Source organism: Microcaecilia unicolor, chromosome 9, assembly GCF_901765095.1.
Source record: "Microcaecilia unicolor chromosome 9, aMicUni1.1, whole genome shotgun sequence".
Classification (NCBI taxonomy): Eukaryota; Metazoa; Chordata; class Amphibia; order Gymnophiona; family Siphonopidae; genus Microcaecilia; species Microcaecilia unicolor.
Genome location: NC_044039.1, coordinates 44,263,219 through 45,408,976, shown reverse-complemented (window position 1 = coordinate 45,408,976; position 1,145,758 = coordinate 44,263,219). Strand labels below are relative to the sequence as shown.

The 1,145,758-nt window shown below is 44.7% G+C and overlaps 4 protein-coding genes and 2 long non-coding RNA genes across 9 annotated transcripts in view; 2 read left to right on the top strand and 4 right to left on the bottom strand.

The window, feature by feature from the left end:
• Positions 1–19,983: 19,983 nt before the first annotated feature.
• Positions 19,984–194,481, bottom strand: NINJ2 (ninjurin 2). The gene is made up of 4 exons (XM_030215398.1): positions 194,329–194,481; positions 33,559–33,790; positions 27,589–27,777; positions 19,984–20,095 (listed from the first exon to the last, which is right to left on the bottom strand). The coding sequence occupies exons 1-3, from the start codon at positions 194,362–194,364 to the stop codon at positions 27,611–27,613; spliced, it is 435 nt and encodes a 144-aa protein (XP_030071258.1). The 5' UTR covers positions 194,365–194,481; the 3' UTR covers positions 19,984–20,095; positions 27,589–27,610.
• LOC115478148 lies at positions 130,051–146,565 on the bottom strand. The gene is made up of 3 exons (XR_003943449.1): positions 146,556–146,565; positions 142,330–142,334; positions 130,051–130,185 (listed from the first exon to the last, which is right to left on the bottom strand). It is a non-coding gene; the product is annotated as an uncharacterized LOC115478148 (long non-coding RNA).
• Positions 194,482–316,522: 122,041 nt separating the features above from the next.
• On the top strand, positions 316,523–832,411 carry WNK1 (WNK lysine deficient protein kinase 1). The gene is given in 32 exon segments (XM_030214920.1): positions 316,523–318,359; positions 423,902–424,074; positions 468,770–468,990; positions 470,880–471,037; positions 535,914–536,002; positions 558,202–558,421; positions 566,656–566,998; positions 592,317–592,510; positions 597,955–599,157; positions 610,898–610,975; positions 611,329–611,466; positions 634,239–634,337; positions 634,340–634,606; positions 657,854–657,927; positions 660,228–660,390; positions 664,815–664,931; positions 671,678–671,851; positions 672,367–672,421; positions 693,081–693,221; positions 693,450–694,924; positions 697,894–697,977; positions 736,398–736,467; positions 740,544–740,569; positions 740,602–740,616; positions 747,103–747,740; positions 761,863–761,912; positions 761,915–762,064; positions 788,231–788,428; positions 800,823–800,912; positions 819,261–819,302; positions 822,528–822,718; positions 829,249–832,411. Coding segments are annotated over 32 exon segments (8,016 nt in total). The 5' UTR covers positions 316,523–317,597; the 3' UTR covers positions 829,567–832,411.
• On the bottom strand, positions 579,282–587,454 carry LOC115477399. The gene is made up of 3 exons (XR_003943323.1): positions 587,424–587,454; positions 580,402–580,409; positions 579,282–579,440 (listed from the first exon to the last, which is right to left on the bottom strand). It is a non-coding gene; the product is annotated as an uncharacterized LOC115477399 (long non-coding RNA).
• A 48,819-nt stretch (positions 832,412–881,230) lies between the features above and the next one.
• RAD52 (RAD52 homolog, DNA repair protein) lies at positions 881,231–994,466 on the bottom strand. 4 transcript variants are annotated; one of them, XM_030215122.1, is made up of 12 exons: positions 994,376–994,466; positions 993,885–994,032; positions 983,598–983,699; positions 973,085–973,178; positions 972,499–972,566; positions 952,131–952,249; positions 951,913–951,988; positions 950,741–950,958; positions 937,769–937,935; positions 897,517–897,594; positions 896,845–897,054; positions 881,231–882,196 (listed from the first exon to the last, which is right to left on the bottom strand). In XM_030215122.1, the coding sequence occupies exons 2-12, from the start codon at positions 993,972–993,974 to the stop codon at positions 882,129–882,131; spliced, it is 1,290 nt and encodes a 429-aa protein (XP_030070982.1). In that variant the 5' UTR covers positions 993,975–994,032; positions 994,376–994,466; the 3' UTR covers positions 881,231–882,128. The 4 variants fall into 4 exon arrangements, with proteins under 4 accessions (XP_030070982.1, XP_030070981.1, XP_030070983.1 ...); XM_030215121.1 differs by lacking the exon at positions 994,376–994,466 and having other exon boundaries at positions 993,885–994,348; XM_030215123.1 differs by lacking the exon at positions 994,376–994,466 and having other exon boundaries at positions 881,231–882,193; positions 993,885–994,348.
• A 15,275-nt stretch (positions 994,467–1,009,741) lies between these two features.
• The window catches only part of ERC1 (ELKS/RAB6-interacting/CAST family member 1), a 503,932-nt gene continuing 367,915 nt past the window's right edge, over positions 1,009,742–1,145,758 (top strand). The window contains 4 exon segments of the mRNA XM_030214918.1: positions 1,009,742–1,009,816; positions 1,040,782–1,041,609; positions 1,114,244–1,114,618; positions 1,114,620–1,114,661. Coding sequence (XP_030070778.1) covers positions 1,040,941–1,041,609; positions 1,114,244–1,114,618; positions 1,114,620–1,114,661 — 1,086 coding nt within the window. The 5' untranslated portion in view covers positions 1,009,742–1,009,816; positions 1,040,782–1,040,940.

The following is a 1,145,758-nucleotide window of genomic DNA, read 5'->3' as shown; positions in this document are numbered from 1 at the left end:
AAACCATCAGTAAGACGCTGGGCGAGAAGGAGACAACTGTTGGTGCCATAGTAAGAAAATGGAAGAAGTACAAAATGACTGTCAATCGACAAAGATCTGGGGCTCCACGCAAAATCTCACCTCGTGGGGTATCCTTGATCATGAGGAAGGTTAGAAATCAGCCTACAACTACAAGGGGGGAACTTGTCAATGATCTCAAGGCAGCTGGGACCACTGTCACCACGAAAACCATTGGTAACACATTACGACATAACGGATTGCAATCCTGCAGTGCCCGCAAGGTCCCCCTGCTCCGGAAGGCACATGTGACGGCCCGTCTGAAGTTTGCCAGTGAACACCTGGATGATGCCGAGAGTGATTGGGAGAAGGTGCTGTGGTCAGATGAGACAAAAATTGAGCTCTTTGGCATGAACTCAACTCGCCGTGTTTGGAGGAAGAGAAATGCTGCCTATGACCCAAAGAACACCGTCCCCACTGTCAAGCATGGAGGTGGAAATGTTATGTTTTGGGGGTGTTTCTCTGCTAAGGGCACAGGACTACTTCACCGCATCAATGGGAGAATGGATGGGGCCATGTACCGTACAATTCTGAGTGACAACCTCCTTCCCTCCGCCAGGGCCTTAAAAATGGGTCGTGGCTGGGTCTTCCAGCACGACAATGACCCAAAACATACAGCCAAGGCAACAAAGGAGTGGCTCAGGAAGAAGCACATTAGGGTCATGGAGTGGCCTAGCCAGTCACCAGACCTTAATCCCATTGAAAACTTATGGAGGGAGCTGAAGCTGCGAGTTGCCAAGCGACAGCCCAGAACTCTTAATGATTTAGAGATGATCTGCAAAGAGGAGTGGACCAAAATTCCTCCTGACATGTGTGCAAACCTCATCATCAACTACAGAAGACGTCTGACCGCTGTGCTTGCCAACAAGGGTTTTGCCACCAAGTATTAGGTCTTGTTTGCCAGAGGGATCAAATACTTATTTCCCTCTGCAGAATGCAAATAAATTCATATACTTTCCACAATGTGATTTTCCGGATTTAATTTGTGATGTGCTATCTCTCACTGTTACCAATAACCTACCCTTCAATTATGGGCTGCTCATGTCTTTGTCAGTGGGCAAACTTACAAAATCAGCAAGGGATCAAATACTTATTTCCCCCACTGTATGTGGAGAAAGAAAGAGAGTGAAAGAAATATTGGATGCCTCATGAGAAAGTCATTTAAGTAGTCTTTTAAGATTCTTTCATCAGGACTACGTGTGTATGTGAAGATGCAGCCTACGAAAAGAAACAAAATGGCGTGTGAAAAAACCTTTTGTTAGGTTTTCTGTCCAAAATCTGTCATCGTTCCAGAACTTGGATGATTTCTCATGCATTTTCTGCACATCTGACTGTTCCTAGGTGAAAATCTGTGTGCTCTAATCTGCTGGCCTGCTACTGCAAAGAATTGGTGCCAGAAGACCTTAGGCCGGTGTGGGTGACTGTAGTTTTAGTGCAAACAAGAAACTGGGAAACCCAGTGGACATAAGGAAAATAGGCTGAAAAGTGCTAGATCTGAGTGGAATACCTGCAAACACATGCCATACTGCAGAGAGAAGATAAAATGTTGAGTTTCATCATAGAGGGCTCTTGTAGATAACCTACATGTATCTCTGTCTAGCTGAGATGTAAATTATTTGTCTATGAGCAGGACATTCAGGTCTTTGACTATACTGCCTTTGTGCAGTATGTCTAAGCACCAAAGAAAGTGAAGGAGGATGTTGAGCACTTTAGGATGGTAATGCTAGTGGAGTTCCTGTAGTTTAAGGATATTAAAGGAAAACGGGGATCAAGTCTTTATATTTTTTGTTTCTTAATGCAGTGTTTTAGTTCTGAGATGCTTTAATTTATTCAAGTAAAATAAAAACACATGCATTCTGGGACCATTTAAATACAACAGTAGGCCCAGTGCCTTATTTCTTCAAGAATATGTAAGATAATACTTAGAAAAGAATACCCAACAAATCCCTTTCATTGACAAGGTTTGATGAGTATTCAATATGTAAGTGAAGTGAGGGTATTTTTGCCATTAGAGCTGGATACTGTATATTCCAAATTTAACCCTAGTTTCATTTTTGTTTTACCTTGCATAGACACGTCTGTCATCATTTCTAGACTGGATCATTCCTTCCCCTGCTTATTGCAAAAACATAATTTGATGGAATTATATCAATAATAGATAATGACATATGTGAATTAGTCAGATTAGTTGTTGAGTTCCATAAGGTCTGATTGTTTCCTGACTCTTTCTCCGCACTTCTTGGAGTTCCTGGGGAGAATCTAGGTACTGTTAGGCACACAGGAGGCAGGGCACCAGCATTTAGGTGCCATATTTGCACAGGTAATGAGCCTATTCTATACGAACACTTACATGTGTCAGCATGCTTAATTGTAGGTGTGTACATTTGGTATAAGTGTACACTCCGAAATATAGCATTTATATGTGTAACTTACAGTATTCTGTAAGTAGAATGCGTAAAAGTTGTCTCCCCCTATTATTTGCCCAATCTCCCCCCATGTGAACCACCCCTCCAACAATTATACGCTAAGCCAGTTTAACAGTTTAGCAGTTAGGGGCATACTGCCATTTATGTGCATACATGTATACTTCCTGTGTGAGTGGCAGTATTCTATCAATTTAAGCACACAAATTGTGCTTAGATTTAGGTGACCTGTTATAGAATGAGTGGAATATTTAAACAATCTATTGAGTATGTCTTTAGTTTGCTCCTTTAGTCATCTAAACCTTATGGTGTGTTTCCCACCATTCTCTGTGCTCTATTAACTCTGTACATAGGTGTCATCTCTGTTGGTGCTTGAGCACCCCCAATATTGAGCAAATGCTTTTGGTTGGTTCAAGGAGGTGTAATTTGTGATGGGTTTAGCAACCCCAATGATTTTGAAAAGTTGGCTCCAATCTCTGTATAGTTAAACTGGCCACAGAACTGTCTTGCATGAATTACAGTACACAACCAGGTCTCACCACTGAGCTGCCAAATACTGTCACAAAAGCAATAGAGTACTGTATGCCCCAGGTGCATTGTTTGCTGTATACTTTAAAACATGACAGGTTCTACAGCATCTCATTGAACGATCTGAAAACTCAAGTCAACAGGCAGGGGAAGGTTTACTTTGAGAGTGGAAATAATCAAGTTTGCATTTCCTTTCTTTTACTGAAACATATACCAGCCTGTGAGCTCTAAAGAGTAATTATCTTGATGAGATAGTCCAGTGTTCCAAGAAATTTCTGTACATTTCTGAATTCCTCTCTGTCTTTGGTTTTAAGTGGTCACAGAAAATGACACCTTATATATAGCTGAAACCACATAATTGAACTTCAACATTTAGCTCTCATGTTTCATAAGACTCTAGAACATTCCTTTGGTTTGGTTGCCATTGTCTGGTGGCATCATGAACTTGTACAGCGTATAGTTTGTTTCAGTTTAAATGGATTGCCTTCTCATGCCTCTTAAGGACAAAACAAAAGCAGAAAAAGCACCAAGGGCCGTCAAGTATGGGACAAACAAGAGTCCTTTATTTGTAGACCTGACATGGTCTGTATTTCGGTGTCAGTACGCCTGTGTCAGGGATCAGAGTAAACAGGACTCCTGAGGGATAGAAAAAGTAAAACCATGGCACACTTGCCAGCAACTAGTGTTGTAAGGCAATCTAAAGTGTGAGAAACACCAGTAAACGGCTTGTTCAACAGAGTTTTTGGCATGAATGTAGAGACGCTGTCGAGCAGGCCGTTTACTGGTTTTTCTCGCACTTTAGATTGTCTTACAACACTGATTACTGGTTTAAGTGTGCCATAGTAACATAGTAGATGACGGCAGAAAAAGACCTGCATGGTCCATCCAGTCTGCCCAACAAGATAAACTCATATGTGCTACTTTTTGTGTATACCTTACCTTGATTTGTACCTGTCCTTTTCAGGGCACAGACCGTGTAAGTCTGCCCAGCACTATCCCCGCCTCCCAACCACCAGCCCCGCCTCCCACCACCGGCTCTGGCACAGACCGTATAAGTCTGCCCAGCACTATCCCCCCCTCCCGCCACCGGCTGTGCCACCCAATCTCGGCTAAGCTCCTTAGGATCTATTCCTTCTGAACAGGATTCCTTTATGTTTATCCCACGCGTGCTTGAATTCTGTTACCATTTTCATTTCCACCACCTCCCGCGGGAGGGCATTCCAAGCATCCACTACTCTCTCCGTGAAAAAATACTTCCTGACATTTTTCTTGAGTCTAACCAGACATTTTCAGCCATGGTTTTACTTTTTCGTATCCCTCAAGAGTCCTGTTCACTCCAGCTCATGATGCAGGCGTACTGATGCCAAAACACAGCCCCTGTCGAGTCTACAAATATCCCACACTTGACGGCCCTTGGTGCTTTTTCTGCTTGGTTTTATGTGTATAAGTCAGTCCTAGGGAATTGCCAGCCAGTTTTTCAGGATATCCACAATGAATATGAGTGAGAAAATTTGCATACAATGGAGGCAGTATCTCATGCCATGTGGATATCCTGAAAACGTGACTGGCTGGGAGTCCCCCAGGGCAGGTTTGGGAGCCACTGGTATAGAATATGGACATCAAGGGATTGATATTCAGCCAGCGGTGCTCAGCATTATGCTGACCGCTGCCAGCAACATGCCCGGAAATTGAATGCCAGGCCATGTCCGGGCTTCAGCATTGAATTTCCGAATTTGCAGAGCCGGCTAGAGCATAGCACTTAACCGGCTATGGGGGCATCACATAAAGATAGAACTGACTTTTATTCATCTCTATTTATGCAGTTACCTTGGCCAGTTAAGTGCTGAATATCGGTATTTAACCTGCCAATTCTAACTCCACCCCCGGAACTCCCCCAAAATAGCCAGTTTTGAGTTTGATGCTAACCAGACATTTTCAGCAGCATTAACCAGTTAAGTGTCATTGAAAATGACCAGTTAGCTCCGAACAAGCAACTTAACCAGTCAGGAGCCATTTCTGACCAGTTTATTTATTTATTAGAATTTATTTACTGCCTTTTTGAAGGAATTTACTCAAGGCGTTGTACAGTAAGAATAAATCAAACATGAGCAATAGACAATTACAGCAGTAAAAATATTCAAATAACAATACAAAGTATGGCATTGTATAATCCTTACAATGCAAACACAATATGTAATATGACATTTTAATTGACGGTGTAGGGTATAAGCAAAGATGGAATATATAGATAGGTAAGAGAGTTAGAGGAGTTAGAAAGTAAGGTAACTAATTTTAAAGAAAGGTCAGAGAGATGGTCAATAAATAGAAAGGTAAGGGAGCAAGAGGAGTTAGAAAATAAGGTGACTATCGGGCTCATTTTCGAAAGAGATGGACGTCCAAAAAGCAGGGCTTTTTTTGAGGGGGTACTTGGGGGTACTGAGTCCTGGCACCTTTTCCATTGTCTGTTAAAATTGATCCATGGACCCCCAAGTTTTAATGATAGAGCTTAGGCTCTACTCACCAATTCTGTCTTGTCATAGATTCTGTGACTGGTTGCAGGGGACCTGGCTATTATGGGGTGGGTCCCTCAGAGATCACCCCAATCCTGAAGGGTGGCCTAGCATTTGAGTACCGGCACCTTTTTTGCTAGAAAGAACACACTGCCAAAAAGTGACATAAATCAGCATTTGGACGTCCATCTCACAGAAACGTCCAAATCGGTATAATCGAAACCTCATTTTGGACATCTTTGTCGGAAGGACGTCCAAATCTCAAGGGGGCATATTAGGGGGCGTGTTCAAGGCGGGACCTGGACATCTTTGAGCCTTAATGGAACAAAGCAAAAATGTCCAGCACTAAAACTCAGATGTTTTGAGCTAGACCTGTTTTTATTACGAATAAAGCACAAAAAGGTGCCCCAAATGACCAGATGACCACTGGAGGGAATCAGAGATGACCTCCCCTTACTCCCCCAGTGGTCACTAACCCACTCCCACCCCCACCCCCAAAATTGTGTTAAAGAACATTACTTGCCAGCCTCTATGCCAGCCTCAAATATCATACTCAGGTCCATGACAGCAACATGCAGGTCCCTGGAGTAGTTTAGTGGACTTCAGACAGGTGGACCCACTACCTATTACACTAGTGTAGGAAATTGTGAGCCTTCCAAAATCCACCAGAAATCCACTGTGCCCACATATAGCTGCCCCCTTCACCCGTAAGGGCTATGGTAGTGGTGTACAGTTGGGGGTAGTGGGTTTTGGGGGGGGGGGCTCAGCACACAAGGTAAGGGAGCTGTGTACCTGGGAGCATTTTATGAAGTCCACTGCGGTGCCCCCTAGGGTGCCCAATTATTGTCCTGGCATGTCAGGGGGACCAGTCTACTAAAAATGCTGGCTCCTCCTACATCCCAATGGCTTGACTTTGGCCGTTTTTTGTTTTTTTTTTTTCGAAAATGGCCGAAAATCAAAGACGTCCAAATCATAAAATGTCCAAATCATAGGACGTCCATGGCAATTTCAAACACAAAAGATGGACGTCCATCTTTTTCGAAAATGACCTCCCCATTTCAGAATTTGGACGTCTTTATGAAACGTCCAAATTCTGACTTAGACCTTTCTTTCGAAAATGCCCCTATAAATCACTTCGAATATTTATGAAGCTACTTTTAAATAAGCCACTGACAATAAAAATAGGCAGTATCAAATTCTGAGCAATGCACTGTATCCTATTATTGATGTTGTTTTTAATACCTATTTAAAATGCAGGATTTGTCATTTTCTCAGTAGATAAATAGAACAGGATCCTCAAACCTGTCCTGGTGACCCACATCCTAATCAGGATTTCAGAGTAATCAGTATGAATTGGTGCAAGAGAAATGTAGATTCTTTTTGATTAAAGCTGCATTGTGGTTAACAAATTAAGCTAATTTGTGATGGTAAACCCATGCTATAACACCCAGATTTGAAAAAATAACATACTAATCTTTGTCAAACCAAATTATTCCTATAAAGTTCAGTTTTAGAGATTCAAGATGATGCTTTTCTTAAACATTACCATATTGCTCAGGTTAGCCACTGTGCTTTTTGTCTAGTGTCTTTGCAGTGTATCCCTGTCTGTTGCAATAAGTTGAACCTGACAAGTCTTAATGCGATGTTAGTACACATATCAGCTGAGCTGAAAGATCCTTAGTAGCAGCTCTAACATAACGGGTAACAACTGCCATGTAGGTCAAATTCACTATATTTTCAGGTATTGTGTTTGTGTGTTTTGAACCATATTTACAGCTTAATGTGGCCCCCATATGAAGCTGAAGGATTGTGCCTCCATAAGAAAGATTCTTGTACCTGGTTTCATGAAAACAAAATGGCCAGAGGACTAATTTTGAAATGTGTAGACATGGCAGCTATAGGCTATCTGATGCTCTATGCAGAAACTGAAATCGGTGGCCCCAGTACAGTGCTCCATTTGTTCATAATGATTGTGTTTCTAGAACGGCATCCCCTATCCTATCTTTCTCTCCACTCAGGTATCTCACTTTTTATTTCTCCCACCATCTCTGCCCAGGACCATTATTCCCCCCCACCAAAACACACCACCTCTCGTCACTTACATAGGCCCTCTTTTACTAAGGTACACTTTCGTTTTTAGCGCACACTAATATTTAGGGCATGCTAAACGTTAGAGATGTCCATAGGAATATACGGATGACTCTAATGTTTAGCGCGCACTAAAAATGCTAGCGCACCTTAGTAAAAGACCTCCTTAGTGTTTAAGGGCATGGAATGGAGGATGGTGGCAACCTCTTATGTCTAACACCATATGGGACTGCAGAAGTCTCATACCCCAAAATAGGGTCTTGTCTTATAGAATGATATACCTCCACTCTGTCAGAGGTGGTGCACACACACACCAAGCAATCTACAAAAACAATGCTGTGAAAAATCATGCAATCCTAAAAGTGTAATTTTGTTTTCTTCCTCTTTTAAAATGTTTCAGCTTTTATAAATGACTGGATGTGCCTTTTAGTAGAACACTGTATCTGGAAACACAAAGCCTTAAAGTGGAGGAAATGCCTTTCACTCTGTTGTGATAAATAAAATATTGTCATAAAAATGTTCGTGTTTGTGTGTTCTGATTGTCCATAGTTAATCAAAAGATTGGGTCTGGATACACAGGTAGTAGCTGTGGAGGCAAATACACTGAGAAGATTCTCTAAACCAGTTGTAGATATGTTGTATCGCTGTGTATCATATGCCCAGAATGGAACAGATTAAAGTTTGTGTTTATTCCACACTTGATAATACCGCCTTTCTGTGCCTATGGAAACTGGGCTCCAGAAAATGCATACCCTTTTGCACCAGTATAGATGGCCATTAACTTGGCATGAAATCCACACAAACACCAGATCTGCTCTTTTAAACAGTTTATATGTATTTTTTAAAAATTATAATAACACAGGATGAAAGAAACTTTGTGAGTTTAAGCCTGTTACATGTTTTATTAAACAGGCAAGGAGGGATGCTTGGGAAAAGAATGGCAGTCGGATGTACCTAGTTCATGGGAATGTGTCTGATAATAAATACAGCAACAGCCAGTTATGTGGTATTGGCTATTCCAAAGCAAACCAAAAAGTGGTAGAAGGAAGCAGGCTGAACAGAAAATGGGATAAGCACTCACGTTTTTTTACTGTAGAATGTGAGAGTCGACACGGCACCGTGTTTTGGCACAGAAGTGCCTGCTTCAGGAGTCTTGTATTAAAGCTCCTTGTGGAACGAACGACCTTTGCAATTGAGCAGACAAATGTAAAGTGGTCTTTAAAAAGACTGTGTTTTCAAAAAAAAGTGCACTCCTCAAAAGGGATAGTGGTTCTGGGTTTGGAAATGTCACACAAGCATGTCAGGTGCTGTGTTTGGCTCTCCACTTTACATTTGTCTGCTCAATTGCAAAGGTCGTTCGTTCCACAAGGAACTTTAATACAAGACTCCTGAGGCAGGCACTTCCATACTGAAACATGGTGCCGTGTCGAGTCTCACGTACTACAGTAATAAAGTTGAGTATTTATCCCATTGTCTGTTCAGCTTGCTTCCTTCTACCACTTTTTGATTTGCTTTGCTCATCCCATGGGTTTTCTCTGTTCAGTTACCCTTTGGTTCCTTTAATGGCCATTCCAAAGGCACTTTCGCTATTTGAACAAACAATTTCAATAAAGCTTTTTAAAAACAATGTAAAAGATTCAGTAGGTGCCTATTTCCATCAGTGTGTGCTGAATGGTTGATGACATTTTATTTAGCATCCTATAGTTCTCTGTTGTAACATTAACAAACTCTTTTTATATGATATCACATTGGTATAATCTAAAAGCCATTTTTAAAATTTCTAACCAGGGGGTGCAAATACCATCAGATTTAAAAAGTTTGTATGAAGTGAATGTAAGCTTGGGGGACCTTGCCTATATCACTGTTTGGAAAAATAGAGCTGTATAACATGATTATTATACCTAAGTGGTTATATGTCTTTCAAACAGTGCCACTGTACCTAACCAAATCGGATGAAAAACAACTGAATAAACTGTTGCGGACATTCCTGTGGAGGGGCAAGAGAGCTCGCCTTCCTTTGCAGACGTTGTGCACTCCGGTGGAATATGATGGATTAGGTTTACTTAATATGCGGTATGTTACAGTTGCATGTGGTATGCGACACATTAATGACTGGCACAGATTAACATGAGACTACTCTAATACCACGCTGGAGCTTCAGCTGTCCCCAAATGTGAGTCTTAGCAGCCTCATACACACAGCGGGTGGAGTGATTCCTAAGGCGTTACAAGCCTCAAACATTGTGCCGGCAGCAAAGGCAACTTGGCATTGGATTTGCCATCTGCAAAGATTCTCACCACAAGTGACCCCATTTTTACAAATATGCGGCAACCTGGCATTTCATATACTCAGCTTTTGGACAGTGGAAGAAACGGGGCATCACGCACTTAATGCATGTGGTAACAGAGGAAGGAAAAATAAAATCTTTGGGAAAATTACAAACGGAATAGGCAATTCCTGCTACAGATCGTTGGCACTGAAGACCAACAAATGTAAACCTCTCCACAAGTATCCAGAAAAGACTTAGCATATCTGCTTGTTAGACTACTGTCTTGTCTTATCAAAATCATGTCACCCAAGATCTGTCTGTAATACTACATAAGTACATAAGTAATGCCACACTGGGAAAAGACCAAGGGTCCATCGAGCCCAGCATCCTGTCCATGACAGCGGCCAATCCAGGCCAAGGGCACCTGGCAAGCTTCCCAAACGTACAAACATTCTATACATGTTATTCCCGGAATTGTGGATTTTTCCCAAGTCCATTTAGTAGCGGTTTATGGACTTGTCCTTTAGGAAACCGTCTAACCCGCTTTTAAACTCTGCCAAGCTAACCGCCTTCACCACGTTCTCCGGCAACGAATTCCAGAGTTTAATTACGCGTTGGGTGAAGAAACATTTTCTCTGATTTGTTTTAAATTTACTACACTGTAGTTTCATCGCATGCCCCCTAGTCCTAGTATTTTTGGAAAGCGTGAACAGACGCTTCACATCCACCTGTTCCACTCCACTCATTATTTTATATACCTCTATCATGTCTCCCCTCAGCAGTCTCTTCTCCAAGCTGAAAAGCCCTAGCCTCCTTAGCCTTTCTTCATAGGGAAGTCGTCCCATCCCCGCTATCATTTTAGTCACCCTTCGCTGCACCTTTTCCAATTCCATTATATCTTTCTTGAGATGCAGCGACCAGAATTGAACACAATACTCAAGGTGCGGTCGCACCATGGAGCGATATAACAATATACTAAATATCTATCTTATCATGTATTTCCATTATTCATGATGTATTGTAAGCCACATTGAGCCTGCAAAGAGGTGGGAAAATGTGGGATACAAATGCAATAAATAAATAAATTGGACCACTATATCAGAGATAGCTTTGAATGACAATATCATAACTAAACTAGGTAAGCCACGTTGAGCCTGCAAATAGGTGGGAAAATGTGGGATACAAATGCAATAAATAAATAAAGCCTTCCATGGGCATCCTTGACTGAGGATGTAAGGGAAGAAATCTCTGCAGTGTTTTCTTTAGAATCACAGCAGAGAGTGCCTTTGACCTTTCATCACAGACCCATAAGAGACACTGTTCCAGAGTTGGATTATAAGAACCTGTTTGAGCGATGGGCAGAAGACCTCAATATTTTACTTTCAGATTCTCAACTAAAGACATTTGTACTGGGAATCCGTAAACGTTCAAGATTTGTGGCACATTGGGAACTCTGGTATAAATTTGCACTTCGCATGTACATCTCTTCCTGCAGGGCGTTCCATATGGGAATATCCCCATGGGGAAACTGCCCTAAATGTGGACAAGAGGGAATGTTACTGGGACATATGTTCTGGAAGTGCACAAAGATCACGAAGTTTTGGAAAACTGTACTGTTGCAAGCCTCCACATGGTGGAGGGCACGATGGTACTATGATGCACTGCTTTTGTTTGGGCAGCCCCGTCTTGACTCACCGGCACCGAAGGGATACAAAAGCTTTACGAATAAAGCGACGCAGCGTTACAAGTGCTGCTCACTGGATGGACAACTAATATAAGCCCGACAATACAACAATGGAGAACAAGGATGATAGTCTTGATGTGGCTGGAGCGAATGGACATACGAGACATGGCCTCTGAACGGGGCATAGATTTTCAAGCTTGTTGGAGTCCTTTCTGGAACACAATGTCCCCTAGTATAAGAAACAGACTGCTAAACATATGACTTACTATTGATATGGAAGGGTGGGAGGGGAAAGGGGAGGGCGGGTGGGAGGGGAAAGGGGAGGGAAGAGGGAGGGTAGTTAAGATAATTAATAATGTTAGGAGAGAAAGGAAAAAAAAAAAGTAAAATCTCACGGTTAATGTGAATCATTGTATATTGAGGAATGTTATGAATAAAAATGATTTAAACATAAAATTTCTAACCAAACTGTTAAAACAAAAGTGCTTAATGGTTGTAAAAACTAACAAAACCAGTAAGCAAAATTTAAAGTGTGTGATATATAACAGAGGTGGGCAACCACAGTTCATGAGACCCATGACCCAGCCAGGTTTTAAGATTTCCACAATGAATATGCATGAGATTGATTTATATGTACTGCTTCCATTGTATGCAAATCAATCTTGTGCATATTCATTATGGAAATCTTGAAAACTCAACTGGATTGTGGCCCTCAAGGACCATGACTGCCCACTCCTGATATATAACAGAAGCTGCTGCTCTTCTACTTAACGAAAATCAACATTTTGCCTTTGGTGTACAATGGGAGAAAATATATCTTCAGTGAGTCATCTACTATCTCATGCATTTAAAGGGTAATTTCAAAAAGCATTTATGTACATAAAACAGTGTAGTTATGCTCAGAAATAATCTCTCTATATAAAAGGCAACACCAACGTTCTATGAAGCCTCCAGCCGGAAGTGTGAAGGGGAGAGATATCCGGTTTCCCCATGAGTGTCTGCCCCGCCCTCTCTGTGACACAAACAGTCAGTGAAGGAAAACAGCAGAGCACGAAATCAAATCGCTGCCTCTGTAACACTGAAGGACTCAGAGGGGGGAGGGGAGAGAGGCCAGAGGGCAGGGACACACATACTCCCACATGCACACAGAACAAAACCTTGCTAGCCCCCGTTTCATTTGCATCAGAAACGGGGCTTTTTTACTAGTCTTTTATCAAATTGCCCAATGTGTATGTGTGTAAACGTGTGCACATATGATTTGTATGACATGAATTTATCCAGTTTGAGCAGAGAGATCCCCAGCGGCAAGGTTGTGGATGGAATGACATTTACAGGCATACTTTCTAGTATATTTGCATACAGCGGCATGCTGGTAAATGTTTAACAACAGGCTCTCCTTAAAAAACAAAAACAAAACTGGCACACCCAGAATGTCACTGCCATTCACTTCTCTTCCCTTGATTAGCAGGAGGGAAACCCCACATGACACACTCACCCCTTTTCTCTGCCTCCAAAACCCCATGGTACACTCACCCTTTTACTCTGCCCCCAATACCCCCTCCCCATGGTGCACACACACCCTTTTACTCTGCCCCCAACATTGCCTCCCCATGGCACACTTACCCCTTTTGTCTGCCCCCAACATCCCCTCTCCATGGCACACTCACCCATTTTTCTGCCCCTATCCCTCCCCTTCATGGTACACTCATCCTTTTACTCTGCCCCCAACACCACTTCCCCATGGCACCCACCATTTTACTTTGCCCCCAACACTCCTCCCCATAGCACACTCTCCTCTTTTGTCTGCCCCAATACCCCCTCCCCATGGCACACTCGCCCCTTCTTTCTGCCCCCAACCCTCCCCCCTCAAGGCACTCACATCCTTTTACTCTGCCCCCATTCCCCACTTCCTGCACATGATTCATCCTTTTACTCTGCCCTCAATCCCCCATTGCACACTCACATTTTTCTGACCCCTTCTCATTTAGCTCTGCCCACTCTCTTCCCTTCGAGCTTGTGCGAGCCAGCTCCAGCACACCACTGCTGGCATATATGTGCAAAATAAACCAGGACAGTTATGGTTTATACTAAATAGCAGACTTTTTAAAAAATTATCTTTATTAACCAAGCATGAACAATTACATAAAGTCAGAATCAGCCACAGTACAACAGACCAGCAGTGCACAAAAAGAAAAAGAACTTCCCATCCCTACCCTGACTCCTCCCCCTCCCCCCCCCTTCAACTCCAACCCCAGACCTGGTGGTGTCTTATCCAGATTTGCATGGTAGTAGCAACTCAGAAGAAGAATGGTACTCTTTAACAATTCAAAATCCAACTGCGAGCTCGATGAGGCTTCCCATTGCAGACTGGTTCCCAAATTAATTGAAAAAAAAAAATGTTTTCCATCGTGCAGGATGGGTCTAGCCAACCTTATAGCATTCCATAACCATAGTGGCATATACAAGATTTTGCCATTACATAACATGAGGTGGTAATACAACATAATAACTTGGCATGCCAAGAGAAAAAAAATAATACAATAGAGTACGCTGCAATTTAGACTGTTTGATAGGGGAAGACGAGTAATCATCAAACATAATTTGAGGGCGCAAAGGAAGATGTAGTGTGTGATTTTAGTTGCCACCTCAGTCCAAAATTGTTGAACTATTACATGTCCAAAACATGTGCCCAAGAGTAGTATCAGTTATACCGCATTTGAAACAAGCAGTTGATGATGTCATTTCTATCAAAAAAGCATGGCTGGGAGAAATGTAGGCTTGATGAAGAAATTTATATTGTTGTTCTCTATAAGGAATAAAAGTTAATTTTACCAGAGGTTTACATACTAGTCCCCTGGAAAAGATCTTCTGAAAGATCCACCCCCAAATCCCTAGACCAAGCCATTGCCCACCATTGGTAATCTAAAGGAGGTAAATCTGCATGAAAAAGTTCATAATAAAATGAAATTTGCAGAGTCCATTCACTACAAAGCAAAAACAGTTCCTCCACCTCTTCCGTCACATCAGCCATAAGAGCTTCTTTAGATAATGAGGATATATAATGCTGAATTTGTAAATAAGCAAATGAATTGGTATGAGAAAGTTGACATTGTTCCTGAAGGTGGGCAAACAACACAACCCTTCCATCAGCAACAGCACAATGTTTAAAAAGCAGCAGCACCCCTTGAAATATTTTACTTGAGTTACCCTTTGGAAAATAATGGTTGCTTTGTATCATCAACCATGCTGGAACATGTTTAATAAGATGCTTCCTGTGAAAAACCACTGCTATACTGTATGAAGAGGCAACACCAAATGACTGACCTTAATATAGCAGGGTAAGTGTTTGGCAGCGGCATGCAAAACATAAGCAGGAGCTAAGGGAGCCACAAAAGCCTGTTTATGCTCCAACGGAGTGTAATAAGCCGTACCACTCAATCAATCAGTCAATTGATGGTCATGACAAGTTGTACAACAGAAATCTAAGGGGCCCTTTTACTAAGCCACGTAGGCACCTATGCGCACCCAATGTGCGTCAATTTGGAGTTACCGCGTGGCCCATGTAATTTCATTTTTGATGCGTGCTGGAAAATAACTTTTATTTTCTGGTGTGCGGCAGAAACCGGGCAGTAATCGTCATTCTACGTGCATAGACGATTACCGCACAGTTAATGTGCGAGAACGTACCGCTAAGTCAATGGCTGGCGGTAAGGTCTCAGACCCAAAATGGACGCGCGCCAATTTTTATTTAGCTACACGCCCATTTTCGGAAAAAATTAAAAAGGCCTTTTTTACAGGTGCACTGAAAAATGGATCTGTAAGCGCCCAAAACAGCGCCTACACTAGTGCAGCCCATTTTCAGCGCACCTTAGTAAAAGGACCCCTAAATCTGGTAAACATAGACCCCTGCATCTTGGTGGATAGATAAGCATAATATATTTAAAGTGCAGTTTACCACCTTGCTATAAAAAAAAGCCCCATAGCTCATGCTGTAACAAAAAATGGTCTTTTCTACAAAGTAGTAAGGGCACCGTCTGAAAAACATATAACCACTTTGGTAAAATGACCATCTGAAATAAAGTAAGGTGACCCATCACATTTAAAGGCAAATGCACCCAATTCTATGTTAACATACTAGGAAATTGGATTTCAAGATATCTAGAAGAGGGTGTGTGTGTCCCCCTTGCTGGAAAGGTACATTCAGTCTGATCTATCGTTCAGGGGGCATATTAATAGGAATGATGATCATTTTCTCAAAGTTCAATTTAAAGCCTGCCAATCTCAGGGTGGGTCAACATTAAAAAGATATCGTCAATGAATGCCATGTTTATCGGGATGTAAGCGCATGTTTTGCAAAAGAGGTTCTAAAAACAGAAAACGGCAGACGTGAATATGGAGTAATTTTTAAATGGAAATATGTTTATACTTTCCCCTTTGAAAATTGGTGTAACTTTTGCACATACTAGCCACACAAGTTAGGCAGCCTGTTATAAAATTATCTTCCACTTGGTTCAAGTAAACTTATGTGCATACTTTTACCCACATATAACGCCTGGGAAATTTAAAATAAGCTATTTCTGCACATAAACCTCTGTCTTATGCAGGTAAGTGAGTTTTAAAATCACCCCCATATTGGTGAATAAGATTCAAGGTAATCATTCATGTAACAATCACCTCTGCAGTTCAAGAAAGTTATTGCTATTTGTGTGGTTTTCAGTTGTTTGAATGCCAATAAGCTGACAAACCGGTAAATTCAGTGATTGTGATTGTATTGCTTTTCTATCCAGCAATAATACTACAGAATGAGCAGATGATTTCCTCTAATTTCTGATCACCTAAGTTAATTTAAAAATAATATGGTTGCTGAATCTATAAAATACACAATGACCAAGAGCATCAATAAAAAATAAGAGGACATTGGCAGTGGGCATCTATCTGTAGACAGCAATGACATTTTCAAAAGAAAAAAAAATGTAATTCCACTCTCTGGCAGGCCGATGCTCAGAACCAAAAGTGGGTGCTAGAAGCAATTAGCTTCAAACTAGTGCCCACAATTAGTGAGCGCAGAATGCTTAGGGGCTCTAGCATGGGAGACAATGAGCACACCAAAGATTAGCACAAATAGTATGCTAATGCAGTCAAACAGAAGTTAATGAGGTCATTTCCTATTCCCTCCCAGTGCTTAGGGAACAGCGCACAAAACAAAGCCGCATTACTGCTGAAAAATTAATGGCAGCTCAGAGCAGGCATTAGGGCAGTGGTTCCCAAATGTTTTCAGTTCATGGTGACCTTAGTATCCGAGCAGTTTTTCATGATGGCCCCCCTCTAAAAAAAAAGGGGGGGACGTTTATAGCCAAGTTCATAAAAATCTCTGGTGACGCTATCAGGGGCATTTTCGAAAGAAAAGGGCGCCCATCTTCCGACACAAATCGGGAGATGGGCGTCCTTCTCTCAGGGTCGCCCAAATTGGCATAATCGAAAGCCGATTTTGGGCATCCTTAACTGCTTCCCATCGCGGGGACGACCAAACTTCATGGGGGCGTGTTGGCACCGTAGCGAAGGTGGGACTGGGGCATGATTAGGAGATGGGCGTCCTCGGCCGATAATGGAAAAAAGAAGGGCGTCCCTGATGAGCACTTGGCTGACTTTACTTGGTCCATTTTTTCTTGCGACCAAGCTGTGAAAAGGTGCCCAAACTGACCAGATGGCCACCAGAGGGAATCGGGGATGACCTCCCCTTACTCCCCCATTGCTCACCAACCCCCTCCCACCCAAAAAAAAACTTTAAAAACATTTTTCCAGCCTCTATGCCAGCCTCAAATGTCATACCCAGCTCCATCACAGCAGTATGCAGGTCCCTGGAGCAGTTTTTAGTGGGTGAAGTGCACTTCAGGCACGTGGACCCAGGCCCATCCCCCCTACCTGTTTACACTTGTGGTGGTAAATGTGAGCCCTCCAAAACCCACCCGAAACCCACTGTACCCACATCTAGGTGCCCCCCCTTCATCCCTAAGGGCTATGGTAGTGGTGTACAGTTGTGGGGAGTGGGTTTTGGGGGGCTCAGCACCCAAGGTATGAGCTATGCACCTGGGAGCAATTTGTGAAGTCCACTGCAGTGCCCCCTAGGGTACCCGGCTGGTGTCCTGGCATGTAAGGGGGACCAGTGCACTACGAATGCTGGCTCTCTCACGACCAAGACCTTAGAATTTGGTCGTTTTTGAGATGGGCATCCTCGGTTCCATTATCAGTGAAAACCGAGGTCGCCCATCTCTAAGATCAACCATCTCAACATTTAGGTCGACCTAAATGTTGAGATTTGGGCGTCCCCGACCGTATTATCGAAATGAAAGATGGATGCCCATCTTGTTTCGATAATACGGGATGCCCCACTCCTTCGTGGGATTTCTCAGAGATGGGCGCCCTTAGAGATGGTCGTCCCCGTTCGATTATCCCCCTCTATGTGAAATGATGTGAAATGCTGGCCACTGTCAGATGGGACCCAATTTATATAATTGAGAATATGTTATCAAGTTTATCAAGTTTCAAGTTTATTAAGGGGTTTATTATCCCGCCTATCAAAATTTGTGTCTAGGCAGCTTACATACTAAACATATAGCCAGCAGGATTAGGGTATGAATGTAATAACAACACATGGCACATAATGGGGAAAAGGGGAAGAACTACAATGTGATAGGATAGATTGAGGGGAAAGAGAAAAGGTAGGTGATGTGGGGCATTGGATTCATTCATGCACTATTCAGGCTCTATTCCCTTCGACTCCTGAGAGAACATTAGGAGAAAGCATCAGTGAATAAAAATGTCTTGAGTTCTGCTTTGAAGCCTGGAAGGGAAGTCTGATTTTGGAGGGAATGTGGTAGTTTATTCCAGTGCTCTAGACCCTGTACTGAAAATATGGCTTTCCTAATATGTTCATGAAAATGTTGGTATCACTAGTAAATTCTGGGAGAAAGATCAAAGCAGTCTTTGAATAGTGTATGGAATCAGTAATCGAGATAAATGTGGTGGCTCTTGGGCTTGGTGAATCTTGTACACCAGTTCCAAAATTTTTGAAAATAATATGATGGGGCAGTGGGAAGGAAGACAGTGAGAAGAAGAAGGAGCCAACCTGACCTGTGGCCAGCGGCAGAGCAGAGTTACACTTAACACGCAATAACCCGGGTCCCAGCTCACAGGAGCAGGAGACCAGTCAGTGTGCACCTATTATGCCTCCCTTTCCGTGGCACCCCTGTGAATTTGCCACAGCACACAATTTAGGAAATGCTGCATTAGGGTGTTTGAAGAGAGAATTTCTTATGATTCTTTCTTTAAAATCTGCCGGGTTTTATATAATTTGGAAGCAGAAGGAAGCCCATTCAAGCCTCTAAGTGCTGGTAGTGAGAAACGAATGTATGTGAGTCAGAGCAAACCCAAAAGTGAAAGCATATATTGGCGCCTGTTTCCTGCGTTTAAATATAAGCCTTTCAAGTTTTAAAAAATTGAAACGCTTACATTTAAAGGTGCAGAAAACAGATGCCAATGTGTGCTTCACTTTTGGTTTGATAGGTGCACGCGCACAAGAGCTGAGCTTACCACGAAACTCTTCTGCACATGCACCAAGCACGTTCCCCCCCCTTGCTTTCACTTTTACAGTGCGCATATAATTTGAATATCATTTCCTTTGAACATTGGCAAGCTAGGCTCCTACACTGTTCCGGCAATATGGTTTCTGTGCTGTTGGTTTACCATGGCAGTTCTGAGCATCGGCCTGCCAAGTTGTGAAAGCCTCAGGCCATTTGCTTATGTTGTTTGGCTTGGTATCACCATCTGGTTTAAAATCTGCATTAATGGGTTTAGTCCCGAGAATTCTTATCTAGTCTTGTTTAGTGGTAAGGGTGGGGTAGCATACTGATTAAGTACTCACAACTGTCAAGTCATAAGTCATACAGCTTCTATCTTCAGACCCTGGTTACAGTGACAGATGACAGCTGCCCACTGCAGGCGGCAATCTTTGCTGTACTCAAAAGCATTGTGGAGCTAAGCCTTCAAGCACACTTTTCTTGCAACTTCCAGCTAGCAAAGGGAACTGAATTGCCAAGAACAGGTGTGAGAAGAAGCCAGGATTCAATTTATAAAATATGCAGGAAAACTAATTAGACCTTAAATTAGTTAATATTAGAATACAAAAACTGAATTCTATATTTGAGAACTCAGAATGTGGCTTGATTTTTCTGACCTTGGAACATATTTACATATATTTCTAGAAAGCTCATCTTGATGAAAACATAGCAAGAAATGAAAAATTGGATAAGAAAGGAACTTCACAACCCTTCTGCCTTTCTAATGTACCAATCAGATTAATATGTTTAATGCAACAATGTTCAGATATAAGAGACCTCAGCTTTATTGGAATATTAGAAGCAAAGAATTAAATTATGGAAGAGTGTTCACAAAGAAGGAAGTCATTCAAATTGGAAAAGGTCTCAGAACCAGACCCTGTAGCACAAAGGTGTCAATGTCGTTCATAAAGGCAGGTAGTCTGGAAAGAGAATAAAACAGAGAAATTAATAAATCCATGTTCAGTGCACATGTCTCACCTCCACCCTGTCTTTTTTCTGCATGCTCACCTCAGTGATCACAGTAACAATCAGTCCAGTATTCAAAAGAACATGTGTGCATTGGTGGTCGTGAATGTATAACATCTCAATCCATGTGTTTATTTAAATCATACAGATGGTATTGGGACAAAAATCTGTGGTTGGCATGATGGCAAATTGTCAGCCAGTGTTTGATTATAACCAGTACAGAGAAGTGGGTACAGCTCTGGCTGCCTTCTTGGGCAGATTGGATAAACCATGCCAGTCTAACTGCCATCATTTACTGTGTTACTGTATATAGCCTAATTCTATTTGCATAATATGAAATCAGGTTTGGGATGGAGTGAGAGCAAACTTTAAAATTATCTGGTGATATTCAGCCACAATCTGAATGACATGATATATTTAGCTTTTATTAAACAGAGAGTGCCAGTACAATGCCCACATAATCTATATACTGAGTGTTGTTAACTCTACTGAAAGCTGTGCCAAATATATTAACTTACTTTGAATGGTCTAAACAAAAAGTGCAGGGGTAATGAATCAATGCAGACACTGTAAATCCAATGCTAATAACTCATTAGTGTGAGTACACGGTTTTTTAATAGACCTCAGAGGTGACTTTTTTTCACATGGGCAACTCACCTCCCATGGCTCATCTCTAGACACAATAGCCCCTAAAGGCTCGAATCAAGAGCTCAATTGGTTGTCTTTAATGTGACATCAAGTAACCCATTGGTCTGCTGAGCCAACGAGATTATTTATAGCATATAGTGCAATCACACAGTAAGTTCATTTGAAAAGGGAGCGGTGAAGAGTGTACAAATGTGATGTTTGAGCAGGTAAACACATGTAATACTACTTTTTTTTTATATAATACATGGTTTGAGCATGTTTTTGTAAAGTGTGTCTGGTTTTATATCTGCAGTGGAAGTGGACCACACCCCGAAGCAGCGATAAGTGAAACATGGTGCATGTCTGTGTTTGGCATTAAGAAAATACACAAAAGTATTTTTTTCTTTCAAATTATTTTGAATACAACGTTATGAAAAGATTCAGAGAAATTGATTTGCTGCCCATGTCAAAAGTGTCGCCACTGAGGTCTATAAAAAACAAACCATCTACTAACACTAATGAGTTATTAGCATTGGGTTTAAAGTGTCTATGTGAATATACTAATTTAAGCATCAGCAGTGGTGCTTAAATTAATGTGGTTGCCACACAAGCTCAAACAAGTCTACCCTCTTAGCTATTTTTTTTCTAGATAATGATGCCTGCCCTGATATGTGTCTTTTGAGTTGGATTTGGTCATGGTTTCTTTAAACCTTATGATATCTCTCCATGCTGAAGTCTAAACACTGATATGAAACAGACCTCAAACCCGTCCTGGTGAGCACAAGCCACTCAGGCTTTCAGGCTATCCACAACGAATATATATGAAAAAGATTTTCATAAATTGTCTCCATTGTATGCACATTTATCTCATGAATATTAATTGTGGGTAGCTTGAATGCCTGAGTGGCTGGCACTCCCCCTAAGACAAATTTGAGAACAGCCCATATATATTTCCATTTATTGTGGTACTTCTTTTATAAACTGTAGTGTTCTCTAGAATTTCCATATGTAGCCACTGCTAGTCACTTAGTAAAATAACACTGAAGAGAGCAAAATAAACATTAAAATAAGAAAAGGGTGCAATTCTGATTTCAGATTTATTGTGGAACTAATTGCCTGTGAACATCAGAATTATGACATCAGTAAAACAGTTTAAACGGGAGTTAAAAACTGTATTGTTTCGAGAAGCATTTGGTGACTGATGTGCCTTTGGATGGAGATAAACTGAATTATCCTGGAGAATATAGAGACAATTTACATGACTGAAGGTGATACTAAGATTAACATGAAACTAGAGAATTCAATGTGATTATTGTTTATTTTGTGTTAGTTATGTTACTTATAATATTGTGAATGTATCCATTGTAAGCTGCCTATAACACTTTAGATTGAGTGGGTTATCAATATTTTAAATAAATTAAATATCACTATCATTGATGGTGGCTCTCAGCTTGAATTTTAGCAGTCATCCTGGACCAAAACAAGCTTGACTCGAGACTACAAGACACTCCACATTTTTATTTTTTAGCTCTGTTTATGTGGAACAACTTGCTTCTGAATCTGTGGCATTTCTTCACTAAAGGAGTTCAAAATAGCATTCAAAACCTGGCTGTTTGGTCAGGCGTTTGATACCTGATGTATATTTGGGGTGAGGATCGTCCTTTCTAGTACTGCATCCTCTATAAGATAGTTACTCTCTGAATTTTATTTAATTTGTACGTTTTAGTTTAGATGATTGACTGAATTCTATCATCTTGTATGTATGTAGGCTTGGATGTTGACTGACTTCTACCCCTCTGTGTGTATGCTTTCTGTCCTATATATAATTGTAGTTCCTTACTGTTTCTAAATTTTTGTATTGTACGTCGCCCAGTTATGCGCATCAGTTTGGACAGTATAACAAGTCTAAATAAACCATGAAAGAGAATGTATATTTACAGAGCCAAATTTGAACCCTAATCAATTGCAAGTTCATGTGTACCTAGCTAATAATGTAAAGAATGTTGTTGAACTGTTGTTGAGTGGAGGAGTGGCCTAGTGGTTAGGGTGGTGGACTTTGGTCCTGAGGAGCTGAGTTCGATTCCCACTTCAGGCACAGGCAGCTCCTTGTGACTCTGGGCAAGTCACTTAACTCTCTATTGCCCCATATAAGCCACATTGAGCCTGCCATGAGTGGGAAAGCGCAGGGTACAAATGTAAAAAAAAAAAATCTCAGGCAGGTGCATTGGCCTGCAGGCTTATATGTAGGATGCCCTTCCCACAAAAATAGGGCTACTTCTCCATTACACATAGGAAGTAATGTAAATCTATAAGGAGTTGTTTAGTTTCAGGTGGCAGGAAGGTATGTAAATGTCTTCTTATACTAGCAGAAAAGTATGCACGTGATTTGATGACACATACTTTTCGAGTAAGCATGAGCACGGATGGATTTGGGCAGAGCTACTAAAATGGTCAGCGGCCTTTGTCATAAAGTGTATGGAGACAGACTTAAAGATCTCAATATATATACTTTGGAAGAAAGGCGGGAGAAGGGATATAATGCAGAGACATTTAAATACCTATGTGGCATAAATTCTTAGGAGGTGATTCTCTTTCAATTGAAAGGAAGCTCTGGAATGAGGGGGCATAGGATGAAGGTGAAAGGGGATAGACTCAGAAGTAACCTGAGGAAAACTTTCTTCATGGAAAGGGTGATGACTTTATGGAATGGCCTCCTGTCGGAAGTGGAGGAGACAAAAACAATATCTGAATTCAAGAAACTTGGGAGAAGTACATAAGATCTCTAAGGAAGTGACAGAGAGAGTAGATGGCAAGAATGGGCAGACTGAATAGGCCATATGATCTTTATCTGCCTACATTTTGCTATGTTTCTATGTGTATAAATTATAATATTCTCACATTTACACACATGCTAACCTCTAGGTGTAGGTATTTACATCAGCTATAGGACAGGTATAACTGAACTTACCTTAGTATATGCATATTTCTGCCATCCATTCCTGATGCCTTCAAACATGCTGTGATCACACCGCTCCTGAAGAAGCCTTCACTTGACCCTACCTGTCCTTCCAACTATCGGCCCATCTCCCTCCTCCCCTTCCTTTCCAAGTTACTTGAATGCGCCGTTCACCGCCGCTGTCTTGACTTTCTCTCATCTCAAGCTGTTCTTGACTCATTCCTATCTGGCTTTCGCCCTTTTCATTCAACTGAAACTGCACTTTAAAAAGTTTCCAACGACCTATTCCTGGCCAGATCCAAAGGTCTCTATTCTATCCTCATCCTTCTCGATCTATCCGCCACTTTTGACACTGTTGATCACAGCCTAATCCTTGATACGCTGTCTTCATTTGGATTCCAGGGCTCTGTTCTTTCCTGGTTCTCCTTCTACCTCTCGTTTTGCACCTTTAGTGTACACTCTGGTGGATCCTCTTCCACTTCTATCCCTCTATCAATCGGTGTACCTCAGGGTTCTGTTCTCGGTCCTCTCCTGTTCTCCATCTACACTTCTTCCCTTGGCTCTCTGATATCATCCAATGGCTTTCAATACCATCTCTATGCTGATGACTCCCAAATCTACCTCTCTGCCCCCAAAATCTCAACCAGCATCCAGACCAATGTGTCAGCCTGCCTATCTGATATCGCTGCCTGGATGTCTCAACGTCATCTGAAACTTAACATGGCCAAAACCATCTTTCCCCCTAAACCTACCTCTCCTCTCCCTCCTTTCTCTATTTCTGTGGATGGCACTCTCATTCTCCCTGTCTCATCTGCCCGTAACCTTGGGGTTATCTTTGACTCCACTCTCTCCTTCTCTGCTCACATTCAGCAGATTGCCAAAACCTGTCATTTCTTTCTCTATAACATCAGCAAAATCCGTCCCTTCACCTCTGAGCACGCTACCAGAACCCTTATCCACACTCTTATCACCTCTCGTCTTGATTATTGTAACCTGCTTCTCACCGGCCTTCCTCTTAGCCATCTCTCTCTTCTTCAATCAGTCCAAAACTCTGCTGTGCGACTCTTTTTCCGCCAAAGTCGCTATGCTCACATTAGCCCTCTCCTTAAGTCACTTCACTGGCTCCCTATCCATTTCTGCATTCAATTCAAACTTCTCTTATTGACCTATAAGTGCATTCACTCTGCCGCTCCCCAGTACCTCTCCACTCTTGTCTCTTCCTACGGCCCCCCCTCGGGTACTCCGTTCTGTCGATAAATCTCTCTTATCTGCCCCCTTCTCCTGCTAATTCCAGACTCTGTTCCTTTTATCTTGCTGCACTTCACGCCTGGAATAGACTTCCCAAGCCTGTACGTCTTTGGCCGTTTTCAAGTCCGAACTTAAAGCCCACCTCTTTAATACTGCTTTTGACTCCTAACCCTCACTTGCCCTGTCCTTTTATCCTCACCACTTTATTCCCTTACCCTTAATTGTTCTGTCTGTCTGCCTGTCTTATCTAGATGTAAGCTTTTTGAGCAGGAACTGTCTTTTTTGTGTATGGTGTACAGTGCTGTGTATGTCTTATAGTGCTATAGAAATGATAAGTAGTAGTAGTAGTATTCCATAAAAAAATGTAGGTGTCTTTTTTTTCATAGAATAGGCTTAAAATAGGCACCACAATGAGCGCCTATAATGGGCCATTTATCTGGTCAGCAGTAAGTAGCTTTTTAAAAAATACTACAGCCTGGGGAATGGATAATCTTTAGCTAACTTGTAACTCTTTAGCAACTTTATCTGTTTTGGTGGACATGAGGTTAGGGGTGTTTCGGGGCTGGCCAAAAGAATATCTGTCGAAGTCTGACCACATCAATAGCAGACATAACCTTAAACACATAAGTTGTCCACTTAATATATGTTCAATCAATGGTGGCACTTATACATAAGTTCAGATTTAACATGTAGATGCCTGTAGGCAGGACTAGAGACCAGTGAGGAGAGAAAGTTTCTCCCCCAGAGATCAAAGATCATAGTCCTAAACCAAGTGGAATCAGGCTCCCAAGTAGCATAGATATTTAATACCTTCACAGTTTCATCCCCTAGGTAGTTGTCTACACCTAAATCCAAACCTGATTTTACATTTCAAAGGCAGTTCTATACCTGCACACATCAGGGGCCATAGAAGCTTTGAAGTACTATCTCCAGGGGAACCCATTTGTCCTAGTTACTGACCACGCTCCCTTGAAATGGCTCCAACAAATGCAGGGGCAGAATGCCAGGCTTACCCGGTGGTATTTGGCTTTACAAGCTTTTTCATTTGAAATTCAACATCAGGCGGAAAAACTACACAGGATGCTCTGTCCTGAATTGCGAACTCCCCCCATAGAAGTACTAGATGGAGCAGGGAGTCGCAATTATTTGAGGAAGGGGGTATGTGATGAGGCCCGGTAAAATAAGGTGTGGGGCCGAACCACACGTCCCAGAAGGTATTAGGAAGGGGAAGCAGGAAGGTGCACTCAAAAACCTGCCAGGGACTGTACATTGGGGAGGTGGAAGGGAAGAGAGGAGGGAGCAGCCGCTATGGCAATCAATGTCCAGAAGGGGGAGCAGAGATGAGAAGACTCAATTTCTGTGGCTCAGAAATCAATACAAGATACCTTCCACCTGCAAGGGGGTGGGGCGAACTAACCGGCAGGCTGTGAGGGAGCCAGAGTTAATGGAGATTTTGGAGGAAGGAGAAGGAGAGAGTACAGGATTGCCAAGTTTGGAGGAGCAGTTGGATATGGACTGTGATTGTACTCTGGTGGAGGGTTGCAGAGGTTTGAGGGCAGTGGGTGGTCACAGGAGTCATATAGCTGTGTAGAGGGAGGTGTACTGCCATCCTGCAACCACTCAAAAGCATAGGAGCCAACTTTTCAAAATTATTGGGGGTGCTAAGCCCAATAGAAATAACCTCTCTCTGGACACATACAAGGAATTTTCTCAATATTGGGGGTGCTCAAGCACCCACAGCACCCACAGAGTCGGCTCCAATGCTCAAAAGAATAGACTTTAAAAAACCGAAACCAGGAGGACTGAACTCTGGACTGGGATTTATAGAGGGGGGGGGGGGGGTTGCTTTTGCTGTGGTTTCTTTTCCTTTTTGAAACTGCCTAGGATATTGCCTAAGTGAATGGGGCTGTGATAGGGAAGGAGAAGAGAAGAATAAACAAACTTGAACTAAAAACTGTGTTGCCCGGAAAGACTGGATGCATGGACTACTGAAGGGAGGATTGGGATTGCTGAAAATCCTGGAGTTTTGGAAACTCAGAAAGGAGGATTACTGGCGAGCCAGCCACCACCCCAGAGGGATTGTGACCAGGCTATTACAGTATATTTATTTGAATGAGTTTAGTAATATAATTGTATCAGCAATAGATATATGGCACTGAATTCAATGGAGATGACCTGAATACCCTGACTAGCTAGGCGTGCCCTCAGGACTGGGTTGTGCTATTCTACAAAGTAGCGCAGAAGTGCATTAGTGCATGCCTGCAAGGGGTGTGCATGTGGGCGGGGCATGGGCAGGACATGGGCATGTTTCCCACTTATAACTATTATAGAAGGGTTGGTCAGCAGGTGCCATCGGGGCACCTAACTCATTGCACCCAATTATAGATTTGCTCCCTTATATAATTGCATTCCTGCTAAAAATTTACTGCACTGTGCTTAACCAGACCCAACACTGGGAAAATGACAGTGTTGGGTCTGGTTAAGCACAATGCAGTAAATTTTCAGCAGGAATGCAATTATAGAATTTTTTTCAGTTAAATGATGTATATATGCTGTATATATATTCAATGGCACTAAGGGTGCAAAGCTTATAACAGCTACAGATCAGCTCCTTACCTGGGTCCTTGTGTTGCGTTCGCTAGGGTCTGTGAGCCTTATATCCTGTAGGGTATAACCCTGTTTTCTGCACCCCAAATGCTGTGATGAAGATGTTGATAACAACAGTGATGAACACCAGGGCTGTGGCAATATTATTGAGTATGTTGAGACGTGGTTGATTCGAAACTTCATTTAGATTTATTCGAGCTGTAAAGACATAAGTTGAAAGAATTTAGAATCCCATCTGCGTCTGGGTGGGTCAGGTTGCCCAGAGGGCAATGTGTCACCATAAGAGACACAGAAAGAATTCAAACCCTCTCTGAGATCCAGACAAGTGAGATTGTTAGCCTCACATAATGCTGAGGGCACTGCACTTGCCAGATAGAAGGCAAGAATTTAGAGACTATGGAATTTAAGACAGCCTGGAACAAGCACAGAGGGTCTTTGTCAGAGGAGAAGGAAGGGCAGAGACAGGGACCAAGCAGGATCTGAGATAGTACAGTAAAGAGGGGGAAAGGTCAGACAAGATGGATCTTGTCATCTTTGAATGTAGTTCCAAAAACCACAGAAAGGCGGTATATCAAGTCCCATTCCCTTTCCCTTTGTCATCATATTCTATTACCAGTATCAGTCTGGTCCTACGGAAAAGACTGTCAGACTATATTAATCTTTAGTATACAATTATGCAGCTCTTCTATTCATCCTCTTCCTCATGTTAATTTGTTTAATGTTTCGTGTAGTCACTCATGTATGTTATACTGTAATTCAAAGTATTGAGTAAACTTAGACTATTGTAATATTGTATTTGTCTGCTGTTCAAAGAAGTTGGTAAAAAGAGTGCAGTTATTGCAGAATACTGCTGCACGTTTGATATTTATGGTTTCCAGGTTTGAATCAGTCACTCCCCTCTTAAGAAAGTTGCACTGGCTTCCAGCTGAGGCAAGGGCTTTGTAGTTTGTTTGTTTTTTATTATTATTTAAGATACTGAATGGGTTAGCCCTTTTTTATTTGGTTAATTGGGCAAATTTCCTTCATTCACCCTGTTCTATTTGGAAAATATTAGCTCTATATTACTGGAATCAAGTGTATAACTTGTAAATGTTTAAATTCAATAAAAAGAAAAGAAAAAAGAAAATAACTCTATTAACATACTGGGTCAGAGCAATGGTCCATCAAGTCCAGTATCCTGTTTCCATCAGTGGTCAAGCCAGATCACAAGTACCTGGCAGAAACCCAAATCATGGTAGCACTCCATGCTACCAATCCCAGGGCAAGCAGTTGCTTCCCCATGTCTGTCTCAATAGCAGACTATGGACTTTTCCTGCAGGAACTTGTCCAAACCTTTTTTAAAACCAGATACACTAACCGCTGTTACTACATCCTCCGGCAAAGAGTTCCAGAGCTTAACTATTTGATGAGTGAATAAATATGTCCTCCTATTTATTTTAAAAGCATTTCCATGTAACTTCCTTGAGTGTCCCCTAGTCTTTGTACTTTTGCAATGAGTACAAAATCAATTTACTTCTACTAGTTCTATACCAGCTGCAATTAAGGAGTCTGCAATTAAAGTTTTCGGCCATATACTACTACTACTACTACTTACTACTACTACTTATCATTTCTAAAGCGCTACTAGTGCTGCGTACGTCTAGTAGCGCTTTAGAAATGATAAGTAGTAGTAGTAGTATACGGCCAAAAACTTGTATAAGAAAGTGGATTTTCAACTTAAACTCCTTAAAGGAGACTTCTAACCTAATATTAGGGGGTAGATCATTCCACAGTTTGCGGGACAAGAAGAAGAAGAAGGCAGAGTTATATGTAGATTCATAGAGCACTTTCATTGGAGGTACAAGGCAGTGAGCATCAATGGATTTTAGTTGTCAATATGGTGTATATGGTATACGCCAAGGGACAAGAGGTAGGTTGGACAAACAATGAAATGAACCTTATGTGTAAGGCAGAGGATTTTGAAAATGAAATGTAGGTGGACTGGTAATCAGTGAATAGTAGCTAAGAGTGGAGTTACCCGATCATATTTCCAGGCCCTGAATGAATTTTGCAGGGTTTGAAGTCTGGTAGTTTGGCTCTTTGAAATATCTGCATAGACCAAATTACAATAATCAAATGTCGAAATTATGAGTGCGTGAATAAGGGTGTGTAATGAGGAAAAGTCTAGGCAATTACAGATGGAACGGAATTTGCGCAGTGACACAAACCCGAATTTAACAATTTGCGAGACTTGCTAAGGGAAAGTAAGTCCTGCATCAAAAACTGCGTCCAGGTAACGAAAAGAATCAACAGTAGGCAGAGACATATTAAAGAGATGTGAAATAATCAAAGGTTTTGGATGGAAACCTGTGACCCAACAGGTGCTTGTTTTAGATGGGTTCAAAACAAGTCTATGTGTATGTAGCCAGGAAGTGAGAACATCTAAGCAGTTTTGCAATCCACGGAGTTTGGGATTTATAGGAGAGGAGGGAAAAATAAGCAGAATATAAACAAAGCATAGAAACAAAACTTTATATTGTGATCCTGAATTAATGCAGCAAGAGGAGAGGTGAAAGAATGAAGACTTGAGGGACTCTGCAACAAACGGAATGTTCAAGGGAGGTAGAGGAGGAGGTCGAAACTAGGAAAGATTGGTCAGTGAGATAAGAGGCAAACCAAGTTAACACAGTACTGCTCAATCTAATTTCTGGTAAATGGGAAATCAGAAGGGAATGGTTAAGTAGGTCAAAAGTGGCCGAGAGATCTAAAGAGACAAAACTATACCTCCCCTGTCCAAAGAGGAATGTAGTTAGCTCAGAAATACTGTAATGGTAGTTTCTGTGCTATGATGATTCCTAAAGCCTGTTTGTCATGGGTGAAATAGGGCTGAATGTTCACAATGGAAGAGCAGTTGATCAAAGACAACCTTTTTGGCTATTTTGGCAATAAAATGAAGATTAGAAACTGGACTATAGTTGGCCAGACATAAAGGATCTGAGGTTGATTTTTTTTTTTAACTATTGGAGTGATAGCAGTTCATTTCTAGGGAGTAGGGACATGACCTAAAGTTAGACTGAGAGACCACTTGGAGACCACTTGGAGACATAGTGATAAGAGACCATGGGATCCATTTGGAGGGTAAAGGGTCTAGTAAACAGGTGGTTATATGCATGGAATGTACTATGTTAGAGAGCTGATGAACTGTAGGGGCTGAAAAAGTGCCCCATTCCATTGATAGCCTAGGCCTCTCAGCATGATGAAGCAGTGGTGAGATCGGAACATGCAATGCACTATTTACATTTATTTTATTGCATTTGTATCCCACGTTTTCCCACCTATTTGCAGGCTCAATGTGGCTTACATAGTTTTTTATGGCATAGTCATTACATGATATCAGTTACACTTAGTATTGTATAGAGATTAAGTAAGGGAAGAGAGAACACAAAGGTGTTAGACAGGATAGTGTGGAAGGTGGACTTTAATAATTGGAAATATTGGTGTGGTAATGTTGTATAGGGTATGGGTTCTCTTAATATGCCTTGTTGAAGAGATGTATCTTCAAAGATTTGCGGAAGTTAGTTATCTCATCAATAGCTTTCAGGGCTGTAGGCAGTGCGTTCCACAGCTGCGTGCTCATGTAAGAGAAGGTGGTGGCATGTAACAGCTTGTATTTTAGTCCTTTACAGCTGGGGAAGTGCAGGTTGAGAAATTTGCGGGATGATCTTATGGCATTCCTGGGAGGGAGGTCCACGAGGTTTAGCATGTAGATTGGGGCATCTGCGTGGATGATTTTGTGTACAATTGTACAGATTTTGAATGCAATGCGTTCCTTAAGTGGGAGCCAGTGAAGTTTCTCTCTTAAGGGTTTTGCATTTTCGTATTTGGGTTTTCCAAATATGAGTCTGGCGGCAGTATTCTGAGCTGTTTGGAGTTTTTTGATAGTCTGTTCTTTGCAGCCAGCGTACAGTGCGTTGCAGTAGTCCAGATGACTTATTACCATTGATTGTACTAAGGTACGGAATATGTATCTCGGGAAGAAAGGTTTTACTCTTTTGAGTTTCCACATGGAGTGGAACATCTTTTTCGTTGTGTTCTTCACATGAGCATCAAGTGTGAGGTTTCGGTCAATGGTAACTCCAAGAATTGTCAGGTTTTGTGCAATGGGGAGAGAGCAGTAAGGTGTGGTTATAGTGAAGTAGTTATTTTTGTTGTGTTGTGAGGTGAGTACAAGACATTGTGTTTTTTCTGCGTTGAGTTTTAGCTGGAATGCATCCGCCCAGGAGTGCATTATTTGTAGGCTTTGGTTGATCTCGTTGGTGATTTCATTTAGATCGTGTTTGAACGGGATGTAAATCGTGACATTGTCTGCATATATGTAGGGATTAAGGTTTTGATTGGCTAGAAGTTTGGCGAAAGGTATCATCATTAGGTTGAAGAGAGTTGGTGATAAGGGGGAACCTTGGGGAACTCCACATTCCGGTATCCATAGGGGTGATATGTCCGCATTCGTTGTTACTTGGTATGATCTTGTAGTGAGGAATCCTTTGAATCATCTGAGAACTGTACCTCCTACTCCGAAGTATTCTAGTATGTGTAGTAGTATTTCATGGTTAACCATATCGAAGGCACTGGACATGTCGAATTGTAGGAGGAGTATGTTGTTACCAGTTGCAATTGCTTGTTTGAATGAGTTCATTGCAGATACTAGTACAGTTTCGTTGCTGTGATTTGACCAAAATCCTGATTGAGATTCATGTAAAATTGAGTGTTTATTTAGGTAATCAGAGAGTTGTTTAGTCACTATATCCTCCATTAGTTTGGTTATGAGCGGGATAGATGCTACTGGGCGATAATTGGTTAGGTCCATTGTACCTTTCTTAGCATCTTTTGGCAGCGGAGTAAGTAGGATGTTTCCTTTCTCCGTGGGAAAGAGACCATTTTGAAGTCTATGGTTTACATGGTTCGTGAGGTCTTTTTTGAATTGTTTGGGGACAGATCTTAGTAGGCTAATGGGGCAAATATCTAATTTGCATTGTGAGTTGGCATATTAGGCTGAAAAGAGGTGCATAGAGAGCTAATTTTAGTAATGAAATAGGAGGCCAAGTCATTAGCTGAGGGCATAGTAGGGGATTTCGTGGACGAACCCATGGTAAGATACGAGACAATGGAAAACAGTGATTTTGAAGACTTTGATGAATTTATACTCTGTGTCTGCACTGAATTATAGATATTGCCTATGTCTTTTATATTTTATATTTTATATTGTAATATTTGTTTTATTTTGTGTGGATATATATAGTTAAGCACCTTGAAGAGCCATTCATCAGAAGGGTGGTTGCAAATAAATAATAAAAGTTCCAAGCAGAAGGTCATAACAGAGTTGGGAGTCACCCTGAAAGCCATCAAGGTTTCTAGCATAGAGGCCCAGGAGTAATCTACTTTTGAATAAGGCCTTGCTAAGTATCCATCTGGACTATGTTCACAGTTTTCATTATCAGAGAACAGAAAGAAATATTAATGACAGTATTAAAGTTCAAAGAAGAATGACACAGTTTGCAAGGTTACTGGCGTATCAATGAAATCAGGAAAGAATTGATACATAAGGGATGTTCACTACTGACACATTAATGTTACGGAGACATATGAATATGTTGGTGCATGTAAAAAGAAACGAAAAGGTAAGAAATACAAAATACAAATTGAAGAATTACAAATTAAGCAATGTAAAACAGCATGCAGAATAGCTATAAACACCCTTACAGTTTTCACAACCTACTTCAGAAAAGCAAGCCTATTTGAAAACATATTTTGGATCGCAATACCCCTGCCTCTTCAGTACTATTTTGAACCAGAGCACCAATAGGGTATTAGACCATCTTGCATCATGAAGCTAACAGGTCCCTTCTAAATCGAAGGGATTTGGATTTGAATTAACTTGCACCTTTTCAGTAGCAGTTCAAAGCAATTTACATGTGTGTACAGTCCCTGAAGGATACTTACCAATGACAATCAGCAGGATCCCGATGACCAGCTGAAAGAAGAGGGAGATGCTGATTAGAGCGATAAGGGTCGCATAATACTGGAACGAGGGCCCCTGCTCAAGCACAGCCTTTAGCTGTGTAGCATTGGCCATAAAGAGGGCCACATCCAGCATGCTCTCTGCTACGCTCTTCTTTGTTGCATAATGGTTGATATTGATCGGAAGGTTCGTTCTTGATCCAGGGTTTCCTGTCTGTGGATGTGAAAAGGAAGGAAATATGAGCAAGAATTTCTTTAGTTCCAAAATGACCTTTCTGGGAAATTTTCATTTCTAATAAGATCAGATGACCAGCTACAACACAAGAACTTCAAAAGGTAGATCAAAAGGCATTATATAAATTTTCAAAGCTTTACTGGAGTAAATGTGATGGTGTGAGTTAAAAATAATTTATTTATTTATTTATTTCATTAAGTACAAAAGATACCATCTTTGATAAGATACAGCCATAGGATATAATTACAAAAGAAAATCTTTCCAAATAATAATAATAACACCTTAATTGCTTTTAGTCCACAAAACCAATTAGGGATTCAAGATAGTTTAAAGAAAATCCATGGAAGTTGGGATTTAAGCAATCATAAACCTTAGGATCGGCAGGAGGTTACTCCTTAATTATACAACCTTTCTTTATATGTACTTAACCCTTATCGCCTTGTGCATCAAGGAACGTACGTAATTGATCAGGCTCAAAGAAAATGTATCTTTTTTCATTCATAGTCAACATACATTTACACGGGAAATGCAATTGGAACTTTGCCTTTATAGCCAGAGATTCTTGTTTCATCTCTAGAAATTTCTTTCTCCTCTGTTGAGACCAACGAGATATATCTGGAAAGATTGAAATTTTAGCACCCTTAAATTCTGGATGTATATTCTTAAAGTATAGTCTCAACAGAGTTTCTTTGTCTTGTAAGAAAACAAATGAAACAATTAAAGTAACTCTGGCCTCAATGTTTTCATTCGATTGTTCCAGAATATTTGTTAAGTCCAATGATTCAAGAGTCCTATCTAAAGTTTTAGGAACATTCTTACTCAATTTTGGCAAAGTTTTTAGGTAATATATTCTCTGAGTAGGTGGAAGGGCTTGATCAGAATACTTGTACACCTCCTTCAGAAATTTCACAAACATATCTCTAGGCGTAGCAAATTGGTCTTTTGGAAAATTTAAAAGATGCAGATTTAAATTTCTTGAAAGGTTTTCCAAGTTTTCAATCTTGTGGTGTAGTACTAGTCTAGCAAGTTAAAAATAATTTTTCAGCTTCTGCCTTACACTTTGGCTTTGTAATTCAGACATTGAATGACCATAATGAGTTTCTTTCTCGTTCCTCCCTTACAAGTTTTACAGGACTCATTAAAAGCTCAGGATCAGGAGTGTGCAAACATTTTTTTTTTCAAATGCCACATTAGTGACTCTTGCCTGCACCAGTAGCTGGGAAATACCCTTATAGCTCCAGTTGAGGAACATGGCGATCCTCTTCAGTGCAACAAAAGCCTCCTCCATCTCTCTACACATTCCTTCTCCTCCCGTATCCCCTTAAAATGCTCCCTACAAGCCCCACCCCAAGTAGCCTGGCCTACCAGAGGTTGTTTTTTTCTTTAGTTACATCAATGGCCAGGTTTATTCAGCAGCCTCTATGGCTACAAGCATCAGCACCTGTTTTTTGGGGTTTGGGCAGCACTGTGGATAGAATGGTCCAGGCCTTAGCTGAGGCCATTGTTTATTTTTAGGCCATGGTGGTGAAGTAGCAGAGAAAATATAGTGGTTCTTTGTATTAGGTCATTTTCCAGGATTTTGTTGATATGGGCAGTACAAGAATGAAGCTGACCCTAGGTTATGGCCACTTCTTCCACCTGCCAGCCAGCCTGAACAAGAAGGAAAGAAGAGAAGCTCAGTAATGCAGTGATTATTGCTGTCCTCAAGCCTCCTTCCTGCTGACCATAATTAGGGTTACCATCTTCCGACACAAATCGGGAGATGGCTGGCCTTCTCCTAACGCCGGCCAAATCGGTATAATCGAAAGACGATTTTGGCCGGCTTCAACTGCTTTCCGTCACAGGGCTGGCCAAAGTTCACGGGGGCGTGTTGGCAGTGTACCGAAGGTGGGACAGGGGCGTGGTTAAGAGATGGCCTGCCTCGGCCGATAATGGAAAAAAGAAGGCCGGCCCTGACGAGCATTTGGCCGACTTTACTCGGCCCCTTTTTGTTCACGACCAAGCCTTGAAAAGGTGCCCGAACTGACCAGATGACCACCGGAGGGAATCGGGGATCACATCCCCTTACTCCCCCAGTGGTCATCAACCCCCTCCCACCCAAAAAAAAATTAAAAAAACATTTTTTTTGTCAGCCTCTATGCCAGCCTCAAATGTCATACCCAGCTCCATCACAGCAATATGCAGGTCCCTGGAGCAGTTTTTAGTGGGTACTGCAGTGCACTTCAGGCAGGTGGACCCAGGCCCATCCCTCCCTACCTTTTACACTTGTGGTGGTAAATGGGAGCCCTCCAAAACCCAACCGAAACCCACTGTACCCACATCTAGGTGCCCCCCGTTACCCTTTAAGGGCTATGGTAGTGTTGTACAGTTGAGGGTAGTGGGTTTGGGGGGGGTTGGGGGGCTCAGCACCCAAGGTAAGGGAGCTATGCACCTGGGATCAATTTGTGAAGTCCACTGCAGTGCCCCCTAGGATGCCCGGTTGGTGTCCTGGCATGTGAGGGGGACCAGTGCACTACAAATGCTGGCTCCTCCCATGACCAAAGGGCTTGGATTTGGCCGGGTTTGAGATGGCCACCATTAGTTTCCATTATTGGCGAAAACCAATGGCGGCCATCTTTAATGCCGGCGATCTCTAAGGGCGGGCCAAATGTTGAGAGTTGACTGGCCCCGACCATATTATCGAAATGAAAGATGGCCGTACATCTTGTTTCAATAATGCAGTCAGGTATGCCGCTTGACGGGGCCGTCATTAGAGGGGGCCGCCCTTATAGATGGCCGACCCCGTTCGATTATGCCCCTCCATATGGCTCCAGTAAAAGGAGGGCAGATTGAGACAGTCCTGGCTTCCATTGCTTTCAATGAAAGTAAAATCTGGACTGGCTCAATCTGTCCTCTTTATAATTATGTGTTCCTATGTTTGTCATTATAACCCTGACTTCTACACTGATAGCCATAAAAAAGTAAGATCAGCTGTTCACAGGAACAGTGGATTGCAACCAGCAGACAGAAGATACAACGTGGAATGGGGGGTAAGGGGAGAAGTATAATGGGTGAAAAGATGGCATTACCAAACCCAATTAATAGACATTCCAAGGCCAGCTTATGGTCCCAAGGGTCACATAGTTTGCCCACTTCTCTGGACCCACAGCACAAGAATCCTATGCCTTAGAAATTCACTGGCTAAAAATACATATTGCCACCAACTTAGGAATATAATAAAGTAACATAATAATTCTGAACCTCCTCAGCCTCACAGAGAAATACAGCTACAACTTATCTATTCCTTCCCTGTAAGGGTGTTGGCTGAACAGAGATGAAAAAGATCAGTGGGAAACATACTATTGTATCAGAAAAATGGGCAAACCCCAGGACAGAAGAATGACAAAACTGAAGGACCCCTATGTCTTCTCCCATAACCATCTTGCTTTGAGTGACTGGATAACAAGAACAGATGATGAAGCTAGGAATTGGCCATAGAAGAGCTAGCAAGCATCCAAGCTGCACTTTCCCTACTGGTTTACTTGGTCCAAGCCATCCACAAGGGGGCACCAGAAGCACAAGTTACAGACTAATTTAACATTCTGTGGGTATCACAAGCCCTGTGTAGTTCTTGATGAGGTAACACAGAACTACTAACAAAATTAAATTGAGGCAATTCAGTTAATAGTTAAAATGCACAAAATCATTAGTATTCTATTTTTAAATTCTGACATGTTTGATTCCTGAAGTCATATTAGTGTTTGAGGTATTTAAAAAATCTCCACCTGCTAACTGCTTCCCTGCTCCCTCCTTCATTCACAAATGAAAGAAAATTAGGGTTATGCCAAATGGACAGTATACAGGCATCATGCTGACACAGGAGAAGCAAGAATGTCAGACATTTAACAAATGGACTTAGATATTTTTCCAAACAGCTGATGTGGCTATCAAAAAAGAATTGTCACATCCTTTTCTTGTTTGACATGTGTTACTATATGAAATAAAATATTAGGAAAACCAGGAATAAGACCCAAAGAAAAATTTTAAATAGATTCAACAACTGTGCAAGTGAATAATCTGAGACCTCTAATTGGCAACCCTGCCTTAGCTAGAAACCAGGAAAATTCTGTCTCATGGCCCCAATCAGCAGGAGTAGTACATTAATGTATAATGAGAATTATACAGTGAGGTGCCAGTTTCTATACTGGGAAGGTCATCACATTTGTCTTGCATGCAAAAAGTCCCATATTTGAATCTAGACAGAAACTTGTGCATGTGAGAACAAATTAATGGTTGGAGTCAGGGGCCAGCATTCCAATCCTGCTTCTGCTAATAGCACTTACTGTGACCTTAGCCAAATAGCTTTTATCTCTTGCTTTCTCAAGTACAAGACTGTAACTCTTCTGGGTAAGAATTCACTGTTACATGTAGGTAATTTCCTGTGCATCTCAGCTGAGGGTGCAATATAAGTGCCAAATAGAAACTAAAAGCGAGTGGAGAGAAAAAGAGACTCAGGCCCAGAACAGAATGTTCTCACTTCCCAGGTAATACACTTTGAGGGAAATTTTTGCAAGGATTTCCACTGATAGGCAGGGGTTTACCCCTTGGAAAAAGTCCCTTCCAAGACTGCCTTGAGCACTCTGTGGGAAGAAGAAGTGGAACAAAGGGTGGGGGCAGACTGGACCCAGAAAAGCAAGCATGGGGATTTCATTTTCAGATCTACTTGTCTGTTTTTCATGGATTTAACCAACATACTTTGCATCTGCAAACTATGCAGGGCAAATACTGCCTGTGGCACAGATCTGCTGGTGAATTTTCACAGGGAATAGTATATTTAGAATTAGCTCAAGGTGAAGTTCATGATTCAAATATAGTAGGTATTTCTCTGTCCCCAGAGGGTTTCAAATCTAAGTTTGAGTCTGAGGTCCTGGCAGTCATTTTGCGATGATAACCAGCATGGGCAGGAGACTCGCTCCTGTCCATTCTGGTTCCAATCGCAAAATGGCTGCTGGGACCTCCTGAGGCAGTCTTGCAAGACTGCCACAGGAAATCTCAGTAACCATTGCGTTGGGAGCAGAGGCATAGGGCAGAAATGAGTGGGCTTCATTCTTGCCTCCAAAGAGACCGCTAGACCACCAGGGTTTCTTAAGGTAGGCCCAGAGAGGGCCTACGGATGGTCAGGTGGGATGGGCAGGGGGACAGAGAGTGATCACAGGGGGGCAGAGAGAGAGAGAGGCCGCTGTTGGGGGAATGTCCTTTGGAGGGGGTGTATGTTGTTTAGGTGTGGGGAGGGTGTGGTGGGCAGTTTTGTGTACAATTTTGGTTTCTACTGAAACCGAGCAGCCAGTTTTGGTCAGGCTCTAAATTAATTGCTTTTCTTTTACTGAAGGGTTCTCCAGTCTAAAATTAATTGCAATCTAAGATTTTCTTGGAGTAGCCTAGTGGTTAGTGCAATGGACTTTGATCCTGGGGAACTGAGTTTGCTTCCTACTGCAGCTCCTTGTGACTCTGGGCAAGTCACTTAACCTTCCAGTGCCCCAGGTGCAAAATAAGTAACTGTATATACTATGTAAACCGCTTTGAATGTAGTTGCAAAAAACCACAGAAAGGCGGTATATCAAGTTTCATTCCCTTTCCCCTCTTATACTGTGGGGTGTAGTTATCAATGTGGTTTACTGTTAAGATATGTTAATTTACTAACAGGTTCATTTTCGAAAGAGATGGGCGTCCATCTTTCAACATAAATTGGAACATGGACGTCCATCTCCCAGAGACGTCCAAATCGGTATAATCGAAACCCATTTTTGGACGTCTCCAACTGCAGTCTGTCGCAAGGACATCCAAATTTCATGGGGGTGTGTTGGAGGCGTGGTGAAGGTGGGACGTGAGCATGCCTAACACTTGGAAGTCTTTAAACCATAATCAAAAAAAAAGCAGGGATGTCCTAAAGTAAAACTTGGACGTTTTCACCCGGATGTGTTTTTTTTTTACAAATAAGGCACAAAAAAGTGCCCTAAATGACCAGATGACCACTGGAGGGATTCAAGGATGACCTCCTGTTACTCCCCCAGTGGTCACTAACCCCCTCCCACCCTCAAAAAACCTCTTTAAAAATATTTTGTGCCAGCCTCCATGCCAGCCTCAGATGTCATACTCAGGTCCATGACAACGCACGCAGATCCCTGGAGCAGTTTTAGTGGGTGCAGTGCACTTCAGACAGGTGAACCCAGGCCCATACCCCCCTTACCTGTTATGTTTGTGGAGGGAACAGCGAGCCCTCCAAAACCCACCACAAATCCACTGTACCCACATCTCGGTGCCCCCCTTCACCCGTAAGGGCTATGGTAGTGGTGTACAGTTGTGGGTAGTGGGTTTGGGGGGGTTGGGGGGCTCAGCACACATGGTAAGGGAGCTATGTATCTGGGAGCAATTTATGAAGTCCACTGCAGTGCCCCCTAAGGTGCCTGGTTGGTGTCCTGGCATTTCAGGGAGACCAGTGAACTACAAATGCTAGCTCCTCCTACGTACAAATGGCTGCATTTGGACGTTTTTGGTTTTGAAAATCACCAAAAGTTAAAGACGTCCATCTCTAAGGACGTCCAAATCCAAGGACATCCTTGGTATTTTCGAAACGAAAGATGGACGTCCATCTTTTTTTGAAAACATGGTTTTCCCTGCCCCCAGATTTGGACATTTTACAAAGACGTCCAAATCCCATCTTGGACGTTTCTTTCGAAAATGCCCCCCTATCTCACACTATTTCAGTATACATCTCATTTTATGCAATGAGACTTAGATATCAATAAATAAAGTGAATAGTAAAATAACACTTCTTAACGGTGACCCATGTTGATAATGTTCCTCCTTTTGTAGCCGGAACATTCAAATACCTAGACCAACGTTATAAAGAATTCTATAAACAACTATAAGAAATGACGTGAAAACATTGCCAAAGATCTTAGCCAATAGACTGCAGGGATATGTGCCCCAACTGGGTTTGTTACAGGAAGGCATATTAATGATAATGTCTGTAGAGCTGTGAATATGATCCATGCCATAATAAAAAGAAAAGACAAGCAATGTGTATTGCCCTGGAAGTAGAAAAAGCATTTAACAAGATAGAATGGGACTTTTTGTTTATAAATTGGAACATCTTAATATGAGGAATCATTTCCTTTTAATGGGTACAATTACTGTATTATAAACCCAGAATGGTACACTGTTTGAGGGATTTAGACTTTTCAGAAGTACTAGATAGGGATGCCTACTCTCTCCACTGTCTTTTGCCTTAGCCATTGAGTCTTAGCAGCTTATGTCAGGATGAATGAAAAGATTCAAATAATAAAGATGGGGGCAGAGGAACATAAAAATTCTGCTCTGTGCAGATGGCACTTGTGTTTTTGTGATCCTAAAGCCTCTCTTCCCTGACTGATGCAGGAATTTTAGCGCTATTTTAAGCTCTCAGGGTTCAAGATTAATGTGGGAAAGACCAAGACGCTAATATTTAGATGTTTATTTTAGAAGTCCTAAACATGTTTTACATAGAACGTATATTACAAGGGTAAAAGACCTACAGATGAAACTGTGAGAAGATGAAAGCTGTCTTAGCTGCAGAAGTCGAAGGTACTGGAAGCAACTGAAAGAACATAGTAACTTGGTAAATGACAGCAGATAAAGACCTGTACAGTCCATCCAGTCTACCCAACAAGATATACTCATTTTACATGGTATGCAATACTTTATATGTATATCCGAGTTTGATTTGTCCTGCCCAGCACTCTTCTTGTACTAAAAGTTCTGAAGCTAACGTCGAAGCCCCTTAAAATTTACAATCTAGCCCATCCATATCTATTCAGTCTAGATCAGGGCATAAACAGTAGACGTCTACCCAGTCTGCCCAGCACTGGTTTTGCTTCCCAATTACTGGTGTTGCCATCCAATCTCTGCTAAGATTCCATGGATCCATTCCTTCTAAACAGGATTCATTTGTGTTTATCACACGCATGTTTGAATTCCATTACCGTTTTCATTTCCACCACCTCCCGTGGGAGGGCATTCCACGTATCCACCATCCTTTCCGTGAACATATACTTCTGACATTACTTCTGAGACTGCCCCCCTTCAACCTCAATTCGTGTCCTCTTGTACTACAGCCTTCCAGTCTCCGGAAAAGGTTTGTTTGCAGATTAATACCTTTCAAATATTTGAACGTCTGTATCATGTTACCCCTGTTTCTCCTTTCCTCCAAAGTATACATGTTCAGGTCGGCAAGTCTCTCCTCATACGGTTTGCAATGCAAATTCCATACCATTTTTGTAACTTTTCTTTGCATCGCTTCCAGTCTTTTTACATCTTTAGCAAGATACAACCTCCAAAACCGAGCACAATACTCCAAGTGGGGCTCACCAATGACTTGTAGAGGGGCATCAACACCTCCTTTCTTCTGCTGGTTATACCCCTCTCTATGCAGCCTAGCATCCTTCTGGCCACAGCCGTTGCCTTGTCACATTGTTTCTTCACCTTCAGATTCTTGAACAGTAACACCCCAAGGTCTCTCTCCTGAGTCAAGCTTACTACCCTGTTTCCCCAAAAATAAGTCATCCCCTGAAAATAAGACCTAGTAGAGGTTTTGCTGAATTGCTAAATATAAGGCCTCCCCTGAAAGTAAGACCTAGCAACGTTTTTGTTTGGCCCCGATGGGACATGGACACAAAAACCTTAATTTTTTTTCGCTGCAACCCAAAGACGAAATAACATTAAAGAAACAAGACTGAGGTGGAAAATCTATTGTCCAGCGGACTCCTACCATCCTCCTTCACGCTTTTGTGAAGATCAACTACCGGTAAGTGAGCCCGGAAAGAAAAGAAACATCCCCCCCTTGCAGAAATAATAAAAGAAAAGAACATGAGTAACCGAGCCCTTTCGGCGCTGCTCCATTGCCCAAGGGCTAAGTCAGATTTGAAGGATAGAAAGTGTTGCGAATGTACATGAGGAGCGCATAAAGCGCTACCAACGGGGAACCGAGCTACCGTAGAATTTTTTTTCCCGTAGGGATGATCCTGTGCCCTAAGCCCTCTCACAACCTCCAGAGACCCCCAGCCAGAGCAGCCCGGCCCCACATTCCATTACCTTCCCTAGTGCATACCCCTCCTCCATTCCCAGCCTGGCCAGGGCGGCTCTGCTCCGCTCGAGTCCTGCAGTCACTGTGGGCAGATAGGCGAGCCACGGCCTACTCCTGCAGGATACCGCCCCCCACTTCAATACTGTTTCCGACCACCATAGTCCCCCAACTACTCCCGAATAAGCCATCCCCTGAAAATAAGACCTAGTGCATCTTTGGGAGCAAAAATTAATATAAGACACTGTCTTATTTTCGGGGAAACACGGTAATCTCTCCCCTCCTAGTGCATCATTCTGAACTTCTTGGCATTAAATTTTAACTAACAAACAACACTAACCTGGGAAGCATACAACTTAGCAATTGACTGAGCCCCTCTATAATTATTAACAATTACAGCTCAGTATTATCCCTAATTCATATTTAGTTAAATTAAACTAAAAGAAACAGAATGTGCTCAGTTCAAACAAATTCACACCATTACATCCCCAGGAGAATATTTGGTAGAATAATAGGAACCATCATTGCACATCAAGGCGTTCAAATGTTCAAATAAAAGTATGTACATGCTCTTGCTATTTCCTGCAGCTCAGCTGAAGGCAAAGAGATTATATCTTATGTTCATCCACCTATTTTCATATCATAAATGAAAACCAATTACCTAAACCCTCCCAATTTTCCATGCTCTTCTCTGTTGTTAATTTTCAAATGAGCTTACATAGCAAACCTGCCTTTCCACATATATTATTTCTAGTGGTATTAATATACATCACAAATCATAACTCATATTCATTACTTCTAATAACATCATCACTAGTCTACACATATAATCAGGTTCTATATATAAACTTAGATGTGTATATATAAGTGGAGAAGGAAGTATCTGGATATTACATCTAATTGAATACTACAGCTGATTAACAAGCCATGAAATGTGCTCCGTTTCCTAATTGAAGTGGCTTAACATTTTTTTTGCTATTTACTCTCACCACGTCATAAATACCCTATTGTTGCAACTGAATCCACCTTCCCCTCCCCCATGGTGCTCCATGCCCTGTGATATTGTAAAAAAATCCCACCACTCATGCTCCTAATCATGCCCCCTTGATTCTGGCCGAGTTTCGCAATATTCTCCTGGGGATGTAATGGTGTGAATTTGTTTGAACTGAACACATTCTGTTTCTTTTAATTTAACTAAATATGAATTAGGGATAATACTGAGCTGTAATTATTAATAATTAAATTTTAACTGCCAGACCCTTGACCATTCTTCTAACATTTGAAAATCCCTTTTCATTGTTTCTACTCCCTCCAGGGTATCCACTCTATTGGCTATGTTTGTGTCATCCACAAAAAGGCAAACCTTTCCTTCCAATCCTTCAGCAATATCTCTCACAAATATATTAGAATCGGCCCCAGCACCGACCCCTGAGAAACTCCACTGCTCTCCTTCCTTTCCTCCGAATGGATTCTATTTACCACCACCCTCTGCCACCTGTCGGTCAACCAGTTTCCTATCCAGTTCACTACTTTTGGTCCTAAGTTCAGCCCTTTCAGCTTACTCACAAGTCTTCTGTGGGGACCACATCAAAGGCTTTGCTGAAATCCAAGTAGATTACATCTAGCGCGTGTCCTTCATCCAGTTCTTTGGTCACTCAGTCAAAGAAGTCAATAAGATTCGTTTGGCAGGATTTTCCTTTGGTAAAGCCATGTTGCCTTGGGTCCTGTAGCCCGTTGGCTTCTAGAAAGTTAACTATCCTTTCTTTCAGCAGCGACTCCATTATTTTTCCTACTACTGATGTGAGACTTACCGGTCTGTAGTTTCCCGCTGTTTCCCTGTCTCCACTTTTGTGAAGAGGGACCACATCCACTCGTCTCCAATCTCGCAGAACCTCTCCCCTCTCTAGAGATCTATTAAATAAATCTTTAAGAGGTCCCACCAGGACCTCTCTGAGCTCCCTCAGTATCCTGGGATGTATCCCATCCGGCCTCATAGCTTTGTCCACCTTCAGGTTCTCAAGCTGTTTATAAACTCTTTCTTCCGTAAACGGCACAGTATCCACTCCATTCCCAGATGTTCCCTCAGCAGCTGACTGCGGTTCTTCTCCAGGATTTTCCTCCATGAACATTGAAGAGAAGTAATTGTTTAGCATGTTTGCTTTATCCACATCACTCTCTACATAGCCATTCTCATTAACTTTCAGTCTTGCAATTTCATTCCTATCTTTTCTCCTCTCTCCAATATATCCGAAAAAGGTCTTGTCACCTCTCTTTACATCTTTAGCCATTTTTTTTCCACTTACGCTTTCGCTAGCTGTATTTCCCTCTTTGCTTCTTTGAGTTTAATCTGATAATCTTTTCCGTGATCCTCTTTTGTATTTCTTGAACAAAGTCTCTTTTGCTCTTATCTTTTCAGCTACTTGTTTGGAGAACCATATAGGCTTCCTGTTTCACTTGTTTTTGTTTACATTCCTTGCATAAAGATCAGTTGCTATATTTATAGCAGCCTTTAGCTTTGATCGCTGATTTTCCACTTCTCCTACACCTTCCCATGCCAACAGCTCCTTCTTCAGGTATTCCCTCATTTTATCAAAATCAGTACATCTGAAATCCAGTACTTTGAATTTTGTGCTTCCACACTCCGCCTTTGCCCTTATATCAAACCATATGGTGTGATGATCACTATTACTTAGGTGGACACCCACTCGGATATTGGAAACACTTCCTCCATTCGTGAGCACTAGATCCAGCATCAACCCTTCCCTCATGGGTTCCGTCACCATTTGTCTGAGCAAGGCACTTTGACAGGCATCCAAAATCTCCCTACTTCTTTCCGATCCACAATCTCCCTACTTCTTTCCGATTCTGCAGATGGGATGTTCCAATCCACATCAGACAAGTTGAAATCTCCCAACAGTAGCACCTCCCCTTTCATCCCAATCTTTTGAATATCTACTAGAAGCTAGATCCTTGTCTAGCTTCTCCGTTTGTGCTGGAGGTCTGTAGATAACCCCTGTGTGGATGCAGGTTCCATCTTCTCTTTCCAGGATGATCCATAAAGCTTATTCTTTTCCCCAGGTTCTCCACATTTCAGCCACTCTGATATTGTCTCTCACATACAGCGCCACTCCTCCACCTCTTTGGCCCTCTCTAGCGTTCCTAAAAAGATTATAGCCTAGTATGGTCACATCCCATTCATGAGAATCATTGAACCACATCTCTGTCATAGCAACAATATCCAAGTTTTCCTCAAACATCAGGGCTCGCAAGTCTTGAACCTTTTTAGTTAGACTACGAGCATTTGTACTCATTGCTTTCCATGTGCTTAGTGAGTTTACGTGTTTTTCTATATATAGTTGACCTTTCCCTCTGCCATCATGTTTATTCTGGGGGTGACTTTCTGAATTCCCTTGTTTCCTTTTGTCACCCCCACCCTCTAGTTTAAATGTCTAGAAATATACTGTCTGAATTTCTCCCCAAAGATCCTTTTTCCCATCACAGAAAGATAAGGACCATAGGAGGAGTGGTGGAATGAACATATCTTCTACTGATTTGGGGGAGCAGGGGGGGTATGTGTGAGTCATGGCCTAGGGCAAAAAAGAAATTTGTATTATCTACAGTTGTACTGCTTAAGAAAGCAATAATGTATCAGTGGATTGCAGAGGAGGCCCCAACCTATCAGTACTAGCTACACTTAATAGCAAATGACAGTGTTTGAGGTTTAAGCTTATATAATTTAAAATAAGGTGAAAGCGGTTATACTACAAACAGCTTTGGCACAGGTTCTCTCAAAAATATGGCTGTCAATGGAGAGGAGGAGCCCCAGTGAAAGCAACCTTGGCTATCCGAACTGAAATGGAGAAGGGAAGGGGTCTGTGTGAGGGCGACTAGATGCATGGAAGGCAAGAGTATTGTAGTCTGAGGGTAGAGGTGATTGAATATTGGGTTTTAAAAAAAAAGATCAGTGGGGGATACAGCTATGACCTAAATTCAGGAAACAGTCAAACCAAGGAGATGGAACAAGGAAGCAGTCTCAGGAAGGAGAAAATGCAGTTAAAAATTGAGCCTTTTATATAAAAGGATGTTTATAATATTTTGATTGTATTTCTGAGAAGGAATGTAAAGCAAACTTTTGAATGTGTGCTTATTTTCGCTTGCTTTCCTAGCTATAAAATAAATAAAAATGTATTTTTTTTTAATGCTGGTTATTTAGATGGTACACATGAGAGGAAAAACAAGAAGACCAAACCCAAAATATATAGAGAAGTAGGAGCTAGAGGAAAGAGATGGTGGCTGGATAAGGTGCAAAAGAGAAGATGAGGCAGAGCACATAGGTCATTGCATTATTTGCAGATGGTGATACCATTATTGGACCATCAGTGGAGTTATCCAAACTTAAATGATGCACATGAAATAGCCAGACCACATAGCTCTCTTCCTCAGATGTGACATATATCCTGATGATATATCTAAAGGAAGACTGCTATTATGTTCTTGGCAGGTTACTGATCAATAGACTCATGCTGGATTATCTTAGCTTCTGTGGTTTTCAGTGACATTTTGCACTTGGTGAATATGCAGATTTTATAACTTTGATGCTTTTGAGTTGACCACATATGAGTCATCCTTTCTGAGTGTAATTGCATATGGTGTAAGGGGCTTCAATGCTCCTTCCACTTCTCATTTAGTGGGAAATAATTCAGGTGAGTTGACAATATGCTAGATTGATATGTAGTGAAATATGATTTTCTCTGAAACAGAGACTCTAACAAAAGATAGACTGCTGTGTGAAAGACTTGGCCAGCCATATTGCTAGATACAGTAGGTATCTGCTTAGGGCAGCACAATTTTAGGGGTGGTGCTGGCGCTGCCGAAAAAAATAGCACTAGCAAAGATCCTGGAAATGGCTCTAAGACAATCAGCACAAGTCCTACTACCACTACTACTGTTTATCATATCTACAGCATGACCAGTCATTCACAGCATCATAAGCAAAAATGTAAGACACAAGCCCTGCTCAACAGAACTTTCATTCTAGTCAAAACAAACAGGCCATATAAGAGATTAGGAAGTTTCATTTAATATGAGAATACATAAGTACATAAGTAATGCCACACTGGGAAAAGACCAAGGGTCCATCGAGCCCAGCATCCTGTCCACGACAGCGGCCAACAATGTGTATTAAGCAGGCAAATAAGGGGTTAAGAGGTCTTTAAGGAAATGCATGGGCTCAGGGCCAGCTGTATCCTGTCCTGGCTAAAATAAGTGAGAGGTGAGACAAACAGGTCTTGGGCATATATATGTGCTCAAAGGCCCCAACTTGACTATCCTGCTTATAATCGAAAGAGAAAAATGCCTATATTGCGACCGAAATCGGGAGATGGGCGTCTTTCTCCTGTGGGCGCCCAAATCGGTATAATCAAAAGCCGATTTTGGGCGTTTCCAACTGCAATCTGTCGCGGAAACGGGTAAAGTTGATGGGGGCGTGTCGGAGGCATGGTGAAGGCGGAACTGGGGCGTGGTTATCGCCCGAGGAGAGATGGACGTCTTTAGCTGATAATCGAAAAAAAAGGCGTTTTTACTGCGATTTTGGGTCACTTTTTGGACCCTTTTTTTTCATGAACAAGTCCCAAAAAAGTGCCCCAACTGCCCAGATGACCACTGGAGGGAATTGGGGATGACCTCCCCAGACTCCCCCAGTGGTCACTAACCCCCTCCCACCAAAAAAAACCCACTTTAAAAACTTTTTTCCAGCCTCTATGCAGCCTCAAATGCCGTACCCACCTCCATGACAGCAGAATGTGTTCTATCCTGTGACAGCCTTTCCCTGGTTCTGATGTGGCTCTCGGGTGAGTGTGACACCTTTTCTGTTATGTGGGTGTAGGGTATTGGGCTCCGTGATTCCACTAGCTTGTGGCAAATGCTCACGATGTTGGTAGGCTCTACTCCATTGTGCTTTTCCGCCTGCTTACTGGGTTAGAGTGTGCCCTGTTTTGTTTCCGGTAGTCCATGAGGTAGTGGCCATTTTTGTAAGCCAGTTTTAGATCCCTTTCACGTGTTAGCCACGTTACAGAACTTAGTTCTTACCTTGAATGTGGCTGAAAGAGGGCATTGTACAGCATTCTGCAAGCTCTGACCTACTGCTCATCTCAGTACCAGGGAGACTCGTTGCCAGTGGGGCACAACCTCTGATCTGCAGTTAACTGTGAGTAAGCGTGCTTATTCCAATAAAGGACGTTTTCGGAGAGATTAGTCTTCAGGTGTCAACGGGTGTGCCAATGTTATATAGCAGCAACAAGTCCTACCTGCATGTATGCAGGTCCCTGGAGCACTTTTAGTGGGTACTGCAGTGCACTTCAGCCAGGTGGACCCAGGCCCATCCCCCCCACCTGTAACACTTGTGCTGGTAAATGGGAGGTCTCCAAAACCCACTGTAACCACATGTAGGTGCCCCCTTCACCCCTAAGAGCTATGGTAGTGTTGTACATTTGTGGGTAGTGGGTTTTGGGGAAGGGGGGTTGGGTGCTCAGCACCCGTGGTAAGGGAGCTATGCATGTGGGAGTGTTGTCTAAAGTCCACCGCACTGACCTCTAGGGTGCCCAGTTGGTGTCCTAGCATGTCAGGGGGGTGAGTGTACTACGAATCCTGGCCCCTCCTATGACCAAATGGCTCGGATTAGGACGTTTTTGAGCTGGGCATTTTTAGTTTCCATTATCGCTAAAAAAAACAAACGCCCAGCTCAGAAATGTCCATTTTTTCAAAAATACGGTCTGTCCCGCCTCTTCACGTACCTGTTTTCGGACATAGACGCCCATGGAGATAGGCGTTCGCGTTCGATTATGCCCCTCCACGTCTTTTAATGCTGCGGCAGGTTCAAGTGAGTGTAATGGCGCAGTGGCAGCAATGAGGGGAAAGAGGAGATGCTAGACAAAAGGAATAGGGAAAAGAAGGGGAGATACTGAACATGCGAACAGAACAAGAGGAGGGTGAAATTTAAGTGACTAGAGTAGCTGAAAAATGAATGGAAGAAAGAAGAAAGTGAAATGTCAGAGATGGAGGAAGCAGAGACGGGCGAAGAGAAAAGAAATGACAAATGGACAGGAGACCTTGGAAAGAGAGTTAATAGAAGGCAAATAGACAAAAGCATAAACCAGAGACTGGGAATGAAATGATTGAAAAAATAAAATGGAGGAGATGCCGTTTGCCTGCTGCCACTCTGGGCAGATGCTAAGTCTGCCTAGTGGCAGGGCCAGTCCTGGGTATATCAAGCAAAAATTATGACAGTGAACATAGAGATCTCTTTGGGATATATTCTTGTACAAATCACTGATTGGCTATGGTCTAATAAACTGATCCTGACTCCTAAGAAATGCACTCATCTTCTGTTTACAGAAGGTAGTAAGACTCCCCTTGGTTCTCCTCTATTTCTTTGTCATGCCCCTGTTCCTCTGGCCTCTGGTACCAGAATTCTCGGTATTATCCTTGATGACAAACTCACCTACCAAACTCACCTACCGTCAGCATCTGTCATTTGTCATATGTCAGATGTTTTTCAAATTGAGGTTAATTTGGTCTATCTGGTCACTCTTTGCCTGCCCTAAATGTCTTTATTCACTCCATCATTGTTCAACAACTTGATTATTGTAATTCACTCTATAAATCTCTTACTGTAAAAGACCTTCATCGCTTGCAGCTTGTCCAGAATACAGCTATTGAACTTATACACATGCACAGAAATATAATCATGTTACACCCTTATTACAGTCCTCTCACTGGTTCCAACTCCCTTACCCTATTAGATACAAAATTTTACTTCTCGTTTTCAAAATGTGTTCTACTGGGAACCCCACATTTCTGGCTTGTTTACTATTTCAATATGTCCCAGCCCATTCTCTCCGATCTACCATGCAACATCATTTGATTGTTCCTACATTTAGAGAAGTTACTCGTGCTAGGATTAGACGTTCCATTTTTTTTCTGCACAAGGCCCAGAGCTCTGGAACCAACTTCTGGAGCATTTTAGATCTCAGTCTTCATTGGAATGGTTTAAGGCACATCTTAAAACCTATCTTTTTGAAGAGGCTTTCCACTCCTCTTTGCCACATCACTCCTAGGCTCTTACTAGATTACTCCATTTCCCAGTGCATTTCCCCTCCCCTGCTTTCCTATCTTGATTATTGTAGTTCTCTCCCCTTCCCCTTCTTATCTATTTTGTCCTTTCTTCTTCTTCTATTCTTTTCATTTATTAGTTTGTAAGTGGCTTAGTTGGCACTGCTGATAGTTTAGGTGGGGTAGTAAGTTCTCAATAAATTTGAAACTTGACATAGACATAGCATACCAACTTAAGGCATCTATCCAACTTTTTTACTTGTTGCATCCTTTGGTCCAGATATGTTTGAAGCATAGAAAAATGAAGGCAGATAAAGACCATATGGCCCATGCACTCAATACCATCTACAATCTTTTCCTCTCCCTTGGAGATCCTATGCACCTTTCCCAATCTTTCTTGAATTCAGATACAGTTTGCACCGCCCTTTCCGTGAAGTAGTATTTTCTCAGGTTACTTCTGAGCCTATCCCTTTTCACATTCATCCTATGCCCCCTCATTCCAGAGCTTCCTTTCAATTGAAAGAGACTTACCTCCTGTGCATTATGCCACGTAGGTTTATAAATGTCTCTATCATATCTCACCTTTCCCCCCCCTTTCTTCTAAAGTATACATATTGAGAACTCAGAGGGGAATTTTTGATATGACATCTAAATCTGATTTTGAACATTTTGCTGGAAACACCCAAAAATCAAGTGTCAAACATAGCAATTTTTGAACTAGAGAAACATCTATCTTTTTGTTTTGAAAATGGCCATTTCCTAGATGTTTTCAAGCCATTGAGATGTATGGGGGGGGGGGGGGGGGCAGCATTCTTAAAAGACTGGTAACACAGACATCCCAGCAGAGCAGTGGTACACCCTAGGGGGCATTGCAGTGGACTTCACATAAAAGGTCCCAGGCACACATCTCACCATTACCCCCATATATTGTATGGTGAGCCCTCCAAAACCCACCAAAAACCTACTGTACCCAACTGTACACCACTATAATAGCCCTTATAGCTGTATGTGTCACCTATGTGTGGCTTTTGAATTACTTTTGCTGAGCTGGCGCTAATAAGATCATGGGGTAAGTTTCTTTGGTTTTTTTGATCTAAATAAATATGCGCTCTAGACATAGGTTGACTGCTGATGCATGGGGTGTAGATACTAATAAAATATTTTCTATATTGTAGGGGATGTCCTTGAGACAGCTCATTTCGGAGCAAAACGTGCATGTCGGGCAGCCTAACCCCCGGGTCTGATAAATAAATAAAAGAAAGAGAAGATAAGTTCAATTTAAATTATGGGCTTTAATAATTTGAAAGGAAATTATAAAATTGTAAAATTATTTGACTAAACCGATGAAGAGGTTGATATGTGTGAGTATCGTCAGTTTCAATAATTGCTGGTGATCGCACATTACTGAGGTTTATGGGAAAATTATACTGATATATTGAAAGTTATTGCATTGCATTGAAGATCTGAGGAATATGGGATTTTGAACATAACATCTACACTAAGTTTGGACTGGTTGGGAAGATTTTCTATTTATGTTAATTTTTACCCGGTCCTATTGAGAATTAGTTGTGCCTGGTTAGTGAGTGAAGTAAAATATCAGCATAGTATTAATAGTCTAGCTGAAGCACAAACTTGACCAAGAAAGCAGATGTTCCTGTGATAGGGTCCATAGAACTCTCCAGGAATGCTATTAAATTCAGAGACCTCCTCTTGGACACGTGCTGCCTCAGAAACCCCACTGTAAGTCAGAGTCAAGTAACACATGCAATAGGTGGCAAATTATCCAATGCTGAACCCCAAACTTTCCTAAGATATTTACGCACTGTGTCCACAAGAGGTCATGGCATGGGCTGCTTTTTTAATATTTTGGAAAGTTTGCAGCAGCAGTAGCATCTCTCTGTCTGTCTGTCTCTCTGTCTCTCTCTTTTCTCCCCTGTCCTTCCCCCCTTCCTTCTGCCCCTCCCTTCCCTAGCACGGCACAGGGAGGAAATGCATCTCTTTCTATTTCTGTGGTTTTGTGCTATATATAAGGCTGACTTCTTGAGGTTTCAGCTTAATTTCTGTGTACATATTTCTGTTTCTAGTTTGTGATAATTTATTCTGTGTTTGGCATTTGTGTTCTGTTTGTTTAACTAGGACCAGGTATTCAGTTAGCAAGAATTTAACCAATGGAGCTGGGACCACCTCATCTCAGATGCCCATACTCCCACCCCTTTAAAAGACATTCCAGTCCCATAATTAACATTGCACAAATATAACACCACCACCACACCAAATGGAAGTAAACCAGGCTGCAGCTTTGTTTATTAGCAACACAATCATTAATTTTGACAACAAAACAAGTTCTGCATCCGAGCTACGTTTAAACAATTATTACTTAGACCCGGATGCTCATCTTGACAACTGAGCAGCAGACTCCACCAAATTAATTTCACTACTGATAATCTCCATTCCCCCACCCCAGCATAAATAGCTAGGGTGTATGGAGCAGGCATGGACTTCCATGCCGTTAGCCAGGTCTCATGACCCCAATTTGAAACCTGATATTTGAGCTATACTTTATGTTCAACACTCATCCACCATGAGACAGATCCCCAGTAGCTTGGGTGTCCACCACAGGGGACATGCCTAATTTCACTGCCCCCCCACAAAAAAATAAGAAAACAAAATACCAATGAGACTTTGACCTAAGAAAAGGCATTAATAAAACATTCAACAAGTTCTTGCAAATCATTAAGAAAGAGATCCATCCCAACAGCAGACAGATGAACCCCATCCAAACCAAACAAACCCGCACATCAGGGGTCAACTTAGTCATGCTGTATCTGAAAACCCCCTCTAACTGCCAACCAAAGCCCAATCTGCCTATTGACCTTTGCTAGACTGCGTGCCCATTTTTGTCCCCCAAGTGTCTAGGCCTAGGAATAATGTTCAACCACACCACCCAAGTATAAGAATACCAACTCAAAATAAGTCTCAGATCATCTTTAATAGTGTCAATAAGTCTTTTTCTAGTCCAAGAGTTCACATCTTGGCCATCAAGGTAGATAATCAGCACTCTCAGGTTCCAGGGTCTAGATCGCAAATTGTAGAGGAGTAGCAATAACTGACACCAATACATACCACACTCCCCAAGCCAGGAAATTTGTACTCCCAGATGCACCATGCCCAAATGTAGTCTGCCAGGATGATGCACTGTCCTGTAGCCAGCCTAATGAACATATGATTGGCCAACAATCCAAACAGAGTCAGCCAACTGCATCTGCATTAAATGAATATATCAAGGGGAGGAGCACAGTGATGAAAAAAACAGGAAAGGGAGGAACAGGAACCAAAGCCCAAAAGACCACCAAACATAGAAAGTGAGCAACAGGCTTTCGTGAAAATGACAAGCAGAACCTTAGTCAATAAATCCTGGGCCCTCATCACCTACAAAATTCCCTTTTCCTCGCTTCTTTTTTTTATATAACTGAACAAATATAATCCTGAAATGCCTGAGACCAACGGCCAATGTGCTTAATCACCTCTTCCCCCAGGCCCACCACATTTGCACTAGTTGCCGCACCTATGCAGAATGAAGGCATGCCAAAACGAGATGCATCCTCCCTAATTATTCCAATGCATTCCTCAAAACTGCTGCAAACTGGTATCTAGTTAAAACTTTCCTGTCAACATGCACCAAAAAGACCTGCCTCCAGATAGGTAGCCACATGTAATGTTGGACAAGTGTCAACCTCTATCACCCTTTTCAAAACAATATTCTGACCTCTGTCAGTCTGATCTGTCTTTGATTGAACAATATGGATGCATAAGGTGTTCCCTTGTAGCACCACATGCTCCAGTTGCAAACCATCAGACCCATGGGCCATCCTTGCTCAGAGCCACCAACTCACCAACCCGAAATGCAAAGTATTTGTCACAATTGTGACTTTTTCTTGGTTTGTGCTCCTCTCGCCCTCTGGTGGCCAGAACCGGTGGCTGCCATAGACTTTCCAGACTCTCTTTTCGGTCTGGCCCAGATATTTTAGCCCTCCAGTCTTGCTTGGAAGTTTGGCAGCTAGCCTCACCCTTAGCTGCCTTGAGATTGCTGCAGCTGAGCCTCAGCTGCTGATGGGCTTATTAGCCACCTGGAAACTTTCTGCTTTGCCTTTGCAACGCCAAAGGTCCAGGTTGGTGTTTGTGCTTAGTGCACTTCTGCCTTGTCTTGTTTAGCCTTGTTTCTTAGTTAGTGTCCTTAGTCTGTTTTCCTTGCCTGTTTGAGACCCTGTACCTTGTACCCTGTTCTAGCCAAGCTTGTGTTTCTTTCCTGCCTGTTTGAGACCCTGTATCCTGTACCCTGTCTAGTCAAGGTTGTCTTGATCCACTCCGTCCAGTAAGTCCTGCCGGCTGCCTGCTCCTAGGGGCTCAACCCCTAGGGAACGGCGGTCAAGCGCAGGTGAAGTATTGTTCTAGTCACGCTAGTTCCTGTATCCTGCTTGAGAATCCTGTATCCTGTCCAGTCCTAGTTGGTGGGGGTTTTGCCTGCTGCTGCCGCTCCCCATCAGCAGCCCAAGGGCTCACGATTCCAGATTCCTCTGTGAGAACCTGACAGTATTATAGCAATAAGATGACAGTAGATTTTAGATTAGTAATTTAAAGGATTTTATGTTGTATTGCTTAATATATCCTAATTTTGATTATGTAGGTTAATTCTGTAACCCAATGAGAATGTTAAGATCATGCAAGCAAGAAATCTTTTAATTAATTAATTAGGAAAGGCAGCCTTAAACAACAGGGCCTCAAACAGAGTCAAGAACAGAAGGCAAAGCCCGAAGTAATGACAACAAGGTGTCATGCATAATCGGGCACCTGGAATCAAGGAGAGTCGATATCACACACTCCCACACAGTGAACATTCTACACACAAGAAAATCAAAAGTGGGGTCCTCCAACCAAAGGCCTTACTAAAAAAGGCAAAACCAGTATTCTGCCATACCACCGCTCCTTTAGAGAACCCCAACCCTTTGGCATACAAAACATATTCTGCCATTCTGCTATCAGATACCGATCCTTCTTTCCATCCACTCTGTCGAAGGAATGAAACCACCGTGGTATAACCAGCCACATAGGAAGACCACATCGAAGGTCTCACAGAATTCTTCAAAATCGCCCAGACCGAGCCTGGCCTAAGTTCCATAGATGTGCTGGCATTGCAGCTCCTGCCTCATCCACAGTGGATGCAAGAGTCTGAAACAGGTTGAACTAAAAGCAGGACTAAGCATCAGCAAGTCTGTTATTGGACCCCAGAACATACTTATCTCTGAAATGAAGCAACACAGTACCAGCTCCCTAACCAATCAATTCACCATGAAGCATCTGGCCAACTGCTTGTTAGCACCTCAACACCCTTTTGTTGTTGCACCAGAAAAGTACTTTTCTGTCTTGCAACCTGTCTGACACAAACAGAAGAAAAAAACTCTACTGAAGGAAAACACCGGGCATCAAACAGTAGAGGAAAAACCTCTCGTAGATGGTGTCCAGGAATGAGCTTTATTAAAAACAGTCTTCAATAATAATAAAGGGGACCCAACACGACTCATGTTTCAGCCCTACCAGTAGGGCCAAAACGCAGACCGGTAGGGCCAAAACACGAGTAGTGTTGGGTCCCCTTTATTATTATTGAAGACTGTTGTTAATAAAGATCTTTCCTGGACACCATCTGTGAGAGGTTATTCCCCCTTTTTTTGCAACCTGTCTGGTCACATCTCACAGGCCACCACAATGGGGAAAAGTTCTAGGAAAGTGATGTTCAGACCCAACTCAGTCCAAGTCTCAGGTCATGCAGCAGTGCACCATGCTTTCGGTTTCTTCTCTCTTCAGCAGTTCTATCTTTTCAGTCAGGCTTCTACAGCATAGTTCAAGTCACTAATGCATAAACCCAGGCCTGGCTCTAGTTAGAACACTCAAGGCTGAGTCTTAACAATTAAAGACATGCATTCTTTACCCTTCCATTCATCTGATCTGTGCAGCTTGCAAATCCTGTGCCTGAGACTGGCTGGTCAACTAAATAGAACCTTCTTCATATTTATTAGAAAATTGAACAGATATTACCTGTAGACAATTAGCCATGGATCTGAATGCTTCCCACAAGGAGTCCAGTCTAGTGTTATTACTGCTGATCTTTCTCTTAATACTAGCAACACACTTGAAAAACTTCCTTCTCTCTCACTGGATAATTTCTCTCCCACTGGGGAAGAAGCCACCAAGTGTCCCTTCTTCAGAAAAATTTCCTCTATAGCATTTTGGCATTGTGAGTCTTCTGATGCCACTGGCTGAGTCAGTTCTAGAAGCACAGTTCAAGTTATGCAATGCCCCTTCCTAAGTAAACCCTGGGGAGCCTCTGGAACTGCCTGATGCCGCTGAATCCTCCATTAACAGCCAGACCCCACATGCCTTTAGAGCTGCCTGCACAAGACAGGGAGACGCCCCCCCCCCCCTCTCCAGGCTCAGAACAGTAAGTTCTGGGTCTGGCCTTCTGTTTCCTCATGTCTTCCTACCAGCAAACTGAGGAGCAAACAGGAGCTCAGCACCACACATCCTTCCTAGATGCCATTTTGATCCCAGTTTGAAGAAGCCACAGTAAATATGGCTTTAAAAAATGATCTGTAAAGTAAAAACAGGCTTTGAGTACAGCAAAACATATGGTTTTATCCTGGTTTTGCAATGGACAGCAGTAATGCAGTGTCTTCAGAGCTATTAAGGTACACAGAACTGAACAGTATCCTATATAATAAAGCTCACCTCCAACGTTCTGAGGTTGCCTGGGACTGTGGCTTCCGGTGGTGGTCTGGATCATGTAGTAGATAATCGTGACGTCAGGGAGAGGGGAGGAGCTGCGAGTGTCCAATGTGGAGGTGGAGTAGGGAAACGTCAGGGAGAGGGGAGGAGCCGCGAGTGTCCAATGTGGAGGGGGAGGAGTAGGGAAACATGAGGTGCGTGTTTCCCTACTCCTCCCCCTGCCCAGGAATCCCAACAGAGCACCAGCAAGGGCCAATGGTCTGCGTCCTCCTCTCCTGCAGCCAATAACATGGAACATTGTCAGGCAGGCGAGAAGCTCTACTGGGCTGATTATGGCAAGAGCGGCCAAGGTTCCTACAACAAATGCGGGCACACCATAGCGAAGGACTTGCTGCAACTGGCCATCATGGTGCAGGTAGGCGCGCGCGCTGCAGCACGTGGGGGCGGGGAGCAGGTCTCGGATACTGGAACTGAATGCTCCCAGGGGGGGAGCGGAGGAGGTGAGAGGGGACGTGAGGACCCTGGAACTGGGTCGGAGGGGAGATGGGGACCCTGAAACTGGGTGGGAGGGGGGTGAGGACCCTGGAACTTGGTGGGAGGGAGGGAGGGAAAACCCTCGAACTGGGACCCCAAACCCTCAAACTGGGAGGGAGGGAGAGGACCCTGGAACTGGGAGGGAGGAAGGGTGAGGGAAAACACTCGAACTGGGGGGGAGGGAGGGGAGGGGAGACCCTGGCACACACTCTCATTCTCACACACACACACTCTTGCACCCAGTCTCACAATCTCTGTCACACACACTCACACATTCACTCTCTTTCTATCACACACTCACTCTCACACACACTCTGTAAAACACACACACTCAGAGGAAAACCTTGCTAGCGCCCGTTTCATTGCTTTCTGAAACAGGCCTTTTTTACTAGTTATAACATAATACTGTATATTCACTGAAGTTGCTGTAAGCATCAGAAGACTTTAGTTTATTTTTTATGTCTCTCTTACCGTCTGACTGAGATAGTGCATCACAAATTAAGTCACAGATGCACATTCACTCCATAACCAGGAAAAACTCAAGGGTCCAAGCAAGGTGAAAAATCAATGTGGCAAAATATTTTGAGAAGGGGAATAGGGTAACACAATAATCTGAGAGACTATTCTTATTGTTCACAGAAGAGACAACCGCTATGATTCACTAATAAAACAAAAAAGAATGCTTTATGTCCTGATAAGTAAGAAGTGAAGGGAACATTCCCGAGGTAGACTGAGAGAAAACATTTTTGTGGTTTGCTGTAAGACATTTAAATCCTGACAGAATGTTCTTATGCTTGGGAAGAGATAAAGAACATTCTCGTGCTCGACAAAAAGAGAAAAGAGAGCATTTTTGTGGTTCAATGAAAGACACTGCATTGCTGTGATATTAAGAGGCAAAGATCATTCTTTTCTTGAGAGATAAAGAGAAATTATTCTCCTACTTGGAGAGAGAGTAAGATAAATAGGAAGTATAATCTTGGGCTAATGAAAGAAATATGGAGAAGGGAGAAATATGGTAAAGGGATTTGGAATTAGGCCATGCCTTTCTCAGTAGTTCAGTACACTTTACTATTCAGGCACACTAGATATTCTGTCCCTAGAGGATTTACCAGTCAATATTCAGCCAACAGTGGTCATGGTTTGTTTTAAATACTGACCATCGCTGACTAAATTTGTACATTGGGAGAGCAGTTTCCAGCACTCAGAACAGGGAGAAAGCGGCCTCTGTAAAGCAGATACCATATATCTGACAGTGCTGGGGTATATATCTGGTTTACGGACAACTGACTGCTCCCGATTAAGAAAGCAATGTATATATGAAGCCAACAGATGTGAAAATATCTTGAATGCATTTGAAGACTCCTGTAATATTACAGTGTTCCAGTAAAGTTGAGTCTGCATTTCATATAGAAAGAGGAGAGGAGCCCCCATCATCCTAACGAAGGTAGCAAAGTGAAATCATAGTGGGACAGGCCTCAGAAGTGGTGCAGAAAAAGATACAAGCTGCTAATCAAATGTAGCACATCTCCCCAACCGAATCGGAAAGCAGGCCAGACAAAGAAACTACTATACTGCAAAGGGTAGAAAAAGTGCCAAATCAGAGGATAGGATCCTTACTCCTTGCGGGACAGGTCTCTACCAAGGTCATAGAGGAAATGGAAGGGAAGACCTGAAAATAGAAGGTCTGACAATTGCAGGATTGCCCAAGTTGCAATTGGAGCCTATGACCTTGGACCCACGAGTAAAGTCCACGACTGACTGTCCTCGAACCACATCAACACTCCAACATACACTCACCTTCATACATTCACACACTAAATGGCACAATTACCAGTTGATTGGATACACCCTTGAGAAAAAGAAGCAGAGCATAACTGGGTACCATATCATAAACACCCACAAATTCATATACCCTCTTCCTTCATCATTCTCATACTTTTACACGCACACTCCTTCTTTACTTCACAAATTTAGTCCAGATAAATCTCACGTCATAAAAAACATTACCCCTAACAACACTCCACTCTCCCCCACGAATTCATTCTTAGAAGTCATTTAACACGCAACAGATCACTTAGGATCCCCTGAGAAAGTGCAAAACCAAAAGCACTTGCTATTACACAAAGGAGCCAGAATGAACGTAATGAAATTACCTAGGAATCTACTCCTTAACATTGGTCCAAATACTGTTAGCCACACCTCTCAATGATTATAACACCATACCAATACTACACAGCCGATTCAGGATTACCAGACACACCAACCTCAACCAAACCGGCAACAGAACTTACAATAGCAAAACATTATCCCACAAACAAACTGCACAACCAACACAAAAAAAGCTCTAATAAATCCAAATCAACATACAAACGACAACTAATAAAGGTTCCCACTTTCACCATTACGGAAGATCCATACCTTACAATTCAAATAGGTTACATCAATGCCAGATCAACAGTAAACAAAACAGAAATTATAAAAAAATTGGATCACATCAGAAACCTTATATTTACTCTTCATCAGCAAAACCTGATCCATGACCAAAAAGATCCCATAATACTGGACCTTTGCCCTCCGGGATACAACATTACACACTGGACTAGAATAGGTAAAAGAGGCGGAGGCATTGCCATAATCTACAGATCCCATCTCACTTTAGAAACCACTGCTGAATCAATCACTCCTCAACTAGAAATTGCCTCAATCAGACTGCAACATAAAAGTGTAGCCGGCAATCTAAATTGCATCCTATTCTACAGACCGCCAGGCACTTGGAGCGAAGCATATATAACTCCAATCGATTTCATATCGACCACTTGCACATCTAACTCAAACATACTAGTCATTGAGGACATAAACCTTCATTTAGAAGACCCAAACTCAATTGGTGTCCAAGATTGTAAGGAATTCTTCCAACTATGGGATTTCGAATGGCCACATCCGAATGCCACCCACAGAAAAGGCCACACACTTGACCTGCTAACCCATAATTTCACATCAGACCATATCATTAAAGTCATTGACCACAAATGGATGGAAATTCCATGGTCAGATCACTTCAAATTAAATCTGACCCTACATTGGCTGAAGAATGGGCATCTCAAAGCTGATGAAAAAAATCTTACCAAACTAGAGGTAAAGTGGACTCAACTGCATTTTGGCAATCAATTTTCGACAACAATTGGTTTATTCCATCTGATTCCATCAACTATCTTGCAGATTGGGAATCAAGATGTATCATCGTTCTAAATGAATTAGCTCCTTTACGAAAAAAAACCCATTCATAAACCAAACAGGACCCCATGGTTCAACGAAAATGTGAAAGAATTAAAATCTAGAACCAGACAACTCAAACGAGCCTGGAGAAAAAAAAAAAACGATCAAAATCTAAACGCTTGGAAAGAATCACATAGAAAATACAAATATGAAATCAAAAAATCCAAATGGAACTACTATAATGAACTACTACGTTAAAGACATGAAGAAGTTATACAAGCCACTGGATAAATTACTAGACACAAAACCAGTGTCCTCAACAAAATCAGGAATCCCAACAACAGATGATCTTGCTAACTACTTTAAAGGCAAAATTATCGATCTACGCAAATATATGCCACAGGACTACACCAACCTTGATACCTTCCTTAATGAGCTAGACCCATGCTCAGAAGAATACCCAGCTGACCGAACTTGGACAAATTTCACCCAGATCACACAAGAAACAATAGCACTAGTGACCAATAAGATCTCTACAGCCTACTGTCAATTGGACACCTGCCCCAATTATCTAATGAAACCCCCCCTCCCGCTCGATTCATCACTGAACTTACCTCCCACCTCAACTTCTTGTTCCAGCATGGCATTTTCCCCAAAGACAAAGTAATATATTACTCACACCATTACCAAAAGACACCAAAAAGAAAACTAATGATATCACCAACTACTGACCTGTAGCATCCATTCCACTTACAACCAAACTGATGGAAAGTATTGTAGCTAAACAACTTACTGAATACATCGACAATTTCTCAATCCTTCATGAATCACAGTCGGGCTTCAGATCTCTCCACAGTACGGAAACCGTCCTGGTAACTCTCCTAGCCTAGTTCAAAAAGGAAATTGCATTAGGTAAAAACATACTCCTCTTGCAATTCGACTTGTCAAGCGCATTCGATATGGTTGACCACTACATACTATTAGGAATACTCGACAAGATAGGCATAGGAGGGAATATACTCAAATGGATCAAGGGTTTCCTAACCACGAGATCTTATCAAGTAAAAGCAAACAAACATATCACCATCATGGAGTACCGATTGCAGAGTACCCCAGGGTTCACCTCTTTCACCCATATTATTTAATCTGATGATGATCCCCCTTGCTCATGCTCTATACAAGCATAATCTTAATCCTTTTCTCTATGCAGATGATGTCACCATTTACATACCGTTCAACTCTAATCCAACAGAAATCACTGTTGCAATAAAGACTAGTTTAAGCTTAATGGATGCCTGGGCATCGGCATTCAAACTCAAACTCAACAAGGAAAAAACTCACTGCCTTATTCTCTCTTCTTACCACAAATCAAACCTCCCTTCATCCATAAAAACCCCGGAACATACTCTCCCAATATCGGACAAACTGAAGATCCTTGGAATTACTATTGACACCAACCTAACCCTGGAGTGCTAAGCTTCTGCCACCACGAAGAAAATGTTCCATACAATGTGGAAACTCAAACGGATCAAACAATTCTTCCCAAGGGAAACTTTCCATAACATAATTCAAACAATGGTACTATCACATGTTGACTACTGTAACGCTGTATATGCGGGATGCAAAGAACAGATCTTAAGGAAACTCCAGATTGCGCAGAACACGGCAGCTAGACTAATTTTCAGAAAGACAAGATTCGAAAGTTCTAAACCCCTACGTGAAATACTGCACTGGCTACCAGTCAAGGAACGAATAGCCTTCAAAATTTGCACTCTGGTCCACAAAATAATCCATGGTCTGGCCCCAACCTACAGGACCGAACTTATCGACTTACCAACTAGAAACATCATTGAATCATCAAGAACGTTTCTAAACCTGCATTACCCAGACTGCAAAGGACTAAAATACAAATCAACATATGCATCCTGCTTTTCCTACATTTGCACCCAGTTCTGGAAAGCTTTACCTAGAAACATTAGAACTGTGAACACCCATCTAAAATTTCGAAAATACCTCAATACTCACCTCTTCTGGAAAGCCTACCCAGCAGACCCGAACTAATCCATGAACAATCCATCACATCTTTCGATCTAAGAAATGAACAATACCCCTTCCAAATAATCCTATTACTTCAAACTGTATGAATTTTACCACTCCAGTTATAATTAAGTGTACTTCTACCCTTATCCTACTCTGTATTGCCCACTAGAAGCTGTAGTCCCATCCCTGGAGACTTATCAGCCTCATTGGGATTACTTCTCTCTATATGCCACTATATATTCGTCCTAGAGTTGTATTCTCTTTTCCGGAACCTTATCAGCTTCCTTGCACCTACTGTTACTCTATTTTCCACTCTGTATATATTCAAGGAGTTGGTACTCTCCTCTCCAGAACCTGTAAGCCACATTAAGCCTACTGCTATGCGGGAAAATGTGGGATACAAATGTAATAAATTAATAAATAAATAAATTAGCCCCAGATATTCAGTGTTTGGGACATATCCAGCACATATGTGGGCCCTAGCTGAATATCAGCTGGGACTCACATATGAGGCATCCACATGTACTCTCTCCAGGAGGTTCCCCAGGCCTATCTGGAGAGACCTGTTGCTCTAGTGGTCATCAGGACAAGAACGAACCCCACTTGCTCCTGCCCCTGGAATCTCAGAAAATGACCACCGGGACCTCTAGCAGACTAACCACAAGAAAACTTGTAAAGGTTGCTGCGAACATGTTCTAGCAGAAGCCATGAGAGGCAGGAACAAATGTTAGCTCCTGCCCTGATGACCACCAGACCTCTTCAGGTAGGCCCAGAGGCCTGCTATGACTTGTGTAAGGGGTGGGAGGGGATAGGGGATAAGAGTGATATCAGGGAAGGTGGCGAGGTCAGCTTCAGGCCACTACCCAGTATTTATGTGTGAGCCAGTCAACATTCCGTGCCAGCACCCACATAGTTAAGCAACCATGGTTAGGCCTGTTATTTAGTCGTCTAGCTATGTGGGCACCGGCATTAAATATGGTTGGCACCAACAGAGCTGCCAGCTTCTCCCTGACTCTGCCCTTGGAAGGCCCCTCTCCTGCCCATTTTCAAAATGGCCGGTTAGCGGCACTGCCCAGTTAAGGGCCGCTGAATATCGATGGCCAGCCCACAGAGCATGTTTTAAGAGGGCAGGATCCTTTCCTGCCCATGCCCACTTAAATCACTTTGAATATTGGACTCTTACAGTCTGTTTGCATATGAGGCAATGGAAGGATAAATGACTTTCTCTAAATCACAAGGAGCCATGGTGAGATTTGAATCCTAGCTTCCCTGGATCTCAGCCTGCTGCTCTCAGTATTAAGCTATTAAAAAATATTCTTGTGAGAGGGACAGGAAGTGCAAATGTCCTGTAGGACTTTCAATGAGAGGAGATGGGAAATGGATAAGAACTTCCATCTTTGGTCTATATCAATTTCAGCCATAAATCCCAGCTTCCCTAATTCTATTACCTACAATATCTGCCTTTTAAAACCCAGGCATAACATCCTAAAACAGACTTTTACCACTCCAGCAGAGAAAGCACTGCATTTTTGGGTGGGGCTGAGAGTGCTGACACTCAGTTGGCATAGTTCTTAGATACTTGTAGCAGCATAGTGCCTGGATCAGACAAAAACAGCTAGTGGGTGGAGTGGACTAAAGAAATTCCAAAAATACAGAGACTAGGGAAAGAAATATGTTTTATCCTCTCTAACAAAGAGAGACTTGGAGGGGAAGTCTATCCCAAAAGAGGAAAAATGTGTTTCATAGCCCTACTGGAGCCTACTATAGCTGTGAAACTGAGGTAGCCAGTATCTAATCATCACACATCACATAAGCAGGGTCGCAAAGACGGGGGCAAGATTCCTTAGGCCTGGCCTCCAAAGAGGGCCTGGCGCCAGCGATCAAAAGAGACTGCTCTGCCAGCCACAGGTCTTCCTACCTGCCACGTCCTGCCTATGCAGAAATAGGAAGTTACTTCACAGGAGGCGGGACACGGCAGGAAGAAGGACCTATAGCCGGCAGAACTCTCTCTCTCTCTCGTTTGCTGCTGTGGAAGTGGGGCAGCAGTGGGGCCCTAAAGATTGTTTGCCCTGGGCCCAGCTTTGTCTCTCAGCAGCCCTGCACATAAGGCAAGGAAAATCTACTCAAAACAAACACCTTTAACAGAATTAACTTCACAAAGCGCAGCATTTTATATGGATGGCATCCACACATACCTAGTCTTTCAAAACATATACAGTGTTGACCAGAGGTAACCCCACCAAGCTATATCCTGATAACTTTTCAGCACTGATGCTTTTGCTGCAGAAACATATGCTGGGAAGATATTATGAGCCTGTGCGGTGTCCCCTCCCCCACTTTAGCATCCCAGATTGGCTGTTTTTCAGTATGACAACCTATACAGGAACTTTTTCTGTCACACTCCTCCACAAATACCCCAGTATCACAATATTCTTACTGTGACTTGAGTCTCACACTGCCAGCTCTGTCCACCCCCTTGCTAGGAAGAAGGGTGGTGGGGGTGATGCATTTTTTGGAGGGGTGTGATGCACCTTGGGAGTGGAGGTGTGACATGCCTCAGGTGCGATGGGGGTGTGATGCGACTCAGTAGGGGTGGGGTGTGACGCGCCTCAGGGGGGGCACAGTGGCGACCCACCCCAAGTGGCAAGCAAGCTAGGCATGCCACTGACTCCAGTCCATAGTGGGTAAATAATGTACAGAGTTACATTATTTTCTAGGCAATCTTGTCTACCACTCTGTACACTATGTTTGTGTTTCACGGTCTGCTCAGGGTTCCGTCTCCTTCTACAGATTTTTTCATTTTTGCACCATAATTATACTGGTAATCACGTCTTTGGTTTTCCCTGGCACTCACTTTCTCATCCCGTCCTACTATTTTCCCTTTCACTCTTTTTCATACATAGAGATACACCTCTGCTCATTCACATATTGTTTCCATATATCTTTCCAGACCAGCACTTCACTTACCAACAACTCTATTCAGTAAGCCTTGTTTGCCTACTTTTCCATACATAACATTCAGGTCAGTATTATTTCAAGGATTCACTTTATGTTTTGCACACAGTATTTTCATTGCTGACCGTATCCTCAAGTTCAAGTAGAATCATAATACGCTCCTAATATATGACACTTTCTATTATATCTCTACTGTTACTTGATCTACAGACAATATGTTCCTAGCTTTTGCTTTATATCTCTCCATCTCATAGTATCACAATCATTCATTTAGGTTTCATTGCACGTTTGTCATATGATCTCCACATTACACACAATTGTGTTTCACGAGGTCGTAATTAATTTATCTATAGTCCGATGTTATTCTTGTTATAAGATTTTAGTTATATTGCTATTTCTTTACAATATAGAAAATATATCTGCAATACCATGTTTGCCAATCCGCTTTATTCTCAGTTAATTTTGTTGGTGTCTAGCTAGCCCATAATTGCCTCTATTTTATATATTGCAAATATATTTATAATTACATTTGTCCTTCGCCAACCTACATTATCCAAGAATTTATTGACCAGTTTACCAATTTCTTATCAAAACATGTTTTATATGTCTAACATATTTATGATTGTATTTTATGTCTAACATATTTATTATTATATTTGCCCTTTGCCAATCTGCATTATCCAATTATTTAATAATGTATATTTTTATAGTTCATTTTATAATTAAATCACCAGTTTATTGATTTGTTATCAAAAATTCCTTTATACATCTTGCATATGTTTTTATATGTTTTTTATATTTCTATTTTCCTTTTATAGTTCATTTTATAATTAATTGACTAGTTTATCGATTTGTTATTAAAAATTCTTTTATATGTCTTGCATATGTCTTCACACGTATTTTATTTATTTATTGCATTTGTATCCCACATTTCCCCACCTTTTTGCAGGCTCAATGTGGCTTACAATGTATCGTTATTGGTAGACAGTAGGTTGGGATAAACAGTTATTGTTACATAAAGGATATTATAATTGAGATGTAGGCATTAGATATAAGTAGAATACAATACTGAAAGTAGGTAATGTGGGGATGTCATAGAAAATTTTATATTTCTATAATCTGTTTATTAAAAAATTGTTCATATATGTCTTATACATGTTCTCCTTGTTTATGCAGTGCCGAAACAGGGTACCTTGTAGAGTCTCTATTCATTAAAATATATTTTCAACTTTGAACATCTCCGGTTTGTTCCTTGAAGAGCCTGGTTCCGTTCCCACTCCTTTTTTGCTCCTGGTTTTTAAGATCATACATGGCCTTTGTCCTGGCTATCTTTCTTTGCTAATCTCATTACAACCCCTGAAAAATACAACTAGATTAATTCACGTTCATAAGTTGAAGTTACCTTTCTTCTTTAAACCTAGGTCAGTTTCATCCGCTAAGAAACTTTTTACTTCTGCTGTAGTTCCTATCTGGAATGCTTTGCCTGTTGAAATTTGTATTGAACCTAATTATTTGAAGTTTCATAAGTTGCTTAAGTTTTGGTTACTTACTAAATGTTTTTCTTACATTTTTTAGTATTCTCTGGTTTTGGCATTGGTTTTGTTGTTTACTGATGTACTTTTTTTATTTCTACTGTATTTTAATTGCAATTTTAATTTGGCATTGTCTTTTGTTAATTATTTTATTATGTTGTAAATTGTTCTGCATGCGGTATATATGATTTGGCATGTTTTATGTTATAATGTGTGCATATGTGTGTTTTCATGTAGATCTGACATTTCTGCCTGCTTCGGCACCTTGCATCTATTAGAATGCTTCCAACTAGTGCCTAATGTTAGGCACCATATGTATTTCTTTCTGCACGACACCCTGGAATTTACCCATTCATTGGTGTTCCAGGAACATTCACAGGCTATGAAAGTTACCATTTACACTCCAAATATTCGGTTATATTATGTGTTTCAGGTTTCCAGTGCCTGCATTTAAGCTTCGGAGTCCCTGAGCCCGTATGCAGTGGCAACCAAGAACTGTAAGTGGAATCTCTACTGAACTGCACTAGACTTCTGCTACAAACACTAGTAGTAGACATTTACTTAAAGAGGAGAGCTGGACTTTCTCTGGGATACTGGAGTGAGAGTACCTAACCTTGGATACATTGTAAATGTGATCTGCTGCGCGAAAACGTACCAAAAGATACAGAGGTACAAAAGTACAGAGATAAAGGCTATAAACGTTTGGAGGGCAACTTTTATTTTTGAAAGTTTTGTGTTCTATAGGGTTGGTAGAATGGGACTATGCAATTTTTTTTCACAATTTTGATGTTTTTCATGTTCTACAGCCTAAAATCTGCAGGTACCTAAAGTAGGGTATGTGATTTCTGGGGTAACTACTTTTTTATTGATAAATGTTTCTCATTTTTTTAAGTCAGGGAAGTAGTAGTAGCATGATCAACAGAACTTTTCCAAAAAGACCAGGGAGACAAAGAAAGGGTTATATACTTTATTACAAGTTGACACAATACAAGTTGAGTGGTGTTCCTATGTTGGCTGCGCTGCGCACCCTCCCTGGTGCATTACCCCCCCCCCCCCCCGGTGCATCACCTCTATCCTCTCTGGCACATCACCTCCTAGGGGTGCAGGGAGAAGTCGCGTGGCTGTTGGCTCTACCGGTTCCCTGCCCTGGAACAGGAAGTAATGTCAGAGGGAGCAGGGAACTGGTGGAGTTGACATTGCAGGGAGCACCCAGGGCGGTCCACCCCCACCACCCCACCCTTGGTACACCAATAAGCTCAAGTTGACTCGACACAGCACCGTGTTTCAGCAATAGTGCCTGCCTCAGGAGTCTGTATGGTTGTTATAGTACCCAAAGGTAGTAATAGATGTTTGGAATGACACAAAACATGTGTCGTCTTTTAATAGACTGTGACTTTCGTGGGTAGGAACTGTTTGCTCTAATGGTGAATGACTTAAAGACACTTGCAGAAAACACTATACCTGAGGCTGAAATTTTACAGGATAATGTAGTTGATGTCCCTCTATATTGTGGCATAAATAAGTCACACACCCTATTTTTGTACCTTTTCGCTCTGTGAGACTTATTGTCTCTTGCATTGATACTGCCTCTGCCACATTAGTAGTATATTTTACCGGAATTTGTCAAACTAATTGATTTTGACAGGTGATTTGATTTGTGCCTCTAATCTTCAGCTTCTATGTCTCACAGATACCTGGCTTAACATAGTTTAGAAATCATGTCTTTTGAGCTGTCTTCCCCAGGTTATTTAGCTCTCTTCTTTTCTTGAACCTCTAGGAGGGGCAATGGAGTTCCTTTAATTTTTTCTGATAGATTAGTTTATTTATTATTGAGCTTCAGCTGGTTCTTTTCAGTTTCCTGATGTACTAGTAATCCATTTTGCTGCTTAGCCTTCATTTCAACTGTTACTCTTCAACTGCCCACCCACCCTCATTGACTTCTCTCATTTTGTAGGGCTTCCTTCCTCTCATTTTTATCTGATCTTTACCTTGTCTATTATGTCCTCTATCCAACCCACCAAGGTGGCTACACCTCAGATGTGGTTATTTCTCAATGCCTCTCTTCTCTTCTGTGGCTAATTTATCTACATCACCCGTGTCTTGGTCTGATCACGATGCTCTCTTTATATTATCCTTGATGAAAATACCCTTTTCTTCCAGTCAGGGGGCTACTGGACTAGGTATATTCACTGTCTTAACCTATCCTCTGTTCTTCTTTTTTTAACTAGATTCCCCAAGTATTTTTCTTCATGTTCTCTAGATGCACAGGTTCATTGTTGGAACTCTGATTTGGGTGAGATTCTGGATTGGCTTGCCCCTTCAAGTTATTCTCACTGCTCCACAGTTTGCCATCAGCCCTGGTTACATAAAGGGCTACAGTTTTTAAAGCAACAAAATCATAGGGCAGAACACCTGTGGAGAAAGCACAGGACCGAAGATGCACTCCTCTGTAGACAACATCATTGGTTTTATGTCTTCCATGTAAAGGCTTCCAAAAAGGTACATTTCTCTACTCTGATTAATTCATTAATTCTGCTCTTTCTACTCTTGCTCAGTTTTTTTGCTCTTAGGTTGATTCTTTGCAAGCATCTTTTCTCTCAGCCATACTGAGTGACATCCGCAATATAGGCTTTGTTTCTCTCTCTGCTAGGCCAGCTGTCTAGGCCATTACAGTATGATGTTCAATTAAATGCATTTTTACAGGATTGCATTGAGGTGCAATACTATTAGAGTGATTGTGACTGTTGAGTTTAATTATCAAAATCTCAAATTGGAGGGAGTGGGATTAGTAGCTTGTAAATTAAATGAAGAGGCACGGCATAAGGCTGAAAGTTCATCTGAGGTTTTTAATACCTTTGCACAAGCTCTGCTTGTTTTACATTATTGGTTGTGGCACTGCAGCCCATGGCAATTCTTACTGCACTCGATCTGCAGCCCCTCCTTACCTCTCTACCCTCATCTCCCCTTATGTTCCTACCCGTAACCTCCGCTCTCAAGACAAATCCCTCCTTTCAGTACCCTTCTCCACCACCGCCAACTCCAGGCTCTGCCCATTCTACCTCGCCTCACTCCATGCCTGGAATAAACTCCCTGAGCCCATACGCCAGGCCCCCTCCTTGCCCATCTTCAAATCCTTGCTCAAAGCCCACCTCTTCAATGTCGCCTTCGGCACCTAACCACTATACCTCTATTCATGAAATCTAGACTGCCCAACTTGACATTTCGTCCTTTAGATTGTAAGCTCCTTTCAGCAGGGACTGTCCCTCTTTGTTAAACTGTACAGCTCTGCGTAACCCTAGTAGCGCTCTAGAAATGTTAAGTAGTAGTAGTAGTACTTATCATTCTCTTAGACAGTACATATAAACTGGTGCTCATTTTCAAAGCACATAGACTTACAAAGTTACATGTAGGCATATTTTCAAAGCATTTAGACTTACAAGTTCCATATGGAACTTTGTAAGTCTAAGTGCTTTGAAATGAGCACCATAGTAACTTTGTAGGTCTATGTGCTTTGAAAATGAGCCTCAAAATTTGTGGAGCTGGGATACAGAGAAAGGCAGCTGCTTATCTATACACTTAAGCGCATTCGTGGATTTTAATCTGCAGCAGCCCTGAATTAACCATTAAGCAAAATAAGCATGTGCTTAGGGCACCCTGGGCACCCCAGAGTTTTTTCCCCTAGCTATCATGTCCTTAATTCTTTCACTGCCGTCTGCCACACCCATTATCCAACATGAATTTCAGTGTTTTTCTAATCATTATAAATATGATGTTTTGTTTATACAATAATGATATTTCCCAGCACTTATTGAGCCTTAATGTCTTTTCAGTTAAGCAAGGGAAGAGCCGAGGGGCACCATTGTTGGGCTGTCTTTAGGGTATCAGTTGGACTTAATCCGGCCCTGATCTGTAGCTGCAAGTTGTTCTTCCCATACAAGTTTCTTAGTCACTCTCAGGCTTATGATTGTTGTTCCACATTAGCTAGCACAAGGAATCCGACAGCTTTCCATCTGTTTGCTTATCCTACATATTCTACTTATGCTTGCTGTCTGACTTTCAAATAGAAAGCAGCAAAAAAGAGGAGGGCAGGCCAGGGCTAACCCAATCCTAATGAGTCATAGTCTGAGCACAGAGAGCAACTGGCAAAGCACCAACAGCTGTGAAAAATAGATACACAAATCTCTTTCTTTCAAAGCCTTGTCTTCAAATAACCTTCCTATTCTGCAGGAGAGAGATCCTATAGCCTGTTCCCGCCTCCATGGTGACAACCAATAAGAGCTGGCGTGGGAAGGCAGAGCTGTGGAGGGAGTGACAATGTGCAGCCCTGAAATTTTCCACCAGCTCTGCCAGTCAATTCTTAAAGATGTAGTGTTCAATTAAAAAAAAAAAAAAAACAAAAACCAACAACTGAATTCTCCCAGTCTTTAATAAGAGAAAGGGAAATGGGACTTGATATACCGCCTTTCTGAGGTTTTTTGTAACTACATTTAAAGCGGTTTACATATATTCAGGTTCTTAAGAGATACTGGTTGCATGTTTTTGGCCAGAGAATGGGGACATCAATCTTAGTTTGAGAACTGATTTGTGATTGAAAACTGGGTGGCTCATTTTCCATGATGTATGAGTCAATATTTATTATCCATCGGAAGGTGGGAGCACTCTCCCTCAGAAAAGTCTATCTCTGTAAACTTCCATCTCTGGGGTGAACATTTATGTTTCTGTTTATCCAGTACATAGCCTGGACCTACAACCAACTGCAGAGCAGCAGTACAGAAAATGCTCTGTCTGTGGGGATTTAGAGAAGCATCTATTCCATTCTTTCAGAAGTGCCTGGAGGAATGAGCGCTGGCAGCATTTAAGCACAGTGCCAACCAGCTGCAGGATGGCATCAGGCTAGACTCTGAATGGAGGAATCAGCTGCTGCAAGTCAACATAATGTAAACAGTAGCACAAGGCAATAACAAAGAGTATATTAATACTAAGCTACAGGAGGAGATGGAATGCATGCAGCAAACAAAGAAAAGGGCTCAACTGCACACGGTGGGGGGGGGGGGGGGGGGGGAAGCAATGCTTACATCTTGGTACATAGCATTTAAAACCAAAAAAAGCGGTAAATTTACTAATTATGCAGGACTTACTGAATACTGCCTTCTTTCCTAGAATGAGTGAGTACTCTGAGGTATAGAAAGATGCCAAATGCTTGTGCCCCGCAAACGGTACCTTTTTTCTTCCCAAAATGTATAATCCAGTGTAGCTTATTTTGTGGTTTAATTTTTAAGCTCTTTTCCCAATTCAGTTTTTCTCTTAATTGCTCCTTTATGGTGAATTAGAAATATGTGGTGTTATATAGTTCGCTTTGCAAATTCAGTAAAGGAGGAGAGAGTAACAGGTTTTCAGAATCAGGCTGAATCAGTGGCTATGTACAAGTATGATTACTTGGTTGTTATAATAATTTATTTAAAAGAAAAAATAATAAGGGAAAGGATAGAATTTAGCTCATACTTTTTCCAGGTGAGTAACATTCAGCTATAATAGGTATTGTTTGTCGTCATAAGGCTTACAATCTAAGGGCCTCTTTTACCAAATGCGCTAGTAATTCCCGAATGGCAATGCTGATGAAGCCCTTTCAAAGTGAATGGGCTTTGTCGGTATTGCTGTACTAGGAATCAATAGCACAGTTTAGTAAAAAGGGCCCTATGTTTCTACCTGGAGGATATGAAACTGAGGCACAGGAGCAATGTTGGACTTTGAACGCTGGCTTCCCTGGTACTAGGCTCATTGCTCTAACCATTAGAGTACACCTTCATGCCCCTTTGCCTTACTAAGGTCACACCTAATCCCAAACTTGATTAGTCTAGTCCTGTGCACCCTTCTGGATGCAAGCTATTTGAGTTTCATTAGAAAGGGTATGCAGGAGGATCCCTGGAGGGAATTCATTAGACTTCTTCGGGATGGTGATGTGACCAGAACTAAGGATCTGTCCTGTTCCTTAGGATGGTGAAGTGACATCCAAGATGGCCGTGGACACTGAAGTACTGCCATACTGGGACAGACCAAAGGTCCATCAAGCCCAGCATCCTGTTTCCAACAGTGGCCAATCCAGGTCACAAATACCTGGCAAGATCCCAAAAAAGTATAAAACATTTTATGCTGCTTATCCCAGAAATAAGCAGTGGATTTTCCCCAAGTCCATTTTAATAATGGTCTATGGACTTTTCTATTAAGAAGCCAAACCTTTTTTAAATCCCGCTAAGCTAACCGCATTTACCACATTCTCTGGCAACAAATGTCAGAGTTTAATTACATGTTGAGTGAAGAAACATTTTCTCTGATTCATTTTAAATTTACTACTTTATAGCTTCATTGAATGCCCCCTAGCCTAGTCCTAGTATTGTCATGATGCTCCGTGAATTTCTATTCCTGAAACAGTTTCCTCTGTTGTTTTGGTGCTGGATAAGATGCCTAAGAGATGAGGAAGAGTAAGGAATCTCCCTCCAACCTCAGTGTTGACTCCATTGACCATGGGGCAACGATCCATGAAGCAGTTTGTTATAGCTCTCCAATCAGTTCCGGGTGTTCCCGCTGCAGCGGATGGAGCAGAAACTGCCACGCCACTGGGCAGCGATATGTCACTGAGTCCGCTATCTCCATCCCTGCCACTGGCTCTTCATGTTCAGATGGGGAGTCAAGTACAGGAGAAGCCTGGTATGGCAGCCCCGATGACTGCTGTTCCTCCTGAATCAGGAGTTGGAGGTATTGGTGAGACCTTTTGTCATCATTTGCTGTTCCAACTGTGGTTACTCTAGAAAATCTTTGGAAAGCAGTGGAATCTATGCACAAGCTCTGTGAAATATTTACACAGACTGAGTCTCAGTCTTTGGCTAAATCACAGTTGACTGAGTGAAATTAATAGTTTGAAAAGAAATGTTGCTTATCTGGATCAAGAGGTAAAATCTATTAAGAGCACTCAGTCCTCTCTGGTGGTGGACAAGATGGCTATTCATCGAAGGCTGGAATTTATGGAGAACAGAGCTAGGTTTTTAAACTTACATACTTTGAATGTTCATCGTATAATCTCAATAGCACCTAGAGAGGTTTTCTATAAGTACTTAAAAGATATTTTGAAGTCTCCGGAAAATACTATGCCCCCTTTAAATAATATATATTATGTCTTACTTGTTGGGAAAGATCATGGAGGGTCTATACAAGCTGAACCATCTGAACTAAATGTTATTGGCCTGTTGAAAGCTTCTGGAGAATTTGTGACTGGGACTGCTACTTTAATTGTTTCCTTCGTATTTGCTCAGGACAGAGACTCAGTGATGCATTTGCATTTTTGTTTTCAAAATGTAGAGTTTCTTGGATATAAGATTAGAATTTTTCTGGATGTTTGTAAAAAAAAACCCCAGGAGCATAGGAAATATTTCATGCTATGAAGCAGGAAATCCTGACTCTTGGGTTTAAATTTTTTGTACGTTTTCCATGTAAATGTAAGATTCAACTGTGTGAGGCATCATATGTATTTTATGATCCAACACAGCTGCAAACTTTCATTCAGAGCAAGAAAGGTGTAGAAGCGATCACAGTGAAAGTCTGAGCTAAAGCAGTATTATAAGTATGTGGATTGTGGTTTTCAGTGCCTGATTGTTAGATTTAATTATTGTTATTTTCCTTATTAAGAGTTCTCTGTTGGAGGTCACGTGATGCGGAGGGAGCAGTAGCCACGTTTTAGCACTGCTCCGGGGTCCCCGCCCGATTCCCGCCCGCTACTGATTGCAACAAGCCCCGAAAAAGACTGACCCGACTTCCTGTAGCTGGCGGAGAGTGTATGGACCAATATTGAGTGTCCATGTCGCCGGGAACAACGCGGAAGAGCGCGAAACCGGAGAAGGAAAAGCCGGTTAGCGCTAGCGGTGAATCCAAGATGGCGCCCGGAACGCTGGGGAATGAAGCGGAGTTTACGACCCGCCAACTGACTCAATTAGTGGCGGCGGTGGGAGCCACGCTAGAGCCCCGGTTTGCATCGCTGGAAGACCGGCTGGGAAAGCTGGATGGGCTGATGACAGCGCTGGTGAGCCGTACAACGGAGGTAGAAACGCGAGTGTCTGCTTTGGAGGACTCCTGGCAGCAGTCTGAACCGGAGATAAAAAGCCTTAAAGAAAAACTGACACAGCAGACAGAGAAGCTGGATGAGCTTGAAAATCGAGCCCGAAGGAGCAATCTCAGGTTAGTGGGGTTGCCAGAAACCATTCCAGATAAAAACTTGAGTACTATCTTAGAGGAGTGGCTTGTGAAAGAATTTGCATTATCAGATAGCCGTGGACCGCTCTGCTTAGAAAGAGCACACAGGCTCGGGCGACAGCAGCAGAACCAGCGCCCCAGAGTTGTTATTATCAAGGTGCTTAATTATCTTCATAAAGAAGAGATTCTCAGGGGCTACCGGCTGAAAAGGGAGTCATTAACGTATGCAGGAGCGCAAGTGCGAATTTTCCAGGATTATTCTGCCAGCTTACAAGAGAAGAGACGGAAGTTTCACCCGGTCTGCTCCTCGCTGGAGGAAAGAAACCAGCGCTTCATGTTATTGTACCCAGCTACTCTGAAAATTCAGCATGAAGGGAAATGGATCCCGTTTGTATCAGCTCAGGCAGCTATGCAGTTCATAAACCGGGAACTGAAAGCACCTGAGACCCCGACTTGAAATAAGGACACTGGACTGTTGGGTCAGTCTGGCATGGGAGACACCACGTAACTGTGGGAAGCAGGGGCAATTATGCATTGGTTTGTATGTTCAAGTTTTAAAAAGGTTTGTGCGGTTACTGTACGGTTGAGCGATGGGTGGGGGGTGGGGTGGGGACCAAAGCACGTTGTGACTTAGTTACCATGGGGGTAGTTCAGTTGTGGGTTATTGGAGGGGGAGGAGGGAGGGAGGTGGGTGGTTGGGTTGGGAGGGAGGGTTTTGTTGGGGAGTTATGGGGGATGGGAATGTTACAGGGAAGTATGCACTTAGAGGTAGAGGCAACTGCGCGCTGTGTGGAGTGGCAGAGAGGGGATGGGCCTGGGGTGGAGGCTGGGCACCCTGGGACCTTCACAAAATTATTGGAATTGAAGGACACTGAGATGGAGCTTTGGGATCCGGGCTAGATGCACCTGCCTAGATTAATCTCGTGGAATGTGGCTGGGATTGGATCGCCAATAAAAATAACAAAACTTTTAACAGCCTTGCAACGTCACAAAGCCTCCAAAGCATGCCTACAAGAGACAAAATTGACCGAGGAGGAAAGCCAAAAGCTCAGGCAAAGGTGGGTGGGGGAATGCTTTTTCTCGCCAGCGCTGGGGCGTAAGGGGGGTGTGGCAATCCTTATCCATAAAACTTTACAATGTAAAGCCCGTGTGGTGGCCCAAGATACACAGGGGAGATATATCCTGTTGCATTTGAATATACTAGGCCAGGAGATATTTCTACTTAATATTTATGGGCCGAATGTATATGACCATACATTTTTCCAACATATAGTACGTTTGGGTCTCCAGTATACAACTGCCCCCTGGCTCCTGGTGGGGGACTTTAATCAGGTATTAGACGGGCAATTAGACCGATCGGCCCCCTCGGCGGGGTCTGCGCTGGGTAAGGGTAAGGGTATACAACACCTGTGCAGGGCGCTGAATTTAGTCGATCCATGGCGCTTGGTTAATCCTACTGTACGCGACTATACCCACCTCTCCCGAGCGCACGGCACGTGGTCCAGGTTGGACTACATTTTAACAGAGGGTACCCTTTTCCCACGAATTGTGAATGCTGAGATAGGGCCAATGGAGATCTCGGACCACTCTATGATATGGGTGGATATGGACCTGGGAATAGGAAGGCCTAGAGGGAGCCGATGGAAATTTCCATCACATATGGTGGGGGATGCACATTTCCAAGAACATCTTAGGCAGAAATGGCTATTGTTTGCCGACACCAACGCACAACACGAGGAGGATGCCCTTCTATATTGGGAAACTTCAAAGGCAGTTATGAGGGGGGAGGTAATCTCCTATATGTGTGCCCGGGCAAAAAGGCTAGCACAGGGTATAGTACAGTTGGAGCACAAATTTAAGGCAGCAAAACGTAAATACTTGGCAGCCCCCTCCCTGGTGAGTAGGGAAGAGATGGTGTCGACACTGGCGGCATTAAACTCTCTCATTCATGAACGTACTAAAAAGCAGTTTTTTCATCGTTCATTCACTTTCCATAAATTTGGTAACAAATCAGGGAAATTGCTGGCAAAAGTAGTAAAGAGCTGGGGGGGTAATAGGTTCATACCTTCGTTGGTAAGGCCAGACGGCACGCGCGAGGTTAAGCCTGAGGGGATAGTACAGGTTCTCCATTATTTCTATGCGTCCCTTTATAACAAGCCAGATGAACAGAGTGGGCCCTCATTGGTAGACTACCTAGAGGACTCGGGTATCCCAAGATTAACATCAGAGGTGATAGACCAGTTGAACTCCCCTTTGAGAGCTAAGGAAATCCAGAAAGTGGTCAAAGCGTTGAAAAGAGGTACAGCCCCGGGTCCGGATGGGTATACAACAGAATATTATCAGTGTATGTTGCCACAAATTTGTGGCGCCCTGGTTTCCTTCTTTGACACCTCGGTGGGGGAAGGTGGGTTCCCACGGGGCTCCAATGAGGCGTGGATCACACTCATACCAAAGCCGGGGAAGAATTTGGAACGTCCGGAGTCGTACAGACCAATCTCTCTCCTTAATGTGGACTTAAAGATCTTAGCCAGGGTGTTAGCAGAGAGATTGAGCCCGCACATGGCCTCGTTAGTAGGGGAGGGGCAGGTGGGGTTCGTCCGGGGTAGGCATTCTTCCATCAATGTTCGCAAAGTTTGCATGGCCATGGCTTATAGTCGACTGGCGGAGGAACCCCTGCTCTTGGTGAGCCTAGACGCCGAAAAGGCGTTTGATAAGGTGCGCTGGGATTACCTGTTTGGGGTCCTAGACTATGTGGGCCTAAGGGGCTGGTTTGCACAGGCGATTGCAGCTCTGTATTTTTGTCCTCGGGCCGCCTTACTAGTTAACGGAACTTGTTCAGCCACGTTCCCGATAGAGAGAGGAACACGACAGGGGTGTCCAATCTCGCCGTTGTTGTTTTTGCTTTATCTGGAACCCTTGTTGCGCACTATCCAAAAAGACCCTGAAATTGCGGGAGTTGAGATGCCCATGCTTGCGGTAAAAGCCTTGGCATTTGCAGACGATATTCTGTTGACCCTGACACGCCCTCGTCAGTCCTTGCCGTACCTCCTGGATACCATAGGAGAATTCGGTTATTTCTCGGGGTTTACCCTCAATTTGCAGAAGTCGGTAGCATTCCCAGTGCAGAGCTCGATTAGGGAGACTTGGGAGGGAAAGTTCCCTCTTACGTGGGCTGAGGGGCCCTTAAAATATTTGGGAGTGCTAATCCCTGCTGACTTATCTGACTTGTATGAGGTGAATATTGATCCGTTAAGACAACGTACACGGCACACTTTGCAGAGTTGGCACTCGCTTCTGCTATCCCTCTTGGGCAAAATAGCCCTTTATAACATGATATTGGTGCCTAAGTGGACCTATGTGTTACAAATGGTACCTCTGTGTCTGATGCAAAAAGATGATCATTGGGTGACAAGGTTAGTAGCACGATTCATATGGCAGGGTAGGAAATCCCGTATACGGGCGTCCCAGCTCTTTTTGCCGCGTTCTAGGGGGGGGCTGGGGCTGCTGAGTGTCCGGCTCCTTTCAATAGCCAGCAACATGCGTCACCTTACAGATTGGTTCCGAGGGTCGTCCCATTTTTCGTGTACCAAAGCAGAGACGGGATTGTTTGCCCCAGCTCATTTTAGCGCCTGGCTACATGCAGCACCAGGGAAGTTGTGTACACCCCGGGTTTATGCTCCGGTTCTTATGCCAGTGAGGAAAACATGGAGGTGGGTTTGTCGGTTTTACGGCTTGTCTGCAGAATCCTCTCCATTACTACCCATACAGGGCAATAGAGACTTTATGCCTGGTTCCAGCTCGGCGGACTTTGCTAACTGGGGTACGAAAAACTTGCAGTACTTATACCAGCTATACAAGGAGGATGGCACACTAAAGTCTCAGGTTGAATTGAGGGCAGAATTTGGGGTTAGGGGAGCCAACTTCTTTTCCATGTTCCAATTGCGTCATTATTTAAGGTCCCTGCCGGCCCCCACTATGACAGCACAGGTGTGTGACCTATTAATCACTATCTTGGGGTTGGACGCACAATTACGGGTCCCGCTTAAATATTACCATGCCTCCCTACGGGAACAACTGGGCGAGGTGGAGTATGACAAACTAACTAGTGTTTGGAACAAAGAGCTGGCGACTAGCCTCCAGACGGAAACGGTGAAGGTCTGTCTCTTGGGCATCCAACGACAGGTGGAAAGTGTGACGTTGCAAGAAACACACTATAAATTTTTGATGCGGATGTATATTTCCCCACACAGAGGATATAGGGCGTCTATGGGGATGGAGGATAGGTGTAGGAAGTGCACCCACTCCCCGGCTGACCTGGGACACATGTTCTGGACCTGCTCACAGATTCTTGACTTCTGGTGTCGGGTTTGCCAGCATGTGTCTGGGCTCTGGGGGGTCGTTTGGAGACCAACTCCATCTCAGTTATTTGAGGTATTTAGGGTGTCCCCGTTTCTGCCCCGGGGCCTAAAATGCTTTTTGAAAAAAACAATCTTGGTTGGAAAGAAGTCGATTCTTCAACAGTGGATAACTACAGATCCGCCTACACTGCAACATTGGCGATCCAACATGATTCACCTCTGCGCATTGGAGCGCAGGGGAGTGGATGACCTGTCGTCGCCACGAGGAGTTCGACTTTGCCAAGTATGGTCTCCATTCTGGGATTCATTGACTGCAGTAGCGCGTAGTAGAATTTTGAACTCTTAAGTGTGAAACGGTGGTAGGGGGGGTTGAGGTTTGGAGGGTGGGTGGAGGGAGGGGGACTATGATAGGAGTTCAATCAAGGTATAAACTAGGGTGTTATCACGTTATATAAATGCTTTATTTAGGCAATGGAGGTGGGCCTTTAACTACAGTGGTTAAATTGTGGAGCGAGATGTGGCTCATGGACATGACAGTCTCAAGAAGAGTCCCAGGCTTCAGCAGATGGAGCTGGTTGAACCTAGTTTTATATTCAACAGCATGAGGGGGTTGGGGAGGGGTAAAGGAAGGGAGGGGAAAAACCAAAATGTATGTATGGTGCGTTGTATTATAGTAATGTGACTTTACATTGATCAGGGGAGTGCTATTGCAGTACCAGTATTATGTCTGTTGACTTTTTGCACAAATAAAAATATCTAAACATAAGAGTTCTCTGTTATTTTCTTTCTATTCTTGGAATCCCCATAATTGTGGTCTGTAATTTTCATTTTATATTCAATCTGCCATTTTTTTCTTGTATTAATCTATAAGAATTGCTTTTCAATATGAAACATTTTTATTCAAGATTGTTTTCTTGATGTATAATTTTAAATTTAATAAATAAATATTATTTTTTTTAAAAGGATGGTGATGTGACCAGAACTAAGGAGCTATTCTGTAGTCTTAGACAAGCGGAGGCTGGGTGTCCTGACCACTGTCTTGTGGAACAGTGGCATAGCCAAGGATGGGCCCAGGTGGGCTCAGGCCCACCTAGTAGCAGCATACCTATGATGTGGTTGGCATGGATCCCCAAGCCCCATCAGCCAAAAACTCCCAACAACTGCCTCTCCTGCATACCTTGTAAATAGCAGATCTTCACCTGCAGTGAGCAGCGACTGATACATACTGCTCACACCGGCCCCACAGCCTTCCTTCTGATATATTCCCAGAAACAGGAAGTTGCATCAAAGGGAAGGTTGTGAGGCCAACATGAGCAGTGTGTATTAGTTGCTGCTTGCTGCCGGTGAAAATCTAATATTTAAAAGGTATGCAGGGGAAGGGGGATGTTTGAGAGACCATATGGCATGCAGGCGAGAGAGGGAGACACCAAATCACTTGTGGGACAAGGCAGAGTTCTTCTGCCCACCCATCTTGGGCCCAGGCCCACCCAAAATTGGGTGTCTGGCTACACCCCTGTTGTGGAGTGAGTTTACCAAAAGCGTAGATCACAAAGATCTGATATCTATGGCTACCTTCTGCCTTTGATCAAACATTCCTACTCTGCCTGTCTTGGGAGAAAAGAGAAAAACTACAAATACTTTCTTGGAGATCATGTAATGATCAACTACTTAATCTCAAATTGAGCTGGAAATAAAGTGTATTCTGTAAGACAGTTTTCCAAAACCAGGTGAGCTGGTTAATGTAGTGTATCTAGATATTCAGAAAGCTTTTGACAAAGTTCCTCATGAGAGATTCCTGAGAAGATTAAAAAGTCATGGGATAGGAAGCAATGTCCTTCTGTGGATTAGGAATTCATTATTGGACAGAAAGCAGAGGGTAGATTTAAATGGCCATTTTTCTCATGGAGGAGGGTGAATAGTGGAGTGCCGCAGGAATCTGTACTGGGACTTGTGCTATTTAACATATTTATAAATGATCTGGAAATCAGAACATTGAGTGAGGCGATTAAAGTTGCAGATGACACAAAACTATTCAAAGTTGTGAAAACACATGCGGATTCTGAAAAATTGCAGAAAGACCTAAGGAAACTGGAAGACTGGGCATACAAATGGCAGATGAAATTTAATGTGGACAAATGCAAAGTGATGAACATTGGGAAGAATAAACCAATGCTATGGTCCACCTTAGGAGTCAGCATCCAAGAAAAAGATCTAGGTGTTGTTGTAGGTAATATGCTGAAATCTTCTGCCCAGAGTGCGGCGGCGACCAAAAAAGCAAACAAGATGCTAGGAATTATTAGGAAAGGGATGCAAAATACGAACAAGAATATTATAATTCCTCTGTATTGCTCCATGGTGCGACCTCACCTTGAGTTTTGCATTCACTTATGGTCTTCATATCTCAAAAAAGATATAGCAGAATTGGAAAAGGGTCAAAGTAGAGTGACCAAAATGTAAGGTGATGGAACTCCCTTATGAGAAAAGGCTACAGAGGCTAGGGCTCTTCAGCTTGGAAAAGAAACAGCTGAGGGGGGATGTGATTGAGGTCTATAAAATCCTGAGTGGTGTAGAATGGGTAAAAGTGAATCGATTTTTCACTGTTTCAAAAGTTCAAAACCCAGGGGACACTCAATGAAATTACATGGAAATACTTTTAAAACAAATAGGAGGAAATATTTTTTCATTCAAAGAGTAGTTAAGTTCTAGAACTCACTGCCAGAGAATGTAGTAATAGCAGTTAGCGTGTCCAGGTTTTACAAAAGGTTTGGACACACCAGTATCCTGGTGTAAAAGCAGGATTCTGGGCTAGATGGACCATTAGACTGAGCCAGTATGGCTATTCTTATGTTCTTATGTAACCTGTGAGGAACTAGAAGTGCAAACCATGAGTAAGACTAAGATGTGTTTGGCCCTGTAATGTAAAGTGCCATGTTACCCAATTCCAGGAAGGAGACCTTTTTATCCATCCCTGGTTTTGAGATCTTTCGTCCCAAAGCAGTGTAATATCTGAAGTGTTGCAGGTTCCATAATTTATCATGATGGGGTTGTCAGAAATTCAAGACTGGCCTGAACTCTTTCTCCAGAAACTGGGCAGCTTGGTAGCTCTGCTACTGCAGAGGTGCAGGAGGAAAGGATAAAAATGTGTTGATATGTTTCAACCAACTTCTATGGATGAATGACTATTCTTCTTTAAACAAGATTACATGTCCCCCTTCCCCAAGGCTGGTATAAAATGGGTGCTCTAAATGAACCTTCAGTCTTAAGCCCCCTTCCCATTTAGTCACTTAGCCATCTATTGCCCCAGGTACAATATACTACTTAGATTGTGAGCCCATTAGAGACAAGACACGATTCAGTCTGAGAGTTAAACTTTTAGCTCTCTAGGTGCCACTGAGATTATATGATGAAAATTCAATTGTATGTAAACCACCCCTAGCCTGTTTCCCCCTCCCACCAAGATCTTGATAGTTAAATTCAACTGTCATGATCATCCATAACAATCCTATAAGAACACATAATTGGATACAATAACAAGGATTATTTCTAAAAGTCATTAACACAGGTAAATTGGCTATTTGAAAACTGCCAACCCTATGAGGACCTATTGTTTTGCTTTGATTACAGATGTTTTTTGCTGTCATTGAGAAGTTGTGCCCTGCCCTTCCTCTCATGCCAAAAGCTCCTATGCTAGCCATATGCTTAGAATAAACCTGTGCTACGTGTTTTCCAAGAGTTTCCAAATCCTGATAACCTCTCCCCAAGCATACAAATTTAAGTGCATATTAGGCTAAGGGGATCTCAGATTTAATCCCTTACTACATTAATTCTGGCTTCAGGGGTCTTACTTCCTGTTGACCAAGAATCATACTAGAGATTAGTCCAGTATCTGATTCAGAGTTCTTGTATTTTTCTCGGTTCTAGGTCAGTTCCCACCTGGACAGTTCCCACCCATCAATTCCCATCTGGACAATTCCCACCATACCAGGGAGGACAATCCCCACCCATAACCCAAAAAATACAAAACACACTAGGACAAGTAATCTCCTTCCCTTTTTTCTTCCAGATCATTTGGGGGGCCAGTACCCTCTCACCCCCCCCCCCAACATTATCTTGTACACTTCCTTTTCCCCTTTTAGACATGCAGTTTGTATATAACTACTATAAATCACTTCTATAGCGCTACCAGTTGTACGCAGCACTTTACATATGTATATGGGGGGGGGGGCAATGACCTCACACACCCCCAAACTAGGTTTTAACCTAATTCATGTTTAATCCAGGATCTAAATATAATAAATAAATAAATAAATAAATACAAACTGCAGTTCATGTTGGGGGGGGGGGGGCAATCCCCCCTACACCTCCCAAACTAGGTTTCAACCTAATTCAGCCCCTATGAAAAGTTATTCCGTTATTCTACATGCTCTGTGTACATCCATATGCTGCTCTAACTTCCTTGCTCCAGATGCTGTAAAAACAACAAAAAAAGCACCGCCAGGACTTATGAGACCTGATACAAGAAAGAATCTATGGTCGGTAAAAAACAAAAAACAAAAAGGCTACAGAGGGTGGGGAATGACCAGGGGGGAAAAGTCCTTGGTGGGAATTGTCCCCCTTAAGTGGGAATTGTCCCAGGAGAATTGTCCTAAGTGGGAATTATCTTGGGGGGAATTGGTGGGTGGGTGGGAACTGTCTAGTTGGAAACTTGCCTGATACCATTTTTCTCAGGTGCATTAAGTGTATGCACACCTGGATTATAAATTGCTCCCAGTGAACTGTTTTTCTGGTTGTTGCAGGCCAATATTGACCTGGCGGTGGTTTCCAGACCATGCAGCGGTGGAGATTACTTTGCACTTGACAGATATGCCAGGCTCTAGAACCTGGAAACTTAATCCCTTGTTACATCATAAACCTAAATTTGTATCCTATTTGTGGATGGAGTGGCAGGATTTTTTTAGAGCTTAATGATACTGGCCAAGTTAATCCTGTTACATTGTGGGAGACAGCCAACGTTGTGTTGCATGGCCATATAATTTCATTTGTCAGTCATGAGCAAAAGAATGCGATAGGCAGCTGTTGACTTTGCTTGAACAACTACGGGCGGCTCAACGCCAATATCAGCTTACTCTGGTGCGGGTGAATCATGATATGTATATTGCCATTCGTGCCCAGGTGGATCAGCTTCTCATGCAATGAGCACAGTCTAATATTTTGTTCTATAAGTATAAACTCCATAAATGGGGGGATAAATCAGGGAAGTTGTTGGCAAATTTGGTATGTCCAAGTAAGAGCAGGCAGTTTATTGCCAAAGTGCAGTTGGGGACTCAGGTCCTCCTAAGCCCCTGGGAGGTTACATAAGACTTTGTGGATTAATATAAACAGTTATATATGCATGCACCACAAGATACAGGTACAAGAGACACCTTTTATCATGGTTTGCATTTGCCCAGGCTTTCAGAGGCAGACCGGAGAGTGTTGGATGCTCCTATTAGGGTCAGTGATATTCGGGAAGCAATTGCTTTGTTGCAGCTGAGGAAGGCTCCCGGACCCAATAGGTACGGGGCGGAATTCTATAAAATGATGGAAGACCTAGTAGCGCTGGCTTTGCAGGCCCAACTGGGGGCGGGGGGGGGGGGGGGGGCTTGCGTGCCTACCAAAATCTGTCTCATGTTTTGTTGTTTCCAAAGCCTGGGAAAGATCTGGAAGAGGTGCAGTCCTATCGTCCTATCTCTCTGATTAATCATGACATGAAATTCTTGGCTACAATTTTAGCTCTCAGATTGAATCGTGTCCTCCCTAAATTGATACATGAGGATCAAATGGGTTTTGTACCCCGCCGATATGCATCTGTGAATATTTTGCAAGCAATCGTGACTTTGCATTGTATGGGAGCTGGACCATCGGCTCTGTTGAGCCTGGATGCTGAAAAGGCCTTTGATCATGTGGATTGAATGTATACGCATTGGATTTTAGAGAGATATGGGATAGGCTCCTCCTTCTGTTCATGGGTGCTTCTTTTGTATGATAAGCACGAGGCGCAGTTGCTTGTTAATCAGGTGTTAACTGAGCCTTTTTTGTTGGTTAGGGGTATGTGGCAGGGGTGTCCACTGTCCCCCCTGTTATTTATTTTGACCTTGGAACCCATGGCCCAGAGTATCCGCTTAGCTCTGGATATCTGTGGCATTCCACTTGGGGCCCATTAGCAGAGGATCCATCTTCTTGCTGATGACACGTTGATTTTCTTGGTTCGACTGGCTGAGGATTTGGGGCCTCTCTTTGAGCTGATTTCCTCTTTTGGACAACTTTCTGGGCATTGGTGTTTGCTGACTGATTAGCACGGGAGTCCCTACTTCCTATAAAATGTGCTAATTGGGAAATTAGTGCATGGCCATTATTGGAAAAAACATTGTGGCCATTTTACAGTCATGCTAAAAGTGGCCTCTGTGTGCTGGAAACCCACATGCTAAAAATAGTGCAGGCTACTTTTTAGCACAGCTTAGTAAAAGGACCCCTGAATGTGAGTTAGCAATTTTGATTATCTTACTGTGTCTGGTTAACCTGCCACATCATTCCAGGGTGGGTCCCTTGCAAATTCCTGGCCCAAGAGAAGTTACAGGCTACCATCAGGAGAACTGTTTTTACCTAGTTCACTCCATTTGCCTGGAACATAATCCCTCCAGAACTGTGTTTTGAAACAAACTCTTTGATATTCTGCCAGAAAAGTGAAGGCTTGGCTTCAGACATGTTTTTAAGTAATTTATTATTTGTTTTGGAATGGGATGAATTCTAGGGATGTTTTATGAATTATGCTATATTTATTTTATTGTTATTATAATGCATGTATATCTATTTTTATTGTAACTAGCCCTGAGTTGTCCTTGTTGAGCAAGTATATCCAGCTTTAATTAAAAACATTTAATTTTAGAATTAAATGCAGCACATTGTGGAAATCCAATAGTATAACCAGGTTTGACAGATAAATTTCTGATAAATAGGTCAGAGTCTCTGTGACACAAGATGTTACCCTAACGAAGTCTGATTGCGATCAAGCCCCTTACCAAGAGGCAATAACACCTACTGCCCCACCACCCTATGATGCTACCGCTACAGGTACTACCAAGCTCCTACCATGTGCAGTGGGATATACACCAATACCCCCAGGATATTGTGATAAACCTCAGCTACAGATTTCTCAGGGATCTCAGACACAGATCCCCTTACCTCAAGGATCCCAGACAGCGATACCCTCGCTGCCTGCGATATCTCCCGCGCCTATAAAATTTGACCTACCTACTACCGTACACATTGCCGGTGTAGTTGATCTATCTCTTCCCTCATCACAAAAAGACTCAATTTCTATATCTCATGGGTCGGTACAAACTCAGACGCCTTTAACCCCTTCAACAATCCCGGTGGCCCAACCAGTAGCCCTGACTTCGGCCCAATTACCCACTGTTACCTCTGCTCCAACGATGCAAGCAACAACCCAGACGCTAACCCCACCACCGCCTCATGTATATCGTTCTATTGGAGGCTATGAGATTGAGATACCCCCACCCATTATTGAGCAATATCCTTGTGTCCCGAACCCATCGGTTCCGGTCACCGTCGAGCACCCTGCCATCAATCAAATTGATGTGGCTGCCCAGACCTCCATTTATCCGGGGCTAGGATCAGGATTGACCTCACACATGACCACCCAAACTTCTACCTACCCATATATGGAGCACACAACTCAGACATCACCTCCACCACTACATTTGGACTCTTCTGTCCAAACTGGTCCCTTGCCCGCTGAATCCCTACAGTCTATTCTGTCCCAATTACGACAGATGGGTTTCATTCCATGTAGTCCTGCCACACAGACACGGACTATTTGTCAGGAACTCTATGATCGGGGTTTCATTAAAACTCCCCCAGCTCCGAAAGACTCTTCCATACCCACTCTAGAACCTGAGTGTTCTACTCCTCCTGGATGGGATCAATTGGGTGCACGCCCCAAGGGCAAAATTCCCCAATTAGCAGAGGATCTGGCTCTTCTCCGCCGTCCTCTCATACTTCCAGCCAAACCAGGTACCGGGGGTCTACCAAAAGTAATATCTTCTCCATTAGAAGAAGCCTGGGAAGTACTAAAACAACAACTTCCAAGTAAATCTGATTTGCAGGATATTCGAAACGAACCTCCCCCAGTACTAAGTTTCTCCTCCTCGATGGAAGGAGATTCTTCTCACCTTGACCTACCCAAGCCCCTTCCCCTTGACACGCCAGTCCCTTCAGGTGCAGGCCGTCCACCGTCACCCGGCCTCACCTTAGCCACTATAGGAGATGATCTCGTATACGTTTCAGAAGGACTTCGTTCCCTACGTAAGTCCATGTCGGCACCCCCTGACACTATTGCATCCGCTACATCAAAATCCGAAATACCCCAGATACCCCAACAACATGATGTTATTTCTCATCATACTAGACAGCGCGATCCTCACGGTTATCTTACTGATGAAGGATCTAGCCGCTGCCTTGCAGTTATTGACAGTTCCCCACACCCTACAAGTCTGAATATCAGTACAGTACCCATCATATCTGGTCCGCCTAGCACACCTGCCCAATATGTGGCATTACATGAGAATTCATTGCATTATGTTCACCCATGGGTTGATGACCTTGCAGGATGGTCTGAGGCGCTCCAGCCCCAGTCCGCCCTCTTCCCGCGTGAAGGATCCTTACGGTCTGACAAGCTTTCACTTGTAAGAGATCTTATTTATGACCACCCCGACCCCCATTGGGATCAGAAAACAACTCTCTATCTAATCCAAGGTCTTCAGGTTTGGAAAAAGTATGAGAATCAGTTTCCCCCAACCACCTCGATTGATCTCCTTAAATCAGTGAAACTTTTTCCCCTGCTGAATAAAATGTCAGGTGGTGTCCCTCATACGGAGTACACCCCCCTTTCTGCTGTTGAATTGAATAGCCTCATACTACAGCTCCCGGATATTACACAGGGAGGCAACCGATGGTTAAAGAAATTACAGGACATAACCCTGGGGACTACTCTATCAGTCGGCGATATAAAAGCGCTCCTGGGCAGAACCCCACACGCTAGTGTCACTGACATATTTACTCAATCGGGCTATGCAAAATTTGCCACCGATACTCAGTATGATGGCAACCCTTTGACAGAAATTCAGACCAAAGTATTTCAGGAAATCCGGACCATGTATCCGACCCTTAAAGACTTTTCAGTCATCACTTCCCAAAGATGGGAAATGGATTCAGAGCCTATTGAAGCTTATTTACTCAGACTCCAAGACCTATATAAAGAACAGACAGAGGAAAAATTTGACTCTGATAATGCCCTCCCAGTATTCTACCATTTACTGAAGGGAACCTTACCCTCAGAAATTAAATTAAAATTGGAGAATACAGTGGGTCTCCAATTAGAAAAATGGCCTAAAATTCGTGAACACATCCTTCATCATTGCAGACGGCTTATTAAAAGCAAGCAAGATGAAGCCCAACATCGTAAGACAGTGCACACCAACTTGGAAATGCTACAAACTAAAGATCTGAAAGAGAAAAGAGCCTCTAAGAGCGCTGACCCTGATACCAATACTCCTGACACTTCTCCCCCTGTTATTGTTATGTATGCTGACCAACGTTATGACAATAACGGTCAAAACCAGGGCCCACGGCCCTACCGCCCAGACCGTAGACCTGATTACCCACAAGAAAGAGGTCGGCGCGGGCAACCGCAGCGGGGTCCCCTACGGGGCCCTCCTGATAATAACAGACGGTTCCGAAACGATTATTCCCGGCCTAGTCCAGATCGTTATATAGATGTTCTGTGTTATCGTTGTCAGCGATACGGTCATTATGCAAGGGAATGCCCACTACCACCACAAAATACCCTTATGAATCAAATCCGCCGTCAAAACCGTCAAATCCGCCAAAATCCTCCAGAACGCCAATCCTTCCCCTTATGGAACCCAGACCAACGTCGCCCACAGTGACTAGGCGTAGTCCGCACTGCTGCAGGATTGGATGATCCTATGATCACCCTGCTTATCGGTGATGTTCCTGTCCCCTTCTTAGTTGACACAGGCGCTTCTCGCTCTGTGCTAGCCCACGTCCCACACAAACTACAGAAACTTCTTAAAGTTTCCCCAGACAATGTTACCACCACAGGATTTGATGGTATTTCTACAGACACACCACTGCTTGAGCCCCTGCCAATTAAATATGCGGATCAACAACTATCTGCTCCCTTTTTATATGCTCCGCTATGCCCTGTCAATTTACTTGGAAGAGATCTATTGACACTGTTCCATTTTGAAATTCATTTTGATCCTTCCCCTAGTGAAACCACTTCACTTTTGATGGCTGTCACCTCTATGGTTGAAAAACAAATAGAGGTAGCATTGAATGACCTACCGGGTTTTCTTTGGGCCACACCTGAGAAACCCTATGGTAAGGTTACCGGTCCTCCCCATCGTATTCAGTTGTTACCTGGTTGTAAAGGTCCTAAAATTGCCCAGTACCCTTTGAAACCTGAAGTCATTGCTGGAGCTCAAGAACAAATTGATTCCCTATTACAGCAAGGTATTATTGAAAAATGTAATTCACCATACAATACTCCATTATTCCCAGTTCCAAAAAAGGAACCTGGCGCCTTCCGTATAGTACAGGACTTACGCGCGCTAAATGACCTCACTTACGCGGTATTCCCGAACGTGGAAAACCCAACCACACTCCTCAATAGTATCTCCTTGCAGACATATCATTCCACCATTGATTTGTCCAATGCCTTCTTTTCCATTACCCTTGACCCCGTAAGCCGCCCGCTAACGGCTTTCCAATTCAATAACACAACATATCAGTGGACTCGTCTCCCTCAGGGATTTACTGACAGTCCTACAGTCTTTTCCCAGACCTTAGCAGCACATATACAAGAATTCAAACAGTACAGATATAGCCTCCCACCACAAACTTCCATTGTTCAGTATGTAGACGACATGCTCATCACCTGCCCCGATTTTGACACATGTGTTCAGGTCACCTGTGACTTTCTTGGCTTTCTTGCTACAAAAGGTTACAAGGTTAACAGAAAGAAATTAAAAGTTGCTCAGACACATGTTACCTTCCTTGGCCATCACATTGGCCCCCGTCAGAAGGGCCTAGGTCCCGACACTTTGCAACATGTCTCCTCCTTGCGTTTGCCCACCACCATTTCTGATCTCAGAGGTGTCCTTGGCATGTTAAATTTTTGTCGCCTGTGGATACCAAATTATTCAGCCCGGACTCAGCCCTTTTATATGAAACTACAAGGCAAACAGAAAGCAAAACATGAACCCGTTCTTTTTACACCTCAAGAAACAGCTAATCTTATGGCCCTTGTAAAGGATGTTATGCTTTCCTCACCATTGGCAACCATTGATGTCTCTCAGGATGTGCACCTTTGGGTCGTGCATACTGAGAATACCTGGTCTTGCCTGATCACTCAAGAACATGATGACCTTGCTTGTGGTTATCTCTCGGGTACTTTTTCACCTGTCGAAAGAGCTTTTGCTACTTGTGAGAAAGGCCTTGTTGCCGCCAGCACGGCTGTTACAAAATTATACAGCTACATTCCTCACCTTCCGGTGATTCTTCACACGTCCCATGATGTTAAATATCTGTTGGATAAACAGATCAGTCACATGACTGTCTGCCGGTTACAAAAGTATCAAGTGCTTTTGTTCAGTGTAGTGCACTCTATTCACCCATTAACTTTAACTGATCTTCAACGCCTGGATCCATTACTCACTGTAACAGAGACAGCACAGAATGCTATTTTTCCCCATGAGTGCACGACCCGATTATCTGTTCCTGAATCACTCCATCTGTATTCAGAAATCTTGCAAAGTGGCGAGGTTTGGTTTACAGACGGTTCTCAGCAAAACGGAGTTGCCGGTTTTGCCGCCCTCCGTTATACACCAGAAGAAGATATTCTGGATCCTATACAATTCAGGTTACCTGATTCATTCACAGCCCAAACCGCAGAACTTGCAGCAGTTCTGTATGTCTTACTGTTTAAAGCACTACACTCAGATTTGAGCATTGTCACCGACTCAGACTATGTATTCACTTCCTTGCATTCCCATGTTCGCAAATGGAACCAGAGGGGTATGATCTCCTCTACCGGGCAACCCCTAAGTCACTTACCTTTGTGGACTGCACTTTTTGAAGCACTGGAGAAGCGCCATCAAAAAGGCCTTCGCACCAGTATCTCCTGGATTAAAGCACATCAAGAGACAGTTTTCTCTTTTGCCATTAATGGTAACCATGCTGCAGATGAACTAGCCCGTGAAGTCACTTCCTTTTCCAATCTTCCTACTATATCCACTTGCGATGTTACACTTCCTGTACTCGCGTCCGAAGCGCCTCTATTTGAAACACCCCCTTCTACTCCCTCGGGTTCAACACCCTCTGAATCCTCCTCCCCTGACATCCCACCTGCTTTCAACACCCCTCCTGTCATCACCTCCCTGCTGTCTCCTGAATCTGAGCCCCCTGTAACGTCCCCTCCCTCAGAATCCTTAATCTCAGACTTCTCCACTACCCTCACTTCTTCCCTTTCACAAGCAGAACTCACTTTGTGGAAGCAGGCAGGATGTTTTCTAAATCCGAATGGAATTTGGACCCATCCCAATGGGCAATTATGTATTTCACAGCATGTTTTATCTCTTCTTTTGCATGCCCTCCACTACCCCTTACATTTAAATGCTACTACACTGTATGATCAATTGTCTTCCAGATTATGGGCTCCCCAAATGATGCCCATGTGTCACACCGTAGTTCATAATTGTTACAAATGTTTTCTGTACACACCTAAACGAGGACCTGTTATTCCTTCAGGTCATTTACCTGTTGTCCAGGGACCTGGCCAACATTGGTATATCGATTTCACAGATATGCAGACGCCCGTTCGTGGTAAACGGTATCTGCTTGTCTGCGTGGACGCTTTCTCGAAGTGGGTGGAAGCTTTCCCTTGCTCTAGAGAAACCGCCCAAACGATGGCACAATCACTATGCACTGAAATTATTCCTCGATTTGGGATTCCTGGCAAAATTACCACAGATAATGGTACCCACTTTGTAAATGAACTGTTGCAGAACCTTCTTCCTGCACTCGGCATTACTCACAGAACTGTGTGTGTTTACAAACCCACCAGTAATGGTCTGGTTGAACGATACAATGGATTGCTCAAAACAAAAATGCGTCAGCTTATGGCAAATGGAATAAAGAATTGGCTTGATGCCCTCCCTTTGGCACTATTATCTCTCCGTGCCACTCCATCCTCTTCCCTTAAACTGACGCCGTTCCAATTATGTACAGGTCGCCAGATGCGACTCATACCTGGCAATCCAGACACTCAAGTACCCGATCAATACTCAGTATATTGGGATATCTTACAGACTATTGTAAGTTCTCTGTCCTCAATTCCACAGGCCATTTCGGACAGAAGAGGGGATTGTGATGCCGATAGATCCCCCCCTTATAAAGTGGGCGATCTGGTGCACCGGCGTTATTACACGCACAAGACCTGGCGAGATCCGATCTACGTTGGGCCCTTCAAGATAGAAGCCCTGTCAGCCACAGCTGCAAAGCTGGAGGACCACACATCCTGGGTCCATCTGAAAGATATACGAGCTTATCCAAATACCCCATCAGGTCTCCTGGATGTTTCCATTGATGTTCCCAGCACAGCAGTCACTGGAGAGACCAGTCCCACCACGAACCCCATCACCACCGCCACTGAGCCCGAGACCACCGACCCCGCATCTTGATCAACTTGACCAAAGACTTAACCACCTTACCCCCTCTCCTGAATCACACCTCCTTGATCTGGCTGACATTATTATCCAAGCCTTCGCAGAATCTCCAGAGTCACCATCTGAACAACCACCTGTATCTGAACCAGTATTTGAGTTGCCTTCTTCACCTCCACCTCCCACAGTTCCTGTTCTTCCACTTCCCTACGTGGATCTTCGCATCCGCCTCATCAGAATCCGCAATCTGGCAGACGATCTCCTCCAAGTCCGCAACCTAGCAGGACAGTTGACCCCGGAAGAACGAGAGTCCATTGTGTTTTCAACAGTAAACATTTTGCACAGCAACACCTGTGAGTTGCTCGACATTCTACATCGGTACTTCCCAAATCAAGCCAGATAAATGCCACAGCAAGTTCCGCCGCTGTGCACTTCAGAAGTATTTATCCCCTTACAGACTGTTTCTCTACATAAGTGTGACTCTGAACAGGTATCTGATACAAATTCCCATTGGTCCAAAGACTTGGATGACAATTATCTGGAAGCCGACACCGGAACCAGCGCTCGTCCAAGTGTTGCCTCTGCTGTAACGGTGTTACATCAGTACACCCTCTTCTTCTGCTTCCCATCTGCCAGACTGTTTGCTGTTGGACTCGTGTGCATGATCATACTGTGTATAGGTTTGGTTTTGTTTCTCACTACCTTGTTTCCCTATACTGCTGACAGCAACCTCTTTGATCTTTGGATCACACTTATAGCCTTTCCCACTGGCAACGTTACCTTGCCAGCCGGAAACGCTACGGTACTTGCAACTACTTCAGTACTTGCGACTACCCCAGCAATACTTGCAACTACTTCTGTATTTGCATCCACACCTACTACAGCATCTTACACAAAACTCCAACAGTACACCACAATCACACGCCCGTTTGGATATAGCCCCCCCCAGACGATCTCAAAGATCAGCCCCGCTGCCACCAGTCAACCCACCCCCTGGGCAGACACATCTGCCACGACAGACTTTTCAGCTGGCAATCCTCCAGATCCTATTGAAACCTCTGCAACTACTCCTTTCCTCACTGATCCTCCTGTTTTGTATTCTACAACTGTTCCCAATCCTATCAGTAGCTCGGTCCATATTGTCCCCAATCGTACAACTACTTTTGAGGATAATATTGCCTTGCTTGAATTACGACCCACCCCTCCTCTTTATTCTTTGGTTCCTGCTAGTGACGCTCCTCCTCCCACACATACTACTTTAGCCACGTCAAACATCACCGTCCCAGCCACTCGTCCTCCCAGATAGCTCAACACGCCTAAGTGACCATCAATATATGTCCCAGAATTTACCAGACACTCCGCCTTCTCCACCTGATTCTCCCCCACCGTCGCCTTTAAATTTAGGTGCACACTTGATCCCTGAACCCCCACAATATCTAAGACAATTAATTCATCCTCATTGGGACCCTGCTCCAGAAGACGATACAAATTGGGACCCCTTCACCCGATACCACACACTGTGTGAACCTTTGTTTGACAGTTGGACATTAGGTCCTAGCCGTACGGTTACACACACTCAGTTACTGTTTGGAGGAACCTTAGGCTTACAAATTGAACAAACAGACGACCTCCTAATCAGGCCACAAACTGGTGACATTGTAGATTTTTGGGTAATTACATACGCTGTACTGGGCACTGACTGGATTCCCTTCCTGTTTATCAGAGAGGTTGGATTGAGACCTTTGGAAGTATATGGTATTTTCCAAATCCCAGATCCTACTGAAATAGGGGCTATTAGAATTTACCCCCCCCCATACCCAAATACCTGTTGCTAAAACCCTTGGGATAAATTTGTCGCTCTCCTTAATCAGTAGCCGTTACTTACCTTTCGTACAATTGTGATACCGTGCCTCATTATGAAAACTACCAACATGAAGTGCTTAGCCCTCCTGTTGTGTGTGCTCACCACACCCATGATACATGGAACACAGTACCTAGCAAATTTTCAAGAACAATTTACAACCACTTATGAAATAACATTACCCCCTACCAAGGACACAACCACTATCACCCTTGATGTGTGTGCTTACACAATGTGTGGGGAACATCCTGTGCAGCAATATTTGTCAGCTTTTGAAGTATACCTGTGTCCCTTCCCCAATTGTGGAAGTTGGGCACAAGTATGGTGGTATACAGGTTCATGGGTTCCCTACTCAGGTACTGAGATTCCAGATCTAAAAAGGAGCATTTCCATCATGAAATTGCGAGTCACTGGCCTCTGCCAAATGACCAAATGTAATCCAGTGGCTATCACTTTTAGAGGAGTAACGGATGTTACATACAGAACTTATTCCATAGGAATTGATGCCACAGGTAGAGACCCCATTGGAAAATTCAAGATTGTTCCACCCCCAGCCCAACCTACAGCGACCAATCCTTTAGTGCCGACAAAGATCCCAGAAATAAAAATTCCTTACCAGATTGTACCAATTAATAATTCTAAAGATTTAGTGGCACTGGAAACAGGATTTGGAGAGACAAACCTATGGCTCGAATGGGCACATTATACTACAGAGAGTTTGAATGTCTCTAATTGTTATTTTTGTTCCCATGCAAGAGCTGAACCAACAGTTGTTCCTTTCCCCTTAGATCTCCAAAATGATCCAGATGGATTTTGGTGTATGTTGCAGTTATTGCAGGCTAAAGACGACATTAATCAGTCTTGTCAGCACCTTGACGAGCACCACCCCTACTTACCCCCTCGAATGAGGATTCCACCTGCATTCAGGATTCCAAATCCTGCTACCAAATATCATACATGTCTGGAACGATATGGGGTGAAACAGACACGGTTTTTAGGAAACTTAACCAATTGTAACACAACCTTAGGAAATGGGACTCTGAAAAATCTGAACCTAACACGGTTCTCACAAGCTAGAGCAGACATATGGTGGTACTGTGGAGCCCGCACTATCCGCCATACACTTCCTAACAATTGGACAGGCAGATGTGCCTTAGTCAAATTGGTCATTCCCATCATTATAGCATCCTTGCCTCCTCCTCATAGCAGCTCTTCCTCACGAGTGAAGAGAAATGCAATGCCTGGATCTTTCGATGATCGGGTCTATATAGATGCTATTGGAGTTCCAAGAGGGGTTCCTGATGAGTTTAAAGCCAGAAACCAGATAGCTGCAGGATTTGAATCAGTTTTCTTTTGGTGGGCGACTATCAATAAGAATCTTGACTGGATCAACTATATATATTACAATCAGCAGAGATTTGTGAACTACACTAGGGATGCAGTTCAAGGAATTGCAACACAATTAGACGCCACTAGCCGGATGACGTTGGAAAATAGATTAGTTCTTGACCAACTTCTAGCAGCGGATGGAGGGGTGTGTCAAAAGATATGCACCCAGTGTTGCACCTTTATCCCCAACAATACAGCTCCAGATGGATCAATTACCAGAGCTTTAGAAGGCTTAACCTCACTGTCGCAAGAATTGGCAGAGAACTCTGGCGTTGATACATCCTGGACAGGTTGGATGGATAGAGCTTTTGGTAAATGGAAAACATTTATCATTTCAGCTGCCACGACTATAATCATAGTGGTAGCAATTTTTGTTTTAGTAGGATGTTGCATAATCCCTTGTGCTAGAGGCTTAGTAGAACGCTTAATTGAAACCGCAATAATGAAAAAGACAGTAGCGGGACAGTATACCCTGCACGAAAACCTCCTTCCCAACACCACAGGAGATAACCCATTGGACTATCTCCCTTTAGGAAGGACCAATCGCTATGCAACTGTTAGAGACACTGGAGAGATGTCTGCAACTGTATAATCAGATAATAGCGCACAGGGATATAATGTAACCATATAAAGCTGTATAAGATGATGTGATCAATTGTGCAAATCTATGCAAATGTATAATTAAGATATAATCAGTATATAACCAATGATTTTGTGATTTATAACAATATAAATATATTGACATACATAAGATTAAGATAGAACCTGCATATTAAAAGGTTGAAGAAAAATTATATTGTAGTAACCATAAGTGTTAGTAGGATTGACATAATTGAAGTACTGCCAAGATGATACTTTCAAACCGAAAACGAAACAAATTGTACCAGTTGATCTTAAGACTCAGATAATTTTATGGCCTCATAGAATACCTTCTGGAATGGATGGTACCAAGGTACGTTAACCCTGGTGTCACCCTATGGGATAGGGTGAAGAGGGGAATGTTAATATATGGCCTAGCTTTAAGGCTACCACTGGAATAGTGATGGCCAAAGCTATGCAGCCTAGAACAACTGAAAAAAATACTGACTAGGCCGAACAGCAAGCAAGTGAATTAATATTTGAGAATCTGAAAAAAGCAGGTCTGAACAATGAGTCCTGATACAAACTGGTACAACTTTTAAATCAAATATAGCACCTGTAATGAAAGATCAGATGAATAAAATGGAGCTTATTAGTTTTGGTATACAATGATACAGAGGTAAGACAGAGTTCATGAAATGGTATGAAAGGTATGAAAAGTATGAAAAGTATTGCAGCCGGAAGATGTGAAACTGTTATCTCAACGCTTCCCAAAACATGTTGATAATTAGCAGTAGCTGAGAACGGAAGGAGGTGGGCACATCAGATAGCAGATCGCGTGGGAAAGTATGATCTCAGAAAGTGAGAAAGATTAGGAGCAAGGTATCTCACCATTCACTTCTATGGAGAGGATAGAGTATAAAAGATGGGAGATTTTGGCTTAGTTTGAGAGTCTTCTCCGAAGCTTCTGTCAGACGGCGAAGCCCTGTGCGGCTGAAACCAGAATCTGATGTCTGTATTTGTATCAACTTGAAGACCTGTGTTTGGGTAAGAAATAAAATGTATCTATCTATCTAAACCTATCTCTGTCTTTATTTTTATTGATTCTATCTTCTCTTTACCTTACATTTAGCCTACAAGGTAGATCATATACAAGTGACACTCAGTCTTTGCAGAAACTTAGACAGATGTTTAATAAGATTTATGTGGGAACATAAATGGCCCAGAGTATATCTAGATCCAGAAAACAAACAGAAAGCAGTAGTTATGGGAATTAGTTTTCAATTACGGCTCCTAATGCCACCCCCTGGTGATTGGGTGACAATGGAGGTCAGAGAAACTATACAGAACCTGATATATGAAATAAGTACCTTTAGTCCCCCGTGTGACGGAGTCAGAAAGAGGTCTATAAGAAGGGGTAATTAAAAACACCAGGTTTGACAGATAAATTTCTGATAAATAGGTCAGAGTCTCTGTGACACAAGATGTTACCCTGGTTTCAGGGCTGCCCTACCCATGACTACTGGAATTAGGACTGGAGAGAAGTTGAAGAGGAGGCATGGGAAACTGGCTAGAGGATAAGAAGCAGCCTAGATGTCAGAAAGGGTTGAGTTACAAGAAGGGGCTGGGGCTGGTGAGAGAAGGGTAGATGAGGGCTTGGGAAGGGGTGAGTACAGAGGATGAAAATAGGAGACTAGGAAGTTAATAAAAGACAAAGGAAAGAGAGAGATAGAGACAGTAGACAATGGGAAGACAGGAAGAGAGAGAAGAAATGGAAAGGAGATGATGAAAAAACTACTTAGGAGAAGGCTCACACAAGGAAAGTGGAAAGGAGATACTGGAACCAACCCAGGTAGAAAAATAAGATGCCAAGACAACAAAAGTGGAAAAGAAAAACTATTTAACATTTTTAGGAATGGGAATGCATCAGCTCTGGGTAAAGTACATCTTTCTCTTTCTGCATTTTATAGTGCACAGAAGGAAATACATTTCGCTTTCTCATTTACCAGTACTGGCTTATAGAGTCTGGATTCCTTAGATGTGTCCATTTCATATTTGTCTGTCTGTCCCCCCCCCCCCCTCCCTAATTTAAGGTCTCTTATTCTGTATGTTCTGCATGTGTGAATGAGGTGAAGGATTCCTGTGTAGGGATCTGTAGCAGTCTGGCTTGTTCTAATTTCCCAGTAGTAGCTATATTGATGCTCTAGGGCTTGGTGTAGTATCTACAGTGTTGTTCTACAACCTAAGAAAAGGAAAGTGACTGATAGAGAAGTTAAAAGAAGAGCCATGAAAAAAAGTGATAACAGGACAAATAGAGGAAATGGTTATCTGTAGTTTCCATCCATTTCTGTTGTCACTAGTGTAAATAAGGTACTTTGTAGAATGACTGTGGAGCTGAGGTGGAGTTAGGGGTAAAATGTGAGGTGGGGAGTGCCTGCCCCTACCCAACTAGAGGCCCTTGATTCTACCAAGAATGCACCCTAGGGTTATATTTAGAAATGTTAGTGACTAGAGGAACATCAAAAGAGACCTTTGATAAGGTAAAAGCAGAATTACTTAACAAATATTTTGTTCAGTGTTCACTGAGGAGGACTGGGAGTAGAACCACAGAAACTGATACAAATTAGAATGGAAGTAAGATAGACGTCAAATAATTTTCAGACTGTGTTCATGAGAAGCCAGTTAAACTAAAAGTAGACAAAGTGATAGGCCTGGATGGGATACATCTGAGGAGTCCAATAGGCTTGATGTATTATGAAGAAAGAAGATTGAGATATTGCCGCTGATTTTGTAGGACCCAAGGTTTTAGTCAAAAAAATAGTCCAGTCAAAGTCAGATGAGGTAAAACACAGGTCTTGCTCAAATTTTATTGGAGCTACAGAGTCAATATTGAATTCTTGAAGTTTTTTGTATAATAAGGAGGCTTTCTTATGACCTGTGATAATACTTTGGCACAGGGAGATAAGCTCAGAGGAAGATACTGAGAGAGAATTGGAGATTTGTAGTGAAGAAATATATTTAGAAATAACTTTCCATGAAGGTAAATCTATTAAAGATATACAACTGAGATAAAGACCATATACCCTTCTTTTTCTATTCAGGCTCTTGACAAGTTAACAAACTGGAGTCAAATCTAGGATTGTACCAAAGAGGAATGTCTTCTAAAGATACATTTTTGAGACTGAGACCAGATTTAAATTCACAAATGGAAGAGGCAGAGGCTTTTAATAATCTAAGATGTTTTACATAGGGAAATGAATCCATGTATGGGAGAAAATATAGAGGGCAGGGTTGAGCCAGTGCTGTTTCAAATATATGCCATTTAGGTGTGTGTTGAGATAAATCACTGTGAAACCATGTTAGAGATTGTGCAAGTCTAAAAGCCATGTGATATTTTCTAAAATCAGGGATGTTAAGACCACCTTTATCTTTAGGTAATTTAAATTTTTTGAGAGCTATACGAGGAGGTTTCTGTTTCCAAAGGAATTTATTTAATAGAGAGTCTATCTTTTTATATAATGAGTTTGGGAAAGGAAGGGGAGTCATACTTAGTATATAATTTAATGTAGGAGCCAAAACAATCTTGATGGCTTCTGTCCTGCCCCACCGTGTGAGGTAGAGTGGGGACCATGAATTTAAGATTGAAGAAGTTAAGGATACTACATGATCCTTAATAAGAGACATGGAGGGGCATTTTCGAAAGAAACATCAGAGTTGGGATTTGGACGTCTTTGTAAAACGTCCAAATCTGAGGGCGGGGAAAAACGTATTTTTGAAAAAATTTGGACGTCCATCTTTCGTTTCGAAAATACCATGTATGTTCTTGGATTTGGACATCCCTAGACATGGACATCTTTGACTTTTGATGATTTTCAAAACCAAAGACATCCATGTGAAAAACGTCCAAATGCAAGCCATTTGAACGTGGGAGGAGCCAGCATTTGTAGTGCACTGGTCCCCCTGACATGCCAGGTCCCCAACCGGGCACCCTAGGGACCACTGCAGTGGACTTCATAAAATGCTCCCAGGTACATAGCTCCCTTACCTTGTTTGCTGAGCCCCCCCCAAAACCCACTACCCACAACTGTACACCACTACCATAGCCCTTACGGGTGAAGGGGGCACCTATATGTGGGTACAGTGGGTTTGTGGTGGGTTTTGGAGGGCTCGCTGTTTCCTCTACAAATGTAACAGGTAGAGGGGGTATGGACCTGGGTCCACCTGTCTGAAGTGCACTTCAGTACCCACTAAAACTGCTCCAGGGACCTGCATGCACTGTCATGGACCTGAGTATGACATCTGAGGCTGGCATAGAGGCTGGCACGAAATATTAAAATCCTTGGTGTTACATTCGATTCTCAATTAACTGTTAAACCACATATTGATTCAGTACTCCGTTCCTCCTTTTTCGTCCTTCATCATATCCGTCCACTGCATTCTCTTCTGAAACCTTCTTTGGTACACTTCTCTCTTTGGTTATCTCCCATATAGATTATTGTAATTCTTTGTTTGCCAGGCTTCCCTCCTCATCCATCAAACGTCTTCAGCTTGTTCAGTCCACCACTGTTAAGTTACTTCACTCTGCACGACGCTTTGATCATGTCATACTCCTTCATTCTGAACACTGATTTCCAGTTTCTGCCCTTATCAAGTTTAAGCTTCTTTCTCTTGTCTTTAAATCTCATCTTCCTTCGGCTTCAGCCTACCTTTCCTCTCTTCTAACCCCTTATGTTCCTCCTCGCGCCCTCTGATCTGCCTCTGGCAACTTACTCACAATTCCTTCCCTCCTTTCCTTCCTTTCGTCTTTCAATATCTTGTGAGATCAGTTTCAATTTTCTAGGACCCTCTCTCTGGAATTCTCTCCCACCATGCATCCATTCAGAACCCTCCTACCCAGAATTTAAAGTTTTACTCAAGGCGCACCTGTTTAATGAATCTTTTGGTTCCTCTTCAGAATTGCCCCCCCCCCCCCCCGTATTTTTACCCTAATTGCTTTTATATTGTAAACCGCATAGTTGCTGTATGGACAATTTGCGCTGGAAATAAATAAATAAATAAATACACACTCCCAGATCTGTCAAGATACCTAGTTCAAGGAGGGGAACTTTTTGGCCAGTCCTAGTTTTCAACTTATATCTCAAAGCAGTGTGGTATTCATAGTTCCTAATTTTATGCACTGAAACCAGTGCTGCAGGTTCCATAATGCATCAAGATGGGGTTGTCAGAAATTCAGGGCTGGCCTAAAATTTCCCTCCTGGAGCCAGGGAGCTTAGCACTCTGCGGAGGTCTAGCACTCCCAAGGAGGAATGAAAGGACAGAAATACCCCCATACTTTGAATCACTAACCCCCTCTTTGAACAGGTTATTTGAAATAGAGTAGACCCCACCACCACTTACTGCAAGCAGAGACTGAGTTAGTTTCTGAAACCAGTAAAGCCATTTAAATATCTTGGAATTACCATTGATTCAGCCCTTTCCTTTAGTCCTTACATCTCAGATGGAGTAAAGAAGTCTTTTTATTTCCTTTGACAACTATGATCAGTCAGAAATATGCTGGACTTGGATTCGTTGTGTATTTTATCATCTATATTAATAAATCCCACCTTGAACGTTCTGAAGCTCACTCCAAGGCAGAGAAGCTCACTCATAGGCAGAGAAGCACAAAAATCCTGTAGTCTTCATAGGCTAGGACCAGTCACCTTCACTCATAGACCCGCCCTCAGCCACGCCCCATCTCTCTATATAAAACGCACCTCCAACATTCTAATGAAGCCTCACTTTCCCAACGTTCTAAAGTGAGGCGGCAGAGACCACTTTTTGAACATCAGTGTTTGCCCCGCCCACGCGCTGCTGATTGGCTGTGCCTCAGGTGATGCACACAAAGTACGGTTCCACCTCCCAAACACTCACATGGACTTAGAAACCACCAAGCCTTTGAATGGGACCGGTGCTGCAGAGGAGCAGGAGTGGGACAGCGAAGAAAATGCAGTGGCGTTCAGGAAAAAACACGAGTCCCGCCCCTTCCTGAGGAGGGGGTAGCTACCAGCACGGGGACCAACCGCAAGGAAAGCGCGGATGAAGAACGCCACTAAACAACCACTACATCACGGACCTTACTCTGCAAGCTGTTCATGCGGTGAGTCTCCAAGCCGGCGTTCAGTGCCTACAACAGAGACTTCCAAACACATGTGCCCTCAGCCCCGCCCCCCCTACAGAACGCCACCCACATTCCACACTAAAACCAAACCAACCCCCCCCCCAAAAAAAACCACCCAAACGGAAACCTCCGGCGCCCAACCCCCCCTAAAAAAAACGGATCACAGCCCACCTGAGTGCCCAGCTGAAATCAGTGCCTACAAGGAGACCTCCAGACACATGCGCCCTCAGCCCCGTCCCCCCCTACAGAACACCACCCACATTTCACACTCGAAAAAACCCCATATCTACTCCTACTGCCTGCCTGCAACGGATCCCTCTGGTTTCAACAAAAATACAAGTGCCTACAAATACCACATCAGAGTGCCCTGCTGAATTAAGATTACTGTATCACACGCACACGCAGAGAATCACCCCCTACCAGCCACAAAAAAACCCCACATCTAATATGGACAATCAGCATCACTCACTAACACACATACATACAACCAAACTGCCCACCACCCAAAATGCCACACACTGCCATGGACAGACAACATCTTGCTTTCACACTCATACACACACACTCCCTCCCCCAACCCCTTAATACAAAAACTGAAACAGTAAAAACCTACATCTCTCTCTTACAAACACCCACAGACTCCCATAATCCCCCCCCAAAACACAAACACTCATACAGAACAACCCTACCCCACAAACACCCCCCTACAAACACCCCCCCCACAAAATGGCACACACACCCACAGACACCCACAATCCCCCTCAAAACCACAAACACTCATACAGAACAACGCTACCCTACCCCACAAACACCCCTCCCCCCCCAAAAAAATAGCATACACCCATAGACCCCCACAACCCCCCCTCAAAACCACAAACACTCATACAGACTTTACAACTTAAAATAAAAAACTCTTTTCCTTTTAAAAAAAAAATATATATATCCCTTAATATCAAACAGAAAAAGAAAACAAAAAAACCCCCCACATGTTAGCGCCCGTTTCATTTGTTTTGGAAACGGGCCTTTTTTACTAGTATGTATATATTACTACACGTTACGATTACTGTAACATTATTTATGCACCTACAATGGATCCCTGGATCCCCACTGAATTCAGGATTAAATCTTAACCTTGACACATAAGGCACTCCATACTCTAACACCGTCTTATCTTACGGCTTTAACCATTCCTTATACACCTGCTCGCACTCTGCACTCACTTGTTGATAATAGACTGATATTACCATCATCTTCTAGAACGAGATGGGAATCTACACAAGCTTCGGCGTTCTATTTTCTGTCACCGGCATTATGGAACTCATTGCCGCAACCAATAAGACTGGAAAAGTCTTACCCTCTTTTCCGTACTACTTTAAAGACACATTTTTTTTCAATTAGCATTTGGTTCCTAATGAGAACTCATTTTTCTGGCACTAAACCTTGCAACTGGAATTGCAGCTGCATTACCCGTCTGATTTGGTGTGTTTGATATATATGAATGAATGATATATATGAATGAATGAAGATTTGGGTGGGATACCGGTGTCGGAAATGGTATTTCAAGCGGACGAGTCGGAGAAACTTACTGACTTCACGGTAAACCTGGAGGACGTAATAGGGCAGTTCGGCAAACTGAAGAGTAGCAAATCTCCTGGACCAGATGGTATTCATCCTAGAGTACTGATAGAACTGAAAAACGAGCTTGCGGAGCTACTGCTAGTGATATGCAACTTATCCTTAAAATCGAGCGTGGTACCGGAAGATTGGAGGGTGGCCAATGTAACGCCCATTTTTAAAAAAGGCTCCAGGGGAGATCCGGGAAATTATAGACCGGTGAGTCTGACGTCGGTGCCGGGGAAAATGGTAGAGGCTATTATCAAAAACGAAATTACGGAGGACATCCGAGGACATGGATTACTGAGACCAAGTCAGCATGGCTTTTGTGTGGGGAAATGCCTGACCAATTTACTTCAATTCTTTGAAGGAGTGAACAAACATGTGGACAAAGGGGAGTCGGTTGATATTGTGTATCTGGATTTTCAAAAGGCGTTTGACAAGGTACCTCATGAAAGGCTACAGAGGAAATTGGAGGGTCATGGGATAGGAGGAAATGTCCTATTGTGGATTAAAAACTGGTTGAAGGATAGGAAACAGAGAGTGGGGTTAAATGGGCAGTATTCACAATGGAGAAGGGTAGTTAGTGGGGTTCCTCAGGGGTCCGTGCTAGGACCGCTGCTTTTTAATATATTTATAAATGATTTAGAGATGGGAGTAACTAGCGAGGTAATTAAATTTGCTGATGACACAAAGTTATTCAAAGTCGTTAAATCGCGACAGGATTGTGAAAAATTACAAGAGGACCTTACGAGACTGGGAGACTGGGCGGCTAAATGGCAGATGATGTTTAATGTGAGCAAGTGCAAGGTGATGCATGTGGGAAAAAAGAACCCGAATTATAGCTACGTCATGCAAGGTTCCACATTAGGAGTTACAGACCAAGAAAGGGATCTGGGTGTCGTCGTCGATAACACACTGAAACCTTCTGCTCAGTGTGCTGCTGCGGCTAAGAAAGCGAATAGAATGTTGGGTATTATTAGGAAAGGTATGGAAAACAGGTGAGGATGTTATAATGCCGTTGTATCGCTCCATGTGTTCAATTCTGGTCGCCACATCTCAAGAAAGATATAGTAGAATTGGAAAAGGTGCAGCGAAGGGCGACTAAAATGATAGCGGGGATGGGACGACTTCCCTATGAAGAAAGACTAAGGAGGCTAGGGCTATACAGCTTGGAGAAGAGACGGCTGAGGGGAGACATGATAGAGGTATATAAAATAATGAGTGGAGTGGAACAGGTGGATGTGAAGCATCTGTTCACGCTTTCCAAAAATACTAGGACTAGGGGGCATGCGATGAAACTACAGTGTAGTAAATTTAAAACAAATCGGAGAAAATGTTTCTTCACCCAATGTGTAATTAAACTCTGGAATTCGTTGCCGGAGAAAGTGGTGAAGGCGGTTAGCTTAGCAGAGTTTAAAAAGGGGTTGGACGGTTTCCTAAAGGACAAGTCCATAAACCGCTACTAAACGGACTTGGAAAACTCCAAAATTCCAGGAATAACATGTATAGAATGTTTGTACGTTTGGGAAGCTTGCCAGGTGCCCTTGGCCTGGATTGGCCGCTGTCGTGGACAGGATGCTGGGCTCGATGGACCCTTGGTCTTTTCCCAGTATAGCATTACTTATGTACTTATGTACTTATGAATATATGTTTAAATGTTTCTCTTATATGAAAGGTATGTTAGCTTTTCCTATCTTAAATGGAGTTCTTTTAGCAACTGTTTTTATTAAATATTGTATTTTGTGAACCGTTCTGATTTGCAGTGCAATATGCTAAGGTATAGTAAAATAACACATGATAAACGATAATTGACAATAGAGCCAGCAATAACTAGAGCTTCCAAGTTATGTAGTTCCTTGAGAGAGATTTTAGGCCAGTCCTGGATTTCTCACAGCCTCATCTGATGTATTATGGGACCATAGCACTGATTTCAATGGGTAGAATCAAGAAGTACAAATCCTGTACTAAATTGGGATGTAAGCTTTAAAGCCAGGACTGGCCAAAAGGTCTCCCTCCTGAAAGTAGGTAACTTGGCAGTTCTTGATACCTATGGGCCACTCAAGTTAAAGGGAAATTTAGAGGCCAGTTCTCAAAGCTGGGCACTAAATCCCACAACTCAGAAACTCACAAAGGGCACTAAATCCCACAACTCAGAAACTCACAATGCAGCAACATTACCAAAAAAATAGCTCAGGAATGCTTGAAGGAATCAGTGTGCAAATAATATGCATGCTTAATTTGCACTAGAAAACCAAAAGTAGGGGGAGAACATGCCTGGCATATGCACACAAAGGTTTTGTGGTAAACACGGCCCTTGTGCGCATACCCAGGCAAGCATACATCGGTGCTGTTCTTCTGTGCCTTTAAATATGAGCCTTTCAAAAATTGTTTGCACTTAAAATTTTGAAAAGCTCAGTAGTAGTAGAACACAAGGCACAGATGACTGCTTTCACTTTCAGCTTTGCTCGGACTCCCACACATGCTTGTTTCTCATTTTCAGCGCTTAAAACCTGCATGAGCTTCTTTCCGCTTGCGAAAGAGTACAAAACCCACAGTTTAATGTGACAAATTGACAAGAAATCTCTTGAAAACCTTCAATGCTACCTTTGAGCTGGTGGTAAGTTTTCAGCCTTAAAGACCATCATTTGCTTCTGCACATTATAGCACTGCCGTCTGAGCATTGGGAAGGAATACTGAATGACTTAATTTGCATTCATTTAAATGCTTTTCAATATGATTTGCGGCAATGTTTAATGCACATATTAACACCCATGCTCCAGTCCCTTGAGCATTCTGTGTACAAAAAACATATGCACAAATCACAGAGATGCCAGGTTATCCAGTTCAAGGCTGAGAGATATTGGGCCAGTCCTGGATTTTTAACCACCCCATCCTAGTGCGTTATGGAACTTGCAGGATCTGGCACCACAAATCCCACACTGTTTTGGAATGGAAGTTCAAAAGCAGGACTGGCCCAAAATCTCCAGCCTGGAACTGGGTAACTTGGCATCTCTGAAATCAGGCGCTAACCTCTTTTACCGCTGGTGTTAGGCTTTGAGCATCAGCCCCTTACAGGGAGATTCTATACATGGCGCCTGGAAAATCCATGCCTCTATAAGATTTAGGTGTGGTTTGTAGAATATGCTTAGTTGATATCCCAGTGCCTAAATCTATGTGCATCCATTTACATAAACGAGTGGGTCAAATGCTATAACAACACACGTATGTTTGAGAATACCCATTTCCCCGGCCATACCTATGCCCCTTTTGAATTGTGCACTTTAAAATTTAGGTGCAGTTCATTACAGCATACGCCAGGGGCCAACAGGCCAACAGGCAGCAGGCAGCGTGTGGGAATTGCTGCGAGCCGAGCCTGCAACTGGAATCGCTGTGCAGAAAGGAACACTGGTGCTGGGTGGGCCCGACCCCAAATTGGGTGGGCCTGGGCCCACCCAATTTGGGGTCGGGCCCACCCAGCACCAGTGTTCCTTTCTGCACAGCGATTCCAGTTGCAGGCTCGGCTCGCAGCAATTCCCACACGCTGCCTGCTGCCTGTTGGCTGCCGCTCAACAATCTCCTTGCAGCTACTAAAGCACTAACCCGGAAGTCTCTCTTCTTTGTATTGTGTTCTGCAGAAAAGGAAATGCATCTCTGTTTTATGTCTCCAGTGTTGCAGTAATGCTGTGTTTAACTTCTTGGGGTTCCTTTTCAATTTTTGTCTAAATATTTTTATTTCTAATTTGTGATCCCTTGTTCTGTATTTGGTGAGGGTCTTGGTGTGATAGTAATGGCAGGTGGGAAATTGGAAGGGAGGCAAAGAGGAGAGAGAATTGGGGAGGGAAGCCCTCCTTTATTTTCTGACCTGGGCCCAAGCAGGTCTAACACCAGTCCTAACCCTTGCTGTATAGCTGGTGAGGATTGCCAGACATCCCCAGCTAAGGACCTCCTCCAAAGGCGGCCAGAACTCCCTTCTACCAAGCTCTGGCAATAGCATCCTTGAGCCATCGACAGCTAAGCATGTGTGGGGTGCTGGCATCAGTGGCTTAGGGTCATTGCTGCTGCCTACCAAGCTTGGTAAAAGAGAGTTCTGGCCACCTTCAGAGAAAGTCTTCTGCTGACTGAGCTTGAGGATCTTCATTAGCTAATGTATTTATATTTTGAGGTGGAGGTAGGGCGGAGCAGAGAAAATTTTGTGCCCACCCACTTTGGGCTCAGGCCCACCCAAAACTGGCTGTCTGGCTACGCCACTGGCAGAGGCGTAGCTACGGGTGGGCCTGGGTGGGCCCAGGCCCACCCAATTTCACCTCTGGCCCGCCCACCCAATCGCACACACACGCCCGCCCACTTTTCTTCCAGGCCCACGCCAGCCCCAGCTCCCATTGCCGGCCACTGCTGCTTTTCCAGTTGAGCAGAAGGGCCGGCGCTACAAAAAGAAGAAGCGCTCAGCTGATTGAGCTGAGCGCCAACGCTAACGAGAAAAAATGTTTTTAAAAAAAAGCGCGGCACCAGGTCCGCAGGCAGCCTTGAGGCATTGGCTGCTGGCTCTGCAGGCTCCTCCCGTCTCCCTACATCACTGCCCTGTTTCGCTCCAGGGGCAGTGACGTAAGAGAAGGGAGGAGCCTGCAGAGCCAGCAGCCAATGCCTCAAGGCTGCCTGCAGACCTGGTGCTGCGCTTTTTTTTTTAAACATTTTTTCTCGTTAGCGTTGGCGCTCAGCTCAATCAGCTGAGCGCTTCTTCTTTTTGTAGCGCCGGCCCTGCTGCTCAACTGGAAAAGCAGCAGTGGCCGGCAATGGGAGCTGGGGCTGGCGGGCCTGAATCAGGAGAGGGGAAAACAGATGGAAGGATGGGGAGAGAGAGGGAAAACGGATGGAAGGATGGGGAGAGAGAGGGAAAACGGATGGAAGGATTGGGAGAGAGAGGGAAACAGATGGAAGGATGGCAGAGAGAGGGAAAACAGATGGAAGGATGGGGAGAAAGAGGGAAACAGATGGAAGGATGGGGAGAGAAAGAGGGAAAACAGATGGAAGGATGGGGAGAGAGAGGGAAAACAGATGGAAGGATGGCAGAGAGAGGGAAAACAGATGGAAGGATGGGGAGAAAGAGGGAAAACAGATGGAAGGATGGCAGAGAAAGGGAAAACAGATGGAAGGATGGGGAGAAAGAGGGAAATGGATGGAAGGATGGGGAGAGAAAGAGGGAAAACACATGGAAGGATGGGGAGAGAGAGGGAAAACAGATGGAAGGATGGCAGAGAGAGGGAAAACAGATGGAAGGATGGGGAGAAAGAGGGAAATGGATGGAAGGAGGGGAGAGAAAGAGGGAAAACAAATGGAATGATGGCAGAGAAAGAGGGAAAACAGATGGAAGAATGGGGAGAAAGAGGGGAGATGGATGAAAGGATGCAGAGAGAAAGGGGAGAGACTGGAAGGATGTGGAGAGAGAAGGGACACTGAACAGAAAAGGGTAGAGAGATAGAGAGACACTGGTTAGAAGGAGGGAGAGAGAGACATTAGATGGAAGGATCAGGAGAGAGGGTAGATGGGTGGAAGGATGGAGAGAGAAAGAGGGAAGACGCTGGATGGAAGGGTAGGGAGAAAGAGGTGACAATGGATGGAAGGATGCAGAAAGAAAGAGGGGAGACTATTGGAAGGATGGGGAGAGAGAGGGGAGACACTGGAAGGATGGGGAGAGAAAGAGGAGAGCTGCTGCATGGAAAGGGGGAGTAGTGAAAGATTGGAGAATAAGAGGAAGGGGCATGGGGAGAACAAGGGTGATAAAAAGATGAAAAGCCATAAGTAGATGAAGGAAATTAAAGAATGGATAGTAAGAATGAATTAAATCAGGACAGAGAGAGAGGCAGAAAAATATTGAAGAAAGCTAAGAAAAAGGAGAGAAAAATGAGAAATGGCCAGGAAACCGTGGCAGAAGAGTTAAGCGAAAACGAAGGAAAGCAGAATCTAGAGACTGGGAGCAACACAATGAGAAAAAGTAAATGGCCATACAACAAAGGTAAAGAAAATAATTTTATTTTTAATTTAGGATAAAGTAATATGGTACCTGTGTTAATAAAGTTTCAGAGACCAATACTTCCTTCCTTAGGTCAGGAGAGGATACCATAACAGCATTATACTGACCTGAGGCAGGAGGTTTTGGCCTCTGAAAGCTCACTGAAAATGTGACTAAATTTTGCTGGGGGAGGGGAGGTAGAGAGAAAATTTTATACCCACCCACTTTGGGTTCAGGCCCACCCAAAATCAGCAGTCTGGCTACGCCACTGGTATGAAAGATCCAATCTCTGACAAATCGCATATTACAAGCAACATTGTGCATTTGGATGTCTGGTAAGCCCATTCCACCCTCCTGTCTCAATAGCAGAAGTTGTTTCAGAGAGGCCCGGGGGAGGGCATTTACCACCCCACAGGAAGCAATGGATCATCTAATTCCAGCATCTCCTATCCTGTACCCGCAAGATAATAGATAAATTTTGCAGTATGTAGAGCCACTTTGGTAACATAATCATCTTTACTAAATGTACATGGAAACACTTAAAACAAATAGGAGGAAATATTTTTTCACTCAACGAATAGTTAAGCTCTGGAACTCTTTGCTGGAGGATTTAGTAACAGCACTTAACATATCTGGGTTTTAAAAAGGTTTGGCAAGTTCCTAGAGGAAAAGACTATAGTCTGTTATTGAGGCAGACATGGGGAAAAGCCACTGCTTGCCCTGGGATTGGTAGCATGGAATGTTGCTATTATTTAGGTTTCTGCCAGGTACTTGTGACCTGGATTGGTGTCTTTCCGTGACCCCCTGCACCACCATGTCCCTGCAAGCCGCTCATTGCTGACTTCATGGTCCATTGCAGATTGAGTAGTGTCTTGCTCCTGTGGGGCATTGGGCATGTCCCGGCTGCTGCTTATAGGGAAGGTGGGGAGGTCCTTGGAAGATGCTGCAGACTGACATCACGGTCTCAGTCGCATAATAGTGCTCACCGAGGCCTGTCTCATTACTTTCCCTTCACCAGCACCTGTCCCAAGGTTGCTCCTGAGATGCTCATAGAGCCTGTTCCTGAGGCACTCCCTGAGTCTGTTCCTGAGACACTGCCTGAGTCTGTTCCTGAGATGCTGCCTGAGTTTGTTCCTGAGACACTCACAAACCTGAGACGCTGAGTCTGTTCCCGAGGTGCTGCCTGAGTTTGTTCCTGAGACACTCACAGACTTGAAGCTCTACCTGAGTCTGTTCCTAAGGCGCTGCTTGAGTCTATTTCTGAGACGCTGCCTGAGTCTGTTCCTGAGATGTTCACAGACCTGAGATGCTGCCTGTGTTTGTTCCTGAGTTGCTGCCTGAGTCTGTTCCCGAGACTCTGCCCGAGTCTATTCCTGAGGCCCTGCCTGAGTCCATTCCTGAGACACTTCTTGAGTCTGATCCTGAGATGCTCATGGGACTTGTTCTTCAGAAGCTTACTGAGAGTGTTCCTGTTCCTGAGGAGCTCCTGTAGCTGAGAGTGTTCCTTTGCCTTAATATGCTTCTGTGACACTTCCGCTGCTGTTTCTGTAGGACTTCTTCTGTCCCTGTCCAGGCGGTGACTCGTCAGCCACAATCTACTTTCCCACTGTGGTCCAAGAGCTCACTACGACAGTCATAACAATTGGCCACTGTTGAAAACAGGATACTGGGCTAGATGGACCACTGGTCTGACCCAGTATGGCTATTCTTATGTTCTTATGTAAGTTGTAGAGGTACTAGTACAGAAAAGACCCAGGATAGGTTCCTCTCCAAAGAATGCCTTTGCTAGGGAATGATGAGTGGATGTAGGAGGTCCTGGGCATCTCCATGTTTCCCCAGGCCTTCCTGGCAGCTGGATGCACCATTCCTGAAGCTGGAAGGGACCCCAAGCCCTACCAGCTCAAAAAATCCAGAGCCTGACTCTGAAAAGTGAGACAGCAACAGTACTTCAAGCAACTGATGCTGGTAACATGAGGATGTTCAGTCCTCATGGGAACATTTCCTGTTTATTTATTTAGATTTTGCTCACACCTTTTTTTCAGTAGTAGCTCAAGGTGAGTTACATTCAGGTACTCCGGATATTTCTGTGTCCCAGGAGGGCTCACAATCTAAGTTTGTGCCTGAGGCAATGGAGGGCTAAGTGACTTGCCCAAGATCACAAGGAGCAGCAGTGGGATTTGAACTGGCCACCTCTGGATGGCAAGACCAGTGCTCTAACCACTAGGCCACTCCTCCACTCACAAGATCAGCATTAGGCAGTGCTCACCTGACAGTACTCAATGTGCCAGTGACAGCGGCTCAAAGTGCTGCCATTGACTGCCTTGCTTCTTCACTTCTCAGCTGACTCAGGCTTTGAAATTCTTGAGCTGGCACTGGTGGGGCTTGAGAATCCCCACCAATAATTTAATTATTTAGTTGAATTTGGAGGGAGAGAGGGAGAAGAAAGGGAAAGCAAGTGACAGGTGCTGAGACCAGGCAAGGAAATGGGTTTTCTCAGTGCCTAGTGTCCACCAATGTTAACCTTTGTACCCCTCAAAAAATAAAATTAGGGCCTCTTATACCAAACTGCGCTAGTGATTCCTGCACGGTAATGCCAAAGTGAATGGGCTTTGTTGGCATTGCTGTGATGAGAATCACTAGCACAGTTTAGTTAAAAAGGTCCTCAGTTAATAATAACAACATTTATTTATAATCTGCATTATCTATAAATTCTAAGCAGATAACGATTCACATACACAATAAAATGAACTAAATTTTCAAAACTGACAAATAATGGTGATACCATCACAATACATAGCACCAAAACTTCAAATATCAATATTATCTTGTTATTACCTGGCTACACCACTGGTATTGACTTTTTGTACTCATTTTTAGCTTACTTTAGCTATTGAAACAAAACATTTTTCATTTTTAAATATTTTATTTAATAAGGTAGACTTTTGACACGGTTCCCCACAGGAGGCTCTTAAATAAACTGGATGGGCTGAAGATAGGACCCAAAGTGGTGAACTGGATTAGGAACTGGTTGACGGACAGAAGCCAGAGGGTGGTGGTGAATGGAATTCGCTCGGAGGAGGGAAAGGTGAGTAGTGGTGTGCCTCAAGGATCGGTGCTGGGACCGATTCTGTTCAATACATTTGTGAGTGACATTGCCAAAGGGTTAGAAGGTAAAGTTTGCCTATTTGCGGATGATACTAAGATCTGTAACAGAGTGGACACCCGGGAGGGAGTGGAAAACATGAAAAAGGATCTGAGGAAGCTAGAAGAATGGTCTAAGGTTTGGCAATTAAAATTCAATGCGAAGAAATGCAAAGTGATGCACTTAGGGAATAGAAATCCTCGGGAGACGTATGTGTTAGGCGGGGAGAATCTGATAGGTACGGACGGGGAGAGGGATCTTGGGGTGATAGTATCTGAGGATCTGAAGGCGATGAAACAGTGTGACAAGGCGGTGGCCGTAGCTAGAAGGTTGTTAGGCTGTATGGAGAGAGGTATGACCAGCAGAAGAAAGGAGGTGTTGATGCCCCTGTATAAGTCGTTGGTGAGGCCCCACCTAGAGTATTGTGTTTAGTTTTGGAGGCCGTACCTTGCGAAGGATGTAAAAAGAATTGAAGCGGTGCAAAGAAAAGCTACGAGAATGGTAAGGGATTTGCGTTACAAGGCATATGAGGAGAGACTTGATGACCTGAACATGTATACTCTGGAAGAAAGGAGAAACAGGGGTGATATGATACAGACGTTCAAATATTTGAAAAGTATTAATCCGCAAACGAACCTTTTCCGGAGGTGCGAAGGTGGTAGAACGAGAGGACATGAAATGAGATTGAAGGGGGGCAGACTCAAGAAAAATGTCAGGAAGTATTTTTTCACGGAGAGAGTAGTGGATGCTTGGAATGCCCTCCCGTGGGAAGTGGTGGAAATGAAAACGGTAACAGAATTCAAACACGCGTGGGATAAACATAAAAGAATCCTCCTCAGAAGGAATGGATCCTAAGGAGCTTAGCCGAGAGTGGGTGGCAGAGCCGGTGGCAGGAGGCGGGGATAGTGCTGGGCAGACTTACACGGTCTGTGCCCTGAAAAGGACAGGTACAAATCAAGGTAAGGTATACACAAAAAGTAGCACATATGAGTTTATCTTGTTGGCCAGACTGGATGGACCATGCAGGCCTTTTTCTGCCGTCATTTACTATGTTACTATGGTTCCATTGTATCAGCTGATGCAAGGGCTCCTCAGGAAGTTCAAGTACTATAAAATGCATTTTACTCTCAGGGCTTTTGCTGAAAGGGGGAAATACTTCCCAATAAAACAAAAAGAAAACATACTATCGCACTGGATGGGGTTGTCCCACAATTAAAGAGTTTACTGGGACCCTTAAGGTAGATTATTTTATATTTGATGTAATTCATACAGAAAATCATACTTTTAGACGAGGGTTTAAAACTTGGCTTTTTATAAGATACTGTAACTTGTGTTTTTATCATTTTCCAAGTACTATAGTAGTTTGTCTTTTAGTGCCTCTTTTACTAAACTGCGCTAGCGATTCCTGGTGTAGAAAATGCACCACAACCCTATTCAATTTGAATGGACTGTGTCGCATTTGCTGCGTGGGAAACGCTAGCTTGGTTTACAAAAAGAGGCCCTTAGTGTCTGTGGATTGTTGTACGAAATATGTTGTAATCTGCTGGGCATATTTTTAACGTTAAGTGGAACAGATGTGCCAATATTAAATTAAAGGTATAACCCTGCATTTTAATATATCGTGTGTTACAGGATTCATTCATCAGAGTTATTCATTATTTAGCCTTGTATATTATAAGGGCTCATAGTTTTTCTTCTGTGTTTTAGGAGCTTTTCCTAAATAAGCAAATGCACATGTTAGTTTCATCATGTTTTCTCATCTGTCCTTCCATATTATGTATGCATGTTAATATTTATGTTTATGTTTTTGTATCATATACTATTCAATCTCTGTTACTGCTGATTCAAGTTGGTTACTCTTTGGCTGCAAGCAGTTTATTTCATTGCAATGCATATATGTGCATGCACCATTTCAATACATTCATTTCAAGTATTTTAAAGTTTTAGTATTGTTATGTTTATTTACCCCTTTTTTGAGTTTTCCTGTTAGATTTAGCCATTTTGAAAGACACTGAACTTCAGTTGCAATCTCTCTTCAACTCTTTGTGATACTGGGGTTCCTGAGGAAGATTTCAAAACGGAGCTCTGGGTCAGCGATTGGAGAATTTCACTACCAATTATTTGGGCTTCAGATAAGTACTATTTCAGAGTGACTGTGACTTTTTCTTTGATTATAGTGATACATTTTGTGCTTCGAGTCATTTAATTTGTTTGGGGCACCATTTGCTATTGAGTATTGGATGTACATTTTCTCATTATTGAATTGCACTTTTCACATATTCACAATAATGGTTTACTCAAGGATGTATCTGGGCATCAAATGAGAGCCTTAAATGGATGGCTCTTAGTTCTTGATGCCTTAGGAAGCTATAGACACGAGAGCATCACGGCTTAGATAACTGAGAGCAACCATTTATTCACATTAATTTGATTTAATGTCATGCATTTTTTGGACATTATGCACTGTTTCAAGGTATATTCCTAAATGCAGATCCCACTTGCTTTTGCTTTTTGTGTTTTTAACATTTATGGACTAATATTTGATTTGATTTTATTCTGTATGTTCGTTATTTATCTTTTTATTTATTGATTGATTTAATATTAGTGTAAGGATTAAACTTATTTGCATGTTTTTCATGTTATTAGTGTTATGCAAACTGGTTTATGTATATTTATGTTTTTAATATTTAGACCTCTGACGCAGGCAGTTTTGCCGAAACACGGACCATGTCGGGTCTGTCCGATAAATTTGAGTGCATGCCCCCTATCTTGAAGGCTCCTTGTGTTTTTGTTCTCTGCTTATGTTTGTGTATCAAGCACACAGACATCTCATTTCTGCTACATAACCATAACCATACTACAGTTCTGTACTTCATTTTTCTATCTTTAAACTTTCATTACAAAATCATATTTCTAAACGTGACCACGTGTTTTGCCTTCCTTGAGTTGTTATTTGGTGATCTCTGAGTCCGGTTGCTACAGCAGCACAAACAGTTTAAAGATTTTATCCATACACAAAACAGCTGTTGTAAAAATGCAATCATGACATGGACTGTGTTTCAGCGACAAAAGCGTGCATCAGGGTCAGTGAAATCAATCTAGTTAAAATGGTTAAAATAATGAGTTAAAAGCTCATATACTCAGCAAACCGAAACCAATTAAGAGTAAATCAACAGTGAGGAGCAAAAAGTGCATTGCCGCACACGGCGTCCCCAAATTGGCGATCTGCTAATAAAGGACTTTTGATTATCCTATGCTTGAATGGCCTTTAGTGCTGTTTGCATTTTTACTGCTGTGTGTATTTTGACCCTCTCTTTTGCTGCTGTAAAAATGCAATCAGCAGTTTCTGGGTATGCAGAAAAAGCAATTTAAACCATGTTTCCCACAGGGTGTACAGTAAAACCTGTTTGACAGCTTATCTAGCCATAGCTCATAACGTGCGTATCTAAACTCTTATCATCTAGTCCGATAATGACTAGTTTGTGGGAAAGTGGAGATCCAACAGGACTGAGAGGATTGATAAGTCCAGTAGCTAAGGCTTTGTGAAAGTTGAAAAGGGCAGGCAATGTTACATTTTGATCTCTCATATGTAAAAAGCAAGCAAACATATAAATATATATCATATGTAGAGATAGTGATGGGGATGTCTACATTAACCTTACATTCAACAATGAAAAAAGTACTCTTTCAGATCAGCTTGACTTCTACATGTGAACAGTTATGTGGCTTCAGGCTCCCAAGGCTGTAATTGAAACCTCCAATACCTCAGCTTTTCCTTTTTAGGGATGAATTTTTCCCCTATTTGGAATGTTCTCAATCTGACCATAGAATACTTTACTGTATTTTGTTTCATTTCCTTCTCTCTGACTCTACCCTCCCCCCCCCCCCCCCCCCCCCCCCATCAACCCTGCCTCTCCATCTATTGCCCAACCACCCACCCATCTCATCATTCATTACCACTGAGGAGGAATGGATTGACTCTTCAGGGTCCTCCTGGGCCTGTCTCAATATAAGATCCAAGTACCCTCCAATCTATCAATACTCAATCCCCCCACCCCACCCAACAGGATGCCTTGTTTAAGAGGACAAGAAGGTGCCTACTTAGACATTATTTTATAAAGATCAATAGAAACCAGCATAAGTGGCAAACATTACGGATTAGATCCGCAAGGAAAACAGTACTGACTAAGCGTATTCTATAAGCAGCACCTAGATTTAGGTGCAGTATATAAAATACACGTACTTGATATCCCAGCACCTGAAACTATGCACCTTCATTTATAACAATGAAAACACGGCGTAAATGCCGGTACATAGATTTATGTGCACTGGGCCATATTCTATAACTACGCACGTAAATTTCGGAATGCCCATGAAACGCCAATTTCCCCACCCACAACCATGCCCCTTTTTGCCTGCATGCTTTAGAAGTTAGGCGCACTGCGTTACAGAATATGCTTAGTGAGTTGTGTGCATAAATTCTAATTATTGCCAATTAGTGCTTATTATTGCTTGTTAGGTGCTGTTATGCTGATTAGCTTGTTACGTCAATTAAGTTATGTGTGTTGTTATAGAATACACTTGGATTTTGGCGCGGATCTCTAGGTGCACTATATAGAATTCAGGGGTATATGTGTATCTTATATAATAATTCTCACCTCCAATGTTCTGACTTGCCTGGGACCGTGGCTCATTCTGAGTTGGTCTGCTAGGCTCCGTAGATCAGGCTGACATCACCGTAGCCATTATGATGTCAACTTCAGAACCCGGGGGGGGGGGGGGAACATGCCTCACAGCTGATCCATGTCCAGAGGAGGGTCGCTGGACATGGGTGGCTGGAAGGGGGCAGGGGAGAGAGGATGGTCACTGGACATGGGTGGCTACGGGGGGGGGGCAGGGGAGAGAGGAGGGTCGCTGGACATGGGTGGCAGGAGTGGGGGCAGGGGAGAGAGGAGGTTCACTGGACATGGGTGGCTGCTGTGGGCACAGGGGGAGAGGAGGGTCGCTGGACATGGGTGACTGCAGGGGAGCCGAGGAAAACCTTGCTAGCGCCCATTTCATTTGTGTCAGAAACGGGCCTTTTTTACTAGTCTTATATATTTGGCTCAGATAAAGAAAAAACAGGTATAAATAAGGACACCCACCCCCTCAATCAGTAGCAGCATTAACCCAGCCCCCTCCCACCCCACTGACCTCTAGCAGTATTAGCCCCATCCCCCTGCCAACATCCCCAATCCTCCAGTATTTACTGGGGATTTCATTGATAGTCTAGCGGCAGGGCAGGAGTGATCCCTGGATGCTCCTGCCCCATTGCCATCCCCAGATTAAAATAGAAGCTCTGACCCCTAGTGGTAATCTCGTCTGCTAGGGTTCAGATTGGAACTGATGGGATTGGGGCTGATGCAGCTTAAAATATAGGGTGGGGGGTTGGGAAAGAGGGTGGGAAAGGTTTCTGGTACTGCTTGGGGGGATTGGAGGGTTGGAGTGATGGTCAGGGATCTGGATCATTTAATGCATGAGGCCGCACTAAATGCATTGGCAGAGAACATAGATGCATCCATACTATCTGCTGATGCATTTAAAATGGGCCTGTATGGGGTGTGCCTTGTGTGCTAACTGTAAGACATTTGTTGACCATGCCCTCAATAGCATAGGCTTTGTACTTACCATGCATTCATTTTTGTACTTAACAGTAAATGCAAAAACTGAGTGCACAAAATCCTGCAAATGGGCAATCAGATTTTTACTATACCATACTATACCAGCACCAAGTCCCTGCATTCAAAGTGTGCTAACTCTACCTATGAGGAGTCAGCACTGCAAATATCCTAGCACATACACCTCCAGTTGGGAAAACAGAGCAAGTTGGACAGTTACAGATTCAGATTCCTATGTAGAACCTACATACAGAATCCCTCCCCTCGGTTACACATAGAAACACAGACCATCATTTACTAAAGAATAAGAACCTACAAATTAGAAATAAATATGTAGATGAAAAATGAAATGATCCCCCCCACTAAAAAAAAAATTCAGATTCTGTGAGCAGCAGAACACTGAAAAAATAAAAACAGAGAACAGCAATGCATTTCCCCCTGCACTGAACAAAATACAAAGAAAGCTCTAAATGCTTTGTGCCTTTGTTGTCCAATCATTTTACTTTCCTGCTGAGTTAGGCCTAGTCTCTCTTTGCCACTTCTACTTGTTGGTTTTCCTCTTTTTTCCAGGATATCCTTTTCCCTTCCTTCCCTATATCTGTCTCTGACATTTATTTTTCTATTTCATCTTTTCTCTCAACTGATTTTTTTTATCGGCTATAGCTAATTTCTTTCCGCCTTCTCTCCCTCCAGTCTCCCTCTTTTCACCTTACATCCACTTATCAGCTTTCCATTTCTTACTCTTACATCCCTAGTCTTCCTACTCCCACTCCTTCATTTTCACTACTTTCTAGTCTACCATTTCCACCCTACTTACTCATCCCTTCACCAGTCCCAGCTCCTTCCTTGTCATTCATCCCCTCTTTATCCTTTCCCTTTCTCATGTCTATTCCCCCCCCCCTTAATCCAGACTCCCACGCCCTTTTTATACCTTCAAACACTGTTCCCCTTCCTTTGTTCTTACCCTTTCCGTATCCTCTTTCCCTTTCAAGTGCCTCACAAACTCTCCAGAACTTCAAAGCCTCTGCTGTTCTTATGCTTCTGCATTCAGTCTGATTCCTTCACCTAGCTGCCTTGTCCCCATTGCTCTCCTAATCCCTGCCCAACTTCAACCCTTTCAAATCATTGAGTCCTCACTCACAATTCCAACCAAACCCTGAGTCCCTACTTCCAAAACCCACCCATTCTTAAAGTCTGTCTTCTTCTGGTGTCCCACCCAATTCTAGAGTTTCCGCCTAAGTCTGCAATCCTATACTTCTGTATCACCATGTCCTCAGTATCTATCTTCTTGCCTCTATCTCCACCTTTTCTAGCTCCCTCTTCCTCTGCTGCTTCCCCATACAGCCTTTCCTTTTCCCCAGCATCCACCTATCTACGTATTTCTCCAATATTCATTTACTCTGCCTTTCCTTCTCCTACCTCAACATCCAACCATCTGCTCCTCCATTTCAACCTTCCCCTGCATATGCCCCTCTTCTCCCAGCATCAGCATCTGCCCCCTCATAATCCCAAATGTCAACAAATAACTGACCAAGCGTTACAACCAGTTAGCTATATAAATCAAATCCAATTGAATGGGATAGAGTCTCATACAAATGGCACAACTGTTATCAGTTCACCCTAAGGTGAATCACTCACTGGTGCTCATAAATTAATCATAGACTCTCCTCCAGCCTCCTGCTAATAATCTTGATGGTATATTGTAAGTTCACATCTTAACTTAACTTATCTATGCACACTACACTTATCTCAGGCAGGTTGGTGAGTTCTTATACCCCGACAGGTCCCCGTTTTGTTTGACTTTATCAAGGGGGAGTATCACCAAATCGAATTATCGAATTATCAGTGTCCATGTACATTGCCTGAGATAAGTGTAGTATGCATAGATAAGTTAAGTTAAGATGTGAACTTACAATATACCATCAATACATCAAGATTATTAGTAGGAGGCAGGAGGAGAGTCTATGATTAATTTATGAGCACCAGTGAGTGATTCACCTTAGGGTGAACTGATAATAGTTGTGCCATTTGTATGAGACTCTATCCCATTCAATTGGATTTGATTTATATAGCTAACTGGTTGTAACACTTGGTCAGTTATTTGTTGACATTTGAAGATTAGAGGACCAAGAGAGGCCGTGTGTGTTTGACAGTTGACCCTCCTAATCCCAAGCATTAATATCAACATCAGACCCCTTCTTCTAGCCCCAACATTAGCATCAGGCCCCTCCTAGCTCCCAGCATTAGTATCATCCCCCTCCGAGCCCCCCAAATTAGTATCAGCATTAGCCCCCTCTCTGAGAATCAATTTTTCAGCATTAGCATCAGCATCAACCCTCTCTCAGCCCCCAACATCATTGTCAACCCCCTTTCTCCCAGACCTTAGTATCTGTGCCCCCTTCTTTCATCCCCCTCCCTATGTGTTGTGGCAGAACATCCTCGGCACAGCAGTGGGAGCTTGGGCTTTTGCTCCCGCTGCTCTGTGCATCTTCATTTGGTACTGCTGCCAGCAGCATGAGATGATTTGAAACATGAGAACAGGTACTTCCTGTTTCTCACAAGAAACAGGAAATGCCTGCTCTCATCTGTTAAACTCTCCCATGATGGCTGCACAGATAGAAGAAGATGCACAGAACTGTGGGAGTAAAATCAGAAGCTTCCATTGCTGAAAATGACTGTACTGGTGAAACAAGCTTTCAGCACCTTTAAGCTTGGCCGCCCTGAGCTCACTGGCTCATTCCTTAAGCTGGCCCAGGCCTGTATACAAAAAGGAACAATAAGGTAGCATGACTCATACACTGGAAACCACATAAACACTGATATCACCATCCTGCTAAAGTTTCAGAGATTAAAGAAATTGTAGTCACATGGAATATCATTATTTCAGTCGGCTTGATGCTAGAAAACTGGACATAATGGTAAAGGAGAAAAATGCAAAAATGGCATTATTAAAAATCTCAATTGACTGTTCTGTCTTCATATGGAGAAATAGAAAATGCTCAGGTATCATAAATGCATTCAGAGACCAAGAACATTTAGCAAAAAGATACAGAAGTATTCCCGATCCCCTTGCATGCCAGTGGTCTGATTAAAGTACTTTGATATGTTAATTGTATATATTTCACCATATAAGCTCTATAAGTAAGGTTACCATATGTCTGGGTTTCCCCAGACATGTCCTTTTAAGGGGACTGTCGGGAGTCCAGACGGGTTTTTCCAGCCTGCCCGTTTATCTGGGTTTCTTGGCTAGCTGGCTAGCCTCCCCAACTGCCTGAGCCTCAATATGCCCTCCACAAACATACCTTTAATGCTCCCTAGTGGTCTAGTGGTAAGAAAGAACCCCACTCTTTCCTGCCCGCTGCTGTTGACATGTACGTTGCTGAGACTTCAAGGGGCAGCCTCACAAGACTTCCACGGAAGTCTTGCGAGGCCCCTGTGTGAAGTCTCAGCTGCCATTTTGAAGAAGCAGCTGCAGCGAGCAGGTCAGCAGCAGTGAGCAGGAAAAAGTGGAGTTCTTTCCTGCCCTGAAGAGACCACTAGATCACAGGGCACATTAAGGTACGCTCGGAGAGGGCATCCTGACTTAGGGCTGGAGGGGGGGAGGGATGGGGAGGTGAATGGATGGAGTCATGTGGGTGGAGGGAGGGAGCTGTAAAAAAGGTGGTGTGTGAATGGAGGGAGGGGGGCTGGAAAAATATATTGGTGAGGGGGATATACATGGGGGGAGGGAAAAGGGGGAAATACAGCACACGGATAGAAGGGGATGGAGAGGAGAGGAGAGAGGGACATGCTGCTCATGGATGGGAGGGAAAGGAAAGAGGGACATGCTGCTTATGGATGTTTGCTTTTTTGGAAATATACATCTTTTCTAAATTTGTATTTAGCAGAATATGGAAGAAAATGCATTTCTGTTACTTTTACCAGTATTTTCACTGCTTATAGAATCTGGCTTTCATGAGGGGTCAAGGCGACTGTGCGGCACGGTGCAGCAGGGGTTGTGCTGGGAGTGGGGCAGCATTTTATTTTTCTGCATCCTCTGTTGTGTCTCTGCAAATATGGTAACCCTATCCATAAGGGAGCTCTCTCTGGCACAATGCAAGTACTGAAAAGTTTTAGCAGTGAACCTGAAAGATTGTACCCATCACAGTCTGGCTTAACCTGCTTGAAGTTACCAGCAAGGGCAGCAAAATACCTTTTTGTTTGCAGCAAAACTAACCCAGAGGATACCAGCAGTCATATGCCACTTCCTGTTAAAGCACTGAGAAGCAATTCTATAAGGCAAAAGCAAAGCATATACCAGAAGTCTAGAGAGCAGGGCAATGCTTTCCCTAACTTTCTTTATCAGTTGAGAGTTAAAAAACCCCTGCCACTGGAGAATGGAGGGACTCATACTGTTTGTCAAAAATCATTGTATAATCATTGTTTTCAGATGAATAATGAAATGTCCCTTTAAACTGAATCAGACTGGTTAGTCAGCATGGGTGTTAACTGGGGTTGGAAGGAAACAATTAAGAAAGCTACATATCTGGTGTGGTCATTGCCAGTGTAACCAGCATCAAACATCTGGGTATTACGCATATCCCGGAGAATGCAAAGATCATTTTGCCCTTACAAACTAAAGGGCACTAAGCTCTGCTTATTCTCGGTGAAGCAGGTCAACAGGAATTGATTGTTAACTTTATATTCAGCTCATAATTAGTGTATGTGTAAAATGCACACAGAATCTGGGTAGATTAGGCTCTTCAGTCAGCTGAGCAACAAGAAGGCTTGAATTGCTTTCTCAGGAGTTCTCTTTTCCAAAGCTAGAAAAGCATGGGAATAACTAGTGAGGTAATTAAATTCGCCGATGACACAAAATTATTCAGGGTCGTCAAGTCGCAGGAGGAATGTGAACGATTACAGGAGGACCTTGCGAGACTGGGAGAATGGGCGTGCAAGTGGCAGATGAAGTTCAATGTTGACAAGTGCAAAGTGATGCATGTGGGTAAGAGGAACCCGAATTATAGCTACGTCTTGCAAGGTTCCGCGTTAGGAGTTACGGATCAAGAAAGGGATCTGGGTGTCGTCGTCGATGATACGCTGAAACCTTCTGCTCAGTGTGCTGCTGCGGCTAGGAAAGCGAATAGAATGTTGGGTGTTATTAGGAAGGGTATGGAGTCCAGGTGTGCGGATGTTATAATGCCATTGTATCGCTCCATGGTGCGACCGCACCTGGAGTATTGTGTTCAGTACTGGTCTCCGTATCTCAAAAAAGATATAGTAGAATTGGAAAAGGTACAGCGAAGGGCGACGAAAATGATAGTGGGGATGGGACGACTTTCCTATGAAGAGAGGCTGAGAAGGCTAGGGCTTTTCAGCTTGGAGAAGAGACGGCTGAGGGGAGATATGATAGAAGTGTATAAAATAATGAGTGGAATGGATCGGGTGGATGTGAAGCGACTGTTCACGCTATCCAAAAATACTAGGACTAGAGGGCATGAGTTGAAGCTACAGTGTGGTAAATTTAAAACGAATCGGAGAAAATGTTTCTTCACCCAACGTGTAATTAGACTCTGGAATTCGTTTCCGGAGAACGTGGTACGGGCGGTTAGCTTGATGGAGTTTAAAAAGGGGTTAGATAGATTCCTAAAGGACAAGTCCATAGACCGCTATTAAATGGACTTGGAAAAATTCCGCATTTTTAGGTATAACTTGTCTGGAATGTTTTTACGTTTGGGGAGCGTGCCAGGTGCCCTTGACCTGGATTGGCCACTGTCGGTGACAGGATGCTGGGCTAGATGGACCTTTGGTCTTTCCCAGTGTGGCACTACTTATGTACTTATGTACTTATGTACTTATATCCTGCTCCTGTAAGGACTACAGCTGACTTCCTCACACCAAACAATGCATAATTGAATTCAATAGCAACTACTACTACTACTTAACATTTCTAAAGCGCTACTAGGGTTACGCAGCGCTGTACAATTTACATAAAGGGACAGTCCCTGCTCAAAGAGCTTCCAATGGTACGACTTATTTACTATTTTAACCAATAACACTGGCACCAACAGCACTAGTAGAATATAAATCAATAAGGGGGCAACTATATAATTGGGCACCACATGCTAGACGCCAGGATGGTGCACTGAGTGCAAATTCTATAATGGCATCTGTGCACATAGATGCCGTTCAATAATACAGGCATCTCATGTGGTCAATTAGTTCTAAAGGGTCCCACAAAATCAAAATATCTCAAATCTAGAAAAGGTCCCAGAAGAATCACTTGTTAACTCTTTTTAGGGCCATCAGAAGGTGGGCTTTTTCAATTTCTCCTATGTATGTAAATGCACCATTTGTCCTCATCAGTCCATATTTTTTAACTTTTTTTTTTTAATTTTTACTTTACTAATACTTCTCAAGTTCAATATCCATAGTGTTCATAATGTTCGTAAACTTCAAAATTCAACCAAACAAGTATTTACCTGAAGCATGTAGAATCTTCAAATAGCTATACATCGGGTAGCTGTACTTCATGGAAACTAATCCATAATACAGGCATAAGCCCAAAGATGTGCATTCATGCCAGGTCAATGGCAGGTGTTAGTGAGTGTGCCTAAGCACTACCTAGAACGGGTGTAACTTACAGTTTTCTGTAAGTTATGTGCCTAACGTCCCATCCATGCACCACCCATGTATATGTCCCCTTGCATTTACACACTAATGGTACATGTGTATATGTCCACTAAGCATGCATACATGTTAGATGCTGCATTCTGATGGAACACAGTATGTATGATATCAAAATTTGAATTAAAATCTGCTGAAAAAACAAATTAACCTACTGGTCATTCTTCAGACATAGAAACCTTTGGATACATATTTAAAACAAGATTTGTTATCACATTGACATTCTATAAAGGCTCACGGCAACCAGTCTTATATCTACTCAAACCCTTTGATATTCACAGAAAACTACCAGTTTATTATGTCTCTATATAGACTCTCCCTTTTATTTTAATTATTTTATATTGTTTTTTTCCATAATTGTTTTTATAGTTCTATTTATTTATTTATTTATTTGTTACATTTGTTTCCCACATTTTCCCACCTATTTGCAGGCTCAATGTGGCTTACATAGTATTGGAGAGGTGTTCGCCGACTCCGGTATGAACAAATACAAAGTGATGTTGTGATAGGATAAGGTTCGTGTGGAATAGACATATTGGGGAATCATAGAGCAGAGGAGTTTGTTGTGTCCATTACGTGTTGTGGTTTTGTTGTGTTGCATTTAAGTTGGATCGGTAGGGTATGCCTTGTTGAACAGGTTAGTTTTTAATGCATGTAATATATTTCTCTAATGAAACATCATTTTGTATACATGTTTTTGTTACTTTAATTTTTTTTTTTTTAATTCTTTATTTATAATTTTAAATTATATACATTCAAGGATACACCTTGTACAGAAATTCAGGTAGAAATCAAAAACGTATTATCCCAAAGGATTCACATAAACTAATTTTCAATGAAAATTATTTGAAGAATGGAATAATTAAAGAAAATAATACACTTAAGATAATTACAACCTTTCTTAGACCCCAATTATAGGCAAAGAGGGAGAAAAGAGTTAGAGAAGATTGTATACAAGCAATTTTTAAGATAGTAATTCAGGCTACGTTTTCCTCCAGTAACTTTACTTCACTTGTTTCATCTCTACAAACGATTTTAGTTGTTCCGGTGTGAAAAAGATGTACTTAGTTTGACCCAGTCTCACCACACACTTGCATGGGTAAGCAAGGAAAAAAGAAGCCCCTATATCTATAGTCTTTTGTTTTAATGTCAGGAATAATTTCCTTTTTTGTTGTGTAGCCTTGGTGATGTCTGGATAAATCCATATTTTAGAACCATAGAATTGAGCATTCATATTTCTGAAGTAAAGCTTTAAAATAGCGTTATAGTCTTGCTCAAATACCAAAGATATAATCATTGTGACTCTGTTAGTTATAATGTCTGAAGATTGTTCCAATATATCAGAAATATTTTGTAAGTTTAGGTTATCTTCTTCAGGGCCTTGCATTCCTTCTCTATTCTTAGGAATATAATATATTTTGTTTAGCGGGGGTACACCCTCTGAAGGAAAATGAAGAGTCTCTATCAGGTATTTTTTAAAGGTATCAACCAGAGATACCCCCGCTATCAATGGAAAATTTAAAAGACGGAGATTAAGGCGCCGATTAAAATTTTCAATTTGCTCAATTTTTTGCCTCATGTTTGTAGAGTCCTTCACTATCGTAATTTTAAAGGCATTCAGGGCTTCAACCTCCTTCTGTACCGATTTAACTTGTGTAGTTATATCATCTTTAACAGAGTCTACTGTCTTTTTTAAGTCCTCGAACTTAGTATTCAATGTTAGTACATCACCTAAAGTCTTCTGGAGTGTAGTGATGATCTGGTCTAACATCACCTTTAGCGTTTGCAGCGTCACCTCCGAAGTCTGTGCCATAAGGGAAGAATTCCCCCTGGCTCCCCGAGTCGTTGCCTGTGCCTCTGGGTCCTCACTAGAAACTCCTTTCGGCACGCCTTCCGGGTCATTGGGGTTTCCCACCAGGGCCGCTTTCGACATCGGGCTGGGAGGGATCAGTGAAAGCGATGGTGGCGATAGGGAGATTTCCTCTCCCAGTGAGGCTTCCGCTTCTCTGGACCTCCCCACAGCGGGATCCTCTCCCCGAATCCTGGGAGCACCGGGGAAGAAACGCTCCAGCGATGTTTGACCCGAAGAGGGAGTTGAGGTAGGTGGAGGCACTACCCTCAAAACTCCCTTACGTTTATGGGGCATTTCAACGGAGGAAAAAGGAACTGTTCAGCTCAAGTCTCACAGAGCGTTTTCATGTCCACCCGGTGCGGCAGCCATCTTGGTTTTCTCCCCCATGCAGGTCTGCTTGTTACTTTAATTTTAAAAATTAATAAAAAGATTTGAACTAAAAGAAATTGGTGCACTATGCACTATTCTATAAAATAGCACATAAGTGTAATTGTCCTTTATTTATTAGGATTTATTTACTGCCTTTTTGAAAGAATTCATTCAAGGCAGTGTACAGTAAGAATAGATCAAACATGAGCAATAGGCAATTATAGCAGAAAAATATTCAAATAACAATACAAAGTATGGCATAGTATTCTACTTACATTGTCAATACAATACGTAATAGAACGTTTTAATTGATAGTGAAGGGTATAAGCAAAGATGGAACATATAGATAGGTAGGAGAGTATGAAGAGTTAGAATTAAAGTGACTAATTTAAAGATAGTTGCACATGAGGTCAGCTAGGGGATAAACATGTCCTGCTGCAGTATGTGCAGTATCTTAGCACTTATGCACACAATTATAAAATTGCCTTTTGTTTTTCATTGATATCACAAACAAGGTATTTTTTCCCTTCACTAATATACACCGCTAAGTAACATATCAGTATAGCCAGCATTGAATCAGCATATCTGAAGTGTCTCTTTAAAACCATGATAAGGATACTTTGAGATAGAAATCAGTGCTATGCACTCTCTCCCTCTATCCAAACCAGGGCTTTTCAACCCAGTCCTCAATCAGTCTGGTTTTCAACATATGCACAAAGAATATGCATGAGACAAATTTGCATGCAATGCCTCCATTATATGCAAATCTATCTTATGCATATTCATTGTGCATGTCCTGAAAATCTGACTGACTTGGTGTGTCCTGAGGATTGGGTTGAGAACTCCTGGTCTAAACTATTTCCTTCTCATGAAGATTACATTATGCTATCAGAACTAAGAGATATACAATCAACCTGGGAAATTCCCAAGGGGAATCTACATAGCATACGCAGAGGGATAAAAAGGGAACTAATACCACAGTCCTAGAAGGGACTGTAGAAAATATTTATGGCACAGCAATCTATCAATATAGTTTGTCAACATAAAGACCAGCAGATTATGGTTTTTCTGGGGAATTTTACAGCTTTCACAGGTTGTCAAGCCATTGATTTTTCTCTATGTTCTGTCCTAAATTCAGGACTCTTGAGATGGCCAAGGGTGGTCGCAGCCACCATTTTGAGATTGGAAATGGCATGAGCAGGAGTGACTGAGGATTGCTCCTGACCATGCCGGTTCCAATCCTAAAATGGCAGTTGTGAGCTCCCGTGCAGTCTTGCGAGGCTGCTGCAGGAAGTCATGGTCACCATTTTTACAACCCGGCCAGCAGGGTTAGGAGCAACTCAAGATGCTCCTGCTCAGAAGAGATCTCTAGACCACCATGTCTTTTAGAAAGTGGGCCCAAGGAGGGCCCATGAGTGGGGGGAGGGCGTAGCTGGTGGGAGGTCTAAGTCAGGGGAGGCTGGCTTAGTCTGGGACACGCTTGCGTCAGCAGCAGGGGACAGGACTGTGGTTTCAGTTTCTGCCAAAAATGCACAGGTCAGTTTTGGTGCCAAAACCGAAACCGAAATTCAATCAGCCTCTAGATGGGGGTTTCCACTAGACTACCATGGAATTTTTTTTGGTGGGGAGGGAGTGAGGCCACTAGACTTCCTGGGATTTTTTTGATAGGAGGGAGGGAGGGGGGCCATTAGACTATCAGCGATTTTTTTCAGGGGTCAGGGTGGAGACAGGATTGGTCATGTCAGGGGGTTCCTAGACACCGTTTTTATCAGAGGAGGGGCAGGAACAGGCGTCATGTTGGGAGGCAATGCAAATGCCATGGCATGCTTGTGTGTGTGTCTTTTTAATGTCACCCTTCTTGTCACTGCCTGAGCCAATCACCGCTCAGGCACTGACAGGAAAGGTAATAAGCTGCGAATTACTGTCATGATTTTAACACACCAGTAATTTGCAGTGTGTGTGTGTGTGTGTGTGTGTGTGTGTGTGTGTGTGTGTAAAGTGTACGCTCTACCCTGAGGCTTTCTGCATGAACCCCTAAGAAAGGGAAAAAGGGAAAGTGAGGTGCTAGAAGAAGAACAAAGAGATTAGGAAGGGGTGACAGGAAATGAAAGGGATTACTGGCTGGAAAAGTGAATGCTGCTGTGAAGAACTGGAAGAGTCAGAAAGGAGTTGTAAGAAGGAAAAAAGAGGCTGGGAGGGTGAGAGAATCTAAGAGAGTGACTATGGGTTGTGATGGGGGAATGGAACCTGGAGAATGAAACATGATCTGGGAAGGAGAAAGAAGAGTAGACAGATTGGCAAGGAAAGGACAAGCTACAGAGTGTAGAGGGAGGGGGCTGAGAGAAAACTTGCAAAATGAAAGTGGAGGAGTAGCCTAATTGTTAGTGCAGCAGGTTTTGATCCTGAAGACCTGGGTTCAATTCCCACTGCAGCTCCTTGTGACCTTGGGCAAGTTGCTTAACCCTCCATTGCCCCAGGAGCCCTCTAGGGACAGAGAAAGTACTTCCATATAATTTGTATAGTGCTACATACATCTAGTAGTGCTATAGAAATGATTAATAGTAGTAGTAAGGGGGTCAAAAGAGACATGTGGAATAAAACTTTCACCTGGCTGAGTTCAAGCAGTCTACAGTCATCTGCTCTTTGAAACATTTTCTCTAGTCCTGCTCTAGTATACATTGGGAGTGTGGTGTCTTCCACTCTTTTGTTGCTTCCTGGAGGCACCCCAGCTAATCAGGTTTTCAGGATAAGAACAATGAATAATCATGAGAGAGATTTGCACGTAGTGGATGCAGTGCATGCACATCTTTCTCATGAATATTCATTGTACATATCCTGAAAACCCTCCAGGACCAGGTTTAGGACCCACTGACCTACTACTATCTTGTTTGCTTTTGTCATCTGGTTCAGCTTAAACTCAATGCCCAATCTCTCTTTCTGCCCATTTCTGTTATACCTGTATATGTATGTTGTGGGTGTTGTCCCTTTCTGTGCTTTAGGAAAGGGGAAAGGCCAAGGGGAAAGCACTGGTTCCCAAACCTGGTCCTGGAGGCACCCCAGCAAGTCACATTTTCAGGACACCCATAATGAATATTCATGAGAGAGATTTGCATGCAGTAGAGAGGCAGGTTTGGGAACTAGTGCAATAGCTACCACATCTGTATTCCTAACAAAGATCAATGCTACATGAAACACACTTGCAACAAGGTTCAGAATCATCTGAAAAACATCCAGAAACATGAAGGCATTCTTTAGATACAGCATCCAACAAGTATAAATACATGGATTAATCTAAAGCAGGGGTTCTCAAGCCAGTCCTCAGGACACATCCAGCCAGTCAGGTTTTCAAGATACCCATAATAACTTGGCATGAGACAAATTTGCATACAGCGAAGGCAATGCATGCACATTCTTTGTGGGTTTCCGGAAAACCTGACTGGCTGGGTGTGGCCCGAGGGCTGGCCTAAGAACATCTGGTTTAAAGAAAAGGCTTGCCTCTCATTCTAGCAGAACACATCAGACCCATCAATAATGAGTGCAAACCTTACCCTTTTGATCCTAAAAGACAGGAAACAAGCCATGCCAGACTTACCAGACTTGGTAGAAGGACCTACCAATTATAGTGCTCCTAATCCCAATTCCAGTATATCAGTAAAGCAAGTGTCAGCTGTGTGTGATGCCTTAGGGGTGCTGGCCGTGGTAGGCTCTTGGTCAGGCAAAGAACCTGAGCACATGATGCCTGCATTTTTGTATTGTATCCTGTGCCACTGCTAAGCTGGCATACTACCACCACTTCAAGGACCAAAATCAGTGCTGTCTAGTCACAGCTAACAGATTGTGAGCCTATTTGAATAGAAAAATAATTCATGTACTTGAATGTAACACACCCTAGGCTTGGATTTGGAAAAAGTGAATAATACATCTAAAATCCAAAGCCATCCTGTGCAAGACTGCCAACTCATTTTCAATGCCATGTCTAGGAAGCAGTCTTTTTAGTCAATACATACACACGAGAAACTAATTTGAAACATATTTAGTTTTACATCATTCAAAAGTTGCAGAGGTTGTATTCTTTGCATGTAACCCAAGCTACTCAATATAGCATATCTGATCTGAAGGTATTGATAAAATAGCACTTTCAAAATCAGTTTTTTTCCTTACATTTCTTCTAAGTTGATAATCTCTATTGTGTTTTATTTTTTAAATCATCTGCTAGAACAAGGACCTCAAACTCCATTCTTCCAGGGCCATAAACCAGTTGGGTTTTCAGGATATCCCTAATGAATATGCAAGAAAGAGATTTGCAAACAATGGAGGCAGTGAGCATGCAAATTCATATCATACATATTCATTAGGGATATCCTGAAAAAATGGTTAGCAGCCCTCAAGGATTGGAGTTTGAGAGCCCTAGCTTAGATTGGGTTTGCTCTGTCTAAGTATCTTGTGAATGGCATAAGCCTTAGGACAAGAGTGGGCAACCTTGGTCCTTGAGGGCCGCAACCCAGTCAGGTTTTCAGGATTTTCCCAATGAATATGCATGGATCTATTTATATGCACTTCCTCCATTGTACGCAAATAGACTTCATGCATATTCATTGGGAAAATTCTGAAAACCTGCCTGGTTTGCATTCCTTGAGGACAGAGGTTGCCAGTGGTGTGCTGGTAAATTTTTAACAACAAGCTCTCTCCCCGGTCCACCTCGGCGCCCCCCCCCTGTCCACCATTGTGCCCCCCCATCCACAACTGCGCCCCCCTGTCCACCTCTGCGCCCCCCCCCCGTCCAACTCTGCGCCCCCCAAAATTGCAGAGCTGGCTATAGCCAGTGGGTGGGGGGGGGGGGGGGGGGCAATGCATTACTCTCTCCAGGAAAAAAAAATTAAATGATCCCAGGTTCCAATCTAATTCATGTTTAATGTGGGATAAAATGCCATAAATAAGTAAATAAATATAACCTTTTAATGTTGAGCACCTGATTCTCAAAGTGAACATATTCCAAACACTATAATGAAAATAAAATGATTTTTTCTACCTTTGTTGTCTGGTGACTGTTTTTCTGATCATGCTGGCCCAGTATCCAATTCTGCTGCTATCTGTCCTCCTAACTCCGTTTCCAGGGCTTCCTTTCCATTTATTTCTTTTACTTTCCTCCTTTCTTCTTCATTTCTGGTCTTCAGCTTCTGCCTATTTTCTTCATCCATGTGCAGTTTTTCTCCTTTCTTCCTTTTCCCTTATCTTATCTCCTTCCTCACTCTTCCCTCCCCTCCATCTATGTCCAGCATTTATTCTCTCTCCCCTCCTCTCCCCTGCCCTCCATTCACCCATGGCCAGCGACCCTTCTCTCCCCTGCCCTCCATCCACCCATGGCCAACGACCCTTCTCTCCCCTGCCCTCCATCCACCCATGGCCAGCAGCTCCCTTCTCTCCCCTGCCCTCCATCCACCAAGGCCAGCAGCTCCCTTCTCTCCCCTGCCCTCCATCCACCCATGGCCAGCAGCTCCCTTCTCTCCCCTGTCCTCCATCCACCAAGGCCAGCAGCTCCCTTCTCTCCCCTGCCCTCCATCCACCCATGGCCAGCAGCTCCCTTCTCTCCCCTGCCCTCCATCCACCATGGCTAGCAGCTCCCTTCTCTCCCCTGCCCTCCATCCACCCATGGCCAGCAGCTCCCTTCTCTCCCCTGCCCTCCATCCACCATGGCCAGCAGCTCCCTTCTCTCCCCTGCCCTCCATCCACCCATGGCCAGCAGCTCCCTTCTCTCCTCTGCCACCCCCTCCCGACTTGTTCCGCAAATTCTCCTGCTTCCTCCCTCCCTCCCTCCCTCCCTCCCTCCCTCCCGATCAGGTCCCTCACCAACCCTACCTTGGCCATCAAATTCTTCAGGGCAGGCAGTGTTGCCTGCCCGCTGCCATCGCTGACTTTCCTCCGCCGCCCGATCGCGCTTCAAAATGGCCGCCGAGACTTACAGAAGTCTCGCGAGGCCGCCTCTGGAAGTCTCGGCGGCCATTTTTAAAGCACAAACAGGCGGCGGAGGAAAGTCAGCGATAGCAGCGGGCAGGCAACACTGCCTGCCCCGAAGAATTCGATAGTCAAGGTAGGATTGGTGAGGGACCGGATCCGGAGGGCGGAGGGAGGGAGAGCCGGCTCGCCCTTTCCAACAACCGGCTCGCAAGTCCGGCCAAAATTTAACAACCGGATCTTGCGAGCCGGCTCCAGCACACCACTGGAGGTTGCCCACCCCTGCCTTAGGACATTAACAATTGTACAGCAGTGGTTCCCAAATCTATCCTGAGGGATCCCCCAGCCAGCCAGATTTTCAGGATATTCACAATGAATATTCATGAGAGAGATTTGCATGCACTGCTTCCACTGCATGCAAATTTATCTCATGCATATTTCTTGTGGATATCCTGAAAACTCGACTGGCTGGAAGGTTCCCCAGGACAGATTTGGGAACGACTGTTCTACAGTATCTGCATTGCCCAACAGTGTCTACAAAGGGAACTTTAGTTGTTCCACAGGTTACACTCAAACACATTTTTTTTTAATTATCTTTGTCCAATAACTTTAGTGGATCTTTTTCCAACTAATGTTATTGATGGTGGGCTAACACATTATTTACTTTCTTGATGCCTACAATATAAAACAGTTTGATATATTTTAAATTGTTCATAAAATACAAACATCCCATAGTTTGAAATACAAACTATAGGACAGAGGGTTAGTAATTTTTAGAAGCATTTTCAAAGATAAAACAGTACTTTACTCTTGGAAATTGGATTTTATAAGCTTGTGCATCTAATATATTGGTAAGCATGCATACTTTCACTTTGCAAATGACCATGGGGAATTTCCATCTCTTCTTTAGCATGTACAAAGTTTCTGGGTTAGTTTATGCACATACAGGCAAATTTTCAAAAGTTCATTCAGTCTCCTCCCCACTCCTGTCCCCAGAATTGCCTCCACTCAGGTAATACAGATTTAACTGCATATTTGTCATGCAATTTAATAAAAGCCTACTTCCACAGGTATAGTACTATTTTACACATGACATTGCTTCATGGGGATAATTTTATGAAACAGCTTTTGCTTGCAAAAGATGTATTACACACATTAAATGGTTGCTATGAAATGATGCAGGCACATTTGTGCATACAAGTATACACACAGAAAAGTAGTGAAGTGGTTCATAGATGAGACTCAGGCAGAGATCAGTATCCAAGAAAGCAAAATTTATTCAAAAGACCCAGCACAGCCTGTGTTTTGCTGTAATGCCTGTGCCAAGGGTCAATGACACTCTCAGGTGTACAAGGCTTTCTGTATTGGTTCAACAAAAATATTATACACAAAACAGCAGACTGATGCGTCCGTCTCTTCCCCAAAACAGCTACACAATCTTACTAATCATGCATACTTTACATGTATTTGGTCATACAATTCTATGACTCATTTTCCACACATAAAGTGATGTTGCTTACCTGTAATAGGTGTTTTCCATAGATAGCAGGATTGATAAGGCACACAAGTATGTGATGTCATCCAATGGCACCAGGACAGAACTGCTCTCCCAGAGCTCAGAACTTAAGTGTAAAGATCTTAGTATGTGCAGCCCTTGACATGCGCAGAGGTTTTCTCAGCTCCTCAGTTATTTCTAAAACTTAAACATTCAGGCATCTCTCGGGTAGGTGAGAGGGTTTGTGTGCCTTATCAATCCTGCAGTCTATGGAGAACATCTGTAACAGGCAGTGGTGTAGCCAAGGGGGGAGGGGGTCATGGGGGCTTGGGCTTCTCAACCTTGGTTTGGGCCCTCCCAAAATTGAGATGCTGACTTGTGCTTTAGCTGGTGGGAATCCTCGAGCCCCACCGGCGGAGTCCCTCCTCCAACTGAAGCCTATTGTGTTTCCTGGGCCACTGCCATGCCAACCCCCCCCCCCCCCCCCCCCGCACTTGCTTTTTTTTTGTGAAACTGAGCATGCACAAGGAAGGCCCGCCCTCCGCACATGCATGAAAACTGAGCATGTGCAGGAGGCAGACCTCTCCTGTGCATGCTCTTGTTTGTGAACACTGAGCATGCACACAGGTGAGGGGCTTTGCACAGTAGCAGTGGTGGCCCAGGAAAAGCACCATGCCTCAGCTGGAGGAGGGCTTCTCCTGGCTAGGCTTGGGGCCCCTGCCAGCTCAGATATATGGGGTTGACAGGAGGAGGCAAACTTTAATGCCTCCACCCCCCAATTTGGGCTCAGGTCCCCCTACCAAAACCTGAGGTCTGTTACTGGTAAGCAGCATTGCTTTTTCACTCAACAAGTAGGAGTGAGTCAGGCACTTCTAGTTTAGGGCTGCCCCGTGTTAACTTGTATTAGCACTTTCAAGCAGACTGCACAATCCAACATGAGAGTTGAAAGTTCTTAAGGATAAATAGGCCAGCCAGTATTTGAACAAAGTCTGAAAATAAAGTAGAAAGCACAATTCATTCATTTTGTTTAAGAAGGTGTGACAGCTATAAGCAAGAACTCAAGATGTTGCAGAATAAATCTGCAATGACGGAATTGGATATAAGGTTTAAATGTTATTAATGCTTGGACTTCACATGGAGGGGCATTTTCAAAAGGATGTCTATGTCAGAATAGAGTCGTCCAGCTCATAATGTCCAAAACAGTCATCCATCTCACATGTATTTTCCAACAGGGAAATATGTGAGATGGATGTCCATGTACTGAGGATGTCCAGCATGTACAACCATTTTACAAACTGAAAAGTCTAACATATGAAGGGCAAAAAAGCAGTAACAAGGATGTCTGTCTGGCAGCATTCTTAGAAGAAGAATGGCCACACAGACATCCCTGCAGAATAGAGGGGCAACATAGTGGTTAGTGCTGTGAACTTTAAACCAAAGGACCCAGATTCAAATCCCACTTTAACTCTTTTGCAGTGGTGTTCCTAGGGGGGGGGGCGGTGGGTGCGGTCTGCCCCGGGTGCACGCCGCTGGGGGGGTGCCACGCGCCTGTCGGCGCCGCTCGTTCTGTGCTCCCTCTGCCCCGGAACAGGTTGCTTCCTGTTCTGGGGCAGAGGGAGCATGGAACGAGCGAAGCAGACAGGCGCGCGGCACCCCCCAGCAGGTAAAGATGCAACCGGGGGGGGGTCGTTTCGCTTGGGGGGGGCGCATCGGCGATCCGCCCCGGGTGTCAGCCGCCCTAGGAATGCCACTGCTCTTTTGTAATTGTGAACCCTCCGGGAACAGAAAAATACATATTGTACCTGAATGTGTACCACTTCAATAGCCTTCAGGCTTCCAGGTGGCTTATATATTTAAGTAAAGTAGGTATATTTCTATTTCTGGAAGGCTCACAATAAGAAAAAAAAAAAAGAGTTAAAGTGGAATTTGAACCTGGGTTTCTTGGCTTACAGTTTTCCGCACTAACCACTAGGCCACTCCTCAGATCAGAGCACTGTTCTGTTCAGAATGCTCTTAATACCTGAAGCTGTCACAGAGCCTGGTATTCCTTTCCAGTTTCACTTTCAGGGGAGAGGGAGAAGGACAGCAATCACTGGGGGATTAAGGAGGTGTCATACCTTAATCCCTCCAATAGCCAGCTGCTCAATCAGGGCATCTTTTTGAACCCTAGATGTGATTGAAATAGGTCTAACTAAGAACATCCTATCTTTTTAGACTTGGACGTTTCTACCCATTCAGTTATCACAGTTGGACGTCCTGATTTTGGGCCCTCCCTAGTCCCACTCAAAACACACACACAACATGCCCCCTTATTATTAGGGTGTACTGCAGTGTTGGACGTCGTTTTTCTGCCTTTGCAAAATCAGGATTTGGACATTTCAAGCGCAAGGACATCTATTTGGGCATTTTGAGACATCAATATGCTGTGAAAATAAGTGCCTTAGGGGCTCATTTTCAAAGCACTTAGACATACAAAGTTCCTTGGGTTACTATGGGGCTCATTTTCGAAAGAGAAAAACATCCAAAAAGTTTCATAAAGCACCATTTGGTTAGATTTCTTCTCAAAATGTCCAAATCGGTATTTTCGAAACCTGTTTTGCAGAATGTTTATCTATGCATTTTGTCTGGTTGAGACATAACTAGGAGGGACACAAGGGGAGCAACCACTCTCTCTAAATGGAACGAAAATGGCAACTATACGGATTTTAGCAGACTAGCAGAAGTGAAGTCAAGGAAAAATTTGGAAATCACTGGCACCTATTTTACAAAAAGTCCACTCCTGACATCAAAACTTGGCTATGCCCCTGCCTGCTGGCCAAGGCAACCAGAAACTGAACTCATTTTCCTTTTTGCTGCCTGTGTGAATCAGGACAGAGAAACTGCAAAGGGTGTGAAGGCATCTCCCATTGGAATCACGAAACACATCAGTGAACATTAAAGAAGAGGTGCAATTTGAGTCAGGAGTGCTAATATACTAATAGGAGGAGTTCTTATATAGAGCAGAGGTATTAATATGTGACTAACAGAGACAGCAGGAGCAACAGGACAACGGAGTAATGGAAGAAAAAACTTTATTAATAATGCCCGACACGGCACCGTGTTTCGACCAAGTGCCTGCCTCAGGGGCCTTTGTGTAGAGAAAGTATCTAATATGAATAAATGGACTTGAGTCTGTCGAACACTTGCTGTCTTGAAAAAGACGTTCGGTGCTGTGCAGAATAAAAGGACGATAGAAATTCATGATCGCTGCTGAACAGGATACAGTGTTCTTCCATTACTCTGTCATCCTGAAGTTGCTGGTCACACTACTCCTTTGTTTGGCTTCCTGTTACGTAGTGGATCACAGTCTTCCGCTTCTGCAGCTTTTTCACTTGTTTAACAGAGACAACAGCAAGAAACCAAGCTCACAGGAAGCTGTCATGAGCATACATAGAGAAAGGGGATGGGATTTGATATGCAAGTTTCAAATTTCGAGTTTATTATTCGTTTACTATCCCGCCTTTTGGAGTGCCTTCAGGGTGGCTTACAATCTAAGATATAGGTAGAAAGAAACAAAGTAAACAAAGAAGAAATTCAGACATGACTATTACTACTACTACTACTTAGCATTAGGGTAAGGGGAGAACTACAATAATTGATAGGACATAAAAAAGAGGAAAAAAGAAGAGGGAGAGCTAAAGGTATCTTCCAGGGTACCCCCACCCCCCACCCTGGCTCAATTGCTGCAAAAAAGGGACTCGTATGCATCTTTGAAAAGGTGTGTTTTAAGGTCTGTTTTAAGTTGATCCAACGATGCCTGGTGGCAAAAAGAGACTGGGAGTGAATTCCAAAGATATGGCTTTTGCACATTAAAAATAACATGCCTAGTGTGCTCATGGGTTATTTTACGATGACTAGGTATTACTAATTGATTCTATTGTGCTGAACGAAGTGCGTGCACAGGGCTATAAGGAATGGGGTGCCGGAAAAGACAAATAGGTTATTCAGCCTGTAGTGTTTTGAAAACAAGTAATGCAAGTTTGTAGGTGATACTGTGAGTATTAGGGAGCCAATGAGCTTCTTTGAAATACAGAGTAAAATGGTCGTATTTATGTGAATTAGTGATGACACAAATAGCAGTATTCTGAATGATCTGTAAGCGGTGTATATCTTTGACCTGAAGACCTTTATACAAGGAGTTACAATAATCTAGTTGTGAAATAACCAAGGAGTGAACTAATATGTTAAGTGCTGCTGGCGAAAGTAAAGAGCGAACTGAACGTATAAGTCGTAATCTGTAAAATGAACATTTGACTACCTGAGAAATTTGTGGAAGAAATGAGAGGTTAGAGTCTATAAGTATTCCAAGAATTCTGGCAGTCTCCACCTCGGGGACTGGTGAATTAGCAAGTGAAATCGGTATAGGTAGAGGAGTGCTCATTCTAGGTTGAAAAAAATACTACTTTAGATTTTTTAGGATTTAGAACCAGTTTGTTATCCCTGAGCCAGTCTGTAAGCTTAGAGAGTTTTTGATTAACTGCAGTAATCTCAAGGGATGTACAAGTGTCTAAGGGAATAAGTACTTGGATATCATCAGCATACACATATGCAGTAAGGCCTAGTGATTGCACTAAGGCTAACAGAGGAGCCAAACATATGTTGAACAATATTGGGGACAAAATTGATCCCCGTGGGACTCCACAGTCTAGACTGTATGGTGGAAAGGTGAGTATCCTGAAATACTGAATATAGACAATTATCTAGATAGGAGGCAAACCAGTTTAGAACTGTACCTGAAGTGCCAATAGACTGAAGGTGGCACAGAAAGATGTGATGATCAACTAAATAAAAAACAGCAGACAGATCCAGGGATAGCAGAAGTACAGATCTGGTCTGATCAAGAAAGTGGTAAATGAAAGAGTGCTGTGATGTTGAAGAAAAGCAGTCTGATTTGTGTGTAAAACGTCTGTCTTAGTAATGAAGTCAACTAAGTGTATATGTACTATGAATTCCAGAATTTTAGCAGTAAAAGGGAGGTTGGCAGTAGGACAGTAATTATTCAAATCAAGGCTTGAGGCTGTTGGATCTTTTACTCGAGGCCTCAAGATGGCAGTCTTCCAGTAGTCTGGTACAGAGCCTAGAAAAAGGCTAAGAGACATCATAGATTGACTCAAGGGGAGTAGTGAATTCATAGAGCGTTTAAGAATGTTTGATGGAATTGGGTCGTCCTGTGAGGTTGTGGTGTTTAGCTGAGTCATAGCACTACATACATTTAGAAGCTAAGCAGTGGGAAAGTGATCCTGATGAGTCTAGAGGATGTAAGGACATGGAGACGGCTGAAAAACTGTTACTAGATCCATGTTGGCTTTGTCTCATTAATCTATGCTTTTGAATATGCTCTGTAATATTTTTCTTTGTAATAGCCACTCTACCATTTTAGTAGTAGACTCCATGTAATGCTTCCCTGCATCCAGGCTTCTGTGTACCCCTTCTGATGTTGGTGATACATCACTTCCTCTTGTCCTCCTTAACATCATTTAGCTGCTCTTCAACCCTTTGGCTCTGAGACACAGTAACTCAGCACTGGCTGCTTCCAGAAATGCCTTGCATGTGATGAGCCAGCTTCTTCTGGTATGCTCCATCTCTGGTTCTCCTCTACTGCCTGGATGTGGCATCACCTGCAGGTTTGAAAACAGTAAGGGATGCTTCTAAACAGCCTTGTCGTGTTGACACACCTATGGCATGGAAATGCACATGGATCCGCTGAGCAGGAAGACTGGACTTCAGCAAAGTAGCAGCCCATGCAGACTGGTCCAAACTGTTTGGTGGCCCCTGAAAGGCCTATGGACTCCCTGTAAGGTTGTTTTCAGCAATCTGTCAGTACTGATTCTCCACTTTGTACAACATTCCTTCAAGAGTGGGATAACAGGTCTGCCCTAAAACTGTACTTTTCCAGCCAAGTGTGAAGACGCTCTTAGGACAGCTGTCTTTCACACCTTTAACAGTGCTATTCTGGAGGGCCAGCCCTTACTTGTATCTTCTGAGACATCACCTTCACACACATGTGGATGAAATTGTGCATAGGGCATGACTGCAAGAACTGCTAGACAATGTTGACAGTTTAAAGGAGTAGAGGAGTAGCATCTCAATTGTCTCAGGTACAAACATAAAAAGTGAGCCCTCCAGGGACAGAAAAATAGCCACTCTATCTGAATGTTCATCACTTCAATAGCTTTCAAGCCTACAGGTGGTATATAAAAAATTGTATTTGTCATAGTAGACTTTCTTATGATGTGCATTTACCATGTGGAAATGTGATTATCCATTTTAGAGAAGGTTCATACATTGAATTTGATATTTACTTATGATTCATGTTATAAGGGCTTTGATGGTATCCTGAAAGAAAGAATTAAAAGGAATTTGCAGGAGAATGCAGCTACCTGAGTAACATGTAGACAAATTATTAACATTCTGTGTCAGTTGAATGTCAGGTGTCCAGCTGTCTGGCCCCAACTATTGCCACATTATTGACAGACCTGTTCTTCAATCTGGGAGAAAGGAACCTACTAGATGGTGCTAGATGGAACAAGTGGGGGGGGGGGGGCACACGATGAAGTTAAGAGGGAATAGGCTTAGGAGTAATCTAAGAAAGTATTATTTCACAGAAAGAGTGGTGGAAGCATGGAATGGCCTCCCAGTGGAGGTTGTGGAGTTGAGGACTGTGTCAGAATTTAAAAAGGCATAGTATAAGCATGTGGGATTGCTTAGGAAAAGGAAGAGTTAGGGGTTACAGAGGATGGGCAGGCTGGATGGGCCATTTGGCCTTTATCTGCCATCATGTTTCTATGTTTCTCTAACAGATTGTATTTAACTTCTTACAGTTACAGATGACCCTCCAGACCTCCTTCTTCCTGTAGGAGTTGAACGTGGCATATATAGGACCACATAGTATTTTGTAATACTATATAAACTCCTTAACAAGGAGCTGTACCTCCCCAGTTGGCAAATTTAGTTTTGCATAGTAGGACTCTGTGCTTGGCATTCTGTGCTAGAAAGTATGTGCTCAATTATAAAATAAAAGTGAGTATTCACATAATTTGGACCAAAGTAACCCCAAAGGCACACATATTTTGGGTGCTCAAATTTTTAAAATATCTAAATTTAGGGGGCAGAAAGGCTGCCTGCACCTATCTTCAAACAATTGTGGGCACATATGTGCCTCCCCTGGCTCCTCCGTTCCTAATTGTACTTGCCGTCCTCTCTGATAACTTCAGCCATCTCTACCTGCTAGAAAGTTGCTCTTCTGAAATATAGCTCAGATGTTGTGTATGTGTGTGGGGGGGAGGGGTTGTTTTTGTTTTTATTTGTATTTTTTTGAGTGATCTTCTACATAAAAGAATAGCTTCATAATCAACTCTCTCAGTGGCATACCATGAGTCACCAGAGTTTGGAGACCAAGTTTTACATGTCATCTCCTCCTCCTTTGCCTCCTCCCCCCCAACACAATATCACAAAGGCCCTCCCCTTTTTAAAACAAATTGGTATATATAAACAATTTACAAGTCATAACACTTGATCAAGAAATTCAGAAAAGAAAATAAAGGCCCTGCCCTTTTATTATCTTCCAACTGCACCCCCCCAAACTGTGGCATAGCTATGGGTGGGCCCAGGTCCACCCAGTCCTTCTGACTCTATAATTGGTGTTGGTTAGGCTGCAGTGCTGCACAGCCTTTCACTTCAGCAGCAGCCAGCAGTGACCACCAACAGCCCTATGCTCTCCTACCTGCCTAATTTTTCTTGTCTGCAGTGTGCAGTCTGCTCAAGAGCGGGAACTTGGAACTTGAGTTGGGACCTGCTCTGATATGTGGCAATACCTCTCTGCCTCTCAGTCTCTGGTGGCGGCTGCTGCTCTAGTGCCCTGCACCTGCAGACAGTGCTCTCTCAGTGCTATGAAGTGCCTGCCTTGCCTCCCTATGTCTCCGTGGCATCGTACACAACAGAATCTGCCATGACTTTGCTGCAGATCTCCTCTACAGTACCATACACATGTGGTTGCGGTAACCATATCACTCACTATGCCTGTGCTAGCACTGAGCTTCAAAACCTGTTGGACTGGAATTGGACCCTCAGTAATCAGTCTTTCCAGATCGCAGCACTCCCCCCACGGCCACAACAGGCACAAACTGCAAGGAGCCAGTACAGTCAGTGCTCTGCACCACGTGCACACTCACTGACTGCATTAGTGTGCATATCCATAGCATTTTTGGGGGGAAACTCAAGCCGCGGTAAACAAATATTTTAATATGCATAATGCTGGTGGCCTTCTGGGTGGAGATGGGCTCTTCACTGCCTGGGGAAAAAAAGGAATATTTAATATTGGTGGGTTTCTGGGCGGGAATGGGCTCAGTGCCTAGGTTAAAATAAAAAAAGGTTGTATATTTATGTTGGTGGGTTTCTGGGTGGGAGTGGGCTCTGCAGTGCCCAGGACATGACAAAAAAGGTTTTATATTTAATGCTGGTGTGCTTTGGGGGGAGGAAGATTGAGAAGGGCGGGGGAGATGCCACAATATGGGGGAGTGTAGGAGGTAGGGCAGGGCTGGCAATAGGCTACAGGGACGGATGAGAGGGTAAGGAAGATTCTGGGCTACGGGGATGGATGGGGGCAGTAGGAAGGGAAGGGCTGATGCCGAGCTACAGGAATGGATGGGAGGGTAGGGAATAGTAGGGTTGATACTGAGCTATAGGGATGGATGGAGGGTAGGGAAAGGTAGGGCAGATGCTGAGCTACAGGGATGAATGGGGGGTAGGAAGGGAAAGGTAGAGCTGATGCCAGGCTACAGGGATGGATGGGGGGGGGGGGTAGGGAAGAGTAGGGCTGATTCCAGGCTATAGGGATGGATTGAGAGAAGAAAAGGGCAAGGCTGATGCTGGGCTACAGGACAATTTCAAATTTTTTGTCCTTTATTCTGTAATTGATGAGGGTTTGTCTGTGTTCTGCATGTGACTGAGGTGAAAGATTCTGCTGGCATGTGGTTTCTGTGGGGATCTATAATCAGTCTGACTTGTCTGGCTTTTCCAATGGGACATATATTGCTGTTGCATATTTACTGCTGCCTTTTTAAAGGTACTGTTATTGGTATTTGTGTGTTCAGAATTGGTGGTGTTAAGGTTTACAACATAGGCTCTGAGTATGTATGTGGTTTATGTTGATGCAAGACAGCTGTTGGGCAGCATGTTTATTAGAAATCCTTCATCAAGTGCACTCTAAGGTATTATTTAAGAGTATTCCAAGAAACACTACCTATATACATACTGCCCGATATTTAGAGCTATTTAACTGGTCAGAACGGATGCTGACTGGTTAAATAGCACTCAACCGGCTATCTGCCGATATTCAGCAGGAGATAACTGGCTATCTTCCACTGAATATCTGTGGTTAGTGGCTGGCAGATAACTGGTTATAGGTCATGTGATATAACTGGCTATCTGCTGATTTTTTATTTATTTATTATTTATAATTTCACATTATACATCTTATCAAAGAAGCATACAGAAATAGCAAATTCTCAAAACAAAATCATTATTTCTCTTGAGGCAAATACTTGTCTCAATTAAAGGAAATAACATTAATCATTATCGTCCTCCATGTAGGAAATACTTAATTAGAACCAAAATACAAATTTTCATATATTAGAAATTAATCATTAGACCGTTACACACTCCGGTTACATTCTCAATCTATCATACAGTGTCCATATGAGCACCTAAACTTTCACATTTACATTCTCAGCTTCCTTAGAACTTAAAAAGTCCTCGAGTTGTTTTGGGTCTAAAAATTGGTAACTATGCTGTTGGTAGAGAAAACGACAAATACAAGGAAATTTAAGGGTGAATGTTGCTCCCAAATTTAAAGCTCTTTGATGCAGTGCCAGAAAGGCCTTACGTCTATATTGGGTCTCTCTTGCGAGATCCGGAAAAATTCTAACTTTAGAACCAAAAAACATCGAGTCTAAATGTTTAAAGAATAACTTTAATACCATTTCCCTATCTATCTCAAGTGCAAATGTTACCACTGCTATTGTCCTTTGAGTAACCACCTCCAAGGAAGACTCTAAAAAGGACGTCAAGTTCATTCCTCCCTCCATAACTCCGTGGTCATTTCCAGATTTAGATGATATTAAAGTCTGGAGATATATTACCCTTGTTATGGGTGGCAGGGTCTCACTCGGCATCCCTAGAATGTCCTTCAAGTATTTTTTAAACATGTCAATAGCGGAAATAATTGGAGACCTGGGGAAATTGATAAGCCGCAAATTAAGTCTTCTTGGACCCTCCCTTCTTTGCTGGTTCTCAAGATGTTCCATCTTCCGTTTAACAAAATTACTGTCCTTAATTTTGGCTTTATTCAAATTCTCCAACTTCTGAATTTTATCCTCAAGCAATTGTTTATCAAACAAATGTCGGGCATTAATCTGCTCCTGAGCCAATAAGGCTTCTGATAGAATTTTAATTTCACCAACATTTTTTATCAACACTGAATGTAGTGAAGAATGCATCGAAAAAGTTAGGTCTCATAGTGAGTCCATAGTCACTACGGCTGGTTTTACAACTCCAACATTCAATTCAGGAAGAGGGGCGTTGGAGATCTGTTTTAAACCAACGCTCACAACTGAAGAAAAATTTTTTAAACTTTGTCCTACCAGACCTCCCTCTTTACCACTACGGTCGGCTGGGCTCCCTTCCTTGGGGGGTCGTCACCATTGCAGGAATAGGGCCCTCCAAGTCACAAACTGGTCGTTCACTTTCTGGTTGTGGAGGTGCCACACGGGCGTCAGGGCTAAGGGAAGCCCCGTCCACACTGCTGACCGAGTTGATGGAAGCCGGTCTGATAGCTGGTGAAGATGTTGCCCGGGGTCCCAGAGTTACTCCGAAGTTTTTGAGTGTCGTCTGCCTCGAGAGGGGGAGTTCGGTTGAGGTAACAGGAGCCTCCCTCACCTTTCCTCTCTGTTTCCCCATAACAAGGGAGTTCGGAGTCCTCTCTTGGTTCCGTAGATGAAAATCTCTAAACGTGTCTGGGATAGCGTCTCATTTTGGCGCCATCTTGGTTCAGGCCCACAGCCTATCTGCTGATTTTTAAACCACGTTTGGTGGTCATATTTGGCCGCATCAAACCCTCAGGGCCGGTCTTAGCAAGTGCGGGGCCCTGTGCAGACCAATTTGATGGGGCCCCATCCTATCTCCACCCCCACCCTAGCTCTACCCCTCTGAGCTCCAGGGCCGGCCACCTCTCCCTCTGAGCTCCAGGGCCGGCCACCCCTCCCTCTGAACTCCAGGGCCGCCACCCCTCCCTCTGAGCTCCCTCTGAGCTCCAGGACCATCCCCCCTCCCTCTGAGCTCCCTCCCTCTGAGCTCCAGGACCATCCCCCTCCCTCCCTCTGAGCTCCAGGGCCCCCTCCCTCCCGCCGAGCTCCAAGGGCCCCCCTCCCTCCGAGCTTCAAGGGCCCCTCCCTCTCTCCCAGCTCCAAGGCCCCCCTCCCTCCCTCCAAGCTCCAAGGCTCCCCTCCCTCCAAGGCCTCCCTCCAAGCTCCAGGGGCCTCCCGCCCTCCCTCCGAATTTTAAAAATCATCTTACCTCATCGGGTTACAGCAGCAGTGAAAAGCGTGCGAGCTCAGCGCTTCAGGAGCCTTCCTTTCTCTCTCTCAGCTCAGCTCAGACTCCCGCCCTCATTTCCTGTTTCTACAAGGGCAGGAGGGCGGGACCAGAGCTGAGAGAGGGAAGGGAAGGCTCCTGAAGCGCCGAGCAGCTTGCACGCTTTTCATTGCTGTTGCCTGTCGCCATAACCCCGACGAGGTAACTTAGATGACTTTTAAAATTCAGAGGGAGGGGGACTGGAAATCGGGCGGTTGGGGCGGAGTTCAGGCACGCCGCGTGGGGCCCCCTTGAGCGCGAGGCCCTATGTGGTCTCTTCGGTCGCCTTGCCCTAAGATCGGCCCTGCAAACCCTGGTATATATTTGGCCATTTTAAAGATAACCGGCTATGTTGACATAGCCAGATATCTTCAAACTGGCTGAAAAAAACTTGGATATTCAATGCCAGTCACCAGAAACAGCCCGGCATTGAATATCCAGGTTCAGCGTGGACCGCAGGAGACAGCTCAGCTATCTCCAGTGGTCTGAATATTGGGGCCATAGAGCCCACCCATATTAGCTCTGGACCCACCCAAAATGTCAGGTGTGGCTATACCACTACACCACTGTTTCTAAAGCTAACACCCATGGCCTCTTTCCCCCCCCCCCCCCCCCCCCCCCAGACCCCTGTTAATAACCCTCTACATTTACAAAGGAGCTTGTGATGGATAAAAACTTTCAGTTTCTTGGGTTTGGAGCTCTGCCTTGCACATTCCTCCATACCCAATTTCTACGTCAAGCTACAGTGGTAGAGAATGCTTGTAGGTTAACTGGAATGCCTCTTTTAAAAAAGCTGCATAACTAGCCAAATGATGTGACTCACAGGATACCAGATTCCCATAAAGGATCCAAATGTCTGATGATCTAACATCACTGCCAAACTGCCATTCCTCCAGGCTAAGCACTTGGCTCCTCTTTCTAATGTATACCTTTCTGATGTTTTCAACAGAGCAGTAGAAACCCACAAGCAACAAAGGTGGCTAAAACTTAAATTGGAAAGTACCAGTAAGCTGGGATTTTTGCTTCTCACAACTTCAGTGTTATGGGTATATAATGCTAACTGTTAATTTACCAGGCACACTTGAATCCCTTCAGCCTCTTGGATTGTATCTATAGGGCTATTAAATAGTTCCCGCCAGGGAAACTGCCAGCATTAGAAGGATATATTAAAAAGTTTTCTATGATGTTTGGGAAATATCTCTCAGAACCTCTAACCTACCTCTTTAATGCTTTAGAATATGTAAGGAAACTACCCTATTCCATATGTACAGCAGGGATTACTGTGATACTTAAACTGGAAAAGGATGGAAAGAGCAGTGGTTCTTGTTAGGGATGGATTAAAATATTTATACCAAGATATTGGCCACCTGCCTACAGAAATACATGCCACAGTTAGTGCAAGAAGACCAAGTGGGCTTTATTACAGGGTAACAAACTGTAGATAACATTAGGCATATTGTAAATAACAATTGGTGTGCAAAAAAAAAGATAAAATTCCAGTGCTATCTATTGGTGTACAAAAGACCTTTGATAGAGTCTTCTTGCCCTTTATGCTAGCGATTCTCACAAAAGGTAGGAATGGAAAGAAGGTTCCAAAGTTGCATACAAGCAATATATAGCAAGCTTTTAGTGAGCCTAAATATTAATGGAGCATACTCTGAGCAAGTGATCTGGCCAGGGGAACCCAAGAGGGATGCTCTGTCCCCCTTAATTTTCACATTGGTAATAGAATGCCTTGCATACATAAAAAGGGCACAAGAGAGGAAGGAGAACACCATAAAATACTGCTGTTGACAATGTGCTTTTTGCTGTCACTGAACTGGGGCAGTCATTGCCAGAGATACCTAGATTTATAAGTATCTCTGGCTTTAAAATTAACAAGAATAAATCCAACATTTTAAATGTGAGGACGCCTAAAACTAACCTAAACGTTTTTTTTTAAAGCAACAGTACTGCTTCCATTGGGCATCTTCTTATATTCAATATTTAAGTTTTAGTATAACAGCCAATAAAAAGGGCCTGGTGGTCTAATGGCCCTGCCCCCTGAGCATTGGCCCACCCTCCCCCAATTAGCATGCACTAAATGCTGGCTTCTTAGCATTTAGTACATACTAAATCTGATAGCGCACCGTAGTAAACGAATCTCAAAGTGTTTTACAGGCACATCAAATTTCATAAAAACAAGAACGGGGAAATAATATTATTAAAAATGAAAAATAAAAATTAGTATAATTCAGGAATAGATCAATCAAACCAGTGAGTGGAGATAATATAGAACATAAAATGGAGAATGAAAACTAAAAAAACTAATAAACCAGGGGTTCTCAACCCAGTCTTTGGGACACACCTAGCCAGTCAGGCTTTCAGGATACCCCACCATGAATATGCCCCTTTTAGTGCAGCTTAGTAAAAGGACCCCTTTATATGTTCTATTAGTTCATGATGATATTTTTGAGATTTACTATGTGAAATTTTAGGCATTTCACCAAAACATGGGTCATGTTAGGTCTTCAGTAAAGTTTGCTTCCTCTGCCTCTTCTTGTGGCTGATTATGCTTTTTTTTATTTATATAACTCAGATACAGTGTTATATTTCTATATCACTAGAGGGCTCACAGTCTGAGTTTGTACCTGAGAAAATGGAGGGTTAGGTGACATGTCCAAGGTCACAAGCAGACTTATTTTCGAAAGTGATCTCTCAAAAGCGGCGAAATCCATATAATCGAAAGCTGCTTTTTTGACAGCATCGCCACTTTCCTGTCACCGAGCCAGCGAAAGTTCAAGGGGGCGTGTCGGCAGTGTAGCGAAGGCGGGGCATGGGCGGGCATGGGCGTGGCTACCAGATGGCTGGCTTTCGCGGATAATGGAATAAAAAAGCGGCGTTCAGCAGTATTTCGCTGGGTTTACTTGGTCCTTTTATTTTCATGACCACGCCTCAAAAAGGTGCCCCAACTCACCAGATGACCACTGGAGGGAATGGGGAATGACCTCCCCATACTCCCCCAGTGGTCACCAACCCGTCCCACACTAAAAAAATAAAAATAAAAACCTTTTTTGCCAGCCTCAAATGTCATACCCAGCTCCCTGACAGCAGTATGCAAGTCCCTGGCGCAATTTTTAATGGGTGCAGTGCACTTCAGGCAGGCAGACCCAGGCCCATCCCCCCTACCTGTTACACATGTGGTGGTAAGTGTTGAGCCCTCCAAACCCTCCTAAAACCCACTGTACCCACATGTAGGTGCCCCCCTTCACCCATAAGGACTATGGTAGTGGTGTAGCGTTGTGGGGAGTGGGTTTGGGGGGGATTTGGGGGGCTTGGCACCCAAGGTAAGGGAGCTATGCACCTGGGAAGTATTTGTATATATATATTTTTTAATTTTTAGAAGTGCCTCCTAGGGTGCCCGTTTGGTGTCCTGGCATATCATGGGGACCAGTGCACTACAAATGCTGGCTCCTCCCACGACCAAATGCCTTGGATTTCGCCGGGTTTGAGATCGCCGGCATTTTTTTCCATTATCGCTGAAAAACAAAACCAGCCATCTCAAACCCGGCGAACTCTGGCATTTGGCTGGGCTAAACCGTCTTATTGAAAAAAAAGATGGCTGGCCATCTTTTTCAATAATATGGTTCCGGCCAGATGTTGCGCCGCCACCAAAATAGATCGCCGGCGATCTATTTCGCCAGCGACGTTCGATTATGCCCCTCAAGGAGATGTAATGAAATTCAAACCAGGCTCCTCTGTTCTCAGCCTGCTGCGCTAACCATTAGGCTACTGTTCACTCTTCCATACAACGGAGCAGTACATGCAAATTGATTTCATTCCTATTCATTTTGGATATCCTGAAAACATATTGGGTAGATTACAAAGTGCTCGAGGATTTCAATTGAAAACAACTGCACTATTGAACCCAATTAGAAAGACACATCGCAACTTAAGTGTTTCATTAGATTTATGATGAGTGCGAAGGCTGGTGGTTTATTTTATCTTATCATTATTTACTTTGACATTCTTAGAAAAATAAAATTAGTTGTTCCATCCAGATGAATTTTGAATGTACTGTCTCTAATTTACACACTCATAGTATCAATTACTCATTGGCCAATTTCCTTGTCTCCCATGTCTATTTTATAGTTTATGTTTATAGCTGAGCTTTATTTAGGGAGTCATTTGCTAACAACATGCTCTAATGCCCTTAACTTGGGTTATTTGCTACAAGGCCCATTTTATTGAATAGCATGCAAATAATGGACTTATTTTACAAAGCCGCATGGCAAATGAGAGGAAGCCCATAGGAATTGAATGGGCTTCCTCTCATTTGCCGCACCAAGAATTGGCAGCACAGCTTTGTAAAAGAAGCCCAATGTGCGTTAAAAGTATTAGGGCAAAAAAGTGTTGGACAAAAAAAGAAAAGTTTTAGGGTGCACTGTTAATAAATGGTCCCCTTAATGAGAAATATACTTAGGAACCTGTTTACTGAGCCGCGCTTGAGACACATTAGCATTTTTAGCACACGCTAAGTATTAGCATGCACTAATCGTGTAGATGCTCATAATATTCCTATGAGTGTCTACCCAGCGCATGCTAATTTTTAGCATGTGCTAAAAACGCTAGCACATTTTAGTAAACAGGGCCCTTAGTGCTTTAATAAACTGGCATTGTAATAGATGCCAAAATACTTTTTTTAAATAGTAAATACAGTAATAATGTCATTTTGGATACAGTTCAAAAGAAAATTTGAATGGTAGTTAAGTCTTTAATGACTGGCCAACCCAGTTATTGTGCAACCTAAACACAGTCAATGAAGATTACTAACACCCTATGTGACTGATAAATGAAGTAATGAATGCATTGTGCTGGCTAAGGGAAGCTTCCCAGTAGGCTAAAATAACAGCTAAGACAAACCCAGGGCCTATTTTAGCTGTCAAGAAATTCATTTTTCAAGAGCTTATTTTCTAGACAAGAATGACAAGCCAATAAGCATTAAGGTATAACCAGTCATGAGCAAGAATGCATACGTGTGAATAGAGAGCATGCCTCTGTGGGGCCAGCCTCACCTAAGGAGACCTTCCCTTTGAAAATTTGAGCTGGAAATGTGGAATACAAATGTAACAAATAATAATAATTAAAGGGACGTTTTCAGCCTGGAGATTTTGCTCAGCTACCTCTTAGCTAACTATTAAATTTACTGGGCAGTCCCAATACTGCCTTCACTCTATCTACATCCTTCCACAAGCACCAAAGAAAACTAACTGTCTTTCTTTTGCTTCTTCCATTTATTGTTTCACATATAAAGGGCCAGATTCTAAAAAATGGAGCCAAAAATTTGGAATGGATAAAATTCGGCACTCAATGCTATTCTATAAAGGGCAATTTGGGATAAGCACTCTTTATAGAATCCTTTATAAAATCCTCCAAATTAGGTCCAAACTATCTAAGGCTACTCCAACAGAGGAAAATAGCCAAACCCGTAGTTCAGCCTTAATCGCTAGAGATCCTACAACCCAAGGACTCAAAACTGACAAAAACTGGGAATCTTTTCAAACACTAACAGCTGAGGATGTAAGATCAATACTGTTGAAATGCTCCCGAGCCAACTGCTCCCTGGATCAATGCCGAAAGCACCTACTCAAATCCATCCCTATAGAAGCAATAAACTGGTTACTTGATGATCTCAATGAGCTGTTAAAAACTGACTCTCTCCCTCCTGATATGGGCAAAATTGTTCTCACTCCACTACTGAAGGGATCTGGGCTGGACATATCATCGCCTGAAAATTACCATCCAGTGGAAAGCATACCCCTTTTTACTAATAAACAAGTCTCTTTTTATCTGGAAAAATTTTCTGTTTTACACTGGTCACAATTTGGCTTCAGATCATCACATAGTGTGGAAACATTATTGCTAGTTCTAACTACATATGTCAAACAACACCTATGCAAAGGCGACCAAGTAATTCTTCTCCAATTCGATATATCGAAAGCCTGGATCAGATAGGAATAACAGGGACTGTGCTCAAATGGTTCAGTGAATTCCTTTCAAATTGAAACTATTCTGTCAAGCAAAATAACCAACTTTCCAACTTCTGGTCTCCTAACCCTGCAGGGTCCCACAGGGATCTCCCCTTTCACCAATCCTTTTCAATCTCTTTATGTCATCCCTTGCCTCAATACACCTGGGACTTAATGAACTACTATTATCCTATGTGGATGACATCCTGCTTCTCTTACCAGTAACATCATCAAACAGAGATCCAACTCAGTCTGTAGCGAATGGTATGACTACTGTTGGCACCTAGGCCCTGACCAATAAACTGAAACTGAATGCACAGAAAACCAAGGTCCCGTGGTTCCGAAATCAGTGAGTTTAGTCCCATCATCAATATCTTTGTCCAATGGTCAAAGCTTTACAGTCAGATCTGAAATCAGAGTATTAAGGGTCTTGCTTGATTGTTCACTCACCTTCTCTTCCCATATTAATCAGCTATGGAAGAAAACACTATTCAAAATGATACAGCTACGTCTAGTCGGGCCATTCTTCGACCAAAAAGCCTTTGCACTACTAGTCCAAATGTTAGCCCTACCTCACTTGGATTACTGTAACGTTCTATTTCTTGGTATTAAGTGTCAATATCAGAAAAAACTGCAAATCATACAGAAAACAGCTGCAAGACTAATATACAGATTGAATAGATATACTAGTGTTTCAACTCATCTAAACAAACTGCACTGGCTTCCCATAGCAGAAAGACTCAGGTTCAAAGCTGCTTGTTTAGTTTTTCAAATCTTACAAGGCTTCACCTCTGAACTGCTAAGACCACTTCCCTATATCTGGTCCAGTTTAACAGACAGAAGCAACAACTAATGCTAGCATCACCATTTCAAAACACAATTTGAAATCAGAAGAACTTCAGCTCTCTATTCCCCATACTTGGAGTCAAAATATGGAACTCTCTACCTATTCCCATCAGAACAGAAAACAGCTACCTCAACTTAGGGAAGAGGCAGCTACCTCAACTTAGGGAAGAGGCTATAAACCTTTCTCTTCCCAAAAACTGCTTCATAACAATCCATCATGACTTCTACTTCCTAGTATCATCCATTATCCTTTCCTTTAATGTTTTTAGTCTCATGAATGACACAAATGGTCTCTAATGTTTCTCATACCTCACACTAAAACTATCTGCTTCTGTCTCACCTAGAATGTAAACCGCACTGAACCTGGAAAGGGGATATTAGTGGTATACAATAACTGAATTGAATAGCATTAAGCGCCAAAGTTCTCAACTTTGGGTGTGAGAACTTATGCTAGCTGAAACCTGGTGTAAATCCTGGCTGGTGGTGGACTTCTGGGTGGGGGTGGGCTCTTCACTACCTAGGGCAAAAAAAGGTATATTTAATCATTAAATATACCTTTTTTGCCCTAGACAATGAAGTGCTTACCCCACCCAGACGTCCTCCACCACCAGCCAGCATTTTGATTACAATTACATGACACGTTAAAAATGTTTTAAAATGTATGTATTACCTGCTGGGCAGGTACTTGCAGTTGCACGTGGTGCAGAGCACCCTGGCTCCTGTACCTGTGTTGTATGGGGCCACGGGGTGTGCTACTGCTGCTGTGATGATGTGTGATCGATTTGAGAACTGACTCATCTAGACCTGGCTGGCAAACACTGTGTGGACTGTGGAGGTGCCGTGCCTGTGACACAGCCAGCAGCCTTTCCCATGCAGCACTGCATGTGGCGCCATCGTGCTGTGCACACTGACAAGTTTTCTCATTGTTTTTCTGCATCTCCCTCTGTACCAGCTAGCAAATATTTTTTTATTATTTATTTATTTGTTTATTTATTTATTTATTTATTAACCACCTTTATGAAGAGATTCACCCAAGGTGGTGTACAGTAGGTACAGTTGAACATAAAACATATAATTTTGTTAACAGCATAAGAATAGTAAAATAGCCAAGAATAAATATAAATACAGTAAATGAGGTAAACTAGAAAACAGTAAATTGAAACCTAATAATAGAACTACTATAAAACAGTATCAAAAATATACAAATCTAACAGCACTGGAATTCAAATACCAGAGATATAATACAATGTTAGCATAATACTAATGATACACCTAATAAGCATGATGTGTATTTGCTGGCATCCTTATGTGTATTTTAGAAATACCCTTTTACAAAATGCTGGGAGAATCGTGAACATTCCAACTTGGCCCTCTCGAATCCTATCTCAAAGTCCTATGTAAAATGTGGTTTATGATTAAGTTCCCTTCAAACCTTGGCTTTGGCAAGTTCACTCCCAAATACATGGTAATTAATTTTATTGCACACCGTTTAAATATCCTGTTTGCCATTGAACTATGCCATTGTGTTTTGTTTGCTGGAGGATGTTTTTCAGTATGGGGGTTTGCTTATTTTTAGAACACCTGTGACACCTCCCTTGAGAAAGCCGGTGGGTGAAATGGGTCCCCATTGGGAGTTATGGTATCGGGTGTTCAGCAGCCTGACCAGTAAAAGAAGCTTTGAAGTATTAAAAGTTTGAGATCTTTTCCTCCTCTTGGTGATTTTTAATATCATGCCATAGCTATAGGTGTACAGTTTCTACAGTATATTGTTGGAAGTATTTCTTGAGATTCTATAGAAGAGTTTTATATACGTAGTATTAATTTTATTTGACTAAAGACACTCCGGCCAATATTCAGCACTATATAACCAGCCAGGAACAGCTCCTGGCCAGTTTAATAGCATTTAGCCAACTAATGGCTAATTTTCAGTGGGAGATAGCCAGTTACCTGCTGAATATTCAATGTTAGCTTACTGGCCTTATCACATGATATAGCCGGCTATCCACGAATATTCAAGCGCTGGCAAAATAAGTTTAGCGGACAAATTGGACTGTCTAAATAGCAGTCCTCTTTTGGGCCGCTATAAACTTAACCGGCCAGTGCTGAATATTCACTTAGGGGTCCTTTTACTAAGGTGCACCGAAAAGTAGCCTACGCTGGTGTAGAAGTGTGTATTGGACAAGAGCAGGTTCATTTTTCAGCGCACCCAAGGTCTAAATATCGGGCCAACTATGTTGGCAAATGTTTATGATCCCTAAGTGAACAGAACCAGACTCAACCTTTACATGAAACAAAGATAAGTATGGCATCTTTCTGCACATTTTAATGGTCAATTACTATTTATTTGCATAGTTACTCAAAGATTCAAAATTTTTAAAACAGGTTTAGTACAAAATTTTGAACACCCTTTCCATCAGTGCTTTGTAACACCACCTTTGAAATAATTGCTTCTAAATGTTCCCCGTAGTCAGCAAAGAGTCTTTCTGTTCTTGTTTTTAGATATTTTTTTTCCTACTCTAACACCGAAATATTCTTAGGTCTCATTGAGGGGCCTTTTTACTAAGCTGTAGTGAAAGGGGCCCTGCACTAGCTGTGGCAGCCGTTTTTGCCACGCACAGAGGCCATTTTTACCACAGCGGGTAAAAAGGCTGAAAAAAGAAATGGCCATGCTCTAAGATTGCACTTATCAGATGGCCATGCTGAGGGGAGCACTTACCACCACCCATTGAGTTGGCGGCGAGGGCTCCCACGCTAACCCAGCAGTAGCCAGTCAGCGTGCAGCACTGCCCGATTACCGCCAGGTAACCCCCTGCATAAATATTTTTCAATATTTCTGCTAGCACTGGAAATGGCATGCACTCAGGGTGGAACTACTGCCGTCGCCCATGTTCGGTCAGCGATAGTTCCGGATTGCCATGCGGTAAGCCTGTAAGCTTACCACTGCTTAGTAAAAGGGCCCCAGAATGCACTGCATTTGAGATCTCCCTACATATTTAACTCCTTCATCTTTCTTTCCTGGTAGCATTCATAGACAAGTTATAGAGCTTTACCATTTCAATTTATTGCAATTATCTCAGAATTTATGGACTCCTGATGCAGGCAGCAGTGCTGAAACATGGTATTGAGTTCTTGTGTACTTGATGTTCTGAGGATTGTATTAATAAAGGGCATCTTTATCTACCAGATTCCCTTGTTTACATTCACTTGGTCATCCTCACGGTGTTTGTCTTGTCTTTACAAATTTGTCTCATGCATATTCAGTGTCGGTATCCTGAAAATCTAACTGGCTTGGTGCAACCCATGAACTGGATTGAGAATGCCTGCTTTAGATGATGACTTTGTGGTGAGATTGTAGAAAGGGTTTCCTTCTGACAACTCTCTGCCCCGCGGATCATTTGTGTAAACCTGTAGACAACTACTCTAGTGTCAACTAAAATTTTCAACAGATCATTGGCAGTGATCCATGGGTTCTGTTTTGCAGATCTGATCAGCGTTCTGGCAGTTCTTTTCTTGGGCTTCCAAATCCTGCCTTGATGTCAACAATTCCATATAGCCTCCATTTCTTAACAATGTTTCTGATCATTGAAGTTGCCAGCTGAAAGCATTTATAGATTTTTTAGAGCCTTCCCCTGCTTTGTACAAGTGAATAATTGTCATTTTCCAGTGTTTGGACAGCATTGTTGAAAGAAGACAGAACAACAATCACAAGCTGAGAGGTGAGAAAGGTCAGAGTAATGTTCAACCATAAAATTCTCTTCACCTAACCAACTGGAAGCCTAACAAGTCACTAAGCCGCACTAGCGGCTGCCATGCGGCAATGCTGACACAGCCCATTCAAAGTGAATGGCCCGTGTTGACATTAGCGCACAGCAGCCACTAGCACTGCTTAGTAAACAGGGCGGTTACAGTTTTGCACCTTATTAACATATTTTAGAAAAAAATGTAGTAATGAATTATCAGGAAGGGTATGTAAACTCTTGGACCTGCCATTTTCACAGTGTTCTTACTTTTAATCTGTAAAGTAATATAAGTAAATAGTAATTATACATTAATGTTTTCAGAAAGACATCATGTTTACTTTGTACCATGTCGAGTTGTGTCAGCTTCTGTTCACTTTGGGATTCATTGAAACATTCAGATTAACCAGGGGTACCTAAACTTTTGCACACAACTGTATCTGACTTCCTTGCTCTATAAAGCTTTATCATTATTATTATTTTCGGCACTTGATATACCGCAAGTGATCCCTGAGGCGACCATGCGGTTTACAATTTCTGTTACAGGTACTTTGCATTGTCCCTAATGGGCTCACAATCTAAATTTAATATTGTACACAGTTCTTCCAAAGGGACTTTTAAGAATTCTCTTTAGGGGGTTCTCCAGAGAGGGGCAATCGGTACTAAAAATTAATATTCCTCTTTCTTGCAAAATAGTAAGACTTAAATCAGAGTTGTTTCTCAAGGAGCCACTGCAGGGGCTGCTCCACACACACCATGACACCCTGTGGTCTTGTTCTTCATGTCTCCACATTCTTCAGTAGTACCCTCCTTTTAAAACCAAGGGGAGGAACATTGATATACAGTATGCAGCTGCCTGCAAGGCAGACTGAAGTCCCAAGTCCTGGACCAGTTGAGACAAGGTGGGTGACACACCCAAGATTCTCTCTCATAGTCACAGGGGAGTTACCTGTACTAGTTATACCATTGTTTTCGGTTGCTTTGTTTTTACTGGCGGATGTCCAAATTGCCAGTGACTTCACAAATAAATATGTAAGTATTAAGAGAGAAAAATATAACAGATAAAAATAATTCTAAAAGTTAAGAATCAGTTTTAGAATGGGCAATCTTCAAAAGCCAATTATCTATGAAAGTGGTTATTTACACATATAAAAAAAAGGCTAATAGAAAACTACCCACCAGGTACCAGTGGCGTACCTAGGGTAGTTGACACCCGGGGCCGGTCATTTTTTAACCCCCCCCCCCTCCAAAATCTAGTACTAGGCATGCCGAGAATACAAAACACTCAGGACCTATAGAGCAATTCTAGCATACCATAAGCAGTAATTTCTACAAGTCACACAAGGAAAAGGAAAGCATCTTAAACACCACAGTGAGCACTAGAACATCAATTCACCTACTGTAAAATGAAACCAGGCAGAATAACACAGATCGTTCATCTTGCACAGTCAATGCCAACCGAAAGCCATGTCTTTTTCACAAACACAGATACACCCTAATCCACTATAGAATAAGCAATAATAAACTTTCTATTTAGACAAAAATTAAACTGAACCCCCAAGATGCCAGACTCTGCATACAATGCAACACCACAGAAACAGAAAATGTCCCCTAGTACTATGCAAAACATAAAGACAGCAGATGTAAATTTGAAAAAACTAACAAGTACCAATCACCACTTTACAAATTAACAAATAGAAATAAAACAAATATAGAAAATAAAATAATACCATTTTATTGGACTAATACATTTAGCTTTCAAAGGCCAAAACATCCTTCCTCAGGTCAATACAGTATAGTGTTGTTACAATATCCTATCCGGACCTGAGGAAGGGGGTTTTGTTCTCCGAAAGTTAGCCAAAATGTATTAAAATTAGTCCAATAAAAAGATTACCTTGTTTACATGTTCTATTATAAACATTAACACAGCTACAATACTACTTTATCCTAAAGCAAAACAAATAAAAATATATATTTTATTTACAGTTTGTTGTCTCTGGTTTCTGCTTTCCTCATTTTCTTTTCACTGTCTTCCTTCCATCCAGCATCTGTCTTTCTTCTCTCTCTGGCATCCAGTGTCTGCCCTCTCTCCCTGCCTCTTCAATCTACATCTGCCCTCTATCTCTGCTCCTTCCATCCACCATCTGCCCTCTCTCTCTCCCCCTTCCATTCACTCTCAGCCCTTTCTATCGCTTCCATCCACTGTCTGCCCTTTCTCTCTGTCCGCTCAATCCACCATTTGCCCTCCCTCTCCCATCCATCTAGGGTCTGCCCTCCCTCTCACTCCCCCTTCCATCCAGGTTGTCCCCTCTCTGCCCCTTTTTTTCAGCCCCCAGTTCCAGCCCCACTATCCCACCAGTCCCCAGTTTCAGCCCCAGTCCTTTTCTCCCACCAGTCCTGAGCTTTAGCCCCCAGCCACTTCTCCCTGTCCCCTTTTTAGCCCCCAGTTTCAACCCCAGCCCTTTTCTGTCACCAGTCCTGAGCTTCAGCCCCAGCCACTTCTCCCTGTCTCCTTTTCAGCCCCCAGTCCCCACAATTTCAGCCCCTGCCGCCTTTCAGCCCCCAGTCCCAGTACTAGCCCCCTTATCCCACCTACCCTCCTTCAGCCCCCAGTTTCAGCCCCCTTCATCCACATGCCTTGCCCCCCTTTTCAGCCCGACTCATTCTCCCACCTGACCCAGGCATGCCCCATTTTCCATCATGACCCCTTCTCAGACCCCAGTTCCAGCCCCCTTCTCCCATTTGAGAGCCCCTCCCCACCCCTTCTCCCATCTGAGAACCCCAAGAACACCCCTCTCCTCTCCCATCTGAGAACCTCCTCCCCACCCCAGTCCCCTTCTCCCATCTGGAAACCCCCTCCCCACCCCTTCTCCCATCTGAGAACCCCCAGAACACCCCTCTCCTCTCCCATCTGAGAACCTCCTCCCCACCCCAGTCCCCTTCTCCCATCTGAGAACCCCCTCCCCACCCCTTCTCCCATCTGAGAACCCCTAGAACACCCCTCTCCTCTCCCATCTGAGAACCCCTCCCCTCCCCAGTCCCCTTCTCCCATCTGAGAACCCCCTCCCCACCCCTTCTCCCATCTGAGAACCCCCAGAACACCCCTCTCCTCTCCCATCTGAGAACCTCCTCCCCACCCCAGTCCCCTTCTCCCATCTGGAAACCCCCTCCCCACTCCAGTCCCCTTCTCCCATCTGAAAACCCCCTCCCCATCTAAGAACCCCCAGAACACCCCTCTCCCATCTGAGAACCCCCTCCCCACCCCAGTCCCATTCTCCCATATGAAAACCCCCTCCCCTCCCCATGTGAGAACCCCCACAATACCCCTCTCCCATCTGAGAACCCCCTCCCCACTCAGTCCCCTTCTCCCATATGAAAACCCCCTCCCCTCCCCATGTGAGAACCCCCACAATACCCCTCTCCCATCTGAGGACCCCCCCACCCCGACCTGACTCTCCTGCTCCCACCCTACCTTTAAAAAAAATTTTTGAAGCGTCGTTGCAGGCAGCGCCTCGCGTCTGCCCTGCTGGTAAAAGAAGTAAATCTCTTCACTTCGAAGTTCGTCGTCGTCGGGCCTCACTATGTCCCGCCCTCCTCTGAGGTAACTTCCTATTTCCGCGAGGGCGGGACATAGTGAGGCCCGACGACGACGAACTTCGAAGCGAAGAGATTTACTTCTTTTACCAGCAGGGCAGACGCGAGGCGCTGCCTGCAACGACGCTTCAAAAATTTTTTTTTAAAGGTAGGGTGGGAGCAGCGGGAGCGAAACAGATCACCCCCCCAACCACTGACACCCGGGGCGGACCGCCCCCACCGCCCCCCCCCCTTGGTACGCCACTGCCAGGTACACACTTTGTACCCACATTCAGCAGAGGTGTTCCCAGAGACAGGATTAGAGTGGCAAGTGCTACAATTAATATAACTGTGTATTTTCAAAAACGACACACATGGTTTTTACTTGGAAAAAGTACCTGCAGAAAAAAAGAGGTGTGTCTATGGGTATTTTTTTCCTCAAGACAAACTCATACAACTGTGGGCACAAAAGTCCATTTTTTTTCAAGCAGGATTCAAAATGAGATCCCTACAAATTAGGGGCTTGCAGCCATCCTCCTCCAGATGCACTTTAATAACATGAGGTTTAGTCAATTTCCCAGTGCCTAAAACTACGTGCCTCCATTTACACCAACAAAAACGTGGCGTAAATCCCAGCATGTAGATTAGGTGCAGAGGGTCACATTCTATAACTACGCATGTAAATTTCAGAACGCCCACAAAATGCCCATTTCCCCGCCCATAACCATGCCCCTTTTGCCTGTGCATTAAAAATTAGATGCACTGCATTACAGAATATGCTTAGTGAGTTGTGTGCGTAAATTCTAATTATTGTTCATTATTGCTTTTTAAGTGCTGTTTTCAATGCTAATTAGCTTGTTAAGCCAATTAAGTTATGCATGTTGTTATAGAATATGCCTGGATGTTGGCACAGATCTCTAGGCATGCTATATAGAATCCAGGGGTATGTTCACAAAATTTTCTTTTGTTCAGCTTTCTATACACTGAGCTAAAATTTGTGCACTCCATGCCAAGTGTACTGAAATATTAAGATTTCAAAAGTGCTAAGTAATTGTTTTCATGAAAGCAATTCTGCATTAAGGGCTCCTTTTACAACGCCAAACCCATGCGCCAAATTCAACAAAGCCCATAGGAACTGAATGAGCTTTATCGCATTAGGAACGCTGCTAATTACTACCACAGCTTTGTAAAAGAAGCCCTAAGTTATTTAGCATAGCATTTGTTTTAAATAAGTTTTAAAAACCATCAAATAGTTGTTTCTCTGTCCTGCTTTATAACACCTAATTAAAATTTGACCTACTGCACCTAAATATATAAGACACCCGAAGGCTATTGGAGTGGTGTATATTCAAGACCAGTAAGTATTTTTCTGATCCTGAAGAGCCCACATTAAAAAAAAAAAAAAAAAGAGTTGAAGTGGGATTTGAACTTGGGTCCCCCTGATTCTCAGTCCATTGCTCTATTAGGCTATTCCTCTGCTCTGTATGGACATCTATGTGGCTATTTTGTAAGATGGACATTCCTATGTGGCCACTCAGGCATCCAAGTTTCCCCCATTCATAATTTGGACATTTCAGATTTTAAAATGGCTGTTCATGCTGGACATTTCCAGAACATGGATGTCCATCTCAGAAGTATTTTAGAACAGACTGTATTCTGTTCTAAAATACATGTGAGATGGATGTCTATTTGTGACATACTGACTTGGACATCCATATTCTGAGTTGGTGTTAGGACATGAGTAGTGAGCCCTTGTGCCACGACTGAGCATGGTGGATGAAGAGCAGCACCGCACTCGGTCAGGCAGCTGGACAACCCCTAGCTTCACCTGGGAAACGACCATCATTCCCCAGGAGTTGAGCCCCCAGGTGCAGGTGGCCACCAGGACTTTGGGATCCAGACGGGGTTGGGCAGCCAATGACCTGGCTAGTGATAAAAGCGGGCGTAACTCAGCGGGTAATCAGGTACAATCCAAAGATCAAGGCAGGCAGCAAAACAGTGGATAATCAGGTCCGGTCCAAAGGTCAAGGCAGGCAGCAACACAGCGGGTAGTCAGGTCCTGTCCAAAGGTCAAGGCAGGCAGCAACACAGCGGGTAATCAGGTCCAGTCCAAGTAGTCAGGTATCAGCAGACAAGTAAGCAGTAAAACACACGATGCGCGCACCAAACCTTTATAATCATAGAAGCTGAAGCAAAGATGGTGGCTCAGGCCAGCTCTTAAATAGGCCTCCAATCAGAGGGTCCTGGTCTCAGCTGTGAGGCAAGAGCTCCCATAGGGCATGCCCAAAAGAAAAGATGGCTGCCTCCTAGTGAGCTACCTAAGATGGCTGCTCCTCAAATGATCCTTCCAAGATGGCTGCCCTTCAGATGATCTTCCCAAGATGGTTGCTGCTCAGATGATCCTTCCAATTTGGTCGCTGCCAGAAGAACAAGGTAGGGTTGCAACAGTTGGACATCCTTTCTAAAATGCTGCTCAATAAGGCTGGATGGGATTAGCCTTGCCCCAGTTACCTGGCAGAAGGATAGGACTATAGGAAGAAGAATAGACCTTCCCTCCATGCCTTGTCACCTCTAGGTGAGAAAAGCACAATTCCATCTTTCTCCAAAAGCACCCCCCAAACACTGTGCAGGAGCGAAGATACTCTTACTTGCCTGCAATGAACAGGTCACAGCAATAAACCTCCTAAAATATTTGCCACAATGGGAAAAACCTCATACAGTCATAAGTTCTTGGTGTATGGGGCAGTAGGTTCCAGTGTTTTAACGAGGGGAGGAGTTAAGATGGCGGCACGTAGAGATCGTGCTTGAGCTCTCTCGAGTTCACTTTTGAAAAGACTAACTATTCCCCGGACATTATGCCTCATACAAAAAGAAAAGGCTTGGTCAAAGCTGGGGCCTCGGTGACCAGAACCTCTTCTCCTTCACAGTCGACTATCGAGAGGTTCGCCGTGAAAACGCCCAACCTAAAAACTGGGAGGTGCCCCGCTGATCCTGGAGGAGGAGAACCCTGTGACTTGGGGCTTGATACCACCCTTTCTCCTCCGGATCTCAATCTACCACCTCCGCCCGAAGGCCTTCTCACCCTACTGCGGTCGTCTGAATCAGAAGTCGGAGCAGTACGGCCACAGACAAGAGGCCCAGAGGCAAGAACAGTCAATGGATGTTTGGGGTCTTTGAGTTCTCAAACGGCGAGTAAAGCTTTGTCATCTAAACCGGAGATGGTAACATTAGAGAGCATTTGGGAAGCTCTCCAGAAACTGGATGCCAAACTGACCAATACGACGGAAGAAATTACTGTCTTAGTAAGTACTGTTGACGCACTTTCTAAATTCCTTGAAAATATTAAGACAGATTCTAAAAATCAAATGACTGAGTTAAATAAAGAAGTAAAAAAGCTACAAGATTTTTCAATTATGACGATTAAAGATAATACTTTGATCCACAAGAAAATTGAACAGATTGAAAATTATAATCATAGACTCAACCTTCGTTTCCTGAATTTTCCTCAAACCCTGGGGGTTACTCCCCTAGAAGCCTTTCAAAAATACTTAATAGAAATTTTACATTGTTCCTCAGATCTTATACCTCCAATTAATTGTATTTACTATATTCCTAATAACAAGAAAGGATCCGAAGGAGTTTTGGATATAGATCCTCAACAGTTTCAACAAAAAGAACAAGAAAAATTGAATTTGAACTTAACTGATATATTAGAAGCATCCATATCAGAAAACTCTGAAAGAATGACATTATTAGTGTCTTTTGTATTTGAACAAGATGTGGAAGCAGTAAAGTGTTTGTTCTTTAGAAAATCTCAATCCTTGTTCTATGGTAAAAAGATATGGATGTATCCCGATGTTACTAAAATGACTCAGGAAAGGAGAAGAGCGTTTTTGGAACTTAGGAAAGAGGCTCTAGCTATTGGAGCCTCTTTCTATTTAAATTATCCTTGTAAATGTGTAATATATCATATACTACTATGAGATCTCCCTTATTCCAATTCAGGCACAATCTTAATGCCTATCAATAATGTGACTGCCACTCATTTAATTATGCTATTTAAACCACTTTATTTATAAACTGCATATATTTATTCTAATGTACTAATAACTGGTATACATGTATCATCCTATACTCGTATTTCATTCATTCATTCATTCATCCTCACACACTCTTATAGTATCTCTATTACATATTACCTGGGTTAGAACAGAGAACTTGGCTAGACAAAATAACCCTGTAATAAATACTTTACAAATACATGAACATTGATTTAGTAAAGGACATCACCAATATCTCCAATAGTCCTTCACTTCTATCACATGTCTTATTCAAGTTGAAGTTCAAAGTTCAATGTTCAGTATACAAACTGATCCTCTGAGCAATCCTTCTGGATATCTGCTGAAAACTTCCTTTAAATTGAACCAACAAATGTTCACCCTGCGGGTCTTCAGAAAGTATAACTCAAACTGCTGGCCCGTTCGTCTGTCCTTCCTTGGGTAACTGCAATCCTTCATTCAAACATCGATCCCCACTGTTGTTGATGTGGTGGATCTAGAACTGTACTCAGCACCTTACTGTTAAAAGCATTTCAACCCAACGCTAACGTAGCGTTTCTCCCTTTGGCTTCTTCAGGGGTTGAGCTACAATAAAATAGATACAACAACCAGCTAAAATCATCAACTACCTGTAGTTCTTCCTCTATATAAACATAAATGATTACTAAAATTCATACCTTATAACTTTTAATTGGCTGCTTGCACAGGACCGACCTCACTGGTGTCCTGGAAAATGGCGCTGCTGCTGATGACACCAGTGCATGTGCCCTCCATATATATATGGCAGGGGAGAACAGATGTAGCCAACCAGAGAGCCAAACTAATAGCCCAGCCCACTCCCCTATTGAGACCCTTGGGATAAATCTCTGCTCTTTGTTTAACATTTTGTGTAATATATTACCCATCTGAACCCTGTCAAACTGATAAAGAACCACAAATCGCAATGAGGAGATGGGGTGTTTTTCTGCAAACCAGTGCTCTACTAGCGGAGCCTCTATTTTACCCAACCTGATATTACTAAGGTGTTGCGCCAATCGGTGTTTCATTTTTTTCAGTCTGGCCCAGGGGCGTAGCCAGACAACAGATTTTGGGTGGGCCTAGGCAAGAATTGGGTGGGCACCAAGTGTTCTCACCCCCCCCCCCCCCCCCCAAAAAAAAATGATTTCAGCTGGTGGGAAAACGCTTCTTTCCACCTTGGTAGCAGGCATGCACTGAAAACTGAGCATGCGCAGGTGCCGGTGTCATGCAGAGTAGCGTTTTTGTTACCATCAGGGGAAAATCTTCAGCTGGCGGAGCTTGGGATTTCCACCAGTTAGCACTAAACATGTGCTACTGTTGGGTGGGCCTGAGCCATAAATGGGTGGGCCCTGGCCCACCCAAGCCCACCTGTGGCTACACCACTGGTCTGGCCAATGTACCACTTGCCACAAGGGCAAGTGATACCATATATAATCACCTCTGAGTCACAATCCGTCCTGCTTTGAAGATATTTTTTATTATTAGGATGATGCGGAATAGGTACCCATGTAGTTTCCCACACATGCACACAATATACACAGCCCTTACATTTAAAGTGACCCCTCTCCTGACCATCTATTGTGTCACATGTTTTAAACGTTCTCCTACATTACGACCACGTGAAAACGCAAATCTGGGTTTGTCCTCGAACCCGGGTATTATCCCTAACATTGGCCAATATTTGTTGATATTTTTAATTTGAAAAATACCTGGTTCATTTGGTAAAATGCATGTTATATTATTTTGATTATCATGCGCTGTACTATCAGCCTCTAACAGCCATTCTCTTTGAGCATTATAAGCTCTTTTGAATGCTCTCCTGACTATTTTTCTGGGATAACCCCTATGTAGAAATCGTTCCTGCATGTCAATGGCTTGATCTATGAACACTTGTTTGTTAGAGCATAACCTACGGATTCTGAGGAATTGCCCCACAGGTATATTATTTTTCAGCGCTCTGGGATGATGACTCTCATAATGCAGCAGCGTATTCCGATCTGTGTGTTTTCTATAACCCCTTGTTTCAAACCTTCCTGCTGCATAGCTAATATGAATATCCAAAAAATCCACCTCTGTCCCTTTACCTTGACATGAAAACTCAATATTCCTATCTGCCTGATTCAGATATTCTAAAAAATCTTGCAACTCTTACTGACTGCCTTTCCAAATCACCAGCACATCGTCTATGTACCTCCACCAGGAGATCACGGACGATCTAAATGGACTTCTATCAATAAACTTTTCTTCAAACGAGGCCATATATAAGCAGGCGACCGTGGTGTCCTTTACTAAATCAATGTTCATGTATTTGTAAAGTATTTATTACAGGGTTATTTTGTATAGCCAAGTTCTCTGTTCTAACCCAGGTAATATGTAATAGAGATACTATACTCTAAGAGTGTGTGAGAATGAATGAATGAATGAAATACGAGTATAGGATGATACATGTATACCAGTTATTAGTACTTGAGAATAAATATATGCAGTTTATAAATAAAGTGGTTTAAATAGCGTCATTAAGTGAGTGGCAGTCACGTTATTGATAGTTGTAAATGTGTAATAAATATCTTGGGCTCAAATACATCTTTCTCCAACCTGAACAATTAAGAGTTTTTGTTAATCAAAAAAAGTTGGGTCAGCCTGATTCCAGTTTCAAGTAACATTGAGTTTAGATTAAGGTTAGGCTTATATGTGTTATGCTATATACATATTGGGTCCTGTAGCGATTTGTTGAAAAGACTTTATACAAAGTACAGAAGAGATGATTCCTGGATTTGATTGTGAATAATATAGACGTGTGCAGCTACCTCACTTACAGTTTGAAGGGTGTATCTCGTTGAATTCATCCATATTCAATTATACAAACTGATGACGCCCCCGTAAGAACCTATGAATTGAACCATTTTTGGAAGTTCTACTATCAAGGAATTTGTTGGACATTTATGATCAATTATCATCTGGGAGAATATTCTCCCCTGCATGCTCCCCACTGGAGGGTAGACTCCGTGATATAGAAGGCATTTGACATTTAAAAGCAGATCTATTTAGCGAGGAAAAGGCTATAGCACTCCATATATGTTAAGCTATGCGATTTTTTATACAATGTGATGTGTGAATGAGAGGGAATGATTGTGTTAATGTTCTATTTATGACTATGTAAAGAGCATTTAAATATAGAGAAAATATTTAATAAACATAGAAAGTGTTTTGTATACAAGTTAACGGTTGTGTTATATTTTGCATTACATACTGTACAACTATTATATTTGAGTGAACCTTACTTGGAATTATGCTTTATTCCTTAAATTCTCTTCCGAATTTGTCACTCCTCTCTCCAATTTTGTGGTCTAAAGAAGGCATTAATAGTTTTTCTTTTAATTTATTTATGGTCTGAATTGGATGGAAATTGTATAAGCCTGTATTGCCTGAATAAGTATTATTACTTGTTGAAAATATGTAATAAATAAATAATTTTTTTTAAAAAAGAGAATTTCCCTCTAACAAGCTATTTCCAAAATACTGATGTAGTATGAGTTGGGCAACTGCTCCTAGCCCTCCTGGCCCAGCATACCAGTCTCACCTGAATGCTGGCAACACATACAACCTCAAGCTCATGGGCCAACTGTGTTAATCATGCAAAGCACAGGCAAACCTCAAGGTTTGAAATTGCTCAAGGTGCAGGTATTTAAGCAAATAGGTATATAATGAGAAAGCAGGTTTAAGAATGGGACAGTAACATCATTATGACTGATGCTGCCTTTTTAGGAAAATTTGACTCAAAAAGTTGCTCATCTATGATGTACTAGCTACAACCCAGAAATGTAGACTTGGAGATCCAAGTTGAAATCCTGCCTTCTATATGCTGTGATGGTGACCTTTAAGCAAGGCATCTAAATTTGTCCTTTACATTGGGAGAGACAGAAAAAAAATGCATTAACAAAAGACATCAAAACATGTTTTACGCAGTTAGTGCCAAAAAGATTTAGAAAAAAAAGTCTTGAGAAATGATTACAGATCTTGAAGGAATAGCAAAATGAAGGCACAAGAAAATTATTGGAACAACTAAGATTCGCTGTCAACAGGATAATCCCCCAGGTCCTTAAACATATGTCTCCTTCAGAGGGCACATATGACAGAGGTGAGAGGAGGAGTATGGTATAATACAAACACATCCCACTAAAATAGTGCTTGAGTTTTGAAGGAGTAATAAAAGTAGTTCAGAAGGTTCTGGTTTCTCTTTGTAAGTGGATACAGGCCTCAATGTCAGAGCATCTGGGGTCTCAAGGAGAGAGTACTTGGAATCGTCTATGAGGGGCTTCAGGAAGAAATCTGAAAAGGGTTCCCAAAGAGAAGGAATAAGGTAAACTCTTTGCTCTACTGCAAATTACTCTTTCTAGTGTTATATGAACTGCTTAGAGAACAAGGCATAAGAGCGCAAGGAGAATCCATCATGTCTACAGTCATGGAAGCTCTATGACTCAGAGAAGAGTGCAGCTGGAACTTCTCCAGTGGTATTAACTATCACTGAAAGGAAGCAGAAAACAGAATGACTGAAGAAGTGATCATTCTGTCCAGGGCATCCAACTCTGCTCATTCTAAAGGATGTGGGACAGTTACAAAGAGAAATCAAGTACAAAGTAGAGTCCAACAGAGAATGAAGGATTGTTCTTTGGAGTAATTTGACAGGGTATCTAAGGTCAAGGGAGGCTTCTGGATGTTGTGAATTGTTTAGATGACTGTTTAAATTTATGAATACCAGTCAAAGAAAATGCCTTTTGTGAACAAACTATTCAGAACTCTTTTCATTTTGGAACAGCACAGTCTGATCTTTGAGTTGTCTTTATACCACAGCCACAGGAGTGCATCCATAGCCTTCAGCATCCTGAAATAAGATTTCTACCTGGTAAAAGAACTCCAAGGCATAGAAGCGAACTCTGTGAGTGCCAGTGGGTGTTGACACCTCCAGTATTGAGCAAGCTTCTTCAAAGAGGTAATTTGCATTGTGTTTGTTATCCTCAGTCATTTAAAAATGTTGGCATCTGTGCTTCAAGGAACATAATGGTTCAGCAGCTCCTCAATATACCTTTATGTCATATGTAGTATTAGAAGGGAGGGCTATAGCAGCTTAGAAAAATTATTGCAAAGAAGGTTTTGGAACATGGATGAAGATTACAAACCCTTCATTAAAATGCATTAATCTGGGTGAATTCATTTTTTAGAGCAGAGCACAAAATGGTTAGTTATTAATCAGTACAAAAGATCTATCGCTGTATTAATACATCAAAACAACTTTCATTGTATAAAAGTTGTTTTGATTTATTAATACAGCAATAGATCTTTTATATGAGCTTACGTAGTAGTTCTTGCTGTTGAAAGATATATATTATATTGTGGGCATTTATTGGTTAGCTATTAATCAGTACCATGGAGTCACTCCTCTAGAAGCAGGATAATTGACTACCTCTGTATTTTACCTTGGAGTTACTCTTCAAATAGACTAAACCAGACATGGTCTCTCACCCAACTATCCTTTACCTGAGTGTTCTTTATCAATTCACAGTCACTCAATCTTACACAAATATTTACTCTGTTTGGATCAGCCTCTGGTAACAATGGCCAAAGGACAATATGATGTGCTGTTATGCAACAGCAGTGCATTTTATTCTAGTGAAAAAGGTGCCGGTATTCAAATGCCAAACCACCCTGCAGGGGTGGGGTGATCACTGAGGAGCCCATCCCACAATAGCTGGGCCCCCTACAACCAGTCACAGAATTTAAAGGCAGAATTTGTGTGTAGAGCCTGAGCTCTTTCATTAAAACTTCGGGACTATGGGTCAATTTTAGCTGACAATGGAAAAGGTGCCGGTACTCAGTACCCCCCAAGTACCCCCTCAAAAAAAGCCCTGTGCAAGAGACTTGTGGGCTCATTTTCGAAAGAGATAGATGTCCAAAAAGTGACATAAGTCAGCATTTGAATTTTTATCTCACTGAAACGTCCAAATCAGTATTATCGAAACCTCTTTTTGGACGTCTTTCTCTGAAGTCCATCAGAAGGACATCCAAATCTCAAGGGGGCGTGCCAGGGGCGTGTTCAAGGTGGGACTTGGGCATTCCTAAGACTTGGACGTCTTTCAAAGCAAAAACGTCCAGGACTAAAACTTAGACGTTTTGAGCTAGACCTGTTTTTATTACAAATAAGGCACAAAAAGGTGCCCCAAATGACCAGATGACCACTGGAGGGAGTCAGGGATGACCTCCCCTTACTCCCCCAGTGCTCAATAACCTCCCCTACCACCCCCAAAAGGTGTGTTGAAGAACATTACTTGCCAGCCTCTATGTCAGCCTCAGATGTCATACTCAGGTCCATGACAGCAGCATGCAGGTCCCTGGAGTAGTTTAGTAGTAGGTGCAGTGCACTTCAGACAGGTGGACCCAGGCCCATACCCCCACTACCTGTTCACTTGTGGAGGAAACTGTGAGGCCTCCAAAACTCACCAGAAACCCACTGTACCCACATATAGGTGCCCCCATCAACCGTAAGGGCTATGGTAGTGGTGTACATTTGGGGGTAGTGGGTTTTGGGGGGCTCAGCACACAGGGTAAGGGAGCAATGGTCAGATATGCACCTGGGAGCATTTTATGAAGTCCACTGCAGTGCCCCCTAGGGTGACCTATTGCTGTCCTGGGATGTCAGGGGGACCAGTCTACTAAAACTTATGGCTCCTCCTACATCCCAATGGCTTGATTTTGGACGTTTTACATTTGGATGTTTTTTTTTTCCGAAAGTGGCCTCAGCATGCGAGAAGCCCACATGCTAGTCATAACGCAGGCCACTTTTATTGCAACTTAGCAAAAGGGCCCCTTAGAGACTTTAAGAAACAGTTGAAGAATTTTTTTTTTTTGATGGTGCATGAAATAGTGCATTGCTCCAGATACACTGGCCTGGCAGATAGTATGTAGAAGTTTGATGATGATTTAGATTTAACATCTGTTATTTAACTTATTGTGTGTTTTGTCTTTGGTTTTGTTTTTATTTTTCTATCGTGTGTGTATATTGTACCCCGCTGAGAACTGTAGATCAAGAGGGTTGTAAATTCTTTTAGGGTCCTTTTACAGAGACGTGCTAGCATTTTTAACATGTGCATTAAATATGCATACACTAAACACTAGAGACGCCCATATATTCAGAGCTTAGCACACGCAAAAAACGCTAGCACACCTTTGTAAAAGACCCCCTTAATATAAAAATTAATAAATGTACAACTTCCAGCTTCCCCCTTGACCCCAAATATTAAGTACAAAAAAAACAGAACCAAAAACAGAAAACTTCTCAAATCCCCCTATAGCAAACCTCCCTTGACCTCTAATGTCCCTGATACCCTCCGACAGACTTCTCCTCTGCATTTAATCAACTATCATTACCACAGCAAATGCCTCTCTCACTGAATTCAACCATCCCCCAAGCCCCTAACAAACATATTGTTCTGACCACAGTCACTTCCTACTTCACAGCCATCACTCTCCACACCTCATTTTCATTACCGGTTTCTTACTGCGTGTCCAGGCCTACTTTCTATGTCTTGGTGAGCAGAGCCTAGGGAATGCCACAGCCTACCTTCAGCACCATGGCTCTAGACTCTCTTGTGCATTCTGCCACTCCCATTCCAGTTCTTTGGCCTTGGAGCATGGTGAACCCTGCAGTAAGCCCTCAGAACTCCTTCTTGCATTCTGCTGCTTCTATGCCAATTCTTTAGCCACACTACTACTACTTATCATTTCTATAGAGCTACTAAATGTACGCAGCACTGTACACTTGAACATGAAGAGACAGTCCCTGCTCGACAGAGCTTACAATCTAACCCTCTGCCTCTGGCCTCCTGAAAGAATGAGTACAGGGGGTTTTGTGCATACGTGAGATCCCCTTCAATTACATGCATCACATGCATAGTGCATGTGACCTAGGGGGACTTACTTCCTGTAGTAACATTACTTGGGTCCTTCCCTTTTTAATCACCACACCCCATTGCCTCTACACTGGTGTTGCTCCTAGGCTACAGAGTTCTTCAAGGAACAGCAAGAGAAATCAGCCTGGGACTTGTAAGCTGGCACATGCTTACAGGCCCTGCAATGGCTTTTCCTCCTTCTGCATATGTTTCCTACTACTAATTAAGTTGTGCAAAACATAAACCAGTGTAGGGCCTGTGCGTGTCTGCTGGCCCAGAAAGCTCCATAGTAGATTTTAAGCATCTTTTACAATATAGGATGGTAGAACAGTAGAGATGCCAAGATTGGACCATCCCAAAGAGTGAGAATTCTTCAGATGGTAGGGTATAGATTTAGAAACATTTAAGTGCTGTGTTGCTTTCAAATGAAAAATATTTGCTATTCTTTGGTGGCTCTGAAAGAACATAGACAGACAGGAGGCAATATGATACAATTTTGAAAGGAATTTGCCTTGGTAATTAAATAGTTACATCCATAAATTTTCTGGACTGAAAAGTGTCCTCCATTCAATGGCTAAAATGGCATAGGTTTCAGAGTACAGGTACTTGTAAAAGGGCCCCCAAATGTTTATGTTATCTTTCTATAATGTTTGTTTGCAGCATGGTGTGATTCCTGAAGCAGGCGCCTTTAATGCCGAAACACAGGACTGTGTTGAGTCATACATTTACTGTATATTTTAATAAACATTTGTCCCTGTGTTGGCAATAGGTTGGTTGTCCCCACCCCCACCCCCTTTTTCTTATCCTTTTGTTTTTTGTTTCCTCTTTTGGTAGCTCTTCTTCTGTTTCCTAAGTTTATGCATGGTATATGGATGTCCATGTCTCATCCATTTTAGAACATACTTATAACAACAACCGTTGAACATGCCAAAAAACTCTTTAATCTTTATTTAGAAAAATCTTAACTCATAGTCATTAACATTTCCTGCTTACACCCATACTCTATCATTCTCTCTCATCCACACTGTTATGAGATAAAGCCATAAGGCAGAGCATTTTTTAGTAGTTGCAGACTGTATTACTAACCTGGCAGGGTTGAATCCAGTTACGTGTGGAGACAATCATCTATTAAAAGCTGATAATTTAAAGCACATTCAACTTCACCAACTTTAAGAGACAATATCTGTGTTAAACTCCCACAAGAACGGGAGTGTTGACAGATACGGATTAGATTTTTTTATGGTGGAAAAGATTTATATATTTAGATGATCAACAGCCACGATAAGTATACAACAAAATCCTTGAAGATTGGTGAAGATTGGTGAAGTTATAAAGGAATGGAAGCGATGATATAGACTTGGACTAGATGTTCATTGAGAAAAAGATCCATGTACTAGGACAAGTAATCAACGGTGGTGTAAGCCCATTGTGAATCACTAGTCCTTGTTTAGTAACAGTCAGATCTTAATTGTATTAGGTAGTAAATGGTTGTAGTAAATGGTGTGTAAATGTTAAGTGTGGATGAGAGAGAATGACAGAGTATGGGTGTAAGTAGGAAATGTTAATGACTATGAGTTAAGATTTTTCTAAATAAAGATTAAAGAGTTCTTATTTCTCTGGGCCTCCTTAATCCCACTCTAGCCCTGCCTTTTATACTTCCTGGCTCTGACTCCACCCCTCCCATCTCACATTCTCCCTGGGCAGGACTAGTAGTTTTAAAGTGGCTCAGGCTATCTGAGGTGAGGGGCAGTGCTCTGTACCAGTGGCGTAGCCAAGGGTGGGCTTGGGTGGGCCCAGGCCCACCCACTTTGGGCTCAGGCCCAGCCAGTACCAGCATAGCTATAATGTGGCTGGCAGGGATCCCCAAGCCCCACCAGCCGAAAACTCCCAACAACTGTCCCTCCTGCATACCTTGTAAATAGCAGATCTTCGCCTGTAGTGAGCAGTGACTGATGCATACTGCTCACACCGGCCTCATACCCTTCGCTCTGTTGTATTCTTGCCTAGGTGGAAACAGGAAGTTGCATCAGAGGGAAGGGTATGGAGCCAACATCAGCTGTGTGTATTAGGTGCTGCCTGTTGCCGGTGAAAATCTGCTATTTAAAAGGTATGCAGGAGAGGGAGGATATTTGAGAGACCATATGTATGGCATGCAGGTGAGAGGAGAGACCACATCATCTGTGGGATGAGGCGGGGGGGTTCTTCTGCCCACCCATCTTGGGCCCAGGCCCACCCAAAATTGGGTGTCTGGCTATGCTCCTGCTCTGTACACTCTTCACAAGCATTTTGAGGGCTATTTTGAGATATATAAGGAGAATGATGCCACTGCTAGCTCCACTATCCATAGGAGAAATATAATACCATTGAAATACATTGCATTAAGTGCAATATTTTGCAGAACACAGTAAACAAACTAGTAATTATTAAACCCAAATGAGGATTTTGTGCCCTCTCCAATGCAAGGCAGCCACCCACAGTAGATTAGTACATCTATCTGCTGATATTGTTTACTAAGCCATTAATTCTGTTTCCAATATTAGAGGCCAATACCACAGTGTGTTCTTTATTTTCTGATGATTGAAAGCCTGTTTGATAATTTGATCCCAGTATAATTAATTGAATTGTATTGAATTGTCTGAAATGACTATCCAAAGGGAATGTGTGAGGGTCTAGAACTCTCCTGACACTAAGAGAAAGATACTGTCTCTCACAGCCCATAATCACAGTCTATTCTGAATCCAAGAGACTTGCTGTCAAAGTCTTTGTTTTGAGACCACTAAAGCAATGCAGAGCCTGATGCAATGAGTTTTATTTTCTTATACTGTAGCTTTTTGGCAGGGAAGAGTGCCAGTGTCATAATACAGACTGGCACCAAATGTGCTCCAACCAGCTGCTCACACAGATGACTAGGGGATGGTACTGGTAGGCTCTTTCACTAACTTTAGGAAGGGTTGGAGTGTAGGGATGATGTGCACTAAGCAAGAATTCTATAATGGCTTAGCGCACATCATCCCTACACCTGACTTTTTGAGAAATACCCTTTTAGTGTATGGAAGTGACCTCTATCAAACAAAGCTGATACAGTGGGGCAGAATTAAGTTCACAGAGACTCCCACTGTGAATTGAGCCCATTTCCCACCTGTACACAATACAGACCTCCTTGAAAAAGAAAAATGAAGTACTAGCTTCAAGGGACTGTGAAAATGGATATTTGTCCACTGGTTATATTTTTCTCTGAGCTAGACATTGTTGATGCCCCTGGTGCAGCTTTGCTGACGTACTGCCTCTTTCTGCAAAAAACTGGTGGCATGCCTAGACCCTCTTCTCCATAGTCTTTTTCCTGCCTCTCGTGTCTCTCTCACTACACTCAGTTCACATTTTTATGTTTTTCTCTTTAAATCACATAGGAAGATTTTCTATCATACAATGTTTTCTATTATTACTATTCCTTAAAAATTCATATTCTGCTCCTTGTGATCTTGGGCAAGTCACTTAACTCTCCATTGCCTCAGGCACAAACTTAGATTGTGAGCCCTCCAGGGACAAAGAAATACCCAGTGTACCTGAATGTAACTCACCTTGAACTACTACTGGAAAAGGTGTGTGCAAAATCCAAATAAATAATGCCACACCAGCATAACATCCACTACCGCTCATAAACAACAAGGATGATGTTAGTCTTTGATATTCTCCAAATACAGACACCTAGGGCCTGTACTACCTAATACTTGGGTCTTCTAACCAATTGAAGAAATCAATTTAGACATAGCAGGATACCACAATGTGCCTTCCTATGCAGTAACAGGAGAAGCATTCTAGATCCCTGCTCCAGAATAATGCCACTCAAAGTAATAAAGGAATGGTATAGTCATAGTTTATATTCCTTAAAAAGTTGAGCTAAGTATAGGAACTGTGCAAGGTGTGCCTGGGGTAGGTGGAAGGGTAGTTGGTTCTCCCAACTAGGGGCCCTTAAGGACTTTGGCTGTCTTAATACAGAAACCAAAGAACAGTGGAGGAGAGGGGAAAAGCCAAGAGTGGGGCTTGTTTCACAGATGCAGCAGTGGAGAGAAGGGGTGTAAGCCTGAGCCACAGATAAATCTCAGGCACAATGTGCCTTCAAGGAGAACTAAGAGGTCATCAGGGAAGATCCCATCTCTGAGAGAAATAAGGAGAATGATGCCACTGCTAACTCCACTATCCATACGAGAAGCAGGATTGGAAGTCAGGAGTGGTGCAAGTACCAGTGCTAAGGGCCTGTGAGATAAGAGGTAGTGCAGAGAAGTTAGGCATGTAGGCATGTAATGAGTGAAAGGTAAAGATGATCCCAGAGAAGCTAGGGTAGAAATATTGTATTAAGGAGGGAAAAAAGGTCAGGGCATCTCTCTGGCCATCTACATCAAAACTCAATGAGTACCAGAAGTAAGAGGAAGAGAGAAGGAGCTGTAACCAGTTCCAAAAACAAAGAGAAAATATTTCTCGTTTTTTTTCTATTTATTTATTAACCACCGTTATGAAGAAATTCACCCTCTAAGACAGTGTACAGCAGGTACAGCTTGACATAAAATTTACAATTAACAAGAAGCAACATACTTGGAAAGTTGTGAATGAAGGCTTATGGTGCTTTAGCTCAAAAGAGGCTGGTTCCCATTGAGCTGGAACTCCAAAGGATCAGGAGGAAAATGTGGGGCAAAAAATAAACCCCTCGTTTAGCCATGCTAGTGGCTGCCATGCGCTAATGCTAACACAGCTCATTCACTTCCAATGGGCTGTGTCGGCATTGCCACGTAGCTTAGTAAACAGGGGGGCAAGTTAGTCCAATAAAAAAAGATTTATCTGCAATACTGACCTTTATTTTTAAATATTCAAGTGGACTAATATAGCAATCGCCCTACCTTATTGGAAATTTGTAGTCAAAATAAACATTCAGGGTACAATTACTAATATAACAATTAAAAAAAAGTTGTTTTTATAACACTGAACAAACCATATTGACCAAATATTTACACCCTAATTCTATATAAGGCACTCAAAATTATGCAGGAAAATTTGGCGCATACCAATTTGCATATGCAGTTTAATTGATAAATGAGCCAATTAGCACAGATAATTGGGCACTAATTGACATTAATTAAAATTTGCATATAGATCTTTAGGTGCCAGGATTCACAGATCTGAAAAGGGGGATGGCCATGGGAGGGGCATGGGCAAATCAAGAGAATCCCTGGAATTTACACGCACTGTTATAGAATTTTGGGTATCCAATCCTAATTTAAGTGTGAGAATTTACACCAGGTTTCAGTTGGTGTAAATTCTCACACTCCAAATTGGGCATAGATCCCGGTGCTAAATGCTATTCTATAAATGACACCCAACTCTGAGAAGTCAAAAAATACCCACAATTTAATATATATTTTCAAATAGCAATAGAATAATACTAAAACATACACTAAAAATCAATTGCTGCTATACTGAATCAAAGAAACATTCAGAAATGAAGGTACCTTATGACCAGCAGAGGTGGTACTCCGCTACTTAAACAGTGGTGCAGTAGTAACAATTTCAGGAATTTATGAAGTGCTTTCAAGTAGATTTCTTTTTTTTTTTTAATGGACCGATGAAAAAAGGTGGAAATTACTACTGCTTCACTGTATACGTAGTAGAGTACTGCCTCTGATGGTCCGAATATACCTTCATATGTGAATGATTCTTTGACTCAGTATAGAAACAATTGATTTTTAGTGCGCCCAACTCCGAGTGCCATTTACAGACTGGAATCCATAATACTACTAAAAAATATTCTGAAAACATTTGAAGCCTAAAGTGGCAAACTGGCTTCAGCAAATCCCACATGTTATTAATAAATGGTCATTTATTATTGTCCCTGTTAAAGTCCTATGAAGCTTCTTCCATTAATTCTACCCCCACTCACATATTCCGAATTACTTACTTATTACTTCTAATTTACCTGTTTTTCTTTGTACCTTATTTGCAACAATATTTTGTATTCTGTTAATGATGTCCGCCTTTGCGACATAATGTAAGCCACATTGAGCCTGCAAATAGGTGGGAAAATGTGGGATACAAATGCAGCAAATAAATAAATCTCCATATCCAAATAAAACACACCTCATATGTGCTCTAACAATTGACCAGTGCTGACATTTTCCTCTGGCTCTGATAAATCTCAGTGAGTCATTCAGGTATCGCTCATGTTTTTCTCCTTCAAATGTCAATCTTTTAAAAACCCTATAAATGTGGATGCTCTACAAACAGAAGACTCCTAAGGAACCAGACCTGCTGTGCATTAATTAAGAAGAAATACATTTTTCTCCTGCACTTTTCCAACAGAGAACCACTGCATTTAACTGAGCACTGGTAGGACAGCAGTACTCACAGGAAGGGGAGAAATACCACAGTATTGTTAAGAGTGTGGTAAACCAATTAGTGTAGACTGAAAATAAATTGTCATTCCTTAAGATGTGCTAACTCAATGTTCCCTGGGTTTTTATCACAGGTATGGAGGACCTGGTGTGAAAATGACAAGTTCAGCTTGTACTAAGTTGAACATTCTGTGCTCTGCAGTGACAGTCCTGTCCTTTCCTGTCCCATCCCCCATATCTACTATTTTGTTTTGTTTTGTTTTGACAACCTAGTCAGTAGATGGATGCATTTTCATTTTCATTTTCTTTGCTTTATTTTCTTCCTTCTTTACTTGTAGCCACTATCTTCTCATGTCTATCTTATTTCCTTTGGTATTTTTGTTAATCTCTGTTTTATTTATGTTTTTGCTTCTGTTTGTCTTTTTTTTTTTTATAAATTATATAATTCTATTGCATATTGTGTTGATTGTGATTTATACTGTAAACCACTTAAGGACCCTTTTACTAAGTTGTTAAACAGCTAATGTGGCATTTATCAGTATAGTAGACACTAGCACAGACTCACACTACTGTTAACTGTGTTAAAACAGAGGTCTTTGTGGTAAAAATGCCATGTTAGCTGTCTAACGTGGAAGTGGGCTGGGTCTGGATGGGACAGGGGCAGGAGAAGGTGTGGCCAACTGTGTCATACTTCCATATAAGGAGTAAATCTCCTTATACGGAAGGAGGAACTGCAGCACTAGTACCACAAAATTGCTGCTAGCAGTGATCAGCACCATTTTGCATGACAGTACTAACTCAGACAGCAGCAAAGGGGATCACTGCCACCTCCCCCCCCCACACACACACACCAATGCTGACTCCCCCCTCCCTGAGTAAGACCAAGGGGGGTTGGGTTGGTAGGAGGAGGGTATGGCTCGGGTGGGCAAGTTTTGCTGGAAGAGGGTGGGGTTGTATGGAAAGGGGTGAGGTATGTGTGTCTGTGGTTGGGGTATAATTGCAGGGATGGACTTGTGATGTTATCAAAGGTGTGCAGGGGACATGCAGATTTACTTGGGGGATGCAGGGGGATATGGAGATTTATTCAAGGGCTACAGAGAGGAATGCTATTGGGGATGCGGGAGCCTACTATATTGAACTGGGCAGTGCCAGGATCGTGTGCTCTTGGGGTGGGGATTTGCCTGTGTGACTGGGAGATCAGAGGGAGAGAGGGATGCAGAAGGGGAGGGAGAGCACTGCCACAACAGAACCTTTGCAGCTGGCCCTGCACCACATTACACACAGGGGCAAGTATTGCAGTTGCTCCCATGCAATCTGCACCTGTATGTAATCAGGTGCCATGCAGTGTGGTAAGCATCTACCTTGTGTGGTGAATGCAGGGAAGATTCTGGTCCCTCCCACTGCATTTATTGCACAGGTTCTGCAGTTACCGCACATTACATTTTGCTCCTTCAAGATCTGTTTGTTTGTCTGTGCCTGATTTCAGGTTCATCAGTAGCATTAATAAACATTTCTCCTGTACATAAACAAATGTCAGCATATATGAACAACAATGGGGACCTTTCAAAACTCAGGTGCCATAAAAGGGGGCAATTTGATAACAGGGAACCCCTATAAAAATTCTCAAAAATGTGCCTATTTTACACAGGCAACGTAAGTGCCTCTTTGCCTTTATAAAATAGGTTCTTACAATACTCCCTAATAGTATACAAATTAAGAACATAAGAATAGCCATATTGGGTCAGACCAATGGTCCATCTAGCCCAATATCCTGCTTCCAACAGTGGCCAATCAAGATCACAAGTATCTGGCAGAACCCCAAATAGTAGCAACATTCAATGCTACCAATCCCAAGGAAAGCAATGGCTTCCTCATGTCTATCTCAATAGCAGATTATGAACTTTTCCTCCAGGAACTTGTCCAAACCTTTAAATTCTCTCATACAAATTTACATCTGTTATGAGGCAGGTGTAAGTCTGTGTGTGTAATCTATGTTTGTACATGTATATTTCATAAAATCTGTGCATACATTGCAATTTCACCTCTGTTCCAACCAAACTATAAGCCCAAGTATGCCTATATATTTATTACAGAAAATTAGACATTAGATCTTATGCAATTTTATAAGAACTATCTTCCATGCATAAATCATGCTTTACACAGAAAGGGTGAGAGTCAGTAAACGGCACCGAAAAGTAGGCTAAGCGCCAAAGAAGAAGAGGAATGACACAAAGATCCAACTTGTGAAGAGAACAAAGAGTTTATTCCAAACCACCAAAAGAAAGACCCCAATATGGGTCCGTGTTTCTGCAGGAACACTGCCTGCATCACGACGCTAATAAAATCGCTCTCTTTAAAAGCAATCCTCTATGTTTGATGCTAAAGAAAATGAAAATCTACAGTAGATTTCATTTTCTTTAGCACCATACAATGAGAAGAAAGTGACATGTGGCCCCCTGTATTGTGCAAAATTAAAAAAAAAAATAGGTGTAAGATTTCAAAAAGTGGAGGGGCCTCTGCTAGCATGCAGATGCGTGCCGGACAGGGCTCCCCATTCCTCCCCAATGTTTTGTAAACACGAGATCGCATAGGGTTTACAGCGGTAGCAGCTCCCTTGTTTGGCACGCTGCCCGCTGAGCATTGGGGAGGAATACAAATGTCCCTGTTTAACATGCATTTGCATGCTATTAGTATTCAGTGCTGGCAAGAACGTTGTTACACATGCTCGCCGGCTCTGATCCTGGGGCACAAGCAAATGCAGGCGCTAGTCTGGTGCAAATGGCCTCTAGCACCCGTGTTTGCTTTTTATCATCTGGGCCCGAGAGCAGGAGCAGTTTGCAAGCTGGGAAGGGTGGGAGCAGACCCAGTGCAATTGTGCCCCTACACAACTGCACCGCTCAGATAGCACTTGGGACAGCACTGAAATGTATCAAAACACGCTCATTAGTATTAAAACGAGCATTCTGCACAACGCACAGAAGGGAGCGCCTACCTGTAATGTTCAAAAGTTTCCAGCAGGTCCAAAGTGGCTTTGCATGTGAAAGGGCAGCTTCTCAGTGGTCTGCATGTTTAATACTATCTGTCCTTTTCATGTGCATGTACAGAAAAAAAAGTTGAAAAACAAATAAAAAACAAAAGCCTATGGAATACCAGTGCAGACTGCAAGGAGGTTCCGTCCTCCACGTGGACTAAAGAATCCCAGTACACTGGCACAAAAGCTAAGACAGCTGATGTGAACAGCAAAGAGGCTGATATAAAATCACAATTGCCACTTATGTTGCACATCTTTACAGCAGGGTCCACAGCGCAGTTGTAGCCTTTTTTCAAGTCAGGTTCAGTTTTTATTTTGTCTTGTTCTGTATATTTCTGCTTTTTTCCTCTGTAATGTTGCACATCTGTTGCACTCATTTGCCCCCCTCTGCGAGACCATTCTTTTCCTACCGAACTCTTTTCCTACCAAACTGCACATAGACTTTTCATACACTTCAATTGCATGCGATTTCCTTTGAGCATTGATCGCTATTTCTCGTTCGGTAAGTTCAGCTGCAGTTATTAATGACAACTTTTGAGCATTAGCCCCTTACTAGTTTGTTTTCACCTCAGCTGCTTTTTGCTGTGCCCTAGAAGCTACTACCCTATGGAACCAGGGCCACCGAGAGACAAAGCCAGGCCCCCCCACACATGCCCCCACCTCGCATGGGCCCCCGCCCACCTACCTTGTCTCCAGCTCCAGTATGCTGGGACCGCATTAATTCTGCTCTGCCGCAAAATTCCCCAGGTCTGGCCTCCAAGGGAGGGTCGGGGTCAGGCCCGTAGCCAGCAAACTTCTTCCTGCCTGCTTCCGAGTCTATCCTCTTCTGCTCCTGCAGCCCAGGACCCTGATGATTGCATTAATGCAATATTGCGTTAATACAATCATCCGCGTCCCGACTCCTGGCACGGACAGGAACAGCGCAGGAGAGGATAGAGCAAGGGAGCACACAGAAAGGTGTGGGGGTGGTGGCCCAAGTGTGATGGAACAGGGGTGCAATGCAGCAGCAGACCACGTGGGGGGAGGGTGCGGAGGTCCAGTCCTGCTCCAGGCCTGGCTGTGTTTTTCAGCAGCCCTGCCGCACAGGTCCTTCTTCCTGTCAGGTCCCCTCCTGTGTTTGTAGAAACAGGAAGTACTTCACACAGAAGGCAGGATGAGGCAGGAAGAAGGACCTGTGGCTGGCAGAGAAGAGTTAATACAATAACGTGATAACCCAGCACTGCAGCACACAGGATCAGGAGACCAATCAGCCAAGCTGGCACCAGGCAGACCCCCCCCCCCCCCCCCTTAGAGGCCAGGCCTTGGGGAATTTTGCACCCCCCCTCCCCCTCAGCTGCCCTGTAGCAACCATCTAGTCTTGCCTAATGGTTGGGCCGGCCCTGCTGGAAGAATGTCCTAAAGTTAACCAAATATCTTTATTTGGTTAACATTAACTGGATTTTGTTCACTATCTACTAATTAACTTTTCTGCTTGCTGCAGCACTGAATATTGGCCCTGTTGCATTTACAAGTGCTTTGAAAATACATCTCCCTGTTGTTCACCATTGCTTTCTCTCCCCTGCCTATCCTATTTCACCTTGACATAACATAGCAGAGGAAAGGCATCTGCGTTAGTTGCAAGTAGCATGTGGGAATTGTTGCCGGAGACCCTTTAAAAAGCCAGATAAATGTTAAGTGTTGAAAAAAATTTGAAAAGCTTGTGCAGGATAATTTGCCATGCTGAGCATTTGTTCAGGTGAACGTTAAAATATTGAAAAGCATGTGCCCAAAATGCATTCTATGATTAAACACAATTAATCATGCAATTAAATGTTTAATTGCATGATTAATTATGATTAAAATTCTTAATCGTTGTCCACCTCTAGTACTTAACTGATGAAATACATGAAACTTTAACTACTGCCTACACTTTTGGTTCTCAACAACACTTGCCACTTCGCTTTCATCATGTGACCCTGTGTGAGGAGACAGATGAAGTGGACTATGGACTAAGGAACTGCACAAGGACATATCAGCAGATCAGACTCATGTGTGCTTGCTTGGTGGCAGAAAACTTACAGATAATGTTACTTTGTGGGATTTACAATATAAGTTTCTATTACAGCTTTATGTTTCACCACACCGAGCATTTAAACTTTAGGAGCCCTTTTACAAAAAGACACAGAAGGGCATAATTGAACGAAAACGCCTATCTCCATGGGCGTTTATCTCCAAGAACGGGTCCGTGAAGGGGCGGACCGAACCGTATTTTGGGAAAAAATAGACGCCAATGTTTTATTCAACAATGTGTGAGCTGGGCGTTTTTGTTTTTCAGCGATAATGGAAAATGAAAGCGCCCAGCTCAAAAACGAATAAATCCAAGGCATTTGTTCGTGGGAGGGGCCAGGATTCGTAGTGCACTGGTCCCCCTCACATGCCAGGACATCAACCGGGCACCCTAGGGGGCACTTTTACAAAACCAAACAAAAAGGTAAAAGAGCTCCCAGGTGCATAGCACCCTTCCCTTGTGTGTTGAGCCCCCCAAATCCGCTCAAAACCCACTGCCCACAAGTCTACACCATTACTATAGCCCTAAGGGGTGAAGGGGGGCACCTACATGTGGGTACAGTGGGTTTGGGGGGGTTGGACGACTAATAAGCATTAAGCAGCACAATTGTAACAGGTAGGGGGGATGGGCCTGGGTCCACCTGCCTGAAGTCCACTGCACCCCCTAACAACTGCTCCAGTGACCTGCATACTGCTGTCAGGGAGCTGGGTATGACATTTGAGGGTGAAAATAAAAAGTTGAGAAACTTCATTTTTTGTGGTGGGAGGGGGTTAGTGACCACTGGGGGAGTCAGGGGAGGTCATCCCCGATTCGCTCCAGTGGTCATCTGGTCATTTAGGGCACTTTTTCGGGCCTTATTCGTGAAAAAACAGGGTCCAGGAAAAGTGTCCTAAATTCTAGCTAAAAACGCATACTTTTTTCCCATTATCAGTGAAATGCGCCCATCTATGTTCGGCAGATAACCACACCCCAGTTCCGCCTTCGCCACACCTCTGACACGCCCCCATCAACTTTGTCCGCATCCGCGACGGATTGCAGTTGAAAACGTCCAAAAATCGGCTTTCGATTATACCGCTTTATTCGTTTTTGTGAGATAAACGTCCATCTCCCGATTTAGGTCGGAACTTGGGCGTTTTTCTCATTCGATTATAAGCAGGACAGTAGAAAATATTTTCTATATTCTACTGCGTGGTGCTTACCCGGCAGTAGATGACAGTGTGAGCGTGCTCTATGCCTATCACCCGGGTAGCATTTGAGATCTTACCGCTAAGTCAATGGGTGGTAGTAAGGTCTCAGGCCAAAAATGGACACGCACTGGTTTTTATTTTGCCGCAATCCATTTTCCAGTCACTTTAAAAAGGTCCTTTTTTCCAGGCCTGGCGCACGCACAAAAGAGGCACTTGTACTGCAACAGGTCACTTTTTGCTGCAGCTTAGTAAAAGGGCCCCTTGTTGCAGCCTCAAGGTTGTTGCCCAAAATGCAAGAAGATAAGGCCACTTTGGGCCATATGTTCTGCTTCTGCCCCCTGGTGTTGCAATTTTGCGCAAATTTTCTAACCTTTGTCTCCAGAGGCAGCGTAAGGTTGAAATACTACCTAAAGTGTTGTTAGATCAGTATCGTATAGCTCGCTTTGTTCCGAGGGGACTACAGTCATTTCTAAAGAGAGCTGTACTGATGCCTCAAAAAATATTTTACTGGTGTAGATTACAGCTGATCATCCTACAATGGCATTATATTGTATACAAATGCTACAACTGATATTTCGGATATGGATTCCTCAAGGGGTGTTCGACTGTGTCAGATTTGGGAAACTTTTTGGATTATTTTAAGGACAGTGGTGCATGGTAGAATTTTGAACTTCATTTAATTTGTTGATATCTGATTGTACTCCTTAGTATTCCTTTGAAAACTGTACTGTTAAAGTATCTCTATATGAGCAACTGGGATGGGATGGGGGAAAGGGGGAAGTGGGAAGGTAGGTTGGAGAAGGGAGAAAGGGAAGATGGTACTTAAACTCTATTGTTAATTTCTACTTAGTTTTACCTGTGTTCTTGGTTAACTTCTTGAAATCAATTAAAATTATTTAAACATACATTGATATTGTTACACTCTCTGACCTTCATGCATCGTGATAAGGTGGGAGCACAGCAGTCCTTTATTAAGTGCATCTGCTAATCATGGGCTTTTAAAGTGCTGCTCTTCACCTCTAAATTCTTATAAATTTAGAAGGTAGAGAACTGGGTAAAAGTAGGATCTGGGAAGAATATGGGGGTCCAATTTTTAAAAATAGCATTCACAGTTGTAGCAGCAGTGAAGTTGGGAGAAGACATCGGGCATGTACAATTTGTGGGCTGAGGATTATAGATGAATTATAGATTGGAGACTGGTGATTATGGGATGAGGTTGGCAGTGTTTAATATATGTCCATGTATTTTGCCTTTTATGTTGTATTGATGGCTATTTGAAATATGTTTTTAGCACTAAAGTGGGTATGTGGTTTGTTGTGTATACAAACTAATTTTATGCATGTTTAATACTGTACACCACTGAGTGTAAAATAACTTTTGGATCAACAGTATATAAACATGCAAAATAAATAAATCGATGAATCACATGTAGGTACACACCACCGCAGGCACATAAACAGGCTGAAGATTGTAACCTCCTCTGTTCTAGCACATTCCCCTCTTTTATCTCTCTGCTCTGCATCTGTGCTATCTCATACCTCTCAATTACCTGTCTCTTTCCTTCTGCATCTGTCTGAATGCCCACCCCCAGTTGCTACCACTGCCACTAGGCATATACACGCTTTTGCCTTAGGCTATTTTCCTATGTAGTCGTTTCAGCTGTTTGTTAGGATTTTCTCATGCAAAGAACATTATTATATACATGGGCGTAGTTCGGGAGGGGCGAGGGAGCAGTGCACCCCCCCCCCCAATGGCTTGCCAAATCCTGACCTGAGTGGTGCGTTGTCTCCCTCTCTCCTTCCACTCCCTTCCCTGCCCAGAACCTAATAGCGCTCCCTCTCCCATCCTCTCCTCTTCTCCTCTCCCCTACCCCTCCTCCGGTCTGCAGTCTTCAAGGTGTCTAGACCAGTTCAGGGCCGCTGGCAGCATTAGCAAGGTAAGCATGCTGCCTTCAGCCTGCCCTGGAAGCCTTCTCTCTGTAGCATCCCACCTACTCGGTAACGGAAGTTGCTACAGAGAGAAAGCTTCTGGGCATGCTGAAGGCAGCATGCTTACCTTGCTAATGCTGCCAGCGGCCCTGAACCGATCCAGACACCTTGAAGACTGCAGACCGGAGGAGGGGTAGGGGAGAGGAGAAGAGGACGGGAGAGCGACATTGGATCGTACTGGGAGGAGGGAGGAGAGGGGTAGGGGAACACTGGAGATGGATGAGGGTAGGATGTGGGGGGGGGGGGAGAAGCAGGAGATGGATGGGACTGGTGGGTATGGGTAGAGGGGAGGTGTCGCGTCCCGCGCCCCTACCTGCTCTTCCGCCGCGGGGGGCGGGAGCCAGCATCCTCCGCAGCGAGGGGTAGAGCCCCGAAGGCCTCAGCGTGGAGTCGGGCTCCGCCGCAGTGGTGGCGGTTCCGGCCGGGACTGGAGGCCGGCGACTGCGGCCGCCGGTCTCTCGGTCGCCGGTTGTGGAGGCGATGTTCATGCTGCCGAAGGAGGCAGCGCCAGAACGCGAGGGTCGGCGTCTTCCTCCCTCCTGGGCAGGAGGGCCTGGAGCTCCGCCTCTGAGGCACCGGATTGGGAGGCCAAGTTGGTGGTCCCGCCTGGGAAATCGGACAGAGCCAATCAGAGGGGCTCTGCCGATACCCAGGGCCGGATTGGTGGGCTACTCCTATGGGGGCGGGGCGGCTGATGTGGTACTGTATTTAAAGAAGGGAACTGAGCTAGCACTTTGCTTCAGGTTCTGTTCCCGAAGCCTATCTCTGTGGTTCCTGTGTTTGGTTGTCTTCCTGGTTTTGCGGATTTTGGAATTTGGACTGTTTCCTGGTTTCTCTGCCTAGCTGCCTGCCTCGACCTCCAGCCTGACTTTGTCTTCTCTACTAGCTGCCGGCCTTGACCTCTTGCCTGACCCCGACTACGCTTTTGCTGCCGGTCCTGATCTGCTGCCAGTCTTTGGACTCTTCTTTCCATCTGCCCGCCTCTCTCCCGGTTCCAGCCCTAGCCAGTCCGGTAACCCCGCAGTTCCTGAAGTCCCGTTGACCGCCTGCAGCTGGGGGCTCAACCCTTGGTGAACGGCGGTCGCCGCGGGTGAAGACTTGGGGTTGCGCGGCTGTCCTTTGAGGTCCTTTTGGGCCTTGCGAGACCTAAGGGCTCACCCTCCTTGTAGACAAGACAGGAGGGGAACAGAGCAGAAGGATGGGGCTAGGAGGTGTGAATGGAGGGGAGAGGAAGAGGAACAGAGCAAGAAATTATGGATCAGAGAGATGGAGTGGGAATTTGAGGGGCTAGTGAATACTTGGCAATTTTAGATATGTGGGGGTATATTGATGGGCTGGGATAATGAATGAGGACATGGAATGAGGGAGAATAGGAGAAGAAAAGGGGATGATGTGAGGAAAGGTTGAGACATAATGTTAATGACCTGGAAGACTGGAGAGAGGATGAGAAACATTGAAAGGGATTGGGATACTGGGGAAGGGGTATGGCAGAAGGGAATGAGGTAGATGAGAAGTGAAACGGAGTATAAGGACTATAAGATGAAAGAAAAGTGTGAAAAAAGCATTGAATGAAAGATATGTAGAGAAGGAAAGGAAGAAGACGAGAAAGAAGAAATGGAAAAACCAACCTGGAAAAGAATTTAGATGGCTGACACATGGAAAGTGGAAAAGAGACTGGAGCCAACCCAATTAGAAAAATAAAATGCTTGGACTACAAAGGTAGAAAAGAAAACATTTTTAGTTAATGCTTTTTAAGGACAAAGATGTGCCTGCTTTGTGAAATGTACATTTTTTTCTATTTTTGTATTTTGTAGAGTGCAGGAAAAATACATTTTTTCTCTTTTACCAGTATTTGTACCGCTTAAAGAGTCTGGCTTTCTTGAAGGAATCGCTATTTTAGTTTTTTTGGGCCCCTATTTTGTATCATGTGAGGGTCTGTCTATGTTAGTCTAATGCGTGTGTGTGTTGTATTTTAAATAACCATAATGAATATTTATGAGATGTATGTGTGCAAATGAATATGCTAATGTACCAGGCCACACCCTTTGCCCCCCCCCCAAATGAAACGGTCAAACTACACCCATGATTATCTATAGGCATGGTTTGTGGGGGGGGGGGGGGGGGTGCATGGTAGATGGTGCCTCTCCAAATGCTTCAGGTGCTGGTGCTCAGTTGGCTCCTCTCCCCCACCAATATAGAAATGGCACATTTTTGCACTGAAAGACATATGAGAAGAGATTGGAAGACCTGAATATGTACACCCTAGAGGAAAAAAGAGGCAGGGGAGATATGATACAGATGTTTAAATACTTGAAAGGTATTAATATAGAAACAAATCTTTTCCAGAGAAGGGGAAAAGATAAAACTAGAGGTTTTGGGGTGGTAGACTTAGGAGTAATGTCAGGAAATTGTTTTTCACAAAGAGGGTTGTCGAAGCCTAGAGTGCCCTCCCAAGTGATGTAGTAGACACAAAAATGGAGACTGAATTCAAAATGGTGTGGAATGAACACAGAGTTTAAATAGCTGCATGTGTGTGGATGTGTCGAGTGGCGATTAGATGGCGACTCCTGCTGTGATGAACTAGGGCCAGTACCAAGCAGACTTGTACGGTCTGTGTCCCGTATATGGCAACCGGTTTACGATGGGCTGGAAAGGACTTCGAGAGCTACTTCAGTGACTGCAACCTGAGGACAGTGCAGGGCAGACTTTTACAGTCTGTGTCCCACAAATGACAAGACAGATAGGCTGGAGTGGGCTTTGAAAGCAACTCCAGTAGCTGGAATGTAAGGACAGGGCCAGGTGGACTTCTATGGCAAAGAAAGACCATGGTCAAACATTTTACAACATATTCATTGTTGATTCAATCATGAATTGATAATGAGTGTGACAGTTATGCAGACTGGATGGACCATTCAGGTCCTTATCTGCTGTCACTTGCTATGTTACCATGCAGTGGCATACCAAGGGGGGGCGGTGGGGGCGGTCTGCCCCAGGTGCACGCCGCTGGGGGGTGCCGCGCGCCGGTCAGCTTCCTTCATTTCCATGCTCCCTGTTCCTGTTCCGGGGCAGAGGGAGCATGGAAACGAATGACGCTGACCGGCGCGAGGCACCCCCCCCCAGCGGCGTGCACCCGAGGGGGTGTCCTTCCTCGGGGGGGCGGGGCGCATCGGCAATCCGCCCCGGGTGTCAGCCCCCATAGGAACGCCACTGTTACCATGTTACCCAGTTCCAGGAAGGAGACTTTTTGGCCAATCCTGGTTTTGAACTTACACCCCAAAACAGTATGGAATTTATAGTCTATGATACTACCCAGTGAAATCCATGCTACAGGTGCCATAATACATCATTATAGGCTTGTCAGAAAGCCAGGACTGGTCTAAAATCTCCCTCTTAGAGCTGGATAACTTGGCAATTCTTCTATTTATTGGGATTAATTAATCACTTTTATGAAGAGATACACCCAAGATGGTTTACAGCAGATATAAAACATATATAAAACTTATAATTTTGTTAACAGCATAAAAACAGTAAAATGATCAAACACACAATGTAAGAGGTAAACTTGGAAATGGAAACTGAATCCTAGAAATGGGAGTAATATTTATTTGGTTCACTTGTATCCCACATTTTCCCAGCTTATGTGGGCACAATGTGGCTAACAAAGTTACTAGAAAATTACATAATACAACAGGATAAAATTGTTCCAGTAAAAAAAAAAAATACAGAGGATCCTTAATATGATACAGTATCAGAAATATACACATTAAACAACACAATAGAACAATCATATAATAGAAATATGGCCTCCATGTACCTTGTGCCTTACCACCCCCCCAAACCAAGCAGGGAAACTATACTGATGTTACTATCCAATAATCAGTCACTCTGGGGAATAGTGACAATCTATTTGCATGCCTAACAAACACAGAATCTTACATACTGTACCTTCAAATGAAGATTTGTTTTATTTAAACATTGTAACCCACATGGATCTCATGATATGACAAATATTTAAAAAAAAAACACAGACATCTATTTCTACCTCTAAATTTAATTCCATAAACAAAATCTGTGTTAATGTCTTACTGATCTTAGATTTTTCCTCCTTTCTTGAGCAGAAGATGAACATTTTCTGCAGAGCACACAAAGAGTGTAAAGACTTACAGGCAGATTTGCCAAGTTAGTTGCATGTTGTATCTATGACAAAATTCCTAGTAAATCTGATCCTCCCAGCCTCATTTACAAAGGATTTTTGCCAAGCTGCAATGACGTTTTTCGTAAATATGTTTCTTAAGCTTTCTTGTTGTGCTTAACCAAAGCTGTTTAACCCCAGAGCAAGGACCTCTGGTTAAAGATTAGAGTATTTTATTTTATCAAGGCAGCGAAATCAATTTCAAGGCCCGTTAAGGCAAATCCTTTGCCTCTTTCATCCTCTCCCTTTTATAAGAAAGGGATTAGCCCAATCAGTGTTTGAAATGTAAACATGCTGGAATTTACTCCTCTCCTCTACTGAACAAGAGGAGAAAATTCAACAGAGATTTAAAATATGAAAAAAGGAACAGGAATAGATGCATCTGGAGCAATCTTTTCGAATGCACCACTGCGTTCCTTTCCAAAGCATACTCACTTGGAGATCAATGGTATCCCTTGCTGATCCCATCATTCTGCTCCAAGCTTCTTCTAGCTCCGGTTTTCTAACAGTCTGCAGGAGCTGCAGCAGCACCAGCCTCCCCAGCTGTGAAGTTTAAGGCACTCCAGTGTTTTAACTGGGTGGGAGCACAGCTGCAGAAACAGACATGCTATTCATGGATTTAGAGTGGGATGCAGTCCCAACCATGACTAGAGGTAGCATGCAAATTCTTTATTTTATTTAGGACTGTCTGCCAATGGGACAAAACATCTCTCCAAAACATATAATTTGACAGTGACACAGTTCCTGTTGTTATCAGCCATCTACTATTTCTATGGCCTGAACTAAACTTTGTGAAAGGGCAAGATGAGCAAAACCCGTTTAAAAATATACCAACCATGTCACACTGAAAGATGTTGGTCATATTTCTCTGTTGTCTTGTTTTCCTCAAAATTTGCAATAAAAAGAATATAATGAACATATACCAACCAAGGAACCTTTCAAACACTGGGAGTCCTGTAAGAGAATTCCATCTAAGAAAGTCTGAGCACACACAAGCCAGGCAATCTCAGAGATGTAAGAATATAGGATTCAGGAACTTGGTACAAATATTCAAGTCAAGGAACCTTTTGAGAACATACTAGCCAGTATAGTGACTCCTCAAAAAACACACCAGTATAGGAGCCTTCAGGGTACATCCAGCCAGGAAGGTTTCTGTCCTCGTGCCAGTTAAAGAACCTACGGAGAACAGGTTAGTAGTGAAACAAATCTGAGAGTGCACCAGGCAAGCACCTCAAAACAGACAGTGTGGGAATATGCTTTGAACATGCCCTTCAGGGAAGAAAGTGAGAATATCAATTTTTTAAAAAAGCAGAAAAAAATTGTATACACCGTCACTATGAGGGTCCTTTTACTAAAGCACACTAACAGATTCAGTATGCGCTACATGATAAGATGCCCATTATACTCCTATGGACGTCTTATCATTTAGCATGCTGAATTTTAAAAGATTCTACTGTTCTAAAACTTCTCATTCTCTCAATTCCGAAAGTATCCCATTAAGTTTCAGCCTGATGTGTATAAATGACTCTACAGAATGGAATAGGACTAGGCTTCTGAATCCAGCTATAAGTACATTGTTTCCTGTTTGCAGCTTTCTCCAGCAGTGGTTCATCTACAAAAAATGCATGCATTCCAGAACAAAACCTGAAAGTTAAAAACAGTTTGCCTTCTTCATGAAACATGTGGCTACACAAGATGACTGAAGACAGAATTTGGAAAGTTCATACATACAGCATGCCACAATAGTGAATTTCCCTTTCTTTTTGTGGCAGATTCAAACTTGTCTGTGTAAAGACTTGGTAGAAGGAGGTGCGTTGAAGTGATCTTGGTAGCAGTGGCATAGCTAGGGGGGCGCAGGGGGAGCAGTCGTTCCCTCAAATAGATTTTTAGAAAAAATGGCGCCTGTGTGCCACATGCCAATATCTTTCTCTGCCTCCTCCCCCCTCTCCCTCACGTGAGACTCTTGCAACTTCTCCTGTCTCTTCTGCCTGCTCTCTCCCATCCGCGTGGTCATTTTTATAGCCCTGAAGTCTTCTTCCTCCGGCACAAGGTTTCTTTTTTACCGGTATTGCAGTGTTTATAGAGTCTGGCTTCCTTGGGCAGAGAGGAGGGGGTCTCTATTTCAATTTTTGTTGCTGTTGGGTTTTTATTGTGGCTCCCTATTCTGCATTAGATTGGTAGCATAGAATGTTGTCACAATTCGGGTTTCTGCCAGGTGCTTGTGACCTGGGTTGGCCACTGTTGGAAACAAGATACTGGGCTAGATGGACCATTGGTCTGACCCAGTATGGCTACTTTTATGTTATATAGATGATGATCTATCCATGTTCTGCGTCTGTGACTGAGGTGAAGGATTCTGCTAGCATGTAGTGTCTGTGTAGGAATATGTAACAGTGCAGCTTGTTCCAGTTTACCAATAATAGGCATATTGGTGCTCCAGAGTCCAGTGTAATATATATAGCACTTTCATAGGTGGGTTAGGGCTGTTATGGTGTGGTAAGTTTTGCGTTCTAGGGCAGTGTTTCCCAAGTTGGTCCTGGAGTACCCCCTTGTCGGTCTGGTTTTCAGGCTATCCACAATAAATATGCATGACATTGATTTGCATATACTGCCTCCAATACATGCAAATCATTTTCATGCAGATTCATTATGGATAGCCTGAAAACCTGAATTTCAAGAGGGTACTCCAGGACCACCTAGGGAAACACTTCTCTTGGAAACAATGTAATATTTATAGCACCATCTTTTCATACATAGGTTACGGCTGTTATGGTGTGGTAAGTTTTCAGTATAGGTTTTGGATGTCATTTTGCAGGGGTTTGTGTTATGTCACAAAGTGTCTAGCCCTATTTGAAAGTAGGCTGTATGACAAGGGCAACCTTTGGTGACCTTTTGTGCTCATTTTCGAAAGAGAAGGGCGTCCATCTTTTGACATAAATCAGAAGATGGACATCCTTTTCCCAGGGACGTCCAAATCGATATAATCAAAGCTCGATTTAGGACGTCTTCAACTGCAGTCCATCACAAGGACGTCCAAAGTTCAAGGGGGCATGTCGGAGGTGTAGCAAAGGTGGGACTTGGGCGTGCCTAACACTTGGACGTCTTTGACCCATAATCGAAAAAAACAAGGACGTCCCTGACGAACACTTGGACATTTTCACCCAGACCTGCTTTTCTTACGGCTAAGGCACAAAAAGGTGCCCAAAATGACCAGATGACCACAGGAGAGAATCGGGGATGACCTCCCGCTACTCCTCCAGTGGTCACTAACTCCCTCCCACCCTCAAAAAACATCTGTAAAAATATGTCGTGCCAGCCTGTATGCCAGCCTCAACTGTCATACTCAGGTCCATGACAGCACATGCAGGTCCCTGGAGCAGTTTTAGTGGGTACTGCAGTGCACTTCAGACAGGCAGACCCAGGTCCATATCCCCCCTACCTGTTATATTTGTGGAGGAAACAGCGAGCTCTCCAAAACCCACCACAAACCCACTGTACCCACATCTAGGTGCCCCCCTTCACCCGTAAGGTCTATGGTAGTGTTGTACAGTTGGGGGCAGTCGGCTTTATGGGGGTTGGGGGGGCTCAGCACACAAGGTAAGGAGCAATTTATGAAGTCCACTGCAGTGCCCCCTAGGGTGACCAGTTGGTTTCCTGGCATGTCAGGGGGACCAGTGCACTACAAATGCTGGCTCCTCCCATGACCAAATGGCTTGCATTTGGCCGTGTTTGACATGGAAGTCTTTGGTTTCGAAAATCGCCGAAAATCAGAAACGTCCATGTCTAGGGACGTCCAAATCTAGGGATGGTGAAATTTAAGGATTTGGACGTCCCTGACAGTATTTTCAAAAAGAAAGATGGACGTCCATCTTGTTTTGAAAATACGGGTTTCCCCACCCCTAGATTTCGCCGTTTTGCAAGGATGTCCAAATCACAACTTGGATGTCCCTTTTGAAAATGTCCCTCTCGTCAACCAAAATAAAAATGCTCAAGACTAGTGTTCTTTACATCCTGTAGTCACCACACAAACAAAAGCCCATTTGATTTAAACAAGGTGTCTAGCAGTGGAAGGAATGTGTGTACTATTCCTGAGGTGATGGTCATGACTGAATATTTTTACTTTAAAGTTAAGACAGGTTGCCTGTTCTGGCCAGTCCAGGGACCTCTTCTGCATCCTGCCTCCTGATGTAGCAGGACGCAACAGAGACAGCCTGTATTAATCAGTGCCCACTACAGCCCCTGAGCAACAACACAGACACTGCTGTCTAACTGACACCTACCTGTGCCTATTTTATAAAAGTCTGCTCCCCCTGAGATCAAAACCTGGCTACGCCTCTGTTTGGTAGGGTGGTGGAAGGGTTTGTGGGTACGTGAATGCATGTTTGTGGTTAATGATGAGTGGCAGTATATGTAAGGCATGAACATATTTGTGTTGTGCAATATATATAGGTTAATGTCTATGATGAGAGGTTAGGTATGTTTATGTGGTGATGTCTGTGGTACATATGTGTCTTGGAGGATGTATGAAGAGAGAGGGCTGTGTGTGCGAGTGAGTGTGTGCATGAGGAGCACACTGTTCCTCATCCCTCTCCCATGCTATGTTCTCTCCCCTTCTCCTCCATCCCACTCAATCCTATGTCTCTCCTGTAATTCATCTCTTCCTACAGTCATCCCTCCAACTCTTCACATGTTTTCTTCTCATTTTCCGCAAAAACAAATGGGGTTCACAATTTCCACAAAAAACCAACAACACAAAAAAAAGTGGAAAAGAAACCAACTTCAAGAGATCAGTCCAAACACCAGGGTAAGATGCTCCGAAATCAAACTTTATTTGGACCATACATGGTCCATGTTTCAGCTTTTAAAAAAGCCTTCATCAGGGGTCTACAAAATAACATATATATATAATAATTAAATGTAATACATAAAATTTAAAATCAAACCAGACAAAATATATATAAAAACATGTATAAAAACACACCAAAAAACCAAAAATTTTTAATTAGTTGATAGAGTAAATATAATTCAATTAATGAAAAACTGAAACAATTGATAAAAAATATATAACTATTATAATAATAATTCTATTGATACATCATTATTGGTTAAACAGACGAACATCATTGATAATGGGAGATAAAACATAATAATAATAAATATGAAAGACTCTATAAAAACATACCTCAAAAAATATATCTCTATACGTACATCCATAGCATAAATATATTATATTAATCAGCTTTAATATTTGTTTATATAAAGTTATAAATTAATAAAGTGTGCAGTAGAGCCATGATATTAAATGAGATAAAAATTAATATAATAAAATGATCCATAAAATTAATATGACATTCCTAAATATGAGGAGCTATTATAAATAAAAAATACAATCATATAAGGATCAAATTATTTCATTTGTCAATACATATAAACAGTGCATTTTGTCTAGCAAAAAAGGTGCCGGTACTCAAATGCCAGGCCACCCTTCAGGGGTGGAGTGATCATTGAGGGACTCACCCCACAATAGCCAGGACCCCTGCAACCAGTCACAGAATCTATGACAAAGCAGAATTTGTATGTAGAACCTGAGCTCTTTCATTAAAATACAAGAACCATGGGTCAAGTTTAGCAGACAGTGGAAAAGGTGCCGGTACTCAGTACCCCCAAGTACCCCCTCAAAAAAAGCCCTGCATATAAACCACATAGAGCTGTAGTATAAAATGGCAGACATATGAAAAATGAACATACCAATCTGTGAGTGCACAATTGTATGCAGATTGACAGTGGAGCACATGAACTGATGTCTCTGTGAAGGAACATCAAAAATATAAATAGATGAAATTTTTATGTAACAAAAAAAAATTTTTTAATAAAAAGAAAAGAAAAAGAAAAACAATGATGAAAAGAAAAAATAGTAAATCTAATCCAAAAAACATATATCGACCAGTATCATGGAATTGAAGTAGAATGAAACTAAGGTTAGGTATGTTTATGTGGTGATGTCTGTGGGACATATGTGTCTTGGAGGATGTATGAAGAGACAGGGCTGTGTGTGCGAGTGAGTGTGTGTTCCTCATCCCTCCCCCTTGCTATGTTCTCTCCCCTTCTCCTCCATCCTATGTCTCTCCTGTAATCCATCTCTTCCTACAGTCATCCCTCCAACTCTTCACATGTTTTCTTTCCATTTTCTCCTTCTTCCCTATCTCTCTATTCTCCATTCCCACCTCATGTTGTCTCCCTCTCCCTTGCACTCTTCAGTTCCTGCTTTCCCTTTTACTCCCTTCCCCTCTCAACTTCCTATCTACTGCTCTGCCAGCAACTCCATTCTAAAGGTGGTAGACCCTGGCCTCCCTGGTGCCATTCTGCTACTTGCTGCTGTGGCACTCCGTTTCTGTGTCCCCGCATATGTAAGAACATAAGTGTTGCCATACTGGGACAGACCAAAGATCCATCAAGCCCAGCAGCCAATCCGGGTCACAAGTACCTGGCAAGATCCCAGAAGAGTAAAGCAGATTTTATACTGCTTAAAATAAGCAGTGGATTTTCCCATCTTAATAATGGCTTATGGACTTTTCTTTTAGGAAATTAGCCAAACCTTTTTTAAACCCTGGTAAGTAAACTGCTTTTACCACATTATCTGGCAATGAATTCCAAGTGCAGGCAGTGCATGCCAACCTCTCTCATGCAAATTCATTGTGGGTATCCTGAAAACCTGACAAGCTGGGTCTATCCTGGTTTGAGAACTACTGTTGTGGAGGAAATGGAAGACACTTCTATATCAGGACTAATTTCTCACTGCAAGAGTCCATAGAGTAGGAACAGCAGTCCTCAGCTTTCCCTGTCAAGGCAATGGCCTTCTAAATAAGTCTTACAAGTCCAGCTCTAGTGGAATGGCTTGAGAGCATGTAGCATGTAATTGTACTATATTAGCATCCAGTATTTTGGCATTTGTTTCTAACAATACAAAATGCCCCCGCAAATGCAGACAGGGGTCGGAAGCTGCAGTAGTAGTGGTGGCAAAGGCAGCATTTCCTCTCTTCTCCTTCTCTCCTGTGCCCAGGGGCAGAAAATATCATTCCAATTAGCTTAATCCCACCCAGTCTACATCAATAAATATTTTCCCACCTCATTGGTTAGATGAGATGTGCTGAAGTCAGCAGGTCCAAATACAGAAAGACACAATAAGGTTGCACAGCTCATGCACTGTACCAGAAAAACACTAGGGTCATAAGCCCGACAGGAATGCAGAGAATGAAGAACTAGATGCTTCCCCTTATAATGCAACATAAAAAGTATTCAAATTCTGGTGTCATCTCAGTAGCAGGGCAAAACAGAGTGAGAGGATCCAGAAAACAAATATGACAAACATCCTGCTTTTGAGACACCAGAGGAAAACATATTTAAAAGGTTCAATGTCAAAGCAAAAATAGAAACTCTCTACTGTGTCACCAAACAGTTTTCTGTGGAATAGATGTGGAAGTGTTCCCTCACTCTTCTAGGCAGAGGCTTAGCCAGACCTCGATTTTTTGGGGTGGGGGCCTGAACCCAAAGTGGGGGGGGGGCACATTTTGCCCAGCCTTCCTGCCGCTCTCCTCTTGCCACAACCCCACATACCTGGGCTGGCGGGGGTCCCCAAACCCCGCCAGCAGAATCCTTCCTGCAGTAATATTCAATGCCGCGCTGCCTGTCCTGTTTTCCTACCCCAACACCATGCTCAGTTTTAGTGAAATTGAGCATGTGTGACACTCACACATGCTCAATGTCACTAAAACTGAGCATGTGCACCAGGGGCGTAGCCAGACCTTACGGTGGGAGGGGGCCAGAGCCCGAGGTTGGGGGCACATTTTGAGTGCCGCCCCGCCCGTCTCGCCTCCTCGCCCGTCTCCGCGTTCGCTACCCTGCGTGCTCTTCTTTCTTCTTCTTGCTCCTCCTGTGCACGCTGATGCTCCTTTACGTGGAACTGAGAAAGAGCATCAGCATGCACAAGAGCAAGAAGAGCAGGGCAGCGAACGCGGCTGCGCCGGAGACCGGCGCTGAAGAAGGCTTCGGCTGGTGGGGATTGGGGACCCCTGCCAGCCAAACCAGGGGCTTGTATAAAACATGTGGGGACCCAGGCCCCCGCGGCCCCCCGTAGCTACACCCCTGATGTGTGCAGGGGAGGGGGAAAGCAGGACAGGCAGCGCGGCACTGAATATCGCTGCAGGAAAGTTTTTGCTGGAGTGGATTGGGCCCCCCCCCCCACCGGCCAAACCAGCAGAACTTGGGGGCCCAAGCCCAAAATTGTGGGGAGGCCCCCTGTAGCTGCACTATTGCTTCTAGGTACCTAACTGGCACTGTGGTTAACTAGCCACTGTAAATAAAAAGGCTATACATAAAGTGTTTCCCTAGTTAATGTTATGATGACAGGCAGAGAAATTACCTGGCACCTTTCCACTCTCACAATTGCTCTGGGAATCATGTGGAGAGCCAGATCCTCAAGTACCATGAAATGCAGTCCAAAACCAAGAAAATGTGGCAGAAAGATACAGAAATATTTCCTTGCATTTTGGGTGTCACAGGCTTGATTGAAAAAGACTTTTTAAACACACTTGGGTAGGTTGCCAATACATGTTACATCTTACAAATTCCACAGGGAAGCTGTCTTTGACACAATGCAAGCACTTCAGCGACCATTAGCGGTACGTTTGAGACTGAGATCATACTCTACATACCCTGGTTTAGGACTCAGTTTCATTACTGTCATGACATCCACAAAACGAACCCATCTGGAAACATTACCCCCAAGAGAAACAGAAACCCTCTCAAAAGCCAGAAAGCATTTTTCACAAAAGCTTAAAATTGTAAAATCACTCAGAAAAACATAGTCAAAATTCTTCTTACTTAGGTGGGGGGGGGGGGGGGGAATTTATCAACCTGGGCTACCATTAAGACGTGTTGTTTTACTGTTATCCACAGTTAGTAGTAACTAGGTCTCATTGCATAAAATGGGACCTGTGTTAAAGTAGCACAAGTTAATGTAAAATAGCATTTTTAGCATGCGCTAAAATTAGCGTGCACTAAAAATGCTAGCACATCCATAGCACGGCTTAGTAAACAGGGCCCTTAGTGTCTTTGTTTCAGATTCTCATATGCACTTGAAGAACCAAGGAGAATTTATTTAAGCCAGTGCCATTGGCACATACAAAAAGATCCGACACAGAGTCACAAAAAAGTGCCTTGGCAGGGGTCAAGATGGCATAAGGAACAGATGCATGAATGTGTTGCATTTTCCTTACCTTTGAAGTTGGTAGGCGCTTTTATCGGACCTAACTGATTTTCAGTATAGGAAAGCGGAAAGGAGCTCTGAGGGCTCTCCCTCCAGTCTCGGTAGCTCCATGGCGTCTAATCCATACTACTTTGGCTGGACCAGTGACGCACCAAGTTGACATAGCGGCTCCTGCTACGGGAGGACCGCCAAGAGACTTGGTGGACCTTAGCTTGGATTGGGTTTCATTGAGCCTGGAACAGAGGCCGACACCCCCCACCCCGCAACCCAGAAGTGAGCTTGTGGTACCTTTGGGAACGAGTTCCCTTTCCCAAGTGGTTTTTGGGAAAGTTTCCCAAGGAGGGACTGCCAAGTTGGAACCTGATGGAGCTTGTTCGGCAAAGGAGAGACCTGGTCTGTGAGAAGTTGGAGTGGAGGAGGTTCTTTCTGGGGGTAACATACTGGAACTGGGGGAGATTAAGAAACCGGCTGTAGCGACTTTGGACACTCTTTAGCAGGCTATCAAAGTAATAGACACCAACCTGAAACAAGCAATGTCAGTGATTAAGTTGGATTGTGTTACTATCGCTTCTAAGGTGGAGAAACAAGGAGATTTGTTAACCTCACATGGAGAACCACTAAAAAAGCAGGCAGAACAATTGGCATAAGTGAACTATCGTTATTAAAGGAAATATCTTTGATGGCCTAGAAGTTAAAACATATGGAAAATCAATCAAGGAAAAACAACCTGAGGTTTTTAAATTTTCCTAGATCTTCAGTTATCTCACCCATGGAAATGGTGCAGAAATACTTTTGAGAGGTTCTGCTAATACCATCTAAAAATATACCTCCACTAGTAGGAACTCAATATTTGATTTTGGGAGGAAAACCTAGTAATTCGACTCCAGCTGGGACAAGGGGCAAGAGGCCAGAAGAATTAGATTTAACAGCTTTTCTGGAAAGCTCCTTGGAAGTTACAGCAGCTAGAACAACTCTCCTAGTGATATTTGTCTTGGAACATGATAGAGATTAACTTTTGAAGATGTATTTTGACATTAAATGAACAGTTTTTGGGTTCAATTATTCATATATTTCCTGATTTGTCACAAGTTACGCAGAGGTGTAGGAAAGATTTTTTGGCCCTGAGGCCAAGAGTATTGGCCTTGGGAGCCATATTTATTTTGAATTTCCATTTTTCCTGGTCTTCTCTGCAGGGACCTCATCCTTCTCCAGTATTTCATCAGATTCTCATACACCAGAACATTTTCTGCCACTTCTCCTTTTTAGTGGGCTCAGGGATTTTACCTGTAACTAAGATCCTGCTTTATTTAAACGTTCCTAAGGAAAGGGATGGTGTTTAGAAAGGTACATACAAATCGGAATTGAGTCATCTAGGTTGGGACGTCTCAGGGTCCCCTAGCAGTTTAGAACGGAATCTACTGACATAGAGCCTTTTCTAAATTATATTGAGGAAACGACATTTATGCACCAGTTATGTGTGGCAGGAGCATCCATTCTAGAACCATAAATAACTAAAATATCAATAGAAACAAAAAGAGCACATAAATGTTTATGTCCCAAAATATATGTACAGTGTAATCCGCTAAAGTGCAAGGGTCTGGGACCAAAGAAATACATGCAGTTAACCGGAGCGTGCACTTAACCGTTGTGACCCAAAGAAGCTTGACATCTGATAAACATATGTACAGTACTGTTTATTATACGTACAGTATACAGTCTCCGTTAACTGACGTTATACAATCTCCATTAACCGGCGTTAGGCTTACTTGAAGTAATCAGTCATAGTCCTCTGTACACTCTTGTGTCTGTGAGTTCCATAGACTTCGTCTGCCAGACGGTAAAAACTGTCATAGCACTGACATCCAGTGCCCTCCAGATAGGCCCGCACGGTGTTGAGACTCTCCAGCACTCTTGCAAAAGTGACAGGAGGTTGTTGAATTTCGTCAGCATGTGCCTCGCTGCTCATTTCATCATCTGTTTCATCATCAGCCGTTGCCTGTGTGTAGGCGCATATCTGGACATCAGTGCTGTCGTCAGCTGTTTGTAGATCGTAATCAACAGCTACGTAGTGATGAAACTCCTCTTCAGTAACACCGGCTGGGATGTCAATAGCCTGTTCATCTGACTCGTTTGCAACAGCTGCATCTGTTTCGTCCCTCTCCACATCCTTAACAAAGCTTGCCCGCTTGTAGCAGTTCACAATGGATGCCTGTGTAACATGATTCCAGGCTTCTTTCTGCGTTTATAGGGAATCCAACAGTGATAGATTACGAGCCAGTTCAACATCACGTTTATCCTTGCCAGTCTGGTCATCCATAACGCTCATCAGACGACGTAGCACAAGAGCCCGATAATGTTGTTTGAAATTGGCTATTATGCCCTGATCCATAGGTTGGATCAGAGAGGTAGTGTTTGGTGGCAGGAAGACCACCTTGACATTAGACAGCCTGACATCATCACTGTGTGCAACATAATTATCACAAAGCCACAAAATCTGATGCCTGCATTCTAGTGTCTAACTTCTTTAGTCACTGCTTCCAAATTTCCCCAGTCATCCATGAATTTGCATTAGCCTCATATGACACAGGAAGTCACTTAACATTCTTGAAGCAACGGAGCTCTTTGCTCTTTCCAGTGATGAATGGTTCCAACTTCTCACTCCCATCCATATTGCAGGAAAGGAGGATCGTCAGTCGGTCCTTCAGTGTTTTACTTCCTGTAGTTTTGGCTTGTTTGAATGCAAGTGTTCCATCAGGAATTGCTCACCAGTAGAGACCGGTTCCGTCAGCATTGAAAATGTCATGAGGTGCAAACTCGTTCAAGATGGTAGGAAGAACTGAAACAACTCAATTTTCAGCATCAAAAAAATCAGTGTCTTGTTTTTCACCATGCTGTTTCTTGAATTTTATGTTGTTCCTCTCCTTCCATCTTTCCAACCATCCAACAGTGGCTTTGAATTCAGTTAGTCCAAGACTTTCAGCTAGCTGATTAGCTTTCTCCATAAGCAGTGGACCACTGACAGGAAACTGTCTGCTCCTGACTCGAGAAAACCACCGAAGAAGAAGAGCATCTTCTACCTCCTCAGCTTTTCCCACCCGTTTTCGTTTCTGGCATGGATTTGTATTGTTTTGCCTGTCTTCCAGAAGCTGGTCTTTCTGCTTCAAGATACGTGAAATTTGACTGGGATTGACACCATATTCTTTAGCAATAGATGCTTGACTTTGTTTGTTTTCTAATTTTTTAAGAACTTCTATTCATTCAGCCAGTGTTAAAGTCTTACAGTTATGACTCCAATGTACACTCTAACGACATTCTTTCGCTTCTTCTGCCTGTGGCAGTTAACCAACGAGAGTTCAAATTTACCGTCCCTTTGTCACGCGCTAATCGGCTTCCATATTCAGTGCATGCGCTTATGCAGAATCTTTCCTGCAGACGCACAGCAAGTCACCTGAGAGGAGGGAGTGGGCCACAACTTGGTATGTCTCCATCGGTGGCACCGGGAATAATAGCGGCAGGCTGGCAGTGGCTGCTAGCTCACCAGGGCGGTTATAGTGTGTGGCGGCAGTGGGCAACAGCAACCGGGCAAAGCCTCTAGGCCTCCTAGAGCCTCTAGGCCCTCGGGCACTGCCCGGTTGCCCAAATGGTCAGTCCGCCCCTGGTTGTAGGCATAGAAGACTGGAAGCTGCCATGGAGAAATATCCCAGCTCATCAAATACTTGCCGAAAGCATGTGAGGAAGCCCGTCAGGTTGGACATAAGCAGGTCATCCTGCTTCCACAGGGGAGATACCCATGCCAGCGCTTGCCCAGAAAAGAGAGAGACAATGAAGGTGATCTTGGCCCAACTAGATAGAAAGCTGGAGGGCTATAGTTCAAAGTTCATTAGTCAATACTTACGTAGGCACTGGTTAAGAAATCCTCAGCATGCCTTGGGGTTCCCATCAAAGCATGGCAGTGCCAACAATTGAGGATGAGACACTGGGTGAGCCAGAGGTGAGACCACTGAAGAGGGTCCCGGAAGCAGATTTGGGACCAAAGGGACCGCGGTTTCCATCACCACAAGCCAGTGGCATAGCCAGATAGATAATTTTGGGTGGGCCTGAGCCCAAAGTGGGTGGGCACAACATTTTCTCTGCTCCACCCTACCCCTACCTCAAAATATAAATGACATTTTTTCTGAAGTTGGCCAGAATTCCCTTTTGCCAAGTTTGGCAGGCAGCAGCAACGCCCCTAAGACACTGATGACGGTGGCTCAAGGATGCTGTTGTCAACTGCAGAGCTTGGGAGAAGGGAATTCTGGCCGTATTGGATGAATTCTACAGCTGGGGATGCTTGGGATTCCCACCAGCTATACAGCAAGGGTCAGGACCAATGTTAGCCGTGCTAGAGCTCAGGTCAGAAAATAAAGGATGCCCCCCCCCTCCTTGAACCCTTCTCCTCTCTGCCTTCTCTTCAATTTTCCCTCCTGCCATTACTATCACACCACAAAGGAAACAGGAGTGCACACTATGTGGTAACAATACCAAAATGCTTACTAACCAAACACACTATGAATCAATTTATTGCATCGTGGCCTACCAAGGGGGGGGGGGGCAGTGGGGGCGGTCCACCCCGGGTGCACCTCGCTGGGGGGGGGGGGTGCTGCGCGCCAGTCAGCTCTGTTCCAGGGCAGAGGGAGCATGGAAACGAATGACGCTGACCGGCGCATGGCACCCCCCCCAGCGGCGTGCACCTGGGGGGGTGGGGCGCATTGGCGATCCGCCCGGAGTGTCAGCGCCCCTAGGAACGCCACTGCATCAACATATGTAATTTTTGTTTGATTTTTAAAGACATTGAGGCATCATAAATGGCTCTAACATGAACTCTTCGATCTCCTATAGCACACAGCTATTCTATTGATCAACACACCAACAGACCCTCACCAAACACAGAACAAGGGATCACAAATTAGAAATAAAAGTATTTAGACAAAAATTGAGCTAGGAACCCCGAGAAGTTAAACTTAGCATGTATTGCAACACTGGAGAAAGGAAAACAGAGATTTGTTTCCTTTTCTACTGAATACAATACAAAGACATTTACTATGACCATTTCCCAAAACTAACATATCCATTTAAAGCATTCAAAATCTTTTTTCTACCTTTGTACTCTAGACATTTTATTTTTCCATCATGTTGGTTCTGGTTTTTCTTTTCTGCTTTCCTGTCTGTTGTCTGCTAATTCTCCTTCAAGCGGCTGCTGTCCATGTCTTTTCTCCTCTCTTCTGTCTATTCCCTTACTACACCTCCTCTGACACATTGATCGTTCCTTTTTAGCTCTTTCCTCTTTTTTTTTCTTTTCTGCTCTCTGTCAATTCAAATTTCATCCTCTATCATCCTTCTCCTCCTTTTTACTTTTCAGCCATCTATCAAATTTCCATCTTCTCTTACCTACTAGCTTTCCCATTAGCCATCTCAAACCTTTCCCAGCCCTCCATTCTCTTTCATCTTTAATCTAATCCCCATTACCATATTTCTCCTCTCTATAATCTCATTCATTTCCTTGCCATCTCCTCCTGGCCTCTCCTACATGGTTTTACCATCCCCTCCACCCTTCTAGCCCAGCAGCTGCTCCCTCTTTCTCCCCTCTCGTAGCCTGACATCTCTCTGTCCTTTCTCTCTTCCCTTGTTACGTCCCTCACCTGTTCGACGCTCCTCCCGGCTAAGTCATTCCGCAGCTCCATCCTAAAGGGACAAAGTTCAGTCTTAGGAGGATCTGTTTCAGTTTCCTGGCAGCCGTCATCCAGCTTGAAGCAAGAGCAGCAACCATCTTGGCTAGCTCAGGAGGGGGCAGCCATCTTGTCTAAACGAGAACAGGAAGGAACTCCATATCTGGTCTTGGGAGGATCTCCTATGGGGGCTGCCATGTTGGATTCACCTGAGTTTGGTTTGCTCTGATTGCTTCACTATTTAAAGCACTGCCTCCAGGCCTTCTTTAATTTGGCCTCAATTGTTCTGAGGAGTTGCTGTCGGAGTGCTGTTCGCCAGCTAGCTTCTGTTCCTGATTTCCTGTGTACTGGACTTTGGCTAGTTTCTTGGATTTCTCTTGTTTGCTGCCTGCCTTGACCCTGGACTGATTTTTGACTATTCTTGCCTATTCGGAGTTCTGGTGCTGGACTGTGTCTGTTTCCTGCCATCCTGGTCAGCGGCTGTGCAACCCCGCCGGTTCCAGAAGCCCTGGTGGCCACCTGCAGCTGAGAGCTCAACTCTCGGTGAACGGTGGTCGCTTCCCAGGTGAAGCTAGGGGTTGTCTGGCTGCCTGACCGAGTACGGCATCACTCCATCTCAGCCGTGCTCAGTCGGGGCACAGGGGCTCACTACTACTGGGTCATAACATCCCTCCTGCTCGCTCCCCCATTTCCCCAGCATTTCTCCCTCTCTCTTCCCTCACTTCCACTGTACGGCATCTCTCAGTCATTCCCTTCTGCTCCTGGATCCAACATCTCCCTCTTTCTCCCTTCTCCATCTCCTTTGTATCTCTCCCTCCATCTTATCTACCCCATGTCCAAAATCTCTTCCTTTCTCATACTGTCAACCATCTTTCTCTCTTTCCCTGCCTTGTGCCCAAAATATCTCTTCCCCCTCCCCCATGCAGCATTTTCTCCCTTCCTCCTGTCCACTACCTTGTCCAACATTTCTGCCTCTCTCCCCATGTACCATCTCCCCCTCCACCCTTATGTCCAACATTTCTCCCTCTCTCACCCCCTCACCCTCCAGGCAGCATCTCTCCCTCCCCTCCACCCCTATTCCATTTCTCCCTCTCACCCTCCATGTAGCATCTCTCCCTCCCCTCTCATCCTTATGTCTAACATTTCTCCATCTCACATCCCTCTCACTGTCCATGCAGCATCTCTCCCTCCCCTCCACCCTTATGTCCAACTCTTCTCCCCTCCCTTCCCCTCCCCATCCTGTCCCAACAATTTTCTATCACATTCTCTCCTCCCCCCTCCCCCCATGCAGCATCTCTCCTTCCCTACCCCACCTCACAACTCTCTTTCTGTGAATGGGTCCCCAGCAGTGGCAGCTTGGAGGGGAGCTGGCTAGGCTCCCACAGTCCTGCAGCTCCCTCCCTTAAGCATTGCTCTTGCTTGAACAAGTCCCTGGCAGTGGCAGCAATTCCCGCATGCTGCCTGACACTAAGTCGGGAGCCTCCTTTCTGCTGCACCCTACTGGCGCCTAGTCAGAACACAGTAACATGTAGATGTAGATGATGGCAGATAATGACCTGTACGGTCCATCCAGTCTACCCAACAAGAGCAACTGAGGGGATGGGATGCAGAAGAAAAAAGGCTTCCAGCTTGGCAGCACATGGGAATCACTGCCATTGCCGGGAAACCCATTTATGCAAGAGTGCCATTTAAGGGAGGGAGATGCAGGACCGTGTGCGCCTAGCCTGTTCACCTCCATGCCAGCAATGTTAAAGGTGCACCACTGCTGGGTGGGCTTAAGCCCAAACTGGTTGGGCCAGGCCCATCCGTGGCTATGCCCCTGCTGTGAGCTGAGCATAGACCCCCTTAAGAGTTCCCATAATTTGTTGAAGTTGAGTCCGTTGTTGCTGGACATGGTCCTGGAGAAGCTGGAGAGGGGGCTGGTCAGTCGAGTTCATGGCCTCAGCAAACTCTCATGGTTTGAGGAATGTGAGCCCTTGGGCCGAAGCAAGGTTGGTACCACCTGTACTATGCAAGTGCAGCACAGGCATTTGCTGACAATGTCTCTAGGCAAATCCAGGGCAGGTTGCAGGCAGACACAAACTGTCAGGATCAGGGTCTAGACAGGCAAGGTCAAGAGCAGGCCAGAGGTCCAAGCAGGCAGCAGGCAGGGGAAGTCAGTAACAGGCCAGAGAGTGGTTCTTAAAAGAACTTTTGGATGGAGCAGCAATCAGGAAAACAGGAACAAAGCAAGAACTCAGGAACAGACAAACAAGGACTCTGTAATAGGGCAAGGCAGGAACAGACAGACAGGAACTCTGGAACAGGGCAAGGCAGGAACTCTGGAACAGGGTGAGGCAGGAAGGCATACAGGTACAGGGCAACACCACTGGAGACAGCAGGACACCAGAAAGCCTGTTTGCTGAGGAACTGGCTGAGAATGGAGAAATTCCTTAAATACTCCTAGGCAGGATGTGATGTCATCAGTCAGTGCCCTCTTGCAGGGCCATAAAAAGAAAGTGAAAAGTTCCAGGAAGTAAAACAGAATTTTCAGGCATGGAAGGCTGTTAGAGCCCATTAGGAGCTCCTGGAAACAGGTGAGGGGGCATGACAATTGTATTGTTTTGCCACCTTTTGATTATCCATCCACCTCTCCCTTGTTGCTCCTTCCCCCCACCCCTACCTTTCCATGCTTTTCATGTTTCACTAAACAGTATATATTTTGATATTGTCATCTTTTGCTCATAACCAACCTGAAGAAGAAGGTTCTGCCTTTGAAATCTTTTTTAAAAATGTATTAATTTAGTCCATCACAAAAAGGTATCACCTTGTTTTCCTTACTGTATTTGCTATTTTTTTTCTTCTATTCTTGCAAGAATGTCATTCTTGATGACTGTTGCGTTGGCACATAGGATTTCTGATCTTTAGGCTCTCTCTTTTTGGGATCCCTTTCTTTGCTTTTCAGAGGCAAGGGTTTCCCTTTGTATGGTTCCTTCTTTTCTTTTGAAAGTGGTATCAGAATTTCATCTCAATCAATTTATGGAGCTTCCATCCTTTGGCAGAGAGGATATAGAGGCTTAGTATTCTTCCTTGAAGCTTCTCAATGTGTGTAGAGTCCTCATGGGAGGCGAGGCTAGTGTTTGGGAGGTGGGTCTAGTACTAGGCAGACTTCTACAGTCTGTGCCCTGAAAATGGTAGATATAAATCAAGGTCAGGTATACATATAAGTAGCACATATGAGTTTATCTTGTTGGGCAGACTGGATGGACCGTACAGGTCTTTTTCTGCCGTCACCTACTATGTTCACGTTACTATGTTGTTGTTTTTTTGTTTTATCTCTATTTATTACTTCTAAAAAGGACTAACAGAGCAGCCACACTCCTCAATCCCTGCTAGGAAAGTATCACAACCATCATATAACAGCTGCACCCAGGTTTGAAGAGGACCATGATTTGTACGCCCCCCCCCCCCCCCCCCGAGATCATAAGCTGAATGGTTGGTTTATAGAAAGAGGAGTGTGAAGGATTAAAGATGGTTGAAAAATCTTGGGTAGCTGTAATGAAGGCTTACAGTACTATGCTCCCAGATAATATAGGTTCCAAATAAACTGGAAGCCCAAAGAAGCAAAAGAAAATTGTCAAGTCAAAAAGAATATGAGGGAACCTTGGAACTCTAAACATATCAGTTCTTGGGGGTGGCTGGAATGTAACACAGTCCTGATAAGTTACATTGCATATCTTAGTTCTTCTAATAAACATTCTCCTGTCTTTTTCTTTCATTTTTTTTTTTAAATTTATACTTGGTAGTTTCCTCCTGTTCCTTTGGGTTTCCAGTTCAATTGGCTGGGATGGCATCTAGCACCATGAGCTTTCATTTGCACCTACTTGGGGATTTTTCCTCTGTTTCATATCCCCTCCCAACTTACTTGGCTGAGGACCATTCACCAGGGCTCCTTCCAGAGCTGTTCTTTCTAAACCTCCATCCCCAGTTAGGAAAGAACAGCAGATAGGATCCAGTGGAGTATTTCTTAACATGACCATTCCTTTTTACACCTGCCAAAATTATACCATGTAATTAATTTCCTTCTTCCCCCGAAGCCTGTGTAGTACAGTGACTTTCATTAATAAGAACTCTTATTTTTATAAAAGAATCTGTACAAAGACCCAATGTGTGCTTCTTCTTTTATAAATAATTCATATGAGAAGACACATTGAACAACGATATTCTAAAGAAAATTATTAAGGTCCATCCTATTCAAAAAGGTCTACTCTCCAGATGCAACTTAATCTGATCAATTTCTTTGGTTTCAAATAATCCAGTGACTCTTAAACCTATTTTCTTTACTATTCTGTTGTTTAATATAATGCCAATCTTTAATTTACTGTTTGTACTGTTTAAATTTACTATTAGTACTGTAGTCCTGATATTTTTTTTGTAAGCCACATTGAGCCTACAACCAGTGGGAAAATGTGGGATATAAATGCTTTAAATAAATAAATAAATAAAGCAATGGGTACCAACCACAAACAGTGTTTTCTTTTTTTTTCTAATAACTGCTGGCATTTATATGCATTTATTCAGATTGTATAAGCTGTTATATGGTCAAAATGAATATGATCAAAATAGTTGGAAATCAGGGCAGACTGTGAGCTGGGCAAAATGTTATACAGATAGCAGTGCTATTCAGCTACAATCCATATAACTTATGTGTTCAGCTCTGGGCATAGAAATAGCAGGACCAATTTTATATGGGTAGATCCTCTGTATAAAATTCTGACACGATTTTCAGTATTCAGGTTTGGACACATGGAGGGGCATAATCGAACGGGGATGACCATCTCTAAGGGCGCCCATCTCTGAGGACGTCCCCACGAAGGGGCGGGGCATCCCGTATTATCGAAACAGGATGGGCGTCCATCTTTCATTTCGATAATATGGTCGTGGATGCCCAAATCTCAACATTTAGGTCAACCTTAGAGATGGGCGACCTCGGTTTTCGCCGATAATGGAAACCAAGGACGCCCATCTCAAAAATGACCAAATCCAAACCATTTGGTCGTGGGAGGAGCCAGCATTTGTAGTGCACTGGTCCCCTTGACATGCCAAGACACCAACCGGGCACCCTAGGGGGCACTGTAGTGGACTTCACAAATTGCTCCCAGGTGCATAGCTCCCTTACTTTCGGTGCTGAGCCCCCCAAACCCCCCAAACATCCACTCCCCACAACTGTACAACACTTCCATAGCCCTTATGGGTGAAGGGGGGCACCTAGATGTGGGTACAGTTGGTTTCGGGTGGGTTTTGGAGGGCTCACATTTACCACCACAAGTGTAACAGGTAGGGAAAGGGGAAGGGAAATGGGACTTGATATACCGCCTTTCTGAGGTTTTTGCAACTACATTCAAAGCGGTTTACATATATTCAGGTACTTATTTTGTACCAGAGGAAATGGAGGGTTAAGTGACTTGCCCAGAGTCACAAGGAGCTGCAGTGGGAATCAAACTTAGTTCCCCAGGATCAAAGTCCACTGCACTAACCACTAGGCTACTCCTGGGATGGGCCTGGGTCCGCCTGCCTGAAGTGCACTGCACCCACTAAAAACTGCTCCAGGGACCTGCATACTGCTGTGATGGAGCTGGGTATGACATTTGAGGCTGGCATAGAGGCTGGAAAAAAAATGTTTTTTTAAGTATTTTGTTTTGAGTGGGAGGGGGTTGGTGACCACTGGGGGAGTAAGGGGAGGTCATCTGGTCAGTTTGGGCACCTTTTCCAGGCTTGGTCGTGAAAAAAAAGGGACCAAGTAAAGTCGGCCAAATGCACGTCAGGGACGCCCTTCTTTTTTCCATTATCGGCCAAGGATGCCCATCTCTTAACCACGCCCCCATCCCGCCTTCGGTACACTGCCGACACGCCCCCGGGAACTTTAGTCATCCCCACGACGGAAAGCAGTTATGCCGATTTGGGCGACCCTGAGAGAAGGATGCCCGTCTCCCGATCTGTGTCGAAAGATGGGCACCCTTCTCTTTCGAAAATGCCCCTAATAGACTGGCTGAATTTACACATAGGCCCAAATTCTATATATGGGACCGAAAAAATGAGCGCTAAGTGCTATTCTATAAATAGTGCTCCAAGTTGGGTGCCATTTATAGAATAGCGCCTAGTGCTAGTTCCACACCAAACTTTAAGGTGCAAGGATTTACACCAACTGAAACCTGGTATAAATCCCCGGGTCTATATTTTATGCATATCTGCCGTATTCTGTAACACTGTGAGCAAATTCTTAGAACGCCCATGAACCGCCTAGTCCCCTCCCATGGCCATGCCCCTTTTCGGATCTGAACACAAGAACTTACGCACGCTTCTGTATAGAATAGCGTGTCTGTGCTAATCAAGTAGCATGGGCACATTACCACGTGCTACCCAATTAGCGCAGGAGTAGCATGGGAGCCCTTACCGCCTCCTAAAGAGGTGAGAGTAAGGGCTCCCACAGCAATGGCCACGCATTAATATGGAAATTAGTGCGTGGCCATTGTTTAAAAATATGGCGAGGTGGCCATTTTACTGCCATGCTAAAAGTTGCCATAGTGCGTGGAAAACCCATGTGCTGACACCAGCGCTGGCCACTTTTTAGCTTGCCTTGGTAAAAGGAATACTTAAGTTTCCATTGCCTCAGATAGAAACTTAGAACTAAATTTACTAAAGTGTGCTAGCGCGTACTACTGTTGTTAACATGACATCTAAATCCGACTTTGGATGTTTTGCAGAAAAAGTCCAGAAGTGCAGTAGTGAACATAGCCATTTTCAAACCTGAAAAAGGTCTATCTTTTTTTTTTAATTAGATGCTGTTGTGCTCGGTGCATCTATCTTTTTGGACCATTTTTAAAATTAAAAAAAAAAAGCATCCAAGTGAAAAACGCACAAAATCAAGCCATTGGGATGTAGAAGGAGCCAGCATTCTTAGTAGACTGGCCACACAGACATCCCAGCAGAGCAGTGGGGCATCATGAGGGGCACTGCAGTGGGCTTCACCTAAAAGCTCCCAGGTACACATCTCACCGTTGCTCCCTGATATTGTATGGGGTTTCCTCCAAAACCCAAAAACCAACTGTACCCAACTGTACATCACTACAATAGCCCTTATGCCGGCAAGTGTCACCTATATGTAGGTACAGTAGGTTTTTTGTGGGTTTTGAAGAGCTCACACTTTCCACAAGTGTAGGGACCTGAATGCTGCTCTAATAGGACTGACCATAACATCCAAAATTGTCATTGTATATACTGTTTCTTTGGGGGTGGGGGTGGGGGTGGGAGGGGATCAGTGACCACTGGAGGAGTAAGAGGGGGGTAATTCCTTAATCTTTCCAGTGGTCATTTGCTCATTTGGGGCTCCTTTTTGTGACTTAGTAATTATTAAAACAGGTCTACGCCAAAATATTTAGGTTTTAGCCCTAAACGTTTTTGCTTTGTTCCATTATGGCAGTAAAACATCCAAGTGTTAGGAATGCACAAATCCCAACACTCCAACACTCCTCTGGACACACCTCATGATTTGGACGCACTTCAGAGGAACTGCATAGAAAAAAATCTTAAAAAGGGTTTTGAAAATAGTGATTTGGACGTTTTGGGGGAAAAAATGTTCAAATGCTGCTTTGTGCTGTGTTTTGGATGTTTTTCTGTTTTGAAAATGAGCCTTATATTGTATTAGGAAATAGTATAAAATGGGGCCTCTAGTAGTACCTTTTTGTAAATCTAGCCCTCAGGCTGTAGGTCAGAGCCTTCCAAACTGTGGGGTCACAAAACACACATTTGGGGTGATGACATGGGTGATCTTGCCATAGGTACTTCATTATTCTGCATCTCTTTGGCGACTTTCATGGGATCATAGCCACAACCAACTATAAGACTGTTCCAGCTCTATTCTTTTACAACCCCTTGCCATTCAAGTGCTCTTTATAGGTGTCTGAAGGAAAGCATACTCTTATCAGATCACAGATCTAGTGTGCGTAACAGGAACAGAGCTGTAGACTTCCACATATCAGGTTAATAATGAGTGACTGAAAAATTAATAATTGTAATAGAAAAAATAGATAAGCCATACTAGGAAAAGTGATAGTGTAGTCCTGTTAATTGCATTAATTGTACTACTTTGTTAGGGTGTTAACCACTCTATTTCCTTGTTGAGTCCTCCTGGTTGTATCGTGTCCCATCGATGAATGAATTTTTGTTCTAGCTGGATTAATGATGCAGTTATATCTCCCCCGCCCATCGCAGCTGCACTTGGGCCAAAATGACATATTTTAAGTCTGATTCTAGATGACCTTGGGAAGTCCAGTGTGCTACTAATGGTGCTTCCAGTTTTTTCAAGCATAAGTTACTAAGATGTTCTCCCATACATTGTTTAACTTTACGTTTGGTTTGCCCTATGCACCATTTCTGGCAAGGGCATTGGATGGCATACAGGACTACTGTCAGCTGAGTCTCTATATATAAAGAGCTGTCTTCAGAGCATGCGCTAGGCTCCTGAAAGCAGGGAGGAACTTGACACGGTTTCGCTCCCGGTATGACCGTAAAAGATATAATTTAAACAAACATGATTCAAAAAAAGTTTGGACACATTGTAGTTTGGAATGTATTTTGAGCAAGTTGTACTAGGAGAAAAGAGAGAAATTACATGCCATTTTTCTGTGTTCTGCAGTTTTGTAGATACGTTCCCTTGAAGACGCCGTCATGGTGAAACGTGGCCCCACATCGGGAATAACAATGGGAAATTGATTTTAAACATGTTGAGCACCAACACATGGGTGTGTATTGATCAGCAACAGCACAACAAGACCCTGCACTGGACAGAATACACCTATAAGGTAAGTGCTACTCCTACTTACAATATTCTAAGGACTGTGATTTTCATCTATGTGCTCTTTTAAAAGAGGTAGGCAGGCAGGCTAGAACAGTGCTGTGATGGTTTAGGGTTCTTGTGCTGCATGCTGTTACCGTACATCACAGTAATTTGGCACAATAGCAAACACTGAGCACTGCATATTAAAAAAACAAAAAATAGCAAATACTTGAAGAGTAGAAGGTGTGGCATTATATACTGGTGTGATAATTATAACTACATTAGAACTTTTAGCACCAGTTAGCATTTAATTGATCCCTAAGTGGAGTTGTGATTAAATTTTAACTGTCAGACCCTTGACCATTCTTCTAACTTTTAGAGATCCCTTCTCATCATTTCTACTCCCTCCAGGGTATCCACTCTACTGGCTATCTTCGTGACATCCACAAAAAGGCAAACCTTTCCTTCCAACACTTCAGCAATATCTCTCACAAATATATTAAACAAAATGAGCCCCAGCACCGACCCCTGAGGAACCCCACTGCTCACCATCCTTTCCTCCGAGTGGATTCAATTTACCACCACCCTCTGCCACCTGTCGGTCAACCAGTTTTCTATCCAGTTCACCACTTTCGGACCTAAGTTCAGCCCTTTCAGCCCTTTCAGCTTATTCACGAGTCCTCTGTGGGGGACTGTATCAAAGGCTTTGCTGAAATCCAAGTAGATTACATCTAGCGCATGACCTTCATCCATTTCTTTTGTCAGCCAGTCAAAGAAGTCAATGAGATTCGTTTGGCAGGATTTTCCTTTGGTAAAGCCGTGTTGCCAAGGGTCCTGTAAACCGTCGGCTTCTAGAAAGTTAACTATCCTTTCTTTCAGCAACTGCTCCATTATTTTTCCTACCACCAACATGAGACTTACCGGTCTGTAGTTTCCCACTTCTTCCCTGTCTCCACTTTTGTGAAGAGGGACCACATCCGCTCATCTCCAATCTTGCGGAACCTCTCCTGTCTCTAAAGATCTATTAAATCTTTAAGAGGTCCCTCCAGTACCTCTCTAAGCTCCCTCAGTATCCTGGGATGTATCCCATCTGGCCCCATAGCTTTCTCCACCTTCAGATTCTCAAACTGTTTATAAACTCTTTCTTCCATAAACGGCGCAGTATCCATTCCATTCCCAGATATTCCTTCAGCAGCCAACCGCGGTCCTTCACCAGGATTTTTCTCCGTGAACACCAAAGGGAAGTAATTGTGTAGCACATTTGCTTTATTTATTTATTTGCATTTGTATCCCACATTTTCCCACCTATTTGCAGGCTCAATGTGGCTTACAGAGTTTGTTATGACATAGTCAATACAGGATATCAGATAAAATTAGTAGTGTATAAAGATTAAGTAAGGGAAGAAAGAAGGAAGGTGTTAGGCAGGTTAGTATAGAAGGTGGACTTTCATAACTGGGTGGATTGGTGATGTAGTTCTGTAAGGCTATGGATTCTCTTTGTAGGCCTTGTTGAAGAGATGTGTCTTCAGAGATTTGCGAAAGTTAGTGATTTCGTCAATAGTTTTCAGGGCTGTAGGTAATGCATTCCACAACTGCGTGCTCATGTAAGAGAAGGTAGTGGCATGTATCAGCTTGTATTTTAGTCCTTTACAGCTGGGGAAGTGCAGATTAAGAAATTTGTGGGCTGATCTTAAGACATTTCTGGGAGGCAGGTCCACGAGGTTTAGCATGTAGATTGGGGCGTCTGCATGAATGATTTTGTGTACAATCGTGCAAATCTTGAACGCAATGCATTCCTTGAGTGGGAGCCAGTGAAGTTTCTCTCTTATCCTCCTCACTCTCCACATAACCATTCTCATTATCTTTCAGTCTCGCAATTCCATTCCTATCTTTTCTCCTATCTCCAATATAACTGAAAAAGGTCTTGTCACCTCTCTTTACATCTTTAGCCATTTTTTCTTCCGCTCGCGCTTTTGCTAGCTGTATTTCCCTCTTCGCTTCTTTGAGTTTAATCCGATAATCTTTTCCGTGATCCTCTTGTTCTTTTGTATTTCTTGTATCTCTTTTGCTCTTATTTCTTCAGCTACTTGTTTGGAGAACCATATAGGCTTCCTGTTTCTCTTGTTTTTGGTTTCTTTCCTCACATAAAGATCAGTCGCCATATTTATAGCAGCCTTCAGCTTTGACAACTGATTTCCCACTTCTCCTATGCCTTCCCACTCCAACAGCTCCTTCTTCAGGTATTCCCTCATTTTATCAAAATCAGTACATCTGAATTCCAATACTTTGAGTTTTGTGCGCCCAAACTCCACCTTTGCCCTTATATCAAACCATATTGTGTGATGATCACTATTTCATAGGTGAGCACCCACCTGGATATTGGATCTAGTGCTCCATTCATGAGCACTAGATCCAGCATCAATCCTTCCCTCGTGGGTTCCGACATCATTTGTCTGAGCAAGGCACTTTGGCAGGCGTCCACAATCTCCCTACTTCTTTCCGATTCCGCAGATGGGACGTTCCAATCCACATCAGACAAGTTGAAATCTCCCTACAATAGCACCTCCACTTTCATACCAATCTTTTGAATATCCTCTATGAGATCCTTATCTAGCTTTTCCGTTTGTGCTGGAGGTCTGTAGATAATCCCCGTGTGGATAGAGGTTCCATCTTCTCTTTCCAGGATGATCCTTAAAGCTTCTTCCTTTCCCCAGGTCCCCTGCATTTCAGCTACTCTGATATTGTCTCTCACATATAGCGCCACTCCTCTACCCGTTCGGCCCTCTCTATCCTTCCTAAAAAGATTATAGCCCAGTATAGTCACATCCCATTCATGGGAATTGAACCACGTCTCTGTAATAGCAACAATATCCAAGTTTTCTTCAAACATTAGGGCTTGCAAGTCTTGAACATTTTTACCTAGACTACAAGCATTTGTGCTCATTGCTTTCCATCTGCATAGTGAGTTTAGGTGGATTTCTATATTTAGATGACCTTTCCCTCTGCCATCAAGTTTATTCTGGGGGTGACTTTCCGAATTCCCTTATTTCCTTTTGTCACCCCCGCCTTCTAGTTTAAATGTCTAGAAACATACTGCCTGAATTTCTCCCCAAGGATCCTTTTTCCCGTCACAGATAGATGTAGCCAGTGGTGTGCTGGAGCCGGCTCGCACCAGCTCGCAAGAGCGGTTGTTAAATTTTCTTCCGGCTTGCGAGCCGGTTGTTGAAAATTGCGAGCCGGCTCTGGCTCTCCTCCCTCCCTCCTCCCTCCCTCCGGATCCGCCTCACCGCTCGCTTGTTTTTTTAATTCCTCGGGGCAGGCAGTCTTGCCTGCCCGCTTCCAGCGCTGACTGTCCTCCCCTGCCGGTTCGCGCTTTAAAAATGGCCGCCGAGACTTCCAGAGGCGGCCTCGCGAGACTTCTGCTGAAGTCTCGGTGGCCATTTTGAAGCGCGAATCGGCAGCGCTGACAGTCAGCGCTGGAAGCGGGCAGCCTGCCCCGAAGAATTAAAAAAACAAGCGGGCGGTGAGGCGGTCCTGAAGGTATGGTGCCAAGATATTCCAATAAATAAAAATAATTAGACTCACTGAAAATGGGATCCTGTGCCGTCACTGGCAAGGTAATTGCAGAGCTGAGCTGAAAATTCTCCTTAGAGATTTTTACAAGCCAGGTTGCATAGATAAAGGACAGAGCCAGAGAAACAGTTACGTTGCTGCCAGAAAAAGTGCCAAGATTTGATGCTGTGAGATGCTATTAAAGCTCCCAGGTTTCAGATCTGTGCTAATTAAAACTTATTTATGGGATGTAATTACTCTATGATTCCAATATATGAGGTGAACTTTCTGTTGGACGTATTGAAGTAAGATCAGAGAAAAGCTCCGTAGAGACTGAAAACAAGAAAGGAAAAAGGAGTTTGATGTTATCCCCACCTAATAGGTGTATTTCACAAGTAACATACATAATGAAATCAACTCAATTTAGTTGTCAAACTTTGGGGCTCATTTTCAAAAGAGAAAAACGTCCAAAAAAAGTGGCATAAATCTGCGTTTGGACGTTTTTCTCACAAAAACCTCCAAATAGGTATTTTTCCAACCAAATTTTAGGTGTTTTTCTATGCATAAGTACATAAGTAATGCCACACTGGGAAAAGACCAAGGGTCCATCGAGCCCAGCATCCTGTCCACGACAGCGGCCAATCCAGGCCAAGGGCACCTGGCAAGCTTCACAAACGTACAAACATTCTATACATGTTATTCCTGGAATTGTGGATTTTTCACAAATCCATTTAGGTTTAGGGACTTGTCCTTTAGGAAACCGTCTAACCCCTTTTTAAACTCTGCCAAGCTAACCACCTTCACCACATTCTCTGGCAACGAATTCCAGAGTTTAATTACACGTTGGGTGAAGAAAAATTTTCTCCGGTTTTAAATTTACTACACTGTAGTTTCATCGCATGCCCCCTAGTCCTAGTATTTTTGGAAAGAGTGAACAGACGCTTCACATCCACCTGTTCCACTCCACTCATTATTTTATATACCTCTATCATGTCTCCCCTCAGCCGTCTCTTCTCCAAGCTGAAAAGCCTAGCCTCCTTAGTCTTTCTTCATAAGGAAGTCATCCCATCCCCGCTATCATTTTAGACACCCTTCGCTGCACCTATTCCAATTCCACTATATCTTTCTTGAGATGCGGCGACCAGAATTGGACACAATACTCAAGGTGCGGTTGCACCATGGAGCGATATAACGGCATTATACCATCCTCACACCTCACATCAGATGTGTGTTCAAATCACAAGGGGTGTGTGTCAGGGGAGTGTTATAACAGCTCTTAACAAGCAATAATGAGCACTAATTAGTAATAATTAGAATTTACACACATAACTCGCTAAGTGCATTTTGTAATGAATTGCGCCTAAATTCTAATGCAAGCAGTTCAAAAGGGGCATGGCTATGGATGGGGAAATGGGCGTTTCATGGGCATTCCAACATTTATGCGCATAATTATAGAATATGGCCCAGAACACGTAAATCTATGTGCAGGGATTTATGCCCCGTTTTCATTGGTGTAAATAGAGGCACTGAGGTATCAGTGGTCTAGTGGTTAGAGCACCAGTCTTGCAATCCAGAGGTGGCCGGTTCAAATCCCACTGCTGCTTCTTGTGATCTTGGGCAAGTCACTTAACCCTCCATTTCCTCAGGTGGGACAGAGAAATAGCCAGTGTATCTGAATGTAACTCACCTTGAGCTACTACTGAAAAAGGTGTGAGCAAAATCTAAATAAATAATAAATAAACTCTGTGTATTGTGCCTAAATCTAAGCACCACTTATAGAATACACTTAGGTGGAAATGTTTACTGTGCAGATTTTTTGGCACCCTTTGTAGAATCTGACCCTCTGCACCTAATTTAGGTGCTGGGATTTACGCCAAGTAAAACTACTTTTTGGTCATGTGGAGAGGCGATCGACATTATTCTATATACCGCGCAGAAATTTAAGCCTATTCTATAAAATTTAAGCATACCTTACAGAATATGCCTAGGCGTATTTTTTTTCCATAGTAAAGGGGTTCACTTCCTCCACTCTGGGTTGGGGTCAGCAGCCCAGTTAGGCTCACAGGTTTCCAGCAAAGAACTAGACTGCCATAAGGACTTAGGACCAAAGTGCTTTATTCCCAATTCAGTTCCACTCTCAAAATTGAAATGCAAGACTGCCTGCCCCGAAGAATTCAAAGAACAAACGGGCGGTGAGGGACCAGATTGGGAGGGAGGGAGGGAGGAGAAGAATTCGACAAACAACTCGGGAGGGGGTGGCAGGGGGAAAAAGGGAGTTGCTGCTGGGCATGGGTGGATGGAGGGGGTCACTGCTGGACATGGGGGCAGGGCAGGGGAGAGGAGGGTCACTGCTGGACATGGGTGCATGCAGGGCAGGGGAGAGGAGGGGAGAGAGAAGAAATGCTGGACATGGATGGAGGGGAGGGAAGAGTGAGGAAGGAGATGAGATGAGGGAAAAGGAGGAGAGGAGAAAAACTGCACATGGATGAAGAAAATAGGCAGAAGCCAAATGAAGAAGAAAGGAGGAAAGTAAAAGAAATAAATGGAAAGGAAGCCCTGGAAACGGAGTTAAGAGGACAGATAGCAGCAGAATCGGATACTGGGCCAGCATGATCAGAAAAACAGTCACCAGACAACAAAGGTAGAAAAAAATCATTTTATTTTCATTATAGTGTTTGGAATATGTTCACTTTGAGAATCAGGTGCTCAACATTAAAAGTTTATATTTATTTACTTATTTATGGCATTTTATCCCACATTAAACATGAATTAGATTGCAACCTGGGCTCATTTAATTTTTTTTTTCTGGAGAGAGTAATGCATTCCCCCCCCCCCCCAGCTATAGCCAGCTCTGCAATTTTGGGGGGCGCACAGGTGGACCGGGGAGAGAGCCTGTTAAAAATTTACTAGCACACCACTGGATGTAGCCCATCATTACAGTACAGCCTGTTATTTTTCCATGTATTACCCCACGCTCCTATGTAACTAAAACCTTCTTCTTTACACCAAGACTCAAGCCACTTATTGAACTCCACTGTTTTGCGTAGTCTTTCCTCTCCCTTCCCCCATGTGGGAATTACTTCAGAAAAAACCACAGTCCAAACCAAAGATTTCAGTCCCTCCTCAAGCTTCTGGAATGCTCTCTGTGCTGTGCTGTGGCCTACTGGTTAGGGTGGTGGACTTTGGTCCTGAGGAACTGAGTTCAATTCCCCCTTCATGAGTGGGAAAGTGCAGGGTACAAATGTAACAAAACAAAAAAAAAACTTGCTATTGTTTGCAAGGTCATTTCTCCCCAGGTGAATTATGACATCAGTATTCAAAGCCTTGCTCTCTTCTCGGATCACTTTCAGTATTTGGTTGGTACATCTGGTAGCTGAAGATCCTGGAAGGCATTTCACTAGGTTGGAACCCTTGAACTGTGTTCCTAAGTTAATGCCTCTGATAATGGAGTCTCTGAGCAATAAGAGTTTTCTGCTTTTCACCAATCTGTCATTGTTTGGGGGATGTTTCTTGGGTTGTGCTACTTTCATAGCCTCTGGTTCCACCACAGTGCTTCTTTTTTTCAGCATCATAATGATGCAGCGCAGCAAAAGAATTTGACAGGGGCAAAGGTTGGGAAGGTGAGAACTTCTGTGTCACAGATCTTAGTCTACCTCAGCCTACTGTGACCCATGTATTCCTCTGTTGTTGCATTCTCTATGTCAGTGGTGGTGGTAAATTGGCAAGGAATTGAGTAATCCTGGATGCTTTTTCTAGTTGTAGCTAATTCTTTCTTGAGTTTGTTGATCACATCTTTCAAAGCTGATAATTGGAGACAGATGGGACAAGCTCTAAGGCCATCAGATAGTTTGCCTTAAGATTTAAGCATAACATGTATTGCACTGAATAAAGGACATATTGATGTGATTCACAAGTGTGAAAAAGGTTAACTATGACAGGGGATAACAAGGAATAAAATTGACCAATTATGGTGTAATGAAGACACTTGTCCCTTGCTTGCCCTATATAAAGGGAGTTCACCTAGGGGTGGGTGGGACTAGGACACAAGTAACCTCAGTTAACAATCAAACCAATTCCGAAAATGCTCAGCGTAGCTCACAGCTCATAAGGTAAACTTAAGTTCTGTGTTTTTCTTTTACCACATAGCTGTATACAAATTGCCCCTCCTTCCAAGACATGAGTCACTAGGTGCTATGTAACCAAATTGATTGAATTAAGTCTCTGGCACTGAACCTAATTCTAATAAACAAACCTTTAAGACAGACACCAGAACCAGAGTCACCAAATTCTGTTTAACCAAGTTGATTGGATTAAGTCACTTGGCACAGGTTCAAAACACAGCTCTAGAGAGCACTTTTAAGACAATTGTAGCATAAAAATATGAAATCACTGGCACAGAAGTTCAACACAGTTCAATTAATTAATTAAAATTTATTTATTTGTTGCGTTTATACCCCACATTTTCCCACCTATTTGCAGGCTCAATGTGGCTTACATAGTACCGTCAAAGGTGTTTGCCCAGTCGGTGGATAAGAAATACAAAGTTGTATACTGATCATATGAGGTATAAGTGGAGGGTTGGAATGGATGAAGTTTGCCTGATGTCCTGTTCAATTATAGTCATGCTTTGTTGGTAGGTGAAGAGGGTTACGTGGGGTCGTTGGGGTAGGCCTTTTTGAAGAGGTAGGTTTTTAGTGATTTCCTGAAGTTCAAGTTAAGAAACTACCAGCATACAATTATGAAATCACAATGCAACAACAATTGTAAGCTATAGGCAATAGGATAGAGAGTTTGAGAGGACAGACCCTCTGCAAGTGAAAGGACAGGTTTTGTTTTGTTTTTTTAATGAGATATAATAGAGTCCACAGTTTTACCAGAAAGATTTTAGGACACAGGTAACCTCAATTAACAATCAAACCAATTCTGAAAATGCCCAGAAATGTTTCTGTATAAAGGAAAAGAGAAAGGGGTGGGATTTGATATACCTCCTTTCTGTGTTTAACAATCAAAGTGGTTTATATACTATATACAGGTACTTATTTTGTACCTGGAACAATAGAAGGTTAAGGGCCAGATGCACTAAACAATCGTTAAAGCCCTTCCCTTACCGATTCCCTTAGCGAATCGGTAAGGAACGGGCATGCATTAAGGAAAGGGAATGCAAATGAGCTGCTCGTTGTAGCTCACTTGCATTCTCTATTCCATCGTTAAACAGTCGGCCAATCGGCCGGTCGAGCATGCGCAGAGTAGCCAAGCGTTATGCTGCTCACGCCGTGCTGCTCACTCCGATGCGGCTCGATCCAGAGGACAGTGCAGTTGAGGATGGCCATCCAAAAAAAACGTCCATTTTATTATTGTGGGGGGGGGGGGGCATGATGGCCAAAATGGACGCTTTTTTGGATGGGCGTCCATTTTGTCCGTTATCCACCCCCCCCCCCCCCCGCAATAATAAAAACGTCTTTTTTGGCAGTGCTTCACTCAGCTGAGAGACCTGGAAGTCTCTGAGCCAATCACAGCGCGTTTAACTCAGCTAAACGCGTTGTGATTAGCTTAGGGACTTCCAGATCTCTCAGCTGAGTGAAGCACTGCCAAAAAAGACGTTTTTATTATTGCGGGGGGGGGGGGGGGGGGGGGAATAACGGCCAAAATGGACGTTGTGGTTTTTTTTTTTTTTTTGAATGGGTGTCCTCAACTGCACTGTCGAGCCGCATCAGAGGGGGGTGAGCGGCGTGGCGTCTTGGGGGGGGGGGGGGGGATGACGGCCAAAATAGATGTCTTTTTTTTAAAGCAGAGCTATTTATTATTTTTTTTTAACTTTTGTAGCAGTTTTTCAATCCCGCGCAGCCCCAACGAGAGGTACAGACCTCTCGTTAGATTTTCCAGCGTTAAGGCAATCGGAAAAGGTTAATGCATCTCATTACAATAGGGTTTCCACACAATTTGCTCATCTGCATTCCATTTTCGTTAGCTGCTACCATCATAGGAAAAAAGTCTTTAGTGCATGCCAGGGTTTACTACTTGCTTGTTAATGGCTCGTTAATGACTCGTTAAGTTTAGAGCATCTGGCCCTAAGTGACTTGATAACTTATGGAACTTGGGCCCAGATGCACTAAACGTTTTTCATCGTTAAATGAGCCCTTTAGGAAGAATTTCCGATCCTTTCCATGCACTAAAGCCTATTTTTCGACGGTAGTAGCAGCTAACGAAAACGGAATGGAGATGAGCAATTAGTGTGAAAACCCCATTGAAACGACATGCACTAACCTTTTCCGATTGCCTTTACGCAGGAAAAAGGCAGGAAAACTAACGAGAGGTCTGGACCTCTCGTTAGGACAGCTCTGTGCCAGGAAAAAGTGTTAAGTGAAAAAATAAACAAACTTTGAGCCAATCCCAGCGCATTAGCAGAGCTAAAAGCGCTGTGATTGGTCCAAAGGACCTCAGAAAACACATAAAAAAATAAAAATAAAAAAAGGATCGGGAGGGGGCAAGGGCGCTCATCAGGAGCGTCCTGTACGGACGGCCTTGCCCCCCTCCCGCTGCTCCCCACTTTCCGCCGCTCCCCCCACCCCGAAAAAGCAAACTTCTAGAAGCCCCTGCCCCCCTCCCTTCCTCACTACTCTCTCACCTCAGCTCCGCCTCCCGACATCCTCCGTCCGTGCCCCGTCCCCTTTTGGGGTCGCCGCCGCCATTCCCCTCCTCCATCGGGCCCCCCTTCCTCTTACCGGGCCCGTGCAGCGCCTCTCTCCTCTGTCCGAAGGCGCTGCACGGGCAAGAAGAAAGCTGAATCAGCTGATGCCTGCCTTCGCCTAGCTTCGATAGAGCGTCTTTCGCCTCCTGGGCCCGCCCCTGTCTGACGTCAGTAACCTACGTAGGTTACTGACGTCAGACAGGGGCGGGCGCAGCAGGAGAAAGACGCGCCATCGCGAAGGCAGGCATCAGCTGATTCAGCTTTCTTCTTGCCCGTGCAGCGCCTTCGGACAGAGGAGAGAGGCGCTGCACGGGCCCGGTAAGAGGAAGGGGGGCCCGATGGAGGAGGGGAATGGCGGCAACGACACCAAAAGGGGGCGATTTGACTGTGTTTTGAACGTTTCTGGCATGCGCAGAGCAGCCAGCATAACGCTTGGCTGCTTTGCGCATGCTTTACGAGCCGATTACCGACGGGGATTGGTGCATCGTTCTTTCCAATACCGCACCAAACTTTTTGGGGCTGTGTTTTTGGAGCATGCTTCGTTATTTGAAATTCGGTAAAGGTTTTAACGTTTCTGATTTTTTTACGTTTGCTTGATGCATCTACCCCTTGAAGAATAGGATGAAAGGAACAAAGGAGAAGAAGCAACAATCATCCTGCTAGTGGAAGATAATCAATCTATATCAGAAGAGAAAACAGTGGAAAGTATGTTGAACAAACTACAGAGGCTACATGAAAGAGCTAATTGAAACAGTAAATGGTGCCTGCTATGCAAAATGTATGCGATAAGACTACAGGGGGTTCAAGAGCATAGAAACTCAGGGCCCCTTTTATAAAGCCCAATGCAAGCTTATCGCTCGCTACAAAGGAAGTACCGCCGGGCTACTGCAGCAGCACAGTGGTAGTTCCCACCCCCAGTGCGCCGTCATATCCAGCACTACAAAAATGTGTGTACCCAGAGGTAATCACTGCCCGATTATTGCCGGGTTAGCACAGGAGCCCTTACCACCACCTCAATGGATGATGGTAATGAAAAAAAGAGGCCTACCTATTATCTGCTGTAGAAAAAAGGGGGCCTTGGCACGTGTCACGAACACGCGCCAACATCAGTGCAGGCCCCCTTTTGCTGCAGCTTGGTAAAAGGGGCTCCAAGTGCTAGAAACTGCAGACCTGTTATAAGGAATTGAAGACCAGTTGAGTGGGGGAGCAGCCTAATGGTTACAGCAGCAGGCTGAGAACCACCAGAGCTGGGTTAAATCCCACCATCACAGCTACTGATGATCTTTGGCAGGTCACTTAACCCCCAATGGTCTCAATTACAAACTTAGGGGCCCTTTTTCTAAACCACATTAAATGGGGAGAAAAGGCTTACAGCAAAACACATTAAAATATTTTGAGGTAATTTGCCTTTCAGAGCGCACTAATCACACATTATTTTTTTTTCTAATTTTTTTTTGGGGGGTGGGGGGTGCCAAGGGTGGGGAATGGATGTGGAACGTGGAAGCGTTATCCAGCTAGTGCATTCTGATTAACAAGTGCTAACTGGATAACGCAGACTTAATGCAGGAGCACTTTGTGCCTCCTAAATAAGGGTGGTAACTTCTTATGTTGGTTTTTTTTTGGGGGGGGGGGGTTTGCAAGACCCATGCGCTAATAGAAAAATTAGCACGGGACCTGCAAAAGAAATGAAAACTCCTTAATATAATATGAGCTTAATGAGCGGGAAAGTTCTGTGCTACAACACGCTATGCCCATATTTTAGCACGTTTTAGTAATAGGGCCCCTTCGATTGTGATCATTCTAGGCCAAGGATTCTCAACCCAGTCCTCGGGATACACCTAGACAGTCGGGTTTTCTGGATACCCACAATGAATATGCATGAGATAGATTTACATGTCCTAACTCCATTGCATGCAAATTAATCTCATGCATATTCATTGTGGGTATCCTGAAAACCCGACTGGCAATACATAGCAGGCTTTTAGTGAGCCTAAAATTAATGGAGTATACTCTGAGCAATTGATCTGGCCAGGCCAGGTGAACCCAAGAGGAATGTTTCTCTCTCTCCCCCCCCCCCCCCCCCCCCCCCCCTAATTTACACACTGGTAATGGAATGCCTTGCATACATAAAAAAAAAGGGCAAAGAGAGGAAGGAACACACCATAAAATCCTGCTATTTGCAGACAATGTGCTTTTTACTGTCACTGAACTGGGACAGTCACTGCCAGAGATATTTAGAATTCTGACTGATTATAGTCAAGTCTCTGGCTTTAAAATTAACTTGACCAAATCCAAAATTTTAAATGTGACCACACCTAAAACTAGCCTAGACATTTAAAGCAACAGTACTGTTTCCATTGGGCATCTTCCTCTATTCACTATTTAGGGATTAGTATAACAGCCAATAGAAAAGGCCTGGTGGTCTAATGACCCTCCCCCCAATTAGCATGCATTAAATGCTGAGAAGCCCATTTTATACCTGTGGGCTTCTTAGCATTTAGCGCGTACTAAATCCAATAGCACACCTTAGTAAAAAAAACTCCAAAGTGTTTTTACAGGCTCTTCAAATTTCATAAAAAGAAGAACAGAGAAATAATATTATTAAAAATAAAAATTAATATAAGTGAGTGAAACTAATATCGAACATGAACACACCTAGCCAGTCAGGTTTTCAGGATACCCACAATGAATATGCATGAGATTAATTTACATACAATGGAGGTAGGGCATGCAAATCTATCTCATGCATATCCATTGTGGGTATCCTGAAAACCTGACTGGCTAGGTGTGTCCTTAGGACTGGGTTGAGAACCCCTGCTCTAGGGGCAAAAAAATATCTGCTGTACCTGAATGTACATTGCTTTGATAACTTTCAGGCTTGCAGATGATAGATAAGAAAACAAATAAAAGGAAAATACATGACAGCCACACTGTAGCCCTGACCTGAACTTTATTGTGCTTTAATTAATGCTCAGACAGACCAGAAACTGAACTCACACTAGCATTTGTAAAAGAGAGTGAAGCTAACTGATGAGCATAATTGCAGAAGAGAAACAAAGGTGGGCAGAGAGGCAGGAACTGAAAACAGCCTTCACAACTGGAAAAGAAATAAAGGGAAAAGCAGGAATCAGAGTCTGCTTTTCAGGCAAAAAGTCAAAACACCTACAGGCAGATGATCAAAAGCAAACGCAGGCGCTAGAAGCTGTTAGCGCCATACTAGCACCGGCGTTTGCTACCGCCCCATGAATAGAGCCTTCAAGCGCGTGAAACAATGTGCTCTAGGGCTCTTTGTGCAAGTAGCATGCAAATGCATGCTAAACAGGGCTTAGCGCATTCATCGCCAATGATCAGCGGCCAGAGCACCAACATTTGGGTTGCTGGCCGAGGCAAACCCTACACCAGCTCCGAGCTGGCGTTAGGGTTTGCAGATCATTGGGGAGGAATGGTGAGCCTTGTCCAGCATGCAGTTGCATGCTGGCAGGCCCCTGTTCTTCCCCATAGCAAACCTGCCAACAGGGGGCTGGAGGTCCAGCGGACCTCCGGTCCCCCCTGACGACCCACCGCCGACGAGCCCCCCCCCCCCCCAGGTTCAGGGAGGGCTGGAGATCCAGTGGGTCTCCAGCCCCCCCAAACCCCCAGAAAATGGTCCCTGGTGGTCCAGTGGCCGTCGGTCAAACCTCCCTCCCTCCCACCCAGTGAGCGACAGGGGGGGCTAGAAGTCCGGCGGACCTCCAGCCCACCCTAACTCCCCCCCCCCAGTGTTCTCTGTAGAATCCTTGGTGGTCCAGCGTAAAAAAGAACCCCTTCCCAGCCCCCCTACCTTTTAGTTGGAGGAGGGAGGTAGCCTGCCTTCCTCCTCTTCCTTGGGTTGACGACGCACAAAATGGCGGCGCCTAGCCCCGCCTCGTGTGTCCTGGGATGCTCTGGGCAGGGCTACAGACCAACTGAAAGGTAGGGGGCTGGGAGGGGTTTTTTTTTTACACTGGACCACCAGGGATTCTACAGAAGACGCTGGGGGGGGGGAGTTGGGGTGGGCTGGAGGTCACTCGCTGGGTGGGAGGGAGGGAGGTTTAACCAGTGGCCACTGGACCACCGGGGACCATTTTCTGGGGGTTTGGGGGGGCTGGAGACCCACCAGATCTCCAGCCCTCCCTGAACCTGGGTTGATGGGAGCGTTGGGGGGACTAGAGGACCGGACCTCCAGCCCCCATTGCTCAGGGTAGGGGTAGTCAGGGCCTGGTGGTCCCATGGACCTTCAGCCCCTGTGTTTGACAGGTTTGGGCTTTTAACAGCTATTAGTTGACAGCCCAGACCTATCAAACAAGTGCGGGAGGATTGTACGGAGCGCCTGCTCGGCACAATTCGCCCGCACTTCTACCCCATGATCAGAGATAATTGCGCTGCTTAAATTTGCATGCATTATCTCTGATCATAGGTCTAATAGTGCCCCGCGCTGTTCCAGTGCTAGTTTAGAGCGCTGTTTAGAACAGCACGGGGCTTTTGATCATCTGCCTGCTAAAGAGAGAATGCTCAGTTTGGAAAGCTGATCAATGCAAAAAGGTGGTAGGGACAATAAAAACAGCCAAGGCAGCCAATAGCAAAATCAGGCAAAGCACAAGGGAGTAGAGAGTTGCACGGGGACAGAAATCTTACCCATCCCCGCCCGTCCCTGCTAGAATCTCACCCATCCCCACCCGTCCCCGCAAGAATTTAACCCATCCCCACCCATCCCCGCAAGAATTTAATGGCACATAAAAGAAAATTCTGGTCAGCTCCCTCAGTCTCTCTCTGGATTTGAGCCACATCACTGTAGGCAAGGAAGGAATGGAATTTGAAACTTAGAACACTCTGGTGTGCACATGTAAGATTTGTCTCTGATTTCTGGCACTGTGTGCTGAGAGGTCACCACATGCACGCGCCAGAAGGTCAGGTGTCAGACCTGAGGTCTGCGCATCAGCCCGGGAGCAAAGAGGATTAATTGTAACATAGTAAGTGACAGCAAATAAAGACCTGAACGGTCTGCCCAATAGTCACACTCATTATCAATTCATTATTAAATCAACGAGTGTGATATTATGTACTTTCTTTCGCATTTCTGGAACATAGACCATAGAAGTCTATCTGGCCCTATACTTATGTTCCAACTGCTGGAGTTCTCATTGAAGCCCACTCCAGTCTATTCGTCTTCTCATTTGTGGGATACAGACCGTAAAAATCTGACCAGCACTGTCCTTATGTTCCAGCCACTGAAGTTGCTGTTTAAGCCCTTTCTAGCCCATCCTAAATCAGACTGCCATATATTAGACACAGACCATACAAGATCCTCTGTTAAAGCAAGGAGGAAGAGGAGGAGGAGACAGCACTCAAGGTACTCGGTAGATGAGGCTGATGCAGTGCAGCTTACACTTCCACAGGAACCCCGCAGAACTGCTTCCATCCCCGCGGGAACCCTGCAGGACCTGCTTCCGTCCCTGCGGGAACCCTGCAGAACTGCTTCCGTCCCCACAGGAACCTCGCAAAACTGCTTCCGCGGGATTCCCGCAAACCCCGTTCCCGTGCAGCTCTCTACTAGGGAGCTGCAGATTTAAAGCTGCACAGAAAGATAGTTGATTGAGCTGGGAGCCAAATAAAGAGTTATAAAGGATTTTTCACTGAAATTAGCTGTAGCCCAAAAGACAAAGGGAGCTCTTTTACCAAAGTATGTTAAGTAGTTACCACATAAATTAGTACACAATGGCTGTCACTGTATGGCCACAGTAATCATTACTGGGCTGGCATGACAGTGCAGGCTAAATCACGCACTAACTCTATAGCCTGTTATGGGGTGGGAAACAGGCAAGGGAATTGGCATGGACTGTGCATTCCAGTTACCGCTTGCACCTACCATTCACTGTTACTGATGCAGAAAGCACAGGTTCATTTACCACCTACTACAGTCAATAGCAGTACGTTGATTACCCAGTAAGGAGTCTTCTGTGTGGTTACTGTAGGGAACATGTTGGGAATGCTCTCGGTAGTTAGCACACAGCATTTTCACTTACTGTATGATAAACTCAAACTGTACTTCACTTTAGGAAAAAGGCCCCAAAGGTTTCCTTGCAGACAGGAAAGGCATTGCTGAAGAGTGGATAGGACTGAGAAGGATGACCTGGATAACAACAGCTGGAAACAAGCACTGTTACCAATGAAAAATATACTGCATGTGCCATACCTAGACAGAAACCTGTTCTCAAGGAAGCGTGTGACCAGAAATGGCTTTACTCAGTATTTCCATGATGTGTGTGCACAGTTCAGTAGTGGGCAGAAATCCTAGCAGAAAGAATTGCAGATAACCTATTCAGGCTCTTCAGTGGAGCTGACAGTTAAAGCAGCGACTTCCCACTCTCACCAGAACTGTAGCCAAATGTGTGTTATGAGTGGTGACATGGAGAGGAGGTAATAATAGACCAGCAAGAGGAACAAAGAACAATTTTTGAATTCAATACTGTACACAGATTGATCTGAATGTATTTCTAGGAAAATCCAGGGCGACACTACAGCTTGTCACACACACACTTTTATGTGGATATAGAAAAAGAGAAAAATGTAGGCAGATAAAGATCATATGTCCTATCTAGTCTGCCCATCCATGCCATCTACTCTCCCTCTCATTCCCTTAGAGATCCTATGTACTTGTCCCAAGCTCTCTTGAATTCAGATACTGTTTTCATACCCACCATTTCACCAGGAGGCTGTTCCATGAATTCACCACCCTTTCCGTGGAGAAGTATTTCCTCTTGTTACTTTTGAGTCTAACCCCTTTCACCTTCATCCTATGCCCCTTTGAGGGGGTTTACAAAACACTGCCCATTACCCTTAAGAATAGTCCCTCAGATAGCCTGAGCCACCTTAACAACACTAGTCCAGCCATGGGAGGTAGTGAGCCGGGAAGAGTGGAGTCGGAGCCAGGAAGTATAAAGAATGGGGCCAGACTGAGGTTAAAGATGCCCCGGGAAGGAAGAATCAAGCCCCATGCATAGGGTTACCATATTTCGACCTCTCAAAAAGAGGACACATGTCCCGCCCCCCTGTCCCGCCCATGCCCTGCCCCTTTTGCATCTTCGCCCCACCCCCTGTCACGTATTCCCCTCCTCTCGGGTCACATATTCCCCTCCCTTGCCCCCCCGTCACCTCCCCTCCCCTTACTTACTATCTACTGCCCTGGTGGTCTAGTGATCTCTTCGGGGCAGGAAAGAGCCCCTTCTTTCCTGCCCAGAGCTCTGTCCTTGCCCTGCATCCTGTTGCTGTGACGGTCTCGGGATTCAAAATGGCCACCGAGAGTTGACGTCCACCAGGGCAGTAGATAGTAAGTAAGGGAAGGGGAGGCTAGGATAGGCCCGCCACCCGCCCGCCCGTTTGTCCAGAAATCCAGACAAACGGGCGTACTGGCAAAACCCGTCCGGACATGTCCTCAAAAAGAGGACATGTCCGGGTAAATCCGGACATATGGTAACCCTACCCATGCATATGCCACTACAACTCACATTTAATGATTGTGACCTGGCTGAGGTAAGCCACTTTCGTTCATTGTTTGAGATTTGCAAGCCTTGCTCTGAGGACTAGCTAGAGCCTGTCCCTAGCACTCGGAGAGCAATCAAGAAGAACTTAAAGGCTGTGTTTGGGGCATGGCAGCCCCATCAGCTACAGACTGTTCTGGGCCTGTCAGCCAGAGGCCTGCTTAAGACTGTGCTTCTTGAATTATAGAGGTGTTTTACCTTGTGTTCCTGGCCTGTGACGTAACAGGCCTCAGGATTCAATTTAATAAACACTTATTTTGATTTATATCCCTTTGTCTGGCTGTGTTATTTCTGTGACCTCATTCTCAAGAGTTTAAACTCACCCTACTGTACCAAATAAAATTACCTCAGATGAGTTTAAACTAAAACGGGAAATAAGATACACAAGTATTACACTAACCCTGTACCTCTATTTCTAATAAATAGGGTAGGAAATGTTCTTTAAAAATTTAAACTCGGAGGTGAAAATAAGTAAAACAGTAAAATTTAACATTTATTATCCTTTGCATATTTCAATTAGCAGTGAAACAAGATAATTATAACGGATTTTTCATAAAGAAAATTTTTATCAGATAAGTATGAAAACATACTACATAAAACTTTTTCAATTAATGATGTTTAAATTAAAATTAGATCTTAAGAATGATACTTTGTGTATATTTTATTTTTTATATATAGGTAGTCCAGTTACTTCAGCTGAAGCAGGTAAGTATATCAACCTTTTATTGTATCTATCTCCATTCCACTTTTCCTTTACTTTTGTAAAATTATTTTTAAAGTCTTTGGTTTCTCTATTCTTCTACCACTCTCAAATTATGAAGGCAACTTAGCTAAGGTTTTCTAGCTTTCTTGTACTGATCTTCTTTCTTGGCATTTCTTTTCGTTGGGTACCGTCTCTTCTCGTATGTATAGACTTGATAGTGTAGTAGGTGTTTGAACCCAACCTACTATCTCAAATAACACAAAGGGAGAGAACCTATTCCCTATTTATGAACTTAAATTAAACTTTTTCATTCACTAGCTACCCCAGAAAAATAAATATATAATTAAGGATCCCTACGCATTAACCCACCCTCAATTAATACTTTCAAAAGGAATTCTTAAAACAAAATTGGTATCTTTAATTAAATAATGAAACCAGCTTTTAATCCAGAGTTTATTAATTTTTTTTAATTATTTTATTTGTGTGCCTGATACCAACATTTATTAGATTTCAGGCTTCCAAAATATGATTCAGAGGACTTTAAATTCTCTCTGAAATTTTAATAGCACAGTATTACTGGACGTGCTATTATTTATTCACTCTTCAAATAATTTTTAATTTGTATTTCTCTTCAGAGAATATCAGCAGACTTCAGTAATAATAAACAGTCAGCTGTCACAATAAAACTTCTAAAAAAAATTTGTGTTACTTAGAAGTTGTGAGGAGATTACTAATCTCACCAATTCCAAATAATAATTATTTTATTTTATTTTATATCTGAGTCCTTTAAAACTGAGTTTTACTAATTTAGAAATACTTTAAACTCAGTAAAACTTCTCAGACACTCTCCCACACACTCACCCTATAGAAATAATCAACCATGAGGCTCTTTAAGATTAACTAGCACTAGTTTTCATTCAGACACCATTTCACATTATAAATTACAATTTTTCTTACATTTTAAAACAATTTTTAACTTTTCTGGACGGACGCTGTTACATACGTCCTTCCAGTAGCTTAATACCCACCCAACTGACAACATTAACTGTTTAGAACACTTCATGTGTCACAGCTACCTCGAGCTCACTCACGAGCTCCTGCACTAAAACAACCCCAACAATAACACAAAAACACAGTTTTAAAATCATTTTAAACATTTTACCATATAAATTAAAATAAAAATATTTTTCATACCTTTGATTTTTTTTTAAACGTGAAAATATTTAAATCCTCAGCACGAGAGCTTGTTGCACGGCTCTGCCGCAAGCCGGCATCTGGCTCGTGCTGCTTCTTCACCCTCCGCTGCTGCTTCGGGTGCGGGCACAGCACCCACATTTTATAAACCCATCAGGCACTAAATAAAACAAAAAAAAAAAAACACAGGAGCGTGCACCGGAGCACTACTCCTCTCTCCCTTACTCTCTTCGCCATCTCTTCTTGTTTCAGAACTGGCTCTTATGCGCAGAAGCAGGGAATTCCGGGTCTGAAGGAACCAGCTCATTTTAATCATGTGTGGCCATCCCCTACATCAACAATGACGTCAGACGCCCACACACATGCAGGATAGGCTTCCCCAGGCTTCCCTGTCCTCTTGCCAGCACTGCAGAAGAAAACAAACAAAAGCGTCCCCTCCACAACAGCGGCACCCCAATGCCGCCTCTGACACTGACGCCAATGCCACCCTCCAGCTCCACTCTGGCCCAGCCGCTGTAATGCCGCCAGCGCCACAATCTCTGCTGAAACAGCAGCCAACTCGTCCTCCTCTCCACTCCCGAAGCCACCGATGCCACAGCCTGAACTCACTGCTCAGCCCCGTATCACCGCCCCAGCAGCGCCCTAGGTAAAAAAAAATTTTAACCCTTTGGGGTTACATTTCACAGGCCCACCCTCAACCCTTGCTCGGTGAATCATAGCCCCCTTGTTCTGGAGTTCCTTTCAATTGAAAGAGACTTGCCTCCAGTGGCTTAGCCAGTCAATTTTAGGTGGCCTGAGCCCAAATTGGGTGGGCATAGCATTTTTTCTGCCCCTGCCCTACTCTCAATTTCACCCCTCTCCCAGCACCTCACAACTTAAAATATAAATACTAATGAGGATCCCCCAAGCTTTGTCAGCGGAGGACTTTCTCTGAAGGTGGCCAGAACTCCATTTCTCCAAGTTTGGCGGGCAGCAGCAACATCCCTGAGCCACTGATGTTGGCACCCTATACATGTATAGTTGTCGGTGACTCAAGGATGGTGCTGCACACTGCAAAGCATGGTAGAAGGGAGTTCTGGCTGCCCCAAGAAGTTAAATGTGGCATGTACTGCAACACTAGAGAAATAACAACAGATATGTATTTCTTCTACTACTCAACAATACAAAGACATCTACTATGCACATTTTCCAAAGCTAACATATTCCATTTAATACATTCAAAATAAAATGCTTTTGTTTATACCTTTGTTGTCTGGACATTTTATTTTTCCATTATGTTGGTTCCAGTTTCTCTTTTCTGCTTTCCTGTCTTCTACTAATTCTCCTTCTAGCAGCTGCTATCCATTTATCTGTTCTCCTCTTTCCTGTATTGTTCTGTTCCCTCACTACACCTACCTTTGACATTGATATTTTCATTTTAGCTCTGTCCTCTCTTTTTTCTTTACTGCCTTTCTGTTCACTCAAAGTTCACCCTCTTTCTCAACTATCTTTTTTTTTTTTTTTTTTACTTTTCAGCTACCTATCAAATTCCATCTCCTTCTCTCACCCACAGCTGTCCCATTCCTCTTCTCACTCCTTCCCCCAGCCTTCCATTCCCTTTCATCTTTAATTAACTCCCCATTACCATATTTCTAACAACCCCTTCCCCCATAATCACTATCCCCTCTCATTTGTTTCCCTGCCACTGCCCCTTTAGCCTCTCCCAAATAGTTCCACCATTTGCAGCATCTTCCTTTTTCCAGCCTTCTAGCGTATCATCTGCTCCCTCTTTCTTGCCTCCCCACCATTGTAGTCTTATAGCTCCATGTCCCTTCCATTCCCCCCAGCACCTTCCTGCCCCCTTCCCCTGTAGTTCAGCATTTCTCCCTCTCTCTTCCCTCCCTCCAATTGTCCAGCATCTCTCCCTCACTCCCTTCTGTCTCTGGATCCAACATCTCCCTCTTTTTCCCTTCCCCCTCCTGTGCATATCTCTCCCTCTCCTCCACCCCCATGTCCAACCCCTCTTTCTTTCTCCCTCTCTCCCATTGTCCACATCACTGTCTCCTCTCTCTCTCTCTCTCTCTCTCAACCTTCCTTGCACCCTGGGTCCAAATTCTCTGTCTTTCTTCCTCCCCCTTCACCATATAGCATCTCTCCCTCCCTCCCACTTCCATATCCAAAATTTCTCCCTCTCTTTCCCCATGCATCTCTCATTCTCTCCCTCCCTCCATGGCCAACATCTCTCCCTCCCCTTCCACCTCCATCCCCGTATCCAACATTTCTCCTTCTCTCGCCTCTATCTCTCCCTGTGCATCATCTCTCCCTCCTCTCCCATCCCATGTCTAACATCGCACCCTACTCTCCTGTACAGCATCTCTTCTTCCCACCCCACCTCCAATAATTCTCCCTCTCCCTCCAACCCATATAGCATCTCTCCCTCCCATCCCATATTCAGCAATTCTCTCTTCCCCTACACCCCATGCAGTATGTCTCCCTCCCTCCCCTCCAAAAATTAGCCCTCTCTCTTCCCTCTCCCATGTGCAGCACCTTTTTCCTTCCCTCCCCTCCAACTCCCCATGCATTTCTTTGCCTGTGCGATCCTCAGTCTGAATCAGTGGTGAACCTAGGTTGGCTGCCACCCAGGGCAGATCGCTGCTGTGCACCCCCCCCCCCCCCCGGGTGCAGCACAACACCCCCCATGGCACAATGACACCCCCTCTCCGGCGCATCAACCCCCTCCGGGTGCATTCTTGGCTGCTGGAGGGTGCAGAGAGCAGCCGCGTGCCTGTCGACTCCACTGTTTCCCTGCTCCCTCTGCCCCAGAACAGGAAATAACCTGTTCCTGGGCACAGGGAGCAGGGAACCAGCGGAGCCGACAGGCGCGCGACTGCTCTCTGCACCCTCCAGCAGCATGCACCCTGGGCGGACCGCCCCCACTGCCCCGCCCTTGCTACACCACTGGTCTGAATCTCCCCTCTCCTTTCACAAACATGTTTCACATCAAGGGGTTGCCGGCAGCGGTAGCAATTCCCACACAGAAGCTTCCCCTCTGGCACATACCACCGAGCGAAAAACGAAGTTGCATTGAGTGGAGATGGTACGCGGCAGAGGGGAGGCTTCCAGGTTAATGGCAGGCAGCGTGTAGGAATCACTGCCTCTGCTAGCAACCCTATGATGTGAGAAACATTTGTGAAGGGAAGGAGATGCAGGATCGCGGGACACTCTGAAGCCAACTTGCTTCCTCACATGCCGACGCATTCAAAGCTTCAGAGCTTCTAAGTGGGCCTGAGCCCAAATTGGGTGGGCCCACCTCCTGTGCATTTATGCCGCATAGGTATTTACATGCCTCTATCATTATCTCCTCTCTCCCACCTTTCTTCCAAAGTATACATATTGAAATCTTGAAGTCTGTCCCCATACGCTTTATGATGAAGACCACTGACCATTTCAGTAGTGGCCCTCTGGATCAATTCCATCCTGTTTATATCTTTTTGAAGGTGCGGTCTGTAGAATTATACACAATATTCTAAATTAGGTCTCACCAGAGTCTTATACATGGGCATCATCACATCCTTTTTCCTATTGGTCATTCCTCTCCCTATGCACCCAAGCATCCTTCTAGCTTTCACTGTTGCTTTTCTACCTGTTTGGCCTCCTTAAGATCATCACATACAATCACACCTAAGTCCTGCTTCTCTTTCGTGCACAAAGGTTCTTCACACCCTAAACTGTACCGTTCCCTCAGGTTTTTGCAGCCCAAATGCATGACCCTTCATTTTCTTAGCATTAAATCTAAGCTGCCAAATTCAAGACCATTCCTCTAGCTTCGCTAAGTCCTTCCTCATGTTATCTAAACCATCAGGGGAGGGGTGCCTACCCTATTGCAGATTTGGTATTATCCTCTTCATTTATTTTTTTATTTTATTTATTTATGTTAATTTATATACCGTATCTTATTGCATCTGCAAAACAGAACGGTTTACATATATATAAAAAAATTGGTATATACAAATAAACAGACATAGGAATTCCATTCATGACAGGAAAGCACAGCAATCAAGATAAACTACATAATAAATCAATACAAGTTAAAAATCTAATATCCAGTTAAGCTATCCCATTTTTCTTTGTCTTTTTGACCTTATCTCATTATGCTAAGTTCTGTTCTACGTAGCTTATAAAGAGAAAGGTTTTCAGAAGTTTTCGGTAATGGAGATAAGATTTCTCTAATCTGATCTCCTTTGGAAGGCTATTCCAAAGGGAGGGTGACAGGTAGAAAAAAGCCGATCTCCGTGTAGATTCCCACCTAGCTTTAGTAAGAGGGGGAATGACTAACCTGTTATCTGTTAGGGATCTGAGAGTTCGCATAGCGGTGTAGGGGATTGTTAAATTCGACAAGTAGCTAGGGTTTAATGTGTGAAAGGCTTTGTGTGTCAGGACAAGAGCCTTAAACTTTATTCTTGCTTCGACCGGGAGCCAGTGCAGATGATGCAATAAAGGTGTTATTTCTATTTACTCTTTTGATCACTTTTAATATCTAAGTTTCTTTATGTAATTTTTATGTAGTTTTTTTTTACAAAGTCCCACATGAAAGACTCCTGAGGAAATTAAAAAGTCATTGGGTAGGAGGCAATGTCCTATTGTGGATTAAGAACTGGTCAAAAGTTAGAAAACAGAGAGTAAAGTTTCATTGTCAATATTCTCAATGAAGAAGGAGAAGGGTAAATAGTGGGACTCCACAGGGAGCTGAAAACAAAGAATAATGAGTGATCAAATTTGCTGGGGACACAAAGGAGCCTTTTTACCAAAGGGATGTAGGGTTACCACTGACTTGATGCACAGCAAATCGGCCCTACCGCCAGGCTTGCCCAGGAGCCCGGCGGTAGTTCTGGTTCCATGTGCCATTTCTGATGCTAGAAAATACGTTTGTATTTTCTAGCACCAGGGGGTGTGCATGGCAGTAATGTGGCCTGATTACTGCCGGATTACCTCCAGAGCCTCACCGCTTCCTAAATAGAAGGTGTTAAGAGGTCAAGCAGTAAATAGCTGCTTGGCAATTTTTTAATTACTGCATAGCCATTTATTGGCCTTTAAAAAAAAGACCTTTATACCGGTGACAGTAAAAGGTGGCCTCGCTGCACAGCAAACTCATGTGCCGACGCCACCGTGGGCCACCTTTTACCACCATTTGGTTAAAGGGCCCAAAAGGTATTCAAAACTATTACATCACAAGAATATTGTGAGAAATTGCAAGAGGACCTTATGAGACTGGGCATTCAAATGGGATATGTAACGTGAGCAAATGCAAAGTGATGCACATAAGGAAGCACAAACCAAATTGTAGCTATATGCTGCAAGGTTCCACATTAGGAGTCACACCCAGGTAAGGAAGGGATCTAGGTATCATCAATCATATGTTGAAATCCTCTGCTCAGTGTGCAGTGGCAGCCAAGTAGGCAAATAGAATGTTATCAATCATTAAGAAAGGAATGGAGACTACAACAGAGAATATTTTAATGCCTTTGTATCGCTCTATGGTGCAACCATATTGTGTCCAATTCCTGTCACTGCATCTCAAAAAACATAGAGCAGAATTAGAAAAGAAACAAAGAAGGGAGATCAAAATGATAAAAGGAATGGAACTCGTCCTATTGGAGGAGAGGCTAAAAAAATAGGGCTCTTCAGCTTGGAGATGTGATATGATAGAAGTCTAAGTGAAAGAAGTAGATGTACTTTTGGAAAGAGTAAACAAATGATTTGCAAGGACTAGGAGACCCACAATGAAGTTACTAAGTGATACATTTAGAGCAAACCAGAGAAAATATTTCTTCACTCGGGGCCCCTTTTACTAAGCTGCGGCAAAAGGGGGGCCTGCACTGGTATCGGCACATGCTTTTCATGCACACTGAAGCTCCCTTTTACCACAGCAGATTAAAGGGAAGTCTCTCCACTTCAAGGGGAACCCTTTCCACCACCCATTGAGGTGGCGGTAAGGGCTCCCATGCTAACCTGGTGGTAACTGGGCAGCACATGGCACTACCCTATACCACCATGTACACTCCGGTGCTACAAAACTAAATATACTTTTGTAGCGCCGGATATGACTGCGTACTATGGGTGGGAAGTATCACTGGGCAAGACCAGTGGTACTTCCTGTTTAGCAAGTGATAAACCCGCGTTGGGCTTACTGACGCTTAGTAAAAGGGGCTCTCAATGTATAATTAAACTCTGGAATTTGTTGCCAGAGAATATGGAAAATATTTGGATAAGTTCCTGGAAGAGAAGTCCATAAACCATTATTAAGGAGAACTTGGGAAACATCTATTTATTCTTGGGATAAGCAACATGAAATCTATTTTACTCTTCTAGGATCCTGCCAGGTACTTGTGTCCTGGATTGGCCACTGTTGGAAACAGGATACTGGGCTTGATGGACCTTCAATCTTTCCCAGTATGGCAATTGTTATATGCTTATTTCAGTTTGATATATAGCATGTTTTTTATGCTTTATAATTATTTATTTAATAAATGACATTTAATATTTATAAGGCCTTTTTGCTAAAACTTACCCCCCTGTTACTAAGCCGCGCTAGCACACTCTAATGCCTACACAGCCCATTCAAAGTAAATGGGCTGTGCCAGCATTGCCACACGGCAGCCTCTAGTATGGCTTAGTAAACAGTGGTGTTAGTGTGCACTAACACACATTAGCACGTGCTAAGTACCATGGGGCCCAGAGGTATAAAACGGGATGCACAGAATTCAGTGCATGCTAATTCTGTTAGCACATGCTAAGGGCCCCTATGGTTATTGCTATTATTCATTGTATTTTTTTGTTGATTTCTGGTGTTTTCTTTTTTTTGTGGTGTCCATGACCAATGATTTATGTTTTGGGGATTTTTTTTCATTTTCCGGCTTGTCTTATTAATTTTCTATATGGACTTATAGGTCCTTTTACTAAGGGGCTCTAATGGATTTAGAGCGCGCCAAAGATTAGTGTGTGCTACATAATAAGACGCCCATTATATTCCTATGGGCATCTTAACATTTAGCATGCACTAATCATTAGCATGCGCTAAATCTGTTAACACACCTTAGTAAAAGTAGTTCTTGGTCTTATTTTTCATATGGATGTGTCAGCTAGATCTCTTTTATCCCCTCCCTTCCTTTCCCTGTCCCCTATCTTTGGAGCAGCAAATGTTGGTTCAGCAGATTTCCATATTTTACGATTTTTATTTTAATGTCTATTTTTAAGATGTTGTATGAATCTCATAATTCATTTAAGATATTAATTATTTATTAGGATATTTATGACTATAAAAACAGTACTCTCCTATTTCTTTTTTATATCCAGCTGTTTAAGTCATATTATGGGACCCTTTTACTAAGCAGTGCTAAAAAAAAAAAGAGGCCTGAGCTATCCCCAGTACGAGTCTTTCCCACATGCTAAGGCCACTTTTAGCGCTGCTGGGAAATGGCTGATTTTTCTATTTAGGCAATAATGGCCATGTGCTAATTATCCCATTAGTGCATAGCCATTAGCGTGTGAACACTTACCATCACCTATTCTGTAGGCAGTAAGTAACCATATGCTAATCGATTAGTGTGTGACAATGTAGCTGCGCTAACCAATCAGTGCAGAACATGCCTACTCTCCGCCTCCCAGACCCGTCCCTACATAAAAAACTAAACATTTTTAGAGCATGGGCAGCATGCGCACATGCAAAAAGTATTACGGGATGCCTGAGTGTGTAGTTTTGTTAGATTCTGAATGTGATTGTACTTAGCTTTTAACACTATGTTCCTGGGGACTATCCAGCCTCTTGAAAAGTGTAATCCGAGAGAGCTTAACTGTGGAATATAAATCAAGCTGTAATATAATCTATGGCTCACATCTTAATTATGTGGAAAGGCTCTAGGAAATAACACAGTTTTCAAAGCTTTCTTAAAATCAAACTTCTCTTAACTCTCAACTCAGGGAGTAAAGAGCTTTGGCCCAGTGATATAGAAAATAGAATTCTTAAATTCATCTAGATAAATCAACTTGAAAGAAGGCCCATCCAACAAGTTTCTAGAAGTAGATCTCAGTGTTCTGACAGGTTGATGTAAATGTAAGCTAGAAGCAATGACTGATGAAATCTTATTAATCATCAATTTAAAAACTAATAGTAAAATCTTATACTGAATCCTAAAATTCACTGGTAACCAATGCAAAGAAATTAAAGCAGGGGTAGTATGCTCATATTGTTTTAATCCTAACAAAATGCGTATAGCATTCTGAGCCACTTGCAATTAATGCAAGACATTTTTAGATAAGCCAATATACAGGGTGTTAGAACCATCAAAATGCAGCATCACCATACTTTGGACGACCGTTCAAAATTTTTTTTAAGAAAGATATTCTTTTAGCCTTCTAATAAGCTTCAATTTAAACACTGTACTGATAACCTTAGAAATCTGAGCTTTCATACTTAATGCTGGATTCAAAATTACAGCTAACGATCGAATTGTTTTACTAAACAAAGGGGGTCTTTTACAAAGTCATGCTAGCAATTTTAGGGGCCCTTTTACAAAGGTGCACCAAAAATGGCCTGCAATAGTGTAGACACTTGTTTTGGGTGCGCGCAAAATCATTTTTCAGTGCACTTGTAAAAAATGCCTTTTTAAAATTTTTGCTGAAAATGGATGTGCGGCAAAATGAAAATTGCCGCGCATTCATTTTGGGTCTGAGACTTTACCACCAGCCATTGACCTAGTGGTAAAGTCTCATGCGGTAACCGGGCAGTAATGACCTACGCGCATCAAATGCCACTTGGCGCAAGTCCAATAGACATACCCGAAAATAAAAATGATTTTTCGGATGCACATATTGGATATACGCCAAAAATGGAAATTACTGCAAGAGCCACGCAGTAGCCGGGCAGTAACTCCATTTTGGCATGCATCGTGTTTGCTCTCATCCATTGCTTAATTGTTTGTAAATAAAGAGATAACAACTGAATACTCTCCATCACAGAATTCGTAGTTTTAAGGAGGAATTGTATATCTTCAGCATAAATTCTATAAAAAAAGACTCAACCCCTTCAACAGAGATAACATAATGGCAAAAGAAAGTTGTTATATCATTGGTTTTACTGTAATTTACTTAGGGCTCCGCTTATCAAGCTGCGGCAAAAGGAAGCCTGAGCTGGTGTCAGTGCTTGTTTTTGACGAGTGCCGAGGGCCCCCTTTTTAACCGCAGCAGGTAAAAGGTAGGTCTTTTTTTTTTTCTTGAGGAAACGGCTGTGCGGCAAGAGAAGCACTTGCCATGCAGCCATTTAAGGGAGATCCCTTATTGCCATCCAATTTGTATTTATCAATTTATTTACTTATTTGAATTAGGTTGAAATCTGGTTTGGGGGTGGGAGGCATTATCCCCCCCCACCACATGAAGTGTAGTTTGTATTTATTTATTTACTAATTCATGACATTTAGATCCCAGATTTAAAATGAATTAGGTTGAAACCTAGTTTTGGGGAAGGGGGCATTACAGTGCCATAGCGAGGGCGGCTGACACCCGGGGCGGGTCGCCGCTACGCACCCCCCCCCCCCCTGGGTGCAGCACAGCGCACCCTCCCTCCTTCGGCGCGCACCCTCCCCCCCCACCAGAGCGCATTTTTACTTACATTGAGAAGCGAGGGACGGGCAGGCAGGCCGATCCGCCCCCGAGTGCACGTTGCTGGGAGCTGCGTCGGCTCCGCTGGTTCCCTGCTCTCTCTGCCCCGGAAGAGGAAGTAACCTGTTCCGGGGCAGAGGGAGCAGGGAACCAGTGGAGCCGACACCTCCCCAGCGGCGTGTACCCGGGACGGACCGCCCCACTGCCCCCCTTCATGAACTGCAGTTTGTATTTATTTATTTATTTATGGCATTTATTAAAATGAATTAGGTTGAAACCTAGTTTGGGGGGTGTGGAGGGCATGGGGGGCATTGCTCCCCTCAACTCACAAACTGCACGTCTGGAAGGGAAAAGAGATGTGTAAAAAATAATGTTGTGGAGGAGGGGTGTGAGGGGTACTGGCCCTCTCAAACAACCTGGAAGAGGAAAGGGAGAGACCTACTGTGTATTTTATTTTGGGGGTTATGGGTGGGAATTGTCCTCCCTAGTGTGGTGGGAACTGTCCAGATGGGAATTGTCCTCCCTAGTGTAGTGGGAATTGTCCAGGTGGGAACTGACCTAGAACTGTTTTGGAGGGTCTCACCATACGATATAAGGGGGTAAGGGTAAGATGGACTTATTATGTGAAGTCCACTGCAGTGCCCCCTAGGGTGCTAGTCTACTAAGAATGCTGGCTTCTCCTCCATCCCAATGGCTTGTTTTTGTGTGTTTTTCACTTGGATGAGGGCTTTTTCGAAAATGCTCCAAAAATATAGATGCGCTAAGCACAAAACGTCTAGGAAAGGTCTAAGAGATGGCCATTTTCAAAACAAAAAAATAGATGTTTGTCAGGTTCAAAAGTGGCTTTGTTCACCACTTGATTTTTGAACATTTTTAGCAAAATGTCCAAAGTCGGCTTTAGACATCATATCAAAAACACCCCTCCATGTAACTTTGTAAGTCTATGTGCTTTGAAAATGAGCGCCTTTCCTCATTACACATAGCAAAGCAGTTTATTACACAGTTTTTCTTTCTCCCCACAAACATATAAAAGTATAAAATGGTATGCTGCCAATTTGGGGGTCCCATAGATAAAGCAAGAAAAAATTGATAGCTGAAAGTCCTAAATAAAGAACAGAGGGAAAGACAAGAAATATGTTACTATACATCAAAGAACATGCTGCAAGTGCAACAGCATGACTCAGGGGCGTAGCTACGGGTGGGCCTGGGTGGGCCCAGGCCCACTCAATTTCAGCCCAGGCCCGCCCAGCGCCAGCCCCAGCTCCCATTGCCAGCCACTGCTGCTTTTCCTGATGAGCAGCAGGGCTGGCGCTACAAAAAGAAGAAGCGCTCAGCTGACTGAGCTGAGCGCCAATGCTAACGACGACTCGACGAGAAAAAATGTTTTTTAAAAAACGTGGCACCGCAGGCAGCCTCAAAGCATTGGCTGCTGGCTCTGCAGGCTCCGCCCTTCTCTTACGTCACTGCCCCTGGAACGAAGCAGGGGCAGTGACGTAAGAGATGGGAGGAGCCTGCAGAGCCAGCAGCCAATGCTTTGAGGCTGCCTGCGGTGCCGTGTTTTTTTTAAAACATTTTTTCTCATCGAGTGAGTCGTAGTTTGCGTTGGCGCTCAGCTCAGTCAGCTGAGCGCTTCTTTTTGTAGCGCCAGCCCTGCTGCTCATCAGGAAAAGCAGCAGTGGCCGGCAATGGGAGCTGGGGCTGGTGGGCCTGAATCGGGAGAGGGAAAATGGATGGCAGGATGGGAAGAAAAAGGGAAAATGGAAGGATGGGGAGAGAAAGAGGGAAAACAGATGGGAGGATGGCACAGAAAAAGGGAAAACAGAAGGATGGGGAGAGAAAGAGGGAAAACAGATGGGAGGATGGCAGAGAAAGAGGGAAAACGGAAGGATGGGGAGAGAAAGAGGGAAAACAGATGGGAGGATGGCAGAGAAAGTGGGGAGATGGATGAAAGGATGCAGAGAAAAAGGGGAGAGACTGGAAGGATGTGGAGAGAGAAGGGACACTGAACAGAAAAGGGTAGAGAGATAGAGAGACACTGGTTAGAAGGAGGGAGAGAGAGACATTAGATGGAAGGATCAGGAGAGAGGGTAGATGGGTGGAAGGATGGGGAGAGAAAGAGGGAAGACGCTGGATGGAAGGGTAGGGAGAAAGAGGTGACACGATGGAAGGATGCGGAAAGAAAGAGGGGAGACTATTGGAAGGATGGGGAGAGAAAGAGGAGAGCTGCTGCATGGAAAGGGGGAGTAGTGAAAGATTGGAGAATAAGAGGAAGGGGCATGGGGAGAACAAGGGTGAGAAAAAGATGAAAAGCCATAAGTAGATGAAGGAAATTAAAGAATGGATAATAAGAATGAATTAAATCTGGACACAGAGAGAGGCAGAAAAATATTGAAGAAAGCAAAGAAAAAGGAGAGAAAAATGACAAATGGCCAGGAAACCCTGGCAGAAGAGTTAAGCGAAAACAAAGGAAAGCAGAATCTAGAGACTGGGAGCAACACAATGAGAAAAAGTAAATGGCCATACAAGAAAGGTAAAGAAAATAATTTTATTTTTAATTTAGGATAAAGTAATATGGTGTTAATAAAGTTTCAGAGACCAATACTTCCTTCCTTAGGTCAGGAGAGGATACCGTAACAGCATTATACTGACCTGAGGCAGGAGGTTTTGGCCTCTGAAAGCTCACTGAAAAGGATTAGGCTATTAAATAAATTGTCTGAAATCTGATGCACTGAAAAGCAGCACTTTACCCTGTGTGACAAATGCATCTGAGTGTGACTAAATTTTGCTGAGGGGGGGGGGGGGGGTAGAGAGAAAAATTTGTGCCCACCCACTTTGGATTCAGGCCCACCCAAAATTGGCAGTCTGGCTACGCCACTGGCATGACTTGAGGTAAGTAATACGGTTGGACCAATTCATCCAAATTATTTTGATAATGGATTTGGAAACATCCATATGCAACATGACAATGACATGCACAAGCTGCATCAAAGCCAAAGCCGCATGTGCTATCAAAGCCAGCCAAAACAGAAAAGAAATCATCCACTAGATTAAATCCACAGTGAGGTCTGCAGACCAAAAAAGACCATGAACACTGCTGGAAACCAGCTTTTTATAACCTTCCCTGATGATTACTTCAAATGTATCTGGACTTACTTCATGAGACACAAAAATGAAACACTGGAGAAAAGGAGCAGGGAGAAAAGGCAACAAGTTCTAGCACAAACTTCAGACCATTCATACAGACCATGGAGTAGTATATGGACCAGTCGCACGGAAGCACAAGTGTACTCTAAACGACAGGTCATTGAACATCAGACCACTTATATTACAGAAAGGAAATATAAAAGGAAAGGAAGAACCACACCTCGGAGAAAATGACAATGAATATCACCAGCTGCCAACCTTCATAATAAACTCTGAGGAGAGTTGAACTGCCTGCAGAACCTGCTACGGTACTAGAAAAAGTGACTGAGGCAATATTGAACAAGGTGTGGCATAGTATGAAGCCTAATGTAAGTCACCTGCACATATTTGGATATAAGACCTAACTACATATCTCAAACAAGTGCTCGGACCTGGAGGACAGAGCCATAGAGGATGTACTGGCGAAATACAGCAAGCACAGTAATAATCATTTAAAAGATAGATTTTTATATCATGCCTCACCACTGCTGGTACTCAAAGCATATGTGTTACAGTGCATAGAAACAGCATAAAAGCAAATAACTCAAATAGAAATCAACAAAAGAATTATGGCAATCCTTAATCCCAGAACTGGGTTGTAGCCAAGTAAATCTTTGACATCCAAATATCCTGGTGGGGCCTAAGGCAAGGAACTAAAATACACTATGTCATAAAAATAGACCAGATGAATGGCAATAATTAGTGAACAATATTCTGCAGTAATAAAATATCAAAATATTAGTAATTATTTCCCAGTCTTCCAGAGATTGCCCCATTCTGATATTAGTGAACAGGTGAAAAATTAAGCAGAAAGGTTTGACCTCTTTTCTGTTTGACTTTATTGAGTGCAATGCCCTCTACTAGCAGCTATGTGGTTGCAGGAATTCTGCCAAAAATAGACGTAATTTATTTAACAAATGACATCTCCTCTGAGTCAGCATCTCCTTTAATCTCATCTCAGTTCTTTTTCATGCAAGCGATAAAGCACAGCACCAGCCTGCTAAATTTCTCTGTTTGCCAAAGAAGGAAATTGAAAAGAGATTTTGCCCTTTTCCCCTTAGAGTTTTCTCTTAATGAGTGTATTCAGGCTCTTTTTTCCAAGGCCTTAGGTTGAGATTGTAAAGAGTCCTTAATTTTGATATAGCACAGAGCAGACTGCAAATTCTGCAGGACTGAACAGAGAAAATAAGTGAGAACTGAAGGAGAGAGAGATTTTTTTTCTCCACCTAATTCATCCATATTCAGCATTTTATTGTGTCATTCCAGCACACATTTATGCTATGATCTCTGCTGCACAAGCTGCTTAAGGTGCCCTTTTACTAAGCTGCACTAATAAATTACTTTAGCATGCCCTAATACTGTCTGTCCTACGTGCTAAGGCCATTTTTAGCATGGCTGTAAAATAGGCATTTTTCTATTTGTTGAATTTCTGACCATGCGCTAATGTAAGCATTAGTGTGTGACCATTTCAAAAAACCTTAACGCAGGAGCGCTTACCTCCTCCCGTGTATGAGGCGCTATGACTCCCATAATATGGACGCACTAACCAATTAGCATGCTGGTAATGTCAGCGCAATAGGGGGTCCTTTTATAAAGGAACGCTAGTGTTTTTAGTGTGCGCTAAAAATAAGCATGCGCTAAACGTTAGAGATGCCCATATATTCCTATCAGCGTCTCTAGTGTTTAGCGCGAACTAAAAACACTAGCGTGCCTTTGTAAAAGACCCCCCCCCAGCTGAACAGCGCTTCCACACCCATTCTGTAGTCCAGACATGCCCCCTCCCAAAAATTGTTTTTAATACATTCTATGCATTTACCCCCTGATTCTATAAAGGTTGCTGAAAATTGCGTGTGCAAATTTAGGCATGGTCCTGATTTGCACGCGCAATTTAATAGACTAACGAGCCATTTAGTGCCAATTGGCTTAACAAGCAATTATCAGCACTAATTAGAGTTAAATGGGTGTTACACACGTAAAGCTAGGCATGCGATCTGAACCTAAACTTTACACAGGCTCTGAAAAAGGGGGCATGGAAAAGGGGCGGTCATGGGAGTTTCGGGGCAGAATGGGGGCGTGGTTTTGAGTTACATATGCAATTACAGACTAACAGTGCTCCGCATGTAAATTTAGGTGTGGACATTTGCACCATGTTTTCATTGGTGCAAATGGTCACGTAAATTTAGGCATGACTAGAATGCTTATGCATTATTCTACAAACTGAGCTGAACTTTAGGTACAGCTTATAGAATAACGCTTAAATGGGTTTTTTGGCGGCAAATTTTTTAGGCGCCATTTCCTGAATCTAGCCCTTAGTGCACACAAAAGGCAAAACTAATGCAGAATACTTTAGTGTGTCCTGCATTAGGCCATTTTTCCTGCATTAAGTACGTGTTAGTGCTAAATGCAGCTTAGTAAAAGGGTTCCTAAATTCCTTAAAATTAAGTTAATTCTGCTTCTAATTTCTAACTTTTAAATAGTGATCATTTGTGCCCATTCCACTGAAGATGTGATTTGAAAGATCAGACCACTAGTTTCTGGAAGAACCCTTGAAACTCCTTAGACCAAAGTGATTGATAAATATCTTTATGTAGCTGTGATCTAAGAGAAGCTGAAAGGACAACATGATATTAACTCCTTGATCACTACCAGACAACTGTACAACTTACAAGAGTTTCCAGAGCTAGAGATTCAGAAATTCAGCTGGAGAATCAAATATATCAGGAAGATTTTAGGTGTCAAAAAATTATAGAATTACCAGCTAAGGTGCCCTTGTACTAAATTGCATTAAGGGCCCTTTTATAACACCATAGTAAAGCTACGCATGCCAATCTGGCATACTGCCGGCCTACCACAAAAGCAAGCGGTAGTGCAGCCCCCACTGTGTGCCATTTCCGCGTGTCAGAAATGTTTGTAATTTTTTAGTGCTGGGGGCTTACCCAGTGGTAATTTGGAAGTGCCGCGTGCTGCCTGGTTTCCACCGGGTTAGCATGAGAGCCCATACCGCCTCCTAAAAGGACTCCCCAGGAAATTGTAAAAGTGCCTTTTAGGGGCCTCAGCGTGCGGCAAATCTACAGCCAAAGCCACCGTAGGGCCCCTTTTACCACAGCTTAGTAATAGGAGCCCTAAGTGTTAATGTGTGGGAAAAAAGGCTTACAGAAAACACGTTAAAGCATTTTGTGGTAATTTGCCTGTCAGAGCATGCTAATTGTGTGTTACTTAATTTTTTACTAATTTATTCAGGGAGAAGGCAAACAATGAGCATGGAAGTGGTATCCAGTTAGTGCATTTACATTAGCATGCGTTAACTCCTAAATAGGAGGTGGAAGGGCTCCTGCACTAATATTTTTGCAGGCACTAAAGAAAAAGTTAGCATGGGACCTGCAAAAGAAAAAAAAGGGACATGTTAGAAATGGGCTTAACCCCAAATTCTATATATTGCGCCTTAAGCTGTAAGTGCTAATTTGGCTGCACAGACAAATTGTGCGCACAACTTAATTAACAAGCCAATCAGCGCTGATAATTGGAACTTAACTTCTTTAGCCTTTCTTCATACGAAAGGAATTCCATCCCCTTTATCATTTTGGTCTCTCTTCTTTGAACCTTTTCTAATTCCACTATATCTTTTTTGAGATACGGTGACCAGAACTGAACTCAAGGTGCGGACGCACCATGAAGCGATACATAGATATTATAGTATTTTCAGTCTTATTCACCATCCCTTTCCTAATAATTCCTAGCATCCTGTTTGCTTTTCTGGCCACTGCTGCACACTAAGGAGAAGATTTCAGTGCATTATCTACAACACCACTTAGCGTGAATTCTGTGAAGACAATTGCACGTGCAATTGCCATTATAGAATACTAGTATAAGTCTGCAATTTAGACACGTGCAATTATGCCAGCTCAATGGCTGATGTAAATGTTTGTTCCTAATAATAGGCAGTTAGATGCATAAATGCTGGTATTCTTTAAATAGCATGTGCTACTGCCAGACACCCCATGACCCCCCCCCCCCCCCCAATGCCGCTCTCGGGTCCACACCTCTCTTGCAGTTGCACATAATAGATTTTGCACATACAATTTATAGAATACTAGGAAAAAAGGCCCATTTCTGACACAAATGAAACGGGCGCTAGCAAGGTTTTCCTCGGAGTGTGTGTGTTCTACAGAGTGTGTGTGTGAGTGAGTGTGTGTGAGAGAGAGTGAGACTTTGTGCGAGAGTGTGTGTGTGTGTGTGTGTGAGAATGAGAGTGTGTGCCAGTTTCAGGATCCGGCCGCTCCCCCTCCAAGTTCCAGGGTCGTTGCCCCCCCCCTTTCTCCCTCCCTCCCAGTTCCAGGGTAGTTGCCCCCTCTCTTTCCCCCCTTCCCCTCCAGCGACCCACCTGCAACATTGTGAAGCTGACTCCGTGGCTTCATTGAAGTGAAGGGTTCGTAAGGTTCGTCAGATTCGTCAGTCTGATACCATCTCTCGGCCCCACCATCGCGCCTCTGATAGGTCCGTCGCCCTCGACGTCAAAAGGAGCAAGAAAGCATATAAATTCGAAATGCCAGGGCACATAATCAGGAACCAGAAAAAATTGTTTATACAAAGATTGCATGTGTTACTGAAACACATGAGCTATTGAGCAGGCAGCCGGGATCTCTTTAAGAAACAGAATTAAACATTAAGACTAAGTCGAGAGAAAAGTTGAAAGAGGGCTTATGTCAGGTTAATCAAACACTTCCATTATTTTTTCATCATCAGAAGGCACATATATAAAAAGCAATTCTATATGTCACTCCTAAAGTAAGGCGGCAATTTACGCATCACGTTTATATAGCTGCACTTATGTAGGTGGTTGGCACCGTTGCTATGCTATAAACTTGGCATATATGGGGGCCCTTTTACTAAAGGGTTGGCACACACCAATCTGGAACTACAGCAGGAGCCCAGCGGTAGTTTCCACCCTCAGCACATGCAATTTCCGTCACTACAAAAATATTTTCTATTTTTGTAGTGCCGGTGCTTACCTGGCACCTCACCGGGTGGCGGTAAGTGCTCCCCCCCAAAAATGGACAGGCAGCAAGTGGTGCCACTTTTTGCCTCCTTACAGAAAGCCAGTGTTTTAGATGGTAGTTTGCAAGATTGTCCAGTTATCAAAGTACGGTCATGCTGAGGGTCCCCCCGTTTGCCCCTGAAGAAGCCCTGTGGTGGTGAAACGGGTCCGTTGGGCAGGGAAGCCCAATGGCGACCGCTTTGCAGCTAAGTGATGTTTAACATTATGGGCAATGTAGCTTTTGATATTTAATATTTGATATTTAATATTTTATTTGTTTGTTACAAAATTTGAGCACATAGGAGGATGGTGAGAAAGTGACCAGTGATTGATTTGTAGTGACACTCATGTAGAGCACAACTTGTTCAGCATTATTGCTGTATGTCACTTATCTGAGGTCCTTTCCACTTTTCCTTATCACTGTTTATGAACAGGGTTCTCATTCATATAAACCCGCTCTTTTCTTGTTTGATATTTTGGATTTTTTGAGCGGTAGTTCCCCTACTGAGTATTGTCACTTACCACACAGCCATTTCTTTTTGAGAAAAAAAAGTCTTTTACCCACGGTGGTAACAGGGGGCCTCAGCGCGTGCTGATGCTAGCGCAGGCCCCCTTTTACCACAGCTTAGTAAAAGGATCCCATGAAGTATAGGGGCATGAGTGTATCATGGGTATTCCACCTAGCATTGCACACAATTTATACAATATAATCAGCTGTGTGCATTGCAAGGTGCACACAAGTGCACCAACTTGCACCAGCCATTGATCTGGCATAAGCAGTCGTGCCTACATTTCAGTGCACCAAACTGTATTTGAACTAGTCCTATATAATAATTCTCACCTCCAACGTTCTATTCGTCTTGCTGGCTGTTACCGTGGCTCCTTCGGAGTTGGTCTGCTAGGCTCCGTAGCTCAGGCTGACATCATGTAGAACGCCAGTGCCGGAGGGGTGAAAGGGGCAGGGCACAGGGGCGGAGGCGGAGCTTCAAAAAGAAACAGAACTGTTGAGGGGCCTGGAACTGGAAGAAGAAAGGGAGGGACGATGATCCTGGAACGGGGAGGGAGGGACGAGACAAAGTGCGACCGAGGCCGGTACCGGGACAGCGGGAGGGCGCAGAGAAGCCAAATGCGCAGATGGCAGAGGCCGCTGTGGACATCGACCCGGATTTTGAGCCGCAGAGTCGGCCCCGCTCCTGTACTTGGCCTCTGCAGCGGCCAGAGGCAGAGGGGCGCGGGACAGACGGGCAGGAGGAAGTGGGAGGATCCCAGCCGGAGTTGGAGGGCAGAGCCCCAGCCCCCACGCACAAGCCACTGCCACCCTGAACAAGCTGGCCCTAGCCACGGGAGGCACAGAGAAGTCCTGGCACTGCTGCATCAGAGAGAACAAAAAATAACACGAGCACCACACACACGTCCACGGAGGCAGAGGCAACGGACGAATAGTGCAGCCAACAGCAACTCCCGATGCCCAACACGCGGTGAGTGGCCTAGGTCCCTGAGCCCAACTACCCTGAAACTCAGAGAGAGGGAAGGAGGGGGGCCCCTGGCACACACTCTCATTCTCACACACAGTCTCTATCACAGACACACTCGCACCCAGTCTCATTCTCTCTGTGTCACACACACACACTCGCACATTCACTCTCTCTCACACAGTCACTCTCACACACACTCTCTCAAACATACACACTCCAAGGAAAACCTTGCTAGCGCCCGTTTCATTTGTGTCAGAAACGGGCCTTTTTTTACTAGTGTTCTATAATAGGTTAGGCATGCTTTAACGCCATTATAGAATTGATGCTATTTTAATTTAGGCAATGATGTCAATGCAATATTTTATTGGAGAAGGACACGACGTGGCCAAGTTTTGAGAACAGCCTTCATCAGGGGTCATCAGGTTCTTCAATAGCAAACACAATGAACACACAGTGGAATACAATCATCAGTGCAGTGGCGTACCAAGGGGGGGCGGTGGGGGCGGTCCACCCCGGGTACACGCCGCTGGAGGGGTGCTGCGCACCTGTTGGCCGAGTCCGCTCGTTCCCTCCCTGCTGCTCCCTCTGCGCGGAACTGTGTGTTTATTGTGTTTGCTATTGAAGAACCTTTGACACCTGATGAAGGCTCTTGTCAAAACTTGGCCAAGTTGGGTCCTTCTCCAATAAAATATAGCATTTCCATCATTGGTTGTTCCTTCTTCCTGGACCACCTTTGCTGTTTTTGTGCCTTTTGCTGGTTCTGCAGAGGTCACATTCCTGCTTTGCCTATTTTTAATTTAGGCACCATCTTATAGAATTGTCACCATAGGAAGTAATTTCGTAACAAGGCATCTATGTAGAATGTCTACAAAAGGCACCTATTTAAACTTATTTTATAAAGACTACATAGATGCTTAAAATAGGCCCCCAGAGCCATCTCTAATAGCACACAAATTCACACCTATAAACGTGTAAATGTGTGCAAGCATTCTATGCACATGTATGCATTTTTTCTAAAATACATGCATATATCACAGCTCCATCCAAACTACTCATTTGAGAATGCCTATGGGCAAATCATATAACAGTAGGTGCAATTTAAAGACATCTCCAAGTGTAAAATATGCTTTAAATTTAGAAAAGGCTATATAAAATTACCCCTGTAATGTGGTTTATTATATGCAGGACTTAGAAATGTGGAGGGGCATTTTCAAAAAACCAATGTTCAAAATATCCAGAAAAAAACGTCCATCTCACAGCCATAATCAAACAGGAAAAAAAGACCTAGATTTTCTGTTCATTTATGGCTGTGAGATGGATGCTTTTTTACTGAAAACATCAAAATGATAGCCATTTTCCAAAGTGAAATGTCTAACTTTTGAATGACAAAAAAAACCCAGGGACATGAACATCTGTCTCTCATCATTTTCAAAAATATGGCCACAGAGATGTCTCTGCATAACAGAGGAGCAGCCTAGTGGTTAGTGCAGTGGACTGTAAACCAAGGGGCACTGTTCAAACCCCGCTATAACTGTTTATTGTAAATGTGATCCCTCCAGGACCTGACAAACAACTTGAAGTGTCCCTTGGTTCACAGCCCATAATACCTGCAGCTGACATAGGGGCCCTTTTACTAAGCTGCAGTAAAAAGTGGCCTATGCTAGTTATGCGCGTGCTAGGCCATTTTACTGCAGCAGGTAAAAGGCCTCTTTTTAATGGGGTAGTAAATGGCCATGCACTAATATTAAAAGTAGCATTGGCTATCTACTGCCTAATCCCTTATCTTGCTGGTAAGGGCTCATGCAGTACTTATGTGGTAATCGGTACGTGGCAATGTGGTCACGATGCCGATTACCGCCAGGAACGCTCTCCACAGTAGAAAACAGGAAATTATTTTCTACCACGGGAAACAGCCTGTGCTAACTTCGGAATTACTACCGGGCACCCGCACTATCCCAGCGGTACTGTTGATTTAGTACACGCAACCCGCGCGTTAGCCCTACCACAGCTTAGTAAAAGGGCCCCATAGAGCCTGATTTTCCTTTTCCGTTTCAATTTCAGGAGAAAGCAAGGGGGATAGCAACCACTGAGAGATTAAGGGGGGGGTCATGCTAGTGGCTAGCTGCACAATTGGAGCAACTTTTTGTAACTTGGACGAGACTGAAACAAGCCTAGATAAAAATGTCCTTTTTAGACATGGACGTTTCTTCCCATTTGAAAGTCCTTGTTGGACGTCCCACCCACAACATGCCCCCTTGCAATTTGGACGAACTGCGGTGTGAAATGTCCAAAGTCTGACTTTCCAAAATCAGGATTTGGACATTTTTAGCAAATAGATGTTTTTTTAAGTCATTTTAAGATGACTATCTGCTTTGAAAATGAGAACTGTAGTAGATATATTCCAGTTGATATTCAGCCAGCAGCAGTCAGACTTTTTTGGGGGGGACAAGCAGCACCCTGCTTTATTCCATGATATTCAATGCAGGGCCATGTCTGGGCACTGGCATTGAATATCCAGGCATTTGTGGCTGGAAAACACTTATGTGATTCAGTGCAATATTCAGCACTTAACTGCATAAAGATAGGACAGCTTTTCATGTGGCCCAATTAAGCACTGAACTTCATAAGTGCTGACTCTGCCCCTGGACAGCCCACAAGGTAGCTGGTTTTGGCTTAGCTGCTAATTAAGGGGTATTTTTACTAAGGTGCACTGAAAAATGGCCTGTGGTAGTGTAGGCGCATGTTTTAGATGCGCGCAGATCCATTTTTCAGCGCACCTGTAAAAATGCCTTTTTAAAATTTTGACCGAAAATGGAACGTGTGGCAAAATGATAATTGATGTGTGTCCATTTTGGTCTGAGACCTTACCACCACCCAGCCATTGACTTAGCGGTAAAGTTTCATGCATTAACCGGGCGGTAATGGTCTACACGCATGAAATGCCTTTTACTGCCCAGTAGCGCTACGCGCCAGAAAATAAAAATTATTTTCTGGCGCGCATAGTGGACGCACATCAAAAATGAAATTACTGTCCGGGCTACACAGTAGCCAGGCGGTAACTTGGAATTGGCATGCATTGGGCACGCGTAGGTGCTTAGGCAGTTTAATAAAAGGGCCCCTGCGTGCCACTGAATATTCAGTGTTAGCCCCAGACAAGGGAATTAATTGGCCTGGAACCTCTCCTGGCCATTTAAATTGCTTTGCATATTGGGTGAATTGTCTTCTTTAACAGTTATATACTGTAATTGGAAATACAGAGATTTTTCAGTTTTTGAAATGGATATTTTACCTGGCTGTTTTTTGTTCATATTTCTTCCAGCTGTATTGAAGCCATGTGCCTTCATTCCCACTGTTGGTTTTATAACTCCTTCCCTTACAAGCATGTACTTGTTCCCTTTGGGGTCACTACCTGCAACTGCAGCAAAGGCTGTGAAGACTGCCTTTTCAAACCCCCTAGTTCTAGCTAACCCAGAGAGTGCAAATGCCAGTGGAGGAACTGAGAACCTTCTGCGTGGACATACAAAGCACCAACTACCTGAGCCACCAGGCTGGCCCTGAAAGGAATTTTGGATTTAACTCATGCCTTTTTCAGTAGTAGCTCACGGTGTTACACTCCTTGTTCTCAAGGGCTTACAATCTAAAGGGATCTATTACTAAGCTGTGCTAAGAAATGGGATTAGCATGTCCTAATGTGGGGTCTTTCCTGTGCGCTGCCCATTTCTTGCATGGCTGTGAAAAAGCCCTTTTTGTATTTGTTTCATTTATGGGTGTGTACTGATGTTACCATTAGCACACAGCCATTTAAAAATATTAATATGGGAGCTGCTACCGCCTCCTATTTAGGAGACACTAAGGGCACCTACAGTAATTAGTTAGTATGCACTAGTGTACATATGCTAACTGGTCACCGCTTCCATGCTCACTCTCTGCACTTTCTCCATTCCTGACACGCTCCCTCAAAAAATATTACAAAGAAATATATACTACAGAGTTAACACGTGCATTTTTCTTGCATGTTTGTGCCTAATGAAGCTTAGTAAAAAAAAAGTCCCTATGTTTGTACCTGAGAGAATGTAGGGTTAAGTAACATGCCTAAGGTCACAAGAAGCAGCAGTAGGATTTGAACCCTGGCTTCTCTGGTTCTCAGCCTATCGTTCTAAATCATTAGGCAACTCCCTCATACATGCTACGTAGTCTTGGTTCATGCCTCAATGCATTTCTTTCGAAAAACAGTACAAATTTGTTACCCTCCCTTCCTCCCCCCAGGCAGCAGTCCCTAAAACCTCATTGCTCCCCACCCCCAACAACTTAGCTCTCTACCAACTTTGGTTAAGCTAGGTGCAGCTATTCAAAAATTATGAGGGAATGCACACTCAAAGACAGAAATTGCAATAGTCACAGACATTAGTATGATCTAATAAGTTTCTTTGCTTTCTATCTTTGTACTAAACCAAGAATATAAATGTATTAAACCATTCTTACCCCCTTTTACAAAGCTGTGCAGTAAAGCCAACACAGCTCATTTATTTTGAATGGGCTGTGTCAGCGTTACCGCACCAGCAGCCGCTAGTGCAGGTTTGTAAAAGGGGGAGTAAATTATTATAATTAGTATCTAAAATCCCATGGCAGATACAGATTTCTACAAGTCGTGACTGGAATACCAATGATAATTATTTTTTTAAACTTCTAGCTAATTCAATTGGCATTTGCATATGCAAGGTACCAGTAGTCAGAAAATGCCTCGACTAAAGTGATTTCAGTAGTTTCACAAGCCCAACAGCAACATATACAAGGTAGGGAGTATATGTTTGATGTCACCATCCTAAATGGAGGTATCAAGGAAGGAGTTTATTGATAGCAAAGCCCAGAAGGATTGGGTTTTAGGAGACATTTGTTTTCCTTTCTGCCATTCCTGCAGAATGCCAGGATTGGGGGGGGGGGGGGCTCTGGGGAGAGGGTCCTGAGGGCCATGGATGCACAAGGCATTATGAGGATATCCCACCCAGAAAAGTGTGTAATTCAATATTATCATTCATTGCCTTACAACAAGTCTTGGAGAAGTGGTTCAGAAATGTTCCCATAGGAGAGGCATTGTAACTGTAGGAGGAGCATTTGAGGCTAGGTTTACGAAAAGGAGTTACTGGAGGAGTGGCCTAGTGGTTAGGGTGGTGGACTTTGGTCCTGAGGAACTGAGTTCAATTCCCACTTCAGGCACAGGCAACTCCTTGTGACTCTGGGCAAGTCACTTAACCCTCCATTGCCCCATGTAAGCCGCATTGAGCCTGCCATGAGTGGAAAAGTGCAGGGTAAAAATGTAACAAAAATAAATAAATAAGCACTGGGATCTATTCAGTAATAATGCATGGTAATGGTTGTAATATATGGTAATGCAGTAGTGCACTTCAGTAAACCTAGCCCTTAGAAGGTCATTGACTGAGGGCCAAGGAAGAAGCTTGCAAACTTATAGGAATGTTGAGGTTTGCTGCCACTGGTCACTGTTGCATAGGCATTCCCCTCACAGAAGTGCTGAAGGACCTAGGAGTCTAATATCTTTGAGTTATCTGGATCAGTTGACTTTTCAGTAGAAATGAGATTTAAAAGATGTCATTGGTAAAACCTACTTTGATTTTAACAGCCATACCAGACTGGACATTTGTTTTATGTTGGATCAATATTCACAGGGGTTTATACTTTAAGGGAATCAATAGAAATAAAACAAAATAAAACATGAAAAAGAAAATAAGATGATACCTTTTTTTTTGGACATAACTTAGTACATTTCTTGATTAGCTTTCGAAGGTTGCCCTTCTTTGTCAGATCTGACAAAGAAGGGCAACCTTCGAAAGCTTAATTGTGTTTGCCCTTCTTCATACATTTACTAATTCTGCTATATCTTTTTCAAGATGTAGCAACAAGAATTGCACACAATACGCAAGGTGAGGTTGCACCATGGAGCCATACAGAGGCATTATAATATTTTTGGTTTTATTTTCTATTTCTTTCCTAGCATTCTGTTTGCATTTTTGGCTGCTGCGAAAGTGTTTCTATTCTGTACATTTACACATTGAAGTGGTACATTTATTTATTTATTTTTGTTATATTTGTACTCCGCGCTTTCCCACTCATGGCAGACTCAATGCGGCTTACATGGGGCAATGGAGAGTTAAGTGACTTGCCCAGAGTCACAAGGAGCTGCCTGTGCCTAAAGAGGGAATTGAACTCAGTTCCTCAGGACCAAAGTCCACCACCCTAACCACTAGGCCACTCCTCCATAAATGTAGGCACCCAGTTATAAAATTGCCCTTCACATTGTTGGAATAATGTATTGTATTTTACATGCATTGTCTGTCAGCTATTATTTCTCTGTGATTACTCTGTGACCTCTGATGTGAATTTCCTAGAGAGGTCACACCCATGCAACTTCCTGTGGGGGTTTAGGCACAGCACATGGAGCTCATGGTCTCTCCTAAGCTGAGGATCTATGGTGTGAGCATCCATTACCATCTAAACACATGGAAAGAGCTGATAATCCAAATGTATAGTATTATGTATATATAAGCCTGTCTGAATATAATCTAACTACAAACTGTGAGTAAACAGATGTTTTGTTACTTCAACTTTAAAGTGACTCAGCAGTGAATTATTCTGGGGTGTATGTGAGAGAGATGAAGAAAAGAAATTAACATTTCTAAAGCTGAAGCTGTGTGTATAAAAATCTGCTAATTATTTACTACAAATAATCCAACAAAAGGGTTATGGGCCCAGCCCAGGAATTGAAAAAGGAAGAAGAGAAATATTACCAGGCAGTGAAAAAGCCAAATTTTTCTCTTAAGTTTTAAAAGAAAGATTCAGTCTGTCTCTCTCTCTCCCCCCCACACACCAAACAAGGCTAAGCAATGGCTGAGGGAGGAAATTCACCATTTTTCCACTCTCTCAAGGTGCCTAAATTAACTGAATATAATTATCTGCAATGGGAGTTAAGATTCAGATGTCTCCTTCAAGCAAAGAAATTAAGTATATGTTTAGACCAAAACAGAACAGCTGAAAATATGGCTGAATGGGACAATGCAAACTATTATGTGAAGTGCATGTTTTTTGAAGCTCTCTCAGAGAAACAAGCCATATTGTTGGAAGCAAAGGATACAGCAAGTGAAATTTTATATAAACTGAGAACTATGTATGCAACTACATATGCAAAACAGCAACCAATTTGGTTAGCAGAGTTGAATGAAACCAAATTAAGGGATAAAAGTAAATGTAATGATCACATTATGCATCTTATGTCTTCATTTCAAAAGTTAGAACTTTCTGGAATTCCCATGTGTGATGCATTGAAAAGAGCATTTCTTTTTACCTCACTATCAAAGAAGTTTGATGTTTTTAGGTCTGTAAATGAAGCCATTGAAGGGCAATCTTTTGAACAGGCAGCATCAAAACTGAGGCAGGAATGCATAATTAATGATTCTGAGGAGATGTGTTCTCAAAGCAAGTCAGAGAGAAATGAAACAAATTTCTTGGCAAAGAATAGAGGAAGGCGGAGCTATGGGAAAACTCCACCCAAGGGCAAGCTGATTTGCTATTCATGTGGAAAGGAGGGACATGTATCTAAATGGTGTAAGGAAACACAAAACACTCCCTCTAGCTCACCTAAGCCAATGGAACAAAAGAATTTTCCAAGCAGGACATGTACAAAAGACAATGATAAACATAAGAGCTTTCTAATGGCAGAAAAATCTTTGACTATGGTAAATAATAATTCAAATGAAAGTACTTGGATTTTGGATTCAGGGAGCACATGCCATTTAACCAATTCTAAGGATTTCTTTCAGGAAATGTGTCCAGAAGAAGGAATTCTTCAAACTGCAAACGCAGGGACTACTCAGATCCAAGCAAAAGGCATTGGATTCTTAAAATGCAAAGTGTCTAATGAAGTTAAAGAAATTCCTGTAAGTGATGTCTTGTATATTCCCCAAGCAGTTTGCAATATGCTTAGTGTATCTACATTAGATAAGAAGGGATTTGTGATTCATTTTGAAAACAGTAAGTGCACAATCTCTAAAAATGATGAAGTGTATGCTGAAGCTTTTATGCATAATGATGTTTATAAACTGAGCATTTCAGGTGAAGCCTCACATATGGCGCAAGTAAGGAAGAATGATGGTAAATGTAGTCTGGAAATCTGGCACCGCCGCCTGGGACATCGTGATTTTAAGGTGATCCAGGATCTTTACAATAAGCAACTTGCTACAGGCATTGAAATAAGTGAAGATACTGGTAAAATGGAGAAATGCATAGACTGTGTTACTCAAAAAGGTGTGAGACCCTCATTTCCTGCATACACAGGAAATAGGAGTAATAAAGTACTGGACTTAATACACAGTGACTTATGTGGACCGTTTAATATCCCATCATTGGGAAATAACAGATTTGTGCTAATATTCTTGGATGATTTCTCTAGATACTGTGTGGCCTATTTGCTGAAAGAAAAAAGTCAAGTCACAGACATGCTGAAGAAATACGTAGCCATGGTGAGCAATAAATTTGAAAGAAAACCAAAGGTTCTTCAGACCGACAATGGTGGTGAGTTCACTTCACAAAGCATGCGCACATTTCTAGAACAAGAAGGCATTCAGCATATCACAACAGTAGCTTATACACCAGAGCAAAATTCTGTTGCAGAGAGAAAATTTAGGTCACTTGTGGAAATGACCAGATGTATACTGTCAGATAGCAATCTCCCTAAAAGACTATGGGGGGAAGCCATTCTCACAGCAGTGTACCTACAAAACAGAATGCCAACTAAAGGCGCTGAGCGCACACCACATGAGACATGGCATGGTAGGAAGCCAAACCTGTCACACATAAGAACATTTGGAAGTACAGCATATGCTCATGTACCAAAGCAAAGAAGGCATAAGCTGGATTCCACAACAGAAAGGGGCATTTTAGTTGGCTATGCTCCAGGACACAAAGGATATAGAATTTTGAATCTGAAAACTGGCATTGTTGGCATAAGACATGTTACATATTTTGATGAAAACAAAAGGGTTGATAAAGGCTGGATTATCCCAGATGAGCCTTATCATCCAGAATATGAAACTAGAACCATAATAGACATGCCAGTGTATATAAATGCCATACCAAGGCAGATGTCTGAAAGCAACTCATCTGTATCTAACGAGGAACAGGCAGAGGAAGCAGACACAGAAAGGATCATTGCAGAAGACAGTACAGTTGGAGAAGGGGAATCAATTGGAGAAGGACTCTCAGATTTAGAGGATGCGGAAAGATCAGACCAACCTGTTGTCAGACGCTCATCCAGGGAAAACAAAGGTGTTCCACCCCCAAGACTGTCTTACCTAACAAAGTCAGCAGAAGCTCAAGAGCCCTAAACATGGGATGAGATTGAGAAAATGCCAGCAGAAGAAGCTGCTGAATGGCGTAAAGCTGCACAAGAAGAAATTGATTCATTGCATAAAAATAATACTTGGATTCTTACAAAATTACCTCCTGGCAAGAAAGCTATAGGATGCAAATGGGTATTCAAGTTAAAAAGGAATGCACAAGGAAAAGTGGAAAGGTATAAAGCCAGATTAGTCGCAAAGGGATATCTTCAAAAATATGGAGAAGATTTTGATGAAGTGTTTGCACCTGTAGTGAAACACACAACAATTAGAACACTTCTGAGCATTGCAGTCTCAAAAGGCATGCAAGTCAACCACATTGATGTGAAAACAGCATTTCTTCATGGAGATATAACTGAAGACTTGTACATGGAACAACCAACAGGTTTCATAAATACAAAACAAAGACAGCTAGTGTGTAAATTAAACAAAGGTCTTTATGGATTAAAGCAAAGTGCAAAATGTTGGAATGACAAATTGCATGAAATATTGACAAATTTAGGATTTAAGCAAGGTGAAGCAGATAAATGCTTGTACACTAGGTGCAGAAATGGACAATATGCATACATTTTAGCTTTTGTTGATGATCTGCTCATTGCAAGCGAAAGTGAGCAAGAGTACAAGGACATTGTAAAATATTTAAACCAGAATGTTGAGATAAAAGAACTTGGTAATGTGTCATACTATCTTGGTATAGAAATTGAGAAACAAAATGATGGTTCTTATCTTCTAAGCCAGAAGCAGAAAATAAATGAGCTTATTGAAAGTTTAGGTATGCAAGATGCCCAAGTTGTAAGCACTCCCATGATCACTGATTTTCTGAAGGATGAAACAGTAAGAGAACCTTTACCAGATAACATCCAATATAGATCAGCCATAGGTAAGCTTTTATATCTAACTACCACATACAGGGCTGATATAGCAAATGCAGTAGGAATTTTGAGCAGAAGGGTCAGCTCACCTACCAAATCAGATTGGACTGCAGTTAAAAGGATGGTAAGGTATTTAAAAGGTACCATTGATTGTAAATTAAAGATTTCAGCCAATAGTAATCCAAAACTAATATGTTACTGTGATTCAGATTGGGCAGGGGATCATTCTGATTATAAATCCACAAGTGGATATGTGTTTATGTATGGAAATGTACAAATTTCTTGGGCCAGTCATAAACAAAGTATTGTGAGTCTGTCTTCTACAGAAGCTGAATATGTGGCTGTATCAGAAGCATGCAGAGAACTGATGTGGATTGAAAAACTTTTGCTGGATTTTGGAATAGATGAACAGAGACCAATCCAGATAATGGAAGATAATCAGAGCTGCATCAGACTGTCACAGAATGACAAGGTTCAGCCACGCACCAAGCACATCGCAACGAAATATCACAACGTGCGAGAGCTGGCGAAAGAAGGGGTCATCAGTCTAGACTATTGTCACACCAGTGAGATGACAGCTGACATCATGACCAAACCGTTACCCAGAGAACGTTTTGAGAATCTGCGAATAAAGCTTGGACTTTGTATGAATTAATAATTGCATGACAGTTATGCATGAGAAGGGGTTTGTTGGAATAATGTATTGTATTTTACATGCATTGTCTGTCAGCTATTATTTCTCTGTGATTACTCTGTGACCTCTGATGTGAATTTCCTAGAGAGGTCACACCCATGCAACTTCCTGTGGGGGTTTAGGCACAGCACATGGAGCTCATGGTCTCTCCTAAGCTGAGGATCTATGGTGTGAGCATCCATTACCATCTAAACACATGGAAAGAGCTGATAATCCAAATGTATAGTATTATGTATATATAAGCCTGTCTGAATATAATCTAACTACAAACTGTGAGTAAACAGATGTTTTGTTACTTCAACTTTAAAGTGACTCAGCAGTGAATTATTCTGGGGTGTATGTGAGAGAGATGAAGAAAAGAAATTAACATTTCTAAAGCTGAAGCTGTGTGTATAAAAATCTGCTAATTATTTACTACAAATAATCCAACACACATGACCATCACTAAATGTATAAATCTCCTATCTGTGGATTTTCATAAGCACAATCTGGAAAGTGCTGCTGAAAACCTAACTGCTACAGTACGATTCAGAGAATGCCAGGGCAGATATAGAGCAGAACACCCAGCAATATGGATAGCAGCGATATTGCAGTACATATAGGAAATCTATATATACTGTATGTCTGTCAACAGTGGTGGTATATAAGAGAAGGAAAAGAATCCCCATGCAAAGTAGAACAGAATGCAACAGTGAGGCAAAAACCACAATACTGAGAAATCTAATGCAGAACCAAAGAAACTTTAATGCACAATAGTGTCAACCTGCGTCCATGGCAGAACAGTTAATGACTCAATATGGCTTTGTTTCGGCAAACAGTGCCTGCATCAGGGTCATATGATTCCAAGGAGAGTCACTAACAAGACATGAGGCAGAAACATCGACCAAACATGAGAAACCTTGGTCAACTCATATGACGAGAATTACCATAATTTTGGCAATGTTCCACTACAAAAACAATTGCAAATGAGTCCAAATGAACAAAGTGACATTTATTCTTGGCTTATTAGATTGGATGACACCCTTTGAGGCTTAGCAGATTTTGCCCTTTCAATAAGCTGTTTACATATTGGGCGATAATGTCTTTGAGATTCTATTCAGTTGGTTGATACAACTCTGTTTATAATGATTCTTATTGTTATGGTGGGGGGTCGAGGGCCCGATTGCATCAAATGTGAGAATTTGGACGTTTGGATGTTTTACAAAAACGTCCAAATTCTGAACAGGAAAGAAGGTCATTGTCGAAAAAGATAGATGTCTACCTTTTGTGTTCAAAAATGCTATAGACATCTTGTGATTTGGACGTACTTTTTTTGGTCCATTTTCAAGCAAAAAACGTCCAAATGCAAACCATCCAAAACAGAGGGGGAGTGGCTTAATGGTTAGTGCAGTGGGCTTTGATCCTGACAACATTGATTCAATTCCCACTGCTGCTCCTTGTGACTTTGGGTAAGTCAAATGCAGAAGGGGCATTTTTGGATATGACATCTAAGTCTGAATTTGGACATTTTTGTAAAACGTCCAAAATCAGAACAGGAAAAGTCATTTTCTACAAAATAAAGTCTCTTTTCCTTTTGAAAATGCTGTTTGGAAAAATGTTTTGTGATTTGGATGTTTTATTTTTTGGTCCATTTTCAAACAAATACATCCAAATGCAAAACATACAAAATACACAAGAAAATTCACAAGAAAGTGAAACCATTCACTTGTTCTAAGTGTGGTAAAATCTTTGGTTGTAATGTAAATCTCAAAGTGCATCAGAAAGTCCACATGGGAGAGAAACCATTTGTATGTATAGAGACTGGTAAAAGCTTTGGTCAGAACGTAAACCTCACAATGCACCAGAGAATACACACAAGAGTGAAACCATTTACACGTCCTGAGTGTGGTAAAAGCTTTGGTTGGAAAGAAAGCCTCACATGGCATCAGAAAAGCCACACAGGGATGAAACCATTTACATGCACTGAGGAGGTAAAAGCTTCAGTTGCATTGGGACAGGTAATTAGGGAATGTACACTCTTGCTATGAAGTATGGAAAATAGCACTCTGGTATTTAGATATATGTAATGAGACCTCCTTGTCTTCTATAGATCTGAATTCAAAGCCCAAATCTAATGATAAATAGACACAAGGTTCAGATGTTATAAAATAGAAAGCTTGGCATCAGGTAGAATAGTGGAAAAGTGACATCCCAGGAAAGCAATAGGGCATCCTTGGGGGCACTGCAGTGGACTCTATAAAATGCTCCCAGGTATACATCTCACCATTGCTCCCTTACCTTGTCTGCTGAGCCCCCCAAAACCCACCACTACCATAGCCCTTACAGGTGAAGGGCGCACCAATATGTGTGTACAGTGAGTTTCTGGTGGGTTTGGGAGGGCTCACAGTTTCCTCCACAAGTGTAACATGTAGGGGGAGGTAGAAGCCTGGGTCCACTGTTCTGCAGTGCACTGCACCACTGAGACTACTCCAGGGACCTGCATGCTATTCTAATGGACCTGAGTATAACATCTGAGGTTGACTTAGAGGCTGGCAAGTAATATTTTTAATCATATTTTATGGGGTGGGAGGGGGATAGTGACCACTGGGGGAGTAAGGGGAAGGGATCCCTGATTCCTTCCAGTGGTTATCCTGTCATTTGGGGCAACTCAGGTGACAAGTAGCCTAGTGGTTAGTACAGCAGACTTTGATCCTGGGGAAGTGGGTTCAATTCCCACTGCAGCTATTTTTTTTATATATATAAAAAACAGGTCTAGCTTAAAACATCTAAGTTTTAGTCTTGGACGTTTTTGTTTTGTTCCATTTTGGCTGAAAGACGTCTAAGTCTTAGGAACACCCAAGTCCCGCCTTGAACATGCCCCTGGCATGCCTCCTTCAGATAGCCTTCAAAGAAAAAAGTCTTAAAAGGTTTAGAAAATACTGATCTGGACGTTTTTGTGAGATAAACATCCAAATGCAGACTTATGTCACTTTTGGACATTTTTCTCTTTTGAAAATGAGCCTGTTAGTCATTTTAATTGCAATTACTGTGGGGGGGAGGCTTTTGTTATTGCCAATGCTATGGGACTACAATGCCTTTTTTGTATATTCTTTTCTACTTTTGGCTGTCTCCTTTACAATTACTCTTTTGTTACTACAAACATGCCTAGGATAATATCGTGGAATGTGGTGGGAATTACTTCTCAGTACAACACAGGAAAATTCTTAGTTTCCTCTACAGGCATCATGCTGATATAGTGTATCTTCAGGAGACCAGATTGTCTGATAAAGAACAAGAAAAATTATTCATGCCATGGGTGGGAGAAATCTGTTTTCCTCTTCAGGGAATAGAAAGGGAGAGAGTGGCAATTTTGATCAGAAAGACATTGTAGACCTTGTGGCCAAAGATGAGGAGGGTAGATTTTTACTGGTTAAGATATCTATACATGGTCAAGTATGGCATCTTTTAAATGTCTATGGTCTCAACCATTATGATTCTAGTTTTCTTAGATTATTGATAAATTTATTTCATCACCATGTTCAAGGCCTTTTGCTAGTTGCGGGAGACTTCAGTTTGATCCTATATTCTCAAATGGACAAAACAGCAGTGAGACCCACCTCAAATGTTCCACCTCACTCTTGTTTACTATACTTTTGTAAGTCATTGCCCCTAGTGGATCCTTGGCATCTTTTACAACCGGATGAGAGAGATTATACCCATGTATCCAGAGCCCATCTGACCTGTTCTTGGCAGTGTTTAATATATGTCCATGTATTTTGCCTTTTATGTTGTATTGATGGCTGTTTAAAATGTGTTTTTGGCACATGTGGTTTGTTGTATATACAAACTAATTTTATGCATGTTTAATACTGTACACCACTGAGTGTAACATAACCTTTAGATCGGCAGTATATAAACAGGCAAAATAAATAAATGGATGAATTTTGAACTTTCCTTAATTTGTTTCTTTTGAGTTGATTGATATGGGGGGGGGGGTATGAATATGTATGAGATATATTTGCATATCATGGATATGTGCATGCAAATATATCTCGTGTATATTCATTGTAGATAGCTTGAAAACCAGACTGGCTTGCAGTTCCCTAAGGACTGGGTTGAGAAACCCTGCCTTCCACAGTCTAAGTTTACATTGTTGATTTCAGGGAGATGGAGGAAAAAACTCACATTTTACTTAGCACTCAACTTCCTCCTCACATTACTAATGTTCACCACTTGTTTTTGTCTCACTTACCTTCCCCAGATACTCTCATCTGCCAATATTAACCATCTCTTGCAAGCATTCACCCTTTTTCACTTCCTTGCCCTCCCCATTAATCACTTACAGCTCCCTGACTAGTAGTGCTCCAGGGTATCTCCTTCCTCCTCTCCCACTCAACCCTTAGCTGAATCACAGGTTAAGGCTGTTTGTCTACTCCAGCCCTTCTTTCCTGTTCTCTCTCTGAAACAAAGGGACAGAAGGGAAAAGGGTGGTGCTGAAGCAAACATAGAGAGAACAGGGCTGTACGTGCAGCAAGTATGATTAGTATTAAACCTTCTCCTGCCCTAATAAGCAAGGCTGCTACTCAGCTAGACACACCTATTTCTCAAATTCCTTAACCACTCTCTCCAGCTGTGGAGACAACAAAAGTTGAAATCCAAGAACTGGTGAGTACTAGGGAAAATGCGCTTTAAACAGAGTAGGGAAATGAAAGGGATTTTGTTCACACTTTTTTTTTTAGCTGCAACTTAAGTTAGATTCAAATACAATAGGTAGGTTCTTGTCCCTGAGACAACAGCGAGTTAAGTGACTTGCTGGGATTTGAACCAGGCTTAGTTCCTTTGTACTTAGCGCACTGCTGTAATTATTAGACCACTCCTCCATACTCTGCAACTACAGGCCCTCCCCTCCTGTTCACTACAGGTTGCCTGAAGGGAAGGGCTGTAGTAAAAACAGCAGTGTTCAACCCCCTGAGGCAGGGGCTTGAAGAAAGCTAGTGCAGGAAGAAATATGCAGTTAGCAAGACATCTGTGCACAATACAAAAAATTAACCCTGCACAGAACCTCATATTAGACACCAGCACAGAGCATATTAAAAAGAATGGTAATGAGGCTATTAGCTATTCATCTCCAACATAGTGAGATATACAGAAGAATTTAAGGTGGGGACAGTACTAGAACTTAAATGCCAGGTCTGAGGAGGCATAAATGGGTTTGTGAGGATTTTAATGGCAGTTTATTTTGCTGTGACCATAATTTTTTAAAGACAGAATGGGAAATGATGGTTCTGTATAAAAGTCCAAGCAGAAAAAAAAATTGTTTCCCCATATGTACTGGAATGTTCTGTGCATAAATATCAGCATTGCGATAATCTATATGTGCAAGAAAAGTTTGTGAAGCTGATATTTTTCCATAGAATAAGGGAAAGGGACTTGGTACACTGCTTTTTTTGTGGTTACAATCAAAGTGGTTTACATATTATGTAGCTGGGGCAATGAAGGGTAAAGACTTAGGAGCTGTAGTGAGAAGCAGGTTGCTGCACTAACCATTAGGCTATTCCTCCATTCCAATCTAGCAGATACACAGATATGTGCTGACACTTTTGTTTTGTTCGGACATGTGCAAAGTACAAGCAGCCTTCGGTGCAGAATCTTGTGTGCATGCATCCAGTATGCTTGCCTTGATTAGTGCACAAGTTCTGCATGCTTCAAATTTGCATTTATTTAGTTTAACTGCTAGAGAATGACACAGGGACAAAGTTTGTCCCTGTCCCCTCCCTGTCCCTTTGGGTCCCTGTTCCATCCCTGTGGGCTCTGTCTCTATCCCCAACCTGTCCCCGCAGGCCCTGTCTCCGTCCCCATCCCGGTCCCATCCTGCAGGTTCTGTCTCCATCCCTACCTCCGCCCCATCCCCACGGGCTCTGTGCTCATCTGCAGAAGCCTCAAATACTTGTGATTTTATATTTAAATCTTTTTATTAAAGTATAAAAGGAACAATATGCTGTGCAACTGTTTATAAATCACAAACAGAAAACAATAATAACAGCAAGCAACTATAATAACCCCCCCTCCCCACCACCACCCTCTATCCTTCCAACCCTAACAATAGCTGACTTCTACTACCCCTAGGAATCCTAATCCACCCTGTTAAAATGTCCCGCTTTGTATGCCCTAGAGGGGGAGAAATATGCCCTATGAAGCACTGTTATGATTTTTTAATTTATGGATTAATAAGTCATCAATCATCTCAGGATTCGGTCTAGCTCTCCTATCTTCCACAGTCCTTCCTGCAATAGAAAATGTCTTCTCAGAAGATGTGCTGGTAGCAGGAATGAACAGGATTCCCCATGCAAATTTTTCCAGTTGTGGCCAGCTTGTTTTTCCAAAAAATCAAAACATCGTTGTCTACCTCACTCAAACATAAATAATGGTCCAGTTCATTAACAGGCTTCAAAGTAGAGAATGACATGGAGACAAAGTTTGTCCCCATCCCTATCTGCTGTGTCCTCATCCCCACCCCGCCCCTGCAAGCTCTGTCCCCGTACCCGTCCCTATCACCGTGTCATTCTCTACTTATTACATCTGCAGATGAAACTTTGTTACATTCACATTAGAAGCCATGTACTCAGCCATTGGTACATGGCTCTAATGTGCAGTTTTCTGCATTGGCCTTTGAGATTGGGGCACTGGACAATAGATTCAGTACATAAGTCCTGTATGCCCATGACTAAGTTATAGGCTCCCTTTATTACTACTACTAGTACATAAGTAATGCCATACTGGGAAAAGACCAAGGGTCCATCAAGCCCAGCATCCTGTCCACGACAGCGGCCAATCCAGGCCAAGGGCACCTGGCAAGCTTCCCAAAGTACAAACATTCTATACATGTTATTCCCGGAATTGTGGATGTTTTCCAAGTCCATTTAGTAGCGGTTTATGGACTTGTCCTTTAAGAAACCGTCCAACCCCTTTTTAAACTCTGCTAAGCTAACTGCCTTCCCAACTTTCTCCGGCAACGAATTCCAGAGTTTAATTACGCGTTGGGTGAAGAAAAATTTCTCCGATTTATTTTAAATTTACTACACTGTAGTTTCATCGCATGCCCCCTAGTCCTAGTATTTTTGGAAAGCGTGAACAGACGCTTCACATCCACCTGTTCCACTCCACTCATTATTTTATATACCTCTATCATGTCTCCCCTCAGCCGTCTCTTCTCCAAGCTGAATAGCCCTAACCTCCTTAATCTTTCTTCATAGGGAAGTCATCCCATCCCCGCTATCATTTTAGTCACCCTTCGCTGCACCTTTTCCAATTCTACTATATCTTTCTTGAGATGCGGCGACCAGAATTGAACACAATACTATTTGACATTTATAAAGCACTACTAGGGTTGCGCAGCGCTGTACAATTCAACATAGCAGTGGCGTAGCCAAGAGTGGGCTTTGGGTTCAGGCCTACCCAGTAGCAGCATACCTATGATGTGGCTGGCAGGGATCCCCAAGCCCCACCAGTTGAAAACTCCCAACAACTATCCCTCCTGCATACCTTGTAAGTAGCAGATCTTCGCCTGCAGTGAGCAGTGACATACATACTGCTCGCACCGGCCCCACAGCCCTCCCTCTGATGCATTTCTGCCTAGGCGGAAACAGGAAGCTGCATCAGAGAGAAGGATGTGGGGCCAACATGAGCAGTTTGTATTAGATGCTGCTCGCTGTTGGTGAAAATCTGCTATTTAAAAGGTATACAGGAGAGGGGGGATAATTGAGAGACCATATGTCATGCAGGCGAGAGAAGGAGAGACCAAATCACCTGTGAGACGGGGCGAGGTTCTTCTGCCCACCCATCTTAGGCCCAGGCCCACCCAAAATTGGGTGTCTGGCTACGCCCCTGCAACATAGAAGGACAGTCCCTGCTCAAAGAGCTTACAATCTAAAGGACAAATGTACAGTCAGTCAAGTAGGGGTAGTCAAATTGGGGCATTCTAGATTTCGTGAAAGGTATAAAGGTTAGGTGCCGAAAGCAACATTGAAGATGGGTAGGGAGGGGGCTTGGCGTAAGGGCTCAGGAAGTTTATTCCAAGCATAGGGAGAGGCGAGGCAGAATGGGCGGAGCCTGGAGTTGGCGGTGGTGGAGAAGGGTACTGAGAGGAGGGATTTGTCCTGTGAGCGGAGGTTTCGGGAGGGAACGTAAGGGGAGATGAGGGTGGAGAGGTAATGAGGGGCTGCAGACTGAGTGCATTTGTAGGCACTCGAATACAAACTGATGAATCCCCTTTTCTAATGAGTACAATGCAGAACAGTTTTCCTACAAAAAAGAGTGAGATCTTTCACTCCTGTGGTTTTTCCTCTGCTACTTCACTGCTGTCAGGGCCAGTGCAAGAATATTAGGCACTCTAAGTGAACCTTAATTCTTGCACTCTCCCCCCCCCCTTGCCCCCACCATTCTACTCCAATCCCCTGCCCGTGCTGTTACCATAACTGGCACATTTTTCTTGGAGCCCTGGCAGTAGCAATGGTCATAAATTAGAACAGAAGTACAGCATCGGGTCGTCAAACCCATGCATGCTCTGCAGGTGTTTTCAGAGGTGGCGGGAGCCGATGATGAGAGCCCATTAAGGTGTTATCCAAACATTTGGTACCCTGGGCTTATGAGGCTCTATTTATTTAAGATATATTAATTGATACATTGCAACATTATTCCTAGAGCTGTATGGCCAATATTGTAAGTTCTGGACAACAGATTCTATATATCCCAACTTGGGAGCCTGGATTACACTACATTTGAGCAGGCATAAGTGGTACCGTACCGACAGTTGGGCATGGGAATTGGCACTAAGCGCTATTGTATAAAGTGTGCATGCCCTTTAAAGAACAGTGTTTGTTGCCTATCTTTTCTGGTGCCCATTTTTGAGCAGCATTTATAGAATTCCCCTTTAGTATACAGGGCTGCCGAGAGACTGAGCTGCCCCTGGGCCCCCCTGCCACCCCCCCTGGGGCCGCCCCCCAATCGCTACCACTGTCGCCTCCCTCTCCTGCTTTCAGGCCACCGGCGCTGCAGTCCCCAGTCTCCACCCGCCCACCCCCATTGACAGTCCCCCTCCATCCACCACCAGACCCCCTGCATTCAAATCGGCAGCGCCTCACCTCCGCGTGAAAGTGGCAGATCGCCTCCCTTCGGGCCCTCCCTCACTGTGCCCCACCCTTGCGGAAACATAAAGTTACATCAGACGAGGGCGGGACACAGTGAGGGAAGGCCTGAAGGGAGGTGATCTGCCGCTTTCACATGGAGGTGAGGCACTGCCGATTTGAATGGAGGGGGCCCAGTGGCGGATGGAGGGGGCTCTCAACAGAGCCGAGGGCGGGCAGGTGAGACCGGGGACTGCAGTGCCGGTGGCCTGGGAGCAGGAGAAGGAGAGAGACCCCGGTGGCGGGTCCCCCCTTGGAGGCCTGGGCCCAGGGAATTTTGTCCCCCTGCCCCCCCGCTCTCGGCCGCCCTGTTAGTATATAAGCTTTACTCCTAGTGGTCTTCTTCTGCAAAGACCTCCTCTTTTTCTCAACAAAGCTTGAATCGTTGCCTACCCGCTGTCATTTCTTGATTATACTTACTGTCTTTGCTCTGATGGATTAACCAGGGTATGACCTCCCTCTCCAATCAAGGACTGCCCTCGATGACCTCCTCTGTGACCTGGTCTCAGGCTGTGTTCTTATTGGTCCCTTTGCATCATTCTCTGAACTTGTGGGTATTCTTTCTGCTTCCCCTGACCCTGCATGGCATATGCTTCCATCTTGTTTCAGGAGCATGTGCTCCTCATCTGATCCCGTAAAGTGAACTTACTTTACCTACTTGCACAACTCAACATTTCACCTCTGAACCTACTTCAATTTATCTACAAGCTCTTCCCCCTCTGCCAATGCCATAATGCCTTTCTCTCCAAACTCCACCTTCTCCTTCAGCTGCAGCATTCAAAACTTCAAGGTCTCTTGCCTTAGGACAGCAAGCTTCTATAAATGTACTACAACTGTAAACAAATTAGCTACATTTATTACAATAAAGTAAATTTCAGAAATGTACAGAGTCCTTGTATGAGCACTAATGTGTGAGGTTAGACTGCCTGGATATTAGAGCATGTGTACATTCTAAGACAGCCAGGAACATCATCTATAGATACCTTTGGTGCCCACTTCTATTTTTGAGAGAGAGTATTTTTTATGGTCTATTTTATTTAATATACTGCCTTTTGTAAGCATACATCAAAGCAGTTTACATAAAATCTATAAATGAATATTAAAATTAAGAAACGCTATTAATCACTTCAACTTAAACCCATGGGATTTGCCTCTCTTGCTCCCTGAGTGCCAGTACTCTCTCTTTTATGTAGTGTTTTCAGGGCTACCCTCACCTCTTTAGCAAGAGGTACTCTGCTGAAACCGAGAGGAGACAGTCCAGAAAAGCTAGTTTCCTCTAAATCCAGGAGAGGAATTCCTTGCATTATGAGCTGCAGTGAGGACATGAAAATTATCTTAGCCAAACACAGGGCAGATATGGAGAGTCCAAAAGTGCATATACAACCTACTGTCAGGGTTGGCCCAGCCACTAGGTGGACTAGGAGACTGCCTAGGGCAGCAGAATTTAGGGGGCAATGACGTGGCTCTGACACATGCCAGAGCCTTCCCCTCTTTCCCTTCTCGCTGTCAGGCCTGCTCCCTAGCTGTTCTCAGGCCAGCTGGAAGATTAAAGAAGCATTGGCGATCCGCTGAAGCACCACTTTGTCCCACCTCCCTCTGAAAGGAAGCCTACCTCAGAAGGAGTGGAACAAAGCTACTGCCTCCGACTTTTAAAAAAAACAGCAACAAAAAAAAGGTAGGCTTGGGGTGGGGGGGGGGGGAAGGATGCTAGACTGTGGCTGGGGGGGCAGGAAGGAGTTGGCAGGGAGTGCATGATGCTGGGGGGCATTTCATCTCTGCCTCAGGTGATAGATTGCCTTGGGCCACATCTGCTCCAAGGGCACGTGGTATGAGCCTATTCTATAAAGGAAACTAGGTACCTAGGTTTTGTTATAGAATACTAGTGTAGCCTAACACTAATACATAACATTTAGGCACTTGCACTTATGCCAGCCATAGAGCTTGTGTAAGTGCTAACACCTAAATACAGCAGGAACACGTATAACTTATAGTAATCTGTGTGTTGTGGCCAATCAAGCATCCATGAAGCATTTCAGAGTGGAGAGATCACAGGGGGATAGCTGCTAGGTGAGATCCACAGTATAACCTACTACTTTCAAAGCATTTAATAATTCTCTCTGTTTCCTCCTACAGGTACATGGCCACCTCTGCCCCTGAGGTCTAGAGGATGCCAACAACGCTCTGTGGCTATGCTGACACACACAATAGAGGTGTGTGTAAATTCTCTAAAATCTTCTCTCCTCACTTCCATGCAGATGACCGTGTCTATCTATTCAAACCATGACTGATGACGCCCATTGTGCACCCACAGGAACCAGTAGAGGAGAGGTAGAATGATGCCTACCACCAGACCCAGGCTGTTATGGAGAGGACATTTGGATTACTGAAGACAAGGTTCCGGCGCTTGGATTGGTCTGGGGGAGGAGCTGCTGTACCGGCCCTCAAAGTACGTGACATTTTTATGCTGCATAACCTATCACTGAGCTGCCACATGCCAGAGCCAGAGGAAGGGGCCAGAGAGGACAGTGATAATGAAGATGATAGAGAATGTGCCACCTCGGGATCAGCAACACCCCCAGGCCCAAGAGAGAAGATGGGATGTTAGAAATGACCTGATCCAGACACATTTTCTGTGATAAGGTGAGCAATTTATTTGAACAGTGCATAACAAAAGTGAAAACACAAACCACCAGCTATTCAGGGGTGGCCAGTTCAAATCCCACCAGTGGTAGCTATCATCTTTAGCTGTTCATTTCATTCCCTATTATTACAGGTATGTGATGAAAATGCAAACAGTTCTTTGTTGTGCTTCAATCAGGAGTTGTACTGAGCACTGTACCCTACTTGCATTTTGTACTCACCTCCCTAGGGAGGGAGGCATGCTCATTATAGCATGCAGTCAGCCTCTGCCATGCCCCCTATAGGAGCTGGAGCTCCTTTTCCTGTGTCCTGAAATGATGAGGAATCTCTTCTCATTCACCATAAACAGGCTGGCCAGGAGGAGAGTCTCATTCACTAAAACTGGCTGCCTCCTGCCAGTTGCCATATTTCTCAGTTCCCACGCAGATGGTGTGATCATGCATTACGTGCTGACATCAGCACCATGATGTAATTCGTGCTTAACAATCAGCGTGGATTTTGGTGTGACAGATAATCGGCGTGGAATGTTCTAAGACAGCGGATCGGCGTGGAATCTTCGTGTCTGCTAAAGTTGGATGTAGATATTTATGTCTTCATTCAATAAAGGGCGCAAAATAAATGGTGTCTTTTGCTGAATGACGTTGTAAATATCTGCACCCATAGTTGAGAACACTTCTACTAACTTAGACTTCATTTCAAGAATGTAGTTCTATGTGTATAAATGGGAGTCCTGCCTATGTATTGCCCATGCCCTGCCCCTGTGAATGCCGCCATTTCAAATGCGCACTATGGAAGTTATGGGGGTATTTGCAGAATAACACTTAGGTGATATAAGATGTCCATCAGAAGTTATCCGGGTACCACCAATATTCAGCAAAGTAACTATCTGGATAAGTTAGGACAGCTATCTAGATACAGGTACTGAACATCGGCCATACTAGATAACATGTAGTGGCCACTTATAGCCAGATATTTGGCATTGGTATCTGGGTACAGTCCAGTATGAATATCCAGGTATAAAGTTAAACTGATAACTTCTAGTTCTGTCTTGGCTCCACCCCTGGACCACCCCAAATCTATCTGGAAGTTGCTAGAATGGGTCAGAAAAGATTCTTAGCGGCATCATCCAGATAATGGCATTAAATATCCGTGGTTGGCACTGCAGCAGACCTGCCAAGTCTCACACTCCCGCTTTTGCGGGTCATCTCCCACAATCCTACTGAGGAGCTGAGATCTCCTGCTGAGCAACTTCCCCATCCAGTGACAGCGGGAGATGCCTTAATAAAATGCCATTTCCTGCTGCCGCAGAACCAGTCTTGCGATAAGAGCTGTGGGACTGGTCCCACGGCAGCAGGAGAAGATGTTTTATTAAGTTGTCTCCTGCTGCCACAGGAAGGGGAGGCAACTGCTGGTGCTGCAGGCCACAAATCAGGGTGTGCCAGGGGTGGATCTGGGGGCAGAGCTGTAGGCGAAGTGGGGCAGGCTGGGAGCATGCCCTAAATCTCCTGCTGAAAAGGTTGCCCCCCTTGGCAGCTCTTCACTAGTGAGGGACACTTATTCAGGTAGGAGATGCTTCTACCCAGATAAGTGCTACTGAGTAACAAGCCTCATGCTCTTCTTTGCCAGATTTAATAATAACACTTGCCAAGTATCATTATCAGGAATAGTGCTAGTTTCATTGAAATGAGTTAGCATTCAGTCTATATTTTAAAAATATGATTTGAATAAAGATGATCCAACTAAGTATAGACCCATATCATCTCTTCCTTTTCTGTCTAAGGTACTAGATTTCTCTGGATTAAGTTTAAGCTTATTTTCATTGAGCCATGTTACTTGTAAAAAATTCTCATTAAGGGAGCAGATTTCCTGTGAATTGACTGGGTTCAATGGTGTTGGTATTTGTATGTCATCTGTGTAAACAAAACCAGTAAGATCAAGAGACTGTAATAGCGTTAAGAGAGGTGCCATAAATATGTTAAATATTTTCCTTTATTTCTGTTGCTCTATCTTATCTATCTATATGTTCCACCTCTGCTTACACCTTATTCTGTCTATTAAGATATTTTAGTATGTATTGTGTTGACATTGTATGTAGCAAACTGTGCCATAATATATGTTTGAATTGTTTACAGTTGTAATTTTCTGTTGCCTATGTCCATCTTATTCTTCTGTACACCGCCTTGGTGAATTTCTTCAAAAGGCAGTGAATAAATCCTAAAACAAAAATAACATTGAGAAAAATTGTTTATAGCCAGTTTCAAAAATTTGTGGCAAATTAGAATTTGCTAGAGAAATTTCAGTTTGGATTTCAGCCACATCACAATATTGAAACACTTTTCCTGGTTAAGTGTGATGACACAAAGCAATCTACAGAAATACCTCTTTACGGAAAGGGTGGTGGATGCATGAAACGACCTCCCAGTGGAGATGGCAGAGACGAGTTCTGTATCTGAATTCAAAAAAGCATGGGACAGGCATGCGGGATTTCTTAGAGGGAAGAAGAGATAGTGGATGATATGGATGGGCCATATGGCCTTTATCTGCCATCATTTTCTTTGTTTCTACTTTGTGGCTTTGAATGTGATGCAAATTATATATTTGTTATGCTGGACATTTCAGCAACATTCGATACAATTTATCATAACATCTTGATGCAAAGATTAGCAGCTTTAGAAATAGGGAGTATTCTCTTTAACTTTTTACATCAGTTTTTTGTTGTTGGTTGTTGTTTTTTTTAAGATTATCAGCATGATTTTTTGAGAATGATGAGATGTTGTCTTGGATGCCATTATCTACAGGAGTTTCTCAGGGATCTTCCCTATCAGATTTATTATTTAATGTTTACCTTCAACCCATATGTTAGTTATTGGCGACCCTGGGATTCTCTTACAAAATCTATACTGATGATATTCAATTTGTTGTTCCAATTTATGTATCAGTTAATCAGATTTTGGATTTGGTTGCATTATATCTTTGAACCATTGAGAAAAGGATGATGGCAAAGAAACTATGCTTGAATGTGGAAAAGACAAATTATGTTTGTCTGGTTATTGGTTTCTCACCCCCAGATTAAGTTTTTCTAAATCATTACAATTCCCAAATATTTGAAAAATCTAAACCTTATCTGGCACAATCTAAACCTTATGGCTGATTTGTGTCTATCTTTGAAGGATCATATAAGGTCGAATCCAGCAATACCCCCAAAACGTTTCCACTTTAAGAGATACTCCATTATCTATAGGTATGCAGTTTGGAATGGCCTCCATAGCTCTGATAAACCACAAAAGTTTAGTTTTATCAGTATTCAGTAAGATGATACACAGAGGACTTGATCTTATTGAAATTAGAATTTATGAGAGAAATAGCATTAGCCCCATAAGAGCTCATAGGGACCAGCAGGAAGATATCATCAGCATAAGTGTATATTAACTCACCAAGTTCCAAAGTAATGGAGCCCAGCATACGCATAAACAAATTATACAGAGGGAAAATACATCTTGCCTTTAGGTCTTGCTGACATTATAGCCTCAGTATACTCAGTGTGGTTTGCCTGCATTTTTCTCTAGGGCACCAGTCTGCCCAACATCCCTCTATGCCCTGTTCAGAGTGAAGGGTAGGCCTGAGATGTCTTTAAAAGTCTCCAGTTTTACCCCATGTACCCCTCTTTGGTTTCCCATGCATCTTCTGCTCCAGCTTTGAATAACAGAAATTTGTAGTCAATAGTCTGTCTGAACAGCTATTCATCTCAGTTTTCTGTCCAGATACAAACTGGGTAAATTGACTATTTTCCAGAACTAGCCAGGGCAGAATTTAAGGTATTTCACTGCCGTTCATACTTGGCAGTCTGAATGAACAATGCAGAGAGTGTGTGGGGAGGGGAGGGGAAGTCTTAGACTGCAGTGGAAGGATGTCCTTCTCAACTATCATCTAAAGGTTAGATTAAGTGGACAACATATATTACTGTTGTTCTTGCTTGCTACATCCTATGATCTTATGATAAGATGCTGATATTTTTATCTAGTGGCTTACCAAGCAATGAGGAACCCTCGTTTGTTACTGACTGCACAGAAACCCATTTCCTGGGGCACTGAATAACAGGGCCATATGCCACAGATTACAGGAACTATGTGGCTTCAGCATGTTGCAGTCAGCTGCCTCTGCATCAACTCTCAACATTTCCTTTTCTGCCACTACTGCTGTTGAGCTTCTGTCTGTCCATCCTTGCAGGCAGTGCTGCACACACTCAAGGTAAATAATGGAACTGGCATATAATGATCTTCTCTTACATTATGTCACCGGGTTTGTATGTGCACAGTCTAACTTTTCAGTGCCTTTTGATTTCAATGTTTTATTCCCCGCCATTGAGCCCAGAAAATATCTGATTGCACTGCAGTATACTGATTAAAAATGTTTGTTTTTTGACCAGCTAATCAGTCAAGATTAGGAGAGTCCTTGTCCAGAAGTCATAATGATTTAATTATTCATATTTACACAGCTTCTTTTGAAGAAATAAGCTGATAATATTGCAGTGACATCAGCAACTATAATGTTATGAAGTGTTAACACTTAACTGTGCATATACAGCATTAAGCAGTACAGTATTTTCATGCCAACTATAAACCAAATAAAGTGAAGATTGTTTACCATTTAGTGTTAGCACATAAGAACTTCCTCTGTACTAGGGTTGTTTAAAGTCAGAGATCAAGTGCAGCCTTAGGTAATGCAAAGGAAATGAAACTGGGCTGTTAGCCTGGGATTTGTATTTCTTACCTATAATCATATTTTATATTTCTGTGTTTGGAACATAAAAGATGTGCCATGGTGGATCAGACCAGAGGTCCAATGAGTCCATAATCCTGTCAGATCACAAGGACCTTGTAGGATGCCAAAGGGTAGATCTATTCACTGTTGCTCATTCTCAAGAAAGGGCTTTTGGAATCCATTTATGCTATTTGCCTTAAACAGTAGGCTCTGACGAACCAAAATATAGAGCTCACTGACTAAAAGTTTGAAACAGTGGTATACCACGCATTCAGTTTACAGCTTGTTCAGTGTGCAGGCAAAAATTTGCATTGAGGGACCAATTCTACATCTGGATGTCTATAATTAGGTAGCTGAAAAGCATGTTTTTTCTTTCGTTGGAGATGAATTAAGGGCACTTTTAATTGATGCTTTCATACTTAGATCTATGTTTATTAATGTCATTATCTATTTTATTTTTCACAAGAGCGAATTTTTATGGTGATAAGTTACTGTATTGAGAGCAATTACACAAATAAATACTAAGTGGTGCTTGACCTGGTAAACCACTGTTTTCCATCCGTTTTATTTATTTGAATTTATTAAACGCCTATATGAAAATATTCACCCAAGGTAGTGTACAGTAGGTACAGTTTAACATCAAACTTACAATTTTAACAGCATAACAATAGTAAAATATACAAGTATAAACATAAATACAACAAATTGAAATGGATTACCATGAAACAGGATCAAAAATATACATATTTAACAGCACTGAAATTCAAATAACAGATATAATACGATGTAAGTATAATACTAATGAAATATCTAATAAGCACACAATTAGAACATTCAAAATTCTTGTTTCTATGTCCACTCAAGGGTGTTTGACATCGTTTTCACTTTTATCACTATATATAAAGGAGGAAGGAAGCCCAAACGACAGACAGCATGGTTAAAAAGTGAGGTGAACGAAGCTATTAGAGCTAAAAGAAAATCCTTCAGAAAATGGAAGAAGAAACTGACTGAAAATAATAAGCAGCAGCATAAGGAATGTCAAGTCAATTACAAAGCGCCGATAAGGAAGGTAAAGAGGGACTTTGAAAAAAAGATTGCGCTGGAGGCAAAAACACATGGAGGGGCATAATCGAACGGGGACGACCATCTCTAAGGGCGCCCATCTCTAAGGACGTCCCCGCGAAGGGGCGGGGAAACCCGTACTATCGAAACAAGTTGGACGTCCATCTTTCGTTTCAATAATACGGTCGGGGCACCCAAATCTCAACATTTAGGTCGACCTTAGAGATGGTCATCCCCGGTTTTCGACGATCATGGAAACCGAGGACGCCCATCTCAAAAACGACCAAATCCAACTTATTTGGTCCTGGGATGAGCCAGCATTCATAGTGCACTGATCCCCCTCACATGATAGGATACCAACCGGGCAACCTAGGGGGCACTGCAGTGGACTTCACAAATTGTTCCCAGGAGCATAACTCCCTTACCTTGGGTGCTGAGCCCCCCAACCCCCCCTCCCACACACAAAACCCACTCCCCACAACTGTACACCACTACCATAGCCCTAAAGGGTGAAGGGGGCACCTACATGTGGGTACAGTGGGTTTTGGGTGGGTTTTGAAGGGCTCACATTTACCAGCACAAGTGTAAGGGGGGATGGGCCTGGGTCCGCCTGCCTGAAGTGCACTGCAGTACCCACTAAAACTGCTCCAGGGACATGCATACTGCTGTCATGGAGCTGGGTATGACATTTGAGGCTAGCATAGAGGCTGGCAAAAAAAATAAAAAAAATTTTTTTAGGGTGGGAGGGGGTTGGTGACCAATGGGGGAGTAAGGGGAGGTCATCCCCGATTCCCTCCTGTGGTCATCTGGTCAGTTTGGGCACCTTTGTGAGGCTTGGTCGTGAAAAAAATGGACCAAGTAAAGTTGACTAAATGCTCATCAGGGACGCCCTTCTTTTTTCCATTATCAGCCCAGGACGCCCATCTCTTAAACAAGCCCCAGTCCCGCCTTCGCTACGCCTCTGACACGCCCCCGTGAACTTTGGTCATCCCCGCAACGGACTGCAGTTGAGGAAGCCCAAAATCGGCTTTCAATTATGCTGATTTGGGCGACCCTGAGAGAAAGATACCCATCTCACGATTTGTGTCAGAAGATGGGCGCCCTTCTCTTTCGAAAATGCCCCTGATAGTAAAAAGTTTTTTTAGGTATATTAAAAGCAAGAAGCCAGCAAAAGAATCGGTTGGACTGCTAGATGACCGAGGGGTAAAAGGGGCAATTAGGGAAGACAAAGCCATAGCACAGAGATTTAATGAACTCTTTGCTTCGGTCTTCACCAAGGAAGATTTGGGAGAGATACCAGTGCCAGAAATGGTATTCAAAACTGACGAGTCAGAGAAACTGAATGAAATCTCTATAAACCTGGAGGATGTAATGGGACAATTTGACAAATTGAAAAGTAGCAAATCTCCTGGATCATAAGAACATAAACACTGCCATACTGGGAAAAGACCAATGGTCCATCAAGCCCAGCATCTTGTCTCCGACAACGGCCAATCCAGGCTTCAAGAACCCGGCAACCCCCCCCCCCCCCCAAAAGAAAATGTAATATGTTCAATGGACTTTTCCCTCAGGAATCTGTCCAAACCCCCTTTAAACTCTGTAAGGCCCGCTGCTGTCACTACGTTCTCCGGCAACGAGGTCCAGAGTCCAACTACACGCTGAGTAAAGAAAAACTTTCTCCTATTTGTTTTAAATCTACCATATTCTAGCTTCATCTTGTGTCCCCTGGTTCTATTGTTTGAAAGTGTAAACAAACGCTTCACATCTGTTCGCTCTACTCCGCTCATTCATCCCAGAGTACTGATAGAATTGAAAAATAAACTTGCGGAACTATTGTTAGTAATATGTAATTTATCTTTAAAATCGAACATGATACTGGAAGATTGGAGGGTGACCAATGTAATACTGATTTTTAAAAAAGGTTCCAGAGGAGATCCGGGGAATTATAGACCAGTGAGCCTGATATTGGTGCTGGGCAAAATGGTAGAGACTATTATAAAAAACAAAATTACAGAGCATATTCAAAAGCAGGGATTAATGAGACAAAGCCAACATGGATTTAGTGAAGGGAAATCTTGCCTCACTAATCTATTGCATTTCTTTGAAGTGGTGAACAAACATGTGGATAAAGGTGAGCTGGTTGATATTGTGTATCTGGATTTTCAAAAGGGGTTTGACAAAGTACCTCATGAAAGACTCCAGAGAAAATTGGAGAGTCATGGGATAGGAGGTAGTGTCCTATTGTGGATTAAAACCTGGTTAAAATATAGAAAACAGAGAGTAGGATTGAATGGTCAGTATTCTCAATGGAGAAGGGTAGATAGTGGGGTTCCCCAGGGGTCTGCACTGGGACTGCTGCTTTTTAACATATTTTTAAGTGATCTAAAGATGGGAGTAACTATTTAGGTAATTAAATTTGCTGATGACACAAAGTTATTCAAAGTTGTTAAATCACAAGAGGATTGTGAAAAATTACAAGAGGACCTTACGAGACTGGGAGACTGGCTTTCTAAATGGCAGATGATGTTTAATGTGAGCAAGTGCAAAGTGATGCATGTGGGAAAGAGGAACCCAAATTATAGATACGTAATGCAATGTTCCACGTTAGGAGTCACCAACCAAGAAAGGGATCTAGACGTCGTAGTTGATGATACGTTGAAACCCTCTGCTCAGTGTGCAGAGGCGGCTAAAAAAGCAAATAGAATGTTAGGTATTATTAGGAAAGGAATGGAAAACAAAAATGAGGATGTTATAATGCCTTTGTATCATTCCATGGCGACCGCACCTTGAATATTGTGTTCCATTCTGGTCGCCGCATCTCAAAAAAGATATAGTGGAATTAGAAAAGGTGCAGAAAAGGGCAATAAAAATGATAAAGGGGATGGGACGACTTCCCTATGAGGAAAGGCTAAAGCGGCTAGGGCTTCTCAGCTTGGAGAAAAGACAGCTGAGGGGAGATATGATAGAGGTCTATAAAATAATGAGTGAAGTGGAACGGGTAGACGCGAGTCATTTGTTTACTCTTTCCAAAAATACTAGGACTAGTGGGCATGCAATGAAGCTACAAAGCAGTAGTTTAAAACAAATCAGAGAAAGTTTTTCTTCACTGTGGTAAAGGCGGTTAGCTTAGCGGGATTTAAAAATGGTTTGGACTGTATACAGATACAGAGAGAGCATAAGGCATACCAGGAAGTTGAAACTGATTATCCCATGACAAAGCAGTCCAGCGAAACAGGTCCTGTCGGGATAATAAAGGTTCCTGGATGCTCCTCAATACATGCACAAGATAAGTGATTGTGATTGTTAAACAGTGGTGGTTTAAATTGATGCCTTCCTACTGTTTTTTTAAGTGTGTGCCTCAAGTATTCTTCACATTAATATATATTTTTTGCACATAAAATACTCATAAAATTTGGATGGAGGGGGTCGTCAATGATTAAAGACTGCCATGGCTGGTAGACAAGAGTATTCTGTCGTATATACAGCCAAATGAGATTATATGAGACGTCCCTGAGATTCAATTAGAATAGTACTTGGTGGCACTCACTTTTCTACTTTTGTACATTATTTCTGGGATAAGCAGCATAAAATGTATTGTACTTTTTTGGGATCTTGCCAGGTATTTGTGACCTGGATTGGCCATTGTTGGAAGCAGGATGCCGAGCTTGATGGACCTTTGGTCTGTCCCAGTACCGCAATATTTATGTACTTACATTTTTATTTCAATAATTCACATCCACTTTTTAATCTACACATTTACTTTTGTTAGTGTGAGTGTCACAACACTAGGGTAATGTATTGTTCTTATATGGTTTTGAATGCATGTACATCACATTTTATTGGAGTCCAATAATAGTTGGTTTGGTCAGTGTACAGTTTTTGGTTCATAATATTTTCATTTCATTTTAGTGCTTAATTATATAATGTAATGTGTTATGTTATCTTTGTTTATATTTTAGAACTGACCTCTGAGGCAGGTGTTAGTATACTCCGAAGCACAGCCCGTGTTGGGTCATCAATAAAGGGTACTTATTCCATTCTTAAGATCCCTCTGTGTTTCTTTTTGGACTATTTGTGCTGTGTACTTTGACCCTCTCCATTGCATGTAGGAGCCTATTCTATAACAGAAAGTATGCATCTACTTTCCTTCAAAGAATACTGGCATAACCAGGTATTAAATGTTAAGCATGAGCACTTACAACAGCCATAGATATGGTATAAATTCTCATGCCTAGATTGAAGAGATAGAACATAAATGATAGTATTCCATAATTTTTATGTTTCAATGTATTTTATTGATGACATCACAGTACAAACAAAAAAGTAAACTCTACAAATGTTTAAGAGTCACCAAGCAGGTTTACTTCCCCACCCCCACCTCCCTCAATCTTCTAACCCACCCCCAACTTCCCCCCTCTACCCAACCCCCTTATAAGGTAACGCCCCAGAACATGAGGCTGAACCCGTGAAACCCCCACCCTCCCCACCTAACATAGCTGACCCAAAGATACCTTACAACCACATTCGAAACCCCATATCCTGAACAATGGTAATTAGACTTATACAAAAAACGAAAGAAAGGCATACTAAAGCATTCCACTATGCACTGGCAAATTACATAACACAGAAAAAGACACGATCTAACACAGGAGCAGCATCTTAAATGACCTTTCTGGCTGGGATAGTTTGTAGAAAAAAGTTTGTGCTGCCTCCATTGTAGTAAAAAAAGAAAGTCCTTTCTTGCCATTTTGCTTAACTTTGGAAAAAGCAAAGTACATGAATTCTTTCGGAGATAAAGCTCGGAACACAGAGGAGCAAAAGCTTTCCGAGCAGCATGCACTGTAGCACTATAGTCCTGAAAACATAAGACTGTTTTATTTTCAAATTCCAAACTCTGTCCACCTCGAAGAGCTTGATAGTTTGCTTATGTGCAAAGTGTACCACATGAAAGATAACCACTCTAGGCTTCACAGACATACCAGACCCCATGTCCAGCCAATGAGCCCATGCTATTTTAAATGGAACTTCCAAGGAAACCAAGTGTAAAGATTTTGGAATCCAAGTCTCAAGAGTCTGCACCAAAACATCAGGCATCACCGTCACAGAAAGTCCCACCAAACGCAAGTTTTTGCGCCAGGCTCTACCCTCTTAACTCATCCACCTTGTGTTCCATCTGTTGAAAACTAAGACTAAACTTATCCACATCTTGGCTCATGTTCTGCACTTTGACTTCCAGCCCTCTCACGAGATGTTGCGCATCAGATTCTAAATCCGTGCTATCTAGATGCTCATGTGCAGCTTCAATTCTATCTTGCAACTTCTGCAGCTTAGCATCCAATGCTGCTTCTACCACTGCCCGCACTCCCAACATGATTTCCTTGAGCTAAAGGGAGCTTATCAATGAACCCGGTGGGGCAGAAGGCGACGCCATCTTAACTTCTTCTCCCCACTTCTCCAAGGCTTTGTGAGTCAATCTCGACATCATAAAAATTAAAAATACTTCAAAACTGTCCCTTCTTCAAGCCTGCCAGCACAGCAGAGAATTCTGAAATGTTAATAGTTGTTCCTTGCAAAATGTAAATCAGGATAAAGAACAAATTTGGTGGGGAGATAGAAGAGCCGAACAGGCAGCCTCCACTCCTGCTCTAGGCATCATGTGATCTTGAGTGTTCTATGTGTGTGCAAGTGTGCATCTTCCATTCATGCTCTGCCCATATGAATACCAATCTGTAAATCATGCACCATTGCAGAAAAGGCATGTACTTACAGAACAGCACTTAGCTCCATATAGAATGACCCCCAAAATGTCTCTATGACGAAAAACTAGTTTCAGGAACCAGTCTGATTCCAAGGAAATAGTCACAAATCTTTTCTTTCCAAGTTACTGATTGGATTGTAAACTACTCTGATATTCCGTGAAGGGTATAGAAAGTGTCTAATAAACATAACATTATATGAGATGCAATGCTAACTTTGGCTCAGATTTTTCAAGCAGGGCCAGGTGAGGTCTCTGATTATTTTTGCCTTAGAACTGACCCAGTTCCTTGAGATTCTCCTCAAAACTGCAACAGCAAGCTTGCAAGTCAACCCAGGGAGCTACTTCCATTCCTACCATCTCTGATTGCTGTCCCCACCACCTGGCTCCTGATAGTGCTCCAAAGCACCATGTTTTCAGCTCTCCCCTCTTCTCAAGCTAAGGTGCCAACCTCTAAGGCTGAATTCAGAACTAACTGAAGCTAATCTTAGCTGCTAATATAGCAATTTTATCCCCCCCCCCCTTTATTTCATAAAGTAGTGCTGCAGGGGGGGAGAGGCAGAGGGAAAATGGGGATAGAAAGAGGGGAGTGCTTTTATGTGGGAAGAAGAGATGCTGCTGAGCCCCTCTTCTTTTATGAATTTGCTCTTTGTAGTTTGGCTTTGTACATGGGAGGAAAATGACAACTATCACTCTGGGACAGGAGGGGAAAAGAAATGGTGGTGAGGGACCTTCCCACTCTACCTTACCTCCATGATCAGAGCGCTAAGCAAGGGACTTCCTGGTATCTCATTCCTCACCTTAGGTAGCAGGTTTCTAGGGCTGGTTAGGTGATTAGCTGGTAAACTAATTAGCTAATTCTTACTCTGGTTAGAGTTTGTGGCATGTCTGTTTGGAATATGATTATGCTCTAAACTGGTCCCAAAACAAAGAAAAGGATACTCACAAAGGTTTTGCTGGCAATATGAGAGAAGAATGCCACATTTTGGAAATGTATTACAATTTATTGATTATATATATATATTTTATAGGAATACTATTATGGCAAGGCAATTACAAAACTTAGCAGCAAAACTTATCAGTACTTGTCAGAACAATGAGGTAGCAATAGCATTGCAACTAATACTTATTTCTGATACAAAACAGAAATAATAAAGACCTAATGAACCACATGCCGAAGGTCCTGACTCATGCTTAGAGCTTAGCAATGCTCTCCATCTTGCCCACTAGACCATAGGAAGTGTGACACTGTCCTCACCCCTTGGATGCACTTGGATAAGTTCATTGCTTCTCAGGTGTGGCAGGTCTCACCTCTCCCTCTTTCTTGTACTCCAGGCTGATATTTCACAGCTGGCTCCTGGATAAGGTCATGTTGATAGGATGCCTTTTTTCCACTGTGTCTTCAGTCTGTGTTGGTGTGGAAGGCTGTCTCAGCAATTATGCTGGAATGCACATAGCCCTTCTCTGGAACTAGATCTTAGCTGCAGCTGCTACCTAGTACTGGTTCTTACTCAGTACGGCACATATTTGTAGTACAGCTTATTATGAGCTCTGAGATAGGCAAGCCCTTCCCTGGAACTACATGTTGGCTAGTGAAATAAAATCCATCAGAGAAAGGTTTCTCACTCTCTCTCCTTTCTGAGAGTCTCTCCTTCTCTCTCCCTTTCCTGTCCAGTAAGAATGCATGACACACAGAACACTATCATGCGTAGAACAGTTCTCTGATAGGATGAGCTGGGCACACAAAGACTTGCTTGCATGAGGTGTGCACTTGGATAGTAGATGAGGCAAGACCTTGGCTAATTAGGACCACTGAGCTGGCTAGACAGTAATTATCATTAGCTTGGTAGAGGATGGCTGCCTGCAGAGGATATACAGCCTCTCATAAGGAGATTTAAGGCCTTGTAGATGGTACTCATCACAGCTGGTAGGCTGGCGCCTTAAGAGATGGTCAGCAAAGATTACCACATACTAGTGTTGGTGTAAATCTGACTCTGTAGGTTTCATACCAGAAAGACATCGCAGATGATCCTTGGAATGTCGTGGAGATTAAGTGCACCTCCACACTCTGTATGGTACTCCCACACCTAGTGCGGTTTTTTTTGGATTGCCTTGGAATGTCAGACCATTGCACAAAGGAAGTCTTGTAGTAGCCATAACAGGATGGTAATGTTGCAGTCAGAGTTTGGTTCATAGACCTCAGTTAGGCAAATGCAGGCCTTATTCATACAAATAGGCATGGGCAGTATATACTCTTACAGACTGCCTTGAGCCACCCCTGAGAACTGATACATGTAAACTATCAAAATAATACTGTTAATTTCCCTGCCATCTAATATCTTCCCCTGTATTCTCTCTCACTAGTGACAGACAGTAAATCCTGGTGGATGGGTCAGAAGGTACTTCGAAGATCTCAACAACATTTTTTTTTTCTTTTTTATCAAGACACCAGTCTTAAAGGGTTCATGCTCCTAATTTTGAGTGTTAGTTTCATAAATTGGGCTTTTTGAGATTTCAATAGGGCTGAGCTCCTAGATTTATGCTCCTAATTCTGCTAGGCTCAAACTTAAAAGCATAAAAAGTGGGTGGCAACAGGAGCTAATTCAGGGTGAAGAAAAAACATTTGGATCTTAGCACTGATTTTCAGCACTAGGCCCTAAATTAGGATCCTAAATCTAAGCAAATGAATGTCAGTTCCTACATTTAAGTGAATTATTAACCTAAAGCTTAAGTTCCTAAGTTTGGCTGAAAATAGGTGTTTAAATTTATTCCTTAACTTAGGTGCTGCTACAACTGGATAGGGCTCCCTAGTGGTAGGCTCATGTAGAAAGAATATTGCACAGTTACAGACATCTTGGTTTCAAGGATACTTCAGCTTTCTCCAACATAAGAAACAAAAACAGGAGGGGAAATAAACCCCACCTTGGAGCCTAGTCCAGATTTTCAGAATATGCATTCTATCTTAGTCGGAGCATGAGAAACCAACATTGATGTGTGTTCCCAGGGCAGCTAGTTCCTGCAATGCTGCTCTAATACAAACTGTCCTCAAACACAGTCAACAATTACAGGGGAAAAACCCATAATAATTCAAAAGAAAAATATTCCTTCCTGAAAGGTTTTAACTGCTGATATGTTTTTAAATTCCAATTAATCCGTAAAGCTTCCTGCTACAGCACCTCTAGCAGTTTAAACAACCAACCACAAGGAAAGGGAAAAAATGTCTCTTTAACTGAGGTTTGGCTGCTTTTAAATCCTAGAAACAGTGCACAGCTGCCGAAGCCTCCAATCCACTAAGGGTAGCAGTGGTGTAGCCACAGGTGGACCTGGGTGGGCGAGGGCCCACCCATTTAGGGCTCAGGCCCACCCAACAGTAGCACACGTGTAGTGGTAGCTGGTGGGATCCCAAGCTCAGCCAGCTGAAGACTGCAAATGTTCAGTTTTCAGTGCATTGCCTGCTGCAGACTGCCAAGGTGGAAAGAAGCATTTTCCCACCAGCTGAGATATTTTTTAGGTGGTGGTTGGGGGGGGGGGGGGGGGGAGAACAATTGGTGCCCACCCACTTCTTCCCTAGGCCCACCCAAAATCTGATGTCTGGCTACGCCCCTGGGGGTAGATTTAGAAAAGAGCACCAAAATATAGGAACCAGGATCATGCACACCATGTGTGAATTCTATAACAGCAATTCCGCATGGAATTGCCTTTATACAATACTACATAAGCCTGCTGTTTTGGGCCTAACTTTAGGTGTGAGAATTTACACCATGTCAAAGGCTGGTGTAAGTGCTCACACCTAACTGTTGGCAGTTAGGCACATACTCCTAGTATTCTATAACCTGTTGTGATTGTATGAACCGAGTTGGAGCAGGAGGCCCTCATAAAAATATAGCCAAACAAAGGGGAAAGAGAAACAAATCTCCTTTATTAACCAGGCATTAAGTCCTGTTTCTTCACAGCGCAGCAAAATCAAGAATAAAGTCTTTCTTGGGTTCACAGTCAACCTTTACACAAGCTTGTAAACTACTGGCTTTAATCCCACAGTACATACACGTATACACTGTCCACTTGCCAGGTTTTACCACACAGGTCTGCCTCCCACCAAACCCCAAGAACAGTGTCCTTAGGACGCTTAAAGTTTAGCTTACCTTATATCAGATAGGGTAGCTTCTACTCACTATGCTATTGAGACCCATACTCAAGGGCAGTTTCTCTCCTCCTAGGGTCTCCCTGATGGAAACCTCTGTATTGGGGCCTCCCTGACAGTTTCAGGGCTTTTAGCAAGGAGGCTGAACTGCTTCATCTGTGATGGAGTGCTCTTTATTATACTACCCACTCCTTCACACCTGTGCACCTAACTTCTAGGTATGCCCCTGCCTCACCCATGCCCCTCCCACATTCATGCCTCCCTAGAAGTTGCACACAATGGAATCAGCATGAACAACTTCTAGAATAGCAACTAAGGACAGTTGCACATGCAAATGCAAATTGGTGTCAATTAGCACCAATTTAAGCCAATAATTGGTTAACTGCAATTAACAGTCAATTATTAAATGAAGTTGTGAGCACAACTGCCCTTATTCTATACCTTACACTTGCAAATTTGCATGCTAGGTATAAATTTAGGTGCACAAGTTTGTTGAATCTGTGAGTGAGTCTGCTGTTTGGTTTCTCAACTGGGATCAAGCGCACAGTCTCTGACATGGACTCCCAGCTCTTCTAATCACACATAACCCAACCCATAAGGGTTGATTTTTAACCTCTCTACTGGATGTTAGTAGAGTACAAGTAAGGTGATATCCACCCACTGTAACATTCAATACACAAGAAAAAAAAACTGTGGCGGAATTCAAAAAAATGTGGAATGAACACAGAGGATCTTTAATTAGAAAATAAATGATATAAAAAACAAAACTTAAAGTATTGCATATGTGTTTGCATGTCAAATGGTGCTTAGATGGCAACTCTGGCTGCCTCAACTAAGGCCGGTGCTGGCTGACTTGTATGGTCTGAGTCCCGCATATAGCAATCCGGTTTAGGATGGGCTGGAGAGAGCTTTGACGGAAACTCCAGTAATTTGAAATACGAGGACAATGCCAGGCAGACTTTTACAGTCTTTGTCCCACAAATGACAAGACAAATTTGGATAGGCTGAAGTGGGCTTTGACGGCAACTCCACTAGTTGGAATATAAGTACAGAGCCAGGCAGACTTCTATAGTCTATGTTCCAGAAACACCAAAGAAAGACCATGATCAAGTATTTATTTAGGTAGGGTCATTGTGGTATGCCTTTTTGAACAAGTTGGTTTTTAGTGATTTTCGGAAGTTTGTTAGGCTGTGTATTGTTTTTATTGCATTGGTAGTGTATTTTCAAATAGCTATATAGTGTAGACTTTATTTTTAAAAGACTTTTGCCATTGAGAAGGTGGTAGAAAGAAAATGTTTTGAAAATAGGATGCTGTGAGCATCTGGGAGTTTTTATACCTTAACAAGAGGGAAAGGAGATAACTGGCGAGAAAAGATAACTAAAAGGAGAAGGCAAAAGTTGAATTCTGCATTAAATGGAGAGTCTGCAAAATAATTTTACAGAATTTGGCTCAAAAATTAAAGAAAATTTCTATAGTTTCTAATTAACCTTCTGGAAAGAGGCATGTTTTGAATCTTCCTTTATCACACTGGGACTCAAGTGGTAGCAGGAGACCTTGCTGTACAGTGCAGAGGCCTTTAATATCCTTGAGTAACTGCTGTATTGTTCAAGTTTCCCTTATAAAAGTAATCACTGAAGTGGCTACATTACAGTTACTCAAAAAAAAAAAAAGGATACCACAATTACAGGTGGAGGGGCATTTTCGATATGACGTCTAAATCTGAATTTGGATGTTTTACACAAAACATCCAAATGCTGAACAGGAAAGAAGATCATTTTCGAAAAAAGAAAAACGTCTATCTTTTTGTTTGAAAATACTATAGACGTTTTGTGATTTGCACATTTTGTTTTTGGTTCCATTTTAAAAAAAAGCGTCCAAGTGCAAAACGTACAAAATCAAGCCATTGGGATGTAGGAGGAGCCAGCATTTTTAGTAGACTGGTCCCCCTGACATCCCAGGACAGCAGTAGGGCACTCTAGGGGGCACTGCAGTGGACTTCATAAAATGCTCCCAGGTCCACATCTCACCATTGCTCCCTTATCTTGTTTGCTGACCCCCCAAAACCCACTACCCCCAACTGTACACCACTACCATAGCCCTATGGAGCACCTATATGTTGGTACAGTGGGTTTCTGGTGAGTTTTGGAGGGCTTGCAGTTTCCTCCACAATTGTAACAGGTAGGGAGAGGTAGGGTTCACCTGTCTGCAGTGCACTGCACCCACTACTAGACTACTCCAGGGACCTGCATGCTATTCTGATGGACCTGAGCATAACATCTGAGGGTCGCACAGAGGCTGGCAAGTAATTTTTTCATCACATTTTTTGGGGGTGGGAGGGGGTTAGTGACTACTGGGGGAATAAGGGGAGGTCAATCCTGATTCCCTCCAGTGGTCATCTGGTCATTTAGGTCACCTTTTTGTGCCTTATTCATAGTAAAAACAGGTCTAGCTCAAAACGTCTAAGTTTTAGTCCTGGATGTTTCTGTTTTGTTCCATTATGGCTAAGTCTTAGGAACGTCCAAGTCCCGCTCTGAACACGCCCCCTTGAGATTTAGATGTACTTCTGATGGACTTCAGAGAAACACGTCTAAAAAGAGGTTTCGAAAATACTGATTTCGACGTTTTTGTGAGAAAAACATCCAAATGCAGCCTTATGTCACTTTTTAGATGTTTTTCTCTTTTGAAAATGAGCCTGTTAGCCTTTTAATCACTTGCAAACAAGATATAGCAATTAAATAATAAGAAAAACAAAAAATGATGTCTTGTCAAGAACTAATGGGTCTATTGAAGGAGCTATCACTTTGAGATACATTCATTCTCAAATATTCTAAATCCTGAGAGTGAAAAGTGGAGCAACTGTGCAGTGATAACAGGAATACAACAGCCATTCACATGTATGAATATGTGGATGTATATAGCTTGCGGCATTTATTCTCTTCCTGTAAAAATATTTGAACTAACTCTTGTGATACTCAGCTCTGTAGCATGGATATTTACTGTTGTGAGTCATCTTATGCATATGCCTGAATTTCACAGAATAAAGGTCATAGTGTTTGTTAAAAACCAGCCACCAGAGACTTCTGAAGATCCTGGGCGACAGTTGGCTACCACTGCCCTTAACAATAGTAAAGATGCTTTGGCCATTTAGAATGTTCTAGGCGGCTGATATGTGGCCATGTACAAGGCCATTATTTGGTGGAAAAATATCTTCATTGTGCATTTATGTTAGTTAATAGAGGCCAATGTAAAATAAATCCTGAATTTGGGCCTCAACTGTCCATGAATCTGTGGGCCTTATTCCGTAAAGATATTTTCCAAGGGCCTTTCAAGTAAGGTCCTATGAGCTCTGTCAAATGATTTGCTAGGATCACATGGGTTTTCCTGAACTTGCAGTCACTGTTGAAGGATTTGGCTATTGTTTGGATGCAGCCTTGAAGAAGTTTCCTGAATATGAAATCTGAGCACATGGATGCATGATTTGGATTGTTCAAATACATAGCATTCTTCCTTTTGACTGAGCAAAGAATGATTGTCATATTCCAACTCACACAAGTGCTTTTCTAAGCTGAATTATTTTGCTGCTTTTGACCTGCTCGGTGTTTTCTTCTCTTATTTCTTGCAGAACTGGATATATTTTTTACCCTGACCATTCTTCTCATGGGGTTTGAGTTTGTAAAACAGCATTGATTGATAGCTACGAAACATAGGCCACATGCAGCTTTTGCACCTACTATGCATTAATAGCCAAAACTAACACACAGTAACTGCAAAATCTCTGCATTAACTGTTGGGGTGTACAAAGATAATGCACTTACAGTGGTGGAAATAAGTATTTGATCCCTTGCTGATTTTGTAAGTTTGCCCACTGACAAAGACATGAGCAGCCCATAATTGAAGGGTAGGTTATTGGTAACAGTGAGAGATAGCACATAAGTACATAAGTACATAAGTAGTGCCATACTGGGAAAGACCAAAGGTCCATCTAGCCCAGCATCCTGTCACCGACAGTGGCCAATCCAGGTCAAGGGCACCTGGCACGCTCCCCAAACGTAAAAACATTCCAGACAAGTTATACCTAAAAATGCGGAATTTTTCCAAGTCCATTTAATAGCGGTCTATGGACTTGTCCTTTAGGAATCTATCTAACCCCTTTTTAAACTCCGTCAAGCTAACCGCCCGTACCACGTTCTCCGGCAACGAATTCCAGAGTCTAATTACACGTTGGGTGAAGAAAACTTTTCTCCGATTCGTTTTAAATTTACCACACTGTAGCTTCAACTCATGCCCTCTAGTCCTAGTATTTTTGGATAGCGTGAACAGTCGCTTCACATCCACCCGATCCATTCCACTCATTATTTTATACACTTCTATCATATCTCCCCTCAGCCGTCTCTTCTCCAAGCTGAAAAGCCCTAGCCTTCTCAGCCTCTCTTCATAGGAAAGTCGTCCCATCCCCACTATCATTTTCGTCGCCCTTCGCTGTACCTTTTCCAATTCTACTATATCTTTTTTGAGATACGGAGACCAGTACTGAACACAATACTGGACTCCATACCCTTCCTAATAACACCCAACATTCTATTCACTTTCCTAGCCGCAGCAGCACACTGAGCAGAAGGTTTCAGCGTATCATCGACGACGACACCCAGATCCCTTTCTTGATCCGTAACTCCTAACGCGGAACCTTGCAAGACGTAGCTATAATTCGGGTTCCTCTTACCCACATGCATCACTTTGCACTTGTCAACATTGAATTTCATCTGCCACTTGCACGCCCATTCTCCTAGTCTCGCAAGGTCCTCCTGTAATCGTTCACATTCCTCCTGCGACTTGACGACCCTGAATAATTTTGTGTCATCGGCGAATTTAATTACCTCACTAGTTATTCCCATCTCTAGGTCATTTATAAATACATTAAAAAGCAACGGACCCAGCACAGACCCCTGCGGGACCCCACTAACTACCCTCCTCCACTGAGAATACTGGCCACGCAATCCTACTCTCTGCTTCCTATCTTTCAACCAGTTCTTAATCCATAATAATACCCTACCTCCGATTCCATGACTCTGCAATTTCTTCAGGAGTCTTTCGTGCGGCACTTTGTCAAACGCCTTCTGAAAATCCAGATATACAATATCAACCGGCTCCCCATTGTCCACATGTTTGCTTACCCCCTCAAAAAAATGCATTAGATTGGTGAGGCAAGACTTCCCTTCACTAAATCCGTGCTGACTTTGTCTCATCAGTCCATGTTTTTGTATATGCTCTGCAATTTTATTCTTAATAATAGCCTCCACCATCTTGCCCGGCACCGACGTCAGACTCACCGGTCTATAATTTCCCGGATCTCCTCTGGAACCCTTCTTAAAAATCGGAGTAACATTGGCTACCCTCCAGTCTTCCGGTACTACACTCGATTTTAGGGACAGATTGCATATTTCTAACAGTAGCTCCGCAAGTTCATTTTTTAGTTCTATTAATACTCTGGGATGAATACCATCAGGTCCCGGTGATTTACTACTCTTCAGCTTGCTGAACTGACCCATTACATCCTCCAAGGTTACAGAGAATTTGTTTAGTTTCTCCGACTCCACATCACAAATTAAATCCGGAAAATCACATTGTGGAAAGTATATGAATTTATTTGCATTCTGCAGAGGGAAATAAGTATTTAATCCCTCTGGCAAACAAGACCTAATACTTGGTGGCAAAACCCTTGTTGGCAAGCACAGCGGTCAGACGTCTTCTGTAGTTGATGATGAGCTTTGCACACATGTCAGGAGGAATTTTGGTCCACTCCTCTTTGCAGATCATCTCTAAATCATTAAGAGTTCTGGGCTGTCGCTTGGCAACTCGCATCTTCAGCTCCCTCCATAAGTTTTCAATGGGATTAAGGTCTGGTGACTGGCTAGGCCACTCCATGACCCTAATGTGCTTCTTCCTGAGCCACTCCTTTGTTGCCTTGGCTGTATGTTTTGGGTCATTGTCGTGCTGGAAGACCCAGCCACGACCCATTTTTAAGGCCCTGGCGGAGGGAAGGAGGTTGTCACTCAGAATTGTACGGTACATGGCCCCATCCATTCTCCCATTGATGCGGTGAAGTAGTCCTGTGCCCTTAGCAGAGAAACACCCCCAAAACATAACATTTCCACCTCCATGCTTGACAGTGGGGACGGTGTTCTTTGGGTCATAGGCAGCATTTCTCTTCCTCCAAACACGGCGAGTTGAGTTCATGCCAAAGAGCTCAATTTTTGTCTCATCTGACCACAGCACCTTCTCCCAATCACTCTCGGCATCATCCAGGTGTTCACTGGCAAACTTCAGACGGGCCGTCACATGTGCCTTCCGGAGCAGGGGGACCTTGCGGGCACTGCAGGATTGCAATCCGTTATGTCGTAATGTGTTACCAATGGTTTTCGTGGTGACAGTGGTCCCAGCTGCCTTGAGATCATTGACAAGTTCCCCCCTTGTAGTTGTAGGCTGATTTCTAACCTTCCTCATGATCAAGGATACCCCACGAGGTGAGATTTTGCATGGAGCCCCAGATCTTTGTCGATTGACAGTCATTTTGTACTTCTTCCATTTTCTTACTATGGCACCAACAGTTGTCTCCTTCTCGCCCAGCGTCTTACTGATGGTTTTGTAGCCCATTCCAGCCTTGTGCAGGTGTATGATCTTGTCCCTGACATCCTTAGACAGCTCCTTGCTCTTGGCCATTTTGTAGAGGTTAGAGTCTGACTGATTCACTGAGTCTGTGGACAGGTGTCTTTCATACAGGTGACCATTGCCGACAGCTGTCTGTCATGCAGGTAACGAGTTGATTTGGAGCATCTACCTGGTCTGTAGGGGCCAGATCTCTTACTGGTTGGTGGGGGATCAAATACTTATTTCCCTCTGCAGAATGCAAATACATTCATATACTTTCCACAATGTGATTTTCCGGATTTAATTTGTGATGTGTTATCTCTCACTGTTACCAATAACCTACCCTTCAATTATGGGCTGCTCATGTCTTTGTCAGTGGGCAAACTTACAAAATCAGCAAGGGATCAAATACTTATTTCCACCACTGTATTGCATGTAGGGCTGGATTTAGTAAATGCAGGTGTGTGTGTGTGTGTGTGTGTGTGTGTGTGTGTGTGTTGGGGGGGGGGGGGGGTTGTGCTGATACAGTGTACCGGCACCTTTTTTACCTGCTCCCTGTCAATCAAGTTTCCGTGGACTGTCATGCAAACTCTGTAACAACCAATAGCAAGACCTGATTAACAGTCCAACGGTGGTGACCAATCAAAGCACCCTTTTAGGCGCCATGTTCAGCTGTGAGACCAATCACAGCTGCACATTGTGTCCCTCTCCAGCTGGCTCCACGTGCCATGCATCTCTGAGCCTTGGCTTCAGCTGCCCCCCAATTTCCCGGCACTGCAAGCATCAGGGCATCAGGTCTCCATTTTGAAGCCTCCTTGTGCTCTGCCCAGAACAGCACCGGAATAGGACAGCATTCAGGCCTGCCCTCGTGGCTCCTATACTGGAGACCCAAACCCAGCACCGCCAGCATTGAAAAGCTGCTGGAGCAGGACTGGCCCTTTGTAAGCCTGGTGCAGCTCTGTCCTTGGTCTGCCTGCCTTGCTCTTTGAAGTCTATTGTCTCTTCTACAGCCCAGGTAAGAAAAAAAGAAACTTAAAATGGGCCATGTGGTAAAAATGTTAATGTATTTCTTAATTGAAAACATACATTTTTATAATATTGTTCATGTAGAAAAGCAAAGTATATAGGTCATGTAATAGTCACACTGCTGCCTAGGTATAGCTGCTGCTGTTAAATACTGTTTTTTTTATGTTTCCCTAGTAAGAGATGTGTGGGAGCGGAGCCTTAGATAGTAGTTAGTGCAGTGGACTTTGATCCTGGGGAACTGGGTTCAATTCCCACTGCAGTTCCTTGTGACTCTGGGCAAGTCACTTAAACCTCCATTGCCCCTGGTACAAAATAAGTACCTGAATATATGTAAACTGCTTTGAATGTAGTTGCAAAAACCTCAGAAAGGTGGTATATCAAGTCCCATTTCCCTTTCCCCTAAGGTTGACCTGTATGAGTACTGATACCTTTTTCATACAAACAAAACACTGAGTATATTTATCTGATGTGTCAAGTAATGTTTTATCTTGTATATGGGGAAGATTAATCTATATCATAATTGCCTGATGCTATAGTTCATATTTGGGAGTCAGCACTCAAGAAAAAGATCTAGGTGTCATTTGTACACACACTGAAATCTTTTGCCCAGTGTGCGGCAGGGGCCAAAAAAGCAAACAGGATGCAGGAATTATTAGGAAAGGGATGCAAAATAAGATCAAGAATATTATTTAATTTTATTTTACTAAATTTTATATTATACAACTCTTTGAGTGATAATACAAGAAATTGGAACATAGTAACGTAGTAGATGACGGCAGAAAAAGACCTGTACGATCCATCCAGTCTGCCCAACAAGACAACTCATATGTGCTACTTTTTGTGTATACCCTACTTTGATTTGTACCTGTGCTCTTCAGGGCACAGACCGTATAAGTCTGCCCAGTACTATCCCCGCCTCCCAACCACCAGCCCCGCCTCCCAACCACCGGCTCTGGCACAGACCGTATAAGTCTGCCCAGCACTATCCCCGCCTCCCAACCACCAGCCCCGCCTCCCACCACCAGCTCTGGCACAAACCGTATAAGTCTGCCCAGCACTATCCCTGCCTCCCACCACCGGCTCTGGCACAGACCGTATAAGTCTGCCCAGCACTATCCCCGCCTCCCAACCACCAGCCCCGCCTCCCAATCTCGACATGGAAACATTTTGGGAAGAATGACGTCTAAATCCTGAGTTTAGATGCCATTTTCGAACCTCATTGTTGCCTTAACTTTCCTAAGGGGGAGGTAGCTTCTCATCTGCCTGGAATTTCCACACCTGGCTGGAAACTAACTCATTTGCTCTCCATTCTGTCTCTGCAGTATTAGGCAGCTGAACCCTGGAAGCCATGAGCCAGCTGGAGTCCCCTTTTGCCACTATCCCCAGGTATGCACAGACCTCTGATCCTACCCTTCTCCTTCTGCTAGGAAGATGACCTGAGACTTGGTATGCCTTATGAAATAACCTTAAGGAAATATTCAAAACAAGATGATTGAAATTATTCAATAATTATCGTCCACTATACTTTTAAGTAATTTAGTTCCAAGAAAGGAAAAAAAAGAAGACATATATCTTGTAATTAACTAAATTAAGCTAATGCTACCCAGGTTGCTTACCCCAAACTATCATAAAGTGTATCATCTATGACTGGACAGTTACATTAACCTCTTCTTTGCTTAACAAAAATTCTTCTAATTGGGATCAAAAAATTGAAATTGCTTAGACTGAAATAATATACGACAGATACAGTGAAATTTAAGTACAAAATTTGCACCTAACGCCAAAGTCCTCTGGTGTAAAGCTAAAAAAGCTTTACGCCTTTTCTATGTTTCTCTGGACAGGTCAGGATAAATTCTTATTTTAGATCCCAAAAATAAAGAGTCCAAATGACAAAAGGAAAGTTTTAATACTGCATCTCGATCCACTTCCAGAGCAAAGGAAGCCAACATAGTTGTTCTCTGAGTTATGACCTCTAATGAGGATTCCAAAAAAGATGTGAGGTTCATTACTCCCCCTCCTTGGGGTTGTAAAGTTCCTGGTACCATCTTAACATTACTTTGTAAATACTGAACCCGGGTTATGTGTGGTAATGAATCTTCTGACATACCTAAAATTTCAACCAGGTATTTTTTAACCATTTGTATCAGTGTAATTAAAGGTGATCTAGGAAAGTTAATCAACCTCAAATTGAGCCTCTTAGATTGATTTTCTAAATATTCCAAGCATCTAGAAGTAAAATTTTTCTCCCTTAATGAGACTTGTCCCCCAAGTTCCAACTTCTGAATTCTTTCATCTAATAATTTCACTTCAGAAACTTGTTGAGTAGTAACCTGTGCCTGGATGAGAGCAGCTTCGGATAAAGTCCTAATTTCACTGGAATTTTTAATTATCAATGATTGCAAAGAAGACTGCATTGTCACTACGGCTGGTTTTTCCATTTTCCCCAAAGAAAAAACAGGAAGAGGGGCATTAGCAGACTATTCCAATGTACTCACTATCTGTGAAGACAGTACAGGTACTACTGTTCGTTCCTCTAGCCTGTTAGTGCTTGATGTTCCTCTCAGTGTGGGCAGGTTCCCTCCCTGTTTGCATAGGTCTCGACTTGGAGCCTGGGCTGTAGGACTTGATTCCACACTGCCTCATCCTGGCTGGGGAGGAGCCACACGTTGGACGGGGCTCAAGGAGACCCTGTCTACACTGCTGGCAAGCGCCAATGCACTTGCACCGACAGCGGGGGTAGAAGCTTGCCTGGGACCCAGCATCACTCCGAATTGTTCCAAAGTCATCTACTGGAGAAGGTGAGTCCCGGTAGGGGTGGAGGGATTCTCCAGAACCTTGCCTCTCCTTTTCCCCATTTCACGGCGAAAAGAAAAGAGCCCTCTTCAGCAGTGTTTAGGTCACAAATCTGAGCGCGTCTAGAGCAGTTACTCACAACTCCGCCATCTTGGATCTCCGAAGCAGAGCACTTTAGAACAAGAATATTATAATGCTTCTGTATTGCTCCATGGTGTTAGTGTTCACTGTTGCATTCAGTTCTCATCGCCGTATCTCAAAAAAGATGTAGCAGAATTAGAAAAGGTTAAAAAAAGAGCAAACAAAATGATAAAGGGGATGGAACTCCTCCCATATGAGGAAAGGATAAAGGGGAATATGTCTGAGGTGTAGAGTGGGTAAAAGTGAATCAATTTTTCACTCTTTCAGACAGTACAAAGACCAGGAGACACTTGAAGAAATTATATAGAAATACTTTTAAAACAAATAAGAGGAAATATTTTTTCACTCAAAGAATAGTTAAGCTCTGGAACTCTTTGCCGGAGGATGTGGTAACAGTGGTCAGCATATCTAGGTTTAAAAAAGGTTTGGACAAGTTCTGGAGGAAAAGTCCATAGTCTGTTATTGAGATGGGCATGGGGGAAGCCACTGCTTGCCCCAGGATTGGTAGTATGGAATGTTGCTCTAATTAGATTACTGCCAGGTACCTGTGACCTGGATTTGCCACTGTTGAAAGCAGGATACTAGGCTAGATGGACCATTGGTCTGACCCAGTATGGCTATTCTAAATGGAATCTGCGTGGAGGAAAGGAAGGTGAGTAGTGGAGTGCCTCAGGGGTTGGTGCTGGGGACGATTCTGTTTAATAAAGGGTCACCGAGAGGGGTGGGCAGGGGGGACAAAATTGCCCGGGCCTCCAAGGGGGGGCCTGGCACCGGGGTCTCTCTCCATCTCCTGCTCCCAGGCTGCTGGCGCTGCAATCCCCAGTCTCACCTGCCCGCCCTTGGCTCCATCGACAGCCCCCCTCCGTCCGCCACCAGGCCCCCTGCATTCAAATCAGCAGTGCCTCACCTCCATGTGAAAGCAGTAGATCGCCTCTCTTCGGGCCTTCCCTCCCTGTGTCCCACCCTCATCTGATGTAACTTCCTGTTTCTGCGAGGGCGGGACACAGGGGCGGCGGGACACAGGGAGGGAGGGCCCGAAGGGAGGCGATCTGCCGCTTTCACATGGAGGTGAGGCGCTGCCAATTTGAATGCAGGGGTCCCGGTGGCGGACGGAGGGGGTCTGTCGATGGGGGTGGGCGGGTGGAGACTAGGGACTGTGGTGCTGGCGGCCTGATTGAGAGACATTGCTGAAGGATTAGAAGGAAAAGTTTGCCTTTTTGTGGATGACACAAAGATAGCCAATAGAGTGGACACCCTGGAGGGAATAGAAACCATGAGAAAGGATCTCCAAATGTTGGAAGAATGGTCAATAGTCTGGCAGTTAAAATTTAATCAACACGTCATCTCAGGGGTATCACCATTTCCAGGTTCTCTATTTAACGAGACAGGTGGTGAATTGATTTGCACTTTTCTGACCACTGACAAGTCAGTTATGACCCATGAACTGCATAGCTAAAAGGCTCAAACTTAAAATGTCTGAGAATATTTTAACACCCAACAGAAAGGACTTAACAAGGATCTGGGGTTCCTAGCCCATTATAAACCATAAAGCTGTATTTCTCTGTTGATCATCCCACCCCTCACCTATCCACACCCATCCTGTTAGAATATCAATGATATGCTTTGATGTCCCCATGCATACCTCCGACCCACCCCCATCCTCCCACCCTCTCAGACTGTCATAGTAATGCTTGAATGTTTTCACTTATATACACTGTCAGCTAGCACATTTGCTTATTTCCGATCTGACGAAGAAGGGCACCCTTTGAAAGCTAATCAAGAAATGTATTAAGTTATGTCCAATAAAAAAAGGTATCATCTTATTTTCTTTTCCATGTTTTATTTTGTTTGATTTCTATTGATAACCTTAAGAGTGGACTAACACGGCTACCACACTCCTCTGCTGAGAACTGTAAATTCGAGGTCATGCTGACTTTACAACAAGGAGCACTCTTCCCCTCCCTGACAGAGCTGGTGCTGCTGACTCTACAAGGACACTAAGAATATATACAGTTTGAAAGTGAAGATGTGTTGAGGTTACTAGACAAAACAATGATAAGACCTGGGTCCAGGATGGATTCCTGTAGCAAAATAGCACTACAATCTCCTGTGAAAGAAACCTTGGACTTGTTATAAGATGCTGTGTTCCATAAACATTTAGATATTGCGTTCTGTATTCCATAACATTCAGCTAGTGTTTTCCATTTTATGTAAACAATAAAGTAAGACAGAAATTAGCTGAAGTTGCAAGGCTGTATGATTTGGGGGGGGAGGGGGGATGATGCCCAATCCACTGTATATAAGGCACTATTGTATTGTATTTAGACAGAGGCTGAGATGATCGACAGTGAGTAATTCTTTGTCTCTCTCACTCCCTCTCATAACAAATTGTTATGTGAGATACAAATGCAGTAAATAAATAAATAAATACATTTGTTATTGCCTTATTGCTTTATTATTATCTAAATTGGTGAGGAATAAAGACTTTCCCTTCCAAAGGAACATAGTCTCTGTCTTTTCTGTCACCCCATATCTTGGGGGTGGCTGATCCACTGTACCTTGGGGTGGGTGTAAGGAGGCAGAAACCTTATTGGTATATTTCTTATGGTAAGTAGAAGGATCAGAGAAAGAATTACCACCTATTATAGCCTTCTCTGGGACTAGGTGATTATCAGAGGGGATCATATAACCACAGACTCCACTATAAACAGTGGAGATAGAGAGAACCTCCAAGTTTTGCTATATGTGGACCTGTGCAGCCAACTGAACCTCAGTATCCTCTCTATCTAGCAGGTGGAGGGACATCTCTGTGCAGCTCTGGTTTGATCTGGCTACTGGTGTCCTTTGGGCCTAGTTTAGTACAGACAGGGGTTGAGTGGCTGTTTGCAGCTTGTGGTGTACACCTTGGTAGTGCCAGGTCCCTCCCGGTCTCCCCTTACCTTTCCTCCATCACCCGGGGCTGTTGGCCTGATCGGGTGTTTCCTTTCTCTCCTGACTAAAAAAAAAAAAGTTAAGAGACTTTGTTTTTGTTTAATCATACGGAGGAGCTAGACGTCCTGCCGAGTCAGTTTTGGGGCAGGCGTTTGTGGAGCATGTCAGTGCCTTCTGAGGCAGCTAAGCGCTGCTGCCGGTGTGGGTGCCGGAGAGCAGCATCAGGGGAGTGTGAGTCCTGCCGTCAGCCCACAGCTGGTGTTCAGCGCAACGGGGGGTTTCCTTCAGGCGTCCGGTGAGTCAGAAGCGCAGGGGATAGTTTCAGCGGTTTCCTCGGGGCAGTTAGTGCAGTGTGCATTGGCGAGCACCATTTTTTCCTCTCAGGTGCGACCCGCTCCGCACATGGCGGTTGATAGACAAGAGGCGCAGCGCGATTCTGTGACACAGGCTCCGATGGAGGGAAGCAATGTACAGGGAGCAGGGGAGTCCCTTGCAGTTCCTTTTTCCCCGGATTTTGTTTTATTAATGCACAATGCCTTTCTTTTGAAGAAGTCAGGAGCTTCTCTTCAGGCAGCCCCGTCTCTTCCTCAGCAAACTTTGGTTGCTGCAGCCTCTCAGTCTTTCCTGCCAAAACGTCCCCGGGTGACACAGATGGCCCAGTTTTGTCTCCGGGCTCTCCCTCAGAATCTTTGGATTTGGCAGATGAGGTCACCCTGCCCTCTGAGGAGGGGGATGATCCAACGGCTGCCTGCCTTTTTTCACAGGGAAGAGCTTCCCTCCCTGATTGTTAGGGCTTTTGAGGTTTTGGCCACTTTCCCCCTGAATCGTCAGGAGGAACAGGTCCAGTGCCCTCTATTATGTCTGGCACCAAATGCCCACCTCGTTCCTTTCATGTGCATGAGGCCACGAAGATCCTTATTTTGGCGCAGTGGGTTATGCCGGACAGTGGGCTTAAGGTTGCTTAGAGCTATGTCGTGTCTTTCCGCGCTACCTGCTCCTGACTTAGACTTAAAAATGTCCAAATCCAAGACCTTTGGTTGTGGAAGGAGCCAGCATTTGTAGTGCACTGGTCCCCCTCACATGCCAGGACACCAACCGGGCACCCTAGGGGGCACTGCAGTGGACTTCACAAACCGCCCCCAGGAACATAGCTCCCTTACCTTGGCTGCTGAGCCCCCAACCCCCCCCCCCCGGTCCGCCAGCCTGAAGTACACTGCACCCACTACAACTGCTCCAGGGACCTGTATACTGCTGCGATGGACCTGAGTATGACATTTGAGGCAGGCATAAAGGCTGGCAAAGTATTTTTAAACTTGTTTTTTTATGGTGGGAGGAGGTTAGTGACCACTGGGAGAGTAAGGGGAGGTCATCTGGTCAGTTTGGGCACCATTTTGAGGCTTGGTCATGAAAAAAAAAATGGACCAAGTAAAGTCGGCCAAGTGCTCGTCAGTGACACCCTTCTTTTTTCTATTATCGGCTGAGGACGACCATCTCCTAATCATGCCCCAGTCCCGCCTTCACTACCCTGCCGACACGCCCCCATGAACTTTGGTCATCCCCGCGACGGAAAGCACTAATCGGCTACATTTCTTTGAACGAGTGAATAAATATGTGGATAAAGGTGAGCCAGTTGAGCCACCCAACCATCCAAAGAATCCCCTAAAAATTCTGTAACATTCTGTAAACTGCTGTGAATCCAACCTTGGAACAATGGTCAGTATGTAAGAACCTGATAGAATATAATAGAATGTGACAAAGTACCTGAGGGAATGGGATAGGAGGCGGTGTCCTACTGTGGATTAAGAAAACAGAAAACAGAGAGTAGGATTAAATAATCAGTATTCTCAATGGAGAAGGGTAGATAATGGAGTTCCCCAGGGGTCTGTGCTGGGACCGCTGCTTTTTAACATATTTATAAATGATCTAGAGATGGGAGTAATTAGTGAGGTAAATAAATTTGCTGACTACACAGAGTTATTCAAAGTTGTTAAATCGCAAGAGGATTGAAAATAATTGAGACTGGGTATCCAAATGGAAGATGGCATTTTTAATGTGAACAAGTGCAAAGTGAAGCACGTAGGAACAGTGCCGTAGCGAGGGCGGCTGACACCCAGGGCGGGTCACCGCTGCGCACCCCCCTGGGTGCAGCACGGCGCACCTCCCCCCGGAGCGCATTCTTACTAGCATAGGAAAGTGGGGAGCGGGAGGGAGGGCTGATCCGCCCCGACTGCACATCGCTGGGAGCTGCGTCGGCTCTGCTGGTTCCCTGCTCTCTCTGCCCCGGAACAGGAAGTAACCTGTTCCGAGACAGAGGGAGCAGGGAACCAGCGGAGCCGACACCCCCCCCCCAGCGGCGTGCACCCAGGGCAGACTGCCCCACCGCCCCCCTTCCTACACCACTGTGTAGGAAAGAGGAACCCTGTCTATAGCTATGTGATGCAAGGTTCCACATTAGGAGTCATTGCCCAGGAGAAGGATCTAGGTGTCATCACTGATGATACATTGAAACCCTCTGCTCAGTGTGTAACGGTGGCTAAGAATTAGAGAAGGTACACAGAAGGGTGAGGAAAGGTTAAAAAGGCTAGGGCTGTTCAGCTTGGAGAAGAGATGGTTGTTGGGAGATATGATAGAAGTCTATAAAGTACTGAGTGGAGTGGAACAGGTAGACAGGAATCTCTTGTTTACTCTTTCCAAAAATAAAAGGTCTAGGGGGCACACAATTAAACTACTAAGTAGCAAATTTAGAACAAATCTGAGAAGATATTTCTTCATTCAGGGGCCCTTTTACTAAGCCATGCTCAAAAGTGTTAGGCGCTGTTTGTAGGACATGGGTTTTTCACATGCGGCGGCCACTTTGAGTGCAGCAGTAAAATGGCTACATTTGTTTAATTTCCTGTAATAGCCATGTGCTAATTTCCCAATTACCACGTGGCCATTACTATGGGCCACCCCCATGCTAATTGAGCAGCACGTAGCAACGTATCTGCGCTACCCAGTTAGTGCTGGGCATGCCTAGTCTCTACCCATAGTCTCACCTCCCTCGCAAAAACAGAAAACTATTTTTTTAACACGGGATTAGCATGCACTGCTCGACACACTGCTGTGGGATACCTCAGTGCTAGTGCCTACCGCGGCTTAATAAAAGAACCCCTTAGTGTGTAATTAAACTCAGGAATTTGTTGCCAGAGAATGTGGTAAAAGCAGTTAGCTTAGCGGGATTTTAAGAAGGTTTGGACAATTTCCTAAAAGAAAAGTCCGTAAGCCATATTAAGATGAACTTGGGGAAAATTCACTTTTTTTTTTTCTAGAATAAGTGGCATAAAATCTGTTTTACTATTTTGGTATATAGCCATGTACTTGTGATCATTGGCCACTGTTGGAAACATGATACTGGGCTTGATGGAACTTTGGCCAATCCCAGGATGGCAAGGCTTATGTTATGTTATAGTGAGTCATCAGCAACAGATTACAGACCTGCCAAGTCTCCCACTTTTCGGGTCATTTCCCACATGCCTGCTGGGGAGCTGGGATCTCCTGCTGAGCAGCTTCCCCTTCCAGCAGCATCAGGAGACGCCTTAATAAAATGTCAATGCCTGCTGCCATGGAACCAGTCTCTTGATCAGAGCTGTGGGACTTATCCCAATGCAGCAGGAGATGATGTTTTATGAAGGCGTGTCCTGAGCCGCTGAAAGGGGAAGCGACTGCTGCTGCCTTGGGCCACCATCAGGGTGTGCCAGGGGGTGGAGCTGTGGCTGGGCATGCCTTAAATCTCCCACTGAAAAGCTGACCACCTTGGAAGCTCAGAGATTATGGGTGACGTTATCAAGGTGGGCTACCATTAAGATGAGTTATTTAACTGCCATGCTAGTTTAGCACAGGGTGTCATTGTATAAAATGACACCCTGTGCTAAAATAGCATGACTTGTAGTAAAATAATCTAGCTTTAAAGGCAGCCCTGTTGATAACTTCCCCCCTAAATAAGACACAGGATGGAACATTTATTGTGTTTTGTGATACACAAATATGACTGTGATATACAGTGGGGGAAATAAGTATTTGATCCCTTGCTGATTTTGTAAGTTTGCCCACTGACAAAGACATGAGCAGCCCATAATTGAAGGGTAGGTTATTGGTAACAGTGAGAGATAGCACATCACAAATTAAATCCGGAAAATCACATTGTGGAAAGTATATGAATTTATTTGCATTCTGCAGAGGGAAATAAGTATTTAATCCCTCTGGCAAACAAGACCTAATACTTGGTGGCAAAACCCTTGTTGGCAAGCACAGCGGTCAGACGTCTTCTGTAGTTGATGATGAGCTTTGCACACATGTCAGGAGGAATTTTGGTCCACTCCTCTTTGCAGATCATCTCTAAATCATTAAGAGTTCTGGGCTGTCGCTTGGCAACTCGCATCTTCAGCTCCCTCCATAAGTTTTCAATGGGATTAAGGTCTGGTGACTGGCTAGGCCACTCCATGACCCTAATGTGCTTCTTCCTGAGCCACTCCTTTGTTGCCTTGGCTGTATGTTTTGGGTCATTGTCGTGCTGGAAGACCCAGCCACGACCCATTTTTAAGGCCCTGGCGGAGGGAAGGAGGTTGTCACTCAGAATTGTACGGTACATGGCCCCATCCATTCTCCCATTGATGCGGTGAAGTAGTCCTGTTGCCCTTAGCAGAGAAACACCCCCAAAACATAACATTTCCACCTCCATGCTTGACAGTGGGGACGGTGTTCTTTGGGTCATAGGCAGCATTTCTCTTCCTCCAAACACGGCGAGTTGAGTTCATGCCAAAGAGCTCAATTTTTGTCTCATCTGACCACAGCACCTTCTCCCAATCACTCTCGGCATCATCCAGGTGTTCACTGGCAAACTTCAGACGGGCCGTCACATGTGCCTTCCGGAGCAGGGGGACCTTGCGGGCACTGCAGGATTGCAATCCGTTATGTCGTAATGTGTTACCAATGGTTTTCGTGGTGACAGTGGTCCCAGCTGCCTTGAGATCATTGACAAGTTCCCCCCTTGTAGTTGTAGGCTGATTTCTAACCTTCCTCATGATCAAGGATACCCCACGAGGTGAGATTTTGCATGGAGCCCCAGATCTTTGTCGATTGACAGTCATTTTGTACTTCTTCCATTTTCTTACTATGGCACCAACAGTTGTCTCCTTCTCGCCCAGCGTCTTACTGATGGTTTTGTAGCCCATTCCAGCCTTGTGCAGGTGTATGATCTTGTCCCTGACATCCTTAGACAGCTCCTTGCTCTTGGCCATTTTGTAGAGGTTAGAGTCTGACTGATTCACTGAGTCTGTGGACAGGTGTCTTTCATACAGGTGACCATTGCCGACAGCTGTCTGTCATGCAGGTAACGAGTTGATTTGGAGCATCTACCTGGTCTGTAGGGGCCAGATCTCTTACTGGTTGGTGGGGGATCAAATACTTATTTCCCTCTGCAGAATGCAAATACATTCATATACTTTCCACAATGTGATTTTCCGGATTTAATTTGTGATGTGCTATCTCTCACTGTTACCAATAACCTACCCTTCAATTATGGGCTGCTCATGTCTTTGTCAGTGGGCAAACTTACAAAATCAGCAAGGGATCAAATACTTATTTCCACCACTGTACTATAGTCTAAATAAAACTGAAGTGGCTATGATAATTTACCAGTTATCATTAACTCTCCTCTTTTTCCCCATCCCTACTAAAGAAGAGTTCTGAAAGCCAGGGCCGTGCCGATGCGGTAAGCGAGGTAAGCGCCGCAGGGGGGCGCCCACCTTTGGAGGGCGCCGCCGCGGTGCTTACCCTCGCCCCGCCGAGGACTTTAAATCTTTTGGCACCAGAGAGGGGGGTGCCGCCGCTCCCGCTGCTCTTCATGATCCTGGCACCCCCCCCTCCCGCACCAGCCCTTTAAATTTATTTGCCGAGCGAGCGCAGCACCTCGTGTGCAAGTAAAAGAAGCGGATCCGATCATCTCATTGGGCCTTCCCTCACTGTCCCGCCCTCCTCTGACGCAACTTCCTATTTCCTCTAGGGCGGGACAGTGAAGGAAGGCCCAATGAGATGATCGGATTCGCTTCTTTTACTTGCACACGAGGTGCTGCGCTCGCTATCGCGTCGGCATTGGCAATTTATTTTTAAAGACGGGTGGCAGGGAGAAGACGAGGCAGGGTGAGGGTGGGGGACAGATGGGGTGACCGTGAAGGTGGGGGGGGGACTCGGATAGCAGAAGGGACTGGGTGGGAGACAGATGGGGTGAGGGGGGCTCGGATGGGCAGAAGGGACTGGGTGGGAGACAGATGGGGTGAGGGTGGGGGGCACTTGGATAGCAGAAGGGACTGGGTGGGAGACAGATGGGGTGAGGGGGACTCGGATGGGCAGAAAGGACTGGGTGGGAGACAGATGGGAGAAGGGGCATGGAGCTGGAACTGGGGTCTGAAAAGTGAGCAGGAGGGAGAATGGGGTCAAGCCTGGGGCAGGGGTGGATGGGAGAATCAATGGATCTGGAACTAGGGGCAGCCGCAGGTGGGAACTGGGGGCAGTGAGAGAGGGGGGATAGATCCTGGATGGAATGGGGAGTGAGAGGGAGGGCAGACCCTGAATGGATGGGAGGGCAAAGAGGCATGGATGGGAGGGCAGGGCCCAGGGAGAGGACAAATTGCTGGAAGGGGAGGGGAGAGAGGATTGCTGGCTATGGATGGAGGAGGGAAGGGCAGAGAGGGACAAGGATGGACATGGGGGCCCAGGGAGAGGACAAATTGCTGGAAGGGGAGAGAGTATTGCTGGCTATGGATGGAGGAGGGAAGGGCAGAGGAGGGACAAGGATGGATATGGGGGCCCAGGGAGAGGACAAATTGCTGGAAATGGAGGGGAGGGGAGAGAGGAGGATTGCTGGCTATGGATGGAGGAGGGAAGGGCAGAGAGGGACAAGAATGGACATGGATGGGAGGGCAGGACCCAGGGAGAGAGGAGAAATTGCTGGGAATGGATATAGAGCAAGAAATGAAGAAGAAAGGAGAAAAGTAAAGAAATAAATGGAAAGGAAGCCCTGGAAACGGAGTTAAGAGGACAGATAGCAGCAGAATCAGATACTGGGCCAGCATGATCAGAAAAAGAAAGTCACCAGACAACAAAGGTAGAAAAAAATCATTTTATTTTCATTTTAGTGTTTGGAATATGTCCACTTTGAGAATTTACATCTGCTATCTTATTTTGCAATGTATAGCAATTTGTTTCTAAGAATATTGCTGACAATTCCTTTCAGTGTGGCAAGTGGTGAGCGATCATTTTCATGGGGGGGGGGGGGGGGGCGCCAACTGATAGTCTGCAGGGGGGCGCCAGAGACCCTAGGCACGGCCCTGCTGAAAGCAATATGTGGCAACACAAGTTCCCCTGTGTTATGGGCTAAAACTGGAGTCAGTGGAAATTGAGAATTCTAAATCGGGGTAAAAGCAAGACTGGGATTTACATGGAGATGTAGTACAACTCCTAAATTTTAATTTCCTCATAAACGATTTTAACTGTGCTAACGTAAGAAATGAATGCCAAAAACCCCAAACAGAACAACCCCCCCCCCCCCCCCCCAAACTATACAGTGAGAGGCATGGGAGCTCAGTTGTAGGCCATCTGTGGTCTAGGCAGTCGAACTAAACTATAATTCCCAGAAAACTTACGAACTGTATACGACAGAATTCAAGACCTGCGCAGAAGCGGACCCCGGCGCGAGGCAGCCTGGCAGGCGTGAACGCGCGCAAGGAAGAGGAAGGGGGCGGGGCCTGGGTTGTGTCGGTTTTCGCTTTCGGCCAGTCGCCATAGCGTGAGAGGAGAGAAAGAGAGCGTTGTTGGCCATCATCGGATACGAATTTCGCTGCTCACTGTTCTGGAACTGGATTACTCGGATTTCTTCAGAACCAGCGTGTCGGCAACACTGGGCGGGAAAGCGGCCTTGCCTGCGGCATCACTATCAGCACCCGGAGGTAGCCGGACTCCGGGTAGCTGCTGCCGAAAGCAAGCGCGAGGCCCGCAACCGAGCTTCCGGAACCGGTGAAACCCTAGGTCTGTGGAATTGTTACAGTGACCGTCGGCGAAGGTTGTGAGTGACAACGGGGAGATGTGGACCATGTGACTCCCCTGCACCTCATATTTTACTGATTTCAGCTGGATTGTTGCGAGTCCCCCCTCCCCTTAACTGTGGATTAAATAGACTCTGACAACATTCACATTAGGCCCTTCCCCCTAGTCCTCTAAGGTCCGGAGCAACGTCTGGGCGACGGAAGTAGAATAAGGACCGCGCGGCTGTCTGTTATCAACATCATCCTCCTCCTCTTTCTGCAGGCCTGGACAGAGGCCTCCTACAAACAGCTGGAGCCCCATAGTGACACCACCCGAACCTCCGGCGCCTGACAGCCACAGCGTTCTGTCCTGGGAGACGGGACTTTTCCAACCTACCACGAGAAGGGGAGAGGAAGGGAAGCTTCCATTCCTTGGCTCCGCCGCCTACTTTAGTCTCTCTGAACTGGGATTTTGCTACAGCGTCGTGGAGGCCTGACAGATTTCGATTCCTTGGGCCCTGGTTCTTCTGGGGTCACTTCTTCCTTTTCTAGTAAGCTGGCTTCCCGCGTCGCTCCATGACGGTATTGCCAGATCTCACGCTCAAGTATGGGTGGTGAGTGGAGGACTTCGCAGGCAAATCCTAAGCAGACCCCCCATTCCCTCCCCATGCAGGGCTCCTCCGACCCACTCTTGCACTCCACGAACTCTCGTAAGTGTTGAACAGAACAGCAGCTCTGCTTCTCCGGACTCGTCTTTCATACGAGCCTCGAGTGCTGTACCGGCCCTCCGCCTAGACATTTCCTGTTTCCAGTGTCATGTCTACAAATTCAAACGCTCCTAGCTCCAGTCCTTTTCTGGCTCCTCCTAGGCCTGTCAATGGCTCCAGCTCCGATACCTCGGTGGGGGAGAGGCTGGGAGCCGAGAGCCCGGGTCCGGATGGCGGTAAGGCAGAGGAGTTCCGGCGCAGACGGCACACGATGGATAAGGACAGCCGGACTGCCGAACATCGCTTTTTCCGTCGTAGCGTTATCTGCGATTCCAACGCTACGGCCTTGGAGTTGCCCAGCAAGGAGTGTATCCTCGCCTCCCCTCCGGAATCGGAGACTACTTTGTCCGTACACCTCATTCCGCTTGTGCCGGACCCATCCTTCATCCTGCCTGCCCAGATTACTTTGGAAGAGAAACCAGGTGCTCTTAGTCAGGGGGAGTCGCAGTGCGATGTCTCCTCTGTTCCCCTCATAGAAAAGAGTCTCGTTTACCCTGGAGTGATTGGTGCTCCTAGGGGTCAGGAAAGGACAGAAGAGAGAGGGCAGGGTGGCTTGAAGGCGGACACGGGGGATAAGAAAGAAGAAATAGCCCCCAAAATTGGCGACGATGACATCCAAGAGCCTGAGGAGAGAAGCCAACCGGAAAAGTCCGCGGATGATAACGAGGAACTGGAGACCAAGGCAGTGGGTTTCTCGCCAGACGGCCGATTTCTTAAATTTGATATCGAGATCGGGAGAGGCTCCTTCAAGACGGTGTATAGAGGGCTGGATACCGAAACCACCGTGGAAGTGGCGTGGTGTGAGTTACAGGTAAGCTGGGTATACCTTTTGGTGCTGTCATAAATCAGTCCATGGGTCGTTCTTTCCACATTCTGACCAAAAATAAATGAACATCAGTTTTTCAAACGGGGGAATTCTGTATTCAAGAAGGTTTCTGGATTATTGGGTATTTTAGATTTGTTAATCCTCTGGCAATACTGCCAATATGTTGGCCTTAGTAGGTAATAGTCTGGCATGCAGAGAGCATTGCAATAGATTGCCGGCATAGACAGAGCTAATTTTTGTTTTTCTTTTTTTAATAGGGACGTTTCGTATTTATAAACAATTGTCAAACGGAAAATACGATTTGCAGAACTTACATCTCAAATCAAGGCCCCAAACTCATTGCTATGAGGAAATGCAGTAGCTTCTGTTCTGCATGATTTGAATGGAATAAATGTATACACTTTGAGCCTGAAGCCCTGTTTTAAGATATGAGCACTGAAAACTGTTCTGCAGCAATTGTTTATTATTACATTTTGGTATTTACTTAACAGTATCAATTTAAATCATTGGTATACATATTGTACTCATTTAATGTAAATGTCCTAGCATCGGTAAGGTGCAAGTGCCTATGTTTCAGCCATCTCCTCTGGTCATCAACCTTTATTATCTTTAAATGAATTACAACATTTGTTCTGTACCTATGTAGCTTTCATTTTTTAAATCCTTTTTCTTTCCGTTTTATAAAATTCTTTATTCTACCTGTGAGTGAATTCAGCACTTTTTTTTAAACATTTCTATAATCTGAGCATGTACCAGTTGGTGTTGCCCTTAAGGTAGAAAAATAAGTAAAACATTTTCAATTGGTTTAGTTTTGAACACTGAATAGTAGCAGTGGATTGGTTCTGCCCACACCTGCAGGTGACTGTTCAGTTGTAAATTGCACAGAGAGCTCACATACAAACCAATTATTTTATGCTACTGAACAGGACATAAAACATAACTTGCATCCTTGAGGAGTCATCTTGGATGCAAAAGCTTTGACTTCTAGATTACTAAATTACTAGTACATGTGGCCCTATAAATAATCATAGCTAGACCAAGTATAGTTTCCATGGTTGAAATGAGCAGTTGGCCTATCGTCATTAAGATCCATGAATAAGCTTCGCCATTTCCCATCAGAACAGTTAGCACTCCTGTAAAGATATCCTAAATTATTGGGCTGATTGGATGGACCTGCAGGGCTCTATCTGCCGACATTTATTATGTTACTTTGTATAACCATAGCAACCAAATTGCTCTCTGACTGCTAGAAAGATATGTTCTAAAACAAGTTTGAAGCACTTTGTGGTGGGAAGGTACATATAGATCAGTTACTACATTGTTGCTCACTGAAATGCCTGTTTTAGTGCTGTTAATCTTGCATTTTGTTGTATGTAGCAAATCCATTTTTTGCAAGAATGGAAGTTGACAGGCAGATTTATTAATTTTTTGATTTATCACAATAAATATGATTGAGGAAGGATGCCATTACTTCACCTACATTCATGTAGGCAGCAAGAAGAAGCAGGACTACAAGAACAAGATTCAAGTAATGTTAGCGACTGAACTATTTGGAAAATAAATTAAGGGCCCTTTTATAAAACTGTGTTAGGCACTAATGTGCGCCTAATGCTGGAAAAATGGTGTTAACATGGGATGTGCTAAAGCATCAGTTTTACCATCTGCATGTACTGTGTGCAGTATTTACGTTTTGTATTGGGGAGGAGAATGGGCGTGGATGCGATCAGCTAGTTTGCTGATGTTAGCATTGCACTAACTGGTTAGCATGTCCATAACGTTGGAGCCCTTAGTGCCTCCTAAATACGAGGCGGTAAGCACTCCTGTGTTTATTTTTTTTTTAAATAGTCGCACACTAATGCTAAAATTAGTTCACTGCCAGAAAAGGATTTAATAGAAAAGGACTGAATTTACGGGTGCTGTAGAAATGGGCATAGCGTATGAGAAAGGCCTGTGCAAAGACTCATTAAGCCCATTTCTTAGCACAGCTTAATAAAAGGGCTCCTAAGTAATTCATTGAATACATCGTTACAAGTATGGGTGTGCTTGCAGTTTAGGGGAGTTGGCAGATTACAGCACTAACCCATTTAAGATACACAAGTGTTTGAAAATATTTAAAACAACTTAACACTAGTAATAATTCCCTCTTTATCATTCACTTCAGAAATGCCAATTTAAACTATAAATGACTTTTAGATGTACACATAAATTGGGTTTATCACTTTTTAAAAGCTTTTCTTAAACTTGGTGCATATTTGCACTTGATAGTTGCAAGGGAGCATGTACTGAGAATCTGAGGGAGAGGAATGAGTAGTTAGTTTTAGTGCAGGTTTGATAGGCCATATAGTCTTTCTATAATATTCTGTGTCTGATACTACTTGGGTCATTTGTATTCTCCATGGACATACAGGATGAATCAGCTACATGCTGGTGATGTCATCCCATGGTGCCTTGGACCAGATTAGCTCTCCTGTAGCTCAGAAAAGCCTGGAAAAGAGCATGTGGAGGTCATTTTCCCCCTCCCCTCCCTGTGCCTCTAGCCATCTAGCTAGACAGATGGATCTTCCTGATCTCTTTTCCTTCAGTTTGTTTCTTTTTGGTTTAACTCTCCCCTCTCACCAAAAAAAGAATTCTTAACATAAAGAAGTAATTATAAACTATTGCATATACTAACAAGAGGAACATAAGGAGCCACACCTTTACCCCTCAAGGTCATACTGAGGCTTATTTTCAAAGCACTTAGCCTCCCAAAGTTCCATAGAAACCTATGGAACTTAGCCTCCCAAAGTGCTTTGAAAATATGCCTCACTGTGAACTCCATACGGGCCAAACTCTCCCTCTGTCTCCCTTGTCAGGTGTTGACCTCACTGGGTTCTTAGGTTCTTTTGTGTGTCATAGGGTCACTTATAATCTTGAGGAAAAGGAATTCTGTGAGCTGCGGGGAGAATAGGTTATGGTTAAAGCTAAAGTAACCTTAGTAACTGTATTTTAAGCTAATGGTTTCCAAACCTATTCCATTTGGGATCTACTGGAGATGTAAATCATAACTGACTACAGTGTAACAACATGTCTTATACATTTCTGTTTTAATGCTGTGCATGTTATAAAACTGCTGTGCATTGGTTTAATTACATCAAAATGGTCAACTACCATTAAAGTGTTAAAATTTTTCACAGATTTTTCTTTCTGAAAGGTCTGTAATTAAGATTAATTGATTGAGGCTTTCAGATCATTTTCTTTTGTGGACATGGTGTTGGACTTGATACATTATTTAAGAATGCTTAAACAAGGCAAATCAATTGCAAGGTCTTGTCTCCAAATAGCTTCCAGTCTAATTTGAACACAGGTGGTTTACACAATCTACTCAGGGTCATAACAGTGACTAGTAGAATGAGGATCTGAACAGATCTTAGTGACATCATCTTATTGGTGCACACTGACAAGCTTGGTACCTTAATGTGGAAGCACTGTGATTTGTGGAGGGGTTAGTCATTTTTTTTTTTAGCTTTTCTATTAAAAAAAAAGGCAAACCAAATTGAGCATATATAATTAATTTGAAGTGAATGACAATTTAAGACACAAAAAGATGATTATTGCTAGAAGAGTAACATCCTTGATATAGCTATTGTTCAACTATCGCCCAGTAGCATCCATCCCTTTAGTAATCAAACTAATGGAATATGGTAACTAAGCAACTTACCGATTACTTAAATAAGTTCTCAATATTACATGAATCACAATTAGGATTTCGATCCAACCACAGTACAGAAACAGTACTAATCACTCTCTTAACCAAATTTAAGCAAGCAATCGCAACTGGAGACAGCATACTTCTCCTGCAATTCGACATGTCCAGTGCATTTGATATGGTTAACCACAAAATACTACTAAACGTCTTAGAATACTTCGGAATTGCAGGAAACATACTTAACTGGATCAAAGGCTTCTTATCAGCAAGAACATACCAAGTAATATCAAATTCGATTATATCTCTACCTTGGAAACCAGAATGTGGCGTTCCTCAAGGATCACCACTCTCTCTGACCCTTTTCAATCTAATGATGACACCATTAGCCAAAACGCTATCCAGCCAAGGCCTTAATCCTTTTATTTATGCAGATGACGTTACAATCTATATCCCATTCAAACATGACCTAACAGAAATCACTAAAGGAATCAACTACAGCTTCCATATTATGAACTCATGGGCGGATGCTTTTCAACTGAAACTCAATGCAGATAAAACACAATGTCATCCTCTCATCACAATATAACAAGTACAAACCCTCTACTTTAAATACCCCAAATTTTACCCTTCCTGTCTCAGAAAGTCTGAAAATTCTAGGAGTTACAATCGATCGAAACCTTACCCTAGAAAACCATGTGAGAAACACAACAAAGAAAATGTTTCATTCAATGTGGAAACTCAAAAGAATAAAACCGTTCTTCCCAAGAGAAACATTCTGCAGACTGGTACAATCATTGGTACTATGCCAACTAGACTATTGCAATGCTATCTATGCCAGTTGCAAAGAACAAATAATTAAAAAAACTTCAAACTGCACAAAACACGGCAGCTAGACTCATATTTGGCAAAATGAAATATGAAAACGCCAGACCTTTAAGAGAAAAAATTACATTGACTTCTATTAAGAGAACGCATTGCATTCAAGGTCTGCACCCTGGTTCATAAGATTATACACGGTGAAGCTCCGGGGTATATGTCAGGCCTCATAGACTACCAACCATGAACTCTACTAGCTCATCACGTACGTTCCTGAATCTCCACTATCCCAACTGTAAAGGACTAAAATATAAATTAACATATGCATCTAGTTTCTCCTATATAAGCACGCAAATCTGGAATGAATTACCAAAATCCATAAAAACAATCCACGACATAATTAATTTCCTTAAATTATTGAAAACCAATTTATTCAAGAAAGCATACCACAATAACTCATCCTAAATGCCAGTTAACAAAATGTACACTGGATCAACACAAAACGTAATTCTTTATTTCCTAATTGTTCATACTAATTTTATCATGATTTGAAATTTAATATTCCTGATTGTTCAAGCTAATTTATCACAAATGGAGTTTAATTCAATACCTTTCATTTCTTATTATAAAATGAACTTTCCTTACCTGAATACCTAATCAATTCTGTCTCCTCTACCTTAATTATGTATTTCTTTTTTCCGGAACTGGTAATCACCATTACGGAACTATGTAAGCCACATTGAGTCTGCAAATAGGTGGGAAAATGTTACAAATAAACTCCTTTTCTCCAGAGCATTTTCATAAAAAAACACTGATTTCTGCATGGTGTCCTTTTCTAAATAATAATTTAATAAATAGAATAGTAAAAACAGAAAGTGAGTTCCATATTTTATTTGGTCAGCAAGAGATCATTGAATGCTAAAACTGGACTAACCATAGAGTTTAGCTGTATTAAATTGGAACTCTCTGTAATCTTGATAGTCCTTTTCCATAAGTAGTGTGAAACACTTTCTGAATGTGTCTGCAATAATTTTGAGATTTCTGAAACAAAAGTTCATTATACCTCTGAACTGATGTCTATACCTGAAGTATCTTTTCATAAGTATTTTGATACTTCCTATAGTTATTCCAGCAGATTTAAGTACATATAAAATTACAGGTTTAACAATTCATATAGTTTGAGGGAGTGTAACTCACTTTTCAAGACAGGTAAAAAGGTATTATGTAGAAAGCTCCCTTTCATCAATCTAGTTATTTTGAAGAAGTTGGAAATGATTGAAAAACTTGACATTTCTTAAAAGTTCAAGTTGTAGTTCAAGTGAAATTCTCACTAAGCTCTGATCATTTTCCTAAGTAATATTTTCCCTGTGTGTTATATAAGTTTTTGAAAGATAGAATTTGGAAGTTTGTGTGTGTTTCTTGGGGTTTTTTTTTTTTTGTATCTGGCTGTGCAAATATGTATGGATGAGCAGAAGGAGAAGGAAAATTCATGAAATCTACCAGAATACAGAAAGGGAGGGAAAAATACCAAAAAGGCAAAAACCAACCAACCTTATTGACTTGAAGAACCTTTAATGATAAGTCCAACAAAGGATATTGCAGAACATTAAGCAACCATAAAATTGAATGACACACAGAACCTCACTCAATATGGCCATGTTTTGATGATATTGCCTGTGTCAGGAGTTGTACATCCACAAAGTGCTGTTGCTCAGGTGCAGTCTTTGATTAGAACTGCTTCTGCGAGGCTGTATGCTAATGCTTTGCTATACTGTCTTTTGCGCTTTAGAGACACTTGAGATAGAAGCCTGTCACCGCACCTGAGCGATGCCACTTGTGGGTTGTACGATTCCTGATGCAGGCGATACTGCTGAAACATGGCTGTGTCAGATCATGTGTGCCATTCAGTTTTATAGTTTAAATATTTTGCAGTATCCTTTGTTGGACTTATCATTAATGGTTCTTCAAGCCAACAAAGTTGGTTGGTTGTTTCTTTACCTTTTTTAGCATTTTCCCTCACTTTTCAGCCTTCTATTCAAATATTTATGCGACATTCCTTAGCGTCCCTCTGGACTGGCCCAGGGTTGGACTGATGGGTTGTGCACGCCTTCCAGCAGGTGGAGACTGAGAAACTTCTGACTCTAGAGCACCAATAACAGCCCTGGCCATGTGACCCTAGCCTCAGTATTTTCTCAGTCCAGCAGGCGGTAGAAGATGAGCCCATTAGTCTCTCTCTCTCTTTCTCTACTTGGAAAAAAAAAATCACCCATCTGGACCTGGGGAATCCTGTATAGAGGCTAGGAAGAGAGCAATTTTTCCTCTCCAGCCTCTGGAGTTCTAAACTCGGGGGTCCCTCCCCCACTTCCTCCCCATCTCCCTTTGGTGCAGGGAAGAGCTAGGAAATGTGTTTAGCCTTTGGGAGAGGCAGCCACTTTCTTTTTTGATGAAAAAAAAAAAAAGGAGCAGCACCATTTGTTATCTTTCCTCTCCCCCAGGCACAAACAAGTAAGCAGCTCCCTCCTGCTGCACTGATTTATGAGCCTGTTTTAGTTCCTCTCATCTCTCGGCTCCTGTTTTGAACCCCCCCCCCCCCCAAAAAAAAACCCGTGGCACGAACGAGCAGGCAGCTCTGTCAAGATTACTGGTTTCTTTTCAGCTGTCTCTCTTCCTCGCGTTCAGCATCGGCTGTATTTTGTAAAAAGGGAAAAAAAAAAACCTCCACGGGCATAGAGCGAATGACGCTATGGCAGAGAAGTTAAAGCATTGTGCTGTGCGCCAGCGCAGGAGAGTAGGTTCGCTCGGGGGCGTGTAAATTTGCACAGTGATTGCTGTACCAGAGCCGCCCCTTCCCCCGAACGCTTCGCAGGCTGCGCCTGTCTCAGCGTCCTCGCGTTCATCCGCGGAGCTGGCTGGCCTGTCAGGTGTGGCAGGGAAGGCTGCCATCTTGCCTGGAAAGTCAGCTCTGCAGCACGTGAGCTCCCATCTGCTGCACAGCCTTCAGTTCAGCCTGAGGCAGTGTCTGGAGGACCTCAGGGGGAGGGGTTTTCTCCCTGAGTTTGTGTTGAGCCACAAGATTGAAGGGTGAATTGTTACGTAATTAAATTTTCAAGGTGTACTTTGATGGCTGGGCAATTATTTCCTTTTGTGATTTTTTTTTTTTCTTTTTTTTCAAAATAGAAGCGTAGTTCTTATGGGCCATCATATTTTGTAATGCCCATTTTATTCTCCCAAATTAGTATGTGGTGTTCACAGAAATCTTTGCCAGCCAGGTGACATGAAGGAGTGTACAGCGCTGTGTATGTCTAGTAGCGCTTTAGAAATGATTTGAAGTAGTAGTAGTAGTAGCTGGGTGGGGTCAGGGGAGTACTGCACAGTATATGTATTATAACATTTTCTGTTAAGCTAGTTGGGTGGTCAGTAAAAGCAGCTGGGTAGTAACTCCATTTAAAAGGTCCTGGGGAGAACACTGGTTTTATATTGAGAGTTTTCATAAATCCTAGTTGATCTAACTTTCTATTTCTCTTTATAACTGCCTATGCTATGCTTTCTTGAATCCTATTAGTCTTTTGCCACCGCCACTGGAAGACTGCATCATTCATATTTAAAGAAACAATCATCCTTTCTATAATCTTGAATCGACTCCCTTGGAGCCTTATTACCTCTTGAACTTTTTTCCCCACTAAATTGTTTGCTACTTGTACATTATTTGTACTTTTGAAATGTTTGAAATGTGTTGAATTACCCAAATTCTTATTTTTTAACTTGGATATTGTACTGGACTTCATTCAGGTACTTCTTGCCGGGTTTATTGCAGGGTTTGAAAAAATCCTGTGCTCCAGGCTGCCACGCTTAGAAATTATGCCTTGATATGTAGGATTTTCCATATCATCTGCAACAGCTGCAGTTTCCAGAATAGTTTTGCATTCTGTTAGGTACCACTCGTCTCTCAGTGAATTTTGACTGTAGTTCTTGAATTCCTGCTCTGGTCACAGTCATGTGAGACTTGAAAACTGAGAGACCAAAGCAGACATTTGGGTGCCTGCATGTCCTGATCAAAAAGCTGGGAGGGAGGACTGGCTGAAGAAAATGACTTGGGGAGGTGATTCTGACATTAAGTACACAGAATAAGATTCATTATAATATCTCACAGAATTATTCACAAGCTGAAGTTGATAGATCAAAAATTATGATTAGGGCATTGAACTAACTGATCGGTCCTCAGAACTGGATTGGCCCAATTTCTGCAGTTTAAGTACCTTTGTCACATTGTTCTCAAACTCCATGACAGGAAGTTACCATGTTCTGACTCCATATCCCAAGAGAATGGAACCTACATTTGGCAGTGCTTTCATGAATGAGATTGTGTAAACTGATGTAATATCTGTTTATAGCTGGGGGGGGGGGGGGGGGGGGCTGCTGAATAGACTGAGGGGTTTGTTTACTTGTTTGTAGTGGTGTGGGGAGATAAGATTGCTGAACCAAGGATGGTATGAGGAGGAGGAGTACAGAAAGAAAGGGAGACTAGTGGGAATGAGATAGATTGGAGAAGACTGGTGGGGATTTGGTCAGTGGTGATAAGTGAAGCAATAGTGCATTAAGGGTCTGATTTAACTTTTTTAATAAACAGCCTTGGTAAATCAGGTCCTAAAACAACTGCAGCAGACTTAGGGAGTGGGGGTGATACCCAGTGTTGGAAGGAAGGCACAAAGGCCCCTCCCTCCCTCTGCTTTTTAGTAGGGATGAGTGGTCATATATGAGAGCTTTTAGTTGCTGGCTCCTAGAGCCAAGAAATTTAAGGGTTGGTTTATTGAATTATGAGTTTCTGAAATTAGAGTTGCAAAGTGTAACATGAATGAGGAGGAAATGGAACATTTGAAACTTTCACACTCTACCAAAAGATATAGATCAAATGGGGAAGGACAGGAAATATATAAACTGTAAGTTTATTTTTTCTAGTGTTCTTATTTTTATGCATGAAGTAAAAATATCTTATGTGATTTTGTTTTTTGTCATTTTAAAGTCAGTCTGGTTTTCTGGTTAGAATTTTACCATCCGAAGTGGCTCAATCAATAAACAGTTGCTCATTCAACTTGTTGCTTCAACTATTTGACTTTTTTAACTTTTTTTAATTATTATTTCAACTGCTTTATATATATATTAAACCATGTGTGTAAAGAAGGAAAAAAGCCTCTGTATTCCCGTTTTCAGTACGTATTCGTGCCTGTTAACTGGGATAGATAAGTGTTGTCATAACAATTTGGTTTTGTTGATTAAAAAATAATAGAAGGTTTTTTGAGCCTATGAAGATTCTATCCCAGTTAACAGGCACGAATACGTACTGAAAACGGGAATACAGAGGCTTTTTTCCTTCTTTACACACATGGTTTAATATATATATAAAGCAGTTGAAATAATAATTAAAAAAAGTTAAAAAAGTCAAATAGTTGAAGCAACAAGTTGAATGAGCAACTGTTTATTGATTGAGCCACTTCGGATGGTAAAATTTTATTTGTTTCAAAGATAGTGGTATCGTCCCAATTGTTAATTTCTGGTTAGAATGCCATTTTTATCATCAGTTGACAGTGATTTTAATTTGTGCCATTCTTCCTATGACATCAGATGATATGCTATTGTATAATCAAGGTAGATATAGATTAGTTTTAACTGCATCTATACAAAGTATACACACACTTTTTCCTTGAGCATATTTCAGTGGGCTTTGAAAGCGTATACTGTATATACTTCTACTTGGAAAAGTTGTCCTATGTATGCTCTTTAGATGTATTTTACTTACAAGTGTTCATCTTTTCAAGCGTGCATAAAGTGCTGCCTGCTGCTCAGTCTTGCTCCAGGGAATGTGCACACTCAGTCATAGAAAACATATATGCATAGAAGCTATGAGGGGCATTTTCGATAAAACATCTAAACCTGATTTGGGATGTTTTGCTAAAAACGTCCAAAAATCAAGTGGCGAATGTAGGTATTTTGGAACCTGAAAAAATCTCTTTGGTTCAAAAATTGTTTTTTTTCTAGACATTTTGTGCTTTGTGCGTTTATCTTTTGGGACTATTTTGGAAAAAAAAAAGTCCAAAAACCTCCACTGGGATGTCTAGGGGGCCATCGTTCTTAGTAGACTGGCCACAGAGACATCCCAGCAGAGCAGTGGGGCAGTTTAGGGAGCACTGCAGTGGATGTCACATAAAAGGTCCCAGGTACACATCTCATCATAACTCTTTATATTTTTATTTATTTGTTGCATTTGTATCCAGGGGTGTGCTGGTAAATTTTTAATAGGCTCTTTCTCCGGGCGTAGCCAGCTCTGCATTTGGAAGGGCCAGGGGTGGGAGGGGGGAGCAACACTTGCCTCTCTCTCCTCCCTCCCTTCGTGCGGGCACGCTAGGCATACCTTTGCTGGCAGCCAATAAATGGATTGCCACCACTTCCAACGTCTTGCTCTGAGCAGCATGCTGGAACTTCTCTCACATGCTCGAGAAGTCTCAGCCTGCTGCCCAGAGCTAGAAACAAGGAGCGGGGAGCAGCAGTAGTCTATTTACTTGGCTGGCAGGGCTCAGCATCCCCACCAGCAAAGTAAAAGAGAATTCAGCAGGGGGCCTAAGCCCATATTTTGGGAGCCAGTTGTTAAAGTAGCCATGGAGGGCCTTACTTTAACAATAGGCTCCCAAAATTCTTAAAAACTTAACAACCGGCTCTTGCGGCACACCACTGTTTGTATCCCACATTTTCCCACCTATTTGTAGGCTCAATGTGGCTTACATAGTACCATGATGGCAGCCAATTCTGGTAAGAGAAATACAGAGTGGTCTAGTGTTGATGTTCATAGATGACAGAGTATTTTAAGTGATCAAGGAGAGAGAGTTAGATTTTGTCCAGTTCTGGTAAGAGTTTCGATTGTGTTGCAGAGTTCAGGAGTTTAGGTTGGTTCTTTCTGGTATGCCTTTGTGAACAGGTTGGTTTTTAGCGATTTCTGGAAGTTTGGTCGTGCATTCTTTTCATGACATTTGGAAGTGCATTCCATAGTTGCGTGCTTATATAAGAGAAGCTGGATGCATATGTTGCTTTATATTTTAGTCCTTTGCAACTTGGGAAGTGGAGATTCAGGTAAGAGCGTGCTGATCTTTTTGTGTTCCTGGTTGGGAGGTCTATAATGTCTGCCATGTAGGCTGGGGCCTCGCCATGAATAATTTTATGAACTAGGGTGCAGACCCTCAACGAGATTCACTCTCTGATTGGGAGCCAATGTAGTTTTTATCGTAAGGGCTTAACACTTTCGTATTTCGTTCTTCCAAATACGAGTCTAGATGGTGAGCCCTCTAGGAACAAGAGAAAAACCTACTGTACCTCACTGTATACTACTACAATAGCCTTCAAGCATGCAGGTGTCACCTATATATAAGTACAGTAGGTATTTAGTTTGTTTTTGGAGGGCTCATATGTTCCTGTTCCACCACAAGTGTATCAGTTAGAGTGCGATATGGGTCTGGGTTCCTTTCTGTACAGTGCACTGCACCGACCACTAGGCTACTCCTGGGACCTGCCTACTGCTCTAACAAGAAGGGCCATCATATCTGAAGCTGCCATAGAGCCTGGTATGCCCCGTCACTGTCCTATCTTAGGTGGGTGTGAGGGGGTCTGTGACCACTGGGGGAATAGGGCACCTTTTTGTCAATTATTCATGATTGAAACGGGTCTAGCCAAAAAGTCTTAATTTTGGCCCTAGATGTTTTTATTTTGTTAATTTTTTAATTGCAGAAAAACATCTATCTTTTGGTGCCGCCCATGTCCTGCCCAAAATACATCCCCAACACGCCCCTTTGAAATTAGAACAAACTGTGGAGAGAAATGTTGAAAATTGCAGCTTGGACATTTTCTGGATTTTGTTTTTTTTTGTTTTGAAAATAAGCCCCTATATGTGCAAAAAAAATGTTATTGGGAGGCCCTTATAAGCTTGTATGTAAAAACTTTTTTTTTTAACCTGCAGACATCTTTTAACATTACATTATATTTTTACCAATGAGTAATTGTGTAGAAAGTAAAACTAATTCCTTGTTGTCCCTACCAGACTAGTCCTCAACCAGCAGATGGGAGACAGCCAATCAAATTTGAGCTCTACCCCACATAGGGCACTGTGCAGGTAGCATCCTTCAGTATGTCCTCCTCCAGCAGATGGTTGACAGACATCCCATGCAGGCATTCTGATTTGTTTTCCTCCTAGCCCAGTTGGAAAGCTGGGTTACCAGTTGAGGTAGGAGACTTTTTTTTAAGGAGTTTTGGGGTTCTCCTTGAATTTGGCTAGAAGGGATACCTAGAGGACTCTGTATTTTTTTTCTCTCTTCCTCACCTCCTTCGTGGGTTTAATTGTCAGGCTCCCTCCTCACTCTAACCCCCCTCCCCCCAACACCCCCCCCCACCAAAAAAAACCAGAGAGCAGGTATGATAGTTTTCAAAAAGTTGAGGAAATTTTAAAAATGAAGGAAGCTGTGTGTGTGTGGGGGGGGGTTGAGCTCAAAGCAGCTTTCTTTGGGAGCAGTAAGATGTTACTCTTTGTTTGCTGCTTTCTTATATGGTACTTGGAATGGTTCTGAGCTGTTGGCTGCCATTTCTTCAGGACATGTCAGCTTCTGTAGTGTTGGTGCTTCAGGACCTGTTGGCTTGTGTTTGGTTTTGAAGCCTATTGTGCTGGGGACACTTTAGCGCATGAACATGGCTGTAAGTGGCAGAGTTTTTTTGTTTGTTTTTTTTTTCTCTCAGCATACTGTTGGCTTCAGAGAAGGCTAAAAGATGTTCTCGCTGTTGAACTGAAGAAAACCTTTTGGTTAATGTGCCTCTTGCGGCAGGCTGTCAAAAAAGCCTTTTGAAGAAGATTCAGACTATCCAAAATACGACTGCACGATTAATTTTTTCCGTTCATAAATATGATTAGTGTTTCCCATTGCTGCAGGACAGTGGAGGTTTGAATCTAATTTATTTGCATTATGGTTCATAAGATTTATGCACTAACTCCAATATATTTGCTTGTTTGGGTTCAAATGGCTAATAAAGACAGAGGCCTTCGAGGTAATTTTCTACATTATCCCAGTCGTTTTAAATTGGAAAAACAAGACCATTTACTCTGCAAGCCTTATGTATCAGGCCCCTTTGTTATGGAATTAAATCCCTATACAGTTGACAAAAATAGAGATCTATTTTTAGGAAAGCTCAACTTTTTTCTTTCTAAGAAGTTTTATAATTAGAATATGTTAACTTTTTATTTTAGTGTGTATTGAGTGGCTGTTAATTCGCAGGGTTTGCCTGTTGCTTCTTGTTGTGGTCTACACTGAACTCTTTGGGTAGTTGTGGAATATAAGAAGTAAAGTAAAGGTCTGTTTAGTGGTAGAACAACTTTTGCAGTCTTTCATTTTGGATGGTAAATTTCCAGAAAACCAAACTTGTCCCTTCTCAGTGAAGGTACAGTGTTGGGCAGTCACCATTCAGCCTCAGAATCATCCTTTTCTTCACAAATCTGCATTCCTTTATCTGAGAGCATGGCAGTGATAGCCATTTTAAATCCTGCTGCATCTCCTCTTGCCCTAGTGGAGGCTCGGGCAGATTTAGGAGAATATATTTGGCACAGCTCAACTGTTACTTCAGGGTCCCTCTGGGGATATGGTGGAGGAGGTTCAGCGTGCTTCAGAGAAAGATTTGACACTGAAGGCCGTCTTTTTAGTGGCCATTACCTCGGCGAGACGGGTGTCAGAGCCCCAGGCGCTGTCCTGTAGAGACCCTTTTCTGCAATTCTCAGAGTCAGGGGTCACGGTTCGGACCGTGTCTTCCTTCATGCCTAAGGTGGTTTCAGCGTTTCACCTAAACCAGCCTGTTTTTCTTCCCTCCTTTGTTGAGGAGGAGTTTCCAGGTTCATTTGGGCAGTTGCACCTTTTGGATGTGCGCAGGACTGTGTTGCAGTATCTGCGAATTACAAATTCTTTCAGGATCTCTGATCATCTTTTTGTGCTGTTTGCAGGTCCTCGCAGAGGGTCTTCAACGTCTAAAGCCACTATTGCCCGTTGGCTCAAGAAGCTATCTTTCAGCATATCTGCTGTCTGGCTGGGCTCCGCCTGAAGCCTTTAAGGCACATTCCACAAGAGCGATTTCCTCTTCCTGGGCGGAAACTGGAGCACTATCTCTTCATGAGATTTGCAGTGCTGCAACATGGGCTTCTAAGCTCTTTCGCCCGACATTACAGGCTGGATGTGGCTGCCAGGAGGGATGCGCGTTTTGGAGCACAGGTGCTAGCGCGTGGTGTGGCTTGTTCCCACCTATTTAGGGATTGCTTTGTTACATCCCATACATAATGGCTTCATCTGCTTGATGACAAGGAAGGGAAAATTAGGTTCTTACCATGATAATTTTCTTTCCTTTAGTCATAGCAGATGAAGCCATGAGCCCTCCCTGTATGATTGTCTGTACTACAGTGATTCTGATTTTAGGTGCTGTTCTTGTTTCCTGAAGTTATATTCCTTCCTTGGGGAGTCAGATAAGTCTTCAGGATTCTTGTTACAGTTATAGGAGGATGAGTTCATTCCCTCCAGGAGGATGCAAGTATTCCCTCCATTTATACAAAGTGGAGGACGAGTTTATTCCCTCCAGGAGGATGAGTTCATTCCCTCCTTTTTTGGAGTTTATGCCCTTGTTAAGGGGCCATCGTTCGCTGTGAGGAAAGTTCATGTTATTCCCATTGCGGTTTGCCATACTGCTTTGGAAGCTTCAAATACTGAAGAGGCAGTGGAGCTAGCTGGCCATGAGGCACTGTAAAAAATTGAGTGCTCTCTATCTCCCCCTGCTGGTTGATGGACACAACCCATACGTAATGGCTTTATCTGCTATGAGTAAAGGAAAGAAAATTATCAGGGTAAGAACCTAATTTTCCCTTACCCCAGCCTGGGTCTTCAGGTAACTCTATTTTGGAAGGAATTAGGAAGCCTCCTAGGGCTCTTCCCATCAGGCATTTTAGGTTATCTGCAGAGTAGAAATCTCTGGAGGCTATGCTTAGGGTTGGGATAGCTATGGGTAGGCTCTATAGCAGCGATTTTCAACCTTTCATCTCGCAGCACACTTACAGTGCCCTAAAATTGTCAAGACACACCCCCACACATGGTCCAGCATTCTACCTTCTCCCCAACTACACATGGTCCAGCATTTTACCTTCTTCCCCTCTCACCCCACCTGCAACCCCATGCATAGTCTAGCATTTACCCTCTCTCCCTCCCATCACAAATAATCCAGTGTTTCCTTGTCATCAGCAGCAGGTGAATCCATTAACTGATGGGTTGTATCTGCCTACCAGCAGGTGAAGATAGAGAACACTGAAAAACCACAGTGACCCTTGGACGGCTAGCCCTAACTGCCTTCAGTATTTCTCTATCTCCCAGCAGGTGTGGACGTAGCTTGATCAGCTCCTGGATTTCTGCCTGGGGTGGCTCCTGTGCTTTGCCAGTTGAGCAGGGGTGTTGTGGCTGGTGGTGCCCACTTTAAAGGCATATAGGTTCGCCCTTTCCCTGCCTTACCCATTCCCCCTCCTCCCGGAGTCCCTCTGTGCTGCCTACCTTCCTCACAGCGTTTAAAAAAAAAAAAAAAAAGCGTGCTTATACTGCGTGGCTGTACTGAGGCTTTTTCCAGAGATTCTGTTTCAGTGCAGCTTGACCGGAGCTCGTTGACTCGGTCTTCTGAGGTGAGAGTGGTGCCCAGCTCCTCCGGGGAGGTCCCGCGGATGCTGTTCCGAACGGGGTAAGTTTTGTTGCAAAGCCGCCATTTTATTGCTATATTTCCGTCCTCTCGGGCGATGGCTGCTGAGGGAGTTAAGCGGTACTCCCGTTGTGGTAAGTGCAGTTCCTTGTCATCAGCAGCAGATGAATCCATTACGAATGGGTTGTGTCCACCTACCAGCAGGGGGAGATAGAGAACATTTAAAACCATAGTGCCTCTAGGACGGCTAGCTCCATCTGCCTCTCAATATTTCTCTATCTCCCAGCAGGGTTGGACGCAGCTTATTCAGCTCCTTCAAGATTCTGCCTGGGGTGGCTCCTGTGCTTTTGCCATTTGTAGCAGGGGTGTTTTGGTTTAGTGGAGCCCACTTTAAAGGCACATAGGTTTGCCCTTTCCCTGCCTTACCCTCCCCCCCGTGTGGATGCAGGCATATAGGTTTGCCCTTTCCCTGCCTTTCCCACCCTCTTCTGCCTCCGGAGTGCCTCTGTAGCTGTTTGTCTCCAACTTTCCTCACAGTGTTAAAAAAACAAAACAAAAAAAAAACGTGCTTTTCAGCGCTGCTATTTCTGAGGCTTTTCCTGACTGTGCAGCATGACCGGAGCTTGTGGACTCGGTCCTTGGCGGTAAGAGCGGTACTCAGCTCCTCCGGGTAGGGCCCGCGGGTGGCGTCCCGATCGGGGTGATTTTGGCGCAAAGCCACCATTTTGAATTTTATTCCGCCGTTTTTCGGCGATGGTTGCTGAGGGAGTTAAGTGCTATTCCCGTTGCGGCAAGCGCAGATCAGCAGCGGGGCTCCATAAAACGTGCTGTTTAGACGGTAGAGCCAGTACGAGCATGGCGAGCAATGATTCTTCCTGCACGATGGAGCAGGCAGCGGGTGCCATCTTGGAAGCGCCGCATGGCTCGACCCCCGTGGTTGTGGAGTAGTCTGAGTGCAGAGGGGCGCCTCGAGCCGAGGCTACCAGAGGGGCTTCATTCCCCGTGGCTCCTAATTCAGAGACGGGAGGTCAGGGTGAGTTTTTCTCCCCCGAGTTTGTGCTTATTTTACATAAAGCCTTCATGCTGAAAAGAGCTGTGCCGCAGGTGTCTGACACTGCGTTGCTACCTGGTTCCCCTCCGACGGATGATGGCCCGGGGCTGATATCAGAAGTGGATGTCCCTGAGCGTTGGATGCATGCTAGGCATAGATGGGTAACTTCCCCGTCAGAGAGTGGGCCCCCCCCCCCCCCCGGTTGGGCTGTGGGGACTCTGAGGGATCTGGCAGGCCTTCATGGTCTGAAGAGCCAGAGGAAGGTGCCAGTTTGCCACTGGATCTGGATGATCCCACTGCGGTCCAGATTTTCCACCGCGATGAGCTGCCAACACTTATCTCTGATGCCTTACAGGCCCTCTCTATTGATGACCCTGTTCAAGGCGAGGCCTCCTCTGGTAATCCGAGGATGGCGAGTACTAAGAAGCCTGCTCGTGCCTTTCCTTTGCATGACTCCATCCAAGAGCTTATTTCTGATTAATGGGCTGACCCCGAGGGGCCCTTGAAAGTGGCCAGGGCGATGGGGCATCTTTATTCTCTGAGTGAGGAGCACTTGGTCCGTTTTGGGATGCCTAAAGTGGATGCCTTAGTCACGGCGGTGACAAAAAAGACCACTCTCCCAGTCGAGGATATTCAGGACCGGCGGCTGGAATCAGCGTTAAAACGGTCCTTTGAGGGGGTCACGTGATGCTGTAGGCGACGGTGGACGTGGGTCTCATCGTTGGCTCCGGAACCCGCTCCTAACCCGAGTTTGATGTCGGATTGCGATCCCCCAAGAACCAAAATATAAAGCGGTAGGGGTGCAGGAGCGCATGGACAAATTTCTGAGACAAACAGATGTCGGCAGCCGCAAAAACAACTAAGAGAAAAGACGACAGACTCCGTGGAGCGGAAAACAAAATGGCGCCGACATCGCCGTCTGCCTCGCCGCCCCAGACACCCGCAGATTCTCTGGTGTTAGAGCTCACAGACGCAGTGGTGCAAGCGCTGGACTCGCGCTTCACCAAATTATTTGAGCAAATCGCTGGGATTACCGCACTCACCTCTGAGTTGACACGCCGCACAGGTGAATTGGAAACGCGGGTATCGGGGGTGGAAGATGTCCAGAATGAGCACGCAGAAAGCATTGCGAAACTGGAGCAGGCGACCAGGGAGTACCAAGAAAAATTGGATGATTTGGAAAACCGTGCAAGAAGGGAAAGCCTGCGGTTTGTAGGGTTCCCGGAAACATTGGCTGATGGAGATATAAAAGCTACACTAGAAACATGGCTACAAGCACGGTTCCCAGAGGCTAACGAGGGCAGCGGAATCCATCTGGACAGAGCGCATAGAATAGGCCAGAAACAAGCGAGGGACACTAGGCCAAGAGTGATCATCGCAAAATTCCATCGGTATGAGCAGAAAGCAGCAGTACTTCGATCATACAAAAACAACAAGGAAGATGCAAAGTTTGAAGGCGGTGCCATAAAAATATTTCAAGACTACTCAGCAACCCTGGCAACACGGCGCCGAGCCTTCACGCAGGCCTGCACTCGCTTAGTGGAAAAGAAACAAAGATTTATACTTCAATATCCAGCAACTTTGAGGATTCAAACGAGTAATGGATGGAAATCTTTCACAACAGCAGAGGCAGCCCTGGGTTGGATAAATTCTGCAGAAGGAGGATCGTGACTTGTTTGATCGAAACCTAGAGGTGGCTAAAAGCACAAGGGGAATGCAGCCGGCAGAAGACAATACCTTGGACTGTGGCAGTTGCAAAGGACAAAACTCTGTTAAGTTCCAACTGTCAGATAAGTAAAAATAGAATGTTAAGAGGTTTATTAATGTTAACGGGAACAAGGGAGAATCAATGTAAAGATTTTGGGGGAGGGGGCGGGGTACCGGGAGCATCAAACGGACCTGCGTGTGAGATGTCAAACACGCTAGAAAAGGTAAAGCAAGAAGGAAGGGATATTAGGACGGGGGTGGTTAGAGAGAGGGGAGGGAAGGGAGGGACAATCTATGCCAGGTTTCATTGGGTATCATATAGCAGCTAAGGGATACAGAGTCAAACACAAAGTGGACACCAAGCTAGAAGGTGAAGGGTCTAGGCTGGGAGACCCAGAGCCTTGGAAGTGGTTAAGGGTTTGCCCTCGCCCCTATGTTTATAAAGGCAATGGCTTGACCAACAAAGGTACGCCTGGTATCCTGGAATGTGTGGGGGATAACCTCCCCAGTAAAAAGATCTAAAATATTGGCCCATCTAAAGAAACCTAGTGCGACAATAGCATGCTTGCAAGAAACCAAGCTTACAGATATAGAACATCAAAAATTAAAGCAACAATGGGTGGGAGATTGTTACTACTCATCAGCAGGAGGCCGCAGAGGGTGAGTGGCAATACTTATAAAACGAGGCATCCCCGGCATATCCAGGCTAGTAGAAAAAGATAAAGAGGGAAGATACGTATTGGTACACTTAAATTCCTTAGGGCAAGAGTACTACATATGTGGAATTTATGGGCCAAACACAAGGGATCCAAAATTCTTACACACTTTGGTACAATTAGGACTCAAATATGACACAGCCCCATCGATATTAATGGGTGACTTTAATCAGGTCCTGGATCCCAGTATGGATCGATCAGTGGCGATAGCCTGGGGAGCGATGCGAAGGGGCAAGGGAATGGACTACCTATGTAAAATGTTAGAACTAGTGGACCCCTGGCGCCTTCTGCACCCAACACAACGAGATTACACACATCTCTCCAAAGTGCACCGATCCTGGTCACGGTTAGACTATATACTGGTAGCTACCAAACTATTCCCAACAGTGCTTGAAGCAGAGGTGGGCTCGATGGCAATATCTGATCACACGTTAATTTGGGTGGAGCTAACAATGGGCTCACCGGTAGAACAATATAGACGCTGGAGATTCCCAGCTTATCTGTCAAACAACCCGGAATCTTGTGCGTTCTTAGAGAAGAAATGGGAAATGTATACAGATACAAATAAACAACACCAAGATACGCCGGGGCTGTTTTTGGAAGCTTCAAAGGCAGTTATCTGGGGGGATATCATTGGCTATGTAGCAGGCAGAAACAAAAAAATAGCACAGGGAATCATACAGCTAGAACGTCAATATACACATTCAAAAAGAAAACACCAACAAAACCCAACTAGGGCCCACTACGAGCAAATGATGGCAGACCTGGCAGGCCTAAACTCCTTAATCCATGAAAGAACGCAAAAGTACCTGACACATAGACGATTTCAGTATTACAAATTTGGGAACTGGAGCGGGAAATTGTTAGCAAGAATGGCACGGGTAGGGCTGGGCAGACCTTCATTCACACATTAAAGGCCACAGATCGTACTAGAAAGCATAAGCCAGTAGAAATATTACAGCTGTTCCAGGACTATTTCACTGGGATATACAAAGCAGAACCAGAGGCGGAGGGCACAGTGATCCGAGATTATTTGGAGGACTCAGGGATGCCACAGCTCCTGCCGGAAATGAGAACCCAACTGAACGCCCCGCTAAGTCTGCAGGAAGTGAAAAAGGTAATCGTAGCCCTTTCAGGGGGAACAAGCCCAGGGATAGACGGGTTCTCAACAGAATACTACAAAATGATGGCCCATGGAGTACTGATACCCCTAACAGAATATTTTGAAGAGGCCATAGAACAAGGAAGACTATTCCCCAAAACAAATGAAGCGCTTATAACCCTGCTGCCTAAACCAGGGAAATCCCAGGAAGATCTGGAAGCATATAGACCAATTTCCCTACTAAATGTAGATCTTAAAATACTAGCTAGAGTACTTGCAGACCGTTTGGCACTACACCTCCCACATGTCATAGCAGATCACCAAGTGGGCTTCGTGAGGGGACGACACCCAGGCCTCAATGTCCGTAGAGCATTGTTGTCATTGGCGCACAGCCAGGCTGTTGGAGACTCATTATTACTGGCAAGTTTAGATGCAGCCAAAGCCTTTGACAAAGTGAGATGGGGATACTTGTTTGAAGTGCTAAAATATATGGGCATGGAAGGATGGTACCTCAGAGCAGTGTCTGCCCTTTATGCAGAACCAACAGCATATATAGTGGTAAATGGCATGGCATCTGCAGCGTTTCCAGTACAAAGGGGCACAAGGCAGGGATGTCCCCTGTCACCTCTACTTTTTTTTTTTACTATATATAGAACCTTTCCTACGTACGGAGGGGGAGAATGCTGAGATTGCAGGGGTGGCAATTCCTGGGTTACCAACTGAAATATTAGCCTTCGCTGATGACATACTGCTCACACTGACAGACCCACAAAACTCTCTACCTAATTTATTAGAAGCAGTGGAGGAATTTAGTTACCTTTCAGGCTTTGTATTAAACAAAAAAATCGGTAGCACTACCGAATAAACGAGAAATAAAAGCACAATGGGCGGGGCCATTCCCACTACAATGGAGCACAGATAAAATCAAATATTTGGGAGTATACCTTTCCCCGCACCTACATCAAATACATAAAATCAACTTAGAGCCTTTGCGAGAGATGACAAAAATAACTCTATTAATGTGGCAAAAGCTGGCCTTATTGCTCTTCGGTAGAATTGCAATCTACAATATGATTATAGTGCCAAAGTGGACGTATGTAGTGCAAGTGTTGTCACTATTCTTAACACGTAAAGATGAGCTAGGTCTTTATAAACTGCTCAAACAGTTTCTATGGAACGGGAAACGAGCTCGAGTCAATATGCAACAAACATATCTGACAAGAGCCAAGGGAGGGTTGGGAGCTCTGTGTTAAATGGATATCGGTGGCAGGATGCATGTGGCACATAGCAGATTGGTTTAGAGGGACAAAACATTTTACATACCCAGAAGCAGAGTGTAGGATGCTAGGAGAGGTGCATTTTAGCTATTGGCTACACGCGGGACCCAATAAAGTAACACCACCAACACATATCAAACCATTGCTCCTTCCCCTTCAGAGGGCATGGGTATGGCTAGGTAAACTCCTGGGCCTCGATGGGAAAGTCTCACCTTTTCTGCCGATTGGTGGCAACATGGATTTCCCAGTGGGACGCTCCTCGCTAACATTTTGTAAATAGAGGGCAGGGCGGCAGGCATTTTCTTCTTATTTCAGGTCTTGCGGAAGGATGGAATGTTGAGGTCTTAGGCGGAAATGCGAGACTGTCAGGGGATGGGGATAAGAGATTTTTTGGCATATGAGCAACTGAAACATTATATAAAGTCCCTCCCCGGGCCATCGCTACAGTCTAAAGTGTGAGAACAAATGACAGAGGTTTATGATTTAGAGGCCCAGAAATCAGTACCATTGAAGTATTATCACTTACGGATAAGAGAAGCTATGCCTACAGCATACTATCAAAAACTGACACAGAATTGGGAAAGGGAACTGGGTTGTAGCCTAGGGAATAATGTGATACAGGCCTGTTTGCAGTCATGTTACAAGAAATTTGAGGCTAGTGGAATACGGGAAACGCAATATAAATTCCTGATGCGACTCTATATATCACCACACAGGGCATTTAAGGCAACATTGAGGCCACAAGATGACTGCTCAAAGTGTAAGGGGCGAGGAGCACACTTAGGCCATATGTTTTGGCACTGCCCACCAGTATTGAAATTTTGGTCCCAAATGTGTATACATGTATCAAAGATGTGGACGCTTCAATGGAAAAGCCATCCAAGGCTATTATTTGAGGAATTTATAAATCAAGGGCCCAGCAGGGCTGGCCTTCGACATTTCCAGAGGCGAACAGTGATGATGGGGAAAAAGACAATACTTAAACTGTGGTTGCAAGAGGGAAGAGCCTTCTGTCCAACTTTGGAGAGCATATATGATCTCACTCAGTGCAATGGAAAGAAAGGAGGCGCCAGACTTAGCGACGCCAAAAGGCGAATTGTATCTACAATGCTGGATGCCCTTTTTGAACACGTTAACACCACGAGCACGCAGTAGAGTACTCAATGGATAATAAATAACGAGTAGAAACCTGGTGTAGAAAAAGGGGAAGGGATGGGGGGGGGGGGGGGGAACTTTCAAAAATGTATGATGATGGCTATAAAGCGAAGAGAATCAATATTATGGTTTGTGGAATTGGATACTACAATGTAAATTTGTATTATGTTGGTTGGTGTTATACTTTTGTCATCAATAAAAATATTAAAAAAAAAAATGGTCCTTTGAGATTTCGGGCCTAGCCTTAAGGGTGTCTGTTTGCAGTTCTTATGCTGCTCGAGCCTGCCTCTTTTGGTTACAACAGGCAGTGGAACAGCCTGCGGATGGTGCAGAGTCCCTCGCTGAGGTTGCACCGTGAATGGAGTCGGCCTTGTCATTTTTAGCTGACACCCTCTATGATCTAGTCAGAGCTTCGGCTAAACAGATGTCTGTGGTGGTGTCTGCCCGCCGCCTTCTATGGCTAAGGCATTGGGCGGCTGACATGGCCTCTAAGCAAAGGCTGGTGAAGTTGCCCTTTCGGGGGCCTTCTGTTATTTGGAGAGGAGTTGGAGAAGATTGTTAAAGACCTGGGGGATGCTAAACCCCAGCGGTTACCTGAGGATAGGCCGCGGCCTTCTTCCAAGGGTCAAGTGGTGCCCTCCTCCTCCAGACCTCGCTTCCGTGAAGCTAGAAGGTATCGCCCGGGGCGCTCTGCTGGGTTTACTCAACGTGCCCGCTTTCAGCAGAGGAACTCCTTTCGCTCGGACAAACGCTCCGCAGCGGCAGGCTCAAGGCCAGGAGTTCGGGGCCGTCCTCCACAATGATGGGACGCCGGCCCACTCCTCCTTTACAGCTGTAGGAGGACGCCTTTCCCTCTTTCTCGAGGAGTAGAGCAAGATTACCTTAGATCAGTGGCTACTGAACCTGATCAGAGAAGGTTACCGATTGGAATTTGGTGCCCCGGTGAGAGACGTGTTTGTGGAGTCCCGATGCGGCACTGCCGTCAAACGGGTGGCGGTAGAAGAGACCTTACAAGTCTTGTTGCACCTTGGAGCGGTGATCCCCGTGCCTCCCGCCGATCACGGCTGCGGTCGTTACTCCATTTATTTTGTGGTGCCGCGAAAAGGCGGGTCTTTTCGGCCCATTCTCGACTTAAAGAAAGTCAACGAGTCACTAAGAGTGCGACATTTTCACATGAAAACCCTTTGCTCCGTCATTGCGGCAGTACAGCCAGGAGAATTCCTCACGTCTCTGGACCTAAAAGAAGCTTACTTGCACATTCCTATATGGCCCCTGCATCAACTGTTCCTCCGGTTTGCTTTGTTGGGAAAACATTTCCAGTTTCGGGCCTTGCCTTTTGGCCTTCGCCACAGCTCCCCGAACCTTTTCCAAGGTAATGGTGGTAGTAGCTGCTTTTCTCAGGCGAGAGGGTATCCAGGTTCACCCGTACCTAGATGACTGGCTCATTAGAGTGGACTCGGAAGAAGAGAGTCGTCATGTAACAGCCAGAGTGGCCTCAGTACTGCAATCTCTGGGCTGGGTCATCAATATACCCAAAAGTCACCTGACCCCCCTCTCAATCTCTAGAATATTTGGGGGTCTGGTTTGACACGGCCTCGGGGTTTGTCTTTCTACCCGACCAAAGGCAGTGCAAGCTTCAGAATCGGGTCAGTCTGCTCCTGAGGATGCCTCGCCTGCGAGCTTGGGACTTTGACCAACTGTTGGGGTCGATGACAGCCACCTTGGAAGTGGTGCCATGGGCGAGAGCGCACATGAGACCTCTGCAGATTGCCCTGCTTCAACGATGGTCTCCTATGTCCCAGGATTATCAACGCAGACTCACGTGGCTCCCTGCGGCCCGGCTCAGTATGGAGTGGTGGCTTTCAGACAGCATGCTGCGGCGAGGAATGCTGCTAGCGCTTCCCGATTGGTGCCTGGTGGTAACGGATACCAGCCTGAAGGGCTGGGGAGCACATTGCCAGGGAAGCTATACCCAGGGTCTGTGGACACCTGAGGAAACGGGGTGGTCCATCAATCGCTTGGAACTGAGAGCGATATTTCAGCTCTTCTGCCCCTCATTACCTCTCTACCCTCATCTCCCCTTACGCTCCTACCCGTAACCTCCGCTTACAGGACAAATCCCTCCTCTCAGTACCCTTCTCCACCACCGCCAACTCCAGGCTCCACCCTTTCTACCTCGCCTGAGCCCATACGCCAAGCCCCCTCCCTGCCCATCTTCAGATCCTTGCTCAAAACCCACCTCTTCAATGTTGCTTTCGGCACCTAACCATTGCACGTCTGTCCAGGAAATCTAGACTGCCCTAATTTGATTGACTGCTCTTTTTGTCCTTTAGATTGTAAGCTCCTTTGAGCAGGGACTGTCCTTCTTTGTTAAACTGTACAGCGCTGTGTAACCCTGTTAGCACTTTAGAAATGTTAAATAGCAGTAGTAGTTCTGGCCTTCCACAAGACTCTGGAGGGACTGGCTGTCAGAGTTCTGTCGGACAACACGACAGCAGTGGCCTACATAAATCGACAAGGTGGCACTCAGTGTCGGGCACTGGCTGCAGAGGCCGCTCAGATATGCCACTGGGCCGAGCTACATCTGCAGCTTCTGTCAGCAGCTCACATAGCAGGTCAGAGCAACGTGCAAGCCGATTTTCTAATCAGGTATCAAATCGACCCTTCGGAGTGGGGAACTGGCAGACGAAGTGTTCCTTCAGATCTGTGCCAAATGAGGAACGCCTGTAGCAGATCTTATGGCCTCCAGCACAAATACCAAAATCCCGTCCTTTTTCAGCAGACGGAGAGATCCGCGCTCGGCGGGGTTGGATGCCTTGGTGCAGCCCTGGCCGCCGGGCCTTCTGTATGTGTTCCCTCCTTGGCCCTTAATAGGGCGGCGACTCTTGCGAATTCGGCTGCATCAAGGAGTGGTGATCCTCGTGGCCGTGGTATGCGGAGGCTGGTGGAGGCTCCCCTTCTTTTGCCTCTGGTACCGAACCTGTTGACGCAGGGCCCGGTGACCGTGGAGGATCCATGCTGCTTTGGTCTTAAGGCATGACTATTGAGAGGGCGCAATTGAGGGACAAGGGCTATTCTAACAAGGTCATCTCCACTCTTTTGCAGGCCCACAAGCGTTCCACTTCCGTTGCCTGTGCTCGGATCTGGCGCCAGTTTGAGGCTTGGTGTGTTTCTAATGCGATTACGTCTATGCAGGCTTCTGTCTCGCTGATTCTTAACTTTTTGCAGGATGGTTTACAAAAAGGCTTGGCCTACAATTCTCTGCGTGTTCAAGTGGCAGCCTTGGCATGTTTTCGGGGGAAGGTCACTGGCCTCTCCCTGGCTGCGCACCTGGACATTGCACGGTTTCTTAGAGGGGTGCTGCGGCTCCAACCTCCCATGCGGGCTCCTTGTCCGGCTTGGAACCTGGGGCTAGTATTAAAGGCTCTTCAGTGTTCGCCCTTCGAGCCGCTGAGGCGAGCTTTGGAGAAGGATGTGACTCTAAAGACAGTCTTTTTGGTGGCCATTACTTTGGTGAGACGGGTGTCTGAGCTCCTGTTGCTGTCCTGTTGAGACCCATTTCTGCAATTCTCAGAGTCAGGAGTAACGGTACGTACAGTGCCTTCCTTCCTTTCTAAGGTGGTTTCAGCGTTTCACCTAAACCAGCCTATTTATCTGCCCTCCTTTACTAGGGAGGAGTTTCTGTAATCCTTTGGGCAGTTGTACCTTCTGGATGCGCGCAGGGCTCTGTTGTACTATCTGCAGATGTCTAATGCTTTCAGGACCTCTGATCACCTTTTTGTATTGTCAGGTCCTCGCAGAGGGTCTCCAGCGTCTAAAGCCACTATAGCTCCTTGGCTTAAGGAAGCTATTTTTTCTGCATATCTGCTATCTGGCCGTCCTCCGCCTGACGCCTTTAAGGCACATTCCACAAGAGCGAGTTTTTCCTCTTGGGCTGAGACGGGAGCACTCTCTCTTCAAGAGATCTGTAGTGCGACTACTTGGGCTTCTCGGCTCTCATTTGTCCAGCATTACAGGCTGGATGTTGCAGCGAAGCAGGACGCGCTTTTTGGAGCACAAGTGCTTGCTCGCGGTGTGGCCTATTCCCACCCTATTTAGGGAGTGCTTTTGTACATCCCATCAGTTAATGGATTCACCTGCTGCTGATGACAAGGAAGGGAAAATTAGGTTCTTGGTAATTTTCTTTCCTTTAGTTACAGCAGATGAATCCATGATCCCTCCCTGTCTGACTTTGTTTTTTGTTCAGATCTTTCATGCAGATATATAACTTATTGGGAGAAGTTGGAAACCAGTTCTCAGACTTTCTACATGATGTTCTACTACAGGAGGTTGAGATTGCCCCTCCTTTGTATGGTTATTGCTCCTGTTCTGGGGCATTCGTTCGCTGTGAGAAAAGTTTGTTATTGTACCTTTATGGTTCACTCTGCTTTGGAAATCTCAGATACTGAAGGCAGTTGGGGCTAGCCGTCCAAGGGTCACTGTGGTTTTTCAGTATTCTCTATCTCCACCTGCTGGTAGGCGGATACAACCCATTAGTTAATGGATTCATCTGCTGTGACTAGAAGAAAGAAAATTACCAAGGTAAGAACCTAATTTTCCCTTACCTTTTCTTCCCCCCACCTCCTCAAAAATAGTCCAGCATCTCTCCCTCCTTTCCCCTCTCCAGCAGGCAACCATGCATCTCCCCTTGTCTCTCTTGACCCCCCCCCCCCCACTCCCCCAGTGTACCTTTTAAACATTTTCTTGTCTCTAGTGGTCATGGCAGGGAGCAGCAATTCATACAGCCTGCTCGCGCCAACCCTGGAACCTTCTATCTGATGCTTCCCATCTATGTGGAAACAGGAAGTTACATCAGAGAGAAGGCTCCAGAGTTGGTGTGAGCAGGCTGTATGCATCGCTGCTCCCTGTCACCGACTGCTAGAGACAAGAAAACTTAACTCTATTCTGCCACAAATTAAGTTGGACAACCACAGAAGGTGATCTCTCCACAGGAGAAATGAAGAACACCAGGTACACACAGTGGATCCAAAAAGAGTCCTCTCTCATGTGATGTCTTCCCAAACAATGTCTTTATTAAAATCAAGAAAAACCCGACACGAATCGTGTTTCGGCCACACCGGCCTGCATCAGGGGTTTATCAGCTTTAGTTGAAACAGATGAAACAGCTGAATTGCAATCAAATTGTAAAAGGCCAGGATGTCAGCCTCTATGACAGCTTCAGATGTTATGGTCAGTCCTATTAGAGCAGCAATCAGGTCCCTGGAGTAGCCTAGTGGATGGGTCACACTATTAAAAAAAAAAATAGATGGAAGTGGAGTACAGAATATATTGAATCACCTCATAAGCAAGTCCTCACACTTATTAAACAAAAGAACACATAATCTGTTATGCATTAGGAGGGAAAAGCCTCAGTAGACCTAGACCTGCTTAAAAAGCTATGGTCTATATAGACACTGCAACTCAATCATTGGCATAAAAAAAAAAAACCCTCCTTTCCTTTTATTTGAAAAATTTGCTTGTAGAATTAAAGAGGGCTCCTAAACAATCTCCTTTATGAAAGTACTTAGCTTTAAAGTATATCGCCACTGCAGCTTGTCCGATGAAGGCCATGTTTCACGATCTGCATCAGGAACTGGCGGTGCAAAGATCTAACAGTGTGAAACATATGAAAAAAAGTGTCAATACGTAACATATTTCCATGTTCACTTTCACTGAACCCATCTTGTTACTCAAACTAGAAGAGCTCAACCGTGCTGCTGCTCTCACTTAACAGATTATAATCCTTTTTGACAGCGTTCGCTCTTAAATAGCCAACGTCTTAAATTTAAGAACCATTTCCTTAGAGTATGCAGCAGATGAATCCAAGAACTGGTGGGTTGTGTCCATCTATCAGCAGGTGGCGATAGAGATTACAAAGCTGAAGGCAGTGATACCAGACAGCCAGCTCCTCCTTCACTTCAGTATATCTCTATCTCCAGCAGGTGGTGGACGGCGGCTCTTCAGCTCCTGGATTTGTCTGTTGGGGATACTCCTGGGTCCTGTGGGCCAGTTGAGTTTAGGGGTGACTGGCTGGTGGTGCCGACTTTGGGGGCATACTCAGTCTTCTGCGTCCCTGCGTCACCCTTTCCCCCCTTGCCTCCCGGTCTTTAGAGCTCTAGCCTTCCTCACCAGTAAGAAAACAAAACCAAGAGAGCTCCTTTGCCTTCATTTGGTGTTTAAACCCCCCCAAAACCAGAAGATTTCTGATAGGACCGGGCAGTACAGGGTTTCCCTGTCTTAGTGCTGTGCTTTCAGTCTGTGTGCCGGTTAGGCAGCAGGCTGCTGCGTCTGTGGGACTCTGCTTCTCCTCCGGAGAAACCTGCTATTCGGTGAGTCCCTGCCTTTCTCTTCTTGGCTCGGGGTACTGTGCTTTAATGTGGGCGATGCTTGCATTTGAAAGCTGTTCCCGCTGCTGTAGCAGATGCTCTGCAGCGGGACTCTGGTGGCGTATTTGAACGCTGGGGAAGGAACTGCTGAAGTTCCCCTTCCCCGAGCAGTCTTTTCCCATGCTAAAATGGCGGGAACGCGCGCCTTTTTGCTGGCGTGGCCCTCTTTTTTTTTTTTTTTTTTCTCCTGATACCAGCTCTGATCCTTTCCCGCCCTGTGGCCTTGATGTGGGCAGGGGGAGGGACGATTAGAATCTGCTGGTACAGGCGATTCCCCTTTATTTTCTCCAGCCTTTGGATGACCCTAAAGCGGTTCGGATTTTCCACCGCGACGAGCTGCCAGCTCTCATTTCTGATGCCTTACAGGCCCTTTGTATTGAAGATCCTGACGAGGGCGCTGCCTCTTCTATTAATCCTCGGATGGCTAGTACTAAGAAGCCATCTCGGGTTTTTCCCGTGCATGCTTCCATCCAAGAGCTTATTTCAGCTCAAGGGTCTGACCGTGATGGTCCCTTGAAGGTGGCTAGGGCTATGTGTCATCTTTACCCTCTGAGTGAAAGTCAGTTGGCCCTTTTTGGGATGCCTAAAGTGGATGCGTTAGTCACGGCTGTGTCTAAAAAGACTACTCTCCCGGTGGAGGGACGGGTCGCTTTGAAAGATATGCAGCACCGGCGGCTGGAATCCGCGCTGAAGCGGTCCTTTGAAATCTTGGGCCTGTCCTTATGGGCGGCTATTTGCAGTTTCTATGCAGCTCGGGCCTGCCTTTCCTGGTTGCAGCAGGCGGTTGAGCTGCCCGCCGATGGAGCGGGTTCCCTTGCTGAGGTCAGCCCGCGTATGGAGTCTGCCCTGTCTTTTTTGGCTAATGCCCTTTATGATCTGGTCAGAGCTTCGGCTAAGCAGATGTCGGTGGTGGTTGCTGCCCGCCGCCTTCTTTGGCTCCAGCATTGGGCGGCTGACATGGTCTCTAAACAAAGGCTGATGAGGTTACCCTTTCGGGGCCTTCTTTTATTTGGGGAGGATTTGGAGAAGATTGTTAAGGACCTAGGGGACTCTAAGTCCCAACGATTGCCTGAGGATAGGCCGAGGCCTTCTTCCAAAAGTCCTCCTTTCCCCTCCTCTTCCAGGCTACATTTTTGCGAAGCTCGCAGGTATCAGCCGGGGTGCTCTGCGGGGTTTGGTCAACGTACCCGTCTCCAGCAGAGGAACTCCTTTCATTCGGACAAACACGCTGCGGCGTCCGGGCAACGTCCAGGAGTTCACGGGCGTCCTCCACAATGATGGGGTGCCGGTTCACTCGTTGGTTCCCGCAGTAGGGGGGGTCGTCTCCCCCTCTTTCTCAAGGAGTGGACCAAGATTACTTCGAATCAGTGGGTTCTGGACCTGATCAGAGAAGGTTACCGACTAGAATTCACTGCCCCGATGGGAGACGCGTTTTTGGAATCCCGATGTGGCACTTCCGTCAACGGGCAGCGGTAAACAAGACCTTGCAGGTGTTGCTGAAGCTCGGAGCGGTGGTTCTGGTTCCTCCCGCCGAACGTGGCTGCGGTCGCTACTCCATCTATTTTGTGGTGCCTCGAAAAGGTGGGTCGTTCAGACCTATCCTCGACTTACGCAGAGTCAACGAGGCCTTAGGAGTGCGACACTTCCATATGGAAACCCTGCGCTCTGTCATTGCGGCGGTACGGCCAGGAGAGTTTTTCACGTCTCTGTACCTCAAGGAAGCGTATTTGCATATTCCCATCTGGCTGCCACATCAGCGGTTTCTCCGGTTTGCGGTATTGAGCCAACATTTCCAGTTTCGCACCTTGCCTTTTGGCCTGGCAACTGCCCCTCGGACTTTTTCCAAGTTGATGGTAGTGGTGGCTGCCTTTCTCAGGCGAGAGGGTATCAGAGTTCACCCTTATCTCGACGACTGGCTCATCAAAGTGGATTCGGCAGACGAAAGCCGACTTGCCACAGCCAAAGTTCTTTCAGTTCTTCAGACTCTGGGCTGGGTAGTCAATATGCCCAAAAGTCACCTGAGTATTTGGGGGTCCGGTTCGACACTGCTTCAGGGTTCGTTTTTCTTCCCAACAACAGGCGTCTCAAGCTTCAGAATCAGGTCCGCCTGCTCCTGCGGATGGGTCGCCCTCGAGCTTGGGACTGTTCAGCTCCTGGGATCAATGGCAGCCACCATAGAGGTGGTTCCCTGGGCGAGAGCTCACATGAGGCTGCTGCAGCTTGCTCTGCTTCAGCAATGGTCTCCGATTTCCCAGGAATACCAGCGCAGACTAAGGTGGCTTCCTGCGGCCCAGGGCAGTATGGATTGGTGGCTTTCCGACAGCATGCGGTGGCAGGGGATGCCACTGGCTCTTCCTTTTTGGAGGCTGGTGATAACGGATGCCAGCCTTTTGGGCTGAGGAGCTCATTGCCGGGGACGCTATGCTCAGGGTCTGTGGTCCACCATGGAAGCGGGATGGTCCATCAATCGCTTGGAACAGAGAGCGATATTCCAGGCACTTCTGGCCTTCCACTGGACACTGAAGGGTCATCCTGTCCGAGTTCTGTCAGACACCATGACAGCAGTGGCCTACATCAATCAGGGCGGCACACAGTGCAGGGCCCTGGCTGCGGAGGTGTCTTAGATCTGCGATTGGGCCGAGCGCTACCTAGAGCTGCTGCCGGCGGCTCACATAGCCGGTCAGAGCAACATACAAGCCGATTTCCTCAGCAGACATCAAATCGACCCAGTGGAATGGAAATTGGCAGAAGAAGTTTTTCTTCAGATTTGTGCCAAATGGGGGACTCCAGGCTTGGACCTCTTGGCGTCAAGCGTAAACGCCAAAGTCCCTCGCTTTTTCAGCAGAAGGAGAGATCCTCGCTCGGTGGGGTTGGATGCCCTGGCTCAACTTTGGTCTTCCTGTATGTGCTCCCTCCTTGGCCCTTGATAGGGCGAGTATTACTTCGGATTCGCCTGCACCGAGGATGGTGATTCTCATCGCCTCGGATTGGCCAAGGCGTCTGTGGTACGCAGATCTCTGGTGGATGCTGGTGGACGCCCCTGTTCCTTTGCCTTGGGTTCCAAACTTGTTAGTTCAGGGTTCTGTTTTAAATGGACCTCTCTTAAACCCCTTCTGGACTTTTCCAACTGGGGAGGGGAACATCTTAAGTTCATCCAGAAGATTCTTTATAGTTTCCCTCCAATCCCAGGGTGGTTGGTTCTGGGGAGGCATCAGAAGGCGTAATTCAAAACTGATCCCCATGACCTCTGCTTTCTGCCTTTCTGGATCTAGGTGTATTCTGGGCCATTTATGTTCCCACATATAGTCTATTTGAATCTATCAGTATTTTGTGCGCAAAATGAGTGTCTGGTGTGGGTTTAGTTTAGTTTGTAAAATAAGTAACAGGTAAGGAATACTTGAAAATGAAGACAGAGATAGGTTTCAGATAGAAGGCATTTATTCTTACCAAAGTTTCAAAGTAGTACAGACATCGGACAGATTCTGGGTTCAATGGCACAGCGCTCTGCCGTCTGAGATGCGTTGGGGACGACTCCGAAATTAAGCCCAAATCACCCTTCTTTTATACTCTCTTCTTTCAATAGAAGTCTATGGCAGCGCCTATTTTGGGACCTGTTTTTTTCAAATATTTCTCAATTTCTGCGGTTAAACTGTCGCATCCTGCCATCTGTGCATTTTGTACCCAGCTCTTCCGTTCCATGTATTTCACAAGGTTGCAACATTTTCCGGTAATATCAACATGTTTTTTTGGAACAAACTGTTTTTGCGGTTGCTAACATTTTTTTCTGTTGAGATACCAGTTTCACATATTTCATCAACACCTTTCACAACACCTTCTGATCTCTGTATCAGTATCATTTTATACAATAATATACTAAAATAGGCCCCATTTTGAGAACCACATTTTATTCATTTTATCCATCATTCTTTCATTTCAGGTGCTATATATTATTTGAATATTGTACCTGTACCTGTTTGTGTCAAGACTCATTGTTCAGACCTGCTTTCTGCAGATTCTCAAATATTAATTCATTTGTTACTTGTTTGGCCTAATCAGTACTTTTTCAGATGTTTTTGGCTCTGTGGCTTTGTCCATCACAATTCCAGTGGCAGATCTAAAACCAGGCCATATATTTACATTCCCCTCTTCACCCTATCCCATAGGGTGACACCAGGGTAAATATACCATGGTACCATCCATTCCAGAAGGTATCCTACAAGGCCATAAAATTTTCTGAGTCTCAGTGCAAGCTGGTACAGTCTGAGTTATTTGGTTTCTGATTACCATTCTGGCACCACTTCAATTATTTCAATCATTTCTACTTATCAATATCTATGGTTATACAAAAACTACTATACTTCTACCCTTTAACATGCAAATTCTATCTCATTCTTACCTATTTAATCATTAATTTCTTTGGTTATATACTGATTATATCTTATCTTATAAAGCTTTATGTGGTTATATTGTATCCCTGTGTGTGCTATTACCTGATTATACAGATGCAGACATTTCTCTAGTGTCTCTAGCAGTTGCATAGCGATTGGTCCTTCTCAGAGGGAGATAGTCCAATGTGTCATCTCCTGTGGTGTTGGGAAGGAGATTTTCGTACAGGACATATTGTCCTGCTGTTGTCTTTTTCGTGATTGCAGTTTCAATTAAGCGTTCTACTAAGCCTCTAGCACAAGGGATTATGCAACATCCTACTAATACAAAAATTGCTACCACTATGATTATCGTTGTGGCTGCTGAAATGATAAATGTCTTCCATTTACCAAAAGCTTTATCCATCCAACCAGTCCAGGATGTATCAACGCCAGAGTTTTCTGCCAATTCTTGTGACAGTGAGGTTAAGCCTTCCAAAGCTCTGGTGATTGATCCATCTGGAGCTGTATTGTTGGGGATAAAGGTGCAACACTGTGTACCTATTTTATGGCACACTCCGCCCTCTGCTGCCAGAAGTTGGTCAAGTACTAATCTGTTTTCCAACGTCATCCGGCTAGTGGCGTCTAATTGCGCTGCAATTCCTTGAACTGCATCCCTGGTATAATTGACAAATCTCTGCTGGTTGTAATATATATAGTTTATCCAGTCTACATTTTTATTTATCGTCGCCCACCAAAAGAAGGCAGATTCGAATCCTGCAGCTATTTGGTTTCTGGCTTTGAACTCATCAGGAACCCCTCTTGGAACTCCAATTGCATCTATATAGACCCGATCATCAAAAGATCCAGGCATTGCATTTCTCTTCACTCGTGAGGAAGAGCTGCTATGAGGAGGGAGCAAAGATGCTATGATGATTGGAATTACCAATTTTACTAGGGCACATCTGCCTGTCCAACTTCTGTGGAGGGTATGGTGGATAGTATAGGTTCCACAATACCACCATATGTCTGCTCTAGCCTGCGAAAAGTTTGTGAGATTTAGATTTCGTAGAGTTCCTTGTCCTAGGGTTGCATTACAACCGGTTAAATTACCAAGAAACCGTGTGTTTCTCACCCCATATCGTTCCAGACATGTATGATATCTGGTAGCAGGATCTGGAATCCTGAATGCAGGTGGAACCCTCAGCCGAGGGGGTAAGTAAGGGTGGTGCTTGTCAAGATGCTGACAAGACTGATTGACTTTGTCTTTTACCTGCAATAATTCTAGCATACACCAAAAACCATCTGGATCATTGTAGAGATCTAAAGGGAAAGGAACTACAGTTGGTTCTGCTCTTGCATGGGCACAAAAATAACAATTAGAGACATTCAAACTCTTTGTAGTATAATGCGCCCATTCGAGCCATAGGTTTGTTTCTCCAAATCCTGTTTCTAATGCTATCAAATCTTTAGAATTGTTAATTGGCACAATCTGGTAAGGAATCTTTACTTCTGGGATTTTTGTTGGCATCAAAGGATTCGCTTCAGTTTGGGCTGGAGGTGGAATAATTTTGAATTTTCCAATGGGATCTCTACCTGTGGCATCAATTCCTAAGGAATAAGTTCTGTATGTAACAGCCGTTACTCCTCTGAAAGTGATAGCCACTTGATTACATTTAGTCATTGGACAAAGGCCAGTCCATCGCAGTTTCATGATGGAAATGCTCTTTTTGAGATCTGGAATCTCACTACCTGAGTATGGAACCCATGAACCTGTATACCACCATACTTGTGCCCAACCTGCGCAATTGGAGAAGGGACACAGGTATACCTCAAAAGCTGACAAATATTGTTGTACAGGATGTTCACCACACATTGTATAAGAACATACATCAAGGGTTATTGTGGTTGTGTTCTTGGTAGTGGGTAATGTTATTTCGTAAGTAGTAATGAATTGTTGTAGGAAAGTTTCTAGATTCTGTGTTCCTTGTATCGTGGGCATGGTGAGCATACACAACAGGAGGACTAAGGACTTCATGTTGGTAGTTTTCATGGTTAAATGTAAGATGTGGACTGTACCAAAGGTAATTGGCGGTTAATGAAAATGAGTAACACAATAAATCCTAGGGTCCTAACCAGAACTGTAATTGCTATAATTAATATTCCTAGGTATACCAAAGATTGATATATCATCAGGAAGAATTTGGGTTGGGTTGGTAAATTCTAACGACTGGGTAGGGTGGGTAAATTCTAACAGCTCCTCTTTCAGGAGTGTCGGGGATAACAAAAAGACTGTATACTTCCAAAGGTCCCAATCCAACCTCTCTAATGAACACAAAGGGTATCCAATCAGTGCCCAGTACGGCGTATGTGATAATCCAAAAATCTACAACGTCACCAGTTTCTGGTCTTATTAGGAGGTCGTCGGTTTGTTCTATTTGCAAACCTAAGGTTCCTCCAAACAGTATCACAGTGTCTGTAACCGTTCGGCTAGGACCTAGTGTCCAATTCTCAAACAAAGGTTCACACAATGTCAGATATCGGGTGAAGGGGTCCCAATTGGGATCGTCTTCTGGAGCTGGGTCCCAATGAGGATGTATTAACTCTCTTAGATCAAAAAGGTAATCTGGGGGTTCAGGGATTAAGTGTACACCTATACTAAAAGGCGATGGTGGGGGAGAATCAGGTGGAGAGGGCGGGTTATCTGGTAAATTCTGGGACATATATTGATGGTTACTTAAGGATGATGAGCTATCTGGGAGGTCGAGTGGCTGGGACGGTGATGTTTGGAGTGGCTAAAGTAGTATTCGTGGGAGGAGGAGCGTCACTAGGAGGAACCAGAGAATAAGGAGGAGGGGTGGGTCGTAATTCAAGCAAGGTAATATTATCCTCAAAAGTAGTTGTAAGATTGGGGACAATATGGACCGAGCTACTGATATTATTGGGAACAGTTGTAGAATGCAAAACAGGAGAATCAGTGTGGACAGGAGTAGTCGCAGAGGTTTCAATAGGCTCTGGAGGATAGCCAGTTGAAAAGTCTGTCGTGGCAGATGTATCTGCCCAGGGGGTGGGATGACTGGTGGCAATGGGACCTATCTTTGAGGTCGTCTGGGGGGATCTGTATCCAAACAGGCGGGTAAATGCGGTGTATTGTTGGGGCTCTGTGTAGGCTGCTGTAGTAGGTGATGGAGCAGGAGTAGATGTAAGTACCGAAGTAGTTACAAGTACTGCTGGAGTAGTTGCAAGTACAGAAGTAGTTGCAAGTACTGCTGGGGTAGTTACAAGTACCGTGGCGTTTCCGGCTGGCAAGGTAACGTTGCCAGTGGGAAAGGCAGTAAGTGTGATCCAAAGATCCAGGAGGTTACTGTCAGCAGTATAGGTAAACAGGGTAGTGAAAAACAAAACCAAACCTATACAAAGTAGGATGATGCACACGAGTCCAACAGCAAACAATCGAGCAGATGGAAAGCAGAAGAAGAGGGTGTATTGATGTAACACCGTCACTGCTGCTGAGACGACGCTCGGACGGGTGCTGGTTCCGTCCGTGTCGTCAGGATTGGTGTCGCCTTCCAAATAAGTGTCGTCGAAGTCGTTCGACCAATGGGAATTGGTTTCAGATACCTGCTCAGAGTTACACTTATCAACAGGGTAAAGTCCAATGTCCAGTGGGTCTGGTGGATCAGGTTCCTTGATATTGTCGAGGGCAGCAAGGTTCTCAGCAGTTGGTTCCCTGCGGAGACTCTTACCAGCGGGGGAGGGTGGTGGTATCAACACTTTCACAGGAGTGGTTGGGAAAGGTGGTATTGGAATAGGAACTTTATGTAGAGAAATAGTCTGTAAGGGAATGAGTTCTTCTGGAGTGAAAATCGGCGGGAATTGCTGTGGCATTTATCTAACTTGATTGGGGAAGTACAAATGTAGAATGTCAAGCAGCTCACTGATGTTGTTGTGCAAATTCTGTACTGTGGCAGACGCGACAGTCTCTCGTTCTTCCACACTCAATTCTTCAGCTAAGTTGCGGATTTGGGTGAGATCCTCTGCAAGGTTACGGATTCGGATGAGACGGATGTGAAGATCTACGTATGGAAGTGGGAGTGCTGGAACAGTTGGAGGAAGAGGTGAGGACGGCAACTCAAAAGCAGGTTGCAATACAGGTGGTTGTTCAGATGGTGACTCTGGAGAATCAGCGAAGGTTTGGATGACAATGTCAGCCAGATCAAGGAGGTGGGATTCAGGAGATGGATGGTCTAAGTTGATTAAGTGGTTAAGTCTTTGGTCGAGTTGGTCAAGATGGTTCAAGAGTGTTGGATGTGGGGTCGGTGGTCTTGGGCTCAGTGGTGGTGGAGATGGAGTTTGTGGTGGGACTGGTCTCTCCAGTGACTGTTGTGCTGGAAACATCAATGGAAACATCCAGGAGGCCTGATTGGGTATTTGGATAGGCGCGGATATCTTTCAGATGGACCCAGGATGTGTGGTCCTCAAGCTTGGCAGCTGTGGCTGACAGAGCTTCAATCTTGAAGGGCCCAACGTAGATGGGATCTCGCCAGGTCTTGTGCGTGTAATAACGCCGGTGCACTAGATCGCCCACTTTATAAGGGGGGGATCTATTGGCATCACAATCCCCTCTTCTGTCCGAAATGGCCTGTGGAATTGAGGACAGAGAACTTACAATAGTCTGCAAGATATCCCAATATACTGAGTATTGATCGGGGACTTGAGTGTCTGGATTGCCAGGTAGGAGTCGCATCTGGCGACCTGTACATAATTGGAACGGCGTCAGTTTAAGGGAAGAGGATGGAGTGGCACGGAGAGATAACAGTGCCAAAGGGAGGGCATCAAGCCAATTCTTTATCCCATTTGCCATAAGCTGACGCATTTTTGTTTTAAGCAACCCATTGTATCTTTCAACCAAACCATTACTGGTGGGTTTGTAAACACAGACAGTTCTATGTGTAATGCCAAGTGCTGGAAGGAGGTTCTGCAACAGTTCATTCACAAAGTGTGTACCATTATCTGTGGTAATTTTGCCAGGAATACCAAATCGAGGAATAATTTCGTTACACAGTGACTGTGCCATGGTTTGTGCGGTTTCTCTAGTGCAAGGGAAAGCTTCCACCCACTTAGAGAAACTGTCCACGCAGACAAGCAGATACCGTTTACCACGCACAGGTGTCTGCATATCTGTGAAATCAATATACCAATGTTGGCCAGGTCCCTGGACAACAGGCAAATGACCGGAAGGGATGACAGGTCCTCGTTTAGGTGTATACAGAAAACATTTGTAGCAATTATGAACTACGGTGTGACACATGGGCATCATTTGGGGAGCCCATAGCTTGGAAGACAATTGATCATACAGTGTATTAGCATTTAAATGTAAAGGATAATGGAGGGCATGCAAAAGAAGGGATAAAACATGCTGTGAAACACATAATTGACCATTAGGATGGGTCCAAAGACCATTTGGATTAAGAAAACATCCAGCTTGCTTCCACAAAGTGAGTTCTGCTTGTGAAAGAGAGGAAGTGAGGGTGGTAGAGAAGTCTGAGGTTAGGGATTCAGAGGGAGGGGACGTAACAGGGGGCTCTGATTCAGGAGATAGTAAAGAGGTTAGGACAGGAGGTACAGGGAAATTAGGTGGGGTGTTTGGAGAAGAGGATTCAGAGTGTATGGAGTCCGAAGGAGTAGAAGGAGGTGTGTCAAGGGGAGGCACTTCGGTTGCAATTACCGGAAGCGCCACATCAGTAGGGGACTTGGAAGGAAGGCTGGAAAAGGAAGTGACCTCACGGGCTAGTACATCAGCAGCATGGTTGCCATTAATGGCGAAAGAGAAAACAGTCTCCTGATGTGCTTTAATCCAGGAGATACTGGTGCGGATGCCTTTTTGATGGCGTTTCTCCAGTGCATCAAAAAGTGCAGTCCACAAAGGTAAGTGACTGAGAGGTTGTCCCGTAGAGGAAATCATACCCCTCTGGTTCCATTTGCGAACATGGGAATGCAAGGAAGCAAAAACATAGTCTGAGTCGGTGACAATGCTCAAATCAGAGTGTAGTGCTTTATACAGTAAGACGTATAAAACCGCTGCAAGTTCAGCGGTTTGGGCTGTAAATGCATCTGGTAACCTGAATTGTATAGGATCCAGAATGTGTTCTTCCGGTGTATAATGGAGGGCGGCAAAACCAGCAACTCCGTTTTGCTGAGAACCATCTGTAAACCAAACCTCGCCACTCTGCAAGATTTCTGAATGCAGATGGAGGGATTCGGGAACAGACAATTGGGTAGTGCACTCATGGGGAAAGATAGCATTCTGTGCTGTTTCTGTTACAGTGAGTAATGGATCTAGGCGTTGAAGGTCAGTTAACGTTAATGGGTGAATAGAGTGCACTACACTGAACAAAAGTACTTGATACTTTTGCAATCGGCAGACAGTCATGTGACTAATCTGTTTGTCCAACAGATATTTTACATCATGGGACGTGTGAAGAATCACCGGAAGGTGAGGAATGTAGCTGTATAATTTTGTGACAGCTGTGCTTGCGGCAACAAGGCCTTTCTCACAAGTGGCAAAGGCTCTTTCAACAGGGGAAAAAGTACCTGAAAGGTAACCACAGGCAAGATCATCATGTTCTTGAGTGATTAAGCAAGACCAAGTAGTCTCAGTATGCACGACCCAAAGGTGTACATCCTGAGAAACATCAATAGTTGCCAATGGGGAGGAAAGCATAACATCTTTTACAAGAGCCATAAGATCTGATGTTTCCTGAGCTGTGAAGTTAATGGGTTCTCGTTTAATTTTCTGTTTACCCTGTAGTTTCATATAAAATGGCTGTGTTCGAGCTGAATAATTGGGTATCCAAAGGCGACAAAAATTCAACATGCCAAGGACACCTCTGAGATCAGAAACAGTAGTGGGCATCCGCAAGGAGGATACATGTTGGAGAGTATCGGGACCTAGGCCCTTCTGACGGGGGCCTATGTGGTGTCCAAGGAAGGTAACATGTGTCTGGGCTACTTTTAATTTCTTTCTGTTAACTTTATAGCCTTTCGTAGCAAGAAAGCCAAGGAAGTCACAGGTGACCTGAACGCATGTGTCAAAGTCAGGGCAGGTAATGAGCATGTCGTCTACATATTGTACAATAGAGGTTTGTGGTGGGAGATCGTATCTGTACTGTTTAAATTCCTGTATGTGTCCTGCTAAAGTTTGAGAAAAGACTGTTGGACTGTCTGTAAATCCCTGGGGGAGACGGGTCCACTGATATGTTGTGTTATTGAATTGGAAAGCCGTTAGCGGACGGCTTACAGGGTCAAGGGTGATGGAAAAGAAGGCGTTGGATAGGTCAATGGTGGAATGATATGTCTGCAAAGAGATACTATTGAGGAGTGTAGTTGGGTTTTCCACGTTTGGAAATACCGCGTAAGTGAGGTCATTTAGCGCGCGTAAGTCTTGTACTATACGGAAGGCGCCAGGCTCTTTCTTTGGCACTGGGAATAATGGAGTATTGTATGGTGAATTACACTTTTCAATGATACCTTGCTGTAATAAGGAATCAATTTGTTCCTGAGCTCCCGCAATAATGACTATGGAAGATCCTTGCCGCTTTGGTCTTACGGCCTGGCTCTTGAGAGGGCGCAATTGAGGGACAAGGGCTATTCTAATAAGGTTATTGCCACGCTCTTGCAGGCTCGCATGAGGTCTATCTCTGTGACTTATGCTCAGATCTGACGCATTTTTGAGGCGTGGTGTACTCCAAAGTCTATCTCGCTGACTCTGGCAACAGTCTCGCTTTTGCAGGACTTTTTGCAGGACAGGCTACAAAAGGGCCTGGCCTACAATTCCCTTCGGGTTCAAGTGGCAGCATTGGCCTGCTTCCGGGGGAAAGTCTCTGGCTTGTCCCTTTCTGCTCATCCGGATATTGTCCGATTTCTCAGAGGAGCGCTTCATTTCCATTCTCCTTTGCGGTTGCCCTGTCCGGCTTGGAACCTGGGGCTCGTGTTGAAGTTGCTCCAGCAATCCCCTTTTGAGCCTCTTAAACAGACTTCTGAGAAGGATGTGACTCTCAAGAGTTTTTTTTTAGTGGCAATGACGTCGGCAAGAAGAGTGTCTGAGCTTCAGGCTCTTTCCTGTCGGGATCCTTTTCTACAGTTCTCTGAATCCGGGGTAACTGTTCGTACGGTGCCTTTTTTTCTTCCTAAGGTGATTTCAGCTTTTCACCTGAGCCAGCCCATTTTTCTTCCTTCCTTTTGTAAGGAGGAGTTTCCGGACTCCTTTTCGCAATTGTGCCTTTTGGATGTCTGCAGGGCTCTGTGGCAGTATCTGCAGATGTCAAGTTTAGGAATTTTGATCATTTATTTGTTCTGTTGGCAGCTCTCTGACGGGGGTTTCCGGCGTCTAAGGCCACTATAGCCCGCTGGCTTAAGGAACTCATTTTTTCTGCTTATCTGCTTTCAGGGCGGTTGCTGCCAGAAGCGTTTAAAGCGCACTCTACGAGGGCAATGTCCTCTTCGTGGGCTGAAAAGGGTGTCTCTTCTCTTCAAGAGATCTGTCCCTCCTTTGTTTGGTTATTGCTCCGGTTCAGGGGCATTTGCTGTCTGTGAGGAAAGTTTATTTTGCCTTTCTTATTCACTCTGCTTTGGAAATTTCATATACTGAAGGCAGAGGGGGCTGGGCATCCAGGAACACCATGTGCTTTCAGTGTTCTCTATCTCCACCTGCTGGTAGGCAGATACAACCCATCAGTTAATGGATTCATCTGCTGTGACTAAAGGAAAGTAAATTATCAAGGTAAGAACCTAATTTTCCTGTCCTGCGATGTGCTTTGTTTTTTTCAGGATGCACGTCAGCCACTGGGGGCTTCTCTGTGGCAGGTGATTTCTGCCTTCCTGCCCCCCTCCCCCAAAGCTCATTCTGCTGCTCTGTATGCCTATATGTTGCAGAAGTGTGGTAGGGGAGCTAACAGTTCCTTTTTAGTTCAGCCTTTGGAGTTTTTTTGTCTTGTTCCTTGTCTGTCTCTTCTGATGGACCCTGCCCCAAAGAGGGGATGTTTTCTCTCCAGTTCAGCAGTAGGGTCCATTTCTCCCCTGTCTTCCTCTATTCAGTCTTTTCAGGGCAGTCCCTTTCTGCACAAAGGCAGCAAGAATCACCTGAGCTGGAAAGCCATGTTTGCCTAAGTGGGTGCATTGATGGCAGCAGGCTCGGGTAAGCCTGACTGTCTGTGGTGAGTTAAGATTTTCTTATAGTTCCTGCATTGGCTAAAGGCTGTTCCTGGTGTGGGAAACAGTGAACAGCATCGGAGCAGGGCTCCTTGTATGTTGGGCCTCTGAAAGGGCCTATTTACATAAGTAATGCCATACTGGAAAAAGACCAAAGGTCCATCGAGTCCAGCATCCTGTCCCCGACAGCGGCCAATCCAGGTCAAGGGCACCTGGCAAGCTACCCAAACGTACAAATATTTTATACAAGTTATATATTTATATATTTAGTGTTTTTATTTACAGACTTTTCTGTCCCCTCAGTTTTTCTCTGAGGGCAGTTGCTTGAACATCTTGGAAGTTTCCCTCCTTCTTTTGTGGAACTATTTTTATACTGGCAGTACAGACATTGCCTATGAGCATACCACCCTGAGTGTGCCTCATCTCTGATCTTGGAAGCTCAGCACAGGGTTGGGCCTTTCTGGTTTCTACTTGGATGGGAGACTGCCTGGGAATACCAGGTGCAGTAGGCTTTCTTTTTTTTCTGCACCTTTTGCTCCTTTACAGGTGGGAGTTTCTAGGTTTAGTGCCTTTGGCTCCATCTTTCTGTGGGAAATGTTACATATTGTTATTCTCTGGGGCTAGTGCTCTGGTCTCCGTGGTAAGCATGGAACCTCAGTTCTGTCTTGGGGCATTTGCTCCAGGGTCAGTAGCTTCTCAAAAAAGTTTTATTTTTCTGGAAGATGGTTGGCTTTCAGCCTGAAGGTCACAGGTTTAAGGCTGGTTTGTGCATCTTATTAGAAGCTGTGGCCCTCTGCATCTTCTGTGGGGCATATTTTACTTCCCTCTCTCATATTGCTTGCCTTGACAAGCAGTTCTTTCCATAGCTGGGCAGTTTACACTATGCTACAGTGCCAAAGGTTAGCTGTGGTTGTTTCCCGCAGCAGCTCTGCTCTTCTAGTTTTGCATTCCAGTTCCAGCTTTCACTGTATGTGTGGCACCTCTAGCTAGCTGTTTGTTGTAGTGTCTAAGAAAAAACTTAGAGGGGCAACTGAGATGGTAAAAACTGTACAACAGGCATGGATGCTATTTAAAAATACCATCCTGGAGGCCCAGACCAAACTTATTCCGCAAATTAGAAAAGAAAGACGGAAGTCCAAAAGACAGCCGGCGTGGTTAAAAAGTGATATGAAGGAAGCTATTAGGGCTAAAAGAAACGCTTTCAGTCTAGATTTAAAGGTGGCCAAGGATGGGGCAAGACGTAGGGGCTCAGGAAGTTTATTCCAGGTGTAGGGTGCAGCGAGACAGAAGGCGCGAAGTCTGGAGTTGGCAGTAGTGGAGAAGGTAACAGATAAGAAGGATTTATCCATGGAGCGGAGTGCATGGGAAGGGGTGTAGGGAAGGACGAGTGTGGAGAGATACTGGGGAGCAGCAGAGTGAGTACATTTATAGGTTAGTAGAAGAAGTTTGAACAGGATGCGAAAACGGATAGGGAGCCAGTGAAGGGTCTTGAGGAGAGGGGTAGTATGAGTAAAGCGAGTGTCAAAGTAAATGCAAGGCGCAGATAAAGAAGGCCAAGAGGGATTACGAAAAAAAGATGGCAGTAGAGGCAAAAATTTTCGGTATATTAAAAGCAGGAAGCCAGCAAAAGAATTGGTTGGGCCGCTGGGTGACCGAGGGGTAAAAGGGGTGATCAAGGAAGACAAAGACGTAGTGGAGAGATTGAATGAATTCTTTGCTTCAGTCTTCACCGAGGAAGATTTGGGTGGGATACCGGTGTCGGAAATGGTATTTCAAGCGGATGAGTCAGAGAAACTTACTGAATTCACTGTAAACCTGGAGGACGTAATGGGGCAGTTCAGCAAACTGAAGAGTAGCAAATCACCTGGACCAGATGGTAGTCATCCTACAGTACTGATAGAACTGAAAAATGAACTTGCGGAGCTACTGTTAGTGATATGCAATGTATTTTTAAAATCAAGTGTGGTACCGGAAGATTGGAGGGTGGCCAATGTAAAGCCGATTTTTAAAAAAAGGTTCCAGAGGAGATCCGGGAAATTATAGACCGGTGAGTCTGACGTCGGTGCCGGGGAAAATGGTAGAGGCTATTATTAAAAACAAAGTTACAGAGCACATCCGAGGACATGGATTACTGAGACCAAGTCAGCATGGCTTTTGAGTGGGGAAATCTTGCCTGACCAATTTACTTCAATTCTTTGAAGGAGTGAACAAACGTGGACAAAGGGGAGTCGGTTGATATTGTGTATCTGGATTTTCAAAAGGCGTTTGACAAGGTGCCTCATGAAAGGCTGCAGAGGAAATTGGATGGTCATGGGATAGGAGGTAATGTCCTATTGTGGATTAAAAACTGGTTGAAGGATAGGAAACAGAGAGTGGGGTTAAATGGACAGTATTCACAATGGAGAAGGGTAGTTAGTAGGGTTCCTCAGGGGTCAGTGCTAGGACCGCTGCTCTTTAATATATTTATAAATGATTTAGAGATGGGAGTAATTAGCGAGGTAATTAAATTTGCTGCTGACACAAAGTTATTCAAAGTCATTAATTTGCGAGAGGATTGTGAAAAATTACAGAAGGACCTTACGAGACTAGATGGCTAAATGGCAGATGACGTTTAATGTGAGCAAGTGTAAAGTGATGCATGTGGGAAAAAAGAACCCGAATTATAGCTACGTCATGCAAGGTTCCACGTTAGGAGTTACGGACCAAGAAAGGGATCTGGGTGTCGTCGATAATGCACTGAAACCTTCTGCTCAGTGTGCTGCTGCGGCTAGGAAAGTGAATAGAATGTTGGGTATTATTAGGAAAGGTATAGAAAACAGGTGTGAGGATGTTATAATGCCTTTGTATCGTTCCATGGTGCGACCGCACCTTGAGTATTATGTCCAATTGTGGTCGCCGCATCTCAAGAAAGATATAGTGGAATTGGAAAAGGTGCAGCGAAGGGTGACGAAAATGATAGCGGGGATGGGACGACTTCCCTATGAAAGACTAAGGAGGCTAGGGCTTTTCAGCTTGGAGAAGAGACGGCTGAGGGGAGACATGATAGAGGTATATAAAATAATGAGTGGAGTGGAACAGGTGGACGTGAAGCGTCTTCACGCTTTCCAAAAATAATAGGACTAGGGGGCATGCGATGAAACTACAGTGTAGTACATTTAAAAGAAATAGGAGAAAAGTTTTCTTCACCCAACGCGTAATTAAACTCTGGAATTCGTTGCCGGAGAACATGGTGAAGGCGGTTAGCTTGGCAGAGTTTAAAAAGGGTTTGGATGGTTTCCTAAGGGACAAGTCCATAGACCGCTACTAAATGGACTTGGGAAAAATCCACAATTTCAGGAATAACATGTATAGAATGTATGTTTGGGAAGCTTGCCAGGTGCCCTTGACCTGGATTGGCCGCTGTCGGGGACAGGATGCTGGGCTTGATGGACCTTTGGTCTTGTCCCACTATGGCATTACTTATGTACTTATGCTTATTGCATTTTTCTTTATATTGGACAGCTAGCTATATTCAGAGCTACTTCAATTTAGCTTGCACGTCAATATTCCCTGCACTTCTCCCTTAGGAAGCGTTTCTTTTCTTTCCTCTTTGGCCCCCTCATCTGCAGTTTCTCTGGCCATTCTGGGCCCTCATGTTCAGTTCCAGGCTTTGCCTGTCGGCATGGCTATGGCTCCAGTCACCTTTTCCTAGGTTTGGGAGTTTTGCGGCATTCTCTGCAAGGACAGCATCAGAGCGCACCTCACTCTAGACGAGGTCCGAGAGTTTATCTTCCCGGTTCTTCTCGGAATCCTTGAGCTGGGTGGTCACCCTTCCAATGAGCTACCTTGTCCCATTCCAGACAGCTCTGGTATGATTTTTTTCTTGACCAAGAACTGGAGGATCTAGGTTCAGACTTGGGTGCACAGTCTGCTCAGGGGGCTGAGTCCTCGGGCCTGGCTATGCATTCATTTCTTGGGCTCTGTGGCAGACACTTTGGAGATAGTGCCATGGGCAGTGCTCATCGATGACATCTGCAGCTCTTGCTTCTCGACAGGTGGTCTCCTGTGTTCAAGGAGTGTCAGCAGTGTCTTCTGTGGCTGTTCTCGGTACGCCTGCGAATGAACTGGTGTCTTTGCAATTCCTCTCTGTGGAAGGGATGACTTGGTGCCTCTGCAGTGGATGGTGGTGGTCATGGATGCGAGTCTCTCGGACTGGAGAGCCCTTTGCCGCCTCCTTCCATCTCTGGGGTGGTGGATGGCACAGGGGACTGTGTAAGTGATCTCCCGCCTGGATCTGCTTTTGGTTCTGTTTGTCTTCTAGCCTTTCAGGACACATTGCAGGCCAGGTGGTGCTTGTGCCATCTCCCCCGCCTGGACCTTCTTTTGGTGCTGTTTGTCTTCTAGCACTTCAGGATACGTTGTGGGCTAGGCGGTGCTTGTGCCGAAGGGTGGTTGCTTCCTTGACAGAGTGGGTTTCTGAGTCAGACTGTGGCCATCAGGGCATGTCGCCCCCATGGAGTGGGCAGAGGACCTCGTGTTCCATTTCTACGCAGCCCACTTTGCGGGCTTTTCCTACAGAGTTCTCTTTTCTGCCGTCTTCTGGTCTCGGCAGAATGGTTATTCCGCACCAATGCTTCTCCAACATGGCCTCAGGTAGAGAGCTCCATAGGTAGATCTCAGGTGCCTTTTTTCTTCTGTCATTGGATTCGGCAGGGCTGGTTGTTCTATTACTTCCTTAGCTGGAGGACGTTCTTTGATAGTGTTTCCTCCGTGGCCTTTCTACGGCCGAGTTATTTTTGGATCACTCTTTCCACTGGGGTCGAGTCATTCTGGTAGCTCCGGATTAACCACGGTTCCCTTGGTTTGCGGATATGGTGAGACTCCTGGTGGTGCCTTCATTTTGGATCTGCTTGACTCCGGGCTCTTCCTTCTGGGTTCGCTCCTGAGTGGATGATCCCTCTCGCTTTGGTCTTACGGCCTGGTTTTTTGAGAGGCCGACTCTGAGGAACAGAGTTCTTTGGACGCTATGGTTACTGTTCTGTTGTGATCTTATATGTGGTTCACATCCACTGCAACTGCGTATTCTCGGGTGTTGAGGATTTTTTGAGACTGGTTGCGGCCACACTTGGTCTTCATTGCGGGCATCTGTTCCTCAGCAATTGAGTTCTTTCTGCAGGATGGGTTGCAGAAGGGTCTGGTCTGGCCTGGCCTTGCACTTGGAGGTGGTGCATTTCTTGCAGAGTGCTTTGCTCCTTTGCTGCTGTGACCTTCTTCTCCCTGAAACCTATTCGTATTCTCAGAGCCTAGCTTGGGGCTCCTTGTCTACCGAGCATTGCTTCGCACTGCGTTTGTTCCTTTGCAGAATGCTTCGCTTAGGAACTTATAAGCAGTGTTCTTGGTCGCGAATTCTTTGGCATGCAGAGTGTCTGAATTTTTAGCACAGCCATGCCAAGCTGTGTTTTCTGCAGTTTGCTGAGTCTGGAGTGACCTTGCTTTCGGTTCCTTCTATTTTTTCCAGCTGTGGTTTGGCTTTTCTTTTTCAGCCTCTCTTTCTTCCCTTCTTTCGGGAGGGGGATTTTCACGCGGAATACACTGCACTTCTGGATGTTTAGAGGGCTCCCAGGTATTTGCAGATGTTGCATATTTTTCAGCGTTCAGATCTCCTCTTTGTCTTTGTTGCTGTGGGACGGCAGCCTCTGATCTGATTTTTTTTTCTCGTTGAGTTGCAGATACTTGGTGGATTTTTTTGAAAGGTTGCGTCCCCGCAGCATTCCAGGCTCGTTTCACGAGTTTGCTATCTACTTCTGGGTGGAAGGGTGTGCTTTCATTATTCAGATGCTGCGGTTCTGTCTCAGGGAGCAGTGACTTCCCACCCTACTTAGGGATTGCTTTGGTACATCCCATCAGTTCTTGGATTCATCTGCTGCATAGGCTAAGGAAGGTAAAATTATGCCTTACCTGCTGATAACTTTCTTTCCTTTAGTAGCAGCAGATGAATCCAGGATCCCGCCCTTTGTCAGCCGCGCTTGTTTTGCCTATCTGTTCTTGTCTTGGTATTTAGTTTCAAAAAAAAAAAAAAAGGAGAAGAGGAAAGAGAACAGAAACCACTGAAGAGGACTGCATCGCAGTCATGGTTTCTCTTAAGTCAGACTGACAAGTTTCTGTTTTGTATGGTTGGTGAGGAAGGCTTTCTGGTTTCTTGTCTGATTCTGCTTGGTGATGAGACATGCACTGAGGTGAAGGAAGGAGGAGCTGGCTGTCTGTAAGCCAGGAAGGCAATTAGGGTAATCTCTGTTTCCCATGCGCCGTGCAGCCGTCATTGCCATACACTCAATTCAGAGCAAACCTGTGAGGTGCTGCATCCACGTTGTCGTTCACCGTCCTCCCTCCCCTCTCTCTTAGTAGACAGGAGTGGAAATAAACCTATGTAGTCCAGTGTAAGGAAAGAAAGCAGTTAGGGTAATCTCTGTTTCCCCTGTGCCATGCAGCCATCATTCCCATACACTCAAAACAAAGGAAACGTGTGAGGTGCTGCATGCACGTTGTCGTTCTGCTGTTGGCACGGCGGGATGGCGAGTGCGAGCAACTGCGAACATCGGGGAGGAGGGTGAGTGAGGGAGGGCTCAGGGCGGGGTGTTGTCCAGTGGCGCCGGTGAGTTGGGACAGGAGGGGGCCCGGGGGGAGGGAGAGAGCGTGCTGCGGGTCCAAGGGCGGGGCTGGAACTTGGAGGGGAGAGAGGGAGGGCGGGCGGGTCAGGAAGCGACAGGAGGCAGTCAGAGCGAATTGGAAAGTGTCCAGAGTATGGCGGTAGGGGGGTGCAGGGGTCATGAACGCAGAAGGGGGGGTGTTTAAATCTGATGGAGGGGGGAGTCTGCAACTGGGTCGGAGGGGCGTGATGGGCCTTGAACTGGGAGGGAGGGAGTGACGTGTGGGGGTGGGTGTGTGGATGTGCTTCGGGTGGTGGGAGGGGGGTGTTTGATGTTGGGGGGGCGGGTTTGTTGATGCGCCGAGCAGGGTCATTAACGCGGAGGGGGGTGTTTAAATCTGAGGGAGGGGGAGTATGCAACTCGGTGGGAGGGGCGTGATGGGCCTTGAACTGGGAGGGGGAGGGAGTGTCGTGTGTGTGTGGGGGGTGTGTGGATGTGCTTCAGTTGGTGGGAGGGTGGTGTTTCATGTTGGGGGGGGGGGTGTGGATGATGTGATTCGTTGAGTGTCATTGCTCCGCCCTCGACATCATCACGTTTGACGTGTGGGCGGGGCAGACACTCATGGACGAAAAATTATCTCTGCCACTTCACTTTAGAACGTTGGGAAAGTGAAGCTTCATTAGAACGTTGGAGGTGCGTTTTATGTAGAGAGATGTGGAACTAGTCTTGATCAATAAATACACTGTATGTATTCAAAAAAGAAATTTTTTTCAGCAAATCAGGAGTTAGTATGTATAAATGTCAGGCATCAGTAGGAATTGATGAATAATCTTTAATATGACTACATGATAAATTGAATTGGTATAAATGTGGTTGTGGGACTAGATCAAACTTACAAAGTTAACCTCATTGAAGGAGAACAAAATAATTGGATACTTTTTATTAGGCCAACAAAGGGCTCTTTAAAATGAGAACTTTGAAGACTAAGTATCTATTCCTTTGTTTAAATAGCTTGCCTGTTTCCTTGGTTTTCTTCATACTATACCCATGTAGAACTTTTTGAAATACCAAGGAAACAAATTATAAAAGAGTGAGGAAGCCTGTTTATTCGTTGGAATGTTTGTATGATATAGCCAAGTTTGGAGTATGTACACTGTCTAATTCATGAGATTTCTCAAATGTCAGTATGTAAATTCAGGAAGTATTTGAGCTTCTTACAGCTGGTAGAACCAAGTTACCCTTCTTTGAGATCCCGGGTGAGGGTTATGGAGGTGGCCCAGGGAATAACTCAGCCAGACAGGGTATATAAATGTTTTAATAACCTGAGCCCTGGGACCTGTTACCTCACAGGCCAGGAACCTCAGATGCAACAGTTTCTCTGGGTTAGTAACAGTCTTTGTGTAGGCCTCTGGCTAGCAGGCCAAGCGGTCTGTGGCTGGTGGGGCTGCCCCACCCCAAACAGTCCGTAAATTCTCTAGTCTTCTGAGACTGGGATCTGGCCCCAGCGAGACTTTGGCAAGGCTTGCAAGTCTTAAGTAGTAAAAGTTGACTTACCTCATCCAAGCTTCAGTTCTTCCTTCCCTGGGCCGCCTTAACCTCAGCCTGACCCTGTCTTTTAAACTCCCGGCTCACTTCCTCCCAGGGTGGGATCGGTGCTCTTAAGGTGGCCCAGGCTAGTTAGAGAGGGACTTTTCTTAAGGGCGAAGGACAGTGTACTATAAACCCGTCACACCTTCGTATGTAAACATTGCACTATGCTGTACTTGGCTTTCCAGGTGCCAGAAATGCATGTCGTCTTGTTTTTGATTTCAGCAGGCTTGTGTGGTATATACCTTGTTCGCCGTCATTTTAGTAACTTTAGAGGAGTCCCTCTCAACCCCCCCCCCCCTCGTTTTTTTGGCAGGGTTGCTGTGCTGAACAGTTACCAGTTATTCAGTGTTGTCACAGCTTGCTAGCAAGACTAATAACAGGAGCTCTGCTTGGCAATTCAAGCATCTGAGCAGTGAAAGAAGCTGATACTGCAGTTAAATTGCCTTAGTTTCCTTTCTGAGAATCTTTCAGCATCTTCCTTCTGTGGTTTTGATGACTTGCTGGCATGCTATTTTGCATGGTGCTAGTTTTAGTACTTCTGCAACCAGACCTGGAGGCTTCAGATGTCCCAGATAGTTTGCACTTCATAGTCTTTTTAGAATGTCTTTGCATTATCTTTTCTGACAGGCATTTGCAAAACTTGGCTTGGTTCAAGTATATTATAGTTCTTTAAACAATAGACTGTGCACATTATAAAGCATCAGTTTTTTTTCACGTTTCTGAGACTACTGGTTCTGTAAACGTTTGTTTCTTTTGGTTTTAATGGTGTGTTTGCTTGTTTTAAATGCAGTTTTGAAAAAGGGAAATTGTACAAATTATGATGCATTCATTAAGTTTATTGCCTTTTAAATTTATATATATATATACACACACACACACACCCACACTCTTTTATTTTAGTCTGGGTTTTGATATACTGCCATTTACAAAGAAATCATCATGGGGATGTATAAAACTTAAAGATTTACAGTGTCAAACATACACTGTAAGGCAAAACAGGGTCAAGGAGGAAGAAGGAATGAATAGAGCAGTCTACTACCGGAGAAAATCAGGAAACAAATGGTGAGAATTCAGAAGCAAACCAGTATACAAGTTACAATCGACCCCATCTCCATGATGCAGTCATCACATTTATCTAACAAAAAAAAAATGGGGTTAGGTGGAATAACCAAGTTTTGACACCAAGTCTCTAACTTGATTGGTAGGGGGGCATGTATAAGAAAATTGGGCATCTTTGCTTAGGGTAAAATAGCTAATGAAGACTTTCTTATTATGGGTACTTTTGGTTTAGTGCTTTAATAGTGTGAGAAGGAATACAGGTGTAGATTATAGTGTGTTAGTGTTTGTAAACAAAAAGGTCAAAATTCAAAGGTTGATGTGAGGGGCTTGCAGAAAATGTGATGGGATATTAATCTCTTGTTTTGAGAACAGCAATCCAAAATATGCTTGCTTAGCTTTGTGGCTGTACCATCCTAATTTATAGGGTGTTATCCTCTCATGCTTACACATGGAGGTAGAGAAACTGATCTTTCCTGGTGTCATCACTTGTAGAAAGGGGCTGTGTTCATTGGAAAGCTCCAGAATTTATGTCCAGCAGATGGTATGTTGTTCAGGCTGGTGCTCCTGGTCCTTGGCCTAGCTTCTATCAGTGCAGGCAAATGCCACACAGCTTGATCGAGCCTAACATCTGGCTCCAAGGTTCACAGGTCTATGGACTGGTTGAGCGCAGCTCCACTGCCGTCACCCAGTGGCTAGTGAGGCATATGGCTTGGCCCCATGGGGGGGCCCTGCCTCAAAGGGTGCGGGTCCCTATCCCCCTCCTACCCTTGCACTCCTTCAGGGTGCTTCCCTTGGGGCTCACCTGCAACTCCAAATTAAAAAAAAAATGTTGGCTTGTTTTGCCTGCTTTAGGTTTACTTCCTTTGTAAGGACAATAAAAGGAAAAAATCATACGCAGTATATTGTAACACCTTGAAAAAAAAGTGCGTGCCGGTTGCTCAACACCAATGGGATTTGGGCCACCCTTAGTGCTTGGTGCTGTCTTCCCTAGAAGTTAGGGATCCAGACCCTCCTTCACTTTACAGAGAGAACCCCCCCCAACCCCCCCCCCCCCCCCCAAAGTCTACCTATCTACCACTTTCATACACGCAGCTTGTCTGCGTGTATGAAAGCCACCTGAAGCATGCGCAGAGTAGCCACGCTTAGCAATTTGGTTGCTCTGCACTTGCTCAGTTGAGCAACTTTCTTCCCTCCAATGAAGGAAATTGCATGCAAATGAGCTGACAGCTAGCAGTTTATTTGCATGCGATTTCCTTCATGCATGCCTGGCTTTTTCAAAATCGGATTTGCGGTAATGGGATCGGTAAAGTAAGTGCAAATGTTTGGGAGTTTAGTGCATCTAGCCCCGAGTCTTTCCTCTGTGTGCCCCCTCCCACCTCACGGTTTCTTTCTCTCAGGCCAGCAGGAGTTTTAGCATCCAGCCAAAAACAAGGCAGGAAAAGCTCCTTGGATTGAGTTGTGGCCTGTGCAGTGTATGGGGAGTAAGATCCTTCACTTTTAGAGATCTATTTCTTTAACCTTTTAACTTTGAACACAAATTATGAATTAACTAAGAAAAAGACATATTTTGTTTACCTTGAGATACAGTTTGGCCCTTGAAAGAAGGCAAGTTAGCGAGATGTGGTTTCTCGCCTGTGTTTCTCTACCTTGCTTAAGACTCAAAAGTCTTCTACTTCTAGCTTACATGCGAGTCTGGAAGGTTTTCAAGGGTTGGTTTTCTGGATGGGTGGTGTCCTCATGGAAGGCACAGGTCCCAGATATTCTGGGCTTTTTGCATCAGGGTCTGGATCAGGGTTTGGCACTGAGCTTATTTAAATGTTCAGTGGCTGCCCTTTCAAATTCTCGTGGTAAGGTGAGGGGCCTTTCCTTGGCAGTGCATGGGAAGGTGACCCGGTTTTCCGCCCAATGTAATTTGTCAAGTGCCTCTGGGGTTGAGGATCCACCCGACTCAGGCTTCTGAGTGGAGGCCCAGGCGGCTTTCCCAGAGGAGATCTGTAGGGAAGAACGTGGTCATTGCACCACTTTTTATTTATTTATTTATTTATTTATTTATTTTTTGAAGCATTACAGGTTGGACATGTTGGCCAGGGCCTGCTTGGGCTTTGTCTTCCGCCACGAGTGGGCCCACATCACCTCAGATAAGTAGGTTCTGGAGGTAGTTGAGGGATTACTTCCTGGAGCTCGTTCACTCTATTCCCAATGCCTTCATGGTGTCTCCCTTTGACAGATCCCTAAGGTACACCAGCTGATAGTGGGATAGAAGTGGGGGAGTATCCACCAGAGTATACACTAAAAGTACGATTGGAGAGATAAGAAGAAAACCAGGAAAGAAAAGAGCACTGAAATCCAAGTAAGGACGGTGTATCAAGGAGTAGGCAGTGATTAATAGTGTCAAAAGCAAATAACCAAGAAGGATGAGGATAGAATAGAGACATTTGGATCTGGCCAGGAACTGGTCATTGGAGACTTTAGCAAGCGCTGTTTCAATTGAATGAAGAGGGCGAAAGCCAGATTGAAGTGGATCAAGAATAGCTTGAGATGAAAGAAAGACAAGACATTGGCGGTGCGCAGCATGTTCAAGTATCATGGATAGGAAAGGGAGGAGGGAGATGGGGCAATAGTTGGACAGTTAGGATCCAATGAAGATTTTTTAAGGAGTGGTGTGACTATGGCATGTTTGAAGGCATCAGGAACAGTCTCAGTGGAAAGTGAAAGATTGAGGATATGACAGATAAAAGGGATGACAGTAGGAGAGAGTGCGCTAAGTAGATGGGTGGGTTTGGAATCAGAGGAACAGGTTGTTAGTTTCAAGGAGAAAAGAAAATGCAGTTTCCTCTTCAGTGATTTCAGAAAAGGAGGCAGGGGTTGAAGGAGAGTTGAGAGAATGGATTAAAGGAAGGAGAAGTGGAGGTGACTTGGTTGAGAAATCAAGTTTAATCTTGTGAACCTTATGAAAGTACTCAGCTAGAGTTTGGGGAGAAAGTGAAGGGGGAGTTGGAGGGGAAGGCACTTTGATGAGAGAGTTCAGTGTGGCAAAGAGACATCGAGGGTTTGAGCCAAGAGAATTTGTCAACTGGATTTAGTAGTCCTGTTTGACAAGTAAAAGAGCAGACTGGAAGGAGATCAGCAAGAATTTGAAATGTATGAAGTCCGCATGGGCACGGGATTTCATCCATAGGCTTTTGGCAGAGCAGGCACAGGAACGTAAGTAGCAGATTCTTTAGGTCAACCAAGCCTGGGGTTTGGTACGCCTTACAGAACAGGGAATGGGAGGAGTGAGATTATTCAAAGCAGAGGAGAGTAGTATTATAGGAAGAGACAGCCTCATTGACAGACTTGGATAACATAGTGGTTGAGAAGAGATTTGAAACACTGGAGGACAGAGTAGAAGGGTCAATAGCCATAAAATTCCTAAATGTATTGGTTGAGATGGGATGGGACTGGGGGGGAGGGTGTTTAAGTGTGAAAGTTATCAGGTGATGGTCAGAGAGGGGAAGAGCTGAGGCACAGAAACTGGAGAGTGAGCAGTTAGAGGAGATAAGATCAAGACAGTGGCCATTCTGGTGAGTGGGGGCAGTGGAGCACTGTTGAAGATTGAAAGAGGATGTTAATGCGAGAAACTGAGAAGCATAGGAGTCAGAGGGATCATTAGCATGAATGTTAAAATCCCAAAGAATGAGGGAAGGAGATGAAGATTGAAGAAAGAAGGAAAGTCAGTTGTTAGTCAGTGAGAGGAGGCAAGGGACTGAAGAGCCCTAGCTGCTTTATCTTTTCCTCATAGGGAAGTCGTCCCATCCCCTTTATCGTGGTCGTCATCCTCTGTACCATTTCTAATTCTGCTATATCTTTTTGAGATGTGATGACCAGAATCTCACACAGAATTCAAGGTGCGATCGCACCATGGAGTGATACAAAGGCATTATAACATTCTCATTTTTGTTTTCCATTCCTTTCCTATTAATTCTACCACTACTTATCACTTCTATAGCGCTACAAGGCATATGCAGCGCTGTACATCATACACATAAAGACAGTCCCTGCTCAAAGAGCTTACAATCTAAATAAGACAGGTAACAGAACAATTAAGAGGCAAGGGGAATTAAAGAGGAGGAGGGGATAAAGGTACAGGCAAGTGAGCAGTGGTTAGGACTCAAAAGCAGCATCAAAGAGGTGGGCTTTTAGCTTGGACTTAAAAACGGCCAAAGACGGGGCTAGACGTACATGCTCGGGAAGTCTATTCCAGGCATGTGATGCAGCGAGATAGAAGGAACGGAGTCTGGAATTAGCAGTAGAGGAGAAGAGGACAGACGAGAGGTTTGTCAACAGAACTGAGTGCTCGAGGAGGGGTGTGGAGAGGTACTGGGGAGCAGCGGAGTGAATATACTTATAGGTCAGTAAAAGAAGTTTGAATTGAATGCGGAAACGGATAGGGAGCCAGTGAAGTGATTTGAAGAGAGGGCTAATGTCAGCAAAGCGACTTTGGCGGAAAATGAGTCGTGCAGCAGAGTTTTGGATTGATTGAAGAGGAGAGAGATGGCTAAGTGGGAGGCCGGTGAGAAGCAGGTTGCAATAGTCTAGGCGAGAGGTGATAAGAGTGTGGATGAGGGTTCTGGTAGAGTTCTCAGAGATGGAGGGACGGATCTTGCTGATATAGAGAAAGAAATGACAGGTTTTGGCAATCTGCTGAATGTGAGCAGAGAAGGAGAGAGAGGAGTCGAAGATGACCCCAAGGTTACGAGCTGATGAGACAGGGAGAATTCATAAGATTCTATTTGCTTTCTAGACGCCACTGCACACTGAGCAGTGGGTTTCAATATATCATCAACAATGACACCTAGATCCTTTGGGTGGTGACTCCTAATGTGGAACCTTGCATCCTGTAGCTATAGTTTGGGCTCCTCTTTGCACTTGCTCACATTAAATATCATAGTAAATGATAAATGATAGCAGATAAAGACCTGTACGGTCCATCCAGTCTGCCCAACAAGATAAACTCATTTTACATTGTATGTGAGACTTTATATGTATACCCAAGTTTGATTTGTCCTTGCCATTCTCAGGTCACAGACCGTAGAAGTGTACCCAGCACTCTTCTTGTACAAATGTGGATAAAGGTGAGCCAGTTGATATTCTATGTCTGGATTTTCAGAAGGTATTTGACAAAGTACCTCATGAAAGACTCCAGAGGAAATTGAAGAGTCATGGGATAGGAGGTAGTGTCCTATTGCGGATTAAAAACTGGTTAAAAGATAGAAAACAGAGAGTAGGGTTCTCCATTTGGATGCCTAATCTCCCAGCCTCATAGGATCATCTTGTAATTTAACAACTTTGAGTAACTTTGTATCATCAGCAAATTTAATTACCTCACTAGTTATTCCCATCTGTAGATCATTTATAAATATGTTAAAAAGTACAGGCCCCTGGGGAACCCCACTATCTACCCTTCTCCATTGAGATTACTGACCATTTAGCCCTACTCTGTTTTCTATCTTTTAACCAGTTCTTAATCCACAATAGGACATTACCTCCTATCACATGACTTTCTAATTTCCTGAGTCATTGTTCATGAGGTACTTTGTCAAATGCCTTTTGAAAGTCCAGATACACAATATCGACCGGCTCACTTTTATCCACATGTTTATTCACCTCTTCAAAGAAATGCAGTAGATTGATAAGGCAAGTTTTCCCTTGACTAAATGCATGTTGCCTTTGTGTCATTAATCCATACCTTTCAGGGCCTGTGCTAGGGACTCTGGCAACCCCCTACAAACTGTCAGCTGTTGCTCTCCCTCCTGTTCCAGCATATCCTTTCTCTCTTCTCCTACCCGCCTCCTCCTTTTCAGCCTTCTTTTAACTAGTTCTTAAACCACAATAGAACACTGCTTCCTGTTCCATGATGACCCGTCAACAAAATGAATCAAGAGACCACAGGTAAGAGGTCAACCTCAGCTTGAGTCTGCAGGGAAAGGAAAGGGATGAAATGCCCCACTACGGCTCACCTTCCAGCTCAGTTAACACCTCCAGCTTGGCTTCAAGCTGACTCTGTCATCCTCCACTCCATACAGCTCCTCGTACTTATCCATGGCGCCTGACTGTGGCTCTAAGTGAACAGGAACTAGACCGGCATCCACCACTCTCCCTCTTTCCCCACATAGCTCCAAATAATCATGCCAAAGCAGCATACTCCATCATGTCTGGCTACCCCTTCCACAGCTCTGTGCACATGCTCTGCCCCTAACCTCGCATTGGTCATCTCAGGGTCATGGACGGCACAGGGTAAAGGGCTGTGATTGATTGTTCAGCCCACATTGTGTTATATTCCTGTCTTGTGGCTTTGCTCCCGTTCTGCTACTGAAGAAAGTACTATGAGCACGATGCTTGGATGCTGTGTAACGCTCGCCATTTCTGATGTTAGTATCCTGTGCAGTGTGTAAGAGCATGCATGTGGATCTGCTCCATGTCAGGGTGTGTATGTAATTCAGCGCATAGGCCACCCCACGCACTTCAAGCTACCAGAAGCACAACAGGTAAGCATCAGCAGTTTCTGGCACCCCAATTGTTGGCGCCCCCTGCCATGCATACCTTGCTTACTGCGTTCCCCCGGCCCTGATGCCTTTTTTATATGTTTTGTAGATTTGTTCTTTATAGTTTTTTCTTTCATTTTGCCTGGCACTGATGTCTGACTCGCTGGTGTATAATTTCCCGGATCACCTCTGGATCCCTTTTTAAAAATTGGCATTACATTGGCCACCCTCCAATCTTCTGGTACGATGCTTGATTTTAAAGATAAATATTATTCTCCGAGGACAAGCAGGCTGCTTGTTCTCACTGATGGGTGACGTCCACGGCAGCCCCTCCAATCGGAAACTTCACTAGCAAAGTCCTTTGCTAGCCCTCGCGCGCCCGCGCGCACCGCGCATGCGCGGCCGTCTTCCCGCCCGAAACCGGCTCGAGCCGGCCAGTCTTCTTTTGTCCGCACTCGGTACGGTCGTGTTTTCGCCGTGTCGAGCCCCGGAAAGTCGACCTCGCGCGTCCAATTTGTTTTGAACGTGTTTTTTTCCTTCGGGAAAGCTTTGTCCTAGTCGGGAAGTGCTCCGGAAACCCCCCGCCGGGTTTCGTGTAAATCCTCCCCGTACTTCCAGCTTTTTTGCCCCGGTAAGTTTTCTTTCGTCGTCGGGGTAGGCCTCTTTTCGGCCTCGGTCGAGATTTTTTCTCCCTCTAAATTTGGTGCTTCAAATTTCGCCATTTCGGCTTTTGATTTCGCCGGCGTGATTTTTCCGCCCATGACATCGAAGCCTTCCAGCGGCTTCAAGAAGTGCACCCAGTGCGCCCGGGTTATCTCGCTCACTGATCGACACTCGTCGTGTCTTCAGTGTCTGGGGGCCGAGCACCGCCCTCAGAACTGCAGTCTGTGTTCCCTGCTTCAAAGGCGGACTCAGGTAGCGAGACTAGCCCAGTGGAACGTGTTGTTCTCGGGCTCTTCGTCGGCATCGGCACCGGGATCTTCGAGTGCATCGACGTCGTCAGCGTCCAGACCATCTTCCTCGGCCGCCCCTGCATCGAGTGCATCGAGGCATCGGGCCTCTGCATCGGCGCCGAGACATCGGATAGCTGCATCGACGTCGGTGGTACCAGGACCTCGTCTGCTGATGTCGTCGGACGGTGGTGCATCGGGTGGAGTGCAGGTGAGGGCTGTCCATTCCCCTGCTGGTGGCGGTGAGCCCTCGGGTGGGTCTCCGCCTACCCTGAGGGCTCCTGCGGTACAGCCCCCCCGAGATCGACCTTCTTCAGTCTCGGCCCCGAGGAAGCGACGGATGGATTCGACGTCCTCCTCGTCGGTGCCGGGGAGCTCCGGTGACATGCTTCGGAAGAAATCGAAGAAGCATCGACACCGGTCTCCTCCCCGTGTCGGCACCGAGAGCTCTGGGTCGCCGAGGGATTCGGCACCCAGCAGGCATCGGCACCGAGAGGACCGCTCACCCTCTGTTCAGGAGGTGTCGATGCGCTCCGCTCTGGACAGCCCGGAACAGCCTCCACGCCCGGAACAGGTACTGACGTCGACGCCTGCATCGACCTCTCAGCCTTTCTCTGCAGCCGCTCTAAACGAGAGCCTCCGGGCCGTTCTCCCAGAGATTCTGGGAGAGCTGTTGCGCCCTACCCCTCCGGTACCGGCGGTGCTTGCGCCACCGGTACCGTCGAGCGTGGCGCCGGCTGGCCCATCGCCCAGGTTGAGGTCCCCGACGTCGGTACCGCGTGCGGTACCGACCGCGGCCACCTCCCAGGAAGGCTCCCCGACTACGTCGGCGGAGGGAGCTTCGCCGATGCGGGCGAGGGAGTCTACCTCTCGACGCCCCCATCGTGGACGGGGTTCCACGGAGTCGAGCAGGGCGAGGTTGCAGACACAGGTCCGTGAACTTGTGTCTGACACCGAGGGTGAGGCCTCGTGGGAGGAAGAGGAAGATCCCAGATATTTCTCTGACGAGGAGTCTGAGGGTCTTCCGTCTGATCCCACTCCCTCTCCTGAGAGACAGCTTTCTCCTCCCGAGAGTCTGTCTTTTGCCTCCTTTGTCCGGGAGATGTCTACGGCCATCCCCTTCCCGGTGGTTGTGGAGGACGAGCCCAGGGCTGAAATGTTTGAGCTCCTGGACTATCCTTCTCCACCTAAGGAAGCGTCCACTGTTCCCTTGCACCATGTCCTGAAGAAGACATTGCTTGCGAACTGGACCAAGCCATTAACTAATCCCCACATTCCCAAGAAGATCGAGTCCCAGTACCGGATCCATGGGGACCCAGAGCTGATGCGCACTCAGTTGCCTCATGACTCTGGAGTTGTGGATTTGGCCCTAAAGAAGGCTAAGAGTTCTAGGGAACATGCTTCGGCGCCCCCGGGCAAGGACGCTAGAACCTTAGACTCCTTTGGGAGGAAGGCCTACCATTCCTCTATGCTCGTGTCCAAGATCCAGTCTTACCAGCTCTACACGAGCATACACATGCGGAATAATGTGCGGCAGTTGGCGGGCTTGGTTGATGCTCTTCCCCCTGAGCAAGCCAAGCCTTTTCAGGAGGTGGTCAGGCAGCTGAAGGCGTGCAGAAAATTCCTGGCCAGAGGAGTTTATGACACTTTTGATGTTGCGTCCAGGGCCGCTGCTCAAGGTGTGGTGATGCGCAGGCTCTCATGGCTGCGTGCCGCCGACCTGGAGAATAGAATCCAGCAGCGGATTACGGACTTGCCTTGCCGTGCGGATAACATTTTTGGCGAAAAAGTCGAGCAGGTGGTAGAGTCTCTCCACCAGCGGGACACCGCATTCGACAAGTTCGCCCGCCGGCAGCCTTCAGCTTCTACCTCTACAGGTAGACGATTTTTCGGGGGAAGGAAGACTGTTCCCTATACTTCTGGCAAGCGTAGGTACAATCCTCCTTCCCGACAGCCTGCGGCCCAGGCTAAGCCCCAGCGCGCTCGCTCTCGTCAGCAGCGTGCGAATCAGCAAGGCCCCGCGGCTCCCCAGCAAAAGCAAGGGGCGAGCTTTTGACTGGCTCCAGCAGAGCATAGCCGACATCCAAGTGTCAGTGCCGGGCGACCTGCCTGTCGGAGGGAGGTTGAAAGCTTTTCACCAAAGGTGGCCTCTTATAACCTCCGATCAGTGGGTTCTCCAAATAGTCCGGCAAGGATACACCCTCAATTTGGCCTCTCAACCTCCAAATTGTCCACCGGGAGCTCAGTCCTACAGCTTCCAGCACAAGCAGGTACTTGCAGAGGAACTCTCCGCCCTTCTCAGCGCCAATGCGGTCGAGCCCGTGCCATCCGGGCAAGAAGGGCTGGGGTTCTATTCCAGGTACTTCCTTGTGGAAAAGAAAACAGGGGGGATGCGTCCCATCCTAGACCTAAGGGCCCTGAACAAATATCTCGTAAAAGAAAAGTTCAGGATGCTTTCCCTGGGCACCCTTCTCCCCATGATTCAGCAAAACGATTGGCTATGCTCTCTGGACTTGAAGGATGCCTACACACACATCCCGATACTGCCAGCTCACAGACAGTATCTGCGATTTCAGCTGGGCGCACGCCACTTCCAGTACTGTGTGCTACCCTTTGGGCTCGCCTCTGCGCCCAGGGTGTTCACAAAGTGCCTAGCTGTGGTAGCAGCGGCGCTTCGCAGGCTGGGGGTGCACGTGTTCCCATATCTCGACGATTGGCTGGTGAAGAACACATCCGAGGCAGGAGCCCTGCAGTCCATGCAGATGACTATTCGCCTCCTGGAGCTACTGGGGTTTGTGATAAATTACCCAAAGTCCCATCTTCTCCCAGTGCAGAAACTCGAATTCATCGGAGCCCTGCTGGATTCTCGGACGGCTCGCGCCTATCTCCCAGAGGCGAGGGCCAACAACTTGTTGTCCCTCGTCTCGCGGGTGCGAGCGTCCCAGCAGATCACAGCTCGGCAGATGTTGAGATTGCTGGGCCACATGGCTTCCACAGTTCATGTGACTCCCATGGCCCGCCTTCACATGAGATCTGCTCAATGGACCCTAGCCTCCCAGTGGTATCAGGCCGCCGGGGGTCTAGAGGACGTGATCCACCTGTCCACGAGTTTTCTCGAATCCCTGTATTGGTGGACGATTTGCTCCAATTTGACTCTGGGACGTCCCTTCCAAATTCCTCAGCCTCAAAAAGTGCTGACCACGGATGCGTCTCTCCTGGGATGGGGAGCTCATGTCGATGGGCTTCACACCCAAGGAAGGTGGTCCCTCCAAGAAAGCGATCTACAGATCAATCTTCTGGAGTTGCGAGCGATCTGGAACGCTCTGAAGGCTTTCAGAGATCGGCTGTCCCACCAAATTATCCAAATTCAGACAGACAACCAGGTTGCCATGTACTATGTCAACAAGCAGGGGGGCACCGGATCTCGCCCCCTGTGTCAGGAAGCCGTCAGCATGTGGCTCTGGGCTCGCCGTCAAGGCATGGTGCTCCAAGCCACATATCTGGCAGGCGTAAACAACAGTCTGGCCGACAGGTTGAGCAGGATTATGCAACCTCACGAGTGGTCGCTCAATTCCCGTGTGGTGCGACAGATCTTCCAGGCGTGGGGCACCCCCCTGGTGGATCTCTTCGCATCTCAAGTGAACCACAAGGTCCCTCAGTTCTGTTCCAGGCTTCAGGCCCACGGCAGACTGGCGTCGGATGCCTTCCTCCTGGATTGGGGGGAAGGTCTGCTGTATGCTTATCCTCCCATTCCTCTGGTGGGGAAGACTTTGTTGAAACTCAAGCAAGACCGAGGCACCATGATTCTGATTGCTCCCTTTTGGCCGCGTCAGATCTGGTTCCCTCTTCTTCTGGAGTTATCCTCCTAAGAACCGTGGAGATTGGAGTGTTTTCCGACCCTCATCACGCAGGACGAAGGGGCTCTGCTGCATCCCAACCTCCAGTCCCTGGCTCTCACGGCCTGGATGTTGAGGGCGTAGACTTTGCCTCTTTGGGTCTGCCAGAGGGTGTCTCCCGCATCTTGCTTGCTTCCAGGAAAGACTCCACTAAGAGAAGTTACTTCTTTCATTGGAGGAGGTTTGCCGTCTGGTGTGACAGCAAGGCCCTAGATCCTCGCTCTTGTCCTACACAGACCCTGCTTGAATACCTTCTCCACTTGTCTGAGTCTGGTCTGAAGACCAACTCCGTAAGGGTTCACCTTAGTGCAATCAGTGCATACCATTACCAAGTGGAAGGTAAGCCGATCTCAGGACAGCCTTTAGTTGTTCGCTTCATGAGAGGTTTGCTTTTGTCAAAGCCCCCTGTCAAGCCTCCTACAGTGTCATGGGATCTCAATGTCGTTCTCACCCAGCTGATGAAACCTCCTTTCGAGCCACTGAATTCCTGCCATCCGAAGTACTTGACCTGGAAGGTCATTTTCTTGGTGGCAGTTACCTCGGCTCGTAGAGTCAGTGAGCTTCAGGCCCTGGTAGCCCAGGCCCCTTACACCAAATTTCATCACAACAGAGTAGTCCTCCGCACTCACCCTAAGTTTCTGCCAAAGGTTGTGTCGGAGTTCCATCTGAACCAGTCAATTGTCTTGCCAACATTCTTTCCCCGTCCTCATTCCTGCCCTGCTGAACGTCAGCTGCACACATTGGACTGCAAGAGAGCATTGGCCTTCTATCTGGAGCGGACACAGCCCCACAGACAGTCCGCCCAATTGTTTGTTTCTTTTGATCCCAACAAGAGGGGAGTGGCTGTAGGGAAACGCACCATATCCAATTGGCTAGCAGATTGCATTTCCTTCACTTACGCCCAGGCTGGGCTGGCTCTTGAGGGTCATGTCACGGCTCATAATGTTAGAGCCATGGCAGCGTCGGTAGCCCACTTGAAGTCAGCCACCATGGAGGAAATTTGCAAAGCTGCGACGTGGTCATCTGTCCACACATTCACATCTCATTACTGCCTGCAGCAGGATACCCGACGTGACAGTCGGTTCGGGCAGTCAGTTCTTCAGAACCTGTTTGGGCTTTAGGATCCAACTCCACCCCCCGAGGGCCCTGTTTGTTCTGTTCCAGGCTACACTCTCAGTTAGTTGGTAAATTTTTTAGGTCAATCTCAGTTATGTCCTCGCCGTTGCGAGGCCCAATTGACCAATGTTGTTGTTTTGAGTGAGCCTGGGGGCTAGGGATACCCCATCAGTGAGAACAAGCAGCCTGCTTGTCCTCGGAGAAAGCGAATGCTACATACCTGTAGAAGGTATTCTCCGAGGACAGCAGGCTGATTGTTCTCACAAACCCGCCCGCCTCCCCTTTGGAGTTGTGTCTTCCCTTGAAGTGTATTGTCTTGCTACATACTGGACTGGCCGGCTCGAGCCGGTTTCGGGCGGGAAGACGGCCGCGCATGCGCGGTGCGCGCGGGCGCGCGAGGGCTAGCAAAGGACTTTGCTAGTGAAGTTTCCGATTGGAGGGGCTGCCGTGGACGTCACCCATCAGTGAGAACAATCAGCCTGCTGTCCTCGGAGAATACCTTCTACAGGTATGTAGCATTCGCTCTAACAATGGTCTCTGCAAGATCATTTTTCAGTTCTGTCAGTGCTCTGGGATGTATACCATTTGTCCAGGTGATTTGCTACTTTTGTGAAATTGCCTCAGTACATCTTCCAGGTTTAAAGGTTTGTTAGGCTTCTCTGACTCATCAGCATTGAATACCATTTCTGGCACTAGTATCTCTCCCATATCTTTCTTTTTGAAAACCAAAGCAAAGAATTAATTTAATCTCTCTGCAATGACCTTGTTTTCCCTGAGTGCCCCTTTTACCCCTCAGTCATCTAGTCGTTCAACTGATACTTTTACCAGCTTATTTCTTCTAATGTACCTAAAAAGGTTTTTACTATGTGTTTGTGCCTCCAAAGCAATCTTCTTTTCAAAGTCTCTTCCATCTTTATCAGCGCTTTACGTTGGACTTGCCATTCCTTATTCTGTTTCCATTATTTTCAGTTGGATCCTATTTCCATTTTTTTGAAGGATTTTCTATTAGCTATGTTGTAAAGTCTGTGAAGCATAGTGATTTGAGTTGTATAGTTTTCTTAATGATTACTAAGTACAATGGCACTTAATGACCTGAACTTTGTAGTTTGTTACTGGTTGCCTATGTATACTGCTTCCTAGTGGTGGAGAAACATAACAATACATGTTGCTGTGGGACAGTGGCATTCTGTGGTTAACTGTAAGTTCCATCCTTGTCATCAAGCAGATGAATCCATTACGAGTGGGTTGTGTCCATCAACCAACAGGGGGAGATAGCACTGAAAAACCATAGTGCCTTATGGACACCTAGCTCCATCTGCCTGTTCAGTATTCTCTATCTCCCCAGCAGGATGGTTGCAGCTTGTTCAAGCTCCTTCAGAAAATCTGCCTGGGGTGGCTCCTGTGCTTTTGCCAGTTGTAGCAGGGGTGTTGTGGCTGATGGTGTCCACTTTAAAGGCAAATAGGTTAGCCCTTTCCCTGCTTTACCCGGCCCCCGATGTGGAAGTTGGCAAATAGGCAAGCCCTGTCCCTGTCTTTGCCCACCCTGTGGATGCAGGCACATAGGTTCGCCCTTTCCCTGCCTTTCCTACGCTACATCCTCCGGAGTTGGAAATTTGCCTCTTTCGCTGTTGCCTCAAACTTTACTCACAGCGTTAAAAAAAAAAAAGGTTGCGTCACGCTTTGGCGCTGCGATCCTAGAAAAGAGGTTTTCTTCTGATTTTGCAGTGTGACCGGAGCTCGGAGACTCGGTCTGGTGAGGTAAGAGCATTTTGTAGCTCCTCTGGGGAGGGCCCGCGTTTGGGACGATTTTGGCGCGAATCCGCCATTTTGAATTTCCGCCGCTTTCGGCGATGGTTGCTGAGAAAGTTAAGCACTGTTCCGTTTGTGGCAAGCGCAAATCTGCAGCGGGGTTCTGTAAGGTGTGCTTTTCAGACGGTAGAGCCGGCCCAAGCATGGCGAGCGATGTTCCTTCCCGCTCCGTGGAGCTGGCAGCGGGCGCCATTTTGGAACAGCATGGTGCGACCCCCGCTGAGGCGGAGGGGTTTGAGCCTGGAGGGGTGCCTCGTCTGGAGGCTAATAAAAGAGCTGTTTCCCCTGGACTGGAACTGGGAGGCCAGGGTGAGCCATTTTCCACTTAATTCGTTTTATTGCTGCATAATGCATACATGTTGAAAAGAGCTCTTCCGCAGAGGTCCACTGCAGCCCTGCCTTCTGTATCCCCTCCAGTGGAGTCTGGCCTTGGATTACTGTCAGGCGCATTTTCCCCTGACAGATGGCCGCAAGACAAGCGCAGAAGGGTGGATTCCCCTTCAGAGAGTGGCACACCCCCTTTTTCTCCCCTGTGGTTGGGATGTGAGGACTCTGAGGGGTCTGGCAGGCCTTCGTGGTCTGGAGAGCCACCGGATCCAGATGATTTGTCCGCGGTGAGGATTTTCCACAGCGATGAGCTGCCAGCGCTTATTACTGATGCCTTGCAGGTCCTCTCAATAGAAGACCCTGGGAGTACTGAGACCTCCTCCGGTAATCCGAGGATGGCAAGTACTAAGAAGCCTGCTCGAGCCTTTCCTTTGCATGACTTCATCCAAGAGCTTATCACGGCTCAATGGGCTGACCCCGAGGGGCCTCCTGTATGTGTTCCCTCCATGGACCTTGATAGGGCGAGTACTCCTGCGGATTCGGCTACAACCAAGGAGAGGTGGTTCTCATTGCCCTGGATTGGCCCAGGAGGCCGTGGTATGCGGACCTCCGGCGGATGCTGGTAGAGGCTCCCTGCTTTTACCTCTGGTACCGAACCTGTTGTCTCAGGGCCCGGTGACCATGGAGGACGCCTGCCGCTTTGGTCTTACGGCATGGCTATTGAGAGGGTGCGATTGAGAGACGAGGGATATTCCAGTAAAGTCATTTCCACTGTCCTTCAGGCCCGCAAGCGTTCCACTTCCATGGCTTATGCCAGGATTTGGCGCCAGTTTGAGGCTTGGTGTGCTGCTAAAGCGATTACACCCATGCGGGCTTCTGTCTCGCCGATACTTAACTTTTTGCAGGATGGTGTACAAAACGACTTGGCCTATAATTCCCTGCGTGTTCAAGTGGCAGCCTTAGCATGTTTTCGAGGGAAGGTCGCTGGCCTCTCTCTGGCTGCTTGCCCGGATGTGACAAGGTTTCTTAGAGGGGTGCTTCGGGTCCGCCCTCCCGTGCGGGCTCCGTGTCCGGCCTGGAACCTGGGGTTAGTTTTAAAGTGTTCGCCCTTTCAGCCGCTTAGACGAGCCTCGGAGAAGGATGTGACCTTAAAGACGGTCTTTTTGGTGGCTGTGACGTCGGTGAGACGGGTATCAGCTCCAGGCGCTGTCCTGTCGAGACCCATTTTCTGCAATTCTCAGAGTCTGGAGTAATGGTACGTACGGTGCCTTCCTTCATGCCTAAGGTGGTTCCAGCGTTTCACCTAAACCAGCCTATTTTCCTGCCCTCCTTTTCTAAAGAGGAGTTTCCAGAAGCCTAAGGGCAGGTGCACCTTCTGGATGTGCGAAGGGCTCTGTTGCAATATCTGCGCATGTCAAATGCCTTCAGGACCTCTGACCATCTTTTTGTTCGGTCATCAGGTCCGCGCAGAGGGTCTCCAACGTCTAAGGCCACTGTAGCCCGTTGGGTCAAAGAAGCTATCTTTTCAGCATATCTGCTATCTGGCCGGCCTCCGCCTGAAGCCTTTAAGGCACATTCCACAAGAGTGATTTCCTCTTCTTGGGCTGAAACTGGAGCACTCTCTGTTCAAGAGATATGTAGTGCAGCTACTTGGGCTTCGAAGCTCTCTTTTGCCCGACATTACAGGCTGGATGTGGCTGCCAGGAGGGACGCGTATTTTGGAGCACAAGTGCTGGCGCGTGGTGTGGCTTGTTCCCACCCTATCTAGGGATTGCTTTGATACATCCCACTTGTAATGGATTCATCTGCTTGATGACAAGGAAGGGAAAATTAGGTTCATACTTTGGTAATTTTCTTTCCTTTAGTCATAGCAGATGAATCCATGAGCCCTCCCTCAGTGGTTCATTATGTGATTCATGTTAGTTTTATGTTCAGTTTTTTCTGTAGATATGTTCCCTCATTGGGAGAAGTTGGAAAACAGTCTTCAGGATTTCTGTTCAGTTACAGAAGGATGAGTTCATTCCCTCCAGAAGGATGCGTTCATTCCCTCCTTTGCATTATAGCTCCAGTTTTGGGGTGTTCATCCGCTGTGAGGAAAGTTCGTGTTGTTATGCTTTGCGGTGTAACACTGCTTTGGAAGCTTCAAATACTGAAGAGGCAGATGGAGCTAGCTGGCCATGAGGCACTATGGTTTTTCAGTGCTCTCTATCTCCCCCTGCTGGTTGATGGACACAACTCACTCGTAGTGGATTCATCTGCTATGACTAAAGGAAAGAAAATTACCAAGGTAAAAACCTAATTTTCCCTTTATAATCTGACAGTGATACCTAGCGGTTTGATTATATTATAATACTTAGGAAAGAATAATAAAGCACAACAAACAATTGGGGAAGTTTTATATGAAGCGATACTCACCCTTCTCCCCTTCTGGGCAGACATTCACCCAGGGGGTTCCATATGCTTTTCCTGTTGCTTTCAAAGAGCACAGAATTTTGCAAGATACTATATTTAAAAAAATATATTGAGTGCTGTGGTTGGTCAGAAGACATCCCAAGGCCACGTAATAATATTATGCTTCGTATATGATCATCCTGTGCATGGCCTTATCTAGTGAAAAGGCTGTTGACTTCAGCTTTGTCTAATCTGCAGTAAATTACAACTGCATATTCAGTATAAAATAGATAAAATTGTTCTTCCCAAATGAGACATGTAAACTTTGATTCTGACATGTTTTATTAATCATACACACACACACACTGTGTATGTATGTGTATGTATATATATAAATGTATATAAAACGGCACCTCCAACGTTCTAATGAAGCCTCAGAAAATTCCGAACAAAACTGAAGTTGTGTAGATCACATAAGTGTGTGCCCCGCCCTCGCGTCACCACGTAATGACGTCGAGGGCTGGGCAATGACACTCACCCAATCGCGACACTCACCCAATCGCATCGCTCACCCGCCCCGCCCTCAAGGATGGGTAAAGAAAAAAAAAAAAAAGAGGAACTTCACTCAGCAATGCCGCCGCGCGCACCCCTCCAAACATGCAAGGATCTCGGCCGCATGACAAGTGTTCGCGGGGCTCTGTACTGGCAGACGCAGACACCTTGCGATGGCACTCACTCATACCGCGCCAACAAAAAAACGGACAAGAACCCGGCAACAGCGAACATATGAAGACGTACGCATTAGGGGACCGGCCTCCCCTCTCCGTGGTCTCATCAATCCTTCTCTCTTCTGCCCTCCAGAGTCTCCCACTCGACCCCTGTCCTCCCTGTCCGCGATCCAACCCCCCTCCCCCCTGACAAATTGTTATCTGAGGTTACAACATGAAAACCTTCCCCCTCTCGGTCGCAGCCTTCCTGCCCCCCCCCCCCCCCCCCCGCGCATCACACAAAGAAACAGCATCGCTGGCTGCAGCTGCAGGAAACGGAGCTTGTACATTTTTAAAAGGCTCTCAACACGGTCCACCTATGCGCACCCCCCTCCACCTGTGCACACCATTAGAAAGCATGGGGGGAGGGACGGCAGAAACATAGCCAAAGCTGCTCTGCTCCCTAACCCAGCTGATTTCATCAAGAGGAAACATGAGGTTACTGTGGACAGAGAGCTTTTTATATTACAGATCGTTTTGATCGAATTCCAGAATGATGTTTGTTTACAAAACTTTAAACTTTACATACAGTTCTCACACCTGCAAATTCAGTCAACCATACACCAGATCACAAAGAACTAGATGGGTTTTTACAGACACACACTCGCACATTCACTATCTCTCTCTCTGTTACACAATCACTTTCACACACACACTCTCAAACATACACACACCGAGGAAAACCTTGCTAGCGCCCGTTTCATTTCTCACCGAAACGGGCCTTTTTTACTAGTATATATATATCTCTCCAAATGGTCCATCCAGTTTGCCGATTCTCCATAACCACTAACTCTTCCTTTTCTTAACAGATCCCACGTGCCTGTTCCACGATTTCTTAAAATCTAACATAGTCCTCATCTCCACGACCTCCACTGGGAGACCATTCCACGCTTCCACTACCCTTTTGGTGAATGAATACTTTCTTAGATTCCTCCTAAGCCTGTTTTCTCTTAGCTTCATCGTATGCCTCCTCATTCCAGAGTTTTCCTTCATTTGAAAGAGGCTCACTTCTTGTACATTAATACCCATGAGATATTTAAACATCTCTTATATCTCTTCTGTCCCTCCTGTCTTCCAGCGTATACTTGTTGAGGTTCATAAGTCTGTCCCTATATGTTTTACGTCCAAGACCACTTACCAATTTCATAGCCACCATCTGGACTGATTCCATCTTGTTTATATCCTTCTGTAGGTGCGGTCTCCAGAATTGCACACAGTATTCTAAATGGGGCCTTACTAGAGAATTATACAAGGGCACTATTACCTCTTTGTTCCTGCTTGTCATCCCTCTTTTTTTTTTTTTTTTTTTTTTTAATTTTTTATTTGAGTTATTAAATTTGCATTTATGCAATTATACATAGATACACACTTCACACATTAAAGTATTAAGTAGATATCTCAAAAAGGCAAAAACATCCTCTTATTTAGTCCACAAATATTGACCCAAGATCTAGGAAATTATAGAAAGGTAAAGAAAAAAAAAATATATATATATATAGAGTAGATAAAACCTTCAGTATCACAGCCAGGATAAGCGCTAGCAATCGAGGAATTCACAGCAGTTATTCTTTAGTTGAAATAAACTCAGTTAACTTCCCTGGGTCAAAAAAAATGTAATTAACAGCATTCAAAGAAATATAACATTTGCAAGGAAACTTTAATATAAAGGATCCTCCTAATCGGAGAACCCTCTCTTTTAACGTCAAAAACTGCTTTCTTCTTCTTTGAGTCTCTCTACAAAAATCCGGAAATATCTGTATTTTTGATCCAAGAAAAGGAGAGTTCATGTGTCTGAAATAAAGTTTAAATATATTGTCCCGATCCAATTGTAAAGCAAATGTAACCAGCAGTGTAGTTCTTTCAGTCACTACCTCCAAAGATTGCTCTAAAAATTCTGTCAAATTAACATCAGACTGAGGCTTTATAGGCAACTTACTCAGACCAGCTCCGGAAATATATTGAGTCCTGGTAATAGGCGGTAGTCCCTCAAGGGGAATACCTAATACCTCTGAAAAATATTTTTTAAGCATATCTAAAGCCGGGGTGAGGGGAGCTTTAGGAAAATTAAGAAATCGTAGATTATTGCCTCTTATCTGATTTTCAAGATATTCTATTTTTCGCTGCTGGAAATTGCTATTTTTTATCAACATTAAAGTTGAAGAATTCACTGCTACTAAATCTTTATCAAAAGTCTCCATTTTGGTCTTCTGTTCTACAATTTCAGATTTTACTATTATTTGAGCTTGCTTTAGTTCAGTCACCTCTCCCCTCAATATACCTGAAATTTGCTGGAGGTTGGTATTCAAGCCTTGAATTGCTTCCCATAGTAAATCAAGTGTAACAGTCGGTGGTTTAGTCAACCCTCCAAGGTTCCACGGGGATTCGCCGGGCTTCTCTTCAGACAGCAAACCTGTCTGGGCTGTTGTTCTCATCGGCGTCGAAGAAGCAACGGGGTCTCCAGCCGCGCCTGCAGGGGACCGACTTCCGGATTCTGCTAAGCGTTCCCTCGTTGTCTTCGCCTCAACCCCCGGTCTTGGGGGGACTGTTATCTGGGGAGGGCTCAACGAGATTCCCTCAGTGCTCCGGTCTCCAAGATCTCCCGGACCACCCAAAGTGTTACCTCCGGTTCCATGCACTCGAAGGCCTGATTCCTGTAACGTCGTCTGACGCAGCGGAGGGGGATCGACCTTGCCCGTGGAGACAGGCAAGCTAGACTTCCCTTTCCTCTTACCCATTTCGGGTTTGAGGAAACTCAGTTGCGCAATTTTCGAGCAGGGTTCAGGAGCTCCCGCGGGTGCTTCTACTCACGCCGCCATCTTGGATTGGCGTTTGTCGTCATCCCTCTTCTTATGCACCCATGCATCCTTCTGGCTTTGACCATCGCTTTTTCTTCCTGTTTGGAAACTTTAAGGTCATCAGACACAATAACCCCCAAGTCCAGCTCTTCCTTTGTACACAGAAGCACATCACCCCCTATATTGTACCATTCCCTTGGATTCTTGTGACCCAAGTGCACGACCCTGCATTTTTTAGCATTAAATCTTAGTTGCCAAATATTGGACCATTCCTCATGCTTCGCTAGGTCCTTCCTCATGTCGTCCACACCTTCTGGGGTGTCCACCCTGTTGCAGAGTTCAGTATCATCCACAAAGAGACAGACCTTACCAGACAGCTCTTCTACAATATCACTCGCAAAGATGTTAAAAAGAGCCGGCCCTGAGGCCAATCTCTGTGGTACTTCACTGATTACATCCCTATTTTCAAAGCAAACTCCATTTACCACTACCCTCTGTCTCCTTCTATTCAACCAATTTTTAACCCAGACAGTTAGTCTAGGTCTCATACCAAGGGTGCTCAGTTTGTTTATGAGTCGCCTGTGCGGAACCGTGTCGAAAGCTTTGCTGAAATCTAAATTACACCACATCTAGTGCCCGTCCAACTGTTTGGTCACCAAGTCGAAGAAATCAATCAGATTCGTGTGACATGGCCTGCCTCTAGTGAAGCCATGCTGCCTTGGGTCCTGCATTCCATTCAGTTCGAGATACCTCACAATCCTCTGCTTTAAAAGCATTTCCTTTACTTTACTCACCTCCGAGGTCAGACTGACTGGTCTGTAATTCCCAACATCCTCACTTCCTCTCTTGTGCAAAGGGACCACATCCACCCTTCTCTAGTCCTCCGGGTTCAGTCCGGACTCTAAGGAAGCATTGAAGAGGTCTGTCAGCAGAGCCGCCAGAACATCGTTGAGTTCCTTGAGCACCCCCGGATGTATCCCATCAGGCCCCATCACTTTATCTACTTTTAGTTTAGCTAGCTTCGTATAGTCCTCTGAGAATGGGTCTGGCCTGCCATGCATCCATCCCCATTTGAATTTGTTTTCTGCAGTCCTACCCCCCCAGCCTTTCGTCTGTGAACATAGAACAGAAATAGTTGTTAAGCAGTTCAGCTTTATCTTTACCAGCTTCCACATATTCCTCCCCCTCAGCTTTGAGCCTCACAATTTTAAGTCTAAACGAATTGGACGTTCTTGCAAGGAAAAGTCCATCTGCCGCTTTATGCTATTTTTTTTGGACATTTTTCTGTTTCAAAAATGAGCCCCTTAGTATGCTGTATTTTTTTTCTCATTTTCTTCTTCAGTAGTAAGGCAAAAATTATTACACAGTACTGTGTACTACTGTATTGATCAGTGTTCACCAAACTTAAAGATGAGCTGCTTAATTTTATAGTGAGTTATCGGTGGTATTTTTTAAATCAAATATTCCTCTGCTTATCTCATTAAAATGTAAGTCTTGCGGGAGGCCCTTTACAAAATCTTGCTTGGGTGTCCTGTATTTGAACTTCATTTTTGGTGGAAGTACCACTTTAAGCTGCTTACTGGCTGTACACTCCTAACAGAAAAGGATTATGCACGCGCTATTAGGTTTTAATGGCACTTTTATTTCTCATTATGCTTAAGTGCTTCATAACTAGCTGAAAAGTTATGCTAATGGAGAACCTGTCCTATCTATTAATCAGATGAAATGACCTCAGGGGACTGCAGCAGCAGCTATTTTTGGCTCCTAGAGTCTACAGAATTGTGGAGATTGGTTATTGACCATCAGAAAGCCTTTTGAACCATTATTTCCTCACAATGTAGATTTCTAAGTTTGTAGATACGGGGTTTGCATCGGAACATACGTGAGAAGACCTGAACATGTATAACCTAGTGAAAAGGAGGAATGGGGCGATAGACGTAAGAATGTAGCATAAAAATTGGCCAAACTATGTCAGACCAAAAGTCCATCTAGCCCATTATCCTGTTTCTAGCAGTGGCCAAGCCAGGTCATAAGTACCTGTCAGAATTTCAAGAAGTAGTAAGATTTCCATACAGCTGGCTCCAAGGGGTAAGCAGTGGCTTTCTACTTTAACAGTTTATGAACTTCAATTCCAGGAACTTATCCAAACCTTTTTTTTAAAACTAGCTACGCTAGCTGCTTTAACTGCATTCTGTGGCAACTATGTGATGGGTGAAAACATTTTTTTCTCCTGTTTGTTTTAAATGTGCTACCATGTAACTTCATGACATGCCCTCTAGTCTTTGTACTTTTTGAAAGAGTAAACAATCAATTCGCATTTCCTTAACATCCCTCCGGACCGGCCCAGGATTGGACTGATGTGTTGTTCACTTCTTCCCAGCAGGTGGAGACTGAGAAGTTCTGACTCTGGGAGCCAATAAGAGCCCTAGCCATGTGATCCCAGACTTGGTAATCTCAGTCTCCAGCAGGTGGAAGGAGGTGAGCCCTTAGTCTCCTCTCTCTTATTTCTTTCTCTTGTCTATTAAAAAAAAAATTATATATAGATATAAAATATTTTCATCATCTGAGCACCGGGTCTGTTGTGCTCTGGGGTGTATACTTGGGGGGGGGGGGGGGGGGGGGGTACCAGGTCCCTCCTCCTCCTCTTTCCTCTCTCCTGTGCTCCCGCTGACCTTGGCTGCTCCTTTCAGCAGGGAAGAGCTTTACCCCTTGGGAGGAAGGGTGTTTCAGCTTAGGGAGTGGCAGCCACTGGGTGATTTTAAAAAACAAACAAAAAAAACCAGCAGCCTTATAGCCCCTTGGTGCGAACAAGCAGAGCAGCTTCGTTGCTTCCCAGGGTAGTGTCTGTCACTCAGTTTCCGCGGCAGTGTGCTTCGTTTAAAAAAACAAACAAAAAACCACGGAGCCGCGATAGTGAAGAAGCTTCGGCGGTGTTTGGTTTGCATGTGTCGGGGTGGGCGTGGCTCCTCTGGCGCTTGTAAGTACTGCACGGCAGTGGAGTTGGTGGTGCCTCCCTCTCCTTCAGTCCCGGCAGTCGCGGCTCGGCGCCATTGGTCCCCGCGGCAGACACTGCCAGTGCTTCTTCCTTGGCGGGATATTCCTCCCTTGTGCCTCAGAATTTGTCTTCTCAGGAGGACACACTTTGTTTTACAAATGTACTAAGCCGCCTTGTTAAAAAAAAAATAAATTGGGCGCTAAGGCTTGTTTTTCTCCTACCTCTTCAGGGAGTGGCCTGACAAGATGTTTTCCTCCTACAAAGAGAGCCCGGGGGTCTTGGGATCTCCCAGAGGAGCAGCTGTCTGATACAGAATTAGATATGCCTTTCTTGGAGGAAGTGGAAGGCTTGGAATCTCATTAGTGGAGGAGTAGCCTAGTGGTTAGTGCAGTGGACTTTGATCCTGGGGAACTGAGTTCGATTCTCACTGCAGCTCCTTGTGACTGGGCAAGTCACTTAACCCTCCATTGCCCCTGGTACAAAGTAAGTACCTGAATATATGTAAACTGCTTTGAATGTAGTTGTAGAAACCTCAGAAAGGCAGTATATCAAGTCCCATTTCCCTTTCCCTTTCTGATCCAGGTACAGATTCCCTACCCATGGGGGAGGATCCCTCGGTGATATGGATCATAAAAAAGATCTTCAGGAGTTAATATCCTTGGTAGCTTCTACCCTTTGTTTTGAGGATGAGCAGCCTGCAGTTCCTGAGGTACGTAAGGTGGATCTCTTAGTCAAGGACATTAAGCGCTGAGGGAAGACGTTCCCTATGCACCAGGATATCAGGGATATTATCCAGGCACAGTGGGATACCCCGGATTCTCCTTTTCGCTTAGCCTGGTCCTTGGTGAGACTTTACCCTGTCCCAGAGAAGAATAAGTCCCTTCTTAAGATTCCCATGGTGGATGGTGTGGTCTCAGCGGTCACTAAGCGTAACACTGTTTCTGTCGATGGAGGTACGGCCCTTAGGGATGTGCAGGTTAGACTGGTGGAGGCTCTTTTGAAGAGTAGCTTTGATGTTTCTTCCTTGGCGATTCAAGCGGCTATTTGCAGTTCCTTAGTAGCTAGAGCCTGTTGCTGCTAGGTTGAGCGAGTTTGGGACAGGGATTCGGACGATTTGTCTTCCATAGATGCAGAGGTAGCCAAGATTGAGATGGGCTCGGCCTTTTTAGCTGATACCTTGTACGATTTGTTGAGAGCCTCCTCCAAATCCATGGCCTTGGGGGTAGCGGCTCGCCGGACTCTTTGGTTGAGAGGTTGGTCGACAGACACTGCCTCCATGTCTAAGCTGAGTAAGTTTCCCTTTAAGGGTTCCTTTCTGTTCGGGGATGAGTTGGATAAATTAGTTCGGAGCCTATGGAAGGAAAAATTATGTCGTACCTGATAATTTTCTTTTCTTTAGTAGCAGCAGATGAATCCAGGATCCCTCCCGTCATTCTGCCGTGCTCTGTCTGTCTGTTTTCCTCAAAATGAGTTTCTCAGGTATAGTGTTAAAAAAAATAATTGAAAAACACAAACAAAGCAGATAAAGCTGTGACACAGATGTTGATGATTTACTTTGTGAGGAAGGTTTGTAGTTTCTTTTATCTCATGCTCTGCTTTGTGATGCGACGTATACAGAAGGAATGAGGGGCTGGACATCAGTGTTCTCTATCTCCACCTGCTGGTAGATTGATACAACCCACCAGTTTCTGGATTCATCTGCTGCTACTCAAGGAAAGAAAATTATCAGGGAAGACATAATTTTTTTCATTTTTTCACAGCCCCACCCACAGCATCCACCTATTTTTATTTTATTTTTTTTTTTTTAAGCTCCTCCACCTTCTTTATAGCGCCCTCCCTGCACCCACACACCATCCGTATTTTTTTTCAGCTGCCCCTGCACTCGCCCATGAGGTAGGAGGACGAGGAGCTACATTGGGAGTACCTCTTCGGGGCAGGAAAGAACCACACATTTTCCTTGTCGCTGCTCTGATCCAGTGCTGCTTCTTTTTCCAAATGGCTTCTAAGACTTCCGGTGGTAGTCTTATTAGATTACCACATGAATTCTCGGCAGCCATTTTGAAGAAGCAGCAACAGTGTGCCCCTGAAGAGGCCACTAGACCACCAGGACATGCTCAGGTAGGCCCAGGGAGGGCCCACAAAGGCTTGAGTGGTGGTGGGAGACCTAGCCAAAGGGGGACAGCAAGGGAAACCAGCTAGCACTGTGGGCTTGGAGGGGCTACGGGAGAACCAGCCAGCAAGCCAACTCCCCTAAGAGACAGAGCGGATTCTGCCCAAAAACATTCAATTTTGCACACATTCTGTGCTCCGCAGTTGTGCAGAATTCCAGCAGGAATAAAATCTGTCTACTGATCTTCCAGGTCCACCTGACCGATTGGATTAATATATTTTGTTGAAGATCATTTGGCACATTAAGAGAGCTTATACGGTCTACCATGTCGTGTTCCAAAACATTATTACTAAAAGTACCTGTATCTTGGACCCAGTCCCTCACTAGTCTTATTAAGCAGGCTATGTTATATCAGGAATGCCTAACCTTCCATCTGAGATTTATTTTCCTTTCCAAAGGAAACAAGTGAGAATCTTGCCTTATCTGGCCAGATCACCTTTCTTCAAACATATTAGGAGATTTTGCATTGACTTGCCTTTTATACTTGCCCTAATTCACAACCTGATGTGTGAGTTGTCCTGATTGGCCCACTGAGGATGTACTCTGGCTTGATTTGGTTCTTAAGAATGCATCTTCTCTGGCTCCCTACATCTATATAAACCATGAAGCTCTCGTGCTACTTCACCCTTCTTGTAGGTCTTACTTGTGAGTTTCTGAATGCTGTTCTACAGCTGATTCTTCATTTCTGACCCTTGCCTTCTGCATATAAACCTGCTTTGCTAGCCCTGACTGTAGCCTGTCTTTTGACTACTCTTTTGCTTGTTGATTTTGGTGATAGTCTTGTAGAACAGGATCATCTTGCTGTGTCCCACCATGGTGGTCTGCACCCAGCCCATCTTCTTTCTCCGCTTTCCTTCTGGCTATCTTGGTCTACTCTGCCTCTGCGAGGAACACCTCAGCTTATGTTCTAGGTAGGGCTCAACCATTTGGGAAGGGGGCTGTTAGAAGTGAAAAATGCACAATTTAGGCCCATGTGCCCTGGTGTTTTGTAGTGGTTGACCAGAATGCAACAGAGGACTGAGGAACTGTGCCTTAGCTTAAAAATGTGAGAGTCTGTAAGAAAAGGTGACTAAGTAGCAGGTTGAAAATATTGAGAATGATTTTTGATTTCATGGGTCTTGAACAGTCTGCAAAAGTTACATGTTTGAACTTCTGTAACTTTTTATTTTTTTATTTTTTTAATTTTCATATAAAAGATGGGATTTGGTCTGTTGTATTACAAATTGCTGTAACAGAATTCAATAAAACCTTTTTTTTTTTTTTTCTGGTGACATATGTAACCATCGCTGGGAAAAAGGTGACTACTGACATTTTGTATGAGCTATGTTTTCTTACATCTGTAACTATTAACTGATAGAGATTAGCAGGCTAAGCACTGCTGATTTAGTAAGGTTTCTAGGTAGCAGGCCAGTATGAATTTGGCTGCCACTGCTGTGATTGGGACTCACAAGTGACCATTTGTGAACAGAGATTATGTAAATATTTTATACAAAAGGTTCATCCTCTGAAACTTCTGTACTTTTGTTTGAGTGCTTACTTTTTTTGTTTAGCATTTGGATTTCAGCCTGGGAACAGTTCTTGTGGAATTACCTGGAAAGCAGCCCGGTCAACTTGCCTCTTCTGACTTGTGAACAGGTTCTAATTGTGTTAGAAATATGAGGCATCCCCATGTGACAGATGACTCAGAATAGGCAGGGGAGTGCATGGGAGAACCACGGAGATGCAAGAAACCCTGAGGAGACTTAACCATGTGTATCATGTCAGCACTAGTTAGGAAAGAATTGAAAGCGCTGAGCTTGAGAGCCCACACCTCACAAGGTAATGCCTCTTGAGGGCCAAGCCTTAAACTAGAAGGGATCTGTATCCTCTTATCTCTATTAGGCCTGGCCTAAAGGAGTCCCCGACTCCTCAAAAGGGATACAGGGGAATAAGCAAGGAGCTGAATGAGATCTTTGTAATGACCTCCAAGGCCAATCTGGGGCAATTGGAAGCACCAGAAATGGGTAGCGAGCTGCCCTGTGCAGCAGTACCCCCTCCCCCCAGTGTTCTCTGATCTGAAGATGTAGAGGAGCTCCCAGTGGGGATTACTCTTGCACTAATATGCCTATACCAATAGAGCTCCCTCCTGCAACTGAAAAATTGCTCCACCTTGAAATGTGCTGAGGCCATCAGGTAAAACATCGGCGGGCCCCACCAAAATTAAACAACTGGAATGCTGCCCATTGCAGCTCCTGCTGTTCTGGGTCTAGATTGGAGAGGGTGGGGAAGTCAGTCTGAACATTGTCCTGATGCAGACCAGCGCCTGGCTCTGGGTTCCCCCTTGTTTGTTGACTCACGTCACCATTGTGGCACTGTCTCCCACAAGGAGGTTTGATAACAGGAGACAGCATGATGTCACAAGGCCTGAAGCTGGTATCGCCCCACTCCACTCAAAGAGCTTTTAATTCTCCCAAAAGCATCCACTGCCATCTTTGTACACCCCAAAGCAATAAAATTGATAGGATGACAAGCTCCACCTACTGGCTTCAGCCCACATAATGGGCCAGATAGGCTCATGCTGTGCCCTGTTATCAAACCTCCTTGGTCTGCCATCACTCAGACTACTCTCCCTTGGTGGAGGAGCAGGAATTCCACCAGGACCAAACGGAGAGCCCTATTCTCCAGCTGACTGATTGTCCAGGATGCCTCCAGGGCCTACACCCTTGCCTCAACCATTTCTTACAGTGGGTATTTCAGTCCATTAGGCTGGTGTAAGTGGTCAGCACCACCCACTCGGGAGGGTCCAGAGGTGGCATCCTGAACAGGTGGTATGAATGGTCTCCCTAGGCTAGACTCCTCCAAGCAAGTGACAACGGGCAATCTGGCCTTGAAATCATGAGACCTTGGAGTCCCCTGCGACAAAAGTGCCCTCTGAAGGGGTATTATGTGGGTCCAAGGCCATGGCACCAACCTCCAGGATTAATGACATCGATCCAAGGAGCCAAAGATAATCCCATGCTCAGTGGACCTGTGTGCCACACAGCTTGACTTGAAGCTTGTGCAACCATTCCTTAGTGAGAAAGGCTCCCTTTGCTATATTGAACAAATCTCCCAGATATTCTAACTTCTGGACCAATACTTTCCAGAAGCTGAATCACTTAAGGTGGCTGACACGGATTTCTCAGCGCTGCCCTGATTAACCAATCATTTATTTATTTATTAGGATTTATTTACCGCCTTTTTGAAGGAATTCACTCAAGGCGGTGTACAGTAAGAATAGCTTAAACATGAGCAGGAGGCAATTAGAGCAGTAAAAATATTCGAACAACAATACAAAGTATGACATGGTATTAAGATAAGAATGGAGCCAGATGCTGCAAATAAGGGGGCCTACTTCAGGAGCTGCTGTTCCTTCTTCTCAGACTTCTCTGGGGTGCTGGTCTTCTTTGTGATCGTCATAATTGAGGCATCTACCTTGGATATCCATTAGTGTGGAAAATATTCTACCTTAGAAATATATTTTAATAGTAGGTTAGAATTTAGTAAGTATGACCACTTTCTGAATGTGTATTACTTCACTGTTTAACTATAAAGTACAGAGTGATCAGAAGTGACCTAGGGACCTTTAGGAATGGAAAAACATTGTAAGTCATTTGTATCTTGGGAGTAATTTATGACTTCAATATATTATGGATAATCTGATGGTCAAGAGGTGAAGGAGACTATCATGGAGACGATAAACCTTAGTAAACTAATCTATGCTCCTGTAATAATAAATTTTTATATATTATTTTGATCCTTTTGTGTTCAAGATGCCAAATTCCCTATATAAGGAACTGGCCTCAAGCCAGAATTTACAACATACTTGGTTTGCCATTAAGCATTCTATGTTCTCATATATCAATATATCAATAAACAGTTGTTGAATTGAGTACAGGCTAGCGTTTTTTATTTACAGTTCTACATTAGTACATATCCACTTCCTTTTGTAGAAGCAAGTAGTCTGTCCAGGATATTAGTTCCCCTGAGAGCCACATATGGGCTCTCCCATTCTGCCATGTGCAGAAGAGCCTTATGGAGCAGGAAGGCCAGGAAGACCTACAAGACCTTTCAGAAGAGGGTCCCCCTCTTCTGTCTCTGATACTGAAATTACAGACAAGCAAAGAGCCTCTTTAACGGAATTGATCAAGTTCAGGTGCTCCTTGCACCAAAAGAGGCAAATGACCGGTAAAGTAAATGCTGCTTCCTTGTCATCAAGCAGATTAATCCATTACGAGTGGGTTGTGTCCATCAACCAGCAGGGGGAGATAGCACTGAAAAACCATAGTGCCTCATGGACAGCTAGCTCCATCTGACTCTCCAGTATTCTCTATCTCCCCAGCAGGGTGGACGCAGCTTATTCAGCTCCTTCAGGAAATCTGCCTGGGGTGGCTCCTGTGCTGTTGCCAGTTGTAGCAGGGGTGTTGTGGCTGGTGGTGCCCACTTTAAAGGCACATAGGTACGCCCTTTCCCTGCCTTACCCGGCCCCCGATGTGGATGTAGACACATAGGCCTCTTGCACTGTTGCCTCTAACTTTCCTCACAACGTTAAAAAAAAAAAGCAAGCCGCGTCACGCTGTAGCGCTGCGATCCCACAAAAAGGTTTTCTTCTGATTGTGCAGCGGATCGGTGCTCCGTGGACTCGGTCCGGGGAGGTAAGAGCATTTTGTAGCTCCTCCGGGGAGGGCCCTCGTTCGGGATGATTTTGGTGCGAATCCGCCATTTTGAATTTCCCGCCGTTTTCGGCGATGGCTGCGGAGGTTGTTAAGCACTGTTCCTGTTGTGGCAAGCGCAGATCAGCAGCGGGGCTCTGTAAATCGTGCTCTTCTGACATCAGAGCCAGCCCGAGCATGGCGAGTGATGTTTCTTCTCTTTAGACTATAGGTGAGTTCCATTTCCTTCTTTATTGTTGGAGCTGTTCATTCAGTTTCTTTGCCTCGTGTGGCACTGAGCTCTGTGAGCTAGCAGGGGCACGTTATTTCATTGTGCTGAACATATTCAGTGTTCAGTAGTGCTTGGCAGGCCCGCGCTGTAGTTTTGGCGGGATCTTACTGTCGCTGTCGCCATCTTGTGCTGGGACTTTCTGCTTGGGCTCTGCCTTCATGCACTTTTTTGTGTCCGGTCAGGCTGGTTTTCTCCCCTGGAAGCGCGCTCAGAGTTCTGAACGGCTCACGGATTAATCAGCTCCATGGCTGGGTTCAGCTGGGCGGTTTTCTTCCCGCCCGGCGGCGGGTGATTTTGGTACCATTGCACCTGTTTGGTGTGAGCGGTACTGGCCTCTGCGCCTGGGGCACGATCGCGGCCATCACCTTAGCCGCGATCAGCTGAGCGGTCGGTTGGCTCTGAGCCGCGGCGGTTCAGTTAGCGGCGCGGCCTTCTTCCCGCGCGCGGTGTTAGCAGGCGCCATTTTGGATGCGGAGTGCAGGCTGGCTGCGGGCTCTTCTGGGAGCTCGGCTAGATGGCCGGTGGCACGGCCTGCTTAGGGCTATCTGGGCGCTAGATGGGCTTTACATTTCTAAAGGAGACATTTTGGGTTCCGATTTTAGGAACAGTATATGTTAGCAATGGTACGCTGTCTGGATTTGCCTGTTCTGGGCTCTCTCTACTTCTTTAGTGCCTTGCACGTGTTCAGCCCTTCTTACAGAGTGGTATGGGACACTACTGGGGTGATTCAGGAATTCTCCCCTATGGGCTAGTGTTGTTTTTCTCTAGGGGGTGAGGTTTTATTGTCCCTCAGGTGCCCTTTCTAGCTAACTTTAGTAGCGCAGCTAACATGTTTAACTTCATAAGTACAAGTTCCTTTTTTGCCATGTGGGGACAGCCAAGGTCCTGCGGGTTCAGCCTGCTGTGTCCAGCGGGGGGGGGGGGGGGGGGGTAGTCCTGGTCTGGAGTGTGTGCCAAATATTTTCCCCATGGTTCTGGAAGATCTGTTGTTTTTGGAGCAGCTAAGGCTCTCCCCTCAGAGTTCTCCTGGTTGCCATGGTAATCATGCCTCTAGAGGCTGATATGGCAGTTTGCTTTCTCCTGAGGTTTTCAGGGGCACTTCTGCTGTACTCAGCTCTGCTGTCTGGATAGGTTTTTCCTTCTCTGGATGTGGTACCTTATTTTCCCTCTAGTCATGTAACCCTAGTAGCGCTCTAGAAATGTTAAGTAGTAGTAGTAGTAGTCATGGAGGCCTGTTCAGTCTCCTGACATCGAGTCCTGCTTGGGCTTAAAGACTTGGAGGGTGGTTTTTGTGGTTTTGCTCAGTCTCCGGGCGTTGTGGTCTGTTCTGTTTTTTCAGGCTTCTGATTTTCTCTCCGCAGGCTGCTTGTTAGTGTTCCTGGGTATCCAGTAGCCAGGAATTTTGATGCCCTGGGGGTTCGCAGCACATTTCTTAGTAGGGCTGATGGGGCAGGTTTTTTGGGCTGGTGGTAAGCCTTCTTTGCTGGGTATGCTTTGCCTGATAGTAGCTTGCCAGCCTTCTGTTCGGCTGCATCTTGTAAGTTTGCTTCTGTGCTGCAGACAAGTTTCTGCCTCATGCAATTTCTGGCTTCCTTAGTTTCCACCTTTAGTGGTGGGCTGGTAGGCTTCGCAGGTGAGCGTTTTGTCTGTATGGCATGGTAACTGTTCGCTCTGGGCCACAGCTTGCTAAACATCGCGCCATTTTGGCCATGGACCTTGAGTGGTCGTTCCTTTCGCACCTTCCCCATCTGGGGGTTTTGATTTTTGCTCTGTTTAGGGGCGTTCGGTCCTGCTCCTGTCTGCTGGCGGCTGTCTACTTTGGTCAGAACTGCGCACCTGCTGGTGTTCGCTTGCTAGTTCTCGTATTTGGCTCCATCTAGGACTGCACTTCTGGGCTGTTTCGGGATGTTGAGCCTGGTTGCAGCTCGCGCCTCGTATTTTGTTCTGTGTTAGATCATTACTATTTGCGGCGTCCTGGGACGATAGGTGGTGATATGGTTGGCGACATTGATGCTTGCTCTGGCTGCGGCCGTCGGGCCTTGTTCCAGCTGGGTCCGTCTGGTCTGGTGCTGGTTGAGGCGGTTGAGCTTTGTTCCGGCTGAGGCCATCGAGCCTTGCACCGGCAGAGGCCGTCGTGCCGTGCTCCGGTATTGCTCCAGCAGAGACCATCGGGTCTTACTCCCGTGGTGGCTGTGGATTTCCCCAGTTCCACTTGAGACCATCTGGCATGTGTGGCTCTGGTTTTTGAACATTCCTGCAGCAGTCAGATATGGCTCGGGCTGCGGCGGTTTAGCTCTTCTCTGAGGGTGGCAGTGGAGCCTTTCTCTGGCTGCGACTGTCGAGTTTTTCCGTCTCTCAATTTCAAGCCTCGTTCCATGGGAGGCCGTTTGGGCTTCGCCGGGCTCTGGTTGTTGGGGCTTGCTCCGCCTGTAGCGGTCAGACTTTGGGTCTCTGGGCATGGAGCCATGCTTCGTTTCTGTCTGTCATGCCTTGTGCCATTCCAGACCTGCGGTCCTTTCTTCACTTTGGGGTGCCCTGAACGCCTTTGATGGGGCTGTCGAGCCTTGTGCTTGTCTGGCTCTGATGGGCAGACCTGGTTTTCTGGTTGGATGTCGAGTCTCGGACTTTCTGCAGGCGCTCTTTACCCACTCCCTCGCTGGGTGACAGTAGGCCTCTGATTCTGAGTGGCGGGGCTAGCATTATTTTTGCTGGTGTTGGTTTCCTGCTACGGTGGCGCTGGTACGTCACGGTTCAGCCATAGGGGGACGGCGCTTCCTATCTCGAGGTAGCGAGTTGGGCCATTTTTTGGGTTTCGGAATTGTTTCTGGTTCAGCCAAGCTAGTCTTCTTCGGCTCCTGTCGAGACTTCTCAGTTGATGGCTAACGGGCTGCTCTGGGTCCCCGCACTGTTTACTGCTGTGTTTGGCTGCTTCTCTTGGCTGGGCGCATGGTGTTATTCAGCTTGCATGTAGAGTCTGGCCTGTCCAGCAAGTATGTTTTTCCTCTGTCTCTGGAGGCTATTCTTCTTTCTCTGGAGGGTAGTCTTTTCCGGGCCCGGGATAGCTCGCTCGGCTGTTTCGGTTATACCTGACTCTTGTCGGCGGGTAGCAATTGGCCCAGTTTGTTTTTCTGTTGCTGGTGTGTTGCCCTTCCGGACTTTGGACATGTTCCGTCTTTCCTGCCTTGGCTAGGCTGGTCTCGGTATTCAACTTTGCCTCATGGTGGTCTGTCGGACATGTTCCTCCGTCGAGCTCTGCTCTTTTAGGGGGTGAGCCTCTCGTTCTGGTCGGAGTCTCTCCGTTGGTCATGGCTGTTTGGCTTTGACTCCTCGCGCCCGCCCTTTGAGGTTTTGGGTCTGTGTAATTTCCCTTGTTATGAAGGGGCTGTTTATTCCTGTTATGGTCCATTAGGTTCTGTCCTTGTCTAACGGATCAACGGGAACTAAAGGAAGACTACAGAGGATGGAGCACTATCATGATTATAATTTGCCACTTAAGTGGTTTCCCTCCCACTGTAGCGGTAGAGGAAGAGCCTGCAAGGGTTATCTGGAGGCAGGAGTGGAATTTATTGGATTTGATTTTCTTCTTCAGATGCTTTGGTATCGACAATACTGAGATGAAGTTGGCTGCACAGGTCCACATATACTAAGACTCTGAAGTTCTCTCTATCTCCACCTGCTGGTAGGGGGACATAACCCACTCATCTCTGGATTGATCTGTTGGGACTAATGGAAAGAAAATTATCAGGTAATAACTAATTTTACCTTATCCGGGGATTGGTAGCTTGGAATTTTGCTACTATTTGGGATTCTGCCAGGTATTTCTGACCTGGATTGGCCTCTGTTGGAAGTAGGATAGTGGGCTAGATGGACCATCGGCCTGACTCATCATGGCTATTCATTTGTTCTTGTGGTGAAGAGTGTATATCCTACTACTTGAAGAAGGTAGATGACCAGCAGTGGTCATCTTCAGTCTTCTCACTCTGTCATATAATTACTAAAGTTCTTTTCTATCTGAGGTTACTACTTTGTTACCAGAGTACTCACTTCGAATTCGTTTGCACAAAGTACTCCTTACACTTTAAATATCTTAAACTTATTTCTTTATTATGTTACACATGCCTGTTTATTACCTCTAACCTTGAAACTCACATTCTCACGCCGGCATGAGAATGTGAGTTTCGAGGTTAGAGGTAATAAACAGGCACGTGTAACATAATAAAGAAATAAGTTTAAGATATTAAAGCGTAAGGAGTACTTTGTGCAAACGAATATAATTACTAAAGTCAGAGTCAGGCCAGGACATACAGTGGTGGAAATAAGTATTTGATCCCTTGCTGATTTTGTAAGTTTGCCCACTGACAAAGACATGAGCAGCCCATAATTGAAGGGTAGGTTATTGGTAACAGTGAGAGATAGCACATCACAAATTAAATCCGGAAAATCACATTGTGGAAAGTATATGAATTTATTTGCATTCTGCAGAGGGAAATAAGTATTTGATCCCCCACCAACCAGTAAGAGATCTGGCCCCTACAGACCAGGTAGATGCTCCAAATCAACTCGTTACCTGCATGACAGACAGCTGTCGGCAATGGTCACCTGTATGAAAGACACCTGTCCACAGACTCAGTGAATCAGTCAGACTCTAACCTCTACAAAATGGCCAAGAGCAAGGAGCTGTCTAAGGATGTCAGGGACAAGATCATACACCTGCACAAGGCTGGAATGGGCTACAAAACCATCAGTAAGACGCTGGGCGAGAAGGAGACAACTGTTGGTGCCATAGTAAGAAAATGGAAGACGTACAAAATGACTGTCAATCGACAAAGATCTGGGGCTCCACGCAAAATCTCACCTCGTGGGGTATCCTTGATCATGAGGAAGGTTAGAAATCAGCCTACAACTACAAGGGGGGAACTTGTCAATGATCTCAAGGCAGCTGGGACCACTGTCACCACGAAAACCATTGGTAACACATTACGACATAACGGATTGCAATCCTGCAGTGCCCGCAAGGTCCCCCTGCTCCGGAAGGCACATGTGACGGCCCGTCTGAAGTTTGCCAGTGAACACCTGGATGATGCCGAGAGTGATTGGGAGAAGGTGCTGTGGTCAGATGAGACAAAAATTGAGCTCTTTGGCATGAACTCAACTCGCCGTGTTTGGAGGAAGAGAAATGCTGCCTATGACCCAAAGAACACCGTCCCCACTGTCAAGCATGGAGGTGGAAATGTTATGTTTTGGGGGTGTTTCTCTGCTAAGGGCACAGGACTACTTCACCGCATCAATGGGAGAATGGATGGGGCCATGTACCGTACAATTCTGAGTGACAACCTCCTTCCCTCCGCCAGGGCCTTAAAAATGGGTCGTGACTGGGTCTTCCAGCACGACAATGACCCAAAACATACAGCCAAGGCAACAAAGGAGTGGCTCAGGAAGAAGCACATTAGGGTCATGGAGTGGCCTAGCCAGTCACCAGACCTTAATCCCATTGAAAACTTATGGAGGGAGCTGAAGCTGCGAGTTGCCAAGCGACAGCCCAGAACTCTTAATGATTTAGAGATGATCTGCAAAGAGGAGTGGACCAAAATTCCTCCTGACATGTGTGCAAACCTCATCATCAACTACAGAAGACGTCTGACCGCTGTGCTTGCCAACAAGGGTTTTGCCACCAAGTATTAGGTCTTGTTTGCCAGAGGGATTAAATACTTATTTCCCTCTGCAGAATGCAAATAAATTCATATACTTTCCACAATGTGATTTTCCGGATTTAATTTGTGATGTGCTATCTCTCACTGTTACCAATAACCTACCCTTCAATTATGGGCTGCTCATGTCTTTGTCAGTGGGCAAACTTACAAAATCAGCAAGGGATCAAATAATTATTTCCACCACTGTATTGGCAGCAGTAGTAGTAGCAGCAGTGTTAAGATGATTGGGGCCATTGGTACACCTTCCTCTGCCAAGCCCTGCTCCTTCTTGGCTACCATAAGCTTGGAATAGGAATATGCACCAATGGCCCTATATGTCTTATCACCCTTGTGCTGCTACTGTTACCACTGTCACTGGACTTTGGACTCTTCTTGACCTTTAAGTATATGATGGGGAGGAGGGGGGAGGCTGGGTCTGGAGAAGAAATGGGGAAATGTACCTTTTAGATTGTATTAAGTGTGCCTATTCTAACTTGTTCTGATTTCTCCATCCTGCCCTTTCCTTCTCCCTGTGCTGCTTTCCTCAGTGTTGTTCCCTCCTTTGTATTTCTCGTTGCTGTTGCTTCTCTCTAACTCCTAACTTCTTTCCCATCTGCTTTTTAATTTTAGAATTCTTCCTACTGTCCCTCAATGTTCCTCTGTCCTTTACCAGAATCCCTTGGTTTTTTTTTCTCCCTTTGCTTTCATATCCTGTCTCCCCCCCCCCCCCCCCCCCCCCCCCCCATCTTTTTTCATTTCCTTACTTTATCCATGTATTCCCTTCCAGCTGTCGTAATTTCTAGCCACTCCCCTCTTTAAGGATTGTGCCATTGTATTGGGTTCCTTGTCTATGGTGTACTGTATTGGTAGTCTGTAGATTCGTCTTGATTGCTTAATGGGATTGAGAATTATCAGAACATACACCAACCCTTCAGTTATGGAAACATGTATATACAGAATTCCAAGAGCTCTTAGAGTGTCAGACCTTTAAATGTTTGTCAGAAGAGCTATCAAAAGGGTTGTGTTTATACCTGAGCAAATAGTAAATCATAACAATGGTCATTTAACATCTGATAGACAAATAGTAACATTTTTTGTTTAAATCAACAAGATGTATGCGGATGTGAAACGGCTGATGTTATACCTACTCTGATTATCAGAAAATCTAGCCTTTTTTTTTTTTGCATTAAACTGAATTTCCTTTTAATCCAGCTACGTCAAGTCCAACCAAAGGTTTGTCCCTCCCTACCTGCAGGTGGAGGTAGAAGTACTGAACTATTCCAGTGACTTCACTGGTATAATGACCGATGCAGCCTGGAACTCTCCAGTATTTCTGTACCTCCAGCAGATGGTGTAGGTTTGGTCTGGTGCAGCAGGTCCCATGTGTAGGCCTTACAGTAGAGCATGGAGGTGTTATCTTCTTCAGCCCCAAGCTATAGCCCATAGGCTGTAGCTTGGTGAGGCTTCCTGGCTACTGGGCCCATTTGGGGAGCAGAATAGAGGGAGGGAGGGGTGAGAGGGGTCTTGGAGTGATAGCTTCAATTAATTTCAAGGCCAGAGGGACTTTAAGATGCATAGGAAGAGGCATAGCCAGTAGAAAAAAAGTGTAACATTTCTTGGCAGCTGATTGATAAAACTGTGCAATTCCAGAGGTCATATTTCAGAATAGGGAGGCTAGAAGTGGTCCAGAGAGAGGCAACCAACAAACTATGGTATCTACAAAAAAAAAAAAACCCAGTATGAAAAGAGAGTAGAAACCTGCTGGCCAATATTAACTGGCAATGATACTGACCCCTCTGTTCTGAATTAGGCCCCAGTATTTAGCCCCAGCACTTACGTAGGTAGGAACACAGAAATTTTGTTTTCTGGTTGTCCTCTGGCACTGCCCAGAATTCTTGCAGCAGATGCGATATTCAGCCTGGTACCCAGTGTCAAGACTCTTGAGGCTTGCTAACTAGAGACTCCAATATCTTGGAGTATAACCTTGGCACACCAATTACCCGAAGTCTCTATTATTTTTATGAAGTCTCTTTTATTGAATAAATTACAGATAATTTACTCACAGATGTTCAGAGGTGCTGCTCCAGGACACAGAGACTCCTTAATCTGAGAGCTGTTGGGGGTGGAGATCTGAAGAGAAGTAGATATATTGCAGGGGGGAAGGATAGTTGAACAGGTAGAAATGGTCCAAAGCTGGGTGACTGGAATGTGCAATATCTCATTAGAGAGGAGATATTTTCAAGGTAAAAAAAAAACCCAGGTTCGTTACAGGGAGTTTCAGCAGGACAGAGTTGTCAGGAATAGGATGGTACATGCTCCATGTCTCTGGCTAGGTGGTGGGAATGCCTCATGGCTCAAGGGACAAAGAGGTGATGAGGCTTCACATGGGTTCAGGGAGGAGCAGATAGAGACCAATGGTGACAGAGCCTGCCATTGGGTAGCAAGGGGTGGTCCTAGAGGACGGCTCTCGATTGGAGGGAAAGGTCATACCTGGCTGACCTCCCAGGACAGAGATAGTGAGAATGACCAGGAAATGATAGCAGGAAGACGAAAGAGCCAAGCTTGGCAGAGAGAGAGAGGAGGTCTGGGCAACCTCACAACCAGTGGTAACAGTTCTTACACAGTCAAGCAAGTGTGGTTGCACTGCCTGTGAACTACATTACCCATAGTGCATTGCTCATGTATCTCTGCAGTGAGAAACTGCAGCAATGATAGTCCTTAGAACTGAGAATAACAGTAAAAGCATCACACACATTTTAGGATCATGGTATAAACTAGTGCGAGGCTGTCGGAGGACAGAACACCCAGTTAGCTAACTTAGTAGCAGGCTGAATATCAGTTTTTCTCCAAGGACAAGCAGGCCAGTTGTATTCTCACAGTTGGACGATGTCATCCAATGGAGCCCAATGTGGATGCTGACTAACAAGAAGATTGTAGAAGTTTCTAACAATGTCCCACTGTGCATGCACTGGTGCCTTCTCACCTAATGGCATTTGCATGGGTCTCTGCTTTTGTTTTTCTGTGAAGCAGGGAGGACGCATCATTGTGTTCTCACTGTGTGAATTTCTTCTTCACAGTATCTTCCTGTTCAGGTATTCTTGCTTTATTTTTGTTTTGTTTTATCCTACCTTGTTCCTGTTATAAAAAATTTTGTTTTTCTGGCTTTTAATTTTCTTTTTCAAAAATTGCTAGGTCTGCTTAGGCCGCAGCGCTGACCTCATTTTGATAGTTACCCCTTTTTGAGGTTCACAATTAAGGAATGTAATTTGGCCACAATTCTTTCTCGATGTCCAAGAAGACCCCCAGGGGCTTCAAATGGTGCGCCCAATGTAATCGGTTGATTTCGGTAACTGACCCGCATTCTTGGTGCATTGGGTGCCTTGGAACTAGCCATGACCGTAACTCTTGTTCTGTCTGTTTAAAAATGCAACGGAGATATTTTGGCTCCTTGAATGCCAATCCATCGATATCAGCACAGAAAGCATCAACCTCGATGGCTGCTAAGACTTCAACAACCACTGGGAGTACACCGGCATTGAGGAAGACTCCACCTGAAAGTAGGCCTTGGGACCGGTCAGCATCAGACCCGACACAAGAGTGCATATGAGTTCAATATCCTCATTGGCACCGGAAAGTCCGCAATGCTGAGTGTTAGAGGAAGCCCAAGAAGCATAAGCATCGATCCTCTCCGAAGCATGGTGCCTGGAACTCGAGAAGCGTTCCCCCCTCCTTTTGTTGAGGTGCAGGTGTGCAAGTCTCAAGCAGCCAGGTACCCGCCTCCAGTTTGGCACAGACATCATCACAGGTTGTCTCTGTCCCGGCTCCCCTGCCTTTGCCGATGCCTTCCTTTGATGAGCAGTAATGAGCCATGCACAAGGAGTAGTAGTAGTAGTAGTTGTTATTGTTATTATTATTATTATAGTCTTATAAACTGCAAAATACCAAAAGTTCACTGTGGGTAACAAACAAAAGCTGAGCAAACATCAGGAATTACAATATTTAAAACAAATTATACAGTAATTTTCAAAAAATACACCATTACCACAAATTAATACAATTTCTTAAAATGTCTTAAGAGCTTTCCTAAACTGAAGATAACCACAAATTCTTAGAAGAAAAGGAAGAGAATTCTGAAACTGTGCAGCCTGATAGGAAAAAGTAAATTGAAAAATCCTCGTCATATGGCGAAATGTGGGAAATTTTAGTAAAAATTGATTTCTCGTAGATCTAGAAGTAAAATCGTTTAGAAAAACAAGATGAACAGGTAAATAAGCAGGAGTCGATTCATACAATTCTTGGATAGATCAAAACTGATACCTTAAATTGAAATCTAGACCTGTGCATTGGTGCACAAAATTATCTATGGAGATGCCCCTTCCTATATGGACCCTCTTGTTAACCTACCGCCCAGAAACTCCTGCAGATCGGCCTGCTCGTACCTCACTCTCCATTACCCTGCTTCCCGTGGCCTCAAATATAAGGCCACCTATGGCTCCTCTTTTCTTTATCTCAGCACTCAACTGTGGAACAGGCTGCCTCGTGAGATCAAAATCACTTCGGATCACCCGACCTTTAAGAAGCGTCTCAAGACCTTCCTTTTTGGCAGAGCGTTTGCCACGAGTCCTGCAGGGGCCGCAGCCATTTAGCCCACAGCTCACTCTGTGATACCCAATCACCCACCCTCTCTTCCTCTTCCCTCATCAGTCATCTCTTTCTCCCTCCTGTGACCCTGTCCACTGTACTTTGTGCTATTGTGTTATGGTTTGCTTATTAAGTACTGTACGCCACACTGAGCCTGCCCATGGGCGGGAATATTGTGGGATATAAATGTTATAAATAAATAAATCGTGCCTCCAATGGTAACCAATGCAAACGGAATAACAAAGGAGTAATATGATCCTATTTCTCTGGCTCAAAAATAACTCTTGCCCCACTGCACTCTGTACTCATTGTAATTTAGACTTCAGCAACTTTGTGCCACCAATATAAATAGTTACAATAGTCCAGTTTTGAAAGTATCAAAATCTGAACCAACAATCTAAAAACAGACAAATAAAAAAAAAATTCTGAGTAATTCTTAATTTCGTTAACGGAAAAGAATCTCTTACCACCTTATGAACTTCCTAAAAATAATAGACTATCTACCCCAATTCCCAGAAGTCTGGAAGAGACATCCAGTTTTATCTGAAAATTATTAACTTGTAACTTCATATGAATTGACTAAATCTAAAGAAACACAGAGTAGATTCATGTCCTATGTTGCCAGTTGTGAAAGGCAATACCATAGTAACGTTATCTGTATATATAAAGGATTAGATCTTTGAGTTCTCTAGACTTTTTGCTAATGTTTGCATCAACATATTAAACAGCATAGGAGACAATGGGAAGCCCTGAGGGACCCCACAACTAGCTCTCTATGGCTCCGCCATTTCCCCATGCATTTTCACTAGCTATGATCGATCTAGAAAACCTTTGATCCAATAGAAAACATGGCAGAGTTGACGCGATACTGCAGTTGCAATCTGCTCAGGCATCGAGGGTGCTTGCGCTGACTGCAGATGAGCCCCACATTCTTCCTGAGGCACCATCCATGCCTGTGGGGAGATCCTCAGTATCGGTGCCTCGAAGGGTATTGATGTTGACATCAATCCGTGCAGCACTGCTCTCGATGTCTGGGGAGGAAGCTTCCCTGGAGTCTGAAGGTAGAACTGCACCTCAGCACTCTTCTGATCCCTCCCCACCTGAAAGATGTAATCTTCACCTGAGGGTCTCTTTTCACCAGTTTCGTCGAGGAAATGGCTTCGGCCATCCCATTTAATTTGGAGATGGAGGAGGAACCCAGGGCAGAAATGTTATCTGTTCTGGACTGAGTCGCCTCCTAAAGAAGGGGTCACAGTACCATTGCACTCTATCCTTAAAGATGCACCAGTGAAGAACTGAGAATCTCTCCTTTCAGTGCAGGTTGCACCAAAGAAGGTGGATATGCAGTATCGTATCCAGAAGGCTCCCAGATTTGAGAGGGCCCAGCTGCCTCACCACACTTTGGTTGTTGAATCCACCCTCAAATGAACAAGGAGTTCCAGGACTCATGCCTCAGCTCCCAACAAGTAGAGAGGCTGAGACACTAGACTTGTTTGGGAGGAAGACTTTTCAGGCCTCAATGCTTATTGCTCTCATCTAGTCCTACCAGCTGTATATGATTCTCTTTCTCAGGAGTAGGCTGCACAGCTTTGCCAGTTGGACAAAACGCAATGGGAGTGCAGAAAGTGTTTGGCTTACGGCATTTTTGATTCATTTAATATTGTGTTCAGACTCTCTGTCATGAGAGTAGGGATGCGTGTCTCTGACCTAGAGTCAGCAGTTCAGGAGAGGTTGGCCAGACATACCTTGCCAAGGAGACGATCTTTTGCGGGACAAGCTGGAGGAGGTAGCTGGAGGAGGTTGCTGACCTTATCGAGAAACATACAGATATCATCCAGTCCCTGTCTCTGTAACCACCTGCAGCCTCCTCTTCTTTCTAGAAGATTTACAAGTGGGCCTAGATGGCATCCCTACTACTCTCATAGGCGTAGGTTTCCACTGCCTTCTCACTCTGCCCAGAACCCTGAGGCCTAGTGTTCTCAGCCTCATTGGTCCTGACCACAGAATTCCCAGCCAGCTCCTCAGTCAAAGCAGGGGATAAGCTTTTGACTTGCTCTAGGAGTGCATAGCCACAGTACAAATAATTGTCCTGGGTGGCCTACAGGTGGCAGGGAGGCTGAATTTTTTTCCATCAAAGATGGCCCCTTGTAACCTCTGGTGGGTTCTTCAAATAATCTGCCTTGGTTATGCACTACATTGATGTCAGAAATCACCACATTGCCCACTGAGAGCATCTTACATCAGCTCTCAGCACAAGCAGGTACTTGTAGAGGAAATCTCATCCCTTATGCGATTGAACCCATGCATAAAAACTGCTTGGATATCTGATTATGGTTTGAAAACCAACTGTGTAAGGGTTCACCTCAGCACAATTGGCCTTACCTCCCCACACATTGATAAGCACTATTTCAGTACAACCTCTTCACCTCATGAGAGGTTTGCTGTCAGAGTCCCTCTCCCCCAATCAGACCTTCCACTGTGTCATTCGATCTCAACATTGTCCTCACCCAGATGATGAAAGCTCCTTTCGAGCCACTTGATTCCTGTCATCTGAAGTATTTGATCTGTGTTTTTGGAGGTGGTCACTTCAGCTTGCAGAGTTGATTTTCAAGCTAAGTTTCATCATAACTGTATGCACCCTCAGTTCCTAAGATAGTGTCTGAATTCCATCTTAGTCAGTTGTTACCAACATTTTTCCCAAAACCACATGCCCAGCTTGGTTGGTGAGTGTACTTGCATACCTTAGATTGCAAGTGAGGCTTAGCCTTCTACCTGGAGTGGACTAAAACTCATAGACAGTCCACTCAGCCTTTTGTTTCTTTTGACCTAAAATGGATGGGGTTACCATCAGCAAATGCACAATTTTTAATCTGCTAGCAGATTGTATCTCCTTTACTTATGGCTGGGCTGACTCTCAAGGGTCACGTCAAAGCTCATAATGTCAGAGAGCCATGGTGATGTCGGTAGCCCACCTGAAGTCAGCCTTTATAGAGGAGATCTGCAAAGCTGTGACATGGTCTTCTGTCCACACATTCACATCTTATTACTGTCTTGAGCAGGATGTGATAGCCGGTTTGTAGACAGTTCTGTAGAATTTGTTTGGTGTCTAGAAACCAACTCCACCCCCCTAGGCTCAGTTTTGTTCTGTTCCAGGCTGCACCTTCACAACTAGAATGTGTATAGTTTTCAAGTTGATTGACTTCAGGGCCTCAACGTTTTGGTTCCCTATTGTCCTAGCATCATTTTTGGTGAGCCTGGTAGCTAGGGATTCCCGGCTGTGAGAATACTGACCTGCTTGTCCTCAGAGAAAGTGAAGTTACTCAACTGTGGATCCTCACAGACCCTTCCACCTCCCCTTGAAGTTGAATTCTTTAGCTAAATTATAAGCCCGAGGGACCCGCGCTTTGTGTCGGACTGGAAGGCATCAACGCAAATGTGATGGGATACTGTTAGAAACTTTTACAATCTTCTTGCTGGTCAGCATCCACACTGGGCTCTTTCAGGTGCCACCCAACTGTCCCTAGTGGTAATATCATGAGATTATTTGTGTAGGTCCAGTCCATCATTTTAAGCAGTTGGGGTTTGCTTCTGCTTGACCTACTCTCATACTCCAGTAGGAGTCTTAAAGTAGACCGGGGGTGGGGGTTAAGGAAGGGGGGCTGCTTGGGGGGGGGGGGGGGGTTGCTAGTGGGATGGAAATCAGTAGAAGAGAGGAAAAAAGTGATCAGGCTGCTACCTAGAAGTTATCTGGGCACCAGCTGATATTCAGTGCTGATGACCAGATTGCTAGCCAGGCAAAAAGAGTAACAATATTTTTTATGTGGTCCTAACTGCCTGGTTAGCTATATTCTTCTACAACAAGCTTATTAATTTTGGTAGTTGTGGGGATTATTACAAAACTTGGTAGTAAGAATATTGGCTTATGTACTGGTCTTCTCCGAGGACAAGCAGGCTGCTTGTTCTCACATGTGGGTGACGTCCACGGCAGCCCCAGGTCCGGAAAATGTTCTTCACAACAAAGCTTGCTAGAGCCTTCGAGCTCGCGGGTGTGGCCATCTTCCTGCCTGTCGCGTGAGAGTCCCGCTTCAGTTTTCTTTTTTCCGTGGTCAAGAGCGGCTGTTTTACGGCAGTTCTGTTGCGTCAGGAGAAGAGCAGCCTTCACTTTGCCGGCTATTTCGCTGATTTTCTTCGTGTTCGTTCGTGTGCAGCTCGCGTTTGAGCTGTTCCGTCTAACCAAAAAAAAAAAAGGTTTTCCTTTATTTCTTAGTTTATTCCTAAGTAAGTTTCCTTTCGTTTGCGTGTGCGGCCTTTTTTGGTCGCCCGTACGGTTTTCCCCCCCCTTTTGTGCCCTTCTTTTGGCATCATCGCAAGTTTTGATTTCGCTGCTGCTATTTTTCCATCAATGACATCGAGGATTGCCAGCGGCTTCAAGAAGCGCACTCGGTGCAACCAGGCAATCTCAGGCACCGACCATCACGCATGGTGTATCCAGTGCCTTGGGGCCGAACATGGCCCCGATGTGTGTAAGTTGTGTCTTGGCCTTAAAAAGCGGACACAGGCGTCGAGACAAGCGCAACGGGAACTTCTGTTTGGAGCTTTGCCCGGTACTTCAGCGGCGATGTCGACAGCGATACCGAGGTCGGCGGCGGTGTCGATGTCTGCAGCGGAGAGTGCATCGACCTCAGGAGCAGAGGTAATGGCTGTCCAGAGACCATCTCACGCTGGCAGCAGTGAGCCATTGAGTGGGTCTCCACCTGCCTCGAGGGCTCCTGCAGTGCAGGCCCATCGGGACCGACCCCTTTCGAACCCGACCCTGAGGAGGCATGTGGATTCCACGTTCTCGTCGGTACCGAGAGGTACCGGTGATGTGGCTCGAGCGAAGGCGAAGAAGCACCGTCATCGGTCCCCTTCTCGTCATGGTACCGAGAGCTCCGTGGCATCGAGGGATTCGGCACCCGTGAAGCGTCGACACCTGGAGGACCGCTCACCCTCCATACAAGAGGTGTCGATGCACCGGTCTCCGGACAGTCTGATACCGCCTCCTCATCGGCAGATTCTGGCTTCAACTCTTGCACCGATCCCACAGCCTTCCTCGACGGACACTCTTGACGAGCGCCTCCGAACTATTCTTCCAGGGATCCTGGAAGGGCTGCTGCGATCGTCTGTTCCGGTACCGGGGGTGCTTGCACCTACGGTACCGTCGATAGATGCGGCAGCTAGCTCCCTGCCTGTGGTGAGGCCTCCGATGTCGGTGCCGCTTGTGGCATCGGCCTCGGCTGCCACCCAAGTTGACTCCCCGTCGATATCGATGGAGGGAGCTTCATCGCCGCCGACATGGGAGTCGACTTCTCGACATCGCCATTGAGGACATAGCTCCTCGGCATCGAGACGGGCTCGGCTTCGGACTGCAGTCACAGAATTCCTGTCTGATACCGAGGGAGAGGCCTCGTGGGAGGCAGAGGAAGACCCAAGATATTTCTCTTCTGAGGAGTCTTGTGGCCTACCCTCTCACCCCACTCCTTCGCCAGAGAGAAAGGTTTCCCCCCAGAGAGTTTCTTTCTCGTCCTTTGTGCAGGAAATGTCTACGGCCATTCCCTTCCCGGTGGTAACTGAAGATGAGCCCAGGGCCGAGATGTTTGAGGTCTTGGACTATCCTTCGCCACCTAAGAAGTCATCCACCATCTCTCTATGTAATGTCCTCAAACAGACATTGTACAGGAACTGGATGAAACCATGATCTAATCCCACCATTCCTAAGAAGGTTGAGTCCCAGTATCAGATTCACGGGGACCCGGAGTTGATGAAGTCCCAGTTACCTCATGACTCTCCGGTTGTGGATTCCGCTCTCAAGAGAGCCAAAAGTACGAGAGATTTCGCCTCGGCGCCTCCGGGGCGAGAAGCTCGGACTTTGGACTCTTTTGGGAAGAAGGCCTACCAGTCCTCTATGCTCATATCCAAAATTCAGTCCTACCAGCTCTACACGAGCATCCACTTGTGGAATAATGTGAAGCATCTGGCGGACTTGGTCGATCAGCTCCCTTCGGAGCAGGCCAAGCCTTTTCAGGAGGTGGTCAGGCAGCTGAAGGCGTGTCGTAAATTCCTGTAAAGGAAGATCTACCGGTTGAGGGGAGGTAAGCATTTTTTTCACCAAAGGTTGCCTCTTTTAACCTCCGATCGGTTGGTTCTTCAAATAGTCCGGCGGGGATACTCCCTCAATTTGATCTCCAAACCTCCAAATTGCCCACCGGAAGCTGAGTCCTTCAGCTTCCAGCACAGGCAGGTACTTGCAGAGGAACTCTCCGCTCTTCTCAGCGCCAATGCGGTCGAGCCCGTGCCACCGGGGCAAGAAGGGCTGGGATTCTATTCTAGGTACTCCCTTGTGCAAAAGAAAACAGGGGGGATGCGTCCCATCCTAGACCTAAGGGCCCTGAACAAATATCTGATTCGAGAAAAGTTCAGGACGGTTTCCCTGGGCACCCTTCTTCCCATGATTCAGAAAAACGACTCCCTGGACTTAAAGGATGCTTATACACACATCCCGATACTGCCAGCTCACAGGCAGTATCTTCGATTCCGTCTGGCAACATAGCAAAGTATTGTGTACTGCCCTTTGGGCTCGCCTCTGCGCCCCGGGTGTTCACCAAATGCCTGGCAGTCGTTGCAGTGTTGCTACGCAGGCTGGGAGTGCATATGTTCCCTTATCGCGACGATTGGCTGGTGAAGAACACCTCGGAAGCAGGAGCTCTACAGTCCATGCAGATGACTATTCAACTCCTGGAGCTACTGGGGTTTGTCATAAATTACCCAAAGTCCCACCTTCTTTCGGTTCAGAGACTAAAGTTCATAGGAGCCCTGCTGGACTTGCAGATGGCTCATGCCTACCTCCCCGAAGCGAGGGAAGACAACCTTCTGTCGCTGGTTTCCTTGGCCAGAGTGTCTCAGCAGATTACAGCTCGGCAGATGTTGATGCTTCTGGGCCATATGGCTGCCACAGTTCATGTGACTCCCATGGCCCGTCTTTACATGAGATCAGCTCAATGGACCCTGGCTTCCCAGTGGTATCAAGCTGCAGGGGATCTAGAGGATGTAATCCAGTTGTCCACCGCTTTTCACAACTCCCTGATATGGTGGACAATTCGATCCAATTTGACCTTGGGACTTCCTTTTCAAATTCCTCAGCCGCAAAAAGTGCTGACAACGGATGCATTTCTCCTGGAGTGGGGAGCCCATGTAGATGGGCTTCACACTCAAGGACTTTGGTCCCTCCAGGAAACAGGTCTTCAGATCAATCTTCTGGAGTTGCGAGCGGTCTGGAACGCTCTAAGGGCTTTCAGAGATTGGCTGTCCAATCAAATCATTCAAATTTGGACAGAGAATCAGGTTGCCATGTATTACATCAACAAGCGGGGGGGGGGGGGGGGGCACCGGATCTCGCCCCCTGTGTCGGGAAGCTGTCCAGATGTGGCTTTGGGCTCGCTGTCACGGCATGTTTCTCCAGGCCACGTATTTGTCAGGCATAAACAGTCTGGCCGACAAGTTGAGCAGGATCATGCAACCTCACGAGTGGTCACTGAACATGGCAGTAGTCTGCAAGATCGTCCGAGCGTGGGGCACCCCCTCGGTGGATCTTTTTGCCACTCAGATCAATCACAAGGTCCCTCACTTCTGTTCCAGACTTCAGGTCCATGACAGAATAGCGTTGGATGCTTTTCTCCTTCATTGGGGGGAAGGGCCTTCTGTATGCATATCCTCCCATATCTCTGGTGGGGAAGACTTTGCTGAAACTCAGGCAAGACCGTTGAACCATGATTCTGATAGTTCCTTTCTGGCCGCGTCAGATTTGGTTCCCTCTTGTTCTGGAGTTTGTCAGGATGGCAGAGTTATCCTCCTCAGAACTGTGGAGATTGGCGTGTTTTCCAACACTCAGAATGAGGGGGCGCTTCTGCATCCCAACCTCCAGTCTTTGGCTCTCACGGCCTGGATGTTGAGGGTGTCTCCCGAGGCTTGCTTGCTTCCAGAAATGATTCCACAAAGAGGTGTTACTCTTTTAAATGGAGGAGGTTTGCCGTCTGGTGTGATAGCAAGGCCCAAGATCCTTGTTCTTGTCCTACACAGACCCTACTTGAATACCTTCTGCACTTGTCAGAGTCTGGTCTTAAGACCAACTCTGTAAGGGTTCACCTTAGTGCTATTAGTGCTTATCATCGTGTGGAGGGTAAGCCTATCTCTGGACAGCCTTTAGTTCAATTCATGAGAGGTTTGCTTTTGTCAAACCCCCTGTCACACCTCCTATGGTGTCATGGGATCTCAACGTCGTTCTCACCCAACTGATGAAAGCTCCTTTTGAGCCACTGAATTCCTGCCATCTGAAGTACTTGACCTGAAAGGTCATTTTCTTGGTGGCTGTTACTTCAGCTCATAGTCGGTGAGCTTCAAGCCTTGGTAGCCCATGCTCCCTATACTAAATTTCATCATAACAGAGTAGTTCTCCGCACTCACCCTAAGGTCTTGCCGAAGGTGGTGTCGGAGTTCCATGTGACCCAGTCAATTGTCTTGCCAACATTTTTTCCCCGTCCTCATACCCGCCCTGCTGAACGTCAGTTGCACACATTGGACTGCAAGAGAGCATTGGCCTTCTATGTGGAGTGGACAAGCCCCTTCAGACAATCCGCCCAAATGTTTGTTTCTTTCGACCCTAACAGAAGGGGAGTGGCTGTCGGAAAACGCACCATTTCCAGTTGGTTAGCAGATTGCATTTCCTTCACTTATGCCCAAGCTGGGCTGTCTCTTGAGGGTCATGTCACGGCTCATAGTGTTAGAGCCATGGCAGCGTCAGTAGCCCACTTGAAGTCAGCCACTATAGAAGAGATTTGCAAGGCTGCGACGTGGTCATCAGTCCACACATTCACATCTCATTACTGCCTTCAGCAGGATAGCCGATGCAACAGTCGGTTCGGGCAGTCGGTGCTGCAGAATCTGTTTGGGGTTTAGAATCCAACTCCACCCCCCCCCCCCCCCCCCCAGGCCCATTTTATTCTGTTCCAGACTGCACTCTTAGATGTTTACTTCGTAGGTCAATCTTCGTTATGTTCTCTCCGTTGCGAGGCCCAATTGACCCTGTTTGTTGTTTTGAGTGAGCTTGGGGGCTAGGGTGAGAACAAGCAGCCTGCTTGTCCACGGAGAAAGCAAAGTTACTTACCTGTAGCAGGTGTTCTCCGAGGACAGCAGGCTTATTGTTCTCACAAACCCGCCTCGCCTGCCTCCTCTTTGGAGTTGTTCCTTTTCTTTGGTTTTGCTTCTTCAGTTGACTGAAGTGGGACTCTCGCGCGACTGGCGGGAAGATGGCTGCGCACGTGCCGTGCGCGCACCCGCGCGCTCGAAGGCTCTAGCAAGCTTTGTTGCTAGGAAGATTTTCCGGACCTGGGGCTGCCGTGGACGTCACCCACATGTGAGAACAATCAGCCTGCTGTTCTCGGTGAATACCTGCTACAGGTAAGTAACTTTGCTTTGTAAGAAGCAAACTTGACATTGGCAAGATCTGAAATGGCCTGCTAGAGGAGGTTGTCAAGGCTATCACTGTAATTGATTGGGTATGCTTGGGACAGATATTGCAAGGCAGTTGTAGAACAAGTATTTAGAGATGAGGTAAAAATAGAGGTGTTGGTTAATATTGAGTTGCCTATGGAGACTTATATGCTATCTACCCAAAATAGATGATAGTCAACTAGGCAGACTTGGGTCATTTTGGTGGTCTTCTACCTTCATTTACTATCTCTCTCTATAAAACGCACCTCCAACGTTCTGAAGCCTCCACAAGTCCCAACATTCTAAATGCATGGTGGTGAAACCAGGAATTCACCCATGAGTGTTGGCCCCGTCCCCCGCATCAAACGTCATGACGTCGAGGGCGGACCAATGACAACCAATCGCATCACGATCCCGTTACTAAGCGACGGAACGTGACATAATACACATCGCGGAACAATGAAAACCAGCAGCACACAGTTGCTACGCGACGTCAACAGCAACGCTAAAAGGACCATATAGATCTCTGCTCTCCACACAAACAATGGACACGGAGGGCATAGGAGGGAAGGAAAAAAACCAGCACATACACACACACTCTCACTCTTAACTGGCTATAATGAGCAACTGACCTGCCACTATCAAAGGGACTGGTAGCACCTCTCTCTCTCTCTCTCTCACACACATACATACGGGACACAGAGGGGATGGAAAACAAGGAACGAATCATTGGGTATGGAGGGGGTGGCAGGGGAGATAAGGCAAGAACTGCCTCAAATGTTTGTGCTGTGCTATGTACAATTATAATGATGTCTCTTCATTTTGACCCTACCCTTTCACACTCTCACACAGACGCACACACACACACTTACACTGTCTCTATCTCACACACACACGCACCCACACACATATACACACTCTCTCACACAGACACACAAACGCCTTATATGGTTCAGCTGTCCTGTGTAAAATTTCACTGCTCTTTCTTCATTTTCAACCTACCTGTGCACACTCTCTTACACACAGAGACACACACACACACACTTTCTCTGTGTCACACACACACACACACACATACATATACACACTCTCACTCTCTCTATAGCCTTGCTAGCGCCCGTTTCATTTGTTTAAGAAACGGGCCTTTTTTACTAGTATTATACATAGTTTAATGTGCACATTTAAGTGAATAGCTTCTGGGAGTCATTTTTATTTCGAACCCAACAGAACTTGGAAAGAATTTATACAAAAAGGGGGGGGGGGGGGGGGTCAAGAATGTCTGTCTTGGGGGACAAATAACTGAAAATTTAACAGAATGGGATGAAACTTAGCATGTAAGAAAAATCAGTAAAAAGATATGTTGACTTAAATAATGTGCCAAATTGGACCAGAGTTTCCAGATAAATAGGCCCCCCCAAAATCTGTAGCTTAAAATGTTGATGGTGAAATGTAGCAGAGAACAGGGCAAGGCAGTTTAAAAGTTGGAATTCTCTACTGTTCAAAACTTTAAACTGCCCTGCCCACTACATACCACAGTTGCCCCCACCAATCACAACTGCCCTTTCCACAGAAATTACCCCCTGAAACTCCCCACCACTCTGCAAACTACTCTATCTAGAAAAAGTGCTCTTCCTTGTAACAGCTATCGTCCACAGAAACAACTGCAACCCCCCCTCCCCCCCCCCGAAAAAAAAATTACATCACCATAGTTACCACCATGGAGGTTTCATAACCAGAGACATCATGAGTCTATCTGACCCATTATGGGGGCTGAAGCCAGTAGGTGGACCTTGTTGCTCTATCAAATTCATTGTTTTGGGTGTACTAAGATGGCTGCAGCTGCAATGGGGAGAATTTAAACGTCATTGGGTGGAGACTGACATCATGCCATCTCCTGTTATCAAACCTCCTTGGTTACAACTATCCCTCACCACTTCCCAACTGCCCTAGCACTCTGAAAATGTCTCCATCCCAAAAACTTGATCCCTCCCCACAAGTGCCTCATTCTCTTGCAGATTCCCCTATCCCCAAAAGTTACCCCTTCCTGCAGCTTTCATATTCCCTTGCAAACTGCCCCATTCCTAAAAGCTACCACTTTCCACAACTGCCCCAGCAGAAATGCAACCTTGCTGCTATCCTGCAGCTGCACCCCCCACATACACAGGGTCCTTCATCCAAAAAAATCTCGTTAACCGTTCCCATCCCCCAAAACCACCCTACAGCAGCTACTCCATGACCCTTCAAACTGCCCCGACCTCCAAAAATAACCCCCTTCAACCTGCACTATCACCCCCAGCTATTCTCCACAGTCACAACACGTGCAATACATGCAACAAACATACATGCACACACACACAGGAGTTGGAAAGAATATTATGAGCTATTCTCTGCATACTTTCCCCATTTGTTTCATATTCTCTTGTTGTTCCTTGTTCTCTGTTCACCAGGATCGAAAGTTGTCAAAGTCGGAACGTCAGAGGTTCAAAGAAGAGGCTGGAATGCTAAAAGGACTTCAGCACCCCAACATTGTTCGGTTCTATGATTCATGGGAGTCCACGCTGAAGGGAAAGAAATGTATTGTCCTGGTGACAGAACTAATGACATCTGGAACATTGAAAACGTAAGTAAACTGTAGCATGTATAACATCACTGATGGGGTTGCTAAGTGGACCAGCTACAGTGCTTTGTGCACTGGTGATGAACTTGGTGTCGGATACTGGTAGTGATTCTTATTGTACAAAAGGCACTTGAGCAGGGTTGGGAGGATTGTCATAGGGCTAGAAGCTTAGGCTGATTAATCACCTGTCTTGAGTTTGTAAGCAAAGAAAGTTTCTTGGTTTTTCTTAGGTTTACCCCAGCAAGTGCTTGACTTGGGGAACAGTAAAGGCTTAGGATTGATTGCTGTTTGGAAGATACATTCTAGCCTAAGTGATTTGTCAGTTCCCACCCTAGGCTGAAATTTTACATTTAAAAGCAAATCTGATTGCTAGTCATCACTGCTAACTGGGAGGGAATTCAGGCATCTGCTATTCAGATTGGGATTTAATGTGAATCTATACTAAACTGTAGAGTAAAAGGTATGCCTTGTAGCGCTATAGAAATAAGTAGTAGTAGTAGTAGTTGAAAACTATCATAAGTATTGGGCAGCCACAGAGCAACACTGAAACTTAACTGTGCAGGCAATTACCTGCTCCCCTCCACTTCAGAATGTAACATAGTAATTCCATAGCATCCCACAGATCAATCCAGAGACTTGCGGGTTGTGTCCAGTGGTGTGCTGGTAAATTTTTAACAGGCTCTCTCCCCGGTCCACCTCTGCGCCCCCCCCCCCCCCCCCCCAAATTGCAGAGCTGGCTATAGGGGGGGGGCAATACATTACTCTCTCCAGGAAAAAAAAATGATCCCAGGTTCCAATCTAATTCATGTTTAATATAGGATAAAATGCCATAAATAAGTAAATAAATATAAACTTTTAACGTTCAGCACCTGATTGTCAAAGTGGACATATTCCAAACACTATAATGAAAATAAAATTATTTTTTTCTACCTTTGTTGTCTGGTGACTTTGTTTCTCTGATCATGCTGGCCCAGTATCTGATTCTGCTGCTCTCTATCTGTTCCCTTGACTCCGTTTCTAGGGCTTCCTTTCCATTTATTTCTTTTCTTTCCTCCTTTCTTCTTCATTTCTGGTCCTCCGCGGACTTGACTGTACAGTGGATCCAGCTTCTGCCTATTTTCTCCATCCTTGTGCAGTTTCTCTCCTCACTTCCTTTTCCCTCATCTAATCTCCTTCCTCTGTCTTCCCTCTATGTCCAGCATTTGTTCCCTCTCCCTTCCCACCCCTCCATCCATGTCCTGAAACTCTCCTCTCTCCCCTGTCCTCTATCCATCCATACCCAGCAATTCTCTTCTCTCCCCTGCCTCCATGCCCAGCAATTGTCTTCTCTCCTCTGCCCCCCTCTATCCATCCATGCCCAGCAATTGTTTTCTCTCCCCTGCCCCCCTCTACCCATCCATGCCCAGCGATTCTCCTCCCTCCCCTGCCCTCTCCTCCCTCCTCTGCTCTCTCCTCCCTCCTCTGCTCTTCCCTCCCGCTCCCATCCATGTCCAGCGATTCTCTTCCCTCCCCTGCCCTCCCCTCCCGCTCCCATCCATGTCCAGCGATTCTCTTCCCTCCCCTGCCCTCCCCTCCCGCTCCCATCCATGTCCAGCGATTCTCCTCCCTGCCCTCCTGCTCCCATTTCACTCCCATCCATGTCCAGCGATTCTCCTCCCTCCCCTGCCCTCCCCACCCGCTCCCAAACATGCCCAGTGATTGTCCTTCTCCCCAACCGTCCCCTCCCGCTCCCATCTATCTTTTTTAAATACCTCCTCGCAGTTGAAGCGCCGCGTTAAAGCCCTGCTGCCCAAGCTTTTCCTCCCTGTTTGCTGCAGTTCACGTGAACTTTGTGCCCTTAGTCCCGCCTTCTGAAGTATGATGTCATATGTCAGAAGGCGGGACTAAGGGCACGACCAGGGGCACGAAGTTCACGCAAACTGCAGCAAACGGAGGAAAAGCTTGGGCAGCAGGGCTTTAACATGGCACTTCAACGTTGAGGAGGTATTTAAAAAAGATGGATGGGAGCGGGAGGGGACGGTTGGGGGCGAAGGGCAATCGCTGGGCATGTTTGGGAGCGGGAGGGGAGGTAATCATGGTGCCTTCCTGCCATGCTTACCTCCTGCAATGGAGCTGGCTCGCCCCGAACAACAACCGGCTCGCAAGAGCTGTCAAAATTTAACAAGCGGCTCTTGCGAGCCGGAGCAAGCCGGCTCCAGCACACCACTGGTTGTGTCCCTCTACCAGCAGTTGGAGATAGAGAGAACCTCCGAGGTTTGCTATATGTGGACCTGTAACCTCAGTATTCTCTCTATCTAGAAGGTGGAGGGACATCTCCTTGCAGCTCTGGTTTGATCTGGCTACTTGTGTCCTTTGGGCTAGTTTAGCACAGTCAGGGGTTGAGTGGCTGTTTGTAGCTTCTGGTGTACACCTGGTGGTGCCAGGTCCCTCCTGGTCTCCCCCTACCTTTCCTCCGTCGCCCGGGGCTGTGGGCCTGATAGGGTGTTGCCTTTCTCTCCTGAGTTAAAGAAAAAAAAAAAAAAAAGGTAAGCATCTCTAAGAGACTTTGTTTTTGTTTAATCATACGGAGGAGCTAGACGGGCTGCCAAGTCTGTTTGATGGGCATGTGTTTGTGGAGCATGTCAGTGCCTTCTGAGGCAGCTAAGCGCTGCTCCCGGTGTGGGGGCTGGAGAATTAGGTAAGGGAGACACGGAGGAGCAAGCCACACAGACATGATGCTACTCTCCGGCTCACACCAGGAGCATCGTTTTACCACTTCTGCCAGCACAGACATGCTGTTCACAACCCCGAGGCACACTACTCACCACCTCAGGGGGAAATCGCAGCAAAGGCAGAGCAGCACTTCCTGCCTGCAAAAGTCAGTCTCCAATATACCGAGTACACAGGGTCTCTCCCCTACCAAAGTCCTTTGCCACCAAATCCTTCTTGGTTTGTTTGGTTTTTTGCTGCTGCTTTTTTTTTTTTTTTAAACAAGGGAGCACACAGGAGGGAGAAGGGTGAAGGGGAGAAGGGGGAGCTATCTAGCCATATGGACCCACTCAACCCCACCGCTCAACTGAACTGTCACAAAGGCCAGGAATCTGAAATCAACCTGCAGCTGCCAGAGTATGTCCAATCACCTGCTAGAGAGAATACTGGAAGCAAGGCTGCTGCCAGGGTCCCTATATGGCAGAGCTCTGTTCTCTATCTCCACCTGCTCATGGATGGACATAAATCCAAAAGACTCTGGATTGATCTGAGGAACGCCATGGAAATCATGTAAACCCAGCTAAATTTGTTTGCCTGGAGCTGCAGGGAACCCAGGGAAAGCATCCCAGAGGGTGCAAGGACAGTCGAGGGGGATGATGGGAACTTGCACCCCCTATGGAAGGGCCCCACAAGGCCCAACTGTAAGCCTCACAAGATGAAAACTGGGGGCAATACAGTCAATTCCATGGAGGCCCCAGCTTTTACTATAGATGTAGGGCAAGAAATGAAGAAGAAAGGAGGAAAGTAAAGAAATACCTGGAAAGGAAGCCCTGGAAACGAGTTAAGAGAACAGGTAGAAAGCACAGAATCAGAATCTGGGACCAGCATGATCAGAAGAACAAAGTCACTAGACAACAATGATAGAAAAAAATCATTTTATGGAGTGGAGGAGTAGCCTAGTGGTTAGTGCAGTGGACTTTGATCCTGGGGAACTGAGTTCGATTCCCACTGCAGCTCCGTGTGACTCTGGGCAAGTCACTTAACCCTCCATTGCCCCTGGTACAAAATAAGTACACAAGTATTGCCATACTGGGAAAGACCAAAAGTCCATCGAGCCCAGCATCCTGTTTGCAACAGTGGCCAATCCAGGTCACAAATACCCGGCAAGATCCCAAAAATGTACAGAACATTTTATACTGCTTATCCCAGAAATAGTGGATTTTCCCCAAATCCATTTAATAATGGTCTATGGACTTTTCCTTTAGGAAGCCGTCCAAACCTTTTTAAAACTCCGCTAAGCTAACCTCCTTTAACACATTCTCTGGCAACGAATTCCAGAGTTTAATTACATGTGGAGTGAAGAAAAATTTTCTCAGATTCATTTTAAATTTACTACATTGTAGCTTCATCGCATGCCCCTAGTTCTAGTATTTTTGGAAAGCGTGAACAAAGGTTTCACATCTACCCATTCAACTCCGCTCATTATTTTATAGACCTCTATCATATCTCCCCTCAGGCGCCTTTTCTCCAAGCTGAAGAGCCCTAGCCGCTTTAGCCTTTCCTTATAGGGAAGTCGTCACATCCCCTTTATCATTTTCGACGCCCTTCTCTGCACTTTTTCTAATTCCACTATATCTTTTTTGAGATGCGGTGACCAGAATTGAACACAATATTCGAGGTGCAGTCGCACCATGGAGCAATACAAAGGCATTATAACATCCTCATTTTTGCTTTCCATTCCTTTCCTAATAATACCTAACGTTCTATTTGCTTTCTTAGCAGCAGCAGCAGCACACTGAGCAGAAGGTTTCGACGTATCAATGATGACACCTAGATCCGTTTCTTGGTCTGTGACTCCTAACGTGGAACCTTACATGACATAGCTATAATTCGGGTTCCTCTTTCCCACATGCATCACTTTGCTTTGCTCACATTAAACGTCATCTGCCATTTAGATGCGATTTAACGACTTTGAATAACCTTGTGTCATCAGCAAATTTAATTACCTCACTAGTTACTCCCATCTCTAGGTCATTTATAAATATGTTAAAAAGCAGCGGTCCCAGCACAGAGCCCTGGGGAACCCCACTAACTACCCTTTCCATATCATCATGCTGATCAATCCATAGACTGGTGGGTTGTGTCCATCTACCAGCAGGTGGAGATAGAGAGCAATCCTTTTGCCTCCCTATATGTGGTCATGTGCTGCCGGAAACTCCTCAGTATGTTCTCTATCTCAGCAGGTGGTGGTCACACACAGCAGCAGCTCTGGCTAGGCCTCCAAGCCTAATTTTTAGGTTTTGTTGAGTGCCTGGGGTTGAGGGCTCTTCTTGAGCAAGTGCAAACCTGGTGGCGCCAGGTCCCTCCTTTTCTCCCCCCTCCCCCTGGCTCCGTTAAAAAAAAAAAAAAAAAAAATTTTGGACGTCCTTAAAGGCGTTTATTTCGACGTTTATTTAAACGTTTATTGCAGCTACTCACTGGGACACCAGGTCGTTACAGCTCGGAGCGAGAAGCAGGTAATTTTTACCTTTTTTATAGCGGGCAGGGGGTTCCCCGATTGATCTCCACGTGGCCTATGGCGTCGGAGGGCGAGGGCGTGAAGAATCACGCCCCGGACCGCGTGTGCGCTCCTAGCGGGGATGCGGGGGTATTAAAGTCTGATTCGCCCTTGTTGAGTGTCAGTTCGGAGGCCGGTCAGTGTCCCGGGTCTTCCTCCGGTGCGGCGGTTTTTTCCCGCCATAAACGCCCATCCCCCGCTGCTCGCCTCCGCCATCTTGGCCGGCCACTCTGCTCGGACGGCTTCTTCTTGGGCCGCCCTTGAACTGGGAGACGTTCATGCCATGGCCGCCCTTGATTTGGGTGACGGCAAAAAAGCGGCTAAAGTTAGGCGCCGTTCTTCCCGCGCGGCTCCTTCGCGGAGTGTCGCGCCGGACGCCATCTTGGATGCGCAGCATGTTTCTCCCCCGCTCTTACGAGCGCTGGTTGAGGGTGCGTCTAGGGCTGTGGCCCAGGCTGCTGAAGTGCACAGTCTGGGGGGTTTCTCCCCCGAGTTTATTTTGCTGCTGCATCAGGCCTTCCTTATGCAGAACGCTGCCCCTTCTCCCTTGTCCGATAAAGGGGTTGAGGCCCCCGGAAGTAAACGCCCTCGGGTGGATTCCCAGGCCTTAGAGGACGCTGTTTCCTCTGATGTAGATGAGGGCAGCATATCTGAGTTCTCCCAACGGTCCTTTGGGGATTCCTTGGAGGAGACGGATTCCCGCTCGGATGGAGCGGATGACCCCTCTGCAGCACGGATCTTTCGCTCAGAGGATTTGCCCAACCTGTTAATGCAGGCCAAGAGCATTTTAAAGATTTCCTCTCCGGAGGACGTCTCTCCCTCAGCCCCTGTTGGCTCCGCCATTATGCTGGGGACGAAGTGCCCGCCTAGAACCTTCCACGTGCATGATGCCATGCACACCTTAATTTCGGCTCAATGGGATGTCCCGGAAGCGAGCCTCAAAGTGGCTAGGGCTATGTCCCGCCTCTATCCTTTGCCTGAAAGTGAACGTGAAGCCTTTCTTTGGCCTACCGTGGATTCTTTAATCACTGCGGTGACTAAGAAAATGGCGTTGCCGGTGGAAGATGGCACGGCCCTAAAGGACGCCCAAGACAGAAGATTGGAGGCGGCCTTAAGGTCGTCCGTCGAGGTGGCTGCCTTAAGTTTGCAGGCCTCAGTTTGTGGCTCCTACGTGGCCAGGGCGTGCCTGACGATTGTGCAGCGGGCTTCCCCCTCGGATCCTTCCTTGAGGGCTGATTGGCCGGCCCTGGAATCGGGCTTGGCTTATTTGGCAGACTTGCTGTATGATGTCTTGAGAGCCTCGGCTAAAGGTATGGCTCAGACAGTCTCTGCGCGGCGGTGGCTTTGGCTGAAACATTGGTCTGCGGACCACGCCTCTAAGTCCCGCCTGGCTAAGTTGCCTTTTAAAGGCAAGCTGCTCTTTGGGGTCGAGCTGGACAAAATTGTGACCGATCTCAGCACGTCTAAGGGCAAGAGGTTACCAGAGGTCAGGGCTCGGGCCAGTGCTCGCCCCGGTATCTCCAAAGGACGGTTTCAGGAAGCCCGTCGGTACCGCCCGGGCAAGTCGGGCTCCTCTGCCCCCTCTTCCTTCAAGAGGAACTTCTCCCCCAAGCAGCATTCCTTTTGCAGAGACCGCTGTCCCGGAGGTGCGCCCTCCGGTCCTCCCCCAGGGTCTCGTACCCAATGACGGGGTCCTGGTCCATGGCCCAGTGCAAATTGGAGGACGCCTGTCCTCGTTTCTGGGCGAGTGGACCAGGGTAACTTCAGACGCTTGGGTGCTGGAAGTCATCAGAGACGGCTACAAGCTAGAGTTCTGCCGACCCTTAAGAGACGGGTTTGTACTCTCTCCCTGCAAGTCTCCGGTCAAAGCTGTGGCAGTGCAGCAGACCTTGGACAATCTGATCCGCCTGGGTGCCGTCGTTCCGGTGCCAGAAAATCAGCTTGGCAAGGGACGTTACTCCATTTACTTTGTGGTACCAAAGAAAGGAGGTTCTGTACGGCCTATCCTAGACCTCAAAGGGGTCAATCGGGCCTTGAAAGTTCGGCACTTTCGCATGGAGACCCTCCGCTCTGTTATAGTGGCAGTGAAGGCAGGGGAGTTCCTGGCATCCTTGGACATCAAGGAAGCGTACTTGCATATTCCCATCTGACCTCCTCATCAACGCTTTCTGCGTTTTGCAGTCCTGGGCCGACACTTCCAGTTCAGAGCCCTCCCGTTCGGGTTGGCTACTGCTCCGCGGACCTTCTCCAAAGTAATGGTGGTCATCGCGGCCTTCCTGAGAAAGGAAGGAGTACAAGTCCATCCTTATCTGGACGACTGGTTGATCCGAGCCCCCTCTTATGCAGAGTGCGGCAAAGCTGTGGACCGGGTGATTGCTCTTTTGAGCTCCCTGGGGTGGATCATCAACTTGGAGAAAAGCCAGCTGCGCCCGACTCAGTCCCTGGAGTATCTGGGAGTTCGATTCGACACCCAATTAGGCAGAGTGTTCCTGCCGGACAATCGGATTGTCAAACTTCAGGCTCAGGTGGACCAGTTCCTAGTAGCCTCTCCGCTCCGGGCTTGGGACTATGTGCAGCTGTTGGGCTCTATGACGGCCACGATGGAAGTAGTGCCCTGGGCCAGGGCTCATATGAGACCACTACAACACTCTCTGCTGCAGCGCTGGACTCCAGTGTCGGAGGATTATGCTGTGCGCCTTCCCTTGGACCCAGCAGTGCGCAAGGCGCTGAGCTGGTGGCTGCAGACAGACAAGTTGTCTGCAGGGATGCCTCTTGTGACTCCGGAGTGGATTGTCGTCACGACGGACGCCTCTTTGACGGGCTGGGGAGCCCACTGCTTGGGAAGGACAGCGCAGGGGCTCTGGTCTCCTGCAGAGGCAAAGTGGTCTATCAACCTCCTGGAACTCAGAGCCATTCGGTTGGCGCTTTTGGAGTTCCTCCCGGTACTGGCGTTGAAGCCAGTACGGGTCCTGTCGGACAATGCCACGGCTGTGGCCTATGTCAACCGCCAGGGAGGTACCAAGAGCGCCCCTCTAGCCAAGGAGGCCATGAATCTATGCCAGTGGGCGGAAGCGAACTTGGAACAGCTGTCAGCGGCCCACATTGCCGGAGTCATGAATGTCAAGGCGGACTTTCTCAGTCGCCATACCTTGGATCCCGGAGAGTGGCAGCTATCTGCTCAGGCGTTCTTGGACATCACGAAGCGCTGGGGCCAGCCGAGCCTAGATCTGATGGCGTCATCGGCCAATTGCCAAGTGCCGCGCTTTTTCAGCAGAGGACGGGACCCTCGATCCCTGGGAGTAGATGCTCTTCTCCAACAGTGGCCGACACAGGAGCTTCTCTATGTGTTCCCGCCCTGGCCCATGTTGGGCAGGGTGCTAGACCGGGTGGCAAAGCATCCGGGCCGGATAATCCTGGTGGGTCCGGACTGGCCCAGACGTCCCTGGTATGCGGACTTGATCAGGCTCTCAGTGGACGATCCTCTGCGGCTGCCAGTGGAGCAGGGCCTGTTGCATCAGGGTCCCGTGGCGATGGAGGATCCCTCCCCCTTTGGTCTTACGGCCTGGCTATTGAGCGGCAGCGTCTGAGAAAGAAGGGCTTCTCAGACAAGGTCATCGCCACTATGCTAAGAGCGAGGAAGCGCTCTACTTCTACTGCTTACGCCAGGGTTTGGCGTACCTTTGCAGCATGGTGTGAAGCAGGCTCACTTTCTCCCTTCACTGCTCCAATTTCTTCAGTGTTGGCGTTCCTGCAAGAAGGTCTGGAGAAAGGCCTGTCTCTCAGTTCCCTTAAAGTCCAGGTAGCGGCTCTGGCTTGCTTCAGGGGCCGCCTGAAGGGTGCTTCCCTGGCTTCGCAGCCAGATGTGGTGTGCTTTCTCAAGGGAGTTAATCACCTGCGCCCTCCTCTGCACTCAGTGGTGCCTGCGTGGAATCTCAACCTGGTGCTAAGAGCCTTGCAGAAGCCGCCTTTTGAACCCTTGTCGAGGGCATCTCTGAAAGACCTGACGTTGAAAGCAGTCTTTTTGGTGGCTATCACTTCAGCCAGAAGAGTTTCCGAGCTCCAGGCACTCTCATGTCGCGAGCCCTTTCTGCAGTTCACTGAGGCAGGAGTGACTATTCGCACAGTGCCTTCCTTCCTGCCCAAGGTTGTTTCTCGCTTCCATGTGAATCAGCAGCTCTGTCTCCCTTCCTTTCGTAGGGAGGACTACCCAGAGGAATACTCTGCTCTCAAATATCTGGATGTGAGACGAGTCATCATCAGATACTTGGAAGTGACCAATGATTTCCGGAAGTCGGATCATCTGTTTGCAGGTCCTCGTAAGGGTCTGCAGGCTGCTAAGCCTACAGTGACAAGATGGGTCAAGGAAGCCATTGCAGCGGCTTATGTGGCCGCGGGGAAGGTGCCGCCTATCCAGCTGAAGGCTCACTCCACTAGAGCTCAGGCGGCCTCGACGGCAGAGGCCGGGTCCGTCTCCTTGGAAGAGATTTGCAAGGCGGCAACTTGGGCATCGGCCCATACCTTCTCCAGGCATTACCGCTTGACTGTGGCTGCTCGGGCGGAGGCCCGGTTTGGAGCTTCAGTGTTGCGGTCAGGGATTTCTATGTCCCGCCCTGGGTGAGTACTGCTTCGGTACATCCCACCAGTCTATGGATTGATCAGCATGATGATATGGAAGGTAAAATTATGTATCATACCTGATAATTTTCTTTCCATTAATCATAGCTGATCAATCCAAAGCCCCTCCCAGATATCTGTATTGTTTATATTCTGGTTGCATTTCAGGTTCAAGTTTAGTCTTCAGTTCCTGTTCAGGAGGACTTCGTGTTCAAGTTTTTCAATGGATTCTTCAAGAGTTGAGACGAATTTGTGTTACAGTGAGCTGCTGCATTCCTCTCCCCTCCATTTTACGGGGCTGGATTGAGATTTAAATTCTGCCGGCGCTCCCTCCCGCTTCGTGCGGCAGTAGGGCAGCTTTGTACCCCTCCCGCTTCGGCGGTGTTAGGTTCAGTCAGCTCCTCCCGCGGTTGCGGTTGCAGGATAAGCCAGATCCCCCCGCATCGGCGGGTGTGGTGTCCCTCCCCCGCTCCGCGGGGATGAGCTGGACGGATTCCCCTCCCCCACTTGTGTGGGGATGAGCTGGGTTAATTCCCCTCCCCCGTTTCGGCGGTGGTGAGCTGGGCAGAGTGTCCCTTTGTGGGTGTAATTCTCTAAGTGCTGAGTCCTGCGGATGGAGCTTGGATATCGACATACTGAGGAGTTTCCGGCAGCACATGACCACATATAGGGAGGCAAAAGGATTGCTCTCTATCTCCACCTGCTGGTAGATGGACACAACCCACCAGTCTATGGATTGATCAGCTATGATTAATGGAAAGAAAATTATCAGGTATGATACATAATTTTACCTTTTCATTGAGAATACTGACCATTTAACCCTACTCTCTGTTATCTATCTTTTAACCAGTTTTTAATCCACAATAGAACACTACCTCCTATTCCATGACTCTTCAATTTCCTCTGGAGTCTTTCATGAGGTACTTTGTCAAACTCCTTCTGAAAATCCAGATACACAATGTCAACCGGCTCACCTTTATCCACATGTTTGTTCACCCCTTCAAAGAAATGTAGTAGATTGGTGAGGCAAGATTTCCCTTTACTAAATCCATGTTGACTTTGTCTCATTAATCCATGCTTTTGAATATGCTCTGTAATTTTGTTCTTAATAATATTCTCTACCATTTTGCCCGGCACCGATGTCAGACTTACTGGTCTATAATTTCCCAGATCTCCTCTGGAACCTTTTTTAAAAATCTGGCGTTACATTGGCCACCCTCCAATCTTCCAGTAGCAAGCTCAATTTTAAGGATAAATTACATATTTCTAACAGTAGTTCCACAAGCTCATTTTTCAGATCTATCAGTACTCTGGGATGAATACCATCTGGTCCAGGAGATTTGCTACTCTTCAGTTTGTAGAACTGCCCCATTACATCCTCCAGGTTTACAGAGAATTCATTAAGTTTCTCCGACTCGTCAGCTTCGAATACCATATCTGGCACCGGTATCCCACCCAAATCTTCCTCGATGAAGACCGAAGCAAAGAATTCATTTAATCTCTCCGCTATGGCTTTGTCTTCCCTGATTGCCCCTTTTACTCCTCGGTCATCTAGCGGTCCAACCGATTCTTTTGCCGGCTTCCTGCTTTCAATATATCTTAAAAATTTTTTACTATGTGTTTTTGCCTCCAATGCAATCGTTTTTTCGAAGTCCCTCTTAGCTTTCCTTACCAGCACTTTGCATTTGACTTGACATTCCTTATGCTGTTTCTTATTATTTTCAGTCTGTTCCTTCTTCCATTTTCTGAAGGATTTTCTTTTAGCTCTAATAGCTTCCTTCACCTCACTATTTAACCATGCCTGCTGTCGTTTGGTCTTTTGTCCTCCTTTTTTTTTTTAATACACGGAATATATTTGGCCTGGGCTTCCAGGATGGTGTTTTTGAACAGCATCCACGCCTGTTGTAAATTTTTGACCCTCGCAGTCGCTCCTCTAAGTTTTCTTTTCACCGTTCTTCTCATTTTATCATAGTCTCCTTTTTTAAAGTTAAACGCTAACGTATTTAATTTCCTATGTGTACTTCAAAGCTAATATCAAATCCGATCATATTATGATCACTGTTATCAAGCTGCCCCAGCACCATTACCTCCCGCACCAGATCATGCGCTCCACTAAGGACTAAGTCTAAAAATTTTCCTTCTCTCATCGGTTCCTGTACCAGCTGCTCCATAAAGCTGTCCTTGATTTCATCAAGGAATTTTACCTCCCTAGCGTGTCCCGATGTTACATTTACCCGGGTTATTGAAATCACCCATTATTATTGTGTTGCCCAATTTGTTTGCGTCCCTAATTTCCTTTAACATTTCTGCATCCGTCTGTTCATCCAGGCGGACGCTAGTACACTCCTATCATTATCCTTTTCCCCTTTACACATGGAATTTCAATCCACAGTGATTCCAAGAAGTGTTTTGTTTCCTGCAGAATTTTCAATCTATTTGATTCAAGGCTCTCGTTAATATACATGCTACCCCTTCACCAATTCAATCCACCCTATCACTATGATGTAATTTGTACCCCGATATACTACTACTACTACTACTTAGCATTTCTATAGCGCTGCCAGGGTTACGCAGCGCTGTACAAGTTTAAACACGGGGAGGGACAGTCCCTGCTCAAGAGAGCTTACAATCTAACGGTAATAGACTACGCAGTCAGTGTAGGTAACAGGAATGGGGAAGGTGGTTAGGCGCCAAAAGCAAGGGAGAAGAGATGGGCCTTGAGTAAGGACTTGAAGATGGGCAGGGAGGGCGCATGGCGTATGGGCTCAGGAAGTCTGTTCCAGGCATAAGGTGCTGCGAGGCAGAAGGGGCGGAGTCTGGAGTTAGCGGTGGTGGAGAAGGGTACAGATAGGAGTGATTTGTCCTGAGAGCGGAGGTTACGGGTGGGAACATACGGGGAGAGGAGGGTAGAGAGGTAATGGGGGGCAGCAGATTGAGTGCACTTGAAGGTCAATAGAAGAAGCTTGAACTGTATACGGTAGTGGATTGGGAGCCAGTGAAGCGACTTAAGGAGGGGGGTGATATGAGAGTATCGGTTCACGCGGTAGATAAGACGTGCGGCGGAATTTTGGACAGATTGAAGGGGGGATAGGTGGCTAAGCGGGAGGCCAGCGAGGAGAAGGTTGCAATAGTCAAGACGAGAGGTAACGAGTGAGTGGACGAGGGTGCGGGTGGTCTGTTCAGAGAGGAAGGGGCGAATTTTGCTAATATTATAGAGGAAGAAGCGACAGGTCTTAGCTGTCTGTTGGATATGGGCAGAGAAGGAGAGGGAGGAATCGAAGATGACTCCGAGATTGCGTGCTGAAGAGACGGGGAGGATGAGGGTGTTGTCAACAGAGACGGAAAGTGGGGGAAGAGGAGAAGAGGGTTTGGGTGGAAAGATAAGGAGCTCAGTCTTTGCCATGTTCAGTTTCAGATGCCGGTTGGACATCCAGGCAGCGATGTCGGAAAGGCAGGCTGAAACTTTGGCCTGGGTTTCAACTGTGATGTCGGGAGTGGAGAGGTAAAGCTGGGTGTCATCGGCATAGAGATGGTACTGGAAACCATGACATGAGATCAACGAGCCAAGGGAAGAGGTGTATATCGAGAAGAGAAGCGGTCCAAGGACAGATCCTTGGGGAACCCCAACAGAGAGCGGGATGGGGATGGAAGAGGAGCCATTAGAAGATACTCTGAAGGTGCGTTGGGAAAGATACGAGGAGAACCAGGAGAGGACGGAGCCCTGGAACCCAAATGAGGACAGTGTGTCAAGAAGTAAATTATGATTGACGGTGTCAAAGGCGGCGGATAGGTCGAGGAGGATGAGGATGGAGTAATGGCCTTTGGATTTGGCGAGGAACAGGTCATTGCAGACTTTAGAGAGTGCTGTTTCTGTCGAGTGTAGTGGGCGAAAGCCAGATTGAAGCGGGTCGAGGACAGCCTGAGAGGAGAGGAAGTCAAAGCAACGGCTGTGGACAGCACGCTCAAGTAATTTGGAGAGGAAGGGTAGAAGAGAAATGGGACGGTAGTTGGAGGAACAGGTGGGGTCAAGTGATGGTTTTTTGAGAAGTGGTGTGACTACTGCGTGCTTGAAGGTGTCAGGGACAGTAGCAGTGGAGAGAGAGAGGTTGAGGATGTGACAGATTGAGGGGATAACTGTAGGAGAGATGTTGGTAAGCAGATTGGTGGGAATGGGATCCGAGGAACAGGTGGTGCACTTGGAGGAAGAAAGAAGGCGAGCAGTTTCCTCTTCGGTGATCTCAGGGAAGGAGGAAAAGGAGGCCGGGTTAGGTTGGTTGAGGGAGTGGGTTAAGAAGTCACAGGGAGGAGAAGGCTTGGAAGTGAATTCAAGGTTGATCTTCTGCACTTTATCGCGGAAGTGGTCAGCTAGTGATTGAGGAGAGAGTGAGGGAGGGGTGGGAGCGGAGGGTACTTTAAGTAGGGAGTTGAGAGTGGCAAAGAGGCGACGAGGGTTGGAGCCAAGAGAATTGGTTAATTGAGAATAATATTCCTGTTTGGCAAGGAATAGGGAGGATTGGAAGGAGGATAGCATGAATTTGTAATGGGTGAAGTCTGATAGGGTGCGAGATTTCCTCCAGAGTCGTTCAGCAGATCGGGTGCAGGAGCGAAGGTAACGGATGCAGGGGGTTAACCAGGGCTGCGGATTAGTGCGCTTAGTGGGGCGAGAGACAGATGGTGCTAGGGTATCCAGAGCGGTGGAGAGAGTTTCATTGTAGGTAGAGACAGCCGTGTCGACAGATTCAGAAGACGAGATGGAAGGGAAGAGATTGGAGATGTGGGAGGATAGGGTAGGGGGGTCGACAGCTTGGAGATTCCTGAAAGGCGTGGTTATAGTTGGGCGAGGTTGAGGGGGAGGGTGATGAAGTGTGAGGGTAATTAGGTGATGATCTGAGATAGGAAGGACTGAGGTGCAGAAATTGGAAGGTGAGCAGGAAGAGACGAGAACGAGGTCGAGACAATGGCCATCACGGTGAGTAGGGGTGGTAGAGCATAGTCGGAGGTTAAAGGAGGATATCAGAGTAAGGAATTTAGAAGCGTAGGCATTGGATGGGTTGTCAACGTGAATGTTAAAATCACCAAGAATGAGGGAAGGAGATGCGGGATCAAGAAAGACGGTGAGCCAAGCGTCGAAGTCAGTAAGGAATGAAGAGAGGGGTTTGTCAGGGGGGCGGTAGATGACTGCAACTCTGAGTGGTAATGGATGGAATAGCCGGATGGAGTGAGCTTCGAAGGACGAGAAGCAGTGAGACTGCGGTAGGAGGAGGGGTTGGAAACTACAGGAGGGTGAGAGAAGTAGCCCGACGCCTCCACCGCGGCCATCTGGGCGGGGAGTGTGGGAGAAGAGATAGCCTCCATGACAGAGGGCCGCGACTGAGGCAGAGTCGTCAGGGGAGAGCCAGGTTTCAGTTAGGGCGAGCAGTTGGAGGGAACGAGAGATGAAGAGATCGTGGGTGAAGGGCAGTTTGTTGCCGATCGAGTGGGCATTCCACAAGGCACATGAGAAGGGGAGGGAAGAGGGGGGGAGGAGGGGAATAGGGACGAGGTTGGAGACATCACGGAAGCGTTTGAATGGAAAGGAGGAGGACAGGTGGGGGGGGCCTGGATTAGGGTTAATGTCTCCCGCGGATAGCAGGAGGAGGAGCAAGAGAGTGCGGAGGAGGGTGGGGGAGGTCGGGCGACGAAGGCGACGAAGACGGGGTGCACATAGGAGGAATGGTGAAGGGTGACAGTGTCCCACTAGTTAGCCTCCTTCCACCAGGTCTCAGAGATGCCTATTATATGTACCTGAATATATGTAAACCGCTTTGAATATAGTTGCAAAAACCTCAGAAAGACGTCATATCAAGTCCCATTTCCCTTTATTTTCATTTTAGTGTTTGGAATATTACATCTGCTGTCTTTTTTTGCATTTTATAGGAGGTTTCTTTCTGTTTTCTTGGTATTGTGCTGCACAGGGCCTGTTTTAGACATGGTGGGGCCCAAGGCAGAAATTAAGGAGGGGGGCCCCTGATCTCTTCTCTCCCCTCTCGCATTGCTACTACGCAGTCTGGGCATCTCTTACCCTTCTCACCACGGTCTGTCACCTTCCCTTCACCTTGCGGCCTTCTTTAAAAATGTATTTCCCTTCTCAGAGGGGTACCGGCTCAGCAATCATTCTCATAAGCTGCCTCTGGCTGTCCTGAAGCTTTCCCTCTCTGCCGTGATCCGCCGAGGTGGAAACAGGAAATTGCATCAGAGGGGGGCAGATCGCAGCAGGAAGGGAAAGCTTCGGAGCACCCGGAGGCAGCTTGTGAGGATGGCTGCTGTGCCGGGGCCCCTATGAGAAGGGAAGTATATTTTTAAAGAAGATTGGGAAACGGAGGAGGAGATGGACTGTGGTGGGGAGAAGGGGACAAGATGCCTGAACCATGGGCCTCCTGGAGTTTTAGGGCCCAGAGCAGCTGCCCTGTCCCCCCTCCCCTCAACACCGGCGCTGGTACTGCATGCAGAATCTGGCTTCTTAGGATTTCAGTTTAATTTTTGAAGATTTGAAGAGAGGCTATGTCTATTCTCCCTCAGGCTTATTTTCGAAAGAGAAGGGCGCCCATCTTTTGACACAAATCGGGAGATGGGCGTCCTTTTCCCAGGGTCGCCCAAATCGGGATAATTGAAAGCCGATTTTGGGCATCCTCAACTGCTGTCCGTCGCGGGGACGACCAAAGTTCACATGGGCGTCCTCGGCCGATAATGGAAAAAAGAAGGGCATCCCTGACGAACACTTGGCCGACTTTACTTGGTTCTTTTTTTTTTTAACCAAGCTACAAAAATGTGCCCTAAATGACCAGATGACCACCGGAGTGAATCGGGGATGACCTCCCCCTACTCCCCCAGTGACTAACCCCCTCCTACCCTAAAAAAAAATTTTTAATATTTTTTCCAGCCTCTATGCCAGCCTCAAATATCATACCCAGCTCCAAGACAGCAGTAGGCAGGTCCCTGGAACAGTTTTAGTGGGTACTGCAGTGCACTTCAGGTAGGCGGACCCAGGCCCATCCCCCCTACCTGTTGAACTTGTGGTGGTAAATGTGAGCCCTCCAAAACCCATCACAGACCCACTGTACCAACATCTAGGTGCCCCCCTTCAACCCTAAGGGCTATGGTAGTGGTGTACAGTTGTGGGGAGTGGGTTTTTTTTTGGGGGGGGGGAGTTGGGGGGGCTCAGCACACAAGGTAAGGGAGCTATGCACCTGGGAGCTTTTTCTGAAGTCCACTGCATTGCCCCCTAGGGTGCCCGATTGGTGTCCTGGCATGTGAGGGGGACCAGTGCACTACGAATGCTGGCTCCTCCCACGGCTAAGTGGCTTGGATTTGGTCGTTTCTGAGATGGGCATCCTGAGTTTCCATTATCGCCGAAAATCAGGGACGGCCATCTATAAGGTCGACCTAAATGTTGAGATTTGGGCGTCCCCAGTCGTAGTTTCGAAACAAAAGTTGGCCGCCCATCTTGTTTCGATAATACAGGTTTCCCCGCCCCTTCGCCGGGACTTCCTGCGAGGATGCCCTCAGGAAAACTTGGGTGCCCCCGTTCGATTATGCCCCTCCATGTGTGACTGTAAGGCCAAATGTCTGAATAGGGATCTGTTAGGTTCTGAGGTTTTTATAACATACTAGTAAAAAAAGGCCAGTTTCTGAAAGAAATGAAACGGGCGCTAGGATAATGATGATGTAATTGCAATTATGTTGTTAACAGTACCATTACCAAAAATCAGGGTATATAATGAGTGTGTGTGTGAGACAGTGTGTGGGCACTCCCTTCCACATCAATTCCCCCTTTTCCCATCAGTTGCAGGGACAGCCAGATTTCAAGGGGGTGTCGGAGGAATAGCGATGGGGCAGCTGAGGACGTCCAAAATTTGGACGTTTCTGCAACAGGCAGTTAAGGACGTCCAAAATTGGATGTTTCTATGAGAATAACGTCTTTCTCATAGAAACATCCAATTTTTGGACGTCCTTAATTGCCCATTGCAGAAACGTCCAAAATTTGGATGTCCTGAACTGCCCCGTCACAGAAACGTCCAAATTTTGGATGTTCTGAACGCCTCCCTTCGGCCCTCCTTCTCTCCCTGTGTCCCGCCCTCGTCTGATGCAACTTCCGTGAGGGTGGGACGCAAGGAGGGAAGGAGGGCCGAAGGGAGGTGTTCTGCTACCTGCAGCGCTGCTTTCACGGAGGTGAGACTGCGATTTCAATGCAGGGGAGCCCGGTGGCGGACGGAGGGGGGAAGCGGCAGCGACCTCAGGAAGGGGGGAGCAGTGGCTGTGGCGACGTGAAGGGAGGAGCAGTGGCGACCTCGGGGGTGGAGGGGTGAGCGGCGGCAATGACGACCTGGGGGGGTGGAGGGGTGAGCGGCGGCGGCTGTGACCTCGGGGGGGGGGGGGGGTGGCGAGGGCAGCAGGGGCGGGGCCCCGGGGGCGGCCTTGGCTCGGGGCCCGGCCCAGTCTCTCAGCGGCCCTGGGTGGAGATGGTGGTGCGTGTGGAGGAAGGGCTGAAGCTGCTCCTGCAACGTTCCAATGTCTCTCACTGCGTTCGTAACCATCTCCTGACATCAGGCAAGCAGGCTTCTACTGTGGGAGAGTGACGTCAGGAGATGGTTACAAACGCAGGTAGACACATTAGAACGTTGCAGGAGCAAATTATTATATTAGACTAGTAAAAAAAGGCCCGTTACTGAAAGAAATGAAACGGGCGCTAGGAAAATGATGATGTAATTGCAATTATGTTGTTAACAGAACCATTACCAAAAATCAGGGTATATAATGAGTAATATTGTGTTTTTTTTAGAAATTTGTATAGTATTTTTAAAAATAAACAGTAAGCAGAATGTAATTAACTTTAATTGCAAACATAATGCTGGTTTAGATTTTTAAAATTTCGTTATAAACAATATTTTTTGTGTAAACTTTGTCACAATGACCGTTTCGTCAACAGTGAAATGGGCCCTAGCAAGGCTCTCGTGTAAGCGTTTTTTTTTTCTCTCTCCCCTGCTCGTCCCGTGATTCTCTCATCTCCATCCATGTCCATCGGTATGTTCTGTTTATGTGTGAGGGGCAGTTTCTGGGGAGAGAGGCATGGTATTAGAAAGGCTGTGAGAGAGAGAGAGAGAGTGTGTTCCCAGCAAAGGTTTGAAGCCTCATACAGTAGCTGACAGCAGGAACAGACCATGCTGACACCATCAAAGCTTTGCTCTCAGTATCTCTATTATCGGAACAGCTCTGTTAAACAAACCTATTATCTTCTCCTCCCCTTTGCTTGTTCAACTTCAGAAACCAAAACCTACTTCCATAATGGCCCACAGACAACATTTTACAGGTTCCAGCTGCTAGCTAAAAGAATTGTTTACTGGACATTTAAAATGTCTGGGAGGAGGAAGTGGGAGTCAACTTGCTGATTTGTACCTGAAAGCTCTGGCTGGTTTCCATAACGTTCCGTTCGTAACATCTCCTCACGTCAGCCAGCCTCCAGCGTTCCCTTCCCTCTCACTGTTCTGCCCTCTGACGTGATTACGTTTTGACGCGAGGGCGGGGCAATGAGGGGGGAATGGAACGCAGGAGGGTGGCTGATGTCAGGAAATGGTTATGAACGCAGGTAGACACATTGGAACACTGCAGGAGCAAATTATATTAGATTGTGTTTCAGATTTGGCAAGACTGTTCTCCTAATTCCTGGTCTGTGTGCTAACTTGGTTTGTGTCATTTTGGGTATACTGGAACTGTAACAGCTTGCAGAAATATTTATATTGGAAAAAATATCACAGGTTATTTTTTTCTCCTATACTGGTATAATATTTTCAGTGATGCCTTGTTATATGCACCATGGCTGGTAAAAGGGGGTATGACTACTGTGGTTGTGGCTAGCATAGGGGTGGAGCCATAGATGGTGACCCTGCCCTAAGCTTACTCATAATGAGTACCCAGTACCTTTTTTCCCCCACAAAAAAGCATTTCCTAAAGTAGATAAAAATCCACACCTTACAGAATCATACCATACCACCCTATCTCATGTCACAGTTATATAAAGTGAAATTGTTAGCCAAAATTATAGCTAGTAGATTGGTTAGTGTGCTCACAAGGATCATTTCAGACAGTCAAGTGGGATTTGTCAGACACGGTTATGCAGTCAAGAACTTAACGAAAATATTGGTTTCCCTAGAGTGGGTGCAGGCACATGCTCAGGCTTCTCTGTTTATCTGTTTTGGTGCAGAGAAAACCTTTGATATGTGTACTGGATGTGGTACTTTGAGATCTTAGCAGGGACAGACTGAGAGTGGTCTGGGCCCCCCTCCTAGTCGCTGTCTGCTACCCCCCCAACCATAGCCGATGTCTCCGCTGCCCCTGTCCTACCTGAAGGGCCCTGGTGGTCTAGTGGTCTCTGCAAGAGGGGTGAGCATGGTCTTTCCTGCCCGCTGTGCTGCCGCTATTCCCCTGCCCACTGTGTTTTCAAAATGGCGGCCGAGACTTCCCACGGTAGTCTTTTGGTTCTTGGCAGTCTTGCGAGACTTCCGCAGGGAGTCTTGGCTGCAGTTTTTAAAATATAGCGGTGTTAGGCAAGGGAAATGGCAGCACAGTGGGCAGGAAAGAACATGCTCCCCCCTGCGCGCCTTTAAAAGTATGACCGGGGAGGGCTGTAGTGTGTGACGGGCATCCGGGCAGAGCCTCTGGGGCCCTGGGCACTGCCCGGGTGCCTGAATGGTCAGCCCACCCCTGGGTCCTAGGGAAATATGGAATCAGTGGATGATTCTCCCAGGCTGTTAAAACATTGTACTTATCCCCAAGAGCAGTGGTATGAACCACTGGGACTTTATCTGAAATTTTCTCCATCCAGAGAGGGACTAGGCAAGTTGCTCACTTCTCCCTTATTTGTGCTAACATTAGACGCATTTTGTCACTTGATTTAGGAACATTCAGACATCCAAGGGGTAAGGATTAGATAACAGGAATTCAAGCTAAAGCATTTGCAGACAACTTTCTGGTACACATAGAGGCATATTTTCAAAGCACTTAGCCTTCCAAAGCTCCATAGAAACCTATGGAACTTTGGAAGGCTAAGTGCTTTGAAAATATGCCTCTTAGTGGTTCCCCACTGTGTTAATGGAACAGTTAGGATCATATGGTAAAAACTCTGGCTTAAGATCAAGCTTTCTACGTCTGCTTGGGGGGGGGGGGGGGTGTTTGGGATGTAAATCATTGTTCCCTTTTGCAGTCAACCACTAACTAATTTCAATATCTCAGTATTAGTTACCCATGAACACTTAGTGTTTGAATGCATATAGTATTCAATCCCTCCTAGATTGTACTAAGCAACAAGAATTAAAATGGAAATCCCTCCCACTAATACTAGCCGGTTGCATAGCTTTGTTTAAAATGACCCTATTTCCAAAATGGCTTTATTATGCAAATTCTACCATTAAAACTATTTGAGGGTATAAAGGCCTTGTGGAAGGAATTGTCTAAATTTTGTTGAGGAAGAACCGAACCAACCCAAAACTAAAAATAGAATATCTTTATGAAGGATGGAATTTGGATGGTTTGGGACTGCCAGATAGAAAACACTATAATAGGGCCTGCCTAGGGCCTGCCTATGTCATCTCCAGGACTGAATGCCACAACTTCTACAGAAAAGGGTAATGATGCCACTATTTACAGGTATAATAACCACAATGAAGCAAACAATAGTGGGAACCAGGCTCTGTGTTACAGCTATATACCAACTCCTATCAATAACACACATTTATTACTATTAATGTGTGTTATTGATAGTACTTGGTGATAGTAGTCTGCATGCAGCTCACTTCTCTTTCTGAAGCCTTGGCTATGTTGGCTCTGGGCTTGGACTGACTTCTGGATTATGAAGTCTGTTATGGGCCATCCCATTTCAGACCACAATCCCAGGTGGTCATATGAATAGCCTGCTGCATGCTCCAAAAATGAAAATACCTATGCTGCTTAAAAAATGCTATTTTGTTTCCACTAAGTGAAGCATGAAGTGAGCTGGTGGGGCTTTTGAAATAGGATCCCTGTTGCTCTGACCAACTCCCTATCATAGGTAATGTAGCTATCTGTGTTGTCAGTAGCAGACAAATCTAGAGACTTATGGGTTTATGACCATCTACCAGCAGGTGGAGAGAGAGTACCAAACTGAACTCTACCACATAGAGAATACTGACGGACCATACTGTCCTATCTCCAGCAGGTGGTGGAAGGTCTCTCAAAGCGCCTGGTTTCTCATGCTTCTGTGGTTCCTGTTCAGTTGAGCTTGGGGGGTGTCTAGGTCAGTAGAGATGGCTGACTTGGTATACACTTGGTGGTGCCAGGTCACTCACACCTTCCCTCCACCCTTCCCTCATCTCCTGCCACTTCCTTACTTCCTCCTCCTCTGTGCAGATTCCTTATTTGTTGTTTCGGAGTTAAGGGTGACTCTCAGCATTGTCTCGCCATTGTTGCCTGTGGTGGTATCCACATTTCCATTTCATTAATCAGCCATTGTTTCCTCCATTCTTCGGGAGGAAAATCATCCTGGGAGTTTCTATCTGCTGCTTTGTCGCAGTCACTGTGGTCTTTTCTGGTACCTTCAAACCACCAATGGATGTCTTGGCGTAGTCTCTCTTCCTGCTACTGGTTGGGGCAATGAAACCATAGCTCGCTGGTGTCAGGCGCCTATTGCTTGGTCATATGTTTTCTGGGTGCATCTCCTCTTCATTCTCTTCTATGAAGGTCACATACGTGGTCCTTGTAACACGTTTTCCAGATCTTGTCTGGTGGTTGGTTTTCGCTAGGCCTAAGACATCCTTCATGGCATCGGTTCTTTCTGAGGCTGTGTGTCTGGTTACTTTTGGACTGCTTTGCTACATCCCACAATTTTCTGGATTTGTCTGCTCCTGACGATAAGAAAGTAAAAATGACATCTTACCTGATAATTTTCTTTCCTTTAGTCAGAGCGGATGAATCCAGAGTCCCACTCTTTAATGATGTTGACACTATAAGTTCAGTTTGTTTCTCTGCTTAGGTTTCTTGCTGTGGTTGCCTGTGCATAGTTGTGTTAGCTGACAGGTTTATGCTTCATTTCTCTGAGGAGGGAGAAGTGTTTCTCTTATTATTCCTTCTGCTTTGTTACAAGAAATGCTGACCAAGAAGCATTTCATCCTGTGTTACAGAGTTCAGTTGGTAATCTGTATCTCCATCTGCTGGTAGATAGTCATAACACACGAGTCTCTGGAATTTGTCTGCTGTGACTAAAGGAAAGAAAATTATCATGTAAGACACAATTTTTTCTTCCCTTTTGAAAAAGTGTTGCACAATGATGGGAAATTTAAAGCCTATATACAGAATTGCTAGATAAGGGCCTAGTGCAGGCTGGAGACCACTTTGCATGCTTCCAGTTAGCACTTTATGTTAAATCTCTAAGCAGGGAAGCAGCATCTGTTGATTTATGGTCAAAATCTCTGTGCCTACTTTGACTGAGATGTGTCTAGGTGGCCTACTATTTCTCGCTTACATAAGAAATGGCTACGGTTGGAACCCCTGCCCAGTTTAGAGATGATGCAGTAGAGATGGGCAGAGGAACTAGGAACTGTTCCTGAGGCCCTAAATTTACCTAGTTTCCTAAAGCGATGTGTAGCCATATTATTCCATGTTTAAAGGTAATAGAAATAAAACAAAACACAGAAAAGAAACTAGGATACCTGTTTTATTGGACTAACTTCTTTTCTTTTCTTTGTTTCATTTCTATTATTACCATAGTTTCCTAGTTGTCACCAGCAGATAAAATTAGGAAATGCCAATATAGGATTATTTAGAGTCTACGTTTCCCAAGTTTTGATGCAAAAAACTGAGACAGAGCAGTGTTGTAAATGTAATACCAGTGTGGGAACTCTGTTTTTTCATGTGTTATGGAGCTGCCCTATGATAGAATGTTATTGGTCCCAATTACTGAACTATCCAGACACCATGATAGGGTAGGTTATAGTGCGAACACCAATACTGTTAAATAAAATGGAAACATTAGGCTTAAAGGTTAAAGCAGAGTGTGTTTGTTTGGGAAGTTTGTGTGTACGCCAACACTGGCTCACTCAGGATCTGCCACCATATTAACATTGGAGAAATAGATTGTATGAGTTGATGACCCTTGAACATCAGGACTCCAAGAGTATACTGAAATGAAATAAAACCTTTCCTTGTCATCAAGCAGATGAAGCCATTACGTATGGGTTATGTCCATCAACCAGCAGGGGAGATAGAGAGCACTCAAACTTTCACAGTGCCCTCTTGGCCAGCTAGCTCCACTGCCTCTCCAGTATTCTCTATCTCCCTTAGCAGGGTGGCTGCAGCTTGTTCGAGCTCCAGAAAAATCTGCCGGGAGGTGGTTCCTGGCTTGCCAGTTGTTAACCGGGGTGTTGGAGGCTATAGCAGCTTCACTTTAAAGGCACATAGGTTAGCCCTTTCCCTGCCTTACCCATACCTCTGTGGATGTGGACATATTGCCTTGCTTTCCCTGTCCTTACCCACCAACAGTGGATGCAGGCATATAGGTTCGCCCTTTCCCTGCCTTTCCCACTCATCTGAGCCTCCGGAGTCTTCAATACCTCTGCTTTCCTCACAGCTAAAAAAAAAAAAAAAAAAAAAGTCGCGTCGCGTTTTTAAACGCAGAGACGCTGGAACAGAGGTTTTTGACCTGATTTTCAGCAGGATTGTAGTTGTACACTAGATCCTTTGAGGTAAGAGTGTTTCCCAACTCCTCCGGGGTGGGCCCATGATCGGGGCGATTTTGGCGAAACAGCCATTTTGGATTTTACCACCGTTTTGGATTTTACCGCCGTTTTTCGGCGATGGCTGCGGACAGTGTAAAGCGCTGTTCCACTTGTGGCAAGCGCAAATCAGCAGCAGGGCTCTGTAAATAGTGCTGTATTGGCGTAGGAGCCGGCCCGAGCATAGCGAGCGATGTTTCTTCCCGCTCTCAGCTGGCAGCGGGCGCCATTTTGCTTACACCGCATGGCGCGGCCTCCGTGGACACGGAGAGACCTGTGCCGGGTGGGGCACCTCAAGATGAGGTTATTTCAGGAGTGGCTAGCACTGGACAGGATTTGGGTGCCCAGGGTGAGATTTTCTCCCCAGATTTTGTGCTTTTGCTGCATAAAGCATACATGATGAAAAGAGCCCTTCCTCAAGGGTCGCCTGAGGCTCCTCTGATTGCCCCCCCCGATGGATTCTGGCCTGGGACTGCCCAGTGAGGCTTTTTTCCCGGATGCTTGGCCTAAAGATAAGCGCAGAAGGGTTAATTCCCCTTCAGATTGTGGTGTACCTTTTTCCCCCCGTGGTCGGGGTGTGAGGATTCGGAGAACTCTGACAGACGTTCTTGGTCTGAGGAACCAGAGTCAGGTGCGGATTTACCACAGGATCTGGATGATCCCTCCGCGGTGAGGATTTTCCACCGTGATGAGCTGCCAGCGCTTATTTCAGATACCCTGCAGGCCCTCTCGATTGAAGATCCTGACAGTGGCATGGCCTCCTCGGGTAATCCCAGGATGGCTAGTACCAAGAAAGCTGCTCGGGCCTTCCCTTTGCATGACTCCATCCTAGAGCTTGTTTCGGCTCAGTGGGCTGACCCCGAGGGACCTTTGAGAGTTTCCAGGGCTATGGGGCAGTTGTACCCTCTGCGTGAGGGACATATGGCTCGTTTTCAAATGCCTACAGTGGATGCCCTAGTCACTGCGGTGACAAAGAGAACTACCCTCCCTGTTGAAGGAGGTGTTGCCCTGAAGGATGTTCAAGACCGTAGGCTGGAAACAGCGTTGAAACGGTCCTTTGAAATTGCAGGTCTCACTGTTCGGGCGTCTGCATGCAGCTGTTATGCTGTGAGAGCCTGCCTAGCTTGGCTGCAACAGGCAGTGGCTCAGCCCGGAGATGGAGCGGAGCCCTTCTTGGATGTGGCTCCGCGGATGGAGGTGGCCTTGTCCTTTCTGGCTGATGCCCTTTATGACCTTGTCAGAGCTTCGGCTAAACAAATGGCAGTAGCAGTGGCGGCTCGCCGTCGTCTGTGGCTACGACACTGGGCAGCGGACATGGCCTCTAAACAAAGGTTGGTGAAGTTGCCTTTTCAAGGACTTCTCCTATTTGGTGAGGAGTTAGAGAAAAATGTTAAAGGCCTGGGTGATCCAAAACCCCAGCGCTTGCCCGAAGATAGGCAGAGGCCTTCCTCTAAGGGCCAGGCGGTCCACTCCTCGTACAGACCTCGCTTCCGTGAAGCTAGAAGGTACCGCCCGGGGCGTTCTGCTGGGTTCACTTCATGTGCCCGTGGTCGGCAGAGGAACTCCTTTCGCTCGGACAAGCGTTCCGCAGCCGGTGGCTCAAGACCAGGAGTTCAGGGGCGACTCTCTCAATGATGGTGCGCCGGCCCTCTCCTCGATGTCTGTCATTGGAGGACGGCTTTCCCTCTTTGTCGAGGAGTGGGCCAAGATTTCCTCAGATCAGTGGGTTCTGGACCTGATCAGAGATGGATACAGAATAGAATTCAACGCCCCAGTAAGAGACGTGTTTGTGGAGTCCCGATGCGGTTCTGCCGTCAAACGGGCGGCGGTGGAGGAGACTTTACAAGGTCTGATTCAGTTAGGGGCAGTGACCCCGGTGCCTCCCGCCGAGCAAGGCTGCGGCTGATACTCCATCTACTTTGTGGTGCCGCGAAAAGGTGGGTCCTTTCGCCCTATTCTGGACTTAAAAGAAGTGAACAAGTCCCTGAGAGTGCGGCATTTCCACATGGAATCCCTGCGCTCCGTCATTGCGGCGGTTCAGCCAGGAGAGTTTCTCACGTCTCTAGACCTGAAAGAAGCTTACTTGCACATACCGATTTGGCCCCCGCACCAGAAGTTTCTGAGGTTTGCGGTGTTGGGAAAACATTTCCAGTTCACGGCCTTGCCTTTTGGCCTCGCCACAGCTCCCCGAACCTTTTCGAAGGTAATGGTGGTAGTAGCTGCTTTTCTCAGGCGAGAAGGTATCAGGGTTCACCCGTACCTAGACGACTGGCTCATCAGAGCAGACTCTGCAACAGAGAGCTTACAAGCTACAGCCAGAGTGGTCTCAGTACTGCAATCTCTAGGCTGGGTCGTCAATATGGCCAAAAGTCACCTGTCTCCTTCACAATCTCTAGAGTTTTTGGGGGCCAGGTTCGACACAGTCTCAGGCTATGTGTTCCTACCCGAGCTAAGGCGGTGCAAGCTTCAGAATCAGGTCCGTCTGCTCCTGAGGATGCCCCGCCCGCGAGCTTGGGACATTGTCCAGCTGCTGGGATCGATGACAGCCACGATGGAAGTGGTACCCTGGGCGAGAGCGCATCTGAGACCTCTACAGTATTCCCTACTCCGGAGATGGTCTCCTATTTCTCAGGATTACCAATGCAGACTTACTTGGCTCCCTGCAGCCCATCTCAGCATGGAGTGGTGGCTCTCGGACAGCATGCTGCGGCGAGGAATGCCGCTGACGCTCCCCGTTTGGTGCCTAGTGGTAACAGATGCCAGCCTGAAGGGCTGGGGCGCACACTGCAAGGGGAAGCATCCCCAGGGTCTATGGACACCCGAGGAGTCGGAGTGGTCCATCAACCGCCTAGAGTTGAAAGCGGTGTTTCAGGCGCTTCTGGCCTTTCAAGTGACCCTGGAAGGATTGGCTGTCAGAGTGATGTCGGACAACACGACAACGGTGGCCTATATAAATCGACAAGGCGGAACAAGGTGCAGAGCACTAGCTGTGCAGGCCGAACTGATTTGCCACTGGGCCGAGCTTCATCTTCAGTGTCTGTCGGCAGCTCATATTGCAGGTCAGAGCAATGTGCAGGCCGATTATCTGAGCAGGCATCGGATCGATCCAGCAGAATGGAATCTGGCAGACGAAGTATTCCTGCAGATCTGTGCCAAATGGGGCAAGCCCATGATGGATCTAATGGCGACAAGTGCCAATACCAAAGTCCCATGCTTCTTCAGCAGACGGAGAGATCCTCGCTCGGTGGGGTTGGATGCCTTGGCTCAACCCTGGCCTCCGGGTCTACTTTATGTGTTTCCCCCATGACCCTTGATAGGGCGCCTGCTCTTGCGGATTCGCCTGCACCCAGGAGAAGTGGTCCTCATCGCCCCGGATTGGCCAAGTAGACCTTGGTATGCAGACCTCCGACAGATGCTCCTGGAGGCTCCTCTGCCGTTACCTCTGGTACCGAACCTGTTGACTCAGGGACCGGTAGCCATGGAGGACGCCGGCCGCTTTGGTCTTACGGCATGGCTATTGAGAGGGCACAATTGAGGGATAAAGGTTATTCCAATAAAGTTATTTCCACTCTCCTGCAAGCCCGCAAGCGGTCCACTTCCGTGGCTTATGCCAGGATTTGGTGCCTATTTGAGTCTTGGTGTGCTTCCAGAGCCATTGTTCCAATGCTGGCTCCTGTCTCGCCGATTCTGGACTTTTTGCAGGAAGGTGTACAAAAAGGCTTGGCCTATAATTCCCTGCGGGTGCAGGTGGCAGCGTTGGCCTCCCTTCGTGGTAAGATGGAAGGCGTGTCTTTGGCTGCTCACCCAGATGTGGCACGGTTTCTTAGAAGGGTGCTTTGGCTCTGACCTCCAGTGCGAGCACCCTGTCCAGCTTGGAACCTGGGGCTAGTTTTGAAAACCCTGCAGGCATGTCCTTTTGAGCCGCTTCGGCGAGCATCGGAGAAAGATTTGACACTGAAGGCCGTTTTTCTGGTGGCCATTACCTCGGCGAGACGGGTGTCAGAGCTCCAGGCGCTGTCCTGTAGAGACCCATTTCTGCAATTTTCAGAGTCCGGAGTCACGGTTCGGACCGTGCCTTCCTTTATGCCTAATGTGGTTTCAGCCTTTCACTTAAACCAGCCTATTTTCTTGCCCTTTTTTTCAGAGGAAGAGTTTCCAGAATCTTTTGGGCAGCTGCACCTTTTGGATGTGCGCAGGACTCTGCTGCAGTATCTGTGAGTTACTAACTCTTTCAGGACTTCTGATCATCTGTTTGTTTTGCTATCCGGTTCTCGCAGAGGGTCTCCAGCGTCTAAAGCCACTATTGCCCGCTGGCTCAAAGAAACTATCTTTTCAGCTTATCTGCTGGCCGGCAGGGTTCCGCCTGTAGCCTTTAAGGCACATTCTACTAGAGCAATTTCTTCTTCTTGGGCTGAAACTGGAGCACTCTCTCTTCAAGAGATATGCAGTGCAGCAACATGGGCTTCTAAGCTCTCCTTTGCCCGACATTACAGGCTGGATGTGGCTGCTAGGAGGGATGCGCGTTTTGGTGCACAAGTGCTAGCGCGTGGTGTGGCTTGTTCCCACCCTATCTAGGGATTGCTTTGTTACATCCCATACGTAATGGCTTCATCTGCTTGATGACAAGGAAGGGAAAATTAGGTTCTTACCTTGGTAATTTTCTTTCCTTTAGTCATAGCAGATGAAGCCATGAGCCCTCCCTGTATGATTGTCTGTATGCTGTGAATCTGTTTTTTCAGGTTCTGTTCTAATTTACTGAAGTTCCTTCCTTGGGAGAAAGTTGGAAAACAATCTTCAGGATTCATGTTCAGTTTAAATTTAGGAGGATGTGTTCATTCCCTCCAGGAGGGCGCGTGTGTTCCCCTCCAGTTCTATAAATAGGAGGATGCGTTCATTCCCTCCAGTGTGTTGGGAGGATGTGTGATTCCCTCCAGGAGGCGCGTGTGTTCCCCTCCACTTATACAATAAGGAGGATGAGTTTATTCCCTCCAGGAGGATGTGCATGCCCTCCTTTATGAGTTCATGCCCTTGTGATGGGCCATTGTTCGCTGTGAGGAAAGCTCTTGTGATTCCCATTGCGGTTTGCCATACTGCTTTGGAAGCTTCAAATACTGAAGAGGCAGTGGAGCTAGCTGGCCAAGAGGGCACTGTGAAAGTTTGAGTGCTCTCTATCTCCCCTGCTGGTTGATGGACATAACCCATACGTAATGGCTTCATCTGCTATGACTAAAGGAAAGAAAATTACCAAGGTAAGAACCTAATTTTCCCTTTTATTGATTTGGGAAGATTATATACCTTTTTCACTTCAAAACATTCAGTCAATGAGGGGCTCAACTACCCAACCTGCTATGTAACAGTGGACCCAGAAGTCATGTGGCCTTTTGGTACAGGCACATGTACGTGGTGCTTGATACCTACCAAAATGTTACCACATTCCTAGAAGTGTCTGGCTGAACTGTGTGTTTTGGGAGGGAGGCCTTTGGGGAAGGAGTGAACTTTTGTAGGTGATCATGTGGCCTTCTTTATAAAAAAAAAATAGTAATAATTTTTGTACGAGTAGGTTGGAAAGATTTAGGGCGAAGGAAGATCAATAGAAATCAAACAAAATAAAACATGGAAAAGAAAATAAGATGATACCTTTTATATTGGACATAACTTAATACATTTCTTGATTAGCTTTCGAAGGTTGCCCTTCTTCGTCAGATCGGAAATAAGCAAATGTGCTAGCTGACAGTGTATATAAGTGAAAACATTCAAGCATTACTATGACAGTCTGACAGGGTGGGAGGATGGGGGTGGGTCGGAGGTATGCATGGGGACATCAAAGCATATCATTGATACTCTAACAGGATGGGTGTGGATAATTGAGGGGTGGGGTGATCAACAGAGAAATACAGCTTTATGGTTTATAATGCCGCTGGCGCTTTCCTCTTGGTCGAAAGAACAACACAAATTGCAGTATCGACTAGAGTCAAAAAGCTCGTAATGTAATACCAAATATACAAAGACTCTAGAAGACAAAACTTCAAAGAAGGTGCATTAAAGTGGAGAAAAACCCTCAGAAACCTGGGGCAAACTGTCGCAGGTTTAGAGCGAGGTTACTAATGACAAGAGTAGCATACACCCAGATTCTATCACTGGGTATAAAAAACTCCACAAAGTTGGACGGCTTAAAACTCAAATGTTGTCCACCTCCGTTGCTTATGCTTGGATCTGGCGCCAGTTTGAGGCGTGGTGTGTTTCAAAGGCGATCACACCCAAGCTGGATGTTGCAGCGAAGCGGGACGCGCATTTTGGAGCGCAAGTGCTTACTCGCGGAGTTGCCTGTTCCCGCCCTAACTAGGGAGTGCTTTTGTACATCCCATCAGTTAATGGATTCATCTGCTGCTGATGACAAGGAAGGGAAAATTAGGTTCTTACCTTGGTAATTTTCTTTCCTTTAGTCACAGCAGATGAATCCATGATCCCTCCCTGTCTGACTCTGTTTTTTGTTCAGTTTTCTCATGCAGATATGTTCCCTTTTTGGAAGGAATTGAAAAACAGTTTTCAGGATTTCTATATACTGTTCTATTACGGGAGGTTGAGATCGTCCCTCCTTTGTGTGGTTATTGCTCCTGTTCTGGGGCGTGCGTTCGCTGTGAGGAAAGTTTATGTTGTTCTACTTGGAGGATTCACTCTGCTTTGGAAGTTTCAAATACTGAAGGCAGATGGAGCTAGCCGTCCAAGGGTTCACTATGGTTTTTCAGTGTTCTCTATCTTCACATGCTGGTAGGCGGACACAACCCATCAGTTAATGGATTCATCTGCTGTGACTAAAGGAAAGAAAATTACCAAGGTGGTAACCTCATTTTCCCATTTAGTTTGACCCAAAACTAAAGGTATCAGATGCAAATTAATCTCGTGATTGCTCATTGTCAATATTCTTATGACGTTTTATTTATTTAGATTTTGCTCACACCCTTTTCAGTAGTACCTCAAGGTGAGTTACATTCAGGTACACTGGATATTTCTAAATTTCTTTAAGGGTTAAGATTTGGTTTTTCTGATTTAAGGATTGTTTGAGCTATGTGAAAGCTAGAGGGGTGATTCTGCTGGTTGAAGTGGGTTAAAAGGGTGCTTTTGCTGGTTTGTAGGCATAAATTCACTACTGAGATGAAGAATTTGGCTCCAGATTCCAGGTTTTCATTTTACTTTATAGAGCTAACTACTGTATATACTTACGGTTGTGTGAAAAGAAATGAAACACTTGGGTGCCCTCTAGTGGCTAGTTCAAGGAAGGCCGGTTAAGGGCTGGGTTAAATTCTTCTGTAGGAACTAAAGTTAAACTGGGAAGAAATGAGGTATTAAGATTTCTATTGTGGAAAATGTGGTAACCTAAGAGTTTAGTCAGATACTAGACTATAGAAAGCCAAAGTGTAGTAAACTGAGGTGGGGAAAGGAAAGAAGTAGGCAGCCAAATATGTGGAAGCCAGCTGTTGCTTTCTGTATCGCTCATGACAGCTCTTCTGAGAGGGGAATGCAGTTCTTGACCTCAAAACTCAATGCAATTTGAGAGACTTTGTGCTAACTACCTCCTAGGAATACATTTCTAAGTAGACTAGGAGGAAGAATAATGAACTCTTATTTATCTTTGGACTTGCACATTTTGAGGCCACTGCATTGTAAGTGAACAGGGTTGATGATGAAATGGCATACCTGTTCTTCCAGTGATTTAATATTGCATTCTTTGACTCATGAAGAACCCATCTGTTTGCTTTGGGTGAGTGACATGTCACTACCATGTTCGGTGCATGTTTGGTATTATACTTCATAGGTCGTGACCTGTAGAAAATATAAATTGGGGAATAATGGAGACCAGCATTATAGCACTTTGTCTCATCACCTGCCGATCTTCCTGGGAATCTTATACTGGGCTTGAATGGGGAAACAGCATCAGTGGGGGGGGGGGGGGGGGGGGGGGGGGGCAGAGACAATGGATAATTGAACCTGCTGAGGTAAAGCCTGCAGAGGAGGCTCAAAGGAAGTTTGGAGGAAGTGGGTAGAGAGAGCTTAGGAATGTTTGAGCCTGAGGAGGGAGAAAACTGGGCTGAGGGGACAAATAAAGAACACAGAAATAGTGTGATGAATTTTTGAAGGTTTCATACAGATTTTTTTTAATGCAGAATTTTCCCATGAGTAACATTGAACTAAAACAGACCTTTGTATATGAAGAAGGTTTATGCCTTCAAGATGGTTTTTATACCTTTATGAAACGGTATAAAATGGACAAGGGATTTAGGAGGTGAGTTTTTCAAGCTGTGAATTCCAGCCTAAAAGATATTATGTTGTGTCCCACAGGTTAGCTAGGAACTTTTGGACGCTTGTACTCCCTATCAGTATTCAGTATTAGTCAGGTTTGGCGTACTCGTGAAAGATTTGGTTATTGTCCCCTGATAGACCAGGCCAAACTAGTGGGTTGTGACCCTCTACCAGCATATGGAGGTAGATATACTGAAATCTTCTAGTTACATCATCAGTATAAGGTCTGGGCAGCCAGGAACAATCTAGCATTTTCTGCCTGTAAAAGATGTTGTCTGTTGGGCTGGCTGGCGTTCTCCCAGGGTTTAGATCATGGTATTTAGCCCTTTTTGCCCCAAGCTGTTGCCCTCAGGCCTCTGCTTGGTGTGGCATGCTGGCACATCATGTCCCTTCTGTGCCCCTGTCAGCTGGGGCTTGATTATTTGTTCCCCTCCCCCACACCCCAAAAGCTCATATCTCCTGCCTCAAATAATAGAAAGTTGGCCATTGGATGGAAACCAAAAGCTGCTTAGCTGGGCTCTGAAGAGCAGCAGAGCCTACACAAGTGGTGGACAGACCTGGGATCCTCATTGGGTGATCACCGTTACCTCCTGGATGAGGGACAATGCTTTGTGCGGCTCACAGCATAGCATGCCGGGTGTTGGGGGAGCGTCTGCCACTATGGTGTTTGCAGGAGGTAGTGGCTTAGTACTGCTGCCAGTTTCTTCTGTTTATCCTATGATGAGGCAAGTTCTCTGCTGTCATTCACCTGTCCTCTGATGAGGCAAGCCTTTTGCTGTCCTCTCAGTCCTCAGTTCAGCTCCTGGATTGGGAACTTTTCAAGAAGGGCCCTCTCCCAACTCCAGGATCATGGCCACAGTTCTCATGCCCTTGATAAGACTGTGGCTGTTTTGCCTGCTGCCTGTCATTCTGGGAATCAGTAGAGGCAGCTGAAGTAATGGCTAAGGAGAGGCTGATAAGCCTATAGGTGATGTGGTTCCTTATGCTGGCTCTCAGGCCACAGTGATTCATGGCCATTACACAGTGCTTAAGGCAGGCTCTGGCAGAGGGGACTACCTCAGGAAGAGGGATCCTGGCCCCAGCTGTGTAGTGCCCTTGGACCCTGGGGACTATTTGGTGCCCCAGCCTGTGGCATTAAGCGATTACAGAAGCTCTGAGGAGCCTCGGACCTTGATTGACGTCTTCCCTGAGTGCGGGGGACCCAAACTATGGTTCTCTGGATGGTTCCCTAGAGGAGCTGTCAACTGACACAGGACTGTTTCACTAGGAGGGGCTAGGTCAGCTTATTGTCTACTGACTGATGCTCTCTGGATCTCCCCCTCAGACGGAGTCTTCAGGTGGAGACCCTATCCTGGAAGGATTGAGGAAGGATAGTGGAATTAGAAAAGGTGCAGAGAAGGGCGACAAAAATGATAAAGGGGATGGGACGACTTCCCTATGAGGAAAGGCTAAAGCAGCTGGGGCTCTTCAGCTTGGAGAAATGACGACTGAGGGGAGATATGATAGAGGTCTATAAAATAATGAGTGGAGCGGAATGGGTAGACGTGAAGCATCTGTTTACGCTTTCCAAAAATACTAGGACTAGGGGGCATGCGATGAAGCTACAATGTAATAAATTTAAAACGAATTGGAGAAAATGTTTCTTCACTCTGTGTAATTCAACTCTGGATTTTGTTGCCAGAAAATATGGTAAAGGTGGTTAGCTTAGCAGAGTTTAAAAAAGATTTGGACGACTTCCTAAAGGAAACGTCCATAGACCATTATTAAATTGGACAATGGGAAAATCCACTATTTCTGGGATAAGCAGCATAAAATGTTTTGTACTTTTTGGGGATCTTGCCAGGTATTTGTGACCTGGATTGGTCACTGTTGGAAACAGGATGTTGGGCTTGATGGACCTTTGCTGTGTCCCAGTATGGCAATACTTATGCTCCGTAGGGCTCTTTCACTGATAGTCCTGGTGGTTTGGGACGCCCCTAAAGGAAGCCTTCTGAGGCATTAGGTGGTTGGATAGTCTCTACCTACTCCTGTAAGAAGACCTTGATAAATTATTCTGACTTTTGAAGGCAGATGATTTGGTCACTGTGGCGACCAAGAGGCTGACTGTCCTGGTTGAGGGAGGATTAGTCTTAAAATAAGCTCCTTATATGGAAGAAGGAGCAGCTTCTGAAGCAAGCCTGTGCCTCCTTGGTTGATTGAGGTGCAGGCCTCTGTCTTTGGGTCTGTGTGACTTGTGCCATGTTGCATTGGCTCCAACAGTTGCTGGAATCTGGAGCAGCTCATCTGGAGTGTGGGATAGCCTTTTAGATGATGTGCTCAATGATCTGGTCTGCATCTTTTTCATTACAGCAGCCTTCATTGTAGTAGCATGAGGTTGTTATGCTTTGTCACTGCAGACACAGTCTTGAAGGCACAGCTAAATAAGCCCCCATTTAAGGGTGACTTCTCTTTGGGGAAGATCTGAAGAAGCTGATGGAAGTCTTGGGAGAGGCCAGACCTCAGTGGCTTCTAGAAGACTGCCTATGAGCTCCCTCTCCCTTCTCCAGGGACAGGATTTGAGCAAAGCATGGGGGCCAGAACTGTCTTGGCAAGAGATTCTTTGCCCATTCCAGCAGTGAAGTCCCCAGTCCTTTGTCATCCTCTTCAGAACCTAAGGGGAATCGACAGAATTCAGCTGGGCCCCTCAGTGGTGAGGTTGGTGGCAGACTTGGCCTCTTTTACCATGAGTAAGCCCTTGGCATCTCAGATCAGTGGTGCATCAGGGGTATATACCATGTCATTTGCCAAGCCTGTTTGACACCTTTGATGGTATCCCTGTGCAGTTTCTCTCCAAAGTAGGAGGTAGTGGAGTACAGCAGCTAATCCAGTTGGAACAGAGCTGGTTCCTAGAGGAGAGCAGGGCCCAGGAGCATTATTCAAGCCCCTTTGTGGTACCAAAGAAGGCAGACTCGTTTTGCCTAATTCTGGATTTTAAAGGGGGAGGAGCATTGCTTTCCCCCAGGTGACACAGTTCCACGTAGAGACTCTGAGGTCATTTGCTGCCTCAGTCAGGATGAGCACGTTTCTAATCTCCCTCTGTTTGGTTAAAGTGTATCTTCACATTGCCATCCAAGAGTCCCACATGTTCTTTCTCTATTTCTGTGTTTTGGACAGGCATTTCCATTTCTGAGCCATTGCATTACATTTAGTCTTGTATCTTGCTTGTATCTCGTAGTTCTAAGCAGGTTACAATCAAACAAGAACCAGAACATTCATCTGGGAAAAGTTAAAAACCAAGGAATTTACAAATCATTCTATAAAACATACTTCTGAATGATAAGATTGAGAAAGTAATACCTGAGAGTTCCTTCCAGTAACTAGCAGCTTGGAAAGCTAAGGACCTTTCAAACATCTTTAATCTTCTTTTTTTCTCCCTCCTCCTCTTTAAACAATGGGAAAAGGAAAAAAAATTGCATTGTTGGTTTTCATAGTTCTTAAAGACTGCATAACAGAAATGAAAGTACAGACAACTAGGTACAAGACCATGTAAAATCTTAAAAAGAGCCATGGCTTTAATTGGTTCAAGTTCCTCTGCATGCTTCTGATGTCAGACGCATGCAGAGGAACTTGAACACAAAATCATTGAAGAAGCAACGCCGCGAAGGCCAGCACAGGACTTCGGCTGACGGGGGTTGGGGTCCCCCGTCAGCACAGGTACTGGATGGTGGCGGGGGACGTTTTTCGCCGAGAAGGGGGGTCGACTGGGTCGCGGAAGGGGGGGGGTGAAAATGGAGGGATGGCAGAGTCTGGAACAGCGAGGGAGGGTGGGGGATGGCCTTGCTAGCATCCGTTTCCTTCCCTTTTGAAACGGGCATTTTTTTACTAGCATACCAGATTACAAACAAAGGAAGTCTTGTCTCACTAATTTGCTTCATTTCTTTGAATGCATTAATAAACATGTGGTTAGAGGTGAGCTGATTCATGTAGTGTATCTAGATTTTTCAGAAAGCTTTTGACAAAGTTCCTCATGAGACTCCTGAGAAAATTAGTCGTGGGATAGGAGGCAATGTTGTGGGTTAGGAATTGGTTATGGGACAGAAAACAAAGGGTAGGGTTTAAATGGCCACTTTTCTCAGTGGAGGAGGGTGAATAGTGGAGTGCCGCAGGGATCTGTACTGGAACCAGTGCTATTTAACATATTTATAAATGATCTGGAAATTGGAAGGACAAATGCAGTGATATTTGCAAATGACACTAAACTATTCAAAGTTAACACATTCAAATTATGAAATATTGCAGGAAGACCTTAGGAAGTTGGAGGACTGGGTATCCAAATGGCAGATGAAATTTAATGTGAACAAATGCAAAGTGATGCACATTGGGAACAATAATCCAAATCATAGTTACCTGTTGCTAGGATCCACCTTGGGGGTCAGCACCCAAGAAAAAGATCTAGGTGGTGTAGACAGTACGCTGAAATCTTCTGCCCAGTTGTGCTTCCAAAAAAGCAAACAGAATGCTAGGAATTATTAGGGAAGAGATGGTAATTAAGACCAAGAATATTATTATGCCTCTGTATTGTGCCATGGTGTGGTCTCACCTTGGATATTGCATTAAATTCTGGTCGCCGTATCTCAAAAGATATAGCAGAATTAGAAAAGGTTCAAAGAAGAGTGACCAGAATGATAAAGGGCATGGAAATCCTCTCATATGAGGAAAGGCTAAAGAGGTTTGGGCTCTTCAGTTAGAAGAAAGACTGCTAAGGCGGATATGATTGAGGTCCCCAAAATCATGAGTGGTATAGAACGGGTAAAAGTGATTTTTTTTTTTTTTTTTTTACTCTTTCAAAAAGTACAATGACTAAGCAAAAGGGGATGGTATTTGATATACCACCTTTCTGTGGTTATCAAAGCGGTTTACATATTATATACAGGTACTTAGTTTGCACCTGAGGCAATAGAGGGTTAAGTAACTTGCCCAGAGTCACTCAATGAAGTTATATAGAAACTAGTAAAAAAGCCCCGTTTCTGATGCAAATGAAACGGGGGCTAGCAAGGTTTTCTTCTTTGTGCATGTGGGAGTGTGTGTGTCCCTGCCCTCTGCCCTCTCTCCCTTCCCCTGTGCTGTCTGTCCTCTCTGTCCCCTCCCCCCTCGGAGTCGAGTCCTTCAGTGTTAAGTTTCCTGCTGTGCTGTGTTTATGTTAGAGATAGTGAGGGCTTCTGCCCTCTCTCCTCTCCCCCCTCGGAGTCCTTCACCGTTACAGAGAGAGCGATTTGATTTTGTGCTTTGCTGTGTTTTCCTTCACTGTTTGTGTTACAGAGAGAGCGAGGGTGGGGCAGACACTCATGGGGAAAACGGATATCTCTCCCCCTTCACACTTCCGGCTGGAGGCTTCATTTAGAACGTTGGTGGTGCCTTTTATATATAGAGATAATTTTAAAACAAATAGGAAATATTTTTTCCCTCAATGAATAGTTAAACTCTAGAACTTGTTGCCAGAGGATGTGGTAATTGAAAATCTGGGTTTAAAAAAAGGTTTGGACCAGTTCCTGGAATGAAAGTCCATAGTCTGCTAGAGAGAGACATAGGGGAAGACCCCACTTGCCTTAGGGATTGGTAGCATGGAATGTTGGTACTATTTGGGTTTCTGCTAGGTACTTGTGACCTGGATTGGCCACTGTTGGAAACAGGATACTGGACTAGATGGATGATTGGTCTGACCCTGTATGGCTATTCTTAACTATCTTCAGCTTCTTGGATCCATGATATTATTTGAAGTGGTCCCCTAGGCAAAGGCTCACATGCACCAGCTTTAGAGAGTATTAATCCTGCTGGGTCCTGTGCTCCCAGGAGTTTGAGACTTGCCTCCACCGTCCCAGTTAACTGTGCAGTGCAGGGTCTTGATCTGGTGGAATGATCCCAGGCACCTGCTGGTGAGAGGCGCCTCTGACCTACTTCAACTGTGTGGTGGTATCCACTGGTGAATGCCTCTGAGGCTGAGAGGGTTCAGCATTTGGGTAGTCTTACACAATGCAGTTGGACCTAGTTGGAAGTGTCCTTGTCTATCAGTCATCTAGAGATGAGCCATTTACTTGGCACTCCTGCAGTTCTTGCCCCTGTTGCAGGGCAAAGCAGTACACATGTGAATGGCTATGGTAATTGTTTGCATTAACAAGCAAGGGGGAGCACACAGTGCAGTGATGTCACTGGAAACAGGACTTTTCTTCCAAGGGGCAGTGTCTCATCTCTCAACCATTCTGGCAATTTGTATCACAAGGATGGAGAACATGTAGGCATACTTTCTCAGCTGGAACAATCTGTACTTGGGGGGGGGGGGGGGGGAGGGGGTAATTCTCAAAGGGAGCCTTTATGCTCCTAGTGGATTAATGGGGGCCTCCGTGCTTCAAACTGATGGTGTTGGCAGCAGAATGCAGTGTGCTTCCAGTTTGTCAGTTGTAAGAAGGAGGCAGACACAGTGGGTATCAACAAACCCTTGTATCTTTTTTTCTCTGAGGACAAGCAGGCTGGACATCACGCATGGGTCGTCGCTTTTTGGTGGCACCATCGAGTTGTTTGATTTTTTCGACCGCTATTTTTCCTCCCATGTCATCGAGGACTCCCAGCGGTTTCAAACGCTGTTCCTGCTGCAACCAGATCATCTCGTCGACCGACCCTCACGCTTGGTGTCTCCAGTGCCTCGGGCCCTACCATATACCAGCTTCTTATAAGCTTTGTAAATTGATGAAAAAAAGGACTCAGGTGGCTCGAGAGGCTCAGCGCGAGAAGCTTTTTCCAGATCGGTCTGGTCCTTCGGCATCGACATCGGTACCAAGGTCAACGGCATCGGCATTGAGGGAAGCGGCATCGAGAGGTCAGGTAATGGCTGCCGTGAGACCTGTTACAGCTGGGAGCAGCAAGGCATCGAGTGGGTCTCCACCCGTCTGGAGGCCTACTGCTATGCAGGCCCCCCGGGACCGCCCTGAGTCAGGCCCGGCCCCGAGGAGGCGTGAGGATTCCACGTCCTCCTCGTCGGGTACCGAGGAGTGTCGATGACGGGCGTCGGGCGAAGGCTAAGAAGTATCACCATCAATCTCCTTTCCTTCACGGTACCGAGAGCTCCGAGGAGCCGAGGGATGCGGCACCCAAGAAGAGTCGGCGCCGGGAGGACCGCTCACCCTCCATTCAGGAGGTGCCGATGCGTCAGTCGTCTGGCAGACAGGTACCGGCTCTCGAACCTCATCTGATTCTGGCACCAACTCCCGTACCGGCCCCACAGCTTGTTCCATGTCAGCCCTTGATGAGTGTCTCCGGGCCATGCTTCCAGGCCTTCTGGAAGGGATGATGCGTCCTTCTGCTTCGGTACCACAGGTGCTTGCGCCTATGGTACCTACTGCTGAGACGGCGTCTGGCCCATCTCCTGCACGGAGTTCCCCACCCTCGGTACTGCTTGCGGTGCCTGAGCCTGTTGCCACCCGGGTGGACTCTCCCTCGACTTCGGTGGAGGAAGCTTCGCCGGAGTCCAGGCAAGGGTCCACTTCTCGACGCCCTTCACGAGGACATCGATCTTGAGGTCGAGGCAGGCTCGGGTTCGGGCTGCTCTTCGAGAGCTGTTGTCCGACACCGAACAGGAGCACTCATGGGGAGAGGAGAAAGACCCCAGATATTTTTCAGAGGAAGATTCTCAGGGGCTTCCTTCTGATCCCACTCCGCCTATTGAGGTTAGACAATCTCCACCTGAGTGTCTCTCCTTTTCATTTTTTGTGCGGGAAATGTCTAGGGACATTCCTTTTCCTATGGAGGCTGTGGATGAGCCCAGGGCTGAGATGTTCGAGGTCCTGGATTATCCTTCTCCGCCAAAAGAGGTTGCAACGGCCCCCTTCCACAATACACTCCGGGAAGTGATGTTGCGAAATTGGTCTTGCCCTCTATCTAACTCAGTGGTCAACAAGAAGTCTGAATCCCAGTACAGAGTCCACGGTGAGCCTGTGATGTGAAGGCCCAACTGCCTCACGATTCCATGGTGGTGGACTATGCTCTCAGAAGATCCAAGAGTACTAGGGACTAATGCCTCGGCGCCCCCAGGCAGAGAGTCTAGGACCTTGGATTCTTTTGGGAGGCGTACGTATCAGGCCGGAATGCTCGCGGCCAAGATTCAAACATGCCAGCTGTACACCAGCATCCACTTACGGAACTTGATAAAGCAACTGTCCAGTTTGGTTGAAGCTCTCCCTCCTGAGCTTGCCGAACCTTTTCACCAGGTGGTCAGGCAGCAGAAGGCGTGTCACAAATTCCTGGCCAGGGGAGCTTTTGATTCTTTTGATGCTGCACCCCAGGTGGCTGCTCAAGGTATCGTGATGCGCAGACTCTCCTGGCTGCATGTCTCGGACCTGGATCAGAAGACCCAGCACCGAATGGCGGATGTTCCTTGCCGGGGGGGACAATCTTTTTGGCGAGAAGGTTGAGGATATGGTTGATTCCCTCAAGAAGCACCATGATGCTATGGATTCTCTCGCCCGCCGGACGCCTTCTGCTACTACCTCCTCTTCTAGGAGGTTTTATCTGTCACATTCTCAACCTCTCACTTTCCACTGCGACTGTCCCTGCTGCCTTTAAACATGCTGTGGTCACACCTCTCCTTAAGAAGCCTTCACTTGACCCTACTTGTCCCTCTAATTACCGACCCATCTCCCTCCTTCCTTTTCTCTCCAAATTACTTGAGCGTGCTGTTCACCGCCGCTGCCTTGATTTTCTCTCCTCACATGCTATTCTTGACCCACTACAATCTGGTTTTCGCCCTCTCCACTCAACCGAAACTGCGCTTACTAAAGTCTCCAATGACCTATTACTGGCTAAATCCAGAGGTCAATATTCCATCCTCATTCTTCTTGATCTTTCCGCTGCTTTTGACACTGTCGATCACAGCATACTTCTCGATACCCTGTCCTCACTTGGATTCCAGGGCTCTGTCCTTTCCTGGTTCTCTTCCTACCTCTCCCTCCGCACCTTTAGTGTTCACTCTGGTGGATCCTCTTCTACCTCTATCCCTCTGCCTGTCGGCGTACCTCAGGGTTCTGTTCTTGGTCCCCTCCTCTTTTCTATCTACACTTCTTCCCTTGGTTCATTAATCTCATCCCATGGCTTTTCCTACCACCTCTATGCTGATGACTCCCAAATCTACCTTTCTACCCCTGATATCTCACCTTGTATCCAAACCAAAGTTTCAGCGTGCTTGTCTGACATTGCTGCCTGGATGTCTCAACGCCACCTGAAATTAAATATGACCAAAACCGAGCTTCTCATTTTCCCCCCCAAACCCACCTCCCCGCTCCCCCCGTTTTCTATTTCTGTTGATGGCTCTCTCATTCTCCCTGTCTCCTCAGCTCGAAACCTTGGGGTCATCTTTGACTCTTCTCTCTCCTTCTCTGCTCATATCCAGCAGACCGCCAAGGCCTGTCGTTTCTTTCTTTACAACATCCGTAAAATCCGCCCCTTTCTTTCCGAGCACTCTACCAAAACCCTCATCCACACCCTTGTCACCTCTCGTTTAGACTACTGCAATCTGCTTCTTGCTGGCCTCCCACTTAGTCACCTCTCCCCTCTCCAGTCGGTTCAAAACTCTGCTGCCCGTCTCATCTTCCGCCAGGGTCGCTTTACTCATACTACCCCTCTCCTCAAGACCCTTCACTGGCTCCCTATCCGTTTTCGCATCCTGTTCAAACTTCTTCTACTAACCTATAAATGTATTCACTCTGCTGCTCCCCAGTATCTCTCCACACTCGTCCTTCCCTACACCCCTTCCCGTGCACTCCGCTCCATGGATAAATCCTTCTTATCTGTTCCCTTCTCCACTACTGCCAACTCCAGACTTCACTCCTTCTGTCTCGCTGCACCCTACGCCTGGAATAAACTTCCTGAGCCCCTACGTCTTGCCCCATCCTTGGCCACCTTTAAATCTAGACTGAAAGCCCACCTCTTTAACATTGCTTTTGACTCGTAACCACTCGCCTCCACCTACCCTCCTCTCTTCCTTCCCGATCACATTAATTGATTTGATTTGCTTACTTTATTTATTTTTTGTCTATTAGATTGTAAGCTCTTTGAGCAGGGACTGTCTTTCTTCTATGTTTGTGCAGCGCTGCGTATGCCTTGTAGCGCTATAGAAATGCTAAATAGTAGTAGTAGTAGTTTTTTTGGAGGGAGGAGGAGTGCTCCCTATTCCTCTAATAGGCGTAGGTACACTCCTACTTCCCGGAAGCCTGTTCAGGCTCGCCCCCAGCAGGCTCACTCTCGTCAGAGGCGTGCGCCTCAGGCCCCTCCTGCTCCCCAGCAAAAGCAAGGGACGGTCTTTTGACTGGCTCCAGAGCATGGTTTTCAGTATCACCTTTACGCTGATGACTCCCAGATCTACCTCTCCACACCAGAAATCTTAGCAGGAGTCCAGGTCAAAGTATCAGCCTTCGTTGATAAACAATCTAAAAACACTAAATGAGGGAATTTACCCTACATCAGTCCACAATCCTGGAATGTACTGCCTCAACAACTTAAGGAGCTCGTCGACCATCATCATTTCAAGAAGACCTTAAAAACCTTATTTGCCAAGGCTTATCCCCCTGGCTACTCCTCTGTTTAGCCTCTATCTTGTTGGCTCTTCACCCCTGTCATTTACCCGTGTCCTCCCATGTACCTTCCCCTCCTGTCACATTCTGTTTCTGTGCCATCTCTGTATTGAATTGTATCCTCTTGACTTAATGTAAGCCACATTGCGCCTGCTTATGTGGGGTAAAAATGCACCAAATAAATTATAACTATTCTTCAACTAGATAGTCTTAACAACAAATAAGAATAGATTATAACTAATCAAAAATATTTATTACAAAAATAACACTCAATCCTATATATAAAACCACCCTTACCATCACCCTCCACTCAGATCATATAATACCAAACCTTAATATTGACCCAGTCTTCCCAACTAAATATTCAGTCTGCTGATTTTTTTTTTTTATCAGTCAATAAACAATAATGTATGGTAGACTTCCGCAACTCTTATAAGGCAAGTAGTCATCTGAGGAGTGATGGATATATCCCAAATGTTCTGTATTGTATAATCTCCAAAGGTCACCCACAGATAAACCATGTGTATTTAAAAGGTCCTTTAAATAAATCAACTATGTGCAGTTGTAGTCCAAATAATTCTTATGCAGTCCATTGATGTCATCGGATTAAAAATTCCAAATATATCCCAAGGTTAATCTTTTTTTTTTTTCTTTTCTTTATCATTTTTTCACGTTCACAGCTCTTTGTCAAATTAACAGCTCTATACAAGACTGTGTTTCACCAAAAAGGCGTCTTCAGGAGCCTTTCAAAAGCCACCTTATATGTGTGACCTCGATTTACTTGCAACAACACATTTTCAGCGCTTCACTATGGACGAGAACTACAAGTTGTTGGCAGTTGAATCCCAGTAGTTCTTGTGTACATCATTCAATGTGACTTACAGTTTACACACACACACAAGCAAAAAGGGGACAGTATTGCTTATTAGCCATTACTAATTTTAAAATAATAAGAGTAATAAACCTTTTAAACTGGTTGGTACTTAGATATATAACCCCAAATGTCTATACAGGCTGCTTTTTTTCATAATTTGTGCTTAAAACGATCTATGGTGCACTTTGCTTCTGAATATCTGCCATCAGAAGGAAGTGCTGCTATTTGCCGCTTTGTTTAAGGTCTTTTTTGCTTTCTTTGTAGTGAGTTTACTTTTTTTTCCACCTCCTTGTAGGTATCTGAAAAGGTTCAAAGTAATGAAGATCAAAGTGCTGCGCAGCTGGTGCCGCCAAATTCTAAAGGGACTGCTCTTTCTGCACACGCGCCTGCCACCCATTATCCACAGGGACCTGAAATGCGACAACATCTTTATCACTGGCCCTACTGGATCTGTCAAAATTGGTGACTTGGGACTGGCTACTCTGAAGCGAGCCTCCTTTGCTAAAAGTGTCATAGGTATGTTTCCAGTAGTTAGTGGAGCCTTGTGCAGCCTTACTCCATTATTGTTGTCCAGTTATTCATATTATAATGGTTACTTATCTCTGAATTTGAAATCAGTAGCTTGGGAAAAAAATATGCACAGTTACAAGCTGCTTTTGTCAGCTGTGAGATGTGAGTTCCATTTGCATTGTCATGAAATGGGGTATCCCTTTTTGAACTTCTGGCTGTGCTGTTGCTGTTCTGTTTCTGTTACTGGTGCCTGAAAGAGATATGTCTTTTATTGAATTTTAGATGCTTATAAAATGCAGCCAAGCAGTTCTGATAAAACCTCCCAAGACTCGATTTTTCTGTGTACTAATTTTAATTCTAAATGAGCAGAAAACCGAGTAACAGGTATATGGTGCAGTGAGAACTTAAGAGTTGGTTAAATATTTGGTTCTGTTTTTGAGCCTTCATTGCAGCTTTAGAAGCAGAGAGCTAACTTTTACTCATATGCTTGGTTATGCGAACTCCAGGCATATGTTAACCATAGTAACTTGCCTCTAGAACACTGGTTTTATCAGCCCTGTTTTTACTGATGTTACAGGAACTAGTTGGCAAGTCTGTGCTGTAAATAGGAAGAGACAGCTTTTAATCCTCCTATGTGTCAAAAAGGGGGAAAGAAAAGGCTGCAAAAAGCACAGCTGGGATGGAATTTCAATCTCCTGTACTGCTATCTGTCATTAAAAGGGATATTCTCTTTCATAGCAGGCCAGAGGCTACCAGTGTTCATACAGGGAGGAGAGAGCTATAATTTTTAAACAAAATAGTTATCTTCCCTGTTGTGAAGGACAAAAGTTAGTTGCTTAAAACGAAATAATAGTTAAACTTCTGATGGCTCAATTCAAGTATTCTTGTTCATGACCATGCGAGGTGAAATCAGTGTGGGTTGTTTCAGGCTTCCTTTCACTGTGTTGTTTTTTTTAATTGGTTTTTTTTTTTTTTTTTTTGTTTCTTTGTCTAGCACCGTCTAGCCTCAGGCCTGTAGGCACTGCCAGGGAAATCACAAACTTTTTGTACACTTTTTTTCTGTGAGGCATGCCATGATTGAAGCCTCTACAAGCTATATGGTGTTCTGATTTTTAATTGAATCGCGCTCTGTTTCTGTAACTCAATTCTCTGTATTTCTGAGTATTTTTGCCTGTAGGGTGTCGCTCACTCTATTTCCTGCAGCTGCAGTAGACCTTTAGTATGTACTGCAGTTGAGATGGTAAGTATGAGATGAGAAGGGCTCTGGTGAGTGGCTCTTCCAGAAAATTAAAATTTTTTTTTTTGTACAATCTTTATTCTGGCTTAAGGTTTTTCATTGCAAAGCCTTTGAATCCAAAAACTATTCTAAGGTAAATGGAGTATTAGAAGTTGGAGACTAGCTGATGGCTTTTAATCATCACTTCTTTTTTTTACAGTAGGTGGCGATCTAGTACACAGGTATGTGCAAACATCTAAATCTACTTTTTATTTCTTGCAGGTGGGAAAGGTAGGTTTGGTTTGAGCCTCGCTAGTCTTTTTCTTTCTCTCTATTTGTCTTAGATTTTATATTTAAATTTAATATCCTATAGTCTTGTAATTTTGGTTAACACTTCATTTTGGTTCTTTTTTTTGCTATTTGTCCCTCCACAATTGCTGATTCCCCCCTCCCCCTTTACCCATGCACACCTGGGTATAGCCCTTACCAAAGGCTTTGCAATGAAATACTCATAAGGTTTAGTGATGCAACAGATTAACTAAGGAGACTTCCTCCTTTTTTTGCCCCCGCTTTCTCTCTTCTCTCACAGGTAATCCCATCAGCATTCTGCGGTGAGTAGCGCCACCAGCCTCTGCTCGCTTTGAGACATTTAGAGTCTGAATCGTTCTTTTAATTTAAGGTACCCCCGAGTTCATGGCCCCTGAGATGTATGAGGAGAAATACGATGAATCGGTTGACGTGTATGCTTTTGGGATGTGCATGCTTGAGATGGCTACATCTGAATATCCTTACTCCGAGTGCCAAAATGCTGCGCAAATCTACCGTCGAGTGACCAGTGTAAGTCTCCCCTTCCTCACTTATTCCTGCTTTCCTCACCTTTCCTTTATTTCCCTGCCTATGTAGTTTTTCTTCTCTTAACTCAGACTTCATGCTGCTTCACTGTTTATGCTGCAGTTATCCTAATAGATACCAAATCCAGATATTCATTAAAACGCCTATGTGGGGTACTTGTCCTTTGCATTCTCAATAAAATTGGAAAACAAAATACTGAGTAGATGTGAAAGTGCATGCAGTATTAGAAATTAACTTATGGATTCCAAGGTTTAGGCTAGTTCCATGTTTGTTGTAACACAACAGAGAACTGCTCAGAGCCCATTTGAAACAAGTGTAAGTGCAGTTTGTATATGTGGTCAAAATACTATAGTTTTAAAATGGATATCTCGGCAACAGCCTTCTGCTTTAACTCCAGGACATTCCTACAAATAACTGGTTTGATATAAAAGACATCATGATGGAGACTTGTGCATGATGGTATCCAGGTAAGCGTAGTATTTGACAGTATATAAACAGATCTGAATTAACAGAGCATTTATTTTTACCAGCTCTTGGGAAATCCAGTGCAGCATTGACATGTCCAGTAGGTTCTTTAGAAATGCTGATGGTTCAGTGTGTTCCAACCAGTGTGCCTCCAGACCTGATTAGGGTATACAACTGCTTTGATGCTTTTGGGCATGACAAGACACAGAAGTGGTAGTTCTTAAATTTACAGGTAGCTGTGATCAATTCAGACTGCACACTTTCTCTTCCCCCTCCCAAGTTACCTCCATTGAATATTTCTAACCTCTGATGGGGCTTTAAATACTTCCTTAGCACTTTTTTGGGGGGCCATGTAAATCCTCTTCCCTGTCCACACTGCCTCTTTGTGGAAGTTGGTGAGCTGTGCACAACATTTTTGGAATTGTAGGTATGCCTTGAGCTTGAAACGGGTGGGAAACAGATGTACAAATGTTTCTCTTAGAATTGGTGAATCTATTTTACACGTATTCATTCATTGTTTCATAAAGTGGACATCAAATTACTACTGAAGTTGACGCTTTGAGTCTCTCACGAAGGGACATTTTCCATAGAAAAGAACAGAAATTTGCTATCTCTTTATAGACCTAGCAGTTTTCCTCCTTTGTATTTCCAGCTCAGGTAGAACCAAGGCTAAGATCTGGTGTCAAGAGCCTTCATTTGCAACTACCAGGGATTTTTCTCCCTATATTTTATATCCCCTCTTCAGCATATGCTTGGTGAGGCTATTGCAGTGATGGTCCTGGGGTGGGGCTACCAGAGCTACATATGAAACCTTACAGCCATGAGCCCTGAATCCATCCATTAGATGTTTTGCACAGTATTTACAGCCCCAGCTGATCCAGAGCAATTCATTCTTTAGAGGTCAACTATTTGAGGTGGTCTTTAATGTAGATGCGCTGGCGTTTTTAGCACGTGTTAAAAATAGGCGCGCGCTAAACGCTAAAGATGCCCATAGGAATACATTGGCATCTTTTGCATTTAGCGTCCTCCTATTTTTAACGTGCGATAAAAACGCCAGCGCGCCTATGTAAAAGACCCCCTCAATTCAGAATTGTTCAGAGAAAACTCATTTATGTATTAATACATGATACTGTATTTGTCAACTTTTTTTTAAACCACATTTTAGTTCAAATAGTTTATTGAAATTTTCAATAAAATAAGCCATTAATAATAGTCATGATTAACATTATAATGATACAAAGGTATACGATAAGAACTAAGTAGAGGAAACTGGAACAGAGAAAACTGGGCAATTAGTATAGTCTTGATTATGGCTTCTGATTTTAGGCTTTAACCAGTTAACATTGATAAAATGCTTGTGATACACCAAAAAAAAAAAAAGTTAAAATGTGTTTATTTGGATAAATACTGAAAAAATACCACTTCCCCCAGTACTCGCCACTCTTCTGATTTGTCTTCTGCTCAGTTTTTGTGCCTATTTCTGCAAGGAGAACTCCTAAGTGATAACAAATGTACATATTTTATTCCACCAAAAAAGGTGTGCTGCATAAACACAGATAAACACAAACTCCTAATTAGCTGGAAAGAAATACCTAAATTTGCAATTTATAAACTTACAAGAATAGAGGCCCTAGTTGTCGTCATAAAATGCTCAAATAGTATAGTACACAATTAAAACAACCAGGTAAACACGTTGAATCATATTTGCTACTCTCTAATTTTCATATTTCCTCAAATGAATGATTATTGGGATCTACCGTATATATGAGTTTTAAGGCTGTCACCTTCCTGATGGAACGTGCATTTTCCACTAGTTCAAAATGAGTAAATGTGTTCTATAACTGCAATTTTTATACTGCAGACCCAACTAAGGGTCTCTTTTACAAAGCAGCGCTATCGGGGATGCAGCAAATGTGAGGAAACCCATTCAATTCCTGTGGGCTTCCTCTCATTTGCTGCACGGCTTTGTAAAAGAAGCTCTGACTTAGCTGAAGTACATCAAACAATCACGGTTGCAAGAAATATCACCAACCCCAATTCACAGAAAATGAAGATTCTAAAGAAATATGGGCTAGGAAAAACCGCACTACAGTCTAATAGTGGAAAAAAGAATGGAAAATTATTTAAAAATGGTGCTCTTAGAGTAAGTCACAATATTATTCTTACTTTAAACCTGAATTTGAACTAATAGAAGGAGAAGATAGAACCAGAGAGACAGGAGTCATTGCTTCTAGAAAAAAAGTTGTTGTTTTTTTTTTTAAATACTCTGGGTCTAAAAAAATGTAATTTACTAGAAAATTTAACAAAACGTTTACACAAAGTGAAGGAAAAATGACCATCCTAGCTACTAGTAGTTGAGTACAGTAGGCTGAAAAAAACCTTGCATTTCATCTGAGTAGCCCTACTGAGGTCAGGAAATAGAGACCCTATGGCCTAGAAAAGTCAAGTCTATGAGAAAAGTATAGACAATCTGATTACCATCTGGTTCTAGAACAAAGGTAGTAATCGATGATAACACAGGAGATTTAGGAAAATAAATATTAAATTCAAATGAGAATTGCAACAAGGCGCCAGCAGTGGGCAGGAAAGACTGGGAATCTTTCCTGCCCCAAAGATTCCACTACACCACCAGGGCGGCCTCGGGTATGCGCCGGGAGGGCACCCTGTGCTCAGGAGAGGGGAGGCAAGGAGTCAGATCGCATCAGTGGTGGGGAGCGAGAGGGAGCACCGCGGGGCCCTGTGCGACCGCTCCTCTTGCCCCTGCCTAAGACCGTCCCTCATCCGTGTTTGCCTCTTAGGATCAATCATTAACGTTCAGTAGTCAAGGGGTGTGCTACAGGATAGCGTTTGGTAGAACTACAGTGAAGGGTTTGGAGAAGATTTTCAAGTCATGTGATATTTCATTACCAACAAAGATTCAAATTATACAGACAATTTTTCTAATACACTTATGGATGAGAAAGTTGGACCATGGTAAAGCAGAACAGAAAGAGCATTGAGACATTTGAATTTGTGTGGTAGAGATGACTGTTATGAATAACATGGCTAGCCAAGAAATCAAACTAAATAAAACTTGAATTCTCGTTAGAAACTCACATGACAAGACTGAAATGATCATATTTTTATCATGTCATGCAACGGCCAGAGTCATTAGAAAAAGCAATAATGCTAGGAAAGGTTGAAGAAAAGAGGGTGTGGAAGTGTAGGGGTCTTTTCGTGCTGTCTCACCTTTGCTGGTCTGAGGCCTGGTTAGACCTGAACCAATATGGATTTTGCACACTGTGGCCTGAACAACATAAACCAGCTTTCTTCAAAGAAAACTACTTCTTGGCATAGCTATTCTACTAACTTCATCAAGGATATGTTGTATAATACATCTTGCCTCCAGTTTATCTCCTGGAAAGATGTGGAGGAGCAATCTTTTCAGGAACAGTGAACCATGGAGGGGAGTTTGGTACTTCCAGCCTATTTCTGATGAGATGTTCTACCCGGAAGTCTACAAGAATGCCCATTTTCAGGACTGTGGGTAATCTGGACAGAGGTACACTGTTAGTGATTTGTCCAGGTTGGTCACCTGCTGGACCCAGAGGGCAATGCCAATGCTGGGCATGAGAAAGAGGAAAAGAAGAAGAATGTATAGCGTACGGATCTCTCTGAGGAGATAGACTGATTTTCCCAAACACCAGTGAACTGTAATCTCTGTGCAGAGCACTGCACAAGGTAAAGTACAGAAGCAGCTCTGTGGCTTTCCCCAAAGAATGTATAACCATCTGCACAGAGCAGAGACCTTAGACTAAGTTCCTGATCTGAAGAAGCTTGCAGGTAATCTGCTGGAGCCTGAAAGAGGAGCTGATTCTTTACATCACCTGAACTCTGAGACTTCAAACTGCATGGGGGAGGAGCAGGAATTTTTCTCCTATGGTTCAGGGGTAGTTAATTGATTTTGCCTGCGACTGATTGGTTGTCTGAGGACCGGTGGTCAGTAGCCTAACTTTGCTGCTGAGTTGGCAATCTTTTCTCAGAATATAGTTGTTTATATATATATATATATATATACACACACACACAGTGCACTCCATTTAAGTGCACGTCGGATAAGAGCATGCTCTGTTTATCTGCATGCCATATTTCGGTCCCGTTTTTGGCACCATCAGTTTGTATGGGGACAAACTTTGTTTTAGTGCACCACTGATAAGTGCAAGATTCGCTTATATGCATGGTTCAAGACCGCTCCTCTGCAGGAAAGACTCCGCATAAGCATGCATATGTAATATGGAAGCTGATTGGCGTGTGACAACCAACGAGATTTCAAATTTACTGCCTCTTTAACTGCCACAGGCAGAATAAGCGAAAGAATGTTGTTAGGGCCACAGGCAGAATAAGCGAAAGAATGTTGTTAGGGCGTACACCGGGGTCATCATTGCGGCAGAACTGTAAGACTTTTAACACTGGCTGAACGAATAGAAGTTCTTAAAAAATTAGAAAACAAAGTCAAGCATCTATTGCTAAAGAATATGGTGTCAATCCCGGTCAAATTTCACATGTCTTGAAGCAGAAAGACCAGCTTCTGGAAGACTGGCAAAACAATACAAATCCACAACGGAAACGAAAACGTGCAGGGAAAAGCTGAGGAGGTAGAAGATGCTCTTCTTTGGTGGTTTTCTCGAGTCAGGAGCAGACAGTTTCCTGTCAATGGTCCACTGCTAACCAGGTAGCAGAAAGTCTTGGGCTGACTGAATTCAAAGCCACTGTTGGATGGTTGGAAAGATGGAAGGAGAGGAACAGCATAAAATTCAAGAAACAGCATGGAGAGAAACAAGACGCTAATGACTTTGGTGCTGAAAATTGGGTTGTTTCAGTTCTTCCTACCATCTTGAACGAGTTTGCACCTCGTGACATTTTCAATTCTGACGAAAATGGTCTGTACTGGCGAGCGATTCCTGATGGAACACTTGCATTCAAACATGCCGAAACTACTGGAGGTAATGCATCGAAGGACCGACTGACAATCCTCTTTTGCGGCAATATGGATGGGAGTGAGAAGTTGGAACCCCTCGTCATTGGAAAGAGCAAACAGCCCCGTTGCTTCAAGAAAGTTAAGCGACTTCCTGTGTCATATGAGGCTAACGCAAATTCATGGATGACTGGGGAAACTTGGAAGCAGTGGCTAAAGAAGTTGGACACTAGAATGCGGGCACAAAAGCATCAAATTTTGCTGCTTTGTGATAACTACTGCACACAGGGATGATGTCAGGCTGTCTAACATCAAGGTGGTCTTCCTGCCACCAAACACTACTTCTCTGATTCAACCTCTGGATCAGGGCATAATAGCCAGTTTCAAACAACATTATCGGGCTCTTGTGCTGTGTCATCTGATGAGCGTTATGGATGGCCAGACTGGGAAGGATAAATGTGCTGTTGAACTGGCTTGTAATCTATCACTGTTGGATTCCCTGCATATGCAAAAAGAAGCCTGGAATCATGTTACACAGGCAACCATTGTGAACTGCTACAAGCGGGCAAGCTTTGTTAAGGACGTGGAGAGGGACGAAACAGGTGCAGTTGTTGCAAACACGTCAGATGAAGAGGTTATTGACATCCCAGCTGGTTTTCCTGAAGTGGCTGTTTTAAAAAAAATTAAGCAAAGTGTGGGCCGGGCACATTACCACCGGCGGCCACCACAGGGAGCCCGCCATGAAAGTCTGAATGAGGTCAAATTTGCTTCCCTGATGCCCTTAGCAGATCCATGAGTTCGAACTGAAAAAGCCATGTATTGCCCCTACAGCGGGGCACCCTGACTTTTTGTTTCGACAAGGCGGAGAGGTTTCTGCGGATTACTGTCTTGCCGGTTTTCACAACCGGGACACCTCTTCTGAGCCTGCATGACTCAAAAGTGACCTCCACAGGGCTGGAGAAAGAATTGGCCTGCACAGGATTCACCGGGAGGTGGAGAGAAGGTCCCGAAAGCCTGCGAGCCATCCGCGGGCTCCCCAAGAGGGATCTAGCTACTGTTTGTGCCTTTCATGCCGCACCTCCAGAGTCTCTAATCACGGTCAGCACTACTTACACAATACAATCCTCTCAACCGATATCTTAAGAGCTGGACAGCGGATAAAACATATTCTCCGAGGACAAGCAGGCTGCTTGTTCTCACTGATGGGTTGACGTCCTCGGCAGCCCCCTCCATCGGAAAGTTTACTAGCAAAGGCCTTTGCTAGTCCTCGCGCGCCCATGCGCACCGCGCATGCGCGGCCGTCTTCCCGCCCGAAACCGGCTCGAGCCGGCCAGTCTTCTTTCGTCCGCGCTCGGTACGGTCGTGTTACGCCGTTCGTGCCCCAGAGAGTCGACCTCGCGCGTCCTTTTCGACGTGTTTTTTTGCTGTTTTTCCTTGAAAAAGTTCGGGAAGCGCTCCGGTAGTGTTCCGGAAGACCCTTTCGGGTTTTCTGCCCTTCCCGTATTTCTCAGTTTTTGCCCCGTAAGTTTTCTTTCGTTGTCGGGGTAGGCCTCTTTTGGCCTCGGTCGAGATTTTTCTTCCTCTAAATTTTGGTGCTTCAATTTTCGCCATTTCGGCTTTTGATTTCGCCGGCGTGATTTTTCCGCCCATGACATCGAAGCCTTCCAGCGGCTTCAAGAAGTGCACCCAGTGCGCCCGGGTAATCTCGCTCACTGATAGGCACTCTGCGTGTCTTCAGTGTCTAGGGGCCCAGCACCGCCCTCAGAACTGCAGTCTGTGTTCCCTGTTACAAAGGCGGACTCAGGTAGCGAGATTAGCCCAGTGGAACGTTTTGTTCTCGTGCTCTTCGTCGGCATCGGCACCGGAGGCATCGAGTGCATCGACGTCGTCAGCGTCCGGACCATCTTCCTTGGCTGCCGCTTCATCGACTGCATCGAGGCATCGAACCTCTGCATCGGCGCCGAGGCATCGGGCGACTGCATCGACGTCGGTGGTACCGAGACTTCGTCTGCTGATGTCGTTGGACGGAGGTGCATCGTCAGGAGTGCAGGTGAGGGCTGTCCATTCCCCTGCTGGTGGCGGTGAGCCTTCGGGTGGGTCTCCTCCTAACCTGAGGGCTCCTGCGGTACAGCCCCCCCGGGATCGACCTTCTTTGGTCTCGGCCCCGAGGAAGCGACGGATGGATTCTACGTCCTCCTCGTCGGTGCCGGGGAGCTCCGGTGACATGCTTCGGAAGAAGTCGAAGAAGCATCGACACCGGTCTCCTCCCCATGTTGGTACCGAGAGCTCTGGGTCGCCGAGGGATTCGGCACCCAGCAGGCATCGGCACCGAGAGGACCGCTCACCCTCTGTTCAGGAGGTGTCGATGCGCTCCACTCTGGACAGCCCGGAACAGCCTCCTCGCCCGGAACAGGTTCTGACGTCGACGCCTGCATCGACCTCTCAGCCTTTCTCTGCAGCCGCTCTAAACGAGAGCCTCCGGGCCGTTCTCCCAGAGATTCTGGGAGAGCTGTTGCGCCCTACCCCTCCGGTACCGGCGGTGCTTGCGCCTCCGGTACCGTCGAGCGTGGCGCCGGCTGGCCCATCGCCCGGGTTGAGGTCCCCGACGTCGGTACCGCGTGCGGTGCCGACAGCGGCCACCTCCCAGGAAGGCTCCCCGACTACGTCGGCGGAGGGAGCTTCGCCGATGCGGGCGAGGGAGTCTACCTCTCGACGCCCCCACCGTGGACGGGGTTCCACCGAGTCGAGTAGGGCGAGGTTGCAGACGCAGGTTCGTGAACTTGTGTCTGACACCGAGGGTGAGGCCTCGTGGGAGGAAGAGGAGGACCCCAGATATTTCTCTGACGAGGAGTCTGAGGGTCTTCCTTCTGATCCCACTCCCTCTCCTGAGAGACAGCTTTCTCCTCCCGAGAGTCTGTCTTTTGCTTCCTTTGTCCGGGAGATGTCTACGGCCATCCCCTTCCCGGTGGTTGTGGAGGACGAGCCCAGGGCTGAAATGTTTGAGCTCCTGGACTATCCTTCTCCACCTAAGGAAGCGTCCACTGTTCCCTTGCACCATGTCCTAAAAAAGACATTGCTTGCGAACTGGACCAAGCCACTAAGAAATCCCCACATTCCCAAGAAGATTGAGTCCCAGTACCGGATCCATGGGGACCCAGAGCTGATGCGCACTCAGTTGCCTCATGACTCTGGAGTTGTGGATCTGGCCCTAAAGTGGGCTAAGAGTTCTAGGGAGCATGCTTCGGCGCCCCCGGGCAAAGACCCTAGAACCTTAGACTCCTTTGGGAGGAAGGCCTACCATTCTTCTATGCTCGTGGCCAAGATCCAGTCTTACCAGCTCTACACGAGCATACACATGCGGAACAATGTGCGGCAGTTGGCGGGCTTGGTTGATGCTCTTCCCCCTGAGCAAGCCAAGCCTTTTCAGGAGGTGGTCAGGCAGCTGAAGGCATGCAGAAAATTCCTGGCCAGAGGAGTTTGACACTTTTGATGTTGCGTCCAGGGCCGCTGCTCAAGGTGTGGTGATGCGCAGGCTCTCATGGCTGCGTGCCGCCGACCTGGAGAATAGACTCCAGCAGCGGATTGCGGACTCGCCTTGCCGTGCGGACAACATTTTTGGAGAAAAAGTCGAGCAGGTGGTAGAGTCTCTCCACCAGCGGGACACCGCATTCGACAAGTTCTCCCGCCGGCAGCCTTCAGCCTCTACCTCTACAGGTAGACGATTTTTCGGGGGAAGGAAGACTGGTCCCTATGCTTCTGGTAAGCGTAGGTACAATCCTCCTTCCCGACAGCCTGCGGCCCAGGCTAAGCCCCAGCGCGCTCGCTCTCGTCAGCAGCGTGCGCCTCAGCAAGGCCCCGCGGCTCCCCAGCAAAAGCAAGGGGCGAGCTTTTGACTGGCTCCAGCAGAGCATAGCCGACATCCAAGTGTCAGTGCCGGGCGACCTGCCGGTCGGGGGGAGGTTGAAAGCTTTTCACCAAAGGTGGCCTCTCATAACCTCCGATCAGTGGGTTCTCCAAATAGTCCGGCAGGGATACACCCTCAATTTGGCCTCAAAACCTCCAAATTGTCCACCGGGAGCTCAGTCTTACAGCTTCCAGCACAAGCAGGTACTTGCAGAGGAACTCTCCGCCCTTCTCAGCGCCAATGCGGTCGAGCCCGTGCCATCCGGGCAAGAAGGGCTGGAATTCTATTCCAGGTACTTCCTTGTGGAAAAGAAAACAGGGGGGATGCGTCCCATCCTAGACCTAAGGGCCCTGAACAAATATCTCGTAAAAGAAAAGTTCAGGATGCTTTCCCTGGGCACCCTTCTCCCCATGATTCAGCAAAACGATTGGCTATGCTCTCTGGACTTGAAGGATGCCTACACACACATCCCGATACTGCCAGCTCACAGACAGTATCTGCGATTTCAGTTGGGCACACGCCACTTCCAGTACTGTGTGCTACCCTTTGGGCTCGCCTCCGCGCCCAGGGTGTTCACAAAGTGCCTAGCTGTGGTAGCAGCGGCACTTCGCAGGCTGGGGGTGCACGTGTTCCCATATCTCGACGATTGGCTGGTGAAGAACACATCCGAGGCAGGAGTCCTGCAGTCCATGCAGATGACTATTCGCCTCCTGGAGCTACTGGGGTTTGTGATAAATTATGCAAAGTCCCATCTTCTCCCAGTGCAGAAACTCGAATTCATAGGAGCCCTGCTGGATTCTCGGACAGCTCGCGCCTATCTTCCAGAGGCGAGAGCCAACAACTTGTTGTCCCTCGTCTCGCGGGTGCGTGCGTCCCAGCAGATCACAGCTCGGCAGATGTTGAGATTGCTGGGCCACATGGCCTCCACAGTTCATGTGACTCCCATGGCCCGCCTCCACATGAGATCTGCTCAATGGACCCTAGCCTCCCAGTGGTATCAGGCCGCTGGGGGTCTAGAGGACGTGATCCACTTGTCCACGAGTTTTCTCAAATCCCTGTATTGGTGGACGATTTGCTCCAATTTGACTCTGGGACGTCCCTTCCAAATTCCTCAGCCACAAAAAGTGCTGACCACGGATGCGTCTCTCCTGGGATGGGGAGCTCATGTCGATGGGCTTCACACCCAAGGAAGTTGGTCCCTCCAAGAACGCGATCTACAGATCAATCTTCTGGAGTTGCGAGCGATCTGGAACGCTCTGAAGGCTTTCAGAGATCGGCTGTCCCACCAAATTATCCAAATTCAGACAGACAACCAGGTTGCCATGTACTATGTCAACAAGCAGGGGGGCACCGGATCTCGCCCCCTGTGTCAGGAAGCCGTCAGCATGTGGCTCTGGGCCCGCCGTCTCGGCATGGTGCTCCAAGCCACATATCTGGCAGGCGTAAACAACAGTCTGGCCGACAGACTGAGCCGGATTATGCAACCTCACGAGTGGTCGCTCAACTCCAGAGTGGTGCGCCAGATCTTCCAAGCGTGGGGCACCCCCTTGGTGGATCTCTTCGCATCTCGAGTGAACCACAAAGTCCCTCAGTTCTGTTCCAGGCTTCAGGCCCCCGGCAGACTAGCATCGGACGCCTTCCTCCTGGATTGGGGGGAGGGCCTGCTGTATGCTTATCCTCCCATCCCTCTGGTGGGGAAGACTTTGTTGAAACTCAAGCAAGACCGAGGCACCATGATTCTGATTGCTCCTTTTTGGCCGCGTCAGATCTGGTTCCCCCTTCTTCTGGAGTTATCCTCCGAAGAACCGTGGAGATTGGAGTGTTTTCCGACCCTCATCACACAGGACGAGGGGGCGCTTCTGCATCCCAACCTCCAGTCTCTGGCTCTCACGGCCTGGATGTTGAGGGCGTAGACTTTGCCTCTTTGGGTCTGTCAGAGGGTGTCTCCCGCATCTTGCTTGCTTCCAGGAAAGACTCCACTAAGAGAAGTTACTTCTTCCATTGGAGGAGGTTTGCCGTCTGGTGTGACAGCAAGGCCCTAGATCCTCGCTCTTGTGCTACACAGACCCTGCTTGAATACCTTCTGCACTTGTCTGAGTCTGGTCTCAAGACCAACTCTGTAAGGGTTCACCTTAGTGCAATCAGTGCATACCATTACCGTGTGGAAGGTAAGCCGATCTCGGGACAGCCTTTAGTTGTTCGCTTCATGAGAGGTTTGCTTTTGTCAAAGCCCCCTGTCAAGCCTCCTACAGTGTCATGGGATCTCAATGTCGTTCTCACCCAGCTGATGAAACCTCCTTTTGAGCCACTGAATTCCTGCCATCTGAAGTACTTGACCTGGAAGGTCATTTTCTTGGTGGCAGTTACTTCAGCTCGTAGAGTCAGTGAGCTTCAGGCCCTGGTAGCCCAGGCCCCTTACACCAAATTTCATCATAACAGAGTAGTTCTCCGCACTCACCCTAAGTTCTTGCCAAAGGTTGTGTCGGAGTTCCATCTGAACCAGTCAATTGTCTTGCCAACATTCTTTCCCCATCCTCATTCCTGCCCTGCTGAACGTCAGCTGCACACATTGGACTGCAAAAGAGCATTGGCCTTCTATCTGGAGCGGACACAGCCCAACAGACAGTCCGCCCAATTGTTTGTTTCTTTTGATCCCAATAGGAGGGGAGTGGCTGTGGGGAAACGCACCATATCCAATTGGCTAGCAGATTGCATTTCCTTCACTTACGCCCAGGCTGGGCTGGCTCTTGAGGGTCATGTCACGGCTCATAATGTTAGAGCCATGGCAGCGTCGGTAGCCCACTTGAAGTCAGCCTCTATTGAAGAAATTTGCAAAGCTGCGACGTGGTCATCTGTCCACACATTCACATCTCATTACTGCCTGCAGCAGGATACCCGACGCGACAGTCGGTTCGGGCAGTCAGTTCTTCAGAACCTGTTTGGGCTTTAGGATCCAACTCCACCCCCCGAGGGCCCTGTTTGTTCTGTTCCAGGCTGCACTCTCAGTTAGTTGGTAAATTTTTTAGGTCAATCTCAGTTATGTCCTCGCCGTTGCGAGGCCCAATTGACCATGGTTGTTGTTTTGAGTGAGCCTGGGGGCTAGGGATACCCCATCAGTGAGAACAAGCAGCCTGCTTGTCCTCGGAGAAAGCGAATGCTACATACCTGTAGAAGGTATTCTCCGAGGACAGCAGGCTGATTGTTCTCACAAACCCGCCCGCCTCCCCTTTGGAGTTGAGTCTTCCCTTGAAGTGTATTGTCTTGCTACATACTGGACTGGCCGGCTCGAGCCGGTTTCGGGCGGGAAGACGGCCGCGCATGCGCGGTGCGCATGGGCGCGCGAGGACTAGCAAAGGCCTTTGCTAGTAAACTTTCCGATGGAGGGGGCTGCCGAGGACGTCAACCCATCAGTGAGAACAATCAGCCTGCTGTCCTCGGAGAATACCTTCTACAGGTATGTAGCATTCGCTTTTAGACTGAAGCAAAGAAAAAAAGGACCAGAGAAGCGCTTCTCGGGGTTAACACTGGTTTATTTAATTATCCAAAGATTAGGATAAAAAAATTAAGTAGATAGTCATAGAAATAGTCTAGAATATGACAGAAATAAGAACATATTATAGAAATAGAAATCACAATGGAAAGTTGGCCAGGGCAGTCTCCCAGTTCTCTGGCATGAGACAGGAGCACTGCACACTGACCTCCCTCCTGTCTGGCAGAGAGATATTATATAGGATTTCTTTTCCCTTTCAATACCAGAGGAGCACAAGAAGGGGGAAGGGTTTCTTCTTATCCCCTTAATTAGCATCTTACAGTCAGGCAGGATCTCTTGACAATAAAGAAATACATAGCATCTGTTTATATTTCCTTTTGAAGATGCATTTGGTCTGTTGTCCAAATGTTTTGGACCTCTTCTATTCATCTTTACAGCCTGCTTCCTTATAGAGTTGTTATAGAGGTGTTAGGTTTCTCTTGTCAATAGAACTATTGCTATTGACTCCAGGGATCAGGGAGATAGTGTTTGAATTGTTCTAGGCAGAGAAGGAAATAAGGTGTTACCTGGTCTTCCTCTCATGGTTGTGAAAAAGGTAATTCTCTCCTGGATAGTAGCCTTACTTCCAAGGGCATGGGAAAGAATTCTGTCTCCTGACCATATTCAATGGGAGAGATTCTCCCCCCCTCTGCAATATTATTTTCTTATCCAGTCCTGACTACAGGATTTCTATCTCTCTCTCCTCTGTCAGCCCTGCCCCCTTCACCTGGAACTTCATTTGATCTGCATCCTAAAAGTCTCTCAAAGGCTAATAAACACACTCATGTAAACAGCAAATGGATTGTCTTTCACTTGCTTGGTCAGAGGAAGGTGGGGGGAAGAGGTGGGGGTACTTGCTCCACCTGGCCTACTTAATATCATTGTAATTTACAGAAAAAAGAGAAATTTCCACTTCTCATCGTTTGTACATTAATTCTTAGATATTAGATACTTAGCAGCACTGAAACTGCTTGGTTCAGGCCTTCATAAGTACAAAGTACACCTCCACCAACACTACCCCTCGTGTGTGTCTACAGGCAGCACCGGTGAGCGTTCCCCGGAAGTCCTATGAGGGTTGGATTCGTCCCAGGAGGTTGGACTGAAAGCATGGCATCCCCCCTCCCCATTCCGAGAGGGAAGCCCTGATGTTTCGTTTCGAAAGGGTGTAGAGGTGCACTGCCTCAATTGTTTCTTGTCCAGGTGAGGGCGATTTTGTTCTTGTCCCCTTCCCCTCTTCTGTCCACTGATCGATTTGGCACTTCAGACACAAACGGGGAGTGCCCTTGCGGGCCGGCCAGTCCGGTGTTCAGGCAAAGCGGTTTCTCCCTACCTATTTGGGTTTTCTTGGGTGGGCTCCCTCCACCAAGGGTCCACCATCTTTGGCGAGGCTGAGGTGCCCGGCAGTCTCTGCACAGGTGACCGAGTTCGTGGGGGGGCCATGAGAAGGGTATCGGCCGAGCTCCATGTGCCCCCTCCTCTCGCGCGTCCCGGTGAAAAGTGTTCCTCCGGCTTCTGGTGGCATGTCTCTCTGCGTGAAGTTCTGTTGGGTGAACCTCGTGTGCCTTCTCGTTCCTGCCAGCTGCGTTGAGGCCCTTCCCTTCCACAGCGGAGGCGGAGCCCCCGCCGGACCGGCTCGCCTTCTGGGGCGCATCCGGTTCTGCGATGCCGTGGCTACCTGGTTGATCCTGCCAGTAGCATATGCTTGTCTCAAAGATTAAGCCATTCACGTGTAAGTACACACGGCCGGTACAGTGAAACTGTGATTGGCTCATTAAATATATGCAGGAGTCGCTTAGGAGTGTAGTACCATTGGTAAAACACCTTATATCCATTTTCCATAAGATTAGCAGATACTGGTACCTTGAAAAGATATTTAAAGCATTTCTCCCACTGGATAAATTCATAACAGCTTCCCATTTTTGTATATAACATAAAGCAAGAGCCTCGGATACCAATAAGGCGTTATATAGTCTTGAGGTTTAACCCAGCCCACTTCCCCCTCTCATAGCTCGTTCCAAGCACCAGCTGCAGCTCACCCAAAGCCTGTCTATATAGATAATCTCTTAGTTGTTGGTATCTGAACTCATGATGGGAGCCCATATTCTCCCTGCAGGTCCAAGAATGGCACAGATTCCCCCTTGTCCCAAATCTGACGGCCTGTAAATTCCATGTTGTTCCCATTGGCGGTGAAACGAGTCCATCCGGGGGTCACGTGATGCCTGCTACCTAAGCAGCAGCAAGACAAAGAGGCTCCGCACCCTACCCGCTAATATCAGCAATTTGCGCAAAACTGGATAGCTCTGACCAGAAAGAAAGTGTTGGGGAATAAGGCAGGATCCACTAGGAGTCTGCAACAGGGTGGATAACCAAGGTATGCCCTCAAAAGCACAAAAAAAGCCGTCGAATATCCCGAAGAGCAGCGTCCCTAAAATGGCGGACTCACAACACCAGCCACCAGCAACCTTAACGCTCCTGCCAGAATGGACCCAGGAGATCTCTCGATCGGTATCCGCTGCCCTGGCAGATAAACTGAACAAGCTACAGTCGGCGGTCGACGAAATAAATGAAAAATTCGACTCGCACGCGGCTCGCATCAGCGAGGTGGAACAGCGAATCTCCGCGCGGGAGGACGAGGCGCGGAGTACCGCTGTGCAGATGGCTGCTTTGCAAAAGGAGATGGAAGTCATGCGAGAGCGGGTGGAGGAGCAGGAAAACCGCTCTCGTAGAAATAACTTACGGGTCATAGGCTTACCAGAGGCGGTAAAAGATCAGAGCCTTTATGAATTTTTCGCCAAATGGCTTCCAGAGCGGTTGGGGCTGGATGTCCAGGGAGGCCCCTACTGCTGCGACAGGGCGCATCGAGTTGGACCGAGGGGGGAGAATACCACCAGAACCCGCACAGCAATAGCGCATTATACGAGCTGGCAGGCGAAAGAACGCATCTTGAAAGCGTCCAGAACAAGAGAAGCACTCGAGTATGAAGGGCACAGACTGCTACTGTTTAATGACTACTCTGCCAGAGTGGCGCTCTTGCGGAAGGCCATGGCGCCCACGTGCTCCGCGCTTTACAAGCGAGGGGTAAAATTCGCCTTGCAATACCCGGCTAAACTACGAATCTGGCATGAGGGCAAGGTCCTGGTACTATCGGAGGTGGCAGAGGCGCAGGCTTTCCTGGAGACATACAATCAAGCAAGAAATCGGGCCCAACACGAGCCGGAACAGAGAGTGGAAGGGATATGAGAGAGCGGGAGAGGAGATCATTGAATTCAACTGTGAGAATCGAGGAGCTGGAGCTGAATGGTGGAACATTACCCAGATTTAAACGTGAGAAGATAAAACTGAGCTTCTATTTCTTAATTAATAACTAATGAAAGTAGACGGAGTGGCAGAAGTGGATGCTCACAGGGAGTACCTATGACTCAATGATCGTGATATTATAAGAGCGCAGGGGCAGAGACTAGTGGGCGCTACTGTGCTGCTCCGTCAGGACACTGTGGATTTGGAACTGAAGGGTAAAGCATTATTTTACTGTCCTATGCTTGAGAGTTTGGAACAGAGGAAGTCAGTGGGCAGACAGTATGGGACAGAGAAGATCTGTCAGCAAAACACATGTGCTGGTTAATAATATGTATATGTTGTTTAAATAATAACTGTTGAAAGTAGATGGAGAAGCAAAAATAGTTGCATAAAGAAAGTTCCTAGGTATTAATGTTTACAATATTTAGTTTTGCATCCATATTAGGATAACAGGGAGAGGCGGGGGGGTGGGGTATATGTCCTCTTTGGGCTGTATTGGGTAGGTGAAGGATGAGGACAAATAATAAGGGGGAAGGGAAAGTGGAGGGGTGGGAGGGACAAGGGAGGAGGAGGGGGGATGGGGAATTGTATGGCAGTAAGGGTATGAATGTATTGGATGTGTGGGGGGGTGGGAGGGTGGGGGGTTGGAGAAGGACTTTGATCATTGAGAACGGGAGGCACATGGGTCACCAGGGATATGTGGGGAGTAAGGTGAATAAACTGTGGAGGCAGCAGAGGTGTAGGAAACCCATGAGGGAGGTTGGCACACACAGATTAAGACCTTGCGGGCTCTGCTGGGAGGCTGGCAAGGTATGTCACATAGTGAATCAGATTATTAGGCACCTGTGTCGGGGGTATGGGTAGTCTGAAAATTATAACACTTAATGTGGATGGCTTGCATTCCCCCATCAAGCGAACTAAAATTCTTTCTTGGTTAAAAAAAGAAAAGGCCGACACTGCCTACCTCCAAGAAACCCACCTTACAGCCCCAGAACATCAAAAGCTAAAGAGGGGATGGGTTGGAGAGATTGGATACTCAGCATACAACTCCAGACAGAGGGGGGTGGCTATCTTAATACACAAACAAATACCATTTCACTGTCATAAGGTGATTCAGGACAAGGAGGGGAGATATGTACTGGTTATGGGAGAACTATGGGGACAACAACTTCTTTTTTGTAATATATATGGGCCCAATGTATACTCCCATAAATTTTTCTCTGACCTTGTGGCAAGAGTAACAACTTATTCTGGCTATCAGATTGTAATGGGAGGGGATTTTAATATAGTAGCTGACCCCACTAATGATTGTAAACCTACAAAACCCAGGGTGAGGAATTGGGAGGATAGGGGAATCCCCTTTGTGGCATCTCAACTGGGGTTGGAGGATATATGGCGACTTCTGCACCCTCAAGATGGGGAGTATACATTTTATTCGCACCCACATAAGGTATATTCTAGACTAGACTATTTGCTGGTGGCACCTTCTTTAGTCCCGAAAATTGTGAAAGCAGAAATAGTGGATAGTGTACTTAGCGACCATTTGGCGGTTGAGGTGGCGGTTTCCTTTGCTGCGGAGCCGGGCGAGAGGATGTGGCGGCTTTCCCCCTATCTTTACCAGGACAGGGAGTTCAGAGATTTTTTGCGACTTAAATGGTTGGACTACCAGGCACATAATAACACGCCAGACGTTAATGCCAGCACGTACTGGGAGGCATCTAAAGCAGTTATGAGGGGCCATATTATTGCATATGTAGCGGGGAAAAAGAGACAGAGGGAGGCAGACTTATTGCGGCTTTCCCAGGAGTATCATAACATAAGGAGGGCACATATACGGAATATAAATGACTCACACAAAGCGCAGTTAGCCCAACTTAAAAAACAGATTGATGAAATTTTGCATAAGAGAGCCGAGAGGGATATATATTACCAGCGTTTCAAACTGTTTAAGTGGGGCAATAAGGCTGGAAAGCTGCTAGCGAACTTGGTGAGGCCCCCACGAAAGCGGCAATTAATCTCCACCATTAAGAATGCTCGGGGGGAAGTATTTACCGCTGAACCCCAGATTATGCAGCAATTTGTTCAATACTATAGTTCCCTCTATAGGGAGCGGGATTATGATGCAACCCAACATGCAGAGTTTTTTCGGGGGCTACAGATACCACAATTGACAGGGGACCAAGTGAGTTCCCTGAATGAGCCCATAACAGAGAGAGAGATACGGCTGGGTATAAAAACGCTAAAACTCACTAAAGCGCCAGGCCCGGATGGGTTTGGTCCCGAATACTACCGAATATTAAGTGACTTAGTAGCACCCCCACTGGAGGCCTGGTTTAATGGGATTGTGGGGGAGGGATTAGCTATACAACAGAATGTGGCCCATATAGTGTTACTGCCAAAACCCGGTAAAGATCTGGAACAGGTGGGCTCATATCGTCCAATATCTTTGTTAAACCAAGATGTTAAAATCCTGGCAGCTATATTGGCAAGGCGCCTTAACCAGGTATTGCATACGCTGATTCACGAAGATCAGGTAGGCTTCGTGCCGGGCCGCCATGGTTCTATGAACATCATACGAGCATTAATGGCCATCCACAAGTTTCGGGGAGAAGGGGGGCTAGAAGTTATAGTCGGGCTTGACATGGAAAAAGCCTTTGATAGTATATCTTGGCCTTATCTGTTTGAAACTTTGGGCCGCTTTGGAATATCGGGTCCAGTAGTATCTTGGATTGGAGCCCTATATAGTAGCCCTCTGGCCCGCTTGATGGTTAATGGGAAGCTCACTGAAAGGTTTTCTCTGGGCAGGGGTACAAGGCAGGGATGCCCTCTTTCCCCGCTCCTCTTTCTGCTGGCAATTGAGCCACTGGCCATTAAGATCCGTAGTGCGGCACAGATAAGGGGACTCCGAGTACGAAATAAGGAGTTCCGGCTGAATTTATTTGCTGATGATATACTTTTGTATTTGGAGAACGGCCCCAGAGACCTGCCTAGAGCCCTGGAGCTAATAAGAGAGTTTGGAGATTTGTCAGGGTTAAGAGTGAATTGTGCTAAATCGGAGCTACTCTCATTGTCGGGAATAGGGGGAGACCCTGGGATGGAGGGGTTACCAATAACACCAGCTAAAGGAGTGATGAGATACCTGGGGGTCTTCCTTAGCACAGATACAAAGCTTTTCTATAAAAAAAATGTGGTTGACCAAATTGAAAATATTAAGCGACTCTGTGACAAATGGAGAGACCTGCCACTCTCGTTGACAGGTAGAATAGCATTGGTAAAAATGATCCTTCTGCCAAAAATCCTCTATCCCTTGCAAGCAGCCCCTATATGGGTGTTAAGAAAAGAAGAACGATTGTTTCGGTCCATCATCAGGAGTTTTATCTGGAGAGGAAAAGGGGCCAGGATAAGTTATGTTAAACTATCTTTAAAAAAGGAGAGAGGGGGATTAGGCCTCCCAGATCTTCGAATGTATAATGTAGCAGCGCTGATGCGCTTCATCTATGAAGGGATAATAGATCAGCAGCGGTACTTGCCAGAGGGGGGGATGGAATCTTGGAGTAGGCCTTGGTCATTTATCAATCTGATACATGGGTCCCCTAGCGGGGATATTAATATTGCTAGTAGAAGGGAGCTAATAGGGCCTATGCGGAGAGCTTGGGGGTGGTGGAGACGTCAGCAAAAGAAGACACCGGAAGCTTCACCCTTTGTGAGTCTAGTGGGTAATGAAGCGTTCCCACCGGGAATGGGCAGAACGGCGTTTACTACCTGGAGGGATAATGGGTGTAGGATACTGGGGCAACTGTTGGAAACTGACACTGATACCTTTCACACATTTGATAGGGTAAAGGAACAATGGGACTTGACAAATAAAAATCTGTTACAATATCTTCAAATTAGGCACTACTGGTCCTCTCTAAGAACGAAACATGGGGAAGCGTGGACATGGGGACCATTAGATAGAATTCTTCTTAAAATCCCATATCAATGTAATGGGCTATCGACCTGGTATAAAGTGCTGAATGAAAACAGGCGGGAAGAGGAAATGAGGAAACTGATGGCCAAGTGGAATGGGGAATTAGGCACTAGCTACACAGAACCAACATTTCAGAAGCTGTTTGTGACACTTTATGAAATGGTTAAGATAGCGGAGCTGCAGGAAACGCAGTATAAGATTTTGCATAGAGCATTTATATCTAGGGCAAAAGGGAAACAGTTGGGACTCTGGGCAGATGAATGCTGTATCAAATGCCATGGGGCGGGGGGGACGCTGCTGCACTCCTTTTTAGAATGCCCGGCCCTGGCACTGTGGAATGAGGCCCTGCAGGTGCTTGATAGTGTTGTGCAAAGGACCCTGGAATGGGACTACGCAACTTTGCTGCTGGGAGAACAAACCCTTCTAATTCAACAGGGCCTAACACAACCATATAGAAGGCTGGTGTATGTTGTCCTTCTGTTGGTCAAGAAAACGATCTTACAGTTTTGGATTGCCGAAGAGGGGGCATTAGGAGAGGTATGGAAAGCTAAAATGAAGGAGGTTGGCACATTTGAAAGAAGACTTTACTCCAAGGCCAATAAACCAGAGACCCGGAAATATGCCATGCTGTGGGAGGAATGTTTACATGTGCTCGTTTGAAGACAGGAAGGGGGTTGGGAGAAGGAGTGTGTAGGGATGAGAGTGGGGGAGGGGGGACGGTGTGAAAGTTGAGAAGTGGACTGGTTTGCCTGTGGGAGTGCAAGGGTGTATGGCTGAAGGGGATTAATAAAATAAAATGCAATGCGGGTTGTGTTGGACACCTTGGATTGACAGGGTTGTAGATTAAAACCACAAATTGGAGCTTGTAGATTGTATATTGAGCATTACTATGTATACTTTGTGCATACAGCCTGTCATTGTATGAATAAAAATATATTTCAAAAAAAAAAAGAAACGAGTCCATCCATCCCAGAGAAAATCCCGGTGAACCAAATCACCGTTTGTAGAAAATATGTCCACCCGGGGAAGAATTTCTGCCTCACCTTACTCCAGCGCAATAATGGACAGTGTATTAACAAAGGGACCTCATGCAATAAATTTAACACTGTGGTCTTAGGCAGCCACATTATGGCCTATAAAGGTGTGGGATCCATCCTTGTCTGCTCCAGAACCACCTAGGACTTTTGAGAATGACTATCCCATTCTGCCAGGATTTGAAGATTTACTGCATGATAATAAAGAAGAAAATTTTAGTAAAACTGCACTGCCTCGTCACTCCCCCTGCCGCCCTTCCGCACCCCACAGCGCCAAATATCTTTGCTGGTGTGGGTCCCCAATCCCCGCCAGCTGAAACCTTCTTCAGCGCCAGTCTTCTGCGCCACTTCATTCCCTGTCCTGCTCTCTCTTCCTCTTCACATCCTGCACGCTCGTTTAAGTGAAACTGAGATGCTCGGTTTCACTTAAAGGAGCGTGCAGGACATGAAGAGGAAGAAAGGGCAGGGAACGTGGGGGCGCTGGAGACTGGCGCTGAAGAAGGCTTTAGCTGGTGGGGGTTGGGGAACCCTGCCAGCAAATCCAGGGGCCCAGATAAAATTGGGAGGGGGGGGCCCAGGCTCAGGCCCCTGTGGCCCCACCTAGCTACACCATTGCTGCATACTTGTCCTTCAGTTCAAGATGGAATTAGGGTGTTCATTCTTCTGACTCTGTTTATCCATGTCCTTTTGTCCTTTTTGAGTTCAGATTTCCTCATCTCCTCTACTGGAGATCCTTGATGCCTCCAGATTTAATTTATGTCTCGCTGCACCCTACGCCTGGAATAAACTTCCTGAGCCCCTACGTCTTGCCCCATCCTTGGCCACCTTTAAATCTAGACTGAAAGCCCACCTCTTTAACATTGCTATTGACTCGTAACCACTCGCCTCCACCTACCCTCCTCTCCTCCTTCCTGTACACATTAATTGATTTGATTTGCTTACTTTATTTTTGTCTATTAGATTGTAAGCTCTTTGAGCAGGGACTGTCTTTCTTCTATGTTTGTGCAGCGCTGAGTATGCCTTGTAGCGCTACAAAAATGCTAAATAGTAGTAGTAGTAGTAATGTATGTCACTGTCATGGATGCTTCTCAGCCTTACTACCTCCTCTCTGTTCTTCCACTTATTTCCTGAGGGATTCAAACTTTGCTTTGTATCATGTTGTCCATCTGGATGGAGGCAGAAACTATAACAAGGGCAGTAGCTTTGGTGACACAATGTTTCCCAGCCATGTTCCAGTTATTGGCAATTTGGTACTTTTTGAAAGAAAATAGAAATGGACTTACCAAACTCCTTACCTTTTTGTCAGCTGTCCTGACGATCAAGGAAGATAAAGACGTAGCGGAGAGATTAAATGAATTCTTTGCTTCGGTCTTCACCGAGGAAGATTTGGGTGGGATACCAGTGTCGGAAATGGTATTTCAAGTGGACGAGTCGGAGAAACTTACTGACTTCATGGTAAACCTGGAGGACGTAATGGGGCAGTTCAGCAAACTGAAGAGTAGCAAATCTCCTGGACCGGATGGTATTCATCTTAGAGTACTGATAGAACTGAAAAATGAGCTTGCGGAGCTACTGTTAGTGATGTGCAATTTATCCTTAAAATCGAGCGTGGTACCGGAAGATTGGATGGTGGCCAGTGTAACGCTGATTTTTAAAAAAGGTTCCAGAGGAGATCCGGGAAATTATAGACCGGTGAGTCTGACGTCGGTGCTGGGGAAAATGGTAGAGGCCATTATCAAAAACAAAATTACAGAGCACATCCAAGGACATGGATTACTGAGACCAAGTCAGTACGGCTTTTGTGTGGGGAAATCTTGCCTGACCAATTTACTTCAGTTCTTTGAAGGAGTAAACAAACGTGGACAAAGGGGAGCCAGTTGATATTGTGTATCTGGATTTTCAAAAGGCGTTTGACAAGGTACCTCATGAAAGGCTGCAGAGGAAATTGGAGGGTCATGTGATAGGAGGAAATGTCCTATTGTGGATTAAAAACTGGTTGAAGGATACGAAACAGAGAGTGGGGTTAAATGGGCAGTATTCACAATGGAGAAGGGTAGTTAGTGGGGTTCCTCAGGGGTCTGTGCTAGGACCGCTGCTTTTTAATATATTTATAAATGATTTAGAGATTGGAGTAACTAGCGAAGTAATTAAATTTGCTGATGACACAAAGTTATTCAAAGTCAACTCGCAACAGGATTGTGAAAAATTACAGAAGGACCTTACGAGACTGGGTGGCTAAATGGCAGATGACGTTTAATGTGAACAAGTGCAAGGTGATGCATGTGGGGAAAAAAAGAACCCGAATTATAGCTACGTCATGCAAGGTTCCACGTTAGGAGTTACGGACCAAGAAATGGATCTGGGTGTTGTCATCGATAATACACTGAAACCTTCTGCTCAGTGTGCTGCTGCGGCTAGGAAAGCGAATAGAATGTTGGGTATTATTAGGAAAGGTATGGAAAACAGGTGTGAGGATGTTATAATGCCGTTGTATTGCTCCATGGTGCGACCGCACCTTGAGTATTGTGTTCAATTCTGGTCGCCGCATCTCAAGAAAGATATAGTAGAATTGGAAAAGGTGCAGCAAAGGGCAACTAAAGTGATAGCGGGGATGGGACGACTTCCCTATGAAGAAAGACTAAGGAGGCTAGTGCTTTTCAGCTTGAGAAGAGACGGCTGAGGGGGAGACATGATAGAGGTATATAAAATAATGAGTGGAGTGGAACGGGTGGATGTGAAGCGTCTGTTCACGCTTTCCTAAAATACTAGGGGGCATGCGATGAAACTACAGTGTAGTAAATTTAAAACAAATCGGAGAAAATGTTTCTTCACCCAACGCATAATTAAAATCTGGAATTCGTTGCCGGAGAACGTGGTGAAGGCGGTTAGCTTAGCAGAGTTTAAAAAGGGGTTAGACTGTTTCCTAAAGGACAAGTCCATAAATCACTACTAAATGGACTTGGGAAAAATCCACAATTCCAGGAATAACATGTATAGAATGTTTGTACGTTTGGGAAGCTTGCCAGGTGCGCTTGGCCTGGATTGGCCGCTGTTGTGGACAGGATGCTGGGCTCGATGGACCCTTGGTCTTTTCCCAGTGTGGCATTACTTATGTACATATGTACACATTGAATCTGCAAATAGGTGGGAAAATGTGGGATACAAATGTAACAAATCCATTCCTCCACCCCCATGGCATTCACCCCAGCTTAGCTATCTGACTCCCCATCTCTTTACAATATCCCCTTGCCCAAAAGGTGAAGGTAGTCACCGTACCTCCAACCCCCATAACTTTTTTTTCTTGTGAATCCTGCCACATGGCACTCCACGAGCCCCCCCCCCCCCCCCCCCACTTCCTGCACATATTCTGAACTTGACCACTCTCATGCTCCCTCCCACTGAGTATAGCCCCTCCTAAGGCATGGACCTCCCACTCTCCCCCCCCCCCCCTCGAACACACCCATCTTCATAGGCAGTTGGTGACTCAGCTGTTTGGAGATGCTAAAGTGGGTATGGCTGTGCATGGGGCATGAGTCTATAAATATGTATCAAATTCCAAGGAATAAAGTTGCAAGAAAATTAAATAGTGTAACTTTCAATAGATATAAGTAGATCTCTTAGTCAATTGAATTAAAGTGGATTGAAAAAAGTGTTTGTAGATATGTATGCCACCATAGAGACCTTCAGACAGTCTGCCTCTCTTCTCTCATACACATCCCACTTGCCCTCAGCCAACACACCTATGTAAACAATTCAGCTGTATTAAAAGATCCCTCAAGAGGAGGTGTCTCATAATTTAGGCTCTAAAACCCTTTCTGATGTTTTAGTGTCACCTCAGTAAGGCCACCAGACAGTCCCTCCACGGCAAAACACTATACACAAACTTGGGCAAAAGCACACTCGGAACCTTACCAAACTATAACAGCACTAACTCCCAGGACACGAAGAGCTACAGCCTCATGCGTGAAAAGTCAGCACTGTAAATATTACACCAGGCCCTATAACACCAATACACCTACCAAGTTAGACCCCCCCTTCCCCCCCCAAAAAAACAAATAAGACTGCAACAAGATCTCCATACAATACTACATGCTATCAGAATACTGCACCTTGGTCACACATGAAAAATGACATAATAAATATGACACAAGGGATCAGACATCAATAAAAGATATGAAGGCAAAAAAGCTGAACCGGAAATCTCAAGAAGTCAGACTCAGAATATAGCAATACTAGAGAAATTGAAACTGAAATGCAAAATATTACAGATGCACATTTTCAAAAGCTGACACATTCCAATTAATAAATTCTGAATAAAAATACAGACGCATCAACACCTCTTTTCTTCTGCTGGTTACATCTCTCTCCTATACAGCCTAGCATCCTTCTGGCTAAGGCCACTGTTTCATTGCAGATACTATCACTCCAAGATCCCTATCCCAAATCAGCCTCTCACCGCATAGCACATATGTTTTCCTTGGATTTCTACTCCCTAACTCTGCACTTCTTTGCATTGAATTTTAATTGCCAAACAGATTCTTCTAACTTCTGCATATCTTTTTTCATGTTTTCCACTCACTCCGGGGTGACCACTTTGCTACAAATTTGATATCCTTTGCAAAAAAGCAGACCTTACCTTCTAAACCTTCAGCAATGTCGCTCACAAATATATTGAACAGAATCAGCCCCAGCACTGATCCTTGAAGCTCTCCACTACTCATCTTTCCTTCCTTGGAGTGAATTCCATTAACTGCCACCCTCTGCCATCTGTCAATCCAGTTCTCCACTTTGGGTCCTAACTTCAGCCTGTCAAGTTTATTCAAGAGCCTCCTATGAGTAACCATGTCAAAGGCTTTGCTGAAATCTAAGTAGGTTACATCTAGTGCACATCCTTGATCCAGTTCTCTGGTCACCCAGTCAAAGAATTCAATCAGATTCATTTGGCATGATTTACCTTTGGTAAAACCATGTTGTCTCAGATCTTGTTACCTGTTGTATTCCTGGAAATTCACTATCCTTTTCTTCAGCATCGCTTTCATTACTTTTCCAATAACTGGTGAGGCATACCGGCCTGTAGTTTCCAGCTGCTTCTGTCATCACTTCTGTGAAGAAGGATCAGATCTGCTCTTCTCCTATCCCAAGGAACCTCCATAGTCTCCCTCAATGTCCTGGGATGGAACCCCTCCAGTCCCATAGCTTTGTCCGCCTTCAATTTTTCAAGTTGTTCATAAACACTTTCTTCTGTGAGTGATGCCATATCCACGTCATTCTCATATGTATATTTGCCAGTCAATTGTGGTCCTTCTCCAGGATTTTCTTCTATAAACACAGAAGTATTTTTTTTAGCATGTTTGCTTGAAAGTGGTTCACAGCATCTTTCAGTCTCACATATGGGATCCCTATGCCCATCTTGCTCTCGCTTATACAGGTTAGGCTCTGGGGATAAGACAAAATATTAAGAAACTAGTAAAACATGCCCGTTTCTGGAGCAAATGAAACGGGCGCTAGCAAGGTTTTCCTCCCGAACCCCCCCCCCCCCCACCCACCCACCCACCCCTTCGGCGTTGTGAAGCCACTCACCGCCATTGCTCCGCACCTCATCAACGCACACCACCTTCATCCACTGATGCCATTGCTCCGCCCTCAACGTCATCACGTTTGACGCGAGGGCGTGACCCAGACACAGTGATTTCAGTGGCTTCACCACCACGAACCCTTCGAACCCGAAGGAAGTGCCCGCAGGAAGTGACACTGACGTCAGTGTCCTCAGAACGTTAACGGTGAGTTCTATTATATAGTATAGTTTGCCCTTCAGTGGGAGGAGGAGGTGGAGCAGCTATGATCTGGGTTAATGCCGGGGGGGGGGGGGGGGGGGAACGTGCAAGCCTTCACTGCCTCTGTTGCCTCCTGCTCTCTATGCAGCATTCTGCACATAGAGGAAAACCTGCATATCTGGGAACATGACATTTTATGGCTCATGAAAGTAATTTTTTTATGAGGGGGAAAGTCTGATTTAAGTTCTTGTCCATTTTTTAAGCAAAAAGACCATCCTGGTGAATGCTGATACTTCCTGCTACAATCTCAAGGATCTGGGTAAAGACTAGGCTATGAAATGATTGCATGTACAGTATAGTACCAATTATCTGACATAAAGGGGACAGACAGATGGATAGTTGAAAATGTTAGGTAATTTGTAACTGACGAATTTGTGCACTGCCATGGTGCAGTGATTGGGGCCGGAAGATTGGAGGGTGGCCAGTGTAACGCAGATTTTTTAGAAAGGGTTCCAGAAGTACATCAGTATTGCCATACTGGGACAGACCAAAGATCCATCAAGCCCAGCATCCTGTTTCCAACAGTGACCAATTCAGGTCACAAGTACCTGGCAAGATCCCAAAACAGTATAATACATTTTATGCTGCTTATCCTAAAAATAAGCAGTGGATTTTTCCCAAGTCCTTTAAATAATGGTCTGTGGACTTTTCTTTTAGGAAGCCATCCAAACGTTTTTTAAACCCCGCTAAGTTAACTGCTTTTACTATATTCTCTGGCAACAAATTCCAGAGTTTAATTACACGTTAAATGAAGAGATATTTTCTCCAATTCGTTTTAAATTTACTACTTTGTAACTTTATTGTGTGCCCCCTAGTCCTATTATTTTTGGAAAGAGCATGGGCGTAGACTGGGGGGGGGGCGAGGGGGGCATTGCCCCCCCAAACGACGACGACCCGCAGCGGCGAACAGGCGGCCAGCAGTAGTAAAGGCAGCAAGCAGCAGACAGGCTCAACTCCGCTTCTCTGCCCTCTCTGCATCCCGCCTTCCTCTGATGTCATTTCCTTTCGGGCGGGAAGCAGAGAGGGCAGGGAAGCGGAGTCGAGCCTATCTGCTGCTTGCTGCCTTTACTACTGCTGGCCACCCGTTCGCCGCTTCAACTTCGGTACTAGGGGCTGTTGGTAGCGGCGCTGCAGCGATTACAACAGTCTGCCTCGGAGCCTCAGCCTTCCCTGCCACACGTCCCGCCTATGCGGAACAGGAAGTTGTACCAGAGGAGGAGGGACATGTATCAGGGAAGTCCGAAGCAGACTGCTGTTATTGCTGGCTGGCTGCAGTGCCGCTACCGGCAGCGATCAATGCAAGTGAGTGAGGAGGAAGGAAAAGGGAGAGACGCTGGAACCGGGATTGGGGGGGAGGTGAGAAAAGGAGAAAAATGGAGGTACTGTTCAGCTGCACCTTTGGGAGGAGCGAGGTGATGGAACCATGTGGGTAGGGGTGAATGGTGGCAGGAGGAGGATCTACAGGATGGAGGGAGAAAGGTGCAGGTCTGCTGTGCTGGATATTTTTTTTTTGGGGGGGGGGGATGATGAACAGAGAGGAAGAGGTGATGGATTGGGGGGGGGGGGGAAGGGATTGTTAGATGTGGATTAGCTGGTAGGAGGGAAGAAGGGAGAATGGATGGTAGGAGGAAGGGAAGAGAAAAGAGAGTGTCGGGGAGACAGAGAAGCGAGATTCTGGTCATTGAGGGAGCATAGAGACAGGGACACAAAGGGACAATGCTGGACAGAGAGGGGATAAGGGCATACAGGGACAATGCTGGGAGGGAAAAAGGGATATTGGAAGATGCAGGACATAGGGTGGGTAAGAGGACAGGGGAGATGCTGGAAATGGGGCGTAAGAAAATGATGGGGGGGTGCTAGACATGTACGGGGATGGGGACAAAGAGGGGATATGCTGGACATAGGAGAAATAATGATATAATGGAGAAGCTGACATGGAAGGAGACATAGAGGGATGCTGGATTGAAGTAAGGGAAGGAGGATATGCTGGACAGAAGAGGGTGAGAGAGAATATACTGGTCAGAGGAGTGAAAATAGGGAGAGAGGGTGCTGTATAGAAGGGAAGAAATAGAAAGAGAGGGTGCTGGAAGAGGGGAGAATTAGCAAAAAAAAACCCAGGAATAACAGGATGAAGATTGGGGTGAGGGACACATTGAGGGCAGATACTGAAACTCCAGGAAGGGTAGGGACAGGGCTACTGCATAAAGAAGGCACTGCATAAAACAGAAGACACTTGGGACCAAAGCGAATAGAAAAACTAAATGATGAGACAACAAAGGTAGAAAAAAGTATTTTATTCAGAATGTATTAATTGGAATATGTCAGCTTTTGGAAATGTGCATCTGTGATATTTTGCATGTAAGTTTCAATTTTTCTGGTATTGCTGCATGCTGAGTCTGTCCTTGGAATTAGTGCTGTTATGGTTTAGTAAGAATATGAGTGTGTTTTTGCACAAGTTTGTGTATAGCGTTTTGCAGTGGAGAGATTGTGTGTTGGCCTTACTGAGGTGGCACCAAAACATCAGAAAGGGTGTAGAGCCTAAATCATGACACACTACCTCTTGAAGGATCTACATATAGCCTATGCATTTCTAAGGTCAACACTGGCATGGTATGGGAAAGGGGGTGGGGAAATACTACAGGAGAGGAAGAGGAGGTGCTGGGTAAGGAGGAAAGAAGGAAGGGAGAAAGAGCCGGCTTGATATCTCATACATATTCATTATGGTTATTCCCAAAAAAAGCCAGCTCTTTTTCTCTTCCTTCCTCCCTATTAGCATATTCATTTGCATATGTATATATGCAAATGAATATGCTAATATGCTCCGCCCCATCCTTTGCCCCCCCAAATGAAACAGTCAAACTACGCCTATGGGAAAGAGTAAACAAGTGATTCACGTCTACCAATTCCACTCCACTCATACAGACCTCTATCACATCTCCCCATCTTCTCTAAGCTGAAGAGCCCTAGCCGTTTTAGCCTTTCCTCATAGGGAAGTCATCCCATCCCCTTTATCATTTTCATCACGCTTCTCTGTACCTTTTCTAATTCCACTGTATCTTTTTTTTGAGATCCGATGACCAGAATTGAACACAATATTCAAGGTGCAGTCACACCATGGAGTGATGTAAAGGTATTACAACATTCTTGTTTTTGTTCCATTCCTAATAATACCTAGCAATGTATTTGCTTTCTTAGCCGCCGCACACTGAGCAGAGGGTTTCAACATATCAGCAATGATGATGCCTAGATCCCATTCCTGGTCAGTGACTCCTTACGTGGAACATTGCATTACGTAGCTATAATTCGGGTTCCTCTTTTCCATATGCATCACTTTGAACTTGCTCACATTAAACGTCATCTGCCATTTAGATACCCAGTCTCGTAAGATCCTCTTGTAATTTTTCACAATCTTCTTGCGATTTAACAACTTTGAATAACTGTGTCATCAGCAAATTTAATTAGCTGACTAGTTACTCCCATATCTAGATCATTTATAAATATGTTAAAAAGCAGCAGTCAGGTGTCAACTATTTTGAAGGAAATTCATTGTTGAATAGGTTAAAACTTAGGGCCCTGTTTACTAAGGCGCATTAGTGCACGCGATAACTGTTCAGGCACCTATAGGGATATTGTAAGTGCGTACACCGTTAACATGCATCAAAAATTCCAGTGCGCCTATAACGCGGCTTAGTGATCAGGGAAATTAGACCGGTGAGCCTGACGTCTGTGCCGAGCAAAATGGTAGAGACTAATGTAAAAAAAACAAATTTGCAGAGCATATTCAAAAGCATGGATTAATGAGACAAAGCCAACATGCATTTAGTGAAGGGAAATTTTGCCTCACAAATGTATTACATTTCTTTGAAGGGGTGAACAAATATGTGGATAAAGGTGAGCCAGTCGATATTGTGTATCTGAATTTTCAGAAGGCGTTTCACAAAGTACCTCATGAAAGACTCCAGAGGAAATTGGAGAGTCATGGGATAGGAGGTAGTATTCTATTGTGGATTAAAAACTGGTTATAGAAAACAGAGAGTAGGGATAAATGGTCAGTATTCTCAATGGAGAAGGGTAAATAGTGGGGGTTCCGTAGGGGTCTGTGTTGGGACCTCTGCTTGTTAATGATCTAGATATGGGAATAACTAGTGAGTAATTAAATTTGCCGACTACACAAAGTTTTTCGAAGTTGTTAAATCGCAAGAGGATTGTGAAAAAAGACAACCTTACGAGACTGGACATCCAAATGGTAGTTCATGTTTAATGTAAGTGCAAGTGATGCATTTGGGAAAGAGAAACCCGAACTATAGCTACATGATGCAAGGTTCCATGTTAGAAGTCACCGACCAGGAAAAGGATCTACCCTGGAGGAAAGGAGAAACGGGGGTGATATGATACAGACGTTCAAATATTTGAAAGGTATTAATCCGCAAACTAACCTTTTCTGGAGATGGGAAGGCGGTAGAACTAGAGGACAATGAAATGAGATTGAAGGGGGGCAGACAAGAAAAATGTCAGGAAGTATTTTTTCACGGAGAGAGTGGTGGATGCTTGGAATGCCCTCCCACGGGAGGTGGTGGAGATGAAAACAGTAACGGAATTCAAAAATGCGTGGGATAAACATAAAGGAATGGATCCTCAGAAACTTAGCGGAGATTGGGTGGCAGAGCCGGTGGGGGGGGGGGGGGGGGGGGGAGGCGGTGCTGGTGGTTGCGAGGCGGGGCTAGTGCTGGGCAGACTTCTACGGTCTGTGCTGTGAAAATGGCAGAAACTAATTAAGGTCAGGTATACACAAAAAAATAGCACATATGAGTTATCTTGTTGGGCAGACTGGATGGACAGTGCAGGTCTTTCTCTTCCGTCATCTACTATGTTACTATGGTACTTTGAAAGTGTGCTGTGGCGGCAAAGAAAGCAAATAGAATGTTAGGTATTATTAGGAAAGGAATGGAAAACAAAAACAAGAATGTTATAATGCTTTTGTATCAGTCCATAGTGCGACCGCACCTTGAATACTGTGTGCAATTCTGGTCATCTCATATCAAAAAAGATATAGTGGAATTAGAAAAGGTACAGAGAAGGGCAACGAAAATGATAAAGGGAATGGAATAACTTCCCTATGAGGAAAGGCTGAAACGGCTTAGGCTTTTCAGCTTGGAGAAAAGATATGATAGAGGTATATAAAATATTGTGTGGAGTGGAATGGGTAGACGTAAATTGCTTGTTTACTGTTTCCAAAAATACTAGGACTAGAGGGCACGCGATGAAGCTACAAAGTAGTAAATTTAAAATGAATCGTAGAAAATATTTCTTCACTCAATTTGTAATTAAACTCTGTAATTTGTTGCCAGAGAATGTGGTAAAAGCAGTTAGCTTAGCGGGGTTTAAAAAACGTTTGGATGGTTTCCTAAAAGAACAGTCCATAAGCCATTATTAAAATGGACTTGGGAATATCCACTGCTTATTTCTGGGATAAGCAGCATAAAATGTATTGTTTTGGGATCTTGCCAGGTACTTGTGACCTGGATTGGATACTGGGCTTGATGGACCTTTCGTCTGTCTCAGTATGGCAACACTTATGTACTTATTACACTCGGCACATACCTTTTCTCTTTCATCCCCTGCCTTGCCTTTGTCACTATAAGATAGGCCCTGGGGGGCGTCTAATCCTATTTTGGAGAGGGGGTTGGAGCCCAGAGCCTGGATTAGTGGCTGTTGAGTAATCTGGAAAGTTGGATAATAAAAGGTCAGATTTACCTATCATATCCCCTTGTAATAGACAGTTTCGCTTTTCCCTCAGGTATATTTTAAACTGATTCAGAGGAATAGTTTTTCTGATTTGGGGAAGTTAACCACCTGTAAATTATTCTCCCACCTCTGACTCTCTTCAATTAAATAGTACGCATCAACAGCTAATTGACTCTCATGCCCCTCTTCGGCCTGTCTCATTTGCCTCTACCTCCAATGTTTCACACTCACCATGGTTTTCACATTAGCTTTGCAGCTTGAAGGCCTATTTAAGAAGAGCCGAATGTCGCTCCATGGTGCGACCGCACCTTGAATATTGTGTTCAATTCTGTTCGCCACATCTCAAAAAAGATATAGTGGAATTAGAAAAGGTGCAGAGAAGGGCAATGAAAATGATAAAGGGGATGGGATGACTTCCCTATGAGGAAAGGCTAAAGCGGCTAGGGCTCTTCAGCTTAGAGAAAAGGCGGCTGAGGGGAGATATGATAGAGGTCTATAAAATAATGAGTGGAGTTGAACGAGTAGATGTGAAGCGTCTGTTCACGCTTTCCAAAAATATTAGGACTAGGGAGCATGCGATGAAGCTACAATGTAGTAAATTTAAAACTAATCAGAGAAAATTTTTCTTCACTCAACCTGTAATTAAACTCTGGAATTCGTGGTAAAGACGGTTAACTTAGCGGAGTTTAAAAAAGGTTTGGCCGGATTCCTAAAGGAAAAACCCATAGACCGTTATTAAATGGACTTGGGGAAAATCTACTATTTCTGGGATAAGCAGTATAAAATGTTTTGTACTTTTTTGGGATTGGCCACTGTTGGAAACAGGATGCAGGGCTTGATGGACCTTTGGTCTTTCCCAGTATGGCAATACTTATGTACTTATGTCTTTGTCGTAAGTCTCGCTCTGCTGCCCACCTTTCCTTCTACCACTAATGCCCTCTAGAGTTTCACTCCATGGTTAAACTCACAAAACGAATGAACTTTGATTGCCATTTGCTAATCATCTCCTAGCTTTGTTTAGACTTTTCCACCAAATCTCTCCAGCTGTTGCCATTTCCCCCCACTTTTGACCCCTTTCGTTCTCAGATCTTGCTAACTCTTGGCCTGTGAAACTGGCAGGGTCCATCAACCAGCAGGGGGAGATAGAGAGCACTGAAAAACCATAGTGCCTCATAGCCAGCTAGCTCCATCTGCCTCTTCAGTATTCTCTATCTCCCCAGCAGGGTGGATGCAGCTTTTTCAGCTCCTACAGAATTCTGCCTGGGGTGGCTCCTGTGCTTTTGCCAGTTGTAGCAGGGGTATTGTGGCTGATGGTGCCCACTTTAAAGGCACATAGGTTCGCCCTTTCCCTGCCTTAATCCTCCCCCCCCCCCCCCCAGGGTGGATGCAGGCACATAGGCTCGCCCTGTCTCTGCCTTTCCCACTTCCATGTAGATGCAGGTACATTGGTTAGTCCTTTCCCTGCCTTTCCCACGCTCTGCTTTGTGGATGCAGGCACATTTGTTCGTCCTTTCCCTGCCTTTCCCACTCTACTGATCCTCTGGAGTTGGAAAATTGCCTCTAACTTTCCTCACAGCGTTAAAAAAAAAAAAAAAAAAGAGGTTTTCTTCTGATTGTGCAGTGTGACCGGAGCTCTGGGACTCGGTCTGTTGAGGTAAGAGCGTTTTGTAGCTCCTCCAGGGAGGGCCCGCGATCGGGACGGTTTTGGCGTGAATCCGCCATTTTGAATTTTCCGCCGTGTTTCAGCGATGGCTGCGGAGGTTGTTAAGCGCTGTTCCCGTTGTGGCAAGCGCAGATCAGCAGCAGGGCTCTGTAAATTGTGCTCTTCAGACGTCAGAGCCGGCACGAGCATGGCGAGTGATGTTTCTTCCTGTTCAGTGGAGCTGGCAGCGGGCGCCATTTTGGACGCGCCACATGGCGCGACCCCCGCAGAAGCGGAGGGGTTTGAGCCTGGAGGGGAGCCTCGTGTGGAGGCTAACAAGAGAGCTGCTATCCCCGGACTGGAACCGGGAGGCCAGGGTGAGTCCTTCTCCCCTGAGTTTGGTATTGCTGCGGCATAAAGCATTTATGTTAAACAGAACTCTCCTGCAAGGGTCTCATTCAGCCCTGCTTCCCCTCCAGTGGAGCCTGGCCTCGGATGCCATCAGGCGCGTTTTCCCCTGACAGATGGCTGCAAGACATTCCACTTAAGAGAGTGGCGCACCCCCTTTCTTCCCCCCCCCCCCCCCCCTGTGGTCGGGATGTGAGGATTCTGAGGGGTCTGGCAGGCCCTCGTGGTCTGAAGTGCCAGAGGAAGGTGCAGGATTGCCACTGGATCCAGATGATCCCTCCACGGTGAGGATTTTCCACCGCGACGAGCTGCCAGCGCTTATTTCTGATGCATTGCAGGTCCTCTCTATTGAAGATCCTGGGAGTGCCGAAGCCTCCTCTGGTAATCCGAGGATGGCAAGTGCTAAGAAGCCTGCTCGAGCCTTTCCTTTGCATGACTCCATCAAAGAGCTTATTTCAGCTCAATGGGCAGACCCCGAGGGGCCTTTGAAAGTTGCCAGGGCTATGGGGCAATTATACCCTCTAAGTGAGGAGCATTTGGCGCGCCTAGCAGTGCCTAAAGTGGATGCCCTAATCACGATTGTGACAAAGAAAACTACCCTCCCAGTGGAAGGAGTCGCCGCCCTGAAGGACATGCAGGACCGACGCTAGAATCAGCTATGAATCGGTCCTTTGAAATTTCAGGCCTATCCTTACGGGCGTCTGCATGCAGCTGTTACGCTGCCCGAGCCTGCCTCGCTTGGTTGCAACAGGCAGTGGAACAGCCCAGAGATGGAGCAGAGCCCCTTTCTGAGGTGGCACTGCGGATGGAGGTGGCCTTGTCTTTTTTGGCTGGTGCCCTTTATGATCTGAATTGGGCGACTGACATGGCCTCTAAGCAAAGGTTGGTGAAGTTGCCCTTTCAAGGCCTTCTCCTATTTGGTGAGGAGCTGGAGAAAATTGTGAAAGGCCTGGGGGATGCTAAACCCCAGCGCTTACCCGAGGATAGGCCGCAGCCTTCTTCCAAGGGTCAGGCGGTTCCCTCCTCTTATAGACCTCGCTTCCGTGAGGCTCGAAGGTACCGCCCGGGGCGTTCTGCTGGGTTCACTTCTCGGGCCCGCTTTCAGCAGAGGAACTCCTTTCACTCGGACAAGCGTTCCGCAGCGACCGGCTCAAGGCCTGGAGTTCAAGGGCAACCCTCCCTATGATGGTGCGCCGGCCCCCTCCTCGATTCCTGTAATAGGAGGACGACTTTCCGTCTTTCTCGAGGAGTGGGCCAAGATTTCCTCAGATCAGTGGGTTTTGGACCTGATCAGAGATGGATACAGAATAGAATTCAATGCCCCAATAAGAGACGTGTTTGTGGAGTCCCGATGCGGTTCTGCCGCCAAACGGGCGGCGGTACAGGAGACCTTGCAAGGCTTGATTCACATAGGGGCCATGTCCCCGGTGCCTCCCGCCGAACTCGGTTCTGGCCGTTACTCCATTTACTTTGTGGTGCTGCGAAAAGGAGGGTCTTTTCGGCTCATCCTAGACTTGAAAGAAGTCAACAAGTCTCTGAGAGTGCGGCATTTTCACATGGAAACCCTGTGCTCCGTCATTGCGGCGGTACAGCCAGGAGAGTTTCTCATGTCTCTGGACCTGAAAGAAGCTTACTTGCACATTCCGATTTGGCCCCCGCACCAGAGGTGTTTGCGGTGATGGGAAAACATTTCCAGTTTTGGGCCTTGCCTTTTGGCCTCGCCATAGCTCCCCTAACCTTTTCCAAGGTAATGGTGGTTGTAGCTGCTTTTCTCAGGTGAGAGGGTATTCAGGTTCACCCGTACCTAGACGACTGGCTCATCAGAGCGGACTCTGCAGAAGAGAGTCATCAGGTCACAGCCAGAGTGGTGTCAGTACTGCAATCTCTGGGCTGGGTCGTCAATATTGCCAAAAGTCACCTGACCCCCTCTCAATCTCTAGAATATTTGGGGGTCCGGTTCGACACAGCCTCGGGGTTTGTTTTCTACCCGAGCAAAGGCGGTGCAAGCTTCAGAACCAGGTCTGTCTGCTCCTGAGGATGCCTCGCCCGCGAGCTTGGGACATAGTCCAGCTATTGGGGTCGATGACGGCCACTTTGGAAGTGGTGCCATGGGCTAGAGCGCACCTGAGACCTCTGCAGTGTTCCCTGCTTCAACGATGGTCTCCCATATCTCAGGATTACCAACGCAGGCTCACGTGGCTCCCTGCGGCCCGTCTCAGTATGGAGTGGTGGCTCTCAGACAGCATGCTGCGGTGAGGAAGGCTTCTAGCGCTCCCCGATTGGTGCCTGGTGGTAACAGATGCCAGCCTGAAGGGCTGGGGTGCACATTGTCGGGGAAGGCATGCCCAGGGTCTGTGGACACCCGAGGAGTCGGAGTGGTCCATCAATCGCTTGGAGTTGAAAGCGATCTTTCAGGCGCTTCTGGCCTTTCAATTGACCCTGGAAGGATTGGCTGTCAGAGTTAAGTCGGACAACACGACAGCAGTGGCGCAGGCCGCGCAGATTTGCCACTGGGCCGAGCTACATCTGCAGTTTCTGTCAGCAGCTCACATTGGAGATCAGAGCAACTTGCAAGCCGATTATCTAAGCAGGAATCAAATGGACCCAGCGGAGTGGGAACTTGCAGACTAAGTTTTCCTGCAGATCTGTGCCAAATAGGGGACACCCGTAGCGGATCTTATGGCCTCAAGTGCAAATGCCAAAGTCTTGTGCTTTTACAGCAGACAGAGAGATCCTCGCTCGGCAGGGTTGGATGCCTTGGCTCAACCCTGGCCTCAGGGCCTCCTGTATGTGTTCCCTCCATGGCCCTTGTTAGAGCGAGTGCTCCTGCGGATTCGGCTACACCAAGGAGAGGTGGTTCTCATTGCCCCGGATTGGCCCAGGTGGCTTTGGTATGCGGACCTCTGGCAGATGCTGGTGGAGGATCCCCTGCCGTTACCTCTGGTACCGCATCTGTTGTCACAGGGATTGGTGACCATGAAGGACGCCTTCTGGTTTTGGTATTATGGCATGGCTATTGAGAGAGCGCAATTGAGAGACAAGGGTATTCCAGTAAAGTCATTTCCACTCCTTCAGGCCCGCAAGCGTTCCACTTCTGTGGCTTATGCCAGGATTTGGCGCCAATTTGAGGCATGGTGTGCTTCTAGAGCGATCACACCCATGCGGGCTTCTGTCTCGCCGATACTTGACTTTTTGCAGGATGGTGTACACAAAGGCTTGGCCTATAATTCCCTGCGTGTTCAAGTGGCAGCCTTAGCATGTTTTTGAGGGAAGGTTGCTGGCCTCTCTCTGGCTGCTTGCCCGGATGTGGCACGGTTTCTCAGAGGGGTGCTTCAGCTCCGTCCTCCCGTGCAGGCTCCGTGTCCGTACTGGAACCTGGGGTTAGTTTTAAAGGCCCTTCAGTGTTCTCCCTTCGAGCCGCTTAGGCAAGCTTCGGAGAAGGATGTGACCCTTAAGACGGTCTTTTTGGTGGCCATTACATCGGCAAGACGGGTGTCTGAGCTCCAGGCGCTGTCCTGTCGAGACCCATTTCTGCAATTCTCAGAGTCCGGAGTAATGGTACGTGTACGGTGCCTTCCTTTATGCCTAAGGTGGTTTCAGCGTTTCACTTAAACCAGCCTATTTTCTTGCCCTCCTTTTCTAGAGAGGAGTTTCCCGAATCCTTTGGGCATTTGCACCTTCTGGATGTGCGAAGGACTCTGTTGCAATATCTGCGCATGTCAAATGCCTTCAGGACCTCTGACCACCTTTTTGTTCTTTTGTCAAGTCCGCGCAGAGGGTCTCCAGCGTCTAAGGCCACTATAGCCCCTTGGCTCAAGGAAGCTATTTCCTCAGCATATCTGCTGCCTGGCCGGCCTCCGCCTGAAGCCTTTAAGGCACATTCCACAAGAGTGATTTCCTCTTTTTGGGCTGAAACTGGAGCACTCTCTCTTCAAGAGATATGCAGTGCAGCGACATGGGCTTCTAAGCTCTCATTTGCCCGACATTACAGGCTGGATGTGGCTGCCAGGAGAGACGCACAATTTGGAGCACAAGTGCTGGTGCGTGGTGTGGCTTGTTCCCACCCTATCTAGGGATTGCTTTGTTACATCCCACTCGTAATGGATTCATCTGCTTGATAACAAGGAAGGGAAAATTAGGTTCTTACCTTGGTAATTTTCTTTCCTTTAGTCATAGCAGATGAATCCATGAGCCCTCCCTCAGTGGTTCATTGTTACTTTTATGTTCAGTTTTTCCTGTAGATATGTTCCCTCATTGGGAGAAGTTGGAAAACAGTCTTCAGGATTTCTGTTCAGTTACAGGAGGATGAGTTCATTCCCTCCAGGAGGATGAGTTCATTCCCTCCTTTGAATTATAGCTCCAGTTTTGGGGCGTTCATCCGCTGTGAGGAAAGTTCATGTTGTTATGCTTTGCGGTGTAACACTGCTTTGGAAGCTTCAAATACTGAAGAGGCAGATAGAGCTAGCTGGCCATGAGGCACTATGGTTTTTCAGTGCTTTCTATCTCCCCCTGCTGGTTGATGGACACAACCCACTCGTAATGGATTCATCTGCTATGACTAAAGGAAAGAAAATTACCAAGGTAAGAACCTAATTTTTCCTTCCTCAGTCCTCACTCCCTCTCAACCTCTCCCTGCCCCTCTTCCACTTGGTCTTCTTTTAACTCCTGACAGTTCACTCAGTTCTTAAGATTACACAGTTTCTAAACCCTTTTTCCTCTACCTTAGACCCTTGACCTGCCTTCCTTGTCACACGCTTAGTTCAACAGCTTCTCCGTTTCCTACTTCCTCTCTTCCACTCTTGCTCTGTTCTCAGGAACAGTGCCCTCCCCCTGGTCTCCCCACATCTTAAAAAGCCCACTCTTGACCCATCCCTTCCATCTAATTTTCGCCCTGTCTCTAACCTCACTTTTTTTTAATAAACTTCTTGATAAGTTTGTGTTATCTCAGCTGGACTCTTTTATTGAGTAATTCAATGTCCTACACCCCTTGCAAGCAGGTTTCAGAATTGGTTATAACACCAAAACCCTCGTAGCTCAAATCATTGTCAATCATTAGGCGTACTTTCCCTTGACCTGTCCTCAGCTTTCGACCTGATTGATCATTCTCCCCTTTTCCACCGTCTTCAGGCTACTGGTATCTCCAATACTGTTCTGTCCTGGTTTTCATTGATCTTTCCAACTTGTGCACTCTAATCTCTTACAGTTCCTTTCCAGTTCAATCGGGTGTTCCGCAGGACTTTCACCTACGCCGTTTGATATCTTCTTGGCTCCACTTGTGACTCTTATTCAAGGTCACGGATGTCTTCACTTCTGCTATGTAGATGATATCCATATTCTCTACCGCATCACTGACACCTGCTCTTCTCTTTCCGTTCTGAATTGCTGTCTGCAGGCTATTTCATCTTGGCTTTGGGACAACAAACTTTTTCTGAATGCAACAAAATGAGTCAATTCTTTTCCATTTTCTGCTCGCCCCCCCAGACCTCGCACCAATCCTTGACAACTCCCCACTTAATTTCTGCGATTCAGTGAAGATCCTAGATATGCACTTTGACGCTCATCTTTTTTTGCACTTCATCCGTTCTGTTCGCTCCTTTTATTATTATTAGCATTTGTATAGCGCTACCAGATGCACGCAGCGCTGAACACCTGACACAAAGAGACAGTCTCTGCTCAAAAGCGCTTATAATCTAAATAATACAGACAGACAAGACAGTTACGGATGAGGGAAGTACTGGATGAGAAGGAAGGAAGGAACAAGGGAGGGCAAATGAGTAGAGGCTAGGAGCCAAAAGCAGCAGTGAAAAGGTGGGTTTTCAGCATGGATTTGAAAACAGGTAGAGATAGAGCTAGACGTATAGGTCCAGGAAGTCGATTCCAGGCATAAGGTGCCGCGAGAGAAAAGGAACGAAGCCTGGAGTTAGCAGTAGAGGAGCAGGGGGGCGACAAGAGAGATTTGTCCAGTGAGCGGAGTTCATGGGAAGGAATGTAGGGAGAGATGAGAGCGGAGAGGTAATGGGGGGCTGCAGAGTGGATGCATTTAAAGGTCAGTAAGAGAAGTATAAACTGTATGCAGAAGCGGACAGGGAGCCAGTGAAATGACTTGAGGAGTGGGCTAGTGTGGGTGTAACGATTCTGGCGGAAAATAAGTCGTGCCGCAGAATTTTGGACAGATTGGAGAGGAGAGAGAGATGGCTGAGTGGAAGACCAGTGAGAAGTAAATTGCAATAGTCCAGTGAGAAGTAAATTGCAATAGTCCAAACGAGAGGTGACAAGGGTTTGAATAAGGGTTCTGGTAGCGTAATCAGAAAGGAAGGGGCGGATTTTGCTAATGTTGTAGGTAAAGAAACAGGTTTTGGCGATCTGTTGAATATGTGCAGAGAAGGAGAGAGAGGAATCAAAGATTACTCCAAGGTTACGAGCTGAGGAGACAGGGAGGATTTGAGAGCCATTAACAGAGATAGAGAAAGGAGGAAGAGGGGAGGTGGGCTTAGGGGGAAAAAATAAGAAGTTCAGTTTTGGTCATGTTTAGCTTCAGATGGTGTTGAGACATCCAAGCAGCAATGTTGGACAAGCCGGCTGAAATTTTGTCCTGGATTGAGGTTGATATTTCTCTCACTTCACTTGGTTCGAACCCTTATTCTTGCACTAGTTATTTCCAGTCTAGACAACTGTAATTCTCTTTATGCAGGTCTTTCTTCTTTGAAGCGTCTACAGATAATTCAATCTACAGCTGTCAAACTTATTCACTGTGCCCACCGTTTCGACCGTGCCACACCTCCTCTCCATCTGGAACGCTGGTTGCCACTTTCCTCACGCATTCATTATAAGATATTGCTACTTGTTTTTAAACATTGCATTCCCTCCGTTCCAGCTTATTTAAACAGGCTCTTGGTCCCCTACTCACCTTCACGTACATTGTGTTCTTCATCAGGTAACCATCTCTCGGTCCCACCACCCTCAATTCTTTGACTGTCTTGCATACTCACAAGACCACTTTCAGTTCTCTAGGCCCTTTTCTGTGGAATTTCCTTCCTTCCAGTCTTAGGACCAGATGATCAAAAGCAAACATGGGCGCTAGAGGCCATTAGTGCCATACTAATGCCCGTGTTTATCTGCACCCAAGGATCAGACCGGCAAGCGTGTGTAACAATGTGCTTGCCAGCTCTGAATGCTAATAGCATGCAAATGCATGCTAAACAGGTACATTTGTATTCTTCCCCAGTGCTGAACGGGCAGCGCACCAAACAAGGGCGCTGCTACCGCTTTAAACCCTAAACCAGCTCGGAGCTGGCGTTGGGTTTACAGAGCATTCAGGAGGAATGGGTAGACTTGTCCAGCATGCATCTGCATACTAGCAGAGGCCCCCATCCCCCCGACATAACAGACTGACCGACCCCCTGGCCCCACAAGAGACCTGACACCCCCCTCCCAATAGAAGAGAGGGCTGGAGGATCAGTGGACCTCCAGCCCCCACCTGGTGGTCTAGCAGCCCCGTAACACCCTCCTCCTTCCAGCGCCACCTCCAAAATGGTGGTGCCCTACCCAGTGCATCCTTACTATATAAGTATAGGTGGTTGTTGTGGTACACTATACACTATTTTTCATATTTTCCTACCTAAAAAAGGCTCTAAATATTAAGAGATGCAGTTGGCAACAAGCACTGAAATTGTTTTGTGTTCAGTTTAGTAAAATGGGAGCCTAACATCCCCCTCCACCCATAAAGTAGATAAACAAGGCTAAGATAACATTTTTAAAATTCTTATTTGTCCTTAGGTTAGTACCAGTCAGATGCGGAAAAGTAGATACAAGTCTAGCCACTAAGGAAAAATATGTAACATCTGCTATGCTAGCAAATTCCTTTGTGTCCTGTACTACTTTGTGATAATATGCCCTAGCACTGCACATGCATGTGGGAGGTATTGTAAGTACTGTGGCTTTGTGTGCTAGCTTAGCTAGCAAACAGCCTTCATTATTGTTACATCATCTTTTGTATGGAACCATTATAGATAATAATATTCACCGGAGACAAAGACTATTCTGTTCATCAGAACTTCTATTCTACAAGAGTTTCTAGTCGGCCTGTGCTGTCTCATCATTTAACAAAAAATGTGAATATGTAAGAACCCAGATTTATGCACAAGAATGTTTTTCAAACTGCTGCTGAAGATTCATGTGTTATACTAGTCCTAAAGAGTACAAACAGTTTTAAAAACAAAACACTTTGTGCTTTGCTTCAGGCTGAGTCTTGACTGTAATGGACTGTTTTATTGGAACAATGGTATGACACACACACACAGTTCAAGGTTTATGAAGTGAGCCAAAAAGTAAAGTAGGTTATGCAAAAATACAGAAATTCTGAAAGATAGTCCATGAAACATTGTGCTTGAAGGATATATTAGCGATGGATACAGTTAGGGCTGCCACAGTTTGATACTAAGGGTTTTATCAGGGTGGATTATTGCACTTCAACATTGCTATCAAGATTAGCAGCCCTGTTTGTGTGGAAAATGCTATAGAATGGGATTTTTAATGTCCATAAAGTAAACAAAAGCACCCTGGGCAGCATATTTGGAGATTCTAATTTTGAGCAGACAGAATAAACTTAGTAGATGACAGCAAACGAAGGCCAGTTGGCTTTTGCAGTAGCACTCAGGTTATCCCATTTTCTATATTTTACCACCAATCTTTGTTATAGTCTAAATTCCAACAAATGAGGCTGTTGCTCATAGTGAATTGGTGGTAGTTTTCCTTTACTATCACCATTTCTTACAGTGCATATATGTGTTTGTAATTTTTAAAAGCAGAATACATGAGAAAAATGTTATATAGGTAATAGAGCCGCAGTGAAAAAACAAATTCTATATAACAAGAAACTTCAGGTAAAAGAGACAAAAATTGAAGCTAAAAAACAGTTATCACATCTTTATTCAAGCTGTATATAGAAGGAAGAAAGATAACGGATATTTTCTTTAAAAGTAATTTCTGTATAACAGTGTGCAGTACCTAGCAAATCAAAATGTGCAGTTTTAATGGTAATAGTATTGCTTGTCACTTGAAGACTCTTACAGCAACATCTCAGGTCTCTATTTTGGCTTTATTCTTTAGAAACAAATCCAGATGCTCAGAGTCAAAAAAAAAAAAAAAAAGTTTACAGATTCCCCTAAAATGTAATCAGAATTTGCAGGGAGACTTAAGGAAAAAACTTGGTGCAAAGAGTAAAATAAAATGGGTTATGAATAGCAGTAAATCACCACCTACTGCAAATATCAAAGAACATTCTCATTTTGTGATCATGAAAAAGATGAAAGTCTTTATGGTAGGGGAAAAAAACCCCATGAAGTCAAGTTTTTGTACATTTCAAGAACAAAAGAAATTGTCAAAGTGAACCCTCATCCAGAGATAGCTCTTAAGATTTGGGTAAAGTCCAGTCTAACTTCCATCTAGCAAGGAGAATATTACATATTAGGCCTCTTTAAGAGATTTAAGAACTTCTGCAGATAATGCTTAGGTGAATTACTCCTATGGATTCATTCAGTTTGAGAAAGGTGACGTTTCAAAATTTTGATTGCCCTATGAAAAACAATTTCTCTTTTCAGGGAACATTTAGACACACAGGGAACACAATTTTGCATACATTTTATGAACATTTACCCATGAGTCTGTAGCTTAAAAAAATTTGGCACTTTTCCATATACCTTTAAATTCTAGGCTCTGTTTTAGAGACAGCTGTTCAGATTTCTGAGAGGTTATTATGTTCTGGGGCGCCACCGGAGTACTCGGCAGTTTTCTAGTTTTATTTTCTCTGATTAACAGATCACTTGTGCCAGCATCTGTCATTAAATCGCATACTGCTGCACGTGTCTAAAACATGGATGCATCTGTCCTGTCTGAGAGACATACTTCCACAGTCCCCAAGATTCTCTGCAGTGACACAGCTTCCAGGTTCAGAGAATAGAATAAGACCATCACTGTTGGTTGTAGAGGATGCTGCTGTTTGTGGCTGAGAGATAACTTCAAGGTTCAAGGATTGAACACTACTCAGGAACACTTTGGGTTCTGAGTGTAGTGGCACAGAAACAGGAATGAATATATTGGCCAACACGACAGCAAAGTGGATTTTGAAGGGTAGATCTTTACTTTACTTTTCCTTTTCCCCTACTCAATATGAAATTACTCAAAGATAGTAAAGGGGAACAACAATGTTAGAGCTCAGATTATTCTGTTGCTTGGAGCCCATGTGTGAGTTTGTTTTCTATCCAGGTACTTACCAGACTTAACAGTACCTAATCTCGGTGATCAGAAGAAAATACTTCAGGTATACAATATTGCAAACTATGAAAATTTCAGTGTGTTGAAAATAGATTAAATCCTTTGAGACAAGTGGTAGACGTATATTCTCTCTGTACCTGAGTATCTGTTAGAATTGATGTGTAGACATGTTGACCTTGAGAATTTACTAAGTGCATCACTGTGCTATCCTATTGAGTTTCTGGTCTCCTCTGAATCCATTCTCTGTAGGATATGAAGCACAACCCTCCCAGAAACACATGCCCTTAATTTTCCATGATGCCAAATGTACATTAGCCCTAATGATCCCCTTCTATCCTGTAAGCAAGACTTGGTAGAAATCTTTTATATTCACAGATTGTCCTTTGCAACTCTGTTCTCTTGGATGATATAAAAAAATGTTCATATCCTGTAAAGTCTTATTTTTATTTGTCAGCTTTTTGGGTGGAAATAAGTTTGTAACAAACTTGTTTTGTGTAATCTGGGAAGGAGTTAGGGGTGGGGAAACAAGGCTTAAGTATTCTGTTTTGAATGGAATTCTGAAGGTGTTTTGAATTCTTGGAAGGGATTGGTTTGTTCCAGCAGGGATCTGGTTGAATCCAGATCTGTAGTAGCCTAAAGAGAAATAATGGAGACTTTTAATTACTTTATTTGTGTAATGTGACTTTGTCACTGATTCCATTAGCCTTTAGACCGCAGGGTCATGCTCATTTTTTTTTTTTTGAAAGGGAAAGGGATTAGGCAATTGATGTAAATTCCTCCTTGTATTACACAGCTGAGTTCACATCACTTTCTCTGCTAGTTTTTAAAACTCTCTATCTCTTTGAAGAATAATTAGAATATGTTTAATGATCAGTATTTGCTACTAGTTTGTGCTCTCCTGTCCCCCATTTTTTAGAAGAAAAATGTTTTCACATTTTTCTATTCAGAAAAGGTTTGATGAGGATAGATTGTGGTGTGCAAATTAAATCAACAATACAACCATTTTTTTAAATTTGGTAATTATACAAATATTAGTAAGTAAAGGTAAGGGGCCCTTTTACAGTGCTACTGTGGCGTTGGTGTGCCCCAATCCATCACTACCATAGGAGCCAGTAGTAGTGCCGCCCCCTGCGCATGCAGTTGCCGGTGTGGCAGAAAATACATTTTTTTGTTGTTGTTGGGGCTCACCCGATGGTAATCACTGCACAGTTACAGTGGGAGCCCTTACCTAAATAGGTGGCAGTACAGGATCCCTCTGGAAATGGCTGCGCAGCAAGTATGCACTTACAGCACAGCCATTTCTTTTTTTTTTTGCCTTTTATCCACTGTGCTAAAAGGGGCCTCAGAGCATGGACCTTTTATCTGCTATGGTAAAAGGGATCTCAGTGCATGGCTTTGCCACGTGCCAAGGCCTCTTTTACCACAGTGGGTAAAAGACAAAAAAAAAAAAAAAAAGGAAACGGCAGGGCCCCTTTTACTGCAGCTTGGTAAAAGGGGCCCTTCATCTTAATACAGTTCTTGAGCAGCAGCAAATTAGTGAAGAGCTTTGCTCAAAAGTTTCTTTAGGTGTGGAGGAGTAGACTATTGGTTAGTGCACTGGGCTAAGAACCTGGAGAACTGGGTTTGATACCCACTAGAGCTGCTTTTGACTCTGGGCAAGTCCCTTAACCCTCCATTGCCCCATGTACAAAAAATGTGGCCCCTGTTTACAAAGCCGCACAACAATGCCGACACAGCACATTCAAATTGAATGGACAGTGTCCGCATTAGTGCGGCTTTGAAGCAGGGGAGTTAGTTTGTGTGCTCACTAGACACAGAGAAAATACCTGCATATAATAATAATTTTAAAAAATGTTAATTGCATTGATTGTACCACAGAAAGGCGATATGTCAAATCCATGACCCTTTATCCTTTAAATTGGGGTACTTCTGTATCTTGCCTACATATAAACTGAGTACAATTTTAAACAGTTGAAGGAATATATTAAGTTTTCTAACGTTATGGTTGAAAGAATATGAACACATGCAGGCTTATTTTCGAAAGAGAAGGGCGCCCATCTTCCGACACAAATCAGGAGATGGGCGTCCTTCTCTCAGGGTCGCCCAAATCAGCATACTCGAAAGCCGATTTTGGGCATCCTCAACTGCTTCCCATCACAGGGACGACCAAAGTTCGCGGGGGCGTGTTGGCACCGTAGCGAAGGCGGGACTGGGGCATGATTAAGAGATGGGCATCCTCGGCCGATAATGGAAAAAAGAATGGCATCCCTGACGAGCACTTAGCCGACTTTACTTGGTCCATTTTTTTCTTGCGACCAAGCTGTGAAAGTGCCCGAACTGAGCAGATGACCACCAGAAGGAATCGGGGATCACCTCCCCTTACTCCCCCAGTGGTCACCAACCTCCTCCCACCCTAAAATAAAATAAAAAAAACTTAAAATTTTATTTTTTTTTTGCCAGCCTCAGATGTCATACCCAGCTCCATGACAGCAGTATTCAGGTCCTTGGAGCAGTTTTAGTGGTTGCAGTGCACTTCAGGCAGGCGGACCCAGCCCCCCCCCCCCCCCACCTGTTACACTTGTGGTGGTAAATGTGAGCCCTCCAAAACCCACCCGAAACCCACTGTACCCACATGTAGGTGCCCCCCTTCACCCCTTAGGGCTATGGTAGTGGTGTACAGTTGTGGGGAGTGAGTTTTGGTGAGCTATGTACCTGGGAGCAATTTGTGAAGTCCACTGCAGTGTCCCCTAGGGTTCCCGGTTGATGTCCTGGCATGTCAGGGGGACCAGTGCACTACAAATTCTGGCTCCTCCCACAACCAAATGGCTTGGATTTGGTCGTTTTTGCGATGGGCGTCCTCGGTTTCCATTATGGCTGAAAACCGGGGATGACCATCTCTAAGGTCGACCATCTCAACATTTAGGTCGACCATCTCTAAGGTCAACCTAAATGTTGAGATTTGGGTGTCCCCGACCGTATTATCGAAACGAAAGATGGATGCCTATCTTGTTTTCATAATACAGGTTTCCCTGCCCCTTCGCGGGGCTGTCCTGCAAGGACGCCCTCATGAAAACTTGGGCACCCTGTTTGATTATGCCCCTCGTGGTGTAGATGAGTAAACTAACAGAGGAGGGGGCCGAGAACCATTCAATTCCCAGCGTGACTCCTTGTGATCTTGGGTATGTCACTTAACCTTCCATTACCTCATGTAATGGTGATTATGTTTTTAAGGGAACCGTTAGGAGAAATGTTCTGTCATGATAAGTAATAATTGGGAAGGGTGTATAATGAGTAATATGCTCCAGGGGTATGAGATACGGATTGTTATATTTATTTATTTTTTGTTTTAATCTTTCTTTTTTTGCGATTTTTATTTATAGTGTTTTTTAAAAGATAGAGTATGCAGACTCCATCCATGTCCAGCATTTCTCCTCTCTTCCCTCCCCTCCATCCATGTCCAGCATTTCTCTTTTCTTCCCTTCCCTCCATCCATGTCCAGCATTTCTCCTCTCTTCCCTCCCCTCCATCCATGTCCAGCATTTCTCCTGACTTCCCTCCCCTCCATCCATGTTGTTTTAATATAGGGGTTCAGAGACCTCAAATCTGACTCCATCTCTAAAGAATACTAGTACTGGGGTAATCAAGAAGTTGTAAAGTTCTAAAAGGAATTGCCACTGAGAGAGACGTTAGGTCTAAGGAAAAGATACCAGCCTTATGACAAACTGGATTTAGATTACAAGTTATACAATGCAGCGAAAGCCTGATACAGCAAAAGCATTTATACTTACAGCCTTTCATCATTAAGTGAAGCCCACAGATCATCATTTGGGATGAGGAGTTTATTTGCCAAGATACAAGTCAAATCAGTGATTGACAAGAGGCATGTACAATCAATTAATTATAGGAATATAATAATCCCAGTTGCAAACAGGTGTTAATTAGTTCCTAATCTTTTATAATTTCTTTTACCAGTTGAAGGTTTTACAAGGGAAAGCAATTAGGTAATTTGTCAATTCTGCTGGTCACATTGGTTTCCCTTGGAGAGAGAGAGTGGCAACCCTTCTCTCTAGCTTAAACCAGGAAATACTCTGATTTTTATAGGTGCCCTCAGAATATGGATATGACGACAATAGATATACCTGATTGGATCTATGCTAATGTCATGGTTACCACTGATTGGCTCATGCTAATGAGTAGCTTCTATCTTGCTAACATGGTTTTGTCTTTAGCTCGCTTGACCACAAATCTTAAGCAAGACCCTGCATTCAGCTACACCTTTCCTTTCTCACACCATGGCAGACCACAATGTCACTCTGTCCTTTGGACCCCCACCCTTGTGGTTCCTGTTGTTTTCTGCAGTGCTCCAACACTGGGAGTTCAAGCAACAGCCACACAGGCCTGTAAGGTTTTCCCTCATTTTAGAGCCTGAACCAAAGTCTAGGCAGGGGACCAAGGCTCATAGCTGTAGCATTTTTTATACAATGTGCATCTCCTTCCTGACTTCCCTCCCCTCCATCCATGTGCATCTCCTTCCTGACTTCCCTCCCCTCCATCCATCCATGCATGTCCAGCGATCTTTTCTCTCCCTTTGCCCTCCCCTGCTCTCCTTTCCAGCGATCTCTTTTCCCCTGCCCTCCTCTCCAATTCCAGCCATCTCTTCTCTCCCCCTGCCCTCCCATCCATGTCCAGCAATTCTCCCTGCCCTCCCTCAGCTCCCTGACAGCCCTCCTCTCCGTTCCCCCCCCCCACCGCACGTTTAACCCTTTTACTTTCAGGCGCAGCGACGGCAGCGAAGAGGACAACACAGATTCTCCCTTCCCTCAAGTGTCCCGCCCTCGCGGAAACAGGAAATGCATCATTGCAGAAGGCGGGACACTGTGTGAGGGAAGGGAGAAGCTGGAGGTGAGCCCGCTGTGTTGTCCTCTTCACTGCCGTCACTGTGCCTGAAAGTAAAAGAGTTAAACGCGCAAGGGGAGGGGGGAGGAACGGATCGGAGGGCTGTCGATCGGGGAGCTGAGGGTGGGAAGGAGCGGAGGGACCGTCCGAGAGCTGCCTGGCTACAGCGCTGCTGCACCAGGCATCCCTGCATTTGGGGGGGGGGGGGGAGCAACAGCCAGGGGAAGGTAATGGTTGGGCTGGGGAGGCTTAGCCTCTGTCCTCCTATCCATGTCCATCAATTCTCTTCTGCCCTGCCCTCCCCCTTCCTCCCTGCCCTCGATGTCCCGCGATTCTCTCTTCCTGACATCATCTCGCCTCCAGCGTTCCCTTCCCCCTCATTGTTCCGCCCTCTGACGTCATTACGTTTTGACGTGAGGGCGGGGCAATGAGTGGGAATGGATGTTACGAACCCAGGCACTCAGACGTAGAATGTTGAAGGTGCAAATTATTATATAGGATAAGAATTGCCATACTGGGTTAGACCAAACGCCCATCAAGCTAACATTCTGTCTCCCACCAGTGGCCAAGCCAGGTCACAAATACCCAGCAGGATCCCAACGGTAGATAATTCCATGCTGGTTTACCTTCAAATAAGCAGTGAATTTCCTCAAGTCTTCCCCATGGGCTGTGAAGACTTCATGTGAATTCCTGGCCAGCCTGGGACAATCTTGACCTTGGAGTCAGAAGTTGAATTATCTGCAGAGCACTGCCCTTGAGCTGCTAGGCTCGTATCAAAGAAGTATTTTGGTTACAAATTTTAATGTCTGTCCCAAACTTGCTCTGGGGAGAACTATTCTGTACACTATTTAAAATTCTGCATAAATCCTGACACACCCTCCTGCTTTCTCTCTCTTCTCCGGCTTGACCCTCCCCTGCAGCATCATTCCCTAGCTTGGATTGAGCCTCTTTCTTTGCTTAGCCTCTTCCCTCCCCCATTTTCAGCCGGTCAAAGCTTAGCTTTCTTTGCTGCCCCCTCTTTGTCTCTCTTACCCCCAAGCTTGGTTGCTCTCTTCCCCCCATCCCACCCCTCCTCTTGTTTACCCCTCGCACACATCCCCAGGCCTTTATGTGCTCTGTTTTCCCCACCATACATCCCTCCATAGGTCCTTCCCCTACCATCCCACCTCATAGGGCATATTCCACACCCCACCCCACCCAAGGGCACACATCCCCAGCTTGTTCTCTGTCTCCCCCCACAGTGATTGTATGACAAAAGGAGGAGGAGAGAAGCTGCATGGCAGCCTATATTCTTTTCCTGTACCACCTGAAGTCTGACTGCTAATTTGAACTGCGTTTCTGTATAGTATCTGGTGTAGTTGAAATCAGTGGTCTGGCCCAGGGCGGCAAAGTGGTCCATTGTGCAGTTGCTGTCCTCCTCTTTCTCTGGTGGAGGGTGGGGGAGGAATTCTTCTAAGTTGCTGCAAATTCCCCAGGAGTAAATTACAAATAACTTCACAAGCTGTTTAATGAGATTAGAATAATCTGTAGACAGGTTTATTCAATAAGGTTATAGAGTACTGAACATCATTGGGTATCCAGTACAAAGCAGGATTTTTCTGGGTGCCAGGCGCATCTGTATCCATTTGTGCTGGACTTCTGGGCACCCAAATGGGAGGTATCTAAAAGTCTTTCCCCCTCTCCCCCCCCCCCCCCCCAACTGGGCTCTGAGCTGAGAGCTGACTGGGCTGACAGAGACACAGTGGTGTGGGCTGGATAGTCCTTGGTGCCTATGAGAGAAGATGAAACAGGCAGCGACCTCCCTTATAGGTGCTGCGTGGGACAGCTATGATATCCCTTACAGCAACGGTCTTCAGAGCATAAGGGAGATAATAGCTGCCCCAGGCTGTGCCTATGAAGGAAGACTTTGCATGTTCAGTCTTTTCTCTCACAGGTACCTTCTGGGGCAGCTGTGCTCTTCCTTATGATCCGAGAACCACCCAGCTCGCAGCACCATGTCTCTGCTGACTTAGACGGCCCCCGGCTCAGATCCCAGTAAATGTGGGGAAGTATGGGAACTCTTAGAAACTGCCTGTATGGATGACCAAAAGTCAGGCGCCATTACAGCAGTGCCCAAAAATCACAGGTGCAGAAACAACGGTGCCCAAACTGCAGTGCTCAAACACCTGAGCCAAAAGTCACACTCCTATTTAGTATGAGGTACACACAGTAATTGAATTAGTATAAGCTAAGAATTCATGGGTAGAAATTCCGCATCATGGCTTCAGCACTGGGGCCAAGTCAGAAGTGTATACAGTATTTTGGGTTTTGTTTATTTTGTTTCTATCCTGGGAAAATGTGTTAATAGATATTTTGCTTTGTAACTCCACTTTATTTTTGGTAGAAACATGAATTTAAATAACAGAAATTGAGTAAAAACTGTAATTCAAGGATTGAAGTGGATGTGAAAACACTAAATGATTACTGAAACTTCACTGTGAGCAAGGATCCAATAACTTTAGTAGTCCTAATAGTCTAATGTGGGGGGCAGGGGTTTAAAATAAAATCCCATCCTTTGTTTCATGATAAAAACTGTTATGCTGTATATAAATACAAACTTTGAAGGTGTGTAAGAATAGATTTTTGAGGGTGGTACATAGACTAGCTCCCACTCTGCCTGTCAGCCCATGTAATGTCCAAGTGGAGGAGTGGGCGTGGCAAAGTGGCATTACCTGATACCTAGTATTTAGGCTTCCCAGGAGCTGCAGAGAAGAACAGAGTTCTCTTTCTCTGTAAGACTTGAGGGCAAGAGTGAGTGTCCTAAAGAGAAAAGTATGCTCCCCTCTAATTTTGATGTGAGTTTCCCATCTGCTGTTCGTTAATATGGCCCAGACTTTAGAGCTAAACTTGGATTTCTGGTGAAATATTGGATATTGGTGCTCACTGCCATGTCTCTTGAGATGGATTATAGCATGAAGGACTCCTGCCCGGTGTTTGTCATTGTAAATTCTCATTGTTGCTGCTGTGCTCACAAGAAGGACTGCACTAACGAGGTAGGTAACAATAGTAAATTTTGTTGTACTGTCAGACATGGGATGGTTTAAATTAATCGAATTAATGCTTCAGTAAAGCAGGAAGTTACTGAAAGGAAGATTTATGGGATTTCGAGGAAGATGTTTCTTTCTTAGGGAGAAATCAAATAAAACTGGTCTGTTTCTATGTTCTATAAGCCTAAAAGAAAATTTACTTGGGTATTTATAATAATTTGAAAAATGAGAAAATTGAGATGTTAGTTCTTTACTTCTGCCAAGAGCAAAAAAGCAGTAAGTTGTGACTTTTAATCAGACAGGTATTTATGCCGATTTTCTGTTGGGCAGAAAGATCGTAATTTAGAATAACCAGATGGAGAGGGAATTCAAAGTTGTAATGAAAATCTAGTTTGGGACAGTGTTGCTTTTTTAATTCTAATTAAAAACATGCTTTTAATTAAACTAGAGATGGCACCCTTCTTCGTGGTGCTTTTTCTAGTGATAGGCTGCTTAATGATATTGTCAAGTTTTCTATAATTTTACCATATGTCTTCTGTTCTGATGGTCAATATTTTACACACTGTGTACTTGGAAAATGGAACATTTGCTGTTTTCTTTCTGTAATTGATAAAATAGCCTAATGATATTTTCTAATATCTGGCATCAGCTCTTAAAGAATCCTTCAGTTTGTGTATTTAATGTACTTAAATACAATTTTTTAACTAATTTATATGAGTAAATTGTCAGAAGTGCAGATTTGGATTGGTACTGTTGCTTTATTTTATTTTAATTTTGTGTCCAGGCAGCTTTCTTTTTTGGGGGAGCTTAGTCAGTACCTGCTTTATGAACTGGGACACCATGAACGTCCTTCAAAATTACATGGGGATTTTCCCCTTACCTTTATAGTCTCTTTCAAATATTAGCTCAATCATTACTAGAAGTTATACTTCCCAGAAGAAGAAAAGTGAACCCAGGTTTGACTTTTTTGTTTGGTGGTTTTGTTTTTTAAAGTTCATTTTACAGATTAAGTGGGTGTCTGTAGGTTGTGATACCTTTTTATAGAACCAACAAAAAAGAGCTTTACCACCATATAGGTACCCTTCTTCAGATGCAAAGTTAAATGGGTAAACAGAAGGCACCAAAAAACCTATTTAACTTATTTTGCACAGGTGGTGGTTTATATATGCTTATTAAAGCCTAAAATCAGAAGCCATAATTATAATAAACTAGCAGTTAGGGCTTTATCAGCTAGTCTGTCATAGTACAGCATACTACCATCATATCTAGCAATGAATTGTATAAAGTTTTCAGACTCTCAAACTTCCACACACATGATGTTGTACATAGTGCTTATAGTCCCTTTCTCCTGTCTGAGCAGTAACTGTTTTTCTTTGGTAGTAGTTTTTGCCTCTTCCTGTTTGAAAACAGCTAGAGTGAAAAGCAAAGCGTGGAAGGTATAAAACTTGTTGAAAAATGAGAGAGACAATTATGATGATGAAAATCAGAAGGGCAAAGTAGAGCTGCTGTTTCTAAACTCTTTTGACATGTTACAGCTTTGAAAATTCAGCTACATTTTATATTGAAATCTTTTTTTTTTTTTTTTTTAATCAAATCATAGCAACAATACGTAACCAAAAAAAATTTCATTTTACACCTACTTTTTCCCAATCCTAGAATGTTACTTTATCATCCCTTCCTCCCCACACACCCCCTACACCCCAATGGTCCTTCACAGAATTTTCAGCTTACATGAGACATTTTTGTTCTTATAAGTTCCCACTGTTCTCTGCCTATTTACCCATGTCTGTAACCCCCCGCCCCCAATGCAGTTACATTTTAGTGTGGAATTGAGAATTTTTTTTCTTTAGTTCTTGCAAAAAATTTAATAGTTGTAAAGTTTAAAAAAAATCTTAAATGTTTTAAATAACCAATGAGAAAAAGATTCTTTGCTTGTCTGACTTATTTTCCGTATTCTTTCGCTATTATGCCCTCCCTGGTCATAACAAAGCAGATTTTCCAATCATAATTTATTTATTCATAGCTGTCCTATAATTTGTTTTGGTATAAAATGATAGCATTTGTTTTTGGTTACAGGCATTTTCCCCCTTTGTTTCTCATCTCTCCTTCCCTAGATTGATTTATGTATTAAAATGTATAAGCCACCTGCCCAAAAAGCTCCAGGCAACTTACAAGTTCACATTCATAATCAAAACTTCACAATGACAAAGTAGACCAAACTATAAAATGCATGCTGGAATAAACAGGTTTTATGTATTTTCCAGGAGGCCAAATAGCCAAGTCTTGAATGTCATACTCTAAGCAGCCACATTCCAAGGTTTTGCAGTATAGCTACAGAAAGCCCCCTTCTGTGTTTCTGCATACTTCAAATCAGCCACCCCTGATGTTTACAACAGAAATCTTGATGACTGAAGCATTTGTTCCAGCTGATCATTGGTTTTATCTGCAATACTTTTTGGGTCATCCAGAAATAATACCTTAAAAACAATTGATAGCACATTAAATCTTATGTGGTAATTTACCGGAAGCCAGTGCAGCATATGTAGTTCTGGCAGAACCAGGACACAACCTTTAAACCCGTGCAGAATCCTAGCTGCCGTATTCTGGACATGCTGCAAACTGCTTATAATAATTCTAGTCGATATGAATTATTATGAACCTATGATTGCCTTCAGACTCCACTGTCGTATACGGCTACAAATTACACCCCCCCCCCCCCCCCCATAAATGAAAAAAAAACCAAACTTAATATAAGTATGGGGTTGCATAGTTGGTTTTTAGTTCAAAATTACCCCAGCACTTTTACCTCAGAATGAATTGGAGCATCCACCTCTGCAATGGGTAATACTGGGGAAGCTCATTCACTCCCTTATCCTGCTAGACCAGTGCAGATGGATTGGTTATGTAGAGGCCAACTGAATTTTGGTTTTGACCTGAAATCCAGGTTCGACCATTCTTCTGTTTCGGCTGAAACTACCCCTACTCCCTTGCAATCACTCTGTCCTCCGCCCCTCCCCCCCCCCCCCCCCCCCCCCCCCACAACTACCCATAGGCCTTCCCTGGGCCTACTTAAGCAGCTCTGATGGTTTAATGGCTGCTTCAAAGCAAGAAGAATCCCCACTTTCTCTGCCCATGCCTGTTGCACAGTCAGAATGGCTGCCATGACTTCCTGTGTCAGCAATTTTAAGGTTTCTCCTTCCTATGCTGGTTCCAATCTCCGGTTGCTCCTGCCTATGCTGGTTCCAATCTCTAAATGGTTGCTGTGAACTCTCATGGCAGTCTCGTGAGGCTGCCACAGGAGGTCACGGCAGCCATTTTGACTGTACAGCAGTCACAGGCAGGAGTGAGTGTGGGGACAGCTCCTACCCTGAAAAGGATACTGGACCACCAGGGCTTTTTAACGTAGGCCCGAGGAGGGTCTATGGGTGGTTGGGGGTAGAAGACTCTGTCAGGAAAGGGGGGGTGACCCATCTTCTGTCAGGGGTGGGGTTGGTCACTACAGTGTCGGCTGAAACTGAGTGGCAAATTACAGCTGCAGATTTGGTTTCATTAGAACATAAGAATATATATACTGGGTCACACCAGTGGTCCATCTAGCCCAGTATCCTGCTTCCAACAGTGGCCAGTCCAGGTCGCAAGTACCTGACAGAAACCCAATTAGTAGCAACATTCTATGCTACCAATCCCAAGGCATGCAGTGACTTCCCCCATGTCCAACTCAATAAACGATGTATTTTTCTTCCAGGAACTTGTCCAAACCTTTTTTAAACTCAGATATGCTAACCGCTGTTACCTCATCCTCCAGCAGCGAGTTCCAGAGCTTAACTAAGTATTGCCATGTAATTTCATTGAGTGTCCTGTGGTCTTTGTACTTTTTGAAAGAGTGAAAAATCAATTCATTTTTAAATGTTCTACACCACCCAGGAGCCCTAACCTCTTTAGCCTTTCCTCATATGGGAGGAGTTCCATCCCCTTTATCATTTTGGTCACTTTTCTGTGAACCTTTTCTAGTTCCACTATATCTTTTTTGAGATATGGCAACCAGAATTGCGCACAGTACTCAACGTGAGGTCGCACCATGGAGCAATACAGAGGCATAGTTGGTCTTATTTTGCATCCCTTTCCTAATAATTCCTAGCATCCTATTTGCTTTTTTGGCTGTTGCTGCACACTAGAAGATTCCAACTGAACCCCCCCCCCCCCCCCCCAAGGTTTCAGTCAAATATAGCAGCCCCACAAGGAAATTTCTGTAAAAGGAAAATTACCGTGTTAAAGATGAAACTGACAGCTGAGGTGAGCAAATTTGATAACCCCGAATGCCAGTCTTCCCAGAAAGACCCTGAATTAGTTTAGCAGGAATCAAAAGAAAGGAAAATGGTAGTTAAGAACAAATTTCACCTTTTCATCCTGCTTACCCAAGCTTTAATCCGTCAGGTTGGAAGGAAGATGAGGCCACCCCTCAAAAATGCTATCCTCCCTGGCCTTGCCATTGATCCCATTGTGCTTAGCAAAAGGCATGCAAAGAGGGCTAAAGTACTGCCCTACAGATGTCTTCTGGCGCAGTAGCCTGAGCCCCCTGCCCAATGGCCTGATGGGGATGAAAAGGTGATACTATCTTCAGAAAAAAGGATAGCACGGGATCTAGAGAGAGTCTGTATGAGAGCTTGCAATTCAGAAATGCACCTGGCTTAACTAGATAGTAACCAGGAAAAACGCATTCAGGGTCAAATCTTACAGTTGCCAGTTTCAATGGCTCAAATGGAGGCCCTGCCAGAACATTCAGGAGCACATTAAAATCCCACTGCAGCACTTAACCAGGTAGAGAAGCTAGATTTCCTGAGGCGCCTCCTCCAACAAAAATCTGGAAATATCCATATACACCACCAATGCCACATTGTTCAGTCATTTCAAGGCAAAATAGGGCTGCCACCTCAACTTAAAGAACTGAGGGCTAAACCATGCTCTTCCACCTTAAAAAAAAAAAAGCCAGAACAGCCACAATGGCTGCTCACCAGTCCCACAAGCCCCACTTCTTATCTTGTAGCTCACACACCAGTATTGTACATGCACAATAGACGTAGACATCTTAACAGGCCTTCCATAGGTAGCGATGACTGAAGCTGAATAGCCTTTTTGCCTCAAACTGACCCTTTCAAGGTCCAGTGTGTAAGCCAGAAGGGATCAATAACTGTACATTGATGCAGAAGCCCTGTCCCTGAGGTAACTGCAGGTGGGTGAGTTTTGCATACTATGGTCTGCAAGTGCAATCCAGGACTACTAATTTGATCATAGAGGGGTGCCTGGCTGTCCTCCTGAGGATATGGCCAGTGAATGGCTGTGGAGGAAAAATGTACAGAAGTGCCCTCTGCAGCCATGTCTGCATTAACACATTGATCTTGTCAGACTGACCTCCTTTCAGTGGCCATGCAACTTGCATACCCTCTGGTAGGTCAGCAACACTTTGATCATCATGTTGGTGTTGAACTGAGGTCCCCCATGAAACTCCAGGGGCTGGAAGGGACTCGGATGATTCTTGGATAGTTCACTACCCAGCCAAGACTCTCTAGAAAGCAAATCATCTTGAGCTTATCTGCTGTGTAATGTTCTGCTGAGTTGGCATAAATCATCCAGTCATCCAGATACGGATGGAGCCCACCTTATAGGAAGGCTGCCACTACCATCATGACCTTGGAAAAAGTCCACTTGAGCCATGGCCTGACCGAATAGAAGCACTCTGTACTGAAAATGCCTGTCCAGAACACAACAATGGAGAAAAGTGCTTGTGTGGCTTTTGATTGCCTTGCAAGTATACTTCTGACAGGTCTAGAGAAGTGAGAACCCCCCATGACCTGACCGCTAAGATTGTGGATTAAGTGGATGATTTTGTGTTGACAGTATGCTTTTGGGGGAAGGGGCCCCTGTTCCAGCCAGTATTGTGCAATAACACACTAAGGGCCTTGTTTACAAAGGCACACGAGTGTTTTTAGTGCATGCTAACCATGACTCCCATAGGAAAATTATGGGCATCTACACGGATAGCGCATGCTAATTTTTAGTGCTTGCTAAAAACGCTATTGTGCATTTGTAAACAGAGCCCTAAGTGATTTATGGTTAATTTTTGTTTTAATTTAGTCATCAACATCCAATACAATATATAAGGTTACAAATACTCAGTGTGTATAGTTTTTTTCCATAGTAAATTGGGCCCAAATAATCTATGGCAAATCTTGGGATGTCGCTACCCTCCTCCCCCTAAACTTTGGTGGAGAGAGCAGTGAGAGAGATCTTACCTGATGGCTTCTAAATTAAGAGAGCTTTTGTTAAACCCTGCTATTTGGAAAGAGTTTTGTTTTTTTAATTTAACAAGGTCGTTTATTGAAATAAGTGCAGCACGAATATTACAATACTAATATTACAATAAGAAGGATATATATTTGATAAATACTAGTAAAAAAAAAGGCCTGTTTCTCACACAAATGAAACGGGCGCTAGCAAGGTTTTCCTCGGAGTGTGTATGTTTCAGAGAGAGAGAGAGTGTGTGTATGTTTCAGAGAGAGAGAGAGAGAGAGAGAGAGAGAGTGTGTGTGTGTGTATGTTTCAGAGAGAGAGAGAGAGTGTGTGTGTGTTTCAGAGAGAGTGTGTGTGTGTGTGTGTCAGAGAGAGTGTGTGTGTGTGTGTGTCAGAGAGAGAGTGTGTGTGTGTGTATGTTTCAGAGAGAGAGTGTGTGTGTGAGAGAGAGCCTCCTATTTTTCAGTTGATAAGTCTGAGAAGCTATATCAGAACATGACTGCAGCCTGATGACATCTGTTCAGTAGTCTTGTAAACCCTGCCATCTGTATTGGGGCGTCAGCGGCGAGTTGTCTTGCAAGATCAGCGCTTGCCCGATGTATTTTGAGCGGCACAGTATTCGGAATGTCAACGGATAGTTGTGGCGCAAGTTGCTGCCTCGCGGCCATTCTCAGTTTGACTTAGCGCTCATTGTCACATATGGGCTTCGAGTTCCATGACCCCCTCCTTCCCTCCCCCCCCTCTCCTCCCCTCTGAGTTCCAGGCCCCCCTTCAGTCCGAGGTCCATGCCTCTCTCCCCTCCCCCTCTCCCTCCCCTCTGAGTTCTAGGCCCCCTTCCCTCTGAGTTCCATGCCCCCCCCCCCCCGTCTTCGGAGTTCCAGACCCCTGCACCTCCCTCCCTCTCTCTCAGTGGCAGCCCGACCTGCGTTGGCCGCCCTCTTCTCGCAGTCCTGCGCCTGCCCCTCGCCTTCCTGCATGCCGGCTGTAATTTAAAAGTTGTTACCTCGTGGTCAAGCGGCAGCAGTGTAAGTCGAACAGGCACGGCGTTTCAGCCTGCCTTCCCTTGTTCTCAGCTGTGCCTCTGGTCCCACCCTCATTTCCTGTTTCCAGAAGGGCGGGACCAGAGGCAGAGCTGAGACACAAGGGAAGGCAGGCTGAAGCGCCATGCCTGCTCCACTTTCACTGCTGCCGGCGTACACCAAAGTAAGAACTTTTAAATTACAACCGGCACGCAGGAAGGCAAGGGGCAGGCGTAGGACTGCGAGAAGAGGGCGGCCAACGCAGGTCGGGCTGCCACTGAGAGAGAGAGGGAGGGAGGGAGGCACAGGGGTCTGGAACTCCGAAGACAGGGGGGCATGGAACTCAGGAGGGAGGGAGGGGGGCGGGCCTGGAACTCGGAGGAGAGGGAGGGCCTGGAATTCGGAGGACAGGGGGGGGGGGGGCGATTCTCCGTCGATTGAATCCTCACCTCCAACGTTCTTTTGGTGGCTAGTACTGGTTTCCCTTTCCTCTCATTGATCCGCCCTCTGACATCATCACGTTCCGATGTGAGGGCAGACCAATGGGAATTGTGTTATGAACCCAGGCATCCAGACGTAGAACGTTGGAGGTGCAAATTATTATATAGGATATTGATATGTGAATATCGATATATTTATCAAATTTATATCCTGCTTATCCAGCTCATCTAAGCAGGTTACAACTAATACTCATAAAACCAAAAAACGCAACATACAGCAATACAAAAAAACATATAACATATAATAAGTCTATTATGTAAAAGGAAACCCTACATGTGGCTTGCTTAGACACTTTTTAATAAAATGCCTCATGAAACAAATAATGGCTCAAGGAAGGATATTTGAAATGTGGCATAGTGAGTTGCCATTCTATTCCAAATGTGCAAAAATAAGAATAAATGAAACAAAAAATAGGAGATCTAGGAATAAGAGCAAGAAACCGACAAGGTAGGATTGAGAGAACCATGCTAGTAATACTGATTTTGGATTTGGCATATTTACAAATTTTAACTCAAGGTGAGTAACATTTCAGGTACAATAATTATTTCCTTCCCCTCAAAAGGTTTGTAATCTAAGGCTAGATTTACTATAAGGGCTAGTGTGTTATAATGCATTAACATGTTTACCACAGGTACGATTTTATGCAGTGGGGCCGATTTACTATTCACACATTAATTGTGTTAGACTAGATTTACTGTCATGTGCTACCGTGTTCTAATCTTTTACGTGAAGCAGTACTACTACTACTACTACTTAACATTTCTAGAGCGCTACTAGGGTTACGCAGCGCTGTACAAAATAAACAAAGAAGGACGGTCCCTGCTCAAATGAGCTTACAATCTAGAGAACAAAATGTCAAGTTGGGCAGTCTAGATTTCCTGGGTAGAGGTGTAGAGGTTAGGTGCCGAAGGCGACATTGAAGAGGTGGGCTTTAAGCAGAGATTTGAAGATGGGGAGGATGACATGACTTGCCCAAGGTTATAAAGAAAATCAGTGGAAGAAAGAGTTTAACCTTTGCTTCCTTTGGTCTCAGCCTGGCGTTCTAGCCACTTGGGGATAACTCCACTCTGTGCAGTGATGGCACTGGTGGCATTCATGAATCAGAAAGTACTTTCCACTAAGATTTAATGGGTGTGTTGGAATCAAAGCAGGATTCTTTATCCTTTTATGACATGGAAGCAAAGCATCGGACTTTCCACAGTCTACTCTATCATGACTAATAGCAGTTCAGAGCAATGGAATTGTCACAGATGTTCTGAAAAGAGTAGATGGCAGGCTGCAAATGTGCTGCATCTAGATAACATAACTTTGTAGTTGACAACCTTGACCTGCTGAGACAGAAATTTTGTAGAACCCAACATGTAACTTTCTTAAATGCTACCCTGCAAATTTTAGCCTACTCCCTCCTGTTAACTGTTGAAATGGCTATAGTGTATTTAGAGGAACATTGTATTTATACAAGTGACTTCATCCAGTATGCCAGTATGGTGACACTTAACTCTTGAGAGTCCTTTATATGGCTTCCGTACATCAAACATTTTTAAAATCATAACATTGAACTGTAACTTAAATGTTATTTTTAGAGAAGATCATGTTGCAGGGTGATTGTGAGATTAACTAGATGAAAAAAAGCTGGATCCTAATAATAAGGGGGTAATATAGCTTGGCACCCCGTTAGGAATCCCAGTTCTTCATGAGGAGTACCTATTTTATAATGGCATCTGGGTGCCCAGATGCTGTTCTAGAACACTGTCATAAGATGTGGAAGATTTGAAATTGAGGAAACAACAATTGGGGAGCATGTACACAGATTGTGGATATATAGAAATGTGCCCACACAAGGTTTATGTGAATGGGTGGTGAAGTGAAGGGTGTGACTGGGCAAGTTCCGGAACTTACACAGCATAAGTGGTTTTATGTGATATATGTATTGTAATAAAAGAAATTAAATATTTTAAAGGAAGAACCTTTTTTGTGATATAGTTTCGGGATCTGTTCTTCTAGTTTAAATATTTATCCCCAGTAATATATATAAGTTAAGTACACCCACTGGCATCGATTTAGGCCTGCCATTGACCTGGTATACTTAAGCACAACATGCAGTGTGCATAATCTATAGAGCTCTGTAAATTCCATGGGTAAGTGGGAGTCATGCTCATGTCCCACCATGCTCCACCCTCCTGCATGCCCCTGTGCAGTTATATGCTAAAGAACTTGCATGCACATCACTATTCTGTGCACTTTATACACAGTTCCAGAATTGCCTTTCATGTATTTACTTTGAGTGGTTTGCCATTATCTGCATTTTCTAGTATTTTGCAGTATTATATAGTGTTTCCGCTGCTAAAAACATTTTATCTTTCCTGCTTTTCATTAAAAGGGAATGATAGGACCAATTACCATAGAATTTTTTTCAACTCTAGCATTTAGTTTTAAAAGGAAAAAGTCAACTTTGAATCATCCTATTGATGTGGCTCTTTCACATTACAGTGCACAGCACTATTTGATATCTGAGCCTGACTTTTGCTTCCACAAGATGCTACAGAGGCAGTGTTAACAGCACCAGGGACACGTGGTTTTGCATCTTGTTATTGCACTACAGGAACAGCTACAGGCTGGACTAAATTTTAGGCTTACCCATTCTGGAGATAGACATAGGGGCATATTTTCAAAGCACTTTGGGAGGCTAAGTTCCATAGGTTTCTATGGAACTTTGGGAGGCTAAGTGCTTTGAAAATATGCCTCCTTGTCTATGGTCCTGGATGAAAACTGCCACAGCAATCACTGAGCTAAATATTGGAGGGGAGAGGGAAGGAAGAGTGAAAATAATGAAATCCCCAAAGTAAAGTAAAACTTATGGTGCCATAACACAATAGAAACTGGTTTTAGTTCAGCTACTGTAATTAGTAATCCTTAACTCATGAGGAAGCTGCTAAGTGTGAAACATTTGCATTGCCTTTTTAGTAATGAAATTGGTACATATACTGGACAGAAAGTAAATGTGTGCTGTGTATTGGTTAGAGCACAGAACTGCAAACCTGAACTCCTGTTCACTGCTTGCTGTACGGGCCCCTTTTACCAAGCAGTGGTAAAAGGGGCTCTTCAGTTGATTTGCTACTCGCTGAGGCCCCTTTTACTGTAGCATGTAAAAGAGTAAAAGAAAGGAAATGGCTATTTAGGAGGTGGTAAGGGCTCCTGAGCTTAACCCAGTGGTAACTGGGTAGCATATGATGCTGGCTGATTAGTGCCAGGCAGGGGCGTAGCCAGACCTCGGCGGGAGGGGGGCCAGAGCCCTAGGTGGGGGTCACTATTTAGCCGCCCCCCCCCTCGCCCGTGCCACCCCCGCATCAGATACCTTGTTTGCTGGCAGGGTTCCCCAATCCCCGCCAGCTGAAGTCTTCTTTAGCGCCGGTCGAGTCCGGCGCCTTTGTTGTGGGATCATCTGTTTCTGACGCCTTACGTCCTGCACGGGGCTACATGTACGGTGCAGGGCGTAAGGCGTCAGAAACAGATGATCAGACAACGAAGGCGCCGGAGTCAACCGGCGCTGAAGAAAATGCTTCGGCTGCTGGGGATTGGGGACCCCTTCCAGCAAACAAGGTACGTGATGCGGGGGGCGGACTGCGATGGCGGGTCAAATGTAGAGGGGGCCAGGATGTAATCTGTGGGGGCCCATGCCCCCGTGGCCCCACGTAGCTAGGCCCCTGGCGCCAGGTAAGCCTGCAGCACAAAAAAAATATTTTCTGTCACGCCAGAAATGGTGCATGCTGAGGCAGCATTACTGCCAGTTTTCAGTAGGCCGGTGATAGTGCCAGATTGGCACAGCTAGTGCCGTGGTAGCTCTATCATGGCATTGTAAAATGGCCCCTGTGTATAATATGGAGAAAATTACACAGCTACAATTAGAATTTGAGCCCTTGAAAGATATTTGCAACTATGCAGATTATGAAAAATAATAAATATTCATAGAAAGTATGAGGTTTCTGGTGGATTTGGGAGGGGTTGTGTTAATGCATTCATTTTGTTTTGTGGGTAGACTTATATGCTATTTCCATTTCTTTGATCTGTGTGATTCAGGGAGTGAAGCCAGCCAGCTTTGACAAAGTCGCCATTCCTGAGGTGAAAGAAATTATTGAAGGATGTATCCGACAAAACAAAGATGAAAGGTAAGCACTATCTGGACTCTAAATTTTATGTATTTTATTTACCTGTTTATTTCTTACCTACTTATACAATCCATGCACAAGGCAAGCTTATTTATTGAAAAGATTTATCTCACATTTCACAAATCTAGGTGGATCACAGTATTACATGATTCAAAAACATATAATAAAATTATAGGTAAATACAATGTAAAACTAGATACAAGTACCATAATACAAACAAAAACACACAGAGTAAGTTTCATAAAAATGCTTGTCACAATACAAAACACATGTAACCCAGTTTACAAACATGCCAAACAAATACAAAGAATAGAACCACTTTCTGCATCCATACATTTCAGCAAAAGTCATCAGTTCAATTACATAGTAGATGACGGCAGAAAAAGACCTGCATGGTCCATCCAGTCTGCCCAACAAGATAAACTCGTATGTGCTACTTTTTCTGTAGCACAAGTTAATATTTTTCTAAAATAATACATATATAATCGACTTGTTTTCAGAGCTCCTATAGAAGTTTGTTCCAAAAGCTATACATCAAAAAGATGTTTCTTGGTACAGTTAGTGGTTATGTATTTGGGTGGGGTAGGTAAAGATATGGGAGAGGCTTGAAGGAATGACCAGGAGTTGTGTGAATATACCAGGTGAGGCAAGGAAAAGTAACCCCTTAGAGGTTTTTTTGCCATTTTCTCACCAACCTCTTTGAATTTCAACATGAAATTTTACTTACTCATAATACTTACATATTACTGTTAAAGGCATTTTAATTATCCTAAGCTATGTTGATGTTACTGACACTTTAGCATTACTACCTAACAATTTTTTTCATGTTAAAAATGTTTGATCTAAAACATAGTAAAATAACGTCATTCAAGCCATACAGTTAACAATGTGTCAGAATTTCACAGTCACTGTGAATGTTGTGTGTCCACTCCCAGCTTTAACACGGGAAGTTCTTAACAGCCTTGTCAATAGGCCTCTATGGCAGGCTGTCCAAGATTATCTGTAGCATTAAGTGTGGTGATTTTTTTGTGGCTTTGGATGGAACTTGTGAAAGGCCTCCAACATTGCACCCCAGACAAAAGTCCACCTCACTGTGACATCATTAATAGGTACCCTGGGTTTTTTTTCCAGATAATGATAGTTTTACAGTATAAACATTTTTGAACATGTGAAAAATGCTGAGTGGTCATTCTAAAAAGTCTGCAATTTCACCTAATGATAATCACATTCCACGCTTCATATACATGTAGATAGTAACAACAAATAAAGCTGTAAAATTTCACATTGAAATTCTAAGCAGTTGCTGGGAAAACAGCAATGAGGGGGAAAATACCTAGGGGGTTGCTTTTCTTTTTGCCTCACCCTACATTGGCATTTGTGATGATGGGATATCAGAGAAGTCACCTAGGATTGGGAGAGAGGGGGGGAGATAGGAAGAGGAGGTACTCTCCAGCACTGGATCTTGTTCCCCCATCACGTCTTATTTTAACCCCTCCTCCTCTTGGCCCTTTTTTGCCATCACTGATTATTTATCCCTAGCTTTTTTCAGATTTTTCAGGTCGCACCTGCTTCTCCAGTTTTCTCTCCTACCCCTCTTGTTTGCTTTGGTTCCCGTCACCTCTACATCTTTACTAATCCTTTCCTTGATTCTGCTAACCTTCATTTTTCTCGTCCTCAGCCTCCCTGTCTTATAATTCCCTAGCATATAGCCCAGTGGTTTCCAAACCTGGTCCTGGAGGCACCCCAGCCAGTCAGGTTTTCAGGATATCCACAACGAATATTCATGAGAGAGATCTGCATGCATTGCCTCCATTGCATGCAAATTTCTCTCATGAATATTTATTATGGATATCCCAAAAACCTGACTGGCTGGGATGCCTCCAGGACATGGTTTGGGAACCACTGATATAGCCCCTTCATATCTTGCCTGTACCTTCACAGTCTGATCCTACCCCACAGCACTGACCAATCTTAGACTTTGCTGGCACTGCAAGCAATTTCAAAACTCATGATCTGTTACTTTTTACATTTCAGCTTTGATATACCACTAATTAAGAATATCTTAGCGGTATACAGTCATAAAGGGGGTAACCAATAAACAAGTAGGGAAAGATAGAAAAATAGGTCTAAATTATAGAAGAATATATTGCAGACTTACCAAGTAGGAAATGCTGGTTCATGAGCTTTGAACTTGCTTATGGCACAGATGAAAAAGATCAGTTGGCAGCTGGGATGGGTTCTTTAGGTCATTTATGGTCTGTTGTGCAGTTTGTGTGACTGCTGGAAGAATGCTGTGTGGCCTTATATACATGCAAGTTAGTGGAAACCATTGGTAGTGGAAACCACTGGTTTTAATCTGTTATGATTTCTAAGATGATAAGCTCTTGTGAATAAAGGCAGTCTCACTCTGTTCTCTTTTTCCTCCACTTCACCAGCATTATTTTTCCACATAAAGATCTTTTCCCATTTATATGTTGGTAGGTCTCTTTATTCACTTGATAAAAATGACTACATTTACTTCTCCGAGGACAAGCAGGCTGCTTGTTCTCACATGTGGGTCGACGTCTGCGTCAGCCCAGGAATCTGCATTTTGCAAGCAAAATATAAACAAAGTTTTGCCAGAGTCTTCTGGCGCGCGTGCACCACACATGTGCGGACAACTTCCCGCCCATTCTGTGAGTATGCCTCCTCAGTTTTTTGTCCGTGACGAGGTAACAGGAATTTTCTTGTTCTCGTTTTGGCCCAGGAACAGTCTGACTGACATTTTTCGCTTCCTATTTTAGCGTCATTTCTAAAAAATAAAAAAAAAATTATCCCCGTAGTTCTCTTTTAGTTTTTTTCCCCCTTTTCTTTCTTTTCGACGTGGCCGGGGTTTTTCCCCTTTTTGTTTTGTGCCCTTTTTTTTTAACAGGCACAATTGCGTCTTTTGATTTTGCCAAAGCTGTTTTTCCTTCCTTGTCATCAAAGACACCCAAAGGCTTCAAACGTTGTACTCTGTGCAACCGGACCATCTCAGGTACCGATATCCATGCCTGGTGTATCCAGTGCCTTAGGGCCCGACCATAGTCCAGCCGCTTGCAGTCTGTGTCTTCATATGAAGAAACAGACCCAAGCGTCGAGAGAAGCTTTTTGGGGCTTGGTCCGGTCCTTCGACGTTGACATCGACATTGGTACGGAGGTCAGTGGCGTCGACATCGAAAGGAGCATCGACGTCGGGAAGAGAGGTAATGGCTGCTGAGAGACCAACTCGCGCTGGGAGCAGTGAGGCGTCGAGCAGGTCTCCACCTGTCTTGAGACCTCCTGTTATGCAGGTCCCCTGGGACCGACCGTCAGACCCGGCCCCGAGGAGATGTGAGGATTCCACGTCGTCCTCATCGGTACCAAGGAGTCTCGACGGGCGTCGAGTGAAGGCGAAGAAGCACCGTCATCGTTCTCCTTTGACACACGGTACCAAGAGCTCTGGGGCATCGAGACAGTCGGCACCTGAGAAGCATCGGTGCCAAAAGGATCGCTCCCCCTCGATACAGGAGGTGCCGATGCGTCGGTCTCGAAGCAGCCCAGTTCCTGCTCCCGAGCCTCCACGGATTCTGACACCGCCTGTTGCATCGACCCTGAAGCCTTCTCCGATGGCGGCTCTCGACGAGCGCATCCGGGCCTTGTTTGCAGAACTTCTGGAAGGATTGCTGCACCAGTCAGCTTTGGTGTTGGGGATGCTTGCGCCTTCTGTACTGTCTGCTACGGCGGTGTCTGGCCCTTCACCTGTGGTGAGGTCCCCGACCGTGGTGCCACCTGCGGCATTGGCGTTGGCTGCCACCCAGGTCGACTCCCCTTCGACGGCAGTGGAGGGAGCTTCGCCGCAGTCGGACCAGGCGTCGGCCTCTCGACATCGCCATAGAGGACATCATTCCTCGGCGTCGAGGCAGGTTCAGTGTCGAAGCACCTTAACACAGGCTTTATCCGATACTGAGCAGGAGCGCTTGTGAGAGTCAGAGGAAGATCACAGGTACTTTTCTTCTGATGAGTCCTTTGGGATTCTCTCTGATCCTTCCCCTCTGCCAGAAAGGAGACTATCTCCACCGGAGAGTCTGTCCTTTTCCTCTTTTGTCCGAGAAATGCCTACGACTATTCCCTTCCCTGTGGAGGTTGAGGATGAGCCCAGGGCTGAGATGCTCGAGCTCCTGGATTATTATTCTCCACCTAAAGAGGCTGTGACAGTTCCTCTGCATTAGGTACTGAAGGAAGTCCTTATGCGAAACTGGTCGGCCCCTCTATCTGGCCCTGTGATCCCGAAGAAAGCTGAATTCCAGTATCGGATCCATGGTGAACCTGGATTGATGAGGCCCCAGTTACCCCACAATTCCATAGTGGTGGGCTCCGCCCTAAAGAGAGCCTGGAGTACTAGAGACTTTGCTTCGGCGTCCCCAAGTAGAGAAGCTAGAACTCTTGATTCATTTGGGAGGAAGACGTATCAGGCCGCTATGCTTGCCGCCAAAATTCAGTCTTACCAGCTCTTCACGAGCGTACACTTGCGGGACTTGATTGGCAACTGTCGAGCTTGGTTAATGCACTCCCTACGAAGCTGGCCGAGCCTTTTTGCCAGGTGGTCAGGCAGTAAAAGGCATGTCAAAAATTCCTGGCCAGGGATACGTTTGACACTTTTGATGTAACATCCAGGGTTTGCTGCTCAGGGTAGAGGAGTGTGGTAGCCGTGTTAGTCCACTCTTGAGGTTATCAATAGAAATCAAACAGGGTATAGTGATGCGCAGACTCTCATGGCTGTGTGTCTGACCTGGATCATTTGGTCCAGCAGCGAATGGCGGATGTTCCTTGCGGGGGGGGGGGGGGGGGGACAACCTTTTTCGTGAAAACGTAGAGGATCTTGTTGATCAGATCAAGAAGCATATTGATGCTATGGATTCTCACTGCCACCGGGCGCCTTCTGCTACTTCCTCCTCATCTAGGAGGTATTTTGGGGGGGGGGGGGGGGGAGAGGAGTGCTCCCTATTCCTATGCTAGGCGTAGGTACACTCCTGCTTCTCAGCAGCCTGCCCTGGCTCAGCCCCAGCGCGCTTGTTCTTGTCAGCAGCGTGCGTCTAAGGCCCATACTGCTCCCCAGCAAAAGCAAGGGACGGGCTTTTGACTGGCTCCAGTTAAGCATAGCCTTAATAAAAGTGTCCGTACCGGACGACTTACCGATTGGAGGGAGGATGGATTCCCTGGGCACCCTTCTTCCCATGATTCAAGAAAACGATTGGCTATGCTCTCTGGACTTAAAGGATGCTTATACACACATCTCAGTATTCCCAGCTCACAGGAAGTATCTTCGATTTCGGCTGGGAACTCAGCACTTTCAGTACTGTTTACTGCCCTTTAGTCTGGTGTCTGCGCCCAGAGTGTTCAAGAAGTGCCTAGTGGTAGTCGCAGCATCTCTACACAGATTGGGAGTGCTTGTGTTCCCTTATCTCGACAATTGGCTGGTGAAGAGCACCTCGGAAGCAGGCGCTCTACAGTCCATGCGAATGACTATTCAGGTGTTAGAACTACTGGGGTTCATAATTACTCCAAGTCCCAACTCACCCCAGTTCAAAAGTTGGAATTCATTGGGGCTCTGTTGAACACAAAGACAGCTCGAGCTTATCTTTCCGAGACAAGGGCAGACAACCTCCTGTCCCTGGTGTCCATAGTTCGAGCATCTCAACAGATCACGGCTCGGCAGATGTTGAGACTTCTGGGACACATGGCCTCCACAATTCATGTGACTCCCATGGCACGCCTACACATGAGATCAGGTCAATGGACCCTAGCTTCCCAGTGGTATCAAGCTGCGGGGAGTATAGAGGATGTAATCCAACTGACCACGACTTCCGGAATTCTCTGCAGTGGTGGACGATTCGATCCAATTTGACCTTAGGACGTCCATTCCAAATTCCTCAGCCATGAAAAGTGCTGACGACGGATGCATCTCTCCTGGGGTGGGGAGCTCGTGTAGATGGGCTTTTCACACTCAGGAAGCCTGGTCCTTTCAGGAAAAAGGTCTTCAGATCAATCTCCTGGAATTGCAAGTGATCTGGAACACTCTAAAGGCTTTCAGAGACCGGCTGGCCAACCAAATCATATTGATTCAGACAGACAATCAGGTTGCCATGTATTACACCAACAAGCAGGGGGCAGCGGATCTTGTCCTCTGTGTCAGGAAGCCGTCTAGATGTGGCTTTGGGCATGCCGTCATGGCATGTTTCTCCAAGCCACTTTTGTGGCAGGCGTAAACAACAGTCTGGCTGACAGGCTGAGCAGGATAATGCAACCTCACGAGTGGTCACTGAACATGAATGTCGCCTGCAAGATCTTCTGAGCATGGGGCACCCCCTCGGTGGATCTTTTTATTTATTTATTTATTTATTTATTGCATTTGTATCCCACATTTTCCCACCTATTTGCAGGCTCAATGTGGCTTACAGAGTTTTGTTATGACATAGTCATTCCAGGATATCAGATACAATTGATAATGTACAGAGATTAAATAAGGGACGAGAGAAGGAAGGTGTTAGGCAGGATAGTATAGAAGGTGGACTTTAATAACTGGATGGGTTGGTGAGGTAGTTTTGTAAGGCTATGGGTTATCTTTGTAGGCCTTGTTGAAGAGATTTGTCTTCAGAGATTTGCGAAAGTTAGTTATTTCGTCAATAGTTTTCAGGGCTGTAGGTAATGCATTCCACAACTGCGTGCTCATGTAAGAGAAGGTGGTGGCATGTATCAGCTTGTATTTTAGTCCTTTACAGCTGGGGAAGTGCAGATTGAGAAATTTTTGCCACTCAGGTCAATCACAAGGCCCCTCAGTTCTGTTCCAGGCTTCAGGCCCATGACAGACTAGCGTCAGATGCCTTTCTTCTGCATTGAGGAACAGACATCCTCTATGCGTATCCTCCCATACCTCTAGTAGGGAAGACTTTGCTGAAACTCAAGCAAGACTGCGGAACCATGATTCTGATTGCTCCCTTCTGGCCGCATCAGATTTGGTTCCCTCTTCTTCTGGAGTTGTCCTCCGAGGAACCGTGGAGATTGGAGTGTTTTCCAGCCCTCATCACCCAGAACGAGGGGTCGCTTCTGCATGCCAACCTCCAGTCTCTGGCTCTCACGGCCTGGATATTGAAAGAATTCGCCTCCTTGGGTCTTTCAGAGGGTGTCTCTCGAGTCTTGCTTCTAGGAAAGATTCCACGAAGAAGTGTTACTCTTTCAAATGGAGGAGGTTTACCGTCTGATGTGACAGCAAGGCCCTAGATCCTCTTTCTTGTCCTACACAGACCCTGCTTGAATACCTTCTACACTTGTCAGAGTCTGGTCTCAAGACAACTCTGTAAGGGTTCACCTCAGTGCAGTTAGTGCTTATCATTGTCGTGTAGAGGGTAAGCCTATCTCTGGACATCCTTTAGTTGTTCGCTTCATGAGAGGTTTGCTTTTTTCAAAGCCCCTGGTCAAACCTCCACCGGTGTCATGGGATCTCAATGTCATTCTCACCCAGCTGATGAGAGCTCCTTTTGAGCCACTGAATTCCTGCCATCTGAAGTACTTGACCTGGAAGGTCGTTTTTTTGGTGGCTGTTACTTCAGCTCGTAGAGTCAGTGAGCTTCAGGCCCTGGTAGTGCATGCACCTTATATCAAGTTCCATCACAACAGAGTAGTCCTCCGCACTCATCCTAAGTTCCTGCCGAAGGTGGTGTCAGGGTTCCATCTGAGCCAGTCAGTCGTCATGCCAGCATTCTTTCCCCGTCCTCATACCCGCCCTGGCGAAATCAGTTTGCATACCTTGGACTGCAAGAGAGCATTGGCCTTTTACGTGGAGCGGACAAAGCCCTTCAGACAGTCCGCCCAGTTGTTTGTTTCTTTCGATCCCAACAGGAGGGGAGTCGCAATCGGAAAACGCATAATCTCCAGTTGGCTAGCAGATTGCATTTCCTTCACTTATGCCCAAGCTGGGCTGACTCTAGAGGGCCATGTTAATGTTAGAGCCATGGCTGCGTCAGTGGCTCACTTAAAGTCATCTTCTATTGAAGAGATTTGCAAGGCTGCAACATGGTTATCAGTCCACACATTCGCATCTCACTACTGCCTTCAGCAGGATACCCGACACGATGGTTTGGGCAGTCAGTGCTGCAGAATCTGTTCGGGGTTTAGAATCCAATTTCACCCCCTAGACCCATTTTTGTCCTGTTCCATGCTGCACTCTGTTGTTTATGGTTTCAGGTCAATCTATGTTATGTCCTCACTGTTGCGAGGCCCAATTGACCAATGTTCATTGTTTTGAGTGAGCCTGGTTGCTAGGGATACTCCACATGTGAAAACAAGCAGCCTGCTTTTCCTCAGAGAAAGCGAAGATACTTACCTGTAGCAGGTATTCTCCGAGGACAGCAAGCTGATTGTTCTCACAAACCCGCCCACCTCTTTGGAGTTGTTGTTATTTGTTTTTATGCTTTTTGATTAAATTGAGGAGGCACGCGATGAGCGGGAAGTCGTCCGCTTATGCACTGTGCACGCTGCACGCGCGCCAGAAGACTCTGGCAAAACTTTGTTTATATTTTGCTTGCAAAATGCCGATTCCTGGGCCGACACGGACGTCGACCCACGTGTGAGAACAAATCAGCCTGCTGTCCTCGGAGAATACCTGCTACAGGTAAGTATCTTCGCTTTACAGCAGTTACATCCTACCAGCAGGATGATGTTTTTATACCGCGGAGCAATTCCTCTGCTGACCAAACTGAGGTGAATTGTGTTAGAAGAATGAAAATTTCTTGTCAAAATGCCTTTGGGTGCACATGAAGAGGAATGGCCAACAGGAAAGAGGAGGTGATTGTGCCTCTCTGTAAGTGTCTCTCTGAGACCCCATTTTAGAGAGCTGTGCACAAGTCTAGAGACTGCACCTTCAAAAAGATATAAACAAGATGGAATCAGTCCAGATGGTTGCTACTAAAGTGGTTGGTGGAATTCATTATAAAGCATATGGGGATAGACAAGGCCTCAATATGTCTACTTTGGAAGAAAGGCAAGAGAGGGAAGATAGAATAGAGATATTTAAATACCTCAGTGGCATAAATGCATGGGAGGTGAGTCTTTCAACTCTTTCAAATCTCCATGGTTTACCGATGAATTATTATCCTTGAAAAGACAAAGTCGCTGTTTGGAACAAAAATGGAGAAAGAATAAAAGTGAAAATATTAGAACTGAATGGAGATTGAAATTATTATAACTCTAGAGTGAGTCCAAAAAAGATTATTATTTATCTTTTATAGGCTTCGATAAATTTAATCTTAAGAAACTATTTAATTTTGTTAATACTAATCTGACACCTTTGAAATTTACAATAACTTCCCAACCAACTGAAGAATTAGTGAATTGTTTTGCAACTAAAGTAAATAAAATTTATTATTCATTTGATATATACTCTCATTGTAATCTGTTGAAACCCAACTTTAAATGATATTCCATCAGACAGGATCTGATCTTGGGTTCAGAACTAGTATCTTTCATCAAAAGAATATCTCGATTGAACTGTCCAATATACACTTTTCCTTCTTGTTTACTGAAAGATATTTCTGAGCAGGTTGTAAGTTTAATAATCTCATTTGTAAATGCTTCATTAAAAACTGGCAGGTTTTCTGATTCTATGGGAAAAATTATATTGACCTCAATTCAAAAACAGATTGATGGAGACTTATCACAGATTTCTAACTACCAACCGATTTCAAGCATTCCTTTTCTCACTAAATTAACAGAATTTGTGGTCAGCTCTCAGTTAACAAACTTTATAGAAAAGTTCAGTCTCTTTCATGATTCCCAAAATGGATTTAGAACTTTTCACAGCACTGAAACTTTGTAGTTATCTTAAACATCAGAAGTTAAAAAATCTTCATGTGCTAATCGAAATATGATTTTGTTGCAGTTTCATATCTCGGCTGCATTTGATACTGTGAATCATGTTTTACTATTAAATTTACTCTCTTGGGATTAACGAACACTTTTTTAAGTGCTCAAATTGTTTCTTTTGATAATGAGTAAGATCACTCAGTATCAAAAGATAACAAATTTTTGGTGTTCTCCTTGCGGGGTCCCTCAGGGTTCTCCCCTGTCTCCTATTGATTTATATATGAGCACTCTGGGTCATATTTCTTTAAGTTTTGACACAAAACTCTGGTCATACGCTGATGATTTTTAATTGGTTTCCATTGATAGTGTGAATGACATATGTTACTCTAAAATAAATATATATCAAAAGTAATTGAATGGTCCAGAGCCGTTAGACTAACATTAAATGACGATAAAATAAAAGTATTGTGGTTCTTCTTGGACCCTTCAACTATTCCTCAGTATATCAAAGTTAATGATGAACTTTCAATTCGAGTAGATCGTGAATCTATGGGGGCTAGGTGTTATACTTGACCATTCATTATCTATGGAATCTCAGGTAAAGAATATCCTATGTAATAATTCTCACCTCCAATGTTCTAAAGTAGCTGCCTGCGTCCGTGGCTCCTGGAGTTGCTGAGCTAGGCTCCGTAGCCAGGCTGATGTCACTCACAGCTGATTCCCAGGCAGGGGGAGGAGTAGGGAAACACGCGGAGCAACTTGCTCCGCGTGTTTCCCTACTCCTGCCTGGGAATCAGCTGTGAGTGCGCTGCTGAAACGCCCCCCCTCCTTCCCCCCCCCCAAAGCACAAACTACCTTGCCCATATTTCACACACCTTCCCAATATCTCCCTCCCTCCCTCCCTCCGAGTGTCACGGTCTCCCTCCCTCCCAGATCCCCGAGTTTCACGATCTCCCTCCCAGTTCCAGGATCCCCCCTCGCTCACAGTTCCAGGGTCGTCGTGCCTCCCTTCCTCCCTCCCTCCCATCCACTGCCAGCCCCCCTCCTTACGAATTTTTGAAGTCTGTTACCCAGTCGGGGTTATGGCGGACGACGGCAGAAGCAGCAGCAGCATCGGTAAACGGCATACAGGCTCGGTCCGTCTGTCTCTGAGCTCTAGTCCCGCCCTTGCGGAAACAGGAAATGAGGGCGGGACCAGAGCTGAGAGACAGAGACGGCCTGAGCCTGTACGCCATTTAACGAGGCTGCTGCCGTCGTCATAGTTGTCGACCACCGTAACCCCGACTGGGGTAAGTGAGACGTCAAAAATTCGGAAGCAGGGACGGGAGGAAGGGAGGCACGACGACCGGCAGATTCTATTCCTTCTCAGAATTAACAGCACAGGCTTTCTTTAACCCAGAAAAATGATTTTGCTTATTTGCAGTTGTATCACTATTGCGCCAGATTAGATCAGGCAGCCTTGAAAACAGTATTGGATCAAAAGCTAAGGGAATTTTACAAGGGGATGCTTTTGGACAGGTCTTTATTTCTGGGCTACATAAGACTTTGATTTCTCTTCCTCCTCCACGGGAGTATGGTCTTCTCAAGGCAGCATGGAGTAGAAACCTTGGATATGACTTGGAGGGGCTGGACTTTCCCAAATTGATTAGGGCTATCCCGCAGCAGGTTTTCAACTCTCAGCACACACTCTGTCACAGTCTATCTCTCTCTCTCTCACACACACACATACACTGTTATGCTCATTTTCAAAGCATTTAGCCTCCCAAAGTTCCATAGAAACCTATGGAGCTTAGCCTCCCAAAGTGCTTTGAAAATATGCCTCTGTCACACACTCGCACATTCTCTCTCTCTCTCTCTCTCTCTCTCTCTCTCTCTCTCACACACACACACACACAGTCACAGTCACTGTCAAACACACTCTGTCAAACATACACACTCAAAGGAAAACCTTGCTAGAGCCCGTTTCATTTCTTCTTATTATTATTATTATTTATTGCATTTGTACCCCACATTATCCCACCTATTTGCAGGCTCAATGTGGCTTACAGAGTGTTGTTATGACATAGTCATGACAGGATCTTTTTTACTAGTTATACATAAAGCTTATTATAAACTCAAGCAGCTTCACTTAATATGTTCTTATTTCTCATGTGAACACTCGAATTATAGTGCAGCTATCGTTTCTTCCCTTATTGGATTATGGCAATTCTTTGTATGTAGGACTCACAAATTTCTAGGTTACAGATGATATAGAAGTGTGCGACCAGGCTGATATTTAGATGCTCGAAATATGATAGAGTTTCTCCATTATTGGCTAGGATACACTGGTTGCCAGTCCTGACTAGATTTAAATTGAAGGTGTTATGCCTATATTTAAATTTCTTCAAGGCTTTTGTTCTGCTGATCTTGTGAACTACTTTAAGCTGTTAAAAAGCACAGTATTATCAAGGTCATGTAACTGTTTAAAGTTGGCTTTTCCATTAGTTAAAGGAATCTGTTTTAAGTCTTTTATATTTTCCTGCAGTTTGTGGAATTATTTACCTGCAGATTTGCGTTCTTTATCAAATTTATTTACTTTTAGAAAGGTTTTAAAAACACATTTGTTTTCTAATTAACTAGTTGAACTAGTACTAGTTTTATTTTTTTTAAAGTTTGTTATATCCTGGTGAAATTCTTCAGTACCTTTTTGTTATCTCGCCTCGAATTCTGTAATTGAAGATCTGGCGTGTTATAAATCTCATAAAATATAAAATAACTGAAAGGAAGTTGTGGAATGAGGGGGCATAGGATAAAGTTGAAAAGGGATAAACACAGGAGTAATCTAAGGAAATACTTCTATACAGAAAGGGTTGCATTGGAATGGCTGCCTGATGGAGTTGATGGAGACTATCTAAATTCAAGAAAGCATGGGACGTTTATAGGATCTCTTAGGATGAGGAAGAAGAGAGTACATGGCATGGATAGCAGACTGGATAGGACATAAGATATATAGCTGCCATCATTGTCTGTTTCTATGTGTAGTATGGTAGCCTGCCTATTGACAGGTTACTCACTGCAAGATTCAATTGGATTTGAGATTGAGTATGTGGGATATTCAGAGATCAACAGGTATTCCCACATATGAACACAATGAGCAATTCTTACTAGCAGTGTTGTGGAGTCCGAGTTGGAAGCAATTTTGGGTTGTCAGTAAAAATGTACCCGACTCCAGCTTGAAAATGAAAACTTATATTACAATATATGGTAAATTTATTTATCTATCTATATATGAATGACCATTTCTGGAGAAAAGGTGATTTAGTCACGAGAAACAAAAAATAAGGTTTTAATTTCTGTTAGAGCAAACAGTTTGTAATACAACAGTCCAACCCCTATCCTTTTTATGTGAAAAATTTACAGAATTTCAAACATGTAAGTTTTGCAGACTTATGGACCCATGACATTAAAAAATCGGCCATTCTCAACAGTTTGGATCCGCTGTTTTAGTCAATTTTTCCCCGAGGCAGTCACATATATCTTTGTCTTGGATCCAGAACAAAACATTTAAAGCCTAATATTGGTAGGAATCGGAGTCTAAGTTGGACAGTAGAAAATAGAGGAGTCGGAGTCGAAGGTTTGGTGTACTGACCACAGCCCTGCTTACTAGAGATGTCTCTAGTTAAGACTTGCTAGCATGTGAATATGTGAGCCAGAGTCTTTTCTATTACCTGAAATCATGGAACTAATTTTAAAGCTGTTGCTTACAAAGTGTTTCTTTTTCTTTTCTTCTTTTTTCGAAAAAAATACTTAGGCCTTTTTCGTTATGCAAGCCTTACTTGTTCTATTTTTGCTTTGGGTGATTTTAGCCATGGGCATATTTGTCTTGTATGTTTTGTGTACGCTAGCTTAATATTTTGTATTTAGTATTGCTGATAATTTTTTATGTCCCACTTATTACAGTCTATAGGTGGATTAGATTTGTTTCCTAAACTTTTTCCTTGTGGTGTAGGAAATATGCTGTAAAGTGAATTCATGAAGAATGTGAGGGGCATACCCTATATTCCCAGTCTTTGCAGTCTGATAAAGATCAGTGTTTAAACCAATTACTAAGCTCTACAGTCCCTTCCTCTGTACTTGTCCCATGCTTTCTTAAATTCAGATACCATTTCATCTACACTACCTACATAGGGAGGTTGTTCTATGCAGCCACCAACCTTTCCATAAATATTTCCTTAAAATTACACCTGAGTCTTCCTCTTTTCCTCATCCTTCTATGACACCTTGTGCCAGAGCTTCCTTTTCTGTACATTTATACCATGTGGGTATTTAAACATGTCTTTCCATGGTGTTCCACAAAGCAGTCCTGAGACTTGTGGGTTATTCAACCTCTAAATATCAAAATAGGGCTTGGATAATTGATGAAATAACTAACTTCTGCAAATCTCTGAAGACACATCTATTCAACAAGGCCTACAAAGAGAACCCATAGCCTTACAAAACTACCTCACCAACTCACCCAATTATTACAGTCCACCTTATATCCTGCCTAACACCTTCCTTCTCTCTTCCCTCACCTAATCTTTGTACATCACTAATTGTGTCTGAAATCATGGAATGATTGTCATAACCAAACTCTGTAAGCCACATTGAGCCTGCAAATAGGTGGGAAAATGTGGGATACAAATGCAATAAATAATAATAATCTTCAAATGGCTATCACCGATAGAATGTATATCAATATCCAAATACTGGTCAAACGTGATGCAATGTTGTAAGCGAGGAAAAGCCTCAAATGCCAAGGAAAACTCCTGTGTTGGAACACCAACTTAAGGGAGCCTCCTTCCATTCATCATGGGCTGAAAAACCTCTTACAATGCAATTTCACACTTGAACCTGGTACGTTATATCTTAACGGTTCTAAGTTGCACTTATCTCAACAGCTATGTAGTCATGTCACACCATCCATGGCCCGACTTCGGCCCACGTTTCGATGACTGCCTCAGGGTCCGTGTTATCACCGACTATATCCAATTCTGTGATTCCTGGAGAATACATAATATAATATAGTTACATCACTCATTCCAGGCTCAAGGACCTCCGTATCAAACTCACAATTTCCTTACACTAAGTGTTGCAGCTCATTCTGTCCGTGAACTGCTAGCAACACGGTTTCCCTTTAAAAAGCCTGACGTCAGACGCTACACTTGTAATTCGCCAATGGGGGGGTGATGTCACGCCTCACATGTAGATTGACATGGTTAAACCTCATTGCTATTGTAGTACGTCTTTGACTGAAGTTGTTCATACAGGAGAATTAATTCAAAAAAATTTTTTCAAAAAAATTGATTCCATTCGATTCTAGTGTTGATCCCATGTGGGTGTAAAGTATCCTCCAGGTCTCATCTAGCATGCCTCCTCTTTCAAGTAAAGCTTCTCTTTGAGAAAGGTTTGGAGAAAATTGTCAAGGGTCTGGGGGAGTCCAAGGGCCAGTGGTTGCCTGAGGACAAGTCTGAGTTCTTCCATTCATCCCAGTCTCACTCCAGGTATCGTGAGACTAAACATTACAGGCCTGAGAGATCAGGCTCCTTTTATAGACCACGCTTGCAGCAGAAGCTTCAGTCCTTTTGGAGCAAGGCTCCCACCAAGATTCTGGCGGTCAGAATAACTCGGTGAATTAGTGCGCTTGGCCACCTCAGGGTTTCCTTCATTTTTGCATGCTAGGGGAGCACTATCAGTTTCAGGCCATGCCCTTCGGACTTATGATGGTGCCAAGAACCTTCTCCAAGATTATGGTGGTAGTGGCAGCTTTTCTTCGTCATGAAGGCATCCTGGTGCACCTTCCATGTTGGAGAGTGTGCAAGTAATGAACCAGGTGATCGGGCTTCTTCGATCACTTGGGTGGGTAGTCGATCTTTCCAAGGGTTGTCTAATACCCTCTCAGTCATATGAGTATCTTGGAGTCATCTTTAATACTCGAGCAGGGAAGTTGTTCTTCCGGAGGCTTGGTGACTAAAGCTTCGCGATCAGGTTTCCAACCTTCTACAACTTCGCACCCCTTGGGCTTGGGGTTAAATGAGGGTGTTAGGCACCATGGTGGCCACGCCAAATGTTCTTCCTTGGTCAGAGTTCCATATGAGATCCCTTCAACTGGCCCTTTTCAGCTGGTGGTTGCCCTAATTGGCCGACTATCAGGTCAGGATGCTTTGGATTGCCTAGTCCAGGTTTGTGATGCATTGATGGCTGCACTTGAACAATCTGTGAAGGTGTGTCTCCTTGGCAGCTCCAGACTGGGTGGTGGTGACAACAGTCTTTCCAGTTGGGGAGCCCACTGTTTGGGTCAGATGGCTCAGGGCATGTGGTCAAAGGGCTGAACTAAGGGCAGTTCATTGGGCATTGCAGGCGTTTGTCATCGTTGCAGGGGAAGGCGGTTCAGTTCCTATCTGGCAACGCCAGGCAGTCGCTTAACATCAACAAGGAGGGCACAAGGAGTGCTCTGCTGGTGAGAGAGGTTGCCATACTTTGTCAGTGGCTGGAGAGTCCTCCCTCAGTTCTCTGCAGCTCACATTGCAGGCTCGCTGAATGTCCGGGCAGACTTCCTCAGTTGGAACCTTTTGGATCAGGTTGAGTGAGAGCTCTCCTGGACAGCCTTTCATCAGATCACAGTGAGGAGTTCCAGTTATGGATCTCATGGCTCAGAGGAGCAACATGGAGGTTCCCAGGTTCTTCAACAGGGCCAAGGAGCTTGGGTTGGAGGCTATAGATGCTCTCCTCCATCCCTGGCTGCAGGAGACTCTACTTTACATCTTTCCTCAATGGTCAATGGTAAGGTAGGGTTCTTGGTTGCATTGTGTGGCATTTGGAGCCCTGTAGTTCTGGTGGCGTCCAAAAATGCAGCAGAAATCTGTGCACACTGCTGATTGCTGTGGACAACTTAATTGGTTAACAAGCCAATCAGCTGTGATAATTGACCACTAAAAAGCAATTAGCACTAATTGTACTTGAACATCCCTCTACACGTATTCTCCAAAGGTATGCACTAGTTTTCTAAGGTGTAAAACCGAAAAAGATAAATGATTTTATTTATGCATTTTCCGACCTGGTGGTAAGTTCAATGTGGCTTACAGTCAGTGGTGTGCTGGTAAATGTTTAACAACAGGCTCTCTCCCCGGTCCCCCTCTGCGCCCCCCTCCCCAAATTGCAGAGCTGGCTATAGCCGGGGAGAGAGCCTGGGGATGGGGGGGTGGGTGGCAATGCATTACTCCAGGAAAAAAAAATTAAATGATCCCAGGTTCCAATCTAATTCATGTTTAATGTGCGATAAAATGTCATAAATAAGTAAACATAAATTTTTAATGTTGAGCACCTGATTCTCAAAGTGAACATATTCCAAACACTATAATGAAAATAAAATGATTTTTTTCTACCTTTGTTGTCTGGTGACTGTATTTCTGATCATGCTGGCCCAGTATCTGATTCTGCTGCTATCTGTCCTCTTAACTCCGTTTCCAGGGCTTCCTTTCCATTTATTTCTTTCCTTTCCTCCTTCATTTCTGGTCCTTAGCTTCTGCCTATTTTCTTCATCCATGTACAGTTTTTCTCCTCTCTTCCTTTTCCCTCATCTCATCTCCTTCCTCACTCTTCCCTTCCCTCCATCCATGTCCAGCATTTCTTCTCTCTCCCCTCCTCTCCTCTGCCCTCCATGCACCCATACCCAGCGACCCTCCTCTCCCCTGCCCTGCATGCACCCATACCCAGCGACCCTCCTTTCCCCTGCCCTCCATCCAACCATGTCCAGCAGTGACCTTCCTCTCCCTTGCCTTGCATGCACCCATACCCAGTGACCCTCCTTTCCCCTGCCCTCCATCCACCCATACCCAGCGACCCTTCTCTCCCCTCCATCCACAAATGCCCAGCGACTCCCTTCTCTCCCCTGTCACCCCCTCCCGAGTTGTTCGGCGAATTCTCCTCCCTCCGGATCCAGTCCCTCACGTCACCGACCTGACTCTTCGAATTCTTCGGGGTAGGCAGTCTTGCCTGCCAGCGCTGACTCTCCCCCGCTGACGCTGCCGGTTCGCGCTTCAAAATGGCCACCGAGACTTACAAGGGCGGCCTCTAAGACTTCAGCAGAAGTCTTGCGAGGCCACCTCTGGAAGTCTCGGCGGCCATTTTTAAAGCGCGAACTGGCAGCGCCGGCGGGGGAGAGTCAGCGCTGGCAGCGGGCAGGCAAGACTGCCTGCCCCGAAGAATTCGAAGAGTCAGGTTGGTGACGTGAGGGACCGGATCCGGAAGGAGGGAGGAGAGCCGGCTTGCAAGTCGGAAGTAAAGTTAACAACCGGCTCTTGCGAGCCTGTGCGAGCCGGCTCCAGCACACCACTGCTTACAGTTAACTTATGTAGACAAGTATCAAAGTTGTTGGGAGTGGACGCAATCCTAGTTCAGTTCAGATTGTGATCATGTGATTTTGTCAAAAAGGAATTGCCTGAAGAGATGAGCTTTCATATGTGTTCGGAATGTTAGATAGTTTTCCATGTGTTTTAAGTCTTTTGATAGAGAGTTCCAGGTTTTGGTGCAGATGTATGTGAAGCTGGTTGTAAGTGTAGATTTGTATACTAGTCTTGACATTTAGGACAGTGTAGTGTTAGGATCTTGCATTCTTGTTTGTTACATATTGGTAAATCAGGCCTGTCATATATTCTGGAGTGAGGCCATAGATTTATGGGCTAGGGTACATATCTTGAAGTGTATTTGTGCTTTGATGGGTAGCCATTGTAGGCTTTGGAATAGTGGTCTCAATCTGAAGAATCGTTTTTTTCTGAATATTAGTCTTGCTGCTGCGTTTTCTGTGGTTTGTAGGGTTTTTTTTTTTAATGTTTGCTCCTTGCGCCCTGCGTATATTCCATTGCAGTAGTCCGTATGGGCGAGGACCATGGTTTGGACAAGTGCGTGGAATACATCTTTGGGAGAGTTTTTCATGTGCTTCAGTTTCCACATAGTGTGGAACATTTTCTTGGTGGTGTTTGTAAACTGGTCAGCGAAGGAAAGATGACAGTTGATGGTAATTCCTAGTATTTTTAGTTTGCTTACAGTTGGGAATGTACCACTGGTGGCGATGTTTGTGAAGCGTTCATTAGTGTATGGAGATATTAGTATTAGGCTAGGTAATGTGTTTTTTTTCCCCTGTTTAATTTTAATGAGGCCCAGGCTTCCATGGTGTTTATGCTATCTGAGTTCGTGGTAGTAATTTCAGGTATATTCTTCTTGAAAGGGATGAATATTGTCACATCATCAGCACATATAAAGGGGTTGAGGCCCTGTTTGTACACTGAATGGGCAAGAGGTGCCATCATTGGGTTGAAAAGTATTGAAGAAAAGGTTGAGCCCTGGGGAACCCCACAACCCACTTTCCATGGAGAAGAGATTGTGGAATTCATCTTTACTTGGTAAGATCTGGTAGTTAGAAATCCATTGAATGATTTGCGAACTTACCCTCCATTGCTGATTTTATCAAGTATTCTCTGCAAGATTTGATGATCGACCACATCGAATGCGCTGGACATTTCGAACTGTAGTAGGAGGATGTTTTTCCCAATTGAAACTTTTGAATTTCGCTAGTAGTGTGATCAACACTGTTTCTGTGCTGTACTGAGTTCTGAAGCCTGATTGAGAGTCATGTAATATGGAGAATTATATGTAGTCAACTAGTTGGTTTTCCGTTATGCCTTCCATTATTTTGGTCATTAGAGGTATGGATACCACTGGCCTGTAGTTAGAAATATCCTTGATGTTTTTCTTGGCATCCTTAGGGATAGGTGCGAGCATAATGTTGCGTGGTGTGACATGTTCCCACCCTATATAGGGATTGCTTTGTTACATCCCATACGTAATGGCTTCATCTGCTTGATGACAAGGAAGGGAAAATTAGGTTCTTACCTTGGTAATTTTCTTTCCTTTAGTCATAGCAGATGAAGCCATGAGCCCTCCCTGTATGATTGTCTGTATGCTGTGAATCTGTTTCAGGTTCTGTTCTTGTTTCCTGAAGTTCCTTCCTTGGGAGAAAGTTGGAAAACAGTCTTCAGGATTCATGTTCACTTATAGGAGGATGAGTTCATTCCCTCCAGTTTATGTTTTGGAGGATGAGTTTATTCCCTCCAGGAGGTTGCGTGTATCCCCTCCAGTTATACAATAAGGAGGACGAGTTTATTCCCTCTAGGAGGATGTGTTCATTCCCTCCTTTTGAGTTCATGCCCTTGTTAAGGGGCCATCGTTCGCTGTGAGGAAAGTTCATGTTATTCCCATTGCGGTTTGCCATACTGCTTTGGAAGCTTCAAATACTGAAGAGGCAGTGGAGCTTGCTGGCCATGAGGCACTGTGAAAAGTTGAGTGCTCTCTATCTCCCCCTGCTGGTTGATGGACACAACCCATACGTAATGGCTTCATCTGCTATGACTAAAGGAAAGAAAATTACCAAGGTAAGAACCTAATTTTCCCATTCTAGCAAAACCAGATAAAACCGAACTCTCTACTCCTGACCGCTTCATTCAATTTTCACCAACGAACTTTAACGCATCACCTCCTTTCTCTCATCCCTGAAATGATCTGTCTATTTAACTTACTTTATATTTACTTCAACATTTATGATCTTTAATGTAACACTATTTTGTATTTCTCATTCCGGAATGGCGATCGCCATTACGGCATAATATAAGCTACATTGAGCCTGCAAATAGGTGGGAAAATGTGAGTTACAAATGCAATAAATAAATGGCTGCCATACAGATGAGCAAGAAGTGGAGAGGGTCATTAGATACTAAAGTGTTACTCACCTTCCTCAGCATGCAGCTGGGCACGCACCCCCTGGACGAATTCCTGGTCTTGCTGCCGCGGGTACTGTCTCCTTTCATGGAAGTGCCTCCATCTTTATGGAGACAAGGGGTGAGAAGGGAGAGGGAGGTTGAGTGCCAGGTACATGACAGATTTTTAATACAGCTGTTTCACATGACATGCCTACTCCGGCCTCCACCTCCATCTTAGTGTAGCATGTCGTGCCCATATCAGTATATATGTGTCATGACATAGAAAGGCTGTTGTGATTGTCATTCTGCATTGAACCTCACAGTATTTGTAGAGTATATAATTTGGTTTTTGATTTAGCAACCATACAATGTGACATGAACACGCTGCCCTCCTAGGAGATCACTGATGATACCGGACACATTGCAAATGGGGTGGAGTGTAGGAGGTGGACTGGTGGTTAGAACACTTGCCTTATCCTTTTGGGATGGGGCATTCAAATCTTGTCACTGGTTCCTGCCCCCCCCCCCCCCCCCCCAACTTGCAATCATCCTGAACATCCCTCCTCAGGGGAGGAAGTAGCCTTGTGGTTAGAAAATCCTGCACTGCCCCAGGGCCAGCTAACCACTACAATCATGAACATAACTTGTGCTTAGTACTTTGTTTACTTGCATCCCTGGGGAAGGAGGTTTGGGAGTTGTAGGAAACAGCAAGACTCTCCCAGGACCCCCTATATCGCAGATAGAATCTTCTGTGGCCTGGGACGACAAAGTACCGTTTCTGCTTGTGGAGAAAGAGCCCTGCCAAAATAACTGTATCGACATATCTGAAATTTGACTGTCTTCTCCAAGTGTCCCCATGTGCATGACGTCTTTATGCGCTGACTTCAAATCACCGTTGATCGGCTTTTATACAGTGTGCAGAAAGTTTGGTAGTGATATAGCGTGGAACAAAAGGTAGGCGTATTCTATAAATGGCACATATTTTTAGGCGAGTTATATGACGCAGAAAACTATGATGCTAAGCACATTTCTATAAAGGCCACGTGGCCTTTACAGAATTGTGCTTAGTGTGCTTTTAGTTGGCACCAATTTTTTTGGCGCAATATATAGAATTTGGGCATTTATGCTTAAGATCTGGAAGGTGGATATCCCTTTAAAAGATGGCTGAGACTTTTTTCCTAGCAACGGTGAACACTTGCTCCGTGGCATCTTTATCTCTAGCCTGCCTGGGGAACAGAAGACCTGACCCAGAACCATTGGGCTGGTTCTAATTACTGTCTTGACTATTAGTTCTTGTGTATGGGATGTGGTTGGGCTGCCACAATTGCAAATCAGGAATTTTACTTGCATTTTACAAGCTTGAGTGGTAAATCTTGAGTGTTGTTTTATTACAGTCTGCATATTTTATGCACTTAACTTCTGAAGCTATTTTGATTCTGCTGTTTCTGAGGATGGGCCATATCCTGCATGAAACATTCCTCTGGTTCCATTTGTATAGTTTTGAATTTTGTTGTCCATATTTGGATTTGTACATCTATGGTTATGTCTTCCTTTATTTGCATTGGATAGGTATGCCATCAAGGATCTTTTGAACCATGCCTTTTTCCAGGAAGAGACAGGTGTGCGGGTGGAATTAGCAGAAGAGGATGATGGTGAGAAGATTGCCATCAAGCTTTGGTTACGCATTGAAGACATCAAGAAACTAAAAGGAAAATATAAGGATAATGAAGCCATTGAGTTCTCCTTTGATCTGGAAAGGGATGTGCCAGAGGATGTAGCACAAGAAATGGTAGGTGGTTTGCTTTTCAATTGGGTTATAACCAGGGACGTAACCACAGGTGGGTCCGGGTGGGCCTGGACCCACCTACTTTGAGCTCAGGCCCACCTAACACCAGCAGTAGTGCACTCCATAGAAGCCTAGAATATAAAGCTCGGGGAGGCGTTTTTTCCCCGCAGGCTGCTGCTTCACTGATATTGCCCCCCGCCCCCACCTGGCATGTTTCCTCGTTCGCTTACTATCACTTCTAGGCCACGTTTCTATTCTACAGCAAAGCTGCGCTGGACCGGGACTCTTTGCATTCTGTGGCTGCTTCCTTCGAGCCAGCCCCGCCTTCTCAGATATTACTTCCTCTTTCAGAGGAGACGGTGCCGGCCAGAAGGAAGCAGTTGCAGCACGCAGAGAGTCCCGGTCCAGTGCGACTTTGCTGTACAATAAAAAACGTGGCCCAGAAATGATAGTAAACAAGGGAGGGAACATGCCAGCTGGGAGTGGGGACAATACCAGTGACGCAGTAGATGATGGGAAAAGTCGCTTTCCCGAGTCTTAGATTCTGCAGTATGCCAGTGACAAGAGCACTGTTGGTGTGGGGAGTAAGATGAGGCAATGCTGGGTGGGGTGGAGAAATAATTCTCCGAGGACAAGCAGGCTGCTTGTTTTCACTGATGGGCGACGTCCACGGCAGCCCCTCCAATCGGAACACTTTCTAACAAAGTCCTTTGCTAGTCCTCGCGCGCCGATGCGCACCGCGCATGCGCAGCCGTCTTCCCGCCCGAACCGGCTCGTGCCGGCCAGTCTTCTTTTGTCCGCGCTCGGTACGGTCGTGTTTCGCCGTTCGCGCCCCAAAGTTGACCTCGCGCGTCGTTTATCGACTTCGTTCTTGGGAAAAAAAAAAAAAAAAGGTGTCGGAAGGAGACCTTTATGGTTTTCTCCCTTCCCGTACTTCTAGTTTTGCCCCGGTAAGTTTTCTTTCGTCGTCGGGGTAGGCCCTATTTAGGCCTCTGTCGAAGTTTTTCTTCCCCCTATTTTTGTGGTGCCATTTTCGCCATTTCGAGTTTTGATCTCGCCGGCGCGATTTTTCCGCCCATGACATCGAAGTCTTCCAGCGGCTTCAAGAAGTGCACCCAGTGCGCCCGGGTAATCTCGCTCACTGACAGGCACGCGTCGTGTCTTCAGTGTCTGGGGGCTGGGCACCGTCCTCAGGCCTGTAGTCTGTGTTCTCTTTTGCAAAAGCGGACTCAGGTAGCGAGATTAGCCCAGTGGAACGTTTTGTTCTCGGGCTCTTCGTCGGCATCGGCACCCGGAGTATCGACTGCTTCGACGTTGTCGGCGCCCGGACCTTCATCCTCGCCCCCGATTGCATCGAGTGCATCGAGGCATCGGCCCTCTGCATCGGGGCGACATCGGAGGGCTGCGTCGGTGGTATCGAGACCTCCTCGTCTGCTGATGTCGTCGGACGGTGGTGCTTCGTCTGGAGTGCAGTCGGCACCCAGTAAGCATCGGCACCGAGAGGACCGCTCGCCCTCTGTTCAAGAGGTGTCGATGCGCTCCCCCTTGGACAGCCCGGAACAGCCTCCACGCCCGGAACAGGTTCTGACATCGACTCCTGCATCGGCTTCCATGTCTTTTTCCACAGCCGCTCTGCACGAGAGCCTCCGGGCCGTTCTCCCAGAGATCCTGGGAGAGCTGTTGCGCCCTACCCCTCCGGTACCGGGGGTGCTTGCGCCACCGGTACCGTCGAGCGAGGCGCCGGCTGGCCCATTGTCCGGGGTGAGGTCTCCGACATCGGTGCCGCTTGCGGTACCGAGTGCGGTAGCCTCCCAGGAAGGCTCCCCGACTACGTCGGTGGAGGGAGCTTCGCCGGTGCGGGCGAGGGAGTCTACCTCTCGACGCTCCCACCGTGGCCGTGGTTCCACGGAGTCGAGCCGGGCACGGTTGCAGACACAGGTCCGTGAACTTGTGTCTGACACCGATGGTGAGGCCTCGTGGGAAGAGGAAGAAGACATCAGATATTTCTCTGACGAGGAGTCTGAGGGTCTTCCTTCTGATCCCACTCCCTCTCCTGAAAGACAGCTTTCTCCTCCTGAGAGCCTGTCTTTCGCTTCCTTTGTCCGGGAGATGTCTACGGCCATCCCCTTCCCGGTGGTTGTGGAGGACGAGCCCAGGGCTGAAATGTTTGAGCTCCTGGAGCTTCTCCACCTAAGGAAGCGTCCACAGTACCCATGCATCATGTCCTCAAAAAGACATTGCTGGCGAACTGGACCAAGCCATTAAGTAATCCCCACATTCCCAAGAAGATCGAGTCCCAGTACCGGATCCATGGGGACCCAGAGCTGATGCGCATTCAGTTGCCTCATGACTCTGGAGTTGTGGATTTGGCCCTAAAGAAGGCCAAGAGTTCTAGGGAGCATGCTTCGGCGCCCCCGGGCAAGGACTCTAGAACCTTAGACTCCTTTGGGAGGAAGGCCTACCATTCTTCTATGCTCGTGGCAAAGATTCAGTCCTACCAGCTCTACACGAGCATACACATGCGGAACAATGTGCGGCAGTTGGCGGGCTTGGTGGACAAGCTCCCCACTGAGCAAGCCAAGCCATTTCAGGAGGTGGTCAGGCAGCTGAAGGCGTGCAGACAATTCCTGGCCAGAGGGGTGTATGACACCTTTGATGTTGCGTCCAGGGCCGCTGCTCAAGGTGTGGTGATGCGCAGACTCTCATGGCTGCGTGCCTCCGACCTGGAGAATAGAATCCAGCAGCGGATTGCGGACTCGCCTTGCCGTGCGGATAATATTTTTGGAGAAAAAGTCGAGCAGGTGGTAGAGCAGCTCCACCAGCGGGACACCGCATTCGACAAGTTCTTCCGCCGGCAGCCTTCAGCCTCTACCTCTACAGGTAGAAGATTTTTGGGGGGAAGGAAGACTGTTCCCTACTCTTCTGGCAAGCGTAGGTACAATCCTCCTTCTCGACAGCCTGCGGCCCAGGCTAAGCCCCAGCGCGCTCGCTCTCGTCAGCAGCGTGCGCCTCAGCAAGGCCCCTCGGCTCCCCAGCAAAAGCAAGGGACGAGTTTTTGACTGGCTCCAGCAGAGCATAGCCGACATCCAAGTTTCAGTGCCGGGCGACCTGCCAGTCAGAGGGAGGTTGAAAGCTTTTCACCTAAGGTGGCCTCTCATAACCTCCGATCAGTGGGTTCTCCAAATAGTCCGGCAAGGATACACCCTCAATTTGGCCTCAAAACCTCCAAATTGTCCACCGGGAGCTCAATCTTACAGCTTCCAACACAAGCAGGTACTTGTAGAGGAACTCTCCGCCCTTCTCAGCGCCAATGCGGTCGAGCCCGTGCCATCCGGGCAAGAAGGGCTGGGATTCTATTTCAGGTACTTCCTTATGGAAAAGAAAACAGGGGGGATGCATCCCATCCTAGACCTAAGGGCCCTGAACAAATATCTGGTCAAAGAAAAGTTCAGGATGCTTTCCCTGGGCACCCTTCTCCCCATGATTCAGGAAAACGATTGGCTATGCTCTCTGGACTTGAAGGACGCCTACACGCACATCCCGATACTGCCAGCTCACAGACAGTATCTGCGATTTCAGCTGGGCACACGTCACTTCCAGTACTGTGTGCTACCCTTTGGGCTCGCCTCTGCACCCAGAGTGTTCACGAAGTGCTTAGCTGTAGTAGCAGCGGCACTTCGCAGACTGGGGGTACACGTGTTCCCATATCTCGACGATTGGCTGGTGAAGAACACATCCGAGGCAGGAGCCCTGCTGTCCATGCAGATGACAATTCGCCTCCTGGAGCTACTGGGGTTTGTGATAAATTATGCAAAGTCCCATCTTCTCCCAGTGCAGAAACTCGAATTCATAGGAGCTCTGCTGGATTCTCGGACGGCTCGCGCCTATCTCCCAGAGACGAGAGCCAACAACTTGTTGTCCCTCGTCTCACGGGTGCGAGCGTCCCAGCAGGTCACAGCTCGGCAGATGTTGAGATTGCTGGGCCACATGGCCTCCACAGTTCATGTGACTCCCATGGCCCGCCTTCACATGAGATCTGCTCAATGGACCCTAGCTTCCCAGTGGTTTCAGGCTGCTGGGGATCTATAAGACGTGATCCACCTCTCCACGAGTTTTCTCAAATCCCTGTATTGGTGGACGATTTGGTCCAATCTGACTCTGGGACGTCCTTTCCAAATTCCTCAGCCACAAAAAGTGCTGACCACGGATGCGTCTCTCCTGGGGTGGGGAGCTCATATCGATGGGCTTCACACCCAAGGAAGCTGGTCCCTCCAGGAACGCGATCTGCAGATCAATCTTCTGGAGTTGCGAGCGATCTGGAACGCTCTGAAGGCTTTCAGAGATCGGCTGTCCCACCAAATTATCCAAATTCAGACAGACAACCAGGTTGCCATGTATTACATCAACAAGCAGGGGGGCACCGGATCTCGCCCCCTGTGTCAGGAAGCTGTCAGCATGTGGCTCTGTGCTCGCCGTCACGGCATGGTGCTCCAAGCCACATATCTGGCAGGCGTAAACAACAGTCTGGCCGACAGGTTGAGCAGGATTATGCAACCTCACGAGTGGTCGCTCAATTCCCGTGTAGTGCGACAGATCTTCCAGGTGTGGGGCACCCCCTTGGTAGATCTCTTCGCATCTCGAGCCAACCACAAAGTCCCTCAGTTCTGTTCCAGGCTTCAGGCCCCCGGCAGACTGGCATCGGATGCCTTCCTCCTGGACTGGGGGGAGGGTCTGCTGTATGCTTATCCTCCCATACCTCTGGTGGGGAAGACTTTGTTGAAACTCAAGCAAGACCGAGGCACCATGATTCTGATTGCTCCTTTTTGGCCGCGTCAGATCTGGTTCCCTCTTCTTCTTCTGGAGTTGTCCTCCGAAGAACCGTGGAGATTGGAGTGTTTTCTGACCCTCATCACACAGGACGAAGGGGCGCTTCTGCATCCCAGCCTCCGGTCCCTGGCTCTCACGGCCTGGATGTTGAGAACGTAGACTTTGCCTCGTTGGGTCTGTCAGAGGGTGTCTCCCGTATCTTGCTTGTTTCCAGGAAAGATTCCACTAAGAGGAGTTACTTCTTTCTGTGGAGGAGGTTTGCCGTCTGGTGTGACAGCAAGGCCCTAGATCCTCGCTCTTGTCCTACACAGACCCTGCTTGAATACCTTCTGCACTTGTCTGAGTCTGGTTTCAAGACCAACTCTGTAAGAGTTCACCTTAGTGCAAGCAGTGCATACCATTACCGTGTGGAAGGTAAGCCGATCTCAGGACAGCCTTTAGTTGTTCGCTTCATGAGAGGTTTGCTTTTGTCAAAGCCCCCTGTCAAGCCTCCTACAGTGTCATGGGATCTCAGTGTCGTTCTCACCCAGCTGATGAAACCTCCTTTTGAGCCACTGAATTCCTGCCATCTGAAGTACTTGACCTGGAAGGTCATTTTCTTGGTGGCAGTTACTTCAGCTCGTAGTCAGTGAGCTTCAGGCCCTGGTAGCCCAGGCCCCTTACACCAAATTTCATCATAACAGAGTAGTCCTCCGCACTCACCCTAAGTTCCTGCCAAAGGTTGTGTCGGAGTTCCATCTGAACCAGTCAATTGTCTTGCCAACATTCTTTCCCTGTCCTCATTCCTGCCCTGCTGAACGTCAGCCGCACACATTGGACTGCAAGAGAGCATTGGCCTTCTATCTGGAGCGGACACAGCCCAACAGACAGTTCGCCCAATTGTTTGTTTCTTTTGATCCCAACAGGAGGGGAGTGGCTGTGGGAAAACGCACCATATCCAATTGGCTAGCAGATTGCATTTCCTTCACTTACGCCCAGGCTGGACTGGCTCTTGAGGGTCATGTCACGGCTCATAATGTTAGAGCCATGGCAGCGTCGGTAGCCCACTTGAAGTCAGCCACTATTGAAGAGATTTGCAAAGCTGCGACGTGGTCATCTGTCCACACATTCACATCTCATTACTGCCTGCAGCAGGATACCCGACGCGACAGTCGGTTCGGGCAGTCAGTGCTTCAGAATCTGTTCGGGGTTTAGAATCCAACTCCACCCCCCTATGCCCATGTTTGTTCTGTTCCAGGCTGCACTCTCAGTTAGTTGGTAAATGTTTTAGGTCAATCTCAGTTATGTCCTCGCCGTTGCGAGGCCCAATTGACCATGGTTGTTGTTTTGAGTGAGCCTGGGGGCTAGGGATACCCCATCAGTGAGAACAAGCAGCCTGCTTGTCCTCGGAGAAAGCGAATGCTACATACCTGTAGAAGGTATTCTCCGAGGACAGCAGGCTGATTGTTCTCACAAACCCGCCCGCCTCCCCTTTTGGAGTTGTGTCTTCCCTTCTCTTTGTCTTGCTACATATGAGACTGGCCGGCACGAGCCAGTTCGGGCGGGAAGACAGCCGCGCAAGCGCGGTGCGCATCGGCGCGCGAGGACTAGCAAAGGACTTTGCTAGAAAGTGTTCCGGTTGGAGGGGCTGCCGTGGACGTCACCCATCAGTGAGAACAATCAGCCTGCTGTCCTCTGAGAATACCTTCTACAGGTATGTAGCATTCGCTTTGTTGGACATGTGGGAGGAGGGGAGTGAGATGCTACATGGGAAGAAGAGGGAGCAAGAGAGAAAATTGATTTACATGGGTGAGGAGAGGCTGCACAGGAGTAGTGAAGGCTGAGAGGGAAAACAATGTTGGACAAGGCAGTGGAGTGGAGGGATGAAAAAAGTATTGGACATGGCATTGGAGGGGGAGGGAGGGAGGATGAGAGTGGGGAAATGTTGAACATGGAGGTGCAGTGTGGAAGGGAGGGAGAAATGGAGAGATGCTGCATGGGGGGAGGGAGAAATGTTAGGGTGCAAGACATAAAGAAGTGGTGGACAGTGGCAGAGAAGGAGGGAAGAGAAAAGGAGAGATGTTGGACATAGGGGTGGAGGAGAGGGAAGGAGAAATGCTGCACAAGAGGGGGTAGGAGAAAAAGAGCGAAACGGGTGGGTGGTAAGGAAGAGAATGGGAGAAATGCTGGACCATGAGGAGGGGACAGGAGGGTAGAAAGAAGGGATGGGGAGATGTCAGGCTATGAGGGTAGGGAGGGGAGAAAGAGGGGTCAGATGCTAGGCTGGAGGGTGGGATACACTAAGAATGATGGGAACCATGTGGGAGAGGCTGAGGAGTGAGGTGGTAGGGGGTGGCAAGAAAATGAATGAGAGGATAATGATTACAGGGAGTAGAAATATGGTAAAAGTGAGTAAACTGAAGATGAACGGGAATGGAAGCCTGGAAAAGATGGGGAATAGGAATGCTAGTGGGTGAAAAAGGAGATGGTAATTTGATAGGTGTCTGAAAAGTAAAAAGAAGGAAAAGGGTTAGAAAGAGGGTGAAATTTGAGTGGACAGAGAGCAGAAGAGAAAGAAAGAGAGGAAAGAGCTAAAATGGAAAGATCAATTTGTCAGAGGCATGTGTAGTGAGGAAATGGAACAAGAGGGGAGAAAAGACAAATAGCAACTGATTGAAGGAGAATTAGCAGCATGGCTAACACCAGCCCTGACCCTGCTATTAGCTGGTGGGGATCCCCAAGCCCTGTCAGCTGAGGACCTCCCCTGAAGGTAACGAGTTCTCCCTTCTACTAAGCTCGGCAGACAAGGCAATATCCTTGAGCCACCAATAACTAAGCATGCATGGGGTGCTGGCGTTGCTGGCTCAAGGAGTTGTTGTTGCCTGCCAACTTGTAAAAGGGAGTTCTGGCCATCTTTGGAGGAAATGTTCAGCTGACAGAGCTTGGGGATCTGGAGTGGCCTAGTTGTTAGTGCAGCAGACTTTGATCGTGGGGAACTGGGTTCAATGCCCACTGCAGCTCCTTGTGACTCTGGGCAAGTCACTTAACCCTCCATTGCCACAGGTGCAAATACGTACCTGTATATGCTATGTAAACTGCTTTGAATGTAGTTGCAAAAACCACAGAAAGGCGATGTATCAAGTCCCATTCCCTTTCCCTTATCAGCTAAAATATTTATATTTTTAGTTGGGAGGTGTTAAGTGGAATCTTGAAGTTGGGTTGAAGGGAGTTTCAGTTTTTAAAAACTAAACTGAAATATGAGGGAAGTGTGTGCAAGATAGGGAGAGTGTTAGTTTGCAAATACAACTGTTTAAAATTGGAATGGTAGGAATTTTTTTGCTTTGTGGTGGGGGAGGGGAGAGGATAGGATAATGGTGATTTTGTCCTTATTTTTAGGAACTTTGACGTTAATCTGTTTTTACCTTCTGTAGGTGGAGTCAGGTTATGTCTGTGAAGGGGACCATAAGACAATGGCCAAAGCTATACGGGATAGAGTGTCCCTAATCAAACGGAAGAGAGAGCAGCGACAACAGGTGAGAGAAGAGCAGGAAAAAAGGAAACGGGAAGAGATCAGTCAAAAACAGCTTGAGCAACAGTCACCAAGCCCCCCCCAAGCAGGGATGAAACAGGCACAGACTCTTCTGGCTACAGGCCCCTCCTCTGCATCCATGTGCACAACATCTACTACAGTTTCTACGCAGATGGAACCTGAAGAACCGGAAGCTGATCAACACCAACAGCTACAATATCAACAGCCCACTATATTGGTTATATGTAAGCATCATTCATTTCATTTCATTTCTTTCATTATATTTGACCCTTTTTCCAAACTGAATTTATTTTGCTCTCTCCTTAGGATATCTTTTACTATTAATTTTGTATATTGCAGTGCTTTGGACATGCTCATAGCGATAGTCATTTCCAATTTTTCACTGGATTTTTGTTTCACTTTTGGCTTTTCAGGTGGTCAATTTTTCGATCATTAAATTCACACAAACATTTTAGCTCTTTTTGTAACTCATATCTTATCAGCAGCTACTGTATATGGTCTTCACTGTTTTCATTATTCCGTTGCTTTCTTTCAGGGCACTTGCATCTGCCTTTTGTTTACTATATTTCCTGTTCAGTTTAACATGATGGTTTTTGTATTAGTGGATGTGCTTGGATAACTTACAGTCCCGTAATAGTCCCCTATCTTTCGTTGTTATACTGTATTCCTATTAGCCTGTCATATTCCTTGTTTTCTCGTTTTCTCTGCAGCCTTTCTCTATATCAGTCCTTTAGTTTTCACTTGTCTCTGATGGAATTGTTCCTTTCTCTGGTCTTGTTTTTTACCTATCAATACTACTTCCAATATTTAATGCATTTCTTTATTTTATTAGAATTTTAACCATACTTTCCAAGAGGAAGTGCAAATAGAATAAGAAATAGAAAAAAATTCTAAAGTTTTAAGAATTTTGTAGTTGCAATAAACTCAAGTCAAATTAAAGGATGATAAATAAAAATAATAAAATGGACCAAACATGAAAATTTCCTTAAAATCTTTATAAAAGTGAACTGTTCCTTAAAAGCTTGTTCAAAAATTAAAGCCAAATAGTTTATATCCAACTGGATTTCAAGTAGATGTGTGTAGCACAGCATAGAAGCCACACGCAAAAATGCTTTGTTGTATTCTCAGTTTCATCTCAGATAGCAGAAGTACCTTTAATAATCCACCTGAGCTGAGCATTGTGGGTGTAATAGAACATACTGTAAGAAGCCTATATTTCAATTAGGAGGGCCCCTGACAATTAAATAACATTACATTTCCAACATACATCTGACATAATGGGAAACATGCACTTCAATTGGTCAGGAGTATAATACCAGCAGGTAAGTACCTTGTTAGCATTTTCTTGCACCAACACACAAACTGAAGCCTTCTATACTTCTTCACACATGATCTCCCATTCCGAGCTAGAAAAGCTACAATGCAAATCCTCTTCCCAGGAATGCATAAATTTATGGGAGAGAGAATCCCACCCCTTACAAATCTATATATCACCAAAATAGGTCTAGGAGTTTTCTTCTAAAGTAACCATAAGTTCTCTAGACACTGTCTTACAGGGATCTTCCCGTAACCAACCCTGCCTCATCATAAAGTGCTGATCCTGCATATAGGAAAGAAAATCCCCAACAGGTAGATCATGTGAGGAACGCAAAGTCTCAAAAGTTGTTATATGGCTCCCTACCATAACATCCCTGAAATGAATCAATCCCAACATTTCCTTTTGAACAAATGCCCTGTTTCTTTTCCCTGCCCCAAAACTTGGCTCCTAATGAACCACTGCCAAGGAGGAAGCCAAATCTACCTGGGCCCATTGTCTATACGCTTCCCCCCTCCAGATTTCAAGCAAATGCCATTAAAAAGGATTTTGGACCCCAAATGGGATCCCCTAACCTTTCAGTTGTCCACAAAGAGACCCTGTTGGGCGGGAGGGGAAATTCAGTTGTTCCAGCAGTACTGAGGGCTTGAACTTCCCAAGCTCCCAATCTAACACCATCCAAAGCTGAGCCGCCATATAATACCAATCGAAGTTGGAAACTGCTCTCCATCCCTGCCAGGACCCACCCCCCCCCCCCCCCCCCCCGAGAACCCACTGTGCCAGGCAGGGGCGCTTTCTATTCCAAATAAACTTGGAGGTAAAGGCTTGCATACGATGAAGAAAACTACGAGGGATGCGTATGGGTAACGATTGAAATAGAAAAATCAATCTAGGTAACACATTCATCTTCTCTGGTGCGATACGGCCCCACCAAGATTACCATAACTCTTTCCAGCATCTCAAGTATATATGAATCTGAGCTAGGATCTTATCATAATTTAAAGTATATAACCTATCTAGGTCTCAGGGCACTCAAATTCCAAGATATCTAATACTATGAGAGACCAAGCAGAAAAGGAAGGCAGAATGTAACCTGTCCTCTTCAACCTGACAAGTAGAAATACCTAATATTTCACTCTTGTCCATGTTTTAATTTATTTATTACATTTGTATCCCACATTTTCCCACCTATTTGCAGGCTCAGTATGGCTTACATGGTACAGTAGAGGCGATTGCCAATACCGGTATGAACAAATACAAAGTGAGGTTATGACAAAGTAATGATCAGGTGTGATAAACACATTGGGGGTTATAAGGGGAAGAGTTAGGTTGTGTCCAGTACGAACTTTTATAATGTTGTGTTGCGGGGTTAAGGCATTTAGGTTGGATCATTGGAGTATGCCTTTTCGAACAGGTTAGTCTTTAGGAGTTTCCGAAAGTTTAGGTGATCATATGTTGTTTTCACGGCGATTGGTAGTGCGTTCCATAGTTGTGTGCTTATATAAGAGAAAGTGGATGAATAGGTTGATTTGTGTTTGAGTCCTTTGCAGCTTGGGTGGTGGAGATTTAGATATGTTTGTGTTGGTCTTGTGTTTCTGGTTGGTAGGTCTATGAGGTCTGTCATGTATCCCGGGGCATTGCCGTAGATGATTTTATGAACCAGGGTGCAGATTTTGAACGCAATACGTTCTTTAATTGGGAGCCAGTGTAATTTTTCTTGTAGAAGTTTGGCGCTTTCAAATCTTGATTTTCCAAATATAAGCCTGGCTGCTGTGTATTAGCCTTCAAACCCGCAACCTGTTCAAATTTCAAATTCATAGAACACCTCTAAGACAATGGGGAAAGTCAGGTCCGGATCCCTAATGCAGAGTAGAACATAATCAGTGAAAAGGGCTATACAGTATTCCACCCTCCCTGTCTCGAACATCCAGATGATGGCGAATCCGCACTACTAAAGGTTCTATATAAAGTGCAAAAAGAAGAGGTGATGGGGGGGCACCCCTGTTTAGTCCCTCAGCCAATGGAGAAGGGAGTATATGAGCAGTTAAAACAGACATGCTTTTGAGGCTGTATAAAGCACCACGATCCATGATCCAAAATTTGCCCCCAACTACTACTACTTATCATTTCTATAGCACTACAAGATGTACGCAGTGCTGTACAATTGAACATGAAGAGACAGTCCCTGCTCGACAGAACTTACAATCTAATTAGGACAAACAGGACAAATAAGAGATAAGGGAATTACTAAAGTGGGAATGATAAAATATGGGTACTGAACAAGTGAGTAAGGGCTAGGAGTTAAAAGCAGCATCAAAAAGGTGGGCTTTTAGCCTAGATTTGAAGATGGCCAGAGATGGAGCTTGATGTGCTGGCTCAGGGAGTCTATTCCAGGCATATGGTGCAGCAAGATAAAAGGAACAGAGTCTAGAAGGCAGTGGAGGAAAAGGGTGCAGATAAGAGAGATTTACCTAGTGAACGGAGTTCCCGGGGAAGAGTGTAGGGAGAGATAAGAGTGGAGAGGCACTGAAGAGCTGCAGAGTGAATGCACTTGTAAGTCAGTAAGAGGAGCTTGAACTGTATGCGGAAACGGACAGGGAGCCAAGCCCATCTAGTCCATCACCCCTCTCAAGAAGGCCCAGCCAAATCTATCAAAGGACTTCTCAGTGTCTACTGCCTAGAAGGCTACGCTCATCAGACTGCTGGGCCTCCCAGATCAAATTAAAAGTTCTGATTAGTGTAGTTAATTGGTGAGACAAGATTTCCTTTCACTAAATCCATGTTGGCTTTGTCTCATTAATCCATGCTTATGTATATGCTCTCTAATTTTGTTCTTTATAATAGTCTATTCCATTTTTCCCGGCACTGATGTCAGGCTTACCGGGCTGTAATTTCCTGGATCACCTCTGGGACCCTTTTTAAAAATCATAGTTACATTGGCCACCCTCCAATCTTCCAGTACCGTGCTTGATTTTAAAGATAAATTACATAACAATAGTTCTTCAAGTTCATTTTTCAATTCTGTCAATACTCTCGGATGGATACCATGTGGTCTAGGTGATTTGCTACTCTTCAGTTTGTCAAATTGCCCTATTATATCTTCCAGGTCTACAGAGATTTGATTGTTTCTCTGACTCGTCATCATTGAATACCATTTCTGGCATCGGTATCTCTCCCAAATTTTCCTCAGTGAAGACCGAAGAATCCTCTCCGCTGTGGCCTTGTCTTCCCTGAGTGCTCCTTTTAATCCTCAGTTATCTAGCGGCCCAACTGATTTTTTTTGCCGGCTTCTTGCTTTTAATATACTTAGAAAAAAGCTTTTACTGTGTGTTTCCCTCCAACACAATCTTCTTTTCAGAGTGTCTCTTTGCCATTTCCTGTGCTGTTTCCTATTTCTTTCATTTGGATCCTTCTTCCATATGCTGAAGGCTTTTCTTTTAGCTCTAATATCTTCCTTCACCTCACTTTTTAACCGTGCTGGCTGTTGTTTGCCCTGCCTTCGTCTTTTTTTAATACATGGAATATATTTGGCCTTGGCTTCCAGGATGGTATTTTTCAACTGCATCCATGCCTGATGTAAATTTTTGACCTTTGCAGTTGCTCCTCTAAGTTTTTTCTTTTTTTTTCACCGTTCTTCTCATTTTATCATAGTTTTCTTTTTGAAAGTTAAATGCTAACGTATTGGATTTATGATCACTGTTATTAAGCAGCCCGATCACCGTTACCTCCTTCACCAGGTCATGCACTGCACTAAGGACTAGGTCTAGAATTGGTTCTCCTCTTGTAGACTTCTGAACCAGCTGCTCTATAAAGCGGTTGTTGATTTCATCGAGAAATTTTACCTCTCTACAGTGCCCTGAAGTTACATATACCCAGTCAATATTGGGGTAATTGAAATCACCCGTTATTGTTGTATTCCCCAGTGAGGATTCGGAGAGTTCTGGCAGGCCTTCGTGGTCTGAGGAGCCAGAGTCAGGTGCAGAATTACCACAGGATCTGGATGATCGCTCCACGGTGAGGATTTTCCACCGTGATGAGCTGCCAGCGCTTATTTCAGATGCCCTACAGGTCCTTTCTATTGAAGAGCCTGACAGTGGCACGGCCTTCTCTGTGAATCCTAGGATGGCTAGTACCAAAAAGCCTGCTCGAGCCTTTCCTTTGCTTGACTCCATCCAAGAGCTTATTTCCGCTCAGTGGGCTGACCCCGAGGGACCTTTGAAAGTTACCAGGGCTATGGGGCAATTATACCCTCTGTGTGAGGAGCATTTGGCTCGCTTTGCAATGCCTAAAGTAGATACCCTAGTCACTGCGGTGACAAAGAGAACTACCCTCCCTGTGGAAGGAGGAGTTGCCCTGAAGGATATACAAGACTGTAGGCTGGAAGCAGCACTTAAACGGTCCTTTGAAATTGCAGGTCTTACTGTTCGGGCGTCTGCATGCAGTTGTTATGCTGCTAGAGCCTGCCTGGCGTGGTTGCAACAGGCAGTGGAACAGGCCGGGAGATGGAGCGGAGCCCTTCCGGATGTGGCTCCGCGGCTGGAGTCGGCCTTGTCCTTTTTGGCTGATGCCCTTTATGATATTGTCAGAGCTTCGGCTAAACAAATGGCAGTAGCAGTGGCGGCTCGCCGTCTTATTTGGCTACGACATTGGGCAGCGGACCTGGCCTCTAAGCAAAGGTTGGTGAAGTTGCCCTTTCAAGGACTTCTCCTATTTGGTGAGGAGTTGGGAAAAAAAATTGTTAAAGGCCTGGGAGATCCTAAACCCCAGCGCTTGCCCGAAGATAGGCCGAGGCCTTCCTCCAAGGGCTAGGCGGTCCACTCCTTATAGACCTCGCTTCTGTGAAGCTAGAAGGTACCGCCCGGGGCGTTCTGCTGGGCTCACTTCTCGTGCCCGTTTTTCAGCACAGGAACTGCTTTCGCTCGGACAAGCGTTCCGCAGCCACCGGCTCTAGGCCTGGAGTTCAGGGGCGACCCTCTCAATCATGGTGCGCCGGCCCCCTCCTCGCTTCCTGTCATCGGAGGACGTCTTTTCCTCTTTGCCGAGGAGTGGGCCAATATTTCCTCAGATCAGTGGGTTCTGGACCTGATCAGAGATGGCTACAGAATAGAATTCAGCGCAAGAGACGTGTTTGTGGAGTCCCGATGCGGTTCTGCCGCCAAACGGGCGGCGGTAGAGGAGACTTTGCAAGGTCTGATTCAGTTAGGGGCCGTGTTGCCGGTACCTCCCGCCGAACACGGCTACGGACGATACTCCATCTACTTTGTGGTGCCACGAAAAGGTGGGTCTTTTCACCCTATTCTGGACTTAAAAGAATTAAACAAGTCCCTGAGAGTGCGGCATTTCCACATGGATACCCTGCGCTCCGTCATTGCTGCGGTACAGCCAGGAGAGTTTCTCACGTCTCTAGACCTGAAAGAAGCTTACTTGCACGTACCAATTTGGCTCCCGCACCAGAAGTTTCTGAGGTTTGCGGTGTTGGGAAAAACATTTCCAGTTCCGGGTTCACCCGTACCTAGACGACTGGCTCATCAGAGCAGACTCTGTAACAGAGATCTATCAAGCTACAGCCAGAGTGGTCTCAGTACTTCAATCTCTAGGTTGGGTCGTCAATATGGCCAAAAGTCACCTGACCCCCTCACAATCTCTAGACTATTTGGGTTCCAGGTTCGACACAGACTCGGGCTATGTATACCTACCCGAGCTAAGGCGGTGCAAGCTTCAGAATCAGGTCCGTCTGCTCCTGAGGATGCCCCGCCCGCAAACTTGGGACATTGTCCAGCTGCTGGGATCGATGACAGCCACATTGGAAGTGGTGCCCTGGGCGAGAGCGCACCTGAGACCTCTACAGTATTCCCTACTTCAAAGATGGTCTCCAGTTTCTCCGGATTATCAATGCAGACTTTCTTGGCTCCCTGTGGCCCGACTCAGCATGGAGTGGTGGCTCTCAGACAGCATGCTGCGGCGAGGAATGCCGCTGGTGCTCCCCGATTGGTGTCTAGTAGTGACAGATGCCAGCCTGAAGGGCTGGGGCGCACATTGCAAGGGGAAGCATGCCCAGGGTCTATGGACACCCGAGGAGTCGGAGTGGTCCATCACCGCCTGGAGTTGAAAGCGGTGTTTCAGGCGCTTCTGGCCTTTCAAGTGACCCTGGAAGGATTGGCTGTCAGAGTGATGTCGGACAACACGACAGCAGTGGCCTACATAAATCATCAAGGCGGCACTCAGTGCCGAGCACTGGCCGCGCAGGCCGAACAGATTTGCCACTGGGCCGAGCTGCATCTTCAGTTTCTGTCGGCAGCTCACATTGCAGGTCAGAGCAACGTGCAAGCCGATTATCTAAGCAGGCATCAGATCGATCCAGCAGAATGGGAACTAGCAGACGAAGTATTCCTGCAGATATGTGCCAAATGGGGCAAGCCCGTGATGGATCTCATGGCGACAAGTTCAAATGCCAAAGTCCTGTGCTTCTTCAGCAGACGGAGAGATCCACGCTCGGCAGGGTTGGATGTCTTGACTCACTCCTGGCCTCCGGGCCTACTATATGTGTTCCCTCCATGGCCCTTGATAGGGCACGTGCTCCTGCGGATTCGGCTGCACTCAGGAGAAGTGGTCCTCATGGCCCCGGATTGGCCCAGGAGGCCTTGGTATGCGGACCTCCGACAGATGCTAGTGGAGGCTCCCCTTCCTTTACCTCTGGTACCGAACCTGTTGTCACAGGGCCTGGTAGCCATGGAGGACGCCTGCCGCTTTGGTCTTATGGCATGGCGATTGAGAGGGCGCAATTGAGGGACAAAGGCTATTCAAACACAGTCATTTCCACTCTCCTGCAGGCCCGCAAGCGTTCCACTTCCGTGGCTTATGCCAGGATTTGGCGCCATTTTGAGTCTTGGTGTGCTTCAAAAGCGATCACACCCATGCGGGCTCCTGTCTCACCAATTCTGGACTTGTTGCAGGATGGTGTACAAAAAGGCTTGACCTATAATTCCCTGCGGGTGCAAGTGGCAGCGTTGGCCTTCCTTCGTGGTAAGGTTGAAGGCGTGTCTTTAGCTGCTCATCCAGATGTGGCACGGTTTCTTAGTGGGGTGCTTCGGCTCCGGCCTTCCGTGCGAGCACCCTGTCCAGCTTGGACCCTGGGGCTAGTTTTGAAGGCCCTGCAGGCTTCTCCTTTTGAGCCGCTTCGGCGAGCATCGGAGAAAGATTTGACACTAAAGGCCGTTTTTCTTGTGGCCATTACTTCGGCGAGACGGTTGTCAGAGCTCCAGGCGCTGTCCTGTAGAGACCCATTTCTGCAATTCTCAGAGTCCGGGGTCACGGTTCGGACCGTGCCATCCTTCATGCCTAAGGTGGTTTCAGCGTTTCACCTAAACCAGCCTATTTTCTTGCCCTCCTTTGATAAGGAGGAGTTTCCAGAATCTTTTGGGCAGTTGCACCTGTTGGATGTGCGCAGGACTCTGCTGCAGTATCTGTGAGTTACTGTCTCTTTCAGGATCTATGATCGTCTGTTTGTTTTGCTATCAGGTCCTCGCAGAGGGTCTCCAGCGTCTAAAGCCACTATTGCCCGCTGGCTCAAAGAAACTATCTTTTCAGGTTATCTGCTTGCCGGCCGGTCTCCGCCTGTAGCCTATAAGGCGCATTCTACCAGAGCGATTTCTTCCTCTTGGGCTGAAACTGGAGCACTCTCTCGTCAAGAGATATGCAGTGCAGCAACATGGGCTTCTAAGCTCTCTTTTGCCCGACATTACAGGCTGGATGTGGCTGCTAGGAGGGATGCGTGTTTTGGAGCACAAGTGCTAGCGCGTGGTGTGACCTGTTCCCAGTCTATATAGGGATTGCTTTGTTACATCCCATACGTAATGGCTTCATCTGCTTGATGACAAGGAAGGGAAAATTAAGTTCTTACCTTGGTAATTTTCTTTCCTTTAGTCATAGCAGATGAAGCCATGAGCCCTCCATGTATGATTGTCTGTATGCTGTGAATCTGTTTCAGGTTCTGTTCTTGTTTCCTGAAGTTCCTTCCTTGGGAGAAAGTTGGAAAACAGTCTTCAGGATCCATGTTCACTTATAGGAGGATGAGTTCATTCCCTCCAGTTTATGTTTTGGAGGATGAGTTTATTCCCTCCAGGAGGTTGCGTGTATCCCCTCCAGTTATACAATAAGGAGGATGAGTTTATTCCCTCCAGGAGGATGTGTTCATGCCCTCCTTTTGAGTTCATGCCCTTGTTAAGGGGCCATCATTCGCTGTGAGGAAAGTTCATGCTATTCCCATTGCGGTTTGCCATACTGCTTTGGAAGCTTCAAATACTGAAGAGGCAGTGGAGCTGGCTGGCCATGAGGCACTGTGAAAAGTTGAGTGCTCTCTATCTCCCCCTGCTGGTTGATGGGCACAACCCATACGTAATGGCTTCATCTGCTATGACTAAAGGAAAGAAAATTACCAAGGTAAGAACCTAATTTTCCCATTTGCAATCTTGAAAATCTGTCTACTTTTTATTTAAAGACACCTTGTCCACTATGGTCTCTTGCAGCCTGGCTATTGGGATACCATATATATTCCCTGTTTTGGTGATATCTTTGAAAGATACCTTTTTCTGAACCATGCGCTTTTGAGTGACTGCCTTCCTCCAGTTTCTAGTTTAAAAGCTGCTGTATCTCCTTTTTAAATGCTGATGCCAGCAGTGTGGTTCCACCCTGGTTAAAGTGGAGCCCATCCTTTTGGAACAAGCTCCCGCTTCCCCAGAATGTTGCCCAGTAAGCTCCCCCTTCCCCAGAATGTTGCCCAGTTCCTAATAAATCTAAAACTCTCCTCCCTGCACCATCGCCTCATCCATGCATTGAGACTACAGAGATCTGCCTGTCTCTTGGGCCCTGTGCGTGGAATGGGGAGCATTTCTGAAAATGCTACCTTGGAGGATCTGGATTTGTGCTTTCTTCCTAAGGGCCTAAATTTGGCGTCCAGAACCTCCCATATTTTCCTATGTCATTGATACCTACGTGTACCAAGATAACCAGCTCCTCCCCAGCACTGTTTAAAAATCTTATCTAGGTGTCGCGTGAGTGTCGCCACCTTCTCACCAGGCAGGCAAGTGACCAAGCGATCCTTGCATCCACCAGCCACCCAGCTATCTACATGCCTAATAATCGAATCACCAGCGCCAACAGTTGTTCTAACCTTTCCCTCCTGGCTAGAAGCTCCTGGAGACACATCCTCGGTGCGAGAGGATATTGCATCCCCTGGTGTGCTTGTCCTGGCTACAGAATTACTTCCAAGTTCACCAGAGTGATGCTCTCCTTTTAGGAGACCTCTCTCCTTCAAGGCAGCACAGGGGCTGCCAGACTGGATGTGTGACTTCTCTGCAATGGCCATGTAGGCCTCCTGTCTCCTACCTGACTTTCTCAGCTCCTCCAAGTCTGCTAATCTAGCCTCAAGAGAAATCTTTGTAACAAGTACACACATATAACCTCTCACTAACTCTGAGATAATCATACATGTGACAGTGCAGAAAACTAGATAGCTTCCCTCTTGCTGCTGGATTGCTGTCTGCGTCTTAGTATTATTGAGTTCTCTAATTAAAACGTCTCAAGGTACTAGGGATATTAGATGACTATAAAGAGCCTTAAGATTATATGGAATAATGTGTAATTTATTTAGTATTTGGTTCTCAGACGCTAATTAAATATAATTAAAACTCTAATGAAAACGCTTCTCTTTTTATTCTAATTAAAATGATGACTATAAGTTGTGCAAAGGGTGGTTGGGAGCTGGGGAGGGTGTAGGAATGAAGACCGAACTTGACCCTACTGTTCCTTCTACAGGCTATCTGTAAATTCTGTGTCAGAAAATTTTTAAACACGGAGGGGGGGGGGGAATGGTATGGAAACTGGTCCACACGAGTGTTATCTACAGACCTTTGTCACAAATGGAGAAGCTAGAGAAGGTATTCAAAAGCTTGGTGTGAAAGGGGGGGAGGAGCTACTTTTTGGAGATTTCAACTTGTCAAATGTGGATTGGAATGTCCCGTCAGCAGGATCGGAAAGAAGTAGGGAGATCGTGGATGCCTGTCAATGTGCCTTGCCTCAGACAAATGTTGATGGAACCTATTAGAGAAGAGTCAATGCTGGTTCTAGTGCTCACAAATGGCGGATGTGTTTCCAATATCCGGGTGGATAGCTACCAGTGTAATAGTGATCATCACACGATATGGTTTGATATAAAGGTGGAGTGCGGACAGAAAACTCAGTACTGGATTTCAGATGTACTGATTTTGGTAAAATGGAGCAAGACAAGACAACAGCCGGAATGGTTAAAAATGAGTTGAAGGAAGCTATTAGAGCTAAATGAAAAACCTTCAGAAAATGGAATAAGGATCTGACTGAAAATAAGAAACAGCATAAGGAATGGCAAGTCAAATGCAAAGCACTGATAAGGAAGGTAAAAAGGGACTTTGAAAAAAAGATTGCGTTGGAGGCAAACACTCATAGTAAAAAAAATTTTTTAGGTATATTAAAAGCAAGAAGCCGACAAAAGAATAAATTGGACCGTTAGATGTCCGAGGAGTAAAAGAGGCACTCAGGGAAGACAAAGCCATAGCAGAGAGGTTAAATGAATTCTTTGCTTCGTTCTTCACCGAGGAAGATTTGGGAGAGATACCGATGCCAGAAATGGTATTCAATGCTGACGAGTCAGAGAAACTGAATGAAATCTCTCTAAACCTGGAGGATGTAATGGTGCAATTTGACAAATTGAAGAGTATCAAATCGCCTGGACCAGATGGTATTCATCCCAGAGTACTGATTGAACTGAAAAATGCAAAACTATTGTTAGTAATATTTAATTTATCTTTAAAATCAAGCATGGTACTAGAAGATTGGAGAGTGCCCAATGCAGCGACAATTTAAAAAAAAAAAAAATGTTCCAGAGCTGATCTGGAAAACTATAGACCGGTGAGCCCGACGTCTGTGCCAGGCAAAGTGGTAGGGACTATTATAAAGAACAAAATTGCTGAGCATATTCAAAAGTATGGATTAATGAGACAAAGTCAGTATGGATTTAGTGAAAAGAAATCTTGCCTCACCAATCAGCTACATTTTTTTGAAGGGGTGATCAAACATGTGGATAAAGGTGAGCCATCTGGTGTGAGGGCAAGGCCCCCAGAACCCATTTCATGTCCTACACACACACCCTGCCTGAATACTTTCTACACCTTTCCGAATCTGGTCTTATGACTAACTCCGTAAGGGTTCATGTCAGTGCGATAAGTGCTTATCAACGTGTAGAGGGTAAGCCGATCTCTGGGCAGCCTTTAGTTGTTCACTTCATGAGAGGTTTGCTTCTGTCGAAGCCCCCTATCAAACTTCTACCTGTCATTGAATCTGAATGCCGTTCTCACTCAGCTGATGAAAACTCCTTTTAATCAACTGGATTCCTGCCATCTGAAGTACTTAATCTAGAAGGTCATTTTCTTGATGGCTGTTACTTCAGCTCTTAGAGTCAGTGAGCTTCAGGCTGTAGTAGTGGATGCGCCTTACACAAAATTTAATCAGAACTGAGTACTTTAAACATATACCCCAGATTCCTACCTAAGGTGGTTCTGGAGTTCCATCTGAATCAGGCAGTTGTCTTGCCAACATTCTTTCCCCGACCTGCCCATCCTGGCGAGAGCACCTTGCAAGCCTTGGACTGCAAGCGAACATTGGCCTATTACATGGAGCGAAGTAAGCCCCACAGACAATCCACACAACTTTTTATTTCTTTTAATCCCAACGAGATGGGGGGGGTTACCATTGGGAAACGCACAATCTCTAATTGGCTGGCAGATTGCAGTTCTTTCATTTATGCCCGGGCTGAGCTGACCCTGGAGGGTCATGTCGAGGCTCATAATGTCAGAACCATGGCTGTGTCAGTAGCCCACTTGCGGTCAGCTTCCATTGAAGAGATTTGCAAGGCTGCAATGTGGTCTTCAGCCCACACATTCACATCACACTACTGCCTTGAGCAGAATTCCCAACACAACAGTCAGTTTGGACAGACAGTATTGCAGAATCTGTTTGGGGTCTAGAATCCAACTCCAACCCCTAGGCTCGCTTTCTTCTGTTCCAGGCTGCGCACTCGCATAGTTTATATATAATTTCAGGTTAATCTGTTATGTCATTGCCGTTGCACAGCCCAAATGACCAATTGTTGTTTTTGCTGATCCTGGTAGCTAGGGATTTCCCATACTTGAGAATAAATATGCCTGTTTGTCCTCGGAGAAAGCGAACATACTTACTGTAGCAGGTATTCTCTGAGGACAGCAGGCCTTATATTCTCACAACCCTCCCGCCTTCTCTTGGAGTTGTCTCCTTTTTTTTGTCTTTTTATTTTTTTTATGCTGCAGTATTGTTCTGCCTAATCGTGCTCTCGTTATAGGTGGGAATGCACTAGCACATATGCAGTGGAGCATGTCTCGTGCTCCACAAGCTCTTAATAGCTTGTTATAAGCTCCGGACCGGGCACCGTGGGATCGCATTATCCATACGAGAATATAAGGCCTGCTGTCCTCGGAGAATACCTGCTACAGGTCTTCGCTATACTGATCTGGAGGGCAATAAGGAAGGAAAAGTATGGTCTTCTTTCCTTCAATCCTCCAGCTCAATCCAGAGTCACATTTTAATGTAGTCTATTCTGATTTATCTTTTTCTCCAGGGGTACAGGTTATTCTGTGATTCTATTTTGTTTGTGGTTGTTTCTGGTTGAATACCCTGAAATATTTTTCTCTAGCATGGGATTTAGGGAAAGGATTTTTTTTCTGTATCCTTTTTTTTTTCCTTGTCCTTGCTAGTGGTTAGGGTGGTGGACTTTGGTCCTGGGGAACTGAGGAACTGAGTTTGATTCCCACTTCAGGCACAGACAGCTCCTTGTGACTCTGGGCAAGTCACTTAACCCTCCATTGCCCCATGTAAGCCGCATTGAGCCTGCCATGAGTGGGAAAGCGCGGGGTACAAATGTAACAAAAATAAAAAATAAATACTGGTGAGCAGCTGTTGCACAGTACTCTTTATAGGGCAAGGCTCACATATTGTTCTTTGTTTCCATCTGCTGGCTAACAGACATAGCCCATTGGTTCAGGCCCAGTCTGGGGACTCAAGGAAAAGACATTAACTGATAAGACCAAATTTCTCCTTTTTTGCCACTGTTTAAAATAAGAGTGCTCATATTTTGTAGAGTCTCGAACCAAACCCAGGTTGCAAACATCGGTGCAGAGGTACACTATCAAGCACTGTTGTCATGGATTTGTTTACAAACAAGCAGGACATCAGTCATCTTAGGGTTTAGTCTTATTTGCCAATCACCTGTTAAAATCAGCCCCTGCGTAACACTGAATGTTATATTTTCTAATGATCCTTCCAAGTGTAACTGATCTAATAAGTGGTTCTTTTTATGAAATGCTGTGAAAGGTCCAGAAGAACCAATAAGGAAGCATTCCCAGTGTCAGAGGTTTGTTTAAGGACTTCTACTAAACTCACTAGATGAGTCATCTTCACAGATTTTTAAGTTGGGGTCACTTTGGATCCAAATGAACTGAAAGAACGCTGCCAAACATAGAGGCCAGCTTTTCCATTCGGTTTAGCACCCCCTATCATTTTGAAATTTCCTGTACCGGGACACGGTGTTTGCTCAATATTGGGGGTGCTCAAGCACCACAGAGCTGGCTCCTATGCCACCAAATATTTTCGTATGCGAGGTTGCAACACTGCTGAGTGTGATGTGCCAGTGATATCCATCCTCATTAGTCTGCATCTCTCTCAAAAGCTCACCTAGGCTTATGCCACCAGTCTCTCTACCTTCTCCACCCCATATCCATGTACCACCAGTGTTTTATTTCTCTCTCTCTCTCTCTCTCGTCTGACCACTTTTCTCTCAACCCCCACCTTGTAGTAAAAACAAACATCTATCTATCCTTCCCCCAGTCTTCATTTACCTCTCTTCCACTCAGTGCGTTTTTTTTTTTTTTTTTTTGGGGGGGGGGGGGGGTTCTCGCAGAAAGGGCAGAGAGGGCGTTTGGGATATAAATGTGTCATGGTAGTGGAGAGTCTGAGGCCTGAGGAAAGGTTGCTGGCTACATTTATTGATAGATAATGCCTACACATTGCTAGAAGCTAGCAGAAAACCACACCTTGGTCACAGACAAGTAGACAGGTCAACCTTCAACAGATATTTGCTTTCTTTCATACTGAGTGAGACCAATGATCCATCTAGCTCAGTATCCTGCTTCCAGCAGTGTCCAATCCAGGTCACAAGTACCTGACAGAAACAAGGTAGCAGAGAGCAATAATAGCTATGCAGGCAAAACATTAAATGAAAGCCTCAAGTTGCTGTGCATGTACAGCAATATTCTCCGAGGACAAGCAGGCTGCTTGTTCTCACTGATGGGTGACGTCCACGGCAGCCCCTCCAATCGGAATCTTCACTAGCAAAGTCCTTTGCTAGTCCTCGCACGCCTGCGCGCACCGTGCATGCGCGGCCGTCTTCCCGCCCGAAACCGGCTCGAGCCGGACAGTCTTCTTTTGTCCGCACTCGGTACGGTCGTGTTTTCGCCGTGCCGAGCCCCGGAAAGTCGACCTCGCGCGTCCTTTTTTCGTTGACGTGTGTTTTCTTCGGAAAATCTTTAGAAAATTGTTGGGAAGTGCTCCGGAAGCCCCCCGGGCTTCGTTTGTCCCTTCCTGTATTTTTCAGTCTTTGCCCCGGTAAGTTTTCTTTCGTCGTCGGGGTAGGCCTCTTTTCGGCCTCGGTCGAGATTTTCTCCCTAAAACATTTTGGTGCTCAAATTCGCCATTTCGGATTTTAATTTCGCCGGCGTGATTTTTCCGCCCATGACATCGAAGCCTTCCAGCGGCTTCAAGAAGTGCACCCAGTGCGCCCGGGTAATCTCGCTCACTGATAGGCACTCGTCGTGTCTTCAGTGTCTGGGGGCCGAGCACCGTCCTCAGAACTGTAGTCTGTGTTCCCTGTTACAAAGGCGGACTCAGGTAGCGAGATTGGCCCAGTGGAACGTTTTGTTCTCGGGCTCTTCGTCGGCATCGACACCAAGGTCATCGAGTGCATCGACGTCGTCAGCGTCCAGACCTTCATCCTCGGCCGCCAGTGCATCGAGTGCATCGAGGCATCGGCCCTCTGCATCGGCGCCGAGACATCGGATAGCTGCATCGACGTCGGTGGTACCGGGACTTCGTCTGCTGATGTCGTTGGACGGTGGTGCATCGTCAGGAGTGCAGGTGAGGGCTGTCCATTCCCCTGCTGGTGGCGGTGAGCCTTCGGGTGGGTCTCCCCCTACCCTGAGGGCTCCTGCGGTACAGCCCCCCCGAGATCGACCTCCTTCGACCTCGGCCCCGAGGAAGCGACGGCTGGATTCTACGTCCTCCTCGTCGGTGCCGGGGAGCTCCGGTGACATGCTTCGGAAGAAGTCGAAGAAGCATCGACACCGGTCTCCTCCCCACGTCGGCACCGAGAGCTCTGGGTCGCCGAGGGAGTCGGCACCCAGCAGGCATCGGCACCGAGAGGACCGCTCACCCTCTGTTCAGGAGGTGTCGATGCGCTCCACTCTGGACAGCCCGGAACAGCCTCCACGCCCGGAACAGGTTCTGACGTCGACGCCTGCATCGACCTCCATGCCTTTCTCTGCAGCCGCTCTGAACGAGAGCCTCCGGGCCGTTCTCCCAGAGATTCTGGGAGAGCTGTTGCGCCCTACCCCTCCGGTACCGGCGGTGCTTGCGCCTCCGGTACCGTCGAGCGTGGCGCCGGCTGGCCCATCGCCCGGGGTGAGGTCCCCGACATCCGACTGCGGCCACCTCCCAGGAAGGCTCCCCGACTACGTCGGCGGAGGGAGCGTCGCCGATGCGGGCGAGGGAGTCTACCTCTCGACGCCCCCATCGTGGACGTGGCTCCACTGAGTCGAGCCGGGCGAGGTTGCAGACACAGGTTCGTGAACTTGTGTCTGACACCGAAGGTGAGGCCTCGTGGGAAGAAGAGGAAGACCCCAGATATTTCTCTGACGAGGAGTCTGAGGGTCTTCCTTCTGATCCCACTCCCTCCCCTGAAAGACAGCTTTCTCCTCCTGAGAGTCTGTCTTTCGCTTCCTTTGTCCGGGAGATGTCTACGGCCATCCCCTTCCCGGTGGTTGTGGAGGACGAGCCCAGGGCTGAAATGTTTGAGCTCCTGGACTATCCTTCTCCACCTAAGGAAGCGTCCACTGTTCCCTTGCACCATGTCCTGAAAAAGACATTGCTTGCGAACTGAACCAAGCCATTAAGTAATCCCCACATTCCCAAGAAGATCGAGTCCCAGTACCGGATCCATGGGGACCCAGAGCTGATGCACACCCAGTTGCCTCACAACTCTGGAGTTGTGGATCTGGCCCTAAAGAAGGCTAAGAGTTCTAGGGAGCATGCTTCGGCGCCCCCGGGCAAAGACTCTAGAACCTTAGACTCCTTTGGGAGGAAGGCCTACCATTCCTCTATGCTCGTGGCCAAAATCCAGTCTTACCAGCTCTACACGAGCATACACATGCGGAACAATGTGCGGCAGTTGGCGGGCTTGGTTGATGCTCTCCCCCCTGAGCAAGCCAAGCCTTTTCAGGAGGTGGTCAGGCAGCTGAAGGCGTGCAGAAAATTCCTGGCCAGAGGGGTGTATGACACCTTTGATGTTGCGTCCAGGGCCGCTGCTCAAGGTGTGGTGATGCGCAGGCTCTCATGGCTGCGTGCCTCCGACCTGGAGAATAGACTCCAGCAGCGGATTGCGGACTCGCCTTGCCGTGCGGACAATATTTTGGAGAGAAGGTCGAGCAGGTGGTAGAGCATCTCCACCAGCGGGACACCGCATTCGACAAGTTCTCCCGCCGCAAGCCTTCAGCCTCTACCTCTACAGGTAGAAGATTTTTTGGGGGAAGGAGGACTGTTCCCTACTCTTCTGGCAAGCGTAGGTACAATCCCCCTTCTCGACAGCCTGCGGCCCAGGCTAAGCCCCAGCGCGCTCGCTCTCGTCAGCAGCGTGCGCCTCAGCAAGGCCCCGCGGCTCCCCAGCAAAAGCAAGGGGCGAGCTTTTGACTGGCTCCAGCAGAGCATAGCCGACATCCAAGTGTCAGTGCCGGGCGACCTGCCGGTCGGGGGGAGGTTGAAAGCTTTTCACCAAAGGTGGCCTCTCATAACCTCCGATCAGTGGGTTCTGCAAATAGTCCGGCAAGGATACACCCTCAATTTGGCCTCAAAACCTCCAAATTGTCCACCGGGAGCTCAGTCTTACAGCTTCCAGCACAAGCAGGTACTTGCAGAGGAACTCTCCGCCCTTCTCAGCGCCAATGCGGTCGAGCCCGTGCCATCCGGGCAAGAAGGGCTGGGATTCTATTCCAGGTACTTCCTTGTAGAAAAGAAAACAGGGGGGATGCGTCCCATCCTAGACCTAAGGGCCCTGAACAAATATCTCGTAAAGAAAAGTTCAGGATGCTTTCCCTGGGCACCCTACTTCCCATGATTCAGGAAAACGATTGGCTATGCTCTCTGGACTTGAAGGATGCCTACACACACATCCCGATACTGCCAGCTCACAGACAGTATCTGCGATTTCAGCTGGGCACACGTCACTTCCAGTACTGTGTGCTACCCTTTGGGCTCGCCTCTGCGCCCAGGGTGTTCACAAAGTGCTTGGCTGTAGTAGCAGCAGCACTTCGCAGGCTGGGGGTGCACGTGTTCCCATATCTCGATGATTGGCTGGTGAAGAACACATCCGAGGCAGGAGCCCTGCAGTCCATGCAGATGACTATTCGCCTCCTGGAGCTACTGGGGTTTGTGATAAATTTCCCAAAGTCCCATCTTCTCCCGGCGCAGAGACTCGAATTCATAGGAGCTCTGCTGGATTCTCGGACGGCTCGCGCCTATCTCCCAGAGGCGAGGGCCAACAACTTGTTGTCCCTCGTCTCGCGGGTGCGAGCGTCCCAGCAGATCACAGCTCGGCAGATGTTGAGATTGCTGGGCCACATGGCCTCCACAGTTCATGTGACTCCCATGGCCCGCCTTCACATGAGATTTGCTCAATGGACCCTAGCTTCTCAGTGGTTTCAGGCTGCTGGGGATCTAGAAGACGTGATCCACCTGTCCACGAGTTTTCTCGAATCCCTGTATTGGTGGACGATTTGGTCCAATTTGACTCTGGGACGTCCTTTCCAAATTCCTCAGCCACAAAAAGTGCTGACCACGGATGCGTCTCTCCTGGGATGGGGAGCTCATGTCGATGGGCTTCACACCCAAGGAAGCTGGTCCCTCCAGGAACGCGGTCTACAGATCAATCTCCTGGAGTTGCGAGCGATCTGGAACGCTCTGAAGGCTTTCAGAAATTGGCTGTCCCACCAAATTATCCAAATTCAGACAGACAACCAGGTTGCCATGTACTATGTCAACAAGCAGGGGGGCACCGGATCTCGCCCCCTGTGTCAGGAAGCCGTCAGCATGTGGCTCTGGGCTCGCCGTCACGGCATGGTGCTCCAAGCCACATATCTGGCAGGCGTAAACAACAGTCTGGCCGACAGATTGAGCAGGATTATGCAACCTCACGAGTGGTCGCTCAACTCCCGAGTGGTGCGCCAGATCTTCCAAGCGTGGGGCACCCCCTTGGTGGATCTCTTCGCATCTCGAGCGAACCACAAAGTCCCTCAGTTCTGTTCCAGGCTTCAGGCCCCCGGCAGACTGGCATCGGATGCCTTCCTCCTGGACTGGGGGGAGGGTCTGCTGTATGCTTATCCCCCATACCTCTGGTGGGGAAGACTTTGTTGAACTCAAGCAAGACCGAGGCACCATGATTCTGATTGCTCCTTTTTGGCCGCGTCAGATCTGGTTCCCTCTTCTTCTGGAGTTATCCTCCGAAGAACCGTGGCGATTGGAGTGTTTTCCGACCCTCATCACGCAGGACGAAGGGGCTCTTCTGCATCCCGGCCTCCGGTCCCTGGCTCTCACGGCCTGGATGTTGAGAGCGTAGACTTTGCCTCTTTGGGTCTGTCAGAGGGTGTCTCCCGCATCTTGCTTGCTTCCAGGAAAGATTCCACCAAGAGGAGTTACTTCTTTCTGTGGAGGAGGTTTGCCGTCTGGTGTGACAGCAAGGCCCTAGATCCTCGCTCTTGTCCTACACAGACCCTGCTTGAATACCTTCTGCACTTGTCTGAGTCTGGTCTCAAGACCAACTCTGTAAGGGTTCACCTTAGTGCAATCAGTGCATACCATTACCGTGTGGAAGGTAAGCCGATCTCAGGACAGCCTTTAGTTCGCTTCATGAGAGGTTTGCTTTTGTCAAAGCCCCCTGTCAAGCCTCCTACAGTGTCATGGGATCTCAATGTCGTTCTCACCCAGCTGATGAAACCTCCTTTTGAGCCACTGAATTCCTGCCATCTGAAGTACTTGACCTGGAAGGTCATTTTCTTGGTGGCAGTTACTTCAGCTCGTAGAGTCAGTGAGCTTCAGGCCCTGGTAGCCCAGGCCCCTTACACAAAATTTCATCATAACAGAGTAGTCCTCCGCACTCACCCTAAGTTCTTGCCAAAGGTTGTGTCGGAGTTCCATCTGAACCAGTCAATTGTCTTGCCAACATTCTTTCCCCGTCCTCATTCCTGCCCTGCTGAACGTCAGCTGCACACATTGGACTGCAAGAGAGCATTGGCCTTCTATCTGGAGCGGACACAGCCAGCAGACAGTCCGCCCAATTGTTTGTTTTCTTTTGATCCCAATAGGAGGGGAGTGGCTGTGGGGAAACGCACCATATCCAATTGGCTAGCAGATTGCATTTCCTTCACTTACGCCCAGGCGGGGCTGGCTCTTGAGGGTCATGTCACGGCTCATAATGTTAGAGCCATGGCTGCGTCGGTAGCCCACTTGATGTCAGCCTCCATTGAAGAAATTTGCAAAGCTGCGACGTGGTCATCTGTCCACACATTCACATCTCATTACTGCCTGCAGCAGGATACCCGACGCGACAGTCGGTTCGGGCAGTCAGTTCTGCAGAACCTGTTTGGGCTTTAGGATCCAACTCCACCCCCGAGGGCCCTGTTTGTTCTGTTCCAGGCTGCACTCTCAGTTAGTTGGTAAATGTTTTAGGTCAATCTCAGTTATGTCCTCGCCGTTGCGAGGCCCAATTGACCATGGTTGTTGTTTTGAGTGAGCCTGGGGGCTAGGGATACCCCATCAGTGAGAACAAGCAGCCTGCTTGTCCTCGGAGAAAGCGAATGCTACATACCTGTAGAAGGTATTCTCCGAGGACAGCAGGCTGATTGTTCTCACAAACCCGCCCGCCTCCCCTTTGGAGTTGTGTCTTCCCTTGTATTGTCTTGCTACATACTGGACTGGCCGGCTCGAGTTGGTTTCGGGCGGGAAGACGGCCGCGCATGCGCGGTGCGCGCGAGGACTAGCAAAGGACTTTGCTAGTGAAGATTCCGATTGGAGGGGCTGCCGTGGACGTCACCCATCAGTGAGAACAATCAGCCTGCTGTCCTCGGAGAATACCTTCTACAGGTATGTAGCATTCGCTTTAGAGATGTAGGAACTGAAATGCAAACTGTCAGAAATGTACATGTCCCGAAGCTGACATATTTCAATACATTTAGAATAAAAAACTTTTTTTCGACCTTTTGAGCATTTTATTTTTCCATTTGCTTTAGTCTGTTTTTCATAACTATCTTTCCAGGTCTCTTGTCATTTGACACTTTTGTGTCCACCTTCCATCTTCATCTGTGCCCTGTCCAGCATCTCCTCTCTTTGCCCCTGTCTCAATACTCCCCTTGTGACCCCATCCATGTGTCCAGCATTGTCCCTTTGTGTTCAGCATTGCTTCTCTGTGTCCTTGTCTCTATGGTCCCTTCCTATCTAGCATCTGTTCTCTGTGTCTCCCCATCCAGCATCTCTCGCACTCTATCCCCTAGTCCCTCCCCCATTGTCAGCATCTATCACGCTCTCTCCCCTACCCCCACCCATGTTGGCATCTCTCACAAGCCTCTCCCTACCACCCATACCTTCCAAGTTGTAGGGTTGGGGGTGATTACTTTTATTAGCTGTGAATATATTTTTTAAATCACAACTAATATTTCATTAATAGTGGCATTAACCACAATTAAATATATCCTGGTTTATAGGATATATTTAACTGTGTTTATTTTGTTGTTGTAAACCACATTGTATGGTGGTTCGGTAGACCAGAAGGTCATATATAAGATTCAGATTAAATTAGATCTAGTCTTAAATATTATTACTACTACTACTACAAATCATTTCTATAGCGCTACCAGTCGTACGCAGCGCTTCACAATTGAACATGAAGAAAAGACAGTCCCTGCTCAAAAGAGCTTACAACCTAAATCAGGACAGACAGGACAAATAAGGGATATGGGTAGGACAGACAGATAGGACACATAGGGAAAAGGGACTATTGAAGAGAGGAAGACAAGATAAAGGTTACGGGCAGGTGACAAGTTAGGAATTAAAAGCAACATCAAACAGGTAGGCCTTTAGCCCGGATTTGAAGGCGGCCAGGGATGGAGCTTGACATAATGGCTCAGGAAGTCTATTCCAGGCATAAGGTGCGGCGAGATAAAAGGAAAGGAGTCTGGAGTTAGCGATGGAGGAGAAGGGTGCAATTAGGAGAGATTTGCCTAGTGAACGGAGTTCCTGGGAAGGAGTGTAGGGAGAGATGAGGGTGGAGAGGTAGTGAGGGGCAGCAGAGTGAATGCACTTATAGGTTAATAAGAGGAGCTTGAACTGTATACGGAAACGGATAGGGAGCCAGTGAAGTGACTTCAGAAGAGGGCTGATATGGGCATAGCGACTGGCGAAATATTAATCGTGCAGCAGAATTTTGAACAGATTGAAGAGGAGAGAGATGGCTGAGTGGAAGACCTGTGAGAAGCAAGTTGCAGTAGTCCACGCGAGAGATGATGAGCGTGGATGAGGGTTTTGGTAACGTGCTCAGAAAGGAGAGGGCGAATTTTGGCGATATTATAAAGGAAGAAGCAACAGGTTTTAGTAATCTGTTGAATATGTGCAGAGGAGGAGAGGGAGGAGTCAAAGATGACCCCAAGGTTACGAGCAGATGAGACAGGAAGAATGAACGTGTTGTCGACAGAAATAGAGAGTGGGGGAAGGGAGAGGTTGGTTTAGGTGGGAAGATAAGGAGCTCAGTTTTGGACATATTGAGCTGCAGGTGGACGTGAGACATCCAGGCAGCAATGTCAGACAGATAGGCAGATATCTTGGCCTGGATTTCTGCCGAGATTTCTGGTGTGGAGAGGTAGATCTGGGAGTCATCAACGTAAAGGTGATATTTAAAAACCGTGGACTGAGATCAGAGCACCGAGGGAGGAAGTATAGATGGAGAAAAGGAGAGGTCCTAGGTCAGAACCTTGAGGTACACCCACTGAGAGCGGGATAAAGGAAGAGGAGGATCCACCAGAGTATACACTAAAGTACGCTGAGAGAGATAAGAAAACCAGGAAAGAGCAGAGTTCTGAAATCCAAGTGAGGACAGCATGCCAAGGAGTAGGCTGTGATCAACAGTGTCAAAAGCAGCAGAAAGATTGAGAAGGATGAGGATAGAGTAGAGCCTTTGGATTTAGCCAGGAATAGATCATTGGAGACTTTAGCAAGTGCTGTTTCAGTTGAATGAAGGGGGCAAAAGCCAGATTGGAGTGGATCAAGAATAGGTTGAGAAGAAAGAAAGTTGAGGCAGCGACGGTGGACAGCACGTTCTAGTATCTTGGATAAGAAAGGGAGGAGGGAAATTGGGCGCTAGTTGGAAGGAGAGTAGGATCCAGAGAAGGTTTTTTGAGGAGTGGGGTGACTACAGCATGTTTGAAGGCATCATGGACAGTCACAGTGGAAAGTGACAAATTGAGGATATGACAGATGAAAGGGGTGACAGCAGGAGAGAGAGTGTTGAGGAGGTGAGTGGGGATAGGGTCAGTGGGGCAGGTGGTTAGTTTGAGGATGAAAGAAGAAGTAAAGTTTCTTCTTCAGTGATTTCGGAAAAGGAAGAAACGGTGGCAGGGGTAAAAGGGTTGAGAGAGTGGACCTAAGGGAAGAGAGGTGGAGGAGAGCTGGTTGCGAATTCAAGTTTAATCTTGTGAACCTTATCGTGAAAGTAATCAGCCAATGTCTGGGGATAAAGTGAAGGGGGGGGGGGTTGGAGAGAAGGCACTTTGAGGAGAGAGTTTAGCTTGGCAAAGAGACGTCGAGGGTTCGAACCAATAGAGTTAGTCAATTGGATATAATAATCCTGTTGGCAAGTTGGAGAGCAGATTGGAAGGAGGTCAGCAAGAATTTGAAGTGTATGAAGTCAGCATGGGCACGGGATTTTAAACCAAAGGCGTTCAGCAGAGCGGGCACAAGAGCGTAGGTAGCAGATAGTAGGGGTCAGCCAAGGCTGGGGTTTGGGTACGTTTTACAGGACGAGACATGGAGGAGCGAGAGTGTCCAGAGTAGATGACAGAATAGTATATAGGAAGAGACAGCCTCATTGACGGATTTGGTTGATATAGCAATAGAGAAAAGATTAGAGATACTGGAGGACAGGGTAGAAGGGTAATAGCTTGTAGATTCCTAAACGTGTTGGTTAGAATAGGACGGAACTGAATTAATATCTGAATAATAAAACCAGATTGCACTGGGTGACCTCTCAAAACAATTGCTTGTCCTCAAACAATTGCAGAAGAAGCCATTGATAATACCTCTTCCATTCCTCTACTGTCAGTGGCCTTCCTGATGTTTTTGGGCGTCCTTAATCTCTTTAACACCCATTGCCTCAGGTACAGAACTTGGATTGTATTCTCTTTTTGGCAGGGAAAATACCTACTGTACCTGTATGTAACCTGTCTTGAGCTCTGTTTGAAAAAGGGAGCGTAAGTAGAGGCAGTATCCAATCTAAGATTCAATCCATAAAATTATCTCATGTGCAATAAGTGTTTCCATGTAACATAATTGCCTGTTGGTCGGTAACAAACCGATTCTTGATTTAAAAAAAAAATAAAAATTAGGAGGTGGCACTTGTGAGAAGTGACCATAGCATATGAATTGCAATCCTGGTTTAAAATGCCCATTTTTCCTACAGCAGAAGCTGTGAACAAAATTGCATTGTGGTGGATTGAAGCAGAATCTGAGTGAGATTTATAATCTGTGAAGTAAGCTGTCTGCTTTGGTTTTATGCTACCTTCCTATATTTTCTTCTTCAGCAGATGGAGCGGTTGATAGTGGTAAGGGTTCATCTGTTTATTTGGAATCTCGAAGGAACAGCCAGCAAGCACACTCTGTGTCATGTAGTTCTCAGCCAGAGCAAACCATTGTGACTGTTTCTGGCTATAGCACCCCAGGCAATCAGGCACAGACACAGCAGCAACAACATGGAGGATGTCCATCACCCCAAGTAGTAAGTGGAGACCTTAAAATAGTATGGGATGCTCACTTTGATGTTCTATCTCTTTAAGTGAGATTCAAGACAACTCGCCTTCCTAGCAACCTGTAGATGTCCTGGTTCATTTTCGTTAATGCTTGTAGAGAGAATGAGTTAGTCGTAGTTCTGTAGCACACTGACACACTATATGCCTTGAATACAGATGTAATCCCTTGGTTATTACAGTAGGATTGAGTGGCTCAACCCATATGCAGAGCCGCCAAAAGTATTTAAGTGCAAGTAAGAGACAAGGTATTTGTTTTCCTACGTTTTCTGGACAGACTCCTGAATTTGAATTGGCATGAGTCCACCCCTACTGTAACACTTTTTCTTCTTTCTAAGGCTTGAGCCCTTGCTGGCTCTGATAGAAGCCTGAATGCATTTCTTCATAAGTGTAGTACTATGACTGGGTTAGGGGTTGCCTTGTGGTGTTTTAATAAAATGAAACGTTCAGTGTGTAGAAAGATTTTTTTTTCTGCTTCATGGGTGAGTTAAAATAATCTTCTAGCAGGCTACTTCTGTAGTATTTGTATGCGTATGTATTTATAATTCTGTAGACTTGCCTGTGTACATATGTTCTGTGACATGACAAACTGAAATTGTTCTTTATAGAAGCTGCATGCATATAGTTTTGCAGTTTCTTTCTTTCCTTTTAAGTTATTACCTGTTATCAATGCTAGTGCATAGTACCTGCCATGGATGCCCTTTGTTTCGTTTTTTTTGTTGATTTTTTGAGTGTTTCCTTCCCTTTAATTCCTCATTTCTCTCTGGTTCATTTCAAAGTGGGTTTGAGCCAAGGCACAACTGGTTTGAGTGTTTTGTATTCTTTTCCATTCCCTCTCTGACACTCTTGCCTACCAAAAAATTGCTTGGAATTCAGTGTTGCTTCTTATGGCCCTTTATTGGTGGAGATTATGGAGAAACAACCTGAGAGCTATGAGCAATATCCATAATATCTTTAATCTGAGCATATGTGACTATGAAATCATTGGTTTCATGGTTGTATGTTATTAAAATATTCAATCACTTCTCTCTTGGTCTCTCTTTAGCTTTGCTATGAAGAGCCCAATTCTAATGCATTTTTATTTTGTCTTTAGATCCCTTTTTAAGGTCTTTATTTTAAAGCAGGCTGATTGCACTTTTGACAGTCCTTTGGATAGTATTGATTTTGCACATCTTGGTATAAAAGAACACTTGAGTAGTAGTCCCTTTCCTACCCTTGACATAACATACAGTCTCTCCTTTGATCACAAGCCATTCATCAGCCTTGGCATATATAGCATAAAGGTAGGATAGCAATTGTCATATCTGGTGAAACTTGTAAAAAAAAGTATCTGAGACGCTCATTGACGGGTGTAAAATCTCACAGGTAGTAAGTTTACTATATATGTATATGTGCTGCTGCCTGTCTGCTGGTATTTCTGGGTTTATAAACCTATGCAAGAATTATTTGTATTGAACATTTATAAGAAGTTAAAGCAAACTAGACTGGAAGCTGAGCTGGGCACTGACCATCTCATTTTTTATCTTCCATTTCATTTTTTCTTTATTATTTAACAGAGTTCACAAGGCCAGAGTACTGTTAAGATTAAGTGTTCATTTGTAAGCAATAGATGCTTTTTATACAAAAGTAGAAATTGTAATTTTCTTAACAGTATTTAAATATTAAATGTCAACAATTTGTGAAGACTCTGAAGTCTAAGTAAAATATTGCCATCTGAGGTAGAATTAAATTTGTATGTTGTTCCCCTTTCAGTAAGCATCTGCTGTTTTGCTGAAGCAGGGTAGGCTGTGACTAATAATTTTTAAAAATGACTTATACATGAATTGGGTAGGAAAGGGAAGGAAATTCAAGGTAGAAATCTGCATTAGAGCTACTAATCCATTTTGTAAGTGAAAAAAAATGTGCATCTAAGCATATAACTTTAAAAAAAAATACTTTAAACTGTTTTTATCTGTTTGCCTGAGGACAAACACATTCTAGTTCAGGCTTCAGCAAATGAATTGAACTAGTATGAAATATTTAAAATCTGTTCTGTAATGTGAACAGAGCCGCAAGAGATCTGATTTTCCCGGCCTTTTAGTCTGAACTCTTTGTGCACAACCTTTATTACCAATGACCAGTTAAAGTTGCAGGACCTTTTGGGGTACAGTCATAAAACAAAATTTGATAAGTTTGTTGTATGTGAATGTCTTTTGTGTACTTCATGTATACATAATACAAAGAAATTACATTAAACAAACTCCTTCTCATTGTTTACTAAACCCATCTAAGACCAGCTTAATATTAGGAATGGGCCAGAGCTGCCTTCCACAGAGTTTACACAGTAGAGGCCTGGTTTACCCAGGCTTTATCAAACCCCATGTTGTGTCTTTGGGAGGGAAAAAAGTTTAGTAAAAGAGGCCCGATGTCATTCACTGCTCTAAGTACTTTTCTCTATAATAATCCTATCCAAATTATTTGCAGCTGATAGTATACATCCAGATTTGGTTTTCCAAGGACTTGTAATATTTTATTTATTTTTTATTCCATCATTTATTTTTTGATTTCTCTCCTCTAGCCTCGACGTGGTCGTAGCATGTCGGTTTGTGTATCCCATCTTTCTGCTGTTCCTTCTTTGCCCTACATTCCTGCCAGTACTCCTTGCACCCCTCCACCAGCACCTCTGTCCTCCTTCCCGCCTTTGGACTGCGCCCAAAGAAACCTTTACTGAAAAGCTATCTAAGGCACTGGAAACTGTTCTACCCATGCACTCAGTATCTCCTCGCAAGCACCGACGCTCCAGTCTTCCCACTCTTTTTGCCAGTCCTGTATGTGTAGCTGTCGTGTGTCCTGTGGCATGTGCAGATAAGTTACCATTAAATAAATGCTGAAATGCGGGATCTTAAATGAAGAGCCAGTGAGACCACTGTGAACTTTTTGGGTACTGATTCCATTTTTGTGCAGATTATAGTCAGTAAATATAAATGAAGATATCAAGGTTCTGGATAAAAGCAATCTAACTGAATTTATGAATAAATGCCTTAAAAAGAACATTTCTCAAATTTGTTTCTTTGCATCAAGTAATGCCTATTTCTGAGAAGGAAAAAACTGCTACATTGATTAAACAAATTTGATTAATGTATGAGATTAATGTATTATTTGTGGAGGATATTAAGAAGATTACCTGTAAACTCTAAGATGACTACAATATGGTTGCTAGACTTATGGCAGGTAAATTAGATTGGAAAGTGGAGGAATACACTGCCTGATTGTTAGTGCAGCAGCCTGAAACCAGGGGAGCTGGGTTTAATTCCCTCTGCAGCTCCTTGTGAATCTGGGAAGTCACTTAACCCTCCATTGTCCCAGGTACAAAATAAGTACCTACACATAATATGTAAACTACTTTGTAACCACAGAAAGACAGTATAGATCCCCTTTCCTTTCGTTTCCTAAATTGTTGTTGGAATATGTATCCTATGTTCTTTAGGCATTTCATTAGCTGTTAGGCTATCCTAGAGGCCAAGATACAACAAAAAGCACCAAAAGCCTTCAGAAACGGGACATAGTTCTTTTATTATAAAATCAACTTTCCAATGTGTACCCGACACGGGCTGTGTTTCGGCGCACAGCGCCTTCGTCAGGGGTCTTTATTGAGAGAGCCTGTGATAAACCGAAAGAAGGTCCTCAGGCACTTGAAAATCCCTTGCTTATACCTCTTAGAGCAGTCATTCATTGCTCCAGCAGGACAGAGAATCGTTTACTCCCAAAATCCAGGGTGGAAGTTGAACACACTTCCAGAGTCAGAATTACTTTTACTCAAGCCCTCAACTTCTCTGGGTATCCTAGAGGTCAATTTAAATGGATGGCCTTAGTATTTAAGGGGATTCACAAACTTAGCTTGGTTCAAGTGATCAACTTTACAAACTATCAACATATTTAGTGCTGTAATCTGATCACATAATTTCTGCATGTCTTTCACCACCTAGTTTCACATTCTAATGTGTTACAATTAAACATAAGCCCTATATATAACTGGTGGCTTTGTGGGAAAAGATATATTTAAAAAGTTCAATTTGAAATAAATGTAATATATGTAAAGGGAGGAGTGGCCTAGTGGTTAGGGTGGTGGACTTTGGTCCTGGGGAACTGAGGAACTGAGTTTGATTCCCACTTCAGGCACAGGCAGCTCCTTGTGACTCTGGGCAAGTCACTTAACCCTCCATTGCCCCATGTAAGACGCATTGAGCCTGCCATGAGTGGGAAAGTGCGGGGTACAAATGTAACAAAAAAAAATTTTGTTTTATGGTAATTTCTTAGCATCTATTTTGTCTTCAGGGGATCCCATTGTAGGAGTTCTTGTTTAAGGAAATAGAGTTATATGAAATCAGCCCCAAAACTTTACATGGTGTCACTTTGCTCATCACAGGTGATAACTGCATTTTTTTTTGCTATTGTCATAGGATCTTGCTGCAGATTAGAGAATGTCTTTAAATGGGAAACTACAGAGATAAGAGGATAGAAAACTGTGTTAAGAATTATTTGTATGTGTTAGGAATGACAACGGCTCCTTTCCATTATCCTGAAAGTATTACTGCTTGGCTGATGAAAGTTATAAGAGACACACTTTACCTGAATAATATACAGGTAAACCAGGAGATACTAGAGCTTTTCCTCCTTGATATAGGTTGGGTTAGGATAAGAGCATGGGACTGGGAGCTGAACTTTTCATGTTCTGATCCATATTGCCCCATCAATAGTCATGTTGAACAAAGTGTAATCTCCCTGGGCTTTGTTTTCCCAAATAATAGGAAGTTTTCATTTCTCTTGGGAACTGGCATGCAGTGTAAATCTTCAAGAAAGCACGCATGAGTTCTAAAATTCTTGAACTATCAAACACAGCAGATATATTTTTCTCGTATTTTTCAACCCCCCAAAATATTTGTTATGTAAGTTCATAAAAGCAGTGTAGACTACTGCATAAACAGCAATAGCCATGCAGCTCAGCATAAATTCCTTTAGAAGGATAATGCTGTATAATCTGTACTGGAGATAAATTGGGAATTAGAATGTAACATGGAAATTAGAATATAACAGGATATGGTGATCTAATAGAGCTGCTGCTTGGAAGAACTTGATCAGTTTCCAGCATTCTTCCCTGTACTCATAGTGCATGAACCTGTGTGTGAATGGACAATGCAGAACTAAAGGCAGCTTGTAGTGAAAACAAAGCTTCCCAATGCAGACACCTTTTCCATTGAAGCATTAATTTAATGGATATTTCAAAAATGTCTTTAATGTTGAACATTGTTCTTTTATTTGTGAAATTTCAATTTGATTCTTTAATCTAGCTACATTTGGTCTGCTGGCTTGGTGTTTTGGAGCTATGCATGTTAATGTACTGTTTCTCTAAAAGTATTTGTCTCATTCGTTAATGCAGCCTCAGTCCATGGTGCATCCATGCGGGGGAGCCCCAACACTCACAGACTCGCAGCTTTTATTCTCAACCATTCATGAACATCCTGTATCTTTTTCACCACCACCTGTCCTCCCACCAAAGGTGTCCATTGCTCAGCGACGCAAGAGTGCCTCTTTCCTGGAAGCCCAAACCTGCCATTTCCAACCCCTACCGAGGACTGTTGGTCAGAACCTAATGCAACCTGGTAGTGACCCTCTAAATTGGACATCAGAGGCACTAGTTATGCTGGGCAGTGCCAGTGGCAGAGTCTCCAGTGATACTTTGCAAGTGTTTGAAGCCACTCCTGTTTTCAGTGAAAGCTTATCCAGCAGAGCAGCTACAGAAGAATCTCATTCCAGAATGCCTTATGAAGCAGTCTGTGTAACTGGCATGCATTATCAACAGCTGCCAGAGCACTATGATACTCTGGTTTGCAAAAGTGGTCTTGTTGCTAAAGAACAGATAAAGCAGATGCCTGACACAAAGCAGCTGGTACAGCATGTTAGTTCAATTTATGATTATCAAACTGGGCGGACCTATTTAGCTCACCCTATTCAATCCTTAGTGTTGGATCCTGGAATGAATCAAGCAATGCCCATGTCTAGTGTTTCAGCACCAATCAGTACTGAGCCACACATGGTTCACCAGGTTTTTGTCCCACACTCAGCACCGCCTGTACTGGCTCAAGGTAGTGAGGGCTGCCCTAACTGTATGTTTGATTTCCATGTGCATACATCAAACCCTGCTCCAGTAGAAGGAACTGGATTATTAGCTCAGCGTTATTATCGAAGTCATCGAGGCTCTATTGATTTTAACAAGGATGAGTTTCAAAGTATTGGATTACACAGCAGGCTTCAGCCTGTGACTGAGGAGCAGTACAGCTTTTTAGGGATGGAATCTGCCAAAGCTGTGAGGCTTCATATAAGTCAAAGCCGGCCAGAATGCAGTCCTGAATACTCAAGTGACTCTTCACAGTTGACGTCCTCAGATCTAGGAGATTTCCTGTCTCCACCTCTTGTAGGTTCTACAAGTGCCCTTGGAACTGACTTTCTGTCTCGTGCCCAGGTGTCTCAGACAGTATTTCAGGATCCACAGCTCTTCTTCTGCTTCCCTCAAGTTGTATCGGCTCCAGAAGTTATACCCACCTCCCTTTCCTCAGGAACACCATCAGCGACTTATCCTCAGGTTATAGAAGAAATATTTCCATATTTTCTTCCCTTTGTAGTTTGTGTAACTAAAATAGATGGGTGCTGCTTTAAATGTTTTAGAATGCTCTCATTCTTTGTATTGGAATTTACTAGTAGAGCTCTATTTTAATTGATTACTTGCTTAGTCTGCAGATTAGCAGGATTTCCCCTAGAATGGCTACTAAGTGTAGGAAATAATTGCTATTTGATAATACTCTTGTCACTAAATCGCTATCCTTCTTTAGTCTGTTCTGTTTTCTTCCTGTTAGATTACAAAAGATTTTTTTTTTACTTTGAGTTTCAGAAAAGTAAAGGAATTTTTTTAACATAGTGATTACTGTATACTTTCTTATTAAAACAACTATGGGGTAAGGTTTTAAATTTATTAATAGAGTTTAGCACAGTTTGTCTTATCACAGTTAAATTGTCATTGGCTAATAGACAATTGGTCTAATGGCAGTCTGTCCAATACAACAATTTGTTTAATGAACAGTTGGTCTAATGAGACATTTTGCCTAATGTTAGAGATAAGTGAAATGTACTATGAACACTCAAAAATTGATATACCTGAAAAGTTGAATCTAAAAAAAGCTTCTACTCTGTCTTCCACTTAGAAGAGGAATTTCCTTTCTCATTATTTGCTCAGAGGGAAAAGAGATTTCTCTCTCTCTCCTCTTCACTACTGTTAACAATTTTTGAGGTCTCTTGATACAGGCTATATTAATGTAGATCTCACAGAAACCGAATGTTTCCTTGTCATTGACTGACTTTTGTGCTTTTTAATTTTCTCATATTAACTTTCTTCACTAGTGTATATATAAGTTTATAAAATAACTTCTTCCATAAAATCTGAAAATCAGAACTGAGATCTGTATCTTCTTGTAGATTTTGCTTACACAATTAACACACATTTCCATATCAAGCTGATCAATCCATAGACTGGTGGGTTGTGTCCATCTACCAGCAGGTGGAGATAGAGAGCAAACTTTTGCCTCCCTATATGTGGTCATGTGCTGCCGGAAACTCCCCAGTATGTTCTCTATCTCAGCAAGTGGTGGTCACACACAGCAGCAGCTCTGGCTAGGCCTCCAAGCCTAATTTTTAGGTTTTGTTGAGTGCCAGGGGTTGAGGGCTCTTTTGAGCAAGTGCAAACCTGGTGGTGCCAGGTCCCTCCTTTTCTCCCCCCTCCCGCTGGCTCCGTTAAAAAAAAAAAAAAAAAATTTTAAACGTCCTTAAAGGCGTTTATTTCGACGTTTATTTAAACGTTCATTGCAGCTACTCACTGGGACACCAGTTCGTTACAGCTCGGAGCGGCAAGCAGGTAATTTTACCTTTTTATAGCGGGCAGGGGGTTCCCCGATTCTTCTCCTCGTGGCATATGGCGTCGGAGGGCGAGGGCGCAAAGGGTCGCTCCCTGGATCGCTTGAGCGCTTCTAGAGGGGATGCGGGGGTCTTACAGCCTGATTCGCCCTTGTTGGGTGACAGTTTTGTGACCGATGAATGTCCCGGGTCCTTCCTCCGGCGTGGCGGTTTTTTCCCGCCATAAACGCCCATCCCCCGCTCCTCGCCTCCGCCATCTTGGCCGGCCATGCGGCTCGGTCGGCTTCTTCGTGGGCCGCCCTTGAGGTTGGAGACATTAATGCCATGAACGCCCTTAATTTGGGCGACGGCACAAAAGCGGCTAAAGTTAAGCGCCGTTCTTCCCGCGCGGCTCCTTGGCGGAGTGTCGCACCGGACGCCATTTTGGATGCGCAGCATGTCTCTCCCCCGCTCTTGCGAGCGCCGGTTGAGGGTGCGTCTAGGGCTGTTGCCCAGGCTGCGGAAGTGCACAGTCTGGGGGGTTTCTCCCCCGAGTTTGTTTTGCTGCTGCATCAGGCTTTCCTCATGCAAAACGCTGCCCCTGCTCCCTCGTCTGGAAAAGAGGTTGAGGTTCCCAGAGGTAAACGCCCTCGGGTTGATTCCCAGGCCTTGGAGGACTTTGTCTCCTCCGATGTAGATGAGGGCAGCGTGTCTGAGGTCTCCCAACGGTCCTTTGCGGATTCCTTGGAGGAGATGGATCCCCGCTCGGATGGAGCGGATGACCCCTCTGCAGCGCGGCTTTTAGCTCAGAGGATTTGCCCAACCTGTTGATACAGGCCATGGACACTTTGAAGATTCCTCTCCGGAGGACGTCTCTCCCTCAGCCCCTGTTGGCTCTGCCATTATGCTGGGGACGAAGCGCCCGCCTAGAACCTTCCACGTGCATGATGCCATGCACACCTTAATTTCGGCTCAATGGGATGTCCCGGAAGCGAGCCTTAAAGTGGCTAGGGCTATGTCCCGCCTCTATCCTTTGGCTGTGAGTGAACGTGAGGCCTATCTGTGGCCTACTGTGGATTCTTTAATCACTGCGGTGACTAAGAAAACGGCGTTGCCGGTGGAAGGTGGCACGGCCCTAAAGGACGCCCAAGACAGAAGATTGGAGGCGGCCTTAAGGTCGTCCTTTGAGGCGGCTGCTTTAAGTTTGCAGGCCTCAGTTTGCGGCTCCTATGTGGCCAGGGCGTGCCTGACTATGGGGCAGCGGGCTTCCCCCTCGGGTCATTCCTTGAGGGCTGATTGGCCGGCCCTGGAATCGGGCTTAGCCTATTTGGCAGACTTGCTGTATGATGTCTTGAGGGCCTCAGCTAAAGGCATGGCTCAGACAATCTCTGCGCGGCGGTGGCTTTGGCTGAAACATTGGTCTGCTGACCACGCCTCTAAATCCCGCCTGGCTAGATTGCCTTTTAAAGGCAAGCTGCTCTTTGGGGTCGAGCTGGACAAAATCGTAACCGATCTCGGCACGGTCTAAGGGCAAGAAATTACCAGAGGTCAGGGCTCGAGCTAGTACTCGTCCCGGTACCTCCAGAGGACGGTTGCAGGAAGCCCGTCGGTACCGCCCGGGCAAGTCGGGTTCCTCTGCCCCCTCTACCTTCAAGAGGAATTTCTCCCCCAAGCAGCATTCCTTTCGCAGAGACCGCCGTCCCGGAGGTGCTCACTCCGGTCCTCCCCCAGGGTCTCGTACCCAATGACGGGGCCTTGGTCCACGCCCCAGTGCAGATTGGAGGACGGCTGTCCTCGTTCTGGGCGAGTGGACCACAATAACTTCAGAGGCGTGGGTGCTGGAAGTCGTCAGAGACGGCTACAAGCTAGAGTTCTGCCGACCCTTAAAAGACGGGTTTGTACTCTCTCCCTGCAAGTCTCCGGTCAAAGCTGTGGCAGTGCAGCAGACCTTGGACAATCTGATCCGCCTGGGCGCGGTCGTTCCTGTGCCAGAAAGTCAGCTTGGCAAGGGACGTTATTCCATTTACTTTGTGGTACCAAGAAAGGAGGTTCTGGCCGGCCTATCCTCGACCTCAAGGGGTCAATCGGGCCTTGAAAGTGCGGCACTTTCGCATGGAGACTCTCCGCTCTGTTATAGCGGCAGTGAAGGCAGGAGAGTTCTTGGCTTCCTTGGACATCAAGGAAGCGTACCTGCATATTCCCATCTGGCCTCCTCATCAACGCTTTCTGCGTTTTGCAGTCCTGGGACGACACTTCCAGTTCAGAGCCCTCCCATTCGGGTTGGCTACTGCTCCGCGGACCTTTTCCAAAGTAATGGTGGTCATCGTGGCCTTCCTACGAAAGGAAGGGTACAAGTCCATCCTTATCTGGACGACTGGTTGATCTGAGCCCCCTCTTATGCAGAGTGCGGCAAAGCTGTGGACCCGGGTAGTTGCTCTTTTGAGCTCCCTGGGATGGATCATCAACTGGGAGAAGAGCCAGCTGCGCCCGACTCAGTCCCTGGAGTACCTGGGAGTTCGATTCGACACCCAAGTGGGCAGAGTGTTCCTGCCAGACAATCGGATTGTCAAACTTCAGGCTCAGGTGGACCAGTTCCTGGTAGCCTCTCCTCTTCGGGCTTGGGACTATGTGCAGCTGTAGGGCTCTATGACGGCCACGATAGAAGTAGTGCCCTGGGCAGGGCTCATATGAGACCACTTCAACACTCTTTGCTGCAGCGCTGGACTCGATGTCGGAGGATTATGCTGTGCGACTTCCCTTGGAACCAGCAGTGCGCAAGGCGCTGAGCTGGTGGATGCAGACAGACAAGTGTCTGCGGGAATGCCTCTGGTGACCCCAGAGTGGATTGTCGTCACGACGGACGCCTCTTTGTCGGGCTGGGGGAGCCCACTGCTTGGGAAGGACAGCGCAGGGCTCTGGTCTCCTGCAGAGGCAAAGTGGTCTATCAACCTCCTGGAACTCAGAGCCATTCGGTTGGCGCTTTGGAGTTCATCCCGGTACTGGTGTGGAAGCCTGTACGGGTCCTGTCGGACAATGCCACGGCTGTGGCCTATGTCAACCGCCAGGAGGTACCAAGAGCGCCCCTCTAGCCAAGGAGGCTATGAATCTTTGCCAGTGGGCGGAAGCGAACCTGGAGCAGCTTTCAGCGGCCCACATTGCCGGAGTCATGAATGTCAAGGCGGACTTTCTCAGTCGCCATACCTTGGAGCCCGGAGAGTGGCAGCTATCTGCTCAGGCGTTCTTGGACATCACGAAGCGCTGGGGCCAGCCGAGCCTAGATCTGATGGCGTCATCGGCCAATTGCCAAGTGCCGCGCTTCTTCAGCAGAGGACGGGACCCTCGATCCCTGGGAGTAGAATTGCTCTTCTCCAACAGTGGCCGACACAAGAGCTCCTCTATGTGTTCCCGCCCTGGCCCATGTTGGGCAGGGTGCTAGACCGGGTGGCCAAAGCATCCCGGCAGGGTAATCCTGGTGGGTCCGGATTGGCCCAGACGTCCTGGTATGCGGACTGATCAGGGTGGACGACTCCTCTGCGACTGCCAGTGGAGCAGGGCCTGTTACATCAGGGTCCCGTGGTGATGGAGGATCCATCCCCCTTTGGTCTTACGGCCTGGCTATTGAGCGGCAGCGTCTGAGGGAAGAAGGGCTTCTCAGACAAGGTCATCGCCACTATGCTGAGAGCGAGGAAGCGCTCTACTTCTACTGCTTACGCCAGGGTGTGGCGTATCTTTGCAGCGTGGTGTGAAGCAGGCTCACTTTCTCCCTTCACTGCTCCAATTTCTTCAGTGTTGGCGTTCCTGCAAGAAGGTCTGGAGAAAGGCCTGTCGCTCAGTTCCCTTAAAGTCAGGTAGCGGCTCTGGCTTGCTTCAGGGGCCGCCTGAAGGGTGCTTCCCTGGCTTCGCAGCGAGATGTGGTGCGCTTCTCAAGGGAGTTAATCACCTGCGCCTCCTCTGCACTCAGTGGTGCCTGCGTGGAATCTCAACCTGGTGCTGAGGGCATTGCAGAAGCCGCCTTTTGAACCCTTGTCGAGGGCATCTCTGAAAGACCTGACGTTGAAAGCAGTTCTTTTTGGTGGCTATCACTTCAGCCAGAAGAGTTTCCGAGCTCCAGGCGCTCTCATGTCGAGAGCCTTTTCTGCAGTTCACTGAGGCAGGAGTGACTATTCGCACAGTGCCTCCTTCCTGCCCAAGATTGTTTCTCGCTTCCAGGTGAATCAGACGCTCTGTCTCCCTTCCTTTCGTAGGGAGGACTACCCAGAGGAGTACTCTGCTCTTAAATATCTGGATGTGAGACGAGTCATCATCAGATACTTGGAAGTGACCAATGATTTCCGGAAATCGGATCATCTGTTTGTCCTGTTTGCAGGTCCTCGTAAGGTCTGCAGGCTGCTAAGCCTACAGTGGCAAGATGGGTCAAGGAGGCCATTGCAGCGGCCTTATGTGGCCGCGGGGAAGGTGCCGCTATCCAGCTGAAGGCTCCCTCCACGAGAGCTCAGGCGGCCTCGATGGCAGAGGCCGGATCCGTCTCCTTGGAAGAGATATGCAAGGCGGCAAACTTGGCTTCGGCTCATACATTCTCCAAGCATTATCGTTTGACTGTGGCTGCACGGGCGGAGGCCCGTTTGGAGCTTCAGTGTTGAGGTCAGGGATTCTATGTCCCGCCCTGGGTGAGTACTGCTTCGGTACATCCACCAGTCTATGGATTGATCAGCTTGATGATATGGAAAGTAAATTATGTATAATCATACCATGATAATTTTCTTTCCATTAATCATAGCTGATCAATCCATAGCCCCTCCCAGATATCTGTACTGTTTTTATTCTGGTTGCATTTCAGGTTCAAGTTTAGTCTTCAGTTACTTCAGAAAGACTTCGTGTTCAAGTTCTTCCTTCACTTGGATTCTTCAAGAGTTGAGACGAGTTTGTGTTACAGTGAGCTGCTGCATTCCTCTCCCCTCCGTTTTACGGGGCTGGATTGAGATTTAAATTCTGCCGGCACTCCCTCCCGCTTCGTGCGGTGGTAGGGCAGCTTTGTACCCCTCCCGCTTCGGCGGTGTTCGGGTCAGTCAGCTCCTCCCGCGGTTGCGGTTGCAGGATAAGCCAGATCCCCCCGCATCGGCGGGTGTGGTGTCCCTCCCCCGCTCCGCGGGGATGAGCTGGACGGATTCCCCTCCCCCACTTGTGTGGGGATGAGCTGGGTTAATTCCCCTCCCCCGTTTCGGCGGTGGTGAGCTGGGCAGAGTGTCCCTTTGTGGGTGTAATTCTCTAAGTGCTGAGTCCTGCGGATGGAGCTTTGATATCGACATACTGAGGAGTTTCCGGCAGCACATGACCACATATAGGGAGGCAAAAGTTTGCTCTCTATCTCCACCTGCTGGTAGATGGACACAACCCACCAGTCTATGGATTGATCAGCTATGATTAATGGAAAGAAAATTATCAGGTATGATTATACATAATTTTACCTTTTGCATTGGTATCCAATTGAGCCATTAAACCAGTTGTACCATTAGACTAATTGACTCATTAGATTTTGTGTATTTTAATCAATTGTCATTAGACCCAATTGGCCTTTAGACAAACTGTCTTTAGACCAATTGTTGGGGACCCATACTAATTTGGTACACCTAGGATAAACTTGAGTTTTAACTCTATGGGATGAATACATTGAAGAGGTCTGAGTAGTACAGAAGCTTCTAAATTTTTGCATATCCCATTATGGATCATTAGAACACCCCACAAACCATGCTGCTGTTGGTTTCAGTAGCCCCACTATAGTCTAAAGCACACAAAGGTCTTGGATTTGAATAGTGTTTTAAATCCCATTTGGTCACAGGGCCCCCGAGATGGGGGGGGGGAGATGGGAGGGGGGCCCCCAAGTAGTGGTTTTTGCACTACAAATGGTGATATGTAGTTATATTTTCTATCACTTTCATTCAACTTCTTAATTCTTTTGTTCCTTTCACTTTCATGTGGTTCTTTAAAAAAAAAAAATCCTTCATCAATCTATCCTCCCCCAGGCAACACCTTTTCTTTTCATAATAACTATGAAAAGAAAAGGCGTTAGCTAGAGGGGTAAAGGATGTGTTTTTTTTTCTTTTATGTATAAGGAAAGTAAGGAAATAATTTATTCTTCTATTAGTCCTCTGTCTTTGCATACTGTTTACTCATTCTCTTTCATGATACCATCTTCCTTATTCCAAGATCCTCTTAAAAGTGTACATGAGGACCAACAAGAACCCAGCTCATCTCCTCAGCAATGTAGATGTCTCCCAGCAGTCTTGCTGTTTCCACTTTTATGGATCAGTGGGAGTAATGCTATAGATTCTGATATGCCTTTGACAAGTGGCTTCATATACTATAGGGCTTATGATTTGAGGTTTTAACTCATAAACATTGATAAAACACCCCTGATGCAAAAATAAATAATATAGGTGTGTGTTGGATAAACAGCATTTTTTTCTAGCTTGTCCTGTATTCTCTACTCAGTTTTGCTGATGATAGGAGTACACATATTTGATTCCAATGGAAGATACCCAGCAATAATACCTGTGGCATGAAAACACCAATAAACGAAAGAAAAAAGCACACCAGGATCTTCAGGACACACGAGGACAAAACCAACATGGATACTGGCAACACAACAATTAAAATCGCTACAGTGACTGCTGTCGGCTAGGTTTTTTTTACAACCAACAGTAGTAACTGTAATGATTTTAATTGCTGTGTTGCCAGCATCCACATTGGTTTTGACTCTCATGTGGGAAAAAGTTTAGACTTTATAGACACGCTACAGCGCCTTAACATCTTCTATTTGCCTATTAGCAGTGCTGTTTCAATGAGTTTACCCTGTTTTGTTGTTTACCTCTGAGAATATTTTGAGTATTTGAACCCCTGAGGTAGGCATCATTACGCCGAAACAGCCCGCGTCGGGTCTTAATGAATAAAGAACTTTCGATTGTTCCAGTCTTGAAGGCCTGGTGTGCCTTTTTTTTTTGTTGTTGTTGTTTGTATTTGTGTACTCTTGAACCCTATCTTTTGTTAACTGATGAAACACCAATAAACAGATTTCCTTATTCTGCTAGACCAGTCCAGACAAGTGGGTTATGCTCCCCAACCAGCAAATGGAGAAAGATAGTACTGATCTTTCAGTGACATCACTAATATAATATAAGCAGTGGTGTAGCCCTGGAATTTGCCAGTATTTCTCTGCCTCCTGCAGATGGTGCAGGTTGACTTGGTACTTAAGGATTTTTGAGGCAGGCCTCCCTCCTAAGGGTGCAAGCCACGGCCTGAGTCCTGTGGCCAGTGTTGACTCCCAAAAAATCCAGAGGAGTATGAGCCCTCTATGGCTACAAACCTCAGCCAACATGCTGATGAGGTTCCCACAGGGCCTCTGCTGGAGGAAGGGATAAACTGGAGGACTGTGGGCCAAGGGGCAGCCCAGGTAGAGAACCTAAACCTGTCAGAAAGGGATTCTGAACTACAGAATGACACGGGGACTGGGACCCTCCGAAAACTGCAGTAATCTGCGGTAACAATGTTTGGTTTAGCAAAGTTTACCACAGATGCGGGAGCAAAGCTTTTTATCACCGCGCAGTAAAAAAAGTTTTAAATGTGATTACCGTGGTTCTGGCGTCTCCTTCCTTTGTTACTTCCCTCCGTTACCTTCCTCCCCGTCGCAGCGTTAAGGAGATTCCCCATAGACCTGTTCTGGGGCCTTCCCTCCTTCTGATGCAACTTCCTGTTTCACGAATGGGAGCTTCATGGTTGGGCTGCTATGCTCCGGAGCTCTGCTGCTCTTCCTCGTTCTGCTCCTTCCTCCTCTGGCTCTGGTCGTGGCTGCAGGAAGTGGCGACGGAGGGCACCTGAACTATGTCCGGATGGGAACAGCAACCTGCCACCACCACCGCCGCCACAAGGAGAAGGTAATTGGGAACAGGAGATGGCATAAGGGAGGGGGGACTGTCGCCACCGCACAAAGAGGTAACTGAGAACAGGAGAAGGCATGGGGGGGATTGCCGCCACTGTACAAGGACGTAATGGGAACAGGAGATGGCGTGAGGAGAAGGGCCACCGCCAGGAGACAGGCCTGCATTGCTAACAGTAACCAGCCTGCCACCTTTAGGGTAGTGAAGTTGGAGGAGAGGAAGAGGCTGGTGATAGCAATGCAGGCCAGAGGTAAATGCAGAGTAACTGAGTTTCAGGAGGGTCTTCCAAAGTATCTCCAAACATAAACAGCAGCAGCATCCATCATCCTTACATGAAACCTTCTTTGAAAAATCTTCCCTCCCTCTGGACATGAGAATGCAGTCTTGTGAGGGGGGAGAGGAGACAGGGTTTCTTTTTATTCTTGTTCTGCATTGGTTGTGATTCATAAAGTGACAGTTGTACAGAATATTGTTTCTTTTTATACTTTAATAAAATGATTTAAATATAAAATCTTAACTGTTCGAGGCTTCTTTGGATGGGATTAAACAGTTTATGAGGACGGGATTGGGACAGAGTCCGTGGGGACGGGGACAACTTGTCCCCGCGTCATTCTGTATTCTGAACCCTGAAGCTGGGCTGTCTCCAGTGAAATCTTGACGAGAGAGTCCCTGAGTATCTATGTGGGAAATAACTGGGAAGAGGACTGCCACACTGGCCAGAACCCCAGAATAGGGAGATTCAGGCCCTTTGCTGAGCCCAAGCCCCTGTGCTGGGGTGGAGGTTTATGGTGGAGGCATATGGGTGGCCCTGAAGATTGAGCTTTTTGTGAGGTCCTGTCCTGTGGAGGTTTTCTGTCCTTGGTTTTGTGGTCTGATCTGTGTGTCATAAGATTTTTGATGGCTATTGTTTTCATGCTTTGCCCAGTTTTAGGTTCAAGTCTCTTCAAACTAGTTGAGCATTACAAGTTGGCTGAAAACTCTGGATTTGTGGGCAGTGATTCCATTCCAGCTCAGTGAATGGCTTGCATGAAGGCTTGCTAGAGTCCTGCTCTTATGCCTTTCCCTACATGTGTCTTAGCAGGGAATATCTGGGGAAGAGCTGTAATGACCCTCGCTTTCATGTTTGACTTCTTCATTGGGCCTTACCCTTGGCTCATTTTCTGCAGTGGTCCACATCTGGGTTGCAGTGGTGCTGACAGGATTTCATACCAGGCTTTCTTGGTAAGATTGCGTCCGGGGCTGGTCTGCTAGCCCTAGCTTCAGGATATGGTTTCAATAGTGCATTTTTTTTCCATCTGTTTGTGTTTGAATGAACATAGGTGTTTTCCTCAGATCTCTAGAGGTCGAGTTCTTTCTTAGGCTGGGACATTTGAGGTTATCCTGCATGGGGAATAGCAACAGATTGGAGCAGTGCCAGTTGTATTGGCCAGTTGAACTAGAAAGCCATTGGACTGTGGCAATTTAGGTTCTTTAGAGAGGGGCAGTTTCAGTTTTTCCTTGATAAACAGTGCATTTAGAGTATGCTCTTAGATGTCACAGTTCCTATGTTGGAGCATCACAATAAGATGGGTGAGGGTGATGTTGCCTGATAGACTGTGTACTTGGGTCTTGGTCTTCTCTTCTCTCCCTCTGTGTCATTAAGCTTTGGTACATCCCACTTGTCTGGACTAGTCTAGCTGGATGATAAGGAGAGTGAAACTTGTTCTTACCTGCTAATTTAAATTATTTGAGTCTTGCTTAGACCAGTCTAGGCTTACCTGTGAAGACTAAGGTTCAGGTTTTTGCCTTTCAGCTTCCTCCATCGTTGAGTTGTGTTCTTTGGGTTGCCCAGAGAATGCCAAGGAACATTGTCCACCACTTAGGTGGGCATCAGTTTGGGTTAATGACATGTCAATATGTTCAAGTGCTTTTCAGATCTGCTTTGGCAGTAATACACGGGTAAGTTCCAGTGCTACACCACTCCTTATACCAGCAATGATGTAACCGAAAGCTCAGTGTTACCTGCTGGTTGGGGAGCATAAACCGACTTGTGTAGGCTGGTCTAGCAGGACTCAAGAAAAGGCAATTAGGGAGGAAAAAAAGCAATTTTGCCTTTTGTATCCTCAAAACCCCCCTTATTAAGAATAGAAGGCCTGACTATAATTGTAGTATTGATATAGAAGGAAATCTCAAAATTTTAAGCAACCAATAGTTTGGAGGTTTTTTTACACATGAACTTGTTCCCTCCCAGTGCTTCTCCCTCATCATGCTTACCCCAAAAAGTGAAAATCAAGTAAGAAGCTAGAAAAGAAACTGGAAACTTCATGGTTTAGTGTCTATTGACCAGTGTAGATGAATGTGTTGGTCAAGTAATGAAGATACTAGAGAATGTGTTGGTCAAAGTAATGAAGAATACTAGAGCTTAATGACCGTTGTGTAAACTTTGCTAAGCAGCTATGAGTCATATCGACTGAAAAGGTTCCTTGTTGACTGTATGTCATACCACATTTATATACTTATTTCTCCCAGACACAAATGCCAGCCCAGCCTGTCCCCACCAGCTTACCATTGGGAGTCGCGACCCAGCCTACACAGCAGGTACAACAGGTAAGTCCCCAAAAGCAAGATATAAGCCATCCATAGGTGGGGAGAATACTGTTCTGCCATATGCTTTTTCTTAAATTATGTACAATTCTAGAAACTGTATTGGCCCTGGAAAAAAACTGAAGTATTGTATAGGCTGTAATGAAAGTTAATTTTTAGTGTTAACATGAGTAACTATGAATTGGAATACAGATGATTATTGAAACAGTGATCCTTCAGTGACAGTGTGCAATGTTATATAAATATCGCCCATTTTGTTAGAGGCATTTCCTGAAATTTACACTTATTTCATATAGGTGGAATCTAATGTGAACTTTTTCATTTTATTTTTTCTTCTTTTTGTACTCTATCTATAGAGTATTCCACGGAGCAGCAGCAGCAAATTCTCTTCAGCAAATAGGGGCAATACCAGCAGCAGCAGCCATCTGTCCCAGTACAGCCTGCTACTCAAACATCACAGCCCTTTACCTGCATCCCAGATGATAACATCTCAGGTAAACAGCAGTGTGCTGCAAGATCAGCTGGGTACACTTGTGCTGCAGTTTATCAGATTTGTAGTATCAGACTAATTCAGGTGCTTCTCTTGGTAGAACTTGATGATAAAGGGTATGGCATGTAAAGGGATGAAAACAAATTCACAAAGGGGGCTTCTTCCGCTGGCTCTAGATAGACATCTTAATTTAGGAAACACGAAGTGGAATTTCACTCTTACAGCCACTCAGTAAAGAATTTGGTATTTAACCTGTTATGCATAGATAGTTAAATATGATTTCTCCTCTTTTGGAATTATTTTAAATGTTATAATTGTTGGATATACTGCTTATTTAACCTGTCTCTTCTGATTAGTTCTTATCTTTGTGAGTGTGCCTTTTCTGTGGAGGTTTAGATTCATCTTATCAGCTCTCTTGATCCTTCAGTTTTAAATCATTATTGCCCTTTCTCCAATCTGTTATATGTTGAAGATTCTGGGAAAAAGTCTTCCTTCAGCTGACATCCTTTCCAGATAAGGTGTTGGCACTACACCCCCACCAATCTGGTTTTCGTCATTATTTCAGTACAGAGACAGTTATTACAGCTATTTTTAGCAAGGTTCACAGTGATTTTGAAAAGCATAATATAGTTCTTGCTATATCTCTTGACCTTTCTGCGACGTTTGACTTAGTGGACCACTGATTGCTTCTCTCTCATTTATCTTCCCTGGGGATATCTGGGAATATGTTCTCGTGGTTCTCTTCTCTTCTATCTCACCGTTCATTTAGGGTGTTTAAGCCAAGTTCTAGCTCAGATGAGAAAGATCTGCACAATGGTATATCCCAAGGTTCTATTCTTTCTCCACTCCTCCATTCTATTTTTGAGATCCCTTGCCTCCCTTATACAAACCTCTTGTGTTTCTTCATACTTTACGTGGATGGCATCCTTCTGTAACCAACTGACCCTGTTTCCTCTTCATGTCCACTGCAATTGTGTTTAGATTCTATTTTCAATGGTTATTAGATCATAAGTCAATCCTTAATAAAGATATAACAGTGGCTTGTCGGTTATCTGGATCTATGAGTCCTCCCTCTTTCCCATTAACACTTTTGGAACACTAATTACTCCTGTTCCAAGTTTCGTTAATTGGGAGTTATACTGGACACTTCTCTCTCTTTCCTTTCTCAGATTTCCCACTTAAATAAAGATCAGGTTTTGTTTTGTTTTGTTGAAAACTGCGCAGTATCAACTATCTGTTTGCTTCACTAGATTTCATTCACTTCTCCTTTCATATTTTACATCCTGCCTGGGTTACTGTAACATAATCTATGTAGGATTTCTACATTCTTTTCTTAAGAAATTCCAGACCTCTTCAAAATGTGGCTATCAGGCTACTCTGTCACGCTCATGTATGGACCATAAAACAGTATCACTGGTTACCTGTAGAACAAAGGATCATTTACAAAATAGCAGTTTTGACTTTTAAAGCTCACAGTTTTGGCTGTTTCAAAATATTTAGCTAATCTCGCTATACTTCCACCCGTATTCTGTGTTCCTTGAATGACCATCATCTCATCCTTCCCAGACTGAGACTAGCTCACTAAGTTGACTAGATGTAGTGCTTTTTGCTTTCTTGCGCTGCATATCTGGAATAGTTTACCGCTGCATGTCCGTAGTAGTATTGAGTTTAAGAGCTTTATGACAGAGTTGAAAACTTGGCTGTTCCAAGAGGCCTGTGAGGGTTCCGATTGATTAGGTTTTCATGTCTTTAATATCCCTTTGTATGTCTTCTTTGTCATTATTTTCCTGTTCTCTTCTCTCCCCGTCTGTCAGTGTTTGCATTTTTCCCTGTCAGTTAATGGAGTTCTTTTCTTTTTCTTGATATTTTAGTCTTTATACTGCTTTGTTCTGCCTGTCAGTAAAGAGCGGTTTAGCAAATTTTTAATAAACTATAAATGTTGCTCCTTGACCCAACATTTCTGCGCAAGATGTTTTTATTTTGCATATAGTAACATAGTAAATGACGGAAGATAAAAACCTGAATGGTCCATCCAGTCTTTCCCAACTTGACATTTCGCCCATTGTAAGCTCCTTTGAGCAGGGACTGTCCTTTTTGTTAAACTGTACAGTGCTGCGTAACCCTAGTAGCGCTCTAGAAATGTTAAGTAGTAGTAGGTAAACTCATTTCACATGGTATGTGATACTTTATATGTATATCCGAGTTTGATTTGTCCTTGCCGTTCTCAGGGCACAGACCATAGAAGTCCGCCCAGCACTGTTCTTGTACTAAACGTTCCGAAGCTAACGTTGAAGCTCCTTAAAATTTACACTCCAGCCCATCCATATCTATTCAGTTACGATCAGGGCGTAGACAGTAGAAATGTGTCCAGTATTGGTTTTCCTTCCCAATTACTGACATTGCCACCCAGTCTCCATTAAGATTCCATAGATCCATTCCATCTAAACTGGATTCCTTTATGTTTATCCCACGCATGTTTGAATTCCATTATTGTTTTCATCTCCACCACCTCCCGTGGGAGGGCATTCCACGTATCTATATGATGCATTAATATGATAATACAACAGAGCTTTTGCACCCAAACAGACTGATCAGTTCAAGCAGTGTGAATTTTTGAAGTGGTAGTTCACAATTTTACTTTAGATTACTACATAGTGGCTCAGCAGTTACTCAGCTCCCAAAAAAAACCCAGTATGCCTGATGTGTTTGCCAGGCAAAATCATATAAGCTATAATAGAGAACAGTTATGGCTTCAGCCAAAGGAAATGTTGCCTCACCAATTTGCTATATTTAAAGGTGTGAAAATAATATGCAGGTAAAGGTGAGACACTTAATGTATCTAGAATTTCAGAAAGCTTTTGATAATGTCCCCTGTGAGACTTGAGAAAATTAAAAAAAAAAAAAAAATCATGGGATTAGAGGCACTGTTCTGTTGTGGATTGGAAACTGGTTAAAGATCTACATGCAGAAATGGCCTTTTAACGCTACTCTTTCTATCACCAAGTCTTCATTAGCCCAATTTTTGATATTTTGCAGAACCATAAGTTCCCTAAGATTGTTCATGGAGCCATGTCTTTGGACATAAATTTAAAAATAATTAAATGGTCAAGTCTCCCAATGGAGAATAGTGGAGAGATGTTTACTGGGATCAATGCTTTTAACATTTATAATAAACATAAATGATCTGGAATGGGCAAGACAACTAATGTGATTAAATTTGCAGATGACACAAAACTATTGAAAGTAGTTAAATACTGGAGGACCTTGGGAGACTGGAAGACTGGGCATCCAAATGTTAGATGAAATTTAGTGTGGACAAATGCAAAGTGAATAATATTGGTAAGAATAATCCAAATTATAGCTATAAGATGCTAGATCCACATTGGGAGTCGTTACCCAGGAAAAAGATTTAGGTGTCATCATAGACAGTACATTGAAATCTTCTGCTCAGTATGTGGCAGCGGCCAAAAAAAGCAAACCATGTTAGGAATTATTAGGAGAGGAATAGAAAATAAAATAAATATTATAATGCCTCTATTGCACAATGGTGCAACCTCACCTTCAGTATTGTGTTTGATAAATTTAGGTACCACATCTCAAAGATCTAGCAGCATTACAAAAGGTACAAAGAAGAGCAAACAAAATGATTAAGAGGATAGAACTCCTCTCTTATGAGGAAAAGCTTAAGTAATAGGGCTGTTCAGCTTGAGAAGAGCTAATTGAGGTGGGATGTCTACAAAATCCTGAGTAGAGTAGATTGTGAGAGAAAATCAATTTGCATTTACTCAAAGTGCAGAGACTAGTTGACATGCCATGAAGTAGTAGTTGGGTCTGAATAAAGACTTCTCAAAATTGGACAAGTTCCTGGAAGTAGTCCATGAGCTATTAAGGTAGACACTGGGGAAAACCACTGCTTATCCCTGGGGTCAGTAGCATGGAATCTTGCTATTCTTTGGGATTCTGTCAGGTACTTGTGACTTGGATTGGCCACTGTTGGAAACAGGATAATGGACTGGATTGCACTGTTCCCTCTAAGCTGAGCGGGAGTCCTCCAACTGCATTGGGGATGGGGGGGGGGGAGAGGAGGGTGATTTTTCAATGATGTGTTTTCATTTGCTAGGGACAGGCAGGTTCCCTGGAGTCCTGCAGAGCTTGAAAATGTGATACTGAAACAACACCCCCACTGGCAGGGCTGTAGGTGGAGGACTCCCACTCAGCTTTGAGGGAACAGTGCTGGAAGAACCTTTAGTCTGGCTCAGTATAGCAATTCTTATGTACTTACGTTGAATATTATAACCATATGCGGTTGAGTTCTTATAGCGTCTTCCTCCAGGTGTGTTTTTTGAGAGAAGTATAATAGAAGGCAGGGTACAAGGGTGGGCATTCATGAACGTGCATTCATTTCATATGGTGGGGATGCCTAAAAATTTAAAATTTGTGCAAATCACTTGTGCATACATATACCTAGAAATTAGCATATGCGCTATTGATTTTCATGCACAAAAACATTCTTCTGTGCATACAATATGTGCAAAACCACAAAGATGTGGAGAAAAACATGGGGAAATTAACTTTCCTCAGGCTTTACTTGCAACCCCTCTTTTTCATTTCTTGCTTAATCATAAGCAGCAGATTGGGGTGGACCATAGGGACCATGGCCCCACCAATACTTTAAACACAGCATTGGCAATTAGAGAGCTTGGAGGTAAGACTGAAAACTGTTTTTATTTAGTCTCTCCAAGCAAAACATGTATTCCACTGGTCCCCTCTTAATTCTAGGACTGGGACCTGGAACCATAAGACTTCACTTGCAACTGCTTGTTTTTTGGATTGTTTTCTAACCCCCTCCTCCCCTCCCCCCCCCCCCCCCCCCCCCCCCACCCAGCCCCAAAAAAAAAAGCAACTTTAGTTCAGTCATAGCAGCAACAGTCTTTAGCTAAGGGCCATGTACTCCTGCAAACCTGCTCCCAAATCTGATCTCTAGGTGTTGCCATTGAATGATAACTTACTCCCCCCATGTTTCAGCATTTGTAAGGTTTGACTTGCCATAGCAAAAGTTGGGTTTCAGACCTTTCTATCATGAAGAGAGAAGCTTAAGTCCCACTCTAGTACCTGTACAAAACTAAGGATATATTTCTGACCCAAACCGGAGACTGTAGTTAGCACTCCAGTCCTCATTCTGGAAAGTGTCCTTGTAGATGAGGTTTTATATAAACTATTAGTTGTACTAGCTACATGCAGGTGGTTCATTAGGGTTGTGTCAGAAGGCTGCAACTATTTCTGTTGTGATTAGTATACAAATCATCCACCTAGAAGGGCATCAAGACTGAATCCTGAGGAACTGCTCAAGTTAAAAAATCTACTTCTCCTTGGTGATGAATGCAATTTGAAGAAGAAAAGGTAGAGACTTTGTTACTTTCTAATGCATATGACGACTGGAAGATACCACCCCATTCTAGATTCTAAGAAGATTGAACACGTATCTTATGACACAAGTTCAAGATGGCTGTTTTAGGCTGTCTAATACACTTTCTGGGCAAAGGAGATAAATAATGTTTTCTGGATTTGAGAGAGGTGTATACATACACAGATAACTTCTGTGGTTTATATTTCTCATGTTCATGATAATCACCACCTCCAGGACCATGTGCTGCTTTTAGCCTGGAATCCATTCTGTGGATATTCATAAAATGTATTCCTGCCATTGAGCATTCTTAAAGAAAATAAGAATTCATGTGCTTCAATACTGAAAATAATATCCATGAAGAAAGGGATGCTAAATAATGTCCAAAATGTTCATCCCCTTTCAGCTGTGCATTGTATATTTGCTTCATGATAAGGCAGCTACAAAGTTGGTCAGTGGTCTCTGTCATATAGCATATGGGGACAGACTTATGGACCTCAATGTGTATACTCAGGAAGAAAGGCGGGAGAGAAGGGGGATATGATAGACATGTTTAAATATCTGTGTCATTAACTACTGGAAGTGAGCCTTTTTCAAATGAAAGAAAACTCTGGAATGAGTGGACATAGGATGAAGATAAGAGGTTATAGATTCAGGAGTAATCTAAGGAAATACTTCTTCACTGAAAGGGTGGTGGACATGTGTGGATTAACCTCCCAGTGGAGGTGGTGCACACAAGGAGGCTTATTTTCAAAGCACTTAGCCTCCCAAAGTTCCATAGAAACATATGGAACTTAGCCTCCCAAAGTGCTTTGAAAATATGCCTCAAGGTCTGTGAGTTTAAGGAAAAGCATGGGACAGACATATGGGATCCTTAGGGGAAAAGAGGATATGTTGGTGGCTGATGATGGGCAGACTGGATAGGCCATTTGGCCCTTAACTGCTGTCATATGTCTATGTTTGTGTTTCTAAAAGCAACATCATATATAGTCTCACTGTAATCTGATCAGTAGTACCCAGGGTCAAAATATCAAATCAATCCTTTGTTTTCGCCAGACCAGCCCAAAATCTGTCGGTTATGCCTGTTGACCAGATGGAGACAGAGAGCAAAAGACTATGAACCCTGCCCTATAAGGGCCCCTGTAGCCTAAGTTCTACAGTATTTCTCTTCTTTAGCAGATGGTGACGTCATACCCTTGCAGCTTTTGATAGGCAAAATATAATTATTATAAATAACGCAAGCTCTGACATTTGTGTTTATTAAAAAGTAGCTATAAGATGCTTAATAGCAAGTTATTAAGTGAGAGAATAGTCCCACAAGAGTAGCCCACCACATTCTTCTAAGTGATCAAAATACATTTACAATGTTACAATGTTGACAGATTGAACCCAAAACGAGCTGTGTTTCAGCTCCCAAGCCTTCGCCAGGGGTTCCTAAAAAGAAAACAAATGTAGAAAGTTTTACATCACAATGCCACTATAACAATCTATAAAAATAAAGAAAAATGAAATAAATGAAGCAGAGGATAAAACTATGGAAAAATGAAATAAATGAAGCAGAGGATAAAACTATGGAATAATGATGTGTACCAAAACACATACCTTATGAGCGAGTGATGTGATCATAAGTGTGGATAATAAAAATATCAATGCTAAAAATAATGCCAAAATATATATATAATAAATATAAAACTAGAAAAGACATTGCTTATAAATGCAACAGAACTACATAAGAGCATATTATAAATAACTGGGCTTTCTGAATTATGAAAACATAAATATAAAGTCTTCAGTGTTAAACCATGATAAATATCAGCAAGAGAAAAATAAAGAATGAATGGCTTATAAACAAGTCAAAATTATACTGGTTATTCTCCTCCTTTAATAGCGCTAAACACTGACATATTTAACATATAAATATAAACACTCAATATAATAGGTTTTTAAATGTGCTGTAATTATATCAAACTTACATAAGAGGCACAAGAAGTTCTCTTGAGGACAAGCAGGCTGCTTGTTCTCACTGATGGGTGATGTCCAACAGCAGCCCCAGGATCGGAAGGTTTTCCTAGCAACAAGTTTTGCTAGCCCTCATGTGCGCATGCGCGACCGTCTTCCCTCCCGTAGTGCGAGCATGTCCCTCAGTCTTTTTCTTTCCGCGGCTCAGGGCGGTTGTTTTCAGGTGTTCTGCGCCCCAGAAGAGACCCTCGCAGCGTTTCACCGCGTTTTTCACCAATGTTCGGCGTGTGTGTATGACTTTGTTCGTTTGTTTCTGTCTTCTTACAAAAAAAAAAAAAAAAGAGTTCCCTTATTTTCTTTAGTTTTTTTCCTGTAAGTTTTCTTTTTCTTGTCGTGTGCGGCCTATTTTGGCCGCCCGTACGAGTTTTTTCCCTTTTTTGGTGTCTTTGGCACCATCGCGCACTTTGACCTCGCCGGCGAGATTTTTCCGCCCATGTCCTCGAAGCCTGCCAACGGCTTCAAGAAGTGCACGCGGTGCAACCGGACCATCTCGTTGACTGATAGACACGTCTCGTGTCTTCAGTGTTTGGGAGTGGGTCATCGTCCCAACGCCTGCACGCTTTGTCTTCAGCTCAAAAAGAGGCCCCAGGAGCGAGATTGGCCCAGTGGAACTTGTTGTTCGGAGCCAGGTCCGGTCCTTAGACGTCGACGGAGCCAGCGGCACCAAGGTCATCGACGGTATTGATGTCGGCATTGGAGGGTGCATCGACGTCCGGAGTGCAGGTGATGGCTGTCCAGAGATCCCACACTGGTAGCAGTGAGCCATCGAGTGGGTATCCACCTGCCTCGAGGGCTCCTGCGTTGCAGGTCCCCCCGAGGAGACGTGTGGATTCCACGTTCCTCCTCTTCGATACCGGGAGGTACGGGTACCGTGCTTCGAGCGAAGGCGACGAAGCATCGGTCACCTTCCTGACACGGTACCGAGAGCTCCAGGGCGCCGAGGGAATCGGCACCCGAAAAGCGTCAAAACCGAGAGGACCGCTCACCCTCTATACAAGAGATGTCGATGCGCTCTGCTCCGGACAGCCCGGTACCGCCTCCGCACTCCAGACAGGTTCTGACATCGTCGCCAGTACCGTCCCCATTGCCTTGCTCGACAGCCACTCTAGACAAGTGTCTCAAGGCCATTCTTCCAGGGATCTTGGAAAGGCTGCTGCGTTCATCTGCTCCGGTACCGGGGGGTGCTTGCGCCCTCAGTGCCGTCGAGAGATACGGCGGCTGGCTCTCTGCCCGTGGTGCGGTCTGCGACGCCGGTGCCACTTGCGGCATCGAATCCTGCTGCCACCCAAGTTGACTTCCCGCTGACGTCGCCGGCGGCGCGGGAGTCTTCTTCTCGGCACCGTCATCAAGGACCTAGTTCCTCGGCGTCGAGACGGGCTCGGCTCGGACTGAAGTTCATGAACTTGTGTCCGATACCGAAGGTGTGGCCTCGTGGGAGGCAAGAGGAAGACCCAAGATATTTCTCTGACGAGGAGTCTTGCGGTCTTCCTTCTGATCCCACTCCTTCGCCAGAGAGAAAGCTTTCTCCCCCTGACAATTTGTCTTTCTCATCATTTGTCCGGGAAATGTCTACGGCCATTCCCTTCCCTGTGGTTACTGAGGATGAGGCTGAGGTGTTCAAGGTCCTGGACTATCCTTCGCCAACTAAGGAGTCGTCCACTGTTCCCCTTCATAATGTCCTGAAACAGACATTGATGGCAAACTGGACGAAACCCTTAAGTAATACCCACATTCCCAAGAAGATTGTGTCCCAGTATCTGATCCATGAAGACCCAGTTGCCTCATGACTCTGGTGTTGTGGATCTGGCTCTCAAGAAAGTTAAGAGTACTAGAGAGTACGCCTCGGCGCCCCCGGGGTGGGACTCTAGGTCTCTGGACTCTTTTGGGAGGAAGACCTACCACTCTGCTATGCTCATGTCCAAGATCCAATCCTACCAGCTCTACACGAGCATCCACTTGAGGAACAATGTGCGGCAGCTGACAGACTTGGTAGATAAACTCCCATCGGAGCAGGCCAAGCCTTTTCAGGAGGTGGTCAGGCAGCTGAAGGCGTGTTGCAAATTCCTGTCCAGGGGTACTTACAACACTTATGATGTTTCATCCAGAGCCGCTGCTCAAGGTATAGTGATGCGCAGACTCTCATGGCTGCGTGCCTCTGACCTGGAGAATAGAGTCCAGCAGCAGATAGCGGATATTTTTGGCGAGAAGGTTGAACAGGTGATAGAGCACCTCCAGCAGCGGGACACAGCCTTCGACAAACTCTCCCACCGGGCGCCTTCAGCATCTACCTCGACAGGTAGACGTTTTTATGGGGGCAGGAGGAATGCTCCCTACACTTATAATAAGCGCAGGTACAATCCACCTGCCCGCCAGCCTGCTCAGGCTAAGCCCCAGCACGCTCGTTCTCGTCAACAGCGTGCGCCTCCACAGGCCCCTGCAGCTCCCCAGGAAAAGCAAGGGACAGGCTTTTGACTGGCTCCAGGCGAGCATAGCCGACATAAAAGTGTCCGTGCCGGACGATCTGCCGGTAGGAGGGAGGTTAGCATTTTTTCACCAAAGGTGGCCTCTTGTAACCTCCGACCGGTGGGTTCTTCAAATAGTCCGGCTGGGATACTCCCTCAATTTGATCTCCAAATTGTCCCCCAGGAGCTCAGTCCTTCAGCTTCCAGCACAAGCGGGTACTTGCAGAGGAACTCTCCGCCCTTCTCAGCGCCAGTGCGGTCGAGCCCATGCCACCGGGGCAAGAAGGGCTGGGATTCTATTCCAGGTACTTCCTTGTGGAAAAGAAAACAGGGGGGATGCGTCCCATCCTAGACCTAAGGGCCCTGAACAAATATCTGGTCCGAAAAAAGTTCAGGATGATTTCCCCGGGCACCCTTCTTCCCATGATTCAGAAAAACGATTGGCTATGCTCTCTGGAGTTCAAGGATGCTTACACTCGCATTCCGATACTGCCAGCTCACAGGCAGTATCTTCGATTTCGTCTGGGAACACGTCACTTTCAGTACTGTGTACTACCCTTTGGTCTCGCCTCTGTGCCCAGAGTGTTCACAAAATGCCTGGCAGTTGTGGCGGCGTCTGTGCACAGACTGGGAGTGCATGTGTTCCCTTATCTCGACGATTGACTGGTAAAGAACACCTCGGAGGCAGGAGCTCTACAATCCATGCAGATGACTATTCAACTCCTGGAGCTATTAGGGTTTGTGATAAATTATCCAAAGTCCCACCTTCTTCCAGTTCAAAGACTCGAATTCATAGGAGCTCTGCTCGACTCCCAGACGGCTCATGCCTATCTTCCCGAGGCGAGGACAGACAATCTCCTGTCCCAATGTTTCCTGGGTACGAGCGTCTCAGCAGATCACAGCTCGGCAGATGTTGAGATTGCTCGCCCACATGGCCTGCACAGTTCATGTGACTCCCATGGCCCGTCTTCACATGAGTTCAGCTCAATGGACCCTAGCATCCCAGTGGTATCAAGCTGCGGGGGATCTAGAGGACGTGATCCAGCTGTCCACAGTTTTTCTCAAATCCCTTCACTGGTGGACAATTTGCTCCAATTTGACCTTGGGACGTCCCTTTCAAATTCCTCAGCCGCAAAAAGTGCTGACAGATGCGTCTCTCCTGGGGTGGGGAGCTCATGTTGATGGGCTCCACACCCAAGGCTGTTGGTCCCTCCAGGAAACAGGTTTTCAGATCAACCTCCTGGAGTTGCGAGCGTTCTGGAACGCGCTAAAGGATTTCAGAGATCGGCTGTCCAATCACATTATTCAAATTCAGACAGACAATCAGGTTGCCATGTATTACATCAACAAGCAGGGGGACACTGGATCTCGCCCCCTGTGTCAGGAAGCCGTCAGGATGTGGCTTTGGGCTCACCAACACGGCATGTTTCTCCAGACTACGTATCTGACAGGCGTAAACAACAGTCTGGCCTACAGGTTGAGCAGGATAATGCAACCTCACAAGTGATCTCTCAACTTGAGAGTTGTCCGCAAGATCTTCCAAGTGTGGGGCACCCCCTTGGTGGATCTTTTTGCCACTCAGATCAATCACAAGGTCCCTCAGTTCTGTTCAGACTTCAGGCCCACGGCAGACTAGCATTGGATGCCTTTCTCCTTTATTGGGGGAGAGGCCTCCTGTATGCGTATCCTCCCATACCTTTGGTAGGGAAGACTTTGCTGAAACTCAAGCAGGATCGTGGAACCATGATTCTGATCGCACCCTTTTGGTTGTTCTCCGAAGAACCGTGGAGATTGGAGTGTTTTCCAACCCTCATTACTCAGAACGAGGGGGCGCTTCTGCATCCCAACCTCCAGTCCCTGGCTCTCACGGCCTGGATGTTGAGAGCGTAGACTTTGTTCCTTGAGTCTCTCCGAGGGTGTCTCCAGAGTACTGCTTGCTTCCAGGAAAGATACCACGAAGAGGTGTTATTCGTTCAAATGGAAGAAGTTTGCCGTCTGGTGTGACAGCAAGGCCCTAGATCCTCGTTCCTGTCCTACACAGACCCTGCTTGAATACCTTCTACACTTGTCTGAGTCTGGTCTTAAGACCAACTCTGTAAGAGTTCATCTTAGTGCAATTAGTGCTTTTCATTACCGTGTGGAAGGTAAGCCTATCTCTGGGCAGCCTTTAGTTGTTCGCTTCATGAGAGGTTTGCTTTTGTCAAAGCCCCCTGTCAAGCCTCCTACAGTGTCATGGGATCTCAATGTTGTTCTCACCCAGCTGATAAAACCTCCTTTTGAGCCACTGAACTCCTGCCATCTGAAGTACTTGACCTGGAAGGTCCTTTTCTTGGTGGCGTTCACTTCAGCTCGTAGAATCAGTGAGCTTCAAGCCTTGGTAGCTCATGCTTCGTATACCAAATTTCATCATAACAGAGTGGTCCTCCGCACTCACCATAAGTTCTTGCTGAAGGTGGTGTCGGAGTTCCATCTGAATCAGTCAATCATCTTGCCAACCTTTTTTCTCCGACCTCATACCCGCCCTTCTGAACGTCAGTTGCATACATTGGACTGCAAGCAAGCATTGGCCTTCTATCTGGAGCGGACAAGCCCCTTCAGACAGTCCGCCCAAATGTTTGTTTCTTTTGATCCCAACAGAAGGAGAGTGGCTGTCGGGATCAAATTGGCTAGCAGATTGCATTTCCTTCACTCACGCCCCAAGCTGGGCTGACTCTTGAGGGTCATGTCACGGCTCATAGTGTTAGAGCCATGGCAGCGTCAGTGGCCCACTTGAAGTCAGCCACTATTGAAGAGATTTGCAAAGCTGCGACGTGGTCTTCTGTCCACACATTCACATCTCATTACTGCCTCCAGCAGGATACCCGACGCGACAGTCGGTTTGGGCAGTCGGTGCTGCAGAATCTGTTTGGGGTTTAGAATCCAACTCCACCCCCCTAGGCCCAATTTTATTCTGTTCCAGGCTGCACTCTCAGTTAGTTGTTACTGTTAGGTCAATCTCAGTTATGTCCTCGCCGTTGCGAGGTCCAGTTCACCAATGTTTGTTGTTTTGAGTGAGTCTGGTAGCTAGGGATACCCGTGAGAACAAGCAGCCTGCTTGTCCTTGGAGAAAGCGAAGTTACTTACCTGTAGCAGATATTCTCCGAGGACAGCAGGCTGATTGTTCTCACAAACCCGCCCACCTCCTCTTTGGAGTTGTCTTCCCTTGTTCTTTGCTTTTTATTTGACTGAGGGACACGCTCGCGCTAGCAAAACTTGTTGCTAGGAAGATCTTCCGATCCTGGGGCTGCCGTTGGACGTCATCCATCAGTAAGAATAATCAGCTTGCTGTCCTCGGAGAATACCTTTCACAGGTAAGTAACTTCGCTTTACTGTCCCTGGATCCTCCATCTATTGTCTGATCTGCCACAAAATATTTTAAATCTTAATGTTTCTTTACATACTTATATAGTCTGTAAAAACATCACTGTGTCTTTAGCATCTGTGCTTACGAGGAACCCGCTGAAGTTCAAGCACTTCCCTACGTTTATTCTCATAAATATGGAGTATGTGACGTCATAAGTAAAACGTTTACTAAACAAGCTGTACTAGTTCTAATCTCTCTTTAGCATCAAAAACAAGGCCATTGTAATAAACCCGACTTGTTATTATTACACATTGAAGTAAATACTAAAAGATATTTAAAATCATGCCATGCTAATATGTCTGCATTGTCCCACTATGGGAATAAAATGCCACTATGATAGAAACCCCATCAACAGAGTGAAAGCATAGCCCACTTGTACATAGTGGCATCAGGCACCTTGTATCATAAATATATTGAATGTAAGTCGGGGCCTACCTTATCTCTACAAGCTGCAATTGTAGCAGCAGATATCAAAAAAGATGCCGGCAATCAAGTTGGCAAAATAACTGCATGGCTTCCAGCTGCTACCATTTGTAGACGGACATGCTCATGAATATGGAATATCTGACGTCACTAGTTAAAAGGAGTGAAATTCTCCAAACTAATCATTGAACAATAACAAAATGTGAAAAAATATAAGAGATACATTAAAAAAAATGGATGGAATGGCCACAATAAAATTGTGCAACTTAAAAGCAAACTATAAAAGCATATACTATGTCTATAAAATGTAATAAAAGTGATATAGGGGAGAAACTATTGTCATAAAAATATGAATTTTAAAAAGTATGACATCTTGACATTAAATCTTCAGTATAATACCATTTAAAGATATGTGGCAATGCTTATGTCTAAAACCTATAACATTTTATAAAATATAGTAATGCTCAGTCATGAAACTATGCATAGCTTGTGTTCACAAAAAATGAATCAGTTCTACTTCCTGATTTAAACCTTGTGGAGTTGTTGTCCAATTCTTAATTTAACCTCTGTTCCAGCTGCAACAGGAATCTTTCAAGATCACCACCTTTCCAATTCTGTCTAAGGTTTCTAAAAACAAAAAAATTGAAGTTCATTGATTGTATGTTGTTTCTCAATCTACTCCTCCTCTAGCTGAGATAACATTTAACCATTTCTCTGACCTCATGTGCAACTTTCTTTAAAATCACCTTACTTTCTAACTCTTCCTATTTTCTTATCCTTCTATATGTTACATCTTTGCTTTACCCTTCACTATCACCTATAATGTTCTATTACGTATTGGTGACGTAAAACATATACCATGCCATACTTTGTATTGTTTTTTAATATTTTTACTGCTGTAATTGTCTATTGCTCATGCTTGATCTATTCTTACTGTACACCACCTTGAGTGATTTCCTTCAAAAAGGCGGTAAATAAATCCTAATAAATAAATCTAGTGTTCCATCAGTTGTGCGGATCTGACTTGCCTGTTAATATAACTCCTTTGCTCCACGATCCTTGTCCTTATCATCCTCATAGTTTTGCCAATATAAGTGCCCTGTTTACTAAGTCACATTAGCGTTTTAGTGCGCGCTAAACACTGGAGCCACCCATATATTCCTACGACTGACTTAGTATTTAGCGCGTGCTAATCATTAGCTCACTGTAAAAATGCTAAAGCACTCTTAGTGCTGCTTAGTAAGCAGGGCCCTAAATTAGTTTGCGTGGACATATAACAATATATATTAGAAAACTGGAGTTACATGTACTATTAAAATTAAGTTTATATTCCCTTCTAGAGGTTGGGTTTGTGAAAGTAAAGACATTGAGTGTTTACATAGCAGTATTTTGAGCCACAGGGCCCATGACCATTATTTGAAATAGGAATCACATTGCATGGTGGCAAAACTGAAGATGCTAGAAGATTTTTTAGATTCGAATTATGAGAGTAGGCAATCACAGGTTTTGTATTCTGAAAGCATGGACGTTGTTGTAATATATGCCAATGTCTGAGTATGGTATTGTGTATATCCTGTGATAGAAAAGAAAACCTAAGTGCACACACCAAGGTGGTGATTTCTTATTCTGGCCAGTTTTAAGCAGTACTCCCCTCATTTTAGATTGGGCCGTACAATACCCTTCCTTTATACTCAAAAGGTGTGTTTGTGTTTTGGTATACATGTCATTGTTCTATAGTTTTATCCTCCACTTCATGTATTTTATTTTATTTTTCTAGATTGTTATATAGGTATTGTGATGTAAAGCTTTCTACATTTGTTTTATTTTTAAGGATCCCTGACGAAGGCCTGGGAGCCGAAACACGGCTCGTGTTGGGTTCAATTTGTCAACATTGTAACGTTTTGGATAATAAACGTGTTTTGATCACTTAGAAGATTGTGGTTGACTACTTCCACTCTTGTGGATTATCTTTTATTTTTTTTTGTGGAAGCTTTTGCTTTCCTGTTTTGCTTGTGTTAAGTGAGATGAAACAGTGTCTCATTTTCTCCCCCTTCCTCTTTTGAATGTCCAAGTGTTGGCTTCACAGACATGGAAATATGGTGCAATTAAATCTATTTGTCCTTCTGCAAAGCAAGCATTTAACAGCTGTGCAGTTAGAAACCAATTTGTCTGCTGTTAGTCTGGCATCTGATGAAACTCCTGAGATTACCTCAGGCCTGTTCCTCTAGGTCAGCCATCTAGGCAGGAATACAGCAAAGTCTTCCCTTTCCATATATAAGTCAGGACACTGGTATATATGGTAAAGTATCCACTATGTGGAAGGGAAGATGAGATGGGGTGGATGAACAGGGACATCAGAAGATAGTGGTGTATTTAGAAGAGGAGATGAACTGGGTAAGGGTGCATGTGGGGTGGAGTGAAGAACTGAGGTCCCACTCTCACTGTGGGCCTGTGTTCCCATCGGAGCTACTGGGCTCCCACTCTCACTGTGGGCCTGGATTTACTTTAGATCTGTTGGGCTCCCACTTTTACAGCAGTCTACACATTTATTGGTACTGCTGAGCTTCCGTTTTTACAGTGTTCTACACTTAGAGCTGCTGAGCTCTAAGTGTAGCTGGAGCTGCTGAGCTCCAACCTTTATTGTAGCCTGCTCTTGGGGAAGGCTTTCCTCAACCATCATCTTTCACAACATAATTTCTAACCAGGCAGAGGGTTGGTGATACCAAAAAGTACCTCCCACAATAGGCAGCTTGCTTCTGAGGCTCTGCTTCTGTCAGAGCTGTTCAGCTCTCACTCTCACTTTGGGCCTGTGTTCCCATCGGAGCTGCTGGGCTCCCACTTTTACAGCAGTCTACACATTTATTGGTACTGCTGAGCTCCCGTTTTTACAGTGTTCTACACTTTTATTAGAGCTGCTGAGCTCCAACCTTTATTGTAGCCTGCCCTAGGGGATGGCTTTCCTCAACCATCATCTTTCACAACATAATTTCAAACCAGGCAGACGGTTGGTGATACCAGAAAGCACCTCCCACAATAGGCAGCTTGCTTCTGAGGCTCTGCTTCTGTCAGAGCTGTTCAACTCTCACTGTGGGCCTGTGTTCCCATCGGAGCTGCTGGGCTCCCACTCTCACTGTGGGCCTGCATTTACTTTAGATCTGTTGGGCTCCCACTTTTACAGCAGTCTACACATTTATTGGTACTGCTGAGTTCCCGTTTTTACAGTGTTCTACACTTTTATTAGAGCTGCTGAGCTCCAACCTTTATTGTAGCCTGCCCTCCTACAATAGGCAGCTTGCTTCTACTTCTATAAGAACTGCTGAACTCTCACTCTCACTGTGAGCCTGTATTCCCATCAGAACTGCTGAGCTCCCACTCTCTCTCCCACTCACTGTGAGCCTGCACTTACTTTAGAACTGTTAAGCTCCCACTTTTATAGCAGTTTACACTCTAATTTATTAGAGCTGCTCAGCTCCAACCTTTATTGTAGCCTGCTCTTGGGGAAATGCTTTCCTCAGCCATCATCTTTCAGACCGCTCCTACCTGTATCCTCTGTTCCAGCCTGCGTCTGTGTCATCTGCTCCAGCCTGCATCACCTACTCCAGCCTACATCGTCTGCTCTACCCTGCATTCTTTGCTCCAACCTGCATCATCTGCCTCAGCCTACATTCTCTGCTCCAATTTGTATCTTCTGCTCCAACCTGCGTCAGCGTCATCTGCTCCAGTCTGCATCACCTACTCCAGCCTGCATTCTCTGCGCCAACCTGCTTCATTTGCTCCAGCCGCTTCACTTGCCCTAGCCTACATTCGCTGCTCCAACCTACAACTGTACTAAGCTGAAACAATCCTAGCGAATTCTATACTCACAAGTTATATTATCAAAATGAATATCACAACATTCTTTTTCATCATCTTACTCAATCACCCTAATTCATCACATGCTTTCCACACCCCTACCAGAAACTAATATTATTCCTACAATTTGCATGCCTCACCGACCATCCAAATACAATACTCATTGCTGTAATAATAATAACAACCAAAACAATGGAATCATCACCTCAACTGAACATCATCAAAACAAAGGAAATAATAGTCACAATAAACCTTTACAACAAGTTAATAGACAATTAAGAAAAATCAATATAATTCCTAACATATCTGATCCCTTTCAAAAAATCCAAATTGGTTATACAAACGCTAGATCAACTGTCAACAAGACAACAATTCTATCAGATTGGATCATTGATGATCTGGATTTATTAATCATTAATGAAACTTGGATCCATTTCCAAAATGACCCAATACTAACAGATCTTTGCCCTACAGGTTACAAAATAATTCACTGGCCTAGAAATGGAAAAAGAGGAGGAGGCATTGCATTTATATATAAATCCCACTTCATAGTATCAACAATAGCAGAATCCATGTCTCCACAACTAGAAATTGCTTCACTTAATATTAACCATCCTACATTATCTGACCACCTAAACATTATTCTGTTTTATAGACCGCCAGGAATCTGGAAAGAATGTCAACAAAATCTTATGGACTTCATCTCGAATTCTTGTTTATCTAATTCCAATCTACTCATACTAGGAGATATAAATTTGCATCTAGAAAACTATAATGCTAAAAACACACAAAAATGCAAAGATTTTTTTTCCAGTTTGGGGATTTCAATTGGATAAATACTCAATCAACCCATATCAAAGGTCATGCACTTGACCTCATTACATACAAATTTACTCCTGATCAAACCTTTACAATAACAGATATCAATTGGACACAAGTACCCTGGTCAGATCACTTCAAACTAAAAATATCCATGCAATGGAGAATAAAAATAAATTCGAGCCTGAATCAAGAACAAAAAACTTTCACCACAAGAGGTCACATTGATCCAGTATTATTCTGGCAAGAGGTCTACAGGAATGAATGGTCAGTACAAACAGACTCCAATCAATATCTTTTAAACTTGGACACAAGATGCAATAGCATACTTGATACAATAGCACCAATACAAACAAGAATATCACAAAGAAAAAATTCACTCCCATGGTTTAACGACAAATTGAAAAAACTAAAAACCCAAACAAGGAGACTTGAACGTGCTTGGAACAAAAAGAAAAATGAACAAACATTCACTGCTTGGAAATTAATGTTAAGAAAATACAAATATACCATCAGGCAATCCAAGAGGTCATATTATAATTCCAAAATAGGACAAAACCATAAAGACTTACACAAGTTATTCCAATTTGTACATAATCTTCTAGACACCACACCAGTTACCTTAACTAACACGGATACCCCATCAGCAGATAAACTACCTACTTCAATGAGAAAATCATTAAACTAAGATCCACCTTATTAGCTAACTTCCATCTATGTAAAATTCATTGACGACTTAGACCCAACAACCAATGAGTATCCAGCAGATCGAATTTGGACAAATTTTTATTCACTAACGGAAGATACTGTCGCCCAAGAGATCAACAAATTCACCAAATCCCACTGTAAACTGGATCATGCCCCAGCTACTTAATAAAATCTGCCCCCCAGCGTTTCATAGTAGATCTCACCTCCTACCTGAATCACATGCTTCAACATGGATCCTTTCCCACGGACAAAGGAAATATCCTACTAACATCAATTCCTAAAGACCAGAAGAAAAAACTAAATGATATATCTAATTATCGTCCAGTGGCATCCATCCCATTGGTAGTCAAGCTGATGGAAAGCCTGGTAACTAAACAATTTACCAACTACTTGAACAACTTCTCAGTATTGCACACATCCCAATCTGGCTTCCCTGCCAATCACAGCACCAAAACAGTTCTTTTAACACTCATGACCAAATTTAAACAAATTATTGCAAACGGTAACAATGTTCTTCTTTTACAATTCAACATGTCCAGCGCGTTCGACATGGTTGACCATGGTATCCTATTAAACATTCTTGAATATTTTGGAATTGGAGGTAATGTACTGAATTGGTTTCATAGTTTCCTAACAGCAAGAACATACCGGGTAATATCTGAATTGATTATATCATCGCCATGGAGACCTGAATGTGGTGTGCCACAGGATCTCTGCTTTCCCCGATCCTCTTTAATTTAATGATGTTACCACTAGCCAGATCTTTATCCAACCTAAACCTTAACCCTTATATTTATTGCTGACGATGTGACAATATATATCTCATATAAAAATGACTTGTCTGAAATTGTAGATAAAATTAATCTCAGCTTCCAAGTTATGAATTCATGGGCAGATGCATTCCAACTGAAACTCAACGCAGAAAAACACACAATGCCTTATATTATCATTGCAGTATAATAAAATCAATTATACCAATATAAATATACTAAATCACACTCTTCCTGTTGCGGACAACCTGAAACTCTAATGTGTAACAATCGATCGTAACCTTAGTCTAGATAACCACGTGAAAATTGTTATAAAGAAAATGTTTTATGCAATGTGGAGGCTTAGAAGAATAAAACTTTTCTTCCCAAGAGAGAGATTCCGCAAACTAGTGCAATCACTGGTATTGAGCCATTTGGATTACTGCAATTCCTTATATGCGGGATGCAAAGCTCAAACCATTGAGAAACTCCAGACAGCCCAGAACACCGCAGCCAGACTGATATTCGGAAAGGCGAAATACTATAATGCTAAACCCCTTAGAGAAAAATTACACTGCCTTCCACTAAAGGATCGAGTTGCATTCAAAATATGCACCTTAGTTCATAAAATTATTTATGGAGATGCCCCATCTTACATGTCAGACCTTATAGATCTACCAGAGAGAAACAGCAAAAGTTCATCACGTATGTTCTTAAACTTCAATTATCCCAATTTCAGAGGACTTAAATACAAATCAATACATCTAGCTTTTCATACATCTATACACAACGATGGAATGAATTACCAACCACTATAAGAAAAACACGCAACTTGATGACCTTCCGGAAACTACTGAAGACTTACTTGTTCAAAAAAGCGTACAAAATGGATCCCTCATAACGATCTGACTCCTAAACTACACCAGACACAATTTTATATTGGAACTCTTTTATTTTGCCTATTTTATTTACACCCTAATTACTGATAATCATACCCTGTCCTGATATCATTATGTTATGTTGTTATCCATTTATTATACCTTGTCCTGATATCATTATATTATGTTGTTATCCTCTTACCCACTTCTTAATCAACATAATTTTCGTATGAACCTTAATAGCAATAATTCTGAAATTCTTGTCCGTTAATGATTGCCATAATATTCCTATGCACCTTATCTGTTATATATACTCTGATTCTCTATTCCATCAATGTGATTGTAGTCCTATATAATAATTCTCACCTCCAACGTTCAAATGTGCCTGGGACCATGCCTCCCTCGGAGGTGGTCTGCTAGGCAGGCACGCACTGACGTCAGTGACAGCTGCTACTCCTCCCCCTGTGTTACGGCCCACTGGACCCCCCCTTCGCAACACTGTCGACCCCCCCCCCTCTTCTCTGCAAAAACCGCCCCCCGCCGCCGTCCAGTACCTGTGCTAACGAGGGACCCCAACCCCCATCTGCCGAAGTCCTGTGCTGGCCTTCGCGGCGTTGCTTCTTCAGTGATCTTTGGTTCAAGTTCCTCTGCGTGCGTCTGACGTACGCAGAGGAACTTGAACACAAAATCATTGAAGAAGCAACACCGCGAAGGCCAGCATAGGACGTCGGCTGACGGGGGTTGGGGTCCCCCGTCAGCACAGGTACTGGACGGCGGCGGGGGAAGGTTTTCGCCGAGAAGGGGGGTCGACTGGGTCGCGGAAGGGGGGTGAAAACGGAGGGATGGCAGAGTCTAGAACAGCGAGGGAGGGTGGGGGATGGCCTTGCTAGCGCCCGTTTCCTTCCCTTTTGAAAAGGGCATTTTTTACTAGTTGTATTATATTGTAAGCCACATTGTTTTTTTTGGGGGGGGGGCGAGGGGTAATCTGAAAGGGGACAGACAGTATTGAAAGAGGGGGGCTGTGTGTGTGTGTGTGTGTATATATGCAAGTGTGTATGGAGGGGATTTGCAGCCTTTTGTTAAGACATTCTGGGTTTCGTATATTTTCATGGGGCAATGTGCAGAGCTGAAGACAAATTGCAGGTAGCACCGACTTCTTTTTTTTTTTTTTTTCCCAGTTGTTGACATTTTAGCAACATCCATAAACATAACTGTGTTACAAGAATTCAGCACTGCCTGCAGCTCCGAGCTCCCCTTGGATTTGGTGGCTTGCCGAAATAAAAATCACTGAAAGCCAGAACTTTTAATTACAATGCACTATTACTATATTTCTAGGGAAAATTTGCACCAAAAATTTTAAATAAGACTTTTCAGTTTAGTAGTTTACTTACTATTCAGAAACAGTGATTATACTGTGTTTTGATAAAGTGCAGAACTTTAAACTGTGCATGGAATTTCATTTTTTTTTGCACTGAATTCCCCAAGGAGTATGTACAACCACTGCAAGTTCAGTGTCATGAATTGTATTCTGCATCTTCAGGATCCAAGTATCCTGTTCTTTGCTTCTTTTAGATGATAGTACTCTTTAAACTTTACACAGTGTAAGGCATTTGCCTACTGTTTTCCTGCTAGTAATCATGACTTGTCTAGACTTTATTAGAATTGGGGGTAATTTTAAGACTGGCAGGATAGGTGCAAAGTCCAGTGACAGCACTTCTGCATACTTTAATTTTGAAATGTATTCATTTAGAAAGATAACCTAAGAGAATATATCATCACAATTTTATACCAGCTAGTTATACAGGTACGTCTTCAGAGGAATTTACATGCCTATTTTTGTAAATTAAATATTTCTTCCGTATCATACCATGCCCTCAAACACCTCCCTTACTGCAGATGTAAGTATGCGTGTAGAGGACCTACACATTTACTTTTACCTCTATATAGAGAATGCTATTTTCTAAAAGCCTATTTCCCTGAGTACCTACAGAAATAGTTTTAAAATTGTCTTCATTATGTTGCAAATATGGTAATGCTGCTTTCTAATTTTTCATCTCAGGGCTTTCCTCCTCAGGTCCCACCACAATATTTGGGAGATACCAGTGTTGCTTCCTCTTGGCATTGCCCCCCACGGGTGTCTCGTCTACAGTCCTTTCACCTTCCATGTCCACAGACCTAGTGACTCAGCATGGCTACCAGATGGAGCCAAATATTTTGGTTCCTGTGAGTTCTCTTGGAGGACAGGTCCAAGCTCCCCATCTAGCAGTCAGTGTTCCTGTGAGTTCTCTTGAAGGACAAGTTCAAGCTCCTCAGCCAGCAGTTGGTGTTCCCGTGAGTGCTGTTGGAGGACAAGTTCAAGCTCCCCAGCCAGCAGCCAGTATATCTCAGCAGGTCTCATCTGCATCTCATCAGCAGTCATCCATTGAAGTAAGTGTTAGCAAGCATGTTTGTGTATGCATTTACATTGTTAAAGAGAAGTAAAAATCTTGTGGCAAGTTATGAAGCTTGAAATGCTTTGGCTTTGAAAAAGGATGGGTAGTTATACAGCATGGACAACCAATGTTAATAAAAGAAAGGTACTATAGAATTCAATTTTGGAAGAGATTTCCATTCTATACTTGTGTTGTGGGGATTATGGATTTTTATTTACTACATATTGGATTTCCTGACAGGACCATCGGTGAAATGAGGATAATACCAGCTGTTTAAGATATTTGGAGAAGGGGAAGAAAAGATAGGCTGGCCTTAGTTTCTTATATTTTAAGAGTTTTATATATATATATATATATATATATATATTATTATAGTAGAAGTAAACAGAGTTACAAGATTTTGTGTACATCTTGACCATCCATAAACTTACAGAACTAAACAACATCTCTATTAAGGTTTAGACTTGTTTTTTTCCCCTTCCCCCCCCCTTCCAAGAACGTGCCCGCCCACCCACCCCCCCATCCCAACCTATCAAACCCCTTCCCTCCCCCCTCATAAGTTCAAGATACGGCTTCGGGCAGTAGGGGTAAGCGTATCCCAAAAGGGTGCCCAAGTAGCACAAAAAATGTCCCCCTTGTTAGATGCTAAGTCCTTTATTTTCTGCTTCTCCAATGAGCACATCTGAATCATAGCTATACGCCACTGTGCCAGGGAGGGACTTTCTGCACTCCTCCACAGTTGTAGGATTATTCTCTTACCCATCAGAACAGTGCGTTTTAAAAAAGCTTTCATTTTCGCTGGCATACACCCTGCACTGACAAAACTCTCAAATAATTGTCCTGGGGCTATCTTCCATCTTGTGCGCCAACAGTTAGATACCTGCAGTCCCACTTCCTTCCAGACTTTTTGCACCCCGGGGCACGTCCAAAACATGTGCCCCAGGTGTGCTCCGGAAGCCCCACATTTGGGGCAGGAGTCCACGTCTGCTATTGTTGCTCTCCAGGCTCTATACGGTGAGATATACAGCCTCAGCAGAAATTTTAGTTGCAACTCCTGCCAAGCTACGTTCTCTGTAAGCTTAGCCACAGATAGCAACTGTTTGCATAAGTGCTCCTCCTGGAGATTAAGTCTCAGTTCCGTATTCTATTGTGCAATTATTTTGGAAAAGTCAAAGTTCGGTAATGATTCTCTTATGAAAGAGTGAAAGTATCTCAATGGGACTCTTTGTTGGGCCTCTAGACCCAATAATTCAGTAAGCTTGTCCCCTATCTCTGCAGTCAGGGCTTGTTTGGGCAGAGAGGCAATATAATGTCTCAGCTGGTAATACGCAAAGTCATCCCTTTGTTCAATATGAAATTCTGTACATATATCCTGTAAAGATTTCATTTCCCCCTGGTCCATTACCACATGAAACAGTAAGAGTTATTTTTTAAAAGTTATGTGGATTTCAATTAATTGGGATGAAAACTAGTACAGAGATGGTGCCTCTTGGTCCAGGATTGGGGGGGGGAGGAGGGTAGAAATAAGATATATGCTGACCCTGTGTTGGTACCTGCTGGCAAAAGAACAATGCCAAGAGTGAACTTTTGAGGAGGCAGTTTTCTAGCTTCATGCTGCAGTATTTCTCAAGTTGCTTCTGGAGTATTTAATTTGACACACTTGTATTCCAGTCAACCGTAAGTTCAGAGCAGATCACTTTAAATAAATAACACACAAAAAGCTATGCTAAAAGCACATTTACATTATATATCTCACCAACCTGCTCCTTAGCATCAATGAAACCAAACGCCAGCTTTCCAGACTTCTTAAATAATATATTCAAAGTCTACTTAAATATTTAGTAAAAAGGTAAATTTTAAAATGGGATAAAGCAGAACTGCTTGATGTAGTGTTATTTGGATTTTCAGAAGGTGTCTGGATACTGTGCCCCATGACAGACACCTTAGGAAATTAAGTTTCATGGGGACAGAAGAGGTCATCTTACTGTGGTTCTCAACTGGTGAAAGGAATCAGAATTGTACTAAATGGTCCATTTTCTTAATGGATACAGGTAAATTGTAGAGTGCCTCATGGATCTGTGTTGCCATCACTGTTTAAAATATTCATTAACAATCTGGAAAAGGCAGAATGAATGAATGGTGCAAACTTTCCAAAGAGAGAAAATTATTCAGATTTTTAAATTAAACTGCAGAAGGACCTTGCTAAACTGGTGGAATGGGCATCAAAATGGCACTTGATATCCTGAAAACCCAACTGACTGGGTGTGCCTGAGGTCTGGATTGAGAAGAACTGAACTCTATGGTGTTATCCTCCCTGAATGCCACTTTAACTCCTTGGTTAATAAATTGCCCAGTTGATTCCCTCACAGGTTTCTTAGTGTACTTGAAAATGTTTTTGTTGGTTGCTTCTGCCTCTAGAAGTTGGCTCTCGGCGTGCTTTATTACTGGGTTACATCTAAATTTACCAGTGTTTCTTCTTATTTTCTTCGTTTGATCTTGCTTTCCAATTTTTTTTTTAAGGGCGCTTTTTTTTATATTGATGGCCTCTCGTAGTACTATTCAGCCACTCTGGCAAAGGTTTGCTCTTCCTTTTGTCTTTTCTGATATGTGGAATACATTTATCTGGGCTTCTTGAAAATATTTTTAAACCAATTCCATGCTTGATGCAAACTTTTAATCTTGGTAACTGCTTCTCCTAGTTCTTCCTAACCGCTTTCCTTACTTTTATCACTGTCTTCCCTTTTAAAATTGGATATAAACTGAGAATTTATTTTTTTTTGCAAATAAAAGCCTTCAAAAACTGCATCTCAGTTTATATTTGAGCCTTTGCTTCCTTCCCCATGGTGTCCCTCCACTACCACCGCCGCCCTTCCCCCTCGCTCCCCCAACAACCAGGAGAGCTCCCACTTCTTCCATCCCTCGAACAAAGCAATTTACCTTCCAGGGCCTGCAATATCACACTGGTGGTCTAGTGGTGAGTTGGGGCAGGAGCAATCCCACTCGCTGGAGTTTGCACAGCCATTTTGGGATTGGAGATGAGATAGGAGCGAGTGGGGATTGCTTCTGACCCAACTGACCACTAGACCACCAGAGCAGTACAGTAGGCCTGTGGGCCTTTGTTTATTCAAGGGGAGAGAGAAAGGGAACTTAAGAAAGTGGTAACTTTTCCAGTTTGGGAAGATAGCGCCAGAGGAACAGGGGAAGGAGAGAATGAATGAATGAAAGAAATGAAAATTTACGAGAGGAACACAATCTGAATGCCCGGCATTTGTACACAGGGTAGGTAGGACACTTTTTTTTTAAAAATGAAGGACGTGAAAGTATTACATCTTGGGGGAGGGGTGAGGAGGAAAGCGGTGGGGTATCCAGATACTGGGCATTAGGGCCACGGGGGTACATAGACTTTTGAAAGCCTTAAGGAACCCAGAGTGTGGGAACGAGGAGGAAAAGGAGGGGAGGGAACGGGGTGAGGGGCATTAGGAACAGGGGAGGGGGCCCTGTCACACACTCTAATTCTCACACACACACTGTCACACAGACAGTCTCACTCTGTCACACACCCGCACATTCACTCTGGCTCTCTCTCTCAAACATACACACTCCCAGGAAAACCTTGCTAGCGCCCGTTTCATTTGTTCCAGAAACGGCCTTTTTTACTATTATGAACTATAATTGAACTGTATGAAGACCAATACAGCAGAAACCATCCGTTAAGAGTTAATAAATGTTCCAGTTCTTTTAAATCCTCCGAGTGTTGTGTGGTTTCTCCGAGGACAAGCAGGCTGCTTGTTCTCACGACTGGGTTGACGTCCACGGCAGCCCCCACCAACCGGAACAAAAACTTTGCGGGCGGTCCCGCACGCAGGGCACGCCCACCGCGCATGCGCGGCCGTCTTCCCGCCCGTGCGCGACCGTTCCCGCTCAGTTTTTTCGATTCCGCGTTGGAGAGAGACGTGTTACCATCTCTCTCTTGGTCAGCCCCGGAAACCGGATTGAGGCCTAGCCGCGAATTTTCTCTTCTTTTCTTTTCTTTATTTTCTGTGTTTAAAAAAAAAAAAGAAGTTGGTTTGTCCCGTCGTCGTCTTAGCCGCGGGGGCGCCTCGTTGTGGCCGCGCGGTCGTTTCTTTTTCGGGTGTGCTTTTCACTGCCACCATCGACGACTTTGACTTCGCCGACGCGATTTTTCCGTCGATGTCCTCGAAGGTCCCGAGTAGATTCAAAAAGTGTGGTCGGTGCGGCCGGCAGATCTCGCAAACCGATACCCACGCTTGGTGCCTCCAGTGCCTTGGCCCGGACCATAATACCAAGACGTGCACCTTGTGTCTCGGCTTGCGGAAGCGGACACAGGTGGCGAGGCAAGTTCGTCGGGACCAACTTTTTGGAACTTGCGCCGGCCCTTCGACGTCGACGGCATCGGTGTCGACGGCCGGATCTTCGGTACCGATGTCGACGAAATTGGCACCGACGATGGCATCGACCCCAGGAGCACAGGTACCGTTGGCCCGCCGGACCACCGGCGACGGCGGGGGTGAGCGGCCGCGCGGGCAGTCTGCCCCGGCCACTCCCTCTACCCAGGGCCATCGGGACCGAACCCTGTCAGACCCGATCCCTCGAGGCCGGGGGGGTTCTACCTCCTCTTCATCTCTGCCACCGAGCGCCGATGATGGGCACCGAAAGAAGACCAAGAAACATCGTCATCGGTCGCCCACGGCTCACGGGACTACTAGTTCCGGCGCCTCCAGAGATGACTCCACGCCGAGGAAGCGGCAGTGCCGAGAGGAGCGTTCTCCCTCGGTCGAAGAGGTGTCGCTGCGTCCGTCCATGGGTGCTTCGGTACCGTCTCCTGGACCCGAGCAGTTTCCGGCACCCGCACCAGCCCCCCTGCCTTTCCCGACAGCGGGCCTTGACGAGTGCCTCCGAGCCATCCTTCCGGGGATTCTGGAAGGGCTGATGCGCCAGGCCTTGCCGGCACCGGGGGTGCTTGCACCCCCGGCGCCATTGATGGAGGTGCCAGCGTGCTCTAGCCCGATGCCGACGCCGCTTGCGGTACCGGTATCGACCGCCACGCAGGTGGAATCCCTGTTGACATCGATGGAGGGAGCTTCATCCCCGCCGGCATGGGAGTCCACCGCTCGACGCCATTATCGAGGACATGGTTCCTCACAGTCGAGACGGGCCCGGTTCAGGTCTGAGCTGCAAGAGCTCATGTTTGACACCAAGGAAGAGGCCTCGTGGGGGAAGGAGGAGGACCCCATATATTTCTCCTCAGAGGAGTCTGAGGGCCTTCCCTCCGACCCCACTCCTTCACCGGAGAGGAAGCTCTCGCCCCCTGAGAGCCTCTCCTTTGCCTCCTTCGTCAGGGATATGTCTATATGCATTCCCTTCCCCGTGGTCTCTGTGGATGAGCCGAGGGCTGAGATGCTCGAGGTCCTCGACTATCCATCACCACCTAGAGAGTCTTCTACGGTACCGTTGCACAATGTCCTCAAAGAGACACTGCTTCGGAACTGGCTGAAGCCATTATCTAACCCCACTATTCCCAAGAAAGCGGAGTCCCAATACAGAATCCACTCTGACCCAGAGTTGATGCGGCCCTAATTGCCTCATGACTCGGCGGTCATGGACTCTGCTCTCAAGAGGGCACGGAGTTCGAGGGATACCGCCTCGGCGCCCCCGGGGCGGGAGTCTCGCACTCTGGACTCGTTTGGGAGGAAGGGCCTACCAATCTTCCATGCTCGTGACCCGCATCCAGTCGTACCAGCTGTACACGAGCATTCACATGTGGAACAATGTGAAGCAACTGGCGGACCTGGTCGATAAGCTCCCTCCGGAGCAGTCCAGGCCTTTTCAGGAGGTGGTCAGGCAGCTGAAGGCATGTAGAAAGTTCCTGTCCAGGGGTATATATGACACCTGTGATGTGGCATCTCGAGCTGCGGCCCAAGGTATAGTGATGCGCAGACTCTCCTGGCTGCGTCTCTCTGACCTGGACAACCGCACCCAGCAACGACTGGCGGATGTCCTTTGCCGGGGGGATATCATCTTTGGCGATAAGGTCGAGCAGTTGGTGGACCAACTACACCACCGGGAAACCGCCCTCGACCAGCTCTCCCACCGGGCGCCTTCAGCATCCACCTCTGCAGGTGGACGTTTTTCCTGGGCCAGGCAGGCTGCGCCCTACGCCTACAACAAGCGTAGGTACACCCAGCCGGCCCGAAGGCCTCCTCAGGCACAGGGACAGTCCCAGCGCGCTCGTTCCCGTCAACAGCGTGCGCCTAAGCAGCCCCCTGCGCCTCCACAGCAAAAGCCGGGGACGGGCTTTTGACTGGATCCATGGGAACATAGCCGCCATCAAAGTGTCCGTACCGGACGACCTGCCGGTCGGGGGGAGATTGAAAGCTTTTCACCAAAGGTGGCCTCTGATAACCTCCGATCAGTGGGTTCTCCAAATAGTGCGGTGCGGATACACCCTGAATTTGGCCTCCACTCCACCAAATTGCCCACCAGAAGCCCAATCCTTCAGCTCCCATCACAGGCAGGTACTTGCAGAGGAACTCTCCGACCTTCTGAGCACCAATGCGGTCGAGCCTGTGCCACCAGGGCAGGAAGGGCAGGGATTCTATTCCAGGTACTTCCTTGTGGAAAAGAAAACAGGGGAGATGCGCCCCATCCTAGACCTGAGAGGCCTGAACAAATACCTGGTCAAAGAGAAGTTCAGGATGCTTTCCTTGGGCACCCTTCTACCAATGATTCAGAGAGACGATTGGCTATGTTCCCTGGATTTAAAGGACGCTTACACTCACATCCCGATACTGCCAGCTCACAGACAGTATCTCAGATTCCGCCTGGGGACACGGCACTTTCAGAATTGTGTGCTGCCCTTTGGGCTCGCCTCTGCCCCACGGGTGTTCACGAAGTGCCTTGTGGTGGTCGCGGCGTATCTACGCAAGCTGGGAGTGCACGTGTTCCCGTATCTCGACGATTGGCTGGTCAAGAACACCTCAGAGGCAGGGGCTCTCCGGTCCATGCAGTGCACTATTCACCTCCTGGAGCTGCTGGGGTTTGTGATAAATTACCCAAAGTCCCATCTCCAGCCACTCCAATCTCTGGAATTCATAGGAGCTCTGCTGAATTCACAGACGGCTCAGGCCTTTCTTCCCGAGGCGAGGGCCCACAACCTCCTGTCCCTCGCTTCCCAGACCAGAGCGTCTCAGCAGGTCACAGCTCGGCAGATGTTGAGACTCCAGGATCATATGGCCTCTACAGTTCATGTGACTCCCATGGCTCGTCTTCACATGAGATCTGCTCAGTGGACCCTAGCTTCCCAGTGGTGCCAAGCCACCGGGAATCTAGAAGATGTCATCCATCTGTCCTTCAGTTGCCGCAATTCGCTGCACTGGTGGACATTTCGGACCAATTTGACCCTGGGACGTCCATTCCAAATTCCGCAGCCCACGAAGGTGCTGACGACGGATGCATCTCGCCTGGGGTGGGGAGCTCATGTCGATGGGCTCCACACCCAGGGACTGTGGTCCCTCCAGGAACAGGACCTGCAGATCAACCTCCTGGAGCTCCGAGCGGTCTGGAACGCACTGAAGGCCTTCAGAGATCGGCTGTCCTATCAAATCATCCAAATTCGGACAGACAATCAGGTTGCAATGTATTACATCAACAAGCAGGGGGGCACCGGATCTCACCCCCTGTGTCAGGAAACCATCGGGATGTGGCATTGGGCCTGCCAGTTCGGCATGCTTCTCCAAGCCACATACCTGGCAGGCGTAAACAACTGTCTGGCCGACAGACTGAGCAGAGTCATGCAACCGCACGAGTGGTCGCTCCATTCCAGAGTGGTACGCAAGATCTTCCGAGAGTGGGGCACTCCCTCGGTGGACCTTTTCGCCTCTCAGACCAACCACAAGCTGCCTCTGTTCTGTTCCAGACTACAGGCACACGGCAGACTAGCGTCAGATGCCTTTCTCCTCCATTGGGGGACCGGCCTCCTGTATGCTTATCCTCCCATACCTTTGGTGGGGAAGACCTTACTGAAGCTCAAGCAAGACCACGGCACCATGATTCTGATAGCGCCTTTTTGGCCCTGACAGATCTGGTTCCCTCTACTTCTGGAGTTGTCCTCCGAAGAACCGTGGAGATTGGAGTGTTTTCCGACTCTCATTTCGCAGAACGACGGAGCGCTTCTGCACCCTAACCTTCAGTCTCTGGCTCTCACGGCCTGGATGTTGAGGGCGTAGATTTTGCTTCGTTGGGTTTGTCTGAGGGTGTCTCCCGTGTCTTGCTTGCCTCTAGAAAGGATTTTACTAAAAAGAGTGGAGGAGGTTTGTCGTTTGGTGTGAGAGCAAGGCCCTAGAACCTTGTTCTTGACCTGCACAGAACCTGCTTGAATACCTTCTGCACTTATCAGAATCTGGCCTCAAGACCAACTCAGTAAGGAATCACCTTAGTGCGATTAGTGCTTACCATTACCGTGTAGAGGGTAAAGCCATCTCTGGAGAGCCTTTAGTCGTTCGATTCATAAGAGGCTTGCTTTTGTCAAGGCCCCCTGTCAAGCCTCCTGCAGTGTCATGGGATCTCAACGTTGTCCTCACCCAGCTGATGAAACCTCCTTTTGAGCCACTGAATTCCTGCCATCTGAAGTACTTGACCTGGAAGGTCATTTTCTTGGTGGCAGTTACTTCAGCTCGTAGAGTCAGTGAGCTGCAAGCCCTGGTAGCTCATGCTCCTTATACCAAATTTCATCATAATAGAGTAGTACTCCGCACTCACCCTAAGTTCCTGCCAATGGTGGTGTCGGAGTTCCATCTTAACCAGTCAATTGTCTTGCCAACATTCTTTCCCAGACCACATACACGCCCTGCTGAACGTCAGTTGCACATATTGGACTGCAAGCGAGCGTTGGCCTTCTATCTGGAGCGGACACAGCCCCACAGACAGTCCGCCCAATTGTTTATTTCTTTCGACCCCAATAGGAAAGGGGTCGCTGTCGGGAAATGCACCATTTCCAATTGGCTAGCAGATTGCATTTCCTTCACTTACGCCCAGGCTGGGCTGGCTCTTGAGGGGTCATGTCACGGCTCATAGTGTTAGAGCCATGGCAGCATCAGTGGCCCACTTGAAGTCAGCCACTATTGAAGAGATTTGCAAAGCTGCGACGTGGTCATCTGTCCACACATTCACATCACATTACTGCCTCCAGTAGGATACCCGACGCGACAGTCGGTTCGGGCAGTCGGTGCTGCAGAATCTGTTTGGGGTTTGAATCCAACTCCACCCTCCAGGACCCGATTTATTCTGTTCAGGCTGCACTCTTAGTTAGTTGTTCTTCGTAGGTCAATTTCTGTTATGCCCTCACCGTTGCGAGGTTCAATTGACCTGGGTTCTTGTTTTGAGTGAGCCTGAGAGCTAGGGATACCCCAGTCGTGAGAACAAGCAGCCTGCTTGTCCTCGGAAAAAACGAATGATACATACCTGTAGCAGGTGTTCTCCGAGGACAGCAGGCTGATTGTTCTCACCTACCCTCCCTCCTCCCCTTTGGAGTTGCGTTTTTCCTCATTCTTTTGCTTGTCATTCAACTGAGCGGGAACGGTCGCGCACGGGCGGGAAGACGGCCGCGCATGCGCGGTGGGCGTGCCCTGCGTGCGGAACCACCCGCGAAGTTTTTGTTCCGGTTGGTGGGGGCTGCCGTGGACGTCAACCTAGTCGTGAGAACAATCAGCCTGCTGTCCTCGGAGAACACCTGCTACAGGTATGTATCATTCGCTTTCTGGGCATAGGAGCCAACTTTTCAAAATGATTGGGGGTGCTTAATTTTTTTTTTTTTTTTTTTACAGGTGGTGCATTTGTCAGCAAATTTAATTACCTCACTAGTTACTTCCATCTCTAGACCATTTATAAATATGTTGAAAAGCAATGGTGCCAGTATAGTCCCTTGCAGAAACCCACTATCTACATTTTAACCAGTTTTTAAACCACAGTAGTGCACTACCTCCTATCCCATACCTCTCCATTTTCCTCTGGAGTCTGTCAAATGCCTTTTGAAAATCCAAATACACAATATCGACTGGCTCACCTTTATCAACATGTTTGTTCACCCTTTCAAATAAATGTAATAGATTGGTGAGGCAAAATTTCCCTTCACAAGATGCATGTTGGCTTTGTCTCTTTTAATCCATGCTTTTGAATATGCTCTGTAATTTTGTGCCTTATAAATACTCTACCATTTTGCCTAGCACTGACGTCAGGCTCACCTGTCTATAATTTCCCGGATTACCTCTGGAACCTTTTTTAAAACTGGGCCTTACATTGGCCACCCTCCACTCTTCCAGTACCGTGCTTGATTTTAAAGATAATTTATATATTACTAACAATAGTTATACAAGTTCATTTTTCAATTCTGTCAGTACTCTGGGATGAATACCATCTGGTCCAGGCGATTTGCTACTCTCAATTTGTCAAATTGCACCATTACATCTTCCAGGTTTATAGAGATTTCATTCAGTTTCTCTGACTCGACTGCTTTGAATATCTTTTCTGCTTTGAATATCTTTTCTGGCACCGGTATCTCTCCCAAACCTTCCTCAATGGAGACCGAAGCAAAGAATTCATTTAATCTTTCCACTATGGCTTTGTCTTCCCTGAGTGCCCCTTTTATCCCTCGGTCATCTAACAATGCAACTGATTTTTTTTGCCAGCTTCTTGCTTTTAATATACCTGGAAAAAAAAAGCTTACTATGTCTTTTTGCCTCAAGCACAATTTTCTTTTTTCAAATTCCCTCTTTGCCTTCCTTATCAGTGCTTTGCATTTGACTTGCTATTCCTTATGATGTTTCTTACTATTTTTAGTCTGATCCTTCATCCATTTTCTGAAAGATTTTCTTTTAGCTCTAATAACTTCCTTCACGTCATTTTTTAACCATGCCAGCTGTCGTTTGGTCTTCCTTCCTCCTTTTTTTTAGTACATGTAATATATTTGGCCTAGGCTTCCAGGAGGTTATTCTAGAACAGCATCCACGCCTGTTGTAAATTTCTAAACTTCACAGCTGCTCCTTTAAGTTTTTTTTTTCATCATTCTTCTCATTTTATCGTCTCCTTTTTGAAAGTTAAATGGTAACGTATTGGATTTCCTGTAGTTACTCCAAAGCTTATATTTGGAAAGTCAAGATTTGAAAGCGCCTCACCCCTTCGAGAAAGGCTTCACTGGCTCCCCATCAAAGAGAGAGTATACTTCAAGGTCCATACAGTGATCCAGAAGATCATATCAGGAGAATCCCCCAGTTATATGAACAACCTGATTGACCTCCCAATTAGAAATAGAACAATGTCATCGCGAACATACCTCAATCTACACCTCCCAAACTGCAAAGGTGTCAAGTACAAAACGTACTATGCATCCAGTTTCTCCTTTCTGGGTAGTCAACTTTGGAATGCTCTCCCAAGACCCATCCGAGCTATTAATAACTATTTACCTTTCAGGAAAATGTTAAAGTCCCATTTTTTCAAGCAAGTTTACCCTAATGGACCAGCTTAATTTCACCAGATCACCTACGATACTCCTGCTAAGACGACAACGCTTACTATGACCCCAATGTTATAATCAATCTCTCATCTTCTTCCCTCCATCCTTTACCATTTCCCTCCCATTCTCCTTCCCTTTCACCTATCATATCCTTGTCTACCTTCGCTATTCTAGTTCATTACATTCTTTTCACATGTCCTTTGTAATGCCTTTCATAATGTAAGTAGTTATGATCATCACAATTTATAATACTGTTCCTACATTTCCTTGCTTTTACTGTATTCTTTGCCATGTAAGATGCTTTCTTTTACTATGTAAGCCGCACTGGACCTGCTGTATGTGGGAAAGAGCGGGGTACAAATGTAATAAATATATCAAATCTGATCATATTAAGATCACTGTTATAAAGCAACCCCATCACCATTACCTCCTGCACCAGCTCATGCGCTCCACTAAGGACTAGGTCTGGCATTTTTTCTCCTCTTGGCTCCTGTACCAACTGCTTCATAAAGCAGTCCTTAATGTTGTCAAGGAATTTTACCCTCCCTAGCATGCCCTGATGTTATATTAATCCAGTCATTATCAGGGTAATTGAAATCACCCATTATTATTGTTCCCCAGTTTGTTAGGCTCCCTAATTTCTGGTAATATTTCTATATCCATCCGTTCATCCTGGTCAGGTGGATGGTAGTACATTTCTATCACTATCCTGGTCAGGTGGATGGTAGTACACTCCTATCACTATCCTTTTCCCATTTACACATGGAACTTCAATCCATAAGGATTCCAAGATGAATTTTGTCTATTTGATTCAAGGCCCTCCTTAACATGCAATGCTACCCCTCCACCAATTCGATCCACCCTATCACTACGATATCATTTGTACCCCAGTATGACAGTGTCCCACTGGTTATACTACTTCCACCAGGTCTCAGAGATGTCTGTTATATCTGATTTTTCATTTGTTGCAATCTAACTCTCCCATTTTATTTCTTAGGCTTCTGGCATTCACACATAGACATTTCAAACTGTGTTTGTTGTTCCTGTTTACATCTTGCTCAGCAGTTGACTGTGTTAATTTGTAGTCTTTTGTTTGCTTTTTATTTAGAGACACCTGGTCTACAGTGGTCTCTATTGCAACCTGGCTATCGGGATATCCTATCTTCCCTGTTTTGATGATATCTTTCAAAGATACTTTATTCCAAACCATGCGCTTTTGAATGACTGTCGGCCTTCCCCAGGTTCTAGTTTAAAAGCTGTGCTATCTCCTTTTTAAAGGTCGATGCCAGCAGCCTGGTCCCACCCTGGTTAAGGTGGAGCCCTGGTTCTGGTGTAGGCTCCCCCTTCCGCAGAATGTTGCCCACTTCCTTACAAATCTAAAACCCTCTACCCTGCACCATCGCCTCATCCATGCATTGAAACTCCAGAGCTAAGCCTGTCTCTTGGGCCCCGCACATGGAACTGGAACACTTCGGAGAATGCTACCCTAGACGCTCTGGATTTGAGCTTTCTACCTAAGAGCCTAAATTTGGCTTCCAGAACCCCTCTCCCACATTTTCCTATGTCATTGGTACCCACTTGTACCAAGACAGCTGGCTTCTCTCCAGTACTATCTAAAAGCTGAAATCCTATCTAGGTGACTCGTGAGGTCTACCACCTTCGCACCAGGCAGAAAAGTGACCAGGTGATCCTCACATCCATCAGCCATCCAGCTATCTACATGCCTAATAATCAAATCACCATCTACAGCAGTAGTCCTAACCCTTCCCTCCTGGCCAGAAGCTCCTGGAGAAACATCCTCAGAAACTAATTAAATGTAATTCAAACTCTAATGAAAACTCTCCTCTTGTACTAATTAGAATAATTGACTGTAAATGATGAGTTGGGGTGGGAAGTGGTGGGAGTGGGTGGGGAGTAAGGACTGAACTAGGCCCTGCTGTTCCTTCTAGAGTCTATCTGTTAATGCTGTGGTAGAAAATTCAAGTTTTATAACTGTGGGGGAAAGGGTATGGAGACTAATAAAGTTTGCGTCGTCTTTTTTTTAATTCTGTGTTTATAAATATCCTACAATTCCTCCTTTAAACCCAATCTTTAAGTTACCAAGCACACAGCAAAATAGTGTCACTTACTAGAGAAATGTCCTCTTCTCTCAGAACTTAGAAAAAAAGTTAAATGGGACCTTTCCTCTCTATATAGTTTGGATTGTAAGGAGACTGCTTCAAACAAACCCTTTGCAGCTAGCCCAGTAATCAGATTGCTCTTGGTAACCTTTGCAAATATTGTACTTCCTCACACCTTAACACCTAATTCAGGTCAGTAGCAGTGCTACCTCTCCAGCAGGCGAAGAACGGAAAATAACTTTCTTTTAGGATAGTTTGAGCCTTGCTACTATCCTTTTCTATTACTCTTGGCTGTTTCTACTTCAAGAGATAGTTTCAGTTTAAAACTGTGGGGGAAAGGGTTGCACACTATGGAAACTAGTTAATAATGCTTCTTTTATTTTTGTTTTTTTCAAAGGCTGAACTAGGCCCTTCTGTTCCTTCTAGAGTCTGTCAATGCTGTGTGGCAGAAAATTCAAGTTTTAAAACTATGGGAGAAAGGGTATGAAGCCTAATGAAGTTTGCTTCTTCTTTTTTTTAATTCTAACTGTGTTTATCAGTATCCTACAATTCCTCCATTAAACCTAATCTTTAAGTTACCAAGCACAGAGCAAAATAATGTCACAAACTTGATTGCATTATATTAATTACGACCAAGTGGTTCTACTACCATTTCTCCTATACCAGAAACTACATTCCAGTGAGCTGTAGAGTAGTTGTCCCTCTTGTCAGTTCTGGGACCAATTGCTTTATAAAACAGTATATTATAACAACTAAAATTTTAATCTCCCTAACATTCCCTGATGAGACATCCATCTAATCTCTATTGGGGCAATTGAAGTCTCACTTTATGATTGTGCTTCCATGTTCAGTGGCCTAATTTCTTAGTGTTTGTCTCTTTCACCATTCTGGTCAGCTACATGATAGTAAATCCCCACTGACATACTCTTTCCCCATCACGCATGCAATTTTCATCCACAGAGATTCCAGAATCCAATTTGTTTCCTGCAGAATTTGTATCCTATTTGACTTTGTGGAATCCCTAACATATAGTGCCACATAATCGCTTTTGTCTACTCTTCTCTATTGATAAAAATTTGTATCACGATATCATGCCCAGTTGGTTATATTTTTCCACTAAGTTTCTGCATGCCTTTTGTGTTAATATCTTCATGTAATACCATGCACACGCTCACCTTATTTTTTTTAGACTTCTGGCATTTGCATACAGACATAAAAAATGTATATTTTTGTATTCTTTTTCAAAACCTTGCTTAGCAGTTGCTTCATGTAGTTTGGAATCGACTTTCTCTATATTCTAACAGGATACCCTAATTTTTCTTTTTTGATGGTATCATTGGAAGGTAGCCTGCTCCAAACCGTGCTCTCCTGAGTTACTACTAGCTGTCTTTGATGATGTAATTTAAAAGCTGCTATTTTTTATTTTAGATTTGTTACTTCCAGTAACAGTGTTCCATTTTAAAAACTCAGAGCAGCCGTAGGACCTGGGTTGAGGTCATAATGCCTTCACGCCTTTCCTAACCCACAATTATACCAATAGTATTGGGCTGTCCACTGAGTGTCCAATGCATAACTCACTTTTGAGCGCCACATGTTTTTGTGGGCATACCGATGACATGCAATTCTGGTGGGCATGGCCAGTTACTAGACAGGAATACTAGAGAGATGGAAGTTGCATGGACTATTCTCCGAGGACAAGCAGGCTGCTTGTTCTCACTGATGGGTGACGTCCACGGCAGCCCCTCCAATCGGAAACTTCACTAGTAAAGGCCTTTGCTAGTCCTCGCGCGCCCATGCGCACCGCGCATGCGCGGCCGTCTTCCCGCCCGAACCGGCTCATGTTCATCAGTCTTCTTTTGTCCGCGCTCGGTACGGTCGTGTTTTCGCCGTGTCGCGCCCCGGAAAGTCGACCTCGCGCGTCGTTCTTAGTTCGTGTTAAAAAAAAAAAAAAAACAACTCTGTGTGGAAGGAGACTCTTCGGTCTTTTTCCTTCCCATATTTCCAGTTTTTCGCCCCGGTAAGTTTTCTTTCGTCGTCGGGGTAGGCCGCTTTTAGGCCTCGGGTCGAAGTTTTCTTCCCCTTGTTTTTGTGGTGCCTTTTCCGCCATTTCGACTTTTGATCTCGCCGGCGTGATTTTTCCGCCCATGACATCGAAGTCTCCCAGCGGCTTCAAGAAGTGCACCCAGTGCGCCCGGGTCATCTCGCTCACTGATAGGCACGCGTCGTGTCTTCAGTGCTTAGGGGCTGGGCACCGCCCGCAGGCCTGTAGTCTGTGTTCCCTTTTACAAAAGCGGACTCAGGTAGCGAGATTGGCCCAGTGGAACGTTTTGTTCTCGGGCTCGTCGTCGGCATCAGCACCGGGAGGATCCAGTGCATCGACGTCGTCAGCGCCCGGACCTTCATCTTCGCCCCTGACTGCATCGAGTGTATCGAGGCATCGGGGCGACATCGGAGGGCCGCGTCGGTGACATCGAGACCTCCTCTTTCGGATGGTGGTGCTTCGTCTGGAGCGCAGGTGAGGGCTGTCCATTCCCCTGCTGGTGGCGGTGAGCCTTCGGGTGGGTCTCCTCCTGCCCTGAGGGCTTCCGCGGTACAGCCCCCCCGAGACCGACCTCGGCCCCGAGGAAGCGACGGCTGGATTCGACGTCCTCCTCGTCGGTGCCGGGAAGCTCCGGTGACATGCTTCGCTCCAAGAAATCGAAGAAGCATCGTCACCAGTCTCCTTCCCGTGTCGGCACCCAGAGCTCTGGGTCACCGAGGGAGTCGGCACCCAGTAGGCATCGGCACCGAGAGGACCGCTCACCCTCTGTTCAGGAGGTGTCGATGCGCTCCACTCTGGACAGCCCGGAACAGCCTCCACGCCCGGAACAGGTTTTGACATCGACTCCTGTATCGACATCGATGTCTTTCTCCACAGCCGCTCTGCACGAGAGCCTCCGGGCCGTTCTCCCAGAGATCCTGGGGGAGCTGTTGCGCCCTACCCCTCCGGTACCGGGGGTGCTTGCGCCCCCGGTACCATCGAGCGAGGCGCCGGCTGGTCCCATGCCCGAGGTGAGGCCTTCCGCATCGGTACCGCGTGCGGCACCGACTGCGGTCGCCTCCCAGGAAGGCTCCCCGACTACGTCGGCGGAGGGAGCTTCGCCGATGCGGGCGAGAGAGTCTACCTCTCGACGCTCCCATCGTGGACGTGGCTCCACGGAGTCGAGTCGGGCACGGTTGCAGACACAGGTCCGTGAACTTGTCTGACACCGAGGGTGAGGCCTCGTGGGAAGACGAAGGAGACATCAGATATTTCTCTGACGAGGAGTCTGAGGGTCTTCCTTCCGATCCCACTCCCTCTCCTGAAAGACAGCTTTCTCCTCCCGAGAGTCTGTCTTTCGCTTCCTTTGTCCGGGAGATGTCTACGGCCATCCCCTTCCCGGTGGTTGTGGAGGACGAGCCCAGGGCTGAAATGTTTGAGCTCCTGGACTATCCTTCTCCACCTAAGGAAGCGTCCACAGTACCCATGCATCATGTCCTAAAAAAGACATTGCTGGCGAACTGGACCAAGCCTCTAACTAACCCCCACATTCCCAAGAAGATCGAGTCCCAGTACCGGATCCATGGGGACCCAGAGCTGATGCGCACTCAGTTGCCTCACGACTCTGGAGTTGTGGATTTGGCCCTCAAGAAGGCCAAGAGTTCTAGGGAGCATGTTTCGGCGCCCCCGGGCAAGGACTCTAGAACTTTGGACTCCTTTGGGAGGAAGGCCTACCATTCTTCTATGCTCGTGGCCAAAATTCAGTCTTACCAGCTGTACACGAGCATACACATGCGGAACAATGTGCGGCAGTTGGCGGGCTTGGTGGATGCGCTCCCCCCTGAGCAAGCCAAGCCATTTCAGGAGGTGGTCAGGCAGCTGAAGGCGTGCAGAAAATTCCTGGCCAGAGGGGTGTATGACACCTTTGATGTTGCGTCCAGGGCCGCTGCTCAAGGTGTGGTGATGCGCAGACTCTCATGGCTGCGTGCCTCCGACCTGGAGAATAGAATCCAGCAGCGGATTGCGGACTCGCCTTGCCGTGCAGATAACATTTTTGGAGAAAAAGTCGAGAAGGTGGTAGAGCAGCTCCACCAGCGGGACACCGCATTCGACAAGTTCTCCCGCCGGCAGCCTTCAGCCTCTACCTCTACAGGTAGAAGATTTTTCGGGGGAAGGAAGACTGTTCCCTACTCTTCTGGTAAGCGTAGGTACAATCCTCCTTCTCGACAGCCTACGGCCCAGGCTAAGCCCCAGCACGCTCGCTCTCGTCAGCAGCGTGCGCCTCAGCAAGGCCCCTCGGCTCCCCAGCAAAAGCAAGGGATGAGCTTTTGACTGGCTCCAGCAGAGCATAGCCGACATCCAAGTGTCAGTGCCGGGCGACCTGCCATTCGGAGGGAGGTTGAAAGCTTTTCACCAAAGGTGGCCTCTCATAACCTCCGATCAGTGGGTTCTCCAAATAGTCTGGCAAGGATACACCCTCAATTTGGCCTCAAAACCTCCAAATTGTCCACCGGGAGCTCAGTCTTACAGCTTCCAGCACAAGCAGGTACTTGCAGAGGAACTCTCCGCCCCTCTCAGCGCCAATGCAGTCGAGCCCGTGCCATCCGGGCAAGAAGGGCTGGGATTCTATTCCAGGTACTTCCTTGTGGAAAAGAAAACAGGGGGGATGCGTCCCATCCTAGACCTAAGGGCCCTGAACAAACATCTGGTCAAAGAAAAGTTCAGGATGCTTTCCCTGGGCACCCTTCTTCCCATGATTGAGGAAAACGATTGGCTATGCTCTCTGGACTTGAAGGACGCCTACACTCACATCCCGATACTGCCAGCTCACAGACAGTATCTGCGATTTCAGCTGGGCACACGTCACTTCCAGTACTGTGTGCTACCCTTTGGGCTCGCCTCTGCGCCCAGAGTGTTCACAGAGTGCTTGGCTGTAGTAGCAGCGGCACTTCGCAGGCTGGGGGTGCACGTGTTCCCATATCTCGATGATTGGCTGGTGAAGAACACATCCGAGGCAGGAGCCCTGCAGTCCATGCCGATGACTATTCGCCTCCTGGAGCTACTGGGGTTTGTGATAAATTATCCAAAGTCCCATCTTCTCCCAGTGCAGAAACTCGAATTCATAGGAGCTCTGCTGGATTATCGGACGGCTCGCGCCTATCTCCCAGAGGCGAGAGCCAACAACTTGTTGTCCCTCGTCTCGCGGGTGCGAGCGTCCCAGCAGATCACAGCTCGGCAGATGTTGAGATTGCTGGGCCACATGGCCTCCACAGTCCATGTGACTCCCATGGCCCGCCTTCACATGAGATCTGCTCAATGGACCCTAGCTTCCCAGTGGTTTCAGGCTGCTGGGGATCTAGAAGACGTGATCCACCTGTCCACGAGTTTTCTCAAATCCCTGTATTGGTGGACGATTTGGTCCAATTTGACTCTGGGACATCCTTTCCAAATTCCCTCAGCCACAAAAAGTGCTGACCACGGATGCGTCTCTCCTGGGATGGGGAGCTCGTGTCGATGGGCTTCACACCCAAGGAAGCTGGTCCCTCCAGGAACGCAATCTGCAGATCAATCTTCTGGAGTTACGAGCGATCTGGAACGCTCTGAAGGCTTTCAGAGATCTGCTGTCCCACCAAATTATCCAAATTCAGACAGACAACCAGGTTGCCATGTATTACGTCAACAAGCAGGGGGGCACCGGATCTCGCCCCCTGTGTCAGGAAGCCGTCAGCATGTGGCTCTGGGCTCGCCGTCACGGCATGGTGCTCCAAGCCACATATCTGGCAGGCGTAAACAACAGTCTGGCCGACAGGTTGAGCAGGATTATGCAACCTCACGAGTGGTCGCTCAATTCCCGTGTAGTGCTGCAGATCTTCCAGGTGTGGGGCACCCCCTTGGTAGATCTCTTCGCGTCTCGAGCCAACCACAAAGTCCCTCAGTTCTGTTCCAGGCTTCAGGCCCACGGCAGACTGGCATCGGATGCCTTCCTCCTGGACTGGGGGGAGATTCTGCTGTATGCTTATCCTCCCATACCTCTGGTGGGGAAGACTTTGTTGAAACTCAAGCAAGACCGAGGCACCATGATTCTGATTGCTCCCTTTTGGCCGCGTCAGATCTGGTTCCCTCTTCTTCTGGAGTTGTCCTCCGAAGAACCGTGGAGATTGGAGTGTTTTCCGACCCTCATCAAGCAGAACGAAGGGGCACTTCTGCATCCCAGCCTCCGGTCCCTGGCTCTCACGGCCTGGATGTTGAGAGCGTAGACTTTGCCTCTTTGGGTCTGTCGGAGGGTGTCTCCCGCATCTTGCTTGCTTCCAGGAAAGATTCCACTAAGAGGAGTTACTTCTTTCTGTGGAGGAGGTTTGCCGTCTGGTGTGACAGCAAGGCCCTAGATCCTCACTCTTGTCCTACACAGACCCTGCTTGAATACCTTCTGCACCTGTCTGAGTCTGGTCTCAAGACCAACTCTGTAAGGGTTCACCTTAGTGCAATCAGTGCATACCATTACCGTGTGGAAGGTAAGCCGATCTCAGGACAGCCTTTAGTTCGCTTCATGAGAGGTTTGCTTTTGTCAAAGCCCCCTGTCAAGCCTCCTACAGTGTCATGGGATCTCAATGTCGTTCTCACCCAGCTGATGAAACCTCCTTTTGAGCCACTGAATTCCTGCCATCTGAAGTACTTGACCTGGAAGGTCATTTTCTTGGTGGCAGTTACTTCAGCTCGTAGAGTCAGTGAGCTTCAGGCACTGGTAGCCCAGGCCCCTTACACCAAATTTCATCATAACAGAGTAGTCCTCCGCACTCACCCTAAGTTCTTGCCAAAGGTTGTGTCGGAGTTCCATCTGAACCAGTCAATTGTCTTGCCAACATTCTTTCCCCGTCCTCATTCCTGCCCTGCTGAACGTCAGCTGCACACATTGGACTGCAAGAGAGCATTGGCCTTCTATCTGGAGCGGACACAGCCCAACAGACAGTCCGCCCAATTGTTTGTTTCTTTTGATCCCAACAGGAGGGGAGTGGCTGTGGGGAAACGCACCATATCCAATTGGCTAGCAGTTTGCATTTCCTTCACTTACGCCCAGGCTGGGCTGGCTCTTGAGGGTCATGTCACGGCTCATAATGTTAGAGCCATGGCTGCGTCGGTAGCCCACTTGAAGTCAGCCACTATTGAAGAGATTTGCAAAGCTGCGACGTGGTCATCTGTCCACACATTCACATCTCATTACTGTCTGCAGCAGGATACCCGACGCGACAGTCGGTTCGGGCAGTCAGTGCTTCACAAGCTGTTCGGGCTTTAGGATCCAACTCCACCCCCCGAGGGCTCTGTTTGTTCTGTTCCAGGCTGCACTCTTAGTTAGTTGGTAAATTTTTTAGGTCAATCTCAGTAATGTCCTCGCCGTTGCGAGGCCCAATTGACCATGGTTGTTGTTTTGAGTGAGCCTGGGGGCTAGGGATACCCCATCAGTGAGAACAAGCAGCCTGCTTGTCCTCGGAGAAAGCGAATGCTACATACCTGTAGAAGGTATTCTCCGAGGACAGCAGGCTGATTGTTCTCACAAACCCGCCCGCCTCCCCTTTGGAGTTGTGTCTTCCCTTGCTTAGTCTTGCTACATATGGGACTGACGAACACGAGCCGGTTCGGGCGGGAAGACGGACGCGCATGCGCGGTGCGCATGGGCGTGCGAGGACTAGCAAAGGCCTTTGCTAGTGAAGTTTCCGATTGGAGGGGCTGCCGTGGACGTCACCCATCAGTGAGAACAATCAGCCTGCTGTCCTCGGAGAATACCTTCTACAGGTATGTAGCATTCGCTTTATACAAGGTGATGTCAGCAGTTTAGCTTTGTCTCCACCTTGTGCATTTGGAGTGGTCTGAGACTCAAAAGCAAATTAGTTGGTAACACTAAATTTGTCCTTATCCCCATCAGGTGGTTAAAATGGGAAAGGCAAAAAGACAAAGCTCAAAGGGTCCCCATGCTGCTGTATTTGTAGGTTAGATCTGGATGTTTTTGCTCAGCTTGTGTTTGTGACTAGAGAGTGACACAGGGACAGGGACAGAGCTCAAGGGAATGGAATGGAGTTCAGAGCCCACAGGGACAAAATTTGTCCCAGTGTCATTATAACAATGTTTTGATTTTTTTTTTTTTTAAACGAGCAAAAGTACTGGCCAAAACTGGCAAAACTTGCACAGAGGCTCCTTTGCATTTCTGCTATCAGCACATCTTCTGAGAGGACATTTTATGTTGTGGGAAGGATTGTGGAAGACAGGAGAGCTAGACTGAATCCTGAGATTGCTGATGACTACTTATTCATCCACAGTTTTAAAAATCGTTAACAGTACTTCATAGGGCATATTTTTCTCCTTCTAGGGCATACAGAGCTGGTTGTATTTTGTCCCCCTGGACATTTTATCAGGGTGGATTACTGTTCCTTGGGGTAGTAGAAGTCAGATATTGTTAGTGTTGGAAGGGTAGAGGATGGCGGGGGTGGGGGGTATATTTTATTTCAGTTGCTTGTTCTTGTTTTCTATTTGATTTATAAACAGTTGTACAGAATATTGTTCCTTGTTATACTTTAATAAAAATATTTAAATATAAATCATAAATGTTTGAGACTTGTGCAGATAAGGACAGAGCTTGTGGGGATTGGTCGGGGACAAGTTCTTTCCCCATGTCATTCTCTATTTGTGAATCTTATGGGAATGTAAAATTCTTGCAAAAATGAAATTGTAGATTAGTTGTGGTATCCTAAGTTGAAAATCCTAAGAAATGTTACACGAGGGCTTCCCAAACCTGTCGACCTCACAACTAGTCAAGTTTTGGGATTATCTACAAAGAAAATGCATGGGTCTCCAATGCATGCAAACTTGTGTGTTCATTGTGGATATTGTGAAACTCTGACTGGGATGTAAGGTCTTCAGGACATGTTTGGGAAGACCTGTTGATCATATCAAAATTGATTGCTGTCTCCCGAAAAGTAACCTTTGACCTAACTGTAAATTTTCTGTTTTCTGTGGTGACATGCCTGTCCATTCAGTGTAGATTGTAATACTTTTGATTTCCAATTTTTGGTAAATGTTCCCTGTACTTGACACTAAGTTGAAAATCTATATTATGGCTTTACCTTACTGGTGACTTTCTCTTCCAGCAGAATAACATGTTAATTTGGGGACCTTGTTGCCACTGGCTGTTCTGTTGGGAAGTGAGTCTGCCTCACAGAGGCCACCCTTAGTAGCATTTCACTCCCAGCTGGTAGATATCCTTATTCAACATCACAGATTTGGCTCTACTAGAGAGACTAGTAGATCTAATGGCCTTTCAATTGTACTTATTATGTCCATGCGATTGTTGAAAGATGTTTGCAGCATATGCTTCCCTGCACTATTACACATTCTGCTAAGATGCTTCTGCATGGCAAGCTAATAGTTCACAATATCAGCTGGTGTGATGGCTGTATCGACAGCTGTTCTGTTCAGGAGATTTGCTTTTGGAGGCTGTTCTTAATTTGTGTGTAAATCTCGTCAGCTTGGAAGATTGAATGCACAGATATGCTCACTGAAATTTTCAAGAGAGTCTCATTTTTACAGAGTGTTGCCCAGACTGTACCGTTAGAGCCACAGGCAACAACACAAACAACCCAGGTGATCTCATCTGTGGACAGGTAAGTTGTTATTCCTTTATATGCTGGACTTGTTTATTTTTTTAATAGAATGTGTCCAGAGGAATAAATATGCATGCCTTTTTCAGTCTTTAGGTCAGATGTGCTAAGTGCTCAATATCTGTACATATTTGTGTGAATGTATTTTGTGCTTATAAGGTTCATTTAATTCTATACTAGTGAAATCATTTGGTCTTCAGATAAACCTGTGTACCAAATAATTTCTGTTTCTAGCTTCTTTCTGTTATAACAAGCATCTACTTTCAATAAATGGAGCTGGTTTCTTTACTGATAGGACTTTCACGGAATTAAGATGGGATGCATTAAGTAGGTCTCACTTGTCTCTTGAGAAAAACTAAACTGGTGGTTCTCTCTAGACCCTACTTTGGGCTATATTTTTTCAGCTTTCCTCCCTTTGCTAGGCTAGTCTGATCTAGGACAGTTTCACTCAGGATCCAAGCAACAGCACCCTTGCTTGTCCTCGGAGTTCCTGGGCTGTTCCCAGCACCCCTGTGCTGGAAATAAATTCAGCCCCAATTTATGGGACTTTATATAGTTCCCTCAATATTCCATATGATATACCCACAGTCCAGTGATGGGAGTGTAGGCTTATACTCCATTACATTATAGTACTTCCCAGAAGAAATTTGGAATAGACCTCCAGAAGCTTCCTCATAGGACATATTCCAGTTCATGGTATTTATAACATGGTGTCTGTAAAAAAAAAAAAATTCCAAAAATGCCTCTGTTTTATAAAGCAATATAGATGCCTCTATTCCTGTTTAAAGTAGGCTGCTTAACACAGAGGAGGTGGGTTGTGGGCGAGACAGGGGCAGAGCGGAGGAGTGACTACTGTGACAGCTAGCGCATGGGTCAGTGCCATGCACTTGCTACCATGACTACCAATTAGCATAGTTAACACCACCTCAAGAGGCAATAACAAGTGCGTTCACACTGTCTGCAGTCTGGTAGCACAACCACTGCACCAGTGACTTGGTAGCAAGCCATAGCAACACTCTTCTCCCATCCAGCATCAAAGCCCTCCTACAGCATGGCACCCAAACCAGCCCCCTCTCCCTCCTTGGGACTCACGTGGCAGTCTCCCTGGTAATCTGGCGGACCAGGGCAGGAGTAGTCCCCTCAGCTTCTGACCCAGGACTGTACCAAGTTGCAGATGGTGCCATTGACCCCTAGTAGTAGTCTTGCATTGCTATCCCATTACATCCATTGGCAGATAGCACAAGAGAACCTGCCCAAGTATGCAAGGTTGTGCTGGCCCAAAGGGAAAAGAACAAATGCCCATGGTAGTGTATCTCCCCTCCCCTTCAGCTCTCCCCTCACCCCACCCCTGGGGGTTACCTGGATCTCCCTGGTAGTCTAGTGAGCCCAGGGCAGGAGTTGTCCCCCTTCTCTCACTCCAGACTGCACCAGGTTCAAAATGTCACTAGTGACTTCCAGCAGCAGTGTTGGAGTTAAAACTTACTGCCTAGTTCTTTGTGCTTATTTGGCCTCTATACTCAGCTTTGTTTGCATTTTTCTTTTAGTCTGGGCTGTAAGATTTTGTATGTTCAGACGTAGCAATAGGAGTGGAGATAGGTTATACATGTCAAAGTATCTAAGCCTTTTGTTATGGCTTATAAATAAAATAAGATCTGAGGTGTTCAATTCCAGTAATCTTAAATTTTCAGGCACACACGTAAGTAGTTGTCAGCTTATTTTTCAGTATTCTATTTTCCAGTTTATCCTTAATTTCATTATAGTCTAAGCAGTTTTCTGGTATGTAGCAGTATTACATTTGTATGAGCAAAGTTTGGGAAGTTATGTGTTTGAAAGTTTGTATAAAGAATTTTTAAATGTGTAATGTAGAAAATGTTTCAAAATAGACTTGTACAAAATCCCATAAAAAGCTGTTGCATTAAACCCTTTTGACTATGGCTGCAGATACTCTGGTTTCCCTTTCTCAAACACCCTTATTACTCTTTACCATCAATATCCCAGAGTGTCTAGACCCAACCCCTGTCTGTGCTGGCTCTTTCCTCAGCCTACAGTCTAGTACTACAGTCTTTTTCTGCATTCTAGTTTCAAAGTTCGATGCCATCCTTATAGTATTATTCTTCCCCACTTGACCTCATTTTCTTCCTAGATGTGTCTCCCCCTTTATTTGTCTTTGCAGTAGCTGCTGCTTACAGCTAATTATGAGGAAATATTGTAATCTTGATCCCACTTGTCTAAATCTGATTTCCATTGCATGAAAAGTGGTTTTGTGCTCCATTGTACATATAAACTGAAGTTGTGTATTTCAGTGCCCATTCTGATGTTGCTTCGGGCATGAGTGATGGCAATGAATGTGTCCCAACTACAAGTGGTAGGCATGAAGGACGGACTACGAAACGTCATTATAGAAAATCTGTGCGAAGTCGCTCTCGACATGAGAAAACTACACGGCCAAAACTCAGAATTCTTAATGTGAGCTATCATCTGATATTTTTTTGTGTGTGCGTGTATGTGTTTCTGAAGTTTAGTGCAATAAAAATTTTAGCTGTTCTTCATAGTTCCTTTGTGAAAAAATGCATACTTTGCTTCTGATCGATCATTCAAGTTGCAGGTTTTGGGGATACTTCAGAGATGGCATTCTTAGGGCCCATTGCACAACATTGATGCCTATTTTATGAGTCTGACCAACAATTGATTCTTCCTTTAGGTTTTTATTACATTAATTTCTTCTTTTGCCTACTTTTTTTTACTTTGCCAGGTTTCCCTATTTTTTTTTTGGATCAATATATTTTTATTAATTTGAAATATAAATTATGGGATTTGATATACCGTCTGTGGTTACAATTAAAGCAGTTTACATATTATGTATAGGTACTTATTTTGTACCTGGGGCAATGGAGGGTTAAGTGACTTGCTCAGAGTTGCAAGAAGCTGCAGTAGGAATCACATAGCCAGATTCTGAAAATTTAGCAGCAGTAGAAATCATACTAACTTCTGGCATAGCAAACATACATAATAAACAATTACACAGCTCATTCAGAACTTCCTTACCCCTACCCTTAAGCAACACTCCCCACCCCCAAAGATCATCATCATAATACAGTCAGAGAAGCCAGTGGTTCCTTCAGGCTGACCCCTAAGCTTTTACATAAGTAGATCAGTATTGCCATACTGGGACAGACCAAAGGTCCATCAAGCCCAGCATCCTATTTCCAACAGTTGCCAATTCAGGTCACAAGTACCTGAAAAGATCTCAAAAAAGTGCAATACATTTTATGCATAAGCAGTGGATTTTCCCCAAGTCCATTTTAATAATGGTCTATGACTTCTCCTTTAGGAAAGAAACTATCCAACACATCACTCCAATATAGTGTCACACTGGGGATTCAGATCTGAAGAATAAAATATATTAAATTTAAAAAAAATAGCCTCAGTATAACAGGGAGCCTGACTTTTATGCTCCACTGTAAATATTACCATCACAGGCTTCCACCACCTTCCGAAAAAAAACACAGAGAAAAACTCCCAGAATATTTCAAAAATTCTAAAGAAGTGGGAGAAAAGTCTGTGTTTAAAAAACAGAAGGGAGGGTAACACAATTTAACATAATACAGATCCAAATACCCACAACACTAAATCTCACTATGAATATAAATCACCCAAATAGACACTAATTAGTAGCAATCCCTCACTAGACTAAAATCCTCATTCAAACAGAGAAGCCTTCCTGCAAGTAAAGAAAACTCAAAATAGAGCAAAAACTCTTATAACATTGCTAGAATTGCTTAAACTTCCATCCTTACTAATGAATGGATGGGTGGAGTTTTTCTAAAGGTGTCTCATACAAACGTTAGCCATTTTGAGCACATTGTTTGCTATGGATAATTTGTAAAGTAGTTTTTATGCACTGCTGTGTATTTCTCCTGATGAAGATAGCGAAACAGAAGGATTTCCTACTGTTGAGAAACAAGGAAATTGGACATTTTTTGCCAGAAGGATAATATAAATTGGACACTTTAATTTTGGAGAAACCCCACAGACTGTGAAAATCCTATGAGGCTGCACTTCTGTCAGGACAATTTGGATGTTCTGAGCTAAGTAAAGTTTACTTTTTGTCAGAATTAGAATCCATTCATTAGTAAGGATGGAAGTTTAAGCAATTCTAGCAATGTTAAAAGATTTGCTACTCTTCAATTTATCAAATTGCGCCATTACATCTTCAGGTTTATAGAGATTTCATTCAGTTTCTCTGACTTGTCAGCTTTGAATACCATTTCTGGCACAGGTATCTCTCAGATGAAACTATTCCTCAGGTTCAAAGCAGTGTTTCTTGCAAGTAGTAAGTAATTCAAGCTCTGCTACCTATGTTTAATCACAAAGTCCAATCTTCCAGTGTAAGACCAGTTGCTTGCTTCCAATGTGCAGCAATCAGACACTTTGCTGAAGAAATGCTCATCCGTTTCTGGCCCAAAATCATACTAATACCAAATAAAACACAATCTAGGGCAGCATTTAATAGAAACTCCCAAACCCCTTGACAACATTGTACTATTGCTCGCCAAAACTGTTGTATCGTGTCAGAAGTCCACCAAATGTGAAAACATGTGCCCTTCTCAATACTACACCTCCAATGTACATCCATAGCTGTGGTCGAAAGCATAGTTTTTAATCATATTGGTTATGTACCATCGGAAAACAATCTTGTAAGAATTTTTTTTTTTTTTTAGCAGTACACATATGGAGGCCTTTTGTACATCTCTAAAAACTGTTTTCCATGCCCTCATACGCGACTCCTCTCCAAAATCTCTTTCCCACAGTGTTAGAAATGTATATCTTTTAAACTCTTTACCCTTCAAGAACTTATAAATTGACTAGTAAAAAAGGCCCGCTTCTGGAGCAAATGAAACTGGTGCTAGCAAGGTTTTCCTCCCCAACCCCCCCCCCCCCCCCCCCACCCTTCGTCGTCATGAAGCCACTGACGCCATTGCTCCGCACCTCATCAACGCACCTTCATCGTTCTGAAGCCACTGACGCCATTGCTCTGCCCTTGATGTGTGACGCCATTGCTCCGCCCTCGACGTCATCACGTTTGACGCAAGGGCGGGGCCCAGAGACTTGGTGATTTCGGTGGCTTCACCACCATGAACCCTTCATGAAGGAAGTGACGACAGTGGCTTCAGAACGTTGAGGGTGAGTTTTATTATATAGATAATTATTGTTTAAATTTCCATAAAGCTAGCCACAAATTTTCAAGATTCTCAGTATTGTCCGGGTCGTCCCTCAGCCGGATCTGGGATGTCATATGGAGGGGCATAATTGAACGGGGGCGCCCATCTCCGGGGACTGCCCCGGGAAGGGGCGGAGCCAACCGTATTATCGAACAAGATGGGCAGCCATCTTTCATTTCGATAATACGGTCGGAGCCGGCCAAATCTCAACATTTAGGTCAACCTAAATTTTGAGATCGCCAGACTTAGAGATGGCCGGCCTCAGTTTTCGCCGATAATGGAAACCGAGGCCGGCCATCTCAAATCCGGCCAAATCCAAGCCTTTGGTCATGGGAGGAGCCAGCATTTGTAGTGCACTGGTCCCCCTCACATGCCAGGACACTAACCGGGCACCCTAGGGGGCACTGCAGTGGACTTCATTAATTGCTCCCAGGTATATAGCTCCCTTCCCTTGGGTGTTGAGCCCCCCAAATCTCCCCCCAAACCCACTCGCCACAACTGTACACCACTACCTTATCCCTTATGGGTGAAGGGGGGCACCTACATGTGAGTACAGTGGGTTTCGGGCGGGTTTTTGAGGGCTCCCATTTACCACCACAAGTGTAGCAGGTAGGGGGGATGGGCCTGCGTCCGCCTGCCTGAAGTGCACTGTAGTACCCACTAAAAACTGCTCCAGGGACCTGCATACTGCTGTGAAGGAGCTGGGTAGGACATTTGAGGCTAGCAAAAAAATGTTTTTAATTTTTTTTTTTTGGGTGGAAGGGGGTTGGTGACCACTGGGGGAGTAAGGGGAGGTGATGGTCCCCAATTCCCTCCGGTGGTCATCTGGTCAGTTCGGGCTTGGTTTCAAGGCTTGGTCGTGAAGAAAAAAGGACCAAGTCGGCCAAATGCTCGTCAGAGCCAGCCTTTTTTCCATTATTGGCCGAGGCTGGCCATCTCTGAACCACGCCCCCGCCCCGCCTTCGGTACACTGCTGACATGCCCCCTTAAACTTTGGCCGGCCCTGCGACGGAAAGCAGTTGAAGCCGACCAAAATCGGCTTTCGATTATACCGATTTGGCCGGCCTTAGGAGAAGGCCGGCCATCTCCTGATTTGTGTTGGAAGATGGCTGCCCTTCTCCTTCGAAAATAAGCAGGATAGTGTTTAATCTACAAATAGGGAAATAGTTTTATGGGGTGTTTTTATATGTTTGTTTTTTACTTTTGTGTTTTATTTTGTGTTTTTTTTCCTTTCCCCTTTAGCCTCACCACAGTGCTGATAGCAGCAGTGGCTCCTTCCTTAGCAGAAGTAGCTCCTCTAGCCCAAGCTCTACTGCATCAATAGTGTCTGGTCTTCCACCCTATCTGCCATAACTAACAGAGACAGGTTTTCCTGAGGTAGCAACAAGAGTGAACTTTCAGTTTTTAGGTTCCCAGTCAAGCTGGTACCTGGGAATTGTCAACCCCAGGACAGAGGATGGGGATTGATTGAGAAGAATTTCTGATTAAAGATACAAACACGTGCCTATGCCCCCAGCCTCAGACAGGGTAAAAAGCATTGATATGGGAAAAGGCAAACCTCCAAAAATTAATAATTTTAAATTGGTGAGAGAATCATAGTTTGACCACAAGTGTGGTTGTTTAGTGGTATTTGAAGATAATGCTAACTGTATGTATTCATATTTCTAGGTTTCAAATAAAGGAGACCGTGTGGTTGAATGTCAGTTGGAGACACACAATCGCAAAATGGTTACCTTCAAATTTGACCTTGATGGAGATAATCCTGAGGAGATTGCATCTATAATGGTGAATTCCCATATTGATATTTTAAAATGTAAATTCTTATATGAATTAACAGCCCAGACAGCTGGTGTGTTTCACATTGAAACAAGTGGTTTTTGCAGTATCTCTTATGGCATTCATTTCTGAATTTATTGTCCTAGCTGTAAATAGTCTGTAGGTTGGTAGTAAGATACCAGTTGAAGATAAAATTAAGTTGTATACCTTTAATGGGTGTTATCTGTAAATAGCAGGATCCTACAGCCACATTGTGATTAGGTGGCAACACCAGTAATTAGGAAGCAAAGCCAGTACTGAGCAGACCTCTGGGGCTGGACAGATTGGATAGGCTGGAGCGGGGCTTTGATGACAAGTTAAAAGTTGGAGAACAAGGCCAGTGCTGTGCACACTTTTGTGGTCTGTGCCCTGAAAATGGCATGGACAAATCAAGATCAGGTTTGCATATGTAGTATCACGTTATACTTTATGCTATGAGTTTATCTTGGACTGTACAGGGCTTTACTGCCATCATCTGCTATGTTGCTATATCATTGGGGACAGAGCAAAGTTAGGATCAGACTTCTAGGGCTCAAAAAACTCTGGAACAATTTTGAGGCTGCATGGGTATTTCTACACTTCTTCCTGTGATAGTTGCTGTTGACTTATTTCTGTAGCACACTTCAGCAATGATTTGAGGCATAGTATGTACCCTGATATTGATTATTCAGTTGTCTGTAATGCAGTGGTTCTCAAACCTGGTCCTGGAGGCACCCCAGCCAGTCAGGTTTTTAGGATATCCGCAATGAATATTCATGAGAGAGATTTGCAAGCAGTGGAGGCAGTGCATGCAAATCTCTCTCATGAATATTCATTGTGGATATCCTGAAAAACTGACTGGCCGTGGTTCCTCCAGAATCTGGTTTGGGAACCACTTCTGTAATGTGTTTCCAATTTTCTAGGATGAAACGGCCTTCCTCAAGTTTTAAGTTTATTTAAGTTTGTTACTCTGCTGTACGGAAACCTTCAGGGCAGTTTACAATCTAGAATATAATAAGAAAGGGAAAGTAACATACTCAGAATGAGATACAAGAAGAGAAGGAAGGCTAGAACTACAATTGTGATAGTATAGAGGGTGGGATAAGACGACAGGAAATCTTTGTACAATCCAGGCAACCTAGAGCCACAACCCTTAACGGAGGGGTAATTTATTGGTAGGCATCTGCAGCAAGATGGGTTTTAAGATCAGTTTTGAATTGTGTCACTGAGGATTGTAGTGTCAGCGAGCTGGAGAGAACATTCCATAATTGAAGGCCTTGCACCTAGAATATAGCTTCTCTGATATGTTCATGGACAATTACGCGGTAACTAGCAACAATGAGTTGGTTTTGTTGAGCGGATCTAAGGGTTCTATTTGGACAGTAAGGAATGAGAAGTAGAGAAAGGTAAAGTGGTTCATTTGATGACAGAAGCTTAAAGACAAGCAATAGGATTTTATAGGTAATTTGATGAGTCAAAGTTAGCCAGTGTGCACCCCTTAGATAAGATTTGACATGATCATATTTCCTAATCTTTGCTATGAGTCTGGCTGTGTTTTGAATGATTTGTAATCAATGTAGATCTTTGACTATAATTTCCCAATAGAGAGTTACAGTAATCAAGTTGTGTTATGACTAATGAATGGATCAATATATTGAGTGCCGAAGTCAAGATCAACGATTGTATAGAACGGACTAACCGGAGTTTATAAAAGCAGTTGCGAATTATTTTGAAAATTTGTGGGCGGAAGAAAAGTTCTGAATCAAGTAAGACTCCTAGGATACATGTTGTATCCACCTGAGGAATCTGAATTCCCCAAAGAACTAGAGGTGTTGGCAGAGGGGTAGTTATTGTGGTATAGAAAAAGACAGCCTTAGATTTTAAAGGGTTCAAAACCAGTTTGTTTCTTAAAGCCAATCTGTGGTTGCTGTGAGCTTTTGATTGAAAATAGAGTTCAGTGATAATATTAGTCTATAGTATAAAGTATTTGGATATCATACGCATAGACATACATTGTAAGTTCTTCTCTGAGCCAGTGTTAAGAGGTGCTATAAAAATATTGAAAAGTGTTGGTGATAGGATAGATCATTTAGGTACGCCTATGTTGGGTGTAAATGGCGTGGACATGGAATCATGAAAGTGGCAGTATAGGTCCGACAGATAAGGGGTAAGCCAGTCAAGAACAATGCCAGAAATACCTATGGATTGTAGATGACGCAATAGAATGAAATGATCAACCAGATCAAAAGCAGCAGAGTGATCTAACGAGGAGAGAAGAAGAACCAGTTTACGTTGCTCAAGTACACGATAGGTGAAAGTTGTAGTACCTAGTAGGGGTGTTTCAGTGCTGTGGTGCTTGCGGAATGCTGTTTGATGGGGGGTGTAAGAGTGAAATTTTGGAATTGAAGTCTTGGAGTTGAAAATATACTACTGTTTCCACGATTTTAGATGTAAATGAAAGATTAGCGACTGGACAATAGTTGCTGGGGTCATTGAGAGCACATGTAGTGTCTTTAGTCTTTGGGGAAAATAGTTGTTTGTTTCCAGAATTCTGGAAAAGACCCTGATGATAAACTTTGTATGATCATGGAATGGATGAAAGAAAGTAGAGTCCAGTGAACATCTAAGCAGGCCAGATGGGATAGGATCATTAGGTGCTTTGGAGACGAGCGGATGTGGTCCCTCTTCACAAAAGTGGAGACAAGGAAGAAGTGGGAAACTACAGACTGGTAAGTCTCACATCGGTGGTAGGAAAATTAATGGAGTTGCTTCTGAAAGAAAGGGAAATGGGACTTGATATACCGCCTTTCTGAGGTTTTTGCAACTACATTCAAAGCGGTTTACATAGATTCAGGTACTTATTTTGTACCAGGGGCAATGGAGGGTTAAGTGACTTGCCCAGAGTCACAAGGAGCTGCAGTGGGAATCGAACTCAGTTCCCCAGGATCAAAGTCCATTGCACTAACCACTAGGCTACTCCTCCACTCCAGTCTGCCCAACAAGATAAATGCAAAGGATAGTTAACTTTCTAGAAGACAACGGGTTACAGGACCTGAGGCAACATGCCTATACCAAAGGAAAATTCTGCCAAACGAATCTCATTGACTTCTTTGACTGAGTGACAAAAGAAATGGATGAAGGCCGTGCGCTAGATGTAATCTACTTGGATTTCAGCAAAGCCTTTGATACGGACCCCCACAGAAGACTCGTGAATAAGCTGAAAGGGCTGAACTTAGGACCGAAAGTGGTGAAATGGATAGAAAACTGGTTGACCGACAGGTGGCAGAGGGTGGTGGTAAATGGAATCCGCTTGGAGGAAAGGATGGTGAGCAGTGGGGTTCCTCAGGGGTCGGTGCTGGGGCCCATTTTGTTTAATATATTTGTGAGAGATATTGCTGAAGGGTTGGAAGGAAAGATTGATCACACCTTACTGGCTTCGACAGATCTGGTTCCCTTTTCTTCTGTAGTTATCCTCTGAAGAACGTGAAGATTGGAGTATTTTCTGATCCTCATCACACAAAACAAGTGATCTCTTCTGCATCCCAACCTTCAGTCTCTGGCCTGGATGTTGCGAGCCTAGAATTTGCTTCCTTGGATCTGTCAGAGAGTGTCACCCAGGTTTTTCTAGCTTCCAGGAAAGAATACACTAAGTGGTATTACTCTTTCAAATGAAGGAGGTTTGTCATGTGGTGTGAGGACAGGGCCCTAAATCCTGTTTCCTGCCCTACACAGACACTGCTTGAATACCTTCTGTACCTCTCTGAGTCTGGTCTTAGGACCAACTCCATAAGGTTCATCTCAGTGCAATTAGAGCTTATCAACGTGTAGAAGGTAAGCCCATCTCTGGACAGCCTTTAGTTGTTTGCTTCATAAGAGGTTTGCTTTTGTCAAAGCTCCCTGTCAAACCTCCGCCTGTGTCATGGGACCTCAACGTCATTCTCACACAGCTGATGAAAGCTCCTTTTGAGCCACTGAATTCCTTCCATCGGAAGTACTTAACCTGGAAGGTCATTTTCTTGGTGGCTGTTAGTTCAGCTTGTAGGTTCATTGAGCTTCAGGTCCTAGTGGATGCACCTTATACTAAGTTTCATCACAACAGAGTAGTCCTTTGTACTCACCCTAAGTTCCTGCTGAAAGTCATGTCGGAGTTCCATCTGAACCAGTCGACTGTCTTACCGACATTCTTTCCCCGACCTCATGCCCATCCTGTCGAGAGCACCTTGCACACCTTAGACTGCAAGCGAGCATTGGCCTATTACATGGAACAGACAAGGCCCCACAGACAGTCCGCCCAACTTTGTTTCTTTAGATCCCAACAGGATGGGGGTCGCCGTTGGGAAACATACAATCTCTAATTGGCTGGCAGATTGCATTTCTTTCACTTATGCATAGGCTGGGCTGACTCTGGAGGATCATGTCAAGGCTCACAATGTCAGAGCCATGGCTGCGTCGGAAGCCCACTTGCGGTCAGCCTCCATTGAAGAAATTTGCAAGGCTGTGATGTGGTTTTCAGTCCACACGTTCACATGACATTACTGCCTGGAGCAGGATACCTGACATGACAGTCAGTTCAGGCAAACAGTGTTGTAGAATCTGTTTGGGGTCTAGAATCCAACTGTACCCACCTAGGCCCCTTTTATTCTGTTCCAGGCTGCACTCTTACTCAGATTCTGTATAGTTTCAGGTTAATCTGCATTGTGTCCTTTCCGTTTTGAGGCCCAATTGACTTATGTTTATTGTTTTCGGTGAGCCTGAATGCTAGGGATACCCCACTTGTGAGAATTAATGGCCTGCTTGTCCTTGGAGAAAGCGAAGATACTTACTTGTAGCAGGTATTCTCCGAGGACAGCAGGCCTTGTATTCTCACAAGCCCTCCCTCCTCCCCTTGGAGTTGTCTCCTATTTTTGCTTTTCTTGCTGTAGTATTTAACTATTGTAACTGTGCTCTTGTGATGGGCAGGAAGGCTTCACAAAGCTCTCTTAAGCTTGTTAAAAGCTCCGGACCAGGCAACGTGGGGCCACATTACCCACCTGTGAGAATATAAGGCCTGCTGTCCTCTTAGAATACCTGCTACAGATAAGTATCTTTGCTATAGTGATACTAAAGTCTTCTATAAGAGTGATACTGCTTTCTTCAAGAAGAACATTTCTCCTTTTTTAATCTCTTTCTGAAGCTTATGTTTCCTCTACAGGTATTTCTTTAACTTTGAGCTCTTATGTCTGAGGGCTAGGAAAATGTGGCACATTCAGAGCAAATCATCACAGCTTGAGATGATTCCATACAGCAGACGCATCACTTATGTGTGTTTGTTACTGACATTTTCTGTCACAACCTGAGCAGTGTTTGTCTCCAGTCTTGTGAAGATCTTGTCTAAAAGATTAAACTCTGTTTTAATACGATTTCTTTTTCTCAATAAGAGACTGATGGGCAAAAGCTAATTCCCAACTAACCCTGATTGTGAGTGTAAAAAGACTGAGGGCAACTGTCACAAGCAAGAATGTGAAGACATGCACAACCTCAAAACTTTTCCAGAGTTTATTTGAGCTCTGGGAGGCTAATCCTGAATTTCCATCCCCAATGATGTCACTATCAGTGTGTCTAGAGATCCTTGCTGACCATGGAGAATCCAATCTTGTTTTATTTTAAGCCTGTTAACTACTCTTGCCTACAGTGTAAAACTTCATTTTCCTCAATCTTGGATGACTTAAGGAAATTCAGTACATTATTCCTTTTTAGAGAAATCTAGTCACCTTGTAGGGGTTAATAAAGTAAATGTCTCCCCTTATTTGATGTAGTTAATGCAATATTTGGTTGTCTTCCTGCATTTTTTTTGTTTTTTTGCTCTTACCTATTTAGCGCACAACTCTAATGCAAGGTATCGGCATCAGAGAGAGCCCAATCCAATCACCAAAACAAGCCAAGTTGTTGCAAAAGTCCCAAATTGACAAAATGGTCTTTCCACATATGAATCCCATTAGGAATCTTGGTAACGGATGGTAATAGTACCCTGCATCCCCAAATAATGAAGGTGGTTACACAATCTGCTTTCTGCATTTTCAGGTTGTTGAAACGACTAAAACCTTACTGACTGAAGTGTAGTATCATTTAAGTTACACAGGTTCATTGGTAGTGTGTTGAATTATTGTAACAGTCTTTGTTGGACTACCAGTTAAGACATGGTTGCAGATCCACCAAAATACAGTGGCCAGACCTTTGACGGGTATGTCCCGAAGAAATGTGGAGATACAAGTAGAAGATGGGCTACTGTCATTTCAAAAGATATTTAAAACATTTGGGAAGTTGTTTACTAAAGCTTAGCTCGCGATATCTGCAGCAGGGCTTAAGGAATAAAATGGACCCTGCTGCAGATAACTTGAGCTAAGCTTTAGTAAACAGGGGGGTTGTTTAGCAAAATAAGTTGGAATTAATATGGTGGCTGGCTGTGACTGCTTATTAGTGCTGGAGGAGGATAACGATATGCATCTTCGATTACATTTTTGTGTGTTCTGTTTATGCATTTTTGTATTTTTCTTATAAATTGTGAATGGCTTTGTATGGTTGTTCAGGAAGGCAGTTAAGTTGGTTTTTTTTTTTTTTTTAAACCTTTATTTGAATTGCTAGTCAAAGGCCTTTTTTGATTGAACTAGAAACCCAAAACTTGTAAAAAAATAAATAAAATCAATCTTGGTAATCATTTAAATTTTGTTGTAGTACATGTAAGCCTACTTTTTTTCCAGGTACAAAATGAATTTATTCTGGCAACAGAAAGAGATTCCTTTGTAGAACAAGTCAGAGATATTATTGAGAAAGCAGATGAAATGTTGAGTGAGGATGTCAGCGTAGAGCCAGAAGGAGAACAAGGATTGGAAAGTATGCAGGCCAAGGATGATGCTTTCTACATGGAGTCCCAGGTACTGTATAAGAAAAGTATATTACTAACTTTACTCGCTTCTCTCTCTATTACTGCGCTATTCATAGAAGTGACTTTTTGGCATTTTAGTCCTCACACTAATATTTAATTGTTAGAAGTCTAGTTACAACATTTTTATTAAAAGTTGTCTTTATTAAAGCACAACAGTGCAAAATAGCACAAAAATTATTGATCAGAAGATTTATTATCCTTAAGACAACAGATTATCTTACTTTACATTAGATAGTCTGTTCAGTGAAATGCATTCTCACTTTTTAATTAGCACTGACTTTTGATTCAGGCTGAGTTTCAATTGGTTAAATTTCAGTTGGGTCAGCATTACATGTAGTAACCTTTATACAAGAAAAGGTGCACCAAGATGTGTCCACTTTCTGAAATGGAAGGCTTAAAGCTTATACTGGCAGAGTGAATTTGATTGAGGGTAACCTCAATACAAACACATTCATCTGTTTGCTGTCCACTATAGCACTAAGTTCTGTTTCTGATTTCTTTCAGAAGTTGGATGGTGAGTTCAGACATCCAGGTCCTGTTTACTTGCAACAGCATATAGGTGAGCTTCTAATTACCACTGCCTGACCAGTTTTTATTCTCTTTTATATGTTACTACTAAAAAAGGCCTGTTTCTGACACAAATGAAACGGACGCTAGCAAGGTTTTCCTCAGAGTGTGTATGTTTGAGAGAGAGTGTGTGTCAGAGATGGAGTGTGTGTGTCAGAGAGAGACATGCGCACTGAACGGCCTTCCAAAAGAGGCCGAAAAGCTTGAAGTGCCAAACGAATTGCTTTGCTCTCGAAAAGATTGATCAGATAGGCCGTCACCTCCAGCGACCAGAGGCCCTCTGCATACTTGGCCTGACAGTGGGCCCCCCAGTCCTTCAGGATGGCATCTGTCGTGACTACTAGCCACCTCAGAGCATCCAGAGGCATTCCCTTCATTAGATTAGGTGTCCAAAGCCATCACCAAAGACTTCTGTGCTCCTACACCGACAGTTGCAGCCTCTGCATAAGAGGGTCCCTCTGCAGTGACCATCTGGAAAGGAGTGCCCTCTGCAATGACCTCAGGTGGGCCTTGACCCAAGGGACTGCCTTTATTGTCGCAGCCAGGAAGATAGTGTTGTGCCGACGGGAGAAACATCTGGAGGAACTGATGGATTAGAGACTGTAACTTGAGGATACGAGCCTGAGTAATGAACACCCGGCCTTGCCAGGTGTCGAAGCATACTCCCAGATAGTCCAACATCTGCGAAGGCTGCAGATGACTCTTCAGCACATTGACCACCCAACCAAGGGACTCTGGACTACGCATTTTGTGTTTTGTAAGCTTTCCTGGAAGGACTTTGCTCGGATGAGCCAATTGTCCAGATATGGGTGAATCAAGATCCCTTCTTTCCAAAGAGCCGCCGCCTCTACCACCATCACCTTGGTGAAGGTCTGAGGAGCCATAGCTAGACCAAAGGGAAGCACTCAAAATTGTAAATGCTGACGGAGAAACCACTGATGCAGGACGAATTGGGATATGCAAGTAGGCCTCAGTAAGATCTAGGGCTGTCAAAAATTTCCCAGGCCAAACCGCTACGATGACCGGAGGGTCTTCATACAGAAGGTGGAGACCTTGATGGCCCGATTGACCGCTTTGAGGTGCAGAATGGGTCGGAAAGAACTTTCCTACTTGGGGGACAGCAAAGTAAATGGAATATCGTCCCTGCCTGAGCTCCTTCGAGAGGATGGGGCAAATGGCATGGAGAGAAATCAGCCTTTCCAGAGTAACCCTGACGATAGCCACTTTGACACGAGACTGGCAAGGGGACTCCAGAAATGTGAATTCTAAGGCATACCCTTCTTGAATAAATCTAGAACCCACTGGTCGGAGGTAATCTGGGCCCACCTCTGGAAAAATTGTACCAAATGTGCTCGTACAGGTACCAGAGACTGGGCCCCAACACCCTCATTGAGAGGAACAAGAGGGGGACTGAAACAAGGCTCCCGAGTCTTTGTTTCCTCTATGAGCTCCATGAAAGGGCTGATTCCTTTGGGAAAAATGACAACGTTGTACCGGAGCCGCCTTACCTGAATGGAAGCGATGAAAATCTCGACCCCGATTCAACAATGCACCCTGGTCCAAAGCTCTAGGACAATTTTCTGGGAGCCTGGGAACTTTGGTTTCTCCAAGGCTGCAAATGAGTTTCTCCAGATTGTCGTCGAATAGCAGAAAGTCTTGAAAAGGTAACTTACTGAGCTTCGACATAGAAGCAGCATCTGCAGTCCAACCTCTAAGCCAAAGAGATCTCATAGCCGCTACCCCCAAAGCCATAGATTTGGCTGAGGCCCGTAACAAGTCGTAAAAAGCGTCTGATAGAAAGGCAGAACCCGGGGGGTCACGTGATGCACGAGAGCTGAACGGACGTCTGCTGGCTCGGCTCCCTTCCCCTCAGCTTCATACCCCAAATTAAAAGCGCAGATTGAACACCTACCCCCTATCAAACAGCACGGCAAACCAGTTGAAAGCGTGGAGAAGTAAATCGCGAAGCTCTAACAGGTAAAGGAGCCAGGGATGCCAGAAAAAGCGCTGCGATCTGGAAAAGAAAAGAGCAGCGTGGCAAAAAGCAAAATGGCGTCGCAGGCATTGAATGCATCGCCATCTGCACAGCTCCGCAACTCAAACGTCTCGCCGGTATCAGAGGATTTGGTGCAAGTATCCATAAAAAACATGTCCCAGTTGTTAGACGATAAACTTGCTAAGCTGAATGCGGGCATGGACGACATAAAAGAATGTATAGCGAGCCACGCGGTCCGCCTACAACAGGCTGAGGAAAGAATATCCTCGCAAGAAGACCAGATGGCAGAAGCGGCTGGACGCATCGGGGACTTGGAGGCACAAGTTCGCACTTTAACTGAGAGGGTGGAGGATCAGGAAAATAGAGGACGACGAAATAACATCCGGTTCGTGGGCTTCCCTGAATCACTCAATGAAGCAGAGTTGAAAGATCTAGCAGAGCGGGAGATTCCCCGGCAACTGGGGCTGGCACCAGACCTAGGCCAGGGACAAGTGGAAAGAATTCATCGTATTGGGCAGCGCAGAGAGCAGGCTGTAAAGCCAAGAGTGGTTATTGCACGCTATATGAACTATGCTGTTAAAGCAAAAATACTAGATCAATACAAGAAGCAGAGAAACGTGGAATACAATGGAAAGCGAATACTGATGTTTCAAGACTTCTCCTTCCGAGTTATGGAGCAACGGAGATTGTTAACGCCGTTTTGCACCCAGCTGTTTGAGAAAAAAATTAAATTTGCACTACAGTACCCAGCCAAAGTACGAATCACTCATCAAAATCAATCATTCACCCTCACAAAGGTGGAAGAACTGCAGGCTTTTCTGGGTAAGCTATAGAGAGAGCTGGATTCGAGCGGCGGAGTGGGGGCAGGACGGAAGGCGAACTGGAGAAGAATGCTAAATCAACAAAAATGAATGTGATGGTTAAATAATAAAAAACAGCAAAAAGGTTATATGGGAGCAGACTTGAAAAGGATAAAAAAGAATATACGGTCGACTAACGAGATAAGAACAGTGAGTACATAGCCTTGAGAAACACCACCCCTGTGTAGCATCCAGACTTTTGTGGCAGGCAATCCACCGAAGCCATTTACAAGATTGAAAACTGTGTAACTCTCTTTCTTAAAGAATGGAGAGGACGCTACATATATAACAGGCAGAGCCAAGCAAGGCAGCAACAAGGGCGAGCCTCCAGGCTTAAATGAGATGACGGATCGCACAGAAGGAACTGCTATAAAGCATTTCACGCAGCATGTGCAGCTCTGACAGAATCTGGATGCCCCAGTATGCGAGAGACTTTGCAAGGGCGCCAGGGAAGATGAGTGGTAATAAAGTACAGTTCACAGCATCTAATGTTTTTCTTTCAGTTTAAAGGGTGGGAAACATTTGGGAGTAATACTGTTAAGGGTTGAAGGGGGAGTTATCTGACTTTGTGATTGAGTTAATCTGTGTTTAAGCGAAAGTAATATTTCCTTTCAGTTTCACGTTGTATCTGGGGGGAGCTGGGGGGAGGGGAGGGAGCAATTCAGTAACATGGGGATGGTTGAGGGGGGAGATACCTCAATCAAGGAGGACAGGGTGGAAGAAGGGAGGGGAGGAGCTTGGCAGTCACGGAGATGTGCATGGGGGAGTGCTGAGAAGATAGAAAGAATGGATGGCAATGCGCATGGGGAACAGGAGGGAAGGAGGAGAGGGCAGGAGGGGAGGGGGGAGGGGTGGGTGAGTCAGAGGGGGGGAGGGAAAGCTCAGATGAGAAACAAGAAGCATATAAAGCTTAAGGAGTTTCTGTGGCTGCAGAATGAGAAACTGCACCTTAAACGAGGATACAGACAAAGGCAAGGGAGGAAGCAAGGGTCATTAAGGTTCTGGGGTGGCACTGCTGGGATGCTACCCTGGGAAAAAAATAAAGCAATGTATTGTCATACAAGCATGGCTCAGGCGTGGGAAAATGGGTAGTTTGCGGGTAGCAACCCTTAATGTAGACGGTATACACTCTCCCATAAAACGGAAAAAGATCTTGCACTATAGTAAACAAATGAAGGTGGATGTGTTGCTACTGCAGGAGACACATTTGTCGTCATCAGAGCATATCAAACTGAAGCAGGGCTGGGTAGGCGAACTCGTCTTTGCCTCTTTTAACAGCAGGCGGAGAGGTGTGGCGATACTTATGCGAAAAGGGATCGACAGCACCTGTCATAGGGTGATCCAAGATCCAGAGGGTAGATTTGTAATCTGGGTAGGGACCTTACAGGGGGAGAAGACGCTGTTATGCTCGGTTTATGCGCCCAACATTTACTCGCACAAGTTTTATCTGCAACTGCTAGCGGCCCTGGCCCCACTGAAGGAATACAAAATGTTGGTAGGGGGAGACTTTAACATAACAGCAGACCCGTTAATTGATTGTAATCCACCCAAGCCACGACCCAAGGGGCAGGGGGTTAGGGGTATAAATTTACTCCAACAGGATCTAGGGTTAGTAGACATTTGGAGAGTCTTGCACCCCGATGAGAAAGATTATACTTTTTACTCACACGTGCACAAATGTAGGGCGAGACTGGACTACATACTGGTAGCGCAGCCACTCTTTGCCCGGAGTCGGGCAGCAGAAATTGAGGCGGAGGTAGTATCGGATCACAGTATGGTTTGGGTAGACTGTAATATCAATGGGGGAGGGAAAAAAGTCAGTTGGAGAATGAACCCCACTTTATATCAAGAAAGGGAATTTCGAGAATTCCTTCAACAAGAATGGAAGCAATATATAATAGACAACGTATCCTCAGTTGCTAGCCCAATAACGCTGTGGGAAGCAGGAAAAGCCGTGATGAGGGGTAAGATCATAGAATACACGGCGAGAACCAGGAAAAAGAGCGATGAGGAACTACTAGAGAAATTGAGGATGCTGCAGGCCGTTCGGATTAAAGTGATGAGGGGCGATGCAAAGCAGCAGGTAGTCTTTAGAGAGCTAAAATGTCAAATTAATAGCATCTTGAATCAAAGAGCGGCAAGGGACATCCTAGTATATAAATACAAACTCCATAGGTGGGGCAACAAGACAGGTAGCCTACTGGCTAACCTAGTTCGAAACAGAGCGGCAAAACAATTGGTAAGCCGCATTAAAACTACAAAGGGGCAAGTAGTCAGTAAGGTGGAGGAGATAAAAGAAGCGTTTGTAGATTTTTACAAATCTCTTTATGATAGGGGAAGCAGTGATAGGAAACAGCGGGAGGAATTTTTTCGGAATCTTGATTTACCTTCCCTGACGCAGGAGCAGAGAGTAACTTTGAACATGGGCATCACAGGACCTGAAATTCAAGAAGCAGTAAAAAAGCTTAAATTAGCAAAGGCCCCGGGGCCAGACGGGCTAGGACCCGAATTTTATAAGATCCTGGGAGGACAGTTGGCAGGGCCTTTTAGTGAATTGTGTGATACGCTGTGTCAGGAAGGACAATTTGTGGGAGATTTAACGCATGCCTCTATAATAGTACTTCCTAAGCCGGGACGCGATAAAGAATTATTGGGCTCATACAGGCCTATATCCCTGTTGAATCAAGATATAAAACTATTTGCTAGTATTATGGCTGCAAGATTAGGTAAGGTTTTGCCATCTCTGGTGCATCCAGACCAGTCTGGCTTCGTACCGGGAAGATACGCCTCTACTAATATATTAAGAGCTTTAAGTGTCATTCAGGCAGAGGGGAATCAATCGGGAGATAAAGTCATCGCCAGTCTAGACGCAGAAAAAGCGTTTGATAAGATTTTATGGGACTACCTTTTTTGGGTGCTGCCGCAATTTGGAATACATGGGGAGTTCTTGCAGGGAGTAAGGGCTTTATACAGGAACCCCACGGCACAAATAATGGTAAATAACGAACTATCCTCCTCATTTGTGTTGCAGAGAGGTACACGACAAGGCTGCCCACTGTCGCCTATGCTATTTGTCTTGGCATTGGAGCCCTTAGCGAGTAAAATCAGGCAGACACGGGAGCTCCAGGGAATTCAAAGAGGGCAGGCAGAATACAAAATTAACCTCTTTGCTGATGATATGTTGATCTTTTTGGGGGAGGCCAATAAGGGGATCCCTATTCTAATTAATCTTATCCAGCAATTTGGCACTTTTTCAGGGTTAAGAATTAACTTTGAGAAATCAGAAGCAATGGCGTTGTCTAGTAACAGTATAAGTAAGAACTGTCCAGATTTCCCCCTAACTTGGACGCGGGGTCCTATGAAGTATTTGGGCGTGTATTTACACTTAGATTTTAAGATCATATACCAGAAAAATGTTAGAGATAAGTTAGAAGCAATTAAGCGCTTATGTGGGCAGTGGAAAGATCTACCAGTGTCACTCATGGGCAGGATCGCACTGGTAAAAATGGTGCTATTCCCAAAGATTTTATATGCCCTGCAAATGGTGCCTTTGTGGGTACATAGTAAGGATGAGGGGGTATACAGGGGAGCAATTTTATCTTTCATTTGGGGAGGCAAAAGAGCTAGGATAAGATATAATAAATTAACGAGGGCAAGAAATGAAGGGGGAGCCAATTTGCCAGATCTCCGGCTTTATAATGTAGCGGCGCTCCTGAGGTGGATACACGAGCTGCACTCGGGACATTATGTCTTTGCACCGCCAGAAGTGTGGCAGAACGCCAACCAGCATTGCTCAGTGCTTAATGGCTTGCAGGTTAGGAGCACACAGGTTAAGCTTACACCTCTTACGAGACCGCTAAAGATGGCATGGGAGTGGTGGCGCCATAGGATAGGAGCTACAGAGGGGCCATCGCCATTCTTAGAACTACAGGACAATCCGGGATTCCCAGCAGGTGTAGGACCTACACATATTAAGGAATGGGTAAAGAGAGGATGTAGGTATGTAGGGCAAGTAGTGGGGGAGGGGGGAGCCCAGATTCTCTCCTTTGCAGAATGTCAGGAACGTTGGCACATCCCACAGAAGTTGTTTTTCTCATATTTACAAATTAGACATTATGTATTCACGCTGCGAGGCAAAGCAGATAAGCTTCCAACATTTACGGCACTAGATGTGGTGTTTAAACAAGTACCGCCGGGGTGCAACAAACTCTCACATTGGTATTACTTGGGGAAAACTTGGAGGCCAGCAGTAATGGTTGATACATTGGCAGGACAGTGGAGTAAAATGGTAGACATGGAAGTCTCGAACAAAGAGTTACAGAACTGCTTCGAGCTAGCCTACAAAATAACGCCCAATGTGAGCTGTCATGAAACCCAATTTAAAATACTACATCAGGCATATATTACGAGGAGCAGGGGCAAAACAATGAGATTGTGGGACTCTGAAGACTGCGAAAAGTGTATGAACCAAAAGGGTACCTTAGCACACCACTTTGTGGAATGTGGGCAATTACAGGGTTTTTGGAAAGGAGTGCTGAAGCACTTGGAAGAAGTGATAGAGCAGCCCATAGAATGGAGCTACAGGATCTTACTAATGGGCTCAGAGACGGACTTGCGCACACAAGGGTTAAACTTGTTCCATTCTAGGTTTGTTCTCCTAGCACTGGTGCTGGCTAAAAAGGTTATATTACAACACTGGAGAGACAAGAATCCTCCCCCTCTGAATAAGTGGTACACAAGTATGAAACAGATGGCGGGATGGGAGGGGGGAGGTCAGTTTGAATATGAATGGAGCAGACCGCCACCAAGCCGACACCTATGGCAAAGGAGTTATCAGTGCTTAACACAGCTTCCCAACAGGGAGACATAAGTGGCGAGGGGGGCACAGGGAGAGCGCCACAAAGGGCCTGCAGTCACACGAATGGGAAGGGGATAGGGGAGGAGGGACAGGGGGGAAGGGAGGGGGGATAATAATGAGAAAATTAAGAGAACGGACATGAACGAATGGATGTGTATGGATAGAAGCACATGAAGAGGGTAACGTATCGCACCAGTCATGGGGACATAGCCCAGATAGGTCTGGGGTATTAAGGATTGTTAGATGGCTGATAGGTGCTTAGGAGTTCACGTTCAATGTTAAATACTCTGTACTACATATGTTATGTATAGTTTTGGTAAGGTACTTGGAAATCTAGTTGATGTACGCTCTACGCTGGCAGTGTGCCTTTGAGCGGAAAAATGGTTGTAAGATGGAAGTCTGTTACTCTTATTAATAAAAACATTAAAAAAAAAAAAAAAAGAAAGGCAGAACCCATCTCCAGCTTAGCCACCTCAGCGTCTATGGAGGCCCAGTCATCTGATGACCTATCCTGGACTCTCTCTGACCATCTAAAGCAGGCCCTAGCCACAAGAGAACCACTCCTAAACACCTAAGAGAAATCAACTTGGAGTTTTTGGCTCCCGTGGAGGTTACATTGAATACCTTCTGGAAGGTGCTTTGGGACCTAATGGTGGCAGTAAATAATTTTGTTTCAGATATAATTTTATTAGAGAGTTACATGGACAATTTAACTGAACCCTTTGAGAGTGAAAAATTGATATAACAAATGATTCCACACGAGCAAGAAGTGATTATGATTTTGAAAATGATAATAGATCAGAAACTTTGAATAATAAAATGAATATTATTATAGATGATTAATATCGAGATTATTGTTTTTCCCAGAGTTCCGGATATGACTCCTAAAGTTTTCCTCAGAAATATTTCCTCAATTATTACTGTAAAAGGAGTGAAGCCTGTGAAAACTGGGATTACTTTAATCAGTGGGATTTGAATTAGAGACTTAAGTATACGTATTGTTAAATAACTTCTGTTTTTTAAAAGAGAGAGAATGTAATAAGATGTATTATTTCTAACTAATATTGGACAATAAGTATGTTTTCAATTAAATGACTTGACTATACACCGTATTGGCCTTGAAGAAGCCAACCAGATGATCAATGTGGAATAATGAATTAAACGACTAATATCTGGGGATAATCAGGTTATAATACCACGGGGGGGGGGGGGTTCTGTTTAATTGATCTCCTCGTCTTGTTTCACTCTCCTTATTTAGTGGTCTAAGGAAGAGAATAGAATTACCTGAATGAAATAATTCCTCTATATTACTTTGTCTGTATTTCCGGCAAGTTGTTTTAACACTTGTAAAAATTTAAATGGTTATAAATAAAATTTAAAAAAAATTAAAAAAAACGATTCTTCCCGAGGGAAACTTTCCGTAATATGATTCAAATAATGGTACTATCCCACGTCGATTACTGCAGTGGTGTATATGCGGGATGCAAAGAACAAATCCTAAGGAAGCTTCAAACCGCCTAGAATATGGCAGCCAGGCTTTTCTTTGGAAAGACGAGCTTTGAAAGCGAGAAACCCCTCCATGAAAAACTGCACTGGCTACCAATCAAAGAACGCATTGCCTTCAAGATTTGTGCTCTGGTTCACAAAATAATCCATGGCCTGGCTCCGGCATACATGACCGAACTAATCAACTTACCAACTAGAAACACTATCGAATCAGCAAGAACATACCTAAACCTTCACTTCCCAAGATGCAAGGGATTGAAATATAAATCAATATACGCGTCCAGCTTTTTGTACATATGCACCCAGCTCTGGAATACGCTACCAAAAGACCTAAAAACCATGAATACTCATTTAAAATTCCGGAAAACCCTAAATGCTCACCTCTTCAGAAAGGCATACCCTGCAGAACCTACAAAAACAACGAAATAAAAACAAAATGCAACAATTAGACTAAGTACCAAGCAACACTCAACCCCTTTCAAAATTACCCCACTCTTGCAAACTGTATGGGACAATCTTTTCAAAATCTATTTAACTGTACAACTACTCTGTTTTGTAACACTTCTCTGTACTACTATTGTGTTACTACTATGTATTGTCCTCACCTCTCCGGAACTTTGTAAGCCACATTGAGCCTACTATATGCGGGAAATGTGGGATACAAATGCAACAAATAAATTTAAAGGGAGGCCCGCATAATCCCCATATTCCCTAAGAAGCTCTTGTAAGGTTTTCAATGATTTCTCAAGACTTATTATATGTACCAATATATCATCTGTGAATGTTACTTTAAAACAGTTAGGACCAATCTGTATGCCCTGTATATCCAGAGTCACATTTAGGTCCTTTTCAAGGAGGTACAATGTTAATATTTATTTATTTATTGCATTTGTATCCCACATTTTCCCAACTATTTGCGGGCTCAGTGTGGCTTACAATACATTGTGAATGATGGAAGTACAATTTGTTACAATACAATTATGGGTTACACTGTGAAGAGTTAAGGGAAGACAAAGTCAACTCAGAATATCATTTGGGGGATATATCAATGGAATGTAACAATAGGGGATGATAGGACGATAGAACAATAGCCAGAGAACATTAGGGTGTGACAATATTATCTGTGGGTAGAGTTTTAAATGTGGTGAAAGTATGGGGGAAGAGAATTCAGAAGAAGTGTAGTGATGCATTTCTATTAGTGTGTATGGACTTCATGTGTTTTGATCCTTGCAGTAAATTTTCTCAAAGAGATGAGTCTTCAATGTTTTGCGGAAGTCGGTTAATTCGTAGATCGTTTTCAGGTTGCGTGGTAATGTATTCCAGAATTGCGTGCTCATATAAGAGAAGGTTGATGCATGCAGTACTTTGTATTTTATGCCTTTGCACTTAGGGAAGTGGAGATTGAGGAAAGTTCGGGATGATCTTTTAGCGTTTCTGGGTGGCAGGTCTATTAAGTCAGACATGTATGCAGGGGCTTCACCGTGAATGATTTTGTGAACTAAGGTGCATACTTTAAAGATGATACGTTACTTGAGTGGGAGCCAGTGTAGTTTCTCACGTAAGGGTTTTGCACTTTCGTATTTTGGTTTTCCAAAGATGTCTGGCTGCTGTATTCTGGGCTGTTTGAAGTTTCCTCAGTATTTGTTCTTTGCAGCCTGCGTATAGTGAGTTGCAGTAGTCCAGATGACTGAGTACGAGTGATTGCACTAGGCTGCGGAAGACAGATCTCGGAAAGAATGGTTTTATTCTTTTCAGTTTCCACATGGAGTAGAACATCTTTTTGGTTGTTGTTCGCATGAGTCTCAAGTGTTAGGTGGCGGTCAATAGCGACTCCAAGGATTTTTAAAGTTTCTGATATATGCAGATTTAGTTTAGGTGTAAATTTTTTCGTGTTGTATTGGGAGGAAAGTATGAGGCATTGAGTTTTTTCTGCATTCAGTTTCAATCGGAATGCATCTGCCCAGATGTTCATGATGTATAGACTTTGGTTGGTTTTGTTGGAGATTTCATTAATGCCTTGTTTGAAAGGAATATATATCGTTACATCATCGGCATATATGTATGGGTTAAGGTTATGGTTTGATAGAAGTTTTGCCAAGGGGATCATCATTAGGTTGAAAATAGTTGGCGAGAGGGGGGATCCCTGTGGTACTCCACATTCAGGTGTCCATGCAGCAGACGTAGTTGAATTTGATGTGACCTGATATGAGCGTAAGGTTAAGAACCCCTTTAACCAGTTTAGGACATTGCCTCCGATGCCAAAATATTCAAGTATGTGTAATAGGATTCCATGGTCAACCATATCAAAGGCACTTGACATGTCAAATTGTAAGAGGAGTATGTTGGTGCCGGTTGCAATCATTTGTTTAAATTTGGTCATTAGGGTAATTAATACTGTTTCTGTGCTGTGATTTGACCGAAATCCTGATTGGGCATCATGCAGCACTGAGAACTTGTTGAGATAGTTTGTGAGTTGTTTGGTTACCATCCCTTTGGTTATTTTGGTTATTAGTGGTATAGATGCTACTGGTCTATAGTTAGTTATTTCGCTTGCGTGTTTCTTTGGGTATTGGGGTCAGTAAAATCTTTCTTTTCTCCTTTGGGAAAAGTCCATTTTGTAGCATGAAGTTCACGTGGTTCGTTAGGTCTATTATGAATTGTTGAGGAGCTAATTTCATGAGGTTGTTTGGGCAGATATCTAGTTTGCATTGGGATTTGGTGAATCTTTTAAGCGTTTTAGAGATGAGGTCCTCTGACAATAATTTGAATTCGGTCCAGATCCTGTCTGCTGGATATATTCCGTCTTATGGGTCTAGACAGTTTAGGGGTGTGGAGTATTCATTAGGGCTGGTGGGTATTTTAAGTCGTAATTGTATAATTTTCTCCTTGAAGTATTTCGCGAGGTCGTCGACCCCTGGTGTATCTTTGCTGTTGTTTGTAACTGGTGTGGTGTCTAGTAGTTTATTTACAAGGTTGAAGAGTTTGTGTGTGTCTTTATAGTTTGGTCCAATCATTGTTTTGTAGTGTAGTCTTTTAGTCTGTTTTATGGTATATTTGTATTTCCTCCGAAGTGATTTCCAGGCATTCAGTGTGTGTTCATCTTTCTTTTTGTTCCATGCGCGTTCTAGTTTTCTGACTTGTGTTTTGAGTTCTTTCAGCTCTTCGGTGAACCATGAATTTGATTTTTTCCTATGTGATGTTCTGGTTTGGATTGGGGCGATTGTGTCTAATGTTGTCTTACATATGTCATCCCATTCTTGGAGGAATTGAATGGTGTCTGTGTTTATTGACCATTCGTTTTGGTAGACCTGTTGCCAGAATGTTGTGGGGTCTATCTTTCCTCTCGTGGTGTAAGTTGTTCGTTCATGTTTGTTGACTGCGTTTCTGTGTATTTTTTGCCAGTGGAGGGAGATGTATGCTTTGTGGTGGTCTGTCCATGGTGTGGGTGTCCATCTTGTATCTGTAAGCAGGAGAGTTGAGTCTGGGTCGAATTTTTGTGTAATGTCTAGTGTGTGTCCTTTTACGTGTGTTGGTTGAGTGTTACAATAATACAAAATAATACAAAAAGTAAGTGGTAAAGGGGACAACCCTGTCTTGTTCCTCGAAGTATAGGGAAATTCTCCGACTCAAGGCCATTAACCAAACTTTTAGCACATGGTGATGAGTATAAGGCCTTTACCACTGTCACAAACCATCTAGTTAACCCATATTTATCCAAGGTGGTGTACAAAAATTTCCACTGTTCCCTGTAAAATGCCTTTTCTGCATCAAAACTTATTATAGTTTAATCAAATTTGCTATACCGCCCACGCTGACTTGCAAAACTAGGCGGTTTACAATCTCTAAAATCATAAAAAGAATATAGAATCCTAATAAATAAATAAACTACAAAATTCTGATAGGAAAGAAAGTAGTAACAGTCATATCAAGACATTCACTGCAAACTAAGATGGTAAAAAAAAACAAGGAGGAGGAAAACCAGAGGGCAAGGGTAGGGGTCAAGGGTCTTCCCTTGGTTCATTAATCTCATCCCATGGCTTTTCCTACCACCTCTATGCTGATGACTCCCAAATCTACCTTTCTACCCCTGATATCTCACCTTGCATCCAAACCAAAGTTTCAGCGTGCTTGTCTGACATTGCTGCCTGGATGTCTCAACGCCACCTGAAATTAAATATGACCAAAACCGAGCTTCTCATTTCCCCCCCCAAACCCACCTCCCCGCTCCCCCCGTTTTCTATTTCTGTTGATGGCTCTCTCATTCTCCCTGTCTCCTCAGCTCGAAACCTTGGGGTCATCTTTGACTCTTCTCTCTCCTTCTCTGCTCATATCCAGCAGACCGCCAAGACCTGTCGTTTCTTTCTTTACAACATCCGTAAAATCCGCCCCTTTCTTTCCGAGCACTCTACCAAAACCCTCATCCACACCCTTGTCACCTCTCGTTTAGACTACTGCAATCTGCTTCTTGCTGGCCTCCCACTTAGTCACCTCTCCCCTCTCCAGTCGGTTCAAAACTCTGCTGCCTGTCTCATCTTCCGCCAGGGTCGCTTTACTCATACTACCCCTCTCCTCAAGACCCTTCACTGGCTCCCTATCCGTTTTCGCATCCTGTTCAAACTTCTTCTACTAACCTATAAATGTATTCACTCTGCTGCTCCCCAGTATCTCTCCACACTCGTCCTTCCCTACACCCCTTCCCGTGCACTCCGCTCCATGGATAAATCCTTCTTATCTGTTCCCTTCTCCACTACTGCCAACTCCAGACTTCGCGCCTTCTATCTCGCTGCACCCTACGCCTGGAATAAACTTCCTGAGCCCCTACGTCTTGCCCCATCCTTGGCCACCTTTAAATCTAGACTGAAAACCCACCTCTTTAACATTGCTTTTGACTCGTAACCACTTGTAACCACTCGCCTCCACCTACCCTCCTCTCTTCCTTCCCGTTCACATTAATTGATTTGATTTGTTTACTTTATTTATTTTTTGTCTATTAGATTGTAAGCTCTTTGAGCAGGGACTGTCTTTCTTCTATGTTTGTACAGCGCTGCGTATGCCTTGTAGCGCTATAGAAATGCTAAATAGTAGTAGTAGTAGTAGTAGAGTGTGTGTGTGGGGGGGGGGATAGGCAGGGAAATGGTGATAACCCACATGAAGTTCGAACAACAATTAGTCCAGGGGAAAAGCCTGTTTAAAAAGCCAAGTTAGCGCTATCTTAAACTTCTTAAAGGATAGCTCAGTCCGAAGGGAGAGAGGTAGAGAGTGCCAAAAGAAAGCATGGTGACAAGTGAATTCTAATTGAGCTGATTTGGGGTTAGGAAGAACTAATCTGTGATCATTTATAGAGCGGAGCAGGAGACTATGGAATGATAAAGGTGGCAAGATAATCTGGGAGATCTATTCTGTGTGCTTTGAAAGTAAGGGTGAGCAATTTAAAAATAATGGATTGTTCAGTGGATAACCAGTAGAATTTTTGCAGTAGAGAAAAGACATGATTAGACTTACACGCTTGACAAATGAGCTCGATAGCTATATTTTGAACTGATTGGAGTTTTTTCAAACTCGAGCAAGAGCAGCCTAAATATGAAATGTTACAGCGCCTGCCTCAGGGGTCAGTGTCAATCTCCTTAGGTAAATAAAAGGAAAATGGAGTGTCCTTTTGTGCAAATTGCCGATTATCAAGCAGATTACATCGGTGCTTTAAACTTCTTAACTCGTAGTTCAAAAGAGCCGCCAAACAAAACCTATCTACTGTAGGTAGTCTAAATAATTCTTCTAGGAAAACAACTCCTAACAGAATTATTTATGCCAAGGCCCTGGATTACTGAACTCTGCCTAAGCAAATATTCTCGACTCATGCTAGGGAAAACAGGACCTTACTTTGGCACCTAACCAAAATTAGCTGAATTAGAGAGAACGAAACCACAGCCACAGGTGAACTATATATTTATTATCGATAAAATATATATAGATGTAAAAATAGATTAGCAGCAAGGCTTAGCAAAATACAATATATAACTTGCTAATAAAAATGAGATTACTACCAAAATAAAGACTATGCAAAATGATTCTTACTGGAATACTAAGTAATTACACAATCCTGATTTGTTTGTTATCATGAAAACTTATCCCACACTTCTTATGCAAAATGCAACAGTTAGCAGCTTATTCTCTGACCACGAGCTATCCTGATTTGTTTATCATGAAAACTTATCCCACACTTCTTATGCAAAATACAACAGTTAGCAGCTTATTCTCTGACCACGAGCTATGACCTAACCAGTCTTATCTCAGATAAACACCAATCACTAATTCCCGACATCTATAGAAGTAAATCCTGTTCTCACCATGCTGTCTGTTAGGCAGTCTCCCGAAGAGGTTGGCACAGATTTCTCCTTAGACTCCAGCTGTATCCACAGCGAGTCAGTCTCAGGTTCAGTACAGGGTCTATTGTCTGAAAGCAGGTGCCATGGTTATCCAGTGTTGCATCTCAGAGCAGATATAGCTGAGCCAATCTGTATTTTCACCAGATATGTAGGTCACAAGGTTATCACAACACAGTCTCTTGCTCACTCTGAGCCTTCTAACCTTGCTTGTCTTCTTAGGTCCTTCTTGTTAGACTCAACTGTCTGGTCTCCGAACTCCTCACTTTCTTTAGTTCCCGCTTTCTTAGTCCCTCTATGTCAGATGATCCCCCGGAACCAATCATAATCCTGTCCAGCTAGCTCCATGAGCCTGAAGAGCCCTTTGTTCATGACCCTGAAATTGATACTTTCGAGTCTGCATATCTGTCTCCAACCAGGCTTACTGGAGCCATGGGTCTCACTCCCCTTTCAGCTTCTCAGGGTGATAACAGGGTGGTTGTAACACAGAATGTCCTTGGATGCGGTATGCCTGTCAGTGATTTTCCAGAAGCTGAAAAGCTGGATCTTGCTGACATAGATGTGCTCAGGTCAGAGGTTGTAGAATCCATCTTGTTGTAACAGGATGTCAGGCTTGTATGAACCAAGACCAGCTCAGGTGAGATCTCAGGTAAATACCCCTACACTACTACAACCCTGAGTTTCCCCTGGAATTGATTCACTCAGAACTATCTAAACTTTAGAAAACTTCTGAAGACCTCCCTGTTCAAGAAGGCTTACTCCCCAGACGTAACCTAATCCACTTCTGGTCACACCAAAACTCATGGACATTATCGACCTTCTATTATCCTTTATTACCTTGTTGTTTAATATGTTATCTATATGATTCTATCCTATTATTACATTGTTTAATTGTATTTTAATGAACTGTAATATGCCCTCTGGTACTATGTAAGCCACATTGAGCCTGCAACTAGTGGGAAAATGTGGGATATAAATGTGTTAAATAAATAAACTTTATGATGAAGATGCCTTAATTTTTTCAATCCCTGTCTCAGGACTTCCGCAATCCTGTCACTATTCTTACTTGCAGCTGGTACATTTATTGACCTCCAAACACTTTAAGCCAAGGCTGGCGAGTCCTTATACTTTCTTGGAGGATGTATGTGAACATTTTGGATCCACAAGGATTTCTAGTGCGTACGCTGTATGGTTATTTGAGGGACCTTCGGGTTCCCAATTTGAGGCATAGGCATCAATGGCAGCAGGAATTAGGGGTAGCTTTTGCCCCAGAAGACACAGACTCCTTTGAGTGATCATTGGCAAAGATAGCTATTGCCTCTAACGTCGGAGAGAATCACTAGTATTTAACTGTCTTAATTGATGGTTTCCACGATCCTCTGCATTGTGTTGGACTGTGTGGAGCTCAAGGCACCATGGAACATATTTGGTGCCGATGCCCTAAGGCACCTGCTTTCTGGAAATCTCTCCATTTTCAGATACTGTGGATTACTGGTTTGAAGGTTCCGTGGGTCCCTGGAATTTACTTGCTGAGTAAGGAGATAACCAGGGTTTCAAAACATCAGACTCTTTTGATTTGTCAGTTGTTACATGTGGCCAAGCTCACTTTAGCAGCAGTTTGGAAGAACCCAGGAGTACCCTTAATAGCCAAATGGAGATCCTGGCTATATTATGTTTACAAAATGTAGACGTTTACTGCTATTAGGTGCAATAACTGTCAAGCCTTGGCAAGAGATTACATGAAGTGCTGAGCAGGGAGGCTGCATTTTCCAGGGTTCCCAGCTCTCTTCTCCATTGCCCCCATCTCAGCATCGATTCTCCACACAATTTGCATCTATATAGTGTGCTACTTATATGGACAGATTTGTGCAGCACTCACCTGGGGCTAGGAACAACAAACCCAACCACCAGAACAAGAAACAGCACTACGATGGCGGAACACTCCAAAGAGCAAAGCATGGATCCTTCAGTGCAGCAGATTACCGTGGCAGTGGTGCATGCCTCGAAAGAGCAGTTTATAAGGTTTACTGAGCAATTCGCAGCTCTGTCCCAGACAGTGGTGAATTTTGGGGCTCGTGTTACTGACTGTGAAGCACAGATCAGTGGCGTGGAGGGCGAGACCAGAAAGGCCCACTAGGAACTTAACACTTTAAAGACAGCACTGGCACAGTGTGAATCTAAGCTGAGGATTTGGAGAATCAATCTCAAAGGAATAACCTTCATTTTTAGGTTTTCTAGAATCTGTGACAGATGCCGAACTTATTTTGCCTCTATGCAATTTCACCATTGTATCTCTACTTTATTGTGGACTGACCTGACCGAGGACATCCAAGAAACTTTAACAGAGACATTAACATTGGCTCACAACAGACAGTGCCTGAAGGACACCACGCTAGACCTAGATTATACACGCTTAGCAGCACAGTGGTCCCAAGATTTATCCTGTACTGTTTCTTTCCAGCTCATTCAGGATTCTCTGACATGGCTGCATCGACATATAGAGAATGTTCAACACAAAGAAACTTTGTACAATTTCTTGCTCCTCTTATATATTTCTCCTCATAGAGCCTGTCGGCTGGAGCTTCAGGCTATTGGGAATTGTCCTAAGTGCACTGTTGGAGGTTTTTACATTGGGACATATGTTTTGGCATTGTCCCAGGGACAAGTTATTTTGGAAACATCTGCAGGTGACTCTGACACTGATGGTGTTCCTGTACTGTACAGATCCCCTGATGATGTTATGTCTTAGATGCCCCTGTACCTAGAGGCTTCTTCAGCTGTCAATTTTGTTTTTCCTTAAAACCATTTTACATGCCTGGTTGCAAGAGGGCTTCCCTTCCCTACAGCACTGGTGCACTTACTTAACGGAGCAACTACGCATGGAGCCTTGGGGCCAGGCTTTTCAAACTACATGGGAGCCGTTTTGGCTGATGTTTCCCCATCAGGCTCAGAGTCACCTTCTGAACTTTTAAATGTCTGTTTCTCAACGAGCTTTGGGCTACTCTTGGATCCCAGTACTTTTGTAGATAGCTAGGGTGTGGAAGGTGGTGGGGTAATTCTTTGTGTATTATGACGTTTTGCTTGTTGTATCAGTGTTCCTCTGTGTGCTTTAATAAAGAAGATTTAAACATAAAACGACAGTTGAACAGAATATTGTTTCTTAAACTCCTGTTTATGCTTGTGCGGATGGAATCAGACTGAGCTCGCAGGGACAGGACGGGGACAAACTGTCCCCCGTGTCTTTCTCTGGAGTTAACTGTTAATCTTTTTAATAGACTGAGGGACCTTAGAAAGGTAATAGCTGTACAGGAACTTCTCTGCATGCTTAGAAAAACTTTCCTAGTTTTACTAAGTTCTGAGAACTGGTCTTTGTTACCATCAGCTGACATCACTCACTTGGTGACCTGATTTATCCTGCTTAATAAGGAGAATACACATTACAAGGAAATACCTTCATACTCTTGACTTGGTGACTCAGCTTGTGTTCAGAGAAAGTAAGGTTGCTGCTGAAACAGGTGTTCTGAAGAAAGCAAATCAAAGGGAAGGTGGAATGGGTTTGTGACTGGGATTTTCTCCTAAATCAGAACTATTTCATAGAACCGAGGGACTGTGACAGTCATGACAGTACAGTAGTAGTAATCACTGGCAATACTGTCCATTGCTGTCGTGTGCAGTAATGTGACCCACTTGTATGCTTGAACTGCTATCTTCATAGAATTGCTGTTACAAGTAAGCAGTTTTTTACTTTATTATTAAGCAACTAGTAAAAAAGGCCCGTTTGTGACTCAAATGAAATGGGCACTAGCAAGGTTTTCCTCGTAGTGTGTATGTTTGAGAGAGAGAGTGTGTGTGAGTGACTGTGTGAGAGAGAGAGAGTGACTGCGAGTGTGTTTGTGAGAGAGAGAGAGTGACTGCGAGTGTGTGTGTGAGAGAGAGAGTGACTGTGCGAGTGTGTGTGTGTGAGAGAGTGTGTGTGTGAGAGAGTGTGTGTATGTCAGAATGACAGTGTGTGCGAGTGCATATGTGAGAGACAGTGTGAGAGAGAGAGTTTCACACAGATACAGTGTGTGTGAGAGAGTGTGTGTTTCACACAGACAGTGTGTGTGAGAGAGAGCGAGTGTGAGAGTATGTGTGCGATACACATACTCTTTGTGAGACCAAGAGTGTATGAGACCAAAAGTTTGCAGAACCCCCTTCCCCTCCCCCCTCTCCCCTTCCACCCCTGAGTTCCAGAAACCCCTCCCACTTCTTCCCATCTGAGTTCCAAGACCCCCCTGCCACTTCTTCCCATCCCCCTCTCCCCTTCCCACTCTGCCTCTCCCCCCTCTCCGAATTCCAGGACCCTCCTCCTTCCCCTCCCCCTTCTTCCCATCCCCTCCTCCACTACCCCCGATCCAGGACCCCCTTCCAGTTCCATGATCCGCCCCTACCCTTCCAGTGGATTTCCAGGACCCCCTTCCCCCCCCCCCCCCCCCCCCCCCATCTCTCTGGCCCTACCCCTCGTAAGAGCCGTCTGTTGCTTAAAAGTTTTTACCTCCTGCACGCAGGGATGCCGCTTCACACAGCCTCTTCTTTTGCTTGTGTTTAAGCTGTTCCTGTGGTCCCGCAGGCAGGACCTCAGAAATAGCTGAAACAGAAGTGAAAGAAGAGGCTGTGTGAAGCGGCGTCCCTGCGTGCAGGAGGTAAAAACCTTTAAGCGGCTGTTACGAAGGGGAGGGCCAGAGAGGGGTGGAGTGGGAGGGGGGTCCTGAAACGACATGGGGGAATGGGGGTCCTGGAACGACAGAAGGGGGAGGGGTGTTTGCGGCGCCATTATGTTGGACTCATGCGGTCGACATTTTCCTTCAGCAGCACTAACTTCTCCAACGTTCTGTGTTGCCTGGGACCACGTCATAATGCAGCAGTGACGTGTCAGACTGATCTACGGAGCCTTCCTGACCACCACTTCCGAGGGAGCCACGGTCCCAGGCAGTACAGAACGTTGGAGGTGAGAATTATTATATAGGAAGGATGAGGGCAAGAGGATTAATATTGTTTCTCTTTTTCTTAAGGTATTCCTCCTCATTCCACTACTCAGGTAGTGCATTCTGCTGGAAGACGTTTTATTGTCAGTCCTGTTCCAGAGAGTAGATTGCGAGAACCAAAGTTTTTTTCTCACTCGGTCCCACTACCCAAGGAAATTCCAGTTATAGGTAAGTTACAGGTTATGACTCTTACTATTCCCCTATTTTCATTGTCACAAGATATTTACAAAGAAAGAGAGGTATATTGTTAATCCTGGTAGAAAAATAGGTGTTTATACACTTGAGTCAAGGTATTCCAGAACCCCTTTTCATTCCACACTTGTTTTTTTTTTATCTATTAAAGACCTTGTAAATGTCCATCTTCTTAGCTCTTTTTTTCCCCCTTGTTTTCTACAGCTCCGCATGGCCCAGGAATAAACTTGTCTCATTCTGCATCTTCAGTAAGCCTGCAACAGGCTTTCAGTGAGCTCAGACATGCCCAGATAACAGAAGGACCTAACACAGCTCCTCCGGTTTATAACCAAACCATGCCGCCTTTTCCACCTGTCATGCCTTTTGTGTCTAGCATACCTGGAATTCTACCAACCACTATAGGTGCTGTACCTTCAACATCTGAACCTCTCACAACTGGTATAGGAGTATCTCAACCCGTAACGCAATCTGTTTTTACTCAGCCTACTGAAAAGGTTATCACTGGAGTTGCTCCAAGTACTATTGCGTCAAGTTCCATCTCTCCCTCACCAGTTTCCATATCTAGCCAGCCTTTAACTAGCAGTGTTTTTACTAGTATTAGTGACCTTGCAGTTAATTCTTTACCTATTGCATCAATGCCTAGTCTTCCACTGATTGGAGGGGTTGGTCCTATTGATAGTACTATGACATCACCACCAACTCATCAGATTGCTGGAGAAGTTGATCCTGTTGTTAGTGTACCAGGGGCTACATCCCAGCTATCAACATCTCCATCTTCACAAACGATTACAGAAAGTGTAGCTGGGATAGTTCCTCAAACATCTGTCTCGCCACCTCTTCTTCCTAGTGTCCAGTCTCAAGCACATGTCCAGCTCAGCAGCAGTATTTCTGCCCCCAGTCCTACAGAAACCATTGCTGTAAGTACACTACTTCCCCAACCTGAAAGTGGACAAAGGTCAGTGGATACTGGACAGATGAGCAGCACAGCAGGGCTGTCCCTGCCTATTTCTACACCACTGTCCTATGCAGCAGTGGCAGCAACAGGCATGTCAGTATCAGTAACTCAACCAGCTGTGGTACACTCCTTGCTCATACCTCCATCAGCAACAATAACTCCTATTCAGTCTCAAACTGTGTCCATCTCTACACCTATATTACCACAGTCTCCTTTACCTGGTCCCCTGCCATTAGCTCACCCAGTTTCCAATCTACCTGCTGTGCAACAGACCTTGGTACACAGCCAGCCCCAGCCAGCTTTGCTTCCTAATCAACCTCACACCCACTGTCTGGAATTAGATGTGGACACTCAACTCAAAACTCAAGGTATTGATGATATAAAAACCTTGGAAGAAAAACTGCGATCACTCTTCAGTGAACATGGATCTGTTGGAACTCCACATGTACCCTCCACTCTAGATGCATTGTTGCCATTGGATACAACAGTCCTATCAACTGTTCCATCCACAACTACTGCAACAGCTAAATCTGTGGCATCCAGTACTAGCTCATGTGTACCACCAACCAGTCTTCCCCTAGGACCCATAGGGGTGCCAATAGTAACACCAGTAGTGACTCCTGGACAGGTTGTTACTCCAGTCAATAATGCTTCTACACCGAATATTACAACAGCTTGGAAAGTGGGAGCACCTTCTTCAAAACCTCCACTCAGCCGAACACCGGTAAGAACAATAGGATACTTCTGAATCATAAAAATGTCTGTTTTGTGATTAGAGTTGGTACATGCAGAACCTCAGCCCTGACAGCCACCTTTTAGACTTTTTACTATTCCACAATTTTTAGCTTTCTACATTCTCTCAGCATTGGAATGAATATTATGGAATGATGCATGTTCTCAAAGTTTCTTTTCTAACATTTTATTTCTTGTGTTAATTTTGAGCATTTGACAGGATAATACAACTATTAGTGATAAACTAGGATTCAGAGGTAGTTTTGCCATGTTGTTGCTTGTTGGATTGGATACTGCTGAAACAGTGCAGATACTTCCTAAACTATATTGAAAAACAAATTGAGCATCATTCTTGCTCTCCAGTGAGGAAGAAAGATGCATATTTTATCAGTAAAACTCAGTTAATAGAGCAGAGGTTCTGGTGAAGAAACAGCAAACTGAACCAACCAGTGGCTGTAAAAATAAAACTATTGAAGAAGCAACCTTTTGTATGGATGTATTAGTTGTCCTACCATTTAGTTGTTATAATTGATACCCAGCATGTTTAACAGTAAATGCATGCATCAGGGTCAGAATCAAATCTTGTTCCTAGGACACACAATCTCATCTTAAAAGAGGGCACTCAGTATGTCAAAGGTTGCCTATACTGGGCTCCCAAAGACTAGTGTGAACTGCTTCATAAATCATGCCCTATGCCCTACCTTGCTATAGTTCTAGATCTTGTAGCAAAAAAAAATATATATATATACTATCAAAATTACAAACAAGGTTCAAACATCAAAAATGGTTGTAACTAGCATGCAATGTGAATTATTAAACAACCATTAAAATATACTTTTGAATCTTTATTAAATATCTTAAATAAGCATATTACAATACACTCTATCATCCTATCACATACTCACATTCATCCACATATACACTACTTGAAATCACTCCACATAAAACATGTAAACAATATATATGCAAACACTATGCAGAAACTACTATAAAGAATTGTACAGCACTCTCATCATACTGTGTAAAGCCTTCTGCTCAACATGTCAAGTCTGTTGTGAACTCAACACTGCATGTTCACTTAAATTCAATTCAATGGTCTTAGTCCATCAAAATATCAGTGTGTCTGGTATTAACCCACTCATCAGTCTTCACCCAATGCTGAAAAATCAGCAGTCTCTAGTAAATGTCAATCATGGAGCCGGCACAGGTCAAACCCATGGGATGGCTTCAAACTTTGATAGTAGTGCAAAATAAACTTGAATACACTCCAGTGTATAGATTCAACTTAAGTCAACTGAGCATGATATCTTGGAAGAACCCGACATGATCATGTTTCGCTAACTGAAGCGTCTTCAAGGGTCTTTCACTCTAGATAGAGACACAGTGTATAAATAACCAACATATCAAATCCACCCTAAATTTAAAACTAGACAAGGTTCAACCAAGCATATCGTTAAAATTACTTACTAGCTACTAACAGTAGTCAGGAACTCACACCAGCAAGCAGCCGGTGGAACCGTCGAAAAAGACGCACACACATGCGCACTAACTGGTCGGGAATCTCAGGGATTTAAATATTCTGCTAGATGCTCAACCAATCAATCTCTTTATTAAGCCCACCTGGGGCGACTGTTTTCCATAGAAAAATCAGCCGTTGTTCCTTTCTCAATAACATCAAAGGAAGGTTACCGCCTCTTTCTAACTGTACTGATTTAATACAACAAATCTAAGATCTAGTACTGAATGATTAGCTGCAAGCCAGTAGGAAACGAGGGGGGCTTCCGTGCGTTCAGTGCGAATATTACTTAAATGCTGGGCTATCTGACATTTAGTCTTATGTGTAGTTAACCCAATATACCACAGTCCGCACAGGCATCTCACTCCGTATACACACCCCATACTGTCACAGTCGGTATACGTTTTTAAACGGTACTTCTTATCTGTATGAGGAATAGGAACTTCTAACGAATACTGACAGTAAACGCAATGATTACATCTATGATGGCCAGACTCACTGGCCGAATCATTACGTGCGCTAGACATGGTCAGCTGTTCACCTAGATTGGAACCACGAGTAAAAGCAAAACGGGGTGTAAATTTAAATGCATCATGTATGGCAAGTATCGGCCAATGCCGCTGTAATATCTGTATAATGTTATGAGACAACCGTGTATAGGGTAACACCACAGGTAAGAGGTTGATCGATGTTCTTATTGTCTCTTACACCTTGTTGCCACCCCCGATGGAAATTAAAGGCTCGTTTAGCTGCCCTCTTTAGTATAGTAAACGGATAACCCCTCTGTTGGAATCTAGTTATCATACTGTCAGCTTGCACACAGTATTCATCTTTGGAACTACACAATCGACGGATGCGAAGTAGCTGGCTGGCCAGAATGCTATTTTTCAACAAATTGGGGTGGTGGCTACGTTAATGCAACACTGTGTTGCGGTCCATCTCTTTACGAAACAGCTTGGTATTAAACTTACCATTTGTCCATGCTATATTAACATCTAAAAAGTAGTAGTTTCTACATAATGTTTGCATATATATTGTTTACATGTTTTATGTGGAGTGATTTCAAGTAGTGTATATGTGGATGAATGTGAGTATGTGATAGGATGATAGTGTATTGTAATATGATTTAAGATATTTAATAAAGATTCAAAAGTATGATAATATTTTAAGTTGTTTAATAATTCACATTATATATATATATATATATATATATATATATATATATATATATATATATATGTATATAATTTTTTTTGTCTGTAAATACAGATAGTTTTTTAAATATTCTCTTTAAAGTTTCTTTTGAAGAGAGTATTTGCTGTAAATGTGACATTGAAACTCTAGATTTTTCTTGTCCTGTTAGGGTGAAAGAAAGCTGTGTTCTAATAACTTCTGCCTAATCCTTTGCCTTTGATAGCCTTGCCTTTACCATTCACTGTCTATAGGTACTCCCAGTCAGTACAGAGCTTCCAACCAGTACCCCGTCCGGAGAGCAACTTCCACCCTTTCCAGGACCTTCACTAACTCAGGTGCCGCATAAATTCTCTTTGCTTCTCCTTCTCTATTCATGTAGCATGATCTAAATAATATCTCTGTTGCATGTTCTGGGCTTTTATTGACTACTGAATAACCCCCTTGTATGAAAGAGATGTTAAGTTTACTTTAGGGTTAAATTATCCAGACTAAAGATATTCCGTATTCTTCCAGGACTTGTTTGGAGGGTGATGATAACCTGCAAATCAACCAAATAAATGAACATTTATGCAACTTTGTGGCTATCAGGGATTATTTAAGCAAATATACCCCAGACTGCTTGGGACTGAGAGAAGTGTGAAAAGAGTTGTTAAAAGCTGTTTATATATTGCATAAAGGTACTTATTTTGTACCTGGGGAAGTAGAAGGTAAAGTGACTTGCCCTGAGTCACAAGGAGCTGCAGTGGAAATTGAACCCAGTTCACCAGGATCAAAGCCCACTGCACTAATCAGTGGGTTTCTCCTCCACTCCATGAATGTTCTTCTTTGAATGCAGTCTGCTTTCCCTTTTAATTTATGGAGTTCTTTTCCTATTTTAAAGGGCCCTTTTACTAAGCCGTGGTAGGGCTACCAAGTGGATAGCATGTGCCAAACTGACCTTACTGCTGGGGTAGCGCAGGCGCCCAGCGGTTGTTCTGAAGTTGGTGCATGCAGTTTCCCACAGTAGAAAATAATTTTCTATTTTTTACCATGGGGGTATGCCCAGCAGTAATTGGCAATGGTAGAAACAGGAGGGAAGAGAGAGAGATGGATACTAGTTCAGACAATCAGTCTTGGCTGGTGAGAGGATAATTTTTTTTTACCATGATGGCAGGTTGTGCCCAGTTCCAAAGGCCTGCATGACTAGTTTAAAGAAAATTCCTTGCAGAGTTTTCATTTAAAAATCATCTGGCAGGTGCCACAGAGATCTTTTCCTGCATATTTTGCAGGTGCATACTTAGCTGGGCTGCTCCAACTCTACCCCTTTCCCCAAAGGGCAGGGCAATTTTTAAAGAGATTTTTCTCTTGTAAGCACCTGTTTATCTGTAGATGTCCCTTGGAAAAGTATCCTATATATGTATTGGGTTTAGACACCACAGATGCTTGAATTTCATGTTGTTGCATTAGAGATCTTTCAGGGAAACATTCCAGAGCATCAAATGTTTACCCAGTGTTCTGATAAAATTTACTCTAATCATTAACAAGTTAAAAAAAAAACTTAAACCAGAACGGTTGCTTTTTAGATGTTCTCTGAATTGTAATGTGTTTTTCTCTACTGGCAACCAGCATGGTTCCATGTTTGGTAAAGATTTGCAATTAAGTGGCTGTCATGTTTACAAAGCTGGAAACTGGGTTTGTGAGCCCTTGGGCCACTGCCGAGGAGCGGCAGTGGCAGGCAAAACTACCCCACGCTAGAGACAGGGCAGATCTCTGACAAACAGTTAGGCTTCACCTGCACTTTGCCACTTTTCACCACGAGTTGAGCTCCAGGCTTCAGGTGGCCGGCAGGACTTACTGGACAGGGCAGGACTGGATAACAGCTAGGCAGCACAGGGACAGCAAGGCAGGGAAAGGATAGGCTGAAGGACAGGACTGAAAGCTGTGAGCAGCCACTGAACCAGGGAACCAACACAGCTAGACAGGAGACTGAACTGAAAGCTGCAAGCAGCCACTGAAGCAGGGAACAAACACAGATAAACCCAGAACTAGGCAAAGACATACAAACAAGACACAAGACTGGGAAACAAGCAATACAGTAAACAAGCAATACCCTAAACTAAACATAGACTAACTAGAACAGGCAAGACTTCAGGCAAGAACTAGAGCAAGGAAGCAAACTCAGACTGAAGTGCAAAAGCACCAACATACCAGGGCCTTAGACGCAATGCAAAGGCAAAGCAGAGAGTTTCAAAATGGCTAATAAGCCCAGCAGCAGCTGAGGCTCAGCTGCTGCAATCACCAGGCAACTAAGGGTGCTGTGCAGGTTCAAACAAAACAAGCAAGTCTGGCAGGCCGGAAGATCCGGACTGGGCTGAAGTCTGGAACGGGAAACAGCACACAGACAATCCAATGCAGCCAGCACACAGAGACAGAACTAACTCACAAAGAACAGACAAGCCAGCTCAGAAGCTGACCACAGGAAATACGGTGAGTCGGAGAGGGGTCACAGCCACAGACATGACAGTGGCAGGATTAAAACTACCTGTAAACTAATTTGACAGCGAGTGAAACTGCTCCTTTAAGACCACAATCTTAATTTTGACTTGGTCAGAAAAGTCCAAGTCTGAAGGCAATCTTTCATCTGCTTATGGTTTTACTGTTGATTTAGTTCAGCTTGACAGGACAGTAGGTGGGAACATTCTGATAGCTCCCTGCATCAGAAAAGTGAAGGTAGGGCTGAGAAATTGCATGATCTGATATTTGATAAACAGCTGTTTTCGAAATTAAACGTTCTGCCTTCTCATAAAATCTAAACTGGCCAAGTTTATTTTTTCTAATTTGACTATTGAGGTCAAGAAAATAAATTGGTTATAAGTTCTAATACATAGATAGCAAATAACATATTTAAGAACATCAAAGATTTCATTGCGAGAGAAGTCTTCAGATTAATTTGATTGGGAGTTATCAGATTATGAACAGTTAAGTTATTTTTCCCTAGATGTGATAGATATTGGGACAGGTTACTAGGATCTTTCCAGAGATTATGAAGGAAACACAGATGCAGAGAAAAATCTCTTGCCTCTGAAAGCTAAAGTGGCTGTTATGGGGGCTGTCGGATAAGCGCATGCTCTGTTTAACTGCATATCGTACTTCGGTCCCGTTTTTGGCGCCATCAATTTCTATGGGGACAAACTTCGGTTTAGTGCACCACTGATAAGTGCATGATTCGCTTATATGCATGGTTTAAGACCGCTCCCCTGCAGGAAAGACTCCGCATGAGCACTTGCACGAAATATGGAAGCCGATTGGCTGGTGACAACCAACGAGATTTCAAATTTATCACCCCTTTAACTGCAACAGGCAGAATGAGCAAAAAAATGTTGTTAGAGTGTACACTGGGGTCGTCATCGCGGTGGAACTGTAAGACTTTAACACTGGCTGAACGAATAGAAAATCTTAAAAAATTAGAAAACAGTCAAGCATCTATTGCTAAAGAATATGGTGTCAATTCCAGTCAAATTTCACTGTCTTGAAGCAGAATGACCAGCTTCTGGAAGACTGGCAAAACAATACAAATCCACAACGGAAACGAGCGGGAAAAGCTGAGGAGGTAGAAGATGCTCTTCTTCGGTGGTTTTCTCGAGTCAGGAGCAGACAGTTTTCTGTCAGTGGTCCACTTCTTATGGAGAAAGCTAACCAGCTAGCTGAAAGTCTTGGACTAACTGAATTCAAAGCCACTGTTAGATGGTTGGTTGGAAGGATGGAAGGAGAGGAACAACATAAAATTCAATAAACAGCATGGTGAGAAACAAGACGCTGATGACTTTGGTTCTAAAAATTGGGTTGTTTCAGTTCTTCCTGCCATCTTGAACAAGCTTCCACCTTGTGACATTTTCAATGCTGACAAAAACGGTCTGTACTGATGAGCGATTCCTGATGGAACACTTGCATTCAAACAAGCCGAAACTACAGGAAGTAAAACGTCAAAGGATCGACTGACGATCCTCCTTTGCTGCATTATGGATGGGAGTGAGAAGTTGGAACCCCTCGTCATTGGAAAGAGCAAACAGCCCAGTTGCTTCAAGAAAGTTAAGTGACTTCCTGTGTCATATGAGGCTAACGCAAATTCATGGATGATGGGGGAAATTTGGAAGCAGTTGCTAAAGAAGTTAGACACTAGAATGCGGACACAAAAGCGTCAGATTTTGTTCTATGTGATAATTGTGCTGCACACAGTAATGATGTCAGGCTGTCTAACGTCAAGGTGATCTTCCTGTCACCTACCTACTTGATCCAACCTCTGGATCAGGGCATAATAGCCCATTTCAAAAAACATTATCGGGCTCTTGTGCTACGTCGTCTGATATTCTCCGAGGACAAGCAGGCTGCTTGTTCTCACTGATGGGTGATGTCCACGGCAGCCCCTCCAATCGGAACACTTTCCTAGCAAAGGCCTTTGCTAGTCCTCGCGCGCCGATGCGCATTGCGCATGCGCGGCCGTCTTCCCGCCCAAACCGGCTCGTGTTCGTCAGTCTTCTTTTGTCCGCGCTCGGTACAGTCGTGTTACGCCGTTCGCGCCCCTTAAGTTGACCTCGCGCGTCTTTTTTGGACTTTTCGTTAGTAAAAAAAAAAAAAAAGGGGAAAAAGGATTTCGGAAGAAGGCCTTTTCGGTCTTTTTCCCCTTCCTGTATTTCCAGTTTTTGCCCCGTTAAGTTTCTTTTCGTTTTCGGGGTAGGCCCTTTTGAGGCCTCGGGTCGAATTTTTTCTCCCCCTCTTTTTGGTGCCTTACCGCAATTACGAGTTTTGATTTCGCCGGCGTGATTTTTCCGCCCATGTCATCGAAGTCTCCCAGCGGCTTCAAGAAGTGCACCCAGTGCGCCCGGGTAATCTCGCTCACTGACAGGCACGCGTCGTGTCTTCAGTGTCTGGGGGCTGGGCACCGCCCGCAGGCCTGTAGTCTTTGTGCCCTTTTACAGAAAAGGACTCAGGTAGCGAGATTGGCCCAGTGGAACGTTTTGTTCTCGGGCTCTTCGTTGGCATCGGCACCGGGAGTATCGAGTGCGTCGACGTCGACAGCGTCAAGACCTCCGTCCTCGGCCGCGACTGCATCGAGGCATCGGGGCCTTGACATCGGAAGGCTGCGTCAGCGTCGGTGGTACCGGGACCTCCACTAGTGCTGATGTCGTCGGACGGTGGTGCTTCGACCGGAGTGCAGGTGAGGGCTGTCCATTCCCCTGCTGGTGGCGGTGAGCCTTCGGGTGGGTCTCCCCCTACCCTGAGGGCTCCTGCGGTACAGCCCCCCCGAGACCGACCTTCGGCCTCGGCCCCGAGGAAGTGACGGCTGGATTCTACGTCCTCGTCGTTATCGGGAAGCTCCGGTGACATGCTTCGTTTGAAAAAGTCAAAGAAGCATCGACACCGGTCTCCTTCCCGTATCGGTACCGAGAGCTCTGGGTCGCCGAGGGAGTCGGCACCGAGAGGACCGCTCACCCTCTGTTCAGGAGGTGTCGATGCGCTCCACTTTGGACAGCCCAGAACAGCCTCCACGCCCGGAACAGACTCTGACATCGACACCTGCATCGGCTTCCATGTCTTTCTCCACAGCCGCTCTGCACGAGAGTCTCCGGGCCGTTCTCCCAGAGATCCTGGGAGAGCTGTTGCGCCCTTCCCCTCCGGTACCGGGGGTGCTTGCGCCTCCGGTACCGTCGAGTGAGGTGCCGGCTGGCCCCTTGCCCGGGGTGAGGTCTCCAACATCGGTGCCGCTTGCTGTACCGACTGCGGCCGCCTCCCAGGAAGGCTCCCCGATGGTGAGGCCTCGAGGGAGGAGGAGGAGGACATCAGATATTTCTCTGACGAGGAATCTGATGGCCTTCCTTCAGATCCCACTCCCTCCCCTGAAAGGCAGCTTTCTCCTCCGGAGAGTCTGTCTTTCGCGGCCTTTGTCCGGGAGATGTCTACGGCCATCCCCTTCCCGGTGGTTTTGGAGGACGAGCCCAGGGCTGAAATGTTTGAGTTCCTGGACTATCCTTCTCCACCTAAGGAAGCGTCCACAGTACCCATGCATCATGTCCTAAAAAAGACATTGCTGGCGAACTGGACCAAGCCTTTAAGTAATCCCCACATTCCCAAGAAGATCGAGTCCCAGTACCGGATCCATGGGGACCCAGAGCTGATGCGCACTCATTTGCCTCACGACTCTGGAGTTGTGGATTTGGCCCTAAAGAAGGCTAAGAGTTCTAGGGAGCATGCTTCGGCGCCCCCGGGCAAGGCCTACCATTCTTAAATCCAGTCTTACCAGCTCTACACGAGCATACACATGCGGAACAATGTGCAGCAGTTGGCGGGCTTGGTGGACAAGCTCCCCCCTGAGCAAGCCAAGCCATTTCAGGAGGTGTGCAGAAAATTCCTGGCCAGAGGGGTGTATGACACCTTTGATGTTGCATCCAGGGCCGCTGCTCAAGGTGTGGTGATGCGCAGACTCTCATGGCTGCGTGCCTCCGACCTGGAGAATAGGATCCAGCAGCAGATTGCGGACTCGCCTTGCCGTGCGGATAATATTTTTAGAGAGAAAGTCGAACAGGTGGTAGAGCAGCTCCACCAGCGGGATACCGCTTTCGACAAGATCTCCCGCCGGCAGCCTTCAGCTTCTACCTCTACAGGTAGACGATCTTTTGGGGAAAGGAAGACTGTTCCCTACTCTTCTGGTAAGCGTAGGTACAATCCTCCTCCTCGACAGCCTGCGGCCCAGGCTAAGCCCCAGCGCGCTCGCTCTCGTCAGCAGCGTGCGCCTCAGCAAGGCCCCTCGGCTCCCCAGCAAAAGCAAGGGACGAGCTTTTGACTGGCTCCAGCAGAGCATAGCCGACATCCAAGTGTCAGTGCCGGGCGACCTGCCGGTCGGAGGGAGGTTGAAAGTTTTTCATCAAAGGTGGCCTCTCATAACTTCCGATCAGTGGGTTCTCCAAATAGTCCGGCAAGGATACACCCTCAATTTGGCCTCAAAACCTCCAAATTGTCCACCGGGAGCTCAGTCTTACAGCTTCCAACACAAGCAGGTACTTGCAGAGGAACTCTCCGCCCTTCTCAGCGCCAATGCGGTCGAGCCCGTGCCATCCGGGCAGGAAGGGCTGGGATTCTATTCCAGGTACTTCCTTGTGGAAAAGAAAACAGGGGGGATGCGTCCCATCCTAGACCTAAGGGCCCTGAATAAATATCTGGTCAAAGAAAAGTTCAGGATGCTTTCCCTGAGCACCCTTCTCCCCATGATTCAGGAAAACGATTGACTATGCTCTCTGGACTTGAAGGACGCCTACACACACATCCCGATACTGCCAGCTCACAGACAGTATCTGCGATTTCAGCTGGGCACACGTCACTTCCAGTACTGTGTGCTATCCTTTGGGCTCGCCTCTGCGCCCAGAGTGTTCACGAAGTGCTTGGCTGTAGTAGCAGCGGCACTTCGCAGGCTGGGGGTACACGTGTTCCCATATCTCGACGATTGGCTGGTGAAGAACACATCCGAGGCAGGAGCTCTACAGTCCATGCAGATGACTATTCTCCTCCTGGAGGTACTGGGGTTTGTGATAAATTATCCAAAGTCCCATCTTCTCCCAGTGCAGAAACTCAAATTCATAGGAGCTCTGCTGGATTCTCGGACGGCTCGTGCCTATCTCCCAGAGGCGAGAGCCAACAACTTGTTGTCCCTCGTCTCGCGGGTGCGAGCGTCCCAGCAGATCACAGCTCGGCAGATGTTGAGATTGCTGGGCCACATGGCCTCCACAGTTCATGTGACTCCCATGGCCCGCCTTCACATGAGATCTGCTCAATGGACCCTAGCTTCCCAGTGGTTTCAGGTTGCTGGTGATCTAGAAGACGTGATCCACCTGTCCACGAGTTTTCTCAAATCCCTGTATTGGTGGACGATTTGGTCCAATTTGACTCTGGGACGTCCTTTCCAAATTCCTCAGCCACAAAAAGTGCTGACTACGGATGCGTCTCTCCTGGGGTGGGGAGCTCATGTCGATGGGCTTCACACCCAAGGAAGCTGGTCCCTCCAGGAACGCGATCTGCAGATCAATCTTCTGGAGTTACGAGCGGTCTGGAACGCTCTGAAGGCTTTCAGAGATCGGCTGTCCCACCAAATTATCCAAATTCAGACAGACAACCAGGTTGCCATGTATTACGTCAACAAGCAGGGGGGCACCGGATCTCGACCGCTGTGTCAGGAAGCCGTCAGCATGTGGCTCTGGGCTCGCCGTCACGGCATGGTGCTCCAAGCTACATATCTGGCAGGCGTAAACAACAATCTGGCCGACAGGTTGAGCAGGATTATGCAACCTCACGAGTGGTCGCTCAATTCCCGTGTAGTGCGACAGATCTTCCAGGTGTGGGGCACCCCCTTGGTAGATCTGTTCGCATCTCGAGCCAACCACAAAGTCTCTCAGTTCTGTTCCAGGCTTCAGGCCCACGGCAGACTGGCATCGGATGCCTTCCTCCTGGACTGGGGGGAGGGTCTGCTGTATGCTTATCCTCCCATACCTCTGGTGGGGAAGACTTTGTTGAAACTCAAGCAAGACCGAGGCACCATGATTCTGATTGCTCCTTTTTGGCCGCGTCAGATCTGGTTCCCTCCTCTTCTGGAGTTGTCCTCCGAAGAACCGTGGAGATTGGAGTATTTTCCGACCCTCATCACACAGGACGAAGGGGCGCTTCTGCATCCCAACCTCCGGTCTCTGGCTCTCACGGCCTGGATGTTGAGAGCGTAGACTTTGCCTCTTTGGGTCTGTCAGAGGGTGTCTCCCGCTTGCTTCCAGGAAAGATTCCACTAAGAGGAGTTACTTCTTTCTATGGAGGAGGTTTGCCGTCTGGTGTGACAGCAAGGCCCTAGATCCTCGCTCTTGTCCTACACAGACCCTGCTTGAATACCTTCTGCACTTGTCTGAGTCTGGTCTCAAGACCAACTCTGTAAAGGTTCACCTTACTGCAATCAGTGCATACCATTACCGTGTGGAAGGTAAACCGATCTCAGGACAGCCTTTAGTTGTTCGCTTCATGAGAGGTTTGCTTTTGTCAAAGCCCCCTGTCAAGCCTCCTACAGTGTCATGGGATCTCAATGTCGTTCTCACCCAGCTGATGAAACCTCCTTTTGAGCCACTGAACTCCTGCCATATGAAGTACTTGACCTGGAAGGTCATTTTCTTGGTGGCAGTTACTTCAGCTCATAGAGTCAGTGAGCTTCAGGCCCTGGTAGCCCAGGCCCCTTACACCAAATTTCATCATAACAGAGTAGTCCTCCGCACTCACCCTAAGTTCTTGCCAAAGGTTGTGTCGGAGTTCCATCTGAACCAGTCAATTGTCTTGCCAACATTCTTTCCCCGTCCTCATTCCTGCCCTGCTGAACGTCAGCTGCACACATTGGACTGCAAGAGAGCATTGGCCTTCTACCTGGAGCGGACACAGCCCAACAGACAGTCCGCCCAATTGTTTGTTTCTTTTGATCCCAACAGGAGGGGAGTGGCTGTGGGGAAACGCACCATATCCAATTGGCTAGCAGATTGCATTTCCTTCACTTACGCCCAGGCTGGGCTGGCTCTTGAGGGTCATGTCACGGCTCATAATGTTAGAGCCATGGCAGCGTCGGTAGCCCACTTGAAGTCAGCCACTATTGAAGAGATTTGCAAAGCTGCGACGTGGTCATTTGTCCACACATTCACATCTCATTACTGCCTGCAGCAGGATACCCGACACGACAGTCGGTTCGGGCAGTCAGTGCTTCAGAATCTGTTCGGGGTTTAGAATCCAACTCCACCCCCCTAGGCCCCTGTTTATTCTGTTCCAGGCTGCACTCTGTTAGTTGGATAAATTGTTAGGTCAATCTCAGTTATGTCCTCGCCGTTGCGAGGCCCAATTGACCATGGTTGTTGTTTTGAGTGAGCCTGGGGGCTAGGGATACCCCATCAGTGAGAACAAGCAGCCTGCTTGTCCTCGGAGAAAGCGAATGCTACATACCTGTAGAAGGTATTCTCCGAGGACAGCAGGCTGATTGTTCTCACAAACCCGCCCGCCTCCCCTTTGGAGTTGTGTCTTCCCTTGCCTTTGTTTTGCTACATATGGGACTGACGAACACGAGCCGGTTCGGGCGGGAAGACGGCCGCGCATGCGCGGTGCGCATCGGCGTGCGAGGACTAGCAAAGGCCTTTGCTAGGAAAGTGTTCCGATTGGAGGGGCTGCCGTGGACGTCACCCATCAGTGAGAACAATCAGCCTGCTGTCCTCGGAGAATACCTTCTACAGGTATGTAGCATTCGCTGCGTTATGAATGACCAGACTGGCAAGGATAAATTTGCTGTTGAACTGGCTTGTAATCTATCACTGTTGGATTCCCTAAATATGCAGAAAGAAGCCTGGAATCATGTTACACAGGCAACCATTGTGAACTGCTACAAGCGGGCAAGCTTTAAGGATGTGGAGAGGGATGAAACAGATGCAGCTATTGCAAACGTGTCAGATGAACAGGCTATTGACATCCCAGCCGGTGTTATTGAAGAAGAGTTTCATCACTACGTAGCTGTTGATTACGATCTACAAACAGTTGACGACAGCACTGATGTCCAGATATGCGCCTATACACAGGCAACGGCTGATGATGAAACAGATGATGAAATGAGCAGCAAGACACATGCTAACGAAATTCAACAACCTCCTGTCACTTTTGCAAGAGCGCTGGAGAGTCTCAACACCGTGCTGGCCTATCTGGAGGCCACTGGATGTCAGTGCTATGACAGTTTTTACCGTCTGGCAGACGTAGTCTATGGAACTCACTGACCCAATAGTGTACAGAGGACTATGACTGATTATTTCAAGTAAGCCTAACGTCAGTTAACGGAGACTGTATATTGTACGTATAATAAACAGTACTGTACGTATGTTTATCAGATGTCAAGCTTCTTTGGGTCACAACGGTTAAGTGCACACTCCGGTTAGCTGCATGTATTTCTTTGGTCCCAGACCCTTGCACTTAAGCGCATTGCACTGTGTGTGTATATATATATTTTTTTTTTTATTTTTTTATTTTTTTTAATTATTATTATTATTTTTTTCAATCAGAGCTACTTTAGGGACCTTCCGTTGGCACATACCAATCCAACTCTACCACTGGCCTACCACAGGAGCCAACGGTAGTGCCGCTCCCCAGGATGCGCCATTTCCAGTATGACAAAATTTTTGTTTTTTCTGCCGGGGACTTTACCCAGCAGTAACTGCCGTGTTAGCATAGGAGCCCTTACTTCCTCCTAATTAGGTGGTTCTAAGGGCTCCCCCCCAGAAATGGCCACGCAGCAAGTGTGCATTTACCACACAGCCATTTCCTTTTTTATGCATTTTACCCGCTGCAATAAAAGGAGTCTCGGCGAGTGGCAAATCCACAAGATCCCTTTTACTGACACTCGGTTAAAGGGGCCCTTAGGTTTTGTGAGTCCTCAACAGAATCTTCTAGTAGGTATTTCTCTCATTTATTAGGATTTGTTAACCAATTTTATAAAGGGTTTCACCCAAGGCAGTGTACAAATATAAATTTACATTACAACATTTTGTGAGCTCACTAGAGAGAGTACTACAAAAAGGCAGTATATCAAATCCATTAACCTTTACCCTTTATATCCCACACTTGCCTGTTGAGTTCTATGTGGCTAACAGAATAAGAGACTGGGTATTCCCAGGGTCATTACAAATTTAACTGAAAAAAAACAATTATTTATAGTAACATTCTTCCTAAATAAATAGGTCTTCAACAATTTATGAAATTTACTATAATTTCTGATATTTTATCATTCGAGGTGACTCATTCCATCATCTTGCAGCCTGATATAGAAATGTATAAATATATCATCTTATAAGCAATCTTCCTGGGGTTTGGGTAACACAAGGTTAAAACTTTATGTAAAAAAAACTATATAGATACCTTTATAATTGTTTTACTAATTTTGTTGTATTTTTTTGAAATTGATTTTAATGTAATCTGTTTTGCAGTTTACTATGGAAGGTTTAATATTAAATCTAAGGAAATACTTGCTGTTAGATAAAATATTTTTTCTACCACCTTGGATGATCTTTATGTTATGATTTATTAGGTTTTGGTTTGTGTTTAGTGTTTTTTTTAGTTGGCTTGATATACCATTGTTTGGGATTTCTCTGTATTCTGAAATACTCAAAATCTTATCTTATTAGTGTTATAGCATAGGTACATATAAGTACATAAGTGTTGTCATACTGGGACAGACCAAAGGTCCATCAAACCCAGTATCCTGTTTCTAACAGTGGCCAATCCAGGTCACAAGTGCCTGGCAAGATCCCAAAACTGTACAATACATTTTATGCTGCTTATCGTAGAAATAAGCAGTAGGCTTTCCCAAGTCCATTTTAATAATGGCTTATGGACTTTTCTTTTAGGAAGCTATCCAAACCTTTTTTTAAACCCCTCTAATCTAATTGCTTTTTAACATATTCTCTGGCAACGAATTCCAGAGTTTAATTACACGTTGAGTGAAGAAGTAGTTTCTCTGATTCATTTTAAATTTACTACATTGTAGCTTCATTGTGCGCCCCCTAGTTCTAGTATTTTTGGAAAGAGTAAACAAGCAATTCACGTCTACCTGTTCCACTCCAGTCATTTTATAGACCTTTATCATATCTCCCCTCAGCCATCTTTTCTCCAAACTGAAGAGCCCTAGCCATTTCAGCCTTTCCTCATGAGGAAGTCGTCTCATCCCCTTTATAATTTTATCGCTCTTCTCTGTACCTTGTTTAATTCCACTATGTCTTTTTTTTAGATGCGGTGACCAGAATTGAACACAGTATACGAGGTGCGGTTGCACCATGCACCATGTAGCTATACAAACGTCTTATTTTGTTTTCCATTTATTTCCCAATAATACCTAATATTCTATGTACTTTCTTTGCCACCCCACCACACTGAGCAGAGGGTTTCAAAGTATCGTCAATGATGATTCCTAGATCCATTTCCTGGTCTGTGACTCCTAATGTGGAACATTTCATCATGTAGCTATAGTTCCTCTTTCCCACATGCATCACTTTGCACTTGCTCACATTAAACATCTTTCATTTGGATGCCCAGTCTTGTAAGGACATCTTGCAATTGTTCACAATCCTCTTGCGATTTAACAACTTTGAATAACTTTGTGTTGCCAGCAAATTTAATTACCTCGCTAGTTACTCCCATATCTAAATCATTTATAAATATTGGTAAAATCGGCAGTCCCAACACATACCCCCAGTGAACCCCACTATCTACCCTTCTCCATTGAGCATACTGACTGTTTAACCCTGCTCTCTGTGTTCTATCCTTTAACCAGTTTTTAATCCACAATAAAACACTGCCTCCTATCCCATAACTTTCCAATTTCCTCTGGAGGCTTTCTTGGGGTACTTTGTGAAATGCCTTTTGAAAATCCAGATAGACAATATCAATCGGTTCACCTTTATCCACATTTGTTCACCCCTTCAAATACTCTCTACCATTTTGCCCAGCACGAGCGTGAGGCTCACCAGTCTGTAATTTCCCAGATCATCTCTGGAACCTTTTTTTTTAAATTGGCATTACATTGGCCTTCCTCCAATCTTCTGGAGAGAGATGCACAGGAGGGGAAAGGGAGGAAGATGTTGAATCCTGGACAATTGGAGGAAAGAAAGAGAGAGGGAGAAATGCTTGATCATGAGGGAGGGGTAGGAGGGAAGAGAGAAGGGACTGGAAGATGCTGAAGGGGAGTTGAAGGGACAGGGAGTTGCCAGGCTACAAGGGTGGGGAGAGGAGAAAGAGGGAGCAGGTGCTGGGCTACAAGAGTAGAGGGAGGAAGATGCTGGTAATGGTGAAACTGTGGGAGAGAGGCCAAACCGGGGGTGGGGGGGTGGCAAGGAAATGAATGAGAGGAGGATAGTGATTATAGAGGGTAGAAATATGGTATGTGGAGTTGATTAAAATGAAAGGGAAAGGAAAGTTGGGGGAGGAAGTGAGATGGGTAATGGGAGAGGTAGTGGGTGAGAGAAGGAGATGGAATTTGATAGGTAGCTGAAAAGTTAAAAGGAGAAGGATGAGAAAGAGGGTGAAATTTGAGGTAACAGAGGGGGGCAGTAAAGAAAAGAGGAGAGCTAAAAAGGAAAGATCAGTATGTCAAAGATAAGTGTAGTGAGGGAACAGAACAAGACAGGAGAGAGGAGAAAAGACATATGGATAGCACAGCCGCTTGAAGGAGAATTAGCAGAAGACAGGAAAGCAGAAAAGAGAAACTGGAACCAACATGATGGAAAAATAAAATGTCTAGACAGCAAAGGTACAGAAAAACATTTTTATTTTGAATATATTAAATGTAATATGTTAGCTTTGGGAAATGTGCATAGCAAATGTTTTTGTATTGTGTTCACTAGTAAAAGAAATTCATTTCTGTTTTTATTTCTCTAGTGTTGCAGTACATGCCAAGTTTAACTTCTTGGGGTTCCCAGTTCAATTTTTTTGATCCCTTGTGCTGTATTTGGTGAGGGTTTGTCGGTATTATAGTAATGGCAGCTGATAGACTGGAAGGGAGGCAGGGAAGAAAGGGGATCAGGAGGGCCCCCTCTCATTTTCTGACCTGGACCCCAATATGTTTTTTTCACCCACCCTGACCCTTGCTGTAGCTGATGGGGATTTCCAAGCATCACCAACTGAGGACCTCCTCCAAAGGTGGCCAGACTTCCCTTCTACCAAGTTCTGCAGTGTGCAGCACCATGCTTGAGTCATTGACAACTACACATGTGTGAGATGCCAAAATTGGTAGCTCAGGGACATTGCTGCTGCCTGCCAAACTTGGTAAAAGGGTGTGTTGTCCACCTTCAGAAGAAGTCTTCAGACTTTAGAGCTTTGGGATCCTCATTAGCTGTAGTATTTATATTATGAGTTGTGAGGTGCTGGGGGAGGGGTGAAGAGTTGGGGTTAGGGCAGGAAGAGAGAAAATGTTAATCCCACCCATTTTGAGCTCAGGCCCACCCAACATTGGCTGTCTGGCTACGCCACTGCCACCTGCATCTGTACAGCCTCATGGTTCAAATGGTCAGGTCTAGGACAGCAGAGGAGGGTGATGACTTGGCCCAGTGTGCAGTCATGCACTTTTTACGCCTTGCCATGTGATCTCTGTAGTGAAAGGGATTGAGGAGAGCTGCTGAGCTAGTCCCAGTGCAGAATTCTTTGCAAATTTCTGAATTGTGTAGTTGCACAGAATTTTCCAAGGATTAGTGAGTACTGGAACTTTTCTGCTAGGAAAAAAAAATTACTAGGAAGAATGTGTTCAATTTTTTTTTCTTTTTAATTTTTTGAAGTATTTATTAAGCATTAAAAACACAATACAACAGCAGGTAAAACAGTAAGTGCAAAATGAATGTGTGCAATTTTTACAAAATAATGTTCAATTTGCAAAGAATCTTTTAACCATTCATCCACCTTATGAAAGGATCTGTACATAAGTAATACCATACTGAGAAAAGACCAAAGGCCCATGAAGCCCAGCATCCTGTCCCCGACAGTGGCCAATCCAGGTCAAGGGCACCTGGCAGCTTCCCAAACGTACAAACATTCTATACATGTTATTCCCGAAATTGTGGGTTTTTTCAAGTCCATTTAGTAGCGGTCTATGGACTTGTCCTTTAGGAAACTGTCCAACCCCTTTTTAAACTCTGCCAAGCTAACCGCCTTCACCACATTCTCCGGCAACAAATTCCAGAGTTTAATTACGTGTTGGGTGAAGAAAAGTTTTCTCCTATTTGTTTTAAATGTACTACACTGTAGTTTCATCGCATGCTCCCTAGTCCTATTTTTGGAAAGCGTGAACAGACGCTTCACAGCCACCTGTTCCACTCCACTCATTTTATATACAGTGGTGGAAATAAGTATTTGATCCCTTGCTGATTTTGTAAGTTTGCCCACTGACAAAGACATGAGCAGCCCATAATTGAAGGGTAGGTTATTGGTAACAGTGAGAGATAGCACATCACAAATTAAATCCGGAAAATCACATTGTGAAAAGTATATGAATTTATTTGCATTCTGCAGAGGGAAATAAGTATTGATCCCCCACCAACCAGTAAGAGATCTGGCCCCCTACAGACCAGGTAGATGCTCCAAATCAACTCGTTACCTGCATGACAGACAGCTGTCGGCAATGGTCACCTGTATGAAAGACACCTGTCCACAGCCTTCAGTGAATCAGTCAGACTCTAACCTCTACAAAATGGCCAAGAGCAAGGAGCTGTCTAAGGATGTCAGGGACAAGATCATACACCTGCACAAGGCTGGAATGGGCTACAAAACCATCAGTAAGACGCTGGGCGAGAAGGAGACAACTGTTGGTGCCATAGTAAGAAAATGGAAGAAGTACAAAATGACTGTCAATCGACAAAGATCTGGGCTCCCACGCAAAATCTCACCTCGTGGGGTATCCTTGATCATGAGGAAGGTTAGAAATCAGCCTACAACTACAAGGGGGGAACTTGTCAATGATCTCAAGGGCAGCTGGGACCACTGTCACCAACGAAAACCATTGGTAACACATTACGACATAACGGATTGCAATCCTGCAGTGCCCGCAAGGTCCCCCTGCTCCGGAAGGCACATGTGACGGCCCGTCTGAAGTTTGCCAGTGAACACCTGGATGATGCCGAGAGTGATTGGGAGGAAGGTGCTGTGGTCAGATGAGACAAAAATTGAGCTCTTTGGCATGGAACTCAACTCGCCGTGTTTGGAGGAAGAGAAATGCTGCCTATGACCCAAAGAACACCGTCCCCACTGTCAAGCATGGAGGTGGAAATGTTATGTTTTGGGGGTGTTTCTCTGCTAAGGGCACAGGACTACTTCACCGCATCAATGGGAGAATGGATGGGGCCATGTACCGTACAATTCTGAGTGACAAACCTCCTTCCCTCCGCCAGGGCCTTAAAAAATGGGTCGTGGCTGGGTCTTCCAGCACGACAATGACCCAAAACATACAGCCAAGGCAACAAAGGAGTGGTTCAGGAAGAAGCACATTAGGGTCATGGAGTGGCCTAGCCAGTCACCAGACCTTAATCCCATTGAAAACTTATGGAGGGAGCTGAAGCTGCGAGTTGCCAAGCGACAGCCCAGAACTCTTAATGATTTAGAGATGATCTGGCAAAGAGGAGTGGACCAAAAATTCCTCCTGACATGTGTGCAAACCTCATCATCAACTACAGAAGACGTCTGACCGCTGTGCTTGCCAACAAGGGTTTTGCCACCAAGTATTAGGTCTTGTTTGCCAGAGGGATTAAATACTTATTTCCCTCTGCAGAATGCAAATAAATTCATATACTTTCCACAATGTGATTTTCCGGATTTAATTTGTGATGTGCTATCTCTCACTGTTACCAATAACCTACCCTTCAATTATGGGCTGCTCATGTCTTTGTCAGTGGGCAAACTTACAAAATCAGCAAGGGATCAAATACTTATTTCCACCACTGTACTTCTATCATGTCTCCCCTCAGCCGTCTGTTCTCCAAGCTGAAAAGCCCTAGCCTCCTTAGTCTTTCTTCATAGGGAAGTCGTCCCATCCTCGCTATCATTTTCGTCGCCCTTCGCTGCACCTTTTCCAATTCTACTATATCTTTCTTGAGATGCGGCAACCAGAATTGGACACAATACTCAAGGTGCGGTCGCACCATGGAACGGTACAACGGCATTATAACATCCTCACACCTGTTTTCTATACCTTTCCTAATAATACCCAACATTCTATTCGCTTTTCTATTCGCAGCAGCACACTGAGCAGAAGGTTTGAGTGTATTATCAACGACGACACTCAGATACCTTTCTTGGTCCGTAACTCCTAATGTGGAACCTTGCTTGATGTAGCTATATTTCGGGTTCTTTTTTCCCCCACATGCATCACCTTACACCTTGCTCACATTAAACGTCATCTGCCATTTAGCCGCCCAGTCTCCTAAGATCCTTCTGTAATTTTTCACAATCCTGGTGACTTTGAATAACTTTGTGTCATCAGCAAATTTAATTACCTTGCTAGTTACTCCATCTCTAAATCATTTTATCATAGTCTCCTTTTTTAAAGTTAAAACGCTAACGTATTTGACTTCCTATGTATAGTTACTCAAGGTTGATATCAAAACTGATCCTATTATGATCACTGTTATCAAGCGGCCCCAGTATCATAACATTCCCCACCAGATCATGCACTCCACTAAGGACCAAGTCTAGAATTTTTTCTTCTCTCGTCGGCTCCTGCACCAGCTGCTCCATAAAGCTGTCCTTGATTTCATCAAGGAATTGTACCTCTCTAGCGTGTCCTGATGTCACATTTGCCCAATCTATATTTGGGTAATTGAAGTCACCCATTATTATCGCATTGCCCATTTTGTTTGCGTCTCTGAATACAGCATGTGGCTTGTCCCTGTTTAAGGTTCAGGTGAATCTGAATCTTTTTATGCTTGATGACAGTGAACCAGTTAGATTTCAAATGTCAAAGTAGTTTTGAAGAATTTCTTAGACATGTTCCAAAACTAATGTATTTGCTCTTTAATAGAAGATGGTGTGATAAAGTGGATTGTTTCAAAAGTTCATTTCTTTTGTCTTAGTTCATGAAGTATACTAGTTAGCCGAGATGTGTTTACATACTATTAACATGCAAATGTTTGATTCTCATATTTCTACTCCTGCAAAATCTCATACTCTGACTATAGTGGAGTAGACCATAGCTTTTCTGAGCTCTGCTCTTTTTCACATGTCACTTAGCAACAGTTACACCACCTTAGCCCCAGATCTTTGTCGATTGACAGTCATTTTGTACTTCTTCCATTTTCTACTATGGCACCAACAGTTGTCTCCTTCTCGCCCAGCGTCTTACTGATGGTTTTGTAGCCCATTCCAGCCTTGTGCAGGTGTATGATCTTGTCCCTGACATCCTTAGACAGCTCCTTGCTCTTGGCCATTTTGTAGAGGTTAGAGTCTGACTGATTCACTGAGTCTGTGGACAGGTGTCTTTCATACAGTGACCATTGCCGACAGCTGTCTGTCATGCAGGTAACGAGTTGATTTGGAGGCATCTACCTGGTCGTAGGGGCCAGATCTCTTACTGGTTGGTGGGGGATCAAATACTTATTTCCCTCTGCAGAATGCAAATAAATTCATATACTTTCCACAATGTGATTTTCCGGATTTAATTTGTGAGGTGCTATCTCTCACTGTTACCAATAACCTACTCTTCAATTATGGGCTGCTCATGTCTTTGTCAGTGGGCAAACTTACAAAATCAGCAAGGGATCAAATACTTATTTCCACCACTGTAGTTGAGATCTTGGTTTTGTCTAGTGTAGTTCCAAACAGTATCTCATTCTACCAGCCCCCCCCCCCCCCCCCTTCTTTTTAATCCCTCTTTCTCCTCTTGTCCCAAAGCTCAGACTGAGGGGGTCTGTGGATGGGTAATTTTGTTTACATTAGAATTTTATTTTTTTTAGGGAAAGACTAGAAGACCAGTACTCTGGTCTGAAGGTATTGTGCTTATACCCAGCCATGCCCTTATACCCTTAGTAGCAAACTGCAACAGATGCCAAGTGAAAATAGTTTCACTGTTGTAAGACACATCTCTCCTTTAAAATGGAGATACAGGCAGAGGACATGAGTTTTGTTAGATTCTTTATTTTAGTTCAGCAAACTGGGCAAGAGCCTTAAGCCTGTAGTTGGTGAATATGGTGGGCTCAAAGGGATAGGCCCCTATTCTACATTTTTCTTTTGCGTGTGCTGTGCAAAAACTGTAGGGAAAATGAGAATTAAATTTCCTTAGCAGCAAGAGATGGTCATGCTGCCATCTTGACAGCTCATAAATCTAAAGTCTCAGAAGAAAACAACAGGGAAATTCTGCAGAGTTGTATTCAGAGAAGCAGATGGTTGCATCCTTTGATTTTATAACATTAAATAAAGGCATTGGAATAAGACTTTCTGATGAGTGGGTGTAGTTTTGTTTAATTTTGTCTCAATTAGGACAAATTGGGGGGTGAACTGAATATCTGGAATATGGAATATCTGGAATATGTCCCCGTATTATTCTTCTAGTACACTCCTCTTCCTACACCTCCCTATACATTCTAGTGCATCCCTCTTCTTCCTTCCCTTTCACTCTCCCATTCCCTACCTCTACCATCCTCTTTCCTTGCCCATCTTACCTATCCACATATTACGATCACTTTTCAATTTACTATATTACAGCTACATGCATTTTATATTACTTTGTTTAATCTGCATTACTATTATTACAGCTGCATCCATTTTATGCTACTTTGTTTAACCTGTAGGATTTGTAAGCCACATTGAACCTGCTAATGAGTGGGAAAGCGCGGGGTATAAGTGTTAGAAATAAATAAATGAATATAATTTGAAACAAAATACATAAGCAGCAGATTCCATTTCTGACGGGCAAATTATTTTTTTCTCCCCAACTTGTTAGTTATATATAGGAGGAAAAGTCCTATTGTGAATTAAAAACTGGTTGAAGGATAGGAAACAGAGAGTGGGGTTAAATGTGCAGTATTCACAATGGAGAAGGGTAGTTAGTGGGGTTCCTCGGGGGTCTGTGCTAGGACCGCTGCTTTTTAATATATTTATAAATATATAATATATAAAATAAATAAATATCAAATAGAAAGAAGACCCTGCATAAAACAGTAGACACTGGGACCAAAGCGAATAGAAAAACTAAATGATCAGACAACAAAGATAGAAAAAAGTATTTTATTCAGAATTTATTAACTGGAATATGTCAGTTTTTGGAAATGTGCATCTGTGATGTTTTGCATGTAAGTTTCAATTTTTCTAGTATTGCTGCATGCTGAGTCTGACTTCTTGAGGTAACTTTCCAGTTCAGTATTTTCCTTCATATCTGTTGTGTCATGTGTTTTTCATGTGATCAAGGTGCAGTATTCTGCTAGCGTGTAGTTTTTTCAGTCCTTTTTGGGGGTTTTTTGTTTCACTAGGTTGTGCACTGGTGTTTTAGAGCCCGGTGTAATTACAGTGCTGCCTTTCCATGCATAAGGTTGTAGCTTGTCCTGTCCTTGGAATTAGTACTGTTATGGTTTGGTAAGGTTATGAGTATGTTTTTGCACAAGTTTGTGTATAGTGTTTTGCAGTGGAGAGATTGTGTATTGGCCTTAGGTGGCACCAAATCATCAGAAAGGGTTTTAGAGCCTAAATCATGACACACTACCTCTTGAAGGATCTACATAAAAGGAGCTCATTGTGAACACTTTCCACCCTAAAAGGGTGTTTTGTGGCTCTACATGAGAATTGTGATATTATGATCCCTTGTTTCATATTGTTGACAGTCTGCATTTTCCGTATGGGTGGTATATTGGTTTATTAGGGTCTGCCCAGTGTTATGGTACAGTAAGGTTTATGAGTGTGTTTTTGCACAAATTTGTGCATAGTGTTTTCAAGTTGAGCAATTGTGGTTAGTACATGCTTTGAGCAACCACTTTATTCTTTGACATATGAAACAGATTGAATAAAAGGTATTAATTGTGACTTATTTTGTACTTATTTTTTTTCTATGTTGTCAGACAATTATGGATGTAAGCCCCGCCCCTGGCCCCACCCTTAACCCCTCCCCCTTTAGCCTCCCCAAACAGTTGGGCCACCGACCGCCTATTCCAGCTCCATAATGATGACTACAAAGATCAGCCAACTATTTATTGGGAAGCGGCTAAAGCGGTGTTGCGGGGTGAGATTATGGCCTACTCCTCGTTCAAGCGTAAGGCGAGAGACAGTGGGATTAAAAAATTTGTTAATAGCGCTCCAAGCCTCTCTTCAAGAGCTTCTCCATGAAAGAGTGGTGAAATCAGCTAGGTATGATAAGTATCAGTTATACCTTCACAGGAATAAAGCTGGGAAACTCATGTCTCACCTGATTAGGCAGTCTGGGGGCTTATGACCTATAGTCCAGATAGATAAGGGGGACGGTACTAAGGTGCGAACAGAGAGATTGCTGAAGTGTTTCAAAAGTACTATCAGCAGTTATATGCCTAACCATAGGAAACAACTTTGGATGGAGAGATATACTTGAATAGTGTAGACCTACCTTGGTGGGACACGCAAGCTTTGGCCTGACTTAATGCTCCGTTCGGGGAAGATGAAGTTTCTTTAGTAATTCAACAGAGTGCCTTACCTGAAGGCGCCAGGACACGATGGCTTTCGGGCTGAATTTTACAAACTATTGTCCCCTTCGCTTGTGCCAACTTTGCAGTCCTTTTTCTCCCAGTTTGTGTTGTCAGGGGAACTACCACATTCTCTACAATTAGCCCAAATTATCTTGTTGCCGAAGCCAGGTCGAGATCCTGCGCAGCCTTCTTCCTATAGACCAATTTCTTTGTTGAATACGGAAACAAAATTTTTTGCAAAAATATTGGCAAATAGGTTAGCACAGGTACTACCGGAGGTGATTGCGAGGCCACAAGTGGGATTTGTCCGTGGTAGAACTATAACCCATAATTTGTGTAAGCTCCTCCTCTCCATGGAATATGTAGAAAGGACAGGACTGCCTTCTCAGTTAGTTTCGATGCGGAGAAAGCATATGATCGGGTGCTCTGGGATTTTCTTTTTGCGGTTCTACAGCGATATGGGATATCGGAGTTTTTCTTGGAGGCGATTCGGGTTCTTTATAGGCCACCAAAGGCATGACTCCAGGTTAACGTGGTCTTCTCTTCCGAATTTGACATTTGCTGGGGTGCACGCCAAGGCTGCCCATTGTCTCCCTTGCTTTTTGTTTTATCTTTGGACCCATTGATCAGGGAGATTAGTAACAATCTGGGAATTCAAGGAGTTAATGTAGGCTCTCAAGAGTTTAAGCTTTCTGCATTCGCAGATGATTTACTGGTCCACATTGTTGATCCATAGGCGTCTCTGGAGGCACTGATGGAGAGTTTCAGTGAATATGGAGATTTTGCGGGTCTTAAACTGAATTTGGACAAGTCTCTGGCGTTGCCCACTAAATTGGCAGTTAAGGAGGGATTGGGTGGGTTCCTTTCCCTTGCAGTGGGAAACCACTTCCTTTCGATACTTGGGCATTCAGTTATCGAAAAATACGGCTGCGTTGTATCAGACTAACATTTCTATGTTATTGGGCAACACACGCACGTTGCTGACTAAATAGGCCCACTTTCCTTTGACGATCCATGGTAGGATCAACTGCTTAATATGGTATTGTTTCCCAAGTGGCTATATGTGCTCCAACTCCTGCCCATTAAGTTATTGAAACGTGAGTTGAGGATTTTACAGCGGTTATTATCTAACTTTTGCTGGGCCTGGAAAAACCAAAGTTGTCCTTTAAAGACTTAATTGGATCTTGGAAATATGGCAGAATGGGTCTCCCAAACTTACGCCTGTATAATTACGCCTGTTTGCTTAGGCACTTGGGAGATTGGATATTGGAAGAGCAGAGTTTTACACCGCGTACTTATGAGGCAGCATATTACTCTCCATGGTATGTTAATTCTCTTTTGCACTGTGCAACAAATTCGTTGCCATCGGGGGTTCGCCATAGTGTAATTCTTAAGTCGCTGAGTCTTGTGGCATTACTTGGTTTCTATTTTGGGAGGTCGCTTTGAAGTTTTTGATCAATTGCTGATAGTGGGTAACGTACATTTTTCACCATGGTCTAGGATAATGGGAGTTTAAGCGTTGGGAAATGCTAGGTGTTCTCCTAAGCGCCTGAAGGGGTTTCGTGCTGTGTGGGATGTGTACCTTTGGTCCTTGCCACATAGTTAGGAGCTTGATTCTTAATTCTAATTGATGTTTGTTTATTTATTATTTATTTCCCACATTTTCCCACCATGGGCAGGCTCAATGTGGCTTACATCAGTCTGCAAAACATACATTAATTCAGCAAACAATCAAAGTCATTGAAGTAAAGAGATAGCAAGTAACAGCAAAGGAGAGGAAAAGGAGAAAGAGTAATGTTCAATATGTCATTACGACTGCAGCAGTTCAGATGCTAGAGATGCTAGGCGGGTCTGTAGCGTAAGCTTTTCCAAATAATAGAGTCTTTAGAGATTTTCTGAGGCCAAATGATCTCGAATAGATTTTACAGATTTTGGTAAACCATTCCACGTGTTAGCGCTAACATAGGGAAAGATGGATGCGTGGGGGGTTTTTATACTTGATGCCACAACAGGCTGGTTAGTGAAGATTCAAGTACGTGCGTGACGATCTGGAAGAGTTCCTAGGTGGTAGCTGATAAGGGCATCCATATATGCTGGAGCTTCACCATAGAGAATTTTATGCACCAGGTGCAAACTTTAAAAGTTATCCGGTCCTTGATAGGATGCCAATGCAGTTTCTCACGCAATGGTCTTGAACTTTCAAACCTCAATTTACCATAGATCAGTCAAGCAGCTGTATTCTGGGTGGTTTGAAGTTTTTTATGAAGCAGGGCTTTGCACCCTGCGTAAATTCCATTGCAGTAATCAAGGTGACTTAAGACTAATGATTGAACTAAATTGCGGATACATCTCTTGGGAAATATGTTTAATACGTTTCAGTTTCCAAAGTGAAAGAATACTTTAGTGGTGGAGTTTGTTTGCTGCTCCAGCGTTAAGTTTCTATCGACAATTACACCTAGTAGTTTTAGAGTCCTTGAGATTGGCCAGGGAAAGTTCTGGAGTGATTAAGGTGGTTTTGGTTTGAACTTACTATAAAGAGAGGAGAGTATAAGGTAATGAGTTTTCTCAGTATTGAGTTTTAATTTAAATGAGTTAGCCCAAGCAAAGCACGGTGTGTAGACCAAGTCGGATGTCCTTGCCTATTTCGCTTAAGTCCTTCTAAAAGGACCCATACATATGCGCAGACGACGTAACAACTACTCCCATTTAAACAAGATCTAAAAGAACATTTTCCAATGATATCAACCAAAGTCTCCAGATCATGCATTCATAGGCGGATGCATTTCGCTGAAACTTAATGCAGAAAAAAACCCAATGCCTAATACTCACCTCTCAACACAACAAGAACAATTCACCGTCATTAACACACCAAATCTGAACCTTCCAATTTTGGACACCCTAAAAAATTTTTGGAGTTACCATCGATCGACACCTAACACTCGAGAACCACACGAAAAACACAACCAAGAAGATGTGGTCCACTCAGTGTGGAAATTAAAAAGATAAGACCTTTTTTCCCAAGGACTGTTTTTCCGTAACCTGGTACAATCAGTGGTGCTCAGTCATCTAGACTACTGTAACACACTCTACGCCGGATGCAAAGAGCAAATAATCAAGAAACTTCAGACAGCCCAGAACACTGCAGCTAGACTCATATTCGGTAAAACAAAATATGAAAGTGTCAAATCCTTACGAGAGAAACTACACTGGCTCCCACTTAAAGAACGCATCACGTTCAAAATATGCTCCCTAGTCCACAAGATCATTCACGGAGATGCACCAGCTTACATGTCAGACCTGATAGACTTACCACCCAGGAATGCCAAAAGATCATCCCGCACATTCCTTAATCTGCATTTCCCTAACTGTAAAGGTCTAAAATACAAACTAATGCACGTGTCAAACTTTACCTACTTGAGCACACAGTTATGGAAAGCATTGCCGTGCAGCCTAAGAACGACTTACGAACTAATGAACTTCCGCAAACTGCTGAAGACCCATCTTTTTAACATGGCATACCAAAAAAATTAATCATGTGAACATACACAACTCCTCCACATATATTCAGAATTGTTTTACAATATCTGCTTATAATACTACTATCATGCTTATTACCATGTTGCTCAAGATCCTTTTGTAATATTAAATGTCCATCTCTTTTATATTTCCACTATTCATGATCTATTGTAAGCCACATTGAGCCTGCAAAGAGGTGGGAAAATGTGGGATACAAATGCAATAAATAAAATAATGTCATCTGCGTAAATAAACGGGTGAAGTCCAACTTTGGAAAGAGCCTTGGCCAGAAGAGTCAACATTATATTGAAGAGTGTTGGGGAGAGGGTTGAGCCTTGAGGCACGCCACAGTCAGCTGACCAAGGAGGTGATAAACTTGTGTTGGATTGAACTTGATAGATTCTTGAGGTTAAAAAGCCTTTCAACCATACAAGAACATTTCCACTGGCACCAAAGTAATCGGGGAGCTGCAGTAGGATGTTATGTTTAACCATATGAAAAGCACTCGACATATCGAATTGTAGGAGTGGAATGTTCTGGGCCTTGGTGGTGGTGCGGGGAGACTCCTTTCAATTTCAGTTAAGGTGGTATGATTTTGAGGACAGAGTGTAGGTGCAGTATATGAGGAGGGGTGTGCGCTTCACCACCCCCTTTTTTTTTCACTCTTTCTCCCTAGCTTTTAAGACATGATTTCAGTGTGGTTGGTTTGAGGGGGAGGTTGGTGGGGGGGAGGGAGGGAAATTCCTGTAAATGAGTTTGATGACTAATGTTGTAACCTGTCTGATACGCTTTATGGAAGTTTCCAGCTATTGTATACTGTTTGACTGGTTGTTTTGTCCGCTGTGTCAGTAAAAATTGTTGAAATCAAAAAAGGAGTAGAACAGACAAAAACAGTCCAAAATCAGTTTATTTACGGTTAACAAACCAACAGTACCCAACAACGCTGTTATACTGGCACTGCCATTGTGTGGCTTGTGCTGTTGTATTGTGGTGGTGATAACTCTTCTGTGTATGCTTCATAATGATGTGTCCAGTTTTCAGCACTCTTCATACCTCAAGACAGATCAGCCAACTCTGGGTATCAGTGTGCAAGGAAAAACAATGGAAAGCCTATGGCCAGGTTGACTTGATGCTTTCAAGACAATATTGAGGAATAGGTGTTGGGGCCACAGTGCAGGCCTCAGACCTTCATTATGATGTACAGGAAAAGTTTATGTGCCTTTCAATGGAGGTACCTCTGGAGATAAGGCAACTTCTCTCATTAAAGACCACTGTGAGACACCTGTTCTCAAAGGCATAAGTATCATCCTTGCTCAACATGGAATGCAGTCCCATACCAAAAGCCCCAACTTCAGGCTAAACTCAGGGCGTGGTTTTGAGTTCCTTCAAGAGGACATAACCAGGATTCCCATAGGCATGCACAGGAATTCTTAGCAACTGTTTCACAGGGTTGTTTTTTTTGGTTTTTTTTTTTTTGGGGGGGGGGGGTTGTTTTGTTCTATTTGGTCCATGGTGTGATACTGGTCACATTTCTACTTGCATTCTCTCTTCTATGAGAGCAATTTGTCATCTTGTTTTATATTTTATTTATTTTTGATGACTGATTTACTTCAGTTGGGTATTCATTAACTGGTAATATCTAAATTTTGATGGCATTTCTAATTTTCAGTGTGTTGCGTTTTTTGTCCTTGATTGCTTGACTCTGTGAAACTTTCCTGCCCAGTGCAGCAGTGCCCTTTCTCAAAATTCTGGGCTTTGGTTGTGCTTTGCCTATTTATCTCACTGTGGCTGAAAAGATCATCATTGACTTCAAGAAGTTTCCCCTGCTCTAAATTCAAGATGTCCCTAACAGACCACTGCGAGGTTTGCAATGTTTGAAGTTAGTATATATCACTGGCCAAGTATCTATGCCAGCCATTCCCAACCCAGTCCTTGGAGCACACCTAGTCCCATTGGGTTTTCAGGATATTCACAATGAATATGCATGAGATAGATTTGCATGTACTGCCTCAATTGCATGCAAATCTTAACTATTTAATGTTCATTGTGGATATCCTAAAAACCCAATGGGACTAGATGTGCCCAGAGGACTGGGTTGGGAATGGCTGATCTATGCAAAGATGTCACATAGGACCGTCAAGATCCAGCAACTGAAGATGCAGGGCATCTTCGCCACACAGGCTAAACACAGAGACCAGGTGCACTGAAGAACCAAGGATCTGCACCACCTGCTAACAGTGCTCTTGACACCAAAGCAGTCTGTCTTGAGCTTGTTGCCAAAATTGACCCATAATCCTTAGAACTGGGAATGTTCCTGGTCCTTCTGTTCAGCAGGGGAAGGAGCAAACTCTTTCCTGGGTTGGTAAACTATCAGAGTAGAACAGTGCTTTACATCATGGGGGCAACCTTAAGAGCTGTGTACTTGACAAGAAAAGAGAACATCATAGTAGATAAGGTGAATTGGATTCTAGACACGCTCTCTCCTTCTAGTACAACCACAGCTCAAACTCAGCTTCCCGTACCTGATTACCTTGGATTAGCCTGGCACTCTAAAACAAGTTCAATATGCAGTGCTCTAGGATTGCCAGCTTTTGATCCCTCTACTCATTCTCTTTTTCTTTTGTCAGTTCTCACAACAGCTTTAACCACTTTTTCTTCTCAATCTTCTGTTTCCTCCCGCTGGAGATCTTTTCATCCCCTTACTCGTAGAGCAGTTAAAGTTATATTATTGAGTCCTCCTGCCTCTTCCCTGAATCCCTGGCCTGCTCCCCTTTGCAAATTTGCCCATCTCATTATTTGTCATCTCTTGCCTCTTTTGCAAGATAGTTTAACACAAGGATACATATCACAGTTTTCCCATCTTGAAAAAATGACACCTTGAGCTCTCAGGTCCTATTTTAGACCTGTAGACCTATTTCCAGCCTTCCTTTTCTATCGCAATTCTTCAAACGCATCATCCATGACCAAATTTTCACCTTTCTTGACAAGTTCCTTGTCCTTTGCCCTCACCAAGCAGGTTTCTGGACTAGCCACAATGCAGAAAAGCTTCTTTTAGCACTGCATAATGAGATTTATATGTTCACTTGACCAATCCTATTCTGTTCTTGTCTCTAGATATTTCTCTTCTGCCTGTGATTTGATTTACTGTGAACTCATTTTTTCTCTCATCTTCAGGACTTAGGGATCTCTGGCTGTGTACTTTCTTGGTTTTACTCTTGTCTAATAAATTAGAAAAATGAAGGCAGATAAAGAACATAGGATCAATCCAGTCTGCCTATTCAAACCATCTACAATCCCTTCCTCTCCCTTAGAGATCCTATGTGCTTGTCCCATTCTTTCTTAAATTCAAATACAGTCTTTGTTCTCCTCCACCTCCAGCTGGAGACATTACAAGCATCTATCATCCTTTCCATATGAATACCCCTGAATGTGCCCCCCCTCTCACCTTCATCCTACATCCTTTTCATTTCAGAGCTTCCTTTCAGTTGAGACTTGCCTCCTCTGCATTCATGCCACAGAAGTATTTAAATATCCTGTCTCATCTTCCCTCACACATCTTTCTTTCAAGGTATACATATTGAGATCTTTAAATCTGTCCCCATATGCTTTATCACAAAGAGCATTTTAGTAGCTGCCTTCTGGACTGACTCCATTCTGTTTTTTACCTTTTTGAATACAGTCTCCAGAACTGTTCCCAGTAAATGGGGTCTCAGCAGAGATTTATAAAGATAGATATTTTCAGTTTTGGGACAGCTCCTACTCTACCTATTCCTCTTCTTTACCTCACTTTGTGATGTTCCCCAGGGTTCTATCCTTGCCCCAACTTTTTCAATGTTTTTCTAGCGCTTCTAATGCAAATCTGTTCACTTCTCCAACTCCTACACAGTCTGTCCTGTTCCCTTTTAACATTGAGAATTCTGTCCTTCCATACTGGGTTACTATATGTATTCTGGGAGTGACGTTTGAGTCTAGGCTCACATTTCATCCTCAAATCATCTCTGTTCCATTTTTTTGTGCTGTTAAATCACCTTTTTTTTTTGTTACATTTGTACCCCGTGCTTTCCCACTCATGGCAGGCTCAATGCAGCTTACATGGGGCAATGGAGGGTTAAGTGACTTGCCCAGAGTCACAAGGAAGCTGCCTGTTCTTCCTCTTTGTCTGATAAAAGGTCTTGTTCTTGCCCTGGTTAATTCAAGATGTGACTATTGTAATTCTCTATATAAGACTCTCTCAAGCTTCAACTTATGCAGTTCACTGGTGTAAAAATTGCTTTGTAGCCCACATCTATACTGATCCAATCTCTGTTACTCCTGAACAATGGCTTCTGGTTTGCAGCTAGTCTTAACTTAAAGATTCTGGTACTTATATTTAAGGGCTTGAAACCACAGGTACCTGCCGCAGATTGCTGATCTCCTCCTCCATATGTTCCTACATATATTCTGCGCTCCTCTCAGGTCTTACTAATTATCCTTTCTCCTCTCTCTCGTATTCAACTCTATATCTCAAGGGATATTGCTTTTGTTATTTTTGTTACATTTTGTACTCCACGCTTTCCCACTCATGGCAGGCTCAGTGCGGCAGGCAATGGAGGTTTAAGTGACTTGCCCAGAGTCACAAGGAGCTGCCTGTGCCGGGAATCGAACTCAGGTTCCTCAGTTTCCCAGGACCAAAGTCCACCACCCTAACCACTAGGCCACTCCTCCACTTATTCAGGGGTTTTGTTAAGAATGCTGTTCCCCCATCACCCTCCGAGGGTTGAGACGTTTTTAAAGTTTGATACGACTCATTTACTTCAGTTAGCTTTTATTTGATCTTTCCTTTTGAGATTGCAGCATCTTTTCTTTTCCCCCTCTCACCTTCACCTTATTTCCACCTCTTCTTCCACTTCGTTTGCCCTTTCATATACCCTCCATTGCCCCACTTTTCCTTTTCAGATTGTAATTTATTTTCTTTTTCTTTGATTTTATTTTGTAAATCACCCAGCCACACTTAATTGTCAGTGTGTCAAGCTTCATTGCTGCACACATTGTATTAGTGCCAATTGAGTCTCAAGCCATTTTCAAATTATATTGTTTGGCCTATTCTATCCTGTGTGGTGCTGCTGCTTACTACATGATGCCATTAATCACTGTTTATATGATAAAAGCTATGTTCCAGATTCAAGGCATTATTTGATGTTTCATTTCCCTTTCTCGTCTAGGGTGATTTATAAATCTTCACTGGAACTAATTTTTAACTCTCTAGTACTAAATGGTGCAATTTACTCCCCATCAAGGATTCATTGTGAATCTGTTCACTGTTCAGGAAGTTACTTAAACTCTGGCTTTTTCAGAAATTGCTGACGATTTAAGTGTAGTTAGCTTAATTTTATTAAGTTTGTAATTCAGGGGTCTATCCCTCGCGTTATATTGATTGTGAGCCGAACTGATCTTTACTTTAGTATATGAGGCATATAAGTGCCAAGTGTATTGTGTTTTATAAAGGTGCCCTTTTATTAAAGCTTAGTGCATGCTAATGAATTGACGTGTGTTTCATGCTAAGAATGTCAGTGCGCACTTGTATACTGCCACCCTTCCCTGGCGGGTCCAGGGAGGATTACATCATAAAAATTAGCTGAACAAATTAATACATCATATAATGGGCTTCTTAGCATTTAATGCACATTAATTCCATTAGTGCATGCTAAGCTTTAGTAAAAGGGCCCCTTAAATCATCAGTATTGACAAGTAATTAAAATCTTAAAAGTAGGACTGCACACATCGATTTACATTTTAATCGCACAATCTATCACATGGTGTCCCCTCTCATATTTCCTCCTGTTCAGTGCAAAATGTAGACAGCGTTCCAGAAGCTTGGGAAGGGATTGAAGTCTTTGGTTCACACTGCAGCTTTACTGACGTTTATTCCTATATGTGAGAAGGGAACAGAGAGACTCTGTAAAACAGATGAATTCAATAGGTGACTCAAAGTTTGGTGTAAGTAAGAAGATTTCAGATACATAGGAGGATGGGGCAGTACATGGCAAAATCATGGGCTGTACTATAATGATGGACTCCATCTTTCAGTAACGGGAAAAAGGATCCTTGTGGAGAAATTCAGGCAGTATGTTTCTAGACATTTAAACTAGAAGATGAGGGTGACAAAAGGAAACAAATGAATTAAGGAAGTCACCCCCAGAAAAAACCTTATGGCATAGGGAAAGGTCATGTAAATAAAGAAAACCATCCTAACTCAATTAGCACATGGAAAGCAATGAGCACAAATACTCTTAAGTAGAAAGGTTCAGGATTCGCAAGCACTGATGTTTGAGGAAAACTTGGATATTGTTGCTATTAAAGAGACATGGTTCAAAGATTCACATGAATGGGATGCTACCATACCGGGCTATAATCTTTTAGAAGGAATAGGTAGGGCAGAAGAGCTCCATCTCTTCAGCCCTCCCTATCCCTTCTAAAAAGATTATAGCCCGGTATGGTCGCATCCCATTCATGGAAATCTTTGAACCATGGAGGAGAGAAGCATATGTGAAAAAACAATATTAGAGCGGCTGAAATGCAGGGTACCTGGGGAAAGGAAGAAGCTATATGGATCGTCCTGGAAAGAGGAAATAGAACCTGTATCCACATGGTGTTATCTACAGACCTCCAGCATAAATGGAGAAGCTGGACAAGGACCTTATAAATGATATTCATAAGCTTGGTATGAAAGGGGAGGTGCTGTTGTTGGGAGATCAACTAACCTGATGTGGGTTGGAACGTCCTGTCGGCAGAATCGGAAAGAAGTAGAGAGATCGGGATGCCTGTCAGTGCCTTGCTCAGACAACTGTTGACAGAACCCACAAGGGAAGGGTCAGCATTGGATCTAGTGCTCACAAATGGTGGAAGTGTTCCAGTGTCCGTGTGGGTGCCCACCTAGGTAATAGTGATCATCACATGATATGGTTTGATGTAAGAGCAAAAGCGGAGTGCGGACACACAAAACTCAAAGTAGTGGATTTCAAATGTACTGATTTTGGTAAAATGGGAAATGCTTGAAGTGCAGTGGTAGGAAATAGAGGTGGAAGTGGCAGTGGCGTAGGAAGGGCGGGGCGGTCCGCCCTGGGTGTCAGGTGTGGGGGGGGTGCTCCGGACAGCCCTCGTCTCCTGCCTTCACCCTTCGTTTTTTTTAATCATTGCAGCAACGCAGGCAGCGCTTCGCGTCTGCCCTGCATGTGCTGTGAAGAGAGAAAATCACTTCGTTGGCGTCGGGCCTTCCCGCGTTGTGTCCCGCCCTCTTCTGAGGTAACTTCCTATTTCCTCGAGGGCGGGACACAACGAGGGAAGGCCCAACACCAGCGAAGTGATTTCTCTCTTCACAGCACACGCAGGGCAGACGCGAAGCGCTGCCTGCATTGCTGCAATAGATTTTTTAAAAAAACGAAGTGTGATGGCAGGAGACGAGGGCTCTGTCGGCTGTCCACGAGGGGGGACGGGACCGGGTCGGGGGGAGTCAGATGGGAGAGGGGGAGCTCAGAGGGGAGAAGGGGTGGGGGAGCTCAGAGGGGAAAAGGGGAGTGCTCAGATGGAAGAAGGGGGTGGGGGTGTTCAGAGGGGAGAAGGGGATTGGGAAGGGGTGGGGGAGCTCAGATGGGTGCTCAGAGGGAAGAAGGGGATTGGGGAGGGGTGGGGGTGCTCAGAGGGGAGTGCTCAGATGGGAGAAGGGGTCTGAAGCTGGAACTTGGGGTCTGACAAGGGGCAGGAGGGAAAATGGATCTGGGGCTGAAAAGGGGGATGCAAGGAATGTGGTGGATGAAGGGGGCTGGAGCGGGGGCTGAAAAGGGGACAGGGAGAAGTGGCTGGGGGCTGAAGCTCGGGACTAATGGAAGAAAAGGGCTGGGACTGGTGGGATAGTGGGGCTGAAAAGGGGGGCAGGTGGAGATGTGGGCTGGGGCTGGAACTAGGGGCAGGTGAATAAGGGGGCTGGAAACTGGGAGCTGAAAAAGAGGGGGCAGAGAGAGAGGGGACAGACCCTGGATGGAAGGGGGGAGTGTGAGGGAAGGCAGACCCTGGATGGATGGGAGAGGGAGGGCAGAGGGGTTGAAGGGGCAGAGAGAAAGGGCAGGTGGTGGTGGAAGGGGGAGAGAGAAAGAGGGCAGACTGGGGCAAATGGTGGATGGAAGGGGCAGAGATAGAGGGCAGATGTGGATGGAAGGGAGAGAGAGAGAGGGCAGATGTTGATGGAGAGGGGGGGGAGAGAAGATGGCAGACTGGGGCAGATGGTGGATGGAAGGGGCAGAAATAGAGGGCAGATGTGGATGGAAGGGGCAGAGAGAGAGGGCAGACAGTGGATGGAAGGGGCAGAGAGAGAGGGCAGACAGTGGATGGAAGGGACATTAGAGAGGGCAGAAAACTGGATGGCAGAGAGAGAGAGCAAAGACAGATGCTGGATGGAAGGAAGACTGTGAAAAGAAGATGAGGAAAGCAGAAACCAGAGACAACAACTGTAAATAAAATACATATTTCTATTTTTTTTTGCTTTAACGTGTAAATAAGGTAATCTTTTTATTGGACTAATTTAATACATTTTGACTTAACTTTCAGAGAACAAAACCCCCTTCCTCAGGTCAGGATAGGATACTGTAACAGCACTATACTGTATTGACCTGAGGAAGGAGATTTTGGCCTCTGGACGCTAATGTATTAGTCCAATAAATGGTATTTTATTTTCTGTATTTGTTTTATTTCTATTTGTTAATTTGTAAAGTGGTGATTGGTATTTGTTAGTTTTTTTCAAATTTGCATCTGCTGTCTTTATATTTTGCACAGTACTAGGGGACATTTTCTGTTTCTGTGGTGTTGCATTGTATGCAGAGTCTGGCATCGGGGGTTCAGTTTAATTTTGTCTAAATAGAAAGTTTATTATTACTTATTCTATAGTGGATTAGGGTGTATCTGTGTTTGTGAAAAAGACATGGCTTTCAGTTGGCATTGACTGTGCAGGATCAACGATCTGTACTAATCTGACTGTTTTCGTTTTACAATAGGTGAATTGATGTTCTAGTGTTCACTGTAGTGGTTAAGATGCTTTCCTTTTCCTTGTGTGACTCGTACAAATTACTGCTTATGGTATGGTATAATTGTTCTATATATAGGTCCTGATTGTTTTGGATTCTCGGTATGCCTAGTACTGGCTTTGGGGGGGGGGGGGGGGGGGGGTGTTAAAAAATGACCAGCCCCGGGTGTCAACTACCCTAGCTACGCCACTGGGAAGTGGGTGGTCCAAGCTGAAAACTGCTATAAATATGGCAACCAATCTTTACATAAGGAAAGTAAACAAAAACAAGAGAAACAGAAGCCTATGTGTTTCTCCAAACAAGTGGCTGAAAAAATAAGGTCAAAAGAGGCTTTTGTTCAAGAAATACAAAAGAACTCAACAAGATGATCACAGAAAAGATTACTAGATTAAGCTCAAAGAAGCGGAGGGAAATACAACTAGCAAAAGCACTAACAGAAGAAAAAATGGCTAAAGAGGTAAAGAAAAGGTGATAACGACCTTTTGTAGATATTTTGGGGAAAGGACAAAAAAATAGGAATGGAATTGCAAAACTGAAAGATATGTGAAGACTGATGAGGATAAAGCAAATGTGCTGAACAAATACTTCTCTTTAGTGTTCGCAGAAGAAAATCCTGAAGAAGGACTGCGGTCAGCTGCCGAGGGTATATCTGGGAATGGAGTAGATATTGTGCTATTCACAGAAGAAAACGTTTATAAACAGCTTGAAAATCTGAAAGAGGACAAAGCTATGTGGCCAGATGGGATACATCCCAGGGTACTGAGGGAGCTCAGAGAAGTCCTGACGGGACCTCTTAAGGATTTATTTAATAGATCTTTAGAGACGGGAGAGGTAAGGGGTTGGAGACGAGTGGATGTGCGCCCTCTTCACCAAAGTGGAGACGGGGAAGAAGTGGGAAACTACAGGCCAGTAGGCCTCACATCAGTGGTAGGAAAAATAATGGAACCGATGCTAAAGGAATGGGCAGTGGACTTTTTAGAAGCCAATGGGTTACAAGATCTGAAGCAACATGCCTTTACTGAAGGAAAATCCTGCCAAATGAATCTGACTGACTTCTTTGACTGGGTGGACCAAAGAACTGGATGAAAAAATGTGCAATAGATGTAATCTACTTGGATTTCAGCAAAGCCTTTGATACGGTCCCTCACAGAAGACTCGTGAATAAGCTGAGAGGGTTGAACTTAGGACCCAAAGTGGTGAACTGGATTGGAAACAGGTTGACCAGGCAGCAGAGGGTGGTGGGAAATGGAATCTACTCGGAGGACAGGAAGGTGAGTAGTGGAGTGCCTCAGGGTGCTGCAGCTGATTCTGTTTGTGTAAGACATTGCTGAATTATTAGAAGGAAAAGTTTGCCTTTTTGTGGATGACGTGAAGATAGCCAACAGAATGGACACCCTGGAGGGAGTAGAAACCATGAGAAGGGATCTCCAAACGTTAGAAAAATGGTTAAGGGTCTGGCAGTTAAAAATTTAATTTCTAATACTGGGAATCTAACATTATTAAATTCTGTGCTTTCAGTTACTATTCTACATATAGCACAGTGAATGTTCAGTGTACTAATTTAAATTATTTTGATCATGTCCTGTAATAATATAAGTAATTTGTAAACCATTGGATACAATTTTTATTGTTGATTAATAAAATAAAATATTTCGTGTAAAGCAATTCTGATATTGTCTGCAGTCAAAACACCGGTTTATAAATTATTTGTTATTACGGGACATGAATGAAATAATTTAAATTAGTACATTAAACATTCATTATGCTATATGTAAAATAGTTAAAATGTATTGCCAAGAAGTGCAGAGTGATGCACTTGGTGTGCAGAAATAAAAAAGAGATGTACCAGATAGGAGGAGAGAGATTGGTAAGCTCAGCTCAGGAAAGGCATCTTGGGGTGATACTGTCTGAAGATCTAAAGATGATGAAACAGTGCAACAAGGCTGATGGCTGTGCCAGAAGAATAGAGAGGGGTATAACCAGCAGAAGAAAATTGTTGTTGATGCCCCTGTACAAGTCATTGGTGAGGCCCCACTTGTAGTATTGTGTTAGTTTTGGAGACCTTATCTTGCTAAAGATGTAAAAGACTTGAAGCAGTTCAGAGAAAGTGACAAAAATGGTAGGGGGTTTAGGCAGCAAGACATACATGGAGAGACTTGCAGACCTAAACATGTATGCACTGGAGGAAAGGAGAAACGGGTAACGTGATACGGCACAGGTCCTTGTGACTCTGGGCAAGTCACTTAACCCTCCATTGCCCCATGTAAGCCGCATTGAGCCTGCCATGAGTGGGATAGCGCGGGGTACAAATGTAACATAAATAAATACAGATGTTCAAGAATTTGAAAGGTATTAATTTGCAAACAACCCTTTTCTACAGACAGGAAGGTGGTAGAACTAGAGGGCATGAATTGAAATTGAAAGGGGGCAAACTCACAATAATGTCAGGAAGTATTTTTTCACTGAGAGGGTGTTAGATAGCTGAAATGCCCTCCCCACGGGAGTTGGTGGATATGAAAACAGTAACGGAATTTTAAAAATACGTGGGACAAACATAAAGGAATCCTGATTAGAAGGATCGGATCCAAAGAAGCTTAGAGGAGATTAGATAGGAAAACTTGTGCTGGACTGACTTCTGCGGTCTGTTCCATGATGGAAGCTGAGCAGATTTGGATAGGCTGGAGTGGAGCTTTATGGTGCATTGACAACAACTTCAGAAATTTTAGAACAAGGTCAGTGCTGGGCAGACTTCTGCAGTCTGTGCCCTAAAAAATGGCAAGGCTAAATCAAGAACAGATATGCATATACGTAGCACTTCATACCATATGTAATGAGTTTATATTGTTGGGCAGACTGGATGGACGGTACAGGTCTTTATCTGCCGCCATCTACTATGTTACAATCCCAAACCACTCATGTTTCAGGCAGGTACTGGTTCAGTCTGTTCAAGAAAGCCCTCACGACATCCATAAAATCAAAGGAAAGTACACAACCATTGTATCGTACCCTAAGCTTGGCTTGGAACAACAGTGAAAAGAGCATTTTCCTCTGGTGCAGTTTGGCACAGGTGGGTGCCATCTTTTGCCTGCTGAGAGTGACTTGCGCACAATAGTTGCTAAAGAGCAATACCTTCATGCCCTCATATTGAAGCTCTCCATTGGTAAGCACTCATAAGTCTCTCCTTAAGTCTAGTTTAAGATCAGCATGATTACAGGGTGTGGACCATACTGCTTGCTCCCACTGTGGACTGATCCAGTGAGCACACTCACAGCTTGCTTTCTCGCCAACTCAAGTTTCTCAGTCAGCCAATTTCAAAGATGCCCGCCAAGTCCGTGTCTGCCACCATCTTTGGGAGGCCAACCAGCTTAATATTTCATCTGCTTCTATTTTTATTGGTCCTTGAGGCAATCCAGCAACTTAGCATTCTATGCCCAAAGTTGCTCCAACAATTTTCCCCACGTGCACTGAGTTATCCACCTGCACAGAGGTACTGTCTTCCACCTCCTCCATTCTCAGTCCTCAGATCATCTCCACCACTGAATGCAGTTTTTGTGTTCAAAAGCTGCAAATACCATCTTAGACACCTCCTGTGCGAACTCCTCTGCCACTCTCTCCTGCTTGCCTCTGCCACTCTCTCCTGCTTGCCACCATCTTACCACCATGTATGTTATTTCCTCTCTTGCATAAGCTTAGATGACTTTGCTGACATACCTCGTCGCAGCCTTAATAAGCAGTTGTATGTCCCAGCTGTTTCCTGTGGACACTTGGTAAATTCTGTTGCTTCTAAACTGACATCAATAAAGAGCTGACTCCATGTATGTCTACCTAGCTCCAATGCGTAACAGAAGTCTCCCACCTTTTATTTTTATTTCCTTTTCTATCATGATTTGTTGTCCTTTTACTGCCATATTTCTTCAGATTTTTTCACTGTTTACTTCCCTGGTTTCTGTAGGAATCATGGAGCAGCTAATTTTATCCTCTTATTCTTTGCAGCCTGTGGCAATGGTAGCTCCCCCATGCGTAACTGGACAAGTATTCACTGCAGCACAGCCCCAGAAGGATGGTAAGCATTTATATTTCTCTTTTTTTTGTTTATAATTCTTTTTGGGAGCACAGAATTGGCATGAGGACAGTAAATACATAAGTATTCAGGAACTGCAGATAAGTTCTGAAGTGCATTATTGCTATGCAGCAGTGATCTGAACTATTCTGCTTCTAACAGTTTCACATCATATCACATTAATAAAATGTATTTAATCGCATTTTAATGTATGCATGCTACATACAATAAAACCAGACAGTAAAAATAACAAATACTCGCTTAAAATACCACAGTATATTTGAATGTTACTTCAATAATGAGTTTCACTTGTAATATCAAGAACCTTAGTGGTGGTACTTGACAAGTGATGCTTTTTCTTCAATCTTCATCCACCAACCTCTTCATCGGCTCCTGCAACCTACTTTTATCTTTTAGGTTCACTTGATATCACAAAAGATATCTTATGAAATCTACGGAACTTGTAATTTGAAAATATGCCTCCATGTTTCATAAGATATCTTTTGTCTAATAAGCGATTAAAGATCAAGTTAACCTTAAAAGATAAAAGTAGGTTGAAGGAGCCATTGAAGAGGTTGGTGGATGAAGCTTGACGAAAAAGCATTACCTGTCAAGTACCACCACTGAGGTTCCTGTTATTACAATTACAAATGAACCTCATAGTGAAATAACATTCAAATGTATTGTGGTGTTGAAGCAGGGAATTTGTGATATTTAACCACAGTACATATTTTGCCAGTTCACAAGTTTATATTAAAAATAAGCCATTCTCCTTTTAAACCTCATAAATATGGGAAAGTATCATGCCTGGAGTTTTGTTACAAAAGAAATGACTAAACATTTCCCACATCTTAAGTAAGGGTACAAACCTAAAAACCTCAGCTGGAAGAAGCCAACATCTGATCCAATATTTGGTAGACTCCTGTACGTGCACTTGAAAATCGAGCAAATCAATTTGAATTCCACTCTTCTGTCCACTGCACATCTTGTCCCTTCACCAACAGCAGAACTGCTGTAATTTGAGCTAGTTTTAGTATTTTCAGATTGGTTTGCAAACAGGCTTGTGGTAAAGGAAACTGGATTACTGCAGCGTCCTCATTCTCTGCCATATCAACCTGACAATTGGGTTGTGTCCCTTTTCTACCAGCAGATGAAAGTAGAAAGATTTTTTTCTGGTGATGTCAACGGTACATATGCTGGTGCCTTGTGGAATTCTCCAGTATCTCTCTACCCTCCCGCATATGGTAAGATTGTTCAAGCTACTGCAGCAGTTCCAGATCTAGCTCCCCAGGGCACAGGCTAAGGCCTGCTCCTTGAGGTTGTGCCTAGTGGTCTTGCTCCTGGGATTTGGTCCATGGATCTTACTCCTAGTAGAGCACAGTTGGTCTCCACAACTCCCAAATCGGCACCTATAGGTGCTAGCTTGGCATGGCTCTAGGCTCAGCTTTATGGGTTTTTTTTGCCCGTGGGGAGTGTTGGTCTCCATCTACCCCCCACTCCAATTGGAGTATCCCCCTAGGGCTTTCCTGCAGCTCTAGGCAACCTTTAAAAAATTGGAATTCATTTGGCAGCTTTATTCCCCCCAATCCCCTTTGGTAGAGCAGTTATCCAGAGAGCCTCGTCTCCTACCCAGTAAGATTCTGCTTGGGTATATCCCAGTTGTTCAGAATGATATGGCAGAGATGTTAAGGTAGGTGAAATTTATTTATACCTATCAATTTCCTTTCCTTGAGGCCTTCCATATTAGTCTGGACCTGCCTTGGAAAACTGCATTTATATAGAATCCTCTGCTTCCTCTCATCTATGGTGTAGGTAGATATGCATTAATTCTATGGAGCAAGGGTGTGATATATTGGACCTTGTTCTGCTGTAGCAGTGGCATATTGGAGATTTCAAAAGGCACCAGCTTATTTACTGGTGATATCGCTGGAAAAAAAACAGTGAGCCCAATATTCAAAGAAGTTTAAGCAGGCTTAAGAGGCCCCTGCCCACTTAAATCACTCCTGGTCACCCGACCTTCGATATTCAGCAGCACTGCCTGGTTAATATTGGCTCTGACTGCCATAAAAAAAAAGATGAGTAATTCAGGGGCGATACAAGGGTCAGCTTTAGGGAGGAGCCAGTAGTTTTGCAGGTGCTGGCACCCACATAATTAAACAGGCAAATTTAGGATAGCTCAAATTCAGGCACTTAGCTATGCAGGTGTTTGACCTCTGCCCCAATCGCCCCCTGCTGGACCACCAAGGATTGCAGGTAGGCTTGGTGGGGGGGGGGGCTGGACTTGGCTCTACCCTGCATGGAGGAGAGAGGGGTTGAGGAGTTAAATTGGGGGGTAGAAGGGAGACGTGGTGTTTCCGACTGAATATCATCTGGGACTCGCAGAGGCACCAGCAGCCACTGTTTCCATAATTATCCACAGGTATTCAGTGCCAGTGCCCACACATGGCCCAGGACTAAATATCCGGGGGTTAATTTAGCCAGCAACGATCAGTGTTTAAAATCAACATTGACTGCCACCGGCTGAATATTAACTGGAATATCTCTACCTCCATCTGCTGGTAAGAAAGAAACATAACCCACCTGTTCATACTTAAAGCAGGACTCGAGGAAATAAAATTAGAAGGTATAACTAAATTTCACTGTCCTATAGACAAGGCCAGATAGCACTTCAGTCACATTTCTGGTCCCAAAAGAGGCCACTAGTGCCCGCATTTACCAGTACGGATGATGGTGAGCATACCAGGGAATACCGCAGAGCTCATTTGTACTGCACTCTGATCGTACGGGCGGAATAGCACTTTACCCTACACCAGCTTGGAGATGGTGTTAGGTTTAAGGCTTCCCCCCCCCCCCCGTCCATGCTAGGGAGCCCATGCTGTCACCATTGGTCCTGGGGGGTCCTCATCCCCCACAATAGATGAGGCCTGCCCTGGTGGCCTAGTGTATTCTCCACCCCCCCCCCCAGGCCTCTGGAAACCGAAACAGGGGGCTGGAGATCTGTTGGACCTCCAGCCCCCTCAACCCTCCCGGACAGAGCTCCTGGTGGTCTAGTGCCCCTTAACCCCAACCCAGCAACCCCCCCCCCCCCCCCCCCGCAACAGAAAAGAGGGCTAGAGGTCCACTGGACTTCCAGCCCCACCTGGTTTAGGGCCCCAAACCCTCCCCCTTCTCCCCGCACCACCTCCAAAATGGTGGCACCCCCTATCCTGAGATGCGCTGGGTGGGGCTTCTGTACCATATAAAGGGGAAACCACCATATATGGTGGGGATGCCAATCATCCCGGGATGCACAGGGCCAGGCACCACCATTTTGGAGGAGGCGCTGGACGGAGGACGCAGTACTCCCTCCTCCATCATCTCAAGATTTGGGGGGGGGGGGGGCTAGACCACCAAGTGGGGGCTTGGAGGTCTACCAGACCTCCAGCCCTGTCTTCTGTTGGGGGGGGGGAGTGTAGCTTTCTATCGGGGGTGGAACGGGTTTCAGGGGCACCAGACCACCAAGGCCTCTGTCCCGGGGGGGGGTCTTGAGGTTCACTGGACCTCCAGCCTGCATCTGTATATTTGACAGATCTGGGCTTTTTTTTTTTTTTTTTTTTTTTTTTTTTTGACAGCCTGGACCTTTTAAACAACTCCTGTGGAGGATTGTACCTTGGGCGTATACCCAGGCACAATCCTTTTTCATAAGTAGCCCGATGATCAACACTAATAGCCTGCATAAATTTGCATGCTATTAATTGTGATCATCGGAGCGTTGTTTCCCCGTGCTGTTCCAGCGATAATTTTACAGCACATTTCAGAACAGCATGGGGAAACTGATCGGGGCCTAAAGGCTTTGAAAATGAGCCCCATAGTGTACATGAATGATTGTAATACATGTTGAGTTACTACTGAAAAAGGTGTGAGAAAAACACAAATAAGTGTCATCATATAAACATACCTTTTCATCCTAACTGCATGGTAGTTAAACAGGGAGAGGGAAGGAAGGGGAAATGATTTGTTAGAGTAAAGCAAACTCAGTATATTTAGAGTTCCAGTTTCAAAAAGAGTGAATATATGAAGATTTTAATGCAGTTTCTTAGGTTCTCAAGATGTTGATGGTGCTACTGGAACATCAACTCAGGAACTGGAGTTCTTAAGATGGGTCGGTTTCAGGTAGGGCTCTGTTGCATCTGGTTTTCTTAGACATTAACACAAGTGCATTGATGTTGAGAATTCCTAGCAAAATCAATTTAACAGTTTATTGATTTGTTTAAGCATTTATATCCCACATTTTCCAATCAACATTGTTTCAAGGGGCTTACATACGAATAGGGGAGATACATTTGATGAAACGATCTATATCTGTGGCAGGAAGGAAAGAAAGGGCATAGATCGTGGTGGTATTCAAATTAACAAGGAACTATCTGATTAACATGTTTGCTTTGAAGTCCCCTTTGAGTTTTCATAGAAGAACTTCTCGAAGAAGAATGCTTTAAGTTGTTTTTGGAAGATTAAGTAGTAGTTCATGTTTCCCACTGCATCTCCTTGTGACTCTGGGCAAGTCACTTAACCCTTCATTGCCCCAGGTACAAATAAGTACCTGTATATAGTATGTAAACAGCTTTGATTGTAACCACAGAAAGGTGATATATCAAGTCCCATTCCCTTTCCCTTTCTTAGTGCTTTTGGGATGGCGTTCCAATCTGAGTGCATAGATATGCGAAGTTAGATGAGTAAACAGTGATATATCGCAGTCCCTTGCAATTGGGGAAGTGGAGAGTGAGGTAGTTTCTCGATTCCATGCTTGTTACGTATCGGTAGATTTATTGGGTGTGTCATGTATTCGGGAGCTTGATAGAATATGATTTTGTAGGCTAGTGTACATAGCATAAAGGGTATTCTTGCCTTGATTGGGACCCATTGCAAGGCCTGGAGTTAGTGGTGTGGCTCTTTTGTAGCAAGGTTTTCAATGCGGCAGTGTTTGTGCCGTTTGTAATTTTCTTAGAACCTGGTCTTTGCATCCGGCATATACTGTATCCCATTGTAGTAGTCTAGGTGTGCTAAGGTTAGTGTTTGCACTAGTATGCGGAATATTTGTTTGGAAAGTAGCCTCTTATGCACCTTAGTTTTCACATTGTTCGGAACATTTTTGTTATAACCAGTGCTTTTTTTTGTAGGAAACAAGGTACCGGTTCTCATTATGGGCGAGGTTACGATCTATCGCTCCACCCCTGTAGTAGCCACAGCCCTTATACCAGCCATGGCACATATAAACAGATATAATTGAAAATACTATATCAGTTTAGGAGAAAAAAATAACTTGTGATTTTTTTTTCATTATAAATAATTCCTGTAAGCTGTTACAGCTCCAGTATACCCAGTGCAAAATCCCTAGAGCTGTTTGTTATTTTAATAGGATTTATGCTGCTGATGATGATTGAAGAGAATAGGCTGTTAGCGAATATTGCAGAAACCATAGATGATAGTGGTTTCTTGATCTTTTATTTCTGGTCTCTCCATTAAGATTGAATTAAGTGGGCAGGGGGTTTCTATTGTACAATATGTACAATATTGTACAATTTGTACTTGATGCTAGCCTTCAATTTAAACATCAAATTGGAATGGTTATTAAGTGTTCTTTTTTTTAAAGTTGAGGATGTTGAGTAAGGTGAGACCATTTCTGCTTCAAGGAGATTTTAGGTTAGTAGTGTAGAGTATGGTATTAGTTTATAGTTATATTTTATTAATGCTTACTATACCGCTTAAACTGACCACAGGACAAAGCGGCATACATTCTAAAAAACATAGGAAGAGAAAAGGAACTCCATTATTTGATAGGAAAGAGTTAGGCATTCACTCAAGGAGAACAAAAGACCATAAACAGGAAAAAGGGTTAGAGAGGGGAAATAATATTATGCTGATGGGGACAGAGGCAGCAGGGAGAGGGTAGGCGGCAATGGTATAGATTATTGCAGAACAGCAAAAGTAGAGGCTGACATGCGCAAAACAATAGGAGATAATCTCAAAAAACAGTTTATTCAGAATATTCATATCATATCAAGAACCCGACATGGTCCATGTTTCGGCGCCAAAGCACCTACCTCAGGGGTCACAATCAACTTTCTCTGAGAAGAAGCTGATAGGCTTGAATTCCTTTATGTATGCAAGTTAATCCACAGAGAGAACAAAAGAACAGCCAACCGATCAGCAAACACCATGTGACACCGGGTCCTTGATATTGATATGAATATTCTGAATAAACTGTTTTTTGAGATTATCTCCCTATTGGTTTGCGTATTTGTCAGCCTCTACTTTTGCTGTTTTGCTTTGACTTTCCGTGGAGGCTCCTCCTGTCTTCATAGATTATTGCAGCTCATATTTTGGACTCCCTGTTGGATAAAGGCTTTGCAGGTTATACAAAATGCTGCCATTTGACTAATTTATAGATCATCTCAGTTTCAGCATGTATCTACTGTTAATCCAGTTGTACTAGTGGCTGGATCGAGCAGAAAACATTCCTTTCCAAATTCCACTTCCCCAAATTTTCTGACAACAGATGTGCCTAGACTGGGTGGGAAAACGTATGTAGGTAGGCTCCAAACCAGAGGTATATGGTCGGCCCAGAAAAATGTTGTCAGATAAACTTCCTGCAGCTGTGGCCAGTCTGAAGCACGGCAAGACTTTCAGAGATTAGTTAACCATCAGAAATATTCTGATTTAGACCAATATATAGCACTGTATTACCTAAACAAGGAGTGAGGGACAATATCACACCATCTCTGTTGGGAAACTCAGCAGCTAGCACTGGGCCATCTCATAGGATGATTTATAGCCACTTAATTGGCAGTAAAAGACAATGTCTTCATAGACAAGCTAAGCAGGATACCACAACCACATGAGTGGTTCTTGAACAGAACATAAGAATATCAGCATTGCCATACTGGGACAGACCAAAGCTCCATCAAGCCCAAAATCCTGTTTCCACAGTGGCCAATCCAGGTCACAAGTTCCTGGTGAAACCCCAGAAGAGTAAAACAGATTTTAACGCTGCTTATCTTAGAAATAATCAGTGGATCCGTCTTAATAATGGCTTATGGACTTTTCTTTTAGGAAATTATCCAAACCTTTTTAAACCCTGCTAAGCTAACTGCATTTACCACATTCTCTGGCAAACTAATTCCAGCGTTTTAATTACACGTTGAGAAAAGAAATATTTGTTGTTTAAAATTTACTGCTGCTTAGCTTCATTGCATGCCATCTAGTTCTAGTATTTTGGAAAGAGTAAACAAGTGATTCATGTCTACACATTCCATTCCACTCAGTATTTTATAGACCTCTTTCATATCTCCCCTCAGCTATCTTCTCCAAGCTGAAGAGCCCTAACTTCTTTAACCTTTCCTTATAAGGACGTTATCTGATCCCCTATATCATTTTCATCACCCTTCGCTGTACCTTTTCTAATTCCGCTATACCTTTTTTGAGATGCGGAAACCAGAATTTCACATAGTATTCAAGGTGCAGTTGCACAATGGAGCAATACAGTAGAAGTAAAACGCTTTTTTTTCCCCTTGTTCCAAAAGTACAAAGACTAGGGTACACTCAAGGAAGTTACACGGAAATACTTTTAATACAAATAGGAGGACATATTTTTTCATTCTATGAATAATTAAGCTCTGGAACTCTTGTTGGAGGATGTAGTAACAGTGGTTAATGTATCTAGGTTTAAAAGGTTTTGGACAAGTTCCTGGAGGAAAAAGTCCGTAGTCTGCTATTGAGACAGACATGGAGAAGCAACTACTTGCACTGGGATTGGTAGCATGAAAGGTGCCACGATTTGGGTTTCTGGCAGGTACTTGTGACCTGGCTTGGCCACTGTTGGAATCAGGATACTGGGCTAGATGAACCATTGGTCTGACCCAGTATGGTTACTCTTATGTTCTTAATAATTCCTAATATTATATTTACTTGCTTAACTACTGCTGCACATTGAGTAGAGGGTTTCAACATATCAACGATGGTGCCTAGATCCTTTTCCTGGGTGGTGATTCCTAACGTGGAACTTTGCATCATATAGATATAGTTTGGGTTCCACTTTGCACTTGCTCACATTAAACAACATCTGCCATTTGGATGCCCAGTCTCCCAGTTTCATAAAGTCATCTTGCAATTTTTCACAATTCTCTTGCAATTTAACAACTTTAAATTTGCTGATGACACAGTTATTCAGTTACCTCACTAGTTATTCCCATCTCTAGATCAGTAAACATTTTTCAGCTGTGAGGCACATCCCACAGTACACTTGCCTGCTTCTCTGAACAAGGTTCCTTAGTTTCCTAAGGACATAGTAGATTAGCCTCGTGCCTTTCTCCTAATTGGGGAGACGAACTACTGTACGCTTAACCTCTGATATCCCTAGTGGCAAAAACCCCTTTAAAACTAAAGAGACTTGGCTGCACAGCATAAGCTGCTGAAGCAGGCGGTATGTGTTGCTCGAGTGACAATTGCACAGCAGTGGAAGCAACAGGGGGTTCCATCGGTTAAGAGATGGCATAATAAACTGAATCATGTGTGCGAGATGGAAAGACTCTTAGCAGTCAGGAGACACCAAACGCATAAGTGGCACGAAATATGGCAATTTTTTGTTAATGCAGCAGGAAATATCTAGAACAGGCGCATGTGAGATGTGTGAATGACATACAGTGAGACAGTTGTGAAGGGCAGGGAAATAGACAAGGGAGGGCGGGACTGGGCAGGATTTAAAAGTTGATGGGAGCGATTGTTTAGATGGGGGATAGAGGGGGGGATATGTTTTCATTTTCAAAATATAATAACAAAAAGTTGAAGTTTATACAGTTTACACTTCATTGTGGTACTTTGGCAGTAAATTGCATTACCTGGATTTCATCCGGTTCGGACTATATTGTAAACAAACCAGTGTAAAGCGATGAATATTGTATATTGTTTATTGAGAATTTTCAATAAAAGACTTCTTACAAATAAAAAAAAAAAAAAAAAAAACTAAAGAGACTTAAGGGACTATTACAGTTCCCTCTTCTGCAGGAAATGTCCATCAGGGGACAAATCAGGTTGGAAGATTCCCCAATCTTAATCACTTAGAATCAGGGAGCCCTGCTATATCCCAACATCAGGTTCCTAGTCCTAAAAACCTTGATTTTTGAGAGATTAGTGTTCAGTTCCGTGTATCTGCCAGAAGATATCTGCTCAATCCTTCGGACTTCAAGTAGGGACTCCACTAGAAGGTCTTATGGTTTTAAAAGAATGTTCTGGCTGTTTTCCTGACCAACACAAAAACAAATTGAACAACTTCTACATCTCTGAGTCAGGCCTATTAGGGGCTACCTTAGTGCAAGTCATACACATCAACATGTAGAAGGTAGACCCCCATCTATTTTTACAGTCTTTAGTTCAATTTATGTAGGTGCAACTTTTATAAAGCCTCCCTGCAAGCATCGTACTGTGTAGTGACTACCAGAACTTTGACTGATTTATCCTACACTGAGTTTTAGAACACACGCGTAGCTTTGCGCCCACATCCAAAGTTCATTCTTAAAATAGTTTTGGATTTCTACACACAATCATTCCTCTAACATTTTTTTCCCAAGCTTGCATGTTCATGATGGAGAACATGCCTTGTATACCTTAGGGCCCTGTTTACAAAGGTGCACTAGCATTTTTAGTGTACTCTAAATATTAGCACATGCTAACTCTTTGGGCATCTACACAGCACACTAATATTTAGTGTGCGCTAAAAACGCTAGCATGCCTTTGTAAAGAGGGCCCTTAGTTTGCAGAACAGTTTTAACCTTCTACCTGGAACAGAGTATAGCCCCCTAGAAAAAGCACCCAGTTTTTGTTTGTTTCTTGATGTCAGTAAACATGAAAAATACATGCTACCTGCAAATAATGATAGAGGGGCCAGGTATTCCACTACCATATAACCCAAAATCCTTCTGTAACACCAAATATCTACTCTTTTCTCTTTCCCACTATCCATGATGTATTGTAAGCCACATTGAACCTGCAAAAAGGTGGGATAATGTGGGATACAAATGCAACAAATAAATAATAATAAATTAAAAAAATAATGGTTTCACCCTGGTGGTTGTAACTTCTAGTTTCCAGAAATTATTTTTAACTGACTTTTGGAAACATAGGAAAGCTAGATGTATTAGGCTTTTCTCCCACAGACACAATGACATGCATCTTCTGCACATAGTGGAACACCTGACCTAGGCTACCAAATTTTAGCTGGATAATTTTAAGCACATTTTCCGACAAACTCTAGCTACATGTACACCTCCCATTAATGTCTAGTTATGAGTGGCTAAGTTAAGTGTGTCTCATTAAAAATCAGTACAAATTGGCTAACATCTGACTTAATTTCATCTCAGGACCGCCTAGTTTTTGAGTGTCTGAATTAGCCACTCAGCAGAAGCACGTGTACTAAGATGTTATATTACCAGAGGGCTTTAAAAACCCAAATGGGAAAAATCCTTTAGTACATGGGGCCTCTGATGGTTTGCTATGGGTGATGAACTCCTGTCTTAGGATTCTATTGAATTAGTAGTTAAGTGTTCTCACCATTAGACGTCTCCATTTGCAAAATGTTCTGTTAATGTGTCTCTCTTATGTTCAAAGGTATCTGTTGCAATTGATGATGTGCTAAAACACAGTGAAGACAAGACAACGCCTTCTGAAACCTCTTCCACAGTGTCTTCATCTTTGTCTGGAAGCAGCCCAGAGAGTACACTGGTAAAACTTGATTCCACCAAAACAGCAACTGCTGCTTTAGATGTAGTAGATGGAATTTCCTTGCCACTAATTCCTGAAACAAAACCACTGGTGAATGCTAGTCAGCCAACAAAAGTTGGGCGTTTTCAGGTGACGACAACAGACAAAGTGGGTCGCTTTTCTGTGTCTCGGACTCAGGATGAAGTGTCCTGCACGAAAGAGGCTCCATCCCTGGATTCTGAACAGGTTTCTTGCATAGTTGCAATACCAAAAACGGAGATGTCTGAACTAGAGAAGCCTAGGCGACCAGTGCATCTGAATGGGCCAACATCTGAGCTAGAGGCTTCTTTCCTGAGTGAATTGGCAAAGAAACATGAAGAAGCAAACTTAGACAGTCCAGACTCTCCCCAACCCTTGGGTTCAAAGATTAACATGGCTGTCCTTAGCCTTAGCAATTCATTCAACTCTTCATACATGAGCAGCGACAATGAGTCTGATATTGAAGACGAAGACTTGAAGAAGGAGCTGCGACGACTGAGAGACAAGTATGGCTGTCTTCTGTTTCCTTTATCATATTTTAGGCTAAGCTGTGTTATAGATGGAGAACAGTTGTTTAGATTGTAAAGCAAATAAGGTTCTAGATCGTTTGATTCATCCCCTATGTGCCATGTGTTTGATATGGGCATGTTAGTGCTGATCTGAAATGAAATATGCTTTAGTAATCCTCTTGGTTTAATATCCCCCTCAGTTTATTGGATGTTTTTGTTTAGCATAGAGCAGTTGAACAACATCCACAGGTTGTGTGGGAGCTTTACTTTATGACAAAAAAAAAAATAATCCTCTGTAAGATTGTACCACCAGAGCATCTGATGTTCTGTTTTTACTATATTTACTTTATAGTAAAATAGATTATTTTATTTTTTCAGTCTGTGTAATACAAAGCTTAATGCTTAGCAAGTAAGGGAACCAAAATAAAATTTGTATTAACACTATTCTAATCTATTTCAGGGCAAATTAATTGGAATCATGTCTATCCCTAGTGGTAATTTTGGACATAAAGGGGCCCTTTTACTAAGCTACATTAGTAAATGGGCTTAATGCATCCTGACACAGGACTGTATTGCACTCAAAACCCATTTCTAGCACAGCCCATAAAAAGGCATTTTTCCATTTGTAGAATTTCTGGCCATGCGCTAATGTTGCCATTAGGATGGGTCTATTTAAATAAAGCTAAGGCGGGAGCACTTACCGCCCCTTCTTAGGAGACACTAAGGGCCCTCTCGTTAACTCAGCGTCAGCTAGCATGCACTAATGTCAGTGCACTAGCTGAATAGTACTTCCATGCCTATTATTCGCCCCAACACCTCCTCCCCAAAAATTAAATTTTGCACGCTTAACGCACACAATTGAAAAATCTGACAAGTTTTATTGCGTCCTCTGTTAGACCATCTTTCATTCTTAGTAAAAGGGCCCCAAATTTAAAAACCACTAAACTAATTCATAATGTGGAGAGTTTCTTTTGAGACAAAAACAGGAAAGCAGACCGAATCAGATGCAAATTGAAATATTATTAGCTGCTATTTCAACATGTGGTATGATTAAAAAAAACAGTGCCTGACACGGCAATGTTGTTTTACCCAAAATGGGCTGTTTCAGGGGCAAGCAGACTCTGTAAATAATGTGGTAAGTGGCAAAAGATATAAGGCATGGTTGGCAAGTGTTGCCGAGTGATCTTGAAATTCACAACTTTCTACTTACAGTTCAATTTATTTAGCTCTCTTCACAGAGAAATAGTAGAGATTAGACTTCATTAGACTTCAGACATCAGCATCTTGTTTAAAGTAGGGCTGCACTTTAATCGTAGTTAACTCTGCAATTAATGCATGAACTCATTCAGTGTGATTAAAAAAAATTAATCACCTTGTAGTGTTTCCTGTCTTCTCCATACATCTGTTCTGCTCTCTTACACTCCCAACCCCTGTCCTTGGTGTTATCTGACATCTATTCCCCACCCCCCCACTCCCACGCCAGTCAATTTAAAGATGGTCTTCTTTAGATCTTCTGCAGTCTTGCACATGTGCTGCCTGGTCCAAAGCTTTCCCTCTGACCTGTTCTGCTCTGGCAGAAATGGGAAGCAATATCAGAGGAAGCGGGGGATGGGCCAGAGGGAGAGCTTCGGAGTAGGCTGCAGGCAGCATATGTGCAACGTTGCCACTCCCAGGACCAGCAGAAGACCACCTTTAAGGTAGAGCAGCAGGTGTATTGAGGGGTGAGGGCAGATGCTGAACCCTGGGTAGGGGGAGAAGTGTGAACCCTGGGTAGGGGGAGAAGTGTGAGCTTATGACCGAGGCAGTGAATTCCAGAAGCCATGAAAAGAGCTTGGTGCTGCTCACCACCAAGTTTGTGTTGCTGCTCATAGGAATGGAGGGGAGGGAGGGAGAGGTGCTATACAATGGGAGGGAGGATGGAAAGAAAGATAATGGGTCAAGGGGAAGGGAAGGGGGATGGCATTTGTTCCTTTCTGTGTTTAAAAATCAAAGCGGTTTACATATTATATACAAGTAATTGTTTTATACCTGGAGAAATGGAGGGTTAAGTGACTTGCCCAGAGCAGCAAAGAGCTGCAGTGGGAAGTACATAAATAAAATAACTTTCAATGGTGCGATTAATTCTGCTTAAAAATTTGGGGGTTGAAATGCAGCCCTAGGTTAAAGATTTCCTTCTTACCCAGGAAGAGGAGGAAAGAGGATGTTAGGTAGATACAGATGTCTGTCTACAATGCTTTGTAAAAGTCTTCCCATCCTTATACATTTTCATACTTTTGTATAAAATGTATTAAAGTAGTCAGCCTTCTCTACATAGTCAATGTGAGAAAATTATAGAAATATTCAAAAAGTAATTAAGAACAAGAAACCAAGCATTTTGATGCCTTTGGGCTCCTTTTACAAAGCTGTGCTAGTGATTCTGGTTTGGCAAATGAGACAAAGCCCATAGAAATTGAATGGGCTTCATCACTTTGCCACACTGGAATCACTAGTGCGACTTTATAAAAGGAGCCCTTAATTATTGGAAATGGGGCTAATTTGGATCTATTATGACAAACGGTATCAAGACTAACAGGGCCCTCAAGATAGAGCTCACCTGTATCTGTTGACAGATACAGATGATTTGTATACTCCTGAAGAATTGAGCACTTTCTGTTGTATGAAGTGAATTTTGTAGCGAAGGTCTAAACATAGTGAACACAGAGCTGCTGAAAGTTATCCATAACTACAGATGAGGAAAAGTTGAAGAAAATTTAAGACATTGTCTTCATCAGACCATCTCTCCCAAGTTAGTAGCAGCAGGTTAAGGAAACAGCTGATGAATGTCTCTGAGGCCTAAGATTACTTTAAAATGAATACAGGGGCAAAAGGTCATATGACTTAGGTGCCATGCTTTTGTCCAGCCTGATACAACTTTCTTCTGTAGACTGTTAAGCCCTGTTGCAGAATTGCTGTTATGGACCTAGTCAGACCATATGGTATATATGGGAGAATAACAAGGAAGAAAAGTCCTATGGTATAAGAACATAAGATTATGTCATACTGGGTCAGACTTTACAACAGTGGCCAATCCAGTTCACAGGTACCTGGCAGAATACCAAATAACAGCAATATTCCATGCTACCAATCCCAGGGCAAGCAGTGGCTTTCCCAAGTTTGTCTCAATAGCAGAATATGAACTTTTCCTCCAGGAACTTGTCCATACCTTTTTTTATATATGTTACCTGCTGTTATATCTTCCAGCAAAGAGTTCCAGAGCTTAACTATTCGCTAAGTGGAAAAATATTTCCTCCTATTTGTGTTAAAAGTATTTCCATTTAACTTCATTGAGTGTCCCCTAGTCTTTGTATCTTTTGAAAGAGTAAAAAAAAATTGATTCACTTCTACTCGTTCTCTACACCACTCAGAATTTTGTAGGCCTCGGTCGTATCTCCACTTAGCTGTTTCTTTTCCAAACTGAAGAACCCCATCCTCTTTAGCCTTTCCTCAAATGAGAAGAGTTCCATCCTCTTAATCATTGCGGTCACTCTTTTTTTAAACCTTTTCTAATTCCGCTATATCTGTTTACTCTAGGTGAGGTTGCACCATGGAATGATATAGAGGCATTATAGTATTCAGTCTAATTCCTAGCATCCTGTTTATCCATTCAGATTCCTGAAGCAGGCGTTTTCTGTGCCGAAACATGGCACCGTGTAGAGTCTTTTTTTGGGGTTAACAGTTTAAATAAATTCTGTGTATGACATCTTTGGCTCCATTGTGTTTTTGGAAGTGTCATTCCTCTGCACTACTCTTCTGACTTTTATTGTATTTTTTTCTTCTCAGTGTGTATCACTTTGCATTTGTCCACATTAAATTTCGTGTGCCGTTTGGATGCCCGGTCTTCCTGCAATTGTTTTTACAGTCCACATGTGTTTTAACAACCTTAAATAGTTTTGTCTCATCGGCAAATTTAATCACCTCACTTGTCATTCCAATTTCCAGATCATTTATAAATATGTTAAATAGCACCGGTCCCAGTACAGATCCCTGTGGCATGCCACTATTCATCCTCCTCCATTGAAAGAAATGACCGTTTAACCCTATCCTCTGTTTTCCATCTAATAACCAATTCATAATCCACAACAGAACATTGCCTCCTATTCCATGACTTTTTATAGGAGTTTCTCATGAGGAACTGTGTCAAAAGCTCTCTGAAAATCCAGATACACTACATCATCTGGCTCATCTTTATTGACATGTTTGTTCACACCTTCATAGAAATGAACCAAATTGGTAAGGTAAGACTTCCTTGGCTGAAACCATGCTGATTTTGTCCCATTAAGCCATGTTTATCTACGTGTTCTGTAATTTTATTCTTTATAATAGTTTCCACTATTTTACCTGGCACTGATGTCAGGCTTACTGGTCAGTAATTTACTAGGTCACCCCTGGAAACATTTTTTATGTTAATAATTTTTATTGATGAAAATATGCTGCAACAACATGTCAGGTTCTCAGGTTCAGAGCCCGCGGGGCCGGGCTCTGGAGCAAACGTGAGCCCTTGGGCTATTGACGAGGAGCGACAGCAGCAGGCAAAACCCACCAACCAACGCTGGGCAACCACACCGGCACCGGCAGGGACTGCAGGCACCGTCCAGCGAGCCGGAACACATGGACTGGAATCCCCTGGACTGGAGGACACAGGACTGGAACACTGGACTGGAATCCCCCGGACTGGAGGACACTGGACTGGAACACACCGGACTGGAGCACCCGGGACTTGTCCGTACAGCTTCACCTGCACTTAGCCACTGCCCCCCAAGGGTTGAGCCCCTGGGTTCGAGTGGCCGGCAGGACTTACCGGATGACACAGGGACCAGGACTAGAACAAGCTGGAAACAGCAGTACTCCTAAATCCTAAACTAAGTGCTCCCAAGCCCTAACCAACAGAAGAACTCCAAACAGAAACCAACAAAAGTGTTCCTAACAATAAACCAACAAAAGGACTTCCTAAGCCCTATACTAACAGAAGTGCTACCAATAGCACCACTAGGAAAAGCAGGGGAGCCACAGGGAAAGAGCAGGGAACCTAAACACATAAACTAGTACAGGTGCTCCTAAGCACCAAGCACAACAGCTCTACAACCCTAAAGGAGGAGGAGTGGCCTAGTGGTTAGGGTGGTGGACTTTGGTCCTGAGGAACTGAGTTCGATTCCCGGCACAGGCAGCTCCTTGTGACTCTGGGCAAGTCACTTAACCCTCCATTGCCCCATGTAAGCCGCATTGAGCCTGCCATGAGTGGGAAAGCGCGGGGTACAAATGTAACAAAAAAAAAAAAAAACTAACTACGGTGCTCCTAAGCACCAAACTACCAGCAGAGCTCCTAGCACGAAAAGGGAAAAAACAGGGAAGCTAAACACAGAAGACAGCAGTGCTTCCAAAGCACGAAACACAACAGAGCTTCCAAAGCCCCAAACCCAGATGTGCTTCTAAAGCACCAAACCCAGATGTGCTTCTAAAGCACCAAACCCAGAAGTGCTACTAAAGCACCAATCACAGAAGTGCTTCCAAAGCACCAAAAGGGAAAGCAGGGGAACCACCAGGGAAAAACAGGAAGGCTAAACACACAAGTCACAAGTGCACACTGCACTAACACTGACCTGGCCCTATAGCAAGCGCAAATGCAAACGTTGCAAAAGACCCTGAAGGGAAGAACACCACTTCCTTATCAAGGCCCTGCCTGATGATGTCACCACTACCAGACACAGGCAGGCAGTGTACTGAAACAGAGCTAGAGCTAACTCAGGCTTAACCCCCACAGCTGCAGTATAGCAGAGCAATTAGAGCCACGCTGGAAGCAACCAGCACACAGAGGCAGCTAGCTCAGGTAACACACACAGCTGCAGTATAGTAAAGCAATTAGAGTCATGCTGCTGGAAGCAGCCAGCACAGAGAGACAGAGCTAGCTCAGAAAGGACAGACAGAAGAAACAGAAGCCAGCTAAGAAGCTGGCCACCAGAAATATGGTAAGTTTGAGAGGGGTTCTGACCACAATCATGACATAACACTGTTACATCGAACCAAACATTTTGTCTGATAAAGTATTATTCTACCAAGTTGCATCTAGGACATTATCATCATCAAAACTTTTTACATCATTTTCTCCTTCTCCCCAGTCCCACCTCCCTCCCCCCCTTTTTATGATCTGCACATTCTCCCTACCGTATGCACCTTCAACTGTTACCAGGTTATTGATTATATAATTGTAGCGTATTCAAAATGAGACTACAGGCTCTGCTGCTAAGCGATTGAATATAAGGCTCCCAGACTGCCCAGAACTCTTTTTTTCCTTTTGGAGGTTCCTCTAGCATCATTGGTCTCCCACGTAGCCAATACATGTAACCCATTTCGCCAATGCCAGAATGAGGGGGCTTCATCCTGTATCCAATACTGCATGAGACACATTTTCCCTATGATATTGGCCTTATACCGGAACTTACTTTCCACACATCGTAAAGTATGTCTACTACCTTTATATCCTAATATGCATGTCTGAGGAGTCATAGGGATCGCTTTATTCAGTATATATTTACAATAGCACTGTATAATATTCCAGAACCCCTTCACATGTATACATTTCCAAAGCATATGTATAAATGATGGATCTATTTGTTCACATTTGGGGCATTTACTCTCAGAAATACGGCCCGCATAATATGCCTGTTTGGGTGTGAAATAGGCTCTTGTGAGTATTCGAAACTGAGTCTCTCTATGTCTCACACTTCGAACCATGTCTTTGATCTCCGTCATATAAGCTAAAACGTCTCCTTATAGTCACTCCTAGATCGTTCATCCACTTCTGCGCCACCCCTGCATAGTTCTTAGGCGTCCCCTGTTTTGTTATCACTCCATATATCCCAGACACCGTTACCCGCTGATGCCCTGGGGGTATAAAAAAATTATCCAATGATGGGAACATCTCTCTAGAACATCCCCTCTTAGTTAATCTTGAGATATAAACCCTCACTTGAAGATAGGAATACCAATCCACATTATCCTCACCCACTATCTGTCTTAGTTCATCTTGTGTCCGAATCCCCTGGAAACATTTTTAAAAATCGGCGTTAAAATGGTCATTCACCAATCTTCAGGTACTACGTACAATCTTAACAGGTAACAGATTACTGACAGAAGATCAGAAATTTCATATTTGAGTTGTTTCATTACCCTTGGATGCATGCCATCCAATCTAGGGGATTTACTACTCTTTAATTTGTCGATTTGGCTCAGTACGTCTTCCAGGTTTACCAAGATTTCTTTCAGTTCCTCTGCATCATCACCCTTGAAAGCCATTTCTGATGAAGGTAGATCTCTTACATCTTCTGTAAAGACATGAGTTTTTGCCTCTGCAGCAAGTTTCTCTTCACATTCTCGTTTAGCGTTCTTTAGCAATGCTTTTGCATCTAATTTGCCAGTGCTTATGTTGCTTATTTTTTCCATTCTTTGATGGTCGTTCATTTGGCTCTAATAGCCTCGTTCACTTTACCTTTTAACAACGCTGGCTGTTTTCTCTTCTTTCCACCATTGTAAATGCATGGAATGCATCTCATCTGGGCTTCCAGGATCTTGTAACAGCGTCCATGCCTGATTTAATGTCCTAACCTTTGTATCTGATTCTTTTAACTTCCTTTTAACTATTTTCTTAATTTTATTGTAGTCTCCCTTTCAAAAATTAAATGCTGCTACAGTAGATTTCCTTTGTGGCTTCACTCCAGATAAGTAGCTCAAACTTGATTATGTTATGATCACTGTTTCCCAGTGGATCAAACACCATTACCTCATACTATTCCCTGCATTCCACTAAGGGAATATCCAGTCAATACTGGGGTAAGTGACATCACCCATTATTATGATGTTGCCAAGTTTGCCAGCTTTCCTAATTTCTGTAAACCTTTGTTCATCTGTCTGTTTTTTTCTGTCCTGGCAGACGATAGTACAGTCCTACAAGAATACTCCTTCACACATGGAATTTCTATCCATAATGATTCCACTCTGCTATCTGTTTCATGTAGAATGTTTATTTTGTTTGACTCAATTCCCTCGTTAACATAGAGTGCAACCCCCCTCCCCCCCGAATCTGATCCCTTCTATCATTACGATATAATTTCTACCCTGTCAACACAGTGTCCCACCAAGTCTCTGAGATGCCTATTTATAGCAACCTCATCATTTAGTACTATATACTCTATCTCTCCCATTTTATTATTTAGGCTTCTAGCATTTGTATACAAGCACTTCATAGTATGTTTTTTTTTTCCTTGCATCTATAAGCTACTTAGAAGTTGACAGATAATGTGATTCCTTTACCCTGTTCTCTCCTTAAACACTCCTGGCTTTCTTTCACCATTGTGGAACCTCTCTATTGGGATTCCCTAAATGTCCTGTTTCGGTGTTATCCTTCACGGATACACTACACCGAACCATGCGTTCTTAAGTATTTATTTTCAAACATTCTCAAAACAGTGTCCATTATCAGTACAGTTACAAACAGTGCAAATGGATTATCCTTGACATTTATTAATAGACTTCTGTAAATTGAGCCTGCAAAAAGGTGGGAAAATGTGGGATACAAATGCAATAAATAAATAACTTGGAAAATAGTATACAGAGAGAAAAACCCTTTCTAATACAGAAAAAACAACTTCCAGTTCACATTGCTTTAGCACTTTTAGATTGTAATCACCCTTCCGATATGTTATATCCTCACATCCATTTCACACAATCATCCATACATCTGACCAAACACTTCTCTTGCTCTCCCCCTCGTTCATAACCCCTTCCCCATATGCGAAACTGGTCGTTCCCTCTGTCTAATCCCTTGATACCTAAAAGGACTGAATCCCAATATCAGATCCACGGGGAGCCTGGATTAATGAAGTCTCAGCTACTTCACAATTCCATGGTGGTAGACTCCATGCTCAAAAGAGCCAAGAGTACTAGGGACTATGCCTCGGCGCCCCCAGACAGAGAATCTAGAACCTTGGACTCTTTTGGGAGAAAGGCGTATCGGGCCGCTATGCTCGCTGCCAAAATCCAGACATACCAGCTCTTCACGAGCATCCACTTGCGGAACTCAGTGAGGCAACTGTCTAGCTTGGTTGATGCACTCCCTCGAGAGCAGGCCGAGCCTTTTCGCCAGACGGTCAGGCAGCAGAAGGCATGTCAAAAATTCCTACTCAGGGGTACGTTCAACACTTTGATGTAGCATCCAGGATCGCTTCCCAAGGTATAGTGATGCGCAAACTCTCATGGCTGCGTGTCTCTGACCTGGATCATTCTGTCCAGCAGTGGATGGCGGATGTTCCTTGCCAGGGGGGATAACCTTTTTGGTGAGAAAGTAGAGGATCTGGTTGACCAGCTCAAGAAGCACAATGATGCTATGGATTCTCTCTCCCGCTGGGCATCTTCTGCTACTACCTCCTCATTTAGGAGGTTTTTTGGAGGGAAGAGGAGTGCTCCCTATTCCTATGCTAGGCGTAGGTACACTCATGCTTCTCGGCAGCCTGTCCCAGCGTGCTCGTTCTCATCAACAGCGTGTGCCTAAGGCCTGTGCGGCTCCCCAGCAAAAGCAAGGGACGGGCTTTTGACTGACTCCAGTTCAGCACAGCCTCAGTAAATGTCCATGCCAGTCGACTTGCCGGTCGGGGGGAGGTTGATATTTTTTCACCAAAGGTGGCCTCTCATAACCTCCGACCGGTGGGTTCTTCAAATAGTCCGGTCAGGATACACCCTCAGTCTGGAATCCAAACCTCCAAATTGTCCACCAGGATCTCATTCTTACAGTTCTCAGCACAAACAGGTACTTGCAGAGGAACTCTCCGCCCTTCTGAAGGCCCAAGCGGTCAAGCCCATTCCACCAGGGGAAGAAAGGCTAGGATTCTATTCCAGGTACTTCCTTGTGCAAAAGAAAACACGGGGGATGTGTCCCATCCTAGACCTAAGGGCCCTGAACAAATTTTTGTCCGAGAAAAGTTCAGGATGGTTTCCCTAGGCACCCTTCTTTCCATGATTCAGGAAAACGATTGGCTGTGCTGTCTGGACTTAAAGGATGCTTACATACACATCTCGATACTTTCAGCTCACAGGAAGTATCTTTGATTTTGGCTGGGAACACAGCACTTTTAGTACCGTGTACTGCTTTTTGGCCTGGCATCTGCGCCCAGAGCGTTTACCAAATGCCTAGCTGTAGTCGCAGCGTTGCTACGCAGACTGGGAGTGCATGTGTTCCCTTATCTCAACAATTGGATGGTGAAGAGCACCTCAAAGGAGGGTGCTCTGGAGTCCATGCGAATTACTATTCGGGTGCTAGAGCTACTAGGGTTCGTAATAAATTATCCCAAGTCCCATCTCACCCAGTCCAAGCATTGGAATTCATTGGAGCCCTGTTGAACACTCGGACAGCTTGAGCTTATCTTCCCGAGACAAGGGTGGACAATCTTCTGTCCCTAGTGTCCATGGTTTGAGTGTCTCGGCATGTCACGGCTCGGCAGATGTTGAGACTTCTGGGGCACATTGCCCCCACAGTTCATGTCACGCTCATGGCACGTCTGCATATGAGATCAGCTCAATGGACCCTAGCTTCCCAGTGGTTTCAAGCTGGGGGGGGGGATCTAGAGGATGTCATCCAATTGTCCACCGGCTTTCGGAATTCTCTCCACTGGTGGACGATTCGATCCAATTTGACCATGGGACGACCATTCCAAGTTCCTCAGCCACGAAAAGTGCTGACGACGGATGCATCTCTCCTGGGATGGGGAGCTCATGTAGATGGGCTCCACACTCAGGGAGCCTGGTCCTTTCAGGAAAGAGGTCTGTAGATCAACCTCCTGGAATTAAGAGCGATCTGGAATGCTCTAAAGGCTTTCAGAGATCGGCTGTCCAACCAAATCATTTTAATTCAGACAGACAATCAGGTTGCCATGTATTACACCAATAAGCAGGGGGGCACCGGATCTCGCCCTCTGTGTCAGGAAACTGTCCAGATGTGGCTTTGGCCTCGCCGTCACGGCATGTTCCTCCAAGCCACTTAATCTGGTAGGCGTAAACAACAGTCTGGCCAACAGGTTGAGCAGGTTAATGCAACCTCATGAGTGGTCACTGAACATGGGTGTAGTCCGCAAGATCTTCCGAGCTTGGGACACCCCCTTGGTGGATTTTTTTGCCACTCAGATCAATCACAAAGTCCCTCAGTTCTGTTCCAGGCTTCAGGCCCACGACAGACTAGTGTCAGATGCCTTTCTCCTGCATTGGGGGACAGGCCTTCTGTATGCATATCCTCCCATACCACTAGTAGGGAAGACTTTGCTGAAACTCAAGAAACACTGCGGAACCATGATCCTGATTGCACTCTTCTGGCCGCGTCATATTTGGTTCCCTCTTCTTCTAGAGTTGTCCTCCAAAGAACCGTGGAGATTGGAGTGTTTTCCAACTCTCAGAACGAGGGGTCGCTTCTACATCCCAACCTCCAGTCTCTGGCTCTCATGGCCTGGACGTTGAGAGCCTAGAATTCGCCTCCTTGGGTCTTTCAGAGGGTGTCTCCCAAGTCTTGCTTGCTTCCAGGAAAGATTCCACGAAGAGGTGTTACTCTTTCAAATGGAGGAGGTTTGCCGTCTGGTGTGACAGCAAGGCCCTAGATCCTCTTTCTTGTCCTACACAGACCCTGCTTGAATACCTTCTACTTTTGTCAGAGTCTGGTCTCAAGACCAACTCCTTAAGAGTTCACCTTAGTGCGATTAGGAGGGAGTCGCCACCGGAAAACGCACAATCTCCAATTGGCTAGCAGATTGCATAGCCTTCACTTACGCCCAAGCTAGGCTGACTCTGGAGGGTCATGTCTCGGCTCACAATGTTAGAGCCATGGCTGGGTCAGTGGCTCACTTAGTCAGTCTCCATTGAGGAGATTTGCAAGGCTGCAACGTGGTCATCAGTCCACACATTCACATCTCACTACTGCCTCCAGCAGGATACCCGATGCGACAGTCGGTTTGGGCAGTCAGTGCTGCAGAATCTGTTTGGGGTTTAGAATCCAACCCCCCTAAACCCAATTTTGTTCTGTTCCAGGCTGCACTCTCAGTTAGTTGTTTATGGTTTCAGGTAAATCTATGTTATGTCCTCGCCGTTGCAAGGCCCAGTTGACCAATGTTCATTGTTTTGAGTGAGCCTGGTTGCTAGGGATACCCCACATGTGAGAACAAGCAGCCTGCTTGTCCTCAGAGAAAGCGAAGATACATACCTTTAGCAGGTATTCTCCGAGGACAGCGGGCTGATTGTTCTCACAAACCCGCCCACCTCCCCTTTGGAGGAGTTGTTTGTTATTTGCTTTTTGATTAAACTGAGCGGGAACACTCATGCAACGGGTGGGAAATCAGTGTGCCCTGCACGCGAACCAGAAGGCTCTGGCAAGATTTTTTTTATATTTTGCTTGCAAAATGCCGGTTCCCGGGCCGATGCGGACATTGACCCACATGTGAGAACAATCAGCCTGCTGTCCTCGGAGAATATCTGCTACAGGTATGTGTCTTCACTTTATGTTGTAGGGATAGTTTATAGCAGCAAAAATAGGAAGGCTGTGAAGATTGTGGAAAAGATGGATGATGCAGAGTATAGGCATATATTTTAAAGGGAAGCCTGTTGTATACTCTGGCAGGCCAGTGATTAGCAAAAAGAGTCCTCAAGTGGCCCAGTGAAAACAGAGACCAAATCCAATTGACACATCGCAGGACTTGAGGACTGCAGTCCACAGATATCATCTAGCCAGCTTGAAAGAGCTTAAAGTCTGTCAAGAAGAATAGGCAAAAGTTGAATCCATCTTACTGTGCAAAGTTGGTAGACCTTATCCTAAAACAACTCAGGGTGGTGGTTGTTTCAGAAGGGGTTTCTACCAAGTATTGAGTCAGAGTGTAACAGCTTATGAAGTCAAGACTTTTTGGTTTTGTGTTCTTTTATTTATAGCATATGATGAATTGTTCATGTAAGTGTACAGTATGTTGCATAGATCATTGAAACTAACTGCTACTTGAATGCATTTTGCATATCTACTATAATAAAACTCACCCTCAACGTTCTGAAGACACTGACGTCACTGCAGCCACTCAGACACCGGTTCGTAAGTTCATGGTGGTGAAGCCACAACACTCACCATGTCTCCATGCCCCGCCCTCGCGTCACACGTGACGACGTTGAGGGCGGAACAAATACAGAACAACGCAAATGAACGAACGGGGAGGAGTACTCCTCCCCTTCCAACGAATCGCTGCAGACAGCCTCATAAAACGAGGACACTTGCCCTGGCCCATTTCAAGGCCTTACCCTGCCCCTTTCGCACCCTCGCCACACCCCTTTCATGCTATCGCCCCGCCCCTGATCGCCCCCTCTTCCCCCCATCACCTTCCCTCCCCCCTGTCACATCCCCTCCCCTTACGCGACTATCCCTGGTGGTCTAGAGGTACCTCTTCGCTCGGGTTAGGACAGAAAGAGCCCCCGCTTTCCTGGCTGGAACTCTGCTGCTAGCTGCCCTGCTGCATCCTGTGTAAGTCCGGCTATCGGCATTTCAAAATAGCCACCGAGAGTTGAAGCAGCCTCGCGAGACTTCAACTCTCGCGGCCATTTTGAAATGCCGAGAGCCAGACTCGCACAGGATGCAGCAGGGCAGCTAGCAGCAGCGCTCCGACCAGGAAACAGGGGGCTCTTTCTTTCCTGCCCCGAACGAAGCAGTACCTCTAGACCACCAGGGATAGTCGCATAAGGGGAGGGGAAGGGAGTCCCGTGCCCGCCTCCAACGACAGGAGGGTGTGGGACTCGGAGGACAGAGAGGGAGACAGCAACGGAAGGAGTGGGGAACCTTTGCTAGCGCCCGTTTCATTTCAGGCAGAAACGGGCCTTTTTTACTAATATATATATATTTTTTTTTTAAGCTGCATATGAAAAATGTAAGCATGTATGAAGACCTTCTACAAGGCACTGTTTATACAGAGAGTGCGGTTTCATGCCATTAGTTGGAGCATGATTTGGAGAACATATTTTCTTTTGTTCAGTAGAGCACAAAATTGCCCTATAGTACTGTGGATATTTCTTTTTCTTTCAGGCACTTAAAGGAAATTCAGGAGCTGCAGGTGCGACAGAAACAGGAGATAGAGCGCTTTACACCAAACTGGGGAAGGTACCCCCTGCAGTTATTATTCCCCCTGCTGCTCCATTGTCAGGCAGGCGACGCAGACCCACAAAGAGCAAAGGCAGCAAGTCTAGCCGTAGTAGTTCACAAGGCAACAAGAGTCCTCAGCTGTCAGGTTAGTAGTTGTGGAGTATAGGAATGCCATCATTGTGTTAAGGAATGCCTTTCCTGTGGTTTGCTCTAATCTCTTTTTTTTTTTTTTTTTTAATTTTTACTCTTTCTAGGTTGGCTTTTTTTCCTCATTTACAGACCTTTACCAGTTCTCTGACCAGTTGTGGTTCACATAACCTGTTTGTGTCTGTCGGAAAAATTTTGTGTAATTTGTTTTCTGTGTTTTATGTGTGTGTATTGTACCTCACCCTGGATAAGGGTGGATTATAAATAATCTAATATAAACTTTAGTTTCTGAGTGCTACTGAATGCAGTGCTTATTGCTTTTCTCTTTGCGATAGGTAATGCTAGCCAGATGTCTGTAGTTGCCATTTTCTAGTCTCTTCTAACCTTTCCAGGCATTTTTGATTGTGAAATTTTCTTTCTTCCTTGGTGCCTTCAGGAAAAACAAACAGAAAAATGTTCCAGTTTCTACTCCTGCTTCATGCAGAGTTTCCAGAGCTGTAGTTTAGGGCTTTTTTAGATTTGATATACACTGTGAAACACCACAGGGTAGGATATGAATCATGAAAGAGGATTGACAAAAAGAGACTTGAAACCTACAGTTTGAAAGATAAGAGGAGAACCAAGTAAGTACTGTTGAAGACAGGCCAATCAACTATAGACGATTCAACAGGCACATAAGGTCAATCAAGTCAAAAGCAGTGGTGAGATGAAAAAATACTGCTAATGCTTTGATCAAATGCCCTGAGTTTTGTTCAGGACTGCAGTAAGAATCGTCCCAGTGCTATATCCTGTCCTGAAACCTGATTGACATAGCTGTAACACCAAAAACTTCTCTACAAATTGAGAGTTGCTGGAATACCAGATATTGTAGTAACTTACATATATTAACATAGTAGATGACGGCAGATAAAGACTTGTATGGTCCATCCAGTCTGCCCAACAAGATAAACTCGTAGCATAAGGTATGATGTGATACTACATATGCATGCTTGATCGTGATTTGTCCATGCCATTTTTAGGACACAGATTGTAGAAGTGTGCCTGGCACTGGCCTTGTTCTCCAACTCTTAAGCTGTCAGACCATCCAAATTTGTCCAGCCACGATCAGGGCACAAACACTAGAAGTCTGCCAGGCAGTGGCTTTACTTCTTAATTACTGGTGTTGCCATCCAATCACCGCTAAGCTTGTTTTGGTTCCATGCCTTCCATATAGGATTCCTATGTGTTTATCGCAGGCATTTTTTAATTCTGTTAACCATTTTCATCTCCACCACCTCCCACAGAAGGGCATTCCAGGTATGTCACCTTCTCTGTGAAAAAGTACTTCCTGATGTTATTCCTGAGTTGGCCCCCCGCAACCTAAATTCATGTAAAGTTAGAGCATTTGATACACTGCCTTTCTGTGGTACAACCAAAGTGGTTTGCATATTCAGAATGCTTTCTCTGTCCCTAGTGGGCTCACAGATTAGTTGTACCACCTTCCGTTTCTGGAAAAGTTTTGTTTGTATATTAATACCTTTCAAATATTTGAATATCTGTATCATATCACCCCTGTCTGTCCTTTCCTCCAGGATAAACAGCTTCAGGTCATTAAACTGTCCTCGTATGTCTTGCGATGCAAACCCCATACCATTTTTGGCACTTTTCTCTGAACCGCTTCAAGTCTTTTTATTTCCTTAGCAAGATACAGCCTCCAAAATTGAACACAATACTACAAGTGGGGCCTCACCAATAACTTGTATAGGGACTTCAACACCTCCTTTCTTCTGCTGGTTATACCCCTCTGTATAAAGCCTAGCATTCTTCCGGCTGTAGCCACCACCTTGTCGCATTGTTTTGTCACCTTGAGATCCTCGGATAACCTTCACCCCAAGGTCCCCTCTCCTGAGCTGTGCTCATCAGTCTCTCCTTAGCTGGTACATCTCCTTTGGATATCTGCATCCTAAGTTCATCACACTGCACTTCACATTAAATTTTGACTGCTTGACATTTGACCATTTCTTGTAATTTTTGGAGATGTCTTCTCATGGTTTCTACTCCCTCCAGGGTATCCACTCTATTGACTATCTTTGTGTCATTCGGAAAAAGGCAAAATTTTCCTTCTAACCCTTCAGTGATGCCTCTCACAAATATATAAAACAGAATAGGCCCCAGTACCGACTCCTGAGGCACTCTACTACTCACCTTCCTTTCCTCTAATCAGATTCCAGTTACCACCACCCTCTGTCAACTGTAGGCCAACCAGTTTCCAATCCAGTTCACCACTTTGAATCTTAAGTTCAGCCCTCGCAGCTTATTCATGAGTCTTGTTTGAGGAACCGTATCAATTTGGGATATATATCTCAAATTAGAAACAGGGCTGCTATTAGCATAATCTGAAGAATCCAATTTTTTGTGTTGGTGTTTCTTTTAGGTAGGCGATCCAGGGTCAATTTCCAAGTATTGGTAAAAGTTCCCATACTGAGACAGAAATTAAAGAGCTGAAAAATGAAAGGGCGTAAACCCAGTGCTTGATATCCCAACCACATTCTACTGAATGGTACTAGATGAAGGAATTCGGTATTTGGGGTTGATAGTTGGGTGCCTGTTGTGCAGTGGATGGATCATTTGTTATGTCTGTTTGACTTGTTTCCAGTGGGAGCAGTGCAGCGTGGAGATGAAGCGGGAGTAATGAGTAGGGATTTTACAGCTCTAAATTTAGATGTTTTATCACCTTTTGGCAGAGTACTTTCTGGAGGGGTTTGAAGAAGATTCTATTCATGAGCAGATTGTGTAGTGTGGGAGGAGAAATTTTAGTTGTTGGTGGAAGCAGTGATCCTGTGGTGATCGTCAGAGTTCAAAAAGAACTGCTGGTATCACAGTGGATCAGTTGAAGGCGTTTGGGGGGGGGGGGTGTTTGAGGTTTGTTGGATGGGTAAAATAGTATGGGGAGTTTTTGGTCAAACCACTTGGGAGAAATTTGTTCGGTGTTTGAATGGATTAAGGTTGGTTCTATCATTGATCACATTCCATTATTTTAAGTAGTGGCTTGTTCTTATGCAGTTGATATATGGAATGCTAGTGAGTAGTTTGGTAGAGGGTTCAGTGCCAGTAATATAGAAAAGGGCAGTGGTGTATCCAATACTGAGAGATGTAAGGGAGAATAGTAGAGATGTCACTAATTATAGACCATCTCAAATTTGTGTATATTTGCTAAATTGGTTGAAAAACTTGTGTTGTCTCAATTGTTGGATCACATAAGTAAAATTGAGGCACTCAAGCCCCTTATCGGGTTTTCAGGAAGCGCATGGAACAGAGACCCTGCTGGTAATCTCAGATGTTTGTAGGCAGTTGGATGCTGGAAAGATCGCTTTAGCAGTTTCATTTGGATCTGCATCAGTGTTTGATATGTGTGTAGTATCATGTTTATTATTGTATTGACTGGTGCCACTGGGTCTGAGGGACTGCATATTGGCGTGGTTTGTTTCATTTTTTCAGGGTCATACTTAGTTTGTTCAGGATGGGATAAACCAGTCTTCTTTGTTTAATGTTACTTGTGGAGTACTACAGGGTCCTCGTTATCACCAGTTTTATTTAATTTGTTTATGGCACCTTTGGTACAGTTGATACAGAAGTTTTCTGTGGGAGTTTATGTACATGCTGATGACAGTTTGGTTAGTGGATTTTTGTTTTCCCAAACAATTAGACTTAACACACATGAATGACTGATTGTTATAGATGGCTGGTTGAAGGATCATAAAATGATTTTGAATGTGGCCAAAACTAAGGCTTATTGGTTAACCGGCCACTTGCCCTTGTCCTGTAGTTTTGCCCCCATTCTTGGAAGGTCAAGTGGCCCTTTGAATCTTTCCAATATTTGGAATGCAAGATTACATTTTGAGAGGCAAATATCCCGGGTGGGTTCAAGCAGGGTTTTGTGCCCTAAGAATGTTAAACTTCAGGTTAAACTGTATTTTGATGAAGGAACCTTGCATATTTTTTTTACATTCTTTAGTCATTTCTAAATTAGATTATGGGAATGTAGTTTATTTAGGGATCCATATTTTTTTTTATTAAAAGGTTGAAAACATTGCAAAACGTGGGTATCCGATTATTGAGAGGTGTGGGTTGGTTGGAAGGAACAAACAACTCCATTGTTTGTTTCCATTGGTTGCCGATGGAGTTTCGTCCTTTGTATAAGATTTTGGTTTTAGTTCATAAGGCTGTGTATTTGGAAACCCTGCTTATTTGAAGGCTATGGTTTACCCTCATGAGCCTAAACAGGAATTGTGATCAGACAATCTTTTTTTTTTTTTTAATTGGCCCTCCCTAGGGTCATCTCAGGCACGTTTGACATCCACAAAAAAAAGGGCGCTTTTTTCTGGCAGGCACCAGTTCTGTGGAACCTATTATCACCAGAATTATAGAAGGCAGATTCTTTGCAACAGTTTAAGAAGAAATTGAAAGCTTATTTTTTTCCAGCAGGCTTTTGTGGTATCAGATTGATTATGGTTGGTATTGGTGAAAACCTGCAGAGATAATGAGAGGATGTGTTTTTAGAGAGATTTCGTCCTGGAGCGAATGGTGATGTGTGGCATCCTTTTCTGAAGTTTTACTTGTTTTAATTTAGTTAAGAAGGGGTGGTATATCAAGTTTTTTAAACTATTAAACTAAAATATGATTTTGATCCCATTACGTTTTCATTTACGTCTTGTTTGCCCTTGAAGAAAAACATCTTTTGATTTGGCTTCAATTATTTTTCTTCTTTTATTATCCCCAAAGCAGAACAAGAGGTACACCAGCTACGCTTAGATTTCACTACCCATTACTCTTTTTTTTTTTTTTTAATTATTTTATTTATGATTGTACTAATTTACATCCATATTATACATGTAAAGGATATTAGAAATAAAGCATTAAGTAACAAAAAATCTCTCCAAAAGAGTTAGACTAGGATTCTTCTTACATTGACCACAATAATGGGACAAGATACTAGGAAAATAAATTTTCAAAGAAAATATCACCATTCCATTGAATTCAGAGGGAAAGCACATATGCCCACTAGCTGATATTACCAGCATATTATTCTGTGTGAAGATTCAGGGAGAATTACTACCGTTACCCTCTTCTTTAGAAATTACATATTTTTGCATTTTCTTCAGGTCCAGAAATACATAATTTACTTCATCAAAAGATACAAAACATCTACAAGGATATTTTAATACATAAGTTTCCCCTAAGGCGAGTATTCTTGGTTTTAGTACCATGAATTCTCATCTTCTTTTTTGTGTTTCTTTATTTAAGTCAGGAAATATTTGAATCTTGGCTCCTAAGAATTGTGCATTCATATGTCTAAAATATAAACGGAAGATAAGATATTATTTCTATCTGGCTCAAGTGCAAATGTCACTAGAAGGGTTGTACGCTGAGTTATCACCTCCAGTGAACTTTCCAGGAATTCCGTAAGATTAAGTCCAGGTTGAGTTCCCAAGGGCTGAGTTCTAATTCCAGTTATGTATTGAGCTCTGACAATGGGTGGATAACCCTCTGTTGGGACTCCTAAGATTTCTCCGAAGTACTTTTTTAACATTTCAATTTCAGGAATCAAAGGAGATTTTTGAAAGTTGAGAAATCTTAAATTATGTCTCTTCCCTTGGTTATCAAGATATTCCAGCTTCCTAGCCAGAATATCCCTTTCTTTAATCATTGTCCCTGTTAAGTTCTGTAATTTTTTTCTCTCTCCTCCTAACAATTCGATTTTACCTTCATTTTCTTGTACTCTCCCAGACAGATAATCTTGTCCTTGTTTTTAGACTTGTAAATTCTGTTTTAATTTAATTTGTAACCTGGATAAAGGGTAGTGTTCATTCCCTGAATGGCGTCCCACAGTGTCTCCAACGTTATCACAGCAGGTTTTAATTGTCCTCCAGTTCCCTTAAGTGCAACCTCCAGATGCTCTTGTATTCCCAGATTTTAACATTTCTGGGGTCGAAGTAACGGCAGGGCCTCCTCCAGCTGCTTGAGTGAACGCCTCTTCGGACGACAACTCTGGTTGCATCTCCGCCGGTAATAAGTTGCTTCCGGGTCGAGGGGGAGCTGTGGTTTGAGGCGGGCTTAACGAAGCCGCCTCTATGCTTCGGTCCGTCTGACCAGCATCGGGTCCCGTCAGCGTGGGCGTCTGTACTTTCAGCGCCTGAACACCAAACAGCGTCCTTTGCTAGGGAGCCAGATTTCCAGGATCGGAGGAGGGTAAAACCCTGGTCTTTCCCTTCCTCTTTCCCATGAAATCCACAGGGAAAGAGTGCTGCTTCCTCAGGTATTTCGGCTGGGGGTCGGGAGCTCAGGATCGCACGACCTCTCTAGACGCCATCTTGTCCCCCACCTTCTATTACTCTTAAATATACTGTAATTCGGAGAAAATGTAAAATGTCTTTGGTTATGCCTGTGCTTAGAAGTCATCTAAGGAATTCTTGCCTGCTGCATAGGCTGTGAGCTCAGTAAAAAAAAAATTAATTAATAAATAAAACTCAAGTCATCCTGGAAACTGGGCTTTCTAAAGTCATCGTTAGCTGCTTTGATGAATAAGTTTGAAGACTGAACTAGGAATGTGGGCACCACGTACTCTCCTAGCTGGAGTCATTCAGAGGGCTAAAAGTACTTTACCTTTGAGTTGAAGTGGATGTGTTCTGAGCTTTGAATGAAGGCATACAGCCCTAAGAACTTGAATGTTGGTATTCAGCCCTAAGAACGTAGATATCAACTGTCTCACATTTCAAATTGACCATATGCAATACTCCTGATAGTCTCGTATGCCAAAGACAGAGCTCTATGTGTTTTGAGGACTTCTTCCACATGACTCCATGGATACCCCATTCTGTAAAGGCCAGCTTCAATTTTATAATGGGAGGCATTTTGTTAGGTACTTGAGATTTTCAGATGCATGTATATTAAGTCTGAATTTTGGCATACACAATGTAGGCAACTGTGTATGGTAAAATTTTAAAGGTTCAGTGGCCAGTCACATGCCATGGTCATAGCCTGATACCACATGCAGAATTAAATTTTTTTTTTTTTGTTCTCTTTTGGGAGGAAGCAACAGGGTTGCATAATGGAAATGGAAGCTCTATAGCGCACGTTAGCTGAATAACACTGACTTCATGCAGGAGCCTGTAGTGCCTCCTGAATAGGAGGCAGTATGTGCTCCCACGTTAATTTTTTTAAAATTGTGGTGTGCTAACACTAATATTAGCATATGACCAGAAATTCTATATATGGATAAATGCCTGTTTTACGGGCTGTGCTAGAAATGGGCTTAGCATGAGGGAAATTCCAGCATTAGGACGTGCTAATCCCATTTACAAGTGCAGCTTAGTTAAAGGGCCCTTTTTTTTTTTTAAATTTGCATGAAGTCTTTATTAACTGTTAAAACATACAAGAAAGCTCACTGAGCAAAACTAACGATGCACTATATCACAATTTATACAGACAAAAGCTCCATGTGCACCACAATCCAACAATATCAACATCCGTATAATAGTCTCAAAAAACTTGATTTTTATCATGAACATATATCCCCCCCAATACCCTCCCATCCCCCCCATCCTTCCCACCCACCCATACCAGGGGAAAAATCCTTTAACTCATCCAACCACACACTACTCCCTCAGCTCACACTACTCACATTGAACACTAAGAATGAAAGGTTTCCAGATAGAATGCCAGTTACTCTGCTGTTGCCTACACTCTGCTAAGAGCTCCATTTCACAAACATACCTCAGTTTGTTGAGCCATCTCGTAACTGGGGGAACCACTGACTGCTTCCAATAGGAAGCAACAACCACCCTAGCTGCACCCGTTGCAGCCTCAGCAGTGCCTGCTGGGCAGGTGTTAGACCCACTGCCCTTAAAGAAAAAAGGAAGATTTCAGGAGCCCATGTGATTGGACACCCCACCTATCTCTGCAACCTACTGTGAATCGCTTTCCAGAACGCTCTGACCTTTACACAAGACCACCACACATGCCCCATTGTTCCCCTACTGCCACACCCTCTCCAACACAAACCTGAAGAAGTTGGATATAAACGCTGAAGACGATCAGGTGTTAGGTACCATCTAAACAGCACTTTCACTGCATTCTCTTTGAAAGGTACATGGAGTGACACCTTCACCGCCACCTGTTCTGTTCTCTCCCAGTCAGCCTCCCTCAGGTCCATACCAAGCTCCCTCTGCCAACCCCTCCTATGAAGGATGTAAAGTGGGGACTGCGTACTAATACATCTATATAAGCGGCTAATCAAGCCGCTAGAGGATGACATTTTCATAAATCTCCTCGAAGCATAATTTTTCCCGATTTACTACCGATCGGACTGCCGCTGTCTTAAGAAAGTGAGACAAACTGGAGATATGCAAAATCATTCCTCCCCACCACAGATACTTTCCCGCCAAAGCAGAAAAAGACAGCAAAGAATCCACCTCAAACACTTGGCCCCAGTTCTCAAACCCTCACCAATACCATCTTGTAAATACCCCCAGGCAAGAATAAAAGATTAACCGCTATGGCGACAGGCGAGATAGGACACACCATCTTTGTGGGAAAAGACTATCCCAGTAATAAAGAGTAACATATATAGATGGGCACAATCCCTCCCCCAATGATCTGAGCGACCTCGGAAGCCACATAAGTGCACCCAGCGGCCTCGAACCCAACTAGTACTGCTCCAAGTGCACCAACTGTCTATCCAGATAATCCTGATACCATTCGACCGCTGCCCGCCCTTGAGCTGCTCTATGGTACCAAGTTAGGTTAGGAACTCCCATCCCTCCCCTCCTCCTCTCTTGATAAAGAAGAGATAACCGCAGGCGTTTACCAGCCCAGACAAAGCGCACAATACGATCCTGCAGAACTGCAAGAAACCGCCTGGGCATCATCACCGGTAGAACTTGAAATAGGTATAATAGACGAGGCAAAACATTCATCTTAACAATAGCTATACTACCAAACCATGAAATAGCCAGATCCCCTCACCTATCCAGATCTGCCGCAATAACTCTAGCCAAACCCTTGTAATTAGCTGAGAAAAGCTCAGAGAGATTAGAAGTCAAATTTACACCCAAGTAACGTATTCCCTTGGTAGCCCAGCGAAAAGGGAAGGAGGACTTCAAGGAATCGGTTCAAAACTCTGCTGCCCGTTTCGTCTTCCGCCAGGGTCGCTTTACTCATACTACCCCCCTCCTCAAGTCGCTTCACTGGCTCCCTATCCATTTTCGCATCCTGTTCAAACTTCTTCTACTAACCTATAAATGTACTCACTGTGCTGCTCCCCAGTATCTCTCCACACTCGTCCTTCCCTACACCCCTTCCCGTGCACTCCGCTCCATGGATAAATCCTTCTTATCTGTTCCCTTCTCCACTACTGCCAACTCCAGACTTCGCGCCTTCTGTCTTGCTGCACCCTACGCCTGGAATAAACTTCCTGAGCCCCTACATCTTGCCCCATCCTTGGCCACCTTTAAATCTAGACTGAAAGCCCACCTCTTTAACATTGCTTTTGACTCGTAACCACTCGCCTCCACCTACCCTCCTCGCCTCCTTCCTGTACACATTAATTGATTTGATTTGCTTACTTTATTTTTTGTCTGTTAGATTGTAAGCTCTTTGAGCAGGGACTGTCTTTCTTCTATGTTTGTGCAGTGCTGCGTACGCCTTGTAGCGCTATAGAAATGCTAAATAGTAGTAGTAGTAGAATCCACTAATTCTGCAGGAAGAGTTACGTTCAAGGCCTCTGACTTTGTCATGTTTACTTTGAACCCAGACACTGCCAAATACTCATCAATGATACCGAAGAGATTAGGGAACATAGGGGCGAGTCATGAACAACAAAACATCATCTGCAAAAAGAGCCATCTTATGCATCCTGCCCGCTATACTAACTCCCGATATATCCGGGTTCATTCGCACCCTTGAGGCAAAGGGCTCCGTAACCATGGCAAACAGTAAGGAAGACAGGGGACATCCCTGACGCGTTCCTCTATACAATGTAAATAGCTCTGAATTACTCCCATTGACCTTCACACACGCTCTAGGAGATTCATAGAAAGCCTGTATCCATCCCCAAAACTGTGCCCCAATCCCCAAAGCCTCCAAAACCTTGTACATAAAGGGCCAGTGAACCCTATCAAAGGCTTTCTCAGCATCCAGACTAAGAAGACACTGAGGCCTCTGATCTCTCTTTGCTAAATACATTAAATCTACTACTCGCCGAATGTTATCCATTGCATTTCTATAGGAGACAAAGCCCACTTGATCAGGGTGAATAAGCACTGGGAGCAACGGGGTCAAGCAGCTTGCTAAAACTTCTACTAATATTTTAACATCAGCATTCAAGACCGAAATAGGCCGATATGAGCCACATTCAGTATGGTCTTTACCTGGTTTGGGCAACACCGCTATCCAGGCTTCCCTCATAGTTAGAGACAAGGATTCCCCTTCCCCCACCTGGTTAAACAAATACGCAATAAGCGGAGCCAGCTCAGGAGCAAATTTCTTGTAAAATCATTAGGAAACCCATCCAGCCCCAGAGACTTGTAGGAAGGAAGACTTTGAATGGCCTCTTGTATCTCTAGTGGGATAACCAGTTTATCCAGCATAGCCTGTTGCTGTAAAGTCAGGGAAGAGAGGTCACTATCTGCCAAATACTCCTCGATGGACTCCAAAGGAGGATTAATCTCCTGCGCATATAAAGCTTGATTAAAATCCCCGAAACGCCTACATATATGCTCAGAAGTGCGTAACACCCCACCCCTACCATCACGGACCTGAGTAACCGTACGCTCTACTTTTTGCCTACGTAACCGTAGGGCAAGGAGACAGCCCACCTTGTTGGCACACTCGTAAGAACCAACCTTATGCCTCGTTTGCATCAAACTAAGCTGCTCTGAGTAGATGGAGTCAAGCTGAAGTCTCTGCCCCGCAACTCTTGCAATATCTGGGGGGAACCACTAAACTTATGTTGATCCTCCAAAATGCGAATACTCTCCATACAACTCGCTATCTGGACCTTACGAGCATGTGCGCGTTTGCTAGCTATTTGCAAAAAGTAAGCCCTAGAGACCACCTTCATGGCATCCCAAACTATATTAAGTGATGGCCCCAAGTCGATATTAAACTCCAGATATTCCTTTAACACTTTTCAATAACCCTCCACCACCTCCCCTTCCTGCAGCACACATCGTGTTTAGCGTCATCTCTTTTCCTTAATTTCCGCCCGTATAAATGGCAGAGAAACCCAGACTGGTGCATGATCCGATATTGTCATACTTCCTATTCCCGCCTCTGGTCCCCGCTCTACCAATATATAACATAGTAACATAGTAGATGACGGCAGAAAAAGACCTGCATGGTCCATCCAGTCTGCCCAACAAGATAAACTCATATGTGCTACTTTTTGTGTATACCTTACCTTGATTTGTATCTGTCATTTTCCGGGCACAGACCGTATAAGTCTGCCCAGCACTATCCCTGCCTCCCAACCACCGGCTCTGGCACAGACCGTATAAGTCTGCCCAGCAATATCCTCGCCTCCCAACCACCAGCCCCGCCTCCCACCACCGGCTCTGCCACCTAATCTCAGCTAAGCTTCTGAGGATCCATTCCCTCGGAACAGGATTCCTTTATGTTTATCCCACGCATGTTTGAATTCCGTTACCATTTTCCTCTCCACCACCTCCCGCAGGAGAGCATTCCAAGCATCCACCACTCTCTCTGTGAAAAAATACTTCCTGATATTTTTCTTGAGTCTGCCCCCCTTCAATCTCGTATCGTGCCCTCTAGTTCTACCGCCTTCCCATCTCCGGAAAAGGTTCGTTTGCTGATTAATACCTTTCAGATATTTGAACGTCTGTATCATATCACCCCTGTTTCTCCTTTCCTCCAGGGTATACATGTACAGGTCGGCAAGTGTCTCCTCATACGTCTTATAACGCAAATCCCGTACCATTCTCGTAGCTTTTCTTTGCACCGCTTCAATTCTTTTAACATCCTTAGCAAGATACGGCCTCCAGAACTGAACACAGTACTCCAGGTGGGGCCTCACCAACGACTTATACAGGGGCATTAAAACCTCTTTTCTTATCACCCCAAGATCCCTCTCCCCGTCGGTACCTATCAGACTCTCCCCACCTAACACATACGTGTCCCGTGGATTTCTACTCCCTAAGTGCATCACTTTGCACTATCAAGAAAAATGTAAATGCGAGAATAGGAATCATGCACTGGTGAGTAATATGTATAGTCTTTATCCCTCCCATGCGTCAACCTCCACAGATCCAAGGTGCCCAACGAATAAGCTAATGACCCCAATGCTAGCGACTCTTTACTGCCCACACTGTAAGTGGCTCCTGAACGGTCTAAGGCCAGATTCACCACAGCATTGAAATTACCCCCCAGAATCAATGAACCTTGAGCAAATTTCAGCCAGAGAGCTCTTCACCTTAGCATAAAAATCCACTTGACCGTTATTTGGAGCATATATAGACGCCACCGTTAAATCCACTTGTTCAAGTATAATATGCAAGAACAAAAAATGCCGCCCTGGGTCCCTCTTAACATTCACTACCTGGGCTGGAACCGAAGAGTGAATCAGCACTGCCACCCCACTTTTTTTTTAACCCTCAGCAGAGGAGGCAAAATAGGTTAGTGGATAACTAGAATGAGAGAGAAGGTTTTCATGCATCCGGCGAAGATGTGTCTCCTGCAAGAGAACCATGTGCGGCCTTAACTACTTTAGTTCCTTAAAGAATTTCTGTCGTTTCTGAGGCATATTCAAGCCCTTAACATTATAAGATATTATCTTTAAATCTGTACTCATTTTTTAGTAATTAGACAAAGCATTCCATAGATACACACCAATAACCAATCATCCCAAAAATGAGAGCCCCCCCTTCCCGAATACTAAGCCATGCCCAAGCCCCCCCCCCCAACCACCCCGAACCAAAACCCGACCCACCCCCATTACCCGCCCCCTGAACCCTGTCACATACACCAATCAGAGGACACATATCCTCCAAGTAGGAATTAAGGAAGTAACCCACAGCACTCCCATCACCCCCACCCCACCCCACCCCCACACCCCTTCTGACTTCCATCAGCATCCAAACCTTCCAACAACCATCACCTCAGCCATACATTAACCAACCGCACTACCCAAACCATTATCCCACCCATTTGGTACTCTGTAAACCAGCAAATCACTCTCCGTGCCCCCCCCCCTCCCCATTCACTCCACTCATCCAGCAAGCCAAACAAGGAAAAGGAACCATATAGCAAAGGTTAACAGTCCAGGCTCATAGCCCATAAGATATTTTGTGAAAACAAAAACCACTTGCAAACCACTAGAGAACTCTGTCTATGAGCCCCCAGTCCATACATAAGGTCTCCGAACTCCAAACTTGCAGTCTCAGCTGAAAAACCCAAACAGTCAGATCACTCCGGCCATTCTCATCTTTTCAGGTTACTCCGCTTTGTAGACTCAGGAACTCGCTGCCATCTTTGGAGCTTAGCTCTAGTAGCTGGCGCCACGGCCCCTGGTGGAATATTCGAGGCCACCAGCCCCGCCGCATGCAGAGATTCCCAGGCCTCCGATATTGATTGCACTCTGTACTTAATGCCTTTCAAAACAAAGTTCAGTGAGAACGGAAAGCCCCATCTATATTGCGTATGCTCCTTAATCAAAATATCCAGGGCTGGCTTCAACTGACGCCTCTGCTGCAAAGTGTACTGAGAAAGGTCCTGATACACCGATACCTTAGCCCCTCCATACTCCAAATCCTGTACCTGCCGGGCACGAGTAAGTATCTGTTCTTTAACTTCATATTTATGGCTTATGTGCTTACTAGCCGTTAAGCCCGTTAAAACGGGCGAGTTTTTTTAATTTCACCTCCATGTGTAGCAAGTCTGCTCTGTCCCCTGTCCTCCCCCCATGTCCAGCAACCCTCCTCTGTCCTCTTCCCTCACCCCATGTCAAGCCACAGTCCTCTGTTCCCTGCCCTCCCAAAGAGACAGTGAGTGTGAGAGTGAGCAGCTAGTGTGTGTGTGCTTGGGTGTCTCTGTGTGTGTGTGTGAGTGAGTGAATGAGAGAGAGTGTGTGAGTGAGTGAGAGAGAGTGCTTGTGAGCTGTTAGTACTCCCTGTCTCAGTGGAGGTTCAGTGTCTCCTTGTAGTCAGTTGTTGGAGCTGTGTGTCAATGGAGGTTCAGTGTCTCCTTGTAGTCAGTTGTTGGAACTGTGTGTCAGTGGAGGTTCAGTGTCTCCTTGTAGTCAGTTGTTGGAGCTGTGTGGCGGTGGAGGTTCAGTGTCTCCTTGTAGTCAGTTGTTGGAGCTGTGTGGCGGTGGAGGTTCAGTGTCTCCTTGTAGTCAGTTGTTGGAGCTGTGTGGCAGTGGAGGTTCAGTGTCTCCTTGTAGTCAGTTGTTGGAGCTGTGTGGCGGTGGAGGTTCAGTGTCTCCTTGTAGTCAGTTGTTGGAGCTGTGTGGCAGTGGAGGTTCAGTGTCTCCTTGTAGCTGTGTGGCAGTGGAGGTTCAGTGTCTCCTTGTAGTCAGTTGTTGGAGCTGTGTGGCAGTGGAGGTTCAGTGTCTCCTTGTAGCTGTGTGGCAGTGGAGGTTCAGTGTCTCCTTGTAGTCAGTTGTTGCAGCTGTGTGAAAGTGGAGGTTCAGTGTCTCCTTGTAGTCAGTTGTTGGAGCTGTGTGGCAGTGGAGGTTCAGTGTCTCCTGTGTGGCAGTGGAGGTTGTGTCTCCTTGTAGTCAGTTGTTGGAGCTGTGTGGCAGTGGAGGTTCAGTGTCTCCTTGTAGTCAGTTGTTAGAGCTGTGTGGCAGTGGAGGTTCAGTGTCTCCTTGTAGTCAGTTGTTGGAGCTTTGTGGCAGTGGAGGTTCAGTGTCTCCTTGTAGTCAGTTGTTGGAGCTGTGTGGCAGTGGAGGTTCAGTGTCTCCTTGTAGTCAGTTGTTGGAGCTTTGTGGCAGTGGAGGTTCAGTGTCTCCTTGTAGTCAGTTGTTGGAGCTGTGTGGCAGTGGAGGTTCAGTGTCTCCTTGTAGTCAGTTGTTGGAGCTGTGTGGCGGTGGAGGTTCAGTGTCTCCTTGTAGTCAGTTGTTGGAGCTGTGTGGCGGTGGAGGTTCAGTGTCTCCTTGTAGTCAGTTGTTGGAGCTGTGTGTCAGTGGAGGTTCAGTGTCTCCTTGTAGTCAGTTGTTGGAGCTGTGTGGCAGTGGAGGTTCAGTGTCTCCTTGTAGCCTAAGAAATAAGATGGGGGAGTTGGAATATATTGCACTAAATGAAAAATTAGATATAATAGGCATCTCTGAGACCTGGTGGAAGGAGGATAACCAGTGGGACACTGTCATACCGGGGTACAAATTATATCGTAGTGATAGGGTGAATCGGATTGGTGGAGGGGTAGCATTGTATATTAACGAGAGCCTTGAATCAAATAGATTGAAAATTCTGCAGGAAACAAAACACTCCTTGGAATCACTGTGGATTGAAATTCCATGTGCAAAGGGGAAAAGGATAGTGATAGGAGTGTACTACCGTCCGCCTGGCCAGGACGAACAGACGGATGCGGAAATGTTAAAGGAAATCAGGGACGCAAACAAACTGGGCAACACAATAATAATGGGGGATTTCAATTACCCGCATATAGACTGGGTTAATGTAACATCTGTACACGCAAAGGACATAGGATTTCTTGATGAAATCAAGGACAGCTTCATGGAACAGCTAGTTCAGGAGCCGACAAGAGAAGGAAAATACTAGACTTAGTCCTTAGTGGTGCTCATGATCTAGTGCAGGGGGTAACGATACGAGGGCCGCTTGATAACAGTGATCATAATATGATCGGTTTTGATATTGGCATTGAAGGAAGTGAAACTAGGAAATCAAGTACGCTAGCGTTTAACTATAGAAAAGGTGATTACGACAAAATGAGAAAAATGGTGAAAAAAAGACTGAAAGGAGCAGCTCGCAGAGTAAAAAACTTGCATCAGGCGTGGATGCTGTTTAAAAACACCATCCTGGAGGTTCAGGACAAATATATTCCACGTATTAGAAAAAAGGGAAAAAAGACTAAACGTCAGCCGGCGTGGCTAAACAGTAAGATAAAGGAAATCATTAGAGCCAAAAAACAATCCTTCAGAAAGTGGAGAAGAGAACCAACTGAAAGTAACAGGATAGATCATAAGGAATGCCAAGCCAAATGCAAAGCGGAGATAAGGAGGGCAAAAAAGGACTTTGAGAAGAAATTAGCGTTGGAAGCAAAAATACATAGTAAAAATTTTTTTAGATACATTAAAAGCAGGAAACCGGCCAAAGAGTCGGTTGGGCCGCTGGACGAAAATGGTGTTAAAGGGGCGATCAAGGAGGACAAAGCCGTAGCGGAGAAATTAAATGAATTCTTTGCTTCGGTCTTCACCGAGGAGGATTTGGGGGGGACACCGGTGCCGGAAAGAATATTTGAAGCGGGGGAGTCGGAGAAACTAAACAAATTCTCTGTAACCTTGGAGGATGTAATGGGTCAGTTCAGCAAGCTGAAGAGTAGTAAATCACCGGGACCTGATGGTATTCATCCCAGAGTATTAATAGAACTAAAAAATGAACTTGCGGAGCTACTGTTAGAAATATGCAATCTGTCCCTAAAATTGAGTGTAGTACCGGAAGACTGGAGGGTAGCCAATGTTACTCCGATTTTTAAGAAGGGTTCCAGAGGAGATCCGGGAAATTATAGACCGGTGAGTCTGACGTCGGTGCCGGGCAAGATGGTGGAGGCTATTATTAAGAATAAAATTGCAGAGCATATACAAAAACATGGACTGATGAGACAATGTCAGCACGGATTTAGTGAAGGGAAGTCTTGCCTCACCAATCTAATGCATTTTTTTGAGGGGGTAAGCAAACATGTGGACAATGGGGAGCCGGTTGATATTGTATATCTGGATTTTCAGAAGGCATTTGACAAAGTGCCGCACGAAAGACTCCTGAAGAAATTGCAGAGTCATGGAATCGGAGGTAGGGTATTATTATGGATTAAGAACTGGTTGAAAGATAGGAAGCAGAGAGTAGGATTGCGTGGCCAGTATTCTCAGTGGAGGAGGGTAGTTAGTGGGGTCCCGCAGGGGTCTGTGCTGGGTCCGTTGCTTTTTAATGTATTTATAAATGACCTAGAGATGGAATAACTAGTGAGGTAATTAAATTCGCCGATGACACAAAATTATTCAGGGTCGTCAAGTCGCAGGAGGAATGTGAACGATTACAGGAGGACCTTGCGAGACTGGGAGAATGGGCGTGCAAGTGGCAGATGAAGTTCAATGTTGACAAGTGCAAAGTGATGCATGTGGGTAAGAGGAACCCGAATTATAGCTACGTCTTGCAAGGTTCCGCGTTAGGAGTTACGGATCAAGAAAGGGATCTGGGTGTCGTCGTCGATGATACGCTGAAACCTTCTGCTCAGTGTGCTGCTGCGGCTAGGAAAGCGAATAGAATGTTGGGTGTTATTAGGAAGGGTATGGAGTCCAGGTGTGCGGATGTTATAATGCCGTTGTATCGCTCCATGGTGCGACCGCACCTGGAGTATTGTGTTCAGTACTGGTCTCCGTATCTCAAAAAAGATATAGTAGAATTGGAAAAGGTACAGCGAAGGGCGACGAAAATGATAGTGGGGATGGGACGACTTTCCTATGAAGAGAGGCTGAGAAGGCTAGGGCTTTTCAGCTTGGAGAAGAGACGGCTGAGGGGAGATATGATAGAAGTGTATAAAATAATGAGTGGAATGGATCGGGTGGATGTGAAGCGACTGTTCACGCTATCCAAAAATACTAGGACTAGAGGGCATGAGTTGAAGCTACAGTGTGGTAAATTTAAAACGAATCGGAGAAAATTTTTCTTCACCCAACGTGTAATTAGACTCTGGAATTCGTTGCCGGAGAACGTGGTACGGGCCGGTTAGCTTGACGGAGTTTAAAAAGGGGTTAGATAGATTCCTAAAGGACAAGTCCATAGACCGCTATTAAATGGACTTGGAAAAATTCCGCATTTTTAGGTATAACTTGTCTGGAATGTTTTTACGTTTGGGGAGCGTGCCAGGTGCCCTTGACCTGGATTGGCCACTGTCGGTGACAGGATGCTGGGCTAGATGGACCTTTGGTCTTTCCCAGTATGGCACTACTTATGTACTTATGTACTTATGTTGTTGGAGCTGTGTGGCAGTGGAGGTTCAGTGTCTCCTTGTAGTCAGTTGTTGGAGCTGTGTGTCAGTGGAGGTTCAGTGTCTCCTTGTAGTCAGTTGTTGGAGCTTTGTAGCAGTGGCCTCGGCCACTTCGTCGTTCCTGCTGTGCCCTTGTACATGGTGGTTCTCTTCTCCATCCTCCCTCCCTCCCCCATTGATGTCCACGCCCCCTCCTTCCCTCCCTATTGGCTGCATTACGTCCTCCTTCAATTTCCACGCCCCCTCCCCTTCATATTGGCTGCATTAGGTCCTCCTCCGATTTCCACGCCCCCTCCCCTCCCTATTGGCTGCATTACGTCCTCCTCCGATTTCCACGCCCCCTCCCTATTGGCTGCATTACATCTTCCTCCGTTTTCCACGCCCCCTCCCCATTGGCTGCATTACGTCCTCATCCAATTTCCACGCCCCCTCCTTCCCTCCCTATTGGCTGCATTACGTCCTCCTTCGTTTTCCACGCCCCTCCCCTCCCTATTGGCTGCATTACGTCCTCTTCCGTTTTCCACGCCCCCTCCCCTCCCTATTGGCTGCATTATGTCCTCCTCCGATTTCCACGCCCCCTCCTCCCCTCCCTATTGGCTGCATTACGTCCTCCTCCAATTTCCACGCCCCCTCCTTCCCTCCCTATTGGCTGCATTACATCCTCCTTCATTTTCCACGCCCCCTCCCCTCCCTATTGGCTGCATTATGTCCTCCGATTTCCACGCCCCCTCCTTCCCTCCCTATTGGCTGCATTACGTCCTCTTCCGTTTTCCACGCCCCTCCCCTCCCTATTGGCTGCATTACGTCCTCCTCCAATTTCCACGCCCCCTCCTTCCCTCCCTATTGGCTGCATTACATCCTCCTTCATTTTCCACGCCCCCTCCCCTCCCTATTGGCTGCATTATGTCCTCCTCCGATTTCCACGCCCCCTCCTTCCCTCCCTATTGGCTGCATTACGTCCTCTTCCGTTTTCCACGCCCCTCCCCTCCCTATTGGCTGCATTATGTCCTCCTCCGATTTCCACGCCCCCTCCTTCCCTCCCTATTGGCTGCATTACGTTCGGTACAGGAGCTGCTGGTGGAGGCGGGGTTTGGAGTGTTGCTCCTTGAATGTTGGTCTCTACTGCGCATTTGCGGTGAGTACGGTCACTCGCAATTTATATGTTTGATATGTCCCACGCCTGTTCCTCCTTCCGCGGGCCCAGGGCTCGATGCGCTCTATCAAGGTCAAATGATACCTCTCCCGCCTCAGGGCCCATCAAAGTGGTGCACAAGGACTGCACAATCCTCGACACATCTTCGGTCTCTCCCCTTTCGGGGACCCCCCGAAACCAGAGGTTGTTCCTTCGGCTGCTGTTCTCTAGGTCACCCAATTTATATGTCAAGTCAGCATTTTTCTTTTCCAGTACTTGGAGTGTTTTTGGCATGCACGCTCAGAGTTTCAGTGTGTTCGTCGAGCTTCAGCTCGGCTTCCTCCACCCTAACGCCCAACTCTCGGAGATCTGTGCTCAGCAGCTCCATACGCTCCAAAATCTCTTTCTTGGAGGTTTTAATATCCTCCTGAATGCTAGACAAAAATTTCCAGAGTTCGCCAGAAATACCTTTCTTCGAAGGGGGCACCCGTGTCTCCGCCAGGGACAGCGCAGAGTCGGAATCAGATGGAGAAGCCCGCTCCTGAGACTCATGGCGCTTAGCTGCCCTAACCGCCACACTTCCCGCCTGCCTCTCGGCGTCCTTCTTCCGAGCTGAAGAAGCTTTACTCATGTCTGTTGAAATGTAGATAGGTACACTAGCCGCCTTTACCACTCTCAGCAGTGCTGATGGCCGCAGATTAACGCTAAAATCTAGTGCAGGGAGCAGGAGCTAAGAAGCTAGGCTGCCATCTCGTGCAATGATGTCACTTCCTCCCCCGCCTCCCCCCCCCCAACTACAATTCATCCAAAACTCAACTCCCCCCCCCCCCCCCCCTTCCCAATGAATGAACATTTTCTTTTAATCAAAGACTAGGAATGGGGGTGATACCACATTTCCAAAAGTATTTTCAAGTAGTTCAGTTAAATGCGATTTTGAAACAGATGGAATTGGAATATGAGTCTGTGGGGCATATGCCTTTATGGGCAGTCCTTTGGATATCAAAGTCCTTTATCAGAATATATTTCAGCAAGAAATGCATCAGAGAGGATGAACAAATTCCAGCTTGTAACCATATTAATCATCCAAGACCCACTGGTCAAAATTCAGGATCCTACCATTGTTCTAGATTTCAAAACTAAACTTCTTTCTGTCAAGCAAAGAAAAGGAACGTCTCAGACCAGTCATCCCTCAACTTTGAGATCTACCCAATGAAACCTTTCTGGTCCCCTCTACAAAGCAGTTCAACGGTTTTCTGTCTTTAGAGGAATAAACCAGAATTTTGACCAGTGGGTCTTGGATGATGATTAATATGGTTACAAGCTGGAATTTTTTCATCCTCTCTGATGCATTTCTTGCTGAAGTATATTCTGATAAAGGACTTTGATATCCAAAGGACTGCCCATAAAGGCATATGCCTCACAGATTCATATTCCGATTCCATCCGTTTCAAAATCGCATTTAACTGAACTACTTGACAATACTTTTGGAAATTTGGCATCGCCTCCATTCCTTGTCTTTGATTAAAAGAAAATGTTAATTCATTGGGGAGGGGGGAGGAGTTGAGTTTTGGATGAATTGTAGTTGGGGGGGGGGGAATTATAAGAGTCCAGATTTTATTTAGCTGTGGGGGGGGGGGGAGGTGGTTAATGGGATACAGTTGTATACATCTGATGTATGTATTTTATTGAGTTGTCTGTTCAGTTGTACTTTAATAAAATAGATTTGACTTAAAACAAAATGTTTCTATTCATTCTAGGCGGCCTCCTTTTCCAAATAAATGCATAACATTTCTGATGCAAAGTACGAAAAAATTGGGGTGGGGGTTCTATAGGTGCACCACAAAATTGTACAGGAACATTGGTAGGACCATCATTTTGAACGCATTACCAATCCATTACAAATTTATGCCCTCCTTAAAGGTTTTTATCAATATTTGGGGGGTCACTGGCTCCCAAAATGATCTCTGAGTGGAAATTCAATGACAGGTCATGTCTGGGTTTCAGCACTGAATTTCTGGGTTTGCAGAGCTAGCTAAAGCATAGCCAGTTAAATGCAATATTCAGCACCACAAAGATAGGATTGACTTTTATGCTGTCCTATTTATGCTGTTACCTTGGCCGGTTAAGTGCCGACTCCGTCCCCAGAAAACTCCCAAAATAGCCGGTTTTGAAATAGGTGCTAACTGGACATTTTCAGCGGCACTAACCAGTTAAGTGCCACTGAAAACTACCAGTTAGCCACGAGCAAGCAACCTCCAAAAATTTAAACTGTGAATTAGGCCAGCTAAAGGGGTACTTCTTTATAGTTTGCATCATTTCACCAGGAAGATCCATATATAAGTATCTTTGTCATATTCATCCTAAAGCCAATAACTCCTTCAAACTGTTCCAGCTGGAAGGGTTGCTGGAGGGGTTTGCTGGACAGGAGGTTGCTGCTAGGGGGAAATGATAGGAGAAAAGGTAGATGCTTCTGTGAAGGGGCAGAAAGAGTGATGGTACAGAGTGGGAGGCAGACATGAATGCTGTCGGGCAGCAGCAGGAAGGGAGGATTGATATTGGGCAAGGCATGGAGGAGAGAAAACGGATGATTAGTAAATAAGGGAACCAAAATTAAATTGTCTTAACACTATTCTAATCTATTTCAGGGAAAATTAATTAGAATCATGTTTATCCCTAGTAGTAATGTTGGATATAAAAGGGCCCTATAAGCTGCACTTGTAAATGGGCTTCGCATGTCCTAATGCGGGAATTTCCCACCTGCTAAGCCCATTTCTAGCACAGCCCGTAAAACAGGCATTTATCCATTTATAGAATTTCTGGCCATATGCTAATGTTAGCGTTAGCACATCACAATTTTTAAAAATTAATGTGGGAGCACATACTGCTTCCTATTCAGGAGGCGCTACAGGCTCCTGCATGAAGTCAGTGTTATTTAGCTAACGTGCACTTCCTCCCAAAAGAATACAAAAAAAAGTTTAATTCTGCATGTTGGGGGAGCTTTTTGCCAGGATGAAATATCTCAGGACCCCAATCGAGGCATCTTAGTCTATCAGTCACTTAGAACTCAGGGCATTTCAGCTGGCTCATCAGTCTCTTCTACATATAGTGAAAGGAAAAGAAATAATGGTGCTGTCCAACAAAATCTGATGGTGATCATATACATCAACAAGCGAGGCACCAAGAGGGTAGCTATATCCCAAGAAGCAAATCTTTTGATGGTTTGAGCAGAGCGCCATCTTTTAGCACTCTCAAAGGCAAACATTTTCAGGGTGCAGAACATAAAGGCAGACTTTCCCACAGGCACTCTTTTGACCCAGGAGAATAGAAGTTATCTTTTGAGGCCTTCGCTCAAATATCCAACCAGTGGGGCATTCCAATAATAGATCTCATGGCCACAAAGAGCAACACCAAAGTTCTTTGGTTTTTCAATTGTCTGAAAGTTGGAATCCGACCTTAGCCTTTGAACATCCTGATTTTTCTATTTCTACCAATTCTGTGCTGAGTACTTCAAAGGATCTCAACTCATCACAGTAATTCTTGCAGTTCTGGATTTATCCCAGAAGACCCTGGTTTATGGACTTCATTCAACTTCAACAGGCCATTTCTACTCCAGCATTAAAAGGGCCTTGTATGCCAGTGATAATATGGAAAACATATATGAAAATAATGGTGGGTCTCAACCAGGGGCCAGTACAGATGGAAGATCTGACTCCATTCTGTCTTACGGCTTGGCTCTTGGTTCTCATTTTAAGCTACAAAGAATATTCCATATTTCTTCAGGCTCGAAAACATTCAACTTCTGCTACCTATTCAAGAATTTGGCATTTATTCGAATCCTGGTGTGTGAATAGAGCTGTTTCACCTCTTGCAGCTTCAGTAACCCAGATATAAGCCTTTATTCAAGATGGCCTTTCCAAAGGTTTGGCTTTGGGATCCTTGAAAGTTCAGATTGTGGCTTTGTGTTCAGAGGTCACTTACAAAGGTCTTCTTTGGCAGCTCATCTAGATCTAATTTGTTTTCTCAAGGGAGTTGCTCTCATTCATCCCTGCCTTTTGCACTGCTTTTCCAGAATGGAATTTGAATCTAGTTTTAAGTTTCCTTTTTCAACCTCGTAAAAGAGCCACAGTTCTAGTTTCTTCAGTGAGGCTTATGTCAAGCTCATTCATGCGAGTATTATTTTCTTTGGTTTACAGAAGCTGGAGTTCCATTAGGACTGTTCCCTCTTTCTCCCTAAAATGGTCTCCTGTTTTCTTCTGATTTAAGTTCTTACTCTTCCTTCCTTTCATAGGGAAGATTATTCAGAGAATTTTCATGTTAGATGTATGTTGTACTCTTAGGTATTTAAAACATACGTATATTTTAGGCATGACCACTTAACACCAGCCCTTGAGATGGTTAAAGGCATGTGCCTAGATTGCTAAAAGAAAAGGTGCATAAATTACAATCTTATATAATAAAACACACTTCCAGCGTTCTGAAGCTGACTGTGTGGCTGAGGCATTCGTGTTCTCTGGCTGCAGGCTAAACCGACGTCACGTAGTTCCGGGTACGTCAGCAGCATGAGGCCCTGCCGCAACGCCCCCCCCCCCCCCCCGGTCGAACGACAGCAGCATGATGCCCCGCCCCTGCCGCCCTCGCCACAATGCCACGCCCCCCCAGGTCGCCCCCCCCCAGGTGTTCAGGCTCGGCCCTTCTCTCTCTGTTAGCTATGGTCCCGCCCTCATTTCCTGTTTCCGCAATAAGAGAGAGAGAAGAGCCAAGACTGCACGCCTTTTAACGCTGCTTTCGGCCACCGAAACAGATGATTTTACAAATTTCGAAGGAATGCGGCTGGAACAGGGAGGAAGGGAGGGACGATGACCCTAGAACTGGGAGGGAGGGAGGGGGACCCTGAAACTGGGAGGAAGGGGGCTCTCTGGGTGGGAGGGGGGACCCTGAAACTGGGAGGGAGGGAGACCCCGAAACTAGGAGAGAGGGAGGGGGGAACCTGAAACTCGGGAGGGAGGGAATGACCCTGGAACTCGGAGAGAGGGAGGGAGGAAGGACCCTGGAACTCGGAGAGAGACAGGGAGGTAGGGGTCGACCCTGGAACTCGGAGAGAGACAGGGAGGTAGGGGTCGACCCTGGAACTCGGAGAGAGGGGTGGAGGCGGCCACCCTGGAACTCAGAGGGAGGGAGGGGGATGACCCTGGAACTCGGATGGAGGGGGGCCCATGGCATACACTGTTATTCTCACACACACACTCTGTCACAGACACACTCACAACCAGTCTCACTTTCTCTCTGTAACACACACACAGTCGCACATTCTCTCTCTCTCTCTCTCACACAGTCAGTCTCACACACACTCTCTCAAACATACCCACTCAAAGGAAAACCTTGCTAGCGCCCATTTCATTTCTTACAGAAACGGGCCTTTTTTTACTAATATTCTATAAACTAACTGTGTAACTTATGAAACACTCTTACCTATACACCTACCCAGGAGCAAAGGAGGGAAGTCCGAAGAGGCGATCAGCTGCTGTTGCCGGTGCAGCGCCTTCACACGGAGGTGAGAGGCGCTGCGAGGGCCCGGTGGCAGATGGAGGGGGGCGGGTGGAGGGGGGAGCGGCGATGACCTCAGGGGGGGCGGCGGGGGCGGGGCCACGGGGGACGGAGGATGGCGGGGAAGCTGTCACTTCAAGGAAGGGGAGGGGGCTGGGGCTGCGTAAAAGTTTTGATTTCAATGCAGCGGGGAGCGGCAGCGACCTCGGGCGGGGGGGGGGGGCAAGGTTGTCAATAAAGGACCATCCATAAAGGACGTGTTTGTTTGTTTTACGTCTTTGGCATGCGCAGAGCAGCCAGCATAATGCTTGGCTGCTCTGCGCATGCTCTACCGGCCGATTATCTGACGGTTTTACGAAGGGTTAAAGAATGCAAGTGAGCTGGAACGAGCAGCTCATTTGCATTCCCTTTCCTTCATGCATAGCCATTCCCTACCGATTCGCTATGGAATTCTGTAGGGAAAGGCTCTAACAACGACTTTAGTGCATCCCCCCCTCAGAGTTACCCACTTGAATTCTTGACACTGTATCCTTCTTGTTAATGGAAAAAGAAATGTTTCTCATCTGTAGTGGATGTATTCCGTAAACAGCAGTATTGATCAGGCATACAATCCCTCCTACCTATCTGAGTTGCATTATTTTACTTTATGAGCTATGGAACTAACTGAGGACTGAAGAGACTACTGCACTTGGGAAGGGCTGGTCATGCTCAGAATTTCACTTAGATGTGGAAGAGCTGTTCTGTTTTGGTACCACTGGATGATGTCATCCCACTTATGTGCCTGTTCCGTCCTGCTATCTGTAAAAAACTGTTACAGAAACATTGGTTTACAAATACAGGCATCCCAGATGAAATGGGTGGTCTTGAATTGATCTGTTGAATATTTATGTATTTTTTGAAAGTGTCCACACATCCAGAGAACTAAAGAACATTAAAAGAAATGAATGAGGATATTTTGTAATCATTTATTTTTAGTAACAATAAGAAATAATTCTCAAAAGAATCTGACTTATAATAGCTTTTATATTCTCCAGTTTGTATTGGTGATGCTATCAGACTGTATCCTGAGTGAAATTATAATTTTCACCTTCAAACTTTAGTAGCTTGTTCACCTTATCTGCTCTGTATTACAGTTTACTTACTATCTGGGGTGTACCAGCATTCTTGTACATTTCAGTTTAAAGTACTGACTGTCCTACTTTTTTTCCCCCCCCCTGATAAGTTGTCATTGGAATTTCACTTCAGACTTCAAAAATGTGTTTCTTTACACAGGAAATGTGTCTGCTCAGACTGCCCATTCAGTCATGGCACCACAGCAAGACTATCTTCTTCCTCCTGGTAGTGTCCCAGATACAGGACAGAGCCAGCTGTTGCAGCCCCTCAAGCCTTCTCCATCTAGTGAGAATCTTTGCTCTGCCTTTACCAGTGATGCTGCCCTTTCTGCTGCCAGCCTCTCCGCACCAGGACAAGGTGAGAACACTGATAGTTTCTGATTACAGTAGAATGAGCATAGAAATCTAACATGCCTGTTCTCTCCTCACTATACTCATTGAGTATAGTGATCTTTTGTATTGCTAATTGGAAGCACCATCAGAAAACAGACCCTGAAACAAAAAGAGGTTGATCAAATATCACAAAATATAGCTCTCAGTCAAGTGTGTGGGTATATTCTAGCGTGGTATGTTCACTGCCTTCAAATTAGACTTGAGGCAGCATGTATAACTGGCTTTGATGGTTTAACTATAAAACTGTGTTTCTATAAAATGGGCAAACTCTGTTCTTACATAAATCTCATTGGAAACATTTAGAAAAACACTGCCCTTTGCGGGGTGTCAGTCTTACTATGATGCATGCATCTTCTAGATGTCATGAAGAGAAGACTGCTGAAAATAAAAGGAAGATTATGGGGGAAAATTTTCATACAAAAACAGAAGGAAGAGAAAATATGGCCTTAAGTGTTCTTTCATTCACATGAACCTGAAAAAACTGGACAAAAATGTTTTTAGTAGTTATAGCTAAATATATGCTCCACTTCAGTTAAAATGACAGATGTTTGTGAATCACTCCATAGAGCAGTGGTTCTCAACCCTGCCTGGGGGACCACCAGCTAGTCTGGTTTGCAGAATATCCGTAATGAATATGCATTACAAATCTAAAACAACCGTTGCAATGTCAATTTTCAATCTTTATTAAATATTTTTCTTTACCACTACAAATTCTTTTTCCCAATATTGTTTGAAACTTCCCAATCACTATCATTCGTACTCATTCATACAATCCACAATCAAACTGTATAAAGTAACATTAATTATACACATATCAGTACTTTCAACTCCAAATAATCAATGGTTCCTAATAATCATTAATAATGTAACAGTTCAAAAATCTTCATCTGTTAATTTTTGATCTTTCATTTCTGGCATTCCCAGGTCATGCCAGGACTCTCTCTTATAAACTCACGTTGTGTTCAACAGAAATTGTTCAATAATCCCTGGTAAATTCCTTATTCACAGGTTCCAAATAACATCATTTCTCACAACGAGCTGTAGTCTCTGGTTCTTATTAGAATGATTATATCTCTTTAAATGAACAACCGTAACCAGTTTGGAGTAGATAGAGGCATATTTTCAAAGCACTTAGCCTTCTAAAGTTCCATAGGTTTCTATGGAACTTTGGAAGGCTAAGTGCTTTGAAAATATGCCTCTATGTCTCTAATCTTTACATATAATTGTTCATCTCTTAATAAGGCAGCCGCAATCGGGCCCTTTGCATGAAAAGCTGTCCACGTCTCATTGAGGCAACCACAATCAGACCCGAGAGTGAACCTAATATAGAATTCTGTAATGAATATGCATGAGACATATTTGCATACCTTTCACCCCCATTATATGCAAGTCATTCATACATATGTGCGTTATGGATATATGCATTAGAGATATCCTGCAAACCTGACTGGCTGGTGGTCCCCCAGGAGAGTGTTGAGAACCACTGCCTTAGAAGGCAAATTGTACTGAAGATCATATTTTCATGATGCTTTACAGTTCTCGATTTTGCATAATTTAGTGCACTTGGCTTTATTATTCCTTACATTAATTACTGATGGTTAGACTTAGGTTGCCTAAAGAAAATATCAACCCATATTTTGGGTTTTCGCATAAACTATACCTTTTCCATATTTGTATGAACTGTAGCACCATAGCTACAGAACTTCTACATATTTGTGAAAAAGAGAATGATGAACATAATGGAGTTGGGTAATAGGAATGGGCAGTTTTTCAAGAAAAGTGGCTGATCTTGAGTCTAAGGAAACTAGACTATTCTTGCCACACTCTACATATAAGCTTTTTCAGACTTGTGAACTTCGTCCCTCAGCATGTTTTCTGTAACAGGTGAAAAAAGGTAGCTCCACAGTACACATTTAAGGTGCTTCCGGGAAAATCTAATTGAAATCTCTGGTCTGTCCAATATGAATATATTGGCCCCTGTTACATATAGACTCATATTTTGTGGTAGTTGAACCAGTGGTGTTGGGGTACCAGCTAAAAATCTGAGCATGCTGAACTTAAATATTTAATTAGATTAGGAACTGGCATTTTGTGGAAACCAGATTTTCTGAAGGCAAAGTAGATCACTGAATAACAAAGTTAGCACCAACTATGAATCTTCCAGAGCTTCCTGTAAAGCCAGAAGTCTTTCATGCATGAGATTGCTCTGTGCTACAGTGGCATTTTGGTTTTTCATTTTCACTGCCGTAATTGCTAGATTCATCCTTCCAGAACTGCAGATAGTTTTGGAACGATGAGCTGAGCTTCAGAATCAAATGTTGCCTCCTCTAGCTTTCTACCAAAACTCCCCCTACTACATTGCCTTAATGTTTTTTAGTTAATGTTTTTTGACAGTTAAGCTTTTCTTTTATTCTTATGAGTTAACTTTTTTTATTCCCCTCTATGGCAGGGTCCAATATACCAGCCAAACAAATTCTTCATCTCTTCAGACTTGCAAGGAGGAAAATGTCTGTCATTTTCTCTAGTCACCAGTTTTTCTCAGTTTTCCTCACCATGTCCAAGAAACAAGCCAATGGTTTCAAGTTCTGCTCAAGCGCAAACATAAGATTTCTGTAGCTGAACATTGTCAAGTTTGTAACAAATGTTTGGGTTAATTCTCGGTGTGCAGCGGTGGCTAAGAAAGCAAATAGAATGTTAGGTATTATTAGGAAAGGAATGGAAAACAAAAATAATGACATAATTCCATCGTATCGCTCCAAGATGCGACCGCACCTCGAATATTGTGTTCAATTCTGGTTACTGCATCTCAAAAAAGATATAGTGGAATTAGAAAAGGTACAGAGAAGGGCGACGAAAATGATAAAGGGAACGGGATGACTTCCCTATGAGGAAAGGCTAAAGCGGCTAGGGCTCTTCAGTTTGGAGAAAAGGCGGCTGAGGGGAGATATGATAGAGGTCTATAAAACAATGAGTGGAGTGGAACGGGTAGACATGAATCAATTGTTTACTCTTTCCAAAAGTACTAAGACTAGGGAGCACACAATGAAGCTACAAAGTAGTAAATTTAAAACTAATCAGAGTAAATATTTCTTCATTCAACATGTGATTAAACTCTGGAATTCGTTGCCAGAGAATGTAGTAAAAGTGGTTAGCTTAGTGGGGTTTAAAAAAGGTTTAGATGGCTTCCTAAAGGAAAAATACATAGACCATTATTGAAATGGACTTGAGGAAAATCCACTGCTTATTTCTAGAATAAGCAGCTTAAAATGTATTGTACTGTTTTGGGATCTTGCCAGGTACCTCTTATCTTCCGCCTGGACCGATATGCTCATATCACCCCTCTCAAATCACTTCACTGGCTTCCGATCAGGTACCGCATCCAGTTCAAGTTTCTCTTACTAACCTACAAATGCACTCAAACTGCAGCCCCTCATTACCTCTCTACCCTTATCTCCCCTTACGCTCCTACCCGAAACCTCCGCTCACAGGACAAATCTCTCCTCTCTGCACCTTCTCCACCACCGCCAATTCCAGGCTACGCCCTTTCTGTCTCGCCTCTCCCTATGCTTGGAATAAACTTCCTGAGCCCATACGCCAAGCCCCCTCACTGCCCATCTTCAAATCCTTGCTCAAAGCCCACCTCTTCAATGTCTCCTTCGGCACCTAACCATTATACCTCTATTCAGGAAATCTAGTCTGCCCCAATTTGATTGTCTGCACATTTTGTCAATTAGATTGTATGCTCCTTTGAGCAGGGACTGCCCTTCTTTGGTAAACTGAACAGCGCTGCGTAACCATAGTAGCGCTTTAGAAATGTTAAGTAGTAGTAGTAGTACTTATGACCTGGATTGGCCACTGTTGGAAACAGGATGCTGGGCTTGATGGACCTTTGCTCTGTCCCAGTAAGGTAATACTTATGTACTTATGACTGTAGCTGTGGTATCTGTGAATGGTTTGGGACCAAAAGGATAGATTACTTATCATTCCTTTAGTGCTACTAGATGTACGCAGCGCTGTACACTAAATACATAAGAGACAGTCCCTTCTCAACCAAGTTTACAATCTAATCAAGACAAACAGCACAAATAAGGGATTAGGGAATTATGGTGGGAATTATCAAAACAGATGTGGGTCCTGAACAAGTGAATAGGAGTTAAAAGCAGCCTCAAAGATTTGAATACAGCCAGAGATGGAGCATGTACTAACTCAGGAAATCTATTCCGGGCATATAGTGCAGCAGGATAAAAGGAAAAGTGTCTGCAGTTGGCAGTGGAGAGAGAGAGTACAGATAAGAGAAGAGATTTACCCGATGAACGGAGTTCCCGGGGAGAGGTGTAGGGAAAGATAAAAGAGTTGAGAGGTACTGAGGAGCTGCAGAGTGAATGCACTTGTAAGTCAATAAGAGGAGTTTGATCGGTATGCAGACATGAATAGGGAGCCAATGAAGTGACTTGAGGAGAGGTCTAATGTGAGCCTAGCGACACTGGCAGAATATAAGTCGTGCAGCAGAGTTGTAATTTATAGTTTATTTAAAATTTGATATACTGCCAATACAACAAAAGTTGAACGAATTGAAGGAGAGAGAGTTGGTTTAGTGGGAGACCTGTGAGAGACAAGTTGTAGTAATCTAAGCATGAGGTAATGAGTGCTGATAAGTGTTTTGGTAGTTTGCTCATAAAGGAAAGGATTAATTTTTGATAATATAGAGAAAGAAATGACAGGTTTTAGCAGTCTGTTGGATTTGTGCAGAAAGAGAGGAGTCAGAAATGACCCCACGGTTACAAGCTGATGAGAGTGTTATACACAGAAATAGAGAATAGAGGAAGAGGAGAGGTGGGTTTAGGGGGAAAGATTATAAGCTCAGTCTTGGCCATTTTTAGTTTCAGGTGGCAGTAAGACATCCAAGCAGCAATGACAGACTGAGACGTGTGTCAGGATTCCTGCTGAAATTTCTGATGTGGAGAGGTAGATCTGGTAGTCATCAGCATAAAGATGATACTGAAAACCATGGGAGGAGATCAGACCACCAAGAGAATAAATATAGATGGAAAAAGAAAAGGTCCCAAGACACAGCCCTGAGATACACCAACTGATAGTGGGATAGTATTGGAGGGGAATCCACCAGAGTAGATACTAAAAGTGCGATGGGAGTGAAGAAGAAAACTAACAGAGTAGCAAAATCCAAGTGAGGACAGCGTATCAAGGAGTAAGTAGTGATCAACAGTGTCAAAACAGCAGATAGATCTAGAAGGATAGGCCTTTGGATCTGGTCAGGAACCGATCATTAGAGACTTTAGCAAGGGCTATTTTGGTTGAATGTAGAGGACAAAAGCCAAATTGAAGTGGATCTAGATTAGCTTAAGATGAAAGTCAAAGCAATGGCGGTGAACAGCATGTCCAAGTAGCTTGGATAAGAAAGGGAGGGGGAGATGGGGCAATAGTTGGAAGGGCAGGTAGGGTCCAATGAAGGTTTTTTGAGGTGCAGTATAACTACAGGATGTTTGAAGCCATCAGGAACAGTTGCAGTGAAAAGTGAAAGACTGGGGATATGACAGATAAAAAGGATGACAGTAAGAGACAAAGTGCTGAGTACATGGGTGCGGAGTAGGATCAGAAGAAAATGTGGTGAGTTTGGCGGAGAAAAGAAAATGTGTAGTTTCCCCTTCAGCGATTTCAGAAGAGGAAGAAAAGGTGGCAGGGATTGAAGGAAGGTTTACAGAATGGACTTTGGGGAGGAGAAGTGGAGGTGACTTGGTTGAGAACTCAAGGTTAATCTTGTGAACCTTGTCATGGAAGTACTCAGCCGTAGTCTGGAGAGAACGTGAAGGGGGAAGGGGGGTTGGAGATGAAGGCACTTTGAGTAGAGAGTTCAGTGTGACAAACAGATGGTGAGGATTGGAGTCAAGAAAGTTTGTCAAATGGATGTAGTGGTCTTGTTTAGCAATTGAAAGTGCAGACTGGAAGGAGGTCAGCAAGAATTTGAAAGGTATGAAGTCAGCATGGGCACAGGATTTTAGCCAAAGGCATTCAGCAGATCAGGCACAGGAATGTAGATAGTGGATTCTAGAGGTCAGCCAAGGCTGGAGTTTGTCATGTCTTACAGAAAGGGGAATGGGAGGAGTTAAGAGCAGTGGCGTAGCCAGACAGCCAATTTTGGGTGGGCCTGAGCACAAAATTTTCTCTCTGCCCCCCCCCCCCCAGCCAAGCATCTGTTCCCTCTTTCTACCCTCCTCACCCTCATAGCCTATTTCCCTATACCTTTTACCTCCCACCACCAGCATCTTCCTGTCCCATCTCTCTCCCCTCCCCCATTGTCCAGCATTTTCCCTTTCTCTTCCCTACCATCCATTGTCTATCTTCTCTCCCTGGATCCATCTTCCCTCTTTCTCCCCTCCCCCACTTGTGCATCTCTCCTTTCCCTCCTCTTCTCCACCTTCTTCATGTCCAACTTTACTCCCTCTCCCTGCCTTGAGCCCCTGGTTTAACATCTCTCTCTCTCCCCCTCCCCCCCCCATCTCTCCATCCTTCCTTTCCCTCACTTCAATGCCTTGTTCAACATTTCCCCTCTCATCTCTCCCTCCCTTCCACTTTCATGTCCAACACGTTTTTTTCTCTCATGCCCTTTCCCTCCCTCTCCCCATCCCACCCATATCCAACCATTCTCCCTCTCTTTTTCCCTTGCAGCATCTCTCCATCCCTCCGCCTACCTGTCTCACTCCCTCATCCCAACAGTGCTCCTGTCTCTCCCTGACCCCCCCCCCACCACCACCACCAGCGCACACACACACACAAAACAAACCTACCACCCGCCTCTTCAAGAAGGTGGGGCCAGCGCAGAGGAAGCAGTCGCAGCAGCATACAGCCCTAGCAGCGCGCGGATCCGCTGCAGATAAGCAGCAGAAGAACGAGTAACAACTCTGTGCCAGAAAGATGATGGCAACGGAGCGGAGGGCAGCAGCGTAGCGGCAGAACGATCCGGTGCCGTGCAGCTTTCCTGTATAGGTAGACTGTGGCGCTGCCCGAAGGGGAGGGAGGGCCCGAGGGAAAGAAGGCCTGCAGCGTGCACCGTTGCTGGGTGGGCCTGAGGCCAAAGTGGGTGGGCCCCGGCCCACCCGGTGCTACGCCCCTGGTTAAGAGTTTCCAGAGCAGAGGAGAGAATAGTATTCTTCAAGGGACAAGCAGGCCATATTCTCTCATGTGACGTCATCCACGTTGCCTGGTGCAGAGCATAAAAAAAGCTGCTATCACTTTAAGAACACACTCAGTGTCCCCACTGCACATGCATGAGTGCCTTCCCACCTGCCATAAGAGAGTGGGACCATCTGTCTCTTCTCATCCGTTGTGAGGGAAGGACACATTTTCCACAGCTCCTCACACCATCTGGTGTGTGAATACTTTTTACAGCAAATATTGCCTTCCTAAGGGGTTTTTTTTCCTTGTCCCCGTTTTTGATCCCCCACCACCACCACCACACACACACACACAATTTTAGGTTTCCTTGGGGGTTTTTTGTGCTCTTTATGCCCACTTAGACCTGAACTCCAGTTGGGACTCATTCCTTTAATTTTTTCAGGTGCTTTGCCCCTTTTGTTTTCTGGCACCATCAAGCCATTTGATTTGGCTATGGCTGGTTTCCCTTCCATGTCATCAAAGGTTTCCCGTAGCTTTAAGCATTGTACCCCGTGCAATAGGACCATCTCTGGCAAAGACACTCATTCCTGGTGTCTTTAGTGTTTGGGGTGTAAACATACCCTTTCCAGCTGTGTTCTGCGCCTTTTTTATGAAGAAAAGTATCCAGCTGGCTAGAGATGCTCAGTGCGATAAACCTTTTGGAGCCTGGTCTGAATCCTCAGCATCGATGTCAAGAGTTGCACTGACATTGGTCCATATGGCTGCTAGGCCTGTCTGAGACACTGGGAGTGAGCATGCATCAAGTAGGTCTCCACCTGCCTTGATGCCAACTGCTGTGCACTGCCCCCGGGACCGGTCAGCATCGGAACCAACCCCGAAGTGACATAAGGATTTGACATCATCCTCATTAGCACTGAGGATGACTGACTGGCATCAGGCAAAGGCCAAAAAGCATCAACATTGATCCCCCTCAACACATAGTGCCAGGAGTTCCATGGCACCGAGGGAGCCCCCAATCCCTGAGAAGCATCAGCGCCACCGGGAGGTCTGCTCCCCTTCCATGCAAGAGATGCTGATGCAGAGATCTCCATGCAGCTAGGACCTGGCACCCGTTTTGACCCTGGCAGTTCAGCAGCCTCTCTGACTCAACACTCCAGCCTTTCCCAATGGCCTCTTTTCAATGAACACATCCGGGTCACACTCTATGAGCACTTGGCAAGGGCCATTAGATTGTAAGCTCCTTTGAGCAGGGACTGTTCTTCTTTGTTAAACTGTACAGCGCTGTGTAACCCTAGTAGCGCTTTAGAAATGTTAAGTAGTAGTAGTAGTTTTACAACTGAGTGCATCAGTATCTGGGGTGCTTGTGCCTGGCATGCATCCAACTGCTGCCTGCCAACCCTTTAGTGTGTGGTGAGGTCACCGATCCCGGTGCTGCCCATGCTAGCACCCCCTCAACATTGGTGGAGGAGGCTTTGCTGGAGTCGAGGGTAGATCCAATACCTCAACGCCCATCTCAAGGACATGGTTCCTCTGTATTGAGGCAGGCTTGTTCTCAGCCCTCCCATGAGGAGTTCTTCACCAGCACCAATGAGGAGCACTCATGGGAGTCTGATGAGGATCCACGGTATTTCTCGGAAGAGTCCTATGGTAGCTCATCTGACTCCTCCCCTTCTGAAGAAAGAAGAAAATTTCCTGAGAGCCTCCTTTCCATCTTGTGTCAGGGAAATGGTGGCTGCCATTCCAGTTCATTTAGAGACTGAGGACGAGTCCAGAGCTTAGATGTTTAAGGTCCTGGACTACAATTCCTGTCCTAGAGTGGCTTCACAAGATCCTATGGGACGTTCAGGTGAATAACTGAGAGCCCCCATCTCTCAGTCCCTGTCCTGCCCAAAAAGATAGACATGATGTATTGGATCCAGAGCTCCCTTGGGTTTGATAGGCCCCAGTTTCCTCATCACCCCTTGGTGGTGGAATCCATGCTCAAAAGAGCCAGGAGTTGTAGGGACTATGCTTCGGCACCCCTTGGCAGAGAAGCTAAAACCCTGGATTTTTAAGGGCAGAAGATGTATCAGGCCTGTATGTTCATCTCCCATATTCAATATTGGCAGTTCTACACAAGTTCTTGTGGAACTTGGTGCACAGTATATCTGATTTGGCGGATTCTCTCCCACAGGAGCAGGCTGAATCTCTTTGCCAGTTGGTTAAGCAGCAGAAGGTGTGTAGAAAGTTCTTGGCCAGGGGCACCTATGACACCTTTGATGTGGCATCTAGCAGAGGTTGGTAGATGCCATGTGCCAGAGAGAGAACCTTTTTGGAGACAAGGTAGAGGAGGTTGTTGACCTCACCAAGAAACACACTGACACCATTGACACACTCTCCCGCTGCACCTTCTCATCTAGGAGGTTTTTGGGCAAGTCAAAGAGGGGTCCCTACTATTCTGAGATATAGGTACGCACCTTCTCGCCAGCCTCAGCAGGCTCAGTCCCGGCATGCTCGTTCTCATCAACAGTGTGCACCCAAGGCCCAGCCAGAACTGCAGTCAAAGCCAGGGATGAGCTTTTGACTGGCTCCAGCAGAGCATAGCCGCAGTAAAAGTGACCATCCCGGATGACCTACCAGTTGGGGAGAGGCTGAATTTTTTCCAAGAAAGGTGGTCCCTTATAACCTCTGACTGGTGGGTTCTTCAAATAATCTGTCTCGGTTGTGCCCTGCATTGTTGTCAAATTATCACAGGTAGCGTCTCACTTCAGCTGTCAGCACAAGCAGGTATTTGCAGAGGAACTCTCTACCCTTCTAAAGATCCATACGGTTGAACCTGTTCCACCAGAGGAATAACGGAAGGGATTCTACTTATGCTGAAGAAAAAGGGGAGGGGGGATGCGTTCTATCCTAGACCTAAGGGCCTTGAACAAATTCCTGGTCAAAGAAAAGTTCAGAATGGTTTCCCTAGGCACCCTCCTCACCATGATTCAGGAAAACAATTGGCTATTCACTCTGGACTTAAAGGATGCTTACACTCGCATCTCAATATTTCCAGGTCACAGGAAGTATCTTTAATTATGGCTGACACATCACTTCCAGTACCACATGTTGCTTTTTAGCTTCACCAAATGTCTTGCAGCAAAGGGAGAAAAGCCCAAGCTTGCTGCTTGTCTAGCAGAGCTTTGTTGAACTCCAATTGCTCACATACCCTCCCCTTGTTGATTCCATGGTATAGTAGTATACTGATGGTCCCGTGCTCTTGCAGCGGGCGAGAAGGCACTTGCTCATGCACGGTGGGGACGTAGCATGCACTCTTAAAGCGATATTAGCTTTTATATGTTCTGCACCGGGCGACATGGATGATGTCATCACATGTGAAAATGAATGGCCTGCTGTCCTCAGAGAATACCTGCTACAGGTAAGTATCTTCGCTTTATAGGAAGACAATGCCTCATTAACATAACCAATAAGACCTGCCTTATCCAATAAGAGCTGTTCACCTTTTTTCAAGGGGCCACAGGCTAGTGGGCTCCCAAATAAGAATCCCAAAGGAGAGAGCTAAATTCATCTCTACAGTAAGTTCTCAAAATAACCCATCACCTGGGTCCAAAAATCTGTATCTTAGGATAGCTCTAAAACACATGAGAAAGGGAACCCTCTGTGGTTGCACATTTTAAACAAATAGGACAGGGTAGGATACTCATATGGTGAGCCTGCACTGGTGAGAAATATGCTCATTAACACTCAAATGACATTCTCTAAGGATGGCATTACATGTATACACCAGGGCCTCCACAGCATTGAGACAAAGGCCTGATAAGACAGTTGAATCCCCAGCTCCCCATATGTAAGATACCTCTGATTCTTCTAGCTTCTCCAAATTAATCCATCAGGAGATCTTATTTTGTAACCTGGTGTAAAACAAGGTCATTTATCTTGTATCCCACCCAAAATCTGTTTCCATACATTCTACTTTAACGACCAACTCTATTAATCAGCAAAATGAAATTGGCATTTGTCATCCGTATAGGGAAGAAACTTCATTTTTGTACATCCTCAAGTCAGGTTTATGCAGGTTTTGCGCCTTTCAGGGGGTTGTAAGAAGATGATGATGTTACACAGCTTATGAAGGTCCCCTTTTGAACCTAGTCTAGGCTCTTACAGGCTCAGGTGGTTAACCTGAAAGGTTACTGTTTTAGTGGTGGATATTTTAACCTGCAGACCTGACCATAAAAAGGCAATGTAAGGTCCATAATATTTGAGCCATAGTGGTGTGGGTCATTCAGAGGTCAAGGCGCACTTAAGGATTATGTAGAGTTGTAACATGTAGTTCAGTTCATACAGTCGCATCCATTTCTATAGTGCTACTAGATGTACGCAGCGCTGTACACTTGAACATGAAGAGACAGTCCCTGCCTGACAGAGCTTACAATCTAATTAGGACAAACAAGACAAATAAGAGATAAGGGAATATTAAAGTGAAGATGCTAAAATAAGGGTTCTGAACACGTGAATAAGGGTTAGGAGTTAAAAGGCGCATCAAAAAGGTGGGCTTTTAGCTTAGATTTGAAGACGGCCAGAGATGGAGCTAGACGTACTGGCTCAGGAAGTCTATTCCAGGCATATGGTGCAGCAAGATAAGAGGAATGGAGTCTGGAGTTAGCGGTGGAGGAGAAGGGTGCAGATAAGAGAGATTTACCCAGTGAACATCCTATTGTTTGAACTGTCTGTTTTTCACTGCAGGCTACCTCCTATTCCCTCCCCCCCCCCCCGTTCTCATATTGATGATGTAGGGTTGTCTTTCTCAATAAAACTAAATATTTTCATAGCTAAGGAGTCTTATTTGTATTACTCACCCCCCCCCCCCCCCCCCCCATACACGCAGGTTTACCTACCCAACAGGGAAGCTACTATGTGGACCTAAAGGGATCCAAGAGGGGATACCATGCATGTGCAGTGAAATGCTTTTAGTCTTCCAGAAAGCTCTGAAAGATTCATGGCTTACATGAAGCACAATCATGTGATTGCTGAATTGCTGTCTTAAGGGAATACCTATTACAAACAGGCAACTGTTTACTGAAAGGGTTTGCAGAGAGCTTCCTCCTTCTCTGTCTGTGTATCATGAGGCTGTTCATATGTGCCATCGTAGTGCATCTCATGTCCTTCAGCCTTTAGTTTCTAACATTCTGTAGTTGTGTTCTGTCTGTGTTTCTTTTCCCTCTTTCTGTTGTTCCTTTTTATGACAGGCTGGGCGAAGTATAACTCTGCATCTGAGCGAGTGACATTCAAACCAGGCAGAAGGACCCGATTTCTGAGTACGCCCTGCTTGGCTCTTTGTGTGTAACACTTTACTCCTTCCTTGTCTGTTTCTTCTTTTGCTGTTTCTGATGTGTCTCATGAAGCCTATTTTGATTTGCCTCTCAGCCTTCCTGAATCATTTTGCACGTCAGAAGTTTGGGTGAGAGTTTTCTTGGAGAAGTGATCTAACCCTTGTTAACCTCTGTAGCTACTGGCCTTTGTGTGCCAATCATTTATTAAATAGGGATGAAGGGTATTGCAAGCTGTAAGTGAACATTTTCTTTCAAATGCAATACCCAGCAGGTATTGGACAGCTGTATACAGAAATATTGCCAATAAAGTTGAGAGAAGGGAAGAACACTATTCCTTAAGATAACAAAAGGAAGTAGTGTTCAAATCATGTTTCTCTTAACCCAACTGGTCCATCTCCATAGGCTAGATGTGCCAGCTTATTTGCAAAAATGTCCCATGTGTTACATGAGAAACACTGAGGTGACTGATTACTATTCTGAAAATATTGCTATTGCCTCCTGTCATACACACTTTATACTATATCAGCTGTAACCTGATTTACCTGTGGGAATCACCATCCTCTGTTTAATTTGGTTAATGTTTTATTATTAGGTTGTTTTTTTTATAGAATCTTCTCCTAGAATTATGGAGAAAGCTAGCACAGGACAAAATAATTGGAAGAGAGTCTAATCTTTAGTGTTTGTACCTAAAGCTTCTGACTGCTGAAGTGTGTTTTTAATTGCATGTGTACCAAAGTTGTCTTATAAATTTAGCTAAACCGCTGCATGTATCATACAGAGATGGTCCGTATAGTGTCGACTGCCTGTTTATTGGCGCACTTGGTGAGGGTTGTCACATGGATATTTGTCCACTGGATTTCTAACTATGGCAGTCCACAGGTATTATCAACATAGCACTTTGTGCTGAGGGCATAGACTCAGCAATTGGTCAAGGATCAAAGTACACCACATTGTCCAAGTATAACTCTCAAATTTTATCTTGCAAACTAGCAAAAGGTTTAATGCAGCCCTGTACAGCTTCAGCTTGCTTTAAGCAAAAGGCCAAAAACTAAACCTGTTAGCTGGGCAAGAAAGTAGGGTTCTTCTAGTCTTGATTGGTCATTTCAAAGATGTCTGTGTGCCACTTTTCTTATCAATCTATTTAAGGACTATAGACCATATCTAGTCATCAAATGAAATTGTCTACCCTAATATCTGCATAACCAAGTCAGGGAGTTGCTCGTATTTTGTGGTTGTGCAGAGACAGAGCATCTCCTGAATTGCTGCTGTTCTTCAGTGATGGCATTATTATCCACTTGGTCACAGGAAGGACTGTTCTGGAAATTGGAGGAAAAAAATAGTCTGTGCTTGTTTCTGTTGAAATTCCAAAAGAAAGTTTTTCGTGTTCACTGAATTTAAATCTCTTCACCCGAGGCCAACCTCTAACGAAAGTTAATGTGTAACAATGGCATTTTCAGATGGCTATTTCATGTATGACAGTTCCAGAACTTAGTTCACAACTGCCCCATTTACAGATCTAAATGTTTTGCATATTGAAAAGAATGGGAAGCTTAGAGTGTGTTCTTTCCTAAGCTGATGTCAACAGGTAACTTGGGAAATATACATTGTTAGCTGATGAGTCCACTACAGAGCAACATGTTCTTTGCTTTCACTTGCGATTTCACTGTGCCATAACTATATAAAATGGCTATATAACTGGTAAACAAGGAGCTTTTTAAAGAAGATGCCAAAGACATACAGGAAATCTAATTTTTAAACTGTAGCTTTTACTAGTTTTAAAGCAGCACAAATAATTAAAATCTTTTCTTAGAACCAAAAGCTTTTTTTTATGTACAATTTTTTTCACTATTTCTTTACTGGCAAGTCCTGTTATGCATGGTCTGGGGTGCTAATGTTTTCGTTCTCTCTGGTTGTTTTCTCCAGTGCATCTGTAATAACCCTTGCTCAGATTTAACCAAAACTGAGGGCACCGTTCCTTCAAATCAGCATTACTCCCAAAACTTTTCGTAGAAGTGGTAGAAGTTTAGAGAATCCCATTCTTGAAACAAAAAAAGTCTCTATAGAATTTGTACATGTTGATACTTCATAGAAATATATCACAGGCTATAAAATAAAGTAGCATCCAAGTGAAACAACATTTTTCCAAGATGGTGCCTCTTGGGCATGCATAATACATCATTAGTGGAAGTAACTCACAAAAGTTACATAGAACTTCCTTATTTATATGTAATATTTCAATATATTTTAAAATCACCTGGGTCCATTTGGAGCATTTTGAATGTGAATTTTCTTGTATTTTGTTGTTGGTTCTGAAAACCTCCAGTTGGCTGCTCCCTACTGTTAACTTTTGCAAGCAAAAAAGGCTCTTGTAAAATTCTGTGGCCAAATACACACATATAAGTATGCGCCCAGGTATTCTTGGGGGCATAGTCAGGGGTTGGAGCAAGGACATACGGTTACACATTTTGAACAAATGTACATTTGTGTCGAGAATTTTGATGCTACTGGGTATCTTTTAGCTTTATATAATAGTCATAATGGGTGCTCTGTTAGAAAAATAGCCTCTGTGGATTTAAGTAAGCTAAGCTGCTGACGTACTGAGCCTTTTAAGAAATTTGTATTATATACGAGTATGTCTAAAGTGGGAGACTCTTTTTAAAGCATTGCAAGAGGGAGCTCTCTTCCAAAGTGTATAACTATGAATGTCTTTGAGCAGGATAATAGATGGCCCTGGAATTATGCCAGAAAAACAATTCACTGAAGTAAACTTGATATTCGAGAACATGCTAAGCTTTTAAATATTAGATGTATGTTTCTCTTCATCTGGAGAATAAACTAAAATGAACGTAATTTGTTTTCTGAAGAAAAACAGGACATTGTTCCTCACATGTGGGTGATGTCATCCGGAGCCCCGGTGGGGAGTAATATCTCTTTAGAAGCGACCCACCACACATGTACAGGTGCCTTCCTGCCTTACGTGCAAGCGCAGGACCATGAGTCTGTTTTGCCACAAATCCAGGGAGGTTGCGTCAATGATCTCTTCAGTGCGTCTGAGAATTTTTGCATTTTGTGCCTTCCCACAGGGGTTTTCCCCTTTGTTCTTCTCATTGTTTTTTCCCTTATCCTTTTAGTTTCATCCTATCATTTTTGGCCAGTTTAAGTTTATTTTTTTGACTCCAGAGGTCCTGAGCATCTGTCGGGTAGCATGAACATTTTTGACTGCAGGTGAGCATCTTCATCCTTGCCATTGAGCCGTTTGATTTTGCATTGGCAGTTTTTCCCTTCATGTCGAAAAAAAGTTCCCAGTGGCTTTAATTGCTGTGCCTGATGCAACAAGGTCATCTCTAGGACTGATCCCCATAGTTGGTGCCTGCTGTGCCTGGGCCTAGACCACGAGGCCTCTGCGTTCTTTATGTATACAGAAAAGAACCAAGAAGGCTAGAGAGGCCCAGCGTGAGAAACTTTTTGGCGCTAAGTGTGGTCCGTCAGCATCAAACCTTCAGTCCCGATGGCTGCTAGAGCTGCATCAGACGCTGGGAGTGCACTAGCATTGAGGTCTCTGCCTGCTTCAACATCGAGTGCTGAGGCAGGGCCCCGGGACCGGTTGACATCAGACCCAACACCAAAAAGGTCTGTGAATTCAACATCCTCTTCTTCGGCACCAAGGGATCCCAATGCTAAGCATTGAGTGAAGGTAGAAGCATTAGTCCCCCTCAAAGCATGGTGCCAGGAGCTCTGAGATGTTGGTGTCACTGGCCCCAAGAAGTACTAGCGTCAGGAAGACTACTCTCCCTCGGAAGTTACAGTGCCAATGCAGCTGTCTCCATGCATATGGGAAGCCGCTTCTGATTTGACACCAGTGAATTTGCAGGCTGTTTCCATTTTGACCCCAGGCTCAGCCTTTACCAATGCCTGCCCTTGATAAACGGTTCTGGGTCATGTTCTGAGAGGAACTGGTGGGTTAAAGTGCGAAGGCATTGAAGGTACTTTGTCAGCCATGGCACCAGTCCACTCCCTCCTGGAGGCCTATAACCCACCTGTTGAGGAGTCGTCAACGCTGGTATCTTGCCAAGTATTAGGGCTGTCACGCTTTTGACAGGAGAGGAAGCTGTTGTGGAGTCGCACAGCAGACCCATATCTTGGCACCCGGTATTCAGGGCCTGTACATCACATGAGTAGAACGAGGCAGGCACAGACTCCTGCCTCTCATGAGGAGTATTTTGTTGAGTCTGAGTCAAACCATTCATGGGAATCTAGTGAGTAGCCAGAGTATTTCTTGGAAGAGAGGTCCTGCAGCATACCATCAGACCCCTCCCCTCAGGAGAGAAAGTATCCCCACACGAGGAGCTCTCCACAGATTTTGTAAGGGAAATGGCAAAGGCGATGACATTTAAGTTGGAGAGGGAGGACAAGCCCAGGGCAGAATTATTTACCATCTAGGAATGACTCCTCACCTTGGGAAGCTGTGACTATACCCCTTCACAGAGTTCTCCAGGATGCACATATGAAGATTTGGGAGACCCCTCTCTCTGTGCAGGTGATTCGTAAGAAGTTTGATTCTTTTTACAGAATCCAAGTGCTCAACTGCCTCAGCACTCTATGGTAGTCGAATCCACTCTCAAATGGGCCAGAAGTTCAAATACTCATGCCTAAGCTCCCCCAGCAGGGAGGCTCAGATGCTGGACTCTTTTGGTAGAGAGGTTTATAAGGCCTCAATAATTGTTTGCTTGCTTCCCACATTTCAGGCTTACCAGCTCTTCATGAGCCTGTACTTTGAAGTCCCTGGTACAGAATGTGCTTGACTTCATCAACGGTCTCTCTGCGGAGCACGTCACAGAGCATCGCCAGCTCTCCAAAAATCAAAAGGAGTGTAGGAAGTATTTGGCCAGAGATACATTTGACACTTCTGATGGGGCAGGATACTGAAGGAGCTTGAGAGGTACTGGCAGGACCTCTTAAAGATTTATTTAATAGATCTTTAGAGATGGGAGAGGTTACGCAGGATTGGAGATGAGCAGATGTGGTCCTTCTTCACAAAAGTGGAGACAGGGAAGAAGTGGGAAACTACAGACCGGTAAGTCTCACGTCGGAGGTAGGAAAAATAATGGAGTTGCTGCTGAAAGAAAGGGTAGCTAACTTTCTAGAAACCAATCGGTTACAGGACCCAGAGGCAACAATGGCTTTACGAAAGGAAAATCCTGCCAAACGAATCTTATTGACTTTGACTGGGTGACCAAAGAACTGGATGAAGGATGTGCACTAGTTGTAATCTACTTGGATTTCAGCAAAGCCTTTGTTACGGTCCCCCACATAAGACTCGTGAATGAGTTAAAAGGGCTGAACTTAGGACCAAAAGTAGTGAACTGGATTGGAAACTGGTTGACTGACAGGTGGCAGAGGGTGGTGGTAAATGGAATCCGCTTGGAGGAAAGGAAGGTGAGTAGTGGAGTTCCTCAGGGGTCGGTGCTGGGGCCTATTCTGGTCAATATATTTGTGAGTAATATTGCTGAAGGGTTGGAAGGAAAGATTTACCTTTTTGCGGATGACATGAAAGTAGACAATAGAGTTGATACCCTGGAGGGAGTAGAAACGATGAGAAGGGATCTCTGAACGTTAGAAGAATGACAGTTAAAATTTAATGAATATTCCAGAAACCAAATTATGGAATTATTAAATCAAGCCTATAATGTGTTAATAATATTCAAACCTAAAATATACACAAATACAATAAAAAGATACCTTTTATATAGTGAATTGTGCTCAGTTTTTTTGGTGCTTTACAGCGACCCGAAGGCTGCAAATATGTAAGGACATCATTCCAGCATCATTGCACACCCTGCCTCCAAACCTATAAATTGGCTCTCTCAAAATAAGCAGTCATCAAAAAAGTGTAGTCATGAAAAACAGCTACTTAGCTGTATTCTCGTAAGAAGAAAGTTCTTGTAGAATCTGGAGGAGGATATCCTATGAGCAGGCTGATTTAATTACTGGTGGTGTTATACAGCAAACTAACGCAAGCCCCGGGGCAAAGTAATGCTTATATATTTCAAAACAGTCCGTGATACATTAAATGAACATTCCTTAATCTTCTAACTTTAGTTCCCTACATGGGCCATGTTTCGCCGAAATATTGGCGTCTTCAGGGGAACTGGTAGAACAGCAACTACGGAAAAATAATAAAATAAAATTTAAAAAATCAACAAGTAAACCCCCAAAAAATCGAGCATAGAGAAGGTAAAACTAACAATCTCAATATATTCAATACATTCAATAAATTTCTGAACAGCTCAAAATCTTTGCTTTGTAACTTACAGAACAGCAACTACGGGAAGGAGCAACTCCCATCAGAGTTAGTGACTGCAACAACGCCTGCAGATGCGTACTATTTATATACGCTATCAGCTGATTCCCAAAGCACGGGAAAATTTTAAACAAGAACTTGCCACTCTATTTCCCTGTTCAAGCCACTAGGGGCCACTGTGTCATGACATGATACAGACGTTCAAATATTTGATTAATCCACAAACAAAACTTTTCTGTAGATGAGAAGGTGGTAGAACTAGAGGACATGAATTGAGGTTGAAGGGTGGCAGACTCAGGAGTAATGTCAGGAAGTATTTTTTCATGGAGAGGGTAGTGGATACATGGAATGCCCTCCCGCAGGAGGTGGTGAAGGTGAAAATGGTAATGGAATTCAAACATACGTGGGATAAACACAAAGGAATCCTGTTTAGAAAGAATGGATCCACGGAATCTTAGCGGAGATTAGGTGGCGACGCTGGTAATTGGGAAGCAAAACTGGACCTGGGCAGACTTCTACAGTCTACGCCCTTCTCATGACTGAATAGATAGGGATGGGCTTGAGTATAAGTTTTAAGGGGCTTCGACGTTAGCTTCAGATCTTTTAGTACAAGAAGAGTGCTGTGCAGACTTATATGGTCTGTGCCCTGAGAATGACAAGGACAAATCAAACTCTGGTGTGTGTGTGTATGTATATATAGATAGATAGATAGATAGATATAGATGTGTGTGTATATATATATAGATATATAGATATGTGTGTGTGTGTATATATATAGATATATAGATATGTGTGTGTGTGTGTATATATATATATATATATATATATATATGTGTGTGTGTATGTGTGTATATATATATATATATATATATATATATATATATATATATTATTTCATATCAAGTAAAATTAGTTCCTTGTTGGGCAGACTGGATGGACCATACAGGTTATCTGCCATCACTTACTATTTATTTATTAGGATTTATTTGCCGCCTTTTTGAAGGAATTCACTCAAGGCAGTGTACAGTAAGAATAGATCAAACATGAACAATAGGCAATTACAGCAGTAAAATATTCAAGTAACAATACAAAGTATGGCATATTACTATGATATGTCCAGATTCTCCACCTTGGGTGTGGGGATGCACAGACTCTCATGACCTGGAGCCTGTGGTTCAGGAGAGGTTAGTGGACCTCGTGCTGAGGAGATCATCTTTTTGGGGACAGATTGGAATAAGTTGCTGATCTCATAAAAAAGCATACTGACACAGTTAAGGCCCTATCTGTCTCCTCCTTCCTCCTCCACTTCTCGGAGGTTTTCAGGTGAGCCTCAAAGAGAAACCTACTACTCTCAAAGGCATAGGTTTATGCCTTCTTCCATCCACAGCAGCAGGCTCAACTTCAGCACTCTTGTCCCCAGCAACAGCACCCCCCAGAAATCCCAGCCTGCTTCTCAGTCAAAGCAAGGGGATGAGCTTTTGACTGGCTCCACGAAAGCATAACCATAATCAAAGTGCCTGTCCCAGACAATCTTCCAGTAGGAAGGAAGCTGAATTTTTACCCCTTGTAACTTCCAACCATTGGGTTCTCCATATAGTCTGGGTGGGTTACGCATTCCATTGGCAAAAAACACCACCAAATTACCCACCAAGAACATTTTTCACTAGCTGTGAGCACCAGGAAGTACTTGACAGAGGAGCAGCACTCTGCCCTTCTAAAGGCCAGTGCGGTCAAACCTATTCCACCAGGGGGAGAGGGGAAGGGATTCTATTCCTAGAACTTCCTCATGCCCAAGAAAACAGGGGTATTTTATCTCATCCTAGACCTAAGGGCTCTGAACAAGTATCTGGTCAAGGAAAAGTTTGGGATGATTTCTCTGGGCATCCTTCTTTCCATGATTCAGAAGAATGATTGGACCTAAAGGATGCTTATACTCACTTTCAGATACTCTCAAGTCACAGGAAGTATCTCAAATTGAGTAGGGAAATGCCACCATCATTACTGTATCTGCTTCCAGAGTATTCATGAAATGTCTTGCTGTGGTCGCAGAGTTTCTACACAGACTTTGAGTTTATTTGCCAAACTTAGTATACCGCTTTTCACACATCAATAATTCATCAAGGTGGTTTACAATATTTAACAATGCCGGCCTAAAAATAAATAAAACTAAGAACTTCACAAGAAAAGAAAGGATGGAATGTAAAATAGCACAACAATCTTTAACCAGTATGCAATATATAAATAAGAAATTTAAGAAAAAAGTAAAAACCAGTGATACACCAAGAATACAAAAAAAAAAAAGAGGTCCCCCGAGATAGGTCTTCACCCAGAGCCAATCAGACCCGCAGACAACCATACCACTGCATAAATAACCATGCCTTGACCATTTTTAGTAGATTTTTTCCATCCTTAAATCTAATAGCAAAGAATTCCAAAATAATGAAGCCGCAATACTGAAAGTACTGTTACTAAGAAGAACAATGCCAAAATCTCTGATTGGAGGGAGCTACTAAAAGATTAGCCTGTGATGACTGAAGATGTCTAGCAGTTAAATAAGGAATCAACATTACAGTGGTTTTCCCAAAATCAAAGCCTGATGTGACAGTAATAAAAAGTTTGTGCTAAATTCTAGCAGTAACTGGCAACCAGTGTTGCTCTGTAAACAAAGGAGTTGCATGATACCTTACCTTTATGTTGTACAGTAACCTGATAGCAGTGTTCTCAGAGTTGCAGTCGATTCAGCTGAATCTGAGGGCAGCCAACTGATAACACATTGCAATAATCAATGTGCGTTATAGCTAGGTCTGCATTTTTGAAGTACGCTCTGAAAACTGTAACGCTATTCTGCATGCTATTTTAGATTCTTTAATTTGCAATTTCTATTTTGTATTTCTTATGTTTTCATTACTTTTTTAATTTATTTAGGGTTACATTTTGATAAAAATTTGCAATACAATTAATCGCAAAAGATATGTTCTCCCCCCCCCCCCCCCCCCCAACTGCAGCTGCTTGTGACTCTAGGCAATGGAGGGATAAGTGACTTGTGCAGAGTCACAAGGAGCTGCAGTGGGAGAAAAATAAATAACATACCTTTAATCGCGCAATTAAAATTTTAATCAAAAATGTTGTCCTAGTTATAGCTTAACATAGTAACATAGTAGATGACGGCAGAAAAAGACCTGCATGGTCCATCCAGTCTGCCCAACAAGATAAACTCACATGTGCCACTTTTTATTTGTACCTGTCCTCTTCAGGGCACAGACCTTATAAGTCTGGCCAGCACTATCCCCGCCTCCCAACCACCAGCCCCGCCTCCCACCACCAGCTCTGGCACAGACCGTATAATTCTGCCGAGCACTATCCCCGCCTCCCAACTACCAGTCCCACCTCCCACCACCAGCTCTGGCACAGACCATATGTCTGCCCAGCACTATCTCCGCCTCCCAACCATCAGCCCCGCCTCCCACCACTGGCTCTGGCACAGACCGTATAAGTCTGCCCAGCTAAAGCATGCCATAAATTATTTTTTGCCCTATTGTCTAGAAAAGAAGTCAAAGATCTGATCTAATCAGGAAAAAAAAAAGGGAGTCATAATCTTAGAAATATAAGGTGCAAAAGAAAGCCTAGAGTCCCAAATCACCCCCAATGAGGTAATTGTTCAATTAACCATGATAGATTGATTCAGACTCAGGGGAACAAAAGGCAAAGCCTATCCAAGATCCACATTAACATAAGAGTAGCCATACTGGGTCAGACCAGTGGTTCATCTAGCCCAGTATTTTGTTTTCCAAACAGTGGCCAAGCCAGGTCAGAAGTACCTGGCAGAAACCCAAAACGTGGCAACACTCCATACTACAAATCCCAGGGCAAGCAGTTGCGTCCCATGTCTGTCTCAATAGCAGACTATGGACTTTTCCTCCAGGAATTTGTCCAAACCTTGTTTTAAACCCAGGTGCACTAACCGCTGTTACTACATCTTCTGACAAAGAATTCCAGAGCTTAACTATTTGTTGAATGAAAAAATATTTACTCCTGTTTGTTTTAAAGGTATTTCCATGTAACTTCCTCGAGTGTCCCCTAGTCTTTGTACTTTTGGAATGGGTAAAAAATGGATTTACTTGTACCTGTTCTACACCACTCAGGATTTTGTAGACCTCAATCATATCTCCCCTCATCCGTCTCTTTTCTAAGCTGAAGAGGAGCTCTTTAGCCTTTCCTCATACGAGAGGCGTTCCCTTTATCATTTTGGTTGCTTTTCTTTGAACCTTTTCTAATTCACACTTCTTTGGGTCCAAGAATAATTTATGATCTACAAGCCACTGATTTATCAAAAAGAGTTTGTATTCCAGATTGGATTGAAGCAGAGTCCCAGACATCACTAGCAACCACCAACTGAATATCATCAGCATAAATAAGAGCACTCAAATCCAAATCCTGAATTAATAAGGCTAACTGAGCCAAAAAAAAAAAAAAAAAAACACTTAATAGTGGCCAACATAGAGCCTTTAGGGACTCCAAATACAAAGGACTGATCTATCAAACCCTGATCATTGATGATCATCCAAAATGAATGTTTTGAATAATTTGATCTAAACCAATTAATCACTTCCCCTGAAAGCCCCATCTCTAGCCTATTTATTAATAATATATCATCTATAATATCAAAGGCCGCTGTTATCTGAATAATCAATTCATCTTTACAACTTTCTTTGTATGTCAGTACTTCATCCAAAAGTTTAACATGTAGAGATTCTGTACTATGCCCATGCCTAAACCCAACCCAGACTGGCTGGGATGAAAAGCAGTTTCTTCCCAAAACTGGGTCACCTGTTGTGCAACCTCTTCCTCTAAAGGTTTTGCCATAAATGATAGATTAGCCATAGATCTAAAAACTTTGAGGATCATATTTATCCAAACTCGGCTTCTTCAATGGTGGAATTACAGAACACTTCCAACTTTCCAGAATAATGTCTTCATATAAGCTCTGATTCAATAAGTCCAGAAATAACTATGAAAAAGAGGACCAACATTCCATAAGCAGTTTAGAAGGAATTACATATGCCAGTGAAGAGGATGAGTTGACAGAGGCAGCCAATTTCTGCAAGGAAAGTTTAGTCAGAGGCACAAAAACTGAAATAAAGCTCATGGGTGCTTATGGAGCAAAGGCAAAGAAATCCAAAGAAGGAAGAGGCAGAGGGGGAAAACCGATGAGCTTTCATCATAGAGACTCTCTGCAATAATCATTCAGTTCTAGCTCTCTGTCATAAATAACTACTTCGGGTATTTCTGCTCCTAAAGAGCAAAGAAAGGTTGTTTTGGTTTTTTTTTTGTCATATCAACTTTACTTTTTTTTTTTTTTAATCATTTTACTTAATTACATTCACATTTATCACATAAATGTAAGGAAATACAGAAATTAATATAAAAAGGAAAACATTTTCTCTCAACAATATATATTTACATAATTGTCCACAATTGGAAGATCCAAGATCAGGAAAACAATCTTAAAGAAAATAAGAAAAACTCAAAATGGTTAATCTTACACTTCACATTTTCTGAAGGAGGAAGGTTAATCGGTTATTGCAGCCGGTACAGTGGTAACTGAGGGAAGTTGCTGCAGAGGATTCTTCATCTGTTTCCACAAACTCTTATAATTTCTTAGGTTCAAACAAATAAGTAATAAGGAAATAAAACACTTACAAGGGAATCGCATTAGGAAGGACCCACCTAGGGCAATGATTCCTGGCTTAAAAGCCAAGACCTCACACCTCCCAGTCTGCGATTCCCTTGATGTGTCAGGAAATATATGCATCTTTGAATCCAAAAAACTATCAAGCATGTATCGAAAGTACAATTTCAAAACATTGTTCCTATCTAAATCAAAGACGAAAGTCACTAATAATAACTCTATCTATAATTTCTGAATTTTCCAAAATGTCAGTTAAACTTTCATCTCTTTTCTCTGATAAAGAAGATTTTAAAGGAAATATAATTTTAGTCACCAAAAGGTGGCTATCAGAAGTTATTAGCAAAATATCAGAGAAATATTTCTTCAAGAATTCAGTAGCTGATATATAGGATATTATAGGTAAATTTATCATTCTCAAGTTATTTTCCCTTGGTTCTCCAGAAATTCCAATTTTTACAAGAAAGATAACTATTCTTCATTACCAAATTATCTGATTTTCATAGAGAAGCCATTTCCGTAATCAAAGTCTCTATTTTTATATCTTGGACTTCCACTTTGTTAGATAAGTATTAATATAAATTCTTTAACTCACATAGTGAAAAATTTTAAACATCTGAAGAAGAGAGTTATTCACATTCTGCTGCAGTTCCTATAGTACGTCCATTATGACATTATTGGCTTCACCAAGTCCAATTTCTCCACAGAAACCGCTCCAGATATCTTCAGGGGAAAGAGCTCACTCTCCAATCCCCCAGTTGGTTTATTATCCGAGTCTATGCTGGGCCAGGACCTCCTCGGGTCACATGAAAATCCTTACCCACTTCGGGCGTTTCCATTATTGACCTCCATAGCGAAGCATTACTATTTCCGGGTCTTGGAGGGGTCGTGCCAACAGGGGGACTCAAAGTCAGTCCCTCCACTGAGATTCGGCAATAAAGCCTTGCTGTTCCCCGAAGCAAGAACCGATATCCCCAACGTTATGACCCCGAATCTCTCCAAAATAGACTGAGAAGTGGTGGGAACCCCAGCCATGTTCGAGGAGGACAGCACCACAGCTTTGCCTTTTCTCTTCCCCATTCTCTGGGGAGCGTGCCCTCTTCTTCAGGCATTCTGGTGTAAAACGGGAACTCAACTAGCGTACGTCCTCCCTCAACGCCATCTTGGATCCTCCAGGTTGGGACACTCTTTGTCTGGTTTCTCCTCAGAGGCCTGTCTGATATGGGTAACCCTACAGCATAGCCCTCTGAGTCATTGAAACACGGAAGCCCCTCCACCACTTACAAGGTGGTGTCCCTTCGGAGGGGATATCAACTTTACTTTTATATGCTATCAAAGACTTCTTAGAAGTCTCCTGACTAAAGGCTGAGGGGACTTTTCGCAAGGAACTCCTAGCTGCACACGCTTCGTTCTTAAATGAAGATCTAATAAACAGTTTCACCATAACCAATTAACTAGGGGCATACATTTCCAAAATCTCTTTTAAAATCCCAAACAAATCAACTTGAACATTCAAATCTCCCATGTCATATTTCAAAAGACAGTCCACAGCAAGTTCATCCCTTTTTTTCCCCTAACAAAGGCAAAATTAGTCTAGTTTGTTTGCCACTGATAGGCTCTGGCACTAAGGTCACCTGAAAATCTAAGAAAAAATTATCCATCCAAGATTTCATTTCAACAAATCTCTTCACTCCAGAACGCATTCTATTCACCACTAGGTCCAGGCAATGACCAGCTTTGTAAGTCAGATTCAAAAATTGAATTACAGAATTTAAAAACAGGGCTTCCAAAGAAATAGAGGGAGCCTTCAGATGGATGTTCACACCAGTTCTTCAGAAAGGGAGACTAAGCTTCATCAACAACTTAACTCCTCGAGAGAGAGAGAGAGAGAGAGAGAGAGAGGAGGAGGAGGAAGAACTAATGGAGCCAGATAAAATAAAAAATAATAAATTGGAACTGTTCCTGTTACCCAGACTATCAGCACTTCCAAATAAACTGAAGAAAAGCATGACTTAAATCTAATTTTGAAACATTTATAACCTGAAGTCACTCCTCCACGTCTCCTGGAACGATTTCATGAAAAAGTAGACGGACACGCTGAGTCCATAGGCCAACTCTCCCCATCTTTCAACCAAGTCTGTCAACACCAAAATATGAAGCCAATGTTTGAGAAGTAAATCATAGACCAACATTGTCTTATTATGTAGACTCCTAACATTAATCATACCACAACAAACTAAACATGGCCTAGTTGAAGGTTGCATCAAGTTCGCCTTGCAAACAACATAAGTCAGATTACTTCTTACTTTCTTCATCCTTAACAGAAAAACATGACCAGGGTGACCTAGTTGTAATGGGATTGAAAAATACGCCGTACATACAAGTCCAAAAGCCACAACGAGTAAAAATTAAAAAGTCGGCACACACAGGAGTATGTAAAGAGACATTCCTGCTCCTTCAGCACGCTGACTCCAGGGTTAATATACTGGCACTGATGACAGGATCACGTGATCTGGAGAAGAGAGCAGTCCAGAAAATAACACCACAGGGAACTGGAACAAAACACAAGGCAACAAAAATACTCAAAAATAGTACCACCAATAAAACAAATAACTACAGAGCACTGCTGACTCCAGGTTTAATATACCCTATCTGCACGATTGGCTGATGAACACAACGAGGGAAGGTGCTCAAGAATCAATGCAGAGAATATTCAGGTGTTGGTACTGCTAGGGTTTGTCATCAACTACCCCAAGTCCCATTTACAACTGGTAAATTAATTGGAGTACACAGTTCAAGCTCAAGCCTTCTTTCCTGCAGGAAACAGCAGTTGTACTCATTGCAGTAGCATCTAAGGTGTACATCAGCTAGCAGGTCCGAGCTTGGCACATGTTGAAGTTGCCATATAGCCTCCACAGTGCATGTCATTCCCATGACACACCTCTGTTTGAGAGACCACCAGTGGACCCTTACTTCCCAGTGAGGTCAACGGGAAAGCTTGCAGATGTCATCTCGTTCACCCCAGAGCAAAAGAAGTCTCTACTCTGGACAGTTGGTCCAGTTTGACAATGGGATTACCATTCTAAATTCCTTTCTCACAGAAAATACGACAGATGCATACACTGTCAAATGGAAAGCACATGTGGATGGACTTAATAACCAGGGGATTTGGTCTGCTTTGAAGACCAAGTTTCAGGTAAACCTTCTGGAGCTATGGGCAATCTGGAACCACTCTAAAGGCTTTCAGAGATTGGTTATTGAGCCAAATGGTGCTCATTCAAACAGATAATCAACTTTCCATGTATTATGTCAACAAGGAGGGGGGTACAAGATCTACTCTTTGTGCTGGGAAGCAGTCAGGATATATGGAAGTGGGCCATCAGTCACAGAATGGTGCTTCGATCTCCATACCTGGCAGGAAAAGACAACAGTCTGGCTGATAGACTGAGCAGAGTGGTTCAACCACACAAGTGGTCTCTCAGCATAGGCATAGCCCACAGTATCTTCCGGATGTGGGGCACCCCCTCTGTGGATCTTTTGTCACTCATCTCAACAACAAAATCCCTTCATTCTGTTCCATGCTTAGGTTGCAGAACAGACGTGTCAGATGGCTTCCTCCATTGGGGGGGGGGGGGGAGGGCTTTTGTACACACATCTTCCTACCCTTCTAGTAGGGAAGACTTTGTTTAAACTCAAGCAGGATTGAGGGACCATGATCCTCATCGCGCCTTACTGGCTGAGACAGATATGGATCCCTCTTTTTCAGGAGGTTTTTTTTCTTACATTTGTACCCCACGCTTTCCCACTCATAGCAGGTTCAATACAGCTTACATATTATATACAGGTACTTATTTGTACCTGAGGCAATGGAGGGTTATGTGACTTGCCCAGAGTCACAAGGAGCTGCCTGTGCCTGCAGTGGGAATCGAACCCAGTTCCCCAGGACCAAAGTCCACCACTCTAACCACTAGGCCACTCCTCCATTCTGAAGAACTGTGAAAGTTGGAACTGTTTTCCAACCCTCATCACACAGAACAAGGGGTGTCTTCTGAGTCCCAGCCTCCACTTCCTGGTCCTCAAAATCTGGATGTTGAGAGCATAGAATTTGAATCCTTGCAACTTACTGAGGGTGTCTACAAGATCCTGCTGGCTTCCAGGAAAGATTCCACTACTAAGAAGTGTTATACTTTTAATTGGAAGAGTGAAGGCAAAGCCCTAGATCCTTTCTGACACAAAAATTACTTGAGTACTTCCTGCATGTCTCTGAGTCTGGTTTAAAAACAACTCTAAGGGTTCACCTCAATATGATTAGTACTTGCCATCACCATGTAGGAGGTAAGCCCTAGTTCACTTCATGAGATGTTAGCTTTTGTCAAAGCCCCCTGTCAAACCTCCAACTGTATCATGGGACCTCAACATAGTCCTCACCCAGCTAAAGAAAGCTTCTTTTGAGCCACTTCTATCATCTGAAGTAGCTGACCCATCTTGTAGAAGGTTTCATCATAACAGAGTAGTTCTCCATACGCATCCTAAGTTTCTTCTTAAGGTAGTGTCAGTTCCATCTCAATCAGTCAGTTGTTCTACCAATATTCTTCCCAATACCTCATGCCCATCCTTCTGGAAGTTCACTTATACACCTTGGACTGTGAGTGAGCCTTGGCCTTCTATCTGGAGCGGACTTAAGCCCATATACAATCCGCCCAACTTTTCATTCTCTTTGACCCAAACAGGATGGGGACAGCCAACATTAAGCACACTTTATCCAATTGGATAGTAGACAGCATCTCCACTTACACCCAGGCTGGGCTGACTCTTGAGGGCCATGTCATGGCTCAGTGTCAGACCCATGGCTACGTTGGTAGCCTACTTCAGATCAACCTCCATTGAGGAGATCTACAATGCAGCAAAGTGGTCTACAGTCCACACATTCACATCTCATTACTACCTTGAACAGAATCCCTTAGATTGTGAGCCCTCTAGGGACAGAGGAAGTACCGGCATATAATGTGTACAGCGCTGCGTACATCTAGTAGCACTATAGAAATGATTATTATTATTACCCAATGTGACAGTTGGTTTGGTCAGACAGTCCTGCAAAATTTGTTTAGTGCCTAGAATCCAATTTTCTCCCAGGCCCACTTTTCTTCTTTTCCAGGCTGAACCTTCACAACAGACTGTATATCTTAAGGTTGATTGGGGGGGGGGGGGGGGGTTAATGGCCTTACTGTTGGAAGTCCCTGTTGTCCCAGTGTTGTTTTATTCAGTGAGCTTGATAGCTAGGGATTCCCACATATGAGCAATGATGTCCTGTTTGTCCTTGGAGAAAGCGAAGTTACCTGTAACAGGTGTTCTGCAATGACAGCAGGACATGTATTCTCATATATCCTCCCTTAGGAGTTGTATTCTTCATTGATTGTCGATCAGTACTAATGGTCCCATGCTCACATGTTAGGCAGGAAGGCAACTGCACTTGTGTGGTTGGTCAATGTCAGAAGCCTCTTAAAAAGATATTATGCTGGGCAGGGTCCGCACTGGGGCTGTTGTCGAATGTTGTCACCCGCATGTGAGAATACATGTCCTACTGTCCTTGGAGAACACCTGCTTCAGGTGAGTAACTTTACTATATAGTAAGAGTGAAGAAAAAGGGACCTATTTGGATCAGAACAGTACATTTCACTTCCTTTAAACAGTGGATAATAATGTGCTGAACTTGAAGCTTTCTGTATCCTTAGGTTGTTGCTGCTTCTCAGAAACTTGTCTAAACAAAAATCTGTTAAAATCCTTAGTAAAATGGGAGGGGAAAGCAGAAGGATGGTAATAAAACTTTCCCAGCTAATGAGAGCACAAGGTAGCAGTCCCAAGCCTGCAAGGACTTCTCGAAAGAATATATCCATTTAGGTCTATGTAAACTAAGTCATCATGGGACACGCAGAGGCTGAATCTGTAGACAGCTCTTTAAATAGTAAATGTAGTTGTAAATGGTCAGATTTTTACTTTCTCAGTACTTAAAGTTTGGAGATTTAATCTTTCAGGCTGGACCACGCATGATCATGAGTTTGATGAGTCAAAAAATCCAAGAACTCAAAACATTACTGTATATTTATTCTGAAAATACAACTTTGCCACGTTACGTCTGAGTAATTTTGACCTCCCAAAGCAAATTGTTGCTTCTGCACGTAATATGCAAATATAAAGTAGACTGGCCAGCATTCAGATTTTCTGAATTATGTCCTTGCAGTGAGTTGCCCAGAATTCAGCTGCTTGTGCTCACTCTAGCTACATCTCTTCTATACTGTACTGTCTCACTGCTACTCAGTTTTTCATATTGCTGTTTCTTTTTTAACAAATTCCTCTCTTTGTGCTTTAGGGAAGATGGTGAAAAAAGTCTGCCCTTGCAACCAGCTATGTAGTAATTATCTTTTTATTATCTTTTTTCATATGTGTATATTTGTGCAGCACTTACATTTTATTTCTCTGACTGTAAAGTTCTCCTTACATTCTCTTTATATTCTGCAAGCCAGTTCTCATTGAATCTGACATACTGCTTTTTTTCCTTAAATACGTACATCTCTGGTGACATATATAATTTACTCTGAGTTTGGGAGGGTAAAAAGGATCTCATATCCTCAGTCTTACCCAGTTCATCTGGTGGTTTGGCCAGTTGAATTAAAATCTTTTGCAACTTATGATGATAAAATTTGTACTAGCAAGAACTAGACATTTCATTTGCAAACAAAACCATTAAGAGCCTTCTTAACATTGTTTATTATTTCTAAATAGCTGTTACAAGTATGAAGTTCTTGCAGGCTCTTCCTGCCTCCATGCTGCTATCCTTAGAAATCTAATTGAGGTTTAAAGTCCTGATAATTAATTTAACCTGCAGATTTCTCATGGATGCATGTAAGGGTAAAGGAGTCAAGGGGTCATGGATCTGATATACTGCCTTTCTGTGGTACAACCAAAGTGGTTTACATTATTATTATATAAAGCATAAGCAACTGAAAGTTAGGCTTGGAGATATGCCTATAATATATACATTATCTATCCATCCCCCCATTTATTTTGTAAAAGAAAAAAATTATTTAACTCCATCTGGACAATATTCTATAAAGAAACTTCTTGGTAACAAAAAGAGAAAGCAATACTACAAGAAACATATATTTTAGCTTGTTCCTGTTTAATGTCCACTTTCAAAGGGATAGAAGTGATGCATGTATGTAAATTTCTAGAATGAATCGATAAGATTGTTCAGGAAGAAGTAGTGAGGGATAATAGATGGAGGATCAATATTAATGTCTACCACTGTGGAAGAGATGCAAGCAACGTAGAGAGTAAAACACAACAATAAACCCTTATGTAGCCAACATCACGTGCAGGACCCATCAGCACTTTAAGAACAATGGATCAGTTTTGGCTGTATAGCACTATGTTTCCAAAAGTTATATGTTCAAAGTGGGGTGGGGTGAGGCCAGAAATTATAGTTAATCTGTATTGTTATGCCAGCATTTTTAGTGTTCAGATTTGAGCATGTAGCTCCACTGACAATCCACTATATTGCGTGGTCATTGCCTTCACTTGAGACATGTGGAAATCCTACATTTTGACAGTTTAGTCATCTACTAGCCTTGATTACAGTGCTTGACATAGGACCAATTTATTGAATTCCTGTAGGTATGCCTTCTAAGTTTACTGTTTCAGCCTCCTGACCTGGGTAATAATTTGGTTTAAATGGAACACTTGCTGTAATTCCCCTGCACTAGTCTCTAAGCACAGTTAGTAGTGCACACATTTGAATGGAGAAGTGTTTTTTCAGAAGTAGGTCATAATTGGAATTTAGCAACAATGCTATTAAAATGAAAAAAAGCACTATAGTTAGCTTTGTTTAATGGTTTATTTTTGAATAAATTGGTGTAGTAACTGTGTTCACTTTTTTTTTTTTTACTTTTATTTTTTTATTAAAAATGTTTTCAACTTCAGAACATAACTTAATCAAGTCAGAATTACAGTAAGTAGCATTTGTTAGTCCACTTTAAACCAGCTGAAGTATAGAGAGCAGTGTTTAAACATCCTTTTAACCCGGATGCAGCTTGGCGAAATGTGGCCATCGTCGGTCATGGGTACACTTTGACATTTTATTCAAGGTTGGCTTACCAGCAATTCAACTTGAAAGTTAAGTAAAATATATTTTATCTGCTCTGAAGATATTTTAAGGTTGCTACCGCACTGATTATATTTACAAGTTTAGCGCATTGAAAGGCTTTTTTTTTTTTTTGTGCTTGTTAGCTTCTAAGGGTGTGTTTGCCCAGAGCTGGTTGAGGCTTTTTCCTTTCAGTGCCATCTATATGACTGTCGCATGATTATCTGAATTCTTTTTGAGAACAATGTTGAATTTGTTTCTGTGAGGGGCTCAGTCTCTCGGCGACCCTACTGTCAATAGCTGAGTGCTGCCTTTCAGAATATTGTATTGGTTTGTTACTAGCTCAGAGTCCAATTTTGAGCCACCTTTTAAGTAATTATTTCTCCAGACCTGTGTCTTATATTAATGAATTATGTATTAGAGTAGATATGACCTAGTGAAATAGATTGACTGACTAAATTCAGGAAGTACTGCAACTTAAAAATAGCTTTTGGCTTATGTTTATGCTGTACAAACATGTTTCATATGGAGAGGACTCGGAGTGTTTCTGTATTATATAGTGCTCTCAGTAGTTCCTAGTTCATAACCACATAAGTAAAAAAAAAAACTTTTTGTGATCCAGCAATGTCCTCCTTTGGATTTTCCACACAGGTGGAATCGACCTCTATTGCAGTAGTATTCACTTCCAGTCCTTGACGGTTGCAAAACGTTTCGTTTTCAGAATACCCCTAATAAGTGGAGGAGTGGTCTTAGTGGTTAGAGCACCAATCTTGACATCCAGAGGTGCCTGGTTCAAATCCCACTTCTGCCCCTTGTGATATTGAGCAAGTCGCTTAACCCTCTATTGCCTCAGGTACAAAATCAGAATGTGAGCCTTCCAGGGACAGGGAAATGCCCAGTGTACTTGAATGTAACTCATCTTGAGCTACTACTGAAAAAAAGATGTGAGCAAAATCCAAATAAATATGCATGAGGGAGATTTGTACGCATAGACTTACATTGTCTGAAAATTTATTTTGTACATGTTTGTTAGGAATATCCTGAAAATTCAATCTATTTGCAGTCATTGGACTGGAAGTAAACACCATTGCTTTAATGTGCTTTCCCCCACCCTCTAAATTCAAATCATCCATTGTAACAATAGTCTTTGATCAGAGGCTGAAAATAGCACTTCCTTCTGGAATTCAGCTATCATGAACTAAGTTACTGCTTTGTGATGGTGAGACATGTTACCTCCACAGCATTCACAGCTGACTTGAGGAGCAGAAGCTGTATTCAGCAATTAAACCCAGGTTCTCCAAATGCTACAGTGCTGGCCTTATAAGTACATTTTGTGTGCTGCAGAATTATAGTGCAGCACTTCCGTGCCTGCCTTTTTTGTGGAGAATTTTGCATTTTTTAAGTGGTATTATAGACTTAAGAGAGTAATATCTGCTTTCCTAATTTTTTTATTTTGAGATAACTTCACTTTTCTTCTTTCACCTTTGTTTATTATAGGGACTAGCAGCACAAACACCATTGGAAGTGCAGTGAACACCCAGGTTTCCCAGTCCCTGGCACCTGCAGTCACATCAAGTCGCAAGGGCACCTTTACAGATGACTTGCACAAGTTGGTGGATAACTGGGCCCGAGATGCCATGAATTTAACTGGCAAGAAAAACAAGAATCCAAGCCATCCCAGTTATGAGGTAATGAATCTCCTGTTCCTGATTGCATTTCTAGAGAAAGTAAGCAAGATGGTGGAGGCTATTATTAAGAATAAAATTGCAGAGCATATACAAAAACATGGACTGATGAGACAAAGTCAGCACGGATTTAGTGAAGGGAAGTCTTGCCTCACCAATCTAATGCATTTTTTTGAGGGGGTAAGCAAACATGTGGACAATGGGGAGCCGGTTGATATTGTATATCTGGATTTTCAGAAGGCGTTTGACAAAGTGCCACACGAAAGACTCCTGAAGAAATTGCAGAGTCATGGAATCGGAGGTAGGGTATTATTATGGATTAAGAACTGGTTGAAAGATAGGAAGCGGAGAGTAGGATTGCGTGGCCAGTATTCTCAGTGGAGGAGGGTAGTTAGTGGGGTCCCGCAGGGGTCTGTGCTGGGTCCGTTGCTTTTTAATGTATTTATAAATGACCTAGAGATGGGAATAACTAGTGAGGTAATTAAATTCGCCGATGACACAAAATTATTCAGGGTCGTCAAGTCGCAGGAGGAATGTGAACGATTACAGGAGGACCTTGCGAGACTGGGAGAATGGGCGTGCAAGTGGCAGATGAAGTTCAATGTTGACAAGTGCAAAGTGATGCATGTGGGTAAGAGGAATCCGAATTATAGCTACGTCTTGCAAGGTTCCGCGTTAGGAGTTACGGATCAAGAAAGGGATCTGGGTGTCGTCGTCGATGATACGCTGAAACCTTCTGCTCAGTGTGCTGCTGCGGCTAGGAAAGCGAATAGAATGTTGGGTGTTATTAGGAAGGGTATGGAGTCCAGGTGTGCGGATGTTATAATGCCGTTGTATCGCTCCATGGTGCGACCGCACCTGGAGTATTGTGTTCAGTACTGGTCTCCGTATCTCAAAAAAGATATAGTAGAATTGGAAAAGGTACAGCGAAGGGCGACGAAAATGATAGTGGGGATGGGACGACTTTCCTATGAAGAGAGGCTGAGAAGGCTAGGGCTTTTCAGCTTGGAGAAGAGACGGCTGAGGGGAGATATGATAGAAGTGTATAAAATAATGAGTGGAATGGATCGGGTGGATGTGAAGCGACTGTTCACGCTATCCAAAAATACTAGGACTAGAGGGCATGAGTTGAAGCTACAGTGTGGTAAATTTAAAACGAATCGGAGAAAATATTTCTTCACCCAACGTGTAATTAGACTCTGGAATTCGTTGCCGGAGAACGTGGTACGGGCGGTTAGCTTGACGGAGTTTAAAAAGGGGTTAGATAGATTCCTAAAGGACAAGTCCATAGACCGCTATTAAATGGACTTGGAAAAATTCCGCATTTTTAGGTATAACTTGTCTGGAATGTTTTTACGTTTGGGGAGCGTGCCAGGTGCCCTTGACCTGGATTGGCCACTGTCGGTGACAGGATGCTGGGCTAGATGGACCTTTTGTCTTTCCCAGTATGGCACTACTTATGTACTTATGTACTTAAGTGTATTGGTCAACAATTTCTATCTGAGCAGGACTACATAAAGCCTGTTAGTGAGTGGTGTCTTCCAAAGGTGCTAGGATGGACAGCTCTGCCACAGCTCAGAACTGTAGTAAAGTTTTTTTGTTTTTGTTTTTTAATTAGTAGAAGAATTTTATTTAAAAATCAGACATAAATATCCAAGAACAAGAACTAATAAGGTAACTAGAACAGTGTACAGTGTCCAATCATTCCAATAAACTGAGAATGACAATTCTGTATTTTTTTGAAAATAAGGTCAATATATTATGGATCAAACCATAAAACTATGCAGTAGACCTTTGGAAGATATTACCCACCCCACCCCGTGGATGAAGACAATGCAGGGTCAACAACAACTGGCACTCATCAGAATAGAAGACCCCCCCCCCCCCCCAAAAAAAAAAAAAACAGAATTTCATTTTTTTTTTTAGTATATACTATTTCCCCTAGCCCCCCCTTTGCCTCCTCAAAACAATATGCAAAGCAAAGTTCATTTACAAAGAGGAAACCCGTAAAAATGGAGCCCAAATTTCCTCCCACCTTGTTTGAGCTTGTCTTAGTCGGAGTCAACGTTCCGTATCGCAGACTTACCATAGTTTGGAAATTCACCACACCAATGGAGGTACTGACACATGCATCCAGTGCCTAGCCAAGTTAAAGCGAGCAGCTTGACAAGCATAGTGGACCAAGCTTGACAGGCTATGGGTGAGCCCCTGCGGCCTTTTACCAAACAAAAATACCACGGGTGCCTTTGAACATCACAGCCCAGCCAATCTTGCAGGCAGTCCTGAACCGCCTTCTAGTAAGCTCATGCCTTAGGGCAGGTCCACCAGAGGTGACCCATAGTACCCTTCTCTAGGCAGCCACGCCAACAATAAGGCAAAGCACCCGAAAACATTTGGTTCAGTCTAACTGGGGAAAGATACCAGTGATAAAACATCAAAATCGCATTTTCCTTAATGGACACAGCAGTAGATGACTTCAGCAAAGCTTTTTCCATAATCCAATCAGGAGATATAACTACTCCCAAATCCCACTCCCAATTAATCCTATGAAGATGATACAAGGGGACTTATTTACTCAAGTGTAGATATAGGCAAATAATGAGGCCTTTAGTCCTTTTTGAATCTTCACACAGATCTTCCAAGTAGGAATCATTTCTCACTATACAAGATCGAATAGTGGGGCTGGCCAAAAAGTGTTTCAACTGAACATAAGCATATTGGTCAGAGGGCGAGAGCTGATACATGGTTGCTAAAGCTTCAAAAGATATACAGTCTTCATCCTGAAAAAGCTGACCCCAGGTGTGCAGTCCCAAACGTGCCCAGCGAGAAAAAACTCCCCCACCAACTCCTGGAGGGAACAAAGGGTTTCCAGCAATGGGTGTATGACACGATAAAATAGCTCTAGCACTAACAAACAGGGATTCCCAATAGTGAAGGATAGAGAGAATCGAAGGGCACAGGTCCGGCGGCAAAAGCAATACTTGCGAGGCAACCAAATAAGATGCTTCAGAAGATGTGCCCCTAACATATGCTGTTCAAGAATAATCCATCACGTAGAAGGGGATTCATGAAACCATTCAATAGGTGCTCGGGCCTGAGCTACTCTGTAGTACCATAGTAGGTTCGGAACCGCAAAACCTCTACCCCACTTAGCCTTGTAAAGAAAGGCCCAAGGGAGTTTATCAGTCGATCTTGTATCCCATTCAACAATGATCTAGGGAGATGTAACGGCAACACCTGGAAAAGATACAAGAAACAAGGGAGAACGTTCATCTTAAGGGTGACTATCTGGCCAAACCGAGAGAGTTCCAGCGGGGCCCACCTATCCAAATCCCAAGTGACCTCACAAAGAAGAGTTGGGTAGTTGACCTGAAAAAGATTGTCAACATTTTTTGGCAAGTTAACACCAAGGTAGCAAATGGATTTGGTCACCCATTTGAAGGGGAAAGAGGTCTGTAAAGTCTCCACAAGAGCTGATGGAAAGCCTGTAGCCAACCCCTCAGATTTAGAGGGATTAAGTTTATACCACCGAGAACACCCTTAGTTCCTGACTTAAATTTGACGAGTGATTGATAGTAAAACATCATCTGCAAAAAGTGCAACTTTAAATTCAGCACCTCCACACTTCACCCCAGCAATATCCAGATTGGCCCTAATTGCCACCGCCAAAGGCTCAATAAACAAAGCAAATAACAGCGGGGAAAGGGGGCATCTCTGACATGTCCCTCGGGTAAGAGAAATGGTGTCGAATTACCCTTGTTAATACAGACACATGCTTTTGTCAAAGCATAGAAAGCGTGAATCCAGAGATGAAGCACCTGTCTGAGCCCATATCTAGACAGAGCCTTATCAAGAAATGCCCAATGAACCCTGTCAAAAGCTTTCTCAGACAGGGTTCTCAGGAGATATAGAGAGAGTCCTTCACGCCGAGATAAATCGAGTCAACAGTATGACACACATTGTCCATAGCCTGGCATATAGCTATAAAACCAACTTAATCAGGATTCACCAAGTCTGGGAGAACCTCTGCCAGATGGTTAGCCAAGAATTTTGCTAAAATCTTAACATCAGAATTAAGAATAGAAATAGGGCGGTAAGATGCACATTGTCAAGCTTCGGTATAACAGACACCCACATCTCCATCACAGATGGGAGCAGGGAGTTGCTCTCTCAGACCAAATTTAAGATCAAAGCCAAGTAAGGCATCAAGTCAGCCCCAAAAGCCCTGTAAAATTCGTTAGTAAAACCATCCAGTCCAGGAGATTTGCCTGTGGGTAGATTTTTAATCACAGACAAAACCTCCTGAACTGTAACAGGGGCATCCAGAAGCTCAATTTGGGTAGTGGAAAGGGTAGGGAGTTGTTTAGCGTGCAAGTAAGCATCTATCCCCTGCGTGTCAGTAGCTTGATCTGTTTTGTACAGGGCTTCATAAAAGTGTTGAAAGCGTTCCCTAATCTGTGAGGATTATGTAAAAAAATGGCCACTGTCATCCGTCACCCACAGGATATGTCGATCAGCCCTCGCCCATCTCAGCTTCATGGCCAGTAACCTACCAGTTTTATTACTATATTCATAGTGAGTTTGCTTCAAATGGGAATTGAGAAATTGTGTCCAGAGAAGGCTTATTTCCACTGGGCCTAGCACCCCCAATAATTTTGAAAAGTTGGCTCCTAGTAATATGGATGTTTAATTATCATCTTAAGCATAGTAAAAAAAAAAAAAAATAGGTATATTAAAAGCAAGAAGCCGGCAAAAGAATCGGTTGGACCGAGGGGTAAAAGGGGTGCTCAGAGAAGACAGTTATACGGGTGAGGGGAGATAATGATTGAGGTCTATAAAATAATGAGTGGAGTGAAACGGGTAGATGTGAATCGCTTGTTTACTTTTTCCAAAAATACTAGGACTAGGGGGCACGCAATGAAGCTACAAAGTAATACATTTAAAACGAATCGGAGAAAAGTTTTCTTCACTCAGTGTAATTAAACTCTGGAATTCATTGCCAAAGAATGTATTAAAAGCAGTTAGCTTAGTGGGGGTTTAAAAAAGGTTTGGATGGCTTACTAAAGGAAAAGTCCATAGACCATTATTAAAATGGACTTGGGGAAAATCCACTGCTTATTTCTAGGATAAGCAGCATAAAATGGATTGTACTTTTTTGGGATCTTGCCAGGTACTTGTGACCTGGATCACTCACTCAATAGTTAAGCTCTGGAACTCATTGCCGGAGGTTGTAGTAACAGCATATCTGCATTTAAAAAAGGTTTGAACAAGTTCCTAGAGGAAAAGTCCATAGTGTATTGAGTCCAACATGGGGAAGCAACTACTTGCATGGAATGTTGCTACTATTTGGGTTTCTGCCAGGGATTTGTAACCTGGATTGGCCACTGTAGGAAACAGGATCTTGGACCATTGTTCTGACCCAGTATGGCTATTTATCTGAGTAATCCTACTGTCTATGTAGAACATCTGTTACAGATGAGTAACTTTGCTAAATATTATATTATAGCCTGCCAAAGTAGCCACGTTACCTTTAATTTTATAAGAAACCTTTTAAGCCAGTGGGAAGTGAGTTTCTTTTGTCCTGACCAAGATTTGGCTGAGTCAGATTGTAGACACTGCCCTGATAATGAAATTCTGCATTAATCAATATTTTTATTGAGCGTGGTCTTTGTGTGGTATGCTTTATATCATATCACACAACGGCAGTTTGAATTTGTGATACCAAAAATGAATGCAAGCTCAGATGCTGTTTCTTTTTTACACAGATATCAATATTTATATATAAAGAAAAAGAGACACCTGAGCTTGCATTCATTTTTGGTATCACAAATTCAGGCTGCCATTGTGCAATATGGTAAGGCATCAGTGGCGTACCAAGTGGGGGCTGTCCACCCCGGGTGCACGCTGCTGGGGGGGTGCCCGCGCGCCTGTTGGCTCTTCGTTTTCATGCTCCCTTTGCCCCAGAACAGGTTACTTCCTGTTCCGGGGCAGAGGGAGCTTGAAAACGAAGAGCCGGCAAGTGCGCGGACCCCCCCCCCCCCCCCCAGCGGCGCGCACCCTGGGGGGGGGTCTTTCGCCGGGAGATCGGGGGGGGGGTTGCCGGTGGGGGGGGCGCTGCACCCGGGGGGCGCATCGGCGATCCGCCCCCAGTGTCAGCCCCCCTAGGAACACCACTGTAAGGCATTCTACCTCCTAAAAGTGATAACTAAAACCAGAGGTAGGATCTGAGTGAATTCACTGCTCTAGGAGTCAACTGGGATCAAGCATGAACAGTTGTCATGGAATAAAGCTTACTACTTATTGTGAAGTCAGAAAATGAGTTGATCTAAATACTTGTACGCTCTCCAGCTGGAATAATTGGACACCCCTACTGTTTAATGCATCCACCGACAGATCATCACTTTTAAATGGACTGCATTGTATGTGTCTCCTGTAATCCATTTATGCAATTGGAAGTGTACTGACAGCAGCCAGTGTACATACTGTATGTCTCTCTTATAATCCTCTAAGACTTTCTTTTCTCTGTTGTACAGGGCCCAGGCATGGCAAGAAAATTTTCTCTCCCAGGCCAGCTGTGCATATCAATGCCTCCAAATCTCGGAGGCCCCACCTCTATCCCTGCAGCATCGGCTACCTCTTTAGGCCATTACACAATGGGCATTTGCCCACCACAGCAGTATGGCTATCCTGGAGCACCATTCACAGCACAGTGGAGTGGAACCAGTGGCCCACCACAACAGACTCTTGGTCAGTTCCCACCTGTTGTTGCCTCATCCTTGCAGAATTTCAACATCAGCAATTTGCAGAAGTCTATAAGTAATCCCCCAGGCTCTAATCTGCGGACCACCTAAAAAAAAAAAAAAAAAGCCCAGTGGCAGCACTGGGTAGGACATGGAACAGGGCACTAGGAGGGAGAAAGGAAACCTTGTACTATTAGTGCTGCATTAAACTGGTTATATCTGCCTGAGGTGGAGGAATCTTATCCCTTTTTTTAACCATTTGTCAGCCCTCAGGAGCAAGATTCACTCCCTCCTCCACCATATAGCGCTTGGAGAACAGAAGAAAGGGGAGACATGAAAATGGTAGAGCTATTGATGTGCTTTTGCTGGGGACAAAAATGAGCTAATGAAACATTTTCACATCCATGTTGATAGTGGGTGGCTCAGGCATGAGGCTGTATCTTCATTACAGCACACTCTTCCCATCTCTTCCTAACCTTTCTCTGAACTAACCATTGCAGGTCAGGAAGAGCTGCCCATTGCTCTGTTTTCCAGATGGTTAAAAGCATTGTTTCTGCAGCCTAAGTGGTGAGGACACACAGGTAATGTGGCCCAGTGCTTGAAGTATAGGTCATTAATGCTTTAAGAAAAGAAATATTAACAGCTTTGACTACAGCATTAAAGCAATTTAAATTGTTTAAAAAATAATAAGTTCCCAGAGAACATGTACTTGCCATCAGTTTTGATGTGGAAACACTGTGATATAAAAATGTTGTTGGACAACAGTAGTAAAGACTAAAAAAGTGGAAAATAGGGGTTACAAAAAGTTTTTAAAAAGCTAGCTATATCTACTTATTGGAGACACTTTAACTATTTTTCCTTTGTATTTTCATTGTATTAGATAAATAAATGTGAATGTAAAATTGTATAAAGTAATGTACTTGAATATTTGTCTGTTCTCCCAGTATGCTTGCTGGATATTTTAGTGCCTTGGAATTTATTGCTTCTGCGATTAGCATCTCCTTCCTAGCAGACTAAAGAGGAGCAGCTGGAAAGTTTAAGGAATGTTTAAGTATTCTAGCTCAGTTGCTGGGGTAGTTGAAGGTTGTGTATTCTTTGGATGTTCTGTACTTTGTCTAACAGTAACTAGACTTTGAGAAAGGGAAGAGGATGTGTCCGCAGGTGTCGAATTGCATTGTGAAAGAAAGCTGCAGTCTGAAAGAGCAGAGGTTTGGGTTCCAGGATATCCAATTGCACTGACCTGAAGTGCTGGTGGTTGGAAGATATTTTATCGCTCTCATGGCATGAATGTGCTAAACACCAAGAAAGTATCTGAGGGTGGGGGAGTGATTAGTTCTGTAGGAGTATTCTCACATTCTTTCCTTTAGAATAACAAAAGGACAAACTCCCTTGCCTAGATTTTTCATCTGAGGGTAGGAACATAAGCAGAGAATTATCAGTGGAATGGGAGGCATTCTGTGAACAGGGTTAAGTTTTATGGCTTTTTTAAAGCTGTGAAGTTGCACAGAGGTGAGGAAAGTGGTGAGTGGGGGAAGATTGATTATTTGGATATGTGCTGGGGCCAGTTTTCCTTTTTTTTTCCTCCCCCCCCCCTTTTTTTTTTGTTTGCTTTGCAAGGACTTTTTGTATGACTGAGTTCCATATCTAAGGAATTTGAAAGTCATAGTGCTGCCTTTTTCATCTCTACTTTGCCCTTTTCATTATTTTCCTTTTGCATTTGAAAGCATACAGATTCCCTGTAAAATAAACAATTTTAAACAATTCCTGTAACCAGTATTACTATGGAGTGCTGCATTAAGCTGCAAACACTCTGACTCCTGGATATTCCTGTGAGGAGATGGGCTTAAGGAGTCATAGGAAGGGTGAAGCCCAAGAGAACAGTAGGAACTGTGCCAGCTCACTTAGGGATATGCGGTAGGTAACATCTCAAGAGTTGATCAGTTAGTCCCTGAGCTGCCATTTTTGTCCTTAGGTATGTCAGCCTTGCCAGTGGCTTTAGTAGAAGTTCACCCTGGTTTTCAGGTTTACAGCAGTGCCCTATTTGGAGCTGCACAGGCTGTTTTGTTTGGGTGGTGCCATTTGAGTGTGCAGGCTCCATCATTATAGAGAACAGAAGCAGAAAGGATGCAGTTGATTTCTCCAGTGCAGTTTCCTTTGTTTTCTGTACTTTTTTTCTTTTTTTTTTTTTTTAATACTTGATAACTCTGAAACGGGCTCTGAAGGAGTTACAGGAGTCTAGCATTTATGTTTGTGGAGATAAGTAAAGGGATTCCTGTTGACAAAGTGTCAAAGATGACATTGGAAGAGGGAGGGAGTTAGTTACAGAGTGCTCGAAACCTACACGCTACTTTTAGAGCAATGAAATGCAAAGTATTGCTTATTTGATATATTTTTTTTTATTTCTCTACATTTTGGTCAGGTAAATAGCTCTGTTTTATGGAGATATTAAAACCTAAAGGACATCAAGTTTTTAAGGCAGAGCAAATGGTCAACCAAATGCAGCCGAAGGTTATTTATTTAATTTTTTTTTTTTTTTTTTTCATTTAGTAAGTTTGACTGTTTTCATTAAAGAAGAAAATCAATTGTGCGCAAACTTGTTTTTTTCATTTATGTCCCTCCTGTGGAAAAAAAAACAAAATGAAACAAAATAAGCCGAGGAAAAATAATAAATGCTACTGAACTGTTAAATTATTTTGTTATTACTTTGCATATCTTTTTCACACAATCTGTTTCTGAATTACGAAATGTTTTCTTTACATTATTTAACATTGTACACTGTAAAAAAAAAATCTATAATAAATAACTAAAACCTGGGGGTTCTCTGCAGCCGTGAGTTCCATGTTTGCACTAAATCTTGGTGTCAAGCTTCCTGTAAGATTGTGCTTTTGCTGCATTTTGTTACTTTGTAGATGATGAAATGAAGTCAGTAAAATAAACCAAAAGTGATTTCATTGGATTTGTGGCTTTCAATTTTGTCTTGTATTTACTACTATCTTTTCCATAGCAAAATTAAGCCACTGTCCTTCAGACACTTTTTATACATATTATTTTATATTTTAAGTTCTACCAATGTTATACAAACATGTGTTTAGTAGTACCTAGAAAACAGAGTACATGTCAGTATTGACAGTGCATAAAGGTCGGCTTCCCCTCCGCCGCAGAGAAGTGCAGGTGACATGGCCAGTAAATATCTTAATGCTAAATACAGTAAGCAATAGACATGATAGGAATATTACATGCATTGTAGGCATATGGCTTTTAACCAATTAGAGCCAAGAGACACAGCAGTACAATATATCAGAAGAGCATTATCCATACTTCTTTAAGAATCGATCATTTAGTGATTTCTGGTTTGATGGGCTTTAGACCAAAGAAGGAAAGGTTCTCAACTTCTTTCAAAGGAGGCCACTCCATTATGTTTACTAGCAGTAAGATGATTTAGTGTGTAAACATCCAAGAATCGCTTAGTGTGTCAGAACCTGGAGTTCGGGGGGAGTCTTCTAGTAGTCAGCCACACTGAGCCCGCAAAAAGGTGGGAAAATGTGGGATACAAATGCAATAAATAAATAAACTCTGCTTGTACTACTGTAACCAAAACACTTTCAGGAGACCTTCAGATAATTCCCTAGGTGGGATCTAGAGCAGATATATTTTGGGATTGTATGGGAGAATTACTCCACTAATATCCTTAATTAAAGAGACACATCATAACCAAAAGGATTGAACCAAAGGACAGGACCACCAAGTATGTAAAAAGGCTCCCACAGCCTCACCAGCATTTCTCACTAGTGGGATACACATAGTACGAAGCCTCTGAGGTGTAAGATAACACCTAAACAAAATTTTGTTTCCATTCTTCTAACTTCAGGGAAAATCCCAAATCTTTCTCCCAAGAACCTGATGCTTCAACTTTGAATCAGGGACTGGTAAGAAGGACCTATATATTTTAGCCAATAATCCCTTTTGCCCTGTCCCTGCCTTCATAATCATTTTAAATGGAGTAACCTTAGCTAGGACAGCCTCCTGGAGTGAGGTAGATGTTACACAATATCTTATTTGAAAATAAATATAAATGTCCGATCAGGCAAACTGAAGCTTCTCTAGCAAGATTTGAAAAGATTTCATTGTAGAGCCGGCGTAAGCTGACCAATCCTAATAAGGCCTCTATTAGCCCATCCAGTTACCCCTTTCTTAGGCAATCCAGGATATTGCCTCAGTAACACACCTATTTGGGGAGGGGGGGTCGGCCATGAGCTACTTAGTTATTATTAATAGCTTACTGAACTGCAGCCGTCTTGTAAGTAAGCTTGGTACAGGAAGAGAGCCCATTCTTAGCTTACTGCCCTCCTATATTGTACCAAGGAAGATAGTCCAACCACAGTTGTGAGCACATAGTTTTGCACTGTATGAATCTACTATTTCAGGGGGGAGGGAAATCTGCTACACTGCACTAATGCTCATAGTTAAGTAGCAGCATAATAGCTGTTAAAATTCGATACCCCCAGACATCTTAGCAGTGAATAAGGACCCTTTGAAAAACTACTACTACTATTTAGCATTTCTATAGCGCTACAAAGCGTACGCAGCGCTGCACAAACATAGAAGAAAGTCTCTGCTCAAAGAGCTTACAATCTAATAGACAAAAATAAAGCAAGCAAATCAATGTGTAGAGGAAAGAGGAGGGTAGGTGGGGTGAGTGGTTACAAGTCAAAAGCAACGTTAAAGAGGTGGGCTTTCAATCTTGATTTAAAGATGGTCAAGGATGGGGCAAGACGTAGGGGCTCAGGAAGTCTATTCCAGGCGTAGGGTGCAGCGAGACAGAAGGAGCGAAGTCTGGAGTTGGCAGTAGTGGAGAAGGGAACAGATAAGAAGGATTTCTCCATGGAACAGAGTGCACGGGAAGGGGTGTACGGGAGGACGAGTGTGGAGAGATACTGGGGAGCAGCAGAGTGAGTACATTTATAGGTTAGTAGAAGAAGTTTGAACAGGATGCGAAAACGGATGGGGAGCCAGTGAAGCGACTTGAGGAGAGGGGTAGTATGAGTAAAGCGACCCTGGCGGAAGACGAGACGGGCAGCAGAGTTTTGAACCGACTGGAGAGGGGAGAGGTGACTAAGTGGGAGGCCAGCAAGAAGCAGATTGCAGTAGTCCAAACGAGAGGTGACAAGGGTGTGGATGAGGGTTTTGGTAGAGTGCTCGGAAAGAAAGGGGCGGATTTTACGGATGTTGTAAAGAAAGAAACGACAGGTCTTGGCAATCTGCTGGATATGAGTAGAGAAGGAGAGAGAAGAGTCAAAGATGACCCCAAGGTTTCAAGCTGAGGAGACAGGGGAAAAACCCTAGGAGGCCTCTGCCTCCAAATAAAGGAATGAACTTTTAGTCAATGCTCTCAGCACCCAATCTGGTTATAGGTATTGTGAGAGTCTGGTAGGCATACAGGAATCTAGAAAGACCCACCTTTTTTATCACTGCTATATACCCAGACCAAGTCAATGATAGCCTGTCCCAGCTAGCCAGATCTTTAGAGCCCTGAACAGTGGTAGATAAAGGTCATATAGTTGGGTAAATCCCCTTTCCAATTTGGATATCCAGATACTGTACCGGAGGTTTTGCTTTCCTAAAGGGGAATTCTTGAGATAAAGCCTGCATAACTTCAGTGTTGAGGCTTTCAGGAATTTAGACTTGGTAAGGTTAACTTTGAAGCCAGATAAAGTGCTTTCTCCGAGGACAAGCAGGCTGCTTGTTCTCACTGATGGGTTGACGTCCTCGGCAGCCCCCTCCATCGGAAAGTTTACTAGCAAAGGCCTTTGCTAGTCCTCGCGCGCCCATGCGCGGCCGTCTTCCCGCCCGAAACCGGCTCGAGCCGGCCAGTCTTCTTTCGTCCGCGCTCGGTACGGTCGTGTTACGCCGTTCGTGCCCCAGAGAGTCGACCTCGCGCATCCTTTTCGACGTGTTTTTTGCTGTTTTTTCCTTGAAAAAGTTCGGGAAGCGCTCCGGTAGTGTTCCGGAAGACCCTTTCGGGTTTTCTGTCCTTCCCGTATTTCTCAGTTTTTGCCCCGTAAGTTTTCTTTCGTTGTCGGGGTAGGCCTCTTTTGGCCTCGGTCGAGATTTTTCTCCCTCTAAATTTTGGTGCTTCAATTTTCGCCATTTCGGCTTTTGATTTCGCCGGCGTGATTTTTCCGCCCATGACATCGAAGCCTTCCAGCGGCTTCAAGAAGTGCACCCAGTGCGCCCGGGTAATCTCGCTCACTGATAGGCACTCTGCGTGTCTTCAGTGTCTAGGGGCCCAGCACCGCCCTAAGAACTGCAGTCTGTGTTCCCTGTTACAAAGGCGGACTCAGGTAGCGAGATTAGCCCAGTGGAACGTTTTGTTCTCGGGCTCTTCGTCGGCATCGGCACCGGAGGCATCGAGTGCATCGACGTCGTCAGCGTCCGGACCATCTTCCTTGGCTGCCGCTTCATCGACTGCATCGAGGCATCGAACCTCTGCATCGACGTCGGTGGTACCGAGACTTCGTCTGCTGATGTCGTCGGACGGAGGTGCATCGTCAGGAGTGCAGGTGAGGGCTGTCCATTCCCCTGCTGGTGGCGGTGAGCCTTCGGGTGGGTCTCCTCCTACCCTGAGGGCTCCTGCGGTACAGCCCCCCCGGGATCGACCCTCTTCGGTCTCGGCCCCGAGGAAGCGACGGATGGATTCTACGTCCTCGTCGGTGCCGGGGAGCTCCGGTGACATGCTTCGGAAGAAGTCGAAGAAGCATCGACACCGGTCTCCTCCCCATGTCGGCACCGAGAGCTCTGGGTCGCCGAGGGATTCGGCACCCAGCAGGCATCGGCACCGAGAGGACCGCTCACCCTCTGTTCAGGAGGTGTCGATGCGCTCCACTCTGGACAGCCCGGAACAGCCTCCTCGCCCGGAACAGGTTCTGACGTCGACGCCTGCATCGACCTCTCAGCCTTTCTCTGCAGCCGCTCTAAACGAGAGCCTCCGGGCCGTTCTCCCAGAGATCCTGGGAGAGCTGTTGCGCCCTACCCCTCCGGTACCGGCGGTGCTTGCGCCTCCGGTACCGTCGAGCGTGGCGCCGGCTGGCCCATCGCCCGGGTTGAGGTCCCCGACGTCGGTACCGCGTGCGGTGCCGACAGCGGCCAGAGGGACGTCGGCGGAGGGAGCTTCGCCGATGCGGGCGAGGGAGTCTACCTCTCGACGCCCCCACCGTGGACGGGGTTCCACCGAGTCGAGTAGGGCGAGGTTGCAGACGCAGGTTCGTGAACTTGTGTCTGACACCGAGGGTGAGGCCTCGTGGGAGGAAGAGGAGGACCCCAGATATTTCTCTGACGAGGAGTCTGAGGGTCTTCCTTCTGATCCCACTCCCTCTCCTGAGAGACAGCTTTCTCCTCCCGAGAGTCTGTCTTTTGCTTCCTTTGTCCGGGAGATGTCTATGGCCATCCCCTTCCCGGTGGTTGTGGAGGACGAGCCCAGGGCTGAAATGTTTGAGCTCCTGGACTATCCTTCTCCACCTAAGGAAGCGTCCACTGTTCCCTTGCACCATGTCCTAAAAAAGACATTGCTTGCGAACTGGACCAAGCCACTAAGTAATCCCCACATTCCCAAGAAGATTGAGTCCCAGTACCGGATCCATGGGGACCCAGAGCTGATGCGCAGTCAGTTGCCTCATGACTCTGGAGTTGTGGATCTGGCCCTAAAGAAGGCTAAGAGTTCTAGGGAGCATGCTTCGGTGCCCCCGGGCAAAGACCCTAGAACCTTAGACTCCTTTGGGAGGAAGGCCTACCATTCTTCTATGCTCGTGGCCAAGATCCAGTCTTACCAGCTCTACACGAGCATACACATGCGGAACAATGTGCGGCAGTTGGCGGGCTTGGTTGATGCTCTTCCCCCTGAGCAAGCCAAGCCTTTTCAGGAGGTGGTCAGGCAGCTGAAGGCGTGCAGAAAATTCCTGGCCAGAGGAGTTTATGACACTTTTGATGTTGCGTCCAGGGCCGCTGCTCAAGGTGTGGTGATGCGCAGGCTCTCATGGCTGCGTGCCGCCGACCTGGAGAATAGACTCCAGCAGCGGATTGCGGACTCGCCTTGCCGTGCGGACAACATTTTTGGGGAAAAAGTCGAGCAGGTGATAGAGTCTCTCCACCAGCGGGACACCGCATTCGACAAGTTCTCCCGCCGGCAGCCTTCAGCCTCTACCTCTACAAGTAGACGATTTTTCGGGGGAAGGAAGACTGGTCCCTATGCTTCTGGTAAGCGTAGGTACAATCCTCCTTCCCGACAGCCTACGGCCCAGGCTAAGCCCCAGCGCGCTCGCTCTCGTCAGCAGCGTGCGCCTCAGCAAGGCCCCGCGGCTCCCCAGCAAAAGCAAGGGGCGAGTTTTTGACTGGCTCCAGCAGAGCATAGCCGACATCCAAGTGTCAGTGCCGGGCGACCTGCCGGTCGGGGGGAGGTTGAAAGCTTTTCACCAAAGGTGGCCTCTCATAACCTCCGATCAGTGGGTTCTCCAAATAGTCCGGCAGGGATACACCCTCAATTTGGCCTCAAAACCTCCAAATTGTCAACCGGGAGCTCAGTCTTACAGCTTCCAGCACAGGCAGGTACTTGCAGAGGAACTCTCCGCCCTTCTCAGCGCCAATGCGGTCGAGCCCGTGCCATCCGGGCAAGAAGGGCTGGGATTCTATTCCAGGTACTTCCTTGTGGAAAAGAAAACAGGGGGGATGCGTCCCATCCTAGACCTAAGGGCCCTGAACAAATATCTCGTAAAAGAAAAGTTCAGGATGCTTTCCCTGGGCACCCTTCTCCCCATGATTCAGCAAAACGATTGGCTATGCTCTCTGGACTTGAAGGATGCCTACACACACATCCCGATACTGCCAGCTCACAGACAGTATCTGCGATTTCAGTTGGGCACACGCCACTTCCAGTACTGTGTGCTACCCTTTGGGCTCGCCTCTGCGCCCAGGGTGTTCACAAAGTGCCTAGCTGTGGTAGCAGCGGCACTTCGCAGGCTGGGGGTGCACGTGTTCCCATATCTCGACGATTGGCTGGTGAAGAACACATCCGAGGCAGGAGCCCTGCAGTCCATGCAGATGACTATTCGCCTCCTGGAGCTACTGGGGTTTGTGATAAATTACCCAAAGTCCCATCTTCTCCCAGTGCAGAAACTCGAATTCATAGGAGCCCTGCTGGATTCTCGGACAGCTCGCGCCTATCTTCCAGAGGCGAGAGCCAACAACTTGTTGTCCCTCGTCTCGCGGGTGCGTGCGTCCCAGCAGATCACAGCTCGGCAGATGTTGAGATTGCTGGGCCATATGGCCTCCACAGTTCATGTGACTCCCATGGCCCGCCTCCACATGAGATCTGCTCAATGGACCCTAGCCTCCCAGTGGTATCAGGCCGCTGGGGGTCTAGAGGACGTGATCCACTTGTCCACGAGTTTTCTCAAATCCCTGTATTGGTGGACGATTTGCTCCAATTTGACTCTGGGACGTCCCTTCCAAATTCCTCAGCCACAAAAAGTGCTGACCACGGATGCGTCTCTCCTGGGATGGGGAGCTCATGTCGATGGGCTTCACACCCAAGGAGGTTGGTCCCTCCAAGAACGCGATCTACAGATCAATCTTCTGGAGTTGCGAGCGATCTGGAACGCTCTGAAGGCTTTCAGAGATCGGCTGTCCCACCAAATTATCCAAATTCAGACAGACAACCAGGTTGCCATGTACTATGTCAACAAGCAGGGGGGCACCGGATCTCGCCCCCTGTGTCAGGAAGCCGTCAGCATGTGGCTCTGGGCCCGCCGTCTCGGCATGGTGCTCCAAGCCACATATCTGGCAGGCGTAAACAACAGTCTGGCCGACAGACTGAGCCGGATTATGCAACCTCACGAGTGGTCGCTCAACTCCAGAGTGGTGCGCCAGATCTTTCAAGCGTGGGGCACCCCCTTGGTGGATCTCTTCGCATCTCGAGTGAACCACAAAGTCCCTCAGTTCTGTTCCAGGCTTCAGGCCCTCGGCAGACTAGCATCGGATGCCTTCCTCCTGGATTGGGGGGAGGGCCTGCTGTATGCTTATCCTCCCATACCTCTGGTGGGGAAGACTTTGTTGAAACTCAAGCAAGACCGAGGCACCATGATTCTGATTGCTCCTTTTTGGCCGCGTCAGATCTGGTTCCCCCTTCTTCTGGAGTTATCCTCCGAAGAACCGTGGAGATTGGAGTGTTTTCCGACCCTCATCACACAGGACGAGGGGGCGCTTCTGCATCCCAACCTCCAGTCTCTGGCTCTCACGGCCTGGATGTTGAGGGCGTAGACTTTGCCTCTTTGGGTCTGTCAGAGGGTGTCTCCCGCATCTTGCTTGCTTCCAGGAAAGACTCCACTAAGAGAAGTTACTTCTTCCATTGGAGGAGGTTTGCCGTCTGGTGTGACAGCAAGGCCCTAGATCCTCGCTCTTGTCCTACACAGACCCTGCTTGAATACCTTCTGCACTTGTCTGAGTCTGGTCTCAAGACCAACTCTGTAAGGGTTCACCTTAGTGCAATCAGTGCATACCATTACCGTGTGGAAGGTAAGCCGATCTCGGGACAGCCTTTAGTTGTTCGCTTCATGAGAGGTTTGCTTTTGTCAAAGCCCCCTGTCAAGCCTCCTACAGTGTCATGGGATCTCAATGTCGTTCTCACCCAGCTGATGAAACCTCCTTTTGAGCCACTGAATTCCTGCCATCTGAAGTACTTGACCTGGAAGGTCATTTTCTTGGTGGCAGTTACTTCAGCTCGTAGAGTCAGTGAGCTTCAGGCCCTGGTAGCCCAGGCCCCTTACACCAAATTTCATCATAACAGAGTAGTCCTCCGCACTCACCCTAAGTTCTTGCCAAAGGTTGTGTCAGAGTTCCATCTGAACCAGTCAATTGTCTTGCCAACATTTTTTCCCCGTCCTCATTCCTGCCCTGCTGAACGTCAGCTGCACACATTGGACTGCAAGAGAGCATTGGCCTTCTACCTGGAGCGGACACAGCCCTACAGACAGTCCGCCCAATTGTTTGTTTCTTTTGATCCCAATAGGAGGGGAGTGGCTGTAGGGAAACGCACCATATCCAATTGGCTAGCAGATTGCATTTCCTTCACTTACGCCCAGGCGGGGCTGGCTCTTGAGGGTCATGTCACGGCTCATAATGTTAGAGCCATGGCTGCGTCGGTAGCCCACTTGAAGTCAGCCTCCATTGAAGAAATTTGCAAAGCTGCGACGTGGTCATCTGTCCACACATTCACATCTCATTACTGCCTGCAGCAGGATACCCGACGCGACAGTCGGTTCGGGCAGTCAGTTCTTCAGAACCTGTTTGGGCTTTAGGATCCAACTCCACCCCCCGAGGGCCCTGTTTGTTCTGTTCCAGGCTACACTCTCAGTTAGTTGGTAAATTTTTTAGGTCAATCTCTGTTATGTCCTCGCCGTTGCGAGGCCCAATTGACCATGGTTGTTGTTTTGAGTGAGCCTGGGGGCTAGGGATACCCCATCAGTGAGAACAAGCAGCCTGCTTGTCCTCGGAGAAAGCGAATGCTACATACCTGTAGAAGGTATTCTCCGAGGACAGCAGGCTGATTGTTCTCACAAACCCGCCCGCCTCCCCTTTGGAGTTGAGTCTTCCCTTGAAGTGTATTGTTTTGCTACATACTGGACTGGCCAGCTCGAGCCGGTTTCGGACGGGAAGACGGCCGCGCATGCGCGGTGCGCATGGGCGCGCGAGGACTAGCAAAGGCCTTTGCTAGTAAACTTTCCGATGGAGGGGGCTGCCGAGGACGTCAACCCATCAGTGAGAACAATCAGCCTGCTGTCCTCGGAGAATACCTTCTACAGGTATGTAGCATTCGCTATATGTCAACTCCAGCACCTCTGGTAATGCTGTGGGTAAGCCACAGACTACATAACATCTGCGAAAAAAAAAAGCTTATATTCACCTCCCCCCTTCCCCCATGTTTAGCCCTCTTGCTTCCTTGTTTGACTGAATCATAATACAAAAAGCAGGGGTGACAGTGGGCACCCCTGCCTAGTGGAAAATGATTAGGACCCATTGACTCTCACCCTTGCACAAGGTTTCTGATATAGAGCTGCTATCCAAGTCAGAAAATGAGGGCCGAAACCTGCCCTTCTTAAGTCTGCAATCATGAAGGGCCACTCAATGCAGTCAAATGCCTTCTCTGTGTCCATAATAAGCAAAGCATGGTAACCTCCCTAGAATGTGCCCAGTGAATGGGGTTCACTAGGTGCCTCACATTATCACCAGCTGTCCGCCCAGGGATGGACCCAGCCTGGTCCTCACAGATTAAAAATGGTAAGCACCCATTTAAACAGTAGCTAAGACTTCAGTCAAAATTTTTGCATCAAGATTTAAGAGGGAGATTGGGTGGTAGGAACAAAAATGAGATGAATCCTTTCTTGGCTTGTGTAGCACCATAATATCGGTCTCAAACATCATCTCAGCTACATTATCCCCCTCTAGTACCGAGTTAGAGGCGAGCCAGTATAGGAACCAGCAAGCCAGAGAACTCCTGGGCCGTGAACTCATTTAAGCCTGAGGCCCTAATCACTTAAGATCTTTAATCACTGACATCACCAGCTCCTTGAAAATCTTACTTTGAAGTCTCATCACCCTTTCCACATCTCTATATAAAATGCACCTCCAACGTTCTAATGAAGCCTCCACAAATCCCAATGTTCTAAATCCATGGTGGTGTAGATCAAAATTCGCCCATGAATGTTTGCTCCGCCCTCACGTCAAACGTGATGACGTCAAGGGCGGAACAATGGCACTCAACCAATCGCATCGCTATGCCCTCAAAGTCATCACGTTTGACGCGAGGGCGGGGCAGACATCGATCTACACCACTACACAAACGGAACTTTCGGAGGCTTCAAAAGAACGCTAGAGGTGCGTTTTAAATAGAGAGATGAGGAAAACCGATAGGTGGCTGAAGTTGGGGGGCAGGGGAAGGAGCACAATTGCTGGGTGGATGCAGAGGAGAAAGGTGGGGGGGGCAGGGGCACAGCACAATTGCTGGGTGGCTGTAAGGGGGGCAGGGAAGAGAACAGATTCACTGGGTGGCTGCAAGGGGGGGCAGGGGAGTCAGCAGAATCACTAGGGGGGGGGGCCAGGGGACAGACCAGAATCGCTGGGTGGCTGAAGGGGGGGCAGGGGAGTCAGCAGAATCACTAGGGGGGGGGGGCCAGGGGACAGACCAGAATCGCTGGGTGGCTGAAGGGGGGGCAAGGGAAACAGCAGAATCGATGGGGGGCAGGGAAGAGAACAGGTTCGCTGGGTGGCTGAAGGGGGGGCAGGAGAGAGCAGAAACGCTGGGTGGCTGCAGGGGGGCAGGGGGAGGCAGCAGAATCGCACATACTCTCTGCCTCAAACACACTCTATCTGTCTCTCAGATACACTCTGTCACACACACACTTGCTCAGTGCTGCAAACCACGCGGGGGGGGGGGGGGGGAGAGGCAGGGAGACCTGAAACCACAGGAGGGGGGGGAAGGGTCCTCAGACCTCAGAGGGGGCAGGGGGTCCAGAGACCACAGAGGGAGGGGGGAGGTATCTGTCACAAACACACTCTCTCTGTCACACACACTCACAGTCAGTGTCTTTCTCTCACACAGTCTCTTACACTATGTCTCACACTGAATCACATTCACTATGTCACACAGTCGGTACCAATTTCTTGAGCATTCATCCTTAATTCCATGGTGTATAGGTTTTAATAATAGCTAACAAAAACCTCTCAAATTTAGCCATCCTACCTCACCCCTTACCTGTAGGACAAGTTCCTGGGCTTCTTTCTGCCCTATCGTTCAACTAGGAGTCATTTCACTTCCAAAAACAATCATGCCTGGGATCTCCACTCAGCTCAAACGGACTGTGATTGGACCACACCCAAGCAGCCATGCCTGTTCCTACAACTGAGTGTACTGGTAGGGAGTGAAAAAATAATAAATTCACAAGAAGGAGTGGTGAACTTGAGAAAAAAATGTATACTTTCAGGCACTGGGGTTCTGTAATCACCAAATAGCCACCACATTCAGGGAATGAATAAAATATTTGAGCGCACTAATCCGCATGGGAATGTTGCCCAGAGCTATCCAGTCTTGTGCAGAACAGTAAAGTTAGTCACCACCAATGATCCATTTGCCTTCCCCCAGTTCCCAGAGGGTCCTCTCTAAGTTAGAGAAAAACTACCTTTGAGGTGCATTAGGTACATAGACACTATATTATAAATATTCTGATCAGAAGATATCCCCCCCCCCCCCGGCCAGGATCCTTACAATTCCATGTTCTAAGGGTGATTATCACATCAGAGAAGCAGATTGCCATCCCTCCTCCAACTTATTAGATGCACTTAATAAACCCAGCTGCTGCTGAGTATGTTCTAAACTTCAAAGGCAGGGAATCTGGTCTGATCATGAAGGACAGTACTGTAATAACTACTGCCATCCCATATCTTTTACATGTATTTTAGTAAGATAATCCAAAATCGGAAGATAAAGACTGAGGAGAATTCCCATGATAAAACTGGATGTGTTATAGTAATGAAGGCTAAAAGTATAGTTTATTCTAGGGCTGCAAGTTAATCACAGTTCATGCATTCATTATTAATTGTGATTACAAAATTTAAGCGCTTTGCCTGTCTCCTCCAAATATCACTTCTACACTCCCATCCCCTGTCTTTGACACAATCTGGCATCTTTTCCCTCACCTGCGATTAAACACCTCCCTTCCCCCCTCCCCCCATGCTTGTCAACATTAAAGGTAGTATTCTGACATGTCTGAAGCTTGATAAATGTTTTTTTAATCCCTGAAGCAGCTGCAATTAGTCTGGGAAATGCTGGCTGCTGTTGGAGAACCCACCGAATATATGAATAGCACAGCTGAGCTAAAGCTAAATCCCTACTGATTTATAGTGTTTTAATAAATGTAATTGAAAAACAGGAATTAAAATAATTAAAGAGGTGTGGTAGCCGTGTTAGTCCACTCTTAAAGGTTATCTACAAATAAAATAAAAAAGGATATCTACAAATAATGGGCACTGCAATGGGCACCAGGACAGCATCCCAATATGCCAACCTTTTTATGGCTGAGCTGGAAGAGACATTCCTGAATACATACCAGACCAAACCTCTAAAATACTACCGGTACATCGATGACATTTTAATGATTTGGACGGAGGGCAAAGAAACTCTGAAACAATTTTACTGTTCCTTCAATACATACCATCCTACAATCAGATTCAAAATTGACTACTCACCAGAAAAAGTCAATTTTTTGGACACCACAGTCTCAATCAGTAATGGCTGTATACAAACATCTATATACAAGAAACCCACAGACAGATGCAGCTACCTCCACAACTCCAGCTTCCACCCTTCATATACAAAAAGATCCATTATTTACAGCCAAGCCACAAGATACCACCGTATCTGCTCGGACCCAGAGGATAGAGACAGACACCTTGAAACCCTGTCTGCATCCTTCAAACAGAAAGGCTACAACCCCAAACTAATCTCCAAGAATATTGCCTCCTCCCTCAAAACACCCAGGGAAAATCTGCTACAGTACAAAGAAAAAAAAGCCACAGACAGAATTCCCCTTGTAGTGACATACAACCCAGAGGTGGAGAACTGAGGAAAATCATAAGAGACCTACAGCCACTACTCCAGGAAGATGAATTACTGAAAGAGATATTCCCATCCCCACCAGTGCTGGCCTTCCGACAGCCACCAAATTTAAAACACAAGCTGATCAGAAGTAAACTTCCAACACAGACGGAAAAAGAAAAGGGCACGTTTCTGTGTAACATAGCCAGCTGCAAACTATGCCAAAACATTTCACAAGACCCCACAGTCATTCACAAAGGAAAAATATTCAACATAAAGGACTATTTTACATGCTCATCTTCCAATGTGGTATATATCATTCAGTGTAAAAAATGTAACGAAGGATGCTATATTGGAGAAACAGGCCAGATGCTTAAGACAAGATTCAATCTGCACAGACATCACATGAAAATAGCCGGTGCCAGCCAAGCCCCCACCCCTGTGGGCCAACACTTCACAAGACCAGAACACTGCACCAGTGATTTCACAGTAAGAATACTGAAAGGTAATTTTAAAACAATACAGGAACGTAAGACCTTTGAAATAAGAATGATTGAATATTTTGACACCCAACAAACAGGACTTAATAAGGATCTGGGTTTTCTAACTCATTATAAACCATAAAGCTGTATTTCTCTGTTTATTTCCCTCCTCTCACCTACCAACACCCATTCTGTTAGAATATCAATGAAATGCTTTGATGTCCCCATGCATACCCCCACCCTCCCACTCTGTCAGACTGTCAAAGTAATGCTTTGATGTTTCTCTTATATATACTATCTGCTAACACATTTGCTTATTTCCGATCTGACGAAGAAGGGCAACCTTCGAAAGGTAATCAAGAAATGTATTAAGTTATGTCCAATAAAAAAGGCATCATCTTATTTTCTTTTCCATGTTTTATTTTGTTTGATTTCTATTAAAATAATTTAATCTATTGGAATATAAATTCAATTTGAGTAAATTGATTTAATAAGAGGCTTTTTATGCCAATGATTGTTATGCTTTTGCATTCAAAGTACTTCAAAAATACTCAGACGATTTTTCCTCCTTTTAATTTATAGTTCCACTGGTACCCTAGGAATAAAAGAATTGAATTTGAATCAGAGGTTATGGAATTATTTGATATGTTCAAATTAAACATATTTCCAACAAAATATAGAGCTGATTAGAATGCCATATCATATTACCGCAAATCATTCTTATATCAGGCACAGTTTGCATATAAAATACAAATGTTTCAGTAACTTAAAGAACATTAAAATATATGAAAAAAATAGAACCAAAGGGCAGGAAAAAAATGAAGTCATAATTAAGGAAAACTAATGAATAATTATAAGAAAGATTAACTCGTAGGCCCTCTTTAAGTCACAAAATACTGGTACTATTTAACACATTTATAAACAATCTGAAAATCAGAACGAATGAAGTGATTAAATTTGCAGATGACACAAAACTATTCAAGGTTGTTAAAACATATGCAGACTGAAAAATTTCAGGAAGACCTTAGGAAATTGGAAGACTGGGCATCCAAATAGCAGAGGACATCAGATGTGGACAAAAGCAAAGTTATGCACATTGGGAAGAATAATCCAAATCATAGTTACCTGATGCTAGGGTCCACCTCAGGGATCAGCACCCAAGAAAAAGATCTAGGTGGTGGTGTAGACAATACACTGAAATCTTCTGCCCAGTGTGCAGCAGCTGTCAAAAAAGCAAAGAAAGCAATGCTAAATAAGACCGAGAATACTATAATGCCTCTGTATTGCTCCATGTTGCTGGAACTCGTTGCTGGAGGTTGTAGTAACAGTGGTTAGCATAACTGGGTTTAAAAACATTTGAACAAGTTCCTGGAGGAAAAGTCCATAGTCTGCTATTGAGACAGACATGCGGAAGCCACTGCTTGCCCTGGGATTGGTAGCATGGAATGTTGATACTATTTGGGTTTCTGCCAGTACTTGTGACCTGGACTGGCCAATGTTGGAAACAGGATACTGGGCTAGATGGACCATTGGTCTGATCCAGTATGGCTGTTCTTGTTAAGGAATAAAAATGCTCACACAATCTATAAAAGTACACAGCCAAACTACATACCCTGAACTTTCATTGACTGATAGTTTCCATAGTAAAATTTCTAGCATTGAAATTTTAAATCAAACAACAAAATATATAACTTTTGGAATCGGTGGAAACGTCCTCAAATGGTTCAAAGGCTTCCTAACCACTCGATCTTACCAAGTGATATCTAACTCGACCACCTCAGACACATGGACACCTACATGTGGAGTCCCCCAGGGATCCCCCCTCTTGCCGACTCTCTTCAACCTAATGATGACACCCTTAGCCAAATTATTATCCAATCAAAACCTCAATCCATACATATACGCAGATGACGTAACGATCTACATCCCATTTAAAAATGATCTAACAGAAATTACCAACGACATCAATCAAAGTTTCCATATCATGCATTCATGGGCAGATGCATTTCAGCTGAAACTTAATGCAGAAAAAACGCAATGCCTTATACTCACCTCACAAAATAACAAGAACAAATTCACCGAAGATGGCGTCCGTGTGAGGGAGAGTTACACGTCGGCTCTCAAGCTCCAGGCTTCGCTCCAGTAGTGTGCATTTTCTCTCACCTGATATTATGAAGAGAAAGGGGAAAGTTGGGGCAAAAGCCGCCGCGAACCCTGGCGGAAACCCGACGCTCTGGCAGCCGACCCTGGAATCTTTTGGCCTCCGTGCATCGGGAGCCCTGGCACCAGCTTTGGTTGGATCCCCAGGACAACAGGAGGATCTTAGCCTAGAGGCGACGTCTTTAAGTCCGCCTCTTCAGGCTGCACTGCCGAGACCGAGCGGTGAGACGGGAACAATGGGAGAACCTCAGACAGGTCTTCTGGAGGTTAGCGGCGGCCCCATTGGATTCTTGACTCCTGGAGGAACGTCATCTGGAGAGAGGGCAGGAGGTACTGATTCCTCGCCCTCCCCTGCCAGGAAACCCCGCTCAGTGTGCTCGGCGTGAGGAGTAGACCTGCAGCAGTAATTTGGAGGCCCTCTGGGAGGTGATTCAGACCATCAATTCATCTCTACTACAATTAACTAATTCCTTTAACTCAGAAGTGAAAGATTTCAAAACATTTCAGCAAACGATGGAATCGAAGGCTCAGGAGCAGGAAAGAAAATGTGAGTCAAATTTGCATGAGATAAAGAGTTTACAGACAGTTGTTGCTAAAATGGTAACAGATAAAGATTCAACTCAAAGGAAAATTTAATTTTTCGATAATCAACTCAGGCGTAACAACCTGAGATTCCTAAACTTTCCAAAGACTCCTTTAATATCACCAATAGAAATGTTAAAAAAAGTACTTCATTGAAGTGCTTCGTATTCCTAAAGAAGCTATGCCTCCAATTATAAAAGCTTTTTACATTACAGGAGCTAATACAGCTCGAACAGAAGCTCCAGAATTGAATGTATCACAACTTTTAGAAACATCTTTAGAAATAATAACGGAGCGCACAACTCTCCTTGCTACCTTTGCATTCGAGACTGATAGAAACCATGTTTATAGACTCTACTTCAGACATATCTCAACCCAGTTTTTCAGATCAAAAATACAAATTTTTCCTGACCTCAGTAAAAATACTCAGAGGAGGAAGAGAGAATTTCTAGGACTTAGGTCTCGGGTTCTCTCCCTAGGCGGTACCTTTAAATTAAAATTCGCTTGTAGATGTATAATTTTCCTGAATGCTGTATATTATGTATTTTTTGAACCAGATAAACTGCGTCAGTTTATAGTTGCTAAAGAGAGTGGAGATGAAAGAGGCCCGGTCACCCCAGTAGGGAGCTGAAACCGCAAGCTGGGAATGGTCTCTGTCCTCACAGTTTAAAGAGTTTACTCTTAAATTTCAATGTACAAATTTCTTGTGTCTTGACCATATTATTGTGGACTAAGTAACAATATAATTTCTTATTTGTTCCTTGATGTAAAGGACAAAATATTTTTCCTTTATATTTTCTTGATTTTCCTGCATTTATATTATGTAAATGTTTATTTTGAAATAATAAATAATAAAAAAAAGAACAAATTCACCACCATAAACACTCCAAAACTATCCCTTCCCGTATCAGAAACCCTGAAAATTCTCGGAGTCACCATCGATCGACATCTTACACTTGAAAGCCATGTGAAAAATACAACTAAAAAGATGTTCTACTCAATGTGGAAACTCAAAAGGATAAGACCTTTCTTCCCAAGGACCATCTTTCGGAACCTAGTACAATCAATAGTGCTTAGTCACATGGACTACTGCAATGCACTTTATGCTGGCTGCAAAGAACAAATAATCAAGAGACTGCAAACTGCCCAGAACACTGCAGCCAGACTCATCTACGGAAAAACAAGATATAAACGTGCTAAACCCCTAAGGGAGAAACTACACTGGCTCCAACTTAAAGAACGAATTACGTTCAAGGTATGTTCCCTGGTTCACAAAATCATCCATGGAAATGCCCCAGCCTACATGTCAGACCTGGTAGACCTACCACCCAGGAACGCTAGAAGGTCATCCCGTACATTCCTCAACCTTCACTTCCCCAGTTGCAAAGGCATAAAATACAAACTAACATGTGTCAAACTTCTCTTACCTGAGTACACAGCTATGGAATGCACTGCTACGCATCTTAAAAACTACTTATGAACTAACCAACTTCCGCAAATCCCTGAAAACCCACCTATTTAACAAGGCATGCCAATAAAATCAGCTACTACCAATGTAATACATCACAACCTACCTACTATCAAGAATGTGTTTGTCTATTTCTGTTTTTTTGAACTTGATCACGGTACATTCCATGACATCTCTACCCACCTATTATCAACGATTACCTACTATTCAGAAATGTTTTGCTTATATCTACTTGTTTAAATCTTGAACATGTTACCTTATGACACCTGTATCTATTACCAAAACTGTTTTGCTTCTTACATCCAGTTGTTAATACTCGAGTTTGTTATTCTCTATATAACAACAATAACTCTGTAAGCCACATTGAGTCTGCAAAGAGGTGGAAAAATGTGGGATATAAATGCAATAAATAAATATAAAAAATACAATTCTAAAGTATATGTCACTGTCCAAATGGTTATAAGATACTGCATGTTCCTAGACAGGGTAAGAGAGGCGGATACCTTGTAATTTTGTATAGATCTTTTGTTTTTTTACAATTAGTTTGGTTGAAAAACTTTCTACACCTTCTTTGGAGGTTATATATTGTTCAGGACTCTGCATTCTTAGGTACACTATGATGTGTTGTTGTTTATAGCCCCCCAAGAAAATAGGCAACTTGCAGCGATACCTTACAGTATTGTATCTAAATGTGCTGCAATATTCAGCCACGTTGCTTGTTGGAGATGTTAATTTACATCTTGAAAATTCATTAGGTACTCAAGTTTGGGAGTTTCTTGATTTTTTTTTTTTTTAATACTTTAGGGTTTGTTAGGCCAAATATACCTAGGTCCCACAACAAAAGCCATACCTTGAGATATCCTATTTCAATTTACAGGATTTTACTTTAACTGTTAATAATTGCATTTCGTTACTTTGGACTGCTCACTTTTTTTTTTTTATTTGATGTTACTATTCTTTGGCGAGAACCAGGTATTAAGAGAAGAAGATCTAAAGTTTTGAGGAAAATTAGAGGTAAGATAGATGTTAAACAATTGTGGAACAAATTACATACACTGAGATTATCTCCCCAAATGATTTATTTCATAATTGGTATGACTGTTCACACATACTTGATGTCATAGCACCTTGTACACCCAAGATTACAATCTCACGTGAGTCAGAGAAATGGTTTCATGATTAACTTTTATCTTTAAATCAAGTCTGTAGAAAGTATGAACAAGTCTGGAGAAAACAATTTGGCGATCAAAGATATCATATAAACAACCGATAAAACGAAATGTGAATTTTACTCTAATCAAATAGGGGACAATCCTAGTAACATATAATAACATAGTATGGTCCATCCAGTCTGCCCAACAAGATAAACTCATTTACATGGTATGTGATACTTTATTTGTATACCTGAGTTTGATTTGTCCTTGCCTTTCTCAGGGCACAGACCGTAGAAGTCTGCCCAGCACTGTTCTTGTACTAAGTTCAGAAGCTAACGTCGAAGCCCCTTAAAATTTACACTCCAGCCCATCCCTATCTATTTAGTCACAATCGCGGCATAGACCGTAGAAGCCTGCCAGGCTCCCATTTTGTTTCCCAATTACCGGCGTCGCCACCCAATCTCCGCTAAGATTCCACGGAACCATTCCTTCTAAACAGGATTCCTTTGTGTTTATCCCACACATGTTTCAATTCCATTACTGTTTTCATCTCCACCACCTCCCGCAAGAGGGCATTCCACATATCTACCACCCTCTCGGTGAAAAAAATACTTTCTGACATTAGTCCTGAGACTGCCCCCCTTCAACCTCAATTCATGTCCTCTAGTTCTACCACCTTCCCATCTCCGAAAAGGTTCATTTACGGATTAATACCTTTCAAATATTTTAACGTCTGTATCATGTCACCCCTGTTTCTCCTTTCCTCTAAGGTATACATGTTCAGGTCAACAAGTCTCATACGGTTTGCAACGCAAATCTCATACCATTTTTGTAGCTTTTCTTTGCACTGCTTCCAGTCTTTTTACATCTTTAGCAAGATACGGCCTCCAAAACTGAACACAGTACTCCAAGTGGGGCCTCACCAATGACTTGTAGAGGGGCATCAACACCTCCTTTCTTCTGCTAGTTATGCCCCTCTCTACGCAGCCTAGCATACTTCTGGCCACGGCCGTCGCCTTGTCGCATTGTTTCTTCACCTTCAGATTCTCCTACACCAACACCCCAAGGTCTCTCTCCTGAGTCGAGCTTACTAATCTCTCCCCTCCTATTCAGTATCCCTCTTTTGGGTTTCTGCACCCCATTGAGTTCAAGATCTGCATGACCGTACACAAAATCATTCACGCAGGTGCCCCACTCTACATGCTAAACCTAGTGGACCTACCTCCCAGAAATGCCAAAAGATCAGCCCGCAAATTCCTCAACTTGCACTTCCCCAGCAGTAATGAATTAAATACAAGCAGGCATACGCTACTACCTTCTTGTACAGGAGTACACAGCTATGAAACGCACTACCCACAGCCCTGAAAACCATGGATGATCTAATTAACTTTCGCAAATCTTTGAAGACACATCTCTTCAACAAAGCCTACAAAGAGAACCCTTAACGACACAAAATCACCACACCAACCCACCCAGATATCAAAATACACGTCTTACACTACCCTATCTAACACCTTCTTCTCTAGTTCTTCATCCAATCTCTGCTTATTACCGATTGTATCTAAGATCCTGTCATGACTATGTCATAACAACACTCTGTAAGCCACATTGAGCCTGCAAATAGGTGGGAGAAAATGTGGGGTACAAATGCAATAAATAAATGTGCATCACTCTACACTTCTTGGCATTAAATTTTAACTCACCTAATTGTTGTAACAATTTATAATCAGAGTACAAGCTAAATACTAAATCACTCAAAGTACCTCCAAGTTCGTGACTATATAAATGTAATTTATAAACATCATGTGTCCATGAAAGAACTAGACTAATACTTCGAAACTCACATCCACTCACACAACAGCATTCATACCTGGTGTACTTCTACTGAAAATTTACAATAGCAATTAGATTTTCATCAATCTGAACAGACAAGCACTATATGATCTTAGTAGTCCAATATACACGTGGAATGTCTCTTCACGTAATATAAGTACATAAGTAATGCCACACTGGGAAAAGACCAAGGGTCCATCAAGCCCAGCATCCTGTCCACGACAGCGGCCAATCCAGGCCAAGGGCACCTGGCAAGCTTCCCAAACGTACAAACATTCTATACATGTTATTCCTGGAATTGTGGATTTTTCTCGTCCATTTAGTAGCGGTTTATGGACTTGTCCTTTAGGAAACTGTCTAATCCCTTTTTAAACTCTGCCAAGCTAACCGCCTTCACCATGTTCTCTGGCGACAAATTCCAGAGTTTAATTACGCGTTGGGTGAAGAAAAGGTTTCTCCGATTTGTTTTAAATGTACTACACTGTAGTTTAATCGCATGCCCCCTAGTCCTAGTATTTTTGGAAAGCGTGAACAGACGCTTTCCTGTTCCACTCCACTCATTATTTTATTTACCTCTATCATGTCTCCCCTCAGCCGTCTCTTCTCCAAGCTGAAAAGCCCTAGCCTCCTTAGTCTTTCTTCATAGGGAAGTCGTCCCAACCCTGCTATCATTTTAGTCGCTCTTCGCTGCACCTTTTCCAATTCCACTATATCTTTCTTGAGATGCGGCGACCAGAATTGAACACAATACTCAAGGTGCGGTCGCACCATGGAGCGATATAACGGCATTATAACATCCTCACACCTGTTTTCCATACCTTTCCTAATAATACCCAACATTCTATTCGCTTTCCGAGCAGCACCACACTGAGCAGAAGGTTTCAGTGTATTATTGACGACGACACCCAGATCCCTTTCTTGGTCCGTAACTCCTAACGTGGAACCTTGCATAACGTAGCTATAATTCGGGTTCTTTTTTCCCACATGCATCACCTTGCACTTGCTTACATTAAACGTCATCTGCCATCTAGCCGCCCAGTCTCCTCCATCACCTTAGTAATTATAGTTTGAGGAACAGAGGACTATTACTGATTGTCCAAACAAATGTTTCACAATAGAAGATTAATTCAAATATCTCTTATTTGCTGTTATGTAATGAACTTTAGTACATGAATACCTAATCCTCTCTATCTCCATACCTTTAACTATGTATTTCTCTTTTCCGGAATTGGTACTCACCATTACGGAACAATGTAAGCCACAATGAGCCTGCAAATAGGTGGGAAAATGTGGGATACAAATGCTACAAATAAATAAATAAACAAACTATAATGAGCGTGGAAAAGATAATCAGCTGAATTGATCTACTGTGTATATACTGCTTCGATAGCCTTCCCTGGACAGAACAGGGCTTCACACCTGGGAAAGCGTTGTGCTGTTTGATGTATCTTTATGCAATCTGGAACAACGGATTATGAAAAACAGTGGCTTTTTAATTAAGCACTATTGAACAAGGTTTGCTGTATTACATGAAGAGACATTCCATGTGTATATTGGACTATTAAGATCATATAGTGCTTGTCTGTTCAGATTGATGAAAATCTAATTGTGATGTAAATTTTCAGTAGAAGTACACCAGGTATGAATGCTGTTGTGTGAGTGAATGTGAGTTTCGAAGTATTAGTCTAGTTCTTTCATGGACACATGATATTTAATAAATTACATTTATGATATTTAATAAATTACATTTATATAGTCATGAACTTGGAGTACTTTGAGTGATTTATTAAATTTTAACTGCCAGACCCTCGACCATTCTTCTAAGGTTCGGAGATCCCTTCTCATCGTTTCTACTCCCTCCAGGGTATCCACTCTATTGGCTATTTTCGTGTCATCCACAAAAGGCACACCTTTCCTTCTAACCCTTCAGCAATATTTCCCACAAATATATTAAACAGAATAGGCCCCAGCACTGACCCCTGAGGAACTCCACTGCTCACCTTTCTTTCCTCCAAGCAGATTCCATTTACCACCACCCTCTGCCACCTCTTGGTCAACCAGTTTCTTATCCAGTTCACCACTTTCGGTCCTAAGTTCAACCCTTTTATCTTATTCACGAGTCTTCTGTGGGGAACTGTATCAAAGGCTTTGCTGAAGTCCATTGCATCTAGCGCACATCCTTCATCCAGTTCTTTGGTCACCCAGTCAAAGAAGTCAATAAGATTCATTTGGCAGGATTTTCCTTTGGTAGAGCCATGTTGCCTCGGGTCCTGTAATCTGTCGGCTTCTAGAAAGTTAACTATCCTTTATTTCAGCAGTGACTCCATTATTTTTCCTACCATTGACGTGAGACTTACCAGTCTGTAGTTTCCCACTTCTTCTCTGTCTCCACTTTTGTGAAGAGGGACCACATCCGCTTGTCTCCAATCCCGCGGAACCTCTCCCGTCTCTAAAGATCTATTAAATGAATCTTGAAGAGGTCCCGCAAGGACCTCCCTGAGCTCTCTCAGTATCCTGGGATACATCCGGCCCCATAGCTTTGTCCACCTGTTTATAAACTCTTTCTTCCATAAACGGCGCAGTATCCACTCCATTCCCAGATGTTCCCTTGGCAGCCAACCACAGTCCTTCACCAGGATTTTCCTCTGTGAACACCGAAGAGACATAATTGTTTAGCACGTTCGCTTTATCTTCATCACTCTCCACATAACCATTCTCATCTTTCAGTCTCGCAATTCCATTCCTATCTCTTCTCCTTTCTCCAATATATCTGAAAAAGGTCTTGTCACCTCTCCTTACATCTTTAGCCATTTTTTCTTCTGCTCGCGCTTTCGCTAGCCGTATTTCCCTCTTTGCTTCTTTGAGTTTAATCCGATAATCTTTTCCGTGATCCTCTCGTTGCATTCTTTTGTATTTCTTGAACAAAGCCTCTTTTGCTCTTATATTTTTCAGCTAATTGTTTAGAGAACCATATAGGCTTCCTGATTATCTTGTTTTTGATTACTTTCCTCACAAAAAGATTGTCGCCATATTTATAGCAGCCTTTAGCTTGGGCCAGTGTTTTTCCACATCTCCTGTGCCTTCCCACGCCAACAGCTCCTTCTTCAGGTATTCCGCCATGTTATCAAAATCAGTACATATGAAATCCAGTACTTTGAGTTTTGTGTGTCCGCACTCCGCCTTCACCCTTATTTCAAACCATACGGTGTGTTGATCACTATTACATAGGTGGGCACCCACCCGGATATTGGAAACACTACCCCCATTCATGAGCACTAGATCCAGCACCAACCCTTCCCTCGTTGGTTCCGTCACCATTTGTCTGAGCAAGGTACTTTGACAGACGCCCACAATTTCCCTACTTCTTTCCTATTCCGCAGGCTGGACGTTCCAATCCACGTCAGACAAATTTAAATCTCCCCTTTCATACCAATCTTTTGAATATCTTCTATAAGATCCTTGTATAACTTCTCCGTTTGCGCAGGCAGTCTGTAGATAACCCCAGTGTGGATAGAGGTTCCATCTTCTCTTTCCGGGACAATCCATAAAGCTTCTTCCTTTCCCCAGGTTCCCTGCATTTCAGCCGCTCTGATATTGTCTCTCACATACAGAGCCACTCCTCCACCTGTTTGGCTCTCTCTATTTTTCCTAAAATGATTATAGCCCGGTACGGTCACATCCCATTCGTGGGAATCGTTGAACCACGTCTCCGTAATAGCAACAATATCCAAGTTTTCTTCAAACATCAGGGCTTGCAAATCTTGAACCTTTTTACTTAGACTATGAGCATTTGTGCACATAGCTTTCCATGTGCTTAGTGAGTTTAGGTGGTTTACTATATTTATATGACCTTTCCCTCTGCCATCATGTTTATTCTGGGGGTGACTTTCTGAAATCCCTTGTTTCCTTTTGTCACCCCCACCCTCTAGTTTAAATGTCTAGAAACATATTGTCTGAATTTCTCCCCAAGGATCCTTTTTCCCATCACAGAAAGATGTAGCCCATCATTACAGTACAGCCTGTTATTTTTCCATGTATTACCCCATTCTCCTATGTATCTAAAACCTTCTTCTTTACACCAAGACTCAAGCCACTTATTGAATTCCTCTGTTTTGAGTAGTTTTTCCTCTCCCCTTAGATGTTTATAAATTGTTTCATCTGGTAGACAATCTTTTCAAAATCACTAATTTGACATCCAATAATGGTACTATATCTCCTTCTGCAACCACTCTAGCTTCTAATTTTGAGGACAAGGTGGCCTTTAGGAGTTATTTTGGAAATTTTTAAAGTTCCATGTTATATATATGCAGATGATATCACAATGTTATTTCCAATCCTAGGAGATTGGTCATCTATTCTACATAATATCACTTCTTGTGTACAAATAATTGAAAACTGGATTGTGAGTAATCGATTGAAACTGAATCCTGAGAAAACTACGATTCCATGGAGCTATCTCAACATTTTTTCCATAGGTTCTAACACCTTGGCCTTTGAGTCTTATTCTAAGATCCTGGGTGTAGAAGTGGATTGTTCTTTGACATTTTCCAACCAAGTAAAGTCACTCACCACAAAGTCCTTCTATATGTTAAACTGAGGGTGATCTGTAAATATTTTGAAACAGAAAAATTCAGATTGGTAGATCAAGCCTTGATACTGTCTAGATTAGACTACTCTAATATTGTTTATACGAGCTGTTCTAAAACTGTGATAAAATGCTTATAGGTGGTACAAAACACAGCCGCCAGACTGATATTTTCTGCTAAACGATCTGATTCTGTTTCTTTATTTAAGAAGTTGCATTGGCTGCCTGTGCAAGCCAGAGAACAATTTAAACTCTGTACATTAATCTTTTGGATTTTGCATGGTGCTGCTCCACTATATTTAGTCATTTGGGTAGTCCTTCTTTCTAATGGCATGAGCAGTAGGACTCATAATCAATTCTTATTCTTGTTACATTTGTACCCCGCACCTTCCCACTCATGGCAGGCTCAATGCGGCTTACATGGGGCAATGGAGGGTTAAGTGACTTGCCCAGAGTCACAAGCTGCCTTGGCTGAAGTGGGAATTGAACTCAGTTCCCCAGGACCAAAGTCCACCACCCTAACCACTAGGCCACTCCTCCACTCATTTTGCTACTTTGTTTTCCATCAAACCAGTCCAGGAGACACACTCAAACATTCGGGGTTTTGAGGATATCCACATCGAATTCATTAAGGATATCCTGAAAACCCCGACTGGTTGGGTGTGCCCTGAGGACTGGGTTAAAAACCTTTGACCTAGAGGGGTTAAAATATTTAAAATATTTGATTCTTCTTTGTACTGCCAAGTTGCTTTTGTCTGGAATTCTTTACCACAGTCAATCCGTGTTCTCTCAAAAAATTTTCAAAACAATTTAAAGACTCACATATTTGAAGAATATCTCTAAAATTGGTTTATAATTATTTTTTTTTTTGTAATTCACAGATTACTGGCCCTATTCTCTTAATTATGTAATCCACATAGAACTATTTTTGTGGTTATTGTGGAATTGAATAGTTGTGTAAAGTAAGATTACATATTGGAAATATAGCAATATATATTTTAAGATTTTCCTTTGGTCACCAAAACAAACCCCCAGAAGACAAAAAAAATCTTGTTGTCACTCTAGCCTCTCATTACTCTCATTATTTCTTTGTGTAAATCATCAACCATAACTGTATACCAAAAATAGAAAAATCCGGGCGACCTAAGATGGCGGCGCAATAGGTTGCACAGAACAACAGCTCTGATCCCGACTCGGCAAAAAAGATTTCCTCGAGGAAGAATGCCACATACTAAAAGAAAGGCAATAACGAAGGTAGTTCCCCCACCTACCTCGACTCCCACGGTGCTTCAGTCGGGTCTCAAGCGCTATTTCGCGCCAATCTCCCAAATAATAGGAGATACGGATCCTACAGCGGGGCTCTCTGGGGAAGCGGAGGCCCTGCTAGGAGAAGAAATATCTCTTCACCACCAGCAACAGTGAGGCCTCCATGCCCGGCGTCAACGACGAGGCCGATGAACAGCAACGCCCTACCGGAAGTGTTTTCGGGCGGAAGTTGTCAGTGAGGGGCGGGAAGCGTTGGAGAAGATTGCTGAAAGCACAAGAAACATCCTTAGGAATTACAAAGGAGGTAAATCTGGCAATGATTGGACAATGTTGAACAAAATGGATGGGACATTACAACAAACTTCATGAGAAGTGAGTACTTAAAAAAAAAAATTTCAAGAGTTGAATTTAAAGGTTGACCAGTTAAAAATGGACATTGCTGAAAAAGTGTCTGATTTCCAAAATAAAGTAGATTCTTTTCAAGAGTTCAAAGTCAGTGTGGTTAAAGATAATGCAGACATCCGAAGGAAATTGGATCAAATTGAGAACTTCAATAGAAGATTAAACTTGCGACTATTGAACTTTCCCAAACTCCCAGGGACTAACCCTTATGATTTATTTAAAAGATACTTAAATGAAGTTTTAAAAATGCCCCTGGAAGCGATGCCGCCTGTCAATAAGATATACTACATTTCAAGCCCCAAAGGAGAGAATGGGAAAAAACAGGATGGATTACACACTAACCTAGATCTTGAGAACATTTCAGCAATATTAGAGCGCTCGGTGGATGAAAATGCAGACCGGTCAACTCTGATAGTTTTCCTGATTTTCGAACAGGATTTGAATAACATAATGAAACTTTATTTTAAAAATCTTCAAACCTGTTTTGGTGGGATAAAAGTACAAATCTTCCCTGATGTTACAAAATCGACCCAACAGAGAAGGAAAGCTTTTCTAGCATTAAAAGCAAGAACGTTGGAGATAGGTGGGATGTTTTTCCTTGCCTATCCGTGCAAATGCTTAGTTAGGTTGGGTCAGGTTAAATATACCTTTTTTTCACCAGATAGTCTAAAATCATTTCTAGATTCTAAGCAAATCTAATAGTTAAAGTAAATGGGAGTATTTACGCCACCTTATTTCTTTTATATAAGTTCAAGTAATAATTCTTCCCTAACTCTGTTCGCCCCATGATTTAAATGGGGTCTAAGGAAGCTTAAAATGTATGTTTGTGATAATATGCTATTACCTTTTCTTTTGCTTTATTGTTTATATGAAGAATTATTGAATTTCTTATTAATCTAACTATTGCTGAATTTCAAAACAAGTGTAATCTTGTTAAAATTGAAAATCAATAAACAAATTGAAATTAAACAAAAAAAAAAAAATAGAAAAATCCAAAGTAAGATGACCACTAAACAAAATAACTTGTTACTTAAGCTGTGAGATTACATATGTAAAGTGGACTTCACCTGCAGCTATCTTTTTGGAAATCATTTAATTAACCAACAATTGCCATATTTACCATATGTGGTTCTTTAAATAAATTGTTGAAAGATAGTAGTACTTATTCAAACAGTGAAATACATACATACGAAGTAAACTGCAGCACTGTAACTATCTTTTCAAGATGATGAGTTTAACCAAAAATCACGGTTCTTGAAACTGTGGAAAATTATATAAACTTTAAGTAAACTGTAGCATCACAACTATCTTTTGAAGATAATTTCTTTAATAGGAATGATGAATGAGGTCAGGGCCGTGCTGATGCGGTAAGCGAGGTAAGCGCCGCAGGGGGGTGCTTGCCTTCGAGGGGTGCCACTGCCCTGCCGTCCGTCTGCTCACTTGCAAAATCTTTCACCTGAACTTGTGATTCTCCTATCTCCGCTGCCCTCCCCTTTTCATGCAAAGGAGCAGTATTAATTGAGGCAGGCACGCTCTTCAAGTTACGTGAGAATACAACCACATTGCTATTTATGCTTCGGTTTGGGGCTAGCTCCTCTGTCAGGGTGAGTTTCAGAGCTTGAAACAGCATTCAAATTAAAGAGAACCTGAAATTTTAAAAGTGCTAAAAATAAGTTTTAAAAGTATTTGCCTTAAATCTAATTGCAGAATTCAGGTGCTGGGAGTCTGTACTTGGTTGTCATATGCTCAGATTTGTTTAAATCATATGCAAATTAGTCCGGTGTTTTTCACTAAACATTCCCATGAGTGTCTGTATGTTAATCTGCATTCAAATAGAGCTCTCTGATTGGATGATCAGCTTCTGTTAAGAAATCTGCCCGGGAAGTGAACAGAGTGAGAGCTGTCCTTTGCCAAGAGAGACATCCAGCTGTGACTTCCTGTGTTTGTTGACTGAAGTTATAAAAGAGTGCCTGATTGTGGTAAATGAGAAAATATAAGTGAAAAGAGATTGGTGGCGATTGAAGTTTCTCTAGTGAGAAAAGGATCTGAATATTTCAGGATTACTTGAAGTTTATGAAGAATAGAAAAGGGTGAATTTCAGTTTAAGAGTGTTTAAATCCTGTAAGCTATATAAAGGCTAGGTAGATTTAAGTGACTGTAAGCAAGGAAACCTTAATATTTGATCTGAAATAAATATTGGATCTGAGATAGTTGATCAGAGATAAATGTTTGATCTGAATTATATCCTTTGGTGCAAAGGAGATTAGAATGCAATAGAGTATTTCTTTCTGTTTACCAGTACAGTCAAATAATTCCATTCCACTTAAATAATTTTTTGTTATATATATGAGGGAGTAGTATCTGGATTTATTGTAAATCAAATTGATTCCATTCACAGGAATTCATATTCACCTTCATGCATTCATCCGATATTATCTTTTAAGGATGAAGTTTTATTTTATGTTCACTCTGTCTCTTGTGAGCTGAGCACAGTTAGTTTCCTCGGCTGGCACGACTACATATTAGAGGTATTTTGATACTGTGTGAAGTTTTACCACAGACGGGTGACATATATAAAACATTCTCCTTGGATAGGATGTGATATTGAAAATACATTTTGCTTTAATTAAATTGCTAAACTTTAGAGTCAGAGACTTATCAATGAGGGATACATACAGTGCTATTTTTTCCTGAGGTCCGGCTTACTTGCCTGCTCCCTTCTGTTCCTGCTCTGCTGGACGGTGGGGGGGGGGGGGGGCACCAACCGATAGTCTGCAGGGGGGCACCAGAGACCCTAGGCACGGCCCTGAATGAGGTGATCAAATTTGCAGATTACACACGCTCCAGAATACAGCAGATTCTTTGCTGTGCTAAACAGAGAGATCGTATTCCCCTTATACTTATAAAACTTCATTTGCTACCAACTAAATATAGAATTTGTTTCAAAATGCTCACACACATAAAGCTCCATATTGGTCGCTCAGAGTATTTGGTGAGATTAACAATTTTGTATATACCTACTTCTTGTGTCAGATCCTTAAATAATCACTGATTGGCTCTTCCCATTACTAGGAAAAGTATGTTTTATTTTCTTGTGCCATTCCTGTGGAATTGCTTCCATTTATCTCTTCATGCTGAATCTTTTCTTGAAACATTTAAGACACTTAAAAGCCCATTTTTTTTGTTTTAGCCTTTTGTAATAGATGAGGTTGAGGGGTCTAGGTGGTGTATCATCGCTGAGTGCTGGAGAATAGAGGATACTGCCACCACATGTTACCCTATGATAAGAACTGGGCTGCTTCATTGTATGGGTGTGTTCTTTCCTGTTAGCTTAATGGAGTTCTTTTCTGTAAAATTTAATTTTGTACATCACCTTGTTTTATTGTGTAAAAAAGGGGGTTCTATCAAATACAATAAACCATAATCATTCAAACTTGTTACATTGCATGCAGACTGTGAGAAACTGCAGGAGCACCGTATGAGACTGGAAGACTAGGCTTCCAAATGACAGATGAAATTTAATGTGGACAAGTGCAAACAGGGATGCTGTTACACATACAGAGGCCCAGGGTAGAAACTAGAGAGGTGGCCCCAAAGCCCGTCTGCAGATTGTGTCTCCAGCTTCAGGCAAGATTAGAGGTCCAGAACAATTGTCCTGTTTGCCATCACCTAATGCCAGCCTTGAGTATAAAAGTGAGGCACGTTGGGAAGAATAACACAAATTATACCTAGATAATGCTAGGTTCCACTTTAAGGTCCCAACCCAGGAAAAAGATCTAGATATCATGAACAAAAAAGCAATAATGTTAGGAATTATTAAGAAAGAATAAAACAAAGAGTATTATAATTAGGGCTGTACATTTAACAAATTATTAATGTGATTAATGCATTAAATGTTTAACATGCATTACAAATTGTAATACACATTAATGTCTTGTTCCCTCATGCCTCCCTCTGTGGGCTTACCTGGGCTGCAAAGACTGACTGCTGGGTCCCGGTCTGGGTCAGCCCTGCTGCTGTGCTCCCAAGCCATGCACCCGCAACCCGAAAGTAGCCGCAGAGGTATGAGTCTGCGGCACTTTGGATCCGGGGCAAGGCTGGAGAAGTTGTAGGCAACAGCACTGGTTCTCTCTCTCTCCTTATACCTGCTCCTCTCGCCCCTCCGACTTTGCCTGCCATGCTGAAGGCATCTGCTTATTTCAGTCTTGACAGAACTACCTGGTTTCAGGTGGGATGCTACAGAGAGAGGCTTCAGGCAACTGAAAGTAGCAGTGTGCTTTCAGCGCTGCACTGCTAAAGGCAAAGTCGGAGGGCTGCGAGGAGCAGGTAGGAGAAAGAGAACACAGACCATGGGGGGTGGGGTGGGGGGGGGGTGAGGGTTCAGGAATGCAGAAAGATTTGGGGGGGGGAAGAAAGAGAATGGGGACCTCGAGGGAAGTGGTTCAGGAGTGCAGAAAGATTTGCTGGGAGAAAGAGGGCAGAGAGAGAGATGTGTTTGAAAGGGACAGATGCTGGAAATAGGGCTGGAGAAAACAAGGGAGATTGTGATTATGGAGTGGAGTGGAGTGGAGTGGAGGGGAGGGGAAGGGGAGAGAATAGAGACAGGAGGAGACAGTGCCCATGGAGCGGGAAGGGGAGAGAAGAAATGACAGGAAGCAGAACCAGAGAACAGAATGAGATGATTGAAAAGATAAAATCACCAGACAACAAGGGTTAGATAAAAGATTTTAATTTTAGCTTAGTAATTCCAAGAGAGAAACTCCACTGGCTCCCACTCAAAGAACGTGTCGCGTTCAAGATCTGCACAATAGTACACAAAATTATACACGCAGACGCTCCAATCTACATGCTAAACCTTGTGGACTTGCCTCCCAGAAATGCTGTAAGATCATCCCGCAAATATCTCAATCTGCACTTCCCCAGCTGCAAAGGACTGAAACACAAACTGACACACGCCACCACCTTCGCCTACTTGAGCGCGCAGCTGTGGAATGCTCTACCTACAGATCTGAAAGCTATTGATGATTTAATTAACTTCCGCAAATCTCTGAAAACTCATCTCTTCCAAAAGGCCTACAAGGAAAATACATAGCCTACAAACTACCTCAGCAAATCACACAATCACTACAGCTCACCTTTAACTTACCTAACACTTCCCGTCTATCCTCCCTTACCCAATTTTTAAACAATAATAATTATACTTGTTATCATGAAATGACTATGCTTATCTTCTCTTACCAACATTCAAACTATAAGAATTGTACCTGTTATTACGAAATGATCATGTCATAACCACACTCTGTAAGCCACTTTGAGCCTACAAATAGGTGGGAAAAAGTGGGATACAAATGCAATAAATAAATAAATAATTGAAATATGTCAGTTTTCAGAATTTACATTTACATATTGCACTGTACAGGAGTAAATGTGAGGGGAGAAGCTTTATGCGATTAATCGTGAAATTAAAATTTTGAAGCAATGTACAACCCTAATTCTAATGCTCCTGTATTGCTCAATAGTGCAACTGCACCTTGAGTAATGTATGCAGTTCTGGTTGCCACATCTCCAAAAAATATAACAGAATTAGAAAATGTACAAAGGAAGGCAACCAAAATGAATAAGGGTATGGAACGAGACTCATATGAGGGATGGGTTAGGGCTCTTCAGCTTAGAGAAGAGATGTCTGGAGGAGGGTGGATATAATAGAGGACTACAAAATCCTGAGTCAGATAGAACAGGTAAATGTGAATTTGTTTTCTTTTTCAAAAAGTACAAAGATTAATGGACAAGACAAAGTTACACAGTAATACTTTAAAAACAAATAGGAGAAAATATTTTTAAAAAGGTATTGACAAATTACTGAGCCAAGGTCCATAAACCATTATTATGGTAGACCTGAAGAAAGCGACTACTTATTCCTGGCGGTAGGCAGCATGGAATCTTGCTACATTTTGATATTCTGCCAGGCATTTGTGACCTGGCTTGGCCACTACTAGAAGCAAGATACTGGGTGTGACGGACCTTTGGTCTTAACCAGTATGGTGATTCTTATGTCCTTATCCAAATAAGAGATCTACCTGTTCAAGGATAGATCTCTTATTTTGACAGTGTCAACAAATTTGACGGAAACAAATCTTTTGACAGTGTCTCTCATGAGAGACTGCTGAGAAAATTAAAAAGCCTCTGAATAGGATGCAATGTTCTATTATAGTCTGGGAACTGGTTAAAAGATAAGAGGGTAGGGTTAAGTGACTGTTTCTCTTAATGGCGGAAGGTGAATAGTGGAGTCCCATAGGGATCTGTACTGGGACTGGAGCTTTTTAACATATTTATAAATGATCTGGAAATTGGAACGGCAAGTAAAAGGTGATTAAATTTGCAGATAACACAAAACTATTTAAAGTTCTTAAATCCCATGCAGACTGTGAGAAATTTCAGGAAGATCTTAGAAAATTGGAAGACTGGGTATCCAAATGGCAGGGGAAATTTAACATTGAGAAGTGCAAAGTGATGCTCATTGGGAAGAATAATCCAAATTGTAGCTACTTGATGCTAAGTTCCACATAAGGAGTCACCATCCAAGAAAAAGACCTAGGTGTCATCGTGGACAATATGTTGAAATCTTCCACTCAGTATGTGGCAGTGGCCAAAATGGGACAGCAGAATGGGGAGCTATCACAAATGATTTCAAGACTAGGTTTAGGTCACTGGATAGGGACAAGAAATCTATATGGAATGGGTCCCTTTTTCTAGACCATGTTATGCGCTAACACATGCTTAAGATGGGGAAAAAGGCTTACTGCAAAACTGCACTAACTAGTATATTAGCAACTTTTTAAAAATATTTTTGTCTTCTGATATGTCATGGATGGAGAATGTACATGGAACCATTAGTGTGTGCTGCTACTACTACTAATAGCATTTATATAGCGCTACCAGACGCACGCAGCGCTGTACATTTGACATAGAGAGACAGTCCCTGCTCAAAGAGCTTACAATCTAGGTAACACAAACAGACAAGACATTACGGGCAAGGAAATTACAGGGTAAAGAGGAACAGGGGAGGAGGGCAAATGAGTAGCGGTTAGGAGCCAAAGGCAGTAGTGAAAAGGTAAGCTTTCAGCATAGATTTAAAGACAGGTAGAGATGGAGCTAGACATATGGGTTCGGGAAGACGGTTCCAGGCATAAGGTGCCGCAAGATGAAAGGAACGAAGTCTGGAGTTAGCGGTGGAGGAGAAAGGGGACGACAAGAGAGATTTGTTCAGAGAGCGGAGTTCACGGGGAGGAATGTAGGGAGAGATGAGAGATGAGAGAGGAGAGGTAGTGAGGGGTCATAGAATGGATGCATTTAAAGGTCAGTAAGAGGAGTTTGAACTGTATACGGAAGCGGACAGGGAGTCAGTGAAGTGACTTGAGGAGTGGGCTAGTGTGGGCATAACGATTCTGGCCGAAAATAATTCGAGCTGCAGAATTCTGGACAGATTGGAGTGGGCTAATTGGCTAAAGAAGATGCAGTAAGTGCTCCAACATTAACTTTCTTTCAAGTAATGCACGCTAATGCAAACATTAGTGCACAACTTGAAAAAAATGTCATTGAAAAATTCTTAAAATACCACCGCATTAGAAATGGTCTTACCATGTGGGAAAGTCCCATGTTAAAATATGCCAAGCCCACGTTCTTTTATTTTTTTTTTGTAAATATCTTTATTGAAGTGCTGGACAAATCACCAAACAAAAGCATATGGAAAATATCCAACAATACTCAGCAACTGAGAAGAACAAAATATAATCAGTAACAAACCCAACCAAACAGTAAAGGATTATCCTGCCCAATTTTTTATTACCCAGCAAACTCCCCCTCCCCTCCCCTCCCTCGAGTCCTCGTGATTCCCGGAAATAATGCCTCATAGAGTTGCCAAAGAGAACTGTATGCTTTGGCATGTCATGCTACGAGAGGACTTAAGTTGCTCCCTTTTGCAGCGGGCCATCTGGAGCATCTTTGCATTCCAATGTTGTAGGGCCGGCGGATTTTCAGCAACCCAGTGATCTAATATGGTCTTTCTGGCCAGCATTAGCACCACACATATAAAAAGACCCTGAGAAGCAGAAATCCCCTGACTGCGCATATGAGATTCATCCCCCAAAAGTAATCCTCGATAAGACCATTCAATAGGTATGTCAGCCACAAGCTCCAAACAGACTACCTCTCAAACTGGGATAAAAGATGCAAAAACATATTAGACAAAATTGCACCCTTACAAACAAGAACCTCACGTAGGCATAACTCGATGTGCCCTGAAGAGGACAGGTACAAATCAAGGTAGGGTATACACAAAAAGTAGCACATATGAGTTTATCTTGTTGGGCAGACTGGATGGACCGTGTAGGTCTTTTTCTGCCGTCATCTACTATGTTACTATGTTACCCAAGCACTCCAATCCAGAAATCACACAACCTCATACATTCCAGAAAGTGGTGAACTAGAGTACCCGCTGCACAGTGGTAATGTATACAAATATCATCATCCCAAAGGCCCATCTGTTTCCCCATAGATCTAGTAATATAAGCTCCAAGCAGTAGCTTGAATTGCATCTCTTGCAGGTTAGCACTAGGAGTAGCTTTAGAGGCCAAGACAAAACAGACGGTCAATTCCCCCTCAGACTGATCTTCCCCCAGCTGCCTCCCCCACCACTGGGCCAGGCAAGCTAATGAAGGCACGGGATGTTGTTCCCTGACCCAAGGCATACCATGCTGCCAATTTGTTTGCTTGAGCAGGTAACTGACAAAAGAGTTTATCCAGGAGGGTGAAAACCAGGCCTTGACTGCCAGAGGGGATCAAGGACACGCGAAAGTGTCGCATCTGCAGGAATGACAAGCAATATGAGCGAGAAAGCTGCCACTGCTCTTGCGCCTGCCCAAACGATGGGAACATATCCCCCTCAGGTACTGTGGAATGACCTACATAATGACAAATCCCCTTGCCTATGCCCTAAATCGAGTCATGCCCTAAGCAAGGATTGTCGACCACCGCCAGGAAGGAGGATGCACCTGAAGCGAAGCCTTCACCACATGCATACCTGGTGGAGTGGGCGGAGCAGAGGGTGCAGCCCCATCCTCACAGGCAACTGCAAAAGATTGAGAACCGAATAGGGGTGAGAGCAATCTTCCCATATATAATGTGGCGCATATTTGTAGACTCCCCTATGGAGCTCATGAATCCACCTAAGCAGTACTGCCATGTTAGAGACATAGGTCCGGCAGATTGAGTCCCCCCCTTAGAGCAGATCAATTTGATATAGCCAATCCGTGCCCTAAGGCTTGCCCATATAAAACATAGTAACATAGTAGATGATGGCAGAGAAAGACCTGCACGGTTCATCCAGTTTGCCCAACAAGATAAACTCATATGTGCTACTTTATGTGTATACCTGACCTTGATTTGTATCTGTCATTTTCAGGGCACAGACCGTAGAAGTCTGCCCAGCACTAGCCCCACCTCCCAACCACTAGCCCCGCCTCCCACCACCGGCTCTGCCACCCAATCTCCGCTAAGCTTCTGAGGACCCCTTCCTTCTGAACAGGATTCCTTTATGTTTATCCCACGCATTTTTTAATTCCGTTACCGTTTTCATCTCCACCACCTATAGTCCCATTGTATAGCTCCTTCTCCCGTCTAGTGATCCATAGAGGCAACATCTGCAATGGGTGCAATATTTTAGGAAGCATGACCATTTTGACCAGTGACACCCTTCCTAGCAGAGAGAGGGTAGATCCTGCCAGCAAAAGCATAGAGATTTAATGGTATCCAATTTGTCCCGGATATTCTTACAATATAGCACCTCCAAATCCCTATGAAGATAAAGCCCTAGCTATTTTAAAGTGCCTGAAGACCATGCAAGAGGAAAGGTAGAGAGCTGCTGACACCCACATGGAGAAGAGACGGGCAAGGCCTCAGATTTTTCAAAATTAATTTTTAGCCCCGAAAAATTCCAAATTGTAGAATAAGTGACACCAATTTAGGGACAGAGTCAGTAGCCTGATCTAGATAAATAGCGACACCCCCTTTGTATACCATTAAAGGAAGAGTAAGTTAGCTCATCTACCCAATTGCGCTTCAGCTTCAAGTGTTCCGCATGTGATAGGTGAGTCTCTTGTAAAAACATGACATCTACCTTAATTTTGGAGCAATATGATAGAATTTTAGTGTGTTTAATAGGGGAATGAATGTCATCTACATTTAAAGAGCCAAATCTCAGATTACTCATAAATTGTATTCCAGGCTCACATGCTGCTAAAACTATTAGAAAAAGGATCAGCATAAGGGGCTGCATCCCAGCTTCGCTGTCCCCCATCTTCCTTACCCCGTGCCCAGAGAAGGCAACCAGAAAAAACCCCAAAAAAGTTCCCAGGTACCAAGGAATCCCCCCCATCCCTACCCCCTGCTGTACACCCCATCTATCCCCCACTTCAAACAGACATCCAAAAATTACATACCACACATACAAATCATGCAAAAACAACAACATCCACCCCCTCCTCCTATTACTCACAGCAAACAATCCCTTGAATTACCCAACAACCCCAAGAACACACAGTATTACAACACAGGGAATAAGCCCCCCCCCCCCCACACCACAACAACTGGCCTGCGGGGTACCACAAGGATCAATACTGTCACCTATTCGGTTCAATATCTACTTCAAGCCACTAGCTGAGCTGATTCGGTCAATGGACATTCAGCTCTACATCTATGCAGATGATGCGCAGCTACTCATACACATTGAACCTGACTTAACTACAGTCTTGAATAAACTGATTACCTGTCTAACATCAATTCAAGAATGGGCTAAACACAACAAACTTTGCCTGAACCCAAGTAAAACCGAGCTTCTCTGGGTCCCTAACACAAGTGGATACAGTTAGATTCAACACTTACTCTGATTTCTCAAATCCAAGCAACCTTCAAGAGCTGCTTCTACTATTTGCGACAGCTACGCTGCCTCTCTCCTTACATTGAAAAGGTAAATCTTATCCCAGTTGTGCATGCCATTGTAACATCAAGACTGGATTACTGCAATGCACTATACAATGGTCTGACTACAAAGGGCCTGCACCAGCTCCAGTTGATTCAGAATGCAGCAGCAAGACTCATAGAAGGTTGAAAGCAACGTGACCACATCACACCATTTTTGCAAAAACTTCATTGGCTACCGGTACAATACAGGGCTAAATTTAATACTCTGTCTGATCTTTAAGGCCCTGAAAGGAAATGGCCCAGAGTATCTGAAGAATAAGATGACCCTCCACACACTGCCAAGGACACTAAGGTCCTCCCAAGAACTTTCACCAATCACACCCTCTCCAAAAGACATTACATGATGTGATACCTGCAAGCGAGCCTTCTCTGGAGTAGCCCCCACACTCTGGAATGCATTGCCTGAAAGGCTCCGCTTAACACAAGACTATCTCTACTTCAGGAAGCAGAGGCTCTTCAACCAGGCCTTTAATGGAAGAAGTAACTAACTTGTTAGTCTCACTCACACACACAAGGATTGACTCGGGCTGCACATACTGCATCGGGACATGTTTATCCACTCCTACCCTAGCTGAGATAATATTTAACTATCTCTCTGACCTCATGTGCAACTTTCTTCAAATCAGTCACCTTACTTTCTAACTCTTCCTACTTTCTTACCCATCTATATGTTACAACTTTGCCTTACCCTTCACTACCAATTACATATTGTGTTGACATTGCAAGTAGTATACCATGCCATACTTTGTATTGTTAGTTGAATATTTTTACTGCTGTAATTGCCTATTGCTCATATTTGATCTATTCTTACTGTACATCGCCTTGAGTGAATTCCTTCAAAAAGGCAGTAAATAAATCCAAATAAATAAATATAAACAACCCAGCATGATACGCAACACAGTTATTCTGACTTAATATATGAATAAATAAATCAAATAAGAAACAGGTACCAAATAGCAAACAAGATTCTCAGCAAGAGCCCTCGAAGCAAGAGCTGTTCACCAAGCCACAACTGGTAGTGGTAGCAGCCTGTGACGTTGATCAAACCTCGATACGTCCCCGATGAGGTTCACCATCAATCAGCAGTGCATATTCCTTCCATGTGGACCTGAGATATCCAATCCACAATGTAAGTGAATTGTTGCAACAATTTCTAGAGACAAATGCAGGTGACTACTGGATGAGAGCAGAGGAAAAACAAAAACACAGCCTGCCCATTATTCAGTCGATTATAATTTGCAGTCCAGAGCAGTGCATCAAATTGTCCACCCAGTAACTCCTCATCAGCTCCCATGTGGAGAACATTGCCAGAAAACATTGCCAGACCCACGAACAGATCCAGATGAGCTGAGTAGATCTTCTCAATATCCCTCAAGACAGCCTCTCCAAGAAAGCCTTGAGCTCCTCCAGTGTTTCCATGAACAGTGTGCTACTGTTATGACCAACATGCACTTGCGCAAGATATTGGCGGGAGAATTTAATCCCTTTAGTAAACAACTGAGAGTAGTATGGTGATAGGCACCTGCGCAGGTCTGACACACACGGCAAAAAATCTTGAAACAGCAACAGTTTAAATCTGTGGTAGGCCACTTCCTTATACTGACAAAACTTAGCCAGAGGTTGGGATTTTTCAGCGTAGTTGAGGCGACTACTGGACGGGGCCTAGCATTTTGGTCCTGGAGCACGCCCAGCCGGTACACTTGCTTGATTCACAGCAATTTCCATTCCATTTCCAGACCCAAATCCAGAGGAAGCCACGATTCTACTAGGTCCCATAGCTTTCACTCTTTCCGGCAGCCCAACAATCCAGATGTTGTTGTGGCGGCTCCTATTCTCTTGGTCATTCACTGTTTCCTCTAAATATTTGCAGCATTTCTCCTGCGCTGCCACCTGGGAGGACATGGCAGTGGTAAGGTCTTCCTGATGTAAAACACTACCTTCCACCTGCTGAATAGAAGTGTTTTACATTGCTATACCCTCCTTGAGCTCATCCATTGTGGTGTGCAGCTTAGATAGTTTGCCATCTAGAACATTCTGCATTATCTCCTTGATCGCAGCCTCCTGCAGTGCAATCACGGGTGGTTCTCGGGGTTCTTTCTGCGTACCAGGTTTAGACACCATCTTGGCCGCTCCCGCATTCTCTGGTAGACCTTGGGGTCTTGATGGGCATAACCAAATCAGTGCCCCTCCAAGACGCCATGGCCCCTCCAGCAGCTACACCAGCCCTTAGCCCATTTAGCGATGCTCACTGGGGTCCGATGCAGGGAGAAAAGTAGGTATTAATGCCAATTTTCCATGGTAGAGGAGAACAGCCTCCAGGCATCCATTCAGGTCGCAGCCATCACATGACCCCTACGTTCTGACATGGCTTATTAAAAGGGCTCCTATGTTTTGTAAAGCTGTAACTTCTCTGTCTCCTGTGTATATTTCAACTCATATGAACCTAAATTGGTGTAAAACATTTTGGCAAAATCTCTGATAATAAGTTTGTTCTCAGAATGATCTCAAGGAGCAGCTGCTATCTCCTTCCCTTCCAAGCAAGCATAGCAAACCTTTTACATTTAACTATGGTGTTTAAATAGGCCAGGAAAAAAGGGGACAAGTTTTCTTTCAGAAAATATGCACTTTAGTTTGTTGTCTGTTGGTTATATATGGTATCATGTTATATTTTTCTTTTTGTATTGTTATTCTTTCATTTCCTATATATCATATAGCTAAGTTGTTTTACATCTACTATAATAAAACTCACCCTCAACGTTCTGAAGACAACATTCTGAAGTCACTCAGTCACTCCCTGAAGGGTTCGTCAGTTCATGGTGGTGAAGCCACAACACTGACCATGTCTCTCTGCCTCGCCCTCACATGACGGACCAATCAGAAAAAACACCCTCAAAGTTCTGAAACACAAAGTACCATCACAAAACAGTTACCAGGCAATGCTAGGTGACGTAAGACGGACCTAACAGAGGAAACTACGTGGCAATAAGGGAGGAGCATTCACCAGCAGAATGGCTCACTATCTGTGCAGCACGGAGAGCACAGAACAACCGCTTGAACGAGAGAAGAATATTCCTGCTGTGGGTATGTGCAAAAATAGACCGGGGGGGGGGGGGGGGGGGGATTTTTAAATGCCTAATGCCGGAGGAGCCGGAAAACAACGTGCCCCTCACCATCTGGGACGTGGGTGAACAGGACAAGCTGCGGCCCAGCTGGAAGGATTACCCATGACCCAGCCAGCAGCAAACAGCGACCAAGGAAGGGGGAGGAGTAGGGAAACACGCTCCGTGTGTTTCCCTACTCCTTCCCTGCCTAGGAATCACTGGAGACTGGCTGCCAAACTAACGAAACAACCGCACACCGACGCACCACCTCCATCATTCGAAAGGCATCCACTCTTTCTTCAACAGAAATGCAAACTAATAATACAAAACAAACAAAGAATACATGGTTTCTCACGCGGCTAAAGGTAACTCCCCACCCTCTTCCCCTTTTGCCGAAGCGGCCAAGGACGTGCCCAACCATCCCCAGCCTCAGGCAAGCTGTCTCCCACCTCGGGGATTCCCTGAGCACCCGCAAAAAGACAGCGCTGATTCCCGCAGCGCATAAATGTTCCAGCATTCCCCTGCAGCCGGCCTGAAATGGACCGAACATACCGGATCACCCCCCGACGGCCCGAGACTGTGCTCTTCTCCCTTCCGCCAACTTAAAACAACCATCCCCATCCTCAGGCAAGCCATCACACACCTCCAGGATGCCCAGAACCCCAGCCCAATGGAAAAAGACGGCGCTGCTTCCAACAGCACATTTCTCTTCCAGCGTTCCCCTACAGCAGCCCTGAAATGACCAAAAAATACCGACAAACCAAGAACGTGCTCCTCTACCTTCCGCCCATCTAAAACAACACTGCTGCCTCAGCACAACACAAAAAAAAAAAACTTGGGAAAAAAAATCCACCATTCAGCAAAGACCCCCCTACAACCACATTTACATTTCACCAACAGAAAGACCCCCCTCCATAAACCTCCTTGACAGACAAAACCACACACACACAATACAACAGAATCACACCCTCAAAGCCACACACCAATCCATCCCACTTTGCCAGCACAGCACATCCCCCAACCCCCACCCAAAAAACAAAACAAAAAAAAAGAGATACACATCAACAACCTGAACACACACCCCACACTCACTCACACACACACACAAAAAAAGCCACATGCTAGTGCCCGTTTCATTGGTTTCGGAAATGGGCCTTTTTTACTAGTTTTCAATAATTCAATAAAAATTGAAACATACAAAAAAAAAAAATACTTCAGCTAATTTTCTGTGTCTGACTTGAAATATGCCATTTTTATCCTTACATTGGGCCCTATTTACTAAGCCATGTTATTGGCACGTTAGCATTTTTTAAAAAATATTATTTTTATTCAGGTTTTCCATAAAACAAACACAGGTAACATAGCCCCATACAGAGCAAAAGCCCCACAAACAGTATTAACAGCCACAGAAACCATTGAGCTTGCTCCATAATACTAGGGCCCACCAGTTCAATGATATTGCTATAACTAATAAACCATAATAGCTGAACATATCCCCCGATAGTCTGTGAAAACCCTCACACAATTTTTTTCCTTTTTTAATTCCTAGCTTAGCCCATCCCCCCTCCCTTTCCCCTTCCCTCCCCCCTCCCATTCAGACCGGTGAAAGAACCTCACTCCTCTTTTTTCCCCCCCGAGGCCTACCCGACCCCCTCATCCAAGAGTCCCTCTCCTTTTGGGCACATCTCCATCTCACCTAACCCCTACTCTCTATCCCCCAAGCTCACACATTTAAGATCAAACTCCTCTCCCTATGTGGCAATATCGCCCAATATGGTTCCCATATGCTCTGGAAAGTTTTCCATTTCTGCTCCTCCGAATTACCCACTACTTGGCGCTCAAAAAGCGCCATCTCAAAGAGCATTGCTTTCCACATCCAAAATTGCTGGATTTTACGCATGCGCCAATGTATTAGAATAGTTTTTTTGGCCAATAGTAGCGCTTTCGCCAAAAACCAATGTTGCAGCCCAGACTCGCCCTGTAACTGAACCCTCTCAGCAAACAGAAAACCCTCTGGTGTATATCCTCTACGCTGGCCAATAAAACAGGCCAAAAACCCCCCCACCTTACCCCAAAACACTTGTGTCCTATCACAAGTCCAAAACATATGCCCTAGGGTAGCATTGTCTTCCCCACATTTCGGGCATCCCCCCTTCTGTGCAAACCCCGCCCTGTACGCTCTCCAAGGAGCTATGTGCATCCTCAGAAGGAACTTATATTCCTGTTCCCTATGTGATTCATTAATTGATATCCTTGCAATATTCTTTAGAAACCTCTGAAGCAGCTCTACCCCCACCATAACCCCTAATTCCTTCCCCCATGCTTCTGCCACACCTACCAAAGATAAATCTGGCAGCTCCTCCCACAGCGCCTGCACATGCCCACATAGCCGGGGCCTCTGCATATCTTCCATTTTCAGGCATGCTCTCACCTTTTGGGCAAAGCTAGCACCCAAATGTTCCTATGGCAAGGAAGCCACATAATGTCTCACCTGCAAGAACCCAAAATAATCCAACCTTTTCAGTCCATACAGAGCACTCAAACTCTCAAAAGATAGCAGCTTACCTTCAGCATCTAAAAAATCCCCAACCCTCTTTAGCTCCTCTCCTGATCCCAACAAGTCCCTCCCTAACCCTGGGCTAAAATCCAAATTCCCTCTCACCGGTAAGAAAGGGGAGACAAATCTGTTCCCTCCCAAAACCTGCAGAATTCTTTCCAAACACTCCTCATATACCCCCAGATCATGTGCCTCTTCACCTCCACCCCTAACTGCGCCCCCCTAGCATGAGCAAATACAAAGCAGACACAGGTTGTAGAAAACAACTCTCCACTTCCATTGGTGTAAATCCGGAAGTACCCCGCACCCAGTCCCTAATATGCCTCATCCCACATCCTAAATTATAACGACGTAAATCCAACAACCCCATCCCTCCCTTAGATCTCGGCAACATAAGCGTAGCCAGAGCTATCCTACCTCTTTTCCATTTCCACAAAAACACGCGCAGCACCTTATATAATTTCTGTAAATCCTTCTCCTTCAACCATATAGGTAGAATCTGCAATTTGTAAAGCCACCTTGGCACGATGATCATATTATATTAAAAAATCCTCCCCGTAAGATTCAATGGCAATCTCACCCACATATTCAAACAATCCACTGTGCTACTCAACAATGCACATACATTTCTCTTATAAAGAGTACTAAGATCAGCACCGAAAATAGGAAACAAACACCACCTAATCCCTGCTACAGGATCCCGCCCCTTGCAATCTGCTTGGGATGGTCCATACCTGACCTATTTTACTATATTTGTTCAAAAAGACTTATCAAAAGGATCCTTCATAAATGATCTGACATCTAACCTCAATTAGAACAAGTTAACAGTGAATTCTTCTATTTAACTATAATTTCTTTTTTTCTTTACTGAATGTTATGCATTATCCTCGATTTCAAATTCATGAAATGTATTATATGTCCATTTACTTCTAATGTACTTCATACTTTTTTATACTTATTGTTAATTAATAATAATATGTATTTCTCATTCCGGAAATGGATATCACCATTTTGGCATAATGTAAGCCACATTGAGCCTGCAAAGAGTTGAGGAAATGGGATACAAATGCAGTAAATAAATAAATAAATATTTTGCACTTTGTATCTGCTTACCCCGCAGTCCACAACTACTGTACCTCTCCGGAATTATGTAAGCCACATTGAGCCTACAAATGGGTGGGAAAATGTGGGATGCAAATGTAACAAATAAATAAATAAAATACAATTTACCCCTGGCATTGACATGCCTAAACATGGGCATGCCAATCCCAATTTACACTAGTTCTCTATAAACAGAATCTTGGTGCCAAGATGCAGTTATAGAATTGGTGCTAAGCCTAGACTGAGGTACCAATTTATAGAATTGTCCTGTAATTGTTGTGTATATATCTTTAGTAAAAGCATGACATATCTATCTCTGAGTGAATGTTTGAGGGGACTTCTGCAGCAGGGCTGTGGAGGGAAACTTCTTCTCCCCTAGAAAGAACCTGTTCCCTTGGATACTGCCAACTCCAGACTTCGCGCCTTCTGTCTCGCTGCACCCTACGCCTGGAATAAATTGTCTGAGCCCCTACGTCTTGCCCCATCCTTGGCCACCTTTAAATCTAGACTGAAAGCCCACCTCTTTAACATTGCTTTTGACTCGTAACCACTTGTAACCACTCGCCTCCACCTACCCTCCTCTCCTCCTTCCTGTACACATTAATTGATTTGATTTGCTTACTTTATTTTTTGTCTATTAGATTGTAAGCTCTTTGAGTAGGGACTGTCTTTCTTCTATGTTTGTGCAGCGCTGCGTACGCCTTGTAGCGCTATAGAAATGCTAAATAGTAGTAGTAGTAGTAGTAGTAGCTGGTATCACCGCCCCCAAATACTTCAGTGCTCCCCCTGCTTCCTGCAATGGAAAATCGCTTCCTAAGTCTCCAATCTGCACATTTACGGGGAGTGCCTCTGATTTAGACACATTTATCTTAAGTCCTGAAAGCTGTCCAAAATCTCTAAACACTTGCAATACCACCGGCCAAGCATTACCAGGATCCGTCACTAACAACATGATGTCGTCCGCGAAGGCCATGCATTTCAAAGGAGCACAGCTCTGGGACACTTCCACACCCGGTATTCTCTTATCCCGCCTAATTTGCTGCAACAGGGGCTCAAAAAACAATATATATAATAGAAGCGACATGGGGCATCTCTGCCTCGTGCCCCTCTCTAAGGAAAAAAATTCCGAAGCTACTCCATTGACCAAAACAGCCGCTGTGGGGTTAGTATATAATGCCTGAATGGCCTGTTTAAAAAACCCTCCATACCATAGTGACCCAGAAGTGTGAATAAAAAAAGACCACTCCACTCTGTTAAATGCCTTTTCTGAGTCAAAACTAATGGCCAGAGCAGGAGTATTTAGCTGCAAACAGCTCTCCAAACCCAATAGTAGTTTCCTAACATTCACTCCAGCTACCCTACCCTTCACAAACCCGCCTGATCTGACCCCACTAACTTTGGTACCACCCCTGCCAGTCTCTCCGCCAATACTTTCGCTAACAATTTCAGATCAACATTGATGAGCGAAATGGGTCTATACGACCCCAGTTGTAGGGGATCAACGCCTGGTTTACTCCCTTCGAAAAATATCCCCTCTGTATGATACTCTCATAGTACTCACCCAAGTGACCCAGAACCTTCTCCTGTAAGATTTTATAAAACTCTCCGCTAAACCCATCAGGGCCCGGAGATTTGTTAAGCCTTAAACTCTTAATAGCCCGCTGTAGCTCCCCCCCCCCCCCCCCCCCCCCGCTTATTGGCTCATTCAACTTATTCTGTTCATCTATTGTCAGTCTAGGTAAATTACACTCCTTCAAATACGCCTCTACATGCTCTCTCTGACCCCACCCCCCCCTTCAGCAGAGAAAAGATTCTGATAAAACTGCGCAAAAAGCTGTTCTAACCTCTTCTGCTCCGTTACCACCTGGCCCCCTGGCTCTCTCAGCGCTTCCACTACTGACTGGCCTGACCAATTTTTGACCAAATTTGCCAGCAGCTTACCCGATTTGTTTCCGTATCTGAAAAGCCCCCGTTTGTAATAGAAGGCATTATGCTGCACCTGATCTTGGAGCATTGTATTGAGCGCCCCCTGCACCCTTTCCAGAGCATGCCTACTAGTTTCAGTGGGATGAGAATTCCATGGCCTCTTTAAGACCCTAATCTTTCTCTCCAGTTCCACCATTTTACTGGGTTGCTGTCTTTTTCTCTTAACCACATAAGCTATAATATCTCCCCGTATAACAGCTTTCCCTGCCTCCCACAACAGAATCGGCTCCCGCACGTGCCTCATTATTAGAGAGATATTCATCTCATTTCTTACCAAGATACGTGCGGATCCCCTGATCCTGATATAGGTGCACTGGAAACTTCCACCTCCCCCTTGGCCCTCCTCCCAGCCCTTCCACTTCCCACTGAAGAGAGATAGGCGTATGATCCGAGATCACTAAAGGTCCTATATCTGCAGCCTTTACTAGATGAAACATATCCCGGGTCATAAAGATGTAATTAATTCGAGACTTGGTTGCATGAGCCTTAAAGGTATGAGTGAAATCTAAGTCTTGGGGATGTAAGATTCTCCAGGGGTCTGCCAAATCTAAGCTAGTCAGAAAGGCTCCCAATCCCTTCTGTGATCTCGGCCTGGCTCTCTGTACCCCAGCACTAGTATTTTTTTATTTTATTTTATTTATTGCATTTGTACCCCACATTTTCCTACCTCTTTGCAGGCTCAATGTGGCTTACATTACATTATGAATAGTGAAAATCTATAAGAAAATATACATTTGGTATTGCTTAAGGATCTTGGGTAACATGATAATAGTTAGGCAGGATAGTAATGAACTAATTTCGTGAGTCGAATTCCTTTAAGCAGTTCTGGATATTTGTGTAATGGTTCACATTTGTTGATCTTTGTGGTACGCCTTGTCAAAGAGATGGGTCTTCAGTAGTTTGCAGAAGTTGGTTAGTTCATGGATCGTCTTCATGTTAGCCTGGGAGACAGATTTGGGGGAGAAAATATCAGTGCAAGGATGGAAAAAGTTTTTTGTTACTGTGGGGAAATGGTCTTTGTGTTCTGCGATAAAGGAGAATGCATGTAAAGGTCCTCTATAGATGGTATCTCACCCTCATCAAGACAATTTTTTTCCCAGATACCTTGAACCTTTGCTGGAAGTTATTCTGTCAGGAGGGGATCTTCTGGCATATATGATGGGAGTGTAAGTGCTGGATTTTTAGCAAGCAGTGAGAAGGGAAACACACAAATTATCTGGAGTACCCCTGAGGATTGAGCCAAAACTCTGCCTTTTGGGGCTGCTGCCACAAAAACCTAGTAGAGGAAAGAAAAGGCTGGTTAAATGGGGAATTATGGCAGCTAAAAGTGCCAAAGTGGGTGGCTGGAAACAAGTGGAGGCATCAAGGATTCAAAAATGGAGAGTTTGGAGTCCATCGCAAGGATGGAGAAACTGACAGACTTTGGACAACAGAGGTTTTGTAAAGATGCTGAGGAATAGTCCAATATGGGGAATTACCAGAGAGAAGCAGAAGAGAAGGAGAGGGAAAGGGGTGAAGGGGACAGGTGGTTGGGGAGGGGGGATTTTTGGGTTGATGCTCCAAGATTGTACAGGATGTTAAATGCTTTTGCTGTATTCTCTATATGTTAAGAAATTAAGGTGTGGCCTTAGTAGGTTTTCCCAACACTCTAAGGCCATTTTTGGTGCAGCTGTAAAAAGGTCAATTTTCCCCATGAGCACTTACCACCACCCATTTTGTAGGCAGTAAGGGCACATACGGTAAATCTGTACTAACCAGTTAGAGTGCATTTATGTAGTTGTACTAACTGATTAAAGCAGAAACGGGCCCCCTCCAAAAAATAAATGTACTATGTGGATTAGCATTCGCTAAACTGACATTTACAGCAGGATGCCCAAGTGTCCCGTGGTATGCCATTTTAAGCTGTGTTAGGTGTGCTTAACACAGCTTAGTAAGGGGGCTCCTAAAGAATTAAAAGTAAAAAAAAAAAAGAAGAAAAAAACCCTCACAATCAATCTAATTAAAATGTTTTTATTTAGTTTTCCATCGATTTAGAAAACAAACAAATGTATTTACAAAAATAAAAGCATTTTTTTGTTCTTTTAAATAAAAGAATGTGAGGCCATACAGTTGGAATATATGCAGCATATAAGCTTGCTTACTTTATATGATAGGTAAGTACTGCAGAACAGAACCTGAACCTAATGGTAAACTTAAAACCATAAAATACAGAGAAGGATAATTACCTTATAATATTAGTAGTTAAAAGAATAACTGACAACTGGAACAAAAGAAAGAAAATTAATTTTGGCAAAAAGATACCCAGGGCTGAGCTCCAGGTACAGTGCACTCTATGTTGGTTCTCCTCCTGCAAGCTAGAAAACAAATGCATGATATCAGGAAAATAGAAAAGGGTAGCCAGAATGCAACTGGTTGATTTTTCCCCCCCACTAGTTATTAGTATACAATCTTTCACTTTATATCCGCCAAACAAAAGACTAGAGAAAAAATTGAAACAGTGATTTCATGCTGTAGCTACTTTCTTTTCTAGGTTAACCTCTTAAGTAGGTTCCAAGCAGAAAAAAGGCAGAGGAAAGCATTGTGGAAGATTCCCAAGACAGAATGATCCTTACTTCAAGGGCCCTCAATTTTCACGTTATTAGATTTACTTTAATACAACATAGAAAAATTATTTTAGATTTCCTTTGTTGCAGGAAACCTGAAGTAGCACTCCTCCCCTGAACATGCTATTCCTGCTGTCTCAAAACAAATAGCTTTTCTGGGTTTGTAATGAAGGATGAAGGGTAATGTTTATGTAAAGGAGCTGACATACATCTGTTGCAGATAAAAACTGCTTTAAGTTTTATACACGAACTATGCCATTAGCAAAATACATGGTGATTACCCTCACTATAGTATGAGCATTTACAGAAACCAGGAGTTTTTGCAACAGGCTAAAGAATGTTGAGAGTGGGAAGGAGGGGGACATGGAGAACTCTGGGACAAGGACTCGACACAATGCATCCCATATTCCTGTGAAATTTAGAAAGATGTGGACATATCACCTACAGCAGTCATATGATAATAATAAAAATGGTTGAATTAGTATTTATTTGGAATGTGTGGCCAATTCCTGTTACTGTTTCAGCTGGCTAACTGTAGAAATGAGTGGATTGAATGGCATCAAGAACAGAAGTCCTGACAGTGATCCTACTGCTTTGATGTCAACCTTGTTTCATTTAAGCTGTGTTTCTATACAAATTTCAGGGAAATGATCCAAGATCTGTTCTGTAAAGAAATAACACTCGAGAAAAGCAGCAATTTTGGTGGAAGTTTTTGCTCCTTAGGAAGGTTCCAATCGTCTTCTCTTCATGACCATGTCTGCATGCTGTCTGCAAGGGCTCTTTTCTACTGGAAAACAGAGAAGGTAGTCAGAGTACTCACAGGAAATGTGAATCCAGAAATAGAGACTAAACTTCAAAAAGATTTGTCCCGGAATTACCTTGACAAACCTTGTGTTTTCAATTTCCTGCCCCTTCAAACCTGCTAACTTTTGTCTGGTTAATAAGTTAAATATGAGAAGAGAGAGGCACGTGCCAAAGGCACAGGTAAATTTTAATGGGATAACACTAATTTTCTGTGATCTGGTCAGAAAATACCTGGTGTAAATTTTCTAGCTGGGTGTATTCAGCAGTGGGGGACTCAGGATAAGTTTTTGAATATCCAGTTAACATTAACTGGATATGCTGAGGCTGAAGACTGGCCCAAAAATATAATTTCAGTACCTATTAGTGAGTGTGCATGGAGAGATCACATTTTGAAAGCAACAAAGGTAAAATATCCACAGGTATTTTCAAGTTCAAAACCAATGTAAAGTCTGCAGAGAAATATATTGACTCTGTACCTAGGCCTGCATGAAAATTCCCTTTGTAGATTTATTTAAAATCATTTACAGTCAGTTAATCCAGAGGCAGAGGCAGAGCCAGTCAAGGAACAGTCAGTTAATACTTCGGATTTGATCCTCACTTCTTCTTCCCCATCCTTTCTACTCAGCCACAACCAATGTCAGACCACTTACTCTTGTTGTTCTCCCTCCCTATTCAACAAGATCCTCCCCCTTTTACGTTCAATGAATGATCACTGCTTGGTTCTCCCTGGGCCAAAAAAAGGCCAGCTTGGAGTCTACTCATTGCTGTGGTTTCTTTTTCACTGCTCCTTTTCACTGGAACTCTCTACCAAAGGAAATCAGATGTGAATTATCATATGATAAATTCAAAGTACCTTCTCAGCTATCTCCCGCTTTTCTCACTCTGACCACTTCTACATACCCCCATCAAGGCGCTTGCTTTACTGGTGTTAACCAGTACTGATATTGTCATACTGTTCCCTGACTGCTTTCCCTTTCCTTCTGGCACATCTCTTCCCACTGTTAATGACTGTACTGGATCTCCTCAGCCCACAGTCAGTGGGCTCCAATATATAATATGGAAAAAAATGTCTTATGTAATTTTCTTTCCTTCAGTCACAGCAGATGATCCAGAGACTTGTAGGTTATAACCATCTAACAGCAGGTGGAGACAGAGAGTACCAAACACTGGACAGTATGCGTCTTGGTCAGTCAGTATTTCTTGTAGCAATGTTAACGGAATAGTAAGGAAAACATTTCTCCCTCCTCACAGAACTATGCACAGTCAAACACATCAAGAAACCTAACCAGAGAAACAGACTGAACTGACAGTATCAACCTCGTGAAAGGGTAGGACTCTGGATTCATCTGTGTGACTAAAGGAAAGAAAACGATCTGGTAAGACTTAATTTTTCCTTCCTTGTCATCAGCAGAAGACAAATGCAGAGACTTGTGGGATGTAGCAAAGTAATCCAAAAGTAGCCACAGAAAGAACTGATGACTTGAAGGAGGCCTTAGACCTAGCCAAAATCATCAATTGGATAAGGTCTGGAAAACGTGTGTCACAAGGACTACATAGACAACCATCATTGAAGAAAATAAAGAGAAGAGTGCCTGGAGGACATACACCTAAGCAATGGGCGCCCGACTCCAGCAAGCTAAGGCTGCATTGCTCTGACAGCTCACCAGTAGTAGGATGAGATATTACTCCCAGACATCCATTGGTGGCCTGAAGGTACCAGAAAGGCCCACAGTGACCGCAATATAAAGCATCAGATGGAAACTCTCAGGATGATTTTCTCCAAAGAATGGAGGAAACAACAGCTGATTAATGGAGACCACCACAGGCAACAATGGTGGGGCCATGATGAGTCACCTTTGACTCAGAGACATCAATAAAGGATCTGCATAAAACACTGTCAGGATTTCAAATTAGTGATAGAACCTCACAAAAGATGCCAAGTTGGAGTCATACTGACCATGCGGAGATGGAGCCAGTTCGAGCATGAAGGCACACAGGAGAACTCCAACCTAAGAGGCCCAGGAGAGGGTGAGACTGCACCCCAGGCTTGAAGCCAAGCAAAACCCTATAGACAAAGGATGACCTGACAGACTACGCCAGCTAGCACCATTATACACAGAAAGGGCTGAGCTGTGCTACCTATCTCCATCAGAACAGAATATATCTACCTCAGCTTCCGGAAGAGGCTAAAAACTTTCCTATTCCCTAAGTCTGTTTTATAACAGTTAACATGATGCTATCTCTCCCTATCTCCCATAAGGCTTTCCTATAAGATTCTTTAATTTTATGGTTGCCATTTTAACAGTCTGAGCTTTGTTACACTCACTACATAAACTGCACTGAACCCTAGTGAGGGGATTGACCAGTCTGAGAGTCAGATATGGAACAGTGTTGAAGCTGTTGTGCATGTTCAGAGATGGGTGCACTTCCACCTCCACGAATGGCACAGTGCTCCTCATCCAGATATGCAGCTGCTGCACCCACATCCAGAGGCAGAGGCAGAGCCAGTCAAGGAACAGTTCTCCATAATCAGAGATAGAACTGAATTACACACCCAGAGATGGAGCTTTGGACAACTCCAAGGATGACGCTATGAGGCATAACCAGAGGAAGAAGGCGATCCACTTCCTGCAATAAAACCTCACCTCGCACTCAGAGGTGGACTTGGGCATACATGCAGAGAATAAGCCATGCCCCAAATTTAGGAGGAAGCTGTGTCCCATAGACAGAGCCAACTGTACTGGAGCAATATGAAAGATGCAGAGATGAAACCACGCTCCGCACCCCGAGATAGTGCTATGATTCAAATTCATAGATGGAGCTATGCCCCACAGTCCGAGATTGAGTCATGCTCTATGTTCAGAGATGGTGTTGTGCCCCATATTCAGAGTTGAGGGCCGTGCTCTATATTCACAGATGGCACCATGCTCTACAACTATAGATGAGCCATGCTCTGCGTGCAGAGAGGGAGCTGCGCTCCTCAAAGAAGGGAAAGGGAAATGGGACTTGATATACCGCCTTTCTGAGGTTTTTGCAACTACATTCAAAGCGGTTTACATATATTCAGGTACTTATTTTGTACCAGGGGCAATGGAGGGTTAAGTGACTTGGCCAGAGTCACAAGGAGCTGCAGTGGGAATCAAACTCAGTTCCCCAGGATCAAAGTCCACTGCACTAACCACTAGCCTACTCCTCCACTAGCAACATTCCATGTAGAATCTCAAATAGTGGCATCAAAATCTCAATAGTAGCAACATTCCATGTAGAATCTTCAAATAGTAGCAACATTCCAGAATCTCAAATAGTAGCAACAGCAACATTCCATGTAGAATCTCAAATAGGGAAAGGGAGATGGGACTCAGTTCCCCAGGATCAAAGTCCACTGCACTAACCACTAGGCTACTCCTCCACCAGGCATCGGCGGTCGTGTTCAGAGTCAGGACTAGGACTAGAGCTGCGTTCCACACAGAAAAAAAGGAGAGGTTTGCTCCCCAATCGACAGAGAGCAAACTGGGTACAGCATCCTGAGACGGAACCAAACTGAGACTGGGACCAGCAAGATATGGTGATATGGTGATGTAGCCACTGGGTGTATCCAGAACTGTGCTCCACAGCCAAACACTGAGCAGTGCAGCATGTGAAAAGGGGAAACTGTGCTGTAAAGACACTGATGGAGCTGCGTTCCACATGTACCAAGGGAAGAAGCTCAACAGCCATGAACGAGCCAAATGTTTCTTCACCCAACGTGTAATTAAACTCTGGAATTCATTGCCGGAAAATGTGGTGAAGGCGGTTAGCTTAGCAGAGTTTAAAAAGGGGTTGGACGGTTTCCTAAAGGACAAGTCCATAAACCGCTACTAAACGGACTTGGAAAAATCCAAAATTCCAGGAATAACATGTAAAGAATGTTTGTACGTTTGGGAAGCTTGCCAGGTGCCCTTGGCCTGGATTGGCCGCTGTCGTGGACAAGATGCTGGGCTCGATGGACCCTTGGTCTTTTCCCAGTATGGCATTACTTATGTACTTATGCTGATACCATAGAGCCACGAGCTAGCCAAGTAGCCATAGCCATGCCCTGAGCTCCTGCCCAGAGGAGAGAGGGCACTCAAGATAGCAAGAACCTGACAGTATGCAGTGGACAGTCAGGCCAGGCAGCATGTGTAGCCCCAAACAGTTGGGCCCAGGAATAGCAGCCATGAAAAGGCTGGTGAAGGTGCCACAAACTGTCTTCCGCCAATCTGCAGCAAAAATACAAAACAATAAAAAAAAACAAAAAAAAAACAGAAGGCTTCAATCTGTCAGGTGCCCAGGGGGTCCCACCTGGTACGTACTCTAAGCCACAAGTCTACAGCGGCCTGAAGGTCAATAGTGCAAGCGCTAAATAATCTGAAGGGCAATTGCCCATGCTAGAACGGCCCCAAGGTGACTAAAGGCACAGAGAGCTGTGAGATGGAAATGCCGTCATATGATGAAGTCGAAGTCTGCAAATGCAATCGGGAGCTGAACCCTGACAATGCTGCAAGGGACCAAAAAACAGGTCAGACAACCGAGAGTCTAAGGCTTCTGGTCCTGCATGTGATCACTGCCTTAAGGAGGCCATGCCAGGATTACCGACAAGCCCCAAAGGCGACCGCTGCAGAAGCGCACCACTAGATGCTCATGTGGACATAGGCCACCAGCTGCCCCCGCATCAGAGAGGAGAAAAATGGCCATGCTTCAGGAATGTGGCGTGGAGGGGCATAATCGAACAGAAACGCCTATCTCCATGGGCGTTTATCTCCGAGAACGGGTCCGTGAAGGGGCGGACCCAAGCGTATTTTCGAAAAAATTAGACGTCCATGTTTTATTCGCCAAGTTGTGAGCTGGGCGTTTTTGCTTTTCAGCGATAATGGACAATGAAATCGCCCAGCTCAAAAACGAATAAATCCAAGGCATTTGTTCGTGGGAGGGGCCAGGAGTCGTAGTGCACTGGTCCCCCTAACATGCCAGGACACCAACCAGGCACCCTAGGGGGCACTTTTACAAAAACAGAACAAAAGGTAAAAGAGCTCCCAGGTGCATAGCACCCTTCCCTTGTGTGTAGAGCCCCCCAAATTCCCCTCAAAACCCACTGCCCACAAGTCTACACCATTACTATAGCCCTAAGGGGTGAAGGGGGGCACCTACATGTGGGTACAGTGGGTTCGGGGGGGGGGGTTGGACGACTAAGCATTAAGCAGCACAATTGTAACAGGTAGGGGGGGGATGGGCCTGGGTCCACCTGCCTGAAGTCCACTGCACCCCCTAACAACTGCTCCAGGGACCTGCATACTGCTGCCAGGGAGGTGGGTATGACATTTGAGGGTCAAAATAAAAAGTTGTGAAACATCATTTTTTGAGGTGGGAGGGGGTTTATGACCACTGGGGGAGTCAGGGGAGGTCATCCCCGATTCCCTCCAGTGGTCATCTGGTCATTTAGGGCACTTTTTGGGGCCTTATTCGTGAAAAAACAGGGTCCAGGAAAAGTGCCCTAAATTCTAGCTAAAAACGCATACTTTTGTCCCATTATCTGTGAAATGCGCCCATCTCTGTTCGGCAGATAACCACGCCCCAGTTCCGCCTTCGCCACACCTCTGACACGCCCCCATCAACTTTGTCCGCATCCGCGACGGAGTGCAGTTGAAAACGTCCAAAATCGGCTTTCGATTATACCACTTTATTCGTTTTTGTGAGATAAACGCCCATCTCCCGATTTAGGTCGGAACTTGGGCGTTTTTCTCGTTCGATTATAAGCTGGATAGAGGCACAGCTACCAAAATAAGGACCCCTGCAATCCAGTACTTGGAGTATAGGCAGCAGAGGCAGCAAACGCCCCTGCATGTGTGGGCAGAAGTCGAAGACTGCTTATGCAACCGGGAAAGAGCAGGCCAGGCAATTGTGAGATGATGTTGCTCCGTAGCTCGAGGTGAGAAGGAAATACACTCTCCCTCTAGAAAAGAGGGAAGCCCCGCCAGCATAGCCAAGGCCTCAGAAAGAGAAGTGAGCTGCAGACTGAAAACGCAGCTGGAAGGAGTAGCCTGGAGCACTGGCGTAGCCAAGGATGGGCTTGGGTGGGCCCAGGCCCACCTACTTTGGGTTCAGGCCCACCCAGTAGCAGCATACCTATGATGTGGCTGGCAGGGATCCCCAAGCCCTACCATCCGAAAACTCCCAACAAGTGTCCCTCCTGCATACCTTGTAAGTAGCAGATCTTCGCCTGCAGTGAGCAGTGACATACATACTGCTCGCACCGGCCCCACAGCCTTCCCTCTGATGTATTTCTGCCTAAGCAGAAACAGGAAGTTGCATCAGAGGGAAGGGTGTGGGGCCAACATGAGCAGTGTGTATTAGTTGCTGCTCGCTGCTGGTGAAAATCTGCTATTTAAAAGGTATACGGGAGAGGGGGGATGTTTGAGAGACCATATGGCATGCAGGCGAGAGAAGGAGAGACCAAATCACCTGTGGGATGGGGTGAGGTTCTTCTGCCCACCCATCTTGGGCACAGGCCCACCCAAAATTGGGTGTCTGGCTACGCCCCTGACCTGGAGAAGGCCGCCGAAGAGAAGGATGCAAGGGCAGCCGAGAAGACGAGATTGATCTGGGAGCAGTAAGGTCCAGGCTTCTTCTGTGTGGGAATTCACCATGTGAAAAGAAGCCGAGACCTGAAACCAGAAAGGCAGACAAAGAACCTCCACCAATCAAGGGAACCGGCACTATCTGCACCACAATAGCCCTAAAGCTGCAAAGACAGAAAAGAAGAAAGAGCAATCCAGTACTGCAGCCTGTGATCAAAATGGCTGCCGACGACTGAAGAGAGGTACTGTAAAAGAAGAGTGCCAAAATCACTCCCAGGCTGGCCCAACGGTACTTTGCTGAAACACAGGCAAAACCCCACACAGGCTGCTCTATAACAAATAGTGTACCGCCACAGGTGCACTAACCCGAACAATATAAACTCAACAGAAGGGAAGAATGAAAGCTTATACTCAAAAGTTTGCTGTCTTTACCGGTACCCACTGGCCTTCTGTCTCCAATCAGGTCGCTGAATCCAGAGAGCTGCAGGAGTGCAGAGACACCCACTCTCCTCCAGAATGCCACATAAGCAGAAACCTGCTCTCCGCCAACATTATTTTTTTCTCAAAGTTCTGTGAGGAGGAGGAGGAGGAAGGGAGGGGGACCTGGCACCACCAGGTGTACCCCAAGTCAGGCACCTCTACCAACCTAGACCCCCCCCCACCAAAGTTCAGCTGAACCAAGGAACAGGAGCCACACAAACAGGAGAAACCAGGAGCTTGCGAGAGTCCATCCACTGTCTGCTGGAGCCTGACTGACCAAGGAACATACCGTCCTATGTAGCAGAGTTCAGTTTGGTACACTTTGTTTCCACCTGCTGGTAGATGGTCATAACCCACAAGTCTCTATTCATCTGCTGCTGCCAAGGAAATAATAATTTTCACAAAATATAAAACACCCAAACATCTTACAAACTAACAAAACTCATGCAAACATTTTAAAATGTATTAGAGGCAACTTAATATTACAGATTGAAACTTCACTTTCCTTAAAAGCCTCTTTAAAAAGAAACATTTTCATCATTTTCCCCTTGAAAGAGGCTGGCTTCTATAGCTTAGCTCTCTGGGACAGGAACTCTGCAATCGTTTGTTTCTCTTTTGCATGGTATGAACTACAGCCTATGTGTTTTAACCTGCCAACTATCTCCTGCAGCTAACTTACAGCTCCTTGTACAACTTAATCGAAAGTGCAATAAAGTTCCCTTATCACAGCTTTTCTGACCCTCCATGGTACTCACTACGGTGAATGGGATTTAAAGTGTAATTTCTTTTTTTTTTATTTTTTATTTATAAGAAGTCTTTATTAAGTGTATAGGCAAGGAATACATAACAGAGTACAATATGCCACCAAAAACATCACTACAGCTTGCCCATGGAAAACAATGCAGGAAACAAAAATTTTTTCCTTCAACCCAATATGGACGTATGCAAATATAACTTCAAAACTTTTCAGGTTTTAAGATCATGAAAGTATAACTTCCCCTATCCCATCCCCAACTCCCTCCCCCCTCCCTCAATATATCAATGAAACCCGCCAAAATTTTTCCCCCTAAAGGAGGGATACCAAAGTCCAGCCAAACAAGAATTACACAGAACAGTGCAAAGTAAAAGGCTCCCAAAAAGATTCCCAAACATGCCTGCGCTCTGCCAAGAGATGTTCCATCTCACAAATACACCACAATTTGTTAAGCCACTTCGTTACTGGGGGAACAGATTGTTGCTTCCAATGAGCTGCAATCACCACTCGGGCCGCACCCATAGTGTGGCGGACCAGAGTAGCTTGAGAAAGGGTTAAACCTGGCACCTTTTTGGGAAAAGGAAATATAGTGGAACCCACAGAATACAATGCCCCACCCACTTCTGTAATCTGTAAGAGATGGCTTTCCAAAAAGCACAAATTTTAACACAAGACCACCACACATGTCCCATTATTCCCAATTTACCACATCCCCTCCAGCCGGGCAGGCGTGATAAACCAGCGAAATAATACTTTTACTACATTTTCCTTAAATGGCACATAGAGAGACACCTTCGCTGCAGCCCTCTCCAGGACCCCCCACTCATCATCTCCTAGCTCTCACTGCTAATTCCGTCTATGGAGAGTATAAATAGGAGACTGTGAGGATATATATTTATATAGGCAAGTAATTAGGCCCCTAGTGGTCTTAGAGTCTTCACAGAGGTCTTCTAAGAAGGAATTCTCTCTCGCAACTGCTGACCGTACAAAAGGCACATTAAGAAAATGAGAATCTGAAGGTAAGCAAATCTATCCAGTGAAATAAAGGATATTGATCCACCAAATACGAGAAATTCTTTAATGACGTTTCCTCAAACAATTGCCCCCAAGTCCGAAGACCTGCATTGTACCAACGGGTGAATACACCCTGGGTGGTCCTTGGCGGAAAAAGAGGATTATAAGCTATAGGCGTAAGATGTGACAGGACGTTATGCTTTTGTGTGAAAAACCCATCCCAATAATAAAAGGTAGTATGTACCAAGGGACACAGCCCCACTCCCAGAGATCTATGTTTATGAGGAAGCCACATGAGAGTTCCCAGCGGTCTCAATCCCACAGAAAATTGTTCCAACTGTATCCATAACTTATAGGGGTGAGCATGATACCAATCTAACGCCGTCCACGCTTGCGCAGCACGGTAATACCAACAGATGTTAGGAACCCCTAGTCCCCCTTTCCTTTTATCTTGATAAAGAAATTAACGAGGCAGTTGAGTATGTTCACCTGCCCAGATGAACTTTGTAAAGTGAGCCTGCAGCTTAGAGAAAAATCCCCGAGACAGCTTCAAAGGAAGGACCTGAAATAGATAAAGCAGGCGCAGCAAAACATTCATTTTAACTGTCGCTATCCTACCAAACCATGAAAGGGTCAAATCAATCCATCTATCCAAATCTTTGGTAATAACTCTAAGCAGACTTGAATAATTAGCAGAAAACAGATCGTTGAAGCATGGGGTCAACATTACCCCTAAGTACCGGATTCCCTTCACAGCCCACCGAAACGAAAAGGATATCCGCAGCGATTCCACTAGATCAACGGGCAAGGTAACATTTAAAGCCTCCGACTTACCCATATTAATCTTAAATCCTGAAACAGCAGAGTACTCCCCAATGGCCTTCAAAAGATTAGGGAAAGATGTTAATGGCCGGGTCAGTAATAAAAGAACATCATCAGCAAATAACGCCAATTTGTGTTCTCTGCCAGCAAAGCTAACACCAGTAATATCCGGGTTCCACCGCACCTTATGCGCAAAAGGTTACAAAACCAACACAAAAAGCATAGGTGACAAGGGGCAACCCTGACGGGTACCTGTAAAGAGTGAAAAAGGAGGAGAATTGCTACCATTTATCCAAACACATGCCAAAACCCTTCATTACTTGGTACATAAAAGGCCAATGGACCTTACCAAAGGCCTTCTCTGCATCCAAGCTAAGAAGACACATCGGAATTTGATCTCTTTTAGACAGATACAGCAAGTCAAAAACTCTAGGTACATTATCCATGGCCTGCCTCTGAGCCACAAACCCCACCTGATCTGGGTGTGTAATAGATGGCAAAACCCGGGCAAGCCGGTTCGCTAGAACTTTAGCTAAAGCTTTTACATCTGTGTTAAGACTTGAGATAGGACAATAAGAGGCGCATTAAGTATGATCTTTATCTGGTTCAGGGATCACCACAATCCAGGCCTCCATCATAGAAGGAGGCAAGGATAACCCGGTGCTTTGTTAATTAAGTAGGTCAGATAAAAGCGGGGACAGCTCTGATGTAAACATCTTATAAAATTTGTTAGGAAATCCATCCAACCCCGGTGATTTTAGCGATGGAAGCTCCTTAATAACACCCTGAATCTCCAGCGGAGTAACCGGTTCTTCCAATGTTTCCAGCCACCCTAGGGGGCACTGCAGTGGACTTCAGAAAAAGCTCCTAGGTGCATAGCTCCCTTACCTTGTGTGCTGAGCCCCCCCAAAACCAACTCCCCACAACTGTACACCACTACCATAGCCCTTAGGGATGAAGGGGGGCACCTACATATGGGTACAGTGGGTTTCTGGTGGGTTTTGAAGGGCTCACATTTACCATCCAAGTATAACAGGTAGGGGGGGATGGGCCTGGGTCCGCCTGCCTGAAGTGCACTGCACCCACTAAAACTGCTCCAGGGACCTGCATACTGCCGTCAGGGAGCTGGGTATGACATTTGAGGCTGGCAAAAAATATTTTTAATTTATTTTTTTTAGGGTGGGAGGGGGTTAGTGACCACTGGGGGAGTAAGGGTAGGTCATCCCCGATTCCCTCCGGTGGTCATCTTGTCAGTTTGGGCACCTTTATGAGGCTTGGTCGTAAGAAAAAATGGACCAAGTAAAGTCGCCCAAGAGGCTCGTCAGGGACGCCCTTCTTTTTTCCATTATCGGTCGAGGACGCCCATGTGATAGGCACACCCCAGTCCCGCCTTCGCTATGCTTCCAACACGCCCCCATGAACTTTGGTCATCCCCGCGAGGGAAAGCAGTTGAGGACGCCCAAAATCGGCTTTTGATTATGCCAATTTGGGCGACCCTGGGAGAAGGACGCCCATCTCCCGATTTGTGTTGAAAGATGGGCGCCCTTCTCTTTCGAAAATAAGCCTGATAGTAACCTATGGAACTTTTGTAAGTCTCTGCTTTGAAAATGATCTCCATAGTCTTGTGGACCAGGATTGCCACTTCACCCAGATCATCCAAAACAAGCTGATTCATCCCAGGTTTTTCTCATTACATGCCTAATGACCTATGACTCATGCATGCAATAGAACCAGATCATATTCTTTGGACTGACCTGGGTGAGGTGGCAACTCTGTTCTGGCAAACGTTTGAAAGAGATGCGAACAATTCCATGTCAAGAGGGACAAACTAAGCCAGTCCAGGTTTTACCCTACAGTATACATGGACTTGTACTTTTTGCTTTTCTTTTAGGAATTTGGGACTACATTTCCCCACATGCAGTTGGGTCAAATCAGGACTGGCTTAACTGATTATTTTGGTACTTTAATCACAGTGATGTATATACTGTAAAAAGCGCAGGACTGAAGTATAAGCTCAGGTTGACCAGAGATGGAATATGTTGACCGCAGATGTCCGTTTCAGAAAGAAGAAGGAAGTTATATCAGATTTTGCACAATTTCTGTGTTTGGGGAAAATAAAAAGTGTTTGAGAAATAAAGTGTTAAGTACTGTCTGCAGAATAACTGATGGTTGTTTGTCTGTAGCTGAGAATCATTATTGTTTCTTGAAGTATGGTAGTGATGAGTTATGACCCATGCCAAAGAAATTCTTACTAGGAATGTTCAAAAATCTTCAGTTTATATGGTGCTTAAAAATAATTCTTTAGGGAGATCATGTGACACCATGCTGCAGGAGAGACGCTGATCTGAGCCTCTCCTGCCTTTGCCCCAACATATCTTGCCTCCAATCATTGATATCCTTTGAAATACTGCAGTTTGGGGAGGCTTTGACCTGCGAGGAGGGCTGAGATACTTTTCATTGCCTTCCTTGTCCTGCACAGTGAATAAATCCACAAAAATCACAGCCAGCTCCAGAAACCTAAGATGGTGGCACCTACTAGTCCCTCCACCTCGTCCATTGGCTCAATGTGAGCCGCGGAGATAACTGGCGCTCTTGAAGCGGTCCTGGCTAAAATGCTGCAGCCTATCGAGGCAAAATTGGAAAGAGTGGAAGTTAAACTGGATGAATTTGGCCATGGATTTTCTGTGTTCCAGCAACATACCAGTGCACTTGAAGATCAATTGCAGGGGGTGACGGATACTCAGGCCAGACATCAATCTCGACTCGTGGCTTTAAAGGAAAAACTTGAGGACCTTGAAAATAGGTCCAGAAGGAATAATTTATGCCTGATTGGTCTATCGGAAATGCTGGGAGCATGAGACTTGGCTCGCACCCTGGAAGGTTGGCTTGTGAAGGAACTACAATTATCAAATACACAGGGGCCCCTCTGAATTGAAAGAGTTAACAGACTAGGGACTCAGCAGTCATTGCCCGTCCCAGACCAGTGATAACGTGGTTACTCAACTCTGCACACAAGGATTTGATATTGACTGCTCTCTGCACAGGGAAAACTTTATCCTACAAGGGAAACTGGGTGCTATGCTTCCAAGATTATTCTGCTAGCGTGGCTACATAGCTATGGACCTTTGCACCGATTTGCACAAGCCTGCACGCCAAAAACACCCGTTTCAAACTGCTTTTCCCCTGCCCGACAGAGTTCAACACCAGGGAAAGACTATTTTTTAATGCAGCATCGGAGGCACAAGTCTTTTTAACGCAACTTAATCAAGAGGAAGTGGAGGCTGGTGACTGAGGAGCCCCCTGAGGTTCCCTCCCATACCTGGCTAATGGTCAGCTTTACTTCCAGCAAGATTTTTTCTTCAATCTCGTCCTGATGAACTATATTATCAACCTTGTCCAGTATCAACTAGTGCTACCAAGTTATTAGTTACATGTCTTTGTCCTACCTCTGACCAGTAGGGGTCAGTGGTGATTACTGGTATTACTCCCACAGTGGTTGGGAAAGAAAGACAAGGCTCACATTCATGTTTTTGAGATTATTACTTAGAATGGCAGAGAATTTGTAGAGATGGTTACAGTGTTGTTTAGTAGTTGCTGAGGCAACACAAGAAAATATTTTCTAGTTATACAAGACAATTTCTATCCAGTCTCAGCAGAGTTTCATTTTCCAACCTTGAATCTAGCATAAGACTGACTCCACATTAGATACAGGTTTCATTTCCATTGCTCATTAATTTGGAGGCATGTTCTATTATTTTTGAGTAGGAAAACCAGCAATTATGAAAAATGTTTCACGCCATGTGGAGGCTTCGGCGTATCAAATACTTCCTTCCTAGAGATTTGTTCCGCACACTTGTCCACTGGCTTGTCCTCTCCCACTTGGACTATTGCAGTGGAATTTACGCGGGCTGCCAGGCCTCTCTGTTGAAAAAGTTTCAAACAGTTCAGAACACTGCTGCGAGACTCATCCTGAGAGAGCAACGCTTTGCACATGCCGAACCCTTACGGTTCAAATTACACTGGCTGCCTGTTCAGGAGTGCATTGCCTTTAAACTTCTTGACCCATAAAATTATTTATGGGTTTGCCCCCGAGTATATGCACCCCTTGATCGACCTCCCACCCAGGAATGCCAACCCTGCTGCTCGTTCCTTCCTCCACCTTCACTTCCCAAACTGTAAGGGTGTCAAGTACAAGAGGATCTTCACCTCATCTTTCCGCTATTGGAGTCCTAAGCACTGGAATTCTCTCCCGCAACACCTTAAAACTCAAGCGGACCACTCCCTCTTCAAGAAGTTGTTGAAGACCTACTTCTTTGCCAAGACCTACTCCTCACTTTATACCGCTGCTTGATGCACCCTCCCTGGCTCCTACCCTGCTAGTTCACCCTGTTAGATGCTTCTCCCCCTGCATACTCCTTGTATATTCTTCTAAGTTTTCCTATTCTGTATTTTATTTAATGTTTGTAAGCCACATTGTGCCTGCATGAGTGGGAAAATGTGGGATATAAGTGAACAATAAATAAATAAATAATTATAGAAAACCTTATCTGCTCTGGTTACCAGTCACAATAAATTCTGCTCCCATTGGACAGACCTTATGTTTTCTACGATACTTTGTTTAAAAATATGTCCAATTAAGTCTTAACTGTAGTGGTTGTGGTTTGAGGGTAGTTATCAGAGCGCATTCCAATGTGAGAGCAGTTGATTGGCCAGAGATAGTTGTTGCATCATTTATTTCCAAAATGTTCTAAAACCAAAGAATGGAATTATACAATGGATCCTGGAAGTCTCACTGGTGTTGTCTCCAAAAGGGTTTAAATAATGGTTATGGTATTACTCAACCAGAAAACAAAAAGTTTTCTTATTCCTAGGGAGCCCTCCCTATTTCTAGCCGCAGTGTCTGAAATACATATTCATTTTTTCAATAAATGCCCTTAAAGTTTGATGCTATTCCAGCTGTTCATCCACCTGGTCTGTGTGTGTAAGGTCCACAGTTGCTGGACTGCTGATGCCATCGTGCAGGTCTCATGGGTGGTCTCTGGGGGGTCTTGCTTCGAGTCATCATGTGATGCTGTCCCCCTGGAGTTTTAGGGCCTTGGGGTGACAAGAATTTACTACCATTGGTAGGAATGTCAACATCATTAGACTCTAGTGGAATGTCCCAAAGTTCAGGGTCATCTGCAATAACAAAAGAAACTCATAGGTAGAGCCCCCAGATTCCTGCAGCAGTTCAGGATAGTTTGTGCAGCAAAGTTCTTTTATCATCTCTACCTTTAACATTTTACAATTTCTTCATTCTCTTTTCTCATGAAACTAAATGAAACTCATGAATTCTCTATTCCTGGGCAAGGCCTTTTGATCTTTTAAAGCAATCTTTTAATTATTTTGCAGTCACATACTCTCTCTTTTGCAGCTCCTCTTAACCTGTGTGCCCTTCTTGCTTTATCCTGTTTATCTTTCCTATTTCCCCTGCTCTCCAACTCATGAATCTTACTTCCCCCTGCCAGTGTAATCCCCAAGCCATTGTTGGGCCTAATCTCATGCAAGTGTGTACATCCAGGGCTACTCACTTGTTGTTTTTCAGGAAGGAACTGGATGAGAAGCTATGACATTTTCCTGGAATTCATATGTACTGCTTACCTGGAAGAAACTCCTCTTCGACAGTCGATTCCTGGTGGAGCATCACTGTGTGAGAAGCTGCTGTTCCTGATAGCCCCACTGTCAAGAAACAAGTAGAAGTGAGTTAAGAGTATCTGACTGCTGATCAAAGTCAGAAGCAACTGGAGAAAACACTACTTTATCCAGACATATAGGACGAGATTCAGTAAATGGCGCCCAAATTTAGGCATCGAAAAAAATGAGCGCTGAGTGCAAGTCTATAAACAGTGCTCCGTTAATACAATAGTGCTTAGTGCCAGGATCCACACCCAACTTCATGCCTAAATTAGGTGCGGAGCTCCCATATCCTCAAATATTGCAGACATCTGCAGTGAACACCCCTGACCCACCTCTGCCCCGTATGTCAGTTCAGAGCCCTCCAGAGTCTTTAGATATGGGATCTGCTCATTTAGATATTATTGTACCTTTTTATGCTGGTATTCTTTGGTAGTCTATTTTTATGTAAAGTTTACATTTAACACTGTACATTGGGGTGTTAGCTACATTAGTTTGTCAGTATCATTTTACTTCTGTTTATCATATTAGTTTTATTACTTTTACAGTTACAATTTTGATTTTACTGTAACAGATTCATTTGCCTTTTTAGTCATTTTCTATTTATTATGTGTTTTCCTGTTTTGTGCATTTCATGACCCCTGATACAGATGGCTGTGTTCATCGAAACACAGCCTGTGTTGGGGCTATGCTGCTGGAGCTTTCAATAGAGGATATTTCTTGAGATTCATCCCAATGGCTGGTTGTCATTGGTGTCACCTTAGTCTTCTCCTGTACTGTTCCTTAGTGTCAGAGGTTTCCTCCTGCATTGTTTTTTTTATTTTTTACCCCTTTTGGACTCCACGTGAGACCAGGTCTTTGCAGCCCTGGGAGCATATCCTCAGTTTTCCAGAAAAGAGACTACAGTGCCTTCTGTTTACACAGTTGCCTACAGATGAAGATACCAATAGGACATTGACAGTTTCATTGGTTGATCTTTGCTCAGATTCTATTTGAATTAAAAAGGACATTGTCCAGTATGATCTTCATGTCATGGTCTTTATAAATTACTGTAGAGTCAAAATGATTCCTAGAGGCCAGAGGATTAATAAAGCACCGACTAGGTTTACTGACAATCAAGTCTTTTTTTAGATTAATGGACTGCCTTTTTGAATAAGTGTTCTTTAGATTTAATGATACTGTTGGCAGAAACTGCAAAGAAAAAAAAGTGAAGAATTATGTCATAAAGTAGATGAGAAATTGCGTGTTCTCAAAGATGATGATCAACATTTTGATGCTATTTTATTTGATGTCAATAAACATATATACTCTTTCAGACATGATGTTAGGGATTTAGGAGAGATGAGTTTGATTACCAGAAAGTGTCCATCTATCCATACTGTAAAGCTAAACCCCAGACTAAATATATAAAAAATGTAGATCATAATTTGAGGAAAGATCATTTTCCTGTTAGAGTGGCTGCCCTCACAGTCTCTGGTGATGTAGTCTCTCCAGATAGAGGCCGAAAATAAGTTTGTAGCAATTTAGGTGAATCATATATTTCTCCTTTAACAATCCCTGTCTCCCCACAACTCCCATCCCTCCCCCATGGTCCATCACATTCTTTTTTAGAACAAATCTGGGACAAACGCACAACGATAACAAGACAGACTATAGAACAGTTACCATCATGAACATATCCTCAAGACAATTTTCCCATGAGAGGCAGAGGGAGGGGGAGGGGCTACACAAAAATAGCTCAGAACAGGTAGCAATCATTTCAACATCAACACTTCCAGAGGAAGGACAGCTGGAAACAGACATTCCAGTTTTTAACTTATCCAACAGTATTCTCACTGATACACAAACCCAGGTCCTACATAGAGGTCTTTCTTTTGTACCCACTGTGAAGTACAATGCATTCCAAACCAGAATAGATTTAAGTTCACTCATAAATTACAAATTATTCAAGCTTTTTCTAACAGCACAGTACCTCACACAGATTTATCGTTAGTGAAGAATCCTCCCAAGTGGATCCCGCCTGGTACTATAGACCCTTTAATTCACACCTTTCAAGAATGTGTTCAACAGGAGATGAATAAACTAGAGAAGAAGAATAAACAAAGGTTCTTCAGTTTATCTCATGAAGCAAATGAAGCAGTCCAAACATTTGCTAATAATCACTCTATTGTGATTAAACCTGTGGACAAAAACTAAGGAATTGTGATCCAAAATAGGAGTCAACTTGATGACAGACTATGTTACACCCTACTTGATTCAGATCCCACAGAAGACCTGAAGAAGGATATTGAAGAAGCGGTCTCATTAGAATCCTCCAGGGGATTTCTAACCAAGAAAGAACAAGATTTCTTGATAGTAAAACATCTGGTTATCCCAACCATTTATACTTTACCAAAGATATACAAATCAATGTTCAACCCTCCTGGGAGACCTATTATGTCTAGTAAGGGTTCAATTTTGGAGCCTTTGTCAATATTTGCAGGTTACTTTTCACAGCCTCTGATACCCAAGATAGAATCTTATCTACGAGATTCTGGGCACATGATCAACTTGTTGGAGGATTCTGAAGGAGATCTGACTGACACTTTACTAGTAACATTAGATATTGATGCCTTGTATTCAAATATCCCGCAGCTTGAAGCATTACACATTATAGAGACAGTCCTTCAAGAAACATCTGCTTGCTGCATTCCAAACTGGTTTATACTGTCGATCGCCACGATTGTACTTACTAAGAACTACTTTTGTTTTTTAGACTGTTTCTATTTACAAATTCGTTGGACTGCAATGGTAGCAACTATGGCCCCCAATGTGGCCAATTTATATGTGGCCCATAATGAGGAATCTTCCCTTAAGGACCATCCTTATAAAGACAGCATTGTTTTTTTAATAAGAGGTACATTGATAATGTTTTTTTTTACTCTGGAATGGAGACAGTACTGAATAGGAATTCTTCCACCAATGGTTGAATGCAAGGGATCCTCATCTCCAATTCAAGTTACAATATGAAGCAAATGAAATAAATTTTCTTGATTTGCTTATCTGTAAAAACGATTATGGATTTGAAACGAGCTTCTACCGTAAGCCCACAGATAAGAATGCATTTTTACACTTTTCCAGCTTTCACAAGGCATCTCTCAAATGCAATCTTCCTTTTTGCCAATTTCTCTGGTTAAAAAAGATATGTTCAGACTTTGTGGCACAATCCACTATCATGAAAAAAAAAAGGTTTGCACAGAGAAGTTATCCTGCAGAGTGCATTAGTAATGGTTATGCCAAGGCCAGGGTACTTCCAAGAGATGCATTACTGTTTGAAACATTTGAGAGAAGAACACCTGATATGGTTTGCACTCTGGGATATTCCCATATCGCAAGTCAGATAAAGCCATAAGAAAACATTGGTATATCCTTGAAGGGCATGACTGCTTTAAAAATAAGGCATTAGTAATTGCATATTCGAGAAGCAGAAATTTAAAAGGGAAACTAATTCCCTCCGCACTCCCTGACCCATTTCAGGATCTGTTTGAAAATTTAAACTTGGGCTATAGAAAGTGAGGCAAGTGCAGTGTTTGCTCACATGCTTTGGCCATCTTTACACATCTTACAACTGGCAAGATTTACTATTTGAAACATTCCTCTAATTGCAATATGTCCTTTGTAGTTTATAGTTATTTGCCCTGCCAGATGTTATATGTGGGCAAGACTAAACGCTCAATTAAAACATGTATAATAGAACACAGAAGCTGCATGAGCAAAAATATCACCTCTGCACCATTGGTGGAACATTGGCACACTAAGAATCATACTATAGCCAATTTAAGATTCTCTGTTTTCAAAGTTATGAGAACATCTTGGAGGGGAGGTGACACAGAAACAGCTTCTCAAAGATGCATTTTCTACATGGGTTCTCTATTTCCACATGGCCTCTATGCAGATATTGAACATAGCTATTTTTTAAATAATTTTTATAAATTTTAATATGATTTGGTAGCTCTGGGTTTACCTTTCATCGATAATCAGGTTTTACACCCAAGGATTGTTTGATTATACGTATAGCACAGAACTGATGCACTATGTTTTTTTAGTACAGAGCACTTTTTGACAACAACCTCTGCATTTTTCTGAATAATCTTTACATGCAATAGAGTGCATGTATGTGGTTTAATTTCTATGTACAGCTACTGCCTCTTGGGTACTATTTTTTAATTTTTTATTATAATTTTTTTATTGTATTTCATTTTCTTAGACTTTTTTATTTCAAATAAATTTGACAACCATATAGAATCAACAATACAAGAATATAGTCCAAATGTTCAAGATAACAGCATTACTAAATACAGATATGACAACATTTGTCTAAAGATAAAACTAGATCGACCTCATTTCCTTATTAATATAAAAAGAAACACATTCCCTACCCTGAAGCCCATCTCCCACTCCCTCCTCCCCCAAAATAAAACTAGACCTAGGTGAAGCCAGAGCTACTGACCAGGAGACTGGATTTCTTCAGATCTCCTGGAACCAGCCAAGTGTCGTACACCATCCCCCACTCTCCCCCGTAACCCCCTTATCCCAACCTCACCTAATATACTGCCTCTGCCACTTCTTTATAAGCGCAGTTTATTTAACAAAGAACTATGACTCAAAGGTGTCAGTGTGTGAATAAACTCCTCTTAAATGAGTAAAAACTTCTGTGTATTTTTAAGTGAGGAAGAAGCGTCCTGAGCCTCCCACTGCCAAGGTATGTACCTGATTCCACCAACTCCAGAACACTAGAGCTTCTGCAAATACCCATGCCTGCATGATACATTTAATCACCACCAACCTCAATTTTCAAAATAAAGTAATTTTCCCTCTCCCTCCCAAAGTCTCAATATTCACTATTCCCAACAAATAAGTCTGGGGGAGTAAAGAAAGTGTCATATGAAGGGTACACCCTAGGTACTGATGGAATTCACTCCAAAATAACTTTGTCTTCCTACAGCTCCAAGCTGAATGATAGAATTAATCTTCCTCTGCAGCACACTTAAGGCACTGTGCAGTGGGTGTAAGCCCCGTACGGAATAGTTGCAATTGGGAAGTATAGGCTCTATGTATAAATGTAAAATGTGTTTCTTGTAATGTAGATGTTTTCACTATCTGTGTCATTTTCCACAAAGCTACAAGTATCCTCCCGTTCTGCAAGGGGGTACCCAGGTCCCGCTTCCATCTCTCTCGTAACCAGTCATACTCTTTTCTCTCCCACTTGACCACTAAGTGCTTTATGAAGGCCTGCCAATGAGCTAAAAAATCCCCATATTTTGCCCCCCATCTTCGCACCAAGCGCCAATTGTGATAAACTATTATAGTAATGTTTCAGCTGACAATGCGCAAAACGGTCTCCCCACAACCTGATATTCATAGGGATGAGATCATCTAAGGTCTTTATTATGCCCTCTGGGGTAAGCACTTGTTTCAACAGAAGCAATCTCCTAGCCTCCCATCTGACAAAAGCATTATTTTCCCATCCAGGCAAGAAATCAAGATTAACCACAAAGGGGCAGTTGATCACTGCTGCATGGGTCACCTCCCAGCAGGCTGACCAAGAAGTTCCATGCCTCGTATAGGGGATGGAGAAGTACATTTAAACCCAAAGGACGTGGAATTCAGACGTTTTTGTGTCTATTTATTTTGTAACTGGTTATTTCTCTAACCGGATACATTTAATCGGTTATACTTAAAACTGTCGGAACTATTTAACGGTTCCGCCTCTGGGCTGCAGTAGTAAGCTCCTGTTTTAAGTTTTTTATTTTTACATATTTATGTATCAGCTCACACATTATGTATTTATACCAGCTAAACCATTAACTATTTTGTCTGCAGTAGTAAGCTCTGGTTTTAATGTTTTACATTTTTATACAGTGGGGGAAATAAGTATTTGATCCCTTGCTGATTTTGTAAGTTTGCCCACTGACAAAGACATGAGCAGCCCATAATTGAAGGGTAGGTTATTGGTAACAGTGAGAGATAGCACATCACAAATTAAATCCGGAAAATCACATTGTGGAAAGTATATGAATTTATTTGCATTCTGCAGAGGGAAATAAGTATTTAATCCCTCTGGCAAACAAGACCTAATACTTGGTGGCAAAACCCTTGTTGGCAAGCACAGCGGTCAGACGTCTTCTGTAGTTGATGATGAGGTTTGCACACATGTCAGGAGGAATTTTGGTCCACTCCTCTTTGCAGATCATCTCTAAATCATTAAGAGTTCTGGGCTGTCGCTTGGCAACTCGCAGCTTCAGCTCCCTCCATAAGTTTTCAATGGGATTAAGGTCTGGTGACTGGCTAGGCCACTCCATGACCCTAATGTGCTTCTTCCTGAGCCACTCCTTTGTTGCCTTGGCTGTATGTTTTGGGTCATTGTCGTGCTGGAAGACCCAGCCACGACCCATTTTTAAGGCCCTGGCGGAGGGAAGGAGGTTGTCACTCAGAATTGTACGGTACATGGCCCCATCCATTCTCCCATTGATGCGGTGAAGTAGTCCTGTGCCCTTAGCAGAGAAACACCCCCAAAACATAACATTTCCACCTCCATGCTTGACAGTGGGACGGTGTTCTTTGGGTCATAGGCAGCATTTCTCTTCCTCCAAACACGGCGAGTTGAGTTCATGCCAAAGAGCTCAATTTTTGTCTCATCTGACCACAGCACCTTCTCCCAATCACTCTCGGCATCATCCAGGTGTTCACTGGCAAACTTCAGACGGGCCGTCACATGTGCCTTCCGGAGCAGGGGGACCTTGCGGGCACTGCAGGATTGCAATCCGTTATGTCATAATGTGTTACCAATGGTTTTCGTGGTGACAGTGGTCCCAGCTGCCTTGAGATCATTGACAAGTTCCCCCCTTGTAGTTGTAGGCTGATTTCTAACCTTCCTCATGATCAAGGATACCCCACGAGGTGAGATTTTGCGTGGAGCCCCAGATCTTTGTCGATTGACAGTCATTTTGTACTTCTTCCATTTTCTTACTATGGCACCAACAGTTGTCTCCTTCTCGCCCAGCGTCTTACTGATGGTTTGTAGCCCATTCCAGCCTTGTGCAGGTGTATGATCTTGTCCCTGACATCCTTAGACAGCTCCTTGCTCTTGGCCATTTTGTAGAGGTTAGAGTCTGACTGATTCACTGAGTCTGTGGACAGGTGTCTTTCATACAGGTGACCATTGCCGACAGCTGTCTGTCATGCAGGTAACGAGTTGATTTGGAGCATCTACCTGGTCTGTAGGGGCCAGATCTCTTACTGGTTGGTGGGGGATCAAATACTTATTTCCCTCTGCAGAATGCAAATAAATTCATATACTTTCCACAATGTGATTTTCTGGATTTAATTTGTGATGTGCTATCTCTCACTGTTACCAATAACCTACCCTTCAATTATGGGCTGCTCATGTCTTTGTCAGTGGGCAAACTTACAAAATCAGCAAGGGATCAAATACTTATTTCCCCCACTGTATATGCCTGCATCCGCTTATACATTATGTATTTAAACATGGTGGTGACCTGCAGTCAGCCGTTTATCAGAAACAGAGTAACGTCTTCATGTCCGTGTCTTCTCTGCACTGTTAGCTGCGGTAAGAGCAAGTTTTATTTATTTATTTTTTGATACGCAGGTTTTTAGGCCAAGTTCCACAATTCTTGTGGTAACGTTTGTAAAGTAGCTGATAATTTTGGTTTGACCAGTTATTACCATAACTGGTTTTGGCATGAAAATAACTAGCAAAGGATGCTTTGGTGGGTACTGTAACTGCTTATTGTGTTTTTATTGGTTTTACATGTTTTTAAAGTATCGGTTTCACACGTATACACATGTTTTATAAGGCTGCTATGTATTTTTGATTTATGTTTTTGTGATTTTTCTAACAGAGTTTGTACCCATTATGTTTTTATTCTTTCCTTTTTCTTTGGTAGACAACAGTGTAGGGAAGGTTCATTTTAACTTGTGCACCAGCTACACTCACTATTTTTCCATTCAGAGGAATGTCAATTCAATTTATATCAAAGACTTGTGGATAGTAACTTTCATTTTTTAGCAAAATCCTTAGTAGTTTTCAATAAGCATATATACACTATTCATTTAATCTTACAACTTGAATGAAGATTTATCTAAATATAATTGTTGTGCAGATCTCAGGGTTCTGGAAGGCTGATGCACATGTAATTTTGCTGCTAATATTTCAGAAACCTTACCAGTTAAGATCTTAAAAACTAAGAGCAAAATTCTCAATTTAATATGATACTCAATGGGTAACCAATGCAAAGATTTCAAAACTGGTGAGATATGCTCATATCTATTGACACCTACCAAAATTCTAGCCACAGCATTTTGTGCTACCTGTAACTAAGAGCTAGAAATGCCAAGTAACAATCTGTTACAATAATCAAAACACGGTGTTATAAAGCTTTGTACTACTGTTCTTAAGATTTTTTTTGAGTTAATAATATTTACATGTCTAATTAGACACAATTTGAAAAACACATCCTTCACAATCTTCTGTGTATGCATTTTTGTGCTCAGGCTGGAATCTACCATCACAGCTAAATCTCTCAGATTATCATCAATAAGTATTTCTTCTCCTTCAAATTGAAACAATTTTGGCACATCTATAGAAATATATGATGACAGCAAGCGAATCTTTGTTTTGCTCACATTTAACTTCAAACAGTTTGCCTTCATCCAATTAACTACAACTGAAAGTATCATATTCAACCCATCAAAAATATTTTTAATCCAGTCATCAATAGGAAGAAGAAATTGAATATCATCACCATAAAGCCTGAAATTCAGATTTAGGAAATAATAGCCAATATAATGGCAACAGAAAAAAAAATATTTTTAAGAAATAGCTGTGCAGTAAGTGAAACGTTGAGGTGGTGCTAACCCAGCGGTACTGCCCAATTACTGCTGGGTAAACACCGGCACTACAAAAATATAAATATTTTTGTAGCACCGGAAGTGGCACAAGCTGGGGGAGGGAACTACTGCCGGGCTGCTGCGGTAGCCCAGGGGTAGTTCCAGATTAGTAAGTGGTAAGCCCGTGTTGGGCTCACTGCTGCTTAGTAAAAGACCCCCTTAGATAGTAATGTACCCTTTTTATGCTGGTATTCTTATGTTAGTCATTTTTTATATAAAGTGTACATTTAACAATGTGCATTGGGGTGTTAGCTACATTAGGGCCCTGTGTAGTAAGCTGTGTTGGAGGTGCTCTAGCGTTTTTAGCATGTGCTAAACATTAGCACGCGCTAACCATATAGGCGCCCATAATATTCCTATGGGAGCCTACACAGTTAGTGCGTGCTAAAAACACTAGTGCACCTATGTAAACAGGGCCCTTAGTTTTTTAGTATAATTTTACTTCTATTTGTTTACCATATTAGTTTTATTACTTTTACAGTTACATTTTTGATTTCACTGTATAACAGATTCATTTGCTGTTTTAGTCATTTTCTATCTATTATGTGTTTTTATGTTTTGTGCAGTCTATTTCATGACCCTTGATGCAGGTGCTGGGTCCATCAAAACATGGCCCATATTGGGTCTATGTTGCTGGTGCTTTCAAGAAAGGATATTTCTTGAGATTCATCCCAACAGCTGGTTGTCATTGGTGTCATCCTCTATTTCTCCTGTACTGTCCCATAGCGTTATAGAGGCTCCCTCCTGCAAGGTTTTTTGCCGCCTATGCCTCTTCCATGGCCACGCTGCTTTTGCATTGTTTTTTGCCACCTAGGCTCCATCCATGGCCATGTCCCTTTTTCAGTTACATGCCGAAAAATTTATACATGCATCTTTATAGAATAATGCCTAGCAAGATGCACAAATAAATTCAAATTGTTGCCAATTAGAGCCAATAATTGATTGTTGGTGCCCAATTACTGGTAATAATTGGCTCATATCTCAATTAAACTGCTCACACAAATTGAGTGTGTGGCCAAATTTGTGCACATAATTTGAAGCACCATTTATAGAATTTGGGAGATCATGTGTAACTTGCATATATGCATAAATATATGCCATAACGAGAAGAGAATGCTCCATGAATCCTGCAAAGATGTCAAAGAAATATTTTGTTTTATGGAATCTGGTAATTTACCAGTAGCAATATGTAACAAATAATGTGGATCCCAAAAAGCAACAGGGTAAATGATCTGCAATCTCCAATGCAATGGCAATAAAACAAGCAGACCGGATGAAAAAAGTCAAATCATGTATTTATTTGATCAGCCAGGGGAATAATCCTCTGTTTTCAAGACTCAATCTTTAATAATATCTTAACAAGCAAGCTAAGTTGCAAATGTGCATAATTGCCATACAAAAAAAAAAATCAATCTTCAATTTAGGTTTTTCCCCTTTCCAACAGAATTTAACAATTTATCTATTCAAAATACTTAGATCCTTACATAGCACCTAGACTGGAAAATGCTGTTGGACATGTGGCTAGGCATTTTCCACATGACGTCTAAATTCACAAAGGAAAAATGCACAAAAACAACCCACTGGAATGTATTGGGGTGGAGGGGCAGCATTCCTCCTAGATTGGCCAGACATCCCAGCAAAGCAGTGTGGCACCATAGGTGGAATTGCAGTGGACTTCACATAAAAAGTCCCAAGGTATACACCTCACCATTACAATGTATGGTGAGGCCTCCAAAATCCACCAAAAATCCAGTGTACCTAACTGTACATCACTAAAATAGCCCTTATGCTTGCAGGAGTCGCCTATATATAAGTACTGTAGGTTTTTGATGGGTTTTGGAGGGCTCACACTTTCCACCACAAGTGTACCAGGTTAGAGTGGGATATGGACCTGGGTCCCCTTCTCTACATTCCACTGCACTGACCACTAGGCTACTCCAGGGACCTGCGCGCTGCTCTAATAGGACTGACCATAACATCTGAAGCTGTCATAGAGGCTGATATGTACTGTTTCTTTCACATTTTGTGGGGTCAGTGAGCACTGGGAGAATAAGGGAGGGTTAACACCGTAATCCCTTCTGCGGTCATCTCGTCATTTAGAGCATCTTTTGTGACTTAGGCGTGATTGAAACAGGTCTAGACCAAAACATCTAAAATTTAGCCCTGGATATTTTTGCTTTGTTCCATTATGGCAGAAAAACGTCCAAGTTTTGGGAATGTCCAAATCCCGCCCCAACTCTCCCCCTTGTGATTTGGACGAACTGCAGAAAAAAACATCTTAAATCTGAGTTTTGAAAATCATGATTTGGACATTTTTTGGAGAAAAACGTCCAAATGCCACTTTATGCCGTTTTTGAGATGTTTACCTCTTTGAAAATGAGCCCCAAAGGCACCTGGGAAAAAGGGTAATTTGGTATAAATTAATTCTACCATATATGGAAAGTGGTAGTGAGTTCCATGTCGCCAATTGTTGTCAAGTGTTCTGTAGTAATTGAATAATATTATACTGATAAAGATGTTTGGGGTCAGCAGGAAGATGAATGCCCAAATTACTACTACTACTACTATTTAGCATTTCTATAGCGCTACAAGGCATACGCAGCGCTGCACAAACATAGAAGAAAGACAGTCCCTGCTCAAAGAGCTTACAATCTAATAGACAAAAAATAAATAAAGTAAGCAAATCAAATCAATTAATGTGAACGGGAAGGAAGAGAGGAGGGTAGGTGGAGGCGAGTGGTTACAAGTGGTTACTAGTCAAAAGCAATGTTAAAGAGGTGGGCTTTCAGTCTAGATTTAAAGGTGGCCAAGGATGGGGCAAGACGTAGGGGCTCAGGAAGTTTATTCCAGGCGTAGGGTGCAGCGAGACAGAAGGCGCGAAGTCTGGAGTTGGCAGTAGTGGAGAAGGGAACAGATAAGAAGGATTTATCCATGGAGCGGAGTGCACGGGAAGGGGTGTAGGGAAGGACGAGTGTGGAGAGATACTGGGGAGCAGCAGAGTGAATACATTTATAGGTTAGTAGAAGAAGTTTGAACAGGATGGGAAAACGGATAGGGAGCCAGTGAAGGGTCTTGAGGAGAGGGGTAGTATGAGTAAAGCGACCCTGGCGGAAGATGAGACGGGCAGCAGAGTTTTGAACCGACTGGAGAGGGGAGAGGTGACTAAGTGGGAGGCCAGCAAGAAGCAGATTGCAGTAGTCTAAACGAGAGGTGACAAGGGTGTGGATGAGGGTTTTGGTAGAGTGCTCGGAAAGAAAGGGGCGGATTTTACGGATGTTGTAAAGAAAGAAACGACAGGTCTTGGCGGTCTGCTGGATATGAGCAGAGAAGGAGAGAGAAGAGTCAAAGATGACCCCAAGGTTTCGAGCTGAGGAGACAGGGAGAATGAGAGAGCCATCAACAGAAATAGAAAACGGGGGGAGCGGGGAGGTGGGTTTGGGGGGGGGGGGGGGAAATGAGAAGCTCGGTTTTGGTCATATTTAATTTCAGGTGGCGTTGAGACATCCAGACAGCAATGTCAGACAAGCACGCTGAAACTTTGGTTTGGATGCAAGGTGAGATATCAGGGGTAGAAAGGTAGATTTGGGAGTCGTCAGCATAGAGATGGTAGGAAAAGCCATGGGATGAGATTAATGAACCAAGGGAAGAAGTGTAGATAGAAAAGAGGAGGGGACCAAGAACAGAACCCTGAGGTACGCCGACAGGCAGAGGGATAGAAGTAGATGAGGATCCACCAGAGTGAACACTAAAGGTGCGGAGGGAGAGGTAGGAAGAGAACCAGGAAAGGACAGAGCCCTGGAATCCAAGTGAGGACAGGGTATCGAGAAGTATGCTGTGATCGACAGTGTCAAAAGCAGCGGAAAGATCAAGAAGAATGAGGATGGAATATTGACCTCTGGATTTAGCCAGTAATAGGTCATTGGAGACTTTAGTAAGCGCAGTTTCGGTTGAGTGGAGAGGGCGAAAACCAGATTGTAATGGGTCAAGAATAGCATGTGAGGAGAGAAAATCAAGGCAGCGGCGGTGAACAGCACGCTCAAGTAATTTGGAGAGAAAAGGAAGGAGGGAGATGGGTCGGTAATTAGAGGGACAAGTAGGGTCAAGTGAAGGCTTCTTAAGGAGAGGTGTGACCACAGCATGTTTAAAGGCAGCAGGGACAGTTGCAGTGGAAAGTGAGAGGTTGAGAATGTGACAGATAAAAGGAATAAGAGTAGGAGAGATGGCATTAAGAAGGTGGGTAGGAATGGGATCAGAGGAACAGGTGGTACATTTTGAGGAAGAAAGGAGAAGTGTAGTTTCCTCAATAGTAACTTCAGGAAAGGAGGAAAGGGAATGAGGGGAAGGAGAGAGAGGGGGACGGACTAGTGGAGGGAGAGGTGGTGAGGTAGAGAAAGCAAGGTTTATCTTTTGAACCTTGTTGTGAAAGAATTCAGCAAGGGTCTGAGGAGATAATGAAGGGGGAGTTGGGGGAGGGGGCACCTTGAGGAGAGAGTTCAATGTGGTGAAGAGAAGTCGAGGATTAGAGCCAAGAGAGTTGTTCAGTTGGATATAATAATCCTGTTTGGCACGTAAAAGAGCAGATTGGAAGGAGGTCAGCATGAACTTAAAGTGTAAGAAATCAGCAAGGGCCCGAGATTTCCGCCAGAGGCGTTCGGCGGAGCGGGTACAGGAACGTAGGTAGCGGATATTAGAAGTCAGCCAAGGTTGGGGTTTTGTACGCCTTACAGGGCGGGTCATCAAAGGTGCAAGAGTGTCTAAGGCAGAGGATAGAGTATTGTTGTAAGAAGAAACAGCCTCGTTGACAGACGTGGATGGTGCCACAGTAGAGAGGAGGTTAGAAACATGGGAGGATAGAGATGAAGGGTCAATATCATGAAGATTCCTAGATAGATTAGATAGGATAGGACGGAACTGGGAGGGGGGAGATTTAAGTGTGAAAGTTATAAGATGGTGATCAGAGGAGGGATGATCAGAGGCAAGGAAACTAGAAGGTGAACAGTTGGAGGAGAAGATGAGATCAAGACAGTGACCATTTTGATGAGTGGGGGAGGTGGAGCATAGTTGGAGATTAAAGGACGACGTTAAAGTGAGTAACTTGGAAATAGAAGAGCTGGAAGGATCATTAGCAGGAATATTAAAGTCACCAAGGATGAGAGAGGGGGAGGAAGGATCATGGGAGAAGGCAAGCCAGGCGTCAAAGTCACTGAGAAAGGATGAAAGGGACTTACCAGGGGGACGATAAATGACCGCTATTCGAAGAGGCAGAGGAGAGAAAAGGCGGATAGAGTGGACTTCAAAGGAGGAAAAACAGTGAGATTGAGGTGGAAGAAGGGGTTGAAATCTGGAGGAGGGAGAGAGAAGTAGTCCAACACCGCCCCCACGGCCAGCAGGGCGAGGAGTATGTGAAAATAGATAACCGCCATGGCACAGGGCTGCGACTGAAGCAGAGTCATCAGGGCAGAGCCAGGTTTCTGTTATGGCGAGCAGATGCCCAAATATCGAAAAACATCTGTTGCCCACATAAAAGGAATTCCCTCTTCCAGTCTTCCCGTACACAATCACATGTTGTAAGACTTTAGATCTATTCATATTAAGTTTGAACCTCAAAAAGTCCCCATATTCCTTAAAACATTCCCCAGACTATCCTATCAAACGCCTTTACAGCATCAAAGCCAATAAGCAGAGACTCCTTGCCCAGAAAATGTATAGCTTCAAGAGTAGCGAGATTTTCTGAATATTTTTGACTGCTCGACGATCCCATACATATCCCACCTGTGGATCAGCAATAATGGATGGAAGTAACTAAGCCAGTCTATTAGACAATACAGTGGCTAACAATTTGGATTCATAACAAACCAGAAAGATAGGCCTGTACAATTCTGGAAAGATGGATCTTTGCCTGGTTTTGGAAAAACTAATATTTGCAGTAACCTTAATGAATCTGGCATGGTTTTCAAATCAATTATTCTATTAAACACCGCTGTCAGGGATTTTACAACATCATCTACCAGTAATTTATAAAACCAGGCCCTAAACCCGTCAGGGCCAGGTGTCTTATAAAGTGAACTCTTCTGAATAGCCCAGGTGACTTCATCTACCCCAACAGGACAATTTAACATAGTACCACATTTAAGATAGGTAAATCTACACTCGACAGATACATTTCAGGGTATAATGCATTATATGTGGTCACACCTCTCCTTAAGAAGCCTTCACTTGACCCTACTTGTCCCTCTAATTACCGACCCATCTCCCTCCTTCCTTTTCTCTCCAAATTACTTGAGCGTGCTGTTCACCGCCGCTGCCTTGATTTTCTCTCCTCACATGCTATTCTTGACCCATTACAATCTGGTTTTCGCCCTCTCAACCGAAACTGCGCTTACTAAAGTCTCCAATGACCTATTACTGGCTAAATCCAGAGGTCAATATTCCATCCTCATTCTTCTTGATCTTTCCGCTGCTTTTGACACTGTCGATCACAGCATACTTCTCGATACCCTGTCCTCACTTGGATTCCAGGGCTCTGTCCTTTCCTGGTTCTCTTCCTACCTCTCCCTCCGCACCTTTAGTGTTCACTCTGGTGGATCCTCATCTACTTCTATCCCTCTGCCTGTCGGCGTACCTCAGGGTTCTGTTCTTGGTCCCCTCCTCTTTTCTATCTACACTTCTTCCCTTGGTTCATTAATCTCATCCCATGGCTTTTCCTACCATCTCTATGCTGACGACTCCCAAATCTACCTTTCTACCCCTGATATCTCACCTTGCATCCAAACCAAAGTTTCAGCGTGCTTGTCTGACATTGCTGCCTGGATGTCTCAACGCCACCTGAAATTAAATATGACCAAAACCGAGCTTCTCATTTTCCCCCCAAACTCACTTCCCCGCTCCCCCCATTTTCTATTTCTGTTGATGGCTCTCTCATTCTCCCTGTCTCCTCAGCTCGAAACCTTGGGGTCATCTTTGACTCTTCTCTCTCCTTCTCTGCTCATATCCAGCAGACCGCCAAGACCTGTCGTTTCTTTCTTTACAACATCCGTAAAATCCGCCCCTTTCTTTCCGAGCACTCTACCAAAACCCTCATCCTCACCCTTGTCACCTCTCGTTTAGACTACTGCAATCTGCTTCTTGCTGGCCTCCCACTTAGTCACCTCTCCCCTCTCCAGTCGGTTCAAAACTCTGCTGCCCGTCTCATCTTCCGCCAGGGTCGCTTTACTCATACTACCCCTCTCCTCAAGACCCTTCACTGGCTCCCTATCCGTTTTCCCATCCTGTTCAAACTTCTTCTACTAACCTATAAATGTATTCACTCTGCTGCTCCCCAGTATCTCTCCACACTCGTCCTTCCCTACACCCCTTCCCGTGCACTCCGCTCCATGGATAAATCCTTCTTATCTGTTCCCTTCTCCACTACTGCCAACTCCAGACTTCGCGCCTTCTGTCTCGCTGCACCCTACGCCTGGAATAAACTTCCTGAGCCCCTACGTCTTGCCCCATCCTTGGCCACCTTTAAATCTAGACTGAAAACCCACCTCTTTAACATTGCTTTTGACTCGTAAGCACTTGTAACCACTCGCCTCCACCTACCCTCCTCTCTTCCTTCCCGTTCACATTAATTGATTTGACTTGCTTACTTTATTTATTTTTTGTCTATTAGATTGTAAGCTCTTTGAGCAGGGACTGTCTTTCTTCTATGTTTGTGCAGCGCTGCGTATGCCTTGTAGCGCTATAGAAATGCTAAATAGTAGTAGTAGTAGTAATCTCTATCAGATTCATATAATTCCATAAAGAACATCTTAAAGATTTTATTAACTTCTATATGTACAATACAACCAGGGGTGTAGCCAGACCTTGAGGTGAAAAGGGGCCAGAGCCCAAGGTGGGGGGCACATTTTGTTCGCTGCTCCACCGCTGCCCCCCTCTGCCACCTCACCGCTCCCCTCCGCCACCGCAAATACCTTGGCTGGCAGGGGTCCCCAACCCCTGCCAGCTGAAGACTTCATCCAGCGCTGGTCTCTGGTGCCACCGCATTGCCTGCCCGCTCTCTTCCCCTCGTGAGTATGTTCAATTTCACTAAAAGGAGCATGCTGGACATCAGGGGAAGAGAGAGGAGGGCAGGCAATGTGGCGGCACCGCTGCAGACCAGCGCTGAATGAAGTCTTCAGCTGGCAGGGGTTGGGGACCCCTGCCAGCCAACCAGGGGCCAAGAGGAAATTTGAGGGGGCCCAGGCCCCACCTAGCTACTTCACTGAATACAACTCTTATTGTTTTTAAGTGTTTATATTTTTCGGTATCCTGACCATGTTTTAAATGATCTAGCTAAAAGCTTACCACTTTTGTGCCCATATTTGTTTAATCAATACTGATACTATTTAGCCGACTATTCAGCATGCTGGTACAATTTGTCAAGGGAGACTTGTATAGCCAATACTTGGGTCTTAGTTTGGGCCGTTGGATTAATTCTGCATTGTTATCGCAAATATATTAACCATTGTTTCAGTCTGAGATTAGCACGATGCCTCAATTTCTTTTTTGTACTGCTAAAGGCTATAATTTTGCCTCACAGTACCGCTTTTGTTGTGTCCCAAAACACAATTTCAGTTTACATATGTTGCTGGTTAAAGGACTTATATTTGGCCCACTTACTTCTTATATATTTAGCAAATTTAATATCTATATAAAGATCAAGAGGAAAGCCCCACCACTTCCAGGTCATGGGTACCGCAATGCTATCCAGATAGGGGCAGGATATCAGATCTCTACCACATCTAGGGCCCGATACACAAAAGTCCCCGTTAAAAACTACGTTCATTTAGATCCTCGTTAGAACTTACTGATTTGAAAATACAGAGTGATGCTCAAAGAAAATTGCATGCAAATGAGCTGCACGCAATTTCAGCAAGCAGTTCGGTAGGGAAAGTGCCTAGCTCATGCACAGAACAGTCTCTCGGTGTCCCTGCTGTGTGCATGTGCTAGGGCTGGTGTACTCTTTCCTTTCCCCTGCAGTATTTACTGGCTTCACTGTCCCCCTGTTTCCTTTCCCTTGCAGTGCTCTGGTGCTGGCTCCACCTTCCTCCTGCAGCTTACTTTCTTTCCCTCTGCTCCCGATGATTTTGCTTGGAAATCTCCTCCTTGCTGAAAGCCCTCCCCAGTTGACATCATAAGGTCTTTCCCCAGCCAACTGGCTGTCTCCTTATTTCTCTACCTCCCCCAAGCTAATATCATAGCTGACATCACAAGAGCTTTCCCCAGCCGATTGGCTGTCTTCTTATTTCTCCACCTCCTCCAAGCTAATATCATAGCTGACATCACAAGGGCTTTCCCCAGCCGATTGGCTGTCTGCTTGTTTCTCCACCCTTAAGCTGTTCTCTGCTCTCCGACAGTGAATGCTATTGAAATATGCAAGCAGACTACTCTGCTCAGAAGTCTCCCTCACATGACAGCTTCAGACCTAACGAAAAACTTTGCACATTAAAGGTAGGGGCTCCTTTCTGTGCATCACTCGGAAATGTCTGTGTATTGCTCGGAATGCTAATTTTAATACTAATAAGCTCTTTGTAATACATTTTCATAGGATTATCATTGGCTGCGGCCCTGAACAGTAAAAACTACACAGAACCCCTTTGTGCATTAGACACTGAATAATGTGATTGCTAGACTGATGAGACCCAGTTTAAATCAGACGTTGCTAGCACAGTAAGCTTTGACCATAGTAAGGGGACACATTTGGCTTTTTTTAACTGTCCCAAAAATGATTGTACATAAGCAATAAGAAAAAATTGTTTATTGTATATATTGGATGCATATATATTGCTGCATAGCAAGACAGGTAATTTATCTATTGTAACCTGTGCAATAATAAAGCGACCTTTTGCATCTAAGATAATATGCTGTTTCCCATTCTTGCAAGTGCCCCTATATAATCACCAACCCACCATGTTTTCAGTTTTTATGTTCATCAGGATTCAAATGTGTTTCTTGCAACATTGTCACAGAATCCATTTCTTATACAGATTTTGCAGTATTTTCTTATGTTTAATAGGGGAAGAAATCCCCCCCCCCCCCACATTCCAGGAGAACATTTTCAAATGCATTCAGGTAACTCCCATGTCAGAAAAGGAAAATGTAGAGATCTAATTAAGAACAAGTGGATGGTGCTGTCCCAGCCTCCAGCCATCCCCATTCAGGACTCCCCCTATTTGGGAATCAAATGTGATGTCCCAGCCTGATTTATATTTCCAAATGAATGGCAAGTCTGCAATAATAGTGCCAACCTAGGTAAACTATAATGAACACCTAATAACCCATCTGTCCCTTGATATTCCTTCCCCAGCCCAACCCCTAAATAAAACCCCCTTCTCTCTAGTCCATAATCTACCACTAAATTCCCTATTAATGGGCTGTCATGTTACATGTCGTCCCTCATCACCCCAGAGAACCCATTTGAGTCTCCCTTATGACTAATCATAATAGAAAAGGGAAAGTTATGCCCATCAGTCAATCTCCACACATATAATACTACCAAAGGGAGATCTTTTTCTCAAAGTATCATAAACAAAAATAATAACATCTACTAGTAAAACACAGAGAGAAAACTAAGAAGACTAATTTAACAATCATAGCGTTAGCATAATGTATATGGCTCAATATACTAATTTAAAAATGCAAGGCAAATAAATGTCACAAACTCAAATGTCAGTATGTATTGTAATATGTAACAATGAAAAACTCCGTGAAAACTATATCCTGCAGGAGCAGTGTCAAAGTCAAAGAACTACATGCTACCATCGGGGTCAATCATGCACCAGTTCAGATAGTGCTTTCTGTGAATAACATTCTCCCTTCTGAAGCAATGAAACCAAAATCGATGATATATATTAACAAACATCATGGATAATCCCATGAGAACCAGTCTAGTAGTTATAGTACTAGCTCCAGATTTATGGCGCAATTTACTGATGTAAAAGACTTAAGAAAAAGTATTTCTTGTCCAAATTGCAAAAGAACTTAAGAATAGTCATACTGGGTCAGCCCAGTATCCTGCTTCCAACAGTGGCCAATCCAGGTCACAAGTGCCTGGCAGAAACCCAATTAGCAGCAACATTCCTCCTATTTGTTTTAAAAGTATTTCTATGTGATTCCATTGAGTGTCTCCTGGTCTTTGTACTTTTTGAAAGAGTGAAAAATCAATTCACTTTTATCCATTCTACCCCAATCATATCCTCCCTTAGCTATCTCTTTTCCAAGCTGAAGAAGCCTAACCTCTTAAGCCTTTCCTCATATCGGATGAGTTCCATCCCGTTTATCATTTTGTCGCTCTTCTTTGAACCTTTTCTAATTCCACTATATCTTTTTGGAGATACAGTGACCATAATTGAATAAAATACTCAAGGTGAGGCTGCACCATGGAGCAATACAGAGGCATAACAATATTCTTGGTCTTATTTTGCATCCCTTTCTTAATAACTCCTAGCATCATGTTTGCTTTTTTGGCCACCGCCACACACTGGGCAGAAGATTTCAGAGTATTGTCTATGACGACACCCAGATTATTTTTCTTGAATGCTGACTCCTAAGGTGGCCCCCATGCATCAGATAACTATGATTTGGATTATTCTTCCCAGTGCACATCATTTTGCATTTGTCCACATAAGTTTAATCTGTCATTTGGATGCCCAGTCTTCCAGTTTCCTAAGGTCTTTCTGCAATTTTTCACAATCTATATATGTTTTGACAACTTTGAATAGTTTTGTGTCATCTGCAAATTTAGGGCCCTGTTTACTAAGCAATGCTAGCATTTTTTTAGATGCCCATAATATTCCTATGGGCATCTCCATGGTTAAAACGCACTAAAAACGCTAGTGCACCTTAGTAAACAAGGCCCTTAATCACCTTACTCATCTTTTCGATTTCTAGATCATTTATAAATATGTTAAATAACACCGGACCCAGCAGAAATCCCTGTGGCACTCCACTATTCTCCATTGAGAAAAATGGTCTTTTAACCCTATCCTCGGTTTTCTGTCCAATAACAAATTCATAATCCACAGAAGGACAATGCCACCTATCCCATGACTTTTTGATTTTCTCAGGAGTCTCTCATGAGAAACTTTGTCAAAAGCTTTCTGAAAATCTGGACATACTACATCAACTGGCTCATATTTATCCACGTTTATTCACACCTTGAAAGAAATGAAGCAAATCGGTGATGCAAGACTTCCCTTGGCTGAACCCATGCCGACTCTGTCCCATTACATCACGTTTGTCTATGTGTTCTGTAATTTTATTCTTTACAATTGGGTTTCCACTGTTTTGGCCGGCAATGAAGTCAAGCTTATCGGTGATTTCCCAGATCACCCTTGGAACCCTTTTTAAAAATAGGTGATACATTGGTCACCCTTCAATCTTCAGGTACTATGGATGATTTCAGTAACAGGTTACAGATCACTAACAGCAGATCAGCAATTTCATGTTTGAGTTCCGTACCCTGGGGTGTACGCCATTCGGTCCAAGTGATTTATCACTCTTTAACTTGTCGATTTGGCTCAGTATGTCTTCCAGGCTCACCAAGATTTCTTTCAGTTCCTCCACATCTTCACCCTTGAAGGCTATTTCTGGTACATTAAACCTGTACTGAATAGTTTGTCATACAATGTTCTATGTGACTTCAATTAGTTTCTGTTATAATGTGAGCCACTCTGAACTTGTCTCAAGAAAATGTGGGATACAAATGTCACAAACAAACAAACAAATAAATAAATAGCATATGTTACCATTTGGTCAAATACAAATAATGAAAAATATTCGGCAGAATACGAATGGGCATTAAATTTTAATATAACAAATAATAAAAGAAGCAATGTAAAATCAGAGATCATGTGTTTATTTCAGTAGGATTTAACACAGTAGAGCCCAGGATTATATGAATTTAGATCACTATTTGGCTGAATCGAATATGAACTATTCGATTAAATTCAGCCCTACTCTACATATCATATCCCATTCATCCAATTCCTTTCTGTTAAATTTAACTTTGAGTGCACAATGCAATAAGAAAGCTGGAAATCATTCCAAAACATGAATTATGTAGGGCAATTTTATAACAGAGCACTTGGTTTAAGTGGTGAGTTGATGCCTATTTAGGTGACTATGAATTATAAACTTCCATAGGTTACCAGAGGGCTCATTTTCAAAGCACGCAGACCTACAAAATTCCATAAGTTACTATGTAACTTTGTAACTCTAAGTGCTTTGAAAATATGCCTCTATGCAACTTTGTAAATCTAAGGGCTAGATTCTATATATGGCGTCTGAAAAATCCACGTGAAATAAATTTCCGCCTAAGCGTTGTTACGATTGTGGTCGTGACCCCTCTGAAACTTACCTTACTTCTGGTGGTCAGCTTCTTAGCTGGCTTCTGTCTGTTCTTCCTGAGTTAGCTTTGTCTCTGTGTGCTGGCTGCTTCCAGCATGGCTCTAATTACTCCACTACACTGCACCTGTGTGTGTTAAGCCTCTCTGTGCTTCAGTATGATTCCTGCCTGTGTCCAGGAGTTGTGACATCATCAGTCAGAGCCTTGATAAGGAAGTGGTGTTCTTCCTTTCAGGGCCTTTGCAAACGCCAAAGGTCCAGGTTAGTGTTGGCGCAGTTAGCATTTCTGCCTTGTCTTGCTTGCCTTGAATCCTATCCTGATTCCAGTCCTGTTGGCTCCCTTTCCCTCCTGTCTGAGTACCCTGTATTCCTGGTGCAGTTAGCACTTCTGCCTTGCTCTTGTCTGGATGCCTGGTGGCACTTCTGAATCCTGTCTGCTTTTGGCTCCCTTTCCCTCCTGTCTGAGAACCCTGTATTCCTGGTGCAGTTAGCACTTCTGCCTTGCTCTTGTCTAGGTGCCTGGTGGCACTTCTGAATCCTGTCTGCTTTTGGCTTCCTTTCCCTCCTGTCTGAGTACCCTGAACCCCTGTCTGTCTTGCTTTTGTCTAGGTGCCTGTGGGCACTTCTGAATCCTGATTCCTGGTGTTCCAGCCTGCCAGTTCCAGTACCGGTTTCCCTCCAAGTCCTGCCGGCTGCCTGCAACCAGGGGCTCAACCCCTGGGGAATGGCGGCTAAGTGTAGGTGAAGCCTGGTTCTAGTCCCGTGTGTTCCTGTCCAGTGTGTTCCAGTTCAGTGCATACCAGTCTGGTGCGTTCCTGTCCAGTGTGTTCCAGAGTTCAGTGCGTATCAGTCCGGTGCGTTCCAGTCCAGTGCTGAATAATAATTAGGTCTGCCACCTCTGTTGGGCAGCGGAAGCCATAGGCATTCTATTATCTTGGAAAGAATTGCACATCCCCTCTAAATACTTAATTACCCAGACCTTGTGTCTGCTCATGACAGTTTTAAACAGTCTGGGCAGTGGCAAGCGCAATAATTTTTTGTTTGTTTGTTACATTTGTACCCCGCGCTTTCCCCCAGTATTCAGTGGATATAGTAAGATAGTTTATTAGGAACAGCATCTCACCCAAAGGCAGTACAGGCAAGCAGGTATTGGTATGGTAGAACAGCACCTCATGACACGTCTGTCTCCAGCCTTCTGAAGTCTTCTGATTCTAATACCCTTCTGACTGCCCTTTTTATACCATTTTGATCCTATTCATTCCAATGGACCCTAGCTTTCTCACCAGAGCTCTTGGCCCTTATCAGTTGATAAGAATGACCACATATTCTCAAGCCCTAAGTATAAACAAATTATGTTTAGGACAACATCTGCGAAGAAATAACGTCACAGGTCATTTTGCCCTCCTCAGCTCCCCCTCCCTCTACTTGCACCTGACCCACTATTAATTCTTGCATTAGCCAAAACATCTTGCTCATGACTTCTCGCAGGTGCCAGTCCCAGGATTGTTGACAAGAGCAAATGCCCCCTCCCTTGCCAGCTCTCTGGGAACTCACTTCAGCTTGAGCTGCAGTGAAATGTATTTTGTATCAGAGATGATTTTTGATTTTAAGAGGCCTAGCTCTTATCCTGAGCCATTGGCCTGTATTTCACTGGGAGCAAGTGACAGTATATTTCTACATTCCCCTCTTGCCGGGCCCCCTCCAGGGGGGGCCGGCACACAAGACTACCAGTGTGTGTGGCCATCCTTTCCAGAGGGCACTAGAGTTCTGTGGGGGGGATGTATAGGTTTGAGGTGACAGGGGTGCTCTGACATAGTGAGAATGTATATGATTGCAATCAACTAATATATCATTATTACAAAGCTGATCATTAGTCAAACTTTGATTGTGTAAAGATAGCTAAAACTGGTATTAATAGGGCAGAAATATTTCATTGTAGCATTTAAAAAGGGTTAATATTGGCCAAATAATGAATAACTACTGCAGGTTAAACAGCAGTCTTATAATTATGGGCAAGATAATGGCAAAACTCTGAGTGTAATAGATCTAGATCGTATATGAAGGCACTGTTGAGTTATAGTGGTACCAGTCCAGTGTGTTCCAGTCTGGTGCGTTCTAGCCCAGTGTTGGCTGGTGGGTTTTGCCTGCTGCTGCCTCTCCTTGTCAGCAGCCCAAGGGTTCACGATTACTCCAGAGTCCATGCCTGCGTGTTTTGAACCTGAGAACCTAACAAGCGTATTCTATAAGTGATGCCTAGATTTAGGAGTGATATATAGAACACGCTTAGTTGATATCCCTGTGCCTAGAACTACTTGCATACATTTACAGCAAGCAAAATGTGGCATAAATATCGGCATTTAGATTTAGGCGCAGAGGGATATAGCGAATGCTACATACCTGTAGAAGGTATTCTCCGAGGACAGCAGGCTGATTGTTCTCACTGATGGGTGACGTCCACGGCAGCCCCTCCAATCGGAATCTTCACTAGCAAAAGCCTTTGCTAGCCCTCGTGCGCCGATGCGCGCCGCGCATGCGCGGTCGTCTTCCCGCCCGAAACCGGCTCGTGCCGACCAGTCTCATATGTAGCAAGACAAAGACTAGGGAAGACACAACTCCGAAGGGGAGGCGGGCGGGTTTGTGAGAACAATCAGCCTGCTGTCCTCGGAGAATACCTTCTACAGGTATGTAGCATTCGCTTTCTCCGAGGACAAGCAGGCTGCTTGTTTTCACTGATGGGGTATCCCTAGCCCCCAGGCTCACTCAAAACAACAACCATGGTCAATTGGGCCTCGCAACGGCGAGGACATAACTGAGATTGACCTAAAAAATTTACCAACTAACTGAGAGTGCAGCCTGGAACAGAACAAACATGGGCCTAGGGGGGTGGAGTTGGATTCTAAACCCCGAACAGATTCTGAAGCACTGACTGCCCGAACCGACTGTCGCGTCGGGTGTCCTGCTGCAGGCAGTAATGAGATGTGAATGTGTGGACAGATGACCACGTTGCAGCTTTGCAAATCTCTTCAATAGTGGCTGACTTCAAGTGGGCTACCGACGCTGCCATGGCTCTAACATTATGAGCCGTGACATGACCCTCAAGAGCCAGCCCAGCCTGGGCGTAAGTGAAGGAAATGCAATCTGCTAGCCAATTGGATATGGTGTGTTTTCCTACAGCCACTTCTCTCCTGTTGGGATCAAAAGAAACAAACAATTGGGCGGACTGTCTGTTGGGCTGTGTCCGCTCCAGATAGAAGGCCAATGCTCTCTTGCAGTCCAATGTGTGCAGCTGACGTTCAGCAGGGCAGGAATGAGGACGGGGAAAGAATGTTGGCAAGACAATTGACTGGTTCAGATGGAACTCCGACACAACCTTTGGCAGAAACTTAGGGTGAGTGCGGAGGACTACTCTGTTATGATGAAATTTGGTGTAAGGGGCCTGGGCTACCAGGGCCTGAAGCTCACTGACTCTACGAGCTGAAGTAACTGCCACCAAGAAAATGACCTTCCAGGTCAAGTACTTCAGATGGCAGGAATTCAGAGGCTCAAAAGGAGGTTTCATCAGCTGGGTGAGAACGACATTGAGATCCCATGGCACTGTAGGAGGCTTGACAGGGGGCTTTAACAACAGCAAACCTCTCATGAAGCGAACAACTAAAGGCTGTCCTGAGATCGGCTTACCTTCCACACGGTAATGGTATGCACTGATTGCACTAAGGTGAACCCTTACAGAGTTGGTCTTGAGACCAGACTCAGACAAGTGCAGAAGGTATTCAAGCAGGGTCTGTGTAGGACAAGAGCGAGGATCTAGGGCCTTGCTGTCACACCAGACGGCAAACCTCCTCCACAGAAAGAAGTAACTCCTCTTAGTGGAATCTTTCCTGGAAGCAAGCAAGATGCGGGAGACACCCTCTGACAGACCCAAAGAGGCAAAGTCTACGCTCTCAACATCCAGGCCGTGAGAGCCAGGGACCGGAGGTTGGGATGCAGAAGCGCCCCTTCGTCCTGCATGATGAGGGTCGGAAAACACTCCAATCTCCACAGTTCTTCGGAGGACAACTCCAGAAGAAGAGGGAACCAGATCTGACGCGGCCAAAAAGGAGCAATCAGAATCATGGTGCCTCGGTCTTGCTTGAGTTTCAACAAAGTCTTCCCCACCAGAGGTATGGGAGGATAAGCATACAGCAGACCCTCTCCCCAATCCAGGAGGAAGGCATCCGATGCCAGTCTGCCGTGGGCCTGAAGCCTGAAGCCTGGAACAGAACTGAGGGACTTTGTGGTTGGCTCGAGATGCGAAGAGGTCTACCAAGGGGGTGCCCCACACCTGGAAGATCTGTCGCACTACACGGGAATTGAGCGACCACTCGTGAGGTTGCATAATCCTGCTCAACCTGTCGGCCAGACTGTTGTTTACGTCTGCCAGATATGTGGCTTGGAGCACCATGCCGTGACGGCGAGCCCAGAGCCACATGCTGACGGCTTCCTGACACAGGGGGCGAGATCCGGTGCCCCCCTGCTTGTTGACGTAGTACATGGCAACCTGGTTGTCTGTCTGAATTTGGATAATTTGGTGGGACAGCCGATCTCTGAAAGCCTTCAGAGCGTTCCAGATCGCTCGCAACTCCAGAAGATTGATCTGCAGATCGCGTTCCTGGAGGGACCAGCTTCCTTGGGTGTGAAGCCCATCGACATGAGCTCCCCATCCCAGGAGAGACGCATCCGTGGTCAGCACTTTTTGTGGCTGAGGAATTTGGAAAGGACGTCCCAGAGTCAAATTGGACCAAATCGTCCACCAATACAGGGATTTGAGAAAACTCGTGGACAGGTGGATCACGTCTTCTAGATCCCCAGCAGCCTGAAACCACTGGGAAGCTAGGGTCCATTGAGCAGATCTCATGCGAAGGCGGGCCATGGGAGTCACATGGACTGTGGAGGCCATGTGGCCCAGCAATCTCAACATCTGCCGAGCTGTGATCTGCTGTGACGCTCGCACCCGCGAGACGAGGGACAACAAGTTGTTGGCTCTCGCCTCTGGGAGATAGGCGCGAGCCGTCCGAGAATCCAGCAGGGCTCCTATGAATTCGAGTTTCTGCACTAGGAGAAGATGGGACTTTGGATAATTTATCACAAACCCCAGTAGCTCCAGGAGGCGAACAGTCATCTGCATGGACTGCAGGGCTCCTGCCTCGGATGTGTTCTTCACCAGCCAATCGTCGAGATATGGGAACACATGCACCCCCAGCCTGCGAAGTGCCGCTGCTACTACAGCCAAGCACTTCGTGAACACCCTGGGCGCAGAGGCGAGCCCAAAGGGTAGCACACAGTACTGGAAGTGACGTGTGCCCAGCTGAAATCGCAGATACTGTCTGTGAGCTGGCAGTATCGGGATGTGAGTGTAGGCGTCCTTCAAGTCCAGAGAGCATAGCCAATCGTTTTCCTCAATCATGGGAAGAAGGGTGCCCAGGGAAAGCATCCTGAACTTTTCTTTGACCAGATGTTTGTTCAGGGCCCTTAGGTCTAGGATGGGACGCATCCCCCCTGTTTTCTTTTCCACAAGGAAGTACCTGGAATAGAATCCCAGCCCTTCTTGCCCGGATGGCACGGGCTCGACCGCATTGGCGCTGAGAAGGGCGGAGAGTTCCTCTGCAAGTACCTGCTTGTGCTGGAAGCTGCAAGACTGAGCTCCCGGTGGACAATTTGGAGGTTTTGAGACCAAATTGAGGGTGTATCCTTGCCGGACTATTTGGAGAACCCACTGATCGGAGGTTATGAGAGGCCACCTTTGGTGAAAAGCTTTCAACCTCCCTCCGACTGGCAGGTCGCCCGGCGCTGACACTTGGATGTCGGCTATGCTCTGCTGGAGCCAGTCAAAAGCTCGTCCCTTGCTTTTGCTGGGGAGCCGAGGGGCCTTGCTGAGGCGCATGCTGCTGACGAGAGCGAGCGCGCTGGGGCTTAGCCTGGGCCGCAGGCTGTCGAGAAGGAGGATTGTACCTACGCTTGCCAGAAGAGTAGGGAACAGTTTTCCTTCCCCCGAAAAATCTTCTACCTGTAGAGGTAGAGGCTGAAGGCTGCCGGCGGGAGAACTTGTCGAATGCGGTGTCCCGCTGGTGGAGCTGCTCTACCACCTGCTCGACTTTTTCTCCAAATATGTTATCCGCACGGCAAGGCGAGTCCGCAATCCGCTGCTGGATTCTATTCTCCAGGTCGGAGGCACGCAGCCATGAGAGTCTGCGCATCACCACACCTTGAGCAGCGGCCCTGGACGCAACATCAAAGGTGTCATACACCCCTCTGGCCAGGAATTTTCTGCACGCCTTCAGCTGCCTGACCACCTCCTGAAATGGCTTGGCTTGCTCAGGGGGGAGCGCATCCACCAAGCCCGCCAACTGCCGCACATTGTTCCGCATGTGTATGCTCGTGTAGAGCTGGTAAGACTGAATTTTGGCCACGAGCATAGAAGAATGGTAGGCCTTCCTCCCAAAGGAGTCCAAGGTTCTAGAGTCCTTGCCCGGGGGCGCCGAAACATGCTCCCTAGAACTCTTGGCCTTCTTTAGGGCCAAATCCACAACTCCAGAGTCGTGAGGCAACTGAGTGCGCATCAGCTCTGAGTCCCCATGGATCCGGTACTGGGACTCAATCTTCTTGGGAATGTGGGGGTTAGTTAAAGGCTTGGTCCAGTTCGCCAGCAATGTCTTTTTTAGGACATGATGCATGGGTACTGTGGACGCTTCCTTAGGTGGAGAAGGATAGTCCAGGAGCTCAAACATTTCAGCTCTGGGCTCGTCCTCCACAACCACCGGGAAGGGGATGGCCGTAGACATCTCCCGGACAAAGGAAGCGAAAGACAGACTCTCGGGAGGAGAAAGCTGTCTTTCAGGAGAGGGAGTGGGATCAGAAGGAAGACCCTCAGACTCCTCGTCAGAGAAATATCTGATGTCTCCTTCGTCTTCCCACGAGGCCTCACCCTCGGTGTCAGACACAAGTTCACAAACCTGTGTCTGCAACCGTGCCCGGCTCGACTCCGTGGAACCACGGCCACGGTGGGGGCGTCGAGAGGTAGACTCCCTCGCCCGCACCGGTGAAGCTCCCTCCACCGACGTAGTCGGGGAGCCTTCCTGGGAGGCGACCGCAGTCGGTACCGCACGCGGCACTGACGCCGGAGACCTCACCCCGGGCGATGGACCAGCCGGCGCCACGCTCGACGGTACCGGTGGCGCAAGCACCGCCGGTACCGGAGGGGTAGGGCGCAACAGCTCTCCCAGGATCTCTGGGAGAACGGCCCGGAGGCTCTCGTTCAGAGCGGCTGCAGAAAAAGGCATGGAGGTCGATGCAGGCGTCGATGTCAGATTCTGTTCCGGGCGTGGAGGCTGTTCCGGGCTGTCCAGAGTGGAGCGCATCGACACCTCTTGAACAGAGGGTGAGCGGTCCTCTTGGTGCCGATGCCTGCTGGGTGCCGAGTCCCTCGGCGACCCAGAGCTCTCGGTGCCGACACGGGAAGGGGACCGGTGACGATGCTTCTTCGATATTTTGGAACGAAGCACGTCACCGGAGCTTCCCGGCACCGAGGAGGATGTAGAATCCAGCCGTCTCTTCCTCGGGGCCGAGGCCGAAGAAGGTCGGTCTCGGGGGGGCTGTACCGCAGGAGCCCTCAGGGTAGGGGGAGACCCACCCGAAGGCTCACCGCCACCAGCAGGGGAATGGACAGCCCTCACCTGCACTCCAGACGAAGCACCACCGTCCGACGACATCAGCAGACGAGGTCCCGGTACCACCGACGTCGATACAGTCGTCCGATGTCTCAGCGCCGATGCAGAGGGTCGATGCCTCGATACACTCGATGCACTGGCAGCCGAGGATGAAGGTCTGGACGCTGAAGACGTCGATGCACTCGATACCCCCGGTGCCGATGCCGACGAAGAGCCCGAGAACAAAATGTTCCACTGGGCTAACCTCGCTACCTGAGTCCACTTTTGCAAAAGGGAACACAGACTACAGGCCTGAGGGCAGTGCCCAGCCCCCAGACACTGAAGACACGACGCGTGCCTGTCAGTGAGCGAGATTACCCGGGCGCACTGGGTGCACTTCTTGAAGCCGCTGGAAGGCTTCGATGTCATGGGCGGAAAAATCACGCCAGCGAGATCAAAACTCGAAATGGCGAAAATTGGCACCACAAAAATAGGGAGAAGAAAATTTTGACCGAGGCCTAACTAAGGCCTACCCCGACGACGAAAGAAAACTTACCGGGGCGAAAAGCTCGAAATACGGGAAAGGAAAAAACGGAAAAAGGCCTTCCCGAAACACTATCTCACTTTCTCAGAAGAAACGAGTCAAAAACGACGCGCGAGGTCAACTTTCCGGGACACAAACGGCGAAACACGACCGTACCGAGCGCGGACAAAAGAAGACTGGCCGGCACGAGCCGGTTTCGGGCGGGAAGACGGCCGCGCATGCGCGGTGCGCATCGGCGCGCGAGGGCTAGCAAAGGCTTTTGCTAGTGAAGATTCCGATTGGAGGGGCTGCCGTGGACGTCACCCATCAGTGAGAACAAGCAGCCTGCTTGTCCTCGGAGAAATTCTATAACAGTGCACGTAAATTTTGGAATGCCCACAAAACACCTATTTTCCTGCCCATAACCATGCCCCTTTTGGCTCCACGCATTAGAATTTAGGCGCTCTGTGTTATGCTTAGCAACCTATGTGCATAAATTCTAATTATTGCCAATCAGTGCTCATTATTGCTCGTTTTACATGCTGTTAACATTGATTGGCTTAAGCCAATTAAGTTAAGCACATTGTTATAGAATACACTCGGCGTGGAACGCTAAGCGCGATATATATAGAATCCAGCGATAAATGCTTTGAAAATGAGCCTCTATCTAACTTTGTAAGTCTAAGTGCTTTGAAAATACACCTCTATGCGTCTTTATAAAATACCAACACAAGCGGCAGAAGTCATACCTACCTTGTAGGCATGGACACAGAGCAGGTGTAAATGCCCTGCCTAAATATTAAAGTACCTGTGTAAATTAGCACATTTTACAATCAATATGTGTGCTTGCAAATTCCGCCATATTACACCAATGTAGATGCCTGCCATCAATGTATTTCACCATGTCATTGCATGTATGTCTACATCAGTTTTATACACAAATCTTCTATATATTATAAAAGACCACATGTGCACAAAAATGATGTTACAAAATTATGGTTTATATGGTTATGATTTATTTATATTTTACATACCACCCTTCCTGAGAGCATTACAGGGCTGTTTACAAATAATGTAACACACAACATAAAACAAAGGAACACCATTAGTGATAGGAAAGCATCACAAACACCCCAAACAACAAAGGAAGTCAAACGAACAAACACACAAGATAAAATACAATTAAAAAAAAACAAACAAAGAAACACAAGCAGTCTAAGTCCGACTAGGAGTGGCCTACAGGTTAGTGCAGTGGTCTTTGATCCTGGCAACCTGGGTTTGATTACCACTTGTAGCTCCTTGTGACCATGGGCAAGTCACCTAACCCTCCGTTGCCTCAGGTACAAAAACTTAGATTGTGAGCCCTGTAGGGACAGAGAAAGTACCTGCATATAATGTGTACAGTGCTGAATATGTCTAATAGTGCTATAGAAATTATTAGTAGTAGACTAGTGAATTTGAAGCACGCCAGCAGTGCTCACCACATCCCCCCTTTCCAAATGCCTTTTGAAAAAGAAATGTTTTAAGAGCAGCTTGAAATTTTGCATAAAAATTTGAGCCGAATATAAGAGGGAAGAGAATTCCACAAAGACAATGGGAGTGCAATAAAAGACACAATTCCTAGTGGTTTCTAACATAGCATTTCTAAGAGAAGGGATTTATAAATGAAAATCATTAAAAGAACGAAGGGCCCGCACAGGCACACAAGGAACAAAAGAATAGCCAGATTTGCAGGAATACTATTGTGCAATGCCTTAAAAGTGAGAACAAGAATCTTAAATCATTTCCGGTAGACAACGGGCAGCCAGTGAAAAGAAATAAAAAGGGTGGTAACGTGTTTAAATCATTTTGAGTGGGTAAGAGCATGGACAGCTGTATTTTGAATTGCCTGAAGTCTGCCTAAAACAGAAGTAGGCAGGTCCAAGTAAATAAAATTACAATAATCTAAATGGGATGAATTAAGAGCATAAAGAAGGGTCTGCTGATGGCAAGTATCAAGAAATGGTTGAACCACACAAAACTGGTGGAGAAAATAGAAAAAAGCCTTCACCAATTTTGTCATTGTTCTTTGAAATTCTATTCTTGGTCAAGTATAATCCCAAGATACCACAATGAGGTAATTAATTTAATCATCTGGCTCCCTATCTTAGGGGCTAAAGAAGGGGCAGAAAGTTTACCAGTGATCCAAGCTGCAATTGTTTTCTTTAGGTAAAGGAGGAGACGATTCTCTCTGAACCAAGAAGGAACCAGGGACAAAGCAGAATTTAACTTAGTGAAGTCAGTGCCTAAAGGGCTAGTATGATAAGGAAGTAGAATATTATCTGCAAATTACCCGCTTAGAGGGTAATTTGCTAAACCATTTTGAATGCAAAATGCTGATTTTTACACTTGTAAATACTGACTCACAAAAAAATATTCACCATGACACGATGGTATATACTTTGTTGGTAGAAATGTATAGGGGCAGAGTTCAGGCACAAGTGTGTGCACAGATTATAAAATATGCTAATCTATGTTAAGTGTCTGCACCTGCAAGGTAGATGCGATTTCTATCGCGTACACTAGTATTTTATAAATACACATAGGTACCTGTGTCTTTTATAAAACAGTGTCCAAGTAGGAACCTATTTGCCTTCTTTATACCATGTTATAAAATTACCTTCTAAGGGGGTAATTCTATAACTGTGCACCTCCAATTAGGTGCTCCAATGCTGTGTGGTGAGAACTGATTCTATTACAGCACATGTGCGCCCAGATTCCATGATAGAATATTGCTTAGCCAGGTGTTGATGCCTTACACCTGACACAGATCTGGCATAAATGTGGCAAGGGCACACATAACTTAAAGTATTCTGTAAGTTGTGCACATAAGTGGCCCCCCCTTTGCATTTCGATTGGATGAGGGAAAGGCGAGCAGTGGAGTGCCTCAGGGATCGGTGCTGGGGCCAATTCTGTTCAATATATTTGTGAGTGACATTGCCGAAGGGTTAGAAGGTAAAGTTTGCCTTTTCGCGGACGATACTAAGATTTGTTAACAGAGTTGACACCCAGGAGGGAGTGGAAAACATGAAAAAGGATCTGCAGAAGCTAGAAGAATGGTCTAAGCTTTGGCAATTAAAATTCAATGCGAAGAAATGCAAAGTGATGCATTTAGGGAGTAGAAATCCACGGGAGACGTACGTGTTAGGCGGTGAGAGTCTGATATGTACAGACGGGGAGAGGGATCTTGGGGTGATAGTATCTGAGGATCTAAAGGCGACGAAAGTGTGACAAGGCGGTGGCCATAGCTAGAAAGTTGCTAGGCTGTATAGAGAGAGGTGTGACCAGCAGAAGAAAGGAGGTGTTGATGCCTCTGTATAAGTTGTTTGTGAGGCCCCACCTGGAGTACTGTGTTCAGTTTCGGAGGCAGTATCTTGCTAAGGATGTAAAAAGAATTGAAGCGGTGCAAAGAAAAGCTACAAGAATGGTATGGGATTTGCGTTACAAGACATATGAGGAGAGACTTGCTGAACTGAACATGTATACCCTGGACGAAAGGAGAAACAGGGGTGATACGATACAGACGTTCAAATATATGAAAGGTATTAATCCGCAAACGAACCTTTTCCGGAGATGGGAAGGCGGTAGAACTAGAGGACATGAAATGAGATTGAAGGGGGGGCAGACTCAAGAAAAATGTCAGGAAGTATTTTTTTCACGGAGAGAGTGGTGGATACTTGGAATGCCCTCCCGCGGGAGGTGGTGGAGATGGAAACGGTAACGGAATTCAAAAATGCGTGGGATAAACATAAATAGGGTTACCATTCGTCCGGATTTCCCCGGACATGTCCTCTTTTTGAGGGCATGTCCGGGGCGTCCGGCGGGTTTTGGCCGCACGCACGTTTGTCCGGATTTCTGGACAAACGTGCGTGCGGGAGGGCGTGCACAGCCTGCACAGACCGGCAATAGCGCTCCCCAGTCCGTCCTCCCCACCGCTGTCGTAGAGAACGCCGCTAACGTCAAGTAGGAGCCTGCACAGGCCTCGCGCTCCAACAGCCCACTTAGCTACAGCCTACAATGATTCCCCCAGGACCTTGGAGAAGCTGCTCCTATTGGTGGCCTTGAACATTGCGTCCAATCAGAGGAGAGGAAGGCGGGAGCTGTTGTGTGATTGGCCGGCTGCTGTAAAGTTTGTGTAGTCGTCGCGATGCTAGCGGGTCCGACTCCCGGACTTTGGACGCTTTTAGGCTGCAGCAGTGCATTCTAAAACGCTTCAGAGAGGCAGGCAGTGTGAGAGCTCCGGGGTTAGGGTGAACTGTCTGAGGGGTGTCGGTAACGTCAGTAATCAACAGCAATAAAACATAGAAACGAAAATTAAAAGACACCTTTTTGTTGCTAAAATAACACCGTTACTGCAAAGCTGCCAAGTTACCCAGTAAAGAAGTGATACTTCTTGGAGATGACTGGGGAGGGAAGGTGATGGGGGGAGGAGGGGGGTGACCGGGGGAGGGGAATATGCGTCAGGGGCGGGGCGAGTGTGTGAAAGGGGCGGGACAGGGGGCGTGAAAGGGGCGGGGCAGGGGGGCGTGAAAGGGGCGGGGCAAGTGTCCTCTTTTTATGAGGACAAAAAATGGTAACCCTAAACATAAAGGAATCCTGTTCAGAAGGAATGGTTCCTCAGAAGCTTAGCAAAGATTGGGTGGCAGAGCTGGTGGCGGGAGGCGGGGCTAGTGGGTTGGAGGCGGGGCTAGTGCTGGGCAGACTTCTACGGTCTGTGCCCCAAAAATGGCAGATGCAAATCAAAGTCAGATACACACAAAGTAGCACATATGAGTTTATCTTGTTGGGCAGACTGGATGGACCTTACAGGTCTTTCTCTGCTGTCAGCTACTATGTTACTACTACTACTACTATGTATGTTACTATGTATGTATTTATGTTGTATGTCATTTATGTATGCCCTTACAGAATAGCAAAGTTACTTACCTGTAGCAGGAATTCTCCAAGGACAGCAGGCCAATTATTCTCACATATGGGCAACATCATCCATGACGCCTGGTGCGGAAATACTGCCCAGTGTACTTTCCCTTTAAGATCTTAAGGCAGCGCTCCCACTGCGCATGCATGGGTGCCTTCCCACCTGACTCGTGAGTGCAGGATCAGCAGTACTATAACAGCTAAAATCTAAATTCAACTCCTAGAAAAGATGGGAGGGTATGTGAAAATAATTGGTCTGCTGTCCTCGGAGAATACCTGCTACAAGTAACTGCCTTCTGAGAGGACAAGCAGGCCATAGTAATTTCATATGTGGGAATCCCTAGCTACCAGACTCACCAAAAACAACAACAAGAGGACGACAGGGACTCGTAACCGCAAGGCCTAAAACGTCAATTAACCTGAAATTATATACACTGACATTCAGAGCAGTTTAAGTGGGCAGGAGAGGTGGCCCAGTTTAGTGCCGCTTAATACCGTCTCTGACCACTCACAAAAGTGGACAGGTCAGGAATGGTACTGGAGGTGGTGTTAGAGAGGAGCCCGAGGTTATGTGGGGCTGGTAATATTCAGCTTGCGGCAGCCATTTAGTGAGGCCAGCCACTAGGGGCAGGAGTGATGGGGTTGTGCTCCTGGTGATGGGGTTGTGCTCCTGCCCCTAAAGATCCTTTGGACCACCATGGATTAGAAGGTAGGCCCGGGGGAGAGGCCCTACCTAGAGCACTGGAGTTGGGGCTGAGAGCGGCAACACTGTGAAGAAGGAGAGGTATAAACTTGGTGTGGGCTGGGGAGAGGGTGGAGGGAGGGATGACAGGAAGGAGGGGGGCCAGGAGGGGGATCGCAGCATTTTAAAAAGATTTTTAAAATTATGTGGGTCCTGGCCCAATATACATCCAGGACCAGCATAATTGTCTTATGCAGTCCCGGCTGAATATAAACTGGGACCCGCATAAACTCAGGCAGCCTGCCTACCCACATTTAGACCTCAATATTCGATGCCAGTGCCCGGACATGGCCATGGCACTGAATATTGGGGGCTAATTCAGTTGGCGAAGGTAAGCATTTAAAAAAAAATGCTGAACGTCGCTGGCTGAATATTGGGGGGAGGGGGCATACCGTTTGTGAAGGTGCAGCCTGGAATAGAATAAAAGAGGCCTAGGAGAGTAGAGTTGGATTCTAGATCCCAAACAAATTCTTCAGGACTGACTGACCAAACCAGCCGCGGTGTCGGGAATTATTTATTTGTTGCATTTGTACCCCACATTTTCCCACCTATTTGCAGGCTCAATGTGGCTTACATAGTACAGTCAGAGGCGTTTGCCCAGTCGGTGGATAACAAATACAAAGTTGTATCGTGATCGCATAAAGTACAAGTGGAGGGTCGGAATGGATGAAAATTGCGTGTTGTCCTGTTCGATTATAGTCATGCTGTGTTGGTAGGTGAAGAGGGTTACATGGGGTCGTTGGGGTAGGCCTTTTTGAAGAGGCTGGTTTTTAGTGATTTCTTGAAGTTCAAGTGGTCGTGGATTGTTTTTACAGCTTTTGGGAGCCCATTCCATACTTGTGTGCTTATGTAGGAGAAGCCGGCTGCGTAAGTTGTTTGTATTTCAGTCCTTTGCAATTTGGGTAGTGTAGCTTTAGGTAGGATCTTGATGATCTGACTTTGTTTCTTATTGGTAAGTCTATGAGGTCTGTCATGTATTCTGGGACTATGCCGTATATGATTTTGTGGACTAAGGTGCAGATTTTGAAGATGATCCATTCTTTGATTGGGAGCCAATGCAACTTTTCTTGGAGGGGTTTGGCACTTTCGAAGCATGTTTTGCTGAATATCAGCCTGGCTGCTGTATTTTGGGCGGTCTGGAGTTTTTTTATGAGTTTTTCTTTGCAGCCCGCGTAGATTCCATTGCAATTATCTGCATGGCCTAGGACCATTGATTGTATTTGGTATCGAAAAGTTGCTCTTGGGAAGAAAGATTTTAATCGTTTGAGCTTCCACATTGAATAGAACATAGAACTTAGGAAAGGAAGAATCAGAATTTGCACAGCAAGAGAAAAAAAAAACTTTTTAAAGGATCAACAAACAAGGAAAAACAAGTGGCAAATGAATACATACAGTGGGAAATACAAAGTATTACTTCAGGAACAACATGTGGGTCACAGTTGGACATATGAACGGTTAAGGACAGACGAAATGAAACTTAAACATGAGAAATTAATAGTTGCTGCCCAGTACAGTGGATTACAGGCAAGATGGCTCACAGCAAATACTGAAACTGTAGATTCTGTAATAAACAGCTGGAAATGGTTACTTCATCTTGTTGTGAAATTCTGAAGGCAGAAAATTTCTATACAGAAAGGTACAATAAAGTGCCATGTCTGATCCATTAGAAACTCTGTGGCCCTTTTACTCAGTGACGTAGCCACGGGTGGGCCTGGGTGGGCCAATTTGGTCTCAGGCCCATCCAAAATTTTATCTCCCATAGTGTGGCTGGCAGGGATTCCCAAGCCCCGCCAGCTGAAGGCCTCCTTCCCGCCAAACAAGCTTACTTTTTGGGCGGCCGCCAGCACTGTCCCCGAACTGTTGCTGCTGCCAGCAGGCCCCTCCACCGTGTGCATGTTCAGTTTTCACACATGCACGAAATTGAGCATAGGCAGAGGCTGGTGTCTGGCAGTAGCGGTTCGGGGATAGTGTTGGCAGCTGCCCAAGAAGTAAGTTCATTTGGTGGAAAGGAGGTCTTCGGCTGGCGGGGCTTGGGATCCCCACTAGCACAGATATTTCATTTAATTTGGGAGGGTGGGAGGAAGGCAGAAGTTAAATTTTGGTTTTGCATTGGGAAGGGGACATGAAATTTTTGGCCCCACCCACTTTCACCCTAAATCGGCTATCTGGTTACGCTACTGCTTTTACTACAGTGAAGTAAGGTTCTGCACTTACCAAACATTAGTTGCAAAAACTAGCATTCAAAGTACAAAGCCTTTGCGGTAAATGTCAGGGCATGGCCAACATCTGCTTTGTATTTATCACATGGGCACAGCATTACATGTGGTGGCAGATAGCATGGACACACCCATGCTGCCACTGCATGTAACACACTGCCAGTCCCACAAATACATCAAAATTCTTCCACCGCACCTCCCTGATCCAATTCCCCCTGAAAGATCCCATCACCTGATCCAAACCTCCCCGGAAGAATCCCCCACCTGAAATCACTACAGGATGGAAGCCCCACCCACTTTAGTAAAGCCCCTCTTGTTTTTACCATGCTGACCCCCCCCCCCCCCCCCCCCAAAGGTCCAACTTCCTCTGCAACTGGTGGTCTAGGTTTACGAGTGGGAGTGGTCCCTCACTGCTTCCATCCTGTCTGACTCCTAGTGCAAAAATGGTACTGATGACCCCTAGTGGTAGTCTCAAAGTCTTTCATGTAAGGGAATTTACTAGGGGGGGGGGGGGGGGGTCATCAGTGCCATTTTGCACCTGGAGCTGCTCCTGCCCCATAACCCTAGACCACCAGAGAGTGCCTGGGGAAGGGGGGGGGGAGCAGATGATATGAGGAGGTGAGGATTCACAAGGGAATGGGGCTTTCATTTGTTTGTAGTGATTTTGGATGGGGAGGCGAGGAAGAACCAGAAGGGAGAAATGACTGCCACAATGGCCTCAACTTCTGCATCTGAGCAGCCATGGTAGTACAGCTGCACTCAATGACACCTGGGTACTAGCTGTCATAGCAGGCCACTCTTCTGCTTCGCCCTCTCATGCCCACAAACTGCCCCTAACTGACGCTGGGTTTTTACTGTGCTAGCTGTTTTAACACGCGTTGGCTGTTTTAACACGCGTTGGCTGTTAGTGCAGATTCTTGAAAACATCTAAGATATGGAAAAACCAGCTCGGACTACTTAATGCAGCTTAGTAAAAGGGCCCTTTGTAAACACTACAGCACTGCTGTATTGGAAGAGCACTGGGATCATGATCCTAAAAGAATTATGGAAAATGAAAAGTTATGATCATCTGGGGCATTTCTATTCTAATAAGAAGTTGGATGCAAGAAAACTAGACATACTTGTAAAGGGGAAAAATACCATAATGGCTTTGATTATAGATATCGCAGTTCCAAGAGATTATTCTGTGAATCAGGTAAAGAGGGAAAAGATCCTCAAAGACCAAGTAAAGCAGTCAGAAACTAAGAAAATGTGTCAGAAAAATACAGAAATATTTTCCACTGAAATAGGAGCCACAGGTGTACTTAAATTAGATTTCCAAGCACTCCTTGATAGGTTGCCTAGACATATATCCTATGAACCTCAGAAGAAAGCTCTCTTTGGCAAGATGCAAGTATTATGGTAACGGTTAGCACTAAACTTGAGAGACTGAGATCATACTCCACATACTTGGGATTAGGGGTGAGGTCTGTTGTAGTAATAGTATGCGTTTAAAGCTAACACATCTAGACATATTACTCCCTCCTCAAAAAATATTCTTAAAAGACATAGATGAAGAATATATCCAAACTGCAGCTAGACCCCCTCCTCTTTTCCCAATGTGAAGGCTATAAGCCACCACATAACGACCCTCTTTTAGGCAGGGGGTGGGGACAAGGTATTCTGATGTAGAATAAACTGCTACAAAAATTATTGTCTTGGTTCCCATTCACTCACCACCTAAATATATTTTTCTGCGTATGCTAGTGTTAGCCCAATCACGCTCCCCTGTCTCATTTCCTACCTAGACTTTGCCTTTTACTAACTGGAGTCACATCCACTTCCAGACTTTGCCGCTTCTTCTCCATCTGCTCTCTGAATTGCTGTTGCAGCTGTTTTTGTCGCAATTTCCGCTGGTAAGTCACATCCAGCTCTAGCTGATGGCTTGGGCCTTCTGACAGTTCCTTTTTTCTAAGATTAAGAGACAAGCACAATAGTGTGAGGAAGATGGTGAGGGAGGGAAGAGCAGAGAAATCTAACATGGACAATTCTATCAAGACAGGACTCCACAAGTGGTTCTATTCATTTCTTAAAGGTGAAAAATGGGCAGAACTCAAATGTCATTAAAAGCAGTCTCTAGCACAACTGGTGGGAAGGACAGTTTTTAAATTCTTTACACAGGTAAACAGAAGTTTCCCGAAGTTAAACAGCTTGGCTGAAGACGGCCCTCTTCTGTCCAGCTGAAAGTACTCTGCATTTGCACTGTATGCACACTCTTAGCTGGACTGTGAAGAGGCTGATGGAGGAAAACAACATGTCAACTTGGGGCAAAAAGTGTACTATGCTGGCAACGATAGATTTTAGATCGGTTGTAGCTGGGCTAGCACGCACATTATTTAGCATCTGATGCACAAAGAGGTTCAACGTCTCTTTTAATGTTCGCCGTAGCAGCTATTCAAATGTATTACAAAGAGCTCATTAGTATTAAATGAGCATTCTGAGTAATGCACAGCTGTTTCCATGCACCACACAGAAAGGAGCACCTACCTTTAACTCCCTAAATTTTATGGCAGGTCTGGAACTTTAAAAGGTATCGCTTTTGGTCAAACAGACCCCTTCCTGACCCCCTCAAAACCGTGCAAAGCTCCTTATATGGTGCTAAGCCCCTCCCAGTGCATCCCTTCCTGCCTCTGTCAAGGTATGTGGAGAGATGGGGGAGAGGTGGGAGAGGGGTGTCATTAGACCACCATGGAGGTTTTTTGATAGTAGAGGGGCTCAAGAGGGGAGTCCACTGGACCACCAGAGATTTTTTTGCTTGGGGGGGGGGGGGTCCACTGGATCACCAGGGAGTTTTTCAAGGTTTTGGGGTGTTGGGTGTTTTGGCTGGACATAAACACAAGAGCTGTGCTTACCACACAGCTCTTGTGGGCATGCACCAGCAGTGTTCGACCCCTTTACCGACCAATGCTCAAAAGTAACAGCGTGTATATAATTTGCATGCTGTTAGTGTTGAGCATTGGTCCGTAATTCTAACTCGCTGTTGAGCCGGTGTTTTTCCAGCCCTGTTCCCTGTTTTGTGCATTGGGCCCTTAGTATTTTCAGAAGCATGTATGCTCTTCTGTGTTCCCTAGCTGCCTGCACAGAACAGCAGGTACAAACTACATGGGTATTGTTATCGTGTGCTATTTTCAGAAAAACAGCACCTAGAGTACACATATTAAGTGCCAGCTTAACCCGCAACTATAAGGGTATTCGGAGATTACTCCTAGCATGCCCATGTTATTTTCAACCATAATCCTTATATAAAATTGTTCCTAGCCAAACTAAACCCATGTCCCCTATAACAGACCCATGTGGTCAAAATCTGACTTCCTTATACACAGAATCTTAGATCTGAGTGAACTGAACGTGCTAAAGTAATTGATCAGAATTCCTTGCATGGTATCCAAGACCTTCTTCTAACATAGTAAAAGGAAGCACAAAACTGTGTTTGAAATGGGACCAGCTTGTTGGACAGCTGCTCTCACTCTCATAAAGCACCAGGAAGCCAGAAAGCACAGACCCCAACATGTGCCAGTGTCGTGAGCACACCACTTGGCTATGTTCTTTATTTAAAAGCCTAACTATGCTTCTCATAACTGAATGGGAGCCAAAGAGAGATGGTGTATACACAATCTCCTGTAGGACTAAGGAATAAAAGTACATCTCTATCATCATTCGCGTGAATATCAGAGTTTTCTTTTTTTCTTTTAAATTTTTAAAACTATACCAGGACAAAGCTCTCCCCCTCCACGACCCCCCCCCCCAAAAAAAAAATTTACATCCAGCAACTAGACATTCCACAATTAACAAAACCAAAATCCTCAAAAAGCAACAGGATGAGATCAGTGCTTCCCAAAGGTTTCTCCAATAAGACCCCATTTTAGCAGTTGAAAATTCACACTACCCCTAGATGGTGACCAAAGCAAATCTCCACCTCGTACTCCTCCACATGCTTGTGTGTTGTGATTAGTGTGTGGAATAGGAATGAGTGGGAGATGTCAGTGAGGTGTCCAAGTAAATAGTGTGGATGTGCAAATGCGCATCAACACTCACTCAACTTTATAAGAGCAGATTATGATCCACTGCATTGTGTCAAATTGAAAATAATTTGTTTTCCCAAACTCAGTTGCTGCTTAACAAAATAGGTCAAAACTAAAAAGAGAGTTTCTGTACTATGACTTGATCTGAAACCAATTAAGTAACGTGCAAACATGAAAATTTATCCAAACAATCTGCAAATAGTTGGCCTATATAGGATTCCATAAGTTTTGTGAATAAAGGAATGCTTGCTACCAGACAAAAGCTGGATGGTAAAGAAAGATCTAACTCTGGACCTTTAGGAGTAGGTGATAAAATAATTCTTCCCATATCTGAAGGCAAAGACCCTAGTTGGAACAGATTATTTATACCTCGGGTAATCCACTGTAAAAATACCAAAGAAGCTCTTGAAAACAAATAGACAGGAGTAATATCAAGAAAACAATGGGATTGAAAAGTTTTCCTCAAAAATACTTTAATCTCATCCACAGTAATGGGGCGAAGGTGTTCCATACCTGATCTACATCGACTATTTTCTTCATATCCCAGCCATTGTTAGTAATTTTTAATACTGGTTTCACCTGTTTCAGTTCAACTCTTATCTTATCAGCCATCTCTTGAATGGAAGGATAGTACAAGCAATCTGAAGGAGGTGAAACCGTCAATTCCTTCGCCAAACAAAATAATCTTCTAGTACCAAAAGGACCTGACTCAACAATCTTGCCATAATATATTTTTCTGGCTTTGACAGTTTCAGTTTATAGCAATTAAATTGTGTCTTCCAAGAACATCTTACACTGTGATCAGTAGTCTTACGCCAGGATTTCTCCAGACGTCGACAAAGTTGCTTCATATGTAAAAGTTCCTCAGAATACCATGGAGGACATTTATTAGCTCTAATCTTCCTAATGCCAAATGGGGAAATCTTATTCAAAACAATAGTGGAAACAGAATCCCACAAATATTTTATAGACTGTGAACTAAAATTAGTCTGTGATAATAAATCAACTATCTTGGTCCCAAAGTCCATATTATTAACTTTTCCTCGAGAGGAAATAATTTGTCTGTTTATCTAAATCATTATCTCAACTCTTCTGAGATAATGACTTAAATAGACAGACATGCATTGTAAACGCTAATGAAAAGTGATCAGACCAAGGAACAGGAGTCCAAATAGCAGACACCGCTAACGCTGAATTAGAAGGAATACAGCAAGAATATCGAATGTCCTTTCTCATGAGTAGGTCCTTTACCCAATAAAGTCAAATTAAAAGCATCTAAAAATAATCTAAAATTTCCGACATTAACATCTTCCTCATCATCTAGATTCAGACTTAAGTCTTCTACCAGAAATAATCTAGAAAACAGACTCAGAGCATGACAAATTGCTTCGATTAATAAAAATACAACCTTAGGCCAAGGGTCCGGGGGACAATAAGCATTAAACCTACAGGATTACATAAAGATGGTGATTCATCATGTAATTTGCATATAATAAGTTCAAGTTTAGGAAGAACACAAGTGTTAACTAATGATAATGATAACTTCAAAAAAAGATTTAAAAACCACTGCTAGACCTCCACCCACCATAAACATCAGAAACACTCTCCTCATTTGTAAGCATCAGGTTCAGAATAGCTCAATCCCACATGGATTCCATTACCAACTGGTGGAACAGTTTTTCCTGTACAGAATCCAAGATACCCTTGTTTCTAGATGACCCCACAGTAGGGATGCCCCAATCAACTTCTAGCATATTAAAATCACTATTAGTAGTACTTCCCCTTTCATAGCTAATTTTGTGAATGTCTTCAATTAAATCTCCTCCACCCTTTTTCCTCACCCTGTCCTTCCTGAAGAGATTATAGCCAAGTATAATCATGTCCCAGTCATAGTTCTCTATGAACCATGTCTTTGTGATCACCACTAAATCCAAGTCAACTTTTACCATTACAGCCTCTAGATCCAGAAATTTCCAGAAATTTGTTTCCCAGATTATGGGCACTGGTATACAAAGCTCTCCAGATATTACCCTTTTCCAACCATTTCTATAAAGGTATTTGATGTCTTGCATTCTTGAGGGTTATTAATGACTTTGGGCCTTTTCTCACCCATTCCCAGTGAACTTGGTTTATGTTTAAATTATTTTTATTAAGGCCAAAACAGTAAAGAAGGATAACACACAAGTAGAACACAAATGATCAATAAATTTTACAACTGTCATTCACCCCCACCCCACTACCCACACAATAAACTCCCACAATGAAGCCTAGGAAGACAAAGCATAATCAAGTGGCCTGTATTCTTAAGACCTCCTGGTATAAATAGAAAACCTTCAAAAACCCTAAAAAAAAAAAAAAAAGAAAAAAAATGAAGGGGTGGGGAATAGACATTCTGCACTGGAGCACCTGAAAAGTCTTCAAAGAGTATTATGAGCTGTGGGTGACAAAGACTGTATGTATATATATATATATATATATATATGTCCCAAACAGACAAAAAAAAAAAAAGTTTTTTTTTCTTTTAAAAAACCCCTCTAGCCCTAGTGCACACTAAGAGCATCAGAGAATGAAATTTATTACGTCAATAGGAAAAAATACCCATCCAGGACACCAGTGCCGCAACCAAAAAAAAAAAAAAAGAGAAGATTCAAAATTCTGCTGTCAGGCTAACATTTTGGAAATCATGAATGCATCATATTACCCCGTTACTGAAGACTTTACGTTGGCTACTAGTTCAGGCTCAAATTATGTTTAAGATGCTTTGTTTTGTTTTTAAGTTTTTGAATGGTATTGGTCCTGTAGGTGGACCTCAATCTTTTAGTTTGTTAAAATTCAGAGACCGATGTTGGAGTTGTAATTACCTAACGTTAGCATTCCCATCAATTAAAAGCATACAGCTGAAAGTTGTATTTTCCCGTTCTTTCTTTTTCTTAGATGTTCATCATTGGAATGCTCTTCCCTCTAGAGTTATGTTCTTTGAATATTTATTGTTTTGAAGGTTTTGAAAACGTATTTTCTTTTTAAGAAAGGGGGTGTGAATTTTTTTTATTTGAATTTTGCAGTTTGGTTTTTGTTATTTCCTGAATGATTGTTATCAGTATTGTTTTCAGACACTGTAACTCACTTTGAATCTTGAATCAGAGAGCAGGCGAGTAGTAAGTCTCTCATAGCATAGAACGATCACTTAGATCTGATAATTCATGACAACTGTTTATACCATCTTTGATTGACATACATTATATAGAGACTAGGCAGGCTTCATTTTCAGTTGCTGGACCATTGCTTTGGAATAAGTTACCTAGGTATTTAAGGCACAGTACAACATTGCAGCAGTTTAAGAAACACTGAAGACTTATTTTTTGAAAATGAGCCCCTATGGGTCAGGTGGATATTTTACATTTTTTTGTGAATTGTAGTGAACATGTGTTTTTCATCTTATGTATGCCGCTTAGATTGAAACAGGCTAAAAATGTTTAAATAAGGGAGGAAGTGACATCATCGGACTTGATGGCAGCCTAGCTCTTTTCCTTCTGTAAACTCCGGAGCGAATCTCCCCTTATTTGCATCCATCGGCTGAATGTTTTGCACGGGATTGACAGAGGTTTGAAGAGTGTTTGTGGCACTATGAAAAAATCCCAGAATTGTCCTGGAAAGGAGAAGGTGATGTCCACTACTAAGTCCAGTGACTCCAGTGAAAATGCTGCGCCACCATGTGGTATCATGTCAGGAGCCAGAATCAGACTCATCACCCTTTCTGTGGTGGATTCTCTGAGAGCAGACAAGAATGATGCTGGATGTTCGCAGCAACTGAAGTGTTACCTTGCTGATATAAAGGATGAAATTAACGCTTCCCGAGTGGACACTGTCAACCGTTATTGACCATCTCAGTGTGGACTTGCAAGACCTGGGCGGCCGAGTTAGAAACCAAAATGGAGCAACAAGCGGACTCTCTTTGTAGCTCGCAGCAGCGAGTTTCACAGCTGTTTGCACATCACAAAGAGATATTATATAAAATAGATGACCTGGAGAACAGAGGACGACATAGAAATCTGTGCTTCAGGGGGATCTCTTAAGGGGGAGAGATGGAGGATGTAAGGGTTATTATAAAATTCCTATGTATGCAAGCTTTTGGGACCTGATGGCGATGGACCATCTCTTCAATTTGAAAGAGTTCATACAGAACTGGGCACACCACAGGACTCTGCTCCTCAGGACATTGTGGCACGCATTACCCTGATAAAGATATTGGTTTTGACCAAGGCTAGACAGACTACTCAGTTGATGTATAATGAGACCAAGGTCTGTGTGTACCAAGACTTATCTTCGTATACTTTGCAACAAAGGAAGTTGATGAAGCCTGTTCTGGATATTTTGTCATCAGCCCACATTAAATACCGTTGGATGTTTCCTTTTGCTCTTAACTTTACTGTGCTGGGCAAAATGCCGCAGATCCGCTAACTGGGAGAGACTTGCAAGATTTTATATGAGGCAGGCTTCGCTCCTACAGCACACCCTCTGAGTACTGTTGCACCAGCAACCTGTGAGAAGCTGCAGTGCTGGCATAGGGTGGAGAATACTCAAAGGAAAAAGCCTCGCCTGAGCTCTACTGTGCACCCTCCTTGACTGTTGGGTATTACTACCACTGACTTTTTTACATACAAGTGAGGGAGACAGAGGGAGAGGAGATTTGGGAATATGTATTTGCTCTGATGTTGTTTTAATTGTGTATTTGCATATTTTCTCCTTTTGATCTCTGTTGGCCTGGTGTGGTTGTAGTTGTTTGGATAGGGAGAATTTTGAATTACTTGCTTAGGGTTGTATGAATGTGGAGTGGATGTAGGGGAAGTCTGGTTCTATAGAGACTTATGCCCTCATTTGCTCACCCCTGGGATCTCTGGGTTAATTTGGGATTGTGGGGATGATGGTGGAAGTGTGGTTGGGTTGAACGGGGTTCTGGATGGTTAGGATTGGAGCACAGAGGGGGGTGAGCTGAAGTTACCTGGTCATTGGGGATGGGGGGTTGTTTCTCCCATTGTTATTCTGGCTATTGTTCCTCTCATGCTTTCGTTCTCTTTATATTTTGTGCTTCTTTGCTGAGATTAGATGACCGATTTAAAGCTTACTACTTACAATGTTAAGAGATTAAATTCCCCTTACATATGACATATTCTTTTTCGAGAGCCGCTTCAGGGGCAATCACACGTGGGGTTTTTTTTAAACCAGAAATTTATTTTTTGAAACATGAGGCCTTGTTGTTTCATTCTAGATATCCTAATGTATATTGTGCATTGGTCATACATGGGGCTAAGTGGGGTGCCAATTTTGTTTCATACAAATGTTCAGGTGCAAATTTTGCATGTTAAACGTGACCTTGAATGGCGTTATTATATATTTTTGCATGTACTATTGGAACAAGAGGAGGTGACTAGTGTATACACCCAAAATGAACATCAGGGCCAGTTTTTTGCACAGTTGTTATTGGCTCTTTAGGCTTTTGCTAGGGGGATTATTTTGGCTGAGGATTTTAATGCTACCATGCAGCTGGGCTTAGACCGCTCTGTCCCTCCTTCTTCTGCTGACTATACAATGTCCAGAGTTCTGGGTAACCTGGTTGATGGCTTAGGTTTGTATGATGTATAGAGATTTGGTCATCCATCTGTCCGAGATCATACATTTTATTCTCACTCTCATGCCATGTACTCACGGTTAGATTATAATTTTTGGAATAAGACACTGTATGATGTGGGATGCTCTTCCTCTATAGGGAATATTACTATCTCTGATCATATGCCGGTGTGGGCCACCGTTCCCTCCTTGTGTGAGGAGGTCAGAGAACAAAGATGGTCCTATAATAATGTCCTGTTACAGGACTCTGAGCTATGCAAGGACTTTATAAAAGTGCTGAAAGAATACTTTGATCTTAATATGGACTCTGGACCTTCACTGGGTATTGTATGGGGGATGCCTTTAAGGCTGTTTCTCGGGGCTTCTTTATCCAGAAGGCTAGTCAACGAAATAAGACACAACTGGTCCGTATGGCTCAGTGTTTTGAACAGCTGGGAGTTTTGGAGGCTCTGTACAAGGCATTAGAGCTGGTGTCGGACCTTTGGAAACTTCAGGCAGTTCGACTGGAGTTAGCTGCTCTGTATGACCATCAGTTGAAATTTATTAATGCACATTAGAAACAAACACATTATGAATGTAGTAATAAGCCAGGTCGCCTTTTAGCAACTAAGCTGAGGAGGGCGAGGGCTGATAGGTAGACTTTGAATGTCTGGGACTCGGGAGGGTTGTTCCTGACTAAATCTTCTCAGATTAGGGAGCGCTTTCATAATTTCTATCACACTTTATATATACAGCAGATAATGCCATCAAGTCAGAGGATATAGACCATTATTTAGCTGCTCAGGCTTTGCTGGCATTGTCTTCTCCGCAAAGGGAGACTTTGGAGGCTCCAGTTACAGTGCATGAAGTTCTCCAGGTTATTAAAGATTTGCCAGCTGGAAAATCTCCTGGCCTCGATGGTTTCAACAATGAGTTTTTGGGGGCATTTGCTGTGGTGTTAGGACCTATCTTGACTTTTTATTAATTCTGAAAGTTAGGGAGGGTGCATCCTTGCCTCCGTTGATGATGGAGGCGTGGTTGGCTGTCATCCCGAAGCCTGATAAGGATAAGACAGATTGTATATCTTTCTGCCCCATTTCTGTTCTAAACACAGATATAAAACTATTCGCTAAAGTCTTAGCCAATCGTTCAGCTGGGTTGCTTGCTACTTTGATACATCCAGACCAGCTGGTAATTGTGGCCCAGTGTAAGGTGATGGATAATGTGCGTCAGACGGTGGACTTGCTGCATGTGTCTCAGGTCTTGGGTATTCCTATGTGCCTTTTAGGCTTAGATGCAGAAAAGGCTTTTGACAGGATCCATTGGGGCTTTCTAGATAAGGTTACGGATAAATTCGGGGTAGGGTCCTTTTATCGTTGTTGGATTGGGGCTTTTTATAATTCGCCCAAGGCTTGTGTCTGGATTAATGGTGGGAATTCTAGTTTACTTTCTCTCTCCCAAGGTACTCATCAGAGCCGTCCCCCCCTCCCCCCCGTCTTGTCTGCTATTGTTATGGAACTCCTTGCAGTGGCCATTCGGAATTTAAAATAGCATTGTTTGCGGATGATGTCCTGTTATCTCTAATTTAATGAAAGAGATTGTGGCGTATTTGGTGGCTTCGGGAGATAAGTTGCATGCAACTAAGTCTGTGGGTTTAGACGCTGGGTTGGCACCTAGCTTAATGGACACTTTGCATTCTTCTTTTCTGTTTAAATGGAACTCTCGGGAGATCCGTTACCTGGGGGTCAACCCTTGTGTAATGTCCGGGGCCTCTTTGAGGCTAGCTACCCTGCTCTTCAGAGGGCACTGATTCGTGACCTGGATCAGTGGGAGGTGGTGGACATGAAAACGGTAACGGAATTCAAACATGCGTGGGATAGGCATAAAGGAATCCTGTGCAGAAGGAATGGATCCACAGAAGCTTAGCTGAAATTGGGTGGTGGGGGGAAGAGGGGTTGGTGGTTGAGAGGCTAGGATAGGGGAGGGCAGACTTATAATGGGGTCTGTGCCAGAGCCGGTGATGGGAGGCGGGACTGGTGGTTGGGAGGCGGGAAATACTGCTGGACAGACTTATACGGTCTGTGCCCTGAAAAAGACAGGTACAAATCAAGGTAAGGTATACACATATGAGTTTATCGTGGGCAGACTAGATGGACCGTGCAGGTCTTTTTCTGCCGTCATCTACTATGTTACTATGTTAGTGGGTGTCTGTGGAATGTTCGTGGCATGGTAGGATTGTGACTCTTAAAATGAATGTACTCCCTTGTTTGTTATATTTATTCCACGTTCTCCCATTTCGATTACTTAGATCCTGGTCTTCAAGATTGCCTTATTCATTTTGTGTGGCACCACAAACAAACTTGTTTGCCCCGAGCGTTTTTATATAAGCATAAATGGCTGGGGGGAGGGTTCCTAACTTGTTTTGGTATTATTGTGCAGCACAGGCCTGTTCTTCCATTAAGTGGTTCCATGCTGCTGATCATAAATTGTGGATTCATCTTGAACAACACTTGGTGGGCCCTCACGGCTTTCGGGAAATTATAGGAGTATGCCTGGTGATTTGAGTCCCAGTATGTCTAACACTTTTTATTACTGGGATTTGCTATTTATGGCTTCATATTCTTCCTTTTCTTGGCATACTCTGCGCATAAGCTAATGTTTCCTCCGGGGATGGGCATAAGTTCTTTCACCCGCTGGGCTCAGCGGCGATTGGATACGTGGGGTCAGTTGTCTGATGAAGAGGATATTGTTTCCTTTGATGTTTTATCTGCAGATTATCAGCTCTTGTCCTCTGACCATTATGTTTATATACAGGTGAAGCATTTTTTGAACACTCCGTTGGTGCACTCTAGCATTTTGCAAGAGGAGTCTTATTTGGAGGATTTTTGTGAGGACTCCAAGAGTACCCGGGGGCTTGTCACTTGTCTCTATGCTTACTTGACTAGACAAACTAAGACGTATGTGCTACACAGAGTCAACTGGGAGAGGGAGTTGGGTGTCACCATTTCTGCTGATGATTGGCTTACTATGGACCTGTTGAGGTCTTCCTTGTCGGAATCCCTTAAGTAAAATGTGATGTTTTTTTTATTGCTGGTAACTCACTCCAGCGAGATTACACTATATTTTTCTAGGTATTTCTCTGAATTGTTGGAGGGGCTGTGCAATGTTGTGTACTATGGGTCACATTTGGTGGACTTGTTCTAAGGCACAGGCATACCGGAAGGCTGTGCAATCTCGTCTACAGGTGTGGCTTGCTTGTCCAGTGCAATGGCACCCGTCTGTCTTCTTATTGGGTCAAAAACCTGCAGGTCTAACTCGTTTGCAGTCTTTGCTGGCTAGACAGGCCCTTCATGCAGCTTGCCTAAATTTGGTGAGGCATTGAAAGCACCGCACTGTGCCTTCTTTGATCCAATGGATAACCAGGTTGTGGTATATTTGAGAAATGGAGTGTTAGGCTGTATTGAAGAGAAAGACTTTACATAAGTGGGAGGTGTTGTGGGCTCCATTCTTGAAGGCTTACTCTGTTTAGGGGACAGGGGAATTTGTTTGTTTGCTACTGTGATTACTTAAATTTTACTGGAAGGAGATGGGAGCTGGGGGGGGGGGGATTTTCTACTTTGTGTGGTTTGTGGGGACATGGGGGGTATATATAAAAATACTTGTGTTAAAATATAGAAGCTTGCTATTGTTCCTTTTCTCTGGAAAATCTAGGGGGGGGGTTATGCTTGTTATTCTCATTGTAAGATTACTATTCTGTTACTTGGATTTTCCATAAAGTGCTTCTACAAATTAAAAAAAAAAGTTTAAATAAATTGCAATGGGTGAGGCTTAAAATGTTACTAGAACACTGAAATGCCATGGTGCCATTGAAGATATTTAGAACAGAAATGAACTATGGCATTGCAATTACCTAGAACAGCAAATATTTGACATAGAACTGTGGAAAAGAACTCAGTGAGATTGTGTTGCAGTACTCCAGCCACTGAAGCAGTGTGAAAGAAACTCAATGCAGACAGTTTTGGGGGCCATGTGGAGCTCTTTGGGCAATGTAAGGTGAGTACTTTGCCATGCTTCTAGAACTTATTTTGAAGTTTGCAGTGACAACACTGAAGTTTGGGAAGAAAGCTTTTAAAGCGAGTTTTCACTGGTACACACAATATTTTTGTTAATAGTTCATACAAGTGTAACAGACTAAATTACTATAAACAGTTAGAACTATAATGGATAGTACTAGTGATCAGAATATGAGTTCTAACCTATATCAACAGCAGAAAATATGGCTGTAAGATGGCTTGAATAATTTATGATGATCTCTCCTTTCATAAAATACTTTGTTGCATTCCTTCACAGGGCTGGTGTGTTAGGAATTGTTGCTTAAATTCCAGGATAACTTTCCAACTGAATCAAGAGTCATCACTTCAGAATTTTTAATATTTAACAAGTCTGCATATAGTCATATCAGATCTGTAAGAAATATATCTGAGAACTCACAGCAGTTTCTGTTTTGATTGACAATTCTTGGTGGGGGGGGGGGGGGGGGGGAAGAGGGGCAGTACCTCCTATAGTCAGCATTTCTGTGCTTACATCTAACATTAAGCACCCTGAATCTACACCACTGGAGACTAATTTGACTAGCAAGAGAAAACCAGGACTTGAAATCAGGTTCAGCATTCAGTCCTATTGAGCCAATGGCTCTGTTCATCCTACTGTTGGATGGGTTGTTAATCTCCTGCTACTGAAAAACAAAAAGCCATAAATAGAACCCACCATCACGATCTGCAGAACATATTGGAAAGGATGATTCTCATCAAATTCCCCAAAGCAAAAACCCATGAAAGCAAGCGACAGCAATATGAGGAGCTCCAAGAGAATCCAAGTGAGCAGGAATACAGGTCAGCATCTATTCACTTGACACTCTTACTCCACCATCGAGTACTAAAAGACTTTTCATGATGCCATGCACACAGAAGCAAGAGGAAGTGTGATATAGTTGCTTATGGGATGGTAGTGGGGACAGAGAAGTAGAATCAGTAACATAACCAAAGTCATCTGTAACCTACAGTCAGAAACCTAGGACAAGACATTCTCACCTAGAAGCATCTTCTTGCTCAGGCTTGCTTGGTGACATCCCTTGTGGTTGAACTTTAGAAGCTGATGAATCAGATTTTGACTGCTGCTGGAGTTTAGATTCCAAAGCAAGTCGAACCTTAGCATTTTGGTCCTGAATGAAGCTGCAGTACCTCGAATTCTCCACTGACGGCTCAAAGTCCTTTCTTTTCACCAGTGTCAGATCAAGCTCTGGAGGCAACTAAAAGAAATAAAAGTGCAATACCTAAACCAAAAATAATTATAGGTACCTGAAACAAACAACTGACAACTGGTCAGTTGGGACAAGTGCAAAATGAAAGATGGCCAACATTGGGAAGGACTCCTGCACTTGACCAAAGGGTGCTTATATCATCATGTCCACTGTGAAGTATGTTTCACAATATGCCAGCTAAGAGGGTAATTTTCAAATGGAAACAAACTGTTTGAAAACTGGCCCCCTCTACCTGTGGAGAAAAGGAGTAGAGCTTTGCATTGTGAAATTCCTGAATTCTCTTTACCTCACATGCATTGCCAAGCATGTGGAGTTAAGATCCTAGTTGCATTGGTCTGCCTTGGGTTTTTCAAAGGGAAACTCTACATAGACAAAGTACCCATAGACCTACAAGACCCCCAAAGCGTATGAAAACACACTTCCCCCAATATTATCACCAGTGTGGTAATAGATTTGACAAGGTATAACATGCATGATTCTACACTTTCAGGTCAATATTTAAATTCTGTGGCTGGCAATTTTTGTAAACCCCTAGGATATTACTGGATTGTAATGGTTTACATAATGTTTGACTGTTATATAATTCTCTGACTCAATAAAAAATTTATTGAAACAAACAAACAAAAGGTTTAAATGGAATATTGAATGGCTTTCTTTGGTTTTTAGGTTGAAACTATTGGACTATAGGCTGTAGTGGCAAAGATTATTTTACTCACATTTGTAAATTGTCAGATATTTAGTCCAGAATATTCTTTTCAATAATCTTTTCACAAAAGCCACTGCCCTAACTTAAAAGCAATTCTATGATTCCAAGAGCTAAGAAGTTGTTATAACTTCCATCAGGAGCAGCATGCACTATTCTGAAGTAATAAAATATGTTTTTGCACTCTTCTTTGAAAAGTCTAACCTATCATTATAGAATCTGAGTCATGTGCAACTCACCTGGCGAGGGAGTTTATTCACTGATCGGAGGTAGTCTTTATCAAGGATACAGTTCCCAAGTGCATTCCCAAAGCACCTAAAAAAGATGAAAACACCACACACAAATATAATATGAAAATTCCAAACTGCAAAGGGAAAATAATCTAATAATAATAAAGTTGTTAGCTTTTAGAATTCACTATTTGTGTTAGAAAATGAGCTGACTGACTGATGCTCACCTGAGTGCCCTCTTCAGTCCATCTGTAACAGCCTCCTTCCGAGCTTTCTCCAAAGACAATGCCTTTGACTTCAGACCTTCACTCACACCATATCCCACATCTTCATGGTATGCACCATCCTGTGAGGCAACAATGAAAGACAGAATAATGGATAGCAGCCACAGAGCTGGCAGGGCCACAGTCTGGCTCCTCCTCATTTCCAGCCAGATTCCAACACAAGTATGAAAACCAGTTAAACTTCCTACTTCAGTCCCACAGAAATTCTCTCTTGCACCCAAAGAAGTTATCCTAGCTAGTTTCAAAGTATCTACTTGTCTATTTCTTTGTTTACTTTTTTGTCTTTGAATATTTTAATTTTTTACCCCAATATGTTCCATTTGTTTTAGCTTTGCCAATATATTTTGGTAATAAATAGTCTGCACATTTTCTTATACCTACAACACTTGGTTTTGAACCTCTCTTTCTCAAAGGTCTCTTATCAGCTGTTTGAACACTAGCACAGCAGTCTCCCATTTAAATAGATACTTAATGGTGGGAGTACTTAAACAGCTTTTAAATACTTTGAATAAATAAGTCAGAAATGATAGAGCCTTGGTGGACTTTCACTGCCAACTGAATTAAAAATGATTTTCCTAACATTTTTGCTCCAAGGATATAAAACTCATTATAAATTTCCCTGAAATATAGTCTGTTTCAATATCACAACAGTCTTATTTTCAGTATATTTCATAATAATCTCAGAAAGCAATTCTCAAAAGCAATTTCTCTATTTAAGTAGCTATTTCCACAGATAAAATCTGCTGTTTGAAAGCTATCCATCCTGTGTTCCAGTGAAAGTATACTAAAAAGCTCATTTTACACATAACACTGAGATTGGAATTCAGACATCCAGGCTGGGACCTGCTAAATTCCAGCAGTGTTGTGCTATAGGCTCTGCCAAATGTGAAACCTTTGGTAAATACCTGTAACGATTTACAGGAGTGTGCAAGTATTTGCATAGCAGGAACAGCCATTTTGCAAATATATACATGGAAAAAAAACAACCTGGCAGTTTCCATGCAAAAGTGTCATCATTTCCATTAAGAAGCAGTGATTCATAATTTCCATGTGCAGCTATCCCATTTTACAATTGTGGCTGCAATTATCTTTTTTCTTCATTTGGGAGGCAGAAATAAATGAGGGATTAAGGAGATTAATCCTTTCTGTTCAGCCCTGACAGAAATGAGAACTTTAAAAAAATCCATGCAGGAGGAGGAAGTGACGTCACGAAGACGAATGAACGCTTGAGACTTTAGCTCCTGCACTTTCCTGCAACTAAATTGCTTCATCGGCTGCCATCCGCTCCCGATTCCCTCTCAGATTGCTGGAAATTTGAGGTGACTTTGGGGTCGCGATGAGTAAAAGTTCGGCGATGGAACTCAGGAAGGGAGAACGATATTCGACGAGGCAATCGGCGCGGGGCCTTTCGCGCCCTGTCTCTCCCGCGCGGGACCGTTCGTCTGGATCAGACTCGGCCTCCTCGCATGTTGATACCAGGCGAATAGCACCTAAAAAGGGCTTTTCCAGAGAACTGACAAAATATTTGGATGAGATACAAGAAGGTATCAAGATTTCCAAGCTAGAAATTCTAGAGCACATGGACGCTATAAGAATTGATATTCGTGAGCTCGGGGGGGCCGAGCTGAGGTCCTGGAAGAGCGTGTGGAGGAACAAGATGAGCGAGCTGGGCTGGTGGAATCTCATTTCAAGCAATTGACTGAGCAAGCAGAAGAGTTCCAGTATAAAATAGATGACTTAAGAGAACCGAGGCCGGAGAAATAACCTCCGGTTTTGCGGAGTTCCCGAGAATGCCAATATGGAGGATATACCATCTATTGTGAGGACACTGTGTGAAAATATTTGGAGAAAGCTTGGAAGCTGAAGCTGTTGAGATGGATCGTGCACATAGAGCACTTGGAAAAACGACAGATAACCGACCTAGGGATATTATAGTGCGATTTACATCTTATGCTCTTAAGGAGAAAATATGGTTGAAAGCCCACGAATTACCATCACTGGATTACAATGATACGAGGGTGTCGGTTTTCCAGGACGTGTCTTTGTTTACCTTAGCCCAAAGGCTAAACCAGTGCTGGAGATTTTGGTAAAGGAAAAAATCAAGTACAGGTGGACTTTCCCATTTGCATTATGTTTCACATTCAGTGATAAACAGGTTAGGTTTCGCAGGATTGCAGAGGCTTGGCAGGTTTTGCATGAAGCTGGTCTGACTGGTTCTGTGGTACCGCCGGGTGGCCTGGCTCCTGTGACGAGAGCTCAGTTACAAAAATGGAAGAGAGTATCGAAGAAGCCCAAGAAGCAAGGGAAACAAACTTGACTGTGGTTTTATTGACATCCTGACTGTATGTCTCCGTCAAATATGTTTTCAGTGGGACTCTAGCTGATGTGGGAGGAAACAGGTTAGTGTGTGTGCGGGAGGGTGGTTTCATGATATGTGTTGCGGTGCATAACGTTTGAGTGGGGGGTGTAATCGGGGTATGTGTGAGGTGTGTGGGGGTCTATTTGGTTTGAGTGCAGTGCTTCCTGGATTTAGGGCCCTGGGGCGCTGTCTGGTGGCGGTATGATTGTGGGTAGAGGGGAAAGGGGGGAGGGGGAGGGTTTGGAGGGGAGGTTTCTTGGGTTGCCTTGGGGGAAGTTTTGTTTGTGCAGGTGGTGCTTTGGGGGGGCTTCCTGGCTTAGGCAGAGGTTTGACATGACTGCAGATTTAAAATTTCTATCCTATAATGTGAAAGGCCTGAATTCTCCACAAAAGCGTTAGAAATTGTTTAAAGAACTAACGCATTTTCATCCACAGGTGGTGTTTCTCCAGGAGACTCATTTAAGAAGGGATCATGAGAAGTTCTTGTGTCACCCTCATTATCCCTCTGTATTTTGTGCTTCTGCATTAGATGGCTCTAAGAAAAGGGGGGTGGCCATTATGTTGCACTCCACTCTACAGATGCGGGTGAAGAGAGACAGAGAGGGGTGGTTTTTACTTCTCAGTGTGGTATTGGGAGACCAGGCTGTTACACTAGCTTCCATCTATGCTCCTAATGAAGGGCAGAAAGGATTCTTGACTAAGTTGGTGGGTCATTTTAATTCTTGTCCTCAGGGGAAATTTATTGTGTGTGTGTGTGGGGGACTTAAACGCTACTCATAATCCAGTGCTAGTTAGGTCGGGTCCACCGTCTGTGGGGGGATGTCTTGCTCTCTCAAGCTTTGAGTGGGTTTGTTAGAGATTTAGGGATCTCGGATGTATGGTGAGTTTCCCATCCAGGGGCCAGGGATTACTCGTTTTATTCCCACTCACATGAAACGTATTCTCGAATTGATTATATTTTTGTGGATGTCACATTGACACATGATGGATGGTCTTCTGATATTGGTACTGTTACCTTGTCGGACCATGCTCCGGTACGGGTCAGTCTTCCCTCGTTGGGGGTAGAGCAGAGGGAGAGGAGATGGTCGCTGAACACTCTTCTTTTAAAGGAGGAGGAAATTTTGGCTGGCTATAGAAAGCTTCTTCAAGAGTATATGGAGCTTAATGTGAACTCAGGACTTACTCTGGGGATTGTATGGGATGCGCTCAAGGCACTTTCCAGGGGATATTTCCTTTAGAAGGCTAACTTTAGGGCTAGGCAGCAGAAGGCAGAGGTGGCTAAATGTTTAACACAATTGACCTTGTTATCAGAAAAGCATAAATCCTCTCATTCTGTGAAAACGTTGAGGGAAATTCAGGCGTTGAGCCTGAAATTGGATCAGGTCTATTCTGATCAGTTAAAGTTCTTTAATGACCAACAGAAGCATTCCCATTTTGTTTTTAGTAATAAACCCAGTAGGACTCTGGCGCTTAAATTGAGGCACTCAAGAGTTGATAAAACTATCTTGAAGGTGAGGGATAGGGTGAGGGTGGTGGTGGTTGGGGGGGGGGGGTGTTGGTGACTAATTCACGGCACATACGAGAGAAATTTCAGTCGTTTTACCAATCGCTTTTTACTTCAGAAACCGTGTCTAGTACTGAGGAGTCACAAGAATTTCTGTCGGTATGTTCTTTCCCTACACTTACGTTAGGTCAGAGGGAGGCAATGGATGAGAAGATTTCAGTGGAAGAGGTTGTTAAGGTGATTAAGGACCTGCCAATTGGAAAGTCGCCTGGTCTGGATGGGCTACCGAATGAATTTTATAAGGCTTTTAAGGGGGAATTGGCACCTATTTTGACAGAAATCATAAATGAGATTCTAGTGGGAGATGAATTTCCTTCTTCTATGATGGAAGCTTGGATAGTGGTAATACCCAAACCGGGTAAAGATATGACTGAGTGTGCCTCATATCACCCCATTTCTATACTAAATTCTGATATAAAATCTTAGCAAAGGTACTGGCTAATCGTTTGGCAATGGTTATGCTGGACTTAATTCATCCAAACCAGAAGGGCTTTATTCCTCGTACAAAGCGGTAGGAGGTATGCATGGGGACATCAAAGCATTTCATTGATATTCTAACAGGATGGGTGTGGGTAGGTGAGAGGAGGGTGATAAACAGAGAAATACAATTTTATGGTTTATAATGGGTTAGAAAACCCAGATCCTTGTTAAGTCCTGTCTGATGGGTGTCAAAATACCTCCTACTCACTCCCACCCTCCCACCCTGTCAGACTGTCAAAGTAATGCTTGGATGTTTCATTTATATATACTATCTGCTACCACATTTGCTTATTTCCGATTGGACGAAGAAGGGCAACCTTCGAAAGCTAATCAAGAAATGTATTAAGTTATGTCCAATAAAAAAGGTATCATCTTATTTTCTTTTCCATGTTTTATTTTGTTTGATCTCTATTGATAAGGTTTTAAATTAAATGTGAGTAAGTCCAAGGCCCTTGCGGTTGGAATTTCTCGATCGGTTGTGGAATCGCTCCAGCACTCTCTCTCATTCAAATGGGTTAAGGGAGGAATAACTTATCTGGGGGGTTACACTCACTCCACACCTTTTAGAGTTATTCTCGGCTAATTATCCAAAACTGTTGACGGTGGTCAATAGGGATTTAGAGAGGTGGGATAACACTGATTTGTCTTGGCTGGGTAGAACTGTGGTCTTAAAGATGAATGTATTGCCACGACTGATGTATTTGTTTCAAGTTCTTCCTATTCGGGTTCCTAGAGGATTCTTGGCAGGTATGCAGGACAAATTGGTCCGTTTTGTTTGGGCCAATAAGCATCCTTGTTTGCCTAGGACTTCATTGTATAAAGATAGGAAGAAGGGGGGTTTGGGAGTGCCAAATGTTTTGTGGTACTATAAGGCGGCTCAAGCACGAGCGGCTTTTGAGTGGTTTCAGGATCAGCCTCATAAGCTGTGGGTGAAGTTGGAGCAGGCTGAAGTGGGTTCTTGTCCGCTTAGGGCCTTGATGTGGATTCCCAGTAAATATAGGTTGTTATGCAAAGATTTGTGTCCCACGATCCTTTCAACTTTCACTCAATGGGATGGATTGTTTGCTAGGCCGGAAGCGGTGTTATCTAAGTTGTCGCCCATAGCGTGTAATCCACTTTTTCCCCCTGGTGTTTCATCAGAAATATTTCGTCGATGGGGATCCTTGGGCCTGGTTTCTTGGGGTCAATTATTTGAAGAGGGTAGTGTGCTTTCTTTTGCGTCTCTGAGGGAACAGTATACTGTTTTACCTAATGAGATGTTTGCCTGTTGTCAGTTAAGACATTTTCTTACCTCCAGAGAGATCCAGGCCACCATAGTGCGGGAAGACTCTTTTATTGAAGAGCTTTGTGAAGATTCCAAAACAACAAAGGGTCTTATTACCTATTTGTATTCCTTTTTAAGGGGAAGGTTGGGTCCTAATCATGCTCACTGGGAGAGGTGGCAACAGGAGCTGGGGGTGTCTACTGATGAGGGTGACTGGTCCTTCATTGAGAATAATTGGTCTAAGATCTCTGTCTCAGTTCCTTATCAGGAGAATGTAGTTAAGGTGCTATACCGGTGGTATTTGACTCCGGTTTGGTTGCAGCACATGTTTCCTGGGGTTTCACCACTGTATTGGTCTGGGTATGGCCAGAGGGGAACGATGGGTCACATTTGGTGGACTTCTATTAAAATTAAGGCCTACTGGAAAGCAATACAACACAGATTGCAAAGGTGGATTCAAAGGCCTGTTAAATGGTCACCTGAGTACTTTATATTCTCAAAAAAAATGCCAGGTCTTACAAAGTCTCAAGCGTTGTTAGTCAGACAAGTAATGGTGGCGGCGAGAGTTGTAATTGTTGGTTGTTGGAAACTGCCTGCAGTCCCACCATTGACTTGGTTAAATAAACTATGGTATATATGTGAAATGGAGAGACTCCGGGCAGTACGGGGCCATACGGAGGCGAAATGGGAGGCTATCTGGGAGCCTTTTCTGAAGCACTGTGAATGTTGAAGGGAGGGAGGGTGGGGGGGGGGGGGGTTGGGAAGAGTTGGGAGATGGCTCGGGGGGAGGGGGGGCTAGGAAACATTGTTAAAAACTTCAAAAACTTTGGAGTCACTTGTTGAGCAGTTGGCAGATTTGGATTTCCTGTGGGATATGTATTAGTTTAGAGATGTTGTACAGGGGTATTGATGTTCTGTTTTTGTGATTTAATTCTGGCCGACATGTATACAGTTATCCTTGATGTGCACTATTCATTGTACAGGAATATTTTCAGTTTCAATAAAGACTCTTTCCAAATTAAAAAAAAAAAAAATCCATACATGCCGTTGAGGTGGTGTAAGACAATGGGGAATTCCCCCTCCCCATAAGCATGTATCCCCTTTGTAAAATGGGGAATACACATGAAGATTTATGTCTCACCCAAGGCACATTCACCATGCCCCACTGAAATATCCACATGGTGTTTAAAAAGTGGCTTTCTTAAATCACCACTTAAAAGGGCATGAAATCTGTGTGTAAATGCCATTATTTACATCTGGAAATGCTTCTAAAATAACCCCATATTTTGGAACAACACGTCTTTCTATCCATGTTCAGTAGTGGCATTCCTAGGGGCAAGGATAAGGTAGTGAGACTGTTTTAACACACATAGGGCTCCCGTTACAAAGCCGTGGTGGTAGTGATTCCCGCGCATCAAATGCGACGAAGCCCATAGAAATTGAATGAGCTTTGTTGCATTTAACATGCTGGGAATATCTACCGCAGCTTTGTAAAAGGAGCCCATAATTTTGCATTTTTAAAACCATATGTTGTTTTAATTGGGAAAAAAATACCTGCAAATAAATAAATAAATAAAAAAGTTGCAAGTATCCCTGGGTATGTTCACCTTGATAACTTCCTTTCCTTTAGACAGCCGCACCGTTATGAACAAGTGAGTCTTATCCCTTCCTACCAGCATATAGAGGTAGAGAAAAAAATAATCTCTTTCCAGTAACCTCATTGATACAAGGTCTGGTGCTGAAAGGAAAACCTCAGTATATATCTGCCAAAGCAACAGAAAGAGACATTAGGTCTTACCTTATAATTTTCTTTCTATTATATCTTCCCACTATTCCATAACCTGTGGGAGAGTTGGTAGATCAACCAGTAGGTGGAGATAGAGAACTGAAAGCTGAGCCGATACATATCTTTCTTGGCATCCAGTCTAGGTCCTCAGTATTTATGTAGACAAGTAGGAAGGAGAAACTCAGAATAAACACAACAACCTTCAACAACTCGCTAACCTAACACTAACCAGATGAGCAAACGTGTGGACTTCTCTCATCTCTGGACCACTCGTAGAGAACAAAAGATATGCAGGAAGCACCATTAAAGGTGAGAATCATTAGATGACTCATTACTTCACACCAACTAAACATCTCAGAAACCTCGGGTGGACTCTGTTATAGTGGGAAGGACTAATGGAAAGAAAATGATCAGGTAAGTCCTAATTTTCCCTTCCATTACATAGCTTCCCACTATTCCAGAACCTGTGAGATGATCAAAAGCAATACCTAGAGCGGGTGTGGCCCTGGCACTGCCGCCCTGAGGGCCAAAGCCCCACAAGTGGCTTCTCAGTACACCACAACGTTCACCTTCCAGTGCTTGGCAAAATATGCATCAACCACGTCGAAACAGTAAGGTAGTCTCCGCCCAGGATGTTACTGTACGCCTCATAGAATAAGCCCAAAAGGCCTGAGAGGCCTGCTTCCCTGCAAGCAAATAAGCTGATACGATAGTCTCCTTCAGCCATCTAGCTATTGTGGGCTTAGAAGCCATGTGGCCAAGCCTCTACTTACCAAAAACCTCAAACAGTCTGATTTGCAAAACTCATTCATGACTTCCAGATATCTAATGAGGACTCTATGCACATTGAGAAGCTTCAAGAAAGAATATCGAACCTCTCTGTCCTCTCTGTGAAAGGACAGAAGCTCCACAGACTGGTTGAGATAAAATGTTGATACCACTATCAGAAGAACGGAAGGAAGAAACCGTGCACAGGGAGACCCCGGGCTCCGAAAAGTGAAGAAAGGGATCCTCACAAGAAAGCCTGAAACTCTGAAATCCTACTTGCCAAAGAAACAGCCACAAAGAATGCATAAGATCTTTCAAGGAGGCCTTCTGGAGTGGTTCAAAAGGAGGCTTCTAAAGAGCTTGAAGAACAAATTAAGGTTCCACTCTGGACAAGGCATATGAAAGGGAGGCCAAAAGTGGCCCGCTCTCTGCAAGAACAGAATGATATCTAAGAGAAGTCTTCTGTAGTCGGCCCCTGAAACATGCCAAAGACACAACCTGAACTTTTAGAGAACTCAATGCCAATCCTTTCTGAAGATCTGCCTGGACAAATGCTAGGATGTGCATGATCTGAGCAGAGAAGGGAGAAAGTCTGCATTCAGAACACCAGCCCTTGAACGTACTCCACACCCTTTCATACGCAATGGATGTATAGAGTTTCAGAGCTTTAAGCAAGACAGCAATGACCAAAACAAACTAACCTTTTTGTATAAATCATGCTCTTTCAGTGGCCAAGCAATAAGACCAAAGGAACCTCCATGAGCACTAGACCTTGCTTCAGAAGGCCGTGTACCTGCGGAAGATGAAGAAGACCCCCATCCAGCAGTTAAACCAGTTCTGTGTACCACGGCCTCCGCAGTCAATCTGCAACTATGAGAATTATTCGATCCCGGTGCAACGCGATTCTTTTCAACATGCAGCCTACCATGAGCAAAGGAGAGAAGACAAACAGTAGAAGAGTCTCCAATCAGGGCTGCAAGTAGGGCCTCGATAACCACTGAGCCCAGTTCTTTCCAATGGCTGAAGAACTTTGACACTTTAGTATTCCTTTTCGTTGCCATCAAGTCCAGAAGCGGAGAACCCCATCGGTCCACTATCAGCTGAAAACCCTGGCTGGATAGTTCCTATTCTCCTGAGTTCAAGGAGCGCCTGCTGAGAAAGTCCGCCTCCACATTCCAGGACCCTGTGATTTGAGCTGCCGTGAAGCAGAGAAGATTTTTCTTTACTCAACTCATAAGGGAGGCTGCTTCCACCGTCATTGGATGACTATGGTCCCGCCTTGCTTGATGATATAAGCCACAGATGCCGCATTGTCAGAGAAAACTCGGACCGGAGACCTCGAAGGGAGCAAAGTCACATAAGGCATTCTGTACTGTCCTGAGCGCCAAGCGATTTTTCAACCACTGAGACTCGTTTTCCATCCAGGTGTCCTGTGTAAGAAGGAATTTGTAATGAGCTCCCCATCCCGAACTGCTAGCGTCTGTTGTCACCACATCCCATTATGTTATTGGAAAGGGAGTTCCAACGGAGAAATTCCTAGGTGACAATCACCACTACACACCGCATCTGGCAACCAGCATCCAAGGAAGATGAAGGTCGTACTTCGGTGACACTGGAGACCAGGGCTGAGAAGAGATTCCTGTAACAGCTGCATATGAGCTCTTGCCCATGGCACCACCTCCATCACTGCTGTCACTGACCCCAGAACCTGGTCTTCTTAGTCAATGCTGTAACTAGGGAGTCCACCCTGGGAAGCTGCAATTTCTTTCTCTTCCAGAACTAATGGGTAGAGGCGACCCATGGCTCTTCCCACTCTCAATCCTGTATTTGGTGAGACCCATTCTGCTCTAATCAGGTCCTGGATGTCAGGATACATTGAGAAGGCCTTAGAAGAAACTCTAAACCCCCTCATGATTGACGAAGATGGAACTCCTGATGCCAAAGCAGAAGGGTCCTCAATGGAAAGCACTGCCAGTGCCTCAGAAATAAGAGGACCGAGCTTTTCTTTATGAAACAACCGCAATACTTTCGGATCATACCCCTCCTCAGGAGGAAGCTCTCCCTCCTCTAATGGCTCCTTCAACGACAGCGCCTCTGAATAAACCAAGGCAATACCAGATAAGGAGGGAGAAGCAGAGATAACCTTATCAACCCTATCCATCCACTTCCGGAGGTCTGAAAGCACTCTACAGCAACTCTCTGTTCCTGCTTCAGTAAACAAGCCTGGTGTAAGAGCACTATAAACTCTGGAGAAAACAAAGATCCTGATTCAGCTGAACGCTCTGTTGGGCCCTGAGGCTGTAAAATGGCAGCTGTGCTCCGTGCGTGATCAGACAGAGGCAGCTCCTCACTGCTAGTTGGCTCTAACAAAATGGCACCCATTCCCGCCCTCTCCTCTCTCTCAACTGCGCACCGGAGCCCAAAGACTCTGGTATATTTGGATGCTGCACCAAATGTGCTGCCGCTGATTGTTTCCTGCATGTCCCACAGGATTCCCGGCTTGCACACACTGCAACACCCTGACGCCGGTGAGTGAGACATTGCTTAACTGCCTCTGTGGGAGTTACCATTCACCTGACTGTCACAAGTGTAGCACAATATGTCCCAAGTGGTGAGTCAGGTTCCCTCTTCTGCACCAAGTAGAACTTGCAGCCTTTCAAGAGGTTCTGAGCCAAACTTTAATTGAACTTACCATTGTCAGCTGCTACCCCCAAGCTCACAGTATCCACAATTCTTACTACAGATGAGAAAGAATATCAGTCCTCAACCTGTCCCACGCTCTCCAACAAACCTCTTTCCTTCTCCTTTCCTTTTTTTTTTGTTTTTTTTGTTTATAAGGTTATTGTGCTAGAAAAGGAGGGTTCTAAAGGAAAGAGGGGAGAGGTGAAAGGAGGGAAGTAAATTCGCAGGGCACCAGAGATATGGATCTGAAGACCTCCAGATATGACTTTGCAGACTCAAGCGACCTGCAAAGCTCAACTGGGGACCTGTTGATCAACTGGACCAGCAGCAAAGAACCAGAGGCTGAAAAGTGTGTCCAGTCACCTGCTAGAGATAGAAAATACTGAGGAACTGGACTGGAGGCCAAGAGTCGCAGCTCAGTATTCAGTTCTCTATCTCCTCCTGTGGGTGATGGACACAACTGGAATAGTGGGAAGCTACGTAATAGAAGATCCCTTTGTAACACACACCCCTGCACCATCAACCATTGCTGCTACAATGGTTATCAAGTGAGAATGAAACCATAGAGTGGCACTCACTACTCTGCAAATGCTTATTATCTTTTTTTTGAGACTGAAAAGGAAAGAGCACAGCATGACATGAGCCCTGGGCTCCAGTCTTCTGAGGGCAGGTTTCAGAATGGTGCAACTAAGAAAGGATATTATCAAGATAAGACATAATTATACCTTCCTTAGTGTCAGCTGTACTGTTCTGAACAAGTAGAATGTTCCCAAGTAGATGTACTGGGCAGAGGAAGACAAAAACCCCTGAATGACTGTCCTGCCAAAATCTGCAAGGCACTGATTAGAATGACCAACTTGGAATGCTGCGATGAACGTGTTGTCACCCTTCAAATATCTTTCGGGGAAACTGCCTACGCATCCACCCAAATCGAGTGAGCCCTTAATCCTGAGGGCAACCATCTATACCTATAGATGTAAGTGGACCCCATAGACATCTTGATCCACCTTGCAATAAAGGCCTTGGAAGCTGCCTTACCATTCCTAGGGACATGGGAAGATGGTGGACAGAGAGATGAAATTAATTTGTCCCCTCAAAATAATGCAGCAACATCTGCTGGATATCCAGCTTAGGCAATCTCCAAGCCAAAGTTTCAGAACCCTCCACACGGAGGGTCAACAGACTTCCCAGTTCACAAGGAATGGAGAAACCAACTTGGGAAGAAAGAAAGGAAGCATGCGATAGACACAGAATCTTCTGAAAGAGAGAAGAATGGCCCCCTGTAAGACAAAGCTAGCAACTCCAAGCCCCTCAGAGTCACAGGAACTGCAACTAAAAAAAAAAAAAAAAAACCAGAGAGAAAAGGGTAACTGATCCCAACGGCTCAAATAGAGCCCTGGACAGCATCAACAAAACAAAGGGCAGGTCTCACAAAGGAAAGGAAGATTGAATCGGAGGATGCAAATGCATGACCTCTTTCAAAAACTGGGCCACCTCCCTGTGTGCCACCAGGGAGGTGCCCTGGATCTTACCCTGAAAACTAGAAAAGGTAGCCATCTGCACTGCCAAAGAAGACAGTGCTAGATCTTGTTCCAGGAAAATAGTGCCCACCCAGCACACCAAATTTTGAACACCTTCCAAATGCTCACATAAGCCAGAGACATGGAAGTCTTTTGATACTTGTGAGAAGTAGAGAAAATTACAGGTTAGAACCCATGCCTAAGTGCCGTCTCTCAAGGGCCAAACTGTTAGCCCAAAAGGGAACTGGATTTCCCATTTCAGCCAGTCCTTCCTAGAGAAGACTGTAGCACCTGGTCAGTGGAAGCGGCTCAGGTACCAACAGATGCACCAGATCTGCAAACCCCTGACAAACCATGAGAAGAACGAGGTGAGGATGCCACGCAATCCTGTGCAAGAGCTGGATTATCAGAGGCACGGAGGACCTAAAGGGGCTCCTCCACCGGCCATGGCTAAACGACAGCATCTATTCCTTGTGAGGCCGCCTCTCACCTGTGACTGAAGAAGTGTTCTGCCTTGCCTTAGAGTGAGTCACCATTAGGTTGAACACTGGTGGGCCCACCAATCTTGAACGAGCTGGAAGACTACTGACCCCCAACTCCTCCTCCCCTGGATCCAGGAGTGACCGATTGAGAAAGTCCGCCTGGACACTGTCTTTACCTGCAGTGTAGACTGCTGAGAAAGGCTACAGATACGTCAATTCTCCCCTCCCCCCCGAGTTCCACCTCCAATGCCACAACCTGGCTCCTGGTGTCAGTCTGCTTGTTAATCTAAGCTATGGCCATGGCACTGTCCAACATCACTCAGACTGCCTACCACTGAATCATGGGGGGGGGGGGGGGGGGGGGGGGACGGGACACTTTCAGGGCAGGGGTACTGCTTGGGTCTCCAGGCAATCAATGGACCAAGAGGGCTTCTTGCAGAGACCACTTACCCCGGATCACTCTTCCTCTACAACGGGCTCCCCTTGAGCGTGGAGACTTGCTTCTGTGGGCACAATGATCCATTCCGAGGAACCCGGTGGAACCCCCTACATGAAATGAAGAAACCTGTCCCCCAAGACCAGACTGGCTCTCACCTTGGCCGAGAGTGGCAAGTCCTGACAGACTGGGCTCCAGCAAGACAGAAGGGCTGACTGAAGAGGCTGCATGTGTTCTTGTGCCCAAAGCACCACCTCCAATGTTGCCATAGAGCATCAGAGCTGTAAATAGTCTCAAACTCTAGGAACCAACATCTCACACAAACTGTGAAACTGGGCCTGCAGTTTGGCCACCTGGACCTCCAGGCAGAAAACTAGTCCCCATGCTGTATCAAAGCGAACCCCCAGGCACCCAGGACCTGAGAAGAAACAGGTGACTCTTGACATGATTCATCATTCAGCCCAGACCCTCTAACAGGATAGTGACCTATGAGGTGGCCAATTCAGCCTCTGCCTCTAGGTTGGCTAGAACCAACTAGTCATCCAAGGAAGGATGAACCTGCATGCTAAGGCACCTTAGATGCGCTGACTCCCCCCCCCCCCCCCCCCCCCACTACCTTGGAAAAGGTTTGGGATGTCGTGGCTAGCCCAAAGGGAAGGGCCCAAAATGAAAAAAAAGGGCACCACAAAACACAGACGTAGAGTCAACACTTGGATGTTACACAAAGGGAATATGCAGAGAGGCCTCCGTGAGGTCCAAGGATGTCAAGAGGTCACCCAGATGCACCAAGGTGAACACGAACTGGAGGGTCCTCATGCGAAAATGCCTTAGCCTAAGGCAGACATTGACCCCATAGAGGTCCAGAATAGGAGATATATTAAAGGAGACTAACCTTTATGTTAGAAAATTACATAAAAGTAAGAGGAAAAGAAGGCCTCTCCGGTACTCAAATGTAGTAGCTGAAAAGATATGGGAAAGGAGGCTAGCCTTTGCACGTTATAAGACAAATCAGAAAGATGAGGACAGGAGAGAATACCTAAATAAGCGAAGAGAAGCTGGAAAAGCTATCAGAAAAGCGAAGCGGCAAATGGAGGAAAAGATAGCTAGTACGGTAAAATTGGGGGACAAGACCTTTTTCAGATATGTGAGTGACAAGAGGAAGTGCCATAATAGCATTATGTGGCTCAAAGCTGAGGGAGAGAAATATGTGGAAGATGATAAGGAAAAAGCTGAACTGCTTAACAATTATTTTATCTCGGTGTCCACGAATAAAAGACTGGGGGTAGGGCTGCAGAAAACAAAGGCTAAAGGGGATGGATATATGGTAGACCAAGACCCGTTTACGGAGGACTGTGTTCGTGAGGAGCTTGCCAAACTAAAAGTAGACAGAGCGATGGGGCTTGATGGGATACACCCAAGGGTGCTTAAGGAACTCGAAGTAGTTCTGTCGGCTCCACTGATGGACCTCTTCAATGCTTCCTTAAAAACTGGAGTGGTCCTGGTGGACTGGAGAAGGGCAGATGTGGTTCCTTTGCACAAGAGTGGCAGTAAGGAGGAGGTTGGGAATTACAGACCTGTCAGTCTGACCTCGGTGGTGAGTAAGCTAATGGAAACGCTTCTAAAGAGGAGGATTGTGACATTTCTTGAACTATATGGAATGCGGGACCCGAGGCACAATGGCTTCACTAGTGGCAGGTCATGTCAGACGAATCTGACTGTCTTCTTCGACTGGGTGACCAAACAGTTGGATGTGGGAGGGGGCGCTTGATGTGGTATACTTGGATTTCAGCAAAACCTTTGACACGGTTCCGCACAGGCGACTGATAAATAAATTGAGTGACCTCGGTGCGGGACCTAGAGTAATGGATTGGGTAAAAAATTGGTTGAATGGTAGGAGACAGAGGGTGGTGGTAAATGGAGCTTGCTCTGAGGAAAAGGAGGTCGTCAGTGGAGTACTGCAGGGATCGGTCCTAGGGCCGGCTCTTTTTAACGTCTTTGTGAGCGATATTGCGGAAGGGCTGTCTGGTAAAGTTTGTCTCTTTGCAGATGATACTAAACTCTGCAACAGGGTGGACACCATGGAGGGTGTGAATGACATGAGGAAGGACCTAGAGAAGCTAGAGGAATGGACTGATATTTGGCAACTAAGGTTTAATCCCCAAAAATGCAGGGTCATGCACTTGGGTCGCAAAAATCCGAGGGAACGGTACAGTATAGGGGGTGTAGTGCTTCAGTGTGCGAAGGAAGAGCAGGACTTGGGGGTGATTGTGTCTGACGACCTTAAAGCTTTCAAACAGGTAAAAAAAGCGATGGCCAAAGCCAGAAGGATGCTTGGGTGCATAAAGAGAGGCATGACCAGCAGGAAAAAGGAGGTGATAGTGCTGTTGTATTAGTCTCTGGTGAGGCCTCATTTGGAGTACTGCTTGCAGTTCTGGAGACCGCACCTACGGAAAGATATAAACAGGATGGAGTTGATCCAGAGGGCAGATATGAAATTAGTAAGCGGTCTTGAATGCAAAAATTATAGAGACAGGCTTATGAACCTCAACATGTATACGCTGGAAGAGAGGAGGGAGAGCGGAGACATGATAGAAACGTTTAAATATCTCAAGGGCATTTATGTACAGGAAGAAAGCCTTTTTCAAATGAAGGAGAGCTCTGGAATGAGGGGGCATACGACAAAGTTAAGAGGGAATAGGCTTAGGAATAACCTAAGGAAGTATTATTTCACAGAAAGGGTGGTGGAGGCGTGGAATAGTCTCCCAGTGGAGGTGGTGGAGTCGAGGACTGTTCCAGAATTTTAAAAGGCATGGGATAAGCATGTGGGATCGCTTAGGAACAGGAATTAGGGGTTACAGAGGATGGGCAGACTGGATGGGTCATGTGGCCTTTATCTGCCATCATGTTTCTATAACATAAAGAGCTTCCCTTCTTTACCACAAACAAATGGAATAATGGCCAAGACCTCATTCTGCTTCTGAACGGGATATACTGCCCCCAGCACTAAGAGATGCTGTAAAGTAAGAATGATAGCCTGCCACTTTAGCAACAAGCAACAGAGAGACACCAGAAGGCATCGGGGATGGGATGGGCCAGCTTGAGGGAGAAAACCCTTCTTAACCACCTCCAGGACCCACTAATCCAAGGTGATGCAGGCCCATTCATGGCAGAAGAGAGACAATCTGCCACCCCTTGAACCACCAAGGGGCCCAGTGTGCCCTCATTGAAAAGGCCAGAAAGCTCTGGCCCCACCAGCAGAACTGGAAACTCGGGATCTCTTGGGACCATATTAATCATTTACCTTATTAGTGGAACATAATCACAGAGGTATAGTATGGTCGCATTTTCAATATGGTAATACTAGAGCCCAGCTAAGGAACAAGTTATTTTGAGTTAGTCTTAAATGGACTAAACTTGCTTTCCTTGTGCCTTTACCGTCCAGCTGGATAGGAAGTGTCTTAAAAGGTGGAGGATAAAGGATTTTTTTAAAAAAACATTTATATCATACATTATCCCAAACAAACTCGTATTCAATGTGGATTACATTTGAAAATACAGGGAGAAAGAAGAATAGAATTCATTTATATCATAGGAGGATGTGGTAATGGTGGTAATTGTATCTGGGTTTAAAAAAGGTTTGGACAAGTTCCTGAAGGAAAAGTCCATAACCTGTTAATGAGATGGACATGGGGGAAGCCACTGCTGGCCATGGGATTGGTAGCGTGGAATGGTGCTACTAATTGTGTTTCTGCCAGGTACTTGGGATCTAGACTGGCCACTGCGGAAGCAGGATACTGGGCTGAATGGACCATTGGTCTGACCCAGTATGGCTGTTATGTTCTAGATCAACTGAAGGGCCTGTCCGCAGAAAAGGCTGGAGCCACTGAGTGTCTGCCTGCCTGAAAGCGGCCTGCCCTCCTATGGCGATCTCTAGTCGCCGAGGGCCGCTGAGAATGGGTTTGCCTGAGTTCAGGAAGATGGAGAGGCTGAGGCTCACCCATATCCTCCACTAACTTTTCCAGGACCTCCTCAAAAACAACCGCCCTCAAAGGGAAGCTGACCAAAAAGCACCTAGAAGGCTGCGACAGCAGCCCAATGGCACTGCCACAACCAATATCGAGCCATCACTGACTGGGAAGCCAGACCCACCAAATTACAAAACTTCTGGAGACTCTGGCAACTGCTGCAACCAATGCAACATAACTAACCTTATAGCCCCCAGAGATGGCCGCCTGGATACAGGACGCTTCAGAAGAGAAACTCAGCTTAAACTGCTGACCCCTCTGGGCTGAACCCCCAGAAATGGAAGTCTTTTTTTTTTTTTTAACTTATGTGATCACCAAGACAAACACTCCATATTAGGATACTTCCAATACTTTCCACCTGCTCAGCGGCCTTAGCCTCTGTAACTTCCATTCTGCCAACTTCATAAGGGACTAACCTTGCTTTCCTTGTGCCATTACCATCCAGCTGGATAGGCAGTGTCTTAAAAGGTGGAGGATAAAGGCTTTTTTTTTTTTTTTTCAAACATTTATACATTATCCCAAGCAAACTCATATTTCCTTCCAACAGAGGATCCCCTTCTGAGGGGTCAACTGCAGGTACTCCAAATGAGAGTCCAAAGAGTTCTGTGGGTCCAAAAGGAACTCCAGATCATCCAGGGATAGCTCGGTCCCTAAATCGATGCCTGACCACTGCCTTGGGAACCCAGCTGTGGCCCCCACCACTGGTCAAAGGACCAGTCTCTCCTTGCGGGGCTTGCTCAACCATCTAGGCTAAGCCTTGTTGCCAAAAAGTCCAGGGCCCCCAGGGATCCCCCCTTGCTAATGGACCCAAGGTGGGTGGGAGAGAAACACCTCCATCACTCCAAGCCCCAATGAAAGTTGAGAATGAGATTATAAATTTTTTTTTAACAGCTCTATTCCCTGCACCAGGGAATAAAGCTAAACCAGGCAGAACTAATAAAACTGTCTGAAGGCTGCAGGGGACCACGAGGGAATAATGCCCAAACAGGGTGTACGGGCAAGGAGAGGGGGATGGGGACGTGCACCCCTCTGGCAAGGCCCCCTGTGGCTGAGCCTATGCCTCTCTCAATGGACATTAAGAAGCATGACTGGGGGCAGCAGAGTCAAACTCCATGCTCCAAAAGGTCCAATCTGGCACCGGAGAACCTGAGAGCAACCATTAGGCTCAACCTTGCTGTGTGGCCACAGTCAACAGAGTGGGGAAGCTGGAGCACCAGCCATCTGTACAGGTAGAGAAAAATACTTAGGTTTTCCTTTCAGTAAAGCTACAACTTCCAAAAAAGGACTAAGAGTGAAAATAGTTGACACCTTCTTTTATGTAGTTCAAGTTTCTTTCATTGGTCTTTAAAAACTCCCTAGTACTTTTGTAATGTGATGCAAATAACAAGTGCAACTTCTAGATCTGTAATATTACCACACTCTTTTTATAACACGTAAAAGTTGCTAAAAATAAGCTGTGAAGGAAACTTGAACCATGTAAAAGACAAAAAGAGAAATTTAAAGTTATTTTTGTTAAGCGGTTTCTGAGGTTTTTTTTTCTCCCTCAACGAAAAGGTGTTAATGTTCAAATTCAACTATTTTCACTCTTAGTCTTTTTTTGAAATTGTATTTTCGCTAAGAGTGTTGGACTGACGTTTTCTGTGTTGTACTGGGTTTTCCTCCAAGCATCAGACCTTATACCGTTTTTTTTCTCTATCTCCATGTGTTGGTAGTAGGGGTAAAACCCACTTGTTCAGAATGGTACAGCTGATGCTAAGGAAGGCAATTTTCATACAAAGTATGTGTGTACTCTCACTTTGAAAACTGGTGCAAAATTCACAGGTAGAGAAAGTACCTATTGCAATGTGTGTGGTTTGAAAACTGTCCTCTAAGTCTATACTTAGCATCCAAGATTGTAGCAAGGGTGGAAGTCTACAGGCTATCACAATAACGTATGCAGTAGTAGTAGTACAGAGGTGAAGGAAATGTATTGGATCTGTGGAAAAAATTACTTTTTTTGATCAACATAAGATTTATCTAAAGATGGTAATGATGATATATGTGAGCTCTTGAGAAGGCCGTTGCCCTAGTAGATCTTCAGCCTTATGCCCCCCCCCCCCATTAATTTTTCAGATCTCTAATCTGACCTCACCCAACACATCATGCTTTCAAGTATTAAAATTTGTTTTGTGCACGTTTGTATATCTCGCACACACACAAATAAGGGCGATTTCCAAAAGTCAATTATCCAGATACTGTAAATGGACTATGTGAAAATTGGCCACCCTGGTTGCAGAGAAAGTACGCAGTGCTGGTTGTTTACAGTTTGTATGGCTGTCAGATATAACATTTTGCTTTGACTGCAGCTGCTCTTGGCTGTCCTCCAGAAGCTACTGCCCTAGGCAACCCCACTTAATCTGCTTAATGGTTGGGAAGACCCTGCTCTCGAGACTATATAGGTCCCATTCAACTTCAGTTTGAATTCATGCTCTGTAAATCCTTCATTCTGGAAAAGAGCAAGCCTGCCCAGGAGGCTTCCAATCATGAGTCCCATTAGGATTATTATAGCTGATTTTTATCAATGGGATCAACTTAGCACAATACAGAACTACTAAACACAATAGTCTGGAATGTAAACTGAAGGTCACCACACCCCTAAACCATAATTGTAGGAAAGCTAGAGAGGCCTGGGGAGGGCCCACCGTGCACATGCCATATTTCTACTACACTTCCTACTGCTTGCTGTTGTCGGAGACTGGAAACTTTGCTAGAACTACCTTTGGTTTGATCCAGTTCTACATGTTTCGAGCATAGCAAAACAAGAGGTGTAGATGTCCCAATGTACCTTTTTCCGAGACTCAGAACAGCAGTGTCACTGGAATGGTTTGACCTTAGTCCCTCCCTTTTTCTGAAAATGAAAAATTTTTACTTGGCAAAAAAGTTTTTTGTTAAGATTTAGGTTTTACCTTCAACTGCACTTTTACAAATGCACAGACTCCCACGTAAAACTTTCCATTGTTGAGGTCCACAAAATCTTCAATTAGAAAAAAAAAGACATGCAATGAATACAAGAACCAGACAAGCACTTTACCAGCTCAGGCAGGTATTGACCCCTTCACCCTCTATTCCATGCCCACAAACACCTGGACTTGCACACCCTACATAGCTTCTCTTTATTAATCAACATTACAGTAACAAGTGTGTCCTTTATTTGACATCTATTCCCCCCAGACCTGATTTATTCCCAAGAAGCACATATTAGTGTAGATTATGACATCCATCACTATAATGGCTAGCCAAAATATTCTACCACCGAGTCCAATACATGTACAATTAGCAAAACCTACTAAATCAAATCAATAAAACAGTATTGATACAAAAACAATAAATAAATAAAGGCTCTCTGCCCCTCTTGTCCCACTGTCTGAAACATCAAATCAACTACGCAAAGTAGGAAACTGCATAAATCTCTCCTTTGCAATTCTAACATTCAGTAACACGCTCCTATGTTCTTTATTTTCTCTCAGTTACCTCACTCAGCCCTATACTTACCAACAGTCTGCTGAGTGACAGAGTGAGACCATCCATTGTATCCAAACATTTCATTGGCCAAGCTGACAACCCGGTGACCTTCAATGTAGCAAACCTAAAATCAGAAAATTTATTAAAACCAGATATCATCTATCTACTATAAGCAAGAATGTTTGCACAGAACATCTGCAAAATGAGGCATGTGTGTAGAGTGTTATTGCTTTCTAAAGGCAGGAGCTATAGGCAGGCATAGACAGAGCAAATCAATCCTGTAGTCAATCATCCTTTTCACCATTTGGCTCCTCTCCTTACCCTGTTCCATGAAAGATCTCAGCATATGCTACCCCAATGACAGATGGTCATATAGGGGTAAATTCTGTACAGGTCATCAAAAATTAGACAATAAGATGCTGTGCTCTAATTGGATATTCTATGGTAAAATTATGTATAATCATACCTGATAATTTTCTTTCCATTAATCATAGCTGATCAATCCATAGACTGGTGGGTTGTGTCCATCTACCAGCAGGTGGAGATAGAGAGCAAACTTTTGCCTCCCTATATGTGGTCATGTGCTGCCGGAAACTCCTCAGTATGTCGATATCAAAGCTCCATCCGCAGGACTCAGCACTTCGAGAATTACACCCACGAAGGGACACTCTGCCCAGCTCACCACCGCCGAAACGGGGGAGGGGAATTAACCCAGCTCATCCCCACACAAGTGGGGGAGGGGAATCCGTCCAGCTCATCCCCGCGGAGCGGGGGAGGGACACCACACCCGCCGATGCGGGGGGATCTGGCTTATCCTGCAACCGCAACCGCGGGAGGAGCTGACTGACCCTAACACCGCCGAAGCGGGAGGGGTACAAAACTGCCCTACAGCCGCACGAAGCGGGAGGGAGTGCCGGCAGAATTTTAAGTCTCAATCCAGCCCCGTAAAACGGAGGGGAGAGGAATGCAGCAGCTCACTGTAACACAAACTCGTCTTAACTCTTGAAGAATCCAAGTGAAAAAACTTGAACACGAAGTCTTTCTGAAGTAACTGAAGACTAAACTTGAACCTGAAATGCAACCAGAATAAAACAATACAGATATCTGGGAGGGGCTATGGATTGATCAGCTATGATTAATGGAAAGAAAATTATCAGGTATGATTATACATAATTTACCTTCCATATCATCAAGCTGATCAATCCATAGACTGGTGGGATGTACCGAAGCAGTACTCACCCAGGGCGGGACATAGAAATCCCTGACCGCAACACTGAAGCTCCAAACCGGGCCTCCGCCCGAGCAGCCACAGTCAAGCGGTAATGCTTGGAGAATGTATGGGCCGAAGCCCAAGTTGCCGCCTTGCATATCTCTTCCAAGGAGACGGAACCGGCCTCTGCCATCGAGGCCGCCTGAGCTCTTGTAGAGTGAGCCTTCAGCTGGATAGGCGGCACCTTCCCCGCGGCCACATAAGCCGCTGCAATGGCTTCCTTGATCCATCTTGCCACTGTAGGCTTAGCAGCCTGCAGACCCCTACGAGGACCTGAATACAGGACAAACAGATGATCCGATTTCCGGAAATCATTGGTCACTTCCAAGTATCTGATGATGACTCGTCTCACATCCAGATATTTAAGAGCAGAGTACTCCTCTGGGTAGTCCTCCCTACGAAAGGAAGGGAGACATAGCTGCTGATTCACATGGAAGCGAGAAACAATCTTGGGCAGGAAGGAAGGCACTGTGCGAATAGTCACTCCTGCCTCAGTGAACTGTAGAAAAGGCTCTCGACATGAGAGCGCCTGGAGCTCGGAAACTCTTCTGGCTGAAGTGATAGCCACCAAAAAGACTGCTTTCAACGTCAGGTCTTTCAGAGATGCCCTTGACAAGGGTTCAAACGGCGGCTTCTGCAATGCTCTCAGCACCAGGTTGAGATTCCACGCAGGCACCACTGAGTGCAGAGGAGGGCGCAGGTGAATAACCCCCTTGAGAAAACGCACCACATCTGGCTGCGAAGCCAGGGAAGCACCCTTCAGGCGGCCCCTGAAGCAAGCCAGAGCCGCTACCTGGACCTTAAGGGAACTGAGCGACAGGCCTTTCGCCAACACTGAAGAAATTGGAGCAGTGAAAGGAGAAAGAGAGCCTGCTTCACACCACGCTGCAAAGATACGCCAAACCCTGGCGTAAGCAGTAGAAGTAGAGCGTTTCCTCGCTCTCAGCATAGTGGCGATGACCTTGTCTGAGAAGCCCTTCTTCCTCAGACGCTGCCGCTCAATAGCCAGGCCGTAAGACCAAAGGGGGAGGGATCCTCCATCACCACGGGACCCTGATGTAACAGGCCCTGCTCCACTGGCAGCCGCAGAGGATCGTCGACTGAGAGCCTGATCAAGTCCGCATACCAGGGACGCCTGGGCCAATCCGGACCCACCAGGATTATCCTGCCGGGATGCTTTGCCACCCGGTCTAGTACCCTGCCCAACATGGGCCAGGGCGGGAACACATAGAGAAGCTCTTGTGTCGGCCATTGTTGGAGAAGAGCATCTACTCCCAGGGATCGAGGGTCCCGTCCTCTGCTGAAAAAAGCGCGGCACTTGGCAATTGGCCGATGACGCCATCAGATCTAGGCTCGGCTGGCCCCAGCGCTTCGTGATGTCCAAGAACGCCTGAGCAGATAGCTGCCACTCTCCGGGCTCCAAGGTATGGCGACTGAGAAAGTCCGCCTTGACATTCATGACTCCGGCAATGTGGGCCGCTGACAGCTGTTCCAGGTTCGCTTCCGCCCACTGGCATAGACTCATAGCTTCCTTGGCTAGAGGGGCGCTCTTGGTACCTCCCTGGCGGTTGACATAGGCCACAGCCGTGGCATTGTCCGACAGGACCCGTACAGGCTTCAACACCAGTACCGGGATGAACTCCAAAAGCGCCAACCGAATGGCTCTGAGTTCCAGGAGGTTGATAGACCACTTTGCCTCTGCAGGAGACCAGAGCCCCTGCGCTGTCCTTCCCAAGCAGTGGGCTCCCAGCCCGATAACGAGGCGTCCGTCGTGACGACAATCCACTCTGGGGACACCAGAGGCATTCCCGCAGACAACTTGTCTGTCTGCATCCACCAGCTCAGCGCCTTGCGCACTGCTGGATCCAAGGGAAGACGCACCGCATAATCCTCCGACATCGGAGTCCAGCGCTGCAGCAGAGAGTGTTGTAGTGGTCTCATATGAGCCCTGGCCCAGGGCACTACTTCCATCGTGGCCGTCATAGAGCCCAACAGCTGCACATAGTCCCAAGCCCGAAGAGGAGAGGCTACTAGGAACTGGTCCACCTGAGCCTGAAGCTTGACAATCCGATTGTCTGGCAGGAACACTCTGCCCACTTGGGTGTCGAATCGAACTCCCAGATACTCCAGGGACTGAGTCGGGCGCAGCTGGCTCTTCTCCCAGTTGATGATCCATCCCAGGGAGCTCAAAAGAGCAACTACCCGGTCCACAGCTCTGCCGCACTCTGCATAAGAGGGGGCTCGGATCAACCAGTCGTCCAGATAAGGATGGACTTGTACTCCTTCCTTTCGCAGGAAGGCCGCTATGACCACCATTACCTTGGAAAAGGTCCGCGGAGCAGTAGCCAACCCGAACGGGAGGGCTCTGAACTGGAAGTGTCGGCCCAGGACTGCAAAACGCAGAAAGCGTTGATGAGGAGGCCAGATGGGAATATGCAGGTACGCTTCCTTGATGTCCAAGGATGCCAGGTACTCCCCTGCCTTCACTGCCGCTATAACAGAGCGGAGAGTCTCCATGCGAAAGTGCCGCACTTTCAAGGCCCGATTGACCCCTTTGAGGTCGAGGATAGGCCGGACAGAACCTCCTTTCTTTGGTACCACAAAGTAAATGGAGTAACGCCCCTTGCCAAGCTGACTTTCTGGCACCGGAACGACCGCACCCAGGCGGATCAGATTGTCCAAAGTCTGCTGCACTGCCACAGCTTTGACCGGAGACTTGCAGGGAGAGAGTACAAACCCGTCTCTTAAGGGTCGGCAGAACTCTAGCTTGTAGCCGTCTCTGATGACTTCCAGCACCCAAGCGTCTGAAGTTATTGTGGTCCACTCGCCCAGAAACGAGGACAGCCGTCCTCCAATCTGCACTGGGGCGTGGACCAATACCCCGTCATTGGGTACGAGACCCTGGGGGAGGACCGGAGGGAGCACCTCCGGGACGGCGGTCTCTGCGAAAGGAATGCTGCTTGGGGGAGAACTTCCTCTTAAAGGAAGAAGGGGCAGAAGCACCCGACCTGCCCGGGCGGTACCGACGGGCTTCCTGAAACCGTCCTCTGGAGGTACCAGGACGAGCACTAGCCCGAGCCCTGACCTCCGGTAACTTCTTGCCCTTAGACGTGCCGAGATCAGTCACGATTTTGTCCAGCTCGACCCCAAAGAGCAGCTTGCCTTTAAAAGGCAATCTAGCCAGGCGGGATTTTGAGGCGTGGTCAGCAGACCAATGTTTCAGCCAAAGCCACCGCCGCGCAGAGACAGTCTGAGCCATGCCTTTAGCTGAGGCTCTCAAGACATCATACAGCAAGTCTGCCAAATAGGCCAGGCCCGATTCCAGGGCTGGCCAATCATCCCTCAAGGAATGATCCGAGGGGAAAGCCCGCTGCACCATAGTCAGGCACGCCCTGGCCACATAGGAGCCGCAAACTGAGGCCTGCAAACTTAAAGCAGCCGCCTCAAAGGACGACCTTAAGGCCGCCTCCAATCTCCTGTCTTGGGCGTCCTTTAGGGCCGTGCCACCTTCCACCGGCAATGCCGTTTTCTTAGTCACCGCAGTGATTAAAGAATCCACGGTAGGCCACAGATAGGCCTCACGTTCACTCACAGCCAAAGGATAGAGGCGGGACATAGCCCTAGCCACTTTAAGGCTCGCTTCTGGGACATCCCATTGAGCCGAAATTAAGGTGTGCATGGCATCATGCACGTGGAAGGTTCTAGGCGGGCGCTTCGTCCCCAGCATAATGGCAGAGCCAACAGGGGCTGAGGGAAAGACGTCCTCCGGAGAGGATATCTTCAAAGTGTCCATGGCCTGTAACAACAGGTTGGGCAAATCCTCCGGGTGAAAAAGCCGCGCTGCAGAGGGGTCATCCGCTCCATCCGAGCGGGGATCCGTCTCCTCCAAGGAATCCGCAAAGGACCGTTGGGAGACCCCAGACACGCTGCCCTCATCTACATCGGAGGAGACAAATTCCTCCAAGGCCTGGGAATCAACCCGAGGGCGTTTACCTCTGGGAACCTCAACCTCTTTACCAGAGGAGGGAGCGGGGGCAGCGTTGTGCATGAGGAAGGCCCGATGCAGCAGCAAAACAAACTCGGGGGAGAAACCCCCAGACTGTGCACTTCCGCAGCCTGGGCAACAGCCCTAGGCGCTCTCTCAACCGGCGCTCGCAACAGCGGGGGAGAGACATGCTGCGCATCCAAAATGGCGTCCGGCGCGAAACTCCGCGAAGGAGCCGCGCGGGAAGAACGGCTCTTAACTTTAGCCGCTTCTGTGCCGTCGCCCAAATTAAGGGCGTTCATGGCATTAATGTCTCCAACCTCAAGGGCGGCCCAAGAAGAAGCCGTCCGAGCCGCGTGGCCGGCCAAGATGGTGGAGGCGAGGAGTGGGGGATGGGCGTTTATGGCGGGAAAAACCGCCACGCCGGAGGAAGGACCGGGACATGCATCGGTCGCGAAACTGTCACCCACCAAGGGCGAATCCGGCTTGAAGACCCCCGCATCCCCTCTAGAAGCGCTCGAGCGACCCGGGGAGCGACCCTTTGCGCCCTCGCCCTCCGACGCCATGTGCCACGAGGAGAAGAATCGGGGAACCCCCGCCCGCTATAAAAAGGTAAAATTACCTGCTGTCCGCTCCGAGTCGTAACGACCTGGTGTCTCAGTGAGTAGCTGCAATAGACGCTTAAATAAACGTCGAAATAAACGCCTTTAAGGCCGTTCAAAATTTTTTTTTTTTTTTTTTTTTTAACGGAGCCAGCGGGAGGGGGGAGAAAAGGAGGGACCTGGCACCACCAGGTTTGCACTTGCTCAAAAGAGCCCTCAACCCCAGGCACTCAACAAAACCTAAAAATTAGGCTTGGAGGCCTAGCCAGAGCTGCTGCTGATGTGTGACCACCACCTGCTGAGATAGAGAACATACTGGGGAGTTTCCGGCAGCACATGACCACATATAGGGAGGCAAAAGTTTGCTCTCTATCTCCACCTGCTGGTAGATGGACACAACCCACCAGTCTATGGATTGATCAGCTTGATGATATGGAAATGAGCAATTACATACATAATTGCCAGTACAGAAAATTAGCACAAATCAGCATTTATGAACAGCTGGTGTAAACGTCCGCACCTAAATGTTTACACGTGTGCAACTGTTGGCATTCTATAACCTTGATGTACAAATGCTGGACACACTCCAACCCACCCATGTCCACACCCCTCTTGTAGTTGTGTGTTACAGAATACCGACTATGTGTATTTATGTGTGTAACAGCAAAGTAGCACCAATTACATCCAATTCTCACTAATTAATCATTTAGTGGCAATTAGCAGCTAATTTGTCAATTAACTTACATGTGTAACTGTAGGTATTCTACAACCTGTGTCTGTAATTTGATGTAAAATTGTACACACAAGATAATAGAATGAGGGGGATTGAAGGAAAGTGTGCCTATATTTAGACACCTAGAAAATGCCTATTTTTTAAAAGGAAAATAGGAGCCTACTTTCCTTTATAGAATACAAGCCGTTAAGCCCATTAAAACGGGCAAGATTTTTTATTTTTGATATATAATGTAAAATTTGATGAACGTAATGTGTAGTGCTTGAAAGGGTGCGGGGAACAGTTGGGGGTACAGAGAGAGTGAGAGTGTGTATATGTGTATGTGTGTGAGAGAGAGAGCTGCTAGGAGTCCCTGTGACAGTGGAGGGTCATTTGCTCCTTACAGCCAGTTGTTTGAGGCAGCAAAGCAGGGCTCGTTTTTGAGTAGCCAGCCCCCCCTCTCCCAAACATCTTCCTGTAACCTATATGGGGTATGGTGCGGTATTGTTGGACTTCAATGAGTTCACTGTATGTGCGGTGTGTGGCCTCCCACTTAGTCACCTCTCCAATTGGTTCAAAATTCTGCTGCCCGTCTCGTCTTCTGCCAGGGTCGCTTTACTCATACTACCCCTCTCCTCAAGTCACTTCACTGGCTCCCTAACCGTTTTCACATCCTGTTCAAACTTCTTCTACTAACCTATAAATGTACTCACTCTGCTGCTCCCCAGTATCTCTCCACACTCGTCCTTCCCTATACCCCCTTCCCGTGCACTCCGCTGAATGGATAAATCCTTATCTGTTCCCTTCTCCACTACTGCCAACTCCAGACTTCGCACCTTCTGTTTCGCTGCACCCTACACCTGGAATAAACTTCCTGAGCCCCTACGTCTTGCCCCATCCTTGGCCACCATTAAATCTAGACTGAAAGCCCACCTCTTTAACATTGCTTTTGACTCGTAACCACTTGTAACCACTCGCCTCCACCTACCCTCCTCTCCTCCTTCCTGTACACATTAATTGATTTGTTTATTTTTTGTCTATTAGATTGTAAGCTATTTGAGCAGGGACTGTCTTTCTTCTATGTTTGTGCAGCGCTGCGTACGCCTTGTAGCGCTTTAGAAATGCTAAATAGTAGTAGTAGTGTGAGCGACGTGCCTGGGATCCATTCTCGGCGTCGCTGTCCCGCTCTGTGTGTGTGTGTGAGAGAGAGAGAGAGAGAGAGAGAGTGTGTGTGTCTGTGTGAAAGAGAGAGAGTGTGTGAGAGTGAGTTCAGAGAGAGATAGAGACAAAGTGTGTGTTTGTCTGTGTGAAAGAGAGTGAGTGTGAGAATCACTTCAGAGAGAGACAGAGAGTGTGTGTGTGAGTGAGAGAGAGAGAGAGAGAGAGAGAGAGATCCCTATGCGCAGTCACAGACACAAAGCTGCCAAGTTAGTCATTCCAGGAGGGAGACTTTTTGGCCAGTCCTGGTTTTAAACTTACATCCCAAAGCAGTATAGTATTTGTAGTCCATTTTATCATCCATTGAAATCAGTGCTGCAGGTCCCATCATGCATCAGAATGAGAATGGCAAAAATACAGGACCGGCCAAAGAGGTCTTCCTCCTGGAATGGGTAACTTTGCAGCGATGCAGAGTCTATGTAGACTGTCTCTGATCTTGCCATCTGTCCTCTATTTATACACATCGTCTGTCCCCCTCCCTGTCAGTGCTTACAGTGTATCGCCTCACCTCCTCACTAGTAATTAATGGTGTCTCTCCCTCTCACTATTGCAGCTTCTCTATTTATACAGAGTGTCTCTTCTTCCCTATGTGGTTAATCTCATCTATCCTTCCCTCCTCTGTTTATACACATCCTCTGTCTCCCTCCCTGTCAATGCTTACAGCCTCACCTCCTCTGATAATAAATGATGTCTCTCCCTGTTGCTACTGCTGCTCCTCTATTTATACAGTGTCTCTTTTTTCCTGTGTGGTTACAGACTGTTTCTCATCTATCCTTCCCTCCTCTGTTTATACACATCGTCTGTCTCCCTCCCTGTCAATGCTTGCAGCCTCACCTCCTCTGTTAATAAATGATGTCTCTCCCCCTTCCTCCCAGTTCCAGGGTGACTCCCCCTCCCTCCCCCCGAGGTCGCCGCCGGCCCTCTCCATTGAACTCACAGCGCCTCATCTCCGAAAGCACAGCAGGCAGCGGCAGATTGCCCCCATTTGGGCTTCCTTCCCTCCCTGTGTGCCGCCCTCGTGTGACGTAACTTCGGCAAGGGCGGGACACAGGGAGGGAAGGAAGGCTGAAGGGAGGCGCTGCCGCTGCCTGCTGCGCTTTTGGAAGTGAGGCGCTGTAAGTTCAATGGAGAGGGCCCGGCCTGGGTGGAGGGGGCCGGCGGCGACCTCAGGTGGGGAGCGGTAGTGACCTTGGCGGAGGTGGGGCGGCGACTGGAGCACTGCGGCTGAAAGAAACGCGCTGCTTTGAACGAGCGCGCCCTGTATGTGTGAGCCCCGAATCAGCTCCTCCACTTGGGAACCGGACTGCACACCGTGCAGTAGCCCGAGGAGGAACACCGCCCACTGCAAGATGGGCAGTAGGTTGCAAACTAAGCGGGGGCTGCCATGGCCAGAGATCACTGCTGCGCGAGAAAACGTGGCGCACCGCACAAATAAGCAAAAAACATGTCTATTTTTTTTTTGTACATTCAGGTACATTAAGCAGTTTTTTCTGTCTTTGGAGAAATCACAGTCTGTTTGTATCTGCCAAAGACCTCAAGGAGCATTAGTGAGATCAGGCTCCCCTGGTTCTCACTCCACTGATCTATTCATTAAACTGCTCCTCCACTTCCTCCATGTTCTTTTTTTTTTTTTTGTACCACCGACACGCAGTGCTCCCATCGACGTCCCGAGGCCTAAAGCACAGCAGAAAGAACTCACCATCCTGGGTCCACGTTAACCGGGAACACAATCACCGCCACCCCCCCCCCCCCCATCAGAACAGGGCATGGCAGCAGCACCGGCCTGCCAGACTCACTGTGTTACCTGCGACTATTCATCTTCTGAGTAGACTGGTTGCTGAGCAGGCTCTCACACAGAGGAAAAAAAGGGAAAAGGCGCAGAACACCCCAGGGGGAAAGCACGACAGGGACCCAGCACCACCAGGTATGTCTGCTCAACTGGGAACCAGCTGACCAACTGGACCAGGAGCAAGGCCTCAGAACCAGAGGCAGTCTGTCTATCCACCTGCTGGAGACAGAAGATACTGAGGAGCTGAGCTGCAAGGAAGGGAGCTATGTAGTGGTGCTCAGTTCTGTATTTTCTATCTCCACCTGCTGGTCAATGGACGTAACTACCCACTCGTCCTGGAATAGTGGGAATGAACGTAATGGAAACTTATTTATTGCCCTAGTTCTATTGTTCTTTCCCCTTCAAGTCCCCCTGCCCCCCACCACACACACACACACACGGCAGCTCAAACCAATCTCCACATTCATAATCTGAAATGCTTCAACCACAAAAGACTAGGTAACCCTCTCTTGCCACTTCTTGGCTAGTCATCATAGTTCTCATTGAAACCTCTATATACCATTCTGACAATAGTACCAGCCCTTGCTAGTTCAAGCAGCATTGAGGGATAAGGCAGACTCTTGCTTAGCAGCACAGTGCAAGGCACAGACACTGAACAAAATGTTTAATTTTGACATTAAAGGCCAAGAAAAAGAGATACAAATTTGAGAAAAAGCTCCTGAACAACTTATTAAAATCTAAAGTTTACTCATAGTACAAGCTGAATATTCATATTTTACGTATATAGCAACTGTTTAAAAATCATTGCTGTCTTTTAGAAGTGGATTAAAAAACCAGAACTCCCACAAAGCCTGACTACACTGTATTTCCAGATAGCAGAGAAATTAGCCAGCTCTAGTATACTCTGGCTTATTCCTTTCTTTCACTCAAAGCCACCTTATTCACTTCATATTAAAAGTGCTCCTACCTTTTGCCCTCCTCCGGCCTGCCTGCTGCTAATGTACTCCGGGCCCAGCCTCTGCCGTAAAGCATTCTGGATAGCTTGGTACTCCTCTGCTGTGTACTGGTGCTTCAGAAGAGGAAAATGAAAATTATTTTTCCATCTGAGCAAAAGCAAAAGGTTATTTTCTTATCACACTCCCTTTTCTTTTATGGAACCTGCGTTTTGAGATACTCTCAACTGAACCACTCTTGTTGGAGAGCTACCTTCTACTGAGACCATGATCATGCAATTGCAGCAGAACCAGAAAGTTAAACAAAAATATAAAAATGATGTTCTCCTTTATGCAACACTTTAATTCAGGTAATATGGAAAAGAAATTGTTTACTACTGATGGCATCAGTGGAATACATCATGTCTCAGTATAGCATAATCTAAAGTTCTGGTAGTCCTATTGGTCTTGGAGAACTCTGAAATCTTTGTAGGTTGTGACACTTTTTAAAGTACTAATCTGTAAACTCTTGTGGTCAGGGCAGGATTAATCTTTTGGTGGGCTCTAGGCAAATAAATGTGTTGGGTCCCCAAATGTAACAAATACATTTAAAACTGTGAGAATGGGACTCTACATGCTTCCAGCTTCAAAGGAAAACAATCAGAGGCTGCAGATAAGAAGCACTGCTCACCTACTCTTTCTCCTAGCTGGAATACAACGTACAGGTGGAGAGAGAATAGACAAACCTGTGAGGGCAGCATGGCTCCGAGTCCTCCTACCCTTGTTTCTGCCTTGAAAGCTGTCTGTACTACCATGACCTTGAAAAATTATCCTTGGTCATGTGGAAAGGCTGAATTACATGGTCATAAATTGATAATGTTCTCCAAGGATTGCAAATCACAAATCTTCTGTGGGAAGGTGAAATTGGAATGTGAAAGCATACTTCCTTGAGATCCAAGGAGGTTAGAAACTCCCCTGCTGGCCTGAACCTAATACAGACTGCAATGTTCCCATTGTGAAATGTTGAACCTTTAATACTCTGACCTTTTTGAAGTCCAAACTCAAGTGGAAGGAAGCTCCCTTTTTTGAAACTACAAAGTAAATGGAATAACTTCCAGTTCCTTAATTGCAACTGGGGACAGTCTCGACTGTGCCTAAATGAAGAAGTGATTGCAAGGTGGCTTGAACTGCTTGATATTTGGGTTGGAGCTTGCATTGAGATTTCAAGAAAAAAAATCTGCACTGGAATGGGAGAACTCCAGTTTCCAACCCTGCTTTAGTATTTCCAAGACACATTGATCTGAGGTAATTTTGGTACACCCAAAACAATAGCAAACATTATTGAAAACAATAGCAAAAGATTATTAGGAATAATGGACTGCCTATGTGTGGTCCATGTGTAAAAAGTCTAAACCTGCTCCAGTTGGATAGGCAGTGCCTTAAAAGGTGGAGGACAAAAAATTTTCTTTTCTTTTCTTACTTAGACAGATTTTTAATTTATTTGAAAGCTTCCCATACGTAGATATAAATATCATAAAATAAAAATTGAGTAGCACTAAAACAGCTTAAAATATATTATAGCTGGTAGAAACAGCAGTTGTAACCTCTGTATTTTGTGCTCATTTTTCTACACTGTTCTATACAATACAGGTGGCCAAATTTCAGTGGGGATATACTGTTTCCTGATGGGTTCATTTTAACTGATGTTGTAATCTGCCTTGGGAAGCCTGGTATTATAAAAATACTAGTAAAAAAGGCCCGTTTCTGTCACAAAATGAAACGGGCGCTAGCAAGGTTTTCCTTGGAGTGTGTATGTTTGAGAGAGTGTATGTGAGAGTGACTGTGTGTGTGTATGCGCTCCTCGGAAGGAACAAAAAATGTCTGTGTGCTTGGTTTTGAGTGTATGGGAATGACGGCTGTGTTGGGGAGTGGAAACAGAGATTAACCAACGGCCTTCCTGGCTCATGTGTAGTAATCGTCGTGCACCATGGCCAGAGTTGGAGAGGAGAAGGAGGGCAGTGGAACGGTGAGCGACCGGCTGCGGGAGGGTGGGTGAGGGGGACTGTGGGCGGGGTCCAGCGCCGATGTTGGTTGGTTTTGAGTGCATGGGAATGACGGCTGCATTGGGGAGTGGAAATAGAGATTACCCATCGACAATCCGATTTGTTGAGTGTCATTGCTCCGCCCTCAACGTCATCATGTTGTGACGCGGGGGCGGGGCAGACACTCATGGGATCTTGCAACTACAAATTTAGAACGTTGGAGGTGCCTTTTATATGTAGAGATAATATATTAAAATTAAATGGAAGTAAAATTAAACTCTCCTTTCATTGGGGTATATGGAATCACATTATCACGTCATCTGATTATTGATTATTCTGTTTTAAGGCATGTTTCAGGGATAAGTGGTTTTATAAATCAAAATAAAAATAAATATTTTGTTTCATGCAGATCTCTTCTGTTTGAAGAAAACTAAATGGGCTATAAGCCCCAAATGCAGTCCATTGGCTTTCTTATATTTTGTTGTTGCGAAGACTTATACTGTGCCAAAACTGAAAACTCTTATCTCTACCTGGTCGATAATAAAAGGTGATCACTGAGAACACTACACACCCTAAAAGGTTGTTTTGTGGCTTACATGAGGAATTGTGATATTGCAGTGTATGTTTGTCTCTCTAGTCATGCATCCAAAGGTTATGTAGTTCTTTCAAGACAGCTGACTTATTAGTGGAGCATAACCACAGAGACATGGTATGGTCACATTTTCAATACAGTAATAGTAGGGCCCAGCTAAGGAACAGATTATTTTGCGTTAGTCTTCACTGGACCAAACTTGCTTTCCTTGTGTCATCACCATCCAGCTGGAAGTCTTAAAAGGTGGAGGATAAAGGATTTTTTTTTTTTTACATTTATATCACACATTGGGGCCCTTTTACAAAGGTGCGCTGAACAATGGCCTACAGTAGTGTAGACGTATATTTTGGGCGCAAGCAGAACCATTTTGCAGTGCACCTGTAAAAAATGGCTTTTTAAAATTTTTTGCTGAAAACGGACGTGCAGCAAAATGAAAACTGCTACACTTCCATTTTGGGTCTGAGACTTTACCGCCAGCTACTGACCTAGCAGTAAAGTCTCACGCAGTAACCGGGCAGTAATGACCTACGCGCGTCAAATGCCACTTGATGTGCATCTTGAAATAAAACGGACACATGACAAAAATGAAATTACCGCAAGAGCCACGCAGTAACTCCATTTTGGTGTGCTTAGATGGTTACAAGGCTTAGTAAAAGGGCCCCATTATCCCAAGCAAAGTCGGGTTCAATGTGGCTTAAATGTGAAAATACAGTGAGACAGAGTAATAGAATTCAGTTATATCATGGGAGCAAGTACATGGATATGTCTGAAACATTTAACAAAGTTGAGATTAGCATATATACCCAACTGAGCATTTAAGTCTGTCCTTTAATGATGCCGCATGTTCATAAATCATAGCCACAAGAATAGACAGTTATTCAAACATCACATACATACACCAGAACAGGTAGCAAAAGAAAACAACTTCTACAGAGCACATCCAAAACTTAATTTTTTTCTCATTTCCATCTTCCAAAACTCCAGACAGCATAGATCAGCAGGACCCAAAGCAGTCGAAAACAAGTTAAAAAAAACCACCACCAAAAAACAAAAACAAATACCACAGTTTATACCTAATTGTTCAACCACCCTTAGGATTCACCTTTGGGTTTAGAAAGCAAAACCATGTGCATGTAAGGACTGTATAAATGAATTAAAACAAACTTTACAGCAAATGTCCTTAATATGTAACACTTGGTATCAATAATGAAACAGTGATGGAATATTCACATAACAAGAAGCCTGCGCCAACAGATTTATTTCCATTGAACATAATTAACTTTCTATGAACTTGGTTGCTAACAGTGTGCTGAACTGGAAAGTGCTGCCACATTGAGACTGACTCCGGACAGAACTTCTGCATGAAGGAAGCCCATCCCTCATTAGTCAATACCTTTCTGTGAAATGGTAGTAATACAAAAGGCAGGTGCATTTTTATAATATACCACTGCAATCCACAAAACAAAAGGAGCAAGTTCCCACATGCCATCTTTTTCTTTTGATGTAGGCACAGCAAAAAAAAAAAAAAAAAAAAATTAGGTTTCCAAGCTAATTAATGTTTAAAAAAAAAAAAAAATGTACTTATAAATAGTAAGTCTGATTGTTAAGCACCTGATTCTCATAATATGATGTCTGTTTTGGTGGCCCTTTACTAGGTGAAAACATCTCTGCACAAATACAGGGGGTCCCTATAGCCAGCCCCTCCAAATGACACAATGATTTAAAATGTAAAACAAATTAGTATTCTAACCGATGAAACCAATGCTTCTTCTGTGTACATCCGTATGCTGCACAAGACAACATGTTTGAAAACATAAGTGAGAGCAAATAAAAATGTTATCAACAATAAAGATGACAATGTGGATAGAGCAGCTCAAAGATTTTCTTGCTTTGTTTTAAGTGAACATGGATAATGGCTGCGTGGAGAGGGAAAGGGAAACCAACCCATTTGGCTTCAACTTTTTGACAACATCCCAGTGTCTCCTGCTTTTATCCAACCTCCTTTTACTGTCTGCTGGCTCCGGGATCAGTCTTCTCTACAGAATCCTGCTCTCTGTGACATCATTTCCTGTTTCCTCAGGGGTGAAACCCTGTACAGAGAAGACTGATGCGGGAACTGGCAGCCTATGGGAATCTGCCAATTAGGCAACAAGAAGGAATAAGGGTTGGAGAGCTACCTACCAGACCAGGAGACAACCCGCAGTGTGTGTGTGTGGGGGGGGGGGGGGGGGGGTTGGGGTTATGGAAGGAGAACTGTTGTGGTGGTGGGGGGGGTGTGTGGCAGGATTATGGTAACACGGGAGAGGGGGTTTTGATGATGGATAACCTTTACCATCATTGTGGGAGAACCGGAGGTTGGCAGAGATCTGTCGGGGGGGGGGGGGGGGGAGGCGGCAAATTATGAGTGAGACTTCTCTCACAGGGAGGGCAGCGGGAGCAGCGGATACTCACTTGAGGGCAGGCAGCAGCAGGATCGGGCAGCTGTAGAAGAGTTGGCGGGACAGTCAGAGCCCAAAGCTAGCCTGGGCAGCTTGCTATGGGTGGCAGCACAATGCAGACAGTGGCAGCTTTAGAAAGGCAGTGACCAGTGAGCGGCAGCACAAGGCAGCAGCAGGCAAGCTAGAGCGAGCAGGAGATGCCAGCAACTGCATGCATAGCATGTGTTGCATCTGGCTCCTGCTTGTCGCTTGCTGCTTTTTTATAGTCTCTCTATTTGTGCGCCTTTCTTTTCATTTTGACTGGTTGCCGACTGCCTGTGATGCCGCTCCCCGAGACCTGACGTCTGAGTCTGAGGCCATGGCCTCATTATAAGGCTGCCCATGCCTACCAGGCTTCTGCAACATATAGGTATTATGGAGCAGCAGAATGAACTTGTGGAAAAAAGGTCAGAAGACCACACCCTTGGAAAAAAGCCCTGAGCGGCTGACGTGTGTAAGGACCTCTGAAACAGTGCTGGGTAAAGGAGCTGCCGGCAGCGCTGCTCCTGAATTGCACTGCTGTATAAAATGCTGCCAAATCACTTTCGGCTCCATGAGGAGAACGAGCCCGCATTTCTCCCGCATGGCAAACTAACCAGGCCTCCACAAACACGGCCCCCTCTGCCAGAGGAGAGCCTGCACAACCAATTGGACACTGTCCCAATGCTGTTCTCCGCTTACCACAGTGGGAGCAGTTTTTAAGAACTTCGGTAGCAACTGCAAAGAAAACAAAAATAAAACTGCAACTGACCCAAAGGTAAAGAAAATGTAAAGATACACTCACCCTGGGATAGCCAGCCATAGGAAATCTCCTGCCTGTCGAACTCAGTGCTGATGGAAACACACACACATCTTCTCCATCACTAAGCCCTTTATACTGCTCCAAACCAATATTTCTCCTACAGCCAAGGCTGTGGGCTTTGAAGAATTATGACCCAATTGTTTTTTTTTTTCAATTCAGGAAGGAGAATGGAGGAAGGGCTGGAGAGGGGAGAAGGGCTGGGGAGGGGACCTGGTATCATCAGGTGTACCCCCTAAAGCCGGCACTGCTCAGCCACGCACCCCAAAGCTCTACTAAACTGAGAGACCCAGAACAGGAGCCACCAGATGAGACCAGAAGAGCTTGTGAGAGATCATCCATCCGCCTGCTGCAGATAGAGAATACTGACTGACTAAGGAGCATCCCATCCTACAAGACAACGCAGATCAGGCTCTCTATCTCCACCTGCTGGTAGATGATCACAACCCACAATTCTCTGGATTCATCTGCTGCTGGTGCAAAGGAAATATATTTTTCTTTATATAACACTTTACCACATTGAGGGGTCCTTTTACCAAGCTGTGGTAACAAGGGTCCTGTGGTACCAGTGGGGTAAATTTTTGCCAAGCGCCAGGGCCTTTTTTTTTTAACCACAGTGGGTAAAAAGCCCCTAAAAAGACATGGCCATGCAGTAATATTAATCTTACCGCATGGCCATGCGGGGGGGACTTACTGACACCCATTGAGATGGCGGTAAGGGCTTCCGCGGGCAGCATATAAAACTGCCTGATTTCCGTCAGGTTAGGCACTAAAAATTACAGAATTATTTTCTGTAGCGCCGTAACTGGCATGCTCGAGGTGGAACTACTGCTGGCGGTAGTGTTGGGTCGACGGTAGCTCTGGGTTACCGCACAGCAACTCTTTAGTAAAAGGGTCCCTAAGTGTTCCCTTTTTTATTGCAATTAATGAACTCATCTGTGGTTAATCTTGTATTTATGAATTAACTCCACATATTTATTAACTCCACATACTTATTTATCCTTGTTAGTGCTCTAATGGTACATTATGACATTTGATATATTGCATTTTAATCTGTCATTGCTTGCATTGTTTAGCGTATTAAATAGATAGAGCAAAGCAAAAAAAAAATCTGATCTATTTTTCATTGGCTGAGTATTATTAGATGAAGTATTCCATTAACTTCTATATTTCTCATAATACAAGGCGCATAACTTTTTTTTTTAATCAAAAACATGAAAAATAACTAAAATTATAGTATAACAAAAACAGAGGGAACATAAGAATAAGACCAAAACTGAAGCATTTATTGTTAAAACAGAGTATGCAATACTCCACCGTCAACACTCTCAATGGAAATATTACTTTTTTGTCTACAGAAATGTTTTTCTGAATATTTCTATGGCTATTAGTATAAAAGAAAGTACATAAAAATTCTGGGCTATGGAGTTGATACATCAAACCTTCGCCTCCTCTATTTTTCAATTGACCCCAACTCCGACTCTTACTATGTATAGTAAATCTAAGAGACATTTGATTAATTACAGAAACATAGCATATTTAACAGACCACAAAATATATTTGAATTTTGAACAAAGAACCTGAACAAAAAAATGCTGTCAAATGAAAATATGTAATACACTGTTATGTGCTTAGGGGCCCTTTTACTAAAGCTTAGTGCACGCTGATGTAATCTGCTGGTCCTTTGGAGGCCTATAAAAGCTGAGCTCTACCGCGGATCCCTGGGAACACCTTGACTTCAGGAGGTGTGTGTGGCAGGTTTGCAGGCACTACAGTGGGCAGAGGCTCCTGTACCAATGTCATCTGCTGGTTCTTCAAAGGCCTACAAATCTGAGCCCTATTGTGGAACGCTACTGTGGGTGTGTGCCCAAAAGGGCGTGACCATAGTGCAGATCCTGCCCCTTTGGAGCCCACAGAAACAAGGAGCAAGGAATTCTGTTTGTTTTATAGATGGGGAAGAGAAAATGTGGTCGAGGGGGGTCTAAGACTTCCATGGTAATAGGTACAATGGATGCATATTTGAAATTGGGTGCACCCCTATCTAGTACAACAGTGACATATTCCCCCTCCTACTGTCTCCTTATTATCAGATGGTTGAACCCCACCTCCCCAACCTGCCTTATTAAAGGAGATGGAGGAACCTTCACAGACTGAAGGTAATCAGGTCCTAAGTGGTGGTGTTCTCCCCTCGGGCTTCTCTATTAAATCCTCTGTTTTGGTTGATAAGGATACATTACCTAGTCCTGCCCTAGTCAAGTTCTCCTTGGACTTCCTACCTCCTACTTAAAAAAAAATCATTTTGGCTCTTCTAATACTAAGCAGTTTTCATTGAAAGATAGTGGATCTGCAATTTATAGGACGGTAAAAATGTTATAAGAGAATCTTTCATTGCTGTCTATGCCTCTCAAAAACTGACTGAGCATGATCGACATTTAGGCTCTTTAAAGAAAGCAATGTCTAAATCTGATTCTCAACTCAAACCTGTACGTGTCAGTTACAATCGTTACAAAAGATAAATTTGATTCATTTACAAATGGAATCTATGAAAACTCAGCCCATGCACGTCATTTGAAATTACTGAATTTTCCTGTGACTCATCTTTCTCCTTTGGAGTTATTTAGAAGGTACTTATGAGATGGGAGCAGTTTCCGAATGCTGAAATAGTGGGTATAGCTAATTAATTTTATTAGCTAGAAGTACTAAAGAAGTAAGAGGCCCTGTGCTATTGACGGCAGGTGTTTTTGCTGCATGCTGAACCCTTTTTACCGCAGCAGGTAAAAAGGCCGAAAAAAGAAATGCTATAAGCTGAAGACGTATCTTATCTGTTCTTATAAATTGGATATTGGTTGTTGTCCAATTGCTGAATATGCTGGATATTTTGGGGGTGTTCTGGAGGCAGAGTCAGCACTTGGCTGTTAAATGCTGATATTTAGCACTTAATTGACCAGGGTAACCGTATAAAGCACAGTCCTATCTCTACGTGGCAAACCAAGGCTTTTTAAGTTCTGAATATTGCCATGTGTTAGCCAGCTGTGCATAAATCGGATATTCAGTGCTGAAGGTCAGACATGGCCTGGCACTGGATATACTACATAATAATTCTCACCTCCAACAGGATGTGCCTGCCGGAAGTGGTCTGCTAGGCAGGCACGCACTGACCTCAGTGACAGACAATTTGGCAAAGCAAAACAATCTGAGTTCTGGCCATTAGGACACAGGGTTGATAGGAGAGTTTTAAAAGACTGAAGGAACCGAAAGTGTTAAATGGGGGGAGGGGAGTTCTGAATGACTGAAAGACATGAACATTTGGGAAAGGAAAACAATCTGAATGCTGGCCATTAGGACACAGGTTAGGTAGGAGAGTTTTAAAAGACTGAAGGAAACGAAAGTGTTAAACTGGAGAAGGGGAAGTTGTGAATGACTGAAAGACATGCACATTTGGGACAGGAAAACAATCTCAATGCTGGCCATTAGCACACAGGGTACATAGGAGAGTTTTAAAAGACTGAAGGAACCAAAAGTGTTCGGGGGGGGGGGGGGGGGGGCAAGTTCTGAATGAATGAAAGAAATGAAAATTTACGAGAGGAACACAATCTGAATGCCGGGCATTTGGACACAGGGTAGATAGGACACTTTAAAAAAAAATGAAGGACGTGAAAGTATTACATTTTGGGGGAGGGGTGAGGAGGAAAACGGTGGGGTATCCAGATACTGGGCGTTAGGGCCACGGGGGTATATAGACTTTTGAAAGCCTTAAGGAACCCAAAGTGTGGGAAAGAGGAGGAAAAGGAGGGGAGGGAACGGGGTGAGGGGCATTAGGAACAGGGGAGGGGGCCCTGTCACACACTCTCATCCTCACACACACACACTGTCACACAGTCTCACTCTGTCACACACCCGCACATTCACTCTGGCTCTCTCTCTCTCAAACATACACACTCCCAGGAAAACCTTGCTAGCGCCCGTTTCATTCGTTCCAGAAACGGGCCTTTTTTACTAGTTAGAGAATAATGCTGGCAGCAGTGAGCAAAATACTCAGCGCTGCCAGCTGAATATTTACCCTTTTGTGTTTACAGGAAAATGGTTAATAAATAGTACCCTAGTTTTGAGAAGTATGAGCATCCCATAGACTTTGAATTTGGCACCCCTACCAGTGCAGTTACTTACAGAAACAAGTAACAAATTTTACATATTTTAAAGTAACTTACAGAAACTCTGCAAATCCATTCTTACTAGTAAAGTTGATGACTGTAAGATTTTCTGTTATACCAGAGAACATTTCCACAATGATCGGAGTAAACAGGTCGAACCACAACTCATATATCCTGGTCATTTAATTCAATAATTATAACAAAGAAAAGTTATTTAATTCAGTCTCTCTCAAATACAAATAAAAGATTTCTTAGACAGACCTGTCCAAAATAAACAGCTGGACTAGTATTGCTGGTCGTGTTACCATTGCTGCTGGTATGGTTTCCATCACCTGCTTGATTCCCAGACATATTAGCTCTGTGTTCCCTCTAAACACAGGTGGGGGAAAAAGGCTGATCTTGTGGCATGCTGAACAGAATATGAGATAAACGGCAAAAAAAATAGTATTATTTCTGATAATCCGCCTGAGCCCTTGCTCAAATCCACACCAACCATCGGCAAGTCAGTCGTGACAGCTAAGCACTCTGTCCCAAATTAACCTTGAGGCGGCGATAAACAAGAACCTATTTAACCCACACGAACTTAGGTCCATACACTAGTGCTGTCCAATTCGTCGATTCGTTTTGAAAAAAAAAAAAACGGCAGTCCAGATTCGGGGAGTCCCCACCCGCTGTCGCTTCCCTCCCTTCCCTTCCGTCGTCACCCAACCCGCTGCTGATAAGCAGCAGCAGCGACAAGAAGATAAATTTACCAAAACAGGGCTCAGGGTCTCTCTATTGACACAAGCATGCACCCGAATTTGCCCCGGAACAGGAACTGACATCAGGGGGCGGGTCCGGCAGAGGCACCAAGGAGTTTTAATAAACAGGAGTGGAAGTGATTGAACCTAGTATAGTCCACTATAAGCAAGGAAGCCAATTTGGTTCATCTCTGTTTTCATTCTGACCCCCGCGCAGCCGTCATTGCCATTCACTCAAGAAAGCAAGCAAAACCTATGAGCTGCTGCTGCTGCATCCACTTCGTCGTTCTTTATTGTTGGTCCATCTGTAACGACAGCTGTTTCATTTAGATAGGCAGTGCTTTAAAAAGTGGACGAGAAAAGAAATTACAACTGAATATCACTAAAACAGCTTCAAAAATTATTGTAGCTGGTACAAACAGCAATTATAAACTCTAGTTTCAATGCTGCGTTCGGCACCTAACTCTTACCGTTCAGCAAATCCAGACTGCCCCTATCGGACTGACCGTTCACTTGTCTTCTAGATTGTAAGCTCTTTGAGCAGGGACTGTCCCTCTATGTTAAATTGTACAGCGCTGCGTAACCCTAGTAGCGCTTTAGAAATGTTAAGTAGTAGTAGTTTGTGCTCATTTTTCTTCACTGTTCTTCTATACAATACAGATGGTCGTGAGGATATCTTGATTCCTAATGGGTTTATCTTAACATAACATAGTAACATAGTAGATGACGGCAGAAAAAGACCTGCACGGTCCATCCAGTCTGCCCAACAAGACAACTCATATGTGCTACTTTTGTGTATACCCTACTTTGATTTGTACCCGTGCTCTTCAGGGCACAGACCATATAAGTCTTCCCAGCACTATCCCCGCCTCCCAACCACCGGCTCTGGCACAGACCGTATGTCTGCCCAGCACTATCCCCGCCTCCCACCACCAGCTCTGGCACAGACCGTATAAGTCTGCCCAGCACTATCCCTGCCTCCCACCACCGGCTCTGGCACAGACTGTATATGTCTGCCCAGCACTATCCCTGCCTCCCAACCACCAGTCCCACCTCCCACCACCAGCTCTGGCACAGACCGTATCTTAACTGTTGTTGTAATCTGCCATGGGAAGCCTGGTGTTTCAAAGATGATAGAATATATTGAAATTAAATGGAAGTAGAATTAAACTCTCCTTTCATTGGGGCACATGGAATCACATCTTCATCTGTTTTCTATAAGTTTACCTTTTAGATATAGAAATGGATTATTCTATTTTGAACATGTTCCAAGGGCAAGTGGTTTTATAAGTAAAAATAAAAATAAATATTTTGTTTCATGCAGATCTCTTTTGTTTAAACATCACTGGTCTATAAACCCCTAATGCAGTCCATTGGTTTTCTTATATTTTGTTCTTGTGATGACTTATACTGTGCCAAAACTGAAAACTCTTATCTCCATCTGGTCGATAACAAAAGAAATACTATCCACCCTAAAAAGTTATTTTGTGGCTGTACATGAGGAATTGTGATATTGAATAAATAAGTTTCCATATCATCATGCTGATCAATCCATAGACTGGTGGGTTGTGTCCATCTACCAGCAGGTGGAGATAGAGAGCAATCCTTTTGCCTCCCTATATGTGGTCATGTGCTGCCGGAAACTCCTCAGTATGTTCTCTATCTCAGCAGGTGGTGGTCACACACAGCAGCAGCTCTGGCTAGGTCTCCAAGCCTAATCTTTAGGTTTTGTTGAGTACCTGGGGTTGAGAGCTCTTCTTGAGCAAGTGCAAACCTGGTGGTGCCAGGTCCCTCCTTTTCTCCCCCCTCCCGCTGGCTCCGTTTAAAAAAAAAAAAATTTTTGGACGTCTTTAAGGGCGTTTATTTCAACGTTTATTGCAGCTGCTCACTGGGACACCAGTTCGTTACAGCTCGGAGCGAGAAGCAGGTAATTTTACCTTTTTATAGCGGGCAGGGGGTTCCCCGTTCGGTCTCCACGTGGCTTATGGCGTCGGAGGGCAAGGGCGCGAGGATTCGCTCCCCGGACCGCATGGGTGCGTCTAGCGGGGATGCGGGGATTTCAAAACCTGAATCGCCTTTGTTAAGCATCAGTTTGGAGGCCGGTCAGTGTCCCGGTTCTTCCTCCTGTGCGGCAGTTTTTCCCATCCCCCGCTGCTCGCCCACTCCATGTTGGCCGGCCACTCTGCTCGGACGGCTTCTTCTTGGGCTGCCCTCGAGCTGGGAGACGTTAATACTATGGTCGCCCTTGATTCGGGCGACGGCAAGAAAGTGGCCAAAGTTAAGTGCCGTTCTTCCCGCGCAGCTCCTTCTCGGAGTTTCGCGCTGGACGCCATTTTGGATGCGCAGCACGTTTCTCCCCCGCTCTTGAGAGCGCCGGTTGAGGGTGCGGCTAGGACCGTGGCCCAAGCTGCAGAAGTGCACTGTTCGGGGGGGTTTCTCCCCTGAGTTCATTTTGCTGCTGCATCAGGCTTTTCTTATGCAAAACGCTGCCCCTGCCCCCCTGTCTGATAAAGGGATTGAGGCCTCCGGAAGCAAACGCCCTCGGGTGGATTTCCAGGCCCTAGAGGACTCTGTCTCCTCTGATGTAGATGAGGGCAGCGTATCTGAGTTCTCCCAACGGTCCTTTGGGGATTCCTTGGAGGAGACGGATTCCCGCTCGGATGGAGCGGATGACCCCTCTGCAGCGCAGATCTTTCGCTCAGAGGATTTGCCCAACCTGTTAGTGCAGGCCATGAGCATTTTGAAGATTTCCTCTCCGGAGGACGTCTCTCCCTCAGCCTCTGTTGGCTCCACCATTATGCTGGGGACGAAGCGCCCGCCTAGAACCTTCCACGTGCATGAGGCCATGCGCACCTTGATTTCGGCTCAATGGGATGTCCCAGAAGCGAGCCTTAAAGTGGCTAGGGCTATGTCCCGCCTCTATCCTCTGCCTGAAGGTGAACGGGAGGCCTTTCTTTGGCCTACCGTGGATTCTTTAATCACTGCGTTGACTAAGAAAACGGCGTTGCCGGTGGAAGGTGGCACGGCCCTAAAGAACGCCCAAGACAGAAGATTGGAGGCGGCTTTAAGTTTGCAGGCCTCAGTTTGCGGCTCCTATGTGGCCAGGGCGTGCCTGACGATTGTGCAGCGGGCTTCCCCCTCGGATCCTTCCTTGAGGGCTGATTGGCCGGCCCTGGAATCGGGCTTGGCTTATTTGGCAGACTTGCTGTATGATGTCTTGAGAGCCTCAGCTAAAGGTATGGCTCAGACAGTCTCTGCGCGGCGGTGGCTTTGGCTGAAGCATTGGTCTGCGGACCACGCCTCTAAGTCTCGCCTGGCTAAGTTGCCTTTTAAAGGCAAGCTGCTTTTTGGGGTCGAGCTGGACAAAATTGTGACCGATCTCGGCACGTCTAAGGGCAAGAGGTTACCAGAGGTCAGGGCTCGGGCCAGTGCTCGCCCCGGTAACTCCAAAGGACGGTTTCAGGAAGCCCGTCGGTATCGCCCGGGCAAGTCGGGCTCCTCTGCCCCCTCTTCCTTCAAGAGGAACTTCTCCCCCAAGCAGCATTCCTTTCGCAGAGACCGCCGTCCCGGAGGTGCTTCCTCCGGTCCTCCCCCAGGGTCGCGTACCCAATGACGGGGCCCTGGTCCATGGCCCAGTGCAGATTGGAGGACGCCTGTCCTCGTTTCTGGGCGAGTGGACCAGGGTAACTTCAGACGCTTGGGTGCTGGAAGTCATCAGAGATGGCTACAAGCTAGAGTTCTGCCGACCCTTAAGAGACGGGTTTGTACACTCTCCCTGCAAGTCTCCGGTCAAAGCTGTGGCAGTGCAGCAGACTTTGGACAATCTGATCCGCCTGGGTGCGGTCGTTCCGGTGCCAGAAGATCAGCTTCGCAAGGGACGTTACTCCATTTACTTTGTGATACCAAAGAAAGGAGGTTCTGTACGGCCTATCCTCGACCTCAAGGGGGTCAATCGGGCCTTGAGAGTTCGGCACTTCCGAATGGAGACTCTCCGCTCTGTTATAGCAGCAGTGAAGGCAGGGGAGTTCCTGGCATCCTTGGACATCAAGGAAGCTTACCTGCATATTCCCATCTGTCCTCCTCATCAACGCTTTCTGCGTTTTGCAGTCCTGGGCCGACACTTCCAGTTCAGAGCCCTCCCGTTCGGGTTGGCTACTGCTCCGCGGACCTTCTCCAAAGTAATGGTGGTCATCGCGGCCTTCCTACGAAAGGAAGGAGTACAAGTCCATCCTTATCTGGACGACTGGTTGATCCGAGCCCCCTCTTATGCAGAGTGCGGCAGAGCTGTAGACCGGGTAATTGCTCTTCTGAGCTCCCTGGGGTGGATCATCAACTGGGAGAAAAGCCAGCTGCGCCCGACTCAGTCCCTGGAATATCTGGGAGTTCGTTTCGACACCCAAGTGGGCAGAGTGTTCCTGCCGGACAATCGAATTGTCAAGCTTCAGGCTCAGGTGGACCAGTTCCTAGTAGCCTCTCCTCTTCGGGCTTGGGACTATGTGCAGCTGTTGGGCTCTATGACGGCCACGATGGAAGTAGTGCCCTGGGCCAGGGCTCATATGAGACCACTTCAACTCTCTCTGCTGCAGCGCTGGACTCCAGTGTCGGAGGATTATGCTGTGCGCCTTCCCTTGGACCTAGCGGTGCGCAAGGCGCTGAGCTGGTGGCTGAGGACAGACAAGTTGTCCGCAGGGATGCCTCTTTTGACCCCGGAGTGGGTTGTCGTCACGACGGACGCCTCTTTGATGGGCTGGGGAGCCCATTGCTTGGGAAGAACAGCGCAGGGGCTCTGGTCTCCTGCAGAGGCAAAGTGGTCTATCAACCTCTTGGAACTCAGAGCCATTCGGTTGGCGCTTTTGGAGTTTCTCCCGGTACTGGCGTTGAAGCCAGTACGGGTCCTGTAGGACAATGCCACGGCTGTGGCCTATGTCAATCGCCAGGGAGGTACCAAGAGCGCCCCTCTAGCCAAGGAGGCCATGAATATATGCCAGTGGGCGGAAGCGAACCTGGAACAGCTGTCGGCGGCCCACATTGCTGGAGTCATGAATGTCAAGGCGGACTTTCTCAGTCGCCATACCTTGGATCCCGGAGAGTGGCAGCTATCGACTCAGGCGTTCTTGGACATCACGAAGCGCTGGGGCCAGCCGAGCCTAGACCTGATGGCGTCATCGGCCAATTGCCAAGTGCCGCGCTTTTTCAGCAGAGGACGGGACCCTCGATCTCTAGGAGTAGATGCTCTTCTCCAACAGTGGCCGACACAGGAGCTTCTCTATGTGTTCCCGCCCTGGCCCATGATGGGCAGGGTACTAGACCGGGTGGCAAAGCATCCGGGCCGGGTAATCCTGGTGGGTCCGGACTGGCCCAGACGTCCCTGGTATGCGGACTTGATCAGGCTCTCAGTGGACGGACCTCTGCGACTGCCAGCGGAGCAGGGCCTGTTGCATCAGGGTCCCGTGGTGATGGAGGATCCCTCCCCCTTTGGTCTTACGGCCTGGCTATTGAGCGGCAACGTCTGAGGAAGAAAGGCTTCTCAGACAAGGTCATCGCCACTATGCTGAGAGCGAGGAAGCGCTCTACTTCTACTGCTTACGCCAGGGTTTGGCGTACCTTTGCATCGTGGTGTGAGGCAGGCTCCCTTTCTCCCTTCACTGCTCCAATTTCTTCAGTGTTGGCGTTCCTGCAAGAAGGTCTGGAGAAAGGCCTGTCGCTCAGTTCCCTTAAAGTCCAGGTAGCGGCTCTGGCTTGCTTCAGGGGCCGCCTGAAGGGTGCTTCCCTGGCTTCGCAGCCAGATGTGGTGCGCTTTCTCAAGGGAGTTAATCACTTGCGCCCTCCTCTGCACTCAGTGGTCCCTGCGTGGAATCTCAATCTAGTGCTAAGAGCCTTGCAGAAGCCGCCTTTTGAACCCTTGTCGAGGGCATCTCTGAAAGACCTGACGTTGAAAGCAGTCTTTTTGGTGGCTATCACTTCAGCCAGAAGAGTTTCCGAGCTCCAGGCGCTATCATGTCGAGAGCCCTTTCTGCAGTTCACTGAGGCAGGAGTGTCTATTTGCACAGTGCCTTCCTTCCTGCCCAAGATTGTTTCTCACTTCCATGTGAATCAGCAGCTCTGCCTCCCATCCTTTCGTAGGGAGGACTACCCAGAGGAGTACTCTGCTCTCAAATATCTAGATGTGAGACGAGTCATCATCAGATACTTGGAAGTGACCAATGATTTCCGGAAGTCGGATCATCTGTTTGTCCTGTTTGCAGGTCCTCGTAAGGGTCTGCAGGCTGCTAAGCCTACAGTGGCAAGATGGGTCAAGGAAGCCATTGCAGCGGCTTATGTGGTCGCGGAGAAGGTGCCGCCTATTCGGCTGAAGTCTCACTTCACTAGAGCTCAGGCGACCTCGATGGCGGAGGCCGGGTCCGTCTCCTTGGAAGAGATTTGCGGCAATTTGGGCATCGGCTCATACCTTCTCCAGGCATTACCGCTTGACTGTGGCTGCTCGGGCGGAGGCCCGGTTTGGAGCTTCAGTGTTGCGGTCAGGGATTTCAATGTCCTGCCCTGGGTGAGTACTGCTTCGGTACATCCCACCAGTCTATGGATTGATCAGCATGATGATATGGAAGGTAAAATTATGTATCATACCTGATAATTTTCTTTCCATTAATCACAGCTGATCAATCCATAGCCCCTCCCAGATATCTGTACTGTTTTTATTCTGGTTGCATTTCAGGTTCAAGTTTAGTCTTCAGTTCCTGTTCAGGAGGACTGCGTGTTCAAGTTTTTTCAATTGGATTCTTCAGGAGTTGAAACGATTTTGTGTTACAGTGAGCTGCTGCATTCCTCTCCCCTCCGTTTTACGGGGCTGGATTGAGACCTAAATTCTGCCGGCGCTCCCTCCCACTTCGTGCGGCTGTAGGGCAGCTTTGTACCCCTCCCGCTTCGGCGGTGTTAGGGTCAGTCAGCTTCTCCCGCGGTTGCAGGATAAGCCAGATCCCCCCGCATCGGCGGGGTGGTGTCCCTCCCCCGCTCCGCGGGGATGAGCTGGACGGATTCCCCTCCCCCACTTGTGTGGGGATGAGCTGGGTTAATTCCCCTCCCCCGTTTCGGCGGTGATGAGCTGGGCAGAGTGTCCCTTTGTGGGTGTAATTCTCTAAGTGCTGAGTCCTGCAGATGGAGCTTTGATATCGACATACTGAGGAGTTTCCGGCAGCACATGACCACATATAGGGAGGCAAAAGGATTGCTCTCTATCTCCACCTGCTGGTAGATGGACACAACCCACCAGTCTATGGATTGATCAGCTATGATTAATGGAAAGAAAATTATCAGGTATAATACATAATTTTACCATGTTTGTGTCCCTAGTCATGCATCCTATGTTTATATAATCCTTTCAAGAAATCCAGTTAATCGTTTAACTTATTAGTGGAACATAACCACAGCAGCATGGTATAGTTGCATTTTTAATATGGTAATATTAGGGCCCAGCTAAGGAACAGGTTATTTTGAGTTAGTCTTCACTGGACCAAACTTGCTTTCCTTGTGCCATCATGGAAATACTTTTAAAACAAATGGGAGGAAATATTTTTTCACTCAACGGTTAAGCTCTGGAACTCTTTGCCGAACGGTGTGGTAACAGTGGTTAGCGTATCTGAGTTTAAAAAAGGTTTGGACAAATTCCCAGAGAAAAGTCCATAGTCTGCTATTGAGACAGACAGGGAACAAAACTGCTTGCCCTGGGATTTATAGTATGGAGTGTTGCTACGTGTCACGGTCTGTCTCGGTCAATTACTAGAATATTGGACAAAGACCCAGGAAGTGAGCCCTTATGCTGATCCCAGGGCAGAGAACCAGGCCCAAAGGAGAGGAATCGGTCCCAAAACAGGCAGGCGGATAGGCCCAAAGCTTTACCTGCGGTGACCGCTGTTCCCCAGAGGTTGAGCCCCTAGGTTCAGGCGGCCAGTAGGACTTCGAGGGAAAAAGGGTCAGGAGAGACTACCCAGGAAGGACCGGGTTCAGGCTGAGGTCTAGGCAGGCAGCAATCCAAAAGTCAAAATCAGGTTCAGGCATAGGTCAAGGCAGGCGGCAGTTTAAAAGGCAGCATGAGGTTCAGGCACAGGCCAAGGCAGGTGGCACTCCAACAGGAAGAGTCAGGTTCAGGCACAGGTCAAGGCAGGCGGCAGTCCAACAGGCAGAGTCAGGTTCAACCACAGGTTAAGGCAGGCGGCAATCCAACAGGCAGAGTCAGGTTCAAGCACAGGTTAAGGCAGGCGGTGATCCAACAGGCAGAGTCAGGTGAAGTCAGCAAGAAGAAACGCACCAGCTCAATCCAACAAGATAATAGCCGAGGCAAAGAGGCAGTGAAAGGTTCCTGGTTTTAAACTGAAGGCGTCTGATGTTATTGTAGGCGCGTCCGCAGGTACGCGCCCTGACTGTAGGCGCCCTGGAGCGTCCAGCTCAACAACGTCGTGGGCACGTACATCTGGCTCCGCACGTAACACTCCAGTTTTGTAACACCATGATTTGCGTTTCTGTCAGATACTTGTGACCTGGCTTGGCCACTGTTTGGAAAACAGGATATTGGGCTACATGGACCATTGGTCTGACCCAGTATGGCTACTCTTATGTTCTAATCCAGCTGGTAGGCAGTGTCTTAAAAGATGGATAAAGGATTTTTTTTTGATCAAATTTTTTACATTTATAATCACACATTATCCCAAGCAAAGTCGAATTCAATGTGGCTTACATTTGAAAATACTTTGAGACAGAATAATAGAATTCAGTTATATCATAGGTCACCCCCAGCTAAAGCTAAAGACAAGATGCATCAGTAGAAAAGAAAGCAATGAAACCAACAATCTTAGCAAATCACTTCTTACCAACACAGCAGGAAGTGAGACTAAACAAGAAACTAAACAGAAGATACAAATTTCATGGAAATGTAGATGGAAAGCAATGACCACAAATGCTCGCAGTCTAAACAATAAAGTTCATGACCTTCAAGCCCTGATGTTGGAGGCAGACTTAGACGTTGTTGCAATCACGGAATGGCTCAATGGTTCCCATGAATGGGATGCAAACATACCCAGCTATAATCTGTTTAGGAAGGATAGAGACAATCGTAAAGGTGGAGGAGTAGCTCTGTATGTAAGAAATGATATCGCAGCGACTGAAATGACAGGGGCCTGGGGAAAGGAAGAAGCGATATGGATCACCTTAAAAAGTGATGATAGAACCTCTGTGCACGTGGGTGTTGTCTACAGACCTCTGACACAATTGGAGGAACCAGATAAAGATCTGATCGCAGATATTCAAAAGTTGGGAGATTTCAATCTGCTGGATGTAGATTGGAAGCTTCCATCTGTGGAATCGGAAAGAAGTAGAGAGATCGTGGATGCTTTTCAAAGTGCTCTGCTCAGTCAAATGGTGACGGAACCCACGAGGGAGGAAGCGACGCTGGATCCGGTGTTCACAAATGGGGATAGTGTGTCAAATGTCAGAGTGGGTGCCCACCTGGGCAGCAGTGACCATCAAACAGTTTGGTTTGATATGACAGCTGAAGTGGAGTGCAATCACTCAAAACTCAAAGTCCTGGATTTCATGCATGCTGACTTTAGTAAAATGGGGGAATACCTGAGGAAGGAGCTGATGGGCTGGGAGGACAAACAAGAAGTGGAAGGACAGTGGTCCAGACTGATGGAAGCTATAAATATAGCCACAAACCTGTATGTAAGGAGAGTAAATAAAAGCAAGAAAAAAAAGGAAACCGATATGGTTCTCCAAGCAAGTGGCTGAGGAAATAAAGGCTAAAGAGTCGGCGTTCCTGAAATACAGAAAAACTCAAGAAGAGGAATACGGAGAGGAATACCGGATGAAACTGAAAGAAGTCAAGAGAGAGATACGTCTGACGAAAGCGCAAGCAGAAGAACAAATGGCTAGAAAGCTAAGGAGGGGTGACACAAATTTCTTCAGGTATATTAGTGAAAGGAGGAAGACTAAAAAGGGAATTGTGAGACTGAAAGATGCTGCGAACAGCTATGTAGATAATGATGAAGAAAAAGCAAACTTGCTAAATAGATACTTTTGTTCTGTTTTCACAGAAGAAAATCCTGGAGAAGGACCACGATTGACTGGCAAAAGTACATATGAGAATGGAGTGGATATAGCACCGTTCACGGAAGAGAGTGTGTATGAACAACTTGAAAATCTAAAGGTGGACAATGCCATGGGACCAGATGGGATCCACCCCAGGATATTGAGGGAGCTCAGAGAGGTTCTGGCGGGTCCTCTTAAACATTTGTTTAATAAATCCTTGGAGACGGGAGAGGTTCTGTGGGATTGGAGAACGGTGGATGTGATCCCTCTTCACAAAAGTAGTGATAGGGAAGAAGCTAGAAACTACAGGCCGGTAAGCCTCACTTCGGTTATTGGAAAAGTAATGGAAGCGATGCTGAAGGAAAGGATAATGAATTTCCTGGAAGCCAATACATTGCAAGATCCGAGACAACATGGTTTTACCAAAGGTAAATCGTGCCAAACGAATCTCATTGAATTCTTTGACTGGGTGACCGGAGAACTGAATCATGGACATGCTATAGATGTAATCTACTTACATTTCAGCAAAGCTTTTGACACGGTTCCCCACAGTAGGCTCTTGAATAAACTTGACAGGCTGAAGATAGGACCCGACGTGGTGAACTAGATTAGGAACTGGCTGACGTACAGACGCCAGAGGATGGTGGTAAATGGAATTCGCTCGGATGAGGGAAAGGTGAGCAGTGGAGTGCCTCAGGGATCGGTGCTAGGGCCGATTCTGTTCAATATATTTGTGAGTGACATTGCCGAAGGGTTAAAAGGTAAAGTTTGCCTTTTTGCAGATGATACTAAGATTTGTAACAGAGTGGACATCCAGGAGGGAGTGGAAAACATGAAAAAGGATCTGCAGAAGCTAGAAGAATGGTCTAAGGTTTGGCAATTAAAATTCAATGCGAAGAAATGCACAGTGATGCACATAGGGAGTAGAAATCCACGGGAGATGTATGTATTAGGAGGTGAGAGTCTGATATGTACAGATGGGGAGAGGGATCTTGGGGTGATAGTATCTGAGGATCTGAAGGCGACAAAACAATGTGACAAGGCGGTGGCCGTAGCTAAAAGGTTGCTAGGCTGTATAGAAAGAGGTGTGACCAGCAGAAGGAGGTGTTGATGCCCCTGTATAAGTTGTTGGTGAGGCCCCGCCTGGAGTATTGTGTTCAGTTTTGGAGGCTGTATCTTGCTAAGGATGTAAAAAGAATTCGGTGCAAAGAAAAGCTACAAAAATGGCATGGGATTTGCGTTACAAGACGTATGAGGAGAGACTTGCTGACCTGAACATGTATACCCTGGAGGACAGGAGAAACAGGGGTGATATGATACAGACGTTCAAATATTTGAAAGGTATTAATCCGCAAATGAACCTTTTCTATAGATGGGAAGGCGGTAGAACTAGAGGACATGAAATGAGATTGAAGGGGGGCAGACTCAAGAAAAATGTCAGAAAGTATTTTTTCACGGAGAGAGTGGTGGATACTTGGAATGCCCTCCCACGGGAGGTGATGGAGATGAAAACGGTAACGGAATTCAAGAATGCGTGGGATAAACATAAAGGAATCCTCTTCAGAAGGAATGGATCTTCAGAAGCTTAGCGGAGATTGGGTGGCAGAGACGGTGGTGGGAGGCGGGGCTAGTGCTGGGCAGACTTCTACGGTCTGTGCCCTGAAAATGGCAGATACAAATCAAAGTCAGGTATACACATAAAGTAGCACATATGAGTTTATCTTGTTGGGCAGACTGGATGGACCGTACAGGTCTTTCCCTACCGTCATCTACTATGTTACTATCCAGCTCATTTTCGAAGGAGATCACTGGCCATCTTCCGACACAAATCGAGAGATGGCCGGCGATCTCCTGAACCTGGCCAAATCGGTATAATTGAAAGCCAATTTTGGCCGGCTCCAACTGCTTTCCGTCGCAGAGCCGGCCAAAGTTAAAGGGGGTGTTTCCGCAGGGTATGGAAGGCGGGACGGGAGTGTGGTTATGAGATGGCCGGCTTCGGCTGATAATGAAAAAAAAAAAAAGGCCGGCTCTGATGAGCACTTCGCCGGCTTTACTTGCTCCATTTATTTTTAGGACCAAGCTTCAAAAAAGTGCCCCAACTGAGCAGATGACCACCGGAGGGAATTGGGGATCACCCCCCCCCCCCCTCAAAACATTAAAAATCATTTTTTTTCCAGCCTCTATGCCAGCCTCAAATGTCACACCCAGCTCCAGTTTTAAGTGGGTGCAGTGCACTTCAGGCAGGTGGACCCAGGCCCATCCCCCCTACCTGTTACACTTGTGGTGGTAAATGGGAGCCCTCAAAACCCACCAGAAACCCACTGTACCCACATCTAGGTGCCCCCCTACAGCCATAAGTGCTATGGTAGTGGTGTACAGTTGTGGGGAGTGGGTTTTGGGGGGGATTTGGGGGCTCAACACACAAGGTAAGGGAGGTATGCACCTAGGAGCAATTTTTGAAGTCCATTGCAGTGCCCCCCTAGGGTGCCCGGTTGGTGTCCTGGCATGTGAGGGGGACCACTGCACTACAAATGGTGGCCCCTCCCACGACCAAATGCTTTGGATTTGGCTGGGTTTGAGATGGTCGGCATTGGTTTCCATTATCGCTGAAAACCGATGCCGGGCATCTCAAACCTGGCCATCTCTGACATTTGGCCGGCCCCAACCGTATTATCGAAACAAAAGATGGCTGGACATCTTTTTTGATAATACGGTTCAGGACCGCTGTTTGCGGCGCCGGCCATATAGATGGCCGCCGCCATTCAATTATGCCTCTCCACGTTAGGTACAAATAGATGGATACATCTGAAATATTTAACAAAGTTGAGATTAGCAAGCATATACACCTAACTGGACATTTAAAAGTTTAATGATACGTGTTCAGACATCATAGCCATAAGTATACACAGTTATTCAAAGATTATCACATGACACACCAGAACAGACATCCATTGCATTGCAAAAGTAAACAACAACTTCTACAGAGTACATCCAAAATTTAATTTTTATTTCCATTTTCCAAAATTCCAGACAGTAGATGTACAGATTGACAGAACTCGAAGCACTCCAAAACAAGTCAGAAACAACACAATTTATATCTAACTAGCCGTTAAGCCCGTTAAAACGGGCAAGTATTGGTATGCTTTATTTTGATGTGTAACTCCCTCCCTCCCTCCCAGCTCCAAGGCCCCATTCCCTCCCCCTCCCCTCCCAGCTCCAAGGCCCTCTGTCCCTCCCTCCCAGCTCCAAGGCCCCCCTCCTTCTGACCTCCCATGTCCAGCATCCTCCCCGCTTCCCTCCCAGCTCCAAGGCCCCCTCCCCTCCCCGAGGTTGCCACTACTGCTACCCCTCCCCAGAGTTGCCGCCACCCGGTCCATCCGGGCCGGGCCCTCTCTTCTCCATTGAACTTACAGCGCAGAAACCGCAGCAGGCAGATCGCCTCCCATCGGCCTTCCTTCCCTGCCTGTGTCCCGCCCTCGTGTGACGTAACGTCGGCAAGGGCGGGACACAGGCAGGGAAGGAAGGCCGACGGGAGCTGATCTGCCTGCTTCGGTTTCAGCGCTGTAAGTTCATTGGAGAAGAGAGGGCCCGGCCCGGGTGGAGGGGGTCCGGCGGTGACCTCGGGGGGGGGGGGGGGGCGGTGGCGACCTTGGCGGTTCCCTCCTTAGCGCAGTTTCCCTCTCTGTTCCGTCATCACGTCTTGACGCAGGGGCGGGATAGAGAGGGAAGTCTCAACTGCGCATTTGCAAGTGAGTCGGTCACTTGCCATTTATATGTTTGATTGTTCAACCACCCTTAGGATTCACCTTCTTGACTCTCCCACTGTAAGCAGATTATGGCTACGGATCATGCGGTGTCCTACTTTTATGGGTTGGTACAATCATTAATTTGAGGTAAATTGAACAGCCTGAAAAAGATTTGGCAGGATACTGATTTTATATTTCATGATAACGACTGGAACTCCTTTTGGAGTATTAATTTCAATGCATTGCGATCTGCAAATGTTAATCCATGTTCTTTTTAATGCATAGTGCTGTTTGGACCCCATAAGATCCCACCTGATTAACCCTTCCCTATCTAAAAAAAAATGCTGGTCTTGTGACAAAGAATTTGGTTCTCTGAAACATCTTTTATTTAAATGTCTTCACCTTCAGACATATTGGTCCTCAATCTGGGATACCATTCTTAAAATCCTTTCTATAAAGTGTGATTTACAGTTTAAATAAGTGATATTGAAATCTCTATGTTTTCAAGATTTGTTAACACAATCTGAATGCTGTTTAGTGGATTCTTTATCTCTTCCTCTAAAAATTATTTTAAATTTATGGCACAATCTATGTAATATTAGTCAATGGTGGTGCTTAGTATGCACCACCTATAAATCTGAAACATACCTAATAAAGAATTCCAATAAGATACATAAATTCAGTGATAAATGGTCTCCTGTATCTTCTTTTGTTCAAGATGCTGCCTGACTATCCCCCCCCCCCGTTTACTAAAGCTTAGCTCGAGTTATCTGCAGCAGGGCCAATTTTATTCCTATGGGCCCTTTTCCAGATAACTCCAGCTAAGCTTTAGTAAACAACCCCCTTATATTTTATATGTAATGTGCATCACAATGTCAAGGCTCTCAGTTTGTTGTTCTGTTGTGCTGTTTCTTGATTTTCCTTTGTATTTTGCACAATCTTTGAATAAAGAAACTTAGACAAAAAAAAGTAAATAGAAACTCTGACGGGACGGTGTAAAAACCGGATACAGCGGGATCCTCAGGATCTTCCCGGATTCGATCGCCGGATACAGCGGGATCCTCAGGATCTTCCCGGATTCGATCGCCAACATTTGGATCCCGCAGATCTGGCTTTTACACCGTCCCAACTCTGACTGTTGAGCACCTGATTCCCATAACATGATATCAGTTTTACCAGGAGAGAAAAAAAAAAATCTCTGCAGAAATATAACAGCTCAAGGGCGTCCTATAACCAGCTCCTCCAAATGACACACTGATTACAATATATAAAACAATTTACTAATTTACCTATAGAAACGTATTCCGTTATTATGCTTCGTCTGTGTACATCCGTATGCTGCACAAGCTGACATGTTTGAAAATAAGTGAAATTACACAAAAATACTACCAATAATAAAGACCTAGCAGCTAAACCTCCTTGGTGATCAAACCGCCTCGGATGCCTTAGTCCCGTTTTTTTCATCCAACCCCTTCAATCAGTCTATTGGTGGCTTACTTGGCGGCGCAGGTGCCGGTCCCGCCCTCTGAGTTCAGTTCCTGTTCCGGGGCAAAGCCTGCAGCCTGGCTTCGCTAATAGTGAGACCCTCCTTGTCTGTGCCAATAGAGATAGCTCCTTGGGCCCTGCTGTGGTAAGTTTATCTTCTTCTTGCTGCTGCTTTCCTCAGCAGCTGCAGCGGTTTGGGTGACAGCGGGAAGGAAGCAGCAGCTGCGGCAGCGGCTTGGGTGACAGCGGGAGGGAGGGAAGCGGCAGCGGCTTGGGTGACAGCGGGTGGGAAGGAGGTGGAGACTCTGAATCGGGACTCCCGATTTCTTTGCAAAACGAATCGACTAATTGGATAGCATTTGTGGGGATCCCTGCTGATGGGAGGCAGGCGTCCTTTTCTTGCCTCTGTTGCTCTTATTTTTTTAAGAGGTAGATGAGTACCTTTTGGAATCACTGAAGCAGCCTTTTTGACAGGGAAAGTCTGTACAGACAGAGCTAACGGAGGGAAGCCCTGGCAGCTGTGGGAGGTTAAGCGAAGTTTTCTGTTGGCGTCAGGCAGCTGGCTTGCCCATTTGGCAGAGGCAGTTGCAGCCTCGGCAGCACAGATTTATTTAGTTGTATCTCTGGAGCAGTCAGCGGCTAAGGTGGATGCCAGAATGCTGGAGAGGGTCAGAACTGCAGTGGATGCGACTCTTGCAGTTTTCCAGCTGATGAGAACTGTTGCTGTTTTATTAGCTGTTAAGTGTGTCTTCCATGTGATGAGCCTTAGTGGGGAGTTTCGCCTTGGAGGAAGGGGCTCCCGTGAAGATGAGTGTGGAGGCAGCATGGAACAAGGGATTCCCTCCTCTCTTGGGTCAATAGCTGGTTCAGGAGTTTGCAGGATGAATGCAAAAGGCTCTGACCTCTCTCCAGAATCTGGGACAGTTTTAAGATACAATTCAGAGCTGCAAGTGGTGGGGGAGTGCCTTGGAGTCTCCTGCAGTGCCAAGAGGTATCAAGCCGCTCAGGGTTTTGAGGCATCATGTGGGAGGGGGCTTCAGGCCCTATTCCCCTTTGCCCTGCAGGAAGACTGGCTTGGAGTGGGGGGAGGTCTCCTCTCTGTGGAGACTTTTCCTCAAGGAGAGGGAGATGAATTCTCCCACTTCTCCTTTTAGTTGGCTTCCTAATTTTACCTGGTGGCAGCCTCCTTGCATATGGTAGAGAGGTGTGGTAGCCGTGTTAGTCCACTTTTAAAGGTAATCAATAGAAATAAAACAAAATAAAACATGGAAAAGAAAATGGTACCTTTTTTATTGGACATAACTTAATATATTTCTTGATTAGCTTTCGAAGGTTGCCCTTCTTCGTCAGATCGGAAATAAGCAAATGTTGGTAGATGACAGTATATATAAGTGAAACATCAAAGCATTCCAGTGACAGTCTAACAGGATGGGGGTGAATAGGTGAGAGACAGGAAGAGTCGGGTGGTTGAGGGACAGAGAGATATGAATGGAGACAGGATGGTGACAAAGCAGTACAATTTTATGGTTTACAATGGGCTAGAAAACCCAGATCTTTAGTCCTGTCTGGTGGGTGTCAAAATATTTAAGCATTCTGACTTCAAAGGTCTTACATTCCTGTATTGTTTTAAAGTTCCCATTTAGGATTCTTACCATGAAAGCACTGGTACAGTGTTCTGGTTTTGTAAAGTGCTTGCCCCACAGGCGTGCCATCTTTATTGGTACTAGCATTTTTCATATGGTGTCTATGTAAATTAAATCTCTTCTTTAGCATCTGACTTGTTTCTCCAATGTAGCATCCTTCGTTGCATTTTTTACACAATGATATATACCACATTGGAAGATGAGCACATGAAAGATTCCTTAATGTTGAATATTTTTCCTTTGTGAATGACCGTGGTGGCCTGAAATGTTTTGGCATAGTTTGCAGCTGGATATATTGCAAGGATGTGTGCCATTCTTTTCTTTTTGAGTCTGTGTTGGGAACTTCTAATTAGCTTGTGTTTGGAGTAGAGGCTGCAGATCTTCTATGATTTTAATTAATTTTTCCAGCTCTGGGTTGTATGTCACTATAAGGGGGATTCTCTCTGTGGCTTTTTTCCCCCTTGTACTGTAGCAGATTTTCTCTGGGTGTTTTGAGGGAGGAGGCAGTATTCTTGGAGATTATTTTGGGGTTGTAGCCTTTCTGTTTAAAGGATGCAGTCAGGATTTCAAGAGACAGATACCTTGAAATCCTGACTGTATCCTTTTAACAGAAAGGATGAATTACTGAAAGAGATATTCCCATCCCCACCAGTGCTGGCCTTCCGACAGCCACACAGACTCAAAAAAAAAAAAAAAAAGAATGGCACACATCCTTGCAATATATCCAGCTGCAAACGATGCCAAAACATTTCACAGGACCCCATGGTCATTCACAACAGAAAAATATTCAACATTAAAGAATCTTTCATGTGCTCATCTTCCAATGTGGTATATATCATTCAGTGTAAAAAATGCAACGGATGCTATATTGGAGAAACAAGTCAGATGCTAAAGAAGAGATTTAATTTACATAGACACCATATGAAAAATGCTAGTACCAATAAAGATGTCACGCCTGTGGGGCAGCACTTTACAAAACCAGAACACTGTACCAGTGATTTCATGGTAAGAATCCTAAAAGGGAACTTTAAAACAATACAGGAACGTAAGACCTTTGAAGTCAGAATGCTTAAATATTTTGACACCCACCAGACAGGACTTAACAAAGATCTGGGTTTTCTAGCCCATTATAAACCATAAAATTGTACTGCTTTGTCACCATCCTGTCTCCATTCATATCTCTCTGACCCTCATCAACCTGACTCTTCCTGTCTCTCACCTATCCACTCCCCCATCCTGTTAGACTGTCACTGGAATGCTTTGATGTTTCACTTATATATACTGTCATCTACCAACATTTGCTTATTTCCGATCTGACGAAGAAGGGCAACCTTCGAAAGCTAATCAAGAAATGTATTAAGTTATGTCCAATAAAAAAGGTATCATTTTCTTTTCCATGTTTTATTTTGTTTTATTTCTATTGATTACCTTGCATATGGTGGAAGTGTATGAATGGCTCTGGTTTTGAAACTGGTCAGAAGATTCTGCCTGTAGTTCACAGCTTAGTAAGCTCCTCTTCTGACTAGCTTCACATGGTTCTCGCCAAGGACAGTGATGTGAGACCTCAGAGGTGGCTGGGGATTGTGCCTTTTTTTCATTGAAGTTCTGTAAAGAAGTTGCAATTTAAGGAATGGCATTGCTTCTTGTCAGGGAGGTAGTTGGCATCTCCCTCAGCATATTCATCAGGGTAGTTTAAGAAGAGCCAGCCCTTTTTGGATTTATCCACAAGTCCAGAGATTGTGATGGACCTTTGGCCACTGATAGCAAAGATCCTCAGAGTGCCAGCAGGCTCAGTTCAAGGTGCAGCAGGTGGGAGATCACATCTGCCTGTTTTTTTTTTTTTTTTAGTGATCTTGGGTTACCTTGGATCAGCAGTGTGTACTCAAAGTAGTCTGGCAGGGTTATACTTTAATTGCAAAACCCCTCCAAACCCTTTATGGTTTTCCCTGTGAGTCTGAGCTTAAAAGGAGGGCACTTGTTCCTGCTCAAAACCATTGTACTGATTCCAGCAGAAGAGTGGGGACAGGACTGCTACTTAACCTACTTTGTAGCTCCCAAGAAGGGATGGACATTTCACCCAATCTCAGATCTCAAAGGGATTGATGCTGTTCTTTGGGGGCTCGGGTTCCACATGGAGACCTTGTGGTCTGTGATTGTAGCACTTGAGGAAGGTAAATTTTCATCCATTCCTCAACCTTTTTGAAACATAGCTGCATATCCCAGTTACCAAAGGTTTCTCCAGTTTGGTGTCCTCAGTGAACACTTTCAATTCAGGCCTTTTGGTTTGATTATAGAGCCCAAGACCTTTTCAAAGATGTTGGTAGAATTTGCTGCATTTTTGCATAGAGAGAAGATCAGAGTATATCGATGACCAATTGGCTGATCTAAGCTGATACAGAGGAGGAAGCCAGGTCAGCTTCTCACAGGGTGATGTAGCTGTTAGACCAGGGGTCCACAACCCAGCCTTGTTATCAAGATTTCCACAGTGATTATGTATGAGATCTATTTACATTCACCCTGATAGTCACAAATTCGTCATGCCTTGAATGTCTGTACCGTCTTGCTTTGCTACTTGGAGGTAACTAACTCATTTGATAAATCAGATCATCTTTTTGTCTTTCACCGTGGTCTATGGAAAGAGGAAGCACCTCCAAGTCATTATTTTGTTGAATTATAGAAGCAGTTATGTTAGCTTATCTTTGACACCATAAGGAGGCCCAATTCAGGCTTAGAGTGTATTCCAGAATGGCTCTGGCATATCCTGGGCAGAGGCTAAGGCAATTTATTTAGTAGATGTTTGTGGGGTGACGTATTGGTCATCCCTGTATTCTTTAGTTAAGCAGTAACATAGTAACATAGTAGATGACGGCAGAAAAAGACCTGCACGGTCCATCTAGTCTGCCCACGATAAACTCATATGTGTATACCTTACCCTGATTTGTACCTGTCTTTTCCAGGGCACAGCCGTATAAATCTGTGCAGCAGTATTTCCCATCTCCCAACCACCAGTCCCTCCTCCCATCACCGGCTCCGGCACAGACCCCGTATAAAAAGTCTGCCCTCCCCCATCCTAGCCTCTCAACCACCAACCCCTCTTCCCCCTGCCACCCAATTTCAGTTAAGCTTCTGTGGATCCATTCCTTCTGCACAGGATTCCTTTATGCCTATCCCACGCATGCTTGAATTCCGTTACCGTTTTCATCTCCACCACCTCCCGCGGGAGGGCATTCCAAGCGTTCACCACCCTCTCCGTGAAGAAATACTTCCTGACATCTTTCCTGAGTCTGCCCCCCTTCAATCTCATTTCATGTCCTCTCGTTCTACCGCCTTCCCATCTCCGGAAAAGATTCGTTTGCGGATTAATACCTTTCAAATATTTGAACGTCTGTATCATATCATCCCTGTTCCTCCTTTCCTCCAGAGTATACATGTTCAGGTCAGCAAGCCTCTCTTCATACGTCTTGGAACGCAACTCCCATACCATCCTCGTAGCTTTTCTTTGCACCGCTTCCATTTTTTTAACATCCTTCGCAAGGTACGGCCTCCAAAACTGAACACAATACTCCAGGTGGGGCCTCACCAACGTCTTATACAGGGGCATTAAAACCTCCTTTTTTCTGCTGGTCACACCTCTCTCTATACAGCCTAGCAACCTTCTCGCTACGGCCACCGCCTTGTCGCACTGTTTCATCGCCTTCAGGTCCTCAGATACTATCACCCCAAGATCCCTCTCCCCGTCCGTGTCTATCAGGCTCTCCCCACCTAACACATACGCCTCCCTTGGATTTCTACTCCCTAAGTGCATCACTTTGCATTTCTTCGCATTGAATTTTAATTGCCAAACGTTAGACCATTTTTCCAGCTTCTTCAGATCTTTTTTCATGTTTTCCACTCCCTCCGGGGTGTCCACTCTGTTGCAAATCTTGGTGTCATCCGCAAAAAGGCAAACTTTACCTTGTAACTCTTCGGCAATGTCACTCACAAATATATTGAACAGAATGGGCCCCAGCACCGATCCCTGAGGCACTCCACTACTCACCTTTCCCTCCTCCGAGCGAACTCCATTTACCACCACCCTCTGGCGTCTGCCCGTCAACCAGTTCCTAATCCAGTTTACCACTTCGGGTCCTATCTTCAGCCCTTCTAGTTTATTCAAGAGCCTCCTGTGGGGAACCGTGTCAAAAGCCTTGCTGAAATCTAAGTAGATGACGTCCATAGCCCGTCCTTGATTTAATTCTCCCGTCACCCAGTCAAAGAATTCAATGAGATTCGTTTGGCACGACTTCCCTTTGGTGAAACGAAACAAACGAGATGTTCGGGTGAAGGAAGATTGTTCCTTTGGGAGGGTGATTCTCATTGGTGCTTTCATCTTCCATCTGGGGCAGTAGAGCTCGGGTACGTCCTACTTGTCTGGACCGATATTCTAGCATGAGGATAAGCAATGTGATATCTGTTCTTACCTGCTAATTTCCTTTTCTTGAGTCCTTCTAGATAAGTCCAAGAAATTCCGTCATCGTCTTAGATTGGGGAAATAATATCTATTTTTAGAATTTTGGCAGAGCTTGAGGATGTGCCCTGAACCAGTGGAGTGACTGGTTTGTTGTTTCTCTGTTTTGTGTGTTTAAAATGGCTGTAGTTTCACCAGAAGCTTTGATAAAAATACGTTGTCAATTTCCAGGACTTCTCCAGTCCTTACAGTGGTGATGACATCACTACAAAGTAAACGTTCTCTTCCTCCATCTGCTAGTTGGAAGTATGAAGCAAGGAGAACAGGAAACCACTTCTGTGGGAGAACAAAGTCAATAAAACAAAGTAGAGGAGACACCAAGAGTAGCAGCTCCTCTACTTTGTTTTATTGCGGTTGGGAGTATTACCCATTTGTCTAGCAGGACTCAAGGAAAAGAAATTAGGTAGGAACAAATTTTGCCTTTTAATTATTGCTCTGAGCAGAAGTGCTCAAAGTTCAGTTTTTCTCATGGGTGTAGAGATGAAAGTGCATCTGTCCTGTGGCCAGTGTTTTATATATTACATATCATAGAAAATTATTCAATAATTAAATACAAGCAGACTGAATAATTTGGAGGGTTAATCCTGTGAACGTGGAGAACTGGGAATCTAAATGGCTAGTAAAATTTAATGTTGACAAGTGCAAAGTGATGCACATAACGAAAAAAAGAATCAACTGTGTATACAGGCTGGGTTTATTTTATTAAAAAGAAAAAAACTGCACTGCTTTTCTGGCATGTGGAAACAAACAAAGAAGATCAGTGGTAAATCCAAACAAATTCTTTATTGAAGAAATTCAGTCTAATAGAGTGCCTGACACAGGCCGTGTTTCACCCAAAGGGGCTGCGTCAGGGGCTATACTGTGATTTTCATCACCAAAATAGCTAAATGATGTATTCAATAGTTTTCACCATACACAATCAGGAGCCAATTGAGTATGTCACCGGGGCAGATAAAACCAGCACAATCTCTACTTCAAAGTAAAAGGCGCTCACCAGAAAATGGCAGAATGACACTGGGGAAATCAAAACAATCTGTTCATTATTATCCAAGTAATAATATGGCCGATCTGTACACATCTCTTTGCACATGTGCAGACAGGTGTATATGATGTAAGGAAGAAAAAAGAAGTTCAGAAGTTTCTTAAGTCAGGTGGTGGTCTAAGACTCGTGGAGCTATGGCCAAGAAAGAGGCAGTATGTCATTCAGGACCCAATTGCAGCAGGGCTCCTTCTGTGTTAGCATGGGACAAGCAAAATGAGTGGAAGGAAACTGTGGGGAGGGTGAGACATTTAAAATATTTGTGTGTTGGGGAGGGGAACGTAGAAAGGGTGGAGGATTGCTAGAAGAATGGAAGGTCATTGGCAGAGAAGTTCATTTGTTTTCAGCTTATCACCCTCGGTCCAATGGGTAGTTGGAGAAAATGAATCATATGCTGGAGCAACACCTCTATTATTCTTGCTACTATAAGTGTCTTGAAGAGATTGAACATAAGAACAGCATATTAGGTCAGAGAAATGGTCCATCTAGCTCAGTATCCTGCTTCCAGCAGTGGTCAATCCAGGTCACAAGTACCTGGCAGAATCCTAAATAGTAATAGACATCAGGGAGGCAAAATGACATATTCTAAAATAAATGATGCTCCACAAGAATCATCACAAGTAGAAAGGAACCAGACATTGCTGTGACATTACACAATAAAGAGGAGAGACCCTGGAGGCACCAGACACCCAATAGTGGCGAGACTATTAGATCTCCTATAGCACAAAACTATTTCAAATCCTTGAGCCTATAGCAAGTTATCAATCACTTGCTGCCAGGAACTGAAAACCTCTCTAGTACAGGGAAAAGTTTTATTATAAGTACATAAACTCAAAAAATAGACTTCCGGTGGAGGCATGGAGCAGTGAAGACGCAGAACGGAGCTGCTCCGGGGTGCCTTCAAAAATCAGCGCTCGTAAAACCTTAAACCTGTCACGGAGTGCAAAGACAGAGAGAGAAAGTGTTCGGCATCATCTTAAGCGGGGGGAGAAGGAGACGCGGCGGATGGCATCCAAGCAAGCTCGTAAGGAGTCCAAAGACAAGACCCGCGCCGCGGATCACAAAATGGCGGATAGGGCCGCGCCACCGTCGCCATCACCAAGCTCGCCATGGGCAGCAGAACTCTCAGAAGAGGTGAGGGCGGCAGTTGAGCAAGCGGTGGGGGTCAAGCTGCAATTGATTCTAGAAAAACTGGACGGAATGACTGAGCAGCATACCAAGTTGTTTAATGAGCTACAGGCGGTACAGCAGCGAGTAGGGCAGGCAGAGGATGACATTCGCAAAGTGGAGGAAGAGCAGCCACGATTACAGGCGCGCCTTACGGCGGTGGAGGGGAAGATGGAAGATTTGGAAAATCGGTCCAGGAGGAACAACCTCCGCCTCGTGGGGCTGCCAGAACTGCTGCCTGAGCGGTCCCTCTGCAATTTTCTTGAAAAATGGCTGCCAGAAGCGCTGGGAAATGAGGAGCTGGAGACCACACTGCGCATAGAACGGGCACATAGGCTTGGCCAGAGGAGAGATGATATGGGAAGACCGAGAGTAGTAATCTGCCGAATCCTTAATTATGCACACAAGTCACTCATCTTGCAAGAGCTGCGTGCAGGTAAACATTTGGAATATAAAGGGAACAAAAGTTTATGTTTCCAGGATTACTCCACCACAGTGTCAGCGGCGAGGAAAAGCTTCGCGCCACTATGTTCTAAACTCTTTGGGTTAAAGTACCGATTTAGTCTTTTGTACCCAGCGAAACTTAAACTGCTCGACAATGGGAAAGCGGTGTTTTTTGAAAAGGTAGAGGAGGCGACTACATATGTGGACACGATGCTGGCCAAGGGACATGGCGAATGAGAGCACGAAGTGGGCCTATGGTGAGTGGCAGGCTCCCATGGTGATCAGATGGCTGGTATGGGCAAAGTTCGCTAAGTTTGTTGTTATAAAAGTTATAAAAGTTAAAGTTGCAGTGGAAAAGAAAGCAAGATTTGGGTGCTTCGCTGGTGCAGGGGCAGCTGAACAATCAAAGAGCGGAGAGGTTGCCTGAAGTGCGAGGGAGTCTTGCTTTGGGTACTTTATGGCTGCTGGGGAAGGAGTATAAATACATTTGAAGTCTTCCCAGTTACAAGTGGAAGCAAAGACATGTAGAGTAAAGAAAGCGGCTATGGAGATTCTTCAACTTGAGAGAAGCAGCATACTAATCACGCATTAGTGGTGGGTGTTTAACCACTTACTGGTGACAGCTTTTGTCAGAAGAGGAGAATTTCAACTTTGGAACATAGACAGTGAAGGTTCTAAGAGGCGAGAGACATGGATATAATCCAGCTGGCCCCTGATGAACTTGGTCTCCTACAGTGGACTTCACACACAAAGTAGAGTCTTGGTGATCATACTGTTGCAGAGGACAGAGTGACAGGTAGTGGTCATCAATGATAAGATAGGCACCCTAGCCTTGGTAAAACAGGAAGTCGTGCCTAGAGGCATAAGGGGAATGAGAAAGGGGATAAGAGGGGGGAGGGGGAGGGGGAGGGGTGGGGAGGGTTGGGAGGGGGGAGGGTGGTATGGGAGGCGGGGGGGGAGGGAGGTTCTGTTTGCATGTTGTGTTACAGTAAGAACTTTGAGTATGAAGATGTGGGGAGTCCGAGGGAAAGTGCGGAATGGGGAGCGACAGGCTGAGAGGGTGGGGGCTGGGACACTCTCTTGGTATACAAAGCAGACTAGAAGTCAGTTGGTGGAAAGCCTAAGTACTGCGAGAGGAGTGACATGACTTCAATACAGATAATGACATGGAATGTAGGGGGTATACACTCCCCAGTTAAGAGACAAAAAAATCTTAAAGGCGTTGAATGACAATAAGGTGTCTATAGCATTTTTGCAAGAAACACATCTCACGAGGGAAGAGCATATGAAGCTGAAAACTTGGTGGGTGGGTGAACTATATGATGCGCCTGCAGAGGGGAAAAAGGGAGGAGTGGTGATCTTAATTAGGAAAAATCTTAATGTGAAGGTGAAAGGGGTGGTAGCGGATCCTGGTGGGAGGTATGTCCTAGCCTCAGTGATAGTGGAAAGACAACCACTTCTACTCTGTAATATTTATGCTCCCAACAATTATGATAAACAATTTTTTGCACAACTTACTAGGAAAATTCTAGAGATGGGAGATATACCAATGGTGGTGGGAGGGGATATGAACGATGTCATGGATCCAGTGTGGGATAGATCTAAACCAACAGGGAAGGAATTGGCCAGGAAGGAGAGGGGCCTTGTTAGGTTGAGTGACACTTTGGAGTTGGTGGATGTATGGAGAACTTTGCATCCGATAGAAAAGGACTATACACACCTCTCCAGAGCTCATAATACACTGTCCAGAATAGATTATATACTGACTACGCGAGAGTTACTGACCAAAGTGGAGGAAATTCAGATAGGTCCAATAATGGTCTCAGATCATGCTTGGGTAAGACTGCGAGTTCGGATAGAAGAGGAGAAGGGGGCAATGGGGACATGGCGTTTCCCAGCTCATTTATATAGGGATAACCAATATATACTTTATTTGGTAGAGAAATGGAGAGACTATAGTATTAATAACGACCAGCATAGGGAGGATCCAGTTCTTTTTTGGGAGACGGCAAAAACGGTTCTGCGGGGGGAAACCATCTCTTATCTCGCCTTCCGGAGGAGGGCTCGGAACAGAGAGGTGCTTCAATTGGAAAGGCGGGTGATAGCTTTAAGGAAGAGGTATAGCCAGGATCATAATCCGAGAATTAGAAAACAGTTGCTGGAGGCGCAGCAAGCCTTAAATGAACTATTGCAGGAGAGGATGCAGAAAGCGAATATATATTACAAATATCAGCTGTATAGATTCGCTAATAAAAGTGGGAGATTCCTGGCGAGGATGGCCAATAGAAAGCTGGGGGTTAAAAAAATACTTACAATGAGGGCTGATACAGGAGAACGGGTGCATAGTGATACAGGCATAGTGGGAATATTGGGAGATTTTTTCAGCAACTTATATACGCAGCAGGAGGACCTAGTACGGCCTAGCGAGGCTTATCTCAGCAGCATGGATCTGCCACAAGTATCTGAAGAGGAGGTAGAAGTGTTGAATGCACCAATAGCTGTCGAGGAGGTAGAGCTAGTGATTAAATGGAGTAAGTTAGGGAAAGCGCCGGGGCCGGATGGCATGAGGAATGAATTCTATAAAATGCTTAATATTGAAATCAGCCCGGTCCTTACAGAGGTGTTTAATGTGGCCATACGACAGGGGCAGCTGCCGGCGCACTTAAATAGAGCACAGATTAGTGTGCTGCCAAAGCCAGGTAAGCCAGCAGATCGACCTGACTCATACAGGCCAATTTCTCTGTTGAATGCAGAGTTAAAATATCTAGCAAAGATATTGGCGAACCGCTTAGCGAGATATTTACCATCACTGATCATGGACTCTCAGGTAGGTTTTACCTGTGGGAGGGTGATAGCCAAGAATATGAGGAGAATTTGGGTGGCACTAGAAAGGGTACGAATGGAACAGGTCCCAGCATTGTTGGTGAGTTTTGACGCGGAGAAAGCGTTCGACCGCGTGGATTGGACCTATTTGTTTGAAGTGTTGACGGCATATGGCATAAGGGGCCCTTTTGCGCAGGTGGTCAAAGTGCTATACACGGACCCGAAAGCGCAGATATTTGTGAATGGCATGAGATCTGAATGGTTTCCAATTAGGAGGGGCACGAGGCAGGGTTGTCCACTCTCACCACTTCTTTTTATCTTGGCGTTAGACCCTTTAATGAGAGAGATCCAAAACAATGGAGACATTCGAGGAGTGAGGGTGCGGGACTATAACTTTAAGACAGCTGCATTTGCTGATGATCTCTTGGTGTTACTTACAGAGCCTAGGCACTCTTTGCCATTTCTCATGGAAAGTTTAGAGGAATATGGGAATTTCTCAGGGTTTCGGCTCAATCTTCAAAAGTCAGAAGCGTTAACTAGCAATGCTGAGCTTAAGCGAGAATGGGCAGACAGTTTCCCCTTGAGATGGGCGCAGGGATCTTTTAGATACCTGGGAATACAGCTTCCAATGGACACGAGGCGGATCTACGAACTAAATATAACTAAGTTGTTGAAAGAGACTAAAGATCAACTAGCTCGATGGTCGATGCTTCCTTTGTCTTTGATGGGACGGATACAACTATTCCGCATGATAGTGTTTCCACGTTGGCTATTTGTTATGCAGGCTCTGCCATTAAGATTGTTGAACCGTGATGTGGTGGCGCTTCGGAGGTTAGTGGTAAAATTCTGTTGGGCAGGTAGGAAATCGAAGATGAAATGGCAATATTTAGTGGGGCACCGGAGTAAGGGGGGGTTAGGACTCCCAGATATGAGGGTGTATAATCAGGCATGTCTTTTGAGGCATCTGCGAGACTGGATTATGGGCACATCTGCTTTTACGGACGTGGGGATGGAACGAGCGCACTTCCATCCATGGCATTTGAATTACTTATTACATGTCCCAAAGAAAGGGAAACTGCCTGGAAGACTCAGAGATAGTTTATTGTTGGGGCCTCTTTGGCATGTGTGGAGGGATTTGTTGCAACGATGGGGCCAGGATCCCACCACTAGTATATTACTGCCGTTGGCAGGGAATGATGAGTTCCCGCCTGGGAGAGATAATGCAGTGTTCCGTAGATTGCAGGAACAAGGAGTGGAATTGTTAGAGAGTGTCATGCAGGAGGATGGCACCTTGATCTCTTGGATGGACTTTCAGCAACGATGTTCAGGGGGAATGGCGGCGATGTTGGCTTATCGACAATTGTCACATTACGTGCGTAGTCTGCCCAAAGAAGGTCTGTTCCCTCGATTTGGGAGGCAGCTTAAGGACTTTCTAGAGGGAGATGCACTGGGACAGACCTCAGTATCCTGGTTCTGTAAAGAGATAGAGAAAGGGCGTCCGGAGAGGCGGGTACTAGAGGTGGCGGACAAATGGAGCGTTGAAGCACAGTGCCAAATTCCTGAGAAGCTTATAAGGCAATCGTTGTTGGGAATAACGAGGGTGGTCCACAGTGCAGAAATGCAAGAATGTCAGTATAGAATCCTTTATAGAGCCTACTTTTCCCCTAGAAGAGCTTTTCTTGCAAAAGTAACCACTACTGATGCCTGCCTCAAGTGTAAGCAGGGTGGAGCTACACTAACACACTGCCTATGGCAATGTAGATACATTAAGGGCTTCTGGTGGGGATTGGGTAGATATCTTAGTGGAGTTCTAGATCATCCAATAGTCATCACATTTGACAGAATGTTGTTAGGTATTCCTGGACGGTGGGGGGTGGACACACGAGGGGACCAATTGTTTTTGAGTAAAGCATGCATGGTGGGGAAAAAGTGTATCCTTGGTCATTGGGTGCTGGACATGCCTCCTTCTCACTGGTACTGGAGGAATAGGGTACATCAACTGATGCTCTGGGAAGCGAGAGGGGCGCGACTGACACCAAAAAGGCAAAAGAATTTCTTAACAATATGGGGGAAATATATAAGTACGATATCGCCAAGAGCACGAAGTCAAATATTAAATAGATTACCATGGGATATTGGAAGGGACCAGAGGGAGTCAGAGGTGGGACATGCAAACAGAATGGGAAGGGGGGAGGGAGAGGGAGTAAGGGTGGACTCATAAGGATGGAGGGTATATATTTAGCTAGAATATAGGTAATCTGGTTGGAAGTCTGGGTAGTAAGGGGAGGGAGGGGGGAGGGGCATAGTTGAAGGGAAGATAAGGGAATGGAGGATACAGTAGTTGAAGGGGAACTATGATATAATATAATACCTCTGAGAAGATGTACATAGAGGGTGGGGAGGGGATGGAGGGGAAGGCATGATCAACAAGTTTGATGGCTGTACGTTACTGTTTAGATCGCCTGTTTATTGGTTTGTTGGTTTAAAGCTGATTTCTTGTGCATTTGAAATGTAGAGGGTGTTGTTAACTTGGATGTTCCTCAATATAGTATTGATGAAGGAATTTCTATAGTGGAGAGGGGGGAGGAGGGGGGGAGAATAAATAAATAACTTGATGACTGTATAATGGATTTGGTAGAATGGCGTAATATTGGAGAAATGTACACGGCTATGGAAAGTGTCTATAAATGAAGAATCTATGTTTTATGTTTGTCATCAATAAAAAACATTTTAAATAATAAACTCAAAAAATATATCGAAAATGCTTCAAAGTCTCATAATATAGAACATGTTGCACCATGCTAGACAAATACCTTCAAAACAAAAATGAGAAAATAGTGGCTACTTATCCAGCAACAACAGGCTCTACGCTGACTGGAAAAACTTTAGCTCCCGACACTTACATCTAATGTAGCATTTCAGTCAAAATGACCTGCCTGGGGATTCCAAGACTGTTGTTCATTACAATCTTCAACTGTGGCTTCATGCCATCCATGCCGTTTATTGTTAACTTGGAAGTATTTTTTTCTGAATAAAAATCTATTGCTGCTGTTACAGCACAAAAAAAAATGGGGCACCAAGGAAAAAGATATGCCTGGGGGGGGGGAGGGTAGCAGAGAGGGCATGCTCGATCTGTGTGGTGGGGTATGAGTGAGGCAGGGAAAAGGTTATTCTGGCTGGGTGAGGGGTGTGAGTGAGGAAGGGAGAAGTGTGTGTGGCCTCAACTTCTACATGGGTCACACCATTTTTGGCCATTTTGTCCCAAAAATGCCCTTGACTTATACTTGAGATCAACTTATAGTCAAGTATATATTTCAGTTATCGGTGAAAGTGAATTAAGGTCTTTTTTTAAAATCCAAAACAAAACCACTTACCTTGTGCTGCAAGTAAGCTGATGCTCCAGCTTGTCAAGCAAATCTTCAAAATGCTAGGCCCTGAGATAGTCCTGACAAGGGCCCTGTTTCACTAGAATGCTGCCTCAGGTGAACTTCAGCCACCTTCACTGCTTAAGCATGGCTTTCAAATTGGCTGTGGGAAATAAATACACTGTGAGTTTAAATGAACCAATCGATGCTCAAACGCACACACATTTCCACCAATTGCATTTTTTCATCAAAATTCATGATCAGTAGCTCACAGAATACTTCTTATCACGTTGGCAATCACTTCTAATTATTTGACTGCAGAAGGGTAGAGAAAGATTTTCAAAAAGAGGGAAACGCATATTTCGCAAACTGCTTTAATTGCCGTTATAATTTAATGTCTGATTTATGAACCTAAGAGTGGATTCAAAAGGCTGTACAGTGACCAATTATAATCTATTTTGGCTTATTAGGGCAACTTGGGTAAAAGTACAGCCAAAGCTCTGAGACCCAAATTCAGTTCCTTAGCCCAGTTTTCTGCTTCCTAAGCCAGGGCTCTCCAAATATGTCCTAGGGACCCATCAGCTGTTCTGTTTCAGGATGTCCACAATGAATATGGATGAAATGGATTTGCATATACTGTAGATATCTTGAACGTTCAACTGTCTCTGAAATCTGTCAGAATTGGGAAACGCTCCCCCATCTCCCTTTGCTAACTTTAGAAGCCAGTTATCTACCCCACTAGCCTCTATTAGCCCTCCCCCACTCACATTAAGTCAATTAAATTTCTTCCCTTGAGCTAGTGACTCCATAGGGCAAAAGCCAGAAAGGATGAAAGAACAATGTCTCATGAAACAAACAATCCAACACAGCAGAGAGGGTAAACACCTTCTTCTTAAGAAGTATCTTGATCTGTACTCTGCTTTGCACCTTAATGTTTAAAGGCAGATTATAAGTCTCCATATAGAACAGAATAACAGCAACAAAAAAAAGATAGAGAACCGAGGAAATAAAAATACAAACTTTTATGCATTTATTTTTGTAATTTGCAGAAGCAGTTTTTCCTTGTCATCAAGCAGATGAAGCCATTACGTATGGGTTGTGTCCATCAACCAGCAGGGGGAGATAGAGAGCACTCAACTTTTCACAGTGCCTCATGGCCAGCCAGCTCCACTGCCTCTTCAGTATTCTCTATCTCCCCAAGCAGGGTGGCTGCAGCTTCTTCGAGCTCCATCAAAAATCTGCCTGGGGGTGGCTCCTGGCTTGCCAGTTGTTAGCCGGAGTGTTAGAGGCTATAGCAGCTTCACTTTGAAGGCACATAGGTTAGCCCTTTCCCTGCCTTACCCATGCCCCCGTGGATATGGACATATTAGCTTGCTTTTCCCTGTCCTTTCCCACTCAATGGATGCAGGCACATTGGTTCGCCTTTCCCTGCCTTTCCCACTCACCTGAGCCTCCGGAGTTCTTATTACCTCTGCTTTCCTCACAGCGTTTAAAAAAAAAAAATGGAACAGAGGTTTTCCTTTTGATTCTTCTATGGGACCGGAGCTGTGATACTCGGTCCGGTGAAGTAAGAGTGTTTTCTAACTCCTCCGGGGTGGGCCCGCGATCGGGGCGTTTTTGGAGCGAAACCACCATTTTGAATTTTCCCGCCGTTTTCGGCGATGGCTGCAGAGAATGTAAAGCGCTGTTCCCGGTGTGGCAAGTGCAAATCAGCAGCGGGGCTCTAAATCGTGCTGTACAGGTGTAAGAGCCGACCCGAGCATGGCGAGCGATGATTCTTCCCGGATGCCATTTTGAATTCTCCGCATGGCGCGGCCTCCGTAGAGACGGAGAGCCCTGGGGGCGGGGGGGGGGGGACCTCGAATTGAGGCTATTCAGGGAGCGGCTAACCCCGGACGGGATCTGGGTGCCCAGGGCGAGTTTTTCTCCCCTGATTGTGTTTTTTTGTTGCATAAAGCATACATGCTGAAAAGAGCTCTCCCTGAAGGGTCGTCTGAGGCCCCTTCTATTGTCCGCCCCCCGGTGGATTCTGGCCTGGGACTGCCCGCTGAGGCTATTTTCCCTGATAATTGGCATAAAGAAAAGCGTAGAAGGGCTAATTCCCCTTCAGATTGTGGTGCACCTTCTTCCCCCCCCGTGGTCGGGCTGTGAGTATTCGGAAAGTTCTGGCAGGCCTTCGTGGTCTGAGGAGCCAGAGTCAGGTGCAGAATTACCACAGGATCTGGATGATCCCTCTGCGGTGAGGATTTTCTACTGTGATGAGCTGCCAGCGCTTATTTCAGATGCCCTACAGGTCCTTTCTATTGAAGAGCCTGACAGTGGCACGGCCTCCTCTGTGAATCCTAGGATGGCTAGTACCAAAAAGCCTGCTCGAGCCTTTCCTTTGCATGACTCCATCCAAGAGCTTATTTCCGCTCAGTGGGCTGACCCCGAGGGACCTTTGAAAGTTTCCAGGGCTTTGGGGCAATTATACCCTCTGCGTGAGGAGCATTTGGCTCGCTTTGCAATGCCTAAAGTAGATGCCCTAGTCACTGCGGTGACAAAGAGAACTACCCTCCCTGTGGAAGGAGGAGTTGCCCTGAAGGATATACAGGACAGTAGGCTGGAAGCAGCACTTAAACGGTCCTTTGAAATTGTAGGTCTTACTGTTCGGGCGTCTGCATGCAGTTGTTATGCTGCTAGAGCCTGCCTGGCGTGGTTGCAACAGGCAGTGGAACAGCCCGGAGATGGAGCGGAGCCCTTCTTGGATGTGGCTTCACGGCTGGAGTCGGCCTTGTCCTTTTTGGCTGATGCCCTTTATGATATTGTCAGAGCTTCGGCTAAACAAATGGCAGTGGCGGCTCACTGTCTTATTTGGCTACGACATTGGGCAGCGGACATGGCCTCTAAGCAAAGGTTGGTGAAGTTGCCCTTTCAAGGCCTTCTCCTATTTGGTGAGGAGTTGGAAAAAAAATTGTTAAAGGCCTGGGAGATCCTAAACCCCAGCGCTTGCCCGAAGATAGGCCGAGGCCTTCCTCCAAGGGCCAGGCGGTCCACTCCTCTTATAGACCTCGCTTCCGTGAACGCCCGGGGCGTTCTGCTGGGTTCACTTCTCGTGCCCGTTTTTCAGCAGAGGAACTCCTTTCGCTCGGACAAGCGTTCCGCAGCCACCGGCTCTAGGCCTGGAGTTCAGGGGTGACCCTCTTAATGACGGTGCGCCGGCCCCCTCCTCGCTTCCTGTCATCGGAGGACGTCTTTCCCTCTTTGCCGAGGAGTGGGCCAATATTTCCTCAGATCAGTGGGTTCTGGACCTGATCAGAGATGGCTACAGAATAGAATTCAACGCCCCAGTAAGAGACGTGTTTGTGGAGTCCCGATGCGGTTCTGCCGCCAAACGGGTGGCGGTAGAGGAGACTTTGCAAGGTCTGATTCAGTTAGGGGCCCTGTCCCCGGTACCTCCCGCCGAACACGGCTACGGCCAATACTCCATCTACTTTTGTGGTGCCGCGAAAAGGTGGGTCTTTTCGCCCTATTCTGGTCTTAAAAGAATTAAACAAGTCCCTGAGAGTGTGGCATTTCCACATGGAAACCCTGCGCTCCGTCATTGCTCCGGTACAGCCAGGAGAGTTTCTCACGTCTCTAGACCTGAAAGAAGCTTACTTGCACATACCAATTTGGCCCCCGCACCAGACGTTTCTGAGGTTTGCGGTGTTGGGAAAACATTTCCAGTTCTGGGCCTTGCCTTTTGGCCTTGCCACAGCTCCCTGAACCTTTTCGAACGGTGGTAGTAGCTGCTTTGCTCAGGCGAGAAGGTATCAGGGTTCACACCCGTACTTTGACGACTGGCTCATCAGAGCAGACTCTGTAACAGAGAGCTATCAAGCTACAGCCAGAGTGGTCTCAGTACTTCAATCTCTAGGCTGGGTCGTCAATATGGCCAAAAGTTACCTGACCCCCTCGCAATCTCTAGAATATTTGGGGGCCAGGTTCGACACAGACTCGGGCTAAGTGTTTCTTCCCAAGCAAAGGCGGTGCAAGCTTCAGAATCAGGTCCATCTGCTCCTGAGGATGCCCCGCCCGCGAGCTTCGGACATTGTCCAGCTGCTGGGATCGATGACAGCCACATTGGAAGTGGTGCCCTGGGCGAGAGCGCACCTGAGACCTCTACAATATTCCCTACTTCAAAGATGGTCTCCAGTTTCTCAGGATTATCAATGCAGACTTTCTTGGGTCCCTGCGGCCCGACTCAGCTTGGAGTGGTGGCTCTCAGACAGCATGCTGCGGCGAGGAATGCCGCTGGCGCTCCCCGATTGGTGTCTAGTGGTGACATGCCAGCCTGAAGGGCTGGGGCGCACGTTGCAAGGGGAAGCATGCCCAGGGACTATGGACACCCGAGGAGTCGGAGTGGTCCATAAACCGCCTGGAGTTGAAAGCGGTGTTTCAGGCGCTTCTGGCCTTTCAACTGACCCTGGAAGGATTGGCTGTCAGAGTGATGTCGGACAACACGACAGCAGTGGCCTACATAAATTGACAAGGCGGCACTTAGTGCAGAGCACTGGCCGCGCAGGCCGAACAGATTTGCCACTGGGCCGAGCTGCATCTTCAGTTTCTGTCGGCAGCTCACATTGCAGGTCAGAGCAACGTGCAAGCCGATTATCTAAGCAGGTATCAGATCGATCCAGCAGAATGGGAACTAGCAGACGAAGTATTCCTTCAGATATGTGCCAAATGGGGCAAGCCCGTGATGGATCTTATGGCGACAAGTTCAAATGCCAAAGTCCTCGCTCGGCAGGGTTGGATGCCTTGACTCAGCCCTGGCCTCCGGGCCTACTATATGTGTTCCCTCCGTGGCCCTTGATAGGGTGCGTGCTCCTGCGGATTCGGCTGCACCCAGGAGAAGTGGTCCTCATCGCCCCGGATTGGCCCAGGAGGCCTTGGTATGCGAACCTCCGAGAGATGCTAGTGGCGGCTCCCCTTCCTTTACCTCTGGTACCGAACCTGTTGTCACAGGGCCCGGTAGCCATGGAGGACGCCTGCCGCTTTGGTCTTATGGCATGGCGATTGAGAGGGCGCAATTGAGGGACAAAGGCTATTCAAACACAGTCATTTCCACTCTCCTTCCGTGGCTTATGCCAGGATTTGGCACCAGTTTGAGTCTTGGTGCGCTTTAAAAGCGATCACAGCCATGCGGGCTCCTGTCTCGCTGATTCTGGACTTTTTGCAGGATGGTGTACAAATAGGCTTGGCCTATAATTCCCTGTAGCTGCAAGTGGCAGTGTTGGCCTCCCTTTGTGGTAAGGTTGAAGGCGTGTCTTTAGCTGCTCATCTAGATGTGGCACGGTTTCTTAGTGGGGTGCTTCGGCTCCGGCCTTCCGTGCGAGCACCCTGTCCAGCTTGGACCCTGGGGCTAGTTTTGAAGGCCCTGCAGGCTTCTCCTTTTGAGCCGCTTCGGTGAGCATCGGAGAAAGATTTGACACTAAAGGTTGTTTTTCTTGTGGCCATTACTTCGGCGAGACGGGTGTCAGAGCTCCAGGCGCTGTCCTGTAGAGACCCATTTCTGCAATTCTCAGAGTCTGGGGTCACGGTTCAGACCGTGCCTTCCTTCATACCTAAGGTGGTTTCAGCGTTTCACCTAAACCAGCCTATTTTCTTGCCCTCCTTTGATAAGGAGGAGTTTCCAGAATCTTTTGGGCAGTTGCACCTATTGGATGTGCGCAGGACTCTGCTGCAGTATCTGCGAGTTACTATCTCTTTCAGGATCTATGATCATCTGTTTGTTTTGCTATCAGGTCCTCGCAGAGGGTCTCCAGCGTCTAAAGCCACTATTGTCCGCTGGCTCAAAGAAACTATCTTTTCAGCTTATCTGCTTGCCGGCCGGTCTCCGCCTGTAGCCTTTAAGGCGCATTCTACCAGAGCGATTTCTTCCTCTTGGGCTGAAACTGGAGCACTCTCTCATCAAGAGATATGCAGTGCAGCAGCATGGGCTTCTAAGCTCTCTTTTGCCCGACATTGCAGGCTGGATGTGGCTGCTAGGAGGGATGCGCGTTTTGGAGCACAAGTGCTAGCGCGTGGTGTGACCTGTTCCCACCCTATATAGGGATTGTTTTGTTACATCCCATACGTAATGGCTTCATCTGCTTGATGACAAGGAAGGGAAAATTAGGTTCTTACCTTGGTAATTTTCTTTCCTTTAGTCATAGCAGATGAAGCCATGAGCCCTCCCTGTATGATTGTCTGTATGCTGTGAATCTGTTTCAGGTTCTGTTCTTGTTTCCTGAAGTTCCTTCCTTGGAAGAAAGTTGGAAAACAGTCTTCAGGATTCATGTTCACTTATAGGAGGATGAGTCCATTCCCTTCAGTTTATGTTTTGGAGGATGTTTATTCCCTCCAGGAGGTTGCGTGTATCCCCTCCAGTTATACAATAAGGAGGACGAGTTTATTCCCTCCAGGAGGATGTGTTCATTTCCTCCTTTTGAGTTCATGCCCTTGTTAAGGGGCCATCGTTCGCTGTGAGGAAAGTTCATGTTATTCCCATTGCGGTTTGCCATACTGCTTTGGAAGCTTCAAATACTGAAGAGGCAGTGGAGCAGGCTGGCCATGAGGCACTGTGAAAAGTTGAGTGCTCTCTATCTCCCCCTGCTGGTTGATGGACACAGCCCATACGTAATGGCTTCATCTGCTATGACTAAAGGGAAGAAAATTACCAAGGTAAGAACCTAATTTTCCCATTTAAAAACAAGCAACAAGGAAGATAATATAGTTGAAACATACCAAAACCTGGATAGCCCAAGAAAAGTGAACAGTGTCAGGCTTCCGTATTTTAACAAGAGGTTTACAGTTGGAAAAGTCCCATCACCCAACCCACCACCCTCCCCCAATTAGCAAATTAAATCAACTCCCCATCCCACCTCCCCTCTTCCCAAATAACAAAACCCAATGGGTAAATACAACCCCCCCTCTCTAATCAGAAGGCAGTCAAAAAAGGAGCCCAAATGACCTCCCACTTAGAAAAGGTCATTTGCTTCAATGCAGTGAAATGCTCCATATCACAGATGTACCACAACCTTGTAATCTATTGTACCAAAGAAGAAACAGTACACTGCTTCCAATGTCTTGCCAAATTAAGTTGAGCCACACAAAGAGTATGACGAATCAACAGAGATTGCAATCAAGTAAGGCCCACAGATTTCTTACCCAATAAAAAGGCAGCTGGATGCCATTGCACCGGACGACCAAGCCACACCTGGAGGCAAGACTGCACCATTCTCCAGTAAGCTAGAGCCTTGGGACAGGACCACCAAATGTGGCCCATAGTTCCCAACACTGCACAACCCCTCCAACAATGGGGAGAAGGACCTGGAAAAATGTGGTGCAGCCTCGCTGGGGTAAGATACCAGCAGTTAAAAAAAAAAAAAACCTTAATTACATTTTCTTTGATGGAAACCACCAAGGAAGATTTCAACAGGGCCTTCTCCAAAACAAGCCAATCGTCATCAGAAATCGTGATGACCAGCTCCTGCTCTCATTTCACCCGATGAAGAGCATACAACTTAATTTGTTTAGCTAAAAAAGCATAAAGATGAGTAATAAGCCCATGAGTGCTCTTAGTCCTCAAACAAGTCCTCCAAATAATCTCCTTTCACAAAATACAAGATCTAATCGACGGAGTATTAAAAAAAAATGTTTCACTTGAACATAAGCATAACTGTCAGAAGGTGAGAGCTGATAATCTGCTTAAAGCGTGTCAAAAGGAACAACTGACCCCAAGTAGCTAACCCCCCCCCCCCCCCCCCACTGAGCCCAATGAGCAAAAGGACTCATTCTTATCCCTGGAGAAAACCAGATGGTAGGCAATTGGAGTATGACGATACAAGGGAGAACGAGAAGCTGTAAATAGAGTCCTAATAATAAAAGGTGGCAGAAATAGAGGGGCACAAACCAACAGATAAACTCCTGTACTTTCCCAGGAGCCAAATAAGATGCTTCAAGAAATGACTGCTCACCATATTCTGTTCAAGATGGATCCACAACTTATGCTCAGAAGCATGAAACCATTCAATCGCAGGACGAGCCTGAGCAGCACAGTAGTACTAAAACAGATTGGGAACACCCAAACCCCCATTCCACTTACATTTATATAAAAAGGCCCGAGGTAAACGATGACTCTTATGATTTCACACAAAGTGAATGAGGCAATCCTCGAGACCTGAAAGGAAAGACCTAGGGAGAAGAAACAGGATAACCTGAAACAAATGCAACAAACAAGGAATAATGTCCATTTTTATAGTTGCAGTGCTCCCAAACCAGGAAAACATGAGTGCCCAGCACTCCAAATCTCAGATCAGCGCCTGCTGCAGGATAATTAGCCCCAAAGAGATTCTGAATATTATGAGTAAGCTGGACCCCCTAGTGGCAGATCTCTTAGAAGCCCATTTAAAAGGGAAAGAAGACTGAAGGTCTCCAACAAATGAGGAGCGAGCCCAACTGCCAAACCCGCAGACTTAATAGCATTCAACCTATACCCAGAGACAGCCGAATAGGCTTCGATCTCTTTCATTAAATTTGGCAGAGAAGTCAAAGGGCATGTAACAGACAAGAGAACGTCATCCGTAAACAATGCCATTATAAATTCTTGATTTCCCTCCTCCCCCCACAAGAACCCCTCCTATATCTGGGTTAGTTCCGATAGCTACAGCAAGGTGCTCCATAACCATTGCAAATAAAATGGGGGAAGGCGGACACCCCTAACGAGTGCTCCATAAAAGGGGAAATAAACTAGAATTCCCACCATTAACGCAAACACAAGCCTTTGGTGAAGCCTGAATCCAAGAGTGATAAAAGGGCCTAACAAATTTAACCAAAACCTTATCAAGAAAGTCCCAATGACCCCAATCAAAGGCACATGAGGATGCCAGAAACCGGAGACACATGAATCAAGTCCACCGTCCTACTCAATTGTCCATAGCTTGTCACTGAGCCACAAATCCCACCCAATCTGGATAAATCAGGGCAGGGAGCAGCCCAGCCAATCAGTTGGCCAATACTTTAGCCAGAATTTTTACTTCCATATTTAAAATAGAGAACTGCCTTATCTTTTTTTTTTTTTTTAATCCTTATCAAGCCAAGTCTCCATGATTGAGGGAAGCAGCGGTTCCCCCTCATGAACTGAATTAATAACTAAGGTCAATAGGGGTGCCAACTCTACTGCAAAGGCCTAAAAAAAACCTCATAAGTGAAATCATCTAAGCCAGGAGATGTACCATTAGGCAACTCTTTGATAACCTTTAAAACTTCCTGCACCATGACCTGCACCTTTGTTTAGGGGACAACAGTGGCAGATCCTGTTCATTCAAATAGCTATCCGTGGCTTTTGACTGGATAGTATCATCAGCCAAGTATAAAGTCTAATAAATATGATGAAAATGCTTCAGAATATGGGATGATATAGTCAAAAACGCCCCCCCCCCCCAAGAATCCCTGACACGTAAAATATGTCTGTCAGCTCTTGTCCGCCATAACTTAGTCACCGAGAAGCGACCTGGCTTATTACTACATTCATAGTGGGTTTGCTTAAAATGAGCAGTAATAAACTGCAACTGGTCATCATAAAGAGCTGCTAATTCCATTTGCTAGCCTGAAGCTTTCAAAGTTCTGACAAAGACCAAAAGTCCTTGTGCTGAGCCTCCAAAAGTCCATGCTGCTCCAAACATTGACAGTGGAGGAGTGGCCTAGTGGTTAGGGTGGTGGACTTTGGTCCTGGGGAACTGAGGAACTGAGTTCGATTCCCGGCACAGGCAGCTCCTTGCGACTCTGGGCAAGTCACTTAACCCTCCATTGCCTGCCGCATTGAGCCTGCCATGAGTGGGAAAAAGTGCGGGGTACAAATGTAACAAAAAAAAAAATTGAGCCAAATGGGCTAGCTGAGCCTTAGAATGCTGACTAGCCTTTTGGAGAAAATAGCCCCGAGAAACAGCCTTAAAGGCATCCCACACAGTAACCAATGAAGGAAAAGAGTCCATATTAAAATCAAAATAATCTCTCAAAATAGTGATAAAATCCTTACAGAGCTCAGCATTTTGTAACACATTATTAAGTTCACCTTCTATCGCTGACCTCCTGACATAAAGATGGTATAGTGGCCCACACCACCAGAGCATAATTAGAAATTAGTAATATGACTTATAGGAAAAGAGCAACCCACATCTGGTAACATTTTATCCAGAAGAATATAGTCTAAACATGAATAAGTAGCATGTGAATGGGAATCAAATATATGGTTACAAAATGTTATTCTACATAAAAATATTTTTATGTTTAAATCATCTTTATTGACATTGAAATAAAGTGGCCTAGTGGTTAGGGTGGTGGACTTTGGTCCTGGGGAACTGAGTTCGATTCCCTGCACAGGCAGCTCCTTGTGACTCTGGGCAAATCACTTAACCCTCCATTGCCCACCGCATTGAGCCTGCTATGAGTGGGAAAGCACGGGGTACAAATGTAACAAAAAAAAATGTTTCCAAGAAGAGTATTGTATCAACATCGAATCTTTTATCTTTATTCCTTAATCTTCCCATCCCTTCTCCTCTACCCCACCCACCCTTGAGCATAAGTTCTTTTTCTGCAGAGTTAACAGTATTATTATTCTTTAACATGCTTTATTTATATAGTCAAGTGTCTTTACCTGCTATGGAACAGGGAGAGCTTTGGCTCTTAGGACTCTCCCCGATCATGCGGTTTTACTGCTAATGTTGTCAATCTTCTCCTCCCCCCCCCCCCCCCCCCCAGCTTTCTTAATCACGTTTCCTTCTCGTTGTTTTGCTTATCAATTCACCTCCCCTTAGTCCTTGTTGTTTTCTTTATTCTTAAATGTTAAAAATATTTTTAAATAATCCAATGCATAAAGGCTAGTAAATATTCCTTTAATCTTTCCAAAGATATAAGGACTAAGGGGCACACAATGAAGCTACTAAGTACTAAATTTTAAAACAAATCAGATAAAATATTTCTTCATTCAACGTGAATAAAATTCTGGAATTCATTGCCAGAGAATGCGGTAAAAGCAGTTAGTTTAGTAGAGTTTAAAAAAGGTTTGGATAATTACCTAAAAAAAGTCCATAAGTCACTATTAAGATGGATTTGGGAAAATCTACTGCTTATTTCTAGGATAAGCAGCATAAAATCTGTTTTACTGTTTTGGGATCTTGCCAGGTACTTGTGACTTGGATTGGCTGCTGTTGGAAACAGGATATCTGTCCCAGCATGGCAACGCTTATGTTCTTATGTTCCTAAGTAAAGAAAGGCAATTGTAGAGATGCTTGCGTCAGGAGTCATATATTTCAGACAAATGACATTTACCTTACAACTTGGCCAACAGGTGGAGCTGGTATTTCCCTGTTGGATTATTAAAAAATAGTTGTATTTTAAGTAACACTTTATTTTTATTTCCTTGGCTCTTTTTGTTATCCTCACTAGTGACTTTACAGCCATTGCCCAGCCAGGCAGCCACCCCTGACCCCATTAGGCCTGCTTTATTTATCCTCCTGTTGTTGCTGCTGCTTCTGCACGGAATTGTTTGGCACCCTGATAGCATGTTATAGGAATTGCCATGCTGGTCTTACAACACTTGAGGCCCTGAGACCAGCATGGATGTTTCCGTTGAGTGACAACTCTTGAGACTACAGCAGCATTTAAAAGTACATATGTATATAGAGCAAGAAAATCCAGGTTTCTTTGAGTAATTTTAGTCACTGTGGTGACTTGATGCCTGGGATTTGTCAAGCCCTGTTTTAAGCCAAACAGTATTACCAAATATCAAAATGTCTGTCTGATACAGAAAGCTGTTTTAATTTCCTTCCTCTGGTGTGGATCAAGTTGTAAGTAACCTTGAGGTTGAGCTTCTTGAAAATTTGAGCTGACTGAAGGTGTTCCACCAGCTTGTTGAGAGGAAGAGGGCATCAGTTATGAAAGCTGCTACATGGAGAGAGCCTGGTAAGCTGTGCTAGATCAGAGGGAGATATTCTTCTTTGGTACAAAGCAAATTGGGGCTCCTGATGGGCAGGTCGAGGGCCTGATAAATCCTTTAAATTCTCTTGCAGGTACTCTTAATGCTTTGAGTTCCAGTTCAGACAGGGAGTAGATTATCATTTTCTCTCTCTCTCAAATGGGGAGGGGAGGGCATAACCTGTCAGCAGCCCTTTTTAAAAAATACTTCCTTGTAGTCAAAAGTTTTTCTTGTATCTCTGCGAAATGGTGCTGGACTCTGGAGTGCTTTTCTCGATCACTTTCCTTTTGACAACACTTAGAAGGGAAAACTGTCTGATGTGTCTTTGTTTGGCCACTTTACAGCTCATGCCATTATAGATGTAATATATCTAAAATAAATGGCCAAATATGGAATGTAGGTAAAAAGAAAAAGTTTACCTTGTGGTGATCATAAACCGTTCAGGCCCTGATGAAAAGGACAAGCCATCAGTATCTTGACAGCTATGCTGGAATGTGATGCTGTTAAGATAGAGTCCGGTGCTTCAGAATGTTTTATGGATCTCACATTTTCCTAACATAAACTGTAGTTTCTTGTGATTCCACAGATGATTACTTGAAGTTATCACATGGGCAGCCTAGAAGGTTTGTGCTTGTTCTGAATATTTCCCTGTGGGGTTGAGAGTATCCATTTCCTACATGAGGGGTGGTCACAATTCTGAAGCCCCTTCAGGCTACTGCTTCACTGGTGCCTTGGAAGACAGCAGTAAAGGTAGAGATCTTCCAGGTGAGGTCTGTCTTTCTCCTCTTCTGGCAGATGAAGACGTATCATGAGACCTTTATGGGCTTGTTTAGAAGTTTCAGTCGGAGGCACCTTTCTGGATCTCGATTCATACATCTGCCCCTCTTACAAGAGGTGTTTTTTTTTTTAAAAGGATACCCGGGATGAGCAATGTCTCTAGATTGGCCAGGAGCTTCAGTCATTCCAGCTTATCTTAAAGGCCCTGTCAAAAATGGGCTCAGGATGCCAACTTGTTCCAGATGAGTTCAGTGTTCTAGTGGGGTTTTCTTGTGGTATAAGCTGTCGCTGTCTGTAACCCCCAGCAGAGACGTGTAATGCTGATAGCTGGACCTAGTTTACTTCCTCAAATGCCTGAGAGAGGGTAATTGAAATAAGAGCTTGCACTGGTATAGAAACCCACACAGTTCTCCTACTCCATCAGATTTCTCTAGGAGTGGCATTTGTGGCATCGGGGGACTTAAAGGCTGGGAATGAGCAGTGTATTGACTTAATTGATGGTAGATGTTTGGAGGGCGTCCATCTTATGCTGGAGAGTATAGAGCTGGGTCTGTATCGCTTGAACTGCATCCATTGGTCTTTCAAGATAGAAGTCTCAGCTGTGTATTTTGTTCTGGCCTGGTGATTCCTGGGCTAGCTCACGCTACTGGGGATAGGCCTGATGAGGTACTTGCACCCCACAGTGGCAGCATAGCCACAGAACTCAGTTTCCAAGACCCATGGGATTGATCCTCATTGACACTGATGGTTTGTCATTGAGCTTTTAAAGAGCATTTGAAAAACACAAGGTCAGTTGATAATGTTACAGCTTGCAATTTGTATCTGCATAAGAAGAGTGGCAGTTTTAGGCCATTGGTGGTAGAATCAGATAATTGCTGTCTTGGTAACGTAACACGAAAGGTAAAAAGTAAGAGAGCTACTACTCAGCCAAATAATTAAGCCTCATGACATGCTGGGCCTTAAATGTTAAGGTTGAAGCTTGATATTTAATATTCTGAAACAGAGGATCCCAGAGGAAACCAGGTCAACATGAAAGAAGTACAAAACACAACCATGTTGGGTTATGTGTTGAATTAGATCAATAAAGTTGTTTGGATTTCTGTTTCATGTTGACCTGGTTTCCTCTGAGATCTTCTGTTTTGGTTTACAACATGATGTGGATTTTCACCTTTTCTTGTTCTTGTATTTAATATTCTGGACAACAAGTAACTTGTGAAAAGCATTTAGAATCTGTGAAATGTTACTTGAATTGTTGTGCCTTCTTCACAAGTAGTTTTAGATGAATCATTTTGAAATAGCTGTAAATATCCTGTACCTTTTCCTGGTAACCCAGTACAAGGCAATACAGTAACTAGTGTCCAAGTGTGCTGCACTGCATTTGTGCAAAGGCTCCTTGAATTTAAAGAATGTCTGAATAACTGACAGTCATAAATAATAAAAACAAGTTTTCATAATGGATGACATTTATGGATACAAGGTTAGAGAAGTCAGTTTAGATGCTCAGATTACATAATTGATCTTGCTTGAACTATGATCCTGTCCCAGCCAGGATGGGCCCAGGGCAGAGAAGTACATGGGCTGTTATATAGGGGGGCCAGAGCCAGCAGAGCATCATGGCGGCACACAGAGTGTTCTGGATTCACGTGACATAAGGGCCTGGCATTGCATGCCAGGCAAGAAAAGGCCCCAGCGAGGCTGTGGTTTCAGGACTGGCCTGCACTGCGCGTTTTCATATTTTAAAAAATTATAGTCAGGCATGCGCCCCCCCCCCCCCCCATCATCAGGCCTGGTTCCAGCTAACATGGGCATGGTGCTACACATTTTTGCTTCATAACCTGTAGAACCTCTGATAAGAGTTTATTTTCAATTTATTCACATCCATCCAGCATTTTATATTCTTCAGACACTGTTCTAATCTCTTACGTGCCCTGTCACGGTTTGTGGCAAAAGTGCAACTGGATATGTTAGCATTTAAAAAACTAATCTGAAGTTTGTCCAAATTTCAAGGAGGGGAATGTTTTTGGGTGGGACTTGGATGTTCCCAAAAGTTAGGTATTTTTCTGTCATAATAGAACAAAACCAAATTGTCCGGGGCAAAAAATGTCAGTTTTGTCTAGACCTGTTTCAAACATGACTGAGTTACAAAAAGATGCTCTAAATAACAAGATGACCACTGGAAAGAAGGAGGCATGACCCCCTCCCAGCCCCCAAAGGTGTGACAGTACATACCAAACTCTGACAGCTTCAGATATGTTGGTCATTCTATTAGAGCAGCAAGCTGGTCACAGGAGTATTCTAGTGGTCAGTACAGTGGACTGTAGAGAAGGGGATCCAGGGCCATTGAAGTACCTGCTGTACCTTCAGGCTTGTCTATTGTGGTGCACAGTGAAGTATAGTTGTTGGAGTTTTTTTGTTTGTTCCTGGAGGGCTCACAATACTATATAAGGGGGTTACGGTGAAAGTTGTACCGGAGACCTTTTATGTGACATTCCTTCAGAGCCCCCAGGCTACCTCACTGCTCTGCTGGCATGTCTGGCCGGTCTACTAAAAACGGTGGCTGCAGACATTCCAGTGGCTTGTTTTTGTGCAAATCTCCCTAGGACATTTTTGTTTTTTAAATGGTATCTAAAGAAAGATGCACTGAGCACAAAAACATCTTGAAAATGGCTATTCTAGAAACAAAAAAAAACAAAAAATCAATATTTTTCTGGTTTGAAAATTGCTGTCATTCAATTTTTGGACACTTTTTCATAAAGTGGCCCAATTAGAGCTTAAATGTCGTATCGAAAATACCCCTCATTGTGATCAGTCAATTGGATTTTCTTGAACTTGGTCTGTGTACTTGGCCGCTGAGTTATCAAGCTTTCTTACTGATCATGTGGAGAACAAAGCAAGTATAAGGGGCTTGTGATCAAAATGAAGGACTTAGAAATAGGATACCATACTACCATATTCATTAGGTACAGTTGGAAGTGTTGAGCCTAAATTGTGTCCATTAGTGTGCGCCATGGTAAAGCTCTGAGTTTTGAAAGCTATCAACTTCTCATATAATCTTGTTTACAGTTTGGATTATAGGTCAGGAATTTGTTGGGCCTCAGTATTTGTCTCATAATTATCTTGAAGAACAAATAACAAAATAAAAGATCTCAAAACATTTTTTTATTTCTAAAACTACATTTTACAAAAATAACTGTTAAAATGATGTCTTAGTCAGCAGTGAACTGACCAGGCTTGGCAGGATTGTTCAAAATGAGGACTGGGGGAGCAGCATTGGTATACAGCATTTATTTGAGTTTTGCAAGAACTCAGCCCTTGAGCAACTAATCCAATTTATGTATATATTTTTCTTTTTTCCATCCATACAGATGAGATCAGAAGAGAGAATTCAGTTTTAAATATGAAGGATACCATGTCTGATATAACCAACAAATAACCTGAATCTGCTCCGTGGCCCTAGAGAAACATCTTAGGAACAGTTCAAATTTTTTCTCATCTGTCCCAACTCTTCAACTGCCATTTCAGTCATGTATGGAAGTGCTCGTTCCGTTGGAAAGGTAGAACCAAGTGGCCAGAGTCCTGGACGCTCACCAAGGTTGCCACGGTCGCCACGCTTGGGCCACCGTCGAACCAACAGCACAGGTGGGAGCTCTGGAAGCAGTACAGGTGCTGGCAGTGGTAAAACACTTTCTATGGAAAATATTCAGTCATTGAATGCTGCATATGCTACTTCTGGTCCAATGTATTTAAGTGACCATGAAAATGTTGGCGCAGACACACCCAAAAGCACGATGACCCTTGGGCGCTCTGGAGGCCGTTTGCCTTATGGGGTTAGGATGACTGCCATGGGGAGCAGCCCCAATATTGCCAGCAGTGGGGTTGCTAGTGACACTATCGCATTTGGAGAGCATCATCTTCCTGCTGTGAGCATGGCATCCACTGTACCACACTCTCTTCGCCAGGCAAGAGATAACACTATAATGGACTTGCAAGCACAGTTGAAGGAAGTGCTTCGAGAGAATGACTTCCTGCGCAAGGATGTAGAGGTGAAAGAAAGTAAACTGAGCTCCTCTATGAATAGCATTAAAACCTTCTGGAGCCCTGAACTGAAAAAAGAGCGAGCCCTGCGGAAAGATGAGGCCTCCAAAATTAGTATTTGGAAGGAACAATATCGAGTTGTTCAAGAGGAGAGCCAGGTAAGCTTTCTATGATCACAGCTTCTAGAACTAAATTGGTGTATTAGGGAAAAATAGAGGGTTTGTTTAAGGGGCTCTAATCATTTTATAATTAGTGCTACGTTGTAGAGTAGTGAGGTTGTAAAATCTTTAAATTTAACTGTTTTCATGAAGAACAGGCAGTTTACTCAGTAATTGTGTTTATCATAGCCTACATGATTATAGGGAATCGTTTTGGCATAATAGGACATTCTTGCATAAAGATAATTTTTTGTATACCTATTCTCCTTGTCTATCTGTAGGAATATTACTGAATGCATATTCCATTTCCAGTGACATTCAATATTTCCACCCTGCCAGTCTTGAAATGGTAAATGCTGTGGTATGATTGGTGCTTTTTTGGTTCCATTTTTGACTTGAAGTTGATTTTTGGCATTGGCTATTTGTGAGTAGTTTGGAGAATTTCCATGAGATTGCCTCACAAAAGCTGGGTGGTTGGTGGGGATTAGGGTTGGGGTTACAGAATCAGAGATTATTCAGGGAAGGATTTATTATCTTGGTAGATATATAAAATAATCATGAAAACTCGTGGAGCTCCATGGACTAGTAGGAGACAGAAGCGATGCTGAAAGTTACTGCAGGTAGATACATGTGCTTACCATGAGGTATATGTGCATGTTACTTTACACACAATGTAGAAAAGCGTTCAACACAGAAGTTACCTTGCATAGTACACACAGGTACACAGTATATTAAAATGAATAGCCATACTGGGTCGGACCAATGATCCATCTAGCTCAGTATCCTTCAAACAGTGGCCAGTCCAGGTTACAAATACCATGCTACCAATCCCGGGACAGGCAGTGGCTTCTCCCATGTTCATCTCAATAACATGAAAAGGAGTAAATGGGGAGATTTTAGCAATGCAACAAATTCATTGTCAGGTCCAAGGTAGTGTAGAAGGGTTAGTTGAGAGAATTTAATGCCAGTTTTTGGGCTTTACTGGTGGTGGGTTTTTTTTTTTTTTTTCTGTGACGATAGCAAGTATCCACATCTTTAAAAGATTGAACAGGAAGATAACAGCTCTGGGCATATGTCCAAGAAAATGATAGTACTAGAGCATGCATATCCATGTTTTGTGCATAAATATTAACCTTACAAAAATGTTATTTTCAAAAATTATTTTGTGAGGCTAGTACTTGGATGTGCAAAATAACATGTGCAGTTTTGTGCTGGCCTTTCCCTTTGAACCTTTGTGTGCATGTGCCTGGCAGGCTTGCCATGATTTAATGTGCAAGTGTTAACCCAGTAAATCTTCCTCGAACATTTGTTTTCCAGTGTTAGAGGGAAAACATATTAATAGGTGACTATCTAGTTTGCTTGAAATTTGAACATTCAAAAGCGGGTCAGTGCAAAATGGTGCATGAGTGTGCTATTTTGCTGACAAACAGGAAATTGGGATTTTCTGTTCCCTTCATCACAGAGGACACCTTTTGTCCCAGCTTAATTCTCTCGGGGCAATTTCTCCAAATGGCGTAGCTTTGTGCATATCCAAGGAAACAGGAAAAGCTTTCACGGAGAAACAAGAAAACCAGCAGAAGTAGAGGCTGACAAATGGACAGACCAACTTGGGAGATAATGTTGAATAGGTTTAATGAACCAACTTGTATAAAAGACCCGACATAGTGGGGAGGGGAGGGGGGGAGAGCAGTCCCAAATCTCGAGTGGTATTACTGGGGAGCCCAAATGAGGATGATTATAGAATGGGAAAGGGGAGTAGAGAAACCGGCGGTGCAGGTGGAACAGTCATATTAGCCACAAAGAAGCTTGAGATCATTGCTGTGGACGACAGAGAGCATAGGGAAAGGGCAACAGGGGGAACATAGCCCATATCTAAGGCATTTATTGGAATTATGGGGGAATATAAGGAAACGTTGGGGATGGAAAGGAGGCGTATCCTCCATGGCTTATATCAGGTGGGAACCCAAATTCGGGGCGGGCAGGGAAAATGCTACTTTTGTAAGTTGGGAGCAGAAGGGAGTGGTGAAATTTCGGGATGTGATGCATGGGAGTGGCATGTGGAGCTTCGAGGAGGTGTGTGCCCGACATGGGATCCCAGAGGGAGAGGGATTTGCGTATATGCAATTAAAACATTTTAAGCCACATTATGCCTGCATTTGTGGGAAAATGTGGGGTAGAAATGAGCCATAAATAAATAAAAGGAAAGTCTAGAGAATCTGTGGATATTATTGGGGAGTTCCAAAACCCATATCGGTAATATACCGCTTCCTCCAAGGGGACGAGGATAAAAAATACCCATTCCAGGAAGCTTGGGAAAGGGATTTACAATGTCAATTTACAGAGCGGGAATGGGAAGTTATATGTGGGGAAGTACCGGTTTGTGTGTTAATACAGGAAAATGCATATAAAGTATTGGCACGATGGTACTACACACCTGAGAGGTTGAAAAAGATGTATACAGGACATCAGATGTATGCTGGAGATGTAAAAAAACAGGCACTTTTCTTCATGTATGGTGGACATGTGTGGGGGTGGTAGTATTCTGGCAGGCTGTGATGAAAGCGCTTGCCAGAACCATGGGGGTTTCACTGGTGTGTGACCCACGGCAGTGACTACTGGGATTGTATAATGAGAGACAGGTCTGGGAAGAGAGTAAATTGATGCGATGGGGATTGGCAGCGGCTAAGTGCCTTATCGCGCGCTGCTGGAAATCAGTGGATTCACCAAGTATAGAGGACTGGAAGGTTAAAGTGAGACTCTTGTGGCAAATGGAGTGCCTAACAGTATATAGAAAGGAGGGGGAGCTTAGGTGTAAAAGGGGATGGATTAGACTCCAACAAATGATTGAGGGCCTTTGAGGGGTAGAGGACACATTCCAGGGAGGGTGGGTAGGCAGAGAGGGGAGGGGGAGGGAATCATTTAGGGATTGAGGGTTGAAGGAGGGGGGGGGCTAGAGGGAGGGGAAGGGAAAAGATAAGGGGCATAGTTGATACCACCACCGGTGTTTAGATAGGCGGAAAGTAAAGCTGGGGATAACATAGAGAGGAACATGGATGGAGGGTATGGTATTTAGAGAACTGAGTGAAATTAATAAGATGTGTTAATGTTGGTATTACAAGTTCGTTGGACAGTCAATATGGTGAGACTATGTAAAGAAATGGAAATATATAGTGGTGTATATGGAATGGCCTGACTGTTACAAATGTTCAAAATATTTCAAAACAATCAAAAATTCAAAGTTGTTAAAATTAAAAAAAAAAAAAAAGACCTGACACGGTCCGTGTTTTGGTGCCAGAAGCGTCTGCCTCAGGGTTCACAGATAAAATTCAAACCACTGATTAGCATGGGGAATTCCTCTATGCTTGTGCGTTATGATAGAAAAAACAAACAAACTTTTCCTCTGACTGTAAATTTAGAGGAGATCAAAGTACAGCGTACCGTTAAGAAAACATCAACTCATGATATTGGGACGCTGTGGGCAGAGGGAGGATCTCTGCTGATTGAGGGCAATTCTTTTAGTTTGATTTGTCCTGTGCCTTCAACTTAGTAGACCATGACATATTGTTGAATGTTCTTTGTACATTTGAAGTAGAAGGTAGTGTACTGGATTAGTTTGGAGGTTTCCTGAGGAATCATTCCTATTGTGTTTGATTATAATAATACTAAGTCCAATTTTTGGAAAGCAAATTGTGGGGTCCCACAAGGGTCCCCATGTTCCCCTTCATTATTTAATGTCCTAATCTGGGACATTATATAAGTCATTCAGGGTTTAAGTCTTTATGCTGATAATACCTCTGTATTGATACCAGCTTTAAAATCAGTAGAGGTATTATCTAAAGAGGTAGCTGATTGTATTGAGATATTGGAGATATGGATAAGATCTCATCGATTTAAAACGGAACAAAGAAAAACTAAATTCTTAATGATAGGACAATCGTCAGAAATTTGGAATGACAACATCTTGAAATTTGTAATCCCGGTAGCAAACCTTCAGGGGGTGGTAGGTTCCCTTCAGCAGTCAAAAAACAAAGTCCTTCCAGACAACACAGCTTTTAGTTCCAAACAGTTTATTTCCCCTCCTCCACAAATCTCAGTTCCAGGGGGTTAAAGTCCCATTCAGTTTCCAAAACAAAGCAACAAGAAAAAAACTTCCCTTTAAATCCAAGTTCTCCCCAGTTCAACAGCCTGGGTTTCAGTTTTAAAAGTCTTTCCGCTTGGGTGGTTGCAGAATGGCAGTACACCGCCCACAACACAGCTAATTGACTCCTGTGACCACCCACCGCCCTCAGTCCCTGCAACTCTGCCCCAAAGTACAATTACAACCCATGTCAACCGGCTCCTCCAAACCTGGTGTGCTGGTCCCTCCAGACTCTCTTTCCTCCAAGCACTCCATTAACTCTGCTTCTCTGCTAGGCTGTTGGTTGGAGACCTCCTTCCCTGCCCAGGTGGAAGGAATCTTGTACTGATTTCTAACCCAAGGGAATTGAGCTTTGTCATCCCTGCTCCCCCTTCTGGCCCTCGTCTGCCGTAGCAGCTGCTCTTCCCAGTCCTTTTCCCCCTCCCTTCCACGTGGGGGCCATACCGGGTTTTGGGACCTACCCCCCCCCCCCGATCCCTTCTCTCAGGGCCTTGTGGGGAATGTAGTCTGGCCCCATACCTCTGCCTGACCTGCTTAGACCCTCCAACCTCCTTACACATTGAATAATGCTAGTTTTAAGTTTGAAACTAGTTTGAAAGTTTGGGCTGTTATGATTCCTAGTTCTTTATCTCCAGAGGTACATTAAAATGCATTGGTAAGGAAAGTCACCTTTTTGATTAAGAAATTGCAGAAAATCAGATATATGTTGACCCCTTGGGCATTCAAATTGGTGGTCTAAAGTTTAATATTAGGGCAACTTGATTATTGTAAGATCATTTAACTGGGTTACCCAAAATTTCTTATTAAAAAATTTCAGACAATACAAAACACAGCTTCCAGATTAATATTCTCCACACGTTACAGAGCGGGCTACTCCTCTGCTGATATGCTTGCACTGGTTACGGCTAGAGGCCCGGGTTCAGTTTAAATTATGTGTAACGATTTATAAAATTCTTCATGGTATTACTCCATTTTACTTGTTAGATTTAATAGGCTTTCCTAATTTTGATAGGTTCAGAATTTCTAGGAATCCTTTAGTACACTATCCAAATTTAAAGAATGTTTGTTTGAAGTCAGTGTTTTCTACCATATTGTCTTTTCTGGCTGCTCGTGTTTGGTATGAGTTGCCTATTCAGCTAAGAATTGTAACCATCTATTAGAAAGCTTTTAAAAACATTTTTGTTTCAGAAATTTCTGTCTTGTTAACTGTTATGTATTATTACTTGTAATTCCTCAGGACTGGTCTGAGTTGCTCTTTTTTTGTAATCCGCATAGAACTTAGGTTCCTTGTCATCAAGCAGATGAATCCATTACGAGTGGGTTGTGTCCATCAACCAGCAGGGGGAGATAGAGAGCACTGAAAAACCATAGTGCCTCATGGCCGGCTAGCTCCATCTGCCTCCCCAGTATTCTCTATCTCCCCAGCAGGGTGGACGCAGCTTATTCAGCTCCTTCAGAAAATCTGCCTGGGGTGGCTCCTGTGCTGTTGCCAGTTGTAGCAGGGGTGTTGTGACTGGTGGTGCCCACTTTAAAGGCACATAGGTATGCCCTTTCCCTGCCTTACCCAGCCCCCGATGTGGATGTAGACACATAGGCTAGCCCTGTCCCTGTCTTTGCCCACGCGGTGGATGCAAGCACATAGGTTTGCCCTTTCACTGCCTTTCCCACGCAACTGATCCTCTGGAGTGGAAAAATTTGCCTCTTGCACTGTTGCCTCTAACTTTCCTCACAGCGTTAAAAAAAAAAAAAAAAAAAGTCGCGTCACCCCAGAAAAGAGGTTTTCTTCTGATTGTGCAGCGGATCGGAGCTCTGTGGACTCGGTCCGGGGAGGTAAGAGCATTTTGTAGCTCCTCCGGGGAGGGCCCGCGTTTGGGATGATTTTGGCGCGAATCTGCCATTTTGAATTTCCCGCCGTTTTTGGCAATGGCTGCGGAGGTTGTTAAGCGCTGTTCCCGTTGTGGCAAGCGCAGATTAGCAGCAGGGCTCTGTAAATCGTGCTCTTCTGATGTCAGAGCCGGCCCAAGCATGGCGAGCGAGGTTTCTTCCCGCTCCGTGGAGCTGGCAGTGGGCGGCATTCTGGAACAGCATGGCGCGACCCCCGCAGAGGCGGAGGGGTTTGAGCCTGGAGGGGAGCCTCGTATGGAGGCTAATATGAGAGCCATTACCTCCGGACTGGAACCGGGAGACCAGGGTGAGCCATTCTCCCCTGAGTTTGTTTTGCTGCTGCATAAAGCATTTATGTTAAAAAGAGCTCTCCCGCAGGGGTCTCAATCAGCCCGGCTGCCTGTGTCCCCTCCAGTGGAGCCCGGCCTTGAATTCCTGTCAGGTGTGTTTTCCCCTGACAGACGGCTGCAGGACAAGCGCAGAAGGGTGGATTCCCCTTCAGAGAGTGGCGCACCCCCTTTTTTCCCTCCCGTGGTCGGGATGTGAGGAGTCTGAGGGGTCTGGCAGGCCTTCGTGGTCTGGAGAGCCAGAGGAAGGTGCAGGATTGCCACTGGATCCAAATGATCCTTCCGCGGTGAGGATTTTCCACCGCGATGAGCTGCCAGCGCTTATTTCTAATGCATTGCAGGCCCTCTCTATTGAAGATCCTGCGAGTGCTGAAGTCTCCTCTGCTAATCCGAGGATGACCAGTACTAAGAAGCCTGCTCGAGCCTTTTCTTTGCATGACTCCATCCAAGAGTTCATTTCGGCTCAATGGGCTGACCCCGAGGGGCCTTTGAAAGTTGCCAGGGCTATGGGGCAATTATACCCGCTAAGTGAGGAGCATTAGGTGTGACTAGCTGTGCCTAAAGTGGATGCCCTAGTCACGGCTGTGACAAAGAGAACTACCCTCCCAGTTGAAGGAGGAGTTGCCCTGAAGGACATAGAGGACCGACGCCTTGAATCAGCTATAAAGCAGTCCTTTGCGATTTCAGGCCTATCCTTACGGGCGTCTGCATGCAGCTGTTACACTGCCCGAGCCTGCCTCGCTTGGTTACAGTAGGCAGTGGAACAGCCCGGAGATGGAGCGGAGCCCCTTGCGGAGGTGGCACCGTGGATGGAGTCGGCCTTTCTTGGCTGACGCCCTTTATGATCTGGTCAGAGCTTCGGCTAAGCAGATGGCTGTGGTGGTGGCGGCTCGCCACCTGTTGTGGCTACGGCATTGGGCGGCTGACATGGCCTCTAAGCAAAGGTTGGTGAAGTTGCCCTTTCAAGGCTTTCTCCTATTTGGTGAGGAGCTGGAGAACATTGTTAAAGGCCTGGGGGATGCCAGACCCCAGCGCTTACCCGAGAATAGGCCGCGGCCTTCCTCCAAGGGTCAGGCGGTTCTCTCCTCTTACAGACTTCGCTTCCGTGAAGCTCGAAGGTACCGCCCGGGGCATTCTGCTGGGTTTTCTCCACATGCCCGTTTTCAGCAGAGGAATTCCTTTCACTCGGACAAACGTTCCGCAGCAGCTGGCTCAAGGCCTGGAGTTCAAGGGCGACCCTCTCAATGATGGTGCTCCGGCCCTCTCCTTGCTCCCTGTTATGGGAGGACGACTTTTCCTCTTTCACGAGGAGTGGGCCAAGATTTCCTCAGATTAATAGGTTTTGGACCTGATCAGAGATGGCTACAGAATAGAATTCAATGCCCCGGTGAGAGACGTGTTTGTGGAGTCCCGATGCAGTGCTGCCGCCAAAAGGGCGGTGGTAGAGGAGACCTTGCAAGGCTTGATTCACATAGGGGCAGTGTCCCCGGTGCCTCCCTCTGAACATGGCTCCAGCCGTTACTCCATTTACTTTGTGGTGCCGCGAAAAGGAGGGTCTTTTCGGCCCATCCTAGACTTAAAAGAAGTCAACATGTCCCTGAGAGTGCGGCATTTTCACATGGAAACCCTGCGCTCCGTCATTGCGGCGGTACAGCCAGGAGAGTTTCTCACGTCTCTGGACCTGAAAGAAGCTTACTTGCACATTTCTATTTGGCCCCCGCACCAGAGGCTGTGGTGGAAGGAGGAGGGAATGCTACTCCCTCTTCAGTCTTCAAGGTATGGGAGGGTTTGGGGGGGGGTGCTAGACCACCAGGAGGAGGGTTGGAGGTCCACTGGACCTGTAGCCCTCTCTGTCTGGGGCAGGGGTTGAGGGGGAGGGACACTAGATCACAGGGGGGGCCTCCTGGAGGCCGCAGTTTTCCAGCAATAGTTTCTGTGACGATAGCAAGTATCCATATTTTTAAAAGATGTGAGTTAAATGAACAATCTCTTCCCCTTCCCATGTTAAACAGCTAATGCAACTTGGTAAGTAGCCCTCTAATTGATTTAAAGAGCTGAAGTGCAGTGATTCCATTTTGCTATTAGAAACTTGAATTGCATTTGTATTTACTACTACTACTACTACTATTTAGCATTTCTATAGTGCTACAAAGCGTACGCAGCGCTGCATAAACATAGAAGAAAGACAGTCCCTGCTCAAAGAGCTTACAATCTAGTAGACAAAAAATAAAGCAAACAAATCAATTAATGTGTAGAGGAAAGAGGAGAGGGTAGGTGGAGGCGAGTGGTTACGAGTCAAAAGCAATGTAAAGAGGTGGGCTTTCAATCTAGATTTAAAGGTGGTTAAGGATGGGGCAAGATGTAGGGGCTCAGGAAGTCTATTCCAGGCATAGGATGCAACAAGACAGAAGGAGCGAAGTCTGGAGTTGGCAGTAGCGGAGAAGGGAACAGATAAGAAGGATTTATCCAGGGAACGGAGTGCACGGGAAGGGGTGTAGGGAAGGACGAGTGTGGAGAGATGCTGGGGAGCAGTAGAGTGAGTACATTTATAGGTTAGTTGAAGAAGTTTGAACAGGATGCAAAAATGGATAGGGAGCCAGTGAAGTGACTTGAGGAAAGGGGTAGTATGAGTAAAGCGACCCTGGCGGAAGACGAGACGGGCAGCAGAGTTTTGAACCGACTGGAGAGGTGAGAGGTGACTAAGTGGGAGGCCAGCAAGAAGCAGATTGCAGTAGTCCAAACGAGAGGTGACAAGGGTGTGGATGAGGGTTTTGGTAGAGTGCTCAGAAAGAAAGGGGCGGATTTTACGGATGTTGTAAAGAAAGAAACGACAGGTCTTGGCGGTCTGCTGGATATGAGCAGAGAAGGAGAGAGAAGAGTCAAAGATAACCCCAAGGTTTTGAGCTGAGGAGACGGAGAATGAGAGAGCCATCAATTGAAATAGAAAATGGGGGGGGAGGGGGGGAGTGGGCAGATGGGTTTGGGGAAGGAAATGAGAAGCTCGGTTTTGGTCATAATTAATTTCAGGTGGCATTGAGACATCCAGACAGCAATGTCAGACAAGCACGCTGAAACTTTGGTTTGGATGCAAGGTGAGATATCAGGGGTAGAAAGGTAGATTTGGGAGTCATCAGCATAGAGATGGTAGGAAAAGCCATGGGATGAGGTTAATGAACCAAGGGAAGAAGTGTAGATAGAAAAGAGGAGGGGATCAAGAACAGAACCCTGAGGTACGCCGACAGACAGAGGGATAGAAGTAGAAGAGGATCCACCAGAGTGAACACTACAGGTGTGGAGGGAGAGGTAGGAAGAGAACCAGGAAAGGACAGAGCCCTGGAATCCAAGTAAGGACAGGGTATCGAGAAGTATGCTGTGATCGACAGTGTCAAAAGCAGCGGAAAGATCAAGAAGAATGAGGATGGAATATTGACCTCTGGATTTAGCCAGTAATATTTCATTGGAGACTTTAGTAAGTGCAGTTTCGGTTGAGTGGAGAGGGCGAAAACCAGATTGTAGTGGGTCAAGAATAGCATGTGAGGAGAGAAAATCAAGGCAGCGGCGGTGAACAGCACGCTCAAGTAATTTGGAGAGAAAAGGAAGGAGGGAGATGGGTCGGTAATTAGAGGGACAAGTAGGGTCGAGTGAAGGCTTCTTAAGGAGAGGTGTGACCACAGCATGTTTAAAGGCAGCAGGGACAGTCGCAGTGGAAAGTGAGAGGTTGAGAATGTGACAGATAAAAGGAATAAGAGCAGGAGAGATGGCATTAAGAAGGTGGGTGGGAATGGAATCAGAGGAACAGGTGGTACATTTTGAGGAAGAAAGGAGAAGTGTAGTTTCCTCAATAGTAACCTCAGGAAAGGAGGAAAGGGAATGAGGGGAAGGAGAGAGAGAGGAACGGACTAGTGGAGGGAGAGGTGGCAAGGTAGAGAATGCAAGGTTTATCTTTTGAACCTTGTCATGAAAGAATTCAGCAAGGGTCTGAGGAGATAATGAAGGGGGAGTTGGGGGAGGGGGCACCTTAAGGAGAGAGTTCAATGTGGTGAAGAGAAGTCGAGGGTTAGAGCCAAGAGAGTTAGTCAGTTGGATATAATAATCCTGTTTGGCGTGTAAAAGAGCAGATTGGAAGGAGGTCAGCATGAACTTAAAGTGTAAGAAATCAGCAAGGGCCCGAGATTTCCGCCAGAGGCGTTCGGCGGAGCGGGTACAGGAACGTAGGTAGCAGATATTAGAAGTCAGCCAAGGTTGGGGTTTTGTACGCCTTATATTTAAAAGCTTTAATAAAATTTTATATATATATATAGCAGTTTAATGTGGAGGAAATGGTGGAAGAACCAGATTGTAAATAAGGAACGAAAGATAACTGTTCATTTTTTTTTCAGCTGAGGCAGTAAAGTGGTATTGAGTTAAAAAAAAAAAAAAAAAAAAAAAAACTTGAATTGCTGCATTTTTAGGCCTGTATCTGTGAGTTCTTGTATCCATGTTGTGTATTTTGATGTCTGTCTGAATATGGAGTTAATCATTTGTGCTATAGGAGATATAATCTAAATAAAGATAAAGCAATAACTGATTTTTCTGTGATGCTGTCAAGTCAGATGTTTTGAAGTCAGTTTCTAATTAGCTATGGATACCAGGCTGTAGCAAATTATAAAGAAACGTCTGTGATAGGATGCACCAGTTTACCTCAACATGAGCTCTTCATTCTGGACCTCACAGTCTTGAGGCAGAGCCTTTCTGTAGGGCCACCTAGAATATGAATTCTGTGAAAACATTGGATTTTTGTTTTTAAGGGAAAGGGCAGAAGCCAGTGCTTGACTGTTGTGCTTGCTTAAATACACTGACTTATGTTTTATTTAGTTTGTTTTTGTGCTGTCTTATTCTCTATTTTGGGAGAGCATGTAGCAGTAGTGCAGTACCCACAACTTTTGAGTCTGGCCTCGTTTTTTGTGGTGCAATAAAAATTTACTTTACAACAAGGCTAACTGAAATGAAGGCAAAACGTTTTTCTTTTTTATTCTGTGGATTATGGGAACTTGAAAGCTTTTTTTTTTTTTTTTTTTCTCCTGCTGCGGAGGTAAAAACTCATCTTTTGTGCTGTGTGGAATAGGAGGGCTCACAATTGGGGAAGCCCATTGCTGCTCCTTTGAACTTGGGCAAGTCACTTAGCCCACCATTGCCTCAGATACAAGCTCAGATTGTAAGCACTCTGGGAGCAGGGAAATACCTAGTATACCTGAAAATAAATTGCCTTGAGCTACTTCTGAAAAAGGTGTGGCCTAATACAAATAAATACTTAAATAAGAATGAATAACTCATAACATCTCTTGAGTCTTTCTACCTTCATAGATTTTTTTTTTTTAATTGAGTGAAAAATTGATCTGCATAGAGGTGGGAGAGTGCTTGAATTTTAAAATCAGAGTATTGAAGGATTAATGGATCTGACCAGTTCAGTAAACACTGTAAAAAGTCTTTCTGGATTTGCAGGTTTTGGGATGGACTTTGAAAGAAGTTGCCGTATTCAACTCATTCTATATTTTCTCTGGGGACTTATTTATTATTTATTTATTTTAAAGATTTATATCATGCTTTAAAATCAAAGCGGGTTATAGTATAAAACATTCACAGTATCAAAAAGTACTCATCAAACACTAACAATTATATAAAACTAGTAAAAAAGGCCTGTTTCTGACAAATGAAACGGGCGCTAGCAAGGTTTTCCTCGGAGTGTGTATGTTTGAGAGAGTGTGTGTGAGATTGACTGAGTGAGAGAGAGGGAATGAGAATCAGAGTGTGTGCCAGGGGCCCATCACTCCCTCCTCCCTGCCAGTTGCAGGATCCCCCTCCCTCCCAGTTCCAGGGCCGTCCCCCCTCCCAGTCCCAGGGTCTGTCCGAGTTTGAGTCCCCACCGTCCCAGTTCCAGGGCCACCTTCCCTCCCAGTTGAAAGAGCTGTAGACTTGTTTCTGATGGAACAACAATTTAAAAACGACAATGTGGAGCAGAAGGTGCTAGGTTTGTTTGGTTTAGAGTGTATGCCAAAGACAGCAGTGTGGGTGAGTAAAGGCAAGCTCCTAAGACTCTGGGAGGAGTTAATTGTTTTAGTTGCAAGGAGCTGTGCACCCCAGCTGACCTTGTTAATCACCCAGGGCAGAGTTCAGGGCAGAGTTAATTGCTTGACTTGCAAGGAGCGCTCTGCTTATTTTACGACTGTCTTTTCCTTTGCGTACTTGCTAAACCGGATATCTATGCCACCTCAAGTTTCCGGCTGGAGGCTTTAATTAAAACGTTGGAGGTGCCTTTTATATATAGAGATCATAATTCCAAATCTTCATTAACATGATATTAATATAATAGGAAAAACTGCCAAAGAAACAGACCCATTTTATCCATCAGTAAATGCTTTTACAAAATAAGTTTTCAACAATTTCTTAAATTGTTGATAATCAGTACAGTCTTTGATAACCTGGAAGATGGTTCCACAAATTTCCCCTAGCTATTGGAAAAGTATGATTCCGTGATTCTTCTAAACGACATACAGACACCTTTTAACTTTTATCGATATAGAACTTGAATTCTGGGGGGTCACGTGATGGTATCGGCCTGAGTGTACACTTGGTGGCTCTGTTCCTCTCCCCTTATCTCTTAAAACCTGCTTAATTGATAGAACTTGCAAAGATAAGTGAACTAAACATTAGATTAGAGCCTTTGGAACAGAAGCACGGGCTTTTGATTTAGCAGCTGAACTTATTTGGGGCTCCTGAGGGATGCCAGTCAAAACACCACGACCTGGGCGAGAGAGAACTAATGCTGCGCCAAAAAAAAAAAATGACGGCGTCGCTGCCTTCATCTCAACCTTTGTCTCATCCTTCGGCTTTGCAAGATGACAATATACAGGTGTCCATGCGGCACCTGTCACAATTATTGGATGATAAACTCACCAAATTGCATGCAGGAATGGACAAAAATAAAGAAAGTATAGCGGGGCATGTGATGCGGATCCAGCAGGCGGAGGAACGCATTTCCGCCCAGGAGGATCTCATGGCTGCGGCAGAGAATCAAATCAGCGAGCTGGAGGCCCAGGTGCGAACTCTCACAGATAAGGTAGAAGATCAAGAAAACCGAGGTCACCGGAACAATCTCTGTATCATTGGCATACCTGAAGCAATCCCTGATACTGTGCTGAAGGAACTAATGGAGCAATGGCTGCCGGGTTCCCTGGGGCTCCCCTTGGAGGTAGGCTCGGTCCACGTGAAACGTACTCATAGAGTTGGAACGCGCAGGGAGGATTTGGGAAAACCACATCCAGTAATTGCTACGTTCTTGAACTATGCAGTTAAGGCAAAGCTGTTGGAATTGTATAAGAAACAATGCATTGCCACTTTTCAAAGATTTCTCGCTTAGAATCACGGACCAGAGAAAACTTCTGGCTCCTTACTGTTCACAACTGTACGCGACATGTATTCGGTTCGCCTTTCAATACCCGGCCAGAGTGAGGATTACGTATGACAACCGCACTATCAGCTTAACCAAAGTGGAGGAACTAAAAGCCTTCTTGGAGAAGATACCCGATGCTTAGAGATATGCTGCTCAAGGGGTGGAAGATTAATATGTGGGGTCGTGACGAATTCTGCATTGTCCTGCAGAGGGTATATTCCTACTCATGACTCAATGATTTGCTTTGCTACATGCGGCTGATGACTTGCTGGCATAAATCGAAGGGGAGCAGTTTCAGTGCCACTACTGCAGGGACCGGAGCTTTAGCTCAGTGTTTTGCTGGACATTGTTGGGGGAACAGCCTCATGACTATTCATACCTGCATTTCCACTTTAGTGTGCACTTCTGACTGCCATGATGGCTGTACTTATGCTCATTAGTGCTGTGAGAGGAATAGTGGAATGGTGCGAACTTTTAGGCATGTGGTCGAATCTGCCTCTGGGTGTTTCTGGAGTGATTTGCCCCCCCCTTCTTATTAGGTTGCTTGTTTTTCAATGATGTTTTATGCCTATCTCTGTTGTGCAAGTTCTGATAGATATGGTCGTTTAGGCCACCGGATGTTTTCTCTTTAATGTGGGTTGGGGGGAGGGGGCGGGTGTCTTTGGGTTTATTTCAGGGGGGGTCAGGGGTTAAACAGAAAGGTGCTTGCTGAGCAGGGAGGTATGATTGGAGGCTATGGGTGGTGCAGAGTACGGATGAAGGAGTGTGTGAGGATGATTTGGGTGGTGGGGAGAGTGTGGGTGGTGAGGGCAGTTGGAGGTGAAAGGGTGAGGGTAGGGAGTCCAACTTTGCAAGGAGATTGGGGGTTATTTTGTGGAGGGGTGAAGAGGCTTGGATATCTAGTGACTGTATTCATTCAGCCGAATATTATTATGCAGCAACGATTCAGTTCTCATGTTGCTGCGGACGGATCAGCTGGGACGCCATTCCTGGGAGTCCTGTAATCTTTTGGATACTGTTGAGCAAGCGTTAATTGGGCATGGGATGGGTAGTTTACGAATAGCCACTCTGAACGTGGATGGCATCCACTTTCCGATCAAACGTAAAAAGATTCTTTCTTACAGTAGGCACTTGCATGTAGACATCCTTATGGTGCAAGAAACACATCTCACTTCTGCAGAGCATATCAAGTTAAAGCAGGGCTGGGTGGGGGAGGTTGTATTTGCCTCCTTCAATAACAGACAAAGAGGGGTGGCCATTCTCATTAATAAATTGCTAGATAGCACTAGGCATAAGATTGTTCAAGACCCGGAGGGTAGATTTATAATTTGGGTGGGAGTGATACAGGGTCAGAGGGTGGCATTACGCTCTGTGTGTGCCCCGAATCTCAGAGATTTTTCTCTTTGTTGTTGGCTGCACTGGTACCACTTAGAGACTACCAGCTAGTGGTGGGAGGAGACTTTAACATTACGGCAGATCCACTTGTGGATTGTAATCCCTCTAAACAACGACCCAAGGTAATGGAGGCTAAGGGGATAAGCTTTCTGCAGAAAGAACTAGGGCTGGTGGACACATGGTGGGTGCTCCACCCAGACAGTCGAGAATACACTTTCTATTCTCATGTTCATAAAGTCCAGGCTAGGTTGGACAATCTATTGCTGACCTCATCGCTCTTCTCGGTAGTTTCTTCTGCTGAAATTGAAGTGGGGGCCATATCGGATCATAGCATGGAGTGGGTAGATGTGAAACTCTTGAAAGGCAGGAGTGTCACAGGGTGACTTATAAACCCTACATTGTATTTAGACCCTGAGTTTCGGGATTATCTAGTGGAAGAATTGGGAAACTACTTAAGTGACAATGATCCAAGTGACAGAAACTCGGTGACCTATTAGGAGACGGGGGAGGCGTTGATGAGAGGAAAGATCATAGAATACACGGCTCGCATACAAAAACAGAGAGATGGGGAACTTTTCGCCCAACTCGGTCATCTCCAATGTGCTAGGGGGTGAGGTAGGTGTGCCAGAACTCTTTATGGAAATCAAAGGCCGGATTAACAATATTCTGAGGCAGCGGACCCTGAGAGACATACAATTATATAAGCACAAACTTCATAGATGGGGAAATAAAGTGGGTAGACTTTTAGCCACTTTGGTCCACAATAGGCCCGCGAGACAAGTGATTACGCGTATTAGAGCCTCGTCAGGGCAGTTGTTATTAAGGGAAGATGAGAGCCAGGCAGCATTTGTGGAATTCTATAAGTCTCTGTACGATGTTGGATCATGTGATCAGCAACAGTGGGAAGCGTTCTTTCAGGGGCTGCAGATCCCTTCACTGTCGCAAGCGCAATTAGAAAGTTTGAACGCATCATAACGGGCAAGGAAATTCAAGATACCATTAAAAAAACTGAAATTGGCAAAAGCTCAAGGACCAGACAGGCTGCGGCCTGAGTATTATAAGCTCTTAGGGGTGAACCTTGTGGGGCTCTTCTGGGAACTGTGCCAAGCGTTGTGTACTCCTGGTCAGGAGGTGGGAAGGATGAAGCCTCCATAATAGTTCTACCTGAACCTGGCCGGGACCGGGAGAAATTGGGATCTTACCGCCCAATCTCATTACTGAACCAAGACATTAAGTTATTCACTAGTATCACAGCCTCTAGACTGGGACAGGTGCTCCCTTTACTGGTTCACACAGATCAACCGGGCTTTGTGCCGGGCAAATATACCTCTACAAACATCTTGTGCGCTCTCAGCGCCATATGTGCTAAGGGGGGGGGGACTCCTGGGGAATGCCATCCTGGCCAGCTTGGATGTGGAAAAAGCGTTTGATAAAATATTGCGGGACCATCTTTTCTGGGTGTTGCCGCAATTTGGTATATTTGGGGAGTTCTTAAATGGCATTCGGGCCCTATATAGTAAGCCAACAGTACAAATTTTGATAAATGGCAATTTGACCCAAACATTTGCATTGGAGAGGGGTATGAGACAGGGTTGCCCCCTATCCCCTATGCTGTTCGTGTTATCCATTGAGCCCCTGGCTAGCAAGGTTAGACAGTCTGCAGAGGTACAAGGTATTAAGGTTGGTAAAGCTGAGTATAAAATCAACCTCTTTGCTGATGATATGTTAATTTTCTTGGAGCAAGCATCAATGAGAATTCCTGTCTTGATTGATCTCATCCAGAAATTTGGGACTTTTTCAGGTCTCAAAATTAACTTTGAAAAGTCTGAAGCCATGGCGCTATTGTCCCCACTGCACATGCACACATTGGCCTGATTTTCCTTTGGCATGGACGCCAGGTTCCCTGAAGTATTTGGGGGTGTATCTTCACTTACATTTTACTACCATTTATAGGAAAAATATTAGTACGAATTTGGAAGCGATCCGGGCTCTTTGTCACTGCTGGAAGGATTATCCCATTTCATTTTTGGGTCGAGTGGCCTTAATCAAAATGGTCGTTCTGCCTTTGAGTGGAGGAGTGGCCTAGTGGTTAGAGTGGTGGACTTTGGTCCTGGGGAACTGGGTTCGATTCCCACTGCAGGCACAGGCAGCTCCTTGTGACTCTGGGCAAGTCACTTAACCCTCCATTGCCCCAGGTACAAATAAGTACCTGTATATAATATATAAGCCGCATTGAACCTGCTATGAGTGGGAAAGCGCGGGGTACAAATGTAAGAAAAAAAAAGATTCTATACCCTCTGCAAATGATGCCCATATGGATATCTAGTAGAGATGAGGGAAGGTATAAGGGGACGATCTCTTCATTTATCTGGGGTGTGCGTAGAGCACGGATTGGGTATAATAAGCTTATTCGCGAGGTGGTGGCTTCCAGACCTTAGACTTTATAATGTGGCAGCACTTCTTCACTGGCTCCATGAGATACATACGGGGGTCTTTTCTTTTGCCCCCCCCCCCCCCAGATGTCTGAGAGAATGCCGCTTCCCCCTTGTGTTTATGCAGATGCCTGCTGGGCAGAACAGGCTCTCTCAGTGGTACCAAGTGGGAGGGTCTTGGAGACCCTCACCCTTTTTCATTAAGCTGGCAGACCAATGGAGTTGCATACCTAAGCAGATGTAGGGGCAAGGTAATGGTTTTATGGGATTCTGAGGAGTGCAGCAAGTGGTTGCAGGGCAGAGGAACCATAGTGCATCATTTTCTCGAGTGTCCTACATTGCAGGTTTTTTGGAGGGGAGTGCTGGTGTTGTTCGAAGCGGTTCTGGGTACTTCAGTGGAGTGGTCCTATGGACGTTTGCTTCTGGGGTCAGACTGAGAGCTCATAGCACAAGGGATGTCTACCTATCAGTGCTAGTTTACTCTTCTGGCTTTAGTTATACTGCAGCACTGGGTGGACAAGTTCCCCCCTCCCCTGGTTAAATGGTATGCTAGCCTGACGCAAATGGCAGAGTGGGAAGGGGGAGGAACTTTCACTCCCAACAGAGGGCTCACCCATCCATGTAGCAAATTGTGGCAGAGGTGCCAAGAGCAGGTGGCGCAGATTTATAACAAGCGCTGCTAGATGAGAATGTTGACCTAGAATGTAATCTAGCCTTAGGGGGGAGGGCTGGGGAAGGTTTCTTTTTTTTTTTTCTATTTTTCTTTTTCTTTTTAAGTTCTTACTAATGAAAAAGAGCAAGAGAAAGTATTGGGCATGAGTGCACCTATTTGATTTATTCCATGCAAAGCTATCTGTGCTAGCCCTTATTCTCATGTGCTGTACATGCTTTGTGGTAGAACTCTATGTTGGCTCTTATGGTATTGTATCACGTTGGCAATTATTTATGCTTGTGATGTATGTATTCTATTCTGGTTGTATCTTTCTCTTGTTAATAAAAATAATAATAAACAAAAGAGTGTAAATCCTGTTGTGGTTTACACATATTCATAGAATCCATGAAATACTGAGGAATTTTAACATATATATGTTGATGGATCAAAGTCAAAACTTTATACTGTATACAAAATTTTACAGGCAACCAATTTAAACATTTCAACATGGGAGAAACGTGCTCAAATCTCTTCATATCCATGAGCAAACGCTGCCGCATTCTGAACAATCTGCAGAGCCTTGAATTTACCAAGAGTTCTGCTGGGGGTCATTTGCCACCATTTTGGATCCTGGTGTAGTCCAGGTGGGAGTGGATGGGGGATCACTGGATCACCATGGAGACCCCTGGGTATATTTGGGAGGGGGAGGGACTGGGATTTTGAGAGGTGGGGCTCAGACTGGGGGAGGTTTCGGTGAGGGGAATCAGAGATGCAGATGTATGTTTAGGGGTAGGATTACCATATGGCTCTAGAAAAAGGAGGACGGATTGAGCCAGCCGGGTTTTACTTCCATTGCTTTCAATGGAAGTAATTGACCCAGCCGGGTTTTACTTCCATTGCTTTCAATGGAAAGCAATGGAAGTAAAACCCGGCTGGCTCAATCCGTCCTCCTTTTTCTGGAGCCATATGGTAACCCTAGTTAGGGGGGAATTGGAGGTGCAGGGGATGTGCACCACCACAGTACTACCAGGCTGCTGATAATGCAGATGCATCTAGCACTGCCTCTTGATGTGGCAGTAGGTGCCATCACCATTGGCAATTGTCATCTAGTGTGCAGGTCTGATCCGTGCGTTAACATTTACAGACAGCCACTCTACTTTGCTCCTGTCATGTCTGTTCTCTGCCCCTACCCATGTTAAGCATCTAGCACAGGATTTTTACCATGCTGGCTACACTAATGTGTATTAGACATCAGCACAAGTCTGTGTTAAGCACTATTTTTATGTTAGATGTTATCTGCTTAACACAGCTTAGTAAAAGGGCCCCTATAAGTGATTTAATCATAGAAAGTCATGCTCTCAGTCTGGATGTGCACAATGAATGAACAGTAGCAAATCTCCTGGATCAGATGGTATTCATCCCAGAGTACTGATAGAACTGAAAAATGAGCTTTGCGGAGCTATTGTTAGAAATATGTAATTTATCCTTAAAATCGAGCTTGGTACCGGAAGATTGGAGGGTGGCCAATGTAACGCCGATTTTTAAAAAAGGGTCCAGAGGAGATCTGAGAAATTATAGACCTGCAAGTCTGATGTTGGTGCCGGGCAAAATGGTAGAGACTATTATTAAGAACAAAATTACAGAGCATATTCAAAGCATAGATTAATGAGACAAAGTCAACATGGATTTACTGAAGTGAAATCTTGCCTCACCAATCTACTACATTTCTTTGAAGGGGTGAACAAACATGTTGATATTGTGTATCTGGATTTTCAGAAGGCGTTTGACAAAGTACCTCATGAAAGACTCCAGAGGAAATTGGAGAGTCATGGGATAGGAGGTAGTGTTCTATTGTGGATTAAAAACTGGTTAAAAGATAGAACACAGAGAGTAGGGTTAAATGGTCAGTATTCTCAATGGAGACGGGTAATTAGTGGGGTTCCCCAGGGGTCTGTGCTGGGACCGCTGCTTTTTAACATATTTATAAATGACCTAGAGATGGGAGTAACCAGTGAGGCAATTAAATTTGCTGATGACACAAAGTTATTCAAATCCATTAAATCGCGGGAGGATTGTGAAAAATTACAAGAGGACCTTACGAGACTGGGCGTCTAAATGGCAGATGACGCTTAGTGTCAGCAAGTGCAAAGTGATGCATGTGGGAAAGAGGAACCCGAATTATAGCTACGTCAAGCAAGATTTCATGTTAGGAGTCACGGACCAAGAAAGGGATCTAGGTGTCGTCGTCGTCGATGATACGTTGAAACCTTCTGCTCAGTGTGCTGCTGTGGCTAAGAAAGCAAATAGAATGTTAGGTATTATTAGGAAAGGAATGGAAAACAAAAATGAGGATGTTATAATGCCTTTGTATTGCTCCATTGTGCGACTGCACCTCGAATATTGTGTTCAATTCTGGTCGCCGCATCTGAAAAAAGATATGGTGGAATTAGAAAAGGTGCAGAGAAGGGCGACGAAAATGATAAAGGGGATGGGACGACTTCCCTATGAGGAAAGGCTAAAGCGGCTAGGGCTCTTCAGCTTGGAGAAAAGGCGGCTAAGGGGAGGTATGATAGAGGTCTATAATATAATGAGTGGAGTGGAACAGGTAGATGTGAAGCGTCTGTTCATGCTTTCCAAAAATACTAGGACTAGGGGACATGCGATGAAGCTACAATGTAGTAAATTTAAAACTAATCAGAGAAAATGTTTCTTCACTCAACGTGTAATTAAACTCTGGAATTCGTTGCCAGAGAATGTGGTAAAGGCGGTTAACTTAGCGGAGTTTAAAAAACGTTTGGACGGCTTCCTAAAGGTAAAGTCCATAGACCGTTATTAAATGGGGAAAATCCAAGCAGTATAAAATGTTTTGTACATTTTTTTTTTTGTTACATTTGTACCCCGCGCTTTCCCACTCATGGCAGGCTCAATGCGTCTTACATAGGGCAATGGAGGGTTGAGTGACTTGCCCAGAGTCACAACATCTTGCCAGGTATTTGTGACCTGGATTGGCCACTGTTGGAAACAGGATGCTGGGATTGATGGACTTTTGGTCTTTCCCAGTATGGCAATACTTATGTACTTATAAGAACAAGGTTTTATATATATTTCTCATGCGTTCCTCGTTATTTTCCATTTAGCACTTTAGCCTACCTTTTAATCAATTTTTATCTTTCAACTTCTCCTAGAGAGCACATGCTCCCCAGTGTCTCCCTTATTGTGTCAGCACTGTTTGCTGTTATGAGCACGTGTTTCTTTTTTCGCGCCCTTTTCATCCTTTAAAGGCATTTTATCTGTCTCTTGCTTTTCCTGTGCTGTAGCAGCAACACTCGTACACTACCGGTAAGTGCACATTTGTTTCAAGTGACCTAACCACTATATAACGACGTTCACATCTTTTAGATTTCTCTTACCTTTTTAAAGTTAATATTCTTTTGTTTCTTTTCACCCAGTAGATTTTTGTACACATGCCAAAGTACAACTTCATGCATTTGTTATGCGGGGATTTTTCGGCACCAAGATACCTTATTTCCTATATTCTTTTTCTTTGTCTCACAAGTTCCTTTTTTTCAGACAGGATTTTTTTTTTATATAGAATGCCTTTAGTCTTCAATAATTACAGTGCAAACCATGTAAAAGGTGTTCCTTCATTCACCGCTTTAGGTTCCCCGTAGATATTTTGGTTGCACAGCATTTGCTCATCATTTTCTCTTAAGCGTTTTTTAATGCACGTTAATTCACACTGTTCACATTTTCATTCTTTTCAATACAGCACTTTTGCCACCAGCCGTTTCACTTCCTTATCTGAACACATTTTATTTTCCCCAGGCTTCACTTCCCGAATACTCATATCTCCTGTCACACGGTGGGTCCATAGCTGGGAGAGATTCAGACAGTATATCCAACATTTCAACCATATATTATTCCACCAACGCACGCAAATTCAAGGAATGCCTTCATTTATGGGACCTTAAATGGCCAGACACTCAAGCAACCCATACCAAGAGGCACACACTCAACCTCATCTCACACAAACTGTCCACAGACCAGAACCTAATAATATCAGACATCAAATGGACAAACATACCATGGTCAGACCACTACAAACTAAACCTATCCCTACTCTGGCGGAAAAAGGGTTCATTTCCTTGTCATCAAGCAGATGAAGCCATTACGTGTGGGTTGTGTCCATCAACCAGCAGGGGAAGATAGAGAGCATTCAACTTTTCACAGTGCCTCATGGCCAGCCAGCTCCACTGCCTCTTCAGTATTCTCTATCTCTCCAAGCAGGGTGGCTGCAGCTTCTTCGAGATCCATCAAAAATCTGCCTGGGGTGGCTCCTGGCTTGCCAGTTGTTAGCCGGGGTGTTAAACGCTTTAGCAGCTTCACTTTGAAGGCACATAGGTTAGCCCTTTCCCAGCCTTACCCATGCCCCCGTGGATGGGGACATATTAGCTTGCTTTTCCCTGTCCTTTCCCACTCAGTGGAAGCAGGCACATTGGTTCGCCTTTCCCTGCCTTTCCCACTCATCTGAGCCTCCGGAGTTCTTATTACCTCTGCTTTCCTCACAGCGTTAAAAAAAAAAAAATGGAACAGAGGTTTTCCTTTGATTCTTCTATGGGACCGGAGCTGTGATACTCGGTCCGGTGAGGTAAGAGTGTTTTCTAACTCCTCCGGGGTGGGCCCGCAATCGGGGCATTTTTGGTGCGAAACCGCCATTTTGAATTTTCCCGCCGTTTTCGGCGATGGCTGCAGAGAATGTAAAGCGCTGTTCCGGTGTGGCAAGCGCAAATCAGCAGCGGGGCTCTGTAAATCGTGCTGTACAGGTGTAAGAGCTGGCCCGAGCATGGCGAGCGATGATTCTTCCCGCTCAGAGCTGGCAGCGGACGCCATTTTGAATTCTCCGCATGGCGTGGCCTCCGTAGAGACGGAGAGCCCTGAGCCCAGGAGGGACCTCGAATTGAGGCTATTCAGGGAGCGGCTAGCCCCGGACGGGAACTGGGTGCCCAGGGCAAGTTTTTCTCCCCTGATTTTGTGTTATTTTTGCATAAAGCATACATGCTGAAAAGAGCTCTCCCTCAAGGGTCGTCTGAGGCCCCTTCTGTTGTCCCCCCTGGTGGATTCTGGCCTGGGACTGCCCGCTGATAATTGGCATAAAGAAAAGCGTAGAAGGGCTAATTCCCCTTCAGATTGTGGTGCACCTCCTTTCTCCCCCCCCCCCCCCCCCCCCCCCCCCGTGGTCGGGCTGTAAGGATTCGAAGAGTTCTGGCAGGCCTTCGTGGTCTGAGGAGCCAGAGTCAGGTGCAGAATTACCACAGGATCTGGATTATTCCTCCGCGGTGAGGATTTTCCATCGTGATGAGCTGCCAGCGCTTATTTCAGATGCCCTACAGGTCCTTTCTATTGAAGAGCCTGACAGTGGCACGGCCTCCTCTGTGAATCCTAGGATGGCTAGTACCAAAAAGCCTGCTCAATACTTTCCTTTGCATGACTCCATCCAAGAGCTTATTTCCACTCAGTGGGCTGACCCTAAGGGACCTTTGAAAGTTTCCAGGGCTATGGGGCAATTATACCCTCTGTGTGAGGAGCATTTGGCTCGCTTTGCAATGCCTAAAGTAGATGCCCTAGTCGCTGCGGTGACAAAGAGAACTACCCTCCCTGTGGAAGGAGGAGTTGCCCTGAAGGATATACAAGACCGTAGGCTGGAAGCAGCACTTAAACGGTCCTTTGAAATTGCAGGTCTTACTGTTCAGGCGTCTGCATGCAGTTGTTATGCTGCTAGAGCCTGCCTGGCGTGGTTGCAACAGGCAGTGGAACAGCCCGGAGATGGAGCGGAGCCCTTCTCGGATGTGGCTCCGCGGCTGGAGTCGGCCTTGTCCTTTTTGGCTGATGCCCTTTATGATATTGTCAGAGCTTCGGCTAAACAAATGGCAGTAGCAGTGGCGGCTCGCCGTCTTATTTGGCTACAACATTGGGAAGCGGACATGGCCTCTAAGCAAAGGTTGGTGAAGTTGCCCTTTCAAGGCCTTCTCCTATTTGGTGAGGAGTTGGAAAAAAAATTGTTAAAGGCTTGGGCGATCCTAAACCCCAGCGCTTGCCCGAAGATAGGCCGAGGCCTTCCTCCAAGGGCCAGGCGGTCCACTCCTCTTATAGACCTCGCTTCCGTGAAGCTAGAAGGTACCGCCCGGGGCGTTCTGCTGGGTTCACTTCTCGTGCCCGTTTTTCAGCAGAGGAACTCCTTTCGCTCGGACAAGCGTTCCGCAGCCACCGGCTCTAGGCCTGGAGTTCAGGGGCGACCCTCTCAATGATGGTGTGCCGGCCCCCTCTTCGCTTCCTGTCATCGGAGGACGCCTTTCCCTCTTTGCCGAGGAGTGGGCCAATATTTCCTCAGATCAGTGGGTTCTGGACCTGATCAGAGATGGCTACAGAATAGAATTCAACGCCCCAGTAAGAGACGTGTTTGTGGAGTCCCGATGTGGTTCTGCCGCCAAACGGGTGGCGGTAGAGGAGACTTTGCAAGGTCTGATTCAGTTAGGGGCCGTGTCCCCTGTACCTCCCGCCGAACACGGCTACGGCCGATACTCCATCTACTTTGTGGTGACGCGAAAAGGTGTGTCTTTTCGCCCTATTCTGGACTTAAAAGAATTAAACAAGTCCCTGAGAGTGCGGCATTTCCACATGGAAACCCAGCGCTCTGTCATTGCTCCGGTACAGCCAGGAGAGTTTCTCACGTCTCTAGACCTGAAAGAAGCTTACTTGCACATACCAATTTGGCCCCCGCACCAGAAGTTTCTGAGGTTGCGGTGTTGGGAAAACATTTCCAGTTCCGGGCCTTGCCTTTTGGCCTCGCCACAGCTCCCCAAACCTTTTCGAAGGTAATGGTGGTAGTAGCTGCTTTGCTCAGGCGAGAAGGTATCAGGGTTCACACCCGTACCTAGACGACTGGCTCATCAGAGCAGACTCTGTAACAGAGAACTATCAAGCTACAGCCAGAGTGGTCTCAGTACTTCAATCTCTAGGCTGGGTCGTCAATATGGCCAAAAGTCACCTGACCCCCTCGCAATCTCTAGAATATTTGGGGGCCAGGTTCGACACAGACTCGGGCTATGTGTTTCTTCCTGAGCAAAGGCGGTGCAAGCTTCAGAATCAGGTCCGTCTGCTCCTGAGGATGCCCCGCCCGCGAGCTTGGGACATTGTCCAGCTGCTGGGATCGATGACAGCCACATTGGAAGTGGTGCCCTGGGCGAGAGCGCACCTGAGACCTCTACAGTATTCCCTACTTCAAAGATGGTCTCCAGTTTCTCAGGATTATCAATGCAGACTTTCTTGGCTCCTTGCGGCCCGACTCAGCATGGAGTGGTGGCTCTCAGACAGCATGCTGCGGTGAGGAATGCCGCTGGAGCTCCCCGATTGGTGTCTAGTGGTGACAGATGCCAGCCTGAAGGGCTGGGGCACACATTGCAAGGGGAAGCATGCCCAGGGTCTATGGACACCCGAGGAGTCGGAGTGGTCCATCAACCTCCTGGAGTTGAAAGCGGTGTTTCAGGTGCTTCTGGCCTTTCAAGTGACCCTGGAAGGATTGGCTGTCCAAGTGATGTCGGACAACATGACAGCAGTGGCCTACATAAATCGACAAGGCGGCACTCAGTGCAGAGCACTAGCCGCGCAGGCCGAACAGATTTGCCACTGGGCCGAGCTGCATCTTCAGTTTCTGTCGGCAGCTCACATTGCAGGTCAGAGCAACGTGCAAGCCGATTATCTAAGCAGGCATCAGATCGATCCAGCAGAATGGGAACTAGCAGACGAAGTATTCCTGCAGATATGTGGCAAATGGGGCAAGCCCGTGATGGATCTTATGGCGACAAGTTCAAATGCCAAAGTCCCGTGCTTCTTCAGCAGACGGAGAGATCCTCACTCGGCAGGGTTGGATGCCTTGACTCAGACCTGGCCTCCGGGCCTACTGTATGTGTTCCCTCCGTGGCCCTTGATAGGGCGCGTGCTCCTGCGGATTCGGCTGCACCCAGGAGAAGTGGTCCTCATAGCCCCGGATTGGCCCAGGAGGCCTTGGTATGCGGACCTCCGACAGATGCTAGTGGAGGCTCCCCTTCCTTTACCTCTGGTGCCGAACCTTTTGTCACAGGGCCTGGTAGCCATGGAGGACGCCTGCCGCTTTGGTCTTATGGCCTGGCGATTGAGAGGGCGCAATTGAGGGACAAAGGCTATTCAAACACAGTCATTTCCACTCTCCTGCAGGCCCGCAAGCGTTCCACTTCCGTGGCTTATGCCAGGATTTGGCGCCAATTTGAGTCTTGGTGTGCTTCAAAAGCGATCACACCCATGCGGGCTCATGTGTCGCTGATTCTGGACTTTTTGCAGGATGGTGTACAAAAAGGCTTGGCCTATAATTCCCTGCGGGTGCAAGTGGCAGCGTTGGCCTCCCTTCGTGGTAAGGTTGAAGGCGTGTCTTTAGCTGCTCATCCAGATGTGGCACGGTTTCTTAGTGGTGTGCTCCGGCCTTCCGTGCGAGCACCCTGTCCAGCTTGGAACCTGGGGCTAGTTTTGAAGGCCCTGCAGGCTTCTCCTTTTGAGCCGCTTCGGCGAGCATCGGAGAAAGATTTGACACTAAAGGCCGTTTTTCTTGTGGCCATTACTTCGGCGAGATGGGTGTCAGAGCTCCAGGCGCTGTCCTGTAGAGACCCATTTCTGCAATTCTCAGAGTCTGGGGTCACAGTTCGGACCGTGCCTTCCTTCATGCCTAAGGTGGTTTCAGCATTTCACCTAAACCAGCCTATTTTCTTGCCCTCCTTTGATAAGGAGGAGTTTCCAGAATCTTTTGGGCAGTTGCACCTGTTGGATGTGCGCAGGACTCTGCTGCAGTATCTGCGAGTTACTATCTCTTTCAGGATCTATGATCATCTGTTTGTTTTGCTATCAGGTCCCCGCAGAGGGTCTCCAGCGTCTAAAGCCACTATTGTCCGCTGGCTCAAAGAAACTATCTTTTCAGCTTAACTGCTTGCCGGCCGGTCTCCACCTGTAGCCTTTAAGGCGCATTCTACTAGAGCGATTTCTTCCTCTTGGGCTGAAACTGGAGCACTCTCTCGTCAAGAGATATGCAGTGCAGCAACATGGGCTTCTAAGCTCTCTCTTGCCCGACGTTACAGGCTGGATGTGGCTGCTAGGAGGGATGCGCGTTTTGGAGCACAAGTGCTAGTGCGTGGTGTGACCTATTCCCACCCTATATAGGGATTGCTTTGTTACATCCCATACGTAATGGCTTCATCTGCTTGATGACAAGGAAGGGAAAATTAGGTTCTTACCTTGGTAATTTTCTTTCCTTTAGTCATAGCAGATGAAGCCATGAGCCCTCCCTGTATGATTGTCTGTATGCTGTGAATCTGTTTCAGGTTCTGTTCTTGTTTCCTGAAGTTCCTTCCTTGGGAGAAAGTTGGAAAACAGTCTTCAGGATTCATGTTCACTTATAGGAGGATGAGTCCATTCCCTCCAGTTTATGTTTTGGAGGATGAGTTTATTCCCTCCAGGAGGTTGCGTGTATCCCCTCCAGTTATACAATAAGGAGGACGAGTTTATTCCCTCCAGGAGGATGTGTTCATTCCCTCCTTTTGAGTTCATGCCCTTGTTAAGGGGCTATCGTTTGCTGTGAGGAAAGTTCATGTTATTCCCATTGTGGTTTGCCATACTACTTTGGAAGCTTCAAATACTGAAGAGGCAGTGGAGCTGGCTGGCCATGAGGCACTGTGAAAAGTTGAGTGCTCTCTATCTCCCCCCTGCTGGTTGATGGACACAACCCATACATAATGGCTTCATCTGGTATGACTAAAGGAAAGAAAATTACCAAGGTAAGAACCTAATTTTCCCATCATATACAGTGGTGGAAATAAGTATTTGATCCCTTGCTGATTTTGTAAGTTTGCCCACTGACAAAGACATGAGCAGCCCATAATTGAAGGGTAGGTTATTGGTAACAGTGAGAGATAGCACATCACAAATTAAATCCGGAAAATCACATTGTGGAAAGTATATGAATTTATTTGCATTCTGCAGAGGGAAATAAGTATTTGATCCCCCACCAACCAGTAAGAGATCTGGCCCCTACAGACCAGGTAGATGCTCCAAATCAACTCGTTACCTGCATGACAGACAGCTGTCGGCAATGGTCACCTGTATGAAAGACACCTGTCCACAGACTCAGTGAATCAGTCAGACTCTAACCTCTACAAAATGGCCAAGAGCAAGGAGCTGTCTAAGGATGTCAGGGACAAGATCATACACCTGCACAAGGCTGGAATGGGCTACAAAACCATCAGTAAGACGCTGGGCGAGAAGGAGACAACTGTTGGTGCCATAGTAAGAAAATGGAAGAAGTACAAAATGACTGTCAATCGACAAAGATCTGGGGCTCCACGCAAAATCTCACCTCGTGGGGTATCCTTGATCATGAGGAAGGTTAGAAATCAGCCTACAACTACAAGGGGGGAACTTGTCAATGATCTCAAGGCAGCTGGGACCACTGTCACCACGAAAACCATTGGTAACACATTACGACATAACGGATTGCAATCCTGCAGTGCCCGCAAGGTCCCCCTGCTCCGGAAGGCACATGTGACGGCCCGTCTGAAGTTTGCCAGTGAACACCTGGATGATGCCGAGAGTGATTGGGAGAAGGTGCTGTGGTCAGATGAGACAAAAATTGAGCTCTTTGGCATGAACTCAACTCGCCGTGTTTGGAGGAAGAGAAATGCTGCCTATGACCCAAAGAACACCGTCCCCACTGTCAAGCATGGAGGTGGAAATGTTATGTTTTGGGGGTGTTTCTCTGCTAAGGGCACAGGACTACTTCACCGCATCAATGGGAGAATGGATGGGGCCATGTACCGTACAATTCTGAGTGACAACCTCCTTCCCTCCGCCAGGGCCTTAAAAATGGGTCGTGGCTGGGTCTTCCAGCACGACAATGACCCAAAACATACAGCCAAGGCAACAAAGGAGTGGCTCAGGAAGAAGCACATTAGGGTCATGGAGTGGCCTAGCCAGTCACCAGACCTTAATCCCATTGAAAACTTATGGAGGGAGCTGAAGCTGCGAGTTGCCAAGCGACAGCCCAGAACTCTTAATGATTTAGAGATGATCTGCAAAGAGGAGTGGACCAAAATTCCTCCTGACATGTGTGCAAACCTCATCATCAACTACAGAAGACGTCTGACCGCTGTGCTTGCCAACAAGGGTTTTGCCACCAAGTATTAGGTCTTGTTTGCCAGAGGGATTAAATACTTATTTCCCTCTGCAGAATGCAAATAAATTCATATACTTTCCACAATGTGATTTTCCGGATTTAATTTGTGATGTGCTATCTCTCACTGTTACCAATAACCTACCCTTCAATTATGGGCTGCTCATGTCTTTGTCAGTGGGCAAACTTACAAAATCAGCAAGGGATCAAATACTTATTTCCACCACTGTACAAGAAAACACAACTTACAGCACAAGAGGCCAAATAGATCCGAATATTTTGGCAACTGATGTACAATAATGAATGGACAGCACAAACGGACTCCACACACTACCTCTCAAACTGGGATAAAAGGTGCAAAAACATATTAGACGAAACTGCACCCTTACAAACAAGAACCTCACATAGGCATAACTCGATACCACGGTTCAACGATGAAATAAAAAAACTAAAAACACAATTCAGAAAACACGAACGAGCATGGAAAAAAAATAAGATGCGTACACACTCAACCTATGGAAACAAACTCAAAGAAAATACAAATATGCAATTAGACAAGCCAAAAGGTTATACTATAAAACCAAAATAGGGCCTGACTACAAAGACACGGAAAAACTGTACCAATTCGTGAACAAACTACTGGATACCACCGTGGTCACCACAACCAATACAGATATCCCATCTGCAGACAAACTTGCCAAATACTTCAATTAAATATTGTAAACCTACGTAACACGTTACCTCAGAACATCGACAACATCGGAAACTTCATCGATTGTATGGACCCAATCCTCGGTGAATACCCAGTGGACAGGTACTGGAGAAGCTTCTCTTCACTCACCGCTGAAACAGTCAACCAAGTGACCAATAGGTTCTCCAGGACTCACTGTAAATTGGATATCTGCCCCAGCTACCTATTAAAATCCGCTCCCAACCGCTTCATAACAGACCTCACATCCCACCTAAACTACATGCTTCAACATGGTCTCTTCCCTAAGGAAACTGGCAACATCCTACTCACCCCAATACCAAAAGATACTAAGAAAAAAACAAACATCCTACTCACCCCAATACCAAAAGATACCAAGAAAAAAGCAAGCGATATCACCAACTACCGCCCAGTAGAATCATTTCCACTGGTAGTCAAGTTGATGGAAAGCATGGTTACCAAACAACTAACTGACTACATAAACAAATTCACAATACTGCACGAATCACGATCAGGATTTTGTTCCAACCACAGCACCGAAACAGTACTAATTACTCTCCTAGCCAAATTCAAACAAGAAATTGCAACAGGCAAAAGCGTACTTCTCCTACAATTCGACATGTCTAGTGCGTTCGACATGGTAAACCACAACATACTACTAAGCATCCTAGAATACTTTGGGATTGGTGGAAGTGTACTTAGCTGGATGAAGGGTTTTCACTACTAGAAAATATCAAGTGAAATCCAATTCGAACGTATCATCACCATGGAAAGCAGACTGTGGAGTACCTCAAGGATCTCCACTATCAACCGCTCCTTTTCAACCTAATGATGACCCCACTAGCCAAGTCCTTATCCAATCAAGGCCTTAACCCTTTTATATATGCAGACGATGTCACAATCTACATCCTTTACAAACATGATCTATCAGAAATCACCAAAGAAATCAAACTCGGACTGAACACCATGACCTCATGGGTGAATGCATTTCAACTAAAACTTAACACAGAAAAAACAGTCTCATCCTCTCATCCCAATACAACACGAACAACCCCACCAACATAACCACTCCAGATTACACCCTCCCTATCTCAGACAGCCTGAAAATTCTCGGAGTTACAATCGACCGAAACCTCACACTAGAGAGCCAAGTGAAAGCTACAACAAGTAAAATGTTCCACTCATTGTGGAAGCTCAAACGAGTGAAACCTTTTTTCCCGAGGGAAATATTTCGTAACTTGGTACAATCCATGATACTAAGCCATTTGGACTACTTCAATGGAATCTATGTGGGATGCAAAGAACAAATCATAAAGAAACTCCAAACAGCTCAAAACACAGCAGCCAGGCTTATATTTGGAAAAACGAGATTCGAAAGCGCCAAACCACTACGAGAAAAAGTGTACTGGCTCCCAATCAAAGAAATTGCATTCAAAAATCTGTACCCTGGTTCATAAAATCATCTGTGGAGAAGCCCCGGGATACATGACAGACCTCATAGACCTACCAACCAGAAACACATTTAGATCAACAAGAACATACCTAAATCTCCATCACCCAAGCTGCAAAGGACTTAAATACAAATTAATCTATGCGTCCAGCTTCTCCTATATAAGCACACAACTATGGAACGCATTACCAAGCGCCTTGAAAACAACATACGACCACCTAAACTTACGAAACTACTAAAAACTAACTTGTTCAAAAAGGCATACCCTAACGATCCAACTTAAATGCCTTAACCCTGCGACATAACAAAACCAAAGCTAGAACTGGACTTAACTCTTCCTCCTTACGATTCCCAATGTGGCTGTCACACATGAACTTTACTCTATCACAACCTCACTCTGTATTTGTTCAAACTGGTACTGGCGATCGCCTCTACGGTACTATGTAAGCCACATTAAGCCTGCAAATAGGTAGAAAAATGTGGGATACATATGTAACAAATAAAAATAAAATAGTATACGTTCTGCTGACAGTCCGTTTGTTGTGGAAAATTAGTAAAACAGATATTTCATCCTGGACCAATTCTCCAATTCCAATATTCTCTGAATAGATATATTAATCAGTAGTTAAATTTAAAAAAAAATCTTTTTTGATCCATCTCCGTTAACTACCTATTTCAGTAATATGATCTTTTCTCCTTTGGATGGGAATAATTCATTAGTGGTACAGCCTGTTAGCTCTTCATAGTTGTCTACAGTCTGAAGCTCTTGGTCTACCTTTTATATGTATCTTTTTTTCCCCTGTTTTTGAATCTCCCCTTATTTTTTCTCTGCCCCTCTTATAGTGGACTTTAATTTTGGGGCTTTGTTAATTTAAAACTCCTTATATTTCTTGTTGTGGATATCCTTCTTTATATTTCAATCGAAGCCCTAATATTTCCTTTCGAGTATGATGTGAATACTTGTGCAATTTATGTTAATTGATATAAAAATAAAATAAAAATACAATGTACTAGTTTACTGCTCTTTTTATTCAAGTTATAAATACCGTGTACACCATTAAGAACTTCTTGTTCTTGCTCACAAAAACTCCTGGTAGTACTTTGATAAGCAGGTTATCGAGCAATAAAGAACTTGATTGACCACCCACACTGAGTAGGGTTGACCCGATGAAAAAAGACAGCTTGATGACCTTGCCCTCTAGATCAGCTGCTTCAGCTCCCCAGAAACATCAAGTGGTTCACAAGGTGAAAAACACAGGACAAGTTAAGCAAAAATGGTGGTGGTGGTGGTGGGGGGTTGGAGAGAGTATAAGAACATATTAACCGTTGTCCTGTCTCATAACACCAGATGCTGATACAAGCAGAAATTGTAGCATGAAATTTAGCTTGACAAGGGTCTAAGCCTTTTAACTCTTCCATAAATCCTGTGATCTCAGTCACTGTCTTTAATCATTTTTGCCAAATATGATGAACACGATGATAGCTTTTTGCTTTTGAGTTAAAAGAAAACAAAAGAAGACCCTCAAGGAGGCATTGACGTTATCTTCCAGCCTTTCCAGTATCACAGAATCCCACTGAAAGGAATACCACCACCATTTTGCTTTTCTTTACTTGCACTGTCATTCTCTACGATAAGTACTTTTATGGATTGTGTCTTCATGATCATGGGTAACAGTCATGAGGTAGTCAATCCAGGGTTGGAATAGCTGCTTCAGTAGTCTCATAAAAATACTAAACATTGGGGGGAATAATTTTTATAGAGCTTGGGTACACTTATTTATTTTGTTGATGTATTTGTCGTAAAAAAAATAGAAGATTGTGATGACTAAACTGAATTGGTGATCAGCTTTCATTTTGTTTTTGTGTGGCCAAATGACCATCAAGGTTCAGTAGAATTTCTCCTGTTTTGAGAAATTGATTCTGCAGATTTCAATCTGTAAGCTTTCAATAAGAATTGATACCCAAGGTAAGACCCTTTTGCTGAAGTTCTGGACATTACCATCTGTCAGCCTGAGTTCACTTTTGTTGGACTATCAAAATGATCTTTAGTTAGGGCAATGATGCAAGTCAGCAGATGCTTCTGTGGGTACATTTAATAGTATGTCTTAAAATTAAAATAAATTAAAAAATTATTTACAAGGATCTTGTCAGCAAAAATGATTTAAAGGTATTACCTGAATGATACCACCCTACTAGCACCTAGGCCAGAGGCTCAATAAAATTAAAATCAGCATGGGGTGTTTAAGAACAGAGCTGTACTCAAGGCTTGCTAGCTGCCACATTCTATTCCCTCCGATGAAGACTTCCTGTTGGGGGCAGGACACAGCAGGGCTTGAACATAGGCCTGTTCTGAAAGGCTTGAACCTTCTCATAGCAGCTATGAGGTGTTTCTCTCCAACCACACTAGTGATATGCACCACTCCCAAATTTTGCCACCCTAGGCAGATTTCCAGTCTAACTGGTTGTAGACCTGACCTTGTTTGTAGGCTGTTTTGATTTTAGGTCAGTGATTTCTTGGTCCTATCTTATTTAATTTTTGTCAGTGTTCGTAAAATTCAATAACGTTAATGTAAGATTGTTGTATTAGTCTATTAACACTACATATGATTAATTTGTTCTGCTCTTAGGTTAAATTTATGTATGTATGTATTAGTAATTATATCCCATATAATCCGAATTACAGTTATTCAGTTCTATGTGGTTTATAATAACAAAGAATTAAGATTCAAACATATACAATGTGTAGTAAAAAAAAGATCGACAATAGTGATGTAAAATTATTAAAATTAATGGATTTGATTAAAGTTCATTGCAATTCTCAAAAATTCAGTATATTGTACAGTTAATTCAGAAATGTTTTAAAGAGGAAGGCTTTCAGAAATTTGTGAAAATTAAGTAATTAGAAATGCATTTGATTTCACCTGGTATAGAATTCCACCATCTGGTACCTGTATGTGAAAAATCTCTGCACAATATAGACTTGAATTTGATGTTTTTCTAGCTAGGGTAATGAAGCGTGAGATACTCTCTTAATCATACGGATGCATTGTGGTCTGCAAGATCAGTCAAATCCAATGTGTATTCAGTTGCCAACCCCCAAATTATTTTGTAGATGAATAAGCAGGTTTTAAAGAGGATTCTAGCATTGATCGGAAGCCAATGTAGTTTGGCTTCTGAGGTTTTTGCAACTACATCCAAATTGGTTTACATATATTCAGGTACTTATTTTTGTACCAGGGGCAATGGACGGTTAAGTGACTTGCCCAGAGTCACAAGGAGCTGCAGTGGGAATCCAACTCAGTTCCCCAGGATCAAAGTCCCCTGCACTAACCACTAATTTTCCTGATTTTCAGGCATATTTTGTTTGCTTTACCTTTTGTATTCTGTGTGCGCACACATACTAGAACTCATTTAGGTGCACAAATGGATTGTATGCAGATTAATTCATAGGTATGTGTATGTACAGGCAATTTGCATTTTAAATGTTTAGTTGCCCATAAGAACTGAATGCTACTCAGAAATGTACACCTGTTCTCTAAGAAGTAGTAAAGTTTTATTGACCTTGCCTTGTAGGGGTGGGCAGGATGAATCTCTTTGTAGCTAAGTTGAGCAATCCCTATTTCCTTCAGAGCCTGCTGATTTTCAAAGTTTAATGGACTTTTCCTAGCTAATCATGTGTACTCTTATGCTTTTTTTTTTGGGTGTAGAGGAAGGGTGATCTTAAACTACAGTTCATATTGTGAAAAGTAATGAACTATAAAGAATGCTGGTTAATTTGTAGCCACCCTTTGAAGATGACTTTTCTTTTCCCTTTGTTTTTTAATAGCACATTGCGTTTCAATCAGAACATGGCATGGTAATAGGGTGCTATTTTGGCTGCAAAAGCTATTTTTGAAATTGAATCTAAACACAACTGTGAAATTCTATTTCTATTTTTATTTTAAAAATGGAGTACAGGGAACAAATGATCTCATAGCAGAGGACGTGGGATGGCAAATTTCTTATGTTCAAACTGAGATCATCAGTTAACTGACTTAGTCATTATTTGGGGCTGCTATTAGTGATATATTTTTTGCTGTGTTTGATAGAATAGGACTTTATAACTATAGAAGAAACATCCATGTTTAAAGAAACAGTTAAAATAGTTAAGCTTTAGATAATGATGCTGTAGTCACAGTAAGCTAAATTAAGGGCAGTATGTGGCAGGTAAAAAATAGAATTATGACTCTCCTGTATTTTGGTGGTAATTTAATTTGTAATTAGAAAGGCAAAGCGGGGTTCACGCTCTCCACAGCAATCGAACACAACAAGGAAATGGGGTGGAGAGAGCCCAATATCAAGAGATCAGTCACCACATATAAGGGTAAGATGCTCCAGAAAAACCTTTATTAGGACCCAACACGGCCCGTGTTTCGGCTATATCAGCCTTCTTCAGGGGTCTACAAAATTAAGAAGGCTGATATAGCCGAAACACGGGCCGTGTTGGATCCTAATAAAGGTTTTTCTGGAGCATCTTACCCTTATATGTGGTGACCGATCTCTTGATATTGGGCTCTCTCCACCCCATTTCCTTGTTGATTTTAATTTGTAAATCACATTGAACAATGTTTTGGTTGGGAAGGTAAGATGTTAATTAAATTGGGGGAGTAAGTGACGTCACACTCCAAGGTGGCGGTTTAACTGAGGAGTTCCATCGGGGCTGAAGTGAAATTTGTGCAATAAACCTATCCCCCACGGCGTGGGGTGAATTAAAAGTGAACGAGAAGGTTCAGTTGGGCTATGCCACCCAAGAAAACATTGGAGCGATTCCGATTTACGCCAGACCGGAACGAGAAAACGAGCAAAGCAAAAGTGGGACCGGAGTTGCGTGGCCTTAAGATGGCGACCGCTCGTGCTTCTCAAGAACAAACGATAAGGAGCGAGGAGCCCACAGCAGCAGTCAGTATGCTGCACTCCGATGTAGTAGGATTGCTGCAGGACTTGAAATCCGACTTCGCTGGCATCAGGTCAGATGTACAAGCGGCGCTCAAGGACATTCGATCGGAAGTCCATGAACTGGGATCCAGGATGAGTGAAATGGAGGAAGGGATGGTGTCCCTGCAGTCGGAAATGGATGCGGTGAGACGGAGAGCGACTGAGGAGCAGGGGGAACTGAACCACCTTCGAGACCAAGTTGAGGACCTAGAAAATAGGTCCCGAAGAAATAATTTACGTTTCAGAGGCATCCCGGAGCTGGACCTTTTTTCAAATTACGAAGTTGTTATAAAGGAGCTTTGCCAGTATATTTTGGCCAGTGGTTCGGATACCCCCACACCGGAGATCTGTTTACAAAGAGCACACCGTGCAATGGGACCACGCAGAGAGCAACAACCTCAGGATGTGGTGGTGTGCTTCCGGGACTTTCAAATAAAAGAACAGATCCTGAGGCAAGCCAGGTTGCGTAAGGAATTAATTTGGAAAAATTATAAAATTGAGGTTTTTCAAGACTTGGCTCGTACCACGCTGCTGAAGCGAGGATCTTTCAGAGAGGTCACTGGTTTTATGCGCTCCAAGGGAATTAAGTATAGGTGGCTGTTCCCATTTGCCATCTGGCTTACAGTGGATGGAAAATCCCACAAGGCGGTTACGCCTGAGGAAACATGGTCAGCTTTACGGACGATGGGATGTCAAGGAGTGCCGGAGCAGCGCCAGGAGCCGCGGACCCACATGTCTCCCAGAAGGGACTCAACTTGGCAAGTGGTGATTGGAAAAGGTTCTAAAAAAGATAAACAGGCTTCTTGAGAACGAAGCTAAATGCAAATATCACAGAAGTCTGGGTGATATGACTTATCTGCATAAGTTCCTGCAGAGCACTTGGTTATATATTGTTTGAAGGATTTTATTGCGAGCTGCTTTGTGAGCGCAAGTGACTTAACAGTTTAAAGATGAGACGCCTCACAAGGGAGGTTCTGCAATCCTGATTGAAGTTACTCACTGGTGGTGAAGATAACTATTGGAGGAGTAAGTTGGTAAGGATTGCGTGGAGATTGGTAAGGAAGTGAGTTGCTGTGTAAGTGAAATGTAACTACTCAGCTTCAAGTTCACGTACTTCCCAAGGGATGGCATGCAGAAATGTTCAAAAATATTTGCTGGTGGTGGATATAACTATCGGCGGAATAAGTTTACTGAGACCGAGTGTGGAATAGAAAGGAAGAGAACGGTCGTTCTGCTGGATAACAACTGCTAGCATGTCCAAACGTGGAGGAGGCAGTTGTAAGGAGCAAGAGACTTGAGTTGCTAGAAATGAGCAGGACATAATGTAATATGTGGTTGAACTAGTCTAAGGGAGTTCTGGTGGGAGGTGGGGAGGGTGGTTTAATGGGTTTAGGAGGGTAACAGAGAGTGTGGGTGGAGGGGGTTGTCAATAAGGGCATATTTGACCACAGCCTTGGGTAATATACGTCTACTTTCCTACTATGACTGACTTGTTGGTTCAGGGACCAGCAAGGGGTGAAGGGGAAGGGAGGGAGGGTGGGGAGAGGGGCGGGGGGGGACAGATAAACGGGGTGGGGAGAAGGCGAGAATAGGGGAGGGGGGAAGGGGAAGATTAGGGGAAAGATTGGAGATCGGGTCTTGGAATGTGAATGGTCTTAATCACCAGGGGAAACGAAGCTGAGTTTTCAAGGAACTGAATAGATTGAATTGGGATGTGACAATGCTGCAGGAGACCCATCTGAGACCAAGGGACGTACACTTGCTGAAGCGCAAACCTTTTAAAGATATATGGGTACATCAGAGCAGGGGGAGTGGCCATATTAGTGCGGCATACCTGTGGGTTGGAAGTAAAGGAAGAATTCCGTGATTCGAGTGGCCGCTGTTTGGGAATCGGGGGGCTCATACAAGGAAAGGCAGTCACTATTATCAACATCTATGCACCTAATGAGGGTCAGAAGCAATTTTTCGATACACTGAAGGAGGAGATCTCTGGTTTCTTGAAGGGTCAAGTGATAATAGGCGGAGATTTTAATATCGCCCCAGATGCGGTTTTAGACCACTCAGCAGGTAGGGGGAGAGCTGGAGGATCCGGTCGCAAGGCATTACTGAAATTTCTGAAAGAATGTGAAGTGGTGGATTGTTGGAGATTACTACATGGGGTACAAAGAAATTATACACATTATTCAAATGCCGCACAGTCTTATGCTAGATTAGATAGCATCTGGGCACATCGTAATAGTTGGCCTCAGATAGAAGCAGCTGAGATAGAGACATGTCAGATTTCTGACCATGCACCTATTTGGATTAGGATCAAGGGCCTGGGGAGTAGACAGAAGGGGGGCAGGTGGAAGCTAAATGAAACATTACTGGGGGATGAAATGGTGCGAGAGGATATTAGGAGGGAAATACAAGAATTCTACCAGCATAATGACAATGGAGAAGTGAATGATGGGTTTTTATGGGATGCTATGAAAGCAGTGGTGCGAGGGACTCGTATTAAATGGGGGGCCCGGAAAAAAAGGGAAAGGACAAAAATCTCTAGAGTTGCGTACCCGTTTGGTGCAACTGGAGAAACAACATAAGAGACAACCCACAAAACAGATTGGGGAGGAACTTAAAGCTGTAAGGGGGGCGTTGGCACAACTGCAAATGATAGAGATTGAGTTTTTACAAACTAAACTGAAGCAGCAGGTATTTGAATTTGCTAATAAATCGAGTGCTTTTTTGGCACGTAGGTTGAGAGCGAGACGAATTAAAGCCCTTATTCAAAAACTAAAAGATGAGAAAGGAGGGTGGTATTATAGGGACACAGAGATATCTAGCAGCTTTAGGAACTTTTATAAAGAGTTGTATAAGAAGGGGGAGGGTAGGCAACGGGAGGAGATTGGGCAATTTTTAGACCAATTACAGCTACAATGCCTCACTGAGGGAGAGCAGGGACGGCTGGGAGAATCAATTAGCTGGGGGGAAATATATGGGGTGATTAAGAATCTCCAGAATGGGAAGGCCCCGGGCTTAGATGGCTTCACAGCGCGATTTTATAAATGTTATGCAGAGGAACTTGGTCCTCAACTGATAAGGTTAGGAAATGGAGTGCTAGAGGGAAAGGGGTTTGCGAATTCCATGATGGAGGCAGGAATTTCACTATTGCTTAAGCCAGGGAAGGATCCTACTATATGTGGCTCTTACAGACCCATTTCCCTTTTAAATGTGGATGTCAAGATCCTGGCCAAAGTGTTGGCCAATAGGTTGGGGAGGGTGTTACCAAAATTGATAGGGGAGGAACAGTCGGGGTTCATCCCGGGTAAACAAGTGGGTGACAATATATGCCACACTCTACATCTACAGTGGGAAGCAGGGCAGGGTCTCCTGGGGGCCTTATTGTTAGCGGTGGATGCTGAAAAAGCGTTTGACAGGGTGGATTGAAAGAGGTTATGCAGCGTATGGGGGTAGGGGAGAATTTTTGTAGGTGGATAGCAGCATTATATGAAGCTCCGAAGGCTTGTATACAAGTCAATGGCCATTATACGTCCTTTTTTACAATAGAACGTGGGACCCTTGTCACCATTACTATTACTATTTGCCATCTATGTTGAACCACTCGCAGAGATGATATGAAGGCATCCTGAATTCAGAGGAATCATAGTTGGAGGGAGGGAACACCGACTGGCGCTATATGCGGATGATTTGTTGCTTTACGTGACAGACCCAGGGAAAACATTGGAGGTAGTGGTGGAGGGGCTGGGGAAATTCGAACAATATGCGGGGTTACGGATCAATATGGATAAAAGTGAAATATTGGGAATCTCAGTCTCTTGGGGGGAAGAAAATGGGTTGAAACGGAAGTTTGCTTTTAAATGGGCCAAGAATTATATCAGATATCTGGGGGTTCTTCTACCGAGAGATTTGACAAGCATATATGGCCTTAATTATGGGAAAATTGTAGACTGCATTAAAAGTGAACTAGTACGGTGGAAAGGGCTGTGGTTGTCATGGTGGGGTAGGATGGCAGTAATAAGGATGAGTATATTACCCAGATTGCTGTTTTTGTTTCAGAGCCTGCCGGTGGCGTTACACAGGCGAGAGATGCAACAGTTACAGCGCTTAATACTGCAATTTGTTTGGGATGGTAGGCACCCCCGGTTAGCTGGGAGGGTGTTATGGGGGGAGGCAGAAAGAGGGGGGAGAGCAGTTCCACGGCTAGAATGGTATTATTTGGCAGCTCAGGTAAAGATGATTCTGGAGTGGGAGAATAAAAAATTAAAGCTCATAAGTCAGGTGGAACAGTCATACTTCCCACAGAGAAGCTTAAAGTCGATGTTATGGACCACAGAGGGCAGGGGGGACTTGGTGGCAGGAGTGGAAAATCCGTTCCTTAGACACCTTCTGGGTGTATGGGAAGAGTTTCGGAGCAAATGGGGACAGGGAGTCGGGATATCCACTAGGGCAGGAATTCGGTGGGAACCGAAGTTTGGAGCGGGGAAGAATAATCGCACGTTTGTGAGATGGGATCAAGTAGGAATCTCATGTTTTAGGGATCTGTTGCAGGGAGGTCGGTTGAAAAGTTTTGAGGAATTGAAAACACAGTATGGGATCCCTGAGGGGGATCAAGTTTCGTATGTACAAGTTAGGTTATTTATGGGAGCAATGGGCTGGAAGGAGGGTAACATACAAGAACAGGAGAGTTTGGAGAATTTATTGGGCTTACTGCAGAAGATGCCTAAGTCTATATCGGTGATTTACAAATTTATGGGAGGATATGATCCCACCCCCTTTAGTTTCAAAGTGGCGTGGGGAAAGGATTTAAATCACCAATTTATGGATCAGGAATGGGAAAAGATATGCAGGGAGGTGCAAAAGGCGTCCATATGTGCTTTAGTACAGGAGAACGCTTATAAGGTACTCAAACGGTGGTATTATACCCCGGAGAGAATTAGACACATGTACCCCAATGCTTCTGACAGGTGCTGGAGATGTGGTAAGGACAAGGGTTCATTTCTACATATATGGTGGTCATGTACAAGATTGAGGCCATTCTGGATAGGGGTAATGAAAGAGATGGTTAAAATGTTTGGGGCTTCCTTGGTATGTAACCCACAGGTATGCTTGCTGGGGCTCCATAATGATAGTGACACATGGGAACGGAACAAAATGCAAAGATGGGGCCTAGCAGCAGCAAAATGCCTCATAGCGCGAAAATGGAAAGATACTAAGCCCCCTTCCATGGGTGAGTGGAAGGGAAAATTAGAACAACTTATAGCAATGGAATGCTTAACTGCATATCGGAGAGATGGGGAGCTGCGGCATAAGAGGGGGTGGACTTGGCTAAGTGATTGGGTAAGGACAATTCAGATAGGATAGGGTAGGGATGAGGGAGGGGGGATGGGATGGGTAGGGGAGGGTAGGAAGGGGAAGTGGTGTGTATATATATAAATTCAAGAGGGTTTATAGGGGCAAGCTGGTGAGGGGGAGTAGTCTCTTACGGCTCTATATTAGAAATGTGAACTTTCAGCTTAAAGAAACCAGCTCTAAACCAATGGGGAGACTACGATGTCGTCCCAGTCTTCATGGTTATAATAGTTGTACATTTAACTTTTCGAACTGTTGTTAACATTCATACTGCTTAACTTGAATGTTATTCCAGTCATTAAGGTTATAATAGTTATTCATTTTCTTTGCGAACTGATGTTGAAATTTGTACTGCTCTGTTGAATTGCTTTGCTTCTTGAATAAAAACATTTAAAGTGGAAAAAAAAATAAATTGTTGTTAATATTCAACTCTATGACAAATCCACAGGTTGGACTCAAAAGTGTTGAATGCTGCTGGATTCCATATAGCAGTATTCCCTGGTGGACTAATGTGCAGGCTACAGCTTCTCGACATAGCTGTTAACCATGCATTTAAATGTCTCCCAAGGAATAAATGGGATAAATAGATGCGTGAGGGCACACTCTCATTTACTCCTTCAGGGAAACAGAAACATGCTACCTATGCAGAAGTCTGCTGTTGGATTGACACCACATTCGATTATCAATGGATTTCAAAAAGCAGGTTTGCTTGGAGAACAGACTTTGTATGATTCTGCTGATGAGGAGGAATACAAATTCAGAGGCATTTGCAGAACATTTTCAAAAGCACTGATCATTTTCCTTCTAGCAATGAACAAGATAATGTTTGAGACACTATGAAGTATTGATGCCATATACTTCTGTCTTTTAATAAGAATTGTTTTATGCTGACAGTTTGGAAGGTTTTGGGTTTTTTTTTTGCTCTAGATCGGTTCAGTGCCTCCTTACAAGGTACATTACCAAAAGTACCTATGGGGACTTTACTGCTTCTTGAAATAAAAGTATTTTTTTGTAAAAGAAAAAAAGATGTTAATTAAATTATCCATAAACGTTTTTTGGTTGAGATAAAATGTAAGGTCTGAGCCATGAGCTGAAGATGATCACTACCCCCCCCCCCCTCGTTTGGTAGACATTGTGAACCTGAATGTTCTGAATTTGGACTGTCCTTATCCTACTAGACTAGACCAGATGAAGGCGGAGACTTGGGGATTCGGTTGACATCAGAATAAGAGGTAGTGCAGCCAGGAATATTTTCAGTATTCTCTCATCCTCTAGCAGAGTAGGGCAGGTTGACTGTTGTAGCAGGATTTTGTCTGAACACACTTTCTCCCTGGGGTGCAGTCCACAGCCTGCAGCCCTTTAGCTTGAGCTTTGGCTTAGGCATTGTTGAGACTGGTCCTTGGACTTTCCTCTGGTTGAGCATGGAGGTGTCTCTACCTCCAGGGCCCCAAGCTCTAGCTCAGAGGCTTTGCTTCTGAGGCCACTCAGTGGTGACCCTAAGCAGCTTTGTCTGGGAAGGGGACTGGGGGGGGGGGGAGGGAATGAATAAGGACATAAGAATAGCCGTACTGGGTCAGACCAATGGTCCATCTAGTCTAGTATCCTGCTTCCAACAGTGGTCAATCCAGGTCATAAGTACCTGGCAGAATCCCAAATAATAAATGAAGCAAGATCTCATGCTACTGATCCCCCATATCAATCTCAATAGCAGGCTTTTCTTCCAGGAACTTATCCAAACTTTTTTTTTTTTTTTTTTATACCCAGGTATACTAACCATAATAACCACATCTTCTGGCAGTGAGTTATAGAGCTTAATTATTCGCAGAATGAAAAATATATATTTCCTCCTATTTGTTTTAAAAGGTATTACCATATAACTTCAAGTGTTCTATTTTTTGAAAGAGTAAAAAATCGATTTACTTTTAACCTTTCTACACCACTCAGGATTTTGAAGATTTCTATCATATTTCCTCTCCGCTGTCTCGTTTCCAAGCAGAAGAATATTATTCTCCTTCCTCTTCCCTGCCCTGAGGACCCCCCTCATAAATTTAAAAAAAAGAAAGAGATGAGGAGAAGGATGTACATGTTTTTGTCTGCTTTGCCTGCCTGTTTCAAGTAAAAAAAAAAAAAAAAAAAATCAGAGTGCTGGTAATTGGATGTCACTTGTTATGAAATTGAACAGGCAAACAGGCTGCTAGTCTCCCAGGCTGCTTTTAATGTTCTCATCAGTGGGGAGGGGGACATTTCTGTTAGGCAGCTAAGGCAATATTCATGCTGGGAGGCAGAAGCTGCAGAACATGGCTGGTATGTTAGTAATGCAGCTGGCTCCTAGTGCTTTGTTTGTGATGGGAGAGAGCAAATTTCTTAATTGGGAACCCCTGCAGTTATCCCAGATGCTGCAAAACCACTTGTGGAGGTTGAGCAACAAGCTCCTGTGGCTGTTCATAGAGTTACCATATGGCTCCAGAAAAAGGAGGACAGATTGAGCCAATCTGGGTTTTACTTCCATTGCTTTCAATGAAAGCAAAACCCGGACTGGATCAATGTGTCCTCCTTTTTCTGGAGCCATATGGGGAGCAGTTGTGGTGGGAATGGTGTCCATTTTGTCACCAGAATCAGGTCAGATGTGGTTTACTCCATAGTCCTTGGGGGCTCTCCCTCCCCCCCGATGGAGGGGGGCCTGGGGCTACATATCTTAAAAGCCTATCCAATTGTCTTAAAAAGCTTCTAGAGGAGTTCAAGGGTTTTGCTTCAGGGTCTTCATGACTTTGGAGGGCCTTAAGCTGTGTTTGCGAGTAGAGAGTTGCATATATATGGGGACTGCGGGAATCCCTTGGAACCTGCAGGATTCCTGTAGGTATGGAAGAATTCCTGAAGTGACACAGATAACTAAAGAGGGGGCTGAGGCTGGTGCCAGCTGAGACGGTATCAGTCTCCAGGTCCTCAGGTGAGGAAGCTTTTTCAAAGTGCAGGACCTATTAGGCCAATGGTTCGAGGCCAGTGAGGGCTCAGATAGATGTTTATTATCCTGGGTTTGAGTCACTGTTCCTGGGTGTCTGAGGAGGATCCAGAAAATCTCTTGGAGGGGGGATCCCTGGAACTTACTTCAGATCCTTTTCCCATCACATGAGAGGAGGAAGTCTCCTCCTAAGGAGCCTCTCCTTTGCTAGTTTTGAAGTTGGAGATTGAGGATGAAATGTTGGACTTTCTTGATTTTGAGGCCCCTTCTAAGGAGGCTATGAAAGTGCTCATTCATAGCATCTTCAAGACTGTTCAGATGAGACTGTGGGAGAACCCCCTCTCTGTGCAGCCCATACACAAGAAGGCCAACTGTATATAGAGTCCAGAAGGTTCCTGGAGTCGAGAAGCAGCTGCTGCTGTGCCCTCTGTGGTCATCAAATCACTCTCAAAAGAGCCAAGAGTGGCAAATTTCACTCCTTGGTGCCCCAGGGAGGGATGTTCTGATCTTGGATTCATTAAAGAGGAAAGTTTATTAAAATGCTATTCTGTATTCCCAAACACATTCTTACCAGCTCTTCATGCGCATGTAGTTGAAGTCCTTGGTGAACAGTGTTGTGGAATTTGCAGATTTCTGCCAGTTAGTAGCCAAGCAGTGGACGTGTTGTATGGACATGGCCTGAGCAGCCTATGATGCTTCTGATATGCCATCCAGGGCTTCTGCTATGGGTGTCAGAATGCGCAGATTCACCTGGCTGCGTGCCTCTAGATGTCCCTTGCTGGGGAGATAACATTTTTGTTGACAAGGTGAAGGAGGTTGCAGACCTCATCAAGAAACATGTTGATACCATCAAGTCGCTTTCCCAGCCCACTCCTGCTGCCTCCTGTTCCAGGAGGAGGTTTATGGATGCATGCCACAGGAGATCCTACTCAGGCATAGAGGCTCCGCTGCCTCTTGTCCTTTCCAATCTTCCCAGATCTCTCGCTGTCGCCTGAGACAGCAGAAAGCTCAAAGACCCGGTCAGCTCCCCAGTCAAAGCCATGCTAGAACTGTGCTACTTAAGTCATCCACTCCTGAGATGGCTATGTGTATATTAGTATTTTAAAGCAAAATTCAAATCAAACATATAAATGGCAAGAGGCGTACTCACTCGCAAATGCGCAGTAGAGACCCTCTCTGTCCCGCCCCCGCGTCAATACGTGATGACGGGGGCGTGACAGAGAGGGAACCTGCGCACCTGCGACTGAGGAAACCGCCGTTGCCACCACTCCCCCCCCCCCCCAGGGTTGCCGCTACCGCTCCCCCCACCCATCCGGAGTCTCCGCTGCCACCCACCCTCCACCCGGCCCGGGTACCTGGCTTCACTATTCAAACCGCCGGAACGCAGCACACAGCTCATCTGAGCTGCTGTTGGCCTTCCTTACCTGCCTGTGTCCCGCCCTCGCGGACGTTACGTCACACGAGGGCGGAACACACACGGAGAAGGAAGGCCGACGGCAGCTCAGATGAGCTGTGTGCTGCGTTCCGGCGGTTTGAATAGTGAAGCCAGGTACCCGGCCCGGGTGGAGGGGTGGCGGAGGGGACTCCGGGGGGGGGGGGGGGGGGGCGGCGACTCCGGGGGGGGCCTTTCAACCCCCCCCCCCTTCCTTTACTAGCCCGTTTTTACGGGCTCAACGGCTAGTTTATTGTATAAATGACACGTCAGACAATTACTATCATCAGTATTGGAAGGGGTGGGCAGAACAGGCACCTGCCTAGGGCACTAATCTGAGGGAGCAGGGTTGCTAGTGCACTAGGCCATCACCATTACAACTATAGCAGTGTTAATGAGCTCCTGTGAAGCCATATTATGGGAGGGGGACCTTGACTGTCCAGGGACATAGTTACCTGCAAAACATTCAGGACAGTTCAGTTGTAGGCATCTCCTGTTCAACCAAAATATACTCTAACTCATTGGCTTCTAGCTCTCTGTCCCCTGCTGTTTGGCATCACTCTCGCACCCTTTCTCTCTCCCTACTTCCACGAGTCTTGCATTTATCTCTAGCCTTCCCCCCTCACTCGCTGTCCTCTAAACTCATAGTGGGTTGCTGGCAGTTGCAGTGATGAAAATAGGCTGCCTCCTGACTGGTCCCACCAGGCCCTTTCCTCTGCTTCATTCTGCCTCCTGTGATGTAACTTACTATGGGCAGGGCAGGAAGCAGTAGAGGAAAGGGCCTGGTGGGGCCAGCTGGGAGGCAGCCTGTTCTCATTGCTTCCACTGCTGGTGACCTGCTGCAAGTTTGGAGGACTGTGTGTGTTTGTGTGTGGGGGGGGGGGGGGGGGGGGGGGGGGGCTAGAGAGATGCCAGATTTATGGGGGGAGAGGAAGGAAAAGATGAGGGATAGAGATGCTTGGGGAGAGAGGGGGAGAGATGTCAGACCACAAGGGAGAGGTGATCTGGTTGAGAGTGGGAGATACGCTAGCCCCAGGGTGGCTGTGGGGTTGGGTTTTGGGTTGGGGTTGCAGGAGAAAGGGAAGAGAGGGGAGAACTTGGACATGGAGAGGGACAGGGACATAGAAGAGATTCTGAGCATGGAGGGATCATAGGGACAGGGATATGATATTCTAGACAGAGTGAGATAGGGACACAGAGTGGGAAGATAGGGACATTGAAAGGGCAGATGCTGAGCATGGTGGAGGGTAGGAACACAGACAGGAGATGCTGGACAGATAAGCGACATAGATTGAAGATGGATGGTGGTCACAGAGAGAAGTGTCAAAAGAACAGGAGACACTAGAAAGAGTTAAGAAAACAGAGAAAAGCAGAAAAGAGATACTGGGACCAAAGCAATGCACAGACAACAAAAATAGAAAATATTTTTTTCTGAATTTATTAATTGTAAAAAATTTCAGCTTTGAGAAATGTGCATTTCTGATATCTTGTATTTCTGTTACTGTGGCATACTATATAGGTCTGGAATATATTTGCCTTTTACAAGGTTTGTTTATTAGAAGGGGTTCACCTCCCCTCCTATCTATCTTAGGAGAGTTAGTGTTATTGAGGGCCATCTTACTTTTTCTGCCCAAGGCCCATTTAGTCCTAGCTACACCATTGCTGCCTGTGGCAACATTGGAGCCCATTGATGATTCCATTATGCTTGTAAGTATACTGTGTACTAATATACCTAGACTATATTCTTGCTGTTCTTATCTGTGGAGGGCACTAGTCACCTACATAAAATATACATACTAAGTGGGACAGATGTTTTCTCTTAGAAGGACTTTTCTAAGGAGCGAATAATCCTGGAGCCTGGACAGAATGTTTAGTGCTTGACAGTGCTGAGTGTACACTTTCTGATTTTTCTTTTAAGCCTCATGACACAACTTATAAGCTGTTTGTGTATATTGTCACTACTGGGATGCCTTCCAATGGAGTAGAGCTCTTTTGGTTGGATCCTTTGTGTTGCCTGGTTGGGGCTGTTTCACAGGGCTATGGTATTTTGACCCTGCTTCTTAGGATCTCCAACACTTATTAGCAGACAAGAGAATCTCAAACTTTTGCTGTTTCTTCCTGGAACTTTAGGACCAATTTCAGAGGCTGGCTGGAAGTATTTAAAGGGAAGTCCCTTTTTCAACTAAGGTCCCTCCCCCCCCCCCCCCCCCCCCCCCCCCCAATACTGGTAATGGTTGGTCCAGATTCAGAGACCATGATCAATGCAGTTCAGACAGCTCCTTCCCTAGGAAAGTAGCCCTGGACAGATGGTTTACAAAAGAACATAAGAATAGCCATTCTGGGTCAGATCAATGGTCTATCTAACCCAGTATCCTGTTTCCAACAATGGCCAATCCAGGTCACAAGTACCTGGCAAAAACCCCAAGTAGTACCAACATTCCATGCTACCATTCCCAGGGCAAGCAGTGGCTTCCCCATGTGTGTCTCAATAGCAGACTATGGACTTTTCCTCTAGGAACTTATCCAAATCCTTTTTTTTTTTAAACCCAGATATGCTAACTGCTTACCACATCCTCTGACAAAGTGTTCCAGAGCTTAACTATTCGTTGAGTGAAAAAATATTTATTCCTATTTGTGTTAAAATTATTTCCTTGTAACTTCATTGAGTGTCCCCTAGTCTTTGTACTTTTTGAAAGAGTAAAAAATTGATTCACTTCTACTCGTTCTACACCACTCAGGACTTTGTAGACCTGAGTCGTAGCTCGCCTCATCCGTCTCTTTTCCAAGCTGAAGAACCCTAATCTCTTTAGCCTTTCCTCATATGAAAGGAGTTCCATCCTCTTTATCACTGTGGTAGCTCTTCTTTGAACCTTTTCTAATTCCGCTATATCTTTTTTGAGATACGGCGACCAGAACTGAATGCAGTACTCAAGGTGAGGTCGCGCCATGGAATGATAGAGGTATTATAGTATTCTTGATCTAATTTACCATCCCTTGCCTAATAATTTCTAGCATCCTGGCCGCTGCTGCACACTGAACATAAGATTTCAGTGTATTGTCTACAGTGACACCTAGATCTTCTTCTTGGGTGCTGACCCCCAAGGTGGACCCTAGCATCAGGTAACTATGATTCGGATTATTCTTCCTACTGTGCATCACTTTTCATTTGTCCACATTAAATTTCATCTGCCATTTGAATGCCCAGTCTTCCAAGTTCCTGAGGTCTTCCTGTAATTTTTCACAGTCCGCATGTGTTTTAACAAGCTTGAATAGTTTTGTGTCATCTGCAAATTTGATCACCTCACTCATTGTTTTGATATCCAGATCATTTATAAATATGTTAAGTAGCACCGATCCCAGTACAGATCTCTATGGCACTCCACTATTTATCCTCCTCCATTTGAGAGAAATGGCCATTTAAACCTACCCTTTGCTTTCTGTCCAATAACCAATTCCTAATCCACAATTGAACATTGCCTCTTATCCCACTGCTTTTGAATTTTCTTAGGAGCCTCTCATGAGGAGCTTTGTCAAAAGCTTTCTGAAAATCTAGATACTCTACATCAACCGTCTCACCTTTATCCACATGTTTATTCACGCCTTCAAAGTAATGAAGCAAATTGGTAAGGCAAGAATTCCCTTGGCTGAAATCATGCTGTCCCATTAAACCATGTTTGTTTGTGTTCCTAATTTTTATTCTTTATAATAGTTTGCACTATTTTACCTGGTACAAATGTCGGGCTTACCAGTCTGTAATTTCCTGGATCATCCCTGGAATCCTTTTAAAAATCAATGTCACATTGGCCACCCTTCTTGTTTCAAATAACTTTGTTCTGACTATGCTCCTTCACAGAAACACTGGAAGTCTTCTCACTGGGTGTTTGGATACTCAAGGGATCTTCCCATTGCCTTTACTGTACTGTCCTATAATGGCAGAAGGAAGTAAATCTTATGCTCCACAATAAAGTGCCTATCTATAATCTAGGAAGTATGTCCCATTATAAGGTATATTTATTTTATTTGGTACATTTGTATCCCACATTTTCCCACCTATTTGCAGGCTCAATGTGGCTTACATAGTACCGTAAATGGCGTTAGCCAATTCTGGTATGAACAATTACAAGGTGATCTTGTGGTAGAATAAAGTATATGTATGATAAATACAATTGGGGGGAACTAGAGAGGGAGAGGAAGACTTAGGATATGTCCATTACAGTCTTTGGTTTCGTTATGTTGCAGGTATCCAGGTTTTTTATGTTGGGTCGGTGGGGTATCCTTTTCTGAACAGATCTGTTTTCAGTGCTTTCTGGAAATTTAGGTGGTCGAGCCTAGTTTTTACTACTTTTGGTAGTGCGTTCCATAGTTGTGCGCTTAAGTAGGAAAAGCTGGATGCATAAGTGGATTTGTATTTGAGTCCTTTGCTGCTTGGGTAGTGGAGGTTTAGGTATAATCGTGCTGATTTTATAATGTTTCTGGTTGCCAGGTCGATGAGGTCTGTCATGTATCCCAGTGCTTCGCTGTAAATAATTTTATGAACTGTCATGCAAAAGCGATACGGTCTTTAATTGGAAGCCAGTGCAGTTTTTCTCGGAGTGGTTTGGCACTGTCAAAATGCGTTTTTCCAAATATAAGCCTAGCTGCTGTGTTCTGGGCGGTCTGAAGTTTCTTTATGATTTGTTCTTTGCATCCCGCATAAATTCCATTGCAGTAGTCTGCGTGGCTTAGTACCATTGACTGTATCAGATTGCAAAATATTTCTCTTGGGAAGAATGGTTTCATGCATTTCAGTTTCCACATTTAGAAAAACATTTTCTTTATGGTGGATTCCGGTTGGGTCTCTAGTGAGAGGTTTCGGTAGATTGTTACTCCGAGAATTTTCAGGCTGTCTGAGATAGGGAGGGTGTATCCTGGGGTGTTAATGTTTGTGGTTTTGTATGTATCATATTGGGATGAGATGATGAGACAGTGTGTTTTTTTTCTGTGTTGAGTTTTAGTTGGAATGCATTTGCCCATGAGTTCATGATGTTTAAGCTGAGCTTAATTTCATTGGTGGTTTCTGCCAGATCATGCTTCTAGGGGATGTATAATGTCACGTCATCGGCGTAGATAAATGGGTTAAGGCCTTGGGTGGATAAGGCCTTGGCTAGTGGAGCCATCATGAGGTTGAAAAGGATCGGTGATAGTGGTGATCCTTGCGGTACACCGCAATCTGGTTTCCAGGGTGACTATATGTTTGTGCTTGATTTCACTTCATATGTTCTGGTGGTTAGAAAACCCTTGATCTAATTGAGAGTGTTACCACCGATTCCGAAGTAATCTTAGGAGTCTTAGCAGTATGTTTTGGTTAACCATGTCGAACGCACTGGACATGTCAAATTGGAGGAGGAGAATGCTTTTGCCTATTGCTGTCTCTTGCTTGAATTTAGTTAGGAGAGTAAGTAGTACTGTTTTGGTGCTGTGTTGGGGTAGAAATCCTGATTGTGACTCATGTAGTATGGTGAATTTGTTTATGTAATTATTACATTGTTTGGTCACCAGTCCTTCCATTAGTTTGACTACTAGTGGGATAGATGCTACAGGGTGGTAGTTGGTGATGTTGGTTTTTTTTTTTTTTTTTTTCTTGGTGTCTTTTGGTATTGGGGTGAGCAGGATGTCGACTTTTTCTTTAGGAACTTCTGCATAGCCCCTAATATTTCAGAGACAAAAGACAGTAAGATCATTGCTTCAAACAAATTACAAAACCTGTTTGTTCCATTTCCCCACAAATCAGCCAGAATGGATATACTTCCTTTTGCTATGGTAGGACAGTGTAGCAAAGTTATGCTGGGGATAAGCCACAGGGTTTTAGACTCAGAAGAAGGCTCTCAGTCTATCTGTTTTTGCGACCACTGTGCAGAATGCAGACTTCTTCTCATGTAGCTCACTGCTACAGGTATGGAGGTTCAACACCTTAGATGCAGGAGTTCTGGGAGCTATTGTGGCTTCCTCCCACCCAGTCTGGGTAGAGCATGGCTCTATCTGCTGGCAGGGGGACATAACCCACTTGTCTGGATTGGTCTGGCAGGAAATTAACAGGGAAATCCAATTTCACCATATTGAATAAAAGTTTGGGAAATACTGCTCTTAATTATTCATCCTCATTCTTCCCTAGAGACCATCATATGATCTGGCTTGCAAGATTGTTCAGTATGTTCAGATTTCACCTATAATTTAACAGTATCCCATCTCACAAGAACTTCCTGAGTAAAACAGTTTGTAGTAACGCAATTTATTTCTCCCATTCACATTGTATATAAACCTTTATGTATGGCAACTAAGTTGTTCATGCAAATCACGCACATTGCTGATTTGTGCTCCCAAATCAATTGATGAGTCAATCTGCATGAATAATTGGCTGCTAACCAATATTGGCGTTGGCCTTAATTGGGATTTTTATATGGATTGTGTTCTATAACGATTCACATATAAACCCTAAGATGTGTATTTTTTTTTTGGGGGGGGGGGGGGGGAGGGTGTTTCTATGAATTATGCATACTCGTAGAATATGCCTGATCCATTCCTAATTTAGGTGCAGATTAGGCACTTAGGCGCTATTCTTTAAAGTACGGATGCCCTTTATAGAATATCGCTCGATGCATAACTTTTTCCATGCTGATTTTTTTGGTATGATTTGCTGAATCTAATCCAAAGCAAGCACACTGTGAGAAACATTGAGGTTTTGTACTTGATTTCTAGAAGATGGGAGACATTTTACTAACACTGCAAACTTCAGCAAAGAAATTCTGTGGATGTACTGGAAATGTTCCCTATTGCCATGGAAAAGTGTTTGCTTAAGACTTTCTGAGGAAAAAACCTGCTTCATTGGCATAACAGTGACAGAATAGCCAGCCAAGAGAACCTAAAGATCAGTCTCAGGCCTTCTGTTCTCTTGCGTAATTGTGGCACAGTACAGACTGCTAAGAAGCTGCAGATTGTGGCACAGTACAGACTGCTAGGAAGCTGCATATATGTCTGAGAACCTGTGGGTAGTCCGTGGGTAGCTGAGAACAGTCTGTAGTTGGCTCCATCTGAAGCAACTGAATTGCCTGAGAGTGACTGTAGAATGGCTATGGGATTTTGCACCTTAGATAACTGGAAGAAACAAAGGTACTGAAAGAGAGCTGAGGCATGGCCACAAGCAACTTTGAACAGAAGAGCACTCTGACTTTATTTCCAGCATAAAGCTGGCTCTAATTTTAGATTCTGTAGAGTGCCAGAATTTGAGGATGGGTTTTATGGCAAAAACACTGCACTGGTGCAGCCAGTGGAAGAATTACATGAGAAACCCCTGAGTAGAATGGCTGGTGGGGGTCTCCAAGGTCTACCACTGGCTAGAAGTCTCTGCTGTCATTACTCACTGTCTTGCCTATTCAGTGCCTACTCTGTGAGCATGTTGACAGGCACTTCGGCTGCTGATGCTTCAGCACAGGAAATCCAGGACTGCAATTGAACTTTCTTGTGGTTCTAACACAGACCACCACGGGAAATGGCTGTAGAATTGCCTCCACACAGTTGACTTAAGATAGGAAGGAGAGGTGTTGGTGGCAGATGTTATGGGAAGATGAGACGAGATACTTGGGAGGGAGAGGCAGGGAGGATCAACGATCGGGAAACTGGTGGAGGAATGGGAATGAATACTGGGAAAGGGTATGAGTGCAGAGAATGGGAGGAAGAAGTAGGAGGATGATTGCTGGATAAATGAAGGAAACTACTGCAAAGTTAATGCATGCTGGGCTGGAGTCACTGCCTCCAAAAGAGGGAGTGTTGTACTAGAGCTGCCATCAGTAGGGGAGATTGCGGTTCTGGTACTGCTGCTAGCAGGTAAGTCTGGAGAAGGGTGTGTGAGGCTGAGGATTCACCTAGGGCATACCCAGCTAGTTGTGTTGTCAGGATATCGACAATGACTATGCACAAGAGAGATCTGCATGTACTGTCATCTTGATATGCAAATGATTTAATCCATATTAATTGTGGATATCCTAAAAACCTGACTGGCTTGGTGTGCCTCAAGGACTCGGTTCAAAATCACTGACCTAGGGCATATAATACATTTTGCAGCAGATGTTTCTAAAGGAAAAGGAGTGTGTGACTGGGGGAGGAGAGTTTGTTATAAAGAAATCAGTATTTAACTAAAGAACACAAGTAGACAAAATTAGGGTGACTTTTTTTCATGAGCTTAATGTAAGAAATCAAGAAATAAAATTGCATTTTGTTTTGGAAGGGTAGGATCTCATGGTATTCCGTCATGCAGGTTTGAATCGGGCACACAAGTACATACATCTGGGAGAGATGTTTTGTTCCAATGCCATTGGAACTTGTGGAAAGTTCTGAGAATTGGTGTCCCTGCTCACTTGTAACGGTTTCCAGAGTTTTATTTCTTCTGCTCTGCCAAACAGATGTGAAAACAAAGCTCTCCTGATCTTTTTGAAGAGTTTATCCTTTTTGCAACGTTTTTCATCATTTTCATTTACTATTTACCCAGAACACGGCAGCCAGACTTATTTTTGGTAAGTCGTGGTTTGAGAACGCAACACCTCTCCATTTAAAACTTCATTGGCTTCCTATTATGGAACGAATAAATTTCAAAGTCCACACGATGATTCACAAGATTATCTACGAATAATCCCCAACCTACATGTACAATCTAATTGACCTTCCTACCAGGAATTGCTCTAGATCTTCTCGAACTTATCTTAACTTTCACATTCCCAACTGTAAAGGAATCATATACAAAACATACTATGCATCCAATGTCTCTGTTATAGGCAGCAAGCTCTGGAACACCCTACCACGATCGATTCATATAGTCAATAATCATCTACCCTTCTGGAAACTACTTAAAACTCACCTTTTCAAGCAAGCCTACTCATATGACTTGACTTAAATTAGAAATCCATCTGCGATACCTGGATCTGACTACTTAGCAGAACTTAATACGTTTTTGTTTTTTTCCTTTTGAATTCATCCCTCTCCGAACCATTATTATACATTCTTTCTTTTTCACAACACTTCACCCAACTTACACCCCCTTCCGTTCCCTATCTCTACCACCTTCCTCCCTTATCCTTTCTTAGTCCAACTCTTTATATATTATATTCAAATGTTTTATCCATTTTGTGCTATCTTGTAAATTTGTTTTTTATGTAAGCCGCATTGAGCCTGCTACAGGTGGGAAAGCGCGGGTTATAAATGTTACAATACAATACAATCATCTGGAAAACAAAGCCAAGTTTCCAGTCGTGTCCAACCTGCAAGATGAAGATTGCAGACTTCAACACTCAAGCAAGGTGTCTCGTCTGTTTAAGTTCATTGGCAAGAAGAATGCAAGCCCTGTGGACAGATGTACGCAGTAGGACTACAAGGCAAAGAAAAGGCTCATGTCTAGAAAGCAGAGCATAAGAGGTCTTTGCCACAGAGATTGGCTATTTCTGCAGTCCAGCAGGTCATCGATGTTGCCTCCATTCCCTCATGTAGTGTCTTCAATATTCAGACATGAAGGGCCAGTGCCATAAAGCCTCTTCCTCAACAAAAAGCTTAAACTTCTTACCCTAAAACATAGTCGTCTTTGATGCAGTCATACTGGTTAAGCATAAGGCAACTCTCAATTGTCCTGGCTCTAAAGTTATTAAAAAAGCATATGAACTTATTACACAGGACCATATCCATAACTCTACCATCAGCAGCACCAAACAAGAAGGCGTATTGTGTTGTTGGCACCATCAGCACAGAAACACGTCTCATCAATACAGTGCCATCTGGCTCAAGCCAGCTAGAATTCTGTGCAATGCTTCAGACCCTTCTGTGCCAACAAAGACATCCTCTTGTTTATTAATTAAGTACAAAATTCTGCATTATCATACCTTACTTCTATGCTAGACTTTTAAGGATTCAAAGTGCAGGTTTGAACTATTCCCTTGAACCCCAGTTTTGGTCAGAGTGGCAGGTGAATCTTCCCCTAATGGAGTAACTTCATTCATTCCTGCAGAAGGTGTTCAATGACTGTCAAATCTATGAAGGATTTGCCAGGGTTGGCATCAGTGGTATAGCCATAGGAGGTTTTGGGGGCCTAGGCTCATGCCTCTTCCAGAAATGCAGCACCCCTTGACCTTTGCTGGTGCGGATGCCAAAGCCCCACCAGCCAAGTCTGTGCCTCTGCTCCCCTCCTTCCTGGTTGCTTCCTTCCTGCAGATGTTGGCTGTGTGCCTTCAGCTACTGACGCCCAGACCTCTCACTTTTAAATGGAAGAGATTCTTCATCTTGTATTTCACTAATGGGCAAGACCCTCTCCATGTTCTTAAAATACCATTCTCTCGTTTGTCTTCCATCTTTATCAACTGGAGCTGCAGACATGATTATCCACCCCTGTGTATGTGTGTATTTTATTTTAATTTTTTTCAGGTGCCTATATAAGCATTGAAATTGTTGCTTGTTACCTTCATTCCTTATCTGCTCTTGCCCCTGTTGTGACTGGTCTTCATTTTCTTGTGGTGTGTGTTCTTGTTTGGTTTTATCTTTAAACCTTCTTGATGTGTGGAACAAATGACTTTATATCAAAAGTGTACATAACACAAAATCTGTGTACTTTTCAGCCTATTAGGTCCTTATAGAGCTTCAGCTTCCCAGTATCTCACTGGTTGAAGATTCATGAAAACTTTCTTCATGTCAGACAACCAATGTAGAAGCTTCTTGTCTATGAGACTTGAATGTTCTTACATTTCTAATAAAATGGCCATTTGAGCCAATGGAATTCTCATCATAAAAATCAAACCTTGGAAAGTTGGTTTTATTATAGTGACTACTTCAGCCATTTTTCTAGTGAGAGTAAACTTCAAGCATTAGTCACATATGCATTTTTATACTTATTTTCAGCCAATGCAATTGATTATTGATATAGCTTGGTCAGCCATTCCTTGGTCTGATCATTTTAAAACTGATTTTAATTTTTTATATTTCTATGACCTCTTTTAAATATCAATCTCAATGATTGATTAAAACTAGAGAAAGAATAGATGCTAATGTATTTTGGCCTCAGGTTTGTAGTAAACTTGATACCCTAGAATCTGATCCGATTGTTCAGAAACAGAATTAGGACCAAGCTATAGAAACAAAGTTGAACTCAATTGCTCCTTTAAGAATTTGAGCTGTAAGATCATCTAGAACTGTTCCTTGATTTACTGAGACTTCGAGAGAGATGAGACAGGAATGTAGGCGATTTAGAAAGGAGCTGGTGGAAACATTTAGATATTTCTATAAAACATAATTGAAGAGCTGTTTTAAGTCATACAAATTTCATGTTGCAGAAGCAAAGAAGGTTTTCTGTGCTAAAATTATTGATGCTGGTCCTGGAAATTCTAAAGAGCTATTTCAGATTGTTGATAATATATTAGCACCTCCTATTGATTCTGTATCTATTACTAAGTCACTACCTATTTCTCAAGAGCTTGCTGATTTCTTTTTGCAAAAGATAGAATTAATTTGTGATGATCTTTGAAAAAAATCGGTCCTGTATATCTGCATCATACATTTTAGAAAGATCCAATACTTTCTATTCAGGCACACCTGTTAATCAAGTTTGGAAACCTTTTATTCCTGTTACTGCTGAGGATGTTAGCTCTTTACTGTCCAAACTTACCAGTTGTTGCTGTATACTAGACAGCTGCCCTTCTTCTTTACTAACTCATCCTCCAATTAATATAATTTCTTGGCTTGTTTATTTCTTTAACAATTTATTAACTATTGATACATTTCCTTTGGAGATAGGACATATTGCACTCACTCCCATACCAAAATCAAGATTCAGATCTGTCCCTTACTTCTAGTTTCAGGCCTATCACAGGGATTCCTTTACTTACTAAGCTAGTGGAATATTTTGTCATTGAGCAACTAATTCAGTATATTGAGTTATTCTTATGTTTGCATCCTTCACAATTTGGTTTTCAAACCCAGAAAGCACAAAAACCCTTTTAATAACACTGATATCAGTTGTTCGTAGCTACTTATGTAGGGGTAAACAGTTATTGGTCTTGCTGACTCTGTTGAATTGGTTTATTGAGTTTTTAGGCAATCATTCATATTTTGTTTGGAAAAATGGTGTTTTATCTAATAGTTGGCGCTCAAATTGTGGAATGCCACAGTAGTCTCCGTTGTCACCTATATTGTATAACCTTTTTATGAATACCCTTAGTTCTATTCCTCTTACCAGTGGAAAGTGACTGTTTTTCTGTGCTGATGACATCTTGATGCTGGTGCCAGCTTGTACTTCTATGGAGGACACATTTGATCAGGTTTCTGTTTGTATGAATTCTGCGTTGGGCTCTTGGAAATATGCTTAAACTAAAGCCAACTAAAACCAAAGTGTTCTGGTTCTCTAATTCTTTGACTATTCCTAAAAATATTCCACTGTCAAATGATAAGAATTTAAAAGTGGAAAAAGTCTAGGGTTTTAGGAGTAATATTGGATTCTTCATGTGTGAATCTCAAGTTAAGAATTTATGGTACCCTTTTACTAAGCTGCGGTAAAAGGTGGTCTGCGGCAGTGTGAGTGTATCTCTTGAGCATGCGCTGGGCCATTTTTTGCCACATCCTGGAAAAAGGGCCTTATTTTAAAGGGACCGTAAAATGGACGTGCGGCAAAATGTGAAGCAGCGCATGTCCATTTTTGGCTTGAGACATTAATGAGGTGGCATTAAGGCCTCACAGTACCCGGGCAGTAAGAATGCTGCATGTTTTTGACATGTGCCAAATTGGCAATTACTGCCATGGCACATGGTAGCCAAGCAGTAATGTCAATTTAGCACACACTGGAAGCACATAGCTTATACACCTTTGTAAATGGGCCCCTATGGAAACGAACATTTTTTGAATGAGACAATTGTGATTAAACAGGTCTTATTTTTCTAGTTCACATTTTGTAGTTTTAGTCCAAATGTTGGTTTTGTCCCATTTGGACTACTGCAATTCTGTCTATGTGGGATTGAGTACTAAACTTGTATATAAGTTACAGAGGATCCAAAACACAGCTGTACATCTGGCTTTTCGACTGAAAAAAATATGACAGTTTCTCAATATGCTAGAAAATTGTATTGGCTTTCTTTAAGGACACATACCATTTTTTAATCAGTTTGCATGATTTTCCATGTTCTAAACAGTAGTAACTCGGAGTTGTTAATCTTAGTTTTTTGATCTTTTTCTCTTCTCGTTTGTGAGAAAATTTAATATTAAAACTTCCCACATTTAACAGTGTTAGACTGAAACGTCATTTTGCGGCGATGTTTTCCTTCTGAGCTGTTACAATTTGGAATGCACTTCCTTTATCAATTTGATCTGAGGCTGGCTATAAGCTAACTACATAAAAAATGTAAAAACATTTTTATTTGATAAATTCTGATTATTTTCTTTTTATTGTTTTTTGTAGCTCCTCTTGATGTAGAGTTCTCTTTTATGTTAACTGCCTTAAACCTTTTGCTGGGACCAGTGCGGTCTACGAGTTTTGGATTAGATTAGATAATAAAGGAGTCCTACATATTCATTCTAAATTAAATACCTGTTGAAGGTGACCACTTTTTTTTTTCAAACAAATGAAGAAATAAACTCATTCAGTGGGAGGTGGAGAGGGTAGTGATAAATGGAGTTCATTTCAAGGATAGGGACGTTATCAATGGTGTCCTGAAGGAATTGGTCCTTTGTTCTGATTATAATATTTTTGTAAATGATATTGTGGATGAACTGTCGGGTATTGCAGATCTTGGTATGATTTGCAAAAAGATGAGCAATAAGGTGGAAAAGATGCGGGCAAAAGCCAGAAGGAAGCTTGAGTGCATAGCGTAGAGAGAGGAACGGCCATATCTCTGAATAAGTCTCTGGTAAGGCCTCATTTGGGTGATGTATACAGTTCTATACATTGCACCTTCAAAAAGATATAAACAGGATAGAAACATAGAAACATGACGGCAGATAAAGGCCAAATGACCCATTCAGTCTGCCCATCCTCTGTAACCCTCAATTCTACCTGTTCCTAAGCGATCCCACATGCTTATCCCATGCCTTTTTAAATTCTGGAACAGTCCTCAATTCCACCACCTCCACCGGGAGGCCATTCCATGCCTCCACCACCCTTTCTGTGAAATAATACTTCCTTAGGTTACTCCTAAGCCTATGCCCCCTCATTCCAGAGCTCTCCTTCATTTGACGCATTGAGCCTGCCATGAGTGGGAAAGCGCGGGGTACAAATGTAACAAAAAAAAAAAAAATGAAAAAGGCTCTCATCCTGTACATAAATGCCCTTGAGATATTTAAACATTTCTATCATGTCTCCTCTCTCCCTCCTGTCTTCCAGTGTATACATGTTGAGGTTCATAAGCCTGTCCGTATAATTTTTGCATTCAAGACCATTTACTAATTTCGTATCCGCCCTCTGGACCAACTCCATCCTGTTTATATCTTTCCATAGGTGCGGTCTCCAGAACTGCACGCAGTACTCCAAATGGGGCCTCACCAGAGATTTATACAAGGGCACTATCACCTCCTTTTTCCTGCTGGTCATGCCTCTCTTTAGTCACCCAAGCATCCTTCTGGCTTTGGCCGTCACTTTTTCTACCTGTTTGAAATTTTTTAGGTCATCAGACATAATCACCCCCAAGTCCCGCTCTTCCTTCGCACACTAAAGCACTTCACCCCCTATACTGTACCGTTCTCTCGGATGTTTGCGACCCAAGTGCATGACCCTGCATTTTTTGGGGGATTAAACCTTAGTTACCAAATCAGTCCATTGCTCTAGCTTTGCTAGGCCCTTCCTCATGTCATTCACACCCTCCAGGGTGTCCACCCTGTTACAGAGTTTAGTATCATCCGCAAAGAGATGGTGTTAGTCCAGAGATAGCTATTAAAATAGTGGTCTTTGTCATAAGTGTATGGGGAGAAATGTGAAGATTTCAATATCTACAAATTGGAAGAGAGGCAGGAAGGGGGCAATCGTGAATACCTCAATGACAGAATTGCACAGAAGGAGAGAAACCTCTTTCAGTTGAAAGGAAGTTCTGGGGTCAAGAATAAAAACCAACAACTTAGGAGAAAGTGATGTGATGGCATGATGATGGATGCTAAAATCATAAGAATATATTAATGAACCAGGTTAAAGAGCTCTGCATAGTTTGACCACCTTGAAAAGATGTGTTTGTGATCTCTGAGGTAAATGAAGAATTGCATATATAAGATTTATGTAGGAAATTAGATAAGGGACATAGTTCTTCAGAGAGTATGATTTTGTTAGAAACTTGCAAGTAATATTTATTTCTGAATATTAAAGTGGAAATAACAAAATAAGTTTGTCTTGCTGATAAGCTGATATTAATTGTAATATTGTATGGGCAGTATATTAAGTGGTATTCAACTTGAAACTGAATGGTTTCTAGCCTCATTCTGTTTGTTGTGGTTTGTGTAATTGTTCTCACAGATCTGATGGTTCCCAGAAGTGACATCCCAATGAGTTCATGACAGTTCTCGTGCTCTGCAGATCCATTAGTTTGTTGTTGCAAAACTGGAGTGACTCATTTTATATGACAATGAAAATGGAGCTCAGGATTATCCAAATATGTTATGTGCTACTCACTCTGCTGCTCCCCAGTATCTCTCCACACTTGTCCTTCCCTACACCCCTTCCCGTGCACTCTGTTCCATGGATCAATCCTTCTTATCTGTTCCCTTCTCCACTACTGCCAACTCCAGACTTCGCTCCTTCTGTCTTGCTGCACCCTACGCCTGGAATAGACTTCCTGAGCCCCTACGTCTTGCCCCATCCTTGACCATCTTTAAATCTAGATTGAAAGCCCACCTCTTTAACATTGCTTTTGACTCGTAACCACTTGTATCCACTCGCCTCCACCTACCCTCCTCTCTTCTTTCCTCTCGCCTCCACCAACCCTCCTCTCCTCTTTCCTCTACACATTAATTGATTTGTTTGCTTTATTTTTTGTCTACTAGATTGTAAGCTCTTTGAGCAGGGACTATCTTTCTTCTATGTTTGTGCAGCGCTGCGTACGCTTTGTAGCGCTATAGAAATGCTAAATAGTGGTAGTAGTAGTAGTAATGTGTGGTTGTATACAACAGTTCTTCATAATTTTTTCATATTACAATTTTAGAATCGAATAAAGGTCTGTTCATAAAATTTGTTACTTGTTAGGTCCGGTTAAATCACAAAAAAAGAATGTGGGAAAATGCAGTGACCTATCTAGGACTAAATAAGCCCCCTATAACACAATCTCTTCCAAGGTAGGTGGGGGGGGGGGGTGGAGAGGAGGGGAAGCACCTTCAGACCTCTGGTAGATCCTGCAAAAAGTCAACAAATGCCCGAAAAATTGTCATGCAAGATACCAGAAGTGCACATTTCTCAAAGCTGATGTCAGGTTCAGAGCCCGCGGGGCCGGGCTCTGGAGCAAACGTGAGCCCTTGGGCTGCTGACGAGGAGCGACAGCAGCAGGCAAAACCCACCAACCAACACTGGGTAAGCACACCGGCAGGGACTGCAGGCACTGCCCAGCGAACCGGAACACATGGACTGGAATCCCCTGGACTGGAGGACACAGGACTGGAACACACACCGGACCGGAACACACTGGACTGGAGCACACCAGACTGGAACACCCTGGACTGGTCCCCCGGACTGGAGGACACAGGACCGGAACACGGGACTGGAGCACACGGGACTGGTCCAACAGCTTCACCTGTACTTAGCTACTAAGCCCCCCAAGAGAGTTGAGCTCCTGGGTTCGAGTAGCCGACAGGACTTACTGGATACCGGATGACATAGGGACCAGGACTGGAAACAGAAGTGCTCCTAACCCTAAACTGATCTACGTGCTCCCAAGCCCTAAACCAGCAGGAGTGTTCCTAACAGTAAACTGACAAAAGGACTTCCTAAGCCCTAAACTAACAGAGCAGGGTACTAAATACAAAGCTAACACAGGTGCTACTAAGCACCAAGCTACAAGCAGAGCTTTACACTAATAAGCTAAACACAAAACTAAACCAGCTACCTAAGCACTGCTCTAGCAAGCTAGATACAACTAACAAGGTGCTTCCTAAGCACTACTCTGGCAAGCAACCAGAAGAGCTCCTAGCACTAAAAGGGAAGACAGGGGAGCCACAAGGAGGGAAGCTAACACATAAGCCAAAAGTGCTTCTAAAGCACCAAACACCAACAGCAAAGACTGCAATGCTCCCAATAGCACAATCCCAGAAGTACTTCTAACAGCAAACTCTGCAGTGTTCCTAACAACACCAAACCCTGAAGTACTTCTATCAACAACAGAGCTTCCAAAGCCCTACACACAGCAATGCTTCCAAAACCAAGAGGGAAAAGCAGGGGGACCAAACACACAAACACCAGTGCACACTGCACTAACACTAACCTGGACCTTAGCAAAAGCAAGCAGGGAAACTAGACACAACGTCAGAAGTGCACACTGCACCACCCTACCTACAGCAAACACCACTGATGCAAAGGCCCTGAAGGAAACAACACCACTTCCTTATCAAGGCCCTCCCTGATGATGTCACACTCCCTAGACCTAGGCAAAAGCACACTGACCCAGAGAGGCCCAACCCACACTAATGCAAAACCGTGAAACACTTGAAGCCAGTACACCCAAAGAGAGTTAGAGCAACTCAGGCAACACATACACAGGTGCAGTAGTAAAGTAAAACAATTAACCCCATGCTGCTGGAAGCTGCCAGCACAGAGAGACAGAGCCAGCTCAGAAAGGACAGAGAAAAGAAACAGAAGCCAGCTAAGAAGCTGACTCCCAGGAAAGAGGTAAGTTTGAGAGGGGTTCAGACCCCAATCATAACAGCACCTCCCCCTCAAGGCTCCCGTGTCCCCACGGGAGCCCCAGGTCTCAAAAGACAATTTAGGTCTCCATGGGTAGCTGTGATGAAATCTCCCAATGGGTTTCACAACATAAATCTGGGCGGCTGGGCAGGACGTGACAAGTACATCTGGAACTAGGAAACCAGAATGGCTTTGGCCGCCACGAGGCTCTTTAGAACAGCTGCTAGGCAGGATCAGAGTCTTGGATGCAACAAGTGGAGTTCTATTCAACAGGAACCATCTCCTGAAGGAGTCCACAACTTCCTTGACTTCCTGGCACTCCACTGTAGCAGCCAGAACTGGGCTAGAGCCCACACCCATCCTGGAATCTGAAGCCAGACAGGAACTTGAACTGGACTTCAGACTAGACCTTGCCCCTTGGCTGGAGCTGGAACTCAGAAGGAGTTCAACATCTTGGCTGAAATGGGAACTCGGAGTAGACTCAGCATCTTGCCTGAGACTGCAACCTGGTCCGGCCTCAGCATCTTGGCCGGAACTGCCACTCAACTCGGACTCAGCATCTTGGCTGGACTTGGTACTCAGCATAGACTCAGCATCTCGGCTGGCACTGGAACTCGCTCCGGACTCAGCATCTTGGCCGGAACTGCAACTTGACCCGGACTCAGCCTCTTGACCGGGACTGCAACTTGACCCGGACTCAGCCTCTTGACCGGGACTGCAACTTGACCCAGACTCAGCATCTTGCCTGGGACTGGAACTCCAACTTGACCCGGACTCAGCATCTTGCCTGGGACTGGAAATCCAACTTGACCCGGACTCAGCATCTTGGCTAGGACTGCAACTTGACCCGGACTCAGCATCTTGCCTGGAACTGGAACTCCAACTCTCACCGGACTCAACATCTTGACCGGAGTTGCAACTTGACCCGGACTCAGCATCTTGCCTGGAACTGGAACTCCAACTTGGCCCGGACTCGGCATCTTGGCCGGGACTGCAACTTGACCCAGACTCAGCATCTTGCCTGGGACTGGAACTCCAACTTGACCCGGCCTCAGCATCTTGGCCGGGACTACAACTTGACTCGGACTCAGCATCTTGCCTGGGACTGGAACGCCAACTCTCACCGGACTCAACATCTTGACCGGAGGTGCAACTTGACCCGGACTCAGCATCTTGCCTGGAACTGGAACTCCAACTTGGCCCGGACTCAGCATCTTGCCTGGGACTGGAACTCCAACTTGACCTGGACTCAGCATCTTGACCGGGACGGCAACTCTCACCGGACTCAGCATCTTGGCCAGGACTGTAACTTGACCCGGACTCAGCATCTTGCCCGGGACTGTAACTCAATTCTGATTCGGCATCTCGGCTGAACTCTGCACTCGGTGCAGACTCAGCACTCATCGTGGACTCGTCATCTTGGCTGGGCTCTGCACTCGGTGTAGACTCAGCACTCATTGTGGACTCAGTATCTCGGCTGGCCTCTACACTCAGTGCAGACTCAGCACTCATCATGGACTCATCACTCGGTGTAGACTCAGCATCCCGGCTGGGACTGCAACTTGATCCATACTCAGCATCTTGACTGGAACTACAACTCGATCCAGACTCAGCATCTTGACTGGAACTGCAACTCAATTCTGATTCGGCATCTCGGCTGAACTCTGCACTCGGTGCAGACTCAGCACTCATCGTGAACTCATTGTCTCGGCTGGACTCTGTACTCAGTGCAGACTCAGCACTCATCGTGGACTCAGTATCTCGGCTGGCCTCTACACTCAGTGCAGACTCAGCACTCATCATGGACTCATCACTCGGTGTAGACTCAGCATCCCGGCTGGGACTGCAACTTGATCCAGACTCAGCATCTTGACTGGAACTACAACTCGATCCAGACTCAGCATCTTGACTGGAACTGCAACTCGATCCAGACTCAGCATCTTGACGGGAACTACAACTCGATCCAGACTCAGCATCTTGACTGGAACTACAACTCGATCCAGACTCAGCATCTTGACTGGAACTGCAACTCGATCCAGACTCAGCATCTTGACTGGAACCGCAACTCAATCCAGACTCAGCATCTTGACTGCCAATGCTGCAACTCGATCCAGACTCAGCATCTTGACTGGAACTACAACTCGATCCAGACTCAGCATCTCGGCTGCCACTGCTGCCACTCGATCCAGACTCAGCACCTTGGCTGCCACTGCTGCAACTCGCTCCGGACTCAGCATCTCGGCTGCCACTGCTGCCACTTGATTCAGACTCAGCATCTTGGCAGGCAAAGCCCTTCAGGCTGGACTCAGAAGTTTGGCGGGAAAAATCAGGAAGCCACCTTCTTTCAGCTTGGGCTTCAGGAGTATCCCGCAGGGTTGGCTCCGAGAGGAGTTGGAAGCGGTAAAAGAACAGCTTGGTAGAGGGATCAATAGCAGAAACTGGGTTTTCTTCGAACCCAAGCCAGGAGACACGCCTTCTTTCCGCTGCAGCTTCAGGAGTATTCTTCAGGGCTGGATCAGACAAAAGTGCAACCCGGTAATCCTGGAGTGTCAGAAACGGATCCAGATCAAAAATGGGGTTGGAACTGGGATCCAAACTGGTACTAGGAGGCTTGGTTTGAAGCACCACTCGAAAGGGACTCAAAGACTTGCCTGGAAGCACAGCTTGGACTGGACTCGGAGACTCAATTACCAGCCCCACTCGGACTGGAATAGGAGGCGCAGTCAGCGTTTCTCGGACTGGACTCCGAGGCTTGCGTGGAGGCGCCACCTGGACTGGCACCGGAGGCTCGGTGAGAAGCCCCCCCCTTCGGACTGGAATCGGAGGCTCGGTCAGCAGCGTCCCACGGACTGGACTCTGAAGCTTTAGTGGAAGCGCCACTTGAACTGGCATTGGAGGCTCGGTCAGAAGCGCCCCTTGGACTGGACTCTGAATCTTGGCTGGACGCGCTGCTCGGACTGGATTCAGAGGCGTGGCTGGGCGCACTGCTTGACCTGGATTCAGAGGTTTGTCTGGGCGATCTGCTTGAACGGGACTGGACCCCTGCTGGGCCCAGAGCATGGAATTCCCAAGACGTCTCCTCTCAGCGACAGCTTCAGGAGTATCCCACAAAGCTGGATTCAAGACCAGGCTGCGGCGATATTCAGCGAGCGTGATAAAAGGGTCCATATCTGAAACTGGGTTTTCAGTGATTCCAAGCCACCGGACACGTTTTCTCTCAGCTGCCGCTTCAGGGGTCTTCTTCAAAACAGGATGAGACAAAAGTTTCCCACAATACTGACGAAGAGTCATAGAAGGATCAAGAACAACGATGGAGCTGGACCCCAGCTGGGTCAGCTGGGCGGGGGTTCTTGCCGGGCTCATGGCCTTTGCAATCTGTCAGGTTCTCAGGTTCAGAGCCCGCGGGGCCGGGCTCTGGAGCAAACGTGAGCTCTTGGGCTGCTGACGAGGAGCGACAGCAGCAGGCAAAACCCACCAACCAACACTGGGTAAGCACACCGGCAGGGACTGCAGGCACTGCCCAGCGAACCGGAACACATGGACTGGAATCCCCCGGACTGGAGGACACAGGACTGGAACACACACCGGACCGGAACACACTGGACTGGAGCACACCAGACTGGAACACCCTGGACTGGTCCCCCGGACTGGAGGACACAGGACCGGAACACGGGACTGGAGCACACGGGACTGGTCCAACAGCTTCACCTGTACTTAGCTACTAAGCCCCCCAAGAGAGTTGAGCTCCTGGGTTCGAGTAGCCGACAGGACTTACTGGATACCGGATGACATAGGGACCAGGACTGGAAACAGAAGTGCTCCTAACCCTAAACTGATCTACGTGCTCCCAAGCCCTAAACCAGCAGGAGTGTTCCTAACAGTAAACTGACAAAAGGACTTCCTAAGCCCTATACTAAACAGGAGCTCCTAAGCCCTGCTCAAGAAAGGGACTTCCTAAGCCCTAAACTAACAGAGCAGGGTACTAAATACAAAGCACCAAGCTACAAGCAGAGCTTTACACTAATAAGCTAAACACAAAACTAAACCAGCTACCTAAGCACTGCTCTAGCAAGCTAGATACAACTAACAAGGTGCTTCCTAAGCACTACTCTGGCAAGCAACCAGAAGAGCTCCTAGCACTAAAAGGGAAGACAGGGGAGCCACAAGGAGGGAAGCTAACACATAAGCCAAAAGTGCTTCTAAAGCACCAAACACCAACAGCAAAGACTGCAATGCTCCCAATAGCACAATCCCAGAAGTACTTCTAACAGCAAACTCTGCAGTGTTCCTAACAACACCAACCCTGAAGTACTTCTATCAACAACAGAGCTTCCAAAGCCCTACACACAGCAATGCTTCCAAAACCAAGAGGGAAAAGCAGGGGGACCAAACACACAAACACCAGTGCACACTGCACTAACACTAACCTGGACCTTAGCAAAAGCAAGCAGGGAACTAGACACAACGTCAGAAGTGCACACTGCACCACCCTACCTACAGCAAACACCACTGATGCAAAGGCCCTGAAGGAAACAACACCACTTCCTTATCAAGGCCCTCCCTGATGATGTCACACTCCCTAGACCTAGGCAAAAGCACACTGACCCAGAGAGGCCCAACCCACACTAATGCAAAACCGTGAAACACTTGAAGCCAGTACACCCAAGAGAGTTAGAGCAACTCAGGCAACACATACACAGGTGCAGTAGTAAAGTAAAACAATTAACCCCATGCTGCTGGAAGCTGCCAGCACAGAGAGACAGAGCCAGCTCAGAAAGGACAGAGAAAGAAACAGAAGCCAGCTAAGAAGCTGACTCCAGGAAAGAGGTAAGTTTGAGAGGGGTTCAGACCCCAATCATAACAGCTGACATATTACAATTGATAAATTCAGAGAAAAATACTTTTTTTTTCTACTTTTTGTTAGATCACTGCTTTGGTCCCAGTGTCTCTTCTGCTTTTCTCTGTTTTTACTTAACTCTTTCCAGGGTTCCCTATATTCTTGACATTTCTTCCTGTCTACCATCCATTTTCCCTCAGCATCCCATCTGTCCTGGCCATCCTCTTCCCTCTGTCTCTCTCTCCCTCCTCCTGTATCCAGCATTGCCCCCCTATGTCTCAATGCCCAGCATCTTTCCTTCCCCTTCTCTTCTTCCGGCACCTCTGGTCCGCCCTCCCCCCAGCCCTCCAAACTTTTCACAGATGGTGGACAGAGGCAACAAGTTTGGAGGACTGGGAGGGGGGAAGAGGAAGGTGGAGAGAGAGATGCTGGGCAGACCTGAGATTTTTGCAGGGCTTGCTCAATGCTACAGCCCTTGGAAAATGTAAAGGGAAAAAATCCAAAACTCTGATAATGAGAGCATTGTTGTATACAACAGTTCTTTCATAATTTGTTTTTGTTTAATTTTAGAAGTGAGGAAAAAGGTGTTTTTCATGTGTTTCCTTATATCGAAAGTTGTGATATGAAAAACTGTTGTACACAGCTACTTGTCAGGGATTTGGATTTGTTTTGAGTCAATTTCCCACATCTTTTTTTGGTGATAAAATTGGAGATAGCAGTATGTTTTAAGTATTAAAATCAGCAATAGACTGACCCCTGATTCTCTATAATGATTCTTAATCTTCTAATGATTCCTATTGGCCATTTTACTGAGCTATGTTGAGTAGCTATCATGGGTTTTATTGTGCAGGCCCACGTTAATAGTTCCTAAATTAAAATGGCAGCCAGGGTGGTAAAGATTCTGTTTGCTGACTGATATAGGAGTGGGCACGACATGGGTGGGAGGAGTTTCTGGCTGTTTTACTGCGATCCATTTCATTGCATATTATGGCTTTTAAGCTTTGGTCCCCAATAGCATCAGATATTATGGATTTCCCTAACAAATATTTGTCAGGTGCATTTGCATGCTGTTATCAGAGCTAGGTTAACTTTTATATTTAGTTATCTTGAAAAACTGGTATAATTAAAGATAACATACTGTTCAATGTTCAGCTGTGGCATTCGACGTTTTTAAAGGTGCTGAACGTCGCTTGATGCAGATATTCAATGATGGGCCTAATTCTGGCATCAAATATCTAGGTACCGACGATAGTCAGACTGGTACCCGTATAAGTGCCCGGTAGAGACCTGCACGAGAACGGGGTTTGTGGGAATCTCACTCAACTCGCAGGTTTCCTATGGGGTAGGGATGGAAGCAGTTCTGCAGGGTTCCTGTGGGGATGGAACAATTCCTGTGGGGTTCCCATGGAAGTGTACACTGCTCTTGCACCAGCCTCTCATCTAACAAGTACCAAGCTCTTTGAGTGCTGTCTCCTGCTCGTCCTCTGTGCTTTAACAGCACAGATGTGGAAAGTCTGTATTAAGGAGGCGGTAGAGACACAAATGGTGATGGAATTCAAAAAGGCGTGGGATGAACACAGAGGATATCTAATTAGAAAATGGATTTTATGAAAAACCTAAATTTAAATGGCTGCATGTGTGTGAATGTGTCGCATGAAACTTAGATGGTGACTGATTAGGGCCGATACAATGGGTCACTAAAACAGACATCATGTTATGAGAATCAGGTGCTCAACATTCAGACTTTCTATCTATTTATTTACTTATTTATCTCACATTAAACATGAATTAGGTTGAAACCTGGGAGCTTTTAAAATTTTGTTTTTTTCCTGTGCCTACATTAAAAGAAAAAAGATTAGCATGTGGGAATTTGCTCTTTTTGTTTGTGGATTGCAGTGGTGTATTGTAAAAATGCACTTGCCTTTTTATTACTACTATTTCACAGAGAGGTATTGAATAATGAGGGAAGGGTTTCCTTCAAGCAGAAGTTCTGTCCAATGTCAGTCAAAATGTGCCAACATTGTCCAGTTCAGCACAGTATTAGCCGCCAAGTTTATACAAAGTTAATTATGTTCAGTGGAAATTAAATTTGTTGCCTCAGGCTGCTTGCTATGTGAATATTCTATTACTGTTTCATTACTGCTACCAAGTATTACATATTAAGGGCATTTGCTTTAAACTTTGCTTTAAATTGTTTATCCAGTCCTTACATGCACATGGTTTTGCTTTTTAAATCCAAAGGTGATTGCTAAGAGCGGTTGAACAATTAAGTATAAACTGTGTTGTTTCTGACTTTACTTGTTTTGGACTGCTTTGGGTCCTGCTAATCTGTACATCTGCTGTCTTATCAGAGTACAGAAGAAAATGATTTATGTTATTTTTACTAGAATTTTTACTGCTTGTAGAATCTGGCTTACTTTGGGGGGGTGGGGGGGTGAAAGTGACTGCAGCACGGCAAAGGTGAGGCAGTCCGGGAGCTGAGATGGAGGAGATTACTTGCGGCAGGGACGGGCGGGGACAGGTTAGATTTCTGTCCCCATGCAACTCTCTTTTTCCTACCCCGTTTTCAGTGATAGTTGTTATAAGAAGGGTGTTCAGCCTATAGTGGACGTAGTGAAAGTTATAACTGGGTAGTGACATGGCATTCGCACAGTGCTGCTAAAAATCTAGCAGGAGAGACTCTTGTCCTGTTAAATTGTTCTGAATCTCTACCTCATAGTTATCCAGTGATTCCAGTTACATACTAGAATAAGTTGTTTGCATACCCAATTCCAGGCTGTGCTTTAAGCTTCAGGGAGATGGTTCTAATTTTGCTGTGTTCCATGTTTGTCTTCTAGTAGTTCTATCCTGGTTGTATTTTGTTTTGAAGGGGGTCATGGAGATTGGAGATTAGGAAAAGAGGTTTAATGTGTACCAATATTTAGGTATTCACTGTACTTCCACTTTGTTCAACAGTTAATGAGTATGAAATTGCTTACTTTCCTATTAAAATAAATACTCTAGCATAAATTAATTTGACAAATATTTGTACAGACTCATTGGTTTCTCTGAAAGGAGTCCACTACCTTGATGAACTCTGTATTTAGGAACTGTGCTTTTTTAGATGTTGATGGTAACCCCCCCCCCCCCAAAAAAAAAAAAAAAAAACCATACCACACGCACAGTTTTTCATCCATTTTCAGTTTATCTTTCTGCCCTGAACGACTTTTATATACATTTGTTAATAAGGTACAGAACAGAAGTGCTGGTTTCAATTTAAACTATAATTTCTATCGGAGTAACCAATATTGTCCACAAATTCTTTACAGTGTCAGGAAGTCATTCATGGTAAATGTGTTCTTCATGTTGAAATAGATTTGGTAGGAAGTAGGATTTAAACAGGTATTACAATAAATATTTTAATGACTATATAGCAGGATCCCTTTTTACCTACTGTAGAATTTAGATACAAGCAGGGTTTGTATTTGATGTTGTGCAGCCACTTATTTCTCCAAAGAAGCTGATAAAAGATTTTTTTCTCCCCTTTTCTTTGGTTACAGCATTTGCAGATGACAATCCAGGCCCTACAGGATGAACTGCGGATCCAGCGCGATCTGAACCAACTCTTCCAGCAGGACAGCAGTAGCCGTACCAGCGAGCCTTTAGTAGCTGAGCTTACAGAGGAGAATTTCCGACGACTCCACATGGAGCATGAACGTCAGGCTAAGGAACTCTTCCTGCTGCGTAAGACTTTGGAAGAGATGGAGCTTCGCATTGACACACAAAAGCAGACCCTGAATGCACGAGATGAATCCATAAAGAAGCTGCTGGAAATGCTACAGAGCAAAGGGCTGCCATCCAAAGCCACAGAAGAGGACCATGAAAGGACAAGGAGATTGGCTGAAGCTGAGATGCATGTCCATCACCTTGAGACCCCTGCTGGAACAGAAAGAGAGAGAAAACAATATGCTGAGAGAAGTAAGTGGCCTTCTCAGGAATTTGCATTATATATATATATATACAGTTCAGTCCACTGTTCCTATTTTTTTATATTACAATGAATTCTTATAGCCCATTATAGCCAACAAGTTCAGAGCAGATAACAGTCAAAAAATGGAGCATTCTCCAGATAACTATGCAGTAAAACAGATAGTCAACATCTAAAAAAAGTAAGAATAAATCCACTAATTTCTGAAAAAGAAGTCTTTAATAGTTTCCTAAATTGATCATAATCTCCTATTTTCCTAAGGGAAAGAGGTGAAGGGTTCCAACTGGAGGTTGCTTGTATGTTAAAAAAAAAGATTGTAGAGGCTTTTATTTTATGGACCATGGGGAAACCTAACATATAGAGATTTCTAATAGATCTTATATGGTTTCTATTAAGAAAAACAAGGTGTTCAATTAAATAACCAGGACAGTCTCCATAAAGACCTTTAAAGGTTAGCACTAATATTTTAAACTGTAAGCTGGCCTCTAGTGGCAGCCTGTGCAACTGCAGCATAAGGGGAGAGAGACTCATTTATTTGCCCCAAATATCTAACTGCAGCCTTGTACACTCTCTGTAACTTCGTCTTTAAAATTGTTGAGCAATCTTTGTAAATAGAATTATAATAATCCATTTGAGAAAATATTAATAACAACCACCAAGCAGAAGATTACTAAATCAAAAAACTTGCGAATAACCCGCAGTTTTTGAGCAGAAACAAAGACTTGCTGACTACTTTAACTTGAAAACTAAGAGATGACCTGCTATCTTCACCAATTATCCTATGTCACCTCCAGACTTTATTCCTGTTGAGCCCATAGAAATGCACAATAGACAATCTTGTTTTGCTTTACAACAAATGATAGGGATAAAGTATCTTGAGATATATTACTGTTTCCCAGACCTATCTTGGGGACATTGCAGGGTTTTCAAGATATCCTCAGAGGTGCAGTATATGCAAACATTTCTCATACATATTTATTTTGGATAGTCTGAACATCAGAATGCCTGTGGGGTCCCAAGGGCAAGTTTGTGAAGCCTTATTGTAATGTATCAAAACACAATTTGTTATGGCATATTTCAATTTGGCTTTTGCAGATTATTTACAGGGAAGTTAAAGTTCATTTTAGCCAAAAGTTAACTCAAGGAAAAATATATTTTTAATGTATTAGGGATAATGAGTTCAATGTTTTAGGCTGTCTGGGCAAATGTAACCAAAATGGCCTGAAGGTGAAATTTAAGTCTTGAAAGAAATAAACATTAAAACAGAAAGAAGTTAGCACTGCCATAACTATATTCTGGGGAATCACCTTACAAGCTTCTCTTTTCAGAAGAAGTGTGTGAACGTTTTGTTTTGAAGTATACAAGTTAGAAATCCGATCTTTATGAGAACAGAATGATGCTGTTTGTATTGAGGTGTTGTAGATCTGGGTAGAGGTGGTCTTGCCTTAATGCATTCTTTAACACAAGGAAGGAGCTGTGAACTCCATTCTGTGTTTTAAAGCTAAGAAGTCAACATGGATTTAGTGAAGGGAAATCTTGTCTCACTAATCTATTACATTTCTTTGAAGGGGTGAACAAACATGTGGATAAAGGTGAGCCGGTTGATATTGTGTATCTGGATTTTTATAAGGCATTTGACAAAGTACCTCATGAAAAACTCCAGAGAAATTGGAGAGTCATGGGTTAGGAGATAGTGTCCTATTGTGAATTAAAAACTAGTTAAAATACAGGAAATAAAGAGTAGGGTTAAATGGTCAGTATTCTCAATGGAGAAGGGTAGATAGTGAGGTATAAATGATCTAGAGATGGGAGTAACTAGTGAGGTAATTAAATTTGCTGACAACACAAAGTTATTCAAAGTTGTTAAAATCGCGGGAGGATTGTGAAAAATTACAAGAGGACCTTCCATATCATCATGCTGATCAATCCATAGACTGGTGGGTTGTGTCCATCTACCAGCAGGTGGAGATAGAGAGCAAACTTTTGCCTCCCTATATGTGGTCATGTGCTGCCGGAAACTCCTCAGTATGTTCTCTATCTCAGCAGGTGGTGGTCACACACAGCAGCAGCTCTGGCTAGGCCTCCAAGCCTAATTTTTAGGTTTTGTTGAGTGCCTGGGGTTGAGGGCTCTTTTGAGCAAGTGCAAACCTGGTGGTGCCAGGTCCCTCCTTTTCTCCCCCCTCCCGCTGGCTCCGTTAAAAAAAAAAAAAAAAATAAATTTTGAACGTCCTTAAAGGCGTTTATTTCGACGTTTATTTAAACGTTCATTGCAGCTACTCACTGGGACACCAGGTCGTTACAGCTCGGAGCGGAAAGCAGGTAATTTTACCTTTTTATAGCGGGCAGGGGGTTCCCCGATTTATCTCCACTTGGCATATGGCGTCGGAGGGCGAGGGCGTAAAGAGTCGCTCCCCGGATCGCTTGGGCGCTTCTAGAGGGGATGCGGGGGTCTTAAAGTCTGATTCGCCCTTGTTGGGTGACAGTTTTGTGACCGATGAGTGCCCCGGTCCTTCCTCCGGTGTGGCGGTTTTCCCCGCCATAAACGCCCATCCCCCGCTCCTCGCCTCCGCCATCTTGGCCGGCCACGCGGCTCGGACGGCTTCTTCTTGGGCCGCCCTTGAGGTAGGAGACATTAATGCCATGAACGCCCTTAATTTGGGCGACGGCACAAAGGTAGCTAAAATTAAGCGCCGTTTTTCCCGCGCGGCTCCTTCGCGGAGTGTCGCGCCGGACGCCATCTTGGATGCGCAGCATGTCTCTCCCCCGCTCTTGCGAGCGCCGGTTGAGGGTGCGTCTAGGGCTGTTGCCCAGGCTGCGGAAGTGCACAGTCTGGGGGGTTTCTCCCCCGAGTTTATTTTGCTGCTGCATCAGGCCTTCCTTATGCAGAACGCTGCCCCTGCACCCTCGTCAGGTAAAGAGGTTGAGGCCCCCGGAGGTAAACGCCCTCGGGTTGATTCCCAGGCCTTGGAGGACTTTGTCTCCTCCGATGTAGATGAGGGCAGCGTATCTGAGTTCTCCCAACGGTCCTTTGCGGATTCCTTGGAGGAGACGGATCCCCGCTCGGATTGGAGCGGATGACCCCTCTGCAGCGCGACTCTTTGGCTCAGAGGATTTGCCCAACCTGTTTGTGCAGGCCATGGGCATTTGAAGATTTCCTCTCCGGAGGACGTCTCTCACTCAGCCCCTGTTGGCTCTGCCATTATGCTGGGGACGAAACGCCCGCCTAGAACCTTCCACGTGCATGATGCCATGCACACCTTAATTTCGGCTCAATGGGATGTCCCGGAAGCGAGCCTTAAAGTGGCTAGGGCTATGTCCCGCCTCTATCCTTTGCCTGTAAGTGAACGTGAGGCCTTTCTGTGGCCTACCGTGGATTCTTTAATCACTGCGGTGACTAAGAAAACAGCGTTGCCGGTGGAAGGTGGCACGGCCCTACAGGACGCCCAAGACAGAAGATTGGAGGCGGCCTTAAGGTCGTCCTTTGAGGCGGCTGCTTTAAGTTTGCAGGCCTCAGTTTGCGGCTCCTATGTGGCCAGGGCGTGCCTGACTATGGTGCAGCGGGCTTCCCCTCGGATCATTCCTTGATGGCTGATTGGCCGGCCCTGGAATCGGGCTTAGCCTATTTGGCAGACTTGCTGTATGATGTCTTGAGAGCCTCAGCTAAAGGCATGGCTCAGACAATCTCTGTGCGGCGGTGGCTTTGGCTGAAGCATTGGTCTGCTGACCACGCCTCTAAATCCCGCCTGGCTAGATTGCCTTTAAAGGCAAGCTGCTCTTTGGGGTCGAGCTGGACAAAATCGTGACCGATCTCGGCACGTCTAAGGGCAAGAAGTTACCAGAGGTCAGGGCTCGGGCTAGTACTTGCCCTGGTACCTCCAGAGGGCGGTTTCAGGAAGCCCGTCGGTACCGCCCGGGCAGGTCGGGCTCCTCTGCCCCCTCTTCCTTCAAGAGGAACTTCTCCACCAAGCAGCATTCCTTTCGCAGAGGACCGCCGTCCCGGAGGTGCTCCCTCCGGTTCTCCCCCAGGGTCTCGTACCCAATGACGGGGCCTTGGTCCACGCCCCAGTGCAGATTGGAGGACGGCTGTCCTCGTTTATGGGCGAGTGGACCACAATAACTTCAGACGCTTGGGTGCTGGAAGTCATCAGAGACGGCTACAAGCTAGAGTTCTGCCGACCCTTAAAAGACGGGTCTGTACTCTCTCCCTGCAAGTCTCCGGTCAAAGCTGTGGCAGTGCAGCAGACCTTGGACAATCTGATCCGCCTGGGTGCGGTTGTTCCGGTGCCAGAAAATCAGCTTGGCAAGGGACGTTACTCCTTTTTCTTTGTGATACCAAAGAAAGGAGGTTCTGTACGGCCTATCCTCGACCTCAAAGGGGTCAATTGGGCCTTGAAAGTTCGGCATTTTCGCATGGAGACCCTCCGCTCTGTTATAGCGGCAGTGAAGGCAGGAGAGTTCCTGGCATCCTTGGACATCAAGGAAGCGTACTTGCATATTCCCATCTGGCCTCCTCATCAACGCTTTCTGCGTTTTGCAGTACTGGGCCGACACTTCCAGTTCAGAGCCCTCCCGTTCGGGTTGGCTACTGCTCCGCGGACCTTCTCCAAAGTAATGGTGGTCATCGCGGCCTTCCTGAGGAAGGAAGGAGTTCAAGTCTCATCCTTATCTGGACGACTGGTTGATCCAAGCCCCTCTTATGCAGAGTGCGGCAAAGCTGTGGAACCGGTGGTTGCTCTTTTGAGCTCCCTGGGGTGGATCATCAACTGGGAGAAAGGCCAGCTGCGCCCGAGCTCAGTCCCTGGAGTATCTGGGAGTTTGATTCGACACCCAAGTGGGCAGAGTGTTCCTGCCAGACAATCGGATTGTCAAGCTTCAGGCTCAGGCGGACTAGTTCCTAGTAGCCTCTCCTATTCGGCTTGGGACTACGTGCAGCTGTTGGGGCTCTATGACGGCCACGATGGAAGTAGTGCCCTGGGCCAGGGCTCATATGAGACCACTACAACAATCTCTGCTGCTGCGCGGGACTCCGATGTCGGAGGATTATGCTGGGCGCCTTCCCTTGGACCCAGCAGTGCGCAAGGCGCTGAGCTGGTGGACGCAGACAGACAAGTTGTCTGCAGGAATGTCTCTGGTGACCCCGGAAGTGGATTGTTGTCACGACAGACGCCTCTTTGATGGGCTGGGGAGCCACACTGCTTGGGAAGGACAGCGCAGGGGCTCTGGTCTCCTGCAGAGGCAAGTGGTCTATCAACCTCCTGAACTCAGAGCCATTCGGTTTGATGTTGTTGGAGTTCATCCCGGTACTGGCGTTGAAGCCAGTACGGGTCCTGTAGGACAATGCCACGGCTGTGGCCTATGTCAATCGCCACGGAGGTACCAAGAGCGCCCCTCTAGCCAAGGAGGCCATGAATTTATGCCAGTGGGCGGAAGTGAACCTGGAACAGCTGTCAGCGGCTCTCTTTGCCGGAGTCATGAATGTCAAGGCGGACTTTCTCAGTCGCCATACCTTGGAGCCCGGAGAGTGGCAGCTATTTGCTCAGGCGTTCTTGAGCATCACGAAGCGCTGGGGCCAGCCGAGCCTAGACCTGATGGCGTCATCGGCCGATTGCCAAGTGCCGCGCTCTTTCAGCAGAGGACGGGAGCCTCGCTCCCTGGAGTAGATGCTCTTCTCCAACAGTGGGCCGGCACAAGAGCTTCTCTATGTGTTCCCGCCCTGGCCCATGTTTGGGCAGGGTGATAGACCAGGTGGCAAAGCATCCAGGCCGGCTAATCCTGGTGGGTCCAGTCTGGCCCAGACGTCCCTGGTATGCGGACTTGATCAGGCTCTCAGTGACCATCCTCTGCGGCTGCCAGTGGAGCAGGGCCTGTTGCATAAGGGTCCCGTGGTGATGGAGGATTCCTCCCCCTTTGGTCTTTCGGCCTGGCTTTGAGCGGCAGCGTCTGAGGAAGAAGGGCTTCTCAGAAAAGGCATCGCCACTATGCTGAGAGCGAGGAAGCGCTCTACTTTTACTGCTTACGCCAGGGTTTGGCGTACCTTTGCAGCGTGGTGAGAGCAGGCTCATTTTCTTCATTCACTGCTCCAATTTCTTCAGTGTTGGCATTCCTGCAAGAAGGTCTGGAGAAAGGCCTGTCGCTCAGTTCCCTTAAAGTCCAGGTAGCGGCCCTGGCTTGCTTCAGGGGCCGCCTGAAGGGTGCTTCCCTGGCTTCGCAGCCAGATGTGGTGCGTTTTCTCAAGGGAGTTAAGCACCTGCGCCCTCCTCTGCACTCAGTGGTGCCTGCGTGGAATCTCAACCTGGTGCTAAGAGGATTACAGAAGCCGCCTTTTGAACCCTTGTTGAGGGCATCTCTGAAAGACCTGACGTTGAAAGCAGTCTTTTTGGTGGCTATCACTTCAGCCAGAAGAGTTTCCGAGCTCCAGGCACTCTCATGTCGAGAGTTTTTTTCTGCAGTTCACTGAGGCAGGAGTGGCTTTTCGCACAGTGCCTTCTTTCCTGCCCAAGATTGTTTCTCGCTTCCATGTGAATCAGCAGCTCTGTCTCCCTTCCTTTCGTAGGGAGGACTCCCCAGAGGAATACTCTGCTCTTAAATATCTGGATGTGAAACGAGTCATCATCAGATACTTGGAAGTGACCAATGATTTCCGGAAATCGGATCATCTGTTTGTCCTGTTTGCAGGTCCTCGTAAGGGTCTGCAGGCTGCTAAGCCTACAGTGGCAAGATGGGTCAAGGAAGCCATTGCAGCGGCTTATGTGGCCGCGGGGCAACTTGGGCATCGGCCCATACATTCTCCAAGCATTCCCGCTTGACTGTGGCTGCACGGGCGGAGGCCCGGTTTGGAGCTTGTGGTGAGTTCAGGGATTTCTATGTCCCGCCCTGGGTGAGTACTGCTTCGGTACATCCCACCAGTCTATGGATTGATCAGCATGATGATATGGAAGGTAAAATTATGTATCATACCTGATAATTTTCTTTCCATTAATCATAGCTGATCAATCCATAGCCCCTCCCAGATATCTGTGCTGTTTTTTATTCTGGTTGCATTTCAGGTTCAAGTTTAGTCTTCAGTTACTTCAGAAAGACTTCGTGTTCAAGTTTTTTCACTTGGATTCTTCAAGAGTTGAGACGAGTTTGTGTTACAGTGAGCTGCTGCATTCCTCTCCCCTCCGTTTTACGGGGCTGGATTGAGACTTAAAATTCTGCCGGCACTCCTCCCGCTTCGTGCGGCTGTAGGGCAGCTTTGTACCCCTCCCGCTTCGGCGGTGTTAGGGTCAGTCAGCTCCTCTCGCGGTTGCGGTTGCAGGATAAGCCAGATCCCCCCGCATCGGCGGGTGTGGTGTCCATCCCCCGCTCCGCGGGATGAGCTGGACGGATTCCCCTCCCCACTTGTGTGGGGATGAGCTGGGTTAATTCCCCTCCCCCGTTTCGGCGGTGGTGAGCTGGGCAGAGTGTCCCTTCGTGGTGTAATTCTCTAAGTGCTGAGTCCTGCGGATGGAGCTTTGATATCGACATACTGAGGAGTTTCCGGCAGCACATGACCACATATAGGGAGGCAAAAGTTTGCTCTCTATCTCCACTGCTGGTAGATGGACACAACCCACCAGTCTATGGATTGATCAGCTATGATTAATGGAAAGAAAATTATCAGGTATGATACATAATTTTACCTTACGAGACTGGGAGACTGGGTATCTAAATGGCAGATGACATTTAATGTGAGCAAGTGTGAAGTGATGCATGTGGGAAAGGAGAATCTGAATTATAGCTACGTATGCAAGGTTCCACATTAGGAGTCACCGACCAGGAAAGGGATCTAGGCGTCGGTCATTGATGATGACGTTGAAACTCTCTGTTCATTGTGCAGCAGTGCCTAAGAAAGCAAATAGGATAGGAATGGAAAACAAAGATGAGGACGTTATAATGCCTTTATATCACTTCATGGTGCAACCACACACGAATATTGTGTTCAATTCTGGTCACCGCATCTCAAAAAGATATAGTGGAATTAGAAAAGGTAAAGAGAAGGGTGACAAAAATGATAAAGGGGATGGACGACTTCCCTATGGCTGAGGGGAGATATGATAGAGGCCTATAAAAATACTGAGTGGGAGTAGAACGGGTAGACGTGAATCTTGTTTACTCTTTCCAAAAATACTAAAACTGGGGTGCATGCAATGAAGCTACAAAGTAGTAAATTTAAAACAAATCGGAGAAATATTTCTTCACTACAACGTGTTATTAAACTCTGGAATTCGTTGCCAGAGAATGTAGTAAAAGCAGTTAGCTTAGCAATGCCTGCTACAGGCTATCTGTTAATGCTGTGGTACAAAGTTCAAGTTTTAAAACTAAAGGGAAAAGACTATGGAGATTAGTTGATAATTTTTTTTTTTTTTAATATTTTTATTCTGCCTATCACTAACCTACAATTAATTCCTCCTTTAAACCCCAATCTTTAAGTTCCCAAAGCAGAAAGCAAAATAGTGTTCACTTACCAGAGAAATGCCCTCTTCTCTCAGAACTTCTCAGAAAGAAAGTTCAGTGGGACCTTTCTTCCTTATATAGTTTTGAATCTAAGGGGACTTTTTCAAAACAGACTCTTCCTTGTCATCAAGCAGATGAAGCCATTACGTATGGGTTATGTCCATCAACCAGCAGGGGAGATAGAGAGCACTCAAACTTTCACAGTGCCCTCTTGGCCAGCTAGCTCCACTGCCTCTTCAGTATTCTCTATCTCCCTTAGCAGGGTGGCTGCAGCTTGTTCGAGCTCCAGAAAAATCTGCCGGGAGGTGGTTCCTGGCTTGCCAGTTGTTAACCGGGGTGTTGGAGGCTATAGCAGCTTCACTTTAAAGGCACATAGGTTAGCCCTTTCCCTGCCTTACCCATACCTCTGTGGATGTGGACATATTGCCTTGCTTTCCCTGTCCTTACCCACCAACAGTGGATGCAGGCATATAGGTTCGCCCTTTCCCTGCCTTTCCCACTCATCTGAGCCTCCGGAGTCTTCAATACCTCTGCTTTCCTCACAGCTTAAAAAAAAAAAAAAAATCGCGTCGTGTTTTTAAACGCAGAGACGCTGGAACAGAGGTTTTTGACCTGATTTTCAGCAGGATCGTAGTTGTACACTAGATCCTTTGAGGTAAGAGTGTTTTCCAACTCCTCCGGGGTGGGCCCGCGATCGGGGCGATTTTGGCCTGAAACCGCCATTTTGGATTTTACCGCCGTTTTTTCGGCGATGGCTGCGGACAATGTAAAGCGCTGTTCCACTTGTGGCAAGCGCAAATCAGCAGCAGGGCTCTGTAAATCGTGCTGTACTGGCGTAGGAGCCGGCCCGAGCATGGCGAGCGATGTTTCTTCCCGCTCTGAGCTGGTAGCGGGCGCCATTTTGCTTACACCGCATGGCGCGGCCTCCGTGTACACGGAGAGACCTGAGCCGGGTGGGGCACCTCGAGATGAGGTTATTTCAGGAGTGGCTAGCACCGGACAGGATTTGGGTGCCCAGGGTGAGATTTTCTCCCCGGATTTTGTGCTTTTGCTGCATAAAGCATACATGATGAAAAGAGCCCTTCCTCAAGGGTCGCCTGAGGCTCCTCTGATTGCCCCCCGATGGATTCTGGCCTGGGACTGCCCAGTGAGGCTTTTTTCCTGGATGCTTGGCCTAAAGATAAGCGCAGAAAGGTTAATTCCCCTTCAGATTGTGGTGCACCTTCCCCCCCCCCCCCCCCCCCCCCCCCCCGTGGTCGGGGTGTGAGGATTCGGAGAACTCTGACAGACGTTCTTGGTCTGAGGAACCAGAGTCAGGTGCGGATTTACCACAGGATCTGGATGATCCCTCCGCGGTGAGGATTTTCCACCATGATGAGCTGCCAGCGCTTATTTGATACCCTGCAGGCCCTCTCGATTGAAGATCCTGACAGTGGCATGGCCTTCTCGGGTAATCCCAGGATGGCTAGTACCAAGAAAGCTGCTCGGGCCTTCCCTTTGCATGACTCCATCCTAGAGCTTGTTTCGGCTCAGTGGGCTGACCCCGAGGGACCTTTGAGAGTTTCCAGGGCTATGGGGCAGTTATACCCTCTGCGTGAGGGACATATGGCTCGTTTTCAAATGCCTACAGTGGATGCCCTAGTCACTGCGGTGACAAAGAGAACTACCCTCCCTGTTGAAGGAGGTGTTGCCCTGAAGGATGTTCAAGACCGTAGGCTGGAAACAGCATTGAAATGGTCCTTTGAAATTGAAGGTCTCACTGTTCGGGCGTCTGCATGCAGCTGTTATGCTGTGAGAGCCTGCCTAGCTTGGCTGCAACAGGCAGTGGCTCAGCCCGGAGATGGAGCGGAGCACTTCTTGGATGTGGCTCCGCGGATGGAGGTGGCCTTGTCCTTTCTGGCTGATGCCCTTTATGACCTTGTCAGAGCTTCGGCTAAACAAATTTCAGTAGCAGTGGCGGCTCGCCGTCGTCTGTGGCTACGACACTCGGCAGCGGACATGGCCTCTAAGCAAAGGTTGGTGAAGTTGCCTTTTCAAGGACTTCTCCTATTTGGTGAGGAGTTGGAGAAAATTGTGAAAGGCCTGGGTGATCCAAAACCCCAGCGCTTGCCCGAAGATAGGCAGAGGCCTTCCTCTAAGGGCCAGGCGGTCCACTCCTCGTACAGACCTCGCTTCCGTGAAGCTAGAAGGTACCGCCCGGGGCGTTCTGCTGGGTTCACTTCACGTGCCCGTGGTCAGCAGAGGAACTCCTTTCGCTCGGACAAGCGTTCCGCAGCCGGTGGCTCAAGACCAGGAGTTCAGGGGCGACCCTCTCAATGATGGTGCGCCGGCCCTCTCCTCGATGCCTGTCATCGGAGGACGGCTTTCCCTCTTTGTCGAGGAGTGGGCCAAGATTTCCTCAGATCAGTGGGTTCTGGACCTGATCAGAGATGGATACAGAATAGAATTCAACGCCCCAGTAAGAGACGTGTTTGTGGAGTCCCGATGCGGTTTTGCCGTCAAACGGGCGGCGGTGGAGGAGACTTTACAAGGTCTGATTCAGTTAGGGGCTGTGACCCCGGTGCCTCCCGCTGAGCAAGGCTGCGGCCGATACTCCATCTACTTTGTGGTGCCGCGAAAAGGTGGGTCCTTTCGCCCTATTCTGGACTTAAAAGAAGTGAACAAGTCCCTGAGAGTGCGGCATTTCCACATGGATACCCTGCGCTCCGTCATTGCTGCGGTACAGCCAGGAGAGTTTCACACGTCTCTAGACCTGAAAGAAGCTTACTTGCACATACTGATTTGGCCCCCCCAGAAGTTTCTGAGGTTTGCGGTGTTGGGAAAACATTTCCAGTTCAGGGCCTTGCCTTTTGGCCTCGCCACAGCTCCCCGAACCTTTTCGAAGGTAATGGTGGTAGTAGCTGCTTTTCTCAGGCGAGAAGGTATCAGGGTTCACCCGTACCTAGACGACTGGCTCATCAGAGCAGACTCTGCAACAGAGAGCTTACAAGCTACAGCCAGAGTGGTCTCAATACTGCAATCTCTAGGCTGGGTCGTCAATATGGCCAAAAGTCACCTGTCCCCTTCACAATCTCTAGAGTTTTTGGGGGCCAGGTTCGACACAGTCTCGGGCTATGTGTTCCTACCCGAGCTAAGGCGGTGCAAGCTTCAGAATCAGGTCCGTCTGCTCCTGAGGATGCCCCGCCCGCGAGCTTGGGACATTGTCCAGCTGCTGGGATTGATGACAGCCACGATGGAAGTGGTACCCTGGGCGAGAGCGCACCTGAGACCTCTACAGTATTCCCTACTCCGGAGATGGTCTCCTATTTCTCAGGATTACCAATGCACACTTACTTGGCTCCCTGCAGCCCGTCTCAGCATGGAGTGGTGGCTCTCGGACAGCATGCAGCGGCGAGGAATGCCGCTGACGCTCCCCGTTTGGTGCCTAGTGGTAACAGATGCCAGCCTGAAGGGCTGGGGCGCACACTGCAAGGGGAAGCATGCCCAGGGTCTATGGACACCCGAGGAGTCGGAGTGGTCCATCAACCGCCTAGAGTTGAAAGCGGTGTTTCAGGCGCTTCTGGCCTTTCAAGTGACCCTGGAAGGATTGGCTGTCAGAGTGATGTCGGACAACACGACAACGGTGGCCTATATAATCGACAAGGCGGAACAAGGTGCAGAGCACTAGCCGCGCAGGCCGAACTGATTTGCCACTGGGCCGAGCTGCATCTTCAGTGTCTGTCGGCAGCTCATATTGCAGGTCAGAGCAATGTGCAGGCCGATTATCTGAGCAGGCATCAGATCGATCCAGCAGAATGGAATCTGGCAGACGAAGTATTCCTGCAGATCTGTGCCAAATGGGGCAAGCCCGTGATGGATCTAATGGTGACAAGTGCCAATACCAAAGTCCCGTGCTTCTTCAGCAGACTGAGAGATCCTCGCTCGGCGGGGTTGGATGCCTTGGCTCAACCCTGGCCTCCGGGTCTACTTTATGTGTTTCCCCCATGGCCCTTGATAGGGCGCCTGCTCTTGCGGATTCGGCTGCACCCAGGAGAAGTGGTCCTCATCGCCCCGGATTGGCCAAGGAGACCTTGGTATGCAGTCCTCCGACAGATGCTCCTGGAGGCTCCTCTGCCGTTACCTCTGGTACCGAACCTGTTGACTCAGGGACCGGTAGCCATGGAGGACGCCGGCCGCTTTGGTCTTACGGCATGGCTCTTGAGAGGGCGCAATTGAGGGATAAAGGTTATTCCAATAAAGTTATTTCCACTCTCCTGCAAGCGGTCCACTTCCGTGGCTTATGCCCGGATTTGGTGCCTGTTTGAGTCTTGGTGTGCTTCCAGAGCCATTGCTCCAGTGCGGGCTCCTGTCTTGCCGATTCTGGACTTTTTGCAGGAAGGTGTACAAAAAGGTGGCCTCCCTTCGTGGTAAGGTGGAAGGCGTGTCTTTGGCTGCTCACCCAGATGTGGCACGGTTTCTTAGAGGGGTGCTTCGGCTCCGACCTCCAGTGCAAGCACCCTGTCCAGCTTGGAACCTGAGGCTAGTTTTGAAAACCCTGCAGGCATCTCCTTTTGAGCCGCTTCGGCGAGCATCGGAGAAAGATTTGACACTGAAGGCCGTTTTTCTGGTGGCCATTACCTCGGCGAGACGGGTGTCAGAGCTCCAGGCGCTGTCCTGAAGAGACCCTTTTCTGCAATTTTCGGAGTCCGGAGTCACGGTTCGGACCGTGCCTTCCTTTATGCCTAAGGTGGTTTCAGCCTTTCACCTAAACCAGCCTATTTTCTTGCCCTCTTTTCAGAGGAAGAGTTTCCAGAATCTTTTGGGCAGCTGCACCTTTTGGATGTGCGCAGGACTCTGCTGCAGTATCTGCGAGTTACTAACTCTTTCAGGACTTCTGATCATCTGTTTGTTTTGCTATCCAGTTCTCGCAGAGGGTCTCCAGCGTCTAAAGCCACTATTGCCCGCTGGCTCAAAGAAACTATCTTTTCAGCTTATCTGCTGGCTGGCAGGGTTCCGCCTGTACCCTTTAAGGCACATTCTACTAGAGCGATTTCTTCCTCTTGGGCTGAAACTGGAGCACTCTCTCTTCAAGAGATATGCAGTGCAGCAACATGGGCTTCTAAGCTCTCCTTTGCCCAACATTACAGGCTGGATGTGGCTGCCAGGAGGGATGCGCGTTTTGGTGCACAAGTGCTAGCGCGTGGTGTGGCTTGTTCCCACCCTATCTAGGGATTGTTTTGTTACATCCCATACGTAATGGCTTCATCTGCTTGATGACAATGAAGGGAAAATTAGGTTCTTACCTTGGTAATTTTCTTTCCTTTAGTCATAGCAGATGAAGCCATGAGCCCTCCCTGTATGATTGTCTGTATGCTGTGAATCTGTTTTTCAGGTTCTGTTCTAATTTCCTGAAGTTCCTTCCTTGGGAGAAAGTTGGAAAACAATCTTCAGGATTCATGTTCAGTTTAAATTTAGGAGGATGTGTTCATTCCCTCCAGGAGGCGCGTGTGTTCCCCTCCAGTTCTATAAATAGGAGGATGAGTTCATTCCCTCCAGTGTGTTGGGAGGCTGTGTGATTCCCTCCAGGAGCGCGTGTGTTCCCCTCCACTTATACAATAAGGAGGATGAGTTCATTCCCTCCAGTGTGTTGGGAGGATGTGTGATTCCCTCCAGGAGGCGCGTGTGTTCCCCTCCACTTATACAATAAGGAGGATGAGTTTATTCCCTCCAGGAGGATGTGCATTCCCTCCTTTATGAGTTCATGCCCTTGTGATGGGCCATCGTTCGCTGTGAGGAAAGCTCTTGTGATTCCCATTGCGGTTTGCCATACTGCTTTGGAAGCTTCAAATACTGAAGAGGCAGTGGAGCTAGCTGGCCAAGAGGGCACTGTGAAAGTTTGAGTGCTCTCTATCTCCCTGCTGGTTGATGGACATAACCCATACGTAATGGCTTCATCTGCTATGACTAAAGGAAAGAAAATTACCAAGGTAAGAACCTAATTTTCCCTTTCAAGCTAACTTAGTAATCAGGTTGCCTTTAGCAACCTATGCAAATATTCTGCTTCCTCACACCTTAATTAACAACTAAATGAGGTCACTGGCCGTGCTACCTCTCCAGCAACCAAAGAGCAGACAATAACTGTTTTAGGACAAGATTTAAGCCTTCCGTCTATCCTTTAAAAATTTTTTGGCTGTTAAGTTTCTTCCTCTAGAAAAGGTAGTGTAGGTTGGTTTGCCCTGCACTGTTTTGATACATTGTAGCCTTTGGATCATTCAGCCTTTGATTCTGTAGCACTTAATGAGTGCAGGGCATATTAACGACCAGTGAAACACACCCTAAATCCCATGATCTTTAGCACATTAGGGAGACATTTTAACAGGCAGTGTCACAGAGAGCTACATTCAAATGTTATCTTTTTTTAATCTTAACTTTTGTTTTTAAATTTATAATGCAGTGGTGGTTTAAGGGATTTTTAAAATGTTCATGGTATGTATGTTGAAATATTGGTATTTCTTTTATTATTTTGTAATTTATATTGTTTTTGTAATTTCTAACTGAGCTTGATTGAAGGGGTGAAATACCAAGTAGACATAAATCCATAGACTAAATAAAGTCTTTTTCTCTGCTGTCAAATGATGCCTGTTTTGGCCTTAGGGAAATTATTTTCTTTCTGCAAACCTTTTTAAACCTTTATGAGAATTATCAGAAATATTGTAAATAAATTTCAAGCCCAGTATCAGAAATAATTGACCAGGTTGGTCCTTAGGAATAAGTAGGCTGTGAATAACTTCTCTCAGGTTTTGCCAGATATCCAGACCAGGAGTTGGAGTTCTCAACCTAATCCTCGAGATACATTCAATCAGTCACTAGTCAGGTTTTAAGGATATCTAGTGAATATGCATGAGGCAGGTCTGCATGCACTGCCTCCATTGTATGAAAATCTGTATTGGGCCTATTCTTTGCGGAGATCCTGAAAACTCAACTGGTTAGGCGTGTCCCAAGGTTTGGGTTGAGAACCCCTGGTCTAGACCAATAAGTTAGTTATCCTCTTGCTAGTAGGAGACAGGTGCAGCTGGGAAACTAATCCAGTATTTTCTTCCTTAAGGACACTATATTGGACTGTGACAGAGACTGGGGGGAGGGTTCTACTTCCAAGTAGAAATCAGAAGCCAGGGCCAGGGTTCAAGAAAAAGCATCTCCTTCCCCAATGGAACTAGCCTTATCAAGGCATGACCTTCTTTCTGTAGCACTGTGATCTCTCTGCTATGAAAACAAGACTGAGGAGCTCAGGCTGCAGATAGTGAAGCAGGAGTGTGTTAGAAGCAGCATGCTCCAGCCTCCAGCAATAAAGGGTATGACAGATGTGGCAGTTGGCCCTCTTAGTGGGGGAGAGGGAGAAAGGGGCTAGTGGTAAGAGCAATGAGCTGCAAGCAGGGGACAGTACAGTTTGCATCCATGTCTCCTGCTGACAAGTCATGTAACATGGGAATTCATTTTGATGGGGCTTCAGGCATACTAAAACAGCAGTTAGAGATGCCCTCAGACCTTGTACCTGAGGTGAAATGGAAGGAGGTGCCCAGGGAAGAAGAATACTTCATGTAGCTATTCAGGAGAGAAGCACAAACTTGTGTTACTGGCATAGTACAGACCACAGGAATAAGAGCTTCCCCCCCCCCCTCCCTTTAATCATTTAGCTACCTAGTTACACTGACCTGAAAAGGCTTGAATGTTAAGACCTTACAAATTAGGCTGTATCCAATCTAGACGGTGCCTGTATTAGAGACAAGGTATTGCTTGAAAGACTGGCAAATTTAAGTTCCCACCAAGGGAAAACTCTCAGATCATAATGAACTGAGCCTTACTAGCCAAAAACTGCAGAGAACAGCAATATTTTTCTGATTCTGAGAAGCAAGGGAAGGAAATTTGGATTCAGCTCATGTTTTTTCAGTAGTAGCTCAAGGCAAGTTACATTTAGGTACAGTATGTATTTCCCTATCAGTTTATGTGGGTTTGACCCCTGACTTCATAGATTTTGAGCCGCTGCATTGACCATTAGGCTAAACTAATAGGTCAACAGGAACACAACATAAAGTTCAGTTTGCTTGTTAAACTACTATGTTCTATCAATATCATGTTTGCTTGTTAAACTACTATTATGTTCTATCTTTTTCATGTACTCAAAATCCTTCTATAATGCTAAATGTATATCTTTTAAATGCTTCCACTATTCATGATGTATTGTAAGCCACATTGAGCCTGCAAAGAGGTGGGATAATGTGGGATACAAATACAATAAATAAAATAAGCAAAGCTGGTGATTTGGTGTGCTTCTGAGGGCTGGTATGTAGTTCATGGATTGTCAGCATGACAGGAGGATTTGCCTTTCTGAGGGTAGAGAATAAATTTTGCACCTCAAGTTTTGCTGACAACTTTGATGTGGTGACCCTCACATAGAATATATACCAAATCTCAGGAAAGAGAGACTATAGTAGAATTATGGTAGGAAGGGAAAAGAATAGTATGTACTAGCTGTGTGTAGCCAGGAAAATAAAGGTGCCCACCTGTAGCTTTAGCATCTAGGGCTAAAGATGGTGGTACTGATAGTGCAAAACCTTCAGTAGAAAACATCCCTAGTGCAGCAGTAGGCCATGCAGTAGGAGTGGCCTAGTGGTTAGAGCACCAGTCTTGCAATCCAGAGGTGGCCGGTTCAAATCCCACTGCGGCTCCTTGTGATTTTGGCAAGTCACTTAACCCTCCATTGCCTCAGGTACAAACTTAGATTGTGAGCCCTCCTGAGACAGAGAAATATCCAGAGTACCTGAATGTAACTCACATTTAGGTTTTGCACTTTTAACTTTTCCCTTGCCCTGCATCTGGTTCAAGGAGCCTAGAGTAGGAGGAGCTGTGTTGATTAAGGAGAAATGGTCTGAAAGTGTCCTAAAAGTCTATGACACAAGGGTTTTGGTGTTAATAAAAAAGAGCAACTACTTGCATCTGGGAGAAAGCAGAGGATTCTTGACAGTCATAGTGAATGATTGCCCTGCTGTTTCCATGGGGACGGCTCTCTTGCTGTGAATGGTGGTACATGATAGAGCCTTTGGCTGCCATAGATGCACCGCAGCAGAGATTATTTAAAGCTTATTTCTGTTCTAAATAAAATACGTTTAAATAGAAGACAGATAATGCTGCTAGGCAGCTACAAGTACCTTTTATGCATTACTACTTTAGATTAGTCCCTGTGTTTACCAACTGCAGTGTCAGGAATCAGGTGTTATCTTCTCTCCCACTTGGTACAAAAACACTCACTCTTCGACTAAAATGTTGTGTTTAAAAGCCAAAAACATTTGGGATTTGTCCTAGGTCAGTTAGGTAGACTGAGAAGAAAATCAAAATTCTCTGTCATGATGTTTGAAAATGAGTTAAGATTGGGCATTTTATTTATTTTAGGCTCATTTTCTAAGTTGCATCACTCATAAATGCTCAACACAGCAAGCATACAAGACGATTATCAAGTAGAATAATTTTTACCTTTATTTTTAAAATTTAATTTGCACACAGTTAAGCTAGGAATTTAGTGATTCTGTAAAGGGTGAATATAAATTTAATATTTAATATACAAGTATTTCTAGTCCACCTTTTCAATCAATGATAGTATAGAACAGATTATATAACATACAATAAAACAAATTAGAATAAAATCATGTATTTTGAAAAAAAAATTTGTATGCTTAGGATCCATAAAAAAAAGTAGTCAAGTGAAGAAAAATATCCCAGGCAACACCCGAAAAACTTAAACACCTATACTTATTTAGTTATTGTTTGCTAACAGACAGCATATGCTAAATATTGCGTCTTATCTAAGGGTCACGTGGTGCTTAGTGCATGCTAATGTCCGTTAGCATATGCTAAGCTTTGGGTCTATCTTACCCCTTGTTTGGTAGGTCTGCGGAGCTCGGGTCTGCTCTGTGCCTTTTACCAGCCAAGAAAGGGAGCAGGTCAACTTAAAATGATCTGACCAAGGAACCGCTGACCAATTAATGCAGGTCAGTTGCATATTGAGGGTATCAGCTGACGTGTTGATATTTAAATTAGCACATTAATCATTTACTTTTTTAGTCTCATTTTTATTTGACAGTGGTCCATTTTTTTCAATTGGTGAATATGTACTCCTCTTTAGTTTTCTGAAGTATCGCACATTTTTTTACAGCGACTTGCTAGCTTTGATTGATCATGCATGACTTTTCCCGTGCTACTAACGCTATTTTAAATAACGGCTGGCACTGCTTTTGCTCTTCCCTATGTAAAGGAGACCCACATGTATGCCATATCAGGCACTTTGCTTTTTATCGGGAAGCTGGGAGAAATCTCCAGTACGTATTTGGCAATTTAAAGCTTATTGGCACATTCTCTTTAGTATAGCTGTCTTCACAATTAACCGTTTTATATGTCCTATTTTACATACTTTTCCCATGCTACTAACACTATTTTAAATAATGGCTGGTACTGCTTTTGCTCTTCCTTATGTGAAGGCAACCAACACACATGCTGTATCAAACACTTCGTTTTTCATCAGTAAGTTCAGGAGAAAGCTCCAATATAGATTGTAGCCACCGTCCTTTGGGTGCTTTCAAAATATTAGTATCTCCTCACTCTACTGCTAAAGATTTCTTACTGTATTGCATAAGCATTTTCTCATTTGGACATTGTTACTGCTGTTCCTTGATCACTGTTTCAGTATGCTGTGTTATCAACTGCTACATAGAGCCACTTTCATACTGCATCAACTACATTTCACTGTACTTTACAATGTCAAGTAAGATGTGAGTATGCATGATTTTATTTACTAGTAGCCCTTTTGTTTTTAATTTTTCTATTGGTGTTAGTCTATACCATTTTCATGGTTTTTCGGCATCAATGTTTTTTTTTTTCCAGCATGGCGCGTAATTTTCATCAACCTCTGTTACCAACAATTTACTGTATCTATTTTATTTATTCTTTTTGCTCTTTCTTTCTGTCCACCTTGTGCAGAGACTATTAGTTCTGTCTTTCCCTTTTCCTATTATTATCTCATAGAAATAGAACCATGACAGCAGATAAGGGCCAAATGGCCCATCCAGTCTGCCCTTCTTCAATAACCACTAGCTCCTCCTTTTCCTAAGGGATTCCACGTGCCTGTTCCATGCTTTCTTAAATTCTGGTGCAGTCTTCATCTCCATGACCTCCACTGGGAGGCCATTCCATGCATCCACCACCCTTTCTGTGAAATAGTATTTTCTTAGATTCTTCCCAAGCCTATTTCCTCTTAACTTCCTATGCCCTCTCATTCCAGAGTTTTCCTTCATTTGAAAAAGGCTCAACTCCTGTGTAATAGTGCCACTGAGGTATTTAAACGTCTCTATCATATCCCCTCTCTCCCGCCTCTCTTCCAGCATTATACACGTTGAGGTCCATAAGCCTGTCCCTATATGTTTTATGACAGAGACTGTTTACCAGTTTGGTAGCTGCCTTCTGGACTGGCTCCATCCTTTCCGTAGGTTTAGTCTCCAGAGTTGCACGCAGTACTCCAAATGGGGCCTCACCAGAGACCTATGCAAGGGCACTATCACCTCTTTTTTTCCTGCTGGTCATCCCTCTCCTTATGCACCCAAGAATTCTTCTGGCTTTGACCATCACCTTTTCTACCTGCTTGGCCACCTTAAGGGCTTCGGACAGAATAACCCCCAAGTCCCGCTGTTCTGTACACAGAAGCACTTCACCCCTATACTGTACTGCTCACTTTGATTATTGTAACCCAAGTAATGACCATACATTTCTTAACATTAAATCTTAGTTAACAATTTTCAGACCAGTCTTCAAGGATCGCTAGATCCTTCCTCATACCATCCACGCCCTCTGGGGTGTCCACCCTAGTACAGAGTTTGGTATCATCTGCAAAGAGACAAACCTCACCAGACAGCCCTTCCGCAATATCACTCACAAAAATGTTAAAAAGGGCCGGCCAGGGGACCGATCCCTGTGGCACACCACTGATAACATCCTTTTCCTCAGAGCAAGCTCCATTTACCACTACCTTCTGTCTCCTCCCATTTAACCAGTTTTTAACCTAGTCACTTTAGGTCCCATACCAAGGGCACTTGGTTTATTTATTAGTCACCTGTGCGGAACCGTGTCAAATATGTTGCTAAAATCCAAGTACACATCTAGTGCCCCTCCCGTTTCCAACTGTTTGATCACCCAGTCAAAGAAATCATTCGGATTCATCTGACATGACTTGCCTCCAGTGAAGCCATGCTTCCTCGGGTCCTACAGTCCATTTGATTCGAGAAACCTCACAATCCTTTGCTTTAGTAGCATTTCCATTAGTTTACTCACCACAGAGGTCAGACTGACAGGTCTGTAATTCCCAACCTCCTCCTTCCGCTCTTGTGCAAAGGGACCACATCCACCCTTCTCCAGTCCTCTGGGACCATGCCAGACTCTAATGAGGCATTGAAGAGGTCAGACAGTGGAGCCGCCAGAACATCTCCGAGTTCCTTGAGTACCCTCGGGTGTATCCAATCAGGCTTCATCGCTTTGTCTACTTTTTAGTTTAGCTAACTCCTCATGAACACAGTCTTCCGAGAATCGGTCCCGGCTGCCACATATCCAACCTCCTTCGCATTTGTTTTCTGCGGTCCTATCCCCAGTTTTCATCCGTGAACACAGAAATAATTGTTAAGCAGTTCAGCTTTATTTTTATCGGCTGGAACATATTTCTCCCTCTCAGCTTTGAGCCTCACAATGGTATTTTGGTACTTCCTCCTGTCACTTTATATCTGAAAAAGTCTTTTCCCCTAATTTTGCTGTACTGGCTATCTTTCTTCCATTTGTCTCTTCACTTTCCTGACAGCTTTTCCAGCTTCTCTTAGCTTTTCTAGATATTTTGCTTGTCTTCCTCTTTCTGAATTCTCTTGTAACTCATGATGGCTAATATTCTTTCCCTTACCTTTTCAGCTACTGTGTTCAAGAACCAGAGTGACCGCCTTTTCCTCTTATGTAATTCTCTGACAAAAAAGGTTAGTCGCCTTTAAAACTGCTCCTTTCAGTTTTGCCCACTGGTGTTCTACTTCCTTCAGCTGTTCTCATCCAACCAACTCTTCCTTCAGAAATTCCCCATCTCTGCAGAGTTAGTTCTCTTGAAATCTGGGCCTTCAATCTTGAATAAGCCCTCTCCCCTTTTTGTCTTAATATTGAACCATATTGATCACTAGATACCAAATGATCTCCCACAGTAACATCAAAAACAATGTTTGCTTCATGGTTTGCTTGGGACCTTAGGAAGGTATTGCAGCTTCCAAAGCCACACTGGCTCACCATTTTTAGAATGGCAGATGCAGGCGTAGTGGGGGCAATGTCTGGGGTGACCCACTGAACTGAAGTGACTTCCTGCAAAGTCTCAGGCACTGCAAGAGACTGAAGCAGTCTTCTAGTTCTTGTCATTTTAAGATTAGCAGATCCGGCGGTGACAGGATCAGAAGCAGACATATTCAGAACCTGGCAAGCCTTAGGTAAACAGGAAGGCCACTTCTCCTTACGAGACACCCACACTGTGGTGGGATTATCACATTAGTGACCCACTGAGCAGAAATGCCTCCCAGCATAGCCTCTTGCTGTCCTCTTACTGGTTGTAAAAGAGGGGATCTGGTTTCGAGAGCCGCAGTGGTCGTTGGCTGAGAGGTATTTTCTTCGGTTGGCCTCTATATGGGGGCGGCTCTTTCTTACAGAGCACAGTTGACTTTCTTTTCCGAGTCCTATCTAGCTTCTGTGACTGCCTTTTGCAGTTCGGCCACTTGGTCCTGTCTCCTGCCTTGGATGGCTTTTGCAGATTGCTCACTTGGTCTGCTGACCTTCCCTTGCTAGGCATTGCAGGTTTGACGTGGCAGCGCTAGGCATTTGTTGTTACATTTGTACCCCGCGCTTTCCCACTCATGGCAGGCTCAATGCAGCTTACATGGGGCAATGGAGGGTTAAGTGACTTGCCCAGAGTCACAAGGAACTGCCTGTGCCTGAAGTGGGAATCGAACTCAGTTCCTCACTTCCCCAGGACCAAAGTCCACCACCCTAACCACTAGGCCACTCCTCACTTGATGTAGCAACGTCTGTGACTGTGACTTGTGGATCATCGTTCCAGTCTGCTGAGGTTGGTGTACCCCACCCCACTTGAGGACTGCTTTGGTATATCCCACAAGTCTCTGGATTGATCTGTGGAGCACTATGGAAGGTAAAATTAGTCCTTACCTGATAATTTTCTTTCCATTCCATTGGTTCCAACAGATCAATCTAGAGGCGTGCCCTGTGTTGTTCTGAGTTGGGTGTTTTCTTCTAGCTGCTTCAGTTTCATCAGATTCCTTCGTTTGATTTTGGCTACAACAAAAAAGAAAAAAACAATCAAAACAAACAGGAAATCTTTTGTTGTTCCCTCCCACAGGAGCGGTGAGGAGCCTACATGGGCTTTATGCAGGCAGGAGAGGACTTACTGTTGGATTTCCTCTTTCTTCTTCCACTGCTTTGGTATTGACAATACTGAGATTAAGGTGGCTGCACATGACCACTTTTGTAAACTTCTGAAGTTCCCTCTCTCCACCTTCTGGTAGAGGGGCATAACCCACAAGTCTCTGGATTGATCTGTTCGGACTAATGGAAAGAAAATTATCAGGTAAGGACTAATTTTACCTTGGTTGGTTTTACCCTGATAGGAAGACACATCCTGGATCTGTAAAGCCTTCCCAGAATGAGATCTGTCATTGTCCTTATCAAAATCCTTTGCTTTTACTATCAGGACTTGACAGTACCAATATGATTAACAACTCTGTCCTGATTATACAGAGATCAGCTCTTCAAGGATATAGGATATTCTTCTCTGGACAGAGTTTAGGGCTATGAGGTCTGTAGATGAGAAGCACTAAGAGTCTAGCCCTCCTATTTCTTGTGGGGTCTAGAGCAATGATCTTTACTATTTGTGAAGTGAGGGCCACGCTGGCAAAAAGACCAATATGAGAGGTAGATGAAACAGGTGATTCCCAGAGCCCTGGATGATGAAGGGGAGAGGAGGGTTAATTTCTATTGATTTATTTGTTACATTTGTATCCCACATTTTCCCACCTATTTGCAGGCTCAATGTGGCTTATATAGTACCGTAAAGGCGATCGCCAAGTCCGGTATGGAAACAAATACAATTTGATGTTATGCCGGGTAGGTTGGTATATTTAGGTACATAGGGATCGAGGGTAGGAAGGAATATATAGTGTCCAGTACAGTCTAAGGTTTTGCTGTGTTGCAGAGTTGATGCATCTAATTTATGTCGGTGGGGAATGCTTTTCTGAATAAGTAGGTCTTTAATGATCTCCTGAAGTTTAGATGGTCGCGGATTGTTTTCCCAGACTTTGGCAGTGCATTCCACATTTGTGTGCCTATGTAGGAGAAGTTGGATGCATGAGTTACCGTGTTTCCCCGAAAATAGGACATCCTCTGAAAGTAAGACCTAGTAGAGGTCTTGCTGCAATTTGAAAATATAAGGCCTCCCCCGAAAATAAGACCTAGCAGGGGAGGCCTTATTTTTCGGGGAAACATCGGGGTCACCCCCCCACCCGAGATCGCCGGCTCCCCCCCTCGATCAGCGGCTCCCCCGCCCTCAGTCGCTCCCGGAACTAACCTCTTAACCGCTTCCTTTCACCTTCGCACTCGCCGCAAGCAGCAGGGCTGGCCACTCCTTCCTTCCGTGTCCCGCCCTCTCCTGACGTTACGTTACGTCAGGCGAGGGCGGGACATGGAAGGAAGGAGTGGCCTGCCCTGCTGCTTGTGGCGAGTGCGAAGATGAATAGTGAAAGGAAGCATTTAAGAGGTTAGTTCCGGGAGCGACTGAGGGCAGGGGGAGCCGCCGATCGAGGGGGGGAGCCGGCGATCTCGGGTGGGGGGGTGACCCCGATGTTTCCCCGAAAAATAAGGCCTCCCTTGAAAATAAGACCTAGCAGGTCTTGGGGAGCAAAATTTAATATAAGACAGTGTCTTATTTTCGGGGAAACACGGTAGTTTGTGAGTCCTTTGCAGCTTGGGTAGTGGAGATTCAAGTAGGTACGTGATGCTTTGTTCTGTTTCTAGTTGGGAGATCGAGCAGGTAGACCATATATCCTGGGACTACACCATGGATAATCTTGTGGACCAAGGTGCAGATTTTGAAGGTGATACGTTCCTTGATTGGGAGCCAGTGCAGTTTTTCTCGGAGGGGTTTGGCACTTCGAAGCGTGTTTTACCGAATCAGTCTGGCTGCTGTGTTTGGGCTGTCTGGAGTTTCTTTATGAGTTGTTCTTTACATCCCGCATATATTCCATTGCAGTAATATGTGGCTCATTACCATTGATTGTATCAAGTTGCGGAATATTTTTCTCGGGAAGAAAGGTTTTATACGTTTACGTTTCCACATTGAGTGAAACATTTTCTTTATAGTGGATTTTACTTGGCTCTCAAGTGTGAGATTGCGATCAATTGTAACGCCTAGTATTTTGAGGCTATCTGAGATAGGAAGGGTGAGATCTGGGGTGTTTAAGGTTGTGTGTTTATATTTATTGTGTTGAGATGAGAGGATGAGGCAGTGAGTGTTCAGTTTCAGTTGAAATGAATTTGCCCATAGGTCCATGATATCCAAACCGCGCTTGATTTCAGTGGTGATTTCTGTTAGATCGTGTTTGAAAGGGATGTAAATTGTGACGTCATCTGCATAGATGAAGGGGTGAAGGTTTTGGTTGGATAAGGCTTTGGCCAGGGGGGTCATCGTTATATTGAAGAGTACTGGTGAGAGTGGTGATCCTTGTGGTACTCCGCAATCTGCTTTCCACGGTGGTGATAAAATAGTTTTTGGTTTGACTTGGTATGTTCTGGTTATTAGAAAACCCTTGATCCAGTTAAGTATATTTCCTCCAATCCCGAAATGGTCTGGGAGGCACTCAACATGTCTAACTGGAGGAGGAACATGCTTTTTACCTGTGGCAATTTCTGGTTTGAATTTGGCCAGAAGGGTGACTAGTACAGTTTCAGTGCTATGAGAGGGGCGGAATCCTGATTGTGATTCATGTAATAATGAGAACTTGACCATGTATTCCATAAGCTTTTGTCACCATACTCTCCATCAATTTGACTACTAATGGAATGGATGTGACTGGGCGGTAATTGGTAAGGTCGTTCAGTTTGTTTTCTGTGTTTTGGTAGTGGGGTGAGTAGTGAAGTTGCCATATTCTTTGGGGAAGAGACCTTGTTGGAGCATGAAGTTTAGGTAGGATGTAAGGTCTTCAATGAAGCGATTGGGTGCAGTTTTAAGTAAGTAACTGGGGCAGGTGTCTAATTTACAGTGGGTATTGGAAAATCTATGAATCGCTTGGGTAACTGATTCAACGGAGAGAGGAGGAAATTTTGACCAGATGCGGTCTGCGGGATATTCTTCATAGTTTGAGTCCAGTAAATTAAAGAAGTGGTCGAGTTCGGTATTGTGTTGCGCAAGTGTATTGCGTAGTTTTATTATTTTTTCCTTGAAATGGTTGGCAAGATCATCTGCAGATGGGATGTCAGTATTGGTTGTAGTGATAGGAGTGTTATCTAGGAGCTTGTTTACGATTTGATATAGTTTCTTCAGGTCTTTGTAGTCTGGTCCTATTTTAGTTTTATAGTAAGATCTTTTGGTTTGTCTTATTGCTTATTTGTACTTTCTTTGTGTTTGTTTCCATGCATTGAGTGTACCCAATCCAGCTGTTCAGGTACACTCAGAGCAATATGTGTAAATAAAATGAAGTTTTATTCTGTAGACATTCTCTCTCTCAGCCTATCTTGTCTCTGACCCAAATTTCTCTCCGAAACTGTTTTCCCTGTACATAATGTCCCCCAACCCTATCCTAGTCAGTCTCAATGCCCACCAACCTCACTACCTAGTCAGTTGCCATCATCCTGTCCCGGTCCCAATAAGCTGGGTGCTCTCTCGCCCATCTAGTTTGTTAATGGAGCCTGATCTTTCCTAGAGTCTCCTGTGGGACAGCTGTTTTGTGTTTTTCCAGCATCATATGGGTTGGGTGAGCTTGATCTGTATGGCGTCCTATCTTCGCTGCACTGTTTGCAGTCTTGCAAAAATAACATGGGAGTTTGTATGCAGTATAACTCAAATTCATTGAGAGCTGCACATTCCTGAAGGAAAGCAGAGCAGGTGCTCTGGAGACAAATGCTAGCATGGACCCTCTGAATGAGGTGGGAGGGACGAGTTAAGGAGCCAGACCAAGGGTCAATGCAGACCACTACTGGCCCTTGAAACTTGCAATGAAAACTCAGCCCCTTCACAGGCACTAGTGGTATACATCTGATCCCAAAATATGAGCTGGGTGACCCATAAACTTTTCTGATACAATTTTTTTCATGAGGAAGGAAGCAAAGGTGTTTGGGGTATCTTTTATTTATTATTTATTATTTATTTTTAATCAAACTTTAAACTACTGTTCATTTCTGCAGCTGATGCAGCACTCATGAGCACTTTCTCTTTCCTGTCTTTAGATAATCTTTTCCTTCAGAGGGACTGACTCCCAGGGTGTTATTTTCTGCAGTTTAAGTTCTTCATCTCATTTTTCTCCTGTTTTTTTGATTCAGTAGTTGCCATAAGACTTTAGGCTTGCAGTCACTTTGAAGTTATAGTGTACTGTTCTCTGTCAGGTAGTCTTGCTGCATATCCATGGCTATTTAGACAGGCTTCAGCTGCACTGTACATAAGCACTGCCACGCTGGGAAAAGACCAAAGGTCCATCAAACCCAGCACTCTGTCTCCGACTGCAGCCAATCCAGGCCCCAAGAACCTGGCAAAAACCCCAAATTTAATAATGATCAATGGACTTTTCCTTCAGGAATCTGTCCAGACCCCCTTTAAAGTCAGCAAGGCCAGCTGCCGTCACTACCTTCTCCGGCAATGAGTTCCAGAGTCTAACTACGCGCTGAGTAAAGAAAAACTTTCTCCGATTTGTTTTAAACCTACCACATTCTAATTTCATCTTGTGTCCCCTGGTTCTATTATTGTTAGAAAGTGTAAACAAACACTTCACATCTGTCCGCTCTACCCCACTCATTATTTTGTAGACCTCTATCATATCACCCCTCAGCCGCCTTTTCTCCAGGCTAAAGAGTCCTAGCCGTCTTAACCTCTCCTCATAGGGTAGTTGTCCCATCCCTTTTATCATTTTTGTCGCCCTTCTGTGCACCTTCTCCAATTCCTTTATATCTTTTTGAGATGAGGCGACCAGAACTGAACTACTACTTATCATTTCTATAGCGCTACTAGACGTACGCAGCGCTGTACACTTGAACATGAAGAGACAGTCCCTGCTCGACAGAGCTTACAATCTAATTAGGACAGACAGGACAAACAAGAGATAAGGGAATATTAAAGTGAGGATGATAAAATAAGGGTTCTGAACAAGTGAACAAGGGTTAGGAGTTAAAAGCAGCATCAAAAAGGTGGGCTTTTAGCTTAGATTTGAAGATGGTCAGAGATGGAGCTTGACGTACTGGCTCAGGAAGTCTATTCCAGGCATATGGTGCAGCAAGATAAAAGGAATAGAGTCTGGAGTTAGCAGTGGAGGAGAAGGGTGCAGATAAGAGAGACTTACCCAGTGAACGGAGTTCCCGGGGAGGAATGTAGGGAGAGATGAGTGGAGAGGTACTGAGGAGCTGCAAAGTGAATGCACTTATAGGTCAATAAGAGGAGTTTGAACTGTATGCGGAAACGGATAGGAAACCAGTGAAATGACTTGAGGAGAGGGCTAATGTGAGCATAACGACCCTGGCGGAATATTAGTCGTGCAGCAGAATTTTGAACAGATTGAAGAGGAGAGAGATGGCTCAGTGGGAGACCTGTGAGAAGCAAGTTGCAATAGTCTAAGCGAGAGGTGATAAGAGCGTGGATGAGGGTTCTGGTAGTGTGCTCAGAAAGGAAAGGGCGAATTTTGCTGATATTATAGAGAAAGAAACGACAGGTTTTAGCAATCTGTTGAATATGTGCAGAGAAGGAGAGGAGGAGTCGAAGATGACCCCAAGGTTACAAGCTGATGAGACAGGAAGGATGAGAGTGTTATCCACAGAAATAGAGAATGGGGGTGGAGGAGAGGTTGGTTTAGGGGAAAGATAAGAAGCTCAGTCTTGGTCATGTTTAGTTTCAGATGGCGCTGAGACATCCAGGCAGCAATGTCAGCCAGGCAGGCTGATACTTTGGCCTGGATTTCGGCTGAGATTTCTGGTGTGGAGAGGTAGATCTGGGAGTCTTCAGCATAAAGATGATACTGAAAACCATGGGATGAGATCAGGGTACCAAGGGAAGAAGTATAGGTGGAGAAGAGAAGAGGTCCCAGGACAGATCCCTGAGGTACACCAACTGACAGTGGGATAGAAGTAGAAGAGGATCCACTAGAGTATACACTAAAGGTACGCTGGGAGAGATAAGAACACAATGCTCCAGGTGTGGTCGCACCATGGAGTGATATAACGGCATTATAACATCCTCATGCTTGTTTTCCATCCCTTTTCTAATAATACTCAACATTCTGTTCGCCTTCTTAGCCGCCGCAGCACATTGAGCTGAAGATTTCAATGTCCTGTCCACGATGTCTCCCAGATCCCTTTCTTGGTCCGTAACTCCTAAAGCGGAACCTTGCATGACATAGCTGTAATTCGGGTTCCTCCTTCCCACATGCATCACTTAGCACTTGTCAACGTTGAAATTCATCTGCCATTTGGACACCCAATCCCCCAGTCTCATGAGGTCTTCTTGTAATCTTTGACACTCCTCCTGCGACGAGACGACCCTGGATAACTTTGTGTCATCTGCAAATTTAATTACCTCACTAGTTACTCCCATCTCAAGGTAATTTATAAATATGTTAAAAAGCAGTGGTCCCAGCACAGACCCCTGAGGGACCCCACTAACTACCCTTCTCCATCGAGAATAATGACCATTCAACCCTACTCTCTGCTTCCTATCTTTTAACCAGCTCTTAATCCATAATAATACACTGCCTCCGATCCCATGACTCTCCAGTTTCCTTTGGAGTCTTTCACGAGGCACTTTGTCAAACGCCTTCTGAAAATCTAGATACATAATATCCACCGGCTCCCCTTTGTCCACATGTTTGTTCACCCCCTCGAAAAAATGCAGTAGATTTGTGAGGCAAGACTTCCCTTTTTGAAAATCAGTGTGCTGTCAAATTCAGTTTCACTTTGTGTTTTCTTTCCAGTTTTTTTTTTTTTTTTTTTGTATTTATGCATGCAGTAAAACACGAAAGTGAATAAAATGAAAATATACATCCCTAGGAATCAGGAGCACATCTACATGCATCATGAGAATACTGTTGCTGCATGCCATTAGACCAGTGTTCTTCAATGCAAGGTGAGGGGCGGCCCTATTGCCATTTTAGTTTGCTACTTTCTGCCTCTCTACCCTAGCTTGTGACAGAAATGTGGAAGTGGATGGGGAGAGGGTGGAGGAGAGTGCTGCTTTCTTGAAGGACAATAGAAGAAGATAACGTATTTGAAAATGTCATGTCCTTGAGGATACCCTAATGAAATGTTTGAAGGAAAGATGGAAGTGATGTATGTCCTTGATGCATGCTGTAAACACTGTCCCAGGCCAGCATGGGAAGATATTTGTTCCAAAGTGGTCCTAACTTGAAAATTATCTAAGACCACTGCATCAGACATAACCTTGGGACTGAGCAGGAGCAGCAGCAGAAGGGATCCTGTGAGAAAGGAGGCATCATGGACACTGGAATTGATTTGCCAAGCCGGCAGGTAGTGCCAAACACTATATGCTACAGACTAACAAAATTGCAATGGGTTTAATATAAAGTAGATACAAAATATGGTTGAACAAAAACAATATGAATAAGACTCAGAAACGTGATAATTTGATAAGACATGTTGGTATTTTTAGGAACTTAGCTAACCTGCCACTTTGAAGTACACCTGATTTGTATGCCAACTGCAGTGAGTTTAGTGAAATTTTATTAGACAAATGAAACATCAAAGCACCTAGAGCAGCTAAAATCATTGGAAAGTGCCCAAGTGGGGACGAATGAAAAGCTGAGTGTGTGTTTTAAAATGTGAATCCGGTTATGTAGTATTTTACAGTTAGGAGGGATCTTGAGTGTCTTGCCCATATTTATGCATAGTTTATTTTTCAAAGTTGAAGCTGCTGTTGGAAAAGTAAGGTCAGATCTGGAGTAGACAAGTTATTCTGTTTATGGTGGATTCTCTTTCCCTGCAGTTTTTCATGGTTTGACCAAGTGATGAGAAGCAGTATGAGTCAGATGTATGCTTTAGTTAGGAAAATGTGCATTCAGCTACTTTTCCATGGAGTTACTCTGTTAGTATATAGTTTTATAGGTTGAAACAAGACTAGAGGCCCACTGAGTGTAAAGTGGTCTTTTTACCAACTAATAGCAGTGTTTGTGTGCTAGCTTGGCCATGGAGCATAAATTGTGCACGTTTACAATTGTGCACCATGTCTGTACTAATGGACAGACATGGTGAAGTTAATAGGTGTGTTTGCCTTATGAAATATGCCTCAATTTGATATCTG

Excerpts from the sequence above, each read along its gene's own strand:
- NINJ2 (XM_030215398.1), bottom strand. The coding sequence starts at position 194,364 with ATGATGGGATCAGCAAGGGATACCATTGATCTCCAA. Across the intron at positions 33,791-194,328 it reads GGGATACCATTGATCTCCAA|ACAGGAAACCCTGGATCAAG; the intron begins GTGAGTATGCTT and ends TCACATCCACAG. Across the intron at positions 27,778-33,558 it reads GATCCTGCTGATTGTCATTG|CTCGAATAAATCTAAATGAA; the intron begins GTAAGTATCCTT and ends ATGTCTTTACAG.
- RAD52 (XM_030215122.1), bottom strand. The coding sequence starts at position 993,974 with ATGTCTGGGAATCAAGCAGGTGATGGAAACCATACCAGCAGCAATGGT. Across the intron at positions 951,989-952,130 it reads GGACTGAAGAGGGCACTCAG|GTGCTTTGGGAATGCACTTG; the intron begins GTGAGCATCAGT and ends CATCTTTTTTAG. Across the intron at positions 937,936-950,740 it reads GAGCAAGAAGATGCTTCTAG|AAAAAAGGAACTGTCAGAAG; the intron begins GTGAGAATGTCT and ends TCTTAATCTTAG.